This window comes from Equus caballus, chromosome 1 (assembly GCF_041296265.1).
Source record: "Equus caballus isolate H_3958 breed thoroughbred chromosome 1, TB-T2T, whole genome shotgun sequence".
NCBI lineage: Eukaryota > Metazoa > Chordata > Mammalia > Perissodactyla > Equidae > Equus > Equus caballus.
The window spans coordinates 186,652,735-187,607,153 of NC_091684.1; the positions used below are offsets into that span (position 1 = coordinate 186,652,735).

General features: G+C 39.3%; 5 protein-coding genes and 4 long non-coding RNA genes across 48 annotated transcripts; 3 read left to right on the forward strand and 6 right to left on the reverse strand.

Annotated features, from left to right (window-relative positions):
* Positions 1 to 3,732: 3,732 nt before the first annotated feature.
* LOC138918844 (uncharacterized) lies at positions 3,733 to 34,250 on the reverse strand. The gene is made up of 4 exons (XR_011428678.1): positions 33,837 to 34,250; positions 18,916 to 18,945; positions 15,210 to 15,326; positions 3,733 to 3,862 (listed from the first exon to the last, which is right to left on the reverse strand). It is a non-coding gene; the product is annotated as an uncharacterized lncRNA (long non-coding RNA).
* A 2,776-nt stretch (positions 34,251 to 37,026) lies between these two features.
* On the reverse strand, positions 37,027 to 41,857 carry NKX2-1 (NK2 homeobox 1). 8 transcript variants are annotated; one of them, XM_070242288.1, is made up of 5 exons: positions 41,202 to 41,508; positions 40,684 to 40,823; positions 39,613 to 39,998; positions 38,912 to 39,052; positions 37,027 to 38,672 (listed from the first exon to the last, which is right to left on the reverse strand). In XM_070242288.1, exons 1-5 carry the CDS (start codon positions 41,223 to 41,225, stop codon positions 37,933 to 37,935), a joined length of 1,431 nt encoding a protein of 476 aa, XP_070098389.1. In that variant the 5' UTR covers positions 41,226 to 41,508; the 3' UTR covers positions 37,027 to 37,932. The 8 variants fall into 8 exon arrangements, with proteins under 8 accessions (XP_070098389.1, XP_070098396.1, XP_070098409.1 ...); XM_070242295.1 differs by lacking the exon at positions 40,684 to 40,823 and having other exon boundaries at positions 41,202 to 41,727; XM_070242308.1 differs by lacking the exon at positions 38,912 to 39,052 and having other exon boundaries at positions 41,202 to 41,563.
* Positions 41,858 to 70,726: 28,869 nt separating this feature from the next.
* On the reverse strand, positions 70,727 to 93,385 carry LOC111769172 (uncharacterized). Its single transcript, XR_011428679.1, has 4 exons — positions 88,628 to 93,385; positions 83,695 to 83,848; positions 80,274 to 80,377; positions 70,727 to 70,860 (listed from the first exon to the last, which is right to left on the reverse strand). It is a non-coding gene; the product is annotated as an uncharacterized lncRNA (long non-coding RNA).
* Positions 93,386 to 93,620: 235 nt separating this feature from the next.
* On the reverse strand, positions 93,621 to 95,642 carry NKX2-8 (NK2 homeobox 8). The gene is made up of 2 exons (XM_023624144.2): positions 95,130 to 95,642; positions 93,621 to 94,455 (listed from the first exon to the last, which is right to left on the reverse strand). The coding sequence occupies exons 1-2, from the start codon at positions 95,278 to 95,280 to the stop codon at positions 93,899 to 93,901; spliced, it is 708 nt and encodes a 235-aa protein (XP_023479912.1). The 5' UTR covers positions 95,281 to 95,642; the 3' UTR covers positions 93,621 to 93,898.
* A 63,548-nt stretch (positions 95,643 to 159,190) lies between these two features.
* PAX9 (paired box 9) lies at positions 159,191 to 180,367 on the forward strand. 5 transcript variants are annotated; one of them, XM_070274160.1, is made up of 6 exons: positions 159,191 to 159,587; positions 161,123 to 161,752; positions 163,405 to 163,797; positions 164,540 to 165,166; positions 168,069 to 168,211; positions 177,154 to 178,002. In XM_070274160.1, the coding sequence occupies exons 3-6, from the start codon at positions 163,794 to 163,796 to the stop codon at positions 177,406 to 177,408; spliced, it is 1,029 nt and encodes a 342-aa protein (XP_070130261.1). In that variant the 5' UTR covers positions 159,191 to 159,587; positions 161,123 to 161,752; positions 163,405 to 163,793; the 3' UTR covers positions 177,409 to 178,002. The 5 variants fall into 5 exon arrangements, with proteins under 5 accessions (XP_070130261.1, XP_023479922.1, XP_070130255.1 ...); XM_070274154.1 differs by lacking the exon at positions 161,123 to 161,752 and adding an exon at positions 178,169 to 180,367 and having other exon boundaries at positions 159,334 to 159,587; positions 177,154 to 177,376; XM_023624154.2 differs by lacking the exon at positions 161,123 to 161,752 and having other exon boundaries at positions 159,311 to 159,587.
* A 1,067-nt stretch (positions 180,368 to 181,434) lies between these two features.
* On the reverse strand, positions 181,435 to 620,208 carry SLC25A21 (solute carrier family 25 member 21). Its single transcript, XM_014734192.3, has 12 exons — positions 619,698 to 620,208; positions 570,662 to 570,725; positions 559,794 to 559,878; positions 359,795 to 359,843; positions 303,618 to 303,701; positions 230,861 to 230,927; positions 223,766 to 223,825; positions 220,391 to 220,498; positions 207,525 to 207,689; positions 185,903 to 186,084; positions 184,703 to 184,755; positions 181,435 to 181,675 (listed from the first exon to the last, which is right to left on the reverse strand). Exons 4-12 carry the CDS (start codon positions 359,821 to 359,823, stop codon positions 181,614 to 181,616), a joined length of 810 nt encoding a protein of 269 aa, XP_014589678.1. The 5' UTR covers positions 359,824 to 359,843; positions 559,794 to 559,878; positions 570,662 to 570,725; positions 619,698 to 620,208; the 3' UTR covers positions 181,435 to 181,613.
* On the forward strand, positions 386,212 to 416,977 carry LOC111769183 (uncharacterized). 3 transcript variants are annotated; one of them, XR_002801975.2, is made up of 6 exons: positions 386,212 to 386,352; positions 392,157 to 392,263; positions 408,021 to 408,206; positions 410,472 to 410,575; positions 411,495 to 411,605; positions 416,157 to 416,977. It is a non-coding gene; the product is annotated as an uncharacterized lncRNA (long non-coding RNA). The 3 variants fall into 3 exon arrangements; XR_011441014.1 differs by lacking the exon at positions 411,495 to 411,605; XR_011441012.1 differs by lacking the exons at positions 410,472 to 410,575; positions 411,495 to 411,605.
* Positions 394,423 to 416,201, reverse strand: LOC138925173 (uncharacterized). Its single transcript, XR_011441016.1, has 3 exons — positions 416,098 to 416,201; positions 415,948 to 416,012; positions 394,423 to 396,947 (listed from the first exon to the last, which is right to left on the reverse strand). It is a non-coding gene; the product is annotated as an uncharacterized lncRNA (long non-coding RNA).
* Positions 620,209 to 636,988: 16,780 nt separating the features above from the next.
* Positions 636,989 to 939,382, forward strand: MIPOL1 (mirror-image polydactyly 1). 27 transcript variants are annotated; one of them, XM_070274273.1, is made up of 17 exons: positions 637,035 to 637,473; positions 639,762 to 639,863; positions 683,454 to 683,767; positions 690,862 to 690,988; positions 692,664 to 692,801; positions 693,388 to 693,481; positions 711,735 to 711,966; positions 713,386 to 713,521; positions 714,796 to 714,901; positions 730,896 to 731,025; positions 742,518 to 742,551; positions 742,811 to 742,981; positions 784,966 to 785,073; positions 841,026 to 841,120; positions 897,535 to 897,765; positions 908,457 to 908,578; positions 938,622 to 938,849. In XM_070274273.1, the coding sequence occupies exons 6-16, from the start codon at positions 693,448 to 693,450 to the stop codon at positions 908,527 to 908,529; spliced, it is 1,350 nt and encodes a 449-aa protein (XP_070130374.1). In that variant the 5' UTR covers positions 637,035 to 637,473; positions 639,762 to 639,863; positions 683,454 to 683,767; positions 690,862 to 690,988; positions 692,664 to 692,801; positions 693,388 to 693,447; the 3' UTR covers positions 908,530 to 908,578; positions 938,622 to 938,849. The 27 variants fall into 27 exon arrangements, with proteins under 27 accessions (XP_023480009.2, XP_070130472.1, XP_070130439.1 ...); XM_070274226.1 differs by having other exon boundaries at positions 637,051 to 637,286; XM_070274237.1 differs by having other exon boundaries at positions 637,053 to 637,286; positions 683,458 to 683,767.
* Positions 939,383 to 954,419: the final 15,037 nt, after the last annotated feature.

Consider the following 954,419-nt stretch of genomic DNA (forward strand, 5'->3'; position numbering starts at 1 on the left):
CAGGTGGTGTCCGGGAGGTCTGACAGCCATGGTCAGGACCCATAGTTTCCAAACACAACTCCCAGCTGATCAGCTAAAGGAGATCCGGTGAGCTCTTCAAACCAGAGCCACCATCACCCCGGCTGATTAATGGCACGGTTAGTCTGGGACCTGAGGTGGGGTTGAGGGCAGGAAAGTGGTATGGGAAAATTGGGCCAATGGGAAAAGGGAGAGGAAATGAAAGAACCAAGCAGATGGTGGGTACAGTACCTTCCCGAGAGCCGCCGCTTGTTGTGCACCGGAAGAGAGGAGAAAATAGGTTATGACAGAGACCTTCAGAGAGAAGGAGCAGACTGCACGTTTGGTCTTTATATTTGGCCCAGGTGAAGACTGGATGTCTCAGCTGGTCTCCACTGGTCTCTTCCCTCCTCAGTCTAGGTAATAAGTGTACTGTGGTCCTCACCCTTTAAATATGATTTCCCTAGTCTCATTTGGATGTCCATCCATGGAGTAGTTTTAATAGTTTTTGCCTGCATTTGGTGAATCTTAAGCATGTAGGCCTGCATCAGTATGTCTCTCTTGGACTGTAAACTTCTAGAATGCGGGGATCAAATCTATGTAGTTCTCTTTAAACGGTATGTAACACTATAAACAATTAGATGATTAATATTTTAAGATGATGCTACTTATAAAGTGTAAAAGGTGAATGAGATTCATAAAGCCATTTTTTTGGCAATTGTATTAGTGGTACTTGAAAAGTTAGTACTACACTGGTGAGAAAATAGCAGTACCAATTTCAATCCTTAATGCAAAACGAGCTTCCTTATTCCTCTTAAAATGTTGTACTTCTAGGATCCTAGTGTAGGACAACAATCAGCAATATGAGCGAAGATTTATGTATAGACACGTGAGCACCTGGAAGCCTAACAATGGGAAAATGGCCAGGTGAATCCTGGTACTTCTGTGAGATGGAATATGTAGCAGTCATCAAAATTCATAGTTAATGATATTAACAAGAAAATGCTCCTATTAAAATAGCAAGGGAAAAAATATATACAGTATGTTTCAACTATGTTTTTCTAAAGCACAGAAATATTGGAAAGAAATAGAGCAAAATGCCAAAAAAAAAGGGGGGTGATGGCAGAGAAATGACTTAGAGGTGAGCAATGAGCAAACAGGAACTAAGTAAAGGGAAACTAACATTTTTTGAACACCTACTGTGTGTGAGCAATGGGCTCAGCATTTAACCCTATTAATAATTGTTTTTCATAATTAAAAATAAGCATTAGGATAAGGCCACTGGGAGAAGAAAGCCTCTTTCCACAATGAGCAGAAGCCTCCCATTTTGGCTTAGTGGAAGGAACTGGAAGGCCAGATACTCTGAGTGAGGGTTCAGTGTGTACATGAGATGGCTGGGATGTGGTTATGAGACCATCACCTCCGCTAAGCCGCTGAACGTGACCGTGAAGATGAGAGTAAGCATCTGCCAAACGGGGATTCAGTGCATGCACTGCGGACATAGATGGGAAGAGGGGACAGGCAAGACATCAGGCCGTTTATACTAGTTCCTAAACCGCATCCAGAATTACATGGGGGCTTTTTAACACTACAGGTGTGCACAGGCCAAAGGAGCCTAAGCAGGTTGTAGGTGAGAACAAAATGACATATAATGGGCATGGAGAGTGCACAGAGACTGGAAGGAACTGAACAGCCGTGTGCCTGCTTTGTGCTTGGTGCTTTACATGGGCCTCCTCGTTTACCCCCCACAGCATTCCCTGACAAGTGTGGGCTTCCCCATTTAACCCCCTCCTATTCCCCCTCCTGCTTGCAGTGGCAACCTTTACCTTTCCACCGACTCCTCTCAGCCACTTTTGCATGTGTTCTTCATTCCCTGCTTGTTTTGCAGCTACTGCACTCCCCTACCCTGTCCACCCCTTCAAACCCACATTCTCTAAATGATCAACCACACACAGTCATTTCCTCAGCTCCATTCTCACCTCAGCCCACCACCTTCTGGCACCTGTGCCTGCCTTCTCTCTAAAACTGGCTTCGCCAATGTCACCACAGGACCCCTCATGGCTAAAAGTAATGGCATACTTTCCATTCCTTCTCTTACTGACTTTTTGGCCACATTTAACCTCCGAGATTTAGCTTTAGAGTCACCCATCTAGCTACTTGTTGGCCATCCCACAGCTTCTTCAAACCTCAGATTCAATATGTTACAAGCTGCACTCATCCTCCCCAAACCTAATCTTATCCCACATTCTCTGCATCAGTAAATGGCTCCAGAAACACTTGGGCTTTAAGCAGATCTCTCCTCTATCCTTCAGCCCCAAAGCCCTCTCCCTCACCCCCCACAGCACCACACTCAGTTCAGGTTGTCACCGTCACTCACCTGGCGTCCCATCCCCCCACTGTCCCACCACATCTCTAATCTGTGCCCTGGAAGGCAGTCCAGGGGATCTTTCTAAAGTGCAACTCTGATTATGTCAGTCTCCTCCTTCAGATTTTTCCATGGATTTCTACTGTCTCCCAAATCAAGTCTAAGCTTCTTAATGTGGCTTGCAAGACCCTCTCCAAGCTTCCTCTTCAACACGTCCCCTGCTGCACCTGACAACCCAGCTGTACTGCCTGCTCTTCCTTCACTGGAGGTGCTGCCTCCTCTCTCTGGCTGTTTCCAGTGCCTGAAACACCACCTCCTGGCTTTTTTTCTGGTTGGGTCCTTCCAAATCTTTAAGTCTCCGCTTATAATCACTTCCCTGAGTCCAGGTTAAATATCCATCTTGCAGGCCTCCATTGTATTAGAAATGCTCTCAAAACTGACTTCCACTTAACCAACTCACTTGACACACATCATTTCCCTTGTAAAACACAGTGACTCCAGCCGTGGCCTCACCGGAGCTCGAAGGCAGTCAACTGCTCTGAGCACAGCCCAGCTCACTCCTGCTCCCACTAGTTGAATTGAATCGCACGCTTAACAAGAGTCGGATGTGTTTGTTCCAAACTCATTTTATACTGGTTTTCCTTGTTGTAACTACGTCATTCAATGAAATATTATGTAAATTCATAAAATATGAGTACAGAAGGAAAGTTGTTCTCTATGAAAAATAATGTAGGAAGACACAAATGTGAGTTGCTGAAAAACTGCTGTTATGTCGTGAATGGATGCAAAAGCTATAAATGGGAAGAAATCACAAATCTAAACAGATTCTACTCTGAGACAGATTTGCAGGATCTAAGTTCTTGTCCCATTTTAAAGAAATTAAAACTAGAAATTAAAAAAATATACATCTATATATGTATGTATAAAATGGGTGTGGTTTATGCCAGAAAGATGACTTGGAACTTCAATTATTGGACACATACCTAAAGAAAAGTCCTTAGCCCTACATCAAAAGATTGGCAAAATAATATACACTTATATGACTTTTTTATTGAGGCAAATTCACATAATATGTAATTAACCATTTTAAAGTGTACAATTCAGTGGCATTTAGTGCATCCGCAATGCTGTGTGACCACCACCTCTCTGTAGCTTCAAAACTTTCTCATCACCCCAGAAGAATACCCCGTACCCTTTAAGTAATCACTCCTCAGGCCCCGCCCATCCCCTGGCAACCCCTGATCTGCATAAATTGAAATAGAACATTTACAGCACACAGATAACATGTTTTATGATTCTCTACTTTGCTGATTTGTTTGATTAATCCGTTAAATATTGGTCCAGCTCAACTGGATAAGTGTGCCATCCTCACAGCTCTGGATTATTCTTGCCTGGCCTCCACCAGGCTTTGCAGGCGGGGGCCGCGTTCCAGCTGTTCGTCCTCGGGTCTGCAGCACCTTCCACAACGTCTGGCACACAGTGTGCTCCATATCTGTGGGACTAATTCACATTACCAAGAAGTTAATTAATTTGTCCAAGGAAACATAGCTAGTAAATGGTGAGTCATAATTCAAGCCTACGTTTCTCTCAAGACACACTAAGCAGAAACTGGGGCCTGTTTGGGAGGCGAATTTGACAGCACTCACCCTGCAGTTGATGCTGAGAAGGGCTAACTATGTGCCCGGCACAGTTCTAAGCCCTTTCCAAGTACTACATCATTTAATCCTCCTAACAACCCTATGAGGTGAAATAGTACAATTAGCCCAGAAATTCTGGGGTGGGAGGTGGAGATGCCTAAATCCTGTCCAAGTATGACAGGAACGAGAGCAAGGCTTTGAGTCCAGGAGGAGCGTAGTCACTCCCAGGGAAGGACCATCATCCTATCACTTTAATGACAACTTTCAGGACTGACTTTGGGGAGGAAGACTTGGGTGAGAAGTCTGAAATGGAGCCTGCTCTAGAGTTTGTCCTACACACAGAGACACATCTCGGGTTGGGTCTCACACATGTTTGGTTGTAGTTCTTGCGGAAATGCCATTTCTATGCTCTTTTGCTCCGCTGGGTACCATTGCATCCTGCAGGTACCACTATATCGACTGTGAACTAGAATCTGCAGTCTCCCTGCTAGTCCGGCTGCACCTCAGGCTCCACCGTGCCTGTGCCGATCTGGGAACCACTGCCTTCTGCACGGGCTCCAGGCCACCCATCCTGCTCCTGGGCAGGTTACACTGGATGCTGCCACCAAAACCCCAGAGTAAAGACGGCCACACTGCTCAGTGGTCTGGGACACAGTGGAAGGGAATGTCTCCTTCCAATTACTCCCTGCATCAGATGTTACCAAAGCAATATTGGCCTGCTCTTTGAAGTCTTACGGGGCTTGGGTGAAGATGGATCTCCTGGGTGTGGATGGGTCTTCTGGTTTTTTGGTTTTTTTTTAAAGATTTTATTTTTTCCTTTTTCTCCCCAAAGCCCCCGGTACATAGTTGTATATTCTTCGTTGTGGGTTCTTCTAGTTGTGGCATGTGGGACGCTGCCTCAGCGTGGTCTGATGAGCAGTGCCATGTCCGCGCCCAGGATTCGAACCAACGAAACACTGGGCCGCCTGCAGCGGAGCGCGCGACCTTAACCACTCGGCCACGGGACCAGCCCCGGGTCTTCTGGTTTTTATTCACAGTCTTCTCTCTCTTCCAGGACTCAGGACTGAGTCCCTGGAAATCTGGGCCTGGGGCAAATGTGACTGACCCTGACGTTCTTGGAGTAACCACTCTGCTCCAACAACTAAGGTTTGTAACTGTGGGCTGGTCCCACCGGCCTCCCCTCCCCTCAGTCCCTCAGGCAGGGTCACATGATTCTGAATTCTAAAGGTGGTTGGCACTGTGAGCCTAGAGCTGGAACTCCGTCTCCCTCGCCCTCACGAGCAAGTGTGGAAATCAGAAGTGAAAGAAAAGCAATCTGAGGCCTTTAAGAGATGGCTCTCAGGGGCCGGCTCCGTGGCCGAGTGGTTAAGTTTGCGCTCCGCTGCGGCGGCCCAGGGTTCGGATCCTGGGCACAGACATGGCGCTGCTTGTCAGGCCACGTAGAGGCGGTGTCCCACATCCCACAACTAGAAGGACATGCAGCTAAGATATACAACTGTGTACGGGGGGGGGGGGGTTGGGGAGATAAAGCAGGAAAAAAAAAAAAGATTGACAACAGTTGTTAGCCCAGGTGCCAAGCCTTAAAAAAAAAAAAAAGAAAAAAACAAGGAAGATTGGCAACAGTTGTTAACCCAGGTGCCAATCTTTGAGAAAAAAAAGAGACGGTGCTCAGAATTCGGTGAACCCTTGATGACAAAGACTTTTAGCACTAAGTTATATTCTGAATTTCTCTGGGAAGGTTTTGTATTTTGTTCAGAACTTTAGGGAGTTCTGTGAAGGGAAATAAAGAAGGTATGAGAAGTGCAATTTTATAACCTAGTGGTTTAATTTCTATCCTGTCCTATCACTACAGGAGTTATATTAGTGGAATTCTCCTCACAGGCCAGTTTAACACCTGGGTTGGGATGCATCTGTTGAGGAAGACCTCGATGCAGAACACCGTAATGGGCCCCTGGCGGGGGGGGGGGGGGGGGGGGGGCGGTTAGGACAGAGTGGGGTGAACTCGGATCCCTCAGAGCACTCCCGGCATGCATGGGGACACAGAGCGACCCAGTCGATACCCTGTGAGCATTCCAAAGTTCTGAAGGTAGTGTTAGGGGTGACAGTTATGTTCTCCTTTTTGCTTATCCACACTCTCTAGTTTTCTATGACATATACATATATTGGTTGTATAGTAAAAAATGAACCAAAATTAAACAAGGATAAATACTCTTCAATCAGAGTTGGCACCCAGTGCCCTGAGGCTCAGTCCTCCCGCAGCCTTCACCTTTCTCCTTGAGGACTGGATGGAAGTGCTGACAGGGGACCCAAGGACCTCTGGTCCTATCTCTTCGTTTGCTCCCTCTGCTTTATCACTGAGCAAATGGATACACTCGACACCTCATGGAAGCCTTGCTGTGAATTGAAAACTCCAAATTGTTACGTTACATAATAATAACAATAGTAATAATAATAATAACGTATCTGAGGCTTTTACAAAATAAATAGGCTGGTTGTTGAATGAGTATTAACCCAAAATAAAAGAAAAAGGCTTTAATCGAAATGTTTCTCACTCTGCCTCTCTGTTATCCATTTTTCAATATGATCCTAAACAAATAAAATATTCTACTCTAAACATTTCATTTTTAGTCACAAAACCTTTTAGTAAGATTTTTCTAAAAGTATACAGAATTAGATCAGTTTTCGGCATTTTTTTCTTTTCCCAACCGATTTAAGAACCATACTCTTATGGACATAATTCTTGTGAACCAAGTAGGCAGTAAAAATTTTAGGGTCTGAATTAAAATCTCTCTTCAATAACTGCCTTCCTATAATGTCTCTTTACATCTTGGCTCTCGTCTTCATCATCATCATCGTCACCACTGCAAACATCTAGATCAGACACGAAGTTCACAAGTCATCTCTACACACAGCATCTCTCCCATAGTTGCCCTACTATTCCCATTTTATTGAGGAGGAAACTGAGGTTCATGGAGGCTGAATGACTTGCCTATGATCTCGTAGCTGGTTCAAGGCCTCATTCCCGTATCTGCCAGCTCTACATTTTTTATTCTTTATTCTACCATACTGCTCTTCCATTTCCTTTGTTACTGGCTTTTAGTAGTGGTGACATTTGGCCTGACTTAGAAAATTTTAAATTAAACCTTTGAGCAGCTACTTTTACCACAACCCCAAGAGACTACCCCAGGGGTACAAGCCTAGTCTGAAAGGAGGAGCCCTCCCATCTCATTCTGTGTCTGTCCGCCCTTTACAGTCTAAGCACCAAAGCTTAAGGACATGCCTTCGAAAAATCAAAACTGGGAGGGTGGAGGGAAGAAAATAAATTTTAGAATTTTCTCTATATTACAATTGGTGGCGAGGCAGCTAATGTCTCTCTCCAATCACTATTGTTTAAAAAGTTCTTTGAAAATATGCAGTGAACAAAATGCTCTGTTAGGATGAAGCCTAAGCAACAGCAGGTGAGGCTGTATCCAAAAAGAGATCCGGACTATTGAGCTAGATTGAAATTCTGGATCTGGGGTTTCAAACCTGCGCGGCATCTTGCCTCAGAGTAAGCACATAAGACCAGGGGCATAAGTTGGCATAAGTATGTCACATGCAACATTTGGGACATATTTATACTAAAAATCATTCTTTGTGAAATTAAATTTAACTGGGCATCCTGTATTTATCTGGCCACCCTACTTTAGGGGCTAATCCACAGGACAGCCTTGGCCCAGGCGCAGAGAGAATGCTTGTTTGGGGACATTCCTGATAAACCAAGAGCTAGGGCTGAGCTGATACAAGCACGTCTGAAGTAAGTCCTAGGTTGTGCACGTACATCTTTCTCCTGTGTTTCATCATCCGCTTGGGCCTTTTGTCTTTGATTGAAAGTCTCTGTAAACTGTGCCTGAGCACCACGGCGTTAATCATAGGCCTCCTGAAGTATTTTCATATTGTGTGTAATAAATGCCCATAGACTTAGGAGTTAAAGTAAGAACTACTCACCACAATATTTAGTTAAAATTACAAAGGGAGTGCAAATTAAGCCATCGTTTTGTTAAGGTGTATATTATAAGTCTTATTTGATTTCCCCATGTTCTTACATGGATGTTTGTATAACTGTTGTGTCAAGACCTTCACTGATAAAGTATTTCAATTAGCTGCTAAAAGAAACACATTTAAGGAGTTACAACTGATGTACATTTGGGCTAAATACCTATAATCAGAGTTGTTTCTCACCTGCGTCCCTCTTACTGATGTTATGTAACAAGTGGCCCTGATTGCCGGCAACAGCTCGTCTAACATGTTCCCATTTGTATGGGAATCGCATAAAAATCATGACTCACTAGAACTTCCAAAAAGAAAGTGATGGTAGGTTTAGGCTAGATAAGCTGTATGGTTACTTTATCACTTCTGGAGCTCTAGTTTCTAAATCACTAGGATTTTTCAGATCCTTCTCCATAGGACTGATTTGAGACCCCCTGAGAGACTAAATGATAAGGGGGGATTGGGGGGGGGGACTTAGAGAAACTGGTGACAGGAAGGTAGTGAGCAGCTGCCTTCACGCTCACCCACCTCTGTGTTTCCAGCCACTTGCCACTCCCCAGGGAACCAGGGCCAACAACTTGGGTGAGCTCTTACATGCAAGACCGGCTGAAGAGAGCTGAAAGGCAGGGCTGGTAGCAGTAGCAAGAGTGAAGAGATTCGGTGCAGAAAGGTACAGACAAGTGCAATCCCCCCCACCCCCCAGCAACCTTTTCTGTCCCTGTGAGGTTTGTGTGATGATTACGTCCCATTCAACAATCTTCCAACATGGTCTTTTATAATCATGAAATCATCATCAATATTTTTTCTCATGAGCCATTTATTCTCTACCTCCTTCTTTCATAACCTCGTAATCTCAGTTCACAGAAGTGACCAGAGAATTCTCAAGATCTAATTCTATCCCACTGCTTTCCCCAAAATCACCTTAATGTGGTGTTCTGGGAAATTCATGGAACACATCCTTGTCAGAGATAAGTAGCATCTCTGTGTCAAGGCAGCTTATTTCTCTTATGTATAACTCAGCATAAGATCTCTATTTAACGGTTAAAGAAGAAAAATTTTCCCATTGCTCAATTTCATGACTTAATCGGGTCAACCCAAGATATGGGCAAATCATGCTTTTCCTACAAAGCCATCACAAGAAACCTGGGGCGGCCCCTCTGAACAGCCTTGCCTGTGGGAAGTTTAAAGAATGAAATTGACTCGTGACATCATTCCTTGTCTTCCATATGTCCTGTGTATGAGAAATTCCACCTCTGAGAACTTGGTAGAGAACAGGAGTCCTCCCAGCTCTGCTCAAAATCATTTCCACGAGATAGTGGGTCTAAGAAAGTGCTCAGAAAAATCCAGTGCTTCCGGATTTTTAAGAAGGCTTCTTTCTCCTGTTTTGAATCTCCTTCTCCAGGCCTATGTAATGTTCTTTATCCCAAATAAATGTAGCCAAGCACCTCCAAATACCCCAGAGAATGCAGAGCCTTGAGGGGGAGAATTTTATTTTATAATGTAAATTTATTTAATATAACTTTTTGAATAGATAAAACGTTCACATGTTTCAGGAATTAAAATGACATAAAGAGGTATACACTGAAAAGCTGTTTCACCCCCTTTTCCCATCCACACCGATAATCCCTGATGCCTCCTATCAGTTAGCACTCGAGTTGGTTTCCCGTGGGGTCTTCCAATGTTTTTATGAGTACACAAGCAAATGTTAATTCCTCTCCTTATTTTCCTACATTTCTTATACAAAAGGCAACATATGCTATACGTGTTCTGTAGCTTGCATTTTTCATATAAAGTACATCCTGGAGATCACTTCATATCAGTACGCAGCATTTATTGAACTATATAGAGTGTCCTTGTCGACAGACGCTCAGGATGTTCCTTAACTCTCACCATCGCAAACAACGCCGCAGTGACAACTGGTCTGCATGTCCTTTTGTACATGCACAGGTATAGCTGTGGGTATATCTGTATGTTCAGTTAGGATACATTCCCAGAAGAGGAACTTCACAGAATTTTGATTAAACACTTCTGTTTTAACACTTTTCAAAGAGTGGCTTGTATTGTAGTTAGTGCTGTCTGTCTCCTCGCTATTTTATGGGCTTCTGGAAGTCATGAACTGTGTTTCATTCATCTTTGCATCCACAGCCTCTACCACAATATCGAGCATGTTAATACTGAATACAAACTAATGTTCTTAGTGTAACTATAACCTTGAGAACATTAAAATAACTCCTCAACTTAGAAGGCTACACTAGGGTGTAGACTAAGAGGCACTTCCAAGTTTCTATTTGAGGATGAAGGTTGTTGTTAAGTCCAGCCGATTCTGACTCCTAGTGATGCTGTGCATAGCAGAGTGGATCCCTGCCCAGTCTTTTTGCACCATCCTCTAGCCTTCCAGTTCTCTATCAGACAACGTTCTGCTGCTATTCGTAGGGTTTTCATGGCCAATTTTTTCAGAAGTGGGTGGCCAGGTCCTTCCTCCTGGTCTGATTTAGTCTGGAAGCTCTGTTGCAACCTGCCCACCATGAGTGACCCTGCTGGTATGTGAAATACCGGTGGCACAGCTTTCAGCATCACAGCAACATGCAGCCACCACAGTATGACAACTGACAGACAGGTGGTGTGGTTCCCTGATGGAGAAACAAACCTGGGCTGTGATGGTGAGAATGCTGACTATTAATCACTAGACCACCAGGGCTGAGTAAGGAAGAAGATGGGACTAAAACATGCCAAGCCAGGTGAAAATATTGAATAACGAAGGAGCGGAAGTTTCAAAGATGAGGAGGATTCTTCAAATCCAGGACCACATCATGTAAATTTCCTGGGTTAATTGCACACAGAGAAGCTGAACGGTAAAAATGGAGAGGAAGCCTGGAGGACTCTTGCCTGATGAAGCTCAGCCACTGAGTCACTGAGAATAGCACTTCCTTAGAAGCACAGCCCAAGACAGGGAGTAAAAGTAATGCACACCTGCATTAGAATCTAAGCAGAGAGGGAGACTGCGTAAATGTGTGTGTGTGTGTGTCTCTCACATGATTCTAATTCACCTTCATCTTCATTTTCATGATAGGCTGTGTGAATGGCTCCCGATTCTGCTCGGCAGCCCCCACCCCGCATTTGTCAGGAAGGCTGCTAGCAAGCTTTGACGAAAACTCAGACCTGGTCCTAAACTGATGGCAGCTGTACTTCCCAGCTCTTTCCCTCACTATCCCAGGGCTGTCTCCTCCCCAGCCATTGCTGCCACCCTAGCACACAAGCCACAGGAGGATTCTCTCTCTTCACTAAGTCATCACTGACCATCCCAGCTGCCCCCGAACTATGTTTAACCAAGTGTGAAGAGATGGAGTGGCAGGCAAATGTGCCACACACAGAACTCGTCTCAGCCTGTGTCAGAAATCCCTGCTTCTCAAAGTGTTAGTGAAAGGTAAGTAGGTACAATCTCTTTGGTTGTATCCATAATGTGGCAATATCATCTGAAAATTGTAAATGTTTTTATACAGCAGTTTCACTTCAAGTAATGAATTCTACAATACACTTATAAAAGTACACGAAAATACGCATGTCTTCTGAAGTACTATTTGAAACAGCAAAAAGTCTAAAAATCCCAAAATACTCATCAGTATGGGATGATATATTCATAATAGCATGTTATTTGATACCCTGCACAGCTGCTGTAAGAATGAGGTGGATCCATGTGCTGGGCATGGATCGACAGCCAAAACACATTGCTAAGTGAATAAAAGCAAGTTCAGAACGGTAAATCTATTGTATGATTTTAATTGAGTTTTTAAAAGAAGATATGCTTTCATGTGAATTAAAAATGTTAAAATATATGGGAAACTATTATTAACGATTACCACTGGGGAATAGGATTAAGGAGGCAAGAGGAAAAGAACTTTTTTTTACCTTATATCCTATCTGTTTTGCCTTTATAATTAAAACGTGCACTCATAGCCAATCTATTATTTCTTAGGTTCCTAAGGTGTGCAATTTATATAGGGTTTAGTGATCATTTTTGACTCAGAATAACCATCGCTTCAAAAATCCTCCAAAAAAGTTCCTCAAGGCTGAGTGAAGAGCTATGGTTGTCCTTCCTGGAGGTTCAGAGAACCAACCGCAGCTTTATGGACATAGGCTCAAAATCCAACTCATGCAGAAAGCTTAGTAAAACTTCCTGTGGTTACAAAAATCACTGTGTTGAGCCCTAAGACTTTTGCTGAGGTTGGCAATAATTTTAATTTCACTCTTGCCCACCCACAAACTACCACCCGACACTTACCTGCACACATCTTTTAGGAGATGCGTTTTAGTTTCTATATTGTGTTTGCAGCAAGATTTCCCATGAACTAGACTTTAAAATTATGAAAGATTTTCTACCATATTTTACAAGATCAGGGAGAAGTTAAAAAGAGAAGGTGCTCCTGTATCATACAGGAGTCCTCTTGCTAAAGAAGAGACTGCTCATGGCAGACTTGCACAAAATGGTAGATTCTGATATTAGGTTTTCAAATCCTGATAATTGGAGCCATTCAATCAGTCTCTGTGCCTGATCCTGAAGAAAGAGAACCTGAGACAAGAAGCAAGAAGATGAGAAAATCTCAAGGCAAGAAAAAAATTGTGGTCGATACAATTGGCAGTAGACTCAAACAGGCGCTCTGGAGGCAAGGCTTTAATTAAGAAGCTGGAACGTAGCAAAATTTCATTTGGAACTTAATTTCCAAGTCACCTACCTTTTCCAAGAATTCCTGTTGCTAAGATGATGTTGTCCTTGGTTACTAATTTAACAAAGTTTTCCAGTGTCAAAAAGTTTGAACACTTTGCCTTTCTCTCAGCAACGCAGAAAAAATAAAATTGTGGGGTGTACAACATTAATTAAATGCCTTGTACGATTCCTCTTCTCTCTGGAATAGTACTTCATATTTACAAATGTAGAGAAACCTACATTTTCTTGGTAGTGAGACAGCAGGTCTATACTAGAAGCTAACAGACAGATAGACCAAGCAAACAGATCGTTCATCTTGCTGTGATTATAACCAGGTCTCGTTTGTGGAAGTAATCCATGCCTGAAATTCATAAGCAATCTTAGGAGATCTTCAGAACCAAAACATACACTTGAGGTTAGCCCCCAAACCTTTGAGAACTTCCATTTTGTGACTAAATGCTAACGCACAATAACACTGAAACAAGGAAAAGAGGAGTTAAAAGATCAGCAAAAGAGGAGGAAACAGAAATTAAGTAAAAAATAACGAGAGCAGTAACACAGCAATAATTATACCTGTGCTTGCCTAATTCATGTATTACCAAGCAATTCATCTTCAATTATAAAGCGAATGTAGCTTTCTAAGAAAAGTTTGCTTCCACAAAGTCAACAGGTTCCAAGCATGTTTGGCAATTTAATTTCAAATATATGTGTTGGTGCATTTGGAGGATTTAAGGCATTAGCCTCCAATATTTAGATCCAGGTATCCAGAAATAAATTATCTTGTCAATTAACAGGAGTTCCAAACGCACATCAGTCCCTATTATTGGGATGGTAAGGCTGAAAGTATATTTTTGAACTCAATTCTCCAGAAAACTTACACATAAATACCCATCCAAAGTCCACAGGCTTGGGATATCTCTTCAAATTCATTTTGGAATAGAATATTTTCTTCTTTGAACCACTAATCAACTTTATTATGTGCAGTTTCTACAATACAAGTCTATTTGCCCCAATGTCTTAGCATCATAGTACCCTCTCATCAGGATATTGGTTAGATTCCCCAGTGTGAATCACTTATCCAGTTGCTTGCCTGATTATTCACGTGTTTTTGAGATTTGTGAAACGTGGCAGATAAACAGTTTTATGCTGTGTGCAGCTTGGAGGGCAGCCAATGTCTGTCTGCCTATACAGTATATTTACTCTCCTTCCTCAAATCTCTCTCCCATACAGAGCAGCAGTATTCTAAGAATAAAATCAGTGTAGAATGCAATCCAGTAATGTCATTGCAGAAAACAGCAGGTGCCCATCCACTCATTTGTGGTGATTCTTGCAGTGAAGAAAGTGAATCAATGATTCACCCAATGGACAAAGAAACGTCACAACGCATATTTGGAAAAGTCAAATGTGGGAAAGGAACGCAGGGAAGGATTCTCATCAAAACGTGTGCTCTGATTTTAGAAAGGAAAACCTCCCACCAGAAAATCAGGAATTTTGTTGTAAGCGATGGCATGTTCCCTCTCTCCCTGCTCCTTCTGTTTTATTGCTTTTGTGTTGTACTTCTAAAATAAATATCAATAAATCATTGCAGTTAGATACTCCAATATAGACAGAAATGTACTTGACTCCCTACAGTCATTACAATTGGAGGGGACTCTGATTAGGATGCTTTACTTAATTAAGTGATATCGTCTAAAGAGAGTTCTTCCCTCCATTTTCTGTTTAACAGTCTTATAAAACACCAACAGAGGAAATTCATTCTGTTGTTTGCTTTCCTTATTGTAAATGGTTTCTTCTCATTCACAGTTTACAGAAGACGTGGTGTTAATGGAATGGCTAATAAGCCGAAGGCTGTGGTTCAGCTACACGCAGAGCCTGTTCAGATCAGCCCAAGCTACACTAGGCTTGAGCATATTTCCTCCCTCTGGCCCAGAAATGTACTTTTAAATTTAATTTTACAACATTTGTAACCTGAAATTAAGATGACTCGAAAGAAAATTTTTTTCTGAGAAATCCTTCTTAATCTGGTTTACGTACAGCTCAGCAGAGACCTTAAAAATCTGTTTCTTTGAAAAAATAGAAAAAATGGGCAAAGCATAAGCAATCCGTATGCATAAAATGCTATTTGTGAGGCACTTTAATTTTACTGAAAGAAGTCATTAAATTTGGATTGCCAATACAAATATGATTATATATGTTTTCTAAATAAAATGTTATTATGTTGCAACTGAACTCATCCATTTATTGTTTGTTTACCCAATGCTCAAACGCATGTTTTATTCATAGATGTCTGGGAGAAAAAAATTTTGCTTGATAATCACACCAAGCATATTTAACAAAAGAGGTTCTCCTTTTATTAGTGAACAAGTTTAAGCAGAATGATTTCATTTTTTTTCCATTTGTTTAATTCAGACTAGAAAACTCCTCAGTATACAGCTTTTGTTTCTCCCCCTGCTGCCTTACGCCTTTAATGTATGCATACCTATCCACTGATGGGAAAATATCGTTTCCTACAACTCCTCCTCCTTTTTCCTTCTTGACTATCCTCTCAGCTGATTTCTGGTTTGGGTTAGTTTTCACTCGTTGGTTCTGTCAAATCCTGTACAAGACAGACAAATTGAAGCCAAGTAAATAGTTCACTATCCTGTTGAAGATTTTGAACTCTCTTTCATTAGAATGAATTTGAATTCTAAATATATTTACTCATCCCTTTAAAAGTAAACAATATACTTATATTTTTAAAGAAATTAAAAATTGATAGAAAGTAGTGAAGAAAGGAAAGATTTATTAATATCTATGAAATTGTTTTCATTACCAAATAAAACATTTTAACAAAATGTTTGCAACTTTAGCAGAATAACAATGACCTAGCATCAAATTTAGCAACTTAATTTCCATCTATTTAAAAGCAACATAAATGTGAACACTTTTTAAAATGAACTCAACCAGTTTACAACACATTTTTTTGCCTTAACACAATATGCAGCTAAAAGCATTTAATGATCTGAAAATTTTAAATATATACGTCTCAAAATACAAAAATGAATATTAATGAATCACATACAAGAGGCTTTTAATTAATTGCTAAACTATTAAAAGAACACTTTATAACATTGCTAGAAACCTGAATTGTTTTAATTCCTGACCTGTATAGCTTGGTTATTTTTCAAGCAAAATAATAATAGTAATAAGAATAATCCATAGCTGCATAATGAGTTAATTAAGGTATGACTCTAAGTTTTTAACTGCATAGCACTAGTCCTGCATAAAAATGCTACCTGGAAACGTTGTGAAGTTACATAAGTTTTTTTTAACTCCCAAGTTAAATCAGCTCGATCTATAGGAAACCATAGAAAAACAGTAAAACAATGTACCCCCTGGACATGTTACCAAAGTGAATTCCAGAAGTTGCTCATAATTGCTTTCATTTGTTTTAAAGATGTTCTTTACTAAAAACTATCCTTATACTAGTTCCAAAGTTCATTAAATATTAGCTATTTTCTAACTTTGTAATCTAGATAATTTTTACAACCAAAAGCTTAGTTAGCTTACTTTCTATTAAACAAACTTCTTTATAGATTTTCTTTAAGCTCTCCATTTTAAAAGGTGCCTTTGTCCTGAAACTAAATATATGACATTCCTGCTCCCTAAGAAAATTTTTAAAGAACTGAATAACAGCAAGTAAATTCTGTTAGAAATTTAACTCCATTATCCTGTATTTGTGTACTTCTTTAAAAATAATTTTTAAAAATGAAGAAAGTGGCTTTTTTCTTAAGACTTTCAGATGAATGAGAATTGCATCTAATGAAGTACCACTGAGCTTAGAGTAGCTGCTGAATCATTATCTGGCAGAAGAATGTGAGTCCTATTTCGCCTGAATCAATTATTTTTATCAAATGACTTTTCTATCGAAATTGTTTGCTTTAGGAAACAATGATGTCAGAGAGACGCAGTTACTTTAATATGCATCTTAGAGCATTATTATTCCAATTCCTATAAACTAAACTAAATGCAGCAAAGCCAATTTCAGGCTGTTATTTATTAAAACCACTTTTTATTAGAGCAGGGAACATTCGTAGCTAATGCTCCAATATTGACATGCAAATATATCAGATTTTAAAATTTAAACACAAATATTACTATACATTTAATAGGCTCTTTAATCAGAGAAAATATTTACATCTTAACACAGGCTTTGTCTGTATTTGTAAGATGAGTATTTATCATCAAAGCTGCTGTTTGTTTCTGTAAAGCAGCAGAACGAGTAAATTTCCTAAAGAAGAGTAAATTTCCTAAAATCTAGCTAAGAGACTGACTCCTGCAATCAAGTTACCAAATCTGTGCAAAGAAGGGCACAAAAAAAAAAGTTTAGTGCTAGAGAGAAGATAGTTCTTGGAAACGATTATTTTTTTCTTTCTACAGAAATATATAATGAATGCTCAAGAAAGAAAATATTTGACAAAAGCTTTTTAGGGAGTGGAAAGAGAAAAAAAACATCTTGTGTGATGTAAAAGGAGGAGACATACAAACCAAACCAAACAAACGAAAACAGTCAGAAGGGACTGTAACTGTTTTCTGCTAAAGCTTGTTTCCTTTTAGCAAGAGACGGCTGCAGCCTGAGGGTAAATTACTGCCGACAGCAAGGTGTACCTCATAAATACAGGAGGATGCACCCTCGACTCGTTTGGAAGACTATTTTCTTATTAATAGCACCAATTTCACAGCTATTTTTGCCTCTAAAAAGGGCACCTGTGAGACATTCACAAATCATATTTTATCAGGGAGAAAAACAACTATTGTCAGGATGTATATATTTCTGATTCGAGTTACCTATTTTTAATAAGCCATCTTACGAGTGTGTTTTGAAGCACTTCAGTGGTCCAGAGGGAGCACTACCTTTAATGTGAGAGGACAACACAACAAAGAAGCCATCACACACATCACAAAAAAACCCAAAAACAAAAAAAGAAGGAGGCAGGGGGAAAGAAGAGGAAAATGACTGTTGTTTATAATGAACAGACTGTGAACTTCATGAAAATATGACAAAAGCATTATTTTTGCCCTCATAGAGCAATTCCTGATGTAGAAGAAATGAAACTGAAGTAACACTTTTGAGTAGAACGAAATATTGAATGAATCGGAGAAACACAGTAGTGTTAAGCATGGCATATTTTTTAAGACGTATGATATAGATGTTAATTAGTTAATTTAGCTCAGTATTCTGTTAATATGCAAATAGCTATAATGTAATACTTCATTATTTGTAATATACTAATTAATCATTCATAATATCATGGCTCAATAGTCCAGAAAAAGCCCAGTTACCTCTCACAAGTACAATAACCGTACATAAATCCTATAACAACTCAAATTCATGCTCTAAATTTTATTTTCAAAAATTGTGAGTTTTTTCCTCATGTTCAAACACATGTAAAATTAAAACAAAAAAGTGTAACTAAGATTATCCACCTAAAACATAAATAGAACAACATTTGGGGATTTTCAAGATCTTATTTTTGTAACAATGACCTAAAAATAATTATTGAAAAGAGCAATTGAAATACATCATATATTTTAATGACTCAAATATTTATTTCTCATCCCCTTGGCATCCAGACTGTGGGAAATTTGTATTATGAAGATCAGATGGCACACTGATGTGAGAAATGTTGCAAAGCATCCTGTTGATTGGTTCTAATTAACTGCAATGCTCTTGTGTTCTCAGTTTTAGCCGGCACCCACTACACAATGCCTTTTATTTTGCTTTGAATGGACTTTTACTTAAAAACAGCTGATCTCAATATCCACAGCATTTTGGCTTTTTTAATCTCTTCAAAATTCCCTGCAATATTTTCTTTCCAATTTTGAAAGATAAATTTGAAAATATTTCTAAAGCATAAAGTATAATCAGTTAAATTAACGGCGCTCGTGTGCTCTTTCACATGGATTTTGCGTGTTCTATAGTACGTGATTACATTCTCAAACCACATTTCAATTCCTCTTTAAAAGTTACACATCTTAGCGATGGGTTAAGCAGAAAATTCTGAAAAGCAATTTAGAGCATGCTGCTAATTTTTTATTTTTGTAATCAGGCTGCTAAATAGAACAGAGCGAAAACATGGGACCGTGAGCAAGGGATGGGAAGGATTCCGGAATTAAAAGTATTAAATAAAATTCTTTGCACTCACCTTTCTCTGATGATTTAAGCTCAAGCAGCCCTGGTGAGAGAAGCCATGAATTTTCATCAACTTCACACATGTCATACATTTAAAAACATTTTGATTTGCCCTGGGACCCCTGCATGTCTCTGAAGCACAGTAACAGTGCTGTGCTGTTTTGTAGGTACAAACCCGTGGACTCCCAGAGCTCTAGAAGATATATTACCAATGTAAACAGGCCCTTAAGTGAAAAAAAAAAAAGAACATTAAATAACAGAAAGTTTCCAGGGAAATTCGGAATTTAAAATCAGGAGAGTTTTATTAGCAGCAGTACACTTTCCGTAATTTTCAGGGCCACAATTTTATCCACACACTTGCTTTCTGAGAACGTACAATTTTCTGACCTGAGAAACCACCATTTTGGACAGGAAAACTCATAACCTAAAAATTAGAGCTAAATTATTAATTTAGCCTAGTAGACATTGAAAGTGATTAAATAGTCATCTTTTTGTTCATATGGGGACAAAATGCAACTCTTGAGCAAAAAGGCCACAGTTTCAAAGCAGCTGCCAACATCCTGCTGTTTCCAGGAGGAAGGCTAAATGTGTTGTGTCATGCAATAAAAACAGAATTTTGCCCTAAATAACATATCCTGAGATTATCTTCTAAATATTTCTATCCCTCTTAAAATGGTGAAAAATCATTAAAATGAGGTAAGAAATAAACATTGGGAGAGATTAACAAGTGCAAAGTCACAAATCTTAGAACAATATAAATAAAGTGGCATTACAAATAGTTTACACTGTGCCCCTCACTTTACACCTGAAGAAACTGAAGCCTAAAGAGGTAAAGTGACTTCTCCAAGGTCTTAGAAAGACTAAGACTTTAAGCTCAACTAGAGGAAAGTCTCTTGACTCCTGGTAGCACTCCTTCTACACTACATGGTCTTTCGATACAGAAACAGAAATGTTAGCTCAGGTGGATGTCAATCATACAGTTAAGTAAAACAATAAGCAACAACCCCTTGACCCTAAAAGGTATGAGCAGGGCATACAAAATTAACCAGCAATCTTACTCAGTGGGAACAGTCATTTTCCTTAAAAAGATGCCTCTTTGGAAGATCTCTTCATTCTTGCCAGGGTTTGAGAATTTGTATCTATTTAATGAAAGGCAGTTCTTTTCATCACTCTTACATCAAGCAGGCAGGTAAAAACAACTACCACATAGTCTCATTGTCCCTAATTTGTCCCCACTTCCAATCCATCCTCCAGTCTGCTGACTGCATGGTCTTTCTAAAATGCACATCTGATTATGTTTGATTATTTTCAATGGCTTTCCATCTGCTACAAGATAAATCTACACTTTTAGTCTGACATTCAAGGGTCTTCAAAATGTTTAGCCTGACCCACCCAATCAGTTCTACTCCCAACACTCTATTCACAATTTCTACGCCGTCAATACAAACTAGGTATGACACCCTGAACATGATACACTTTTCATTGCCTCTGGGCCTTTGCACATGCTGTTTCCTCCACCTGGAATGCCTCATAAAACTCTGCTCCTCCTTCAAGAGGGAGCTCAAGCATTACCTTTTCCCCTCTTGCCAAACATAGATGCTTCTTCCCCTGGGATCCCAGTGCCTTCTGCACAAACCTCACATTTCTCCACTCATTGCACTGAACACGAATTGTCTATTTACATGCCTGTCTCCCCAAAGTATTGTCTTTGAGGTCAGAGGCATATCTTTTTCTCCATGCCTAGTACTTTGCCTGGAGTAAGCACTCAGTGACAGTTTACTGACTGAAAACGTAAATCAATAAATAGACCACCATATTTTTTTCTTATCACAAAATCTTCACATCTTAGGATGATGTCCCCTTGTTCTTCTGTACAATGTCTAAACTGGATGTACACTGACTGCAGGACATTTGTATCAATCTCTATTTTTGGATTCTATCAACTATTTTTTCTAAGCACAATTTTATAATCTCTCTCTCACTATAGTGAGTTGACTTTGGCATAAAGTTGGTGATGAAATACCAGCTCCCACCTACATGTGAATGAAGAGAACTCTTGGGTGAACAGTGGGTTGCCATTGTTCTAAACATTGTCTAGACATAGGTCATTTTAGGACTCCATTTCTTACTAGGGACACAAGTTGAAGGATTACCTGTAACCCACTAAGACTATAAATGCATATTTGGGTATAAACAGGAAGTGATATCAATATCTTCATGCCAAGGGAGTGCTTTAAAAGAGGGTTTTTAGTCTTAAAAAAATGGAATTCAGATTTAAGATGTAGCTTGTTTGGGGTTCTGTTGCTGTTTGACTGCTTCCTGTCTTCCCTACCTTGCTGAGCAAATGCTACCTAGATACAAATGTCTTCTAGGAACCTGCCTAGCTGAAGCCAGGGACGTCCTTGGTGCAGAAGTACACATTTTCCACTTGAAATAATATCCTCATACTCCTTGATAAAAGGCTTCACATTCAAAATAGAAAAGAATTTGCCAGTATATTCTTCACTTAACGTGTACATAATCTTGAGCCAGGCCCCAAATCAATGAAGAGAGGATCTAGTAGCTGTTTGGGCCAACATAAGGCACCAGGCATCCCAATTCTGAAGCTAGATCCAATCTTTTCATTCCCCCCTGACTCCACTCCATTGGTTCCATTGTGCCCCAAAGCTATGGACCCTACTCAAATGTGAGGGGTGCTCACTAAGGAATAAAAGTTTGGAACACAGTAATAGTAGCCATCTTTCCTGCATAATGGATTCCTCTTGGCCAGTGGACCACCTTCCATGGAGCAGCCCTATGTGGCATTATCTTTAACAATCAAAATTAGGTTTAAATTCTGTTAGATGAGACCACACTGGCCAGTTCCCACCCCAACCCCTTAAAGGATGATAGGATTTGTGACCTTCTGATCCCCTCACCACTTCAGAAGATGGCTACCCTTTAGAATTTTAAAGGTCTTGAATGGTGGGGTGCCATAGAAAGTGTAAGTCTGGAATGTGAAAAGAGATTAACTCTAAGGATTTTCCAATTTATTAATTTTTAGGGCTCATTTTGTGTTACAGCTAAGCTTTGGGGGGTTTGTTTGTTTTAAACATTACAGCATTACCTCAAACAATTTTCATTTAAATAGGTAGGGAAATGTGAGTAAGAGATTCCTCTCTTACTAACTAGCATAGAATAGGGCCTCTTTTATGTCATTTTGAGTCAAATCCACCAAGAATTAACAAGGTTTTGCTCACATTTAAAAAAAAGAATGTTAATAATACTCCTTTATCTTTACATTTTTACATATAAGAAAAGAGTACAGCAAGGGAAATAATGAAAGTGTTTCATAAATTCATTCATTCAGCAAACTTACTGAACAGCTATTATGTGCCAGGAACTAGACACAGTACTTACTGCCTAACAGCAGATTTACAAGAAAAAAAGAATATGGTCATTTACAGCTCTAAATTTAAGAATGTGAAATGTGACCACTGTCAAATCATGTAGGCTGGGAATTTCTGTCTGTCCACTTTCTATCTCTTCTCTTGAAAGAAAAACTTTTCTGGCAGGAAGTGTTATTAGGATGGAAAATGGTCATCAGCATAAATTCCAACTTTATAGTTTAAGAAGAAGAAAAAATATATTTATGTCTCCAACTTCAGTGGGGCCATTTGAAACTTCTTCAAAAACTTATAAAAAGACATAGGCTTCGGTTTTCTTGTGGGTTTAAAATGAATCCATTACATTAAATGACTCTCAGTAGCAAAAGCAAGTAATGATTTGCATTCTAAGCTAGCAAACTGGGGGGTTAGGTATATTTGTACAATGACATCTTTTTTTAATTTGCTTTTATAGAGATTCTCTCCCATTCCTGCTTCAGTGAACTTGGGAGATTGTCATCATTCAGTATTGTTTAAATTAGTAAGGCACAAATCTGTCATCTGGTTTTTAAATATTTTTCCCCTTTGGTAATGTAGATGAGTAATGCCTATCTCCATTCTTTAAGCATATGCTAATATAATGATAGTCTAATTTTGAAAAAAAATTAAATTAGTTTTTTCATATCTCACATCTAGAGACCTCCTGACATATTGGAAAATATGATTTCTTCTAAAATATACTTTGCTAGCCTTCCTGAACACTCATACTTCAGTGAACTATACTTTTCTTTTCTGTTCAAGAAGTGCTATGAGACCTCTCGCATGAGCAAGTCTCCTGGAGAAGATGTCATTGATGAGGTTGCTCTACCTTTCACGGTAACTACCAGTCAAAGTTATGGCTTTACCATCAGCCATGATGGTTCGTCCTGGAACCCAAAGCCGCTTCTAATGTAAAAGTATGAGCAAAGGGCCTATCCTGCCAACAAAGGCATAGGAAGTCTTGTTTCACCCTTGCAAGTCTTTTATTTTATATTCCTAGACTTTCCATCCTCGAGGAAAGAACACTAACATTAGAGAGAGACGTATTCAGCTTTTACAGTGTCCTTGTCTGCCAAATGCCTCCTTGTTTCAATTCAAGGTAGGAAAAAACTATTTTATATAATTTCAATTTCACATTTCTCTGAAAGTGGAGTGCCTAAATCTTATCAAGTTAGCAATAATTTCTCTTTCAAAGCAAATGTGGAAAGCCAGAAGTTTGTTCTATTGACGAATTTCATCAAAAGCTCTCGATTTTCTTCCCCTACTACTATCTGATAAGGGACACGCTGCCTGATTTTTTTCTCCCTATTCGTAATGAGAATCTTATTTCTATTTGTGGGTTTTTCAAAACTGGGACTATCAAGTAATGCGCTTACAACTTACTTTCCAAGGAAACTGCTTGAGAGCTCCTGCACCCAAGTGACTTCTTACCATTGTCCTCCCTGCCCTCCTGACGAGTGAATTCCCCCCGAGTGATTTATTACACATATGTAGTGCGGAGTCCAGAAACGGGGCTGATTGGCGGACCCGCCTGCTGCCGCTGAAGTTTTCCTGGTACCTTCTAGATGCTACTGCTGGATTACATGACTGATTCACTCCTCTCTGTGTCTCCTGGCAGCTAAATGGGAATATTGGAGGGCTGCCAGAAGGGTAGGTAGCCAACCTGCTTGCCCTTGATTGTGCCTGCCAGCTTTTTAATAACAGAAGTAGGGTCAAGTAAGTGAAATCACGAACCGAGGAGAGTATTCTGAGAATGCAAAGGCAGTTAATGTCCTTCCAAGCCTGAGATGGCTGGCAACCCTTGGCAGAGCAATCTATGATTTGTGGCACCTGACCCTTCCACTGCGACTGTTATCTGTGTATTCACTAGAAACATATTTACAGAATCTCTCCATTAGCAAAGATGCCTTGTGTGTGATTACCCAATTGTCATGGTCACACTAGGATTTTGATACAGCTCCTATTCACAGATGGAAAACTGCACTAAACTGCACGCAGGATTGGTTTAAAGCAGGATCCGAAATCGATAGATCAAGACTTCGCCTGGTGGATCTCAAAGAGATCATCACAGTCTGGCTCCCCCCTCCTCCTCACCCTCGAGGCCACATTCCACCTCCCGCCACCCAATGGCAAAACATCTCTCCTTTATTCCCTTGAACCCTCAAGAATTCTTAATAAAGTTAAAGATAATGAGCTATAAGAATTATCCAAAGAGATGAGCCTGGTTAAAACAGACTCCACCTCAGAAAACATTGGAGGAGCCCACGGCTTGCTTCAACCGGCTAGCCTTGCTCACGTTTGTATAGAACTCAGCGTCAGCAAAGTACTTGCTCCTCGTTTATAATGTTCTCGTTACAAAGGCAGAGCCAGGTTGGAGGCTGGCTTTCCTTCATTCCTACGGAATCAACAATAAAGAACGTTTTAAAAAATTTTTGTCCGAGGCAAGTGACAATGAGGGCGCTTGCTATTAAAAAGTTTATCGGGAAGTTTAAGAAGTGGCGTTTCCACCCTTCCCCCTCAAATAAACGCAGGGAGGTCATCCATGCCAGAAGATTCCTCTTGCTTACATCCTCTGCTGGCTGGCGCGACAAATGAGCTGAAGCAGTGATTTAGGGAACAGAATCAAACTCACTAGGAGCAAAGAAGTGGTCATGAGTCGAAATGGAAAACACGATAACCCAGAGTCATCGTCATGTGTCTCCCAAATGAGATGTGCTGAGGAAATGAAAGAGACAAAGTGGCACCAGATAAATAAATGAAGGCGAGAAACTCACCACAGGTCAAGAAATACTACTAAGGTGACCTGCCCTGACAGTCACCGCAGGCGACCCTTGGGAACCGCGTCGGGGTTAAACGCCCTGGGAACCGCTGAGATGCCGCCGGCCTGGGCGCCGGGGCCTGGCGGGAGGAGGCCGGAGAGCCCCGGGCCCGCAGCATCGCCGGGTCCAGGCGGGTCCAGGCGCAGAGGCGCGCGCGGCGGACGCGAGACCCCCAACCCCGGCGCCGCTGTGCGCGCAGCAGGCCGCGCGGCCGGAGCCAGGCCTGGGCCAGGCCGCAGCGGTGTGCGCGGCTCGCCGCCTCTGCAGCCGCCGCCCTGCGCTCGCTCGGGAGCGTCCCCGCCGCCGCGGGAAGCGAGATGCCCGAGCGGCGCCCACGCGCATGGCCCGGAGCTGCGGCCCCGCCCGGCCGGCCCGACAGGGTGCGGAGGCTCCGCGCCCCAGCGGGACGCAGGCGCCCTGTCCGCGCCTTGGGGACGCCCAGGAACTTGGGCGCCCCTCGAAGCTGGGAGTCATCTGGACGCGGTTCTTCCCGGGTGGACCTGAATTCCACCCCTGAGAAGATGCTCCGGGCAGGAGCGAGCGCCGGGGGAAGAAAAAAGAGCCCTTGAAATGGGGGAGGGGCAGGCGGGAGGAAACCGCGCGGAGGAGAAATCCCCGTCACCACCAAAACCGGTTCAGAGAAGTCCTGAGGTTTTACGCCTGGAGATTTCACTTTAAAAGCTGGAAAAAAATTTTTTCCACCGCTTTTAATTGAAGTTAACAAAGTGCAACAAATCCTAACTCAAATATGATTGCGGTGAGATTAGGGTCTAATTGCTTAGGGTTCAGGTGGAATCTGCGGGCTAAATCCTACAGGGCCAATCTGAATTTCACAATCGTTCTGTCAAAAGGAGAGCGATGAGAGCCCACACGCTTCCTAACAAGTCATTTTTAACAGTTACAAGCTTCGCACAAAGACCACACAGGGCGTCTAAGAGATGCAAATCTAATCCCTGGTCATTCTACAGGCCTTCAACAAAGATGTGCTAAACCCTAATAGAAAAGAAATCAGTTCTCTGTCACCAGCCCCTGGTAAAATCTATTAGAGAATGGACAGAGCCGCATCTACAGCAGTTGCTGCAAAGGTTAAGGACAAGTACAAATAAGAGGGACCCAGTTTTGTTTTCCGTGTGAAATATCGGGAGAAGCTAACCCCAAATGAGGGATGGGATTCGATCCGTGGCTTCGCATTCGTTTGAATGCTAGAAAAAAATAAACACACGCATTAAGACTGTGGAAGACTCCGTTTCTGAATCTAGGAGAGATGAAACAAATTCCCCCCAAAGTTGGGAATCTTTGCCTCCGAAATTATCGAGGAATACTAACGGGGGAGGGCGGGCGAGCGCGCGGGGCGAAGAGGGGGGACCCGGGCGTCGGGACCCGCCAGCTGACCTGCCGGGAAAAGCACCGACGGCAGGGCCGCGGCCGGGTGGGACTCGGGAGCCGGCTGCCTCTGGCCGCCGCGGGGGCCGAGCGGTGGGCGCCGACGGCGGGAAGTCTGGGCGGCCGCCCTCCGGTGCCGCCGAGCCGGCGCCGGGCCTGGGTCCCCCTCCCCGACCCCGCCAGCGGGCCCCCGGCCGGTGGGGAGGAAGGCCTGGGCATCACAGGCCGGGAAGCATCTCAAACAGGCGCTTCTGCGGTCACTGACCCAATGAGGTCCTCACGGACACAGTGTCATGCTGGGGTGTTAAAAGGGTTAATGCGTTGCAGCTACAACGCATCACTGTGGGCGAGCCCCTTCAGAAAGGAAGGGCCCCGGGCGTCCCGGCCCCTCGGAGAAACCCGCAGGCGGGCTGGGCTGGCTTGGGGGGGGGCTGGAAATGACCGTCCTGGAAAATTGTATGGCGGAATTCCCTTCCCCTCCGCGCGGTGCAGAGTCCCCGGCGGCCGGGCAAGCCCGGGTCTCCGCCGCAGTCACGGGCTCCGGGGCTGCGCCGCGGGCGGGGCGGGGCGGGGTGGGGTGGGCGGCCCGGGGGAGGGAGGGAGCGCGACAGAGACGCGGCCCCGCCCGCTGCGCGCCCGCCCGAGGATGCGTCCTGTGGGTCGCCAGGAATCTGCCGCCCTCTTGGGACCCGCCTTCCACTTTGGGAAACGACTGGGGACCCGAAGGTGGCGGGCTCGGCTCCAAGTCCCAGTACAATCGCCCTGCCATTTTCCCAGGCAGCTCGGGCTCCTTCCACGTGGCACTTCTCTCGAGGTCGTGCTGGCAGGGACGAAAGGGGGCGCTGTCCAACAACCAGGGTCGGGAAAGACCAAGAGGCTCCCCTCTTTCTAAAGTCCCTTCTCCAATTGCTTGGAGGAGGGGTGGGGCACTTGTGCGAAAGAAAGGATTTTTGTCTGTTTCCACCGAAGTTTCCAGAAGCCACTATTTCTTCTCCTAGTGACTTCGCCCTCTGCCCCCTAGGTCCCCCTGAATTTGTTTCTCCCCAAGGTAGAGCCCAGAGCTGGCCAGGTGGGAGGAGGTGGCTGGAGTTCAGGAAGCAAACTCCATCCCTGGCCCCTCAGCTCCCTGGCCCCTTAATGTGCTCTGGCAGAAAGTGCCCATTCTTAAGGTCTGGCAGGAGGCAAGGAAGGGATTCATAGGTTAGCTTCTCAGCTCAGAGACACCACCACACGCACATCTGCTTCCTCCTCATTCGGTTCTATGCTTGTCCAGGCCAGGCCTGTGCCTTAAGTGGGGGCTGTATTCCTTTCTTCCCATCTACTGGTGTTAATTGAATTTCTCTGTGCTGCTGCTTCTCTTTGCTTCGGTCATTTTTCTCCCTAGTCCTCTGATAGGCTGACCTTGGCGGTTCTCTGGTCTTCTTACCCCCAACTGGCTTCTCATATGGGCCTTACTAGCTCTCATTCTTTATGGCTTAGCGCACGCACTTTATCTGCTTTTCCTTTTAGTACTGACATTAGGAAAATGATACCGAATTGCCTGCAAAGTAAGACTGCAGCTATGAGGCTGGAATTGGACAAGAAAACAAGTAAAACACAGGCATTGAAATGAAGAAACAGAAAAAGAGAATGAGGAAACCAATGAAAAGTAGACAATAAAGCTACAGCAGGCTAGAAATACAAGAATAGGATGTGCCTGCAGGTGGTTTTGGGTGCTCATGAGGATCTCCCATGTCTCCCTCGGGAGACAAGGAGAGGGCTCCCTGAGGAAGGCAGGCTGAGGTTTCTTCTCCCTGACTCAGATTGCTCCTGAAGACTCGGGCCAGCAATCTTGAGCCTGCATATCCTTGGTCCCCAGGGAGGTCCAGGAGGATGGAAAGGGATCAGCACAGAACATCCACCACTCCTTGAAATGGTCTTGGAGTCACCGTATCTCTATGGAGCTGTCAAGTGGCTGGAACTTTCTGCCCTGGGAGCCTGCTCTGGCTCGCTGCTGCTCTGAGGCACATTCCTGTGCACTCCCTCTGTCTACCCAGCTAAACCTAGGCTGGGGCCCTGTCCTCAAGGGGGCCACTAGCTCCCCTTCACCCTAGCAGATGGGTCCTACTGGTCCCAGCCTTACTCTCACCTCCCGTCAGTTGTAGGAGTTTTGTCCTCCTGGTTTGCAGAAATAGGGAGCCTGGAGGCTCCCTGTGGGAGGGCTGCCCTGTCCTCCTCAGGGTGGATTAGTGCCTCAGGCCCAGTCTTGCTCATCCATAGAATGGGTTCTAGAGAGGAAAAAAATCTAGAGAGTTTACAGCTGTGTGTGTGTGTGTGTGTGTGTGTGTGACGTCTGTTAAGGAGAACACCAGGGCTTTTTGGGCGAGCTTTGCAGAAAATTGAGCAAGCCGGTGGGAGCTGCGCAGAAACTCCTCCATCCGCCTCTCCCCCATCTATTGGTTCTGAGACCTTCCCAGAGGCAAAAATGCTTCCCAAGTACGTCTAAAGACACAGCGCCTGCCTAAGAGGCACCAACTTGAGGAGGTTCATAAATTATCCCCTTTTGAAATAAAAATGGAAATCAGCATTAAACACGTAACTATTATTAGATTGAGTTTCAGCCTACTAGAAAGTTCGTTAGATGGTGGTATCTGCGCAGAGATGGAATCTCTTTTTTTCTTAGGAAAATTCATCAGGGAAACAGCAGCAGTTGGCTGGCTTTGTTTGGTCTCCTTTATTTCTTCAAAGAAAGATTGTATTTTAAGACAGTTTTAAAATTCCCTTCAGTTTAGGGTTTGGATCGTCGTCTTGACCCAGTGAACTAATATCTGTATGTTCCGGGGTCAAATTCACGGGAGGTTTCCACTCATCCGCACACCAGACTTCTTGGTGTGGTCTCCAGAAGGGGGTGGGGGCCTGGAGGGCAGGCGCCGCGGAGCCGAGATTGTTCCGGACGCGGGCGGGGAACCCGATGGAGGGTCACCCGCTGGTTAGGGGACAGAGGGGGAGGGGAAGGTGTGGGGAGGAGAGAGTGGGGCCACGGGCAGGGCGTCGGAGGGGAGGCGAGGGGGCTGGGGAGTGCCGAGGCTGTGGGCAGGAAGGGGGAGGTGGTGGACAGCTGCTTTTCTTAGTCCTGGAAACCAAAACTCTCTCCGACGAGAGACCCTAAACTAGCTCGAGGTTTTAAGCGCCCACACTTCTGGTTGAGACCCCTGACCACCCATTTGAAACCGTGGGGCCGCGAGGGACCCTCGGGCGGTGCAACCCGGAGGCCGCAGAGCCGCCCCGGGGTTGCGGTCGCAGCTCTGCGACCGGCACCGCAGACGCCCCGCTGGCCCCCGCCACACGGGACAGGGCTTCGCGGCTCCAACGCGCGCATTTTACACCTCTTCTGGCTGCTCTTCCTTTAAAAAACAAGTTTGAATTTTCCATCAAATCTTCTACCCGTGTGCTCTTCACTAAATGACTATTAACCAGCACCAAGGAGAAGCACAAATATGGTTTCTCTCTCACCTTTCCTGTAGGGTTTTTTTTCCGCCCTTCAACCATGGAGTCTCGATTTTCTAAGCAATTAAGTTATACATTCAACAGGAATATTCGATTTGAAATACATCGGGCCTAAAGACTGATGCATAAGGTCTGGGGCTAGAAGAAAATATTGAGTGCTCGCCTGCAGATTCTGTCACCCATCATCTGCCCGGAAGGCGCTCTGTATCTTTCAGCGTGTCCGGCTCTTATGATTGCAAATGGCCCTGTTTTCAAATGGAAATAAGACTTGCAAACTGATTATGTGTATTGAATTGGAATCACTCCCTAGATCCTCTTGTTTAAAATGTATTGAAAAAAGGATGATGGCCGCAGACCTCTGTAACCAGCTCCCTCTCTTCTCAGGGAGGTCGATCTATTTTGCAACTTTTTGCCATTTGAGCATGTTTCAGCCAGATAATTGTTGCCGTTGTGTTACCCGCCCAATGCACAGAGACGGTACACACACTGCCTCCCAGCAGGGCCCCCTGTGCTTCGCACGAGCATCACCCCCTAAACACCCCACACTCGTCTGCCCTGCCCCACCACTTTGACCCAAAGACCAGCCATAATCAGCAAGACTCAGCTGTCACAAACCCCACACACTTCCACCAGGCACCGTTGTTCCTCTGTCTCCCCTCACCTCCTTTCCAGTCCCCTCTCCTTTCCTCTCTTGTCTTGTCTTACCAACAAGCAGAACCACATACACACAAATCCCCAGCTTCCACACACCCAACCAACAGAATCCAAGTAATTTGCCAGGTTGTGAATTTTCAACAACTGATTTTGGGTTGGTGTGGCGTAGCAGTTGTTAGAAAACAGTTCATACAGGAAGCTTAATGTCAACTGTTAGGGATGCATGAAGGTCCTTGTATACTACCATAGATCGCAAAGATTTTCTCTTTACCCCCATCCAGTGCTTGATTATGGCTGTGGGTGTGTCGGCTTGTTAAAAATTTCCAAAGGTTCTCCCATTTGATTTCAGTATGAAGCCAGTGTGACATACAGACAGATACCTGAGTTTTACCTGCTGTGTGAGTTGTAGGCATGATACATACGTACACTTCCAAAGTTTCCTACACCCAGGCCTCAGCCCCAGGGGTCCTGCTGGGGAGCAGTAATCAACATTCCAGTTTATATTGTGGGTTAGTGAGTGGCAATGAACCAGCTACAGCTTCTGTCTTCCCTGGCTAGAGATGAGGATGTATGGTCTGTGCACGCCTGGGGTGCAAGGGTTGCAGTTCTTGCTGAAGCACACTCAGAAGGAAAGAAGCCATCACTTCCCAGCTTGCCCCCTCCCTTTATCCCCACCCAGAAAACGGTGCCTTGCAGACCTCAAGGCACCGTCAAGTGGCCAGGCGGGGAGAAAGGTTTAATCCTCTGTGGCATCAGAGTCTCCTCTGAAAAAGCCGGTCGCTGCAAGTCTGTTTAGAAACCTGGTGCTCTGGGGGCACCTGCGGGGACCCTAACTGTGCGAGATCCACTGTATACACAGGCGTAGCCGGATTTGTTAAACCGCTGACCTGGTCTCCTAGGTTAGAACAGAGCGAGCAACCAGCTCAGAGGAACCAGCTCTCAGTCCTTTTCGTGTCATTACGGTAATTCCCAGGTTTACATCTGTGCGCGCGCGCTCAGCCTTGTGTACGCCGGAGGATCGGGTAAATCGGTAGCACGCGGACCAAATAAACCCTTGTTTTCCTAGAGCTTTGGACACCTTAGAGCAGTGGCTTTGGGAGGGAGAATGCTAGGCATCGTGGAGGCGCTGCCGTTCTGGGTGATTTTGCACAGAATGGCTCCAGGGCATTGCGACTGGGGAAGGGTACCCAAAGACACTTATCATGGGCTGACATATTCGATTTTGTAGAAATGACATTATCAGCAATCACCGAAACCCCTAGAACTGCAATGTTTTACACTCCACCAAGAGCCTGGTGTTACTGAGGATTCCATCCAGCATCAAAGACAGAATTCCCAGAAATGTACAAAATGGGGAGAGGGAGGAAGAAAAGTTTGTCTTTTCTCATTGTGAGACTACACTCGGACCTGCTATCTTATTTCCACTACTCTGTGAAGGCCAGAAACAGTTCCACTTGTTTTTGTTAGCTGGCACTAGTGTTCCTACTAACGATTTCTGTTAGTGGGTAAGGTAGGTGTGACAAATGACAATAATTTTTGTTACAGATTGCTTCAAGACGTCTCATCTACAGCTGTGTGTCTCAGGCAACAAGTCCTTTTTCTTTAAGAATAAGTTTTAATATTTCCCCAAAGCGTAGCTAGTTCTTCAGAGTTTCACATGAAAATAAATTAATATTCTAATTTAAAGTGGGGAAAACCAAAGAAAGTTTTTATTTATTTGATTTTTTTGAAGGGAAACTAAGTTTCATGTGGCGTCTTAATTGAGCTAATGAATGCATTCAACTTTCTTGCATCCAACAGGTTCTGTAAGATCCCCTACTAAGAGAATTCTACACTAAAATTCTTTCTTTTTGAATATCTTATAAATAGATATATAAGATAGACATATGCACCTACACTTCTATAATACACACACAGACAGGTGTCTGTATGCAACCACTTATACCAACATACACACTGGGCAGAATCAGATGTGAATATTATGTTGGAGGAAAGGGTGCTCTTTAATGTGGCCAATTGCCTGCAATTTTTTAAATATTTTTTTCTGTTTCAAGCAGCGCACTAATAGTGACCACTTTATATTGCAGTGTCCTGAAAATAATGAAGAAAGAAATAAAATAGGAAAATGAATTTAAATCTCACCCTTTCCAAAACTTTGTTACAACTCGCAATAACTAAGACAGTAAATGTTTAGAAAGCAGAGACCAAATGGGAAACATTATCAAATGAGAAGCCTGGGTCTGGGTTGAGATGCCCTCCAAATAGAGCATTAGGTCACTATCAGAGAGAGACGCAGCCAGCCACTTCAGCCATGGCTTCAGATGAGGCAGAAGCTGTGCTGTCAAGTTGCTGAGCCTTCTGCTCCTGGGTTCCTTTGAGAATCATCCAGGAAAGTTCAGAAACACAACTACATGGAGAGGGGGGCATGCAGACCCTGGGCCTCCCCGTCAAGAAAGCACATTCTTTCCTCTACTCCCATCCATACCCAATTCCTCCAGCCACTTGATGGAGGAGCTCAGAGGGCAAGCTCACCACAGAGGGTGATTGGGGATAGGACACTCCTTCCAGAAGCTACTGGCCCAAGAGGCACCAGAAAGCTTTTTATGCTCCAACTTGAGGCAGGAGCCCAAGTTGGGCCCCACAGAGGGTGGCCCAAAGCCGCAAGAACACAATTGCACAACCACAAACACACCAGCCAGGAAGGCAGAGAGGGCCAGAGGAAGTGAGTGTCCCGCATCTCCTAATACTGACCGGGCTGAGCAAGGAAAACATTCATCCTCATGCCTCCCAATACTCAAGTCTGTCACTTTCTTTCCATTCTAAAAGAAAGCCACATTTGAAACAAACAAGCCAGTAAATCATGCCTAAGAGCCATATCATCTCAGATTCACATTTCCCGACAGGCTTCTAGTTCTCCACAAACAATATCCACGCTCACTCTGCTCCCCAGCTCTAATAAAGGAGGGGGGGGGGTCTAGAGAGACTGGAGACATTCGATCAGAATTCAAGGCAGCTTCTCACAACTCTCTTGTTTATAGAAAATGAATGTCTGCCTGGCTTGCTTTTAGTTCAAGAAAGGGGTCAGTCTTTATCAGCACGGTTCACACAGATTCTGGATTTTTTCCCCCGTTATCTTAAATTGACCCGCTTTTAAGATAAAGACATAATAGAGAAAGCATTGACCTTACCTGGTCCCTAATGAGTTGGAAGTCAGAAAACCCCGTTCTCATTTCCTCTTATCTCGGGTCGCCTGAGAAGAGACTCGCGCTACCTTTTGTGCTCGCGCCTGGAGATGCCCCTCACCGACGCCCCTACTCGGGGAACGCGCCCCAAGAGCGGGCTTGCCTCTACAGTCTGAGAATTCTTCCCCAGGGTCTCAAAATCCGAGACCTGGATGCCAGACCTCGGCCTAGCCCAGCCCTACGAGGATTTAAAACCCCTTGGAAGGCTCCCGAGCAAGTCTTGCCTTTGAAAGCCCAAGCCCTAAGCAGTGGGGAGAGCCGGCTCCTGAGAGGCCCTTGGAGCGGAGCGCGCGGGGCCTCCCTCGCTTCCAGGAGCAAGTGCCTGAGCGCCTCTCGCGCAGTCGGCTCCAGCCAGGCTCTGATTTCACTCGCGGGCCCCAAGCTACTTCCCACCGGGCCAGCCCCTATCTCAGAGCTGCTGCCCCGGCGGCTGAGGCGTTCCCTGCCCCCACCCGCCTCCTGGCCTTGAGGACTCCAGCTGTACCCGCTGGTGCTGCGGTTGGGGGCGGCTGCAGCCCGGGCTCCCTTCTGCCCTGCTCAGAGCATCTCCAGTCCTTTTCTTGCCTTCCCCGAACCCAGCCCAGTTCCCGGCCTGGCCAGCGGAGAAGGCTGCTTCCTGCCTCTCCGACCCACAGCTCGGGGGGCTCCCAGGCTGGGGCGGGGGTGGGGAGCCGCTTTGGGATGCTAAACATCAAACAAGCCAAGCCTGGGGTTTCAGGCCCCGAAGCCACTAGAGCCGCTCTCCAGGGCTCTCGAGAAAGTCCTCGTGTTTACATGGCAGAGTGGGGGTGGGGGAGAGGAGGAAGGGGAGATGCTGTCTGCAAAATCTCCCCCACTCCCCGCAACCGTCGGGGCCTAGGGATGGGTGGGGTGTTTAGGTGAAGTCGCTCAGCTTCTCCCTGAACTCGGGGCGAACTGCGCTGCCCCCACACGTGGGGAAGCTTCCGGCTCTTCCAGGCATTTCAGCGCCAGGGGCATCTCCAGGAGGCTGATTTCTCCTCAGGAGAGGCCAGAACCGACCCGAGCCAGAGATGCTGGAGACCTAGGGGAGGTCCATCCGGGAGAGCACGGACGAAGATCGCTTCGCAGAGGCTGACCGGGATGTGGGGGTGGGGGGCATCCCCGGGCTGCGGTCTTTCGCTGCACGCAGCCGGCATCTATTTCCCTATCAAGACGCTTCCAGTCGCGTTCCAGGGCCGCTTCCCGCAGCTACAACAATCTCCCAGCCAGGAGCGGGAACTGGTGGACCCCGCGTGATGGATGGAGAGACGCGGCCAAGGCCCTGTCTGTGTCGGTCCCGTCGGCACCCGGCTGAATTCACCTTTCCCCAGGACGAGTAAACAGACTTCAAACTAAGCTGGCTCTAGACGGCGGGGAGAAGAATGTGTTTGACAGAAACTACATCCAGTGCAAGGGTGACAAGGCCGAGGGTACCAAAGCCCACTAAAGTTGTGACTCTGAGGAGCCCGTCCCCCCTGCTAGGATGGGTTGCGGAGCAGCCCTGGCAGCGCCTGCGCACCCTGCCACCCCACCCAGCCTTGTGCTGGGCCTGGGGCTGGCTGAGCGAAGGCTCCCACTCCACGGATTTGGAGCCCTAGAGCCAAACATCTCCACTGCCAAGCCGCGGCCTGAGCTGGGTGACTTGACCACCTACACACCCTGTCCTGGGACCACTGCTGCCCATTCTAACACAAGTGTTCAAACTTTCCAGTTTTCACTTGTTTTCTAAAATGTGAGGCCTGCTGAGATTCCCTTCAACCAGCACACTCTCTAGACCCAACCAACCATCCTCTCGGAATCTCCGAGTCTCTTCTGGATACTGGAAATCGTATCTCTGCAGGCAGATGGGGGGAGAAAACCCTCCCTGGCCCCCCCGCCCCACCCCGTCCTAAGACACTATGGGAGAGGAGCCGCTAGGAAGTCAACAAAGAGAACTGCTGGTGCAGAGCGGCCCCTGGGCCAGTGATTTCCCTTATAAGTTCCTGGAAGGTGAGGGTGGAGGTTGGGGAAGAGAGAGATGCAGACAGAATGAGATAAAGAGAGGAAGAAAAGACAGAGAGGTAAGAAAGGAAAAAAAAGTTGAAACTCCAGGCAAGAAGTGCATACATACCAAATATGCATGTATCCCCCACAAGCAAACACTTTTGAGCCTGGAGAAAAGTGCTGGGAGGGGCATCTGTCCACAGCCTGCTCTGCCTCCTTGGAGGTTCATCAGGGGTGACATGGAAGGGGCAACAGCCTTTGTCCACAACCACTCCTTCCTCCTCCTCTGCCCAGGGCAACCCTGAGAGTTTTCCAATAGACATATCTGGGCATCAAAGAGCCCAGGAAATTAGAAGTGGGAAGAAAAGTCAAAGATGAATTTTTTTGCTGGGGGGTGGGGAGAGGTGAAAAGTTGGGAGAAGAGAAAGATTCATTACTAAAAAGATTTAGGAGCCCAGAGATGGAAACCGGTGGAACAAAAAGTGAAAGTTCAGCTCCCAAAGTCCTGCTGGGGTGTCCCCAGGCCAGCAGCCCAGTCCGACACCTCCTGAGGCCAGAGAGGCCGCCGAAAGTGGAGATCCGCGGCCAGACCCTCGCCAGGATAGCTGTTTTAGAGCAGAAATAAAACCGGTAACAACTTCCCTACTTTGGAAAAAAAGCCTCCCAAGGAATTCTAATTCTGACAAGGCTCAGCCATGCATTAGAAATAAAGGATTGATGTTGAAATCTACAGGGGCGATGTGTTCAGTAAAAATGATCACTCGCGCAGGGCTATTTAAAACGGATGTCCTGGCTGCCTGCTTCAAAACGTTAGTTCAGCTGTACAAGACCATAGTAGACACTTCTGAGGTTTCAAAAAACACAAGCCTGGCTCTGAAAACTAGTCGCTTGGTCTCTTTCTCTTCCTTTCTCCCTTCCCCTCCCTGTGGAAGAAGTTTACCTCTTTTCCTCTCTATTGCCAGGTCTCAGGACTGCTCAATGTTTGCTTTTACTCAATTCGGAGCCAGAACAAAATTCCCTCTTCCCATGGGGCAAGGACTCTGGGCCCAGCCTCCTTAGCTGGCTCAGGATCCCTTGAGCCCCCAAACAATTCAAATCCCATCAGGCCAATTATGAGCAGCCCCCCTACCAAAAAACTCCATTTACAGCTAAATCAAAACGAAACAAAAGGTGGATTTTTAATCAGAAAAAGAATCTTTTTAATTTGTATAATTTATTAGAAGCTTCTTAGGAACTATATTTAAGCCAGATATCTACATAAGTTACAACAGAAAAAGACTGACGCTCTGAATACCAAACTGCCAAATAATATACACAGATTCGTCAACGCCCATAAAAAATACGATGGGCTGGGGACGGGGACTGTTGTGTTTCTTTTTCTTTTCTTTTTTTTTTTTTTACAACAAAATGTACAGATTACTAAAAACTAGGCGTTTTCGTCCAACTTTTGACAGCATTTTACAGCTACAAGTTCACATCAAACATAAAACAATTTTAGCCAAGGCCGTCCCGGCTGAGCCTGGGAGGCCAGAGGGCGCTGAGAGGGGCCCTTCCTTTGTGTCAGTGACAAGCGGGTCCTGTCGAAGAGTCCTTCCTCTCCCCAGGCCCCGTCTCCCCTTCGAAAGAGATCCTGATATTTACAAGCGAGTCCGTTTTGCTGGCACAGTGTACCCAGAATGAAGTTTGCCATCTCTAGAGTCCAGAGCCACGTCAGCGTACAACCGTCTCCAAATTGTGCCCCTCCCGAGCGTGGGAAACCCATTTGAATCACCCAAAGACACCCCAAAGCTGTTCTTGTTATGTCCTTCTCTGTTTAAAGACTCCTTAAAGAATTAGATTCGCTTGGTTGTTTTTTTCTTTTTTAAAAAAATCCCACAAATTTTAGAAAAAAAAAAAAAAGACGTCCAGCAGTTTGGCCTTTGTTTTTTCCCTTGGTCTAAACGGAACAGGTTCTTAAGAAAAGTCGAAGCGCATGGAGCGGCGGGCGGTGGGTGGCGTGTGGCGGGCAGGAAGGGAAGCGATGAGGCAGCGCGCTGGTCTAGGCCCGGCCGGCGTCCTCTCACCAGGTCCGACCATATAGCAAAGTGGAACAGGACATGGTGCCATAGTCCGAGCCCGAGGAGTTCAGGTGGGACAGGCTAGACACCTGGCCCTGCAGCGCCGCGGGGCTGGCGGCGTGGTGCGCCAGGTCCGGAGACTGGCCCGCGCTGCCCGGCTGGTGGCCCGGGTGTGCACCCAGCCCGGGGCCGCCGCTGCCCACTGAGATCGCCGCCGCCGCCGCCTGCGCGGCCTGCGCCTGCTGCTGCGCCTGCTGTTGCGCGTGGCCTTGCAGGCTGGCGCCCCCCGGCGCGGGAGCGCCCGCCTGGCAGGGTTTGCCGTCTTTCACCAGGACCGGCACGGCCACGCGGCGCGGCGACTGCTGCTGCGCTTGCTGCTGCTGCGGGCACCCGGCGCCCCCGCCGCCGCCGCCGCCGCTGTCCTGCTGCAGTTGCTGCTGTGCCGCCTTGTCCTTGGCTTGGCGCTTCATCTTGTAGCGGTGATTCTGGAACCAGATCTTGACCTGAGTGGGTGTCAGGTGGATCATGCTGGCCAGGTGCTCGCGCTCGGGCGCCGACAGGTACTTCTGTTGCTTGAAGCGTCGCTCCAGCTCGTACACCTGCGCCTGGGAGAAGAGCACCCGGCGCTTCCGGCGCGGGGCGCTGGGCAGCGGGGCCATGTTCTTGCTCACGTCCCCCAGCGAGCCCAGGCCGCCCATGCCGCTCATGTTCATGCCGCTCGCCGGGCCCATGAAGCGGGAGACTGTAAGCGACAAACGCACAGCGTCGGCCGGGGCCGGGCCGGGCGAGGCCACCACTGCCTTCCGCGCCCTCGGCCGGCCCAGCCCGCCCCGACGGCGCCCTCCTCACCTAGGCCGCCTGCGCCCTGAGAGGCCCTGCCGCGGGCAAGCGCCAGCACCGGCCCCCGGCCGTGCCGTCGGGCGGTTTCCTGGAGAGCCCCCCGCCTCAACCCGGCTACCTCCCTCAGTCTCAGCGCTCTACCCAAAAAGCCCAGTGGAGACAGGCCGCTCCTGGTCCTTTCGTGCCCAAGCCCGGCTGGTGTCGCGGGGTTAGCGGGCCGCAGGCGGCGAACTGGGCCCAGGCCAGCAGCTGGGGTCCGACGGTAGATCCCAACTTTGGGAGCTCGGGAGAGGGAGATGCTCACTTTCAGAAGCTGGAGACCCAGGACGCTTTGCCTCCCGGCCGCTCTCCCTGTCAGCCCCGCTGAAGGCACCGGCTCGGCCCATTGAGAGCCCTCTCTGGAGCTGCACGCCCTGCCACTTGCCTAGACTGGAGAGCAGGCCGGGCCGGGCTCCCGAGCGTGCCCAGCAGGGCAGCCTCCCGCCCGGCCAGGCCGCGCCGCTCGGCGCCCGGCTTGCCCGGCTCCCTTCGTTAGGGGGGCGCGTCCCTCGGCACTCCGAGCTCTCCTGCGCCGAGCAGAGCTGCCCGGCGGCCGCCTCTGGGAGACGCCGAATCCCAGCACCTGCCCACAGGACCCTAGCCCTACGAAGTGTCTCTTTTTGGACCCCTCAGCCCAGCAGGGGGAAGAATCGCCAGGTCCCGCGCCCGACTTCCTGGCACCGCTGCCCGGCCGCCCACCCGAGTGCCCAGGGCGCCGCCGGCGGGCGCAGCGCCTCCCGGGCTTCTCTGCCCGCGCCTCCCGCGCTCAGCCCGCGGCCCCGCGGTGGGGCGGCCTCACTTACTGGCGGGGAAGCGCGGGTCTGGGTTGGCGCCGTACCATCCCGGGCCCGAGGCGCTGTTCCGCATGGTGTCCTGGTACGGCGGCAGCTCGCTCATGTTGCCCAGGTTGCCGTTGCAGTAGCCCCCCACGGCGGAGTGCGAGAGCTGGGGCACCCCCGCCGCCGTCATGTGGTAGGCGGCGGTGACGGCGCCGTGGTGCCCCACGGCGTGCTGCTGCATGGCCGCGGCCGGCGGTGCCGCCTGGCCCTGCCTGTAAGCCGCCAGCGGAGCCCCGAGGCCGCCGCCCTCCATGCCCACTTTCTTGTAGCTTTCCTCCAGGGGACTCAAGATGTCAGACACTGAGAACGGAGTCGTGTGCTTTGGACTCATCGACATGATTCGGCGGCGGCTGGAGGAGGAAGGAAGAGGAGGAAAAAAAAGGGAGAGGGGGAAGGCGAAGCCTCGCTGCTTTTTTTTTCTCCCTTTGCCAAATATTCTGATGTTACCTTAACGCCGATCTTGTTGGATGTACACGTAACCGAGTGGACCGAGTCCGCCTTAATTGGCTTGAGTGGAGGCTCGGGGGCTGCCTCGCGTTTGTTTTAGCCCGGCGCCAGGTTTTAGGCAGCCACCAGAGGCGGGGCGTAAGCGCTAAAGCAACAAGACAATAGAAGCCTACATCTTGCCCGAGATAATTAGCTTACATGCTGATGACAAGGTAAACACCTTTAAGTTTCACTTGTCAGGATTTTTAGGTCTCAAAGAGGGGGAGAGAGAGAGAGGCAGAGACGCGACCCAAAGCATTTCTTTCCCCTCCCCCGGGCACCCCCACCCCCATTTTTTTGTGGGGTGCCGGTGGCGCGCGGGGGGGAAGGCGGGGGAGGGAAAGGAGGAGGGAATCGAGAGAGGGGAGGGCAAGAGGTGGGGTGGGGAGTAGCCGAGGAGGAGGGATGGCGGGGAGGAAGGAAGGTGAATGCTGCTTTGCAACCAACTTGCGGAGTTACAAAGTGAACCACTTTCCAATTCGGTCGGGGTTCCCGGGCGGGGACAGGTCTTTAGAGGGAGGGGGCCGAGGGACGGGGTGGGGGTTTCACCTGAGCCTGCTGGGGCTGCTCCTCCCTCCCGCCGCGGCCTCCCAGCCCCGCGCCTTCCCACCGCCTCCGGACCACATCAGGCTTCGCAGGCGCCGAGCCCCAGTCGCCACCAAATGAGCTCGCGAGTCTGGGGAAGAACCCTGGGGCCGCACTGTTGGTCTGCGTGTCTGTCAGTCTGTCTGCCTCTTCTGCCGCCGTCAGAGGGACACCTCTGCTCCCCGCCCCCTTTTCCCCCCTACCCGAGAGAGAATCCCAGCGGGCGGAGGGGGCGCTGAGCAGGGAATCGCCTGCCACCGAGAGGCTGTCCCAGATCCCCGCGTGCTCCTCCGCCCAGCTCTGGGTCTTCTCAGCAGGCCAGGGCCCCCTGCATCACGCCCACCCTCCAACCCACACGCGGCTCCCTTTCCCCACCCCCAACCCCAGCCAAGGCAAGCACACCACTGGCCGCGGGAGCTGGGAGGCTGAGGGGGGGACTAACGCGCGGGGCTTTCACTGAAGTCTCCCCACCTCGAACAAACCTGGTGTCCCCGACCCTCGCCCATCGCCCGGACACGCAGGGACCTGGGGCTGGAGCTGACTTTCCGAGGACATCACAGCCCCAGCACCCGAGCCCAGGGCCACGCTGTTTTCCCCTCTGATGCTTCAAGGGAGGGCGCGGGCAGGGAGCGTCGTGAGTGCCCGCCCGCCAGTTGCCGGGCCGAACGGAGCCTGAACCCCGGCGGGACCAGCTGGCCGGGAGGGGGCGATTCCCGAGGCACAAGCAGCCCAGCGGGCGGGAGGCTGGGCTGAGGCTCGCCTCCGCCCGGAGCTGAGCCATGCAAAAGTGCACTTGCTTCCCCGGGAATAACCAAATATCTTTGTTTAAAGTGGCGGCGTAAATGGCCAGTCGCTTTGTGGCCACGCTGGATATTAGTAGATGAGGATCATTCTGCTTCAATTGGGCGCCTCTCATCCGGCGAGCAAGAAACTGCTTAGGAGGAAGTGGGTTTCCTGTCTGCGCGTTCCCAGGCTTCAAGTGTGAGCCCCGCGCCTTGAGGGTCCTTGGGCGCCTGGAGAGGGGGAGCTGTGGGCTGCGCTCCCCAGCAGGGCCGGAGGCATCCTCTGCGTTGCTCCGGCCGGCCCGGACCCCCGCCCAGTGGACTACGGAGCCAAGCCAGGCGCGGCGCGGATCCTGAGACCCACTCCGACTTTTCCCCTTGGATTTTAAACGTTTCTCCTTGTTCTGATTTTTTTTCTCTTTGGCTGTTCTAGCCTCCGCTCCGCGCTAAAGGCTGGGAGGGCGGAGCGCTCTCTGGCCCGGCAGGGGCCTCCAAGACACTGCGGGGGCGGTGAAGGGGGTTTCTCGAATTTGGTTATTGTTTCCACATTTTCTTTCCCCTCTTTGTAGAGAAGGAGCTCCCGATGATGAACAGGCACTTTTGAACGATTTAATTCAGCAGGTTTAGGCGCCTTTTCCATTAATAGCAGTCGTAGTAGGGAAAGTTGTTTTCTTCACTGGCTTTTTATTTTGACTTCAATCCTCTCTCCTGGAGGGGTGCTGTGCACTCCTTCAATACAAAGTCAACTTCTATACTAACATTCGCGGTCCTCACCGCCTACATCCCTGTCCCTTACCGGGGGAGAGAAAGCTCAGGGCACTCCCCACCCCCACCCCATCCCCACCCCATCCCCAACCTCCGCGGGCGGGAGCTCGCGTTTCTGCGTGGCCCCCTGAGCGGCTTTGCGGCAGGCACCCCTGAGTTTGGGCGCCGAGAGGACCTTCTAGGTTGCGCAGCGAAAGACAGGCGCCAAGCCAGCTCCTTGTCCTTCCTTCCAAGGAGCTTCTCTGGGGGGAGCTTTCAAGAAGGACTCAGGCCCCATCAACTGCTCTTTGGTCAAAGTGACGTCTAAGCTCAGGGAGCAAGGAGGGAAGGCGACGCTAGGCTCAAGTGAGCGGACAAAACTGAATGCAGATCTTGTCTGCAGGCGCCCCGGGGCCCCGGGCCTGCGTCTCGATTGGGGTCTTAATATCAAGGCGGGGTGGGTTTCCCAGTCACCTGTTTTCTTTGTCTCCCTCTCCATTCATATGATTCGTTGCATATTATTGGTAAGTGTAAGAAACTCCAAATGTAGAACGTTGTCCGTCTCACCCAGTCTCAATGCCATTTAGAAATGGAGATAATTCTTCACAAGGTTTTTGTGAGATTCAAGTAAGATCGGACTCCTAAAAAGTGATTTGGAAGCTTTGGAAATTTTTAATGTTCAGTGCCAGCGCTCGAGATTTCTGTATTATCATTAGTACCCCCTCCCCCACCCACTTAAGGCCCTGAATCTGAGTGAAGGGAAGAGTTGGGTGGATCTTCACAATCCCTGACCCATGCCTTCTTGGCCTTCGTCCCTCCGCCGCTTCCCAGCTCGGCTGCAGGCCTGGCGCACGTGGCTGGCAGCTCCGGGCCCCGACCCCAGACTAGATCGGGACCCGGAGCCATGCAGCCGGCGGAGGGTGGGGGCGCGGAGCAGGAGCGGGGACAGACCCTCCTGCTGCCCCCTCTCCCTCGCCGCCACGGCTGCGCTGCCACCTCCCCTGAGGGTGCGCGCACCAGCCCGGGCTCCAGCTCCAGCTCCGGGCTCAACCTGGCCTGGGTCTGTGCAGCGCCGTGCGGCCGGCCAGGTGCTTCCCCTAGGCCTGCCCCTGCACGCGCACCGGCTCCGCGCGCCTGCCCAGATGCGCTGCCCTGCCAAGACGCAGCCTCGTGGGGCAAAGGCGGATGTCTATCTATACCTCCGAGCTTGTCCGAGCCAAGGCCTCGGCGGTCCCTCCCCTGACCCCAACATCTCTCCCTGACCAAAGCCTGTCCTTTCTTCCAGCTGCCACCCCGACTCTTTTTAAACAGGGCAGACCCCGGTGAAACCAGTAACTTCTCCATGGCTGCAGGGGATCCTTAGGAACCTCGAGCCCACGAGCCTTCCTTCATTCCTCAATGAACCCGCGCGGGGTGGGCGCGGCGGGGCGGCGGCAGGCCAGGGCCCAGCTCCGGCCTCTCCAGGAGCCCTCCCCGGGGCGGCTGCCCGCGTCCGCCCCCGTCCCGGCCGCACTCCGCTGCCTGCGGCTCGGCCCGCAGCCTCGGAGACCAGAGGCACAGGCCCAAGCCGCTGGGACGCGCGGACTCGCCATCATCCTTGGCTCAGCACTGGCGTGGCCGAAGGGAATCGGCCCTCTCTCCCTCCAGGGTGGCTTCTGTGAGAAGGGCTCACAGAGGGCTAGGGCAGAAGGCTAATTCGGGGCCTGTAGCTCGGACTGGGGAGGGGGATGAGAGGGGAACGCCTGCCCCCCTCCCCATTTTTCCAATTCCCTTCCTAGTCCTTCACACCTCCCCTAGGGCGTTAGCGACTGCATTTTCTGGTGGGGTTATTTTGCTCCGAGTATCGCTATTCCTGATTCATTCAACAAGCATTTATTGGGTGTCAGCTCCGTGCCAGGCTCTGGGCTAGGCCTGAAAATTCGGCCTTAAATAAACTAGATGCGGTTCCTACCCACACAGAGCTTACAAATTAATAAATTACCCAAATAGTATGTCAGCACTTTGTGACTAAATGTTACTCGGATCCAGCTGAGATGGAGAGGGTTGTAATGAAGGTTTGTGTGTGGGTTTCTGTACCGCTTCCCCATCTTCGCGCGCTCAGGGGACGTGGGCAGGGCACTTGAGTAGAAGTCAGAAGTGCTGGGGTTCACCCGGCTTTGCCACTTTTGAGCGCTGTGGTATAGCCCTTGTGAACTCCCACCAAAGCCAGAGTAAATTAGGGTGTTGTTTTTGCCTCTTCCTCGAGGGTGAATCCCGTTTTTTATCTTTGAATCGTCCAGTGCCTCAAGAAATGCTGAATTAAGGAAACAAAGCCTCTGAGCACCTGTTTCCTGAGCTGCAAAAATGGTCATCACTGGCCCTGTGTACCTCCCAGGCTGTGCCAGGGATCCAGGTATTTAGGGATGAGATCATGTGCATGAGTTTGTAAAACATAAACAGCTCTAGAAAACGCAGGGGATTATCCCTTTCAGTTCTGTATCCTGGGTTTATAGAAATTGTGAGTATAGGTCTCTAACTCTGCATGAAGCTCTTGGCCCCTCGGCTCCTCCCGCACCCAGGCCCGTGACGGGCGAGGCTTCCTCAGCCAGGTGCGGGCTCCAGAGCCAAGCTGAGCTGGGCTCCCGGTGCCGTCCATCCCACCCCGCCCGGGCAGCAGAAAGCAGGAACGCTGCCGGGCTCTGGGGGTCGCTGCTCTCCAATCCTGAGATCCGAGGAACGGAGAGACGATCCGGAGCCGCCTCTGGAGGGCGTCTTCCTCTCCCTGAAGGATCTCACAGGACCCCCCTGCCCCCTTTTCCAGGGCACCAGAGTTGAGAACCTCTCGAGGCTCTGCGCCACGCCCGGGGCCGGCTTTCCCGAGGAGAGGCTTTCGCGGACGCGGTGCGAGGACAAGATTCGGAGATCCGCGCGAAGCCCGTCTCGTCTTGACCGTCTAGGGTCTTTGAGAGCGACCTTCCTTTTGGGGAAGCTCTCCCCAAGCCGTGGCCTCTGGGCAGGCCCTGGGGGCGGGGGGGGGGGGCTGCGGCGGGGGGGGGGGCGACAGTAGGACGTCCGAGGGCAGCTCCTGTGCCTCCCTCTCCCTGCACTGGCGCGCTGTGGGGTTGGAATGGGAGGCGAGGTCGTGCATGTGAAGGCCAGAGTCCGCCAGGAGAAGAGGAGAGTCCCGTCCTCGGGCCTTTGGTGTCAAAGAACTCTGTCAGGTCAAGCCCTCCAGGACGTTGACACCCATGGTCTCCAAACCCGCATATTTTCTTGTCACACAGTCCAAGCCTGGATTCAACTTGTCCCAAGTTGTAGTCAGAGTCCCTACCCTCTCCATTAACTCCAGAGGCTCCCCCTGGCGGGAAGTGGTCTGGGGTAGGAGCGAATTTGGGGACTGGGTTACAAAGCAGAGACAAGGGGGAAGTCGACGCTGGCAGCACCCTTTGAAATGCAGAGAAACCAAGAGGGGTGGGAAGTGGGGGACGCGGGCCGGCCGCTGCTGGGAGGGAGGCCCAGCGAGGCCGACGGGGGCGCCGCAGGAGACTGATGCACGAGCCGAGCCCGAGCCCTGCAGCGAATCCGCTTCTGTTTCCTCCCGGTTCTGCGCTATTGTTTAAATTAAGAGCCTCAGCGGCGAGAGAGTGGATAGAGATGATTGCACCATATTCCGGACAGACAGGAAGCCCTCATCCTAAGCAGCGGGGACACCCGCGGAGGCGCTCTGGGGCGCGTGCGGCTCGAAGGAAAGTTTTGCAGCCACTGCTGAGACCGAAATGACACATTCGGGAAGAATCCTCGTGGCGGCGCGGCTATTTCGCCCCAGGACCGCTGCAGCCGCATTCAGCTTTAGGTGACTGAGATCTGCAGTTCTTTCTAACTTCCATCTCCCATCAAACCGCAGCCCCAGCATTGTGCGTCCCTGGGCCTTGAGTGTTCGCGTTTCTCCTCCGCAGCGCTGGGGTTTCTTCGCTCCTTTCTCCTCTCCAACCTCCCATCCTTCCCCAGTCCCCAGCGCTTGGCTCGTGCAAAGTTTCAGGTAGCCGCAGTAGCAATTAAAGGAGCTCTCCGGGAGATCGCGGCTCTGAGTTTTCTGGGAAGTGACCAAGGCTGGCATTCCCTTCGCCGCCCAGGTCTCAAGGTCTGTTTCCAACAGTTGCAGACCTGGGCGATACGCAGCGCTCTCTTCTGGCCATCGGGAGAACTTCATCCTCAGGGCCGTCCTGAGAAACCTTTGTTACAGCCCTGGGCCCGCCGGGCACGACTGTGTTGAGAGACTGGTAGTGTGGTTCAGCCGCCGCGAATTTGCCCACCTATTTACCATGTTATCCACTAGAGTATATGTCCGGGTGCCAATCGGTCCACCCAAACCCACTGCAATACAGGTTATCGTCGACTCTTGGGATCACCCGGCCTCCTGCACCTGCTATTTGGAAGAGCCCGTGTGTAGACCAGGGTCATGGAAGCTGCTCTGATCCCTAAAGCCCTTCTCTAATTACGCTTTGCCTTGAAATCTGGTTCTGGGAGTTTCGTCTCCATATCTGACGGCAACTGGACACGTATTTCGTGGCCAGGGGAGTAGCTTGCACCTTCTGCATGTCCAAAGCCTGCAGAAAGCAGTGGCCCTACTTACACGACACAAGGGGCCCCTGCTTGTGTTGCGGCAGTGGTGCACAGCGCCTAGAAAACAGAGCAGGAATACTTCTGGGACTAGCTACACTAGGGCCCGTGCCCTCCAGCACTCCAATCTCTGGCACCAACTCACCAAGCCAGGTTTTCTCTCCAGTTATTCTCTCTTCTGGACTCTTGTCAAGACTGGATCCTCTCCACTCCCCTTCCTATATGCCTAAGTTATTCTGCTTTTGTTCTTTTCCACTTAGGTAGAATATCATTATTCCCACCCCCATAGCTAACTCATAGCCTTCTTTTTAAAAAGCCCAATTGCCTCTTCCAGCAACTAAATATCTGACACAGGGTAGGAGGTCAATATGTTTGCAGAATAAATGGGTGAGTCTTCACTGTGCTCCTCTGTTACATTAATAACACAATTCACCCTAATTGAATGATTTACTAATTGTTTTATGTTTGTGTTCACTTTTCCACTAGACTGTAGGGTCCTTGATTTTAAGGGTCGTGCCAAACATTTAGACATGTCCCCAGAAATGTGCTGAAGCGTTTGATACTGTTAATCATCTCTTTTCAAAATTCTCTCCTTGGCTTCCGAGTCACCACTCAGTCATGGTTCTCCTCCATCTCTGGCCGTTTCTCCTTCATGGCTGGACATTTCTCCTCCACTGCATACCCATCTCCATGGCTTCAACTGCCACCTATTGCTGATGGTTCCCAAATATGTACCTCCAGCCAACCTCTCTCCAGAGCTCCAAACCTCTGTTTCCAGTTGCTTACCTCCTCATGTGAATGACCACCAAACTTAACATATCAGAATCTGAACTCATAACACTGTCCCAGCTTGCTTCCTGTTCTGTGTTCTTCATCTAGGTGAATGGCATGAGCATCGTTCCTCTCCCCACAACACTGCTACCCTCAGAAGCTCTTGTGTTAGTCTGCTTGGGGGTGCCGTAACAAGATATCACAGACTAGGTGGCTTAAACAACAGAAATTTATTTTCTCACAGTTCTGGAAGCTGGACAGTCCAAGATAAATGTCCCGCAGGGTTCAGTTTCAGGTAAGGACTCTTCCTGGCTTGCATACAGCTCCTTCTCATTGTGTCCTCACGTGCTAGAGAGAGATATCTCTCTCTTCCTCTTCTTGTAAGGCCAGAGTCCCAGCTGTCTAGGGCCCCACCCTTATGACCTCATTTAACATTAATTACCTCGTAAATACCCTGTCTCCAGATACAGTCACATTGAGGGTTAGGGCTTCAACATGTGGATTTGGGGGAACAAAATTCAGTCTAAAGCAGCTCCCAAGCCAGATGCCTGAATATCACCCCTTTCCTCTTCCTCATCCAACTGGTCATAAAGTCGTATCAGTTCCATGTCTTAGATGTCTCCCCAATCCAGCCCCACATCTTCCTAACCAGTTCTTCACTCCTTTCACTGCCTTCATTGAGGCTGTTCATCATCTATTCCCTAATCGTCTACCTCTCTTTTCTACCATTGTGCTCTCTGGTCTAGCCCATGTGCAAAGGACAGAGTACATCTTCTCTCTCCAAACTAATTTCTCCTGCCTCCCTACCTACCCCTTCATATCTCACTCTCGAGATACCCTAAACTTCTCAAATTTTTTTCCTTTTATACAGCTTTATTGAGGTATAACTGATATGCAATAAGCCACACATATTTACTGTGTAAAATTTGATGTTTTGATATATATATATCAGCCATGAAACCATGACCACAATCAAGATAATAAACATATCTAACACCCCAAAGTTTCTCATTACTCTCTCTCCTGCTCTGCCTGTACCCATCCTGATCACTAGTCAATTGCTGATCTGCTTTTGGTCCTATAGATTAGTTATCATTTTCTAGAGTTTTACATAAATGGAATCGAATAGTATGCACTCTATTTTGCCTGGCCTTTTTCACTCAGGATAATTATTTTGAGGTTCATCAATGCTGTTATGTGTATCCATAGGTTTTTTTTTTTTTTTTTTTTTTTTTTTTTGCTGAGTGGTATTCAATTGTATGGATATACCAAAACGTGCTTATCCATCCACCTGTGGATGGGCATTTGGGTTATTTCCAATTTCAGGCTATTACAAATAAAGATGCTATAAACATTTATGTGAAGTCTTTATGTAGACATATGCTTTCATTTGTCTTGGGTAAATACCTAGAGGTGGAATAGCTAGGTGGCATGTTACATGTGTGGTGGTCAAAGCATTCAATCTTTTGTCATTAAGCATGATGTTTGCCATAGGCTTTATGTAGATGCCCTGTGTCAGTATCAGGGAGTTCCCTTCTATTCCCGTTTGCTGAGTTTATCAGAAACAAATGTTAGATTTCGTCCAGTGCTTTTTCTCCATCTCTTTACATGACCATATGAGTTTTCATTTTTAGTCTGTTAATATGGTGAATTACATTGATTGATTTTTGAATGTTAAGCCAATCTTGCCTTTCTGGGAAAACTCCACTTAGTCATCATTTATTATGCATTTTATATATTGTTGTATTCAATTTGCTAAAAGTTTCTTAAGAACTTTTGTATTTGCATTCATGAGCATGTTAATCTGTAATTTTCTTTTCTTATAATGGCTTTATTTTTGGTGTCAGTGTAATGCTGGCTTCACGGAATGAGTTGAGAAGTATTTCTACCTCTTTGATTTTCTGGAAGAGTTTGTGAAGAATTTGTATGTCTTCTCCAAATGCTTGAATGCTTAGTAGACCTCACCAGTGAAGCCGTCTGGCCTGGAGTTTCCTTTGTGGAAAGAATATATATGTATATAAAATTATATATATATATAATACATTATATAATAAGATATGGAAATATATATTTGGATTATCTATTTCTTACTGAGTTACCTTTGGTAGTTTGTGTCTTTTAAGAATTTGTCTGGTTCATTTAAGTGGTGGAAATAAAATTATTCATATAAATTATTTCCTTATTATTCTTTTAATACCTGTGAGGTCTGTAGTTATGTCATCATCTCTTTTATTGCTGATAATGGTAACTTGTGTCTTCTCTCTGTCTCTTTTTTGATAAGTCTAGCTAGAGGTTTAGCAATCAATTTTATCGATCTTCTCAAAGACTTTGCTTTTCGTTTCATTGATTTTCTGTATTGTCTTCATATTTTCCATTTTAATTGATTTCTGTTCTTATCTTTATGATTTCTTTTATATTGCTAACATTGAGCTGAATTTGCTCTTCTTTTTATAGTTTCTTAACACAGAAGCTGAAGTCATTGATTTGAGTCAATAATCATTTCCTGTGGCTGCTGTAAAAAAATTTACCACAAACTTATATGCTTAAAAGAACAGAAATTTATTCTCTCGCTGTTCTGGAGGCCAGAAGTCTGAATTCAAGGGGTCAGCAAGGTCACACTCTTTCTGTGGTCCTGAAGGAGATTCTGTTCCTTGCTTCTTCCAGCTTCTGGTGGCTGTTGGCAATCCTTGGTTTGTGACTACATTACTGCAATCTCTGTCTCTGTTTTCACATGGTCTACTCTGTGTGTGTTCTCTTTGCCTCTCTCATATAGAGATGCTTGTGATGGCATTGGAGCCCACCTGGAGAATCCAGGGTGATCTCATGTCAAAATACTTCATTATATCTGCAAAGACTGTTTTTCCAAATAAGATAACATTCACAGGTTCTGAGTATTAGGTTGTGGACGTATTTTTTTGGAAGCCACAATTCAGCCCACTACAGAGAACTTTTTTAGAAAGGCGTCTAGTGCTACAAATTTCCCTATAAGCACTGCTTTAGCAGCATCCCATACATTTTGATAGGGTGTGTCTTCATTTTCATTTTCAAATCAAAGTATTTTATAATTTTTGTCTTTATTTCTTCTTTGACTCAGGTTATATAGACTTATGTTCTTTAATTTCCAAATGTTGGGGGATTTCACAGAGATCTTGCTATTATCGTTTTCTATTGTGATCTATTGTGATTCTGTTGTAATTTTGATTCTATTGTGATCAGAGTACTTACTTTGTATGACTCAAATCCTTTCAAATTTATTGAGACTTGTTTAATGGCCAAGAATATGGTATATCTTGGTAAATGTATGCATACATTTGAAAAGAATGTTTACCCTGCTAATGCTGAGTGGAGTGTTCTGTAAATGTCAATTAGGCCAACTGGTTTCATAGTGTTATTCACATCTTCTGTGCTCATATTGTTATTCTGTCTACTTGTTCTATCAATTATTGAGAGAGGTATTGAAATCTTCAACCATAATTATGGGTTTCTCTATTTCTCCTTACAGTTCTGTCAGCTTTCGCTTCATGTATTTTGAAGCTCTGTTATTAGGTTCATAAACATTTAGGATTGTTATGTCCTCTTGAATTCAACACTTTATCCTTATAAAATGATCCTTTTCATCTTTGGGAATATTCCATGTTCTGATGTCTTCTTTTTCTAATATTAATATAGCTTTACTTTGATTAGTGTTAGCATTCTATTTCTATTTTTCTTCTTTTACTTTTAGCCTATTTGTGTCTCTATAGTTAATGTGGGTTCTTGTAAGCAGCATATAGTTGGGTATGGCTTTTAGTACAATTCGACAATTTTTGACTTTAATTGCAATATTTGAATGAGTTGTATTTAATGTTATTATTGCTATTGTCGGGGCTAAATTAACCATTTTGCTGTTTGTGTTCTATTTGAGACTTCTCTTTTGTTCCCCTTTCCCTCTCTTTTTGCCTTCTTTTGGATTGAGTATGCTCTTTGATTCCATTTTATCTCTTTCTTTTGTCTTATTAGCTGTATTTTTATGGTGTTATTTTAGTAGTTGCTTTAAGATTTAATTTAACTTATCACAGTGTGCCTTCAGATGATATCATACCACTTCATGTATAGCATAAGAATCTTATAAATGCATACTTTCAACTCTTTGCTTTCTGGCCTTTGTGCTACTGTTGTCATACATTTTACTTCTAAGTATTTATCATAACATTAATTAATTTATTTGCAATATATTATTCACAATAAATATTTATTTATTCAATATTATTTATTCACAATAAACGTTTATTACCTTTGTTTTACACCATCTTTTTTTTTTTTTTTTAAGATTTTATTTTTTCCTTTTTCTCCCCAAAGCCCCCCGGTACATAGTTGTGTATTCTTCGTTGTGGGTTCTTCTAGTTGTGGCATGTGGGATGCTGCCTCAGCGTGGTCTGATGAGCAGTGCCATGTCCGCGCCCAGGATTCGAACTAACGAAACACTGGGCCGCCTGCAGCGGAGCGCACGAACTTAACCACTCGGCCACGGGGCCAGCCCCCTACACCATCTTTTAATGAGACTTAAATACTAAGGAAAAAAGTCTCTTATATTTCACTCATAGTTACTATTTCTGATGTTCTTGGGTAGATTCATATTTCCATCTGGAACACTGCCTCTCATCTGCCCAAAAGGCACACAAGATTGTCACCTCTCACTGTATCCTATATGGAAATTATGAACTGCCACTGATTGCTTCCAGAACAGCAGTTGGTATATTTCTATGTGGAAATATCAGGCTTAGACATTCTATAATCATTGTTTTAAGACCTTTCCAGGATGTAATTGCCATTATCATGGTTATTCTTCTCTTGCCTAAATTATCCATCAAGATGCATTCTTGTGGGAAAGTGAGGAGGAAACTACAATATAAGGTTACTTTGTGTTTAAGCTGAAATTGTTCATTGAAACTGTGCCCCCTTTAAAAACAAAATATTAAGAGAGCATAGATTGAATTCCAAACCAATCATAAGAAATGCATTTGCCTGGGCCTTCTGAAAACAAAGCTCGGGAAACAGTCTTAGATAAAGGGAAAGCCCTGGACCATCCCTTCCGATATGTCTCAGGGAATGTTCCAGGCATTTTAGCATTTGTTTACAAAAGAGAGGTAGTATTTTCCCGATTTTTATAGACAAGGAAACTAAAGCTCAGAAAGTTTAAGTAAATTACTGGAGATCACATAGCTAGTAAGTAGTAGAGCTAAGTTTTGATGGTCAGCATGCTGTATGCCAAAACACAAGAGGAGTCATAGCCTAGACAAGCAGGAACTTTTAAGAATTCTCTATCTATCCCCCATTCACATCTTCTGATTTTGTTTTGTAGTTATTTTGACAGCAGGATCATTTGAATGTCAGAGAATTTCTCTGTATTACGCCCTTTTGTCTAGTTTAGTAGTTCTCAAACTTGAATGTGCGTAAAAATTATGTATCGAGTTATATACACAAAATTTTGTCACCATTTTATAGGATTTTCTAGGGTAAATTTGATATTATTAGATTTTTCGCTTAGGCATTATCATATTTAAAACCTAACAACCCAGAACTATGGGACCACACTGTATTATTCCACTCTATTATAGTGTTTCTCTGATTTCCGACAAACAGCTTCCAGTCCCTTTGGGAAAATGTAGTAATAAGGAACACACTCTGGGAAGAGTATAGTTATTATGTTTGTAAGGCTTTACCTTCATCATTAAGGAGTGTGACTAATGTACCCAAAGAGTTTAAACTGTTCTTTGTGAAGAAGTGAAGAAGATGATTTCTTAAAAGATAAAGTTAAGCAAAGAAGTTTAGCTAAGACAGCAGCTCTCAAACTTTAGAGTGCATGAGAATCACCTAAAAAGCTTGTTTTAAGTGTGGATTCTTGAATGGGAGTTCTGATTCTGGTAATGGAAAATAGCTTATATCAGACTAAGTTTCTCAGATAGCAATAATAAACTCTGGACAACACACACACACACATGCTCGAGCGCACACACACACACTTATCCAAAGGCACCAGAAAATGATCAAAAGCAGGTAGAAACTGAAGGAGAGTCTAGTCTTTAATGGAACCACTCATAGGTTGAGAATCAAGTTTACAAGGCTATTCTACTGAGGGCACTACTCAGGCCATACAGCACAGGGCAGATAGAAGACAAACAGAAAAGCCTAGTGTTTTGGCTTGAGGTATCAAAGGATGGAGTTAGAGGCTGCAAGAATATCTGGAAAATTAAGGTAGGGAAATCTCAGAACAGAGGAAGCCATGTTGGGGAGGGGAGGGAGACCCAAAATGTGGGTTTAAATGCCACTCAAATTACAGGATAACTCCTGAAATGCATATGCACAGGAGAGATTCCCAGGACCTCAGCAGAAAACAGGACATGAAAGAATGTAAAAGCTGAGCAGGGAAGTTTGGAGTTTGATCCTCACCAAGTTAAATGGATTCAGTAAACATCTCTGGCTTTCCATCAAAAGAAAGCTTGCCTTGGAAGAAAAGGCAAAGTCACAGGACTAAAAGATTGACCTCCAATGTGAGGGCAAGTAAATATATCTATCAATGTGTAAAACCAGTGCTCCCCAAGTTCAAGGGGGATCAGCTTCTAATTTAACTACCTGGCAGAACACAAAATTAATACTTTTCTAAGAAGAATAACAGAGTTTAGAATCCAAAGATTCTAAAATGTATTATTCAAAAAGGCTAGATTATAATAAAAAATTATTAGGCATGTGAGGACATAAGGGATAGTTCCCTAGGTCAAAAGACAAAGCAGTTAATAGGAACAGACTTCTAGATGACAAAGATGTTGGAATTAGTAGAAAAGTACATTTAAAGAGGCAAATAGATACAATAATATACACATATGTATTCAAAAACAAATTAAAACATTGTAACATTAACTGAACAAATGGGGGAACCCTCTCAGGGAAATGGAAGCTATTTTAAAAATCAAATGGAAATTCTGAAACTAAAGAGCTACAAAATATGAAATGGGAAAAACACTGGATGAGTTAAAGAGAAGATTGAAGGCTGCAGAAGAAAGGGACAAATAACTTAAAAACAGATCAATAGAAATGATCCATCTGCAAAGTAGAGAAAAAAGATTAAAAACAAAAGCAGAACCTCAGTGAACTGTGAGAAATATCAAATGATCAAAAAACATAAAGCGAAGATTCATTTTCCTGCTCTATTAGATCATTAAACAAGCATGGGGTAATTTTCCATTTTAAAATTATTTCTGTCATTCGGTAAAGATGACTGCTTCTGTTGGCATGACCATCAGAATTTTTACCCTTGAATAAAGATATTTCTTACCATTAGATTGCTTATAGTAGTGAAGAAGTCCAGTCACTCCACCAACAGTGTGCGAAGACCTCACCAGCAGGATCAGTCTGTTAATTTATGGACGACTTGATTAAGCTTCAACAACAGAATGTAACACACTTCTGGACAATGTGTGTTAACAGAGTTTCTTCTACTTGCCTCACTGGCTAAGCAAATATGGGTCATTATTGCTTTGCTTAACTTCTCCTTCCAGCGGAAAATTCATCAGAACCTTTGTTTAATAGCTGTATGTTCCTATTTTTTTCCACGGGATTGGGGAGAGTGTCGTAAAAGCAACTCACATCATCTTGTTTTTAACTTCCTTTAGTGGAATCTCATTTTCTTTTAAGTCAATGAAAGTCTTCTTTCACTAGTTTATCTAGATCTACTTTTTGTCTTGAAAGTCTGACTGAATATTTCTCTCCAATCACTGGCTATAGCCATTAATAACTCTACCGTCTGTCTCTACCATCTGCTCTATCTGTCTGTATTTTGGCTAGTCGATATTTTCCAACATGTCTTCAAGAAGGAGAACGAAATTCCTCTCATACATAATCACACCTGACAGATTGCTTACTATGGTAAATGCTTCCCAGCTTCAATGAGTGTTTTCTGTAGAATCTGCCATGCTTGGTCAAAGAACATGGTGGAAGTTCTATTCAAAGACTCATTGATTTGATGCCTGTTTAGTCAACATCTTCCATGCTGTCGAGGCTGCAAAATATCCAACAAAAGTTACTTAACTTCATTAGGCATCGGGCTGGGTCCTGCTTAAACTGCTGGACGTTATCGTCCTGATGTGTGTAGTAGTAGAGAATACTTTACATACATTTAATAGCCAAGCTCATGGGTCTTTCTCTTGTCGTAATCAATGTGACTATATGCAAGGACTAAAGCCCAAGCTCCAGAAGCATACCATAGGCTGCATGGATCTTGGTATTCTGGTCATCATCTCAGAGATGTTGAAAATGAGACCTGTGGTTGGACTTTGAAACAGCAGCAATGTTAACTTGACAATTCTGTAATAATGATGCAGTTTATCCCACGGGATTTACTTATCAGATCTTGGAAGATTAAGGCTTTAAAGAGGTTCAGAAACTGAGAGACTTTTTAAGAAATTGGTTGAAAAAAGACAGGACTGCATCAGGTGAACTTGCGATTTCAGGTTATTGGTTCTAATTGTAAGCATCACCAGCCACACCTAATACTTGGCCTAGACTCTCTGCTCCAGGCCTTCCAGCTTACTTTGGCCATAAATCCCACAAGCTTATCATGTGCTCAGGCTACTGCCTTGCCATTTGGATGTTATTTATAGTTTCTACTTTTTCATTTATTAAAAGCATATTTTCCTTTATATCCTTGAGCATAGTCAAAACAGTTGCTTTAAAATCTTTGTCTGTAGGGCCGGCCTGGTGGTGCAGTGGTTAAGTGCACATGTTCTACTTTGGCAGCCCTGGGTTCACAGGCCCGGATCCCGGGTGTGGACGTGGCACTGCTTGGCAAGCCATGCTGTGGTAGGCATCCCACATATAAAGTAGAGGAATATGGGCATGGATGTTAGCTCAGGGCCATCTTCCTCAGCAAAAAGAGGAGGATTGGTGGCAGATGTTAGCTCAGGGCTAATCTTCCTCAAAAAAACCAAAAAAACTTTGTCTGCTAATTTCAACATTTGGGTCATCCTAGGGTTGGTATCCATTGACTATCTTTTGTATATGGGTCTCATTTTCTGTTTTCTTCATGGTAATGTTGGATTGCGTCCATTGTGAATGATTCAATGTGGAGGCTCTGTGGGTCTGAGTTTTAGTTGTCACTATGGCCTCTCTTTAAGAAAAAAGCTGTAAAAGTCAGAAACTCCTCCAATGCTGTTCCCTTCATCCAAATGTTGACTCCCTTCTCATTTCTGCCTGCATCTGGTTACTCTCTGGGGCTTTTAGACGGCTGTTTTTATATTTTTAGGTAGTTGTATTTATATTTATATTTTGTCTAGAATTTATAGTTATCTGTGAAGCAGAGCCCCAACTGTTTACCTTTGATCTATTTGTGACTTGATATAAATCTTTTTGTTGTAGGCAGCATATAGTTTGGTCTTGCTTTTTCATCCAGACTGATGATTTCTGCCTTTTAATTGGAATGTTTAGACCATATATATCTAAAGTAATTTTTTTAAATCTTTTTTTCCCTTTTTTTCTCCCCAAAGCCCCACAGGACATAGTTGTATATTCTAGTTGTGAGTGCCTCTGGTTGTGCTTAACGTAATTTTTAATATGGTTGGTTTAACTCTACCGTACTGCTATTTGTCTAATATTTATTCTTTCTGTTCTTTGTTCTTTTTTCCCCTCTTTTTCAGCTTCCTTTTGTTAGTTGAGTATTTTTTCGTATTCCGTTTTAACATCGCCATTGGTTTATTGACTTTAATTCTTTTTAAAAGTGGTTTCTCTAGAGTTTATAATATGCATGTCCAACTTACCACAGTTTACTTTCAAATATTATAACACTTCATATATAAAATAAAGAACTTACAACAGTATAATTTAATTTTTTCTTCACATTATTTCTGCTATTGTCATATATTTTACTTCTATAAATGTTATAAACAGTCTATTATTTAAAAAATGAATTTAAAAACCAGAGAAATTGTCCTTTATAAATACTCATATATTTACCATTTCTGGCACTCTCCTTTTTAGTGTGTAGATCCTATTTTCCATCTGGTATTATTTTCCTTCAGCGTGAAGAATTTCCTTCCTTTAGCATTTTTTGTAGTGCAAGTCTGCTGGCAGTGAAGTCTGTCACTTTTTATTGATCTGAAAATGTTGTATTACGCCTTCATTTTTGAAGATTTGTTTTGGATATGAAATTAGAGATTGAAAATCTCTTTTTAACTACTTTATTGAGTTATAATTGACATTACAAAAGCTGTACATATTTAATGTATACAATTTAATGAGACAATTTCTTTTCTTTCAGCATTTTAAAGATGTTATTCCATTGTCTTCTGCCTTGTATTATTATTATTACTATTTAAAGATTGACACCTGAGCTAACAACTGTTGCCAATCTTTTTTTTTCTGCTTTTTCTCCCCAAATCCCCCCAGTACATAGTTGCATATTTTCATTGTGGGCCCTTCTAGCTGTGAATATTTTTAATGAGAATTCTTCTATCATTCTTATGTTTGGTTTTCTTGCTGCTTTTAATATTTTTCTCCTTGTCGTTGATGTCAACAATTTCTTTATTATCTGTCTTGGTATGATGTTTTTTGTAATTACCATGCTTGAAATTTATTGAATTTATTGGATATGTGGGCTTATAGTGTTCACCAAATTGGAAAAATTTTGGCCCTATTTCTTCAAATAACTTTTGTATCCTCTCCCTTTTTGGACTCCAGTTACAAAGATGCCAGACTGCTTGAGATTTTTCCATAGATCATTGAGTATGTGTTCATTTTTTCTTCTTTGTGTTCTAGTTTGGATAGATTCTATTGCTATGTCTTCAAGTTCAGGAATATTTTCTTCTGTCCTGTCTAATCTTCTTTTAAGCCTATCCAGTGAATTTATAATTGCAGATATTGTTTTTTTTAACTCCAGAAGTTCCATTTATTGGTTTTTATGTCTTCTATTTCCCTAGTCATTATGTTTACATTTTCCTTTAAATCCTTGAACATATTTATAATAGCTGTTTCAAAGTCTTATCTGCTAATCTATCTTCTCCATAATTTATGAGTTTCTTTCTTTCTAACTGATATTTCTTCTGGTTCTGGGTTACATTTTCCTGTTTCTTTTTATGCTTAGTCATTTTTTAAATGGATGTTGACACTGAAAGTTACATTATTGAGTGTCTAGATTTTGTTACTTTCTTCAATGAGTGTTGGATTTCATTTTGTCAGACAGATAAGTTACTTGCTGATCAGCTTGCTTATTTAGAGATCTTGCTTTTAAGCTTTTAGGGGAGGGTTAGTGTAGCTTTACTCCATGGTTAACATAGCTCTACTACTAAGGTGATCCCTACTGAATGCCCTAGTGTCAAGAAGGTGTCTTCATCCTGGCTTATTTGAACTCAGACACTTCCCAGCCCAGTATGAGCTGTGGGAACTTTTGCGTTTAGAACTCCATTTGTTGCCTGGACTTCTGGAATCTCATCCTATTTATATGCTGCTTATGTTCAGTCAAAAACTCAAGGAGATGTCATGCATATTTCTGGGGCTCTTTCTTGGCATAGCTCCCTCCTCCCTAGTGCCCTATCCCACACATTCCAGGGACCTCATCCTCCTCAAACCTCGATCTCTGGCTACTAAACTTAACAAGACCACCATATGCTGCATGGAATCCCTTCCCTGTGTCATTGTCCAGATCATCCTTGCAGGCAGAATGCCGAGGTGATTGTAGGGCTCTCCTCATTTATTTGCCTTTTCTCAGGGATCACAGATCTGAACTAGTTGTAGTTCAATGTCTGAAAAGTGGTTTCATGTATTGTGTCTAGTTTTATACTTGTAGACAGTGGGAGGACATGGTTGGCATGAGTTACTCAGTCATAGCTGAAAGTGGAAACCTGTGACCTTTTTTTTTGATTCCCTGCACTCTTCTTCAAACCAAGAGCTAGAGTCAATAGAGTAACATCTGTATGGACATAGAACATATAGAGTTAGATTTGGGCTGACAATCTTTTTCCTCCCAAGAGGCAGTGGACGAAAATGGTTAAATAACCTCCTCACCTAAATCCCTCATGGCTCTATCATTGCTTCTAATTTACTAGGCAAAGACAAATCATGTGCCAGAAAACTAAAGGAGTTTCTGTTAAATAAAGTGTACATTCAACTGGACTGAAGGGAGTTATTGAGTGTTGAAGTAAAAGCCCCCTCTAGGGAAACAACAAAATAACCACAAAGTTAAATTGAAGAGACTTTGGGAGAAATCAACCACTATCCCAAACTATGAAATGAAATAGCAGGAAGTAAAGTGGGTCAAGGATTAGACAGGGAACTTTTTCAGTCAAGATTCAATTAGAGAAGCAGAATCACTAGGAAATTAGCTAAACGGGATAGATAGACTTAGATAGCTATTTGAGATGTAGCTCATACACACACGTACACGCACACACACACACAATGTGCTTTGTGACGGGGATCTAACCTTGATTGTGGGAGCTGGCCTAGAAGGTCCTGTAAGGCTGTTGCTTTCACACCTGATGCTGCAGCTTGAAGTTCACAGGACAGGCAATTGGGAAGGGAAGACAGATGTAAAGTGTAGGAGAGAGAGGACAAGCTGAGACCCATAAGCATGACCTGAAACCCACAAGAACGAGCTGAAAACTGTCAGCTCTCACTGCCTCTGATCTTGAGGCTTGGGTATCTGCAGGAGAAATGGCTGCTCTTAGTCATGGAGCTAAACACACGCTTGGCCTAGGAGTTGGAGAAGCTGAAAGAGGATCCAAGGGAAGATGGAGCTGTTGCAGACCGACAAGGTAAGCAAGCAAGTAAGTGACAATGTAGGCAAGCTATAAAAAAAATGGCTGCTGATCATTTTTGCCCTTTAAATCACACACAAGAATGTCTCTTGTGGCCTACCCTAACTGGAAACGTACAGGAAAGAGAATTCTGAGAAATGTAGCTCAGCCTAGCCAGTTGACACATTACAAAACCACGCAGAAGCACTTGGTTCCATTGAACCTACTTGGGTTCCATTTCACCAGTGCAAATCAGCAGTTATTAAAAAGAGTGGCAATAGGAAGCCACCAAGAACAGAGCTGGTCAAGTGGCAGAACCACTTTTTTAAGAGTTAGGAAGGCCTGTGAAGCTGGCAGCAGCTGATAGGCCTTGCAAACCACTTGTACATAAAATGAATAACTGGCCAAATAGAAACAGAATAGTAGCTTTCTAGAAGCTTAGCTTCCCATAGAGCAGCTTCACCAGACACAGTGAAGAGATACCGTAGAGATGGAAGTCCCCTGCTTGGATTTTCAGTGTTTCAATATCCTGCTCACATGCCCCAGGACTCCGGTTTACTGAAATGTATGTCACCTAGACTTCTGACTGAAAGGAAAAGTATAACAACAGCCTGTGGGCCAATGAGGGAACCAAGCAGAACATACCTTTCCTGTTTAGGGGGAAAACCAGGCCCAGAAAGGCCTGTCTCCTTCAGGGATAATAAGCAGAAAGAATGTGAACTAACACAGGGAATCTGAAAAGATTCTGAAAAATGAAAAATGAAGAAAATAGTTTCATGATGGGCAAGAAGAACATGTTTTTAAAAAAGATTTTCTGCAAGAACAGGACATCTGCTTAGTGTTCTCAAAAAACCTTTAAACCTATTCTATGAAATGAGACATAAGAAAAAGGTGATATAAACTATCAGACTGAGATGGAAAGGAAGCCGATTGGAAGGCAGGCAGAAACATGGAGGGTGTGGGATGTTTAAAGAAAAGACATCAACAATGAACTAGCATAGATTAAATCTGTATTAAAAGCAGGAAAGTTCAGACTTTATTTATTTATTTTAAGGATTTTATTTTTTCCTTTTTCTCCCCAAAGCCCCCCAGTACATAGTTGTATATTCTTCGTTGTGGGTCCTTCTAGTCGTGGCATGTGGGACGCTGCCTCAGCGTGGTTTGATGAGCAGTACCATGTCTGCGTCCAGGATCCGAACCAACGAAACACTGGGCCGCCTGCAGCAGAGGGCGCGAACTTAACCACTTGGCCACGGGGCCAGCCCCCCAGACTTTATTTTTTAACAATTTTGATGCTTCATATTGTGGGATGTTTAAAAGATATACACAAGCAGAGAGATTAATATAGTAACTACCATGTGCTTATCAACCAACTTAGATAGTTACAATATTTCATGAACCATTTTTTAAACCTGCCTTTCTCTGACTCTTTTTTTTGGACTAAAATCTTTTAAATCGAATGCCAAACATAATTTTTTCTGTAGATACTTCAGTCAATGTCTCTGACACATAAAATCTTTCTTTTTTCTTCTTTTTAAAAAATGTAACTACAGTTCCATCACCACATCTCAGAAGACTAATAAGACTTCCTCAGTACATCTGATATCTGAACCAGGTTCATATTTCTTTAATTGTCTCAACAATTATTTCTTCAAGTGTTTGGCGTATCTAATCAGACTCTTAAACCAGATCCGCACAAATGATATGGCTATAAAGAACTGAATTGACACTAAAGAAAACCAAATTAGTCACATGGAGAAAATACTTGAGAGGCTTGCTAAAATTACAAAGAAAAGGATATAGAGATGAAAACGACAAGTAAGAAGCTAGTGAGACTAGAGATAGAGCATAGAGAGCCTATATATAGATGGCTGATGCTTATAAAGAGAAATCATGAGCACTTGAAGCAGAAACAATAATCAATATAACAATGAAAAATAATTTCAATAAGCTAAATAAAGAACTGTGTCTGCAGATAGAAAAGGCTAACGAAAAATTAGTGAAAATACTCCAATATCTGAGCTGTGGATTCTTAATTTTGAGGTCTTCCATGGATGAATTTCAAGATATTAATTAAGGTTTTAAATTAGAGCAAAAAATTGTGTGCCCATATGTAATCTACCACATCTTGACAGTAAATATTTTTGTTGAGATATATCCAGATCAGAGGCTCTTAATATTTTTTGTAGGTCTTATATGCTTATAAAGATCTAATTAAAGTTATTGATCTTCTCCCCAGGAAAATGTGCATATATTTACTATTTACCAAATGCCATGTAGTTTTGTTACAACAGCACCCCACTTCCAGGTACCAATTTTTCTTTTAGTTAACTGTTGCTGTGTAACGAAATGCCCCAAACTTAGTGGATTAAAACAATGGCAAACAATGATGTCTCATGATTGTGTGGGTTGGCTTAGAGGTTCCTGTACTGGTTTCACATGGGCTAAATTAGTAAGAGAGTTGGGTGGACTGAAAGGTCTCAAATCATCTCACTCTAACATCAAACAGTTGGTTCAGACCGTTGGCTGGGGCACCTCAGTTTTCCTCTGTGGGGCCTCTCATCTTCTCATTCTGGCTGGGAAAACTATGGCCCATGGACTAAAGCCACTCCTTTGCCTGTTTTTGTAAATACCTTTTTTATTGGAACACAGCCCCATTCATTTGTGTACATGGCTGCTTTCACTCTACAATGGCAGAACTGAATAGCTACAACAGAGATTATGCAGCCCTCAAAGCCAAAAATACTTGCTATGGGGATCTTTACAGAAAGTTTTTGGACCCCTGTTTTAGTTCATCAATCTTTAGATCGTGAGTTGTCACATAGGGGGAGCCTTAATCTCCCATGCAGATAATGTAAATATTGAATCTGATGCTATAGTTGTATCAAACTTTTGGAGGTCTTAGGAGGGGCATGTGGGAGGAATGTAAATAATTATGGCCAGAGGGTGGATGTCAGTAAATATAGCCATAAATTCTTGAAACATCTCCCATCAAGAAGTATACTCTGTTTCCCTACTACTTCAATCAGGGTGTGTGCAACGACCAATAGAACTTGATGGAAGTGATGCTCTGTGAGTTCTGGAGCCCAGGCCTTAAGGGGCCTTGTGGTTTCCACCTCTCTCTCTGGCAACACTGCCATGGAAAGAATCCAGTCTGATCCAATGGAGGATGAGAGGGCACGTGGAGGAATATCAAGACTCCACAGCTGACAGCCAGGACCAACTGCCAGACACACAGGTGAGGTCGTTGTGTGTCTTTCAGCTCAGCTGACCAGGCAGCTGAATGCACTCATTCAAGGGTGCCACATGAACCCAGCAGAGACGCTGTCTAGCTCACCCACTGAATCAGTACAGAATAATGACAAATAATAAAGGATTGCATCTTTAAGCCATTATACTTTGGGGTGTTGCTAAATATAAAATATTTGCTAAATATAAAACATAAAAAAATCTTAGAAGCATTTAGATAGAAGTATTAAGTTGTCTTTAAAGAAATAAAAATCATGTTATTCTCAGATATACAATATTAACTATCAGATGATGATAGGGTGATATCAACACAATTTAGAGAGAAATAGTAATATTAAAATGTAAAAATGTTTAGAATGTACCTTAGAATCAGTGAAATACAGCAAGTCTGGGAAAAGGAGGATCCAGCCAGCTCTGGGGCTCTCAGAGACCTTCTCTCTGGGGTATTCTTATCTGAATATCAGGATATTCTTGTTGTCTAAGAGGAACATACATGCCTCTCTTAACTTAGGGACATTTAAAATAAAAAATAAAAATGTATTCTTTAAGGATAGTGAACAGCTTCCAAGCAGTGTTGTGCATGTTGGAAGACTAAAAGTTAAAGAAAGTTTCATTGTGAATATATTTTCCCGACATGCTCTGTACAGTACATGATATTCTAACAGCTAATGACAGTTTTTAAAGATGGTAATAAAATCTTAACTAATGGTTTTATGTTATGGTTCTAATGGTGTTAATATTTCGCTCTTCTTTTATGAACATATAAGAACCTTTGTTTTTAGTTTTTTTAAATGTCTCTAATACATCAAACAGATGGTAACACAAGTGATAAAGAAATTGTTGGTATGAAAATTAACAAGGTTTAAAAACTTGTTTTTCAACACAAAAGATCTATTTGTAAACCCACTGAATTTCCTTAAAGAAGTATTGTAGTAGAGACATATAAGAGCTTAATTAGCCTGATGGTTTTGAGATAAATAACCTTAGTTTAACAGAATTTTATTAAGGTAATTCTGGACAGTTTATTTTCAGACATCTCAAACCCAGTGCTATATTTTTGTTTTCAGAAATTTTATATCATACTGCTATATAGCTCAGTGAGAACATTTCTTGTTTAACCAGAAATTTAGGCCACCAATTACTACTTTGAGCAGGCATTGTATCTCACATGGCCCATCCCCATGAGAGTGGACAGTTAAGTACGAGGTCTAGAAATTCCACATTGCATTTCTGCTCACGTTTCACAGATCAGAACTAGACCCATGGTATTGATGAACCATAAAGGGGCCCCAGTGGGCATTCCTAACATGTTCCCAGAAGTGTGGGAATATTTGGTGAACAGCATTCATGACTACAACAGACACTCTTTCCTGTAGGCTTTGGGTTAGAATTTCAATTTAAGCACAAATTGCCATTTCATTCAGGCCCAGTTCTACTCCAGCGGGGGAAGGTGAGTAGTCTATAGCAGCAGAGACTGGCGGAACCCTGATTGAGTTGCCTGGAAGATGGTGGTGAAAAACAACTGAGATCTGGACATGGCAGACAAAACACTCAGTCAAACCTTATCATCAGTTTGGCTCTGATTTTTCCTGGGATAAAATCTCAGTCTATAGAGGATGAGCTCTAAAGACTCTGGCCTGGATGTTAATCCACCAGATTGATTGACCAGAGACCCAGCTTCTCTATGGTAAGCAAACTCTGAAAGCTTAGCACAGTGAATGCACAAGACAAAGTGGTGAGAGTTTCCTAGTGGCTCATTGTGCTATTTCATTGCCCTCATCCTTCTCACTGCCTAAGGTTTTTATCCTCTGCCTCTGCCCTCCTGGCCTGTCCATCCTGGCTCCTCAATCTCCAGAGAATTTCTCCTTTCCCCAGATATACCAGCCGAAACTCTCATGCATGAAGACAGAAGGAAATTGGCCACAGACAGTGAGGATGGTCTGTAGAGACAGGCACCATGGCCACTCGCCAGTGGTAAGGAGGGCAGCCAGGGCCATTATTTGCTTATATAACGCTTTTTTGCAAATTAAAAAAAGAGACTCCTTCCCTTCTCCTATTAGAATAGATGTATCTCCATATTCTAGGTATAGAAAATTCTTGTGACGCTGCAATGGGAAAGAAAGCGTTAATAACAAGTCTATGAGTCAATCACCTTTGCTCAAATAAGGTGGGATCTAGTCAAGCACAGAGGGGTCTGAGTTCACTCTCAGTGACTTCCTTGACCACTTTGAGCTTCAGTTTCCTTGTGTGTAAAATGAGAATAATAATACCTTGGTTTGGAGGTAAAACTTCTTATCCTCAGCTGCTTCAGGCACCATAGTGGGAGCTCAATAAAGCGTTAGTTTTCCTTTTCTTTCTTTCGCAGAGGAAAAGTGCTGCTGCAGCAGCTGGGCCATCGTCTCAGGAGCGCAGGAGATCCTTAAGAGGGCGGAGACGCCACTGGAATGACTTCCAAACCAATTCCTCCAGGCTCTCTAAACCCACAAAGTTGGTTATTTTTCAGGGTCATTCTTGTGGGAACCAGGACTCAACAAAATTTCTCCAATCTGTTTGCTGGTGTCTGAAATAATTTTAATAAGACATATTTCTGTCTTATGAAAAGCAGCAGTGAAGGCAGAAAGAGGTAGAGATCGAAATAGTCTATATTAAAAACAGTGGCAGACTAGTCTAATGACCTTAGGCAAGTCACTGCATCTTCTCTTTTCATGCCCAGTAAAACCCACTCTTTTTGGTACACAATTCTGTAAGCTTTCACAAAGTCTAGTCATCTAACCACCACCAGAACGGGGATGTAGGACGGTTGCATCATCGCCAAAATTCCCCTGTGTTGCTCTTTTGCAGTTAATCCTTCTCACCCCCGGCCCCTGGCAACCACAGACAGTTTTTGGCCCTATAATTTTACCTTTTCTAGAATTTCACATAAATGGGATCATATAATAAATAACCTTTTGGGTGTGGCTTCATTTACTTAGCATAACGTGGTTGACATTTGTCCATTTTGTTGCATGTGTCAGTAATTCACTCCTTTTTATTGCTGAGGAATATTCTGCCGAATGGATGGACCATTGTTTGTTTATTCATTCACCAGTGGAAGAACATGTGGGTTGTTTCCAGTTTGGGTTTTTTTGTTTTTGTTTTTGTTTTTTTTTTGCCATTAGGAATAAAGCTACTAGAAGCATGCAAATACAGATTTTTTATGTGTGAACACGAGTGTTCGTTTCTCTTAGGTAAATCTCTAGGGGTGGGATTGCATGTGGGGTCATATGATAGGTTTATGTTTAACTCTATAAGAAACTGCCAAGTTCTTTTCCAAGTGGCTGTCCTGTCTTGGATTCCCATCAGCAGTGTGTGAGTGTTCCATTTGCTCTGCAACCTCGCCACCAGCTCTTCAAACCTCAGTTTCTAATCTCTGCAATGGGAAGACTAAACAAAAGAGTGTGGTGATGATAAAAATTGAAGAGTAGCAGTAAAATGCTTTGAAAATTATAAAACCAGTATGTAAACGTGTATAGATGTACGATGATATTTTTAAGGTAAGAAATTGGGTGAAACAGACTGCAGAGATACTTTACTTCACAGAAAATATCATTGGGCCAAACAAAGCCTATAATTCTTCAGAGGAGGTTGTTTTCCTGTAATCACAGCTATATGCATACATATGTTGATGAATCAAGGCCTACTATTCTTTTTTTCTTATTTTAATTACAATTTTAAAAAGTCAAAGTAGGGGCCGGCCCCGTGGCCCAGTGGTTATGTTCATGCACTCCGCTTCGGTGGCCCGGGGTTTCGCTGGTTTGGATCCTGGGCGCAGACATGGCACCGCTCATCAGGCCACGCTGCGGTGGCGTCCCACATGCCACAACCAAGAATATACGACTGTGTACTAGGGGCTTTGGGGAGAAGAAGAAAAAAAAGAAAGAAATATTGGCAACAGATGTTAGCTCAAGTGCCAACCTTCAAAAAAGAAAAAAAAAAAAGTTGTCAACATAAGACAAAAATTATCTATAATTCCATCACTCAAATTCAATTATTGATAGCATTTGGGAGTAATTCTTTTAGTTTTTTATTCTTATAAATATCTCTACTTGATAGCAACTATAATTTACAAAGAATTTTTTATCTTCATCTTTTCGCTTTATGTTAAATCATAAGCATTTCACAGTGTTATTCCATGATCTTATAAACGATGACTACTGTGTAATATTCCATAAGGTAGATGAATCTCTATTTAGTTAACCATTCCCCTCAATGCTTTACTATTATAAATAATATTGTAGTAATCGCATCCATGCCTATAGATTTTTTGTTTTGTTTTTTGCTTTTTATTATGTCCTTAGGATACATTCTTAGAAGTGGAATTACTGGGTTAAAAGGATTTGAATATTTCAACGGATCGTAATGCCTGTTTATAGATGGCTTTCAAAACGCTGTGTCAATTTATGTCTGCTCCCAACACAGCGTGTTTCATCAAACCTTGGCAATTGCTGGATGTTATCATTTTAAAACTGTTATAACATAAACACTTAAAATGGTATGTTGTTATTTTAGTTTATGTTTCTTTGACTATTAGTGAGGCGGCATATTGCGGTAGGCAGCCTGTAGGAGGGTCCCAGACGATCTCCCCTTCTGATATCATTCCCTGGTACAACCCTCCCCTCAGGAGTGCTGGCTGGACTCACTGACTCCTTCTAACAAAGAGAATACGATAGACGTGATAGGGCAGATACGAACCCACAGAACAGACTTCTTTCGTTTTAGGAAAATCAGAATCAGCCCCTTAGTAACAAAAAATGTAAACTAAATATCTACCAAATTTTCTTAGCTAAAACTGAAGTTTTAAAAGTCCGATTGCAGAAGCTGTCTACTTGTAGTGGGTTCTTGCCCTGGCAAGTTGGAGAATTATTTGCTTGTTTTCTAAGTACAAATTTTGAATGGACTGAATAAACCATAATTCAGGATATTGGGGGCCTAGTTTTGGGCATGAAAGCCTGACTACACTGCATTCAGAAGACCACAAAGTTTGGTTCAGGTTCAAGGACAGGCTTTGAATAACTTAGACTTGGTTCAAGGTTGCTTTTACTTAGATTTACTCCTAAAGCAACCAATAAGCAGAGCAAGGTTTATACACGTGATAGAGAGGCCGGTAGATATGGCTTCCCAGTGTCTCCCCGAAGTCTCGGGGAGGCCTAATGCCTCTTGTTAGCCTTTCCAGAGTGAGGTGTTCCACCCAGCTGGAGAAGCGAAGACCTTTTCTCCTCCAGCCACAGCAGCACACTACTGTCCAGTTTCTGGGCCTTGAAGTTCTTTCTGTGACAACACCGGGCAAAACCCCCTCATCAATGCCTGTCCTACTGTCCATCACGTCCGTTGGGCAAGTCCGGCCCTGGGTTCCCCCATTCATCCTGTCCCGCCCATCTCCCCCAACGGACAGCGAGCAGTTTAAAGTGACCACAAATCAGGTCTTTTTCAGGACTCTTTAGGGATGCCTGTACTTATTTAACATATATGAGAGTGCTTTTTACCCAAAAAATACCCAGCAAGCCTGAAGTATTGTTACTGTTACAATACATAGTTATTTTGATTTATCCTAGTATCAGAACTACTGATTTGGATAAATCTCTCTTTTGTACCTCAGCTTCTTTTGAAGGACTGGAAAAATCCCACTAGATTTTAATGAATATTATGTGTAATTCTTGAGGAATCTCAAATCATTTGGAAAATAAATTGAAACGAGATAACGAACATCCATTATTTTGAACTTAAAGTTTTGAATTTTCTATGCATGGGGGTTTATTACAGTTGTTTCCTATATAATCCAGTCCAATGGCACAGATTCTAACGGCCTCATCACACCCTCGATTCAGCAGAGTTAAGTGTTACCGAGTTTATTTTTTGCAGCCGCAAACCCTGCTAGTGTGAGTGAATAACAGTCTGTCCTCAAATCATGTCCCTAAGTTCAGAAGCTCATTTCGTTCACTGATCTTTTAATTTTTTTGCAACATTATTTAAATTTAACCAATTGCTGCATGTGATTTATTTTGAATTTAATTACAGAGACAAAACGCCACATATAATTATGGATGTAAGTAGCAGTTGCTTCTTTACCCTGATGGCTTGAGAAAGGCCGTAAAGTGTAGCATAGTCTCTCTACATCATCTCCTATGAGCCTTCTCTCCCTGCCATTGAATCAGTGCTGACAAATAAAGTAACAGAATAGCAACTAATAAGAGGTCAGGTTTTTGTGCCAAGCCCACCCCTTGCTCCTCATTCATGTTGATGCTAATGGGATGCCATTTAACACAGCTCAGGAAAATTCACAAAGTCAGACTGCTCGGGAAGAACCTTTGATCAAAGACGGACAGATCACAGCGCTCCAGGGGTTGGTTTAAAATAAGTAGTAATATGACATGTTTCCCTCTGTTGTGAGTTAAAGCTCTAAAGTGCATTTGCATACTCTAGGGGAAGAAACTCGGCACTCTGGAACAGAACAAGCAGATATGAAGAAAACTACTACCTCGTCGATGATAACACTCGTTTTAATTCTATACAGCTAGTGGGTTCCAAAAGAGAAATTTAGGTCCCACCTATTCTCTGGGATTTGGCTGCATGTGTAATTCCTTGGGGCTCTTCGCTGAATGAGAGGGCTGATATCTTCCTACATTCTATAGATGGAGGTTAGTTTACTAGCTGTGAGGCCTTGGGCAGGTTATTTAACTTCTCTGAGTTTCAGCCTCCCTATTTGTATTTTAGAGAGAGTAATTCCCCATATTTACTCAGAGGATGGTTGTGTGGATTAACTGAACGCATGCAGAGCATTTAGCACAGTGCCAGGTGCAGAGTGGTGGCCAGTAAGGATTGTTCTTATTATCAATTTACATTTAGCTTCCCTCTACTGCTTTTTTCACCTCATTTCCTGAAGCCAGATAAATACTAGAAGTTTAGGGACTGCTTAAGTAGCAGAAGTTTTGATATTGGCAGCAACGTTGTCCCAGTGGCTCTAGACCCTGGGGGACTCCGGCTTTGCTGACTCTAGTACTCGCACCCACGCGGTAGCTGTCTCCGTTCAGGCTGCTGTAACGAATATGCCATACACTGGGCGGCTTATAGAACAACCATTTATTTATCACAGTTCTGGAGGCCATCGGGAAGTCCAAGATCAAGGTGCCGACAGATCCAGTGTCAGGTGAGGCCCGCTTTCTGGTTTGCAGACGGCCATCTTCTCATTGTATCCCCACCTGGCAGAGAACAGAGAGAGAAAGCAAGCTCTCTTGTGAGTCTCTTATAAGGGCACTAATCCCGTTCATGAGTGCTCCACCCTCATGAACTAATTACCTCCCAAAGGCCCCACCTCCTAATACCACCACCTTAGGGATTAGGCTTCACCATAAGAATTTTAGGAGGACACAAACACCAGTCCATAGCAGCAGCCCTATTTTGGGCCAGCTCCCTTCTCTACCCCTGCCTGAGTGCTTTTCATAGAGCATGAGAACTTCCATAAGAGCTTAAATAAACCTTTCCCACATATAGGCATATTTAAAACTTATTAAGCAAATTTGCCAATTTAAAGGAACTAGGGAAGATGTCACAAAATAAATCATAATTTTATACTTTAGTAATTGTCTCTGTTTAGATTTTTCATGTATTTAATACACTTTTAAAAAAAATGTGGGATGTTCTTGGTTCTAAAGTGACAGGATGAGTTTTAGAAGACTACTCTAGAAGGAATAAAAATAGTGACAAAAAGGAAGAGAAGAAAGAGGTGAAGAAGTGAGAGAGCTGGACATATATATATGTATATATCTCCAACAGAAGCGCATATCCATTGATTTTAATTTTTAAACAACTTTATTGAGCTATAATTTACACACCATAAAAATTTCCCATTGTAAATGTATAATTCAATGATTTTAGCATATTTGCAGAATTGTTCATCTATCATAGGAATCCACTTCTAGAACATTTCCATCAGTTCAAAAAGAAACCTCATGTCCGTTAGTGGTCACTCCCCATTCTTCACCCCCAGCCTGAATCAACGACTAATCTATTTTCTGTTTCTATAGATTTGCCTATTCTGGACATTTCATTTGAATGGAATTATATAGTGTGTGGTCTTTTGTGTCTGGCTTCTTTCACTAAGCATAATGTTTTTGAGATTTGTCCATGTTGGATTATGTATCAGTTCTTAATTCTTTGCACTGATTTTTTTAAAGAAAACCTATAATTTTATTTTAATTTTCAGGTGAAAATGTCTGATTTTAAGTCTCTGCTGAGAAATGTAAGACATGGATACAGTTACTTATAAAAGAATAACATAAAATCTGCATAAACTAGTGCATTCAATAAAGCCTTAGTGACGTGAATGAAATGAGAAAACAGTTTCAAACAGACAGTAGAATTGACTATTAAAAGGTAAGTAAGGTTACTTGGTACTAATATTAGTTGAGAAAAAACACCCTGAATAAAGCAATTAGAAAAGGTAAAGGAGAGAAAATCTTTCTTCGGACAGTTAAAACAGAGCTTAGGGTAATGAAGGCCTCCTTATGGGCACTGGATAGTGAAATCTTAGGGCTGAAAGTTTCCATGGACTTTTGGAAGCCATATGACGAATCAATAACTAATTCAAGATGTAGTCACAATCTACCCAAGGAAGAATGGTGGGCAAAATTCGTCAAGGGGACAACCCCATCTCCCAATTTTTTTTTTTACTAGACTTTACTTTTTAGAGCAGTTTTAGGTTCACAGAAAAGTCGAGCAGAAGGTACAGAGATTTCCCATATACCCCCTGCCCCTACACATGTATAGCCTCCCCCATTATCAACATCCCCACCAAGAGTGGTACATTCGTTACAACTGATGAACCTACACTGACACATCATTATCGTCCAGAGTTCTTCGTTTATATTAGGATTCACTCTTGGTGTTGTACGGTCTATGTGTTTGTATCCACCATTTTAGCGTCATACACGGTGCTTTCACTGCCCTAAAGATCCTCTGTGATTTGCCTATTCATCCCTCCCTCCTCCCAACCTCTGGCAACCACTGATCTTTTAACTCTGTTCATAGTTTTCCCTCTTCCAGAATGTCATTTGGTTGGGATCATACAGTATGTGACCTTTTCAGATTGGTTTCTTTCACTTAGTAATATGCATTTAGTTTCCTCCATGTCTTTTCATGGCTCCATAGCTCATTTCTTTTCAGTGCTGAATAATATTCCATTGTCCGGATGTACCACAGTTTATTTATCCCTTCACCTACTGAAGGACATCTTGGTTGCTTCCAAGTTTTGACAATTATGAACAAAGCTGTTTTAAACATCCATGTGCAGGCTCTTGTGTGGCATAAGTTTCCAACTCTTTTGGGTAAATACCAAGGAGCTCGATGGCTGGATCATGCGCTAAGACTGTTTAGTTTTGTAATGTCTTATATTTGTACCTTTATTGGCACTGTTTTCCTGCTTTTTGAACAAAGTTTCAGGCATTTTTCTTTCACATTGGGCCCTGCATCTTGTGTAGCTGGCCTTGCCAGGGGCCCATTTGAGGGACAAGGAACTGGGCTGGTGGCTAGCAGCTATGATGGGTTGGAAGGAACAAATTAGCCAAATGAGGGCTAAGTTTGGAGGTCATGGGTGCCTAAATGATGGATATGGGGGGCAAAACTTGAGAGAGGTAAGCTGATGTATGGACATGAACACACGGGAGGGTAAATATCGCACGGAAACCCAGCATCACACCAGTGGGGAGTCTTTTCCTTACTTTGAGAGTGCATTTTATTTCATTTTACTTTTTGCAATTAAAAGATAAGGGAAAAAAGTTAACAAAAGGCCTTTTGAAATGTTTTGCGAGAGGTCCAGATGTGTACATGTTCTCATAACCCCTCCCAGATCTTCCCTACATTTGCCCTCGTATTCAGCAAACATCATGGAATAACAGCACAGGAAGTAGACTCAATGTTATTTGGTGAGAAATCAGTTACTTTTTGTAATACAAGTAATAGAATAAAACTTTAATTGCAAGTTTGAATGATACTTAATTCAGTACACATATAAATACAAAAATAAGAAGTCCTCATATATGACATGACGTATGTATTAAATAATATTGACTATTAATTTTCAAAAGCATGTTAATTCAGAGCAAAGTCTTAAAAATCCATCCAAAGTCCAGCTTGTTGAATTCCAATATTGATTTTTAGTATTTTAGGGTGCTAGCAAATAGTTTCGTTTTCCTCTGTGGTAGCACACTGGCAAAACTCCAGTTCACCTAAGTAGGTTAAGGATGGCAATCTTCAGCCTGAACTCTGCATTTTCCTAGTTGAAGGTGCCTCTCGATATATTCTTCCCTCGATACAGAGAGATTTACACTTATAACTTTTAGAATATGGTGATGAAAATATTATCCCTGACTTTTTTGGCTATGAAGAGATCATCCTTTACTTTGTGTCGAGTATTTGAGTTCCAATTCTCATCTTAGTTACCACGGCATAAATAACATGAAAACATCCATGACTGAAAATGCATTTTTCTATTCTTGCCATTTTTTTCTTACTGCCATTTTTTAATTTGTCAGCTAAAATGTGATGAATATATTATGTTAACTGAAAGTTATTAAATTTTTTGGAGAATTGAGGAAAATATAGATATCTTACCACATTTCAATATTTCTAAATATCCAAGGTTGTATTTGATCTAAAAGGGAACAATGCCCTACTACTACGATTTTCAACTCCTTCCTGGTCTCTCTTGCTTTAACACCTTGCTTAGCCATCTTTACACATTATTCTGACTCAACAGTCCTGGGGGCTCAAAGAGCAACCAGTGATCTCTAGGTGAGAGGTCACAAACCACGGCCACATCCCAACCTCTGCTGCCTGCTTTTGTAAACAAACTTTCATTGGAATGCAGTTATACCCATTGGTCTATCTGTTGTCTATGTCTGATTTTACATTACAACAAGAGTTGAACAGCAGAGAGAGAGAGAGCTCACATGGCTTATAAAGCTGAAAATATTTACTATCTGGCCCTTTACGGGAAGTTGCTGACCCCTGCTACTGTGTGCTCTGTCTTATTTGCTCTGTTTTTTTTTGTTTTTTTTTTTTAAAGATTTTATTTTTTCCTTTTTCTCCCCAAAGCCCCCGGTACATAGTTGTATATTCTTCTTTGTGGGTTCTTCTAGTTGTGGTATGTGGGACGCTGCCTCAGCGTGGTTTGATGAGCAGTGCCATGTCTGCGCCCAGGATTCGAACCAATGAAACACTGGGCCGCCTGCAGCGGAGCGCGCGAACTTAACCACTCGGCCACGGGGCCAGCCCCCTTATTTGCTCTGTTTGAAAAGAGAGGCTAACATATGTCCAGTTTCAGAAGAAAAATAACATGAAGTAAGCCCCATACTGTAGTTTTGTCCATTTACTGTTGTCACTCATTCATTGACGTAAGTGTACTCTTCCCATCGTCCTGTTCTCCAGGCAGGTGGAATGAGTAAAACATGGCACGAGATGATTCAACCCAAAATAGCACTTTTTAAGCTACAGGATCCTCTCATGGTATAAAGTCATTTTCAACCTTAAAGTGTGGAAGCAAATCAGCAATAAAGCCCCTTGTGGTAAATCAGAGTTTTCTTTATATTTCTTTAAAACTGCAAACCAAAGGTTTGGGACTTCAAACTTCCATGCACTCTCAGGAATATTATCTCACTTGAGCTTCAAAATGAGCTTCAAAATCCTTTGAGGTACACAAGGATAAAGTATTACCATTTTACAGATGAGGAAACAAAGGCAGAGGTGCCAAGTGTATATTTTAAGGTCAAGGTTAGTAAGTGAGAAATTTAGTCCTAATGCAAATACTGATGCTTGATTCAGCGGCATTTCGGACTGCCTCTTGGCTTTCTCCATCTTGTTTTACTGTCAATCATGTACGTTATTAGTTCCTGAGAATCTTCCACTTGCCAGGCGCTTTATACACAACGTCGTTTGATTCTCACACAATGCTTTGAGGTTGTTGGTATTATACACATTGTATAGAGGAAGAAACTGGAATCAGAAAGGCTAAGTAACTTGCCCAAGATGACACAGCCAGTAAATCTGTCGGACCCCAAAATGCAAACTCTTTCTTCTCCACCACAGCTGGGCATCAGCGCAGAGCTGGCTTGAAATTTGATGATTCAACGGGAGAAAAAGTCTGTTTAAAGCCTATGATAATGTATATGAATTTTTCAGATTTTTTTAGAAACAAATTTTCTTATTATAATTTTCTTACTTAAGTGAATACTACCTAGATGTAGATGATCAAAAATTAAATAGACAAAATAGTAGAGAAAATGGAATGATTTTTTAAATTCTAGGTTTACGATTGGCATAGACTAATCTATCACTCATCTAGCTGGTTGGCTAGCCAGCTTCTAGCAATTTGGCAGCCAATGTGCGTGAGACAGGAAAAATAATGAACAAATTCACGAAACTTGTTTATTTGTAAGTAATTTTCATTTACTTGTTTGATATCTCCACTTGCCACACCTCCCTGTCAGTTAAGATGGCAATTCCAGATCTACGCTTTTCTGATCTTCTCTACAGGGACCCCTACTCAATTTTTCACATAGTGCTGCTGAAAATTAAAAGTATTAGAAATTCCTCAAGCTGATAAAGATTCTTCACATTAGAGGCCTCAAGGAAGTTATGGCTCAATAATTTCACCCTTTTTTCTGTTATTGTTACAGTTTGCCTTAGGTTCTAAGAGACAAGATATCTTTTGTAGGGTGACCAGCTGTCAGTTGCCCAGGATGGAGGGTCCTTCGGCAGGCAGGAATTTCAGTGCTGAAACCAGAACAGGGGAAAATCTAAAATAATAACCTGTTGTGTAATTAAGTACCAAACTTTTAAAACTCTGGGACTCTAATCACAATTTTGTTTCAAATTATCCATGTTATTTAGAAAAAGATAACTTAACATTTCATCTAAAAAGAATATTAATGTCCGTCATAAATCTTTTTTTAAATATTAAAATATATCATATTTTTTAAGGGAAAGAGAGGTTTCAGCTAGTAACCTCACACAGAAGATTCCCCTAGCCCTGGCCCCTCTTAATTGATACAATCTACGCATTCAAAAGTGAAACACTGAGGCGCTGGCCAGTGATGCAATGGTTAAGTTCTCACATTCCACTTTGGTGGCCCGGGGTTCGCAGGTTCGGATCCCAGGTGTGGACATGGCACCGCTCATCAAGCCATGCTGTGGTAGGCATCCCACATATAAAGTAGAGGAAGATGGGCACGGATGTTAGCTCAGGGCCAGTCTTCCTCAGCAAAACAGAGGAGGATTGGCGGTAGATGTTAGCTCAGGGCTAATCTTCCTCAAAAAAAAAAAAAGTGAAACACTGAAATTGGGGATTCCCAGTGACTAATAGAGGATTAATAAAGTAACCCAAGAAAATTTTAAAATTTTGCAGGGTTTGTGATAGAGATCTAACTTCATTTTCTTCTACATGGGACATGATTTTTGTCAGGACCGTTTATTAAGCTACTCTTTTCTCACTGAATTGAAATGACACATTTATTATACGAACTTGGATCTATGGGTGAACATTCTAATGAGTTCTTGATTGTTCTAGCTGTGTGTCATTGTCATATTGTTTTGATCACAGTAGCTTTATAGTAGGTTTTATATCTGGGACACATTTTACCTTTTTAAAACATCTTTTGTGGCAATTCTGATTATTGTTTCAGATGAATATATGCATCTGTGTATATACATATATATTTCAGATATATATGTGCATATAAATGTGATATATATGTGCACATATATACCACACACACACATTCCAGTTCCAAGAAAAAAAATACATATGTATTAGTTCTAAGAAAATCCTTTTGGGATTTTGACTGGAATTGAATTAAATGTATATATTAATTTGGAAAAAAGTAGTATTTTTTTATCATGTCATCTTCCATCCAGGACACAGTATACCTTTACATTTATTCATGTCTTGCCTATGTCCTTTAATAAAATGTTATGATTTTTCTCTGTAGGCTCTTTCTTGTTCACTTTATGCTTGAATATGTTTTAGCTCACTGACATTATCTGAACTACCTCTTCCGTGGGCTGTGCTAATCTGTGCTGTCCGACACAACAGCCACCAGCCACAGGTGGCTATCTAAACTTCAGTTAGAAAAGATTAAATATAGTTCAAAATTCAGTTCCAGTTTTAACTAGCTGTTGCTATATTTTCTTTAAAAATTTATGTCTAGCTACTTTCCCAATTTAACTATTCTTATTAATTCGTATCATTTATAACAGAGTCTCACTAATATTCTAGGTATGTAATCAAATCATCTGAGGGTATTTAGGAAGACATCTGGGTCACGTCGAGGTGGGACAAGAACTGTTTACACACACAAGTTAGAAAACTCAAAGCCATAAATGATGGGCTTGGCCACCTACGATTTAAACATTTCTGTATAATAATAATGGCTATCATCTTCTGGGCATTGTTTTAAGAAGTTTACATTTAGACAATGCTCAGGGTATGCTGGCGAAAAATCGGTTCTATTACTTTTGACAACCATTAGGATCAGCTAGCAGTCTTGGTCATAGGCACCTGGGGAGTTTCAGTAACGAAAGCAGGAGTCTTAGGATTGAAGCCAAGCAAAGATGGAATTTGAGGAGAGGTGGGATGGCCAGAGAGAGGAAAGGAGCCTTCACTTCCTTGGTGAGTGACCGTATAAGGACCATGGTTGGGTAATTATGGCTTCTGATGGCTAATGGGAAAACAAGCAGTATAGGAGGCAGTGGGAGCAGAAAGGAATCAAACATATCAGCAAATTCCATTTTAGGGAGCACAATATAAGAGATGTAAAAAGGCCAAAATCTCGGGCTGGCCCAGTAGTGTAGTGGTGAAGTTCCCATGCTCTGCTTTGGCGGCCCGGGGTTCGCCAGCCAGATCCCGGGCATGGACCTACACACACTTATCAAGCCATGCTGTGGCAGGCATCCCACATATAAAGTAGAGGAAGGCTGGCACAAATGTTAGCTCAGGGCTAATCTTCCTCAGCAGAAAAAGAGGAGGATTGGCAGCAGAGGTTAGCTCAGGGCTAATCTTTGTCAAAAAAGAAAAAAAAAAAAAGAGCCAAAATCTCTCCTACTTAACCCAATATAAGGAGAACAGGTTACCTGAACTTTATGGGGGCCGCTGTGTGTGGTTGTGGGTCAGCGAAGGTGTAGAAAGAGCATCAGCATTGCTTTTCCAGTCAAGTGATCAAAAGCCTGTTGTCTTGAATTCAGTGCAGGCTTTGGCCAAGCTATATCCCCTCCGCATTGACATAGTACAACTGGAGACCATCATCCACCCTGAAGAACACCTCTTGGCCTGCCTGAGGACCTAGACCTTTCCACTACTCAACCCAGACAACCAGAATGCAGTGTTCAAAAGCAGTTTTCACTGTCCTGCCAGGGGCCTTTTAATAAGCTAATGACAGAAACTTTCTGTCACCACTGTGAACATCAAACAATATAATAACTAGTCCCTGGATTCCTCATCATGCTGTCCTGTAACAGCCAGAGAATCTGCATGTCACATTAAGTGGTGGTGTTAGCATCAAACCATGTGAACAATCCTGAAACAGCTGCATCTTAGGAAAAAAACCACCCACCTTACTAAGCTGTGCTCGATGTCCTGCAGATAACAGTCCCTCCACCAGGGGGCTCTAGCTCACTGACGTTACCTGGATCTAACCCTTCCATGGACTATGCTACATCTGTGCTGTCCGGTATGAGGGCCACCGGTCACACGGGGTGATCGAAATTTAAATGGGTTAAGATCAAATAAAATTTAAAATTCAGTTCCTCAGCTGCACTAAACACATTTTAAGTGCTCAATAGCCACAATGTGGCTATTGGTTCCTATATTGGACAGTACTAACAGTCCAGAAAGTTCTAGTGCACAGTGTCATAGTAAGTCCTGTAAGTTTAATGTATCAATGTCGAAATACTAGTTCAGGATCTCACTGTTAAAAGGGCAAAGAGGCAGCACCTCCCCTCAGCGCCCCTGCTGAGTCTCCAGCACTGGGTTTGAATCCTCCCTCTATCCAGGTGGTGTTCTTTGTGATTACATTCAACATATTTCCCCCTCACAGCCAGCATGTTATTTGGCTTTAATAATTCATAGATATCATTTTGTGTTTTCCTTATAGCATTAACTAGTTGTTTAGACTATATTAGAAGATAATAGCTTTTTTAATATAAGTATCATTTTCCCTTATATTTAAGATGGAATTGTGACCTTAGGAGATATTACTAATTCCATTCTTTATTGCTGATGTATCACGAGTAGTTCATCACTTTGGTGAGAATATTTCACAGTAACGACGTGGCTTTATTCCAAGGACCTCCATTATAGACTTAATCTAATGTTGTGGTCATTACAAAAGCAAACCTCACTAGGGGGCTCCCTGAATTATTCCTCTGTGTGAGATACCCTTCCTTGAAACGGATGTCACTTTGTTTTCTAGAAACATAGACACAGGCTGTATTCTCTGTTCTACACACTCACATTCTGAACAAGTGATTTAAAATTTTTTTTTATTTTAAAGAAAAAGATGAGCTTCTTTTCAGGTTTACCATTGCTGCTTCTCTCAGACTCAAGATGAAAATATTTTTGTACCTGGGGTTTCTCTTGCAGAGAGCGTTCATCCTTCAGGGAGTGGGCCACATCCTCGCCCATTTGCATGTAGTCCCTGGTTTATCACGTCTATAATTCGCAGTGGGCTGAATATGGGGAAAGTCGAGGAGAAGACGGAGTTTAAGGAGAGAATTGTGAGCAGGAGGAAGCAGTGATTAAAATGGAAATGGTGGTTTTGGAGCCTCTGTTGTTTCCCCAGGCGCTTTGTTGGCGGAAATTAAAAAAAAAAAAAAAACTTTTCTATCCAACTCCACCTGAATTCTTTCAACTACAATGATGCAAAGAAAATACACGCTAATTATGAGCAGGAACATTATCTATTAATATGTTAATGAAGCAGGTTTGCTAATGGTGCAAGACCTGAATTTTAATAAAATTTTAAGAGCTTCTTGATTACGTGTTTGTTAGTCGATATGATCATTTAAAATTATCTCTAGGTGGCTTTACATGGAATAAAACCTGCATTAGAACTGTATCCTAAACAGGCCTTAATGAAGCAGGTGAGAATACCATCTGCGACATAAACACCGTCAGCCAGAAATTCACTTCAAAAGAAATGTAAACTAGTTAACAGGAAACATGTTATCATATCTGCCAGGAACAGCTTTCAATGCAGGTAATTTATTTATGCATTTACTTGCTAATTTTTTCAAACATATTTGCTTATGAAAATAATGTTCGATTGAATTAATAGATACTGCGTTTCAATATTGGAAGGGTTATTTTTCATTAAAAAAAAAACAACTCTAGTGTCCTGTTTTGACAACATCCCATATATAGAAGAAAACTGTTTTATCCACCCAAACCCAGATATCTTTTGAGGAAAAGACAGTCACCAAAAATCCCAGAGTCAAACCAGAATTGGCACAGAAACCTCGCTGATGTGTCTCTGAATAGGAGACATTGTGTTAGCTGTTCTCCAAGATAACTACAGCATCAACATGACAGATAATCCCTATCTGCCTTTCCAGAATGGGAGTGAAGGCACTTGGCATCAATCCTTCACTTTGCATATTAGAAGCATGAGGCCCTGATTAGTGGTTGAGCCTGGATTACAACCCAGGGCTTCTGAAGAGTGAGCAGACACTGAGGAGGCAGAATGGAGCCCCGGGTGCAGAACACCAGAGTGATGAGCCCAAGGAGCCTGGGCGAGGCTGGCCTGGAGCATCTGAAGGGTGTGTGCAATGTTGTATCATTCGGGGTTGTGGTCTGGGTGTGGGTGGGGCCCATTGTGTATGAGGCAGCCATGAAGGCGTTAGGGAGGAAAGGCAAAAGTTAATCCTAGGAACCAAGGAAGGGCCGCTCAGAACCCAGCCTCGAGTGCCTGAAGCACCCACGGGCTTAACAGGCCAAGAATGAAGGGAAGTGCAGGAGTAGGTGAGCGGGATGAGGAAAAGCAGGGACCTCTAACTCTCGCCTTGTCGTTCTGAGTTTTGAAGAGAGGCTGCAGAGGAGAGGTTATGACGGGAAATCACTTTTGAAGAAGCAACTCCACCTGAGAAACCAGACATGCTTCCTCCTGAGCAGAGTCCCTTTAGGAAAGGTGACACGCAGTCACCAGGTGTCTTAATTTCCTGGGTATTGTAATGCTATTCATTTGATGGTGTCAATAAAACATACTTCTGTGTCAGCCACTAGAAATTGATAATACTCTCTTAAATTCTTGACAGTGTTTCTAATGAGATTTTTGAGGGTCCTTTTCTAAGGTGGATGAGAAACAATTCAGGAAGGTAATTGACCATTTAAATGGCTTCTAACTGGCCCTGGGTGAGTTTCCCTGAGGGCATGCTGCCCTCTAGGGGTCGGAGCCGCCTGGAGAGGATTCCAGAACTGCAGGAGCCTTGTTTAGGGGAACTCAGTGCTGTCCTAGAGGTTTGATTTTTCATAAAAGTGATGCAATCTTTTCATCCAATTGTATTTCAGCTCTAGAAAAATTGTATTTCATAGAAAGTATCACCTATTCTAAAGACGATTCTAAATAAAGCAATATCAGAGTCGATGTCGTCCTTTTTTCCCTTATTTCTCTTTTTTTAAGAATTAGCATTTGCCATGCGGTGGGGTGGGTGGGGACAGAGGGAAAATGTACAGGCATTTTTTTAAACCATAATACTCCAGTTCCCGATTATTCAGTGCGGAAGTGTCTCGCCCTCTATTGGCGGCTAGCGTCAGTCGGGCTTTCCAACTGCAGCCATGTCTGACTCTCACCTAAATCTCACGGAGCTGCTAAGGGCCTGGGGCCAACAATCAGCAGAATCTGTACCTGATCCCAAGTGTCCTTCTTCCAAAACCAGCGCACTTCCCATTGTGCCACCAGAGAACCGGCTATCGCTTAGCTTTAAATAACTTGTTATTTGACACTTTTCTTTTTATGCTTCTCTGATTTTGTACAGTAATCACGGCTTTAGTTTTTTTTTAAATAAATGAAAGGATTTACAGATAGATAAACACATGACAGCCATTCATTTTATCATTTGGCAACACATTGACCCAAAAGCTCGATTTTGCTGACATAGCCTAGAAAGAAAACCAAATAAGAAGATTAGGATGGCAGTGTAGGCTAAGGGCTAGAGAGAAATCAGATTCTAAAGACTCAGGGATGGGCCAGAAAAACTTACAAGAACAAGAGAAAACAAAACTGGAGGCATGGAGTAAACTACAAGAAAAATGGCATAAAATAATTCAAAGGTAGAATTCTGACCTCCTGCAGCTGGGGTGCTTCTTAAATCCTAGGAGGACCGATCAGAGAATCGTGGGCCTTTCTAGGTGGGATGTGTGCTCCTTCCCTGGGGGCTGCTCCCAGCTGGGACACCTCTCCTCCTTTCCCCTGCCACCCACCCCCAGCCCACACTAAACATCAGCGACACAAAGACACAAAGGTCAGGGCAGGCTGTAAACCCCTCTTGCTGCTACAGATGCTGTGTTAGTGGAGAGGGAGTTTGTGCAGGGGAAAGCCACAGCACAGAGAAGGGGAATTCTCCAGTAATAAACAGCCGCAGCTGGCACTTTACACGCAGTGTGCCCTACACATACACACATGAATAGTAAGTCATAATATCATCGCAGAATCTTAGATTTGAAAAAGACTTTACTAATTGGTTTCCTAACCCAGCTATCTAAATGCACCAATCTTTGAGCTTCCCGAGGAATCCCCTAACTTTCAGCAAGTCTCTGCCTAAATTACATTCACTGAAATATGCCTTTATCTTGACATCCACTGGTCCCAGCGCTGGCTGGTGCTCGTGGATCTGACAGCAAATATTTACAGTCGGATATATCTTTTCTAAATCCTGTTTTGTTATACGTAATAACAAGGAAGAAGCCCACCCCCGCCTCCCTCTTGATGACCACCCTCTCCCCATTCCCACCATCTCTCCCTAATACATTGTACAGAGCGCACATGTACCAGGTGGCTGCTTTTCTGATGATGGCGTTGATGTTATCGGTGATTTTCACAACTTCTGAAAATGTCTTCTTGAAGTGGAACAAACAATGCTGACAAAGCTCTAAACAAGAGAAATCAAACCGTGTAGCGTCCTCTTCTTTTGCAAAAGAAACTGCTAGAGGAAGAAAAAAATCCATTATTTAATGCTTGAAGTTGCTTTGGAATGTGGTTTGGGATAGTCTCTTCTCTTTTGAATGGAGCTGCTTTTAAACAAATCAGGTATAAACTGGTCTGTGTGTGTGCGTGTGTGTGTGTGCGTGTGTGTGTGTATTCAGAGAGAAAGAGAGTTGAGGTCGCTCCCTCTCCCTGCTGTCCAGCCTGATGCATCCTGCTGCAATTTCGGGCCAGTTCCTCCAGTCTGGACCTCAATCAAATGGACGATAGGCACTCAACACCTCCACACCTTCCTCTCATCTCTTTTTCCTTTGTAGGTTTTTGAGTAACTTCTTTTCCTCCCAAAAGTTTTCTTTAGCTTTTGGGGATTTCTTTCTCAAATCTTTTATAAATTTAATTATCTTTCTCTGGAAAATGCGGCTTATGTTATAGGTTCAGCAAAATGGAGATGTAATATTCATCACCTCTATCTAATGCCGAAATTAAAGAGGAATATCACAAAGTTTATAAAGTGTTAGAATTTTATTATTTTTCAACAACACTGGATTTCTTAAGACTCATCTTCTTCTGTTGAGCGTCGTCATCCCGGTCCTCATTTTAAACCAGTTTAAGATCAGAGCTCTTACTATAACTGACGGCTGCATTAACTTGTTTGGGCATAAAGAACTAAATGACCTAGAGTGAAATTACTGAGAAGAAATTTCCCAAGAAAATGGTATATCTGCTTTTCCTCTTCCCCTCGACACCAGTTTGGTTCTAATTTAAGGTCAGGAATGGAGGTTTATGATCTCCCTATCCCAGGCCCAACCCCACTCATCTCAGCGGAAAAAACGTTAGAAGCCTGACTCAGTGTCTCAGCTCAGACCCCTCCAGGAATGCCTCAATCTCCTCTCTGCCCAGCCCAGGCCTGGGTCTCAAGCTTTGAGGCTTCATTCATTCATACACATTTTCACACATTTCCTGAAAGACTGTCATGTGCCAAGCATCGTACTAGGTGCTGATAATACAAGAGCGAACACAATTTACATGGTCCCTGTCCTCGTGGCAAGTGAGAGGAGTAAATAGGCATTTATAGAAGTGTGGTTAGAGCTGTGATGGGGAAGCAGAGAGTGCCATGAAGACTGAGCGGGTCCCCGAGGCCGACCTGGATTGGGGGACAGTCAGGAGAAACCTCTCTGAGGAGGCTATGCTTCAACCAAGGTCTGAAGCATCCTTTGAACAAGAAGGAATAAGGGTGAAGCACTAGAAAGAAGAGCTTGATGTCTTTAAAGAAGTGGGGGAAATTCAGTATAACTGCCTGTGCTGTGGAACTGTGTGCATGGCGGGGAGGGGTTCGGTGAGGGTAGGGCATTGGGAGGAGGGAGTGGCTCATGGCAAGAAATGCGACTCAATAATAGCTATCTTCCATGTTAGGAAGTTTGGGCTGATTCTACAAGTACAGGCACACCTCGTTTTATTGCGCTCTGCAAATATTGCATTTTTTTTACAAGACCCTCCGCCAGCAAAAAGATTATGACTTGCTGAAGGCTCAGATGATGGTTAGCAGTTTTAGCAATAAAGCATTTTTAAATTAAGGTCTGTACATTGTTTTCTTAGACATAATGCTTTTGGAGACTTAATAGACTACAGTATAGTGGAAACATAACTTTTATATGCACTGAGAAACCAAAAAATTCACATGGCTCACTTTATTGGAGGTGTGCCACTGCAGAGTGTTGAACAGGTGAGCGCTAAGATCAGACATGTGTCATATAAACATCACTGAATACAGCGTGGAGAAGGAAAGTACAACTAGAAGCAAGGAGGAGACTGCAGTAACCCAGCTGAGAGAAGACGGGGACCAACGCACTGCAATGGCTCTGATGCCTGGCCCCTCGACCCGTGCCTGCCCCAGAGTCTCCTGGAATCATTGTATCTGCCCGCTCTCATTCCCCAATGAAGGGAAATCTCTGTGAGGTGGGTCATTTTCTTATTTCTTGACTATTAATAATATTTTTTATTATCTGTATTTTATGATGCTTTGCTATCTTGGGGCCTTGTGGACAGTGGAGGGACTGGCCCTCCCAGGGTTAGCTAATTCCTAGAGAGAGCAAACAACTTGGCTGCAAGCACACCTTCCACATGCAAACTAACCAATCCAGAGCCCGTACTCCAAACCACCTCCTCATCTGATTTTTATGCTCCAGGAGGCATACTCCTCTGCCCTATTCGCTCTAGGGCCAGGTACTGGACAACTAGGGGCCACCCCTATAGCCCAGAGCCTACTGAAATTATTCAAACTATCCAATCCTATGCCTGACCAGCTGCTTACCCTGTGTTGCAGATTCCTTCCCACAAAAACCACAATAAAGGCTCTTGCCCGTGCTTTCCCCTCACTCCTTCTGACTGACCCTGCCACTTCCCCATGTGGCCCGGGGTGACGAGGCATTCCCCCTTCTCCTGGAAACAGTGCTTAACAAGGTATCTGGCAAGTGTCTCGTGATCTGTTGTCCTCACCACACCTGAATAAAAACAAAATCCTGGGTGCATCTTAAAACAAATTGCATCTCACCCAGGTGAGCCTCGTGCTGAGAAAGTCTTGAGAATCCATGACTAATTTTCTTTAGACTTAAAATACTACATAGTTCACTTAGTGCTCTTGCATGTTGCCCTACTTGTGTCATCAATAGTAGTTTCATGAGTTCTGGAGGAGAGTTAACAGTCTTTTGTGAATCTTAAATACAGGTATATTAGATTTCACAATCTGGAGATCATTGGTGGCCTTGATGCAAAGAGTTTCAGCAGAATGGTGGAGCACAAGCTTATTAGAGTAAGTCTACAGGAGACTGGCAGATTTCTCCTTTGACCAAGAAGAATTAGCAGCAACAGGAATTACCCTTCAATATAAACTTGATAAAACAGATGAAACAATGGTTTTCAGACATTTGACAATAGGCAGCATAGGACTGTCATCATTGAGAGAAAGGAAACAAATGAGATGAGCTTTAGGATCTCCTAGCTTACCGTTTAGAGCCAACTTCAGGCCATACTGCAGGGGAAAGGGAACCCAAGGAACCTGACACTCCTACTGAGGTGAAGAGAACAACATCAAAGTCCGAGGATACCAAGACGGCTAGATTTATAAGGCAAAGTCCTGAAAAGGAGAGTGTTAGCTCAGCGACAATTTTCCTCACCGAAAAAAAAAAAAAAAAAAAAAAAGACAAGTGCCTTCTGTGGAATGGAGTAGGGACTATATCTATTCAGTGCCTATCAGACATTATTCATGCATTTAATACTCATATTAATCACATGTGGTAGACGGTATTATCTCAAGATGAAGCTCTAAGGGACCAAAGCTAAAAGTAATTTCACACAATTCATGTGGCAACCAACATTCAGTTTTTTCCCTCCAAACCAAGGATTGCTCAATTCCCAAGTCCATGTTCTTTCCACTCTATCATACTGCCTTCTGAAAGAAGGAGTTAAGTTTAGTTGCAGCTTTAGATAGGACGGCCCCAGGTGAATTCTTTACTTGTATTCCATCAGTTAGGGAAAGGCAAGGTAGGAATTCTGTAACTGAAATCATCTGCAGAAAGAAAAAGAGTTAGTGACTTGCACAGTAGGGCATTTCCTAGCAAAACAGATAGTCTACAGAAAGCTCCAAGGCAGGATGATGAAGGCACAGAGACCTCCCTGAGATGAGATGAGGGTTCGAAGTTTTAGTGCGTAAAGAGATGTGGGGAGAGAGGAAGTCTTGGTAAAGAAACCTTATTGCCGTGTTAGAACTCACCCAAGTAAGAAACTGACAGCCAGTTCCTTCTGCCTATGTCCTTTGGTCCAGCTTCATAGTCTGATTTTCGCCTTGTTAAAGGCAGGAATGGTTGTGGGTTCCAATGCCTGACTCTTGGTAGAGGGAAGAATCTGAGGCTTCAGAAAAGAGGAAACTGAGGGATAAAGGAGATTTGTGCTTTCCAAACCAATATGCTCTCCATCATTTCTCCTTGGGGTTTTAATTTACAAATATATAAATGAGATATTTCCCTTGCACTTTTAATAGCTAACCTTAGTCTACTATTTATTACACCATTATTCTATTAACGAGAAACCAAATGTCATATGAAAATAGTATATTCAAGAGCATAGCTTCTTTATTTTCCATATTATTTCATATGGCAAGGAAATAGTCCATATTTCTATATTTTCCATATTACAAAGAAAATGTTGTTTTTAGGAGAAAAACAAAATATCCCTCCTACATGGGTCTGACAAGTGAGATTTATAAACTAGTTTCTCTTTCTCATTAAAAGAACTGAACATTTCCAAAATCTGCTCCACACTCACTCATATCTGTATTGTATGCACGTACAGAATATTTACATACTTAAAAGTTATAAGTTAATAAGACAGTTGTGGAATTAGGTTGATCAGCTGTTAGGCGTCCCTGAGGTATTTGAGTACGTGTTCACTTTCAGTGGTGAACTGGGTGAAGAAAGAGAAGATTCTTGTAACGTTCCCTGGACGACAAAACTCTGGGAGCTCTATTTTATTCTGTTAGTGTCTCTGCTCTTACACACCCCCAAACTGATAAAATGATTAGCCTTATTCCAGATGTTTCATCCACAAACATGGAAAATAAGAAAATCCTACCCTATCTCTATGTTTTGACTTGAGTTAAACATGAACCGTTCCCCTCAGTGAATTAGGAGCACCGTCGAACACTTGGCAGACAGACAACTGACTCCATCACTGTGATTAGCCAGTAAGAACAGTTTCCCCGAAAACTCGTTCCTTCTCTACTCACCACACCAGGTTTCTTCTGTTTTTTCCCGGTACTTTGTGTCTCTTGGTCTAAATTTCCATTTTGCTGTAAGAAAGCTCTCTTGTTGTTGCACTGATGCTTATCTGAAGGTGTCTGACCCCAACATGTTCCGATGATTCAGGGTTGCCTCTAGTTGAGGATTTACCTCCCAAGAGGTAATTTAAACCCAAGCTGATAACTTCTTTAGGAGGAAGAGCTGCTTAAAACATCGTCCTTCAGCAAAGCTGGAGGAGGAACGTATAACAGGCATCTCAGGTGAGAGCTTCAAGGGCCCTTTAAATGGACTGTTTGGCATCTTTGTTTCCGGTTTAATTTGCAAACAGCCTCCACTCCCCTTCCTACTGAATTCTGCCAAGTATCCTATCCAGCCTCTAGGAAAGGAGAAGCGGGGGGGCAGTTGGTACTGGAAGGAGAGAGAAGGGACAGTCCAACTCAGAGCTTTTAGCCAAGGAAATGCAGTTGAAAATGCAGGAGGAAATGAAGCCACAGCAGCTTTTGAAATTAGAGGACCTCGATAAAGACCCAGAGATTTTTATTGGCCCATAGGGCAGGGTACTGAAGAGAAAATGATCTTCTGTCTCTAAAACGTGATATTACTTTTCTGGATAAACAATAAAAACTCTCCACTGGATATGGTTGGAAAAAATGAGAACCCCTGTGCTTGAAAATCCGGGGTAGATGTGAGACCGTTTAACAGCCTAATCGATTCTTCTGGTTAGATCACCACTCTACGGATCAGCATTGAAGGGAATGCTTTCACTTCTTTGGTGAGCTTACAGACTGAGTCACGTGAATGGTGGGTACATAGTAGAAAGGGGAATGTCATATACCTTCAGCTATTAGTCTGGGCGGGGGCTTGGAGGGGAGTTAACAGGTGAAGAATTGTAATTCTGAAAATACTTAAGGTACCATTTAGTAAATCCCCTCCCACATCATGGCTTGGAAAAATGATGAGTGACCTGGAGGGATACGGTTTCTCATGTAGACTTTGAATACTAAGTGATACAATCACATCCATGGAAATGACCAAGCCCTGGGGTAGGGACAGTACTCAGCATTCAAAAGCTCCTTTAACTGTCTATTGTTCATGTTTGCAGATAACCTGCCTAGACTGGTTAACTGAAACACTCAGAACAGACAAGCATAGTTAACAAACCATTTAACCATGCTAAGCCCATAATTATCCTGCCTGGGCACTTTATTACTAAGTCTAAAATGCTGTAAAGGTAGTGAAGTGTGAGAGTGTGTGTGTGTGTGTGTGTGTGTTTTGAAGAGGCAAATTAATTGTGTCAACAGGCAAGAGAATAATATACATCTAAACACCACCATTAGAAGGGAAGGCGTAGGTTAACCTGGGCTCAAATAACTTCTTTCTAACACATCAGTAGCACCTTACCTAAGATTCTAAAGTGCTAAATTGGTCAGATAAGAGATGTGCTAAGATGTAAGATCCTTTGAACAATGAGAAAAGAAAAGTGAAGTGAAAATTGCTATCTCTGCCCACAAGAGATGTAAGTGAGATGAAGCGAAAATGTTTACAATCGAAGAAGAGAGAGAAAATGGGAAGAGGATGATATTTAACAATAAAGACACCACTGGAGACCTAGGGAGAAAAGGATGTCTGGGGAAAGGGCTTGGGAAGCCAAAGTCATAAAGCTCCCCAGGGATCTGGGCCTGGGGGGTTGGGAAAGCTCACAGGAGCTTATCAGAGTCAGCAGCCAACCAAAGGCAGAGAGGACAATTGGTGTCAAGGCAGCAGCAGCAGATGTTTTTCTGGAAGAAGAATGGTGGAATGATAGTCACGGGAAAATATTGTGACCTGCAGACAAGAGCTGTGTTTCACTGACAGCTGGACAAGAACGCACACAAACAGACATGGGGAAACACAGAGGCTGTGTCCAAAAGCTGGAAGTTTGGTAGATGGGGAGGGAGTGAAAGAGGAAGGGAGGGAGGCAGAAAGATACTAAAAACACGTCTCTTAGAGAAGCATCTGTAAGGTAACCAGGACTGCCGACTGAGGGAAATAAAACATAAACCAAGAATGGGAAGTCATTGCCCCCACATGGTTAAAAGTGTGTGATCTGGAGCTGGACCGCTTGGGTTCAGATCCTCTCTGTCACTTACTAGCTGTGTGACCCTGGACTAGTTATTTAGAACGTCTTTGGCCTTCAGTTTCCTCATCTGTAAAGTGGGAATAGTTGTACCATCTTATGGGTTGTTGTGAAGACTGAATGAGTTAATATGAGCAAAAGAACTTAGAATGTTGCCTGGTACACAGGACATGTCAATAACTGTTAGCAACTACTGTGACATCATGTGATCAGCGTCTCTGAGTGGCCCTGAGCTGTGCAGGGTGCTTTTGGCATGCTCTCTCACTCTTCCAGACTATCCATGAGACACGTCTATGACGGTTGGGTAGTCCACATATGGTCACCACATCAAGATTATAATGGTCCCCCTTCAGGGAAGCCTGCAGGGTTGCTTAAATGTGGGTGAAGCTGAGGACAATGGTAATGTTCTATGAAGTCCACAACTGCTATGGACAAGTCACTTACTCCTACATTGAACCTCAGTTTCCTCTCTGTAAAATGGGGGCATTCGACATACAGTGCAGGAGTTTCTATGAGATCAACCATGAAAGTACCTAGAACCATGCCTGGAACACCGGAAATGTCAATAAACATTTGCTGAGTGCGACTCTGCCGTGGGATGCTGGTGATGGGTGCCAGGTCTGAAACACTCTCCTCCTGGGAGGGAGAGCCCAGCTGTTAGCCACTGGCAGAGAGGCCTCAGGGTTAGCTTCTCTGCCCAGAGCCTGGAAGAACTGATTTTTCAGGTCAGAAAGGACATTGGCATTTATCTTTTCCAGTTTATCACAGGTGTGAACAGAAGACAAGTGACAGCCTGAGTCTCTAAAATGGGTCACTGGCGAGGCGAGTTCATTGTTAACTCTCCCCTATGGCTCTTCCTGAGGAGCAAAGGAAACGGCAACAGTTATACATGACGGCTCCTGAGGCCAACGTTATAGGAAGTCCCTGCCCACCTCCTGCCCAGGACACAGGCTGGCTCGCTGGTGGGCATCCTGCTACGGCTCTGCCCACCTCGCTCGCTGGGAAGCCAGTAAATGGTCTTTCTCACAGGCAACCACTGGATGAATTTCATTGAGGACATGCTCCCGGACACCACCTCTCTCCAAAGTCCAGACTCCTTAGTCCTATGGGGCTCAGAGCTCAGAGGCTCTCTCCACCTTGCACACCCCAAGACCTGCTTTCTCTGGAGCTCCAGGAAAAGAAAAGACAAGAAATTGAACAGGTGGTGATTTTGTACTTTCTCCCCAAGAATATTCCGGTCTTTGTCACCATCAATAGCAGGAAACAAGCTACAAATCTTTACCTCCTTTCTTGGGGAAAACACCCCTTCAGGAAGAAGAACACGGAAGAGCCAGGCTCCCAGCCAGCCGACACAGGGACATGTCCCCACCCGGGCCACCTCCAGAAATCTTTTCCTCCTTTTCTTTCCCATCTGCTCTGCCAGGGCGAACTGGAAAGCCCCCAGGGCAGTTTCCAGTATATGTCTTACAATGTCCAGGCTCCATCCCCAGCAATCATTTATTAGAAAGAGGTTTTATGATACAAATTTGATAATCTCCCATGCACACTGGCACTGTTCTAATTGAAGTTGTAAGCCCATAAAATTCAAGCCCTTTGTCTTCCTGAAGGCCACAAGGTTTAAAAAGATACTATTGTCCTCCCTAACACCCACTACATTGTCACCAGGGACTGATTAAACAGAGTCCTGAATGGAAACAGTGCGGATTTTGTCTAGGTCCTTTTCAGGCCTGACAATGCCCTTTTCAGTTCCCAAGACAAAAGGAGGTTTAAGGATCGAGATTCTTCTAAGATAACGGCATCCATATGGAAGGCAAGGTGGCCAGCAGCTGAGACCCAAACACCCCACTCCCTTCCCCCTCTGCCCTCCTCTCTCTCTCCCCACCCCCCAAAATCCCAGGTGATAACACTGCCTGAGCCGCCCTTCCTCCTCCTCTTGGGACAGGAAAGCCAGGGCCCCAAACAGGTCGGATGCCTACTCAGAGACCTCAGTGAGCCCTTGCTCCCGCCCCTGGATCCGACCGAATATGCTCTGCTCACACGCATCTCCCTGCAGAGAGGTCGTCACTTCTCGGAGAGTGACCACCGCACAGGAGGCCCTGTGGCTCCGGAAAGCAAGGCGAAGAGCAGGGCTGGGGCACTAGATCGCCCAGCCTAGCGTGCACTGGGACCGCGGGCAAAATGAGACCAGCGGATCCCAGAGCCATGGCTAGGCCACTGGGGCTCTCCAAAGCTGTCCTCCCTCAGGTGGCAGCCCTGAGGCGGGTCATTCCCCATCACCCTTTGATTTCCTTACCACGCCACCCCCTCCCCATCCCACCCCGGGGACCAGGTGTGGCGTCAAGTCGCGGCAGGAAATCACAGGTGCCAAATGAGGCACGTGCAGGCTTAACTGGGGGACACAAATTCTCCGGGTGCTCTTCGGGCCCCTGAACCCTCGGCTGCCGCCCTCTGGAAACGGACGGCTTGCAGCCAGGCCCCGGTGGCTGCGGGCCGCCCCGCAGGCTCATCTCCGGAGAATCCCTACAGAGCAGCTCATTATGCCGGATTGTGGCCAACTGGGTTGACTTTCGGTGTGTGAAACGCCGGCAGCTCCAGGAGTCCGGAGGGGCCTCCGCATCACTTCGGGGCCAAAGCGACCTCCCCCTAACAGGGACCCCAAGGTTGCCTCTGCTCCCCCCCCCCCATCTTCCTAGGCCGTGTTGGGACTGCCATCTGCCCGTCGACCCAACTCGGGGTGGACCTTCACCGAGGCGGTCAAGGAGTGGACTGGCGCCCCAGCTCAGGTCGGGCAAGCACAGCTCCCATCTCCCTTCCCGGCAGGCGCGCAAGGGGACCCAACCCTACACATTTTATTCTCGCACCACAAAGAGGAAAAATATTCTATTTCTTTTAAAATAAGTTGCTTCCCATACAAATAGCTATTTTAAAATATACAAATAAAGTTCAAGCAATAAAATCTAGCTCTGGGGCTGGCGGTAGAGGGAAGAGGCGAGCGGGGATCCGGGCGAAGGCTCCCCGCGTGCGGGCTGCAGAGGGCGGAGCGGAGCCCGCAGGGAGGCGGCCCGGGGAGCGCCCCAGGCCTCGGGCTCCAGGATCGCTGCGGCCGCAGAGCGCGCTCCCAGGTCCGCGCCCCGCTGCTGCCTCACCAGTTCCAGGAGACCAGCGCGGGGGGCGCTAAGTGCTGGTAGGCGGGGAAGAGGCCGAGCGCCGCGCCGGGCCCGAAGGCCGCGTAGCCCGGCAGGGGGCGGGCGGCGGCCGGGGGCGCGGCGCTCTTGGCCCGGACGGCTGGCGGGCCCACCTCGCCGCCACCGCCGCACGGCTGCCCGTCGCGCATCAGCACTGGCACCACCACGCGGCGCAGCAGGGCGGGCGCGGCGCGCAGCTCGGCAGCGGCTGCCAGGTCGGCTGACTCGGCGGCGCCCGGCGCGCGCGCGCGCTTCAGCTTGTAGCGATGGTTCTGGAACCAGATTTTGACCTGCGTGGGCGTGAGGCGCAGCAGGCGCGCCAGCTGCTCGCGCTCGGGCGCCGACAGGTAGCGCTGCTGCCGGAAGCGCCTCTCGAGTTCCAGCGTCTGCGCCTTGGAGAACAGCACCCGCCGCTTCTTCCTCTTCTCGGCGTCCGAGCCCGGAGACGCGGGCCGGGCGGACGGCCGCTGCGACGAGTCAGGCGGGCTGGTCTCGGGGCTGCTCTCGTCCGAGGCTGGGGATGGCAAAGGAGACACGGCCTGGTGAGACGCGGGCCCTCCGCGCCAGCTGCCTCTGGCGCGGGCGCCGAGCCACCGGCCGGAGGGCGCCCCCGCTCGCCCGCGGCTTTTGGGGTGAAGCCGTTTCCTTCCCTGGCCACCCTCTGGACACCACCTCTCCGAATTCAGTAACCCTTTATACCCCAACCTGACTGCGTCCCCAAAGAAACGCACCGTGGGGCCCTCTTAAAGCAAGTCGCTGCGCTGGCAGAAGAATTGACCTCAAGCTGGCTCACCAACGCGGGCCACCTCCAGGTCTACTGCACTACGGTTTGCAAAGCCCTGAATCCAGGGGAGCTGAGCCGCCAATGCTGCCCATCCCAGACCGAGGCTGGAGGACGTGGCCGTGTTTTCAGGCTTTTAAGGGCAGCGTTTTAAATATTTAAGTATTCTGACCCCTGGAAACAGAAACTCAAAGCCCGGGGCGTTAGTGCCAGGTACAGGGATCTGCTCTCAGGATGTCCCGATTGGGGGACGCATGGCATGGGGGTTTGAGGAGGACAGATCCTCCGGTTCCAACCCTGAAGAAATTCAGCCCCTGGGCTGGGGTGTCGGCTTCCCAGCCCCGCATGGGCCGGGTGCTTCGTTCTGTGGCCCCCCTCCACTGCCGCCCCGTCTTCCGCTCACTCACAGGGGTAGTGGCCGCGCTCCGATTCCAGCCAGGTGGCGCAGGGGCCGGGGGCGCCTAGCTCCGACTCTCGCCTGCACAGGTGCTGCGCGTCTTGCTCGGGTAAATCCAGGAGCCTGCGCACGGTGAAGCCGAGGCGCCCAGCGGTGGCCATGGCCGAGGAGGGGAAGGAGGCGGGGGCAGGGCGGACTGGGAAGCGAGGGGCGGCCGGGGACGCCGCTTCTACGGGTGGGCGCGAGAGGCGCACGCCATGAGCTGGCTACCCAGCTATTAGCGCTCTTACAGAGGCATCTCTGTTTATATAAACAGCTCTTCCCACCCGGGAGGCTTTGAAAGCCGGGGTCCGGGTTTCCAGGGTGTTAAGTACCTGAATGAGTGCTGGACCAAAGCCCCGGCGAGCCCGGAAGGTGCCACCTCCGTCCCCGCCCCGCACCCCGCCCCTCGGCGCCCCGTTACCTCCCAGAGGAGGCAGGAAGCAGCCCTCGGCATTAGCGATTCTGTCTGATTAGCCCAAAGTGGGGACAGATAATGGGAATTGTTACCAATGAATAACATCTTGGGTGGCAAGCGCTGGCCACCACCCGCCCGTCCCAGCCCCAGCTTCCTCCTCCTCCTGGGGTGACACAGGGCCTGGCCCCGCGGGAGCGCCGGGAAGGACGGGGGCGGCATGGGTGGGTTTATGAGCACCCAGGAATTTATTCCCTGTTTGCTTTATCCCTCGTGCTTGTTTGCTGGAGGGTTCGTTTCCCGCAATTATCCGGAAAGTGATTTACAAGGCGGCGTTAAGCTCTGGCGCGCTCTTTCTCTCTTCGCTTGGGCCCCTCTGAGGCTTCAGAGGCGAGAAGTTTCAGGCGGGCAGAGGAGTGACCCTGACCCGCCGGCCTCTGGCCGAGGGTTTCGAAGGTCGCTAGGAGCATCCCCACACCCCAAATGTCCCGCCCAACTTCAGGGGTGCAGGGAGGGGCTGGCAGCATCCGGGGAGCCCCAGCTCTGCGCCCGTTTCCACAGGTCGTCAAAACGGAGGCAGAATCGGGCCACGCTATTCAGGTCCGAAGTGCCCGCCCGTGAGCCCAGGCCCGCCTGGCCGCTGCCCGTCGCGGCCCAGGCCCAGTGGCCGCGCCCCTCAGAGCTGCGCCCAGGCCCGCTCGAGGGCCCAGGAGCGGCGGCGTTTAGCAGGGTGGCCCATGAGGGCTGCGCGCCTTCTTGGCGTCGCCAGACCCTCTGGCGCCAAATGCGCGCCTCGGCTCCGCGCCCTCAACGTCAGGCCAAGCGCCGGGGATGCGGCCTTTGCCCAAGAGCAGGCCCTCCGGCCTCGGCTCCCCACTCGCCCACGGCTACCCGGCCTGGTCCGGTGATTACGATTGGGCCCGCCGGACAGAAGAGACGGCCTGCCTGGGGTTCTTGGAGATCTGCTAGTCCCTACAGCCCCACCCGAGAAAACAATCGATGGAGAAGGCACAGGGAGGCGGCCGCCGTGGAGCCATTCCGTTGGCCCATGGCCCGGCTCCGGGGCAGGGCTCAGCAAGCGCGGTCACAGGCCCCTCCTCCTGCCTCCAGTGGTTTGGGGATTTGGTTGCTAAATTTCAGGGAGGGGCACGGCGCTCGAGTGGCCGCACACGGAATCCTGCCTCCACCTGCACTGCACTCGGACCTGGCTCCGGTGCGGTGGCCGCGGCCCCTGCCGGCCCCCTCCCCGCAGCCTCCCGGTCAAGCGTGCCCCAGGCGCCCGGGCTGCGCGGCGCGCTGGGTGGTCGGGCGGAGGCAACCCCAAGCCAGGCCAACTGCTAGGCCTCGGACAAAGGGGAAAAGGAGCTCGACGCCCCGGACCTGTTGGAAGCATTTGTTCCAGTCAAGATTTTGCATTTGTTCAGTCCGAAATAATGCGTGATTGACGCCTGCTCACAATGCGCTTTAGCGCGCCGGGATAAATCGGAGCTTGTCCGGTGTTGTCATGGTTTTCAATGGGGTTCAATGGGATTGGGAGCACGATCAACTCTGCTGGCCGTCTCTTCATGGCCCTGGCAATAGATTTATTAGTTATGTCTTTTTAAATAAGATTAAATTGGAATGACTTGGCTGTCCTCTCCGCGATGGGGCGGGAGAGGGAGACAGCGGGCGGCAGAAGCGGGAAACCGGCACCTAAGCTCCAGCGTCCTAGAGGTTGAGTAACTCACAGACTGGCCCAGGGCCTCGTGGAATTCTCTTGGGCTAGAGCCCGGTGCCTGGCCACCTCCACCACCCCATTTCCTGAGAGGTGGAAGGAGGGCACTGATGTTACTGTCCTAGGGAGGCATTAGGACAGACTCCCAAATTGGGTCTGAACTTCGCGGCAGTCTCAGGTAGAAGGGGCTCCGGCCTGGGAGTCTGGTTGGCATCCCAGCTCTGCCCCCAACCAGCTTTAATCGCCTCATCACTCTGAGCCTCTTTTTTTTTCTCTTCTGAAACAAGGGAATAGATTTGGTAACTTCTAAGGACCCTACCAATTTTATGATGCCATACCTCTGGAGCTTTTCTAAAACCATCCTCATTGTACTAATCAGCAGACTTTGGTCCCCTTCCTCCCTCTGGTTCTGGAACTCTCATCCCCAGGACTGTGACTCCACATTCTCCAGAATGTTCTGCGAGAGGATGTGCCATCTTTTGAGTTTCTGAGGGACCCTCCCCCCTCAAGGGGGGGTGGGTGGGTTAGATAATTTTGGAAACAGAACCAAGTCAGGAGAAGCAAAAGAAGAGTCTTTCCTGGAGTGACTGACCTCTCTTAGCCTTTTAATCTATTTAACATCCTAAGCCCACACTGACGTGTAGAAATGAGTAAATGGCACTCTTCAGTTGTTAAGAGCTCTTCAGCTTCAAATATTTGCTTTTACTCTTAGTATTTGGCTCCCAAAGAAGAGATATATCCCCCATCTAGCAGTTGTGCTCTGGGGAGGACCTAGCTATGGGATTAGCTCTAAATATTACTTCTAGCCTCACCTTCCTGACCTGGGAACAGTGTTCCTGGGCCCCAGTCCGTGTTTTGAATAGCCCTGGGAAACTCTGTACCTCCTAGTTCTAGGAAGTGCTGCAACTTCCCTGCTCCATCGTGGTTCCCCCCTCCTCCTTGGACACCTCTGCAGTAGTCCAGTCTTCCTCTCAACTCTGCTCCGAGGCTTTATCTAAATTATCTCCGAGAGCCAGAGCCTGGGGATTCCAGGAGGGCATTCCACTTAAACCATGCCTTCTGAAGAAATGGAGGAATGGAAGTGGAGAGCGAGAATTATCAGAGAAAGGAGATTTCTTTACTGCCTCTTAACATGGGAGAAACTCAAAGACGTGGGAGGAGAAAATTATTTTGATATTGAGTCAATAGAAAAAAGTAAAGATATTAGGTTTCATACATATTGAAAATATCCATATGAATTGCTTCCAATTCATAAGAGAGTCTTAGAATCACAAGTAAACATCAAACTGGATATTCTTTCAAGATTTTAAAATAGTGTTTGGTGTTCTGGACCCTTGGACTTATTTTGCAACTCAACGTAGCTTGTGTATATTATTATTTAATTAACAAGTATTTGTTTCCCTGTAGTTGGATGTAGTACATCTCAATCCTAGTAAGAGTTTTTAATCTTTAGGCATCTGTGACATCGTGAGTATATTTAAGCAGTCTGCACTAATCACCCTTTCAAAAGTATTACCCAAGATGATCATCGCTGCTGGGTGCTTAAGAATTTAAGACTAGAAAATTCTGAAATGAAACTAAAGTATCTTGACTTTTTTTTAAAAAGGATTGCATCTATATCTTGCATTCCGTTTTTAAATCCTTCCATTTTGGTTAAGTGTTCCACAAAATCCTGCAAATCTATACAGTGTTGAAGAGAGGCAACATTGCAAATTCCCCTTGATAGATGAAGGGCCCTCAACTGCCAGGCATTTTTCTTTGCCTCATAGCAACTGCTCTCCCCTTTTTATCAGTATTCTGGTTAAAATAGTAAAAGGAAAATAAAAATGGGCTTCTGACACTTCCGAGAAGAAGTGAATGATCTTGATCGGCCTTAGGATGGAAAGAAAAGGCAGCATTTAAAATCAGACCTCCTTGCCTTGCCTTCTAAAAACTAGTTGCCGTGAATAAGTAAACATTTCTCTTTTAATGGCTAATAATCAATTGCTTGGCGGTGGTCCAGGCCTAGCTGCGATTTTTTCTTAGTTGTATTGATGAGATATATACATGGGACAAAGGACAGCAATTATTTTCAAACTGGAAATTCAGTACATCTTTGAAACGAGCTTTAGATTTTATTGTTTAATGTCAGGTGACAAGATTTGAAAGATCCCGTCTTAAGTTCCTTAAAATATTGACTTTACATGGACTTTGTTGTTGTTGTTCCTGATCCCTAGGAGAAAAGTTTTTCTCTTCTACCATGTCTACGTAGTTCTTTAGGTAAATTCATGAAAAAATATACAGGAGGTAAAATGGTTCAATGAATGAAAAAGTAAATGTATTTAATTAAATATCTAGGGTCTCCATTTCCCAAAGAGCCAGAAAAGAACTGTTTCTCAATTTTTTAACTTATTTATCAGTTTATTAAATCTTTCCGGTCTTTCCCAGGCCTTACAATGGTATCATAATGGCAGCTGTGAATGCAGGGATGTAAGTTGTGAGAATACAAATAATAGCGAACCTTGGGGAGGGTGCCAAATCTTATTTGTCTAGTGCTGATCGTCTCATATTTGTCTAATCTTTTTTTTTGAGGTACAGATTTACACTCCTTTGCTTGACTGATAATATAGTTTATATACTACAGGATCCTTATTGATGTTTACACAATAGAGGCCCAGGCCCTAATGTCACATACAGACACGGACAGAGTAGACTGACCCCGGGAACGTATATTATACTACTTGCCCCAGTACCTGACCTGGGCCAGCCTGCAGTGCTGGCTTATAACCACTTATTATTTTTTCTTAAATCACCCAAGCATTACAATGTGGCCTTTTTTTTAAATATACCTTTGCTTTGTCTGAGATTAGCTTTGGGGTTTTAAAAGAATTGTGTTATTAAAGTGAAATATTATTTCTATCTTATTTAGCAATTTAAACACTAAAACAGTTATTATGCTGGAGAAGTATTTGTTGACGACAAGGACCACAGTCCCTGAAAGGGCTAAAGAATCAAAGATTTCACTTTCTGATTAGTGATGATGATAATGGTAGTAAGAAAGTCACTTTACATTTTATACATTCAAGAATGTTTGCAACGTGCACTCACCCTTGTTATTGCACCCCACGACAGGACGGATTGCCTAGGAGAAGCAAAGCTTAAGGAGAGACTTGAAGGCAGATAGACTGTGATATCCTTAGAATTGAAGAAACTAGGGGGGAGAATGAAGAGGACCTAAAGAGGAGAAAGAGAGTCTATTGTAATAGAAGGTATTAGAAAAGAGTGATTAAAAGGTGAAAGAGAAAGAGGCTGAGCCAGCTTAGAGCTACAGGTTCAATTTGAACTCATCAACTCAAAGAGACAAAAATGCATGAACCAGAAAGTTCCAGTCCATAGTGACTTCTATATGCTTTCCCAAAGTCTTTATCCTTCTAAAAATTAATGACAGTAGCTTCCAGTTGTAAGATAAATAAGTCCTGGGGAATGTAACGTACAGCATAGTGACTATAGTTAACAGTACTGTATATATATTTGAAAGTTGCTAAGAGAGTAGATCTTAAAAGTTTTCATCAAAAGAGAAAAAAGATCTGTGCCTCTGTGTGTTGATTTATGTTACCTAAGCTTGTTCTGGTAACCATTTTGCAACATAGACATATATTAACTCATTATGTTGTACACCTGAAACTAATACAATGTTATATGTTAGTCATATCTCAATAAAAAATAAGTGAGAATAGAAAAACTTCAGCTTTTAAAGCACTTCAAGTTTTTCTAGATTCTGTTTAGTTTACTCTTAAATATTCCTTTAGAAGTATTTTTCCCTCTTCAAAGAGGAGTTGAAAGTGCGCTACAGGAGCACAAAATAACAACCTGCAGGAATTTCCTCACAAAAAGAGCTATATATGTTTGCTTCGGTCTCTGGAAATCCCTTAGCCAGCAAAGGTGGCTGTCTTTGTATTCTTGATTAAATGGGTATTTGCACTGAAGTCACATACCACACAAAGGGAACAAAACAAAATAAAAATGTCCTTCGTGTTCTGTTTTTCAATCATTTGTGTGAAGGAGGTTCTTGGCCTTTATCACTGTCAGTGAAAAGTTCTTCACTGGAAGGAGACATTCCACTCGCCCTGCTTCTGTGCACGAGGAGCTTGCCATGGAAACTCCCTCTGGCGCCATCAGATAGATATACAAATGACAAAGCTCAACGCTGGCATTTTAAGGTTAGCTTTATCTCAACGACAGGGTATGAAGAAGGGTGTTCAGAATTTCTTGAGAAATGTATTATTCTATTTGTCTTACTCTGAATCTTAAAATCCATAAATTGGACTTATTCAAGTTAGGAAACAACTACGATATGACTTTATCTAAGGAAATTCTCATGCTAAGATATGTATGCTATCTATTTAACAGAACTATGTATGATAAAGCTGTACTTTTTTAGATGATTTTTAAAATGGTAGCTTGAGTATCCCCAAGATAAGAAATTCATCTTTAATATATGTTTGTATTTCTTAATTGGTTATGACCTTTAAGTGAAAAAAAAAATTTATCCTACTGAACAAATTTCTTTTGTTTAACAAGATCTATCCTAAACTGTTGTTGGCCTGTCCTTAAAATATAACATTTTGCTTTGTAACATGAACCTGAGGAAATTTAAGAGAGTGTATCACCATATATATGTACATATATATATATATATATATATATATATATATATATATATATTTGGATTCCACCTGCTTGTCAAGTTCTCATTTAATTTATAACTAGTCTCAGGTCGCTTCCCTATGGTTTCCACCAAGCCTGTTTCCAGCTTTCCTTTGTCCATGTTCCACATGAACCAACCATAGAGAGCATCCATGTCTGACAGTGTTTTTCCGTTGCTTATTTTCATTACCAGCTCCTCAAATCAAGGCAGTTTATAAAAACCAGATTATATTCCTGGATGGCTATGGCATCAGGCTGTGCACAATCTTTTGGATATATAATTGAAACTCAGTATTCTTCTTAGGCACTGGGAGTATGTGTATGTTTGGTTGGTTTGTGGCATGAGAAAGAAATGGATGGTCACATGTTGGATTTTAGTTGATTCTTTGGCTTTGGCTACTTAAAAAAAAAGAAAAGAAAAAAACCTTTTTCCTTAAGCAAAATGATTGGGCTGTAAAACAAATTTAGAGGGGAAATCAAAGAAATAATATTTGAGCCTAAAGTTAGATATCCTATTTCTTACATATTATTAAAGTGATTATTAAAAGTGATGAACTTTGTGAAAGCTCAGATGCAGGGGCTTATACAATATAATTAGCAGGTCATCTCTGGAGAATTTAGCCTTCTGGTTTCTTATATAACAAAAATAAAATAAAAACCACCCAAGTTTCATGAATTATCATCTTAATCACTTCTTTTAAAGAACCATTAGGAAAAAAGTACATGAATCTCTATTCTCATGATGCACGCTTGTTTTTTTCCATTATTGAGATGTTCTATTATGCAAATCTGAAAGAAGCCAAATCCTAGAGATATTCTATTATTCAAATGCTAGTAGGATCCTGATTCTTCCATCAGTTGATTGGTCACAAAAGCAACAGCAAGGGGCAGGCAGCAGAGTGGGGGGACCTACTGGCGTTTCTAAGTGAATCCGAGGTGTCTGCCATGAATGGAGGTGGGAATGGCTGGATGAGTGGAGGGAGGAGGGGAGGAGAGAGAGGGAGAAGGAGTGTCTGTTTCAGCGTGTTGATCACCCATCTCCATCCAGCCAAGGCTTTTACCAGCTGGAGGCTGGTAAAAGGAAGGTGCAAGCTGGGTGTTACTTTGATCACCTCTGGAGCAGCACACCAGGCAGTGTAGAGGAGAAAGGGTGGTTTGTTCAGATACCAATTAAGGGACCCAAGGCCTGCAGCATTTTAACCGTCCTTGCAGGGAACAGAGGCTAATTTCTAGGAATCCTGTTGTGATTTGCTTTTTAGCAGCATCTCAGTGACTAGCAGACTGTGATTTCATCTGGACTAAATTGTATTTGTTTCCAAACAGCTTAACAATGCTAATTGGGCAGCACACAAACCCTTTGCAAGTTGCATATTTTTAAAAAGATAACTCACCCTAGCAATGAACACAGATTGAAAACCAGTTAAAAGCCAGTGAGAACAAATGCGTCTTAAATGGAGGATGAAACAAAGGGAAGGTGGGGGCACATCCCCTAATGTCAATAGGCAGAAAGCCGCACGTGCACAATGGCCATGGGAGCGACCACCCAAGGTGATCTGAGTTAGTTCTGGAGACAGACAGAGACCTGGAGCCGGAGCCAGGCCAGCCACAGAGTCCCGCTCAGGAGGGAGCCAAGGTGGTGGGGAATTGTCTCATTCCTGCTCTGTGCCACGCTTTTATCCACGGCCAATTTTCTTCCTCTAAATATAACCCAAATGACAGGAGGTCTGCATTCTGGCTGCTGTGGCCAACAGTCACACACTCTTAGTAGTTCCAGAAGGCTGTTACTGGGAGTGACTGAGCGCTAACTAGAGTCAATTGAATTACACAGATATATAACCCCCCGCCCCCCACCACCAGGCTGCCCACCCACCCAGCCTTATTATCAGGAGCGTGCAAGCCCCTCAAGAGACTGAGCTTTTGAGAAACTTGTAATCCACAAATATGTAAGTCCTGAACACCAGGCACTGTGCTGGTACTGAGGCTGATCGAGTTAAGCATAGAGCATAGTCCAGAGGAGACACCTGATTTTTCTTTCCAATATGCACCAGATTTGGGGATCAGAAACTGAATCAGATCTGAGTTTGACGTCTGACTCTCCCAACGACACCTGAGTGAGCTGGGTCAACTTTTGTAGTTTCTTGGAGCCACAGTTTCCTCATCTATAAAATGAAAACAATAATTCATCCAGGTGTTGTGAGGATTAGCAGGATAGTTTATGTAAAGTGCCAGCACGGTGCTCGCCCACAGTTTGCAGGTGCTCAATTCATCGTGGCAACTGGTGCTGTGATAATAACGAATCTTAGGGAAGAGGGTACATGTGGAGAGGTTGAGTTTCAAACTTCTGTAGCCAGCGGGGAGCTGGGCATAAGTGTAGGATCATGGGTCACAGAGCTGAAGTGAACTTTGTCTAGTTCACAGAAGAAGAAACTGAGGCACAGAGAGTGGTTGGGTGACTTGCCCGGCATCTCACAGAGTCTGACGTGGAGCCCAGGTTTTCCTAAGCTGGGGTTCTCATTCCTTCAGCACACCTGCATTACTATTCCCTGAAGGAGCTTTTCTTCTAACAGAGTGAGTAAAAAGTTGCCTATAGAGATTTCCTTCAACACATTACCAGACCGTCCACTTTCTGATTATTGGCTTCAAGCCTACTTGCTGCTGTGACTCTCAAACCTCTGCTCGAAATGCACAGGCTCTCACTGCACTTGATGGAGAGAGAGAGGCTCAGCCTCCCCAGCCTGACATTTTCCTTTCTGGGTCTGCAGCCGCTCAGTCTCTATGCTTCAGGATTCCTTCCTCCCAGCGTGTGAGTCTCTGGAGCAGCATTCGAGCCCTCGCAGGTCAGCCAGAGCATCTCGCAGTAAAAGTTCTCTCTCTTCAGCACATGTGAAACATCGTGTAAGAACAGAGCCAGATGAATTGGAAACAAATGCATTTGCCTGGAGAGGACCAGAAACAAGGCAAATCTTCACTGCTTAAGAAAGCAATGGGAAATGCATTAAGGTTAAAAAAAAAAAAGGGTAGAATTCTTTGCCCACTGGCAAGAATGGAGAGGAGAGAATGGTGCTCCTTGGCAAGGCTGTGTTACTCACACCAGGCCCTTGGGTTCCCCTGGGGGCTGTATGTGAATGTGGGGAGAAGAAGCTGTGCGTTCTTTTCTGCTGCCCTGTGTTCCTATCCATGCCCACCTTACAGCGGCCTGACAGTCCTTTCTGTGCAGGGAAGAGAAGGGAGCTCTCTCCCAGAGTCCCGGAACCCAGGCCCGGTGCCCAAGGCCCTACCTCCTACCCCGTCTTTTGTTTTCTAGGCTCCTTCAGCCCTTCAGTCGACACCATCTGCTCTTCCTCGTAACTGCTCTCTGTACATTTCGAGTGTGCTAACGCCAGTTGCCTCTCCAGGAGGGGCACCTGTATTTCTTCTGTGTTTTCAAAAGAAATACTTGTTGATTTTTTTCTTGGATTGACTTAAGAATATATTGCTAAATATAAGACAACTGGCCTTTTAAGGGATAAAAACATTCCATTTCGAAACAACATGTTTCTTCTTTGCCACAGGTGTGTCTAATCAGATGAGAATACGAGTCAGGATTAATTTCCCACTCAACCAAAGTGATATAAAATCATTGCCTGCTGGAGGTAGGGTGGAATGCCGTGGGCAAGGGGTACGTTGAGAGAGGTCATCCCTTATCTGAGAGAACTGGTAACCCTTCTGATCTCAGAGCAAGTTAAAAGGGATTTTGCTGTTTGTGGGAAAAGTTCTCTTGCCTTGGTCTGTATGAGACACAATAGATGATAAGAGCTGATTGGGAACAGTTACTGTCTAATGGATAAATATGTAAACGTGGGTAAGGATGTGTTTAGACAATTTAAAAGTGTGTCTCATTTACCCAATTATAAACAGCTGTCTGAGAGCAATTACGATTTATCATGTAAATGCTTATTTGCATAATTCAAAATATGAATATTATTTGCTCGATAAAGACTGTAAATAAAAGGCAACCCGAACTTTCTCATGCTTAGAGTTTTATGCTAAGTTTTTACCTTCCAGGAAAAAAAAAAGCATTTTGTTCAAAATGGTACTTAACTTTGGTAATTCTGGCAAGTCCAGATAATAGCTAATTTAATCAGAGAAGAACAAAAGTTTTAAAGTAAAGGTGGCTGGCTGAGAAGTAATGAAAGAGGGCACGCCGCTCTGCAGTGTTTACTCCTGAAATTTAGTACGTAGCGATGGTGAGTGGTCCGACAGCTATTTTCACTGCACCTGGGTGTTTAATGGTGAATTCTTCCAGGGTATTTAGCATATGATTTTATGTACTACAATTTGATATACACCTAATTTTTCCATACTATCTCATTATTTTTTAAAGTGTGGGATTATTAAATGAGTCAGCTTCCAAGTGTACTAAGGAACACTTCTCCTTAAAATATAACTTCTACTTTTATGAGAACAAGTAATAAAACATGGACGTCAAAACTTCCGCTCAAGTATATTCTGATGTATTCATTTTCTGGGGCTGCCATAACCAATCATCACAAACTGGGTGGCTTAAACCAACAGGAACTTCTTCTCTCAAAGATCTGGGGGCTCGAAGTCTGGAATCAAGGTGTCATCAGGGCCATGCTCCCTCTGCAGTCTCTAGGGAAGAATCCTCCTTGCCTCTCCCTAGCTTCTGGTGGTTGCCGGCTTGTAGCTGGTGTTTCTTGGCTTGTAGCTGCATCGTTCCAATCTCTGCCTCTGTCATCACGTAGTCTTTGTCACTGTGTGTCTGTGTTTCCGTGTGTCGTCTCTTCTTAGAAAGACACCAGTCATTGGATTTAGGGCTCATCTTACTCCAGTATGACCTCACTTAACTAATTACATCTGCAGAGACCCTATTTCCAAGTAAGGTCACGTTCACAGGTACTCAAGTTTCAAACATATCTTTTGGGAGGACATAATTCAACCCACTACACTCAAAGAGACTGACTATGCAAAGTAATGTGTCTGAGCACTAAAGGATCCTGAAATATTGTCTGAATTATGCTCCCCCCATGAGTAATTCATATTTTGCATGGTTTTGACTTTATAGACAGAATATGACATTGTTTTAAAATTGAGAATTGATATGTGATCTATAAGATATCATATTATGTAGTATATTCAAGAAATATTTATTCATTTTCCATTACATGAAAAACAATGTGATAAGAACTCTCTCTTAGCCAAACTATCTGGTTAACCAGAGCACGACATTCTTCCACTATTTTTTTTTTTTAAAGATTTTATTTTTTTCCTTTTTATCCCCAAAGCCCGCCGGTACATAGTTGTATATTCTTCATTGTGGGTCCTTCTAGTTGTGGCATGTGGGACACTGCCTCAGCGTGGCCTGATGAGCAGTGCCATGTCCACACCCAGGATTCGAACCGACGAAACACTGGGCCGCCTGCAGCGGAGCGTGCGAACTTAACCACTCGGCCACAGGGCCAGCCCCATTCTTCCACTATTTTTGACAAGCAAAAGTTCATGATCTTTCCTTGATGTTAGTGATTCTCTTTAAGGACCTTACTGTTGTGCCACTAATTGCAGAGGAGTCTCCCTAGGTGGATTAAACCTCTCTCTCTCTGCAAGGTCGCCATTGAGTTGAGGGGTCAATCACTGCCTCCTTTATGCAATTCTTTCCACAGGTCTAGAAAAGAAGCTACAGTATGCCACGCACAGCGCTAAACATTTATCCAAGCTAGCTCATGCAGACTCATAACCCTGGGAGTTATATTTTGTGATCTTCCCATTTTATAGATGTAAATTGATAATACTCTGATAAGGTTGATACTCTGATAAGGTTCAGAATCAAGCAGCCATTAAGTGGAAGAACCAGGAGAGGAATCCCAACATTCCTGTCTCTAAAGCTCGCACCTTTGCCATATATCTCTGGAGAGGAGCCCAGTGTGCTTGGCTTCATGCTGTCACTTCCTGGCTGCCCCACCCTCGCAGACCTGTCCAGGAATGTTCTGTGCCGCTTCAGCTCTGTTGGTTTTGCCACGTTGCTGCACTTCTGCTCAGTGACTTCTGGGTCCTAGGAGGATGCACTGCCAAGTGACAGGGTTAAGAACTTGGAGACCTGCCTTGATCAGGAGGGAAAGAACAGATCATCCCTTGAAGACGCTTATCAGTGGGCCCCCTGAGAAAAACCAAAGCAGGAGAAACCAGGGCACCACAGCGATTCAGGTGTGAGCAAACAAGCCCGGGAGTCAGAGCACAGGCACAGGAACTGGTTATAGACTTCCACAAGCAGGACTAAAACTTTGAATGAGAGAATCAGAACTGAGATGAAGCGGCAGGTGAGGGGCCTGTCCCACCCCAGGGGGTGTCTAATGATACTTGTCAAGTAGGAAAGAACTACTGAAAATCTCACGCCTCAATTTGCAACTATCAGGGCCCCAAAGTACTGCCTCTTCTCTCAGTTTGTTTGGGCAAGGTTTTGCTTCTCTGCCTTTATCAGTCATTTCTCTGCTTCTCACTAGATTCCTCAAACAATAGAACAGTTGTCATTTCCTCCTTATGTCGCTACCTGTCTTCTCATCTGGGTGTCCTGTCAGTCCAGCTAGACAGCAGGCTTAGTGAGGAAAGGGCCTTCCTCTCTTGCTATCCCTGTGTTACCAACAGTGCCCCAGGGCTCTAAGACCTCGTCCAATCTCCAGTCATTGACATTCAGAGACCATGTCTGCGAAGCAATGGGAATAAGTCACTGACAAGCTGAGTGAGTTTTAATTTTTCCACCTTAAAAATTTTGCTTCTAAAGGTATGCTTTGCTCACACCCAACATCCTGTCACACAACATAACATTTATGTGGGGCTCAGCCACAAAATGCCAAGTGACTGGCTCAGAGCCACTTCCAATGTTAGGAGAAATATGCGGAATCAGCATTTAGTGCTGTTTTAGTTGAGATTCTGCCCTTTTGTCGGGATCTCCTTTTTGTTAGTTCCAGCTCTTGAAAATCAAATCTGATGTGGAAGTCAGACTTCTGTGATTCCAAAAGCATACATTCTAAAAACCCAGGCTATGAACAAATTCAATTCAATGCTTTGTTTTCTAATTGTACTTTCCCTTTCCAATCAGAAAAAAAAGGAATGGGAAGAGGGACAGACAGATTGAGGCAGAGGGACAGGAGGGGGTGGGACAAGGAGCATGGACTGACCTCATGTCCCAACCAGGTGTTCACTGTATGATGCCTATTAGTGAGGGATAGCACTGTATGATGCCTATTAGTGAGGGATCGGTCAGGTCATAAAAGTGCAGTCGGCAGAGGAATTTCCACACTGGCACGAGCAATGAACTTCCCTTGGATCCTAAACTGCTCCCAAGTTAAACAAGAATCGAGACATCCAGGCTGAGTCATCATCCTGGCTCAGTATTGTCTAAAGGGTATGACCTTTACCAGAAAACCAGGTGGGGTAGGTTCTGCCTCTCGTCACCTGTCAGTCCTGAAGTTACAGAAAGGGCCAGCTTATAGGGACCTGCCTCCTTGTGTTACCTTCAGCCATGCTTCAGCTTCATCTTCCACATGCTCTAGTATTTTTCAATTGTTTATTTCCTGTTTATTCCTCATAGCAAGCCTATGGGAGAGTTCATTTTGCTATCTTATTTATATATTAGCTTTAGGGTAGGATTCTAAATCGGTTCTGATTGCTAAGGATAGCATTCCAATTTTAGGAAAATCAACTATTTCCCCACTGAGGGTTGTTAATTTATTATTACTAGTTTATGCATCAATTCACACAACCAACAAGCACTTACAGGATGCTTACCATGTGACAATTGCTGTGTTAAGTTCTGGAACATGACATTTGCATGATATTTTACAATTTCTAGAACATAAAATCACTATTTCCCTTTGTTTTGTTTACAGTTCTAGAAGGTAAGTATTTTAATTTCCACTTTACAGATGCAAAAACTGAGGTTCGGATCCCAGAGCCTTTACTGGGGCAGGACTGTCACCCAAGGTTAAACTATGGAGAGCACAGAAGACTATCAGGTGTCTTTTTGTGCTCTCTGCTAGAGATTTAATAATAAAAAGTGACCCAGTCCCTGGCCTTGAGGGGCTGAATGTTTAATAGACATGTGACCACAGAGTTTGCACATAATTTGTTATGCAAACAGGACACTTTTGAGAGGGAAAAGAGGCGCTATAGTAATGACGCCAGGACAACTTGTGCAAACTGGGAGGGATGGTTATTCCGTTTCTCCCAGCCTGTCTGTCCAAGGAGAAAACTGGGCATCTCTGAGACATATTTACCTTCACAGAAGCTGGGCAGAGCCAAGGAATGGGAAGAGGGACAGACAGATTGAGGCAGAGGGACAGGAGGGGGTGGGACAAGGAGCAGGGCCTGGACTGACCTCATGTCCCAACCAGGTGTTCAGAGATGAACCTGACCAGGGAGGCGATTGCCACCGACAGGGCGGGCAGCTGGACCACAGCTGTCTCTGTGCTGCTTTATTTTAAGCTGCAAGAGAAAAGAGGAGAAGTGGGCAGAGAGTCTGTATTCTCTGGACAAAATCGGTCCATCCTGTTTCACATTCTCTTCCCCTAAAACCAAGCCCCACAGTGGTGAAAATTCCCAAGGTCTTTTCCTTTTGGCTGGGAGTCTTTTTATATCCTCCCATTTCCCAGGAATTTATTCTCTAACGAAATAGCATGATATTATTAAATAAATTATTCCCACTGGGTAGGGGTGAAGCTTTAACAGTTCCGGAGGGCAGGGGAGATGGCTGTCTTGGGTTATTGACACAAAGCAACGTGGCAGGTGTCGTGTTAGGAAGACTGAGCTCGAGCCTGAGACTGGGTTTGTTGGCTCTCAGGTGGGAATCAGGTCTCGTCTTGGGGCTGGAAGGAATGTGAGCGGATTATCAGTTCAGCCTCTTGCCTCTAGATGTTGACTCCAAAACTCCAAACACCTCGAAGGAAATTGTGGCTGTCAGGCGAGAGTGCATCCTCCTCAGAATGTTGTAGGGGCCTGCATGCACTGATGCTCTGCCAACCCTACATGTCCCACCACTTCCTCCTCGGAACTCAGTGCTTCAGCTGAGATGATGATGATGATGGTGGTATCTGACATCTTTATGATGTACCAAACGGTTTGTAAGCACTTTAGCTGTGTTATCTTAGTTATTCTGCACAGCCCTATAAAGTAGTTTATTTTAGTAGTATTTTTATGCATGAGGAATCTGAGGTACAGAGTAGTTAAGTAACTGTCCCAAGGTCACAAGTCTCCGAAGGTGCCAGAGCCCGAGGCTCACCTCTGCTGTGTGCCATTCCCTCCAGGATGTTCCCTCTGTGTAGACCGCTGTCCTCTCAGGTCTTATGTCTGGCATACTCCTCACCCTTGAAGATAGAGCTTGGGTGCTGTGTCTTCTTAAAAGCTTCCCGTGTGTCCAGAGGGCTGAGTTCCATGTGCCTGGTCCACGTCCACACCCTGTGCAAACATCATGACGGCAGCGTCAGCACTGTCCTCCCTGCTGGCTTTCGTGACTATCTCCCCTCTCCACTGAGAACTTGAGGCTAGAAACTCTTTTACCTCTGGTTTCCAGCACGTGGCCTGCTGTCTGTCACTTAGTAAGCTTTCAAAAACATTTAACGCAGTAAAACGTACACAGAGAGAAAGCAAATTTTACAAAGCTGCTGACCTCCCTTTGCAGTGCCATGGTGGGCCCATGGCTAACCCATTCGGACCAACAACAACATAAAGAAACACAGCTTCAGAGGGGCTGTGAAACGGGTTTGCGATTTTAATTTAGAACTGGTGTTCGGCAGCACCTGTTTTAAACCATGGACCGGTCAAAACGGAATTGATGGTAATAATGAGATGCTATTTTCGGAAAAACACCTGAAAAGTACTATGAAGCCAACTGGTAGGTGTGTCAGCTGGCATCGCTGACCCGGAAGGCAGTTGGGTAAAACGCATCCAGGGACTTCAAAACTTTTGACCCATTAACTTCCAGGAATTTTTTTCCAAGGAAAGATGAGAAATATATAGAAATATTTAAGCTTAAGTATGATTGCAGCATTGCCTTAAAAAATGGAAGTTGGCAGTAACCTAGATGCCCAGGGTTAGGGGCATGGTTAAGATTACGGCGTTACCATCAAATGATGGACCATATGCAGCTATTTATATCATGCATACAAAGAATTTGTAATGACACAGTAAAGACTGACGATATCATGTTAAACAAGCAAAGAAACAAAAAGTCCTTGAATATAAAACTCTATAAACAGCATGATTTCAACAAACAAGTAAAAAGTGTATAAAAACTAGAAGGCGATATACCAAAACATTAACAATGATTATCTCTGGTGAAATTTGGTTATTTTTTTCTTTATAGATTCCTTTACTTTCCAAGTTTCACACATTGAGCATGTATTACTTTAATAGTTATGGGAAAAAATTAGATTTTTAAAACACTGTATGAGATGTAACATGTTATTATAAATGAATAAAACTGAGAGATAATATGTAATTTCTTAATTAAATGAAAAATATACTATTATCTTTAAAATAAAAAATGAATGGAATTGGACAAATACCATAAAAAAAAGAGTTATAATAAGCAGAAGCCAGATGGTTTCTTGGGAGGGAAAAAGCCCTTTGGATGTCAGGAGATCTGGTTAATAATATTTGTGACAGTGATTCTATAACCCAGGAGAATCATTTGACCTCTTTTGGTTTCTTCATTTGTAAAAATGAATTGGTTGAATGAGATGACCTCCAAGTTTCCTCCGTGCTCTAAAAAGCCTCTGGCCTTTGTCCGTTGGTTCATCTGTTATTTATCTCATACGCACAAAAGTCCATATTTATGGGTGATTTGACTGCACTAGATGAGGTCCTGAGTTCGAATTCACAGAGACCTCCCCACATCAGCAGAAAGCTGAGGACTAATTCCTGAGGTTAGAGTCAGTGCAGCTGTGAGGATCAGGGAGCAGAAAGGAGGAAAGGAAGACAGAGAAAGAATGGTGGGAGAGGCGGGGTGGCGAGCGGAGAGGCCGAGGGGTTGGGGAGGAAGATTGCTGTTCTGACAGATTCAGCGATAGCTGCACGGTGGGCAGCCTGTGGCCGGGCTTGATTGATCCATGGTTGAGAGGCTGCTGACAACTCTCCAAAGGAAGAACAGGGGCTAGAGAGGGGATGACCTTTCACCCTCAGACTCCCAGCATAAATTCCCTGGAGACCCAGGGTCTTATCACCCTGTGGAGTTAGAAGTGAATGACTGAAAACAAACCCACCCGGGACCTGGCCAAAGGGGAGGTTTTTGACTTGTGGTTTAAAACAAGTGAAAGAAATGTTTTTAACTAAAAAGAAAGCATTTGGCCCCAAATGTAAAACAGGGGTAAAGAGAAAGAAGGAGTACGGTGGAATTCAAAAAGCCCTGTGTCCTAATCCTGGCTTTGCTGGGTCTTGCTGGGTGGCCAGGAAGCCATTCGCCTCTTCCTGCCTCACTTTCTCTGCGTAAAATGGAGGCAGCACCGCCTGCTCCCAGTATCACGGAGAGTATTAGGAACCCCAGATGCCACGAGTGATGATGCTGTGTAAATCCAGTGTCCAACGTCCTACTTTTTTCCTCTCCTTGGACCAGGTGAATCTGGCAAAGGGTGGAGGGGGAGAGAGAGAGAGACAGAGACAAAAAAACAGAAAGAGAGAGCTCAGTTTCCTCTCAGCCAAGGGACCATCCCTCTAATCACACTCCCAATGAGAGCGGAGGTTAAATGATGGAAACCCTGCAACCTAAATGGAACCCCAAATCATCTAAATTCTTCTGAGTCAAAAAGCATTGAAATTTTAGGAGAAACCTCGAATACTGAGAATATCCACAGCCCTTCTTCGGGTGGCAAACTAAGCTATTCATTTCCTTCTCAGTGTAATTTTAATCTGCAACTGCCGTGTCTCTGTTGCATTTTATCTTTCCTGTAAAGCCTTCTAGTTTAGTGCTTTAACCCTTGTTGCAGTGCAGTAATGTTTGATTAACGTATCCTCGAGGGTAGAGGCCGTCTTCTGCTCTTGTATTTTCAGAGGGGCAAAACAGATCCTCCAGTTCACGTCTCACTTAAAACCCAGCAATCCCTTCCCGTTACTGTTCCTCCCAGCATTTGCATTTAGCTGTGCCCCTTCAGGTGCAGCAGGACTGGGGTAACTCCTGCATGACACCAGAATGGGCCAGGTGGAGGGGTTGGGTATCATTTTTAGGGATAATAATGGCAGCTCATTTCTATTTATGCATTTAATCGATCCAATCCAGAAGGCTCTGAAATTGCAACAAGTCTGTGCCAAGTACCTCCCACGAAGGATGATGGTTTGAAGACCTCTGTCAATCACCCAGCAGAGGAGATGAGCGCCCAAGGAGTTCTGATTTTAAGGAGCCCCTTTAATCCAATCAGTTGCCAAGAGTCTTACTTCCTGAGCCATGCATGGATTCATTCTATAAGAGTGCCTTTTGCATTAAAGAAACTGATTGCAAACTTTCCTCCTAATTGTGAAAATGCTCACCTGCTCAGAGGAAACATTTCTGGAAAGACACCTTCATTTTGCTTCCGTTATTGGGCTGAGGAGAGTGAAGTTTCAACAGAAGTTTAGGAAGTTAAAATTCAACACCCATCCTCGCTCATAGAGCAATTTGTGCCTAAGATGCCTGTGGAAACGACAAAATGAACTTGACCCCATCAGCCACCTTTCAAGGGCCTCTATTATTTCGTTATGACAAAAATATATATGTATTTCCTAAGTAAGGGAGCCATGGGAATGGTGAGAAGAAGGCCTTCGTAAGAAGGCATTGAGTTGATTATTAAAAAGGAATGATTATCAAAAATTGGAGACAACTTAAATATCCAACAACTGGAGAATGATTCAATCTTTTGTTTATTGAGGTCACATTGGTTTATAACATTATATAATTTTCAGGTGTACATCACTCTATTTCTACTTCTGTATAGACTGCATCCTGTTCACCACCAAAAGTCTAGTTGCCTTCTGTCACCACACACATGTGCCTGTTTACCCGACTTGCCCTCCCTACATCAATTATTAAATTGATTTTAGTATATTTACATACTGAAAAACTGTGAAGTCATTAAAATCATGTTTTAAAATCTGAAGAATGTATAGTGAGATGGAGAAATATTCACCACATACTGTGAAATGACAAAAGTAGTGTGCAAAATCATATGTACAATTTTTAGAGAATTTATAATCCTGGAGAAAAGCCTGTGCTCTGCAGCAGCTCAAAAGAATGAAATGGATCTAAACGACCTAATATGGAAAGGTTCCTAAAATCTGACATTACGGCATGAAAACATGTTTCAAAACAACATACAGAAAAATCCCATTTGCGAGGGACTTTGGCTTAGGGAGATTAAGGGAGACTTTAAGCTCATCTATGTCATTTGAATTTCCATAATGAGAATATAATTGTATATTATGGAATTTAAAATCATGCTTCTAAAATTTAAAATGGGAGAAGAAAGGGAGAAAAAATATGGGAAGAAAATATTCCCCAAAAGCTAATAGTTGGCTCTCTCTGAGTGGTGTGACTGTGGTTAATTGATTAATCCGAAGCCCTTGCAGGATAAATCGCTTGACAATCGATCCAAGCTTCAATCCCACGTCGCTATGACTCCAAACTTCATGTTCTTCCCGTTCCCTATCACTTTTCCAGTTATGTGTCCTTGGTGCTAAGGGATCAGGTTACCGTTAGGAGAAGAGGAGGGAGAGGAGGCACTGGGAGATGGGTGGCTGTTGTTATTAGTAAAGTTTAAGGCTGTGAGTTCCGCAGCGGAAAATCAGAGACAGTGAGGGAGATGGAAATAGCGCCACCAGCTGATCAAAAAAGAACTGCAGCTTCTTTGCCGCTGTGGTTCACAGCGCGGTCTATCGGGGAGCTCACAGATTCCAGGACCCATTCCCAGAGGCTTGAGACCCGGTAGGTCCCTACTGTGGGCCAGGAATTCTGCATATGCACTAGCACCCTACGTGGTCCTTAGATATTTCTTGAGAGACTCTGCTCCAGTGATGGTATCGATCCGGAAAACAAATGCAGGACGTGTCACCCTCTCCCTTTCCAATTTACCAGACCATCCTCTGAATCCTTGTTTCTTTCAGGGTGGTCCTTTATGCCCATTTAAAGCTGATTCCACTGAATTAAAACATTGGATGAGGGCACGGGGATAGGAGGAGGGGTAGGTAGAGTCGTACAGTGTGACCGGCCTGGGGACACTGGGGAGGAGGCAGGGATGGCCCAGTGAGGAGGCGGCACAGCAGCCACACGAATGCCGTGAAGTTTAAAAGTCAATAAAAGTAAATACTCTTTTATCTGCCAAACATGGCATAACAGAGCAAGACCTGTTAAATAATCATTGTCAGAGGATGATGGTGAAAATAATTACAGCATCTGAGAAGTGAGCATCCAGGCCCTGATCATTAGCTTGGCTAAGAGAAAATGCTGTTTGTCCACTGGGATCAAGAAGAACCGCAATAATCAGGTTTCTTCCTGAAAGGTTTGTCCAAATTTCTGACGCTCCTGGAAAGCAAAACAGAGGTCCTATGTCGCCACCTAGAGCCCAAAGCCGGGAAGTGTTGGCTGAGGAGATTTAAATGGCTGTGGCTCTTGGAGAAATCTGTGTCCAAGTTTAACAACAGCGCTTAAAAAGCACCAGCTTCACGCTTAAAAATGCCAGTCTGTCCTTTCCCCACAGGACATGAATATGTGTTAGCACTCAAGCCTTCATAATGACCAAATGATTCCAGGATGGAAAAAAAGATTAGCTGTTTCTAAAACCTCGATTAAATATGACAGGGAGCATGCCCTTGCGTGGAAGTTGGGGTGGGGGGTGGGGGGTGGGGGATGGTCTTAACTGCCACTATCTAACTAGGTGACCTTAAGAAAATCACTTAACCACTCACAGCCCATTCCTCTTATGTAACATGAGAGCAGTGAACTAACTTGACAACACTATAGGCCTTCTAAGCCCGAAAATTCTGTGTTTCTAGAGTAATCTAGACTCCATTTTAAACCGGACATCGGTCAAAAAAATTGGCGCAGTATACAGAAAAAGTTGGTACACTGCTTTTTTGGATGTGACCGTCTTCATCAGGGAAACCGTGTCTTTGCTGCCCTCTAGAGCTCTGCCCGAAATCTGCAAGAATTTAACACAAAAATCCCCCCGAATGAAGATTGCTTGAGACTTCGAGCCTGGCAGCTCCCTGCAGTCGCCGGCGCACTTTTTCCACAATGTATCATTCATTCTTTCCATTCTTGTTTCATACACATCTTCTGATACAATTCAGTTCTTTTCAGCCATTTATTTCAGCATTCTCTCCCAACTCTTCCTGTTTACGGCTTTGGGCTGTTGGAAGTTAAGCCCACATCATTTATTTGTAAGAAGGAGCCAATTTTTCTAAATAATTCCCTGCCCTATAAATGTGTCTCCTCTGTGTAAGTGGCAGGGAGGATTATCTGTTCTAATTTCTGCAGCCAATGCTTAGAAAAACAATCCCAGACTCTTTTCTTGTGTCACTTCCAAGAAGTACATGCACCAAAACCCCTACTGCACTGGCAACATAACTGCCACGAGACTGCCAAAGAGACACCGGTCTGCCGAGTGGAAGCCCCCCAGCTGAGTCAGCAGAGAAGCCACATTTTCAGTCCCATTTTGGAGTTATAGTTCAGTTCTGAGTTCTCTTGGAACTGTGGCCAACCTTGGATCCATCCAATTTTGGTTGGTGGGCTGTACAAAAAGGACAGTCTAGAGAAAAGTGGAAACAATGCCTTTTGCTTGTTGCATCTTTTTCTTAACACTGGCAAAATCTCCGTTTAATGCTGGAGCATTCCAGTTCAGTTGGGCCTTTTACCCTGAGGGGGACTCCTGCTGTTGATAGAACAGCAGTGATATATCTCAAAATTTATGCCAGAAATTAAAGTGTTGCTGGTGGCCTGTTACTAACTGCAATCCTCCATGAGGGTATCTAGAGGTTATGCAATGTCTCTTTGAGAGTTACTGCTGAAGAGGAGACCCCAGAGCCCTCCTTACTCCATCTACAGCCTTGTTTAGAGTCTCATCCACTCCGGGGTTCAGGCCCCTGCAGGGTGTGAAATCAGGCACAGTGGTGACTGCACAAAGGTTTTCGGCACTAGTGTATCAGGAAGTGAATGAAACATCAGAGAGAGATTTGCAGAGCTGCAAATAGTCTTCACTGTTCATGGCCATAAAACCATCTTCCAGGGGTTAATCTTAAGGGATTATTAGTGTTTGCTGTAACTCTGAAGGGACTTCCCGTAAGGTGAGCTTTTCTGCTTACCCATAAGGCAGCTGCTGAGACAACCTGGCAACAGAGCAGTTTTCCTTGGTTAGCCAAAGCACAGCACATTTAAATCACCAGGGTACTGAGAATAGTAAATAACCTGGTCTCTTCCCAAGAATCTGCTCCCTGTTGCTGGCCACGTTTTCTGCTTTTAAGTTCCCAGAATCCTACGCACCCCAGTTCCGCCTCATTTGCCCTGGCATGGTGGTAGGGGCATCCTTCATTCTACCCACCTAGACCATGATGACTGGGGAGGATGGAGTGGAGGACTAATCAAACCACGGAGGCTCCAGAATAGTTTCTGTCCACTCAGAAGTAAAGGGTGGAACCAGATCCTCTGATACTCTATCACATCCTTGCACATGACCTAAAAACTTGTTCCAAGTGGCAGGAAATTCAGGTGTGTAGCAGAATCGAGAAAGAAGGGAAATATGCCTTAGGGTTGGCATTACTGCTGCTCGCTGAGCCCCTCTTCTTCCATGTGCTCAGGAGGATGACCTCGTCACACTCCCTCAAAGCAAGTGACCCTGTGACTTGTTTTGGCCAATGAAATGTGAGAGAAAGTGAAGACCATCACTTCTGTGTGGACGCGTTGAAGAGTTGTGTGAGATTCTCCACGCCCCTCATTCCCTGCACGGAAGCACAGGTCAACGTTGCAACGCCACGAGACCAACGCAACCTGCAGTTGAGCCAACATACAGAGGACACCTCCCAAAAGAACCGATCGGACCTGTGAAGCACTTTGCAGGAGTGAGAATTAAATCTTTGTCGTTTAAGCCACTGATTTTTTGGAGTTGTTTGTTACTGCAGTGTATCCAGGCTCTCCTGACTGGTACACACCTTCGTGCTACTGTGAACTCAATCATCTTTTCAGTCTAAATATCATCCTCTTTGATGAGGGAGATGCAAGCATCAGAAGTTCATATTTCTCTCTGATCTCCTTAAACATTGAAACAACAGCTTAAATATTTCTGCCTATATTTTGATCTTTCTTGTTCTAAAAATAATTTCCTTACTCTAAAAATTGCTTTCCCTTTTGGCTGTCTTGAGGGCTTTTGCCAAACTTGCCTCACTTGGGACATCAACTTTTCCAACCTTGCCATTACATATCTGTACCACTCTCTTAAGTTTGTACTTAATATTTATGTCACACAAACACACATACGCTTTCCATCATCGGTACATGTTGTTTCTATCTGGACTCAGGGTTTCCTTGTGAACGTCCCTTCATCATTACACACCAGGATCATGTACAATTGCATTGTTGAGAGTTCTCAGCATTCCTAACTGGCCTTCCCTTCTAGAGCTTCCTGTGATGCAACTATGTCTCCCTTGACTCGTCCTTTAAAATCAATTTTCACAAGTCTAGGACCAGAGTTCCCCAACTGTGTGCTGGGTGCCCTGGACAATACATCAAGCTCACAGGCTCACCGTAAAATATTTCAAACTTATGAGGAAAACACAGGGATATACAACATCTATCAGACAGCGCATGAACGACTAGCTCAAGACTGTTTATGGTTCCAACATTCGATCACATTACATTCCCTTTGTTGACATCATAATTTTGCAAAGTTGGATTTTCAGTTATGATTGCAATAAAAAGCAAGGACCATGTGAAAATCAATACAGAGTAAGAAATGAAGGTGGCAGTGTCCTATCTGAATCCGAGATTGGAAAGTTGTGCAGTGCCAAACAGGGACACACATATTGTAATTGTCCGTTATTTAAGAATGAAATAAAAATATTACCTTTTCTTTCAATTAATGCGTAATATTTTGTCAACCAGCTACTAAGTTGTTGGAGCACACAGACTTCCTAAGTTGTTTGGCCCTGACTACTTATAATACAGGAAATTGTTAAGTATTTCTTTTGGCCCAGGAGAACCACGAAAAAAAACTACTGAGATGTTGGGGCATCACAACTTGAGAAAGTGTGGGAACCTCTGGTCTCGGAACACATCCAACCATGCTGAAAATTTTGTCCTGTTACATCCTTAAAAAGACGTTGTCCACTTTTTTCATCAACTGGTACTGGGAGAACTGGATATCTACATGAAAAAGAATAATGTTGGACCGTTACCTCATACCATATAAAAAAATTAACCCCAAATGGACCAAAGACCTAAATAGAAGAGCTAAAACTATAAAACTCTTAGAAGAAAATGTAAGAGTAAACCTTCATGACTTTGGATTTACCAATGGTTTGTTAGATGTGACACCAAAGCACAAGCAAAAAAGAAAAATAGATAAACTGGACTTTGTCAAAATTGTATGCATCAAAGGACACCATCAAGAGAGTGAAAAGACAAGCCACAGAATGAGAGAAAATGTTTGCAAATCATATATCTGATAAGGGTCTAGTATCCAGAATATATAAAGAATTCCTACAACTTAACAACAAAAAGACAAACAATCCAATTTAAAAATTGGCAGAGGACTTGAATAGACATTTCCCCCAAAATATACAAATAGCCAACAAGCACATGAAAAGACGCTCAATATCATTAGTCATTAGGACAATTCATAATATGTCACAGGTTTTAGCAAATCAAAATCCAAAGATGCCACTTCACACCCACAGGTTAGCTATAATAAGAAACAGAAAAACAGATAATAATAAGTGTTGATGAAGATATGGAGAAATTGTAGCCCTCTTTTATTGCCAGCAGAAAAGTAGAATGGTACAAACCACTGCGGAAAACAGCTTACCAGTTCCTCAATAACTTAAACATAGAATTACCAAGTGATCCAGCAATGGCACTCTAAGATATGCACCCAAAAGGAGTTAAAACAGGCATTCAAATAAATACTTGTACACAAATGTTCATAGCAGTACTAATCACAATAGCCAAAAGGTGGACACAACCCAATGTCCATGAACCGGTACATAGATAACAAATGTGGTATATCCACACAAGGGAATTTTATTCAGACGTAAAAAGGAGTGAAATACTGATACGTGATAGAATGCAGATAAACCTTGAAAACATCATGCTATGCGAAATAAGCCAGATGCAAAAGGTCATATATTGTATGATTTCATTTATAGGAAATATCCAGAATAGATATATCCATAAAGACAGAAAGCAGACTAGTAATTACCAGGGGCTGAGGAAGAGAGAATATGGAGTGACTGCTTGATGGATACAGGGTTTGCTTTTGGGGTGATGGAAATTTCTTGTAATTAGATAGAGGTGATGGTCCCACAATGTTGTGAATATACTAACTTATTTTTAATATATTAAAATATATTTAATATTTTTAATATATTTACTATATTGTACACTTTAAAGTGGCTTATGGTTAACTTTACATTATGTGAATTTTATCTCAATTCTATACATTTAATAATTTAATTATATAATATATTTAATATATCTGAATATATAATATATATTTCATTTAATTTTATATATATGTATTAAAAGCATGGTCATCTTCTCCCAGGGTTTCTGTAACTTCTCCTCTGCCATTAATTCCCACTTACTGGTGGAATTACTTAGGGCCACTATATCAGAGGTCTTGGTCATCCTTCTACCCCGTGAGACAGAGGTCCTTAACCTTTAATTCACCTCCAGGGGGTCAAGAGATCCCTCAAAATTCTATTTGAAATTTTGTGTCCACGTGCAAAGGGAGAAAGTGAACTGCAGTGTAGTTGCCACAGAGATCTCCGCCAATCTCACAGGGGATTCTGAAGCTGGGATGGTCTTTAGATATACCACAGGGTCCAGACACTGCTTATAAAGGAAGCTGGGTTCAGGCTGCCTCCAGGGAGAGGACATAATCTTCTGCCAAGAGCAGTTCTTGGGGAAGAGCTCAACTGTGAGCTGAGGAATGAGTGCCTTGGTCCTGAAGGGGCTATCTGAGCTGCACACAACAGCATCCACTACAGTTGGTATAGTTGCCGTAGGACATTAGTACCCTCTGGGTGTGGTAGATTCCAAATGCTGATTGCATCTCTTGCATGGGGTATCTTGATCCTTTGGAGACTGACATGACTGGAGATCTTGACTTGGATGATGTCTCCCACAGCTGAAGTTGTCTCACATCTTTCCTTTCAGCTTCCAGTTTCCAAGTCTGCTTCTCTGTTGAGGTCTCCTCATCCTTCCAGGTAGCGTTCTTGGGCTGAACCCCTCTCAAGATGACCCAGTCCAGCTCCTTACAGAGATTTTTCTGGCATAATCTAGAAGTAGTCTAAAAAAAAATTAGCCCTTCTATCTAATGTTGCCAGAAAGAAAGATTAACTACTCTAAATCAAATTCATCATCCTTGGCAAATGTGTTCTGTGTTTCGTGTGGCTTATATCCAACAATTCCCTACCACTGGTCAAACCATTTCACTACCTGAGAATATGATTTGAAACTAATTCATCTTGAAGTGTTTGAGCAGAACCCACACTGCTTAAAATTAGAAATGCTATGTGTATTTTATTGAGATTTTTTTCAATGCCCATGGTGGGTGATTGCTAACATCTGCTTTGAAAGATTTCCAGGCTAAAATCATTATGGACTTATGCCATAGCATAGAACTTTGGATCTTGACTGCCTGTTCCTCAGTGTGTTAGAGCAGACTCCAGGACTGTTTCTCAGGAGTATTTTTGACCCTGCCATAGTTTGTCCCTTATCCCACTGCCATGCAGAGGTAGGGTTTGGTTAGACTCTTTCACTTTCAAAGGATCTTTCTGAACTCTACTCTTAGCTCAGTGATTGTCTTTTTCTTTAATTAACAATTCAAAATATTTACACTTCAGATTCTTGACATAATTTACGGTTTTGAACTCTCTGCTCTCCGACACTTATCCAAAGTTTTAAGAAGTATTTATAGGGGCTGGCTTGAAAAGACAGGCAGACATTCCTCTAGATATTTTTAAATTTTACCTTGGGATTATGCCAGACCATGTGAGTCTCATGTGGAAGTGGGGATCTGTGCTTGGGCCTACAGGGAAGGATTTTTAAAAAGACTCACTTTTGAATTTATGGGGGGTGTGGTTGAGAAACCATCCACTTCACGGCTGAGCCTCCTCTGTATGAGGTCTCTTGGGTGTAAGGAAGGTATGCACTTCTCATGACCCAGGTGGCTGGTAGCTAGTCCTCTCCCCATTTAAACAACCTCATTCTATTATTTTGGGGTGAAATGTAACCCAGTACATTTTCATTTTATTCCCGGCTTATATTGTTCTCACAGTAACTTTATTCGTGAAGGAAAAAAAAGTTACCTGAGATGAGGAAAATTCTATAGCAATGTACAGTAGACTCTAAAGAATGTATCTTGAAGAATTGAAGAAGGAAAGAATGAATCTTGAAGCTCAGTGTATCTTCCTTTTTACATTGAATTATCAAAAATTTCAAAGCCAAATTGTGACTCACCCCTAGCAACCACCAAGGCCTTAGGATACGAGTTTTCCTCATGACCCAGCTTTTTGTAGCTAGCAGAAAGTATGAGTCTTGAAGCTCAGCATATCTTCTTCTTTAAATTATCAAAAAATTTCAAAGCCAAATTTGTGACAAGCCCATAGCAACTATTGAGATCTTAGGATGTGCATTTCTTGGTATTAATATTACTATTTTTCTGCTCATTTCCTTGTCATAGGCTCCTTCAGTTATTTATTTCTATCCTTTTATTTGTACATATTTTATAACTCGCCTCAAATCTTTCATAGAATAATGCATGGTTATAAATAAAATGAAATAACCATCTCAACCCCAGTTCCACCTCTTCCTTCCCTAACTGTACATTTCACTTGACTTCTGAGAGCACTTTATTTCAAGCTTAAATAATTAATAATGATGCTGATGATGACAACAACAACAACTGTTGGTCGAGAAATTCTCTGTGTTGGATTCTTGACATATTAATATATGTCTCATTCACTCTTTACAGCTGCCTCTCAAGGCGGGTATTATTCCCTGTTTCACAGAAAAGGGAACCATGGCTCAGGAGGTTTAAGGTATTTTCTCAAAGGTTACATTAGTAAGTGACAGACCGAGGACTGGAATAGTCCAAAGCCCCTATTCATTGCTCTGTGCCAGTCTGCCCACTCTGTGGCCTGACGCTCTTTTACTCTTTAAGAGTCATCGTTCTATTGAGCTGATACAATGACGTGTACCAGTAAAAACCCAATGGTGCATTTCTCCAGTAGGGATGGGAACGTGGGGGTGGGTGGGATCTCCTAGCTGTTTAACAGGTTTTTGTCCTACCTAGCTATGTGCGTGAACAGAGTTCCACCATCATTCTCTCTCCCCTTTGAAGGAGGTGGAAGCTAGAACTTAGACCAGAGGTGGAGATGGAAGTGGAAGAAGGAAGCAGACAAGATCTAAAAAGAAATATTTTACTGGATGCTCAACATGGGGCTGAATAAAGAGAAGGGAGCTGGGAGTTGTGTTTTCATTAGCTTGTAAGACTAGCCAATTTGGCTAGATGTTAGGTGAGTAAGAAGCAGAAACCTATATTTTACTATGTTTTTTAAAGTTAGGTTTATTGAAGAATAGTTTACATAAAATAAAATTTTTAAGTGTAGAGTTGGGTGAGTTTTGATAAATGTGTACAGCGATGTAGCCACCATCACTATCAACATGCACAATATTTCCATTACCCAAAAAGTTTTCCTTCTGCTCCTTTGCAGTCAGTCTCTTCCTCCCAACCCTTCCCCCCTGCCAACCCCTGGTAACTACACAGTGTTGCCTTTTCTAGAATATCTTATAACTGGAATCATACAGTATGTAGCCTTTGTGTCTGTCTTTTGTTACTTAGCACAATGCTTTTGGAATGCTTCTATGTTGTTGCACGTGTCAGCAGTTCATTCCCTTTTATTGCTGAGTAGTCCATTGTGGATGGAATTCCCGCAAGTGGATGTACCACACCTTGTTTACCCACTCACTAGTTGATGAACATTTGGTTGCGGCTTTTATGAATAAAGCTGCTATGAACATTTGCCTACTGGTGTTTGTGCAAAAATAGCCAGGAATGGGATAGGTGGATTGTACTGTAAGTGGATGTTTAACTGTATGAGAAAGTACCAAAGGCTAATGATGTTGAGAAACTTTTCATGTGCTTATTTGCCATTCATCTCTCTTTTTTTTGGCGAAGTATGTGTTAAAACCTTTGCATTTTTTATTAGAGGTTTATCTTTCATTATTGACTTGTAAATGCTCTATATATTTGGAATGTAAGTCCTCCATCAGGTATGTGTTTTGAAAATATTTTCTTCTAATTTGTGGGTTTCCTTTTCTTTTCCTTAATATTATCTTTTAAAGGGGAGTTTTAAATTTTTATTAAATCTTGTATAGTTTTTGCTCTTACATACAGGGTTATGATCCATTTCAAGTTAATTTTTATATATGGTAAAAGGTAAGGGTTGAGGTTCATTTTTCTTTTCTGTATATGGATGTCTAATAATTCCGATTGTTCAGCACTATTTGTTTGAAAGCCTACCCTTTCTCTCATTCAATTACCCTAACACCTTTGACCAAAATCAATTGACCACTTAGGTGTGGACCTATTTCTGAACTTCCTATTGATATATAAATCTATTCTTACACCAATACCGTACTGTCTTTACTTATATTAAGCACCAATACCACACTGTCTGTAACTTTATATTGTCTTGAAATTGAGTATTATGAATCCCACATCTTTGTTTCTCGTTTTCAAAATTGTTTTGGATATTCTAGATCCTTTGCATTTCCTTACAAATTTTAGAATCTGCTTTTCAATTTCTAAAAAAAGAACAGCCTTCTGGGATTTTTATTGGGATTTGTTGAACCTATTGATCAATTTGGGGGAGAAATGACATCTTAATAATATTGAGAATTCCATCCATAAGCACAGTATATAACTCTATTTAGATCTTCTCTGATTTTTCTCAGCAGTGTACAGCATATAGGTCTTATACGTAGTTTGTTAAATTTATCTCTGAGTATTTCATTTGATGCTATCATAATTGTAATTTTTTACTTCAATTTCCAATCATTCATTGATAGTACATAGAAATATAATTCACTTTTTACAATGACTTTATAGCCTTTCGCCTTGCTAAACTCTCATAGAAGTTCAGCAATTGTTAAAATTCCTTGGGATTTTCTATGTAGATTATCACGTCATCTGCTAATAAAGACAGTTTTGCTTCTTCCTTTCCAAGATATATGACGCTTATTTACCTTTCTTGCTTTATTGCATTGGCTGGGACTGCCAGTATAACCTTGCCCAGAGGTGGTGAGAGAAGACATCCCTTCTCCGTTCCCAGCCTTAGGGCTAAAGCATTCAGTCTTTCACCATTAAGTGTAATGTTAACTGTAGGTGTTTGTTGATTTCAGGTTTGGATGTTTCCTTCTATTGCTAGTTTATTTAAAGTTTCTATTATGAAAGGATTTTGAGCTTTGTAAAATACTGGTTTTTTTCCCTGCATCTTTTCAGATGATAATATGATTTCTCTTTTTGAGCTTGTTGATATGGTGAGTTACATTGATTGAACTTCAACTGTTGAACCAATCTTGCATTCCTGTGATAAATCTTATTTTATTGATTGTCCTGATGTATTATGATTTTCATATATTACTGGATTCTATTTACTAACATTTTTGTTGAGGATTTTATATATATGTTTGTGAAGATTATTGTTCAGTAGTTTTCTTGTAATGTCCTTGTCTGGGTTAGGTATCAGGGTAATACTGGCCTCATAAAATGAGTTGGAGAGTATTTTTTGCTCTTCTATTTTCTGGAAGAATTTGTGAAGCCTATATTTTTAAATTCACCTATTCTATTCATTTTGTCCCTAATGCCTCATCCTCACCTCAGGTCCTTTGCACATGATTCTTTGAAGCACTTTAAAGTTGTCTTTGTTGAACTAAGAAGACAGGATTTTCTACACACAGGAGAGGACCCAAGGCCCTGAAAAGGTCCCGTGTGTGTGTGTGTGTGTGTGTGTGTGGGGGGGGGGGTGTTCCTGTGCTTATTTCCAAGAATTATTGTATGACATGAGAGAAAAATAGGGAAGAGTATCTTAAACCTTGGAGGAAACTAACATAGGCACCATGTGTCACAGCCTCACAACAGCAATGATTACTTATTATCAGAGGGGAGGGACAAAATGCACTCCTTTAAGCAAGATGAGGGAGTGTAAGGCCAAAGCAAAAACTTTCCCTCTGCTCTCTAAGTGTGGTTCCATCTATTCATGTCACCCTCAAGAGCCTTCTCCCTTGAAATCAAAATCCTTCCAGTGAGCCCAAACCCTTCAGGCCTGGAGCAAACCCACATCTGAACAAGGGTTAATCACACAGGCCAGTTCTTAAAGAATCCATATGCTTTTGCTACTGTCTCATAACTTGCCAGAGGCTGGACAAATGACAGAAAGCCATCAAAGAGGATGGCAGAGGAAAAGGCCTTGTGCAAGCCTGTGGCTTTACCCTCTTTCACCATCCAGCCTTTCTCTCCATGGTGGAGAAGGAACTCAGGGAGGAAGGTCACGGACATATGCCTTTTCCTCTGGAGATTTACTGGGGAGCACATGAGAACCCAGCTGACATTCCTGTAGGAGGGAAGGGTACCACACAAGGCCATTTCCACCCTTGCTTAATGAAGACAGAAGAGCAGAGATAAGGGTCATTAAGGACCTGTGCCTTCAGGGCTCCTTCCTGGGTACGTCTAAACCCTCTTCACCCACAGGGACCAGCACGGGCCTTGGGCCTCAGGTCATTGAAGGAGCATTTGTCTTTGAATCAGAAGATTTGGTGTGCAATCCCAGAGTGGCTCTCATCTGAGCCCCAAGAAGGTGTGTCCTGCCAGAGCAAGGGGATCTGGGCCCACTCAGCTTCACCAATGAACAGGGGGTCCATCCCTTCCATCTGTCATGGGGGAGTACTGCTCTCCTCTGCACGCGGCAGTTTAGGCCCCAATCCTGGCTGATCCCTCACTGCTCCTGAAGAAAGACCACCTTGTCCTTGAAGATATGGTTAGATAAGGACAGCTGTATCTCTTCAGGTTATAGCAGGAATCAGATGGCACACTCAAATTAGGGTCATTTGAGAATATAATAAGCAAACTATTTGCAATAGTGTGGACAGGACGTATGGACACCATTCTGGGGCTAGCAACAGTGGGGCTCCATTACTGCCCCAAGTCTGAAGGGAAGGGGAGAGGACATGGTTTCCAGAATCTGAATGGGGCCAGCTATATCAAGAGGGTCTTCTGACAAGAGCTGAAGTGCATAGGACAGGGCCAGGAAATGATACCCAGCCCCTCACCCCAGGCTCCTATTGGTGTTCCACACTGGCTGAACCCAGAGGGAAACCAGAGGACCAGGAAGCAGGTTGATGTGGTCCACACGGGTGGTCCTCCTAGGGTCCAGAGCAGGGTGGAAGAGGGTCGGGAATGGATCTGGCGGGACGAAGGGAAGACATCCAATGAGTAGCTGTGAACCCCAGAGCCTTTCTTGTACTCCCAGCCCTCTTCACAGGGCAACTGCATCTCTCCATGCCCTTCTGGGCATCCATTCCCTGGGAGGAGAAGCTCTGAGGGTCACTCTCTGAGGTGGAAACAAGGGGCCCATCACTGGGATCTGGCTCTTGCCACACCAGCTGCCACCAGGTGGGGCAGACTGGAAGGAGCCAGAAGCCATGCTCTTTCCCCCAAAGAGGAAAAACAGGCCCCTGGAAAAGGCGAACTGGCTGTGAGCAAAGCTCAACCCTGCTCGTTCCTGTTAACATCCTCTGGCAGCCAGGGGCACTGAGAGGAGGCAGAAGTCAGGAAAATTCCAAGAAACTTTTACTAAAAATAAAGTAAATAGCCATTTCTTGCAAGATGCCCAGCCACTAATTAGCTGCCATACTTCTGTATGAAGAGAGGCCCTTTGGCTACAGAATATGAATTTAAAAACTAAGCTCCATCCAAAGTGGCAATTAAGGGCTTTACCCAATCATAATAAACCTTGGTCTTCCTTTCCTAAGCAAGCCCTGCATCTCGCTGCCAGAGCAAACCCATCAGCTCGTTCCTGGTTTCCTTCTTAAAACAGAGCAGAGCCATGACACCCCGCAGAGCAAATGAGCTCGGTCCGCTCTCTCCAGGCTCCCTGTGTCACTGGAGCAGCTCTCAGGGTCCCTTAACAGTGTTGACATGGGCACAGCAGACCCCAAGTGTCCTTCAGCCTCTGACCTCAACTCAGGCCACCAGGACACCTTCCACTATGGCCGTGCAGCCTGGTGGTTAAGGACTCAGGCTTTGCAATCACAGTCATGGTGTTTGCAGGAACAGAGCAAGAATCTATAGTTTTGCTTCATAGCATTTATCGAAGTTTGCAATGTTACATGTAACAGTGACAAACATTTTTATCCTGTGTGTATTCTCTGTCTCTTTCCCTCCCTCTACTCTGCCGGCTAATGAAAACCCTGGCATTGTCCGCTCGGCACACTCCTTCCTCTTCCAGTGTGGGGTCAGTGTGGAAAGGTGGGTGTGAAGCTAGAACAGGAGTCACCGAGTGAAACGCCTGCAGGGGCAGGGATGCGGTGAGCGAGAGGAGCCTTGTAGAAGCGGCAGAGAGTTGGGGCCTGTGAAGCAAAAGAAGGCGAAACATGGAACTCAGCTCAGCCCAGCCAACTGCGGCCGGGCTGGAATGCAGCCCCCTTGTGGCCAGATCTAACCACTTTTCAAGTCAAGCCCCAATCTTGAATTTCTGTACAAAACTTCTTGCTTGTTATGGATCCAAACAAAACAAGGTTCAGGCCAGTATGGCCCACACCTGCCAGAGTGGGACTCCTTGGAGAGGTGCTGTCTGTGGGAAAGGAACAGGAAAGAAGGGGAGGGCACAGCAGGATAAAAAGCTGGGTTTAACAGAGTCCTCAATTGGGAATTGAAAGGGAATTGGGAGGAGCAGCTGCCAACAGTGAAGAGGATTCTAAGAGTGGCCGAAATTGAGAGAGGTGATTTTAAAGATGCTTTGCTATGCATTAAGAATGGACTCCCCACTTGGATGTTACCCTGACTGAATAAAGATTTTAATTCTTTCAGTTATTCTTCAGCTGTCAGACTGTGGTTCTTATTTTTTTTTTTTAATTCTTTCTTTGTATTTTATTCTTAGCCCCTTTGGAGGCTCTTTCACTGTTTTGTTTTATCTGTTTGTTTGTTTGTTGGTGAAGAAGATTGGCCCTGAGCTAACATCTGTTGCCAATCTTTCTCTTTTTGTTTCAGGAAGATTGTCACTGAGCTAACATCTGTAGCAATCTTCCTCTACTTTTGTATGTGGGATGCCGCCACAGCATGGCTTGATGAATGGTGTGTAGGTCCATGCCTGGGATCCCAACCTGTGAACCCTGGGCTGCCAAAGCAGAGCCCTCGATCTTAACCACTATGCCACCAGGCCCGCCCCCAGATCGGCTGGGTCCATGATCACACTGAGAGGCCCCTGAGGCAGGATGAGGGCTTATCTTGCCTCTCACTGTTTGGTGAGTCCTGGTTCTTTTTTCAATAGGGACAAATTTAGTTTAGATTCACTTTCACTTTTCCCTGGGCCAATCAACATCATCAATCACGAAATAATGAGCAGAGTGAGAGAAAGTTGAGCAATCCACTGATCAGCAAAGATAGAGTGGACTGCTCCAGAGGCTGCAACGTGGCTCCAGCTGGGCTGCTGTCCAGTGACGGGAAATACCTGAAGAAAGAGAATTTTGCCCCATTCCTTGAACCGGGGTTCTCCATTAGCTCTCTCAGGGGTTACCCATCCTGCCTTCGCCCTTAGGCAGTGTATTAGTTATCTCTGCTGTGTAAAAAACTACTGCAAACTTAGAGATCTAAAACAACAGTTCTCATCCTCATTTCTGATTGTCAGGAATGCGGGAGCAGCTGAGCTAGAAGCCCCTGACTTAAGGTCTCTCACAAGGCTGCAGACATCTCGATGCTCAACTAGGGAGGACCCACTTCCAAGCTGACTTCCCTGGCTGCTGGCAGGCTTCAGGTCCTCGCTGGCTGTTGGCTGGAAATACCACCTCCTGGCCGAGTGGGTCTCTCTGTGGGGCAGCTCACAGCACGGCAGTGAGAGAGCAAACCAGGGAGAGAGCAAGTCTTTATGTAATTTAATCTCAGTAGTGATGTCCCATCAATTTTGCTCTATTCTATTTATTAGAAGCAAGTCACTAAGTCCATCCACACTCAAGGGGAAGGGAATTCACAGGGCTTGAATGCCAGGAGGTAGGGATCCTTGGAGGTTTTACTCCAGCCTTGTTACTCAGGGCCGATGAGGAGCACAAGTGGCAATGTAATGGTCACATCCCTCTGGACGTAACTCTGGCTCATCTCTCTGAATACGCTGGGAAACACATGTAATCATCCGTATCAACCATCTTCCTACAAAAGTCAAGCACTGACATAGTTATGCACGTGCACCGTGGACATACACCATATAAAAAGCCTGGGGAAAGCTGTTTTATATCATAGTTTGTGAAGGAGAGTGAGCCTAAAGCATAAATCCAGCATATTTTCTCCACGTTCTCCTGTGACCCCCGGGTTTGAGTTCTGGTTCTGCATTTTACTAGCTGTGTGACTCTAGGCAAGAAACTTCCATAAAGCTCCACTTCCCCATCCATAAACTGGGGTAAAAAAAGAATTAATGCCACTGGGTTTCAGGTGGGATTAAATAAAAGGATCACATATATAAAGACCTGGCATTATGTCTGGCACATTAAAGTTACTCAAGAAATCTGGGCATCTATCGTTATTATTATTATTCCATTAATATTCTTTAATTTAATGTATTTTCTTTCAAACCTTCTGCCTTTAAAGCCTGACTTGCCTCCCCTTAGGATTAATAAAAATGAGTCAATGGTAAAAATTCATGGACAGTTTTTATGGCACCAGCATGTGTAAATTATGATCACCGTCTTTGGAGATCTGATGCTGGTAGTTGGCTTCCATCAAAATAAGGTGTCTCAAAATTAGAACAGATTGGGGCCGCCCTGTGGCCGAGCAGTTAAGTTTGTGTGCTCTGCTTCGGCAGCCTGGGGTTCACTGGTTCAGATCCTGGGCGTGGACCTATGCACTGCTCATCAAGCCATGCTGTGGCAGCATCCCACATAGAAAAACTAGAATGACCTACAACTAGGATACACAACTATGTACTGGGGCTTTGGGGAGAAAAAAAAAAAGAGGAAGATTGGCAACAGATGTTAGCTCAGGGCCAAGCTTCCTCACCAAAAAGTATTAAAAGAAAAAAAAGATTAGGAGGAAAGAAATACAACTTAATAAAAATTAGAACAGATTATTGCAGAAGTTTGCAGCGAACCAGGTATCGTAGATTGGGAGAAGCCTTTCACATTTCATGTCTTTAATCTTTGCCCACATTTTGAATGGTTATTTTCTGAGGGAATCTGCACAGAGGGGGAATACGGTCTCAGATCTTCTTGCTGGGGCTGGAGGCCACAAGTGTTTCAGAAGGAAGATGACCCACAGATACTCTGCTCACCAAAGTTACATTCTCCAGTTGAGCAGAGTAGAGTGTCTTTTACTCTTTGCCGAAGACAGTGTTAGTTGCCTTCTGAAAGTTTAGAAATACTTGGGCGGACCTATGATCTATGCAATAATCATTGACTTTTCCATGGGCTCTGAGAAGGGGCTAAAGAAGGAGGACAAAGGCACTTTTTCCCCTTTCTCTCTCAACAAATTTTTTCCTTGAGAAGCCCCAGAATTTTGACCCACTTCACATCTACCTCCTGCCTCTGGTTTTGAAATCTGCAGGCTGATGGCTTGTTTGCTTGTTAGCAGGAAAGGCTTGCTCTGGGTCTGTGCTTGCTTGTTAGTAAAGAACCAACAAGCATTGCAGTCCAAAGGTAATCACAGAATGAAATCACTTCCAGATGCCAAACCCCACTCCTGATGGTGAAAGCAGACTTTACAACTGCAGTGGACCAGGTACACCATGGCTCTCACCCAATCCTATTAGGGTTTTGAACACGCACATGTGTTCTCGTCCTCCTTTTCTTTCTCTCCCTTCTTTCCTGCTTTTTCCCTTCTCTATCATTCCTTGCTTTCCTCAACTTGGATCAATTTTAATCTGAAGAACAAAATCAAAGCTGGATATAACCCAGTCTCAGTTCTGCCGTATCTAAGCTGCTGTGACTCTGGGATCTATTAGAAGATGAAAGCTCTCTGTCGAGCTGCAGCCACCAGAAAGGAGCAGCTCTTTCTTCCAGCTCCATCCTTGCGGGCTCTCAGAAAGCCGGTCCCAAGCAAAGTGCGAACACGAAGAAAACTGCTCCTGAGACAGTTGGTAAAGTGGTGGCCAGAGGATTATCCCACATGTAGAAAAAGAATTACTGCCTACACTCAGCCCAGAATTGGCACAGAAACGAGACTGTCAGCACTGGAACTCACACTGGCAGAACATGTGGGACTCGGCAGTGACGGGGGAGAATGCATCTTCATTCCCTACTTGCTGGGATGTGTCAGAGCGTCCCACAGAGGGTCTGAGGAAAGGCGGAAGGTAGAGGAACAGAGAGGGAGAGGAGGAGCCAGGAAGGCTCGAGGAAGAAAAAGACCTAGTAGTCAAAGAAGCTTTTTAGAGTTATTTATAGCACTAAAGTCTGGGAAAGAATAGAATCAAGAAGACTTTCAGAAGAGGAATTCATCCTAGACATATTGATTTTCTCCCCTCAAAAACTGAGTACATGAAATCCAATTTCTTGTCCCATCTCAGCCTTGCCCCTGAAAGTACTTAAGTGGCAGAATCTCTCCTCCACTCACTAATGAGCCTCCTTCACCCGCTCTCCAGCGGAAGACGTGGCCGTTTGTGAAGAAGGGAATCTGTGAGATTTGATCATATGCATGTATGGCTTTTTAAAGGTTTTTTTCTTTAATCTCTCTTATTTGGCTCATTTGTAGTTAGTATACTTAAGTTATTACTTCCCTTGTGAATAATTCATTAAATTTTAAATGTAACACAAATGTATTTCTTCCAAGGCAGAACAGCATATAGCTCTCACTCAACCATTTATTCCCAGATGTTTATACCAACAGGGTCCAAGAACTCCATAAAACTAGAATAATAGCACATTGAAAATATCTGGCCACAACCCATAAAAGAACGTGCATAATAAAACTGCTCCCACCCCCAATCCTTCCTCCAATGCGAGCCTTCTAAATGTTTCAAAGTAATTTTCCAAAGGTGTAGTGGGGGTGGATATCCAAAATCCTATATTCTCACATTACTGGGACCTGAGTTCAAGATCAAATTGAAGAACTACGTGTATCCAATCCCTTTAAAAAGAATCTCTTAAAAATGAACCCAGAAAAAAAATGTTTTAAATGGCTGGTGAACAGTTTGTTTTATTGTAAGGAAAAACAAAAGGAGTGTGTGTGTGTGTGTGTGTGTGTGAGTATATGCCCAAAGTGATGGATGTATTCTCCAAACGGCCAGATTTTCACCATCCTGTTAACATCTGTGCAATGACCACTTCTCCAACCATTTGCTAATACTGTTTTTTTCCTCTTTGGTTTTGGAAATATAAATTATTTTATATCAGCCTCTCAAACAGCTACTCCCCTTAGATGTATAACAATTTATCCCAAATAGAACAATTCCCTAGTTCATTCATTTCTGGATTCCTGTTAGAAATAAGGGGCATCCAAAATACTGACCACTTAGATGCCCTGTCCGTCAACATCATCTGTGGGGCCTCATCTACTTAAAAAGATAGAGTTAGGTCCATGAAGGAGAAAACTCTGCTTCTGCATCAAGGGAGGGAATCGGGCCCTGATAGGAAACTGGTTGGTGTGATGGAAGTGGGAGGAGGACAATATATGAACATTCTATAACCCACCATGGCACTGAGAGAGGTATGGATAGTAACCTACAGGGAAGTGGGAAAGATGAACGACTTGTGTCTGACAGTGGAATAAGGCAGGGACAGACGGGAGGGGTGTAACCAGTTGTGTAGCAGAAACCAAAGTATTTGAAGTCAGAAAACCTGGGGTCAAGTGAGGCTTCTGCTAGTAGTGGTCACATGGCTTGAGCTTGGTTTCCTCATCTACAAAGTTGAGGTAATCACTCCTGCCTTGGATGGTTGCTGAAGAAACCTAGGGAGCTAAGAGGCTTTGCAAGTTGTAAAGTATCATGCACCTCTGCCTTATCAAAGTGGGTGAACTTGTATGAAGAGTTAGACAGCTGGTGAAATGAAAACACCCCTGGAACCTGATCTCTCTCTCTCTCTTTTTTTTTTTTTTGCTGAGGAAGATTCGCCCAGAGCTAACATCTGTTGCTAGTCTTCCTCTGTTTTTTGTATGTGGGTCACCACCACGGCATGGCCACTGACAAGTGGTTTAGGTCCGCACCCAGGATCTGACCCCAGGCCATTGTAGCCTGGAGCACTGAACTTAACCACTAGGCCACTGGGGCTCGTCACCCTGTTCTCATTTTTATTCATGCCTAACACATGCTTGAGAAATGCCTTCCATCTCGTTTCTCTATCTGTTAAATGGGAATTGCAATATTTGCCTTACGTGCTTGTGGCACGATGAAATGAGAGACAATACACTGGAGACTTGTAGAGAGTGAGGCACTATTCAAACTCAAGACTTTGTCACACTTTGGTGAAACACAACACATGTTCATTCATTCAACAAACATTCCTTGAGCGCTAAACTACACCAGGCTCTGCCACACCCTAGGAATACTGTGGTGCATAAGAGAGACCTGACACGGTCCTCATGGAATTTATAGTCAAGTTTGTTAACAAATGACCTGCAAAGTGAAATTAGGTAAGCACACTTTTTGAAACCACATATATTTACTGCGTTCTGACATACCTACTCTTTAACAAGAAAGCACAGTCAAGAAAATTTAGTAGAAAAATAACTAGATGAAAAATTAGGAGATGAGGGGCCAGCCCGTGGCCAAGTGGTTAAGTTCATGCACTCTGCTTCAGCGCCCCAGGGTTTTGCCAGTTCAGATCCTGGGCGCGGACATGGCACCACTCATCAGGCCATGCTGAGGTGGTGTCCTACATAGCAGAAATGGAAAGACCTACAACCAGAATATACAACTATGTACTGGGGGGCTTTGAGGAGAAGAACAAGAAGAAGAAGAAGAAGAAGAAGAAAAGAAGATTGGCAACAGATGTTAGCTCAGGTGCCAATCTTTGGGGAAAAAAAAGAAATTAGGAGATGAGAATTCAGGTTCAGATCTTCCTAAGCACATCACTCAAAGTCTTAGTCCCCCTGTTTTTCCATCAGTAAGCCTGGGCTGGTGCAGGTTCCATGTGCTTCGAAGCATTTCTCTTAAGATAAGGAGGTAGGTGCCCTTATTCTATATCTGATAAATTGAAAAACTACTACAAAATAGACCACAGGACAATTGATCTGAAACGTGTGCATATATGGACACGTCTTACAGTCATATCTTGAAGCCGGCATTAATTACCCATTTCTTTCTCTCCTCTGATACACAAAATAGGTTACAAGACTCTCTCAAGTGACATTTTTCCTAATTACTTGAGTTCACTTTGGGTTGGGGAAAGAGCATAGGAAAAGAAGCTTCCAAACTTATTTCTCTGTGATAAGATTTCATTAAGTTCATGGATGCTAGACTAGAACTGGATGATTGAGGAAACGTGCGTGTGCCTGGCACTGTGCCTGGCTTTTGCGTGGTTGCAAAGTTGGTGGAGGAGGATGAGCAGGAGGAGAGGGGTAAAGGCAGTCAAGCCCTGCCACAGATGAGTTGATGCCGCCAGACTCAGGAGACCTAAATCAGGAAGGCATTCTTTGAGTTTGCCTATTTAGACTAGGCATATGTCTCTGCCCACCTTGGGCAGACCGACTGCTGAAATAGAGTAACGTGTAGGTTGCAGTGTCTAAAACCCTCACTACCCAAAGTATAGTCCTCAGACCAACAATATGGGCACCACCTGGGAGCTTGTTAGAAATGCAGTGGGTCTGAGCCCGCCCCAGACTTACTGAGTCAGAATCTACATTTTAACAAGAGTCCTAGCTGAATTAGATGGTCATTAAAGTTTGAGAATCTGAGGCTTAGATAAGCATCAAAAAAGAATAACTACAAAGAACCGTATCATTATTATTATTTGTGTGAATGCGAGGAGAAATGAAGCAACTTGCAACAGGATAATTCATTGCTGTTCAACAGTCACACAGTGAAAGAGTTTGCCTTACACACACAATTTCCCCTAATCATCCACCTAAATTTGCAGACATAGCTGCCGTCTGTGGTCTACTAGCCTGATGGACATCAAACCACCTCAGTGTTAGTTACTTCCACCCCAGGCTTCTTTTTTTCTTTTAATGTCAGAAGTCACTGACTCCTCTGAGAATTTGAAGTTACAAGATAACAGCACTGATAGTCTCTCGAAGACTTATCTCTTTGAAACTTGGAATTTCCCCAGAAGTATTCTTAAAATATCCTGCTCTTGATTTATTCAGCCTTTCCTAATGACTCTTACACTCTCCAGAGGTCAGAATTGTGTTTCTTAGGGATTTTCTTCCCCGCACTATCACAGCCTGAGAGCCTGCAAAGGAGGAGACGGAGCTGGCTTTGTCAGGCGCTCAGCGATGATACCCCCGCCCAACACTGGCTCTGCCACCGTCACCGCTTTCTCCCTCTCCCGCCACCTCTGGGCATTCTTCAGATTACTCCTCTCAGCAGCACAGCCCCTCCCTGACCTTCTGCCAAAGAGTGTGGCATGGCTGTGGCAGTGCCCCAGACTTAAGTATTAAAGGGATGGCCTGCTCTGCGCCAAACCAGGTCATCAGATTTCACTTATTCTGTTAAGCCCCATTGTGCGAGGTCTACGTGTTATTCTTCGTCTGGTGACATTTATTAAATTAACCATATAGCTACCAGCTCTCTACTCCACTTAAGGCTGCTTGAAGGACTTTCACAGTTCTGTTCCCCCATATTAAAATGGGTGAAGCTTATATAAGTAGAGTTAACACCAAGAGTTCAAAATTGAACGATAACAAGGCAAATCTGATCATTTGTGTTTTAGGAAAAAGCGCATCCCCTTTAAAAATGCCTCCAGGCTTTTGTTTTCTGTGGTCCTGGAAATCTGGAAATTCAAATGGTGAGTATAACAGGAACATCCTAGGTGCCATAACAGCCCCATAAATATCTGCTTGGCAGAGCTGTGCATCTCCCTCTGGACTTGAAGAGCTTTCTTTGAAGTCACAGGGCAGAAGCTGTGCATGTGGAAGAGGTATGCAACTTATTATTATCATTGTTCTCCATTGCTTCAGAAGCTTTTAAGTAATGCTAGATTTATCACATTTTTCTTACAGCAAATTTTAGTTTCATCTAGTGTTTCTTCTGAAACCTGGACCAATAAACTGGTTTGTCTTTGTAGTTGATCTGCCACAGTAGTTCCCATATTTTTCTGCCAAGAAGCCCTCTTGGAATCCGATTAAATGGGTAACGTGACATTTATAGTCTCAAAGATTGGAAAACTTGGAAGGAGGCCAGAATTTACTAGTCTCTTGAGGGACCCTTCAGTACACAGCTGACCGGACCTCATTGGATGGATCTAACTCAGAGCTGGCCTTTTGCTACTCTCCCCTCCTGAGTTCTACCCTCATCTGGAGCAGCGCTCTCATGCTGCATTGCCTAGCACTGCACATAGTAAGTGCTCAGTAAACATTTCACGTTCTCGATCTGATTTTGCCGAGGGGCTCATGTAAGGTTAGTGTGCATGTAAATGGTTTACATTGCATTGCACCACAGGGCAGGAGGAGGACAGGTACAGACCAACTGGAAACCTCTATTCCTGTGTAGGTTTATACTCTTGCTCCCTATCTGGCCGTCATTTCCTTCTTTAACACACACGTGCACGCACATATGCACACACCCCTTGTTGTCTTTATCATTACAAAAGTAAAACATGCTCATTGTAAAAAAATTTAGTGAACACAAATAAGCATTTTCCTACCACCCAGGATAACCAATGCTAAGTTTTAGCCGCACTATCATTCCAATATTTCTCTGTATGTGTGTGTATGTGTACATACATTTTTGTACTTTTTGCTTAACAATGTGTCTTGCATTTCTGCACACATCTTCCCACTCTGTCTCCAAAGTTCCCATTGAAATGATAAAAAAAGTTAGTTTTTAAATTCAAACCATGACAGCAGCAAAAAACAAGACTAAGGGTCTTCAGTGAGTCAGAAAATTTGAAGAATTCTAATCAATAGGAAAAAAAAGGTATCTGGTTAAGCAGAGAAGTTACAGCAAAGCTCCTCCCCGCCAAAGATCAAGGCTAACTTTTGCAGGGGAGCGCCCCAGCGGATTCCAGCTCAGAATTTACAAATTAGTCTGAAATGTTGAAGAATTACACTTAGGACAGTTGGGATGAGAGGGGCTCTCTCTCTCTCTCCCTCTGTAAATAGATGACTAGTGAGGAAGCTTCTGTCTTCCAAAGGACTAGGAACTATGTCTGGGAGGACTACCGGTGAACAAGTTGCAAGCTAAAAAAGCAGAGCCAAGCTTAAGATATATCTGGACTCCCATAACAGCTCAGGAAAATGGGCTGAGCCACCCAGGAGTGGATAACCCTGAAGATCTTCACCTCGGAGAAAAGCTCTCCTGACTTTGGCAACTGTTGAGGACCCCCAGCCTGACAGCAGCTTCGCATTGGCATCACAGAGCATCAAAAGGCAAGGGAGCAGTGTCTGCAAAGTTCTGAGGAGAATCTGTTTTGAACCTAGTTTCCTAGACCCAGCCACATTTCAGGTGTGAGGGCTAAAGAAAGGCACTTGCAGACACATAAGAATTCGGTAAGTTGAGTAACGACACACTCAATAAGAAAATATTACGTCTGAAGTAATCCAGCAAAATCTAAAAATAAGCCAAGAAAGAAGAAAACATGAGATATAAGAAGCTGCAGCTACCCGATATGACCCAGGAAGATTTATAGCAGTGAAAAAGAAAATTAAAGGCAATCTTTAGACAGGAGTGTATGGAAGATTACTGTTTGAGTGAGAAAATGTTCAAGATTGACGATGACATTTTCTTCTCTAGAGATATTTGTATTCATGTGGTAATAATTTTATGAACGTTTCACATTGGTTTTTAATTATTATAACCAGCCTATAGACAAAGGAGAGAAGACTCTGGTTTAGGAAGCTTGTAATCACTATAAATACTAATGCAAAAAAAAAAAAAAAAAAGGAGTTAAGCAGAAGGAGAGATGAGAAGCCATTCAAGATCCAGATTCCTCATATTTTGTACCTAGAGGCTAATGTATAATGCCTAAATTCAATAAAAATAAGAAATAGAAACATAACAATATTATATATTTTAAAAGTTGCAATGATAACTGTTACAACATAAGCAGAACAGAAACTATTAGGAGAGTGAGGGGATGGTGGGGATCAAGGAAAGGGAGAATTTACGTTTTATTTCACAAATCCCTATTTGGGGTGATTTTTTAACCATGTGCATGCATTACCTGTATAGTTATATATCTTGAACATCCTTCCAGGTGTAACCCAAATGTTACAAGCCTCTGAATATAATTGAGATCATATTTATATTTATGCCCAAACTGTAATGGTCTGAATTTCATTTGCCCGTTTGGGAACTTATCTCCCGCTTAGTATTTCCCTATTATTTCTGGGAATTCCCAAATGACCATAGGAAACTCTTTCAGCTCCAGCCAGCACGATCCCTTTAATGTGTGCTTTCTCCCCTGTTTCTTGGCACGTGATGTATTCTTGCACATCATTTTTAATGACAATCATTTCTTGATCTTCATAAAATCTTCAGGTACTTATTGTCTCCCACTCAAAACCTTCCAATCAAAAGCCAAAGTTCCAATTTAAAGGATACATGAGAGGTAGTGGAGTGGGCAAACAAGAGTATGAGGAAACAGCCAAACACACCAGAAAGTATGACCGACTGGGGACAACTGGCTTAGCCTCTTCAGTCAGCTATGCTAAAGTCATACCTAGACCTGAGGGACACAACTAGGTGCCAGAGTGGTCCTGAGTTAGATTCTGTAAAGGGCGCTTTGGAATCACCAATCAATTTGAAATTGATCTAGTTATTTTATGGGATGAAGACTGAAAACATAGAATGGTAGAGATTGTTGATAAAATACAATCAAGTACCATATGATATCATTTAGCAAACACACACACACAGAAAAAGATCTGGAAGAATACACACTAAAAATTGACAGCGGTGTCTTCTGTCGGTAGGAATATGTTTTAATGCTTTGACTGTATGTTTGTTTTTATTTTCTAATTTGCTGCCATATGTACTGCTTTGTAATAATAAAAGGCCGTGAAATCCCCCTGAGACTTGGCTGTATGAACTCCAGTCTCTATGTCCTTTGCCTGGATTTTGGATCCCTTCCTCCTCTATTAACATCTAACCCATGGACAACAGAACGGGTCCTCCTCTCCATCAATATTTTCTCTCCACTCAGTCAATATTTTCCTCTTGGAAATAGAGAGCCTGTATAAATAAGTAACCTGGGTAACTAAGGCTGGTGAGTCATACCACTGAGAGTCTTCCAAAATTCACCCCGGTCTAGGTAGATTCAGACTTCATGTGCACACCTTATGTTTTTAATTTCTCAGCCTCACCACGGGAGATCCATGAATATCCGAGGGTCAAGACATAGCACATTCATTCTTCGGATCATAACAATGCACCCCAGTTAAGATGGACTTTAACATCTCTTGCGCTATTGCTGACAAATAGCTGATCGAAACCTTAAGGCTTCCTCTGTCGGAGAAAGTAACACTAGTTCTAAACGACATGTGAGACTTAGCAGGAGGCCGCTCTGACCTCACAATGTGAGCCGCACATGTGCACCCACACTTGACTCTGACCCCTAAGCATTTCCAACACCAGGGATGTTAAAGGTGCGCTTTTTTGAGACAGTTCTTTCCCAGGTATTCACAAAAGACACAAAGAACAAGCATGTATTTATAACTCTTTGAAACCAATGAGAGTTCCACATGGGGAGAAAAAGACACGGAAAAAAAATCACAAAAATTAATCAGTAACCTTTCATGTTATCCGTACGAATGCTTGGTCTTCTGGGAATTAGTGTGAGTAAAGTCACATAGCTGGAAGCAGCAACACATAGTAAGTCCAGGGAGATGTGGCCTGGGTGGTGAGGGGCTGGAAGGGATAGAGAGGTAAGAATGAATTTTAAGAAAATTCAGGTCTAAGTGAAAATAGGCATTCCATATGAGAGTGATAGTAAGAGAAGCACTTAATAGACAGGTTTATCAAATCCTCACATTTAGAGACGAACTCCCACATCATAGCCCTCCTTTGCAAATGTAACGTACAGTTCCAAAGAATTTAGACCTAATTGAAATAGTTAACCCTGGATTCTTTTATAGCATCGCCTGTCTTACCACAGTTCAGGTGTATCCTGAGCCAGGCTCTTGCAGCTAGATCCAGGAAAGACTCTGACAGGACGTTCATCCACAGTATGGACGGTAACCCCGATCTCCAATATCTCCATCTTTTTATCCATTCTCAACATAAGTAGTCAAGTCTAGAGACCTTACAAGACAGAAATGTCTCTCAATGCACATCTTCCTTTTCCCCTACCTTTCTCCCAAGACAATCTCAGGGGATTAGAGCTTGAAGGGTGCTCATGGATCATTTATTTAAGCCCCAGATTCTATAGATGATCCAGAGAGAGAAGACAGCTTCCCAAAGTAATTGGGGGCAAAAGCTAGACCTGAACCCAGTTCTCTTACATCCCAAGTCCAGAGCTATTTCCAATGAACCCCACACGCTTCATGATCACTTACAGGTGGGGTATCTTACACTGTGCTTGATTTAGTTCCCTTCTCAGTAAAGCAATGCAAAACAAAACAAAAATCCTGAGAACGAGCCCCCCCTCCCCACACCCTTGCCTTAAGAATAGTCATAAGACTCTGCTAAAATGATCTGTAACCAACAAATGTTTAAACCTGAGCACATCCTTAGATTAATGGACAGAAGCCCTTGACTTTAGCCTGTCAAGATTAATGTCTTCCTACCTCGTCTTACATAAACATTTAGCATATTGTTTATCTCTTCAAGATAATCACTGCATTCTTTATTCTCCCAAAAGTTTGCACTCATCAAATAATCTGTCACGTTACTTGTGATTAGCTGTTTGTGTGGCTATTTCTTCCCCTGTGTTGTGAGAACTTGGATAGCGGGCATCTGTTAGATAATCTCTTTACCCTCTCACACCCTGCACATGGCAGAAAGAGTGAATGGATGAGACCAATGAGTAAACGGAAACAGTCACCTTTTTTGGATGGTTCTCCGCTCCCTCTCAAGGAGATAATCTGTTGTGGTCAGCAATGAATTACGTTATACAAAACTCCAGTTTAGAACCTTAAGTTTTTGCCACTAAATATTCCTAAAATACGTAAGATTTAGTAGAGATTTTGCAACTACTGGCACTAAAAAAATATGTATGGTGCAGCTAATTGTCACCTGAGAGTCTTTTCTAACATGTGGATCGTAAAACGTTTTTAAAACTATCCCAATTTAACTTTTATTTTGCCTGATGTTTAGCAAAGAATAACAGCTTGAAATGCTGAGGCAATGTACTAGCTTTCCCTATAGCCAGGAAGTGACCGAGCTGTGATTCAACTCAGCCAGTCTGCCTCCAGAAACCAAGCTTCCTAACCACACTTCTAACATATTTTCTCATTTCCTCCCTTCTTAGGTTCTTCAGGTTCTGTGCTTAACAGTGTTGGGCCTAGAGGTCTGTGTCGTGGTGTGCTAGTCAGTATTTAGAAATGGGCTCTCTGGGGGGAAAAAGCCACGTTTGGAGCAATTGCCTATTTCTGTGGTGTAAATCCTCCACCACAGCAAATTTAAAGCTACCGTCGTGACGTCGCTGAACACAGAGTCGGAAGGAGGTACACAGTAGCTCACCATTTTATTAATACCAGTTATTACATGGTATTTCCACCATATGCACACAGGAGATATAAATAACCTCAAGGACACAGATAATAGTAAAATGTAATAATATAATAAGGAAGAAATGAATTTTAAATATTTATTACCTTGTTTTAAAAATAATTTAATTGTAAATTTATATAGTAATTTAGTGTTAGCAATGGCTGAATTTAATAATTGGCTCACTGAATTCCTAAAAATTTAATAACTGACTCTCTCAAGCCTACAGCACGCGATGGGGTCTACCCCAAAGTGCTAATACATGTCTTATGTGAACTTGGACCAGCTATTTGATCTTTCTTGCTTCTGTTTGCTCACTGATAAAATGGGACTAATAATATCTACTTCATAGGGGTTTTGTGAGGATTAAATGCATGCGGTGCTTAGACTGTGCCAGCATAAGATAAGCAGTGTCTAAGTGCTACCTCTGATTGCCAGAATTCTTCTTATTAGTAAGTCAAAGGTACCGTTTTCAGGATTCAGAAGACTAAGGGCAGTTTGGCTGCCTTAAGACCCTTCAAACTCTATGGTGACGGCTCAGACAGGACCAGCTTCAAAGGAAGTAGCTATAAAATGAGACTCAAGCGGATATTACTTGAGCATGCCCAACACTTTTGGGACAGAATTACATATCAGAGAATGTGGCTTCTCGAGGCAGCTGGACCAAGAAATCTGAATAACGGAAACCAATGCAAATAAAATATGAACTCTACTACGCAAAAATGTCTTTCAACAACAAATTTTTAAATAAAAATAAAGTGATGGCTCAAAAACAAGTTTCACTCCCTTGCTTTCCATCCCCCTATGATTCTAGCATTAGACAAGAGTAAGAAATTAGGTATCTTGACCTGGCAATGAAGATGCTCTGAATTATTAGATGACCACGTAACACCTATGTGACCTCACGCAAGTTACTTAACTGTCCTGCACTGGGGTTTCCACATCTTTAGAACAAGGATCATAATAGCCCCTCCCTCACGGCATTGTTGTGAGGATTAAATAAGATGTTATGTGCTTAGCACAATGCCCAGCACAGAGGACAGACAAATAAATATTAGCTATTGTTATTATCACTAGGTGTCTTGTCATTGAGATAATTACATGCAGCGTTTAAGCAATTGTTCCAATAACTGATTCTGTGCATGGGAGGAGATGGGAGGGAGAGGACAACACTGTATTTCCTCCCCAGCAAAGTGGGGCTGTTATCTTTTCTTTATCTCCCTCAATTCCAATGTTAATCCACAAGTATTTTGAGATGCTCCATAACAAGAAAACGTTACTGCTTTAGGGAACAGACAAGGGAGGAACTGACATCTGACATCTTTCTTTACGTTGGTATGACGGAGAAAGTAAGTGAGCATTCTGAAGGCCAGGAGCTGGCATCCCTTGGCATTCCTCATCACCTCTCATCTGCACAAGCTATAAGAACTAGCAAGCCTCCACGATCTGCTGACCAACTGCAACAGATCTAGTTTAGGGGAGATGCTACTTGCTAAAACTCTGAATAAAGACCAGTAGAGAGAAAGCAGCAAAGTATAACTGATGAGTGAAAAATCAACAGCTGATAAGAGCTAGAAGTCATTCTATCCAAACTGAATTTGATACTCCAGTTTGGTCAGGGCGTGTGGCCATTTCATCTGGAATAAAATAGATCAGTGGTTTAGAGACTGAATTCTCTGGAACCCTAGGGCTACTCCGTTCTTCTAGGTTCCACAACCAGGGTTTATTGCTATCTTTTTTACACAACATGCAAGCGGTCCCTTTGAAAAAAGTTTGAAACCCACTAAACTAAAAAAGAACAAAGCCAAACAGAAACAACCTTTTCCCTAGTCGACCTAGATATTCTTGAGACCACCACCGACAGGTCTAAATTGCAGCTAAGATCAAATAAGATCTTATCTAGGCCCTCCTTCCCTATGTTCCTCCCACTGTCAAGGAGAACCTATGTGATAGTGTGTCCTCCAGTTATTAAGGAGCCGAATGCCAACCAAGGTCCATTAAGGCCCATTTACCGTCTCTTTAATTAACATCCCTCAGGGAAGAAAAAATTTAAGGATAATAAAAATTCCTTGCCAAACAGGTGAGTGATGATTGAAATTAAAAATCTGTACCATGCATCTTTACTTACATCAATGATCCTAATTAATAGCCAAATTAATTGACTTTATTTGTCGTTCAACTTTACATTTTGGCCTTGAGTCTCAGTTCTGTCCTTTGGAGCCACATAGAATAATTCATTTATTCATTCCTACAACAGAATTTCATTGACTGCCTTCTATGAGCAAAGACTGGAGTCACTGAGTGAATAAGACAGACTTGGCCCCTACATTCATGGAGCATCTACCGGCAAAGGACAGTTGAGCTCATACAGGATGGCTTGCCGTATCAAACTCTGAATTAAAGGCTGAGAAAACCTTGACTGTACTACTTGAACAGAATAAGTTCAACATCTTTTCTATATGGGAGGCTTTCAAGTATTTGAGGACAGTTATGCTGTCCTTCCTGAGTCTTCCAGTCTATCAATAATCCCAGTTATATCAGCCACTGATGGTTTAGGATCTTTCACCATTATAGTGACATCCCTTTGCACATACACTCTTGTTGTCAACCTCCCTCTTAAAGGCGTGGAGACCAGAACTGAGACACGTTCCAAGGCTAGTGGAGAAAATAACCATCCTTATGTTGGATACTCTACATCTTTAGCACACACTAAGAACATTAACATTATGGGCTCATGTTGAGCTTGCAATCAACTGGAGGCCTTGAGTTTACCTATGCTGCTATCTCTGACAGTCCCTTCAGACGTTTGTGCAATTATTTTGTATCTGAATGTAGAATTTTACACTTACCATATATTGATTAGGGTTAGTTATGGCCAATTATCCCGTCTATTTAAGATATTTTTGTATACTGATGGTGTCCTCTTTCACATTTCTTATCCTTTCTAAGTGTCATATTTCCTACAAACATGAGAACATGCCAACAGGTTCTCATCAGCCTGAAGACCACGTTTGGGGCCTCCTTGCATTCTTACAACATTCTGTGTCTGACTCCAATATAACATTATCTTCATGTCTTACTACTATTATGTTTTTACACGTCTCTGTCCTCACTCAACTGTGAGCTCCCTAAGGACAGTGATTTATCTATGTTTATATCTCCAGTACTGAGCCCAGCTCCTGGCACATAGAATACGCTTAAAATAAAAACTGTTATTTTGAAGAATGAATGAGTGAATGAGCCATTCAACCAATTCCATCACCCAGGCCATATTTCTCTATCTTGGCCCCAAGGCTGCCATAAAGAGCTTTGTCAAAAGCCTTATTGAAATACTAATCTATAGCTGTATCTACTCTGCTGCCTTTCATTTTCTTTCCATTTTAGATAAAAGTCACTATTTCTCCACGCCTCCGATTCCCCATAGGTGGACTGTCAAAGTTTATCATGACTAATAAATGGAGTAATATGTGTAAAAGTGTTTCACAAAACTGCAAAACGTGCAAACGTAAGATGTAAGCCTTCCCTGGTTCTAGCAGCCTGATCAAAAAGGGAAATCATGTTTACTGACCTTGCAAGAGCTTATGGTTTGTGGCTTCCACTTAGGCCCAGGAAGTGAGGCCTCTGAAAAGAGTGGCAGGAAAGGTTCAAGGGATGAAGCCTGGAGCCAAATCCACCACAACCCTCCAGCTCCCTGTGGAGGAGAGCTCCGAGGGAGAGCTGATGCCTCGCATCCGGGCCTTGCTTCTTGGGCGTTTTCCACATTTCACATTGAAGGGCACAGAGAGGGTTTCAGCTTGGCTGGAGAATCCACTTGTCTTGTGGCCTCCCTCTCCGTAACTTCTAAAGAGGCTAATTGTATTTGAGGACACTTGAGGATGGAAGAGAAAATTTGCCTTTGCGAGGAGGAAACAGTGAGCCCTATAGAGAACCCCAAGCTGAGAGCCATATTTTATCAGCCAAATAGTCCAGCTTGTTCATGAGGCCATGTCTTCCTTCTTTGTCATCACACCCCCAGCACCTAGCACAGGGCCTGACACATGGCAGGTGCTCAATAAATTATGTGTTGCATATGAGAGCGTGCCATTCCTCACAAATGAGAATTGGTACCTATGGCCCCCTGGCCAGAGCTTTAAAAGGGCAGCAACACCTCCCTGGGCCAAAATCAAGATGGCAGTGATGCAGTAACTACAGCAAGAAGATGACCCAGAGCAGTTCACCAGGGATAGCTTGTAGGGAAGATCCAGTGCCTGCATTCACCGTCCGTGGCTGATTTACACAAGGTGGGCTTACAGTAGTTGTTAAGGTGTAAAGAGAAATTACCTACGATTCTGTTATTGTTTCACTCAAGTGAACAGCGCTCACTAACCAAAAAGCCCAAGTTTTCAAAATGAGGCAAAGATGAAGCCAGAGGAAAGGGCTCAGGAATAGTGAGCTCCAGAAAGGAGGAAGAGGTGTCGATGGACTGTAATTAGCCCCAGAAACCTAACTCTGAAAACTGTTCTTTCTTTCTATATTTCTGAATGTTTTGTTCCCACCCGGTGACTTCATTTCTTTTTTAAAATGTTACTTTCACCAAAAACTTCTAACCTGGTTGGCAGGAACGGAGGGGACAATCTGTCTATCGCCCGCGGTGGTGCAGAGAGTGGCCGGGTGCGTCCTCGGAGAGGGAGTGGAGGTGGCCGCAGACAGGCTGCTCTGCTCGAGTCTGAGGAGCAGAGCTGGATCCCTTGCCGACGGCTTGACTCCACTGCAACCTGGAGCCTACCTTGGGGGCCACAAACACCTCTCCCCTCCAGTCACCTCCTCCTACTTCTCCTTGCTGGACTCTTGGGGACCGGTTTTCACGTACGTGAGGGGGGTCCGAGATCCCTTGATAGCCGACACAAGGCCATCGCGTCCCAGGGCCGCTGCAGCCTTTTCGCCTTCCCCAGGCAGGGGCACAAGATCTTCCTGGGGTGCTAGGACCTCCCTTTCATCACTTGGGGAGGACAGCGACCATCGGCGTAGTAATTGCTGCCACAGGCATTTCTGGAGGTGTTTCGGGGCGTTGAGAGGGCAAATCGCTGGCCGAGGGGCACTCCGGCCACCCGGAAGGCGCGCGCCGCGGGCCACCTGCGGAGCCGCGCTTCCTGCTAGGTCTTCTCGGGAGGTGGCGCCACAGCCCGTCGCTGCGCCGCCGCTGCCCGCCTGCCGCAGCGGCACTCCGGCCGCGCGGACGCCAGGTGGAGCGAGCCGGTGCCCCCAAGCGCCGCTGGCTGGGCGCCCCGAGCCTGGCACCTCACCTGCGCGCCTCGCCCTGGGCCCGCTCCCGCCAGGACGACCCAGGAGCCATTTGCTGGGCCAGGGCTATCTCGGTGCCTCCATGCGAGCACGGGGCAGGGCCTCGGCTGGTGACTGGTAGGAGATGAAGGGTGAACCGGGAACCAGTTCCCCCTCGACCTCCCCTCTGCCGTGGGGGACGCCAAGCCCGCTCGCGGCGGCCACCAAACACCACAAGGAGACTCTCGGGGCCGAGCTCTTTAGGGATTCGGGGCTGGCAATCCGCAAGTCCTGGAAGGTCTGCGGGCTTTCCCCCGCGCGCGGACTCAGCGGCAGAGCCGAGCGGGGTCCGGGCCATAGCCGGGGGCGCGTGTGGCTGAGCTCTCTCCCCGGCCGAGCTCCGGGCTCCAGCAGGGGCTCGGGCCCAGTGCGCTCCTCAGATCCGGCTCAGGGCCTGGGTCCCGGATCTGGGGCTCTGGAGGCCTCGGCCCTCGGGGAGGGGACCGAGGACACCGTCGCCCTGAGCTGAAGGTCCCGCCCCGCTGCGTGTGCGGCGCTCCGAGCTTGGGAAGAAGCGGATGCAGCGCGCTGGGGAGAATTTCCGGAGATCCGGGAGAGGGCGATATTCACCAATCCCTTCTCAGAGCAAACGTGTCAGCTGGAGATGGGTAGAGGTGGGGGATCTGCACAGGTCGGGACGAAAAAGTCATGATCGAGGGCCTTCCCAACCGGAGACTGCCCGACTCCGAGACAGGCTCTTGAACTCAGGTCCGGGGAGGAGAAAAAGTGAGCGCGGGCAATTTCCCAGGTTTCGTTTTCTCTCTCCTTCTCCTTCTGCCACTGTGACGGCACTCCTGCCACACTCCCCCCGGGTGACAATCCTCGCCTGCAGGAGAGTAGTTGTCTGAGGGGCGCGTACAGCACAGTCTTCGTTTTGGTACAATGTTTCGTTACAGCACTCTTCATCCACATCTCAGGACATTATTTTCGGCTTCATTTCCACATAAAATTTAACAGCAGACAAGGAAGCCCCGATGTACGCCGGAGGACTTGAACTTGAACCTGAGAGCTGACGCTGTGGGTTAGACACTTGAGTTCTTGGTTCGGCCCTGGGGAGCGTTTCTGGGAATGTGTTTGGGGGCAATGAGGCAAGCCAGAGCCCGGATCCAGTCCTCCTTCCGTCCTTTGGAACAATTCAAGATAGGACGAGAGGTCTCCTCAATCCTCAAGGTCCTCTGGTCTGCCAGAAGAGTCTTAAGTAACTTGTTGTTTGGTCTTTGAGACAATTCTCCATCCCTAAGTGCCTAATTATTTAATGGCTGCCCTCTGGGGTCTACAGATATAGGTAGCCTAGCATTCAAACAGGAGTTTCCGGAGTAAACTATTGTCAGGCACTCCCCCCCCCGCCCCCCCGCCCCCCTACCCAAGACCATCATTTGGGTTTTTTTGAGTCCATTTAAAATCTAAATTTAGAAGTCTTATTACATATTCGTTCAAATTTAGTCATATACATTATTTAATCACAAATAAATAACATCCATGTAGTCCCCGAATTGTCAACCTGATGCAGGAGAACAGCCTTCAGGACTTTTCAACCTTCAATAAAAAGAGAACTTTATGACTGGGGTGAAAAGGAGCTGGTGGGTTAAGCCAATGGGGCAGCAGGCCTTTACTATGTGCAAAAGCATTCAGACACATGGCGACCCTTTCGCAATAAAACTTTATTGATGATCATTTGAAAGTTACGGCAACTCCAAGGTTATAAAACTTGTCATAAAATACCAAGCAGTCATTAGTTTACATGACCTCATTTCAATATAAACTTCCACAAAACATTTTATTTTGTTCCTTCCTTATAAGTGGGGAAAAGCAGTGGAGGAGGTTAGACACAGTGGCCCATTATTGAGGACCCAAGATCTGCAGTTTGACACTCTGACCTTCATCCCTGCAAATAAATCAGTGAAATTCACATTTCTGTTCTCTTCTGTAAATATTGTAGGAAAGATAATAAGAATAGCAATGGTTTTGGTCCAACCGACCATCTTTAGCACATACCCTGGGTTCAAATTTGGAAGGAGAGCTGTTCCTCTTTGCAAGATCTCGTGAGATACCTTTCCAGTTGTTCAAGAGTGTTTGTTCCCTAAGCTATGCACATGAAGTCTAAGAAGCAAATAGCCACGTGTTATCTGGCATGAGACCTGAGAAGTTAATTGTTTAAGATATTCAGTTGGTATTTAGAGCTATTAAGGGGTCAGATAAATAATCAATCCTCTCCCCCTCCTCCAATGGTGAGCTTAAAGGAACACAGCCACCCTAACTGAGATCAGCTCTTAGAATTGTACTGCAGAAAAGACCCTAAACTGGTGTTCCAAGAAGGCTCCAGGAGATAATTAGCCCGAGCTCCATCAAAATCATCATTGTTTCTGGTACAATTGTATGTGTGGACTTCCACCACTAACCGGAGAAGGAACCAGCCACAAAACGCTGATAATTCTGAGTAGCTTCTCATCTCCCCAAATTCCACTCTGGACTGACTGAAGCCCATGTTCCCCTAATGCTGCGTAACTGGAGCCAATCTACCTGCTTTTAGGGCAAAGGGATTTGTGAACAAGTACAGATGGCAAAGGTTGACCTTGTGTTAGCTGCATGCTAATTTCTCCCAAACACGTAAAGGTCTGGATATACTTTTCACGGATTGTTTAAAATATAAGCTTCAAGATAGATCCAGGCATAGATGCATTTATGGTGGTTTAGGAATCTAATGTGAAGAACGCTAACTGCTTTATGACCTCACTGCAACTCATCTTGGTAATGTTATGCTTAGTTTCCTGGTGTGCCTTAAAATATGTCAGGGATTTCATGGAATTTTAACTAGAAAAGAACATTTTAAAAACCAAAATCTTATGTAAAATGCTGCTTTCTTCTAGGGAGTATGTAGGGCTATGTGTGTGTGTGTGTGTGTGTGTGTGTGTGTGTGTTTGAGAAAGAGAAAGGGGCAGAGATGGAGCTACAGGAAGAAAGAAGTATGGGTGCAGAACTAATTAAAGGGCAAACTCTCCTGGTGTCCATGGCTTACCCTAGTTAGTGGGTACAAGTTGCGGTAATTTGAGTTACCACTTCATACTCCCAGGTTCGTAGGCAGAGTGATGTCATGCATCAAAAGAAAGATTCTGTATTTCCCCAGTTTAGCACTGCCTTTCAGGAAGGAGGGGGGAAAGGGGCTTGTGGACCTACAGAGCATCCCTGAGCTGAACACAGTATCCTTATTGCACTTATAAGCAAATAAAGAATCTAAATTCAACCCTTTGAGCTTAGGACATCTTTGGAAAGCTCACGCAGTTATAAGAAATAACATATCAGAGATAAGTAGGCAATTGTTCCTATAATTGAGTTCATTAAATTTATCTGAGATACACACATAGCAAATGTATTGGCAATTTGTGTTGTAGCAACAACAACAGGAGTGATTTTTAATTTATAATGTTTGTATCCCTCCACTATTAACTCCATAATTTATTTTGCTTTTCCTAGATGCCTTAAGGGGGTGAGATAAGTAGAAAAGTGTCTTATTTTAATCAGTGACAAAAATATTTCACTCTTCTTCCATCTTCCTTCTCAAAATAACTATTTTTAACCCCCAAAAGGTCATTTAGACTCTCTATACTGATTGTCACTATCTTCACATTCATGTGAATGATCTCCATTCGGTTCTATGTCAGCGTATTTACCAGGAAGGCTTGGTTACCAAAGCGGCATCCATTAGGATTCACCTTTCCGAGCTCTGCCTTATACCGTATTCTGGGAAAGGCGTGGAAATTACCTAAGTGGATTTAAAAGATAGTTTCATGTCAAAAAAAATTGTAAAAGGACAGCACATCATGCACACACTTCTTATTCTTATATTCTCTGTTTGGATATGTGCAGAGCTTTGGAAAATGTTCCCAAGACACTACGTGCTCCGTCAAATTTCATCCACACTTGCTTTCCTGGGCAATCTGCTTCCTTAAGGCTTAGCTACATGATGAGAGTAGGTCTTGGGGGGAGGGGGCTTACAAATATATTTGTTTGAAAGTTTTTTGGACCGCTGGGAGATAGAGTTGTGAAATCCCAAATTACGCCTTTAGTTCTGTACGGATGACCTGTGCAGACTGCAAAGCTTTGCCCTCATCATTTCTGTTGACACAAGAAACTTCCCTTATGAGGAAAAAACCAGCAGATTTTGTGTAGCATCATCCAAGTGTTATTTATTCCTTCTATATAGTTTAATACATATTTTGCCCCAAGGGTATATTTTCCCCAATGAGACTAATTTGCTCTAATAGAAATAATAATGCCTCCGCGGCACCTGATACCTTTATCCCAAAATATCCTCTTGTGACTTAGCAGTTCCATGATGAGACACACAGATCATGTGCCTGTGTGGCCAGAAGCTGCAGTTCTTCTTACACACAACTCTGCAAGTTTAACCCTCTAGTTTCTGTTTGCCCTTTTTTTTTTCTGTCCCCTTTGACACTTGGAGCCATTGAGAAACAGAAAATTTTAAGGTGATTTTGTTTCACGGCTAAAATATAGGTAAGTCTGATTCCAAAGGAAAACTCATGCACACTTTTTGTCTGTCCTTTCATTGAAAGAGGACAATTTGGAAGAGACTCTGAAAGTGATAATTCAGACGTAACTTAGCAATGTCTGAAGTTCCAGCAGCAGAAATTAAATAACACGTCTTTCTGCATTGTTTGGGAAGACTATGGATGGATACATGCATTTAGTTCTAACATAAAAATTGAGGAAATGATAAGGAAAATATACCTACTTACATCAATTACCATTTAAGGACTTCATTTTATGCCAGAATTGAAGAAATGCATAGAGCTAGTTTTGAATGATAAAACTCCTTGAATTTAGTATCTGGAAGGTCTGAGAGGTATGTAAACATTTACAGCTTGGCTCTATCTTGTTTTGAGCTTTAAAAAAAAATTTACTTCCAACTTAATTTGCTTTCTTTAAACTCTAAACCTATTTACCAATACAAGCATTGTAATACTTTCACCTAGCAAGTAGTCGCTGAAATCTACTGGCGGCGAAACATCCAAACTGCAAATGGAAAATCTACCCAGTGGAAGGGTGCTACACATCAGCGGCAGCGCTTGGTTGCTGGAATGGCCTTGCTGGGGAGGCTTGTAAATGTACCCTGTATTATACAGCCTGGGCAGCGAGGGTGACCTAACCCAACTAAAAGAATTATAACTTTTCTATTTCGTGACTTTCAGAGGTTTAAATTTTTAGCCTTAAACTGGCATTATTGAAGGGTTTTTACTTTGAGTAATGGGATCATTATTTCTCCCCCCACTGAAGGGGGAGTCTCCAAGAACAGAACCATGTGGCTAGGCAGAATGTAATCCCAAAGAGAATTGTATAGGAATCACTCAGGCAATAATATCTGCTAAGGGAATTTGTGTTGTCAGCTTGCCAGAACATCAGATTCACACCTCTGGTCCTGCCCAAAGGTACTGGGGGCTTTTTAAAGGTCCCCTGTGGCCATGAGCTTGGCTTTCTATCTTTCTAAGAAGTGGCTCACTGGTCAGCCACTGTCATGGGCTGGCATCTTGATCCTGCCAGAAAGGGAACCAGCCTTGTTCTTCCAATCCTCTGTCTACCCTGGGAGTCTGACAAGAATGGCAGCCACACTGTGCTAGCCTCCACTTCATACATAAGACCCCGGCCCAGCATTTCTGGTGCTAATCTCTGGTTGTTGCAATCCTCTCTCCCTCCTGTAGCCGTTAAACCTACAGGCTGGATATGACGCAGCAACAGAACCACAATCGTAATGCCTTAATATGTAAGAACTGAAATAACACAGAACTTTAGGAATTGGAATAAAATACAAATGCTTGGTATTGGCTAAAAATCCTTCTTTATTTTCCTAAATTCTCCCCTCAAGAAATTTCTTTCTCCTTCGTTTCCACTATACCCATCCTTACTAAGTACAATAATTTTTGTTAAATGCTCTACCAAAAAGTGATTTTTATTAAATCCACTACCAAAGTTGATCTACATAATTAAGGTATGCAAGTAAACATCTTTGTACACACTTTTAAATGTGTGAGTAGCTTTTAGATGTGCAAATTACCTTACGGTATGAACAAACCTAAAAATTATTTTCTCACATCTGCGCAAAGGGCATATATGTACTGAACAAAACCAATAACACTTACTTGGATTTTCCTGAAAAAAATTTGGGCTAATTAATTTCAATTTTAAAACATTTCATTTGTCTGAAAAAGAAAGTGAATCCTATAAAGACAGTAATTTTTTCCCCTCTGTTTTTCCTCAGAAAAAACAATTTGAAATTCGTTTAGTCTGCTAGGATGTACCTTGTTTTATCTCTCTTGGCTTATAAAAGAGTTAGAAGCTTTTGAGAGGCTGCGTTTTTCTTTTTCCCTTTCTCTTCCTTAGCTTCTATGTACCCACTGAAAACCACATTGTTGGGTCCCTCGGCAATGTCCTCAGAACCATCCTCCAGTCGCGTCCGCGGAGCAGTGGTCACCTTCTGTGTTCCCCGCTGGTTCGACACCCAGCTTGTCTCAATGCCATTGCCCCTGCGGAGGAGGTGGGAGGCCAGCTCTTTCACCGGTCTCAGTGAGGGTAGATATTTTAGACTGACAGGGCGCTGTGTTGGCAGAGGGAGGAGAGACTGCGCCCGGATTCTGCAAGTGGACCTCTTGGGGCCCACGCCTGCGAGCAGAGGACCCTACCTCAGCCTATCCAGTCCCCGAGGGCCCGGCCAGCCAGGAAGAAGACTCCCGGCGTAGACCCCCGCGCCCCCCGCTGCTGATTGCTGGAACACGGAACCTTGCTGCAAGAATACAGTCAGGCTCCTCCTGGCCTTCAGAGCCCTGGTGACCCCAGCCAGGAGGCCGGCGGCCAGATCCTGGTGTGGATCGCAGTTTCTGCCCGAAACCTGAAAATATCAGCTTGGGATTTCCCCATCCAGGTCCTCGGTCCCGACTGGGAGGTGCCCCCCGCCCATCCTTGCTCAAGGGACAACGATCGAGCGAATTCTGCGTGGACCACGGCTAAAGAGCATTTTCCCAAGCCGATAAAAGTGACTCCTGCTCCCAACAATTTCGTGGCTTTATTTTCTCCTGGCTAACACCTTTCCCAGGGTGCGCTGAAATCCCTTTATCATTATAGATTTTTTTAATGAAGTGATTTTATTTCTCCGCTGTATTCAGGATAACGAAAAGGCTTGAGCCGAGCTCTGCACCCCACAGCAAAGCAAACCTAACTACCGTAGCCCAGACTCAGGGGAGCGAGCATGGCTAGCAACCACTTGTACTTCGGAGCCGCTTGGGCCCTGCTAGCTGTGTTAATTACGGGTTCTAATTTTATGGCATCTCGGCTCCTCCTGGTTTGTCCCCACTATAGCGGTCTTAAAAAGAAGCACCCACAGGCACACACCAGAATGAATTCCCAGGAAAGACAAAGGTGGATTTCTCTGACTGTCGGTCGATAAGCTGAGAGCGCGCAGGGAGCCAGATGGGCATGTCCCGGCAGTCGGGAGTAAATCTCAGCGGAGAGCAGCGCCTTCCCAATTCTTCCCGGTCCTCGCCGTACCCCTGTCCCTGCCGGTCGACCGCGGCGCTCCCTGGGGACGCTGTAGAGCTATTCAGTAGCTGCTGCCCGCGCCTCCCTGGCCTGGGGTAGCCTGGCCGGGAGATAGTGCATGGTGCATGCGGCCCTCGCCCGGTCAGTCCTGACCTCCTCGGCAAGGAGTCCTCGCGCATGGTGTGGATGCGTAGGGTGCGGGCCCTCTGCCCCAGCTCGAGTGCCGCCTTAGGCGGGTTTCTCTCCTCTAAGTCGTGGAGGTGGGAAAGGGGGTGTCCACTTGCCGTGCAGATACCTGTGGTAAGGGGGCTTCTCTTGGGGCTTTAGCACCAGCGGTTCCTGCAGAATAGGGAAATGGCGAGATCAATGACATTGGGGGGCATAGTGGGATTGACACCCCCGTCTACTTATTAATCGTGTGATCTCACTTAATCTAAATGTCTTGTGTGCTCTTCTTTACTCTTTCTCTCTTTTATCTGTAGTGAAACGGGGAAGATAATAATATCTCCTTTGTAAAGTTATTGTGGCAAATGGTAGGATGAGCCTTCCTGGCCCAGAACCTCTTGGCAGTTTCCGGCTTTCCCGCCGCAGCGCAGAGATAACTCACAGGCAGGGCCGGTGAGGAGGCCCTGGGGACCGCGAGAGGATCCAGCCCGGCGTCCTGTGGAAGATGGGCTTTCAGCGAATCATGAAAAGACTGAGGCTCTGGTTTTCCTTGGAACGTGGTGGAGAAAGGTAGGAGGATCTGGATCCCAGTGCAGAGTTGACTGTGGGGGAGGAATTGCAAGGGGGAACTAAAAATTTCGGGCCATCGAAATTCTGTGGATTTTCAAAGGCCTTTCCCAGCCTTGGCAAAAATTACTGTGGGAGCGCGATCAACTCTGACCTGTAGGTGGCGCAATGACCAGGTGACTCGGCCGGGAAAGAAGACCGCGGGAAATTTTACGTGACTCGGACCCGACTCTCAGCTCCCAGCCTCCGCTTCACGTTTTCGGAGGGACAGCTAGGATAGTGCAGCATGAGGCTCCGCTCTCGGGGTCAGCGCGGGGCTGGTTGGGGGTGGCATTAGTCCGGAGAAGGCGGCAGGTTGGAAATCCCGCGCCTCGCCCGCGCCGCGCCACCACTCTCCACCGCCCCAGCGTGGGGACTCGCGGGCGGCGCAGGACCCGGGGCGTTCTCGGGGGCATCGTCCCGCCCGCAGTCCGAGGGGACCGCGAAGGGAGAGAGCCTGGGTTCTCTGCATCTCTGAAAATGGGAGGAACGCTGCGCTTAGCTCGGAGACGTTGGCCCCGCAGGTTGATTCCCGCTACTCGAAGCCTGCAGGCAACCCCAACCTTGCAATAAAACTGCGTTCAACGTAACCTGGACCATGGCGGGGGGCCCGAAGGGCTTTGCATTTGCTTGAGAGCAGAAACCAAAGCTTAGAGGCGCAGCCTGGTTCACGTTCATCTTTTCCAGACGCCCTTTGGGCCAATCGAGTCTTCGCAAGGAGGCAGCCCCACTGCCCTCGCACGGACCCTGAGGGCAGGGTCTTGAAGAACCCCGAAACCCTGCCCTGCCCACAAGCAGTTAGTTGCAAGTCTCTTGAGTCTCCGCAGCTGAAGGCTGTAGAATGACCGCGGACGGTGTCCACTCGTCACCGCTCAGCCGCGCGGCTTCTACAGATGCTTGAACCCAGGCAGAGCGAAGTCCTCCCTCCCGCGGGCTTGAGGCTCGGCCTGGCCTCCCCGTAGGGATCTTCCCGGCCCCTGCCCCCAGCCTGGATCCGACCCTCGATTGCACTTGCCATCCCTAAGCCACGAGTTTTGCACAGAAATGTGTTCTCTTTCATTTGCGGATTTAATAAACAAATGTAACCATATCACATGGGGCTCCGCGCCGTCCTTCTGAAAGCAATTCCGCTGTTGAAAACTGAAAAATGGGTGTAATTTGCTTTCAGAAAGTGATGTTAGGGTCACGGCAATTTCCCGGGCCGTTATTTATTTTTACTTTAAACTCTTTAGGGAAGATTTGCTTATGTACTCGGAAACCTTCCAATGCGAGGGTACCAGCAATCCCGCTCGCCTTCATCGCGGGGGGGAGGGGCTGGAGAACAATTACTGAGTGACGCTAATACGGGGAAACTGAAAAGAAATGTCGATTGTTTTTATTGTAACAGAAGGAGTGAGCAAACAGAAAAACCAACCCCGGGTGATCGGAAACAGGCAGGCGGAGAATTGAAAGCGGGTTTCGAGCGGCAACAGGCCCCTCCCCTGCCCTCGGAAGGAGAAAGCGGGCGAGGCGCGCTTGCCGCCGCGGGCCCATCCCACAGCCCGCAGCGGGATCTCTGCGCTCCGGCCCGACCCGCCGGCTGCTCGCCTCTGGGGAAAGGGTCTTGAGCCGTGAGCATCGTCGGCGGGAAGGCGGGGAGGCCTTGGCGACTCTCGGAGAATCTTCTGGGCTCTTTTTGAGGGCCCCTGCGGCCTCTACGTGGGCTGGTTGGTTCAGCCGCGTCCGCATCCCGGCGACGTCCAGCCCGGAAGGTCAGTGTGTGGGCATCCCCCATCCCTCAGGGCCTGGCTGGGGCTGAGGGCCCCGCGGGCAGCCTCTCCCCCATCCCAGGGCTCTTTCCTTGGCCGCCGCCCCCGTCCCCGCCCGTGGCTCCCCGCGCAGGTCCGGCCGGCCCGCAGCTCAGGGTGGACCCTCCCTGGCCTAGGGCACGGGGTGCGCTTCAGGCTGCCACGTGCGGCCGCGGTCGCCAAGAGGTCGAGTGGGCGGAGGAGCGGCCGCTCACCTGCGAGGCCGGGACACAGCAGCGGGCCGATCCGGATTGGCACCGCGGCCCGAGCTTCGGAGCGCGCTTTGGCTCGGACTGGAGAAGCCCGGCCTCTTTCTCTCCACGCCGCGCGCAATCCTTCACTTACTCTGGAAGAGGAGCTCCCGCCGGGGAGCCGGATCCGAGACCTTGCCTCTACGGCATTCCCCCTCGGACGGCTGGAAGAAGTCACTGTGCTCCGAAAACTCGGCCCGGAGCTCAGGCTCGGGCTGCTCCGATCCTCGGAACTCCCCGGGCAGGGCGAGAGGCGGGGACCGCAGCCTGGGCCTCTCCCGGGGTCCCGTGTTGCTGGCAGGGGGGCGAGTTGGAGGAATCTGCTTCTTAATAGTCTCCTTTGCCAACTCTGCTCTTCAAAACCGCCATTGGGAACAGCAGGACCCTCTCCCGTGCATCCACACGCCCCCCCTCGCTGTACCCTCATCCGCCGTCGCTGACCTGCAGGTCCCGGAAGCAGGCGCCCGGCGGAGGGACCCGGGGCGTCGGCCAGGACCGCAGATCCAGGCTAGGGCTCCCCGCTCCTGCGCCGCCGGTAGCGCCCGGTGCGACATTGGCAGTCCCGGGGCGCCGTGTGCCAGGCCGCGCGAGGGGGCCTCGGAAGGAGCCGGATTCCTGTTCTTTCTCGGCTCCTCTCCTTGGACCCGGGAGGGGGGCGCCGCAGGTGACCGCCCGCGGCCCTGGGACCGCTGACAGATTTATGAAGACTTAGCATCTGGCCTGGGCCCGCAGGGGCAGGGCAGGAGTCCTGCCAGAGAGGCGGGCGGCGGCTCCAGCTCCCGCAGCCGCGTGCCCGGCCTGGCCGCCTCCGGAGCCCCGGCCGGCTGTCCTCCGCCGGTGTGCAAGGCCGCCCTGCCAGCGCGCAGCGGAGGGGCTCTCTACCCCCTGTCGCCCCCTCCTTCACACCCTCCGCCCGGCCAGCTTCCAGTCTCCCACTGAGTAAATATTTACCCAGAGAACGGGTCGCCCCTCGGAGGAGGCCTCGACAGCGTCCGGGAAGGGCTTTTGGCTTCTCCCCGGCCTGTGTCAGCTGCAGGCCTTACGGTCGTGTTTTGGTTTTGGTCTTAAATTTCTTTTAGTCGAAATTCTTCCCTTCTCTGTGTGATCTCCCGGGTCCAGACCAGGCAGTAACCAGGGGGGCGCTGACCCCAGCTGACCCTTGTTCTTTCGCTAAGTCCTGCATCCTTATGCCCACCGTTGAGGTTTACCGGCCCTTAGTGTTTCTCTCTCCCTCTTTATCTCCTTCAGGTCACTTGTCTCTCGTTGGGGCTTATTGGGTCGCCGGCTACCTAGCCACGGCTAGATATCCGGGAGTTTTCAGCGTCACTTCTTCCTCTAGGATCCCGCGCTCTGTCCCTTGAAGCTTCGACTCCTCTTGCCCCCAGAGCCCCGGCGTCAGCTTGCTGCGCCTAGTTAATGTCCCCAAACATCCAAGACTCTTCGCGCGCTCCTGGGAATGCGCTGAGCCGAGAGCGCCGAGCGCCCGCGCCTGCCTGCGTGACGAGGGCCTGCCGCGCTCCGAGGGGCGCGCAGCCGGGGTCCACAGCAGCTGAGACCACGCGCGGCCACCGCCAAGTCCAGCAGGTGGAAATGGAGAGACAGCAGCGGACCTGCTCGAGAGCGCGAGAGATGTGAGGCAGCTGAAGGAGTGGGGGCGAAGGAGAGGGAGTTGTGTGTTAGATAGGTCCTAAAGAATGCGAGTCTCTGGACCACTCCGGGCTGGTACTGTAGAACCCTAAAGCCCTCACAGAGCGCAGACACACACGGTGGCACTGGGTCTTGCCAGCGCGGAGGGAGAACAGCCTTTTACCGACATCGCAGCCCCGCAGAGTCGACGGAGCTGGGCACGCACGAGCTGAGCACAGTGTCAGTGCACAGGTCGCTACTCGCTAGGTGTCTGTAGGGGGAGGGGAAGGGGGATTCTTGATCAAGATGCCCAGCGAGTTCATTCCTAAGCCTAAGCCTAAGGCAAAGTTGTTAACTCCCCTCGGCTAGCGCAGTCTCAACTAATTTGCACCCCATCCCCAAGAAGGAGCCGCTGCTTTTAAAGTCTTGGATTCCCAAAGGACCTCCGCGTTGTAAAGCGCCAGGTGGTGCCACACAACAGGTATTGGGGGTCAGACCACGGTGAAATCGCTATCAAGTCAAACTTCGAGATTTTAAACAGGTGAAACAACAATCCAAAGAGGCAGACAAGTTCGACTATTTCCATTTGTGGGCTTTTTCACAAGAACCCAGTTGTCAAGAATTAAGGGTGTTTGAATTCATCTTTATCTTTCAAATCCTTCATACTGTAAATTTGAACATATCAATGCATCCCCCTCCCCCATAGAAGCGTGAGGCTCTGGACATTACTGTTCCTTTCAAAAAGCACAGCTCATCATGAGTTTTTCCTGGGTTCTTGTCACTTACTGGCTGTGGATCTGGGCCCAGTCAGCTTCCCTGTGTGTAGACCAGAACCACACACATCTCTCTGGACTGTGGGAGAATCCGCGGGAATCCTGTGTACACAGAAAGAGCGTTGTGACTAAGTAGCAGTATCAGCATCCTTGATCCGAAGCAGTACAAACTCCCTAGTTTATTAACATGTTCCCATATTGTTTTTAATTTTAACGTTCTCCATAATCCATACTCAAAACGTCAATAACTTTGGCCACCAAAAAGAGTACTGTACTCTTTAGATTAGACTTAGAGTGAACGAAAGTGAAAATTCAGAAGCAGACTTAACCGCGAGGCCTCTGGTAGCCAAACGGCAGACGCGGGAGTTACATACACGTGCGGGCTGGAGGTTCACCTTCTTGAGACCAAGTCTCTTTCATATTTAAACAAAACTCCTTTGCAGCCGTTCAATGGTAGCGGGGAAACCGGCAAACGTTGGCATAGAGGACCAGCGGCAGGCTCGCTGGCTGAGCGCACGGTGTTCCACGCACCGATGGCCGTGCGCTCGCTTTGGCCGCGTGTGGTTACACTCTCTGCACACGGTGTGGCCCGCGCGTCGAGGATGCGTGGCTAAGCTTTGGCTCCACGCTCCTGCATGAACCCCCTAGAGACTGCTGTGGGGAGCTAGGTGCGGGGGCAGGAGAGGGGTCTCCACCTGGCGGTAACAGTGGCCTCCATCTCTGGCTGGGTCTCCCCTAAACCTCCTCGTCCCTCCGAGGGGGCCTACCTTCTCATGTCTGCGCTCTCGCCACCTGGCTAGGCTGGAGTGAGGTAGGATGGGCCGGCAACAACATTCCTCTCCTTGCAGCCCCCCGGAGCCCTGCAGGACAGACTATTCTAAGAAGCCCCCTTCCAATGACGGTGGCGCCCACCTCCCACCCAGAGTTTTAACTTCAGTTCTGAGATGTCCGTTCCTCCCCCCCCACCCCCCCCCCCCCCATAAGTCTCCTCGGTCCCCTTCCCCCTTCGAGTATCTCATAAGCGGACCAAACGCTTTCATTTGCTTATTCAGCATTTTTATGAGCCTGATTTTGCTGTCTGTTTGTGCTGCCCCTGGGAAGGTGTCAAACACCCATTTTCATTGTATTTAGTCACCCAGGTGCCGAGCAGGCTTGAAAGAGTCAGCGGAAGGACTTACCGGACCGCACTGTCGCTCACTGGCCCGCACCAATCACCACGCTGCTTGTCCTCGGACCCTCCTCTTTGGGGGCGTGACCCTAATGAGTGATAGACGGAGTCGCCCGGCCCCGCTCAGCCCAGCCCACGTTGCTGCTTAGATTGAAATGCAGAACTCAAGCCTCTTTCATCGGGGCACAGACTTCCTTTTACTCCTTCCTTTTGCACTCTCGCCGCCTCCTCCTGGGGAGAAGCGGAGGCACCGGCGGCCCGGGGCAGCGACAGGCCGGGCCACTGAGGCCGTGAGAAAAGTTTCTCTCTGGGAGTGCGGAACTGGGGCCCGGTCGGTGTACTGCTCGGAGCAATGGGTGAGTGGCGGCGGGGGACGCTGTCAGAGTCGGCAAGGGAGGGAGGGAGCGAGCTGGCGAGGGAGGGAGGGAGCGCGAGGGCGCGCACTACTGAGCGCTCGCACTCTCCTTATTGACTTTGCTCGTGTTCATACAAGTTGTAGGACCCGCTAAGGGTCGGCGTCGCACAGCAGTTCAGTCTGAACGCTGGCTCCTGGGTTGCTGTTCATGCCATTTTCTGATTTTAGGAGAATAGAGGGGTGGCATCGGCAAGCCCTCCAGCCCTAGAGGCGGACCAAGTTTTGTTTCAATACACACACACACGCAAACAAAACAGAAAAAAAACCTGTGGTTTTCCCTGGCCCTTGTCTAATCGCGCAGGTCCCCGGGCGGGGCGCTAGGGATCAAGGGGCAGCGGCCCAAAGACTTTAGCGACGACCAGGCGAGAAGGGGCCGGTCGCTGGCATCAGGACCGATTTCCCAGCCTGCTTCGGAGACTTTTGAACGCTCGGAGCGGCCCTGCGTCTATTTTATTAGCGGCCATAGGCATCACCAGAATGCGGGAGGTGGTGGTCTGACTCTAGCGCGATGGTTTGGGGTCGTTTGGCTGGGCTCAAGGACCGAATGATTTGGGGAAAGCCGGGGTCCTTAGTCCGGGGCGGGTGCAACCGCCCTGCCCCCTGATGGGCGCGGAGGCCGAGTGGCAAGCGGCTGTCCCAAACTGCGGGTGCGCGTTCCCGCGTGCCGTGTGTTCATTTTGCAGAGCCAGCCTTTGGGGAGGTGAACCAGCTGGGAGGAGTATTCGTGAACGGGAGGCCGCTGCCCAACGCCATCCGGCTTCGCATCGTGGAACTGGCCCAACTGGGCATCCGACCGTGTGACATCAGCCGCCAGCTACGGGTCTCACACGGCTGCGTCAGCAAGATCCTGGCGCGCTACAACGAGACAGGCTCGATCTTGCCAGGAGCCATTGGGGGCAGCAAGCCCCGGGTCACCACCCCTACCGTGGTGAAGCACATCCGGACCTACAAGCAGAGGGACCCCGGCATCTTCGCCTGGGAGATCCGGGATCGCCTGCTGGCAGACGGCGTGTGCGACAAATACAACGTACCCTCGGTGAGCTCCATCAGCCGCATCCTGCGTAACAAGATCGGCAACTTGGCCCAACAGGGCCATTACGACTCATTCAAACAGCACCAGCCGGCGCCGCAGCCGGCGCTGCCCTATAATCACATCTACTCGTACCCCAGCCCCATCACTGCGGCCACCGCTAAGGTGCCCACGCCACCCGGGGTGCCCGCCATCCCCGGCTCAGTGGCCATGCCGCGCACCTGGCCTTCCTCCCATTCCGTCACCGACATCCTGGGCATTCGCTCCATCACCGACCAAGGTAAGGGCTCGAGGGCCGATGTGTGGATGTGCAGAGCCTCCCTCCGCACCCTAGCTGGGGTTTCTCTATCTGAGGCCTCCGGGCCCCCGTCCGTCCCACCACCGGAGGCCTTTTCCTTTGGAAATGTAAGCAGTCCTCCCAGGGGGTGTCCTGATCTCATTAACTTGAAATTCATGCCCTTCGTTTCCTTGCCACACACAGTCTCCTGCCTCATCTCAAACTACCAGACCCATAACATCCCCCCATCCCTAACACATGGTTCGCATTTTCCACCCTCCCCCGCCTCTCGCGCCACCGCAGCCTCAGACCGGCTCACTCACTTGGAGAGCCGCGGCCGGGGCCGGACTTGGGGCGCAGCCCGGGAGGCCCGAGCCGGCGTGGGGCTGCCGGCTGCAGACACCGCTGCGGGCGGCTTGTTCGGGGATCAGATGCGGCCGCGAGGAGTCGGGCACCCTGTGGAAATTGCAGTATTCTTGGATTCTGGCAATCAGGCCAAATTTGCTCAGGCAGGAAGTTCAAATGTCACCTAATTGGTTTCATTCTTATGCTTCACTTCATTTTCCTCGGAAACCGAGGTCCCGAAGTTACTACTAGTAACCTGCATGTTACTGCATTGCTCATTCTGGGACTAATTTTCTGCTTTATTTCTCTCTCTCTCTCCCTCCCCTCCCCCTTTTATCTTAACAGTCTTCACTATATATATCTTAGGAAGTGGCACCAACCACCGCTGTGATGGAGCCAAAATGTATGGCGATTCCGTGCTGTCCTGTCTTCTGTTCTTTCCCGTCTCTCCCACGACTGCCACTTCCCTTTGGGGTACGCGGGTCCCAGGGAAGGCAAGTGGAAGTCTAGTCCCGGCATGTTTTCAGGGGTGCCACCCCGCTGTTCCTTTCCTTTCTCATCCTTGACCTTGCGGTGTCGTGAGTGTCTTTTCTGCTTGGTAAGAACCGTTCCCCCAGCCGTCCTGCTCAGTCGGGCTTCCGCAGGAGACCCCCGTTTGTTTTCTTTTACTGCGTTGTTAAAACAAAACACGGCGTTAACTTCTTTCTCGGTAGGGAAAAAAAAGTCAAACTGCCCTAGACGCTGAATTTAAATAAGGCAGAGATACAGAGCCTACCTTCTAATTTCTCAGCCAAAAGGCTAAAAAGCACAGAGGAAAAATGAAATAGAGACGGGGGAAATAGTTCTTTTAATTATTTCCTGCCTTTCTCGGTTGCCACCACGCTGGCACAATTATCTTTTTAAGTAATTAAAGCAGAACGCTGATTTCTCATCTTCTTGTTTTCTGACTGCGAATTTACAAGATCCTTCTAAGAGATCAGTTTTGTCTTATTCTGAACTGGTTGGAGCTTTAGCTGGAGAGAGTTTGCCCTTGATTTATAGGATAAACTGACCTCACTGACATTTAAAGGAAGGCCCTGCGCATGGGAAAGTGTGAGATCAGCAGAAAAGGGGGCTCGCAGGGGGATCTCAATTTCTTAAGATAACTTCAGGCTTGTGCCCACCGATTGCCTTTTGTCTGGGAAGGCAAAGAGAGACTGGCAGTTCAGCACCAAAACACTGTTTCCTGGTGCAAATTAGAACACAATCTAATTCTTTGGAGAGGGGAGGAATAATGAAAAAAGACTGACAGAGTTGAAAAGAAAACTTTCCTTCCCTAGGGATCCTACAATCAGACCAAATGTCAGTTGGAAAAGTATTGGCTTATGGAGAGGAGCAACTTTTCATTCTAGATGTTGTTGATTCTGCATGCCAGCTTTAAACAACCTGTTTTCTGACAAATCTGTGAATCTAAAATGATTATATGATCACCCCGTGGAAGCACTGTGTCAGATGCAAATGTTTAAAATCAAGTTGTAGTGGCTTTGTCAAATTTAGGTCCTACACCCATAGGTCCCAAAGACAAAAACACATTGCTTCCAGTCTTTAAGTATCTTCCTTTTAAAATGGCACTTTGTCACTTAAAGACGCCAGTGATTCAATATGCACAACCCTAAGTATTGTGGTAATCACTTTACACCATATAATTTTCTTCGCATCTCTGTTAAGAACATAAAGGATAACTGATGATTTTACTTACTCCTGTTTCAAAACACTTAATCCTACTTTCATTTTCTTAATCGTCTGTTTCATTAAAAACACACACACACACACAAACCTCTCTAACCTTACCACTGACATAGGTGGCATTTACAGCGGTAACTGTAGTATTTGTTTTTTGAGTCATATGCACATAACCTCACATATTTAGTGTGTAGAGATAGAGCATCAAGGGTTTGACCCACACAGTACACATACACAAGGCAGAAAACCTATGCACTTATATTTTGCATATGTATTGCAGGCATCATTTAGTTATTTGTTTGCAAAGGACTTTGCAAGTCTTTTGTTCCATCTGTTGACATAAAAAAGTGAGGACTTTTCTGAATGTCTTTGAGCACCAGCACAGGCGCGGTGAGGCCAGGACACTCCTCTCTCCCTTTTCAGTCCCAGACTCTTGTGAAGCCCCAGTCGGCCCTGGGTCAGGGTGGGGAGAACCACGCATCCGACTTCACGGATTCTTTCCCAGATTTGGGAATACTGGGGGGCAACTTTCAGGCCCCTTCCACTCATTTCCCCGGGAAGCGAGGAGGGAGGAGGAACTCAAAGGCCGGTTGAAAAAGAAAAAGCGGCCTCCTGGCAGGCGTGGGTGAGAGAGCTGGGAAAGGCCTACCCGAGGCGAGTCCGCTCCACCAGCCCGGGCCGGGAGCGGAGAGGCGGCGCCCGGGCCCAGCGCCCCGGGAGGCCGAGGGCAGGGGCCGCCGAGGTCCGGGCGCGGGTGCTCGCGGGGGGCGCGTTCGGGTCGCGTGTCAGGCGGGGGCGCAGGGTCGGAGCTCCGGCTGACGCCTTCTCCTCCTCCCAGCAGTGAGCGACAGCTCCCCCTACCACAGCCCCAAGGTGGAGGAGTGGAGCAGCCTGGGCCGCGCCAGCTTCCCCGCCGCCGCCCCGCACGCGGTGAACGGGCTGGAGAAGGGAGCCTTGGAGCAGGAGGCCAAGTACGGGCAGGTGAGCAGGCGCGGGCCGCCGGCGGCCGCGGGCGGCGGGGTTGGGCGCTGCAGGACCCCAGGCCCCTTTCTGGACCTCGACCGAGGGGCAGTCCAGGCCGAGGACCCGTCGCGGCCACGAGCCCGATGCCCGGTTGCCCGGCGCGGGACAGAGGCCCGACCCTCGAGGGCGCTGTGGAGGCCTCGCCCCGCGCCGGGCCGGGGGCCTGGGAGGCGGCTCCCCGGGCGCGGCCTGGAGGCCCCTGCAGGCCTCTGGGGCCGGTGGAGCGGGGAGGCCGCGCCTGAGCCTTCCTGCCGCTCTGCTCGCCGGCGCTGCAGGGACGGGCAGGCGCTCCGGGAGGGCCCGGCCAGCGGCCTCCTCTCCGCCGAGCGCCTGCCGAGGTCGGGCCGTGCGCACGAGGCCGCGGGGCCCACGCTCGGAGCTGTTGCGCGCCCTGGCTCCCGGAACACAAGCCAGCGGGCCGGTCCTGCGACAGTGAGAGGAGGGCAAGCAGATAAACGCAGTAAAGTTACCATTGCCCCAGCAAAGGTCACGTCGGCATCTCCCAGGGGAGGTTAGTGAGAAAACCTCAAATTATACGGCCTGGCTGTGGACCGTTTAATTTCTCTTTCCCTCTGTCCCTCCCCCAACTCTCAAAAAAAAAAAAAAAAATTAAAACACCCGTGGTTTTTTTTTTTCCCTGAGAAAAACTACTCAACCACACCAACAAAAATCCAAGAGTTTTGAGTCTAAATTCATCACCGCGCTCGAGTCAGGAGCTCCAAGCTCTCAGAAGCCCCTCCCCACCCAAAGCCGCAGACCTTAAAGCAGCGAAAGCTTTCTTTGAGCAGACCTGAGTAGGTTTGCGAATTTCCTAATACCAAACTCCAATTCTAAAGCCTCAAAATACCCAGTTTTCGTTTTATTATTTTGAAGTCTTAAAACTTTTAATGTTTTCTTATCTGTTAAAATCAGCTCTTTAGTGGAATGGAACTTGTTACTTTTATTCGCTTGGGAAAAAATCCTAGTCGTTATTTTCTCTGACAAACTCCATTTCCACGTCCTCTTCCCTCCCTTATTTTGTTAAAATAGTCAGATACGTATTAGTAGCTCTCCCATGACAAACATCCCAGAAAACAGCAGCAAGGAGAGTCCCTTTCCTGAGTCTGTTTCTAGAATGTCAATGAGAAATTATAAGAAAGCTTGTCGTTTTCTTCGACAAAAGGGCCTGTAATTGGTAAGGAACAGGCAGTATGTACAATGGTTAGGAGCTTTCATCTTCAGGCACCACCACCGCTTAGGCAAGTTATTTAACCTTTTAGAGCCTTCATTTCTTCATCTGTAAAACGGAGAAATAGTCCCAACCTCAAGAGATGTTGACAAGAGTCAATGAGATAATGCAACCATATGGCACACACTGAACATTCATTAAATATTACCTGTGCTTACAAATGTCGGTCAGAGATTGACTTTTAAAAACAAACTTCTTTTTTAAGAGAATACTTTGTTCAGAGAGCTCATTGTCAAAAAGAATCAAGGCATTTCGTTACAAACAATAGAAAGAGTGTATATAAAGTGCCTAGTATTCATAGTAGCTAGCATTTATAGGTGCTCAGTAGGTTTTATTGGGTCATCATTTCCTGGAATAACATCGTGAAGTATAGAGTTGAGAAATAGTCTGTAATTCCCAGATATTGTTGATGAACCCAGTTTAAAAACAAAGCAATGTCATAATCCCAAAATCTCTATGATTATTTTTATTTTTACTCTCTTGAATTATAGACTTAGCATTTAAGCTTGTTTAGAAATGGTTAATTTATATATACACCTCAAACCTAAACTGATCAATTTAAAATAAAAATAGGACACTTTCAAATAATCTACTCTGTATATTCTGAAGATTAAAAATCTATTACATTTTATACAGTGAATATTAAATCACTAAATTATCAGATTTATAAGAGCAAGTAACTTAAATAAGTGTTCAAATAAGTATTGTTCTAAATACTTAGAACAAGTTAAATTTTTTTCTAGAAGAAGAAGATATTTGAATCGAACTTAAATTTGGAAAGTTCTTAATTGCAATATGCTAATCTTCTGCATTGCCATGTAATAAAATAATTCAAATGATATAAAATTTCCAAACCTGAAAAGTTTAAGCACAATGAAATTGGTAGCTACTCTATTGTTATCAAAATAGTGCTTAATGCTGAAAGTGTGCTAAGTGGACACAAACTTAGGCTGTGTCATTTTGTGAGCAATTTTGGAATTTAGACATTGTTTTCCATGAGGGTAAAATTATACATTAATACTTGCTCATGAACATGCAAAGATAAGTTGTGTTGTATATGTATATGTGCATTTCTCATACCAATATTCAAAGGGCAGCTTTATTTTTACAAGTTACTTTTCAAAATGTTGTAAGCATATGTACATTTTTACAACCAAAATGTAAACTCAGGTAACAATTTTTCTCTATTTGTATTATGAACAAAATTTGAAAGTCTTCAGCAAAAAAAAAATTCTAAAAGTTTTTGCACATAGTGCTTTCAGGGCATTTACAGTTGTTATTAAATAGCGCCATATTGTATGATCCTAGTTTTATTTTAGTATATAAAGGAAGAAATTGAGAATTCAGAATCGTAGGACTTACAGCATAATCTTTTCCCAGAAGACACCTGTAAAATTACCAAAAGGGCTGAATTGACAACTGATTATAGGTACTATTGATTACTGTAATTTAGAGTTTCTACTTTCAGCTTAAACTGCAAAGAAAGATGTCTGCTTGCTAGTAATTAGAACCTTATGCACATTTCAGCTATACACACACCTATCTTTTGTTCTTAAAATATCTAGTTTAGAATATTCAAACTTGTCTTACACATTAATGTTACACTGCAATCAATGTTATATGGTGCCTTCGGGAGTTCTTATTGTCTACCTCTGAGGTTAGAAGAAAAAGAATACTTATTTATTTTGGCTTTTTTTCTCCCGCATTTAATATTGGGCTAGAACTCTTTAATCTCTTCTGTTTTGAATGGTAACAGTGCTCCCTGGTTCCTAAGAACTGGTTGTCTTCTGCTGAAAGCATTAAACCTCTATTGAATGCAATTGCATGGCAAAAAAGCATATAGGAAAACATGGGGTGGGAATATATCTACCCTTATATGTGGTACTTAGTGAATCAATGCCTCGTTTTATTTAAACAGTTTATAAACTGTTGGATAGTTCTTGAAAAATTTTCTACAGTTGGGTATACTTTCTCAGAAAAAAAATGTGCATATTTTGTACTCTAATTAAAGTGATCTGAATGGTAGATTTATAAGCCTTGAGTATCTTCATTTTTGGATAGTGTATATTAACTCAGACAGCAAGTTTAATAGAACATTAGCTACAAATTAAGATGTCAGAAATGGAGAATAGTCTATAAATACTTGAACTTAAGAAAAAGTTCAGAGTTAAACAAGTTGTGAAAATAGTTGAATTTTGAGACATAAACTAATCTGAAATTCTTATGGAACATTCATTTGTACATTGTATTTGAAATAAAGATAGTACTTCAGAATCCTGTGTATAATTTTCCAGTGCATTATTTTTGAAACTGGCCGTCCTTGCAGACATACTGTTCTTGTAAAAATATAAATGAAGATGCACTGGGTTTTTCTTCATAGCAAATAAATTAATTTTGTGTTAGAAATTTTATAATTTTGTAGAGAATGCAATCTTAGGCAAATACCAATAGTCTTTGAAATTCATAATGTTATCTATTATTAAAAACATTCTTTGATCTGGTTAGATTTTAACTATTAGTATTTTAAAACAAAATTTATGATTATGTATCAGTAAAATGTGTCATATAAAATACCAAAAAAGTGATTTAAAATTTTTTCAAGGCTACATCAATTTTAAAAACATTTGGAAACATAAAATTTAGAAAAAAATTTAAATAGCCGCTTTTCATTACCTAGAGATATTTAGATCTGCAGTGTGATAACTAAGCATAATTAAGATCCTTTTGAATGGATGTTGAAACCATATTTACACCCGTCACTTCCTCTGTCAGATTTGTTTTACTAGGTCATTGCGTAATGCATTGAGAAGGGTAGAATCAAAGTCAGAAAAGTCATTTCACCAAAAAAAGAGAAAAAATCTTGTTTATTTTCATATCTGAACCTTTTTCTTGCTTCGGATGTCAAGGTTGAAATTCTAGGTGACGCACGTCTCTATTTGTGGCTAACTCTACTTTATTATAAGCCAAGGTAAACTCCTTTTATCATAAGAGGAGGACCAGATAGAACTGAGAAGTGAATGAAAGATTGTGGGTAGAGGACTTGGCACTGCTATTTGCATTTTCTTCAAGACAGAAAATGTTGGGTAGACAATTCCCAGAATGTGAAAACCAGTCTATAACCTCTAATCGCCAGACAGTTGTCACGCCAGTTTTTTTCGTGGTCACAAGTGTTTGGATACTAATGCATTTCTTTTTTCTCTTGGGGGTGTGTGTGTGGGGGGTAATAAGTGGAACAACCATAAATCAAATAATGAAATGGCTAAGCTAGAACTTTTATTAACCTTTTCCAACAGCTTTATTCATTTTGCTTACAGTGTAATGCTTGTTCTGTGATAAAGCGTGCCTAGGTTTTTTGTTTTGTTTTTAAAGCAAGAGTATCACATCTTTTGCTTTCAAAAGGCTGCACCAACAAGTGACGATGAAATGCCTATGACGTGTCCTGTTTTGTGGGGATATGGGATGACTAAGGCTAGTCCCTGTCCTCAAACTGTTTACAGTCTCGCTCTCTGTCAATGCAGCTTCTCAACATATTCATTTAAAAACATATTTTTTAAAACTGGTAAATGTACAGTTCTGACATTTTAGAACAAGTGAAATGAAAACTCATACTTCCATTCATTCTTGCGATAACCTTAACTAGACTACATTGCATCTTGCGTATTTTTTCTGGACTATTTCCTTTAATGTCAATGAGATAAAATCTGTCTTTTTCTAAAAATATTCAACAAAGCAAGTAACTTACTTCTTCCAGGATATGCAATTTAGTCTATTTTACTTTGTCTTAGTAAATCTCGTTCTCAAAGTTAGGTGGAAGAGAGTTTGCTTCAGGGAAGACCCTTGTACGTCCCTTAGAGGAAAGGATTCTCATGACTTTCATGGAAGAACCACATGAAAAAGGGGTTGATGGATTGAAATCTTATTTATGGAATCTTTAGGTAAAGTCATTTTCAAAAATGAGATTTCCATTACATGCCCATTGCTGGGGTTTCATTTGGAAAATTTGTTTACTCTTCCCTGGGGTTTCCATATGTTGGTTGATTTATAAATCATATTTACAATCCAATTAAATAGAGTAATTTAGCATGTTTGCTCCCACTATATTTATGGTGTGCATTTGGTAGTCTCTACTCAGCCTAACTAGCTTCTCAGATTAATTACATGCCCTTCACTGAAAACGTTAAACAGATTTGGAGAGTTTAAGTCATGTACTCTTTCACTGGACAGAATAAACAAACATCAGTGCTACCTACAGTTGGTTTTCCTTTGCGGTGGAAAATTTTACTCTTTCAGTGATTGCTTCATAAATAACAATTACTTTACCCGGTAGAGATTTATATCTTTTACTAATGTCATGTTTCAAAATTAATAGTGAGAAAATTGATGTGTTTATTGAGTCACCAGAAGGAAGGGATAGCGAAGGTGGCAGGTACGTTTTAAAGCAGGTTTAGTTCTCATCTTCTTATTCCATTTTTTTCTAAATTTCTAAATCTGAACTTTAAAAGTAAAAAGGAGAATTAATACAAAACTTTTTCACTCCAAATCCAGGTCATAATTTAACCTGAGGGAAAGCTAAGAGCTATTTTTATACTGTTTAAGTTTAAAGATTTCTATCTTCCTTTTTTTTTAAGCAAACACTCCCCTTGCCTTTTTCTACAAGCTGAGGAGGTCAAACCTCTCCCCGCTTCCCTTCCTACCCTTCCTTTCTGTAATATGGAGGGGACTGCATCACTAACATGAGCCTAAATATGTTGTGGATTTTACTGAACTTTGAAAGATGTAATACTAATAGGAATAATAACATAAAAGCAAGCTTGGTGCCTTAAGTATGAGAAACTGGACAAATATGGAAAAAAATCAGTAGTGTTTTTTACGCTTGACAAACAAATGTAGTCATGGAATAAGTAAGACACCTGAAGGTAACTTGGGCCTAAATCCAATGTCCTGCCTGGCCTGCGTCCCGGGAGCATTATCTAAGAAAAGAGTCCAATCCAGCCGGGTTCCTCAGCGGGAACATCTCTGGGCAGAACGAAGTGGGTCCATGTAAGGGGACTGTAGGCATTGAACGTTTACTTCAACAGCTGAAGAGCCCAGAGTAAAGGGGTCTCATCAAAGAGCAATGGTTCCACGGGCAAGGGTGCAAGGGGAGGAAAGGGAAGATGACAAAGCAAGCATTTCAGAGAGCACTGTAATTTTGGATGATAGAACAAATACAGAGAAAAGAGAATGGGTAGGAAAATTTAGCTGTGATGAAAAATAGAACTCACCAGCACATTTTTTATGCTAACTAGAACATAGTTTCTGTCACGTATAATATTCAGTAGTCTAACCTTATGTACTTGTAAAACATTAAGCAAAAGTTTTTATTATTTTTAAAGTAATTTTGACCTTAACATTTTAATAATAACATTCTTATTTTATGATTCTTGGTATATTGACATCAACATATTGGCATCAACAGTTTAAAATATTAATTAAAGCTAGAATGGAATAGGTCAAATAAAGATGCGAACACTTTCCCATAACTGAATCGGTTTCTTTCAAAAGGAATTTCTCATAGGTTATTGGGAAAATGCTAAATAAACGTGACCAGAACTATAATCTCTATGCAATGCTAGATTTCTTCTGCAATTTGATAACTCTCTATCTTTGTTCCATCTGCTGACAGCCTTAAAGTGTGTCTCCTTTGAGCCATTCTCTAATGAGCCGTTCTCATAAAGGGGGAGAAAAGGCTTCTTTTAGAAGTTAAGAAAGAGAATGAAAATTTAAGACTGAAAATTGGTTCTAGAAGAGTAAAGAATCTTTTACTAGAAAAGATGCTCTAATTTGAGCTTAAATTGCACCTATCTTTTAATTGTCCAGGAAAAGTAGCATGATTTGCTACAGAGGATCCTGCATCAGACAGGGGTGATAACTTCTTTTAACACATGGCATTGACTTGCTAATTGGCCTAGCGTAAATGGCTAAATTCCTTAATCTATATTCTTGTATGAAAAGAGGATAAGATTTCATTTATATTAAACACCGATGTGCAGTGAATTCTTTGTTAAAAAAAATATAGCATCACCCTTTGGGACATTTTAATTTCAATTGAACATTGTGTTGTACTCATGATATATTATCGTGTAATTAGTATAAGTTCAATAGGTTATAATGAGCTACAATTCATCAGTCCTCTTTATTTGATAAAATGTGTTGGATATTTCTTGGTGCTTGGGACATAGGACATATTCAAGAAAACTTAGGTTCCTTTCCCCTTGCCCATTTTTCAAAGAACGGGCACTCTGACACACAGAACATGAAATGTGTGTTCTTATAAACCGAGGACACAAGGTTAACCCCTCTACTTTTATTCTTATTTTGTCAGAAATCCATTCTCCATGGATTACTCTAAATTGAGAAGGTCATTTTTGAGACCTCATCATCACATTCTCAAAGATGTGGAAGTGAAGATAACAACCCAGTTAACTAAACTAGAAAAGAATTTCTATGTTGCAGTTGAATCGGAAAAAGTATCTAATTAACATATGTCCACTTTTCTTACCTCTAAGAATTAAATTGGTTTTACTACTAATAATTCTATTATTTACATTATACTTTCACTAGGACACATGTTGATACATTAATTCATTCACATCACTACCAGGAAACAGGATTTACTCTTTATTTCTAAATAATGTAGAAGTTGAGGGGAAAAAATGCTCCTCAGAAGGATGCTGAGTGTTCATGCCAGAATCAGGATTAGAAATCAGGGTGTTTTTGGTGTTGTTAATAGTAACGATACCAACAATAATTTATTGGGTGCCAAGAGAGCACTGGTTTCTAGGCAGACTTGCCTGCCAGAGCAGCTACATTTTGTTTGCAAACTATGATTTTACATTTAAATTCATTTCAAAAGATTTATCCATGTAGCTTTGAAAAGTTCACATCACAGGGCCCCAAAACTTTGCGAGCCGATTTTCCAATTTCAAAACCATGTATATGCAGTTGTTTTATATTCAAACAGACAGTCTCTTTTTTGACAAAATAGCTCTGGAAAAAATGCCCCCAATCTTCACTTAAAAACCCTTACAAGGCAAAATGCCCGATTTTGCATGTCCTTTGTCCAACAGTCATTTTCAACTTGATGTTTTAAAATATGGCCCATGTTTTATTTAACAAAGGTTGTGCTCATTTGGAGTTTCTAAAGTGACGGCCCACGGTCCGTGCCCCTCTTTACTGAAAATGAAAGCTACCCCAGCCAGGCCCTTCACAGACGCCTCAACAAAAGAGCCAAACAAAACCCACGTCTGGGGAAGGTTGACAGCGGCATGCGGAGAGCTCAGCAGATCTGAGAGTATTTAATCACACTAGCCCTTTCCTCCCCTTGCATTTCCATCCTGTAATTCCACTAGCGAAAGCAAATACTGTGAATTTTCTGGGTTCAGGCTCCTCAAAACTTTTGTGGAAAGAATCACATCCCGTCTTTTGGCATTATGTTTGTTTAAGTACAAAGACTGTGAGTGCATTTAGAATACAATTAAGGTCAAATCTAAAAAACATCAGAAAGCAGAGTCAGAATATTGTTGGCTTCTCCTACTCAGTACTTACATTCTGCTTCTTTCTAAGAACCCGTGAAATGTCAACTGCTATAATGTGATGATTTTCACCTCTTCTCTTTTCCTGCTCCTCATAGGCACCAAATGGTCTCCCAGCTGTGAGCAGTTTTGTGTCAGCATCCAGCATGGCTCCTTATCCTCCCCCGGCCCAAGTGTCGCCTTACATGACCTACAGTGCTGCTCCTTCTGGTTATGTTGCTGGACATGGGTGGCAACATGCCAGCGGCACCCCACTTTCCCCCCACAACTGTGACATTCCCGCGTCGCTGGCGTTCAAGGGAATGCAGGCAGCCAGAGAAGGTAGTCACTCTGTCACGGCTTCCGCACTCTGATGGGACATTCCATCTGCAGCAGCTTCACCGGGTCCCCCTCTCAGCACGCCCCCCCCCCCCTTCCCTGGTCTCGGATCCCACCCCTCCTGCCCGCCAACCCTACTGCCTCGAAAGCTGGCTTTCCGGACTCACATCCTTTGTGCTGATGACACTTAAGTACTTCTTGCCATAACTTCTCTCTCTCACAGAAAACCTGACATGACTTTAGGGTTTAAAAACAAAAGCAATGCTAAGGATTGAATGAGACATTTGTGTTGCCCACACACTGTTGTAACGTAGTGAAGAAACCTGCACCCCTCAAAGGGCTTAAGAAACTTTTTAAACTAGTCTTTGGTGAAACCACATGTGTATATTTATTCTAAATCAACCTGAACTTTTGAAACGTGCAATTGTTGAGATTTTGCAAAATCAATAAAGGAAAATACATATAGAAAAAAGTTATGCTACACCCTCTAATCAAATAAGGTGACCAAATAAGCCTTACTTCATCATTAGGAAACCAATCAATAATTGACTTGTTTGAGTGATCCTTTGTTCATTTTTAAGAGATGACTGATTTTGTTGGAAAATATATGTATAACACAAGCAATATCTGAATTTAGCTCCTCCTCGTGTTTTGACTTGGTTCCAAATACAATAATGTTTATATTTTCTATTAGTTTGTAAATATGAACTCTGGATGGTGCATTTGTGTTTTCATCCCATGGGACATCCCCCCCACCCCCCCCACTTCTCTCTTTTTTTCTTTCTTTTTGCAAAGGTGACTTTCTGGCAACGTCTTTGTCTCTGTTTGGTGGTGGGCTGCTCGGGCTCCTGGACCTGGACTTGCCCCAAATTTTGTGTGTGCAGTGAAGGCTTCAGCATCTCATGAAGGACATATTCTTTCTACAGCAGAGAACTCAAAAAAACATAAAACAAGCCAGTCTCCCATTTTGTATCCTAATCAAACAACACACATGCCAAGCGTATAAAGACAAGAGGGTGGAAAATATCTGACCAAGAAGGCTCTAAAGGAAGTCACTTAGAAACTTAAGTTTAATGTGAAACGCTTTGCAAAGACATTTAAAATGAACTTTACGTTAAGAAAACCACTGTGAAACTAAATTGTACTGTTATTGTTGGCTTACCTGTGTGTTCAGCAATCTCAGCCCAAAATTATGTTGTAATTTAAAGAAAATGGAAAATTCTGCTCTAATGAATGTAAAAATGGCTTGCTGTGAAGTTTACATGGTTGTACAGAAGCGTGTTTCACATATAGGTAAACTGGTGGTGGGATTAGAAATACAAATGCTATTTAATTTTTAAAAATTCCCTTTATTCAATTTTTGGAGTTACAGGACATAGTTTAACTGATAAATCTTTCTAGACCAATTTGTTTTTCACTTTAAAGTTAATAATGGAGCTGTGGGGTATATGTGTGTATGAGCGTGTGATTATGTGTTGTATTTTAAAACAACTGATTTTCCTGGGTAAAATTCTACAGTTTTTTTTTTAATCTCTTTTGTTTAGAAATTTCTCTCTGCTTGGCGATATAGGCTTGAAAATACGTTTTTAAAACATTGGTATAACTCATCTATTGGAAAATTAATATATTGCGAGTTTTTTGGTATTAATTCTGTGCAATAACTAAAAGGGTGCATCACTAGATATGGACGTTAAAGACCCACTCGCTGAGTGATTTTGATGTCTTCCTGTCTGTGCTGTGCACAGGCTACATGGCACTCCAGTTCCGTCTCATCGGTTTCATGGCTTCATTTACAACTCAGATGGCTAGATCAGCTAAGCTTTCAAATCGCTAGGATATAAACAGTAAGCGGATTTCTGACATACAAGTTATGTTCGAGAAGCTGCTTTTTTCAAGCAGCAGATAGCTTGTAGAGAGCTTTGAGCTGCATTTATTTCTAAAGCGACCCGAAATTCAGTGCTACAAACAGAGGATTATAACTTCAGGAGAAGAATAAGCAGAAGGAGCAGATGAACTCTCAGGGCCACAGTCTTCCTTTGATGTTGTAAAACTCTTATTGACATCTGGAGTTCCCAGTCTGGTGAGAAAATAGACTATAAACCGAATGGAACAAAGGTACCAGTCCAATACCTTAGTGGAGACTTTAAAACCATACCATACAGGGACTCTCCTGCCGTCCAGAAAAACTGACATAAGGTACAGAATTATTCCTTATCAGATGTTTGTAGGTGGCTGTTAGGAGTCTTTAAAAAAAATATCAATCATTTGTAAGGAAACACAACTAAATGTTATTTTCTTTATCTAAGTTAAGAAATCTCTTGTTATTATGCTATTTATAATTTTTTTCTGGTTCTTGTATTTTTAAAAGTCTAAAGTTAACAGTATCAAAGTTTTCTTCTTTTACTTTTCTTCTTTTCCCCAAGTCTTTTCTTAGCAACAGTAAATTCACATGGAGTAAACTAAAAAAGACTACAGAAAGCCCAAATACAATTTGCTATTCAAAGCAAATTATGATTTAAAGCTACTTTTAAAAATGAGAGAAGAAAAATGGGATAGGATATGGGGTTGGGATTGTTTGATTTTTAAACATTATTATTATTGGTTAATGTTGACATATTTCCTCTGTTTCTTAGGGGGTAAAAGTGTTGTTTTTAAACTGGCAAATGCACTCTTCAGAGATCCTTTTCCACCCCATGCACATGGAGAGGTAAAGGGTCAATGTCAGGGCCTCTATGCAGGCCGTCCTCTCCTTCCTAGGATACAAGAGCATTACCTGCAAGATACAATGCAGTTGCACAGCAGACACATTCTTATTTCTCTTGTTTTTTTCCTACTTTTAATGACCCTTTTATTGAATATTGGGCTGAAATATAAGTTAAAAAACATGTTGGAAAGGATGTACAACTGAAGGCTGTGTATGTATATACAGTATGTCAAAAAGCCTTTATTTTTATACTTCAAATGCTCTAAATTAATAAAAAGTAATAATTACCATGTTATCTTTTATTTTTTATTTTTCAAATGCTTTGGTGACATAGCCTCATGGTAGAAACATCCCATAGGAGTAGGTAAGAACAGGTGTCATCTAGAACGTGCAGATCTTTTTGTTGATTTTAGCTGCTGAAGGAGCATCATTTCAAGATGCAGATAGAAAATCAAGTTTGGTTATATAAAGGCCAACAAGATATTTTTTGACGTGCATGTTAGCACAGGGATCTTTGGAAATGCTAAGAATGTACTTCTGCTTGGAAACATTTTTCCCTTCATGAGACATATTTGAACTCTGCAGCAGCAGGTTTCACACCTGAAGCTGCCGCTTAAAACTAGTAACCTGGAAATGCAGTTTTACTCTAAACCTTTTTTTTAAGAACGGCCTAGGTAAGAGTTCTGAACAAAGATATTGGGATGCAAATGTAGACAGCACAAAATGGCCCAAGGAGGGCTTCCAATTTGTGATTTGACATGAAAATATTTCAGCAAAAAGCTCGTTTTCAAATAGACCTATGTGAAGGAAAGTAGTTTGATACAATTTCATATTTTCTATTTTTCATAAAAGACTCCAAATCATGATTTTAAAATAGGACCTGCTTTAAACAACAGTGAAAAATATAAAGTAGCTTTAGGAAAATATAGCTGAGATGTATATTATTACTAAAGAAAACCAACAGATTTACATTTTTACATAAAACCTAACATTCTTAAAAGGCTATTTTAGTGCACTTTAAAAATATTTTCCCGTCCCCTTTAAATATTATTTATGGAAGAATTTAATTCCTTATAAAAACCCTTTAAATTTTTTTCTTTTTCTTTTTTTTTTTTTTTTTTTTACTTTAAGCATTTCTTGGCCTTTTGGGAAAAAATAATGATCAATACAGTGAATTTTCACTGTGAAGTGGTTTAAGAGGAACATAGGTCACAAAATTTATATTGCTTTTATGAAATATACCTGATTCTATGCTATTCTATATTCAGTTTACATATCTCATTGCTTCATATGATTTTTCTTCTCACAGTTTTGTGGACATGGCTAAAACTACAATCTAAAATTACTTAGAGATAAGTTTGGAAGTTTCAAAATAGGTTTTATTCTTGAACAAACTGTTTTCCCCTTTAGAATTGTATATAATGGTGTAATTATAATTAATAATTGCATCAGCTTAGCTGATTGATAGCCTCTCCTTCTCATGGTGCTGTATAGGAAATATCCATTATTTCAAGGGGGGAAACACTTCCTAGGCAATCACCAGTTCTCCTGAAGCCATGAGTAGGAATATTCATAAACCAGCAGCATGACTGCACCACCTAGAAAAGAAAAGAGCTGGTTTTAATGGCAAACCCTGTGAAAAAGTATCATCTTTCCCACTAGGTTTCTGAATCCGTGAAGTCATGCAACCTATTGGGCAGGGGCTGGTTGGAATCATCAGTTCTTGAGCAACAATACAGAGATATAAAACTATTGTGGAAAATACTCAGAGCAAAATCAAGACCATCTTGAATCTCCAAATACGTTTTTTCCCCATGAGTTTCTGTAACTTTCATCATTCCTCATCAGATTCTTTTTCAGGCACTTTTAATTTTTAAAAGTAAATAAATATAGACACATTTAGTCATGTAAGGGCATGTGACTTTCCTGCAAACAGAAACTTCCAGATTCTTCATATGTAGGCAAAGGATTTATCTTTTTCAGTCCATAATTAGCATTATCGGATTGCATTCAAGAAGGAAATCTCTAAGATGGTGCTTAATGGATGAGTCTGTTTTTCTCTTACAGCTTTCAAACTGGATTGCAATGTGAAAAATAGCTTCTGAATATTTTAAAACTCTGTACTGCAAAACTTAGCTGGCTTTCACCCTCCTTTTGTTGTCATTTCTTCTATCTACCTCAGATATATATGGATTGCACTTGAAAATTTGGTAGTAGGGGTTGGGTGTCATAAGACCACCATTTTTCAAGGAAGAGAAGAGTTATATAACTGGCTGCAAAGAGGCTTTCTATGTAAAACATCAACAGGAATGTGATACAGGAAAACAAGCACCAAGGCTGCTGAATATCTACACATTGGGAGAAGCATTTGTATGTGGATGATTTTGTGTTCTATCTGATGCAGTAGAGGGCACATGTCCTGTGCCCTTTACAACAACCTCTATTTGTCCTCTCATGTCTGTCTGAAAAATATTATAAAATCAAACTGTGGACAAATATCCTGAGCACAACTTAGAGAAGACTTGGCTGCATAAGCAGAAGATTGATGTCTAACAGAAAGAAATAGGACTTGATTTTGATCTTAGTTATTTTGTACATACTGCCATGTGCTTTTTTTTTAATCTACAGGCTGCACATGTTTGTGTAACCATATACCAAAGATAATTATCTGCCTGTAATTTTCATTTTTAACCCATGAAGATACTCTATCAGACCCCTCTCAGCTGCTGTAGCCCTCTCGGTACTCTGTGAACGAAAAGGACTCACGACAGCTGCCTGTTAATATGTATGTAATTACTCTGTTTACCCTTATTAGCTGTTCACAACGTAAGACAAGAACACACAGATTTGGGTTAGTTTTCAGCCTAGACATATTTGGAGTTTAAACTACAGTCTTCGAGATTCTCCTTTCATGGGAGGTACCTGATCGTTAGGCACAGCGAGCTGCTAAGGCTGTTATGAAAATAAGATGGGATCCTTCTCTAGAACAAAGGATGAAAATTCCAGGTTCACCTTTCTTTTCTTTTTTACTGTCTCTCTCTTTAAAAAAAAAAAAAAAAAAATTCTTAGCCTTAACTCAAAAGTCTTTCCTTTGAAGTTACTTAGGACTTGCGCATTTGGAATGAGAGTGGAGGCCAGGTCCTTGAAGGAGATTTCCAGTTGTTCACAGTTTTGTTTAATCTGGACAGTGTGTCCACAACAACACTTTCCATTGGATTTGACACCACAGCAACTCAGGACACCTCATGCAAAAACATTTAAAAAGCCAACCAAACATTTGCAAGCCTCTAACAAAACTTGGGGTCAGATTATTTAAGAGTTTTGGATTAAGGTTCCAGTCAATTACTGTTTTACCTCAACTCTCTCTGGCCACCACTCTTTTCAGGCCTATCCCGTCATGAGAAAGCTGGGTTAGGGCCAATCCTATGATTTTCTCTAATACTAGTCTACTAGCAGGTTTTTACTGTGTGGTGAAGGGAAAACACCACATACTTGCAGAGAGAGTTGCACAAAATCACCAATATTCTTTATTATTGGGTTCGTTTTTACACATGGGCCAATGACTAACAGAAGGCAGGTCTGAATCTCAAAGGCGAAGCAAAATCCATGCTTAAAAGCCTAGAAAGGTTGGGACAGGTGGATTGGGAATTGTGGAGGTGTTTTCTAAATACATGAAAGTGTGAACAGTTCACCAGCTTCCATTTACAGACTGTAGGTCTATATCTCAGGTTGGTAGAAATGCTGGTTCATTGGATTGAGAGCTAAAGGTGAATGTGCCTGTGTGTGAGTGAGGTAGGGGACTTAGACATTGGGTGAAAAGAGGGGAATGGGAAAGGGAGAGAGAAGAGGAGTAGGAGAAGATTTCCAAGATGTCGAAGTAGGTGAGTATGACCGGGTAAAAAAATATATGTGTGGTCTAGCACATACTTCTGTACTTATTCATCAGGTTGCTTATAATCCAAGACTATTTGCCCAGGCGGTTGGGTCTGCAGCAGTTATTTTCCTATCTATTTACATAGAGGCAGCTGACTCTCCCTGTGGGAATGGCAGTTTTTTTGTGGGTGGTGTCCTGAGGGAAGGCCCTGAGCCAGGAGCCTCCACCATCACGGTGACAGAGGCCAGGAAGGCAAGAGCCAGGCTGCAGCTTCACCACGCCCCAGAGGTGACTGTGAAGACCAGTGGCTCTTGCTGTTTGTGGAGGCAAGTTGTCCTCTTTTTCTCTTTTTGAAATGAAGTTGAGACAGGAGCAAGAATGAACAGGGAGCACCAGGAAAAGTTTTATTAGGCTGGTCCCTCACTCAGTGAAAATCCTGCCCTTCAGCCAGAAGCCACCATGTATGTAACTCTGTGCTCACTCAGCCTCCCACTGGCTGTGGATCCTTTCCTATTGACTTAAGCTGAGCTTTGGCTTCCATCAGCCTCCAGCAAGGCCATAAATAATACCTTATAAACAAAGCTAGAACATTTCTAATGGATGCGTTCAGGATCTTGAATGCTCATAGACAACTTTATATCTTCAAGGTTTCCATCTTTTATAGTGTGATAAACTTTTTATCACAGTGTTGCTGATAGACACAAACAAGAAAGGAAAGAAGGAAGGATATAAGTAATAAAAGCATCATTACCTGGTCCAAGCCTCATAATCTTGGGAAGCAGGCCTTTGTACAAAGCTAAAATCCTATAACCAGAAGAGAAAGAGCAACATTCTTATTCTGAAAACAAAATGGAGTTGTACCTCAGCTTGACTGAGATGGTGATATAGCATTTAGAAAAAAAAAAAAATATTTAAAATTACACACATTGCAAACCAGACAGTATCCGGCTAAGTATTCTCTGCAGCAAATGGACAAGGGGAAAGAGTTAATCAACTCTTTATTACCCAAGCTACGCTAGTCTTGTCCAATCAGAAATATGACTTTCATCAGCGAGATGGTTTTTGCTTTCAAGACAGATCTTACTTTTGAGACAGCTGTGTATATGGACAAAATGACTTTTGTAATTGAATTTAAAAGCCTATAAACTCAGTCCTCACATAAGGAAATATGATGCAGTTTAGATCAAAATAATAAAATGTTACTTGTTTACTTGAAAATAAGACCTGGGTGACGGATGAAGAAACAAAAATAAGACGTAAAAAAAAAAAAGACCAGAGGCCGGCCCTGTGGCCGAGTGGTTAAGTTCCTGCGCTCCGCTGCAGGCGGCCCAGTGTTTTGTTGGTTCGAATCCTGGGCGTGGACATGGCACTGCTCATCGAGCCACGCTGAGGCGGTGTCCCACGTGCCACAACTGGAAGGACCCACAACTAAGAATGTACAACTATGTACCGGGGGGCTTTGGGGAGAAAAAGGAAAAAAGAAAAAATCTTAAAAAGAAAAAAAAAAGACCAGCAGAAAAGGGCACATACTTTAAATTTTTAAAAGAAAACTACTTTCACAGAACTCTCATGTTTAATTCTCCCAGGTGAATATAATTGACATTTTGATGAGATTTACAGTCAGAAGACAATCAAGCGCCTGCCCATATGTTAACAGGGCATATTAAATACAATAGCATATTATGCAAACTGACAAGCAAAAAGTTCATCTTCGCATTCTAAGACAAACATGCAGGGAACTCTATGACTGTGGCTCAGGCTTCTTGATGGTGTGAGAACATTTGCCAACATCTCATTATTGTATTATCTCAAAAAGCCTGTCAGCTATTCCCTAGAGCTCCTCAGACACACCCAATTTAGGAGGGCTCAATGGCTCTCATCAAAATGGAAGTCCAATATGGTTTTAACCATACTTGAGTCTTGTACATTTATTAAAATAAGAATGCATTACCCTTCTTCTTGATAGACTGTTGCCATTGTTTTAAAACAGGTTCTGTACTTGATCTCTCCGGGAACCGGCTGAGGCCCTTGAATCCTACTTTTGGCAACATCAAAAGGGATGTTAATGACTGAGGCTATTGTACCCGAGAGAAGACCAATCCCAAATTTTCTCAAAAACTCCAAGGTTGGATCCTAAAAGAAAAGAAGAATAAAATAACAGAAAGGGAAGCGGAAGCCCCTCACTTGGTTAAACACTAGAAAGCAGTATGTATTTAAGCAGAGCAATGCACTCCCCGGCACCCTCCTGTTATTCCAGCGGAACACATTAGGATTTCCTAGGCTGGAACTTGTTTTCTTGACAATCCCATTGGCTATGTTTTTACACATGGTCTAAATTGCTGAAGTACACATTTCCTCACACAGGATTTATAAACACAGTTCATAAAGAAAGACTGGTATGGCATATGGGGATGATTTGTATAATTGGGCTTCACAATGTACTTAGTATTACTGTATCAAAACAGGAGAAATCCAAGCACACTATTAGCTAATTGGCCAGAATATTTTACAAATGACAGCAACTTCCACCATGAAGCCTACTAAAATGCTCATTTGTGTGTGGACCCCCAAATGTTAAATTAAATCAAGGCTACTCTCGGTCTGCCGCTATTCCCCTCCAGGTTTTTTGCATTTATTTTCACGTGTAGCTGATCCACTGTACTGAGAAGTGCTAGCTTCCTGTTATTAACAAACCAACTTGGGGAGGCTGCAAAACAGCCTGTGACATTCTGTGCATTATAAACAGTAGTAAGTCACTGGACTAATTGGCTGAAGAATTTGCAACCCATTGTTCCTGAATCTTATTCTTCCTTCATGGCAAAGGAGGAAAAGGGGAGAGAGACAGAGACACAGAGGGAGGGAAGAAGAGAGAGAGGAAGAGAGAGAGAGAGAAAAAAAACATGTCTTCTTTCTATTTAAATTTAGGTCCTTCGCATTGGTCTGCTTTGATTTTCCACCCCTCCCTGTTCTGTTTTCTGACATCAAAGTATTTAATTAGGTCTTATGTGGGAGTCACTTTCCTTCAGCCTATTTTTGTGCCTAGTGAGCTCACATTATGCTTTGTTATAATGAATTTGCTGGGAAGTTCTCATTATGTTTTCAGCCTCAGTTCTTACCCTAAAGAGAGGTCATACCCCAGGCCATAAGCTTCTGATGGAGACACCCCCATCCTTGCCCTGCCCTGGCTTTTGGTCCCTATTTCAGAAGGACCTTCACAGAGGAATGACACAGGGCCGGACCATCGCACTATTTTATGCGGCAGGAGAACTAAAGGGGAGAAACATATTCTGCTTCATTAAAAAAAAAAAAAAATCAAGTCTGAGCATTACATGCTTCTATAGCTTCTCTGGAAGGAGAAAACTTCTGGAAGCTCTGAAATTTTCAGCTGAACCAAGAGCTGTCACAGAAACGCCTATGTGGCTAAGTGTAAAAAGTGAGGGGTTCGGTGGTAATTCTTGGATCTGGGCCATACAGGTGCTGGGGAGGGTTAAAGGGATTTACAAACCAACAGGGTGTTTCAACAGGAAAAACAATGCAGTGACTGCAGAACGAGGGAGGTGTGTTTAAATAATTCCCCCTCCCCCCTTTTTTCTCTTTTACAAGAAGAGAAAAATGCCTTTATGTTACCCTTTCCCTTACGGCACAGAAGCAGAACTGCAGCTCCGGAGGACGGTGGGTTCAGGACCAGCTCTGGTTGTCTGACCTTGCACGAGTCACTGAATCACACAGAGCCCAGTGTGACATTTTTAATACCTGCCTTGCCTTTGTACTGTATGAGTTTTCTGAGAGATAAAACAATAACAGCAGTAAAAGTGCTATGAATGTTGTAAAATTCCGGCAGAAAATGAGTAGTATTATGTAGCCTGTTTTCAAAGACCCAAAGCACCCTGTAATAAGACTTTCTCATGGTTCCCCTGTGACACAGCCAAGCTCTCCTTTTTCAATTGAAGACAAGGGTGAAAATGATGACTTGTATGCACATTGTCCTTTTGGAAGTTCAGGGGACCCTGTCAAGCATGCAGCCTCTCCCATCTCTAGATGTGTTTGCTGAGGATTAGAGTTGGGGATGGAGGGTAAGCTAAGACACTCAGTGAAGGTCGTTATGCTTGAGATACGGTTGGAGACAAAAATCTAAGGTCTTCAAGGCATCCCAGTGTTCACCAGCATGAGTATGTTTTGAACCCATGTTTTCTATACATTTCCCAGCCCAACAGTAAGGTCCCACAGTAGTTCCCAAATTCAGTTGTGCATCAGAATCACCTGGAAGCTTTACAAAATATGGATGCCTGTCCCCACCTCAGACCCATCTCAGGTTGCCAGATCAGAATCACCTGGGAAACTGCCTGAAAGTTGTTTTAAAGGATCTTCAGGATTTCTGAAGCTGCCAGGCTGAGGACCCATGCCCAGGAATGAGTGATTTTGATATTCCATGCAGGCAAAGCAGATGGTCAGTTGCTATCCCTCTGGGAATTCTAGAGAGGAGAAAAGTCTTCTTGGGATGGCCAAGAGGTATCCTTCACCACATGGCCTCTGGGCCCCTAGCCAGTCACTTCCTCTGAGCCCATGGTCTGTTTTACACAGCAGCCCGGCTTGGGATTGGCTGTGCCAAGGATGCCCTCTCAGCTAGTCTCTGCTTTCTTTGCTGTGTGTCGTCAACCATCCTCAAGTGAGTGCAGCCTCTCAAATGCCTCTCCCCTTCATCTTCTTCTGGCTACTCCTGCTTCTCTTAACTTTAGTTCAGCTCCCCTTACCTTCACCAGGTCCTGCTTTCTTCTTGCCTTCTATCATCTATTCTTCGCAGAGGCAACAGGATTCTCTTCTTATAAAAACAGATCTCCTTCTGGTATCTGTGTACTCAACGATCCTCAATCCTTCCCCACTGCATGGAGACTAAAGCCAAAGCTCTTCACTCAGCCTTTGGTTTCTTTCCCACAATATGCTTCCAACTTATCTTCCTAGCCTCAAGTTCTACACCTCTACCCCCCAACCTATACTATAGTCACATTGGTTAAATCATAATTGTCCAAATACATACCAAGCACTTTTCTAACTCCATGCTTTTCTTCACACTGCTCCCATAGCCTAGAATGTCCTTCCCCATCATATTTACCCACAGCAGTTTCACTCCTCCTTTAGGGTCCAGCTTAAATCCCACCTTGCTCAAAAGACTTTTATGGATCTCCATCAAAATTGATTTCTCCCTCTCTTGTACTCCTGAAATACTGTCTGAGCCACAATCATTGCCTTTGTGAGCCATGGTTCACTTTGTGTTTGGTTTATTTTTGTGTGTATCCATCTCCCTTGCTGGACTGTGAGTCAGCACAGCATAGGAGCATGTGTTACTCCTCTTTGTGTCACCTATTGTGCAGTGTATACAGTAGGTGCTAAATAAATGTCTGCTTTTTGGCCTATCAATGTACTTATTTATTTATTTTTGTAGAAACAATGAGAATCAGACTTAACCCTTAATCACTATTTCGCAGGACTCAGTGTCTTCTAGCCCAGAAATGAACCCCTATTAGAACTTTACATTTCTTCCTTTCTGCCAAGAGGCGTTAACATGGGGATATGACAAGGCATTGGACATTTGCAAAGTGGAGTATTTCATGGCAAATGAATTGTAACTCCCAGGTCACAGAGGCAGGCCTAGGCTTGCTAGATGCCATTGCTCAGTGACTCAGAGAAAGAACCATGATATGGAAGCCTGTGACCAGATTTTAGCAAAAGAATTAAATGGGCATAAAGTAAGGCCTTGAAATATTACTCTTTAGGCTCTTGTTTCTTATACTTCCTGATCTTTCCCCTAGTAGGGAGAGGCATCCAACTGCCTCAAGAATGAGGATTGTTTTAGCAAGACTAAAAAGAGAGAGAAAAAGATAATATTTAGTGTTTTTGGTTTTCAAATTAGGCTCTTCCATGTATTACATCTGTTAATCTTCACAATTTTTGAGGTAAGAACTGTTATTATTATTCCTATTTTACAAATAAGTTAACACAAAGGTTAAGTATAAGAAGGGAATTTTTGTTACATCCAAGTGAACACAAGACTTTGCCTTAGGGCAGTTTTTCTACTGAGACTCCTAGGGTCAGTGGGTGGGCTAGTCGGGGAGGTGTCCAATAACCTCCTGAAATTATAAGCAATGCTTCTGTGTATGTGTATATGGGCTTTTCTGAAGAGAGTGTTGATAGATTTTATCAGGCTCATAAAAGCTTAAAAAGAACTTCATGAAACCATTTCCCCTACAAATAAATTTATAAAGTAAGAAAAGGGCAGTGCAGTGTTGAAAACACGGAGGCTTAAAACAGGAAGCCCTCGTTTTCATGGGGGTTATCAGGAAATTCACCTTAGTGGAAAGATTTCCATACACATTCTTGCTCTGGAGTCAGAGCATATCTCAACCATATCTATGAACTCAGGGGTTCTGAAAGTGTGCAAGATGGCAGAGTAGGAAGCCTTGGACCCTCCTTCCTCCCACAGACTGATTCAGCAACAATTCATGGACAAGTTCTCTTGTAGAAATCTAGAAATTAATGAAAAGTTTCCTGCCCCCTGGATGAACATGAAACTAGACTCAAAGAAGCTAGTAGGTTGGTTCAGAACACCCTCTCACTAGAGTTCCTGTCTCAGTGTAGTGCCAAACAATCAAGAAGACTCCTTAGCTTCCAGTTTCTCCTAGGGGAGGGAAAGGATTGGGTTACATGTCCGGCACACCAACTTTTCTGAGGGTATTCCCCAGAGGACTGGAGTCTGTATTGCCAGGCTTGGAGTTCTGATGGGTCTGGCACAGTCTACCTACCTGAGGGAGAATGGAGACAGTAACATGGGCTGGCGGATGGAGGATACGATCCTCCCCACAGTTCAACACTGAGTGAGTGGATGAGAAACCCCAGCTCTCAGCTTCCCACTGGGGAGGCAAAGAGTTGATGTGTGTACTCAACACCCCAACTTCTCTGGAGCTTCCTGAAGAACTGGCATCTTTCTTGGTGGTCTTGGAGTTCTAATGGGCCCAGTACAGTCTAGCCACCTGAAGGAGACCTGAGGTGGAGGTTTGAACTGATAGATGCCATAGCTCTCCCCTTGCTCAGCACAGAGTGAGCAGACAAAAACAATAGCTGCCTGCTTCCCCCTTGGGAGGGAAAGAGTTGGCAGAGGTCCCTGGAGTCTCTAGTCAGACTGAACTGTGCAGGTATTCTTCTGTATGAGGCCAGTCTATGAAGACTGGGAAAGGTGCTCCCTTGTCTTGTACAAACAACAGCATAAAAAGTCAAGGAAAATGAAGAATCGAGCAAGGATGTTCCACACAAAGGAACAAGATAAATCTCCAGAAACAGAGTTATATGATTTAGTTAATAGAGAATTCAAAATAACTGTATAAAGATGCTCACTGAGTTTAAGGGAACAAAGTGAGAATTTCAATGAAAAGACAGAAAATATAAAAAATCACTAAACAAAAATCATGGAGCTGAAGAATATAACAATTAAACTGGAAAATTCACTAGAGAGATTCAACAGACTAGATCAAACAGAAGAAAGGATCAGCGTACTCAAAGACAGATCATTAGAAATAATTGAGTCAGAGGAGCAAAAAATGAAAAAGAGTAAAGATAGTTTAAAGGACTATGATACATTATCAATTAGATCAAAATAAGCATTATGAGAGTCCCAGAAAGAAAAGAGAGGGAGAAATGACCAGAAAGCTTATTCAAAGAAATAATGGCTAAAACCTTCCCAGATCTGGGGGAGAAAATGGACATCCAGATCCAAGAAGCCCAAAGGATACTGTAAAAGATGGATCCATAGGAATCCACACTGAGAAACCTTATAATCAAATTGTCAAAAGTCAAAGACAACAGAGAATTTTGACAGCATTCAGAGAAAAGTTACTTGTCACATACAGGGGAATCCCCATAAAAATATCAGCCAAATTTTCCACAGAAATATTTCAGGCTAGAAGAGAATGGGATGATATATTTGAAGTGCTGAAAGGAAAAACTGCTAACCAATAATACTATACCCAGAAAAACTTTCCTTCGAAAATGAAGGGAACATAAAGACATCCTGGACAAACAAAAGCTGATGGAGTTCATCACTACTGGACCTGCCTTACAAGAAATTCTAACGGAAGTTCTTCAGGTTGAAACAAAAGGATGTTAAACAGCAACAGGATAACATAAGAAAGAATGAAACTCATTGGTAAAGGTAAACATATAGAAAAATACAGAATATTTTATCACTGTAATAGTGGTGGATAAATCACTTTTAAATCTAGGATAAAAGTTAAAAGACAAAAGTATTAAAACTAACTATAAATAAAAAAAGAGGTTAAAAGATACACAGTATGAATAGAGGCAAATTGTGACACCAATAACAGAAAGTGTCAGGGGGGAGAAGTTAAAGTGTACAGTTTTTGTATGCAATCAAACTTAAGTTTATCAGCTTAAAAGACTGTTAATACTATAAGATATTTTATGTAAGTACCACATAAAAAGTTCCTATAGAAGTTATGCACAAGAAATAAATAAAGGAATCAAAGCATATCAACACAAAAATATCAATAAAATACAAAGGAAGACAGCAAGAGAGGAAAAGATAGAAAAAGAACTGCAACACTAACAAAAAACAATTACCTAAATGGCAATAATAAATTCTTCCCTATCAATAATTACTTTAAATATAAATGGATTAAATTCCCCAATCAAATGACATAGACCGGCTGTCAGAGAAAGATAAACACCACATGATTTCACTCGTTTGTGGAAGATAAACAAACACATGGACAAAGAGAACAGATTAATGGTTATCAGAGGGGAAGAGAGGTGAGGGGAGGGCATAAGGGGTAAAAAGGCACATATGGATGGTGACTGACAAGTGAAAATGCACACCTGAAATTTCACAATGTTATAAACTATTATGACCTCAATAAAATAACTTTTACAAAAAGACATAGGGTGGCTGAGTGGATCTTTTAAAAAAACCCAGCTACATGCTATCTACAAGAAACTCACTTTAGATTTAAGGACACACATAGGCTGAAAGTGAAGGGATGGAAAAAGATATTCCATGCAAATGAGAACCAAAAGAGAGCAGAAGTGGCTATAGTTACTTCAGACAAATAGACTTTAAGTCAAAACTGTCAAGAGAGACTAAGAAGGACATTATACAATGATAAAAGGGTGAGTCAACCAGGAAAATATAACAATTATAAATACATACGCACCCAACATCAGAGCACCTAAATACATAAAACAAAGATTGACAAAACTAAAGGGAGAAATAGATAGCAATACAATGATAGTAGGAGACCTTAATACTCTACTTTCAATAACGGATAGAATACCCAGACAGAGATCAATAAGGAAACAGAGGACTTGAACAACACTATAGACCAAAAGGATCTAAGAGACATATACACAACATTCTACCCCAAAACCTCAGGTTACATATTCTTCTCAAGCATACATGGATCTTTATCCAGGACAGATCACATGTTGGTCACAAAACAATTCTTGATAAATTTAAGAAAGCTGAAATCATATCAAGTACCTTTTCTAACCACAATGGAATTAAACTAGAAGTTAATAGCAGAAGGTAAATGAGAAAATTCACAAATATGTGGAAATTAAACAACACACTCTTGAACAACCATTGGGTTAAAGAAGAAATTGAAAAGAAAATTAGAAAATACCTTGAGACAAAGGAAAATGAAAACATAACATACCAAAACTTACAGGATACAGCAAAAGAAGTACTAAAAGGCAAGTTCATAGTGATAAACACCTACATTAAAAAAGGAGAAAAATCTCAAATAAACAACCTAATTTTATAGCTCAAGGAACTAGAAAAAGTAGAACAAGCTAAGCCCAAAGTTAGCAGAAGGAAGGAAATGATAAAGATTAGAGCAGAAATAAACAAAATAGAGACTGGAAGAACAATAGGAAAAAATCAATGAAACTGAGTTGGTCTTTTGAAAAAATAAAATTTACAAACCCACAGCAGGACTGATTAAGAAAAAAAGAGAGAGGACCCAAATAAATAAAATCATAAATGAAAGAAGAGACATTATGACTGATGACATAGAACTAAAAAGGATCATAAGAGGCTACTTTTAACAACCATATGCCAACAAACTGGATAACCTAGAAGAAATGAACAAATTCCTAGACTTATATGACCTAACAAGACTAAATCATGAAGAAATAGATAGTTTAAACAGACTTATAACTAGATTGGAGAATGAGTCAGCAATCAAAAACCTCCCAAGAAAGGAAAGCCAGACAGCTTCATTGCTGAATTCTACCAAACATTTAAAGAAAAACTAATACAAATTCTTCTCAAACTCTTCCAAAAAATTGAAGAGGAGGGACTTCTAACTCATTTTATGAGGCCAGCATTACCCTGATACCAAAGCCAGACAAAGACACCACAAGAAAAGAAAACTATAGGCCAATATCCCTGATGAATATAGATGTAAAAATCCTCAAAAAAACACTATCAAATCAAATCTAACAGCACATTAAAAGGATCATACAGCAAGATGAAGTGAGATTTATCTCTGGAATGCAACAATGGTTCAATATACAAAAATCAATTAATGTGATACACCACATTAACAGAACTAAGGATAAAAATCACATGATCTTCTCAATAGATATAGAAATTGCACTTGACAAAATTCAACATGCTTTCATGATAAACACCCTCAACAAAGTAGGAAGAGAAGGAAAGTACCTCAACATGATAAGCTCTTTATGTGAAAATCCCACAGTTAACCTCATATTCAATGGTGAAAAACTGAAAGCTTTTCTTCTAAGACCAGTAACAAGGCAAGGATGCCTGCTCTTACCACTTTTATTCAACAAAGTACTGGAAGTCCTAGTCTGAGCAGTTACGCAAGAAAAAGAAATAAAGGCATCCAAATCAGAAGTAAAATTGTCTCTGTTAAAGATGACATGGTCTTATATACAGAAAAATCTAAAGACTCAATAAAAAAAAGTTTAGAACTAATAAACACATTCAGTAAGTTGCAGGATACAAAATCAACATACAAAAAATCGCTCATCTTTCTATGCACTAAAACTGAACTATCTGAAAAGGAAATTAGGAAAATGAATCCCACTTACAGTAGCTCCAAAAGAATAAAATACTTAGGAATAAACTTAACAAAGGAGATGAAAGACGTGTATAATGAAAACTACAAAACATTGGTGAAGGAAATTAAAGAAGATTAACAAAAGCAAGGACATCCTATGTTCACAGATTGGAAGACTTAGAGTATTGTTAAAATTTTCATACTACCCAAGGTGATCTACAGATTTAATGCAATCCCTATAAGATCACAATGCCATTTTTCACATACATGGGAAAAAATACTAAAATTCATATGGAATCACAAAAGACCACAAATAGCTAAATCAATCTTGAGAAAGAAGGGTAACGTTGGAGGCATCACGTTTCCTGATTTCAAAATATATTACAAAGCTACAGTAATCAGAACATTATGGTACCAGCATAAAGACAGACATATAGACCAATGGAACAGAATACTGAGCCCAGAAACAAACCCAAGCATATATGGTCAATTAATCTTCAATAAGTGTGCGAAGAATACATAACGGGAAAAGGACAGTCTACAACAAATGGCGTTAGGAAAACTGGATATCCACACACAAAGGAATATAATTGAACCCTTACATTACACCATACACAAAAATCAACTCAAAATGAATTAAAGACTTAAATGTAAGACATGGAACCATAAAACTCCTGGAAGAAAACTTATGGGAAAATCTTCATGATGTTAATCTTGGCAATGATTTCATGGATATGACACCAAAAGCACAGGTAACAAAAACAAAAATAGACAAGTGAGAATATATCAAACTAAAAAGCTTCTGAACAGCAAAGGAAACAAATGAGTAAGAAGGCAATCTATGGAATAAGAACATATTTGCAAACCATATATCTGATAAGGGGTTAATATATAAAATATATAAGGAACACCTACAACTCAATACCAGGAAAACTAATAACCTGATTAAAAAATAGGCAAAGGACTAGAATAGACACTTCTCAAAGAAGACATACAAATGGCCAACAGGTATATGAAAAAAGGCTCAACATCACTAATCATCTGGGAAATGTAAATCAAAACCAGAATGAAATATTACTTCATATCTGTCAGGATGGCTATTATCAAAAAACAAAAGACAACAAGTGTTGGCGAGGATGTAGAGAAATTGGAACTCTCGTACACTATTGGTGGGAATGCAAAACGATGTAGCCTCTATGGAAAACAGTATGGAGGTTCCTTAACAATTAAAAATAGAACTATTATATGATCTAGCAATCCCACATCTGGGTGTTTATCCAAAAGAGTTGAAATCAGGATTTTGAAGAGATATTAGCACTCCTATGTTCATTGCAGCACTATTCACAATAGCTAAGATGTGGAAACAACTTAAAGGTCCATTGACAGATGAATGGATAAGAAAATGTGGTGTATACATACAATGGAACACTATTCACCTTTAAAAAGAGGGAAATTCTGCAATATGTGACAACATAGATAAATCTTGAGGATACTATAGTAAGTGAAATAAGCCAGTCACAGAGAGACAAATTCTGCATGATTCCACTTATATGAGGTATCCAAAATAGGCAAATTCATAGAGTCAAAGAGTGGAATGGTGGTTACCAGGGGCTAAGGGGAGTGGGAAATGGGGAGTTATTAATCAGTGGGCATAAAGTTCAGCTAAGCAAGATGAATAAGTTGTAGAGATCTGCTGTACAACATTGCACCTAAAGTCAAAAATAATGTATTATATACTTAAAAATGCGTTGGGAGTAGATCTCACATTGTTTTTGCCACAATAAAATAAAAATAGAAAAAAATTGATTAAAAAATAAAATGTCACCTAGTCTAAGTAAAATACTTAGGATGGGTTACACCTTAATTATGTTAATGGATATTAACGCTGATGAAAATCTATTCTGTTATTAAAAATTTCCAACTCACTTCCACAATTTCCTCCAATTGTCATCAATCAGTTCCTTTGTTCCTAACCCACATTCCTCACACGTAAGCCTAAACTATTGTATTCCAATCTTTTGCTCAATTGCAGGAGCAATCAACTGTCACCATTCTTGATGTAATTCATCACGACAAAAAACTGTTACCGAACTAACCTTTTCTTCCTCATGTTTAAAATACACACTTCCTTTTAAATATTTATTTATAAGTATTGTATATGATGTCCCCATTTACAGATGAGTTTTATTCTTTTCCTCTAAATATTTTCTTATTTTCCTCATAAAATATGAGATTTATAACTAAGCCGGTGTTGAATAGCCTGAAATAATGAATATTACATGCATTGACCTTATTTTGAGATAGCAATACAAAATCCAATATCCATAGTTTTTAAAAATTATTTAATTCCCCTGCAAACATTTTAAGGCTGATGTTAACATTCCATTTCACAAATGAGAAAACTGAGACAGAGCGAAGTTATAACTTGCCAGAGATATGGCTAACTAGTAAGCACCAGAACTGGGAATTAACACCAGGTCTCTTACTAGAACTCCCTGGCTGTTTCCATTACACTGCAATCTTTGCGTGAGCGCAGAGCTGAAGAGATGTTTTACCAGCTTCTCTTCAGGAAGATCATTGAGTTCCCTGACAGGACATATTATTTCTAGACCGTCTACAGCTTAGCAAGAGACACTAATAAGTGATCCCAAACGTTGGCGGCCGTGAGGTTCCACAACCTCTAAAAATTCTACAAAAGTCACCAAATAATCAGAAATGGGATCATATGACTCAAAATAGTTAACAATCAACACGCTACATATTTGTAACTGATTTAACCATCTAATCCAAACTATATAGCCAGCAGCTGAAGACAGCACCAGTAATTTAGGGCAATGGTGGTTGAGGAGTTAATATGCAGAGGCAAAATATCTTGATAAAAGAAGCTTATGCCTCCCCTTTTACCTTCCCTGGCATGAGCTCTGATGCCTTGTTAAGTGACTGGCCAGCTGGCTGCTAGCTTGATAAACAGAGAACCTTCGCCCACCTTGCAGGCCTTTGTGATTAGGGTCTGGCGTCTTTAAGAAGACATTCCACACAGAGACATGCCAGAAGGTGGGGGTTAAGGAAGATGAGGGAAGCAGGATTTGCTAGCTAGTGAAGACTAGGGGTGGTGAGGGGGACTGGCCAGGAAGCCTGCTGCCCCCACAAGGCAAGTTGAGCTGAGCGCAGTGGACAGGCTTTTCCTTTAAGGGAGCTCAGCATGAGTATACACACCCAAGTCTGGTCTTAGAATCTTCCTGCCTCAGGGCAGCCCCAACCACATTTCCTTTGCTCCTTGCAATTCACTCAACCTTTAATTCCTCCTGGTACCATACCAGATCTGAGATCCTCTCTGAGCTTAGCTTTGAGTCATTTTAAGTGTTCCTAACCACCTAAAATGAAGTCAAGATACCCTGCTTCTTCAGACAGATTTACAATGAGCACACTGAGAGGAATGATCTCTGTTCAGGATTGGCCTTGGATGATCCTGGAGCAGATTTAGCATTGCTTGTCAGAAATTGCTAAAATAGGTTTGCCATTTGAAGAACTAAAATTATTGCTGAGAAGTGACTGAAAGAGATGGCCATAAAATGCTTTGGATAAGAAAATTAAAGACAGAATGGAAGTCCTCTGAGAAGTCACATGATTTTCAGGGTATCATGAAGCACTTCTTTGCAGAACTCTTTTATTCTGCTTCTTCCTCCCCCAGAGACTGAGCAAATTGATGACAAGAATGTCAAAACCATAACAGGGTGTTTCAAAAAGAATTGAACATTTTAATAAATCTATGACCTAGTAATTAGATTATATGTCACCATATGGTCAAACAAATTATAATAAGATCTGTCACAATTATTTCCATCTTCTTACAAATGGTCAGTTTGTGCTAAGAGCACACATCAATTCTCTACTTTAATTCATTCCAGCCCCTTTGTAGCGCATCACCACCAATAGTCAAAAGCGTGGTAGTGATGTGGCCTTTCATTTCCTAAAGGCTGCAAGAGGTGATACAAACATGATGTTTGTGACGTATCCCCACAGGAGGAAACTGCAGAAAACTCACTGTAGTAATACATTTTTGAGAGTTTCATTTCCTTTTGAATCACTCTGCACACCTTGATTTCAGAAAACCACTTGAAAAACTCTTCCATGTTATCTTGATTAATAACACATCAAATTAATAAGACACTGAATGGAAGATGGATGAGAGTATAGCTGGAGATCCCTCATCTGGCTAAATAAAATAGTTCTTCAGTGAAAGATGTGTCCATACAACAGCCTGAAGAGGAGCTGGATGACCATGGGTGAAGATGTGGAAGGCGTGTCATTGGATCTGCTGATGACACAGACTGGGAGGGGAAACTAGAAGGACAGATGAGGAACTCCACATTAAAAATGATCATCACAGGCTCTAGCACTGGACTGAACCCACAGGATTAAGTTTAAGCATAGTGATTACAAACTGCACAAATTTGAGATGAGAGACACTAGATTTGACTGCAGTTCATGTAATCTGGAGATTTTAATTGACCGTGAAGATTTATACATACCGACATCTTGATGTAAAAGCAACATCCATTCTCCCCCCTCCTCACCCATGACAAATCCCCCAAGAATTCATCTCTGTGCAATCTTTGGCTGCCTTAAGAAAGGGGTGTGTTCAGATCACAGGAAGGGTTGATCCTCGTGTATCTGAATTGATCAACTCAAAACAGCAGTAGTGTGTAGTTCTGACACTGCCATTGACAAAGCTGATGCAGCTACAGCGGGAGAGATAGACCACACAGAGGGCCTGAAACCATGTCATTTGAAGAGGGGTTAAGGGACTGTGGCTATATCCCAAAGAAAGAAAGACTCAAAGGCTTACGTGTCCATACATTAGTACAGAACAACGATTAAGAGCGTGGGCTCTGGCTCAGTCTTTGGGTTCAGTCTTTGATGGGATCTAGCAGAGATGGGCACCAAACTGATGTTTTGTGAAGCTTCCTTCAAAGCCTCTTAAAGGAAAGGACGGGGCCATGACACATTCATCTTTGTATGTATACTGACCTCGACACATCATAGGTGTTTAATAAATGCCTTGTTTCTCCTTTATAAAGACATAATACACAAAGAACCAAGGCCTCAGAAGCAAATTACAAAGGAGGGAGATACGCACACTGGTTAACCACCTGGTAAAAACCACGAGGCAAATAACAGCATCTCAGCCTTGTCCTCCCCACAGCTGGCGATGGGCATCATGAAAATGATGTGGTGAGTTGAAATCATAGTTGCCTCCTGGTAGCTGAACAAGGAGGCAGCTTGAGTGAGAGTCAAGTGCATTTTTTTTTTAAGGAAGAAATTTGCATTTTAGATATTATGAGTTTTAGTGGGTCCAAGTCAACTCAGAGTAGAGTCACCTCTCAGTATACAGCTTTCATTTTCCTTCATCTTGGCTCTCTTTTGTTGTTTTGTTCATAAACTTCGACAGAAGCATTTTTTCTCCTGATGTCGTGGCATTGTGCTATATTGTCCCCCAATGAAAATACCTTCTATTGAAGCTTAATTAAAAAATACAGTTGTTTCCACTTCACAGCTATCAGAGAATCTCTTACAGTGTTTGTTTTCTCTTCATGTGAGATAATTTGGGGAAATGCTAGCTTCTCACTCCACAGAAGGTCACTAACTAAAATGAGATGGTTTAGTTGATAAGTATTCTTCAAGAACGTGGAGTATTCCCAAGATCCTGTCCTTGCAGGGCTCTGGGCTTTGGAAGGAAATCAAAGTCTTGTTAAAAGCTCAGCATCTAAATGTAGCCATTCAGAAAATAGCCATGAAAATTCCTTTTTTCCCCCTAAGCTATCCGTTCTTTAAAGTGTTGTGAAATGTAAAATAATTTTAAAGGCCTTACTCACTTAGCTCAAATTATAAAATACATACAATGTCAAAATGGGTTAGGGTTTAGGCATAATAGTTATCATTTGATTATTTCATATATATATATATACACACACACACACACATGCACACACACACGTCTGTCTCTCACCCTCTCTCTCTCTCTATATATATACAGGATAATACCATCTGAGAGTCAATTATATCACTGAATATTATACAAAATGCAGGAACGTATTAACGTATTTCCTTGGGAACCCTGTAGGATTTTTCTGTTTTGGTGTGTTCAGTCTATTCCTTGCCTCAATAAAGGCACTGACCCCAAGGAAAACTAACAAACCAGGTTCCCAAAACAAAATTCTAAAGGTTGAGAAGTCAAGGCAAGGACAAACTGAGATGCTTAGATATGGAGGTAGGCAGATGATCAAGAAGAAGAAGTCTTTGAACCAAGTTTATTTCGTGAGATGCTACTTCTGGACCTCTATAAATGAAACGTTCCCATGCCCATTTAGTCCACTTATGTAATATGTTTGTTCAATGTGCTCCCTCAGTTCGGTCATCCACAGGGAGTCAGCTGCCCTACTAGTACATGCCTAAAACCTTGTGGCCCAGTTAGCCTCTGCAGCCTGCACTGCCTGCTTTCTCCCTTGGTTTCCCGTACACCAGCTACCCTTGTTCTTCATCCTCTCCCAGGTCCCCGTGCCTCCTTCTCCTTCAGGGCAGTCACACAGCCTGTTCTGTCTGTCTGTCTCCACTCATCGTTTTCATCTTGGCCTGGCTAATCCTCATCCTTGAGCTCCAGCCTAAGCATCATTTTTGAAAGAATGCCTTTCCCATATTCTCACCCTGCCCCACCCTGGGTCTAGATTAGGATCCTTGGTTATAAATTCCCACAGCTTGAGAGTTGTCTTTCATGGCACTTAGACAATTGCCGCGATTCAGTTCCCTGTGTAATGACTTGTTTGTTGTCTGTCTCCTCTACTAGACGGTAAACCCCATTAAGGCAGGAGCAGTGCTGACACTTAGCGAGATGGTGCCCGGCACATGGTAGTAGGGCCATGAGCACTTTTGGAACGAACGAATAGAAGGAGCCCACTGAGAATCTAAAGCTACTTGCACCTCATTTCCATCCACTTGGGTGGTGCCTGACTGGAAAATTTTGGCCTGAAGTTTATTTAAGAAGGTGTCTGAACCCCTAACGCCCTTCTCTCTGCCCTCCCCCGTGCCCTCTTCCTCCGCAACACACACACCCCAGAGAGTCTGTGAAAACTGCCAATAAAGATACTGCTTTTTACCGCAGAATCTTGTCACATATCCTGAAATTTTATAGATAATATATACTTCTAGTTTTACCCCAGTGGTTACCAGAAAGGAGAGTTGTTCTTAATGAAACTTTAATGCTCTTGCCCTTCCCATTACCGGATGATTGGTAAGAATAATGATCGAGTAAGAGAGAATCAGAAAAACAAATGGTCATAAATTAAATCCTACTATGATCTAATTCTACTGAGATTCTTCTTTTCAAAATACAAACATCTCTGTCTAAGTTCTCCACTCGAACCCAAAGGTGCATTTTTCATTCAGCTCAGCACACACCTTAGGGAAAGTTATAGCTCTAAATCATGCAACTAACTAATTTCCACATTTCTTCTGATAAACTGAAGTGCATCTGGTACCACCCTCTGACTTTCTGCAGAATTTACAAGATAAAGAAAATATTAAAAATCTAAAGAAAAAGAAAAACATTTGCATTTCTAAAAGGCAATCTTTTAGAAACACTACCTCAGGAGAAAATATAATATGTTTGACTTAATGCTGTCTGTAGTAAAATGACCACAGGGACAGGTCCAAATGGTTTATTAAGTAAGAAAGATTGAACATATGAAAAATTATTCTCTCCCTGAATATTTCTAACCCACACATGTAATTTATATCATGGCAAAATTCAACACAAAAGTTCTATTGTGTTTTGCAAAATAACCTGCAAACATGCTTAATTAGGATGCAAGCTGAAAGCACAGTTTAATACTGTTGACAGCCATGAGCTTTAGATAACGATTTCTACTATTATTATTATTTTACTTAGGGAAACATATGAAAAGCAGTAAATATGGAACTAGAAGACAAAGTTATTAAAGACATGTAGCATTTTAATCTTATGATTCTCATTTGTGTGTCAACATTGCAAATAATATGCTCCGCACATCCCCAGCTTGGAATGGGAATAAAAGAAATTGTTTTTGCAATGAAAGCTTACTCCCACGGATATTTGAAAAAGATGTCAGCATTTAAGTTAATCAATATCTGTTTCCAGTGGGCTTTACTTTGAGAAGTGATGGCCTCTTTCTAGGGAGAAGGGATAATTCTTTATACTGACATTCCATTCCATTTACTGCAAGATGTAAATGAATGCCTCCATTAAATGAATTCCATGGTCAGTTAATATCCAAAGCAGTCTTTTCTCTATAGTAGCCACTTATTTTCCATTCAATTGGAACAACTAGATCTTAAAAATAAAGCTGGAAAAAATATAACATAGGGCAACATTTTCAAACTGGTAATTCCTAGTTTTTCCAGGGCTGTGCCTTATAATCCTGTGTTTTTATGGATTTTAGATGAAGGATGTGAAAAGGGAGGTCCAGGTTTCAGGCCTGAATGAGGCAGATGAGGAATATGATTATCTGGATATTCTAGCTATTTCACTTATTTAAATTTTAGGAACCATTTTTAAGAGATAACTTATGTATGACAAGATACAAGGTAAAATGTAGAGTTACAGCATTACAGAGTACAGAGGAGAGAGTCCCGGCCTCTGGCCTTTTCCCTCCCCCTGCTGTATGACCTCAGATAAATTACTTTGGTAACTTTCAGCTCGGGGCCTTAACTTTCCATTTGGTTTCCTTATCTGAAAATGACAGTTATTGTGATAAGGACCAGGCAAAATCATGGAGTCTACAAAAATGCTTTTAATAGTATGAAATGGTGCAGAAAGTCAGGATATTTCTGTGACAACTTGAAAAATATATCTATCAGAGGTCACCAATCTGAAGAGTTGAAGTTAAAAACTTTAGGGGCGGATATGTGACCCGGGTTATCTGGGCTTACTATTTCGAGTTCTTATTTTGCCTCTGTTCACATAGCCCTAGAGTTGAGTAAAATGTAAAAAAGGTAACTAGGTATTCTATTTTATGAGGTTCTGTTCAATTTTTCACTGACTTATTTCCTACTGTAAAATTAATACGTGCTTAATGTAGAAGCTGCCCACAGCTTAGAACGGCACAAAGAAGTACTTCCCTCCACTGCCTCCCGTGCTGCGCGCTACCGCCTGCTCTCCCTCTCCCTCCGCCCCACCTCTCTCCCTCTCTCTCCTCTTTCTCTCTCTCTCTCTCTCTCTCTCTCACACACACACACACACACACAGAGGACTCCCCATTTCCACTCCCCAGAGATAACCACTATGGACAGTCTGTTGTAAAATCAAATACTTTGAAAATGGAAAACATTGCAAAACAATTTATGGATTTAAAAAATACATTAAATTAAAGAAGAATCTAGAATTATTCCATGCCAGTCAGAGTGGGTGAAATCTCAAATTCCCTCAGAACAACAGACTGACCAATTGCTGGGTAAGGGAACTCAAACGAGAACGCTGTAAACAAACTGTCCAAAGCGCACGGTCAGAGACAGCCTACAGCAAAGATGGAAGGGAGCCTTCAAGAACACCACCTCCTCCTCGTGTTTACCAACTTGATGACGTTTTTCAACATGTTTTAATGATTATCATACCTTCCCCTTCACAAAGGATTGATTTATTATGGTTTAGATTTAAAGAAACTGGTTTTCCAGTTTTGAATCAAGCTTAGATTACAGAACACACAAAATCAATGACTTTGTTCTAGGCAAGAAAAAAACCAGTCTTCATTTAAGCGCAAAAGGAGCAGTCCTGGGGAAAAATTCTTCATGTAGTTCTACATGCTCACTATTTCTACTGCCCTCCTCGGCGCCTCTACTCCTTCCCCCAGCGCTGTCGCCAGCAGCACCATCCCACTGAACACTTCTATGGCACCTTAAAACTCACCAACAACGTCACACATTATTTGCTTTAATCCTCCAAACAAGTTTGTCAGGTAGAAAGAACAGTCTTAGCTTTTCAATTTACAGATAAAAAACACTGAAGCTCAGAGCAGTGAGGTGATTGGCTCAAGATCATTCACCCAGTGCAGGCATACTTGCCCAGGTCTACCGATGACTTCTCAACGTCTATCCAACCCAGATCCCTCTCTCAAGCTCCAGGACCCACATCCAGTCACTGACCCAGCACCTGCACTTTAGAGTTCCAATGCGGTTAAACTCTGTTTCCAGGCTGAGCCCATAATATTCTCCCATAAACTTGTTTCTCTTTCAGTGGTTTTCTCTCTCTGTGAGTGGCACCATGATCCTTTCCATTGTTCAAGCGCAAAACCTAGACATCATCGCTACTCACCACCCCTTTTCTCCACACGCGTACATACTCCATCACCACATCCTATAGATTTTGCCTTCTGAAGGTTTCTCAAATCTGTCCACTTCTCCTTATCTCCACCATGAACACTGTAGTCCAAGACCCCAGCATCTCACATCGAAATCATTTCCATGTTACTCTCTGCCTTCCCTTACCACGCCCACTCCATGCATTCTCCACTCTGCAGCCAGAGTGACCAGGTAATTCCTCTGCTTACAATGTTTTGTTGGCTTCCCAGTGCTCTTCAGATAAAGATAAGAATCTTTCGTGTGGCCTATAAAGGGCCAGTATGATCTGATCCCTGTAAACTGGCAAGAGAAATGAGCTCTTTCCATAGTTTCAGGATACCATGATGCCTTTTAAAAAATAAATGAATATTTAAGCTTCTGAGTTTTTAAATAATGCATAACATTTAATAGCTTAAATGCATTGATTAATCGTAGAATGAAGTTTGCACTTGCGGGTGTTTTTAAATGTGAGTAACATATGACCATATATAAGTCTTTCTGAATTTCTTTCTTAAATATAACTGAATTCATTTTATCAAAATAACTTTTGAATTAAAATCCATGCACAAATATATATAATAAAACATATACTATTTATACAATTTTAGAACTCATTTCACAGTGTGTAATTTCTGTCTCAAGCCCTTGGACGGCTGGAGGAATGGAGGCACGGACACTCCCCCATGGTGTAGGGATTACTCATCTCAGAGTCTACAAAACAGGGTCAGCTTCATGGGTGTGTGACTTGTGCAGTCACCCAGGGCCTGCACTTAGAAGAGCCCCATGCTTGGTTTATTGCTCTACTTTTCAGTCTTGAAATTCGTGATTTTTGAACAAGTGTCCTCACATTTTCATTTTTCCCTGGGCCCCACAAATTATTTAGCCCATTCCTGCTAAAAAGAATCTCAAAGTATTAAGAGTTGAACTCTCTCATGTCATCGAGGACCAAAGTGTTCATTGCACCCTATTTCTGTATTTCATGAACTCAGCAGAAGGAGAGCTCTGAGGACCACCAAAGTCAGAACTGCTAATCAATGGGAGGAGCTATAGAGACTGCGGCCAATCATAGATTTCAGGACAACAAAACATAAGCTCTACTCAATAAATGAGATTTCCAAATGCAGTGAAAACTGATTAACAACTTTGGCCAGTCAACGAGGCAATGCCGACAGATGGTTAATGTGGAACATGTCGTGGATTTAGCTGTTACTTGAGATAAACCCTGGCCGAGAGTATGGGAGATAGCTGGGCAAAGGCAGATAAAAGTGACTTTACTGAATAGTCTGGTAATAGCCACATTAGGAATATTTTTATGATTTATAGAAAGTCCTTCAATACTTTTATACCAAGCAAAAGGAAGAACTGAACCCCTATGGGAAACCGTCTGCATGTGAAAAATGTTTCCCGAGCTGGTGCTTCCAGGATTGCAATTTTCATTGAAAGCAAGCAATATGATGGTGGGGGAAAATTCTGTGATGCTATAGCTTGAAAGATGCTTATTTTAAAGCATATCATGTGCTACTTTTATCTTGTAGAAGTTGAAAGGCTGCTAATATCTGTAAGTTACCATTAAAAATATACATGTAATTATTATTTTGCACTAAAAGCAAATGATCCTAGAAGAGTTGATTTACTACTTACCGTAATTAACATAGGTAAATTAAAAAATTAATATCTAGGTAAAATTTAAGTTTTAGGCTGACAATTTTTCCCCATGAGCTCAAAATTTATTCAGAATACAACTTTTTGGAGAAAGTTATGCTTCTAAGATAAAATTAAGTGATAATATAGTTTCTAGAAATTCCTATTAGTGATCAACGGGAAGCATGCAGGTGTAATGGTGCATATTTCAAGAAGATACATTTCGGTGTCAGACTTGGGTTCAAGTCTCTACTTTGCTATTAACTATGTGACAATTTTCTTGATCTTCCTAAGCCTCAGTTTCCAAATTTAAATAGGGATAACAAAACTCAGTGCATAAGGCTGATGTGAGGATCAAATTAGATAACAGATGTAAGTGTTCAGCACAGTGACCGGGACATGCTAACCACTCTACAAGCATAGTTATCATCGATAAGACTTTTCCTCCAGGATCTTAATCTATTAAATAGTTACCTTATTGACAGGAAGAATGTTTTTGACATTGTGGTAGAAGCCAAAATAAACCATGTTGAAAACCCCATGACGTCCCAAAGTCGCTGTAAATCCTTTGTTGAGGCCCTGGAGCCCCAAGCCTTCCTTCTTAATGATGTGTCTTGCATAACTCATGGTAGATGGTTGCTGCAGGAGAGAGAAGCAGAGCCAGAGAGATCATCTTTGCGACTGTGAAACAGAGCAAATTGCCGTTTTAACTTTCCTTCAAGCCAGAATTATTAGGGACTTTTTTTTCCCCAAACATGAATAATCATGCCCACATCCGTGCTTTTTAAAATTAGAAAACCCAAAAAGTAAACAAAATTGCATGCATAACAATGGGCCTTAAAGGGAAGATTGTTGGCAAAGGAAAAACATCTTTGGTGGAATCAGTGAAACTAATGTCATGTAATAACTATCACCACTTTCAACATGTAAACAGTTGTATCCAATTCTGGGTGAGCCACACTAATGGAGAGGATTAGCCATATAGATAAGCTGGTAATCCATAACTGAGCATAATCCAAAAGGAATTTATATTAGGCTCCTGAATCCGGCACATTTACAGACTCAATTATGTTTTTCTAAAGTGACTGTTACAACTAGTGTTGATTCCATTGCCTCAATAGTTTAAACTGGTGCTAGGTTGGAAATTAGCCATGGATAAATAGCAGCTGCTTGTGGACGTCCTCAAGAAGGTGGGCAATCAGTATGCGTATCACTTGCTGTGATAAACGATAAATCAGTGTTGGGAGTACTGGGTTACGTTTACTTTGTTCCTTTCCAATCCTCTGATTGATTACCCAAGGTTGAAAAACCTTGACTGCTGGAATCCAGTCTGTTGCTACTTTTGAAACATGCTAAAGAGCTCACTGTAGTTTGCTCTGAGGTTCATAATTCATTACAATACAATTACAACAATTCACGAGGGTTTTTAAAAAAGGTTGAGTGATTATTTCCTTTTTGGAGGTACAGCATGAAGGATATCTCTCCCTCTTAATTTTTGACTGAATAGTAAACAGGGGGAAATGTTTAGTATTTAATGTTTTTGTCCCCACAGAGGCAAGCACTGACATGACTCTTGTTTGGCATTTCACAGGAGCAGGTTGCTGGAGTGGTCATGGCGGTCAGATGTGCTTTCTGAGTCAAAGTGTTTTATCATGTGCAATTAGGGCTGCGTCAGCAGAACAGAATAGAACAAATCCAATCAAGGCTTTCATCCAACTGTATTTATAGCTATGTAATTAACATGATACATTTAAATGAACTTGTTTATATAGTAAATCCTATAGTTTTTGCTGATAAACGTTTTAAAACTCTAGCTACAATTTTACACTCAACTTCATCTTTTCATTGAAGAGGATTAATTATAATAAATTGTATTAAGCTTAAGGAAACCCTTTTTTGTAACACGAAAAAAACATGTGAGAATTTATCTTAAAACAGTAAAAGACATTTCATATAGGAACAGCAAAAATTCTCAGAAGGTTCAAGTTCACTCTGTTCTACAAATGAGATGTTTTTGTTTGTGTTCTGGCACATTGACTATCAATCCAAATTATTTATTTTTGGTTTTCAAAATAGACTCAAGACTGCTTGAGCAGAAGTTCGTTTCTGCTGGGAAGACTCTGGAAGTGCTGAGCAAACTGCCTGGGTGCTGCTCTCTTGCTGGGGAAGGCAGCCTGGAGGGCAGAGGAATGGAGAGGAGGTGGCATTCCTTCCAGGGATGGAAGGACAGGCAGCAGTGTGGCTGCCAGGTCCAGGGCGACCACCATTGGTACCTCCTGCACCAGCCCAAGCTCTCTCTTTGTTCTCACCTGCTCTGAGGCCCTGAGGGCAAGAGGGACAGGGAATTCAGAGGCCATCTAGATTCTACAGCAGTGGAGGAACCAACAGCTTCAAATCAAAGTGCAGATTTACATGGCTTTCCCTTAATAAAGCACATCTAAAGAGTTTCTATTGTTTAAAAATCCTAGTGTGCTAAGTCATCAGAATTAAAAGAGAGGACTTCTACTAGCCCTTGGTGAGGATCAACAAATATTCAAATGACATTTACTGAGGCCTACTGCCGGATGTTCCCTGGCTTGGGTGTTAGGTGAGTACAAAGAAGCGTAACGCATGGATTTTGAACTCAAGTGCTTTGCTGAGTTTGAACTCTACTTGTGCATAATTACATAACTCAGAGGGTAGCATGTAGTTAGAAATAGGGGCTCACAGCCAGGCTGCCCCAGGTTTGAGTCTCAGCAATACCACTTGCTGGCTTGGGCAAGTATTTTATCCTCTGATTTATCCTCACTTTACTCATTTGTAAAATAAGGATAATGATAGACTCTTCCTCATAGGATTGTTGTGATGATAAGTCAATGAACTGCATCCTCTGTAAGATTCACTATATAGTAGCTGTTAATAATAATGGCAATTATGCTGATAAGAATAAAATAGCAGGTAATTTCTTTGTTAGTTGAAGGCAATGACAATCAAAAGGTGGAGGATGATTGGAGGGAGAGGAAGGACGTACATAACTAGTCTCTTTCTTCTCACTCCTCTGGCTGTCTTTTCCTTTTCCCAGAGCCCTGGATCCTTGTGACAAAGTCCAAGAGAAATGTATCCAGAATACAAGATCATAGGTCTGCTTTCTCTGAGGCCCAATCAAATCCAACCCCTGGGAGAAAGATCTCCTTCCTGGGATAGTTACTCGCCCCAGGGGCTCTTTTCTCGGGAGCGGTAGATCCTGTAAATTGGCCTCTTCCCTATCCCTTGGTAAGCATCCTTGGTAAGAACTCTCCACTTGATGAGTCTATGGACTGTAGAAGCATGGTCACACTGGAGCAAAAGCTGGGAATGGAGAAGCACACTAACTGGGCCTCCACCTCACACAGTTTACAGCCTAGAGAGCACGTACGTATGTTACCAGGTACCTGGAACACAGCGAATGCTCACTGATGTTAGCCACTACCACAGATCCTTGGTAGTTTACATAGATCATCTTATTTAATCCTCTCAACAACTGTGCGAGATAGATATTATTATTACCCCCATTTGACAGATGAGGAAACTGAGGTTAGGTTACTTGCCCAAGATCACAGAGTACGTGGTAGTGCCAGAGCTCAATCTGAGGCCGCTCAGACTCCAAGTTCATATTTTTATGCTCTGTCTGGTTCTGCCATCCTAACTTATCTAACTGCTTCTCTCAGCAACCCTGTAAGGTGGCGGAAGGTATACGTTCATTTTGCAGGTGAGGAAACTAAGGATTGTTAAGTAAGTATTCCTAAGGCAAAAACACTGATAAATGGCCTAACCACAATTCTGCATCTAATCCAGTGTTTGTTCTCATTCTTGTAGACTCATTCTTGTTATACACGTGAAGCAAGATTTTCAGAGTTTGATGATCCAGCTGATACAGGTGACACACATTACTAACACAAATATAGTTTTCTGACTTGGGGCCTTGAGCTAAAGAAAAACCTGAACTCTAATTCCCATTAAAATTTGAAGTGTGGTTTTTGCTTCATTCAGCGACTTTGTATCACACAAATGTAAGCAAATCCTTAATTAGAAAGGCAAAACATGACTTCCACTAGGATGCTTAAATAGGAAAATACAGAATCATTTTGACTAGATCTCTGTAAACACAAGGAATTTTACTAAACTTATTTGATTACTGGGCTTCCATTTCCAAACAAAATGGTGACTGATTAGCATCATCAACCAAACGATTCCGATACTATCCAACCCAGCAGGTCACCCACCAGTTCGGTTTCCTTCCAATATTTAGATTCACTCCAATTTTCATATTTAGTTACCAATTGTGGGCCAAATTGCCTTCTAACTTTCCTAGATATACTTTCATTGACTGCACCAGAGCTGCAAGCATGGAAGAATAAGTGGATCAGAATGAAGCTAATAATGTCATATCACACTGCTCTCTTCATTTGTTTATAGAAATACTCAGTTCACGGGTACCAGCCAGAAGTGTTTCCATTTGAAGGAACTGAAAGTCTTCTTTAATTTTGATTTCAGTTATTGCCAACTGCTAATTCTGGGAACTCCCTGTTCTTTCACACATTCATTTATTCAACAAGCATGTATCAGGTGCCTCCTAGGTGCCATCCACTGTGCTAAATGTCTAGTACAGTACTTTGCTCGTATTCTAGAAACTTAACAAATATTTTCACTTCAATTTTTATTTGGAGGGATATGCTAATTTTTATATCTACGCATGAGAACATTCCCTGATGGTTATGAAATATGGAATTAAATTTCTGTTTTGAAAGTCCTTAAAGGCTTAATTAAAAGAGAAGATCCTTTGCTTACACATGCTCCCAGGCATCACTCTGGGGCACTGATTACTTACTCTCTGAGAGCCCAGTATTACCAACAAATCACTGAGATGATTACGGCAGCCTGAGCTATTTTTTCTGGAGTTCTCCCATCCAACTACTGACCGTAGCTGGCTCTGATTAGCTTGTGAGATCACAGATAGAGGTTTTAGGCAGCAGGCATTGTTCCCTGGGTAAATAGCTATCGGAGTATGGCCAACAGGTACAGGCATGGGTTGTGTGTCAGTGGATTTCCTCCATCTGGAAAGCCCGAGAAGAGCTCTAGGCACATCCTGTCAAAAGGGAGCACGCTCCACATACGTTTGTTTACTTGCTTCCTAAGGCAAGGTGAACTTTGTTGCATTTTAGAGCCAATGGAATAAGGGTGTTGAGCTAGTTTTATCACATGGCTGGAAAGCAAACCAGGTGAGACCTTTATACAATGGAGTAAGTGTCCACACCTGGGCCTTCAGGAAAAGACTACGTTGTTAAAAAAGAGGAGACCCAGTTGCTACATTTAGGTAGGAAAATAGCCTTGCTCTTCAGGAGACAGAAGATAACTTATGCTTTTCTTTACTCAAATGAAGTCTTGAAGCATTTTCATAAATTTGAAAAAAAAGAAAAGCAAAGAAAAACCTGCCTTTTATTTGAGAACAAAACATAAGTGAAAAAGGAGGAATCAGGCTCAAAATCCCACAGTCACACTTTACCTTTAGCTTAGGTATTTCCCTAATTCATCATTACAGTTTATTTGAATAAGGCCTGATTATGGACAGAAAGACCCAAAATGTAATTATATTCTATAAGAGTTTATGTTTGATGAACAGACCTATTTTAAACCATTCTGTGAATGGAGAATAATTTGCTGTAGATACACCCTCCCAGACGCTGAGCCACAGAGCTATGTCAACACAAAGTGCTGCCCAGTTACTGCCCCTGGAGGGACATGGGGCCCTCCAGGTGACAAGAGGCTGACACTGTGCCTTGCCCCTGCACTGTTGGCAGAGCATGAAGGACAGTGACTGATCAGAGGAGACTGGCAACATTGAAGGAGCCTTTGCTTTTCCATGGTTCCTGAAACACTTTAGATTGTCCTTTAAGCTTCTTAATTACCCACATTTCTTTATCCCAATGAAAGCAGTGTGGTTGATTCAAAAGAGACCTTTATGTTAATACCAAGTTCCTTAAAGCTACTAACTTCATTAGGCTTTATTTTCCCCTATCTATAGAAGAGAGATAAGCCACCCACCTTATAGGGATAATGGGAGCATGTGAAATATCAAGCCTGCCTGAGCACTAGAAAAAGGGCAAGGATGCGCAGTAGCTACCAGAGCCATGGGATTAGAGGGAGGTGTCGGCAGAAATCATCCATTATTTTTGCTTTATATCGCTCTGTATTACTTGATTTGTGAAAAAAACCTGCCATGTATTACTTTCGTAATTTAAAAAATTATATAAATTATTTAAAAAGTCAAATAAAGGAAAAAAGCATGTAAGGCATTTTGCACAATATCTGGCCTATAGTAGATGTGCTGTAAATGGTAGCTATTATCATTACTTCAAAGTCTCAGTTCTAAAAGCAAAAATCTAGAGTTCCTGGCTCAGCTGAAGGAAGACTGAAGTCGATTTTCTGTAAATGATGATAGAGAAGCAGCTTGGCTGCTGCCTTAGGCATTGTTGAAAGATAACCATAGGAATGGATTCATACACATAATTCACTTTTCTGCCCAGAAGAATCACAGACTGGAAAGAAATAATTTATGTACTGAACAGTTTCCAGGCAGGGTTTCACATAGTAATGCAGGAAAAATTTGAACTTACCTCACTACATCATCATGAAGGTTGACATGCCCTTGAAGCTGGCCTCTCACACTATCTATAAACAGAGCCACACACTCACTCTCTATATAACTCAACTTCTCTCTTTCTTGAAAGAGATGATCACAAAATACAGTCCTTCTACTCACTTTATGTTGACTCCACGGAATAGAACTAAGTTGAAACATTTGTTAATTACCTATAGAGAAAATAATCACTAAGCTTTGTGACATCATATATGATCTATCTAATTGGTCTCTATTAGATTTATTAAGTTCCCAAGACAAAGTGTGTTGAACTGTATTTAGTGGTGTTATCCAAAACCAGAATCAAAACCTGAATTAATTTTTTAAAAACCTGATTTTTAAAGATTCTATCATCAATGACACATTTGCTATCTCTTCATTGATCCTTAACAGTATAATCATAGAGCATAGATAGAAGACTAATTATTCCTTTCTTGGGCTGAACATCTTTCAAGACTAAATAGAGGGTGAAATAGACTTTTGCAATTTCCTAAAGGTTTATTTTCATTTTTGAGGGTGAGAATGATTCTGTTCATATGTAATGCAGATAAAAACGACAGAGTGAAAGGGAAACCTGTGCCCCATCCACACATCAGAGGAAAATCCTACAGACCTCAAGGGGAGGAAAACATAACCCGTTAGCCAAATTATAACTTTGAAGTAGATTTCAAAGTGGAGAGAGAAACTGGGAAACAATTCATACAAGATTTTGCTCCTGGGGAGAAATTCACATTTTCCAGGCTAGCAGAGGGCATGCCAGTCAAACACTATTTGGCTTAGCAGAATTGATAGGGGACTTCTAGTTCTTACAAGTATACAGATAAAAAAACGATGCACCTACTTAGAGGGGAGAAAGGTCCTAAAAGGACAACAAGCTACAAATTCACACTTCTGGCAAGGCTGGATGTGCAAACCATCGCCAATAGAAAACTCTTCGGGCAAGCCTAGTACTAAGTCAAAGGGACTACAAACCAGAACAACACTTTGCTTGGGGTTAGTTTGAAGGACGGGGGGAAATTTGGGTCTATCCTGATTTTATCTAAACATGTTTTTACACCCACTGAACCAAACCAGAGCATGACAAAGCTGTGATTACTTTGCTCCCCACAGAAGGTCAAGCATATTTAAATTAGAGACCGGTTTTCTTTATTCACTGTGAATTTTAAGATGCTGGCCAAGATTCTGGTATTGGAATGGGAGGAAGTGTGGCAGGGATTATAGTCTTTGACTGATATAGTGGTAATTTAAAAAGTGAAGGCGAGACAAGCACACCTATTGAAATACTTTATACAGAAGCTGGAAGGGTATGAGGGAAGTATCAGAAACCAAATTAACCACAGTTTCCTTTAAATTTCCAGAATAGTTTATGGCTGTACTGGGTGGGAAGGCATATTTTATGGGTAACATACTTCTGACTGGCTAGAGAATCAGTCCGAGACCACAGAGGAGAGAACCTAGGCAGCTGAAGCCAGCAGAGTACCTGCCATTCATGGGGAATCCTGGTGGGAATTGCACTCAGTTTCAAGAACATAACAGATGCAGCCTCTGCTCTCAGCCACCACTGCCCTTGGACTGCAGCTAGAGAGGCCCCTGTCCTAGACCCTATCCTTCAGAGGGCCCCATTCTGCCCCATTGCCAGCCATGCCCTCTGCACAGGGCCAGGGGGACATCTATCTCCATCTCACAACCTCCTCTAGGCCATGCTCTGTGCACCTGGGACCATGGCAGTCCTTTTGCTCCATCTTTATCACTCTACTATTGTCTACAAGACTTTAAGTATAATATTGAGAATAACGTTGACCACTGTTGCCCTAGGCTGTCTTCCACTGCAGAGCCCCTCTCAGCTGCAGCAACTTCTTCAGAAATTTTCGTGTTTAAAAGATGGTGTTGACTCACCTCTTCAGGATGACGAAATAGGAAAATCCACAATTACTGTGTAGGAACCCATGGTGGTTAGTATCTAAGACATGAGGGTAGAAAGGCTGAGCAGTAGACATGCTGCTGAGAAACTCACACTATTGGCAGAACAAGAGTTATCTCCCTGCAGAATAAGCCTCTGGGGAAACTGCTCTGTTTTTCTTAAAGGTGTCGTCAAGCCATGTGGCCATTCCACATGCAGCCCATCCATTTAGTGTTCCACCAACACTGGTGGCTGTAATTGACTGAAAAGGCTGAAAATGAGCTTCATTCACAACATCCATGTGAAGTGACTAAGAAGGTTTGATCAAGAATCCACGTTACCTTTATATGACCACTCCAGAGGAAGAATTATCTTGATTATGGAAGAATTCTTTCCAAGGTGGCTTCAAATGTTTTAGTTTCATCTCTAACTTCTGCTGCCATATGCTAGTTATTTACAGCAAACAGATATCCAGCTGCTACTGTTACGAATATAGACCTGCATCTGAGTTTACATACCTTGTCAATAGGCACTGGAACTAGGCTGCCAGCCCTTAAACCTTGATAAAGATTTCAGGCTGAGTGGATGGTACTGGCAGCTGAGAATGACCTCAAGTGGCCTGAGGGAGAAGACTAACCGTTGCTCCGGAAGCTTTTTTCACGTCCACAGCTGGGGTCAGCTGTGGCTGTTAACATTAATTGAGGCATTATCTCAAGATGAATCTGACTCTACTTAAATTTAAGGTTTTATAAGACCAACTTGTATCTAGAAATACTTATCATTGGTACCATGTACGAGACTCTAAGACTTTATTATTACTATATTTTATTATTACTATATTTTACTATATACTATATTACTATATTTAAATTCTCATAAAAAGTATGTTATAAATAATAACTATGAACACATTAAACCATCACTACATGACAGACCGTATTGACAGCCTTACATACATGTCTCAATTAGGTCTCATTACACCATTTGATGTGGTATATTATTGTTCTTCCCTAACAAAAGAGGAAACTGAGCTATAGTCAGAGTAGGAAACATGAGGCAGTCACATGGTCAATAACTGGGACCTTCCTCCGGGCTTGTGCTTCTAACCATGTCACAGAAATGCCTGGCCATGAGATATCTAGTTGGATTGATCACCATCACTTACCGATCAAGGGAACTGTAAGTCATTTGTTTACGGCCATACTCTTAGGAAATGGTGGAGAGCATGATGGGTGTATCTCTCCCCAAACCCTGGCCTGCTTTGCCGGTTCACCAATTGCCTTCCTGCTCTAGACAGCTCTGTTTATATACGTTCTTCAATAATTTGCACATAAGCCTTAAACTTTTTTAGAAATTATACAGCAGGAAAAAATGAGGATTTCTGCTGCTATAAATGAAGTAATAGAACCTGAAGTAAGCAAGACTGAGCCCTCAGATGGGCCAGCAAGTCGTTCCCACCCAAATCAGTGGTGGGCTTGACCCTGGCAGAGCCAGTAGAACGTCTCTTTTGGATTATATACTTTTCTTTATACTGTTCTGTATTTTCTAAATTTTCTACAATGAGCAAATGTTACCTTTTAAAATGAATGTTCACAGATAATTCTGAATACATTCTCATGTTAAACATTCAACTACACAAAGCCCTGCCCTTAAGCTCCTCCCTTCACTCCTCTATGCCTGTCTCCCTCCCAGAGGTAACCACGGCTTAGGAGTTTGTAGGAATTGCTCTAGCCCCGCAGTGTCCTCAGAGGAAGTCACTACCGACGTGTGCAGCAATCGAACACTTAAAGTGTCCTAGTTCTAATGGAAATATGCTTGGAAGCATAAAATACACGTGAGATTTAAAGACCTAGAAGGAAAAAAGAAAGTAAAATAGCTCATATAATTTTTATATTATTACATGTTGAAATAATATTTTGGAGATATTGGGTTAAATAAAATATAATATTAAATTAACTTCATGTTTCTTTTTACCTTTCTTAATATAGGTATTAGAAAATGTGGCTCATAATACATTTCCATTGGCCAGCACTACTCTGGAGTCTAGATCGTTGTTAATACATTCACAACTTACATGTATGTACAGAAATATATAGTTTTTGGTGTTCTCTAACATACATATGCATTACTTTTGTACTTGGATTAAAACTTTTTTGCTTTGAAAAAAGAAGTATAATCTTTAAATGTATTGCGCATTAAATTAATTCCTTTCTTTCTCTTCCTCTTCCTCCCCCCACCATACTTCTTGAGGACACACAAAGCCTCAGAGTGAAGAAAGCAATAATTATTCTTGGCTACACAAATGCTGAAGGGAGCACACCCAATATCTGGATTAATTCAGCCCATGTACAGATTAACAAAAGGGTACCCCCTTGTTGGATAAAAGACAGTGCTAGCCAATGGAGGAAGGCTTTGGAGTTAATGGGGTCCTAGACAAAAGAGAGAGGAAGTTGCTACATTTGCCAGAAATGGCTGGTAGTTATTTTTAAATAACTACATACAAATTTGCTATTCTTATCATGTCATCTCTTTCAGATTTTTTTTTTTTGTGTTCAGGAAGATTTGCCCTGAACGTTAGTGTGCCAATCTTCTACTTCTTTTTAGTATGTGGGCTGCTAGCACAGCATGGCTGTTAACAGAGTGATTATGTCCACGCCTGGGGACCAAACCTGGGGATGCCAAAGTGGAGCACCCCTAAGTGGAGCCCCCCGAACTTAACCACTAGGCCATGGGGGCTGGCCCCCTCAGATGTTTTTTGCAATAGGCATGGTCCCATTACTTTACATTGGGTGCCCATGTACTACTAAGTGCTTTTCAGTGTGATCAATATTGCCTACAAAGTGTCCCCTCCATTCAGCTGTTGAATCCTGGTACTTGCTGGAAATAAATGCTGGACCATGTGACCGATGTGATCCCTACTTTGCTAAGGTCTGACCAGTTGAAGTAATATCGCAAACATTTTATAATGTACCCAGTGGATTTTATTTTGTCTAAGCAAATACATAATAAATCCAACTCTGTGGATTCTGAAAAAGAAATGACCCCACAAAAGCCCCCCTTTCTCTCCCACTTAAAAAATTCTTGCATAGACATAAATGATTTACACAGACGGTGCTTGTGTAAAGGAATTGGGGCCTGTGCACATGCAGCATTCTTGGGTTGGGCTGGAAGGTTCTAGCAAGGCCTTAGCACATGCAAACCATCGGCAGATCTTACTTGGCCTCCGTGTAGAACCTCCTTGAGGGCAGAGGAGGGGAACAGCACATTGGGCCTGAGCAGAGGGTGCTGTGGTAACTCAGGACTTTCATCCCATGATGCTCCGGGGCATCCTGTCTCATTTGCATTCCCTCTGCTTATCTGCTGCCTTGACACTGCACTGCAGTTGGAGGCCTGTTTATTCTTTCGCCTGCTCCTTGCTGCCCCAAGACCAGCTTCCCAACGAGTAAAATGAGGCACGGGATGAGGAGCTCCAAAATTTTCTTCTAGCTGGTAATTATCCCGGTTTAACAAATCAGATTTTCCTTGAGCAGATTCCATGGGGGCTGTTTTGAGCGCTCCATATCAATAGGACATTTGAAGTGTTTCTTTTCTTTTCTTCCTATTCCTCACCACCTTTTCCCTTCATTCAAAGAAGAATAGAAAGAAAAAACAGAAACAAAGACTACGGTAATACAGGGATTTTCAAGCTTTTCTGAAGTGCTATATATCACAGCAATTAAGATAACCTTTTGAAACCTAAAAAAAGAAACTTCTCCCTTAATTAGGATTGACTTCACCTGAGTAGACACCATCTGCTGTAGCAGCCCAACCTTGCCTCCTCGGTCTTGGCAGGTCTTGGCAGCTCCAGGTGAGTCGGGCCCCCTCTCCTTTCCCACAGTCCGAGTCAAGAAGCTGCCAGGGAGCTCTCAGGCAGTATCAGCGGCAGGAAGTGGGGCGGGAGCCAGGGGGGTCTCCACCCATTAGCAGCTGCTTAAGTAGAAGGCAGGGGAACTCGTCTATGTCTACGGAGAAATCGGTTCAGCAGATACTCCAAACCAATTTATACCACATGCTACCCAGTTGTGGAATTAAATTAAAGTGCTGAGAAAGGACCTGGAATGCCAGTCCCCTTGTTTTTTCCCTACCTTGTGCTTGGAACCCAAAAGAATAAAACAGGGATAGTTGGACTTGGTGGTTTAAAGGAAATTGTTAGGCAACAGGAAGGAAGTGAAGGCAGCACGCACCAAGGGAGGTTGTCTTCAGGGAACGTCATGTACCAGTGATTAAATGTCAAGATCCATCATTGTCCAAGTGGTGATGTCTACACAGCCTTAGTAATTTGCTCATTCAGATTTAACCAAAAGACAAGCTTGACAGATTAGTAGAATCTTTGGGGGAGGGTGGTGGATGAGGTGGGGAAAGGAGTGAGGTAATTTTTAAAAATGACTTCATAATTTTTTTTGAAAGCACAATATTATCACCTCAGTGTTTGTCGTACAGTGTATTTTAGTGTAACGTGAAATAGAAGTTTTGGCAAAAGTAGAGAAAACATTTCCAAATAAATCACTATAGATTACGTTACAACCCTAAAATAAAAATGTGCAAACGTGTGTTTGTCCATCAGACTGTAGTGCATTTTTGTTAACGCTTTCTTTGTGGAAGAAAGTTGACTTTTTCTTATGCTACTTCCTTAATAATTTACTACGGCTTTAACAAGGGGATAAGAGTTGGGCTCCAAATTTTATATATATATTTAAAAATATTTTTTTACATTCCCTCACCAATAGGAAAACATTAAATGATTACCTCTGTGAATTTGTTCCGATTGGCTTGCAAGCCAACTTTTACTACCTCAAAAGGGTTCACCACGATGGCTTCCGTTAGTCCAGATCCCAATCCAGCAATGGCAAATGTCTAGAAAAATTAAATCAATCAATACTTTAAAACAAGTTATCATGTGTACTGGGTTAAGCATCCTACTCATTACACTGTACAGCTGAATGTTATGATGAGAATGGAGAAACTTACATAAATGCACCATATTCCATTACCAAACAGCTTTAGTTCTTGATTAGATGCTGACAATTCATGAAGAAGAAATTACAGAAGCCACAAACCACATCCTAACAATTCAAAATAAGACGTCAAAGCCCCATCAACAACGACTTTTTCCTTTAATGAAAAGAAAGGTTGTTTTACTGATTAAGGTGGCTACCAAAACATGTGCACATGGAACAATTAAAAGAGAGTTTGACTTGTAAAAGGAGAGCTTCATTTTTAAATATCTACTTAAATACATTTATTGAGCATATGAAAAAATTCAAGGAGCAGAACCACAAGTAAAATGTTTATAAAAACCTAAAATTCAGGTAACCAGAGTTAGCTGAAAACATGTAGATGTAGAGCCATGTCCTTAGAGCCACTATTCTAGACAATTAACGAACAAAAAGTGATTTTTTATTCATCCTTTCTCTATTTTTTTTAACTGATAGTTGTCCTATTCTTCCAAACCTAGAAGCTGAGGAATAAAAGCTGAGATCAGAAGTGGTGAGGTTGTTCTGAAGGGCTCAACTAAAATCCAGGACATTTATCAAAGGATGGCTGCATGTCAGGTTCTTATTTGCTATCTGTTAAGAGTTTCTGCAATAGGAAAGAATAACTTTCTAGAATTTTCCTCTGAGTAGAATGCTTAAGGATTTTTCAGAAAATCTTTATCAAAAGTAACCACAACATTTAACACACATGTACACACCAGAAAAACAAAATGAAACAAAGCCTCAAAACTCCAAAACGGATACTGAAAAAAAATAACTCTTTATTGCCAAAGTTCTAATTCCAGGAGAAGAGACAGTACTATATATGACTAAGAGGAGAAAAAAGTCAGTGAAGAGTAAAGAACAAATAACTCTTATTGGGAGTCACTAGTTTCCTCAAAGGAGGAGATTGAAAGAGAACAGAGAGGAATGTTCTATAACCTTAGAAGGGGAGGCAAGAAGGAGGAACAAGAAGGGATCCAGAGCCAGGAGGTCTGGGTTTAGGTCCTGGTTCTGTCACTTATTGGCTGCGTGACCAGAGCTGCCATGCATAGTAGTTCATGCACGGATAAAGGTGTGCGTGTAGGCTGGAATCCCGCTGCAGCCCCGTGCCAAGCTGGAGCCCTGGAGAGGCATCAGTCAGCAGAAAGGGGCGCCTTTCCTAATTCACGCAAAGGCAGCGTCTGTGCTAGCTGCGGCTCCGTGTCTGTCACTGCGCCTTTTATAAGCCATGGTTTTCTCATCGGTAAAATGGAGATGATAATATCTAGTCTCCCTACCTCATAAGGTTATTGTGAGGGTCAAAATAATGTGTGAAAGTGCTGTGTGAAGTGCTACACAAAAACCACTGTTCTAGTTGCACATAAAAATGGAGAGGAAAAATGGGATTGCATACAGATTCAAGGAGAGAGGGAATAAATAATGATGTATTCCTTTCATGCCCCTTCATTACGATTTTAAACATATTTGTGTAGGGTAACAGACCAAACATTTTATTCATTTATCTCAGACTTCCATCATGGAAGCCAAAAGTGGGAAAAAAATACTAGTTGCAAACTCTTCTGAGAAAGCTAAAATCCAGATGTTCAGGTTTTTATTACTTACTATATGCAATCTTCCAAGTAATTTGCTTTTTAATTCTTCTATAAAACTCAGCTACATTTGCTGTCAGAACTAGTGTCCAGCAGTCTCTTGTCAAAAGAATTGATCAGCTATCAGTGGACCGTGTTACCGAGATTATTTCAGAGACCAGCGGTCATTTTCCAGTCCCCAGACTCCCAGGCTTCTCATGTGCGAGCACCAGGGGACATTTAACAGCTGTTTGTTTCTAGCTGTATCAAAAAGAAACTGGAATACATGAGTTCAAGAAAAGAGAAAAACTGTCCACAGTTTGCATGCACTTGGTTGTAGTAGCTGGAGTGCCAAAAACTTTTCGGTTTCAATTCTCAAGAGGTTGAAAGAGCTCTCACGTGGTACCGATGCTCGACACAAAGACAACCCTCAGACGCTCTGGAGACCATATTTTATTGTCTCTTGCTAAGAAGTTTTTAATTCTCTCTTTACCAAGATGTTTTCAAAGTTAAGAGCAACATTAAGGGAAGATACTCAAGAATTAAAAAAAAAATCTTAGCTAATTTTGGACTCATGCTAACACTTCTTCCATACAAAGCTACTTCACAGCCACCTTGTTTAGGCAGGAGGCTGAACCAGAGGTTTCTTAAAGGACCCTTCCTAGAAAAGGAGCATGTGTGGTTTTAAAAATATCAGATACTTCTTCTTGGACAGTCTGTTTGGCGAGTAAATACTCTGAAGTGGACCCTGACAAGGAAAGCAATGAAAGAGCCAAACCTTGGAATGCTGCCTCTCTGGTTGAGTTTGGGGGTACTTTTCAGCAGGTAAACTGGGGTATTTTCCTAGAGCCTGGAAGGTACAGTGCCAACTGGGGGGCCAATGCAGATTTTGTTTCATTTTGCAGATTTGGAGGGAGAAATTAGTGCATTTGCTCTCTCTGGGGCTCTCGTTGCACACATATTTGTAGAACCCAGCTGATCAATATAATTTAACTTGTTTTGTGAAAAGTGGTGGCAAAGTCATCAAGAAGGAGTTGAGTGGAGTCGGGAGATGTTCAAATTGCCTGATGATTTTCCTGTCATAGTTGAGATGTGTCATTGTAAGATCACTATTCTCCCCAACTATAAAAGGCCCTTCAGTCTGCAGCTGACCACAGAGTGACCTCAAGTCCTATATTGACTACAGCCTGAGCAAAAGCTGGAAAAGTGACCTGTTGGGAAATAATTTCAGGCATATTGACTTTCGCATAAACAGATCTGTGCAGTATGTGTGTAAATAGACTCATGTTTGGCTTTAAAAGAGTCTTTGACAAATGTACTCTTTATTTTATATTCTTGACCATATCTCATACAGGCCTTTCCACACATATCATTATTATCATAAATTCATCACTGGGAGCTATAAAATAGCCAAATTGTGAGTTATTAGGAAGATGGCTTTCAACAAGTAGCTGAACATTGAATAACTCGAATTCATATTTTAGTAGCTGGGATTGGGGAATCAAAAGGGGTTTTGTTTCCAGATTTGCTTTATGAAATAACACACACACTTAAGTATAATAAATACTCTCACTTACCAATGCTGGTGACAGTGACACATATCCTAGCAATTTCTTGTACTGCTCAAAGGTGAAAAACTGTGAAACAAAACCAAACCCAGAGATTTATAACAATTTCCTGCAACAAACCCTTTAATTGACTCAAATTTCTTTAGTAAATCATTATATTAACTAGCATTTTAAAAAATGATAAACCATCGACACAGCTTTTAATCCGGTCTCGGGGAGTTGCTATTGGGTCTTACTTTAACATGCACATTTTCAAACGCAGCTATAATAACCGACAGAAGAGCTGATGGAACCCTTTATAGCAGTAAATGAACCATACAGCTTCCATTTACCATGACCATTTTCAGTTTCCCCAGACATCAATAGACTTCTTTTTTATGGCAGTGATTCAAAATTACAGGCACAGAGACCTGAAATCTTCGGTCTCCTATGTTTTCTCTATGAACTGCTTTCCCAGTGAACGCCCAATTTTCTAACCCACTTGTAAGACACCCATTTCTCAGCTTTAACCTGCATTTATATCGCTGTGTATCTTTACTGTTCCACAGAATTTCTAAACGCTCAATGATGATGAAGATGCCATGATAAACTAGCGAAGGACCCAACGAGGTCGTCTAGTCCACCCTCCCTTAAAGCAAGACTGCCCTCAACATGAACGAAGAAGAGCTGCTTATTTCTTCTTTTCAAATTTGATGATGATTGAAGATTTTGTTGGTTCCTTCAGTAGATGATGTTTAATATAATTTTCTCTGCAAGTGAATTTCTATGGAGGCAAATCTAATCAATCATTTCTGCATAATATGCCCCAAATACAGTTTTTCTCCTCTTTTTTTATATATTCTACATTTTGGGCAACGACTCTGCTTAAACATGATGATTTGCTTCTGGGTATCTGTTAGGCAGCTGCCAACATCACTGATGAGGCACACTCTTAGGTCCTGCTAGGGTCTGATTCTCAAGACCCCAGAGATGGCATGGGTATTTTATGGTCTCAAATGTCTTCTACTCTATTACTTTATAAAGTAAAATAGAGCAAGAAATAAATGTAGATTTGGGGGCCAAATAATACTCTGTTGTTTGAAAGAGGTAGTTCCATGTGCACATGGGTCTAATGAGTCTTTGGGCAGCCCAAGAGTCATTACACGACCAGAGAGATTCTGAGTCTTTTAAAGACCTAGGAACTACTTTTGTGCTGTGGTCCTTCAGATCAACTATGGATGTAGACTTTTCTCTTACAGGGATTTATTCACTCACTCATTCAACAAATATTTATCGAATGCCTCCTATGTTCTAGGCACTGGGGATGTCGCAGTAAACAAAGAGAAGCCCCTGCATTCTTGATCTCACGTCCTAGTGGGTGGTGATAACCCTGAAGCTATCCTGGTGTTAAAATAATATCACCCTGGGCCGCCACTGTTTTGAGGAGAGATGCACTAGAAACCATTAACCATGGAGAGAAAAGTGTTATAGTCTTAGGCTTTAAAGCTAAGTTATTTTTTCTTCCTTTTTCTGGTCATCATCACCACTGTTCTTTGACAATTGCCTTGCTGGGTTTTGACGGTGACTCACTCCTGGCTCTCTCCTTAGCTGTGCAAGCATGGGCAAGTGGCTTGACCTTTCTAATCCTCAAGAACGCAAAACTTACCTTCTAGAGTAGTCCTTAAATAAGGGAATTTAGCAAGATTTCTTGACATGCCTACCATGTAGGAGACTTTCAGAAAATCTTAATTCCCATTCCCTTTCTTTGCTTTGGCTACTAAAGGAACCATAGATGCCTTAGTTCTTTGTATCGCTTATGACAGCCTGCTGTGGTCCAGGAAACACGGTGAGGCCTTTGCTGTGCTATTGCGTTTAATCCATACAAAATTGATATTTCCCCGAGTCTAACTCCAAAGCCCGTGTATGCTCTAAACCATGATGCTGTGCTTACTCACTGCTGAGCCGTGATTTGTAGTGGTTTGGGAAGAGACTCTTTGCCCTAGAGCTTTCTTGCCGCTGAGGTCTTCCAGCCTTCCCTGACCCTCGAAGCCCAGAGACCCTCAAGGCAGAAGATTTCAAACATTTTTTACCCTCCACACACATGCGCACGAATGCAGTGTGCACTCATAACTGAAACTAAACATGGCTATAAAACAATATCTACCCCGTTACTATGTGCAATGCAGACTGTTTCTATTCTATTTCACGAAAAAAAATTCTGGTCATGTGGGTAGTGGGTCATTACATCCAGTGACCCACTAAATTGATTTCATGACTCACGGGTCATGACCTCCACTTTGGAAACACTGCTCCACACTGGGTTCCGGGAAGCTCTGGGAGATGAAGGACTTCGAGAAAATTCTCCCTCTCTTGTTCCCTTCCACTGTGAGGATGCCTTGTTTCTTTCTTTCTTTCTGACTTTCTGTCATTACAAGGGATCAAGGACCAAACTGGGATCTCAAGGGAGAGGTCAGGGGAAATCAACTCAGCCTGTCACTCTAGCAATTCTCACAGAGAATTAACTCCAAGTCTATACCTTGGGGCAGTTCTCGGCTCTTCATTTCCCCATCTCCCAAATTGTTAAGAAAACAAACTATTGCTAGCTGACTGGTACTCAGCAGCAGTCTTGCTGGAAGCTTTTGGTGAATGGCTAGGATGAAATGATTCAGGTTCCTGGGAATAAAGAAGCTCTCCAGGTCACGGTGATGATGCTATTGTGCTACCAAATTCAAAAGTACCGAACAATATATCACCACATATTCTAATATGAAAATAGTGCTTCAAACTAAAAAAAAATCTTGTTTTAATTTCTACCTTTGCAACCAAAATCTAATTTATTGAAAATAAAATAAAACAATATCTCAAGAAAGGAAAAGCTAAAATCTTTTAAAATGAATTTTCAACAATAGTAAAATAATGGAAATATCATTATACTTTGAAACCAATATTTACTAACAATATTCATTCATTCATTCAATGTATCTTTATTACACATCTCTCATGTTCTTAGAAGACATTATACCAGAACTACATTCTTAAGAGCTAGTACGTCAGCTGTTATTTCAATTCCCCTCGATACAGCACTGGCCAGCCCTGGTGCTCTAGTGGTTAGGATTCAGTGCTGTCACCTCATCAGCCCATGTTTGTTTCCCAGTCAGAGAACCACACTACCCACCTGTCAGCCATCATACTGTGGCAGCTGCGTGTTGCTGTGATGCTGAAAGCTATGCCACCACTATTTCAAATACCAGCAGGGGCAGTCATGGTGTCCAGGGCTCAGCGGAGCTCCTAGGAGTGACTAGAAAGAAGGACCTGGCCACCCCCTTCCAAAAAATTGGCCAGGAGAACCCTATGAATAGTAGTGGAGCTTTGTCTGATAGAGCGCTGCAAGAGGAGAGGATGGTACAAAATCAAGGTAGGGCTCCACTCTGCTGCCCACAGGGTTGCTAGGAGTCGGAATCGATTCGATGGCACTAACAACAAACACAACACTCCTCCTTTACGGCTTTCATAGTATTTCTCAGAATTTCTCATCCACAACATTAATTAATGCACAGATGTGATAAAAGTACTCTATCATATAAGATATGAGGTGACACTCTAAAGATGAAATTAGGAGGGTCAATATGTAATAAACTTACCTCCACAAAGTCATATAAATGTGTGACTAGAGTTTTGAAAACATTCATATTCATTCAAGATTTTGGGAACTTTCAATATAAAATCTCGAATCCAAATTAATTGTGCAATATAGAACTTCTATACTGGAATTGAGAAATTGTCAGTCTCACCCAGGGAGAGGGGCACCCCTGGAGGACAGGCCATGTGGCCCCTGGAGAAGGGTCATATTGTGGCCGGGCAGGGAGGCAGGGACAGTGGGCCTGGGTGCCCAGCCTCCAGATGGCACTTTTCCTTTGTTTTCATCCATGCTCGCTAAGCAATCTGATGACTAGCCTGACCTCCCAGATGCCCTGCCCTGGGATGCAGTTAAATCACAGGGAAACAGTTTGATCCACTTGGCTCTTGCTTTTAACAAGTGGGAGCAGAGCAGCGCTCAGACCATGGCTGATTATTCCACACTACAGAGGCACACCCTTCTGAGGGCGCCTCTCAACACCCTGTGAATCTTGAGGCCTGCCGGTTTGGTTGGGAGAACAGGCGCTCCTCACGGCCCCGTGTGACTGCCGAGCACTGTTCCTCTGATCCTTTGCACGGCTCTGTCCCAGGCCTTGCTAGTTTCCTCCCACAAGTGGCTGGTTCCTTCTCAGCTGAAGATCCGGGGCGACAATCTGCAGATCTCAGGAGCTGTCTCTGGGCAGCTCTCCCTCTCTGCTACTGTGTCCTGTGAACTCCAGCTGCCTCGCCCTCCCCAAGCTCTCACCTCCTTCTCAGCCCAGGGAGACCACTGGACTCTGCCCTGATTTCCCCTGCCTGCTGCTGGGCCTGGCAAATCTCACCAGGCATTGTGCTGGGGCAATCCATAGGGCCCATCTCCTTTGTTTCCCATCTCTCAGGTAGTGCTCTCCTTCCTTGTCTGATGTCCAGTGTCTTGAAAACTAAGATTTCAGATATTTTGTTCATTTTTTGTTACTGCTGTTTCAGGCAGGAGAGTAAATCTGGTCCCTGTTACTCCTGCTTGGCTGGAAATGGAAGTCTTGGCCTTCCCAAAACTCTGAATAGTAGATGTGGGAATTTGGGGGAACAGCACAGGAATGTCTCCTGTTATAAATTAATAAACTTTCTGTTTTTCTCTACATATGTTTCACTTATTCATCGAATCTCGACTGACTATCTACTGTGTGCAGACACTCCGCTAGGTGTAGGGATACAGCGGCGAACAAATAGCCCTTACCATTCACAATCTCTCGTGAGTCTGGTGAGCATTAGGCAGTCCTCAAGAGTCTGATCATGGAAAACCAGTGCTTCTGGACCTGTGAAGCTCGAGACTAGACCCTGGAACCTGGAACGTGGTGCCTCCCACTCTTGAGGGACCAGTTGGTCTCTTTCTGAGGTCTTCATTTCCTTTTGCTAACTGTAATACTAATTATGTCTTAATTTGTGAAAGGGGAAGTTTCGTTAATTTAGCATCAATGAGTCTTATTACTTTAATAATGAATCTCATTTCAAAGAATAAAGCACAGAAAAAAGTTAACATTATCTGTTTCTCATTGTAGTAACTGAAGTGTCAGTACCAAGGAAGATATACATATATATAAAAAATACTCACAGGCCATATACATGTATATGTATGTATGTGTGTATATGTGTATACATAGATATGGTTTCTGAATATCTTTTCAGAAGTAACTTTGATGACATACAATGAAGCAGTTTATGATGTATGAAATCATTAAAATCAGATCGCTTTCCTCACAAATCCTAAGATAAAGATCTATAAAATGAATGTTTGCACAAATTGTGTTGAAAAACTAGTGCTATCCATCTGGCAAAGATACACTTAACTCAAGTTATACTTAAAAAGCCAGCATACTTACCATATGTCTCAATAATTTTAAGGTAAAATCTACTTGAAACAAGATGTCTGGGACACATGCACCGTATCGAGTTGCCCAAAAGTTCATCTGTTAACCATTGTTCTGGCAGGGAGCATTGCTTTTTGTAAGTAGAGACTAACTCAGTTTTGTAAAGCTCAACATTTTTTTTTCTTCCATAAAAGGCTGTTCAACTTTGATAAACCTTAATGCTCTTAAAGTTTAAATTGTCTCCAGTGTATAGTATTAAGGAAAAATATTTCAAGGAAAATCTTTAATTATAATTTGCTTTATTTATATATGTAAAACACTGAACAAATGTATATATTACTCCATGGAGACAAAGTGACTTTCCTTTTGAACAGGAACTCTGCTCTGTTTGTTTACTTGGGCAATCTTTTATCAAGTGAAGCCATTTCATAATTCACTTCAGCCCTCTTGTGTACTCTGGGGAACTTTTTCCAGATTCTCTACTCCGATTCAGATCCTTATAATGAAATTTGTATTGAAGTAATAACATAAGATCACAAAAACTATGGCAACAAAGAGGATGGGTTTTAAAGTATGTTTTAAAGCTTTGTTTTCTGAATTGTAGGCCTGAATTAAATCCTACTAAATTACTATTCTGACATAAGGTATAAGTTTGGTGTCCGTGTATATATGTCTGTTATTTTCTCATAAATTTTAACCTAGTCACCCCCTTAACTTACCGAGTAAAAGTATGTAAGCTGCCCCTTCCTACCCTTCAGGAATATTGGGAATACAAATTGAGTGAGGCATGTGAAAAAAGCTTCACGTCATGAGTTGGAAAAGAAGTCTTTCAGTCTAAGTTTTTCTTATCCTTATTATGGAAAGACAAAGCCATATTTGGTGATGTCAGTGGTGTGGGGGTGGGGACAGTGCCAGTCAGAGTCACTGGGATCAGGACTTTTGTTCTGAGAGAACATAAAAGAGTGATCAGATTCAGTTCTTTCTCCCCCGGAGGTCTTGTCAGATCTCCACGCTCCTATCCAGATTCTGAACCAGCAAGTAGAACATAAACCTCCATAGTTTTGTGGTTAAAGAATGGAAATCAGCATAGTGGAAGTAATAATTTTGTGAAAACCAGTATAGAGAATTTTAACAGAGGAGACCAGGGAGAAAAGGAAGTTAGCATGCAAAATAAATGTGCTACATGAGAATCATATACAAAGAAATATAGTGTATTAGTTTACTCTGTTCATAAAATGGGAACTGTGTAGGGAAAAAGCTTTTTCTACCTCTCCTCTCCTCTCCCTCTCCCTTTCATTAATAATTATTGCTCCAAAGGAAAATTTATAAATTGCCTTGAGGAAAAGTCCAAGCTATTTTGTGGCTACTGTGGTTTGATCACACGAATTTCATTCACCACTGTACTTTTTGTATGCTTTCTCCATTATAAGGGAGTGACTTTACCTGAAAAAGAGAATCCATAATATTTGAGAGATTGACCAAGCCTAATTATAATAAAAATTGTGCTATAATTTCAGCATTAAGATTTCAGTGTCTTATATTTGACTCACATGAATGTCCCATAGTTCGTTGTGGGATGTTTTAATGCGGAAGCTGTCCCTGTACTCTAGTTTTGCTTGGTGGGAAGGAATACAATGCTTACCTTCACTGCTCTTTTTGGTGTTTCAGCCAAGATGGGTGGCAGAATTCCCTTGTAAAAACCGAACAACCTATTGGAGAAATAAGAGATTTTATATAAGTAAGGGAATTAGGAAACAGGTACTTCAGCCTTTGTTGATAGATAAAGCAACTAATCTTAAAGTATTTTCAATTCTTCAAAGTAGCACACCAATCACGAAGGCTTCCTTTGTTTTAATTCCAAAGTGGAGAGATTATGAATTGTACGTTTATTAGCACAATGATATTCAGAAGAAGAATAAATGACACGAGACTGGAATCCCTTAGGTAAGTTGCTAAACACAACCACGAGTTGTACTTTAAAGATGAAGATGACCCTCCTCACTCTAGGGATTCTCGAATCTATTTTCTCAGTTGCGTGGTGGATGCCTTCATGCTCTACAGTCCTGCGTTTCCTCCCTTGTGGTAACCAAATGAGGTTAGGGTTATACCTGAGCCCACTAGACTCAAACTTTCAGAGGCTAACAATGTGGGGAAGTCCTCCACCTTAGCTTTGCTAACACAAGGGAACTGACAAGCTCTTTGGCTGTGGAACTAGGGCTCCCAGCCCTGTCCTGAATTAGTCATAATTTTTGACTTCCTTGATGGAGATGGAAGAAGGTCAGGGACATATGTTGCTGACAGAAGAAATGTCAAACTTCCTTGTTGATATGCAATCTCACAGGGCCTGGGACAACTATTGTTGCCAATGTTGAGGGACTTGTCACATATTCAGACATTTTTAGAAAAATAAAAACCAAGAAGAAAACCCCCAAGAATGAGTGCAAAATGCTTATAAGATTTATAAAATGTTTTATTTTTATATATACCACTTATTTCATATTAGATATTAAGATTCAAAATTTTAAATTTATATGCCCTGAATATATATATATATATATATATATATATATAATGCACCCTTCAGTGAGGGGTGCAAAGGGCTTGTCTTACAGCTTCTAAATTGTTAGAGCCTTGAGGGCTGTGTGTGTCTTAGAGTGCTTAACCTAGAATCTTTGTGTGTGTGTGTGTGTAAGCAGGACACAAATATTTGTTAAGCATACAGATTTCATGAAGAAGAAGAAAGGAATCAAATGATCCCCTAATATGGGCTTACTCTGCCCACTATTTTTGACTTAATGGAAATAGAAGCTCTACATTTATAGTGAAAGGTTCTGTTAATATAATTCTGCTGTGTAATTTATATAATTAATATAATTTACATTAGTTCTATTCTTTCTGTGCTGATTTTTCCACATCTAGAAGATTATCCCTGGTTATGGGGGGAAAAATTAAGAAGAACACTTAAGTAAGTAGAGCTTCTAGAACAGACTGTCCTGGTTAATAGACATACTTGAAATCCCATACAACAGAGAACAGTTATAAGAAGAATAGTTGCTCAGCCTGGAGAAGAAAGATCCTAGGGAGAAATATGATACCATGATGGATCCCTTGAAAGGTGAGCATGCAGGAAAGAGATTAGACTTTTCTGTTTGTTTCCAGGTGGTAGAACTAGGACCAAGAAGTAGAAGCAACAAGGAAAGACACATTTTTGGCCCAGTAGGAGCTTAATATAAGGAAGTACTCCTAAGAGAACTATCTAGAGATGGGCTCTCCTGAAAAGTGGTGGGTTCCCCTTTATGGTAGATGGTCAAGAAGTCCGAATGGCCACTTGTCATGGATGCCAGAGACGTACACAGCAATGGGTGTACTTGATGGCCCTCAGGGTTGGTCTACTCCAACCCTCAGATTTTGTTATTCTGAGAAAAAGAACAAGAGGACAAAGGAAAGCGCTTTTCTGAAGAGACAAATTTTGCCTTACTCCAAACTTTTGCCTAAAGAAGAGGGCTGCTTCTCTGGAGGAGGACTGAAGTCTTGTAAGTAACACAGAAGGTCTTCATTTTAAAAATTATGGGAGAAAATACTAAAAAGAGGTGGAAGGCAGGAGAGGAGAGAGGCAGCTGGCAGAACCACAAAGATTTCATCTGAAAAGAGCTGGGAGGTCCAGAACCTTCTGCTTCATGTTGGCGATTCCTCCTTGATGAGTCCTCCTTCCCTTCTCTCTGCTCATTTCCTTTCATGTGCAATCATCACCCCCTCAACCCCCGCCATCCTCCCCTCACCGCCTCCAGCCATCCCACCATCCTCAACTTTCTAACAGTGAATGAACAGCTTTAATGGGAAATTCTCAAGGACCATAGGCAGCCTTTGCTAGCAAATGGGAAGCTAGATCTATCTGCTTCCTTGCATTGTTTTCACAGTATATCCAGGCAATAGTGGACATCTGCAGAATAGTTAGGCTGGTATCTCTTCTGCTGAGAAGTGCCCCACCCACTGGAACCAACATATTAGTACATCATACTGCTTGTAGGCAGCGGTGGATTGGGCACCTCACCAGATGGATCCAAACGGTATTCTGTCTCTTGGCCCCAGTTTATTTGATCTAAGCTAGACCTAGCAGAGTTTTTCTCCAGGATTTTGGAATTGGAACTGAAAAGGTCAGTCTCGCTCTGTGTGGCTGAAGCTCTAAGATATAAAGCTAGGATATCAACAGCAGCCATGTTTTCTGTCATTTGGAGAAAGTCAATCTGCAGCGGTAAAAAAGAAGGACGCTGCCAGTGAGGGAAACACAGAAGCAAGACAGAGAAGAGAAGTCCGGCTCCTGGGAGGGTGACCCTGCGCTAGGATTTCTTTAAGCCTAGTTACATCTCCATCCCTCTTGAATCTTAGCATTTCCCTTTGCTTTTGATTCATCAAGATATCCACTAACATTTATAATAAATTCCTTTTGTTTTTTTTACTTAAATAAGTTTGAGTTGGGTTTACTACTTACAACCCAAAGTCTTGAATCCAGAAAGTAAGCCTCATGGTCCCTACAGCCAAAGAGGCTGTTGCAGTACCGCCATGCCCTCTCACATGACAGCTGAGATGGACACTGCGGCCAAGCAGAAGAGTCACAGCCAAAATTTGAGCAAGAGAATGCAGGCAAGGGCTCAAGCTGAGGAGCTATCTTTCAGACTTGATTAGACAATCACTGAAAGTTTTCCAAACATAAAGTATAATATACAGATTCTAAAACACAAAAAGGAATCACAATGTTTTATGAAGACACTTTTTTTCCTGCTAAAAAACAGATGTTTATACCCACACGCACTGTGTATTCTGCAAAATTTTTCTGCCTTCATGTAGTTTTGGCTTGAAATACAGAGCATGTAGCTTCCCAGGACAATAACCAGGGAAGTTAAGAGGTCTCTGACACCCATACCAACATGCTCTATCCTCGTACTTCTCAAGAAGCAGACACACATTCAGTCTACTGCCGGGAGAAATGGAAAGTGAGATTCTAATGTTGATGTAGCATTAATGGCGGTGCTTTTCCCTGAAAAGACAGTAAAGCCATTCCCCTGGTTTTAAGTTTGACCCACATCAAGCCAACTGGAGATGCACAAGGAACAATGCAGGACCTCCCGTGAAATTAGTGGTGTGTAGTGTGAACTATAGGGCAGCCCTCATATTTTGTTTCTCAAAGTTGTTACTTCTAAAAGTTGTGAGTTTCACCATCCTGTGTAGGAAAATGTTAACTTAGATTTTCATGGATTTTTGTTGATATGGTTATGAGGAAAAATAGTCAAAATTTGTTGAATGCTTACTAAGTAGTGACCACTCAAAGAATAAATATATGCAGGCATATGGACATATTTTAATCTCAGTCAACTCTCCAACCATCCTTTGAAATAGGTCTGATTATTTTCTTCACTTTGCAAGTGAGGCTTATTATCACATCACTGCCAAATAAGGTACTCAGACCAGCTTCCCTTGTCCTCACAGTTCATATTATTGACCACTGGGCTATACTGTACTGCGGTTTTCCTGGAAATAAGACTATTTTTACAAACACTTTTTAAAAATTTAGTTATTTTTGTTGCAAAAGTGTCTTCTCACTTCTTATTTTAGGAGGCAGAAACGATAATTAAAAATTAGGTTTCTATTTCCTTTCCCACTCAATTGTTTTCAAGTAACATGAAACGCTAGCTGCATAACTGACAGATCTGGGCTGAGATGAACGAGAATACTTTTTGTGAAAGGTTTTGGGTTGTTGATTAAATATTTTCTAGTTGGGTCAGAATGAGAAAAAACAGTAGGCCCTAGGGTAACCTCCCCCTCACCTCGAAACTTTTTGCCCTTAAGAGACACAGCAGGATAATTCTGTCAGGGTGGGAGAAAGACAATGCTCTTTTGGTAATATGATAAAATACTGAAATACTAATACTAAATATTAAAATAAAAACTGTTATTATCCACACAGTCAGTGGGGAGTTCTGTCGGTTGCCCACCCAACAGATACCCACCTCACCCCTCCTTGTTCCTGGGGTGCAGGTATGCACCATCCCCTGTGCTCAGGGAAGAAAGCCCTTCTCCACTCTAGGGGATGAAACAGAATTCTTCAAGCCAGTCATGGTGGTCCCATTCCCTTGTTAGTGAATTCTATCATACGCATGGACATATGACCGAAACCCAGCCCACGAGACCAGTGGTGGGGAGGGATGTATGCTGGAAGTCTCGGATTCCCAGCCTAAGGAAAAGAGGCACATGGGGAAAAAAAGTCTCTCTTCTTTGCTAGCTGTTGTCCTAGCAGCATGAGATGCCTGTATACTGCAGCCAAGTGAGATATCATTGCCCGCAAGCTGAGGATAGCAAGCAGAAATACGGAAAGGCCTTGGACCTTGATGACATTGTTGGGTTGCTGAATTAACCAATCCTGGCACCCTACCTCCGGATTTTTGGCTATGTGAAATTAAAAATAAATTTTAATAATTGAGCTGCTTTCAACCGTGTCCTCTGTTAACCTACAGCTAAAGGCATTCTGATACAAAAAGCCTCTAACACCTCCATTTCTGAAAAAGTCTTAAATTGTAATTCTTAAATCATAATCATGGTGAAGATAGTTGTTAAATGTTAAGCAAAGCATTTAGGAGACTGTGAAAACCATTTAAAAAATCATTTTAGGTTATTTCTTTCAGGAGGCCATCACGCATGAAACCCTATCCCATTAGGGTGACTACCTGTGAGAGGATCCCATATCGCAGATGGAATGTGCAGAAGCTCATAAGCGAGTATGAGGATGGGGCTCCAGGTTTCCAAAGCCGTTAGATCCTGAGGGTTCATATACTAATGGGAGGTTTTGCTCAGGAACATAAGTAGACACAGAGTACTACAATATTGTATCACATTTGTTTTTAATTGTATAATCAAAACAGGCCTTGTATTACTTATGTACATCTATAAAATGAAGATCAAAACTGCATTGCACGTGTTCTTCTCAAACACATGGCTCACCCATTGCTTATTTGAAATACAGATTTGTGCCAAACCCCACGAAATAATTTTACCCCTCATTTCCCTACCACCATTTTTTAAGTGTGAAGCTATTTAACATATTGGGTGGCTCCAAAGTGGCAACCAATGAAAAGATGCTGACTGTATCAAGCAAGGAAATGTGGAATTTCCTGTGAGCTCCAGTTTGTGCCCTATCTGGGTGGTTCATTTATAGCAAGTCAAATCCTGCAAGAAGCCATCCTGCTGGCTCTCATTAGTAGGGTCCAATTTTAGGTTACCTTGATTAAGGTGCAAACTTTAGATGCCCATTGAGATCAGACGGATCCTTAATTAAACATCTTGTACCTGACAACATCTTTAGTCCATTTGGATGGCTGAAAAAAAGTTACTTGGTTTAAGTCAGCTATTGAAATCAGAAGACTTTGTGGTAAATAGTGGGTAGACAGGAGAGGGCTTAACATTCTTAAAATTTGACTCAGGGAGCTGGCCCTCTGGCTTAGTGATTAAGTTCGGCACACTCTGCTTCGCTGGTGGCCTGGGTTTGGTTCCTGGATGCGGACCTACACAACTCATCAGGGGCCATGTTGTGGCAGTGACCCACGTACAAAATAGAGGAAGATTGGCACAGATGTTAGCTCAGGGTGAATATTCCTTGGCAAAAAAGAAAGAAAGAAAGAAAGAAAGACAGAAAGAAAAAAAAATTGACTCAAGTAAAGAAAGCAAAAAGAAGCAGAAACATCACATCTTGTCGGTCCCTCTTTTTTTCCTCTGAGTCACCTCCTTGTTGGGTTTGCTGTTATTTTTCTAATTTAGTATGTAGAAAATGTTTGTTTGGAAGCCATTTGTACCATGGAGTTGGACTGCTCCTACAAGCAGGCTGGGAAATTCCCGAAGTTGCTAGGCTAGTGAGCGGGATTTGGGTGTCAGGAGCAACAACACGGGATCCTCTCTTCTTTGCAGTCTCCAAGGAGAAAAGGAACCAGTGTAGCTGCTTCACGACTGACCTTTAGAGGGAGTCAAACCCTGCCGTCCATCAGAAATGTTATCACAAAACGCAACCGAGAGATTCCTGAGAAATGAGTATAAGAAAACCGGAATAAATTCTCTTCCCGCCTAAGAAAGGAAACGATCAATGTACAAATGTTCTGCCCATGGAAACTGAGGCTTTCCCTGGTTGTCAGAGATGAAGGGGTTTGGGGCCCCAACTGCTCAGATTCATAACTTCGGTCCAGTAACCATCACACTGAATGCCATGATGGAGGTACACATCACCTGAATCTGAAAAGGCCAATTAAAGAAATGATTTCCAAGTGGGAAAGTCATTTTCAAAGCCACCTGCAGCACACTCACACGCAGCAACAAGAAGGATGCTTTCACCTGGATCCCGCTTCTTTGCCAAAAACCTGGCATTCAGCAAGCGTCCAGAGCAGCAATAACACTCACCGGTGAAGCATGAAATAGGAGCGCCAGGGAAAGTGACACCAGATCCCCAGTTGGGGAAATTGGAAAGCGTTAACACGTCTGTGTACCTAACAGAGCACAATTACTACATTTTATTTTGTTTCCATCGTCAGGACCTAAATGAACATCACCATTCAGTCCTGTTCTGGGCACTGATCCAAGCTCATCTTTGGTACAGTTGATTTTGAAGCCTTACAGTCAATCACATCTTCACAATTTGTTCTTCTTTCAGGCTTCAGGCATCCTCCTGATTTCCATTTCTTGTTTGGAAGCCTTGAGTCATCTGTTCTGGCAACATGACCAACCCAAATCAGTCATTTTCTCCAAATTATATTGAAATAGGGATCTTGCTAGTTTGTTTTCTTCCTCCTTCTTTCTTTCACATAATTTTCCCTTTAAGGATCTCCTAATACAAAGCTGATTGAAGGCATACAATATCCTCTTTCTTCTGCTGTTGTCAGATCCAAGTTTCTTACCCACATTCTGCAGCTCTGTAATTAAAGCAATGAGGGCGGCACTCTGCTCCGGGTTCTGAGCGCACAGCTTCCGGCGCTCGATGGTCGTGGATCCCAGGCAGAATCCTGGCCCTGACACTGCACCTTTAGGGCATTATTCTGACATCATTTACACTCTGCAAGTCTCAGTGGTTCACAGAATCCAAATGAAAGAGTGGGGTTTCATGGCTCTGTTATTTGAATTATGTGGAATCTGCAATCTGAAGTTCTCAAAATTGCATGCATCTTGGGGCCATTTTCACTTAGGCAAAGGAGAGAGGGGAAACTATGTATCCTTCAAAGGAGAGGAAAAAAAGCTCGAAAGGAGTAAGTGACACAGATTCTTCTTTTAAAAGCAGCAACTGAACTTCAGGGAATTGTGACAGAACGAAAACTTTAGCTAATAGTCTATCATAAAACTAAGGAAAGTTTTCTGGGCTTCAACTCCTATCAGATCTTGAGGCACAAACTATATTCTTATTACTTTTCATTATAGAGAATTAATTGAATTAAGTTTCTGCATATGGTCCTTGGATATATCTGTTACCCCAAACCATAGCACTTTCGTTATATGCCGTATGGAGGAATTCTTGAAAGTTTTCCTGAACACGCGTTTTCACTGAACTTTCAGCATGATTTTACCGCGACAAACTTTGTTGACGTGTCTAAAATAAACTACAACTTTGATTTTCTAAGATACAAAAGAAATTAGTTTAGCTGTCAGTATCATTTAGGAGGTAGGTCCGTGGCTCCGTTCCCTGGAAAGTTGGCAGGGCGCTCGAAGCACTGCACATGTTGCACAGTTCAGCCCAAGGAAGGCATTAGCGTGATATAAGAACCAGAACCCTGATGGAAAACGCTCAGGAAAGAAAAAAGAAAAAAGACAACTGGGAAGCAACTAACGTGGTAAATAACGTGGGTAGAATGTAGTGTTAATTGTTTCATTAATCTTTAAGTGAAGAGACTTATTTAGAACCGACTATGCAAAGAGTATATTAATTTTCAGTGACGGCAGATTACCTTGCTTATAAGGATGAACACATTTCCATTGGGAAATAAGATCATTTAAGAGCAGTCTTTCACTCATGTCAATGGCAACTACGAAGAAAAGGACTACAAAAAGAAAAAAAAAAAACCAAGCAAACAACTGTATTTCTTGGACCGAGACTGAAAGCCAGGAAAGAGGACCTGATTGTGGAGTCAAAAAGTCCTTCACCAGCCAGCTCCCAGCCAGCTCTCTGCTAAACAAGTCCCGCTGAAGAAATTCCTTGCTCCATCTCGTCACCCCACCCTCTCACCAATCCCCTTTGTCTTACCTCCTCTGTTTCTAATTTCTGTCTTCCACATTCATGGAGTAACTATCATTCATTTATTCACTCTCTCATTCATTCAATATACTTTGTTCCAAGCACTAGGCTAAACACCTTATTCTAAGATCAAATGTTGATACAGTAGTTCCATTGTCCCCAGATCAACTAAGACCTCAATTTTCTCCAAGAAGCTTTCTCTGAGGTGGTAGGCAAAACCCTGATATTGCACCTGCCTGCAATACTTGACCAAGTTGCTGCCTTTCATATTACATTATGCTTAGCACATAGCAGATAATGTTATATTTAATATTCTTCTATTGAAAAAAATGTACTTCCTTATGCATAGACATCTATACATATACATACACATGTATGCATATAGATCCATACACACAGACATGACAGTATTTATATTAATAGTCTGAATGACTTGTACATTTTTAATTGAATAGAGTATGTGTTCTTCACATGCTTGTCATATTTAATTCAGGTTATAAATTGCTCCACAATGGCCACTTCTGTTCTTTATCACCATCCTCTGGCATTTAGCATTAATTCGCTGTTACCAGTGAGAAAAGGCAATATGATGCAGTGGGCAGGAGTGTGGGCTCTGCAGCCACATTCCTTGGGTTTGAATTCTGGCTCAACCTTGTGTTAGCTGTTTACCCAGCATGAAAAACCATTGGCACAAAAGGTGAGCAAATTAATTCCAAAGCATTACTGCCAGAATAGTGATGTTTTTTATGCCAGCTCTCTCTACAAGTGTTTATGGAAATGAGTTAGTACATTGTCGTAAGTAGCCTGATTTAATAGCTTGACCTAGCTGCAGAGCTATATATGACCACAGCTGGGGCAGAAAGCCTCAGAATTTAGAGATGTCCTTCATAAGGGGAACCTTACCTCAGTGTGTGACCCAGTGCCTTAGGAATTCACACCCTGTTGTGGAATTCTGCTACAACCAATTCATACATGTTTGAGGCCAGAGATGTTGTGCAGTAAGTGCACTGAGCAGGCTACTCTCGAAGTCTTAAGTCACATTTGGAAACGCATTAACTCTTTAGGGTCGCCAGTTGTTACAGTAGGCTCCAAAATTAACTTCTTGAGGTGCCCCCTAGTGGTACCAGAGTTAAATGCAACTCAACAATTGTCCCAGCCCTACCAAAGAACAAAGCCATGGACCAGGGCATTTTGTAGGTTACAAATTCCAGTCTGATTTAGCAGACATTCAGTTCACTAAATTAGGTTCCAAAGGAACAGCAGAATAACAGCTTGCACTTTTAACGGAATTGAGACTACTGAGGGAAACTTTAGAAACAAAAACAGAATCCTTGGGCTAAATGCTTTACCACTATTATCCCATTCAATTTGTACATGAAATAGATTCTCTTTCCATTTTATAGACAAGGACGCAGACACTCAGAGAAGTTAAGCAACTTTTCTACTACTCAGACAGCTGTTAGGTGGTGGAGCTGGGATAAAAACACAGGTCTGCTTGACTCCAAAACCTCCACTCTTGAAGGCTGTGCTTGATTCCCATGTTCTCAGGGAGAGAGTCAGAGTCAAGCCCACAGGGAAAGTTCACTCCACCTCCTGGTCCTGGTCTCCTTCTTGGACGTGTCTCTAAGTGCTCAGGCCCCAGGCTCTGCTTGGTTTCTGGGCGGGGCAAAAACGCTGGCTTTTGAATGGAAGAACAGCTGGGCCTGGGTTTGTATCTCCTTTGGTCATCCACAGCACCAGTTTTTTAAGTGTCTGAGTTCGTATTTAACTGACTAAAACACAAGTTGCACTGAGCTTTCTGGGTTTGATGTCAGTCTCTATGTACTTTGTGGACTTCTGGATGAGCACACTCTTCCAGATGAGCGTGAAAAATTGTTTCCTTCATACCGTGTTATTATCAATGAATAATTAAGGGTTAACTATTTTCCTACCTAACTCCTGCAGTCAATGTCCTAGAAAACTACAAGTGGGATAAGTTACGTTGAATTCAAGACATTTGAAAGACAATGCAGAAGACAGCACTAAGGCTTGGTAACTGGACCTCATCTATCTCTCCCTGGTGATTTCGTCTGGTCTTCTTACTTTAATTATCAGCCATCCACTGCTAACAGTCATACGTCTCCAGTTCAGCCAGTCGCCGACCCAGCATCTCCACTTGGATGTCTAACTGGCATGCCATAATCAGCATGTCCAAAATGAACTCCTGATTCTCCCTCCACAAACTTCCTCCACCCACAATATTCTCCAGATCAGTTAACGGCAGCTCCGTCTCTCCAGTCACTCAGGCCAGCAATGTTGAAAGCATATACCTGCATTCTCTCTTTCTCTTATCCTTCTCTATTACTCTGGTCCCAGCCCTGATCCTGCTCACTTGTGATAACTTCAGAAGTAGTTTCCCTACACTCTATTCTCAAAGCAGTGACAGAATAGTCCTATTAAAATCAAAGGCAGATCGGCACCTTTCTGTTCCTAACCTTTCCATGTTCTGCCATCTCCCTCAGAGCAAAACTCAAGTCCCTCCAGAGGCCCCAGGCAGTCTGCTTCCACCACACTGCATTACACCTTCCGCCTCATCTCCTATCCCCTCTGCTTGCTTCGCTCCCCTCCAGCCCCACGGACCTTCTTGTTCCTGGGACCAGGCACACTCCCACCCCAGAGCCTTTACACTGGCTGCATCTCGTCTGAGATCCTCTCTCCCACATACCCCCATGGCTCACTACTCACCTCCTTATCCTCTGTACCCATGTGACTTTCTCAGTGAGGCCTGACCTCGCCTCTCTCCTCTTTAAAACAGCAGCACCCTCACCTGGCTGCCACCTTCCTTTCTGCCTGCTTTATCCTTCTTTATAGGACTTATCCCCTTCAAACCTCCTTTACGGTTTGCCCACTTGTTTATCTATCCTTTGCAGCTCCCGCTGGGACGTCAGCTCCGTGACGACAGGGCAGGGCTGAGTCTATTTTATTTAGTGACGATCCCTGGGCCTGACATAGAATAGGTCTTGGCCAATATCTGTTGAGTGAAAGAATAAATGCGGTATAACCCCACTGGCCCAGACTGATGGTATGATGGATGCAAAATTCTATCTGGCATTTTGAACTATTCCAAGATCAATCTCTTTCACTTTCCTACCAAGTGTCAATTCTTCCTAGTTTTTTGGAATCACATAGACTTCACCAAAATGGCTATCAGTGAGGAAAGCTCTGGGCATTTGATCTGGTGAACAAGAGTAGACTTCAGGAAACGGCAACCGAGGAAGCCTAGACTTCATGTGAGTTACGATCTCTCATCAGCTACAAAGCTGTGGTAGCAAATGCCATTTCTACCCACCTGATCAGCCGCATCTCTTCTCCACGCAGGTAGAGCCTAATTCTAGTGTTCACACCCTTGAGGCCATGTGCTCAGGGAAGAACTTTCTCCAGCCTTGGCATGACTGATTTAATTGCCTGGCCTCATTCCCCTGGCTTGTAATTGTATGAGACATGAGCATGTGACTTAATTCTAGCCAGTGAAACTTGAGGGGGCTTTTGAGAGAGGTTTTTTCCCTCCTACAAAATAGGATTCTCATGCCTTATCTCCAGAGTTCTGGATTTGGTAGGTCTGACCTAGAAAAAAATGCTCCTATCAAGTTAACGACCGAGAGCTGCTCTTACCCAGATGTCCATCTGTTAGGAAGCAGACCAGCGTACTCAGTACCATTATCGGTAAGTCCCCAGAAGCTCCAGGAAATCATCCTCACTTCCCTCCACTTTCTAGTCCAGGGTGTACTCACTTTTTTGAGCCAGACTGCTAATTGCAGGTGTGCTCCATGCTGGTATGGCCATCCCTGGCCTGTGAGACCAGAAAGCTACAGACATTCTTACCGCCCGCCAGTGCTGAATGGGGCACCAGGTCACATCCCCCCAGACCCGCTGGTGGGAGGGGCTTTGATCATCTGAGGCTGCTTCTCGGTTTCCTCTTTGGTGTCTTTAGGAACAACACTGAGACACGCTAAAAGCAGGTTATTACCTTGCCCACATTTTTTCAAAAGAGATTAATATTTCGCTCTATCTCTGTCTTTCAAGACTAGCAGAAATCTTGGTTGGCATAAAGCCTGTTTTCACTGTTTAAACACTAGAACAAAATTTAAATGAAGGTCCTTTTCTCTCGTTCTGCTACGAGTCCTGCACTTTGCAGAACAGGTACAACAGGAAGTGGCCCCTGCTGTACAGCAAGCAGGACCACACCTCCGGCTGTTTGAGCTGAAGAATGCAGGAAAACACTTTCCTTGTGCCTCGTGGAATGAAGCCACGAAGAAGGCTCTGCAGATGGTTGATTTCTCGGGAAGCAACGCTGTATGGGGAGTGCGGCTACAGCTTTAGCTTCTCAACTGATCATTTATTTGAAGAAAAAAGACCTGTGAATTATCCACTAATCTTGGTGTTTATACTTCCCAACCAAAACCACTAACTGTCTGGGGCTCCATGTCTTAAGGAGTTTCATGTCCCTCACATAAAGTCTGTATTTTTATTTACCAGTTAGTTACCATTTTCAGGATCATTCACTTTTTTATCAGCAAGTTTTCCTGAGTACCTACTATATGCCTGGTACTAATGAACAGATTAATAGAACATTGTGGCTGGATTGCTCTAGCTTATGGACTTGATAATTAACAAAATTATAGCATCTTTGCTATTTCAATGACCAAATTAGATGTACTGTTGGTCATTAATCTGTGTAGTTTGCCCATGAGGCAGAAAAGGCACAAGCATATTTTTCTCCTATTTTTCAGGCAACTCTGAGTAATGGAAAGGTTACATTTATTTATTATCTCAGGCAAAAAATGAGCACCTGAAGAGTAATTTGGATTCCATATTTGGAGTCTGGATTTTCCTCTCCAGTAAATTCATTCATCCATTCATTCAACAAATAACTGAATTTCTGCTCTGTGCCAGTCATGCTCTCTGGGATAGAGATGAAGCAGTGAATAGGTCATACACATTTCCCACACTCACAGAGCCCACAAGCTGTTGGGGGAGCCAGACAATGAATAGGTAACAAATAAATGCAGGAAATGATGCCAGATCAACATCACTAATCATTAGGGAAATGCAAACAAAAACACTGAACTAATAGGATGGCTATTATTAAAAAAAGCAAACAGAAAACAACAAGAGTGAGAGAGGATGGGGAGTAACCGGAACGCTTGCACACTGCTGGCGGGAAGGTAAAGGGTGTAGCTGCTGTGGAAAACAGCAAGGAGTTTCCTCCAAAAACTAAACATAGATTTACCATATGATCCAGCAATTTCACTTCTGGATATATACCCAGAACAATTGAACGTAGGGACTCAAATAGATATTTGTACATTAATGTTCATAGCAGTATTATCCACAATAGCTCAAAGGTGAAAATAACCCAAATATCTACCAATGGATGAATGAATAAACAAAATGTAGCATATACCTACACTGGAATACTATTCAGCCTTGAAAAGAAAGGAAATTCTGATAGATGTGACAATATGGCTAAATCTTGAAGACATTATTATGTTAAGTGAAGTAAGCCTGACACAAAAGGACAAATATTGGATGATTCTACTTAAATGAGGTACCTACAGTAGTCAAATTCATAGACGCAGAAGGGAGAAGGATGGGGGCCAGGGGCTGGGGGAGGGAGGATGGGAAGTTAGTATTTCATGGGTTTCAGTTTTGCAAGATGAAAAAAGTTCTAGAGCTTTTTGCTCTAGACAGTTGTACAACAATGTGAATGTACTTAATGCCATTGAACTGTACACTTAAACCTAGTTAAAATGGTAAATTTTAGGGGTCAGCCCAGAGGCATAGTGGTTAAGTTCGCGTGCTCTGCTTCTGTGGCCCGGGGCTCACTGGTTCAGATCCCGGGTGTGGACCTAGCACCGTTTATAAAGTCACGCTGTGGTAGGCGTCCCACATAGAAAACAGAGGAAGATGAGCACAGATGTTAGCTCAGGGCCAATCTTCCTCACCAAAAAGAGGAGGGTTGGCGGATGTCAGCTCAGGGTTAATCTTCCCCCCAAAAAACTAAAAAAGGTAAATCTTATGTTATGTATATTTTATTACAATAAAAAAATATGCCAGAGCAAGAAAGAAAACAGGAGGCTAACTGGCTGCTCTGGGGATGAAGGAGCCTGTTAATTTTGATTGGGCCTCTAGGGAAGGCCTCATTGAAAAGACACCTGCTGAGCTGAGGACTTGTGTTTAGAAGAGGTCCAAACTACTGGAAGAGGAGAGAAAATTCCGAAGTGGAGAGCTCTAGGGAAAAACCCCTACACCTTGGGAGAATCCAAGGCAGCAGTATATGAGCTTTTGTTTTGCTCTTAACATAAGGAGGATGGAGAAAGCATGAGGTCCAAGGTAGTCTCTTGGGATTATCTACAAATTAATTTTTAAAATAGTTCATGCTCTTAAGGTTCATTCTTCTCCCTACAGGGAATTGCACATTGCAATGACACTGAAGATTTAAAACCAAATCATTTTGTAAGACCCACCAGAAGCAAAGCCAATATTAAATATAGAATTATAGAACCACAGCATCTCTGGACAAGAAGGGCACTTCAAAGTCCTTAGTCCTCTCTTCTGAAGCTTGATTTCCCTCTCCAATGTCCCTGCTAAGTGGTCACAGGCTTCTCATCAGGCACCTCTGGATGCCAGGATCCCATGTCCTTTCAGAGTGTCAATCCAATCCTGGATGACTTTGCTGTTGGAGAGAGAGACCTTCCTGGCTTGAGCTCAGTTTCATTTTCAGGTGACTTTCACCTGATTCTACTCAGGATGTGATGGTTAATTTTTATGTGTCAACTTGACTGAGCCACGAATTTGGTCAAACATTATTCTAGGTGTTTCTGTGAGGGTGTCTGTGGATGAGATTAACATTGAAATCAGAAGACTGTGTAAAGCAGATTGCCCTCCATAACGTGAGTGGGCATCAACCAGACAGTTTCAGGCCTCAATCCAACAAAAGGCTGACCCTCCCTCAATTAAGAGAGAATTCTTCTGCCTGATGGCCTTTGACTGGAACACTGCCTTTTCCAGCCTGACAGTCTTTGAACTGGGATATCAGCTCTTCCTGGTTTCAGCTGTTGGACCTGAAGTAGGACAGTGGCTCTGCAGATTCTGGACTTGCCAGCCTTCATAATCCATAAGCCAATTCTTTATAATGAATCTATCTATCTATCTATCTATCTATCAATCTATCTATCCATCCATCCATCCTTCCTATTGGTTCTGTTTCTCTGGAGAACCCTGACTGATACATCAGGCAATATGGAATAAGTCTAATTCCAGTCCCCTTAAGGAACTGCAAAATATTTGAAGATGGTTATTGAGCACCCTGATGCCTCTCTTCCACAAGCTAAAAACCTCAGCTGCTCATATGACAGGGCCCTAGATCTCTCATCAGTCCACCTCAGAGTCCCTCGACCAAAATCCACACTGAGTGTGGGCTGATCTGGGCACCGGAGAGCAAGCCCATTACCTCCTTGTTCTAAATTTTATACTTCTAGTCACGTAGCCAAAGACCAATTTAGCTTTGTTTCATTCACGCCATTCTGTTGTGTGTGTGTGTAACACACACACACACACACACGTATGTACAACCTGCTGCTATAAGCCAATCACTCCTCTACTTCCTTAAGGCTGTGATAGAAGGAAAGGGGCATGGGTAGAGATAAATATGTTCCAAGTTCATTAAAGAGGAGGGAAATAAGATTCAATGAGAGTTGCTTAACATCCATAATCTTATTTCACCTTTATTTACAACGTGGAAATAAAGACTCTTGGAGCCTAAGTAACTTATCCACGTTGACATAGTAAGGAAGTAATCAGGATGAGATTGAAGCCCGGGCCTCTCTGATCCCAAAGCCTGTCGCCTGCCCCACACCACACAGCATACGTACTGTGGGCACTTAAAATAATTTCCAGAGTAATATAAGGTGATGACATAGAAACATGAGAGAAAGATGGTACCCAAAGGAGGAAAAAAAGCAGAGAAAACTATGATACAAGAAAAAAATCAAATTTTATAGCGAAGGTATTATTAATCCATCTACTTGTTCTTTTCATACCTTCTTGCAGAATTCAAGAATTTTCATAGAAAAATTCTTACCAGCAATACCAGAATGTGAGGCAAAGGAAGAATAATTATATGTGTTTCAGGTGAGCTAATGGGTAAAGAAATGGAATTTAAAAAATCCAATAAGCACTCAATAATCATGACTGGTAACTTTAAAATTGATATTTCTCATGAAAATTGTAAGTGTGGGGAATAGTGTAGGAAAATAAAAATTTTGAATTAAAATAATATAAACTCCTATGTACAATTCCAAAATAAAGAGAGAAAAGGAAATAAAGTCCATTTAGTAAAAATTGTGGTCCAAACTACATCCTCATTTATATTAAATAGTAATAAATAGGGACAAATCTGCTATCTGATCACATTTTAGAAAAATCGGACACCGAACAGTTTTCATCCAGCCGTTGGCATAGAGTTTCCCTATTCTTTGAAGAAGGAACGGTGTGATACCTGAGAAGAATTCGCAGTTACCACCCACCATGAAAAACCTACACTGTATTCAGAAAGTGGGCATTTTGCACATAGAACAATCCTATGAATCACGTGTGTGCACACAGAGGCACACTCACATACACGTGGCTTTGTCCCTCCATCTCTGTCAATGCCCTGTGGTGGCAGTCATTGATCCCTATGAGACTCACACTCCAGTTGGGCTTGGAAACACATCCGTGCTACAGAGCCACCAGTTGATGGTCCTAGTGATGGCCTCTGAGCTGTCCCTCTCTTGCTGGAGGCCAAGTGGATTCTGTGCAGAGGTCTGGCGTCTCTACCAGGACGGCAAATGAAAGCCTGGGATTCAGGGCTGAAAGTGGATTTCCTGCACGGCCGAGCCAAGCGCTTCCAACTGTTCAGCCAGATGTTTCTCTATATGGTCCTGGCAGCCATGGCCTGGGATAGAGCCAGAATTTGGCCTGATTTCTACACTGAAAAGCTTGATGGAATGCTGGGGTGGTGCCATCCCATAATAAAAGAGGCGGTCTCTCAGATTGGCACACCGTTCCCATTTGCCTTGGGAGTCCCTCCAAAGGGAAGAGGGGCTTGGGTAAAAGTGGGTGTGGCATCCAATCCATGCCAGGCCTTGGATGGAGGGAGGGTGGGGGCTGAGGGAAGGTGGATGGAGAAGAAAGGTTCTGAGTGATTGGAGGCTGGTGCCAGATGGAGCTGGAAGACGGTGCTCTGCCGCCTCCCTCCACACATGTGTGGCCACCAAGGGATTGCTTGGCTATGCACGCTGCTTCACATCTGTCAGCTAAATCAAAGATGCATAATTGAAGATGCAAAGCGAGAAACATGACGTGCTTCACAAGGCTCCCCAGAGGATTTTGGATCTGTAATCCAGTGAGGAGATTTTAATGAGACATGAGCCTAGTGCTCTCATCTGTGAGGGAGGATCTCACTCCAGCTGTGCTCAAGGATGGAGGAAGCTTTTTTGCAGAATCGGGGCAGCCTTTCTTGATTGGTCACAGCCTGCCCATTTCTCTTGGCACCCTTTGGTCTTCTTCCCAAAGAAATGCTTCTTTTTGAAACTAGGGCACTTTCTCAGCATGAGGAAACTTAAGAGATGCTGTGATTGAGGCTTTAGAACAAATGAATCAAGGAAGGATGTACTAGATAAAACCATCAACCTGGGCTAATTTCCAAACATTTCCACATGTTTAATCACAAAAGTAGCATATATTCAAGGTAAAAATTCAAGCAATACAGAAGGATGGAAAATGTGAAGTAGAAGTGTAAATAGGATTCTTTGCTCACATTCCTGCTACAGTGCTTCTCAAATGATCTGTGGTAAAGGAATAACTTTTCCTTATTTCCAATCCTCATGGATGAATACTTTTGTAAAATACAATAAAGATAAATTACTAGAACAATTACAAAAAAGCACCCAAAGGCATACAGAATACAAACTCATTTTAAAAAATTTTAAGTTCAACAGATCACCCACTTGGATGTAGTGGCAACATCAAATTGCAGCTCTCAAATTCTGTACTTATTGTGGACCACACGTTGACCATTCATTTTCTTCTGGAGATTTTCAAAAATTTTTATGCCTATCAAACATATTAACATATAGATATATTTTTTTTTAATTTAAGAGGAATCATACTCTATGTACTGGTCTATGACTTGCCTTTTGTACTTAATATACTTTGACATCTTTCACATTAGCCCTTAAAGATGTACCTCATCCTTTTTTGTGGCTGCCTGGCATTCCATAGTATGACTGTGCTACATTTTTTTAAACTGGTCCCAACATTTACGAGTGTGCAAATGGTTTCTAGATTTTGCTTAAAGTCAAAATTTGACGGCATGATCTACAGAAATGGACTGGGATTACTTCTATACACCTTTTGCTGAAGGCACCAGTAGCACTTGTTAGAATTTCTGCTTTGTGAGCACAAGCAAAATTTTTCGCAGTGCAAAGGTTCTTTTCCTTCAAACCAGCTTGTTGACGTCGCTGAGAGCCACCCTGGTGGTGGCGTGATTGGAATAAGCATTTGTCACCATGCACAGTACAAAGCATGCCTTCCTCCAGAGGGGAGGGTTGGGCACCTACGGTGGGATGGTGAGGATAGAGACTTTAATGGACAGGCTTTGCCTTTTCCATTAAGTGGGAGAAAAGTGAAGGTGCAACAATGAATCAGGCTGCCTTGGGGGTCCCGCATGCCATGGCCACTTAATGAATGGTGAGCTCTTTCTTATCTTGGGGACTCAGACCCTACTAAAGAGCGTGCATGAAGGGGAGGTCAGCCTGGTGACTAACCTCAGCTTAGTGCTCAATTCCTCTCTCGCAGTATTTTTGCTGAAGAAGTGAATTCGGGGCTCTACATGATAACTTACCCGCACGCTTGTTCACATCACTGCTACGGCTTCAACAGGCCCATTGTGGGAGCAGTTAGCTCTGTGGGTGTAAAGCATACTCCACTCCCAGGCAGGCAGGTCTAGTCAAGAAGAACCTGCGCATTTGGCCCCAGCAGTGTCGCTCCAGGCACAGGGCATGACCCAGGAGAGGGGTGTAGTGTTTCTGATGTTTCTATTTCAGATGTCTCCAATGCAGCCAATTATGTCAGGTCTCTGGGCAGAAATCCTGGAAAGGATTTTGTGTTGAAGGCAAAACTGCTCAAGCAGAAAGACGAGTTTTCCTTTCTAGTGGGTTAGCCAGGTCAAAAGGAAAAAGAGGTTCTAGGTTTGTACCATGAAGTTCACCTACTTGGGTTTGGTTGACCAGATGGGGGAAAAGTAGCGATAAGCTCCCTTCTGCATTTTCAGTCGAGAAGAGAAATAATCTCGGATATCCCAAAGGCTCATAAGGACCTGAAAACCTCTTGTGTGAGAAGTAGACGCATACTGAGAAGCTAATTCTTTGGCCTTGCTAAAACTCCAAGCAGTCCTGAAGAGAGCAGCCCCGAGGAGAAACACCCAGGCCAACAACCAAGTTCGAGTTACACGGAGAGTGGACACGTTTCATCAAGGGCTGGCTTAGCCTCCCTTCTGGAGCAGGCATTATCCACGTCAAAGGAGGTTCAAGAGACGTCTGGGCAAACCACCCAGAGACATGTGGGCACTTTCATCACAAGTCTCATGCCAGGCCTGGGCTCTGAGATGCTTCCTGACTCCCAGCATTGCCCGCACCAGGAGAGGACTCAGGGCTCGGCATTTCCTCACTGACCTGCCAGCCCCTGGGGAGCAGCACCTACGGGAATTTTTTTAAATCCTGCAAAGAGCCCTTTGAGCAGAAACCTGCCCCAGCAGGCCTGCCTTACACGTCTCTTCAGAAATGTTTTCTTTCCCTTCTGAATATGCTCTTTTGAGTGGGCACCCTTTCTACTCAGCCTATTTTATGTGAAAGTAAAGTTGCCCTCTAAATCTGGGGGAAGTATTCTTAAATGCGTATCTAGTTTCCTTCTCAGAAAACCAGGAGACCCTTTCCTTGTAAACATTGTCTCTATTTCAAAGTTCTCAGAGGGACATTTGCTGACGTGGAGATGCTTACTCCTGTCTTTGAACTGACTGACGTTACACTCCCCGCAGACAGGCTCTAAGTGTCTTGTGTGGCCGACACAATCCCTTTGTCACAGGGAGCTCGCATAGCCCTCGTGGTCTCTCACTGCTGTTTGGCCTCAGATGACCTCATTTATGTCCTGCGGAGGAGAAAACCGTGTCCCAAAAGGAGAAAGGCCAGGATCACAGAACAACTCAGTTAATACAGGCAGAGAAAGATGGCTCATGGCCCCCTCACAGCACACTGCTCTCTTCTTTAAATGATAATGACTGAAGCAGTGACAAAAGTCCACGGCTAAGTCCCTGGGCAATTTTTCCTTACATTATCTCAAGAAACGATTCGGTGTGCATCTTCCCGTGCATGCTTCCTCTGCAACAGAGGAGAGAACCTGACTGCTTGCTGGCAGCTTACTGAGGACTTGTGCTCCCGGGATGTGCCCAGGAGATGTGGACACTACAATTCCAGGGGCAGCAAGGGCTGCCTCCCCTGTGATAGAGCCTTTGCACTGCTTTTTTTCCGTGTTGTCACAGGCTGTGCAAAGCCCAGCCAAGTCACATTCTACCAGGCATGACTAAATGATTAGTGTGACATTATTACCACATTGATTTATGCAGCTAGGAAAGAAGAAAATGACCTTGGAGATGATAATATCTGGAGAAGAGACTACAATATTTTTCTTGCATTGTTTTATGTAGGCAAGAGAAGCTAGATCCCTACCAACCGACGGCTCTCAGGTTTAGTGGGAGTGAAAGATTAAAATTAAACACAGAACTAAGTACCATTCCCCGTGTGTCACAGAGAAAGAACTGCAGCTCCACACTGCACACCCAGAGTTTGTCTAAGCACCCAAGAGTTTTCTGTGCTAAAGGGAATGGCTTAGTAGAGACGTCTGAGAGCAAGAAGTGACCTCACACATAATTTTTAAAGATGTTTTCACCTCCTGTCTAACCCCCTCGCTCATTTCCATGTCTGCGGATGCCATGGAATGGCAGCATGTGTGCTTAGGAGAATATCTTGCAGGAGAGTGCCATGGCTCCTTCCCAAAGAGAGAAGGAATAAGGAGGGGAGGAAAGGGTCCCAAGAGAAGAGAATGGAAGGAAAAAAGAAAGGAAGGAAGGGAAAGAGAGAAAAAGGAAAGAAAGGAAAATAAAAAGAAAAAGGATATGAAGTGGTTTCCCTCATTATTATTTTTCATTCTTGCCAAAGCTGCCTGGCAGATTCTTATAGTTTATAGAGACTGTTCCTTGAAAACCAACTGGATGTCTAGACCAGGCTTAAAGGCATCTCTTTAATGACAGTCACGGAGATGTTCCTCTTCCCTTTCATCTCTGGCCTTCATGGGGCTCGGCTCTGGCCCTCACCATTGTCTCTGGAAAGGTTATACGTGCACATTGCCATTCAGTTTGTGCACCCAAACAGAAGCCTTGAAGCACTCTTCTGCTGCTTAGGTTGGCACGGCCAGCTCATGGGGCGTGACTGTGACTCTCCCTTGTCCTTTTTTTGTTCCCTCTTGAGCACTTATCACATTAGTGTCCTGCTCTCTGCCAGATCTGTCTTCATGACGGCATTCACTCCAGACAACTTCCTGAAAGGGGCAACAACTATGCTCCTCTCTCTCAAAAGATATACACCAGGAAAATATTTGCTTCTCTCTTTATAGAGTTGGCTCACTTTAAAGCTGACCCAATCAAGTTGCAGAGCCTGCTAACGAGCATTTTTAAATGATTTGCAACAATTACTGAAAGTCAGTTAATCTGCACAAATTTTCATGGAGGATCATAAACTGCATTTTGTAGATAAAGTAACAAAGCAGTAATCTTAACTGACTTCTCAGAGGCCACACAGCAAGCTGGAAAAGAGCCAGCTTCATTGCTCAGTTTGGGAATCCACAATTCTGGTCTGCTCACATTAGGATATTACTTGCATAGAATCTAGCAACTTAAGAATTAACATAAGATCAGTTTGTAGGAATAAAAAACTGATACATAAAATTATGGACTATTACGGCATTTAGAAAAGTTTGTCCAAATTATCAAACTGACTGTAAGGATATGCAAATCGATGCATAATAGACTGGGTGACTTCCAGGACATAGTTAACTCTAGTTATCAGGTGCTAATTATTCATGTTACGCAGACAATATCTGGGGTTAATTTTAGTTTTTGTTCTTTTTTCCTTCCTGCTGCCAGATTACTGTTTATACTACTGCGTAAAAGTGGAGTATAGACAAGACAGGAGAGAGTGCATAGCTCAAATGTGCTCAATTTTATCCTGTCAAAATCTTTCAAAAAATGTTTAGTCACGAGAGATAATAGGTGGATTTCAATAATAGCCATATTTGTGTAGGTAAGAGGGTATCATGCAATGATAAACTTGGTGAAGACATCATCAGTGCTGGCTAGACCTCTTAAGGGACAGAGGTGCTCTGAGCTCTAGTGCTGACACAGAAAAGATCCGTCATGAATTCGGAAAACTGTTATCTCGACAGTAAGAATGGTCACATCAATACCAATTGGCGTTGGGGTGCTCATTACACATTAGGCCCTGAGTTACTTATTTTATATGTGTTATTTCCTCTCATTCTCATGATAATCCTGAGGCAGATTTTCCTAATTCCATTTTTTCACGTGAGGAAGCTGAGCTCACTGACCATGCCAGCAGAGGGGAGAGGCAGCGGTGGTGAGAGGACTGCCTTGCACCCAGCTTGCTCTCCTGGCGCAGCTGTCGGTGGAAGCTGTGTCTGGGTGCTGGGAAAGGCAGCTGTGAGACTTGTCCAAAGTCACATAGATAGCAAGAACTTGAAACTAAGTGTGTACTACCAGAATCATGGGATATTTAGAAAGCTCAGACTTCCTTGAATATTGAAAATTCATCTGAGTATGAAAAGATAAACTGTAATCAATTCTAGAATAATGTGGTTATCAAGCACTTAATCTGGAATTGGAATCTAGTTCAAATCCTGGCTCTGCCAGTCAGTAGCTGTGTAACCTTGGCTACAGATCTCCCTAAACTGAAGTTTCTTAATCTGTAAAATGGGATGTTATTCTGGTCTCTTTGAGCTGGTAAGGAGACTGAGATAATGTTTGTTAAGAGTTTACACTTGTGCCTGGTGCATAGTAAGCCCTCAATAAATGTCTTATTGCATCTCTGTAGCATAGAGTTTAAGAAGATGTCATTGAATTAATCCAAGATACCTACTCAGACAATTTAGCAAAAATAAACCCATTATTTAAATTATACAGACCTTAGTAGTTAGGTGGATGTGAGCTTACAACTACTGTAAGATGAACATCCTGCCATAATTATCTTCCTCTTGCATTATACCATGCAAAGCAAAGAGATTAGATCTTAGAATTTCAAAAAGTAACATAATTTTATAAAACAAGTGGAACACACTAATTAAATTATATTTAGTGTAGACTTCCGAACACCAAATAGAAAATGGATACACTGATTCCGGGGTGGGGTTGAATTAGTACCACAGAGCCCAGACCTGAGTTTCGGACAGAGAGGACATTCCTTTGTCTGTTCATTCATTCACTCATTCTTTTTCGCTCAGGTAACAAATATTTTGAGTGTTGCTAAGCTGTCCTCGGGTGGTGCTGGAGATACTGGGGTGAATCACACAAGCTTTTTCCTCATCCTTGTATTGTTTGCTGTCTATTGGGGAGGAAGAGGATATTACACTATTAACAAATAACTGATTAATTACAAAGGTGATGAATGCTTTCAAGGAGAACTACGTGTCTCTAAGTCACTCCACTACTGGAGGTAAGACCAGGAAGAACTCTGAGCTGCTTGTGTTGGATAAGAAATGCTCGCTGGATGGCCTCAGGTATTTGGGTGGGAGTGGGGGGCCTGAAATAGATGTTCACTGTTGGGTATGGTCCCTGCTTGATTCAAAGTGGTGCTCGTATAAGAGCCGGACATAGTGGACCACCTTGAGAAGACCAGAAAAAGCAGCCCCATGCAATCCATTGCCATGGATACTGCAGTATCCCAGGACGAAATGCGTCCCAAGGGAGAAGCTGGCTAGGAACCTTCGCTCAGTCCAACAACAATACCCCAGCCCTGGATCAGAGGGCTGCCTCTCACTGAGATTGCTTCTCTGGCCCAGACCCCAGGAGATGCTGGGTCTGAGTCCTGGGGACTCCGACTGAAAACAGAAACAAGGGAGGAAAAAGTCAGTCCAGGAAGAGTGGTTTTCATATGCAAGCTCCATGAGACACTAAAGCACAAGCTGCATTGCTTAGAGACCAAGGTAATAGTACAAAAGGGGTTCCAGACTCACACTCCAATGCCCACACACACACACACACACACACCCTCTGGCACCGGACCCAGCATGGGTTTGATGTATTTTTGCTCCGACAGTTCAGGCGGTGGTCCCAAGTGAAGCACTCCATCAGGAGGGGAGGCAGTGGCCACAGCATTCAAGTCATGGGAGACAACGCCCCTGAAGTGTGGCTTTGATGGCAGGACCTCCAGCAGAGTCTGTGATAAGGCATCCCACATGGCTTCCCGGGGGACAGGAGCCCTTCTGCACAGGGGGCCTGAACCTGGAGGAAGAACACGGTGGACCATGAGATAACTGGCCATCTTGCTCTTGAGCACCTTTGGGATCCTTTGTGCAGATTCATGGAACTAGTTGAGTAGGAGGGCTTGTCCCTTCTCTTTAAATCTGAGTGGGCTCTGTGACTACTTTGACCGATTGAATATGGTAAAAGTGATGCTGGGCCAGTTTTTGGGCCCAGGCCTTTGCAACTAGGAGCTTCTCTTCCTGTATTTTGAAATGCTTACTCTTGGTGCCCTGAGCAGCCACATAAGAAGTCTGACTACCTGTGGCCGCCATGCTCTGAGAAGCCCAGGCCTCCTGAGGAGGTGCTGGAGGATGAGGCACCAGACGTGTGAGTGAGGAATCCACTGTGGAAAGGTCAGTCTATCTCCAGCTGGCCCAGAGGAGCAGTGGAGCAGAAAGGAAGCCCCCCACCAGCCCCTCTCAATTCCTGACCCACAAAAGGGTGAACAAAACAACCCGTTTGTTTCCAGACCCGCTATTTGGGGGTGGTTTGCTACATAGCAGAAGATGACCAGAACCGGAGGTGTGAGGGGAAGGTACAGGTACCAGTGATGTAGCTGACGGGTGTGTAGAAGCCAACACTGTTTGTCATTGTTTACTGTTTGGCTTCCAGTCTGCTGTGGCCTGGGGGAAACTCAGACTATATAGAAATGATGAAAAATTAAAACAGGAAAAAGAAGGTACACGCTGCACTGTTTGGGTTTTCCTCCTGTGTTTTTGTTTTTCTGGCTCCTCCTGTGTATCCTTTTCCTCTGTTATCCCCCAAACATATGTGGTCAAAGGATCTGTCCTTGGACTTCTCCCTTCTCTCATGTGGACATTAATTACTCTCTTCAACTTCAACTACTCCTCTATTAAGATGACAATACACAACCCTCAATACACAACCCTCAATACAGAACGCTCAATATACAACTCTCAATACATAACCCTCTAGCTCCAAAGTCTATCCTGGCCTATAGGTTCTTACTCTCAACTGCCTGCTTGATATCTCTTGGAACCTGAAACTGTCTTTTGGAACTTGAAACTCAGTATGCCCAAAATCAAACTCTCTTCCCACAGAAAGCCAATTTCTTCACCCATCTTTCCAACTTCTGTTAATGATCATTAGCCCTGGAGCCTCTTGAATTGCCAAATCATTCCCTTCTGAAATATCTTTTTTATATGCTCCTCTCATCTCCCTAGTTCTAGCCTTGACTCCTGCAATAGCCTATAACTGGTTTTCCCACCTTGTCCTATCCCTCCCAACTATGATCTAAACCAGTATTTTTCTTATCATGGGTTGCAAGCCATAAGTCAGTTATGAAAATCAATTACAACCAGTGCAGTTAAAAAAAAAAGAAGAAGAAAGAAATAGAAATAGAATAAAACAGACTAGAAAGTATCAGTATTTTTCATACAGTAAAGGTATTTATCTTATACAATTTTTGGTTCGATTAAAAATATGTTTTAAAAATGTTAGGTACCAGGCTGCAATGGAAAATGTATTTCCTACTGTGGTTTGTGATCGAAGAAAGGTGGGAAAACACTGCTCTGACCAGTACATTCCTGTCTGACTACTGTTCCTAAAGTATAGTTCTGGTCATATTGCTGTCCTGCCCCAATGCCTTTGACGGCTTACTATTGTTGACCAGAGGACGTGCCCATCTCACTTGAGGTTCCACGACCTTCCTGACTCTGCCTGATCCCCTTTCTAGCTTCTCTCCTACTGTCTTCACAAGATCCAACCTAGAGGCCAGGCCTTGGCATCATACCAACCAGAAATTGACTCCAGGCTCTGTCACTTACTTTATGGACAAATTATGTAATCTTGAGACTGAATTTCCTTATCTCTTGGGACCTTGCAGGACTGGCATGAGGATCACATGAAATAATGCACATAATGCATTCAACACAATGTGTGGCACCCAGCAGGTATCTATGAATGGAAGCCGGTGCCCCCAACATACTAATTCTGTGTGATGATATTTATGTTCATAATGACACAGCTACTACTTAATATTGTTATAAGTATAAACAATTATGATGTAATATCAGGCATGTTGAAGACGCACAAATATTAGTTCCTTCTTCTACCTTACTCCAAGCTTTCTTTCTAATTTTATATTCAGTGATTCTGGTGCTTGTTAATCTTTTAGTGGACTTAATACTCTCAGATTATGGATTTAAAAAAAAATCCATCTGGTGTCTCTCCTAGTGCTTAATGCTTTTAAACAGGAAATGCTAAAAAAATGGAATGGAATTGTAAGCAGAAAGGCTACTGCACTGTATTCTAGCCAGAGAGAGTTCTACGTCCGTGGACCCTGCGTAAACCAACTGAGAGTGAATCCTGACTTTTTATTCTGATTTTGTACTGAACTCCAGGATGGTTGCATATATATAACTTAAAGTCTGTATCCACGAGTGTATCTTCTTAGAGTGGAACGTAGATTGGGATATTACAGTTTGCCCTAGAGAGAGGCTCTGAAGACCAAGTCTATAAATTCTGTGCAGTACTTTGGAAAAGTCAGTATTAAAGTAAAGAGCAAGAATCTGAAACTAGTTATTTTAGGGGAAAAAGGAGCCTTCAAATCTTGAAAAGCTGGAGTGAGTCAAATATACCAAAGATCAAATGTGTAAATCCCAGGACTGCACTTACTCGCTTCTTGTAGTGAATGCTCTTTTCCTCCTAATCCATTATGCTAATACACATGCCACATTTATGAGGCCAAGGTGAGAACTCATCAGCCTCTATTGTAACTAAGCCTGCTTAGCTGACACATGACACCCAAACGGATTTCTAGCCCAGCAAATCCAGCCGGTATCTGCTGGGAGGTGATGAATAATGAGGTAATCACAGGGGATTGTCTCACGAGGGCACTGGGAGGAGGTGGCAAAACAGGCTTCAGAGCTGAGGCTTTAGCCCTTTTTTACTGGACATGTGGTGCTACACATACTGCTGTGACGAGGCGTTGTAATCCTGACACATCTGGGCCCACTCCTGTGGCCCGTTTCATTGAATTTTGCAGTGGAAAAACAAGTAGCTGCCTGCAGAGCTCCGCTCTAGGAATCTTCAGGATTCCAGTTGGCTTTTCACATTTCTGTGGCCCTGGAACCACCCACTGGCAATAGCCTTTGTTTATGACTTCAGTGCATTTGGGATGAGCTTCCTGTTGCAAGTGCTGTATCAGAGAAGGAGAGGCCCCGTGACTTGTTGACCTAGAGAAGGTGGTGGAAGGGAGCCAGCTACAGTTCGAGAACCAGCCAGCAAGAGGGATGCACCTACTATCAGTGTCAGCATCAAAATGAACAAGGAGAGAAGCAATTGCGTCACTTTCCATTAGTGCTGAGAGCCTTAAAACACAAAGAGAAACCCAAATCAGTAAACTGATGGTGACTTGGGTTTAACTATCAATTAATTTATTTTTAACAAAATAATTATTAAAATTACTCTAATGGCCCCCCTGTTTTTCACAGTAGCACTGTATGTCTCTCTTATTCTGACTCCACTGGCACCTGTTCTGACTTCCCCAGGTTTTCCAGTTGTGGCTGCAGCAGCCCTACTCCATCCGTCATCCCCCCGGCTGGGGCAAGAGGACACAAATCGCTGCTAGCTGACTGAAAGTTGCTTTCAGACGGAACTGGGTTCCCATCTCTCCAGAGTCTCTGACATTGGGAAGGTGACTTAAGTGCTCTAAATCTCAGCTTCCACGTCTTTAAAACGTGATAGTAATAGGAGCCACATTGTGGGGATGTTTGGAAGATAAAATGAGTAATGCACGCATAAGGCTAGCACAATGCCTGGCTAAGTACCCAATATATGACAGCTACTATTGTAATTACTCGAGGTGATAAAAATCCCCGTGCTAAATTGCCTCTCTTCTATACTTCCTTCACAAAGCAATATGATGTCGCTTGATGCAACGTCGCCTGGTGGGGTTGCTGCTGAGGTAAGGGAAAGACAGGTGGCAGGGCATTGCTAAAATGTCTGTGGATAACGCAGATTTATCTGAAAGTGTAATAGTGAATAGGCTCTTCTCTAGATAGTGCAAGTCAAGTTTCTTTGTTTTTCTTTTTCTTTATTTTCTATCTTGGTTTTTTTGAACATTTCTATCATATTTCTAACAATGACGAATTTTTCCTCCCTCCAGGAATCATCAGGGCAGGCATATGCTCTCCCTCTCCAATATTCTCACAAATGGAAGGGCTTGTTTTGGAAGGAGTCTTCTTTTCTTCTTTTAAACCACTTTATTGAGGTATCATTGACATACAGAAAGCTGTACATATTTGATGTAGGCAACTGGATGAGTTTGGAGATAAGTATACCCCTGTGAAACTGTCACCACAATCTATGCCATAAACACATCCATCACCTCCAAAAGTTTCCTCCAGCCCTCTTTATTTTTCATTATTATTATTTTTTTAAGACGTTTTCAAAAGTTCTTCAAGTATTACTGTTTTTCAAATTGTATAAGTTTTGAAGGTCATTCATAATTTAGAAATTTTTCACCTATCAGCATTAGAAAAGGATTTTAAAATAAAATACTAATGATTACAAAGTAGAGGTAAATTTCTATAAATCCCACGGAGAATCTACTTTCATTGCATTATTTCCTTAGTATTCAAATGCTTAAGAAGGATGGCAATTTATCTTTGGATGGCCCATGTTTACATATTTCTTCTCCCAAGGGCAGATTAGGATATTTTAACTTTCCTTAGTTGCTTAAAATTCTTTTTAAAATATGTAGACCCATGTTTTTCCTACAAAAATAGAATGCATGACAAGGAAATTGAAGACATCTCTCTGAATATGAAACCTCAAGTGGCACTGAAATACTTAAATGGTTGAGTCATCTCTATTTTTACATTTCTTTAATGAAGACTTCTTACTCTTCTGCTTCTTCTGGGGCAACCCTTGTTGACAACCTTATTTAGTGTTGCATCCTCACAGGGCCTGGCATGGGGCCTTGTTTGAGGAGGGAAAAACCTACATTTCCTGTCAGGTCAGAGACTTTGGTGTCTTTGAAGGCAGGGGCCACTCATCTTTAGAGAGCTGTCTACAATCCTTCTCCCTCCAAGTCAAGGGGCTCCAATCTAGACAGAGTTTGTCTTTAAGACTGGGACCTGAAGGATTTTTATGAGATATAAACCCTGCTTGGTTTATATCTATTTCAGAAAGCATTACTCTATGTATACACGGCATTTGTTGTTGATTATTTATGATTTCTGCTGATTTCTAGAAACGTTAGGCATCAAGCTCTTGGTGAGGCATATAATCCCCCATTATAACTGTTTCTATGAGGAGATCAGATTTGACTTATGTCTTTCTTACTTAATGTTACCTTTACTGGGAATGTAGGTAGAGTTGGAGGCTGCCTGTATTTCATTTTGCCATATGTAGTTATATTGTGCGTGTAATCAGCTTTTAAAAGTTGTGGGCTATATTCTATTACTCTTGTAACCCTCTTGACTTTCTGCAATTCTGTATTATTCAGATGTTGCTTAACTTTCACTCTGATGTCCACCTTACACTCACATGTAATACTAGTCCACTTCCTGTCCTTATCAAGGAAGTCTAAATTTAAAGGCCCTTCCTGGGGATTGGGTCTAAGCTGCTGCATTCTAACTCCACAGCGCAGTAACTGATATGTCAACATTCCACCGTGATAAACAACAGGTGAAGATGTAGGTTTTCAAGAACAATCTCTTGTTAGTTCAAGTTTTGTTATCTGACAGTGCATCTGGTTTTCAATCTGATTCCTATATTTAAATCTTTAATGTTTTAAAAACATTATTGCCTAAGATGTCCCTTAATTTGTAAATCTCAGCATTCCTCAAGTACTGTATGTCTTCCCAAAACAGAAATACTACAACTAAAAGAAAAAATAGAAAAGATACAAAATAAATCACTGATTATTTTTGCAATTGTCATTTTTGGATGAGACCCAAGAATGGATTTTTTTGACGCAGCTTATGAATGCAGAGTACAACTCCCTCCATTGTTATCAGAACAAAGATCACTTACTTTGAATGGCTCAAGATATGTAAACACAGCTGGCCCAATAGCTTGAGTGGCAATGAACACCCTGCCACAGAAGAGCTGGGTTCAGGTGTGACCCAAGGACTCAGACGCTCTTGTGCAAAAAGCCCAGAGGCCACACTGTGTCTATTCCTGATTGGGAGCAAAAATGTGCTCTCTAGAGAAGTTTCTCCCTTGCTAAAACTTAGAACCTTAGATATAGTCTTTTGGATTTCCCAAATAAGCAAAATTTCAAAAAATTGAGGGGACTTAAACAAAGTTGCCAACTTTTAATCTTGCCAAGTAAGAAGCATTAAAAAAACCCAAACTCCAATCATCTACTATCTGATCATTGTGTTAAAAAAGACATTTTAACAAAAAAGTAACGGTAAAGAATATCCTTTTAAATTGAACACATTTAAGCTTTATAAAAACTCTGTCATGGGGCCGGCTGGTGGCATAGTGGTTAAGTTTGCATGCTCCTCTTCAGTGGCTCGGGGTTCACAGGTTTGGATCCTGGGTGCAGACCTACACACTTCTCATCAAGCCATGCTGAAGTGGCGTCCCACATACGAAAAGCAAAGGAAGAATGGCAACAGATGTTAGCTCAGCAACAATCATCTTCACCAACCAACCAATAAACAAACAAAATGTCTGTCTGCCTATTTTGCAGTGTACCAGAGAACACTTTGTCACACACAGCACGGTGTTTGGCCCACTGCCCTTGCCCCTGTCTGATAAGTGCTGATTACCAACATACAGAGGTCTGAGCTCACAAGCAGCAGCAGGTGGGGTACCATTTTCCTCAGGGCCAAGTGACAAGAGAGCTTGCCAAACCCTAAGATCTCACATTCCCAGAATGTGCCACTTCGAGGCCACAGCTTGGCCACAAAGCACTGCTCACAGGCCACATGGGCTCCTTCAGGATCAAGTCATGTCACTGAGAGCCTTCATGAGAGGGGGAAAGAGAGGTAATCTGGCACTCAGCAGCCAGATTTCAACTGTTTCAGAAGCAAAGCAAGGGAAATTTTTTTAGTATTTTCAAATTTCATCCAGAATTACATTTTTGGAAATCCTAGATATTTGCAAGGGATACGTCCTGAGACATGAAAAAATCTCCAAATCTGTGAATACAGAGATACCTGCACAGGCTCCTCATTTTTTAAAGAATTAGTTCTTTTTCGAGATGTGTATTTCCAAACCATATCATCTTCCCAAACCAAGCAAATTGCTTTTGAAAGATTTACTTATTCCATTTTTTATATGATGACTATTTTTCTTTTTCACAGAAACCAAGTTTTTAATCACCCTAGGAGTTACTGACTGGGTCAGGAGCAGAGACCAAAGAAATCTGATTGGAGAGGGGTGCTGAGCGGCAACTGGGCGAATTCACTAGCTCCTCCGGCACTCGCTGATGCTGGCTTCAAAGTACATGTGATTCAAATTTGAACCTCAGCAAAACTGCCAATTAACACATCACAAACCTTCATGGTCGATTGCAAATATTCAAAACCTAGAGTGTTAAATCTGTGAATACCAAGGGTCTCCTGCATAGCTCTCTGGCAGTTCAGTGTTACATAATTTGGGGTGAGAAACCCAGGCTGCTGTTGGGAATGGAAACAATCACTAACTACATCTTCCTTTGTTGCAATTTAAAGCACAATAAAACAAAAGCAAAAAATAGTTTAAAAAGCTAACAAACCTACATGCCTACATGAATTTCTCTTGTTCTCACTAGCACTGGTGTGGCGGTAAATGGATTTTATGAATTAAGAAATTGGGAGATCGCTGAACACCGTTCGAGAGAAAAAACTGGTTAAAGGTCTCTTTATTGCCGAGGTACTAGGCTAAAGAAAAAAATATCTCACATTTACCAACATTCCTGAGGATTTCATGTTCTTTCAAAATAAACTTAAAATGGCTTGCCTGGTCACATGCATGATGACAGATTTGGAGAAGGAAAAAAATCACCTACCAGCCACTGGGTGGCTAAACAACATTGTGGAATGTTTGTGTCTTCTCAGCTGTGAGTGACGGAGTCGGTCCCCCCCAGAGGCTGCTCTGATACAAGGCTCAACATCTAACGGCCACCAATGGCCATATCAGTTGATGTTCATCTGGAAAAACCCCTAATGGGGATATAAGTGACACTTAAGTCAGAAATAGAATCTGTGATGGAAAAAGACTCTGTGCTTGGCTCAGACTCAGATTTCATCAGTCTCAGACGGAATACGTTCAAAAGTTTAAAAGTCAAAGCAACATACATCTTTTAAGTATTTATTCAAAATCTAGAACTGTGTTTTGAATACGTTATAAAAGAAGAAAAATAAATGGTCCCTTTCCTAAAGGAGCTCAAAATCCTGTTGTGTGGACAAGAAGCAGCACACTAATAGTAAATACAAGAGTGATATGTATTGACTGCTCCCCAGATGCCTGCCACTGTGCAATTTCATTTAATCCCCATGAGAACCTGTTGTGGAGAGTTCGAAGGTTTTCAACAGGTAATAGATGAGAAAACTGAGGCTTAGAGAAGTTAAATAACTTACCCAACCAGGTCTCTATGATTCCAAAGCACACGCTTTTAATTGTTATATATCATATGTACATATCTATTTATGTACACACATAAACACATCAACACATGACAACGGGGAAAAACAGAATTGTAGCAAGGGGAAGTTTCAATGGTATTCACTGACCCTTTAAGTAATGAATAAACAGGAGTTTTACTAAAATGTCCATCTGAAGGACATTTGCTGATGTCTTGGGTTAATATGTCTACCTCTGCTGAGCAGATGGGGGGGATGGCCAGCTATCAGTTCAAATGCCACATCCCTTATTTCCTCTGTGGAAGGAACTTCTAGAAGTGCTTTTTTGTACTCCTCTAACAGCACATGTCACCTTTTGCCATTTATTGTACTGACTTATGTAGTTATAATTCTCTACTAGACTATAAGATCTTGAACGAAAAGGATTTGGTTTGGCTTACATTTTAGCAGATATCATTCCATGGGACACTGGAGAAAATATTTTACAATCAGACAAAAATAAAATGTATTTCTCAGTATTTTTCCTGACTTAACTTCAGGTAAAGCCAGTCAAAGGAAAAGAATTGATAGTTTGCTAGATTTTGATAACAATATATTCTACACTCCAAATTCTAAGGTGAACAGAGGATCCATATCCATCTTATTAAGACAAATTGAGTTATTTTAGAGACTAGTTTTGAATGAAAAACAAAAGTGTACAATAAGAACTCAGATTATTTGTTGGCCTGTGAAGACACTGACTAAGTCTAGAAACCTTTCTTTCCTTAGTAATATAATTGTGCCCACTATCCTGTCATTTATTTAAACAGATTGTTAGAAATTAAAGTAAAAAGCTGATGTTTTTATCTTAGAAATAACCACTGTTTAAAATATTTTAATGAAAATTTAAAATAATTTAAAATTGATCCCAAAGGTACTGAGGTGCAATATTCTTTTAATCGCCCTTCCAGCATGATATTAATAAATATAACAACAGCAATCACGTTTCATTCTTATCATTCACAAGATTTTACTCCCCTCACTCAAGAGTTGCATACGGAGCATTCTGTAATTGCTCATTTCCAGAGAACTGTTTGGGCAGAAATTAATTCCCGTAGGACTTGTAAAAAGAAGTACGTCAGCTTTAGTGAAAAGTAAATGATTGCCACTCAGGAAATCAACAGCGGAAAAGGGGAAGGGTGGAAACTCAGTCCTCTGTTTAAGTTCGGTTCCTAAAATACTTAGATAGATTTACCCCTCGGAGCTACACATAAGAACAATTTAAAGTGACCAGGATGTGAAGTCTGTGCAGTCTTCTAGAAAAGATCTTTTCCCAGCTAATTTATATAATTTCACAAACTGACAAATATTTAAGGGCTTCACAGGTCAAACACAGGCAACCCTGGGTGTGGAAAAAGAAGTACCGATTTCAGTGTTGGGCTGTGGGGAAAGGGGAAAAAAGCTAAGCAAGGGGTTTCCCACTTCGGAAGTCACTGGAATAGATGTTGGAAGCAAGGTTTGGAAGACTGGATGTGCGTAAAACCCAGCAAAAGGGAAAGAACCTTCTATATTTCATAACCAAGCAACCAATAAATAACTATTTCTTGACTGCCCCCAAGCAGTGGGGTGCTCCCTCTGCTTTCTCCCACTGTTCAGGGCTGAGAGGGAGCTTTGTGCCAGTCGCTCAATTTAGTGAGGATTCGTGTTCTACGTTGCACTCATTAGTACTAGCCATCATATTTAACAGCCCTCCCATCCCCACCCAAACACGCTAGCCTAATATTTCTTTGACTTCTTAATTTCAAAATTTTTTACCACCACCCCAATTTAGCAACACTAAATGCCACCAGCCCATTTTTCTATCCTTGCCCTGTCCCTTCCACTGCTTTGGTTCAATAATACCTGCCTTTCAACCTCATCTGGACCTGCTCCTTTCATCTCTCCCACTCATCCTAGTCTAGAACTTCTCTTGGCTTCTCTTTTTTCCTTATTCTTCGTATATTCTTTTATTTTTTGCAATTACACTCAATCCACCAATTCTTAAAAATTCTTTAATTTTCTTTAAAAGATCCATCAATTCTTAAAAATAGGAGCTTTCTTTGCTCCTATCCTCAGGTTCTAGTATCACTGGGGAATATAACATGACTGAAGATTGGTGCCACCCCAATGTCACCATGGTGACATTGTATGTGCCCAGTGTATGGTGCCCAGTGTCAACTGAGAGGTCAATGGCTCTTGACAATCTTGCTATGAGTTCCTGGTCTTTTCTCTTTCCTGTTCTCACAGGTGCTATTTCTAACCCTCGTACCACTTTTCTCAAGTTCCCTCTTCACTCTCAGCAGATATTCTCGTCTTCTATTTCACAGAGTAAATAGTGGCTATCAGGGAGGATATCTGTCAACATCCAGCTCCCCACCTTCAAATCTATTTACCTTCACACATACTGTCTCAAAAAACTAGAGATACCTCCTTCTGTTAGAGTGTATTTCTCCACCGACACTGTTGGGTCAAGCCCCCTCAGAGGTATTGATCTGTCAATTAACTCCTTTCTCACATAGAACCTGGCTTAAGTCCCTGTCATCTTAAAAAACAACAACAAACCTGAACTCTGTAGTGGGGTGAATGGTGGTCCCAAAAAGATATGTCCAAGTCCTGGCCCCCAGTACCAATGAATGTGACCTTATTTGGAAATAGGGTCTTTGCAGATATAATTAAGGATCTCAAGATGAGATCATCCTGGATTAGAGTGGGCCCCAAATCCAACAATGGGTCTTCTTACAAAAGACAGAAAAGGAGAAGACACACAGAGAAGGATACGTGAAGATGGAGACGGAGACTAGAGTTATGTTGCTACAAGCCAAGGAATGTCATGGATGGCCAGCAGCCACCAGGAGCTAGGAGAGAGGCATGGAATGGATTCTCCCTCAGAGCCTCGAGAAGGAACCAACTCTGCAGACACCTTGATTTTGGACTTCTGGCTCCCAGCCTGTGGGCGAAGACATTTCTGTTGTTTTCAGCCATGTGGTTTATGGTGATTTGTTAAAGCAATACTAGGAAATGAATACACGAATACACTTGCCATTCCCCAAGCCTCTCTACTTCTCAATGATATCATTCTTTTTCTTCTCTTCTAAAAGAAGAGTCTTTACTCATTATACTCTGTGTCTTACCCTGACTGTGATGCTGAAAGTATGCTCCCCAAAGTCATTATCTTCCCACAGCCACATCGAATGGGAACTCCCAGTCCTTACCTTGCAGAGCTCTCTGCTGCATCCCACACTGTTGACCCTCCCTCCTTCTTTACAATTCTCTTCTCCCTTGGCTTCCATGATATCTCCCTCCCCTGAGGTACATCCTACTTCTTTTGTTGCTCCTTCAAAGTCCCTTCAGTGGACTCACTTCTCTCCTTTCTGTCTTAAATTTCAGGGTACCCAGACTTCTTCCTTGGCTCTCTTCTCACTCTCCAAGCCATTTTGACTCCATCTCCTACACATATCTCACATCTAATCTTTCTTACCCACTCCTATAATACTGTAGTCAGAGGAGGATGGTGTGTAGAAAGACTAATACTTACAAATCTCTCTGAGTTTCAGTTTCTTCCTCTATGTTACGACGAGGCCATCAACTTATAGGGCTGCACCAAAGACATGAAAAGTACGTAATACAATGACTACTCAACATATATTAGTTCCTTCCCCTTAGTTCAAGTGTTTATTCATTCATTTATGCCAGAAATATTTATTGAGCACAGCCATGAACAGGCCTGTTCAAGGTACACAAGACAGACAAGGTAGCTTACATTCTAGTGAAAGAAAAAGAAAATAAACACATAAACACAAAAGAGCATTTCAGACAGCGATGAGTTCTATAAGGAAAAACAAATAGGCAGATGTAGTAGAGAATGACCAGGAAGCGGGGTACCTTAGCTATGCTGGCCAGGGATCTCTCTGTGAAAAAGCTACCTGTGAGCTGAATACTGAATGATGAGAAGGTGAGCCTGCAAAGAGCTGGAGAAAGAACATTCTGGGTAGAGGGAACTGCAAGTGCAAAGGAATAAGGTAGGAGTGAGCCTAGCTGGGCTGGGAATAGAAAGGAGGCTACTGTGTCTGGAGCACAGGGAACACGGAAGGCCACAGTCTTTCACGTGGTTGATTGTAATTGCTTCCTAAAGGAGCTGTCCTTGCTGGTCTCTTTCCACTTGGAAATCTTCCTATTGTTGACAGAGTGGTCTCATTAAAATAATAATAGATAACACTTATAGAACATATCAAATGTATCAGACTGAGTGCTTTCCACACCGAACAACTTTACCACATCACAGCAACCCTCTGAGGTAGGTGTTATTATCTATTATCTCTCTTTAACAGATGGGAAAATGAGACACAAAGAGGTTAAGTAACTCATGAGTCTCAAAGACAGTAAGTGATGGAGCCAGGATTTGAACCCGAGAAGTGGGTGGGGTTTGAATATAAATCTGAATGTGTCACTCTCCTGCCTTAAACTCCTCAGTGGCTCCCCAAGACATTCTGGATTAGAGTGTGAGCTATTTATTTGATCATCGTCCCCTGTCTCCTTTCCCCACTTTGACCCCCCACATACACCCTGTCGTCTGCACACATCAGATGTCCGTCCTGGAACATGCCATGTTCTCTCATATATCACACCTTTATACCTTTGCATGTGGAATCCCTTCTACCTAGATCACTCTTTGTCCTCTTCTTGCCTGGCTGTTCCTAATATCTGGTCAAGACCCAGCTCAGGTGTCATCTACTCCCTAACTCTTTACCCACCTTCCCACCCTGTGGACACATCTATGCTAGCCTCAGCACTAATCATCAATGAATGGACTTTCCTCCTGACTAGACTGGGAATTGATTAAAAGTGAACGACTGCCAGATTTACATTTTTATCCCAGCACTTAACATAGTACCAGACATATAGCAGACTCTCATTAAAACACCATAAAATGAGTAGAAAGAGAAGTCAAGAATACAATCCCATTTATAATAAGAACAAAAAGAATAAAATATCTAGGAATAAATTTAACCAAAGAGGTGAAAGACTTATACAAGGAAAACTATAAGACATTATTGAAAGAAATTTGAAAAATACATAAAGAAATGAAAAGATAGTCCATGCTCATGGATTGGAAGCATAAACATAGTTAAACAGTCATATTACCTAAAGCAATCTACAGATTCAACGCAATCTCAGTCAGAATCCCAATGACATTTTTCATGGAAAAAGAACAAAGAATCTTAAAATTCATATGGAATAACAAAAGACCCCAAATAATCAAAGCAATCCAGAGAAAAATGAACAAAGCTGGAGGCATCACAATCCCTGACTTCAAAATATACTACAAAGCTATAGTAATCAAAGCAGCATGGTGCTGGCACAAAAACAGACACACAGACCAATGGAACAGAATTGAAAGCCCAGAAATAAAACAACACATGTATGGACACCTCATCTTCAACAAAGAAGTCAAGAACATACAACGGAGAAAGGAAAGTCTCTTTGATAAACGATGTTGGGAAAAACTGGACAGCCACATGCAAAAGAATGAAAGTAGACCATTAGCTTACACCATACACAAAAATTAAGTCAAAATGGATTAAAGACGAAGGTAAGAACTGAAACCATAAAACTTCTGGAAGAAAATATAGGCAGTACACTCTTTGACACGAGTCTTAGCAGCATTTTTTAAAATACCATGTCTACTCCGGCAAGGGAAACAAAGGAAAAAATAAACAAATGGCACTGCAACAGATTAAAAAGCTTCTGCAAGGCAAAGGAAACTATGAACAAAACAAAAAGACTACTCACTAACTGGGAGAAAATATTTGCAAATCATATTTCTGACAAGGGTTTAATTCCCAAAATACATAAAGAACTCATACAACTCAACAACAGAAAAACAAACAACCTGATCAAAAAATGGGCAGAGGATCTGAACACACACTTTTCCAAAGAAGATACACAGACGGCCAATAAGCACATGAAAAGATGTTCAACATCACTAATTGTCAGAGAAATGCAAATCAAAACTACAATAAGATATCACCTTACACTCATCAGAATGGCCATAACTAACAAGACAAGAAATAGCAAACGTCAGAGAGGATGTGGAGAAAAGGGAACCCTCATACATTGCTGGTGGGAATGCAAACTGGTGCAGCCACTATGGAAAAGAATATGGAGATTTCTCAAAAAATTAAAAATAGAAATACCATACATCCAGCTATCCCACTACTGGGTGTTTATCCAAAGAACATGAAATCAACAATACAAAGAGATTTGTGCAACTCTATGTTCATTGCAGCATTATTCACAATAGCCAAGACGTGATAGCAACCCAAGTGCCCATCAACTGATGAATGGATAAAGAAGATGTGGTATAAATATACACAATGGAATACTAGTCAGCCGTAAAAAAGACAAAATCATCCCATTTGTAATAACATGGATGGATCTTGCGGGTATTATGCTACGTGAAATAAGACAGACAGAGAAAGACAAACCGTATGATTTCTTTCACAGATGGAAGATAAATAAACACATGGATAAGGAGAACACATTAGTGGTTACCAGAGGGAAAGGGGGTGGAGGGTGGACAAATGGGGTAAAGGAGCACATGCATATGGTGATGGATAAAAATTAGACTATTGGTGAGGCCAGCAGGATGGCATGGTAGTTAAGTTTGCACACTGTGCTTTGGCGCCCCGGGGTTTGTGGGTTTGGATCCCAGGTGCAGACCTATGCACTGCTCATCAAGCCATGCTGTGGCAGGGTCCACGTACAAAACAGAGGAAGATTGGCACAGATTACAGCTCAGGGAAAATCTTCCTCACCAAAAAACATTAATAATATTATTAGACTATTGGTGGTAGGCATGATGCAGTCTATACAGAAAGAGATATATAATAATGTACACCTGAAATTACGCAATGTTATAAACCAATATGACCTCAATAAAATAATTAAAAACAAAAAACCACAGAGGAATGAATGAATGGGGCAGTGAGGGACCTGCCATATTTTGAGCACTTACTTTATGCCAGGAACTGAGCTAATGTTTTTACAAACTGTTATGGACTGAATGTTGGTGTCCCCCTAAGTTCGTATGTTGCAGCCTTAACCCACAATGTGCTCATATTCAGAGACAGGGTCTTGAGGGAGGTAATTAAAGTTAAATGAGGTCATAAAGGTGGGGCCCTAATCTATCAGATTGGTGTCCTTATAAGAGAAGGAGGAAACACCAGGGGGCTCAGTCTCTGCTTGTGCACAGAGGAAAGGCCAGGTGAGGACACAGTGAGAAGGCGGCCACCTGCAAGCCAGGAGGCGAGCTCTCACCAGAAACCAACCATGCTGGCACCTGGATCTCAGACTTACAGCCTCCAGAACTGTGAGAAATAAAACTTCTATTGTTTAAGCCGTATAATCTGTGATATTTTGCTATGGCGGCTCAAGCAGTTTAATACACGTATACTGTCCAATTTGATGTTCACAGTCACCTGATAAGATAGGTACCCCCATTTTCAGAGAGGGAGAGATGGAGGCCTAGAGAGAATAACATGCTTTTGGTCACACATAGTGGCACAACCCTGCTTTAAACCTGGACTGCCTGAACCCAACGCTCAGGAACAAGAAAAGCAGAAGTGTCTGTCCTCCAAGACCTTAGAAATTAGCTGTAGGGGCATGACTAAAATGCCTGCACTAGACTGCGCGGGCGCTGCCCTAATCACTCCCTCAATTTCCTGTTCTGAGTTTCTGATGACCCAGGGCACGTGTCCCCTTTGACACCTCCTACTCCCTCCTACTCAGTCCAACACCCCTCTCTCCCAAAAGCTTTCTTTGCTCTCAGATGCCAACATCTCTCAGCTCATCACTCCAGAAGCCCTTGGCAGCACACAGCTGATTTGCTTCTGTCTTTTATCACTTCATCCCTAATACTCACCCCCACCTCCCAGTTTCTTCCCTCCTGGGTCTCCTCCATCAGGCTGTCCCCTTCATTCCCCAGGCACCTGCCCCCACCGCAGCCCACACGACCTCTCCCTGGGGTTGCTGCAAAAGCTTCCAGATCTGTAGCTCTGCTTCGAGCCCGACCCGATCAAGCGCTTAATTCAAACTCTGTTGGATTCTTCCATGTGGGGTTGGCCGTTTAGTTCTCATGAAGATTCCAGTAGCACTGAGGGCAGCGGCTACACCCTTACCTTTCCTTTATGCTTCCTAATGGCAAGAGTGGCTCTGACATTTTTTTCCCTTACTATCAAGCACTCTTTTGAGAATCCAATGAAGACAATGGACTCTCCCAGGAACAAAACACGTATACAAAAAAATTGGCTGACAGCTCCATACTGCCAGAGGTTTATGACCCCTAAGTTAAGACCCCTGCTCTCTGGGCACTGATCACGAGGCTGGACAGCCAGCAAATGTGCACCCCATTTCCTGCTCTCAGCCCTGGTGAATGTTACTGAAAAGCCACTTTGTGCATGAAGGTTCATGAGGGCGGAAGTCGTCTGGCAGGGCTTGACTAAGGTGGGGCTGGATCTAGATTTTCAGGTATGGGTAGGATTAAAGAAGGAGGGCAGGGAAAAGGGTATTCAAAGCAGGGGAAAATGCATGAATGCGGGCACGGCGTGGAGGGCATCAAGGTGAGCCACTTGAAGAGCTGTAAGAGCAGGCTGGACAGGAGCGCCAAGGAGGTAGGAGTGTAAGGTCGTATCAAATCTGACTTGGCACAGAGGGCAATGAGGAGCCTGTATGAGTTTCTAAGCAGAGGAAACACGTGATGATAGTGACGTTCAAACAAGTGGACAGAGAAGAGAAGAGAGGCGGGCAGGAAGCAGAAAGGCTGGTTAAAACAGCTTTGATGGTAGCAGTGGGAATGGAGAGGCAGAGAAGAACTGGAGGAATGTTCCAGAAGAAGAACCAGGATCTGGTGAAGGATGGAATAAGGGATCCAGAGTTGGAAGAAGCCTGGGAGATTGGCAGGGCAGTGAAGCAGGGGGCAAAACCATGGGTGGTACCTTCCTCACAGGACGGTGTGCCATGCGCCAGACGAAAACCAGCACAGATGTCCCCTTTATCAACTTAGTCTAAACCAGACGCCAGTGTATGTATGCACCCAATATGCTTCCCAGAAAACCTGCAGTCAGTTCTACCAAATTCTATTAAGTGAAATAAACACATGAGTAATGTTTCCAGGATGAACATTAAAATGCCCACATTGAAAACATCCCAGAGAACCATCTATTCTAGGGAGCACATGGTGCCCTGCGTGGAACCTGCTTTTAATGCAACAGCATCTAATCGTCAGTCACGTCCTCATTCTGCTGCCTAAGGCATTCTCTACCAGAGCAGCATTAATAACGCCCACTAGCATTTCTGTTGGCTTCACATAGCTCCACTTCACGGTCTAACGAAGGCATGCCCAGGGGTTCCGATCTTGGCATCATCTGAGGGTGCACGTGCATCTAAGGATGCTCTCACAGGAGACAGTCACTTGTCACAAGCCTTTGCATAGGCACAAAAGCGTGTTGAAGCAGCAGCAGCAGCATTGCTCACCCAGGTTCCCCACGCACATCAAAATTGCCCTCCAGCACCGAGCTGTGTGTATGTGTGCCTGGTAACAGTTGGAAGTTGAGACTAAGTTAAGTTTATTGATGCTGGGATGATACAAACTACTTCAGTGTCTGAAACTTTCTCCATTGTGCTCAACCATTTTAAGTTAAATATGGCATGAACTTAAATTTGGGGCAGGGGGCGGGTGGGGAGAGCAACTCATCATCGCTTTGTAAATTAAAACAGTGAGTTCTAATTGTTCAGAGGAAGACCAGATTCAATAAAGACACATTCCAACCAGGTTGGAGGAGGTGCAGGCTTACCATTAGGACAGAGGCCCAAGGGCGCCTGGGACCAGCCGTAGGCTGGAGGAGTCAGTGTGAATTAATGGCAATGGGGACTACACACTGGGTCCTGTTCCCCACCTCCCACCCCCAGAGCCTTCACTAGTTGGGGAGGCACACTGCCCAAACTTGTACTGTGCTTCTGGGGTGAGTTAACTTTTAAACATTAAAACAAGCAGTCAAAATATGAAAGAAAATTTCAAGGCTTTGACATTCTTTTCACCTTTTTTGTTGAGTCTCCCTGTACCTCCAAAAATGATTCCTTAGGTTATCAGATGCTTTGTTGCTGAAAGTTAGGAGTCTTTAGCAGAGGAGCTCAGGCACCATAGATGAGCTCTGAATGGCAGCTTTGAAGAATGTTTAAATGAAGCTGTGGTTTGGGGCATTTTCCAGCACAGAATTCAGTAGACACATTTGATTTCCATGACTATTAGCACAAGAGAGAGTCTTTTAAATCAGGCGTGCTATGTATGCAGTTCAATACTTCCTGACAGGAGCTTACATCAAGCAATCTGGATGACCCACGTGCTATCAGAATGTTGGTCCTGGTTGTTCTTATTATTTGGTCTGGAAAGATCTTGAGTTAGCTCGTCGGTGCCAATGGTTCCACGTGAGTGGCCTGGGAGCTCTCCTGAGCAGCGTGCTGTCTTTTCTAGAGCTAACCTCCCTTCCCCACTTGGCTTTAAGGCCAACCACAGTCTCTCTCAGGGTTTGAGAGAGCAAGGCTGGGTTAGGGGCAGTGACATCAGGTGTCCCACAATGGGAGCACACATTCCTTCCTCTTAGAAATAGACCTATAAGCTGAGGTCAACCAGACAACTTCTAGAAACAGGAATAGAAGGAGCAGAAGCAAGGGTCAAGCTGGATGGGCTCAGCTTTGTTGTCTCTCCCCCCCAGGGAGTGGAGGAGAGGCGGGAACGGAAACACTGCCTGTGCATTTACCATGTGGCTCTTGCTATCTTACCCCATGAGCCAGCCATCATGATTCCCATTTTGGAGATATGGAAACAGAGTTCTGGGGCTCTGGACACTTATTATTCTATATACATTTGGTTGCTTGCTTTTTGAAAGTGTTTTGTGTAGGAAGCAAAGTGGTGCGAGATGGAACTGATAGCTAAAATGCATTATTAGATGCTCTGTGAATGTCATCTATGGTTACTATTCGTTGGCCTGTGTGATTCTCAGGAAGGGTGGCAGCCAGGGAAAGATGGTCCAACACAGTGTTTCAATGAGTTACTGCATCCTCATGGGGTACAACATTGGCTCAAGAACACAAGGTCAGTCCTCCTATAGGAACCGATCATGGAGATCCATTTAAGACCTGACCATTCCTCTCTGGCATAAACTCTGCTCATGAACAGCATCACATGCTCTCGGGCTGCTTCGTTCTTTCCCATAGAATTCTGATTCTGTTTGGATCTCGAGTTTGACCACAAAACCAAACTAGACCAAACCAACTACCAAATAAACAACCAAAAAATATGTTTGTTGGATTCATCAACATGTATTTAATAGTCCGACCCATCCACCTGCCAGTCATCTAGGAAGTAACCTTGCTGTGCCTGACTTTCCACATATGAGAAGTGGAGATGTGTATATTTTCCCTCATCTACCCCGGAGGGATGGTGAAAGGATTACTGAGACAATAGCCATAAAGCTATTTGAGCTTCTTACCAAAAGGTGCTACTGGAATACAAATTATTATTAGCATTACCATTGTTACATGGTTTAAAACTACAATATGAAAAGCAGGGTCTATAGATCAGTGTGTCAGCATCCTGCATAGCTTAAGATCAGTTTGAAGTTGGTTGTCTTTGCATGCTTGGGTCCTATATTAAAGCATTCTTTGCATGAAAGCATATTCAAGGGGCCAGATGTAGTCATGCTGTAAGAAGAATAACGAAGGTGCAAGAACAGACATGCACAGGTAACACCTGTGGAAAATGGATGTTTGAGCTCACATTTCTGTAATGGGTGTTTATGTTACACAGTCCCACTGTGGTGGAGTTGGGGGGACTCTCACAAATCTTTATTAAGTGCTTAATGTACAGAGTGTGTGACCTGAGATCAGCTAGAAACAGATACTGAAATTTTGCTTTGATAAGCGAAGCATTTTGATAGAAACTAAAACTGCGGTATCACTGCACATTCTTTCTTGGGGACAAATATGATATTTCTAGTCATTTAAGACCCTGCCCAGGGTTTGATCCTTGAGAAGCACCCTGGAGCACAGGCAAGAACATGGGCTCTGGAGTCAGACATGCCTGGGGCCTCAGGCACCTTGGTTTCTAGCCATAAAAACGGGGACAATAACATCTACCTCAAAGGTTGTTGTGAAGATCACATAATGAAATGTGCATAAAGAACCCAGCACCAGAGTAGGTCCTCTTTAAAGATTATTCTTGTTCCCTGATGTTTGGCATGTTTGAAGCATCTATATTGTTCTTCAAATACAATTGATAATGCTAGCATGCAAAAAAACCCCCCTACTTTTGAATACTAAATTTAAATGTTGGGCAACCCAGAGGTGATTTTCTTTTCTATAGGTAGCTCACTAAAAAAGACATTCTGCAATTGGACAGGCCCATTTAGAACAGGCTCATTAGAACAGCCATGGAGCGCATTCCAGAGTATTCCTAAGGGTCTAAATTCCCAGGGATATCATTCTGCAGGCAGAGTTTATTCTTAGACAGTTTAATCCCTCCAACGGTGTCTCTGCAAAGTTCTTCCTCTGAATTCTGAGGTCATTCTAATTCTTTTCTCTTGGGGCACAGAGGTCCTGTATAATTTACTGCTCCCTTCTTCTTATTGAGTGTTCCTGTACTTTAAAATGCCTTTTAAGGGCCATCTAGAAAAGGACGGAAAAAATGGTACAAAAATGGAGGTGGGGTGAGGGGGGGAAATTTTGCAAGAGTTTGGTGTATGACCCTGCACCCCAGGCCCCAGCCTCCATACAGGAAATGCTCCGGGGCCACGCTGCGGCCTCCATAGAGGCCCACAGACTTTCACAGCAATTCGAGCTGACGGAGGTGAGGCCCCTCACTTCTCTGGCAATTATGAGCCTGTGGCAATAAAATAGACACACGCAGCCACGCAGCCACTGTACTCCAGAAGTTTTCTTGTTTGACAGTTGCAGAATTAACACCAAGTGCCTTCATAATAAAAGCTAGGGTGTCGGGGCAGGAAGTGGGGTGGTGTTCTTTAACATTTGCTCTGTGGCCCCTGATGAGCTGGATTCACACATAACATGAGACACCTGCACTCGGTGACTTGAAGGAGTTTTGCGTTAGTTGGTAAGAGAAGAGAAGAGGAGGAATGGAGGAGAGAGGCCATCAAGATGGAGCCAATGGAATGGCTCTTCAAACATACTCTGCTCAGAATATCCCGAGAAGCCGTGAAAACCATGGGGGGCTGGGGTGGGGAGCAGTCATTTATTCTAAGCTTCGCGGGGTTCCTCATTTATTATCACCTCAGGACTGTCGCCGCTAATTTTCCTTTTCTTTACAAAGGGGCCAGTGACACAAATTTAAAAAAATTACAAAAACAATAGAGGAAAACTCAAAGGGTTTTATAACATACTTAGCATACCAATTCTAGAAGTGAATTTCTGGATGTTTTCAAAAAGGACAAACTTTCTTCAAGAAATTCAAAAATTCATGCTGAAATTGACATTAATTTAGAAAAGCTGAAATGAGCGAACACATAGCTCATTTGACACTAAATGGAAGCAATATTATTCCAAATAAAAGTAAAAATATGTTAACAAACCAGACACCAATGTTGTGTACAAAGTAATATTGAATACAATATCGTTTTCTAAAAGCTTTTTCTTACTAAAATATATCAAGAAGTCTTTAAAAATGATTACTTCTTCCTGTGATGCAGAAATGTGTCTAGTTAACATAGGAATAACTAAGATGGAGAATTGCTTTGGCCTCATGCTATTTTTAACACCTAAATTTCATGAAGGAACAAATGGTTTCTTTGAATAGTTCTTTGCAAGCATGCCTGTTTTAATCAGAATGCTTGTGCAATGCATAAACTTAGCTGTATCAAACTAAGGCGAAACGCAGTGTAGACAACTGGAGAGTAATTTGTTTGATGTGGACCCTAAGCAACTACAAACCCTAACTTAAAACACATCACTGTCCGTACTTCGAAAGGAAAAGACTAGCATTTCTGGGGCACTCTGGGTTTATTTCTCCAGAAATAGAAGAAATAAAGCAGCCACTTTTATAAGTTTGGACATATTTACAGCATTGCTTTATTTTCTTAAAGCATAGCAGCATCCATTCATCACTTGAGAATAACAAAGCAGTAACCTGATATATGACAAATATTATGAGCTTAATGGCTGATGTCCATTACCGATGGGTCCTGTTCCCTCTTTGGAGGAGACTGGCACTGAAGGATTACTGAGTAAACAGCACACCTGAAAAAACTTGCGCTCCACAGTCTGTCATCAGGGCTCTGATCGAGGGCATTACCTGAGAACTGTGGCTCTTATCTGAAGCTGCAAATTGCTGCCACTGCCAACAATCCTCAACAAAGAGCGGCTGTCAGGGAAGGCTGAGCCACCGAGGCAGGCGGCGGGGGATGCCGCCTCTCCATCGCCCGCCCCCTTTGTGGATCACCTGAGCCCAAGCACCGCACCATCCTTTAATCGTGGATGACCACAGCAACTGAGGACAGGCATCCCACATCTGTATGTGCTGAAAAAAAGGCTCCAAGCATTCTCTTGTCATCCTATAAAATATTTAGCATCTAAACCGCATCTTTAATTTCACAACCAAGTAAGGAATGTGTTTGTGCATATGTTTAAAAATCTGATGGAAATCTTTGGATTCTATCAATATTGAAAGTACGTGCTTTGCTGTCATCTATCTTTCTTCTCCTTTCCTAAGAGGACCTCATATGCCTGAGAACTAAACTTGTCCTACTGGTTTGGCCCTCATGAAAAGTAAGTCATCGCTTTCTTTCTAGTTATTTTACTTACCTAGAAAAGATCAGTTTTCCAACCATAAGGGTTTATGGCTTAATGGACTTGTCAAATTTATAAATTCCAGGAGAAAACAGGATTTTTGTAGATTTGGTTTTACTCATTTTACTGTGTCTGCGACCAAACAAAATATGTACAGATTTCCCAGAAAAAGATATTTACCTGTTTCCTTGTTGTTTATGTACATGTATTTTATTTCAATTATGCATTAACATTTGACTTGTTAATGTCCACTTAATTTCATTTATAAGTTAATAAGTATAATACATACAAATATTAACTTTATGACAGAAATAAAAAATATTAACTTTATAACAAAAATTTAAAAACTTTACAGGAAGTTGAATTATTTGAAGTTAGAACTGACATTGCATTACCATGATAATCTCTCATAAATAGTTAAATTCAGTGAAATGAATAGAAGTCCTTTGATGTTTGAAGTTCTGCTACTGATAATCTGTTTTCCTTAAAGTATTTCATAGTTTTTTGGGGAGGGGAGGGCCAGTAAGTGTCATCAGGGAATAAATTACTAGGATTGAAGTGAAGGAAGAACACGAAATTTCTTTTAAAGACATCCATTAGGAATTTGATTTTGCTAGCACTTTTCCTCCAAAAAAAATTAATTCTATCAATCCTTATCCAAGAAACCAGGCAGCATTCACTATGCCCTACACCTGTCACTCAGCACAAACACAACTGTAGGCAGGGTTGAATAAAAATAAAATGTTTAAGAAAGTATACAGAAAACTAAAAGCAGGGAAAAAAATGTTCATCTTACCTATATAAAAATTCACCTTCTTACTATAGTTAGATTTTATATATTTTTTCTAGTGGAGAAGAGTAGCCCAGCTAACTCAAGAGTTGATCAAAAGAGAAAGGTATGTACGAGGTACTGTCTAGGAGATTTCAAGATGAGATCCACAGCTTCACGGAGTGGCGTTTCATAACTATCAGCGCCAGCATCTAGAAATGCTTCTGTTAAGTTTAAATTTTATCTCCGAAAGGCAGTGGCATCTTAGGATATAAGTATATCTACAGTGATAATTCACAAGCAATAAGCAGAGTAATAATTATTAACTAGCTCAAAGGAAATGTCCAAACCAAAATAAATCATTAGCATTAAAGTTTCAGATCTGTGTAAAAATTTTTCTAAACTTAATTTTTGAGGGTTAGTGCATCACTCCATTTAAATGTGTAAATTGTCTATAGCTCTCCTTCTGCCTTTGAAGTTCTGCCACATCTGCTGTTGCCAGGTAAAATGCTGAATTTGTTCTGCTTTAGCTCCTTAAAAAAACTATCGATTCAACATTGTGAATTCACAAAATTCTTTTGCACATGAACCTCTGTTGAATATTCACAATGGTCTCTGTTCTGCTCCTATTTAAACAGATAGTTCACTCAACTATGGATTATTGAGGATTTTTGTTTTCTAAAATGCCTGCAACACTTTTGAGGGTGTAAAAATAAGTCCTCTGTTAGAAAAGCCAAAAAATAATGAGATTTGGGAAATCTAGTTGAAGATGAAAGGTTAGGTAGCACACACAATTGTACAGTGATGGCTGCCCTACATTTTGAAAAATAAATTTTTCAAAGCAGGAATTTAGGAAGCTGGGACTCTATTATAAAACTACGTATATCATAGCATCATGGTACTGGAAACGAGGGGATGTGTATAGCCAAAATCTCTATTACGTCTCCAAAGATAGTATTTCAGTAATAAAAGGAACGTGCCCTATATCAATTTTCATTTAATAATAGAGTTCACAATTAAATGCAGGAAGAAATATCACCAAAAGACCTGTCCTTCCTTTTCTGAAATTTCAAAATAAAAAGCAAGAAATTTGTGAGCATAAGCAAATAGCTACAGGCTTTAAAACTACTGTTTCTGCTTCTGTTAGGATGGTTACTCTAATGACTGTAGTATATTTCTAAGACGACACTCTCGGAATTATTTAAATCTAAAAATTTTTAGAGAAAAATTATGCTTTAAGTTGCTAATCAACAAGTAAGTATCTTTTTCAAACTAAAGTATTCCTATTAGGCAAACAATTTATAAATGCATATAGTACTTTGAATTTAACTTAAAACTACACACTAAATCACCTTTCATGGGGAACCATTCTGCCCTTGATAATAATAGTCTTGTTCATTACTTATTTACTTTCTCCATCTAAATAAAAACATTTCACATGCCTTTTAAAGTCTAGAAATTTCTTTTACAAATCTCAGTGAAAACCTCTAGATTTTAGTAACTAACGTCTATGACAAAAAACCTGGATTAATTATAGTTCTTAGCTCCACCAGCAGCCATTTTAAACAGAAAACTGGTTTAGCTGTGTTGACAATCACATTTTAAGCTGATTCTTTCCAGATGAAAAGATACTTTTTCAAACAATGTAATAAAAATGTAAACTCAGCTGTTTCACAGACATAAAAGTGATTTATATCACATGTACTGTGCTCATGGAGTTTTTCTCCTTACACAATGGAAGTTTTATTTTAAGGAAAAGTTAATAATTAACGGCTAGGAAAATCCCACAACGCAAAGAAGTCAGCTATAGGGGATTAGGCACCCCCCTTTGCTCTCCCACAAAAATCAGCCAATAAACCTGGTGAGAAAACTATGTGATATTTGAAAATCAAAGAGTCAACATCAGGATGGTCCTCACCTTTGGTGGGGCTGGGGTACAATAGTGAGTGGAGGGAGGCACCAGGAGGCTTCTGGGAACTGAAATAGTCTGGTTTTTGATCTGAGTGCTGGATACATGGGTATCTCGCTTGTGAAAATTTACAGAAACGGTATGCTTATGTGGACTTTCTGTATTATACTATACTTTAAAGAAAACTTTTAAAAAGAGATTACATATTGTCTTTTAAAATGATAGTATGAAAAAATTTTAGTGTAATAGATAAGTACTTATAAACACCCTGAGGTATAACTGGACCATCAGCTACGCCCCCATAGAACAGTATTACGAGAGGACTAAAAATTATGCCAGTGGCTCACGTGATGAGTCCCATGCTAGCCCTGAAGGCGCAGAGAACAGGGTAATATTTTAGATTTTAGGAGGGAGAAATACCTGCGAGAGAGAAAGAGTGTGTCATGTATCAGAGATCTCCACAAAAACATGATCCTTTTGAAGACACTTAACACAGACCTGTAAAATTCATGTTTCCAGCAGAAGTTTTCAATGGCTGTAAGTCTGTATTCTGCACATCCAGTTCCCAATTACTCCTGTTAACGAGCGGCAGGCCACATGGGTAATTGAAAACTCACAGTCAAGAGCTGGCAAATACCCCTCCCCCATCAAAATAGGGGCCCAAGTATTAAATAAATAGAAAAATTGGTCTGTGTTTGAGTTGCTAATAAACTGTGAAATATCCGAAGTGCAGGCAAGTGCAGGGCAAGCAGAGAACACCATTCAGCTAATGACCCCCAGAAAAATCTAGAACTCGACATGTTAACTCGATGTCTTTACGTAGCAAAAGCTTAATTTGTACATTTGCTCTGTGAATTCTGGTGTTTAAAACTCTAATGTTCAATCCATCAGCACAAAAATGATTGCTACTTCCATTTTCTCAGTATAATATTTCTTCTCTCATTAAAAATATTAGCAACAATGTATAGGATTAATTTTTGGTATCATGCATCCTGAAATAGTACCTAGTTGCACAACAACACCAGGACTTCCATCCAGAAAAATATTTTTGCTGCTATCACAGATCCTACCGCGTCTTCCAGGCAGGCCTCTATAGTTCTCTCTCCATGAAACTCCTCTTTCAGGTTCTTATTTGCTAATCCTTGCCTTCCTGTAGTGCCCTTATCCTTTGAAGTGGGATCCGAAACTGGCTTGATTTTTGGTTTTCTTTTTTCAAATCTGAGTAAAATAAAAATATTACTTTTAAGTGTACACATACGTACACATACGTAGTTTAGCTAAAACAAAACTAAAAGGTCTGGATGCAAACAGGCAACATTCAGGCAACGATATTGTGATCTGATTGCCTCTCTACACTGAGTGGGGAATGCAAAAGGAGAATTTCCTCATAATTTGAAATCTCCTAATCAGCTATTTACTGAGGGAAAAATACAAGTAGGGTGTGGAGGGAATGGGGACAGAAGAGACAGATAGGCAAATTGCTTCTGGTCCCGGCAAAGTCACTAATAGGAAAATCTGATTAAATAGGACAAGTGGAAGCACCTCAGGTTGACACTTCTAAGCAGCGAGGAATTTAACACGCCATTTTGTACCTCCCAATCGTCCTGAAGGAGAAGCCTTTTCCCACACAGCTTTCCTTTCCGCCCCCTCCTCCACCCCAAAGACACATAAAAAATCTCCCAGCATGAATGCCATCACGGTCTTATACGTGTCATGTTATTTGCAGTTAGGAGTTAACAAGAAGGACAAGCATAAGTGTATGATGAACCCATAGTTAATGAAGCAAATGTTTTCGGAGTGACTTGTGTACATCCCCAGGGTCAAATCCAATCCTCAGAAATCCACGTGCAGTTTCCATAGAGATAACTATAAACAGCAAGCAGGGAAAAAGAGCTGCAGTCAGTCTCTTTTCCGTATTGACATATGGCCTTTATTCTCTCCTGCCTTTATCTTTTGAATGGCAAGTTTTGGCTTGGTTTTATTTATACAATGGAACTTCATCAATTCACACACACCTTCAAGAAACCCAGCGCAAAATACTCATTGTGGAGATCAGCAAAGAAGTAGAAAAAACTTGGCAAGAAGAAGAAAATCAAAGAAGTTCATGAAACACATTTATTTTATTGGGCTATGAAAAAAATACAGACTTGGAAAGTGGATATGATATAACCTCAAAGGAAAATAAATAGTTAATAGAGAGGACGGTGTCAATCAGCAAGCCTCAAGGCAAACGCATACAAACATGGTCTGTGGCCAAGGCTGGCGTAGACAAAATGCCACACAGGCAGTGCCCGCAGACGGTCAGGGCAGGTGCACAGAGTGTTAAGAGGGGAGTAGCAATGAGCAAGAAGTTGTTTCCTAGTTAGTGATGTTCACTTTTTCATTTCTCTCCAAGAGTGATCTTATTTCCTCAAAAGAAGAATGGAGGAAAAAATTAACCCTCACTTTTAATAAAGTTTATTAAAATGAATTGCAATGAGTCTTTTAACAGACATAGAACACCAATATGTAATATGCTTGTTTCAGATTGAAACTGGACTAGAAAATATGATTATATAATGAATCAAAAATTTAACTGTACTGCTGCTTACTGATGATGTATATAAACAGCCTAGTAAAATAAGACACTTGTCCAAGTAGTAAAAACTAAGGTTTGTTTATGTCAATGCTCAGTGCATAAAATTGACTCAGAAATCAACAACATAAAAATCTCATAAATTTCAAATAATCCAAATTTTACCCACAAGATGAATTTATGCATTTACTGTGCTTAGTTTTTACCATACACCATGCTTATATTATTGGAGGCCATTATACAATTCTGGTGAAAACTTTATTTATTACGACTTTATGAACCAAGGGGAAATGAGGGAACTCTGAGGCCACACTATATGACGGCAGCTTATTATGATAACCTTACAGAGACAATAAAACAAATTAATAGATTTAAATTGCTCTTTTTTGTTACAGGGACTTTTGGGGAAACTGCTTTTCTTACAAAACAAAATGAGAACATGATTTTAAAATGCTGCTGAGTGGTATATAGCGTAGAAAATGATTTTAACTTTGTGATTAAGTCCTAAGGATCATAAACAAAGCGGTCAGTTTGGTCAATTTAAGTTACGAGTGAACCAATCCCCTCTGAGCACGCTTTGCTCGGGCAGAGTTCTGCTGTGCTACGCGCTCGCTTAGGTCAATTTCGGAAGCCCGGTTTCTTGAGACGAGAGTGTAGCACACCTGGCACCACAATTCTGCTTCTCAACAGATTCTAACAAAGGTCCAGATGTCTTAAAGATATTGTAAAATAAAATGTGAATCACTTAGACTTAGCATGTCGCTTGAGGTTTTTAGTTTTGGTTCTAAAGGAAGGATGGATTTACAGGATGTCACCTGTTATCTCTAGAATTCCAATCTCAGGAGCCCAAGACTGAGGAAGACTTTATTTCTAAGACTGGGGCTGGTGTGGATCTGAGACTGACAGTGTGGATCTGCAAAGTGCCTGTGCAGTGTGCCTCGCATGCCCTAATGAAGCCTGTCAGTCCTTCTCGGGACAGAGGGAAGTAGCTGGCTGTTTGCCATGCTGAGATTCCTGTCACCACCTCAGAGGAGGAACCAGGAGCTAAACTCACAGCATGAGTCAGAAAGCCATGGCAGTACCACGAGCTGTGCGTGAAAACTAATAGGCAGTCCATGCAGACTGACTTGGAGGGCATGGGGAAGAGGAGCAGAATTCAGCATATGCAACACAGCATGTACATAACCCCCTCAGAACAAGAATAACCTAAATGCCAAGGAGTTGTTCCAGTGCCTCAGAGTCAAGGGAAATATGAAAAAGAACAACTGTGGTGTCTGATCAAGGGAAAGTATGCCTTCCGTCATTTATGAGGAGGGTGAAGTGTTGCACCATGTAAATCAGAAGAAGGGCCCACGAGCCTTTGAGTCAGCTCTCAGGAAGAGCTAACAAGTGGATGCACTGGGAACAATATGAAAATTCCGTAGACACCATAACTACCAATTTACTAGCAATCTCTGCATGACAAGACGTTGTAACACTTTAAAATGTAGGCAATCATCACCACCATGGACATGACGCAGAAAGGAATTAAGAATAAATTAAATCTACTGAAAAATAAATTATGTGTCCAACTTAGTAAATAAAAAAAACAGTGTATTATTTTCTTTAAAAAGGACCAAATCTATCTTTAAATAGAGTTAACAATTCTAATATAGTTTAGTTGAGTTCAACAAGCATTTATTGAATTCCTTCTATTATTCGGGCACTATGTTGGGTCCCAGGGACACCAAAATGGGCGCAATAGGATCCTGACCTTTGAATGGCTCACTACTGCGTGGTGGTGACTTGCCAGGTAGCTTTAGATGCACATTTTGTATAAGACTCCTTGAAAAAACTACCTCTCAGCAGCTGCAAGACTCTGACGTTCCCAGACTCTCTTTGATCTATTCGCAGGTGTGATACGCAGCACACTCGCACACAAACCTACCGATATCCACGGGGACATTTAGTTCCAGTGATGAAAATGAAAACTGAGCTCTTCCAGTGTTCACATATCTGTTTTGTCAGGAGATACCTGTACACAGTTCTTCCAAAGGGAAAGAGCCAAAGCACTTTTCTTAACTGCCTCGGGGTGCTGGACTAGGCTAGGAAGCCTGGTTTCCATTTCTAGCTCCGCAGCCACTGAGCGACCTTTAACAAGTTGCCTAATGTTTTCTCCCATTTATTTTACTCAATGCAGACTAGGATCAGGAGAGTGGTGGGGGTGGGCTGTGGTAAGGGAAGAGCAGTAGGAGCCCACCTTTACTCATCTTGAACACCGCCGGGATGAGTTAGATGAATACTGAATTCTTTTTTTTTTTGGAGGAAAGATGCTAGGAAAAGAGATATTAGTAGTAGTTTTAACTAATATCAAGTTAAAAAAACTAAAGTCAAGCATTGTTAACCTAATAATAGCTTGAGGAATTATTTTTAATCCAATAGGTTATTTCCAAATGGGCATTATTTCCACTTATAGAAAGAATAGCTTATTTTTTTAAAACTTTCAAATGTCTCATTTAAAATAAAGACAACAATCTACTGCTGTTGATACTTGTCGAAAGGCGAAACTGAAAACAAACAACTCCTTAACAGTTTAAAGCCAGTTTTAAAATAGTTTAAAGCAATTTCTGCTCCCTTTCCCCACCAGCAATGACTAAAAATAACAAAAACAAAAACAAAAAAAATTTAAGAGCTCTTACTATCCATTAGTTATAAGAAACAATTGAAAAAGACACATTATATTCTGAGCAATGTGCTCTAGGCTTAGCTTTACTGTTATCTAGAAAGCTTGCATGGCCCATGTAAATTCTGTAGCAGCAAATCTCTGCACAGTAGCATCTTTCTTTTCAAGGTTTTACTTACTTCAAAACCCCCGTTGTAAAACATAATTTGAGGTAGCCAAGTGGAGGGGAGTGAGGAGTGGGATAAATTAAGGAAAGAGCGTTAAAGAAATCCACACAAAAAGTTTTAATGTACTTGATCCCAAACCTTATTTGAAAAGTCTGAATAGGATGAAAAGATTTTCTCTATTCAGTAGTTTCACTTAATCCTCAGTCCAAACATTTGCCCCAATAAACATTAGATTATTTTTATGTCAGCTATAAAGCTGTCAGTCCTCAATAAACAGATACACTCCTGGCGGTTTTACTTTTGCTGTCAAAGAATTGTCAATATGCATACTGGCTCTTAAACTAAAACAAACAGAGGGGAAAAGAAATGTAAAATAGAATCACATAGCAGAGTTTAACGGGAGGCTGTTGAAATCCTAAATAAATGAGGGTCCCAATAGTCGATGGTGATTAGAAGTTCAATATACTGAGATATAAAGTAGTCAATGTGTTGTTAGAGCCTTGCTGTCCCTTTAATGGAATGCTGTCACCTCTCCTGTTCAGGTAAGCCAGACTCTTAGTTTAGTGTGTCTCAATTAAATTTTATGTGTGATGTGTCCATTTGTCGCAGGAAAAGAAACAAGTTCAATGAAAGGGACACTTTGAAGATTTTTATTTCCTATGGGGACAGTTTACTTCTGTCTGGAAAGTCCCTTCATAGCTTTTGTGGGTTTTCTTTCCTGTGATTGAGAAGGTTACATAAGAAATGTGAAGCGATATGGAGGTACTCAAAATGCAGATCTATTTTCCAACTGGTCAGACCTCGACCATTTTTGCAGTTGTTTTCGGAAGGATTTTTCCACAAAGGCTAATAGAATCACGTGACTGAAACAATAACTTTTGCTCATATATAGTCATTTCATTGCAGAATTAAGCTTTTAGAAGGCGAAAATTGTGTCATTTTTATGTATTCTGTGTGCTGTGGAACAGAGGGCCATGTACATGTGGGTAGCCACCAAATACTGTTTGCTTGCTGAGTTATAACCGTTCTTCTAAGGCTGGTAAAGAAACAGCATAAATATAGAAAAGACATAAATAATTGGCTGTTTGCCCTTCTTCTCCTATATCAAAAGCTTTGTAAAATTTAGGGAATTGGGTCTCATAACAGAGACAAATCAAGGAATACTTAATAATGTGATTGTCCAATATCACAAAAGGAGCTGTTTTTTTTTTTCACTTTGATTCTGTCTGAAATGAGTAGCTCTTTTTTTTTCTAGAAAGAAAGAAAGAGAGAAAGAAAGAGTCTTTTATATTGGAGGGTCCAAAATAAGAGATTAAAATAGGATGTGGTGCACACAGAAGTGTAACCTGTGAACAAAGAGTTCGAGGAGAAGAGAGCTGAAGGCAAAAGCATTGGGCATCTGAAGGTCCTGATGAATACTCCTTTTGTTCGACGTAACAACGTGTGATCTTCCCTGCCAAGGCTGAAAGAAAATGGATTTCCCCAAGGGATGTCCCATCACTGGAGAAGAGCTATGCCATCAAAAGCCATCATGTTCTGAGAAGGTGTGGCGGAAAGATTAAACATTGAAGACAGATGATGGGTAGAGGAAGGAGAGAAGACAGGGATGCAGAAAAGGTAAAAGGTCAGCATCCTGAAAATGAGATCCACAAACACGAAAGGAGGAAATTGACAGTGTCAACTTTAAACTCGTGGTTTGTATCTCGCGGCCCTGAGCAATTTGGAGTTTAAGTAGAAAGACAGGACATTCTGTTCATAGTGGTGGCATTTCTTATATGTCAAACACGCATAATAAAGCTCTTGCCAAAATATATTAAGTAGTGCCCCATTGTCCAGGAGGAACATCTGAAAAAACATAAAGGTCACAGTACAAGAAGACTTTAGTGCCCTAACACATGTCACCAAGCAATTTGGTTTCTCAATTTTCCATTTATTTTCTAAAATTTGCAACCAGCCAGTCAGCCAAAGCTAAACAATATGTTTCTTAGAAAAGTATTCCTTCTTAAATAATGTAGAAGTAAAGATCTGGAGCCAGATCACCTTGCTTCAAATTCCTATGGAACATTAGACAAGTTACACAAGCTTTTTGTCCTTCGTTGACTCATCGGTAGAACAGGAAGAATGACGGTCCCTCTCCCACAGGCTGTGTGAGAACTGAGTTAATGCATGTGAAGTACTTAGTAAAGTGCCTGGCACCTGGTCAATTATTACTATTTTAGTTGCTTAAAGCGAGTTTTTAAAAATTTTATGATATCTCTCATCAAAAATATATGTATTATTATTACTATTCCTGTCCTTAATCAATTAATTACAATACTGAGTAGCTACTACTGCAAACTAGCAGGATAAAACATAGTCCCTAATATTTAAGAACTTACAAAACAATTAACAAGTTACATGCTGACAATATAACATGTGGGTTGAAAATGCACCTATTGAATTCTTATTTTCAGTTATAGTATTTTTCAAGATTTACATTTAAGTTCTTTTTTTTAAACAGATTTCAGATCTCTGGTGAAATTCTCCATCTTTTCTTCTACTTTCTTGAACATATTTATTAGATCTTTTTTAAAAAATCCCTCTCTGTTAGACATAGAATTAGCATATGATCCAGCAATTTCATTTCTGTGTATATACCCCAAAGAATTGAAAGTAGAGATTTTAAGAAATATTTGTACATCTATGTTCATACAGCATTGTTCACAATAGCCAAAAGGTGAAAATAACCCAAGTGACCACTGACATATGAATGGATAAACAAAATGTGGTATGTACACACAATGGGATATTATTCAGCCTTAAAAGGAAGGAAATTCTGACATACTACGGCATGGATGAAATTTGAAGAAATTATGCTAAGTGAAATAACCCAGTCACAAAAAAGACAAATACTGTATGATTCCACTTACATGAAGCACCTAGAGTAGTCAAATTCATAGACACAGAGAGTAGAATGGTGGTTGTCACAGGCCAGGGAGAGGGAGGAATGGGGAGTTATTGTTTAACGGGTACAGAGCTCAATTTGGGAAGGTGAAAAAATTCTGGAGCTGGATGGTGGTCACAGATCCACAACAAAGTGAACGTACTTACTGCCACTGAACTGTACACTTAGGCATGGTCAAAATGGTGAATTTCATGTTATGTATATTTTACCACAACAAAATAATTAAAATATCCCTATCTGATAATTACAAAATTTAAATCACTTATTGTCCCTTTCTCTTGATATCTGTTGTCCGGTCTTTTTTTCCTGTAGTCCCCATAATTTTTTATTGAACGCAGGACATTGTGCATGGAAAGATCAAAGAGCCTCGGGATGATGGTACCTTCCTTCAAAGAGGCATAAATTTTCTCTGAGCAAACAGATGGAGCACAGCAGATTGCCTTCATCTTGCTGAGGGTTGGATGTAGGCTTTGTTAGGGACAATGTGTTTAAGTTTAGCCCTGATTTCTAGAGCAGAGCCTTTACTCTTGGGAGTGGACATTCTGGGTCTCAGCTGAAAACCTGGAGTGTTTCTCCAAGTCTTCCACCTGGCTGGGCTTGAGCTCCAACCTTTGTCTCCTCAGCATCATGGGGCTGCCGGAATTTCTGTGCATCTCTATAGCTCCTCAACTTCTGGGTTTTTGGGGTTTTTTTTTGCTGGGTTTCTTGGAGTTTCTTCATGCTCACACACATCTTAGGAGTTGGCAAATATCTCAAGAGTCAATTGCATGTAGATCTGTGGGTTCACTTCTCTTCAGTTTCCCTCCTCTCTGAGATTTTTGCTCCTTCGGTCCTGGCCATTTGGTAGTTCTGAACGCCAACCTCCAACTCCTCTCCAACTAAGACTTGGTCTCAACTCCTTCCTCCCACCTTCTTCACAAGACTTGGCAAAGCTTTCAGGGAAAGAGGCTGGGTGAATGTGGACCTCACTGAGGCGGGTTTCCTTCTTTTGGGTTTCATAGCCCTTTGCAATTTCTGCCTGCTCTGGTGGCTCTCTCATGCTTTCAGAAAGTAGTTTGTGTATTCTGTCCAACGTTTACAGTTGTTTTCAGCACGAGGGTTGTTCTGATAAAAGCTACTCTGTGGCTGCTGGAACCAGAAGTCTGTTAATATAGTCTTTTAAAATTCTAACTCTTGATTTGCCTCTGATTCTGTTTTAAACACTCTTTTGCTTTTACCTTCTTTCATCTTCTTATTGACTAGAATATTTGGTTTTTATTTATACTGTTTTGGGTCCCTGTGCCTATTAAACCCTTGGCAGGCAGTGTCGTAAGTACAGTAGTGAAGACAGACACGTTCTAAGCAATGGGCATGGACTGTTTGCCCCTCGGTTGGATCATCATCAGCCCTTCCAGTTTCCCTAGCTAAACACCGCCCCCCAATACCACCCAGCAACACTTGCCAACAGTAGGTCCTCTGAATCTAAAGGCTACACGCCAAATCCCACCCCTCCTTTAGACACCCGCATGCCTATTAACAGTCTTCTACTGCCTTTCAGAGACTGTTACAAAAATGCTATTTTTCTGGAGATAGAGACAAATTATCATCTTAGGATTCTTGTTCTTAATGATATCATGGGAATAATAAATTTTTCTTGGTATTTTTTTTTGATTTGACTATATTTATTTTCTATATTAATGTGGCCAGAATAGCTGAATATATGAAACCAGCAATCATTCAATTAAATTCAATAAACATAAATTGGGTGATGATTATACACAAAGAACTGTGTGATATACTTTAGGAGCCCCAAAGGTGATTTCATCAGTTCCACATATTTAAATAATTCTAAATAGTTACAAATAATTAGCTACAATATAAGGTACTAATATTGGGACTAGCTAACAACTATTGTGTGTATATTTATATACCATGTATTACACTGAGTGATAGCCATACAGTAAACTAGGTTGTGAGGGACTGGCATTGGCCACCCCAAGATATGTCTCTTTGGCAGGAAGATTATTTGGGGCTGGTTACTTTTAATAAACTGGGACAGGAAAGGAGGCTCTGAGGAGTGGAACTTGCTTACCCTTTGTTAAGAAACATTTACATTTGTAAGGGAAATCTCCAGCTGTCCCCCTCTTTGTACCAGGAAGAAGGGGGATGACCTTATCTCTAGAAACTCCTATCAATACAGAATGCACGGACTTAAATCCGCATAATAATCTTATTCCTGTTTATTGTGCTTGTCTGGTAACCTCCTGTAACTGACTCCCCCCACCCCCAACATCCTCCTTTGTCTTTAGCTGAATATGATATTTAAGGTGGTGGCTTCAGCCATTTTGGTGAGTTGCTCAGCTTGCCTGAGCCTCTGCCATGTATACATGTTATAAAGCTTTCTTTAATTTTCTCCTATTATTCTGTCTCATGTGAATTTAATTCATTCTCTGGCCAGACGAACCCAGAGAGGGTAGAGGAAATGTCTTCCTCCTCTACAAGGTACTATTAACTTTGTGTTACAAATGAAGAAACGGAATACAATGAGGTTAAGTAATTTGCCCAAGGTCCCAAAATTTATATGTGGGATTTTAATCCAGGTCTCTCTGACTCCAAAGAGAAATGAGTCATGGCATGGAGGAAGAAAGTGCTGTAAGAGAACAGATGGAGAAAATTATTTCCATTTTGGATAATGAAAGAAAGCACCAAAGAGAAGGTAGTATATCAGTTGGGTATTTATGGATGAACAGAATTTCCATAGCTGGACAAAGGGAAAATATCATTCTTGGCTGATGAACGTGCATGTGCATAAGAAAAAGCACAGAAAAATTGTTTTGAGAAGCCATAATTGATCCAGAAAGGCCTGAAAATAAAGATGCATGTGATGACCCTAGGTAAGGTAAAGCTTGAAAGATTCGAACTAGAAATGTAGGGTCCCAAATAAATATGTCAAGGGTTTCAGATTTGCTTTTGTGAATTATATTAGTTAACCACTTCTGTGTAACAAATTTCCCAAACACTTGGTGGCAACATGTTATTATCACACAATTTACATGGGTGATGAACCTGGGCATGGCTTAGCATGTGCCCCTGACTCCAGATCTCTCATGAGATTACAGTCAAACTGTCAGCTGGGCCTGAGGTCTTATTTGAAGGCTTGACTGGTAGAGGATTTACTTCCAAGGTCACTCATGTCGTTGTTGGTAGGATTCAGTGCCTTCCAAGTTGTTGTTGGATTGAGGGCCTCAGTTCCTCATTGGCTATTGGCCAGAGCTACCTTCAGTTCCTTGCCACATGGGCTTCTCTGTAGGGCAGCTTACTTCAAATCAATGGAGAAGCAAGAAACCAAAAGAGCAAGGAGATTAAGAAAAGGCCACCAAGATGGAAGCCAGTCTTTGATATACTAATCTCAAAAATAACATCTTATCACTTCTGCCATATTCTCTTCATTGGAAGAGAGTCAGCAAGCCTAGTCCATCTCAAAGGAGGGGATTATATAAAGGCATAAATACAAGGAGGCAGAGATACTTGGGGCCATCTTGGTGGTGGTTTACCACAGGGATCAATGGGAAATCATGAAAAATTTCTGAATGTGCAAGTGATATAATTTGGCCATCACCAGTCATCCATGCGCCAAACTAGAATGTCATTCAAAATTTCTCCTTCTCCCTGAACACCCATATCCATTGTTAAATCATTCCAAGGAGTTTAATTGTCAGCATTTTTTCTTTCTAACGGTATATAAAATAAAGGCACATCTTACAATCTTCAATGTCTCAGATTCTATGGAAAAGGATGGGAGGTTTGTGGTGGCTTCTGAGAGAGCAGTTTGCAAACATGGGTATAGACAGAAGCCAGATTATGGGGATTAAGGAGTGAACAAGAGGTTAAGAAACATTTTTGTTATTAACACATATTTTATTTTACACATGAAGTCAGATCTGTAGTTACTGGCATGTCCTATCGCTTAATGGATTACATTGCAACATCCTTTTAATTTTGCTTCTTTTATAAACAGTGCCAACTTCTGGGAATTTCATTATTTGACTTTTGAAATGCTTTGACTTGTTCACTGAAAACTTACAGGATACAAAATGGTAATGCCACCAGAGTGTGTCCTTTTCTCTCATTTTGGGTCTTGATTCTTCTAATTTAGGAAGGGCTTTATGTAAAGAAATAAAAAAAAATTCATTCATCTAACACAAACTTACAAACTCTCTTTAAGAGTTTCCAAAGCTCATCTCACACTTTATCTCATTTTTTGTTACCACTGAGACTGTCTACATTAGATTTCCTGGTACCCAGGGCTTTGTTTTCCTATGAGTTCTCTGTGGGCAGACAAGGAGAACTATGAACACAGTGTTTATCAGCAGGAGAACGAGGCCACTGCATAGGGCCGGCATCTGTTCTGGGTTTTGGTGACCACATATTTCAACATATAATGCAATCATATGATGATTTTCACCCCTTCTCACAATTCATCCAAGGAACTTTGGTTAAATGCCTTATCTCGTGTTTCATGAGGTTTTCCTGGTTATTACCCAATACTCAAGTTGAGTTAGCCAAAGGCACTGACAGGTCAAATAACTGAGTTAAGCTCATGCACTAAGCCTTAACCTTAAACTGCACCCTGTAACTTCCCTTTGGAGAGGGCTCTGTCCTAAGGATCATGTGCCTCTATCTTGGTCTCACGGGATGATGGTGCCACACTTCAGAGTACATTTATAGTTCAATTTAATTTGTCCAAGATGTCACTTAAAAAAAAAAATTAGATCTTTGTATTCTTTGAGTGCTGATCTTGGGATCCAATCTATTGTTCTGGGAATCTCATTAAACTCCTTTCTCTTGAAGTTTTCTGATTTGCAGAATGTAACCAACTACACTGTCTCTTCTCTACCTTCCCCAGGTGTTGTTCAGCCAAGCGAGACGAAACATGTGACAATGCTCTGAACCCATAACGGGAACAGTGTAAGTCTGAGGTGTTGCTTCTATTATTACTAGTACCACTACTGTTATTGACAGAGTAGGGAGCGTGATACAGGATTCGGAAGACCTTGGACGAATCTCCACCCCAACAAATACCAGCTGTGGGATGATGCGCAGGTCCCTTAACATTCTATCAGTTTCCTGTCCAGAAAACTAGAGATCATCCTCCCCACCTTCCTACCTGTCAGCATTCCTGTGAGCAAGAAGTGAGGTAATACATGTGGACACAATTCACAAATGGTAAAGGGCCAAAATGGTTACGACAGTTTAGAATATAATCACTGTTATAGAAATAGTGTCTGCATTTTCTCCTTTCCTCCAGTTTCAAACTACCTGAAGGACCTGGAGGAAAGGCAAATCTGAAGTCATGAGACCAGACAAAAAAGTCATAGACCGATGTTAAGAGCAACGTAATTAGGTGACTAAACGGATTCCTAAGCAGGAATTGGGTGGAAGCTGATCATAATTAACACACATGGATTCTCCAATGGCATTTGACTCATGGGATTTACAGAGAAAATAGAGCAATCTAAACTATAAGCAATCTAATTAGAGTTTAAATACATGTATGTGTGTATGTGTATGTACGTCTGTACGTATCTTGCCAATGCTTATAAATTTCTTATGTGATCTTTTTCTTCCCAAGGAAAATAAAATGAGATCAAATTTGCATATAGCCAGGGACAAAAGACTTCCTACCAAAAAGATAGTATATTGAATGATGTAATTCCACAAAATCAGAGACACCAGATGAAATCAATGATGAAGGTAAAAATATTAACTTCTTTAACTTTGTCTACATCAAATCACATCTAAGTTATTTTCTACAATAAGAGAATCAGACAGAGGTAGAAGAATTTCTAGGAGATTTTCTTTGTCATTCTCATATGAAAATGTTCAGTTTAACAACCACTAGAAAAAGGATTTTGTTTTTGGTAAAGACATATTTTTTTCCCCAAGGTGACTATGCTTCTAGCCCATCAGAAATCCAGAATAAGTTAAAATAAAGACTTAAAAATATTTCCAATGGGACGTCTCCCATTGACTACGGAATCCCCTCAGCTCCCATTAACACTCTATAAAACATAGGAATATCTGGTCAGGCTCTGGATTGAGACACCAACCTTCCCAAAAGACAATTACTTCCACCCAAACAACTGGTCCTCCTTTCCTTCTTGTCAGCACTGCATGCTGAGAGAGGCTGTGTTTGGTCTCTTAATCAGGCCTTGCTGACGGGCTGACATCACTGCAAACGTTTTCACTTACTCTTTGGCAACAGTTAAATCCTTGCCAAAGGCCAGTCAGTAAGTCAGAAAGCATCGTTAGTGAGAGGCTGGGGGAGCTGGACTGTGACTGTCAGCTAGCAATCTGTGGTGATGACAGGAGGGAGATCGAGGAGCTGAAACCATTCTAAAGGTCACTCTGTGGGCAGAACAAAAGAGCTCTGATTTAGAAAAGGAAACAGAACTCTGGGACATCAAGCACTTAGGATGCTGCTATCTGAGCACTATGAAAATTCATTATCCACTCCCTGATTGTAAAGACTACTTTACAACTGAATACAGCTTAAATTAACAACTATTCGCCTTAGCAGTGGTGTAAAATAATCTGGTAAAACAGAAATGCCAAATAATGTATTCATGGCTCAATTACCTGTTTTTTTTTTTAATATTGAAATAAGCTACTGTTTATTCTTCTTCAGTATTCTTTCTCTTTACCCTTCATCCTTTCATTTTCAACCTTGACTTGCTAAATAATCAGAGTTTAAAGTTTGTTAGCAACATAGCATAAGCTTTTTGTGAAAAGTGATGACATATATTTTATTACTGAAAATTTGTGAGTATGCTGTACTAAAGCATGATAAACCATTTTTAAAAAGAACACAGATCATTCAAGAAGAATAATAGTAGGCCCATGCCTGAATTGAGATCATCTCTTTTCTTTCTTTCCAAAACAGGAGAAGACTTGGAAGAAGAAAACAACTTCAGTCTACTGGGTGCCATATTCTGGATGTGGGTCCACCATTGGTAACACCTGCCAGATAGATCTGCCATAGTTTATTCTCCAAACCCCCACCTGCTGTGTTATTTTTTTTCTGGTTTCTCTTTTTGTCCTAGCTAAAGAGGACACCTGTGTCATCATTAAGAACCCTGGGCAGGCCAGGGCTGCACCTCTGTAGTGTGGAAGCAAGAGCAGCTGGGATTTTCTCCTTCCCTTCTCCTCATCGCATGAAAACAAAGGAGCAGGGATGTAAGGGACAGCATGGTGACTAGAGTTAACAATACTGTATCGTATACTTGAAAGGTGTTAGGAGAGTAGATCTTAAATGTTCTCACTATACACAAAAAAATGGTAATTATGTGAGGTGATGGAGGTGTTAACTAACCTTATTGTGGTAATCATTTCTCAATATATATGTGTATCAAATCATCACGTCATACATCTTCAGCTTACACAATGTTATATGTCAATTATATCTCAATAAAGCTGGAAACAAAACAAAACAAGGGAGCACTCAAGGGAGGTCCAGTGGGTACTAGGAAGGGCCTCTTTGGTAAAATAAAAAGGAAAGGAGAGAAGGTATCAAGGCATGAGAAGTCATGGTGCATATCTGGCACCCGCCAAAGAATGAATTCACTTGGGCAAACCAGGCTTGCAAACCCAGTCAATACCCAGTGATCAACACACAAGTGACTTGCACTGTGGATTATCTGCTTAGGGCTCTGGGGTACAGTCTGTAATTAATCTGAGTGAAAACTCTGCATTGGGTAATGGCAGTGAGTCCACAGTGAACCACGACTCAGCTGTATGTGAACTCCACTGGACTGACAGTCAGATAAAGGCGACCAGCCCCAGGATCCAGGGAACAGTGATGCCAAGAACCACCTGCCCCACTCCAGCGTGGCAATCCCGGGTGGATGAGTTGGTTTCTGTTGGATGATTAAGGGGGTCGAGAGAAGAGAAAAAGCAGCAGCAACTACAGGGCCTTGTGAAGTCGGAACTTGAGTTCAGGTGGTGAGGATGCTGATTGCTCAGATAACTAAGATTCCTGACTGTGGGAAGAATTAGCTTCTCCATTGTCTCTTCAAACACAATGCTGCCCCTCACTTCCACGTGAGAGTGAGGGACAGTTTCCAGAGACTGCTATACTCTGGGGTTTTCTATAGCGGCAAGTCTTTCTCTTTCCAGAGGTCTTTTCATGTTAGATTATGTAAACCACTTTTCAAAAAGCAGACCCACTAAGACACCAAATTAAGCCAAAGATCTTGGAGTAACTTCACGTGTAAAAAGAAAATGTCCAAATCTTACTGGGTTGTTGTTGATTTTGAGTTGTAGACGCCCTACTTCCTTTGTCTGTGTCACAAGCCACTCATTCCCCTTCTTAATGAAAACAAGAGGGAGTGATTATACCCCCTGGGGCTGTGCCATTTATGCCGTCTGAAAGGCACTTAAACGAGTGGCACATTATCTCACACATCTGGAGTTTACCAAATTAGCCAATTATGCTGGAGCTCATAAAACGAGGCCTTAAATGTCATTTAACTAGAAAATATTATAATCACCAAGTGGTCTGATTGTAAGATGATACTTGGGGCAGCATCAGTGGTTACAGAAAACAAATCACAAAACAAAACACAGTTCAAATGCCCCCCAAATGCAACCACATATTTTCTACAGTAATACTTTCTGAAGAATACCATATTTCTGAAGGCACCAGCAATCAACATGTTTCTCATTTGAAACTAAGTTTAATCTGACCTAGTTGTTTCCTAGTTATTTGCCTTGGGCAAACCAATGCCCAAGAATTTTTCTCATAAGAAAACTAAGAAACATGCAGAATGAAAGCCGACTGACGGAAAACCATGAACTTATCACAGATACAAAGTTGTCTGCAAGGGATGGGGCAACGTCTGGATTAAGAGTCTTGAGTTGTCAGAGGTTTGTGGTGCTGCCTCAGAATTGACAAGATTTGGTTGACTGAACATACACGGGTCTCTTAGAGCTTTCATACTGTACTTGAAGGATGAGATAAAAGCTGCTTTAAATTGCTGTGTGATTTGAGGGTAGGAATACCAACGGTTTTAGAATAGCTATTTTAAAATTAAGGGTTTATAGCCACTACTTCCACATTGTCTTCTTTTCATTCAATAAATAACAAAATTTGGTGTTTAGTGAAAGGTGATATCGTGTAATGGAAAAACGATGGAGGGACTTTCAACAGCGACAAATTTCTTCCCTCTGTTTTCTCTCTTCTCCGTTAAAGAAAACAGTGATGGCTTCTCTGGTAAAAAGCTAACTAAATAGGATAACTCCATACAATAGAAATCCTTAGAATTTGGAAGGCCTTTTCTTTTTTTTTTTTCAACTTAATTTCACCTCTGTAAAGCTGGGTTGAAAAACTGTCTTTAATAAAAGCACAAAGTATCTATGCTTTTAAGAAGAAAAAGAATCTTAGAAACAGTAAAGGGATCTGGACCCATGCGATTGAGCTATTATCGCTTGGAAATGTGAATTCTGGGCAGGGAGGTGGGGAATCGCGTCTCTTCAGACTGGTGATGAGTACCACTTCACTCTCTCAGAGCCGGGAAATGGGAGATCTGCGCACATTCTAAGTGTATTAACGGACTTTAATGTTTTAACAACAGAAAAGGACTAGCTTTTAAAACCTTTAACTAGAAGAGATGGGAAAACCCAGCAGAGATGAATTCTAATTATGCTAACAGTTAAATTGACTAGAGCTATCTTCCCAGAGGCCACAGACCAAGCTGGCCTCTATGCCCCCGAACGAGAAAAACATTTTTGAAAGCAGAGTGTATTCTAAAAGCTAAATAAGAAAATCAAAAGGAACTGCTTTTACTAGGAAAAAAAGATTCAACACAGCATGTGTTAAAAGGTTTCCTTTCTTCTTTTTTTTAACCTAAGGCTGTGCAATGCTCTTGTTCTGTATCAAAAATAACAGGCAGTCTTTTCTTTTGTATTTTTACAAATATTTCCTTCTCTAAAACTAGAGCTCTCTGGCTTTTGGCTAACAACATGTCCAGATCTAAAGGCATTACAGAAAGAATGTCAATTTGCTCTAGAAGCAATTATACATACAGTCTAGCAAAAGGCCAATTTTACTATGCAAGGACCACACATACTGTATGTTTGTTATATTACTTGATATCAAAGCAGAAACATCAAATTCTTCCTAAAACACACATGAAATGAAGAGCCCGGCTAAGGAACTCCCACATCCAATTCAGAGGTATCTGTTACAGCTTACAGAACTTGGCAATGCTGACACTACTGTTTTACTGGAAAAGGACACTTTTATTGACTCTAAAATACACTATGATGTCTTTAACTTTATATAAATTTTGAAAAAAGGAACATGATTTTGATCCCAGCTGTCGTAAATGCAGGTATATTATCAATGTATAGCACTTAGGTATCACATCTCCAGAGTAATAGCAAGAATTTGTTGATCCTATGTCACTAGGCAACCTCAAAATATTTAATCAGACATCGTGATCATCATCACAAGTTTAGAGGGGGTGGTCTATAGCAAGAATTACCATCTCTGTTTCATTTTGCATCATTACGATGTTGGTGAGATGACTTTCATTCATTTGTTCAGCATGCATTTACTGAGTATCTCTACTCGGAGCCAAACCCAGTATTGGGAATACAGAGCTAAAAGCAACGTGGCCCTTAGGAAAATATACTCTTGGGGTGGGAGAGAGGAGACGGACAGAAAATGAGCACAGTAACTCAGGGTGCTGCATGCTATATTTTATATAGCACACGTATGTAAAGAAAGAAAGACTGGGAAAGAAAGCACGTGGTAGAGAAAAGATGGTCAGGGAGGGTGAAAGTTGAGGGCACCCTGGAATGAAGATGGGTAGTTTCTTGGGTGGAATAGGAGGTTGAGTCCTCCAGGAATAGGGACTAGCATGCAAAGCCATGAGGGTGTGAGAGATCAGCAAACTGCAAACATTTGCTATTCCTAGAGCAGATGTGTGTATGGGGAATGAGCCTGGAGAAGAAGAGAGGGCCATGCTGGGAAGGGCTCTGTAAACCATGATAAGGAGTTTAGACTTTATACTGCAGGGCCTATTTTTACATATTCCCCAAATACTCTAAAGATAAAATAATTAAAACAGTATGATACTGGCATAGATGAATTAATGAAACAGAATAGGAAATGGAGGAACAGAATGGAAAATTTAGATGATGTGTATGCAGAAGTTTGATATATACAAAAGCTAGCATTTCCAATTAGTGAGTAAAGGATGGATTTTTCAACAAGTGGTGTTTGGAAAACTGACTAACCATTTGAAAAAGAAAGTTAATTCCTATATACCACACTGCACATTAAAAAAATTATCAGATGGATTAAAGATTTAAATGTAAAAAGTGCTAGAAGAAAATGTTTATAATCTTGGAGTTAGAGCATGTCTTTCTTTTTTAATGTGACATCAAGGGTAGATATCAAAAGGGAAAAGATAGACATAATCATCAAATCACAATCTTCAAAAATCATAAAATTCTGAAGGTTGCAAGACAAATGACAAGTTGGGAAAAATATTTGCAACCTATGTAATAGTCAAAGGATTAATACCTATAATACATACTGAGCTCCTACAAATCAATAAAAAAAAATCTAAGAGAAATGGGCAATGCACACAAATAAGGAATTCATAAAAGAAATGACACAATGATATAAAAGCATGCTCAATGCCAGTTACAATCAAAGGCATACTATTAAGACAGTTTTACTTTTCAATTATGAGATTATAAACAGCAGATGCATGTGAGTGACAGATATACCAAATAATGCTTGATAAGGCTCAGTGTTTGAAAAGGTGTGGAGAAAGGAGAACTCTCACATACTAAGGCATAAAATTGGTACATACTTTTTGGAAGATAATTTGGCAACATCTATGATTTAAAATGTACATATCATTTGATCCTGTAAGTACAAACCTAGGAGCTTATTTTATAGAAATATATATATATATACGCACACAATGCAAAAATAGTACAAGAATACTTATTGCTCTGTTGTTTATTATAGTGAAAATCTGGAAACAACCTAATGGTCCATCAAAAGGATTAATTTAATAAATTGCAGCATGTAGGGAAAAAAATACTATGCTGTTGTTAAAAAGACTATACTGCCATGGAAAGATATCAATGATATATTTTAATTGAAATAAACAGTTAGCAGAATATTATCCAGAGTATAATCTGCTAACAGAGGTAGTGATCCACAGAGGTTAGGAACACGGGCTTTGGGGTCAAGCAGCCCTGAATTTGAGTCCCGGCTCCACTACTTATCAGATATGTGAGAGTTACTAACTTTTCTGAGTCTTGGTTTCTTCATCTGTCCAACTGGAATGGAGCCTAATAATACCTGCCTCACAGTTATGAGATTTCCCAGTACACAGTAGAGGCTAAATATGTACTAGTTACTATTATTACTGTTACCAGTTTTGAATAATTATTATTTTCAACCAATTCTTTTATGAAAATCGCTTCCAAAAGCAAATCGAAACCTTTGGAAAATTATGCTGGAGAGAGTCTAATTGAATCTATATGTCACAGACAATTTTATCTATGTAACTGAAATATTCTATTCCTTTGATCATCTAATACCTGGGATAATGAATTTGACGCATCAATTTTTGACATAGATCTGTTTTGATTGAATATTCATAAACCACTATACAAACAAGGAACACATTTGGGCATTATAAAAGCATCAAAATAAAGAACTATTATATTCAGATAGCCTCAGTTATGAAAACTTTAAGAAGTCTTAGTGGCACAAATTATACATTGTCCTGTAGTCATTAAACTGATTATTAATATCCTTCTTGTGGTAGTTTCCATTGTATACATATTTAGTTTTTAATCATGCTATCAGAAAAAACACAAAAAAGTAGAACGGCACCTTTTTAAGTATTTTTTCCCTAATAAGACTAGGAAAATAAGCCATTCAAAATGAGAAAACATGTTATGTAGAAATACATTAAAACGTCTATATCAACACAGAGTCTATATTTGAAGAAACATACATACCCTTCTGTTCGGAAAATCACCCGAAAGCTGTCCCCTAGGCTTTTATAACTGTTTGGATCAGTTGCACATCTCTGAATCTGGAACCTAGAAACAAAATCAAACAAACAAAAAAAATCCCAGTTAAGGATTTTGCCAAATGGCTTTTCTCATTTTTCAAAGTCTTAGGAAACTCAGCCTTTTCAGATTAATCTGAAATATTCTTGTACTTGCTAAAGATTTTATTGATTTGTTTGCCTTCTATAACCTTTACCTTCTTTCGTAGCCTTTAAAATTACGATATTTCTTTGTACTTTAATAGAAACTGTAGAAAGAGGTTTTTTTCATCTGTTTCTTAGCCAGGCAGATGCACCCTGAGGCATTTATGCTTTTTTCTTTTGTGAAAAGCATACACAGATGTCATAGATTGTTTTAATGTATAATTCAGAAATCTGAAGATGCATATGAAAGAAATATGTAGCTCTATTTCTTATCTTAATTAGTGCTTCTTGATGGTAATTTAATACAAAGGTTAACGATACAGCAGCTGATATGGCCTAACTTTGATCCTGATTGTGGATTTGGGATTCGCTCTGGCAGACAAGAGCCTGTGCTGTATTGGCTGTATGGTTTACCATCGCTGCTTCGAGATGGAACAGAGTCTGTCATTAGGGGTAGTTCAGGCTACCTGGATCTTCAAAGAAGCACAGTGCTTTGCATATAGTTGGTTCTCAATAAAAATGTGTCCCATTTTAGAGAGCTAAATTCTTTTTGGGCATCTCAGAACTCTAACCTTCAAAATGTGGGCGTTTCCAGTATGAGAGTCTGAACTTTTTATTTCGTATTTTGCCCTGAGGTTTGTTTCTAGAGATTTATGACCGGCACTCTCATTTCCCCACTGTTCTCCATTTTCTGGTTTCTTTAGCCTGCCTACTCCTTGTGTTTAACTTCCTTGTCCTAATTCTGAGTTAAGGCCCTTCTCTCTTCTGCTCTTCCCCCCACAATTTTACCAAGGATTTTTTAAAAGAACTTTTCAAAAGCACCTCTAATACGGTGTACTTTAAGATGCTTTTCTCAGATTGTTGGATTTACGATAGGAACACAATTTCTACCTCTAAGAATGATATATTTTATAGTTCTAGGTCCTAGGGAGTTATGCTGGAAACTAATACATATATCAGAGAAAAGAGTGAATATTTTGCTTTGACTGAAGCAGTTGGGAATATGAACAGAATGAGCATATGATAAGACTGGAAAGTGAGGCTGGATTACATTTGATTTTGTAAAGAGGAAAGTTGCCGAGGGTGACTGTGCAGGACAGTATCTGCTCTAAGATGAGGGAGTTGAGCCTTCCAGCAGAGTGCCTGGCATGGACAAATCTCTAAAAAGATATTTCTTGCCTGACTGGGTGGCTTAGAATGGGAGTAGGGAGGGCAGAGCAACCACGAGGGTAATTGATCGTCTGGGTGAAGAACATAACGCAGAATATGAATGAAGGCAACGGAAATGGAATGAAGGAGTGAGCTTCTTGGATGGTCCTTTTTCTCTTTAAATAACTTTTTTTATGATACTTTCAACATGATTCCCTCTTGATCCTCTTCAACCCAGCAAGTAATATTCCACAGTTCCAGATCTACTGATGCCAAAGTTTAAAATGTCCTAAATATTCATCTTCATAATGGTTTTGCTTGTCAAACTCACACCTTACTTAGCAGGATCATTTTTAGAAGGTGAGTTTCTGGACAAGAACTATATGTCTTACATTTAAATTGCCTGGAGCCTATCAGAAGATCATGGACCAGAAGAGTGAGCTGATTTAAACTGTTCTGGATCCAGAGGTGCACTTGGTCTGTGTCTAACTACTGGCCCAGAGACTCAGTAAGCGGTTTATAGAGAATCAAGAATGAGATTTGATGGTCAGGTAGACAGACCATGTTCGGTGTTTCAGGACTACTGCATGTAGATGAAATAACTGGGTACCCTGGATACAAATGAATCAATACTAAACACAAAATCATACAATGGGAGAAGTATATGGAGGTCTATACAACAAACAGCTCTGGAACATAGCGATTTCCAAACTATGACTTTGATTCCAGTGGAAAAAAGAAATTTCCATCTCTGCATTTGCATATTTGCAACCTATATTTATTGCTGAGTATGAAACATTTTCTTATGTCTAGTTAGGAAATCCAAGACTCTTCAATGGTTCAGAAAAAATTTATTTATTTATTTATTTACTTATTTTTTTTGAGGAAGATCAGCCCTGAGCTAACATCTGCTGCCAATCCTCCTCTTTTTGCTGAGGAAGACTGGCCCTGAGCTAACAACCGTGCCCATCTTCCTCTACTTTATATGTGGGATGCCTGCCACAGCATGGCTTACCAAGTGGTGCTATGTCCGCACACAGGATCCGAACCAGTGAACCCCTGGGCCGCCAAAGCAGAATGTGCGCACTTAACCGCTGCGCCACTGGGCTGGCCCCATTTCAGAAAATTTTTAAGAAAATTATTTAAAACAGTTTTATCTATTATAAAAGTATTACATGCTCATAGATTTTTTTCATAATATCTGTGATAATTTTCATTAAGTTCATTTCCTCCATCAAATTCCTTTCTAGATGTTTTCTCCCCAATTACCAAGTATTTTAAAAATATTTGCCAGAAGAAATAAGATGCTACAAGTTTTACAAAAACACAGGGCATTATCTCCACTCTCAAGAAGCACAATAAATAAACAAATGAGAAAAAATAATTAACAATACAAGAAAAAATATCCAAAATGTCAAGCAGCTTCGGTACCAAGTGGCCCAGGTGTTCATTGGCGGAGCAATTACTGCTTTCTGCGGGGGTCCGCAAGGATTTCAGGAAGGAGAAGGGATTTAGCTGGTTCTCACAGGATTCAGAGAGGCAAAAAAAGTCAGCTAGAAGGAAGCATTCTAGGTGGGAAAATGAGAGAAACAAAGGCCATGAGGAAAGGTCGTCATTTCAAGAGAAGCCAGGGAAAAGATCCCCATCATAGCAACCTGTTTGGCTTTTCCCTCGCGACAGATGCTCTGGCACTCGGCTGGCAGCATGCAGCTGCTCAGGGTGGGCGCGGGCCTGAGCAGGTTAGAGGACAGTATTTGCGTGATAAAGTCAAAGCCTAATATAGACATTTGACTTTTTTCTGCTCCTCAGCTGAATATCTAGAAAATCCCAATGTTTAGAAAACCGACCTTAGCCCCTCTGTTACTGCTGGGGTTAGAGACGTCACCTTTGTCTATAACGTCTGCATGCTCCGGCAACACCAAGGCGGGTCTTCCGTCAGCTTATGCAAAGATGAATACAGAGTACAGCCATTTCACACTTAACTAGTTATCTAATCTGGCTATTGGAAGTCTAGGCACTTTACTCACTTGTTGCAATTTCTTTCTTTTTTCAGAATCCAACAGATAATATTTCTAAACTGCTATTCATTCAGTTAATAAGAGTTCTTGAACACTTACTGTGTATTAGGTACTCCACTATTTGGGGGCTTACAAAGAAATAAGACATAATCCTGCCCTTTAGAAGCTTGTAGTAAGGTGAAGGAGGTGCACAAATAGATGATTACCGTATGCAAGTAATAATGTTTAGGTATAGTGCTTCGGAGTATCAGATGTCAGCCAGCCAGTTTTACTGGCACTGAAGGAGCACCAGTGTCACTCTCATTGGAGATGATCTCCTATTTACGGGTGGACTGTGACTGATAGAAAATAGTACTATGCAGAGATATTGGAGGGAAGAGAGAAAATGGGAAGGATATCTTTGGGCTAAATATCCGTGATTAAACTTTACCCACACACTTTAGAACAGGCAAAAAGGACAGTCAGTGGAATTCTCGAGGAGTGTTCCATTTAGAAGCTGACTGTCTGATGAGTGACGCTGTGTTAATTACAAACAGGCGCAGCAACATCAAAATGACATTACATGAGGAGAGTCTAGAAGCTGTTTTGTACAGGGATGGCAAAGGATAGGCATGCTTGGTAAAGCCTCCCCACCTTTCCTTACTCTGCTAAAGTGGCCGGAGGCCCCAAGAGAGAGGCTAAGGCAGGTACAGTTGTCTCTTCTACTGCGCATCTCACATCTGGCGTGTCCACACTTTGCAGAGAAAGTACATGCAGCATTCAGTTCCAATACACACGACTTATTCTGATCACAGAGTTATCAGCTCTTCTAAGGAATCTGTTTCAAGTCAATATAATTATAGTGCACTTTGGTCAATCATGTAAAACAGCAATTTCCTTTTTCCTCTCCACTACATTTCAGCAACTTAAAAGGTTTCTCTCTTGGATTGAATCTTTACGTCGGCATTTTCCAAGCAGCATTCTGTGCTAGCAAATTCTCTCTATGCTCGAGGAGACAATTTTCCAGTTACGTAACACAACTTTTTGTAAAATTACAAAGGCAAAGCCATACTACTCCTGATTGTATTTAGAAGAAAAGGTTGGACCTTTCCCTTGTTGTAATAAAGCAGCTTAGACACATCTGGAATCTCCATCTGAGTAACCTCTTTTATTAGAATGGAACTTGCTGCCAAACTGGCAAATTGGACAATGGGGTAACAATTGAGAACTATCCAGTGCCTGACATCTAGTCAGAGTGAAACATAAGGGGGTGAGTGTGGCTCAAACCCTACATTCCATTGCCCAGGAGCCAGCAATCCCCTCTGCCATGGTGCCCGGGAACATAGGACTGCACACGCCTACAAGTGGGAAGGAAGAGCCCTACCACCTGCCTCAGGTCGACATGAAGCGAGACACTGTGGTAACCAGTAGGGCCAGCAGGGCTGCTCAGAGTTCACAAACAAATGCACAAGCATATTTTTGAAAGCCAAAGAATGTTCTCACTCACTAAAATATTTTTCTCTGAACTCGTCAAGAACCAAGACTGAAGCTTTTCCCACTGACCTGATTGTGTGCCCAGTCAGTGACACTAAATTTTAAATTAGTCTGTTGTTGATTCTCAGCACAATTAGGCCACTTAAGACATTCAGCTTGTCTGCGCCCCTCTTAAGATACGGCCTGGAGGAGGATACGTCTATAAGAAACAAAATGGCTTTGCTGCCTTAAGAGCTGGCAGATGAAGTTGTTTGAGACTTCCCAAACCTCAAATTCATGCAGTTCTTTTATCTCCAAAGTAATTTTACTTCTATCATCTTCTTAAAAATTACTGATGGCTGATAGAGTCTATTCTGGGGAGTGGAAGCTTCGGGACATACACACATACACAGATACATCTATATATGTGTGTATATGTATATACAACTTATATACTTATATGAAGGGCAGCAAGTGAGTTGCAAAGAATCAGACTGGGGTAGGTGATGAGATTTGTCCTGAAGCTATATTTGCATAGCACACACTCTGTTTGTTGGTTAGATCACGTGATTATTGGTGGTGCTTTAGGGTAGGGTAGGGAACTGATGGAGATTTGGGAGGGGAGGCAAAAGCCATTCCAAGCCATCCCTTTGGCTCTGCCACTAAAGCTAAGCGAAGCAGTGAGATAGGTGGAGTTGATTTCTAGCATCATGTCCAGATCATTTTCCAGTTCAATAGTATTCTTGTGTTCTCTCTTCCCTTCCTCTATTCAACCTTGCTCTCAGAAAAATATTCACATCAATTATTTACCCTTATTATGGCTTTTAATTTGATATGCTGTCTCTCAGAACTTGTCCCCGTTAAAGGGATATCAGCTACCAAGGAGGACGAAGGAAGGTTTAGGTTGGTTTCGAGTGGGGATGCACGGTACCTTTACCGCCAAAGACAGCCCTATGTGGTACCTTTTTTCCTGAGTGGAGTTTATGCTACCATAATGCACTAGATGACAAAAATTACACCTTTGTGTTAAAGGAGGGGAGGCACATTGGGGAATTGAGATACAGACTAGGAGCCACCAGTTACGATTCCAGTGTGGCCCCAATAAATAGTATAACCTGGGAAGATTCGTCCTTTATTCCCACTTTACCTTTCTCCTCAGCAGTAAAATGGGACAGCAGACATTAGACACTTTGATTTTGACGGGACAGCAACACACAGGCTTAATATTTGAGTTTGTTAGCCGTAAGACAGAAGAGACATTTCCTTTTGTTCTGTAAAGCCCCAAATTCTGTATTTTATAAGAGTGGGAGACTGCTAATAAAAACTGTACTCTGACAGTAAGTGGTGATGAACTGAATGAAACTCCCCGCAGAGATCTTTGTAAATGTGCTATGAACAAAGATTATTAGTAATTACCAGAATGTTACACGTGCTCCTTAATAAACACTTGAGAAGCCCACTAATGAATCAGAGATTAACAGACTAAAGGTTAGCAATTACAGAACACATTAAAAGGATAACTGTAGGAAGATTAAATAAAGATTTTAATTCACTGTAATTAGCCTATCTTACTGAAATAAGATGTTGCTCCTACAGAGTATGTTTGCTTTCTTACTGGTTGGTTGAGCACGATAAAGTCAGACTGAGCACGCAAAGACACGTCTGAGGCTTCGAAATTTAGGCGTACACACCCACCTTATAAACTTTGGGAAAAGGCCCTAGAAGTCACATCGTTAGAAAAATTCCCACCGTGTATATTTGTTTCCTGTACTCTGAAAAGTCACCTTCCACTGAGGCTGCCCCAAGAGAAGAAATACCCTCTTCGCATGCAAAGCTAATCCCTGAACTGAGGGGGAATGGGGCCTCTGCACGTGTCAACCCACAGACAGACCACATCAGATGGTGGGGAGATGAGGCTGTTGATTTAGGAGAAGATTCTGACAGTTTTCTTTAGCAAGTGCTGGGGAGAAAGATTTCCTTCTAAAATTTCTCTGTGTCCATAGCTTTATTGTTCCAGTTTGAAGTACCTGGTGATTGTGAATGCTAACTTTTTGAAAAAAGTAAGGCTGTGGGTATTTTGTTTCACTTCAGATTGAGTAGAACAGCTATCCACATGACATTGCCTCAGCCATGGTGAGCACAGGAGCCCTCTGATCACGTCGGAAGGGGGTGGTTTACAATTCTAGACACAGATTTCTGTCTCAACATTTCCTCAATCCCCATCTGCACTAGGGGCAAGGTTAAGAGCTCTGGGGACCCAAAGAGGAATGAACCACAGATCTTGCCCTCCAGAGCGGAACAAAGACATGGGGGTCAGGGAGATGTTCATAATTAATTATAAAATAAGGCCGAATACAAGCGTTAAGTAGAGACTCTAGGAACTTGGCTCATCTGTGATTTCAGCATTGCCTTTGCTTGCTGGGTTCACAGACTGGGCCTGGCATCAATTAACACCCTGAAATAATGCTAACAAATCCGCAAGGGGCATGAGGCTGGCTCTGCCGGAGCAGCGATCACTGACAGAAATTCAAAAGCTGTACTTGCACATATTTGGCTGCTTATCAAATTATTCTAAAAATTCAGGGAAAAGAACGATACTTTTCCTGATTGTTGCCCAGTCATTTCCCTAGGAGAATCTCTTTATAACAGAAATAGAAACCTATACCTGGTAAAAATGAAGATGTCCCTGCCTGTTTAAAGTCTGAATGTCTTTATTAAGTCTACGTGGGCTGGGCTATGCTTCGGCTTAGCTTTTAAGATATTTCAAAGAAGACCAATAAATTTCTCTATGTTATTATAAAACAGCTTATAATTTGAAGAAATATGTAACCTGGAGTACTCAGTCAGCCTAGATAATTACTACAGATAAGGCAACAACATCTTGGCAAGGCCACAAAAGCACGGGAAATCTTCTGTGCCGTGTAATTTTGAACACGTTTTTGAACAGAGCCTCAAAAATACTATCTCTCTGAAATATCAGATCAACCCAGATAGCCTGATTATACTTTAAGTAATTTCCTGTGATCCTAGACACATCTAATTGCAGTCTCCTTTCACAAGCCAAGGAGATTTAAGGTCTGATATTCTGTGACTGTACATTTTACAATTCACACTTTAACAGTACACTTAAATATCCTACAAATGGTTCATCATTCTGCCAACCACAAATTTTGTTACAAAAACATTTACCTAGGTGTCCCTGATTATCATGATGAACTACGTCTAGTTCTGTACATCTTACACAATTATAAGACATATGGGATTTTCAGTATTTAGAATCTGTGTAAAATTTGACATTGTAAAATGTATCATGATAACAGCATTTACTCTACCAACTGGCACAAGTTCTTCCAGTTGTTTATATTATTTATGGGATAATAACTAAGTATACTGACAACATAATTCTAAAATTTATTTTAATGACAACACGCTAGTTAAGTCAGAGACAAGTGATCATGAGAGATTACAATCTAAATCTAATAATGTTAAACCACAAGTAATAAACTAGGCTAATTGACATAGCTGTGTAATTACAGTGCTCCAAGCATAAACTGGTGTCAATTAAACAAAAGCTTGATCAGCATGACTTTCAGTCACTTTGCCTTGTAGAATGCATCTCACATCATAAAACCATGCTGAATATCAGATTATAGTGCTGCCACTCTTTGAATATACATATGTGTGTATGCAGACATACATTTAATTAAACTTCATATTTAATGCCAACAAATGACCTTACACCTAGATGCACCTACCTACATTTTCCCAAGTTCATTGACCTAGGCTGGCCATTAGGGGTTTAATTAGCATAAAACCAACTCGTACTTGGGAAATGAGCGAAGGATGGATCACAGATTGGAAATAAAACCCATTATCAATGAAACGAGAGTAGACAGGGCACATCAACTTCAGCAATCAAATACTAAAATTACCAGAGTCATGACAAGTATCATAGTTTTCCTCTATATCCAAAGTAATTATACTTTTTAAAAATTTGACCTCTCCCTCAAAAAAAAGTTTGCTATGTTCTTCCTCTCTCTGATCCTCCCCAGCTACCTCCTTGGGTCCACCAGTTTTCCCAGTGTTCACCAATTCCACCTACTGCCTGGCGACAGAGAGCCACACGACATCATTCTTACCTGTTGAACCTCGGCTCATTGCTCAGGATGAGATTGAAGTTCTTGGTTTCTGGCCTCCATAAAAGATTTCCAGAACAGGGAATTCAAATGCAGTCAAATTTACCAGAACCCTCTTACCGGCACTGGGAACTGAGCCACTTTACAGGAACTAATTATGCACTAGAGACCATAAGCCAGGGTCCTGGTGAGAGAAAATGTCAGAGATATAGAGTCTCTGGAGAGCTAATATACCACTCCGTTTTATTTTAACTGATCAAATGTGCCTATTTTATGGTTTATTTAGTACTGATAAGGAAGGGTGCTGTTCTGTAATGTCAAAAGAAGAAAGATTAAAAGAGTGGGTGGTTTCCTCGCATTCATAAGCACAAATGCTTATGCTAGAAAGACATTTGGGGAACAGAGATAATCAACTTGGCTAATAAGGAAGAAAACATACTCATGCTTATCACAGTTGAGGAAATATTCAAGGGGAGTTTTTATTTTTACATCAAGATTGACCTCATGTGTTACCAAGATTTGGATCAGTTGTTATCAGTTCCAAATGGGGACACAGCTTTCAAAAGCATTTCATAAGTGGACAGGACCCCAAAATGACCATTAAATGGTAACTGTACTGCTTACTTATAAATCACTTCTAACTTTGAGAGCACCTTTACAGATATGATCTCATCTCAGGGGGCCCCTTAGTTTCACAGTTCCTTATATGTGTAGGGTTAAAAAATCACTTGAAAAAGGAAAAGTATCATCTTGGAGCTAAAAAGCATCAGACTAGATGGAATAAGTTTCCCCGACGTCTCTCAGGTGTACAGTAAATTCATGTCTCAAGTTCAGTGAAGGACCAGTAAAACTGCTTCTCTGAACCCAAGCTTTTTCATTTGTTAAAAAAGGAATAATGTTACTTGCACATCACCCAACTGCCTTTGAGGTTTACCTCTGGAACTCTAAAGAAATATCCTTGAATTAACTGTGCTGTGGAGAGCTGGGCTTCAGAGACACATCAATTGTGTTAATTTAAGTTGATTCCTCACTGGCAGGAGTATACACTGTGGATGGAGAGAGATCTCTTCATGGGGAGGTGGGGGAGACATCTCTGTAGAAGAGTTTAGAGGCAGTCCTATTTGAAGAGCAAAAGACATCATGCGATTCCTTTCAGCTCTCTCATTGTAGACAATTGAATTGATACATTCTGGACCAAAAAGCTTCTCTATCTTTCTATATTTATCTAGCATATATTCTATGAAGTTCATTTATTTCCAGGTGTTTATGTGCCTACTGTGTGCCTAGGGAATATCGTCAAGTCCAATATCAACTAATGAGCTCTGTAACTTCTCTCTCTCTCTCTCTCTCTCCTTCCCTCCCTCTGTCTCTCTCAACTAGATGCTTTTAATAGTGAATATTCCATTAAGTCATGAACTGATGCTCTAGAGATCCCTAGTGAAAGGGTGCAGTTTCATTGTTATCAACAAATAATATGCTAAAAATAAATAAAAATCACTTCGAACACCGGCAAGAGAAGAAATGCATGAATTACTCCCACCCAGAAGGCCTGACTTGTCCACAGAACTTGTACAGGAAACTGTGCTTCGCTAATAAACCAAATGCTTCATAAAAGACAACTCATATTTTTGGCAGAATTATAAGTGGGTACTTTGGCGGGTAGCAAAGCACAAGACAGTTCAAGTCATTTAATTTTATAAAATGCTGATCTTATTCCAACTGGCAGCTTTTACATAAATGTAACTTTGCATTTTAAAACAATTATCTTTAAAAAAAATAACTCTCCGTTCTACAAATTGAGATCCAGATAATTGGATATCTTGGTTAATCGAAGTATCCTTGGTTAATTTTAAAGACTAATCATAAGACATTCATTTAAAACGAGACCCAAGTGAGAAACCCACAGTGAATACATAAGAGTTAAACCTACAGTGAATACATAAAAAAATGTCCTGAAACAGTGAAATTTACAGAGAATCCAAGCCAACTTACATTTATTGAGTGCTTACTCTGTACTGGGCACTTAGGTTTTAGACTCTGCTTCACTAAGATAGCGACACTCTTACAGAAGTTGGCATTCTAATAGGAGACAAGATGTAGCATTAAAACATTAATAACAGGCAGGTCTTCCCAGATTTGTCATATTCTTGCTTGCCTCCTTAAACAGTACCCAGGGAAGGCAACACAGCGTTTTCATAGTGCCTGGGGTTGGTGGGGACCTTCTGCATGGGAATTGCCTTCCTGTGCTGTTCCACAATGATCTCCTCAGGCCTCACAAGGCTTGGGCAAGCCAGTCCCTACACTAATGGACTCACACTGCTTTTCTAGCGCTCAGTTTTCCTTGTATGGTTTGTTCTATCCCTTATTGCCAGGCAATGGGCTATCATTATTGCACATCAGTGTGTCTGCCTCTAAGCCACTCTCCCTGCTCCCCTCTCCTCCTCCCACTCTTTCTCCCCTGCATTCTTCCTATGACCTTTAATTCACCACTTAAAACCAGCAATGAACTAAGGACCAGATAACCCAGCTTGGTCATGGCTGTTAGTGAGGGCCTCAGGGGCCATACTATGATTCAGGTCCACGAACATCAGTGCCCAGCCTTTGCAACATTGACTTTGGCCGTCCAGAGATCATTTTCGCATGTGTTTTGTTTCTCAGTTCTGTGCCAGAGTTGAGGTTCTGAGATAAGTGGCCTCTGGCTGAGTTGGAACTTTCCCTGAGAATGCACTGTCCTGAGAGGTGGGAAGGGGCAGACAGCCGCCATTTTCCTCTCGTGTTCTCCCCTAGGCGCTGTGGTCAGGCTCAGGTAGGACACCTCTGATGGGTGCAGTCTTTCCTCCTGGTGGGAGGATGGTCCTGCTGCCATGCGCTCCTATTCCTTCAGACGTCCTCTCTGAAGGCTTAACAAAGAGTTCCTGTCACTCCAGGAAGCCAAACAAGAACTAATTTGTACTTTGTGATGAGGATGATGATGAGGACACAGAGCACAGCGACACCAGACATAACAACTACTTCATTCTGTCCCCCTGTCTGTTTTTTGGATTCTGTTTCAGTTTGTTTCTTCAAATAAAATACCCTTCCATGTTTTTTTTTTGTGTTTGTTTTCCACGTCTGCATTATGGACTATGTGGTAAGGGTCTGTTATTTAGATCCTCATAAATGCATGTTTAGTTTGAAAATTTGAGAAAAATATGAAAACGCCTTTTGAAAAACTTATATATTTTCAGAATTCTGACCAAATCACTGTGGTTTTCTCTCAGCTCTGGTGGTATTGCACTATCCCTTTTGGGGGAAAAAAGAGAAAGAGAGAGAACCACTGCAAAGGATTCTACTTCTCAGTACAAATACTTTTGGAACTGCTAAGCCCGCTCTTACTCATGTGTGTTAGGTCAAATTCTGGCAGAAATCATGGGACAGCTGCAATTCCATGCTTTGAAATATCTCTTTAAAAAAGTCTTGATATAATTTATAGAATAGTTGGCAGGTATTCTCTTATTTTTTTTTCATTCCCTTGAATGTAGACAACTTTTGGAATAAAGCAAGGGGAGAAATGTATGTTTTCAATGGTGAAGCAGTATATTCACAACTTTAAATATGTGATGCCAAGAAAACTTTCTGCAATGAAGACTGGTTCAAATATAAATATATATTTTTAGTAATATTACTTGTTTCAGTTTGAGTTTCAGCTAGTTATCAAGAGAATTAAAAAGTTGTACAATTTCTGAAAGTTTTTATGACTTGAGAAAAATTTTACCACCAGTAAACAAGTATACAATTGAAGATACAATACTTTTAGATACAAATAAGATAAAGAAAATTTTCTTAAATATCACAAATGTAAACATTCTAGAAATTTGAAGGCATAAATAGGTGACTCTTTAGTTACACTGCAATACCTATCCAAAATTGCATAGCTTCACCGGGGGCTTCGGTTGCTAAAACTGACGTGTGTCAAGGTAACTCACATTGAGGGCCATGCTTATTACAGATACCGTGTGTGACAAGAAGGCGTAATGAGGTTTCCTGGGAACTGGAACTGGGACATGAGAATCCATCAGGGACTGTAGCAGAAGTGATAAGCTGTCCACAGAAACCTCTTGCTCCCTGTTTCATTGCATCAAGTTGATGCTGGATGGTATCAACATGGCCAGATAGTGAATATATCCCCAGCCCCTCTACACATCCAGGTGTAGGTAATGTGGCTAGTTCTTTTCAATGTAATCTAAGTGAAGTGATGCATGTCAATTCCAGGCTGAGACTTCTAAGATGTGAGTGGGGCTTCTTCATTCCCTCTCTTGTTTCACTTGCAAGATGTACTTTGCGAAAGATGTCTTACATCAAGATTAGCTACATCTTACATCAAATCTGCATACCAGCAGGAAGGAGGCAGCGGACTCTAAAGCTCAAGTAGGTGAAGAGCCACAAGATGGTAGGAGCCTGGATCCCTAGATCACACAGTGGGGAAAATCTCCTGCCATCTAGTAACACTCACATTGGTCTATTATATTAGTCTACTTTATTGGCATAAACCAATGAAATTTAGGGCTTTTATTTGTTACTGCAGCTAGATTAGCTTTGACTGATCCAAGATCAACATTATACTGTGTCTCTGCCTCTCTCCATGTCCTCTCTGTAGATCAGTTCCTTTTGGTTACTCATGCTTCCTGTTCCTCCACATCACTGACTTTGACAGAACAACCCCAGCCTTGGTGTAATATGACACAAACTTAGTACCCTCTGAGCCCACCCTGGTGGTCTAGTGGTTAAGATTCAGGGCTCTCACCACTATGGCCCAGGGTCATTTCTTGGCCGAGGAACCATACCACCTGCCTGTTGGTGTCATACTAGGGCAGCTACATGTTGCTGTGATGCTGAAAGCTATGCCACCACTATTTCATATAGCAGCAGGGTCACCCATGGTGGACAGGGAGTTTCCAGACTAAGACAGACCAGGAGGTAGGAACTGGTCACTCACTTGCAAAACATTGGCCACAAAAACCCTATGAATAGCAGCCAAGTATTGTCTGATACAGCACCAGAAGGCGAGAAGATGGCACACAAAGACCAGGCAGGGTTCCGCCCTGTTGTTCACAGGGTCACTAGGAGTTAGAATCCACTCCATGGCGCTAACAAAGTACCCACCATCACTTACTCCTTTCTGCCACCACATGTGCCAATATCTTTCATTTGCTTCCCCAGATCCACTCTTTACCCTTTCTACCCTGTTCACTCCCCTGAGAGGAGTCAAAAGACTCCTATGTTCTTTGCTTTTCAGTTGGATTTGGTCAATGAGAAGCCTTGGCAGGTGACGGGAGGAAGGGAGGAAAATGAGTGGGATATTTATTTGTCTCATTCCTTCCTGTGGGGCTTCCTCAGGCTTGTCTCTATCAACAGAAGTTCACTGCTCCTCTCAAGGAGCCCTCTCTTCTTGACTTTCACCTTTCAAGTTTTGGTAACTTTCCCTTCCCGAATGCCTTTGAGTTTAGAGGAAGCGACAGCTTTACCTCTTGCTGCTGCTGGCCCCAGGATCCTGACTTTGTCCTTGTGATTTCCTTACACCCTGCCTATACTTTTGTAACGAACACATTTATAAACCCTCTTCAAATTATCCTACTTTAGGAATGCTGTCTGTTTCCTGTTGGTTCTCTCCCTGTAAAATCATATCACAGTTAAAATTCTCTAAGGAGTAGCTATCTACCACTGGCTCACTTAGTCATGTCCAGGGGATGGAGTTATTATGTAAACTTGGCCATCAAGCCCACCCCTTCAGCTGAGCTTTTGAGTGATGACAACTTGCAGAGAAGGAGGAAGTTTGCAGGAACCTCAAAACATGTCTACCAAATAGTGCACCTTCATTTCTTCTGGTGAAAGTTTCCCTTCTTTTCGCTCCTCTTCAGCTACATGATGGCCATCAGCCGCTGGTTCATTTTTCTTTCTTGGTAGATTGTTTCACCCCTGAGACAGCACATTTTTGCTTTTAACAGGATTGTGCACTGTGAATAGTGCATATGCCTAGTACATCATTTAGCATCCAATTCTTTACATTTAAAAATGGAAATGTTCAGAAAAACAAAAAGGGAGAAAAAGTGGAAATAACCACAGAATCATGGTTTTCCATGTTATTTTAGGGGGAACAACATCTTTTTGCCAACCTGGAAGTATCACAGATATGTCATATAGTATTTGCATCCAAAGAACTAATCACAGTGTTCTCTTTCACTTTTTTTCACTATCACTCACGTTCCTTTCACTGTTACTAGTTCCCAGCAAAAGATGCTACATAAGCACCCAACTGAATGAGAAATTATCATAACAGCAAACATCCCACCGCTTCCATTCAGTGTGAAGTGCTTCACACATGGAGGGCCAGGCAGCTTCAGTAAAGTGCCTAACTTAAGGCATTATGAACATTGTTTGTGTGAATATCCAGGTACAGAATCCAAACATTCCATATTAAGTGTTTATTTTTCTCTAAATATTTTAATCTAGCGTACTAGTAAGTCTTTGGTGATAACAGTTGTCTCCTTTGTCTTATTTCAGGAAAAAGGGAACCAGCGAGCAGTCACATTCCTCCCCTGGGAGAAGACAAGATGGGAAAAAAAAATATATTTTCATTCTTCTTAAAGTTTCATGTTTTATATAAGCTGAAAAAAAGGTTAATATTGAAAAATAGTAATTTTTACAAATTAATATATTCTTAAGGAATAGTACCATGGCCTTTCAGCGTACATAGGAAAGCTGCCACCTTCCCCTCCTCAATATCCTACATCACCAATGTCATGACTTGGGATATATGCAAAGGCTTCAGTTGACTAGAACTTCTGATAGGTTCAAAGAAGGACATGGTTATCTGGTTTCAAAAGTCACAGATTGAGCAAAGGACCCCCACAAGCCTCTGAGCACACACACATGCATAACTAAAATAATGGGAAATAAGTGTGCTTGGCAATCAGTCCAGCACAAAAGCATTTTATTTATGCTGATTTCTAGTGGATCTGTAGAAAGTGATTTATCTTTGCTTTATCATGTTTCTTCTAAACAATAACTATGTACAAAAAGACCATTAACATAGCACTAGAGCTTTGAGTAAAATCCACAAAGGCTTAAAATTGCACTGTCCAATATGGTAGTCGGTAGTCACATGAGGCTGTTGAACAGTCGAAATGTGCCTAGTGCAACTGAGGGAATGAATTAATTTTATTTTAATTAACTTAGATTTAAATCTAAGAGCTAAAGATGTATAAAATAATTTCCCATTAAACATAACTTCATCATTTTACTAGGACTACACTTTAATCATTGCATCTCATTACATGTAGTATAGTAAGAATCACAGTTTACTCTGGAAGATGTGGCTAGTGGCAAATTTAAAATACATATGGCCTACATTATGTTTCTATTGGAAATCTCTGGCTTAAAAGCTGAGGTTTAAAGTTAAAATGATACTTTTTTTGCACACAGCTATACCCTAAATTATGTAGTATTCTCAGTTTGCGGGGCAACAATTCTAGTACATAGAGTAGGTACAAAATCTAGGAAAATGTTCTGAATTCAAATTCAGTTCTCCTCTTCTAAGCTTATAGTTTCTTAGTGCATAGTCCCTCATTACTTCAGTTGTTTAGACAGGTTTTAAACAAAATAAGTTTCCACCACAAGATAATTTTATTAGGTCAGCATTGAAGAGATTAAAGATGAAAATGCCTCCTTGGGGTACCTTGAACAATCTTTTTTGAGATGCATCAACCTTTAGAAGGAAGCCACAGTGCCTACAAGGCTGGCAAAATATTTTCTGAGAAATCCAAAATGGAATCTACTGGATTAAATTCCAAACCAAATTAGGAACATTGAAAAGACTCTTAAATACACAACGTTCTTTTCCTTCAAGCTATTTGAGTTGCAACTGAAGATACTAGTGCAGTGTTTTCCAAGTATAAAATCTGAGAAAGATCAAGACATAGATATGCTCAAGTCATTTCCATGCCTGTGTCTCTGCTAGTTTGATAAAACATTAAATACAACCTTCCAAACATAAGGGATTATCAGTATAGTCTTCAAGGAAACGAAATCCCTCACTGGAAAACAGAAATAAGCAGTGTCTCAGGAGAGTGTGAGGGAGAAGCTGGAGATGTTTGTGAAGAGAGAGTGACTTGAAAATCACCACAGTGTAATGAAAATTAAAAAGTGCTTTTGTCTTCCAAATCAGTCTAATGGCTCTATAAAATAATACACACATCTTCATTACAATGAGTCATAACAATGATTTGATATCTTCCAATTCCAATTTTATGCCTCTTTGTTTCTCCTTAGACAGGATAAGAGACAAAAACTGGAAAGTTTGGGTCATATGGATCATGGCAGCACTGCTATGTCTGGAATTTTCTTATAAATATTCTATTGCTTTGAGGCTCCCTGGCCTGGCTAAAACAGCAGGGACAATCTCATTTGCACTTTTATAGCAGTAGAGGGATTTTCAAGAGTTAAAACAATTTTCCATAATATTCTGTATTAACTTAACGGATCTGAAATGTGATTATTACACTTTTTCATGCTTTTCTGCAGGCTGACAATTTGGAAGTAGTTTTAGAAAAACAAAATTATAAACAAATGCCAACAGGAAGGCATTCTTGGATACTCAAAAAAATCTACTTTGCAACAAATTTTTACTGCCTGTTTGCAGCTTTATGCCTTTTTAAGATTATTTTTTTAAAACACTATAAATGGCTGTTTCTATGCTTGTGAAAATTATCACTTCAAAGGAATGTCTTGTGGCACTCTACAATGACCACACAAATCTCAGAAAACAAAGCAGATGCCACCTTTTCTTGTGTGATTAAACAAGAAGCATTTTACCAGAATCTATTTTTACTTCAGTAAAATAAATGTTCATCAGTTACCAGTGTTTGAATAATTTTACTTTGCTTAAAATTAGAAAAAATACTAACTTCACTAAAACGTGAAACTTCCACATAAGTCCATTAAAGTTAACCTTTCAATCTACCCATAAAGTACATAGCAAACTAGACCAGGCATAAAGATACTAAAAAAGATGAGATACAAGGATGTTTAAAAATCAGAGTCAATGAGAAGAAAATTCAAAGTAAATATACGATACTATTAAAATAAATTTTATATACACTCACAGAAAGTAAATAAACACTTAGAGGAGATAGGATATACAAATTGAGTTGATGGATTGGAGATAGATGGAGTTAAATGGAGAACACTTATTTGAAGCAGTTAACTTGTGATGTCAGGAAGGACGGTTCTGGGGCAGCGAGCAGAGTGTTTTCGAGGGTGGATGGGAAGCTAAACCAGCACAGAAAAGAGCCTTGTTAGAGAGTTTTAAAAAGAGATAAGTGTTCATCAGTAAGGGCTTGTAACCTTTTCCTAAGAACTAAACTTACAATTTTTGAAAGCTTAGGAAGAATGTTCTAGAAGTTTAGAAAAAAGGTACATGGAGACTCAAAAAGAAGTAAGTACCTAAACAATAGGCAGAAAGGAGAGTAAATTATCAAAGAGTTGATTTGTATCCACTTAGGAAAGGGCATTGGCTTCCACGAACTTGGCTCTGTGAAAGGAAAATTGTGCCAGACCAATTTAATTTCCTCCCACAGAAGAGTGACAGGCAATGTCAACCAAAAGGAAGCAATAGTGAAAAAGGATGTTAAAATAGGCCAGGCATGAGAGAACCAGAGTCTGGAATGCAAAGTTGATAAGGAGTTTGGCAAGGTAAGAGATCCACGTGATCCACGCAGGTACAGCTGTCATTCTTCCAAAAGTCTACTTTCTCTATGCAAAAATCATTTAAAATTGTGTGAGGTAGATACCAAAGCAGTAGCAGACTTCTAATAAATGTGCGTTTGCTGGATTAAAATAGCAAATCAGATATCTTTCCTAAATTCAGGAGACCCTCGATTTCTTTGAAATATCTAGGAATAAAGAATTCTGCAAATTCAAGTGTGCACTTATCGCCCACTCTTTGGTCTTTTGCACATTGTTCTCACAATCATCTTCCAGAGCGCTATGAGGGAAGGTATGGATTACTTTTGTAATAATGCAGTATATGGAACTACAAGCAACCTAAGAATATGGTAAAAATAAGTCATCATGTTGCATAAAAAGAAAACACAAATTAGCCCAGAGGAATATTAATAGTCTAAACTGCAACTAGATAAACTGCCAGGATCTCTTTATTTTTTGGGGAAAAAAAGACGGAATTTCAATCAGGGAAGGTTTCAGTGATTTTTAAAAATCTTTTACCTTTTCTTAGGATCAGGTTCTGTGATACAGCAGAAATAGAAAGGCTTTGGAGTCAGACGGACCTGAGTTCAAACTCTGAATATGCCACTTACCCGCTGCACGAACGTGGACAGGAAATTTAAGCCTTTCTGTTTCTTTATCTGGAAAAGTGATCTGTCCCTTGCCATTTGCAGTGGGGATTAAATAAGACAATGTGTGGAAAATGCTTGGTACGTATATTTCTCAGTAAATATTGGCTCCCTTCCACCACTTTTAAATGCTAACCTCCCTTCTCTCTCCGTAACTGCCCATATACCTTAGAAAGAAAGATATACGAAAGGCTAAGAATAAAGCCCTGTCTTGTGAAACAGGAAAAGGGACACAGCCTCGCTTCCTTTTACTCTTAAACCCTCGTTAAAGGTTTCCTGACTCTACAAGGAACCATTCACACTCACTTGGCATTCTCACGTGTTTCCCAGTTTTTCCATGTCAATTGTCAATAAGTTGAACGAAAGAGCCTCCTTGTCAAGCGAGATTCTTTAAAAGAATTCTTTATTCCTACAAAATGCAGCACAAATGTGAGTATGATCACCAACAAATTGTAACCCTATTAATGGTTAAAAAACAGCCATCCCATCACATCAGTTGACAACAGCATCCTTGAACTGGGAAATGAGGCTCTTTGTTCTTATAGATTTGCCCAGTTGTCTCAAGTAAACAAAAATCAATTTCCTTGTATACTCTATAACATCTTGATAACAATTTAGCACCTATGCATAAAGAGTCAGGGATTACAAAATCACTTAGAATGTATTATTCCTAGACTGAGCAGACCTAAGTCTTTGAGGATTAATTTCATGCTGAGGGTTAAATTTCACCTTCACGATAGGCTAACCATTGCCCGGGGCTGCACAGATAATGAACCTGCCAAGGGATTAGCAAGGAAACACTTGTGTTATTATAAAGCGGGTACACTTCCCTTTCTAACCAAGTTCATCCTACATGACATTAACAAATTACTCTCTCTCTCTGCCCACATTTCAATATAATGTGAGCCAGCAAGTGACCCTGAACCAATAGGACACAAGATAAGATCTTCTCAGTGCATGAATGGCTATTAAACTCGTCTGAGAGAGCTGGACCTCCTGCGGGGAAACACAAGGCATTTTATCTGCCTCCACTGCAGAAACCCTTCTTTGGTCATAAGGCCTCTAAATGGACACCATGCCAAGAGGTGGGGACGTCTTAACACAAACATTTAGTTCACAGAAAAGACCCTCTCCAGAAAACACAAATGACACAATGCATTTTTGACAAACTCACAAGGACCTAATATCTTCTAAATAAGAATACAATGGCTTAGCATTTGTTAAAATACGTGTTCAGAGAAATTTCTGATTTTTCAGATGAAAATCTCCTATCTCAACAGAGCCTTTCTTAAATAACAGGTATATTCATAGACGTCAGATTTGCTGGCTTTTTCTCAGTCTTCATTCTCAGAGGATCATACTTCTGCTGGGGGTTAGAGTGGAGCACCCCCCCCCCCCCCCCGGCTTGTGGAGTGGTCCCTCCTTCCTCTGAATGGCACTCACCATTGTCTCCCTCAATTGTGGTCTCCAGGTACGTGTCTTGTTTCCACTACTTGGCTGTAAGCTCTCTGAGGGCAGGGAGTTCATCTTACCTTACCTTTGCATCCCCTCCAGAGTCTGACCTAATATCTTCCCAAAGTGGACACCCAGCTACTATTGGCAAAATTGAATCTAACCAGTCTCTACATTCAACCATATCCTGATTCCATTGTACAATGTTTGGAGCAAAGAAAATCTAATGTATATGCAGAACATATGGTTCCTGTTATCTACGAAGTTATAATTTAGGAGTGTTTTGTATAAGGGTGCTCTTTTTAAGAACTTTTCCTGGCATTGAATGGACCAACTGCTACCAAAGTGAGACCTGCTACCTCTGTAACTTGCTAATAAGCAGCAGGAGGAGAAAATGTGGTATGTTTAGAACATCCATCGGCATTTGCTACAACCCAACTTGGTTCAAACCATGATTCTTATGGGAAAGCACGATACAGTTTTCTTACACTGTATTAATGTACTCTGTTCAAAATATAGTCTTGTGAACAGTAGATAATGTTTCTATAAATTCACATTGTTTTTGGCAAACTTGAAGGCTTTAGAGTTGGGCCCATAATGATATCGCTGCAATTCATGTATTTTCTCAGACTAATGGAGTATGCAGCTCTCACACACAGAGGTTTCGAACACTAACATGGAAGCGTTATGTAATGACGATGGAGGGATCCAAGCTTTGCCCTCTGAGCTCTCCTAGACTGAAGCACTACATCGCCCAGGTTTGAGAAGGCAGTTTCGGGAGAATGGTGGAGGTGGGCACCAAGGCACTGAGGTAAGGAAACAAGTAGGTGGCAGAGAAAGTAGGTGTAGACAGTCACTGCAGTATCCTTCCTCAAAAACTTTGGTGGTTAAGAAAAGGAGAGAAAGGACAATAACAAGAGGAATTAATAGTACGTTTTCTTTAAAGGGCAGCAGAGACTAGCATATTTGTAGTTAGAGAGGAGTATCGGGTTAGAGGGGAAAACCGAAGAAGGGAAAGAAAGGAGGGCTAGAGTAAGTCCTAGAGGAGGGGACTCAGGAGGGACTATCCTTAGAGCAGAGACCAGCTACACTCTCCTGAGAAACAAGAATAAAGACAAGGGAAGCAACACAGGCTTAAGCCAGAGTAGGGGAATTTTTAAGGAAATCACGTCAGATGTCGTCAATGTCCACAGTAGGAAGGCAAGCAAGTTGATCTGCAGAGCGTGATGGAAACTGCGAGATTAGAGGCTTGTGGAGTGGGAAGGAGCTTAGAGAGGTCGCTGGGGGAGTGACATGGGTGCTCAAAGGAAATTAATTAGAAGTATTGCCAAGTTGCAGCGGGACCAGAGAACATGGAACTGGGATTACATGTGACTGACATGGCTGACTATGGGCATCTAGACTGAGAGCCAGGTGAAGTCAGAGGGAGTGAAGGATGAGAAGAAGAGGAGGTGAAGGACAATGGTCCCGAACAAGACGAAGAGCAGGTACGGAGCACATAAAAGAGCCGAACACTGGGAGAGCAAGAAAAGGGGGAATTTCAGATCTGACATTAGGGAGATGAGTCTCCAGTCACCATCCTGCATGGAGAGGAAGGCCAGTGGCAGTTACAGGAACTGTGAGGACAAGAGGTTAGATGCTTGATAACACTGAGGTTGAAAGCCCGTTGATGCCATCGGAGAACAGGCTCTGGAGCCCTGGAGAGTTATGGGGCCATGTCCAGGCAGTTGGTAAATGACCAAGGGATGAAAGAGAAAGATGTTGAGTGAGGGTTAAGAACAATGACAAAGGCAAGAGAGGAATGTGCCAGACCCTAGAGTGAACTGAGAAAGGAGGAGCAGCAGCTTCCTCTGGAGGGTTGTGAGGACTATGAGAGTCAGGGAAAGGGACAGAAAGAGAGGATGAGATGTCCGATGAGAAGATGGAGGGGGTTGGTGAGCAAGAGCTAGGGGTGGAGTCAGTTTAGAGAGACCTAGGGCTGACCTGGCCCGGGATCAGCGAGCATGAGGCAGGAAGTGGACACACTGGCGTTGCAGTTCCTTGGTTCTCTCAGCTCCAGGGACCTCTGTCTCCATACTACACTCCCATGATGCACTCATACAGCTACGGCTTGACTTCATCACACTGGAAGACTTCCACTATCGTCATTTCAAACTTTGACGTGCTGCTATCTTGTCCTTGGAGATGGCCAGAGGCGGGCAAAATACTCAATATTGTCAGGGCCCTCTCTCAGCTTTCTCCTCTGGGTGGGGTGTGGGCTTGCTGATGAGTTCAACTGGAAAACAGAGGAGCCCAGACGTCTGTGAGATTTCCTACCTTCTTTCAGAAGAGTGAAATAAGTGCAAATGATAAAAGAGCTGTAGTACATCTCAACAGCACCTTCTCAAACGCCAGTAACTGCAGCTGCACAGTCCTTCAGGGGCTTTTGGGAAGCCACATTGGGGCACTGCACCTGCACCTGCACCTCCTCTCAGTGCCACCTAGCTTCTACTAAGATTGTGTAGTTTTGCCAAATAAATCAGGAATGTGATAGAGACTTACAGAGCATGACTGCATGGTCTCCTCCTGCCAGTCGTAGCCTACTTGAGATAATGTGGCTGGGGAGTAAAGAACAGGAGGCGATATCATAAGCCTGACACCCTGGAAAGATGGTCTGGTCTGCAGAAAATCAGTTCTATAGAGTCAGGCAAAAGTAAATTTCAGAAAGGCTGGAAGATGGGAAAAGATCATTGTTCAAAGCAACGTATATTACTTGGATTGACATTCTAGGCTACAGTATCATGGAGATAATATTTGGCACGTTAGCCAGCATTCCTGTTTGTGGTAGCGTGAACCAGTGATGCTCATATTCAGAGTTATTGAGTGGGAAGTCTTACTCATTTGTTAGTAGTCAGCAGTTGCCAGAAGAAACACACCTTTCCCTTTTAATAAGCATTTTAGTTGGTTAAGTACATTATACCAGTACATCTACTAGTCTCTTAATGAAAATTTCAAGTTGTTACAAGGATAGTACCGTTTTCAACATCTCACTTGCTATGGAGTGTGCATTCCACCATTTGCCAAAAAGCATTCAACTGAATAAAGTTCTTAATCTACATAATTACTATATAAAATATATTTACTATATTTTTATTTGATGTTTCTTTTAAATGAGTCACTGGACTTTATCCAAGATCACTTACAATAATTTTCCATTTTCCATATGAAGGTTATTAAACCTTAATTAAAGGTGCATTTACAGTCAACCGTGAGAGGCTCTCATTCAAATTATATTGACTAATTTTATTATAAATCCCCATGGTCTTAACACATTAACTCATCTCTCAAACCAAGTTTCAAAAACACACAGGATTACCATTTGTATGTAGGAGGGAGAACATAATAAGCATGCAATGAGTCTTTACTATGAGGCTGCTATTTTTCCCAGGGAACAGAGAACTGGGAATGCAAAGAACCAGTTTCCTCTAAATAATGACTGTATTTTGGCTGCTAAATCATCTCCATGGCTTATACGGAACCAGCCAAAGGGAACTAAATTAACTTTCCTATGGCCCAGTGTAGCAAAAGGCCACACTGTAACAGTAAATGACACCCCCTCGCTCTGAAGAGTTAATTCGACATATCTGAAACGAATTTCCCCATTTGCCCTTGAATCCAGTCAAACAATCACAAATTCAACTGGGACAAAAAGCTCCTATGCAAAAGAAATGTATTCTAGAGATGCAAAGGATCTAGTTCACTTCTGGGAGACGGTCAAAAGGGGGTGAGAAGTGGACTGTGACTTGAGGGGAAGATGACTCCAGCCCTGACTGTCCCCGCAGCAGCACCACAGCAGTGACCTTCCAGAGGGAAACTGGGCTCACGGCGCTAACTCCACAGGAACAGTTCTGCGATCGGCTTCATTGCCACATGTCAGAGCAGAACTGAATTCATGGTCAAGAATAAGAACAAGAGTTTTTAAATATTACTGTCCAAGAAGTCACGGGGGAAAACCCACGAGACTCAATCCTCTGTGATTAGAGACAAGAAACTTTTCTAATGAATAATGAAAGGAAGAGTTTATTTCCGACACAAGTATACTTGTTTGTCTTTATCTTTTGAATTTCTGAAGCAAAATAACTGTTATGCTATTCTGACTTAGAATTATCTTTTATCTACCAAATATTTCAGTGCTCTAAACATCATTTAAAGAAAAGTTTTCCAAATGGGTAACCTGAGCAATTTCCTTACTAGCCTCACTTAGGGGAACAGAAAAATCAGTTTGTTTTGGACAGACTTTACTCATATAAACTTTCTGGAAATGTATTGTCCTTCAGATGACTTGATGACATCGATTTCGTTAGAATAGGCTTTGAACAGCCAAATGTTGCTATCCAAAAGTTTTCCCACTTAATATTGTAAAATAGCTTTATGCAACACACAAGCTTCTCAAAGTCTTTCTGAATTTCAATAAGCTGTGACTTCCAAAAATTGTAGATAAATAATTTTTCAATCGATACGACATCTGCTGAGCCAGAAAGACAGTAGGAAGAACTAAGAAGACAAGTAGGATAGCATGAAAGAGAGGCCATTTGACCTGAGTATTTTGGGGTTGGAATGCTAGTTCCACCACTAAGCTACGTAACCAAGGACAGCACTTACCTGTGCTGGGTCTAAAACTAAGAATATTGGAGGATGAAATGAAATTATGTATGGATTTATGTTAAATTTTATATTTTAGTTTATTATTATTATGGCATGAATTAAATGTTCATTCTTTTCCTTTTAGGAACTTTGAGTAAATGAGATTTCCTTTTCTCTTTTTATGAAGAACTAAGAGAGTAAGGCTTGAATTTCTTGAAGTATAATCGAAGTATCAACATCTCCTTAGTTTGTCTTCTATATGTGCTACATGAGGATTTCAAAAATATCAGTTGTCTCTCTCATGAAGACGTTACCCTTCTTAAAAAAAAGAAAACAAAACAAAAACTACTGGGTACGTTCTAACCGGAAAATACACAGAGCTAAACACAAAAGCACAGCTCAGGTCTCAATTGTCTCGGCAGAAGTAACTTTAGGGCTTGAAATTCTATAAGAATTACTTAATGCGTTTTGTTATACCTCTTCTATCCATTCTTGACAGTCCTGCCTCAAATGGACAAAGTCCTCCAGAATTCCCAGCTGTCCCCTTTGGCTGGAGGCTTCTCTGGTCTCTCAGGTTGTAATCTCAGAATCATGCTGTATTTTTTTCGCTTTCCTTCCATTCCCTGATCATCACTTTCCCTCAATTTTTCATTCAAATATCTTTCAGGTTTGTCTTTCCTCTCCATTTCCTTTGATTTCTTAACACAAGGTCTATCCTAACTCAGAACCGTACGCATTTATTGACTCCAGTCTCTTTACTTGCTTTTATTTGCAACTAACAGTCTTCCTAAAATACCACTTTCACCTAATTAATACCCTGCTCAAGAACTTATGATGGCTCCTCCTTACCTAGTCCATCAGGACCAAACATGTGTGTCCTGGGTTCAATATCGTCCATAATCCATTGCCATCACACCTGTCATTCTAGTTTCTGCTTTTCTCCAAACCATCTCGTCTGTCCAGGTGAGAGAGGCGGAGGCACTGACCCCCGACTGCTCTGCCATCCCTCCCTTTGTGCTGTCTCTGTGCTCCGTCTTCTCCTTGGAAAATTCTCTTACCATGTCTCTTATCTAAATCTTACACAAAGCCAGAAACCTTGCCTGAAGACCTGGGAGCTCTCTCTGTTCTCTGAGGTCCATTTAGATTAGCACCAAATTTTCTTTTAATTTTTCCACACATTTTACCTCCCTAAATAAACTGTAAGCTCCTAGGGGATCAGGTGGTGCGGGAGATGTGTCCTATTTTTTATGCACCCCCTCAGCCCAGAATCTATAGTCAAACACCTGACTCAGTGATAGAACAGCTGCTGGAGCACCGGATTGCTGGTTGCCTAGCCAGCCTTCTTTCTCCTCTTCTTCTGTATAAATTCTCTGATTTTATTGGGGGCAACAGTGTGCCCAGGGGAAAGACTACACTTCTTAACCTTTCATGCCACTCGGTGAGGTGCTGGCAGAAACTATCAGGTGAGGCTCCCCGGAGACTACTTTAAAGGTGCCTGACTCACCTGGGAAGCATGTTCTTTTTGCTTGGAAGCTGGATGTATAGGTGGAGTTCTGGCAGCCATTTTGCACTGTGAAGTGACTTTGCAAAGGATGGAAGGCACAGACAAAGGACAGAGAAGCCATAAGACAGAGGAGCTTGGGTCCCAGATGATACTGTAGGACTACACTCCTGATTTATTTGGGTAAGAGGGCTGCCTATTACTTACAGCTAAATGCAATTGCTAACTTATATTGGTGCCAATAAAGGAGAAAGAGGCTTGGGTATATGGTAGCATAAAGTGAGGAGAAAATCACAATCCTTGGTATAAGCAGGAAAAGAATAAAGTATGAAAGCTTTAAAAATTGAGTAGAAAGACATGATGTATCAAGGGGCACAGCCACCTGGCAATCCCATCCCAGTTCTACAGAAGTAGAAATTTGGGCTGGGGGAAGCAGGAAGGTGTGGGGTTGGGGGACCGATGCATCAGGATCCATTATTCTCAGGGGGCTGACCCTAGATATTAAGAGGAAAGAAACTGCTAGGTGACATGTTTGGCACCATATGGGTGGGGGCCTGGCTAATACTATAAAGAAATACTTAGTTAAAAAATTCTTATGTCAAGTGATGACAATCATAACAGCTATCAGCTCAGTGTGAGCATCCTGTCAGGTGGGATATTGCATGCTGAAAGCTCCAGGGCTGATGTAAGGAAGGTAAGGCTCTCAGGACTTCCCTGTTCACACCACTGACAGAGCAGCAGAGGCCACTCATTTTGCCCATCAGTGTGCAATGCGCTTTGCCTACATAATTTTTATTTAATTATTAAAACAATCCTATGAGGTAAATATTATAAATCTCCTTTGTAAAACTCATCTAGAGTCACCGGTTTTAACATTTTGCCACACGTTTTTTTCTCCCCCCTCACTCCAAATTTGTGTGTGCGTGTCAATAGATATAGATACACAACATGAAGATTTTGCTGAATCACTTGATATGAAGTTGAAGACATCATGACATTTCACCTCCAAATACTTCAGAATATATCTCCTAAGAACAAGGACATTCTCCAACATAACCAAATGCCATCATTTCATTCCCAAAATTTAGCATTGGTACAATAATAATATCTAATATTCAGAACACATGCAAATTTCCCCAGTTGTCCCAATAACATCCTTTGTAGTTTATTTGCTGCATCCAGTACCACATATTACTTTGAATTGTCATGTCTCTTTAGTATCCCTTAATCTAAGAGAGTTCCCTGACCTTTTTTGGGGTCTTTCAAGACCTTGACCTTTTTGAAGAATGTAGACCAGCTGTTTGTAGAATGTCCCACAATTGGAATTGGACTGACTGATCGGTTCCTTAGAGTTTTTCGGTTAAAGATAAACATTTTTGATGAAAAATACTAAATAGCTGATATTGTGTCCTTTTCATACGTCACATCAGGAGGCACACAATGTCAGTTTGTCCCCTTACAAGTGGGCAAAGCTCCAGATTTTAGTGCTTAACAGTACTAAAGAAATCAGCTATTTCAAAGGCATCTAACTTATTAGCAGGCAGATCCAGCACTAACCGAGTTGGTAACAATTTACTCAGCATTCATTTTCTTGTCACACCTTAAGAACACATCTTTTCTAATTTACAATTCCCTTTCTGTTAGAGAAATAAGAGTATTTTCTTATTTCTGACAAGTTTTCTGTTAAGGAGAATTGCTCCTGCTCCAGACAATGTGCGGACACAGCATCACTCACTGTTGGCTTCCATGTGCCCTTGCTAGAAGCTGGGTGCAGGTGAGTACCAGCAACGCCAGCAGCGCACAAGGGAAGGCCCCAGCAAACCAATCACATAAAACTGCACTGTGCAGAGAAGGTGTGAGGAAGAGACGAAGCTAAATCTGAAATACAGTCCTTGGGTACTCAATAGTTTCCATTTCATCTTACCTAATGAGGCAGGAGTCAAAATGTTGACCTGATCAGAGTCAGATGGACGCCTTCGAGGAGCGGGACCCCCACTGCCCTCCTGTCCCGACACCCTTTGTTACCTCCAAGTGAGCTGAGACCAGGCTGTGAACCATGTAAATAGAAGGCTTCCAGGTTAATGAAAAGCTTCAGCACCATTCCAAAATCTGGACAGAGGGTCAGGCTGTCTCCTAATCCAAAGAAACTTCACGCGGCTCAGTAATAAAGTTTAATGAATGCTGGTCATTTTGAATCATGAGCCTGAGAGACTGGCCAAGGGCTAATAGTTTCCTTACAGCATCTCTTCTTTAGCCGGGACATAGCAAGTACTTGAAAGCTGCATAGGAAGCCGGAGTCGTACGTGAAATGTGCTATTCCACATGCCCAAATCCAAGGGGAAGTTTTTGAAAAGGGCAGTAAACATTTCTCACAAGCTGATGTTTTTATTAGGTGATGGCGTGCTTTGTGCCACATTTCATTAATTATCTGCAAAAGGAACTTTCTTTCAACACCGTGTCAGATTTGACCTATTGCAATCATGTAACATTGTGTAAAGCCAGGCAGCAAAGTAGCTTCTCCATCTTTCTAGGGGCACATCCATGTAAGGCAGGCGAACAATCTAACTAAAACTGACCCTGGAAAAATTCACATCTCCCAGCCAATCAAACATGGATTTATTTTACATTAATTTTAAAATCTGACTATCCTAATTGCTTAGAAGAGCAACATAGAAATGGATGGCTTTCTGCAAAAAGTATGTACCATTTTCAGACTGCATGAAAAGCCATATAGAAAAATGTAATGATCAAATGCTACTTTCTTGCAGATGGATACAAACTTTATATCCTTGAGATTCATTTTAAAATATAGTAGAAATTATACCCCAGTTACCTAGTACATGGACTTAGATATGCCATAAGTCAAATCATATTCTGAAAATGTTCTTGCTTACACACAGCAGAAGTCTAAAATGTGCCAAACCATGTAAGAGGCACTGGGATTTTCAGGAATGCAGAGAACTTTTCCACCTTTTTAAAAAACCTCGAGTTGAACTATTTCAAATAAAACTTCTGTAGAAGAATATGATACAACTGATGGCCAAATGATCATATTTGCCGCAAACTCCTTTTTCAACAAACAGGAGCTGCTATTGGCTTCCAGCTATTCTTGTAAAACAATTAGCTAGGATTTTAGACATTCTCTTGACAGGCAAGTCTGGGAATTCAATGTAAATCTAGATTTGAAGATTTATGAGGTGGAATATTGTGATCACACACCAGCGCTTCTCCAGTTTTCCAGAGATCATAATTCCTGCCTCTGTTTATTATTCAGTTTATGGTTGGAGCATAAGAGATGATTCATTTTTAATGCGATAAATGTTTAGGGGTTGGTTTGAGGGAAATAAAAGTTTATAGTCGAGCACTGGACATGGATAGTAAAATGGAGAGTAAGGCAATATATTTCTAAAACACAGTGATTAGGATATTTATTTGCTCCTTTATACCCAGGGCTCCAGTGAAGAGTGACTGATAGTGTTTACTTTTAAACCCCCAAACTGCATTACTCTGCTGTGAAACTTTCTAGAAGGAATTTAAATTTTCTTGAAAAATTCAAACTACTACTTTCGAGTTGTGAAAGGAATTTATAATTCCTTGCATGTAGACAGCATTACCTCTATAAAAAGCACCAAAGAGCAAGATGTTATCAAAACAAAGTACTCTGAACCATAAGAACTTACAGTCAGTGAAAAAAAAGTAATGCTTAGAAACACATGATAGTCTCCATTATTCGGATTATCTCTACCTCAAGCCAGACTTTTGTTTAATTCATGTAGCTATCTATCCATCTCATCATTCAACAAAAATGTATTGAGCACGTACTAAGTGTCAGCACAGTTCTAATGCTAGCGACATGTGAGTGAGAAAAGAAAGTCTGTGGCCCCGATGAGTTCACATTCCAGGCAGGGAGATTAACGATAAACAAATAGGCAGATCCTTGATCCCTTTCCACAACTCCCAAATCCAGATGCTCAACACATCTGAAAACCACGTTTTCCCCCTAAGTTTGTGGCAAATTAATTTGGTGGCAAATCTTTACTGAAACAAAGTGAGGTTCTCTGAAGTCTTCCATTTAGTGTGGGTGTGTATATTTTTAGCTGCAGAATTACTACATTTGATTATGAAGTGCTGCCCCAGACCCTCCTGGGCTGTGTGTAATACACATGATAAGTAAGTGTACCATATCACTTTTATAAAATACAAAACTTTCTGAATTCTGAAACATATCTGTCCCAAGAGGTTTTTTTAAAAACAGTTTTATTGACGTATAATTGATATACAAAGAACTGTACCTATTTAATGTATACAATTTGATGAATTTGGACATATGTAAACACCCGTGATACCATCAGAACGATCACGGCAATGGACATACCCAATACCTCCCAGAGTTTCCTTGTGTCCTTCTGTTTTTGTTTTTGTGGTAAGAACACAAGATATCTACCTTCTTAAATTTTGAAATGCACAATACTGTTATTGCTGACTATAGGCACCATATTGCACAGCAGATCTCTAACCCTTATTCATCTAGCGTAACTGAAACTTTATATTCACTGAACGGCAACTCTCCATTCCTCCCCACCCCCAAACCCTGCAACCACTACTGTCTTCTCGGCTTCTGTGAATCTATTTTAGATACCTCATATAAGTGGATTCATGCAGTATTTGTCCTTCTGTGACTGGCTTATTTCATTTAGCATAATATTCTTTGGGTTCATGCATGTTGTTGCAAATGGCAGGATTTCCTTTTTTAATGCTGAATAACATTCCATCGCATGTATATGCCATATTGTCTTTATCCATTCATCTGTTGGTGGACATTTGGGTTGTTTCCATATCTTGGCAATTGTGAATAATGCTGCAATGAACACGGGAGTGCAGATATCTCTTCAAGGTCCTGATTTCAATTCTTTTGAATACATGCTGAGAAATGGGATTGGCAGATCACATGGTTGTTCTAGTTTTAATTTTGGGGGGAGCCTCCATACTGTTTTCCGTAGTGGAAAACATAGCATTATTTTCATTCCCACCAACAGTATACGAAAGTTTTGGTTAAGGAATTTAGATCTGTATACCGTAACGTCAGAAGGGAATGAATAGATGCATGGATGAATAAATAGATGTTTAGAATTATTTTTTTTCAGGTGAATCTGCTAATTCCATTGAAATACTCAGCCATCAGTAAATTTATACATTTTGTAATGTCTGCAACCTAAACCCAGGTTACTGGCTCTAATGTTCACTGGTTCATTTATTGGTACCTACTCTGACTACTAAGGAGACTAAAATGAATAAGGCATAGTCGTCATCTTTGTAAACTACAGTCTAATAGGGGGAATAGATATGAAAACAGAAGAATGTCCCACACTGTGATAAATGCCACAATCACCTTATTCTGCCCGGGAGAACTGGGCAGAGGAGGTGACATTTGAGGAGCGTTGAAAGATGAGTAGGTGTTTGCCAGGCGGAGAAGGTGAGAGAGGGCCCTCCAGGAGGTAGATTTCTATGTTCAAAGGCTCACAGAACTTGAGACGGGCACGGCATGTTTGAAGAAAAGGTGAGAAGGTCACCGTGGTGGTAGCGGGGGTAAATAGCTATGAGGTAGAAAACACTGGAGCCATTAGAGGGCCTGTCTGTGGCTTTGCAAAGGAGCTTAGAGGAGTTTTATAGGATGTTTTCAGGCATGAGGGTGAGTGAAATACTCAGCTTTTTGCTTTGTTTCATTTATTGTTTCAGGAAGACTACTGTGGAAGCAGTACAAAGGTTAGGTTTGAAGAGGGACCAAGAGTAGAAGGCAGGCCTGCGGGAGGGGGTGGTAAAGGCTGAAGTGGGGCAAAGGCTGTGGGGGCGGAAGGGGAGGATTTAAGAGACATTTCCAAGGCAGACCTCAAAGGGTGTGGTGACCAATGGATGTGTGCAGTGAGGCAGAGGCAGGAGTCGGAGTGTCTAACCTGGAAGGTAGGTGGGGAGAACCAGATGGAGAAAAAGTCCCTAAACGGAGAAAATCATCAGGTGTTGCTAAATATTATCCATCAGTTCCCAGATGTTCTCCTTTTTAAGTTATCACTCTACCTCTAAAGGGGCAATAATATTCTGTTTTACACAACTTTGGACTCTATACATAATGTACAATAAGGTTAGAGATTTCTTTCTTGTACTTAGGGACTTTCCAGTGGGACAAGCAAAAGAATTAGACATTAGTATATTCTCCATACTGTCAAGGCCCAGATTTGTTTCCAGTGTCATAAATCATCATAATTAACAACCTTTCAACCAAATGGATCCCAAAGCACTTTCCAAATTATGCAACTCTGGAGGTGAATGGCCTCAGCTGTCCAACAGCTGTCAGCAGCACTCTGCAACGGGGACAGAACAAGAGGGAGGATGCGGAATCTCCATGGGGCTCCTTGCAGCATTTAGGTTTGTGGAACGCAATTCCTCAAAACGGAACTTGGCTCACAACAGGGTCTCATCTACTCTTGGTAGAAATGCAGTAAGCCATTTTTATCCCCAAATGGTCAACGGATTTCTTTTTCTTACAAAAGATACCTGTGAATGGAATCAATACCAGTGCTTTGCCTGAGAAAATCAGTTATCTATTTCAAATTATGTTTCTTATTTTGGTAATGGCTTCCTTACGAGTTGATCAGGACATAGTTGGTTCAAGTGGAATCTCGTTTCTTTCTCACATATTAAGAGATCAATAAACAATTGTGGAACTGAACTGAATCAGGCTTTCTGGAATTTCACGTGCTCAAATCCACTCCATTCTTTTCATCTGAGTTTATGGTTTTTGAGGGGCTATCTTTTTAACCTGATCAAATTCTCACTTTTCATTTCTCACCCTGTTGGTTCAGGCCCAGCTGATCATAGCAAACCACCTAGAATATTCTCTTAATTCTGTGCTCGTCCAACTGAGGAAGACAGGGGATTTGCAAAGTTGTAAAATCTATGTGGTGAATAATCTTGGAGCGTCTAATTTATTCTAAGATTTGGGATAAATACTAAAATTGATATATTATCTTGTACAATGTATATAACATTAAAACAAACCCTAAAGATAAAATATGGGAGCCTGAGTTTGCTGTGAATTCCTCAGGTCCATCCCTGGACAGTAGTCCTCTTACTCCTCTCTCTCTCCATCTGCCCAGCTGTATTTGTTCCCCTGTCACTTGATATGGAGAGGACTTTGGGGAATAATTTTATGAGACATTGCCATAATAAGTACTTTTATTTTTAAAGTGTGGCTCTTTTGGACAGCAGAGAGATGAATGACACATTTTTGAAATGACATCCCAATTCAACAAATCTGATGTTAAGGAAATAACACTAATAAAATGGGCTTTTATATATATATATATATATGTTTCATAATCAGCATAAACTATCAATACTAGTCTGAGAATAATTCAAAACAATCTAACTCCAGTTGACATAAATTATTTTATCAATACCATTCTAAAAGGAGAGGTAAGAACTTGGTTCTTTTCATATCAATTCAATGAAATAAAGGTTTCTGTATTGCCTATCACGTAAAAACCACTCAGCTAATAACTAAGTGATACAAAGCAAAGTAAGATAGAAATGGCATTTCTATGCTAATATTTGGGACAGTCTGTCCCTATCTCTGGTAGATCTTGAAAATCGTTACCCAGAGCTTATTTCCGCTCAAACTCATGCAGAACTGTAATGGACGCATTAGCATCTGTTATTACGCTCAGGTAATTTTTCAGAATCAATGGCTTAGGTTTTTTTAAAAGTTGAACTTCTTTTGAAAAGTTGAACTAAGAAACTTACTTCCAGTTACTTGTTAATTCACTGGTTAATTAATTAGTCTACCCATGAGTTCAAATCTTTATTGTTCTCCAGCTATATGCCTGTCTCTGGGGATCGAGTGAATGAGGTATAGCTCCTACAGCCACAGAAGTTCCAGTCTTGTGTGGATACAGGCAAGTGAACAGGTAACTGGCAATACGTTGTGTACGAAGTGTTGTGAGGAGGGAAGTTTAGGGGAGGGCCCACAGTGACAGGTGGGTACTTGACCTTGCATATGAGGGGGAGAAGGCCTTCCAGAGGAAGTCATGTGTAAACACAGACCTAAAAGATGAGGAGTTAGCCAGGGGAAGGGGAAAGGAATGAAGTGGAGGGAAAAAAAGGTTCTAGACAGAAGAACCAGCATGGGCAAAGGCAGAGTGAAACCAGAGAGTGGTGTTTGGCACAGAGTTCAGGAGGGAGAATAGCCAGATGTGACAGCCCTATGAACAGAGCTGAGGAGCGTGGGCTTTATCCTGAGGATAAGGGGGATATGAGCCCCAAAGATAGGAGCGGAGTCTGAACTTTATCTAAACAGACGTTATCCTGACTCCCTGGCTCAGAAAGCAAACAAGATATTCATACACGCTTCCAATCACACCGATCCATATTTGCAGAGAAGTAATGATTGCTGCCAATGACTGACTTTTGCCAGAAATCGCATGGCATTTTACATATATCGTAGTATCAAATACAACTATTCCATTAGTTGGATATCATGACCTCAATTTTACAGATTTGAAAACTGGGGATCAGTTTAGTAATTGGTCAAGTTACGCTGTTACTAAGTTGTAGAGTCAGGATTCGAACCCAGGCCTGTCTTGATCTAAACCTCCAATTCTTTCCACCCCTTAGCTTGCCAGCCACAGAAAGCAGCAGATGAAGATGAAAGGAAGGTCCTGCCTGCAGTCTCTGTTAAGAAAAAGGCTTATGATCACAAAAAGCTGCTTAATCAGAACTCAAATTTTCTTTCAATCTGTCAAAAATGATGTTCACCAGGCTACCTTGTAACCACCCTGGAAAGCTGACTGGTAGTTCATTGCTTTGTTAGAACATCCTACTTTCTCCACATTGCCTGTACTCTCCAGGCATCTCATGGAGCCGCAGCACAGGGCACAAAAGCCTCCTCAAACCTCTGAATGGGTTTTAGCACCATTCAGCCAAAAAGGAGAGCAGGGATTCAGCATCTATTTAGGAAGCAATATTTTGGCCTTGATTATGCTCCATGGGACTCCTTCACTCACAACTAGAAATTCCAACTTAATGCGTAACACAGGGAGTACACAGAGGGACCATGCGGGTGACAGAGAATCCTGTTTTCTACCTATTCTTCCCCTCTACTAAAAATGTTAGGAGTGGAAATGGTGATTAAAAATTATAACATGCTACAGTCCTTTTTAAATAGGAGATACAATTTAAGATTTTAAAGTGCAGCATATGCTCTGTGTAGGGAATTGCTTGGTATCTCTATTTACCGGAAAATATTCTTACTATGAACAAGCTAATAGATGCTGGTGTCATTAACAGTTTATTAAACATAGTCTTTACCATGCACAAAATAAAGTATGTAAGATAACCTGGGAGCCATATGTGTCACATGATTTGTTAGGGCCCAATCACACCTAATTCCAGAAGAAAAAGAGGCAAGCAATTAAGGGAGAGTTTGGTCAGCTTCTGTTCAACCAAGGACGGAAACCTGCACAGCTGGAGACAATTCTGAGCAAATTGATCAGAATTCCTTTACCTTAACTGGAGCCTGGCTAACAAGTTGATAGCCATGAGTTTCTATAACCAAGCAGCAAGAATTTAAGAACCCAGAAAGGCAAGTCACCTTGGAATATTCAATAGTTCTAACTTGCGTCATTTTAAGGAGCAGGGACACCTGTTAGCTTGGAATGAGGCAGGTTATTTTTTTATGAAAAACATAATTTTCTAGGTAACAAAATGCTCTATTCAGAGAATTAATCAGTTGACTGGTACTGATTATAAAATAAGCTGACAAACTAGAAAGAAACCTGGACTAGGAAAATTATGGAAATTAAGACTCTCAATGTCTGATACCTGGGTATTCAGAATGTTGTGTCTCCTATAAAAAAAGAGACTTACATTTTAATGTGTGTTCTTCAAATGAGCAGCTAAGATCTTCTCTGAGTTGTTAATTCCCCAGAGCCCCACGCAGGGTTGCTTTACCTGTGCTGACGCTTGCTCACTCGCTTGCCAACATGCTGACCATGTCCAAAAACCAGTCTTTTCCTGGGACAGACCGGCTACCTTAAGGAGGTTCCCCCAATTCCTGAATAATGAACATGGTGCTCTGGAAGGATACCAAGCATATTAAACATTTGGAAGAGTTAGTGAAAAGAGTTACATATTTTTTTAATAATAAAATAGATCTACCTCCCCCCAACCTTATGATTATTTTTGCAGTTGCAGACTTTAACTCAAAGCCAAAAAGTACTGGAAGCACTTTCATTGCTATCCAAATGAGCATGCTACGTATCCTTTCCTTTATTGCACGGAGCAGGAAGGGCCTACCCAGCAAAAACACCAACACGCAGAACCCTAACAAAACGGTGATAAGGTTCAATCCACTCCCACGAGCCAGCAGAATGGAACCTGGTTAGTTTGCTTTAGCATCAAAACACTCTTCCTGGATTCTACATCTTTTCTTAACTATACTGTTGCTATTTAGAAAAAAAAAAAACCTAACAATTAGACACACCTGCTTAAAGTGCCCTGCGCTCTGTTCACACTTCATGGTGTATCTTAAAGTGACAGCATATTAAAACGTCAATGCAATTCCTGTGCATTATGTAGCTATAACAGCTGAAAGCACAATTAGAGTTCCTAGCATTATGTAACCGGACTTGACTCATTTAGAGTGCTAAAAATTCATACATTACATGAAAAACGTAACTTTCATAAGATTATAAAAACTAGAAAAACAGAAGTATGTCTTCACATAAACTTACAAACTCCGATTAGCATTTTTGTTTGTGTTTTTAGAGCATGGTCATAATATTCTTTGGGAGTCTACCACCATGTGTTAGCATAAAACATGGAAATTTTGGACAAGAAAATTGTCACTCTAATATTTCCAAGACAAACACCCCGCTAGCCATATTCAGCTTTATATATATATATTAAAAAACCATACAGGAAACACTCTTAAAATTTTACATGGAAACCAAATATACTGAATTTGAATATAATGAATATCATAAACATGAAATGGGATCAAATTGCTTCCATGTACTGAAAAAGGAAAATTGTAAATCTGTTAGAACACATATCCCTGGTAATAAATTGTGACATTCTTATTGTGAAAACCAGGAGTGGCTCAGCAGAGCACTTACACTGGAAGACGGTCTCACTCGCCAAAATAAAATAGAATATTACAGAGGAATTTGGCACTGAAACCAAAACAACAACTGTTCAAGGGGAAATAGTATAATTAAATTATTTGTTTGAAAACTGTAATGATAAGATATGAATCACATATTCCAGACAAATGTTTGGCAGTGCTCTACCGCCATTAAAATCTCCCAGAGACAATCCTAGAATTGCAGAATCTGAGAGGCTGTCCGAGTGGATGTTGCACTCAAGTGAAGCGTTTCACAGCAGCTTGTCTGGACACTGTTCAGCAGAATGCTACACCCTTTCAATTTATTGACCTCTTATAAACAAACACTCAGCCCTCTCTGAAGTACGGTGTGGCTAGCACACACTGTTTTTTTATATCCGAGCATTCATTTTAACTTCTAGAAATCATTTCCTCATTTTCTAAGCAGCCCCAGGACCAGCTCGAGTCCCTCACCTCCCAAGACTCCTGCTCCCAGCGCAGGTCATCAGCAGCCAGTTCCTGCGCAGGGCCTGGCTGCTATCTGGCTCCTCCTTGGCCCATTTGGACAAGCAAGCATGCACTTACTCCCCGAAATAATTGGTTATACGGGGAAATGCGCTTTGACGGCGGCAGTTGCTCCAGCTTGGCTACTCTTGGCTCTGCTGGACCAGTGACAAATGCCACAGCTTTTTAATGGTCTGATCCCTGGGACTTTCATCAGCCAACACCCTATTTTTCAGAGGTCTTAGGTGTCCTCTGAGACCCTCCAACAAACACTGCTGCATTATGCATCTAGTGCTTTTGTTCCACTTGGATTAGAGAGCACAGTCCATATATTGTCTTATTTTTTTCCCTCTTTTATACAAAAGTAGGTGGGGTGAAAATCTTTTAAACTATAGAAACCAGAAGTTATGTTTAAATGTTCATTTCAACTCAGGTTTGACAACTGGTGGGGTGTGATGTGGCCTGTGTACATTTAAAGCAATATTTAAAGTTGGGATGCATCATGCCTTTACTTACTCATTCCTTCAGTTAGCACTTATATATCTTACATCTCTTTGGGACCAGGCACAGTGCTAGATGTTAGAAGTACAAAGATAAATGTGACATAATACCATATTTTAACAGAGGAGACTACAAAAAGGTAATAATATGATGTGAAACATGCACATTATATACATTATAGGCACACATGCACATATGCACACGTGCACACACACAGTTTTATCCAGTGTCAGAGAAAGGAATGGTTCATTCCACCTGGAGATGTAGAAATGGATTCTCAGAAGTAGTTATATTTGAGTTGAGGCTTGAAAGATGAGAGAATTTCCCCAAGGAGAAGCTGCATGAGAGTAATCATTGTGAATACAAATGGTGTCTGTAGTACTGAACACAGAAAATTAAAGATGGGAGAAGGAAGGCTTAAAACAAATAGCTTCCTCATCTGTAGCTGCCTCACTGTTGGTAAGTCAAATACCAATCCAGAAAGGCCCAATGTATAGAGTCAGAGTGCCTGGTTTCGAATCCTGGCTCTCTCCTGAGCTCATTCCTGGACTTCTCTAAGTTCCAGGTTCCTCATCTGTAAAATGAGGATAACAGCGCTTCTTTCACGGACTTGTTGGAAGGACCGAAACAGACAACCTGGTAAAGAACAACACATAGTACATAGTAAATGCTCGATAAGGAGTTGTTAACGATTTTTATTATTATTATCACTATTACATGTGCTTACAGGTCATGTTTGGGAAGTAATAAATGACAGCCTGGTGCAGAGAGCGTGTATGTGCATCCCAGTCAGCAGATACAGTGGATTCTGAGAAAGGTAGGCGGGTCCTCTGGGAAAGGCTTCGTATGTCACGCTAAGGAATCTGGACTTAATCTCATCAACAAAGGGAACCATAGATGGTCTACAGTTCAGTCAAGCACCTGCTAAGAAACCTACATCATACAGAAACCTACCACGTAGGAGGGTAATCGGTGTCTTTTGCATTTTCTAGGGCATGAGGCAGGGGAGGCATTTTGCCGTCCTTGGGAACTATCAGGGGGAGAGATGGAGGCAGTTTGTCCGAGGTGCAAACACTAAGGGGGTGCATTATCTGTGGAGAATTTTTTTTTAAATAATAGACCTTGGCTTCTTTTTTATTATCACCATGCCCTTGCAATTTTGAACACTATCAGTGATAAAATGTGTTCCTCCCTGCTGGGCAAGCGGCCCCCTCGGTATGCCAAGGCTTAGGAGTTTGTTTTGTGAAATCTGAGAAGGATTAACAAGGACCCAGAAGCTGGGTTCCCATTAGTACTTCCTGACACTTAGGCATGGGTTAATTCAGGAGCAGGAAGTGGGCCTGAGGAGCAAACAGCCAGACAGAAAGTTCTAGTGGGACCAAGGGGAAAGGAAAAGTTTGGGGTATCTTCCAAGGAGAAGAGGTCAGAGGGGAAGGCATCAACAAGGAGATCCTGGGAAAAAGAGGCCAAATCACACGGGACGGCGGGCCTGATGAGGAAGACACAGACACAGAGAAGGCTGAAAACAATATAGCTGCCTATTCCGTAGGTCAAGTGCCAATCCAGAAAGGTCCAGCCCAGTGATTTTTCAGGAAGACCAACATCAGAATCACATTGTCAGAAATGCAGATCATTGGTCCCAACCCAGACTGGCTGAATCAGTAACTCTGGGATGCAGCCCAGGCATTTGTGTTTTAACCTGCCCTCCAGGTGATTCGGACACATGCTAAAGTTTGAGAATCACATATTTCTCCGTCTGCAGAGCAACTCCCCAAATGCAAAGGCATAAATACTACGTCTTCTGGGTTGTGATATCATATTCTGATGCCTCACTGGTATGTGTGACATTTATCACATATCAATATTTATATTTATGCCTATTATTCCTGAGACACGTGGATTCGTTCCTTTATTTAGCCCACCGGTTCTCAATGGAGGTGGAGGGTGATTTTGGCCCCCATGGGGTATTTGGCAATGTCTGAAGAATTTTCGCTTGTCACGCTGGGAAAAAGATGCTACTGGTATCTAGTCAGTAGAGACCACAGATGCTCCTAAAATGTTCTACAGGACAGACCCCCCACAACAAAGAATTAACCAGCCCAGAGTGTCAATAGAGCCGAGGTTGAGAAACCCTGGTTAACCTTACAAAGAAAGAGGTTTCTTTAGGAGTCCCATGAAGCTGGGGGAAGGGAAAAGCAAGGTGGGGAAGTCGGCATCCAATGTGGTGTCTTTGAACACAAATCCCCACTCGTGTGGGGAGGAATGTTTACTGAGTGGTGACTGACTCTGTTTATTGTTGGTCCGTAAAGGAAGTCGGAGCTTTATGACCCTAACCAGGAACTGCTGGCTTTGTCTGCTCTCCCTCTCTTGAGCTTGTCTTTCTGTATATTGTTTCTACCCTGACTTCATTCTTTGATTCCAAAGCAGTCAGGCCAGTCCTGATCTGGAGCTCAAGCTAAGCCTTGAGTCCTGGCTGCTCAGACATGGCTTGTAAGAAGAGAGGGGGGATTTGAGAGACTGCTAGTTCTGGTAGTGGGCGCTGGGCAGACAACCTTACTCAAATGCTGAAGTCAAGATACCCTCCCTCCTTAAACTGGGAGAATCCAGTGGAAAGGGGGCCACTGGCACCACTTTGGAGCGATCTGCAGCTAGTGAGGGCTGCACCAGACACAGGGGTTGACTGATACGTGGACCTGGCACGTTGCTGGCACAGCAGAGGCAGGCACACAGGGCTATTCATTGAGTGAATTCAGCTAGAATCTGAAGGACGCAGGAACTGGGCTTTATTGTGGGGTAGAGGGATGGGAAGGAGACAGATCTATGGAGACTGGAAGCTGGACACTGAAAGCATGTCCCCCACAGAAAACGTAGACTCAGATGGAAAGAACAAGTGAGAGTCACAAATATCTGGCTTTTTTTTTCATGTAATCTGGGGGAGGCTTGTCCACTCTACTGCCCCAGGAAGTTCACTGCTGGTGCAAAAGAACATTTAATTCCTGTGAACAACTCTTGGCATCTTTTACTCAATGATTTTTACAGCCCTCACATTTCCATGGGGTCTTTTGGCATTTACCACTGTTTGATGACTCTATAATGCACTCCAGTAGCCAAATGGAATACAGTTCTACTTTCATGTTAGGAAATTCTTTGCGTTTAATGTCTAAGGCGTGCTTTGCCTTGTGCCTGCGGTCTGGATCTGCCTGGGTTTGGGTCTCTCAACTGCAGTGGAGACGGGCAGATGAAGACTCCTCTGGTGAACTGGACCCACGCTGGAAGCTCACTTCCTAAAAGACACCGAGCCAGAGAGTGAGAGGCCCTTGGATGGAAACACCTTTCAGGCAGCGCCACGGGCGCCTTTATTTAAACAGGTGACCTTGCCGAGAGGGGCTCCAGATCCCATTACCGACTGCCCGGTGTAGAGGCAGATTTGTTTTTATGAGCTCTCAAGGCACACATGGGGGGTCAGGCACAAAGATGGAGAACGCTCGCTGAGACCTTGCTCCTTGATGTAAAGAAAAGAAAATTCTGCAGAGGTTTTTTGAGAACGACGACCTATTGGTAAATGGTCAGTGAGCGAAGTGGTCATCCTTCAAGTCAAGTCTTAAATTTACTTTATCTAGGGGGATGAACAAGAGTATTGGCTATTTCAGCCCTTCCGCTTCCTTCAGGGAATGGGGAAAAGAGGAGAACAGCTGCTTGGATCTGAAGCAGTTGAAGGGTCAAATATGGCTCCCCCCGGCGGTGCTGACATCACTTAACTCTCCCCACGGGAGGGACACCGGCCGCATTTGCTGGGCTGGGCGGCCACAGGCCTAAAGATGGGCCGGCTGCAGCTCCCATTTTGTTTCTCCTTGAGCACCTACAGGGTCAACAACTGCAAGTGAACATTGCAATTAAGCCTCTAAAACTTTGTTTTTATTGGCTTTTTGAGGAAAATTTTTTTTTTCTACAATTTATGAAAACATAACACAGCCAGTAAGTTAAAATGTGAATGTGTTTCGAACTTTGCATAGTCATTAGGCTAATCATTAGTCATTTGTGGTTGACAAGGAGGGTTATAATTTGACACCTGGCAAAAATCAAGCGAATTTCAGAGAACTTAGAGCTGGGAAATGAGATGGAAAAAAACACCCTTTTTCCCTAGGAGGTCCCATGAAGTAACGTTTGCAAACCGCTTCTCTCTCCATAGACGTGAACGGCCAGGGATTCGGGGCTGTGATGTCTCTCCATCTCTGACTGCTGGACAACCCCCACCCCAGAGTCTTGTAAGCACTGGCCAAAGAATCCGACTCAGAAGGTTCCCAGAAGTGAACCTCTGGGAGTTAAGAGAAAGAGATAAATCACTTCTCAATCTGATGCTGAAGCAACAAGAGACCACCAGACAGTTTCAGTGTCAATCCTGAAAATATTTTCTGAAACATCACAGAGTCATGGGAGAGAGGCGTTTTACAATGACAGAATCCTTACTTCCTAACTTCTCCACAAAATTCCAGACTTTCTTCTGCCCACTCTCTGTGACTATTTTCTTTTATGTAACGTGATCAAAATATCGAACCCTGAGTTAGTATTTTCTGACCCCTGACCTCTCACAGGTGTTCTGGCTCATTTCCTGAGAGTTATGTTTGATTTGGGAACGCTTCTCTCTTTTCTCCCATTCCCTTGTTACAGTTTGAAACCTGGAACACCCGCACACAAGACCCTGACTATCTCCTTGTGCTACCCAAAAAACACTCCTGAATGTTCTCTCAGCACTTGGCAAGCGTCTGCACAGGGACAGTTTTCTCACACTCTGGGAAATCAAAATGTAAAACAATTGTTCTCTTCCAATTCTTCAACCTGAGGACAGATTTCAGGGTTATTTCTTTTTCTTTTTTCTTTTTAAACCTAAAAGCTTCCCTGTTTTAGTATTAAAAGAAACCAAATACATAACCTACTTAAGTTTTCAGTATGTAACAAGGAAATAGAAATGCTAATTTGGAATTCTTTAGGACCAAACATCAGCAAAAATCCAAAAATTATTCCAAGATCATTGCTTCAGAAGCAATGGTTAACATTTTCTCAATAAATCTCTCTCTTTCCCCTTCCCTCTTTCTCTCTGTCTCACATTCCAGGAGAAGAGACTAGAAAGTATTACTTTTGGAAGTCATGCATTATTTTTGTTTTGAAATAAAGTGAGAGTCCTGCTTGGTGTGACTACTCTACCAATCCTGGTTGTCTTTGCAAAAGAAAAAGCTTAAGATGCAACAAATCGTGATTTAAAAGAGAGATTTCTACACCTTTTGATTCAATAAGAGTTAGGCCAATTACAGAGCTAACAAAAGGAGCTACCTTGAGAAATGCGACAGGCTCTGCCTACTCCATCTGGCACTATTCATTAGAAAAACAAAACAAAACAACCAGCCTCGTGAGTGGTTTAAGTAAAAATAAGAAATTGTGTGCACCGAAAACATTCCCTTAAGGAGCGTCCAGGCTGGCCTCATGAAGCCCCACCTGTCACCAGCATCAGGCCCACAGTCCACGCATCATCCCCCATCACCCAGGGGAGTGAGCCCTAGGCTGGCGGGTGGGTCATCGATGCATTGGACTGGAAGAAAGAGGCTTGAACTTTTGCAGAAGAGAATGCACAGGATTGAGAGAGTCTCAACTATCCCCGGTCCACAAGACAATTTCTTTGTGTCAGGATTAGTAAAGGAGCAGCTGGTGCAGAGTTTCTGGAAAATTCATTGACACAGAGTGAATATATGAACATCATCTCTAATTCTCTGTGGTATGAAACTATACACCACAAGTGAGGCACTGAAGAAAATATAACTTACGCCGTATAAAATGGCTAGATTCTGTAGCCAAAGAGATGTGTGAATTCCATAAAGGTATATAAATTGCCCTTGTGTGAAGCTGGGCTCACGATCAGAGCAAAGTCAGTAACTTAGTGTTTTTGTTTGTGTTTGATTTTTCCAAGTATACAACTTGAAAACACACATGTTGAGTTAATTTTTAAACTACATGCCTTCACTAAGTATTTATTGAGCATCTGCTCTGTGCCAACCCTCTTCTAGACATTGCACACATACATCAGTGAACAAGGGAAGGGCAGGCCCTTGCTTTTAGAAGCCCACTTTCTGGTGGAGGTGGACAAACAGTTAAGGAGGACACGAATCAACTTGAAGAGATCAGAAGACTAGAGCGAAAATAAATAGGGTAAGGAGAAAGAGGGGAAGCCGGGAGCCCACTTTTGATGAGGTGGCCAGGGGAGAGTCTCAGAGGAGATGACAAATGAGCTGAGGGATGAAGGTTGAGAAGGAGCCAGTTACTCCAGGAAGCAGGGATGCCCAGCACATGGGGCCTGCCCCAGGAGAGAGCGCAGCATGTTCAAGGAATAGAGAAATCCCGCCGCTGGATATGCACCAAGACCATGTAAGCAATGAAAACATGGGTTTGGAAACACAGAACATCAAATTGAAGGAAGCCTCCAAGATCATCTAGGGGTATGCCCTTAATTTCCAGGTGAGGAATCAAGGCCCAGAGCAACTCTGTTGACTCACACCGCGAGGGCCGACAGCGTTGAATTAGAACGCTGGTCTCCTGTCTTCGTTTTCCTGCATGATCTGTTGCCTCTCTGAGTCGATATGTGTTAAGCACATTCTCCCTTGACACTGAAAGCCTGGCCACAAAGGGATCATCTCTGCTCACCTCTCCTTTCGGAATGGAAATGAGTCAGAATTCTAACCAGTTCCCACATTAGAATACCTAAAAAAAATCAATACCTTTTTCTTATGTGTACATGTACAGGGACAAATTAAATTCTAAAGCCTCTTTTTTCTTTGAGTATTTAGCAGTATTGAATTAGATCGGATAGTGAGACGTTTACCATGATATGTTGTGCTTTTTCATAATAAAGAGAAATGCATATCCCAGATAGATTCTGAAGACCAAAAATTGAGGATATTCAGTTTAATTTTGGATTGTTTTTGCTGTAGAAGGGAAGTATGTAACCTATTAGGTACTCACAAAAGTTTCACTGGAGAAAATATTATTAAATAACCCCCAAATGGGAAAATTTTATTCTGTAGGAACTTGGCCCAGAGTACGTAGCACTGTATCCAGAGAATATACAGCCCTATTTATCATCCCGCAAACTTCTTCATCATGTCAAAACTAAATCTCAGCTGTGCCCCGACTGCAAAGCAAAGGCAATACAGGCTATTTTAGCCATCTTGACAAGAATAGTTCGAGAATTAATTGATTTTCCAGGAATGTTAAACAATTTTATCAATTTCTGGTCAAGGTTCACAGTTAATGATATTACCTTATCAGCCTTGAATGTATGTTTGTCTAAAGAAATTTATGATTTTTATTTTTGCTTCACAAAAAAGAAAAACAATCTTCTAGAGTAGCCATGATAACCATAGTTTTCAGCCATGCTATACTCCCAACAACTTAGATTTCATTAGGCTGGATTCTCACTATCTGCTCAATCAGAGCAGCTCTCCCACAGGCATGACCTGGGGTTCTAAGCTTGTGTAGAAAAATATACCATTTGTTTTTAATCCAAAATGATGCCAAATCGGTTTATTTTATTCTTATATTTTATAGTCATATTAAATTCTAATAACCCCAAATTGGAATCTAAGCCAAGGCTAAGACAAAATATCTCATTATTGGGGAACCTGTGAGGGGCACTGGGTAAACAAGTAGCTTCACGAAGTTGCTGAAAACTGAAAAGCAATTGGGATGAAATCCTGGATGGGCCTGGGATGGGGGTGAGGGGAGGAACAGAGGAAATAGTCTTCATGTTGATGGTGATTTTAGAAGCAATTCACTTTCCCATGACAAAGATAAGAAAGCCATTTAAGAATTATTTACCTTTCAGCTTAAAAAAGAAAAAAAAGATGTCTGGAGAAGCCCATTGACAGGCATGAAGAATACATGGGCGATTTTCCTGATCGTCCTCTGGACTACGATTGTCACAGAAGGAGAAGTCTTTGCAGGTAAGCAGAAGGAAAAGAAAGAGAGAGATCAAAACAGCACGCCCCTTACGTTGTCAGCTAAGGGGGAACCTTCTAAGCCCATTTAATTAGTTGAGGAATAATAACTACTGCACTTTAAATAAACATCCTATCTTTATTTAAAAAATTTAGACAAAAGCACAAATTAAGGAGAGATTAAACACTTTACAAAGGTTTCACAATGTGAGTCATAAAAATAGCATGTTCCTCCAGGGAGTGATTTAAAAAAGAATTCCATTTACAAAAAAAAGAAGGAAAAAAAATTAGAAACAAGAGTTGGAGATTATAAAGTGAGTTACAGTTGATTTAGCATAATAGAACTTGGTTATTTTATGTGGGGGGGAACTGAGCGGATCTTTTTAAAAGAAAGGATTTTCTCCTCATTAATAAATCTGAAAAATAATTTTAGCCTATGGTAGGGTAGCAAGATTATTCTGCACAAGATCTTCGGGACCAATTTTTCCCCCAATGCCTCAGAGCAACAGGTGTTTAGGTGTCCTCTCATTCCGTCTCCTCCTCATAGTTATAGGGCCACAAAGGCCCAAAGCAGTAAAGGCTGATGATAGGCCTGGAGCACTCCGCCTGGGTAAGGAAACTATTGTAGCCAACCCAGCTCAGGGCCCGGCTTTACCTTTGGTGGGAAGGACCACTGGAAGTGAGCGAGGCACAAGACTTTCTACTGCGGACCCTTCTGAGTTCTCCCTAGTTCTAATACAACCCTTGTTATCCCAAAGAGAGGCAGAACATCGTCAAGGTAAAAATCCCGGAAGTAATAGTAATGAAATCTCTTCATGGGGTCATGGTCTCTCATCCCCAAACTCTGAAAGTCCTACGTAGAATGTAGACACGCAGCATTCTTAACAGTGCATGGAATAGGATCCTTTCCCCTAGTTTTAGGCATGCTTAGCTTATATTCAGCTTTTTCATTAAATCACTATGCAAATGTAGGACCTTTTAAAGTCTGCCATGTACTCACTGGCAATGATGAACTTAACATGTAACAAAGCACTTAGGTGGGAGTGAATGGTAGTTTAAAGCACACGTTTATTCACTTAACACGTATTCACTGCAGCCCCACGATGTGCCAAGCAGAGCGTAGTCTACTGTCACCTCTATCCCTTCCAAATACATTATCCATCTTGTGCACCGTTTTTATTTGATTGTGTTAATAAATAAAATCTTTAATGATGACTGCATGGAAAAGAATGACATAATCAATGCAGAATCGCAGGGCGCCCCCCACCCCGCACTTCCTTGCTTTGGCTCAGTAACTACACGAAAACATTTCAGTTAAATAAAACAGGTCCCAGGGAAACCCTAACATGAGCACGCAACTTCAAAAGCAGAGTCGAAGTTCCACTCACAGTATTCGGGGATCCTGTAACCATTTCATACCATTAGATGTTGCTGTTGATTGATTTAGCTACATGACGAAGTCCCAATAAAAGTATAGTTTATAAAAATGCGGTTCGACTCGTTGCTTGCTTTACTTCAGACACATTTTCTCCATGGTTAGAAATAAGCCATGACAGTGGTCTAGCCCTGAACTTCTATGCACGGTGAGAAATCAGGCATAACCATGGTCTAACCCTGACATGATCTTAATGTTTTGTACCACCGACAAATCATTAACATATGGAGATAACCCTCTCTGAGGCTCTGTAATTTTTTTTTAATCCTATAGACTCCACAGCCTCCACTCTATACTCCCTCCTAACCTTTCCCGCTGTTTTCTCCCCATTTAAAAAAGATTCCTTTCTTTTTCTTAAAAAAAAAAAAAAAAAAAGGATCTATTGGGGAAAAACATTCTTTGTTCCTTGTTTCCACCCTGCTGCTCTGTTGGCCCGAATGCCTGCTCAATGTCCCCTCTCCAACTTCTAAATTAAGTGTTCGTTTTCAACTTCATGGCTGTTCCGACTCTCCCCCCGCGAAGGGAGGCTGTGGATGCTCCCCAGCCCTCGGCTCCTTGCTCTCTGCTGGGCTCCCCACAAAGCAGCCTCTCGCCGTAGCCCGTCCTCAGATTTCCCTTTTTAATAAAGTTTGTGGTGGGCTTATGCCTCTAAATCATTTTTACCCAACAGAGCCATTTACCTTCCCTCCATAAAAACCAATGCTCACTCTTCTCTCATCTCCTGGCTCTGATTTTTGCCCCTGTAACCTCACTCAGTGGGACAAAATGTGTTTTTTCTGGCTGTAGGTAATAGATTCCCATGTCAGTCTCACACACCACCGAAGGAGCTCTGCAAGGAAACCGCTGCCCTCCGCTTTCATTCATTGCTAACAAAGCAGTTTACATAAATGAAACCAATGAGGATCACCGGTTAATGGGATGTCTAACACACACACGTGCACAGACACACGCACACGCACACAAAAGGAATTCTTTCCACGAAGACTTTTTACAGAAATGCCTATAGAGTATTCAGCAGTGGTTCCCAAAGGCTGACCCAGTGACCAGTCTGGGCTCGCTGCTTAAGATTCACCCAGGAGGGTGTTCAACATAAATATTGGTGGGCCCCACCCCTAGAGTTTTGGATTCGGCAGGTCTGGGGTTTGGAAGCGACGGATGGAGACTGTAAATCAGTCTGAACGGCTTGAGTAAAAGCCCCATAAGCACATATATAACAACACGTGGTTGCCAAGTCTTCAACCTACATGAGCCTTTAGAATTCACACAGTGATTAATACATTCGAGAGAAGTATGATGAGACTTTTCAGTGCAAGTTAAGTCCTGATGGGAGGAATGCTAAAAGCCACAGTATGTACTGGCCTGTCCACTCCCCAGCAGCCTCTGTGTCCACCAGAGGACGGGAGAACACCTCTCTCCTTCTCGCCTTCCCCAGCACCCACCAGAAAACATGCCTGGCAGCTCTTTGACAGGATGCGCTTTTAAAAGATCAGTCCTTGCAGGATCAGTAATTTACTTAGTTTGCATCTGATTTATGCCCCATTCAAACATGAAACAAAACAGAAATGATGAAAAATGACTGAGGATGAAACAGAACAAACACCTCAGTAATTACCTCTTCCTGAAGAACAATGAGCCACTTCCCTGCCTGGGAATGAAAGTGTGAAAGGGACGTAAGGACAACCCCCTTGGACTGTGACTTCAATAAATCTTTGGGCCTTTGGATGCCACTTTCTCTACACAGCTACCAAACTCCAAATGCAGATGTCGTAAAATTCCCTCCCACTAGGGCCCTGCTTATCTGCAACTGCCAACCCACTGCCAGCAAGAGTATTCTTCTTACTAAGGAACCACTGGAACCTCTCCTTTCCATTTCCCTCCAGGCCTGTGCTGTCTCACATGGAAACCACTGGCCACATGTGGCTACTGAGTATTTGAAAAGTGACCGACTTGTCAGTACTGAAATGTGCTCTAAGTGCAAAATATGCACCAGATTTCAAGGACTGAGTATTAAAAAAAGAATGTAAAATATCTCGTTAATAATTTTTGTATTGATTAACATGTTGCAATGACAATGTTTTGGAGGTATGAGGTTAAATAAGATATACTGTTAAAATTAATTTTACATGCCTCTTGTTACATTTTAAAATCTGGCTCTTAGAAAACTTAAAATTACATACATGTCTTGTATTTTTTTTTTTAAAGATTTAATTTTCCTTTTTCTCCCAAAGGCCCCTGGGTACATAGTTGTGTATTTTTAGTTGTGGGTCCTTCTAGTTGTGGCATGTGGGATGCTGCCTCAGCGTGGCTTGATGAGTGGTGCCATGTCCGCGCCCAGGATTCAAACTGGCAAAACCCTGGCCGCCGAAGGGGAGCGTGCGAACTTAACCACTCGGCCACAGGGCCAGCCCCCCATGTCATGTATTTTACTTCGATTTGCCAGCACTGTCCCAGATGAAGTCCATCTTGCTTTGCATCTCAAAGCCTGCCACACAGGCTCCCTTGGCACCTTCAATCCCACGTGGCGGTTCAGTCCACCCCCTTTTCATCCTGGCACATCTACTGGATACCCTCTCACCTCACTCTTCCTCAGTCTGGTCTCTGAAAACCCTCCCCAAGCTTGAGCTGTCTTTGCCCACCATCCCATCAAGTAAATTCTCCATTTTTATTTCAACAGATTCTTCCCATCTCTTTCCTGAAACCTTACTCTTTTTAATGAAGACAACACAGCTGTGTATTATTCATTTTCTAGACGTTCCAGTTTGGCCACAGAACTCATAGGGCTACTATTTCTGATTGTTACCAAATACTCGATTGTTCAGCAGCATTCACCGGGCATCTCCTTGGAGGCCAGGCACTGTGCTAGCCATGGGGGTTCCCTGAGGATGTCAGCACACAGCCCTAAAGTGATGTGTGGAATGAAGTCAACAGGAACACAGACTAAACTGACGCTCTCCTGCCCTCAGACCCAGAAGGACTCTCGACTTGCAAACGCCCTTCTGAGAAAGGATTTAAACGCAGGGCTCACATAGCACAAGTCTTCCCACTTGGAAACTTGAAACCACCTGACTCCATGTTAAACACTTCCTCTCTCCCACACTTCGTGTTCTCCCTCTCGTTTCCCTGACTACCTCATAAACTCCATTTGTCTTTGTAGGTCCCTCTCCTTTGCTGACACAGTATTCAGCTGGTGCTCATATATATTATATATACATATATGGACACACAGTCATTTATTTCTCACAGTAATGTAAATACCAATATTGTTCCCATTTAAAGATGAAGAAACTGAGGCACAGAGAAGTTAAGTAACTTACCTGAGGTTACACAGATAATAAGCAAAGAAGCAGGATTTGAACCCAGGCAGCCTAACTCTAGGGCCAGAGTTCTTAACTAGGAGGCTAGCCTGTCTCAGAGAGAGTACAAACACCAGGGACTACATAAGCTTGAAGCAGCTGGGGCCATCTGGTACCAAGTGAGAAGCCACCCCAAAAGGAAGCCTATATAGGGGGGAGAAAAGCAGAAGAGAAGGAGAGAGAGAGGAAGAGAAACAAAGAGAGAGACAGAGAGAGAATATGAGAGAATGAGAAATAATATGAGAGAGAGAGGAGATAGTACTCATGATTTTATTTGAATCCCTGGAGAATACAAAGCCAGAAACTACCTGTAGTCTTCCTAGATATACAAGTGAATAGGGTCTTTTGTTATTTGTAGCTATGGGTTCTCAAACACAGGGTCCACCCACAACTGTACACAAAGTCCTTTGTATATAAACAGAACTATAAAACAGTGTAGCTGCACGTCTCTGGAGAGAATCTCAAAGGAGACCTTGATCATACCTAACTGCAATGTATACAGCATCTTAGCCAAATGGCCTCTGCTAAAATCAGGTGGGGACACAGAACAAGGCAGTCGTCACGTGGCCAGCCTATGCTTACATTAGGTCTATCCCTGGACCTACACTTATGTGGAACAGGATAAGCTATTTCCTATATAATGCCAAGTGCCCCAGTGCCTATAATCGCTCCACAAAAGGTTTACCTGTAATAACTTCTACTCACCTTTTTAAAAGCAAAGTGAGTTCCTGTTAAACATTCTGAATTGAAAATGTATGCTTGCAACCTAAGTGTCCATTGATGGATGAATGGATAAAGGAAATGTGGTATATATAAAACAGAATATTATTCAGCCATAAAAAAGAAGGAAATCTTGCCATTTGTGACAACGTGGATGGACCTTGAGGGCATTATGTTGAGTGAAAGAAGTCAGACAGAGAAAGACAAATACCCTGTGATCACACTTATATATGAGATCTAAAACAAACAAACAAACAAAACAACCAAATTCATGGATACAAAGAACAGACTGGCGATTGCCAGGGCCTGGGAGTGGGGGTGGGTAAAGCAGGCGAAAGGAGTCAAAAGGCACAAACTTGCAGTTATAAAATAAATAAGTCCTGGGGATATGTAAGTCATGGCATGCTGACTACAGTTAATAATACCGTATTGTATATTTGAAAGATGCTAAGAGAGCAGATCTTAAAAGTTCTCATCACTAGAAAGAAATTTGTAACTATGTGTGGTGGATGTTAACTAGACTTATTGTGGTGATCATTTTGCAATACATACAAATATCAAATTATTGTGTTGTATCCCTGAAACTAATAAAATGTTGTATGTCAATTATATCTCAATTAAAAAAAAAAAGATAATGCAGGTTTATGTCAGTTCTTTCTCCAGATCTAAAATGACGGTGTGTCAGTCCTGGTTCTGTTTGTCTTCAGAGCTGTTTCTCGCTCTTCCTTTGTTCGGATCTGCTCTATTACGCAAAGGGACTGCCCTCTGCAAGGCTGGGCTTCCCATGCTTCCATGGGTTCAGCAAACAGGAGCTCTGGGGCGAGACTGAAGACTCAGGAGAGGGGAGAAACCAGAGGATTTCTCCCCCTCGCTGTCTGCCTCAGGCAGTGCATCTGGCTGTGGCTGGGCTCCTCTGGGACTCCAGCTGCCACTAGACAGATCTCCTTGGGCTCCTGCTTCCACCAGGTAACCCTGGCCCCTGGGCCCTGGTAACGCCACCCCTTCCTTTTGTCCCTCCAGCCTGGGGTAACAGAATCAATCATTTACAGAATGAAAAAAATAATAAAAAAATTCACGTGCAGGAAGAATTTGGAAATATATCTTTAAAATCTGTTATCTTTTATTCAACATAGAAAAGGATTAGGCACAAATAAAACCCAAGAAGAAAAGAGCAGACTTCAAGAAATAAACACATTTACATTGCCACACTTTAGCACATGAGATATTGTGGAAAATGAGCCATTTCCACACTCAGATTAATTCAGTGTACCATGCTAAGAGTAATAATGTCCAAGGAGAGGCAAAAACAGCCCACAAAAAATCTATGAAACAAGCGCGGTTTGGCCTGCTGTGTCCCATGCCCCACTTTGACAAAGCCTGAGACGGCTTAGAATCCAGCGCCCTTGGACGTCATTAAGGAAAGTCTACATGGTTACATGTAGTATCCTTACAGTTTACAGTTTATCTCATTTAGAAACCATCTCCCGTGCAATAGAACTTAGTCCGTCCTGTCCGCTCCCTATCACCTGTTGTTAGTGCCCAGGGATAAATGCTACCAATCTTGCATATCCTCCTTCTGTTGCAAAGTCAGTGGCACATGCACTGGGCTTTCAGTTTACCTTATGATTCTGGGTCTTTATTTAGTATACTTTTTATTTTTATGTCAGTCAAATACCACCCAGTATCCAGTTCCCGTCTCCTTCAGTGCACCTGGAAGGATTGTATTTTCCCTCCCCGTTGAAGTTAGGCAAGGGCACGTGACTAATGCCAACCAATGAATGCCATTTTCATGAAAATATCTGCATAACAAAGAAGATATAAATCCCCAGTTACTTGGCACATACATTTCAAGAAATATTTTATTCAAATCCAGTAGCATGAAATGATATAGTGTTTGAAATTCATTGTGATGAGATTCCCATTAACTTGTCAGATTGTGAGCTCTTTGAGGGCAGAGCTAGTCTGCAACCTACACACACTAAGCGCTCAATACATGTTTGCTAGATGGATGAAGGAAGGATGGAGGGAATGAATAAGTAACCATAATTTCAATATCACTTCTTGTTTAAATCATTCTTACTTCTCCTTTATGCTCATTTGAACACTTCACTGATTTAGGAAGTTACCCTTAAGTGAAAATGATAACTTATTCCTCAGTGAGGCTGGCAACAATAGTCTGGCTTTTCAAAGAAGGTTAACGGAGTCTAAGATGGAAATGTCAGCGAGTTTTGCCTTCTGTTTGTGAACCCTACAAAAAGATGGTCCAGGGAGTGGACAAATCTTATATTTGATATAATTCGTGGTTTTCTTCTTTCTCTGTTTGAGTTTGGAGACTTGAGGCTTTTATGGACTGAATGTTCCGTGTCCCCTCTAATTCATATATTGAAGCCCTAACCTCCAATGTGACGGCATTTGGAGGTGGGGCCTATGGGAGGTGATTAGGTTTAGATGAGGTCATGAGGATGGAGGCCCCAGGATGTCATTAGTACCCTTATAAGAAAAGGAAGAGATAGCAGAGCTTCCTGTCTCTGCCAGTGAGGATACAGCAAGAAAGTGACTGTCTACAAGTCAGGAAGAGGGCCCTCACTGAGGACCGAACTGACTGGTACCTTGATCTTGTGAGAAATAAGTGTCTGTTGCACGAACCACCCAGTCTATGGTATTTTGTTACGGCAGCCTGAGCTAAGACAGAGGCCAAATTCTCATCTTCTCTACCTCTATTAGAAATGTAATATTATTTGCATATCATGGTCACCTTCCCTTTCTTTCAGCAACCAGCCTAAGATTCTGCAGCCCTTTTAGGTAAATGAAGCAGCATATCCACTCAGTGACCAGCCTGGCTCACCAAGTATTTCCTAACCACGGCAGGGAGGGTTTGTTCGGCCACGTTGTTGCAGGGCACCGTCTGCTATTACGCTCCAACCTAGGTATGGTGTTCTCAGGTTTTACACAACACAGAGAAATGAAAACTTTCACTACACTCTAAGAGCTTCTAATTTGAAAAAAATGGAGAGTCCATTAATTCAGTCACAAGTTTAACTTTTAAAAAGGCTGCAGATCATAATAAAACCCACAAGATTTTTTTTCTCTTGGGAAATAAATTTAACACATTGCCCTGATTTGTATCTCCCTTTAAGAGCGAATATGGCATTTTGCATTGGCAAAACAGTTGTAGGAAAAAATTCCTTAAGCACCATTTAAGAAGTTTACCTGAAATTTTGGAGTCTCACACCAAAATGCTGACTCTTAAATAGCAATCTGTTATATGCAATGAGGAATGAAAGTCTGCTGTCATGATTCACTGGATAAAGTTCAGTTTTTACATCATTTTGATAAATTTACCTCACTTACCAGTTTAGCCACACATCATATCTTATGGCTGTCATGTGAACGCAGTAAAATATTATGTACCTTCAGGTGACCTCTATCCAGAAATGCTTTTCACTGTTCACATTTTATCTGTCAAATAGTATTTTCTTTACGAAGTAAATATAAATGCCATTATTGGGAGAAGCTACCGGCCTAGGACAAGTTCTAGCATTTAGTGTTCTGACAGATCTTAATTTGGATATCAGCCAAAGTCAATAAAACTTGTTCATGCAGAACCTTACCTGGTTTTCACCACATCGAGGGGGTGCATCAGGCAGATTTCTACAAGACCTGAAAGATGATAAAGAAAAGTCCAATAAACACTTATGTAAACACTGGCTCTTATTTCCTTGACCTTATTGATTTCTCAAGTCTGAAGATTCAGATAAAAAACTTGGGACTTTGGACATGACAGCTAGAGGCTAGTAGCAAAAAACAAAAGAAAAATACGATGTCATTTCAATGGCAGCAAGATATGTGAGTGAGTACTTTCTTGTAAGTGCTCTGGCCCAGGGAGGTGGGGCTGTGGGGGGAAGAAATTGAAAAAGGAATCAGGTGTCCTAAATCCCAATCAACTAGGTAGGCATTATTCTCCAATCTAGTCCAATAAATAAATAAATAGATGTAGAAGGAAGGGAGGAAAGGAGAGAAGAGAAAGCTCCCTCCCCCCATCATCACTCACTAACATGGCAGACCATGAGCCTTAATTTTAGTGTTCATGAAATAGAGATAAGGATGCCTCTTATCTCACCAGGTAGTTATGAGGATCCAACACACATTAATACATTCATAGCTTAATAGAGAACACGTATTAAGTGTTTATTGTATGCTGGGCATCGTCCTAAGTAGTGCTTAGATTATCTCATTTAATCCTCACAGGAGCTCTTTGTGATAGGTAGTATGATGACCCCCCCATTTTATAGATGAGATAACTAAAGCCCACAAAGTTAAATGACTTGTCTAAGATCTCACAGCCAGGAAGTAAGTAGTCTTAATCCCACAAAGGCCACGATCTTAACCACTGCACAGTGAATAAAAATTTCTACAGCTTCTCGAAAATCAATTGCAGAGCCCTCCTGCCTCCCTCCTTCCAGAGAGGACTGCCCAGTGACAAACTACTGGCATGCAACAATAGTAGCAGCAAAGTTTTTTAGGTACTAGCAGTAACAAAAATAATTATAGAAGTAGTTGTAGTATTGTAACAGTAATAATCTGAACAGCTACCTCACCCACAGCACCCACACAGTGATGGCTGTAGCGTACATGATCCCCGGCACGCTCAACTCCTGGGCAAGGGAAGTGTTACCATCAGCTTCACTTGAAGAGAAGCAAACTGAGGTTCAGAGTGTTACCTGGTTTGCCCAAAAGCTGCCCCATAACAGTATTCAAGGGTAGCTGCTGCTGCTTCTTTTTTGAGGAAGATTAGCCCTGAGCTAACATCTGCTGCCAATCCTCCTCTTTTTGTTTGCTGAGGAAGACTGGCCCTGAGCTAACATCTATGCCCACCTTCCTCCGCCTTATATGTGGGACGCCTACCACAGCATGGGTTGCCAAGCGGTGCCATGTCTGCATCTGGGATCTGAACCGGTGAACCCCGGGCTGCCGAAGCGGAACGTGCGCACTTAACCGCTGTGCCACCAGGCCAGCCCTGAGGGTAGCTTCTTAAGGGCAGAGCACCTACCCCTCTTTCTGCCTGCGGACTAACTCCAGGTGAGCTTTGCTGTGATTTAGTGCATCTGCCCCAACCGCGCTAATAAACATAAATGTCTTTTCCTCCCTGTGCCGATCAGGTCCAGGAAGGTCAAGGGCCTGCACCTACCTGTAGGTCTGCTTTGCTTCCACAAAAGCGTTAGAAAGTGCTGCCTGCAGAAGCCTCCCAAAGTTTCCAGAGTCCCCGTATTGACCCAAGAAAACTGTCTTACTGGCTGAAACAGGAGGACCCAATTTGAATGCCCGTGCCAAAGGCTTCCATCAGGAATGCTCTTCAAGGGTTGGTAGCCAAGTCAAGGACCCGGCCGGAGTCTCAGCGCCTACTGACGAGGAGAGAGGCACAGGAGAGCAGAGGCAACTGACGCTGGGTGGGAAGGCCAAGCTCTGGGCCGCTGTTGACCTTTGTGAACAAGACCTGTTGGTCCAGAATGCATGGGGGATTTCTTCCTCACAACCAGTCAGCTCTCAATACACTTCCTCTGGCTTGAAAATTCACATTCCCTTTGAAGTAACAATCAGGTGACCAGAGTTCTTGTCCTGGTGCCCTCAGGGAATGAGAATTGACCCCTGGGGGCACCTGTTCCTTATCCGTAAAGGGAAAGGTAATAGTCTCTTTGAAGTTTAATATTCGATATTTGTTTCTTTGTTCTTGAAGCTGATTCTGATATATATTTTCTTTACTTATTCTAATTTAAGCTTTATAATATTAGCTAGAAGAAGATAAAGCACTAAACCTATAAATAAGATTTATTCTGGAAACTCAGACATATAAAATAACATTCTTACCCAGCACTGCAGCAGGTGTCTATTAAGTGCATGTCTGTGCATCTCATGAGCACGAAGGAGCAAGACACTGAGAATCAGTTTACCAAAGCAAGTACAAAAGGTTCTCCCACTGACTTGCATTGGAAAAGAAGCAAAATATTAAAGCCCAAACAGCACTAGTTGTATATCTCCTAAAAAGTTTACTAAAAGAACCAACCATCCCAACAGCTATTAAAACTGACAGCAGAACATGGAGACTCTGTTCACATTTATTTCTACCTATTTGCCTATTTGCAAAATTGTTCTAGTTTCCTTTGTGTTAATGGGTATTTCTGGTAGTAAGTAGATACTAGTCAGATCATTACAGTTTTCTGGTTACTTAAAATTATTTTCTAACCTCTAGCATGCACTGAAACATTCATTTTATTCAGTGGACTTAACATTGGTTGTCTTTTATTTGTTCAGCATTGAGGATAGAGTCTAGTGAGGGGAACAGACACATGAGAACAAATAATGCATGGGAGGAGGTGCAATGCTCAGAGTTTATGGGAGCACAGCAGAGAGAGGCCCTTGATCTAGCCTGGGGTTGGATGAGGGGTGGGAAAGGGATTTGAGGCAGAAAGAGGACAGCATGAGCATAAGGCATGGAGGAAAGACGCTGCACAGAAAAAGAAGGAAAGAGGAAAGGAGCAGCTGAGCATTGCTGTAGCCAAGGGTAGAAAGCAGGACATGGCAACAAGAGATGAGGCTGGAAGTGAATAGGTCAAGATCAAGTTCATGCTCAGGCACTGGTACTTCATCCCACAGGCCATGAAGAACCAGTGAAGGCTATTTTTTAAAATAGCTCCTGGGTTGTTTTTTCTTATTACTAATGTATTCCACGTTCACTGAAGACATTTTGAGAAATTTTAAGCAGAGGGGGGATATTAACCTCGATAGCGTGTTCTCCCAAGAATCTAATCATCTGTCCATTCGTTGTCCCACTGCTCCCAATCACATTTATTCATGCGCAAACACCTGAGCACAGATGCTCCAACCTTCTCCCCTTTGATTAGCAGTAAAAGCACCGTCTGTCATCCCAGCACAGATGTCCAGGGATCCTAAGCACCTCTAAGTCTGAAGGAGTCAATGCCCATCTATGAAACCACCCGCCAAATTGTGACTTGGCCAATAGGAAACATGACTTAAACACCCAAATGTAATGTGCTTGGTCTAGAATCCCTTGATCATTCATTCATTGTTGTTTTTAATCAAAACAAGCAATTTTGTAGACTTCAGGTTAGCAAGAAAATATGTCATAAACAGAGAGAATAGATATGCTGGAAATGATACAGAGATGTTTGATTTTAAATCAGAATTCAGAGTTCAATCAGGATTCACTCAAGGGGGGAACGGCTGCTCATTGACCTCTACTGGATGGTGAGGACTGGGAGACTCTGACGATTACTTATGGAGATAACCATAAAAGTAGAATCAGATGAATGGTGTCGCCATAGGCCTAGAAGTGACGTCAAGAAACTGAATTGTACTGTGTACTTTTTGGGAATTCTATTACCTAGAATGAAGTCACAAGCTAAATAATGGGTTAGAGGGTACAGATTTTAATAATTTCTCTTTTCTCATAAAATGGAAAGTCTAACAGAAGAAAGAAGATGACTTTGAAATTTCAAGGTCTGTTTAATAATTCATCCTAACTGCCAACTCAAGACACGTTAATCTCAAGACAAACAAGACCCAGCAGCTTTGCTCTCACCAAGTTGGCATTTATTAAACTCACCAGCCACAAATGGACAGAAAATAAAGTGGTTTAGTCTCGCGTATGCACAATACAAAAATTGTATTGCCAACCATCAACCATCGGACCACTTTCCTAAAAAAAAACTTATAACTTTACAGTACTTGAAAAGGAATACGAAAATATATTCATGAGATCCTAAATAATTATAGATTTAACTAGTGTTTTTCTAATAAACTCTTTCTGGCTGTTTTTAAATTTAAATTTGGTGTTTGATCTTAAAACCAGAACAATGGACACTTTAGAGATAAAATATCTTCAAGATATCCTTATTTTTAAATGGGTTAGACTATTTGTATCTTCCATTCATTTTGTGGCTAAAAGCAGAATTAAAATTTAACCAAATACGGTATGAAAATAATCAGAAAAAGATATTAAAAAGTACATTTTCCCAAAAAACATGCTACGTATGAGGAAGTTCAAAATGTTCCATTTGTTATTTTCATTTGAGGCTATAGTTTATCACTATAACAAGCAAGCAAGATTTGCTATTAGATTTATTTAAATTACACTAAAGACTAATTTTATAAGGCTGGACCTTATGAAAATTAAGAAAGCCCAAAGCAGATTGAAACTGTGTATTTATCACATTGTAAACGTTTTCATTGTTCCTAGATTCATACCCCTTCAGTGAGCATGACCATTTCTGTAAGATTCAAACAAAGCTGCTAATGTGATACTACCATGGGTACAGAAAGGCATGGGCTAGCCTCTGAAACTATATCTTGAGATATCCCCTGTATGCTCCCTTCTGTGAAGTGGCTCAAGTACATGCCTTCACCTGAGCCAATATTGCTGGGAAAGGACTAACACCACTCTGTTGCAAACCTTCTCCCAGCTTCCCTCTTTTCTGAGAAGGCCTCCTGGCTTGTTTAACCATAAAAGTGGACTGAACATCAACCCCACCCCTGTCCTCTGATACGAGCTGAGCCACACCTCTTTTCCTAAGGAGAGTACAAACACAATCATGCAATGATTAATCATGATTGGTGAAACGACAGTTTCTTCTCAGTGTTCAATTCCCTGGGCTTTTCCTTTTCTCTGGAGTATTGTCCTCCTGTGAGGACACACACACACATACACTTCTTCTGAGCATCCTACTGACTTTCAGATCTCAATTTGGGCAACCATTTTCCCAGAAATCCTGGGGCAGGGATCGTTAATTGTCCCCTAATATTTGTCCTCTCTTCTTCCTGGCTGCCCAAAATAAATATTGCATTTCCCAGACTCTCTTGCCGCTAGGCATTACCGTGTGACCAAGTTCTGGCCAAACAGATGTAAGTAAAAGTGATTCTGGGAAGTCTTTTAAAGACAGGGAGTCTGCTCCCCTCCTTCCTGCTGCAGGAATGTGGACCTAGCGCTGGAGCAGCCATCTTGGACAGTGAGGTGACTTTGGGCATGGAGGCCACACACAGCACAGCAACAAGAACAGGAGTAGTTCCTGACATCATGGAGTTCTGGTATGTCTACCTCCAGACATTCACGTTGGAGAAAAATTTCTATTTCCTTTAAACTACTGCTATTTGGGTTTTCTGCCACTTGTATCTGAACCTAGTTCTAACTGATATGGGCTCCCACAGTACCCTGGACTCGTGTTATTACATGGCACTGCAACTGTCTGTTTTCTTGTCTAAAAGCTCCAAGAGGACAGAGAGTGCACCTGTATTATTTGCCTTTGCATCCCCACCACTTTGCACAATGGCTGGCACTCAGTAAGCTCAATAAAAATTTGTTGAAAAAATAAATTAATGCTGATTAAGGTTACTGCACATGCCATTAGGTCAGCTAATTCTCAAGATAAACTGAACTGGCAACTATTTATTCTGCATTTACTTCATTAGTTTGAGCATTATACAAATAAGCAAGTGAGGACAGAGAAATATTGGTAAAATTATATGAAATAAAGCACTGGAAGTACTTAAATACAGAACTGCAATATTGTTAATCACGGATCTAGATATTCAGTTGCTATGCAAATGTAAGAAAGCACCCAACCAAGCAGCACTGAACAGACTGACAAATGATTCTTGAGAGCTGTCTGCACACAGGGTTTTGTGCTGGGTGCTGGGGGCATAGGGTTCAAGGGTGCCTGAAAGGCTGAAAGATTTCAAAGGTGGGCACGGAAGTGACACTTTGAGAACGGCCTTCTATGGCATGGGAAGCCACGAGCAGAGAATAGCAATAAGCACAAAACTGTGTTCCAGGCCCAGGGATTTAGAGTTGGTATTTACAGAGTGAAATGTTACTATTTATATTCTGCATCAATTCTAGTCTTGCATAACTGTTTCCTTTTATCCTAATTGTCAACAATCTTTAAGGAACTATGTCATGGTTCTCATAAAAGAATGGCAATAAAGACATATTTAAAAATTTTAAGTAAAATTTTAATTCATCTTTGGTCTGGGTGTGCTTTTATATTTAAAACTACTTGTCCTAGACCAACAAGGCTGATTTCTTTGAGGTCAAGACCACATAAAATTTTTTTTAATTTGTATGTATATATATATACATACACAAATACATATATATGCATCTCACCAGGAGGCAGTTTCCACAATTTTCACCTACTTTGCCAGTGAGCCTGGTAGATATCTCACAACTCAATGATATCCTTTTTCCTTAGAGCTGGGACTAGGAAGTCACATTAAAGGCATCACTTCCCAGAAAGGATGGGATGGTTCTTTTCATTTTGGAGACTTAAAATGCTTACAACATAAAGCAGAAGACCCATTTCTTACCCATCCCTTTACAACCTGGGCCACAGAAAGGAGGCAATGGAGAGTGCACTACCATGGTGGTGGACTGACTGACTCTGGGACATACTCCACCCCTGCTAACTCTTAATGGAGCCCTACCCATAGAAGCCTGGAATGCTGTCGTCATTCCCGTGCCTCCCTTCCCAGCCACCTCTGCCTTCCCCCATGAACAGTGTTGCAGTGGGCTTCAGTGAGCTTTTCAGAAATTGCATGGGGGAATGTGGAAGACAAACTGGGTGCCCCAAAGTAGACTTGAACATAGATTGTTAGAGGACAATGTCAAGTGATCCTTCAGTTAAGGTCTTAATTTTGATTTTAACTATGGGCAATGTCATTATACATCATCCGTTCTAAGATACATTATTTGAGAACAGAGTATTCTAAATTTACTCTGCTTTCTTATCACTAAGTCAATTCGCTGTTCCTTTCTCTACAATTCCATTGCATATACCAATTATATATTACATTTTACATTACCAATTATATTACATTACATGACAATTCCATTACATATATCAAGAATAACATTTATCATACTATACTATAGCTAGTAATAAACAGAAATATGTAACTGTTTGTGTCTCCCCACGGCTCCTCCCGCCTCCACTGGTCATTGCAGTATTCATCTCCAGACATTATAGTCTACGGGAATGGCATCTCTTGGACTTGTGAAAACATGCAGTCAAATACAAACCATGAGTTCTTTGAGAAGAGGGAGAATTTAACTTTATAGGCCCACTGAGTAAACAATGTCAAATACATGCAATTCACTCAAGAAGTTCTCTACATTCTCTCTCTCTGTGACCTCAATCCACCCCATCGCTTTAATTACCATCTATATGCTAACAACTTGCCTAGTTACATTCCCAGTCCAGACTTCTCTTTCAAAGTCTAGACTTAAATATCTGATTGCTATTTGACATCTCTGGTTGGAGATGTAACAAGCCATCTCAAAATTCACAGGTCTAAAACTGGACTCCTGACCCTCCCGCCCACTCAAAAAACAAAACAAAAACCAACCTGTTCAACCTTAGAATCACACTGGACTCCTCTTTCTCTCAAAACCCTCTTCCAACCTATCAGGAAATCCCACTGGCTCTACTTCAAAACACATCCAGACTTCTACCATCTCTCACTTCTTCTACTGCCTCCTCTGGTCCAAATCATGATCATCATTTCTCAGCTGCTTAACTGCAGCACCTCACTGATGTGTCTCTCTCCATCCACCTTCCACCTCTTCCAGCATCCTGAGTGAACCTTTTAAAATATTCACCGTTTCGTATCATTCCTCTGGTCAGCAATGGCTCTCCATTTCACTCCGAGAAAAGCCACAGGTAATCCAGGCCTGCATTACTTCTCTCAGCAACTCTCTTACTACTCTCCCTCTCATTCATTCTTCTGGCCATACTGCCTCTTTGCTGTTTCCCAAACTTGCCAGCACTACTTCAGCTTTCAGTCCCTCCACCTGGAACGCTCTCCCCTAGATCTACTTGGCCAACTTCCCGCACGTGTTAGTGAGTAACCCTGACCACTTTAACACAGAGGCCTCCCCTCCTTACGCCAGCAGATAAACCTCCTCATGTTGCTCTGCTTTTTCCTTTTCCCATAGTACTTATCAACTTCTAACACACTACATTACCTACTTATTTATTGTTTCCTGATTGTGTCTCCCAGTAGGATATAAGCTTCGCCAGGGCACAGATCTTGCTATGCACTAAGTACCCAGAACATGCCCGACACCTACTAGTTCCTCAATACACATTTGTTGAAAGAAGAAACTGGATTATACAAAACAATAAACCTGCTGCAGTGATGGGATTCCTTGTCAGTGGCATGTAGAAAATGACGTTTTAAGAATTTAGTGTACTGAAGGAAAGCTCACTCAGTCATTCCAGGAATCCACGATAATGTTAAAAACAGGAAGGAAGTCTACTGATAGGTTCTGAGCCCGTGCTCATCCTCTGGGTAGAATGGGTTACTCCCAAGATAATTTTGCTAAGAACATTTTAGGAGGCAGATCATCTCAGCATCTCCATGAACTGCAAAAGGACAGTGCAGACAAAGAATCGAGGCACTCAAGCGTCCCCAGGATGTCAGTTACAAGTAAAACCTATGTTTTCCTTTTATCACGCCAAACACATTTGCCTTATACTATAGCCTCCTTCCTTGGCATTTTCAAGTTAAATCTAAGACTTCTCTTTTGTTCTCTGAAATTCATGCTGTTCTAACCACTACCTTAACTGATTTTGTGTGAAATATAAAAGATTCTTTTATATTTTAAAGAGAACCACAGAGGCATAAATGGTTTCAAACTGTGCAAATTTGAAATTCAAAAATAGAACAGCTACAGACAGAACTGATATTTTTTTCATCTACTTGACTAGTCAAGCAAATCATTACAACATCCTATTTGATAGCCTGCCCAGAAAATGTGGTAGCCCTCCTGAATTATAAGCAATGTGAGACTCATAAAGGGAAATCAAATATATTACGCTTTCCCCTAGTAACAGTTAAGACACACTACCTTTGTGGCGCAGTAAATTAATATTATGCACACAGAATTGGCTAAATAGGCAATGCAATTTGGCAGGTTTGAAAAATGTTGTTAAAAGTTACGCTTTGGGGCAAGTCACAGCCTTCCTTGAAAAACCTGAAGAAGTTTACTATTAGCATGTATTTTTATAAAGAAACTAACACTAAGCAACGGATGTTAGCAGGGAGCTGAAGGAAGTGCTGACATTTCCTGGGTGCATGTTCCTTGCTCTCATAGAGTTTATTATTTAACTGGCTTAAGCATTTTGGAAAACATATTTCAGAAGTATAAACATATGCAGACGTGTGGTCTAGAAATCATGGTAGACAGAGCATGTACAAGAGAGGAAGAAAAGTTGAGGCAGAGTTTAAAAATAAGTGAGTTTTGTAAATCACACTTTGAATGTAAAGACAAAAAGATTGAAAGTTATTAAACTAATGAAAATCTTACTTTTAAACAAAGTTTTTACACTAATTTCTTTTTACTCAATTTCAGCTCAATGTAGTATCTTTAAAAATTATTGTTTGGTACTTTAATTCAATGGAAGTTATCCTTTAATTTTTCTTTTTTGTTCTTAAACTCTACATTTGACCCCAAGCTAGCTCCAAGTGCACTTGAGTAAGTGGCCCAATTTTCAGATATGTTGGCCTTTTACGGAAAGTTAACTGCTTTATATGGGCCTTAGCGCAATCAGTAATGCAAGGAGAAACACCAGGGGAAAAATAAGCTGTGGATTAGGTTGGCAGACAGTAAAATACCTTTAGAAGGGTATAAAATATCTTTAAGGAGAAGGAAATGTGAATACAAGAGAAAGAAATAGAGGTATCACTTGCTTTACTGATTACATGTGCATATAATATATAGACATTCAGGAAAAGTTTGCATTGTATTTTGTTTATCTGACGTGAAAAGAATGTTCCAGCTGCCCAGCATTTCTACACCGGAAGTTTACAAAACTGCAGAGGGTAAGGACTCGATGGCACGGAGAGGGTGGCCAGGCGAGTGCCAGCACCTCTCTTCCACTCTGCAGAGGACTCTGACTTCTTTCTGCTTCTCTATCAGCCAGAAAGATAAAAACATTTTGCTCTGCCTCAGGATTTCTTCCTTTTTTAAAAATCGAAATATATTTGACATAGAACATTGTGCATATTTAAGGTATATGACATGTTTATTTCATATATTTACATAATATTGTAATGTGATTGCCATTGTAGCAATAATTAGCACCTTTGTGACATTACATAATCATCCTTTCTTTTTAGTGGTTGGAATAATTAAGTTCGTCTCTCCGAAAGTTTGATAACGTCTACAGCACTGGTCTTCCTCTCTTCTTTTATTGACTTGATTAGAAAGAAGGAGCCTTCTATTTGTCACAAGAGTCAGGAACAGAATTCAGTCCCTCCCTGCCTACCCCTCCAGTCACGTGCCGGAGCTGGCTCTCCCAGGCCAGATGGTATGCCTCTCTGCCCAAATTCGTGTTCAGTGGCATCGTGTTGGTAACTTGAAATTGGCCATGGTGGGAGTATTGACACCAAGGAAAACGGCAAATGCTACAAATCAGAGTTTTTGTTTGTTTGTTCGCTTTCCAGAGAGCCAGATGTTAAACATTTACCGGCACAACACTGTCCAAATCTAACCACAAATTCTGCTGTCTAGCTTGTTAGGTTCAAATAATTTTAAAAGTATAGTATATGGAGAATTTTTAATTTCCAGTCATTCTTTAACTCCGCTTGTCACAAATTTCCAAAGGTGACATAAAGTTATTCTTTAGCTTATATCTCTGTTCACTACAATTTAATAATAAGAATTATGATCCTACGTCAGAACTTTTAAGAGATCCTTAGGAATAGATATCCAAGAAAACCAACCAACCCACCAAACTACCGACCACGCCTATGACTTGCCACGCTGCCAGGCAGATGTTTCTATTATCTCGACCACATAGAGATTTGGTAATGAGAGCAACCCTTAGTCATCAGACAGAGTCCAGAAACAGAAAGAAGGCCTCAGGCAAATACAGCATCTTGCTAAGTGAAGAATTCAGATTTTTAGGTCACAAGTAGCTAGCTCTTTCTTTTCTATAAGTCACTAATACCAATTACCATCAAAGAAAAAGCAGAATGAAATTATAATGCTTTTCTCCCTATTCTAATTAGTATTTCCCACAATCATATTACTTATCTTGATGGAGCAAGACTTACGACTTTTAAAATATTTTCCAACACTGTCTAAATTAATATACAGCCAAGTTTTCTGCATTTAATCACACTGATTAAATACTTGCCTTTAAATGTGAGCTCTTAATTTTATATTTGCTGAATGACCTAGAACTATAACTACATAAATTCTTCTTTTTGAGCTGTTATTCCACACTAGCCTCTGTGCCAGGCTCCCGAACTCCAGCTTACTGAGTCACGTATTTTTGGGTAAATCTCATATATCACGTTCGTTATCAAGATCTGGTTTGTGGGGGAAAAAAGAAGAAAGTTGACTCTATTCCAGGGACTCCTTTTTCAGTTATGTAGGCATCCATACAGTTTAATCACACAGGATTTCTACCAAGTGTGGATTAAGCTAATCTTTATTTCCACATGAAAAAACTTGCAAGAATGAAAGTGAGTGCACTTCACGTAAAATAAGTACCAGCTAAAAAATAATATTTGGATACTAAAGTGTATATGACATTACATAAACACAAAGGTGGATAGATTTCATAACACAAATATTTAGTTGTAATAGCATTGAATATATTACTACTCATAGAAACATTATCTAAATAATAATCAATGTTTGATTTCAGTAAATATCTTAAATTACTAATTCACTAGAAACAATATTTGCCTCCATGGCTCCCATCCCGATGAGCATCGTGGGGCATTTGTTTGCTACTGTACAGCAGTAAGTGTGCTTTATCTCAATTTCTAGGTACTGGACAAGTACACATCCAGGAGAGTTTTCATTCACCAAATATTTTTCAAGTGCCTATTGCGTGCATAGCTTTCCCAGCACAGTTCTAGATGCTGGTTTTTTTCTGCTTGCTTCCATTTTCTCAGGGGAATAGGAAGTAAGGTCATCAACTGGGAGTGAGGATGAGGGAAGGGATGTTGGAGAGAGCAGAGAGAAAGTATGAAACAGTCATCTGTGGGAGCGAGGGAAGGAATGGATCCAGGCAAATACAGTAAGATTACTGGGGAGCAGGGAGGGTCCACTGGAGACCAGCAATTGTGAGCTTAAAGGGTCATTTTCTGTAGCCACATTCAGCTGTGTGGGTGCAGGCAGAGTAGGCAGAGTAAGATTTAACTGGGATGCGGTTTTGATAAATGAATATGAGAAGTGAGAGGGCAAAGGAAAGAATGTGTGCCAGAAAGTGATCATAATGGTTGACTGTGCAACTTAAGCTAGGAGGGCGGGAAGTGAGGACACAGCAGGGATGAGGATATGGTGGCAAGAGCAGTGGCACGTTGGTTCCTCTGGGTTTACGGTTTGACAAATATTTAACCAAGATTCTATAATGATTAGTATGTGTACACCTTAAGAAGTTAATATATTTAATAGCCAACGTGCATCATATAGAAATGTAGAAAATTTGAGACATTGAATAAAACAGTTATACAAACAAATACAAGCCTCCAAAGATGGGTTATCTAAGAACCAAAACAAAACTATCCTGAAGGGTTTGGAATGCACAGTATTAAGTCTTAAAAAATAAATGGACATATTCATAGTCATATCCTGAGGCAAGGTTAGATAGTAATTAATGAAACACATATTTTAGAAGACTTAATCATCTTTTCTAGGGAAGGCAGCTCTAACTTTTTGCCCAGCAACTTGAAATGTGTCCTCCTAGAAGACTCTCTTGATGGATAAAGATTAAAACTATGACAATCTCCTCTGGAATTCTACAGGGTGTCTACGAAGTCTGAAAACACAGACTAACAAGGTCGTAAACGGCATTGTCAGTCCTTAAAAAAGACAAATCAATATTATCTATTTACCAGACTCTTAACTACTCTGTTGATGACTTCAAAGGAGAGGTGTAACTTCTACATTCCCTCCAGGACTAGATTTAGCTACCAGATAATTTTTGAATGAATAAAAAGTGAAAAGCAATATTTCTGTTATAACTTTAATTTCTTCATGTGCTATTTTGACGCTACAAGGATTGATTTCTTCATTTTTCTCTTACACACTAAAGTAATGTAGGGGACATGTGAAACAATGGTGGAAACCAAAAAGGAATCTATAATCCTGGGAACAATACTGGAGCTCCACCAAAATCTATTTTCTCTTTCTTCCATGGTCCATGATATTTCAGAAAGATAGTGTTTCACTTGTGTGTGGCCATGTGACTAAGTTCTTATCCATAGCATGTGAGAACCAGAGAGCCTGAGACTATGAGCATACCTCTTTCATGCCTAATTTCCTCTTCCCACTAACTAGAACTTCAGTGTGGTTCAAGTTATACCTCACAGATGACAAAACACTGCACCAAGGAATGATGGAAGGCACCTGTGTCCCAGAGTGAGCATGAGGAGCAGAGATTCTGGGCTTAACCAAACTAGTACCATCAGGATTGACACAGGAAAGAGAAATAAACTTTTTGTTCTTTAAGCCACTCTATTGTTGAGTCTCTTTGATATAGCTGTTAAACTTTACTCTGACACGTACAAATGCCAAATCAAACAGCACTATCACACAGTTGCTAACTGCATGCTGAATTCACAAATGGTACCTTTTCTGAACAAAATTCAACTTACTACCAAGGAAAAAAGAGGATTCCCCTCTCTCCTAAAAGGAAGAAGAGTGACACCAGGAAGTGTGCCGAGGCCAGGCTGTGAGGTTACACTGGCTTCACTCAAGCCATACCTAAGGCTTGTCTTGCCTTGGAATGGGTTTTGGAGCACTAGTAATTGAAAATTGAATTTAAGAATAAGAGATTTAAACTTGATATGGCTCATGTTGGGCCATAATACAATTATTAAAATGAGCAAAGAATCTAAAATGCTATTGTCTAAAAAATGAAACAAGGGGCTGGCCCGATGGCCAAGTGGTTAGATTCACGTGCTCTGCTTTGGTAGCCCAGGGTTTCACTGGTTCAGATCCTGGGCACAGACATGGCATCGCTCATCAGGCCACACTGAGGTGGTGGCCCATGTAGCACAACCAGAAGGACCCACAACTAGAATGTACAACTACGTACTGGGGGCCTTTAGGGAGAAGAAGAAGAAAAAAAGAATATTGGCAACAGATGTTTGCTCAGGTGCCAACCTAAAAATAAAAAGAAACAATATGGTTTCTTCCATTGCAGAGTGTAATTTATTCAGTATTTGTTTCACATAGCTTGAAAGATACTCCTAAAAGGAGCCATTTGTGTTTTAAAATGGCGTTTTCCAGGGTGAACACATATTCCACGTTTTCTGTTTTACCTGACTAGTGAAAAGCTGGAGGAATTTGTGTGAGAGAAACAATGCTTTCTTATTCATGCAGGTAAGTCAACTCCAACAAAAATAATTTGTCAGGCCTCCTTTGGTTGTTTGAGACAAAATTCAACACAAATCAGCTTAAACACAAAAGGGGAATTTGTTGGCTCATAATTCAAATGACGGAAATGGCAGGGACGCTTAGCTCCAAGACTTTCTCTCTCCTTCCCTCATCTGCTTGTCTCTGCTTGTCCTCACTCACTCCTGCCACAGAGCTTTCCTAACACAGAGAGGTATACTGCCTTGACAGCCTCCATTTCCCAACTTGTCATCTTTCAGATGCAAGGGGCAAGCAGGACTCTTCTCTGCTGGCTCCAACAGAAAAACCCCTGGAAGGGCTTTGATTGGCCTCACTTTGGTCACATGTGAATCCCTGGGCCAATGGCTGTGGGCAGCAAGTTGTGGCTATCTGATTGGTGGGGCTTTGGTCACATGTGTACCCCTGGATGGAAGGCTACAGAAAAGAGAATTTCAGAGTTTTCAATATCTTTGCAACATCTTTTTCTTTGTAATTTGGAAAATAAGACTGGGTTTGGAATATTTAAATAGTACTCTTGCTGCTTCTTTCTCTAGATAATTAGGTTTTAATCCTAATTAACTGACTCCTTTTCCATGCTGTTAACCATCCAATGACAGTGGTACTGGGACTAATTAGTTGTACTTCATCTCAAAAAAAACCCTTTCCTATAAGGAGCTCTACTTTATGGTTTGGTTATTCTATATTCCTGTGAGATTAGCAAACTTGGAAAGGAAATGAAATGGCTCAAGTTTTAAATATATACGTACTGCATAAGATGTTATGTTAACTTGTGAATAAGGCCCTGGCTCACCTAAACTTGTCATTTATAAAGTATTTATTGTATCAGGAAAGGTGTGCAGAAATAGGGAAGACATGAGCCCTGCTTGAAAGGTTTACATAATAACTCTGGAAGCCATTGCAACATAGCATCATGATTATTAACACTGTAAACTGCTTCCTGGAGGGGCAAGCAGAGGTAACTTTGGCTGCGTGTTGCAACCCACAACTCAGTCTGGCATAGCATCTTGCACAAAAGCGTATCCCAAACCACTTTACAGAAGTGAAATTTCCATGCTCAAGCCAATATATGCTATACATTACAGAACAGCTGTGCGCAAACATTGCCTCATGGAAAAAAAAAAAAAAAACAAGAAAACCTAAGGCATTAGGTCATAAGATGAAAATCCAAAGGAGAACTTAGGAGGCATGGACCACTAGGGCAAGAAAGAGAAGGCAAGAGGAAAGAATGATAAGAAATGAAACACGTTAATTTGCAAGGTTTAGAAACGGATCTGTGATAAGTTAAAGATACAGCACACACTTTTTCCCTGGAAAAAGTTGAGAGTGAGACAATCTTTTACATGATCCAAAGGAGTTGTAGCAGAAGTTAAATAAACAGAAAATGTACGACATGAAGGCTGATAAACTTTCAGGGTAGTGGTATAATTACACAGGATTAGTAATCTCAAAAAATACGAAATAAAAGCAATGAAATGATGTATTCTTTGAGTTAACCTGAATTATGGTATATTATTATCTAGAAAGGTTAGACGATGAGATGTACTGTGAAAGTTAACTTCACAAACATAAACACTATACAGGAATTACGCATTTAAAAATAGAATTTTATAAAGTGTACTTAACACTAAGACAAACCAACTACGTCACATACTTTTAGAATCTCGCCTGGTTTTAAGAAACCATAAAATATCAACTTTTATTTTATTTTTGAGTCCTGGAAGTACCAGTTAATAGGCATTGTATTTAATAAATGGCAACAGAGGGTCTGGTGTACCTACACTGGATCTCTAGTATAAAATCCTGCTTTTAATCCCAAATAAAATTTTTTAAGTTGAAATTACTCCCAAGAATATAGAAGGACAAATGTTTGACTCTTTATTTAGGTTTTTTGCCATTCAAATAACAGTAAAATATTTTTTAAAATTCAAATTCTCCATTTTGATGTTCATTTGAAGTTCAGTTTCTATTTCAAGTATCATCCACATAGCAAATTAGTCTTCTATAACTGTGTGCATAACGAACATTACTCAAGTTCCATAAACTCCAAGATAATCCACGTAACAAGGGGTTACATAACTCATTAAAAGTTATGCACTTCTTTTAAGGGGCTATCCTCCTGAGTACTGGAGTTTTCCTCATAAAAATATGACTAACTCTGTACCTTGTGTAAGTTATTCATGTCTGGCCTGCTCATTTTAATGTGGCAGGTATCTCATCTTTACATAACACATATAACACTATGCATGAAAAGTGAAGAAATTAAATCCATAATGTATTATTTCCCCAAATGCTTGGAAATACCAGATACTCACTTGGGTTGTAGATGAATTTAGTATGACTGGCCTTTACAGGACATTGAAGATTACACAGATTATCACTGATTTGGGGAGATTAAAAAGACTTTAGCAATGACTGATTTTTTTATAGGAAAATTCCTACTAGACTGGGTACTATTAAAGTTTTTCTGTTACCTTCTTAAATGCACAGTATTTTCTATTTTTAATTCATGGTATCTGAAAAAAATCACTGTGTCTTAGAAGGAAAAAGCATTGACTTGGTTTCAGGAATTGTTTTACCACCATATATCTTAAGAATAATGGCAGAATAAAGGACCCTCCTCTGTACTTCCCCTCCCCCCATATGCTCACTCTAAAATGAAAAGCACAGCAACAGAGTGGATAACAGTGTCAGATGCAAAATCAGGATGTTAATCTTGGTTTAGCAGTTTCCTCTTCTGTGTGATAGAGGGAAAAAATCGTCCTGACTTCAGCACTCAGCACAATGCCTGGCATATTATAAGTAGGGGATAAACAGTGGCCACTCTTATTATTGCTAATAGTATCTGTGACTCTGAGACTTCTCAGACAACTCTGAGAAGCTTTCCAGAGACAATGGTGATGAGGGTCCCAGCTGTACTGCTGAGGTCATCCTCCGCCGTCCCAGCCTCATCTCAGAGTCCAGCCATCCCAGTGGTGGCGGCACAGGACTGCAAATGACTCTTCAGCCTGTCAGGCATGACTCCACTGGCTGCTGTCTCAACTGTGCCGTTCTCTAGGGAGGGAAGCATCGTGTAGTAGAAAAAGACACACATATACACACACACACACACACACACACACCCCAGGGCTCTGAAAACCTCAGTTGGAGTTCTTAACAAGTTTCACAGATCACTTATTCCAAGGGTTCTCAACCTGTGGTTGGACTCTGGAAAGAGGAAGTTGTTCATGAACTCCTAGAAATTATATGCTAATTTTTTTAGCATTCATTTCTATGGCTAGAGGAGTCCGTGACTTTCAACAATTTCTCCAAAGATTCTGTGCCCTTAAAATAATCAAAAACTGTTCACTGTGCTTCAATTTCCTCCTCTACAAAATGGGGATAAAAATACTAGTCCTACTGGCCTACAGGGTTGTCCTGAGGACCCATTTAAATAGAGTGTGAAAGCACACCGTAGGCCATAACTATATAAGCATTTGATAGCCCTAACCTTGCTGCCATTATCTTTGTATCAGTTTGTGTGAACATTTCTGATTACAAAGTGTCATCAACAAGGAACTCAAAATCTTCTATCTACTCTTTGAAAGCCATGTCATAGCTTGCTTAAGCAGTAAGCATTGAAAAGAAGATTGAAGCGCTACGTCCAGAAAATTGCCTACAGATGTGTTTTGTTCAGTTCACACAGTGTTCTTTTGAAAATGAATTGGTTGTCAACATTTAGAAATCACCAGTGTTCACATCGAAAAAGTCAGATTTCCAGGCTACTTGAAAAACTGAAATATCTGGTATCTCCAAGTCACCTTCCTGCAAGGCAACAACTGGCTGGAACTGAGTACAGGGACATACGCCCCCACTCTTGCCACCGAAAGTCGAATCTGGCCTCTCCTGCTTCCCTCCCTTGACTTACTGGCCAGGTAAGTGTCCCTAGCCTATAGATGTTAATTCTAAACCTTAACTGAGTATAACTACTCTGCTCTGAAAATATATAAAGTGTCACCTATCCCTCTTTTTGTTCTTAGACAGTTCTTCCAAACTTCAAATATAGAATGGTTAGAATAAACATTTAGGCAATTGAGGACACAGTATTTATATTTTCCACATAGATTGCTTTTCCTGTCAGTGAATTCTTGCCCTTTGAAAGAACATCCTCTAACAGGAATATTGAAGGGCAAGACCCACAATATGATTATAAGATCTGAGAAAGAGGCAAGTGATGTGACTGGGGAAAAGCCACAGGTTTGGCCAATGGGAAGTCCTGACCCTGACTCATAGTTTGACCATGCACAAGTCAATAGGTATGCAGAAATAAGTAGGTTGCTAACGTGCCATTTGAGAGAACTTGAAATGAATCAGCAAATCAAAGGGCCTCCAATTTTTGTTCAAAGCAAAAACGTCACTTTTAAGGACAAGAAAATTGTGAAAAATAGAATGGCGTTAGTTTCCCTTAAATTTCATAGGGTACAAGAGATTTCAGAAGGCTGTCTTTTCTCCGGAACTTAGGAGGAGGAAGAGCCACCATGAAAATTGAAAGTTCATTGTAAAAAAAAATTAAGGATTTGGATGTTCTTGATCTTTATTTTAAATCAAATATTCTCTCATGTTACTAAGGACCTCCAAATAATGAGTAGGCTGCTATGGATTATAATAAAGAAAAAAATGACACAAAGAAGTCCACTTAGACATGGTTAGAATGGACTCCCTTCCAAACAGTTCTTAAACTTTAGTCCAAGATTATTTTCTCTAAAGGACACTCTTTATTGTTCTAAAATTGGTGATATTGGCATTGAAATTTTAATTCAAAAGAAGACTCTATCAATTACCCAGAACTGTGAAAGATTTCAAGAATTACACAGTCATTACAAAGCTGAAATTTATGCTGGATCATGCATTTTAGTAAATGCTTCAGCAAAGCAATGTGGTGTAACAGAGGCCATCCATTTGAGCACATAGCCTATAGGAAGTTTTTCTAACGCTAATTGCAGGGGCCATTTGGGTTGGAGCAAGGTGGCACTGTAAATCTGCCATTCTTAGAGGGCCAACTTTCTCAATGCATATTGAACCAATATTCCTGCCATGAAACTGTGTAGGCTAGATTCTGTGCCACTGTAGTCAAATGCCCCTCAATAAACTTGTTTTCACAAGAAGTTTGCCCATTCACGCATCCCAAAGCTGTTGTAATCTCCATTGTTGAGATTGATCTAACAGCAGGGACATTATTCTATTTCTTGACATGTTTAAAGTTCTCTAATGAATAAAGCTAACAGCTTATGGCTGCTTCGACTGTCACTGGATTACCCCAGAGGGATTTCTTTTCTTTCTTTTTTCTTTTATTTTTGTCTTTAAAATTGGCCTCCTAGTTTGTTTTTAACTACCTTGTGCACAGAGGTCTAAAGGGGAAAGCAGATCAAAGATCAGCTCGCAACATAAAAAGCAGCTGTAGTTAATTAAAGGCAAATGAAGGACATCTGACCAGATTCTTTATGAGCCGCCTTGTCACACATTCAACAGTCTATAATCTCTGTGACCTTGTCCCTTGCTCCTGAACTGTCGCCAAACCTGAGAAATGGATACGTCTCAAGTTATACACGAATGGAAAAGGGAGGACTGTTCAGGGTGTGGCTTAAGAAAGAGGAGGTGATGTGGGACAAGAACACAAGGACAGTGGAGTGACCTGGGACGTGCCGAAGCCACCGGGAGTTTCCACCGTAAAGCACTGAGTCTTTCCCACGTTGCAGATAGAGCGGTTTGTTATAAAGATCTAGGAGATAATCAGATGGTAAAAGGTAACACTTGAGAGGTGAAATGCAATACTTATTCTGCTAGGATTTGAAAGAAAATCAACTAAGAATACTCTTACAGGATCCACTATTTGAATTTTTAAAAAATTTACAATTGTTCCTATTTTTTAAAATGCTATTAAAATCACTTAAGTAAAAACAATAACTTTTTCTAACTTTAAAAGTAACACATGTTCACGCTAAATACTTGTAAAATCCCAGGGACATGTAAGAAAGAAAATAAAATTCCCCAAAAACCAGCCTCTGAGAGATTTCCGTTAAGATTTGTATTTAAATCAAGAGACAAATTTTGAGTACGTACTACCGAGAAAACCAGTGAGACTGCACAGTGCCTGTGTTTGTAGACGGCCAGGATGACTACGAAGCATGGATAATGGAGCGAAAGAGCTGGGTTCTGGCACCAGTGGTTAAGCTCTACCAGCACCCGGAAGATGGCTATCAGGGTCTGCACTGGCCCCTTAAAACTACACCCCTAGCATGGATAGAAGAAAAGTCACTGCATTCTCTCTAATCCCCAAAGCAACTGGATAGTTTCTGTCTGCCTGTTAGCCTAGTTGGGATGGGCCCAGAATGGTAGGCTGCAGGCCCTGATTCCCACTTCCTGTAGCCTGGAGACCAGGGATCATCGGGAAAATGTCTGTTTCCCAGGATTGTGTAAGGAAATAGGGGATCACATCTCTAGGGATGTTTTGGAACTTGCAAAGCATTAATTATTGATTAACTATTATTAGTAGTAATTGAGGCGCTGTGCAGGACATTAAAAATGAATGAGGACTTACCTTCAAAGAGCTTTGCCATGTACAAGGAGGTACCATATATAAACAAATAGAAAGTTAATTAAAATTTGAAAATGAGTTCAACTGTTGCATTGTATGCAAGCAGGGGCCAGGTAATTATCAAATTAACTGTAAAAGCCTGAGAAGGGATGATCCAGCATAGTATAGGTGTTGGTTTGTTTATTTATTTGTGATTTTTTGTATACCTGTAGTTTTATTCACGTTTTATGTGTAAGGATATTGAGACCTAGAGAGGTTGTGTGAATTACTCCGAATTAAACAGGAAACAGCAGAACAGAGGGAACTGAGAACAGAAGCCAGGTTTCTTCACTCTGGGCCAAGAACTCTCCTCCTCCAAACTGCTACCCCTACTGCGCCAGTGGGGGTCTAACTGAAGCAGGGGGCGCGCTTGGAGTAGGGTTGGCGAGGGCAGGTTATGAAGGGCTTTACGAGCTGGACAGTAGAGGCTAGGAATGATGTAAACAAGAGGCCATAGGAGTTGTGCTGGGGTCCCAGATTCGGTGATTTGCTAGAAGGACTCACAGAATTCAGCTTAACGTTGCACTCACAGCTGAGGTTAATTACAGCAAAAGGGTACGAAGGAAAATCAGCAAAGGAACAGGCAGGTGGGGCGAAGACCTGGGGAAACGAGCATCTAGCTTCCAAGGGGAGTCACACAGGACGTGCTTAATTCCTCCAGCAACAAACTGTCACAACACATGTGAAACGTTGTCTAGTTGGGAAGCTTATTAGAGACTCAGTGCCCAGGAGTGGCTTATTGGTTCCTAAGCAAACATATCAGAACTAACCAACAGCAGTGAGTGCTGTCCTTTTCAAGGTTGGCACCTTCATTTTACCATCTACAAACATATTAAAAAGGTATCGTCACCGTTTAAAATGTTGTTGGACTTTCTGGTATTCCCTTGAGCCTGTAGTATGCAATTTTTAAAAACCTAAAGTGGTAATTTAGAAGACAGATTCAGTTTCTGGAAAGCACCAAGCATCAGATGGAACCAAGAGAGGTGAATACAGGGGCTGATCAGATGGGATCATACCACCTTAAATATGGAAAGAAATATGGCAACAGAGTAATGAAACTGATCATTGGATACAAGAACAATTATTTTTGAAGAGTATTCCAAGAGTGAGTGTCCAAAAAATATTTTGATTAAGGGAATGTCTTGAAATAAAGTGCTAGTTAAAAGGGCAATATTCAATCAAGTGGAGGGATTCTGCTTTCTCCTTCATTAAGAAAAGTACTGCTTACCTTCTATTCACACTTTGTGATTGCACAGGACTTCAGAGGAGGGAGATATGGGAAAGCTTTACAGTCTAGTTTGGATTTGATTTGTTGTTGAAGGATAGACAAGATATGGTTGGGAGAGCAGATAAAGAGAGAATTTCAGGGATGTAGGATGATGTATAAAAAATGATGCTGGAGCAGAGGACTTTTAGGGCAGTAAAACTATTCCTTATGATACTATAATGTGGATACATGTCACTATACATTTGTCCAAACCCACAGAATGTACCAAGAGTGAACCCTAATGTAAACTGTGGACTTTGGGTGATAATGATGTGTCAATGTAGCCTCGTTGATTGTAACAAATGTACCACTCTGGTGTGGGATGTTGATAGTGGGAGGTATTGTGCGTGTAGGGGCAGAGGGTATATAGGAACCCTCTGTACCTTATCCTTGTTTATACTCTAAAAAATAAAGTCTATTTGGAAAAACAAAAATGATAGTGGGAAAACATGAGGCATTGATGGGGAATAGGAGGGAAGAAGCATTAGAAGCATTCCAAGCAAAGGATAAAAGACTATAAATGAGAGAAGAAGGCAAAGCTCCAGGAAATAAAAGGATTTCAGTATGCACAGTGCTATCCAACAGAACTTTCTGCAATGATGGAAATATTTTATAATCTGTGCTGTCCAATATGGTAGCCACTAGACTTATGTGGCTTCTGAGCACATGAGACATGGCTAGTTTGATTGAAGAAATATTTGTTTTTACTTACTTTTAATTAATTTAAATCTCAATAGCCATATGTGGGTAGCAGATAGCATATTGGATAGTGCAGGATAGAGCATGGAGTTGGGGTCCTGTGAAATAGGGATGGAGAGTAATATAGGAGAGAGATAGATACTGGAGGATCTTCCAGCTATATAAAGAAGCATTAAATTTATCCCAAGGAACACGAGAAGCCAATGACAAGATTTAAGAGGGAGAGTAACTAACATGATCAATTTCTCTGCTTTTTGGCCTCAGGCTGCAGTGAAAAGAATGGATTAGGGTTGGGATGATTTTTACCTAGAGACAGGGATACCAGGGAAAAAGGTATCGGACAATCCAGGCAAGAGATGCCATGACCCAAAGGGTAGAAATCAGGGGACTTGTGGACACCTAGGAGGAAGAGGAAAGGATGGATTGGATGTTAGGAACAAGGGAGGTAGAGGGATGGGTAGACGAGGCTTGAGAATGATAGATGGTGGTGCCATACACTGAAGAACAGGTCTGAGGAGACAAGGAGTCCAGTCAGGGACTTACTGCGTATGAGGGGTCCACTAGACACCCAAATTGGATGATACACATTTGGGAGCCATGCACATATGGATGGCCACTGAAGCCACAGGAGGGGATGAGACCATCCAAGGCAAGTCTGAAAATGAGAGGAAGAGGACCTGGGACACCCTGAAGAACGCCAATACACGGACATGATTCTTCTGTTTTCAAGCTAGTTTCATACTCATTCCTGCATATTGTAGCAGCCATATTAACCTGCACTCACTGTGTTTTACATAAAGACCCCAAGCTCGCAGTTGAGCACCCCACAGGTCTCTCTCAACAGGCAAGTATTTGGGATTCTCTTCCACCCCACCTTCACTTTCAGGACACACTGACATATGAAAAGTATTATTCTAAATTCAGTTTTTTCCGTTCAGGACACAATTTCAGCTAAAACAGAGTGAACTCTGATGCAAAAACCATTTTACTGGTGACAGAGACTATATCAGGGAGGCACATGTTAAAAGAAGTTAATAAGAACACAGTCGTCAAAAAACAATTCACAAGCGTTTCTCTCTCCTTTGAATTTATTATCAAAGAAATGGCCAGTGCCCTTCCCACAGCTGACGAGCTGTCAAATAAACTACCAGCAACCAATCACATCATGAAACAAGGGAATATATTGATTTTAAACAAAAAGCGGAAGCATAATACAAACTCTTCTAGCTAAATACAAACAATGATGATACCATTGGGGGAATTCTAGTTTACTGTGCTTTATCAACAGTTTCTACTATGCAAATCAGAGCCTTAATGGAGGATGCCGTTGCTCCTACATAAAGCTCATGATCACGCATGGTAAAGGAATGGAAGTGCTGCTCTCAAGTATTTTGGGGTATCACACTGTCACATGCTCTTCTTTGGGGAAGCCTGGCTAATAAATTAACTGAGATATTACTTATTGCACCTTAAATATTCATAAAAACTAGCAGGCAATGCAAGTGTAAGTCTAGGGACCATTATGGATCATTCGTATTTCAAGAACCCAACAGACATTTTTGCATAAATAGGTTAAGATGGACCCTGTGTTGGGTCATTCTTTCGTTTAACAACCTTTTATTAAGCATTTACTACGTATCAAAGTATAGAGGATTTGGAGAATCATGTTAAGCAGTTTGGACTTTGCAAGTATGAAAAAAGAAGGCTTCAAAGTGTTGGGAGATGAGATACGGTGTGGTAGTCAGAAGATCTCTGTTTTTGGAGAGAGAACACTGGCAGCAGAATCAGGGTGCAAAGAGGCTGGATTCCTGAGCCCAGTTACGAGGCTTTTACATTAACTTGATGAAAAAAAGATTAGTGCCTGAAATTGGGAAGTGGTAGTGGGGATGGAGAGAGAGGGATTAATGAGAAAGATACTTAGAAGTCAATATGGGAACTGAGTAATAATTCTGAGGTTATTCCCTGGGGGGATTGCGTAGCTGTTTTTGATCCCAGGAGATGTCTCTGAAGATATTATTTCTTAGCCTCCATTTGTGGTACTCTCCTAGAAGTATCGTGCAAGAGCTAAGCATTCATTAGTGGCTTCTTTTGGGATTACAGTCATTTCTTCACTGAACAGCCCTGTCAAGTAGTTAATGATCTGTAAAACTCTTAACTGAACCCGGAAGAGCTCTTTAAATTAATTCTGTAAATCAAAGGTCCTTCTATTGTATTTTGTAAATTCTGATTTGCTTTTCTAAATGAATTGTCCCCATCTTTCAGTGTGCATTTTCTATTCTCTGGACTGTACAGAAAATTTTATTAGTTTTTAATGCGATCAAAGGGAAACTGAACTCAACCCATACTTTTCTAAGAATCAACATACCATAGATTTTAAAAGTTCGAGTGAAACTAAATCAGCAGTTGCCAGGAAGCTCTACTCTATTCCTAAGATGATATTTCTTCTATTATTCCTATTAATGCTACTGCTAATAATTTTACCATTACTCTTACTAAAACATACATCACCATCGCTCCTAAAACTGGCTTACTTTATTAAGTGCCTTTACGTACCAGAAACTGTTGCACTTATTTCATGTGTTGACTCATTAACTCATTGCTGACTTAACAATGTTCAGAACGTCACTCTCAAGAGACTACCACTATTTTCCCTATCTGATTAATGAGAAGATTAAGGCACAGAGAGGAGAAAGAACTTGCCCAAGGTTACTCAGCTATTCAAGGGCTGAGCTGGGATCCAATCCTGCTGCAGACTGTTACTCTGGTAGTCACCAATAAACCACATCTCTCGGCATTCCTGCTCTGGTGGAATGCCCTCTCACCTCATCCGAGTTTGACCACGTGACTTGCTTTGAACAAAGAGACATTAGTATGTGTTATGCAAGCAGAGGTTTGACAAGCCACTAGCACACTGGTGTTTGCTCAGCTGGGACACTTCTTTTCGGGATCCAACTGCCATGTGCTGAAAAGCCCAAACCAAATTGAGAGGCCACACGGGGGAGAACTGAGGCCCTCCAGTCCCAGCCAACTGCCTGCACCAACTGCCACTGATGCAAGCGAGTCCTCTCGGCCACTGCAGCCTCAGCCACCACATGACTGTAACTGCCTGAAAGACTCCACTCGAGACCAGCAGAAGAACTGCCACGTGAGTCCAAGCAACCACAGAATCGGGAGAGACGCTAACAATGGTGGTTGCTTAAAGCTACTCAATTTTGAAGTGATTTGTTTTACAGCAGTAGAAACACAAAACAAAACCCAATCCATTTGGCTCCAAAGTCTATGCTCTTAACCTGTCTGTTATCCTGAGCTGAAGTTACCTTCCTAAATAACCATAAAATATATACATATACCATAAAAAGATATATATAACTTATTGAGTATTTATTTACTGTGTACTTATTATAACTACTTACTATTTTAAATCTATATTTACAAAGTTTTCCTTCTTTGTGTGCTATACTATATTACTTATTATAAATTTCTCCCTTAAATCCAAAATGTATCCTGGGAATTAAAAACTAAGAAACTGCCTATCCATTGCCAAGAAAGTTCAGTTTTACCACATGAACAAATTTGTAGAAAGGATTAGATCTATTCCACTGACTCCGCTAAGAATTTATAACAATAATGTTCACTCACTTATTCAACGAATAGTTAACATTTATTGAGCAAATACTTCATGCCAGTGACCATGCTAAGCAGTCTACACATGCTTGCTCCTCACAACCACAAGGTTGTGCAGGGAATGGGGAGGTACCAGGAGTCATGCCTGAGGTCCCAGCTGGTAAGTGGCAGAGCCTGAGTCCAGGCTCAAGTCCATCTGACTTTGGAGTCCCAGCTCTTGCCCCACAATTCGCTGCACTGGGTGCTGCCATGTAAGCAACAGGGGCTAATCAAATCCCAGTGGACAAATCCTCTGACAAGGAAGGCCCTAGAATCTGACTGAAAGCATTGCTGAATATCTAGTCTCATTACAAAGGTATTCAAAAGTGACTACTCCTAGTTTCAGTTTGAATTCATATAGTCTGCAATTTAAGATAAATCTATAGATTATTTTTAAATTACTACACAAACACAAATTACTGTTTAATGCATAAAATTATTTTCTGTGGGAGAAAGTTTGCCCACGTGTTAGTGTGCAAAGATTTTAAGCCCCTGCCTGGCTAACTTCAATGCTTAAATTATTAGCTTAATCCTCTCCTTAGGCAATTGACCAAACTTGGACTATCCCAATCAAGGCATGTGCGCACCTTCTCTCTCATATAATGTATCACAGGGAATTCAATGCTCTATTCACCAAACACCTCCTCCTTCTCTCCCCACCTGCACTGAACTGAGAGGACTTGGAGAACAAGAAATATTTTTTAAAAATCTCTGTTGTTGTAGAATCTTTGGATGTAGAAGGAGGCCTCCCTGCAACAATTCTCCTTCCTCTCCTCAGCAGCCACCCACCTGGGTTGCCCTTCCATCTGCCACTGGCTGAGGAAATCCGTTTGTTCTATTGAGAGATAACAGCAATAACGTAACTTTCAGTAATCATGAAACTTTAGTTTTCATTATTTTGAAGTCACTTTATCGTTTTCATTTCAAAAGACTTTTAACTTATACAGTACGGGTTTAAGGATCAGAAACTGATATAAAAAGGGAAACTCCTAACACAAAGGCTACTGTGTAAGCCTCTATATTATTTAGATAATTAAAATCCAAAACATATCTCGGGAAGAAAAAACACCTTACGGTAGAGGTAGAAGGAGCCATGTCTGAATCGAGTTTTGAAGGATAAGAATGAGTGGTTTGAGTAGATGTTTACAATCCTTTCTACCACTAATGGTAGAAAAACAGGGGTTAGGAAGTCTGAGCGAAGAGATTTCTTAATCTGTGGTATATCACGTGTTGTCAAAAGGACCTTTTAAGGGTCATTTAATTGTCATCAGAGTAAATTAATCATAGCAAATATTAATGATCTTAAATACCAATTTAAATATTTAAACATGAATGGAAAGTGCCACATGGCTATGTCTTTGATAGACACGGTAATTCAGAATCAGATAAATCAGGATATTCTGAATTATCAGGATAAAGTAACACTTGAGGAGTATTCTAAAAAGGATCAAAAGACTTCAAGAGGGGCTGGCCCTGTGGTGTAGTGGTGAAGTTCAGCACGCTCCACTTCAGCGGCCCAGGTTTGCGGGTTCAGATCCCGGGCGCAGACCTACATCACTCATCAGCCATGCTGTGGCGGCAACCCACACATAAAGTAGAGGAAGACTGGCACAGAGGGTAGCTCAGGGCTAATCTTTGTCAAGGGAAAAAAGGGGAAGATTGGCAACAGATGTTAGCTCAGGGCTAATCCTCCTCACCAAAAGAAAAAAAAAGACTCAGAGAAATATTAGGCTTTTACAATATATGATTACGCAGAATAATACTAAGTCATGTAATAATAAGTCATAATAATATGGTACAACTGCAATTATGTAAGGATATCCCTTAACAAGTAACTTTTCCAAGGCAGATCTTCTCCTTAAAAGCTCAATGCCAAATACATTGACATCTGTAGAAGGTGAACACAAACATATTAACATAAACTTTCTAAAAATCAGAAAGACTTTAAGGAAATCTTCCAGCTTAGAATAAATACGTGTTTAATTTGCTTCCAGATTCCCTTATACCTGACTGGTTTTAATCACCATAATGAAAATTAATAAATGATTTGTCAGTGCTTTAGGAGATGGGATAGTCTCCATCTGGCATATTCGAGGTTTACAAAAACATTTTCCAGTACTACCCAGTGACAGAAAACATTGGTAAGGTAAGCTCTTACAGCTGAAATGCAGCCGTTGATTGCCAGTGGAAGCTACAGGCAAGGATGATTAATATAAACAGGCTTTTGCCTGTGCTTCACAGCAACATTACATAAAGCAGTGCTATTTCAGGAGACTTTTATATTTTAATTTCCAAGAGTCCACAGGGTAATGCATTTTTTTCTTCATCTTGTTTGATCTTTGATATTTAAGACCAACTTCTGTGTTTTGTTTATTTTTTCTTTGCATTGGAAAAAGAACATAAAGTGAGTGACAACACGTAATCAGGGCTAATTGGTATTTTTCAGAGAAAAAAAGAGAAAACACCTTTTATGATGAGCCAAATGCAAACATTTTACAAATAGGGTATCTTACACCAAATAATCATGTCAGGAAAAAAAGTGGTTATGTTGCATGCATGGAAGTATTTGTTAGCTTCATATTTAATCACTGCAAGTGGTTTTAATTTATATTTCCCTAAAATTTGGCTATTACACAAAGCAAGTACTTTAAAGGACTAAATGATTGTCTTTTCCCTGAAGGAAAGAAACTGAAGGTTGATTTCAAACAGCAAGGAATAATAGAGACAAAGTATTTTAAATAAAAATAAATAACGGGGGTAGGGAAATCATCGAGTGGCCAGCTTGTTTAATAGAAGAAGATGATTTAGTTTCCTTTTTTTAAAAAAAACCTTACTACTTTTTTACCCTAAAAATGATCAGAATAATGCACGCTAACTATTCCTCCTTAAAATACCATCAAATATGTAGGGGTCTTCTTTTTGCACTTTTAGTAAGGTCTGTGTTGTCAAAACAGGTGATGACAGCAGTACTATTTTGTGTTATTTTAGCCGTCACTAGCCTTCCTAGTATTTTTCACCACTCCCACTTGCTGGCAGTATATCATGGCACAGTTTCAACAGAATTCTACTATGAGCTGTGAGCTAACTGGGAAATGTCAACATGTAAAGCCATGTCTAGAATTAACCTGTCTTTAACAAGGGCAAACCCTCACACTCTCCCTTCTCTCTCAAAATTTAATTACAGCAGAGGCACAGCAAAAGGGGTGGATCAGGAGATACTAGAGACAATTCTATAACCCAGAGATAGGATAATCACATGAAATCCCCCAGGAACATTTTACTATAAAACTAGAAAATAATACTGTGTGTCTTGCCAGAGAACAAACTTTTGTAATTAAGAACCACATGGCCATCTGAGTGAGACTCTCTATTCCTCCAGAGTGAAAGGATCATGCCCTTCAGTTTATGGGGATGCACGCCATGTCCCTTCCTCTGTGGAACATCTGACTTTAATTGAACAGCTATGGAGGTTCCTGCTGTGACATCCTAGAGGTATCATCACACTTTCAGGCATCAGCCTTGGCTGTGATCTGCCCCGGGGCCCCTTTAATGACAAGAGGTCAACATTCTATCTCAAGCCAAGTTACACACCATATGATGGCTTCTCTTAGCACTGCCCCATGTCTGTTGACCTTGAAAAAGGACCGGTAACCACAGGACAAATCAGCAAAGACCCTGAAGGTCATGGCCCTCATGTAACACAATCAGCATCTTTAAATAATTTGTCAGAGTCAAGTTGAGAGTCAGACACTGGAGGGACACTGCTGCCTACATACCTGAAACTCTTCTCAGATAAGAAGTGGATCCATAAGGATTTGTGTGTAAAGACTACAGAAATAAAAACGAAATGTTCAAAACTTTTGGTAAGATTTGAGAAAACAAAGAAGTAAAAAGTGGTTTTTTCAGATTTTAAAAAAAATGCATTAAAGCATTTCCTGGATTTTCAGCAATATGAGAACATTTCACTGAGGAAAGAACAGAGATCTAAAGATCTGGACCGCTGTCAATACAAGTGGCCTCTGACGATGCTAATGGTGTCCTGGGGACCATAAAATGACATGAAAAAGAGCTCAGATGTTGTCTCTTGAGGAGATGACTTCTCCTGTAGGCCATTTATCCTTTGTCCTCTCAAAAATTAATTTATTTTATACCCTACCATCAGGGAGAATAAATATTCCTTATTCTTTCTTGTGCATATATATTCAAAGGTACTCATATTGTTCTAGTGCAAAACAAACAAAACACAATGTACTTCCAACATAGTTTTGGTGGGGCTGCATTTAAATCCACTATTTAACAACTATGGATAATGTGAATGTGCTGGTGGGGTCTACTGAAACACATACAAAGCTGCTAATTGTAGGCCATAATGGCATAAAGTGTTGATTTGGTTAAATAACATAAATTTAAAGTTCAATTAATTTTGAAAGAATGGGCAGAGACCCTGGCGGAATTATAGCAATCATTAAGGCAACCAGCTTATAACTCCTGCCTTTGAACGCTGACTTTCACATCTATACACCTAGATTTGATCTCTCTAATGCCCAGACTCAGCTTTTCAACTGCCTCCTGGACAGCTCCACCTGGATGTCTCTTGGGACCCTGAATCTCTCATCTCTCTCCCCAGCCCCACCATCAACCTGCTCCTCCTTTGGCTCTCTCCATACATTCTACATGCAGTAATTCAAATCAGAGACCTGGACTTTATCCCAGAGGCCCTCAGCCCTCACATCCAAATAGTTCTTAAAACCTGGGATTTCTAACCCTTGATTTCTCTCAAATCTCTTCCCTCCATTTCTATTGTCTTTCTCAAATGGCAGGCCTTCATTATTTCATGACCGGACTTTAACAATACCCCCTGCCACGGTTCTTTCTGCTTCAAGTTTCTCGTCACTCTTCATGCACATCTGGCGCTGCTGTTCCATCACCTCGGGGGTTGTCCACCACTCACAGGACAGATTCCTCCAAACCTGATCTCTGTCTAGGCCTTCACCTCCAATCTTCACCTCCCTCTCCTCAGTGGGCCTCCCGCTTCTGGCCATAGAAAAGTACCTACGAGTTCTGTTCGACCCTGGCCCTCTGGACACCAGGGATGGGAATGCTCCGTGTTCCTGGTCTTCCTTCTGAATGTCCCCTGGCACCTCCAAAAAGAGTGGAGCCCCTTCCCCACAATGTTTAAATCTTGTTTCTTATAATAATTTTGTACATATCTATTCCAATTCCCACCAAACTGAGAGCTCCTCAAAAAACAGAATCCATGTGCCATCCCTATTTCTGTCTCACCAGCTCTCACAACGCATGATGCATAGGAGGCAATTTCATAATGTCGAACAGATAAAAAACCAAATGAACCAATAAAGCATGGAAAGATGCTTCAATTCTTGGATTCAAAGGTATGTAAATAAGATAGAAACAATAGAGGAAAACTGATGGCATCTGTGGTTTGAATAGTTCCTAATCAAACATTAGTGAAATATTATTTATAAGGAAGAAAATTAAAGTTCCTAAGAAACATCATGCTAACTATATAAAAAGCCAGGAGATACCTTACGTTTGTATTGTACCAGTAGTAGAAAATACTTAAAATATTTACAGATAAAGGTAAAGTTCCAGGAAATGCAGATTTTATTCTCAATCAGTTCAAACCTAAGTAAGGGCAAATTAAATGTTCTCCTCTGAAAAACTGAAACTGGCTTCATAAGCCAATTACTTTTTGCTATTTCATGATTCTAAGTGTTTTCAGGGTCTGAGTTGTGTGGTTTAGCATCACTTTTTGCATATAAATATCACAGTGTTCAAGGCACTAGACCTCGGGGAAGAGACACAGGCTCCTTACGTGACTGCGATGCAGAAGTGCAGTCTCTAACAAGGAATATAGAATGGAAAGCCCCATAAGTGCTCAAGCTAAGGCCAGCTTTCCTGCTGCATAAGATTTACTATAACGATTGGGCTGACAAAGTTGCAAAAAATGTTAACATCAGTATAGCAGATGTTAGACATACTTTGAGCTCCAGATGTCCACAAATAGCCTGGCTACACTGAGTCAGACCCACGGGTCACCCACCTCAGAATCACACGTCTTTACAGAGATGAAGGGACGATTGTGAGATGCTATGGTTTTCCTCCAAAATGCCAAACTCAACATGATAAGCAAGTATTTCTCAAACACCTCAAGTTTCCTAAATAACTTACTGAAAGGCTCTCATCCTCAAGTTGATTCACATCCTTCCTGAAAAACAAAATTTACTACAGCCTCCCTATCTGGACCTAGGGAATTGGCTGGACTTGAATCAGAATTCTTTTCAGAATTGCAGGATGAGAAAGCCCAACACAGAAGGCTTTAAAGAGATCTCACCAAAGGCAGGGAAAGACTGTTCACAATAATTGTGTCAATCTAGAGTCATTTTCAGAAATCACCTTGGATTTAATATAAATAAATATCATACTTTCTCATGGTAAATAATCAGAAACCAACACAACTGTGAAAGTAGAAAAAAATGCAGAAGCTATAACTTTGTCACACATCTTTATTACCTTTAAAAATAACTAATGAAAAACATTCACACACACACGCACACACACACACACACACATGAACCCCAAATGGGGAAAAAAGAGAGAAGCTGTAAAAAGAAAAGCCCAAAAGATCCTTTTAAGTGTAAGACAACATAAATTTTTCGGTCTCTCTCTTTTTTAACAACCCTCCTCTGTGAAAAAAGGTTTTATGTGATCAGTCTAGATAGTAACTAAAACAGAGGAAAACAGTAAAAAGAGGTAGAGTCCAGGCATAGAGACCAAAACAGAGTCCATGTTCTTCCCATTGCTCCTAGAAATATTTATCTCAAAAAGATAAATAAGATAAATTATCTTCTTATAACCTCAGATGCTATAGTCTTCTCTAAATCCTTTTAAACCAAAATTCTTTACCAAATCCACTTTGGCATTAGATATAATACTTTGTTTTAAACTGCTTCACTGTGAGATTTGAACAGCTATTTCCATGTTAGAAATTAGGGAATTGCCTATTAGGTTATATCTTCATTAGGTTTTTTTATTTATGTTTGAACACGATTTGTTTACGGAATCATCATTTTGAGTAAAAACTCCTAATCCATCTTTAGAAGCAATGAATCAGTTCTAAGTGCATTTTAACCTTTGTATGAACACCTGCTAAGAGGTATAGCAAACTGACATTGGGATAACATATTACTCCAAAGTCAGGATTTCATAATGACACTTCCTATGTCCAAAGCAATTTCTCTATATCCTGAAACTTTAAAATTTCTCCTAGATATGTCTTCCATGGAATGGGAGAAATATATACATACATACATACGTATATATCAGCCCAAAGACTTAAAATATCCAAAGGCTGAATTTTTGGTAGTTATTCAGGAGGCCAAAGAACAGACAGCAGGAATTTTGATTGAATCGGAGATATATACTCACTCAATTTGCAATCAAAATGTTTCCTTACTAAAGATCACAGACCACGTTACTATATCACATACTTAGAGACAAAAAGACAAGTAAAGTGATGCATGAAAGTAAAGATGTTGCCAATGAATTTTATTCTCTGTAAGTGAAATTACACTACCATAAAACCTCTTATTCTGTATGGATGTCCTGAAGATATTTTGTTTTGTCAGTTCTCCAAACTTTTCTTTTCTGATTGTTAATTTCAACTCTGGAAATCAACCAGGTAAACACAAACACACAAAGTGTGGCTAAACAAGCAAGTTTTGAAGTTTTGCTGTCTTGGGGAAGTAAACCAGTTAACATTCCTTCCAGATACTGTGTTAATTTTAAGAACTTCTTTTTTTCTAGTTACATTTATGGTAGGGCAAAATGTTCTTTAAACAACATACCTATCCTATCACAGAGACATGCATGATAAAACTATTGATTCAGGTAAAATAACTTTTGGTTATCAATTAAAGTTTTATTTCCATAGAAAATTTAGAATTCTAAAACAAGCTCCCTTTGAAATTTTATGTTCACATACAGGTGGTGGGAAAGTGAGTTAATTTTTTAAAATAGGAATTCAAGTCAGTTTAACTATGTTTATATTTATATCATTTTAAAATCATGGCAAGTTAAATATCTTTTATTCAGGACAGTTACTCTAACAGAGTCTCTAAAGAAACTCATGTAAATATAATTTGAGAGACTCCACATGTTGAGAAGGTACCTGGTATCTTAAAAAAACTGGGCCATTCCCAAGCAGAGACTTTCCATCACCTCTTTAAACGTCCCTGGGAAAAGGGCCAGAGGAGAGGGAAGACAAACGTGCTTTGTACAGTGATGCCACAGTGAATGAAAATTTTAATCCTTTTTACCTCCACTCTGCCACTTTGGGTTTCACAGACAATTACAGTAGATAAAAGCTGCAATAATAGAGAAGGAGGAGCACTGGCAATTCCACAGATCTTATGGGAAATGTTACGGCACTCACTCCAAAAGAAACTCCAAAATTAATCAAAGTTAATCTACTCATCATTTTTTGTTTAATAAATATTGGTCACATACTACCTATGTACTAGGAAAATAAGGGACGCTAATAATTAATGATTCATGACTTACAATCAGTTATACAGGAAAGTGGATCCATTTGTTTTCAACTGTTCCATAAAATAGCTTGAAGATTTTTAGGTCTACTGAACTCTTAAAAATCGAGTCTTCTTTTTGAAGTTGTTTAACCACCTCTTCTCCTAACATACGAGCTAGAAATTGTGGCCCAATGAACTTTGCCGGCGACTGATAGTGAATTGACCTTGTCTTTTATGAACTTCAGCTAGTCATATTCTGTTTCATACTCAAAGGAGATAACAGTAGTACCAACGACTTTTCCATTAAAGAGTAAAATATTTACTTTTTAAAAGAAATCATTTTGTTGAGGTCATATTGGCTTATAACACTGTAAATTCCAGGTGTACATTATTATCTGTCAGTTTCTGTATAGACTGCATTGCATTCACCACCAACAGTCTAGTTTTTATTCGTCACCATACATATGTGGCCCTTTATCCCCTTCACCCTCTCCCAACCCCCTTCCCCTCTGGTAACTACAAATCTGTTCTCCTTATCCATGTGTTTGTGCATCTTTCACATATGAGTGAAATCATATGGTGTTTGTCTTTCTCTGTCTGGCTGATTTCACTTAGCATAATACCCTCCAGGTCCATCCATGTTGTTGCAAATGGCATGATTTTGTCTTTTCTCTTGCTGAGTAGTATTCCATTGTATATATATACCACATCTTCTTTATCTGTTCGTCTATTGATGGGTACTTGTGTTGCTTCCACGTCTTGGCTATTGTACATATTGCTGTGATGAACATAGGGATGCATAAATATCTTGGAACTGTTGATTTCATCTTCTTTCGGTAAATACCCAGTAGTGGGATAGCTGGATCATATGTTATTTCTATTTTTAATTTTTTGAGAAATCTCTATACTGTTTTCCATGGTGGCTACACCAGCTTGCATTTCCACCAGCAGTGAATGAGAGTTCCTTTTTCTCCACAGCCTCTCCAACATTTGTTATTTTTGTCTTGGTAATTATAGCCATTCTTACAGGTATAAGATGAAACCTCATTGTAGTTTTAATTTGTATTTCCATAATAATTAGTGATGGTGAACATCTTTTCATGTGCCTAGTGGTCATCTGTATATCTTCTTTGGAAAAAACATCTGTTCATATCCTCTGCCCATTTTTTGATTCGGTTGTTTCTTTTTTTGTTGTTGAGTTATATGAGTTCTTTATATATTTTTGAAATTAACTCCTTGTTGGATATATGATTTGCAAATATTTTCTACCAGTTGTGGGCTGTCTTTTCATTTTATTCATGGTTTTCTTTGCCTTGCAGAAGCTTTTTAGTCTGATGTAGTCCCATTTGTTTATTTTTTCTTTTGTTTCCTTTGCCTGAGGAGACACAGTATTCAAAAGAATACTGCTAAGACCAATGCCAAAGGGTGTACTGCCTGTATTTTCTTCTAGGAGTTTTATGGTTTAAAGAGTACAATATTTTATTTGTTCATTTCAAGAACTTTCTATATGTGAGGCACATACTGGTTCCTAGAGAAGCAAAAATAGAGTTCTTTACCTTCAATGAAATTAAAATATAATAGAAAAAAATTACAATATGTTTATGGAAATTGACAAGCTAATTTTTGTCATGGAAATGCAAAAGCCAAGAATAGCTAAGGCAATCATACGGAACAAAGTTAGAGGACTGACACTACCATCTAGCGAGATGTATGATAAAGCTATAATAATTAAGACAATGTGAAATTGGCATAAGGATAAACAAACAGACCAATGGAATAGAATTTAAAAATTCACAAATAAATCTATGCACATAGGATCACATGATTTTTTACTAACATGCCACTGAAGAACAGCACGGAAAGGAAGATTTTTTCAATAAATGGTACTGGGACAATTGGCTATCTATAGAGAAAAAAATGAATCTTGATTCTTATACCAGACTATATACAAAAATCAAGTCCAGATGGATCGTATATCTAAACATCAAAAGTAAAACAATAAAACTTTAAAGAAAAACCATAGAAGACAATCTTCATAAATTTTGGGTAGACAAAGATTTGTTACACAGGTCACAGAAAGTGCTACATAAAATAAAAAATGATAAATAAAATTACATTAACATTTTTTAAATTTTTCACCAAAAGAACAATTAAGACAGTGAAAAGGAAAACTACAAGGTGGGAGAAGAAATTTGCAATGTGTATATTGACAAATGACTCCTATCCTGAAGATGTAAATGACCCTTACAAATCAATAAGAAAAAGTTAGGGAAAAAAAAGAGTAGAAGACCTGACAGTCATTTCATATAAGCAAACATATGAAAAAATATCCAATTTGTTAGCTATCATGAAAATGCAAATTAAACCCACAATGCAATATCACAATACATCCATCAGAATGGCTAAAATGAAAACACACACACATGCAATTACCAAGTGTTAGTGAGGAGGTGGAAAAACTGAAATTCATATATTGCTGGACTATAAATTGTTAAAACTACTTTGAAAAACTGTTTGTCAGGATCTGCTATGGCTGAATATACACACATCTTTGGACATAACAGTTCCATTCTAGAAATATACCTAATAGAAAGAGGTATATATATTCACCAAAAGACACGTATAAGAATGCTCATAAATTTAATATCCTCAAACTAGACCATTAGAAGTAGAATGAATAAGTTAATTTACACTGTAATACTATACTTCAATGAAAATGAATGAACTACAACTACGTAAAACAAAATGGATAAATCTCATAAATATAATATTGAATTAAAGAAGACAGACCCAAAAGGACATACTATATGATTACATTTCAATAAAGTTCAAAAGAAGGCAAAACTCATCTAAGGTAGTAGATATTGGGATTGTGGTTATCCTTCCTGGAGAGGAAGTCATAACTTGCAGAGGACAAATGGGAACTTCTGGGATGCTGGCTTAGACAGGTGTGTTCACACGGTGAAAATACGTTAGGCTGAACATTTGTGATTTGTGCACTTTTCTGTATGTGTGCTATACTTTTATTAAAAGTCACTTAGAAAAATACAGTATGGACACTTCCAATTCTGGCCATGATTTGCTCTTTCACTATAAACAACTAAATTTGCCCTCCCACCAAAAACAACTAGATGACTGGACAAAATATGGAGCAGCTGTTTTCAGAAAATGGATAACCAGCAGTGCAGGGCTGTTTTCTCTAAAAGAAGGAACTGAAGTTATCTCTATGATCGTCTCTGCATTCCTCCTGGAAACAATTTCTAGACTGCAGTGCAGGAAGGGGCAACCCAATCAAAGTACAGTGGTCTTGTTGAATTGAGAAGGCAGAGATTAGAGTTAAGGAAGGCCAAGGCAGCTCACAAAGGGCTAGAGATGTTTATTATTTTAAATAGCCTGAGTAGAGAGATGTCATTGAAAAATGGAGCATTCAGTAGGCTCCAGAAGGGTAACACCTTTGTAGCAGGGCTAAACTAACACTACAGTAAGAGATACTTTAGACTCATCCAAAAAAATTAAAAACAAGCTTTAAAAGAGTCAAGATGATCCACAAGTAAATTAACTGCCTGAAAAACAAACTAAAAACACTTTAAAGGAGAGCAGTGAAATTCAGACACTCAACAATGTAACATTTACAATCTCCAGCATCCAATCAAAAATAACAAAGATGCTGGAAAACATGACCCATACCCAAGAGAAAAATCAGTCCACAAAAACAGACCCAGAAATGACAGAGATGATGAAATTAGCAGACAAGGACTTTACAGCAGCTATAGTAATTATGATCAAGTGTTTAAAGGAAAAGTATAAATCATGTCTTTTAGAAGCATAAAAAACCCTAAGTAGAATAAAGAAAAATAAAACCATTCAAGGGCAAATTATATTCAAATTGCTGTAAAGCGACAATAAAGAGAAAATCTTAAATGCATCCACCAAAAGAAGACGCTCTATACAGAAGAACAAAGATAAAAATGACTGTTGAATTCTTATCAGAAATTTATAAGCCAAAAGCAATAGACAAACATCCTTAAAGTACTGATAGAAAAAACAGGACAACCTAGATTTCTATATCCAGAGAGAAATATCTTTAAAAAACAAAAGCAAAGTAAAGATTTCTTTCCACCCAAAACTTGAAAGCATTCATCGCCTGTACCCCACTGTACTATAAGAAGTATCAAAGGAAGTCTTACAGGCAGAAGGAAAATGATACCAGATGCTCTATACAAGGAAATGAAGAGTATCAGAAATGATAAGTGTTAGTAAATATAAAATATTTTTTCTTATTTTTAAATTTATTTAAACAAAAATAGAGTGCTTGAAGCAAAAAATAGTAACAATGCATTGTGGGGTTTATAATATATACAGAATTAAGGTAGGTGATCACAATAGCACATAGGATGAGATGTGAAAAATGGAAATATTCTGTGGTGAGGTTCTTACACAGTACAGAATGTGGTACAATACTAGTTGAAGGTAGATTAAATTAAGGTGAAAATACATATTGTAAACCCTTAAGCAAGCACTTAAAAAATAAAGCAAATTCATGAACACAGGATAGCTTTCCATTTATTTGTGTTTTTAATTTCTTTCATCAATGTATTGTAGTTTTCAGTAAGCAAGTCTTTCACTTCATTGCTTAAGTTTATTCCTAAATTTTTTATTCTTCTTGAGGCTGTTGTAAGTGGAATTGTTTTCTTAATTTCCTTTTCAGGTAGTTCATTGTTAGTATGTAGAAATGCAACTAATTTTTGTATGTTGATTTCGTGTCCTGCAATTTTACTGAATTTTTTTATTAGTTTGAACAGTTTTTTGGTGAAATCTTTAGGGTTTGCTATGTATAAGATCACGTCAACTGCAAACAGAGACAATTTTACTTCTACCTTTCAGATTTGGATGCCTTTTCTTTCTTTTTCTTACCTAATTTCTCTGGCTAGAACATCCAATTCTATTTTGGAATAGAACTAGCAAGAATGGGCATCCTTGTCCTGTTTCTGATTTAGAGGAAAAGCTTTCAGCTTTCCACAATTTAGTATCATGTTAGCTGAGGGTGTGTCATATATGACCTCAATTATATTAAGGGACATTCCTTCCATACTTAGTTTATTCAAAATTTTTATCAAGAAAGGACATTGAATTTTGTAAAATGGTTTTTCTGCATCTATTGGGATGATCATATGATTTTGATCCTTCATTCTGTTAATGTGGTGCATCACATTTATTGATTCGTGTATGTTGAACTATCATTGCATCCAAGGGATAAATCCTTCTTGATCATGATGTAGGACACTTTAATGTTCTGTTGAATTTGCTTTGTTAGTATTTTGTTGAGGATTCTTACATTTATGTTCATCAAGAATATTGGCCTGTAATTTCCTTTTGTTGTACTGTCTTTGTCTGGTTTTGAATTGATGAAAGAAATTAAAGAAGACATAAATAAATGGACAGACATCCCATATTCATGAATTGGAAGACTTAATATTTTTAATGTCCATAGTAACTAAAGCATAGTAAATGTCCATAGTAACTAAAGCAGTCTACAGATCTACAGATTCAATGTTACTCCCATCAAAATCCCTGTGGCGTTTTTTTATGAAAACAGAAAAAACAATTGTAAAATTCATACAGAACAAAAAAAGACCCAGAATTGCCAAAGTGGTCTTTAGAAAGAACAAAGTTAGAAGTGTCACACATTTTGATTTCAAAATATATTATAAAGTTATACTAATTTAAACAGTATGGTAGTGGCATAAAGACAGACATACTGGGAGATGGAACAGAAGAGAGAGCCCAGAAATAAACCCATGCATACATGGTCAACTAATCTTCAACAAGGGTGCCAAGAATACACCTGGGGAGGGGCTGGCCTCATTGCCGAGCGCTTAAGTTCATGCGCTCTGATTTGGTGGCCCAGGGTTTTGCTGGTTCAGACCCTGGGCACGGACCTAGCACCACTCATCAAACCAAGCTGAGACAGCATTCTACATAGCAGAACTAGAAGGACCTACAACTAGAATATACAACTATGTATTGGGGGATTTTGGGGAGAAGAAGGGAAAAAAAAAGAATAGACATGGGTAAAGGATAGTGTCTTCAACAAATGGTGTTGAGAAAACTGGATATCCAAATGCAAAAGAATAAAATAGAACACTTATCTTATACCATACACAAAAATAAACTCAAATGGATTAAAGACTTAAATCTAAGACTTGAGACCATAAAACTCCTAGAAGAAAATATAGTGGAAAACTTCATGACGTTGGCTTGGCAATGATTTCATGGATATGACACCAAAAGCACAGGCAACAAAAGCAAAAATGGACAAGTGGGACTAGATCAAACTAAAAAGCTTCTGCACAACTAAGGAAACCATCAACAGAGTGAAAAGGCAACCTGCAGAAGAGGGGAGAAATATTTGTAAACCATCTATCTGATAAGAGGTTAATTTCCAAAATATATAAGGAACTCCTAAAATTCAACAGCAAAAATTAATAATAATAACGCAAATAAAAAAAGAGCAAGGACTCTGAATATATGTTTATCCCAAGAAAACTTACAAATGACCAACAGGTATACGAAAATGTGCTCAACATTAGCAGCATCAGGGAATTGCAAATCAAAATCATGACAAGATATCACCTCCCACCTGTTAAAATGGCTATCATCAAAAAAACCCCCCAAAAGATAACAAGTGTTGGCAAGGTTGTGGAGAAATTGGATCCTTTATACACTGTTGCTGGGAATCTAAAATGGTGCAGCAGCTATGGAACACAGTATGGAGATTCCTCAAAAAGTTGAAAATAGAACTACCACGTTATCCAGCAATTCCACTTCTGAGTATTTATCCAAAAGAATTGAAATCAGGACCTTGAAGAGATATCCGCACTCCCGTATTTACTGCACCGTTATTCACAATAGCCAAGATATGTAAACAACCCAAATGTTCATCAATAGACGGATGAATAAAGAAAATATGGTATATACATACAATGGAATACTATTCAGTCTTAAAAAAGAAGGAAATCTACCATTTTGAGAACATGCATGTACCTGGAAGACATCATGCTAAGTGAAATGTCAGTCACAGAAGGAGAAATACTGCATGATCCCCTTATATGAGAGATCTAAACTAATCAAGCTTAAAGAAGCAGAAAATAGATTAGTGGTTACCAGGGAATGGGGGAAAGGGGAAATGAGGAGTTGTTCAGTGGGTATAAAGTTTCAGTTACACTAGATGAATAAATTCTAGAAATCTGCTAGTATAACATAGTGCCTATAACTAACAGCATGGTAGTGAGCACTTAGAAATTTGTTAAGAGTGTAGATCTCTTGGGGCTGGCCCCGTGGCCGAGTGGTTAAGTTTGCGCGCTCCACAGCAGGCGGCCCAGTGTTTCGTTAGTTCGAATCCTGGGCGCGGACATGGCACTGCTCATCAGACCACGCTGAGGCAGCGTCCCACATGCCACAACTAGAAGAACCCACAACGAAGAGTAGACAACTATGTACCGGGGGGCTTTGGGGAGAAAAAGGGAAAAATAAAAAAATCTTTAAAAAAAAAAAAAAAAGAGTGTAGATCTCTTGTTAAGTGTTCTTACCACACACACACAAACACACACAAAAGCAAAATGATGCAAGGAAATTTTTGGAGATGATGGATGTGTTTATTACCTTGACTGTGGTAATAGTATCATGGGTGTATGTACATCTCCAAACTCATCAAATCGTATACATTAAATATGTGGTTTTTCATATTTCAATCAAAATTGAAGAAAGCTATAAAAAATAAAACAAAGATGTATAGCTAATGAGGTGAGAAAGATGATAAAATGCAATAGTAAAAAATAATCCAAAACATTGCAAGAAGAGAGAGAGAAGGAACAAATAAAAGTGGAATAAGGGCCAGCCCAATGGTGCAGTGGTTAAGTCTGTGTGCTCCACTTTGGCGGCCTGGGTTTGCGTGTTCAGATCCTGAGCACAGACCTACACACCACTCATCAAGCCATGCTGTGGTGCTGTCCCACATACAACACAGAGGGAGATTGGCACAGATGTTAGCTCAGCAAAAATCTTCCTCAAGCAAAAAGAGGAAGATTGGCAATAGATATAGCTGAGGGCCAATCGTCCTCATAAAAAAAAACTGAAAAATAAAAACAAGTGGAACAAAAAGAAAAAAATCAGCAGAATAGTAATCTTCAACCCAACTATATCAATAATTACCTTAAATGTAAAAGGTTTAAACCATTACCTGGCAGAGATTGACCAACTAGATTAAACAAACAAGTAAGCCCCAATTATATGCTATCTAGTAGAAATCCATTTTAAATAAAAAACATTGATAGTCTAAAAGGACAAAAAAGATACCTTGTGCAAAAACTCATTAGTAAAAAAAACCAAGAAATGGTTACATTGATATTAGACAATGTAGACTTCAGAATAAAGAATATTATCAGAAATAGAGACACTTTATAGTGATAAAAGGGTCAATTCTTAAAAATCCCCAATAATGCTAAATGTGTGTTTACCTAATGACAGAGCTTCAAAATACACAAAGCAGTAACAGATATAACTGAAGATAGAAGAAGACAAACTCAGAAATATAGTTGTCAATTGAAGATAGAAAATCAGTAAGGACGTAGCAGAGTTGAACATCGTCAACCAACTTGACCATACTGACATTTTCGATATCCTCCACTCAACTCTGCAGAATACACCCTCTTCCAAGTGTACGTGGAACATTTATCATAATAGACCATATGCTGGGCCATAAAACCAGGTTTAACAGATTTGATGAATTTGAAATCAGAAAGAGGATGTTCTCTGACCATAACTGCATTAAATTAAAAAATCAATGATGGAGAAATATCTGGAAAATTCCCAATTATTTGGAAATTAAAGAACACAATTCAGAGTAACTCATGTCACAAAGAAAAAATCACAACAGATATCAGAAAATATTTTTAGCTGAATGATAATGAAAACGAAATGTATGCAAATTTGACCTTGGGGTAGGCAACAATTTTTTAGCTAGGACACAAAAAGTATTAACCAAAGAAGAAAAAAAAAAGGTGATAAATTTAAACAAACATGTTTGAGAGAGAGCAGAGGAGGCAGAATCTTGGAAGAGGAAGAAGAAAGATAAGTCAGCAGAGGAAGGTTGAGCACTAGGAGGGAACTTCTCAGAACTATCTAAGGATACGGGGGAGTGACAATTATCTGAAGATGCCAAATATCAAAACTAAGAAGTCAGGTAAAAGAGAAAGTAGAGAGGGCGACACAAGTAATGAAAGTCACTAAAATTAGTACTTGAAAGAGCAGGTGGGTAAGAACCAACTCAGTGCGTTTGGAAGAGATCATGACTTAGAACATTGGCCCCTACACTGGTCTGGGTATTTAACTTTGTACATTGGTGCTTGCAGATTAAATATTTTGGAATACATTCTTAATCTTTGTATGCTGTCCCCCATCCCCAAGAATGAATTGTAAAAACTATCTGTTCTGTTTCCAACTAAATCTAGAGAGGGCATGTATGTAGTAATTCTCTATCACTGAAGAGTTACAATAACCAAGCCCTTGTAGAAAGTGTCTCATTTCTTCATTTTGGCACATTAGAGCTATTTCCTAGATTGTATTGATGCCCCTGCTGATAAAAAAGGAGTCCAATTATTGAATTCATAAAACAATATTTTAGACATTTGAACACATCTGAACATTTTCAATAAAGCTTTAGCTCTTTCAACACAGAGATAGCCTGGACCTATTCTTTATCACTTCTTCTCTCTTCCAAGGGTCACTTCCAGTTTGTTTGTTTGTTTTGAGGAAGATTAGCCCTGAGCTAACATCTGCTGCCGATCCTCCTCTTTTTTGCTGAGGAAGACTTGCCCTGAGCTAACATCCCTGCCCATCTTCCTCTACTTTATATGTGGGACACCTGCCGTAGCATGGCTTGACAAGCGGTACATAGGTCTGCACCCGGGATCCGGGCCAGTGAACCCCAGGCCACCAAGCGGAAAGGGCGAACTTAATCACTGTGCCACTGGGCTGGCCCCCAAGGGTCACCTCTATGCTTGGAGTTCTAAAGATGAAAAGGTGAAGGGACAGGGGCTTCCCTTCTTTTTTGACTTCCTAGCGAACACTAAGGGTACTGACAGTCTGCAGCAGGACTAAGCTGTTTCCATGGCAGTCCGTAGCAATAACATGCATTTCAAATTTGTGACTGTGTCCCTATTTTACTCAGTATAGATTCTGATGTTACCTCTATGTGGAGGACCAGGAAATAGGCAGCTCCTCTAATACGGAGAGCCAGCCCCATATTTAGTTTCTGTGAGAGAAACTTTATCTTTTAAAGCAAACTCATTATCTCCACAGTGCCCCCACCTAATCCAAGCATGGAAATAGCAACCAACACTGACTGGAATTTAGCGTTGTACAGGTCCCCCAAAACACGAATAATGACATATCTGCTCTGTGGTGTCTGAAATCACAGCTCCAACAGCTAACAGCCTCTGCAGGAGAGTATGAGCGACTACTTGGAAAAAAGTCTTCCTTTTCCCTTTATTGTGTATAAACCAGCCTTCATTAGAATTCTTGGTACCAAGCATGAACTTGAGGTGAGGGAAGCTCTAAAACTGATTTCTTAATGACACCTCAGAGGCCCAGAAGCATTAATGCTGACTTCCTGAAGCATCTAATCTTTCCCAGGGAGAGGTTTTCCCTCCTGATGTAGTCCGGCTCATTACGACAACATTGGGTTGATGCCGTTATCTTTAAAACAACTCAGAATAATTCATACGCCCCAGCAATAGTCACGATGTAAGAATTTATAATAGTCACACGTGAAAAATAAACAGGTATTCCAAAGAGCACTAATTTACTTAAGGAATAATGCCAGAAACATTAAATGTGATAGTTTTGCTTTTAAATAAAGTGTGGTTAATTTGATTACTATTTATTTTGTTTTTTGCCAGATTTCAATCAATTTTTATGGCAGGATTAAGCTTCTAAGTAGAGTGTTGTTCTTTTTTTTTTTTTTTTTGAATAATGGAAGCACTTTTCCAAACTTTACCATGGTTAACTAATGGGAGGTTAGTGCTGTACATTATGGATCTCTGTTTATCCTCAGACGTATTTATCCACAATGCATGCACATTCAGGTCTGGGTTAGAATAAGTAGGTATGTGTATTGCAGACTCTCATTAATTCATAACAGCTTAAATTGTGATTTTTATTTGGCATCCTACTGTGGAACCCAGTAGAGAATGCCGAACTGCTCAGCTAAACATTTTCAAATCCGTGACTCTCCATCTGGTTATTCAATCAGAACAAAATCCCCACAAAGAAAATCCTCTTCCTAAAATGCACCCCATTTTCCTGGCTAAGAATCATTCTGGAGAAACGTGAACAGTTCGCTTAGTTGTTCAAGGAGTTTATTTGCAGGAAAAACTAACACTATAAATATCAATAGCACTTAAAGGGAAGTGAAGAAAGAATTCGCTCATTCTGCAATAATGGTAGGCTTGTTAGAAATAACTGCACATAGAAAATGCAACTGTTGAATTTATTATTTTGGAGCATTCTTTGAAAACTTCAAGTTACCATAAAACAATCTCATATGATCCTACTGACATACAGGGAACAGCTACATTAATATCATCATGTTTTATAGAAAATTCAAGGTAATCGGTAATTTAGTACCTAACACCATTGCAAGGCCTCTATAAAAAATAAACTGGAAAAAAAATCTGCTCTAAGTAAGAAAACAAATACTGAGGTTCCTCGATAAAGGTAAACTACTCTACCTAGCCTGATGCCTGGGACACAGTGGTCTGTAATAAATATTTGTTAAATGAATACTGGAACATCCTACTCACAGTTCATGGGATTTTTTTCCTAACAAAAAGTTAAAGAATTAGAGTCCCACCTTAAGTGGCTTTTAACAGGGCTTTTACAGAGATATTCTATTTGGGTTAATAATATTTTTAATGTGTTTTTCATTGCTTTGGTTCATCGGCTATCCCTGACTTGGAGAAGAAGTGGAAAAGTAAACATCGTAATTTTTTTTTTTCTTCCTAAAAGATAAGTCCTGAGGGCTGGCCTGATGGGATAGTGGTTAAGTTCGTGCGCCCCGCTTCAGCAGCCTGAGGTTCACTGCTTTACATCCTTGGCGTTGACCTACACACTGCTCATCAAGCCATGCTGTGGCGGCGTCCCACATAGAAGAACTAGAAGGACTTACAATTAGGACATACGACTATGTACGGGGGCTTTGGGGAGGGAAAAAAAAAAGATGTTTGTTTCCAATTAGAGAATAGTAGATAAAAAGAAGATTTTTTTAGTGTGATAATGGAAAAGTGATAGGAATTGTATAGGTTTAGAAGTAGCAGGCTTGGCTATAAGGTTAGAATAAACATCACGTAAATATTGGATGTTAAAAAACATCATGTGTTTTTAAATAAAAAGTGTCTCTATAATTCGTTTACCCTTAGAATACAGAAAAAAATATTTAAGGAGAAAAGGTGAAAGTCACCTTGTTTCCCTTAAGAGGAACTGTGACAAAAGGTTGTAATATAGCTTTTCTCCAAGGTGGCTGACATCAATTGTTTGCTTCCAGGTACGTGCACCATTCCTCCACTGAGAGCTGCAGTCTATTCTCTCATGCTCTTGAAGCTGGGCTGGTCTATAACTGCTTTAATCGAGAGGATATGCCACCTTTGACTTCTAAGATTAGGTTACAAGAAGACTTGTAGCTTCCACCTGGTGTCTTGGGACACTCACTATGGGGGAAGCCAACCACCAGGTAAGAAGTCCAGCTACTCTGAGAAGGCCATGCTGTGAGGAACCCAAGACAGCCATGTGAAGGGGCCTCTTGAGAGAGAAATGTCCAACCAGTCATTACAGGCTGGCATCAGACGTGAGCGATAAGAAGCCTTCAGATGGCCCTAGGGTCACCTGCATCTAGCTGCACCCCCAGTGAGAAGTGTCTTGCTGAGCCTATCAGCCCCCAGAAACAGGAAACACATTCATAAATTGTTGTTTCATGCCACTAAGTTTTGGCAAGCTAAAGAACACCACACAAAATCAACATTAGTCAGGTTTTCAGAATAATGTTTAACATTCTTCTATTGATTAACGTTTTTAAAACCAGTGAGACTTTAGAATAATACAAGGTAGAAAACTGACTAATGTTCACTATTTCACAAGTTGCTAATATCAGAAAACTGAGAGTGACCTTAAACTCTCCCCCTTTCTTTCGGTCCCCTCATCCAATCAATAACCAAGTTCTCTGCAGTCTACATTCTTAGTATCGCTTGATTCTATCTACTCCCCTCATCCACGTCGCCACTGCCTTACATCAAATGTGAACTTCCTGTTTAAATTACACAACTAGCATTCGTTCCTTCAGACCATCTAAACCTCCTTTCAAACCCCCACTCTATTATCTATAACCCAACCCTGTATCTATTCTTCCCCCCACTACCATAACAGTCTTTTCACAGTAAATTTGAGCTTCTTGTCTTTCTACCTAAAATCCTTCAATGACTCTCAATAATTGTTACACTGAAGGTTAAATTCCTCAATCTGACACACGAGGGCCTTCAGGACCTAGCATCCTCCTGCTGCTCCAGCCGCATCCACCACCATTCTCCTCCCTCTATGTCCACCTAACTTCTTGTAGCATCTGAGTGAGCCAGGTACCTCAGTAGCAGCTTTCCCAAACGCTCTGTGTTCCGCCTACAACACCCATCCCTCTGCTTTTTCATCTAACTCCTATTCATTTTTCAAAATGAAGCCAAAAATCTCCTCTTCTAGGAAGGCCTTCCTGAAGGGGTCCATCTAATTTTGACACCTCTCGTCTGGGCTCCATTGGACTCATTTGCTTTTCCACTTATTAGTTCAGTGCACCTTGAGTTAATTTCCTGCCTTCCTTATTTAAAGTAAGGGAGGCTGGGATCATGCCTGACAAATATTAGGCCTTCAATAAACATTCCTTGAAAGAATAAATGGATTATTGAAAGTCATGATATTTTCATTTATGCAGTGAAAAATCATAAATACGACTTCCAACTGTGAATAGGAAATTGTTTCTCTTAGGAGGGGCATGCAATTCAAATTAGAGGTGAATGAGAAGATTCTCAGAGGAGGTCACCTTAGCAAAGATGAGGATAGCTTGCCAGACAGAGTGGAGAGCAGGAAGTTCCTAGCAGAAAGAGAAGTCTTTGCAAAGGTGTAGAGGTGAGAGCAAAAGGAGAGAGTTCAGGAAGCATAAACAGATGAGTGTGGCAAATGCTCCACAAGCTGAAGAGCAGAAGGTGCGGTAGGTATGGTGTGCAGAAGCTGGAAGACGGGAGGCTCTGAGCAGGACATTATATTTTATTGTGCAGGCAATAGGGAACCATTAAAAGATTTTAAGCAGAAGAGAAACACTGGGGTCACATGTTAGAAATCTTTAGTGTGAAAAATTGATTAAAGGAGGAATAGAAAGCAGAGAGAAACAGTTAGGAGTCTAATGTAGTAATTCAGGTAAATTCAAAAGATGTGGAATTAGAATTGACAGGATTTGTTAACTGGACTTAAGGGAGGGGTGACTAGAATGTCTCTCAGAATTTTGCTCTGCATCCTTTTATGGATGTGATACCCAATTAAAATAAAGTTAAATTAATTTTCAAGGATTTTTGAGAATTTAATCATGTATTTTGAGCTAATTAGAGATGTTTTGTAAGACAAGGGGTGTGAAGTTTTGAAAGAGATGATTCTGATACTGGTGTCCATTCACTCCGAAATAGTCGTGAAATATGATTCTTTCAGATTAAGCCATTAGATTCTCTGTGTGATCCCAAAGAGCCATTTAATCTTTCTGCACCTCAGTCTTGCAAATTCTTCCATACGAATAAGAAAAAATGTATGCCTCCCAGGTAATTCAATGAAGCAATTCAAAACTCAAGTTGTCTGTATGGTAATTTCTGTTTCCTAAAGGCAAGATGAAATACAATCTCAATTTCTTCCTCTATTAAGAAAAATTTAAAAAGGAGAAGGCTTAAATGATTTCAAATGGTCCTTTCAGCTGTAAAGATCAATAACTCCATAAGTCAGAACCCTTGGTTGGAGATACAGGCTACCCAGATCAGTGGTTGATCCTCAACAAGAACCAAGGAATTTACAATGGAGGTAGGTTGTCCTACTTACGCGCTTCCTGCTGAGTGAAGTAGGACTTCCTTTTATTTGTCTTAATAGTCTTCAGTTCTTTATTGTGCTACTTTTTAACGAGGTGTTTTCAGTTGCTTAACAAGTATGTATTGAGTGTCTACTATGGGCCAGGCAACCACATTAGGGGTTAGAGAAACAAAATTAAATGTGACAGGCTCCCTTTTGTTGCATTTTTTAACTGTAAACCATCTTCAAATCAAAATACATCATCTTACACAGCAATATTTATCATGTACATGATCCTGCTCTAGGAGCCATGCCAGGCTAACCCATTAAACTTGATGGGCCTGAGAATAGTAAAACTATACATGGTATAACGTATTTAAAGTATAGAGCAAGGCAACAGAGTCCCTTGAGAAGGGAAGGCAGGAAACCTGAAAAATCATCATGAGTAAACTTGGAACTCACAGAACATTCACAAACTCCCTGACTACTTTGTGACTCCATTTACCTATAAAATGGAGATAATAAGCCTACTTCTAGTATTCCTCACAGGATATTATAAGGATTAAACAAGTAAAAGCACACTAAATACTTCGAGATTTAAAAAGAAGCACTAAATAAATATTAAGCATTGTTGTTTGGTAGCATCATATAAAGTCACATGAAAGTCAAAAGCCTACTGTAGTTATTCTAATGGAAGTTTAAATCCCAAGATGAAAGCAGGGTGAGTTGAACAACTAAAATCAGGACACACCCTTAATCGGATCTGGTTAGGAATTAACCTAGGAATTAGCTGCATGACTGAAAGATGGTTCCTCATACAGGACAGAACTTACAAGATGTCTAGTTTGTATCTATAAAGTTGGGAAGGTGAGCATGAGCCCCACCTTGGTCGACTACTCTTCAATTTTAAAAATGAATCTTCATCTGGTTGCAGCTTTCAGAAAGAAACTCCTAATTGGCGGGGATCATGCCTCCACTGCAGGTTATGTCACCAACTCTCCAGTGCCAAACCACGGACATTTCCACCCCAGGGTATTTGATGCAGGTCAGCTTCAACGGCAGAACCATTTGCTAATCTTGAGAGGTCAACTGTAATGAAATTCCTTTGTCTCTGTGCAAAAACTTTCCTTAGGTTTTGTTCAAACGTTCTGTTATAAAATATCCAGGCCCTCGAAGAAGATAATTTCTCATGAAATTTTTCTTGCTAACATACTCAAAGCTAATGCAGACACTAATGCCAAACAGAGAAACTAAATTAATAAACCTCTACCCAGCTCCCCATTAGAACTATCCCTAAGCTCAGCAAGAGCCATCAGGAAACTTTAGTCGCCTCCATGAGTCCCAGGATGGAAAGCTTCCTGATCAGGGAAATAACAGACTTAGCAATATCATCATATTTCTTTCTCTTTCTGCTTCTGCACTGTAGATAAGAGGATAAAACAGAGCAGAGTGGGGATTCCTTTTTCTTTTCACCTTACTCACCACACTCTCGCTTAGTTACAAAAGAGAGAATGAACAGTAGAGATGGTCCAGGAATTTAGCTCTATAAGGTCTTTGGTGCTAAATATGGCTGAAAGCTGAAAGCAAATCTTCAGAAACAGCTTTTGACTAACAAGCTAGCATTCAGGGAGTGTGGACAGAGGAAAAGGAGATTGGTTAGAAAATACCAAACTTCATCTAGATTTTTAAGTACCAAAATAGTGTTTTTAAAATCCATATTTGGTTAAATCCAAATGGTTTTTAAAAAGAGGCTTATTTGGATAACAAATGGAAATTACATTATTATTAAAGTTCTAGGACGTGAGTAGAGAAGTGCTGTCTGAATCTCAAGCAGAGCACATGCTTTTAATGTTGAGTGTGATCCAGGGGACCTCACACGCTTTTTTTGAAAGGGAACTAACTCTCTTTAGAAAGGTGAATCTGTAAAATTAAAGTATCTAAGCAAACGCAAGCCTACAAATTCTAGTAAGTTATACAACTTTCTGAGCAACACGTTCCAGAGTCTTAAAATTCTTAGACTAAATTCTCCCTTATGCCAAATCTGTACCTATCTTATCTTGGGAGATAAAAAAAAAATTAAAAGTATGGCATCCCTTGGGAATTAGCTCTTCATTTATATTAAACCTATAAATCACCAGACGCCAACCACTGACTGAAATTAATGATCCTAGTTCCTATGCCACTTCCAATTCTCTAGGACTTATGGAGTGAAAAGAAGGTGGTAGAAGTCTGCTTTTAGTTTATAAAATATAGTTGTTAAAATTCTCACTCTTGCTCTCTAATTAGATTTTGCACACATGCACACACACATACACACACAGAGTACAGGAGCTGAGATTTTGAAACTTTTTATATGCTTAGTATCTTTTATTCTCAAAACTTTGTTCAAGATACATTTATTAGCATTTTTTAAGCACCTATTTTGTTTTTTTAGGTACTATTTCCATCTTAGTAGCCTTGCTTTTTCACTTTTATGAGTTTCATTCCACAAGATACTTCAAACAACCTACCCACCAGGACTCCTGCCAAATAAATACATGAATAAATAAGTAAATATTCTGCAGCTAAAACCTCATGGTTCCTCATCTTTCTCCGGAGGGCTGTTACCAGGATGCTCAATAATCTTATCAGCATATTTTAAATGGGGAAAATAATTCAAGAGATCCCAGAAAGCTCTCAATCCTTTTTTTTTTTTTTTTTTTTGCCATATTTTGCCACTGCCACCGCAAACAACTGTTCAAGATCCTAAACCCTGGGGCTGGCGTAGATTTTCTAAGTGCCCACACAACAGTCAGAATGCTGTTCTGGCTAAGCCCCTTAATGTTCCACAGGAATCTCCTAATAGGATAATTTTGAATCATAATTAAATTTCTTCATCCCTCACATCTTTCCATTTCAACTTATCCCGGCATGGACCAAGCTGTGACCAGGCAGGGGACCAACCCAGAGCTTGACTTGAAAGGTCCTCTTGTTCCCCAACCCCAACTCTAATACGGTAACTGTTTTGAAAGAATTCTCTCACCTGGACCACATGAAACACAATGTCACGGCACACTATGATTTCTCTTTCTAAGTTAGCCCTGAGAACTAAATTATTTTTTAGGAGAAAACAGGTTCATACGGGAGCCACCTGATAGCTACATTCATCATGACTTTGTAGTGGAATTGATCCACATTATTTCATTACTGTCATTGTTTAACATCTGATTGACTAGATGGTTTAACTCCAAGTCTTGCTGGCTGCCATCTCCTCGAACGTATCAGACCATAGCATATTCGAAACAAAATAAATCCTGTTTGCAAATCTAGCAAAGAAACCCAGAAGTGGGGGTGGGGCCCCCTTCAAGCACTGTCGTGATAAATGTTGTTTATATCTAATTCTGAGATTCTGCCAAAAGAAATGTATGTACAGTCACAGATTTTTCATCTTCTCTATTTTAAATTTCAGTGTCTGTAAATTAACATATTTTTAATGTATTTGGATCCTCTATTTTAAAAAGGGTCCTGTTATAGAGTCCTAAAAGTTTAAACAGTAGAATTCTGTGTGGTTTGGATGCCAAGGAAGAAACGATCTGTTATTCTGGGGTAAGTTATTCCACATTTCCTTCAGCTACTGGGCCTGGGTTTTTACCTATCAGTACCATCAGTTTTGCGAACCTCAGGCCAACAATCACACAAGTTGAGAGAACCCCGGCAGGGGAAATCAATCCTCATCAGGCCAAAGAAACTCGCATCTGCGTTTCTTCCAAGCTGAATCACAAACAGTGCACACCCGTCATGATCCCTCTTCAAATAATTTCTTCATTTACCTGTGTGGCGCTTCCTGAAAGGAAGGAATGGGCTTGACGGGATGAGCTATTATCTCACCAGGATTTGTGAAGGACCCAAACAGACTGGAATGCTTTTCATGAGCCCCCTCCCACATCCCCTCTCCGTGTCCCGTTCCCTGGCCACCATTTGCACTGTTTGCCTTTTCTCAGTTTCTGTGCTGCTCAAGGCAGACAGATAAGCTCTTTAAATGATTACTACCACCTTGCATCAGCTTTCAAAGCCCCTGACAATTTTTCCATGTTTGGTAACTGATTGGTGATAAAAGTGTTGACAATGTAAAGCGATAACTAAATCACAGACCAGAACTTCTCCGAAAAAATGGAAATCCCCCAAAGGCTCTCTGGGAACCTCTTCCTAAGCATTTCAGCCACAGATCTGTCCAAAGCGGTGTGAACTGCAAGGCAAGATCTATTTCACTGTTGTTTAATCAGCAGGAGTAGCAAGAACAGTACTATAGGTGTACATACTAGGGGACTCTTTCGGTTTCAATATGACAGTTTTAAAATGAATTTTATTTTTTTCACTTTCTCCTTTCAGATTATCTGAAAGAAAATCATCTAATTTCTTAAACTGATATCCTAGAAGAATTACAAACTTTGATTTTGCTTTAGAAGTGTAACAAATGCTTGTACAGGGGGCGATCGGAGCACAATGCTTTCCCTTCACCCTGCTGCATATATGTTCATGCTGCTCGACATTCATTTATAAAAATGTAACTGGAGGGGCAAGGACACAGCCAGAACTCTTTCTATGGTACAAGGACAGATAGATATTACATTTCAGCTCGAGAGACAAAAAGAAAATACAAAGGCAGGAGAGTTTGCTAAATATTTGCTTCCTTTCGGAGCACTGCGAAGTTTTCTTTTGCTGGTTGACTGAATTCCTGTCGCTGAACAAAACCTGGCTGTGTCTGACGAAACTGCAGTGATGCTGAAGGCACGGTGTCCCACACTGTCCCACAGTGTCTTGGGTGCCTAGAAAGAACACGGCCAATGAAGAACCCCCAGAAGTATTGTTCTCACTTAGGTTAATTTGGAGCGGACAGGTGTTCCCTGACTGACCTTTTCCTTCCAGAGGACACCAGACAAATAATACAAAGAGAAAACCAAAAATGGTTTTGTTTAACCATATTCAAAAACCAATGACTGGAACAGACTTGGGGCAGCAGAGTAGGAAGTGACATTGGTTTCCTTTGGACACGGGCTGCCCACTGGTAGTAAGCAGGTGATGTGGAAATTTTAGGGGGCAGCACTCACTCCTCTGACTCTCTTTCAACACCTACTATGTGCCTGGCACTGCTCAAGATGAAGGCAGGGCAGTGGTGGAGAGTAGGAAGCAATAAAGGAAACCATGTCAACATAATTTTGGATTATGAAGGAAACAAAAAAAATGATGGGCTAGAGTGAAGGGGCAGAGAGAGGAGAGGCAATTACAGATACGATAGTCTGTCACATGCAAAAAGAACCAGCCACGCGAGGAGCCAGAAGAGCAGTCCAAGCAGAGGGCACAGCAAAGGCAAGCCATGGGGGAAGAAGGAACAGAAAATCCTCACTCACTCACAGCACCGAGGAAAAGGGGTTTTGTTGCTTTGCTGTTTTGATGATTGAGTTTCTATGGACAGCTAAGAAACAGAAAAACAATAGCATATAATAACAAGTACAGAAGAGGTTAACTAAATGTATTTACTTTTTAAATCAATCTCTTACTTCAGACATTTTCTGGAGAGAGAGAAGACGACTTTATTATTCTTTTTGTTTTTTTGCAGGGGCTGAATATAACATTTGGCTTCATCTGTCCTTTGAGTGCTCAGGAAAATGCTGTGACAGAGGCATGAGAGGTCCACACTTTTACTCCTGATTTAGATGATTTTCTGAAACATACCCCCCGAAAGCATGTTGTTAAGCTACCTCAGGTCCACTCTTGAAACTTTTCTGACTTTATCTTTCCTAGAGAAGCCTTCTCCCAGCATCAGCTAGATGTTGACTTAAACTGACCCGGGATGGCAACCACACAGATCCCCATGCATAGAGTGGACTGCACCCAGGGCTTTGATGGAGAAAGACTCCCCAGGCAGCTACTGATCTAGGATGCTAATTAGGCAAGTTTACTTGATGCCGGATGACAAAGCTCTTCACAAGGGAAAGACCACCTTGCTTGTGTGTCAGGGCAAGGTACCCTCAGAGACTATCAAGCTCTGGACAGTGTTAGAGGCACAGCAGGGTGGAATCCTTGGCATCTCTGGTCATTCCTTCTAAATCTTCATTGATTAAGCTTTTGTCTACATGCGGGATCAAACAGCCTTTCTTCTGCCTGATTGATTTTGATTTTTCAATACATCATAATAAACAATTGCCAAACAATCAATTGGATCACTGCACAGCCAATTCAATTTGATCACCAAGATCACATCTGGTTATTTTACTCATTTGAATGACCAAACAGGATCAACCGTGAAGAAATTTTGGCTCTTCAGCAATCAGTTAATCTCATAAACTTCTAAACAAGAACCTGATGAAACACAGTCAAGTTGCGATGTGTATATATAGGTATGGCTTATATGATGAGTAAAACACAAATTTATAAAAACCACACCAGAAATCTATTTTTCTCATTGCATCATTGAAATAGATCAAACTGTAATGTATTCAGATTTAACTCTCTCGTGCTTAGATAGGAGAGTCTCTCGCTACTTTCAGCTTCTGTTTCTGAAAAGTTTTACATAAATCAAATTTTTGCAAATCAAATCCTATTTTAAATACATTAACAGAAGTTACTGCTTAAATTATGAATCTGTTTATAACCAATGAATTCCCCTCAAACATGTCTCTGGTGTAGAGCTGGAATTTCATATACCAGGTTTTGCTTAAGAGTGAGGTTTTGTTGCAAAATTCTGTGCTTCCCAGATAATCTGTAACAATTTTTAGTAAACTTAAATTTGTAGTCAGACTCATTTATGGAAAAATGCATGAAAGCCATGTTTCTCTATTTAAAAGAAGTGAGAGGGGACAGCTTGTTTTTTCCTAATCTGGTAAGTTGGAACCAGAAGGGGGAAATGTAAATATGAGTTCTCTGTCACGCATAGCACCTTTTGTGAGGAGTTTGATTAAACATGATTGAAAAGAATATACTCACGCGCATTGCCTAAGACGGCATTTTCTTAAATGTCAAAGTAAAGTTAAAGTCAAGTAAACATGATTTATGTCCCTCTTCCTAGTACCCATAATCTTGTTGTCCACCTAAATCTTTCTGACACACTCTCTCCAGGTTACCCGGATCTTTGTCACATCTCCCAGAATCCAGGCCCTCTCCTTTCTCACACTTTCACAACAATCTGCCTCTTGCTGTCCTACGTAAAGAAGCAACCTTTTTTTTTTTTAACGTATTTTATATCAAATAGATAAATGGATTCTTTGAGGGGAAAGTATTCAATATTTACATACATATGTAAATAAGTTGTATACATACCGTTCTACTGATGTTTCACTAATCTCACAAAAGGGAACAAAATGGATTCAGAAGACACGGGGAACTTTAAAGAATCGGCACCATTAGCAAAAATCTTAAATGAATGAATAGAAAACATGGACAATTTTAGTCACTAAGAATGTGAACTGTAATGGGGCTGGCCCCGTGGCCGAGTGGTTAAGTTCGCGTGCTCTGCTGCAGGCGGCCCAGTGTTTCGTTGGTTCGAATCCTGGGCGCGGACATGGCACTGCTCATCAGACCATGCTGAGGCAGCGTCCCACATGCCACAACTAGAAGAACCCACAACACAGAATACACAACTATGTACCGGGGGGCTTTGGGGAGAAAAAGGAAAAAATAAAATCTTTAAAAAAAAAAAAAAAAAAAAAAAAAAAGAATGTGAACTGTAAGGAACAAGGAAATCCAGTTTCTGATTATTTTGCGTTTGTATTTTACACTCAGGGTCCCTGTTCACTTCAGACTTTCCTGAAGAGATCTGTGTCCCCACGGCCTCTCCGCAGTCTACTGAAGTGGGCTTCAAAAACCACCTTAGCTACCTACACTCCCAGTTTCCCATATAGTTTTAGAGAAAGGGAATCTAACACGGAATTTTTAAATGTATACTTGAAAATGCTTATTGCAAAAGTTTCATAATTATACTTTAATTCAACCAATGTTAAAACTACTATCTGCATTCTCTTGGAATTAAAATGTTAAAATGTTATTTTCCCACATGACTAAGCTAGTTTGAAGTTGAAAAAGAACAAAAATGCATTTGAAACCACTGACATTTTTTTCATTTGGTTTTTTCCAAATTTAAAGGAATGAAAAACTACATTGATTTTAAGTTTTTAGTAAAATTTTCTCTCAGATTAAAAAGAGAAATTTACTAATCTGAATGTAGGTTGGGATTTTTCTAAACGGTTGAGTTAGAAACCAAAACTCCTAAAAATAGGAGTTTATGATGGAAATGACAGCATTTTAACTATAAAGGCATGAGTGGTGTCCTTTTACAGATGCCTAAATCAAACACAGAGAAAAGTGACATGTTGCCAGGACATTGAGTGCACTTTCCTTTAATCGCCATATATAGTTAATAGCCTGACCTTCTTTTTCCCCCCAGAAAATAAATTACAAAGATGCAAGCAAGTCAATTACATAATATCTTCCCATGCAACATATCAAAAACAATGAATTTAATCATTCTGTGGTCTGGGTTGAATTCAACACTGAAATCGTTTTTATTGAACGATACAGCAACAAAGAATTTCAGATTTACAGATGACCATCTTTGAAGTTGGATGGAACCCTGGCCATACTCTGATTGTCTGATACTGAAAAAGGACCAAGTACGGAATACACTATTCCAGCCAGAGTTTGGGCTGATCTGGGAAACTCGAGAGAGGTACTGTGAAGGAATTAGAGATAAGAGTATGACTGGATAGGTCATTTGATCTTGCTTCTGAGACTAAACTTAAAAACCTCTGTTTCGGATTAAGCAGCACTTCATTGCTTTCCTTTTTCTTTTTCTCTTAACACAAAAATACTTCTACAGATGAACAAAAAACAATCAGAACGGAAGTAACAGAATTATACAGTATGAATTATATCTACGTAGGTCCAGAAGATTCCTGAAATTTGAATAATCCAAGATTTACTCAAAATATTGACACTAAGAAGTATCAAACCAAACTCGGGGAGCACACGGTGGTCTTCCCACAATGCGTGTGATCAGAAACAGCAGCGATCCTACCCCAGAAGAGACCATAAAACAGGAAAGAAATTGCCTCACAGTTTTAGAAATCGAGCTATCCCATTAGCCTAAATATATAGTCAACACTGCATGGCTTTCATCATTTTCAAACATCATACTGCACAAAATCGTACAGAGAATATTTTGACTGTACATCTGACATTTAAAAACTTAGGAGCGACGGCAGCAACACTGTTGCCTGTTGCTTTAACTTCCATCATCAAGATAACAGCATCAAATAAATTCAAAAGTCAGGCGATTTGAATATAAATCTTGAGTCATAAGGTTACCACTCCTTAAATAGGTACTTTTATCATATTAGATTGCATTTTGATGGTATTTTCTAGGTAGAAGGTCTCTGGTATGTATTTAGTTATGGCACGGAATATTTTTCTTGTGTTTTCTTATACAGCTTAGGATATTCAAAATTAAATATAACTATGCTTTTGTTCACAGACTAATTTTATGTCTTATTCTTCATTAGTATTCAAAATATTAACTGCTAATGATTGAAAAATTCAAGTTATTAAAAAATAAATGTAAAAAATGAAACCTTTGAGAGTAGATGAACAAAACAGTACTTAAATACACAATTTTGGGAAATTGTTAACACACAGACTACTATAACAAGTAAAAGACAGTGCAAATATGGTAGTATTACCTTCATTTTGAAATATATAAGAATATTTTTAAATAAATTTTAAATGTAGTTAGACGAAGTGAAACGAATGATACACCAAGCTACACTGAAGGAGGAGTAACTGTATCGAGTTTAAAAACTAATTCTTGAAAAACAAAACTGGTAAACGTCGAAAATTTTGCTCTTTTAACTTTAGAAATAGACCACTCCACTTTAAATTTATTTATATTACACAGTTGTTTAATTTTCAATTATTTTGACTACCATTCATTCTTTCACAATTAATGCTGAACTTTATAAGCAAGAGTTCGGACTAAAAATAAAAGACCTTGCCGCTTGTAATGACCTAAATTCATCGTACCTTGAATAGTTTTTGAAAATGAAATTCTTAGCGATTAGAAAGCCAGCCTAAGGCAAATCTTTTTTGGTTAAATTTAATCAAAATTACCAAACCAAACCAAACCAACAAACAAAAATACACATACGTGCAAAATCCATGTTATTAAAGAGGCCGAAGATTAGCTGAAACAACCAACTAAAGAAATGAACAAAAGCAGGGAGCAGAGCTGTGCTGGCACCTAGTGGAGAAGGTCGTAGGAGAGTCATTTACCTTGGATCGCAAAGGCATTTGGGGAAAAGAACACATTTTAATTATTGTAATCTATGCTTTCTATCAACACATCTGAAAAGACAGATGAAAAGTATGTGGGGTAATTCATCCTAAGTATGCAACCAAATGTTATGATTCTAATTTTCTGCAAGGACACAAAGAAAATTTGGAGGGGGTATGGGTGGTGGAGGGGAACGAGACCAGGTGTGGTGAAAAATATAACATAGTAAAAACAAGGATTGTGCAATTTTCTTTTCCCTTGGTATGTTCTGCCAAACCTGGTCACACTAGTCTATTCTCCATCAAGCAAAGAATTTTTATGAAATCAACTGACAGGCTGTTTGTGAGGTTCTGTCTGTATCTGGGACATAAGTCACCAAATACTACTTACACACACCTCTTAACATTAAATTTGGAATTTTCACATGTCAATATTATGTGCAGAGGTATAGTCATTTTTCCTTCACAGCATTTTTAGTAGAAGGACAAATTTAAATGAGCCCTGCCTCCCCACCTCTGGGGAGTGGGGACAGGTGTGGTCCTGGTGGAGGGACCCTCCCTCAGAAGGCAACGAGTCCCCAATTCGATGAGATCGAGCAAAGGCGGAATTACTACTCCTTGAGTCAAACGTCAGTTCAGTTCCCCAAGGGACCTCAAGGGTCTCTTCCAATTGTGGGATTCTATGATTTCCTGAAGAAAAGCTTTTATTATATTTTTCTACATTAGGAAATGGATTTTAGTTCACTGTCGCTGTGAGTGCTCTAAGGAGTACATCTACAGTTGGTGACTATTTTATGATGGAGACACAGAAGGGGAAAATCATACTAGGACCAAACCAAGACCAAGATGTCCCCGTGGTAAGTTAGGAGTCAAGTTTTCCATAAACACATGCTGACTTCGGTTACTAAAATGCAAGTACCCCATATTTACTCTAGGTCTGCTCTGCTTTATCAGGCAACCACATTGTTTAGATATCTGGTTTAATTTTTAATACATGACGAGAGAGGTTCATATACACATTTTTTCCTATTAATAACCTTTTCCTTGTCTTTAATCATGGAGAGCAAGCTGTTTTCATCCTTTCATATTAACCTCATCTCTCACACTAATCATGTGCTTTACTGATGCTCAACTTTAAAAACCAGCATTTTAGCTAATATCATTGGGTTTGTTTCATATCACATTTTAGATATGTGGAAGTTTATTTCAGAGCACGTGAATGAACTGTTCCAAGTATCACACTATTGGAGGGCCGTTTCTGCCCCTTTAGGTTCCCGCTGTGCTGCAATGTGAGAAAACGAGATCAACTGCCCCTTGTGACTTTGGTTCTTGTGAAACTGCAGAGAACTGTGAGAGAACTCACGCTCACAGCAGCATAACCCTCTGGGCTCCACACAGCTTACACAGTACCTCCCCTGAAAGCTCTACCATGTCAGGTCAGAACAGTTCCTCAAAACTTAGAAACAGAACAGGATTCACATCCTAGACACCTGACCATGCCTTCCAGTTGGCAAGAATCTTTGGCTGACTAGGAAACCTCCTAGTAGCAAGTTTGATTAATTGATTGAGAAAAGATATACTAACCGACTTTTTATATTGTTTGAAGTTACCACTACTAAATTTATAAGAGAAGAAATAAAAGAGGAAAAAATTAACTGATGGGTCAGAGTTCAGTGGCAAGAAAAGGCTTCCTTCACGAGATACCCCAATTCTTTCTGAAATCCCAAATTTATATAAATACAACCTCTCCCCTAATCCCAACTACATCACAGAGAAATAGTCTTGTGTCCACCTCTGTACTTCTGCAAGTGACCATGCTGGAGAGTCACCAGGGGTAAAGAATTCTGCTCCCCACAGGCCAGTTGTCAGGATCATGTTCTGAAACTTGTCCACATGTGGGACGCTGGCCCAGCATGCTGTGGGACAAGGACAAGGATGAACCAGAGCCAGAGCCTGCCATTAGTGGGAGGAGGAAAACATGTGGACAAGTAGCAGAAAAAAAGCAATAGCCACAGGGGGCTCAGATAGACTGTTATGGCAATTCACAGGAAGGCAATTGCCGTCAGCTCAGGTGTCAAGGTGGTGATGATGGTATCAGAAGGAGGAAGCTGGGCCTTGAGACATGGTTAGAACTTGGGAAACCACAATGGGAGAAGAGCAAACTGTGTACGAGGAAACACTGCAGATGGTGACAGGCTCTCCTTTCCCCCTCAGCCAGACAGCCTCAGGAGAAAGACATCTGCTCCAGCAGAAGGGTGGGACTCTGAGTGGCCAGCTCAGGCATTGTTATGAACAAGTAACTATGACTGCCCTATTTAATACACAAGAAAACCACTGTGCATTTGTAAAGTATTTCTCAGCCCACAGAATTTACCTGTGGCCTCATTAGCAATAATAAATTCCATGTTTCTCTCTTCCTCCCAGACCATTCCATCTCCTGTCATTTTTCAAGGACAACAAGCATTACTTCAGAAGCCAAACCAACAGAACAGAGAACCAAGACTGAGTGCTCTAAAATTAGGTCCACTGCCTGAGGCTGATTCATCCCATGGCAGCGTATTTTTGTTGCGTAAATCAATTCTAATTTTCCAATTGAAATATATTATGCTTTAACATCATTTTGTCCTTTTCATAATACCCCCAGAATAATTGCAAAGAACATGTCAAATCCTGTTTGTTTCTCCCAGTTCATTTCTCTAGGAGTGAGTATCCTTACCAGTTAACCTTATGAGGACAGTCTAAACCCAAACCGAAACCCAACCAAACAGAAACTCTTCTTTCCTCTGACCCAGACGATTATTTTTATTTCTTTGGGACTATTCGTGAGTGTAAGCAGAGGTGGTTATTTTTTCTCCTTCTAAAATGCTCCCATAATTGTTTCAAACTACTGAGTAATGAGGGGAGTTATCTTCATTTAATGAATAAAGTGAGACATTGAGTTAAGAATATTGCTACAAAAGGAGGTATAAATGTGAATCGATACCATGTATCATGTGATATATCTCATTTTTAGCCTATTTAAGACAAATTGTAACCATATGATCCAGCAAATCCACCTCTGGGCGTATACTCAAAAGAACTGAAAACCGGGACCAAAAGAGATACTCGTACATCAATGTTCAATATTCACAATGTTCAATATTCACAAAAGGTGGAAGCAACCCAAGAGTTCATCAACAGATGAATGGATTTTAAAAAAATGTGGTCTATCCATTCAATGGTATATTATTCAACCTTAAAAAGGGAGGAAATTCTGACACATGCTACAACATAGATGAACCTTGAGGACATTGTGCTAAATGAAACATGCCAGTCACAAAAGGACAAATACAGTATGATTCCACTTCTATGAGGTACGGTAATCAAATTCATAGAGACAGGTGGTTGCCTGGGGCTGGGAGGAGGGGAAATGGAGAGCTACTGTTTACTGGGTACAGAGTTTCAGTTTACAAGATGTAAAGACTTCTGGAGGTGGATGGTGGTGATGATTATAAAGCAACGTGAATGTACTTAATGCCACTGAACTGTACAGTTAGACATGGTTAAGATGGTAAATTTTATATTACATGTATTTTATCACAACAAAACACATATCTAATACTATTCAAGAAAGAAATTTGGAAAGAAAACAAATTTCACCATTCAAAATCTAGAATAGGAGTTTGAACATATGAACATAAGCAAGCTAGCAATGTAACCTCTAGCCCTATGATGTACCTGTGACGTGAATGATGCTCATGCATTTGTTAGTACAAGATAAAACCATCAGATAAATTAATGATACTTCACGGATGCTGTGAATATAAAAATCATATTAGATTCAGAACAAGAAACAAGCAGAATGATGTTATCAATTATAAATAATATATGAAACAAGTTTGCAAATGCAAATTTGCTTCTTTTCACACTGTACTAATATAGTAAAAAGTTTGTTATTAAAATACAAAGTTAAAAGCTGTAAATAGTGTCTGGGATCTCACAAACTATAGACACATTCAAGGATTAAGACCTCTTGCCTCTAAATAATTTCTGTATTGACTAGCCACTAGCCATTATCAATGTAGAAGGGATAAAGCATGTGAGGTTACTTTAAATATAATTCATTAAGTTTAATTAAGTGTACCATAAATGAACATATTTTATCAGTTGTTAATGCCAATAAATATATAACTCCATAGGTAAATCTTAGCGTAGTAATTCCAACAAAAGCTTAGTGTGTTTTCAAATCTTTCAATGACATTAACATGTGCCCCCTCAAATTTCTATTTTTTACATGCATCTGCCTGCCTCATAGAATCAGCATTAAGAAAAAGACCTGCTAAATACTGAGTAGGTGAAATTTTTCTTCCATAAATCATTACTTCAAACATGTTGTCACAATTCTCAAATGTCCAATTAATTAAAATCCAAGGAACAGTTGGTTTTGCTCAACAACTGTCCAGCCTCGCAGTCCAATGAAAGATGGCCACCCCTGTAATCTTAATAATGCCTCTAGGCTGTCAGCGCGTCACGGTCTGAGCATGAAATCTAACCTGACAGATAATGGAAACGAGCTATTAACACAAACCAACCTGTGCCCAGACCATGTTTTAATATTTTATATGTATTTATTTGGCACAATATTACAATTTTTTTCCATTTTACAGCAACCCCATTCTGGAAACTATTTCTCTTTTGTAATAATTTTATTAAAATGCTGAGAAGTTGCTTAATTCCATATCCTCCAACCTCCTCACTCCACCCCACTGGCTCAGCAAAAGTTTCTAAAAGTTATTTAGTACTTCACTCTTAGGTTGTTTCAACTCTCGCCTTTGGAAACAGTCCATAAGTGATAATGAAATGCATAAAGGGAAGAGAAAGAGAATCCAATTACATCTACCTGCACAGCTCAGCTGCACACCAAGTAACAATAAACAGGCATTCTTAAGTCACAGCATTTCACTGGAAATGGGGCAGAACTTGTGTATTTTAACAACTTTTTACAACTAGCAACCACTACAGCATTTATTTTACTTTCTCAAAGAAAACCAGAGAAGGTTCATAATTTAAACTAAAGGGTCTTTCAGCCTTGAAGACAAAACGCACTCCTGCTTAGCACCTGAGTAATAATGTGGGATGTGTACAGGTGAATTAAGAAGACTGGGCTCAAAGATAGTTTGTCTTTGGCCAGTCTGAAACATATGACTCCTTTCCAGCCCTGCAATCATTTATTATCCAGCAAAGAAAGGCTGGGATTTTGCTCCACAAACACAGTGGTGGTCCTCAGCTCACGATGATTTACCATGTCTGCTCCAAAATACATGACACAGACTGTTCCAAATGGTCTCTCTCATACACAGACACACACATCTGATGATATTTTAGGTCTGATTTACTTTTGTGCCACTAAAACCAGAGAGTTTTGGTCACCTGCACACATTTTCCCTCTCAAATGTGACACTCAAAACACATTTTAGGGGGGTACTTTACTTTAAACTATATATATCTCAACATATTCTGCAAAAGCATCTCAGGTTTTATTAGGTTAGTAACCTGATATTCATTTTTCCTCTTAGAAGGGACTGTTTTTAAGACTTGGAAGTATTGCACCCAAAACACATTTTAAGCATTACTTTATTTTAAATGATATGTATGTGGGAATAAATAGTGAAAGCTTCTCAGAGAATGTTGGATTAGTAACTAGATATTTATTTTCCTCTAAGAAGGGACCATCATTACTCCAAAGTATGAATATTTTAGAAGAGCACTGAAAAATATATAGTATTAATAAGAAGGAGCTTTAATTGTGATGGAAGTTAGGACACATTAGTTTAGAAATCTCAGTTTCTAAGTGTGCAATTATGACTTCAAATCTATATCACGCATACATTCAACTATATACACAGCTAGAGGTACTGCCTTACGTAGGACATAACTAAGTGTGCAGAATATGTTTATAAAGCCAAAGGCTCCAATTTTTAAAATTTGTTACCCTAATTAGCTGGCTAATACAAGTCAGAAAACAATAAATTTTTAAAGTTAGCTGACGTATAGATTTAGTGACGAAAAGTTTGGCTTTCTCATGCTTGGGGCTAAAGCTGTGCAGCTAAATAAGACAGCCACTAGCCCTAAGTGGCAACTGACACGTGAAATATGGCTAGTCTGAAGTGAGATGTACCATAGGTGTAAAATATATTCAGACGTCAAAGACTCAGTATTAAGAACAGAATGTAAGCTATCTCACTAATGTTTTTAATTGATTACCTGTTAAGTTAATATTTTGAGTTAATTGCATTAAATTAAAAAATGTGATCAATTTCACCTGTTTCTTTCTACTTTTTTTAAGGTGGCTACTCAAAAATTTGAACTGACATATGTGGTTTGCATTCTATATCTGTTTGACAACATTTGATCTAAAGGATAAAGTCGCAGAATGTTAAAACTGGTTGAGAACTTACAAATCACCTTGTCCAACCCCTGCCCCCCAACTCCCATTTTATGAACGCGAAAATTGAGGCTTAAATAGATGAAGCGATGAGTTCTGGTTAAGCCCAGAATTAGCTGTGGATGTGACACACAAAACACAGTGTCCTTCAGAGGCCAGTGTCTATCAATCCAGCTTTCTTTCCATGACATATCACGAAGGAGAGATGATAACTTCTCGCAATCACCACAATCAGAAGTACTGTTTCAAAGCCCTTTCTCCTCTCTGGAGACACAATGTAAGAACTTTTGCTGTTGACTTCCAGTCACCTACGCAATCGTCTTCATTCTCTTCTTGATGCTGGTGGTGGAAACTCACCCCAAGACACGACTTTCATGTACTGCTAAAATTGTATGTATTTCGATGGAGATTTTTAATTCTTGTCATGCACTAATTAGAAAGTGAACAAGTTTGTAAACCAAACCAATTTAAAATAAGCTTTAAACTTGTCTTTAAAGCACAATAAAGGTTAAGTCATCTTTCACATGAGCTCCAGTTTTCTTTCCCAGGAATTTTTCCCCTCTGCCCTTCCCCTCTTCCACCCCTCACCCCTCCAGGCTCCAGGCAAAGGGCTTCTCTTTTCTACAGTCATTTCCAAATCTATGGGATAAATTTTTTTTCTTTAAGAACAACTTTTACCTTTTATTTTTGTTCTTATTGCCATGATACCAAATTTAAGTTTATATATTAATGCTCATTTCTAGATTCCTATTTTCTGAGAGTCTAAAGTTGAGCTGAGATGCTAAATGGAAAACAGGATAAACGAGAGATCTCCACCTGCCCCCCAACCCGCCAACCCTGAGTATGTTACCCTTCAGCAGGAGTTGAAGCATCTTCCAAAGTGGGCAAATAGACTGCAAATAGGTTTCTCCAAAAAAAAAAAAAGGTGGAAGGAAGGTTCTCTAACCAATACATGGGAGGAAACTCTGGGTTAAGTACAGTTAAACAGCTTCCCTTTGTGACGCACCTCTCAGAAACTTTAATATGCTAACATGTATAATCTGACTCTCCAAGAAAGGGATGGAGTATGCAGACTTCTACAAACATATTTAACCATGTAAATCCTGTTCTCACAGAGCATCTTGAGAGACTAGTATCCCTACAACACATCTGGGGAAACCCTGGACCATGGAATTTGCTGCAAGATAACTTTATAAAATCACGTCACCCTTCACCTTTGAATGCTGAATAATACCATTTATTTTCTTCAGTCATTTACCCAATAAACCTTTGTTAGCTTATTATGGACTGAACTGTGTCCCCCTAAGATTCATGTGCTGAAGCCCTAACTCCAATGAGATTTTCTTTGGAGAAGGAGGTAATTAAAGTTAAATGAGGTCATAGGGTGAGGCCCTAATCTGACAGGACTGACACCCCCGTAAGAAGAAGAAACAACAGAGATTTCTCTCTCTTTCTCCAAAGGCCATGTGAGGTCACAGCGAGAAGGCAGCTGTGTACAAGCCGGGAAGAGAGGTCTCACCGGAAAGCAATTCTGTTGGCACCTTGATCTTGGGCTTCTGGCCTCTAAAACTGTAGAAAATAAATTTCCACTGTTTAAGCCACTCAGTCTGTGGTACTTTGTTATTGACATCCCAGTGGAGTAATATAGAGCTCTTATCATGTTTTAGGGGCTGCAAATGGTAAACAGACACAGTCCCTGGCCACCAGGAGTCTACATTCTCGTTCAAGGGCAGTGTGGGAAACACTGAGTAACTTTCTGGTGTTAGACAAATCAATTACTTGACTTAGGGTCAGCAACAACTTACCCCACAGCCTGACCTCCATTTACATTCCCTTCGCAGGGGATAATCAAATAATTTGTTCTGTAAATTCTTACTTGAAGAAATGGGCCAATTGGACCTTTTGCTTCTCTCATTTTCTGGGAAAACCTGGAGTCCCAGGAATCAAAGCCTGCATCTCTTCACCCTTGTCATACAGTGTGGAAGGATATTCCAACCAGGCAGTGAGGAACAGACACTCCATGCTCCCCTCTACAACAGCTTTCCGGGAGCCCAAAGGCAAGACTCCGTATCTCAACTCCAAGATTTCCTCTGCTCTGGTTGCTGAAACCACACTATGAGCACTCTTTGCTCCTTGAGTCTCCAGGGGAAAAAAGGAGCAATCTGAAGTCAACTCCGTCTACTGGAGCCTTCAGAGGCAGCCTTCTCTGTCTCGGAGACAATGTTTTGATGACCAAGCCACACCATGAACTATTTCGCCCTCCATTAAAATTACACAAAAAGAGCAATAATTTGACTTCTCTCTCACCATTACAAAAAAAAAAAAAGCTATTACCAAAACAAATAGCCTACTTTTAAGCAAACAATAACTGTGTTCAGAAATAGGGTTTAAGCAATATAATAACTTAAAATAGAGTGACGACATTCAAAAATAATATAACTTAGGGAATTTGGGGACTGCTGATTAGTTATATTATCTCAATTACTTTTTCCACAACACTGTCTCTGAATCATTGCAACTCCCTGCAACTCAAACACCAAACTCCCCACTAACCACTGCATGGACCCTACCAATTACTCTATCCACATCACCGGAGCAAAGAAAAGAATAGGGCTTTCCTTATCTACGGACCTGTCTGTTCAATAGAGTCATTTATTTTGTCCAAATATTTGTGCAAGAAACATTTTTTTTTTGCAAAGAATTGTTTTCAAGAAGCATCAATAATTAAAATATAGTAATATTAAAACAATGTAATTGCTATTAAGACAGTATAGATTTGTCTATGTCTTCTTGAAAAGGTTGTTACTTTCTCTGAGCCTCAATTTCCTCAAACTCAAAGTGAATAAGAAAGTTTATTTGGTTTCTAAAATATCCCAAAATTCCATGATTAATAAAAAATTATTTCTTGACACTTAAGTTGACTGTAAAGCTATCTTCAAAACTCCATTCTCTCTTATATTTTGCAATTCTAAATTTTAGGCAAATCATGACACACTAAGAAAATAGGCTAGTTCTACTTAAATTTTAGCCATTGCAAAACTATCCAGTTGAGTGGTGGTTTTTACTTAAATAGCAAGAAAAAGCAAAATCATGCCAACTGTGTGCTACTATTTTCTGTCTAGAAATAGAGACAAGGTCAGTCTCTTGAAAAGAATGAGCCTGAGATTCATACAAATAAACTAACTATGTGTGTGCTTGTATAAATCAGTTAAATATGTTTTTAAACATCACTGTACATGCTCACATTGTTTGCAAATACTCTACCTTGTGATTGGGTAAGAACTGGCATTTTGGTATCAATCCAGAGTAAAATTGTTCCCTTCAGGACATATTTATTGCTCTTAATCCCTGTTCTAACTGAACATGCCCAGGACCCAGAGGAAGTGGGGCTGTGGGGTCTGGCCCTTCCGTGTGGGCACTCACTACCCACATACACCAGGTCCCTTGATGTGAGACTCATCACCATCTGGTTACGTCCAGAGTTCAGCCATGGGTGCAGATCACAGTGAGGAAAATTCTTGCTTTTCAGATGTATGGTGGGTGTTAGGAAACCTCAGCTAGTTCAGTGGTTCTTTATCAATGAGACAGATGAATTTGGAGTTTTCTACCATTAGATGGAAGCACAAACAAATCTACTTATTACAGAAATATATCTCACTGAGGCAGACATTAGTCCATGCAGAAACTCTTCTGTCTCTGAGGCTGAACTAGGGTCAATTCTGTGGTAAAGCATGGTTGACCACCATGAATTCGTAAAGAGGACAAGAAAAGGAATATCTGCCAAAAGTCTATTCACTGATGGCTTTGCCTCTTAAGAACTGTCCGTGAGGACACTTTATCCTCTTTAAACCTAATTATATTTCAGATTGTCTTACCTTTTGAAAAAGTAAGCTGCCTGGATGTACTAGTTTCCAGATGTTGTCAGGATTTGGAAAATAGGTAGACTTAAGCAAAGGCCCATCTCAAATATCATCGACACGGTTCCCAAACTAACAGATTTTACTGGTCAGTAAATTTTTTTTAATCTTGAAGAATAACACAGAGTTGCCAACTTTTTTTTTGCCAAATAAGAAAACTTTTCAAATTACCATTATCTACTCTCACCATTCTTTCACGAAAGAAAGGGAATTGTTAATAGCACAGAAGTAGAAAGGATAAAATCTTAAAAATGAAGGTTCTTTAAACGGATTAAAATAAATTTTATAAAGATGTATTCTTTATTCTTATTTCACACAAACCAGTGGAGACTTCATTATGCATAGGGATGGGTTTAGGGAACAACATTTGGGAATCACTGATGCCCACCGTAAAGCCTTTCGCTACTCCCACCCCCTAAGGGTATTTTCTCTCTCCATTCCCTTTAACATTTTGTTCATATTAGTTCTATATAGAAGTAATTATGTTGTATCATAGAGTAGTTAATTTGTATGTGTCCCAGTAGATAAGGATAAGGATTATCTTAATCTTCTGACTTCAGTGCCTAACATAATACATTCTGGATATCTTTTTATGAATGAGTGAGTGAGTGAATGAAAGAGAGAATAAATCAGTGAAGGAATAAACAAATGGATGAATGAAACCCAGGCACACTAAACACATTCACTCAATTCCATGGGTTAGCCTGTTTTTCCCTACTGTGGCAACAGATGGCTGAGACAGCCTGATATTTCCTACAAAGGGAGTACATGGCTGAGGGATCAATCTCCGTCTGCCATTGTGGATATACCGCACAGTTCTATACACAAACATGGAATCAATTCAGAGCTTCTGATTACAGGTCTTTGAGTTATCCGGAGATCTCACCAGCTAAGATCTCTGCATTCTGGGAATCCCACAAAATGATTCACTGGTTACATACATCCTAAGTAGGGGAATTCTGCAATGGCTTCCTTTTTCCTATGCTTCAGGTAGTCTTGCTTCAGGCACAATGAATGCAAGGTAAACCTGAACCAATAAAAGGGAATCACAGTGGAATGAACGATTATCTTCTTCCTTTCAGTTCTCAGTAGTATAGATATTAAAGCAAGAAACAGAGTATCAACTTGGAGGGGGGTCATCTATTATCTGATGTTCTTAAAGATTCTTTTTGTTACTGTGGATAAGTTTATTAAAAGGTGGAATTCTTTTCTTAATTTTGTTATAGTATTATCTCATGCCAATGTTTACTAAATAAATGATGGAATTGTCATGTTCAGCAAGCAGAAGTGACATCAGGATTAGAAGCAAATTGTAGACCAAAGAAGTCTAAACTTCAAAAAGTCCTACCATTTCTCAGATATTTGGAGTTCAAACTGACAATTCTTGAAAATTCTGTGCTACAATAATTAAGAGTGAAAACCAAACAAAAAACAGTGATTCCTTAACATCATAACAATATATCACAATAACAATACAAATAAATCCCATTTTTTTTCCAGTCCACAAGAGTGTGGTCTTGAGCAAAAAGACTACACCTCCTATGGTTTGGGCTCGGTCTTCAAGTTGTCATGTTTCAGGTATAAAGAACAGGATATTCAAGGAGGCTTCTCTGAAATGACTGGGTATTTACAGAACGTTTAGATCTGGTTACTCATCTATCATCAAGCTGTGGCTACCCAGTGTTCTCTGAAGCCTTCAGCGGTGTTGTGGAATTTGATTTTTAACATTTCGCTATTCTATCTCTACGTCTGCCTATTTAGTTTTGACGTATCAACTGCCTGTATTACCGTCCATGTCTAAGCACTCCTTTTGGTTATCAGGGGTTGAATGTCAGAAAATATTTGGTTAATGATAAGATGTACTAAAGCTATTACGAATCAGCAATGTGCTTGAACTTTAAGATGTTTCTTAATCACCAACTTTTGAATTTTATACAAATGCAGCAGGATATTTTTGGGCTACTTTGTGTAAAGGGCAGGCTGCGCTAAATAGCAAAGATTGTATTAATATGTCTATTTTGTAATTCATAAGATTCACATTGTTCATAACACGAATATGGCATAAACAACTGATAAAATCAAGTCACAAATCTTAAAGCACATATAAAGTCAGGAATGTGGAATACAAAGAAAAAGTCAAAACAGGATATAAAAGTTTGTAAGTGGTTAGCTCCAAACTGAAAAATGTGAATCTATGCCTACTCAAATTGACCTTCAATAAGATGGCAAAACTAAGAGAGGCAAAAACTTTTAGGTAACTTTATTTCATACTGCAAACAAATGGCTGAAAGTTAGTATTTTCTTCCTGGCAGAAAGTAATTGTGGCACAAAGTTTTCTGGTATAAAAATGTTCTCAGCACAAGACCATATATTTCAAATATTGTGTTCTGTACTAACTGAGAAGATGGGGTATAAATCTATCACTTTAGAAATTATCACAATAACAGAGGAATTTACTCAAAAATGTTTATTTACCATTTATGCATTTTAACCATTCTTATGGTTAAGAAATAAAACATTAGATATTTAATACGTGCTTACGTGTATACCATGTATCAGACACTGTGAAGAGAGAAAATAAATTATGAATTGCTTGATTTTCCAGCTGCCTCCTGGACATCTTCACATGGGGTAACTTGGTTGTTAAATAACATTCTGACTTTATTCAGCATCCACACTTTGTTAGAAATTGGGGATTCAAAGACGTATCCAACATGATTCTGTAGAACCAGATTATCATACTGGTCTCCAGAACTCAACTTGCCTTTCCATCCCTTCTAAACCTGTTTGCAATTTTATTGACTCTCCCAGTCACTCAGCTGAAACCTGAAGGTCGATCTTGATGCATCGTCCCCAGTAAAACATGCCTCTGATCTTCTGATGTGACCTCTGCTTTATGTTTTCACTCCACTGCCCCGCTCTTGCTCCTCTTTCTTCTTTTACAGGAACCCTCTCCCTCCCATCAAGGCCTCCCAACTGGGCTCCTCACCTTTGGTCTCTTTATCCTCCATCCCATCCTGGAGAGCTCTTCTGTAGCACAGTTCTGATAAAGTCTTTTTCTGCTAAGGAGCTTCAATTCCTCTCTACCGACCAAGGAAGAGGCCTGAAATCTTTAGCTCGGCCTCTCGAGGTCCTTGCTGATTTGGCCCCAACTCGTGTTTTCCATTATTTTCTGATTCCTTCACTTCTCCCTTCCTTCCCTTCCTCCGTGTCTTTCTTCATTTTCCTTGTGCCTGCAATGTCTTTCCCCCGCTTCACCCTGTTCTCTGAAAGTGCAAATTCTCGGTATCCTTTAAGGCCCACTTCCAATATTGCCACTTCTAGGAAGATTTTCCAGAGTCCTCCATCAAGAACAATGATTATTTCTGCATCTTCACCTCCCACCTCTGTCTGTAACTTTCTAAGGACATGTATCACATTCTACTTTATATTGGGGGCATTTTTATACCGGTTTTATTTATTCTACTTTTTAAGCCACTTGAAAGTTCTTTCTCTGATGCATCTTTCTATCCTACTCAAAACCTGGCACCATGTAGGCATTCAAAAAATACTTATTGAATGAAGGACTAAATGAAAGGATGAACAAATGAGCAAACAAACTCAAAGTGACTAAAGATGGACACGGTAAAATTAACTTGAAAGATGTAAGAAAGAAGAATGTACAGCATTGCTCAAGAGGTTATAATAACTAGGCGTAATGGCTGACATCATGAAAGAAATAATTTATGCTAAGTACTTGGAAAATTCCCCCAAAGGGATTACTTTTGTATAGTGATAATTTCCTACTTAGTGATGAAAGGAAATTATCACTTGGGTTGATACTAAAAGTTTTTCCTATTTCTCATTATAACTCTGTTTCCATCCATATGGAAAAGGGTAGCACAGGGACAAGTCTATGCTGTCATTCAGATGGCCTGGCTGACTTGTTGGTCTCTTTTATTTCTGGATTCTGTGATTTTATCTACAGGCACTCTCAATAGCAACTCACCATTAATCTTGGGCATTTTAACTGTAGACACATTAGAGATGACGGGCCAAGATTAAAGATGTATGACAAATGTGGTAAAAACCTTCTCTGCTTAATTTTTCATATTTGCCTATCAAAAATTGCAACTCTGGTAATGAATACTTAGGCCTAAGATTTTTTTCTTTTTAAGAGAGTAATTCATCTTGTGGAATGATATCTGTGAAATAACTTAAGAACTGCTGCCTGTGAGATGGTGGGACATAGAAAACAGCTTCCACAAAAAGAAAAAAGTAGAGACTGTTCAAATCCCAGCTTGGACCTACCCTTTGGTGCTGGTCAATAAACTCGGTACCAGATATAAACAAAACATTCCATTCAACATTATGTCAACCTTCAGAAAAAAGGTCATCCATCACTATACCTTAATGTTCTGAGCACCTGTAAAACCTGATGTGCATTCTTTGGGGCCATTTTTTTCAACTTTGTGTCTGTCAGAGATACCCCCCACCATATACATATTATTTATGTTGGGAGTAGCTTTCTAAATGTCACCCAAATGAATTAGTATCACGCTGAGCCTCAGAGTTAAGAGAGTCGCCGTGTGCATTTATGTGTTTTCTCTCCCCGAATACTGACACATTTATATCCTTTCCCCGTCTGCTCTGGCCTTGGCAGGGATGTATAGTACAAGCAGTTTATTTTACTATGACATGGTGACAAAATAGAACTTTATTTATGTGAAGCTGGTTAAAAATGCCCTGGCCGAAAAATATGACACCAGTTAAGAAAATCTAATAAAACCTCTTGTAGAAATGGTGTAAAGTATAGAGTTTTATTTGGAACTTAATGAGGTTAGTAATGCATACTGTACCTTACTGTGTCTCCCAATAACATGAGGCTAATGTTGTTGAATGTTTATTTTTTAAAGCAGCCCAACCTCTGTTAATTTAGTTAGCCACTTTTAACTCCCCAGCATTCCCTCATTCACTCATTCATTCAGTTATTCTTTCAATCAATAAAATATTTATCACATATCTACTTTATGTAGCTGGAGAGGAATTATGTTCATATTTCGATCTATGGAACCTCAAACCATTTTTATCAATAATTCTGAGTTCCCTAAAGCGTCTCAGCAGAAACAACTCCCTAATCACGGGGATATCCATTGAAGCTGAAAGGAAAAACCCTGGAACTTGGTTTTAGGAAATTTTGTGCTGAATGCCTTATCAAGTAACAATTATTTTGTAGAGTGGCAAAAATAGATACCTTGATTTATATATTGTCATGTGGCCTGGCCATGGTGACATAAGCAGCATATACAGATAATGCCTGAAAAAGGCCAAGATTCTTAAGCACTCCCAAGTTTACGTCTCTGTATGCATACAAACAGGAAGGCAATCTGAGATTTTCAACTAAATTTGTATTGTTTTTCAAAAGTCCCACACTGAAAGGCTGAATGCCTATCTAAATGATACCGGCTGCTGCTCAAAGCATTTTTGGGCCTTTGAAATGGCCTCAGAGAACCTTTGTAGGTCACAGGAGAAAGTCTACCTCACTGCTTTAGAGACACATGGCACTCTTCCATGGTCATCACCCTCCCTCCTTTCTTCTCTTACTTCCTGCTTCCCCCTCATTCTTGGGCCTGGTGCTGCTGCTGGCAAAGATGCAGAAACTCAAAGAAGGGGCACCACTACTCACAGAGGTCCCAGGGAGAAACAGGTGCCTTCCTCAGTGTTCACCAGGATGCCACTGGGAAATGTTCAAAGCTCATACCAGAGGTGAACCAGGCTGACCACAGCTGGAACCCTGAGTTCCCCTTCTGGCTCGCTCACAACGTGCTATGTGACCCTGATAAGGGACCCCACCTCTCTGAATTTTAATTTCCTCACTTGTAACATAAGTTGGTTGAGGGGGTACCACAGGTAATCTCTACAGATTCTTCCTGTTGCACAGCTCTATGACCTGAAAGCCCCACCCTAGACAAGCACCAACAGTCAGAAAGCATCTGTCGTCAGCCACAACTAAAATGACATAAAGTCCCCAAATTTGAGAAACCATTCACGTTGCCTGAACAAAATTTAACTTTGATTAGGATTTCAAATGCAGCTGCCGGTAAAAATATCACATTGAGACAGCAATATTTCTGATGAGAAAAACGTGCCTGCTAAATGATTTCTTTTCAAGGCAATTTATTATGTCCACCTTAACAATTAGTGTTAGTGTAGGCCTCTGGCCAGGTCATGAAAATAGTTTTATTACATCGAAATTGTTCATATAATGATATTCATTTATACAGAATTTTGCATATATTTTATTGTTTTATATATATATATATATATCTTTCTCTCCTCAATAACTCTGAGCAAAAGTCTGATCTTTTCTTTGGAAGTGAGAAAATACAATGTTGATTAATTTGAACATATGTAACGTTGGACATGGCTGGGTTACACGTTAGCAGAGAATAAAGGAAGAATGTCTTCAGAATTACTTTTTTTTAATGGAGGTAAAATTGGTATATATCATTATATAAGTTTCAGATGTACCACATTATAGTTCAACATCTGTATATACTACAAAGTGGTCACCACCAGAAGTCTAGTTACCATCCATCACTGTACAATTGAATCCCCTCATCCATTTTCTCCATTTCTCAACCCCCTTCCCCTCTTCTAACCACCAATCTGTTCTCTGTATTTATTAGTTTGTTTTTTTGTTTTGTTTGTGCATTTGTTTTGCTTTTTAAATTTCCACATATGAGTGAAATCATAAGGTATTTGTCTTTCCCCGTCTGACTTATTTCACTTAGCATAATACCTTCAGGGCACATCCATGTTGTCACAAATAGCAAGATTTCACTCTTTTTTACAGCTGAGTAGTATTCCATTGTGTGCGTGTGTGTATATATATCATCTTCTTTATCCATTCATCTATTGACAGACATTTAGGCTGTTTCCATATCTTAGCTATTGTAAATAATGCTGCAATGAACATAGCATGCAAATTAGTATTTTTTATTCTTCAGATAAATACCCAGAAGTGGAATAGCCAGGATCATATGGTAGTTCTATTCTTCATTTTTTGAGGAATTTCCATACTGTTTTCCATAGTACCTGCACTAATTTCCATTCCCACCAACAGCATACGAGGGTTCCCTTCTCTCCATATCCTCTCCAACACTCGTTATTTCTTATCTTTCTGATAAGAGTAATTTTAACAAGTGTGAGGTGATATCTCATTGTGGTTTTGATTTGCATTTCCCTAATAATTAGTGATGCTGAACATCTTTTCATGTGCCTGTTGGTCATCTGTATGCCTTCTTTGGAAAAATGTCTATTGGGGTCCTCTGCCCATTTTTTGACTGGGGTTTTTTGTTGTTGTTGTTAAGTTGTACGAGTTCTTTATCTAGTTTGGATATTAACCCATTGTCAGATATATGATTTGCAAATATCTTCTTACTTTTTCATTTTGACGATGGTTTCTGTTGCTGTGCAGAAGCTTTTAGTATGGTGCATTCCTATTTGTTTATTTCTGCTTTTGTTTGCTTTTACTTTGGACTTAGATCCATAAAACATCACTAAGATCAATGTTAAGGAGCTTACCACCTATGTTTTCTTCTTGGGATTTTACGGTTTCAGGTCTTACATTCAAGTCTTTAACCCATTTTGAGTTAATTTGCGTGTGCGGTGTCCAGTTTTGTAGTTCATTCAAATGCCACAGACTTCTGTATATTAATTTTGTATCCTGTGACTTTACTGAATTCATTTATTAGTTCTAACAGTTTTTTGGTGGAGTTTTTAGAGTTTCTACATATAGTATGTCATCTGCAAGAGTGAGAATTTTACTACTTTCTTTCCTATTTGGATGAATTTTATTTCTTTTTCTTGCCTAATTGCTGTGGCTAGGACTTCCAATACTATGTTGAATAAAGTGGCAAAAGTGGGCATCCTTGTCTTGTTCCTTATCTTAGAGGAAAAGCTTTCATCTTTTCACCATTGAGTATGATGTTTGCTGTGGGTTTGTCATACATGGCCTTTATTATTTTGAGGTATGTTCCCTCTATCATTTGTTGAGAGTTTTTATCATAAATGGATGTTGACAGTTTTTTTAATCATAAATGGATGTTGAATTTTGTTAAATGCTTTTTCTGCATCTATTGAGACTATCATATGATTTTTAGCTTTCATTTTGTTAATATGGCATAACACGTTCACTGATTTGTGAGTGTTGAGCCATCTTGCATCCATGGAATAAACCTGACTTGATTGTGGTGTATGATCCTTTTAATGTATTGTTCAATTTGATTTGCTAATATATTCTTGAGGATTTTTGCATCTATGTTCATTAAGGATATTGGCCTGTAATTTTCTTTTTTTGTGCTGTCCTTGTCTGGTTTTGGTATCAGGGTAATGTTGGCCTCATAGAACAAGTTAGGAAGCTTCCCCTCCTCTTCATTTTTCTGGATGGAACCACAAAAGATCCTGAATAACCAAAGCAATCTTGAGAAAGAAGAACAAAGCTGGGGGCATCACACTCCCTGACTTCAAACTATACTACAAAGCTATAGTAATCAAAACAGTCTGCTATTGTCATAAAAACAAACACACAGATCAGTTGGACAGAATTGAGAGCCCAGAAATAAACTCACACATATATGGACAATTAATTTATGACAAAGGAGCCAAGAACATACGATGGAGAAAGGAGAGTTTCTTTGACAAATGGTCTGAGAAAACTGACTGGGGCTCTTTGGGTTCATCTTATTTGGAATTCTCTGAGCTTCCTGGACGTGGATGTCTGTTTCCTTTCCCTAGATTAGGAAAAGTTTCACCCATTATTACTTCAAATAAGTTTTCTAGACATTTATCTCTCTTCTCTCCTTCCAGGACCCCTAAAATGTGAATGCTGCTCTGCTTGATGTTGTCCCAAAGGTCCCTCAAGTTAGCCTCACTTTTTCAAATTCTTTTTTCTTTTTGCTGCTCTGTCCAAGTGAGTTCTGTTGCTTTGTCTTCCAGCTCACTGATCACTCTTCTGTTTTATCCAGTCTGCTACTGAAACCCTCTTGTATATTTTCTAGTTCAGTTATTGTATTCTTCAGCTCTGTAACTTCTGCTCAGAACTTTCTTGTATTTTCCTTTTGTTGAAGATCTCACAGTGTTCATCCATTCTTCTCCCAAGTTCAGTGAGCAACTTTATCACCATTACTTTGAACCCTTTATCAGATAGAGTGCTTATCTCCATTTCATTAGGTTCTTTTTCTGAAGTTTGTCTTGTTCTTTCATTAGGAACATATTCTTCTGTCTCCTCATTTTACTTGACTCTCTGTTTTTGTTTCTATGTATTAGGTAAATCAACTACCTCTCCCAGTCTTGAAGAAGTGACCTTGTGTAGGAGATATCCCATGGATCCAGAAGGACAATCCTCCTGGCCACCAGAGCTAGATGCTGGAGGAGTGTCCCTTGTGTGGGCTGCTTGTGCCTGCCTGCTGTGGTGGTGCCACAGCAGTGTTGTGGGGTGGGTGAGGCTCTCAGCAGGGCACCCACACCGGCTCTAGCATATGAAATAGAGAGTTCCAAAATGGTACTCACCAGCACAGGCATTAACAAGTACAGTGAGATTACAAAAATGGTGACCACCTGCGTCTCCATCCCTAGAGAGCATCGTAACAGCTTCCTGCCTCTCTGGCAGACGCTTCAAGATTAATAAGTGGGTCTCCTTCACACTTGGTCTGGGCGCTTTTCAAAGTGGTGTGTCTGCACTGGGTCCCAGGGCGAGTGAGCCTGTGCGTGAGCACTAAAGAGCGGGTTCTCTATTTACTGCAGTTCTTTGGTTTTCCTGGACGTAGTCTCCACTGGTTTTCAAAACCAGGTATTTTGGAGGCTCGGCTCTCCTTTGCAGGATATAAGGCTTGGAGTACCTGATATGGAGCACAAACACTTGCTTCTGCAGGAAAAGTTCTGTATTTTGAGATCCCTCCTGATGACGGATTGCTGTGCCTGGGGTGGGGTTTTTTGGTGAGACTGTGCCTTTGTGTCTCCTACTCTTCTCAATGCTGCCCTCTTATCCTTTGTTGTGGAGGCTGTGTTCATCCAGTTTTCAGAGAAAATTATTCCATATGTAGTCGTAGATTTGTTGTGTCCGTGGGAGGAGGTTAGTTCAGGATCTTTCTATGCCACCATCTTGAACTGACCAATCAGAAAGTACTTTTTTAAGGCTCGCTTTTTTACTCAGCCATTAGGCCTTTAACATACAAGTAAACAGCTACTGAGGAGAATTCAACCAGGCCATTTCCATGTGTGTTTGCCCAGACAGCCAAACTGCCAAAATGCCTACTACTGCCTCCATCATCTCACCTTGCCTAACTGCTTGTGTGCCATACGGCACAAACAAGTAACCATGCCCAGCTCCCTGGGCCATCCTAAGACAGACAATATCACTCAGAAAAACAGACAACTACAGCTCCAGCAACATTCAATTTCATAGTTTGCCTTACGCATTCAGTGTACACATTTATTTCACATAAAGAAGAGTCGAGTGAGTCTGAACAGAGTTTCATAATTGAGAAATCATTTATGAAATTGTGCTTTCAGGAATCTCACAGATTAAACTCTTTTGAAGTTTTCCTGCAGGTGTGTGTTTCATTATGGTCCTTTACGCAATGAACGCCAAGCACTAGCTCAGAAAGAAGCTCCCTGACATCACAGAGATATTAAGAGCTATTAACTGTGCCTTGTGAAAGCTAGCTGTGTCCCCAGGTGTTGAGGCCTTACCCAGATATGGGAGACTGACAGTCTCCTCCTACATTACACCTCAGGCTCACACACACGTGTGTGCAGACCTCCCCCGCCACACACACAAATACACACGTGCAAAGGAGCCAGAAGGAGGAGGACACTGAGTGAGGCCACTTGGTTTTCAAGAGCATACACAAGGCTGCCATACAGATGAATCAGAACAGAGTGGAAAGAGCCAAACCACCTGAAGGAAGCCTCTAGAAACAAGACCATGCTCCAAAATTGTCTTCCATAACCAGCTTCTTGGGAGATTAACATACTTCTTCAGGCCTGTTTGTTTCAACTGTCTTGCTAGACTGTGCATATTGACTCCACAAACTCTTATCTTTTTAGCTGCCCAGTAAATAAATGACTCTACCATACACAAACATGCAGCGAGGAAAACTCTGTCATGTGTTTCTTGTGGTTGCTTTGGATATCAGTTGAAAATGTCTTACGGGGGGTCCAGAGTATGTGGCATGAATTCAAGGCCCATTTTTGCTTTCAGTGGATGTTGCTGCCACAATAAGTGTGCCCCAGTCTTCCACAGTACACTGACTGAGGGCAGCTGGCTCAGTGATTCCTCCTCCAACTACCCCCACTCTCCCCCCTTCCTCCTCTCTACGAGGAATCCTATGATGGAGTGACGGCAAGTGGAGTTGACTGCTTTGACTGCTAGATCCCAAGTCCTTTGTATCTGATCCTGCTCACTCAAATCAGGACATTCTCCTCTCCACTGTTTCTAAAAACAAACCCCAATAAATGTCCTGAAATACTGTAATCCCCTGTAATCCCCCACTGACTGCAGATTGAGGAGGTGATGCTTCACCTGGTTTTACAACCTGAGAAACAAGGTTTCTGAACCTGGGGACGCCCAGTCTTTGCCAGTGTTTCCCAGGGCCTCAGGGCCCTTAGAAAGGGTAAGCTCTCCACAATGCCAAAGAGATGGAGAAGATAGGGCATGTGCCACTAACTGACTCAGACACCTATAGAAAGAAATGAAAGGGAGGAAGGGTAAGCCAATTTTTTGCTCATTTCATCTTCAGATCTTTGTTTGAATTTCCTGAATGTAGATTCCACAGTTTAGACCACAATTCCTTTGTCAGGTTCCAGTAAACAGACCAAAACATGATGGATGTTCCAGTATCTACTTAATACTAATATAATCAGTGACCAAGAAGCAGTTTGAACATCTATCTTCCCGTGGAACATTAAGACAGAGAAAAGGCAGCACATTGGAGAAAAGATCATTGAACTCAGAGCCAGAAGAAATGGAGTAGAATCTATCTACCACTTGCTGCTGACAAAATGTCCAGCAGGTCACTTAAGATCTCTGGCTGTTAGGTTCCTCATCTGACCAGTGAGGACAAGAGTATACTCCCTGCTTCTCTGCAGGACTATCTGAGCATCAAACTGGATGAGGTGAGTGTGAAAACCACAAAAGCCTAAGGTCGAGAGGTGTATGGGTGTGTCTTTTCTGTTTTTTTAATTTAGAAGGGAAAATTGCAAGCTAGTCATTTAATCCAAAATATGGTTAGGTGTTTATAGAACCATAACTTATTTTCACTGGCCAATTTATGTCATTCCTATTTTTAGCCTTGTGAATCCTATTCTTATCTAATTATACCTTTTTCATTTCAGTGGTTTGACCACTTAACCATACACAGACATGTGTTTGTGGCTGAGAAAGCTATCTGGAATTTCAAGGATAACAATGGAGAACAAGCCAGGATTGAGAAAATTTGCTTTCATCAAACAGAACGAGATTTCTATGTTTGGGGCTAGTGATGAGGAGTGAAGAGAGAAGAGGAGGATAGGTAGAGATAATACTAGATAACTTCCGATGGTTTTCAAATCGTAATAATACTAATAATTATTCTTATTTCTCGAGTGTCTTTTTTATACAAATTTCCTACCTCATGAAGTAGACTCTGTGCTGACGTCATTCTCCAGCATCTCTTCTCTTTTGTACTTTATCCTCCTTGCCCCAACCTGTCTCCTCAGTCCTTTCCTTCCCTCCCTTCTCTGACCCCTTACTCTCCCTGAAGACAGCCTCACTATTATTCTCCAGCTTCTTTTCTGGTCTGTACCATTACAGAAAATCCCTCTAGAGCAAGAAACGTAAAGCTATGGGTTGCAGTTACACGCACAGCCCTGCTCAGCAGCACCAAACACAGTTACAGCCAAAACAAGCAAGAAAGTCCATGGGAACACCTATCTAAACAGCGCTGGTGACTCCACTCTGGAAGCCACCCCAAGCATGGAGCAACTCCCATTATATGTAACTCTTGCTTTTTGCCAATCATCAGAAAAAGGAAGGTTCACACACACAATAGAACACAGCAGCCTCACTGCTCATATGGAATTCTGACTCAAAGACGCAGTAGTCACTGCACTGGTTTTTAAACTAATCACAATCTGGTACCAGGTGGGGAGGTTTAAGTCTGTAGTTCTTAAACTTTCACGTGTAGAATTTCTGAGTGAGCTTGTAAAACCCACCCTCAGAGTCTGATCCTGAAGGCCTGGGATAAGACCTGGGAATTTATAGCTTTAGCACGTCTTCTTCAGGTTCTTCTGATAAAGGATGTCCAAGGGCCACACTTTGGAAAACACTGCTCTAAGTGTTTGCTTAGAAAGTGGCCTCTACTATACAAGGCCTGGAAGATCTAAGAGGGCATGGACCCAAGGGAGTCACTTTGGTCCCAGGCCTGGTGCTGACCCCCTCACTGTCCTCACTTTCAGTGTTGTCCCACAGGCTCTGGGGCCTTCCCCTTCCTGCCATCCATGCTCCATTGATGGTATAGAGAGGTAGATGGTAGCTGGGCTCTCCAGTTGAGACCCAAAGCTATCTTCTATACAGAGGAAGAGCAAGGAAAATACAAGCCCTTCCAGCGTGATGAAACAGTGCCTTACAAAAGCCTCTTGCACAGGAATGCCTCACCTGAAGTGGAGAGGCACTCCCCTCCCTAGAGTTGGGGAGATAAGAAGCACTCCCTGAACCCCTACTCTAAACTCCTTGAACCCACCAGATGCCGAGGCAGTTGGGAGAGCTATCTCTGAGACACATTCCCCCTTCTTGTATGTCTTAAAACGTAATTTCCCAGATACATAATGATAGAGGAGTTAGAGCCCCAGGCCAGCCTATGAAAGATGCCACCTCTCGGAAGTATTTCAAGTCCATCTCCACAGTCCCCATCTGAGATCTCCTCATGTTTTGTCAGGACAATCACAGAAACTTTCAAGGTGGCTTGCTGCCTCCATTCTCTCCTACCACTATCCTTTCTCTAGTCGGCTACCAAAGTTATTTTTCTCACATGTAAATTGTTTATTAGTGTTATTATCCTTGTTTCTGTCTACTAGGCTCCATGCTGTCTACTAGGCTCCAGGCATCAAATTTAAATCAGTAGCTGAAATATCTGGAAAATAACCAGAAAAAGGTAGCAGTATTGTATTTTTTATCCAGAAAGGAATCTAGAAATTATTCCCCAGTTTGATTAAAGATAATAGAATGCCACGTAACCATCCAGCCTTTCTTGCCTCTAAGGATAACAATTTCTTTTAGGGGTTAGATGTACCAAATGGAATGAAGGTCACTTTTAATAATTTATAATTTTACTGCTTCCCTTGATTCTAGAATTTGACGCAGAGGTAGCAGATATGTTGTTTTGACTGAGCCAGAAATTTTCTTTTTGGTAGTGGGGTAATATGAACAGCAGTAATTTTAGTTTTTGGCAGAAAAGTGATTGTGAGACCTGAGTTGGCGGCCTTCGAGTTTTTATTTTATTATTCCACTTTTTGGAGTCATTTAAGAGGTTGAAAAAAAGTCAAAATGTTCCAGAAATATTTTCCACTGTCTTTTAGTTACAAAATAGGCCCCCCTTTCCACCAAAGGTTAGTACATATCCCCCCATAGTATATTAAATCGGTTAAAGAAACGATAAGTGAAAAAGCCATTAAGCTTATTCTATTTTTAAAAATTTCCCCCTTTTTCCTGTTTTATTCCCCAAAGTCATGCAAAAATGCTGCTTAGATCATGTGAACAGAGGATATAAAATGGCCCTTCCCAGATTATGGTGATTCTGAACAGCATGTTAGCAAAGAAGGTATTTATGGCTGACAGAGTAATGGGAAAATTATATTTTAAAATAATAGATCATTGTGCAGGGACCATAATAGCTCTATCTGCCTTCAGCACAAAGAGATATAAGGCCACGCACTGGGTTGTGATCACAATAGGCAGTTGAGTCAATGTACATGGCCATGTAGGCCACTCCTCCTGCATTCTGCACTCTCTATGTAGAAGACACGTTTTGACTCTTGGCTGGTGGAAAATGGGGCTGCTACGACCTTTATCCCTGCCTGCAAAATGAGCTGCCAAAGCTTCATGCAGATAAGTGCCCCTCATTCCGGGCCAGGCCAGGCTTGCTCCAACTTCGCAAGCATGCACGAAGAGAGCCAGGAGCACCTGGTGATCCCTCACTACACGGCACAACCCAAAGGAATCATAGGTGGAACGTCATTGTTTTTTGTTGGTGAAGAAAGTTGCTAGCTGAAGTGGAGGAACACTCGAAATTCTGGATGAGGAATGGCTTTTCCCGGCTACCAGGCTCACTGCATTCACAGTCCCATAGTACTCTCCTCCATCTCTCCTTGAAACCTTTTCTTGAAATTGCATTTTTGCTATATTTGCAAAAGCTATTTAGTGCTTTCATTTTCCAAGACTTCTTATGCACACATATAATTTCCTAGTCTAAATCCTTGAAAAACCAAAATAGGTAAATATATTTTTAAATGAATATAGTTTTATTACTTTCTCAAAAATACTAATTATCATGGACTCAAACCAAATACCAATAAAATGTTTGTAAGTCTATGCATCCTAATTTGTGAATCAATAGCCTGCTTATAATCAGCAGACGGAGGGCAACCCAACGCAGACGGACGCTCGGCAACCTTTCTAAGCAGCAAGTTAACCATTTTTCCCTATGTTTGTATTACTTCATTTGCTCAGCAAACTCTTTCTGTATGGATTTTACAAAGTGGATGCCTCACGTATGTTCACAAAATTCTTATTTAATGGGGTCCACATGACCATTCTTTGGGTGACAGCCATCGCAGAATGCCTCCGTCAAGTGTTAATCTCAAGGGTGGAACAGTCAAGCCCTGGAATCAGGAGTGGCTTTGTAGCCACATTAAAGACTGAGTTTGCAGCCTTTGAACAAGTTACTTATATCCATGAGAAACAGTTTCCTCAGTTATAAAACAGGAAGGATAATCCTGGGAATAACACATTAATGTGAGTAAAGCTCTTAAAGATCCTCTCATGAGAGGTGCAGTAAAAGGACAAAGTATTATTATTGGTACCTTGTCAACACTCAAACAATATGCTTAGGTACGAAGCAAAAGTGAATATAAATATAAGTAGAATCGGTGCCTGCAGTATGATCACATAATCCCACTCAGTGTGCTCACCCAGAACTATAATTTAGTTATGGATTTCAAGAAGATAAACTATTCGACATGGACAAACCTACCCAGCTTTACTATATCAGAATTACAAGCTTGCCTGTGATGGGGCGGGTGACGATTTTCTTACATCTCTCTCATCAGTTTAGTTCTGATTTGCTTTATTAGTTTAGTTTGTTTTTTCTATCCATGTGGATGTTTCTAGAAACTGAGAAAAGCCTTGTCTAACTTACTTAAAGGAATGGTTCTGATTGGGCTCTGACGTTGTCTTCCAATTATCTACTCCACGTTCAGTTTTAAATGTTTGTGGTTACTTTCAAAGGATGTGGATCAATTGGCTGGCAGATGTGCTAATTTGATTCTTTTTGCAAATATTTGTTAGCTTTGCTCCCTTTTTGGAATCCCCAGAATTGATCAAACTGACGGTAAACTGAAAATACTCCCTTTTGATCCTGACCTGTGGAAGAGTTATACTTTTATCAAAGGACATCATTTGTCATATCACAATCACCACGAATTTTCACATAAACATCATAAATTCACAATTCCACAGCTATTGTCCGTCCACTAAATTTAAAATCTTAAGCTATATTCTTTTTAAAATAAATTTCCTCTCAGTCAGATGAGTAAATCTTGGTTATGATTTTTGATAGTTCAAAATTCAGATTTTTAATATTTTAGGGATTGCCAATAGACATTTAAATTTCTTAATTTTTAACAAGAGCAAAGATCCCATGAGATAGTGGTATTCACAGAGAATTTTACAGTCTCTAACATTCCAATGTTTGAATATTCTCATTTTTGCTTAGGTATATAAATACACACGAACTATATATAGATGAACTTTCTAAATAAGAACTGTAGCATTCCTGTTTATTCCTATCAGAAGTAAAAGTAGAATATTCTGGAGCAAGTTAAACATTTCTTAGAGCACACTAGACCAGAAATATTTTCCTTCTTGGTTTATCCCCTACTTTCTCACTCTGATACAGTCTCGTTAAATTACAACAAACAATTTTCATATTCTTATGAAAATATTACATTTTCATTTAATATAATATTTTCACACAATTTTTTTAAAATAAAAATAAATCACATGCTATAAGAGAACCCTAATCATCTGTCAACAATTTGTAAACATACTTCTGATTTGGGATAAGAACTACATAGAACATGAGAAAGCGGACGGCTCGGAAGCCTCACAGTCATGAGTAACAGCTGAATCTCCATTTTCAAGGTGGTTTCTCTCCTCCCTCTGCTCTTCCGCCTCATTTGCTACCCCAAAGAAACATTTCAAAAAAGTGTCCAAAAAAGGAGGGGAGTTGCCCATCAACACAGTGATCTACGACCTCACAGACATTCCAGCTCCCCACTATGTCCACCACAAAGAATGGACCTCCAATCAACATGGAGGCACATTAGAGGAAACTACTGAGTTCATCAAAGGAACTGTTTGACCCTTTTTTTCTACTCAGGTACCTCAAAGAAGAACCTTCATGTGTCCTGGAGTAGATTCCACACAACCTGAGCTCATGTTCCAACTGATCAGGGGACCAGTGTCAATATCGTATCAATTCCTTGCCTGTCTCACTGGAAATGTCACTGCTTCTCTCCTTGTCTGCCCACTATACTCATACCTCCCAGCTTACTAATGCTCCGCTCCTCCAACATTCAAACTGACTAACAACCGTCATCTGCCCTCCCCAAGAATTCTTGAAGTCTGCAGTTAAATGAAAGTTAGCAAATCATGGCAGCAGAACTCTTTCTTCCAATGAGTTTCTAAAATTCTAAAACAAAGGTTTCAACCTGGTGCCCTTCTGGTTGGAGGATGGGGAGACCAGACTTTTATTCCTTGAGTTCCTCCTTGCCTGACATCTCCTTCAGAAGTCCCCGCAGACATTTCACAGGGAATGAAAAACCTCTAAATTAGACAGCAAGAGGAGACCTCCGTGTGAATTTTTATTTCCCTAAATACTTAACTCCTTAGCTCCATCTAAACCCTACAAGATGCACCTGCTGCCACCCCAAAACTTGTAAGGAATCTAGATTTTTAATGAAAGCACAAGATTTATGGGTTGTAGATCTATATAAATCGCCAGTAACTGAGGCCCGTCACATTTCTACCCTTCCTGACCCCACAGATCTGCCCCTCTGGGAGGGGGAGGCAGACCTTCCCCTCCTTTGTATTTGTGATTGTCCCACATTCCCACAAGTGAACACCTTTTTCCCTGGCCCTTATCTGATGGGCCCTTGTCAGGTGACAAGCTTCAGGAGGGCAGGGATCTTGTCTGTGAGTCATCTCAACACAACATCCTAAACACCCAACAGCACCTGGGAACCACTGTTTGATAGGGCCAATAAGAAAGAACATTGTCTAAAGTATGTATATTCATTTGACCTGAAAATATGAAGATGTTTTTTGTCCATTAATCATGAACAACCTCTCCCCACACACTAAAGGAGGGGTTGCTACGTTTGTTCTAAGCAAGCAACTTGGCCTTGCTCTTAAAAGGTACCTCATACTATGAATGTTGTGGACCTATTTATGCCTGTAGAAAGGATATAACGACAAGTTTCTGCTTTCCTAGAGATGTATGAATGAAATGTCAACTGTATCCAGCAGCAACAAATGCACATTGAGTAGTAGGCGCTGGGGGTACAATGATGAGGACTGACAGCCATTGTCCCTGCCCTTGAGGAACCTGCAGTTGGGGCGGCGAGGACAGTCACTGTGTAAAGGTGTGTGTGTCTGTGTGTGCGTATGTGACATAGTCTTCCATAACGAAGATGTGAGGAAGACATCCGTCGAATGGTCACCCAAACCGCGCTATCAAGGAAGAGACATTGTTCTATGAGCACCTGGAGCTGGGAGCTCAGACCTAAGCAAGAAGGCTGGGGTCTTCACCGTAAACTGAGAATGGAAAGATGAGGAGCAGCTAAGAAGGCAAAGCAAGGAGGGAAGAGCATGCATATCCCAGGGAACAGCATGTCCAAAAGGTCTGTAGTAGGAGTGAGCTTGGCAAGTACCTGGGCCTAAGAGAAGGCCATGGAGGAAGAATTTCTTAACATGAGGTAAAGTGAAAATGTTGCTGAGGGCAAAAAAGGTCAAGCAAACTCTGAAGCCACTTCTGTTGTTCACCCGCAGGCAACCCGATTCTTTTCCCTGACAGCCAGTCTCCCTGCACCGACAGTGCAGCTAAGCCCTGTCTGAGAGTGGGAGGTCCTGCTGATTGACAAGCAGTCACTGGTGAGTCACAGTCAGTCATTCCTGACAAACCCAGGTTATTATTAGATGTAGTGGAGCAGTGAATTCAATGGTTGAAACGGAACGGAGAGAGCCTGAGAAACGCGGTGAGGCAGCCGAGAGGAAAGCCACCGCCATGGAACAGGAAGTCTTTTCTCTTTTCAGAGCATCATCCATCATGCTGGGGGAAACGGCAGGAACATAACCTACTACTTCTTAATAGGCTTCTGCACAGAGAGTGGCTTTGAAGCAGCAGCTGCCCACAGTAAATTTCACTGACCCTTAGAGCCTTTCCCCAAGTTTTCCAACTGTTTTGTCTCCTGAGCTGCAGCTCAGTGTTGGGTCCAAGTTGCAGCACCTGACAAAACTAAGGCGCCTCCGCCGTATGAGAATGGAAAGCGTTCAGTGATGTTATCTTTTCTCCGCTACCCCAACAGTGAGACATGATGCCATTCCATCTGGCCATAAAGTGTATTCTTTCCCAGGGAGAAGAAGCCCAGAGAGGGATTTTATTTTAGGGTCTGGTATTTTACTGTACATATATCAAAGAAAATACAGTGAAACATAGCCCAATCCCAAGACAGTGCAGCCAAGGGGTCAAGTCTTCTCAAGAAAGCAGAATTAATAAGTCTGATAAGAATAAAGGCCTTTAGCATTCATTCAGGCTTGAGGTTTTTTTTTTAATTATGAAGTTGCAAAGACATAAAAATCAAAATGGTTTCAGAAAAAAAAGTAGCGTGGAAATTAAGAGAATAAATCCAAAAATTCAGCTTTTTCTTCTTTTGAATAATTTTCATACAGATTCCAATTAAATTTTGGGAAATATGATTCTTACATACAAAGGCACAAATTAATTAAGTCAATAAATATACGGCCTTAGTTGCCCAAGGTCAATGTTCCAGGCCCTGCGGATAGAGCTGTGGGCTGAGCTGCTTCTCCAGGAGTGAGAATAGGACTGTTTACCTCTTGCCATCCTATCTTACAGGCCGGGTCCCCTGTGGCTGTGGAAGGCCTTCATGAAACAAGGGGCTGACCACAGTGAATCTACTCGACACTTGGGGGCCTGAAATCACACTCTTGTCTTTATTATTGCCAAGTGAGCTAGGTATTAGGACCCAAGGAAGCCCTAGACACTCACTTTATGCTTCAATTATTCAAGCAGGCAACAGAGGCTGACGTAAGCAGGAGAGGTTTGGTGGTATGGCTTTGAGCCATGGTCTCCCAGGTGAAATGCTTCTCAGGTGCTTTGGAGCCTCAGGACAGGGAAGAGCAGAAAGAGGGCCAGGCTGCAGACTCCATTGTCTCTGCTTACCTTGGGCAAATGTTTAAGTAAATTTCTATAAAGTTGTCACGATTGAGCATTTACTTAACGAAGCCATCTCCTTCGGATTCTTCTCATTCTCCTTAGTCATTGAAAAATCTCAGAAGGAAAAACAATGATGTATCAACGGTTTTTTTTTATCAAAAGAAATTCTTAAAATATAGCTAAGGATCAGTTCGGATTGTGGCCATCATCATAATAACGATTGGATTATCACAGGGACCATCAGTCGAGGGAAGATCACAGGCCAGGCACTTTTCACAGGCACTTTTCACACCTTCTCCTCTTGAGGTCAGGACCCCTATGTTGTCGGAGACGGTGTGCCCAGAGTAGGTGCTCAAGAACACTTGCTGATGCAATCATGAGTAAATGGATGCGCCTAAGAGCACAATTCACCAACACACAAGGAAATTACTGAGTCAGGGTCACAACACGGCGTGTTTGTACCTTTAGGCCAACTTCAAAGTAAAGGAAATACCCAATTTATTTTATAGTTTAATTACTAGTATAATATACTCAACTAATTATGAACTAACATGAACCAATATCTAGCAGAGAATTAAGCCAGTAATTACCAGTAATGACTAATGGACAGCATTACTAATTAGCGCTCTATCTCCAGAGGCTGAGTCAAAGAAACTAACAAACCAGTTTAGGGTGAAGAAAGGACCAGATGCACACAGATCCTCAGTGCTAACTTCCAGTTAGAGAGATTCAAGACTGATCCCACTCAATGCCTATACAGGTTGAGCCTTGTGAAATTGCTGTTTTTGTTAAAATGCTCAAACATCATCAGTTTCACATGGCTCAACCTGATATTTTCATGTAGGGATCCTTGTGCTGAACTAAAAGCAAAAGTGACAAATTACTACAGTTGAGGCAGATTACTCATCTGTCACTCACTGAGATCTTAAGAAATTAAAAGAATCTTTTAAGATTCTTAAAAGAATTTCTTTTAAGAGATCTTAAAAGAAATTACGTTAAAATTTCCAGCTTCTTCACATTTATACAATCTACCCTTATATATTCATTCGTACATTCAACATTCACACACTGAGTATATTCAATCAGTTCCTGCCCATAGAGACTCAAAGCCTTCTTAGCAGAGGAGACAGATACATAAGCAGATAAAGCTCTTCAAGATTTTTAAAGTTCGGGTAAATATGTCAGCTCCCTGGGCGAGGCCAACTGAAATGAACTTTCCCAGTTCCTTCAGCACCTCCCCCTTCACCCAGAAGTGACAATACTACAGGCTTTTGAGGGACTCTTTCCCACTTTCTTCTTCAAAGTACCCGTCCTGGTTAGGAGAGAGAGGTCATCCATCTTGGAGTATTGCGAAAGTAAAGAAAGACCGGCTGGGAATATTGGGTTAAAAAAAAAAAAAGGAAACAAATGGGAATATTGGAGATTAGTTTTCAATTTTACATATATATACATATATATATATATATATATATGTTTCAATATATACATATTTATCAAGTACCAAGTGTGTATAAGGCATTCTGCTGGGCAAAATGGAAAATAGAAGAATAACTAAGACAATGGTCCTCACCTTCATGGACCTTAAATTCTGGCCAAAAAGAAAGAAAGAAATACACAAGTTATAAGGGGAGGTAAATGTTGAGACTAGGAAAGAGGAACAAGTAAAGTGAAGACTGGCCAGCAGGCTTGGGAGGCAACATAGAATCAAGGATGGCTTGATGGAGGATGGTATTTGAGCAGGCCTTGATTAGTGACCATAGCCTGGCAGGTAGTGATCGCGGAGGGAGGCTTAGAGAGTCCAAAGCAAAAGGAACATGAGAAAAATGCAATAGGGAGAAGCTAAAGGGCAGAGCAAGTTCAGAGAAATGCAAAAATGCCCAGAGTATATGCGGTATAGAGGACACAGAGGAGAAGGATTGGAGAATAAGTTGGGGATAAAATATAGACGGTCTTAACCATCAAGGAAGGAGTCAGATTTGTTTTGTATACTGCAGAGACACACTGAAAGACTTGAGGCAGAAATAAACAACTATTAGAGCCACATTTTAAGAAGAAAAGTCTGGCAGCTATGTGTAGGATAGATTGGAAGCAGCAGGAGGCAGGGAAGCTGAGGGTGGTACATGTGGTGGGGTTGAGGGTAATGGCAGGGAGATGAGTTAAATGTCAGTAACAGTGGAGGAGGAGAAAAGTGGTGAGCACGGCTCAATGAGTGCAGTGACATGAACATGGAACTGAGCAAATCGATGTGAGAAACACACCAGAGGCTGACTTAATGGATGTGATGACTAGTTGAATGTGGAACAAGAAGAAGAGGCATAAGGTAAAGAAAATGCCAAATTTGCAGGCTAGGATGACTGAGTGATTCCATTACCAAACATCGGGACATGACGAGTTTATAGTGCTGGTGGGACGCTGATGTTGAGATGTTCAGCAGGGGATGAGGAAGACAGATTTGGATTCAGGAGAGAGGCCAGAGCCAATTTTAGAGTCAACCTCCTAGAGTTGAAAACTGATCGATTTACTATTCAAAAATATTACATAACTAATAACAGGAAAGGTTTTCACTAAGTTAAAGTACAATAAATTCTAACATGTAGTTACATGGATCCAATTGGATCATAAAATAAGTTTTAAAGATCAAAGGAAACAAGGTAAATGGAGAAATGAACTGAAAGCTCACAGAGGAAAGGAAACAGCACAGTAGAATTCATTTAAAGGATGAAGATTGGGAGCCCAGCTGGGACTGAAGGAAAAGGAAGTGTGGCAAATCAGATTTTCAAATGAAAAATTGCAAGGGCAAAGTCAAATGTGGTGCTCAATTAAGACAGAAGTCAGCTAAGAATGGGTAAGACTGGGACAGCCTTATTCCTAAAGCTACTTAGGGAGGGGGAAAAGAGCAACATTTTAATAAGAGGATTTGACAAACTCCAAAAGAGTCGAGTGGAAGTGAAATAAAAGGGCACTGGGATGGGCTCACCAGAAATATTTGTTTGAAAGATAGAAGGAGATTTGTTTTTCCAGTGTTACGTAAACTAATCACCAGTATTTAAAGTTTACTGACTCTTGGTAATCCCAACTTCTAGAATGACTTAGATGTTAACAGACGCACTCCTGCATTGTTTCCACACAAAGTCAGTGACTGCCTTTTCTTGTTAGAAGCATGAGTCACACTTTCTCTTAAATATCCCCTCCACTCCTCCCTTTTTATTTGCTAATATAATTCTGAAAGAGCGGCATGTACCAAGACTTCATTTTGACAACTCTTCTACATTTGCGAACTCGTCTTAAAAAATAGTAGGCACATGTATTATTTCTCTTTTTCTAATCACTTCAGGCAGCTGCCGAATATTCTGAAAGCTTATATTTCCTGAGCCCCCAAATACTTTGCTATGAAAAATTACCTACCCTAAAAAATTGGACCATTTCGAAGTCTAATTTTGCAAGAATCTAGTAAACACACATCAGTAGTTGCATAAAACTTAAACTGAACAGAGCTACTGTAACCTGGCCATTTGATACATAAGAAGCAATCCAGTGTGCATGCATGCCTGCCATTTTGTATCATCACCGGCTGCGCAGATCAGAGGGGGTGGAACCCTGAGGAGAGACTGAGCAAATTAGGAATATAGGAAAGGCATGGGACTCTCCACAGCATGCTCCAACGTATTTCAGTCTCTCTGTGAGGGTTTAACAATATGGCTGTATTTTTTTTTTCCCATTTGTCAAGAACCAAAGGCAAAGATTAGAATAAATCTTTAAAGGTGATAATTACTATACCATGTTAAAGTTACAAGTATGAACTTGGGGATTTTTGAACCAAAAAGCTCTAATATTTATACCAAGTACAACAAAAAAAGTTCAAGAACGGAATCTGAGTATAGTTCTCTAAGGATATAAAAAATTAATGCAGAAAAATTGACTATATAAAACAAGAAACCAAGTAATATAATAAAAGGCAATCAAACTTGGACCTATGGTGAGAAAGAAGAAAGTATAATAGTGCCTGACATTTCAAAAAGGAAATGATCAAGTTGGGTCCTCTGACTCCTTGACCTGCTAATGATGCAAGGATGATGATGATGAAGATGACGATGGTGACTGCCATTTTAAAAGCACTTTCTAGGCACACATTATCTCATTTAATCCTCACAACAATCCTATAAGGAAAATACCTTAATTATCCCATTTTAAAGATGAGGAAATTGAAGCTTCCTGGAACTCTAGACAGGATATACAAGACTAGGCAGAAGAAGTAAAGATATCCATAAAGAACTTGACTGATGACATCAGAGAAGAAACAACTACCAAAGAAAGAAGCTGGGGAACGAGGAAGCACAGCAGATGACTAAAGGTTACTTTACAGTGAAACACACATTGAAAATCCAATATAAATCAAGGAAAATGTACAGAAGATACTCTTTTTCTTCTAACACGTTAACATTCCATGTAGAAAACAAAGTTGAAGAAGAAATTTCTTTTGTATATCTGTTTGTAAAGATAACAGTTGACTAATAAACACAAACTTAAAAGAACACATACATTAAAGTTTTACAAATCCAATAGTTAAAAACGTAATTTTAAGATAGTCTTGTTTGGCTGAGGAAACATCTAGAAAAAGCTGGGTGGTTCAGCTATTTCCCAGATAATCTTGTTTAGTCCATGGTGCATACGTATCCAGTGTCCAAATCCTGAGGTGACCCAGACAGATAGTGCTCCTGTCTCCTCTTTGGCAACACTAGGAGAACCCCAACAAGTGACAAATGGGAAGAAACCTGGGGACCATGGTTGATCTCAGTGAGGCAATCAAGCAACAGTCAGAGGAGAAAGAATCAAAGTTCAAGGCACCCTGCAGAAGTAGAGTCACAGGAACAAACAAACTAAAAACGAGAGTTGCAGAGAAAACATGTGTAAGCGGTGCTACTGTTGGGGGAGGCAAACCCTCAGGCAGTCCCTTGCCAGGCAGCCTCAGTGTAAACCAACACCTCAGCCATGGGAATTTTTGCTCCAGATCAAAAGGACAGCAGCAATGCCATCTGCTGTTTGCTTAGAAAAATGGTGAGAGCAGATGTTTCCATGTGCTGACCTGCCATCCCTTGACTAAGAGGCCACTTGAAAAATAATCATGAAATAGCACAGGAGAACATCTGCACAGTGTACAGGAGACCACCAATCACGCAGCACGAGAGGGAAGGAACATGCCGTGAGCCCACGAAATGATTGTAGGCTGGTCCCCAACAAGTAGTGGGGGCCCCCTCGTGTGTGCAGGTCATATGGGAACATAGAAAGGTGAGATCAGTATTGGGCAAGGGGTGGTCACAATGCTGTCCCCCACGGACCTGAGTAATTTCAGTAGGCAAACCCTAACCTACTGCAAATATCTTCACAAGGCTCATAGCTACACATTCGCTTCTCAGACTTCTCTGTTGCCTATAATATCATTTGATTTTGTTTAGCCCATATTTTAGGCATCACTGAAGTTAAATGATTAGCGGTTCCTTAAGAACAAGCCATGGCCTGTAGATGAAACAAACTCAGATGCAAAGCGCCTGTGCAGCGTGGGTCAGGACACGGTGAGAGGATTGCATCTGACCTCTCCAGCTACCCCAGGCTCCAGGAGGACCTCACCCCCAGGGCGAGGCCGTTGCAAGCTGGGGTTCTTGGAAATTGCTGACTCACTTGCCAGGCACCAGGCGGGCCTCGAAAGGAACCAAGTTTCATTTAGGATTTGCACCTCAGGCAAAATTTGCTCCCTTTGCTTTGTTGCCACACCTGCCACCCTATGCGAGTTCATCCTCTTGCTTTGAGAGTCGCATGTGAAAAGCGCTAGTCATCTCTTCCTGCCTCCCTGCTGGATGCAAGTCCTTAGGTCCCAGTTCCCACCAGCTAATCATCACCCCAGCCTCTTAAGTCATTTTCTCAGCCAGAACACATGTACTCGGGTGTAAATGTTACTGAGAATTTTTCAAAATCATGAGTTTTCCCTTTGCGCACATGGAGAACAAAATGTTTACATGACCTGTATTTCCTCTTAAACATGTTATACTTTTCTATTTAGGAGTTGGCTTTCAAGGCACTAATTTTTTTAATAACTTCATTTAATTATTTGGTCCATTCTCCTTCTTTAGCTTTTTTTTCTGATCTAGGGATCTATTGCCTAATCTGTCCTCAATAGTTTTGGTTTTGTTTTTGTAACTTGGAGGGGAGGAGATTTGGCTCATTTTTAAATGAACACTTCCTTCCTTTTCCTGATATGAATGAGGCATTTTTTACTGATCCAACAGGGAGGCCATGGTCTTATTTTCTTTGCTTTGCAGACCCACAGGCACATCGTAAATGCTCAAGTGTTTTAATAAATAAAAAAAGACTTTCAGGAGAGGTCTTACTGAAAATGTCTGCTACCTCATAAAACTACCAGAAATAATATAGATTCTCCCTAAATATGAAACACAAACACCAGTGGGGAGCTGCCACCGTCTCGTCCCAAGCTCTTGGGGGAAACAGACTGGTTGTTGATACATCTCCTCTCTCACAGCAAGACAGCCTTTGGAGGAAAACATTACAACACTATAATTTTCTGTATATTCTGATGCAAATAGGGTCTCCTAATAAAGTTTGTTTTCTGAGACTCTATCAATTATATAGCACAATATACGACAGTATTGTTTATACCACACATCATTCCCAAAGAGAGAGAAGATATTACTTAAAAGATAAAGATATTACTTAAATTTTCAAAACTGAAACAGATTCTGTCTCCTTCAGAGTCGTGGTCTTGTTAGGACAAATGCATATCATTGCATTCTCTGCACATGGCACTTCAGGAATTCTTCTTTTGGATCTGCCCTTAGAGCTTTTTCTTTTTCTTTTTTTTTTTGAAGATTGACACCCGAGCTCACAACTGTTGCCAATCGTGTTTTTTTTTTTCCTGCTTTTCCTCCCCAAATCTCCCCAGTACATAGTTACATATTTTAGTTGTGGCTCCTTTTAGTTGTGGCATGTGGGACACCACCTCAGCATGGCCTGATGAGCGGTGCCATGTCCGCGCCCAGGATCCGAACCAGCGAGACCCTGAGCTGCTGAAGTGGAGTGGGCGAACTTAACCACTAGGCCACAGGGCCAGCCCCCTTAGAGGTTTTCTATTCTTCTCCATTTTCTTTTTTCCATACTCCCCTCAGTGGTCATAAAGCTTTTCTTTTGAGAATTAATTTGAATTTTGTAAATATCCAAATGTCATTTGGAGTCAACCACAGGCAATAACATGATCAAGCTGGATCCCATTTGGTTAAAATCAAGATGTGATTATTAAGTATTATATGAGTGATTAGCAGTTTTCTTCTGTGACTCAAACTGGCTCTAAGGGAATAACAAAAATGTTTTGAGCAGTAGCAAAACTGCTGCAACAATTTTAAGGTGGAAATTTTGATGGGATAACACTTATCTGTATATCAATAATAATTGTATATACGTGTAAATAAATAAATAAATTTTCTTTCATGGTGATATTTGTGCCTCAAGGTAAAGGATAAGATCTACTCTAATATAAAATTAAAAAAATATAATACCCACATACTTTTAGTATGCTCTAGAATACTACAATGACCTGGCTTGGAAGACTAAGTTTTGCACATTGTACAGCATCTCCTATTTAGACTTAGTTGCTCTCAACTAGATTGGAAGTAAACGTCCTTTCCCCAGAGAGTTAGACGATGTCAGTGCGTGAGCCATTCATTGACTGTAAATGAGGCACAGGGCCACGATCATTGCATTGTTGGCTAACTTACTGGGGTCACTGCTATCAAGCAGCTCTTCTTAGTCTTTAAAAGATGGTTTCCCATAAGACAACAATACGCTGTAACAGGTTAGACGTCCTGATGCTAGGACTCGGGAAACCCAAGTATTTGCTGAGGACTTGGTTCTCTGAGGTACTCCAACAAATAGACTAGAATAGTCTTCCCCCTCAAGCTTATATTACTGTCCCGGAAAACAAGGCAGCCGAAAATTTCAGTAAAAATTAGTATACAAGACTGTGAGCTAATCTAAACGACCAGCTGAGGTAGTACTTTTTAAAACTTGCTGACATTGTTTAAAACTAAATAAATAACTGGTCACGGAGAAAAACCCAGGCCCTCAAAACCCAACTTAGATTTTTTTGTGTATAAATCAAATAGGTACTAACATCTTCATTTTTGACTTTCTGTACAGAGAGAGGAGAATGCTGTGTAGGGCAAAGGATGTGCAGACCTGTAATCCAGCAAGCTCAAAGGCCGTAGAGACTCAAAGTAAGAAAAAACAAAAATTCCTAACCTGCTGCCTGGAAGGTAATTCTTTCTCAATTAAACGGTGAAATTTCCTTAAAATGATAGCCCGTATCAAACCCTGGAGGACAGCGACAGTGCATTCTCTGAGTGCATCTCAGGCCTAGTCCAGTGCTTTAACCAACAGTAGTTACCTATCGGGCAGCCCTATGGTCACTGACAACTCTTTCTGGCTTATGGGATGAGACCATTACAGAAGACGTTGTTCTTTATTGTCTATTTGCTTACTAAAGACAGGCTGGGGATATACAATGATAAACAACTATTTAAAAAACACTGAACTGAGTATTTGCTCCAAGTGATAGCCAATAGGCTGATTTATTAACTGGATTTACTCCTTGCAGTTTTACTGAACTGAATTATTGTTTGGTGTCATGCAAGCAACACTCTAAGTTTTCTCTTGGGCATACCTATGATTTTCTGCCCTTTAGAGTACGACTCCAGCAATCCTATATAGTCAAATATTCTGGAAAGTGCTTACAAAACATGGAGAACGTCTATGACTTTCAACATTATGTGATCTTGGTGCTTATAGGCAATAGTAAAAGTTGAGCACCAAACGAAACTTTATAACTGATTTTAGAACCTTTTAAACTGATTTTTAAAGAACGTATGCCATGAGGAAGTTGTTTTAAAATATACCATCACAGAGAGTGTGACTCATTTAAGAACTAACATTATTCATTGTATATTATTCATACTATCATTCTTAGTGTGAACACTCCTTAATGAATAAACTCACGGTGTACAAAAATAGTAAAATGAAACTCAAAACTCATAACACAGTAACCTTATTTTCATCCTGTTTGGCTTGCATATATGAAACAAGGAAAAAAATGCTAAAAAAAGGAGCACAGGAATGTATGAATAATAGAAATTTTAACCATCAAAGATTTTAGTAGATTTTTCTGTAGATTGATTTTCTAAATTGGCTAATGCAGACATACTTCACTAAATAATATTCCCCTCATTTAAGGGAATGCACTTGTTTGTGCTACTTCCTTTTCCAAGTCTACATTAAAGACACTAATTTCCTTTGAGCATTTTTCAAAATACACCAAGGGAATGGCTAATAACCAGCATAAAGTATGACTGAAAAATGCTCCAAAATAAATATTTGGTCTTTCATCTGATATTAAATATCCTTAGACTTTAACACCTATAGTTTTTAAAAATAAAGTTATTTTGCTCTTCACTTGACATTCAAGAGTCCTGAATACAAGACTCTGGAACATGGCAAAAAGGTCTTCTAGCTAGCATATGGGTATTGAGAGCATTTTCGGAGAATAGCATATATTGCTGGGTCCACTTTCATAGCTTTGCATCTTTCTCTCCCTTACTTTTAATCTAAAATTGGATATGGGAGAAAAAAATGTAGTCTCACTGGTATCGTTCTGATTTATTTATTTCACATATATTTTCTGGGTGCCTAGTATATACCAGACATTGGCACAGGAAACAAAACAGACAAAAAACTCTGTCCTCATAAGTATATATTACCTCTGCCTTTCTTACCCAATGTATTTAAGAGCAACAAATTTCAAGTATCTCTAGATTAGTGGCAAAATCAATTGGATTCTGTATAATCTATCATCTCTCCTTTCATTTGCTCCATCAAGCCTGTTTAAGGAACAATGTTGTAAACAAAGAATTACAATGACTCTGTTATTATGTGAAACTGCTTATGATATTTTTTGCAAGACAGAGACTAAGGGAAAAAGTATGAAATAATGTGCCCCCAAAAGGGGATATTGTGACATTTTAGAATCTCCTTTCCTCTCCTGGTTCTTATTGAGGCTGTCGAGGCTTTTTAACACCTACACAGACAAATGATGAATCTATAGTTCAAACAAGGATATTGGTCCTTATATACTCACAGAAACTCCACTTGCCTGCACACACTTGGGAGCTGTCCAGTGGAAATGATCCCATTTACCTATAGGTCAAGCTTAAGAATGGTGAGAGAAAGAGTAAAGCCTGGCATAGCTTGATGTTCCCTATAAAAAAAAAAAAAAAAAAAAAAAAAACGAGAAAAGGGCAATATTTTTATCACTTAATTTGTTTATCAGCTCTTGTGTCATTATAACTTGAGACAAAGCTGACCAAGTCGACAGTTGACATAGTGTAGAAGGATATAACAGCAAAAGTAGATTCACTCAAGAAAATCAGACCCAGAGTCTCCAAGACTGTCAATGAAGAGAAACTCTTCCCTTGGGGAGGAGAAACTGACCCAGACACCTGATTCTTGTCCCACTGAATGGTCCTGACTCTTGAGTGACTTGCTAAATAGCACTACCAACGTTACATGGTCACAGAGGTACTGTAGTCCCCTTAGTACTCAGAGAAAAGATGGGCTCAGAAACACATCCTTAATACTCTGCATTGCAGCAAAGGTAGACCAGAGAGACAAGGAAATAGAATAAAACAAGTAGATAATCTGGTTTTCAAGTCTTGGTTTGCCAGCCCAAGTGTTCAGAACCCATTCCTACAGTTCTTTTATACAATGTTTACTTAAATGTTTACAATTTCTTTGCTCACCATTCTTTCTTTCATCTCAAACCTTCTTGATGAGGTCATTTTCCTTCTTGAAGTATAAAATGTGTTTCTTAAAGTTATTCTGGTACATGGAAAGATCTACTTGTATTAGTTTGTTGGAGTTGCCATAACAAAATGCCCAAGAATGGGTGACTTAAACCACAGAAATTTATTTTCTCATAGTTCTGGAGGCTGGAAGTCCAAGATCAAGGTACTTGCAGAGTTGATTTCTCCTGAAGACTCTTTCCTTGGCTTGCAGATGGCCACTTATTAGCTGTTTTGTTCCTCATGTGGCTGTCTCTCTGTACACACTTGCACCCCTATGTTTCTCTTTGTATGTCTTAATCTCTTCTTCTTACAAAAACACCAGACAGTTTGGAGTACGGCCCACCCTAATGGCCTCATTTTAACTTAATTACCTCTTTAAAAGCCCTATCTCCAAATACAGTCACGTTCTAAGGTACTGGGGTTAGCGGTTCAACACATGAGTCTTGGGGGTGCACAAGTCAGTCTATAACACTACTAGAGGTAAACCCTATTTTCACATGAAAATACCTTTATTTCTCTCTCATTATTAAAATACAGTTTTGTTAGTTACAAAAGTCTAGATTAACAACAATGCAACAATGTTATTCCACTGTTTCCTGGCTTCCATTGTTGCTGTTGAGAAATCTGCTGTTATCCAACTTTCATTTTTTCTTAGATGATTTGTCTTTTCTCTTTGGCTGTTTTCAAGTTTTTCTCTTTGTCTCCGGAGTTCTGCAGTTTTATTATGATATGTTTATGTATAAACTTTTCTTAAAACTTCTGATTGGTATATGGTGGTGCTACCTTTATTTGTGGAGTAACATATTTCCTCTGCTTTAAACATCAGCTTTTTATTATTATTATTATTGCTGCTCCTCTATTCTCCTTCTTATATCATCTGGACATTCTATTCAATGTATAGTGGACTTTTGCATTGCGTTCTCAGTGTCTCTTAACCTCTCAATTCTACTTTTGATCTTCTTTGTCTCTTTCAGCCACATTCTGATAATTTCTTTAGCTCTTTCTTCCAGTTTACTAATATTCTTTTCAACTCTTTGCTCTTCAGCTTAGCCTGTACATTGAATTTTTAACATCAATAATTTTTTTTCATTTTTATAAGTTAAATTTAGTTCATTTCCTAACCTGCCTACTTGTTTTCTGAAGTCTCCTGCTCCTTGTACACTTCTTAAATTTCATCTTACATTTATTTAAATATTTTATAAAAGTACTTTAATATTTTTATCTTATAATTCAAATATCTAAAATCTTTGTAGGTTTAAGTCTTTTGCTTTTTGTTTCTACTGACTCATTCCTTATTTGGTGATGTTTTCAAAATTGTGCAATGATTTTTTAAAATGTTTTACTTTGAAATAAATTCAAATCTAAAGAAGAATTACAATAAAAATACAAAGAATTTCCTTACACTCTTCACCCAGAAATCCCAAGAGTTTCTCCAAGTGTCCCAATTATATACTTTCAATAGCAAAGATTAGAATCAAGGATCACACAATGCGCTTAGTTCTTACGTCTCTCCAGTCTCCTTCAATCACACAATGCGCTTAGTTCTTACGTCTCTCCAGTCTCCTTCAATCACACACTGCGCTTAGTTCTTACGTCTCTCCAGTCTCCTTCCATCTCAAATAGTTCTTTAGTCCTTCCTGGACCTTCATGATATTATTTTTTAAGATTACAGGTCAGTGACTTTGTAGAATGCTTCTTAATTTGTGTTTCTATGATGTTTCTTCACGATAAGATTCAGATTCTAAAATTCTATTATGTTGTTACCTCAGGGCAACATATCAGGAGGCACATGATGTCAAATTTTGGCATATATTGATGTTTCTTGACTGAGTTTATTATTATTATAATAGTTGTTATAATTTTCTAATATATTACTTCTACATTTAATAGTCAGCATTCTACTATAAAAAAGAACTTTCTCTTATCTCTATGTATTTATTCACTTATTTATTGATATCAGTGAGGACTCTGGATTCCAATTTTATTCAGTGTGATAGAATCCATTAACATCGTTATTTTAATGCACAAATTATCCCAGATTTGGCCAGCGAGAGTCCCTTCAAACAGTTTCATATGCCCTTTTCACATGTTCCCATCCTTCTTTGAGTATGTCCTTACTTTCTGGTACAAGACCTTTCAAGCTTATCTGATACTATCCCTGCCTCAACCCTGAAATCAGCCATTTCTCCATGGAGCCCTAGTTCATTTTAGTAGAGAATGGTCTTTAGAAACCAAGATCTAGGTGTCAGGTGTATTCTTTGCTACTGAGACCTCTCAGGCACTCTCAAGTGTACAGAACAACAAAATGCATGTGTGCACATGCATACACACATATGCATATACACACACATTTTTACATTTATATTTATTTCAATATCTGTCTATATTGAAAGTCATGAGTTCACACTAGCATCTGCAATTCCACTCCAATGCCACAGAGTACATTCTGTATTCTCCCTTTTCATATTAGTAACGTCCATCTGCAAATGTGAGAAATTTTATTCCATTGTCCTCAATCCATTCACTTATTTGCTCAATCGCCCTGTATGTAACCAACATCCTGACCCTGCTGGGCCTCCACCCGACTTGGCTGCTTGGCTGATCCTTATCAACTCATATTTAAATGGATTTAATCTGTGGGAATCCTAAAGGCCTAGAATGAGGTTGCTTTCCTATAGAGAGGATTTGGATTTCCTTCCACCTGCAGCCTAGGGCACAAACAGTGTGAGATCATATAAACTTCCCTACAGAGGATGCTGGTTACTCCAAAAGTTTCAGGTTAGCAATTTCATATTCCAGCAAGCCTCAGTCGGAGTCTCCTGATCCCATTATTTACTCCTCTCCTTTATGATTTCAGTTCTTTGGTGTTTGCAGGAGGGGTTTTTTTGGAGGGTGGGGTGTTCTTTGCTTTTTGTTTTATTTTTTTGTATTATTTATTTTTTGTTTGGATGTTATTTGTTTATTTCTTTGTTTATGCTCTTAAAGACTTTCCTTGGCTTCTTGCAATCTCAGAAATGCTTTGAAAGTTAGGCTTCTAATTTATCCAGATTCAGTTGTGCAAAGTAGTGGAGCCCTTATGAAAGTATCTAATCAGCCCTACTTTATCTTTACGTGTCTACATGCTTATCTGCATTGATTTTTCCATATGTCACAAAACTATTAACGCCCTTCAAACACCATGGGAATCTCTGCTACAGCCTGATTACTGTTTCAAGACAGAAAAAAAAAGCGAAACTAGAGAAATTATTGGGTAACACTTCTATTTTGTTCTTATCAGAAAACAGAGATTCTTTACAGCAGGATCATGATAAATCTTTTTTTAATCTTAAAGATAAAAAGGTCATTAACATTCCTTTGATCCAGTCCCCTAATTTGATACATGGGGAAAACACAGCCCATGGGGCCAGCCCGGTGGCACAGCGGTTAAGTGTGCATGTTCTGCTTCAGCAGCCTGGGGTTCTCCAGTTCGGATCCCTGGTGCGGACATGGCACCGCTTGGCAAGCCATGCTGTGGTAGGCGTCCCACATATAAAGTAGAGGAATATGGGCATGGATGTTAGCTCAGGGCCAGTCTTCCTCAGCAAAAAGAGGAGGATTGGCAGCAGTTAGCTCAGGGATAATCTTCCTAAAAAAAAAAAAAGAAAACACAACCCAGAGAGGAAGGATTTCTACCAAAGTAAATGGCACTTTGGTGGGCTTGCTTACATTTACTTAGAACTCAGGGCTCTGGTCTACTATACCTAATTTATTTCTGTCCAATCTTCTTTTTCTAACCAAACTCTATGATTCTTTTTTTCATAAGTATATTTTAATGTTTCCCACCTATTAAAACAATACATGATCATTTTAGAAAACATTCTAAATGAATAAAAAAGCATGAAGAAAATAAATTTTATTTATAATCCTACTACCTGGAGATAATGACTGTTAACATTTTGGAGTTTTTAATGCTTACATCCTTTATTTTCATAGCTGAGATCATACCATATAGTTTTGTATCTTTTTTCACATAATATCATTAATATTTCCTCACCTCATTAAAATCTCTTCATAAGCATTATTTTTGATGCTACATAATATTTCATCATATGGATGTACTTAAGTATAGTGAACTATTCACCTTCGCTAAATATTTAGATTGTCCCCTTTTTTCCTATTATACATAGTGTTCTAAAGAATATTGTTTTTATTCAATGTTAGCCCACACTAATGATTATTCACTAAAAACAGATTCCTAGAAGTAGATGAACTAGGTCAAAGGATGCGAATGTAATTAAGATTTTGGAGATGTACTGCCAGATTACTTTCCAGAAAGAGAGTACCCATTTATGCTACTTCCAGTGGGTTCAAGAGAGCTGGTGACATCACGTCCTCAGCATGGCTCTTGCGTATGGGTATGCCCATTCTCAAGCATTCCCTGTCATTATTTTCCTAAAGTCTTGAGTTATAGGGCTCTTAAATGATGGCATGGAGGCTGGGGACACTGTGGATAGTCCTCCAGCTACATACACCTGTGTAAGGATGACCATAAGAGCACCTGAAAAGCCCTATTTATACAAAATGGCCCTTCTGCCCTTCCCTGCAGCAACATGGCCTTGTGGGGAGACAGCAGGCTTTGCAATCAGACATACCCGTCCACCTATTGCCTGTGTGATCTGGGGTAACAGAGGTAAGCCTCCTTGAGACTTATTATTCTTATCTGTAAAATGGAATATCGATGCCTATCTGGTTGTAAGGATTAAATGTAAAATTGTCTGATATTCTTTATCCCCTAACTAGTCTTTCCTATCAAACTTGAATATCTACACAAGACAATTTCATGAGCGAAATAAAACAGGACATACTTCTTGCACAGGTCACAGTTAGGATCCATAGGCCACAGTTCATATACACACCCTCTTCCCATTTATCTGACTGGTGAGCTGATACATTGGATGTTTACATGTCTGTAATGTAGCAGCTTAAAAGCACGGGGCTTTCAAAGGACTGGCCTGGGGAAGAGGGCATCCAGGATACAGAAGCCAAAATGGGAAGGTCTCATAAGACATTTCAATTGATTAGATCAGGCTGCTCTACCTAGGGAACACAGAAGTGCCTGGCAAGGAATTAACTGTTTATTACAATATCGCCCCTGGCTGTACACCTACTTTTTAAAAGTTTCTAAAAGTTTTACCCGGATCTACTGATTTGGAACCTCTGTGAGGTGGGATCCAGGTATCTGTAAGTTTTAAAACTCCCCAGCTGATTCCAATTCACTGCCAAGCTTGAGGTTTTAATGGATAACGTGGTTCATAGATTCTGGAATGTAAGAGCTGGAAATGGTCAACTAAACCTTTAATTAAACACCTTTGATTTATAGATTAGGAACTAAGGCCTACAGAGATTCAATTACTTGCTAAACATCACACAGTTTGCTAATAACAGGACAAAAACCTAGAATTCTAGCACATTGCCAGAATGTCTTCAAGAAGCTTATTAAATAGAAGACAAACATCTCATAGAACGTGAAAATCAATTTTTGAAAGCAATTACCATCGTTTGGCAACGGGTCTTTACTGCTCTTGTTTTTAAATCATCATATTTCATATTGTATGTAAACGCAGGATGAAGAAATTGGATCTCAGTTCTCACCTGGATGAAGGGCCCAAAAATGCTAGCTTTGCCATTTGCCCTCCCCCAGGAAGTGAGTGACTGTAACACAGAATCTTTGTTTGTTCTCCTCAGTGTATTAAGTCCTCTTAACTTTTTTGGTCTTCAAACCTGTTTGAATGTGCAGTGATCGAGGTGTAGATGTTGTCAGGAAGGTTCTCCATCGGCTGCCACCTCCAAAACTCTTTTTAATTTCCAAAATGGAATTATTATCTTTGCCATGAACTTTGTGAAGACCCCGTTTCTTGACATATACTGTTTCTTCTTTAGATGTTGGGGGAAAGGTGGTGAATGTTGACAGTTGTTTAGGTACGCAAAAGTAGAGGTATGATGGTATTAAAGACCTTGACTAGGAAAAGGACTTAACTAAACCAATTTTTTACAGTTTAATTTTGACTATGGACAGCCTGCTAATGAACTTTTAATCACATTATTTATGAAGTCTTAACTACAACTTTGTTTGAACTTTTAAAGGTTTCCAGAAAAAGATACCTAACCATACAAAAATGCCTGGCTAATTTTTATTCATTTGGGGCCCTGTTGGGAAGCGCTGGGTCCTAAATATCGCTTAAAGACCCGTAGTTCACAGCTGACACGTTCTTAACATTTACAGTGATTCTAGAGACCCTTGGTATGCAGCGCTGAAGTTCCTTCTCTCAGTGTTTTTCTTGGATTGGATTTACAGCCAACTGGTTGTAATTGACCCTCTATTGGGACAAGTTAGGATATGAGTATATGACTTTCCTTTTAAAAAAGACAGAGAGCAAGAAAGAATGACCAAGAAAAAAAAATCACCATTGATATTTATCTTAAACTTCCTTAATTTCCAGCTTCTCTGGCAGCAAGTCAAGTTGCTGTCATAAAGTAGAACTATCAGTAAAAGCGGTTCCTGCAGAAAGGACACAGCACAGAATGTAGAACCACATAAGAAAGAGGACAATAGAAAAGACCAGCATTTTCTGTTCTCTAGGGCACACACAACCCCGAGTCTTGCCACAAAAGCGGGATCTGCCACCTGAGATTCCAGGCTCACATTTCCCCACAGGAAAATTGGTCATAAACAGTCTAAGGGCCAGTGGGGACAGTGGATGTGAAAATCTCCATCAGCTCTTCATGAAAAGCAAAGGCCTGTCAAGCCATACAAGCCCTCACATCCCCCAACAGCACTGTCCTCAGCTCTCTCCATGGAACTGTCCCTAACTCTCTCCATGGAACTGTCCTCAGCTCTCTCCATGGAACTGTTCCCAGCTCTCTCCATGGAACTGTCCCCAACTCTCTTCATGGAACTGTCCCCAGCTATGTCTATGGAACTGTCCTCAGCTCTTTCCATGGAACTGTCCCCAGTTCTCTCCATGGAACTGTCCCCAGCTCTCTCCATGGAACTCATCCCAGCTCTCTCCATGGAACTCTCCCCAGCTCCCCCCATGGAACAGTCCCAAGCTCACTCTATGGAACTGTCCCCAGCTCTCTCCATGGAACTGTCCCGAGCTCTCTTCACGGAACTGATCTGTAGGTCTTCTTCCACTTTCTCATTTAGTAGTCCACCTCAAACTAAGGTTTATGCACTAAATGAGAGTCTGAAATTCTTTTTTGTTTAACTTACCATAGTTGGCTTTCAGGAGAAAGAAAAAAGAAATAGAATTAATTCTGTATGAGTTGCATGAAATGCTTATAAATTTATCCCCCAAAGAAACTTTCACTACCATGCCTACTATAGAATCTAATTCTAAGAATCTAAAATCAGCCACGTCCCGAGCTCTTTAACTTTATGGTCATAGGCGTGTTCCTACCCGCATGTGCTGGAAAACAAATCAGTGCAAATCATTCCATTCAACAGCTTACGGTTTTCCCTTCAAATGGACTCTAAAAAGTTAACTCCAACTGAAGCCTGTTTTATGTTAAAGCCCTAATAATGTAAATAGTCAAATGGAGCATTTTTAGTCATTAGCACTGAAAGAACATCACACACTGACTGCCTTACCTGGTATGAGCAAGGTGGGCTGCTTTCTGTACAAAGCTTGAGCACAATGGAGAACGCCCATCTGCCAGATTCCTGACTAACACTGGCCAGAAGTGGGAGGACTGTTAGCAGGGACCACTTGATGCGAGGTTGCAGCCCATCTCAGTTTTGGCTCCTCAAGCTTCACACCAGCTTTACATTATGCCAGACTGAAGCAGACAAGATGTGGCCCTGGCACGCGGCATTCATAACTTAGGAAATTGGCTGCTGGCTAGTGAAAGGCACGTGGAAGCAAACCCTTGGCACCACTGACTTCAAAAAGCATTTCTTAAGCCCTGTGTTCTATTATGAGAACTCCCGCCCTCTAGTAATAATAGGAGCCAAGAACTTTTCAGTGCTTAATTTTGCTAAGGCCTTACCAGCATTACATCATTAATTCCTCACAATAACCCTAGGAGGGAGGTAATATTATTAATCTCATTTTACAGATGAAGAAACTGAGGTTTGAAAAATTTAAGTAACTTGCCAGAAATCACACAGCTAGTAGCAGAGCCCAAATTTAAAACCAGGCCCACCTGATTCCAAAGTTCATGCCCTTAACCACTACATGACACAGCAAGTTAATGGTCTCTTCAGTGCTGCTCTTCAGTGGTCTCTTCTCCTAACCTGGGCTGTTCAGGCTGCTCCCCCTGTATGGCAGATACACCGAGGGAGAAGGATGCCCACCCAAAAGACACAGAAGGAAACAACTGTTTTGGGGTTTTCTCATTAACGTCAGTGCCTTGGACTTAGCCTACCTTAAACGGGACCCACAATTGTCTTGACAAGATCCTTGTGAGATTTGGGTGACACACCACATTTCTGCAGAGGTGGTGGAGTAGTTGGGTGTTCTATCAGTGGTCTCCATTTCTCATTTCACAAGGGCTCAAGCTATTCTTTTTTTCATATAAAGCAATATCAAAACAACACTAATGATTTATTGAGTGTCTAAATGTGTGAGGCCTTGGGCTGGGCACTTGACAGCTTGCTGGGGCCATGAAATGGCATCAGTAGTTATATCATCTCCACGAACTTAACCACCTGTGGGTGGAACCATGTGCCCCCCAGTGGATAAAACCCCTATGTTGACAGGTCAGAGAGGTCATATCACTCCCTCGACCCCCAGGATAGTACGAATAGCACTGTTGCTTGGACATTATTCTGAGAAACGAGCCTTTTTACATCTGGCTCAGGCCCTGAGTCAGCAACTCGATACATACACTCAAGGTACGCTAAGGAGAAACTATTAACCATGCAAACTAGCCCCAAATGGCCTTTCTGATTATTTGCGAGCATGCAGGTGGCTTGGAGAAGAGGACTGCAATTCTAGAATGTTAGGTTTTGTAGTATGAGAAAATCATAACTTTTTTTTCCAGGAACTTGTTTTGCCACAGATTTAAGGCAGTAATTTGTTACAGGCAAGACATTTATAGGGGCTGCGTTATCGAAGCTAGAATCATCAAGAAATTCTATCAGAAGACACAATGTTTAAGTCCAGGTCTAATTACGGCAATCATTGCTTTTTTGTTTCCTTTGCAGAGATCCACTTAATCCCATCTCTTAGTGTGGGCACAAGCTGACAGTTGCATGACAAGGAATGTTTCCCTTTGTAAAAAACCCACTTCCTTTCTGTGTAGTTTTAGCCTAATTGAAATGTTTCCTATTAAGCTCAATCAAGGCAGCAATTATCTAATTACTCACTTATGCTTTTCCAGCCAAAAATTTGCCTAAGCTGGTATATTGGAATGAGAGAGAACATATTTATTATTGCTTTTACATTTTCCTGTTTGGCTTTAGACAGTAATCATAAACATTTACTTCTAGCTCACCAGCATATATATAATTAATACTGCTATTTTCTATAAAATTGTATCACTGTAAAAAGTTACAGCCCTGTGCCAAAGGTAACCCTGTCTATGAAATATGTTTTAAAAGACTTGTGGTCATGCTACATGAATGGTGTCATTGGAGAAGGGTAATAAGGAAAGAGGCTAGTGAAAACAAATCACAAACATATATTCAATCATTTCAAAGCCATGAGCTTTATGGCTTTATGAAATAAAAAGTGAATAACAGATTTAATTGAGAAAATAATTTTTATAGCATCGCTTTAAAGAAACATGTATCCTGTATGTCTGGATTTTCTGTTGATACAAATCCCTTGGGTCTCAAGATGATCACAACCAGTCAACAACACAGGTGGTCCACACTTTTTAGGTATAAATTAGAGACATATATCATTAAAACCAGAATTAATTTTAGAGTTAGTGACCCTATGAGGTCACTCCTGATTAACTCAATTTTGATTGAGGTTGTACCAAAGCACAACGGACAAATTGGGTATGAGAGATTGATATTTTCATTTCCAGACAATAAATTTCATTGTTGTTTTCATCATAAATGTTAACTAACGTGGGACTAATACAGCTCTCTGTGTGGAAAAAGATCCCCAGAAAACTTGCCTACTTCAGGGTGAATTTATAAGGAGAGAAAGGAACACTTCATCAATCCCCTAAATGTGGCCACCTGACGATCTCTCACCCAAGTTTACGATAAAGCCAGAAAATCACTACACTCAACAAGAGAAAAATAAGTCTATAAGGAAAACATTCCATTTACTGGAAGGAGATGAGTTTATGCATTATGTTGGTAAAGAGAAGAGCTTTTCTTCACTTACACGTAATGCTGAATGAGCCACGGACAGTATTAGTAAGCTCAGAGACAGCCAGTCCTCTCCAAAGAAGACACTGCACTTCCTAACAACTGATTTCTCTCAAGTATCCTCTGAGTGATGACTGTTTAATAAAATTAGCCCGAGTGGCCAGACATTGGGGGTAGGGGAGATGTGCCCCAAACCTGTTATGCTATCTGCTTCACGGTTTTGGAAAGATGTCTAGAAAAAGAAAATGCATTATATCTTAAAGGTGGCCCCCAAAATTCTGCACTCTGCTCTGTTTATTCCCTTCGGGAGAGGAGGGCAAGGACAAAAGGCAGAGAAAAGGAGAGGAGCCAATTTCTTTGCGAGAAGGAGACTAAAGTAATCAGACACTTCCGTTTCCTGGTCCTTATTCAGGAACTTGGAAGTTCGGGAAGTGTATTCAATAAAACAGCTGGAAATGGATTTTGTTTCTTCATGTGACTGCTGACTGAAGAGGACACGTAAGTCTCAACATTCTGATTCATCCCCGCTGCTCTTTCTCTAAGCAGTTTTAGACACTCTAGAGAGGAACTAAAGTAAATTCACTTTACAGTAGGCAGAACAGGAGCCTGGGGTATTGGGTGAACCGACCATCATCTGAGAACAACACAGAGACCAGCGCTCTCGCCCATCCATCTAGACCTGCTCTCAGCCAACCCTGAGCAGCACGAGATTCAGCGAGCAGCAGGTCCACTCAATCCACAACACTTCTCCACACACAGGCCCACCAACCCCCTGCTTAGTGCCAGCAACAAACAAAAGGAAACAAGCCATTAAACCAACGTGGTCCTTGTTTCCAACACGATTTCGCTCTTGAAATGTTCAAGTTGAGTTACCATTGCCTTTATTTCCCTTCTTACTTTGCGCTGGTTCTCGTATTTCTGTCCTTCCTCCACTGCATAATTCAATAGAACTAATTATGTCTTTAAAAATAGTTAAATAAGCAAATGACTGAAGTTCTCTTTCCGGTTTGCCTGATGCTGGGTCAAATGGCTCCTCAAGTTTGTCTGAAACGATAACCTTGCATGTCTGGCCAGAGTCTTCTATTGGGATTATTTGTATGATGTTCCATTATACTTCCCAAAGTGTGTTGAAGGGGTGCTGTTTGATCCAATTTAAAGCAATACTGGCTAGCAAATCTCAGGATCATAGACTTTTAGCACTATAAAAAAGTAAATATCCCATAGTTTCTTAATTACAATTGTGAATTCTCCAAATATGTTTATTCTCAATTTTCCATTTGTGAATTACTTTTCTATTTTGTGCAATTTTTATATCTGATTGGTCTGTTATTTTGCCTATAATGAGAATGCTTTTCAGGTTTTTATAATAGTCAAGGCTTTGGCAGAGAGAACATGTACAAAATCATAACTTCTCTTTTATTCTAAAAATGCAAATTAAATATTAGTGCCTTTAAGTCTCTGACTATCAGTCATGGGCTGCCTCTGATAAATGAAACTATTTGCTTTTCATCCGTCTATTAAGATCTTACAAATCAAAGTTATTCAAAACAAAGAGCACCTACATGGACAAGTCTAATATTAAAAGCTTTTCACTTGTCATTGCCCAGGTTAAAAATATGTCATACAGTTTACGGCGCATAAAACATTATAACCCTGGCTACATGTTGGAATTACCTGGAAGCATTTTAAAAACACTGATGGGTCCCAGCCCAAGAGATTCTGATTTAACTGGTATATGGTGTGCCTGAGTATCAGGCCTTTAAAACACTCACCAGGTGATTCTAATGTACGTCCAAGGGGGAGGACCACTGCTTTAGGACGAAAGGATACAAACACACACATGCACAACTAATGGATCTGAAATTTTTCCTTCCAGTGCCCTACCATTAGTTTGAGGTGAAAGTGTTCCAGTCATTCATTCATTTGACATCAATATCATTTATGTCCACTGTATAGGCCACAAAATGCCACGTCTTTCATTACCTAATTGGTCCCAAAAACAAAGAAAACGTCTTCTTGCAAAAAAAGAAAAAAGAGAGAAATTTGGGAAGAAAAGCTAGTTTGGAGAGAAAAATAGTGCGGTAGGCAAAATAACAGCCCCCAAAGATGTCCTATCTTAAGCCCTCGAGCCTGTAAATATATTTCTGTATGTGGTACAAAGAATTTTGCAGAAGTGATTAAATTAAGGGCCTGAGATGGGAATAGTATCCTGGATTATCCAGGTGGGCCCAATGTAATCACAGGGATCCTTAAAATAAGAATATTTCCCAACTGTGGTCAGAGGAAGTCCCGACTACAGAATAAAGGCACAGAGAGATGCAACGTTGCTGCGTTTGAAGATGAAGGAATGAAGCCATGAGCCAAGGAATGCAGGAGGTCTCCAGAAGCTGGAAAATGACAAGGAAACATGTTCTTTCCTGGACACACCTGAAAGAACACAGGTCTGCTGACACCTTCAGCTGGGCCCGGGGAGACCCACGTTGAACTTCTGAACTACAGAACTATTAGATAAAAATTTGTGTCATTTTAAACCACCAAGTTTGTGGCAGTTTGTTATGGCAGCAATCAGACACTAGTACAGATACTGATGTTAATTTTGAATCTCCAGAATCATCAGGCAGAGGTAGGGGTCTGGGGAAGGTTAAGTGGAGTCATAAGATGCACCTCGCTGACCTCCAACCACAGGGAGCATGAATGACCTAGGGCCTCAGTGCTGCCCTGAACTCCATCTGGGTGTTTGTGCAGAGACCGTGCCTGCTACAGCTTCTCCCAGCTAACACCTGAGCCGGTGGCATCGCTGAGGCAGGCAGGTCCCTGGGAGCCCTGAGCTCCTCTGACTGCTGCTTGGGCCAGAGGACTCCACTTGGTGGTAGCCGGGCCGACCCTTCCTGAGACTGCACTGCCATCTAGGACCTTCCACCCCACCTTCTCTTCCTCTCACCTCCCCTCAAGGGCAGATTTGCACAGGGGTCAGACAACCCTCCCCCCTCGCCTGGTTGCCTCCCCATTTTCTCCCACAGGAGTTTCCTCCAGGATCAGCTACATAATTTGAGTACAAAATTAAAATATGGACCCTTTGCCCAAAAATCACTAGGAATTTCAGGATAGGGATAGCAGAGTGTTAAACCAAGCGTTCCAAATGCAGGGCCTTGTGCGCCTGCACAGGCAGCTCGCCCCTGAGGCCGGCCCTGGGATGTTCCAGTAAAATCCTGCATGTCTAATCCCAGTGTGGCGTGCGCTTGGAGGACCCTGACGAAGAGAACATTCTAGTACAGTTCCTCCAAAATGAGCTCCTCTGGGCATCACACCTGACTGTGATCAAGTGAGTGGAAGCCACACCGAGTTTCATTCGGCCCTTCCAAGCCTCTGGTAGAGTTTTTAAATTATTTTTATTGATTCAAGCTAGTTTTTTCAATTTTGAGGTTTCCCTTTTCTAAAACAAACAATATATAATGTTTAAGAAGCAGGATGAGTTTTTGAGCCAAGCTCACTGGAAAGAAAATATGTAGCGAGGGGCTGGCCCGGTGGCATAGTGGTTGAGGTTGTGCACTCTGCTTTGGCAGTTTGGGGTTCACTGGTTCAGATCCTGGGTGCACCTACACATCACTCATCAAGCCATGCTGTGGGGGTGCCCCACATACAAAGTAGAGGAAGATAGGCACAGATGTTAGCTCAGCGACAGTCTTCCTCACCAAAAATAAATAAATAAAGTAGTGAGAATTATAGTTGTGGTTGCATTTTACTTGAAATAAACACCAAGACAAAATTCAGGCAGTAAAACTCACAAACACATTCCTTCATTTCATATTTAAAGAAAAGGAGCTGGAAACAGCTACAGAGCTACTTAGAGGAAAGGACTAAAACGCCCTCCCTCTGCTCCCCTTTGCAAGTCCAAGCGCGATTACTTTTTGGGAAGGTGTTTTCCAAATGTTTGGCAATTTTAAATATCAGGGCAAAACTACGTGGCCTTTAGCAACCTCTCTAGGCCTCAGTGTCCTGAGAAGTTGGAGCCTATGTACTCTCTGTGATCCCTTTCAGCAACAAAATGCTTTGAATTCGTGAAAAACATCTGCTTTAGTCGAGTCTGTGAGTTTTTATTACATTATCATAGATTCTTCCTCAGTGTATATTCTACCTGGAAATGTGTGTCTTTTCAGGGTTTTCCAAAGAAACTGAGTTGCTTAGTACTCCTGTCTTTAGGACTAATTAAGGCATTAGAAGTGAGATAAGAAAATGGAAATGAAAAATGCAGTTGCTGGAGTGTTCAAATGATTAGCCCAAATCCCGGTTGGTTAAAGACAGGCTCTTGACAGGAACTTGAGTCTCTTGACTGTTTATCATATTTCCTTGTCTGTGCAATGCTGCCTCTCGGAGTTTGTCATCACAAAGAGCCATGTTGTTAGATTTTGCACTTTTGCAATATCAATTTAATAGATTAACATTTTTCAGTTAAATATATTCCCTTAGAGAGTGCACAGCTCTGACCAGAACATTGGATTCCCCAGGCAGCCCAAGCATGCTAATAATTTGGCCCCTTCAAACTGATGTTATTTAAATATTCACCTACCACTCATGTGAACTAAGCACTGGCGGGAGGAGGGCCACCACGTCCCCATTTGTCCACCAAAGGCCTTCAGGTAACAGGACCCACTGTCCTTGGAAGCAGCCATCATCCGTTGCTATTGTCCTTTACCTTTGGCGGTCCCACCCTAAGCAACTCATCCATACAGGTCACCTTTTGTGTAATGTGTTGGTGCCCTGGCTAGCTACCTCACTGCCCCGCTCTTCATCCAGCCTTGATATTATACAACAAGTTTTCCTTTAAGTCCATTTCCTTTTTATAATTTGAGGCAACAAGTAGGGGTGAAATGATGGCTCCCACATGATAAGTGCACTGTGAAATTTTAAAACATTTGTTTCAGGTTTTTCTCTTTATCTGTAATTTATCTCAGAGGTTTAGATATGGAGAGAACTCATACGTCTCTTTGAGCGAGAAAACTCAGGCCAAAGGAAAACTAGAACCATATATATATATATATATATATATATATAGTATATATATAGTATTATTAAAAGACTTGCATTTATTGAGTTGAAGTCTACAGGAAGAATATGTCTTAAAATATCATATTTTGAGACTATTTGGCATTGCCTGGGACAGGAATACTAACAGGAAGATAGGACACTTAATTTTATGTGGGATCCATGCCAGCTACTATGAATCACGCCAAACCTTTTGTCTCCTCCTCAGGAACAAAGATGCTTTATTAGCTGATGATCTTGTCCCAAACTTGCCCAGTTTATCAGAAAATTGCATAGAGAATCTAAACACGGGAAAATCTTTAAGAAAGCAGTATGATAGTCAACGTGTTGTTCAGATCTTGGAATAGTCACCTGCTGCATTTTGAGCATTATTGTAGGTGAGCCACCTACAAAGTCAGCTAAAACTGGCAGAGCCTGGTTTCCAACCCACATCTCCAAGTTCTTAACCATTCTACTACACAACCTCTCCAACTACTCTTTGTTTCTATCATTACCATAGCTGGCTTCCAGTCTCCCTGCCTTCACACTCTATCACACTCCTGTGATTCTCTTGGTTAATGTCTTCATTAACACCAGAAATCTTTGTATCTACCTTTTCTATTCAGCTAACTTCCATCTCCTGGTCCACTGAATCTTCATTGTCCTGGTCCTCTGTGCTTCACTCGATCCTAACATTGAAGTCATGTTAGCCTGCCTTGATCAGGTCTTCACAGACGCTCAGCATCAGATACTAATGACGTCCTACTGAATTTGTTATAGTATAAAACAGTGGTGAGAAAAAGAGCCTCTGGAGCCAGATGCCCAGGTTTCAAAGCCCAGATTCTCTACTTTCTAACTTAGGCAAATTACTTAACCTTTTTGTGACTCTGTTTCCTCACCTGCAAAATAGGGATAAAAACACATTGTTGTGACCAGCAAATGCAAATTACTGATTAATCCTGTTTGTTCTCCTTTATACTGTTTGAATGTTACTCTCTCTCATTAAGTTCTCACAAGTTGCTGCCTGTATGAGGAAATGGCCTCACAGAGAACTTATAAGCAGTGAAGCCAAAACAATCAGGTAAAGGAATAAAGGAGAAAACAATGGGATGAAGAGGGAGAGTGGTCCCAGAAATCAGTCAGCCAGGCAGTCAGCATTTGCTTAGACTCACAGGTGAAGTGACAGGTCCAGGGGCTCTGTCTCCTCAAAGCGTCTTCACACAGGAATGTGATGACAAATATTACAGAGTACATGAAATGAAGGAAAAATGAGGTTCAAAATGAGGACCAATTAACTTAAAAGAAAGGAGAAAGAATGGAGCCTTGGAGTTGTTTCTACTTCCACTGAGGAGTGTGTGACTTCACTAAGGCAAAAGGAAGGAATGAGAGGGAAGAGACGCCCCGAGCTCGGTAGGAAAGCGGGCGGTACCCTGAACCACAGGACAATTTGTTCTCAGAACTGGAACCAAAGCAAAGTCAGTGAAGGATTACGTTGTGGGAACCCTGATGATAAACACGCTCAAGATGAAGGAGAGCTCCCCTCCCCTAATACTGTGGGTACCAAAATTGAAAACAGGATGATGTAATTTGTAGAAATGGAACTATATAGGATTCAGCTTGATATTAACTGAACCCTGCGAGGTGCCAGGCCCTGAGACGTGGTCTGTAACCTTGCAGAGCTACATACCAGAGGAGAGGCAGCCTTCCTAAAGCGGTGAGCAAAAGAGTAAAAGTTGGTGGGGAGAGGAGGCCAAACTGAGGAGGACTTCTGGTAGGAAGAGCTAGTTTACACTTAGCTGTGGATAACAAGGACAAGTTAGACAGTTCGTAAGTGAAACCGAACTTGGCAATAAAATTACTATGCAAAATAAATATAAATATTACTTCAAAATACGCATGAAATGGAAATTAAACACTTGATTGAAGAGACACAAAGTACGATTTAAAACTATACTATTTAAACTTGCGTAAAGTGCTTTCATTCATGTTTTATACACTTCAAGGCACTGACTGAAGCCTAAAGCAACCTTAGGAGAGCCTGCTCTTATCCCCATTTTACAAACGAGAAATCTAGGGAACAGAGAGGTTAACAGCCTTGCCTACGGTTACACAAACAAAGCCGGCTTCAATTCCGGAACCCATTTCTCTGGATTCTTGTCTACGATGCTGTGGGCCCACTCAGCATTTTCCTAAAGTGTGAGTTCGGGAACACTAGTTCTGTAGACTGTTAGTAAGTTTCTATTTTATGGTAAAATACGTCTTGGAAGTGCCGGGTGAGCAGAGAGAAACAAGTATCTTACTGAGACTTCTCAGAGCCTCAAAAATGATCAAGTACAATGTGAATTTCCAAGTAGGGTACATGGAATATGGCTTTTCTTAAACTTATTTGATCACAGAACCCTTTTTTCATGGATTGTCTCTTGGACTTAGAATAATACGGAATATGTGAAAAATGTTGCACCAGTGTGCACTGAGGTGAGCAAAAAGCTGGACAGGTTTTGAGTATGGACAGAGAAATAGAATTTTGAGGTAGAAAAGTTATGATAAGATGATTCTGGAATAAATTATTCACCTAGAACACCTTGCCGTTAGGCAGAAAAGAGCTGGTGTGCCTAAACTATACCATCGCATCTCTGTAAACATCTAGGCAACACTAAGTCTGGATAAGGATGGGCATGTATACTTCATTATGGAGAATTCAGATATAACTAACGTCTAGAGGTAGCATTTGGTGTGAACTGTGTGCCAAAGAAGAGCCTATTTATTACATCTGAACATGGCTGAGGGGAAATATTCAAACTGGAAAGAAAGTGTCATCAGGGAAAACTGAAAAGGTTGTGGTCTAACACCTGTCGAAGCAGATGGCTTCAGAGTTCACAAGGGGAGGGAGGAGGTAATGGCAAATTCACGAATATCTTATTTGTAATACTTGTGTTATTATTCATTGTCTTCCCCCACTTGAGTTAAAACTTCTAAAGGACAGAGATTTTTGTTATTTTTTTTTCCCCACTGATCTACCCTGAGTCGAGAATAGCACCTGGTACAGAGTAGGAGATCAATAAACATGGAATGAATGAAAGAAACCCAACATACTCAAGTCAGAATCTTTGATCTCTCCTCCCTCCCACTCACCCCCACCCACCCAGAACAAATCTTCCCCACATTTTCCATCTTAGTTAATGACAACTCCAGTTGACCTCGTTCCTCAGCCCGAAAACTTGGAAGATTACCTTCACTCCTCTTTTTCTCACACTCTCCTCCAATCAAATGGCAAACCGAATCAAGCCCACATTCATAAGTATCCCAATTCTGATCTCTTCTTCCCACCCCCAGTGCTGCCAGCCTCATCTAAACCACCGCCAGCTCTTACCTGGCCTATTTCAATAGGCTCCTAATTATTCTCCATTTCCTCTCTCACACCCTGCCACTCTCTCTTCTTCACACAGCAGCCAGAATTATCTTTTTCAGTTATAAATCAGGTTCCATTACTCCCATGTCCAAAACCCTCCAATGGCTTTCCATCACACTCAGAATTAAACCGGAAGTCCTTACAAGGCCGTGACCTAGCCCTGCCCTGCTCTCGTTGCAGCCTCAGCTCCCCTGTGTCCCTCTCACTCACTGTACTCCAGGCTCACTGGACTCCTTGCCGTCCGGGGCTTTCTTCCCCCAGAGATCCATAGCCTATTCCCTCCTTACTTCAGGGCTCCGCTCAGATGCCACCTTGCCCAAGACCTCCTCTGACCACACTGTGGAAAAGAGCAGCCTCACCACCACGACTCACTCCAGCCTTTTACTTTTTTTCATAGCACCTACCCCTCTCCGATTTTTTTTTTAAAGATTTTATTTTTTTTTTTCGTTTTTCTCCCCAAAGCCCCCCGGTACATAGTTGTATATTCTTCGTTGTGGGTCCTTCTAGTTGTGGCATGTGGGACGCTGCCTCAGCATGGCTTGATGAGCAGTGCCATGTCCGCGCCCAGGATTCGAACCAACGAAACACTGGGCCACCTGCAGCAGAGCGCGCGAACTTAACCACTCGGCCACGGGGCCAGCCCCCCCTCTCTGATTTTTATACGGCTATTTGTTTGTTTTCTGTCTCTATACCTCACTAGAATGCAAGCTCCATAAAACTGGAGACTTTGTTTTGCTAAGCTGTAGCTTCAGCACACAGAACAGTGCCTGGCACTCTGTAGCCTCTGAAAAAATGTGCTAAATGAGAGAATTGCTAACATTTATCAAGTGCTTATTATATGCCAGGACCTTTAAGTGCATCATTTCACGTGAACTTTAAGAGGCAGTTAGTATTATTAACCCATTTTACAGTTGAAGAAATTCATGCCCTGAGAAGTTAAGTAACTTGCTCAAGGGCACACGTGCAGCAAGTAAAGGAATCCGGATTTAAACCCAAGTAGACCAACTCTGGCTCTGAACCTCTGTGCTCCACATTCTACTTACATTGCTCTGAAGAACACGTATCAGTCATTCTAATATTCTTGTCTTCATGATAGTTCCAGGAAGTGTATCTTCTCCCTACTTTCCTTCCTCTTTCTTCCTTTTGTCCCTTGGTCAGGAACCCACATAACTGGGCCCACATGCTAAGCCCTGTGACTGGTGCTGGCGATGCAAATTTAAACAAGACACATTCCCCACTCATAAAGAGCTGCCCTGTACAGAGGGGAAAGCAGACCCAGAAAAAAATAATTCCAAGATAGGTATTTATTTTCTCTTGTAGAAAATGGGAATTATTTTACTCAATGTATTTTTATTTTCCACCTTGAATTAAACAGTAAGAAATTTTAGTCAAAGTCATTGTCTAAATCTGCTTGTCTCAATTGCCCCAAAACATGTAAACGCCATATTTTTTTTTTCTTGCAAGTTGTTTCTGGCTCTTTGGAAAGGAGATGTGATGTAAAAAGTAAATGACATAAAATATTAAGTATTTCATTGTTCCTTAAACAAATACTTATTGATATTTATCATCAAGGCACAGCTCTAGTCCCCGTGAGAAATTAAGAATGGCTGTCACACGGCAACTACGCCTCGGTGTGTTCATAGTCAGGCTGGGGGACACAGAAGAAATTACTGCAGGGCATGACCCCGAGAAGCATCATAAGGAAAGTACAGGGTCTGATGTGTTTCCTGCAGAGAATTGGGTCCTCTGGGTGGGATGATGGAGATTTAAATGTAGAGAGCCCAGCACCAGGGCTTTCCTCTGAGCCATGCTTCTCCACCCTGCTCACCGAGCTATGTGAATTTAGCACTGGTAATACTATAAAGTAGAAAGTTCTCAGACATTTTGATGTAAACTATCCAAATGCTTTATTTTTTGTGGAATTGTTAAGAGCTCTCTCAAACCTATGAGCTTTCTCTGCATACAGGTCTGGTCTTCAGGGTTATACCCTGATCAGACTTTTAAAGATCTTATATGACTTACACAGCCAGCCCTGCTGGCCAGTCGTTAAGATCCAGCGCTCTCACGGCTGCAGCTCGCGTTGTTTCCTGGTCAGGGACTCACACCACACGTCCATCGGTTGTCATGATGTGGCGGCTACATGTTGCTGTGATGCTGAAAGCTATGCCATTGGTATTTCAAACAACAGCAGGGTCACCTTTGGTGCACAGGTTTCAGTGAAGCTTCTAGACTAAGGCAGACTAGGAAGAAAGACCTGGCCACCCACTTCCAAAACCCTAGGAATAGCAGTGCTGCATTGCCCGATAGAGCACCAGAAGGTGAGAGGACAGTGCAAAAAGACCAAGTAGGATTGCACTCAGCTGTCCGCATGGTCGCCAGGAGTCAGCATCCACTCGATGGCACTAACAACAAAAGATTTACATGGAAAGAAGGAGTACACATTCTTCCCTACTTCCTACCTGTGTAACTGAGCAAGTTACTTAACTTCTCTGTACCCCCTCTGTAAAACGGAGTTAATAGGTGTATCTACAGCATCCTGATAGGTGCTGAGGGTACAAAGATGACAAAAAAGCAAGAAGAAAACTGAGAGCAGTTAATCAGATAAAATGCAATAACATTCAGGTGAAACTATTACAAACTATACATAATAGCGCTAGTGAGTATAGTGTAAATAGTGAATACAGTATATACTATATACAACAACCATGTGTCCTTATTAGAGCTAAGGGTTAGTCCATGGTATTCTGCTGCAGTCTTTCCATTATGTCTACCATTCAAAAACTATGGTGTAGCAACAGAGCTTCAGTGATTATCTGCATTTTTAAAAGGTAATAGATATGATGAAAAACTGTCTGGCAGTACCTACTAAAGCTGAACATTTCTATAGTTCTCAGTAATTCCCTCCCCTCATTATATACCCAACAGAAACATTCATACGTTCACCAACAGACTTTTATAAGAATATTAATAACAGCACTATTCGTAAGAGGTAAGAACTGGAAACAACCTAAATACTCATCAACATAAATTGTCGTATATTCACTTGACACTAGACAGCAATTATAATGAACGTGCATGCAATAACATGGATGAATTTCACAGGCACAGTGTTGAGCAAGGCAGCCAGATACAAAGGAGTACACATTTTATGACTATCTAAATAATGGTCAAAAACAGCAAAACTAATCTACGATGTTAGGAGTTAGGATAGTGGTTTCTTAGGGGTTGCAGTAATTAGAAGGAGTTACAAGGGGGGGCTTCTGGGATGCTGGTAAGATCTGTTTCTTGCTCCAAGCTCTAGTCAGGTGGGCATGTGCAGTTGGTAAAAATTCACCAAACTGTACACTTAAGATATGTACTCTTCTTAATGTATGTTATTTTTAAATAAAACACTGCCTGTCAAACTGTTGTAGTCCTCTTCACTGTCCCAACACCCAGGGCACATGTTTCTTAGCTTTGTGTGTCACTCCGCCCAACAACAAGGACTCTGAAAACCCACCAAATTTAAGTTGTAATAATCTTTCCTTCTGTAAGCAAAATGCCAGTGGAGAGTATTGCTGTAAACCACTCTCAGAATCAATATTTTCTTTGACTACGATTAGCTCATTGGTGCCACAAGTTCTGTGGGGCATTAAGACAACATTTTTAAAATGGCAAAATAATGAAAGAGGCATTTTATGGTAAAGCAAGTAAACAGCTCGTCTCTACTTTCTGGAAACAACCTGCAGACACCCACCCAATTCTATTTTGAAATGTCATCAATGCTTGGGGAAAAAACTATCAACTGACAACTGTTATTTATAAAAGACCCTATAAAGGGTATTAAAGATGTCAAGAGTGTTTTATCTACTAACCTGAAACCTGTCTCAGACAGAAATAAAAATGGCTGCAGAGTCAACACATGCATTTCGTGTTAGCGCTGCACGTGAGGGCACCTGGGCCAAGGTTACGTTTTAAGTCAGTGAAAATGTGTAATTCATGGGGTAACTGAAAAAGCCACTAGACAGGAAGATGGATGGATTGAACATTTTCTGTGCCACCAAATGGCTAATGATCAGGTGAACACCTTTGAGAAAAACAAAATCCAAAATTGTTCCAGCCGTTCTCTGACCACCTCTTGCCTCTGGCATGAGCAGCCATTAGCCTGCTGAGGGCTCCTCGAGAAGAAGGACCAGCTGCAGAACCCCTGGGAGGTCACGTTCTCCCTCCCACTCTTGAGGGCCCAGTAAATAGCTCATTAGTCAGAGGCACCTGCTGTAGAGAAACTGGTGTGAGGCAGAGCCAGGACTCAAAGGAAGTTTGCTCATTCCAAGGCCCAATCTCCTAACTATTACACTCTACTGCTTCCTAATTTTAAAACACCTTTATTGCCCTCTTTCTAAAAAGAGGAATAAGAACCTGGGAAACGCCAATGCATTCATTATGAGCCATGCCCATCCCTTCAGATTGCTACTCTGGGTCCCAGGCAGCCACTCCATGGGAGGCAGGGATCCGGGTGACACATGTGTATGTGGAATCACCAAATCCCCTAAGGATACTGCTCTCCAGAATGTTACCTTCCAAATTATTCCATCTAAGTAGCTGTCCTTCACACATCTGTCCCGCATGCGCACACACGCCAGGACAAAAAGAATTCCGGAGACAGCAAAGGTGAGAGAAGCAAGTCTTCCCGTTCCGTTCAGTGTCATTTGTCTTACTTCCACAGGAAGCTCAGACAGCTCTTCAAAATTAACCTCTTGTTTTTGGTTCTTAGCTCCCATCTGTAGCCAATGTGGTATCTTGTTTGGTTTCTCTTATTTATTCTCTAAAAACTATGTCAATATCCACCCATTATACTTTATTAAATAGCCATGATTGGATAGTACAGTGATACACAAAAGTTGAAAAAAGAAGTTTGTTACAAACCATGAAACATAATACAGCATCTGTTAAGAATTGAGTTCACTTATCTAGTTATCATACATTTTAGTTTTTAAATACTGCACTTATGGATTAGATTTGTTTTATGTGTATTTTGCAATTTACATTCCCTTATGAATCAATATATTGCAGACCTTTCATGCCGACATACATACATACACACATGATGTGATTCAAAGTTAAGATTTTTCAAAGCTATACATATAAAATCAGTGCATGTGGAATTAGAGCACATTACACACAAAATGAAAAGAACTATAGCATAAAACAGAGAGAGCGTGTACCTTGCCTGTGTAAAACCAAGTGTAGGTTTATTGTACCCCTGGAATATTTTCTTCCTCTTTCCTTCTTAAAAAAGAAAACCCATTATCCACTTGTTGAGCAAATAATGATGCAGTTTTCTTAAAAAGAATTTGCAAGGTAATGGTAAATTTATTGTGTCTTGGCTTCAGCCCAGCAACTATTCCAAAGATATTTAATAAAAAATAAACACCATTACATGAAATACAATGTAAATTGTTCAAACATGTGTTCATTTAAATATCTGAATACATAAAGATAGGACCACAGTTGTGAAATGTGGGCTTTCTCCATTGTTAGCTCATTAATGATAAAGAGCAGTCACTGGCTTCGTTTTCTCCCCTTCTTATAGCATTTTCAAATGTTCAATGAAAATTTCATATATTAGTTTCAGCATTTGATTTTGAAGTATAATAGCCCTATTGTTTTCTCTTTACCTCAAATTCTATGCGAATACTAAAATAGTTTATATGCGTAGAACAGCATGCATATTATATATTCATTAAACAACTTGCTAAAGAAAGGGCTCTGTGAAAATAAAAATTGTGCAAAACCAAGACTGCTAAGAAGGGAACCTCTCACACAGCCATTCAACTCTTTGCTGTCCTGGCTGGGAAAGAGAAAAATTTATATTGTCTAAGTTTACCAACAGCTAATTTCCTAAAATGCTACTCCAGAACCTCAGACAAACGTAATTTCCTTAATTTCTCTAATTCCTATTTTCCCCCACATTATAATGTTTCTAAAGTTGGGATTATTTTACAAAGAATACAGACATTTTATGTTAGTTCCTCTTTAAAAAAAAAAAAGGGCTATACTAAATTGCTGTCAGATCTGACAAGTGATAGAGATTTAGGATCACAGACTATAGTAAATACAGTGTTACTCATCAAGGGGAACTCTAAATTAAGTTCTTTTTGATTTGTCCTTTCTTCCAGCAATACTTGCTAAGGTTACTATTCACCCTACCCAAAGTGGAGCCCTTACAAGTTCCTAAAACAAAGAAATGGCACAATCCTGGAACCAATCAATTTTTTTGAACAGATTTTTTTTCTATAATGGCAACTAATGCCATGTCATCTTATCACTTACCAATGTGAAGACATCAGGGAGTGATTTAGAGATTAGAAAGACAAATAATAGAGACTAAAACTTACTGAAAAAATCATGAGGTTAGTTGCCAAATTGACAGTACGCATTCTGTTGTAGAGGGGCTCTCTTATGAGATGACACAGTGTTATTCCAAGAACCAGCCATTACATTAGCTCGGCCAGACGACATGCAACACTTCCAGAAACTATTCATGCAAAAGCCTTGGCTAAAAGTTCCCTCTGATGGCCTGGAACTTATTTTGGCATTAAAAAGCCAGAATTTTCAGGCCACTCCGCATAACTTGCCCACGAAATCTACTTCTCTTGGTAAGAAAAAAACCTTGTTCATCTATCTTGATTTTACTAGCACACTTTAAGGGAAGAAATTATTAATAGTTAATTCACTTATATATTCATTCATCTTTTCAACAAAAGCATGATAGGCACATTTGAAAATATACCAAATTCCATTTAGAACCCCTACCATCTCAAGGATTCTGCATTTACTTCTGATTCTTTTTAAAAATTTGTCTCTATCATTGCTACTCAAACTTCCAACATCATTTCTCACTCACCACCCTCGAGTAAACCATCAGGCTAAAAGGACTGCACAGTTTTTCAGATTGCCTAAAAGCTGGAAGAGACTATCAAACCAATCTGCAAGGCTTCTCTTTGTTGCAAATAGCACTGCATGTATTTTTTGCTCCAGAACAAGAGTTGATTGTGCTGAATTACTGAACAGGATTCTAGATATGTGCATCAACTATCTTTATCCAGATTTGCGTGAAAAATCTCCAGGTTATATATACAGTCTTAATGCTGTTCTGACTCTACAGAACCTGACAAATGAGGTTGGGGTGGGGGATCGGCCATTGCATTGGAGGATGTGGCACCCCGAAGCTCACATAGTCTACTGCAGCAACTGGAACCACACCAATATAGAGGCCCCTGCTCTGCCATTGATATTTAACTACATCTTATGATGACTCACCACAACCACCTAATCCGCCTGCTAAAGCAGCACCCCATAATTTTAACCACCTGGTGTGATGTGGCCTTACAAAGAAGTACAGCACATCGTCAGCTAGGAGATGATGCTGGAGAAGAAGGGAGAGATGCTTTGATTAAACGTGAATTTTTTTTCCTTCTTTAAAGATTTTTCCTCAAAGTTTTATGTCTCCATTATTTTGTGCTAAAGCTAGATAAAGGATGTTTACAACAAAAAATAATTTTATATCAAAAGCCTGCAAATACTGCTTCTAATACAATGTCTGTTCTGTGTGAAGAAAGAAATCCAGCCAACGACAAACTGAAACAGTAGACAATCTTAGTCCAGGAAAGTAATCCTTCAGAGAAGGGAGTGTATGGAGCTAAAACATGCGGAGGAATCCGGGGCCCAGGTGAAGGCACAGGCTCAGCGGGCAAACACCAGCCTTCTCCTAGTTCTTTCCTCCCCTCCTGCACCCTGCTCTTGTTTCTCTCTTTCCTCTTTCTCAATCTCACTCCATCAGCTGCTCAGAGCCAATATATTCATGTACCTCAACAACCAGATGAGTGCTTTTCCTCAGAATAAAGGAATAAAGAACCTAGATAGTGTGGGTTTGTGAGAAAAATCTTAATTCAGGGAGATCTGGAGAAGAGAAGAAAGAAAAGAAGGAGGCTTCCATTCATCCCTAAATGTTATCTTACCATCATTGGTGACATCTCTGAATTAGTGTGGTGTCTAAATATAATGAAATCCTGACTTATTTGAGGCCCTCTAAGCAAACTTTCTCCCCCAGTAAGCAACAGCCTAGCCAGAGAACACTCAACGAATGTTACAGGTAGACTGAAGTCTTGACATTATCCTCTCAGCAGTCCAACTAGTTCAGGCGTTAATGTTTACAAGACAGGATAGGACGGGCAAAATCCACCATAAATCCACATTACGGACAGGGGAGAGACATGGTTTGGGAGCTATATCATAGCTTTGTAGGCTTCAACAACTTCAGAAACTTTGACATAGTGTTAAAAGTGTCTCTAGAGCTCAAATAATTGTCTAGTCTAGCTGGAATAAGAATTAGATATTTGGTTTGAATAGAATGGTGGGGAGAAAACTCAACCTAGAGTCAGAAAATCTGGTTCAAATTTTACTCTGCCATTTATTACCTGTGACCGTGGACATACTGACTCTCTCGACCTTAATTTCCTTATCTGAAAACTGGGAATATCCAAGTACATACATGACAGCATTGTCATGAGGAACAAACACGATGAAACATGTGAAACCTAATAGCATAGTACCTGAAACGCAGTAAATACTCAACAAAAACATTTTACAAAACCCAACTTGCTTCCACTGCAGTTGTGTGCTATCAACTCATAACAAAATCTTTTTTGGAGGAGAAACAAACTTATAGTCTTTCTGATCTGGCCGTTGCCTGACATCTGCATTGCTTGAAATATTAGGTCTCTCTTATCTCCAGTTGTCAAATGTGAAATGACTTAAGGTTCATGCGTATGTTTATTGAGGACCTACTTTCTTCCTGGGGCTCGCAGTCTCGCAGTAGAGAGAATGCAAATTATTACAACCCAGGTGTAATTGCCACAACAAGTTAGCCCGTTGGTACACTGGCAGCAGGGGGAGAAGAGGAGAACATGAGCCGGAAGGAGCTGGGAGGCTGCGGCAAGAAGCAGGACTTGGACTCAGGCTTAGGGATCGAGAAGGAATCTGCCAGGCATGAGACAGAGAGGGGAGGTTTTCCAGACAGAACCTGAAGAAAGATATCCAAACTCTAAAATATTTCTAAATGTTTCAAATGCTCTTTTTGGCTGTGCCTGAATTCAAAATTCATATGGATTATATGTCCATATTACAACAATCAGAATTGCACCTGTTTTTCCCCAGTGATTTTAATTGAGATAATAAAAGTAACAGAGATAGTTATGTCTTTTGAGATTCACAAGAACTTCTATAGGAATAAGCCCTGATGGGAATAAATTGACAAAACCACATCAAATATTCTACTTTTACATTCTTGTTATTAATTGGGAGACAACACAGCAGACCATTGATATGTGGTAGACAGAAACCCACAGTTCCATTCAGAATCACATCATCATCATCACCATCATCACCATCATCACAGCAGCTAATACTTGTATAGTGTTTACGTGCTAAATCCTGCTGCAAGCCCTTAACAGACAGGAACCCAGTTAGTCCCAATAAAGAACATGGTCTCATACCAAGAGTCAGTGACCTTTTCAATTTTGCTAAAAATTTCTTACTTGACAAGCAATTTTTACACTGGCTAGAGCATCCCCAGCACAAATTTACAAACTGCTTCTTATTTCTCTGTGGAGCATATAATAGGTTCATACACCTACATCACCTTCAGACACCTACATCATGGTGAAATAAACACCACCTTTCATAGGCTGTTGCATTCTCACATCATATCACACTCACCAGATAGCTCTCAGCTTTCTTCTCTGGACTACTTTTCACAAATAAACCAAATTTTTACTCTTCACAAGAGTTATAATATAGTGATGACCAGATTGGAACAAGCACATTGCCCTGAGAACTTCTTGCCGAGTAGTCAGCTGGGCGCCCTCTCTGACTACAGTGATTTGCTCCCGTCCAGTACAAGCAATTCAAACCCATGCTTCAGCAGAATGACAAATTAGTACCTGTCAGGACTTTGGGACCACATATGAAGAGTGAAATCAAGGATATTAAACCCAAAGCTCTGTTATTGTACACACGATCACTGAATTTAGAAGACAGCATGATGTATAGTCTACATAATGAGAACATGGCTGTGATATTTAGGAATAAAGCTTAAAAGACACTGCTATCAAATTTCTTTTTTCGGGCTGGCCCAGTGGCGCAGCGGTTAAGTTTGCACATTCTGCTTCGGTGGCCCAGGCTTTGCCAGTTGGGAACCCCGGGTGTGGACCTACGCATTGCTTGGCAAGCCATGCTGAGGCAGGTGTCCCACATATAAAGTAGAGGAAGATGGGCACAGATGTTAGCTCAGGGCCAGTCTTCCTCAGCAAAAAGTGAAGGATTGGTGGCAGGTGTTAGCTCAGGGCTAATCTTCCTCAAAAGAAAAATTTTTTTAATTAAAATTTAAAAAATTAAAATTAAAAAAATTTTTTATGTCAATGCATCAAAGGTGTACTTTTTACAAGTATTTTGCATATTTCATCACATTTGCAATTAACCTATTATAAGAAAAATTTAACACTGCAACTTCTGTCTCTACCACCCTTAAAATGAGCTGATTAGGAAATTAGAAGCTAAATTATACGTCTGAGTGTAACATGCCCACAAATAGTATAATCTGTACGTGAAGAAAGCAGTAAATAACTCCCAATTATCACAGAAAAGTTAACCTCAGCTTCAAGGCATCAAAAGAAAAAAAAGTACTATTTTCTGGGAGTTTTGATAAATTTTAATCAAATTCTGACTCATTATTTCATGACTCCATCATTTAATACACACAACATTTTGAGAACAGTGTCTGCCTAAGTGTGATAGCTAAATTCCCCAATTTTAATAATAGTGATTCGGATTAAAGGACTCAATTTTTATAACAGACCACTTAGGACATTCAGTGTGAAACAACAGCTCTGAAAGTAGAAGGGTCAGCACAGTGCTGGGCTGTGTTGAACTTGTCATTCCTGCTGTCGGAATGACAAAACTGATTTGATCATAACTAGTCTCCAAAGAAGCCAGTGTGCTTTGGGGACACGCCAACTTGGTCCAGCCCCTGTGAGCTTGGAACTCCAAGGGCACAGTACCAGACTTCTTGGGAGGACAGTGGTGGAATGTGGAGCTCAGACCCTAGATAAAACAAAAGTTAAACTGCTCTTTAATTAAAAAATATACATGCCAAGAACCCTAATAATGGTAGCAGTATTCAAAAATAGTAGCTTCAACAAATATGATTTGTAAAAACCTCTTGCCATTCAGAGCTGCTGTTCTACGGGTGTGAAATAAAACACCAGGTTTTATCCCCCTGAAATCTGAGATGGAAGGAGCTTGTTTTAACTATTCATATGTCTGTGTTGGCTTTACAGATAAAGATCAACTCAATGGCATTTTAGAAAATTAGTTGTGTCTAATCCCCAGTGTCCTAGTCGACATTTCCTTTATTAATAGAACAGGATACACATGGCTGTGGGCGACCTCTCACTGGGTTTGCTGTGATGGTTGGAGCAGCCTGCAAAGTCCAGCTGCTCTGTGAAGTCCACTGGGCTGCTCTACGGGAAAAAATACTTCATCAGGCTCCTTGTTAACTTTCTCTATTTTAACCATCAAAGTTTCTTGCGCATTTGCAGATTTGTTTTCAAAGTTCCCTTAATATATAGCTAACAAAAATGAACATTAAAACATTGCTTTCTGAAATGCCTTCCAAAAACTACCTCTAATATTTTGTTAATGTACAATTTCTGCAAGCAAAAGAGTACCTGATGATTTTTGTAAAATATTTAGCACTCTCCAACATTCTCATGTCATCCAACAACAAACAAAAAAATAGTAAGTAGGCCGCCATTTCTTTCCTTTATTCTTTCCTATTATCTTCCTTCCTTCACTTTTTAACTTCTCATTCTCTTTCTCTTAAATATCCGAATTTTATTTTGCTTTTTCATTTCTAGAATCATTTCACATCTTTTTCACATAAAATCAAAAAATGGAATAGCAAATAAGCATGTGAAAAGATGTTCAACATCACAGATCAGGGGAAGGTAAAGTAAAATAACACTGAGATAACATTTTCCCCTTTCAGATTGGAAAACATAATATAAACTGATAGAATCCAATGTTAAGGAAATTGGCACTCTAATACATAATGGCGCATTTCCTCTCGAGGGTGGCAGTTTCTATACAAATTCGAAATCTGCATACCTTTCGATCCAGCAATTCCACTTTTTGAAATCTGTCCTACAGAAATACTTGTAAAACTACATAATGATATACATTATAATGACCACAAATGGAAATTGTTGATTAAACTATGGTATAACTATACTATCATGCAACTTTAAAAAATAATGAAGTAAATCTGTATTACAGAATGGAATAATTCCCATAATTTGTTTTTAATGAAAAAGAGCAAACAGCATTATAATATTTACAGTATGGCATTTCTTTAATTTACAAATACATATATGTGTATGTATTTTCAGATCCCTTTATTTAGCTGTCTACTCAAAAAATCTCTAGGCACAAATGTCTCAAATTTAATGTCTCCAAAATTCAACCACTGATCTTTCCCCAACACTGTTCCCTATCTTACTAAAAGACACCTCTATCCACTCACTTGCTCATTCAAGAAATCAGGGACATTGTCCTCTTTCATATGCCCCAAATCCAATTCAATCCTAAACACATTTCAAATCTGTCTACTCCTCACTATCTCCATCGCCATTACTCTCAGTCTCCATCATAGTTCACCTGAGTTTTACAATAGCCTCCTATTTTATTTGTTGTCTTCCACTCTTGCAATTTTCTAATTCACTTTTTATACTCCTTTTAAAAACATAATTTGAATCATGTCACTCCATGCCTAAAACCCTCCATGGCATCACTTTGTGCTTAGAGAAAAATTTACTCTCCTTTCCTTGACCTACACCACCTGCCTTATCTCAACACTGACTACTTCGCCAGCCAATGGCATTGTTATTGTAACAGCAATGATAATACTGTCAAATATTTCTTCACTTAGGTCTCAAAAGAACTGGTTCAGAGATACAACTACTAGTAATTACTCTGAAGATAGCAGTGGGTTTATCCCAGGATCAACTGGTTGAAAGTCATCTCTTGCCCAGGCCTGTGCAGTAGCCTCCTTATAGATATCCCCGAGTCTCATCCCCCTCCAAGCTCTTCACCACACAGCATCAAGAGAGGTCATATATTCATGACATTCCTTTGCTTAAAAGCCTTCAATGGTGTAGACCAACCTGATCTGGTCCCATCTAGCTCTCCAACCTTATCTCATGCCATTGTCCCCTTGATTACTATACTGAGCTGAGTAGCCTTTTCTCAGTTGCTCAAATATACCAATTTCTTCTGAATCTTGGAGTTCTGTATGTGCCTCTCTGCCTGAAACATTTTTCCTTCCATGTTTTATGTGGCTGGCTCCTTCTTATATTTTCGGTCTCAGCTTAAATGTCACTTTTTTAGCATCCTTCCTTGACCAGTAAGTAGCCTACTCCTACTTTTCTTTCTCACTGCATCATTCTCATTTCCTTTATATCACTGGACACAAGTTGACACTGTTTGTTTTCTTGATCGTCATCCGTCTCACCAATACTCTGGAAGTTCTGTGCAACACAGCCATAACAGAGGCACTGGTAGTGAGAGCTATGAGTCATGCCCACAGAGTCAGGAAGACCTCTTAGAATATAACATTAAGTCCCAAACTTAAGGCAATGTGCTAGGAAAGAAAATAAGGAAGGTCGTTCCAGGTCAGGGGGTCAGTTGGTGAAGCTGGAAAAAGAGCATGTAAGAGAATGTCAAATTCTAGAAGACTAAGGAGAGAAGTGAGAAAGGGGTCATGGATGCTGGAGGGAGGCATTGAGGTTGGAAAGATAGGTGCAACCAGATGCGGAAGGACTAAGGAGACTTTTCTTGTCCTATAAACCCTGGGGAGCCACAGAAGGAGAATGAAATACTAGATATACGATTTAGATTGAGCAAGAGGAGAAAAGACTAGAGACCATCTTCTAAAAGACAAATCTATAGCCCCAACTCTTCTCATTAATAAAATAAAGATATGCGATACGTAAAGTTGAATATATAGGAAAAAATACATGTAAGTATTTAGTATAAACTCAAATACATTTGAAAAAGTTAACTTTTTTTTAATAATGTAGTTTGGAAATGTCAGCTAATTTTCCAAAGGAACTAATGCCAAAACTGTGCTAGATAAAAGTCAGTCAATGGGGCTAGATAATAGGAACAGTAGCAGAATTATTTGTCCCAAATAATAAAAGAAGAAAACTTTTGAGGATTATAATCTATGTATCCGTTTGGTAAAACGTACATAGTAAGGTTGCTGGACTTATAGAAAAACAAACAAAAACATTTGAAGATACTTATACATAAACGGAAGTCATTAAGTTAGAAAATAATTTTAAAGACTTGGAAAATACATGAAACAGTATTTCCCATTTAGACATTCATCTAATAATCTGGAAGAAAATCCCAGTAAATAGGAAAAAGTCACTTTTTTCAAATCACAAAGTTTGGCTTTGACCTGATTTGACCCCAAATTCCACTGGACATTCGGTTACAAAGTAATTAGAAATACACAATGTACTTGTTCAATTTGTTTATACTATGTAAAATTGATTTTTTTCTTTAATACTAAAATTTGGTCCATCTGTTGGGAAAACAGAAAATGTTCTAAATATATACAAAGAGTGGAAATGCTTTATTCCACTGGCTGTATCCTGTGGTATATGCATTTTCATCAGTATGTTTGTCTTGCAGACAAAATGAATATCAGATGGTGGATTTGAAAAAGGGCAGACCTAACATGAGGTGATTAGTTTCAAAAACAGATTTTTATTCTTGATAAATTATTACCAAATACAATCATCTGTTGATTGAGGATATAAAACAGATTGGTCATACTACAACCCACAGGTTAAATGAAAAACGGAAATAATAAGTTTATTTAACATGGTCTTGCATTAGGTTCCCAGCAGTGCAAATCTAAGGCAAATAATTAGATTTCCAATTTAAAGATATACATTTGTTAAGCCAGACATTTCCTGAGGTCATCTATTTCTCTGTTGGCCAGTCTCATTGCACTGGCAATGTATTTAGGACATTTTCACTTAGAACTTTACATTACTACACCTTGTACATTATCCTGATAAAGCCAATATTGTAGCTTGATTCAGGGATAATGCAGAGAGAGGAAAGGATTGTGATGACTCCTGGCTGCAAATCAGATCCAAATACACTGCCACATAGACTTAAAGAAAACTAATGCCTTAAAAACAAATCCCTGGCGGAAAAAAAGAATTTACTATGAGACAACTGGTAAACCAGACAAATCAAAACATCTTATACTAAGTAAATGAGACAATGAACACAGTACACTCAATTTCTTAAATATCCACTCTTCTTTTTCTCAGAGCAACCACTTAATTTTATGGTGAAAATAAAAAGTTAAGAAGCAATGCTCTGATCAATAGTATATCCTATTTTTCCTGAGCATACTCCCCCTCCCTCCTCTTCCTCCTCCTGTATTTCTTCAATAATTTACAGCTCTGCTATGTAATGTCTCTCCAGGGAGCAAAGAATCCCATTACAGATGATTCCTCTGTGCAGACTTCAGCTCTGTAAATCAACAGGCTGAGCTCTCTAACAGATTTTAAATCCTTGCTTGAGTTAGGCTGGGACAACTCGCAAATTGGTGGGGCCGGAAGCGGGGGGAAGGAAGAAGAGTTTGGTACCAGAATAAGTTCCAGGAAAGAGCTTATAACACAATTTGTGTTTTTGTTAACTTTCTCCAGGAACTATTGTCTTGATACAGAACAGAGGAGGTCCAGAAATAGCAGGGATCGAAAAAGTACATCCAAAGAAGATTCTCTCCCCAGAAGAACATTCCCAAGGGATTCTAATGAGCCCAGCAGAGTGTATGAGAAGCATAAAGTAAGCTGGACTAAAGTCTCCTTGGTGATAAGGTTTCTAAATGGACTAGAGCACCTTAAAAAGATAGAGTAAAGTTGTATGATAAAGGTGTGGTGTAGATTATTTCTTAAACTTCTGAGAATTAGATGGATTCATAGGGAATTTACTTTCCTACAGGGCTTCATATGCCTTTACTACTCAAAAAATTTAAAATCCTCTAGAAATGCATTGATGACGTAGAGAAAATTTGAGAGATTGCCATTATTTTTTGTATAGTGCAGGTCTCACTTAAAATAATGGTTCATAATGATAAGAACTAGGATGTAAAGCATAGCTAATTACATAAAAACTTATTTTGTAATAAGAATATTTTACACATATTATGCCAACACTGATCACATTAGGAAATAGACTCTTGCATATTTCCATTATTAAAAATCCAACATATGTAGTTTTAAATGTTCCTCATAAAAAAAATAACACTACGTTCAAGTTGAACCATATGTTTATTGAAACAGAATAGTGAGAATAGGGACAGAGCAGGCAGTTCAAGCTCCCCAACCAAATTGTTCCTGAGGGTCAATTCCATGTAAGACCCCATCACTTGAGTTTAACAGACCATACTTTTATTGTTAGTATCAATACCTAAGATAGATCTCTGTCTCTCCGCCCCCTCTCCCTCTCTCTGAATCTCTTAGCAAATCTTGTCCCAACTGCTCCTAAACCAACACTTCTTTTTCTTCTCTTTTTACCTCAAAGTATTTTCACTTTTTAACTTTTCCCCTTGGCTGTTTCCGCGACCAGCACTCCAACTCTGCTCTATACCTGATTTCACTTACTTTCAATTGTGACTTAATCTTGTCCATCCTTCCTTTTGTATTTCTTATTTTTTTTACTTTTTTTCTACTACCGTCATCCTAGTACCAAGGCTCATCACCCCGACCCTAGATTACCACTATTTCATTTTGTCTAAACTTTTTGCTTCGAGTATTTCCCAAACCTTCAGCCTATGCACACATTTCCAATTAATCCTCCTAAAACATTACTCTAATCATGAGCTAATAAAATCGGGAATCTGAGATATACTTGCGTTCACTTAGTTCTATGGTCTCAGGGAATAACCTTTGACTATGCCCAAATATTCTGAAAACTAATGTCATCTGTAGAGGAATGAGAAAATGAATGGATTGGGACAAATCACTTCTTCTGGACAAAATACTCCAAGCAAATGATTTTGTTAGTCAACATTTCCCTCTTAGTGTAAAAACAATAGCATATAATTATTAAATCAGAAGAGGTTTTTGAGGATAAAGTAATGGAACCCTTGATGCAGGCCAGATTATCAATTTAAGGTAATTTCCTATAGGGTCCTTTTCCAGATCACTTCTCCAAGCCACCAGCCCAACTCTCAAACATTGCCTCTGATACTGTGATTACCAACAGCCTGAACGCACCCCCGGGATGGCCTTGGTCCTCTGGTGAAAACCTGAGTGACATTCTGTAATAATCTTTGCTGCAGTTGGTTTTCTGGAAGGGATCTCACTGTCAATCTTTATTCCAAAAGTTAACCTTTTCCTTAGCATGGATTATTATGTAGGGACTTTTCTGTGCTGCCAGGAAACTTCAGACTGAACTTTTAAATGGAAGAAAAAGCCTGAGGGCACAACTGGGCACCCATGTGCTGCTTCAAGAATGGTGTGTTTGTTTTAAATTGGTGCTCCACCTCTAAAGTTCAAGAGGGACCTTAAAAAAAAAATCAGTGTTTAAAAAGATCCGATTTCCCTGCATCTTTGGTCAAGAATTCACAGTTCCTTCCTCTGGTAGAAGGAGCACTAAGTTACCTTAGCAAGAGCAAAGAAATTTAAAACCAATGGATTCCCTTTTCTCCATCTTTTGATTCATCAGTAACTTAACTTTCTTCTAAAACGATCTTTGCCTTTGTATGCAAGAGCCTTAACTCTCCGGGTATTTGGCATTTACAATGTCAAATGTAAATAATGAACGCTGAACTCCAGCACGCCCTTCCAAATGTTCTCTACTCCTGCTTACACTTACTCCAAACAGCTCTTCCTTGACTTCTGATGAACAGCTCTCTGCTGAGTGTTCTCATGGAGCAGTCTCCCTGCACATCCCTCCCCGTCACACACACTGCAGAACAGTGTGTTACAGAGGTGCTAAGAGTTTGCTTCCTCCCTGCCCGCTCAGTCTGTGAGCTCCTAAGAGACAACGGCCACGTTTTATTCACCTTTGAATTTCAAAACACAGCATAGTAATTAACATAGACTAGGTGCTCCATAAATCTATTTGCTGAATTGAATTGGACTGATGAATTGTGATTCAGGCCACGTTAGTTGCTGGCTTAGGCCAGGCCTCCACAAACAGAGGACAGCAGTGAAATGAAGTAATTATCCACATCACTGAGGACAAAAAAAGGGCTAATTTGGGCAATGTGAGTAAGCAAGATTTTGCCTAACTGGGCTAATCCATCATTTCATTGCAATACTTAGCTTCACTCACAGAAATCTGACCTATGTGGGGCAGTCGTATTCTCTCCCGCGCTTTGTGTTACAACTGAGTCATGCGTTTAACACTGATGCTGAACAGACCCTACACCTTTTGTGCACAGGACAGAAATCGCATCCTAATCCCTGTCAACTGTCTCCTGGGAGTGCCGTTGGTTCCAGGCAGGGTCAGTTGAGGGCAGTGTGTAGACGGTTCTGTGAAACCCATGACTGGGCCCACACTGTAAAGACCACACCCCACTAGCATAGTGAGTCACTGGTATCTTCTTTATATACCAAAATCAGCAAGTTGCATAACTAATTCAACCTTTAGCACATGGTTTCTCCGAATGAAATCTGCGTAATCCTGCAGACAAAAAGCGAGGCGAGTCTCTCAATACATTTACCCTTTCGGATAAGGATCATTCTTTCCTGGATTTTAAGGATTGTTAGAGGAAGAAAATAGTGCTGCTTTTTAAACAGACCAACAGCTTTGTTATTTATAGTGTCTATATTTGTTGGCATCTTTCCTTTTCCGGCTCATTTGTACTTGATCTAAGCAGGAAAAGCAAAGTTACTGAAACAACTAAGCAACAGATTAGAAATTTAAATAGTTGACTTTTAATCTTTAGTCATTCTTTGACTGTAATTAATTTCCTTACGTAATAGGTCTAGCTTAGAAGTGGGAAAAAAGTTTTTATTGTGTTTCATGAGGAAGCGTAATTTTTAGAAACACTTTGCATTTGTAAATGTAAATCTTTCAGTTTATAAGCAGTTATTTAGTTTGCAAATAACTGAAAAAAAAACCCAACACTGAATACATAACTATATTCAAAATCAACACTGTCGAACTTATAGGATTTTGTTTTACACCATAAAGGCTTAAAAGCAGGATGAGTATTTTTAAAAAAATGAGTGGCAGATACAATATGTAATGAAAAGTATAACGAGACAGTCAGAACGACACTACTTTAGATAGTATAGAGAAGTAGAAAGAACCTGACGATAAAAAATCTTAGTTTGAATCTCACCTTCGCAAGTCATGAACTTTGTGACACTGGGCAAGTCAGAGAAACTTTCTGAACTTAACTTTGCTCATTTCTAAAATAGAAATAATAGTTCCACCATTATCTAATTCTTGAGGTTGTTTTGAGAAGAACATGAGATAACACAAATGAAAGTAATTTTGAAGCTATGAAAAGCTATACAAGATAAAGACAGTATTACTATGATTTTGGCATGTGGATATTGATGGTGGTGACGGCAGTGATGGCCTGTGTTTGCCAGAAGATGCATCGCTAATGCTCTGCTGTTGGTTAATGCAATTATAATAGCAGCAAGTTAATTTTTGTTCAAATTCAACCATCTGCAAGGCTGGAATATTTGCATCAACACCAAGTGAAAAACAACTTGTATTAGTTTCAATAGAGAATAATAAACACACATACTATACAGCTCTGCCAGAAAAGTCCACAGTTCATAGTGCTAACTAAAGAATCCTCGTCTCATCTGGCTGCCTCCTCGCTCTGGCAGGACACACTTGCTAGCAAATGTCAGTCATATTTTATTCAATTGAGTGTGAAAAGGGTGAACTTCAGACAGAGATCTTCAGCCCTAGGCTTCCTCGATTTCCTTGTTGCAGGTGCAATTTTAGCAACTCCTGCTCAAGCTTCATAAAAAATAAATAAATAAGAAAGAAAGAAAGAAAGAAAGAAAGAAAGAAAGAAAATAAAAAAGAGAAAGAAATCGAAAAAAGAGGTGAGATAAAGAGACCAGTGCATAAATTCAAACTGGTGTGGACAAAAGCAGGTGGTCAAGAGCAGAACCTGCAGCAAAGGCAAGCATCTCTAGATCAGGCATGCGGTCAGTTACACTTCACCATGGGGGTCAAGAGCTGCCCTAGACATAATCCACTGTGTCCGAGGTCACAGGAGAGCACCCAGAGGATACCAGCCATCTTCCTGAAGACTAGTCTTCCTAAATAAAGAAGCAATCTTCAACTAGCTTTCCCTCTTCATGGATTGCTGACATCCAAGATGCAGTGCATGGCTCTTTGTAAAGATTTGGTTGCACACAGGAAATAATCTCTGTTCTTCTATATATCATTAGTTCTCAATTATTTGCAATAAGACGCTTCCCCAACACGAACCATTATGAGTTGGCTAGGAAAAGGTAGAGGCGTCACTGTCGTTCCTGGGTTTTGTCAAAATGATTACCCTGTAATAAAGGTATTCATGAAGAATCTTGGCCAAAATGGTAATTTCCCAAGTGTCTTTCTTAGCTAGCAGCAGCAAGACTCCTGAATTATTTTGTTGTTAAAAAAAAGAGGTACCAAAAGGAGCTCCTTGCCCCCACCAACTTTAAATGCTACATATTTTTGCATTTGAGGAAATAATTAGATCGGATAATATCTACACAGCATATGCTCCAACCCAAACTAGCGTCCAAAGTAAAACTATTCTGTGGGATATTATAGTGTCATGTGAAAAAAAAAGGTGTTTCATATTCAAATAAGTTTAGGAAACAGTGAATTAAACAACGTTTAATTTCTAGATTTCTTTGCTGCTGGATTTCCCAGAGCTACAATGTGCTATCATGTGATATTCTAAGAAAGTGTTTACAAAATGTATTTGACCATGAAACTCTTTTTCAGGGAGCTTTACAAAAATATAGAAGAGATGTGGTTAAGAAATGCAGGTCTGTAATATGGCAGAAATATCTCAAAGAGTTCATCATTACCATCTAATAGTTGTCTTTGTGTGGCTGATTCTATTCATGCCAATCCAAGTAGCCACAGAGAACCTTATGTCTTGCCAGGTTCTATTTCTTGAAGGAGTAGATACAGATTGCTTTGAGGGAAGAGAAAAACAGATTTAATCAGCACCAACAATTCCAAGGACTCTTTTCCAAGTGACAGCAGTCTTAAGAAATGGTTTAAGCTACCTTTTCCATGAAGTCACAAGATCTTAATATCATTCTACTTTACTTGTATTGGGTAGAGCAGAGACAACACATTTATACAAATACAAGAGCCATGATAAAAACCACAAAATATTGGTGCATCCTCATTTCAAGCAATTCTAGGAAAACTGGTTTCACAATTTAAGAGGACAAACTACAGCATGTAAGAGAGATTTTAGGGGCAATGACAATAATACCTAATACATCTGTATCTAGCGACCAGTAACTCATATTTGAATTCAAATTTCCTATCTCTGCATCTCTGACATTCCTTTCCCTAGGTTCCAAGATGGTTGAGCTAGGACCCAGCTGATGACAACCGTAAGATGATTGTTTCTGCTCCTATAGGAACTCCAATCGGGTTTTCACTCCAGAAGGCTTTTCTTATAATCAGAATAATGGTGACCAGTTTTGTTTTGTTTTGTGTTTTTAAAGGGCAGTGGGAAGGACCTAGATTTTCTCTCTTTTCATGAAGCTCCCCTCATCCCGAGCTGACGCGGAGCCTCCCACAATACCACAGTAGCTCCAGAGCGTGTTCAGCGGCTGTGGCAGCTCAACCATGCAATTTTATAGCAGGCAGCAAACAAGGCAGAGAATTCAGGGTTAAAAACTCAAGTGAAGTTTTGTCTTCTACAGTAATGAAAGCTGACTAAAAGAGTAAATCAAATGGATCTCCTAACAAAATGAAAACAGCTGTTTGGCCTGGCTTGGTCTCTGATTTAGGTTAAGTAATTATTGCTCTAGTGTGGTTCAAGGTTGTTCTGTATTAGTGAAATAGGATATCACATGAAAATCATCCAACTTTTTAATTTACTGTAGCATCAGAAATTCCACTGTATAAAAAATTCCAGAAACGTAATCTTCTAAAAACTTTACCTATAAACCTTTTCAAATACCAATTGATTAAATCTTCCAAGACATAATTACACAATACCTAATTACATTATAGTAATAACCTTTAGTATCCATGCTGAGAAAATATTTTAATATTTTAACGTTAAAAAACTAAGTTTTTCAAGTTTTACTGAAGTGATATATTATATCCCAATTCCCAAATAACTGCAAAGATCATTTCTTGGGCAGAGATTTTCTTATGAAGAGTAACCAATGAATAGCTACTTCTAGAGCCCCCAAAAGTCTATTTAAATAGTGTAAATCTTTTAGTTTTTAAATTTAACCTTGGCATACCAACAGTGGTTAAGAAGAAAAAGAATTATAGTGAAAAATCACATCAAAAGAATATTCTTTTTTTCCTTAAAGATTGGCACCTGAGCTAACAACTGTTGCCAATCTTCTTTTTTTTTTCTGCTTTTTCTCCCCAAAACCCTCCAGTACATAGTTGCATATTTTAGTTGTAGGTACTTCTAGTTGTGGCATGTGGGACACCGCCTCAGCACGGCCTCACAAGCGGTGCCATGTCGGCGCCCAGGCTGCGAACCAGAGAAACCCCAGGCCACCAAAGTGGAGTGCGCGAACTTAACCACTCATCCACGGGGCCGGCGCCCAAAAGAATATTCTTGAGGAAGAAGTTTCTGTGTTTAACACCACTCAGGGTAAAATTACTCAAGTCACTTCAAATTCCATTTCTTGTTTGTGGACTTCTGCTGTTCATTCCTCTATCACCATCTTTAGTGCTATTTCTCTCTTACATAAGCACTTTATTTCTGCTTCAGCTTGCCTATGATAATAAAGGATAAATTAATGGTAGGTTGTTGGCGATTTTTTAAAATAATGCTCAAGTAATTATTTTTAAATGGTTAAAAATTTTTTTTTAAATATTATCTAATACAAGATGTTAAGTTCTTGAAGAAAACAAAGACTGAAAGTCTTGCCCACTGTTAATTTTTAAATCAATCTCCATTAAATCACTGCATGGACACTTAAATGTATGGATAAACAATAATATTAAAATATTTTCTAACACTAACAACTATTTAAATTACAGGATAACATTTCTTCAATAAAGTGACAAGTGTAGAGCATTTTAATTCACTTAGGTGCATTCGGCTTGGTTCCCAACAAAAACAAGGGAGAGAAGGAAAGAGGGAGAGGGAGAAAGAGAAAAGATTGCATCAGAAAACTAATATTTTGAAGAAAATTACTTAGGTGGTTTAAAACCTAGAGAAAAGTCTCAGATATTCTTGTTACAATTACTATTGCTGGACGCACAACATGACATATTTACCTTTCCAGTGGGATAGTCTTGTAGCTTTCCTAAGTCTAAACAGTATTTCTTGCTAGTCCTTGTCAATTATTCTAACTAGTGCTTGCCAGTACATCAGGATAACAGAAACAAGAGAAGTAGGTGTGTTATTTCTCCAAAATGTTTCTGCATTACGATCCTTCTTTAGGGTCAATATTCCTTAAATAGAAGAATATATCACGTTTGAGGTTTCCATTCAGAAACTGTATTGTGGAACTAGATCAACAGTGTACAATTTACCTAAGGATTAGAGAGGAACTCAATGAAAAGCAATATTTAAAAGGAAGGGTTAATTTTTCCCTTTCAGACAGTTAATGTAAATTCTAATCACTGAGATCTTCAAAAATGATAGGGCACAAGAAGGCAGTCTACATTCTTAGCTGTCTGCGATCCAAGGAGGGTAACATGGAGGAATGGTCCCACTGCTTTGCACAGTCAGTGTTTTCCTTGCAAGAAACACAAAGCCTGCTGTTGTTACTGCAGAAATCTTAGTGAATAGGCAAATGTCATTAACTCAAATTTATAAAGAAAATGGGGCATTGTCAGAGCCACTTAAATGGTGCATCTTTAACTGCTGACTCAAAATATAAGGTCAAACTCCATTCAGTTATCTGTAAACATACTCCCATAAGTATTGTCAGAGCAGTACTTCCAGAGAGAATCTCTATGGGGAAAGGAGAATCTCCCTCCCTGAAAATCACTTATCTTACTTTCAAATACTTCTCTTGAGCCCCTGATCTCTCCCTAGCCCTCTGTTACTCCTGATACTCCTCCATCTGGGATATCACCCCTTGAATAATCCTTCAGTTTGTCACATCTTCATGAGTTCCATCTTGGGAACAAATGTTTTCGGAATCCACACTGAAAAAGTCTTGCCCTATATTTTTTTCTCTATTTTTTCTGGATTAGTCTCCTAAGATATTACTATTTTCCTATCTCTTCTTGGCAGGATTCCAGGCATAAATCTAGTAGAATCTAAGAAATTAGTACCAATGATGAATTTGTTGGTTTAGAATATTATGTTTCTGACCTAGTGCTCAACTTCAGAAAGGACTCATATCAAGCAGGGAGAAAATGGATACCCATGGTGACTGATGTGACAGACTGAGGGCCTCATAACTTCAGTGCATATTTATTGATAAATGTTCCTATAGCCACAGAAATTCCTACTTGATCAAGTTAAATACATGTCAAGGTCCCAGATTTTCTAGGTTTGGTCAAGAGTCTCTAAATCCCAGGGGTCAAATTTGGCACCAGGTGACCCAAAGTAGTCAGCATCAACCATCCAACATTTCAGCATGGGTACCTAGAGATTGGGAATCTGATCCCACTTTGTTTCGAAGAATTTATTCAACCAGGGAGCTCTCTGTTGGGAAGCATGCTCCACTCCAAATAGTACCTTTCTACTTCCTTTGTTCCCTTGATTACTTATGTTTACCCTGAGGATGAGCAAGACACTGTTGAAGGGAAATGAATTTTCCAAATATTGGAGTTCTTTAAGTTTCTCCTTCACTTTCCTCCCTGTTTTCCTTAGGACTCTAACACTGAGCCACTTTCCAACAACCCAGAGCCCTCAAGGCAGGAAGCCTTTCTGCACATGTTTATCAAAGAAAAGCATGACACTATATAGAGAGACAAGATGAGCTCAGATAGAAGGAAGACGCAGACTACCCCAAAGAACATTTGCACTGGAAAGGTGAACAGTGTTTCTTACAATCACAGTTTACACCCTGGTAGCTAACCATTTCAAAGTGTATTTCCCACACATTTTCCCTTTTCCTCTTAAATTTTCTAATGAAGAAATTCCTCTCTTAAAAAAGCCCTTGGGGGGCTGGCCCTGTGGCCGAGTGGTTAAGTTCACACGCTCCGCTGCAGGCGGCCCAGTGTTTCGTTGGTTCGAATCCTGGGCGCAGACATGGCACTGCTCATCAAGCCACGCTGAGGCAGCGTCCCACATGCCACAACTAGAAGGACCCACAACGAAGAATATACAACTATGTACCAGGGGGCTTTGGGGAGAAAAAAGGAAAAAATAAAATTTTACAAAAAAAGCCCTTGGGAGGGCTGGCCCAATGGCATAGTGGTTAAGTTCCCATGTTCCACTGAGGCGGTCCAGGCTTCACAAGTTTGGACCCCAGGCACGGATCTACACACTGCTCATCAAGCCATGTTGTGGCAGCATCCCACATACAAAATAGAGGAAGATTGGCATTCATGTTAGCTCAGTGACAATCTTCCTCAAGCAAAAAAGAGAAAAATTGGCAACAGATGTAGCTTGGGGCCAATCTTCCTCACCAAAAAAGAGAGTTCTTGGTTCAAAGTAACCAAATAACTCCTTAGTTCAAATTATTTCATTGTATATTGTTTTTATTTTGTTTTAAAATTTAGAATATAAAATGGGTGTAGAATATAAAATATTTTTTATTTTATCAACTTTTCTAAAACTTTAATAGAAGACCTTACAAAGATGTTTTGGCAACTATTCTACACTAACTTAGAGGTTATGTTGCATCATAGCTATTTCTTCACTTGATGTTGGCTGATATATGAGATGATGTCTCAACTTTCATAACCTGTGAATGGTGGCAACCATATCAAAAGCTAGGGCCTTTACTAGAGTAAATTTAGCCAGGAATTTAATCTACTGAGGTCTTCTGTAGCAAAATACTCCTATTCTCAAATCATAGGATTCTAGAATTGGCAATGACCTTAGCAACTATCCTTTCTGAAGCCATCATTTATCTCTGAGGATATTAAGGTCCTGAAAGATGAAGCAACTCCTCCAAGGTCACATGGCTGGTTGATGGATCAGCCCAGACTAGCTCCTTCTTCTTCAGGAAAACAACCACATTTTAAAAACGATTTTACCTCATACTGTGTCAGGAAGAGACAAACATGTTCTCTTTAAAGAATTCCTAATTCTTAAAATTAAACATTTTAGTCCTCTACTCTTTAGCATTTCCTAAGTAATACCAAATTCAGTCATGAGGATTTGATCATTCCCATGCAACATTCCTATTCCTTTAATCACAGACTTTCCCCGTAGTCTTTCCTATATAGCTATCCAAACTCTATGTTTGAAGAAATTAAGGTACTACAGAAAATATTACATCTAAGTCACAAATATTATTTTTATGTGACAATATCTTTAAACAATGCATTCTGAGTTTCTGAAATAAGTGCCAAGTCTATAATTAAAAACTAATCCATTCATTGTTTTAAAATACTCCAGAAAAAAAAAGGTGGAGAAAGAGATGAAAGACAAGTGGCAAAATTATAATTTAATTATAATTGTTATAAAATTATAAATGGTAATGGATCTATGTGATTTATTATACTATTCTATTCAGTGAATATTTGAAATTGTTCATGATATTTGTTTTAAAAATCAATCCACGTACTGCATTTTGGAAGAACTTAAACAGTTACCAAGTCCAACGTGTGCCACTGGACTGTTATAATGAATAGGAAAAAGGTAAAGGAGAATGCAACCAAAGTCTTCATCTTGTCTTTTATTTCTGTAAAAGAAAAAACCTCATACCATGAAATTAACCATCTTAACCATTTTTAAGCAACCAGCTCAATAGGGTTAGCTATATTCACATTGTTGTGCAATGGATCTTCAGAACTTTTTCATCCTGCAAAACTAGAACTCTATACCCGTTAAACAACAACTTCCCATTTCCCTTTCCTCAGCCCCTGGCAACCACTATCTTCTGTTTCTATGAATCTGACGACTTTAGATATCTCGTGTAAGTGGAATCAAACAGTATTTATCTTTTTGTGATGGGCTTATTTCACTTAACATGATGTCATCAAGGTTCATCCACGTTGCAGCATGTGACAGGATTTTCTTCCTTTTTCAGGCTAAATAACATTCCATTATATGTAGATGCTACATTTTTTTGTTGTTCGCTCCTCCGTTCATGGACATCTGGGTTACTTCCACCTCAAAGTCTTCATTTTAATATATTTTCTGAGGAAACTTAAATAAAAGATGTTGCGAGAAAAACTCAACTAAGCAGCAAGGAGAGAGAATGGACATGCAACAACTGGAACCAAGTCCATCCACCTGATATTCATCACTCCAAGGCATGCAATAAACTGGGCCTGCCTAATGGAAATGAGTCAGGGGGTCTACAAGAAACTAAATTTATTATTTATCTACTTTTGTAACCCCCTCTTATTTTGGTAGCCTTTCTTGATGCAGCTATTCAAAGGATACTGACGGATACAAATACATTCTTATTCCCTTAGTCTAGGGATATAGCTGTAAGAGATGTAGCTTGACTGAGAAGATGGTACCATGAATGGATGAATAAAGATTGGAAGAGTGCCAAATTTTTCAGATTCAAAAAATTTTTCATTAATAAAAATTCCATTTAAATCCGAAATTCATCAAACTTGGTGTCACAGGTATTTGATTTCTAAAAGGCTGAGCACTGTGTTCCATTTAGAAACTTAGAAAAGTTTCACGAATGGCACTGCGATGTCATGTGGGGATAATAACTTTTACTATTTATTAGAGAGAAGGAACCTGCCACAGAGGATGTCGCTCTTCAGGTGACTGTACTCCATCTGATTCCACGTGGGATAAAGTCCCTCCAAAATCACCTGAGTTTCTTGGGCACCGAGAAGCCACTGCCATCTTACCTGGAGCGACTTTTGTATTCTGTATTTTGCCTCTAGTTCACTTTCTCAGCTCCCACTCCAAGGGGTCACCGATCCCTCGGGCTCATTAAATTTCTGGCTTGGACTATGTGGAGTGATTAATGGTAGTGGGCCTGGTACACGTTGAGGTCAGCGTGCTGAGCATCCTGTTTGTCAGCGACAAATACAGCAGTGTGCATCGACTGACTCACTTTTCCCCTTCGCAGCCGTAATTTATTCATCCCCGAGTATACTCAACCATCTGCTATTTATTTTGTTTTCTTTAAGCATTATTTCCTTCAATTGGCTAAGCCAGGGCACAGGTGAAAAGCGGTAAGAAGCAAAGGGAAGTTGCTGTTGTTGGACACAGGAGGGGTGAGTTGAGCTTCCCAGGAGGAAGAGCATTCAACTCCACAGAAAGGGCCTAGCTCTATTGTTGAAGACTGAAATCCCTGTCTAATAGGAGCATTTGGGCCAGGCCCAATCATAGCTAGCTAAGGCTAGCCCCTGGGGTGAGGAGTGTAAAGCTGGGGAATTTTAAGCATCCTTAATAGTAGCCCTGTAATAAAGTGATGCTCTGAATCTTTGCTAGAATCTGTACAAGACTGGGCTATAAATTTTACATTTGGCTCAGTGACTCATAAAGAAACACCCACCTGATTTCAGACATGCATTTTTTGGCAGTCAGGGCACTTGCTAAATTAGCTATGGTTCTATTTTTAGCTGCTTTCTTTCTCTGCCTAAAATACAATGATTCTATCTGTACCATTTTACAACTATGCCCATCACTACTGCTTATTAGACTTCCTTTTGGACTAGAAGATTGTTTCTTTTTTAAATGCCCAAAACATTGGAATAAATTTTATTTTTTATTTATCTATATAAGCTTCTGGCCCTGTGAGCTGTCTTTCAGCAGAGAAATTATATATAATAAATCATTTATCAAAATGCATTTCAGCTTGTTTGTACTATAACGAAATCCATTATTACAGAGTGATAAAAATATGGAACACTTTTTCTCCAGGAAGAGTTGAAGTGTCTCTTGTCTGGGGAGGTCCAGTGTTGACTTGAGGAACTTTGGTCAAGCTGGTATTTGACCTTTGGCAGGAGGCTGCCCTGGGTCTTATATTCTCAACAAACTGGGCCCAAGACAATAGTGTGCTTTATAGCCCAGAGCCCGATCAGTGTGTTTCTCCAAGGAAGACCTCAAGCTGAAAAGCCAACATGCCTGACAAGCACCGTCAAGGTACCAAGGGCATAAGCACTAGACATTGGAAAACAAATGGAAAAGCACACACAGCTACATCTGGAATCCTAATGGGCCGCCAATGGTTCCCAGCTAAAGGAAGAATTACCCGTGTTATTTTATCATCCCTTGCGCTAACTTCGCTGTTTATGTACAGCAATAAATGATTTTTTAAAAACATATTTGGGTCATTATGTCATATACCACCAGCAAGTAAGGTTGTTTTATTGTGCTTGGAGTCAAAATACACTGCTGTACCCAGATGTACGGGAAGTTTAAAATCTCTCGTCCTTCTGTATTCATTCCTCTTGGACAAATGAGTTAAGTTTTTAAAAGGGAAATTGAGAATTTTTATGGCTTCTATTCCCACTTTGCCAGTAAAATTTGCACCGGTATTTTTCTACCCAGCAAAGGTGTTTGGCCAATGATAACACTAAATAGTAATGCAGAAAGCCAAACAGCTTCCAACCAACAGGAAATGCCAGAGTTTTTTTTTTTTGAACACTTTTAGCAAGTTGGATTCTTCTGCCAAGGCTGTGCTATAATCACAAAGTAACTGCAGATCAGGAATATGGAGTAAACGCAGGGGTTCAAGCCGATTCTTCCCACACAACGATATGTGGATTTCTTCCTTCCTTTCTGATTCCTACAGGCAGTTTTAAAATACACCTGCTCTGTTAATAACTTTATCATACGTACCCCACGTTTACCAACAAGATGAAAGATTTCCTCAGTTTAAAAAAATTCCAAAATGCCTCTCTCTTTAAAATGTATTCTTTTGCATGTTCTTTAATCAATGGATCTTGTTGGTTTCTTTTTCTACCTCTTCCCCTTACTTTCCAATATTTTAAAGCTCAAACCATCCAAATCTGCTTCCATTCCCTTATTAATAAAGGGAAGTTTTTTTTTCACAAGAATAAAGAACATTAAGGACTTTATACATCAAGGGAGGGGAGAGGAGACGAAAGGCTGAGAAAAGCAGATGTTCAGACCCGACCAACCCACCTACCCAGAGAATCGGTCCTTGTGCGAGTGTTTGGTTTCTGTAGCAGAGGATGCTGGCTTTCCTGTTTACTTAGCGAGCCCTGTCACTGGTTTACAGGTGGCCTGGAAAGAAGATTTAGGGAATGTTTTCTCTCTCCATAAATGAGCATCAAATTATTTTACAATGTGCCCTGGTACATGCATCATGACAGGTTGGAAGCCAGACAATCTCAAAGCAGAGGTGAGGGTGGTGGGGGTCAGGGCGGCGATGGAGTGGATGGGGAGTTGAGTGTTGGGGTGGGGGGAATCAGTGAGGAACTTTGCTTTAGAGTTCTTGGTGAAACAAAATTGTTTTAAGTTTTCAAGAGCTAAGTCATTTTGCTCTTTAGCCTGGCACACACTCCCTTCCTAGTCCCCTTCTTTGGCAGGATTTCTAAGTTCTGGTTATTCTTCCACTGTAACAAATTTTGCAGAAGATCCCCTTTAGCATCCAGGACTGAGTTCCCTGAACCATCTCCATGATCTTGCTTTTGCTTCTAATGATCAGTCTTTTTTAAAAAAGCAGTTAACTTGATTCTGAGTTTTATCCGAATCCTTGACACAAAAAGAGCCTAAAATCTCCAGCATTGCTTCCTTATGGAAGAAGCCATTACTTGACACGTTATCAACTAAGCCTAGGGTTCTCTCTCTTTTTTTTCTCCCTTTCCCATGCTCCTTCATTCATCTTTTTATTTTGTCTTATTACTTCAATTTTTTCACCAAACTGCAGTGAAGACTTTGGTGATCTCTTCCTTTTGTTCTTGCTTCTGTTCTGACCCTATCCTCCAGATACATTTCTAGCTTACATTTCAGCACTATCTGATTCTTGTCATATTTCACATTTCAGGAGAAGTTTAAAGTGTCTTGCTCCTATCTCTACATCCCCCCAGCCCAGAAGCCTTCACAGATCATCCATGTCAAACCATGTCCCTCTTCCCTCAGAAGGCTACCAGGAGCCAGCTCCTAAACTAACCCCAGATGGCTCTGCTCAACTGAGTCACTCCAACAACGCCGTCTGCATACCGACAGGAGAAATCACTTAGGAAGATGTTTCTGTACTCTGCACATGTTTATATTTTTCCTATGATTCTTGTGCTTCCGTTCTTTGGTTATTTCATTTGCATATATTGTCTTGTCCCTATTTAAACTTAAAGCTCCTTGTCAGTATGAAATGATCTTAGAATCAAATACCTTGTGTGTGTTTCTAGAGTTCTCAGTTCGGTGCTTACTATATTATTGGAGGAAAATCAAGAAATGTGGCTACCTGACGGAAGCGAAGTCTGAAATTGCTTTTCCGGCTGTCATGCTCTTTGGTCTGTGATAACTAAGCATATCGTCAATGATCGTTTACCGTCCTCTGCTATCATCTAGGCACATTAGCCACATCCATTGGACTCAAAATTTCTGAGGTGACATCCTATTTGTCAGTACAAAAATAAAGAATAATAGATATTAGATGACAAAATTATAACATCTGAAAACTTTGTCTTTTTGCCTCTAAAACGCATCTGTGAGTCCTCTCTCCTTTCCCAAACTCAGGTATTATGTGGCTTCTTAATTTCTAACATTTGCAAATAAAAATAGCAAGATATGATATCATTTATACTTTATCTGAATTTAATTATCACAAATATATTCACTCTATTAAGAATTTTCAATTTTAAGCCTCATTTCCTATCATGGAATAAAAGTATCTCCCGAGAGAGGAGTTTAGAGAACATTCAGGAAGTGAGAAGAACGTTTTGGGGGAGGAGGGTGCAGAATAGAGTCTTCTTGGCCTTCAGATCACGCTGCATTTAATTCTGGTTTTACAGACTGTAGAGTGAACTCCCTTTAGTTGTTTGGGGTACTTTCCTTAGCGAGAGACTAGTAGAGTATCGGCATTTCGATTTTCCTTAACACAAAGATCCTGTGGCCCAAGATTCACAGAAGCCAGGTGTCCTCTGCCCCCAACCTGGCCTGGGTCTCCTAGCATCACTGCTATTCATGCACCTCCCTCACCCCCACCCAAACAACTGAATCTGACACTGCCTTAGAAGCAGGGAACAGTTGCTAAGCAGCCATTGGGTGAGGTACAACGATAGTAAGGCGGGGGGATGCCACCGTCAAAGCACCACAGTTACTAGCAGATATGGTCTTGCCTCTTTGCCTGAGTCCCTGACAGCATATGCCAATAAAGATTAAAGGTATTAACTGACACATTCATTCCTCCGTCTTCTTGGCATTATTTTTAACTGAGGTATAATTGCCATGCAATAAGACACATATATTTTAAATGTACAACCTGATAATTTTTGACATCTATATACACCTGTGAAACCACTACCACAATTCAAGATACTAATGAACATATTCATCACCCTCAAAAGTGTCCTCACCCCCTCCTTGTTATCCCTCCCTCCCATTCTTGCCTCTCCCCGGGCAACCACTGATCTGTTTTCGGTCACAATAGCTTAATTTGTATTTTCTGCAATTTTACATAAGTGGAACCATATAGTATGTGCTCTTTTTTGTCTGGCTTCTTTCACTCAGCATAATTATTTGGAGATTCATCCATGTTGTTGTATGTATCACTAATGTGTTTATTTTTATTGCTGAGGAGCCTTCTATTGTAGGCATGTGCCTATCTGGGAGGTATTTATCGAGCCTCTTCTATGTGGCAGGTACTATGCTAGCCACTACAGTCATTAAATGCTAGGTCCTAGCCCTCAAGGGTCTAATTTGGTGTCTAATATAGTGACAGATAAGTAACTTGACGATTATAGTGAAGTTTGATCTATGCTGTAGGGGATGTAAACACAGGGCTTTTGGAGCCTCAGCAAAGACCTTGTAAGCCAGAAGGAAGGAGGTTTAGCAAAGCCTCTTGGAGGAACTAGTGCTTGAGGCGGGTTTCGGTGGATACGCAGGAATTTGTTACAGGGAGAGGTCAAAGAGCTACAAGTAGCTTGTCATATGCCTGGCATGGTTGGGGCAGATGAAGCCAGTGAGAAGGACCATAATTAATTTTACTTTTTACTGTGTAGAACAAATTGAAAGAAGACAAGACCAGAGACAAGACAGGAAGACCAATTAAGAGACTATCAAAGTAGCCCAGACTAGAGGGGATGGAGGCTTAGGCTCGGACGGGGGATGTAGAGGCTGGAGGAAGCAGACAGACCAAAAAGAAAGTGATAGAGACAGAGGAAATAGAATTCTAAGTATTTGTTGATTGATTAAATATGCGGGGAAGAGTCAAGTAGATTCCCATATTTAAAGCTTGAGCAAGTAGGTAAATAGACAATGGATTAAGAAGTCAACGTAGGGTTGGGGAAGATGATAAATTCATTCTAACATTTGGCATTCAAGGTTGGGAAGATTCAAAGGGAGAAGTCCAGAACTTAGATGGATACAAATATGGGTTTAGACTGTGCAGGGGTTTGGAGATGGAGACGTACTTTTCCTCATATTTAGAGGCTTAAAGGAGGAAGAGGATTGAGAATGAAAAAGAGCAAACGGCGTAAAATGCAGTTCTTGGAGACATTGCCTTTGCAGGGAAAAATTAGCTCATGTATCTTATATATTTATTGTTGCTTCTTAATTAGTTGGTAAATTCCTGAAGGAAGGAGCTTTGAATTAAACTTTTTGGTAACTCAGTGCCTCTGACAGAGAAGGGATTCAAAACTAATTCACTATTTGCATATTTGCAAATTGGAAATACTGTCAATCTGGGTCTGGAATGAGCTGTCTCTGAGAAATCGATCCATGTGGCATGCTAAAATGCTGAAACAATTGGTTGTGAGGGCTAGGACGTGAGTTATCGCCACAACATGGATGTGATCTACTGTTGAGTAGGGGTAACAACTGCTAGTTACAGAATTTTCTGATATTTAACTAAATACATAAAAGGGAAAAGTGCTCAGTTTCAAACCCAGTAATGTAACTTCATCAGAATCCATGACAGTCAAGTCCAGCAGTGAGCTTAAATATAAAGCTAAACAAAAGTTCAAACAGCACATGGACATCAGTCTTGCCATTTTTTTCACATCATGCAGAACTTCACAGGTGACTACTTGCATACATTTTTGCTTAAATGATTAAGAATTCCAATTCTCTCAACAGCACCCCCACCAAAACTAGGAAAGCCTTCCTAATCCAAATTAAAGCTAAAGATTGTAAATATTATTCTATCTTTAAACTAGATTAACTTGAGGTAAATGAGTGTAAGGAGGTCAGGAAAACTTCAGTGAATCAATCCTCATTTTTCTCACCACATCAAGTGGAGAAGCTGTGATTTAAGCAATTTCTGCTCAGGAAAGTGCTTCCCGTGTCACTTTTTTCTTCCATGATCTCTCCCCCATAATACCTTAAGGCGTAACCTTTACTTGCCATAGAAAAACAGACATGTGAATTCGATACTCTCAGTTTGTTGATATGTTTTTAAAGCTGGCGAGCAAATAGAGTGCAGAATGTGAAATTTTTTGTTTCAACTGCCACATGGCTAGCTGGAAGCTGCAGGACATAGCAAACTGTCTATTCTGATTTCCAAGAACAGCAAAAATATTAAGTTATGTTGAGGGAGAAAAATTCTTATTCTTGATATCATCAAACTGTTGTTTCCAAAATACCCTCCAATTTCTTCTAGGTGGAGAACCTTACAAATGAAATAAAAACAGCAAACTTAATCTTAACTGTCTCCAAAGGATGTCTAACAATTTTCAGAGACATTTCTTAGACTCTCATTTTTTTGAAGTTTCTTTCCAAAACAGAAACAACAATGTATTTTGAGTTCTAGGTAATTTCCTAACTCTTTACAGAAAAATTGTTTAGATATAATGTGATTGAAGAAAATTTAATATGTAAAATCTTTCTTCAGAAGATAAATTAGGAGGATATTAATTGTATTAAAAAAGCATTCTTCACATTTCAAGATTTATTAATATACTAATCTCTTCAATGAACTTAAAAAAAATTAATTTATAAAAGGTTTGCTTACATGGCCTTTGGGGAAAGATATTTATTGTGTAAACCAAGACATGCGTGAAGAATACTTTTTTACAACAATGGGTCTATGATACTCAGGCTATCATTCTCTTCTGTTTCCCTTTAAATATTTGAGTTCTTCTTAACATGCCAAAGCTTCCCAACTCTGTACCACCAGGTCAGATATTTTTCCTGCCCTCCCTACTCATATATTAAACTCCTTGTGAAACATCTCCACTTGTTTAACCCATGGAAATCCAAAGCCAATGCATTCACGACTGACAGGACCACACCATCTCCCATACCCTGACTCCCTTCCAATGCCTTATCTCAGGAAACTGCTGAACCAGCAGCCCAAGTCGGGACCGTGGGGACCTTCTCAAATCCTCCCCATCTTTGACCACAGATACAACTCAAGTCCTGTTGTTTCCACCTTCTTAACTTTACTTAAATTCATCCACTCTCTCCCCTGTCCACTTTTCATGTTGGTTCAGATCGACTCTACTCCCCTTGTACAAATGCACAGCCAGCTATCTAGTTGCACATTTTCTAATCCATTCCCCATACCACAGCCAATGATCTTTTAAAACTGCAAATCTAAGTAAATCATTCCTGCCTAAATTCTTAAAGGATTTCCAAAGATAAGGCCTAACTCCTTAGCATGGCATAAAAGACTCTTCAACTGATGCCTCTTTCCACTCCTCACCACATTCCAGTCTGAGCCAACCATAGAAGGGTACCTGCAGTCCCCTGTATGCCCCCTCACTGTCCCTTCATCTGTTTGGCTTAAGATGAATCTGCGGCCCTCTTAAACTCTTTCCCAATTGGCTTTGCTTACTTCTCTTTGATGCCTCATTTCAGGATATTACCTTTGCTGGAAGCTTCGCTGACTATAGAAGGCAATACACTTCCAACGTGTTCTAGAAGCTCCCTGTCCCTACCCAGCCTATAGCACTTATCACCCCTTAAGGTAATTGCCTCTTCACTTACCTGTCTCCTCTAGACCACAAGCTTCCTGAGGGCAGGGATGGCCTTTCTTTCTATTATGCCCCCAGTGCCAAAAACAAAGCCTAGCACAGAGTAGACACTCAGCTGTTAGAGGAATGAATAGAAGTGTGTAAATAAACAAAAGCCAAGGATTAAACGCAATTTTTCCCATTTTGTTATTAATGATATTCTTAACTCTTAATGCGTTTGGCTTTCCTTTTTTATAACCTTATGTTTTTAGATTCCCAATGTATTAAAAAAATAACAAAAATACAAAATATGTCCTTTGTCTTATTTATTTAAATACAAACTTAAGCATGTTTCTTCTTATGAAAACTAACAGTAGACTATTACTTTAAACTAAAGATACACTTATCTATTCACAGAAATTTCAATGCAAGTATACTTTGATATATAACATAAAGGAGACCCTGAAAGATCAGAGGTAAGCAGATTTTAGAAATACTATCAATTTTGAATGTACCATTAGAACTTTTGCTTCATCATGTATAGGAACACTGGCTTTGTGTAAAGTCATTCTCTCTAGTTACAGAAACTTGAATTTCTATGTACAGTATTGAGTTTTCTTAAGGTAGGGTACAGTCATGAGCACTAAAAACCAAGGCATACTCCAGGCTTGTGAAGAAAGGAAAAGTAAATTTTGAAACCACACAATGAAGAGTGTTCTCCTAACCCTGTCTTGACTTAAATTAAGGAGTGACCTCTGACATTTTTGGTTACAAAATTTGTGGCAAGATCCTCAAACCTGAAGATTAAGGTATTTACTTGCGATTTGTTTCCTTCTGTTCAAGTTGGAAAACTGGCCTAGACTCATGCTTCCCAAATACTATTCCAACTGAAAAAAACTTTTCTTTCTTTGAAATAAATATTATGGAAACGACCAACATATAAAATATTAAAAAAAAAACTGTTGGGTGAAATTAAAATGGGAGACACTCATTCTCCATTCCCTTTCCCCACAGCATGCTGCTTCTAAAGTGCCAAGAATTCCATGGAGCATTGCTTTAAAGCCACTTGTCTGTGAGATCTCCGAAGACCCCTTTCAAATCTGAAGTTACGTGATCCTAAAATTCACATACATTTCTGTGTATGCAGTTATCGAGAGAAGAGAGGCTAAATAACGAATCTCTATAGTGGGACTTTCTAGGGAGTATGGAAGCGTGTGGTATAATATAGGTGCGTTTTAAATTACTACAGTTATGAACGAGAGATCTCTGGGAGTCATTATCATAAAATTAATGGATTCTATAATGTTTCTGTAATTATTTTTTTACTTTCTCACTTTCCATCATTCAAAGGAGTCTGTGAGAGCTTGTATAGTTGAATGAAAAGACAAACTGCTGGAAAAAACCTCACTAATATTTCAAAATTGGAAACTGAAAAGACTGGGTTTCATCGAGAACCACAAAATAATGACGGGAACTCAGTCTGAAGAAACCCCAAGACACTGAGAGACTCAAAGTAATGAGTTTAACTCCCCAAAGTCCCAAGCAGTTTCCACCCCAGGGTAACAAAAACAAGAACTCATGTTTGTTTGTTTTGGAGTCTCCATTTGGACCTGGAAGGTCAGGCTCTGAACAGCAAAGCCATTGTTCAACATCACTCCTCCTGATCGTGGTCCAGCACCTGACTAGGAATTAGGAAACCTGGGTTCTCCATCTGATTCTGTGATTGACTCACTCTGGGGTTTTTGAAGAGGCACAGTTTCTCCACTCTAGAGTACCTGTGAAATGATCTTTCCCCTCTGGATGACAGAGGAATCACAGGGATATGCTGTCTCCCAGTACTCGGAAATATGTTAAAGATAGTCATGCTGACTCTTTATTACCAATGTTTTTCATTTCAGTACCTAAAAACAACAACAGTTTTCACCTTTGTGAGGGATTATTTTGTGCCAGGACCTGTTCCAAGTGCTTTGCATAAATTAACTTGCTTAATCCTCACAACAACCCTATTAGCTAGGTATATTATAACCCTCATTTTGCAAATGAGGCAGAAGAATTATAAAGAAGTTGCATAACTTGCATAAAGTCACACAGCTAGTAAGTGGCAAAGCCAGAGGTCCTGTGAGGCAGTCTGGCTCCAGAGTCCTTCCTCTTCGTCATGATGTACACTGCTCCACAGAAACGCCGGGTTTTCCCAGATCTGGTGCTGTGGACAGGAAGGCTAGAGCATATGTGATCTTTTAATTGCCCGTCTCATCAGATTAGCTGGGTTTGCACCCACACAATCATAGTCTATGACATACATCGGCCTTATTCATTTTTGCCCCTAAGGAAGGATGTTACTGCTTTGCAGGATGCAGGTAGTTGGGGGAGGGTGAGGCTTAAGTAGCTCTAAAATGGCTTTTTAAACTGAATTGGACTCTCTGTCAATACACATGTACTTAGAATAGAAAAGGATTTGAAAATTGTGTTAAATATGACTCCTTACAATCATTTTAATAATAACGGCAAATCCTGAACTTTCTGTTAGAGACACTTTGCAGTTAATATCCAAGTGCCAACAAGATAACAGCCCGTAAAGTGAAACCTGTTGCAGAGCTTTCTCTGATCAAGTTTCTGTGAAGCAGATGTTGGACTGATTTCTTAAAGGCTGTGTACGTTCATGATTGGGCTCTGCCTCTACTGTTCTTTTCCTTGCCCACTAATCAGAAGTTCCATCATCAGATAGCACAGGTGAGGGCATTACCAGGTCTCGGCAGAAACAAGAAAACAATTGCCAGTGGATTGAGCTGTGGAACGCGGCTGCAAATGTTGAACTCTTTCTGCCCCACATAGTGCCCCTGGTTCCCACTCCCCAAAGATTCTCTGTATCTGTCTTAAATAGGAGCCAAATGGGACAATGGTATTTGGAGCATTTGGCCTCATTGTGGTTTGTTTTAAGACATTGCAGTTCAAAAGCCTCTAAGCAACTACCGAGTTGCACTAATCACAAAGAAATCTCCCGTACAGGAACTATGAAATAATTTAACTAGAGTCTTCCTTCCAAGACTTCAATAACTTCTCAAAGTCACAGAGAGTCAAAGAATTTGGAAAAGCATTGGGGCTAAGGAAATGCACACTGGTGGGGTTGTATTAACCCAAAACCAATCTGGAAATCAATTCACGTGAGATTACAAAGAGCACGCTGAAGGCTAGAGGAACTGAAGCCTGGGTGTCAAGTCCAGACCCTTGGAACATGCAAATAAGCCACTTCGTCCAGGCAACTAAGACGTGTTTTGAAGCGTACATTTTGTGCACTAACACAAGGATAACTGATACTAATCAACTGCTGTGAAACCAGAACAAAGTCAGAAGTATGAGAGCAATAAGAAAAACATGACCTAAAGTGGCAATGTAGCAAAGAGCAGATCATGGTCCATTGCTGGAACTTTGCTAAGAGGCAAAAGCAGGAGGCTCTGGGTCTCACCAAACCCAGATGGCAATGCAAAAATAAATGAATGAATGCTGAGTAATTATTTATCAAACAGCACGATCATTCCAGAAACACAGAAAATATGTAACATAACATGAACTATTAAATCAGTCCCAGCAGAGTTCTGAAAAGGGGCAGTAAATAAGTTCACATTGACTAAAAACCAAAATGCAATCTCATGCTTTTGATTTGCTTTGCTCTTAGAAAACAAAAGTGTTTTATCAATATCCATATGTGGTGACAAAAAACAAAACCTTTCTTGAATTTCATGCAAAGTAGATGTGGTTTTCAATGTATCACCCACACCTTGCCAGGGTTCAAGTTATCTTTATCAGGCTTATCAGGGAAAACAATAAGAATATATTAATAGCACAGAATTGTAGGTGTTGGACTTCACACCATTCCTAAAAAGGAATACACACACACACACATACACACACAGACACACATATATTTTTTTGGTTTGGCCATATTTTTAGGAAAAAAAGCAAATTTTAAAATTAATGTGGGACTCACCACAATTACCCAAGAATGGAGACTCTTTTCATATTTCAGACAGAAAATTATTGTTTAGAAATTTCTTTCCAGATCCATTCACAGAGTTCTTCCATCGTTTACAATGTTTGTGTACCTATGTAGGCTCTTTTGAAAAATGACCACTACTTCCACTCCTCCCTCAACATAATATCTGAAAGGGAGCCAAGGAAACCTTCAGGAAAAATGTTGTCTCCTGAGAACTCATGAGAACAGTAACACATTTAGATTTTGAAAGATTAAGGCAAACCATACAAATACATATTTCTCCCAGTGGCCATGTCATTTTTCATACGCTAACCACCATTTTCTAATAACACACAGGTAGGGACCACTGTCATCATAAACTCGGTCATGTGTCTCAATCAGCTACTACCCAAGGAAAGCTTCAGGATGGGGGAGGGGAGGAAGCCCTACTAAATTCCTACATCTTCTTGGTTTTGCAGTCAAAAGTGTACCTCTGCACTCCAGCAAGAAGGTGGCACCACCTAAATAGATTTACACTATTCAACAGACTCAAAAATGCAAAGCTTGTCTATAACTGAGAGATGTCATTGGCTATTTGCCTATGATATCTCACAGCTGAGAGGTACCTAATTATAAATAGCTGCAGAAAGGTTCAAAATTTCACTCTGGTATTACTCAAATGAGAATATACTTATCTAAACTCTGAGTCTTGGCTTCCTCGTCTGTGACACGTGGGTGAGCATGTCTGCCTCAGAGTTCTTGAGAGGATGGAGGGAGCTCATGTACGGTAAGCACGCTGACTTTGACAGGCTTGAATCTTGGTGGGAACCTGGGTTTAACCACTCAGACCAATAACTAGAGCAGCTAAACCTTCTAGTTTTATGCTAGCACCCTTCACTTCAGGTAGTGTGTCCTGTTGTGGCCTCATAAACGGGTTATTTTCAACTCTGACTCACTTGTAGGGGTGTTGTTTTTATTTTTGTTTTTTAAAACACATGCTGGCCCACTCTTCCCACCCACCCAGAAAGCTTCTGGATCAGCAACTGCAGGGGTAGGGTTAAGGTAATCTTTATTTATTTTTAATCTCCACACAGGTTATAAAGCAACCAAAGTTAGGAACTACTAACACAACCTGCCAAATGTTCTTGAAATTCCAGTGTTCCCACAATAGTAACTGAATAAATCAAGTCGGTAAAATCTTGCCAAAAAAAAAAAAATTATGAATGAAAAAAGATTGACAGCCATCACAGATAACAAAGGATCCAAGAATTATTAAAATAATAATTAAAAGGTACACATTTTAGACTGATGTTGTACAATAGATATACAATGAGCCACAATTGTGAGTCACGTGTAATTTCTAATTTTCTAGTAGCCACACTGAAAAAAAAAAGGGGAAATTAATTTTAATAATACATCTTATTTAACACAATAATCAAAAATATTGTCATTTCAACAAGTAATCAACATGAAAATTATTAAAGACATATTTTACGTTTTTTTGGCACAGTCTTTAAAATCTGATGTTTGTCTTATACTTACAGCATAGCTCAATTTGTACAAGCAAGATTTCCAATGCTCAGTGGCTACTGTATGGGACAGCACAGCTCTAGACTCTAACACATAGACCTGGAGCTGTAAACACAGTATGTGACATAACTCCTTTCACAAAGCCTAAAAACATTACACTAACATAATTTTTCATACATGTATGACAGCAATGTGAATTGGCTGTCATATGAAATAATAAAGTCAACGAGTAGTTCCAAGGACTGCTGGGCAAGATTACTTTGCCTATAAAGAGTATTCAAAATGATTTATAATATGAGTGCAAAAATATATAATAAGAAGGGGAGAAAAATAAAGTGTACCTTGAATGAAGTTATTCAAAAATAATGTCCTTTAGAAATATTGCTTCTCCTAGGAAATCAGGCATCTTTCATGTATATTCACATGTATACTAAGTAACTCTGTGTAATTATCTGGGGATGTAGCACATAGAGTTGAGTAAGTTTTGCACTGCACAAAGATTCCCAACAAAGAGGGCAAGTAGTAGCTGAAAGCCAGCTCTCTCTCTCTGCTTACCAAGTGGGAGAGGTGTCTTGGATTCTTCTAATACATCAACCTAGAGGGGAACCTTTTTCTTAATATAACCAAACAGGACCATATATTCTAGTGGTTGTCCTGAGTCTTGGAAGCAGAAGTAGCTTTATTAGAATTCTTTCATTTGGGTAGAAGTGGATGACAAATTTGACCCATCCCCCTCATCTTTCAAGCTAAAGTCATCTCTTCCTTGCTAATATAGTCACATGCCACATAAGGACATTTTGGTTGACAGACTGCGTATATGACACTGGTCCCATAAGATTAGTACCATATAGCCTAGGTGTGTACGCAGGCTACACAATCTAGGTTTGTGTAAGTACACTCTATGATGTTTGCACAACAGTGAAATCGCCTAATGACACATCTCCCAGAATCTATTCTGTCGTTACGCAATGCATGACTGTACTCAATAATGCAAAACTGAAGTGGAAATCAAGTAGTTCTTAGATCCAAGCTTGCCTCTTATGAAAATATAACTTGCAGCCTCTATTAGTAAAAAGTTTGAGTGTTCCACTCTCTGTGCACAAGGCAAATCAAAATTTTAGTTTTTCTAACAAAAAGTCAGGTTTGCCATCTATGTGGCTGGTTTCCAAACTACATTGATCTTATTTCAGACAAGAGCACAGACTATCTACTCTTCGGGTTTCTCCATCTAAAAGAACTACCTCCTACACCCCAGTTACTACCTATCAATTTTCCCTACTCGATCTCCTTTCATTAGATGTAGCACTATCTTAATTACCTTCATGTATTTGTTCACCTCTTTAATATCGGGGACCTTCAGTAGCATATAATCTCCATGAGGAAAGGAACTTGGTTTATCATTCACTGCTTTACTCCCACTCCATAAATCTAGGTGCTCCACAAATATTATTTAAAATAACTTTTTGAAGAAATACTCCACGGTTCTTAATCTCAAATGTCCACTTTCAAAGACCACTGGAGGAAGATGGGGCAGCAGGAGTACCGTGTGTGATGGCACGGGGACTTGGAATAGCATGGCTGGTTCTGGGAACTACAAATAGAAAACGTGATTGACGAATGCTCTGGCTTCAGAGGAAGGAGAAGGAAGAACTCATTTCCCAGCTAGAAAGCAATACTAGAAATGGCCCAACATTTACAAAAGGCTTTTCCTTATTCACCTAGACGGACCTCCTGGGCCATGAAGACCTGTGATTCAGTCAGGATAGGTAGGAAACAAATGGCAAATAAAAACTGGGTAACTTGAAGAGTTTAAAAAGAGACTATTTATAAATATGTGGGAAGGGTTTTAAGGAAATGAACAATGGATACTTCAGTACCTTGGGATAAGCGAAGCCATTCCCACCACTGAACCTAGAAGGGCAAGGGAGGGCCAGATCCTGAGAGGATAGCTGCGTGGAAAGGCTGCCTGACAGGAGCTCTGGTCTTTGTCCAAGGGACACAGCCAACCATGGTGACCAGGTAGGGAGAGACACAGTGGATAAATACCCTGACCTCGTTGCTTCTACCTGCCTGATCTCCCACCAGGGCCTCCCATTGGTTAAACTCAACTGGAAGCCAGAGGACTAGGGAGCCCACCAAGTAGTCCCGAGGCTGGCCCCCAAGTTGGAAAGCAGTGAAGAGTGGATCGGAAGGGTAACCCAGCATACCCTGTGAAATGCAAAAGGGAGGCTTGTTGTACATCACTTTGTATTTCAACTCTTAGGTTAAAAACTATCATGTGAATTATTTAAACATAAAATTGTTGTCACTACAACCAAAAGGGCAAGTTATATACTTAAAAAATTTCCCTTAATGTGATAAAAACTGAATCCACAGCATTATAGTTCTGTTAAAGCATTTCATTTAAATGAAGAAGTAAAGAAATGTGGTTTTGATCATATAACTTGATACAGAGATGGAGTTGGAGAACATTGAAGAATTGATACTATGAACCTTAGGCCAGTGGTTCTAAACATGGCCATACATCAAAATCCCCTGAAGAGTGTTTTAAAACTAAAGATTCTCAGATCCACCCACTCTACCCCTCTGGCTCCGACTCCCCAGGGGACAGGGCAGAGGGATGACAACACAGATTTTGTAACCAAGGTTTTAGAATTTCCCTTTCGAATCTAAGTATCTTGGTTCTTTTAAAAATGTTTTTATTTTTCCTTACTTGTTTTTGTGCTGTTTTAAATTAAGTATTCATTGGAGACTATTTGTTATTCAAATTTCATTTAAAAATCAATACAATCATTAATAAACATAAACATTTAATAAAAGACTTCTGGGAGTTCTGATCCAAGATGGCAACATAGAGACTCCTAAACTCGCCTCCTCCCATGGCATTAAATATAAAGTTATTTTTAGAACTAAGACCAAATAAGGATCGAAAGGGGAAGTTAGAATGTGTGTAATGGCTATACACTGTGACAATGTAGATGCAGTACAACTATTTCTAAAAATAAAGAAAATGAGAAAAGCACACACAAAAATAATTTTCTTAACTGTTTTCACAATCCTTTCAGTGAGAAAATCCAATTTGTGGTCTTAAAATACTATTTCCCACTAAGAGATACCAAGATTTCTTGGATAAATGGCTGGCTCTAGGTTTAGGGAAGAGATGTGCAAGATAAGCGTGAAACATTTCGTCATACCAGATGACAAGGAAGTTATCAAATACTATTAAGGTCAGGGTGAAAGAATTCAGAAGTCCACTCGAAGAGGCTCGTATTAGCCAAAGATAAGACAATCTGAGCATCAATAAAAAATAATAGCTGAAATGGACTGAAGTACATCAAATATTTTTAAATCCATGAATCTATAATGATCCTTTTTTAAAAGAAGGTCATGTTAGAATAATAAATGTGGTAATAACCACAAATTCTTCCCATTGAGATGTGAAATCTAATTCCCCTCCCTTGATACAGGCTGGCTTTAGGGACTTGCCTGAGCAATAGAATGCAGTAGAAGTAACATTCTGGGACTTCAAAGCCTAAATCATAATAAGTCTTGCAACTTCCATCTGGTCTTCTTAGAACACTCTCTCTGGGAGACCTGAGTTGTCATGATAAGACAGTTCTAGTTGACAGTCCCAGCTGAGCTAGCCTCCCAGCCATCCTCACCAAGTCACCAGACGCATGAGTAACACCACCTTGGATCTCTCAAACTAGCTCGTCTGCAAACTGAAGATCACCAAAGGACCTCAGTCAATGCCACATGGAACAAAAGAATCACCCAACCAAGCCCAGCCCAAATTCCTGACTTACAAAATCATATGATATAATCATAAGGGTCTTGTTTTAAGCTACTAAGTTTTGGAATAGCTTGTTGTACATCAATAGATAACTGGAACAGATTTTTATGCCTGGAAATAGAGTTCTGCAGTAACAAAAACCTAAAACACATGACACTGGTTTTGGGACTAGGTGGTGGGCAGAAGCTGGAAGAGCCTCAAGGAGACTAGTAGTGACAGATAAAGGGTCTGAGGAGACTGTTGGTGATGACTTGAAGGGTAGTGAGAAGAATGCTAATGAAGTTTGGAGAAAGGGGGACCCTTATAGTGGTGGAAAGTTTGACAAGACTGTGGCCTTCAGTAATTTAGAAAATAGAAGAGAGATGGACTAAAAAAAAGAATTGTTCAGTTTTTAGAAGAATGTAGAGGGGAAAAAAAAGATCTAGGACTTTCTTTGTTTAAATAAAACTGTTTCTCATCTTTCATCTCTCCCAGCAAAATATTCTCAAGTTAGAAATGACTTCAGGGCAAAGATCAAATCTAGAGCCCTACAAATAAAGCATGACCTCAGAGTAACGATGTCAAGTGCGGCTCTCAAACCCTTTGGGGAGATCTCTAAAACATTTATGGGTGTGCCTGGTGGAGTCTCTAAGTATCATACAGGTATGCATCTTAGACCCTCTCTCCTATAAAATCAAGCCTCCAACAACCTTAAGTGTGTGCTTCCATAAACCTTTTCAACTAGATAATACACTTCCAAGAATTTTAAAGTCATTGTCCCACAGTACCCAGACACTCAGCTTAAGGTTGAGAAGGGCAAGTTTTTGGAATAAAATGTGGATGTGGCTTTTGTCTAATTAAGTGTATGATAGTTTGATACACAGGAAGCCCACAAATTTTTTAAAGAAATTGCATCAGCTTTGACTAAAAGGCACAAAGACAATTGAAAAGGAAGAGGAAATTGATTCTCAAACTTCTTTTGGCAGGAATCAGACTGGGAAGGTTATTCCTTCGCAAACATAGAAAAGAAAAGGAAGAACGACTCAGAGTGTGAAAACAAAAGTCCAGAGGGCAATGCCAAGAGCCACAGGGAATCATTTCCAGAGAGAAGGACTGGGACCTAATCAAGGAATTGGTGATATCTGCCCAGCTGGAATTCAGAATTGCTATAGACCTTCATGGCTATGTGCCTCCTGTTTTACCCCTTTGTGAATGGAAATGTATATTGTAGATATTTTATGTCTTTGTCACCATCATATGTTAGGTATATGGCGTAGTGGGGTGGGATAGATAAACTTGTCTCTAATTCACAGACCTTCAGAGCAAAAGGAACTATGCTGGAGAATGCTACACCTGAGAAATCACATCCAAGGAACTTCATTAGCACCTGGATTTGATTTAGATGGTGTCTTAGTTCAGGCTGTTACAACAAATTACCATAGACAGGGTGGCTTAAACAACAAACATTTATTTCTCACAGTTCTGGAGGCTAGGAAGTCCAAGATCAAGATGCTGGCAGATTCAGTTCTGGTGAGAGCACACTTCCCGGTTTACAGATTGCATCTTCTAGCTGTGTCATCACATGAGGAAGCAAGCTCTCTAGTGTCTCTTCTCATAAGGTCACTAATTCCATTCATGAGGGCTCCACCCTCATGACCTAATTACCTCCCAAAGGCCCCACCTCCTAATACCACCACACTGGGGGTTAGAATTTCAACATATGAATTTTGGGGGGAACACATACATTCAGTCCATAAAAGATAATGAGTATTAGACTTCAAGAAGATGCCATAATGAGATGAGAGCTTGGGGGAAGTGGGAAGGAGATAACTATATTTTACATTTGGTAGGAATGTAAATATTCTATACAGAAGGCAGCCTAAAGTAGATTATATGTAGTCACAAATTCTTCACTATTCCTCCCACTGAAAGGTGGAATCTCATTTCCTTCTCCTTGAATCTGGGCTGGCTTTACTGGCTTGCTTGACCCAAGAATGCCACAGGAGTGAAATCTTAGGATTTCTTATGAGTTTAGGAATTCTTATGACTTCAAGAAGACTTGAAGCTTCCACCTGGCCCTTTCAAAACATTCTTTCTGGTAGATCTGATCTTGCAATACATGGAGATCCAACTACTCTAAGACCTTTCTGCTGGAGAGGCAAGGGGTAGGCTCTCGAGGTGACAGTCCTAGATGAGCCTAGACTTTCCACCATCCCCATCAAGGCACCAGACATGTGAATGACCGTCCAGAATTGTAGACTGGAGATAAAGATTCCTATCTCACTCTGTTCTTTAAAAGATTAGGTAACGACCTAAATGAAGACAGTATGAAACTTCACAAGCATTATAAATTCTACAGAATAACATACTCAGTCTGTACATCCCTAAAATGACACACGCACATCTCCATAATTTACACCTTCTCCGAGTCTGTGAAATGATTCACATCCTTCCCAACAGGTCCACACACAATAGGCCCGCCACAGTTTTCTCCTTACATTCTGGCCACCTGCTGTGCACTGACCTCCAACTACAGACACGGAGTCTGTAACCAAGTCCACACTGAAGGATAATTTATTTTTACATACAGGGGCAAGCATTCATCCATATCCATCACACCTTTCCAAACCATCAGGCTTTTCTTTCTCCCACACAAACTTCCTAAAATCTCTATCTAGCTGTGGTATTGGTTTTAACCTTGCATTCATAAAGACTAGAAATACGTAAAAATATTCTCATTCGCCACCCTGGAAGCATTTAAATAAATTTCCACACTCTGGGAGTTGCAATTTTTTTTTTAAACCACATCTCAAGAGAAAGCCAAAGACCATTTTAGATAGATTTCACAAATTTCTTATTTTCTTTATTTGAGATTTAATATAAATCCTCCTCTAAATTTTTACCATTATATCTAAAGTAATGCAGTACCATTTTCTTCCCTTTGGACTTAAAACTTTCAAATATGTGTACATGGCTACAGTAACCTCTCTTTAGTCACGGGCTCCGTAACTATTTTTAGCTTTTGCAGTCTTGACATTCCTCACCCCAGCTCATTTTTTTGAAACAATTTTGTTTTGCTTTCATCTGTGATACAATGACAGTTGGGACCTAAAGCAGTATTCCAGGTGGGTCCTGGGTTCCTTGTCCTTTGTACAGTATTATTTTCCTTTGGCCAATCAACTTTATGACAAATTTAAGTTAGGAAAATTTTAGCAAGTTCAGCTACAAAAATGTTATAAATGGGGGATTTTCATAGTGAGCTGTGCTTTTAAAAAATTTTTTCTAGCTCTTTTTTCATACCCTCAGCCAAAAAGTTACTGGATCTGAAAATCTTGTGAAATTCTCCCAGTTAAATCAACAAACATTTAGCAACAATAAGATAAAATATAACAATGCTTTAAAAATAAAAGTCTCGCAGCATCGACTGATTCCAGTGAATATTTAGGTAGAATTGGAAGTAAACCCAATCTTGTTCTCCTTTTTTCCTCTCTACCGATGAATTAGATTGTTGTCGCATTTTATTTATTTTCACACAAGGAAAATCTTTCCTTTGGTAAAATATTTTATTCCTGGATTTTTAGCTGTATCTTGTCATGGATACTTCCTTCAGTATTTTGACTGCATTTTCCATTTTAACAACATATGCATATTAAGATCTAGAACACTAACACCTTAACAAGTTAATGTTGAAAACTCAGATACCCACACAGATTGCGCAGATGAACCTTCAGCCCAAACCTCCTAGAGCCTGGAGCGGTTTGCATTTTTATGTTTGGCATATAAACAGCTTTCTACCCAAGCAGCAACGATCACATCCATGCAATTTGGAATTTGGAATGTGTTCATGAGATCCCATAGCCAGAACTTTCCCAGACTCAAATCACAGTAGAAATACAGTCTATTTATCCAAAACTTTCAAAATTTTATTAAATAATTTGAAAAATGAATGAAGCATATCAATAGCAAATTACTTTCCACTTTCACTAAAACATTCATACAATTCCCACATCTGTTGAAATCAACTTGGCAAACATTTATTAAATGCCAGAAATTTAATGATGAAAACCACAGTCCATACTACCTAACAGAGCCCTCACATCCCTACTATGGTTGGGGTGTTTCTCTCTTTTAGGAGACTGGAGTTAGTAAAGGCAAAACTCATTGGACCGACCTGGGTGTGCAACTGTTAAAGCAAACCCTCACTGGCGATCTTTGCTTTACGCCACTTGCACGAAATAACAAATCCTAATAAAAATCTCAGTATTTCCTTTGGGTCCAGGCCTGTCAGATATGGTAATCAATCATTGTATAAAAGTTACTTTTCCTCCACAAGTTTCAACGTTCTCAGCTGTAAGATGAAGAGATTGGACCAGAGGATGCCTAAGGCCTCTTCTAGATTTAGGGTACATGGACCCTATCCCGTCACTGGTAAGACGGAGCATTATCTGGTCTAGACAGATGCTGCTCTGAGACGCATTGTAACGATATCTGAAATACTGATTGAATTTGGCGACATTAAGGTTTGAAGGTCACAGCAAGGTCTTTTGAGGGCCTGTCACATTTGTGGGCTAAGTTTTGCAGAAGCTGACATTGGGTGTGGGAGACCGTCCTTTTTCATTCGGAGGAATGTATAACCTGGCACCAGTTGTTGGTCTGCTCCTGAGAGCCTTTCTTGGCCTTGCACTCTAAGATCAGATGAATGTGAACAGTGGTGGCTACCCCTCCCCTCGCCCTCAAATTCTTTCCTCACAAATTTTTCTCTCAAGAAGGGTTAAATGTCTTCTCAAAGGTTTCCATGGCCTCTCCAGATAAGGGTCCTTTCCTCCCTAGTCACCATTCTAACTTGAATGCATCTGTGGTTATGCTCATACTATATTATCATTATTTAAGTATCTTCTTATATATTAAACCATGAGCTTTTTCAGGGTAAGCATCATGTCTTACTCATCTTTGTATCTAATGCAGAAGCCTACCACAACACTTGTTCAAATACAAGTAATAGCCAAGATTTACAGAGTATTTACTACGTGGCAGGCACTTAACAAATATCAGCTTTTGACCCTTACACCAACTCTATGAAGTATATACTGTTACTATCATCAGCATTTTACAGATGAAGAGACTGAGTCAGAAGGTCAAGTAACTTGTCCACGGTTATACTCAGCTAGACAGTGACAGAGTAAGAATACGAACCCAAAGAGTCTGGCTCCAGAGTTGGCACCATTCACTATTATGTAGTGGTTAATTATTATGTGATAGCACCTTCCAATATTTTATTGTGATACACCATCACTCAAATTGTTCTTTCACACCCTCTGAGACAAGGCATGTTGTTTATAGGCTGGACCTCCAGATGATCCATGGAGTTATATGAAGTAGAATTGTATTTTTAAAAATAGCTATAATTGCATTAGGGAGAAGCTAACGAAAACAAGCAAATAATCAAAAAGTAAAACATGAGGAATAGATTTTTTGGTGTTTACCACTGGGAGAAAAGGCCACAAAGACACATCTGCAAGCGTCATCTTCTTTAACAGAAGTCTTCATAGAGTTGACAAGTATAAACAGGGTCCGGTGCACCTGGAATCTGTCATCTGAAATGCCATCTTCCAACAATGCCACCCCAAGGTATGGCCATTAGCTAGTCCGGGATGGCCAGGTGAGGGCACTGGCAGAGGGGGTATAGTCAAAACTAGAGGAGCACCAAGCAATAGTTCTACATCCAAACCCGGGGCCAACACCTGGCAAGTTCCACACTGGCAAGGTCTAAGCAGTGGTCCCAAATTCAAGTGCTTTTAAGGCGATCAGGCAGCTAACAAGATTGAAGGATATCTTTCTAGGAAAACATTTACAAGGAATGGAATAAAAGGAATATTTCATCTCTCTCCTAACTTTACTATATTTAACAAAATGAGAAAAATAAGGTTTGGTGGGAACTATGGTGAACCAAAGGGAGAAACTGGCACAGCATTCCAGGCATTGGCTGCCAAATCTTTCAGTTTTTCATGGTACAACAGGAATTCAGATTTTAATGCAAAATCTTCCAATTTTTAAAATACTAGCAATTGATTCAATGAAAACCCACACACAATGCAAATAAACACTAGACGTGGTGAACAAAACATAACTGCACGTCAGATTTGGCCCACAGCCCACCAGCACACAACCTTGGAATACAGGCTCCAAATTCCCCAACATTTAGAACACAGGAAACAACTACACAGGCAAACATGGTTACTTGTGGTCAGAAACAAAAACAGAGAGTAGAATTCAGCAAGTTAGACAAGGTGAAGAGAACTAAAGGGATCCTGGAGATAAAAGCAGGAGACAGCCCAGAAGCCAGGAAGTTCAGTGGGTTAAGACAATGGTACCAGAAATCCAAACCACAGACAGCAGCCTGAGCCAGGGGCTGTTTTGCCCAATAGAGCCATTCCTTCTCCCTGGAAGCTGAAGCCGGCAGTGAGTAGTGGCCATCCCTGGACCCACAGTATGCGCAAGGACGTGCATGCAGGTGGTTGGAAGAGAGAGTCCTCTCCCTGCAGGTGTGCTCTGATCCCTGGCTAGAGCAGGGGCAGGCCAGCTGGGAATCCAAGGAGAGCCTTACGGTAAGAGCTGAACCTTCCATTCTAAGTAGGAAGCACACCTCAGAGACAAAGAGGTTAAGCCCTCCTATATTTCAGAGCCTCCCTTGTCTGCCAGGGTCTCTCAAGTGTTCCACAAATAAAGCACATTTTGCTATGACACCAACGAACAGCACCGGTCCCAAGCAACAACAATCAGGCTGATTCCTCAAATGTCAGTTTGCACAGTCTGCCCTCTCTCTTGTAGACCACCCAGTCTTCTTGTAACGATTCTACACTGTCTCATTTATTTTCCTCATGGCAGCAGAGATCCCAATTTCCTTAGTTAAATCTCATTCCCTCTCTCATGCAACTGCTGATTTATTTGTAATTCCCTGGCTCTCTATTAGTCAGCTTAGGAGGCTTTCTTTCTCTCCCCAATCAGCTGAGAAATATAGTAGAATCGACAAACTTTTACTTTTCTACTTGACTTAGAGGAAAATGAGGTACAAAAAAATAGGGAAAGAAAAAACTCAGTACAAAGATAAGAAGGGAGAAGAAACAAAGAAGGCAGACACTACACACAGGTAGTTCACAGTTCATGGTGTCCTTTCCGCTGTGTGCTGTGAAAGAAACGGACAAGAAAACAGTCTTAATGAATTTACCCTATCATTTGGTGCAGCCCAAGTTATTGCATTATTGTAATGAAAAACACATCAGAATATGTCTAGACACATGACATACTCCTGCTAGAGAGTTCCCTGCACTTCAAAAAATTGTGGTTCAATTTCCTTCTGGGAAACGCTCCAATGGCAACATTTCAGGTTCTTGAAAGGCTCTTCAGAATGACCGCCTAAGGGGAGGCCACCTCCAAAAGGAGACTTAAAGCACCAGGGCACTGTAAGGCTGGCAGAGCTCTCCCTGGGAAAATGGTGAGAACAGCATGGCCCCCCTGCAGAAACCTATGTACAAAAATCCACTGATAGGTTTTGCTATGTACAGAGTAGCTGTGACAGTCTAAATACAACACTGAAAAGAACCTGTAAACAGAACAGAAGTAATGAAATACTTTGTTTTGGTGATTCTTTAATTTTAACTGCATATGAATTAAACAAATCCAGTTGGTATAAATTTCGCCAATGTGTTGATTTAAACCAAATTCTGTAGGCGCTGGAAGTCAGGGAAGGAACACAACACCACATCCCCATGGTGCATTACCTATCATAGGGCAGACGATGCTGTGCCTGTGTTCTCACTGACGAGTCATGAGAAGATTAAGTCCTAAACTACAGTCATCATGCTTGGATTGTAACTCTGGCTGTGTCATTCCCAGACTTAAATCTCCAAATGCCTGAAGCTGGGCAAACCACGTGATCTCCTCTCATACATTTGTAAAACAAAGATTGTAAAACAAAACAAAAAAGACCCTCTATTCAATCCAACTCTTAGAATACTCTGAGATTTTATCACACATGGGAGAGGATGATTTGAGAGGTGTGGGGAGGCTTTCTGTCTGTACTCAACAGGTTGACAAATATTTCTTGTGTGCATAACCAGTAACACAACTAGATCAATAGTCTGCCAGGGTGAATACAATGGTCTTCAAGGAGCCAACAATCAAGATAGGGAAAGAGGAGTGACTCTTGGGAAATAATTAAGAAGCAGAACAAAAGTGAATATAATTAAATACAGAATGTTGAGGGTTCAGATAAGCTATAGAAGTTTGGTCAATAGATTAGGGTAACAGAGACAGTATCTTAGCAGAGAGAGAATTTATTTGGGCCTAAGCCTGAATAGACACAGACAAAGACAAAGGCATAGCAGAATGGGAAAACATTATAGCAAAGGTACAAATTGGGGAAAACATTGCAGAGGGAGGGACAGGAGCAACACTTACCATGGATTTGTGGACACTTCAGCTTGCCTGGTGCTTATGGGAAAGGGGAAGTCAGGCAGAGCAGGCTAGAAGGAGCCAAGTTCTAAACTCTTAAAAGCAGGCCTAGTAGAAGTAAAATCTCTCTCCAGGGAATTTAGCCCTCAATGCAACAGCTAATCCAAAAGAAGTTTGCCTGGCCCTAAGGAGCAGCCCATGCGTTAGTCAACACACACAAAAGCCCCACACAACAGTGAAATCTTAAGACCAGAATGCAAGCCAAAGACGACCGTTCCTGGATCACCTCCCTTGTGCCATTGAGTGTCACCATGTACTTTTTCTAGTTCTGGAGTTGGTTCAACCATGCCTTCTATCTGGATCCTCTTCCCTAGCCCGGATCTCTGAACAACCGTGCATTACAGATTCCCAGACATTGCCAATTTGCTTCTGCTTGACGAGATGAACCAGATTGTGTCCCTTCAGGACTCGCAGTAATTCTACCACCATTACCAATACCCCATTCTCTGAATTAACCTGCTCATGTCCCCTGGCGTGTATACTGCACTATTCATTCTGTCCCTTAGCCTATCTCAACTCCACATTGACAAAAAAGTTCTGTCAACAAATAGTTATTAGCTACCTACTACATGACAGACACTGTACTAAACACTAAGGGCACAAAGACAAATAAGACACCAGTTCTGAAAGAGAACAGTCCACAGGGAAGTTGGATCTACTTTCATTCACTCATCTGACTTGTTTTTTTTTTTGAGGAAGATTAGCCCTGAGCTAACATCTGCTGCCAATCCTTCACTTTTTGCTGAGTAAGACTGGCCCTGAGCTAACATCCACGTACATCTTCCTCTACTTTATATGTGGGATGCCTGCCACAGTATGGCCTGACAAGCAGCGCCACGTCTGCACCTGGGATCCGAACCGGTGATCCCCAGGCCACCAAAGTGCAACGTGTGAAATTAACTGCTGTGTCACCAGCCGGCCCCTCATTTGACATTTTTAAGGGCCTATTAGATATAGGCCCTAGGGATACAGAAATGTATAAGATTCAGTACCTGCTCTAGAAGAACTTATGGTCTATTTGGAAGAGACAGATAGGAAGGCAAAACAAACAAACTACATAATAAAGCAACATATATGCTGGGGCAAACTGGAGTAAGAGAATAATCTATTGTACCTTGTCGGGGGAGGGATTTGTTCAGGAAAGTCTTTATGGAGGACATGACACGAACTGAGATCTGAAAGCTAAGGAGATGTTTGAGAGGCAGAACAGATGGAGAAAAATGCTCAAGGTAGAGATTATAGCATGGGGGAATATGGCGGCTCAGGAGATTCAAACTAGCCTTCCCACTGAAAACACCAATAGTGGATAATGTATAAAAACATCTTCTTAAAACCATGAAAAAGCTGACAAGAAACTATGGAACAACCGGGCTAAAATTTAAGTGAAACAGGAGCTCAGGGAGGTGAGCAGGGCTGTCCAGTTGCTTCTGCTCCAGGACATTTGTCAGCTAGGTGACTTTGAGTTTGCATTTGTAGACTTCTCAGGGTGAGGGGAAACAGAAGTCAAAGCTCAGGTCCTGCAAAGTGGGGAGAGGCCCACATTAAACTGTTTCTCCAAAGGGCTACACCCTCAGGGAACTAGAAGTAAACTCACCCTATCGCCTCCTCAACCCCAAGGGACTAAGGAAATTTGTCTATTGCCAAGCAGATTGGATGGAAAGTCCTTGAGAAGTTGTAACCATATGATGGCCTTTGAGTAAATCTAAAGACCAAATTCACAGCACTTAAAAAATGTACTATGAGCAAGAACCAGCAGAAACAATAAAATGCAGAAACAGATCTTCAAAGACTTCAAGCGTTGAATCATTGGACATACATTATAAAATTCATTCTTACTATATTTAAAGAAATAAAGAAAAAGAGGGATAAAATCTGAAAAGAAAAGGAAAATATCAAAATGTGCCCTAGGAAATTTAAAATGAATTGAGTAGATCTTTTAGTCTTGAGAAATAAAATTAATTTAAATTGGATGATTTTTGCAACAACTGTAGTAAAGATCAGCTCAGGCAAGAATCATCAGTGGATGGTAAATCTAGGGTGAGATTTTTATAAGGAACAGGATATTTGGGTTTGCTATTTTTGTTTGTTTTCGCATGCACAGTTAATTTATTTACTTGATTTTATTATCTTCTCCTGACATAGGCTTTATTTTGTTTTTAATTATGGTAAGAACACAACATGCGATCTACCCTCTTACCAGATTTTTAAGTGTCCAATACAGTATTGTTAACTGTAGGCACAATGTTGTACAGAGAACTCGAGAACTTATTTGTCTTGCACAACTGAAACTTTATACCCGTTGAACAGCAACTCCCCATTTCTCCCTCCCAGAAGCAGGATATTTTTATGATCTTAAAGTGCTATCACAGAAACTGCTTATTAGTTGTAAGAGAGGGAGGAAAAAAGTAATTATACATTGGAGAAATTGGAGAAATTGAATGATTGATCAAAATTAATATCACCATCTCCAGGTGTGATACCTTGAGAAAGACACAGTATCACTGGTTATATGCCAAGTACAACACTAGGCCCTGGGGATTGTGCTGAGGTAATAGTTTTGCCAAGAATGCATAACCTGAATCTAATCATGAGGGAACCTCAGACAAACCCCAAATTATGAATATTCTACTTTTAAAAGGTGAGCATGGGGGCTGTGGTCTCCCAAAATGTAAATGTCAAAGACAGAGAAAGGCTAAGGAAATGTTCCAGATTTAAAAAGGCTTAAGAGACAATGACAACTGAATGCAATACGTGACTCCAGACTGGACGCTGTACTGGAGGGAAAAAAATTGCCATAAAAGGACATTAATGAGTCAACTGAAAAAATGGAATATGGCAGTAGATTAGATAAAAGGACTGTGCCAATACTTTTTAATGGTTAAATTTAAATTTACCATGTAAAAATTTATTGACATTGACAACTTTACTGTAGTTACATGAAAATATCCTCATTCTTCAGAAATAAACTAAAACACTCAGGGATAAGGGCCATGATATATGTAACTCACCCACAAATGCTTCAGAGAAAATTATTATATACACACATACATATATGTATATATGAATATCTCTATATAAATTACTACATATACTTTATATAAAATATAAAATTATACTTAGAGAGACAGAACACAAAAGATAAAGCAATGGAGTACAATCTTGATAATAGGTGTATCTGGGAAAAGTGTTTATATGTATTCTTTGTACTGTTTTTATTTTTGCAACTTATAAGTTTTAAATGTTTGAAGTTATTTCAAAATTAAAAGGTTAAAAAAGAACCTCAATGAATGGATTCAACAGCCATCTAGACATAGATAAGGGAAAAATTAATACATTAGAAAACACAGCAGAGGAAATTATTCAGAATGCAGCACAGTGGAAAAAATTCGGAAATATTGAAAGAGAGGTTAAGATACGTGAGCAAAGGAATGAGCACTAACATATGTTCAACTAGAGTTCCAAAGGAGAGGAGAAAAAATAATGAGGCAGGAGCAGGATAAAATGTGAATAATGATTAACAATTTTTTAAAACTGATAAAAGAGACCAATCCAGATTCATGAATCACAATGAATCCTGAGCAGGCAAACAAAATGAAGAAGCGTCAGAGTAAAACTGCATTATACCAAAGACAAAGTGAAAGCAGCCAGAGAAAAAAGGACAGATTACAGTCAGGCACCACTTAGTAACAGGGATGTGTTCTGAGAAATGCATCATTAGGTGATTTCATCATTGTATGAATACCATAGAGTGCACTTGCACAAACCCAGACGGTGTAGTCTAGTACACACCTAGGCTAAACGGTACTAATATTATGGGACCATCAATGTACATACGGTCCATCACCTTCCAAAACACGGTTATGTGGTGTGTGACTATACATCCAAAAGAGCAGTGGTTTGACAGCTGATTTCACAAACATAAGAGTGAAAGCCAAAAGACAGTGGAATTACTTCTTCAACATACTAAGAGAGAAACACCAACCTAGAGTTCTACACCCAGCAAAAGTATCTTTATTATCAAGATGTTTTCAGGCAAAAAAAAAAAGAGATTTTTCTTCTAGTAGACCCTAACTAAAGGCATAAAGGCAGAAAATAGGCTGGTGAGCCCAGAGAATTGTCAGCAGCTTGGGTTGGTGGAGCAGAAATTAGTCTCTCAACTTTATCAGATACAAATCTTATGAGCAAAAAATAAAATGAAGCATATGCTCTAAATACATGCAGATTCTTAATGAATATAATATATATATTGTGAAATATACACAAAAAATCAAAATTCAGAAGATTAAAACAAAATAAAACAAAATTAAAAACAAAATAAAAATAGAACTTCTGATATTTTCTTCCCATATTCTAAGGGATTGTATTGTACAACCAAGGGTTAGCAAACTGGCCTGCAGGCCAAATCTAGCCTCCCACTGGTTTTTGCAAATAAAGTCTTATTGGAACAGTCATGCTCATTTGTTTACAAATCTACAACTGCTTTCATGCTACAACAACAGTTGCGTAGCCCTGGCAGAGATGTAGAGCCCAGGAAGTCTAAAATATCTGCTATTTGTTGCCTTATAGAAAAAGTTTGCCAACCCCTCGGCTTGAACATGGGGAGGGACAAGAGGGTAAAGGACTAGTAAGTCACCACATTGTGGACATGAACACATAGGCAATGGGGAGTCTATGAAGGACTTTAAGCAGCAGAAAGGTCACCCTGGCAGCTGTGCAGAGGAGAGAAGCCTGAGGAGTGGGAGGCCGATTAGATTTTTTTGTGACGTTGATTAAAGTGCTTTCTCTGAAACCAGTTTCCTTGTCTATAAAGCAGGAGTGGTAATTCACACCATGTTCTTCCTTGGGTCAAATGAAATAATGTGTAATAAAGTGCTTCTTAAACTCTAAAAGCACTATAACAAATTAAGGTATGATGATTTGACTTGAAGTAGATTTTCACTAAATGAATAATAGAAAGAGTTACATATGTTTGGCTATCTCAGTTTTGGTTGCATTCTTTGACATTAATACATCTTGTATAATTATCTCACATAGCTATATTGAAATCATTTAGCACAGATTTTAGATGTGATTTAATTGTGTTAATTGAATTAAACCCATTTTAGTCATTTCCCTGGAAAAATGCTTCCAGATGCTAATATCCAGTGTAATTCATTTGCCTGTTCAGTTACAAAAAGGTGGTCCTCGGTTGAAGACTGCATTGTACAGGCACTGACTTATTAACACCTAATATACACAGCCCATGTAAAAGGCGTAAGAAGGCCATAAAGAAACAATATGGCACAAAAAGATCTGTAAGCACAATCTTATATTTTCTTATAATTCTTGAGATTCCCAAAACATTAGGCACTAAATAAAGCAATTCAAGTCTTCTTAAAAAAAAAAAAAAAACACTTAGGTACTTCTCGTATTACTATTTATGATACTTAAATGTATGATCTTGTTAGTTGATCCTTTTTCAGATTTAGAGATATAGTTTTCAAGAGCACCCATCTGAATCCACCATCTCATAAGAAAAAGTGCTAAGAGCACAGCTTGGTTGTGATATATTATAGAGCATCTATGGCAATAACAGATTATGCCCTCATAATTTTTATATGTCTCTGTCCCTCATGTGTGCACAAATATGTGCTTATGAACACATGTGGGGATGTCCTTTTAAAATATGCCAGCAAATTGGTGAAAGAAAAAAATATATTATTATCATCCGTGAAGATAGAAGGTGAGAAATGGTACCACATGCATGCTAATAGAACTTCAGGCTATTTTAATTTAAATCAGTTTCAGCCTTCTTCGTTGAAAACAGAAGTAAATCATGTAAGGAACTAATTCATACTGGGAGAGACAACAAAGAATGCCAATAAAATTTATTTGTAAAAAAAAATTACTACAAAAATATTTCTACCACATTTCCAGTTTTGTTTTAAATAAGAGAGGCCCTTTTCCAGGAACATTTTTAAAGGATATAGCTTAAAGGAAACTTTTATTTCTTTTTTTATATATATGGCTGGGTCTCATTTATTACACATTAATTGCAGACAAAACTTTGGTTCTCTGCACAAAAAAGGCTTGACACAAACAACATGGTGGTTTATGAAACAGAAGGTTACATGATCCCTAACTCTGCCTGTGTCCAAGAGGCACGTTATTTTATGCTCCTCTGATAACAAAGATCAGATGCTCCCGGTGTGCAAGGTCCCATTTCACAGAGGCTTTGCACCACCAATGCCCTAGGATTGGCATGCAGTTATTTTATTTACATGTCTTTGGAACCTGAGTAATTCAATGCTTCCAGTTTTTTCCACATTTTGGCAGTTGTCTTACCTGCCTAATCAGACTCTAATATACATCCTCCCCATGGCCCATTCATCATGGTATTCCTTCTTTGAAGGGCACACCAAGGGACATCTGATGGAAGAGTATGTCTGATCTCCTTCAAGTATTGTGGACATACCCCAAAGTGTCATTGTTTCCCCAATCTGCTATTCATGAGCTTATCTAAACTTTTAATAAATCTATTTATATTTTCAATCTGCACCACATCCTGTGATAATGCATTCCACAAATTTCTGCTCATTGTAGACTTCTTTTAAGCTTCTGAGAGTGCCAAGTTCTAGTAAAGTAGGATTCAATAAATAAGAAAGCAACATTGTCATAATTTTATAGATTTTAATCATATCCCCTTTCTCAGCCTTCTTCCTTTGTAAATAGAGCCCTCTTCCTTTTATGCTATACTAAGAAAAAAATAATGAATAAATTCACCAATTTAAGCTAATTAAATGCTATAGAAGCCTATTTTTTTACCCATGTTAGTTAACTTCCCTGGACGCTCTCACTTTAATCATGTCTTCATTGAGGGCTGCTGACCAGAACTGCACACCATGTTCCTGGTGCAGTGCATAATGAGGTACAAAGAGAGACTGTTTATTCTAAAACAATTTATAAGCAAGCCTGGAAATGATTAAGATACTTGTGGAATCACCACATACACTGGAATCAAGAAGGGCTTTGGGTGAAATGGTGCTTGTCAGTGAAGACAGGGCACAGAGGTGAGAAGCAAGCTGCCCTTGTCAGTTTCCCCTCCGCTTAACCCCGGCTGCCTTCCTCACTGGACAAGCTGTCACTTTAGTTTTTCCAGGGGAAGGCCTCTTCACACAAGTCTCAGAAATATCAAGAGCTTCTCTGAAAGGAAAATTGTCAAATAATTTTGCAAGACAAGCTGAAGTACAGTGATCCTACAAAAGGAAAAGGAGAAACACACTAGGATATCTGTCCATTTGTGCTCATATTAAGCCACATTCCAAACTGATTACCCATTTATAAAACATCCAATAGATCTTCAAGGGCATAAATCCCCCGGAAAGCTAATTCAGAAGGTTTCTTGGCAAGATAGAAGAAAAGCAAAGATGTTTACATGGTATTGATGAAAATGAAAAAACATGCTAAATAAATCCTACTGGAGAATACAATACATCAGTGTCATTACCAGACAACTTGTGTCCATCAGATACTATTTTTCAGAGACCTGGGCAATGCTAGATAAACAGTTACAAGTTATCAATTGACAATTCCCTTTTTTACATAAACTCCATGTAGACAATTCCTTTTCAATTACTTTATAGGAAAGAAGACAAATTCCTGGCTCGTGTGCAACCATTTTTCTATTCCTCTACCCATTACATACCTTATAAATGGAACAAGCCCTGAGACAGAATTCAGCTTCACAATGTTTCTTAACACAGTATTTTTTGTAACCATTACAAAATTATAACTACGTTAAATAGTAATTAAGTAGGTTTCAGCTTTCTTGGGTTATGTTCTAGTTCCAGAAATACCTTCTGGTCACTCCAGATACAGGGATATGTATCTTATATGTACAAACATCCTTACAAAGTTCAGTTTTTTTTTAACTGCTCTAAGATGCCATCAACCAGCACATGCACCATTGTTTTTACGTGCCACTAGGGAAGAAAACTTCTGCTAATTATTGGTAAGGCTATAGCAACCGCAAAATACAGCCTGATTTCAGAGATGTTGAAGTGTTTGGGGAAATGTACCTTGAAATCTGTGAAATATAGCATTTTCATTCTCACTATGTTTCTCAGATAGATCCCAAATTTTGATAGCACTCTTCATCCAGGCACCCATGGTCTGATTTCCACATGTTCTCAGGCTGTCCTAAAGGCAGCTTCAAATTAGTGAAGTTCGGGAAGTTGCCTCACTGTCAGAAACCGCCCACACTCAGTCAGAAGCAGGGGCCAAGCAGGGTTTTATTTGAGGTAAGGCTTCTGGTTGACTACAAACCAAAGAGAAAGAGTTATAAGAAGAAGTTTCTGGAATTATCACTTAAAACAAGACATCAGGACACTGTCTAGCAGGCTGAAAAGAACCACTGCTTGTAAAGTAGCCCTTTCAGCCACAAGGCATGCGTAGATGGCATAGCCACCATCAGACGCGGCATCTTTAAGTACCAAAGATAATAATAAAAATCACATACACTTACATAACACATTAGTCCTGGGACAAGGTGTCACCCTTGAGCTTGGTTCCCAGGTTCATCCAGTACAACCTAGCTCTCCTACACAGGCTCTCTCCTAGCATCATTCCTGAAGCCAGCAGGCTCTCTCCTAGGATCCAAGTTAAATGCTCTGCCACCACGCCCTCTGGTATCAGTTCAAGATAAAATGCTAACCTGTCTTATTTGGGCATAACCCAGGGTGGCCTCCTGGGATCCCATTGCTCCTTGTTGACCATGGAACTTAATAATTTCTCCAGACTTCTGTACTCTTGGAACACATCTGTAATGTCCAAATCACCTCTTGACTTTCTTCTGCATTAAAAAAAAAAAAAAATCAAGCCAGTCCTGATTGCCTAGGGGTTAAAGTTCAGCATGCTCTGTTTGGGCAGCCCAAGTTGAGTTCCAGGGCACAGAACCACACCACTCGTCTGTCAGTAGCCATGCTGTGGCAGCAGCTCACACAGAAGAACCAGAAGAACTTAAAACTATACACAACTATGTACTGGGGCTTTGAGGGGGTGGGAAGGAAGGAAAAAGGAGGAAGATTGGCAACACGTTAACTTAGGGTGAATCTTCCCCTGCAAAAAAGACCAAAAAAATCCCTGCATGCATCTGAGATACAAAATCCCTAGAAGCTCTAGAAAGAGACCCAGAAATCCAACCCTTAAATCTTCTCTGGAACCAGTCGCCTCATCTCCCTAGGAATGATGTTCATCTCTGTCCAAATTGGTCAGGTAGCATCTTACTTTAGAAAATAAGTAAGGGAGAAAGAACTGTCTCCAGACACACAACTTGATACAAATGGATAAATCTTTAACCCATTCTGAAGTGATGCCAACAATAAAATATCTTAAATGTGGTAACAAGAAAATTTGTGTCTTCCTACAACAAAGAAGCTTGTCTCTAATGACTTGGGACTCTTTTCTAGGGTTGAAACTGATGTTTTCTATATTTCATAGCATACAACTTATATCCATTATTGAAAGAAAATGGAACAGCTCTCCATTGATGGGATTAGAAATCAGGATCCCCAGTTATTCTAGATATTCTTCATTTGCCCCTCCAGATCTACTCTTCTTTCAACCTGGCTCTCTTCCCGGGAGGCTGATTTCTAAGGCCTTTGTCAACTGTACTCCCTTTTGGCTTGGGGCTTCCAGTTGGGTTTGACCAAGGGGAGGGACCTACAAGAATTCAAAGGAGGAGAGAGAGGCACAGCAGAATTGTCTTCCTCTCGTGAAGGCCACAGCTCCCAGGAGCCAGCCTTCTCCTCTTATTCAGCTATGGCAGGGCTGGTTCCATTCCCCGTTGTCGCCAGCCCCTGGGTGCTGCCCTCTCCCTTGTTGGTTCCTTAAATCTGCCCAACCTTGTCAACATTTCTCCCATTAATCTCTCTTCAATTATACCTTTTCAATGTTCCATTTCCTGCTGAGATCTGATGGATACGTCAGATTTGACAATAATACCCGCCATCTAATGCTTACTGAGGATCTTCTCTTTAGTCTAAAGCTAAGGATACCTCTTTCTCAGATACTTGCTAATAACCTCAATTTTCAAGAATTAAAAGAACTTTATCCATTCCGCTATTGTCAAATCCTGCCTGAAACATCTGATAGTCAAGAAAATCACATATGTCAACCACTCTCTCTTCAAGAGCCCAAGTGTCATCTTTGCTTTTGGCCAGACCACAAGAAAGCTACACACCTCAGCTGTGTCTTTCTGTACACACTGCGGAGAGCTGCTTTGCCTGTAAAGGACTGCAACTCCCATTTTCCTGGTCTGTGTTAGCTACTCCTCCTCTGGGCTCTCACAGCACCCTAACCTTGTCTATTTGTCTTTCCACGGTATACTGGTTTTTCACTTATCTATCTGTTCCACGAGATTATAAGCCTTACAAGGGCACAAACTGTCTTACACACCTTAGTATTTATAGCACCTAAAACTGTGCCGCTAAATAATATTTGTTAAAAAAAAAATGAACGAACTGAACATTATGCTCTTGAATTTAATGGGTGATGAGGCAATAATAAATAATCACAGGTGGGTATGTGCTAATGAGGACATCGGCCACTCTCTCACTGCTTCACTCACTGCTTCCTTCATTTATTGTTCAATCAAACGTGTTTAGGGCCTGCTATTGGACAGCATGGCACCAGGTCTTGGAAATACAAAGTTGTGTGGGGCACTGTCACTCCCTGAAAGCAGCACTGTTAATTACAAGGACCCTGTGAGGTCATATTTTGACTACAAGTGAAGGTTTCCTATGCAAATTCTTCTCGAAGGAACTGGTTTCCTTTTGTACCCCAATAAGAACTGCAAAGACTTCTTTGAAACATTGTGCAATGTTTTATATCAAATGGTGTAGCTTTCCATTACTTCTTGACTTAACAGTTCCCCTCTTCTCCAAATCTTTCCCCTTTTCTTTCTCTCATTTACACTTTATGAATGGGTTCTTGGCCATATTTTCCTCTTCATTGCTTTTTATTATAAGCTGTTTCAAATGCTCCTTGAAAGAAGTAGAAGCATAAATAACAAAAAAATAGATTACTTTATTTTCCCCACTTAAATTTTATCTACCTTTGAAAGTTTTTATTATAGATCTAGCTAATTTTTCACTTAAGTTAATCTTTTAAAGCCATGATTATATTACTACAGTATTAACAAGAGAAAAATCCATTAATGATTAAGAAGTAATTGATACACACCAAACTGTTAACAATATACATCAAGCGATGGGGAGGTGGAGAGGCTGCCACTGGGGGCCTTTAGGCGTCTATATTACATAATTTTCAAAATTCTGCAAGCATTTTACTTATACATACAGGAAAAAGACATTTAAAAGAAACAAAACAAAGAGAAGACAGCCTAGATTGTCTTTGTTTTCCTGTGTCCACATGGTGGTCAAATGAACGTACAGATTTAAGACATATAGGGTGGTAATTTGATTATTGAGTCATATGTGACCCAGCTGAATGAATGTAATAGCAGACAGATGATGGTTTATGTCGTTGATATGAGCTGATTTCCCTAGTTCCGTATTTAGCAGCCAGTCATTTCCAGAATTGGCTTGGACTCTGAAAATAACCTCAGCAGGGATGCCGTTTTGAGGCTGGGACGTTCTCTAACAGCTGGAAGACATTCAGTGACTCCAAATGATGAGGGCCAGCGGGAGCGCGTGAGGATGGGCACCTGTCCTGGAGCTTCCCTGAGCCAGCAAACACCTAGCTCCAGCAATGAACCCTACCCTGGGCTCTTTTGGGTATTAAGTTTTAGAAGCAAATATATGAAGAGAAGGGAAGGATGCAGCATAGACAGTCTTATTTTCAAATTCCTAGGCCATCCTCTTCAGAATAATTCCAAAGATTAATAAAGCAGGTTCTCTCTATTGCAGAATAAAATAAAGTCTCCATAAAATATAAAATTAAATGTAAAGTGTGTCAATAATGAAATATTGGGGTTCTACATTTGTATTCCTATACCATAAAATATCTGAGCTGTTTAACATTAAACTCCAAAGATCTAACCAAACAGATATCTAAGTGATTCAGACATTGTAAGTAATTTCAGCATCGCAGCATTGTGTTTGCCAGCAGATACAGTCAGTTCTTTCACCGAGATATCATTTAGTCTCTAACTTAAACAAGCATTGATAAAGTTTTTTACAAAAGATGCTATCAGAAAAACAAACAGAGGACTTTGTATTACTTCAAAGCTTATTTATAATGTGTTTAGAAAAAATTCAATGGAAACAGGAAAATAATGTCTTGATTTTCTAAACTTTACAACATCTGCTTTTACTTACTTTGCAGCATTGTAAAGGTCTCTGGATTTCAAGTGAATTACTTCGCTTTCCCTTTGTCTATTCCTTTACTTGACTATCTTCACACTAAGTTATACACCCAGGCACGATCTATGAACCCATGGAAATCTCTATGGCATGAATAACAAAGGAATTTTAGGACATGTGACATGGTACATGGAAATATGCCTCAAAAGAAAGACCAGGTGTGTAAGGAGCAGACCCTCTATAAAAATACTCAAAACCCTGAATCATCATTTCTCAGACCATCCAACACTGGTTAATCACATGTCATTCACAATCTTTGCTGGATAGTATTAAAAATATTTCCTCAAGAGAAAGAAAGGACTTTTACATCTGTGTGTATGTGTGAGTATGTTTGTGTGTTTTGCCCAAATCCAAATGAGAGTATTAATATAACGTTCAGTAAATCCCCAGGTTTTGATCAAAAAGAAAAAAAGCCACTAAAATCTGCTGGGAACAACATCCCCAATGTTAATGTACTCCCTTGGGCTTTTGCTGTCCTTCTTCTCAAATCAAAAGAATTTAAATCCAAAGATATTTTAGAAGTGTTTTCTAAATTTTTAAAAGAAAAATATTTCTCTATACTTTGTGAGAGTTGCCCCAAATACACTAATGTCCAATTACTTTGGAGGGCATGGAAGTCTCTCATTCCTTGACCTTTTCCTGTCTGACTAACCCTTCATTTATTTCCTTTAAAATAAGTTACCTTAGAGAAATACAACCATTCCTTCTGCTACATTTTCTGATTTCTTAAAATTCGAGATTTCAGTAAACCTTGGATAAACAGGAGACAGCATAGGTAAAAAAAAAAAAAAAAGAAAGTTGATACATTGGTCATCATACAAATACAACTCTATGCAAAACTTCCTTGGAAATCTTGTTGAGATGTTAAACATTTGTTGGTGGCTTCTTGTGAAGCTGATTTAAAGGCTGTGGGTTATTTGTGGTTAATATACAAAAGGCAAAAAAGAAAAACAGGGAGAAAAATGGCCTTTACAGAGCACACTCCTGAGGTTTCACTGCTGGGTTAGCTGACATTCTTTCCTTCACTTCCCCAGTTGGGCTGACCTCAACATTCTTGGTGTCCAAGACTTCTACAAGAATGTAAACCACATTATCTTCCCCAGAGGGGAAAACAGAAACACAGTTGGATGATACGTCAGGATAAGGAATAGGCCCACCAATGTGTTTAAGGAGGAAGAGTTTCATTGCAATCATATCAAAAATCAAGGTTTTGTGGACATGCGTTTGTCCACATAAAAAAGAAGAGTGGCTTTGCCATTTAGTCAAATGTCCTTTACAAGCAGTTAAAGAGCAAGTTCGGAGTCATTATTCTTGGTTCCTGCCACACACCTGTGAGATCAAGATAGGAGCAACAATACAAAGAGATCCATATCTCTAAAGGATTTTAAAAATGGAAAGATATCAGAAGTTGGCGAGGTAAAAGAGGGAAAAGATATAAGGTCCTTGTTTGGCCACCATTAAATGTTGGCACCACTGGTTGCTTTGATTATCCGCTAAATTCAAAAACTTTCAGCCATGAATAATTTGATGTTTGATTTTCCTTTATTCTCCACTTTTTTCATAGAATGTTTTAAAACAGTTTGTGTTCAAGAATCAATTTAACCACAACAGAAGAGATTGATGTGGAATCTCTATTACTTCACTGGAGGTGGAAATAAAAGGGAAATCACTTCTGAAAAAGAAAGGAAACTCTCAGGCTCACAAGCCTTCCTCTTTTCCTTAAAAACATTTTAAAGATGTTCTCATCTAATATTATCCTTAAATCATCACTTTGAGAAAGATCCTTTAAATGTCAAAGCTTCTCTGAGGGCTCAGTCATAGGCCTTCTGTTTTTCTCATTCTAGGCACTTCAGGTAGCTGCACTGACTTGCAGAGCTTCAGTTAGCATCTACGTACTGCTCACCCTCATATTTTCATCTCCAGTCCACATCTGCTGCTCTTCGGACTTGCTTTTCTAACTGCCTAGAGAACAGCCTACTTGATGTCTCATAAGCCCTCCAAGGCATCACATTCAGAAGTAACTCATGTCCTTCTTCCTTATTTCGCCCTCCATCCTAGCTCTTCCCCATGTTCATTGTTTACAGAGTCTACCTGTAGTCCAAAACATTAATCCAAAGATCTCTTTGACTCTTTGGTCTCATCCAATTGATGACCAAGTCCTGTCAATCTGCCTTCTCAATATCACTTGAATATCCACTTATCTCCAACTCCACTGTCACTCTAAGTCATCGTTATCTTTGACAAATTTTTCTGAAACAGCTGCCTTGCCATAATCTTCCTCCTTTCCAATCCATTTACCCTCCACACAGCCCTTGAAGAAATCCTTCTTCAAGTGATCCTCATAAAACCCAAGTCTGATCATGACACTCCAGCTTAAAACCCATCAGTAATGTCTCATTATCCTTATAATCAAGTCTAAACACCTTAGCTAACTTAAAAGACTCTTATTATTTAGTCCATGCCTACCTACTTCTGCACTGCTGAGGTTTCACTTCCCTTCCAGTCACTCTGAGCATCTTTTAGTCCCAAGAACTCACTCTACTTTCAGTTAGGACATGCTGTTCTCACTGCCTGTTTCCAATCCAAATGTCAGTTTCTTAGGGATGTCTTTCTTTATCCTAAACTAGATCAAAGTCCCAGCTATGCGTGTAAAACACCCAACATCTAGTGTATCACTCATCACATACTGTTGTAATTGTGTGCTGTCTCCTTCACTTTACCGCAAGCTCCATGAGGGTAGGGACCACGTTTGTTTCATTAACTACTACTCACACCTAGTACTTGGAAGGTATTTAATAAACAGTGATTGAACAAATGAATGTATTTATTTATATGCTTCTTCCTTTACCAGCGCAGCAGGCCATGTGATCTCCTTTAGACTTACTGGCAACTGGCTCCTTCAGCACAGAGGAAGTGTGAGCCATCCCAGGTAGACAGTAAAACTCAGGATGCTCGATAACCAAAACATCTCATACAATTTATAGGCATCATTTTCCCAAAATTCTGCCTAGTTAACAGGATGGTAACAGGGTCAACTAAGCTTGGCCAGGCCAAAGACATCCTTGCCTTTGGCTAATCCGAAATTATGGGTAGAATAAATAAAGTTGTTAAATGGTTATTTACTACCTTTATCTATTCTTCTTGATCCTGTCATCTCGTTTGGAGAAAAGTAGGGGGTCGTTATAGATGCTATTAAGCTGGAGGAATATTTTACCCATCCCCTGAGTCTAATTCTAAGGCTAGTTACTACCAATGACACTCTTAGACCCTGATCACGTTGCCAGCAAAGTGCTTTTGTGAACTTTCACAACTTTATTTGAGAACATGAGAAAAATCATGGGTTTATATAGGCATTACAATGACACCTAAGTTGGTTAGAAGGTTAAAATAAAATAAGCTATTTTAACTCTCTCTGACCCTTGGGTATGTTTCCTCCCAGTGTTAGACGTAAACTCTTCAGATAGCTGTAACTGACAAAAGATGCAATGTTAGTGATTGACCGTGGAAAATGGCTCATCTGTGTCAAAGTTGGGTCACAAGATATGATTCAAACAAAAGCCATGCCACCTGAAATGGTCTCACCTAATGACCAGCACTCAGTCCACTTATAATGTTCTCTTCCTCGCTGCTGTCCATCAGAATATGACCACCTCCAAATTGTCACTGGTCACTGTCTCCCAAGAGTGTTACATTAAACAGGAATTTCTCATTGCCTTATTTACGCTTTAGACTTACTAATATACAGCTACAGTTTTAAGCCAAAAATTATTATTGGCTTAACAGTTTTGTTTCTCTAAACCGCTTAGGGTTCTAAAATATAGCGGTAATTAGGAAGTAAAACATTTTAAGTGTTTTCTTTAATTCTGCACTTCAACTACTTATGCTTCAAATTTCAGCACTGGAAATTATAAAGTAAGATGCTGCATAGAAGAAAAAACTATGGAATAAATCAGATCAGCTCTGGATAAACATAAAGTCTCAGCAAGAAAATAATATTCAGGCTGGCCTGGTGGTGTAGTGGTTAAGTTTGCACACTCTGCTTCGGTAGCCCAGAGTTTGCAGTTTCAGATCCCAGGCACGGACCTACACACTGCTCATCAAGCCATGCTGGGGCAGCATCCCACATATAAAATAGAGGAAGATTGGAACAGATGTTAGCTCAGGGCCAATCTTCCTCAAGGAAAAAAGAGGAAGATTGGCAACAGATGTTAGCTTGTTAGCTCAGAGCCAATCTTCCTCACCAAAAAAAAAAAAGAAAGAAAAGTCATATTCAGTTACCACAGTAGACTTTCTCCTCAATAACTAAGTTGTCTTCAATAAAAGCTAGGAAACTACGACAGTGCAGCAACTCTACCACATTGCTGGGAAACCGGAGAGTGACTCTCTATAGAAGTGCCCTTTCCAAAGGTACTAGTAAGAGTGGGCTTTATAGGTACACCTGGATTAGAAACGGTTCCACCTCTGTCTCCTTAAAGGTTTAGTCCTCAGAAATGAAAAGGGAGTGATGACCTCTATCTCACACGATAGCTGTGAGCACTGAATTAGTTAGTACACTATGTAGTTAGTACACAGGTGAGGCACCCAGCCCACAGTAGGTATTCAAAAAATATTGTTCCCTTCCTTCTCCCTTTCCCCAACCAACCTCAGGTACCTACGTTACCATGTGGGAGTCACACAGCCATGGACAAAAGGGAAACCAAAAACCGTTCAGATCTGATATTAGCAGGTCCCATTCTGCAGGTTCCCCTTCACAGTAGTTTGGTCCATTATTTTTCCTAGAGACATTACGGTTGTTGTTTTTTTAAGTATTTCTTCTATAATAATAAGTAAGGAGCATTTTTAACTTTGTGTTTAACACAGCTATAATTCAGTACAGCAACCTAAATAGAACTAATTTTAAAGTAGATATGTTCATTGTATACCCAAACACCAGGAAACTCTCCATGTAACCGTCTCATCAATTTCACATTTAAATCTATCCTAACTGGCTTAACACAACAAATTGTTTGCAGCTGAGAGGCAAGATTTTCTTATGCTCTAGTTTATTTTGAACATCAGCAGGTAAAGTACACTCTGAGAGTAAAGGAGGTATAATAGAATGGGAATCAATTCTTTCAATCCACACAGTACTATGAAGTGAATTCACAAATTTGTTTATTAGTCAACAAGTATTAAGAGCCTGCTACCTGCCAGGCACTGAGACACACTGTTCTGGGGGATGTAGTTGCATCTACGTGCTTCTAGAGCTGATGTACAACACAGTCTCTGAAACAGGTTCATAGTTTTATCTAATGAGTATTATCTACCATGATTATTCTTCTTCCTAACTATATTAACAATAATTATAACAATAAGAACAACACGTGCTAAGTACTTTATCCCATTTACTCTTCACAACACTTATATAAGTGGGATTGGGATTATTATAATCCCCATTTTACCAGACAAAGAAAAGAGCTGTGGAAAGCACAGTTAACTTGTCCAAGACTACCCAGTTGGTAACCAAGAAAGCTGACATTCAAACCAAGTCTGTATGACTCTAGAGTCAATTCTCTAAAGTCTAAACCAGTGCTACTCAAAGTCTGGCCCTCCATGGACTGGCAGTATCAGCAGCACCTGGGGATTTGTTAGAGATACAGAACCTAAAGAATCATAATTTTGGGGAGTGGGGCCCAGCCACATGTCCTGAAAAGCCTTCCATGTGATTCTTAGGCATGCTAGGGTTTGATAAGCATGGCTCCAAACCACTGCACTGTACGTACCACTCAGTCTCCCTAATTCACAAATTACTAATGGGGTGGGAGTAGATTACTACTCATTTGCATTTAAGAATTTTTAGCCCTCATCACAGTTGTCCTTTTAGGTTGGATTCTACAGGTAGTTAAAATACAACTCTGTGCCATATCCCATAAGCAGGGGGACTATTCATCCTAATTCTTCTGGGACAGTCCCATTAAACCTGGTGGCCTCTTTCACTCTCAGAAGTGCCAGAGTTTGGATCATAGATCATATGGTGGCCCTAGCTATAAGGCACTACTTGCCCTGGCTGCCTGTCTCTCCAACCTCGTGTCCTACCACTCACCCCCTACTTCTATGATCTAGCTACAATAATGGCCTTCTTCTGGTTCCTTAAAAATCTCAAACTCACTTGTGATGCAAGGGCTTAACACTTCTGTTCCCTCTTCCTGGGAGGCTCTTCCTCTAGATCAGAATGATTTGCTCCTCCTCAGTGGCATCCCAAAGGTTGGCTGGTAGGAGCAGTCTGTCCTGCATAGGGGCAATTTTGAGATGTACTATAAATAGAGAACTTTATTATATTTATCAACATGCACCTGCAATTTTAAATAATGTTAATGATAAAAAACTGCTCCCTTCAAAAAAATATTTTGTTACTTGTCCTTTACTTAACATCGTATTCTACATGCAAGTTGGTTTGGAGAACTCCCAGGTACATAGGTGGCCCCCAGCAGCACAGGGATAGATACTTGCATTCATCTCAAGAGTAAATTCCTAATAGATTCAGAATAGTTGTAGCTTGTTTTGGGTAGTTTGTGTCTCCAACCCCTTTGTTATTACATATTCCTGAGTTTAAACAATAGATTTGAAATAAATTGTGGTAGCACCGTGATTGAAAAGATGAAGAAATAGAACTTGAGTTACTTCAATTCTGTCATCTTATTTGACTTCTTGGAATTTTGATTTGTATTTAAGATCTAAAACACAGGGAAATCCAAGGGAGCCAGAATAGTCAAAAACAGTCTTCAAAAAGAACTAAGTTGGAGGATTCACACTTCTCAGTTTGAAAGCTCATCACAAAGCTACAGTAACCAAGACAGTGTGGTACTGGCTTAAGGACAGTCACATAGGTCAATGGAATAGAGTTCAAAGTCCAGAAGTAAATCTTCACATTTACAATCAATTAGTTTTCAACAAAAGTGCCAAAATAATTCAACAGGGGAAAGTGTTTTCAACACGTGGTGCTGGGCCAACTGGATATCCATATGCAAAAGAATGAAGTTGGGCCCTTATCTCACATCAACTGAAAATGGACCAAAGACTTAAATGTAAGAGCTAAAACTTTAAAACTTTTAGAAAAAAACATAGGTGTAAATATTTGTGACCTTGGATTAGGTCATAGTTTCTTAGATATGACACCAATAGCACAAACAACAAAAGAAAAATGGCAATTGGACATCATCACAAAAAATGGAAAGACAATCCATAGAATGAATGTGAGGAAATATTTGCAAATCATATATCTGAGAAGGAACTTGAATCTAGAATATATAAAGAATTTTTACAGCTCAATAATAAAAAGACAAATAATGCAATTAAAAATGGACAAAGAAGGTATATAAATGGTCACTGAGGAAATGAAAAGATGTTCAATATCATTAACCGTCAAAGAATTGCAAATGAAAATCACAGTAAACTACTACTTCACACCCACTAGGATGGATAGAATCAAAAAGTCAGATAGTAACAAGTGTTGGCAAGGACATGGAGAAGTTAGAACCCTCATACACTGCTGGCAGGGAAGTAACATGGTGCAGCCACTTTGAAAAACAGTCTGGCAGTTTCTCAAAAGATTAAACATAGCGTTGTCACATGACCCCACAATTCCACTCCTATGTATATACCCCCCAAAATGAAAACACAGGTCCACACAAAAACTTGTACAGAAATGTTCATAGCAGCATTATTCATAACAGCAAAAAAGTGGAAACAATCTAAAGTTCATCTACTGATGAACAGATAAATAAAATATGGCATATCCATAGAATAGAATATTATTCAGCAAAAAAAACAATGAGGTATTGATACATGCTACAACAAAGAGGAACATTAAAAACGTGATGCTAAGTGGGAGAAGCAGGTCGCAAATGACAATATATTATTTGATTCCATTTATACAAAACTTCCAAAATAAGCAAATCTATAGCCCTAGAAAGTAGATTAGTGGTTTCCTAGGGCTTGAGGGGAGGGGTGGTGGTATGGGAAAACAAGGGGTGATTGATAAAGAGTACAGAGTTTCTCTTTTGGGGGTAATGAAAATATTCTAAAATTGATTGTGACGATAATTCCACAACTCTATGTGTCTACTAAAAATTATCAAATTATACAATTTAAATAGGTGTATTATATGGTATGCGTATCTCACTAAAGCTGTTCCCCTAGAAAAAGATTTAAAACAGTGAACCATGGTGCAAACAATAAACTACATAGCTGTGTTATTTTTCCCTTTTTTATTAAAAAAGTACAATGATGCAATTTACTAATCCATTACTTTTTTCCATTTTATCTGTACAGTCATGCTTATTTTATTTTTATTTTTTAATTAACTTTGTTACTGGTATGTTAATATAGGAAGTTCGATAACTTTTTTCATTGTGGGGTTTTTGGACCATTATTATCATTCTTTTCATTGCATGATTATTACTAAAAATAATTTGTCTTAAGAGGAGAGCAATGTTAAAAAATTATTTATCCTAGGTGTCAAATATACTAAAAATGCTACTATTGCTCATTATTATTATTTAGATTTTTGCTCAAATGTCAGCATCTCAGACGAGCCTTCCCTAACCACTCTATTTAAAATAGACGCCACTCCACTTCCCCAAATGACATGACTTTCTACCCTTTACTCAGCTTTATTTTCTTCCTAACTCTTACAATTATCTGATATTATATTATTTATTTGTTTATCCCTGTCTCCTTTACTAGAATGTTAGTGCATTAAAGAGCTGTCTGTCTTGCTCACTTCTGTATCCCCAATGCATAGCACATATTCAATTAATTTTTGGTGAATAAATAAACACTAAAAATTATATCTACTGCTTAAATTTCTTCACATAAAAGATTTAAAAAGATAGTTTTATCTTTGTGCACAATTTCTGTTTTTTTTATGTTGAGATGAAAACAATGATTTTCCCCCTTCTCCTCAGCAGAGTATTTCCTGGATGGACACTGTCTTCTACGATAGACTCCAGAGAGATCTGGACAATCCAAAGCCCTTCATCTAGGACTTCAAAATCCAAAAAATTGTGCCTGGAGTTTTATACCTTTGCATTATCTTCAGCAAGGTTTATGAGCGGTAATTCACTCCACAATGTTTCTTTCTTAAAGTTACCAAAAAAACATAATTTTTAAGGTTAATCAGCTTAGATTATCCCAGAATTCATTACTCCAGTCTAGTGAGAAAAACCAGCCTCCTTTATTGAATCTAAATATTGCTGGACTTTGTTAAACAGACTTCAAAACACTTACTTCTGAAAACTTGACAAATTTTTATAGAAACTCCCTTCTTGGAGCCTGGATATTTTTCCTGTTGTTGCTTTATCTCCTTTTAAAAATAATAGTTGTATTTTTAAAGCAAAGCAGAACTCTGTTACCGTTCAATATTACAACTGTTTGGGCAGGCCATAGGTCAAATTCTGCTCCTCCCAAAATATGCCAACCACACCTAGTATAAAGTTGACCATACTGTTAACTTATAACCCTTTTGTTAGTCATGTGCTGGGATATGAAACTTAAGAAAAAAGGATATTACTGTTTGTATAGGTATGTTAACATGGTATTCCTTCTAGAAAAGGCTTCTAAACATAAGGAAATATTCTTTGGAATACCGTTCTCAAAAGTCTTTTGAATAACAGATTCGGTAGATTTAGATGTTTTTGTATGGATCCTCGGCTACTTAACCAAACTAAAGCCTGCATTGCAGAATGCTTAAGAGCTCTGGATAGAGTCAGAACGCCTATGTTCAAATCCCCAATCTACCACGTACTAGCTGGAGGACCTACAACAAGTTACTCATCCTCTCTATACCCCAGTTTTATAAGCTTTAAAGTGAAGATAATAACAGTGGCCACCTCAAGGGGTTGTGATGGTTCAACACATTAATCCACGTTGACCACTTAGAACTGTGTTTGTTTCACAGGACACTTTATCAATACTCAGTAGCCATTGTTTTCAGGTTGAAAGGAAAAGGACATTTAAAATTAAAGTCTTAGTTACCACTAATATGTATATCAATTAAAAATCAAAAGAGACAATCTCACACATTTTAATATAAAATTAGTAGGGAGACTTTATTTTAGCTTCAGGCTTTCCATGTATGATTATGTTTTATTTGTGCAGCTAAAGCGATGGCTTTCTGAAGTGAAAATTTATGCAGAAGCCTAAAAGATTCGAGATTATTTTCTTATACTGTTGCAGCCTGGTAGAATAAGGATCCATGGCCCTCCCGCTAAGCTTAGACTAGACGCTGTTCTTAAACAGTCACATATTTCTTCATTAAACTGTTTTTTAATGGCCTTTTTGATGACTGCCAGTTTCCCCCACAATAAAAGAAGTTTTGACCCGTGAATTCATTCTTTTAATCTAGTAATAACTTTGAATACATTCACTGAGCATTGAGGACCAAATAAGGAGCCAATTAGTTGTATTTTATCATCTGAATGAAATACGAATGCATCGACTTCATCACTAAACTTAAAAAAGTTGCCTTCAATGGCAAAGGAGTCTAAATATTGTTCTGCTAACTCAAGTTCCTTTTAGAGAGTAAGGAAAGCTGAATTCTCTGTGACCTGAAAACGACTAAGCTTCAGGTTCCCTTTCCCTTTGTAAAGAAAGGCTAGTCAAGCGACCTAGTACTGTTTCTACAGTAGCCTGCCCCATAAAATCACTTTAAGAACTCGTTAGAGCACTGACTGTAAATTATGACCCAGCACAGTATTCATTTTCATAAACAAATGCTGTTTATGTTGCCTTCCTCACTTCTTCTTTATTCTCCTTTCTCATTCACCTAGACATTGGGACGATGTGATGAACGCATCCGCTCACCAAGCCAGCATCTTTGGTAAATAGACATCACAGATCTTCAACTCATCAACCAGTTACAACAAGTCAGAAAAGCAACAACCAGGAGAGTCTGTAATCCTAGGGCAGACACTCTCCAACTGTGTTTGCTTTTAGTAAAAGCACATCCTTTCTCCTCCAGCATTTAGCTTTTGTAGATATCAACCAAAAATATTTCAAAACACACAACATCACCATTCTGTGCTCTCCGCGTAGTGTGTGAGAGGTTCCTGAAGCTAACAAAAATATGGTGCGTCTCATCAGCGTGGATTGGAAAAGATCCTCATTGTCCCCATTTTCATGTGCACTTTCTTTGGGGTTTCAAAACAGAAAGTGAAATATCAGTTTTAACTTTAAATGTGTCCCGATAGCTTTGAGGAGTTTCATATTATAAAATTACAAACACAATTGGGATTTACTAGTTATTCATAATCAAATACCGAAATGCATATGTAATGCACTTTTTTCTCTTGAAAACGTATCTTTAGTTTCAGATGGTCTTTCATTTTCCTAATTATTTGCTTACGTTGTTTCTAATATATCACAACACAAGCTCTAATTTTAAATATATTGATCTGAAAATATTTCTACAGTTATTGCTTTTGCAGGATTCACTTTTTTAAAAAAGTTGAGGAATAAGGCAGCTAATGATATAAAGTAAAGATAATTAATAAACCATTTTATGTTTGAAAGCAATTAATTAACTGGGCAGCTAACTAAAGAGAGTACAGAAACCTTAGTTTTAATACTCACAGGTTCTTATTGTGAATATTTGTTCTGTTGCATACTTTTCTGTCAGGCAAAGTCTCCAGGACGGGAATGGGCCCCTGCCAAGTCTCTGAAAATCGATTGTTCAAAATCTTAATTATAAGAAAGTAAACAAAGAGCGGTTTGAAGCAGTGCAGAGTTCTAATGAGTTAATGTAACAAAACGAGCAAAGTCAACTCTCTTCAAAGCCAGCAGGCTCAGCTCTGACAGTCATCCATCAAACTGAAGGTCTCCTTAATAAATGCCAATTATAGGCATATATGCACAAACGTGGCTAGCATAAGCCATAGGATCATTTCCTCCCAAGAAAGCTAGTGACCAAGAAAACACCCAGGCAGTGCAGGCAACCAGCCCACCCGACAGGAAGGTTTGCTCCTGATCCGAATACTAACCAGCAGGATTTCGCTCTCTCTTTTTTCAGCTTTGGAAAAGTTCAGAACCACACAGAATTTTGTTTGGGGTTATACAAATTCCTTCACAATTTGTATAGAAGTCTAACATAACTTTTTAAAAGCCATGACATGCCCATAATGTATACAGAGTCTCCGACTTCCGCCGTAAGCGAGGCTTTTTCCTAACTTAATCATACTCAAATTTCACCCCTTTTAAAGATCCTGATTCAAAAATGTTCACTCATTCTCCACAGTCCACAAATTTATACCATCTCTTCCTGTGGTATTTTATGTGCATAAATTAAAAAAGAATGGCCTCCAATGAGGATTAAAAGGTTGAAAAAAAATCATAGACTTTCTAAATTTAGTTTCGTTTTTCTTGTTTTAACTCTCAAAATATGTGTGTTAACAAAACATATATATTTTCCTACACTCTTATAAAATAATCCATTCATGTTAACCTTATTACCTAGAGGAAATGCTGGATCGACTCAGGAAGTTACAGCGAAGGCTTAGCATCATGTCACTATGTGACCCAGTATATATGAGAAATAAATATATGAGAACGCTTGAGAAATAACTAAAATATGCCCTCACTGGTACATTAGCTTTTACTGCAGAATTCACGCCATCATATCATTCCCAACCCTCCAAAATGTTTCTCTGCTACCTTTTCCATTATCTACCTGGCCAGGCGCTGAGCCCATCCTAACAGGTTCTTTAGAGGCCCTTGGGGAGGAGAGGGATCTTTCTTAGAGAACATGGCTACAGACCTTTTGTCCAGAAGCCATGGGCCCAAATTTTACACTACAGCAGTACTTCTTTAATTGAGATAGGTGGGTTTTCAGAAAGAAGGGCTGTATCCTCCTATGATGACAGAGATAATTAATGGAGTAAATGAAAACGTTTATGTTTGATATTTTTATGCAAATGGATTAGAATAGTCTGCATTAGCCCCAAGTTGATGTCTTATCTAATTGTCCTTTAAAGTGACATCTTCCATCACACATGCAGACCCGTGCTAAATTCATTTATTTCCATCTTGCCTGAAATTATGATGAATGGTCTGAGCTCCATTCAATTATTTAAAATGTGCAAAGAAACAGAAACAATGAAACTGGCAAAGCCCTCTACATTCTTAGGAACAATTTAGGCTAATTAGCATCAACTTCTCCCCCATTCATCATACCCCTTTAGAAATATAAACAAACTGTCAGCTCTAACCTAACAAACAGATCACTGAGCTACTTAACACAAATTATTCTTACATGAAAAGCTCCTTCTCAGGCAATATTCTCCTTTAGGGCATCTGGGAAGCTGAGCTATTAAAATTGAAGACATATGTTCCAGTCAAACTCAACTCCTGGATTGTAAAGATTGCTGTTGTGACAGTTTTCAGTCAGCATACTCGCTGTTGGCAACACAGCCCCAAGCTTGAGCGAAACTAAAGTCAAATGGAATGATGCAAGCAGAGCCCTAGCTGCAGAAGACACCTCACTCTAACCACCACGATGTAGTTAGTGGGTCTCAACTCTCGTGATCTGTTTGAGCTCAAAGGTTTGCTGCGTTGGGTTCTGGAACAATAGGGAGAGGCAGGTAACAAAGGGGGTCTTTGACAAGACGGAGGATTTCATCATGTGTTATTTTTCATTACATCCTATGAGGCTGATGTTACTTAGCTTTCAATATTCAGTTGAAGTCTGTAATTCATGGCCTGTCATCTCAGACAAGGTAGAGAGGAGACAGTTGGAAGGTCCAGGCAGAGAGAAATGTAGCTTACAGATAGACTGGGTATGTCCCCTTCAACGAACTACTTAGAAACTCTGAACTCTTTCCTTTTAACTAACAAGAATAAAAAACTTGTTCACCCCTTTACATACTAGAACTCTGTGGTTAAACTCTACCTGGATATTGGACCAAGATAATATTTTCTTCATTTGTTTAAATGCAGTCACATACACACAGTCGATTTTCATTATTTGCAGTAGTTATGCTCTACAAAGTCACCGTGAACGCTGAATTAGTGAATGCTGAACCCACTGCTCCTAAGGGAAATACAAGGTTAAGTTCCTGTGAGCCTCTGGTCACAACCTTTTCAACAACCAATCAATACACAACCTTATTTTATGTGTGTTTCTGTTTAAAGACACCTTATTTAATATATATTGTTGATTTATTAACATTGAACTCATAACAAACAGCATTATAACTCATGTTGAGCAAAGCTTATCTAACCCATGTATTTCCTCAGAAGGCACATCACAGCCTTCTTGTGTTTAGAAACACTGGGTAGCACCTCAGCACTATGCTTGGGGGCCATTTTAAACAGGAAAATCACCAACAAAGAAGCACAAAAACGTGAAAACAACGTGGCATTAACTAAACAGTCCATGAAAGGGATACTTGTTTACAGCATGAGAGCTGAAACAGGAGGCAGAGCGTCATCTTGTTCAACCTCAGCTGGGAATGTGCGCTTCAGACGACTCAAATTTTTCACCACTCTGCACATGTCCTTGAATGACCGTGAAAGCACCACGAGTATTGATTTTGAGGTTACAAAGAAATTTTAGCAAGTAGGCAAATTCACAAATACTAAATCTGCAAATAATGAGGATCAACTGTATATACACACATACATATTTTCTCCCTTCAGATTTCCCACTGAAGGTCTTTGAGTTTTTTCTCTCAGGGAGCAAGCGTCAGCGTGAAAGTCAAGCAAAGCCTTCACGAGCTAACTGATGATGTAAGTGGCCACAGACTGCCTAGTAACATGATAAGCTACAAGCCGTTCAAATATGTTTGTTCTTTAGCATTCTAGGAACATAAGATGGCACATATAACTACTGCAGTAATAGCATTAAGCCAACCCAGCCCACCCTACATGGTACTGTGTACTGCATCCCTACTTTATCACAGCACTTGAATTACCATTATTTGCTGTAGTGGATAGTTGTTGCTAGCATCCATCTCCTCCCTCCCCCTGCCTACCTAGCTCTCAGATTTCCCACCGATGCTGTTTAAGTAGGGCTGTCTCTAGGTTAGTAGGCTATTGGCCTTTAAGCCAATTAGTGCATGCCATCCCCTTAGCCACAGTGATTCCTTTATGGATGAGCACATGACTCAATCTGGGCTAATGACACACAAGGAGATATTTGCTGAGCACTTCTGGGAAAAATGGTTCCTCTCTGTGAGAGCCATGGTGGGAACCAGCCTCAGGATGAAGCAGATGCTACGGAAAGCAGAGCAGAAAAATGTAAAATACTGGGTCCTTAGTGATCTGGTTGAGCTACTGGAAAAAGTCCCACATTTATCCTACCCTATTTTTTATTTTCCAATTCAAAAACTAATAAATAGCCTTCACTGTTTGCAATTTGAGTGAGGTTCTGTTTTTCTTGTACTCAAGAGAATTCTGATATGTTTACATGCTAGTTTTAGCCTCCTGCTCCTACCACACACACACACACACACACACACAGACACACATTGAAACAAACATTAATTCCCTGAATTATCTTTTGTTCATCTTCTTATATACTCTTTACTTCCTGGCATCACGACTGATAATAGCAGCCACTGATAAATATATTGAATTTAATTAGTAGACTGGAGAATACCTTCCATGGATGTGATCATAAACAGTATACCGCCTTAACCACAGAATGGTTAATCAAGATGGCTCTTAGCACATTGCTGCTCACTCATGAGAACAAAGTTCTTGTTATGATTACCTTAAATATAGAGTGACTTAGTCTACATTACACACACCTGTCCTATAGAAGACTAAAATCTTAATATAAGCGATCAAGTTGTTTTTTACTTTATGAAGTAAAAATACAAAGATAACTCCATCTTGTCTCCTGCCCATCCCTCTAAGTAGGATAACTTTGGAATACTTATTCTTTGGTTTGTCTGGATTGGGATAAAATGAATAGAGCTGAATGTTACCCAAGCCCCTCGTTCAGAAATGTAAAGCAATATGCCAACTTTTTAGAGTTTCTGCCCAGCCTTTTCTTTCTCTCTGGGTGGTTTTAACAGCCATGGTTATTTGTGGATGCAAAACTGTGTATATAATAAATTGCAACTGCAACTGAGTAACCTCAGAGCAACTGACAAGTGACTAATTATTCCCACAGGTGGCCAACTGCTTTGGCAATTAGCCCATTGTGGGCAAAATTCATTGCGTGTAAGAAAGAGGCTTCCTTTTCAAAATATCCACACCTCCTTTTTGGAGGATGAATGGAGAGGAGAAGACTCACAGGAAAAATGGGGGAAGGGATGAAGGCATAAGGGGTAAATGGAAAAATTAATGGTTTCTTCAACAAACAAACGATTTAATCTGAATTTGCCTTCCAAGGTGGTGGAATTCTACCTAACCGCCCCCCACCAAAGAAAAAAACCTCAGTAACAACCTTAAAGAGAGATCAGGCCATCTAGCTAAACATTTTAAATAATTCTAAGTTCACCTGCTGTGAACAAATATTTTCTCTTTAGTTTATTGTGTGTTTCAGAATTGTTTGAGGGAGCCTTTAGCACTTTTTGGTGACTCTATTTTACCCCATTCTTCATAGTATATAGCAAACAGCATTAAAGAGTTGTGTCTAAATGTATATTTTTTGTTATTTATCTATGATTATACTATTTCATTAGGGTCCTGCTAAAATGTCTCGTCTATAAGCCCTAGATAAATTTCCTACATTACGGCAATGTGGTCAGGTGTAGAATTTTGATTTTAAAGATTTCTTTCCATAACAGACTTCAATAGAGAATTAGGCATTAAAATATCCATACTACCCAAGTGACCTATAGATTCAATGCAATCCCTATCAAAATTCCAATGACATTTTTTACAAAAACAGAAAAATCAGTGCTAAAATTCATATGGGACCACAAAGACCCTCTGTAGCCAAAGCAATCTTGAGCAAGAAGAACAATGGTGAAGGCACCACGCCGCTTGATTTCAAAGTATACTGCAAAGCTATAGTCAACAGAACAGTATGGTACTGGCATAAAAAATGATACATACACCAATGGAACAGAATAGAGACTCGAGAAATAAATCTACACATTTACAGTCACCTGATCTTTGACAAAGGTGCCAAGAACACACACAGGGGAAAGGACAGTCTCTTCAATAAATGGTGTTGAGAAAACTGAATATCCGAATGCAGAAGAATGAAATTGAACCCTTATCTCACAACATATGCAAAAATCAATTCAAAACGGATTAAAGACTTAAATTTAAGACATGAAACTGTAAAACTATTATTAAAAAAAGTAGGGAAAAAACTTCTTTACATTGGTCTAGGCAATGATTCTTTTGGATATGAACCTAAAAGCACAGGCAACAAAAACAAAAATAGACAAATGGGACTGCATCAAACTAAAAAGCTTCTGCATTGCAAAGGAAACAATCAACAGAGTGAAGACACAGCCCACAGAATGGAGAAAATATTTGCAAACCATCTGATAAGGAGTTAATACCCAAAATGCATGAGGAACTCAAATAACTCAACAGCAAGAAAACAAATAAACCAATATAAAAAATGGGCAAAGGACCTGAAGGGACATTTCTCAAACGAAGATATACAGGTATATGAAAAGGTACTCAACATCACTAATTAACAGGGAAATGCAAATTAAAACCACAATGAAATATCACCTCCCACTTGTTAGGACGGCCATGATCCAAAAAACAAAAGATAAGTGTTAGAGAGGTTGTAATGAAATTGGAGCCCTTGTACACTGTTGGTGAGAATGTAAAATGGTGCAGCCTCTATGGAAAACAGTATGGAAGTTCCTCAAAAAAATTAAAAATAGAACTACTATACAATCCAGCAATCCCATTTCTGGGTATGTATCCAAAGGAAATGAAATCAGGATCTCGCAGAAATATGTGAACTCCCATGTTCATTGAAGCATTATTCACAATAGCTAAGATGTGGAAACAACCTAAGTGTGTGTTGATGAATGAATGGATAAAGAAAATGTGGTGTCTATATAAATACAATAGAATATTATTCAGCCTTAAAAATGAGGGAATCCTGTCGTTTGCGAAAACATGGATAAACCTGGAGAATATCATGCTAAGTGAAATAAGCCAGATACAGAAAGATAAATACTGCATGTTTTCACTTACATGTGGAATCTTAAAAAGTCAAACTCTTAGAAACAGAGAGTAGAATGGTGGTTACCAGGGGCTGTGGGATGGGGGAAATGGGGAAGGGGAAATGTTAGTCAAAAGGTGCAAAGCTTCAGATATGCAGAATGAACAAGTTTTGGAGATCTAATGTACAATATGGTGACTATCATTAACAATATCGTATCGTACACTTGAAATTTGCTAGGAGAGATCTTAACTGTTCTCACACACCAAAAGAGGTAACTGTGAGATGATAGATATGTTAATTAGCTTGATTGTGGTAACCATTTCACAATGCATACATGTAATTATCAAACATTATATTGGACATCTTAAATACATACAATTTTTATTTTTCAATTATATCTCAATAAAGCTGGAAGGAAAAAAAGAATTATGCAATTTTCCTATCAGTCTCTCTGTTCACCAGAGGTAGGTCCCTTGGAGGACACGATTGGTAGCATTGCAGCATCAAACACAAACAGGTATATTACACACCAGACTTGGAAAAATCTGGACTCTCCATTACCATCTGGCAAGACAATGGCTGCTAGTACGGAAAAGATGAAAACATTTGACAGTGTCCAGTTTGGTGAGAATGCAGAGATATAAGCACTGTACTGAGAACAAAATACACTGCTGAGAACAAAAATTAGAGAGAAATGGTAGCATCTATCAGAATGTAAAAAACAAATTTGTTTGACCCATAAATTTCTCTTCTAAGGAATTATACTACAGATAAACAAGTTTGTACACACACACACACAAACATTCACGCAGACAAATGAATACACACAATCACACACAAACATCCCCAGATATATATAGATACACACACACACACACATCTGGATGAATATACTACATTGCAGGGTGCTTATTGCAGCATGCTTGGTAACAGTCAAAATAAAAAAGTGGAAACAAGCTAAAAGTCACCAGTAGTGACTGGTTGAACAAAGGATGGTACATAAATGCAACGAAGTAGAATAGTAGTATCCAGTTTTTTAAAAAATGAAATAGTTCTACATGTGGGAACATAAACTACACATCCAAGGTAGAATATACGCTCTATGAGAGCAGGAATTTTACTTGTCTTGATCACTGCTGTACCACCAGAATCTAGAACAGTGTTTGGCACATATTTACTCAATAAATATTGTTGAACTGAAATAACTATGCTGTACATTGCAAATAGGGCACAAATAAAAAGGATATCTATGAAGAACAACTTGACTAGGTGTTCAAAATTAGTGTTACAAACGTGTGCCTCTGGTTGTGATAGCCGAGAAGAACACAACATCACTATGTAGTGTTCCACCCAAGAATATATAGCCAGTAGCCAATCATGAAGAGACATCAGACAAACCCAAAGTGAGAAATACTCTACTAAATTCTTCAAAAATGTCAATGTTACCAATAATAAAGAATACCTTAAGAATTGTTCCAGATTAACAGGGACTAATGAGATGTAACAATGAAGTGTAATACAGATCCTAAACTAGACCTCATGCTGAAGGGGAAAAAAATACTATAAAATACACTGTTGGATCAATCTTATGAAAGTATGGTATCAATGACAAATTTATTGAAGTTTTATGGATGTTGATGACTGTATGGTGCTTATGAGTATCCTCTTTCTAAGGAAATACACACTGAAATATTTAGGGGTTGCTACAATGAGTATGTCTCCCCAAAATTCCTATGTTAAATCCCGATGCCCAATGTGATGGTATTTTGAGGTGGGGCCTTTGGGAGATGATTAGGTCCTCAGGATGGAGCTCTCATGAATGGGATCAGTGCCCTTTTAAGAAGAGATCCGGATAGCTCCTTCACCCCTTCCACCGTGTGAGGACACATTGAGAAGAGAGAGGGCCCTTTATGAACCAGGAAGCAGGCCCTCACCAGACACCGAATCTGCCGGTGCCTTGATCTTGGACTTCCCAGCTTCCAGAATCGTGAGAAATAAATTTCTGCTGTTTATAAGCCACCCGGTCTGTGGTAGTCTGTCACAGCAGCCTGAATGGTCTAAGACGGAAATTAAAGGGCCACAATGTTTGTAATTTACTTTCAATTGGTTCAGACAAAAATAATAGCAATCGATGTGTGGATGGATGGAAAGACAGGTAGACAGCCATAGAGAACAAACGATAAAGCAAATGGGGCAAAACGTCAACAGCAGTGAATCTGGGTAAAAGTTTCTTTCTATAATGCTTGCAACTTTTTTGTAAGTTTGAGCTTTTTCCCAAATAAGAACTTCTTAAAAAGATAAATACACACATAGACACACACACACACACACACACACACACACACAATTTCTGGAAGTAAATACAAAAAAATGTCCACAGTATTTACCTCTAGGTAATGGGATTAAAGGGCTTTTTGAGGAGGGTGGGTGATAGGATCACTGAGAGGGAGAGGGACTCTTGGGTTTCATTTAATATCTTTCTACACTGTCAAAATTTAACATGAACGTATGCTACCTTTGTAACAAGAATGCCTAATTAACTCTAAAGCAAGAGTGTGGAGTAGAAAGTGTGTGGCCTCTGGAGTCAGACAGACATTGGCTGAAATCCCGCCAGTGCCCGCTTTACTCAGGATGTGGTCTTGACCAAGTCAAGTAATTTCCTTGAGTGTAGAATTCCTTAGACGACCTGCGCTTCTGTCACAAACTCACTGGGGACTGTTAGGCAGGTCATTTCACCTCCCTGGGCCTCAAGTCTCTCAACTATAAAATGAGAGAACTCAACCATGATTTCTACTCAAGCCCATTTTTGCTGCAAAAGAAGTTTGGTTTTCCAGGCTGTTATCGCCTTTAACAGGAAGAGTTCTTTTGAATTTTATCATTCACATGGAGAAAAAGTGATTTACCATTTTCTGGGCTGATGAACTATTACCTGTCTTCTAAAAGGGCTCACAATATTTTTAAACCTTTGGCGTTGAGGCCACATTGAGTCGTAAGAATGTGGAGATCCCCAGAGTTGGGGCTGAGGGTAAGATGCCCTTTCCCTGCTCTTACTCCTCCCTACCTTTCCCAGGGAGCACATCTCAGCCTTTTCTCTGTGAGTCTGCCTAAAACCCTCCTGGGACAGACATCAGAGAGTTTCTGACCCAGTAGGGCCCTGTTCTCACGTCTCTCCCCTTAACATTTAAACCCATGCATTGCTGAAAGGAAATTTAATCCATATGCTTCTGAGTAATTTACACTTAACACATCAAAATATTCAGTTTTAACAGTTATTTGTTGTCCCAAGAATCCTCCTGAGCCTTTTTAAGGCCTTTTATTCTTAGCTGGCTCAGTTTAGCAGTCATAAATGGAATCTGAACTCTGGGATAGTTCTTTATCTGTATTATTCCTCACTTATATGGTACAACTTGCCAGGCTTTCCCTCCCCCACCCCCTAGGTAAGAAAGTCTTTGTTCTAAGACACTTTTTACATTCTTTTAGTTACATAATCAGGGTGTCAATAATTACAACTTGCCAGGCAACAACAATGACAGGTTCTGTACTAGGAACTTATATGTATCTTCTTTAACTTTCACTTTGAGATGAGCAGAATTTTTTTCTCTCCTTTTCCAGATTCAGAACCCAAAGCTCTGAGGGATTAGGTAATTGGCCTAAAAATCACACAGCTGATTAGAACCTAGGTGTGACCAGTCCAAATACAGCACGTGCTCTCTCTAAATTAAATTAAAAATAAACAAGAGCTGGTGTCCCAGCTTCCACAGCCAGAGGCTTTGCCAGTGGGCCCTCACACTTGTCTCGCTGGCAATGTTTACTCATCCCAGTGCAAATGTCACTGCCTCTCTGAAGGCTTCACTCTTCTTTGCTGTCTTATACATCCTTCTTTGTCACACCACACTGTAATATAATCATATTTATCATGTCCATTTTCCTTTTAGACTATGAGCTTCTTAAATTCAGGCTTATATCTTATCCATCTTTGTGTTCCCAGAGCCCAACCCAGAATAGATGCTTAATGGATGTCTGTCGAATTGGATATCTCTTACATAAGATTGAGGTGGAAATGTCATTCATTGATTCATTACTCATTCTAGGCACTGGAGATATGGCAAGTCAAAGTAAGCACATCACCTCCTCCACCAACCACCACTTGGGTCAGGAGCCTACTTCTCCACCCGCTGTTGACCGTGTCTGTATGTTCTCTTTGGAGCACAGATCAGTAGAGTACAGCTATACCCTGGAGACAGCATAACACAGTAGTCAAGAGAATGGACTCTGGAGTCAGCCCGCCTGACTTTGGGCAACTGACTCAAGCTCAGTTTCCACGTGAATGGAATGAGGAAAATAAAGTCCCTACCTGATTGGGTGGCTGCAGAACACGATTTATATTGTAGACATCACATGGAAACTTAGAAGAGTGCCTGAAACATAGAGTTCATAAAATATTAGCTACTATTAAAATTCTCTGTATTGCTCAGCCCATTTGTTCCTCTTTCACTGCTAGCCAACTTAACTCACCATTATAAACTAAAAAATTAAATAAAGTGATCTAATATGACTATTTCACAAACGTACTATCTTTGTGAAAGGTTTTTATTGTGTATTGCAAAGTAATATATTAATCCTATCTAAAAATGCCTTGACCAATCTGGTATGAAAATTTTAAACAGAGCACCATTTTAATTAACCAGATTTCCTCTCACTTCTGTAATTTCTCCCAACACAGATATCTCTTCTTTTCCACCTTTAAAACTTCCACTACTTGAACTCGATATTCTTCTTTTAATTTTCTCCTTTCCTATTTCTTCTAAGTCTGCTTGTCTGACCCTGTGTGAACACACAAATGTTGATGAGGCCAAGGTCACAAACTTGCTCCCTGTGCAGGTCAGATTATGCCCTGTTTGATGGCTGCAAATATACCCCGAATCTTGGCCACTGTTACTAATGAAAATCATTTATCACAAGAGAGGCCAGTGGGTGAGGATACCACCCTATGCTTTAAAAACCTTGGCTATCTATTAAAATGTAATAGCTAGGTAAAGGGAAACTATTCACATGCAAAGTCATTTATCATAATATTGTTTTTAATCATCAAAAATTCGAAAAAAGTAAATGTTCAATAATGGGAGAATGGTCTAATAAATTTTATAGTCATGCAATGGATTTTAAATGACGGTTTGCAAAGATTTTTAAGTGACATTACAATATAATGATGAAAAAGCAGAATACAGAAATGTATTTAATTACATTAAATTACACATTTAAATATGTTTACACAGACACCCATAAATGTATAGAAAAAGCAAAAGAAAGACACTGCACTAAAATGTCAGCAGTGGTTATATTTGGGTAGTGAAATGGACGATGGGTGAGTCTTATTTTCTTCTTTATCATTAATAGTTTCAGTTTTGGCTTTTATTGACTGTGTTAAATTTAAATGCCTTGTGTGAATTTCCTCACATTTCAGTTTCCTCATCTGTGAAATGAGGACAATGAGATTATCTGTTTCACAAGTATTATAACATGTCAGATGAGATAGACATAAAAATAAATGATGAATTTTAAAAGTAGTGTTTAAATATTAAATTATTGGCAAACAGTATAACTTTATTATATGTATGAATTACAGCAGTTAGGATTGGAACATTTACTTTGTTTGTTTAAAAAGTGTAAAAAATATATAATACCTGTGTGGCTCCTTCTGGGACTTTCCCTAGTTCCCTAGATTTCCTCTCCTTTCCCTCCCCCACCTGTGGCATTGTTATCACGAGGGAGCCAAGGAAATATTAAGGAGGGTGATAGTTTAAGGTAAGAGATAGAAAAGGGATCAAATAAAAACTTCGAACTAGATGCCACCATTTTAGCCAAATAACGGAGAGTGAAGCCAAACTCTGAAGCATAGGAAAGAGTTACATTTGGAATCACTCAGGCACCAAGTAAAACAGATAATGAACATCTCGGTGTTCTGGACATGAAACCAGCGATAACTTTAGTCAGAGGTGGCCTCACTGAAAAGGTGCAAGCCTAAAGGGCTAAAGGTAATGAGGGCTCCCATCCTGAACACAAAAGAGAAGCCCAGGGTGTCCCAGTGGGGCTGGCAGGAAACACCCATCTATGTGTTTCTCATCATAGATGCTGCTTGTCTTTTGTTTTTAATTTTAAGAAAGAAAAAGGAGAATCAGTGTGGGGATAAATCAAAGCTACCTATTCCAAAGGAAAAAGAGATATCCTGAGTTATTGAAAAGAAGAAACCAAGTGATCTCAAGGGTAACACAGGTTACTTATCATAAAGAAAGACAAGGAGGTCTATTATTAGAATAGAATTAATAGAATTCTATTAGCAGGATTCAAAAAATGGTAGGTTATTATGAGCCTCATTTCATCACAAATCCAAAATGCTCCAGGTTGAGTCAGCTCTGCTAATGCTGTCTCACCACAGATGTGTTAATAGTGCTGCACACTAAAACGATAAGATCATGTCACTCAATAGCAGCCAGACATTAGTAATTTCAGGTATAGATATTCAAAGTACACCAAAAAATAGACCATTTCCAAGAATTGATTCAGAAAACGTGCTCTGGACATAGAAAGAATGTTCTTAGCTAAACAGCTTCTAACTTTTCCTTAAAAAAGTAGTTATCGGGGGCCGGCCCGGGGGCTGAGTGGTTAAGTTCGTGGGCTCCTTTTTGGGGGCCTGGGATTTCACCTGTTGGAATCCTGGGCATGGACATGGCACTGCTCATCAGGCCGTGCTGAGGAGGTGCCTCATATGCTACAACTAGAAGGCAACTAAAATATATAATCATGTACTGGGGGAATTGGGGAGAAGGAAAAAAAAAAGATTGGCAACAGCTGTTAGTTCAGGAACCAATCTTTAATTAAAAAAAAGTAATCAAGGTCAATATCTGTATTTTTATTTATCAAGCACATATAGTGCCTACTAAGTGCTAGACATTATTCCAAGAATTTTACTCATTCCATCCACATAACTTGCCTATCATGTATTATTATTATCATTCCATTTCACGGAGAAAGAGACCGAAACAGAGAGATTAAAGCGCTTGACGTCTGCCAAAGATCTCTGCAAAGAAGTGAAGTTTCCAGGATTCAAACCCAGCCATTCCCTCTCCTATAACTATTATATGTAATTGTATATACTTCGCAAGAACACAGGGGAAGTCTGAGAACCAGAAAGAAATGAAAATACGTGTGAATCAGTTGTGGATTCTAGCAAAAGTCACAATAGGTCTCAATTTCCCTGGGACCGTCCAAGTTCATACCTATTGTCCCAGTGTAATTACTAATATTATCCCTTGTCACTCTCAATAGTGTCCAAATTTGGCTATAAATTATAGTGTTGACCTGTTAGAAAGGCCCTATTCGACTACCATGGGTAAGGCTCTTAAGCTTTGTTATCCATAATTTCCTCATCTGGAAAACGGGAATGCTAATGTTTGCTCCCTTTTTGCCTCCCAAGATGATACTGTTGTGGCATCATGCAGAAGAATATAAATGTAAGATATTTGAGTGTTACAAATGTCAGAAAGCTGTATAGGGAACTTCTATAGCTGCTGAGCGCCCGTCGTGAAACACGAGCAGCGCATGAAGGTGAATGCTTTACATTTGTTAGCGGACTCATCATCCATGAGTACATAAGCCATTTTTATTCCTACAAAACAAACATTTGTGATAGAAATCTTGGTGTCAGGATAGAGTACAAACAAACAAATCATTAAGTCACTCTTAACATTATTACTGAACTAGAAACTATGTCAAGAAACTTGAAAAGGAAGCTTTGCTAATTTCATTATATAATATCCACTTTATGGTTGACTCATTATTTCCACATAAGCAAGACAAATGAGCAGAATAAAAAGAGTAAACTGTTTTGTTATTAAAAATACAGTTTAAAAGGCTAGTACTGCAAAGTAATTCATCAGAAAGAAATGCTATAGATTCACTTTACAAAAGAAAAAGTCTACTGAGAACTTGCTGCTACAGCAATGAGTTGAAATTCAGGAAAATTGACTACATATTGGGAATTAAAAGGTGTGAGCTCTATCATGAGGTGTATCTGTGGGGGTGTGTGTGTGAATCCCTTAGCTTTTTGGTATGGAAATTCACAGAAATAGAAAAAGGAAGAACACCTAAAATGGATAAAAGTATTATATCCTTTAATCTTTTTATATATTTCCTCAGTTTTCAACTTTTGTTTCCTGATTTCCATCCATTCACTTCCCGACACTCTTAATTTCTAACATATTGGCCATTACCTCACAGGCCATCACTTCATTTACTCCTGTTTAATTTATCATCTCGTTAAATGTACTCATATCTTTGATTGAAAATAAGGGAAGAAATCTAAGTATATTCATTGTGTTTATTTGTTTTCTTAAATTTTATCTTAAAAGCAGAGTTTGCAAAAGCAGAGTTTGGGTCACGGTTTCCTCACCTATAAATTGAGAAGTTTCCATCAGTTAATCCCCATGAAACTCACAGCTTTGTAGATCACAATATATCATGTAAACAGGGGGAGCTTAATAAATACTTCAGACTGAGAGGAGGATAGAGATTATGATGGTGCGAATGATCCTACCTCACTTTGGGGCAAAAAATTACCGTAGCAACTAACTCTGCTTCAATTAAGCAATAAATCTTTGGCAAACAGAAAAAGAATGGACCAAGGGAGAGGAAGAGGAAGGAAGACGGGGGGATAGGAGGGAGGGAAAAAACCTTTTGGTATATAAAAACATAAGCGTCAGATCTGTGGCATTCCCTCAATTTCTTGCTCTAGTGAACTCTGATCTAGAATGGGAAATACAAGGCCAGGATATATACAGGCAAGTTTGGCTTTTTGAAAAATCTTTTTATCTTCACCTGTCATGAAGAGTGGCTGTGAAAGTAAATGGTGTGCAGTCAGCAGGCCCACGTGCTAGCCTTAGCCCTACCTCTAATTAACTGCCCAAGAGCAAGCAAGTCACTTGGTTTTTACAGGCCTGGGTTTGTCCCTGTTCCTGAGGCATCTCTCAGAATAGAAAATAACGGGAAGGATCATACCTTCAGTCCTTCACAACTTTTTCACATTGCAAAGCTGCCATAGAGTTGACTAATTGTTTTCTGTGGGTAATCTGAGGACTTTATGAAAGAAAATTACAACAGAAATTTAATAATATTTTACCAATTAGATTTCTCACAGAGATGTGAAAATTACTAATATTGCAAGTCTAAAACCAAAACAGTTTAAATGTGTATAATGAAAGCAAACCATTACAATATTATTAAACTATTTTATGAGTATTCTTTATAACATCATAGTATTCCAAGAACCAGAGCTTCTGACTTTAAGTTGACCTGTGCTTTCCATGAAGAACGTTTTCATACTCGTGAAAAAAAATTGTCTAATTGCTGTAAAACAATAGTTTGTGAGCACTACTTTAGACTTTCTAACCATGCTCTAGGGAATCCAAGAGCTCATTTCCTCTAAACTTCTATTACTTATGTTTTATGTTAAGAGGTTATATTGGTTTGCAAAGGCATTAGTTAGCCAGAAAACTAGTCCCTAGAGAACTTGCTTCGTTATTAAATGCAAAATAAGATACTAAAGAGCAAGATGAAGGTAACTTTCACATTTACCAAAATTACCTAATAGGCTTACAGAGAACAGGTGAGCATCATTCGATTCTGGAGTATCAAGCACATCCACTTGAAACATGGCATACACAGGCTCTTCTAAGCATGAAGGAATCTTCATTTTTTATTTCTCAGAACCAAAAACAAAGCAAGTACAGACACAAGTTATGATAAAGATACAAGGAAGCCACGGCCTCCTTGAGTTGAAGAGTGCAGGAGAAAGGGTGATGGGGTCAATCCTAACCCATCTCTCTTCAGGCCAGTCCCTGTGCTGGGTCAGCGTCAACTCCACCCATGCAATCCCCCCAGCACCATGATTCAGTTATATAAAAGACCCCACCATATTGTGTTCAATCATTGTTAGTTAAATCCATGGAAAAGAAAATATTTCACTCTGAAACAACTGTTTATCAATAATTTATAATATTCACAATGGAGCAACAGCCTGTTTGAACCAACACTTATTGTACATGTTACTTGGTTTTTAAGAGACTATAAACTATTGAAAGAACGTGGTTTCCTGTTTTATGCCAAACTTCACTATATAATCCCAAAAAAGAAAACTAATCATTTTTTGAACAACAACAACAAAATTGTTGATATAAGGATGTTTTGGAGCCAGCGCGTGCATACACAGAGTAGTGGGAAGACATCCAGCCCAGACGTGAGGAGATGTGAATTCTGGACCTGGCTCTGCCTTTGAAATCGTTGAAAAATTACTTCTCTCTACGCCTCAGTATTTTCATCTATAAATTAAGGAAATTGGGTTCAATGGAAACTTCCTAAACCTTTGTTAGAATAAGAACGTTTTTTTCAACAAAATTTGCTAATGAACCCAACCTGTTAAAATGATAAGAGTGAAGCTGCTCTGGTTGAAAAGAGAGCAGGAAACCCAAGCTTCACCAGTCACCTTCTTGTCTTTTCCCCCAATTCAATGGAAACCACTAAGCTTTAGAATCTCTAAGGTCGCCTCTGTGACTCCACAGTGGGTGACAAGGAGAGTAAGTAAAGCAGTTGTTAGTTTTTAAAGACTGAGAGTGAGCTGTCTGAGGCTCTGGAAGAGAATTTAAGAGACAGATAAAGAGGGAAGGAATTGATGGCCGTCTTCAGTGGTTCTAGATTCTGGCTACTGAGGGCCTTGTCTTAGAGAACTCCTTTTCTACTGCTGTCCCTCATTTCCATTTGAAAAGCCAAGGCAGTCAAATAATAGAGTCAAATAATAGAAAGAATAATTTTTTGGTAATGAACGTCATATTTCTTATCTGTACCAGTTCACTCTCCTCAAAGGGGAACCACATGATGTTTCACTATATAATCCCAAAAAAGAAAACTAATCATTTTTTGAACAACAACAACAAATTGTTGATATAAGGATGTTTTGCCTCCTGTACATTTTCTCTTGTACATAATAATTCTATGTCAAACATCCCTTAAAGAAACAACTAATTATGATCTTATTCAAAGATGAAATTCAAACTAAAACAAAATTGTCTGTTATTATGAGGCAGTTTGAGAGAGTATTAAGCTGAATTTTCAGATAGCAAATTCCTATTATTTTGCATTTAGGAAAGATTTTTTCTAATGGAAAACTAGTATATTAGATAAGCTGGAAGTTTGAAACAAACTTAAGGACAAACAGTGACTCATTCATTCACTCATTTAACAAATATTATCTGAGTACCAACAATGAGCTGGGAAATATTCCAGATGTTGGAGATACAGCTGTAAACAAAACAGACAAAAACTCCTGCCTTCATAAAGCTTATATTCTCCTTTCATTTCCTTCCTTTGTCTTTGTTCCTTTCTTCCTTCCTCTCTCTCTTTCTCCTTCTCTCCTTCCCTCCCTTTCCTATACTTCACTTTGTTCCAGAAAGGATTAAAGGTAATGAAAGCAACATATTCCACAGAATTAAAAAGTTTACCTATAGTTTTCAGGCCCAAAGAAAAACTACAGACTCTTGTACGGCACAGGCCATGGTGAACACTAGCTATTTAGGTTGAATATTGGCATTCTCATTGCTATAGTTTAGAATAAGGGAGAGGAAGCAATAAGCAAATAAGAGTAAGAAGGAAGAGGGACAAAGAAGAGAAAAGGGGAGAGGAAATAAGGAGATCTGAAATTTGAATTAGAGAAGACCACAATTGTCAGAGACTGCTCTAGCAGAGATCACTAACTGTCCTCCAATATTCACTCTCCTCTCCTTCCTTTTGGTAATAGAACACCCCGCCATGACCACTTACTTTTAGCTGGACACAAAATTGCCGATTCCCACCTACACTTCCTAGAGTCCTTTGCAGCCAGGTGTGGCCATAGGACTAAGCTCCAGCCAATGGGATGTGAAAGGAAGTAATGTAAGCAATTTCAGATCATATCTTTATTAAAGAAATTGCTTCCCTCCTTACCTATGACCACCCCACCACCAATTCAGGCTGGGATGTGGACATAGTGGTGGTCGCCCAGCTTCTACTATGTAGATGGGGATCACGTTCTAGGGAAATCAGGGAAAATGGAAGTAATTTACATTCCTAGACCATTGCAAGAGCACTCCTGTATGCCTTCATTCTTTTTTTGAGTCACTGTATTTTAGGGTCTCTTTGTTACAGTATCTTACACTGGACTCCAATTAACATAAGCTCCTTCTATCTTATTAATGATTAAAAAATGGAAACAAAAATATAGAGCTAGATATACAGAGACAACACCCAATCCGTACCTCTGCCTCACTGTTATGAGGGCTAAAATCCCCAGAGACTCTTAACTCTAGCTCAGTTCTTAGAGTATCGAGTCACACTAAGAAAGCTTCATAAAGTGATTCTGAGGGTTTCCATAGACACTTCAGGTGGGTCAGATTTCAACAGGCCAAAAGCAATTCCAGCAGGAGGCTGAAGTCATTCACCATACTCAGATGTTAGCTATGGCCACTAGTTTCCTATTACATGGAGCTTAAAAATACACCTTCTTTTTCCTATCACACAAACACCTCTACTTTGCCATTTTGTTTAGAGGGATGGATTTGAGGTGGAATTGATGAAATATTTCTAGTCTCTTTAATTCCATTCATCATGACAATAAAATCGAGACTGATGGAGTAGATTACAAAGGTTGTGAACACAAACTGGGCAAATACAGACACAGTACACAGTATATATGTGGGCACAAACCAATTACATTTTCTTTTACCACTGCGATTGCCTTATTTCCTCAGAGCCTTTTTTCCAGTTGTTTGGAAAATAGCATATACAATTATTAAAACTTCCGCCTTGAAATAATAACACTAAACTCTCTTCCATTCAGTATATTTTATATCTGTTTATATATTTCCTACTAGGATACTTGAAAGCTATTTTTGAGTCCAAAATAAAAAAGTATTTATATATATTTTAATAATCCAAGTAATTAAGCAATAAAAGTGGTAGAGAAAAATAGGTTAAACATGGTGATGTAATAAAAATGTTTAGCATGTCCTGACCTTCCATTTTTCTTCAGACTTTTAATTGTTTGCTTTTCCTCCTACGTACCATAATAAAACATAAAATTACAATCAATGTGTGATGACAAATGGTCTCAGGGTTGGGTTTGCATTCTTCTAAATATATTGGAATTTGTAAGCTGGAAAAGATAGATGTAATCAACCACCCTCAGACAAAAGTAGGATGACTATTCTGGCAAAATGTTCAAACCACATTAAGCCCTAATTTGAAATGATGTTTGAAAGAAAGCAATGCAACTAGGACCAATTTATTTGTACAGCAACTAAAAACTGAACTCACTAGACATATTTAAGAGATGGAAACAATTAAATGCATTTGTTTTCTAAATAGAGCAAGTATATTAGAAACTTCGGAGGCAAAAAAAAATCCAATTTTACTAGACACTATTATTTGTTGCTGCGCAATACTTAAATCATTTTCTTTAATGGCCCTCTGAGGTTATTCTAATAAAACAGGCTATTTTTAAGAGTGAGTAAACAATCTGCTTAATTTCACATTATCAATATATCATAGAGAGTTTCACTCTAATTAGCAGCATATGGAAGGAAGTAGCTGTGAGGAAGTGTGGGACAACTTAAACAGAATGTCCTTTTATTGGGGGGGTATGGTTGGTTTCCATTTTTGTTTTTCAGAAAAGATGAATCTTGATGCTTTCTCTTTCATATTCAAATCAAGTTTATATGGTATTCTGAGAAAATTTAGGTAAAATTATGTCGTGAGTTCTTTTGGGTACATATCTAGACACAATAGGCACTTCAGCTGAAGATAACAATTGTTCTGGCTCCAAAGAGATTGAAATAATGACGTTTCTATCCAGAATAATATCCTGCTCCAAATGCGGGATGGCCAGAGACCAGCGTATCATCAAGTCTTTGGCAAATATCTGTACCCTGACCACTCAATCAAGGAGAGTTTCTTTAAGACCAAGTATCCTAGACTCTCCGGCGTCTTCTCCCCTGGGCCATATCCTGACAAGCCTGGCTAAGAGAGGTGGCTCTTTACACACCATAATGAAGCACAGGTCCAGGAGGGCAGCACTGCCAAGGCCCCACTGATGTCTGCCAAGAACTGATGCTACAGAGTAGTGAAAACAGGACAGGACAAACATTTGAATGAATAAACATCAAGACAAATTTTTTTTCCATAAGGGTCACACATCACTAGCAAAAGTATATAAGGCCTGCCCCTGTGTGGAAGACACAGGAAGAACCAGTAGGAAAGGGAGAAACATGCTCATTTTTTAGTCTCAATACTGTACAACTCCAAAGGACTCAAAGGCTCTCCTCAGGGCTTATTCCCTTTACGTAGAAACACTAACAATTCAAGTGCACAGCATTTTCCCAACGCTAGTTGTTCCTCCTCGAAATCCATCTAGGGTTAGGAGAGTGTACTGGATTTGGTATCCTGCCTGTTCAAGCTGCTGGGAAAAGAGTTAAGGAGATTCTGCTGATGACAGCCTTCAGCCTCAAAGATATTTAAAAGGTTAAAATACTGGTGAAACCACTAAAGCATGGTGGAAACATCAAGTCTAATGAATTGCTTCATCCTATAGCAGTGTAAGATTTCATATCTAGCAAGTCTTAAGCACGTTCTAATTGAGCTAAAAACCAATGACTCCTTCAGTTACTAAAATTGTAATTATTCAGCACTTCAACTAAAATATTTAAAGATTTCAAATGTTTCTTCTACTTAAAAAGTACATTAAGAATTAAAAGGTAAAAACACATGTAAGAAAAACACATTTTAAAGAAATTCACATTATAGACTTATTTACGTAAAGTAGAACTTGCCTAGAAGAAAAATCCTACTCTAACACAAAGGATAAAAGAGCTCAAAAAGATTTTTAAAGGATGAGCTATTTTTAAAAAGGTGGAAATTACTGAGCAAGGATATCATAAAACTTAAATCAGCCAGCAGACATTAAGTGAGCATGAGTTCTGTGTAAGACACTGTGTTTCAAGTATCATGGTGCACAGCATATAACCTCTCACTTCTACCTGCCTCGCAGGATAAGCTTAGTACTGAATGTGTCGACCTATGTCCTACCCTTGGTATCTAATCTTTAAGGAGCCTACTCTTAACTGCAGATTGAGAGCAGTAAGAACTGCCTTACAATGCCCATACATTCACCTCATGTGCATCTTACAACATACTAGATACACTGGTACTAAAGGCATATGTTACGTTCTCTAACTTCAGCATTACATTGTAAGTCCTTAGACACGCTATTGGAAGCCCTTGCTAGGCAGACCTTTCCAAACTAACCAGAACATATCCTTTTAATAAAAAATAATAGCTATGTTCTCATTTTCAAAGTTTGCGATTAAAACCTACAGTGAAAGAATCCAGCTGAGAAGAAATTTCCTTTTGGTTCAAAAAAAAAAGTAATGTCATTAAATTTATCGGAACAATATGAAACGAAGATGTTGTTGTTGGGTCCTTCACTTATAATGGAAACCAAATAGGCTTGCTGGCTTAGTTAAATCCATAAATTATCCGTCACATAACATTTCAACAATAATTTTAAACACAAAAATTCAGGTACAAAAGAAAATCCCACTATCAATGATAATCAAACTAAACAATTACACGTCTTTTTGCATGTGATTTAATTGCCCAGATTTCAGAGAAAACCACATAATCTCATGTGTTAAAATATTGCTTTTACATATTTTAAGCATGGCAGGACAGCTTTTCAAAACATAACTTGTAGTATTGGGTGCCATTCCAACCGCCGGTTCAGATCCTTTGACACAGCAGCTTAGTTTGCTAATCTTGGCTTATACTTTTAAAAACAACTTACTACAACTTTACGTGGTAGCATTCTATCTCTCTCATAGTTCATAACCTAAAAAATGCACTGTTAAATTGCTTTTGATATTGACAAAGGGCACTGCTACTCATTTTATTTTTCAATGTAGAGCTAAAAGGTACATGAATCATCCTTTTGAAACCTGGAATGCACGCAAAACAGTGGATGTGAATGGAGACTAAGTAAATAATTCCTCTCATGATCTAAACTTTTTTTCAGGGCATCGGCCCTGGAAAAAGTCATTTTCTTAGCAGTAGCCTATTGCCCTAAAAAAAGAAATGGTGAAAAATTTCCTCCCAGAGAGCAGTTTATTTACCATAAGATGTGGCTCAGTAAAGTGTTTTGTGTTCTGCAAATGTAAAGTTAATTCTTCCTGTCAAAGCCTTAGGAAAACAGGCACATCGTAAACACACTCCTGTATGGAGAGCTGGCCCTCATTTTATTTTAGAAGAAGGTTGTTTCGATGTGTCCCATAAATCGGCGTTCTTAGATGTGCAGAAATGAGAATCAGTAATTTAATAGTATCTCTGTATGACAGATCTAATATAACATTTATTAGAGCACTTTTTCATTCTCCATATGGGATTACAAAGCCTAGTGGGGGTAGAAAAATGAAATCCCAAGAGATGAAACTGAACTTAGCTAAAGTGATACTTCTTTATGAAGAATTTTAAGCTCCTTCAAAGTGTCAAGTCAGAGCCGAGGCTCAATACTGCCATCTCCTTCTTAAATGCTGAAATACAAGGAGCAAGGTCAGGACAAAAATACAGGATAACAAAGCAAAAACAAGCAGATACTGGACACATAAAATTCACCAACTACATAATTTTTATGTTTGGCATTTTAGAAGGAAGGTCCAATCACTAAAGATAGTATACACGCTTTATTAAATTAACAAATATTTTTAACTACAAATGACTAACATCTTTTTTTACAGTCCTTCCTCCTCGAAAAGGAAAAATATATAGCTAACTTATTCATCCTACTTTTCTTAATACTCCAATTTATTTTTCTTATTTTAAAAATATTTAAAGATTGAGACAACTACAAAGGGAGTCAATAAAGCTAGCCTTAAACTTAGGCCGAGTAATTCACTGAACCATCTTTATTTTAGGGCTCTTCTATTCATTCTCTGACTTTAATAGTTACCTTACCTAGTAGTTGATACCTGAAAATCCACCATTTGAATGCCTTTTTAAAACTTAAAGCTTTGAGCTCTGCTATGCAATAGCTCACTGAGAGGTAAATTTGTAATGTTATCGCGCATTGTTCTCTGGTAGGGTGACGATAAGTTCCTCGACAGTGCCAGATGATGCCTCTTGTCCCAGAATAATTCGTAAAAACTCTGCTTTATCAATCTTGATACACTATACTATTCTCCTAGTCTTAGGTCCATCTCGAGGGTAGGATTTAGCATAAGAGAGGAGCTGCTGTGGCAAATAGTAGGCCACCAGCAAAGGGAGCAGGGGAAGAGCAAGAAATAGAACGCGAAGGTGGAGGGCATGGGGGCTTCTCGGGGACTATTTAGTATTACATTTATAGGGCTTAAGGGGCAAAACCCACGTAGTATGAAACACAACACAATCTAAACTGACAATTGTAAAAAAATGTATTTAGCTAAAATAAATATATTAAAGCACTAGATTTGTTTTATCACTCAGTTCTTGAGCAATTTATCTTTTCCCAAAAAAACTAAACTGCTAATTTGCAATCTCTCATTCCCAAAGTGAATAAATTACTACTACTGCAGCCATTTCTCAGATCCAAAGCAAAGAGGAATACGTTCAGAATCAGCCTGAGAGAATCAGAGGCTGGGGGAGGCATTGATCCACCATATGCGCCTTTGCTCCCCTGGTACACTGAGATCCATGAGAGACGCCTAGAAGAAACAAGGAAAGTTGCTGTTGTATTAGCTGTTGGAGAGGTCACTCACTGACAGAACAGCTCTGTTGCTCTGGCTGATACACAAGAAGCCCACATCGTTAAAGGCGGGGTTCAAGCTCAAGAAGGGCCATTGACCCAAGGGGGAATAAGAGGATGTGCTCACTATTACCAAAGGGGTAATCACAAAGGACCAATGCTCTAACAACATAAGTGGTAGAGGGCGATTCAGTGTTCAGACTTTAGAAATAGAAAATAAGAAACATTTCTGTGAATCTATCAAATGAAGAACACACTTCATTTAAGCTACGAGAATTATATTAAAATTTAACCACAAAAATATATTAATATAACGCTTTTATACTTTCTAAACTCAATAATTCACAACTTCAAGAAAGTTTTTATTTAAGAAAGCTGACTATGAAATGAATCAGACTTAAGAGAAGTTTCCCCTTCCTCTAATAACCAGGAATTTTTATATAAAAGTTACTGGAGCAAATTATCTCCTCGCCCACCACCTCCAAGGTTAATCAATCTGTGTTTTAAACTTTTGGGCTTTAGACTTTTCAATGAGATTATTTGAAAATGCTTTATGTGCATTTAATGTTATTTGAAAGAATATATCTTGAAAAGTTATTATAAAATGTGCTACAAAAAGTAAAAATGACAAATGTTTTTCAATGACCAAAGGGGACTGTTCATCGACACCGCCTTCAGTTCTCTGAGAAAGCAATGCCAGTTTAATTCAGCCCTCTCTGTGCTTCATCCAGAGTTAGAAACAAAGGACACCAAGCACAGCTGCCCATCTCTGCGATGCAGAGGACATGGATGAGGCTGCTGATGCAACAGAAGGAGCACCAGATCTGACGACTTCACCTTGGTCCCTTGAATAAAAAGACGCTGCACACTACAATATGTCTGCCACTCCTCAAGTTTCATTACCAGGCATGTTGGCTCAACTGTGGGGAAAAAAAACTGTCAGGGGAAAACATTCAAAGCTGGGCTGTTTTCTCCAGTGCCCTCTTCCTGGTGTTAGTAAGTGGCAGCATTCCCATTGACAGGTCCAGCAATGCAGAAACACTGCAGAAGTTTCTCCATATATAAGTCAGTAGAAAAAATATATTCTGCATCTTGAAGAGTGAAAATGTTCTAAGTGGTATAAGCACTGCCAGCCTCATCCTTCTATTATTTCCCCTAAGGGGAAATAATAGAAAGAGCTGCTGTGGGTGTTACAGAACTGAGGTCACTTGCTAAATGGGAACAGGAACAGTCTGAAGCTAATAAAAGGACCAAATAAACATTTCTTTGCAAAAAGTATCATGGCCAAGTCCTTTTAACCTTTGTGACTTCAGGAAACACCCAAAGGGCATAGTAAGGGTGACCATGCACCCTTTAAAAGTGACTTTTCAATCTTTTTCAGAACTCAGGACCACTTGTGCTGGGCAAAAAGTTTCACAACCCCACTTGCTCATGATACAGCTCACAAAAATTACTAAAAAGATTAGCCCTGATTTTCATGATACCCTCGTGGAATAATTTGTCTTCAATCATTTGTGGTCCTTTCTTTTGGCTGACATGATGGGGGAGGGGTGGGGCGGGACATGATTTTTTCCCCTGAGGTAAGTTGTGTGAACATGAGCTCAATTAATCTGTGAGCTTAATCTCACTGACCTATTGGGTGGGAATAAAATGGCGTGTAAATGCAACGAGAGGAGGGAAATGTAAAAAGAGTGACAGAGGCACATAACAACTTAGCAACATACAGATACCAACATGTAATCTGTTTTAACTAAGTGCTGACTTCATTAACTATCATAAGTGGAAGATTCAAGCTGGAGAAACTGACTCCCTTCCTTAGACCCCATCCCATCTCATGCTCCAATCTTTCTCTCTTTCAAGAACCAGGTCAAAAGAAAGACATATCCTTCATCAGTGTCCCCTAACGCCCAGAGACAGAAGTAAACTCTTCTGATCTCTACTGACAATAGTTTCTCTACCCCCCTTACCATGTTCTATCTTACATTTTCTGTCTTTTTTTCCCAGTTTTATTGAGATATAGTTGACATGTAACATTGTATTAGTTTAAGGTGTACAACATAAAAGTTTGATGTATGTATAAATTATGAAATGATTTTTACCACAGTAAGTTTAGTTAGCATCCATCATCCCACATAGCTACAATTTTTTTTCTTAAGAGAACACTTTTCTCTCTTGAGGAGCTTAACCATCTTGATTACCTCCAGAACAACTAGGATGATGCCTTGCCCTAACAGGTCTTCAAACTCCTTCCTGACATTCTGAGAATGTCTCTTGTGATGAGAAATAATTCTTTTTTCTTGTTTAATTCCTCTAATTGTTTATAAGCCCTTCCTTATGTTAAATCACTTCATAACTCTTTCTCATTCAAATTAAGCATTCTAGAGTTACACAGAAATCCAATCTAACTTTCATGGTATGATCCTTCATTATGTTTTATTTTCCAGACTAAACACCCCCCATAAGCAATGGGTTCTAGATTCTTCATCATATTTGTTATCCATTTAAATATATCTACCATTTAATCAATATCCTTAAAATCTTCCCATTAGAAACAGGAAAGAAGGATATATATGAGAAATTAAGATGAGGATAACAACAAATATGTGAAATAACAAAATACCACAGAAGCACAGAGGAAGGAACAATTATCTGGCTTGAGAACTCATCAATTAATAATCAGTGAAATAATTGAATAAGACTAAACCAAAGTCAGAGAATCTTATTGCACCCCCTCAAACACCTATCTGTGTGTCACTGTTTTCCAAGGTGTATAGCAAATAGTAAACGAAACTAATAACAGCTAACGTGAATTGAGCATATAGCAACTACCAGGCATTGTGCATGCAGTTTTTACATATTAGGTCATTTAATCCTCACTATAATCCTTTAAGGTAGATATTATCATTACATCAATTTACAGGTGAGGAAACTGAAGCTTAAAAAAATCATTTGCGGGGCTGGCCCCATGGCCGAGTGGTCAAGTTCGCGTGCTCCTCTGCAGGCAGCCCAGTGTTTTGTTGGTTCGAATCCTGGGCACGGGACATGGCACTGCTCATCAAACCATGCTGAGGCAGCGTCCCACATGCCACAACTAGAAGGACCCACAACGAAGAATATACAACTATGTACTGGGGGGCTTTGGGGAGAAAAAAGAAAAAATAAAATCTTTAAAAAAAAAATCATTTGCTAGAAGTTACACAGTAAGTAAATGGCAGAGCTAGGACTCCACCCAGGTGTATCTGGTTCCAAAGCCCAAGCTTTTAAACCTGACACTATATTTCTTACTCTTAAAAAATAAACAGGTAGGTAGGTAAGTAGGTAGACAGACAGAAAATTAAAAAGTATATGTGGTCACATAAAGTTGGAAAACTCAAGTTACAGAAAGAAACAGGTAACTGCTCCTCGATTTCTCAGAACCTTTAAAATGCTAATTCACATTGCTAATCTCCAACAGAGGGAGGTAACATGCCATGTTTTCCCAAACTTATTTAACCAGAAACACTTTTTTCTAAGTGCCTCTTGTAGGACTTGGGTTCCACAGACCACATTTTGGAAAACGCTGCGCTCGATTAAGAACAACGCTTTAGAATTTTTTTCAGTACAGTTGTTTAATCAGTGGTGAATCTACCCAAAGGTGCTTGTGCATGTGAACTTTCATAACCAAACTCTTAACTTGGGGAAACCAACCACCTAAATATAGTCTGGGGAGCAGAGAGGAAGGTGACTTCACGGTAGCTCCTTCTTTTGTTTATTCATTCAAAAGAAAGTAACCGACAGCTACCACGAGCAGACTCTGTGCTAAGTATGGGGCAAAAACAGCCATAACCCAATTCCTCCTGTCAAGGTGCTGACTGCTTTGTACAGGAAGTAGACAGAGGTACACACGGCACATCTCCAGGGGCGTGACTCACGTTGCACACTGTGTGCACCGTCAGAGGAGCCTCAGGTAGAAGCTCTGAACGGAGACATGTGAAGATATAATATGACAGTGCGATAGGGTGATGAGTGCTCTAACAGAATGAGTGCGAAAGTAGTATAAATACAACACTTGAATCCTAAACAAAATTTAGAGTTCTCCCACAAGGAAATGTAATTCCATTTGAGTCTATCAGGGAACATTTCACCAAGGAAGGGCTGCACCCTCCTTCTCTTTGCCCTGATCACTAAAAGTGGTCCGAATGTTTTTTTGGCTTTCTTGTCCCCCAATGACTGAAAACTTATTTCCTAAAATACCATAAATGAAAGTATCATTAACCTCAGAATTGCTCAAAAATGCTCTTTTTACCAAACAATTTGAACACTTATGTACATGGGTCCATATAGCTGACAACAATTTGCTACTATGTCTTCAGCATTTAAAATCCAATATCACATAGACACTCGCTTCTCTAGAGAATAATTTTGTGGTAAAGCATGTGCACTATGAACTCTCAGGGCCTATATTCACAGATAATGGGAACTTACTTATATAATATTATGAGTGAGAATAATATTAAAAATGTAAACTGCTTATTTTATGAAGCATTTTAGTATCTGAAAAACTTCAGCATTTGGACAAAGAAAAGACTTCAAGACTTCCAGATTATTGCTAAATACCCTAAGTGATTTCTTAGACTAATTTGATCTGGGGGGCTCAGGGGAAGGAGGTAAAAAGGAGTGACATTGAAATGCAGCCAGGCTTGGTGAGCCTGCTTTGGACTAATTGTCCTTCCAATTCCTCAATTTCAATCATCAACAACTAAATGAAAACAAGCACGTATAACTGACAAAATAAGAATGTTCAGGTCTAGAGAAAGTAACGAATGTGATTTTCCTTGTTATGGAGCAATTTTTAAAATTGAAAAAATAAACAAAAAAACGCTGTGAACCAACATGCCACCTGACGCTGTCTGCTCCACAAGATGCTCCCTCTCACTGGGCTTTTGAAATTTCCCATTTAACACACTGACATGTTGTTGTAAATAGTGAAAAACTGGAAAGAACAATATATCCCACAACAAGGGATTGATTAAATAAATCACGGAATATTTTCATTAAAAAGTGGTGTTTACACTCATATTACAATATAAAACAACAGAAATATCCCTATAATGTAATTTAAAAATATGAAATTTTGTAAAATGTGTTATGAGAATCCTACAAACACAGTTATAAACACACAAACTAAAGACTAGAAGGAAATATAGCAAAATAACCATGATTATCACTGGGGGGTGGAATTATTAGTGATTTTAATTTTTGTCATTATTCTTTTGTATATTTTCCAAATTACTCAAGTTAAGTTGTATTGGTTTTAAAAGAAAGAAAAAATAATATCCTCTTTAAGGTGGTTACTTTTCATTCTATTTTTCTTTCAGGGGGTACTGATTCAGCACACTGAATATTAACAGCATTTTCTATTTCATATCACCTTTGCCCAAGGACATCTGTCAATAGTCCTATAAATAGAGGATCCAGTTTAAAGACTGGAGACCTGAGATTAACACTTAGGTTTACATTCTGGGGCATATACAATACTAAGCAGGTTTTCCCAATATATTCTTGTTACCTGTAGCAAAGATAAAAATCTACTCCTGTGCATATGACTGTGCTGTAATGATTCCTTTCTTAAGCTGGAGGGTTTGGTTTCCAAGGCCAAAAATATCAGTAAGACCTCTTTTGGCCACAGATGTCACCTACGTGCAGATGTAGAGTAAACAGTGAATGGGACCTGGATGGATGGCCACGCAACAGAAAGAGCTGTGCACTAGCTACAAGTCAGGCCACCAAGGCTCTAGTCCTGGTCATGCTACTAAAAGCCTGTGTGACCTTGGACAAGTCACAAATTCGTAGAGTCAGTTTCCACATGTGTAAAAGGAGAATTGGACAATTTATCTGTCCAAGGAAGGACTCCGCAGATAAGAGGGCTGCAAACGCATAAATATTGGAGAGTAAGGTATAGAATGGGGTGATACGCAGGGCAATACAAACAGCTATGAAAAGAGTCTCCAAGGGTCCAGAATCTATAATCTACCAGCCCCTGGTCTGCCACTAGCTGGCTGTATGACTTTCTGAAAATCATTTGATCTCCTTAGGCCACTATAAAGCAAAGTGGGTAGACTAGATGATCTCTGAGTTCCATCCTACCTCTAAATTCTATGATTTGGAATTCAAATATGAGTCTAGAGAGGAGAAAGGGAATCAAGGTAAAAAAGGATTGAAGTAAACGTGAAATTCTCTGACTTCCTTGTTTTTACCCTGGGTTAGATTTTCTTTAATTGTGTTATTTGGTGGAGAAATAAGTGAGGGTAATCCCTGCATTCCAGTTGATGGCAGGATAGCAATTATTTAAAAAAGCCAAAACAGAACAATTATGACTAGGTTAAGAGGCAGAAAATCAGTTATCCAAATGCTGCCCATTACTTTACATATAATAATTAGCTCCAGAAGGTGGAACCATCTAGCACTTTTTGGCAACTAGAAAGCACTTAATAAATACTTACTTTATGAGTTATGATTACTGTTGTTCTATATGAAAGAGGATGGACTAGGAGCAGGGAGTCTTCAGTGGAGGATTCTAGCATTCAGAAATCCCTTTCCTTTCTGTTTCAAAAGACTCCAAGTCCATGGACCCATTAAACATCCCTTATGTTTATGGTCTAGCACAATGAGAAGGAGTCAACTGGGACATATAGCATTTCAGTTACTTTGAAGGCTGTCCAAATATTGTGGCAAGATCTCATTGTATTGAGTAAGTGTCAACGGAACTCAAGGTACCTAACAATTCGAAAGAACTATTCTTTGCTCATATAAATTAGAAGCAATTATGTTTTATGACCTATAGTCTGACAAATGATATCATAATTTCCGAAAATATGGAGAATATGTAAAGATGTGGACCCAAAGTCTTTCATCATATCTCTTTTTATCCTACACACAACTTAAGTTAAAAATAGTGTCTACATTTTTATTTTAATCATAAGTCAGGACATTGCTTCACTGTGGCCTGGCCGAAGGCTTGCCTCCCTGCACACGAGCCCTGTGTATACTACAATCAGGGGTTCAATAGCTGCGTCATTGATAAGGACTGGAATGAGCATTAGTTGTGCTGACTGTCACAGAAGTGGCAGTTCACGAACACTGGATCAACAAGACACAACTACAAAACCATCAGTCAAGGCTTGACAGCATTGCTACTTTACCGGAGCCACTGAGATGGAATTTGACTATATCGATGCCCTTATCATTATATACCTAAATTAAGGGAGGAAATTCATTAGAACTTATTTAATTATACGTATAGTATCCTTCACTTTCTCTTTGTGATGCCAGATTGCCATGGCAACTGTACATTTCATATTACAAGTTATTAAGTCACTGAAAAGAAATTACGGCAAGGAAGAATATACATGTGTATAATTTTATATTTTTGGCAAAATTACACAACACAGGGGGCTGGCCCCGTGGCCGAGTGGTTAAGTTCGCGCGCTCCGCTGCAGGCAGCCCAGTGTTTCATTAGTTCGAATCCTGGGCGCGAACATGGCACTGCTCATCAGACCACGCTGAGGCAGCGTCCCACATGCCACAACTAGAAGAACCCACAACGAAGAATACACAACTATGTACCGGGGGGCTTTGGGGAGAAAAAGGAAAAAATAAAATCTTTAAAAAATATAATAAAATAAAAAATTACACAGGCAATGCAACATAAAAATAAGGGGCTCTTTGTCACCACATTGATTTCCATAAACTTACCGTGTATAGTTTAATTACAGCAGAAAGTTTACATGAACATGTCAGTCTGATCCAATTTAACAAGCATTTACAAAGTGGCTGCTTGGTACAGGGCACAAAGGGACATTCAGCATGTGTTAATCACCTCCCTACCCTCAAGGAGCTTACAAGGACATTTTAGTCTCCCTTATAAAGAAAATCCTAGAAAATTAATAGTTCTTTTTTTTCTTTAATGGAGTTCCCAGAAGGAGGTTTTGATTGAAATTACAGTTTTGCTACAGGCCTGTGTTTGGAAAGAGGACCATGGAATTGATCTGATTGGAAAGAAAATAGCCAGCGTCTACTGGAAACTACTGAAACACAAGTTTCTAAGATGCTAAGATTAAGGGGATATTGCTTGCCAACCCCTGTTCTGAGAACACTGGGACCCACTAAGGTAAAACAAAACAGAAAAACCAGAGACTGACGGAGGCAGCACCTGTTATAACACAGCCCTAGGTTAGGCAGGACTAATAATAATAACTACCATTTATTGAGTGTCAACCAAGTCCCAAGCATGTTACAAATATTATCCTACGAACCCTGCAAAGTGAGAACTTTTACCCTCGATCTACAAATGAAGAAACTGAGGCTCAAAGGGCTCAGGAAATTTGCCCAAGGTCACACAGCACTGAGTGGCAGAACCAGGATTCGAATCCAGGAATGTGTTACTCTAAACAGCAGGAATTCCTGCTCATCAGCTGCCTCTATTGAGAGATACCACTATACACCTCCACGGATACCACCATTTGGCCAGAACAAGTTTCTTTGACTTGCACTTTAATGCTGCACAATGCATTTCCTGCACCCTCTCAGTTTTTATCTCCTTTGTAGCTGGATCCTTTTCTTTGACTTCTAGTGCTTTTTTGCCTTTTTTTCCCTCATTGGAGAAAGTTTGAAAGAGTGTGTGGCAACGACTAACTGCTGGCATAGCGTCAGAATGGGTCTCAAATTGTTCGTTTTTACTTCTATAAACCTCACATCCAATATCTTCATTGATCAAACGCAAGGCAAAGTTTGACGAGCACAAAGAGCGGCTCTCTGGCTGACCGCCACAGCCAATCGTCTCGTCTCAATGACACACAGGCACGTGGAAAACTCAAGACCCAAAATCCGGTCAGAAGGCTGGAAGTGAACTAAAACCAACATAATTTCTTGTTCCAGTTTTAAATGGCAGTGGAATTATTTTCGTAAAGATGGGATAGATTGACACTCAGTAAATGGCCATATCAAGTTGTCATAAGGAGAAAAGGCTATTAAAATTTTTAAGGATGAGGAGACACCAAATGTTTTGCTACCAGACAAAAAGCAATGGGAGTGCAATTCTAAGATAAGGGACCTAACAATCCAACAAGCAAACTTACCAAGAGAAGAGTTATGTTACCATCTATATTTAACAGTGGGAAGCTAGTTTTCCTGTCTATTGTGTGCTAAATACAGCCATTCCTATAAAAACAGAGATGCTGGTCCTGCATCTGCTTACTTTCAGGTCAATAAGCATTCATCTTTAAGAAATACCCACACTACAATGATTTAAAAATATTACGTTGTTTAAGCCAAGGAAGGCCTAGCATCACCAGAAACCACCAAAAGCTGGGAGAGAGAGGCATGGACCAGATGCTCCCTCAGCGCCTCCAGAAGGAACCAACCCTGCCAACACGTTGATTTTGGATTTTTAGCCTCCCAGAACTGTGAGACAATAAATATCTGTGGTTTTAAGCCCTCCAAAATTATGTTGTTTAGCAAGAGTTCTATCTCTTGAAGTGAAGCATAAGTTAGATTGAATTATGTTATTTTGTTGTGTTAACACAAAGGAATCCCTCCACCCCAAAGTAAATATACACGTCAATATGGACCATTATTCACATTTTAAACATTATTTCTTGGTTTGCACAAATGCATAATCTAAATGGTGCTGTCCCACACAATAGCTACTAGCCACATGTGGCTATTTAAATTTAAATGCATTATAATTAAATAATATTAAAAATTAATTTCCTCAATCCCATTGGCCCCATTTCAAGCGCTCAACAGCCACATATAGCTAGTAGCTACTGTATGGGACAGCACAGATACAGAGCATTTCCATCTATGCAGAAAGATCTACTGGAAAGTGATGGTCCAGAAGGATGAGATACAGAGGAGAGAACCGCTGCTACAACCACTGCTTATATTTAAAGAAATCCCCAGCTTCTCATCCAACACTGACTTCACAACACTCATATAACGACAGCTATATGCCACAGTTCCACAAACATCACTTTCTTGGATTTACAACCTAAAGAAACCTAACAACTGGCACTTCTTATGCACAGTGGCAGGTCAGCATCTAGTTTGGAGATGTTATTTGTCCTGACCTTGCTGTTGGCAAGAGTTATCTTGTACAGTCCCATTTGTCTGGGTTAGAACACAGATGGGGTGAGAAAATGGAAAACATGATGCTCTCCTTTCAGCTAGGAACCAGACTTAGCCAGTGCTCCTTTCAGAATTGTTCCTAAGTGACTATGAAGCACATTTCACAGTCACGCACTTTTCAAAAACCATAATAAGCCCTCAAGATAATAAAAGGATTGATCCTGGACAGGGGAAAGCTATGCATCTCCCCAGGTCCAATATTCTATCACTGAGATAGAAACACTGTATTAAATACATTTTAAATCAGAGTGCTTAAAACAGTCCACCCAGAAGGCAGACAATCAACATTCCATAGTGTGCCTACAGCTCTCAAAATAGGACTAGAGTCTTTCTAATTATATTGTAGGGTTTCAAAGTTCTCATAAACAAAATTAAGGAATCTATATTTATTTCCTTCCTGAATTAAAGTCTCCAAATACACTTGAGAATTATTTTAATCAATTTTCTGAAGACCAATGTCTTTGCCATTATCAAAAACTTCTAAAAGACTGTTTTTAAAACAAGGACTCAGTATCCATAGTCTCTTATAAGGATGATGAAGAATAAAAATAATGCGGAGTCCTGCTATTAAGGCAGCCTGGATGCATTTTGTCACAGATTGTCCCCACTAGAGAAAGCAATGGCTGGTTTGAGTCCAGAGAGATATCACGACATAGACCCCCCAGATAACAGCAGACTGTTTGCTCTGCATTAATACACAACCAAGACCTATCCTCTGACTATTTTTAATCTTTCTATTTACAACAAGCATATGCAACATGTTATGATGCTTAAAGCATAAATCTAAAGAAAAAATAATAAAGTGCATTACTACAACTACAAATACAGTAGAAACTCTGACCTAAGCAGAAATTAAAACAAATTACTTTTAAAAATTCACAGCAGCTCGTATGCATGGCATGGCTCTTTTGAGAAACACAGGCCCTGAAAGAAGACTTTCAGCCAAAGAAGATTTGATGGTTTCTCATTAAGCCCCTGGCAGTGAGTAGTTCAGAAAATTAAGTAGTTTATGGAGCACATACTCTTGAGACATTCCCTTGCTTGATTAGACGAGGCAACAAGACAATGTGGATGTGAATTCCAAACCGATGGGGAAAATAACCACAGAAAAGGAGCTGTTGGTTTTGGCCAGATTGTAAAAGGGTTCTCCTAATGGGCAAGCAAAATACATCTCATTGTAAAAGAAGTCTGAGGGGATCTGGCCGCTAAAAAGAAAAAGTCAAAGTTAAATGCCCTACCTTTGGAAGGGAGCAAGAAGGTAATGATTGGGAGGGAGGAACACGGTGGGGTTGGGCTGCTGGTAATATTCTACTTCTTGACTGGGGTGGTGGCACACAAATCTGTACACTTTCAGTAATTTGTCAAGCTCTACACTTAAAATTTGTGTATTTTTATGTCTATGTTACACTTACATTTTTTTAAATGTAAAGAAGTTAAACACCCTCCCGCCCCACCCCCCCCACCCCGCCAAGTGAGAGTCATACAGACTAACCTCAGAATCTTTGTGGGTTTCTATGAAAGAAGCAACAAAAAGGAACTTGTTTAGTGTAACACTAGGGCATGTCATTGAGTCAGACACATATTGTGGTGTTCAACTTATGAGGTCCCTTTGTGAACATTCTGGTGTGGTGTTAGTCCCAGCTCATTGGTGCATCCTCAACAAGATGGTTTACGTTTGACTGTTTGGTCCTAACCAGTGCAGTTGTCAGCCAGCAGACATATGTGGAGGACCTCGTAGAAGCACGGCACTGTCTGCACTGGCCAGCGTGGCGAGAGAGGTCGTCTGCTCACAGTGAAATAAAAATGACTTCTTTTTTTTCCATAAGTAACATATCAGCAAGTATAAAATAATACAATTCACACTAAGATTGTAAGTGCTAAAGGGATAATGACTAACCACCTAGATTACTTTAACCAAAGACGATCTCCAGGAATGGGTAACTAGTTGAGAGCAATGGTCTTAACCTTGGCTGCTCAGTGGAATCACCTGGGGAGCTTTGAAAAGCACTGGTGCTTGAGTTCCACCTCCAGTGATTCTGACTTAATTAGTGTGGGGCGTGACCTGGCCACAGGATTTTTTTTTTTTTTTTAACTCTCCAGATGATTCTAATGTGCAGCCAAGGGTGAGAACCAATGCTCAGGTTGGGACTTCAGTTGGCAGCCTCCTCTGCCCTCTGGTTTCCCTAATAGCTATGACTCTTAACAGGGCTGTGGAGGGTGTGGAGGGGGCAATGTTTAAGTATCCCAGGCAGGGATGTACTTTTTAAAGTCCCCTCAGGGGATCCTGATACACACAACCCATCCAACACAAATACAATGTGAGAATCACTGATAAATATGCCGATGACTCTCCAACCTTCATGGACAGCCCGCCTATTTCCCAGCCACCTACTGAATAATTCAAACCTCACATACATAAAACGTAGCTCACCACTCCCCAGCGCCTCTTCTGATATTCCCTACCTTGCGTAACGGCATCAGACGTCAGCTTCACGCAGCCTCTCTGTGAGGCTCTTTCCCACTCAACTTCCCAAGGCCAGTCCACCACCAAATCCAACTGATTCTTCTCTAAATCCAGTCCTCCTTCTCTTTCCCACTGCCACTGCCCTAAGTTTTCATCCTCTCTCCTCTGAATAATGGCAACAATCTTCTAACTAGTCCCCTTACACTAATTCGACCTCTGCATCATCCCCAATTTATTTCTCAGTAGAATCTGTACATAACTAGTTTAGAACAATGGTCTGTACATACCTTCAGACCTCCTTGTTGCCTAAAGGATAAATGCAGAAACCTCATGTAGCATAAACCAACAGCTGCCCCAATCCACCTCTAGACTTCATCTCTCACCACTCCCTGCCTCTCTTCCGCCTCCTCCAGTCCCTGAACTTCAGTCACACTAAACCTCTCATCCTTCTATGAGCTAACCATAAGCTTTCATACTTCCATGTCACTCAAGTGCCACTCTCTCTACCTAGAATGTCCTTGTTCAGTCAGAAAACTCCTCACCCTTCAATACCCAACACAATTATTTACTTCCTCAGTACAATTGTTCTTGCCTCCCTCTTCTAGGTCTTACAATGCTGGTGGGCTCCTCCAGACCCAGGACCCACCTTACTACATGTTGTCTTCTCATGCCCAAGCTCTACACCTAGCACCTAGTAGACACTCAATACACTCAATGTTTATTAAACAAAAGACTGAGAAACTTGAGCCAGGAAGCTAAATAGTTATTGAGGTCATCTAGTCAAGAAGCTACAAGAAACCAAAACATTGATGGTCAAAATAGAAAGAGGTAGGGCAGAGAGATCAGTCACGGTTTTGATGCACACAGAACAGAGTAAGGATCAGAATAACCCTATGCTTTGGTGCTTGGGAAATTTGAAGGTTGATGGTTCACGGGTAGTGTTGGAGAATTAAGAAAATGAAATAAACTTTATTATACTCTGCGATAGATCCTTTTATACCAAACCCAACTTTAATCTACGTGAAAAAAATTTCAAGTAATTCTGGAATTAAGAGAGCCCTTAGGTGAAATAATTTTTGTGAGGTCCTTAATGGCAGAACTATTACTAAAAACCAAGTGTGCTGGCATTCAGAAGTTTTTTGACTGTCATATGCTGAATCTTTAGATTAGATTTCATGTCCTGGACTTGAAAACTGAATATTCCTGAAAAAAATATCTAGAGATAGGGAGTTACCAAGATGAATTCCTTTGAAAGTGAGATTCATAATCAAGCTTAATATTCGTCTTTTCCACAATTCCTGCCTCTTTGTCCCTTGGCGAGTTTACTCCGCGTGGTTTTTACTGGATCTCCTCCATCCCGCTTGCAAGTCTTCTCTAAGTTTGATCCTATAGCACCCTCTTCATTGACCCAAAAAGATACCTAACTCTTTCTGCACATAATTTAATCATTTGGCTTAGTAGGTGAAATAGAGTTTTGTGATTGTGAGTGAGGGCTCTGGAGCTAGTCTTTCTGGGTTTGGATCCCAGTGCTGCCACTTAAAACATGAGCAAGAGTTACTTAACTTCTCTCTTCCTCAGTTTCCTTATTTGTAAAATGAAGTTATTAATAGGTCCCGCAAAACCTGGTTCTGCTCTATTCTTAGAACAGAACCTGGCACGTAGTAAGGGCTCATAAATGTTAGGCATTATGATAATAACTATTATCATCATTATCATTATATAGTTGTGATAGCTCAGGGACTAGTCCATCTTGAATATCTGTATTAACGTTATCTGTCCTAGCTTGTACATTCATTGGTGGTTCAGGAGGGTAGAAGGATGTACATCTAAGCAAAGGTTTTGAATGATACCTAGGGCAGAACTAAATTATATTAGAACTAACTTGGAAAAAGAACTTCAGTAACCTAGGGAGACACTCCCATCTCCTGACTCTACTCTAGTAGTCGTCTTATTGCATGCTATGTCCTCCACTGTCTTTAAGACAGCCCATCTCAACTATTAATAGTAACGGTCTTATCAAATTATGAGTTTATCTCACCTTGAAATCTCATTAAGAATAAACAGTGGAAAAGCATGAGTTTGAAAAGCCTTATACCTTTGTATGACTGTGAACAGAGGAGGAAACAAAAAGTTACATTTATTTATCCAGAATTCAATTCCATGAATCCAGGAAACAAACTTTTGCCTCACCTACTACTAATATTCCTATATACCAGAAACAGTGTTACAATTAAGTTCATTTAAAAATATTTCAACGATCCAGCAATCACATTCCTAGGTATTTACCCAAATGAATTGAAAACTTACATCCGCACAAAAATCTGCACACAAATGTTTATAGCAGCCTCATTCATAATTGCCAAAATTTGAAAACAACCAAGATGTCCTTCAATAGGTAAATCAATAAACAAATTGTGGTATATCCCATACAATGGAATGTTATTCAGCAATAAAAAGAAATGAGCTATCAAGCTCTGAAAAGCACTGGGGAGCCTTAAATGCATATTGCTTAGTGAAAGAAGCCAGTCTGAAAAGGCTACATACTATATGATTCCAACTATATGACCTCTGGTAACGGAGTATAGAGACAGTAAAAAGATCAATGGTTGTCAAGGGTGGACGAGGGGAGATGAATAGGTGGAGCACAAGGGATTTTTTAGGGCAGTGAAACTATTCCATATGATTCTGTAATGGTGGATACATGAAATTACCCATTGGGCAAAATCCGTGTGGCACTTATTTTTAAATACTAGTATTAAAATGCTATGTACATGTTTAAGTATTAGCATTTAGTCATTTGTGCCAATTACATTTCTTTCCAAAATTTAATTGTGCCCATATGCAAAAATCCCAATTTTAGTTCCTTGTTAGAAGCATACACATCAGCCGATTTTCTTTAAAACTTTCTATTGTTTACGTCAAGTATGTGACTATATTAGGCTGAAATATAAGTAAATAAGAAAACCTCTTTTAGAGACTCTCAGTTTCATCCTCATTTGTGCCAGCTGCCTGATTTTTATACATCGGAACTTACAGGATCACAAGTAAAGCTAAGGAGATTGGGATGATGTGGCACAAGCCATCACGACTAAGCAGTGGGCCTCATCTGGGAAGTGGCAATTATCACTGCTGTTCTCAAAAGTAAAGCACACCTCATTACAGGAGCCATGAGGGATCAACCCTTCTTTAAAATTTATAGTCTCCTACCATTTAACATGTCTGTCTGTCGAAGAATTAGTTTTACAGGTATCCATTAACTGCTGACACTCAGTAGATACGTAGAAAACAATTCAAATATGCTAAAGGTGGATCATCCATTAAGGACACATTCATTCATGGCAATAAAATAGTATCCTATTTTAAAGTGCTTTTACTTATGTTTCTTGCATTCCTAGATTCTTTTTTGTCTTCCTTTTGCCCCAAAATTTGTTTCTTAAAATATTTTGCACATATTCCACTTGCTTCTCTCTTGAGTGATTACCAACCACTTAGAGACTTAACAGTCCCTCTGTTATGGTGACAACAGAACCAGATGTAACATCCCACCCACAAAAGGCATTTCTTCCTTAGGGGGTTTTTAAAAAGCTACTGATGAAACATGATCCCACTTTCAGAAAACAGACAAGGAGAAAGATAGAAGAAACAAAGAAAAAGAAAAAGAAACAAAAAACAATAGTTCTAGAAGTTTTAATGCATAAACTACCTCAATTATGTACTTTGGCATTCAATGGAGTCATATTCAAAATTCATAAAATAAGGCTTTAAGTCTTATTTATTTTGATGTAAAATAATTTCCAAAATAGATAATTCTTAATAACTGTTTAAAATTTTAGAGAAAATGTGAAGGTTTTCATTGCGGACCATGTTTTTAAAATTATAAATTCCATAGCAATGTGATTTCCAGTATAACATTCTACCTGCTGATGAAAATGACAATATGCTAATACCTATATAGCTCTGCTTTAAGCACATTTGTCACATACATCAATTTATTGTCTTTGAGCAATATCTCTTATCCTTTGTCTACTTCACTCTACTCAATTGCCTATACATTTCTAATAGTTCCATCTGCTAAAATCTTCATTGAAATGTTAAATATTGTATATGAGCTCCTTAAGAAACCTTCCAAATATACTAACTACATGTTATAGTTACATTGATTTTCATAAGAAAAAATTAGTTTTTGAAAAGGGAAAAACTATTTTAAATGTTTATACTCTATCCTACAAAAACAGTCTTCAACTGAATTTTTTTGGTAAACTATGTTGCAGTCTTTTACCAATGTTCTTTGGTTCGGTATAAATGATATGGTAAATTTGCATTCAAATTCATGGAACTTTTCAAATCTGTTTCCCATTTAGCTTGCCAGCCAAAAACAATATTTTCACTTGTAAACAGCTGTTTCATAATCAGCTCTTTTGTACTATGTGGAATTCCATAAAATATAGAAAATTTTATTTAAAATACAGGAATTGCATTAATCCACTGCAAATCATTGATTAGTTTTTGTATACTACCATACAGTTTAACATATAAGGAAAGATTTTAAGGAAAATTTAATCTTGTGTCCAAATATAACATTACTTTAAACATGAGGTCATCTAAACATCTGTCTCCAATATATCACTGGGGATTTAAATCAAAAGTCTGCTAAACATGTACAATCATTTTGAAAATAAATAACAGGACAAATTTTGTCTTGATTATGATTATCATGCATTTTAAAAGGAAACATTTATTCTAATAAGCAAAGTCTGAACTAATTTAAACTTTATTGACATTAAGTTAAAATTGTTTCATACAAGAGTAAGAAATATATTTCATTTATTTCCTGCTTAATGATACTTATATTTTAACTTTTCTACATTACACTCTATTCCTTTATCTCTACATATTTTTAATTACAAAATATTCAAGGAAAATTTTCCAGACATAAAATGTTTCCACTCAGTAACTGAAAAACTAATAATATTTTTTCTGAACTTTCTTTCCTTTAGGGCAACTTGACAAGAACTAAACTAGTTCTATCCATTAAATTGACTCCTGCTTTATACTTTAAAATAAAATGAATATGGCAAATTATAAAAGACAGTCAAGGCAATAACTTCACTCCAAAAATATACAATCAGTAAAAATGTAGATGTATTTTAAAGAGAGTTCAATTAAACTTAAACTTTACACCTTACTGTAAAATTTGTCTGGTAAGTACCAGTATTTTAATTTAGCAACAGGATTACTTCAAAAACCAGCTCAATACTTGAGATGAATTAGTATTAAAAATAAACCAAAAAGCTTAATCTTCAAAACAGTTTCTGCCGAAACTAAAATGAACATTAGCAGTCAAAAACCTGGAGGAAAAAAAAATTAAAGCATCGCTGAATAATACATTCTTAGAATAACATCATAGGATTCCCTAATGCTGCAGAAATCACCAGCAAATCCAGCTGCAAGAAATATCAGTGTCCATGCTGATCGTGCAGCTAGCAGGCTGTCACAAAATATAACCGAAAAGGTGGTAGTTATGGGTTTCTGAACCACCTCAATTCCTTGCTTCTTCCTGCCTATGTCTCGGAAGAGTTGATAGCTTTGGCCATGGCCATTTCTGGTCATGTATTCTGCCTTTGTAGATACGGACTAAGAACTTCAAAATGCATCACAGCACTGTGTATGGAACTCAAAGGCAAGAACCACTTCTTACTCATCTTGGATGCCCATTGCCCAGAACTGCATCTCACACATACGTGCAGCTTGATAAAGCTTGGTAAATGCATAAATGAGTTCATGAAAGGAACATCTGACTAAAAACCAAGACTTTTTGCCCTGGTTCTGTTGAAACTGCCTAGTAATAGACTGCCTTAGTGTTGCCACCCATAAAACAAGGCTCTTGTTTTTTTTCACAGACTGGCCCTGAGCTAACATCTGTTGCCAATCTTACTTTTTCTTCTTCTTCTCCCCAAAGCCCCTCAGAACACAGTTGTATATTCTACTTGCAGGTCCTTCCAGTTCTGCTATGTGGGACGCCGCCTCAGCATGGCCTGATGAGCCGTGATAGGTCCGGGCCCAGGATCAGAACTGGCCAAACCCTGGGCCACCGAAGCCGAGTGCGCAAACTTAACCACTCGGTCACAGGCCAGCCCCTGAAGCTAATTCTGGACCTGCCCCCTCACTGAGGTATCCTGAGAAATGAATGAGAACATATACACGAAAATAACTGGAATCAGCAACAGTAAACCAAGGTGCCTATGATGATGATTATCAATAATACATGCAGGCTACACATTGTATGTGCAGAGAAACACAGACTGAATGCGAGATGGAGTGTTTACTTAAAAAACATTCTTTTGAAGAAGCTTAAAATTGAAATAACTTGCTTAGCAAAATAATGTGATACATTGAAATACAGAGAAATTCTCTTTTGAAAATACAGTTCAAGAACTAGGGGCTAAGAAATCCCCTCGGAGAAGTTAAGTCTTAAGGTCTCATTTTTCTTCAACTTTATAAGATCTTAGAAACTTAATAATTAATGTCTTTTGGATTACCAGGAAGAAATTCAAGCTTTTTTATATAATTAATACAATTGAGTTAATCTCGGATGTTAGCCTTGCTATTCCAAAAGGTTTAATACTATAGTAGACAGCTGAAGGTGCTGATTCAGCCTAAGCAATATAAAAGCATGTATTCTTGGGTCACCAGTATTTTTCCCTATAATTTAAACAAACACAGATATGACCTAAGTGGGAAATGTTCGAATTTATACTGATCTTTGTGTTAAAATAGAACAGATTTGTCTTTATGATTATTTCTGTCAATTAAACAACTCAGGTTTTTTTAAAAACCACTAAAATATAAAAATAATTTTGCTTTAGTATAGTTTCCATTTCTGCAACTTTCTCACATTCAGACTTTGGGTTCCGTATATTTCATAATTTTCCATTTCTTTCTTAGTAGATTTCCTTTACTATGATATTGATAGTAAGTGATCTCTTGAAAAATCACTTCATTTGGCTTTTCCCTATTCAGTTACTCAAAATATCTGCAACAACATACGCAAGGTACTGTGAGTCACTTTTGCTTTTTTTAGATCATACTGACTTTGACTTTTCCAAATATCCACTTTAGCAAGCTTTTCATATACGTTCGTCCGGGTGCTTTAAAATGATATAGGCCCCACCTTCAGGGACAGTATTTCTCAATTTGGCTGCATGTTGGAATCAGCTAGAGCAATTTAAAAAATTCTGAGTCCTGAGTCCAACCCCTAGAGAGTCTGATTTAGTCAGTCTGCGGTGTAGCCCTGGCATCAGCATCTTTGAGAGTTACTCAGCAGTTCTAACGTGCTATCAAGGCTGACAGCCACTGCTCTGGAAGCTTATGGTCTTCTAGGGTAGATTGCTAATAACAGCAACAAACCGCCAATCTGTGGCGTGCTGACTTGTGCCAAGCACGTTACATGCGCTACGTCATTTAACTCACAGCAGCCTTATCGGGAAAGATTCTGTTACTATTCCTATTTTATGAATAAGGACATGAAGCTTAGAAATATTAAGAAACTCTTCCAAGGTCCCACCACTGATAATTGGCTGAGAGAAAACTCAAACACAGCCCCGTCCAGCTCCAGAGGGGCACCCCTTCATCACTGACTGCCATCATGGTAGAAACGACGTCACAAGCCAGATGTTTTAAAAAGGAGCAAGTCAGAGTGCTAATAAATAAAATAAGTGACAGAGGAATTACTGTCAGGCACACAAAAACACTACAATTAGCAAGATATTGGAGATGACCATTTTTCTCCTTAGCCTGATTATCAGCGTAGATTGTAAGCTTTCTCGAGAGTAGCCTCTGAGGCAAAGAACACTTGCAGGCAGAGTCCTGGTCTAGCCACATGCCTCTCCGTTGTCATGGACACAGGAAGGAACGATGAGATCACTATTTGACTATTATTTTTTAGTTGCTAGTCAGCATATGATTCTGTCTGTAAAGTGCATCTCTGCGTTCCCTAGGGATCAGGGGAGCTGTCCCTCCTGGTAGGGACAGAATAAGCACAAGCACAACAGTTCTCCTCAGGGGAAAGCCATCTTTATCTGTCAGCATTGCTCAGTTGAGAAACAGAGCTGCAGGCAGCTGAAAAAACAGTTTGACTGTTTTAGGTTTACAGGTGGCCTGATAATGGAAAGTTTTACACACTGAAATTCCTTTTTCAAGTTAAAAAAGTTTGGACAAAAAAGGGACAAAGTTTGGCAGTATTTTAATGCAATGCTTCTAGCCAGCTTGCAAAAGCAAAATATCAAATTTTAGTGAAGCCTGGTGAACTAAGCACACGCCTTCTGGCAAACAGGCTCAGCTGTTACCACCGTTTCTATGCAGCACATTCCTCCTGGTTAAACTCAGAGCAGCCACATGTACCTGTTATCAGGGCCGGGCATATACAAGACGCTTGAGACGTGTTTTCTGAATGAATTCACAGACATTTGGGAGAACTAATTCAAAAAATGTTTTTGAAAAGCAGATTGTATACATAGTAACATAACAATGTCAGCATGTAAATAATAGGACAGGTGCTTCAAGCCCATCTAGAAAGGAGTTTGATGTGTATGTTTATTTGCTTGTGCATGTGTGTTTGTGCGTGCGTGCCTCTCTGTGTGCGTGTGTGTGTGTTTTTTGTTTGGGGAAACCACAATGAAAAGAGGAGAAGGCCTTTGACTGATAATTCCAGAACCATCAGCAGCAGGGACCAGACACTCGGGGTTCCAGGGAAGATACCCGTCATGCTTTCTCCAACATTCGGGGCAATGAAGCAGATGGGGCCAGGTTCTTTTGTAGGTGGCTCCAAACCTTTTTCCTGATTGGCCCACCATAACCAACTTTTTCCAGGGCAAAGCCTATCCCAATGAACAAAGTCCTATTAATTAAATTTACCAGTTTGGCTACTAGAATAAAATTAGGGTTTTAAAAAGTCAGACTGGGCAGCTATGGCTGATGGTCAGGGATGCCTGGGGTGGGAAGCCCTGAACACACCCTGAGTGGGAGCACTGAACCTTGGGGTGGAGGGATTGAAAAAAAAATACAGAAACTAGTGAGAAAAGGAGAGACAGTGAATTACAAACTCAGGTAATAATTTAGCCTTCAAATCCTGGGAAAAGCACTGACAGACCCTAGTTAATTTATAAATCAGTAGCTGTCAATCATGTGGTCTCTTTATCACAGGGGTGGGATATGGAGAGAACTACACTAAAGACAGTTCTTTGTTACTTCTCTTGATTAATAATGCTCAATAAAATTTGCTCCTAATAATACTATGCAAATTTAACATCCCCAAAGTTAGGAATGATAAATATGATAGAGTACGTACAAAAATATCAATGTCCTTCTTTTTTAAAAAAGTAGGTCTTGGGGGAAGGGAGTGACCCATGGTATTTGATAGAGTGACCACTGGGATGTGAATTGAGAATCACTCCCATATAGGCCCACAATGGAATACGGAAAAGGAAATTTCCAGAAGCCACCTAATGACTCCATTTGGAGAATAAGAAGATCACTTCATCTGGTGAAAAATAAGATTATGGTAATGACATCCAGATTTGAGAACAAAAACAAAACTTTACCACCCTAAATCAGTAGAGTTAAGCAAAAATAAGACTAGGTTTCTAGAAGGTAAAAAGAAAAATATAGTTTACATTATAAATTGTAGAACAGAATTACAGTTAGCCTATATTCAAAGAATGTGTCACTCATCTATGAAGATTTTTGGAATGAAGTGTTGGGAATATGCCTAAATACTTTTATGTTTCCCTCTCCACTAATAATAACTAAAACTTACTGAGTGCTTATTCAGTGCTAGGCACTATTATAAGCACTTTAGCTGTATCAACCCATCTGATCCTTCCAACAACCTTATGAAGTAGATTTCAATGTATCCCCATATATGGATCAAGCACAGAAATGTTAAACTACCTGCCCAAACTAACACAGCTAGCGAGTGTCAGATTTGGGACCTAATCTCAGGCAGGAAAGCATCAGAATCCCCACAGGACACCACCTCCCTAGATCATCTCTACTCTCTTAAAACATGGAGGCCTCTTGATGGGGTACCCTATCTTCTTCTTTTCCATCGATCTCAGTTGTTCCTATTTCCCACAGCATACTCAAACGTTTGCATATATGTGACTGTTTGGAAACTATGTAATTCTGAAACAAAAGATCCGAGAATAAAAATGAGGTAGATCAATGTTTTCATATATATATATGTTTCATACACAGACACACAGACACACACACACGAATGAGCTAAGTAACTCTTTGGGACACCACGCTAAGAATTTAACAGACTAGAAGAGAAAAATAAGATTAGGTCACTATGACCCCACTGAAGAAGTGCCCTGTCATGTGACTACATGCTTCTTTCTGTTTCTGCAACATATGTAGGAGTGACTTCGCTATATCTGAGGGAGGGTGGGACAAGAAGAAAGATTGAATGGGAAAAAATACAATTAACATAACAGCTTTGGGGTTGAGAAAAGAAACCTCTCTCTCAATAGTCAGCAACTCAACAATCAGATAGTTTATACTTCTTACAACCATTCCTGGGAAGCCAGGGGTTGGGAAGAAAGAGGTCTACATCCATGTGCAGTCAAGATCCAGGAAGAGACACAGCCAGGTTTGCAGCATCAGTGGGGCTTTCAGTACCTCGGGCTACAGTCCCTCCAAGATTGACTCTCACTCAGAGCAATCAGGGCAGGAAAACTAGGACCCTCTGGATTTCCTTTCTCTTCCTTTGCAGCTATTAGGAATAAAATGGAATAGAGCACCTCAGACAGCGCATGGCTCCTGGGGTAACATCTGAATTGGTGGCAGGGGAGCAGCAATGATGCTCCTCACCACCAGTGACATGCCCTGGGCATGGGAGGAACCACATTGACTCTTTCAGATCATTTCAGAAGCAGTATGTCCTCTAGGATCTTGAAGAAAAGTTTAGAATTTTTCTAATTAAGGAACATTCAAAATTGAGAACCAAAACAAATTTGACATTCATTCATTCTACAAATGTTTACCGAGTACCTATATTGTGCCAGGTTCTGTTTCAGGCACTGGGGATACAGCAGAGAACCAACAGACCAAAGTCCTTACCTCCAGGGAGCTTATCGTCTACTGATAGAAATACAAAGAGGGTACTTTAAAATCTGCTGCTATCCTACATCAAGTTCACCTAACAATTAATATTATGCATTCTTACATTTAAATAAATATGTCAGTGTTACTTACAAGTCAATAAAATATAAAATATTAAAAGATATTTTCTTTTAATTTAATACATGGCCATTTTCTCAGGTATGCAATGTTAATGAAACATATATTAAAAGTTTGACTTCCCTCATGTTTATTCAAATGCAAGAATCCATAAATTCATATAAACTGCACAAATCATAAAAAATGCAGACATTTTCCAATCTAGAAATAGTTAATTTGCTAACAACCTATACATATAAAGGACCGCTGCAACCCCCATTTTCTCCAACCTTGATGCCTCCTTTATCACAGTTCTTTGGTTCTCACTTCCCCTTTCATCGTCCTCTGCTATCTGAATGAATGCTCACCATCCATCCATCCATCTATTCATGGCACAAATACGTGCCAGGAGGCACTGGAGTGAGAACCTCTGGAACCCATTTACCCTTGTCCCTTAGGACCAGAGTCTCTCAGAGATTGAAAGAGACCTACCTAAGATCCTTCTATTTTTTGAGGTATATTAAAAAGTAAAGAAATGCCAACTAACAGAGTTATTAAAATGTAGTTTATTTTAAATGCTCACATTTCACATATGAATACTTTAAACGCATACAATTGCAAGACAAAGGCAATGACTTTATGTCTAGCTTTGTTTGACAGAAATGTCAAAAGTTTAAATTTATGAGGCCCTCTGCAAATGCGAGGCCCCATTCACATGGCCCTCCTGGTGCGGCTGGCACCATTTCCCTCTTGGCTGCTGGCATATTCCTATTTCATTGCCAAGGATAAGCCATCAGGCTATCTCCACATATGAGTATCTCAATCTCCTTGCTGCTTACAGCCCTTGAAACTTCCAGGAAGGGGCACAGGACCATGCATTTAGGTTTAAAAGTCCTAAATGCCCCAAATTACATAACATTGTTCTGGGAGAAATGCACTCTGATTTCAAACAACTAAACTAAAACTACAGATTTTTGGAACGTGACCTACACATTTAGGGCATCACATGAAAAAAATACCTTTTCTCACACATGGTAACTGCATGTCTTATTTTTTTCTTATACATTTGTCGTATATGTTTTTCCTATCCATGGTAACTGTGAGTCTTTTTTCTGTTTTAACTTGCCCACAAAAAACTTGCCGTCCATTTCTAACTTACGTAAATAATGTAAAGTAATAAACTTCCTATTCGAGTTTACAATATAAAATATATCTGGCTATAGTTGCACACAAGCAGCAACTGCGCCTCTTATATTGACTATATGTCAAATAACCATTATCGAAAACAAATCCTCCTGTTTAGCATAGGCCCATTTTCATTCAGATACACCTTCCGTCAAACAACAAAAGTTTTATTTTCAGTGCTTCTCTGAGAAACTAGCACTCCTACAAGGAACATCCTCTCTACTTTCAGCCAAGTAAGATGCAACGAAAGAGTTCAAAGGACTTGATTTCTAAACCAGAAGGTATTTTCTTCACCTCTGCCACGTCTAAGCGTGGTTCGGCAGAGGCACAGAAGCAAAATAGGTCTCAACGGAATTGTATTGCTTCGTGGCAAACATATTTGAATAAAAACAGATTTATCGAGCAGCCACTATATTCTAAGCACTGTGCTAGGCCTAGAGATACAAAACAAATAAGACTTGGTGTCTACATCAAAGGGGCTCACTCTTCACCAGACTTAAAAAAAACAAGAAATAGATCCAGCATAATCTTTTAATCACAAATAATGAAATAAAATTAAAATAATTGTGAAAAGTGTCCGCGTAGAATGAAACATGATAGTCCATAGCGTGTAGGCACACCAATCAAAGCATTATAGATACAGACAATGCTGGGTGATGGCAATTTAAATGCCCACATTGAATGGACAGATGAGACATTTCTTAACTATGAAATGTATAAATCCAACAAGGGTCACGGACATATCATCACCACTGCTTTTTTGTTTTTGAACTTAGGTAGCAGTGTCTCTACATTTCTCTCTTTTCTCTCCCTTTGCTTCTCTGCTGACTGTCTTATCTCCAGCATGTGTGTGCTCAAAAGAACAAAAGGTAGAGGCTAATGTAGATCTTCAAGACAACATGAAGGAAACAGCAAAAAGCCTTATCATTTCCAGATGCTTGGTCAGGTAAACGCAAGACTATATTTCTCTGTAAAGGAAAGCTGCTGACATGCCATGCATTTTTGATATGACAGTCCTACTTTCAACTTTAATAAATGTTTGCTTAATGTAAATAACTACTCCATCCAAAAAAATTGTTAAAGAGTCTTTAGTGGTTCTTATGTTAAAGTACTTTCAATATTCATCTTCTTTATAATTTTCCTAAAATTTCATAGCTGTATACATTTCTCATTAAGAGAGGAAGAAATATTTCATTTAATTTACCAATCATGTAACTAAAAAAATGTTTTAAAAGACACAGGAAAGTTATACTGCCATCTTGTGGTGAAAAGTTCATTGACAGTAGCAAGGACGTCTGGTATTTCTCATTAACTAACTCCATAACACAGCATACATTCATCTAAAAAATTATCCCCTCTTTGGAAGTTATGTTTAAGAAAAATATCTTATTCACACGTCTCTCTCACTTTCTCATGTTAAAGGCCACTAGATTAAAACAAGAAATGGTATTGTGAGTGGCTACCAGAGATAGACAAGTAAAAACAACTATGCATCTGGCACTCTAGCTCCTGCTCACAGAAGCTTATAATTTAATATTAGCATAATACACACTCTAACCCTAAGAATTTAAAGAAGCAAAATTATGGAATCTAGGAGTTTCACTTTTACAAATTAATCTCCAAGACTTATAAACAATTAATATGATAGTTATGCTAAGTTTATCAACAATTTTTGTTTGATCCACGAGTCTACTTTAAATCCAAAAGCAGGACCACCACAAAGAAAATAAATATTGTATAGTCCTCTACATTTTCCAAGTGTAAAATCCTCTATGAGCTATGCAAGGCACCTATTTCAAACGTTTTACAATGGTGGAATCTAGTTAAAAGTTAACACACTTCTACATCTAACTCTGTCTGCAGAAAGCTTTTTTTTTTTTTTTTGTTAAGCAAATCGTCAAAATTATGGGAAGAGAGCGCCATCTCTAGGCCTGCACAAGTACGGAATGGTGTTCTTAGGTTCACATGTGGCTGCCCATTGTGACCCAGTGGCCAACCAAATGCACTGCTTTACAAGGGAGCCACAAAATAACCCTGCCTATTCTTGAACCTCTGGAGAGGATCCTGCAGTTTATTCCCTAGTGTTTTAGTCTATCTCTACAATCATTCTCCAAAATTATAATGATAATAAAAACAACCACAGTCGCAGTAACAAGAATAAAAGCAACGTCTCCCATGTCTGTATGACTGATTTTGGTACTCTTGATGATTCATAAATATCGGTACCTTTTCAAGAAATAGTAGCACATTGGAATGCTTGCTCTCTCTCTCTCTCATAATGCAATACTCTTTTTGGCCACAATTCTATTTTAGGTGTCATCCAATTCTATTGAAACATGTGTTTCATTATTCTTTCGCCAAAGGTGTATCTTCACTCTGCAATAGTCCGTTCTGCTTTTCACAGACATTCAACTAAATTGACCTTTGCATCTAACTTAAAATTACCAGATTCATGCAAATGAAAAGGTTGAAGACAAACCTGTTTTATGCAACTTTAATTTCCTCCTTTTTCACAGAGAGGCTCGTCCAGTCTGCTCTGGGATTGCTTTCACTTCAGTGCGTCATTCTGCTGTCTTATGTATTTGTATAAGGGCTCAATTAACAATTACCTGAGGATTGAGGCTCAGCTCCCTTCTCATCACTGGCCTGTAAGGGCCAGCCGAAAAGAGGTAGCCCTGTTGATGCTGACAGAGCCCCATGCTGGGTAATATGGAGAATATCATACCGGCGCTATGGCTGGCATTAAATGAACTGACATAAACTAGAAACGGCTCGTTGCACCAAGGACAGACTCTGTTCATCAGTACTCAAGTTCCCAGAGCAGCTACGACATTTAACCCAACCAGAAAGAAAAGAGGCCTTATGAAGGCAATATTCTGCATGGGGCTGCTAACCTGATTTCTCACTGCACACTACGAGGCAGGTGGGGTAGTGAGTAGGAGAACAGTCGGCCCTCAGTACCCACCGGGTTCTGCGTTCACGGATTCAACCAAATGCAGATTGTAAACATGGTATATACGGGATCCGCAGTTGGTTGAATCCGCGGACGGGATGGGGTTGGGGGCGTGGGGGGTAGGGGGGGCGCGACTAAGAGACTTGAGCATCCACAGATTTTGGTATCCGCCATAGGTCCCGGAACCAATCTCCCGTGGATACCGAGGGACGATTGCACAAGCTTTGAAAGCAAAGAGAACAGAGTTTGAGTCTATGATCTGTCACTGACCTTGAGCAAGTTACTTAATCTCTCTGAGCTTCACTTTCCTCATCCTCAAGAAATTATATATTAATATTGATAAGTTACCAAAGTAAGGTGCTTTGCATATAGCAATTATTCCATAAATATCAGCGCTTAAGATTTATCTTACCGTTTCCTGTTTGTCTTACCCTAATTATTGACTAGATAATTAGCTAGGATCCATCTAGCCCAAACAAACACCCAGAGAAGTTCCTTTGTAACTTCTTAACATAACCAAAAGAATGAATGAGAAAGACTGAACTCAAAATGGGGATGAGTACAACTATACAAAGAGAAATGGTATTTGAGGGTCCAATATCAGTTTCAAAATTTACCTCTGAAACATTTTGTCAATCACTGGCGTCCACATGACTCTTGATTCCATGTTGTTTTTCACTGGATAAGTTAGAAATTTGAGTCTGCCAGACACAGACAAGTTGGAAATATAGACTGGGGAGGTACTATAAATGGATAATCCAGAAGCCAGTGGGAAGATGGGCTTGTTCAGAGAGACAATAGAGTGTGTGGAGCAGGGAACTCAGAACCCCGCAGAACATGTTTTTGGGGAAAGGGAAAGAAGAGAAACCAGCAAAGGAGACAGTGAAAGCGTGATCAGATATGAAGATGGGGGAGAAAATCAACAGCAGAGACAACTTGACAGAGAAAAATTGGTCAGAGATGTGAAGTTCCACAAAGATTAGGTAAAATTGGGAATGAAAACCAGTAGTTAGTTTCAGCAGAAAGGTAAAGATGGACATGATATGCCAATGATCGTAGGTTGAAAATTGAGCGAGCAACTTTTCGCAAAGGTTGACCATGAAAGAAAGAGAAACATAGGACCATAGCTTGAGATATGGGACGTGAATTTGAGATACACAATATGAAGAGAAAAATACAACAATACAACTGAATGCCTGTTGTGGGTTAAATTGTGCCCGCCCCCCCCAAAAGTATATGTTCAAGTCATAACCCCTGCTACCTGAGAATGTGACCTTATTTGGAAGCAGGGTCTTTACAGATGTAATCAAGTTAAGATGAAGTCATACTGGATTGGGGTAGGCCCAAATCTAGTCAGCGGTGTCCTACAAGAGGGGAATTTGGACAGACAGAGAGACAGACAGGGAGAGAAAGCCATGCAACGACAGCCAAAGAACACAAGGATTGTTGGCAGCTACCAGAAGTTAGGAGGGAGGCATGGAGAGACTCCCTCAGTGCCTCCAGAAGGAAGCAGCCCTGCTCACACTTTGATTTCAGACTTCTAGCCTCCAGAACTGAGAGAAAATGAATTCCCGTTGTTTTAAGCCCCCGTGTTTGTGGTACCTTGTTCAGACAGCTCTAGCAAACAAATAGCAGGGCTACCAATAACAACCAAAAGATACAGACCTAATAGAATATTTACAATGTGTATAATACATGATCACATCAAAGTATGGGAATAATTGACACAAATATAATAGTTTAAAAGCAAAAGGAAATTGATAACAGAAATCAGTTAAAATCTAGAACAATTGTAAAGTATCCTGTAGAAGTTCCTTAGCCTGGTGTCATTCATTGCCGTTTTAAGATACCACCTACTTAAATCATAAGGATGTTTGAAAATGATTTGTGCATCTCTTTTCAGTGTGGGGTCTTGGAATGAAAGATGACATGGAAATAAAAAGAGTATCCTGGGCCTCTCGAAAGGTGGCAGAAATTTTGGACCCGAACGTGGTTTTTTCCACTTTGTTTACTGAATGATTGAAATAAAATACTGAATGACTGAATGAAAGGAAATAATAATGGAAGTATTGTTGCAAGCATCAGCTGACCGAGGACTAGAACCCCTGAATACTTTTTCTTTTCTGAGTAGGACTTGTAATATTCTGTGGCTTGGACTACTGATAGCTATTCATTAATACAGTCCACAAACATTTCTGAGCACCTGCTGTGTGACACTGAACCACCAGGTTCTCAGGGCTCCGAGATGCTGTAGGCAGGGCGGGGGAAGGGCTGATTTAACAAGGTGTTCCTAAAATGCCATGGAAACATTGTTTTAGGTTTTTTGTCAATTGAATCATGTACCTACATACTATACTTACACTTTCCAAATGTTTTTCAGTGAGGCACAGTAAAATAAGAAATCCTTTGAAATGTGGTTATGTAATTCATATTTTATTTGTTCTTAAATTCATATTTTTGAGAACTAGATTTTCTTTAAGGAAGACAAGACTCCATTTTAATTAAAACACATCCCTTAAAGGTATTTTATAATTAATTTGAGCCGTAGAGTTGCTTCCTCTTACGTGGCTGAAATTAGGGGAGTTTTCCCTCCCTAATTACCTGGGTAATGGGTCCCAGCCTCTCTTTGATGTGTCATAAAGGCTCACCTGTTTCACTACAACCTGCTATTTATTATCAAACAATTGCAGTTTTCCAAATCCTGAATTTCCAAAGGTGCCATTTATCTAAATCACATGTGTGTCTCCTTTGCACCTATTCTGAAAAAGAATTTTCCTTGATCAAAATTTTAACCTTGATTACCCCCTGGTGCATCAGCGCTTTTATTACCTACTCCAAATTGAAATCCAGAGGACCACTAGTGTACATACTGCCTATTTAGGCATTTCTTTTAACTGTATTTTAACGATTATGGGTTAGGGTAAGAAAAGGTAGAAATCTTGTGAAAATGAAGATGCATCACAAAGTACTTGGACTGTGCCTAGTGCAAAATTAGAAAACTTATTTCCAGAATAGCTTTACTAAACAATTTGACTAAAACATCTCCAGGGAAATGCACAAAATAAAAACAGTGATTGCAGAAGATGTAGCGGGGTGTGTGCCTACAAGATACAGGGGGCTAGGAAGGGGCTAGAAAGCGGAAACCAGAAGCCTGGAAATTTTGGAAAATAAATCCGTGTCCTGCCAGCATGGTGATCATGAGTGATATATGGAGGGGAAATGCTCTAGCATTCTAAGGGGGACTTGCAGATTTTGAGGAATATGAGTCCTTGAGGAGGAGGGTCCTTGGCATGCCACTGTGGAAGGGAATTCAGTGTGGACAGGGCCTGGGCATGCCCTCAGAAGGGAGCCTGACAGGCCCTGGCAAGAGCAGTGCTCTCGGAGGCCAAAGCCAGCTTCGTCAGGGGCCCTAGGAGATTCTGAAGTTGGGTGCAAAAGCCCTATGTGAGCTTGGGGAGAATACCCACCTGAGTGGGCCCAAAAGGCTCCTACATGATGTGGGCAATAAGAACAACCCCATGAGCGTTGGAAACACACAGAAGAGCCCAGACTGGTCATTAGGAGAATGGGAGGGTCTGGAGTGAAGTCATACTCCTGGCTCCAAGGAAGAGCTGTGCATAAAGGGGCAACCTCAGGGAGCCCTGCTGGTGAGCAGACAGTGTATGATGTGGGACCTGCGGAATGCTGACGCCCAGGGACCTTGGGAGCTCTAGCAAGTTTGGGGAATTCTGTTGGTGCTGCTGTCAGGTTTGCTGCCAATCTATTCAGTGTCTTTGTGAGAAACAGAAAAAGATGTCTCCTCTCCCCTAGGTGGACACATCTCAGCTCCAGGACGCACAGATCATGAATGGGAGCATGGGCTAGGTTCCAGCTCCCACTTGCTCCAGTGGCCAGAACACTTTTTCAGTCCACAATCTGCCCAACTGCATGTAGAGGCCCTGGATAGATTGAGAATTTTCTTTTGGATAAAACCTAAGATTGTGCCTACATACATGAAACTATATGGAGAGAGTTAGATCCTATTTAGCAGAAAGACTGTAAAGATTGTATTTGTAGATAAAAGAGTTCTTTTAAAGGATGTAAACTAATAAGAAATATAGAGATAACAAGAGGTAGTAGACTTGACCTGACCCCTCCAACTTCTGCAAGTGTCTGTCAATGGGGAGAATAGTGTCCTGGTCCCTCTCCCAGCCTGACTGCCTATAGAAATGGTCGCATGCCTGTGCAACCATAGGCAAGTTAATTAGGCCCTCTGTGCATCAGTCTCTTCATCCTGGAGTTGTGGTGAAGCTTAAAAATGTTGATACATGTAAAGCTTAGAACCGGGCCTGGCATTCAGTATTCACTCCACAAGTGTTAGCTATTTTTATTATTTGTACCATTCACATGTTAATGACAACATTAAAGCTGGATGGGGCCATAGAGGTTATCTGGGAAATATTTATGCAGAAAATAGCTTTCCAGCTGGGCCTTGGAAAATGGATAGGATTTCAATAGGTAGAGAAAATAAGGCAAAGACGTTCTAGGCACTGGGAATCAAGGTGGAAAGTGCCAGGCCCCACTCAAGCGTGGTGAGCACATCTATTTGGCAGAAACTGAATGGCATGTGGAGGAGAGGAATGGCAAACAAGCCTGAGAGCTAAACTGAGAGCACAGAATAAGGCATGCAGAATTCATTCTTCTCTCTCTCTCCTCAGCCGTGAAAATCAAGCAAGATCTAACTTGCAACCCTCTGCAATCTGGCTCCCACTCAGAAATCTCTTTTCTCCAAGGTCTTCTAACACAGTGCTTCTAAAACTTGCAAGTGTAGACCCTGACAACCCTGCACATCTCCACGTGGGCATGGAGGCAGGCTTGACCACAGTCTGACCTGAGTTTTGGCAAAACGCCCTGTGATTTCTCCTAGCCTAAGGAAAGATAAGCAGCCTGGTGAGGAGCTGCGGAGAGGCAGTTTCTCCCTTTATCTTGTGGAAGACTGCCACAAGGCCATTTCTCAGCTATCTCCCACTTTCAGTTGAGCACAGAACTTTCCACCTCACTCCCACTTAGGGTAAACCTGCAAACTTCAGCGTAAGTCTGTAAAACTGCCTGCTTGGCTGTGGTTTGGAGGTGGCTCCTCCACAGCAGAGTGACCCACTACTCATACCATCTATCATCTGGCCTCTGGAGTTTGGTATTGTCTGTGGAACCAGGGATACAGTGAAGTGAAACCATAATGACTTGTCTTTGCTGTCTTGCGTAACCAACTGACTGTCTGAATCCACTTGGGCACGTTTACTCCTTACCGGGCAAAACCGTGGAAGTATGGCAAGCCATCCTAACAGCTGTAGGAGCATTAGTTGTGATCCTATTATTAGCCACCATCCTGCTGCCAGGGGAATGCTTAACCGTTTGACAAAGAGACAAGTAAGAGACGGCAAGAGTTCACTTCCTGGGTTCTCCACAGCACACCAGCTCTTGATTCCAGTTCCAGGAATGCATCCTAGACCTTGAATTCCAGGAGATATCCTAGAATTTCCCCAACAAACCTCCCCAGGTTCTTTTTTTCCCCCTAGAAAAGTCAGCATGTATTTTTAACCTTTACCATCAAAAGGTCATATAATACACACAAACAGAGCTGTTACATTTGATGACAGCAGTATCAGCAATCAGAACTCCAAAGCTAGAGATTCAAATGCATTTTCTGTATTTATTAAAATTCTGCCTCTCGTGTATATTGATTTCTTTTTGGCCCTTGACCTACTATATGTAATATGATTAGCTTTCCCTTATTAAAGTTTGATAAGTATAAAGTTTTATGAAAATGTTATTGGCCAAGTGGAAGAAAACAGAACTTTTGTGATGATGACAGTATAAATTACTCATCATTTATCAATAATTCCATAGTACTGAACATATAACTCAACTATGCTGTTTAATTTATCTTTTAACATCCCTTGCGTTTGGTTCTAACGCAGAGAATGACCATCTAAGCCAACATACAGATGCTTATGAGTCATTAGTCATAGGCGGGGCTGTTCATCAACTAGCCTCACTTCCCTATTAGGCCAGCGAGTTTTCTCTGACCACAGTAGTGGACTCTGAATCAAGTGAGTCAGGGACAGCTGGCAGAGTGTTGGACATTGCAGAATTTGACCAAAATAGTGAATTGGTGTGAATTCATCATCATTATTGGTAAACAACTACAGAAGTAGACAGTGGGGCCACTGACATCATAATCATGCACCTAAGAAATGAATGCCTCGATTGCCATAGTAATGACATATCATCTGAAGAAAGTTAACAAATTGTAAGTGATATATCTGGCTGCTTGTGGTACCCCTGAGATGTAAGTAGTTCATGACATAATGATAACTAGTCATAATTTATAGTAGTCCCTTATAAAAAGTCTAAATGTGAAAATAAATTTTACTACTCAAAGCTAAACATTGGACATCTAGTCATTGTCTGAACATGATTTAGTAGAGTTACCATACTATATTTATTAAGAGAAAATCTCCATTTATAAAAATGTTTTATTATGAGTAAATTATAGTACAGTCAGACCTAGGTATCGGTGGATTCAACCAACACCCTATGTAAAGGCCTCAGATAGTTGTGTCTGTACTGCACATGTACAGACTTTCTTGCCATTATTTCCTAAACAATGCAGTATAACAACTATTTCCATAGCATTTACACTATATTAGGTATTATATGTAATCTAGAGATGAACCAAAGTATATGGGAGGATTGTGCACAAGTTACATTACACCTTTTTCTACAAGGGACTCGAGTATCCGCGGATTTTGGTATCCGCGGGGGTCCTGGAACCCATTCCCCGCAGATACCGAGGGACGACTGTAATTATTTCACCCATTTACAATAAAAATGCATCACAGTATGTAAAGGTAAATTTTAAACCAACTTGTAATTTATGTTTTAAAATACGTGCACATAACATCATCTCTTGGGTTAGTACCTCTCCAGCCACATTTAACAGTAATTATTTCCAAGACGAGTTTTGAGATTTTTTCCTAAAGTTTTTTCCCACGGCGTAACTCTCCGTAAATCACTGTGAGCCCATTCTACCGCGGGTGTGCATCCGTGTTACACCTGCGCTCGCTCTCCCCGCGCCTCGGTAGGGCGCCCGCGGCCCCAGGCGCGCCCGGCCCGCACCGGGAGCCCGCGGAGGCCGGGGGAGGCGGGAGTTCCGGGAGCTCGGAGGGGCTCGGGGAGGAAGAGGCTACAAGTGATAGCAAAGCTAAGGCTCACAGGAGCCGCACCGTTGTCCAGGAAGATAGCGGGTCAGGCACGAAGGGCTCCAAGTCGCCGGCCGTGGACTGCCTGCCTGCCTGCCTGCCTTCCAGCCTAGGAGCCGAGGAGGCCGGACCCGGGCGCCCGCGCGGCGCTTCCGCTGGGACACCCCGGGGCTCGCGCTCGGCGGGCCGGGCTGTCGGCCGGGCGCGGGAGGAATGGGAGGGAGACGGGAGCTGGGCTGGGAGCCCCGCCCTAGGGACGCGCTGGGGACCGCGACGGGGGAGCCCCCGGCCCCGGCGGGGCGGCCTTACCAGCGGAGCCGCCGGCCACGATCTGCCGAGACGCCTCGCTCGCGAAGCCGACGGCAGGCTTGGCTGACATCTTCGGCCGCCGGCGGGCGCGGAGCGGGCGGAGCGAGGCGGCCGAGCGCCGGGCCTGGAGGGCGGCCTGCAGAGCCCCTCCCGAGCGAGAGGGCCGGGCGGGCCGCGGGCGAGGGCGCGGGGGGCGGCGGCTCCCGGGGCTCCAGGAGGGCCCCCAGCGGAGGACCGGCTCGCCGAGGGGTGGCGGCCGGGCGGGTTTGGTCTCCTAGATTGGCGCCCGGCGCTCCCCTATCGGGAGCCTCCTGCCACTCGCCCGGCGGCCGCGCGGCGCGATAACGCGGGACTGAGTGCCGGCTGAGACCGGCGGGCCGCGCGACCCTTGCCCTTCCCGCAGGCCCGGGCCCGGGGCCGTTCCAAAGGGTCAGGCGGACACATTCCGCGGAGCTAGTCGGCCTGAAAACGTGGGCCGGTGCCACGAAGGCACAGCGAAGCCGACTGACGGTTACCTTCCAACTGAGCTAATGCGGTCCTCTCCCAAGGAAGGGAATCCATCTCCTACCTCATCAACTGCAAGTTTTATTTGCCGAAAGACCCCAAAAAAGGGAAGAGGCCTTATTACAAATAAGGCTCTTCGCTAGGCCAGGTCAGTAGTACCCAAAGTCTGATCTTGGAACCCAGCAGCGTCAGTGTCTGCGGGAGTTTGTAAGAAAGCGCCCCAGTCCCCTCCTGAATCGGGGTCTCCGGATAGGGCCCAGACACCTGCGCTTAGTAAGTTCTGAGTGATGGTTGTGAACGTTAAAGTTTGGGAACCACTGATCCAAATAATCAAGGAACATTACGGAACGACCAGTATATTCTCTCTATAAAACCTTTCATTATGCATACTAGCCCTTTAGGATAGTCGGCAAAACGGAAATATCTTTAAACCACAAGTTTCAAATGATATGTAGGAGAGAGACAAGATTGTGAAATTAAAAAAAAAAAAAAATACCTGGTACACCCCTAACAGGCAGGAGATGACAGAAGTAAAAGGGAGAATGAGAGGCTTAGAACCCCTATTGTCATATTAGTTCCTAAACACGGTGTTTCACACTAAATATATTCAGTTTGAACCATATAAAACTGTTTTTTTTAAAGATTGGTGCCTGAGCTAACTGTTGCCAATCTTTTTTTTTCCTGCTTTTTCTCCCCAAATCCCCCCAATACATAGTTGTATATTTTAGTTGTGGGTCCTTCTAGTTGTGGCATGTGGGACGCCGCCTCAGCGTGGCCTGATGAGCGGTGCCATGTCCACGCCCAGGATCCGAACCAGCGAAATCCTGGCGCTCCCCTCTCCACCCCCAAGTGGAGCTGGGGAACTTAACAACTTAACCACTCTCTACCAGGCGGCCCTAAAACTGCCATTTTTGAAGGCCAAAAACCGTTCAATGTAAGCAGTGTAATATGGTTCAACTTAATATATATGCTTTCCAATTAAATGTACTAAATACAATAATTGGTTTCATACTTTGTCTTTATTTCTTAGGCTGAGGTATTAAAAGCTATTAATAGTGATATTTGGCAAAATTATTTAAAGTGTTTAAGGAATTGGGGATACTTCCTGCTTATGGGATCAGAGATGCAAAAATAAAGTTTCTCAGTAAAGTTGGCCGTCAGCCAACCCAACTCCAACTCTTTTCTCTTCCTAGGTCCCTCCTGGAGCCCAGAGCTTTTGAGCAAAGTTTCAGTCTTTTACTAATTAAATATGAAGTCTTGAGTGCAATACAGAATCCCCTATTCATTTAACAAATATTCAGAACCTATTATATACTAAGCCCTAAAATCAAAATTTCAGAGCTCATAGAAAACACTTTCTTAATTTTCCAGTGAGGAAACTGAGTTTCCTAAGATCATACCACTAGTTAACAGTATGGCTGGGATTTGATTCCAGGATTCTACCTTCTAATAGCAATCGGAATGTGGATTTAAATATTAACCACAGGCCCAACTACATTCTGTCACACAGAAAGCTAAAATAATTAAACGCCCCCTAAAATTAATTTCATTTATTCATATTTAAGTAGAGAATTTTTTAAGTTAAAAAAATTGTCACAACTATTAAAGCCCAAGGCACACACTGAACCAAATTCTACATTCATCGAGAGCTTGCTAAGTGTCACGCTTTCTTAGACCTTGTCAATGTGATAGTTAAAATCCCTAGAGGAGTGTATCATCTAATGAGGAGAGTCTACCATCTTGCAATGTAAGTAAAATTTTGCCTTCCCTAGATTATTGCAGGAAATACAGCAAGACTCCCAGGTCAAGATTCAAAGACAGCCTTTTGACATCATCATTTCCATGGGTCCATTAATCTCTAACTGTCTTATCCTGAGGAGGTGGGTGCAGGTTTGTGGTCTCACTAAGACCTCAGTCTCTCAAGACCCCTATAGATTCAGTCAGAAGACTCTCCCAGACATCCTTCCAAATACTGTTAGAAAATTGCTAACACTTTTTAACTTCTCTGGACTAGAACAGATTTCTTCGAGTAAAAAAAGCAAGTTCTGATATCACATTTAATCCAGTCCTACGCCTGTAGAATAGTTGAGGAGATAGGACCTAGGTATAAAAACATTCTGGAGCTTGAGAGTCAGCCAGTGTCAACCCAGAGTCAAAAACCCACTATCCCATGAGCTCTGATTATGGAATATCTCTCTTATCTGCAGCCAATTTGCTGTGACCAGTATTGGCATGCTCAGAGGTTTAACACTGGGGGAAAAAATGGTAAAATTCACATTACCTACTATTTCAGATTCCCTAGACTTAGTCCATCACATTACTCTTTCTATTATTATTTTATATAATACTGTAATGTCCTGATATTACAGCAAAATTGCTAAAGCATCAAGCTTATATTTTTAAATTATTGACTTATTTAACTGATTTTGGTTCAGAACTACGTAAGTAAATTATTGATTTATCAATCACTTTGCAGAGTGGCTGGAAACTAAACCTTCAGGAACCTTAAAATGTTCACTGAACTTAAATATCTCACAATTTCTTCAATGTATTTTTGGAGTAAAGTTTTTCTATTGGGCCATTGGATCAGCTACTGTTCAAGACCAAAATAATAGTGGCTTAAATAAGATAGAAATATATTTCTCCCCCCTGCCATGTAATAATCCAGTTGTGAGCCATGAATAAGGCTCTAGCCAGCAGAGAGGGAGAAAGGTAAGAAGGGTAAAGAAAGCCCTGGAAATGACACAAATCTCATTGGTCAGAATTTGACCACAAGGGCTGTACCTAGGTAGAAGGGACTTTGGGAAAGGTAGTATTTTGCTGGGTGGCAATGTGCCCAGCCAAAAAAAAAAAAAAAAAAAAATCTCTATGGAAGAAGGGGAAAACATATTGGGAAACAACTAGCAGTGTCTGCCATGGTTTGGGGAAAAGTTTAGGAATGAAGAGCTATGCTTTAAAATGACAGCATGTGCTCATTTTGAAAGATTTTGTTTTCCTCAAGTCTACAGTTTATCCTCATCTGTGTCTAACTAGAAAATGCAGTATAATCCCATGGTACCCACTGTACTATGACGGGAACCACATTTTAAAATACCATTCACTGAAAGATACGTAACCATCGTAGGCCCAGAGGTTCTTTTCTTTAGATGTCAAAACACACTCTCTACACACACACAGACGTACCAATGCAGCATTTGGAGCCCATCCATGGAATAGGGTGGGAAGCTGAGAAGAGTGGTCGAGGGACACCAGATTATGATCTTGACCAAGAGAAGAGATCATAACTCTTGGACTATTCAAAAGGCCTATTACTTATAATATTCTTATGCAGACGTATTAGACATATTAAACAAATGCTTTTTCAAGTGTCGGACTCTTATGTGCTTTAAAAGCTATGGGCCTGTGTATTACTGCTCTAATATCTCTGTGGCTTAGAAATACCAAGGCATTATGTTATTATTTAGGACAGATCCTGGTTCTGGTACATTAGATTATACTATCACCTAATAGAGCATTTCTAAATTCCTAGGGACTTTACTGGGCAGCGTGAGCAAAATAATTACAGATGGTCTCAACTTACAACCGTTTGACTTATGAGTTTCTGATTTTACAATGGTGTGAAAGGGATATGTATTGAGTAGAAACCGCACTTTGGATTTTGAATTTTTACGTTTTCCCAAGCTAGTGATATGTGGTACGATGCTCTCTTGTGATGCGGGGCAGCAGAAGTGAGCTGCAGCTGCCAGTCAGCCCTGGGGTCAACAGAGCAAACAACCCATACCCTTACAACCGTTCTGTACCCATCCAACCATTCTTTTTTTCACTCTCAGTATAGTCTTCAATAAATTACTTGAGCTATTCAGCACTTTACTATAAAATAAGCTTTGTATTAGATGATTTTGTGCAATTGTAGGCTAAGGAAAGTGTCCTGAGCACATTTAAGGTAGGCTAGGCCAAGCTATGATGTTCAGTAGGCTAGGTGTATTAAATGCATTTTCGACTTAGCGATATTTTCAACTTATGATGGGTTTATCAGCACGTAACCCATTGTAAGATGAGGAAGATCTGTACTCAGAAAACTTTTTCAATATTTTATTGTGATATCATAGGAACAACACTTAGAGACATTTATGTGACAGAGTTCTGTTATTTGGGACATACCTGGGAATCGAGGAATTAAGGCCTCTGAGCAGTCAAGATGCAGAAATCCACACACTTTCCTCCTAGGAGCTTCCCAGGCCTTCACTTTGAACTAATTTTAGACCCATTTCTAAAAAGGTTGGTAGGGTGGATAACTAGCACCTTGGTTCACAGTGGATTGGAAAGAACGCATTAAAAGAGAATAGGGGAGGGGGAAATCAGGAAGCTTCTAGAAAAGTGAAGAGCAATCTGCAACCTTCAGGCCATATTAAGCCTTCCTAGCAAATTATAATAATTACAACATTCATTTAATGCTTACCTCATGCCAGGCTCCGGGCTAAGCATTTTGTAACCCATTATCTCATTCACAATATCCCTATTACAGAGAGATTCTTGTCCTCATCTTACAAATGGGGTAACTGGCACAGAGGTTAAGTAACTTGCCTGAAGTCACATTGAGTATTTGACTGAGGTATTATTTGAACCCAATTAAGTATAATTTAGGAGACTCTTTCTGAATCACCAGCTATGTTGTTTTTATGGTCTCACTTTAATTTCAGTTGTAGGATGTATCAGTACTTCATTCCTTTTTATGGCTGAATAATATTCCATTGTATGTTCCACAATTTGTTTATTCATTCACTTGCTGATAGACATTTGGATTGTTTCCACCTTTAGGCTATTACGAATCATGCTGCTATAAACATTTATGTACTAGTTTCCATGTGAACATATATTTTCATTTCTCTTGGGTATAGACATAGGAGTGGAATTACCAAGTCATGTAGTAATTCTAAGTTTAACTTTTTGAGGAACTATCAACTGTTTTCCACAGTGGCTGTACCATTTTACATTTCCACAGCAATGTGCAAGCCTTCCTACTCCTCCACATTCCTCCCAAAATGTGTTATTTTCCATTTTTTTTTATTAAAGCCATCCTAGTCGGTGTGAGGATGTGAAGTGGTATCACATTGTGGCTTTGATTTGCATTTCCTCAATGACCAATGAAGTTGGACATCTTTTCATGTGCTTGTTGGCCATTTGTATATATTCTTTGGAAAAATATCTATTCAAGTCCTTTGCTCATCTTTTAATTGGGCTGTTTGACTTTTTGTTATTGAGTTGTAAGATTCCTTTCTATATTCTGCATATTCAACTCTTATCAGTTATATGATTTGCAAATGTTTCTCCCATTCTGTGAGATGTCTTTACTTTCTTGATAATATCCTTTGACGCACAAAAATTTTTTATTTTGATGAAGTCTGATTCATCTATTTGTTCTTTTGTTGCTCATACTTTTGGTGTCAAACTAAGAATCCACTGCCAAATCCAATGTAATGAAGATTTACTCCTATATTTTCTTGTAATAGTTTTATAGTTTTAGCTCTTTATTTAGGTCATTGATCAATTTTGAGTTAATTTTTTTACACAGAGTGAAGTAGGCATACAAATTCATTCTTTTGCATATGGTTATCCAGATGTCCCAGCACCATTTGTTGAAGAGACTATTCTTTCCCCATTGAATGGTCTTGGCACCCTTGTCGAAAATCAATTGGCCGTGGATCTCTGGGTTTCTTTCTGTGTTCTCTATTTTTTCCATTGTCTTTATGTCTACACTTATGCCTGTACCTCACTACTTTGATTAATGTAGCTTCGTAGTAAGTTTTGAAATCAGAACACATGAATCCTCCAACTTTGTTTTTCTTTTACAAAATTGTCTTGGCTATTTGGGGCCCCTTGTAATTCCATATGAACTTGAGGATCAGCTTGTTGATTTATGCAAGAAGGGCCATTGGAATTTTTATAGGGATTGCACTTAATCTGTAGGTCACTTTGGAGAGTAGTGCCATGTTAACAATATTAAGTCTTCTAATCCATGAATAGGGGACACCTTTCCATTTACTTACGTCTTTAATTTCTTTTAGCATTGTTTTATAGTTTTTAATGTATAAATCTTTCACCTCCTTGGTTAAACTTATTTCTACATATTTTATTCTTTTGGATGTTTTAGTAAATGAATTGCTTTCTTAATTTCCTTTTCAGATTATTCATTGCTGGTGTATAGAAACACAATTGATTTTTGTATATTAATATTGTCAACTGCAACCCTGCTGAATTCATGTATTAATTTTTTGGTAGATTCTTTGGGGTTTTCTCCATATAGAATCATGTCATTGCAAATAGGGATAGTTTTACTTCTTCCCTTCCAATGTGGGGTCTTTTATTTCTTTTTGCATAATTGCTCTCTCTAGAACTTCCAGTACAATGCTGAGCAGCAGTGATGAAATCAGGCATCCTTGTCTTGCTCCTGACCTTAGGGGGAAAGCTTTCAGTCTCTCATTGTTGACTGTGATGTTACCTGTGGATTTTTCACAAATGCTTTTTATCATATTAAGGAAGTTCCCTTCTACTCCTATTTTGCTGAGTGTTTTAATCATGAAAGGAGGTTGAATTTTGTCAAAGGCTTTTTCCACATCTGAGATGACCATGTAGGTATTTTTCCTTTGTTATATAAATGATGTATTACTTGGATTGAGTCTCTTACTTTGAATCATCCTTGTATTCTTGGGATAAATCCCACTTGTTCGTGATATTTAATGCTTTTAATGTGCTTTTGAATTTCGTTTGCTAGTATACTGTTGAGGATTTTTGCATCATAAGGGATATTGGTCTGTAGTTTTCTTGTGATATCTTTGTCTGGCTTTAGTATCAGGGTAATGCTAGTCTCATAGAATGTATTAGGAAGTATTTCCTCCCTTTCTATTTTTTGAAAAAGTTTGAGTAGAATTATTGTTAATTCTTCTTTAAATGTTATAATTCACCAGTGAAGTCATTTGGTCCTGGAATTGGTTTTATTGGGATGTTTTTAATAACAAGTCAATCTCTTTACTAGTTATTGATCTGTTGAGATTTTCTATTTCTTCTAGAGTAATTTTTGGTAATGTGTGTGTTTCTAGGAATTTGTCCATTTCATCTAAATTATTTAATTTGTTCACACATGCCTGTTCATAAGATTCTCTTAAAATTCTCTTAATTCCTGTAAGGTTGGTAGTAATGTCCCCACTTTCATTTCAGATTTTATTTACATCTCTTTTTTCTTAGTCAATCTCGCTAAAGTTTTGGGAAATTTTTTTAAGGTATGCTTTTTGGTGAGGAAGATTGGCCCTGAGCTAACAACTGTTGCCAATCTTCCTCTTTTTTTCCTCCCCAAAGTCCCAGTTCATGGTTGTATATCCTAGTTTAAGTCCTTCTAGTTCTTCTATGTGGGATGAGGCCACAGCATGGCTCGATGAGCGATGTGTAGGTCCACACCCAGGATCTGAACTGACAAACCCTGGGCTACCGAAGGGGGGCACATGAACTTAACCACTACAAGTCAGGGCCAGCCCCAGGAATTTTTTAATATATTCAAAAAAACCAGCTTTTGATTTAGTTGATAGTATTTTTTTTCCTATTGTTCACTTCATTGATCTCTGCTGTAATATTTATTATTTCCTTCTTCTGCTGGTTTTTGGTTTAGATTGCTCTCCTTTTTCAGGTTCCTTAAGATGTAAAGTTAAGTTGCTGATTTGAGATTTCTTTTTTAATAAAGTCATCTACAGCTACGAATTTCCCTCTTAGCACTGATCTTGACGCATCTCATAACTTTTGGTATGTTGTGCTTTCATTTTCATCTTTCTCAAGGTATTGTTATGGATTGAGCTGTGTCCCCCCAAAAAAGACATGTTTGAGTCCTAGCCCCCAGTATCTCAGAATATGACCTTATTTTGAAATAGGGTCTTTTACAAAGTAATCAAATTAAAATGAGGTCATTAGGGTGACCCTAATCCAACATGATTGTATCCTTATAAAAAAGGGAAAATTTGGACACAGAGACAGACATTCACAGTGGGAAGACTATGTGAAGAGACACAGAAAATGCTACTTGATTACTGTTGTCTTGTAGTATGTTTTGAAATCAGGAACTGTGAGGCCTCCACTCTATTCTTCTTTCTCAAGATTGCTTTGGCTATTTGGGGTCTTCTGTGGTTCCATATGAATTTTAGTACTTTTTTTTCTATTTCTGAAAGAAATGCCATTGGGATTTTGAAAGGAGTTGCATTGAGTCTGTAGATTACTTTGGGTAGTATGGACATTGTAACAATACTGTCTTCCAATTCACAAACATGAGATGTCCTTCCATTTATTTGTATCTTCTTTGATTTCTTTTATCGACGTTTTATAGTTTTCAGTGTACAGGTCTTTTACCTCCTAAGTTTGTTGCTAAATATTTTATCCTTTTTGATGCTATAATAAATGGGATGGTTTTCTTAATTTCCTTTTTGGCTTGGTCATTGTTACTGTATACAAACACAGTTGATTTCTGTGTTGACTTTGTTTCCTGAAACTTTGCTTTAGTTGTTTATTAGTTGTAATAGTTTTATTGTGGGATCTTTAGAATTTTCTACATATAAGATAATGCCATCAGTGAACAGGGATAATTCTACTTTGTTTGCAATTTGGATACCTTTATTAGTTTTTCATGTCTGATTGGTCTGGCTAGGATTCCCAGTACTATGTCAAACAGAAATGAGAGAGGGCATCCTTGCCTTGTTCCTGATCTTAGAAGAAAAGCTTTCAGTCTTTTGTAACTGAGTATCATGTTTACTGTGGGCTTTTCATATGAGGTTTTATTATGTTAAGATAGTTTACGTCTATTCTTAGTTTGTTGAGTGTTGGGTTTTGTTTTGTTTTTGTTTTTGTTTTTTTCCAATCATGAAAGAGTGTTTTTGTCAAATGCTTTCTCTCTATCAGTGGAGATGATCATGTGGTTTTTGTCCATTGGTTTGTTAATGTGGTGTGTTATATCAGTTGATTTTCATATGTTGAACAATCCTTCCATTCCAGGTAAAAACTCCACTTGGTCATGGTTTATAATCATTTTAATATGTTGTTGAATTCAATTTGCTAGTATTCTGTTGAGGATTTTTTTCATCAATATTCATCAGGGATATTAGTCTGTAGCATTCATTTTGTGTCTTTGTCTGGTTTTGGGATCAGAGTATGCTGGCCTCATTGAATAAGTTTGAAAATGGTCTTTCCTCTTCAATTCTTTGGAAGAGTTTGAGGAGGATTGATGTTATTTAAATATCTAGTTGAATCTTCCAATGAAGCCATCTGGACCTGGACTTCTCTTTGTTGGGAAGTTTTTGTTTGTTTGTTTATTTTTTTACTGAGGAAGATTTGCCCTGAGCTAACATCTGTTGCTAATCTTCTTCTTTTTGCTTGAGGAAGATTCACACTAAGCTATCATCTGTGCCAATCTTCCTCTATTTTGTATGTGGGTAACTGCCACAGCATGGCCACCAAGGCGTAGTATAGATCTATGCTCAGAAAGCAAACCCAGGCCACCAAAGCAGAGCATGCCAAACTTAACCACTAGGCCATGGGGCCAGCCCCTGTTGGGAGGTTTTTGATTATGGCTTCAATCGCCTTTCTAGTTATAGGTCTGTCCTATAGAGATTTTTTATTTCTTCATGATTCAATCTTGGTAGGTTGTATGTTTCTAGGAATTTATCAGTTTCTTCCAGGTTATCCAATTTGTTGGCACATAATTGCTCATAATAGTCTCTTATGATCCTTTTTAATTCTGTGACATCAGTGGTAATGTATCCTCTTTTATTTCCAATTTTAATTATTTGAGTCTTCTTTTTTTTCTTAGTCTAGCTAAGGCTCTGTCAATTTTGTTGATCTTTTAAAAAAACAATTTTTGATTTCACTGATTTTTTTCCCGTTGTTTTCCTCTTCTCTATGTCTTTTATCTCTGCTCTAATCTTTATTATTTCCTCCCTTCTTCTAACTGTGGGTTTAATTTGTTCTTTTCCTAGTTCCCTGAGATGCAAAGTTAGGTTATTGACTTGAAGTCTTTCTTCCTTTTAACATAAGTTTTACTGCCATAAATTCCCCCCTTAGTATTCCTTTTGCTGCATCACATATTTATGATATGTTGTGTTTTTATTTTCATTTGTCTCCAGATATGTTCTAAATTCACTTGTGATTTGTTCTTTGATCTATTGGTTGTTTAAGAACGAGTTGTTTAATTTCCATATATTTGTGGATTTTCCTATTTTCCTTCTGCTATTGATTTCTAGTTTCATTTCATTGTGGTCAGAGAAGATACTTTATTTCAATCTTTTTAAATTTGTTCACCCTTGTTTTGAGGCCCAACATATCTTGGAGAATGTTCCATGTATGCTTGAGAAGAATGTGTATTCTGCTACTATTGGGTTTAGCGTTCTTTTTATGTCTGTTAGGTCAAATTGATCTATAGTGTTGTTCTTTTGTTTCTTTATTGATCCTCTCTTGTTCTATCCATAATTGAAAGTTGGATATTAAAGTCTCCTATTATTGTATCACAATCTATTTCTTCCTTAGTTCTGTCAATGTTTGCTTCATATATCTTTGGTAGTTTTAATGCTAGGTTCATCATATTTATAATTGTTATATCTTGCTGGTAAATTGAGCCTTTTATCATTATATAAAGTCCTTCTTTGTCTCTTGTGACAGAGTTTGTCTTAAAGTCTCTTTTATTTGATGTAAGTATGGCTATCCGCTCTCTTTAGGTTCCTGTTTGCATAGAATATCTTTTCCCATCCTTTCACTTTTAACCTATGTGTTTCCTTAAATCTAAAGTGAGTCTTTTGTAGGCAGCATATAGCTGGACCTTGTTTTCTCATCCATTCAGCCAATCCATGTATTCCAATTGGGGAATTTAATGCATTCACACTTAAAGTAATTACTGGTAGGGAAGGACTTACTATTGCCATTTTGTTAATTGCTTCCTATATATCTTGTAGCTTTTTTCCCCATCCTTTCCTTTGTTGTTGTCATTTTTTGTGTTTCACTGATTTTTATAGTGACATGTTTTGATTCCCTTCTCATTTCCTATTGTGTATTCTCTATATATTTTCTTTGTGGTTACTATTGCAATTACATAAAGTATCTTAAAGCTATAATAATCTATTTTAACCTGTTAACAACTTAAGTTCAATCACATATGAAAACTCTATTCCTTTACATCTCTGTCCACCCTTTATGCTACTGATGACACAAATTACTTCTTGTACTGCATATCCATTAACATAGATTTGTAATTAATGTTTATGCTTGTGTTTTTTTAAATTCTATACCACATTTGAAACTAATTTACGCACCTACATTACAATAGTACAGGATTCTGTATTTGTCTACATATTTACTTTTACCAGGGAACTTTATATTTTCATAGGGTTTTATGTTCCTGTTTATCATACTTTCTCTTCAACTTGATGAGTTCCTGCTAGCATTTCTTGTAGGACAAGTCTAGTGGTGATGAAATACTTCAGCTTTTTATTTACCTGGGAAAGTCTTAATTTCTCCTTTCTTACTGAAGGACAGTTTTACAGAATATAGTGCTCTTAATCAGCAGTTTTTTCTTTCACTACTTTGAATATCATTCCACTCCCTTGTAGCCTGCAAGGTTTCAGTTGAGAAATCTGGTGATAATCTAATAGGAGCTCCTTTGTACATGACAAGTTGCTTTTGTCTTGCTGCTTTCAAGATTCTCTCTTTCTGACTTTGATAGTTTGATTATGATGCATCTTGGTGTAGGGCTCTACATTTATTCTAGGTGAGTTCTTTGAGCCTCTTGAATTTGTATGTCCACTTCTCTTCTTGGATTTGGTGAGTGTGCAGTCATTATTTCTTGAAATAGGCTCTCTGCCCCTCTCTCTTTTTCTTCTCCTTCTTGGACTCTCATAACCTGTATGTTGTTCCATGTGATGTCCCTTAGCCTCTTCATTTTTTCTTTTCATTCTTTTTTCTTTTTGCTCCTCTGCCTCAGTAATTTTGAAAGTCCGGTCTTCAAGTTTACTGATTCTTTCTTCTCTCTGGTCAAGTCTGATGTTTAGTTCCTCTAGTGAATTTTTCAATTCAGTTATTGTATTCTTCAGTTTCAGGATTTCTGTTTGGGTCTTCTTCATAGTTTTTATCTCTTTGCTAATGTTGCCATTTGTTAACGCATTGTTTCCCTGATTTTGTTAGTTGTTTATCTGTGTTCTCTTTTAATTCATTGAGCATCCATATGATGGTTATTTTGAATTCTTTGGTAATTCATATATCTCCATTTCTTTAGGGTAGGTATCAGGGGACTTAATATGTTCTCTTCAATGGGCCAGGTTTCCCTCTTTCTTTGTATGTCTTATCTTCTGTTGGGACTTCAGCATTTGAAAAATCAGCTACCTCTCCCACTTTTTGTGGTCTGGTTTTGTATAGTGAGGACTTTCTCCAATGAGTCCAGCTAAAGATTCTGAACACCTCTTAAGCCTTATCTAGAGATGTGACCTCTTTGGGCTTGTGCCTGTAATCTAACAAGTGAACAGGCTTGCCAGTTTCTACCCAGGATCTCCCCCTGGCATCTGTAGGCAACGCTGCGGCTGCTGTGGTCCTGTAGTAAGTAGTGTCCTGTCATGGTCCCACAGGACATCCTGCAGTGGTACTGGACCCCCACCTTGTTGTCTGTGGGTAGTGTGGACTCTGGTGCACATTGATCGCCTTTGTTCTCAGCAGCAAAGGGGCCACCTGTTCCCATCAGTGCTTAGATTCAGGGAAGACAGAAACCAGTCCCTCAGGAAAACCCCTGAAAAGTCAGAACATTGGACACATATTCCACTTCTTTCTCTTCCCAGGGAGAAGTTGGGATTTGAGGGTTTCCTCCTAATCACATCATGCTGGGGAGTGGGTCACTTGCAAGCGAGTGCCTTGAATTTTCCTACTGGGCTTTGAGGCAGCTGGTTTCACACTCGGCTTGGGTACAAGTGCAAGTAAGTAGTACAAGAACTATTTAACTGGTTTCCGGATTTCTCACAAAAACAATTGGTCCATATATTGTTGTTAAATTTGTGTCTCCATGGGAGAAGGAGGGTACAGGGCTGCCTATTCTGCCATCTTGCTGATGTCACTCTGGATTGGAATCCTGTTAAATGAATTTATATTTGTTTTATTGTGTAGATTATGGTCTGCCTTGGTAAGTACTCCATGCAGATATGAAAAGAATTTGTATTCTGTTCTTGATAGGTGGAGTGTTCTATAAATGTCAATTAGGTAATTCAGTCGATACTGTTGTTCAACTCTTATATATCCCTACTAATTTTCTGTTTGCTTGTTCCATCAATCATTGAGTTGAGTTTGAAATCTCTGACTATACTTTTATATTAATTGTGGATTTATCTCTGCAATTGTAACACATTTTGCTTTACGTATTTTGAAGTTCTGCTATTAGATGCATAAGAAAGAGAATAGTGGAGGACAGAGGAATGGACACTGAGATCAGGAGAGAAATGAGCTTGATTTTTAAGAAAATTACATATATGATAACTGAAAATGAATCATGAAAGTATACAGATTGAGAAGGAAGAAATAAAATGTATTTGTCCACAGATCACGATTGTTTATAAAGAAAATCCAAAAAAAAAAAATCAACAAGAAAACCTCCTCCTGGAATTAATAAGTGATTATAGCAAAGTTGCAGGAGACAAGGTTAATGTACAAAGTCAACTGCTTCCCTATATACCAGCAATGAACCACTGGAATCTGAAATTAAAAATACAATACCATTTACATTAGACCCGTGCCCCCAAAATACTTAGGTATAACTCTAACTAAATATGGACAAGAGCTATATGAGGAAAACTACAAAACTCTGATGAAAAATATCAAAGAAGATGTAAATAAATGGAGAGATATTGCATGTATATGGAAAAGAAGCCTCAATATTGTCAAGATATCAATTCTTCCCAACTTGATCTATAGATTCAATGCACTCCCAATCAAAATCAAAGCAAGGTTTTATTTTGATGATATTGATATACTGATTCTAAAGTTTATACGGAGAGGCAAAAGACCAAATAGCCAACACAATGTTGAAGGAGAAGAACAAAGTCAGAGGACTGACACTACCCAACTTTAAGACTTATTATAAAGCTATAATAATCAAGACAGTGTGGTACTGGTGAAAGGAGAGCTAAACAGAATAAAAGCCCAGATACAGACCCCACACAAATATAGTCAAGTGATCTTTGACAAAGGAGCAAAGGCAATTCAATGGAGAAAGGACAGTCTTTTCATCAGATGGTGCTATAATAACTGGACATCCACGTGCAAAAAATAAATCTAGGCACTTACTGTATACCTTACACAAAAATTAACTCAAAATGGATCACAGACCTAACCGTAAAATGCAGCAAGATTAATCTGCTATAAAATAACATAGGGGAAAATCTAGGTGACTCTAGATTTGGTGATGACTTTTTAGATGCATCAAAAGTACTATCCATGAAGGAAACAATTGCGAAGTTCGACTTGATTAATACTAAAAATTTCTGCTCTTTTAAAGACACTATTAAGAAAATGAAAAGACTAGCCACAGACTTGGAGACAATAACTGCAAAACACATATCCAATAAAGGATATGTATCCCCAAAATACCAAGAAATCTTAAAACTCAATAATAAGAACACAAACAACCCAATTATGGACCAAAAGTAAAAAATAGGCAAAGATCTGAACAGACGTCATATCAATGAAGATATACAGAGACAAATAAGCATATGAAAAGATGCTCAACATCATATATCACCAGGGAATTGCAAATTAAAACAAGACACCCCTTAGAATAAAAATCTCTGTTTATATATAGATCTCGTTGTTTCTGTTTCTCTGGAGAACCCCAACTAATACACATGGCATTCTCAGCTACTTATATGCATAACTTTTCTTCATTACTTTATTTCTAGAACTAATTGGAGCGGCAGGCACACTGTGCGAGGCTAACACTATATGTAGACATGAGAGTATTCACCATCTTACATTCTTTTGCTCCCTGTAATGAAAAGGGGTTCATTTTCTTTTCCCTCTCATTCTTTATCCGTATTTCTGTCAAAGCCCAACTTATATGAGGGATGAGGGCATAGACAACATTTTTGATAATTCGCTTAAGAGGAAAGAAAGCTCTAACCCGTCTCTTTCACTTCTTGTAGACTAGCAACTGTTAGCAGGACAGAGAAGGAAGAAATGTGTATGTGAGCGATGGTGGTGGTGGATGGGGGCTGGAAAAAAATCAGCTGTTGTGGTCTGAAAATTTCTGGTAAAGGGCATTAAAGAAATACTTCAGGAAAGGTGGAAGAAGGACCAGGGAGAAAAAGCCTAATGTTTGAGCTTGTTGAGTAAAAAAGGTGGAAGAAAAAAAACAGGTTACTGAAAGGAAAGAAAACACAGGTTTTCTCTTTACCCTGGAGACTCTCAGCACCCAGATAATGAGCTTTAAACAACTAGAGTTAATGTATGTCTATCCACAGGAAAATAGTATAATGACTTTCTCCAAATTTAACCTATGAATTTATTATTTGGTTTGAATTATCTCAATGTAGTGGTCACCATCCCCCCTTATGTCCTGCTATTCTTCGATAAGAAAAGCAATTTTCCCTCCTTTCTTTTACACAGAATTTGAGTTGGCTCTAAACCTTTCCAAAATCATTCTTCCTGATTGGATTGCCCTTCCCCTACTCTGACAAAACTATTCCACTCTTCTTTTTGTCTCATATATTTTTATGGTACCTCCTGTCCATAAATATCTGCTTCAGATCTTGACTGAAGAAAAAATGCACTTCAAAGCTGAATCTGTAACAAACCTCTTCAGAGCGCTGCCCGTTTACAGTATAATAACTAATTTTGTGACTATTATAATCTATTTTGTTCCAACTAACATCCAATTTTTTCACGTCTTTTTTTTTTTCACTCTCCTTTTTTTCACTTACTAAATGTAAGTTCATTAACTTTAACCATCAACTTGGGGAACTGTCAACAGTTCATATTATGCCTAATCTCTGGGAACGTGCAAAAAAACCGTTATTATTGCTTATTATCCAACACCCAGAACAGTACCTGGCACATAGCATGTGCTCAATAAATATTCGGTGTCTGAAGGAGTTAACGTGACATTTATAAAAGCAATACTGATCTGTGGAACAAGGACATCACAGTTAACTATGCCAGTCCTTTCTTGTTTCAACACGGAGGCCACGAATTGAGGACTTAATTTTTTTTTTTGTTTAATTCTGGAACGTTCAACATTGTGTCTTAAAGAATCCATATAGTAAAGATCCCGATCTCTTCCTAGTACTTAAGTCAAAAAGGTCACCGCCTCCAAGTTTCAGTCTGAAACTCTCGCTCTTGGGCCAGAAGCTAGGCATTGCTTTCTGTTCATCCAGCTGGAGCGCAACGTCAGCCCTTCCCGTGCAACCATCACTTCGCAACACGCCCCGCTGTCCTCTCCCCCGGGTCGCATCCCCGCTCTGCCTCTCACCCCAAACCACACAACACAGGAAACCACCATTCCGCCAGCTCCGCGGGGACTCGACGACGCTAACCCTGAGCCACAAGACGCGTTCCTAACCGCGCGTTTTCCCTCCTCTAAGCAGACTGGGTCTCGTCCAGACCGTATTTTGCTCTCGGAGCACGCGCCCTTCCTCTCGGCTGAGCGCTCCGCCCTGCCAGAGCCGCCCCGTTAGTCAAGGACCGCCTTCCTTCTTCTCCAAACTCCTGCGACGACTTCCAACTCGCTCGCTCGCCCCAGACCCCGCCCCGCGGCCCGAGCGGCGCGGCAGGCGCATGCCCCGTGCGCGCCGCCTGCCCCGTGCCGCGCCCGCCCCGCCTCCGCTCCCCGTGGGCCCCGTGCGCCGCGTGCGGCTGGCTCCCGCCCCGCCGCGCACGCCTGCTCGTTTGCGGACGCGCGCACCTGGCGGGGTGAGCCCGGGCCCCGGAGGCCCCGAGCGAGCGGCGATTGGCTGACGCGGTGGCTGCGCGTGGGGCCTGAGAAACTCGGGGCGAGCGCGCAGAGTCGGGTCCCGGGGCGGGGCCGGCGCATCGCAGGTAAACGGGTGGGTGGGAGGCTCGGGCGCCCGCGGAAAAGCGGCGGTGGGCTTACCCCGGCCCGGAGTTTCCGGCCGCAGCCTCCCAGGAGAGGGAGGAGGAGAAGGAGCTGGAGCAGGGCCGCGCGGACTCTGCGCCCCGGGAATACTGGCCCCGCGCGGCCGGGAGTGATGGGGCGCGGTCGAAGGTCAGCGTCGTGGGGTTGTCAGGTCCTCTTTCTGGCCATGATTTGGGCATCTTCCCCTGTTTCCTACTGCAAGAGTTCAGCAGCTGGACATTTATTCAAGGGTGTGGGTTTTTGTTTGTTTGTTTTTCCCTTAAGTCTCGGTGAGTTAGAGGATTCAGGTCCTGGCTCAACCTGTGATTGACTCCCTGCCCTTGAGGGTCACTTAGCGTCTTGTATTTCAGTTCTCACACGTGTAAGTTTCGGCGGCACGCTGAGCCATGCTGTAGAAAAACACGCTTAGAATTCTTTTGGTTCACTATGTCTTGGGCCGCAGATTTTCTAACTAGAAGTTGCCACCCCCCCCGACAGTACTTATGAAGTACTTTAAGCTCCACGGATGGAAGGAACTGGATAAACACAAGATAGCAGCGTTATTAGGATGGTGGAAAGAGACAACTTTCCACAAGAACAGGCTTTTTGAAAAGCTCCTTTGAACGTTTTATGCAGATTAAATCACAGTGGTAGTAGTCAAAGCTAAGCCTAAACAAAACTCCAGTTCTAGGAGGGTTTTTTTTCTTCCCCAGGTAACTTTAACATACTCTCACAAGTTAGTGGCTTTTCGGAGTTTCTCCTTGGGATCGAGTGTGGAACTAACCTAAAATAGTTATATGATCATTTGGGTATCCTATGCAAGTGTATACCAAGAATATAAATTAAAACAAAGGTGACTTTTCTATATAAGGTAATAGGAATTAAGATAGCTCATTGGTAAGAGGTAATGATGGCAAATTAAAAAAGTGAATGGGAGATATACACAATTTTCCTTCAAAGGCAGTGTTTATAGGAATCCTTTTAGTATGTTAGTTTTTAAAGTAGACATACAGAAAAGCCTGTCAATCATAAGTGTACAGCTCAGTGAATTTTCACAAAATGTGCATACCCATGTATCCGGTCCCTAGATCAAGAAAGAGCATTATTTGCATCCCAGAAGTCCCATTTTGTGCTCCCTTTCCAGAGGTAACCACTTCTCGATTTCTAACATGATCTGAATTTACCTATTATTGATTTTATATAAATGGAATCAGACAGTATATAGTTCTGTGTGTCTCATGTTTGCTTAATACTGTGTTTGTGAAGTTTATACGACTTATGTAGCAGTAGTTTGTACTCACGCTGCATAGTAATGATCTAGTTTGGGCTATTACCAATAGGGCTTCTGTGAACATTTTTGTAAGTATTTTGGTGAAGATGTGTGCACATTTCTGTTGGATGTATATCTGCTAGTGAAATGGCTATATTATAGGATACGCAGATTGGTATTTCTGGTATACAGTACCAAAACGTTTTTCAAATTAGTTGTGTCACTTAACACTCTTGTTAGCAGTGTTTTAGAATTCTGGCTCCTCCAAAGACTTGCAACACTTACCCTTGTCTTTTTCATTTTAGCCATTCTGGTGGGTATATGGTGATAGCACATTGAGTTTTTCCCCTAATTTCCTGAATAACTAAGGATATTTAACACCTCTTCATCTGTTTATTAGCCATTTGGGTGGACTCTATAGCAGGGGTCACCATATTTTCTGTAAAGGGCCAGATAGTAAACATAGGCATTCCTTGCGTTGTAGGTTTTCGGTTGACAGTGCTGTGTGAAGGCGAGAGTGTCTGCGTTTTAGGCTTTGCAGGCCGTGTACAGTCTCTGTTGTGCAGTCCTCCCTCAGTGTCCAGGCATTGGTTCCAGGACCCCTGCGGATTCCAAAATCTGCGGATGCTCAAGTCCCATGTGTAAAATAGCATAATAATTGCATATAACCTACATGCATGCTCCCATATACTTTAGATCATCCTAGATTACTTATAATACCTAATACAATATAAATATTATGTAAATAGTTGTTATACTGTGTTTTTTAGGGAATAATGATGAGAAAAAAAGTCTGTACGTGTTCAGTACAGATGCGACTGTTGTAGGCCTTTCCACTGGGTGTTGGTTGAATCTGCCGAAAGGGAACCACAGATAACAGAGGGCCGACTGTATTTTCTTCCTTCCTTTCCTTCTTTCCTTCTTCCCTCCTCTCTCCTTCCTTTCTTTTGTTCGTTCTTTTTTCATAGTTTGCTAACCCCTGCTATCTTGAAAAATGACTGTTCAAAAATGACCATTCAATCTTTTGCCCATTGGTGGTGGTGAAGTCATTAACTGACATGGGCTATATGGAGAAGTATAAATACGTAGTGGTATTAAGTAGAGTGTGCTCTAGTGTTTTGGGTTTAAATTTCAAATCTCTAAACCCACTTTCTTTGCTTTTTATCAGTTTTACCTCAAGACTAGTTGGAGACCTGTTTGAGACTTCTCGGAACTGTCCTTCTTGTTCCTGCTTTCTCCCATCCCTTTAAAGCTGAGGAACAAGAGAGAGGTAAGAAGTGAGAAAAGAAAAGAGGGATGAGTATCCAGACAGTTCTGGATACTTTGAGTAAAAAAGTATAAAGAAGCATAAAATATTTTTTGCAATACTTTGAAATGGATATTGTCTTTTGAGCTGTTCCATCTTAGGATGGCTTGATTGAAATTTATATCTACCTGATAGAGTATACTCCTAATGTTGGAAATAAAGTTTGGGCTGTTGCTTCGGCCATGAACCTCAACTGTGGCACCCGTGCCCAGGATGTCAGTCCTCTCTTCCTTGTATGCCCCATTGGGCTCTCCGGTTCGTTTACTCTTACTTTGGGCCCTCTGCCTTTTGCTCAGTACCATCAAAAACTTTCCTTGAATATTTTTTCAGCCTATGTTAACATTTTTAGCTAAAACTTTCTTATTTTTAGGTGGTTTATAGAAGTGAATTTAGGTATATATTTAGATATATATTGCTAATGAGAGGCTTGGGGTATGGATAATTGAGTTTTTTTTCAGTCTTACTTGATTGTTATGCAAGATAAACCACTAGGCCCAACTTCCACCACCAACCCACTGCTCTCCCCAAGTCTTTCCTATATAGAAATTTCAGATACAGTTATGCATTTATATACGTGTATATATACATATATTTTGAGTAATACAAATACATTCCTACTTTGTAGTTCCCACACAAAACAATTGTACTCATATACAGTGTTTTCTCTGCTCTTCTTGAATCAAAGTTGGAGTCATTACAAATTATTAAGGCTGGTAAAGGGTATGTGCTGGTGGAGGGGATTCTCTGACAGGTGCCCCTCCCCCGCCCCCCTGCCTTGGCTCCTGATCTCATACAGTAGCCAATAGGGTATCTAGGTAGTACAAATGTCTAATGGTACCACCTCCTGACTGATGTTTCTGTATTAATAAGGATCTATCTGTCAGTCCGGTTGTCGTCATTAGCTTCCTACAGTACCTACTCCCCTGGACAGTGCCTGCATTGCATTGCTTTTGTTGAGGTCTGGAACTCTGTTTTGCAGGATTCCAGTGGCGACAAACATTGTCTTTTCTGTTGCAGTTTGTATTTTTAGATACTTCATTGAGGTTATATTTAATCGGATTTGCTTCGTTTAAGGTGGCTGTGTTTCTCTGCTATGATCTATGATCTGTTGCTTTTGTTCTTTACTTCCAGCACATGATCTTATCACTAATATGTTCAGATACCTGGGACTGGGGATGGGCTGAGGCTAGCTCACTTTCATACAAGCACCTGCCGCCTACAGAGATAACTGGAGGGTTGATGGGAGAAAAAGAGATAATGCACAACATTAATCAACTCCTGCTGCTGTTGTTAGCACTGCATTATTATTCTCTTTCTTTTGAGTTTGTTGGACTTTAAGACTACTATAAAGAGAGGATAGGGCTGTTTTAGGGCATTGACTGCAAAGGCAGTGCGCTATAGTGCGAAGAGCGCTGGGCGTAAGAGCAGAATGGTTGCAGCTCACTGCCTGTTTGTGTTAACCTTCCTGGGACTCGACTTTGTTTTGCAAAATGAGGCATTTTGACCAAGTATCTGTAATCTTTGGTAATCTTTTCCAAAAGATACAGTAGAGAAGGACAGAATTTAGAATTTAAATGACTCTAGAGGTCATTTAGGCTACCCTCTCAGTTTTTTCAGTGAAAACTGAGAATTTGAGATTGTATTTAGTCAGCTAGTTACTAGAATCCAGTTCTCCTGACTTTTATTCCGGTGACTTTCTGTTATGCTCTTTGTGATAGGAACCCTCTAAGGTAACCCTGGGATTCACACTCTTGTGTAATCCTTCCCCTTTGGGGAGACTAAACCTGGAGGCTGACTTCTAGTAGCACATGGCAGAAGTGGTGGGATGTCACTTCTGAGATTAAGTCACCAAAGACTACGGCTTCCTTTTTGCTGCCCTCTCTTGCTTGCTCCTTTGATAAAGCCAGCTGCTATGTTATGAGCTGACCTATAGAAAGACCCACCTGTCAAGGAATTGAGGGTGGCCCTTGGCCAACAGCCTGCAAAGAACTAAGGTCACAGTTCACTAACCCGCTAGGATCTGAATCCTGCCAACAACCACTGAGTGAAGTTGGAAGATCTGGTCCCAGGTAACCTGGAGATAACTGTAGTCCTGGCTGACACCTCGATTACAACCTCGGGGGAGCCCCTGAGCCAGAGGGCCTGGCTAAGCATCACCTGATTCCTAACCCTCAGAAACTGAGATAACAGACGTGTTGTTTTAAGCTGCTGAGTTTTGGGGTCACTTGTTGGGCAGCAATAGATGACTAATAAACTGCTCTTATTAATTTCAGAAAATTTTTAAGAAAAGAGGTAGTCCATTGTAGTTTTTGTGAACAGAACTTTGTTCTGTTTTTATCATCTTAAATATATTTGAGAATATGTTACTTTTACTTTTTGAAAAATAAAATAACCATTTATCTATAAATTCTGTATTTCTTTTGACTATAACTTAATCGCTAGGTATTTGTTTTCTCTCAAAACTGGCAACATAAAGAGATGATTACTTTGATGTTGAGTTTGGTTTGGGTTTCATTAAAATGGATGACCAATGGAACAAATTTACCATAGAACTGCTTTTGGCAGTTGGCATGAGTTTGGCATGGTATCAGGTATTGTCTGTATTGAAGGATTGAAGGCTTTTTTTGGTGAGGAAGATTGGCCCTGAGGTAACATCTGTTGTCAATCTTCCTCTTTTTTTTTTTTTTTTTTCCCTCCTCAAAGCCCTAGTACATAGTTGTAAGTCATTCTAGTTCTTGTATGTGGGATGCTGCCACAGCATAGACCAACTAGTGGTGCATAGGTCTGCGCCCAGGATCTGAAACAGTGAACCTGAGCTGCTGAAGCAGAGCTCATGAACCCAACCACTCGGCCACAAGGCCAGCCCCCCTGGAGGCATTTTTAATTAGATTTTATTCTGTTTGGGATGTATATAGCCTGGTAGTCCACTCTTTTTTATCCATAGATCTGCATTAGGGTGATTTGATTATATATAAATATTATTTTGAGAATTGCCTTTAGTATCCTTGGATTTATGGGTTTTGGAAGCTACTAGAATACAACAGGGATCATTTTACTAGAACCTTAATCCTGAATCTTGTTTTATTTTCTGTTGAAGCATACCACCTTCCCATCTTCATAGTTTTATTTTGAGGATTTTGCTGCTGTGGAACAAGTTTTGAAAAACTGTAAAAACAAATAAGTACGTAGATAAATGACATAGATCAGTTAACTTTTTAATAACTTTATTGTGAAATGTAACACACGTAAAGAAAAGTATATAACGTATATGTAAACAGTTTAATGGATGATAAAAAATTAACACCCATATAACTACCATCAAAATATTTTGAATTGAATAATCATTTGAAACCTGTAAGTACTTGCTTTGTATTTGGTTGTTTTTTTTAAAAAAAAATGTGTGAGTGTGAGTGTGTGCGATGTGAATTCTGCAGTTGATGGGTACAGTGTGTGTCTATGAGGTGAAGTTTGTTAATGCTGTTATTAAAATCTCTTTCCTTACTGATTTGCGTGTGTGTGTGTGTGTGTGTGTGCGCGTGTGTGTGTGCTTGATTGACCATTACTGACAGTTTACTGTGTGTTAAATCTCTCTCCGTAATTCTGGATTCTGTTTCTCCCTAGTAGAAGTCAATTTTTGATTTATTTTGAGGTCATATTATTAGAAGTGTATAATTTTACAGTTGGTCTGTCTTCCTATGAATTGAACCATTTTGCCCATTAAGAAGTGTCCCTTTTTATCTTTAGTAATGCTTTTTGTTTTAAAGTCTAGTCTGTTTTGGGGCTGGCCCCGTGGCCGAGTGGTTAAGTTCGCGCGCTCCGCTGCAGGCGGCCCAGTGTTTCGTCGGTTCGAATCCTGGGCGCGGACATGGCACTGCTCATCAGACCACGCTGAGGCAGCGTCCCACATGCCACAACTAGAGGAACCCACAACGAAGAATACACAACTATGTACCGGGGGGCTTTGGGGAGAAAAAGGAAAAAATAAAATCTTTAAAAAAAAAAAAAAAGTCTAGTCTGTTTTTTTAAACTTTCTATTTTGAAATAATTTTACTTACCAAAAAGTTGGAAAAATAGTACAGGGAGTTCCTGTAAAACCTTCACGTCTAATGTTAACACAACGCATGATCATAGTACAGTTATCAAAACTAAGAAATTAATGTTGTTGCAATACTGTTCACTAAGCTATACACTTTATCAGACATCACTGGTTTTTTCACTAATGTTCATTTTCTGTTCTGGGACCCAGTCCAGGTCTCAAGTTGTATTTAGTTAAGTTTCCTGAGTCTTCTGCAATCTGTGACCTCTTTCTGATTTCGGTATAGCTGTGTCAGTCTTCTTTTGGTTAATGTGTGCATCATAGAACTAGAGTTTTAAATTGGGACATCATTGTCTTTCAATTGGAGTGTTTGGTAATTGGATCATTTCATCCATTCCTATTTTGTATTATTTCACTTTTTATTTTGGAAATTGCATCTACTTTACCATTCTTATAGTGGTTACCGTAGAGGCTGCATGCGTCCTGGAATGTATCCTTTCAGACCTTTCTTTATGCATTTCCTTACATGTGTATATGTATCCAGACATATCCTTTTGGTTTGTTTGCTTTTTAATTTTTTTTTCCTCCTTCTTCTCCTCAAAGCCCTTCAGTACATAGTTGTATGTTGTGGTTGTGGTCCTTCTGGTTGTGCCATGTGGGATGCTGCCTCAGCATGCACCTGGGATCCAAACCCGCAAAACCCTGGGCTGCCAAAGCAGAACGTGTGAACTTAACCACTCGGCCATGGGGCTGGCCCCTAATTTTCTTAATATAACAGAAGTTATACTTTACAATTTTAAAACTACCCCTTCTAATTCAATTTTTTTTTTTTCCTTTTGGTGAGGAAAATTGGCCCTGAGCTAACATCCGTTGCCAATCTGCCTGTTTTTGCTTGAAGAAGATTGTCCCTGAGCTAACGTCTGTGCCAGTCTTCCTCTATTTTGTATGTGGGATGCTGCCATAGCATGGCTTGATGACTAGAGTGTAGGTCTGTGCCCAGGATCCGAACCTGCAAACCTTGGGCCACCAAAGCAGAGCAGGCATGCTTAATCACTAGCCCACCAGGGCAGTCCCTTAATATTTTATTCGTCTTCTGATGTCAATATATGTCTGCGTAGTGTTTAAAGTGTGTATGTACCATAGTTTGTTTAATTTTTTAATTACTAATTTAAATACTATAAACAGCACTGCAATTGATATTCCTGTTTGTGTATGTTTGCACCCTTTGCTGGAGCACAGATTTCTAGAAGTAGAATTGTGGAATCTGTTTGCACATTGAAAACTTTAACGCACATTGTGGGGCATTCTTGTTATTTTTTAATGGCATAATTTTTACAAAAACGATATGTGCTCGTTATAAACTCTTTCAGGCAACATAAATAAATAAAAAGATGACAGCAAAACATTATCCTAAATTCTCTAACCCCAACCATTAAAAACTGCGTGTCCAGCATTCTGTTTCTGTTCCTAAGAATGCTCAAGATTAAGGGGAAAAAAGCCTACACATAGGCACATGGTTGTGAAATTTCACAACACTAAGAATGAAGAAATATCCTGAAAGGTTTCGAGAGAGAAAACAGAAATAGGCTTCTTAAAAAGAGAAAAGAATTGAATATGCCAGCATCAGCATCAGTCTTCGTAACCAGCCATATTAGCTGCTGATTAGAACACAGCGTCACAATGATTTCAGTTTTGAAGGGTATTGAAAAGCATATCCAGTTTTCAACCCCAAAACTCAAGGCTGGTCAACAGTCAATGAAGTATATATATTATATAGCCAGTCCTGCTTACTTTTGATTAGTATTTGCATTATTTGTTCACTGTGCTCTATAATCCTAAATACAATATAAATAAATACGTAAATAATATATATAAATAAAATAAAATAGAGTTAGGAAAGGGTAATTTGTAGCATATTTTCATTTTGTGTTGACAGGGTTCAGAACACGCTACCCCATAGTATGGCGCCTTGGCATGATGAATATTTTAAACTGAAGGAATTTGAGAAACAGCAGGTGCAGGCTGGACCCTCTGACCTCCCCCTGCTCCCCTGGAGCGGGTCCTAAGAGCTTCATGTGAGAGGTGCCCTCCTTCTACTGAAAGGAGCATCCTCATCTCCAAAGATGGAAGGATGCTGCCAGAAGGCCCAGCCAGGGATCCAAAGAGGATGAAGTTTTTCCTTCCCTACAATGTGCATTTTGTTATTTATGTATTTATTTATTGTAAGTAATGTTTTGATTTTAGGAAGTAACGTCTTATCAAGTATGACCTCAGATCATGTAATTTTATGTTAAGGTACAAGGATATAAGTATTCATCATGTAATTAGAAAAATTTTTGGAATTTGAATGGTAATTTCTTATAGATCCTGTTTGCAGTTGGGTGTTGAAATGCTATTTTGCGTTAAGTCTCAACAATATACGTATAAACTGAAGAAAATTTAAACGTTTATATTCGTTCTTTTTAATAAAGTGTTTTCTGAAGTATGACAGACCTCATTTTTAAGCAGCATGTCTGGAAACTAATTAGTACTGTATTACTTTTGTTATCTTTTAAATTTAATGTGAATTGAAGCCATTTCCTTAATTTATGTCAAACAGCTTATTGCCAGCATGGGAGCTGCAGATAGTGTGTGATGTAGCTTATGCTGTCCCAAAGTAGAACATTTGATTCAGTGGCATGAGCTGGCACAGTGGGCAAGATTATTCTAATTCATTTGGGTAAGTGAACTGTAACTTAGGAGGTTCGTACACAAAAACTCACTGAGTTTCTTTGTGATTCTTTACTGGTAAGAAACTTGGGTTAGGATTTCAGCGGCTTAATTCCTATTGCCTTTATTTCATGCAGGTGATTAATTTTCAGCTTAGTTTAAATTAAAATCTACCTACACATCTTTAAAATGCCTATATTTTTGTTTGTTACCATTTTAGAATTAAAAGCTCATTTAAAATATTTCCTTAGATGATTAGTAGCTGGTTGGTTCTGGAAGCTCATGTTTGGTCTACATATAAATATACGTGAAAAATTAAAGAAAATGATTATCTTCACAAAGTCTTTTGGAATAGTTTTTCTTCTAAAATATATTCTTAATTTTACTAATTACTTTGAAAAACAAAAGATTGTATTATTTGCCTATCAGTGGATAAAAATTTAGACTTCTCTTCAACACTGCCACATTGATGTTAATGAGATTCTAAAAAGCTGCCAGACATGTTTCCTCTAGTGCTGTTCACCATGTGATCTTGCCATCCAGTGGAATATTAAACAACCGTTGAAGTGATTTGAATAAAAATGCATGTGATATAATATTGTGAAAAAATCAAATATGTGTAGACGTTGATTACACACATATAAATCTGGAAAACAGAAATGATGAAGGGAACGCACTAAGATTTTAAGAGTATTTTATATTTTGGTGGTTATGTGAGGGGTGATCTTTTTTGCTTCTTTCTACTTTTGTTTTAGTGTATTCCGGACTATTTTCTATAGGATATGGTCATTTGGTCAGAGCTTTGAATTTGTATCTAATATTTTTGTCTGTTGTCTGTGATTTCTACAAAATCAAGAATTCAGCATCATTTGTCCTTAATATTGGGTCACCTCTGACTTTTCCCAGTGATTATAGTTAGAGTGTAACCATTGTTTTTGTTCTAAGGAATATGATTTTTAAGCCCTTTGAAATCTTCTAAATGAGTTGTCAAAAGATTGAAAAGTAAGTATTTAGAAAAATGTTTCTTGTTGTTTTTCAGAAGTTTAAAAAATTGTCAGTTACTTTCTGAGATCCCCTGGCTGTGTCACCTCCCGGGCCTTCCCTTTCCCAGCTCTCACGGGGACTTCCCTTTCACTCCGTCCCTGTGCCTGTTGTGCCTTTCCCACTGAATTTAGACTGTTTCCAGTGTCTCCTCAGGGTCCAAGTGTTCTGAAGGTTCCAAGGCTTTGATGCTCCAGCGCCTTCCCTGAGACCTGACCAACACCTCTGCGCTCTCATGGCTTCCTGGGAGCGTCCCTGCTGCCTTAGGGATGCTCCTGGCGCTCAGAGAGCAAGCGCTTTGCTCCAGTTGTTTCCATCTCCTTCTTCTTGCGCAGTTTCTGAGGTCATGTGGATCTCATGCTTGTTGGTGTTGTGTTTTGGTACCTACTTTTGTGGTAGATGTTTTGTTTATGGGTTTGGTTTTGCTATCCTGGTCACTCGCTTTATCTGCATGGAGATATTTGGGGAGATTCAAAAATTATGCTACTTCTACTAGAGTCTTCTTGGAATCCTCCTGGCTTTTTGACAGAGTCAGTTATTCAATTTAAAGGCTTGTCCTTTTTGAAGGTATGCTCTGCTAAAATGTTCTTTATTTCAAGATCATAGAAGATAGTTGCTTCAATTTTTTTAAGTCCTTACTGTATAAAATGAAAACCTAGCAGCTATTTTTGTTTTGGAAATTTTATTTGTCTAATCTGAAATTTTAGTGACCATTAACCCCTTGATATCCCCCTGATATATGATTTGCCAGAGGCTACAGAGTTAATAACTGGAAGCACCTTGTCCAAATATTCACTTTATGATTCCACAGTAGTCAGCCTGAACTAGTTGTAGGGAGTACCTGAGTGAGAGGGAGCTCTGTTCAGAAGGTGTTTTACATTTCAGCTAACACATGGCTGTGCTGGGTTAGGACTCTCTTCTGGGTGGTATGAGAAATAACCCCTCCAGGGGCCGGCCCGGTGGCGCAGCGGTCAATTGCACACAGTCCGCTTCGGCGGTCCAAGGTTTGCCAGTTCAAATCCCGGGTGTGGACATGGCACAGCTTGGCACGCCATGCTGTGATAGGCATCCCACATTTAAAGTAGAGGAAGATGGTCATGGCTGTTAGCTCAGGGCCAGTCTTCCTCAGCAAAAAGAGGAGGATTGGCAGCAGATGTTAGCTCAGGGCTGATCTTCCTCAAAAAAAAAAAAAACAAACAGAAATAACCCCTCCAGCGGGAGTGGAGATAGGCCTCTTGTCAGGCTTCTGATCATCGAGACTTCAGTTTCTTTCCAGTTGGTTCATGACTGTCATCCGTCTTCTATTGTAAATTTGTTCCATAAGAGAAGCTGAAAATGTCTCTGAACATAGTAGGTGGTGTGAGAGCTGGAAACTCACGAGGCGTGTGTCTTAGTCTCCTGTTGCTGCTGTAATCGCTGTAACTGATCACTACAAATTTAGTGACGTCACACAAGTTCAGGATCTTACAGTTCTGCAGGTCAGAAATCTGAAATGGGTCCCCCTGGACCAAAGTGGAGATGTGAGTAGGGCTGTGTTCCTCTGTCGAGTCTAAGGGAGGCTCTGTTTTCTTGCCTTTTAATGTTGCCAGAAGGTGCCCACCATTCAAATCTGATGGTGAATTTCTCCAAGGACGTGACCAGTTTACACTTTATAGTCTCTTCATGTGTTCAGTTCTCTGAATTTATTCAATGTAGTTAATTTCGTTTTCAGGTGTATTTATATGTAGACCAGTTTTGTTAAGTTTACTGTGAAATTAATTAAAAGGGCGGAAGCATAAGCTCTGGCAACGTCTGTTTCTCCACTAGATGGAGCTATATGCCAGTGTTATTGCTCCGTAGCATACCAGGGCATGTGTCTGGTGAGATAATCCTAAAGTTAAATTAAGTAACCCAGATACTAATACAGTTAAATAAGTGGCTTATTGGTTATATAACCACATGTAAAATCTAATTTTATTCCTTATGTATAAAAATATGTCCCAGTCACCTGTGAGGAATGTCTATAGTTGGTTTCTTTCATAGGGTTGCTAAGTTTCTGTTGGTCTATCCTTCTACTTTGTCAGTACCCTATGGCCAAAAATGTAAAAAGATTTTCTATATATAGTTGAGATTATCTTAAATGACTTCCACTTAATGATTTGCCAGAATAACTAAAGTTGTGCATTCCCTTTGGTGTAAATAGAATGACTGATACCTGTGGTATGCATAATGCTCAGGCTAGTGGATTGATCCCTTGTAGATGCTTCTGCACCTCCTAGTTCAGTTGATTTATATACTTACCAAGCGTCACTTGTGTTTGTCCCAAAACCTCTTTATTTTAGTTGTATCAGTGATCATAATTAATTTAAATTAAATTTAAAGAAGCTAATGGAAATATTACAAAAAGTGTTTTTCCCATGAAAACTAAGGTGAATTTTTTGGATCACTCAGTCAGGGTGAATTGCTAAAAAAGTTACTGTCAAATTAGGTGAGTGAGAAAGCTGTGAAAATAACTAGATTTTGCACTTTTTTATGGAGCAGGAAGTGCTTAGAATTCCATAAGTTCTGTACAAAAAATGTTTTTATTTTACGGTGTGATTGCAAATGTGCCAGTTTCACATTTTGGTTCTTATCACTGAGAAATAACTCTCCAAGAAATTTTACTTGAAAGTGGTAAATGTCCTGGGTGAAACATTTTAAAGTTAGAGAATTTACTTAAGTTCTTAGTAGTTTTAAAATTCGTTTCTCTCTTAGTGTTACTGTCTTGCTATAGCTTTATGTGCTTAACTGATTATTATTTAGAGAACATCTAAATAAAATAAAAAAGGTATTTACATAGAAGAAAATAAAACTGTTCTACTTTATCAAAGGCTCCAGATATACAGTTTAGCAAATCACAGAGCTTTTTTAGTCTTGATTTTGAGTAAATGTAATAATTTTGATTTTTATATTATTCCAGATTTTTTGATTTGTTGCTGAATTGTTTTTAGCCAAAAGATTTGGAATTTGATCCCTAGGTTCTCTGGTCTCTTCATGTTTAACTAGCAGGACAGGCAGTTTTGGTTCAGTAGTGAGTTCTCTAACAGGAGTTTCTCCTTCCCCACCGTAGTCCTAGGAGAGCAACTTCATTACTTAAAAAAAAAAAAAAAAAAAAAAAAAAAAAAGTGAGATTTCTTTTTCTACTTTTATGAAAACAGCACTGCAGTAGGAGGCAGAAGGTCTAGGTTTTAGTCCTAAAATCTAGAACCCAGAACAATAAGTACTTGCTGAATAAATTAATGAATGAATAGCTTTGCTACTTAGTAGTTGTGAGATTATAACCTGGTAAATTAACCTCTCTTAGAGTCTTATCTATAAAATGAGCTTTTATTAATTCAAAACACATTTCTTGAGTGTTACCAGTCAAGCACAACAATGAGAAATATGAGCCACCGGCCTTCAGAGTGCTTAACTGGCAGGAACAGATAAGTAAATAGTTAATACGCACTGTGACAAGCGCTCCGATGGCCGTGTGTTCACATAGAGACAGCGGGCAGCCCCTCTAAACCTGTAAACATTGGTCAAGCATTTCTTAGTGGGGGTAGGGAGACACTGATTTTATGATCCTAAAATTATTATACAGAAACATTAAATGACTAATTTTCTTTCCACTAGTTGAAGGAAAAAAACATTTCTGAAAAAGATTTTGCAAAACATTTTTCAGTTTTCTGTAGTTCTTTTTTTCACTTCTGAACTATATTTATGAGTTCCTTGTGAAGCATATTTATGAGTTTCAAAATTAGATAATACTGTAAGTCATCAGAAAAGGGCCATGGATTGTTTTCTGAATTTTAACTGCAACTACATGTGTAGTAGATATTTTTGAGGAATGTTTAAAAATTTCCAATTAAATAGAAAGTAACGTATGGAAGCCTTGGTTAACTGGCCCCTGTCCTTCTAATTTATTCCACTGCTGTTTCAGTGACCCTCATAGATGCCTTTACCCACCCACTCTGCCCCTGAATCCTGATTGACTTGCCTGCGTTCAGTTTAAACAGAACTGACACTTTATAATTTTGAATTTTCCAGTCCGTGGCCATGGTAAATATCGTCATTTCTTTAGGTTTTCTTTTATGTCTCTTAATAAAGTTGTATTATTTTCTCCCCAGGGGGTTTTACAGTGTTGTAATGGCAAAGATCTTAAGTGTACATGTTGAAAGAAGTGTGAATAGGCAAGATTCTTGATTCGTTCCAGTATCAAGGGAACAGTTTTTAATGTTTCACCATTCTTAGAGGATTTTGCTTATCAGATTATTGTATTTTTAGAATGCTAAGAATTTTTATTTATTTATTTACTTTTTTATTTGGTTGAGGCAGGCTCAATCTTAGCTAACATCTGTTGCCAATCTTCCTCTTTTTTTTTTGCCGCACAGAGATTAGCCCTGAGGTAACACCTGTGCCAGTCTTCCTCTATTTTGTGTGTGGGTTGCCACCACAGCATGGCTTGATGAGTGGTGTAGGGCCCTGCCCAGGATCTGAACCCATGAACTGGCCACCAGACGTAACCACTATGCCATGGGGCTGGCCCTTAAAATTTTTTTTAAAGACGTACATATTAAATTTTATCAGATACTTCATCTTTATCTATAGATTTTTGCATATCCTTTGATTTTTCTTTAACGTTAGTATTAATATTTTAAAAATATTGACTAAATCCATAAAGGGATAAGCGCAGCTTAGACACAGTACATTATTACTTTTCCTATATTGCGGATTTCTGTTTGGTAATATTTTTGTTTATGATTTTTATATCTGTGTTCGTTAATGAGATACAGCTCTTTTGTTTCTTATACTATTCTTCTGTGGATTTGGTATCCAAACTTTTCCTATCCTCATAAAGATTTTGCTGTTATCTTCTATTCTTTGGACATTTTTAAGTAAGATTGGAATAATTCCAAATAAATTTGAAATAATAATAATTTTTGGGATATGCCACTTCCCAGGAATAGTTTCCATTCCTGATTAATTTCTTTGAAAGTTATAGGATTACTCAAGCTTTCTGTATCTACTAAGTCAATCTTGGTAAGTTATTTTTCTCTTGAAATTTGTCTATCGCATCTAAATTTTCAAATATATTGCCATTAACATGTTAATAATCTCTTATTATTCTTGATATTGTTTATCTGTGTATTCTCTCTTCTCTTCTTGTTTAGTTTTACAGAGTTTGTCGGCTTTTTAGTCTATTCAAACAACCAACTTTTGGCTTTATTGATCTTCTCAGTGGTATATTTATTTCCTATTTAATTAGTTTATGCTCTTCATTTTTTTCTGCTGATCTCTTTGGGCTTATTTTGCTTTGGTTCTGATTTCTTTTGGTGGATGCTTAGCTCAGTAATTTTCAGTCTCCTTTCCTAATATATATATTTAAGGATATAAATTTACCTCAGTAGCGTTTTCGCTTCATCTCACAAGTTTTGCTCTGTGGAATTTGTTATTGTAGAGTTCAAAGTATTTTCTAAGTGTCATTATGATTTTTTTCATTGACTTATTTCTTAATTTCTAAACATATGGGAACTTTATTAATTTCTCAAAATATGGGAATTTAATTTCTGAGCATAGAATTTTCCTTTTTTTAAATCAGTTTTTAACTTCACATTGTGGTTAGAGAAGATGCTCTCAAGTTTTGATTTATTTATTTATTTATTTTTATTGTAACATTGGTTTATAAAATTATATAAATTTCAGATATACATCATATTTCAATTTCTGAGTAGATTACATCATGTTCACCATGCAAAGACTAATCACAATCCACCACCACGCACATGTACCTCATTATCCCTTTCATCCTCCTCCCTCCCCCCTTCCCCTGTGGTAACCACCAATCCAGTCTGTCTCTGTGTGTGTGTTTGTCATTGTTTTTATCTTCTACTTATGAGTGAGTGCATACAGTATTTGACTCTCTCCTTCTTACTTATTTTGCTTAGCTTAATACCCTCAAGATCTATCCATGTTGTCACCAATGGCCAGATTTTATCCTTTTTTATGGCTGAGAAGTGTTCCATTGTGCATATATACCACGTCTTCTTTATCCATTCATCCCTTGATGGGGACCTTGGTTCCTTACAATTCTTGACTATTGTGGATAATGCTGCACTGAACGTAGGGGTGCATATAACTTTACACATTTGTATTTTCATGTTCTTTGGATAAATACCCAGCAGTGGGATAGCTGGATCGTATAGTAGTTCTATTCTTAATTTTTTGAGGAATCTCTGTACTGTTTGCCAGAGTGGCTGCACTTGTTTGCACTCTCACCAGCACTCTATGAGAGTTCCCTTCTCTCCACATCCTCTCCAACACTTGTTATTTCCTGTCTTGTTAATTATAGCCATTCTGATGGGAGTGATGTGATTCTCCATGTAGTTTTGATTTGCATTTCTCTGATAATTAGTGATGTTGGACATCTTTTCATGTGTCTGTTGCCCATCTGTATTTGTTCTTTAAAGAAATGTGTGTTTAGATCTTTTGCCCATTTTTTAATTGGGTTGTTAGGTCTTTTTGTTGTTAAGATGCATGAATTCTTTATATATTTTAGATATTAACCCCTTATCAGATATATAGTTTCCAGATATGTTCTCGTAGCTGCTGGGTTGTCTTTTTGTCTTGTTGATGGTTTCTTTTGCTGTGCAGAAGCTTTTTAGTTTGATGTAGTCCCATTTGTTTATTTTACCTGTTGTTTCTCTTCCCAGGTCAGACATGGTACTTGAAAATGTGCTGCTGAGACTGATGTCGAAGAGTGTACTGCCTATGTTTTCTTGTAGATGTTCATGGTTTCAGGTCTTACATTCAAGTCTTTAATCCATTTTGAGTGAATTTTTGTGTATGGTGTAAGATAATTGTCTATTTCATTCTTTTGCAGGTGGCTGTCCAGTTTTCCCAGCACCATTTATTGAAGAGACTTTCCTTACTCCGTTGTATGTTCTTATCTCCCTTGTCAAAAATTAGTTGTCCATACATGTGTGGTTTTATTTCTGGGCCCTGGATTCTGGTCCATTGATCTGCGTGTCTGTTTTTGTGCCAGTACTATGCTGTTTTGGTTACTATGGCTTTGTAGTATATTTTGAAATCAGGGAGTGTGATACCTCCAGCTTCATTCTTTTTTCTCAGGAATCTTTTGGCTATTCGTGGTTTTTTGTTGTTCCATATAAATTTTAGGATTCTTTATTCTATTTCTGTGAAAAATGTCATTGGAACTTTGATAGAGATTGCATTGAATCTATAGTATGGACATTTTAATGATGTTAATTCTTCCAATCTGAGAGCATGGAATAGCTTTCCATTTCTTTGTGTCTTCCTCAGTTTCTTCCAACAATGTTTTATAGTTTTCAGTGTACAGGTCTTTCACCTCTTTGGTTAAATTTGTTCCTGGGTATTTTATTCTTTTTGTTCGTAAGTTCAGTTAGAAATGGGATTGTATTCTTAAATTCTCTTTCTGCTGCTTCATTGTTAGTGTATAGAAATGCAACTGATTTTTGTATGTTGATTTTGTATACTGCAACTTTACCATATTCATTTATTATTTCTAAAAGTTTCCTGGTGGATTCTTTAGGGTTTTCTAGATATAAAATCATATCATCTGCAAATAGTGACAGTTTCACTTCTTCCTTTCCAATTTGGATCCATTTTATTTCTTTTTCTTGCCTGATTCCTCTGGCTAGGACTTCTAATACTATGTTAAATAAGAGTGGTGAAAGTGGGCATCTTTGTCAGGTTCCTGTTTTTAGAGGGATAGTTTTCAGTTTTTCTCCATTGAGAATGGTATTAGCTGTGGATTTGTCATATATGACATTTATTATGTTGAAGTACTTTCCTTCTATTCCCATTTTATTTGGCAGTTTTATCATAAATGGATGCTGTATCTTGTCAAATGCTTTCTCTGCATCTATTGAGATGATCATGTGATTTTTATTCTTTTTTTTAATGTGGTGTATCATGTTGATTTGCAGATGTCGAACCATCCCTGTATCCCTGGAATAAATCCCACTTGATCATGGTGTATGATCTTTTTAATGTATTGTTGTATTCGATTTGCCAGTATTTTGTTGAGGATTTTTGCATCGATGTTCATCAGTGATAGTGGCCTGTAATGTTCTTTTTCTGTGTTTTCCTTGTCTGGTTTGGTATCAGGGTAATGTTGGCTTCATAGAATGAGTTGGGGAGCTTTGCCTTCTCTTCAGTTTTTTGGAAGAGTTTGAGAAGGATAAGTATTAAGTCTTCTTTGAATATTTGGAAGAATTCACCAGAGAAGCTGTCTGATTCTGGACTTTTAGTTTTTGGCAAGTTTTTTATTACTGTTTCAATCTCCTTACTGGTGATTGGTCTATTTAGATTCTCTACTTCTTCTTGATTCAGTTTGGGGAGGTTGTATGAGCCTAAGAGTTTATCCATTTCTTCTAGGTCTGTTCAGATTCTCTACTTCTTCTTGATTCAGTTTGGGGAGGTTGTATGAGCCTAAGAGTTTATCCATTTCTTCTAGGTTATCCAATTTGTTGGAATACAGCTTTTCATAGTTTTCTCTTATGATCCTTTGTATTTCTGTGGTATCCATTGCAATCTCTCCTCTTTCATTTCTAATTTTGTTCATTTGAGACTTCTCTCCTTTTTTTCTTAGTCTGGGTAAGGGTTTGTCAATTTTGTTTATCTTGGCAAAGAACCAGCTATTTCATTGATCCCTTCTATTGTTTTTTAGGCTCTATTTCATTTATTTCTTCTCTAATTGTTATTATTTTTCTCCTTGTGCTCACTTTGGGCTTTGTTTGTTCTTCTTTTTCTAGTTCTGTAGTTTAGTTTAAGATTACTTATTTGAGACGTAGTTTAAGATTACTTGTTTGAGATTTTTCCTGTTTGTTGGCTGGGCCTGTATTGCTATGAATTTCCCTCTTAGAACTGCTTTGCTGAATCTCATAAGAGTTGGTGTGATGTATTTTCATTTTCATTTGTCTCCAGGTATTTTTTGATTTTTCCTTTGATTCCTTCATTGATCCAGTGGTTGTTCAGTAGCATGTTGTTTAGTCTCCACATATTTGTGACTTTGTCATCTTTTTTCTTGTAGTTTATTTCTAGTTTCATAGTATTGTGCTTAGAAAAAATGCTTGATATCATTTAAATCTTCTTAAACTATTAGGGCTTAGCTTATTTCCCAATTGTGGTTCATCTTTGAGAATGTTCTTTGTGCACCTGAGAAGAATGTGTATTCTACTCTTTTTGGATGGAGTGTTCTATGTGTACCTATTAAATCCATCTTGTCTTGTTTTTCATTTAAATCCACTATTTCCTTGTTGACTTTGTCTGGATGATCTATCCATTGATGTAAGTGGAATGTTGAGGTCCCCTCCTATTGTGTTGCTGTTCATTTTTCCTTTTAGGTCTGTTCATAGTTGCTTTATATACTTTGGTGCTCCTGTGTTAGGTGCATATGTATACATAAGTGTTATGTCTTCTTTGTGGAATGTCCCTTTTATCACATTATACTTCCCCTCTTTGTCTCTCATTTCCTGTTTTATCTTGAAGTCTCATGTGTCTGATATAAGTATGGCAACACCTGCTTTCTATTGCTAGCCATTTGCTTGGAGTATTGTCATCCATCCCTTTACTCTGTGCTTGTGTTTGTCTTGAGAGCTGAGATGTGTTTCCTGGAGGCAGCATATTGTTGTGTCTTGTTTTTTAATCCATCCAGCTACTCTGTGTCTTTTGATTGGAGAACTTAATTTGCATATAGAGTGATTATTCATATATGAGGGTTACTACTGCCATTTTATCTCTTGTTTTCCGGCTGTTCTTTATTTCCATTGTTTCTCTTCCCTTGTATTTCTGACTGGCATTTCAGTTTGGTGTTTCTCTATGTTGATTTTCTCAGTTTTCTCTTTATTTATGATTTGTGGCTCTGCTCTGATTTTTCGTTTAGTGGTTACCATGAATTTTCTATAAAAGATTTTGTAGATGAAATAGTCCATTTTCTGATAACCTCTTGTCTCCATTAGCCTAAACAGGTTCAATCTCTTTCCTCTTCCTCTTCTGTTATTGTTGTCACAAATTATTCTGTTTTGATTTGTGAATTTTTGACTAATTTGAAGTCTTTATAGTTATTTTCTATGCTTTCCTTCCCTTATCTTTTATGTTATAATTGCTTCCTAACCTGTTTTGATAGCTGCAATTTTCAGATTTTGTCTGTCTCTCTCCTTGCTCAAGGCTTTGTAAACCTTTGCCTGTTTGCTTCAGGTGTGAGTACATCCTTGATCACTTCTTGTTAGGGAACTCTAGTGGTGATGAACTCCCTCAGCCTTTTTTATCAGGGAAATCTTTTATTTATCCATCGTATCTGAAGTATAGTTTTGCTCGATTGAGTTCTCTTGGCTGCTGAAAGTTTTTGTCTGTCTGTATTTTGAATATATTGTTCCGTTCTCTCCTTGCCTGTAAGGTTTCTGCTGAGAAATTTGCTGAAAGCCTGATAGAGGTTCCTTTGTTGATTATTCTCTTCTGCCTTTCTGCTCTTAATATGTTTTCTTTGTCGTTGGCTTTTGCCAGTTTTACTACTATATGCCTTGGGGAAGATCTTTTTGCATTGATGTATTTAGGAGTTCTATTGTCTTCATGTATTTGTAAGTCCAGTTTCTTCCCTTGGTTTGGGAAGTTCTCACCTATTATTTCTTTGAACAAGCTCTTCGTTCCTTTCTCCCTCTCATCGCCCTCTGGAGTACCTATAATCCTTATGTTACATTTCCTGTTTGGGTGAGGTATTTATTGAAGAATTTCTTCATTTTTTTAAGTCTTAGTTCTCTCTCCTCCTCCACCAGAATCATTTCTATATTTCTGTCCTCTTAGTCACTAGTTCTGTCCTCCATAACATCAGCTCTGTTTTTAAGGTTTCTGCATTGTTTTTTATCTAATTCAGTGTATTCATCATCTCCAGAAATTTCTGTTTTGTGTTTTTTTAGAGTTTCAATCTCTTTGGTGAAGTATTCCTTCTCCTCATTAATTTTATTCCTAAGTTCATTGAACTGTTTTTCTGTGTTTTCTTGAAACTCATTGAGTTTCTTCGTGGCAACTATTTTGAATTCTGTTTGATTTGGTTGTAAATTTCTGTGATTTTACAGTTAGTTTCTGGAGATTTGTCATTTTCCTTCTGCTGTGAATTGTTGCTGTGGTTTTACCTGGTGTGTGATGAACTGATACTTTGCTGAGGCATTTGTAGTAGTACCAGGTCTCAGATTCCAACTGCTGCCTCTGGGAGGGGCAGGAGCTGTGTTTTCTGCACCACCACGTCTGCTGGAAGGCTGTCTGTGTTTGCCTGCTGGCCACAGCTGCTTGACAGGTCACACATGGATGCCTAGTTTCTCTGGTGTGGAACTGCTGCCTTGGCCGGCCACTGGCCAAGCTGGTGTGCTAGTCGGGAGGGCAGGAGCACTTCCTTTCGTGTGCGTGTGCTTGCTCCACACTCATGGGCAGTTCACCTGGGTTGCTGCATTTGGTGGGGCGCCCATGCAGTGTTCGAGCCACACCACTTGGTGTGGAGGTTTCCTCAGGCCAGGCTTCAGCTCCAAAAGTGCAAGCATTTGCCCACAGGTCTGCCTTCCTCCCACCTGCTCTTACAGTTGCATGCTGGCTGCTGTGTGAGGACCCACGACCTTAATCACTGCTGCTAGGGAAGGAGAAGGGATCCACTCACCTCATTCCACTGCTTCCTGGTGATCCAGTCCCCCTACTTTCAGATGTATGGCTGTGTGGATCTCTCAGACGTCCTTTTGTGCTTTGTAGGGTTTCCTCTGTTGATTAATGAATGTCTGTTTTGTTGTAACTTAGTGGGGAGAGATTAAGGGAACAATTAACTCTGCCATGATGCTGATGTCCCAGATTTTGGCAATTATGAATTAAGCTGCTATAAACAATTGACTATAGGTGTTTGTGTGGACATATGTTTTCAGCTTATCTGGGGAAATATGATGGAGTGTGATTGCTGGATAGTATGTAAGAATATGTTTAGTTTTGTAAGAAACTTCCACACTTACTTTCAAAGTGGCTATACTATTTTATGTTCACACCAGTAGTAAATGAGCATTCTTTTTTCTCCACATCCTTGCCAGCATTTGGTGTTGTCAGGATATTGGATTTTAGCTATTGTAATAGTGTGTAGTGGTATCTCATTGTTAGTTTGCAGTTACCTAATGACATATCGTGTTCAGCATCTTTTCATATACTTATTTGCCGTTTGTGTGTCTTCTTGGTGAAGTGTGTCATCATATCTTTTGCCCATTTTTAAATTGATTGTTTGCTTTCTTATTGTTGAAATTTAAGAGTTTTTTGCATATTTTGGGTATCAGTCCATTGTCAGATGTGTTTTGCAAATATTTTCTCCCATTCTGTGGCTTGTCTTTTCTTTCTCAGCACAGCAGAAGTCCTTGACAGAGCAGAACTTTTTAATTTTCGTGAAATCCAACTTCCCAGTTTTTTCTTTCATGACTGTGCTTTTGATGTTGTATCTAAAGAACCATTGCCAAACTCAAGGTCATCTGGGTTTTTACTTATGTTATATTCTAGGAGTTTTGTCACTTTGTGTTTTACATTTAGTCTGTGATCCATTTTAATTTTTATTAAAGGTTTACAGTCTGTGCCTAGATTTGTTTTTTCCATATGGATGTCCAGTTGTTCTAGCACCTTCTATTGAAAAGACTGTCCTTTGCCATTGAATTGCCTTTGCTCCTTTGTCAAAGATTACTTAACTCTATTTGTATGGATCTATTTCTAGGGTTTCTGTTCTGTTCCATTGACCTATTTGTCTGTTTTCTTAGTAAAGCCAGACTGTCTTGATTATAGTACGTTTATAGTAAGTCTAGAAGTTGGATAATGTCAATCTTCTGACTTTGTTCTTTTCCTTCAATGTTGTGTTGCCTATTCTGGGTCTTTTGCTTCTCCATGTAAAGTTTAGAAACAGTTTATCAGGATCTGCAATAAAACTTGCTTGGGTTTTTATGGGATTCCGTTGAATTTATAGATCAAGTTGGGAAGAACTGGTATCTGGACAATATTGAACTTTCCTTTCCATATAGCCCTTTAGAGATATCTCATCTTGAGGTAAGGGATTGGCTTTTATACCCCTAAGTAGATCTCCCATGTCAAATGCAGGCTGCTCTGAGAGAGAAGGCATGATCCTCCCTCAGTGGCTCTGTTTGTCTGAGGGGTGCTCCTGGTAGAGCACTTAGCTGAGAGCCATCAGCAGTAACACTCCTAGCAGCTGTGGGAATTACATCCTTGGTACTAAAAGAGGTCTGCATTGTATACCACAGTATCCACTGTAGCTTCCCCTCTAGGTTTTGCTTTAGCTGTTTATTAGCCATATAATTTATTACTATCTTTTCAGGTCATAGACTCTTTTATTTATTTGATATCCAATATTTTTCCTGTTGTTATTGTTTTCTGGAAGGGTTGTACAAAAAACCTGATTTGTCATATTATTTGGAATAACTCATATTCCCTGGGCCCCCACAGCGGAGCACGTGAACTTAACCACTCGGCCATGGTCCCGGCCCCAACCGTTAATTCTTTGACTTACACTTTTTCTTCTTTGTTTCTCTCTCTTGTTTTTTAAAGATTGATACCTGAGCTAACAACTATTGCCAATCTTTTTTTTTATGCTTTGTTCTCTCCAAATCCCCCCCAGTACATAGTTGTATATTTTACTTGTGGGTCCTTCTAGTTGTGGCATGTGAGATGCCACCTCAGCACAGTTTGATCAGTGGTGCCACGTCCGCGTCCAGGATCCAAACCAGTGAAACCCTGGCCTGCCCGAAGCGGGGCGTGCGAACTTAACCACTCGGCCTCGGGCCAGCCCCTCTTCTTTGTTTCTCTTAATGACCACTCAGATTCTTGTGAAATGATCTAGAGAAATAGTATGGTAATTTAGGAAGAAACTCAATAGTGTAATTTTTGTAAAATGACAAATTATTAAGAAATTCTCAACAAGTATGTCAATGTCATGGTGGCGAGAATCATTCCTTTTTTCTCTCCTCTTTGATTTACAACTAGTTGGACATCCATATCCAAACCAAAGTGCCCTATGCACAGCACACCAGGACACCCAAGAGGTCCATCCGTGTACCTGAAATTGGGTGGATTGGACGCTGGAGGAGGCTCTGGAGCCAGGGGAGTTATGCTGGCAGTAGTGGCACTGGCAGAGGCACACTGGGAGCAGCAGAGGAAGTGGAAAGCAAGAGGGGTGAGTGAGAGTCTGCCCAGCCGCATGGGCTGCAGCTGGAGAATCCTCTTGCTCTTCAGCAACACCTATATTTCTGAGGAGAGACCTCCATGACTTAGGGGGAGGGAAAGGAAAGGGTGGACGGCAGACAAAAACAACTGAAGGAACACATTTCCTGCTGTCTGCCCCAGGATTCCGGTAAGAGATCTGCCCACACACCTCTGGGACTCCATTGCTCAAGGATCCTCCTACGAGGCTGTGGGCACATCCAAAGCTCCAAGTGCTAAGCATGCATTTCCCCCTACTCGACTCTGTCTTTTCATGGCATGTTGTTTATGTGCGTGCTCCCAGCTTTAGCCACAGGTCAGCTCCAATAAGAGAAGCCAAAACTTTGTGCTACAGCAACACCTTCTGTAAAACAAAAGAAAGGCTTATAATTGCTAACTTGTTGAACTGTTAAAATCAAAGTAAGCAAAGCCTTCCGTAAATAAGAATGGTGTTCACTACTTCAAATGCTGTGACAGAGGCACATTTTATCTAACACTACGAAAAATCATGGTAATGTGGTATCACAAAAAGAAAACGACAGCACTCCAGCAACTAAACCCAAGGACACAGAGTATTGCAATCTGATAAAGAATTAAAAATAGTTGTTTTGAAGAAATTCAACAAGCTACAAGAATACTCAGAAAGGCAATTCAGTGAACTCAAGAATAAAATTAATGAAGAGGATTACTTTACCAAAGAGACTGAAGTTCTAAAAAAGAGCCAAATAGAAATTTTTGAGCTGAAGAACGCAATAAACGAGATGAAGAAAGTGTTAGAAAACATTGGAAATAGAGCAGGTCAAATGGAAAAGAGAAGAGGCAAGCTGGAGGATAGGAATTTAGAAATGATTCATGTGAAAGAGGAGAGGGAACTAAGATTTTTAGAAAGTGGGGAAATCCTACAAGAATTGTTAGACTCTATTAGAAAAGTCAATATGAGATTAATGGGTCAACCAGAAGGAGAAGATAGATAGAAAGGGACAGAGAATTTACTTAAAGAAATAATAGCTGAGAACTACCCAAACCCGGGGAAGGAACCAGATATACAATTACATGAAGTTAATAGAATACATTGTTATCTTAATACAAAAAGATTTTCTCCAAGACACGTTATAATGAGACTGTCAAAAGTCAATAATGACAAAAGAATTTTAAAGGCAACCCAGGAGAACAAGATAGTAACTTCCAGAGGAACCCCATTAGACTATCAGCAGGTTTCTCAGCAGAAACTCTACAGACCAGGAGAGAGTAGAGTGACATATTCAAAGTATTGAAAGATTAAAGATTTCCAGCTAAGAATACTCCATCCAGCAAAGTTATCCTTTGGATGTGAAGGAGAAATAAAGGCTTTCCCTGACAAAAAAAAGCTGAGGGAGTTCACCTCCACTAGACAAGCCTTACAAGAAATGTTGAAAGCAGCTCTTCAAGCTGAATGAAAAGACAAAAACACACAAAACTGATTGAGATGATAGGTAGTCAGAATTAGAAAACTGTAACTCTATTTTAGAATAGTATATTAAACAATTATAGCATAAAAGTTAAAGGAAATATTTAACATTGAAATATTGCTACTGAAATTGAAAATAAATGAGCATTGAAAATAAAGCTACTACAATTTGGTAATTAATTCATAGCATAAAAAGAGATCATTTGTGACATCAAAAACATAAAAGGAGAGCAATAAAAGGATGGAACCTTTATAGGTGAATGAAGATAAATTGCTATCAGCAGAAAAAGAACTGTTTTATCTATGAGATGTTTTATGTAAACCTCATGGTAACCACAAGGCAAACATCTAGAGCAGAGACACAAAACAGCAAAAAAGGGGAGACTGAGCAAATCACCGTGGAAAACCACCAACTTAAAAAGGTAAATAGAAACAGAAGGAAAAAGAAACAGTGGAGAGACAAAATAACCGGAAGGCAAAAGATGAAATGGCACTAGTGTCTTTATAAATCAATAATCACCCTAAAGGTAAATGAATCGAACTCACAGTCAAAAGGCACAGAGTGGCTGAATGGATAAAAAAAGAAACAAGACCTAACTATATGCTGACTACAGGAGACTCATGTCTGTTCTAAAGATATACATAGGCTTAAGTTAAAGGGATGGAAGATGATAGTCCAAGCAAGTAGAAACCCGAAGAAAGTGGGCATAGCCATACTTGTATCAGACAAAAGAGACTTCAAGTCAAAAATGGTAATAAGAAGCAAAGAAGGCCGTTCTATAATGATAAAGCAGTTAATGTGTCAAGAGGACATAACAATCATAAGTACATTTGCTCCCAACATCTGAGCACTGAAATATATTAAGCAAACACTAACAGATCTTAAGGGAGAAATTCACAGCACTACAATATTAGTAGGTGAATTTAATACACTACTGTCAGCAATGGATAGAATATCCAGACAGAAAATCAACAAGGAAATGTTGGAATCGAGCCATACTTTAAATCAAATGGACTTAGCAGACACATACAGGACATTCCATCCAACAGCAGCTGAATACACATTCCTCTCAAGTACACATGGAACGTTCTCCAGGATAGATCATATGACAGGACACAAAACAAATCTTAGCAAATTTAAGAAGATTGAAATCATAACCAGCTCCCTTTTCTGACCATAGTGGTATGAAGCTAGAAATCAACAAGAGGAAAGTGAGAGATCTACAAATATATGGAAACTAAACAACACACTTCTAAACAACAAATGGGTCAAAGAAGAAATCAAAAGGGAAATAAAAAATTATTTTGAAACAAATGAAAATGGAAATACAGTGCATCAAATCTCGTGGGATGCAGCAAAAGCAGTTCTGAGAGGAAAATGTATAGCAATAAATGTGTATATTAAGAAATTAGAAAGATTTCAAGTAAACAACCTAGCTCTTCACCTGATGGAACTAGCAAAAGAAGAACAAATTAAGCTTCAAGTAGTGAAAGAAAGGAAATACTAAAGATCAGAGTAGAATTTAATGAAATAGAGACAAGAAAAACAATAGAAAGGATCAGTGAAACTAGGAACTGGTTCTCCGCAAGGATAAGCAAAATTGACAAAGCTTTTGCTTGACTAAGGCAAAAATAAGACTCAAATAAATAAAATTAGAAATGAAACAGGAGACATAACTGATACTGTAGAAATACATATGATCATAAGAGACTTATGAACAATTATATGCCAACAAATTAAATAACCTAGAATTGGATACATTTCTAGAAACAACCTACTGAGACTGAAAGGGAGAGAGAGAAAATCTGAACAGACCAATAATGAGTAAAGAGATTGAATCGGTAATTTTAAAACTCCCAAAACAGAAAACTCTAAGACCAGATGACTTCACTGTGAATTCTACCAAACACGTAAAGAAGAATTAACATGAGTTCTCCTCAAAGTCTTCAAAATATCGAGGAGGAAGGAAAACTTCCAAACTCATTCTACAAAGCCACCAGCCTTACTTGATACCAAAACCAGATAAGGATACCGCTAGAAAAGAAAATATAGACCAATACCCCTGATGAATATAGATGCAAAAATTCTCAGCAAAATATTTGCAAACTGAGATCAAGAACACATTAAAAGGATTATGCACCTTAACCAAGTGGGATTTATCTCTGGCATGCAAGGATGGTTCACCTTACACAAATCAATAAATGTAACAGATTAGTAAAATGAACGATAAAAATCACATGATCTCAATAGATGCAGAAAAGGCATTTGAAAAAATAGAACATCCTTTCATGATAAAAACTCTTAACAGATTGGGTGTAGAAAGAATACACCTCAACATAATAAAGCCCATCTATGACAGACCCACAGCTAACATTATACTCAAAGGAGAAAAATTGAAAGCTTTTCGTCTAAGATCCAGAACAAGACAAGGATGCCCAGTTTTATCACTCCTATTCAAAATAGTACTAAATCCTGGCTAGAGCAATTAGACAAGAGAAATAAATGAAAGACATCCAAATCAGAAAAGAAAAAGTAAAATTGTTGCTATTTACTGATGATATGATTTTGTACATATAAAATCCCAAAGAGTCAATCAAAAAACTGTTGGAACTAATCAACAATTTCAGTAAGTTGCAACACAAAATCAACATGCAGAAATCAGTTGCATTCCTTTACACTAATGATGCAACATCTGAAAAAGAAATAAAGAAAACTGTCTCATTCACAGCATCAAAAACAATAAAATACAGATAAATTTAACCAAAGAAGTGAAAGATCTGTACAGTAAAAACTAAAAGACTTTGCTGAAAGAAATTGAAGAAGACACAGTCAAATGGAATGATGTGCCATGTTCATGGATCAGGAGAATTAATATTAATAAAATGTCCATACTACTCAAAGCCATCTACAGATTCGATGCAATCCCTATCAAAATAAATGGAAATAGAAGAAACAATCCTAAAATTTGTGTGGAACCACAAAAGACCCAAAATAGCCAAAGCAATCCTGAGAAAAAAGAACAAGGCCAGAGGTATCACACTTTCGATTTTAAACTACAAAGCCATAGTAATAAAAACAGTATGTACTGGCACAAAAATAGACACATAGACCAACTGAAGAGAATAGAGAGCCTGGAATTAAATCTCAGGATATATAGTTAGCTAATATTTCACAAGGGAGAACAGTCTCTTCAACAAATGGTCCTGGGGAAACTGGAGAAACACATGCAGAACAGTGAAATGTGACCCCTCTCACACCACTCACAAAAATTAACCTGAATTGGATCAAAGACATAAGCATATGACCTGATAATGTAAAACTTCTAGAAGAAAACACAGGGAAGAAAGTCCTTGATATTGGTCTTGCCAATGATCTTTTGGACATTATGCCAAAAGTGCAAGCAACAAAAGCAAAAATCAATAAATGGGACTACAGCAGAGTGAAATGCACAGCAAAGAAACAATTAGCAAAATGAGAAGACACCCTACAGAATGGGAGGACATTTTTGCAAACCATATATTGGTTAAGGGGTTAATATCCAAAATATAGAAAGCACTCATACAACTTAATAACAAAAAAACACATAATCCAGTTAAAAAAGAACTAAATAGACATTTTTCCAAAGAGGACATCAAAATGGCCAGCAGGCACATGAGCTCAACATCACTAATCATCAGGGAAATGCAAATCAAACCCACAATGAGATATCAACTCACACCTGTTAGAATGACTATCTTCAAGAAGCTGAGACAGCAGGTGCTGGTGAGGCTGTGGTGCAAAGAGAACCCTTATACACTGTTGACTGGAATGCAAATTGGTCCAACCACTGTGGAAAACAATATGTAATTTTCTCAAAAAGTTAAAATAGATCCACCATCCGATTCAGCAATTCTACTTCTAAGTGTATTTCCAAAGGAAATGGAAACAGGATTTTGAAAAGATATATATACTCCCATGTTTATTGCAGCTTTATAGCCAAGATATGCAAACAACCCAAATGCCCATCAACAGATGAATGGATAAAAAAGATGTGGTATATATACACAATGGAATATTATTCAGTCATGAGAAGTGAGGATATCCTGCCGTTTGTGACAACATGGATGGACCTTGAGCACATTATTCTAAGTGAGATAAGTCAGACTGAAAGGCAAATACTGTATGATATCACATATATGTGGAATCTAAAAAGTCAGACTCATAAAAAACAGAGAGTAAAATAGTGGTTACCACGGTCTGGAGAGTGCAGGGGTAAGATTGATGTTGTCTCAGGTACAAACTTGCAATGAGTAGTAAATAAGCCATAGAGATCTAATGTACAGTGTAATGAATACAGACAACAATATTGTGGAATAATTATGTGATGAGCATCGCTACAGCAGCAGTCGTATTACAATCTATAAATGTGTAAAGTCACACTTTGTACTCCTTAAATTTACACAGTGTTATTTGTCAAATTTATTCAATAAAAAAGAAATCCATTTATTAAACAGAGAATCAGCAATATTTTACTTTAGCTCTTTTCTCTTACTATGAAAATGGTATAAGCTGGATCATTGTCATAGTGAATTAGAAAAAATTTAGCATGTTTAAAGTAATGGAAAACCCACTATCACAACATTCTAAATAAGCTCTTGTTTGCAGGAACTGATAGCCTGTCAGATTTAGCAAGTGTCAGTCATCAAGTTCTCTAAAGTGTATATTTTCATTCAAGATTATGCCTTTTCTTGCTAAGCAACCAAGAACCCAAGAGCTTGTCTCTCTAACATGTAGTTATGCCACCAGTTATAATGTGTAATTTTTAAACCTTTGCTTTCTTTAGCGATATTGCTCCTAATTCCGTTTTACCCAGTCTTGGCCTCTGAGATTTCATGTCAGGTAGGGGGTAAAGTGAAGGTATCAGCAGACATTTTTCTGGCCAGAGAACTTTAAGCACCTGAGAAACCTTCACCTCATCTTTTGCAGTTAATTATCGGTTTTTGATTATGCATTTACATTTATGTCTCACTGCTGATAGCATCTTATTTTGTGTTATGAAATATATCAAGTATCCAGAAGAGCATGGAGAATAATATGTCTGTATTGAGCTACCCAGATTTGTCAGATCTTAAATGTTTTCGCTTTTACCCCACTTTCAATCTCATTATTCTTTTCTGTGTTAACCACTATTAAAAGTAGCTTTGTATTTTCCCAGACCTATTTCTATGTATCCATTTATACAAACACACATTCAAATATCAATATACATGCATAGTTTTTAGTTTTTGAAAAATATAAATGCAGTCATGCTGTACATATTTTTCTGATGTTTCTTTCATTTTTACCATATTGTAGTTATCTTTTTGTGTCAGTACATGTTGACCTACCTCATTTAGTGAACTGCTTTTTAAATATGATTTACGTTAGTACATTACCCTCACATTTAGCAGGCACTCAGAAAATATTGGCCATGGTTGCACTGTTAATATTATTATAACTATATGGTCTGGATGTACCAAACTTTATTTAGCCACTTACTTACAGAGTGACTTTTAGGTAGTTTCTAGCTTTCCAATCTAATCTTTATCTTTTCTTTTAGGATATTTCCTTTAGGATAACTTTTTAAAATCACAGGTCTCATGATTTTTAGGTAAATTATTAGTAAATGAAGGACCTTTTGAAATAATAATAATAATTTGATAAATATAATTGTTGGGAGTCAACATATTTATTTTCTCAAAGATCTTAAAACTTTTCTAGGAGGATTACAGTATGGACAGTCTTGCTTATTTCCAAATTTACTATGCCATTTTACTAGGAGCCTTATCTTTTAGTGCCTGAGTCAAGTGTTTAATCAGGAATTGGCAAACTATGGTCCATGGGCCAAAACTGGCCTCTGCCTGTTTTTCTAAATAAAATTTTACTGTAACACAGCCATCCCATTTATTTATGTATCATTTATGGCTACTTTCTTATGTAGTTGCAGCAGAGACCGTACGGCCCACAAAGCCTAAAACACTGACTCCGACTCTTCACGGAAAAGGTTTGCTGTAGATGAATCTTACATGTGTGCCAGGAGTTGACCTGGTACTAGGAGGGCTGACCTTGAAGTCAAGACATCTCATGTGCCTTTGACTTTGTTTCTCTGACTTTGGGGGATATTACTTTATCTTCCTAGACCATCGTTTCTTCCTCTTCGAGATGGAGTATTAATACATCATTTTTGAGATCCTTTCTAGCTCTATAAAGTTCTGAGAAACTTTGTAATATAAGATTTAAAAAGGCATTTGGAATAGATATAAACACATAGAATATATCTCTATATGTGTCTCTCTCTGTATATATGTATATACTATATATGATATAGAATAGATAAAAAAACAAATTTGCAAATAGACCAGAAAATGGAGGAGATACAGAGACTTTTTTTTTTTGAGGAAGGTTAGCCCTGAGCTAACTACTGCCAGTCCTCCTCTTTTTTGCTGAGGAAGTCTAGCCCTGAGCTAACGTCCGTGCCCATCTTCCTCTCCTTTGTATGTGGGACGCCTACCACAGCATGGCATGCCAAGCGGTGCCGTGTCTGCACTCAGGATCCAAACCGGTGAACCCGGGCCGCCGAGAAGTGGAACGTGCGAACTTAACCACTGCGCCACTGGGCCGGCCCCTGGAGATTTTTCTTATGGTATAATAAACACAGGAATCTTTATTATGGAGATATATTCCCATCGTGAAAATGTATTAAACAGTGAATTTTCTGATAGCGGGAGAGCCTGTGTTCCATTGTGTTAAGTGGGAAAAGTAATAATGTGTTGCAAGCTCAGCCCCTAACCCTAACCAGATATTCCCCAAATAGCAGTAAAATATTCTTCCCCATCTGTATAATTGTATATAGTTGTTGTCATACTATGGCATTTAAAATATCATTAACTGATTATATAGTTCTTAATGAACTCAGTAGTGGATATGTAATAATTTGAAATATAATTATGTGTTCCTTGTACAGTGTACCTAATGTGTACTGTTATGTAATATATAGTGATATAGTCAAAGATACATCATGAGAGCAAATAATACTTAGAAAATAAAATGGTTGAAGGAAAAAAAGAGTTATCTTTCAGCCAATAAATCCCATCAGTCATGGTTTATAAGGCGTTCTGGTTAAGGGCATTCATTCACTGTCTGTCACCTGTCCGTTATTAATATCTCCTTGCCACCTATTTCTCAGTCGTCTTTTCGTAATTTGCCTTACAGGATGCAATGTTTTATATAAAGGGAGAAACATACTAATATCTTGATATCCCCAGGATTTGGCCATCCAATGGGAAATGAGAATTCCTCTACATAAGATATGTTATTTGCTGGGGCTGGCCCCGTGGCCGAGTGGTTAAGTTCGCGCACTCCGCAGCAGGCGGCCCAGTGTTTCGTTAGTTCGAATCCTGGGCGCGGGCATGGCACTGCTCATCAGACCACGCTGAGGCAGCGTCCCACATGCCACAACTAGAAGAACCCACAACGAAGAATACACAGCTATGTACCGGGGGGCTTTGGGGAGAAAAAGGAAAAAATAAAATCTTTAAAAAAAAAAATAAAAAAAAAAAAGATATGTTATTTGCTGCTACATCCCTTCACAAATCTTTTAATATACTCTTACCATTTTGACTGTTCTTTTTCTTCCTCCATCAACAGGTACTTGTACTTTTTTATGTGATGGTGAAGGCATTTACTTGCGTGTATAATTTTTCTAAGGCCAAATTCCCTTTTTTTTTGTCCATTTTCCATAAATATCATATCAGTTGAGGACTTTAAATCAGCCTCCCAAAATAGTTTTTAATCCTGGAGATCAAATAAATTTGATTTTCGTTTAATTCTGTTAATGAACCTACAATTCCATTGTTACATCTTACTACCACGGCAGAAAGATTAAAACTGCAGCATTCCACGGTGATTAACATATTCAGTCATCCTTCCTGGGTGAGGGTGTGGCAGGGGGTACACTTGTACTAGTTGAGTGAGGCATCCCGTCCACTCATGTGTAGCTTCATCTTTCTAAACTGACTGCCAGTCTTGACCCGTCTTCTGGAAGAGGGCACCCTCTGGTGTCCCTGTATGGGGTAACAAGTATAATTCATGGTGGTAAAGTGCTTCTGGAAACTCCGTTTGGGCTTAGTTCAATAAGCCAAGTCCATCCCTAAGGCTCCCCACTTGCTCCTTGATTGTTGGGGCCAGTGTTGACTTAGCCACCACAAGTCCTGTTAGCTTTGGGCACTTGTGGTCTGAGTGTGATTTGAATATAATGTGTACATTATATTTTATGTCCCAAGAAATAGCCATTAGGTGTATTTCACTTTCAGGTAAAGTTCAGTCTGCATTAGCCACACGGTTTAGTACAGTAGCCCTTTTCTGAATTCCAGGGGTGAATCTGTGAGTGAGATGTAGCTACCGTGTTGTATCAGGTTCACTCTTTTAGAGGCCACCGGAATCCCATGAGTGCTGTCGTGATGGTGTTGCATTTGCATTCATGCCTCTTATGAGCCAAGGAACAAAGGAGCAGGCTTTTGACCCGGCGAGTCAGCTGCAGCAGTATTTTCGCCCTCGCACCCAAGTAGCTTTCTCAGGAGGGAGTAATCCTGATAGACAGCACTAGAACACACCAGTTGTCTGCTGCCTGTTACAGTTCACCCCGCCTGATTCAGAGCTGGAATCTTTGTTACGCACTACAAAGGAGCCAGTGTAAACACAACCAGCAAAAATGCCACTCAAGTCATGGCTCTAATTTACTGCCATTTAGATGAGTCATCAGGGGCATTTTCTTTGATATCTTTTCTCCAGATCACTACAGGTAGTTGTCATGAGTCAGTGTTGGTTCAGTTTTCATACTCCGGAGATAATGGATCAACTGCTTTCTCCTAGCCTCAGTGGTTCTTGCTTTCTTGCTCTGAGCAGTTCTCATAGAAAAAGAGTAAGTGCCTTCTTCCTTGTGTCGTAGCCTGTTTCTCTGCTGTCTTGCTATTGGACTTTATTTATTTCTGTTTCCGTTTATTGCCCATTTTAACTTGTACTTTGTCCCCAGTGGAGTGCTCTGATTTGGCCGTACGGCAGGCAGTCACAGCAGCCTTCCAGGACCTCTGCTTTTGTTTGTTCCCAGGAAACTTTGTATGATTTGACAGGTAAAAGAATGATAGGACTGTCTCTTGCTTGTAATGAAGCAGCACTTACAGTGAATTTCAACGTAGCTACATGAGGTGAAGTCAGGAGCTTCTCTCAAGCTCCCTTAGGAATATGTACAGTCAAATTGTGTGTTCTGGATACTGTGCCTCATGCAGCAATATCTCCCTCTGCCGGCACTGCTGTCTGACCGTGGCCCTGCTGAGTCTGGTAAGATGAGAGAAAACTTTGAGGTGGCAAAGATATAAAATGGTGAATTACGTCACCTCACAGCCATTTCCAGTTCCCAGAAGCTTTCCTGTCGGGGTGCCCTCTTACTTCCCCTCATATTTAGTTTTAGAACACAGTGGCCCAGTTGAGCGTGCCAGCCCTTGATGCCCTCATCTCCCATTATTATTTTTGTTTTTAAAGATTTTATTTTTTTTCCTTTTTCTCCCCAAAGCTCCCCAGTACATAGTTGTATATATTCTTCATTGTGGGTCCTTCTAGTTGTGGCATGTGGGACGCTGCCTCAGCGTGGCTTGACGAGCAGTGCCATGTCCGCGCCCAAGACCCAAACCAACGAAACCCTGGGCTGCCTGCAGCGGAGCGCACGAACTTAACCACTTGGCCACGGGGCCAGGCCCCCATCTCCCATCATTTTAAGTAACAAATGTTTAATGGCCCCTTCCAGTTTTTAAGGAGATCATTGCTTTGTGGATGATGATAATGTGCTTTGTCTGTGTAATATTTTATTTCTTTGCCCATTTTTGTACATAGGTAGCAGTAAGAGAGAACATATCTAGGTGGTCCAAAGTGGTAAGTGATTCTCTCTTCTAGACCTTTAATTGAACTCTTGGCAGCTGCTTTTATTAAAATATAAGCAAAGGCTACAACACGATAGGTGTCAATTGCAGTCACTACTCATTTGTAGGTCCTTGCAGTCCTGGTGGAGTTAAAATATGGTTCACTTGCTGAATTCTTTTTTTCTTTTTTCTTGCTGAGGAAGATTGGCCCTGAGCTAATATCTGTTGCCAATCTTCCTCTTTTTGCTTGAGGAAGATTCGCCCTGAGCTAACTTCTGTGCCAATCTTCCTCTTTTTTGTATGTGAGTCACTGCCACAGCATGGCCACCGACAAGCGTCCAGGAACTGAACCCAGGCTGCCAAAGTAGAGAGTGCTGAACTTAACCACTAGGCCACAGGGCCGGCCCCTCATTTGCTAAGTTCTTAAAGCAGAAGTTCCCCAACTGTTTCTCATGATGCCCTTAGTGTCTTAGTAGTATTTTCATGGTGCTTCTAAGCTGCCCTCCTTTCTTGTTCCACATTGATTTCTGCATGGTCCTTACTTTTTAGCCAAGTAATGCAAAGATATGAAATCATTGGAAAGAATGTAGTGAGATCTGATGCTCTATCAATGAACCTCTGTGAACTGGTAGTTCACCTGTTATTCCACAGGTATTGCTGTTTACTTTGAAAATTGAAGTTATCTGTGGCACCCCTCAGTGTCTGCAGCTAATGTTTGGGGATACCTTGGCACACAATTTGGCAACAGCATATCTAAGGCCATCTTCAAGCCATTAATGTTGACTTTTGTGTCAATATTTGTCCCTTTGTATCTGGCTTATTTCACTTTAGCATAATGCCTTCCAGATTCATCCATGTAGCATGTGTCAGAATTTCCTTGTTTTTAAGGTTGAATAACAATCCTTTGTGAAGTGAACATCATAACCACTATGCGACGGAACCAACATTCCATTGTATATAACACATTTTGTTTATCCATTCATCTGTCGAAAGACGCTTGGGTGGTTTCCACCTTTTGGCTGTTGTGAATAATGCTGCTTTTAACATTCATTTACAAGTATCTGTTTGAGTCCCTGCTGTCAGTTCTTTTGGGTGTATACCTAGCAATGGGATTGCTGGGCCACAGATAAATTATCTATGTTTAACTTTTTGAGGAACCGCCAAACTGTTTTCTACAGCCGCTGCACCATTTCACATTCCTCCCAGCAATGCTAAAGGATTCCAATTCCTCCACATCCTTGTCAACACTTGGTATTTTCAGTTTTTGGTAATAGCCATCCTGTTGGGTGTGAAGTGGTTTTGATTTGGATTTTCCTAATGGATAGTGATATTGAGCATCCTTTCACGTGTTTATTGGCCTTTTGTATATCTTCGTTGATGAAATATCTATTCAAGTCCTTTCTCCTATTTTTATTTTTACTGCTGAAAACTGTAGTGGTCTGCTTGTTCTGAGACTTTTCCATATTTTGCACACTGTTTCTTGAGTGTGATCACTGAAGTATCTGTTCCTTTAGCTCACATTTTGACTCATGTATTGACATGAGATGTCCTTGAATGCCAAGAGCTCTTCCAGTCTTTGCAGCTTGCGCCTGTGCTTAGGCACTCCTTCACCCCTTAGCCAGGCTTGCTCTGAGCCTAGTGATCAGCCCAAGTTGAAACCTTAGATATTGTCAGGTCTTTTGTGAGCTTGGAGGTGGCTTTCTAAATACCCATATACTTAGCTGCTTTTGTATGTCTTAATTTCCCAGTTTTCCCCAGCCTCTCTTCCTTAGGTGACCTTAGATAAGGGTCTATTGTATGTCTCTGCTTTTCTTGCCCTGGGTGTTTGTGGATCTGAAGTTGCCTTGCAGCTTCTATAAGCAGTACCTGCCCCTTTCCCACCTGAGTTCTGAGATGATACAGAGGCAGGCACCTTGCATCAGTCCTTCAGGTGTAGAACAGGTTGGAACAGACATGCACAATAATTTGCATATCAGTTCTGCTCTGCTTCCTGTGGTAGAAGGAGGCAACTTGGAACCAGTCTGCTGCTGCTTCAAGAACAAGAGCACCATTGCACCAGGGACGGGGTCGGGGGACAGCGAGGGAAGCTCTGCTACCATTTTCAAGATGGCTTTTTCTTGATTGAGTGTTTGCTTGTTGCTGTTAACTTTTCACTGTTTTCCAGAGCTCCAACAAACTTGGTTCAGACAGTCCCTGCTTGTTTCTTTTTTGATGTTTCTCTAGGGTAATGAGAGCTTGGAGCTTTCTAGTCTACCATTATGCTGACATTCCCCCTATTGATTTTTAATACAGTTTTATTCAGTGCAAGGCATATATGTCATCATATAGTCCATCCTTGTGTTGATTGTGTCACCCAGTGCTCATTCATTTCGTGACCTCAGGAGGCTAGTTCTAGAGGTTGAGGACATTTGCCCTCAGCATTGCAGCCCTGCTCTAAACCTGAACTTTAATATTTTTGATAAATTTTCACAGGGATTTCCATAGCTAGATCCTCCATAAGGGAGTGGGGTTTTTTGCCCAGTCATCCAGGGCTTTTTGCCAGACTGTAGAAAGACCTAAGGTTTTGTGAATATCTGGATCTTTCCCCAAAGGCCCATTTTGCAGATTTACCTCCACCACCTTCTACCATGGTATTACTGTCTGCAGGCTGTATATGGCTGGTTTTCAGAAAGATCACAACTCTCAAGTAGTCAGCGGTATGCTGGTAAATGGTAAGGATTGACTTTCTGGCCAAAAAAAAAGCAAGCCCTTTTTGGTCCCATTTGTTGTTTTCTGTTCTGTAAATACTGCCACTATAGCTGATTTCAAGCTAAAAACATGGCACCACTGATCTGGGAGTTGGAAAGAGACACATTTGGCTCTTGCAGGCTGGCTTTAGCACTCCACTACAGTTAGGGAACTCCCATTGTAAAACAAGTGGCTAAGAATCAGAGAGTCCGTGTCATACAGCAATCCAGACTGGGAGGGCCTGAGAGAGCTTTTCTTTCAATGGCTTCCAAGGTGGTGAATTAGTCTGTGAGCAATGCAGGGAGCTCCTCCTGGACTTCGCCCTGGAGTACTTTCTTGCAAGTGACATTTCTATCTTATCAATGAGCTCTCCTGAATGTCCTTTTATTGAATGATTCTTTGACAGCCTCTAGAATGTGATGGTTCTTTCTTACCTCAGGATTATTTGATGACCTTTGATGATAGTTGCAGTTTTTACCAGTACCCAATCACAAGTTAGCTGTAGTCTTTAACACTTACGTCAGGCACCGTTCCAATCTCTAATGATCTCCTGGGAGTCCACTGAGGTGTAATAATTGGTTTCTGCCCAAGGCTCCTGTCTTCCTTCCTGTGTCAGCATTGAAGACACTTTTAAAATAATTTGAGCGTTGGGGTCATAATGTCCTAGACTTTAGACCTCAAGACACTGCCTGCGAGACAATCCTTTGTAAATCTTTTATTGATTATTTTGGCTTAGGGCACTATCAGATTCAGATTTCTTTCTCCTGACTTTATTAATAGGCTTAGCAGCATCCTTAGGTGGAAGACACAAAACCCAAAGAGTACCACTAGTCTGGGCTGTCTGTCTAGGAGGAGAGGTCGTAAGGAATACTAGATTATTTTTCAAAGATTAAGGTGTCCTTGGTGTTTGTGGCACACATTATTCCCAAAAGTTTCCCAGATTGCACCAGGCCTTGAGTTTTAGTTAGTTTCATTAGCCAACTTTTATGTGGCGTGAGTCAGATGGAAAGCAGAAGTGTTCCTGTTGTTTCTCATCTTCTCCACCAGTTTGCCTTGTCAGAGCTTTTAGTTATAGCCACACTGGCAGATGTGTGATGTGTGACACCTCGTTGTAGCTTTAATTTATACTCCTCTGGTGACCAGTGATTCTGGGAACTCTGTCACTTGTTTATTAGCCTTTTTTTTTAATGCTTTTGTCAAATTGAAGTTCTGTTTATTTGCCCGTTAAAAAAAGTTGTGTCTGAGGGGCCAGCCCTGGTGGCCTAGCGGTTAAGTTCACTATGCTCTGCCTCAGTGGCCCAGGTTTGGTTCCCGGGTGTGGACCTGCCCGACTCATCTATTAGTGGCTGTACTGTGACAGCAACTCACATATGACAGAGAGGAAGATCGACACAAATGTTAGCTCAGGGCGAATCTTCCTCAGCAACAAAAGGAAGCTGTGTCTTTCTTGTATAGATTTGTAGGAGCTTTTAAAAATATATTTTGAATATGACTCTTTTGTCAGTTAAATGTGTTGCCGATATCTTCTTCCAGGCTGTTACTTGCTTTCTCGTTCTCATAATGGCCTTTTTTGATAAACAGACAATCTTAATTTTAAGGAAATCCAATATGTCAATGTCATATAATTAGTGTTTTATGTATCCTTTTTAAGAAATCTTTGCCCATCCCAAAGTCAGTAAGATATTCTCTCTTGTTTCCTTTTAGAAAGCTTGATTGCTTTAATTCTGCTTTATCATCTATGATCTAGCTCAGATTAATTTTTCAGTATGATATGAAGTAGGAATTGAGCGTAATTTTTTTCTGTATGGATATCCAGTTGACCCTGCATCACTTACTGAAAAGACCAGCTTTTCCTCACTGCAGTGGATCATCTACCATAAATCAGGTGTGTACGTGTGTGTTTGTATATGCATGGGGGTGTGTGTGTGTGGCAGGGTCTGTTTCTGGACTCTTTATCCCATTGGTCTCTTTCTGTATTTTTACACCACTATCACATTGTCTCAAATACTTGGCTTCATAGAAATAAAGGCATGTGGACTGGGAAGGAAGAAGTAAAAATGTCTTTATTAGCAAATAACATAATCCTATATGGAGGAAATCTTGAAGCCTATATAACAAAATGAGCAGAACTTATAAGAAAATTTAGTGAGGTTTAAGATTGAAAGTCCACATATAAAAATCAACTGTATTTCTCTATATAGCAAAGAACATTAGAAAAATGAAGTAATACATTTACAGCAGCATCAAAAAACATTAAATACTTGGGGTAAGCTTTATAAAATATGTGCAAGCCCTTTATCTTCCAAACTATAAAACATTGCTGACAGAAATCAAAGAAGACAGATAAATTAAGAGGTGTACCATGTTCATGGACTGGATGGTGAAAGTTTTAATTTTTTCTTAATTCATCTATCTTCATCAAAATTCCAGCATGCTCTTTAAGAGATATTTACAAGCCCATCCCAATATTTATATGGAAGTGCTCAGGGCCTAAGCAAGTAATATTTAAAAAGAATAACAAAGTTGTAGGACTTACGCTACCTAATTTCAAGACTTACTGCAAAGCTCAGGTATTGAAGGCAGTTTGGTATTAGTGAAAGGATAGACATGAACACAAGAAGAGTCCAAACATAGACCCACACGTATATAGTAACTGATTTTCAGTATAGGTGCCAAGGTAACTCAACTGAGAAAAGGTAGTCTTTTCAACAAATTATGCTGGAATAACTATGTATCTGAATGGGAAAAAGTGAACCTTGACCCTTGCCTCATGATCATATACAAAATTTGAAATGAATGATTGACCTTAATGTAAAGCCTAAAACTATAAAACATAGGAGGAAACATAAAAGAAAATTACTGTGACCTTAGGGTTGATAAATGTTTCTTAGAACACAAAGAATACTAATCTCAAAAGAAAAAAAGAGGATAAATTAGACTTCATTAAAATAAAAATATTTCATCAAATAATACCATTAACTAAATGAATAGACAAGCCCAGACTGGAAGAAAATATTTACAATACGTATATCTGGCAGAGGACTTGTTTTCAGAATATATGAAGAACTCTTACCACTTGGTAATCGGACAAGCAACTTAATAAAAAAGATGGGCAAAAGAGATGAACAAGCCCTTCACACAAGAAGATCTGTGAATGGCCAGTAAGCATTTGACAAGATGCATATCATCATTCAACAGGTTATGCAAATTCAAATCATGAGATACTACTGCATATACAAAAAAATGATTAAAAAGAATGAAATGTCATGGGGATGTAATGTTTAGCATGGTGATTATAGTTAATAACACTGGATTGTATATTTGGAAGTTGAGAAGAGTTCTTAAGAGTTCTCATCACAAGAGAAACAATTTTATAACTATGGTGATGAATCAGATCTTAACTAGACTTATTGTGGTGCTCATTTCACAATATGTACAAATATGGAATCATATTGTACACCTGGAACTAATGTAATTTTATGTCAGTTATATCTCAATAAAAAAACTGATAAAGCAAAAATACATTCTCTGTTTTGTCTGTTCCAGGTTGTAGTATATTAGCTACAATGAATAGTAAAAGATGTATATACATTTATATATTTATATGTATAAAAAGACGGTCCATAGCAAGTGTTAGTGTGACTGTGGAGCATCTGGAATTCTCAGATGGCTAACAGATGTGTGAAATGGTGCAACCACTTTAGGAAACAATTTGACAGTTTCTTATAAAGTTAATATGATCCAGAAATTCCATTCTGGATATTTCTCCAACAGAATTGAAAACATATCTGCAGAAAGCGTTGTACCAGTGCATTCATTACTGTTTTATTCATAATAGCCAACAACTATAAACAACACAAATATCCATTAACAGATGAATGGAGGACCAAATTGCAGTGTGTTCTTAAAATACAATGAAATATTATTGCGCAATAGAAGGAAACAAACTACTGTTTTTTACAGCAACGTGAGTGAATCTCAACAGCTTTGTGCTAAATCAAAGACTTCAGATACAAAAGAGTATTGTCAGGGGTTCTGCTGAGCTGGAGAGAGCTGATCGGCCAGATGTCAGAGTAGCAGAAATGAAATTAACAGTCAAGCCTTTAATCGCTTACTATGATAGTGTAAGCAAGAGGGTAAACTGGAGAAAACACCGTTATTCCATTTTTTCCCGTGGAATGATGCACCTGGTTGGGGGTCGGGTGGATCAGCACAAACATGGAGGTCATCTCACTGCTTAGGGAGCCCTGAACTGAAAGCTCTTGCAGTTTTATGGACCCACGTTTGGGGGGTGGGGTGCAGGGAGGAGGAGAGAGTGAATGTCTAGGAATGGAAAAGGACTGTCATTGAGTCGGAGTGGAGAAGTGGCCCCCCTCCCCCACCCTTTAAGGAGGTCTCTTGAGGGGGCTCCAGATAAAGAGACTTCTGAAGGGCTAGGACTGCAGATAAGCCCAAGAGCATGGCCAGCCAGGGCAGCCTGAGTCCTTGACAGCAGCTCCGTCTAGAGACTGCAGTGCGTTGGTTGTACAAAGTCTTGTGTAGGGAGGGAGGCAGCTCCCTCCTGTGAGGCCTGCCAGGTAAAGCCTCGGCAATTGCCTATGTTTGGGTCTGAAAAATTACACATAGGTTTTTGTCCAGGAGCTGAACTCCTCAAGTATACATTGTATGAGCCCATTTCTAGAGAACTCTAGAAGTAGAATCCAGTTTATGCAGTAAAGGAACACAGCTTAGCGGTTGCCTGGGATTGGGGAGTGGGGTAGACTTATTGCAAAGGGCCTCGAGGCAGCTTTTTACCCGGAGTCTTTGTTATACAAACTCATCAAATGTACGCTTAAAATGGATGCATTTTTACATGATGTAAATTATATCTTGACGTTGTTTTTAAAAGTCAAGAAAATAAAAAATGATTTAGTTGAATCATAAGTGTACTAGTGAACATATTAGTGTTTACTGCAACTTACAATTTTTAACTGTAAGTAGTGTAAATACAAAATGTGGAATTATATGGGTTGGATCACATTATGTTGTTTGCGTGACTTTATTCAAGCAGCTGAAAAGAAAGTGACAGTGTAAAGAATCATGATTACTATCTGAAATTTGTTTTTTTATTAAAATAATCTATTTATATTTGTATTTGTATGTTATAAAACTTTATCATATATTGGCATGAAGCAATAAAACTCTTGTATCTTAAAAAGTATTTTTCAGTTTTTTTATTGTAGAAAAATATACATAACGTAAAATTTACCATTTTAACCACTTGTGAGTGTATAGTTCAGTGGCATTAAGTACATTCACATTGTTGTACAACCATCACCACTATCCATTTCCAGAATGTTTTATTTGTCTTTTTCTTAAAGAGTCAAATTTCTATAAGATTTGTTATGAAATCTTTGAATTCTTTTGAAATGTCCCTCCATCTTTCTATATAGCATGCTTATATTACTGCTTCTTGATGCCCCCGCCCCAGTTTTATAATTCGTTGACTTTCTGCTGTCAAAGATGCAGAAGATGGATATCAGTCATGTCATAGGAAGGAAAAACAACAACTGTAGGTATTTCAAGTAGAAAGGGCCTTTGTATAGGGGATTAACAGCTTACAAAATTATTCCAAGTGCTGGGAGAGATGTCAGGGACTATTTCTAGACCATGGTTCGGGGTCATGATATTGTTGCAATCTAGAGGTCAGAAAGCTGTTATTGCTGCCACCACAAGTGACTGTCATGTCCAGGAGGCTCGTGCTAGACATTAGACTGCAGAGTCCTTGTCACCAGAAACACTTGTGTCTGTCTGACCTTACATGCTGATAGCAGACAGATGACCTCTGCCTTGCTTTCTTCTTCTGTATCTTGCTGGACTACATGTACTTGGTAGAACCCTTTTTACATTCAGACCAGAGACTGAGAAATGTGATTTTTAGCTGTTCACCTCTTCCAAATAGAAAGAAGAGTGAAAGGTGGGAGAAAGTAGCTACAAGGATATAGGTCTCTTTGACGCCTCTGCTCTCAGTACACACGAACATATTCTGTTTTCGCATCCTTCCAGTATTGTTATATGGTAATGTTGTTTACACAAATATATACTGTTTGTGTTGTTCTGGTTCTTTAGATGCTGTTCACAACTAATACATGTAGTATGTTTTGATTATTTTCCCTTCCCCCTCCCCTGCGCAGCTTTTTGCTATCTTACTTATTTTGTTGCTTAAATTTTTGTTTATTTACTATTGAATCAACACCAAATTCTTTGTCGTTTATTTGAATCTCTTCTCAAACTCTTCTTTCTTGAACAAATTACTCCTGAAGTTTCCTTAATGCCGTCAACTTGGAACGATCTCCCTCTGTGTCTGGTGTATAGCTATTACATGCCAGACACAGATGGACCTCTTCTGTGGTAGACCTGTTTACCAACTAGGGTCTTCTCTTTAGTGGTTTACTCCCTTCTTTCAGTGGAGCGCATTCTCTGCCAGCTTCCTGAGAAAGAAGGTAGGGATGGGGGAAGGTGAGTTTTTTTTTGTCATATTTGTTTCTGTATAAAGAAAGAAATACTTTATAGAATATTGCTAATATGTATTTTTCCTATGCTCTGAGTGCTGTCATATGCTCCTAGCCAGTGAGAACTAAGACTGCAGACTGTTCTGTATGCTCTCCACCTGTGAGTGTGGCTTTGCATTCTGCCATTTGACTTTTGGCAAACAGTTTTGACTAAGTTTGTGACAGGAGATGTGCAAGTGATAGTGATGGACTATAGGAAATAAAGAAATAGTGCATACTGGATGTTAACATGCTGTTATGTTGGTGACTCCCTGTGCCTTCATGTAAAGGTTGGGGAAACAGAGGCTGAAGACCTGCAGGCTTAGCGTTGTCAAACGTCTCTTGACGTTATGAAGGGTATCAAATGCATCGCTCTGATTTGTGGATAACAAAACAATGTGGATATGCCATAATTTCAGGGAATTTGAAGAAAATGAGAGATCATTACAAGAATGATGCTGGGAATGCATCTCCATAGGAATTATGTGGTGTCGCTACTGTGTAACTCTAATTCAGTTACTTTTTTCCAGGGAAACATTTTCTATACCAGAGTAAATTATTTTGCTTTTCCTTTCTTTTTTCTGTTCACCCCTTCTCTAACCATTATTAGACAAATGTTAGAGCTTTTTATTTATCTCCTGTGTTTCTTAACTTCTTTTTCATATTTTCCTGTTACTCTGTGCTGCATTCTGAGGAATTTCCTCCCTTCTGCGTCTATGTCATTAATTCTTTTTTCCGTTGTTCTCTAGTCTTTTCTTCATCTGTAGAGTTTCAACTTCAGTGAACGTACTTCTGATTTTTATGGTTTCTACTTGGTTATTTTTTATATCTATGCTTACTTAATAATTGCCTGCTCTTTTTTTTTTTTTTTTTTTGAGGAAGATTAGCCCTGAGCTAACTACTGCCAGTCCTCCTCTTTTTTGCTGAGGAAGCCTGGCCCTGAGCTAACATCTGTGCCCACCTTCCTCTGCTTTATACATGGGACGCCTACCACAGCATGGCGTGCCAAGCAGTGCCATGTCTGCACCCGGGATCCGAACCAGCGAACCCTGGGCCACCAAGAAGCAGAACGTGTGAACTTAACCGCTGCGCCACCGGGCCGGCCCCTGCCTGCTTGTATTGATTGGTTGTATTGCTTTATTCGGCAATTTAAAAATTATACCTATTTTCAAGATTGCTTTAACTCATTCAGGTATGAATCCCTACCTCTCTTTTTTGTGTCTGTAATATTTTTCCTTACATCAGATTCTTTCGTATGTCTTATAGTTTTTTATGGCTATGAGCTTATTTTCAGAAGAAATTATCTTGAAAAGGAATGTGGGTCATGACCTACTTTTTTTTTTTCCTTTTAAAATTTCTAGCTGGACTGTGTGGTCTGAGGTTGCTAACCAGTTTTACGTTAGGTGATTGTCTCTAGTACAAAATTGGATTCCTTGCCCACCGTTGCAAAGGCTTTTGGTTTTGGTCTTGGGTAGTTAACTTTTCCACCTAATTCATTGGGTGCCTTATGTCTGGCTAAGAAGTTGAGCAGGTGGTTGGTGATGATCTCATTGCTGTTTAACGAAGGAAGAGTCTGCGTAGTTGAACTCTAACCTTTAAGGCTGTTGGGTCTCCACATTCTCATGGACTGCCTGGCTTCAAGTCCCGCTCTCTAACTGTGACGGTTTGATTTTGACACCTGAATGTTTCCCTCCCTTTTGAGCTTATCTGTGTTTTACAAAATATATTTTAAAGTATTTCAGTCAGTATTTCAAAGTTTGGAATGGTAGGTATCAGGAGGCAATTCAGCAAATGCTTAATTCTTTCAGGCAAAATGAGATTTGAGTTTGCAGTTTCTCAAAATAGTCAAAAAAGAATCAAACTGAATGCAGGACCTGGCGTGTGGCAAATTATCATTTTGCGTTAGTGAAAGATTATAGGCATACTTATTTCTTTCATTGATATGAAGCTATTATCTATTGAAATAATTTTATTTTAAACAGTATAATCAAATATAAACTTTACCTGAATTTGTTCGTTCAAGTGTAGATTAACACATAGTACATGGTTCAAGGTGTTGAAAATTTGAGACATGCTGATATAGTCGTTGTCACTATTTCTGCTTATGATTCTTCTGCATAAGTCACCATTTTTGTTAAAGAATATTATTGTGCGTATACAAAGAAATATAACTGTTCTACAAATGGGAAACGTTCCCAGAAATGAATATAAATGTTTTTTGAAATAAAATTAGGGAATATTTCAGGTTCGTGTAGTTATGATTCCCACAAATGATAAACTTGGTTACTTACGTTGCAAGTCAGATCAGTAACTAACTAGGCTGTTGCTTCAGGGTGCAGCAGGTGGCCTCTAAGCAGCTTGGTGAGGAAAATGTTTGCTAAAGGTGACAGAATGTACCTACCCTGTTTCCCATATGCACTAGATCATTGGTAACATAAGGTCTTAGCTTCCGGAAGTTGTTAAATTTAAGGTCAGGGAGTAATTCCAAAGCATTTCAATAAATAAAGTACATTTCCCTCAGCTGATAATATTTCCTTTTTGATTCCTGCATGCTAAGACAAAATTTGTAGGCTTTTTTCTAGATGACATGCAGTGTAGAATCCATGTGAGGTGTGTGTGTTTATGTATTTGTGAAAGATGTTGCACAGTATTAGTTGCATGATATATCGTGTGTGTGTATATCAGGCATGAGATTGATTGCGTTTTGATAACATTCTAATATGAAATGGAATACTTCTTGCTGGTTCTGTAAAAGATTATCTGATGACTTTTGCTAGAAAGTAAATAATGCTGTATATTCTCTTTTATTTTACAATATGTATTTTAAACTGCTTATTATGGAAAATTGCAAACGTCCAAGAGTAGAGAAACAGCATAATGAACCCCTGTGTACACATTACCCAGCTTCACCAATTATTTATCCTTCATGGCTCGTGTTAATCTTGTTTCATCTACACCCCAATGTCCTGCCTGCTTTGTGAATCCTGCTCCCCTCTCCCTGCCATCTCTACCCACCACTGCCACCCAGGATGACATATTAATTAGTGTTACGTACTCCCACTAGGAGGCTTAGAATGTGTGATTGCTGTTTTGTAGTAGTTTTAATATTTATGACAGCGTAAGATTCAGTTTTCGGTTTCTCTTCATTTTCTTCACAGTTTATAAAAGGTTTTCTTACACAATTAGTATAAAATGTCAAGTTATTCATAAAGCCTTTTGGCAGTAGTTGTGGTTGTATTGTATAAGTCAACACATCAAAGAGATGCAATTTTCTTGGAAGAAGTAAAATTCTTATCTTTTAAAATGAAAGATCATCAGTGTTTTTTGGAAAATGTCTTAAAAAATTAACAGCACACATTGCTTAATTTATTTAATACTTTGGAACACTGTACAATTGTATTACTATTAATTTTATAAGTAATATTTTCAATTCAGTGGGTTTGCCATTTGAGGATTTTTTTTAAAAAAATGTGTTTTCTGAAACATATTTTTAGTGAACATATAATTCTAGATCCTAAGAAAGCCTTTATAGTATGATGAAGAAAAGAGCTAGTACAATACTTATATATAATTTATAGTTGAAACTATCTTATAATTTTAAATGCAAGAAGAATAAAAGTGTTTATTGAAGGAAATGTCCATGTAGTTTGGCTTCTTATCTTTTTCCTTTTTCTACTATGTTTTTATTTTACATTAACTATGGAATATTTATTTTAGGACTACATTCTGATTACATACTTTTCATTAATGAAAACGTTTATTAAGAATGACTCTTAAGAAATACATGAGCTTTTTATAGTTCCTCAGGGAAGTGAAGCTGATGGCTGTTATTTTCTTGAAATTGAACAAAAAAATTAGAGCTGTAAGCCTACCATTTATTTTACCCTCTTTAAAGATTTTGTTTCTAGTAATTGTGTTTTGCAACCTAGAAGTTATCTTTTAAAAGGCAGAAGCATAGTTTGCACGCAGCACTGTCCATTGGGAATGATCAGGTTCTGTAAATTTAGCAAATTGCATAAATCAACATTGTATTAATTATACAGTGTATGAATTGCTATTAATTGTCCAAAAAGCAAAAGTGTTGTTATTAGAGTATATTGATTCTCATATATATGCCTCTATTTGTTAATATCTCTGTTAGTACTTATTGTTAAACTATATAAGCTATAGAGAATTATTAAATGGCTTTTTGATAAAATCTGTTAGTAAGCAATATGATGTATGATGAATTAATTAAGACCTTATTATTTTTACTTTATTATAGAACAACATTTTCTGATAGCTGTAGTTTTATTTGATTTCAAGTGACTGCTCATTCTAGTTTCCATTATAGATCAATTTAACTTGCTCTAATACTTTTTACCTTTGATTTGCCAACAACTTCCATTAGTTGTGTGGAAATTCAAGCCTTTGTGTGAAGGAGCGTGTCATTGCATCAGAACTTGGCACCTGCGTGAATCTTAAGAAAACAGGCTGTTTGTTCCCTAGAGAAACTATTCTATAAGCTGACTTTGTTTTTATATTCTGTTCTGTGCTAGATTAAGTGATTTAGTTTAGTTTGACCTAGGGCAAAACGTTTCAGGATATTTTAGAAAATCCTGTATCTGATGAACTCTCTGAAAATAATGCTAGCTTTAAAGTTTTGGTTTTAAAAATTTTTATCAGTAGGCTATGCAATGCCTTACCCATTCTCAAAGTGTCATTTGCAACAGGCACTGAAAACTATTGCAGTGTTCCAAGTGCTATATTATTTTGCCCTCCAAGTTTTGAAAACATGAAAGCCATATATACACATGTAAGTGTGTGTGTGTGTGTGTGTGTGTGTGTGTGAGTGTGAGGAAGATTGGCCTTGAGCTAACATCTCTTGCCAATCTTCCTCTTTTTGCTTAAAGAAGATTGTCACTGAGCTAACATCTGTGCCATCTTCTTTTATTTTATGTGGGATGCTGCCACAGTGTGGCTTGCCAGGTGGAGCTAAATCGGCGCCTGGGATCCGAACCCATTAACCCTGGGCCGCCGAAGTGGAGCACACGAACTTAACCACTATGCCACTGGGCCGGCCCCATGACAGTCATATGTTTTAAACACCATATATTTATTTCCTCTTAATTTAATGTCCTTCTGTGACCTTCAGTGATGGGAAGTAGTTCAACTTTTTTGATAGTAATTTCTTGATCACTAAAGCATATAACACAGGGGAACTATCTGTGACAAACATACAGTAGTCATAATATAGAACAATTTAATATTTATTAGAAACTTTTTAAGTTTTAGAATCTTGAACACTAAGACTATTGTAAATAGTCCCTAATTGAACAAAGAAATCTGATTATTTTAAGAAATATTTGCTTAATTCTCAGGAAACTCTTTTATTCATTTTAAGCCTTGCTATTCCAAAAGATTTCTATCATATATTAATTTGCACTTTTCACTCTACTTAAATTAAGTAAGCAAGCAAACAACCATAACAAAGTATAGATATGAAAGGTTAATTAGGCAAGAATAGTTTTCTCAAAGTCTCAAGGCAGTCATCAAGGTTCGTTCCTTTCTAATCATTTTGGATTGCTCAGACGTAACGTGGCTTCCTTCAAAGTTTGCTGTCCGATTTCAATATTATTAATTAATAGTTATTAGGTTAAAAATAGCACATATACATGGTTTAAAAAATCAAATTATACAGATAGATATAAAATGAAATAAAAATACTTCTTTCCCTTGCTTCTCTCTCCCCACCTCAACTCTTAGGCCCTTTCTTCAGAGTAACCACGGGTAGTAGTTTCCTGTGTGTCCTTCTAGAGACAAATCATATAGATTTGCTCTATGGTTGTACTGCATTTTATTTACTAGTTTTCTATTGATGAACGTTTGTGTTAGGTCTGTTTTTCTACTAGTTATCCATCCATTCATCCACCTGTCTGCCCATCAAAAATATACTGAGTACTTACTGTTTGTCAGACACCCTTCTGAGGATCAGATAAAGGAGAAGATCCAGGGCCTTGCTTACATGTAACTTGTATATACATAATTGGCTGAGATATATCAAAAACAATGAAATGAGACCTAAATAAATGAGTTTCATGAAGGCAGCAGCATATAAAGGATGTGATGAGAGAGGAGTTTCTACCTTAGATAGGAAGGCCAGGCAAAACGTTTTTGAAGAGATGACTTTTGAGCAAGCCCTAATGATGAGAAAAATGGTTTAGAGAGCTAGAGAAGAGGAGTCTAGGCAGAGGGAATAGTAAGGATAGAAGTTCTGAGGCAGGAATAAGCTTGGTGAAGCCAAGGAACAGAAAGAAGTCCATGACTCGAGCGTATCTTCTCTTACACAGGAGTACTGCTTCAGTGAGTATCCGTGTGCATACAAACATGTTTTAGATAATTTTCTAAATACTTTTAGTGGTGGAACTGAGGAGTCAAATGGAATATGCATTTTAAATTTTGATAGCTGTGGTGTGGGGCCACCCTTATCCCTTATCCTTTCTCCCTAAACCACTTCTCGCTTCCCCTGGCTCTGAGGAACCGGAGTTGTCTGGAGCCTGGTAGGGAGTGGGCTGTGGTGTGAGAAACGTGAGTGAAAGGAATTCTTTTTGAGAGAGAATGTGCCAGGGACTGTGAATGTTTGAGAGACTTTTGTCTAATAATATAAAAATCCAGCTGTAGAACGTATGCGTATATTGTATATGTTGACTTATGCGATAAAGTATTTGGCTCTCAGAAATATACTGCTCTCCTTTGGCCTTTTAATGAAACCATTTGAATGCAGAAATTATCAACATTTCTCAGTCTAGGAAATGCAAAATTTGGAGTTTTTTGGAGTCATACTTGGGTATGAGGCAGTGTTATGAATGATTTCTAGTTTGACACTATTGGATTCAGTTTACACAAATTTCTGATTTAACTAAGGAGGGATTAGGGAAAAAAATGCGATTAACCAAAGTCAGCCAAAAACCTTTGCCATAATGTGCAAGGTAAGAAGGGCATCTTCTATTTAAAATAAGGTTTAAAAAATCTTGGATGTTGTTGCATTGGCATATGAAATCCCATTTTTTAATGTCTCTCTATCAAAAAGCCATTGTTTAATTTTAAAGGATGAATGTCAGAATTACTTATAGTTTTTTAGGCAGATTAGAAAATTTAGACTGGTCAAAGAACAAATTTTCTTTCATAAAGTGTTTTAGTGCTGAATAAATAAGGAGAGTCAAGTGAGGTTTGAGAACATAGAGATGTTTGTTTAAATTTTTTCCATCTACATTTTTTGATAAGGTGAAGTTAGGAAATTTTGGCAGATCTATTTAGATTCCCGTGTAACTATAGAGAGAAGGGGGCATACGTTTTCCTAGTTATTATGTATTTTTCCTTTCTTCTACATAATAAGACTCACTTCCTTTGAGAATTAAAAACAACTTGGGAGGAGTGAGTTTAGGAATCGGTGATGGAGAAGAATTTAATTGAACAGATACTAATATAGTATGTTCTGTCCATTATAGTAAAGATTTTGTTTTTCTTTTTTAACATGGGTAATTCTTTCCAGCACAACTTATAAACAAACTTTAGTTGGAAATCAATTTTATTTTGCTACTTGGACCTGGTATACATTAGTAATGATAAAGCAATTAACTTATGTTTTGTCTATGATGTACTAAATTAGCATTTTGATTAAGAAGTCTACTTTATCTGATGTCTACTATAAAATCATCCCACTAGTTTTAACTTGAATATATAATTTTTGATTGAAACAATTTTGATTGATATCAAATCTTTAAAGTGAGTCTAAGGAAAGGAATCAGTATTTTATTGGTCTTAATCCTTTGTCCTAAAATGAATAGAAGTGCAAAATGTGTTGCATGTTTACTGAAATCTCCTATCCTTATTACAATATGTAGATATATGTTATAATCATTTGAATCATTAGAACATCTAATTTTTGCTTGACAATATGCAAATGTGCCATTAAATCTGTTTTTTAAGATTTTTCCAGTTTAATGTCTGAATCCAAATTCATAAAGAGTTGGAAAAATGAGATGTCTGAGCTATAGGATTCACAGGGATTTCATATGAAGCCTATTTAATCAGGATAACACTGTTATTAATATTCATAATGTCAGCTGGAACACAAATGACAGACTATGGGGCCTAAAAATTTTACTTGGTGAATTTATTAAAAGTAGCTTAAAAAATTAATGGAATTTAAGTAAAGTTGGTGAATATGAAAATCTTGTGTTAGCAGAAAAAAAATCTCTATTAGAACTTTTTTTAAGACCATTTTGCATTGATGTCTTTTGACAGATTTCATTGGTACTTAAAGAAGAAAGATGCATGAATGGTCATTTAAGAGGATTTAAACACATTGGCACATTAATTTTTACATGAATAATAAGTACTTTCCAGAAGCAATTAACTTACAGTGTACAAGGTATGAATTGAAAAATAAGACTGTGACATCAAGGGCAAAGCAAATGTGCTGTACATTTTAAACTTAGTGGCAGGACTTTTTAATATTTTGATTTATTTTATTTTTATAGTTTGCAGAAGATATGACTTAGAATATGGTTATTTTAATGCATTTGAAAGCATGTTAGAAGGGCGATAATGCTCCTTCACTCCCCCAAAGTGTTGATAGTGTTAAACATTATCCTCTGCAAGTATCGTTGGCATTTATCGGAGATTTAAACATTTGTTGTGCTTTTGGTAATATTTGAGACTGTGCTCAATTTTGAAGAAAGTCAAAGGGATAATTCTGATTGGGTTTAGTTGCTTCAAATACATATGTGTTAACACAGACTTACTGATTATAGCACAATTTAAATGTATAATAAATAAGCTTCTGAAGGTTTAGTTAAGAACCATCTGAGTAGGATACAGGTCAGTTTGTTCTGAATTTTAGCCTAAGGAAGTAAGAAGTTAGCAATGGCTTAAGTAAAATCAGGTTGCATTTTATTTTCTGTACTATCTGTTACTCTTTATGTTTTAAAATGTGCTTATAATGACATTCTATCAGTGCTCTAGTTTTTATTTTTAAAGTTCACTAAAAACAGTTACTTTCAGACCATTATGTATAGTCACAGTAATACTGAGTATTTTGTTTTACGCTTTCCAGAGATTATTTTTCTTGCAAATTTTTAGGACTTAGAATAGCATAGTTTAGTTATTTGCTGTAACAGTCCAGTTAGGGTTTACCTGTGCAAGAATATAGGCATTGGCCTGGTGTTCCAGGGGGTACTCTCAGTTTCACCTACAGTCTGTCAGCGTCATATATGAATGGTTTAGTTTCATTAAACCATATGAGAATTGCATGGTGGGTTTTGGGACTCATATTCATATTGATCGGAAAAAGCATTAATTACCAGGGTGTGTAGAAATTATCACATGTAAGCCATATATTAAAATTTTTTGTATAAGGAATAAAATAAAATTGATAGATTGGTTCTTGTTATTTTTTCTAGTGGCTTTTTAAAAGTTAGGTTTTGGGGGCGTTTTTTGTTGTTTTCTCCTCTGAGATATTCACTCACATGCCCGGGAGAGGGCAGCATTTTACTGTGTCAGGCTCGTGGAAGAATTAGCCCTGTTAGACTGTCAGTGTTTCTTGTAATTACTCCCAGTATATTTGTTGCTTGCTTATGAATTAACTTGCATTTATGGAACTAAATCATTCCAATCATTTAATTACACCTGAGGAGCTGAACTATAATTGCTTGCTTCCAACTAGGATCTGATATGGCTTGAGCCGTATTAATTTGGTGTTTACTTTTCTGAGTGCTAAAAGCATTAAAATGATTGTGCAATGGGATTACATTTTACTAATTGCTGGCATTCATTAGCTGGGTAAATGATGAGGAAGAGTGATTGTATATTGCAGAGGGATAAAATTATGGTTTTAAATACTATATTACTAAGCACATTAAGACCTGTAAGACATGTTTTAAAATACTCCAGAGGTTATTAAAGACTGTATTTTCTACATGTCTTGCTATATGAATCTCTTATTAAAAGACTGCAATTATTATTAACCTTTTTGGGCAATATGTAGGGAAATGGCTTCATTGACTAGAACATATTTCTTTGATATTAATAACTTCCTATATTTTCAGCTAATCCAAAAGTAAATGAGGAACTTAGAAAAAGATTGCCAACTCCAGATCAACATATTTAGAGAAAATTGGAAAAGGAGAAGCTGACTACAGCTTTATTTGAGGACTTTTTAAAGAACGCAGAGTTCTAGCTGTGAGGTAAATCTAATTTTATTCTTCTTAAAAGCATGCCAAAAAAAAACTTGCATACCTTTTATCATGTTTATTGTGAAAACAAATGCAAGAAAGAAATAGCAATAATTCCATAAGTTAATGCTAGTCTTTATGTTTAAAAAAATTAGAATAGCTTTCTTAAATTACTTTTACAAGTGTAAAATGTTTTATGTGAAAATATACGTTATAAATTCAAATCAATAAACTTTAAGTTTTTTGATATAAAGTTTATGACAAATAGAGTAAAAATTTTATTTTTCTTAAATTGTTGAAGTTATAGTTGGAGAAGACTTAAGTTAAATAAATTAAATGGTTCTCCAGCCAAAGGAGCAAAAATGTCTAGAAAGCTTAACTTAAACTGTATTTACTAAAATATAAATGTGAAGGAAAAAAGCTTTTTCTGAGAAAAAAAGATTTAATTTTACCTGTTGAAATACGTGGTTAATTGTCTCATTGTAAACATTTTAGAAAACCATTTATCCTGTAAATTCTCTGTTAAACAAAGGTAAGGTTTAGGTGTGTTCTGATGCATTGTTTTAAGTTTATTTATCTAGAGTTTGCTTTATTTTAGCTTCAAATCTTGGAGGAAAAACCAGAGACTTTGCCAGAGCAAACAAGAACAGAAGTACCAATGGAGGACCGGTCAGACGGCAAGGACTTTTCAGGTATCGATACCAAACCCAGGTGTTGTGCTAGTTCCACGCACTGAATGAAGTGTGTTTGTTCTGTCCAACATAGTAGACAGAGGCGGACAAGCACACACAGAAGGAGGCACACACAGAGAGGCCCCCATACTGCCAAAGAGACACAAAGAAAGACACACAGAGGAAGAGATCTTGAAAGAGGAAGCGGGAAACAGACTGGGAGAGAGAAAGAAACACACATAGACACAAAGTGGTAGAGAGAGGAGATAGAGAGAATGAGAGAGAGATACATACAGAGCAGTCCACTCAGAGAAAGAAACAAACGGAAAGAGAGCTACAGACACAGGAAGGGAGATGCTGTACTCAAAGAGGGAGACACAGACACACATATGGAGGCACACATAGAGAGAAAGACACACATGTATAGACATACACAGAAAGATACACACATCAGTACTCAGAGAAATACCAGAGTAAGAAAAACACAGCAAGAAAGAGAGAGAGACATACAGTGAGAGAGACAGGGGAAAAAGAGAGACAGAGAGAGAGAGGCACAGGCATACACCCAGACACACTCAGAAAAGAGACACACAGTGAAAGATATACACGTATACAGAGAGAGACACACACACACACTGAGAGGGAGACATATGGATACAGAGATACATGGAGAGACACGTGCACACCAAAAGACACACCCACAGAGAGAGGGAGTCACAGGGGACCAGAGAGTCAGAGCGGCACAGACATGCAGGGATGTGCAGATGCAGACAGAGAAAGATGCTCCCAGACAGACAGAGAGCCATGAAGACAGTCAGAGACAAGGGGGGAGAGAGAGAAAAAGAGAAAAAGATACACACAGATATGCACAGGTGGAGGGAGGGAAAGTCAGAGAACAGTTTGAAAGACTAAGACCACCTCAAAGGGGGAGAGAGAGAGAGAGAGAGATGAGACATGGATGGATGGATGGATGGATAGATCCTTGAGAGAGAGAGGATAGAGAGCTAGATAGAGCGCATCCATCCATAGAGCAAGTAGAAGGAGCCAAATGGAAAGAGGTTTAAAAATGTTAGGTTTTAAGTGGAGGTCTCTTGCAGTAAAATGTTGCAAATCTGGAATCCTTAGGAAATGAATCATTCTGAGTATAGTAGTGCATTTAGTTGGCTTAAACTTTTTGTACACTGTTTTTATTTCCTCTAAATTTTATAATTTTAAAAATAGGATTATTACCAAAACATTGCACACATCTCTCCCTGTTTTGATTCCCTCTACCCCAGTGGGGCTCCTTTTTTGCCGTATGTCAACCACACTGTTACATTTTTCAGAAGGTTAAAGGCCATTTTGGGGGACTGTTCTATCATCATTGTACTAAAGAAGTTAATAGCTATGCATTCTTTTGGGGTATAAAAAAATGCTATGCTTTCTGAGTATACCTTTTTTTTGATTTCTGTATTTGTTTTTGATTTCCATATTGTTACAAATTTTCTTGCAGTTTTTGTCCACTGTTAGCAACCTTTCTCTGCTTATTTGTGACTCTAGGCTGCTTGTTAAGAGTTTAGAATCCAAGTAACTGATTGAATTGTGTACAAAGTAGTAGCAAGTAATATCTGAGTAAGATAAGTAAAGATTTTTAATGCAAAGTTAATAGTTTTAGTGAATGGACTTTGTGACACTTTGATCCACTGTCTTTATATTCAAGTTTGTGGTAAGTAGGTATTGGTCTGAAGCTGGGAACTAACTTGTAGCTTTTTTAACTCATATATGCAAATAAGCAAACAAACATTCTTTTGAAGAGCTCAGAGCAGTTTTATTCAATTTATGTACAAAATAAGACAAGAGGAAGTAAATAATGATGCCCCTGTTGCTTATGTTCCCTATTCAGAGGTCACATTCACTGTGAAAGTCATGTTATTCAAATTATGGAGAAAAGGATCTTTAAGGAGCCAAAAGAATTATTTTTAGTATCCAAAGCGCTAGAGGCTGTGGAGGAAATACTTCTCAAAAATGTAAAATAACCAGGAAAGATGTTAAGGAAGGGAAGCTGCTGAAGCTCTAGGACGCTTACGGAAAGGAAGGTTTCAGGGCTAATGACATAGATGCATAAATAGTTTGCAGGAGGCACAGACCACAATAGACGTGACTGAAACATCATTAAGAAAATTTGCATTTTTACAGGCATTTTTTTGACATTGGAAATAGGACTAAGACATTCTTTTATATAGAAGGCCTGTTAATGAAACATTATTAAGAAATAAAATTAAACAGGTAAATGTAGTCTCTTTTGGGTTTTGTGATAAGTGATATGTTTAAACAGTAAAATCTCACATGCTGTCTGCCGGATGTCCTGGTTCATGGGATTTATCAGAGTACATTTTGCTTTAAAGCTCTCTCTGGCACTAGTGTTCAGAGTCTGCTCTAATAAATAATTATTTTATTTAATATTATTTTACTTATTTAAGAAATTGAGCTAATTAAAACTTGTATTACACAGATAGGCTTTTGCATTGTCTTACACATTCCATCATAAAGAAGCTGATGTGGCTTCTTGTTTCCTGGCTTTATTGTAGAAAGACTGCTGAAGTATTTGAAGTCAAAGAGTTGATGACATATATAATGAAACAGATACAACCATTTACATTTTTCTTTGTTTTTGTCATTATAGACAGTTTGGAACATGTGAAGCTAAGGTTGGTAGGTGGAAAGGGTGAAGACATTTACAAACTGTGTCCAGGGTTCTTTAAGTAGTTAAAAAACAACCCTGAATGAATGAAATGTTTAAGTTGATGCAAGCAATATGTGAGAGAATAAACGCGTGTTGCCAAGTGGGCATTGATAACATCCTCTGCTTCTTGAGAAGTAAAAGGTGTTTTGCCCTTTTGTGAAAACTTTCTGTTTTTCAAGGTTCTTTTTTTTTCTGATTGTTAAGAAAAAAGTGAAATGTCATAATCAAAGGACATTTGTTGAGTCAGCCCTTGGAAAGAATGAGTTGTTGTGTTATTGGTTGTTCGGCCCTTTTTAGCATTTGCTTATTATTTGCTTCATTATGTAAGAAAAAAAGGCATGGAGGTCAGAAATCTCTCCTGAGTAATTATTTGGAATAGTATGGTAAATTTCTGGATATTTCTTATATTAAATTTTGGTGATTTTTATTAAATTAGCAGAAAGGGTTTAGTTGTTTTACAGTGCACAACAGTCGGCTGGAAGTAGTTTATGTATTACTTATGAATAACTGTGTCCCCCGTGACTCGACATACCTACAGTAATGTAAGGAAAAATGAAGTCTGGATGCCAGTTAAATAGAGAAGATACTGAAACTTACTTAAATTTAGAACCTTTAGGGGTCAGTGTTCCCTAAGAAAGGTTAAAAAAGGTTACTGTGCCTACCCCAATTAAATATTGTCTGCTATCTTTTAAATATTTCTTACCAATTGAAGGTTAGAAATGCTAAGAATTACAGAGCTTGAAGAGGCTTTAGACAAAAAACTTTCAATTTCATGAATTTCTTCAGTATTATTTTTAGGTTTGTTATTTTAGGAGATTGTAATTAATATGTATTTTATACACAGAGTAGTTATTTTCTTGTATGTATTATCTCAATTTGGATATGAATCATACGTTTTTAAACCATTTTCTTTTAAGCGTAAAAAGTGAGCATGGTTTGAAACTTGAGATGAAAAAGCACTTCTAGAACTGCTGATGTTACGGGGTCCTTACGTGGTGCAATTTCTTGGAGGCTAGCAAATATATAAAAAATCTTTTCATGCTGGATTTAAGTAAAAAGCAGCTGTCTTCTTTATTTTAGAATTGGACTAGCAATTCTCTTTTTGTAGCCATGATTCTTATGGTTTTTCTACGAACAAAACAATTATTTGGGACTGAAACCTAGCAAAAGGTAACTTGTAGGTGGTTTGTTGGTTTCTTATTGAGTCAGAATACTATTTATTATTGCTTGGCATTTGGAACCTGTCTGCCACCATCAACCTCTTTCATTATTAGTTCATTTCTCTTTCTCTCTTTTTACAAAGTATGTATTCTTTTTACCTTTGTCCATCTGTTGTTCTGTAATTGGATTATATGTAAAACTACTGCATGATTTGCAAGCATTTTGTAAGAGTAGACATCTATTAGAAACACTATAGAAAAACATTTATGATGCTTTTAAAATGTCTTTGATCACTATGACTAAAATATAATTGTAGAATATCGTATCATTTTCATAAGCTATTTTATGTTTAAAGCATAGAGGAAGGAAATGGCAAGTTGCATAGAATGGACATCCATTTCTACCAGCAAGATGGCTGGTAGAAAAAAAAAGATTCCTTAAGCATTATCATCAGACACTTCTGGAAATTCAAGGTTTTGAAACTAGCTAGATAATTAATCATTCTGTGTTAAATTACAGGACTTGAATTGTATTTAATAATTGGCTTTCTAGTAAGTAATGTTATATTTTCCCTAAATAAGAAGTGCGGTTTGGTGTTTTGTTTCTTTTAAAGCAGAAGGTAAATTGCACTGGAGAACCAGTGCATTTAATAATTTCAATAAAATTTTTTGGTAGGAAGAACACAGGTTTTTGGAGCTAGATAGACCCGGGTTTCAATTTTTCAATCTATCACTTACACCTGCCTGGACTCACGTGCAAATTTCATAATTATTTTTAAGCCTGGATTTTCTTGTGTGGAATAGGGAGAGAATTCATTTAGGACTTTTGTGAAGATTAGAGACTGTGTTTGTAAGAGTCCTACTGTAGTCCTGAAACAGGAAATGAGCCCATGATGTACTTCACATAGCAGAGTAGTGATTTTCACTAGTGTGCTGGTGGTAATGATTTTTACAGATGCTAAAACAAAAAAAAGATTGACATATTTTACAGGGCCTGAGTAAATGGTGGTCGTTGTTGTCATTGTTATTCCATCTAGCTGTGAAACATAGGTCTATAAAAAAGTTTCAAAAGTATTAAGAAACATAAATAATAGTGTTTGAAATGATTATTAGTTTTGTAAGCACTCTATTCTTTTCAAATATAATGTTACCAATATCATTAGAAACTTGATTTTTTTCAAAGTATTGTAGCATATATTTGATAGAATGTAATGTAGCATCAATAATATTAATTTAGGATAAAATCTAATTCTGTCTGTATTGAAAACCCAATTGAAATAAAAACCTTCAGACTAGGGGCATCACACAGTGTGCTTTTTCCTGTTGTCAAGTGTGAATTTAAGAATGCATTTTTTATTTCTATCTGCTGTAGAGGGATTTAAAAGACTGATTAAATTTACTGTTTATCTCCATAGGACCTCACTTAATAGAGTTCTGGTAGCTTCTTACACATGACCATCTAGAATATTTGAGAGAGTGGTTTTAGGACTACTGGCAGCTCGCCAACAAGGATTGATTCCTTTCCAGAGGAAATGCTAAGGCTACTCCTAAAAAAATGATTGAGGTTCTACTCTTTTATGAAAAAAAATAAATTTCTCTTATTTTAAATAAATTTATTAAAAAGGATTCTGGGTGTCTTTATTTTTTAAACTTGATAGAAACGATTCTCTTACTACTCTTGGCCTCCAGTAGAAAAACAGAATGTGAAAAAAAATTGATTACCAGGGCAACATGATTTTCTAAGTGGTGATAAAATTTCTTACGAACTGTGTTTTGAGATTCATCATTTGTGATATGAATAATTATATATACGTATGTATATATAAATTATATATTTTTTTACTTTTATTTTTTAGCACTTTTTTAAATAAACTTTATTTTGTAGAGCAGTTTTTCGGTTCACGGCAAAATTGCACAGAAAGTCCATAGTTCCTATCAGACCTCCTACTCCCTAACCCCACGCATGCGCAGCCTCCCCCACTATCAGCGTCCCGCGCTACAGTGGTACGTTTGCTGCAATCCCTGAATCCACCCATAAATCCTTAATAAGAGAAAAGTTTATGAGATAATAGGTGGCTGTCTTTATTTCTTCTTTTGTTTTTACTAAATTTAGAGTGTTTTAAGTCAGTTCAGGCTTTATTCTTCATGTTGGAGTTCCTACTACATCCTTGGTCCTTCATTTTATAAAAATGATAATTACTAAGAAGAACATGAAAAGAGGTAAATTTCTTTTTTTAATAGGACCCCTTCTCCCCCATTTCTGAACTATTGGTGTGATCCTCTCTTTGTACCACTTGTGACAATTTCTTTGATTTAAGGAAATCCAGCTCTACTTTGAATATTCAAGATCTTTCAGTTTTATTTGTGGCCATGAAAATCTGACTATACTTTTTTTGAAATAGAAAAGCTACTTGAATTTTTCAAAAGTTTTTTGCTTTGTTTTAAATTCTCCACCCTTAGGATTCTGATCTCTGTGATAAAAATGCTCATTCATTTCTGGTTATGGCCCTTTCATGCTGGGGCACATCCTGGAACACATATTTACAACACAAATCTTAATATAATATTAGTAAATCTTTAATTTCCCAGAAGTTAGAATTTTACTTTATCACATTTAAGATGACTGTTGTGGTCTCCATAGTGGCTATATTTGTTACCTTTAGTATGATTACTATAAAGTCCTGAGCGTGCACTGGCATTTTGTTGATTTTGGAGATCAGAATCAATATACATTGGTTTATAGACTGAATTTATGGCCATTTACACAGTTGGTCCAGATTGACTGGCTCTTTGTAGGGCAGGATTGATGTGACTGCATCTACTACATTTACTCACTACTTTTGGTTATAAATAAATCTGGTAGTTGAATAAATATTTGGGTGGGAATCACCAAGTACTCCAACTTTTAGTGTGTGTGCTTTAATCAAAACAACCTATCATGTAGGACCTTATTATCTTCAGGGAGAAGTTCCAGATAAGTTTTTCTTTGTGTTTTGCCTTTTATGTTTTTATTTTTTCTTGAGGAATATGAAAAAGCAAACTTAGAACAAATCAGGCCACAAAATTTTGAAGTTGGTTGCCTTAGATATTTCATAGTCTAAATGATTGAATTAAAAATATTCTAATCTGTAGCTTTTGGGTAAAATTGATAATCCTTTGCCAAATGGTAAAATTGTGCTGACAAGATGTAGGCTTAAAAGTAATTATTTTAGAAAATACTATTTTTTCTTTCGTTTTTATTTTTTGAGTGATTCTAGTCGTCACGTATCAAAACTCTTTGGTAACTTAAAATCGGTATGCTAGTGGGTAAAAAGTTAAAACTGTCAGTTCATATTGATAAAATTGTACTTCTTGTATAGACACTAAATATGTTAGTTTTTGCTGATTAAATTTTTTTAAGTTAAAAATTAAGTCCCCCTTTTTAATACAGTTTCACTGGCTGTACCTAAGATAATTTGATATACTCTAAAACATAGTAATGTTCATTGATTTTTGAGCATTTTTAGCATAGAAATATAATCAAAGTTAAGCACTAGGACCCTTATTTCCTTCTTTAATTAATATCCTCTTTTCTTATTTTCCCCCTGCTATTCAGAATTTTCACATTAATATTCAGATCCCTAACAGATTCACGTAGGTATGGTTTATTTAGCATTAGTTCTTGACTCAAGAACGTGTATTGGAGGAGAGATGATAGGAAAGACAGAACAAATATGTCGTCCTTAAGGATTCAGACTTGTATATAAATTCCAACATTTGGAATATGGAGTATAGAGTATTCTGTATCCTTTACACAGATTAATATAAGTGTAAAGAATTTATAGTTTGAAAGATTTCTATTTTACGTAGATTAGATAGTTTTTGAATCTTTATCAAAAAAATAAATGTTGCAAAATTTGGAGTCACTGAAGCCTTTTACTCAATTGCTTTTAAGAGTTGAAAGTTAAAAAAAGTAATGATTTCAGTTCAGCAAATCTGATTGTTTCCTTTCGGAAACCTTCATTGCCTATATTTTATAATCAACCAGTGCAGAATTTAAGACCAGGACAAGGCTGCAATGGTCCAGGTAAGAAGAGCAAAGACAAAACAAAAATTTTCATTAAAAAAGCAGTCCTTGATCTCCTGAGAACGCAGTGGAAACCAGCACGGAGACTTCCTCTGCATTTTTAATAGGCCATTTGCTCTCTAAGATGTTCTGTATTGGTTCTTTATTACCTTTTTCTTTTTTTAAATTCTCTGCCCCTCCCCCAAGTCATTTGAAATGAACATATTATAAAAGAAACAAATTTACTTTTCTCAGGCTTTTTTTCTCTCGGGTATTTTATGTTTTTTGTTTTGTTTTTTAAGTCAAAAATGCCAACTTTAGCAAGGAGCTGATGATGCTGCAATGCAACTAACAAGTCACTGGTATAGTAGTCACCGTTGAGTAAGGAAATGGGAGTCCTTACCTTTTCCTTTTATGCCTCTGTTTTTTTCCCGGAGAAACAAATAGTGAATTTAAATAAAATATACATTATTTGCATAGAAAGTTATGTAATGATGCCATATAGAGGATAATGATTTCCTAAAACCTTGTATTTAAAGTAACCTGAATTACAATGAGAGATAAACAGAATATTTACCCATCCCTTATGAGCTGCTGCTGATATGTAAATTTATTCTTCTACTTTGCACAAATATACTTTTGAGCTACTGCTTAAACACTTTAAGGTCCTTAGTCAAACAGTTTTAATGATGCCTGCAATATTATGAAAGTGTGACATTTGATGAATGTCTCATATAGTTTTGATATCTGGGCACATGTCAACAAAAAAAATTGAGCATTGGTTTGTCATGCAACACCTAGATAATTTATAATTTTACTGTTTATATCCATCTTGACATTTTTTATCTGCCAAAGGCAGGTTTCATTTGGAATCTTAATCTGAGATTTATTTGGTGGATCTGGAAATCATAGCTAGGGTTCCCACAGGAAATGGTCCATCTACCAACAGATTAAATGGCAGTCCTGCAGTTGTTAGGGGAGCTCTGCATTTAACACACATGCATACTCATTCAGTCAGCACTGTGGAGAAAAATTAAAGTAGTAACCCAGGTTTAGGAACAATGTAGCTAAAAAGTCCCATATTTGCTGAATGACAAAGGGTTATATAGCAGCATTTCATTTTATTATTCGTGCTTGAATTTCTTGTTTGCTCTGTTGAGTCTGCTGACGAATACTAATAAATGCCTGCAACAATCCAGACGAGAGATGCCTGGCAACAAAGCCATGCGGTGGGCCTCCCTGATCTTCTCCAGTTCACAACCTGACCTTTCGAAAAATTGGCTGGGCTAAGCTGCAGAATTTGGGTGTAATGGTTATTGTTAACTCCAGCTTTAGGATTTATTAATTTGTGTGATCAAGACTTACCTATACTTCAAAGTTTCAAAAGACCAAACACAATCATCCGTCCATTAGAACTAACATTGTATTTCAGTGATTTCCACTTAGTATCTGACTGGTGATTCTTCTGTTTTGTTTTTCAAATGTAAAAATGCTGTTCCATAAAGTGAAAGGCACATGTAAAGAAAATCTGTTCTTTCTCTTCACACTTGTTTTTGGAAAAGTTACCTTCCATGAATGAGTGATGAAATTGTTGAATTCGTGGACAGTCGATATGTGTATTTATACTTAGAAAATATTTAATTCTGAAATCTATTTTACTAGCAGTTATAGAAATGTAAGACTTACCTAGTTGATTCATAATTTTAATTACTTTATATAGATTAGTCTTATAACAAGAAAAATTGAGGAACGCTGAAAAGGTTAGAAATAAATAGTAAGTAGCCAAATAGTTTGTATCACTGGGGGGAAAAAAAGAATGAAGATTACTATTATTTTAGCTAATCAAATTTTAGGATAGTTTTCACAATCGTTTCAGCCTAAATAATATTTGTATTGGTTTAAATAGGGTGATACTAAATTTTACAAAGCTTTAATTTATGTGATATGTTCATGAGTTAATTAGGCAGCCTAAGCTTAAGGGTATTACACTATTCTACCATGTCCATGGGCTGCATATGGTGAAGGCTGTTAAAATTAGAAACTGAAACATTATGATATAACCTAGTTCTTACACAGAAATGTGACCTTTTCCCCAATAATATTGGTGTGTTCATGACTGTTTCACACTTGATGAAACAAACAAAGCTTTTAAAAGTTTTGGTATAGTGCCACAACTTTAAATAGCTTTTTTATAATAAATAACAAATTTCCAGTGAAGTAATTTCCACGACTAGCTAATGGATAATTTGAAACATGATATGCTAACTCACTGAATTATCTTAGTTAAAGATAACCTCACTGTTTTTTTTGGACATTTTTATCTAGATGTACAACCATGTATAGGAATGTAAAGGATGTAGTTACTTTGATTTTCTAACCCTCATGTCCAAATGAACAAATTATGTGATATTGACAGGTTTCATGATTTTGTAACTTTATAAACCCTTACCTCAATATCTTATAGCTACATCCAGCCCCTCCCCCCATATATCTTTTACTTCCCCTTGATAGATATAATATACCTTATTAGAACTACATAAGACTGTAAGAAAGCAGAGGCTTTCCAGCATGGTAGCCACTGGCCTCCTGCGACTTTGAGCACTTGAAATACGTGCCATGAGTGTACAGACCAATGAAAGTGAAAATTATAGTTCTTTTTTTTTTCCTTCTTCTTCTTATGGCTGTTCAAGCAAAAAAAAAAACACAAAAAGAAATTTTAAAAATCCGTGAGGGAGTATACAGTATCCAAGTCACAAGTTTGCATTTGTTAAGCCAGGGATCCAAAAGTTACCTGATATTCTGTGACTCTTAAATTAGAATCTCTGAAGGATAAGTGCCTGTGATCTACTGGCTATGATCCTGACTGTCTGTGATATCATGTGCCAACAAAGTGAGCGCTCAAATTGTGTTACAGAAACATGCTACTTAAATCTACTTTCCTGCCATGGGATTGAATTTACAGAAATAAACTATTAATTTTCTTGGTATGGGATTGAATTTTCTTTCAAGATCTTTTTCTAATGTCAGGATTTGTAAATTTTGAAGTCCTTATTACTTGTCTAGTTGATTAATTTTATAATCTGATATAAACTTTATTAAACCATTATGTATTAATTGCAAGTTTTAACCTTAAGTATTTTTTGCTTAGTTATGTTTCTCATTGAATGAGGATTATTTTCCATTTCCATGTCTTCTGATATTTTAATAAGCGCATTTTTCTTACATTTTATTTTTATTCTTATTATATTTTAATAAAATCTTTTGCTTTTAGCAAAGCAGATTTTTGCAGATAACAATACCTAGCATTTATTGAGTGTGTATCCTGTGTTTGACACTTTTTCAAGAGATCATATAATTTAAATAATTTAATCCTCATAACAACCTTTTGAGGTAGATGCTATTATTATGTACTTTTTATTGATGAGAGGTTAAGTAATTTGCTAAAGGTCATGTACAGCTATGTGGTGAAGCCAGAATTCAAACCTTGCTGTCTGTCTTCAGAACCCATGCACTGTGGTTCTGCTTGAACTTGTCTGAACTTGTCTCTTGTGAACACTTACATTAGGTGGGACCACTATGATATCTGATATATGGTAGAACTTTCTGATGTCTTTTCTATTGTGTTTGGGGCAGGGGGAAGCCCGTCTATGTATCTATGTAGGAAACGAACCCTTTGTCCCACCAAAAAGGGAAACAAATAGTCGTCAATATTTGGTAAAGGAAATAAGTAGTATTTGTACACATGTACCGATAGATACCCCACATTTTACTTACTTAAGGAGATAGTGGAAGTTATTCGAAGCCACCAACTGATATTGTTGTTCTAATTATGTTGAAACTAATGTTCTTTTAGAAAAATCCTTAACCGCTGAAAAAAGACAACATCTTTTGTTTAAAATGTGGGACTACTATAGTAATTTCATCGTGAAATCAAATTTACACTTTAATAGCAAAAAATACGTCACATCATTTTGATATTCTTATATAATGTGGTGATAGACAATATACAAAAGAAAGAAGCAATAAACATGAGGTTTTGTTCTTTTTATATTTATAAAATCAGATGCTATGGTAGAAGTAATAACCTTTCCAAAAAAAAAAAAAGATAGAATTTAAAGAATTCGTGACCAATTGTGTTAGCAAGTGTCAGAGAGCACATTAAGGAATTGCCTCCTTCCTGGTTCCTTTTAGATACAAATGCCCCTAAGAATCACCTGCATCTTAAGGAGCAAGAGATCCATTTATTTTAATGTACTTGCCTATAGTACTTCTATTCCCCTTTCTCTTTTCTGCCCCTGAGCTCTCAGGTAGCTGGGATGTTGCTATTCTGAGTAACCCCAGTGGGATCCCTAGAGACAATTCTAGCTCAGCCACTCTGAAGAAACAGCTCTGTAAACAGTATTGACCCCCCAGGGGACCATCAAATCCGTTTACACAGATACCAGTTGTCACAAACTATTTACAAAGCCAGACAGAACAGAATTTCCCACCCTCTAAGAATCCCGATTTGATTCTAGCCACCTCCTCACTTCTGTATAGTAGTTGTGAAATAACAGTTATTTTTGGCTATGAGTCATGATTTCTTGGGTAGCATCAATTTAACTAAGTATATTATACATTAGCTAATGTATAATTATCTGGAGAATTGAACTCAAAGGGCATCCTGAAGCTCTCTTTCCTAGGATAGGAAATGGTAAAATAGTGTCAATTTTCTAGACTACGGAATTGAGAATTTAATAGCAAAGCTAGTATTGAGATAATTGGCAATACTGATACTTCCAGAAGTAAAGAGAGAATTCATTAGACCATGAAAATGGCTCATTGGAAACAATGTGAAAGTCACTAAGGAGACACAGGGTCTTCAAAGCATATAATACAGCTGGCCTAGGCACATATATTCGGTACTAAGATTCCAAAGAAAATCTTGCCTAAATCTACCCATTTTGCCCAGGTGAATAAACTGTCTTTAGCAATAGCAGTAGGTGGCCTTTGAGGAATACCTAGTAGTTGTCTTCCATAACATCATTTTCAAATGGTCACAGGGTAAGTTTATATGGCAGGATAGTGTTAGATACTAATAGCAAAAATTGGGAAATATATTTGGTTTCAAAGTGGCCAAATTCTTATGTCCATATAATACAGTGTGCCCACAGAAGAGCAAATAAATAAATGGATTGATAGTCGTCATAAAAAATTTCCTGTTGTGCCACAACTAGAAGGACCTGCAACTAAGATATACAACTATGTACCGGGGGGATTTGGGGATATAAAGCAGGAAAAAAAAAAAAATTCCTGTTGTTTAACTCTGAGAAAAGAAAGTTAGACTTCATAAACTTACAAATTATGAAGAAGAAATTGATAATTATTCTCTAAGTCCATATGGAGAAATGAATTAAAATAGTCTTAATTCTGTTACTCATGATGATGGAACTGTTGACAATGACAGTGATTAAACACTGAAGCAAATTCCTTAAGAAGGTTGTAGAGTTTCCATTTCAAACCATATGAGAGAGAGAGGGATCAACAGAATAGTTTTAGTTTTAAGCTTTCATCTGCCTAGCGATAAAAGTTTGAGTCAGAAGTATGTTTTTCTTTTAAACATGTATCTTTCTAATAGAATAGTGTGCAATACAGACTTATAAATTTTTGTTGCATTTTATTGATTTGTGTGTTTATATTTCTATATGCAATTCTTTTTCAAGTAACGGGGCAATATAAACAGCTCAACTAAAGCTTTTAAAAGCTTCATGCTATTATCACTTCATATAGCTCTTTCTCTTGGACTGGAGAGTTTAGAAAAAATAATTGAAGACTGAGTTAGAGTCCCTAAGTGCTGTCATCTTCTCTTAGTTGGAGAAAGTACTAACTCAGAAATTGAATTTAAGTTGGGCTTTGAGTAAGGTAAAGAAAGTTTGGCAAACTGCAGTATGATAGAGGAGTATCTTAAAATTTGACTTGAAAAGTCAAAGTATATCATGCTTGAAATTCTCAAATGATGTGGATAGATAAATGATTGCTAAGTAGATAGAAATAGAATGAATAATGAAGCAAGTATGGGAAGAGGTTAGCATTTGGGGAATCTGGCTGAAGGGCATATAGGAATTCTTTGTATTATTTTTACACCTTTTTTGTAAGACTCGAATTATTTCATAATAAAAAGGTAAAAAGAAATGACTGTGATCTGCCATCACTCCTGGTCAGCTTTCTCACCTGTCTTTGTCTTCTGTAGCACGTGTATGTGGTCAGCGAAGCCTTTTGCATTTGGCTCTCCTTTCTCCTCTTTATTTCTTGGCAGTTCTCTGGATGACTTCATTGTCTTCAAAGCTGACACTTTCAGTACCTGATTCCTTGATTTCCTCCTCTCCAAGAACCTTTGCCATTAATCTATTTCTTCAACCCATTCTCGGATGAACCACATCTTGGACTTTGTCTTTACATGTTACTCATTTTAGAAATTTTCATTCCCTGACTGTAACATCTTGTCATTTCAATACAAAAAATATCGTTGTGTTTTTCCTAATGCTATTGTTTCTCCTCTGAACCCATTCCTATTCTTCTTGTTTTCTTCTTATGGTCTGTGAGTTTTTTCTTTACTTCACCTAACTCAAACCCTATGGCAGTTCATTACTTTGTGTATTCCTGTTTGTCCCTTTTTGCAGTGGATGTCTTTGTGAAATCTCAGAGTCTTCCACTTGAGCTTCAGTATGTCTAGCGTATTTTGTATTTGGTCTCTATAGCCCTAGCATACTCCTTAATTACATTCTACAGTCATGCGTCACTTAAAGACAGGGATACAGTCTGAGAAACGCATCGTTAGGCGATTTTGTCATTGTGCAAACATCATAGAGTGCACTTACACAAATAGAGATGGGATAGCCTACTACACAGCTAGGCCACACGGTACTAATCTTATGGGACCACCATTGTATATGCGGTTCGTCATTGACTGAAATGTCACTATGCAGCGATGTATTCAAATTATGAGATTGGTTTTCCTTCCTATTGTACTATAGAATCCTTGAAGGGAGAGTCTTTTTCTTACTTGTCTTTGTTTTCCCAGTACTTATCACAGGACGTATCACACTGTACCTTTTCCATGAACTATTATTAAACTAATGAATAAAATTAATTGGGGGGATCAAACTTTCTATACAAATAATTGGATTCTGGTATAAGATAATGCATTATGGAAGAGTAGAAAAGCATTGAGAGCATTCAGAGGATTTGAGCAATATTTGCTAAAATAGTTGGTCAAAAAAAAGAAGGCAGACAGGAAGGAAAATTTGATAAATCAGCCTTGTTTACTCTAAAGTAAAATTAAATTCTCCATAGAAGAGTATGGATAGTCTGATTTGCAGAGCAGGCTCCAAATGTCTGATGAATAGTTATAGTTAGGAGTCTAAAAGCTTTTTCTACAGAGCAAGATTAGAAAGATGTGGGAATAATCTGAGCCGAACTACAGAGTACAGGTTGTTCAAAAATATTAAACACTTACAATTAAAATCCAGAAGTGTGTTAGAACTTGATGAGTTTATTTAAATAATACTACAAGGGGTTATAATTACTAAGATTCAGGAGGGATCAGGAAAGAGTCTTCTTATTGGGGAGCTCCCACATCTGCTCTGAGTTTGGACAAGATAGCACAATCCCAGGTGAAAAGGCAGTGATTTATCAAGAGTTCAAGGATCACGAAATTTGACATTAGGTAAGCCGAAGTAAGAAAGAGAGCTATGAATATAGTAAGCACATAGCAAGTATAGATATCAGGGATGGGGTAAAGTAGACACTTGGAGGTTGAGGGATAAAAAACGGAAAGGGGAAAGATGCTAAACTAGACCCAGAAATACAGAGGTAAAAACCTGGCACAAGTTGCAGATATTGGTAAGTTTGGTCTCAAAAACAGGTCAAAGAGTGGACAAGATTCTGAAGCAATTGGTGTGGTGTTGTCATGGGGAACTTGGGGCTTTCTGTAGCGGGCAGCGATTCATGGCTCATCCTTTTACCTTTTGAAGAATCCTTGTGCCTCATAAACTGGAGACTAGTATAGGCCCTAATAGTTCCCTTTTGATATGTCCCTGGAGACAATGTTTGTTATTTTGATGTTGTTTTCAGTAAGTGTTTATAATTTTCTTTCAGTTGAATTACATATAAAGTGATCTGTTAGTGTTAGAAAGCATGGTCTGTTAACTATAGTGTAGTATTCGTTAGTGTCCATTTATAACATTCCCTCATTCAGATTTGGGGGGTTCCGTTCTACTAATACCAGTCTATTCTAGAGAAGTAGCAGGATGAGCATCTAATGCAAACCAAGTAAGTGTTTTGAAATATCAAGAACCAGTAAATAATCTTCAGATACTTAAAATTGTTACAGTTTAAATCAAAACAGAATGTAATGTTGGAATTTTGTAGATATGTCATAGTATGTAATTATAATAGCACGTTCTCCCAATTTGTTCCTTCAAACAAAGTGAAATCCAGAGTAATTTACCAAAACCAATGGTTTCTGATCTAACTTTCAGCCACCAATAAGGTAATGTCCAGAACTTGGAGTTTCTAACTGGCTATACCTAATTTCAATATATGTACATGCAAAGAATTTCTCCTTAAAGAATGAATACTTTGTGAGAGGTACCTTATTTATAAGTGCCCTATTTTGTTTTTATTCTAAAACTACTCTCTTCTGACTTAAAAGGATTTTCAGTTTGCCAGGTTGGAGAAGCATCGTCAACAAGCAGATGAGATTCACCTGCTTTTTAAAGTGCAAGGATTATTTCTGCTGGAAATAATAAAGTACTAGTTACAATCAGTATTGTGCCTGTTGATCTGATTTACCAGTGAAAGAGTTCATTTTGTGCATATGTGTGTGTCATTTTCTCCCAGAACTTTTACTTATAACATCAAATATACACTGTTTCTTTGAGATAACTATTTGAAGATTGGCACCTGAGGTAACAACTGTTGCCAATCTTTTTTTTTTTTTTTGCATTTTCTCCCAAAATCCACCCAGTACCTAGTTGTGGGTCCTTCTAGGTGTGGCATGTGGGACACAGCCTCAACATAGCCTGATGAGCAGTGCCAGGTCCGCACCCAGGATCCGAACTGGCGAAGCCCTGGGCTGCCGCAGCGGAGTGCATGAACTTAACTACTCGGCTCCCGGGCCGACCCCTGAAACAACTATTGTTTACTAGTTACAGCTTAAAATAACTTTTATGAGATAGCCAAGCACTACAAAATAGACTTTCTGTTGTATAATACATATCTGATAAAATAGAAGTTAAAAATAATTCTCCTTATATTGTATCCATTTTAATATTGATGATGATTACAAAAATAATAGCTAACATTTGTTGATGTGCCAGACACAAGGCCGTGTACTTTGCATTCATTAATTCAGTTAATCCTTGCAACAATTCAAGTCAGTGCTATTATGTTCCCATTTTACAAACAAGAAACTGAGGCATGCATGGGTAAAGTAACTTGCCCAAAGTTATGAACTTGGTAAAGCTGGAATTCCAGCTCAGGCACTTTGATGCCAGAGTGGTATGTACATTATCACTTCACTATGATCAACTTACTATTTCCTGTTTTTTGAAATTTAGAAAACATCCTGGTGGTCTAGTGGTTAATATTTGGCGGTGTCATCACTATGGCCCAGGTCCATTTCCAGGTCAGGGACCCACACCACCCATCTATGGGTTGTCATTCTGTGACGGCTGCGTGTTGCTGTGATGCTGAAAGCTCTGCCGCCGGTATTTCAAATACCAGCAGGGGCATCAATGGTGGACAGGTTTCAGCAGAGCTTCTAGACTAACACAGACTAGGAAGAAGGACCTGGCCACCCACTTCAGAAAAATTGGCCAGGAAAACCCTGTGAATAGCAGCAGAGCATTGTGTGGTAGAATGCTGGAAGGTGAGAGTATGGCGCAAAGACCGGGTAGGGTTCCACTCTGCTGTCCACAGGGTTACTAGGAGTCGGAATCAAGAAATGTTGAAAATAATATCTCTAAGTCAATGGTTCCCAGCCTTGATTGTATGCTGGAATCATCTGCTCACTCCCAGAGATTTCACTTTAATTTGTATAAGGTATGGCCTGGCGTTGAGGATTTTTTAGGAACTCCTCAACGAACATACAGCCAAGGTTGTAAACCACTGTCCGAAATGCCCGCTGACTGTGGGAATGGAAATAGTAATTACAAAACCACATGCTTATCAAACTACAAAAGGAGTAAGACTGGTAAGTGCATGTTTACAGCTCTAACACTTATTTACACAGAAACATTAATTTGATGGATTTGGCTATGGTGTTTCATATACCATGTGGGTTTTTTTTGTTTGTTTTAAATACAGATACAGCCCATAGTTATCTTGAACAAGAGGCTACAGGGAGAAATAAAAGTCCACAGCCAGATGGGCAGCTGACTGTGAATTCTGAGGGAAGCATGGATCAGAAATCCAATGAATTAGTTAATGAAGCTACACGTGAGGACACAGAACTGCCAGAGCAGAGACCCAGGCATTTTCAGGCCACCAGCCCTTGTCCGGGCGATGAGACAGCTTACTGCTCTACTGAAAAACGCAAGTGAGTGCTGGCAGCCTTGGGCTTAGAAAGCAGGAATTGGGAGAACTCTCCCTCCCTCCATCTGTCCTCCCTCCCTTCTTTTTGGGTTGGGCTAAATTTGACATATCATTAACTTACTAGAATTTGGAGAATCTACCAGAGTTTTCTACTGTTTCTGTTACGTTGATACAGTGTATCTAGAATGCTAAGTGAAAAAGCACCAGGTGCTTTGAATGAAGGCTATGAGGTTTTTTTATTCCTTTTTGTTGGATATTATTTTCTGTGACCTTTCGTTAGGGATGTGGAAATAGCTGTTGAGATGATGTAAATGGGATATTATACATCAGAGCCAAAAACTGGCAGCTCTAGGACAAAATAAGCCAAAAGATATGTTTCGGTTTGGGTTGGCACTATTTTTCATTTCACTGAGTTTGAATGCTTTTAGAAGGGCCTTGTACTCTCCCATTTGCCTTCTGCGGCCTGTCCCATCCGCCTTCCCTCCCCATCCCTGAAGGGCTTTGAATTTGTGACACTTGTGACTTTTACCTGTGAGATTAAGGTACTTTGACAATTAATCATGTACAATGAAAGTACTGCTAAATTAAAAAAATGTCAATGACTAATATATTTTGTCTAGACAAAATCGTATTTTATAGAATATTATTTTAACAGAGTTTTGCATAGAAACAGCTGTTTTTATTTACTTAAAAATTATTCACTAGGTATATGAATATGTTCCTACCTCTTAGCAATCAGTTATATTCTTACGAAAGTGCAGATTGGAGTACATTTGGGGGATGGGGAATAGGGATGAGTGAAGCGGTGATAAACGTTTATAACCACATGGGAAAAATCAGTAGTAGAGATTGGGCTAAAGCCGTCTCTTTTCTCTTCTCTTCCTTTATACTACTTGCTAACAAGTTGATACTGTTCTCAAATAGCATACAGAATGTCAAAAACATTTTTTCCTTATCCTTAAATGTTACAGAAATAGGTTTTCATTTTTAATGTTTTGAATTTAGTAATGAAAATATGGTATCTGTCAACCAAATTGAAAAAAAAAAGTTTATTGTTCCTCTTTTCAGAAAAGTGAGAAATGTATCTAGAATCCTGACCAAAAGTGCAAATTGTGTTAATATTTACAGCCCCATAAACCTGAATTCTTCAAGTATACTGAACCATGAGTCTCTATAGACGTTACTAAATGCTTTCCATAGATTTAGCTCTCAGTTGATAGATTAGCACCTCTGTAAAATTGATGTTTAATTTTTCATCCATAGTATTTTCTTAACAGTACATAATGAGAAATTTAAAATTAAGTAACTTTACATATTTGTTGTTAAAATTAGATTTGTTTCCCCCATTTGAACTGTAGAATTTATAGATCCTGTATAGTAGAAATCGTATGCGTATATTGTTTAATAGCTTTCTTTATTACAGCATTATGGAACATAGAAGTAATGACTTGCATTATGAACATATGATTCCTTGTCAAGTTACTTCAGACTTAAACAAAGAGAAGACAATAGCATTTCTTCTAAAAGAATTGGACATTCTCAGAGCAAGCAATAAAAAGGTACAATATAGAAAGTCTGGTAATTGTACAGTGCTTTTAGCTGTTGACCTTCTAAGTTTGCCTTGTCGTCCATCATGATTCAGTTTTATTGTGTACTTTAATCCTTTAACAGTAGCTTTATGTTGTTGCCATGCCATGCCATCAGGGTATGATTGAGTTGCAAGATTGACTATGAAAAGCAATTTCTTTGGTTTCCTGCCTTGCTGCCCTGCCATACCACTTCCTCTTTCATAAATTTGTGGTTCCTTGCCTAGGTACCTAAAAGAGATTCATTCAAGTTTTACTATAGTAAAACTTTACTTCAGTATTATGGAGAATGAGAAATAGAATGCACTGGTTTCATGTTACTTTCTTAACGTTTTTTCTTTTTTATTAGTATCTGTTCCCTGTATTTTACCTCAATAACATATGTAATTAAACATTAAAATAGCTAGGCAATGTCATAATTTAGCTGGTGTTATCTTGTACTGCTGCATTTTGTCTAATCCAGTTTGTCATGTCATGTTTTAACTTTTCTGACTCTTTTTCTAGTTACATTCCTTTGAACATTAAATAATGTTACTAAATAATGTTTATTTTCTATGCCTTCTTTTTTTTCAACCTCTACGTACTTTCTGATTTTAATATTCTTGTTGTTTGACCTAATCAAAATGAAGTGTGATGTTAGGAATGTTCATCATGTCTGATGGAAAACAACACAAATGACAAAAGCTGAAGTAGAAATTAAAAAAAAAAAAAAAAAAAAAAACATTTGGAGGGATCCATATGAGAGCATGAGATATTTTCTGTACTTTCATTTAGCAGTTATTTATTACATGCCAATTATGAACCAGGTGCCAGTGCCAGTTTAAATACAGCATGATAGAATAGCATTCTCAGAGATTTGTATCGGATATTAAGGTAAGTATCTTAATTAATTTTGTTTCAAAATATTGGAATTACTAACAGAAGCTATAAAGGTGTACTGTCCATTATTTTATTATGATAGTTCCTTCCAAGTCTTTTGCTTTAAGACAAAAGAATAGATCAGATTGTTTTCTGCAGTAGTTATTTTTATTAATAATATTCCATCTTTAATTTCATTTGCCAGTACACACATAAATTAAAATGTTTTTATAATTTCTATATTATTACTGGTAATTATTACTTTGTAAAATATCTTCAAACCTTAAATATTCTTTTTTTCCCTAGAGTTATTAAATGTAATATTATATAAGGGTTTAGAAAGCAAGAAATTTGTCAGATAAGAATCTGTTTTTTTCAATGTGTTTTAGCTTCAAGAAAAACTGACTAAAGAAGATAAAGAACAGAGAAAACTAAAGCTCAAGCTGGAACTTCAAGAGAAAGCAACAGAAGCTCAGATTGCCGAAAAGACAGCAGGTATAGTAGATGAGTGTTATTATGTGGCATTAGGAACCATAGCGAAGTTAGTATATGATGTGGCTTGGTGATAGTCGCATTAGCTTATTTGCCAAAGGAGGGGAAGCTCTGGCTTTTTTTTTTTTTTTTGGCTGCTTAGAAAATAGGTGGCTTTAACATCCTGGTACTGGTATTAGTGAGAGCTTTACCTGTATTCATACTGATTTGGGCATTAAATGCATTGTTAACACCATGTCAATCCAATCACAAAAAGGTTGTTTGTTTTGTTGGAAAGGCCTGAACAAACAAGGGGAAATAATGATTACCAGTGCCTCTACCTTTCAACCAGCAGTTCAAATACCACTCATTGTTTTAGCTCGTGAGAGGAAATACTTCTCCTTTGTATGAAGATAGTCATACATTCATTGCCAATGGAAACCTACATTTGATTAAAAGATCTGTTTGGTGCTGTTAATAAATTTTCATCTCATGACGTGGATGATGGTGGAGATAATGTTTTCTCTGAGAAGGTTAAAGTTAGAAAGATTGCCAAAGTTTAAGATTATGAATGTCTGCCTTAAATAGGTTTTGGCGTTAGACTTTATTCACAGGTCTTTGCAAGAAGAAAATTTTTAAATATATCTGTGATATGTTACAGATATGATCAGATGATTCTCAGTAGTCTGTGATACATGTATATATATATATGTCACTGTGACTCTTCCTCACAGTGTTTAGTGTGTTAAAGAGAAATTTCACAGAATAATAGAAATTAGCATTCAGAGGCATTTTAGAGATCACTTATTTTGACATTGTGTATCAATTGGAATGGATTTAAGAAATGTATTTTGTGATTAGTTTGCAGTTTGATATCATACTTTATAAGCCACTTAACTTGGTTGCATATTTGACAGAGTTCTGGTATTTTATGTCAGAAACATGATTAGCAGATATAGCGTGTCATCAAAATGCTATTGTGCAAAGTAGAACTAAACATCACTGTGGGAATATAACCAAAATGACCATAAATAAATGCTCCAGCTGAATACCAGATGGTTGCTTTTCTGTTAATGTTAAACTACTGTGATTTTTTTCTGTTTCTTTTTTAATGGGGAAATATGAGAGTAATATAATTTAAGGAAAATTAACAGTATGTTAAAAATGAGTAATTCAAATATAAATTTAGAGCAACTCGGAAGTTTCTTGGCTTTTTATAGTCAAATATGTGTACTGATTGCTAGGATGGTATTACACAAAGTACATTTGTTTAAAGATGTTTGTATTATAATTTAACTTTGCATGTGTCTTACAGAAGTAATTTAATAAGATTTAGGTCATTGTGACTTATTGAAAATCATGAATTAACATGTCTACATAGCTCATTATCTCCTGGAGGAGAAAACTCATTGTGCAATCTTATTTACCCTTTAAACTTTTGTATAATTTAGTAATCATATACTTCAAATATTTATTTATTGGTATATATTTAGGGGTTCCCTTTGACCAAACAGTATGAATCATGAATGCATGAAGTGGGAAGAATTTGATTGCTTTATGATTCTTGTTAATCAAATATTTCTCATTAATGACAAAATGTCATTTTTAGTAAATAGTAAGTGCTGAGATGTTTAGTATGGTTTTATAGCTTCCTAAATTGATGAAAATAACAGTGCCATGTAGTTCCTCTGAAACAGAGCAATCTAGTTGAAAGAGATATGTCCAATCAACTTAGTTACAAAAATGACACAAAATGAAAATCCTGTATGGTTTTTTTAAAGTATAAATTTTCAAAATGAATCTTTACTTTTTGATGTTTCAGTTTTGTCTTATTAAAAAAAGATTTAAGATGGTTTAAAATTAGAATTATTATTATTGTAACATGAAAATAAAAAAACTGAATTGCTTAAGAAATCTATTGGCTTAAAACTGCAAGAAATTCATCCAGTGACCCTTGATAGACTCTTGAACTTGCTCGTCTTTTCACCTTGTACCTGCAGTCTTAAGTGAGCTTATCTTCTGCTTGATCAGTCGGAAGTGCAGTCAAAAAGCAAAACACAGTAACTAAACAACTGTGTTTGTACCTTAATAGAAAAAGGAACCTTATAGGACTATGATTACATGTGATAAATGTTGTATTTATTGTCATATGAAAGTACAAATAATCCCCATAATCATGGATGTTTGTTTCTATCACTGCTCATTTTTATGTTCAAAATAAAATGTATTTGGTAAAGTATATTATAAATATGCACACATATTTAAGTATTATGGTGGGCTTAAGCAGGATATAAATGTTTAAAAAGTCAAAATATTCCACTGTTAAAGAAATACGTGCAAAAACATCTGAACTAAACATTGGAAATTGCAAATAGGATACAAAAATATATGTCTATAGATTTTCAAATAAAATTTTCATTAAAATATGAGATACACTAAGGAAATAGGAACCATTTCGTTTGAGTATATAAAATATAAGGATTTATATATAAGGATATTCCTATTGGTGTTAGTTATGATAGCGAGAGAATTACAATCAGTCAAGCAATAAGAGAATAGTTAAATAACTTAAGGTACATTTATGCTGTGAGACATGCAATAATTAAAAACTATTTCTGAAGAATATTTGATAATGAGAACATCTTCATGACTCAATGTTAAGTGAAAGAAATAGGGGGAAAACTGTATTTATGAAATAATTTTGTTAAAAAAACAGTATATATACATGTATATTATATAAAAAGAGAGGCAAATTTTGTTAGTATTATTAATAGATGTGTTAATGTTTCAATGAAAAGTTTCTCCCTTTTCAAGTTTTTTGCAATGAACATGGATTAAATTTAGTATTAGAAAAAGTGAAGTGTTACTTTTAAAAAATGTGATTTTTTTTAAAAAAGTTACTTGCTCTCTCATCTTAAAATAATTTCCTATGATAGGTTTGACATATAAAAACCACATAAACTGAAGTTTTATGAAATTCATGAGCCGGCTGTGATCAAATCTTGCCATTTTACCCATGCTATTGTTCTTATCTTTCAGATTTCTACCTTATTTATTTTTATGTCTTATGTGGATTATGTAACTTATGTATATATTAGTCCATCTTGTCTTCCCAGCTGATTGTGTAATTTATAAGAATAAGAGTCTGGTTTTGTGAAAACCACATGAAACAAAAGGTGCCCAGTTCTCTCTGAGGCTGGTTGAAGCAACGGGAAGACTAGACTCCTTGGAATCAGACTGACCCCAGTTCAGACTGCAGCTGTGACGCTTCCTACGACTCTGTGCCTTTGGCAAGTTACTGATTAGCCTCTCCATGTTTACTTTCTCCCATGTAAGATGTGAATATTAACTAATTTACCAGATTATTGTAGGGATCAGAGATAAGGTATAAAAGCACCTAGTATATAACTGGTACTCAGTAAGTTGTAGCTGCTATTAATATTTGATTATTTTTATCTTTATGAAATTCTTAAACCTTTGATAATGTCAGAAGTCACGAAAAGATTTTTGTTCTGTTTAGCTTTTAATTAAAGTTAGTGGCTCAGTGTTAATAGATTTTTAAAAGGAAAATAAACAGGAAAGTGAAAGAAAAAGTTTGGAAACAAAGTATTGGATGATGAGGAAAATTACTGTTGACATATATATATTTATTAGCACTAATACCTTTTACTTAAATGTGAATCTGAAATAAAAGAAATGGGATACAAAGGATTTGGGCTTTAATCTAATGTATACGTGTGATAAACCGTCATGTAGACTGTCATAATAGCTTCAAGCCTGTTTCCTTTGCTTCTCTGTTGGTTTTTACATAATGTAAATGTAAAGCATGTCATTTTGGCGTGATCTCATGAATTTGGAACTCAGCTGTGTCCTATATCATGATAAAATCTCCAATGGTTGACCCTTTTCCCTTCCCCTCCTTTTTTGACATCACTGTCACCATCATCACCATTGATGCTGTTTTTATTAGGCACTTTATAGGAACTGTGCTAACATCTTTAAAACTCAAGCAAGAAATATTTACTGAAGGGCCATTATGTACTAGACACTGTTAGACACTGAATATACATCAGCAAATAAGACAGAAATTGGGATTTGAAACGTTTCATCTGCAGTCACTTCTCATTCATAAGACACCATTGTAGTAGGTGGTGGTTAAATGCTCAGACTTTGGATTCAGACCTTTGTTCTAATCTTTTTATCACTTATCATGTGTAATTGACAGCCTCACTAAGCTTTTCTTAAAACCTACTTTATAGGTTTTTGTGACGTGTAAGTGAGATAATGTTTATGAAGTGCTTAACCCATAGAAGACATTAAGTCAGTGGTAGTTATGATGATAAGATGAGTGATGCCACCATCTTGTTTTCTCAAGACTTCTTGATCTAATAGTAGGCATATTCAAAGTGTACCTAATGTAAATAACTATCCCATAGCTATTTATATATAGTTTTGTTTCACAAAGAATTGGTATGTATTTCTTTTTTAGAACTAGTTTGTATTTTTATTATTTCATTTTATCCCCACAGTTCTTAGTTTTCCTTGATTTTCAGATTTAACCTTATTTAGAAAGTTTGAAAATATGAAAATTATTTTTTTAGTCTCTACAAAAGAGAAAAGAAAGGAAAAATATATGTTAACTAGGTCTTATTTATTTAGGAAAAGCTGAAATGACCAGCTTATCACGTATGTGTTAACAGTGGAAAAAATTTATCTCATAGTAACTGTTTAGGACTTTTTACTGTGTTTTAACTCATTAAATTATACATGTGTATAATATTATTTGAAAATTATTGGCACATATGACCTTCAAATATGAGGGGATACTTTAGAGAAGGACAGCAGAAATGTTGACTCTCTTTGTCTTCTGGGTAAGTATCTCTTCTCATCTAAAGAAAATGATTAAACCACAAACGCCTGATGATTTGTTTCACTTAAATTGAATTTGGCAGTGAGAAATAGTATTGTACAGCCTGATTTACATCCATTAATTTACTCTTAGGTGAGTGATGTGGTTATAACTTTTAAAAATAACTTGTTCAGTTAAACCTTTCATTCTTCCTAAACAGTCTCAGTGGGCGTTGTCTAGTGTAGTCTCCTATTTTATTAGTCTGTTACATTTGCAGTGTACACATAATGTTTAAATTTTGCAGAAAAGAGTCTTTATTTAAATAGTTTTTTAATGTTATTTTTGTGATATTTAAAATATTTATATTTCTTTAAAAGCCTTATTTTTCTATTTCTTAAATGCTCAGTTTAGAGTCTCTGCTTTCTATGTTAGTTATTTTTCCTTCTTACATGTCATCCATTAAAGATTAGCTGTGGAAGGTTGGAGCATGGAGAGATTATGAATGACAGAACAACTCCTGTAGAATAATAATCAGTTTTTGGTATTTAATGCTGTTTGACTTTTGCAGACACATTTCTTATTAACCTTTGGTACAAAGAGAAATCCAGGTTCCTGATGTCTCATGGAGAAGATGAATTTGAGATCCTCTTCCAATTAAACTGAAATAAGGCCAATATTGGGTTGTAGCCAAAAGAACTCCTTAGTGTCTTAAGTCTCGTGTTTATAAATCTGTCTGTCTGTCTGTCTGTCTGTCTGTCTATCTGAGTTTACATATAATTCAGTGGTTACGTAATTTGCTTAGCTTACCGTACTGATTCTGTGAGCATTTTATCTGCTTTTTCTCTTTAAACATAGATTCTTTTCTGTTCACTCTAATTTAGACTATTTTGTAAATAAAAAAATACTGTCAAGCTCTTCTTATTACAGAGAATGTTAATTTGTTTTGGTAGAGGGGAGAGGAGTTCGATTGTGATTGTCCAAAGCACCTGGACATAGAATCCCTGAAGCTTACAACCTGTTTCCCTTCAGGTTAATATGTAAATGTGGAAAGTAGAGATATGTGATCTACCATTAGAGCAAATATATTAAGACATCCAAACTAATTAACATGAGAAAAGAAGACTTGTTGTGTAATGGAAAATATTTACAATGTTCTCTTATAAAATATTATTTGTTACCATAGATCGTATCTCAGATGATGTCGACCATCTAATGATTAAGAACAGGAGTGAGTGAGTTCTATGTATCAGAAGAATAGAAAATGACATAATATTTACTTTTAAGAAATAATACACGTTGGAATTCCATCTTTCTGTATATATAATGAACACTAATAAAATATAATAGCCTTTAATCTAACACTTAAATGCCTTAACAGTATTAAATTATAATTGGGCGTTATCTATATACCTATCTATCTATGTATTTTACTTTGGAAGGAAAAGAGATTTTAAGAATATGACCAGTCATTTCAGATAAAAACAGAAAGCCCCGTCTCTGGGAAATACAGCAGTTAGAAATATTGATAGGTAGAATGTTGCTTATATTATTATCTTTGACTGCAGAATCCCATGGGTTTGGATCAGGATTAACTATAACAACTGCCGGGTCAAATAATGCTTGAGGGTAGACTATGGCCAATTTTGTAAGCTCTCTCCTAGAAAACTTTGTATTTTTCTGGAAAAAACAAAATAAACATTGCGTAAACAGAGAAACCGTTATGCATTGTAGTAACCAACAATTGGAAATATTTTATTAGGTATGGCATACTGTGGAATTTAGCATGATCAGGCATTTGAGAGCATATCATGTAATTAGGGTATTTAAAACATAAAAATAACAGAAAACTTTTTAGAAAATGATTGACTTTTTCCACATGTTTAACTCTAAAAAGGAAATTATCTTGGAAAAAGTTTAGGTAGCAGTTATATTTCACAAAATTTTCATATTGGTATTTATTAAAATTTAAGGTCGATAGCTGTGCAGAAAATAAGTTAAATGCTTCTTAAAATGGGTTTTCAAAATTGCATAGAATAAGGGGCTGGCCCAGTGGCGTGGTAGTTGGGTTCACATGCTTGGCTTTGAAGGCCCAGGGTTTACAGATTCGAATCCCTGATGCAGACCTGTGTATTGCTCACCAAGTGATGCTGTGGTGGCATCTCATATAAAAATAGAGGAAGACGGGCACAGCTGTTAGCTCAGGGTCAATCTTCCTCACAAAGAAAAGTGCATAAAATAATTGGTATTGATTTTAATACTTCAGGGATAAATGTATCTCACATTAAAAATTGTAGCTCTAATATCAGATATATTAAATGTAAATAGCATATTTTTAGAAAGTGTTCTTATATAGTCAGAGTTATCTGTATTAAATACGTGTATAGAATAATTGAGTTTTGCAAAAAACGTTTTTGTTTTAAGGTTTTGCTACTTAAGCTTGCTATTTTATATGATTTTCTAATTTTTAGCAATTTCTATTCTGTTGGTAAGTATGAATTTATAGCACCTTTACAGAGGAAAATTTTAAAACGTGTATTAAGAGCTTAAAAAACTGACGTTTAATGCAGTAATCATACTTCCAGGAGTTTTCCTAAGTAATTAGTTATGTATATACGTAAACGTCTGCGTACAAAGATGTTCATTACAGTGTTGTTTATATAGTGAATAATTGTAAAATCTAATATTAGGAGCATCTTAGTTCAATCAAATATGGCATAGCCAAATGATAAAATTCCATGCACTATTTTATAATTTTGAAGAATACGAAAGAATATAGGAACATAGTCTGTTTATTTGAAATATACCACAGAAAGTTACAAAACTATGTAAAATGTTTCTGTCTCCATGTTTTGCATTGAGCTTGTATTTTTAATCAGAAAAATTTTTTTACAAAATAATCATATAAAATGTTGAATATTCAAATCTGCTTTTAGAAAAAACATAATAGTCTGATCTGTAAAAGAAGTTCTGAAGTAATAAGTTGATGCCAAAAATAGAAGCATCAAACTCCTTGGAGTAGGTTGGTTGATTTTCTACTGATGTAGGGCGCATACCACCTATGTTTAAATTTTCAATAACCAATTTATGCAAGGAAAGAGAAATTAAAATTTTTAAGGAAATTAAAAGGTGACATAATGTTTATAGTTCTGGAATGGATATGTGGTGGTCTCATAAAACATTTTCATATTTGCAAGGAATCCCTTTAACATCAAATAAAGCAATAATAGTAGATATTCAGACAATCTGAAATTCTTTCATATATAGTAAAGACTTGTCTTAGGAAACTATTATCTATGTTATACTTGTTGCTTAGAATTCTGGAACGTAAATTGTAGTCAGTGATTATATATTTCAAATTCATATCTTAATGATTTCTTCTTCCCTCTCTTCAGCCTTTTCTGTTTACATAACTACCTTGAGGATGTTAACACATGGATTATTTTTCCTGGGAAATGTCTGTCCTCCAAATTATATTATTTAGAGACTCATGATCCAGTGTTTAAACTAGAATGTTTTCCAATATACTGTCTCACTTCTACTGTATTTTAAAAGTAGTTTGAGAAGTGTAGAATGTGGGTTTGTCAATAGACTTGGGTTCTACTAAGAAAATATGTACTCTGTCTTGACTCAATAAACTCATACTTAGTATGGTTCAGCTTCTTCATATTTACTCTTGCCCATATTAGAAAACAATTAGCTTACTAAACAAATTTGAGTATTTGGGGAGGGACGTGATCCTCTCTGAATCTTTCTCATTTGACTAGGAATTATAGGATGTTTGATAACCATGTTTAAAAATGGAGATATCCAAATATTATTGTAAACACCCAATGATTTGTTTTACCTACAATATAAGTATTTTACTTGGTTGGCTTACATAGTAGCTAATAATATTTGTTAATGTAATTTAACTGCTGTGAACCTTTACTGAACAAATATTTAAATTTATTCAAGTCAAAGAAAGAGAATCTCTAATGACTTTTGTTAAAGCTTCTATTTAATAGTTAAGGAGAAAAGTTTGTATGACATACGAGATGCAATTAACAGTAGATTTTACATTTAATAAAAAGAAAGAAGCATGCGTATTTGCTTTATTCATTCCATCATAATTTGCATTAGAGCTGTGGGTGTTTAATGAGCAAATTCCAACTAAAATGCTATATTGATTTTCTGGTGAACTTTGTAATAGTCATCTACCTTGGAAAAGCTCAGTGTTTACAATTAAGTTTTCTTTACTAAAAATGTTTGAGAGTTGCATATTGATCCTTCAAAAGTACTGAATTCTAGAGAGAATCAGATTTTTCATAATCAACAAATTTCGCATGTAACCTAATAGGTGTTAATAATTATCATTCAGTAATACCTTTATTTTTGAAGAATTTCTTAGCACTTATAAAATGTATAATCAGATTTTATGTGTGTGTTTTATGGCATTTTAAAATTTAACCTTAGAATACTCAGAAGGCAGTCTCCTTTAAGTACACACATTATTTAAGTCTTTAGAGTTGATAGAGCATTATAGAGGAAAAAATGTTTTCTCTTGATCACACAAGACCAAATAAGCCCTTGATGTAAGGCATTTACATTTAAGCATAGAGATAACTACACTTAGTATTAAAGCCCTTGATATTGCTAGCCTTACGTCTTTTATCAGTGTTAGTGTATGTAAAGTGGAACACAGCTTACAATAAATGTCACTTTATAAAGATCTCACACACTACAGAAGTGACAGGAAGCCTGTTGGCATTTAAAGTTTAGTAGTTAGTATTTTAATCTTTCAATATGCCATAATATTTCAGGGCGGTATGATATACCTGTTAATCTGTACTTAGATGAGTGTTTAGCATCATTTTGTCCATCCTATCTGACCTACAAGTTAGAAGTGTTTTATAAGTATTTAAAAGTATCTTAGAATATCATGATATGTTTTACAAACTATTATCCTTATAGTATGCAGTGTACAATATAGAATGGGTTCTGAATAATTTTTCTTTGAGTTCCTGTTTATAAATTTTTTCATGCTAACGAAAAAGGCTAAAAAGTGAGGAATTTTGAATAGTCTTTTTTATATATATAAATGATCCGAATTAAAATCATATTTTTAATAGTGTAGAAATAAAGCCACATTGTGAGTCTGGATTGAAGGTGGAGACATTAGTGGTGGCACAGAACTAATGTTTATTGAGAGTCCACTTTATTTGTCTTAGAGCTTTCATATATTATCTCTACTTTTTTCCTAACAGCCACAAATGATTGTGGTACATCCATTTTATACACCTGAACTGTGAGTAAAATAATTTTAAAAATCTGCAAAAACAAGTGACCTGACTTGAGTATGATAACACCTTGGATCTGAATCAAAGCCCGTATTCTTCCTAATACACCGTGTTGCTTTCTCTAAGCTGTTACGATTATCCTTCCTGGAAGGAGATTGTATACAATTAGAGGGGAAAATAAAGCTCATTATTGTGTCCTACATCATGGGCAGAAGTTTCTTTCGAAACAGCGAGATGCATTATACATGGTAGCAGAATAGTACAGGCACAGACACCCACATAGCAGCAATGATACTGCCTTGATAAGAAAACTGGAAATTGTGCTGAAAAGTACGGTTCTTCCAAAAGCTGTGTTGATAGCAAGAATGTCTTCACTTTATCTTAACTGTTGATTAAAAGCACTTCATTTTATACAAGTAGTTTCCAGTTGCCCCAGCTCAATTTGTCATATAGTTTGTTTATTCATTCTTCTGTTGATAGAAATTTGTATTGTTTCTAGCTTTGGGTTATTATAAATAAAAGTGCTATGAATGTTTGTTTTTAAGTCTTTGTATGAGCATGTGCTTTCATTTCTCTTGGATAAATACCTCTGAGTGGAATAGCTGAATCTTACAGTAGGTGTATGTGTAATTTTTTTAAGAAGCTGACAAACTGCAATTGTACTGTCTTACCTTCCTGCCGGCAATGTATGAGAGTTCCAGTTGCTCTCCATCCTTGCCAGCATCTTTAATCAGTCTTTCATTTTAGCCATTGTAACAGACGTGTGGTGGTAATCTTGTAGCTTCTTTCACTTCTAGTGACTCAAGATATTGAGTACCTTTTCTTGTGGTTATTTGCCATCAGTGTATCTTCTTTGATAAAGTGTCTATTTGAGTTTTCTGCCCATTTTTAAATTTGGTTTTTGTTTCCTTATTATTGAACTTTAAGAGTTTTTAAAATTATGTCTGGATGCAAGTCTTTTTATCATATATATTCTTTGCAGTTATTTCCTTCCAGTCTGTGGCTTGTCTTTTCATTTTCTTATCAGTGTCTTTTGAAGAATGCAAATTTTTAATTGAATTAAGTTGAAGTCCAATTTATCAATTTTTTAAAGTGAATTATGCTTTGGTATTATAGTTAAGAAATCTTTACCTACCTAAAGTCACAGAGGTTTTCTTCTGGAAGATTTATATTTTTAGGTTTTGCATTTGGGATTGTGATTCCCTTTGTGGAATGTAAGGTTGGTTTACCATTAAAAAATTAATCAAAATTACCAAGATAACAAACCAAGAAAAGAACAACAACATGATCATCTCAAGTCCCACTCTGCTTTCCTATTTCAGCTCTTATATTCTAAACAAATAGCTTCTTTGCAGCTTATTTAATTCACATTTATTGCATTTTTGTGCCTTTTATCGGTGATTTCGCTGTTTAAAACATCCCCAAGTATAGTGCTGAAATGCAGTCTGGTGTTCCCTAAGCTCAAGAAGGCTGTGATGTGCCTTATGGAGAAAAGATGTGCGTTAGATAAGCTTTATTCAGCCATTAGTTATAGTGCTTTTGGCCGTGAATTCAGTGTTAACAAATCAACAGTATATATTAAATAAAGTGTCTTCAAGCAGAAACAAACATAAAACAAGGTTATATATTAGTTGACAGAAATGTTGGTCAGTTTCAGTTGGTTAGTTTTTCTCTTATTATGGGTTCTAACTTTGATTGTTTGCATCCCTGGTAAGTGGATGCCATGATGAATTTTACCATTTTGGGAGCTGGCTATTTTTGTATTCTTATAAAATATTCTTGAGCTTTGTTCTGAGATGTACTTATGTTTCTTGGACACAGGTTGCTCCTTTTGGATCATGCTTTAAAGATATGTAGATGTTGCCAGAGCAGTGTTTAGTCTAGGGTTAGTCAATCCCCACTGCTGAGGCAGGACCCTTCTGTGTACACCATCCAGTACTTCATGAATCGTTAGGTTTTCCAGTCTGGCTGCTGGAAACTTGCACTATTTCTGGTTTTGTGGAGCTCAGGACGTGTTGCCTCTACTCCTTTCAGATCGTTCTTTCCCCTGCAAGACTTAGTTGATGCACTTGCTTGTGCGCAGTACTCAGTTGACTTCTCGAGGAAGACCCTCGGCATGTCTCTGAAGTTTTCTCTCTTTGCAGCTGTTTTTTGTCTAATGGTCTGTCTTGTGAAATCTAGCTGCTTTGGTGTCCCTTCCCTCTTCTCTCTGTCTCCTCAAATTGTGCGATCAGCCGGGCTCCTACTGCATCTTCACTTTCTGTGCTCTGTTCTGGAAACTCTCAGTATTTTAAGCTGAGCCCATCGTCGTGCTCAGCTCTTTGTTTTCCTGTCTCAGGTCACTGTTCTTTCCTTCCTTATAGTCTTGAAAGCTGCCATCCCATGTATTTTGTCCCTTTTAAAAAATTGTTAAAAATGAGAGGATAAATCCAGATCCTGTTAGTCCATCTTGACCAGAAGGACAAGTCTCTGTTGCTTAAAATCTAATCCCAACATATACCTTCAAAAATTTTAACATTTACGCTAACTTTTTTCTACTATTCACTGAATGTTTTTCTTTACATCAACTCACCTTTTTAGCTAGATAAACATATTACTTTTATGTAATCCTCTTTATTTAGTTTTAACATATAAACACAAGAAGTACACAAATAACTGTGCAGTTTCATGAACCTCAGAAAGTGAAGGCGCTTGTGTAACCAGCACCTAGATCCAGAAACCAAATGTCACCAATATGCCAGAAGTGTCCCTCATCCTCCCTTCCAGTACTACCTCCAAAAGGTAACCATTATGCTAAGTTTAATAACTAGGTCATTCTTTTTTATGTTTTTGAATTTTAAATAAATGAAATCATAAAAAATTATCTTTTTATGGCGTCTGGCTCAACAATACATCTGGATAACTTAGAGAAATTTAAAATTTAGTTGGACATTAAATTAAATGCCACTAGGAGAAATTTTAGATCTAATGTACAGTCAGCCCTCCATAACCACAGGTTCAACCAACCCCTGATGGAAAGGCCTGCGATGGTTGCGTGTGTACTGAACAGGTACAGACCTTTTTTCTGTCATTATTCCCTAAACAATCCAGTATAACAACTATTTACATGGTATTTACATTGTATTAGGTATTGTAAGTAATCTGGAGGTGATTTAAAGTATATGGGAGGATGGGCATAGGTTATATGCAAATACTATGCCATTTTATGTAAGGGGATCCTAGATACCAAATCTAGGACAATCCCCCGTGGACACTGGGGGACAACTGTACTAATTAGGTTTTTCTAATGTACATTAAAATACGTAACTATTAAAAAATATGTTTCACAACCTCTATTTTGGGAAACATTGTCCTAGAGGGAATATAGTGATAAATGATGCTGGGAAAGTAGGCTACAACTAGACTCTAGTTTTCCTTGAATGCCAGGTTAGGACTTTTTTTCCTTTGGAATCTGTGTGGCAACAGCGAGGAGAGGAGTAACCTGTTTATCTTCAGTTTTATGAAGGTCACACTATGGATGGGTTAAGGGAGTGATTAGTAGGTCATTTGCCCTATCTTTCTCTTTAAAATTCAGTACATGCATAACTCTTAGGTTCTCTCATTTTACCCTTTTGGTTATGAATTTAATCCATTTTCTTTTTCATTTGTGTTGCCCTTGCCTTGGTTCAGGATTTCGTTGTTTCTTCCCTGGATTATGACAGTATTCTATCTCATATTCGGTTGAGGGGCATGTACAATCCAACCTGTAGCTTTCATCTGACACCTGCCTCTTCTACACACACTCTGTATGCCAATCTGAGGGAGTTTCCTTCTAAAACACAGATCTGATCAAGTTGTTCCTATCCCAGAAGTCCTTTAGTATAATATACAAACTCCAGGATGATGTGTGTGTGTGTGTATATATATATATATATATGTGTGTGTGTGTGTATATTTCTCAGTAACTTAAAGTTCCAAGGAATGGGTCATTTATTTAGGCTATTGATGTGAATTCTTGGGTAGACTACCTCTCTGGTCTCCTAACTGGCCTCTGCTTCCATGCTTGCCCGCCTCTGGACTATTTCTCACCCAGAAACCAGAATTCCTTTTCAAATATCAACGTGATGCTGTCATTTCCTTGCTCAGAAGCCTCTGATGGCTACTCTCAGATGACGTCTGAAATCCTTGCTGTGGCTTACAAGGCCTAGGGTGAGCTCCCAGGTCCTTAGTCTCTATCACTGCACCCTAGCCACATTGCCCTTGCTGCGACGCCCCTAAGTCTTCTGGGACCTTTGCACTATTTTTTCTTCTGCTTAGTCTGCTGTCAAATATATATATGGCTTCTCTTCCTTGAGTTGATTGTGCTAAAATGTCACTTATTTAAAAAGGCATTTTCTGACCATCCTTTCTAAAATAGTCTGCTCTGTTCCCCATCAGATAAATCACTCTTTTCTCTCACGCAGCCTTGTTTTGCTTCAAAACTTTTACTACTGTCTTTGTCTGTCAGTCAGTCTGTCTGTCTGTTGATCTGTCTATCCGCCTACCCAATTTTTGGCCTGTTTTTCTCTCTACTTTCTATTCACCTGTTATGGAGTGTATTCTCCAGGATGGCGGGGACTCTTTAGACCACTGTATTCCCATTCCTTAAAGGTGGATGAATGGCTGCCACAGGAGCTTGCCGAATGAATGAGTGAATATATTTCTCTTCCCTCAGGCTCAGCTTCTTGAAAGTGGTTTTGGCCTTTGCTTTGCCATTGCATTTTCCATTTTATGCTTTATTATGGAACGATATAGTTGATTTATTTTCAGAGCTTGTTTCTTTTCTACCCCTTATAATTTAAGTAATACAAAAATAACTATCCTGATTATCTGTGTATTAATCTGTCACAAACCTTAGCAGAAAGCCAATGTTTCATGAACTAAAAGAACATTTCAAACGTCTTTCCTAAGCTTACTTTGTGGTTTGACAGTATAAATAAAATTTGGTTCAGTTATTTGGGTATTTGAGCCCCTTTTCGTCTAGCATTGCAGTGATATTTTAAAAGTTATATGGGATTTCAAGTAGAAATCATGCTTGAGAAATGATAATTTCAGATAACATCAAAGCTGCCTATACAGTCTGTGCAAACCTAGATGATGCTGTTTGCATTATAATCTATCTAAATGGTGCTCCCACACCAGCACAGTGCTGCCTGTGTACTCCCCTCATCCCTTTTCCTTTCCTCCCCTTCCACCATCCTACTGAGGTAACTGCTATCCTGAATTTGGTGTTTATCATTTCCATGCTCAGTTTATTATTTTTACTTATTATGTATATCCATAAATGTAGTGAAGTTTTACTTTGCAACTTGCTATTTTTGCCACAATTTTATTTTTGAGATTTGTCCTTTTGTCTATAGTTAATTGATCTTAAATGCTGGGTAGCACTCCATTTTGAATGTGTAGTTATTTATTCCTCCTTCTGTTACTGGACAATTGGATTATTTCTAAATTTTTGCTATTATATAATGCTGCGGTAAGCATTTTTATATATGTTTCCTTGTGCACATGTGCAGGAATTTCTCTAAGTGCACACTAAGGAGGAGATTGGCCAGTTTAATAGGCCAGGCACGTCTTCAACTGTAATAAACAGTGCCAGATTGCTCTTCGGATGGTCTTAGAAACGTACATGCCTATCTGCAGTACATGTGAGAGTTTCCTTTATTTTGCAAGCTCACAATATTTGTTATTATTTGGCATTTTAATTTTTGCTTTTCTGGGTGTGAAGTGTGATCTCAAGTTTGCAGTAGCTTTTTAAAATACTGTTTTCTCAGGTGATTGATAATTCAGTTGAATAAAATAAAATAATTTTTGCTAAAAGTATGCATTTCTCCTTTATTTTCTCCAATTAATTATGGATTATGTATTTTGGTAGCTCTGGTTGAAGAAGTATATTTTGCACAGAAGGAACGTGATGAAGCTATTATGTCTCGACTGCAATTAGCCAATGAGGAGAGAGATGAAGCAATTGCACGAGCCAAGCATTTGGAAATGTCTCTAAAAGTGTATGTACATATTTAAAACTACATATAATATTGGGAGCATTTATAAAGTGCATCCATTATGTGGTAGTTACATATTCAAATATATTACCGATTCTTGTATGTTACACTGGTAATTCCGCATCTCCACAGTCTTTTTAAAAAATCTGGCATGCTAGTAGTTTTCATGTCAGGGATAACAGTCACTGAAAAAGGAAAAGAAATGCACAACACTCTCGGTACAGTTACTTTCTTCACTTCTTCATGGTTCTGTTGTTGATGTCCTTACTCCACCTTCCTTTGTCACTCCTCTTTTCTTCCCTGTCTTGTGATCACTTTCTTGATTTATTTCAGCTCTCTGGGTTCTTTCACTGCTCTCTGCTTAAGATACTCATCTTGTTCTTCACTACTTTTTACTTCTTTAGCTGTGGCTCTTAAACCTGGGTGACACCTGCAATAGAGTAGAACCTGAACTTCTCCCTTTTTTCAAGCTCCTAGATGATACAAGTCATGCTAGTCTAAGGAGTTTGCTTTAGGGGGAAAGGCCCTAGAAATATGCTACTTGTAAGACAGATAGAATGTAGTAATTGTAATGTTTTATGGTGATCAGTGTACTTAATGTGTGTTTATTCTGCCCCACGTTGTGCTGGGCTCTTTGGGGCATCACAGTAAAGTACTAATTACAACATGGCTCATTAGAGAGAAAAAACATCAAATAATTACATGACAGTATTGAATTTGTGATTAGATAATGTGATTTGTTTTGTGTTTAGGTTAATGGCTTCTCTTTTTTTTTTTTTGAAGACTTATAGAGACTCACTATAAAGCATTAAACTCATTGAAGAATAAAAATAAGCAAAAAAATGTACCTATATTCCACACTGACTTCTCCCAAATAACTATCTTTGTCAATAGGGAGACATTATTCCAAGTGTTTTCTTTGCTTATATACTTAAGCACTTTATCTGGAAGGATGGGTGGTTGGTGCTTGAAGGGATGCATGCACAGAATTAATTTGATGACAACCAAATCATTCTCTGCATGCTGTTTTATTGGAGAGGCCTTATAGTGTAGTAGTCAAGAGCACAGATTCCAGACCTAGGCATCTGCCTTTGAGTCTTGGCTCTGTCACTTCCTGGCTGGACAGCCATGAACAAATTACTCAGGGTCTCTGGGACCCAGTTTCTTGTCTACAAAATGGGTAAATAGTGCCTGCTTTAATAAGTTGTTGTGAGGGCTTAAGGATTTAATAAGTATTGAAAAGTACCTGGTTTGTAGCAAGTGCCATATAAGTGTTACTTGAACTTAAGAGTAATAATCAATTGAAGTGAAACTGAAGAACTTGAACTTCATGCAATGCTTTCTCTCAATAAGATATGTTAATTCCCTGAAGACCCTTCCAAATTTAAGAAAAGAGACCATGAAAAACATTAAAGTGTTGGAATCATCAAGTTTTTTAATGCAGTTTTAGTAAAACACATTGAATATCGTTTGACTCTCAGCTATGAAATAAACAGTTTTAAACTCCTCCTTTTTTCTTTTTCTTTATAAATTCTTTTTTTTTTTTTTTTAAAGATTTTTTTTATTTTTTCCTTTTTCTCCCCAAAGCCCCCCGGTACATAGTTGTATATTCTTTGTTGTGGGTCCTTCTAGTTGTGGCATGTGGGACGCTGCCTCAGCGTGGTTTGATGAGCAGTGTCATGTCCGCGCCCAGGATTCGAACCAACGAAACACTGGGCCGCCTGCAGCGGAGCGCGCGAACTTAACCACTCGGCCACGGGGCCAGCCCCTATAAATTCTACTTTTAAAATATTTGTAAAATTTGTGTTAGATTCTGTAGTCGAAGTGTCCCCCTGTAATCTTTATATTTAAAAGGATCGAATGATCATTACTGGAACTTCCATCGTACGTGGCATTTTTATGCTTGAGTTCTTAGTTGTGGGGAATCCCTGGGTAACCTAATTTCATTTTCAAACAGTTTTTTGAGGAAAGGCTCAGAAATACTTTATTCTCTGATATAACATGCTCCAGACTGGCTGTGTGTTATTCTTATATTCAAATTGGTTATGAATAAAGTTCTTAGATCAAGTATTTTGTTATAAACACTGTAAACATGTTACTCTTTTGTCTTTGGACGTTGAGTTTGGCTGAAAAGAAGTCTAAGGTCAGTCAGAGGTGTTTTTTCCCTCGCTTAGAGGTCTTTTGCTTTTTTCACACCTGGATACCTGAAGGGTTCTTCCTTTATTCTTGAAGTAGAAGAACTTAATCGGGGTGTTTGTGTTGATTATTCTGTAATAACATTTTTGGGCACAGCACACCTTTCTAGGAACTGTTTGATTCTTCTTTTATTTAAAAGAAATTTTAGATTTGTGAATTTTTTATTCTACTTTTTACGTTTTCCATTTTAGAGACTGCAGTTATTCTTATTTTGGGGCACTTTTGTACTTATCTATTTGTTCAATAATTATTTTAATCCCTGTCTTTTTCTCTGCATTCACTTTGATAATCTCAAACCTCTCCTTTCTATTAGTAATTCCAGTGGTCACTATTCCCGTCCATGTTCTTTTTAGTTCATTTTGTTTGTTTATTTATTTATTCATGGTTCTTAACTTGTTTCCTTAAGTTTTCAATTTCCCTTTTCATTCACTCTTTTGTTTTGGCATCTTCTCGTTGAACTTGGTTTCATTGAATTCATGTTCTTATTATGTTACTGTAGAATGCTATTGATGGGAGAAAAAAAATGCTGGTAGGAAAGTTTTCTTCTTTCCCTTGGTTTATGTTGTCTTTTATATTATGATCTTTACCCCTTTTGCATGATGTTTTGTCATCTGTTTGTGGTGTATTCTTGTTGACATCATTTCTCTTCGTCTTGCTCATGCATAAATTGTCAGGAACTTTTCTTTGTTTTGACACAATGCAAGTGAATTTTCTTGATAAACATTTCTTATTATTTGAAACCTATTTGCCTTCACCTGTGAGCTGCAGTTTCTTGCCCATGGTGCTTTTTGGCCACCTTCCTGTACAGCCCTAGGCCTAGGGGCAGTGGTGTGGGGATGGAGGTTGGGAAGACCTCCCTGAGCATGTAGGCCCCTTCTGTTGGAGGTTCTGTCCTCTACTTAGGGGATTTTGTTTGGTGTCTTGCACTGAGGGTTCATTCTATTTGGTTGTCTTGTGTGTTTTGGTTTCTTGGAGTATTGCTTTTAGGCTTTATTTGTTCCACCAGTGTCGTAGAAAATGGCCAGCCCTGATGAATTGTGTTTCCTCCGTAAGGGTAATGCAGGCTTCTACTCAGGGCTTCCTTTACTTTTCTCTGGGTTATCTACTCAACTCATTGATCTCTCGTGTTATTTCCAAACTGTGTGGTATTAGTAAAAAATTCTTAGGATTTGGTGAATTCACTGTCTTTTCTCAATACCTATTTCACGTGTAAAAGGAAAAGTTAGATGAACCTGGTCAAAATCTTCGTCTCTGCACTCTACCCTGTCCCTCTTTTTAAAAATTCCTGTGTGATGTCCTACTTCCTTCACTGTTTAAATAATTTTTATCTTCTGTTCACGTGGTTATATGATGGAATAAATAGATTTCTGTGTTCAAGTTTCACTCCACCATCTGTACTTGGACTTCCTTTGTTTTTTTTCAAATAAACTTTTTATTTTAGAATAGTTTTAGATTTACAGAAAAGTCGTGAAGATAGTACAGAGAGTTCCCGTATAACCCTCACTCAGTTTCCCTTATTGTGTATATCTTCCCTTACTATGGCACGTATGTCATGGGGGAGAAAGCAACATTGTTACATAACTGGTAACTAAACTCCACACTTTATTCAGATTTTACCAATTTTTCCCTAGTGTCCTTTTTATGTTCCAAGATCCTATCCAGGATTCCATATACATTTAGTCACTGTGTCTCCTTTGCCTACTCTGGTCTGTGACATTTTCTCAGACTTTCCTTGTTTTTGATGACCTTCACAGTTTTCAGGAGTACTGGTCATATATTTTATAGAATGTCTCTCACTTTGAATCTTTCTCAAGTTTTTTTCATGATTAGGCTGAGGTATTGGTTTTTTGGGACAAAGACTACAGGAGTAAAGTGCCATTCCCATCACATCATTTCAAAGTTATATGTTATCAACATGACTTACCACTAGTGATCTTAATCTTATTCAGCTGGCCAGGTAGTGCTTGCCATGTTTCTCTACTGTAATTTACTTACCCACATTCCCCTTTCGTAGCTCCTCTTTGAAGCAAATCACATAAGTGCAGCCCATACTCAAGGATGAGGAGTGAGGGTGTGGGCTGGGAGGTTAATTGAGCTCGGCTTCCCACAGGGGAGAATATCTTCATAAATTATTTGTATTTCTTCAGGACAGGAGATTTGTCTCTTCCCCCTCTATTTATTTATTTTGTTATTTATTTATGTCAGCATGGATTCATTGATATTTATTTAATACTTTGAGTTATAATCAAATACTGTGTTGTTTACTATTTTATTGCTTGTAGTGTTCCAGCTTTGGCCATTGGAAGCTCTTTCAGGTTGCCTCCTATTTCCCTTCGACATGTCTCTATCCTTTGGATTTTTGAATACTTTCTGGTACGACAAGATGCTCCAGGGTCATATTTTATAGGGATAAGTAGGGATGTGCCCCACCCCTAGAATCAACCATTCCTCAAAGAACCCTGGTTCCTTTTAGTGGAAAATGGTATTAGAAACCAAGATCTGGTTGCAGCATGTGCTCAACATGTTGCTGGGTGTGACTACTTCTTGGCGCAATCAACAGAAAGAGCCAGGAAATATATGTGTGTATACTAACTGATGTATACACACATATCCGTAATTATTTAGATATCTATCCATCTGTATCTTTATTAAGCTAAACCTGAACTCATACTGCTGTCCCTGATTCTAATCCAGTACCACGTAATTCATTCTAACTTTCCCCTTTCTCTTATGTATGATTTCCCTCTCCAACAGTAGGAAACCCAGCTCCCAACCCCCACCATCCATTTACTTATTTGTTCTACCCTAGTATCCATCATAACACTTTCAGACTCATTAACCCATACTGCCACGAGAAACAGCTTTACCAACTAGAGTACACTGTCGATTTATAGCTCCTTTAGTCTTATAGTTTTCAATCGAAATACCACTTTCCAAAGTTACTTAGATTGTCTCTTTTTAAGTGAGGTTATGCCATGCATTTGTAATGTAATCAGACTCCTTTTCATAGTCTACATACTGTCCTAGGATCCTCTGGCCTCCTGGCGTTTACTTTTTCTCTAGTTTTTGGCGAATTTGAATAAGGTTGCTATAAGCATTCACGTACAGGTTTTTATGTGGACATATGTTTTCAAATCAGTTGGCTAAACCTAGTAGCATGATTACTGGGACATGTTAAATCTATGGTAACTTTAGAAGAAACTGCCAATCTCTCTTCCAAAGTGCCTGTACCATTTTGTATTCCCACCAGCAATGAATAAGAGTTTCTGTTCTTCTCCATCCTAACCAGCATTTGGAATTGTCTTTCTTGTTTCAGTTGTTAGCCATCTCTAATGACAACTGATATTAAGCATCTCTTTATATGTTTATTGGCCATCTGTATATCTTCTTTGATAAAGTGTCTGTTTAGATATTTGACCAGTTTTTCAAATTGGGTTGTTTGTTTTCTTCTTGTTACTTTTAAGATTTCCCTATATATTCTGGATATAAGTCCTTTAGCAGGTATGTGGTTTTCAAATATTTTCTTCCAGTCCATGGTTTGTTTGTCTGTCCTCTTAATAGTGTGTTTAGCAGAACATAAGTTTTAAATTTTGATAAAATCCAATTTATTGATTTTTTCTTTCATAGATTGTACTTTTGGTATTGAATCTAAAACTCGTTGCCATATGTAAGGTCACACAGATTTTTCTCCTGTGTTTTCTTCTAGAAGTTATAAATTTCATGTTTTGCATTTAGGACTGTGATCTCTTTTGAGCTGATTTTTGTGTAAGGTATGTGGTACTTGTGGAGGGTTGTTTTTGCATATGGGCATTCATTTATTACAACACCTTTTCTTGAAAAGGCTATCATTTCTCCATTAAATTTCCTTTGCACTTTTGTCAAAAACCTGTTGACTATTTTTGTGTGCGTTAATTTCTGGACTTTCTGTTCTGTTCCGTTGATCAATGTGTCTATCCCTTTGCCAATACCACACAGTCTTGGTTACTGAATCTTTGTAGTAAGTCTTGAATTCAGATAACGTCAACTCTCCAACTGTGTTCCTTTATTATAGAATTATTTTGGCTCTTCTAGTACCATTATCTTTCTATATACTTTGTAGAATCAATTTGTTTATATCTACAAAAATGCTTCCTGGGGCCAAAGGTTTTTAAACATACTTTTCAAAGTAGATAGCGTTTTTCTTATTTCGGTAATGCTTGCATTATAACTTTTAAACTCTTGTTTGGGGATTTGCAAGTACAGCTAGATTCAGTTTATCAGCTACTGCACAGTGCTTTATGTACATGTAATTTATGACCATGAGTCTTGTTACCTAGATTGATCACCAATTTTATTCATGAAATTTCCTTCTGTGTAGATACTATTGCTTTTCAAAAATCAAATTCACTCCCAAAAGATAACAAATCGTTTTTTTATGCAATGTCACGGCTCCTTGAGGTAGGTCCTATTCATGCTTTGTAGGTGAAAAGACGTTAAGTGGTTGACTACTTGTCTAAAGGGTCACAGTCCATCAGTTACACATTGTAGGACTTGTCTATCTCAGACTTACACAGGCAGCTCAAATGTAGAATATCCAAAATGGGATTTATTAATTCATTCTTAAAACCTGATCCTCCTTAATCCCTTATCCTGATCAGTGGCGCAGCCATCTCCCCATGTATCCAAACCAAACTTCTTCCTCAGAAACCCTGTTAAATTGGTCCCTTAGTTTTGTCTGCTCTCTCTCTTTAATTGATAAGGATTAAATGGAGCCTGTCCTTCTTCCCTACTCTTTTAACCCTCCATTGTCTGTCTACTTTAATGTGTACATATATTTGTTAGAGTTTTTATTACAATATGTTAAAATTAGGGTTGCGTGAGGTGTAGAGCCTTTTTCATTTTGTTTTTTGTAGCACTTGTATTAAGGGAGAAATGGGGAAGGAAGGAAAAGAAAACTCTCAATCCCAAGCCTTTGCTTTTAATTAATTAATCCATTCAATAAATATTTATTGAATATGTACTATGTGTCAGGTACAGTGCTATTTGCTCAGAACACAGCACTAGGTCCCAGTTTAGTTAAGAAGATAGACATTAAGTAAATAATTATGTAAATACTTACAATAATAGTAATTGATATGAAGAATTATTTGTTCCTAGGAATAGTTTGAGGTCAGTTCCTACTGTATTATAGTCTAGGGTTGCAGGGGGATCAGGAACAACCATACATAAAAAGCTAGAACAGCAACAGAGAGGAATAGTATGTCTGCATAGTTTTAAACGGCACTGTGGAGGCTCCTTTCCACTCAGCTGAAGTCCACAGTTCTGAACTCTCAACAGTGCATTTTATGCTAAATTCTTGTTAAGGTAGAACCACTTTATCACTGAGCTATGCTTCACTGAAAGGCATATTGGGAGGCATTGAGTATAGGTTGAAAATTATATACATTATTTCATATCTCTTTTTGTTTTGACCCCTATTTCTTGCTTCCTGTATAATCTTCCAAATTCCTTCTGTCTTTTTTTCTCTCATCTTCTTTGCCACTTTGATCTACTTTGCATCTTTCTGTTATAATATCTGTTTTGTCTAATTATTCTGCCACTTCTCTGCCTTCTCTTACCCCTTGAATCTTTCATGGTTTTTTTTTTCACTTTTATCCAAAACTAGGAAAAAATTTAAAGATTCATGTTAAAATGACATATACACTTACTAAGATAGACGTGTTTGTGTATGTATATTCCAATTTTTGAGATCATGATATCTTTTTTCAGTCTCTTTGTTAGTGTTGGTGTATTTTTTAACATACTAGGTGTGGCACTGTGTAAAAATGAGACTTAGAGAATAAAAACAAACAATTCAGAGTTTTCTGATTAGCCGATCGCTAATCTCTTTTGATTTGATTTTTATCATTCGAGGTTAAAGTTTAGCTTCTTCCCACTGAACAAGGTGAATGACTATAGGTTCAGAAAGGGAAGAGGTGACATTGACTGATTTAGGGATAAATCAAGAAATGTGACATTTCATGCATGAGTCTTTTCACTTGGAGTGCAAGGTTGTCAGTCAGAATTTGCATGGTATAGGAAATCAATTGAAACTTGAGCCCATGGACATTTACTTCAGCAAAATTCTTACTGATTGTCATGGTTATGTCTGGCTAGGCTGTTATAGGCATAATTTAGAGTTTATGAAAGGTTGAGATTCTTTTGCATAATTGTAAATCTCATATTGATATATAATTTATAGTTTGCTATATTTCATATAGCAACTATTATTTTAAGTCTTTATTAAACTGGTAAAGCTTTATATGTTGTATATGCTGCTAATAAACCTTAAACCTAAAAAGTCATTTTATATGGAAAATTGAATGCCTTGTATAGCTGTTTCAAATTGCTTTCTTTTTTCTAAAGGTATGTTGTTTGTCTAATTTTTATGTTTTCTTAAATGATACAGGAAGTGATGTACTTATTGTAGGACTGAATTTAATTTTCTGAAAACCGCTTTTTTGATGATTAATCTTTAACTAGATTTTGAGTGATCCAGCTCAGAAAAATATGCCAAGCATACTTAATTGGCACTTACAGTGTATTAACATCAAAGATTTGGTCTCATTTTTCAATACTCTGTATCAGGGATCAACAAAGTAAGGACCTGTGGTGCAATTCCAGACTTCCACCTGTTTTTGTAAATAAAGTTTTATTGGAACACAACCACACCATTTGTTTACATATTGTCTATGCATATTTTTGCACTACAAAGGCAGAGGTTAGTGACTGCAACAGAGAACTTATAGGAAAGCCTAAAATACTATTTGACCTTTTACAGAAAAAGTTTACTGATCCCTGCTCTATAAAATCTAGTTGTGACTAAATTAAGATGTAGTTGATCTTTGATATCTGTGACTAGTGCTTCCTGAGACTTTTAAAGAAATACAAATAGAGAAATATAAATATTGTCTTTTTCTCTTTCCAGATTCATGTTTATATTGAAAGTTACTTGTTTCTATGTAAACTTTCAAATCTCAAATTAACCATTTGTTCATTTTTATTAAAGTTTTATTTTTGTCTTAATGACCATTTATCATGTGCTTACATCAATTAGGATCATAATAAAGCAAAATTGAGATCCAGATGCCAAGTGGTTGACTTGGCTCACTCATGCCCTGCATGTCAGACCTGGCACACTTACTGAAACATGATTCAAATTCATTCCTCAGGAAAGTGATAAATCATTGTATATTATGTACTTTTAAGGGCAATCACATAAATTATAGTTGGAATGCTAAATTCATATGCAAAGGATCTAGTATAACCTTTGGAAAGAAAATTTGACTTTAATTTTTTAGTAATTTTAGTGTTCTCAGGGAATTTTAATATTAGACCAAATGCCGTTATCTTAACTATACTCTCTTGAAAGACGTTAATTTAAAACATTTAAACTCTTTATTTGCCGCTCCTTAAAGTAATACCTCTTCATATTGCAGTACCTAGAAAAACCTAAGTACTACATAGGAATTCCATACACTTTTTGTTGTGTTGATTATTTGGAATATATAAATTAGGGAACCTACCTAAACTGTTGTTTTCTTCCTGATCATATGTAATTCTTTGAAATAAAAAAGAGATATTTATAGCTTGAGAACTAAATTTTTTTTGCAAAAGTTCCCAGTAATCCACCAATCTAAATGTTTCATGTCTCTTTTCACATTTTAAATGATCAAGTTTAATAAATTAATTGTGAAGTTTATAAAAATTTAAATTGAATCTTCTTTAGAAACTGCCATAATCCGCTCTTAGTCTGATTTCATCTAAAAAGAATAACATTAAGGTAAATATTCTGCACCACATATGGCTTCCTTAAAAATCATGTTCAGCCAACCAGTAACTGATAGTTAACTGATAGTTCTTCAGAGACTTTTACATGATCCTGAATAAGTGTAAGAATTTTGTCATCGTATACTTTTCCATGTATTTTTTAACTGCGGAAAAAAGAAGTGGTTATCTTAACAATTCTTGTGGAACAAGCTTTTATGAAGTAGGATATTTGAAAACTGTTATTATAAGAGAAAAAGATAAAAGATGAGAGTGTTTGCCCTTATTGAAATGTGAATCCAAGTGGACATTAATAGTTTGAGATACATTAAGTGTATATAATTCAAAATTACTACACCTTCCTGTTAACGTGTACTATTTAAGTTGTGTAGAGCTAGTTTTTTGATATACGTTTTTTTTTTCTGTTAAAATGCAGTGTTCTAAAATTTATACTTTCTTTCCATGAATATAGCAATTTCATTGAACTGTGGAGTTTGGAACAATTTTGTAACAGATTTATTGTGTCTTCTGTTGTGGTTTCCTAGTATCTTTCGCTTTTTCTGTGTGTGTGTGGTCAGTGGTAAATCACAGGAGCACAGAAGAGGGGGAGAAGCTTGAGAAAATGGGAACTTGGATATCTAAACTTTTTAGTAAAATTTTAACATCATTGAGACCATTTCTAAAATCTGCATCATTTCACTGTTACTCTTTGTGGCTTTTCAGTTAACTTAATCCAATTTAATGGTTTCCTAAAGAATATTATAGGCGTTTTCCAAGATATGTCGTTGAGAACTTCTTTCTTTACCTTTACGGCATTTCTTCAATTCACCGACATCAACAAACATTTCAGTAAGCACTGTGGCTCCCATAAGACAAAATGCATTTATGAGGGGAACCAGTTTACTTTCTTTGTCTTTAAATTGAATAGTTCTATATATGTAATGAAAAAGAGAAAATAACATTAGACATCTGAAAATATGGTCCAATTTTGGTCACCCTTTCTTTACAGTATATTTGTTTTAACAAATAGGTTGCAGCAGGAGATTTTCAGGTCAAATTTAGTGGTAATTGTTTGTCATTGCTTTTGAGGAAACATAGTTAAACTTTGTAATAAAAATACTTTCCATCTTTTATTTGTGATGGTGTCCAAAAAAAGAGAGGAAACACAGTTTCTGGTAAGAAGTGAGAGTCCGGGAATAAATACAATGATGAGAATGAGTGCTTCTATCGCTAGGGAACTTTCTTCATCTAAGCACATATGAACAATTGATCCTCGTAGTCATATATAGCAGTAAACATTAATAACTTAACAGTCTGAAGTCAGTGCAGAAGATATGGAGCATTATTGAAAGATGGAGTCGAGCAGGTGGCACTTTAATATGTTCAGTGTCATGGTTGACTCTAAAGACTAGTCGAATGAAATTACTTGAGGTTCTAAAGATTTAAAAAGCGAACTCATTTTGCTGCTCTAAGGAAATGCTACTGATCAGGCTTTCTGTGTCCCTTTTTTCTAGGCTAGAAAATATTAACCCTGAAGAAAATGACATGGTAAGCCATTCTCTGAGGAGATTTCTTGATGTCAGTCTTATATCTTAGAGGCTTAAGTTCAATTGAGTGGGTTTCAAGAACTAAGATGTGGGAAAAAGAAGAATTGACACACTAATAATGTACATCTTTGCTGCAATATGAAAATTCAATAACTTCACTCAGTCAATTTACAATTCACATGTGCCTATTAATTAAAACCCTATATTAAATAAAGTATATTAAAACTTCATGTCTGACTAACATATAATGGTGTTGGTAGACATTACAGGAATTACTGAACAGAATAAACAATGCAGACACAGGGATAGCTATTCAGAAGAATGGAGCTGTAATTGTGGATAGAATCTACAAGACCAAGGAATGTAAAAAGAGAATAACTGCCGAAGAAATGAATGCCGTGATGGAGGAGCGTGACGCTGCTTTGTCTCAGGTAACTGCGTGCATCTGTGAAAGCGTACGCTTACCTTTTCCTCCTCTTTCTTTATCATTACAAAAGGACTTCTCCCCACATAGTCTTAATTCACGTTAGTTTTTAGCATATAATTAATACTGCAATGATTAGATATATTAAAAGAATCATGTAGTTAGACCCTTCTTCAAAGACATGCATCCTCATTTATTAATAAAACCGTTAGCTTGTTATAAGAATTTAGTTATATTCTTTAAATTAATAATTTTTATACGAGACTTCTCACTTGAGTTGCAGTTTTGTGAGGGCTGAGATTGTGTCTTTATTACTATTTTATTCCCCATGCCTAATTCAGCGCCTCTTAGTAAACACTGGTAAATGAATCACATAATTAGTGTGTTCTTTTCTGAAGGTGACTTCCACCGGCCAGCTCTGCTGGAAACCCTGTTCCCTCCCTGAGGGCCCCCCCTCCGTTGCCGTCCACTCGGGTGGTGGTATTCCCTCCACAGCAGTTACGCCTCTGCACTCCGAGGCTTGTTCCTCACCAGTGTTTGTACATCACTGTTCCTTTTTTCCTCTCCAAACACCTCCAGCTTTGAAGCTTATGGCTCAGACTGTACCACCCAGTCCTGCTGCAGGCACGTACGCACTCCTATGTCACTTCCCTCATTTCTTAAAGATGTTTGGATCTGTTTCACTGTCACTTTCTTCAGCCTGTGCCTGTCATAATTCTTGATTTACATATCTGCGTGGATGATCCTTTCAATATCTTGGCCTCTCATCTCTTTGAATTTCTCTCCTCCAGTCATCACGTGCTCCACACTACTTCTGCCATGCACACTATGGTCATATCCTATTCTTGGTCATTATCAACGTCAGTTTCAAGCATCCCACTTTCTGACCACCACTTACTGTCTTTCCAGCTCACTTAGTCTAGAACTCTGACTAGCAATTTTTCCACTCCATTTGCACCTATTTCTATTGACCTCAGTTCCTCTTTTCCTATCCCTTAAACCCTTCATGTCCTCACTTCCCTCTCTACCCAGCTTATATTCATGACCCACCATAATTATCACCAACTTGCGAATAGTATAACCTCTCTTCTCCTGGCATTCTCTTCCTTTTGTCCTACTCACCTACCAAAACCTAAGCCTTATCAGCTTAACTTTCTGCCTGTTCTGCACCTTCACGGCTTTATATGGCAGGAGAAAATCAAACAGATTTGCCAACTGAACTTACATTAAATTCATGACTACTATCTTCAAGTAGGCCCTTGGTCTTACCCGTCACTCTTCTTGCCTTTTGTTCATCTATTCACTCTCCCCTCTAGAAGACTATTTTATCTCTTCTCCTTTTTCCTCAGATATCCAACCACTCCTCCCCGGTCGAAACAAGAACTTCTGTTTGTCCCCACCATGTCATCCACCAGCCTACCAGCATTTGCAGCCGCATGCTCTGCCCTCTCTACTTTGTTTCTTTTCTGCTGCATGCTTCCGTTTAAGGACAGCCTCTCTATTCCTACACTAGTTCGCATCTTTTCTCGCCTGCTTAAGGTGATCACTGAACCAACTATCACTTTTCTCTCCTACTTCATGAAATATTTCCTATTAGTTCATTTCTGTCACTGTCTAAAGTGCTTTGCTCCCTCCCACAGAGGCTGAGTGGATGTTCTGTGAGTCTTGGTCTGCTTGTGCCTCACCCTGGCCTTTTGATGAGGCTTCCCAGACTGAGGGCTGCAGTGTTCACGAGGGCCCTACTCCTGGCGGATCCTGTGTGCTAGTGTTTGTCTCCTCAGCGTTGTAAGACTGTGGAAAACTCCACTATTCTTTCCTGAGGTTTTAGGTCTTAGCTTTTTAACTTCAAGCCTTGTACGGGTTTGGGATTTAGCACATGGTATGAGGTGGAAACAAGTCTCAAGTTCCTGCGTTCGTCACGTTAGCCTTGCGTGACTGCCAGAAGCTTAGATCATTTCTCTGTCCTCCAGAAGGGGCCCTCTGTGTGGCCACGGCGTGATTTCTTAGCCCCCTCGCCCATGCCTTGGATCTTTAAAACTCGGGGAAAAAAGTGACTGCACATCTTCAAATCGTCTCTCTGCAGTTGACCCCTCTCCAGAATCGTAGCCACTCAGTCCCTGTCGTACCAGCAGCCCTCTGCTGCCTTTGAACAGGTGATTCTTGCTTTAATCTGACTTTTCTTGGTCTTGCCTGGAGCATTGTTCTGCCACAAATGATCCCACCCTATCTGGATGTGGACATCTGACATTTATCTTCAGATTAGAATGGGAAAAAGCCCATAAACTTTTAAATTGGGCAACTGTTTGTACTATTTTGTGTCCTTTCACGTGTTTTCAATCTTGGATCATTCGATACATTGTTGAAGAGATAGGCAAAACTATTTTTATGCACTTGGAAATAATTATCATATAAACTTAAACATTTGATTTTTTTATCATTTATTTTCTTAAGTTAACTAAAAATAAACACATGGAGCATAATTAAATATTGACTGCCACCCATTCCTTCTTCCTCTCTTTCCTTTGCCCACTGCCTTTATGGTATAAAAAGAAAAATCAACATTTAGTAATATTTACCAACATGACTTTATTTATAAATAGATACTTTCCATCACTTGGAATATGGGCTTTAGCCACATGGGCCAGGGGGATTGGTAAAATACAATATATTCAAAACACCAAAGCAAAGGCTTTGTTATAAAGACTTGGAATGCAGCAGAGACGAAGGAAGAAAATGGTCAATTCTTTATGTACATGGGTGTTTTTGGAATCTACTCCAGGCATCATGGATAGTATGCTTATGGTTCTTGAACTAATGTCATTCCCATATAGTGATAAGAATAGGGCTTTGATTGTATTGTCAGGCCTGATCATGATTAGTTCAGGAACAATGTGAAAAGGAGCTTGCAAGGTAAACACTTTTAGAATCAGAGCACAGGCAGGCAGGAGCAGAAACCAGCACTGCTTTCTTTCCCACGTTAAACATCCCAGCATCCTTCAGCCTCTCCCTGGGTTTCCTTTTACTCTGTTGTTTTCTGGATGTTAGTTTCCCCTTTTGGTCTATCAAGGCTGAATGCGTGCTCGCAAATCTATTACCTGAACACCACGCAGAGAATCTTAACTTGCCACTGTTTTCTGGAAATGAGGCATTCCAAATATCTAAATTCAATATCAACCCTGTCAATTTGTGCACTTCTGTTTATTGTTTTTGTTTTTGTTGAAAATATTCCTAAAACATTTCTGTGCCTCCTTTAAACAGAATATAATTAGCACCTTTTTTTTGGACAATTTAGTCACTTCATTTTTGTCAAGTGCTATAGTGAAAACTATAGCTCCTGAGCCCCTTTATGCCCAGTGTTGACAAATACAAAAAGCATGGAAGGACCAGGAGGTTCATCAGGCTAATTAAAGAGATTCAGCTAAACATGTCACTAGTCAGATTCCCCCTTCTCTATAGCCTGCAAGCTATACCAAGCACTAAACTCCAGCTCCAACACAATGAAAAGTAAACCAAATAAGAGGAAGACCCGAATCCAATCCAGTAACATAATGCAGAAAATTCTCGGAAGACAGCTGGGCCTTGTACAGAAAGTACAGCTGGTCTGTTGGTGGATGACTCTGCCTTTTAGCAGGTTTCGCCTCTCACTGAACGTACCTCCTCTCTACTTGTTCACTTGTCAGCCTGCTACTTCAAGGCTAATTTAAATATCTGATCTTCCGTGAAGGTCTCTCACATGAAGTGATATTGCTAAATCTCCTCTTCGTGCCTCCATCTTACCTTGGGTCCTCTTCCAGTACTTGCACACTGCTTTACAGTTAATTGATTCTGCCTGTCTTCCCTCCTAGCTTGAAGATAGGCACTCTTCTTTTTTAGCTGTGTCGATCAGAGTCCTTGGGACAGTATGGGCACTTACTCTATGTTTGTTGAATTAATGAACTGAACTACATTACATCCATTTCAAGATAGACTGAACTAAAAGAAGTTAGTGAAATACTATTCATTTATTCACATTTTATTGAGTACCTATTATTGACCTTGTGTTGGGAACTCAGCAATGATCCAAATAGAAAAGGTTCCTACTCTTACGGAACTTACGTTTTAGTTTGGACATACAGATAGTGAACAAACGAATGAATAAAGTACTTTTAGGTAGCAATATAATGAAAATAAAAAGGCATGAGAGAGTGACTACAGTTAGTAGTGGGGTTGTCACTTTAAATAGGGTGATCACAGCAGGCCCATTTGCCAAGGTAAATAGTTGAATTAATACTTGAAAGAGGAGGAGGATCCAGCCATGGAAAGATCTTTGGAAAGAGCATTCCATCAGAAAAGAATAGATCGACAACGCCCAGAGACAGGAAACAAGCTTGGTGTATTTAGGGCACTGATGCAAAATTACCAAGCTTAAATGTGATTAAGTGCAGGAACAAGGAAGATAGTGGTAAGTGATGAGGTAGAAGAGAGAGGCAAGCAGACAAATCTGTAAGGTCCTGTAGGCCACAGTAAAGTCACTGTGAAAGACAGATCGAGATCGGAAGTGTAACACAGGGTAACAAATCCACTTGAAGAGCAAACCAACATCTGGCTAGTGACGTCACCATCAAAGTTAACCTTCCACGTCAGCAGGGGGAGAGAGAACCTCATTTCTTAGCCTCTCTGGGGTTAGTGTTGCCTTCACTTTGGGTCCCTTGTAACTCACATGGTGCCCAGCATACAATAGATGCAAAATAATTATTTGATAAGTTATTAGAAGCTTGACAAAAAGCTCATACTTGAAAATAAATCATAACATTTAGAGTTTCATTTTTTAGAAGTAGGAAACAAGTTTAACATTCTTTATTATAGTGACTGTAAAATTTTTATTAATTTTTTTCCCCTGTCAGTTTGTTAATTTGCTTTCTTGTCTATCATACAATTATTTGCCTGTGTGTTTTTTTCCGCAGTCCATCTTGCTAAAAATATAGTGTTGGTATTTAATCTAATCTAATAAGTTTTCTTTTTTATTATGAAATTTTTATAACTTTTTGAAATTATAGGTAACTTTGGAAAGTACAGGTAAACAAGAAGAAGGGAAAATTTGCTCATAAACTTATTTCCTTGAAATAATCATATACAGGTTCTTTGTCTTTTCTTCAATGCATGTTATATCATACATATTGCTTGGTAGCCTGATTTTCCGTTTGAGTTTATATAAGATATTCTTATAATTTTATAACATGGATATATTAAGATGCGTTGAACTCATTTGCCATTTGGGAGGGTGTTTGTATATTTTTTCTATGTTTTTGATGGAATGAACATTTTTATACCTAAATTTTTGGACATTCATGTTTATTTCCTTAGGGAAAATTCCTAGAAGGAGAAATACTGAATCAAAGGATATAAACATTTTAAAATAAGTATATATTTTCAAATTGCCTTCTTAGAAAAGTTGTACCCAGAAATGTTATTTGGGATTTCACTCAAAAGGGCTTCAAATGAATAAAATGTTAAGGAATTTAGACTTCACTCTCAGGCAGTGTGGAGCTTCCAAGGTTTTTAAGTTTTCTGGTAATATAGAAAGTACTGTCCTTGAAGAAGATTCCTGGACAGCACTGCATAAAGTGGCTTTGGTAGTGTAAGTCCAAGGCTGAGGAGACAGCTGAGACTCTGTTATAATAACTAAGCAGGAGATGATGGAAGTCTAAACGAGAGAAATGAGAGAAGAATAGATGGGAAAGCTGTGGAAGTCAAAGATTGTGTATTTTTTTAATGGAAGTATAAGTTATGGTAAAGTGCACAGATCTTAAGGGAAAGATTTGATGAATTTTTACGTATGTGTGTACCCACGTAGGCAGCACCCAGTTCAAGATAGAGAACATTTGTGGCCCTCCAGAAGGCTCCTTCATGTCTTTTCCCAGTCAGAATTCCTTACCAAGGGTAATCACTGTTGTTACTTCTAACATCATCGGTCATTTTGCATATTTTTAAACTTCCGTATAAAAAGAATCATGCTATGTGCTCTTTCGTATCTGGTTTTTTTCACCCATGTTGTTGATCTGTATTGTTACAGTTATCAGTAGTTGATCTTTTTCATTGCAGTGTTATGTCCCATTGTATGACTATTCCATGATTTATTTACATATTCAACAGGTGATAGAAATACGGGTTTTTCTGGTTTTGACCTATTATGAATAAAGAACTATGGGTGTTCTCGTACATATCTTTTGGTGGCATAAGCATTCATTTCTTTTGGTGCATATACAGGTATATACACAGAATAGCTGTCCGAGGTTTAGCTTTAGTAGGTAATTCGAGACATTTTTCCAAAGTATACCAGTTTACACCAGGGATGTAAGAGAGCTGCCCCGTTGTGAGGTCAGACTTGGTATCATTATTCATTTTAATTTCCGTTATTTTGATAGATATGTAGTCATATTGTATTGAGGCTTTAATTTGTATTTCCCTAGTAACGAGTAATATTGAGCAACTTTTCGTGTATCTGTTGGCCATTTTGATATTCTCCTATGTCAAGTGTCTATTCAAGGCTTTTGTCTGGTGTTCAATTTGGTTGTCTGATTTTTTACTTATTGATTTATGTAATTTGGATACAGATACTTATATAGTCTGTGGCTTACATTTTTATTCTCTTAGTGGTGCCTTTTGATAGCAAAAGTTCTTAATTTTAATGAAGTCAAAATTATCATTTTTCCCCCTCTAGTTAATGCATTTTGTGTTCTGTTTAAGGAACCCTTGTTGTTCCCACAATAATGAACACATTCTGTGATGCTTGTAGACGCTGGATTATTTTAGCTTTCACATTTAGGTCTTGATCTGTTTCAAATTAATTTTTGTGTAGTCAAGGTACGTCATTTTCTTCATGTGGATACCCACTTGACTAGACCTAGCGTCTTGTATTAGAAAAATCATGTCCTTCCCTCCCATCCCCAGTGAACTGTGGTAAATTAGGTGGCTATATATGTGGGGGTTTGTTTCTGGTCTCTGTTTTGTTCTGTTGGTGTGCTTTTCTATCCCTGTACTAATACCATACTATGTCTTAATTCCTGTAGCATTAGAGTAAGTCTTGGTTTTGTTTGTGATAGTGTAAGGATCCAGCTTTGTTGTTCTTCAGTATTTCTTTTTCTATCCTAGGTCATTTGTTCAGCTTGTCATTTTCCATTTTAAAAAATCTGATATTTTGATGGAAATTTCACAGCCTCTAAAGATCAATTAAAGGACGATCGGCATCTTACCAATGTTGAGTCTTCCAAATCATTGATCTTTTCATGAAAACAATTAATTTTCCTTTATACACTGCTTTTGGTACATCCCACAAGTTTTCGATATGTGTCTCACTATCATGTCACTCAGACTATTTTTAGTTTCTAATTGTGATTTCCTCTTTCACCTGTGACTCATTTAGAACTGTGTTGCTTAATATTTAAACGTTAGGAGATTTGAGGGTATCTTTCTGTTGCTGAGTTAGAATTTAATTCCCTGGTGGTGAGAAAACACAAATTTGTTGATACTTACATTAAGACCCGAGACAGGCCCTATTTGTTAGATGATCCATGTATTCTTTAAAATATCGTGTATTTTGCAGTTACCGGATATAGTGGTATTCTCTGTATGTCATTTAGTCCAAGTGGGCTAATTATGTTTTCAATTCTTTATTCATAAGTTGTTGCTTGTTGTATCATTTTCTGAGTTATGATGAATTTTTCTCATTTTAATTCTGTCAACTTTTATCTTGTTTATTTTGAAACCAGGTTATTAGATATTTAAATCTTTAGAATTATTTTATCTTCCTATTCAGTAGACTATTTTATTATTATGAAAAGCCCATTTTTATCTCTTTTGTAATACTTCTTGCCTTAAAGTCTCCTTAAGTATCTGAATGTCATATTCTTTTCCATCCGTATTTCCCACTTTTTTTCTCCATCATTTTATTATGAAATATTTCCAACATATGGCAAAGTTGTAAGTAGTTTGCAGTGAACATTTATTTACACACCACCTGGAATCTATTGTTAATATATTGCTAAATTTGATTTATTATATTATCTCTGCACTTATCCATCCTTCCTTCCATCCATTAATTCTTCTCACCTGGTTGATGGATTTCAGGTAGATGCAAGCATCAGTGCATTGGCACCTAAATTCTTCAGCAAAGTATATCATTAGCTAGAGTTCAATACTTTTATGGTTTTTCTCTTGTGATTTGAAACTTACATATCCCAAAATGTACCAATATTAAGTGTGCATTCTCTAAGTTTTGACAAATGCACACAGCTGCGTAACTAACACCATGATCAAGATGTCGAACAGTACAATCACCCCAGAAAGTTCTCTCATGCTCTTTCTGGTTAATCCATGTTCCCACTCCCCAGCAGCAATCATTGATCTGATATTTTTAATCATTAATTAGTTTTACTTTTTCCAGAAAGTCACATGTTTGAGATCACAGTATCTCTAAGATGATTACATTTATTTGTGTTCTCTTCCTGTGCAGGTAAGCAATGTCTCTTTCTAAGCTTTTATCTATCTCTTAAGGACTGATTTTTTTTTACTTAAATTTTTTTAAATGTTTTTGAAGTAGGATCTAGGATTTCTGTTATTCTTCTTTTGTACTAATTCCCGTAGGTCTTTGGTTGGAATGATGATGATGGAGTATCAGCGTATCACTTCTAGAGCTCTACCTGTGCTTTTGCTGTCTTAAGATCTCAAAAACTGAAATTATTTCCCTAAAAGTTAATCTTCACCAGCATTACAGCTAACACTGTTTAAAATATAATAGACTATATTAAGTACATAAAACATTTTTGTCAATATGTTATTTAGTGTGGTAGTAACTCCATCCTGATTTCCCAGAAAGAGCAGTGTTCTTCCAGTAGCAAGACTGCAAAAAGTGTGAATTTAAGCCATGAACTCATGAGCACACTTGATAATTATTAGAAGTCTCTAAGTATTGGGGAACTTATTATACTTTTTGGCATGAAAACCTCTTTATTCTAAACGTATCACCTTTTACAGGGAACTAAATTTTGTAGTAGCATTCTTAGAAAACTACTTGATACTTGGTTTGATAAACTGTCATTTGGGCACAAAAATTCAAATTGCTATGGTTTTGTTTCTTCAATACACCTCTGATTTCATAAGGAAATCTTTCAGTTTAACATCTTACTGGGTTATAGTTATGCTCAATTTTATCTTCAAAAGCAAAAGTACATCCAACCAAATGGCTAGTAAGATTATCTGCCATGCTTACACAAATATTGCGGGAGGAATGTAAAGATGTCTGAATATCATTCACAGCAAAGTATTTGTGTTTAGTCCAAGGTGTCAGGACACTTTAAAATAAAACTTGAATTCTCCACATAGTATATCAAGGCTTTCATTCTTCTTTTGAAAATGACTCTGTGGCTGTGCTTGTGCATTTGCATACAGGTTTGTTTGATTAATTGCTACTTGACTCATCTATCGTAATACTAAGCTCTGGGATCACAAAAGATCAGATTCCCAAACCACCTCCTAGAATTAATTTAAATATTTAATGTCGATACCTTGAAAAGATTCAGGGGAAGGTGGTTTTTATTGTAACTAGTAGCTTGTTTCAGTAGTATAATCCCTTGAAAAAAATTCCAAAGTTAGATATTAATTCATCATTAATATTACTTATCCTGTTGTAAAAAAAAAAACCTGTAATAATCTTGTAAGTATGTTAAAATATGTAATAAAATATGCTTTTAAATTATCTGGAAACTTCCCAGTAAGTGTATGTATAAATCATGAGTATATTATAGATTTTTGTAAGTGGGATATTTTGATTTAGTGGTCATGGAAAATTGAGAGTTTTTCACTGGTAATATGTTTGCTTTTTATTTGTTCACAATTTTTATTTCAGATAAAATTTACACGCACACATGAAATACATAAATATTAAATTGACAATTTGATGGATTTTGACAAATAACTACACCCATGTGACTGCATCCCTGTAAAGATACAGGACATTTCTATAATCCAAGAAAGTCCCCGCATTTATTTCCCTTTCCTCCCAGCCATCCCTGCCCCACCCAACAACTTTTCTGATGTTTTTAACCACAGATTTATTCTGCTTATTCTAGAACTTCATACAAGTGGAATCATACAGTAACAGCACAATATTTGTAACATTCATTTGTGTTGTTCTTTATACCAGTAGTTTGTTCCTTTTATTGATAAGTGATATTCGGTTGTATAGTATTACGTTTCTTATTCATTCTCCTTTTGATGTACATTTGGATTTGTCCAGTTTTTGTGTCTGATTAAGACTAGTACTATGAGAATTCTTGTGCAAGTTTTTTGTGGACATTTGTTTTTATTCTCTTAGTTAAATACCTAAGAGTAGAATTGCTGAGTGATAAGGTTGGTAAATATTTATTTTTAAAAGAAATTAGCGAATTGTTTGTTCTGTGATTTTACACTCTCAGCAGAGGTTTATGGAAGTTCCGATTGCTCCATACACTCACCAACAATTGGTGCTGTCAGTATTTTTAATTGTAGCTGTTGTAGCAGGTGTGTAGTGGTATATCCTTATGGTTTTCATTTGCGTCTGACTAATGATGTTGGACACATTTTCATGGGCTTCTTAGCCATTCATACCTCTTCCTTTTTGAACATCTGTTCAAGTCTTTTGCTTATCTTTTAAATTGATCTGATGGTGATTGAACTTTTTATTATTGATTTGTATGAGTTCTTTATATATTCTAGGTAAAGTCTGTTGTCAGACACATGTATTAAAAATATTTTCTGCCAGTCTGTTTCTTGCGTATTCATTTTCTTAATTCTATATTTTGATGGGCAAAGGTTTCAAATTTGGATGAAGTCTAATATATCAACTTTTTAAGGTACCTTGTCTAAGAATCTTTCCTCACCTCAAGATCACAGAGATACTGTCCTGTGTTTTCCTCTACAAGCTTTATTGTTTTAGTTTTTACTTTTAATCTGTGATGTACTTTGAGTTAACTATTGTGTATGCTGTAAGATACAGATTCTGGTTCATTTTCTTAGCAAGTTAATATTCACTTGTTCCAGCAATATTTGTTGAAAAGGTTTTTTCTCCTTTGAGTGGCTTTGGTGCCATTTTTTGAAAATTAATTGGTCGTATAAGTATGTGTCTGGTTATGGACATGATGTTCTATTGTAATAATCTCTTTGTCTCTATGCCAATACCACACTGTATTAATTGCTGTAAATTTTGATGTTAGGCATTGAAAGTCTTCCAACTTTGTTCCTTTTAAGGTTGTTTTAGTTATTATAGGGTTTTTGCATTTTCCTATAAATATTAAAATCATATTTTTACTTTCCATATAAAGCCTGGTGGGATTATGATTGGATCTTTTTGAATCTACAAATCATTAGAGTGGAGGGGGCTTGACAGCTTAACAAGTTTTTGTTTTTCAATATCTATGGTATTTCTCACAATCTTCTTAGTATTAATAAATGCCCCACATGGTTTAAATTGTAAAAATCTTAAAACAGTAAAGTTCCATTTGCCTTCATCCTTTTGATATATTGACATGTATTTTTATATTTATTTCGATTCAAATAATAAATTGTCTTTCAAAGAAGTTAGATAAGTAAAAATATTCTCTTATGTTTGGTTGTACATTTATCACTTTAGGTACTTTTTATTTCTTCATGTTGGAATGAATTTTCACTTTGTTATTTTCCTTAATTTCAATATCATCTTTTAGCTTTGTCTTTCTTCCTGTCTTTCTATCTTTTCTTTCTCGTTCCCTCTCTTTCTCTCTCTCCCTCCCTCTCTTTCTTTCTCTTCTAGTACACACCTGCTGTAGTTGAGTTCAGCTCTCATTTATCTGAATATGTCTTTATTTCACCATCACTTTTTAGGGATATATTCACTAGAAATAGATGTATATATATAATATGGATATAACAGATGCCCTAAGGGATCTCCTGTATTCCAGATATATTCCTCCTTACCCTCAATTTCCCCTTGGCACTTAGGATCGGTTACTGCCGCCAGTAAGGTAACCTTCCTTACATATTGATGCAGAGGCATGAGGAGGCCTATGTAGCCGGGTGACAGTTTCAACTTTCAGTTTAATGGAGTTTTTGTTTTATTTCCAAGTGGAAGTTTTTCTCCCTTTGGAACACCTGTAGATTAGCAGAACCTCAGTTTGCAGAGGAGGGAAGCAAAAATTTTGCTAGTGGAGCACAAGGGGATAATAGTGAATGAAGCTACATTTCTACCACTTGATTCCTGGACACGTGAGTACTGGCTATGGATGAAAAAGCACCACATACATATGGAACTTTGATTTAGAGCATATGCCTTGTCATAGAGAACCTTGCCCTGTCCCCACAAAGTATTGCCACCTAACTGGCACTATAGCCAAGTCTTCGAAACTCCATTCCCACTGTTTTATCAAGCCAGCCGCATCAGGATGATGGGGAACGTGGTATGATCAGTGAGTTCCATGAGCATGGGCCCATTGTACACTTCATTTGCTGTGGAGTGAGTTCTTTAATCAGAACATGCTGTGTGGAATCCCCATGGTGGTACATAGGCATTCTGTAAGTCCATGGATGGTTATCTTTGCCTAAGCATTGCGTTCAGGGAAGGCAAATACATATCCAGAGGCAGTGTTTATTCCAGTAAGAACAGAACAGTTTTATAAAGAAGGTAGAAGAATAGAAGTTTGTGATCCAAAAGTAGAGTGTCAAGAGTTAAGGATTCCAGAGAACTAAGAACAAAATACTGGTTGTGGGTATTGTTTGAAGGTAAATTTTATTAGAATAAGCGAGTTAAGAATTGTGAGGCTAGAGTGTTGCATGAGTAACTCTTGCTTTTGTCTAGAATATTGGCAAGACATTGTCTTTGAAAATGTGAGAAAGTAACCTTTCTTGTTAGATCACCGTGGCACAGATGAGACGCAAGTCATCCAAATCAGTGCTTCTCAAACTGTCTGTGGTGAAGGACCAGTTTAAAAAAAAAAAACAAAACTTTTTCATATTACTAATTTTATAGATGAGGAAACTGCAACTTAGAGAGGTTAAGTAACTTGCCCTAGGTTGCAGAGTATTGAGACTGAATCTAAAGATCTCGTCAAGATGGCGGCGTAAGCAGACTGAACTCATCTCCTCCCACGAACACAACCAGGTTACAACTATTTTTGGAAAAATTACCCTGGAGAGAAAACTGAAAACTGGATAAAAAGAACCCCCACAACAAGGGACAGCCCTGACTAAGGAGGAAGAGCCAGAAATTCCTGCTGGAGAAGAAAAGAGCCACCTTTGTGAGCAGCGGAGCTTCTCAGCTGGCCAGGCGGGAGCCACCCTAAGGTACCAGCCCTCCCTGGAGGAGTGAGGACCGGAGAAGGGGCTGATACTGCTATAAGCATCCTTCAGACTCAGCCCAGCTGAGACGGGGTCTTACTATCTGGCTTTGCTGGCTGTTCACTGCAGTGAGGATACCCCAGAAAAGCTATCGGCCGAAAGCCGAAAAGACCTGGGTCTTAAAGGGCGCACACAAACTTACTCATTGCAGCAACCTAAAATCAGCAGAGAGGAGGCTGACAGTCCTTTGGTGAAATGAAACTCACCTGGTGGGTTCTGGGAGCATCTTGGTGAGAGGAGGGGCCTCTTCAGAGACTGAGACATTGTTGGGGGCTGTTGTTCTGAATGGGTCCAGGCGTGCTGACACAGACCCCAGTGGGTGCCATTGAGGTTCATCCTTTGGCCTGTTAGCCCAGGGGTCTGCCACGCCCACTAGAGCACAGGTTTAATCCAGTTCAACCAGGGCAGGCAACCCCCCCCAGGGACTGGCCCCACCTAACAGCTAGCCCTCAGGCTGCTTTTCAGCCTGCATTGACTGAGTGCTTTGATCCTCTACAGGCAGGCAATGGTGTCTGCTTCTGAGGGGCAGGCCCTGTGCGAGGACCAGGTGAACTGTAGGGGCCATTGGTGGAGAGGTGGGGGCCTCTGCAGTACGGCATTGGGGTACGCTCCAGAGGGTTGAGAAGTGTGCAGGGACCAGGACTGTGTTGACAGCATGTGTGGTCCTGGGGGCGGATAGGGCTTATCTGGGCAGAAGACCTGTGCTTCAGAAATAGCTATAAAAAGAATCAGCCCCACCTTTCAAAGCCTGAAACAATTGGGTGCTCCCATGCCTAGGGCCAGCCCCACTCAGCTGCACTCCTCAGAGAACTGACAACAGCCTTGTAGGCCTGAGGCCTATCACAACTGTAAGCCCCTGAGCCTAGCAACCAGCTACACTGGGTACCAACCCAATGAAGAGGAAAACTGCAATAGGAGTGTGCTGATAGACTTTGTAGCCAATGGTGCTGAGGCTCCCCAAACCGGATTTACAAACAGCTGGCCAGGGAATGAAAGACTAGATTCCCTGGGTTCCTGCAGTGGGAGCAACCCTGCCACAGCAGAAGGACACAAGTAGCCCACAAAGGGGTCACTCCTGGATCTTCGGGACTGGTGATGAGAGGGAAGCACACTGCTGGTCCTCATAAGGCATCTCATACGTAAGGCCACTTCTCTAAGATCAGGAGACATAGCCAACTCACCTAATAGATAGAAATAAGCACAGAGAAAGAGGCATAATGAGGAGACAAAGGAATACTTTCCAAGCAAGGGAACAGGACAAAACCCCAGAAAAAGGACTAAATGAAACAGAAACAAGCGACCTGCTCGACAAAGAGTTCAAACAAAATATCATGAGGATGCTCACAGATCTGGGGAGAAGAATGGATGAACACAGTGAGCACATCAGCAAAGAATTGGAAGATGTAAAAAAGAACCAATCAGAAATGAAGAATACAAGACTGGAAATGAGAAATTCACCAGAGGGACTCAATAGCAGAGTAGAGGATGCAGAAGAACGGATCAGCGAGCTAGATGAAAGACTGGAGGAAATCACCCAAGCAGAACAGAAAAAAGAAACAGAATGAAAACTGTCTAAGGGAACTCTGGGACAATATCAAGCGTGCTAACATTTGGATTACAGGTGTCCTAGGCAAAGGGGCAGAAAATTTATTTGAAGGAATAATAGATGAAAATTTTCCTAATCTGAGGAAGGAAACAGACATCCAAGTTCAGGAGACACAGAGAGCTCCAAACAAGATAAGCCCAAAGAGGCCTACACCAAGACATATTATAATTAAAATGTCCAAAATTAAAGACAGAGAATCCTAAAAGTAGCAAGAGAATGGCCACAAGCGACATACAAAGGAAAGCCCATAAGGTTAGCAGCGGACTTCTCAGCCGAGACCCTACAGGCGAGAAGAGAATGGCATGACATTTTTAAATTGCTAAAAGGAAAAAACCTACAGCCAAGAATACTCTATCCATCAAGGCTGTCATTCAGATTGGAAAGAGAGAGAAAGAGCTTCCCAGACAATCAAAAATTAAAGGAGTTTATCACGAAGAAACCAGTTCTACAAGACATGCTGAAGGGACTTATTTAAGTGGGAAAGCAATGACCACAAATAGAGATTAAAAAAAATATCAAAAAAACAAAACAACAACAAAAAACCACACAATAAAATCACTTGTAAAGGTAAAAATATAGTAAAGGTAGCAGATCAACTACTTGTGAAGATAATATGAAAGTTAAAAGACAAATGTAGTAAAATCACCTATTTCAATGATAAGAGGGTAATGGATGGACACACACTAAACAAGAGACTATATGTGATTTGAAAACAAAATGTGGGAGGAGGGGAGTGAAAAGTAGAGCTTTTACAAAGAGGTCAAGCTAAAGAGTCTATCAACTCAATATAGACTGTTATATGCATAGTATATTAAATAGGATCCTCATGGTAATCACAAATCAGAAACCTATAATAAGCAAGCAAGAAAGTAAGACAGAAGACATCGAACATATTAGTAAAGATAGCCATCAAACCACAAGGGAAGAGAGCAAGAGAAAAAGACAGGAACAGAGAAGAACTACTAAAACAACCAGAAGAAAAACAAAGTAAAAAAATGGCAATAAATACATTTCTATCAATAGCTGCTTTAAAAGTCAACGGACTAAATGCTCCAATCAAATGCCATAGGGTGGCCAATTGGATAAAAAAACAAGACCCATGTATGTGCTGCATACTAGAGACACACTTTGGACTGAAAGACACTCACAAACTAAAAGTGAAAGGGTGGAAAAAGATATTCCATGCAAACGGCAAAGAAAATAAAGCAGGGGTAGCAATACTTATATCAGACAAAATAGACTTTAAAACAAAAACTGTAACAAGAGACAAAGATGGGCACTATATAATGATAAAGGGAACAATCCAACAAGAAAATATAACACTTGTAAATATCTATGCACCCAACATAGAAGCACCCAAATATATAAAGCAATTATTAACAGACATAAAAGGAGAAATAGACAGCAACACAATAATAGTAGGGGACTTTAACACTCCACTTATACCAATGGATAGATCATCCAAACAGAAGATCAATAAGGAAACACTGGCCTTAAAGGATACATTAGACTAGATGGACTTAGTAGATATATGCAGAACATTCTATCCAAAAACCACAGAATACATGTTCTTTTCAAATGCACATGGAACATTCTCCAGGGTTGATCACATGTTAGGCCCCAAAAAAAGTCTCAATAAATTTAAGAAGATTGAAATAATACAATGCGTCTTTTCTGACCACAAAGGAATGAAACTAGAAATCAACTACAGGAAGAAAACCAGAAAAGCCACAAAAATGTGGAGATTAAGCAAAATGCTACTGAACAACGATTGGGTCAATGAAGAAATCAAAGGAGAAATCAAAAAATTCCTGGAGACATGAAAATACGACATTCCAAAATCTGTGGGATACAGCAAAAGCGGTTCTAAGAGGGAAGTTCATAGCAATTCAGGCCTACCTCAACAAAGAAGAAAAATCCCAAATAGACACTCTAAAAGTGCACCTAACGGTACTGGAAAAAGAACAACAAACAAAGCCCAAAATCAGCAGAAGGAAGGAAATTAAAAAAATTCAGAGCATAAATAAACAATACAGAGACTAAAAAAACATACAAAAAATTAATGAAACCAAGAGCTGGTTCTTTGAAAAGATAAACAAAATTGACACACCCTTAGCTAGACTCACCAAGAAAAAAGAGAGAAGACTCAAATAAATACAATCAGAAATGAAAGAGGAGAGATTACAATGGACACCTCAGAAATAGAAAAGATAATAGAATACTATAAAAAGCTATACGACAACAAATTGGGTAATCTAAAAGAAATAGATAAATTCTTAGAAACATATCACCCTTCCAAAACTGGACCAAGAAGAAGTAGAAAATTCGAATAGACCCATCACCAGTAAGGAGATTGAAACAGCAATCAAAAACCTCCCAAAAAATAAAAGTCCGGGACCAGATGGCTTTCCTGGTGAATTCTACCAAACATTCAAAGAAGACTTAATACCTATCCTTCTCAAACTCTTCCAAAAAATTGAAAAGGAGGGGAGGCTTCCTAACTGATTCTACAAAGCCAACATTATCCTGATAACCAAAACCAGACAAGGACAATGCAAATAAAGAAAATTATAGGCCAATATCACTGATGAGCATCGATGCAGAAATCCTCAACAAAATACAAGCAAATCGAATACAACAATACATTAAAAAGATCATACATCATGATCAAGTGTTTCATTCCAGGGGTGCAGGGATGGTTCAACATCCGCAAATCTATCAACGTGATACACCACATTAACAAAATGAAGAATAAAAACCACATGATCATCTCAATAGATGCAGAGAAAGCATTTGACAAGATACAGCATCCATTTATGATAAAACTGCTGAGTAAAATGGGTATAGAAGGAAAGTACCTCCACATAATAGAGGTCATATATGACAAATCCACAGCTAATACCATTCCTAATGGAGAAGAACTGAAAACTATCCCTTTAAGAACGGGAACCAGACAAGGGTGCCCACTGTCACCACTCTTATTTAACAAAGTATTGGAAGTCCTGGACAGAACAATCAGGCAAGAAAAAGAAATAAAAGGTATCCACATTGGAAAAGAAGAACTCAAAGTGTCACTCTTTGCAGACGACATGATTTTATATCTGGAAAACTGTAAAGAATCCACTAAAAAACTTTTAGAAACAATAAAGGAATACAGTCAAGTCATGGGATACAAAATCAACGTACAAAAATCGGTTGCATTTCTATACAGTAACAATGAAGTCACAGAAAGAGAAATTAAGAATACAATACCATTTACAATTGCAACAAAAAGAATAAAATACCTAGGAATAAACTTAACCAAAGAGGTGAAAGATCTGTACACCGAAAACTATGAAACATTGAAAGAAATCGTAGAAGACACAAAGAAATGGAAAGATATTCCGTGCTCTGGGATTGGAAGAATTAACATCATTAAAATGTCCATACTTCCTAAAGCAATCTATAGATTCAATGCAATCCCTATTCAAAGTTCCAACAACATTTTTCACAGAAATAGAACAAAGAATCCTAAAATCTATATGGAACAACAAAAGACCCCGAATAGCAAAAGGATTCCTGAGAAGAAAGAACAAAGCTGGAGGTATCACACTCCCTGATTTCAAAATATACTACAAAATATACTACTGTTTGGTTACATAGTAGCCAAAACAGCATGGTACTGGCACAAAAACAGACACACAGATCAATGGAACAGAATCGAGAGCCCAGAAATAAACCCACACATTTATGGACAGCTAATATTTGACAAGGGAGCCGAGAGCATGCGATGGAGAAAGGAGAGTCTCTTCAATAAATGGTATTGGGTAAACTGGACAGCCACATGCAGAAGAATGAAAATCAACCATTACCTTACACCATGCCCAAAAATCATCTCAAAGTGGATTAAAGACTTGAATGTAAGACCCAAAACCGTGAAGCTCCTAGAAGAAAACAGGCAGTTTGCTCTTTGATATCAGTCTGAGCAGCATATTTTCAAGTACGTGTCTGACCGGGCAAGGGAAACAAAAGAAAAAATGAACAAATGGTACTACATCAAACTAAAATCTTCTGCACAGCAAAGGAAACCATCAACAAAACGAAAAGACAACCTAACAATTGGGAGAAGATAATTTGCAAAGTATATATCAGATAAGGGGTTAATATTCAAATTATAAAAGGACCCATACAGCTCAATAACAAGAAAACCAACAACCCAATTAAAAAATGGTCAAAAGATCTGAACAGAGATTTCTCCAAAGAAATATGGATGGTTGTCAGGCATATGAAAAGATGCTCAACATCATTAGCTATCAGGGAAATGCAAATCAAAACTGCCATGAGGTATCACGTCACTCTGGTCACAATGGCTGTGATTAACAAGACAGGAAACAAATGTTGGAGAGGATGTGGAGAGATGGGAAACCTTGTACACTGCTGGTGGGAGTGCAAACTGGTGCAGCCACTATGGAAAGCCGTATGGAGTATCCTCAGAAAATTAAGAATAGATCTACCATATGATCCAGCTATCCCTGGATATTTATCCAGGTATTTATCCAGAGAACTTGGAAATGCAAAGGCATAAAGATACTTGCACCCCTATGTTCATTGCAGCATTATACACAGTTACTACTCAGCCATAAGAAATGATGAAATCTGGCCATTTGTGACAACATGGATGGACCTTGAGGGTATTATGCTGAGTGAAACAAGTCAGAGGGAGAAAGTCAAATACCGTATGATCTCACTCATAAGTAGAAGATAAAAGCAACAACAAACAAACGCATAGCAACGGAGAATGGATTGGTGGTTACCATGGTGGAAGCGGGGAAAGGCAAAAGAGGTGATTAGGCTCACATGTGAGGGGATGGACTATAATTAGTATTTGGGTGGCAAACATGATGTAATCTACACAGAATTCGAAATATATTATGATGTACATCCAAAAGCTATATAATGTTATAACCCAATGTTACTGCAATTAAAAATAAATAAATAAATAAAATTGGAAAAAACAAAAATACTTTTCCAATGTGTTATGGACCACTACTTCTATAACATAGAATAAAAATGAAAATGAATGAAAAAGTCTATAGACATGAAAAATTCAAGCATACTTTTTTTTATTGTTGTTATTGGGCTCAATTGCCATAAAATTTCTATGTGAAATTTCTATAAAATGTTTAATTATTTCCTTTGAATTTAGTACTAACTTTATTCCATGTCAGTTTTGGACCAGTAGTAGCCCTTGGACCACAGACTCTAAATGGATGACAGAAACTTCAGAAGTGAAAGATTAGTGGGCTGGAAATGAGAGTTGGGAACCAGGAAAACTCAAGTCCTTTTTTTCTGCCTCTGAAGTAACAGTATGTGAAAAGAGTATGCTCTAGTTTAGGGGATTCAGAGAGAAGTGTCACTGGGAGTAAGGTGGGTTTTTTACTGACCTGAAGAAATAAAAGGATTAAGTTTAAGAACATATCGAATTGTCTTGGCCATAAAAAGGTACTTGTGAAGGCCACAGATGACAGAAGTACAAGGAGGATAGGTAAGAGAAAGAGATAAGCAAGGAGAAAATTAGAGTTTTAGTTGACTTTAGGGAGTTGAATGTAATGTAGACTGTTTTTCACTGAGATTGCTCTTAAGTTAATCCCTGTTGAATGGTTTCAATGATATTCCTGGCCTTACATATACAAATTAATAAAACAATTTCAAGAACATTTGGAAAAAATAATGTCTAAGTGATTGACTTCATTGAAAAACTAGGAAGCGTCCTGGGAAATGTCCCAAGTCTCCAAAGCTTTTGTTACCGTGGTCAGTAAATCAGCCCACAAGTATTTCCTGATTTCCTGTGGAAAGCACTGCTTACCATATTTACATAATCAAAGATAATCAGTCTTATCTCTCAAAAAGAATGACTTATATAAGATTCAACTTGTTGATACTTCGATTTGTCATACAGTCTTTTAGTTTTTCTCCTGTTGTAATCTTGGAATTTGGAGTGGCTTCTGTTAGGATTTAATGATGTTTGGGCAACACATTATACAATAAGAAAATTAAGAATGAGCACTTAAGTAATTGACAGCTCTATTGAGATTACGGCATTTATAATAGCAAGCAAAGTTTGCAATCCGAGAGGGGGCATCTGTGATTCCAAGAATACAATAACTGAAAAAGAGCTTAATAAACTATTAAACTGTGGCTATTATCCAGTGAGTACTAATACTATTTCCTGAACTCTGCTTTGTGTTTTACAATAGTCTAAGAAGCATCTCTGACCTTTTGTGCAATAACTGCCAACTTAACATTTAGGTTATACTGTTGTTTGTTTATGGATTTTAGAAAATCCATTGAAGTTTACTTAAGAACCAACTCATTACAATGGTATTATTTACTGAATTTTGTTTTCCTGACCATTAGCTAACTATAGGGTTCAGCATTACAAGGTTATAGCTGTACAAAAAGGATCAAAATTCCACATCCTAGTAGTGACATTAGCCAGAGAAGTAAAGTCGTCATCTTAGAAATAAAGGCCTTGGCAGCACTGAAGAGATTATAGAAAATGAATAATCTAGATCAGACCTCTTTTGTGTAGTAGTTTTATAATTATCTTTATTATAATTACTTCAGTTGTAAAATGTTGTTACACATTTTAATTACTTTCTGGTTATTCATATTAAACTACAGAAATGCAGTAGTTTGATATAACTCATATCAAAACAAAAATTCAGAACAGTTCTGGAATTTTTATTATTGAAGTTGAAGAGGAAGTGTTGTTAATGAATTATAACTTTTAATTAAACTACTAGAATTGTAGTCGCGAATCTGTTTAAGATCTCAGGTGACCATCCTAAACCTCTAGAAAGTACCGACCAAATATTCTTAAATTTTATACAAACGTATTTCTAATTCAACTTTAATGCATTTAAGTATAATTATGAATCCATGTAATTAATAATTAGCAATTTAACTAACAAATCATACATTATATATGATATGTAATAGCATTAGTGTTTAGATTGCCATTCTCTTGTTAGACCTGAGGGCTGTCCCAGCAGATTGAGATCTTGAAAAGCTGTGGGCGTGGTGGAAGGGGCACCTCTTCCGTAACAGCAGATAATACTGAAATCAAGGGACTATGTGGCTTTAATTTTCAGCCCTCCTTCATTTTTTTGGCAACCTGTTTAGATTACTTCCTCAAATTTATCATCCTACCCATCCCTTCTTTTGCCTCCTGAATAAGGTGCCATAATACATAGCCAGTTAAAATAGAAAACTGGAGCATTAGGATGCTAGGGAGGAGAGATCATAGAGGTGGGTTCAACAGACAAGGAGTAAGTTAGTTTTGGCTGGCTTTTGTGTTCAGGGAAATGTTAGATGCATTTAAAGGGCTAAATAAAGACATCTGGGATATATTGAAGTTATAAATCTCTTTTAGTTTCTTATGTTATTACCAGCTCAAATGTTAGGAATCATTTTTAAATGTGTTCTATTTAAAGTCCAGGAAAGATGATTTCGTAACTCTCCACTTTCTTAAACTCAGTAGCCACATTTGATAGGTTGGCAGTTGCTAGCTATTAGATGCTAAGTAAATAAAGACCAGTACTAATTTACACATAATTTTGTAATTATTGTCATTTATATATTGTTGCAAACCCTGGAAAAAAATTTCACTACTAAAGAAGTATATAGGAATTTACATACATAATTTGATTTCCTGTTAACTATTCTAGAAAAATCACCAGCCTTACAGATATTAAGAAAAGACATCTTGAAAGTTATAGGAAATTAGAAGGGAAAAAGTTTTCATTGGGTGTTCAGTCAGTTTAAAACAAATGAAAATTTGTCACACCAGTCAGTCAGTTTCTGTACTGCAGGAACCTTTTTCTTGATAGGGAAAAATTGTTTCTGGTCCCTGGAAAAACAAGAGAGGATTCTTGCCACGGAAGACTAATTATTACTTATCTTATCCCTCAAAAAACAGTTGTAGAATTGGAAAAAAATGTGTGAACAAGCTGCACAGGAAAGCACAGAGGTGAGCTCAGTGATTCCCCCAGCTTTATGTCTGGAGACGCTCTTGCTGCCTCAGGAAGGTAGAGCCCGGGCAGAGCAGCGGTCTTGCTGCACTAAGAAGGAGAAATTTAAGTCTGGGTGTTTGAAGCAGTTGGAGTTTGCAGGAGATGTTATTTAATAAGGATACTACGTGCATATGTTTGAGGGGGACTGGAGGGGGAGCACCAGATACCTGTGTGGTAATTTACCGTCAGTCCTTTCCCAAGAGTTATGCTATTCATGCACAGGGTCTGCATGCAGGTGGGTTGGAAGCACGGCCACAGTGCCGAAAGTTAAATGGAGAAGCTGGAGTTCTGGTCTAACCAGAGTGGAGAGACCTTGCTGAGTACCATGGGCACTCAGTTAATTCTTCCTTAAGATAAGGACAAGGTCCTGATGCAGTGCTGTTCAACAGAACATTCAACAGTAGTGGAAATGTTTTCTGCATTGTTCAGTATGGTAGCCATGAACACATGTGGTTCTTGAGCACTTGAAATGTGACTAAGGCAAAAGAATAATGTATTTTAAACTTTAATTTTAGTTAATATACAGTTAAATTTTAATAGCCACATGTTTCCTGTGGCTAGCATATCAGAAAGAACAGCTCTAGAGTAAGGGTCAGGCCCTAGGATTAACTTTAAAACTGGAATACACCTACTCAAATAAATTATAAAACTAAGTCTGATAGGTCCAAAGGAATCCAGCAATAACTTTAGCTGTCTATTAGAGGAAAAGTCCCAACTCTGAAGAAAGACAGCATATTTAGGCACCTTACAGTGAGCCATCCACAATGTCTAGTGTATAATTGAAGATCCTATAAGCAGGAAAATGTGACCCACAATCCAGAAAAAGTGTCGTCCATGGAAACAAATCTTGACATAATTCAATATGTCAGAAACTGCAGAAATGTACTTTAAAGTAGCCATGCTAAGTTTCTTCAAAGACTTCAAGGAAAGATGATCCTAATGAGTGAACTGATGGGAAAATATGAACAAGAAAACTAAAACTCTAGAAAAAACCTAACTGTAAAACTGAAATTGTGATATATGAATTGGAAAGTTCAGTGGACAAACTTAGCAATGTAGAGACTGTACAATAAAAGATTAATGAACTTGAAGACAGATCAATAGGAATTATTTAACCTGAAGAGAAGAAAAAAATGAAAATAAAAGAACACAACCTCAGTGATCTGTGGAACAATATCAGGCAGTCTATCAAGTGTGCGACTGGAGTTCCTGAATAAGATAGAAAAAATGAGGCAGAATAAATATTTGAAAAGATAATGCCTGAAAGCTTTTCAAATTTGGTAAAAACAAGCTTGTAGATAAGAACGTCAGTGAACACCAGGAAGAATAAAGACAAAGAAAATCCCACCTAGGCTCATCAGAGTCAAACTAATGAAAACCAGGTACACAGAGAAAATCTTGAGAGCAGCCAATGGGATGGAGACAGATAGATACTGGAACATTTCTGTGATTGATGGCTGACTTCTCATCAGAAACAATGGAAGTGAGAAGACAGTGGCCAAAATCTTTGAAGGAGTAAAATGAAAAAGAGAAACAACTGTCAACCTAAAGTTGTATATATAATGAAAATGTCCTTCAAAAATTAAGATGAAGTAAAACTATTTTAGATAAATGAAAGCTGAGAAAACTGAACTCTAGTAGATGTGTATTACCTAAACACAGTGCTGAAGTGAGTTCTTTAACTCGAGGTAAATGACACCAAATAGAAAGTTTAATCCACAGGAATGAGTGAAGAGCCCCGAAAGTGGGAAATAGTTTGGTAAATATAAAAGCTGTTCCTTTATATTCTCTTACTTTCTTAGATATGCAACAGATTGTTCCAAATAGAAGAGATGTAAAATATATGACAAGAAAGAGCACGGTAAATGGAATTTTTCTGTTGGTTCTTACATTTTAAATAAAGTGGTAAAGCATTATTCTAAGAATATTATAATAAATTGAGGACATATGTTTTAATTTTTGGAAAAATCACAAGAAAGTATAAACTATCATAGCTGAAAAAGCAATATAAGAATTAAAATGGAATACTAGAAGTATATTCAGTTAACCCAAAGAAGGTAGGAAAGGAGGGAGACAACAACAGATGAAACAATTAAATAACAAAATAGTAATAACCCAATCCATTAGGAGAAAATAGTACTCCCAATTAAAGGTAAATACTTTGACACATTAAAGGCAGTAAAAGGTCAGAATTCAATTTTATACAAATTGTGAGAAATCTCTTGAAATAATAAGACACAGATAAGTTGAAAGTAAAGGGATTGGAAAGGTATAATATGTGAGCTGTAAGCATAAAAAAGGTGTTGTGGCTTTATTAACATTAAAGTCGGCTTAAAAGCGTATTATTACCAGAGGTAAAGAGGGACATTTCATCAAGAAGACATAACAATGTTAAATGTTTGTATACGTAATAGCATCTTCAAAATACAGGAAACAGGAACTGACAAAACTGAAGTGAGGAATACACTATTCAGCAATCCTAGTAGAGATATAATCCTGATCTCTCTGTAATTGGTAGAAGATCTAGACAAAATCATTACCATTGTGGAAGGCTTGACTTCCCATTCTCTTTGACTTAACTGAGTAAAACACGTGGAGAAGAATACCCGTTCTTCTCAGTTTCACATGGAACAATAAAAAAGACTATATGCTAGAACTGAAGAAATGTCACAGTAAATTTGAAAAGATTGAAATTGTGAGTATATTTTTTGTTCACAAGGGAACTAAATGAGAAATTAAGAATTAGATATCTAGAATATCCCTAAATATTTGGAAATTAAACAGTACCCTTTTAAATAATCCAAGGGTCAACGTAAGTAGAGAAAGGGGAATTAGAAAAATATTACAAATTTAAGATTATGAGGTGAAACGTATCAAAATTTGTGAGATATAGCTAAAGTGGTGCTTCCAGAGAAATATACATAGTTTTAAATGTTTATATTAGGAATAAGAAACACCAAACATCAATGATTTAAGCTTCCCTCTTAAGAAAAGGAAAAGATAAGCAAACTAAACACAAAATAAGTAGAACAACAAAATATAAAGAGCAGAAATAAATGAAATAGAAAACAGGAACAATAGAGAAAAATAATAAGCCAAAAGTGGGTTCTTTATGAAGATTAATTAGATTTACAATCCCTAATAAAACTGAACAAGAAAAGAAAACACAAACTACCAATATTCAGAAATGAATGAAATGATATGAGTACAAAACCTACGTTCATTAAATGATAACAATAATATGGACAACCTCATGCCAGTGAATTTGATAAGTTAGATGAAATGGACAGATTTGTTGAGAAACAGTTTACCAGAACTATTTAGATTTTCTATTTCTTGTGTAAGTTTTGAAAGGTTGTATTTTAAATACTTACCCATTTCATCTAGCTTATGAGACTTAAAAAAAATTGGCAAACCAATTTTTAAGATGTTATGGAAGTATAAACGACATAGAATACTCAAAGAATTCTTGTGAAAGAGTGAAAATGGGGCACTCATGCTACCTGATTTCAAGATTTACTCTAAAACTATAAAAATCAAGACTGTGCCTTGGGCATACACAAATCAGGGGAACAGTGTACAGAGCCTAGAAATAGATCTATTGATGTATAGTCAATTTTTTTTTTACATTTTTAGTAGCTTTATTGTGATTCACATGCTTTTCACATATTTGAGTGTACAATTCAGTATTTTTTATTCCCAGAGTTGTGCATTCCCACAATTTTAGAATATTTTTGTCATCTCCAAAAGAAACTCTGTTCCCCTTGTTAGTCACTCCCATTCATTCCTCTCAAAATACCCGTCCACCAGCCCTACGCAACCACCAGTCTACTGTCTACAGATTTGCCTATTCTGGACATTTTATGTAGTGGAATCATAATATGTGGCCTTTTGTGATGACTTTTACTTTGCATAATGTATTTGAAGTTCATATGGTAGCATGTATTAGTACTTTTATTTATAATTCATCCTTTTTAAATTGCCAAATAATAATTTTATGGATATACCACATTTTGTTTATTCAATCATCAGTTGATGGACATCTGAGTTGTTTCTACTTTGTGTTTGAGTAAAGCTGCTATGAACATTTGTTTACAAGTTTTTGTGTGGACGTATATTTTTATTTCTCTTGGATATATACCTATGAGTGGAATTTCTAGGTCATATGGTAACTCTATTTTTAACATTTTGATGAACTACCATATTTGTCTTTCTGTGACTGGCTTATTTTACTACGTATAATGTCCTCAATGTCGTAGATGGTGTCAGAATTTCCTTCCTTTTTGAGGCTCAATAGTATTCCGTTGTGAGTATCTACCACATTGTGTTTTATCTATTCATTCATTCACACTCGGGTTACCTCTACCTTTTGACTGTTGTGAATAATGCTACTGTGAACATGGATGCATAAATATATCTTAAGACCCTGCTTTCAGTTCTTTTGTGTAAATACTCAGAAGTGGAATTGCTGAATCATGGTAATTCTATTTTTAGTTTTGAGAAACTGCCATACTGTTAACCATAGCATCTGCAACATTTTACATTCCCACCAACAGTGCACAAGACTTTCAGTTTCTCCACATCCTCACCAACGCTTGTTATTTTCTGTCTTTTGTTTGTTTGATAATAGCCATCCTAATGGGTGTGAGGTAGGTGTCTCATTGTGGCTTTGATTTGCATTTCTGTGATGACTGTGAACATCTTTTGTATGTTTATTGGCCATTTGTATTCCTTCTTTGGGGAAATGTCTATTCAAGATCTTTGCCCATTTTTTAATCAGGGTTTTTTGTTACTGTTTTGAGTTGCAGGAGTTCTTTATATATTCTAGATATTAGCCCCTTACACATATATGATTTACAGATATTTTCATTCATTCCATGATACCTTTTCAGTCTGTTGATTGTGTTCTTTGATACACAAAAGTTTTTTATTTTGAGGTAGTCAGGTTTATCTATTTTGACTTTTGTTGCCTGTGCTTTTGGTGTCATATCCAAGAAGTCATTTCCAAATCAAGTGTCATGAAGTGTTTCCCTTATATTTTTTTCTAAGAGCTGTATAGTTTTAACTTTTACTTTTATTTATCTTCAGTCCATTTTGAGTTAATGTTTGTAGATGGTTTCCTGATCCATTTTGAGTTAATTTTTGTTTACAGTGTTAAGGGTCCAATTTCATTATTTTGCATGTGAATATCCAGTTTTCCCAGCACTGTTTCTTGAAAAGACTGTCCTTGCCTCCACTGAGTGGTCTTGGCACGTTAGTGAAAAATTATTTGACCATATATGCAAGGGTTTGTTTCTGGGCTTTCTATTCTGTTCCATTGGTCTACATGTCTGTCTTTATGCCAGCATGACATGTTTTGATTATTGTAGCTTTATGATAAGTTTTGAAATCAGAGAGTGGAAAACCTCCTTACTGTTGTTGTATCTTCTTGGTGAATTAACCCTTTTATCATTATGTAATGTCCTTTTTTTGTCTTTTGTAACAGTTTTGTCTTTTGTTACGGTCTGTTTTGCCTGATATTAGTATAACCAGCCCAGCTCTCTTTTGGCCTCTGTCTTGTTTGCATGGAGTATCTTTTTCTGTTCTTTCATTTTCAACTTACAGATGTCCTTAGATCTAAAGTGACTCTCTGATAGACAGCATATAGTTGGATCCTGTTTTTTAATCCATTCTGCCAATGTATGTCTTTTGATTGAGGAATTTAGTCCGGTAACATTTAAAGTAATTACTGATAGAGAAGGACCTTCTATTGCCATTTTGTTCATTTTTTCTGTACATCTTATAGCTTCTTTGTCCCTCGTTTCCTCTCTTACTGCCTTCCTTTGTCTTCAGTTGATTTTTTTATAGTGATATGCATTGATCCCCTTCTCATTTCTTTTTGTGTATATTCTGTAGATATTTTATTTGTGGTTGCCATGGAGAGTACATAAAATATCCTAAAAGTTATAACAATCTATTGTAAATTGATAACTTCCATCACATAAAAAAAAACTATACTTCTGTACAGCTCTGCCTCCCCGTTTTATGTTATTGTCACAAATGACGTGTTTATATATTCTGTACTCACTAACATAGCTTTATAATTATTTTATGCTTTTGTCTTTAAATCCTATAAAAGAATGTAAGGTAATTACAAAATTATAGTAATACAGATTTTTATATTTGACTTTACTGGAGATCTTTAAATTTTTATATGGCTTTGAGTTACTGTCTAGTGTTCTTTCATTTCAACTTGAAGGACTTCCTGTAGCCTTTCTTGTTGGGCAAGTTTAATGTTAATGAACTCATTCAGTTTTTGTTTATCTGAGAATGTCTTAATTCCACCCTCATTTTTGAAGGACATTTTTGCCAGATATGGAATTCTCATTCAACAGGGTATTGTTTTTTGTTTGTTTGTTTTCCCATTCAGCAGTTTAAATATATCATCCCACTGCTTTCTGGCCTGCCAGGTTTCTCCTGAGAAATTCGCTGATAATCATATTGAGGATCCCTTGAACATGAAGAATTGCTTTTCTCTTGCTGCTTTCAAGATTCTGTCTTTGACTTTGAACAGTCTGATTATAATGTATCTTGGTATGGGTCTCTTTAGATTTATTCTACTTGCAATAAATCCAAGTGTGTTGAGTTTTTTGCATTTTTATTTCCTATGTTTCCTGAAATTTGGGAAGTTTTCAGACATTATTTCTTCAAATAAGCCATCCTCCCCCTTTCTCTCTCTCTTTACTTTTCTTTGAATCCCATAATGTATATATTGGTCCACTTGATGGAACCCTAAATCCCTTAGGTTCTGTTCACTTTTTTTTAATTATTTTTTCTTTTTACTCCTCAGACACAATAATTTCAAACTATCTTTAACTACCTTTATTCACGTTCACTGATTCTTTCTTCTGCCTGTTGGAGTCTGCTGTTGAAACCCCTCTCGTGAATTCTTCAATTCAAGTATTGTGTTTTTTCAGCCCCAGAATTTCTGTTTGGTTCTTTTTTAAAAATAATTCTCTTATGTTATTGATATCCTCATTTTTGTTCATATATCATTTTATGATGCCGTTTAGTCTTCTGTTCGTGTTCTCCTTTAGCTCGTTGAGCATACTTAAGACAGCAGTTTAAAGTTTTTGTCCATTAAGTTGGAGATCTGTGTTTCTTTAAGGTTCGTTTCTCGGTATTTATTTTGTTCTTTCAAATAGACCATGTTTCCCTATTTCTTTGTATGCCTTCTGATTTTTTGTTGAAAATCAGACATTTGAAGAAATAGCCACACCTCCCGTTTTGTGGACTGGCTCTGTGCAGGAGAATACTTTCAGTAATCAGCCTGGTGAGATGATTCAAGGTCTTCTTGGGCCTTTTCTGGAGATAAGTCTCCCCTGGGCCTGTGTGTGCTTTTTTCCCAATTTTTCTGTATGCTTGGCTGTTTTTAAATGTCTTCATTTCCCTTAGAGTCTCACACTTGCTGCTTTGCAGGATCTTGGATATCTGTTGTAGTCCTCTGCTAATAATGTCTTGACTGTGGACAGCTGTGGCTCTGTGGTTCTGTAGTTCCCGCTTGCTGTGTGTTCACTACGGCTTTCAGCAACCTCCAACCTGATATCCAAACCATGCTGTCATCCCCGTCAGTGCTCTAAGTCAGACAAGGCAGAAACAAGTCCCTTGGGCAGCTCCTAGACAAGCTAGAATGTTGGAAACAAGACCCTCTCTTGTTTCACTGATGGAAGAATCTTTGTCTTACTACTTTTTTTTTTTCCTTCTATGGCCCCACTTGCATTATTGTTTTGCTGCTCTATCGCAAGCTTTTAGAGATTTAGACTTATGCTTCTTAATTGGGAGTCAATTGAAAGGCATATCATTAAATAGTCCTTGTTTACATTTATGATCTTTCAGGAAACATAAGTAATACTATTATTTTGTGTATTTCTATATTTTAAAAATTAGTTTTCATATACTTTTTTCAGATTTTATATTCTTAGCTGTATTTATGTCTATAGGCATATGATTGCCTAAATATTGTTTAGTGGCATATGCCTTTAACTTTAGAAGGAAGTTAGTATGGAAAAAATAAGATTTCTTTAAAGGAAATTCACATGGTTTATTTAGTAAACGTGCGTTAGGTAGCTTCAGTGAGCCAGGTCCTAGGTTCAGCCCTGGGATCGTAGGTGGATGTGAGGGAGAAGGCCAAGTGGACGGTTGCCATGAGCACATATAGGAAGGGCAGTGAATCCAGAGAAGCAAGGAGGCCATCGTATTCCTCAGGAGGGCTTCCCAGTGAAAAGATGGGGTCTGGTCCTGTGTAAATAAATCAGACACGTGTAAACACTTCTGCAAAAGCGTGAAAGTTATAAGGAATGTTCATGTTTTGAGAACTGTGAATAATTTAGCATGTCTGAACTACAAAGTGTGCAGTTGGGGAGGAAAGAGAAAATATGAAATAGGTCTGGTTCATGAAAAGCCACTGTCATTCTCCAAAACTTGGTTTTTATTCTGTAAGCAATGCAAGAGCCAATAAAGGCTATCCAGGTAGAGCAGGTAGGAGTTAGTGTGATCAGTCAGAGTTGTATTTTAGAAATAGCTCTTGGGAATATTTATTAGCTCTGAGATGCAACCTGAAAACACGTGCACATACATAAACACGTTCTTTTTTTAAGCTCCCCTGTTGATTTTGATTTGCAGCCAGCTTTGGGAACTACTAGAATAGAGGATAATTTGGAAAGGCTGGAGACTGGAGGCATGACTCTTGCCAGTTAGTGAGAAACTCAGAAGCTGAATAAATGGTATGACAGTGTGGATAGAGAATAAAGCATGTTGAAGGAACAGGACTTCGTCCAATTTTAGGATAAAGATGGGAGCGAGCTTAAGATAATTTTCAAGTTTAGCAGGGATGACTGAATAAATTCCATTTATAAGGAGGGAATACAGTAAAACCATAATAGATATTTAATACTACCCATGTTTTAGGGACCTTGCTGACTCTTTAGCAGTGGATAGACACACTGGACTCTACTTTCTTAAAGTTTGCAGTTTATACAAAGGAGAAATAGATATTTTTGACATTCTCATGTGAACATCTGATGATTTCAATTTTATACAAAGTGTGTGTGTTTTGTGCATGCATAAATATATATGTTAATATACTAATATGGGTATATAAGTGTATATATGTGTAAAATATATATAAATACGCAAACACATATGTGGCTTTTTTAAGAACTTAGTCTGAAAGAAAACACTTTCAGTGATAGTAAAAGAATAGCTTTTTTTTTGTTTTATACTCCTAAAAAGAGCATTATGATTTTAGATACTATGTTATCCTTAGAATTTGCAATTAAAAAGTAAGAAATAATTGCCTAGGTGGTTTTCATTAATTTTGTGTAGACTTTGTTCAGTATGAATGAACTGAGTTAAAAGGTGATAATTCTATATACTAGCTAGTCCATATTCCATTCTGATCTACGTTGAGTATTTTCTTATATCAGCTCAATGTACTACTTAAAAAATTATCTGTATCTCTAGTTGTTCAAAGTTCACATTTTAAAATGTCATCATCAACTTTTTCTGTAGTTCTAGTTCTTTCCATTCCTTTTGTTATTGTACATATATGGGCACACTAAATTTTGTTGATAAACTGAGTTATACTGCCTGAATTTGAATTTTACTTCTTTTTAGTTACATGGCTTTGAAGAAGTTATTTATTACTCTCTGCCTCTGAAGTTATTTATCCTTCTCTGCAAAATGGAATAATAGTATCTAACTCATAGGGTCCACATGAAGATTTACTGATTTAATACACGTAAAGTGCTTAGAAGAGCGCCTGCCACATACTAATTTCTCACTAAGAGTTGATTGGCCGTCATTAATAATATATGCGTTACCCTTTATTCTGAAATAGAGAGGCAAAACACAGTTTTTCAAATGAACTGCTTTTTATGAGTATAGATAACTTAATGTTAAACAGTATTACAAAAATATTTTAATAGCATAGCATACTAAATAAATACCTGTATACATGTTGATACCTTTTTAAATAATTACTAATCCTTATACTTTGTGATTTTAAATGTTTCTTTAATCTCTTTGGACTAGTTTAATAGTTTAAAATGAGTGTAAATTACTGTATTTGTTATTAAAATGTTAGTTATTTACTTTTGTGTGGTGTTTTTGAAATGTTTATATGAAGGATACATATATTTAAATATGTAGAAACACGTCATTGACTAGCATGTTGCCTGATGGATGCTCAATGAATATTTACTGAATAATTTATATATTATATGTATTATGTAGAGAGAGATATATAATAAGTATATAAAATATAAAAAAACATAAATTATTCAGTAAACATATGTATATACACACACACGTATATCAGCTGCAGCATATGTGGTTTCAGAGACTCGGTCACATAATTATTGTTTTTCTTTTTTAATCTTTGGTATTTTTAAACCTGTGAGTGTTGTATAAATATTCGTTTAAACCAAGTTGTTGATATTCTGCCAGGGCTTTGAAGAAACAAGTTAACTTTTTGAATTTGAAATCTCTTTATTCCACGTTATTGTAATGTGAGAAAAGCATTCAAGTTATTGTTTTTAAATCTAAAATACAGTGATTTGAAAAATTCTTCTAAATGAAGAGGAATAAAAACTTATTTATATAATGCTAAGGGCTTCCAAACATCTGCAGTTCAGAGTACATGATTCACGTTGACACCAAAGTTCCGTCTCTGTTTTGACTGGAAGAGTCTGGTATTATTTTTTGTCTGCAAAGGAAAGGGTTGTATAGCATCCAAGTGGGAAGATGTTTGATTGTAATGCAATCAGAATGATTTGTGACCGAAGGCAGATTGTACAGGAGGAGACCCAGCAGCTGTTAAAAATTTAGACGATCTTAGAGAACTTTTTGTTAAAAACTTAAGGCGTGATAACCTTTCAGAAAGTAAACATGAAGTAAAACAGAATCATACCAATGTATTTCTGCTTGATATAATTCTTCAGAATTCACGATAATGAGTAGAAGGAAATTACTGGTGAAAACAGATCTTGTAGTAGATAGGGGCCAAATTAATTTTATAAAAATTTGCCATCGATTTTTGTGTTTTATATGTTTAGTTCACTCACATTGTAGAGTTAGTTTTGTTTGTTTACAGAGGCACATTTAATCCTTTTCTTCTTATCAGTGAGCTTAGAGAGCATAGGATCATGAACCCCTGTGGTATTTCACCCTGCTACAATCATCCATCTTCTTAATCTATATCCCCCACTCAATTACTTCTTCTCATACTATTTTGAAGGAAATCCCTGACATAATATCCTTTTTTATCTACAACTTTTATTGTTTATCTCTAAAAGATAAGGACTACTGTTTAAAACGTAACCACAGTACCATTATCACACCGAAAATATTGTGAAACATCTGATTAGTTTTCAAATTCCAGTGATTTCATAAATATAACTTTTCCTCTGTGTTTTGAATCTGTGTCTAAATAAGAATCACACATTGCAAATGATTGAATTGACTCTTAACACTTTTTAAAATTTATAGATTCCCTTTCTATCTCTTTTTCCCCTTGGGATTTACTTTTTAAACAAACTGAGTCAATTTTCTTGCAGAGTTTCCTGGTTTATTCATTGCATCCCTATAGTGTCATTTAATGTTTCTCTCTTCTATAAGAATTGTGTTTGATGAGATTCAGATGAGTTTTTATTAGCAAGACTGCTTCACAGGTGGTTTTTGTGTTTCATCTGGAAACACATGTCAGGCTGTGAAAGAACTGTGTTGTTAGCAGATCTCAATGCCTACGTCTCTTAGTATATTAATGATTTCAAAATCATGATATTCCTACATTCCCTTTTTCTTTATTAGCTTGAATATTTCTATAGTCATATTTTCATCATTTGATTACCTAGTGTTAAAGTTTATATAAGAAAGGGTGGATTAATTCTTGGCTTACTAGTATTTGCCAACAATGACAATTAGTTTTAAAAATTTTTAGTATCATTATAAGCTCAATAATTTAAACATATTTTATGTTTTCATATTCTGCAGTTGCTGTCCTTATTGATGTTCAAATTGTCTTTAGCTAGTGGGGAGCTTTTCAAGTTGGCTTCTGAGTCCTTTTTGAGTCCCTTTTTAGTTCCTCAGTTTTGAGAGTTAACACAAAACTTCTGCCAAGAACAGGTGTTCCTGGGTCGTATTGTACATTTCTTGTCCCAGACCGAGATGCAGCTGTGTATCCATGGAGTCCTTTATTTGGTAAGAAATGGGACTTGGAACCCACAGACTAAGTGCTAGGAGTACTCAGTGCTACTGGATTTCCTGTTGTTTCTAGCTTTTTTCAACGGGCAGAACTAGGAAATGCACAAACACACACACGTATTTTTTAATATATTTTTTAAAGATAAAACTCTTTATATTTTCATACTGATACTTCCAATTCAAATTCTGACCTAAAGGGTTTTTACTTATTTTATCTTTCATCTGTATCTTTTGTCTCTTTTGGTGAGAATCCTAGTTCTCAAGGACACTGTGGCCATATACAGATAGCATTTACTTAAGTTCAATTTGAGTATTAAAAATTTTTTTAACTAAAAAAGGTATAATGAAACTACTAGGTCTTAATTCATGCATTAGAATTTTTAAGAACATTCATATTTGGCAGAATATGAACAGGGAAGATACTATGTTATTTTTAATTGTGTCAGTTCAAAATGAAGCTGTCTAAAATCATAGAAGAAATTATATGTTCCTTGACTTAGGGACATACATCTCTAGCATTTTCTTGTTTCTTTTCCTTCATTAAAGTGGGGAGGATCATTAAACACCTGAAAGTGTAGCCCTTTAGGACACTTGCCACTTTGGGTGGTCCCTGAGCCTTGTCTTCTATGCCTCTTGTACTGCATGGCCATGAAAACTGAGCCCAAGTATAGAAGGTAGATAATGCCCTCAGCACAAAAGTAGCTTTATTGTTATTAAACTATTCTTATTTCATATAAAAATTGACCTGGGAGTACCCTTCTCCCCTCATGTTTTCAAAAAGAATGAAAGAGAAAGTCTGTAAGGAGTAAAAATTAAAAGGAAACCTAAGGGGTTGCAAATGTGCTAGTTAACTGGGGCTATAAAAGCAGATCAAGATCCCAACAGAAGGACGTTGGATTGTGTTGCCCTCCCAAGGAGCGATGATAGGACCAGCTGAAGTGGGAACTGAGTGGAGACCGTTACACATATACCCAGAACCATAGAAAGAGCACCTCTTTAGTGTAAGGGAATCTAGAAAAAATAGACAACTCACTGGCTCAGGAAAGTGACAGGGAAGTTTGTTTCTGGTCACGACTGAGCAAAAGGAGAAAAAATTATCCTGCGAAATTGAACAGCTAGACCCACTCCATGTGGGAGTATGGACACCAAATTCCATAACCATCATGGTGAGAACCCACAAACTAAGACATTAACATAAAAGCCTGTCCTAGATGAGTAAAAACTTTGGGTCACCCAGCAGAAACAAATGCAAAAGCAGTCTAACAGTTCTTCCCCACACAGGTTAATACAGAACTTCTGCCAGAGGAGGATTCTCTACCTTTCTACACACCACATGAGAAAAAAGCCCACCATGAAGGGTAATTTAAAAAATTAGGCCATCAGCAATTTGATGTAATAGGGAAACATGAAAGAATATAAAATATGTGTATTTAAACAGGGAAATCATTAAATAGACATATAAAAAAGAGCACTACAGGGGCTAGCCAGGTGGCACAGCAGTGAAGGTCACACGTTCTGCTTCCGTGGCCCAGGGTTCGCTGGTTCGGATCCCGGGTGCAGACCTACACACTGCCCATCAAGCCATGCTGTGGCAGGCATCCCACGTATAAATCAGAGGAAGATGGGTACAGATGTTAGCTCAGGGCCAGTCTTCCTCAGCAAAAAGAGGATTGGCAGCAGATGTTAGCTCATGGCTAATCTTTCTCAAAAAGAAAAAAAACTACAAACAAAAAGATGGACAGAATTGAAATAGAATACAAGAAAACGTCTAGTCACTGAAATTAAAAGGCACATGAACAGAGGAAGAGTAGACACAGCTGAAGATAGACTCGAGAGTCACTAATGATAGATGCTCAGATTTACCCCCATAGACAGAAATTTAAAATATGAAATAGAGATTAAAAGACATGAAAGAAAAAAAGAATAGATCTATATAAGACTAATATGAGTTTCAAAATGAAAGCTAGGTAGCACTCCAAGAGATAATAGCTGTGAATATTCCAGATTGGAGAATCACAAAAAGTATCTACAAGGTTAAATCCACCGCTTGTCACTGTAGAACTGTACAGCTCGAAAGGCGCTGCAGAGGATGTTAAAGCAGCCTTGGAGAGGAGACAGATTAACCTCCGCAGGAATGATTGCTAGACTAATAGTGACTTCACATTAGCAACAATAGATGCCAGGCTGCGATGGAGTAGCATGTTCAGAGTGCCGGGGAGTAGCTTTCACCATAGCGGTGAGATCCAGGAAAGAGTGTGAGGCAGAATGGATCACTGAAAGACCTCGGAAAAGCTGTGCGTCGGAAAATGGGAACTTGGACCCAGAAGCAAAGCTGACATGGCTTGGTGGGGGCTATCTAGCAGTTCTTGAAAGAGCAGATAATTTTATATACACTGTTTCAGAGAATAAAGTGACAAACCTTTTTATGAGGCTAATCCAACCTTGATAACAAAACTGAAAACGATAGTCCAAGAAAGGAACATTACAGGTCAGTTTCACTTAGGAACATACCAGCAATCTGATGGAAAACATTTGTACACCAAATTAAGGTAGCTATTTTTCCTACGCACGTATACATCTACAAATGAATGTAACCAATGTGATGATCAGTTATGGCTCATCAGTGATCAAACAGTTATTATGCATTAGAAAATTGAGATAAACTAACCATATTAATACAACACATATGGAAAAAGCATTCAGTAAAATTAAACACATCCTGTAAATTTTTATGGAAGGGAAGTGGGACCTTTTAGCAAACTAGGAAATAAAAAATAATGTCCTTAATGTGATTAAGGAATCTACCAAAATGCATGTTAATGATTATATGGCGGAAACATTCCTTGTAAGGTCAGGAACAAGAGGACAAGAATGACCACCACTGAAAGGAAGTTTTTTTGTCAGTATCTTCTAAAATATATTCAGTCTGACTACAGCTCCGCTGCTGCCATCCTAGCCCGAGCCACCTCATCTCTCCTGGACTCGCAATAACCTCCCAACCAGACTTCCTGCTGCTTCCCTCGTCTCCCTGGAGTCTGTTCTTAACAGAGCAGGAGTGTGAACCCATGTTAATGTAAGACAAATCCTGGTCCTTCTTTCTTCAAAATCCTCCAGCAACTTTCCCTGTCACTCAGACTAAAAGTCATGGTCTCTATAAGGACTTCAGGGCTCTCCAGACTCTCCCAGTGTCTCCCCCTCGCTTCCTTCATTCCTGCCACGTTCTTCCTGTGGTCACTCAGACATGCCAGACAAGCTTCCACATCAGGCCTTTGCTCCTGCTGTTCCTCTGCTTGAACCACTCCCTGCAAAGATCTGAAGATTTACTGCTTTGTCTTCTTAGAGTCTTTATTCAAATATCTTTTTCTCAATTGTGTCTTTCCTATAAAGATTGCAAACGATTTCCTTATCTACTCTTTTGGTACTCCCTATATTTCTAATCTGTTTTACTCCATAACATTTTCACCTTCTATCATACTGTGTATTTCGTTTATGTATTTTATTGTCTCTTTTCCCAACCAGAATGTGAGTTTCATGGGGGCAGGGATTTTTATGGACTTTGTCAAATGCTGTAACCCCCACCATCTGTAACTGTGCTTGGCACAGGATAAGTGCTTAGTGAAGACAGTCATGTGTTGCTTTATGATAGGGATACATTCTGAGAAATGCATCGTTAGGTGGTTTCGTTGTTGTGCGACCATCACAGAGTGCACTTATACAAACCTGGATGGCATAGCCTATTACACACCTAGGCTATATGGTACTGATCTTATGAGACCACCATCATATTTCTGGTTTGTGGTTGTTAACCAAAATGTCATTATGTGGCGTATTACTGTATTGGTTTAATGAAAATGTACTTTGAAATAGGGGTTCATTGGGGAGAAGGGATGGCAATGAGATTGGGGAATGGAGAAATGTGTTAAAGTTCTAATGCTTTATCTTATAAAAATTTGAAAGAATTATAGCAAATTTGTTTTCATTTGGTAAATACTGGTGATGGGTACAACAGTTTCTGTTATATTGTTCCCTGTCTCTTTCTATATGTTTTAACTGGCAATTCAAAACTTAAAAATAAACATGTATAGAGACTCAATTGGTGACAATGTGAAGAAAATTTGAGATGTAAATTACAGAACAGGATTTTTATTGACTTTATAAATATTATACAAAATCATAAAGTGACAATAATTAATATAGTGTAGCACTTGGTAATGAAAAAACAGTTAAATCTTTTTACTTCAAAATAAATTTCAAAGTTAGAGTTTAGTAAAGAAAAGAAAGGAAATAACTAGAAGAACTTATACCTGAATAGGCAATTTTGGGAGTATGTTAGAGTCTCCAAGTATAACATCAAATGGAGAAATAATATAGGATTGAATAAATCTAAAGAAGTCTTAAATATAGTTAAATATAAATCACAAATGTGTATTTAACAAGAGCATTTATCTATGTTTTTATTCAGTTCAAAGTTAGTGTTGGCTCACCGCAGTTTCATTCCAAGGTCAGTGTTAAATTTAAACCTCATGAAGAAAGGAAAATAAATTTACCAGTTATTTCTTGAACAGGAGTGAGTGAATTCTTTTTGTGACTCATGTGGATAGGAAAGAAGTCTCTGTCCTTGGGTCGTTTCTAATTTACTTGAGAACACAAATGCAGGTGGTCAGACAGCTCTGTGACTGTGCTGTCTCACTTTCTCTAGAAAGACCCTGATGGTTCTACGTCCACTCCTTTTCTCTTACATTCTTCCTCTTTCTCCTCTTTCAGCTGATAAAATCATGTCCTCAAAACAAACCCAGCTCGATGTCATCTGCTCCATGAAACGTGCTTTCACCCCATAGCCAAAATTACCTACCCCACCTTTGTAACCTCATAGGTCATATTTACTCATTCCACTTTAGTGCTTAATATGTAAGAATTTTATATTAAGATTGTTGAAAATGTAAAGGATAGTTCTAGTAGAGAATATTGCTACTAGATTGTGATGCTTACTTCTGTATCTTATTCATTTTCATGCCTCATAGTTCATTTCTTCACTCAACAGATTTGTATTTTGATTGCGTTTGTGATCAAATATTTTAATTGTTTCAGGCTAAAAAGAGCCATATACAGAGTTTAATATGTAAATCATGTGTCCCCTCCAAATAAAGGCCAAATGATATCATGTCACAAAGGTTTCACTCATATTTTTTAAAAATGTGATAGGTGAATTAAGTTGTCACACGCACATGTTGGAATAGACATGGCAATGTGAAAGGACCTGCCAACCTGCCACCGTATCAGTCAGGACTATATCATCTTTGCAGAGCTCAGCTTCAACAAAACTTTATCTGCTAAATTAATATTAACTTTAAAAGACCTGATTTTGTGATTTTTTAAATTTAATTTATAAATCTATTTTGGTTCTTTAATTGTATTACATATGCATGAGGCATGTGTACCTAATTTTGTATTTGTATATAATATAATAATGTATATAATATACTGTATAATATAATTTAAGTCAATATCAGGAGTCTGGTAAGACTTTTTCTTTTAAAAGGATTTGTATATTACTCAAGGTTAGGAAATGCTGATATAGACTACAGAATATTATAATGGTCAGAGGCAAAAGAAATCAATGTTAGAGTAGGAAGAAACACCCATTTGGATTATGACTGCATCTTGATTGTGTCATAATAATGATTTTTAATTCATTATGACAACTAGCCATTTATCAAATAATCTAGAAGTAACTTTGTCTAGATCTTGGGTCAATATGTGTATTTATTAGTTGTTATTTAAATATCCAAATTTAAAAATAGATATATTAAGGAGTGATTTGTAACTTTTTCCTGAAAGATACATTTAGTACTTAATTCCTTTGCAAATCCTTCATGTATCTACACATGGTCCCGATTTGCAGTGTATCAGCTTATAGCCTGTATAATTATTGTGTAAAATTTTTGATAGATTTATATTAAAATCTTCTATTCAAATGACATGAAGATTTTGCTGATTTTTTTTAACATAGATGCTTATTTTAGACCATTTATGCTTTTATTTATAAGTTCTTTTTTACTTATATCCTCATATAGTCCCAGTAGGTCAAATTGTGATTTCACATGTTTGTGTTCACTTGTTTCATTTAAAAAGTAAGGTTTAGTCAAAATAGAAATTTAAAACACTTGTTTCCTTAGTTGTTTCTAAGTCCTTTAGCCCCTCTATGGCTGTTACTTTTTTTCCTACACAACTGTTTCTTTAGATATTTCTAAAAATTTGAAAAATCTCTTAATATATATATATTTATAGTAATTTTTATTTGTTAAAAATTTATCACAGAATATCATATTGTAGTTTATTTAGAACTCATTGTGGTGTTTAGAAGCACGTTTTTATTCAGCCAGCAGATGTATAATGAAAAGCATTTAGTTAATGAAGAAAATAATTTTAAATCTAGTTTGGTCTTAATTTTATAAAAAATATGTATTTTTCTAATTCATCTGGTAATATTTAGATTAATGAAAGTCATGCTGAAAATTGCAGTTGAATTGCAGGAGTACTATATTCTTTTGTTCATATTCAACATTACTTTTAACTTACTATTCTTGTTGCACAAGATACCTTGTCTTTTAGAGAATACAGTGGTATTATTTACATTAATTTATGTGGCTTGGTGAAAAAAAAAATGCTATAACTCCTTTACTTAATGGGATTCTTCCCCTGTGGCAGTGCAAACGGCTGGAGCAGGAGCTTCATCATCTGAAAGAGCAGAACCAGACTTCAGCAAACAACATGAGACATCTGACTGCTGAAAACAATCAAGAACGTGCTCTGAAGGTAAATCTCCACTCCTTCTTGCAGGCAAATTAAGGTTGTAAGCCCTTGGTGCCAGCTTTCTGGGCTGCACATTTCACTTGTGTACATTTCAGCAGAAGTGAGCTGTGGTGTTTGCCAACAACCCCTTCTTCAAACACGGAGACAGCACCCTTCTGTTATCGCGTTAGTTTATTTCGTGTATGTGTACGTGAAAACAACATATTTTCTGAGTTTTGAGTGGTGGTATATTAATAACTTTCGGTTGATGTTCATTCTGTTTTTGATTTTATAATATATTGTTACCTTTCGTAGTTAATAAAAAGTGACCACACTAAAAGAAAAATGATGTAAATCATGAGCCTTTTCTTCGCATCAATATTTATTACAACAATGTTTTAAATAACTTATAATATCAGTAACACACTGAACTGACACTCCCTCAAGGGTATGTGAATATGTTTGGGAATTGAAAGATTACTCAAATGTTACTTATAACAAAAAAAGAAAGAAGATATATTCTACCAGAACTTGAAACAAGTGAAACGTACATTTCATGACAAAAAGTTCTGTTGTGTTGTAATATAGATCCAGTAATCATGAGAAAGAACACTGTTTCAATTCTACTAATTATATTTTTTTCTTAAGATATTTTCCGTTCTCCTTTTTGTCTTTGCCCCAGTTCCTAGCGTAGTGCCTGCGACATAATAGTGGTCCCTGCCCTCAGGGTGCTTCCATTCTCATTGATGGTTAAAAGTAAAAACAAAACATATCGACAGGAAACAGAAAAGATTCATCATTCTTGCTATTGTGCAGTAAAAAAAAAAGATAGGCTCTCAAGAGGACTGTTTCATACTTTGTTGTCTTAAGTTCATTTTTTGCTACAGATTACAAAAGAATATCATGTCATTAGCAGTGTAACTCACCAAGCCAGAATCATCTACCAGTATTGAGAAAAATGGTGACGTTTCGATGTGGAAAATATTTTTACTCTGTTCATAAAGTGTGAGGTTTGCTTGAAGTCAGATTTTTCTACAAAATGTAGTTTCATTTTGAAATTCTGTTAGTAGTGGATATACTGTGTTATTGTTTAATGCACTTTCTCTCCTTTTCTCTTGAATTTGTAGATCAGAACAATAAATGGGAAAGAAAGGAATTGTAGATTGCTGTGGTTATTTCTTAATTACCCCAAGGAATTTACTATTTAAAGAGTAAAATTAAGTATAATAAATTTTTTTAATATATCCTTGCAAATCAAAAGTAACGTTGTTTTAAAGACAGCTTCCCTTATGTGTGCTAATTTATTACCAGCATTAGGGGACAGATTTCATGTGTTCTCTGTGAGATGGCTATTTCCAATTAAAACAGAACCTAAACTAGAAATTCTGGTTCGTAGGTATTAGTACTTAATAAGTAGATAATGATTGCATACTCTTTATTCTGGCATTTTTGGTTGTGTATTTATGTTAAATTGAATTAAATGGCAGCTGGTATTTATGGAGAGAAATAGATGCACATTTCTAAGAGGTTATTAAAATTAGAAGGCAAAATGTAGACCCAAAGAGACCTGGAAGTTCAAAACAAAACAAAGCAAAAACCAAACCCTCATAAAATAGAAATTTCTGTAAAGTGTGGACTGTGTAATTGAAAGTAGTATATAAACAAAGCTACCTTATTACCCCTGACAAATATACTACATTAAAATCTTTTCTAGTTGCTCGTCTTTTTGTGCAAAAGTGTCAGATGTTCTGTTGTCTTTTAGTCCTTCAAAACTTCATCCATTAACTAAGCCAACTTAAGCTTTTTGTAGCGTAAGGATGGGAGGAAGAATCAATTTTTAAAAACTCGCTTATCAGTTCAGTCTTTTTAAAGTCCCTGTGTTCATTTTAGCTCTTTTTAAAATGTCTGTCCTGCATAACACTGACTTTGAATCATTTTTTAGCTATTTTATTCCAGAATTCTTCATGAGAAACCTTAAATTTATTGTGAAAATTAGGTTATTTATAATGCGCATGCTGTATTCTGAATCCTTTTTCTAAAATTCTTACTTTTCAGGGACTTTGTTCTTTGTTTGGTGCTTTGATTGCACTCCGTATCATCGAGTCGCCTGGAAGTTGTGAATAATAAGCAGTTTATTACCAAGCTATCTGGTGAATAAACTGTTTCCGCTGTGAGCAGTGTGCTTATCTTTTACAATCCATTTACAAGTGTCACTTTTTTGTTAACTGATATAATATTTAGTTAGTATCTTAGATGAGCTTTAGGAGGAATTTTTAAAAGATTGATTGTCTCCAGGACCTTTCAGTCTGCCAATAATATTTCTAGTACTTTATCATAATAGTACTATTATTAATATCGCTAATTAAGGTAAACTTGAATCGAATGAGAGCTGAAAAACTCTTGTTTTATTTCATTGTGTTAGGCTGAAATTCCTAAAGGAAATAGTCCTAGAGATATGTTTGGGAACAATCTAAGTTAATGGTCATACATTACATAGAACTTTTCAAAGTGATGATTATGGCAAATACACGCTTATCATACAAGGAAATACTTTTTAATAATCTAGTGCTATTTAAATAATAATGCTTTTGTTTATTCTCATAATCAGAAAATTCTTCCTCAATTACGTTTCATGATAGAGCATAGAATTAGACTTTGGTGATCATCTATAAGCATTATTTTTGAAGTAGCATGGAATTATACTAGCTAAATTTGCTAGCATGACACTATTTCCCTACTTTTATAACATTTGCAGTTTTCTCTAATAATGAGTAAAACACAGTGGTACATATAGGGTGATAGGCTGAATTTATGCTGATACTAATCTATACCCTGAGAGTCACTTTAAAAAAAGACAGCGTATTTTCTCATTTAAAATAAATTTTATCCACTTATGTTAAGAAATTGGTTTTTTGAAGAACATAATTTTGAACATTTAATGATTTTAAAATAAATTTAGATTAGCTATAAATATGCAGACATCAGACTTTATAAGAAATGTCATGTATACTGTCTTTCTTCCCTCTTGCATTTTATTTATTTACATTCCTTATCACACATCTTAACCTCCTACAGTTGGGCTTCTCCACTATAATTCCATTGAAAGGCATTCTTTCTTAGATTATGTGACCTCTGATGGTTAAACCTGTGAAACTTACCGTCTTTTATCCTACCCAATATTCCTATCATGTCAATCTTCTTGGCCCCACTCTCTTGAAGTACTTTACTGTGGTTCTCTGTTGCTATGCTATATCCTCACCATTTTTCTTTTCTTTCATTGCTCTCCTTTAGTTGGTACCTCTTTTTCCACATATTCCTAAAGTATAAATGTTCTCCTGGGTTATGTGATTAGTTTCTTATTCTTTCTAAAGAAAATCCAAACTATTATTTTTTAGAGCAGTTTTAGGTTCACAGCAAAATTGAGCAGAAAGTCGAGTCCCCACATACCCTCTGCCCCAACACATGCACAAGCCCCCAGCATCCAGCGCAAGAGTGGTACATCTGTCAGGGTACAGGAACCTACATTGGTATAAGTAGAAGCCAAAGTCCATAGTTTACATTAGGGTTCACTCTTTGTGTTGTACATTCTATGGGTTTTGATAAATGTAAATGACATGTGTCTACCATTATAGTATCATATAAAAGAGCTTCACTCTAAAAATCCTCTGTGTTCCACCTATTTATCCCTCCCTCCCCCCAGCACCTGCCAACCATTAATCTTTATATTGTGTCCATAGTTTTGCCTTTTCCAGAATGTCATGTAGTTGGAGTCATACAGAATGTAGCCTTTTCAGATTGGCTTCTTTCACTTAGTAATATGCATTTAAAGTTCCTCCATATCTTCTGATGGCTTTATGGCTCATTAATTTTTAGTGTTGAAGATATTCCGTAGTCCAGATGTACCACAGTTTATTTATCCACTCATCTACTGAAGGACATCTTGGTTGCTCCCAATTTTTGGCAATTATGAACAAAGCTGCTATAGACATCATATACAAGTTTTTGTGTGGACATAAGTTTTTCAACTTCTTTGGCTAAATACCAAGGACTGTGATTGGTGGATCATGTAGTAAGAGTATGTTTAGTTTTATAAGAAACTGCCAAACTGTTTTCCAGAGTGTCTGTACCATTCTGCATTCCCACCGGTAATTAGCATTTCTGTTGCTCCACGTCCTCGCCCGCATTTGGTGTTTCGTTTATTGTAGGCTTATCTCTTCTAATTTCATCCATTCCTATGACATCACCTATCATTTATGTCCTAATGAGTGCCTTCTCTGCCCTTCCACTTGGATATCTAATGTCTCCTTGACCTCTGAAAGTCTGAAACCAAATCCCTAATTTGACTCCCTCAGCCTTCTCTCCTCTCTGGGAAGAGGTCAGGACCTGAGTCAAACACCATTGACTGTATAACTTACCATTTATTCTCAGTTATATTCTCCTTTGTTTGCCTTTACTATAGAAGCTGGAAAAGTTAAACACTTTCTCAGCCTTTCTTTTTGCCAATGAGACATAGAGGAAGTCTGTAGCAGGGGTGGGAGGAGAAACTGGAGTCTCTGAGAAGATTTTGTTTTCCTGACATAGGACAGATGCTGCAGGCACCATTCCTTCCTCTCTTACTACCCTGAGCACTTACTTGCTGCCTGGAACTGCAGCAGCCATTTTATGGCCAGGAAGAAAACACCGCGAGAAGCTGGCCTGTGACGTCATTGAGCCCCTTAGCCAGCGAGCCGCTTTGAGAACGTTAAATACCTTTCCCCTGACTTCTTTTTCCGGTGACTGAAATGGTGTGCTGTGTTTTAAGTCGTCTTAACAGTTTTCTGTTATTCACTTACAGATTAATCAATTAACGGTACTACCATACTCCTAGACATGTAGGCTAATATAATTGACCTTATCGTCATATCCTTTCAACCTCTCACCCACCTCAAAACAGTTCAGCATCTGGTCTTGGCAATTCTGCAATGGTGATTTCTTTTCTGTTTTTCTCTCATTTTTGTTATCCTGCTTCTACCCTGTGTCAAATTCATGACGTAGATAATAATAGTACCCTCCTAACTAAGTTTTCTGTCCTCAGTTTCTCACCTCTCTCATCAGTTGTCACACTTCCATTAGTAGTCATTCTAAAACACAGGTGACACTTCAGTGAAAAACCTTCACTAAGTCTTGCATTTTCAGCAGTGTAAGAAAATAGAGATATCCCAAATAACCCTCCTGGTAAAAACAATGGAAAAAGATGGCTACAATTTATATTGTAAGAATATTGTACAACAACAGTTCTGAGAAAGAAGGAAGATAAGGAATCTGAAAAGGCCTGAAACAAAGTGGAAATGGAAAAAAGAAACATGGGAAATAAGTGCCTGAAGCCTTTCAGCCTCAGTGCGTTTGTCAAACCTTGGTGAATTTAAGCTTCCATTTTAATGGCTGCAAGGGCAAGGCATGCGGGAGAGAGAGCCCAGAGCCGATGTAACCCAGAGAAGGTAATGGGAGGGCCTCTCCTGAATCTGGTATGCTAGATGGCAGCGCCGTTAGTGTTTAGGTGAACAGGAGTCAAGCCCTTCGAACAAAATAAGACAGCTAAGGAACTTGACTTTCTTGGCTATGAAGGGGGAAAAACATCTTTGAGAATCCATGCTCCACAGCCAGCGTTCAGGCAGGTCTAGAGCCACACAGGATGCCTGAATTCTTATTATCTGTGTAGTTCTAAAGGCTGAGGATCGAATCTGAAGTAAGAGGGGCCCAAGGACAACAGCGAAAGCAAGTTACCGTCATATTAGGCCTCTTAGATTTCGTATAGATAAAATTTCAAAGACCCTGAACTATCAAAACACACATAAGAGCAAAAAGCACTTCTCATGAAAGTCAGTAAAAACATAAGCAGCAGAATCATACACTTCAACAAATGGTTCAGAAATTCTAATTATCAGTTACAGACTATAACATAGATCTTTAAGTAATATCTGAAACAGATGCTGGAAAATAAGAGCAAGGAAAGTGACTAAAAATGATCAAGTGGATTTGGGAAAAAGCTAGATTGAATTTACAGAAATTTTTAAAAAATAATTAAACAGCACATAGGTTGAATAGCAGATTACACACAGTTTAAGAAACTGTTAGTGAACTGGAAGATAAATCCGAAGCAAGTATGGAAATGGAAGCCAGAGAGACGAGAAATGAAAAATATAAAAGAGATAGTAAAAGACACAAAAGAGTGAAAATACCTAAAATAAATCTATTTGGATTTCTAGAGGAGATGACATAGGTAACAGGGAAAAGGCAAGGTACAAAGAAATAATGACTGATAATCTTCCAGAATTGTCAAAAGACACAAACCTCAGATCTAGGAATACCAAATGAATTTCAAGTATCGATAAATTAGAAAAAACTGCAGAAAACCAAAGTTAAAGAAAAGCTATTAAAAACAACCTTTAGAAAAGACACATTTCTGAAAGAATGGCAGTTAGACTCAGTGACTTCTCAACAGTAATAATGGAACAATATCTTAAATAAACTAAGACAACAAGGGGAATAATTCCTTAAATATAGAGAGAGGAAATAACTGTTATAAACAAGAATGAAATAATAGATAAATTAAAAACTTCAGTTCTTTTCTATTAATAGTCTCTGGAATATAATCCAAACCTCCTAAGTGTGGAATTTAGGACTCCACAGTGTGGTTTTGCCCTGCTTCTTTCTTTCTTTCTTTTTAATTTTTGGAACCATTTCTCTCCCTATAGTCTTGGTAAACCCCAACCATCCCCCCGCTACTTAGGGTTTCCTAAATGTGTCATGTATTTTAATTTCCTCTGCTCTTTACTTCTGTTATGACTCTATTTTAATTCTGTCTTGAATGGTAGTTGATTGCTTACGTGTCGTCTTCCCTTAAGCAAAAACTTCTTGAGCATAAGGGATCTTAGTCTTTTCATTTTGCTCTTCTCTTGGAAGTTAGCATGTTGTTGAACTCATATTACACAGTCAGTAATTTTTTAAATCAAAAATGAGTTTTAATCAATTGTAGTTGAAGTCAACACGTTTATTGATTATTTACTAAGTTCAAGGCATGGAGGACATGGAACTATGCTGGTGTAAGATTCATAATCACTAACTGTGCCCAACTAAAACTCTCTAGAAGGATTTCTATTTTGTGCTAAAGTTGCTTCATTCATGTATTGAACAATACAGTATCAGGAATTCTAGTTTTTTTACTGTTGGCTTAAAAGCATTGATAGAAAAGTTTCTGTTTGTTCATTTTGCCCTTTGCTGTTTAGAGTTCACTGCAGAATAAGCTCTTTTAAAAGACTTTTTTAAAAGCAAGTACTATTCATTGCACTTGATAGTAAATAATAATATAATTTCTTATCATGAAATCGTCTATTGAGAAGTGTTGTTAGTCATTTTCCTATATCAGCTATTAAAATGTACTGTCTTTGATATGCCCAGATCATACCACCCTTCTCCAGTCAGTGGGATATGGCTTTGGATGGTTTTCCAGTGGATAACTCTAGTTAGAATTTAGAATTTAAAAATCCTGAATCTCCCACTTACTAGCTGTATAGCATTGGGAAAGTAGATTAACTTCTCTGAGTTTGGCTCCCAGACTTGTAAGATAATGAGAGCAGAGACACTGTTACAATTGCTACAATGTATGGGCAATCTCTTTATAAAGTATGATGCATTATGCCTATATTCCATATGGTGTGGTAGTAGAAAGAACGTTAGGGTAGGTGTCATATACCTCTTTTCTTGTCCTTGCTCTGCTGTGAACAAACTATATGATCTTTGTCAAATCATTTTATATCTTCAAACTGAGGAGGTTGAATAATATTCGAAGTCATGTAAACTACAAAATGTGATTTTTATGAATTTGCAGTGTCGTATCAGAGTTTTACTCATTTATTAAACAATATATGTTTATGAGATGGTCTGAATTCAGGCCCACATAGATTCTGAAATAAGGGAAGAGTAGTCAGTTTCAAGCTAGTATGGTCATCTATAGGATGACCATATAATTTATCTTTAAGACATTTTTGAGAGCAAAAGGTAAATGATCAATAATTATACCAAAATAACAGGATCGTAGCTATAAAAGGATGTCACAGGGACCCTTGTGGTGATGGAACAGTTCTGGATCTTGACTATGGTGGTGGTTACATCAATCTACATGAACTAACATTGCATATAACTACACGGGCGCACACACACACACACACACAAAGTGCACATAAGCCACCTCTCACCACTTCCTCTGCTACTGCTATCTTTCAAGCTTCCATCATCTCTTGCCTGGATTATTGCAAAATAATGTTTCTATCCTTGCCCTCCTCTATTCTCAACACAGCCTCAAGAATGATCCTACTAAAATATAAGTTGGATGGCATTACTCTCTGCTAGGAACCTTTCAGTGGCCTGCCACTTTACTCAGGGCGTAAGCCTGCAAGACCTCTTGATCTGGCCCTCACTTTCCTCCTTGGCGTCATGCTTCGCTTTAGTCACGCTCCTCTCTTGCTGGTCCTCAAACCCACCAGGCATGCTTGCATCTCACCGCCTTTGCACTTCCTCTTCCTACTTCCAAGGAACACTGTCCCGAGATATTCACACAGCCCACAATCTTATCTCCTTCAAGTCTATTCAGATGCCACCTTCTCAGTGAGGCCTCCTCTGACCAACCTATTATAAATCTCAGCCCACACCCTTACAAGCATTGTCTCTGTCACCCTCCCTGCTTTTTCTCCAAAGTACTTCATCATCTAAAAACTATATATTCTACTTATTTATTATATTTATTGCCTGTTTTCCTGGTAGGAGTGAATGCTCCCTGAGGTCAGGATTTTTGTTTACTTTGTATACTTCTGTACCTACTGGTGATAATAAAAATATTTGACAGTAAGTCAGAGATACTGACCAATCATAACAGATGGCAGCTGTTAACATTTTGTATGGCTGTACCTGTGCATACCAGCTGAAGACCAGCTCTGGCTTTATCTCCTACAAATACACATAAAAGCCATCAAATAAATATCTGTTGAGTGAATTAATGTCACGCATGCAATTTAGTGTCCTGCTTTCCCTGCTTAGCACTTGAGAAGCGTTCTCCAGTACTCCTGCTCTATAAATATCACCTTCATATTACCAAATACTTGGCAATGCCCAGATGCCCATCACTTTCTTAACTCTTCCCTTAATGTTGAATATTTAGGTTTCTTGCGATTTTGCCCTCTTACAAACACTGCTGTGAAAAATATTTTTGTGTAAATATTTAACCACCTTTAGCAAACAAATTTGATTGTTTTCAAATTTTTATTTTTAATAAAGCACAGAGTTTTGAAAGCCGAATGGTTCTCTAAGAGTTGTAATAAAGGATAGTGGTTGGCTTCTTCATCTTACTTCTGATTTGTGCTCCACAGAAGAAATCACTTTCAACTCTTTTAGCAGTTTCTTCTGCATCTGCACTATATTTCTCAATGAAAAGCTTATACCATTTTTTTTATTTTTTTCATCTTTAGTGATTATTGACTTCCTACTGTGAAGTTGAAGATGTAGCTTTCTCATCTTTTTGTTAGGTCAATGTTTAGTATTAACATTATTGTAATATTCATAGCAGACCGTAAAATAAAGTATTTTTCAGACATCCAGGAAGAATTACATTGTATATCATGACCAGTTAATATGCAAACATATGAATATAAAACTAAAGCAAAATGTAAGGAAATAATATATACTCTAATGACGTATTTGCACTCAGACATTTTAAATTCTTTTCTGCTTAATTTGTTTGATTCATGCTGGCTGTGACCCTCTAAGTTAGCCGTGCTGGAAGACAGATCTCCCATGGGTTCTTCGTGTTTCTGCAGGTCTTTTGGGCAGAGGCACTAATGGCCTTTCTTCTGAGCTATGTTTTAAAAGATACTTGTTTAGTGAGCAGCCTTAAAGTTAGAGCATCTCCCTCTGAAGCAGAGGGCAGATTTGCTCACTGTCCAGTATAAGGCAGACACTGCCTCTCTCTGAAGCAAAGATCGGCAGGTGTGCCTGCAGCATATTATAAAAGATTTGGCTTCCCTAAGCTCAGAGTTTTTCAGCCGTGACACAGTCCCACTGTGTGTGCCACCTGGTCCCCTGTGGGAGATGGGGGGCAAGGGCAGCCAATGCAGACAGGAAGCTTGTGTTGTTTGTGCTGCTTATTTATTTGAAGTAAGTGACTTCTCTGTCTGTGACCCAGAATTCTTGTGTCTTGTGCCACATGCACGAAACCGGCAGGCTAATTTGTTAGTTTGCAAGTAGGATACAAATCTCAGACCCTTCACAGTTCTTGAAAAACCACATTTCCTGTGTTTTTCAATATTTGTCTTCCTCAGAATTATTGTCTGGATTTTTAGTTTGTTTTTATACTGTGTATCTATCACTAATACATCCGTGTACTCTCTACTAGACGTATAAATCTCTTGTGAATACATTCAGGTGTATCAGGTGACCTAAAAACGTGACCCTTTTCTGTGGAGGATCTGAACTGATTGTCCACAGGACGTCCCGGGCCTGGAACCTGCCTTCAGTGCCGTTCCGTGGATTCCTTTAGTTTCTCCTTTGTTGGGCCGCTGGTTTCCTGGATCCCATTTGTCCTACTTGCATTACTTTGTCCTACTTTGATTTTGATGGAGCACATTCTCTAATAGTTTCCTGAGAAAGGATACATACATGAGAGGTAAATGTTTCGAGACTATATATTATTTCTTCAGGATAGATTTCCAGAAGCAGAGCACTTGAATAACAGTACAGACATTTAAATTCAGATTCCTGGACTCAACTCCAGGATTACTGAAACCAAATATTTGACAACAGGACCCAGAAATCTTGCACTTTAATTTTATTATTTTAAAAACTTTTTAAAATTAAATTTCTTTTTAAAAATTTACATGTTCGTTAAAACCACATTGAGATGCCATGTGACGGCTAATGGAATGGCTAAATAAAAAAACACTCACAATACCAAGTATTAGCAGGATGTGGAGAAACTGAATCTCTCAGATACTGCTGGTGGAAATGTCAAATTATACAGCCACTCTGGGAAACAGTTTGCCAGTTTCTTGTGAAGTTAAACATATACTTACCATACAGCCTAGCTATTGCACTCCTGGGTCTTATCCCAGAAAGTGAAAATTCATGTCCACAAAATCATGCATACAATGTGCATAGCAGCTTTATTTGTAGTTGCCCGAAATGAGAAGGAAGCCATATATCCTTCAGTGAGTCAGTGGGTAAACGTCTGCACAATAGACTGTTTCTCAGCAATTAAAAGGAATAACTTATTGATACATGCAACAATTTGGGTGGGTCCCAAGGGCAGTATGTTGAACGAGAAAAGCCAATCTCAAAGGGTTATATGCATATGATTCCATTTATATAACAGTCCCAAAGTGACAGAATCATTGCGACAGAGGGCAGATCAGTGGTTTCTTGGAGTTAGATTGAGGAGCGGAGTATGACAGTTAAAGGGTAACAGGGAGTTTCTTTGTGGTGATGTAACAGTTCTGTATTCCGACTTTGTAGTATTAAAATGTCACAGAATTATGTACCAGAAAGGAAGGGAGGGAGGGAGGATGTTAAAACAGGTGAAATCCAAATAAGGTCTATATCTGAGTTAATAGCCTTGTACCAATGTCAGTTTCCTGGTTTTGACAGTGTACTGTGATATCTGATATATCATCAGGAGAAGCTAGATGAATGCTACACAGGAACTCTCTGTACTCTTTGCAAGTTCTCATAGGTCTTGAATGATTTCAAAAGAAGTTATTAAAAAATTATACATGTTTGGGGCCAGCCCGGTGGCGCAGCGGTTAAGTGCGCACATTCCGCTTCTTGGTGGCCTGGGGTTCGCCGGTTCAGATCCCAGGTGTGGACATGGCACCGCTTCGCAAAAGCCGTGCTGTGGTAGGCATCCCACACACAAAGTAGAGGAGGATGGGCATGTATGTTAGCCCAGGGCCAGTCTTCCTCAGCAGAAAGAGGAGGATTGACAGTAGTTAGCTCAAGGCTAATCTTCCTAAAAAAAATAAAATTATACATGTTCACCACAGCCAGTGAAAAAAATGCAAAGATGCATAGAAAACTTCAATAATATCCTCTTTCCCCTGTCACAGTTTGTAGACCTGCCAAATTAATCTTGACTTGGAATTACAATAGTGTCTATCCCTGTCTTTTACCTAATTTTAGTGGGAATGAATGGATTTGCACCAATTAGGTTGATATTTACCATGGAATTTTATATTTTCCTTCATAATTTAAAGTCTCAGTGGCATAGTTCTAATATATGGGTCATCTCTGAGTCTGGTTTTGTGATTGCTTTGTCTCTTGATGTTTTCTCTTTGTTTTATTTTGCTTTGCTTTTCCTTTTTATATGTCTCATAAGTTTTTATTGCATGCTAGACATTGTGAGTAGAACAGTGGTTCTTCTGTCAGGCCAGTAGTATGAGCACTGAGTTGATCTACTCAAGAGTTGAGCTGGATTTGGTTTTGTCTTTGCTGTGGTTACTGTCAGTGCATCATAGGTGACAAACTGCTGTAGTAACAGATTCCTGTTCCTTATGCTCAGGATGGAAGCTCAGTGCTGGAGGATTTCCCTCAGTGTTCATGCTCCACCCTTGGTTTTCAGTTGACCCAGTATGCTTGCACTTCAGAGGGCATCTCACTCTATACTCTTACCCTTCTCCCAGCAGTAAAATGTTTTATAGTCTGGTGTTGGGGCACTGAGAGTTCTCCCCTTGAATCTTAGGCAGTCCCATTGTGATTGGGCTTTGAGGTGGGGCTTTCTCAGAATCACTTTCCATGGAAGCCAAACTCTGCATCTAATGGTAGTATAGAATCGTGGACTCAGATCTGTTTCCTGCCACTCACCCAGGGATAGAGGGAGTTTTACCTTCTGCCATTCACAAGCAGTGGGTTTTTCCTGTACCCTAAGGGTTTTGCTGCCCCTCTCTCAGCTATATAATGCTTTTGCTCTATTCACAGAAGGGTCTGAGCAAGAGGTAGGGAGTGGGGCTGGGGGATTTTGCTCCTGTCTGTAGCAGCAGCAGATCCCCTCCCCCGTACCTCTTGCATGCTTGCATCACCAAGGGAAGCAATCTCTGGTCTCCTACCCTGCCCTTGATAGTTCTCATGAGCACCTAGTAAAGATCTGTGGGAAAGAACTTACCAGGAAGTGCAAACCCCCTTTTGTGAGGGATTTCCAAGGGTTCTGCCTGGTAGCTTACTGTTCCTCCCATGGTCTGCCCCAGATGAGCTAATCCGTGCATCTCATTTCTCCTTAGCAGCTGGTCCCTCCTTGAAATTAAGACTTTGGTTGCCCTGTGAGCTTAGCTCTCTAGTGAGCTCAAAAAACGTTATGACTTTTGCTTATTTAACAGCTTTTCTTATTGTTAACGTGGAGTGACACTTGTTCCAGCTTTCTGCATCCTAGGCATAATCATTACATCTACTATTGGATTTTGATATTGTTTTGTCATAAGTAGTTTCTTTCTAGAATTGTTTTTTAAGTTTTTATCAGTAGATATAAGAAATTTGAGTTATTGATGTTAAACAATTCCTTGAATAAACTGTTGGATTTGATTTGTCATTGTTTTCCTGAAAAGTTGAAAATTATATTTGTGGTAGTCTACCCTCGTATAGCTCATATATACTGAGTGCCAGGCACTTTCCTAGTGCTTTGCATATATGAAAGTATTTAAACCTGAAAGTGATCCTATGAGATAGGTGACACAGCTGTTCCTAGTTTTAAGAATGAGTTTGAATTTTTTTTCATATGTTCAAGGGATGTGTGTGTGTGTGTAAATATAAATAAATATATGTATTTGTTCATGTTTTTTCCCTCATTTTTTTCTGTTTGTTTTTGTTTGCTTTCTCTTGGTCCTTTGTTCCTCAGTATTTTTTTTCTTTTGCATTTTACAGCTTATTGATATATATTTCATATACCATTAAATTTGCTTATTTAAAGTATACATTTCAGTGTTTTTTAGTATGTTCAGAGTTGTTCAACCTTCATCACAATCTAACTTTAGCACATTTTCAGCACCCACCAAAAGCATCCCATACACTTTGACTGTCATTCCCCACTCACCCCAACACCCTTCCCCGAGTCCCAGGCAACCACTAATCTCCTTTCTATCTCTTTTAATTTGTCTAATCTGGATATTTCATATGAAGGAAATCATAGAATATGTGGTCCTTGGTGACTGGCTTCTTTCACTTAGCATAATATTTTTAAGCTTCCTTCATTCTATAGCATCTCTCAGCACAGTCGTCCTGAGGTATCCGTGGAGGATTGGTTCCAGAGCCCCTGCGGATGCCAAAATCCATGGATGCTCAAGTCTTAGTCAGCCCTCCATATCCATGGCTTCCACGAATATAGAGGGCTGACTGTACTTTATTCCTTTTTACTGATACATAGTATTCATTATACAGATATTGCTATATTCTGTTTATCAGTTCATTAGCTGATAAACAGTTAGGTTGTTTCTACTTTTTGGCTATTGTGAGTGAGTAAGGCTGCTGTGAACATTCATATATACTTTTTTGTTTGGATATATGTGTTCACTTCTCTTAGCTATATACCAAAGAGTGGAATTGCTGGGTCGTATGATAAAGCTATGTTTAGCAGTTTGAAGAATTGCCAAACTGTTTTGCAGAGTGGCTGCACCCTTTGCGTTCTCCCCAGCCCTGTGTAAGGGTTCCGAATTTGGCAGATCCTTGCCAACACTATGTCTTTTGTATTATAGCCTTCCTAGTGGATGTGAGGTGGTATTGCATTGTGGTTTTGATTTGCGTTTCCCTAATGACTAGTCATGTTGACCATCTTTTCATATGCTTATTGGACATTTGTACATGTTTTTTGGGGTGTTCTATTCAGGCATTTTGCCTGTTTTTGAATTGGGTTATTTGTCTTTTCATTGCTGAGTTAGAAGATTACTTTGTATATTCTGGATACAAGTCCCTTGTCAGATATATGATTTGCAGATAATTTTCCCATCCTGTGGGTTCTTTTCGCTTTTTTGATGGCACCTTTAGCAAACAAAAGTTTTACATTTTAACATCAATTTATCTATTTTTTTCTTTTGTAGCTTATGCTTTTCGTTCTGATTTAAGAAAGCTTTACCTAACTCAAACTCACAAAGATTTACATCTATGCTTTCTTCTAGGAGTTTTAAAGTTTTGGCTTTAACATTTAGATGTATGAAAAGATTTTGAGTTAATTTTTGGGTATTGTGTAATGTAAGGGTCCAAATGCTTTCTTTCACAGTTGTGTCTGCACCGCTTGTTGAAAAGAGTATTATTTCCTCATTGAATTGTCTTGACACCCTTCTCAAAAGTCAGTTGACCATAAGTATCATGGTTTAATTCTCGATTCTTAGTTCTAGTCCATTGATCTGATGTGTCTATCCTTAATGTCGGTACCCCACTATACAGATTGCTCTGGCTTTGTGGAGGGCGTGACATCAAGACCTACGAGTCCAATAACTGTTCTTCGTTTTCAAGATTGCTTTGGCTGTATCAGTTTTGATGTTAATGTTACTAGCTTAACAAATGACCTAAATTTCTGCCTTGAACTGTGATCTTGAGAAGCTTAAGTTACATTGGAATGATCTAACCTTAAGTAATAAATAAAATCCCGTTTTAAAACCGTATGGTCTTGATGCCTTCTTATAACAGTGAATTTTTAACTATCTTTTCAGTTGTTTCAATATATCCATCTAGTTTTTCCATTTCTTAAGTCAATTTTGATGGTTTGTATATATTGCTAGGAAAGCACTCCATTTTCTCTAACTTACCAGATTTGGTGTCATAGAGTTATATATAATTCTCTTAATTTTTGAATCTCTTCTACTTCTGTATATTATCATCTCATCTGTATTATGGCATATATTTGCTTTCTCTCTCTCTCTCTCTTTTTTTTTCTTATTCAGTCTTCCCTGGGGTTTATCTATTTTCTTTTCTTTTCTTTTTTTCTGGGGCTGATTCACCCTGAGCTAACATCTGTGCCAGTCTTCCTTTATTTTGTATGTGGGTTACCAACACAGCATGGCCATCGATGAGTGCTATAGGTCCATGTCCGGGAGCTGAACCCGGGTCACCAAAGTGGAACATGCCAAACTTAACCACTAGGCCATGGGACCAGCCCCATATTTTCTTTTAATAATACGTTTTTTGGTTTTATTTATCCTTTCGACTTGTTAAATTTTCCATTTCTGTTTACCTTTATACTCTCTTCTTATTCTAATTTTTAGAAATTAATTAACTCACCCCAGTCTTTCGTTTTTTTTAGTAATAAAATCTAAGGCTACACGTTTGACTCTGACTATACTTCCAACTGTGTCTCTCGGTTTTTTGGAGAATCAAATGTTAATTTTTTTTTCCTAGTTTGTTTCTATTTTGATTTTTTTGTTTGATTCAGGGTAATTTAGAAAACATAATTTAAATTCTTATTTTAAAATGTATTAATATTTTCTTTCTTGACAAGTAAATAATCAACTTTGTTTCGTTGACTAAATAAACAAATTACAGTCTCTGTTCACAGACCATGAAGTTCAATATATATTCATTTGAACTCAATTCTCACATTATTCAAGTCCCCTATATCTAAGCTTCCCAGTATAGTTGCATTTTTATAATTTTCTCATATTTCCAGGAATTTCTGGCTTTATGCATTTGTCTGCTCTATTCTTTGTTACGTAGATGTTTATGACTATTCTATCTTCTTGGGCTGTACATACACACTCCATCATTATGTAATATTCCTCTTTGGACTGTTTGAAGCTTCATACCTTTAAGTCTGCATTTTTTGATACGTATATCAGCATTACTGTCATAGTTTGTTCAGGCTCTATAACAAAATACTGTAGACTGGGTAGCTTATAAACAACAGAAATTTCTCACAATTCTGGAGGCCGGGATATTCGAGATTAAGGCACCAGCATGGTAATGTTTTGGTGAGGGCCCTCTTCCTGATTCATAGCCAGGACCTTCTCCCTGTGCCCTCACGAGGTCGAAGGGGTGAGGGAGCTCTGTGGGGTCTCTTTTATAATACTAATCCTGCTCCTCATGAAGCCTCCACCCTCATGACCTAAGCACCTCCCAGAGGCCCCACCCCCTAATGCCATCATCTTTGCAGGCAGAGTTTTAACGTATTTCTGGTGATAAAAACATTCAGACCATAGTAATTACTTTGTTTTCTTTTCTTTTCCTTTCTTTTATATTTACCTATTGTAGCAGTGCTGCTCAGCAGTAATTTTACCACTCGGCTTTTTCATCTTTCACCTGATTTTTGTAACCGTGGTTGTCCTGTAAAAAACCAGCTTTCCTCCATCCTCAGATGTGGTTTGGTTGGAGGTGCTACCACTGTGGTCTCAGGCCTGACAAATCAGAATGTCCTACTCCCTTGGCCACAGCAGTTGTTTCAGAAACAGGCACATGTACCGTTTGAAGCCAATGATTCCAGGCTTTTTTCTCTATATTGTTAGGAATATATTTTAAACAAAATTAGAGTAACTTACCAGTATGTCATGAAACTCTTTCTGTATCCATAAATATAGATCTGCTCCATCCATTCATTAGCTCTGTAGATCCTAGTGTTTGAGACATAACATTTTATTTTCTCTCTCTCCTATTTTACAACACTCTGGTTCCAGCTTTTCCGTATCATAAGCAAAACTTTGATAAGTACTTTTGTGTGTACATCTTTGCCTTGGTGCATAAATGACCATACGGTGGAAAGTATAGTGGCAGGAAATTAGTTTGAGAAGGGAGAGAATGATTATAGTTCAAATCACTGAACTGCATAGGAGGATTCAGAGGTCAGATTTAGAAGAAAATGAGAGAACAATAAATGGAACAATAGTGAATTCCACCATTTGAGTGGTGCACAAAAATAAATGGTTCACAAAGGAGACTGAGAAGGACCAGTCAGAAAGATAAGAGGGTGACCACAAGATGGTGTTATCAGAATTCAGAGTAAAGTAAAATCCCATGAAGCAGGTGGTTCACAGTCTCAAATCCTACAGAAAAGTCAAGATCAAAAGTGTCCCTTTGATTTGGCGATTAGGAAGGCAGTGGTGGCTTTGTCATTGCAGTTTCAGGTCAGTGGTTATGGTGGAAGCCTTGAATGTAGTAAATTGCACATTAAATGGAAAGTTCAAAAGTGGAAAAAAATGTAGGTTATTTTTGGAGGAGCTCTTTTATGGTGAGAGTGTAATGGGAAGGTAGCATTGTGAAGATTTACGAGAGTGTAGCGAACATTTTCTCAACCATCTTCCTTTTATAAGAAATCTGATGTGTAGCTGTGTAAGCCAAAGCTGGCTAGTGACAACCTGTGTGGCCCGGTACAAAAAGACTGGTGGGTCAGGACCTCCTTTAATAATTTGGAATTGGGAAACGGAGAGGGAACGGGCCAGTCAGCTTTGGGTGCTGAGCCAGGCCATCCTGAGGTAGGCTTAGGGCCAGGTCGGCTGCTGTGGGCCGTGTAGAGTCTCAAGTTATGAAGCAGCCAGTTGGAAAAGTTGGAGCCCATGTGTTAAAAAAAAAAAAAAAAACACACACAAAAATCTGAGCAAGGGAGATGGAGAGAGATGCTGCCCTCGTTCCTAATGGCATTCTGTTCGCATGCCAGGCTTTATCTTCCACACAGTAAATTTTTTCTTGAGAAAGTGTCTTTCTTTACAAGAAGCACTCTCAGCCAGACCAGGTTTATGGTCTTTGCATACCAAACGGGGAATTTCTATAACAGCACTCCTTGTAGGCTCTCTGAAATGAACAATTACACTGAAGAGTGGCTCTGTGGATTACAGCACCAGGTATAGTGAAATCATTAAAGCCTCGGTAAATTCATCTAGTCCATCAAGACACAATAAAAAGTGGTGGGGTTTGGATGAAACAACTTTGAACTCTAACCTCTTACACGGAAGGATACTGAATTACTGTGGGAAACTTCTGTGGAGATTACCAATGGCAAACCACACAGGTAGTACTGGTGAATACTTGCATTTAATTGCTCCTAACATTGATTACTAGTGTTTTCGTAATTTTGAGTTTCATAATGTTTTAGGAACTTGATATTTTATTTTTATAAATGTGATAAAATATAAAATTACATTGCATGCTTCCCTGTCTTATACAGTTTGCAATAGGCAAAAAAATTAACCAAAATAAGTACTTGAATGAAGACGTGAACTTTCAGTAGGAGACTGAATTTTGGCACACCAGGCCGATTCATCACGTGTGCCGGCTTTAGCTAGATCCTGGAAGCTTTCTCCAGTCTTGGTACCCCCTGGTCTTTGGACCTGGTATTCCTCTGACTGAAAGGCCCTACATTACGTATCGCCGCACATCCTTTGCCCATCCTGTCTTCAGATTGGCCACAGTCCTCTTGTCTGTGAGCAAACTGGAGAGGGATTTGGTTGGTAGAAAGAAATTGTTTTAATAACAAAGTGAGCACTGATCTGAAAGAAATGCGGAATGTCAGAAACTCTCCTGGCCTCTGCCCACATCAGCGGCACCTTTGGTGCTACTTTCCCCTTCCTTCTGCTCTCACCTCATTGTCTCCTCCCTTTTTTTCCTGATGGATTGATCTTGGTCTTACAGTGACCAGGAAGAGGTGGAATAGCAGATGTGCATGATACATTGTTGGAAACAATGCCCTGGGTACCTTTAAAAGCAGTGAAGGTCCTCTGGATTGGTTGTTAGGTAATGAGTATAAGTTATTGTTTCTCAATAGAGGCATGTATTAGAATCATCAAGAGAGAGTTTTCAGAATAACAAATCTTGGCCTGACCCAAAGCATACTGAATTGGAATATCCTACACTGAATTTGGAAGCTTGCTGACGTAGACTGTGTTTGGATGTAAAATAGGGACAAAATATTTCCCCAACCTTCTTTTAGGCCTATGGATTTTTTGTTTCTGAAAATAATACTTTTGTTTTCTCCCAATTGTGCTTTTTAACTTTAGTTCTGTTTAATTTTCTACTTGATATCCGTATTGGGCTGATGGCAGTATTTTGTTGGCATTATCAGTTTTATGTCTTTTTTAAAGTGCTTTCTTGGTATTTTAGGGGTAAGCCGGATTAGGCTACCTAGAGATTTCTGGTCAAATAAAATTTTTCTCTTTCATTTTTAGCATTTCCAGTAACCAAATTCTACATAAGGTTGTACCTAAGAGTAAATTGGAATAAGTGACGTATTAAATTCTCTTGTGAGTTACAGATAATAACACTGTGAAAAGTGTAGTGCAAAAAATTCAGGTGGTTATGTAAAATACTGTGAAATGTGATCTGATGGATTTTTAAAAATTGCATGTTCTTTCTAAACTAAAAATATGTACTTAAACAAATTTTAGATTATCAAGTACAATTCATTTGCTTCGGCTACTAAGTAAAAATATTTCGGATTTGAGACAGATGATGCAGTTAAGTCCTTCATTAGAGATTACATAAAATTCTCAATAAAAGTGACTATTTAACAATGTAGTTTTCTGTACCAAGCAAACCCTTATTCTAGTAGCATTTTCGATGAGTGTTTTTTCAGACATACAGTTTTTAGTGTGCATCTACAGAACTTTAGCAAGTACACTTATTATCAAAAAAACTAACATTCACAAATGATGTAGCTATGTTATGCCGTCTATACCAAAATGACTTTATTGTGTTGGTTAGTTTTTCTGTTATGTTGATGCATTAAAACAGATATTAAATTTTATCATTAATTCAGCGCCTGGTCTCTCATCAAATCCCCTTAATTACAAATTGACTCCAAGGATTAGACAGCATGGATTTTAATTTTAACTGAAACAAAAAAGGCATCTTGAAAAAATCACTCTTGCCTAGTGACTCATAGGCACATTTTTAAAGATTCTATAATTTATTGCTTAGTATTTAAAGTTCAATACAAAAAGCGTATCACCAACATTTTTACTCTATTAATAATAATATATATTTTAGAATATATTTCATAGCCTTAAAAGAACTCTGAGTATTTTCAGATGAATAGCAGCCTTGAGACTTTTGATAACTGGTAACCCTTTCTTTAGAAAATGTTGACTTTGAATCTTGCACAACCATAACTGCATCTAAATGACGTTTATATTATCTTACATTTCTATTTCCTTAATAATTTCACAAAACCTTACAGTATAGTTTTATATATTCCATGGAAGTGTTTCCAGTATAATCCAATATCTTGTTTCCAGTATTATATGTATTTTATGGTTATTCTGTTAAATCTTCACTTCCTTTTGATACTTGGTATTTCAAGTCCAGAATCATTTTTGTGCCTTCTACCCCCAAGATATATGAGCATTTCTGTCCTTCTTTCTAAAGGTGCCAATTTTTAAATGGAATTTTATCACATAAATTAGTCATTTTAAATACTAGAATGACTATTTGTTTTTACTAGAAGAGGAGGATAATGAAATTAAGTCATGATCAAAGTGATCAAAAAGTACACGTGTCCACTATATTTTTGCTCCATTATATGATGATCACTTTTTAACTCCAAGGTGCCTCTTCAAAAATTAATTTATTTTTCTCAATAGTTTCTGGAATCTAACTTGTTTTAGTCACTTATGTTGATTTTTATCTAGATCTCTAAGTTTTCGGATAATCACTTTACTTTTAGAAAGACCAAGAAAGAATTTCTAATAAGCCCTGAGTATTCTGAGGTAAAACCATTTGTTTTTAATTAATTGTTGTGTTAACTACCTTCACCTTTTGAGAGGTTGTAAAATATAAGTAATAGTATTCTTTCCAGTTAAGGAAATGTTGCATATCTTATATTTTTGTAAATTTGAATTTTAAATGGCATTCCTTTCCGGCTTTTACTGCTGTTGCTGTTAAACTGGATTTTTATATGCTGAAAGATATTTCGCGTCCAAATGCACTCAGCTCATGATGGCAGAGGAAAAAATAAATTGCCTAGAAACGGATTGTTTACGTAATATTAGATGGTAATATAAACCAACAAAAGCAAGGAAATTAACTTCTAAGGCTGACACACTGCCCTTTCCTTGCTCCTTTGTGCCTGCAGGGATCATGTATGTGTTGTAATACCAAAGAACAGGACTCAGTTAGGATCTGTCAAACCTGATTCTAAATTTCTTTACTTTGTTGGCTTATGTCACAACTTAGCATTATTATTTTGTCCCTTAATGCTATATAATGTCCTTCACATGTGAGATGAAGCAATGCATGGGTGGATCTGAAAAAGATGGTAAAAGTTTATTTGCTTTTCTCTGATTTACAGTTGATTGCCTCTGAGTAGCCAATATCATGCAGCTCTCATAGTCTCTACATTTTGAGAAAAGGTGTAATACAAAAGAAAATTATAAAATATCTGAGGAAATTTTTGGAAAAATGTATATATTGATATAAAATATTATTCAGTCTTAAGTTTTAATCCTGTTGATTAATTTTTGTTTTATCATTTTGAAAGGCAGATAACACTCTTTATAAAAAACTTAGAACAATTAGAAACTACTGGTGTTTCACTATGAATAATCAAATGCACAAGTAGGATTCCACAGACCAGTTCTTCATGCAATGTGTATGTGGAATTCTGAGGAATTCTGTAACCCTCCCAAAATATCAGTTCCCAAGGTTAGCTTGGGAACCAATAGAGACTTGGCCAGTCTCTTAGCAACACCTGTTTCTTGATGATTGTGGTAAAATGTAAATAATTCACTCACTGTTTTTATAGTCATTAGTTAGGTAGTAACTATCAACTGTCAATGAATTTTATCCTTGCTTCTGGTGACTGTTGTATATAATTATAGGAACTAAATGATATTTCAGTATTAGAGAATTGGTTCCATTTATGAATAGGAGTTCCATGTCTGTAGCAATTTGGAAGTTCTTTAGCTTTCTGTTTTCTTCTGTGAACGATGATTTCTACCCCTATAGGCATCCATTAGGGCACAGTTTTCTAAAAGAGAATTACATATTTTCAAGTTTTGAATTTTTCTAAGTCCAAGTCTTTCCTTGCGTGGTAACCAAAGGTCCTTGACTACTTTTTTTTTTAGTGTTCTTGTTTCTGATTTGTATGTTAAACTTTATAGGAACAGATCAGATACTCTCTGTAAAAATTATATGACAGAATAGACTTTCCCAATGTGGTCAAACAAAAGATTTTTCTCTTAGTAGCTGCTACAAAATATGGTGGAAGAGTGGGTGTAAGGTTGGGGGTGGTGGTAATTCTTTAAGAAAGTCTATTTTTATGCAATTAATATTTAATTGGCTACATTTAAAAGTAGTGAAAAGATGTTCTATTTGCTAGAGATTTGTGGAACAATACTTTAAGCTCTTACTTATTTTGAGGTGTTGAAAGGTGAAACATTTGACATTTTCTTTTCGGGCATTGCTTTAAAAAACAGAGGGCGGGGAAGAGGCGTTGCCACTTCAGAATTAAGGGTGTTTGTGGTTGTCCGTGACAGCAGCTCTAGTTTTAAAACACCTGTGTTTACTTTCCAGCTTTTCAGAATCTGCCTGAAAATGGCCCAAGAATGGCACAGACCTTCATGATGGCTGGGTTTTCTATAATAGAGAAAAAGCGCTAAACTTTATACGTCAGTTTTCTGTTGCAAGCATTTACTTCTCTTTTATTTATACATTTTATCTCTTCATATACTACATGTGTGAATAAGATAAGGCATGATTTATATCATGTATAGATTATAATATAACAAAGCCATTCATTTTTATAGCTATGTTTTGCTTTTTGTTCACTATGAAAAACTGTTACATTTTATTGTACAAATGTATTTTCATTCATAATTTAAAGAAGTTTGTGAAAAAATAAAAATGAAAATTCAGTTACCTTCTTGAAGAGAAATAAATATGGCCTAACATATTATATTATTTGGTTAATTTATTGTCCCCTAGTAGGAATTTGTCAATCCTTCTTTTTATATTTTTTGTTTTATATGGATTTTTTAAAACATTTTTATAAATCTACAAATGTAATTTTCCCGTTAGGTTAATTTATGTCTTCGTTAGTGGTTTGGATATAGGTCGATATTTCAACTTAACTATCATTGCTTAGCTAGCTGGTCAGTGTTTCCAATTTATAGATTTGTGCTTTTTAAATAATTATTTTGCACATTTCGTATTTTATAATATTCATATGAAACCTACATATTATATACACTTTATTATTCTCAAAATTGAGATATGCTTAACTATGACAGTTTAGTTTAATAAAATTTAGTTTATACTGATGTATGTGTTTCAGTATTTTTTTGTTTTCAGATCTTAGTTCTTTATTACAGTAGACAGAAGCCAGATGTCATAGACTCGTGATGCGTTCCTTTTACCTTCAAGTTCTTGATAATAGTAGCAAGACGTTTCTGTGAGATTACAGTTAATATCAAGCCTGATTGATTCATAAAAGGAATAATTCTATCTTTTGATGTTGACCTTAAACAAATAGACAGCCAGTTCCTTCTCCAGCAAAAATAGATTTATTTGAGATCAGCAAAGAATTGCAGTTTGGGGTCTGGAACCATGGCAAGCCACATGCAAGTCCCCCAACAGCAAGGGATGCGAAACTTTTATAGAGAGGAAGAGAAAGTTGGGAGGGCTGTGGTAACAGAGAGTTCCAGGTGTAGAGGCCTCTCATTGGCTGAGTCATGAGAGTCTCCTATTGGCTGAGCTGCTGGCTGGTCACAAAGAGGAACTTTTCTTCCTGTTGGGCTCTGCTGTGACTAGAGGGTGAGAGCTCCCCCTTTGGGCCTCCCGACTCCGATTTAATGAAGTTTCTGTTTATTAATTCTACAGATAACAGGTTGGTTCTTCATTTCTCCATATAACTGGTATTTAACATTTCGTGTATTGAAACCCTTTTGAGAAGGCAGTGCAAATTTGGAACGTTCTCTCTAGAAAAACACACATACACAGAAATTTGTATAGTTTCAGGGAGTTTATTCCCCTCCCAAGCCCTTCCATATGCCCCCGGTTAAGAATCCTTTTTCTAGGTCTTATTTTCTTTAGGTAGTTGTTCATTTTTTCGGTAGTTGTTTAGACAGTTGTTAACCTAGTATATCGCAGAGAATCACTGAGCCACATAGAGTATTAAATGCTTAGTTAGTACAAATCACCATGTTAGGCATTGAACAACATAAAGCAATAATTGATTTTACCAACTTTAAATATGAATAGTATTTTAACAGTATACTTTGTATCCTCTGATGGCTATACATGTGTCAGTGTCCTAATGCTAGCACCTCAATGGATTTGAAGTACAAATTATAATTATCTCATTTTTCTATGGACCCATAATATTATTAAAAAGTAAGTTCAACTAGTCTTACTACATAAAAGCTGCAAAAAAAAAATGATATTCCACTTCCAAAACTGAATTGTTTTGGTGTAGGCATTCATCTGGGTGGATAATGCTCAGCTGCAGACAGCACCCTAAAGGAATTATATGTAATAATAGTGTGTATCACCTGGAAGATAATGAAAACTTGAGGAAAATAACTGTAATAATTCAGTTTTTAAAATATAAAAGCATTCAGGAAAAGACAATAAAAGTGTTTTAAACAGAAAAGAGCAGTAAAATCATTTTGTGGCATAAGTTATATGACAACTAAAATATTTTAACAAGGATTTATAATGATACTATATCGTATATAGTTTAACATGAATCAGAAGAACTGTTTGGGTCAGCTGAAACTACTGAGAAAACAAAATTTTTAAGTTTTCCATTTTCATTCTTCTCTATGACTACTGATGAGGAAGTAAAAGGGAGAAAAGATCCTCTTAATGCTGTTAGTACAATTGTTTCCAGAAACTATCAGATTTCTTAACGTAAATCGTGAAACCTGATCCAGGATCTCCATTGGGTGTGTCAGTTTTGTCCTGGTGGCAGTTCTCATTAGATAGAGTAGATTTTTATCTGTGACCTAAGTTTCAGTGTCATTCATGTGTAGTCAGTTTATTGTGTTATATAAGATTTATAATTCCTTAACAGAGATCTAACGTGTCTCAAGCACACTTCCAACTTCCCTAGTGATAAGACCATAGTTCTCCATTCAGGTACGACAGATTTTCTGTCTCTTGAACTATCAGCCTTAGAATATATTTCTTATAAAGTATTGGGTGTTTTAAAATTCATATTTCTCTAAAACTAGTATTTCTCTATGTCATTATAAAAGGGAAATTGGAAAACTTTAAGATCCAAAAGGTATTCTAAAAATTAAATAAGACGTGATAAAAATTAAGGTAATTGAACTAAGAAGAGAGAAAGCCAAAGATGTGGTTTATAACTATACAAATGTATGGTAATATTACTTAGAGAATTATTTATTATTGCATGTCCAATTTGAAGTAAATGTGAACAGAAAAATACTAGATCAATAATCAGGAAAATCATTAAGTAATAATTCCTAAACCACGTAACAGCTTAAGAAACTTTGTTGGACTCCTTTTAGAAAGGATTAAAAATAAAACTTGAGTTAATCAGCATTATTGGAGAATCATGGTTTTTGTTTAAAAGAAAGCTGAGTCATTAAGCACCTGTAAACCTCTTTGTTCAACTGTTATTGACTATCTTTCAAAAATGTCTTAATAGATTTGCTTACCATAGTAAATTTTGTAAACCTAACGTAATTGTATCAGATAGAGTTTGCTTGTTTCAAGGGTCAGAAAACCACACCCAAAACTGCTTAAACAAAAATAAAACTTATTGTTCACATAACTGAAAGACCAAGGATAGGACTAACTTCCAGAGATTACTTTTTGTTCATTTGTTAAATTTTATTTCAGTCAACTTGATTGAGGTATAATTTACATATGATAAATCGCATCCATCATAGGTGTACAGTTCAATTCATCTTGACAGTAAATGGTGCACCATAATGATATAGAGCATTTCAGTCAGCCCATTAGTCCTACTTTCCAATCTATCCATCTCTCCACCCCTGGCCACAGGTAACCCTTGATCTGCTCTTTGTCATCCTAAATTTATTTGCGTTTTCTGGAATGTCGTACTAATGGAATCATGTAACATATGCTTCTGTGTCTGGCTTCTTTCAGCCTAATAATTTTGAGATTCATCCATGTTTTGTATATCAGTAGTTTATTCCTTTTTTAACTTCAGGAGAGTCTTGCTTAGGACACAAGAGATTTTGTTCTATCTCTGGATTTTGTTTGTTTTCTTCTATGTATTGGTTTAATTTTCAGTTTATATGGAGGTAGAAACTTCAGCCTGTGTGCTTCCCCGCTGAAGTCTAGAAGGAAAAAACAAATTCTCAAAAATAGAAATCCCGGAATTGGGTCTTGTTAACTTGGATTGGACTACTAGGCATCACGTACTTATTCACTTATCTCTGAAATAAGTGCTGTGACCAGAGGAATGAAATATACTGACTGCCTTAGGACAGTCTAGTTAAGTTAGATTGTGAGTGAGGAAGGATGGTATGATGGTTAATTTTATGTATCAGTTTGAGTCACAGGGTACCAAGAGATTTGGCTAAACGTTATTTCTGGATGTGTCTGTGACACTGTTTCCAGATGAGATTAACATATGGATCAGTGAACTCAGTAGAGCACATTGCCCTCCCCAATGTGGCTGAGCATCATCCATCCATTGAGGATCTAAACAGAACAAAAAACAGAGGAAGGGAGAATTTGTTCCTGCTCTGCCTAGCTGTTTGAGCTAGGACATTGGTCTTCTCCTACACTTGGACTGATGTTTGCACTATCAGCTCTCGTCGTTTTTAGGCCCTCAGACTCTGGCTAGGACTTAGAACACTGAGTCCCCTAGTTCTCAGCCCTCTAGACTCAGACTGAGCTATATCATCAAGTTTCTTGGCTGTCCAACTTACAGAGGGTAGATCATGGGACTTCTTAGTCAGACCCTATTGGTTCTGTTTCTTTGGAGGACCCTGACTAATACAAATGGTTTTCCAAAAGAAATCTGAAATCTTATTTTACTAGAAGAACTAGGGAAGAATGAAGGATGGTAAAAGAAACTAAAAACAGATTTCCACTATAATAATACATGAAAAAAATATTTATGCTGGTCTGTAGTAAAGCTGAATTTAGTTTCTATTTCTTACCTTTGCAACTCTTAAAGAAAGAAAGATAATAACAAATTTTGCATATGTATATGTGTGTCTACATTCATGTATTTATGTAAATATATATACATATGTACATATTGTGGCCAATCACATTGTTTACATGGAATATATCTGTGTTTTTCAAACTGGATTCCTTAGTAGTCTGGTGATCCAGTCTTTTTTTTTTTCCCCCTCATCTATTTTTATGGTATATATATTCTATGTCCTGTCTTCTGAGCTTTGATTTGCTTTTCATTCTTGAGAATCCTTTATTCACACACAAAAAATTTTTAATAAAAGGCTTTAGCTTCTGCTTCGGGATGAGATACAGTGATCTGAACACTCCAGCACTCCTTTCAAGAATAACTAAGAAAAATCGTTTTTTCAAAGGCATTGGAGAGCTATTGAGGAAATGAGAACTAGAGTGGCCACGACAGTGGAAGCAAAAAACCTGAAAGGGGACCTGATTTCTGCAGCCACTTTTACCCTGTAGGCATTTCTTGATTATCTGCAGGCAGAAATCTGAAAATTCCAGCTTTATCTTCATGGAGGGTCACTCCTAGGATACAGAAAAACCAGCAGATTTTTGGTGCTGATGTTGAGGGGAGGGAGCATCAAGCTCACATCCAGTAGTGCCTTCAGGACATCTGGGGCTGCATGGTTAGGAGATTAAAAACATAAACCAAAAGTCTCTGAAAAGCAGACTGGACTTTCCAACTGTTTATGAGAACCACAGGCTACCAACTGGCATAGTTCTTGTTTAAATTAAAGTGATCGGCCCCAACACCATCTGCGTGGCCTGGGTAAGGCTGAATCCTCCAGAATAAATAATATCTGAATCTCTACCATTATTTTTCACACAATGCAGGCATTTAGTTGAAAATTACTAGGCATGCAAAAAGATAAGACCACGAAACTAAAACCAAGAGAAATGTACATTTTATAAACCAACTCAAAGTTAATCCAAATATTAGAGTTAGATGCACAAGGACTTTATAATAGCTATAGTTAAAATGTTCAAAAAGGTAGAGGAAATGAAAGAGAAAATGGATAAACAGATTAACCACTTCACCAGAAAATTGGAATCTTTATAAAAGAATCAAATGAAATTCTAGAACTGAAGAACACAATATCTGAAATTACAAACTCACGAGATAGGTTTAACTGCAGAAGACAGAAGTAGTAAACTAGATAACCAGTTGCCAGTAAGTTTTTAAATTGAAGCACAGAAATAAAAATGAATTTTGGTGGGGTTAAAGCACAGCTGAAGAAACAGGTGGAATTTAAATTGTCCAATGTATGTGTAATTGGAGTCCTTGTAGGAGATGAGGAAGACAATGAGACAGAAGCAGCAGTTAAAGAGATAACAGCTAAGATTTTTCCAAAATCGATAGGGCTTTCAAACCACAAATTCAGGAAGTTCTAAGAACTCCAAGCAGGATAAAGGAAAACCACACGTAGACACAACATAGTAAAAGTAATGAACTTCAGAGATAAGGAGAAAAGGTTGTTCCAAGAACAACAGTAAGACTGCTGCATTCTCAATAGAATAATGGAGGCCAGAAGAGAGTAGAATGACATCATTAAAGCTCTGGAAAAGAATTGCCAGTGTAGAATTCTATGCCCGGTTTAGTATTGTTCAAAGTAAACAGTGAAATATAAACATATTACAGGCAAACAAAACTGAGAAAATTAGGGGCTGGCCCGGTGGCATAGAGGTTAAGCTCATGTGCTCCCCTTCCGCGGCCCGGGATTCACCAGTTCGGATCCTGGGCAGGGACCTATGCACCACTCATCAAGCCATGCTGTGGCAGGTGTCCCACACATAAAGTGAAGCAAGATGGGCACGGATGTTAGCTCAGAGCCAGTCTCCCTCAGCAAAAACAGGAGGATTGGTGGCAGATGTTAGCTCGGGACTAATCTTCCTTAAATTAAAACAAAACAAAAAAACTGAGAGAATTAGTCGCTTGCAGATGTGCATTGAAAAAAATAGTAAATGGAGTTCTTCAGGTAAATGGAAAATGATACCAAACATAAACACAGACGTGTAGGAAGGATTGAAGAGCAACCAGAAGTATAAATCTATTGGCAGACCGTAGAATATTAGCTTAGTGTAGCATATTCAAACCAATAGTAATAGTGTCTTCTGAGATGTAAATGTATATATGAAAATTAAAATGCATAGCAAAAATAACCCTAACACTTGGAAGTGATTCATGGACTCAAAATATTCTTAGCATTGCTATGGAAGTGATAAAAGTGGCTGTTCATACTAGTTATAAGTCAGGAAAACACAATCTCTAACGTAATCATGAAAAGGATGTTACACAATGTATACTTAGGAACTAAAAGAGGGATTAGTGTTAGAATAGAAGATACTTAAATAATCCAAAAGAAAGTAATAGAAAAAAAGAACATAAAAAGCGTGGGTCAGATAGAAAGCAAGATTCAAATAGTAAACCTAATTGTAAAGGTAAAGTTAACGTGTTTAATCAGAAGAACTAAATGTTCCATCTAAAAAGCAAAAATTGTGAGACTACATAACAATACAAAACCCAACCATATGCTGCTTACAAGAAGTGCACTTAAATTATTACGGCACAAAAGGTTGAAAGTCAAGGATGGAAAAAGAAACACTATGCAGATGTTAAAAGAAAGCTGAGATATTTATTCTCATAGCAAACAAAGTAGACTTTAAGTCAAGATGCATTATTAGAAATAAAGGATATCTAACACTGATAAACATCAGGAAGATGTAACAATACTGAATCTGTATGCACCCAATAGTAGCTTCAGAATGTATAAAGCAAAAATTGATGGAACAGAAAGGAGAAATAGACAAATTTACAATCATGTAGTATATTTTAATAAATGTTTCTCAGTAATTGATAAAACAAACAAATCAAGATCAGAAAGGATATAGAAGATCTAAATAGTAAGTTAAGGGCCTAATTCACGCACACGTAGAGAGAGAGAGAGGGAAACACAGAGAGAAGCAAAGAGACGGGGAACCTTGCATTCAACATTCTTTTCAAATACATGTGGAATTTTATTAAAATAAATCACATGTTGGGCCATAAAGCAAGCCAGAGTAAACTTAAAAAAAACTGAAATAATTTAAAATATGTTCTCTGATAACAATAGAAGTAACATAGAAATTCCCAACTATTTGGAAAATACACAGTACACTTCTGAATAAGCCATGGGTCAATGAAGAAATCACAGTGGAAATTAAAAAACTGCTTTGATCCAAATGATAATTGAGTTTGGCTTAACACACGTTGAATGCAGCTCAAGTAGCCCGTAGAAGGAAAAAGACATACTTAAAATGTATATGGTCATGTGTTGCTTAATGATGGGGATACTTTCTGACAACTGTGTCGTTAGGTGATTTTGTCAGTGTGTGGACGTTCATAGAACGTACTTGTACAAACCTAGGTGGTGTGGCCTACTACACATCTAGGCTATATGGTACTAGTCTTATGGGACCACTGTCATATATGTGGTCTGTCGTTGACCTAAATGTCATTATGTGGCACATGACTGTATGTTAGTAAAGCAAAAAGGGTGAAAGTTGCTGCTAAGATTCTATCTCAAGAAGCTAGAATAAGAACAGTTGAATGACAGTAATGAACCTGGCAGACAAGGACCCATGGAAAGAGCATTCCAAGGAGAGGGGATAGATAAAATAAGCACTCTGAGGCATGAATATATGTGATATTTTGAGCAAATGGGAAGAAATCCAATATGGCTGGAACACAGTGAACGATGGGGGAATAGGTGTATAAAATTACATGTAAAAGGTGAGCTGAGATGTCTGCAGACAATATGATCTTATATGTAGAAAACCCTAAAGATTCCACAAAAAAACTTAGAATTAACAAATGAATTCAGCAAAATAGCAGAATTCTGAGACTTAATATTGTTAAGATGTCAGTGCTATCCAGAGCAATGTACAGATCCAATGCAATTCCTATCAAAATCCAAATAACATTTCTTGCAGAAAGAAAAACCCATCCTAAAATTCATAACCTCCAGGGACCCTGAATAGCTAAAACATTCATGAAAAAGAACAAAGCTGGAAGACTCACACTTCCTGATTTTGAAACTTACTACAGAGCTACACTAATCAAAACAGTGTGCTTCTGGCATAAAGACAGACACATAGACCAATGGAATAGAATAGAGAGCCCAAAAATAAACCCTGAAATGCGTAGTCAAATGATTTTTGACAAGGGAAGACTGTTCAATGGGGAAAGGACAGTCTTTTCAACAAACGGTACTAGGAAATCTGGATATTCACACCAAAAGAATGAAGTTGGACCCTTACCTAACACTGTATACAAAAATTAACTCAAAATGGGTCAGGAAACCTAAATATAACAGCTAAAACCATAAAACTCCTAGAAGAAAGTATAGGGCAAAAGCTTCATGACATTGGATTTGGCAATGGTTTCTTGGATATGACGCTAAAAGCGCAGACAACCAAAGAAAAAGTAGATAGTTGGACTTCATGCAAATGGAAAAATTTTGTGCATCAAAAGACAATACCAACAGAGTAAAAAGGCAACCCACAGAATGGGAGAAAATATTTGCAAATCATATATCTAAAATTAATAATGGATTAACATCCAGAATATATAGAGAACTCCTAAAACTCAGCTGCAAAAATGAAACAACTATATTCAAAAATAAGCCAAGGACTTGAATAGACATTTCTCTAAAGGAGATATATGAATAACCAGTAAGCATATGAAAGGATACTCAGCATCATTAATCATTAAGGAAATGCAAGTCAAAACTTCAGTGAGATACCACCTCACCCCCAGTAGGATGGCTACTACCAAAAAAACCTGGAAAATGATAAGTGTTGGTGATGACATGGAGAAATTGGAACCCATGTTGCACTGTTAGTAGGAATGTGAAATGGTGCACGCTGCTATGGAAAATAGTAATGCATTCCTCAAAAAATTCAATATAGAATTGCCATATGATCCACCAATTCCAATTCTGGGTGTATACCCCAAAGAATTGAAAGCAGGGTCTCGAAGAGATATTTTTACACTCTTGTTCTTAGCAGCGTTATTCACAATAGCTAAAATGTGGAAGCAACCCGAGTGTCCATGGATAGGTAAAATGTATATACATACAATTGAATATTGTTCAGCCTTGAAAAGGAAGGAAATTCTGACACATGCTACAACATGGATGAACCTTGGGGACACTATGCTAAGTGAAATAAGCCAGTCACAAAACGACAAATACTGTATGATTCCACTTATGTGAAATACTTAGAGTGGTCAAAATCATAGAGACAAAATAGAATGGTAGTTTCCAGGGTCCAGAAACTGGAGGAATAGGCAGTTATTATTTAATGGGTATAGACTTTCAGTTTTACAGGATGAAAGAATTATGCTGATGGATGGTGGTGATGGTTGCACAACATTATGAATGTATTTATACCACTGAACTGTACACTTAAAAATAGTTAAGATGATAAATTTTATATTATGTATATTTTGCCATCATTTGAAAAAATGGGAAAAGGAAAAAGACAAGCTGGAGTTTTATTATGGTTTTAGAGTGCCCTTTGCATTGATAAAGAGTTTGGATTCTATGATATGTGTAACTCAGTGATGTTTAATAGCAAATGAGAGACATAATTTAAGGCTTAAGAAGATCACTCTGGCTACTATGTAGAAAAGAGTGTGTAAAGGGATAGAGATAGAAACAAGGAGAAGCATTAGGAGACTATATATTAGTTTAGATAAGAGATGATGGTGGCTTAGGTTAGGATGCTGAAAGTACAGAGAGAAGCAGCTGGGTTCAAGATCTCTCATCAACAGCTCAAAGTCCTTGTATGATTGCATTGTGTGTTTGGATATCATAGTGATGGTGACAGTGTTTATTGAAGGCTTGGGGGAGTAACTTAAGGGAAAGAGAAGAATCAAGAATGAATATTTTGGCTTTAGGCTGGGCAAATGGTGGTATTATAATTGAGACTGGAAAGATGGGAAGGATAGGGTAGAACTCAAATTTTTCATTTGGCTACATTAGTTTTAACATTAGACACCTAAGTGAACATATGCTGGCAGTTAGGTACACAAATTTGGAGTTCTCAGAGATGAGACTAAGGCAGGGGATATGCATTTTTAGAATCATCTATGTATATTGTTTATAGGCCATGGGTCTAGATTAGAGTATTTAAGGGAAGAATATGGATAGAAAAGAGGATCAGGATGAAGCCCTGTGTAATTCCAAGATACTGAGGTCAAAGAGAGGAGAGGAACCAGCAAAGGAGAGGTAGAAAGAAACAGGAGAATGGAGTAGCTCAGAAGTCAAGGAAAGTTTCAAGTCAGAGAGAGGATGTGGCCAACTCTTTCAATTGCTATATAATCATCTAGTGAAATGAAATGAAATACTTTTCTTTGGATTTGACTATGCAGAGATTTATCTGGTGACGTCAGTAGGATCATTTTCAGTGGAGGAGTGGATATAGAGACTCTGAGTAAGCTGAAGAGAGAATATGTCATGAGGAAGTAGAGAGAGAAACGGAGTTCAGTTTGCTGTGGAGGTAGAGAAAAGGCGTGGTAGTTTAAGGGAATCATGTTAAAGGAAGATAAATCTGAAATACATTAAAAATACAGTGTATGAGGGATTTATATTCATACACGTAACTAGTTTGAGTGGTGTTCTCACCCTAACTTTTCATAGTCCGGTGGAAGCAAACCCCAGTTTATTGAATGAATAAATGAGTGAAGTGAGAAAATAGAGACAATATCGAAGACTATTTTTTATCCTCTCATTTTAATACATAAGGCATATATCCTTAGCTCTGCCCGTGGTAAGCTTATGCCAGACCACCTAAGACATATCAAACCTTCTTCCCAGCTCTGTAGGCCTCACCGTTCTAAGGCCTCACCCCCATCCCTCCAGTAAAATAGAGAGGCAGATTAGTGACCTTATTCACCTTTATTTCCCCCAAGGATGCGTTGCCAGAAAGAAAAATCTACAATCTCATTTTCTTCACTCATTTCCTGTCTTTAACTGTTTATTATCTACAAAAATCTAATAAAATTCACCGGAAGTAGATTAAGATGGACCTGCTTTATGCCAAAATATACAGTAACAGTTGGACATTGAGACTATAATTCTTTGTCGTAAGGGAGTTTCCTGTTGGTTTTGTTCCCAGGCATTGTAATTTAAGAAGCAATGGTTTTTTAGGTATGCAGGATGTCCTAGTGCTTAGTCTATTGTTAGAAATACATCAAAAATCTACGTAAAAGTATAAGTTTAGTTAATTATAGATGTTTTTACACCTAGTAACTCTCTTGTGACTATCTGAAAACTTTCAGAATCTTGGGATTTTTACTTAAGTGTCTTGCATGAAATAGATCAAAAGTAACGTGATAAATAGATACTTTGCCGTTTCCAAAACTGGGAATACCATAGTGAGAGATTGCTAATAGGTGTCTTTCCCTGAAAATGTTTGCATACTTGTTAAACAAAATTAAACAAGTTTCTTTGTGGGATTTCTTAGTCTTTAATATTCTAATGTTATTTGTGCATCTCTAAAAGAGATTTAAAGGACATCAGGGACACTTAGATGACCAGGGAACGCTTCATTCCCTTAGCACAAGTTAATATCTCCTGTTACTAGTTTCCTATTACTCAGTTTGGGAAACTGAGGCATAAGGGAGGTTCAGATGTGGTCTGAATTATAGATCCATCACAGATTTATCACCGCTATATTGTTCAAGTGATGTCAGCATATATATAGTACAATTTCTTCTCTATTCGGTTTTTTCTTTTTTTTTTTTTTGGCTGAGGAAGATTAACCCTATCTAACATCTGTTGCCATCTTCCTCTTTTTTTTGTTTGAGGAAGATTAGCCCTGAGCTAACATCTGTGCCAGTCTTCCTCCACTTTATATATGGGTCACTGCCACAGCATGGCTGACAAGTGGTGTAGGTCTGCACCCAGGATCCAAACCTGTGAACCCAGGCCACCGAAGTGGAGCATGCCAAACTTAGCCACTGTGCCATGGGACCTGCCCCTTTCTTCTCTATTCTTAATCCTAAACTGCTGTAAAATATGATTAGCCAGTTGAGCCAGTTGCTAAGACTGGCTTTATTTTCAACCTCAGTTTCATCTTCAGTGCTTCTTAGCAATTCTTTCAGCAGCATCTCTACACTAGCCATTTCTAACCTCCATTCTTCTTTTTGGAGCTCTTGTTCTAGTATTCTCCCCTCTGTCACTTTGAAAAGATAGATTCGTTTTTTACTTCACAGAGAAAATGGGTCTAGTAAGTATGAACTGTCAACCTCATCCTTGTTTGCTTTCCTACTGTCTTAGAGGAGATGCTGTCCCTCCTTCTTTTCAGGGCCCTGCCATCTGCCTTGCTCTCAGTCCTATATTCTCCTGTCATGACAGTCGTTTCCAAATGGTAGTCTGTGGATCAGCTGTGTCTCAAAATCACCTGTAGAGTTTTTTTAAAATACAGATTCCAAAGCCCTCCCTCAGAGGGTCTGAGTCAGTGGGTCTGTGATGGAGTTTGAGAATCTATATTTTTTTAAAGTTCTCCAGGTGATTCTCATATGTAGCCAGTTATGGGAACCACTGATCTATGTGATGTTGATCCATTATATGAAATTTTACTCGGTTTCATAGACCAACCAAGGAAACAATATAATAATATACTCCACGTAGTATGCACAGGCTAATTCAGCAGCTGCTATCATTGGTGTGATTTGGGGAGACAAAAAAAATTTTTCATTGATTTAGAAATACTTGCCTATCTCATCCCAGACTTGTGAGGTTCAGTTTCCATTTGTGCTTTACGTCCCCTCCTCCAGCATGCCCAACCCCAAATTTTTCTCTGTATATTTTGCAGCATATTCTGTTTTGGTTACTTATCTCCCTAATCCAGTTCTATTTGTCCTTCCATTTAGCACTTCATTTTCGGTGATGTCTGGGTCATACCGGCATTGGTATTGTCATCATTCTCATTTTCATTATCTGAACTCTTAGAAAAGATGGTGATAATATTCATAAAGTTAAAAATTAAACTAGCACTATCTTGATACAGAGCACAGCAGTTAATGCACAGAGAAGTCAGGGATGAACTGTAAAGTCTCACATTGACACAGTGCTTAGGTTGAACTAAAGTTGCATCACCAGGAGTGACGCAATAATGGAAGATCCATGATTGTGAACCACAAATCATGGTTGCTCACATTAGTAGCCAGGGGAAAAAACAACTGCAGGATAATCTATGCTGTATCCATCAGACACTAAAACGAGTATTGCTTTTAGCCCTGGTTTTTGGTCCACCGTATGAGTTTGTACTTTCCCTCCAACCTTCTGCACCTGTTACTGAAGACCAGGACTTTTTACATCCCATGAAGCGGTTTCTGAGAACAGTCGGTCACCCTATGGACAACTCAGAAGTTGTAGAGTGGGCTCTTGAAACTGAAACAGAGGAGATTTTACTTAGTTAAGTAGAAATTAGGCAAGCTCTGAAATTTTTTTCCAGAAGAAGTGGTACATGTGTGATTTGATAATATCAGAGTTGGACAAAGAAATCTCACAGATTTCAGTGGGATTAATTAAGGCAGGCACAGGAAGGCAGACGAGACGGACCTGGAGGCTATTAGAGTGTTTCATGAATGAAGTGCTTGAGGTAGATGTGCAGTTGGTAGTTGAAAATACCAGGACTGGAGCTCATTGGTAAGGATAGGACAGAGTTTGGTGAACACTTTGCAGAGCCAGTACTAACTCTGTATGGAGTCAACTGTATGATCCAGAAGGAGGACTATTCACCACTTATACAAAAGGAAAACAAATATGACTTTAAAAAGTTTGAATGAATAATATGGAAAGAAGTGATGGAATAAAGGTTGTTTTTCACCTGACTACCTGAGCTCCAGTAGGTCCCCATATCTTGGAAAGAAGCCATCTCTGTCCAGTTAATGATTATGCCCTGATGGAAACTTGCCAATCTGCGTAATGGAGAAACTACTTATTACTCGCACTTGCTCATCATCACTATTCCAAATGTGCCAGTTTTCAAATGTGTTTAGGGAACCCATACTAGTTGATATGAATAGGTTTGTGAGTCCATGTATAATTCAGGGAATTTGATTGTTTCATGGAGATAGACCGTGTTCTACCACAAAGTTGGCTCTGAGTGAGGCTATTTTATTGCAAGAAGAAAATTTTAAAAATTGAAATGACTTGTTACGGAGAGTCAAAGAGATATTTTGAAGGAGTGATCAAAATAAACCAACATTTAAAAGAAGATATAACAGGTGACTTGAATATGAGAATGATCAGGGACAAAAGTCTAATTAGTTATCTGGGAGAAAAAAGGGAGGAACACTAAGCAAAAATACAGAGAAATGGAGTGAAATGATCAACAAATAAAACCTAATATGTGAAAAACAGGAGGATAACTGTAGAAGTGAAAGGAGTAGATTAAGAGAAACCATATCCAAAGAAATATTAGAAGAAAACTCTTGAAGTGAAGGAAAACTCAAGTCATCAAATTGAAAGTGCATAACTGGATAGAATAATTTTCTTCAATTACATACTTATATATGTAAATTTATATACATATGTTAAGTAGATAGACATATCTGGGTAAAATATCTGTGCTCTAATGGTAAAGAGAAAGTGGTACACCTTTCCAGTATAAAATTATTTCCAAGATAAAGAGCATCATACTGGCATTAAACTTTTCACCTGCAAAACTAGAAGGTATAACTATGCTTATAAATCTTACAGGAAAAGACTACAATTTAAGAATGCTATATCTAGCCAAAATATCATTTATACAAGAGGCCAAAACAAAGACTTATTTTTTAACAAGTAAGGCTCAGAAAGTACCTATTTATCCTTTCTGGGGGAATTACTTGAAGTAGTATTTTAGCTAAGGAAAAGTAAAACAGGGACCAGCCCCGTGGCCAAGTGGTTAGGTTTGCACGCTCCGCTTGGGAGGCCCAGAGTTTCGCCAGTTTGGATCCTGGGTGCGCATATGTCACAGCTCATCCGGCCATGCTGAGGCGGCATCCCACATGTCACAGCCGGCAGGACCCACAACTAAAAAATATGCAACTGTGTCCTGGGGTGATTTGAGGAGAGAAAGCAGGAAAAAAAAAAAAAGAAAGAAGGTTGGCAACAGTTGTTAGCTCAGGTGCCAATCTTTAGAGAAAAAAGAAAACATCTCAAAAGAGGGAAGGATGATGTATAAGAATCAGTGGAAGCTAGTATGTCTTAAAATTTGTAAACTTATAGCAATGATAAGAATTTTAATTGGAATATGTGTTGAGAAAAGATTCTCAAAATATGTTACATTCAACAAGAGAAATCTAAAATATGGCATGAAACTATAGTTTTAAACTATTACGAGTAAACTCTAGGTGTGGATAGAGGAGGTTTTAAAAAATCATCTTTTTGCTTTAGAAGTTTTCCCTTTATTTATTAGGTATATCCATTATGAGGTGACGTAAAACTGGAATTAGTGTCTTGAATCTGAGATTCAGTAAAGCCTAGTTGATTATTTCAGTTAAGGGGATAGATTTTCCTATTCATGGGGATGTGCATGGTAGGTCAACCTAGCTTAACTGTATCTTTATAGGACATTTATATTTATAAAAATTTACTTTTTGAACAATTACTAGACAAATATCTTTGTTACTCTTTAGTACTATGTTCACTGAAAATGTTAAGTGAGAGCTTATATACTACATGCTTTGAATACAAAAAGGAAAAGAAATTTGCCATCTATTGGGGAGATAAATGTACCAAAAACTGCAGATGTAGTTAAATGAACGCTCTCACAGATATAGACAGGCTGAAGTGAAGCCAAGGAAGAAGACCTGTCTTTGGGGAGAGCTGTGAAAGGCTTAAGGGGCAGGAAGTTTATGAGTCCGCCATGAGTCAGTTAGGAAGGCACGCTTACCGGAGAGAACAGACGTTATAGATGAGTTGATGCAGGTGTTTATCCCAGGTAACTAAATCATACAAAAAATTCTTAAATTGAGATGCATCCAAATTGGTGTGAAAAGGAGATCTCTCCAGTGCCCCCTATCGAAAGCAGCTCTGAATCCTTGAGTACTGTTCTGGGTTACGCCTGGCTATTTTTACACTTCAAAAAAGGCAGCGTTTAGAGGAATTGTGTACAACAATCAGATGTTCGCTACATATTGCCATTACTTTTTCTGCACAGGGGAGAGGATATAAATTCCTTGGCTTATTTTTAAACAGCATGGAGCTTAGGAACCGTGGCTTCAAAATAGGTTTCAGTTCTGCCTTCTCTGTTTAGATCACCTCAGATACAATGAGAGGACAGCCCTCTTGCTTCAGAAGTAGCCAGGGCTGCCCTGCATGGTTAATAAAACGTGATGGGCTTGTTAGATGGTAATCACAACCTGTTCATTTCCACAGAGAAGAGAAAAGCGTGATCAGCTGCTGTATCTCTTGTGTACTTTTCCAATATTCCTGGGTAGTCAGAGGGAAAACAGGGCTGCTCCGGTGTCAGGACAGAAGATATTTGCTCTCACTACTACCATGCTGAGAAATTAAGTCTTTTCTTAGAATTGAGAAATCACAGAATAAATTCTGTGGCCTGATAAAGATTTTCAAATGTGAAAGCTAACAGTTTGTTCCACTATCTACACATTTTGTTGGCTTCCATATATCAAGAGATTTCCTATAAATTATAGAATTTGAAATACTACAGATTCTCTCAGGAAGTTAGTTTCATAGAAATGGATAATCTTTTGGCGGGGGGGGTAATGTGCTTAATTCTCTTGTTTGTAATGATATAAATGTTGGAATTCCTATTTTAGGAACCATAACTGCATAGAAGGTGGTGAGAGTTTTTTGTGGCTAATATTTTTCATATCGGAAAGCCCTAGTGCCCAAGTGGCAACATAAGTAATAATGCTTTAGGAAGTTTGTTTTTCTTCATTTTTTCATTAGAATCTCTTTTGATGAAATGATTTATTTGCATGTTGTTGAAAGTTTCTGTCCCTATTAATTGTCCTGATGCCTGACGGAGGCGTCCAGAACTGATAATCGGTAGGCTTTTCTATTTACTGCTGGAAGAACAAGCTGCTTATGATGACCCAACAGAGACGTGAGGAAGGTTTGTGAAAGGGGTGTATTCATCCAGCTCTAATCCTGGTTTTCAGAAAGGCAGTGTCTTTAAGTGTTCTCTAATTAGTGAATAGATATGGTTGTACATTCTTGAGGACACCTCTTTTGTAGGATAGAGATGGATGCCTGGCATGTTTAAATCTTTGTTTTACATTTCTTTTAAGTGAAATCGTAATATGAACATTTAACAATAGAAAATAGCAAAAGTAATTTTTAAACATGTAATTATTGCTATTTTATTAGTATGCTCCATTGTGATATTTCTTTTTTAACGTCATGATAATTAGAAACTTGAATATGTGATATCATAAGATGGTGTCTACAAAATGAGATTCGGTTTTATTTTTTGTTTTCTTGTTTGTTCTGCTGATGTCTCTTTACACATGAAAGAATGTGTACTGCTATGAAATTGCTTGGTTTGGTAAAATTGCTTCTACCCGTCACCTAGGAAATGTAAGCTAGGGAACAAGACACTGTTCTTTAGGCAGTGAACTGCATATAAAACGTGATCAGCGAAAACACCTGGAAATCAAAAAGAGCAGATTTTAGTTATGCTTCTCTTTTTCAAGGAACTTAAGTGCTTAGCTGTTATTGTCAGTACTAGAGAAGGAAGTCGGCAGTGACATTTGAAATGTGATAAATAAAAGCCCACAGAATGTTTGCTTCTACTTTTAGCACTTGTCTGATTCCTTCTCCAGGAGTTGCATAATGGAAACTACCATAGACTTAACGCGGCTCTGATACACAACCTTACTTGCCGTCATAAATGTATTCTCTATCACTGTGTAATGATAAAGCCGTTGTTATTGAAACTGCCCAAGTTATTGAAACAGAGGGATAGGAGCTTTTTGCCTTTATCACCTGTATTATTAATTGGAGATAATTACTGCAGAGCAGCTGGCTGTTGGTTTTAGGGAGCATCAATTGTTCTTCTCACCCAGCTGTTGACTAATAAGGATAGTCCACACATCTGTTTCAACAGCTGGTAATTAACAAAAGCCTAATTGCTGCAACTCTTTTAACATCCAATCTGTGAAAAAGAAGGGATGTAGAGGAATATTATTGACTTTGTGCTTTGCGCTTTCTGAGACCAGTTTCTCTTTTTTCTCTCTCCCTTCACTTTTTTTCCCCTTACTTTGAACACCACTGCCTTTGTATGAAGCATTGAATGGCAGGAGAACACAATATGGTAATCCAGAGCTTAACTTTTTCAGATCTTTGTTGGTGTTTCTTATTCCAACATTTCTTTGCTAACTTGCAAGATAAAATGGATCAAAAGCATTTTGAGTAGTTCCATACAACAGTTAAAATCCGCAGCAGTGTGCCCTAGGCTGTGTTGCTGTTGTCTGCAGCATCCAAAAGGAAACAGGGAATTCTCTTTTTTTATGCTTTTCACATCCTTAGACACAACTCTCACATAATGTCCACATTCAGACACAGAATTGTTGTTTAAGTTATTATATATGTTGATTAACAGAAATGAAGTCAGGTTTAACAATCCGTCTTCCTTGGCTGGAAAGCTAAACTCATCTCTTAAAAACTTTAGTTGCTGTTTTTAATGCCTATATATCAACTTAAAGTATTTGAGAAAACTTCTAACTTATTTATGAATAAATTATTTAATTTATTTATGGTCTGTTTTTCTTTAAAATGTGTTTTGATCTTTTTAAAGATGTGCTTTTAATTCAGATAACTTCAGTTATTTCTTGTTGATTTTTATGATGAATAGGAAGTTAACTGGCTTAGTCTTAGAAACCTGAGTAAAACTGTTTCACAAATGAGAGTGTTATACTTTAACATTTCACTTACTTGAATTCTTTCAGTACTTATATTTAATTATGAACTATTTCAGTAAAAATCTTTCAGATAGCCTGGTTATAAAGCTTTATATTTATTTTTTATTACAAATTTTTGCTAGTTATATATTAGTGTTTACATGTTTAAAAATATACTTGTTTCCTATTTTAAAATTTTCCATGTAAAACATAACTTACTGAGATGTTGTTTTCCTTTCTTCAAGAATATATTTTTCCAGTTATCATGGCTGATTATTCAGTAGCCCTTTCAATAGTCTTTTACATTGTCTTTATAGCCTGTATATATATATGAGAACTTTGTGATAAGTGAAAAAGTTATTTTTATTAATTGAGATCACATAATCATACTGCTTTTCCTTTTAATATATTCATAAAATGTTCTATTAATGTTAAGATTAATTTGATAGAAAATGATTATGGTACTTATTTACTATGAGTCTCTGAAAAGCCCTTAGCTAAAATGTTAGTCAAGTTCACCTGATTAAACTCGCTTCACTAACTTTCCAGTTGGTGATATTTCTATGCAGGCTGTTCTTTAATTGTTGTTAGGTATGTTGAAAGGTATAGAAGAAATTCTACCCAAGTGCTTGCCATGGACTGAATTGCAGATTGCATAATTTCAAAATTTTTTGCTGGCAAGACAAGTTTGGTTCAGCAGGTGTTCAGGTGATGAAGTATCATAGATGTAGTGAAAAAACATACACGATCCTGAACAAATAAACAAAATACTGCTGACTAAAATTCTAGCTAAATAGAAGGGCACTGGCATGTAGAGAAATGTTTACGACTCAAGTGGAAAGGAGGGGAATCTTGTCATTTTGGGAAATGTTTGCTTCTTGAGTTTAAGTAAGAATTTAATTTTCTCTGTGTGCTCATGTTCTTAGGTAGTTCCAGAGAAAGCAAGCTTAGGGAAAGGAATGTATCATGCCATGAGAAAGGAGAATGGACTTTTTGGGGAACTCACATTCCAGCTGATGATTTAAGTGTTTTCTTGCACATAATTTTTTTTTCCCTGAGGAAATGACCTTGAGAACAAGTGATGTTGTAGACAGAAATTCAGTAATTTAATAGATATTCTCTAAGGACTATAAATACTGCATGATTAACTTTTCTAGATGTTAGAAGAGGCAAATCTCATTAAGTGATGGAGTAGGTTATTAGTGAAGCCAATGAGGTGGTCAGTGGTTTTGTACCTGTCAGTAGGAATGACTTGCAGAGGTATAATCCACAAGTCTCAGGGGCCAGAGATCACCTGGATCTACCTAGCAACAAATGTAAGATCATGGTAGTATCTTCTGAGATAGGGTTCATTCAACAGAAAGATAAAGCCTCCACAGTCTGAATTAACGGACAAGGAAATGGTTCAAAAACAAATATATTAAATTACTTATGGCTTAAAAATAATATCATAGAAATATTTTATGATATCATAAAACTAAAAAGTAAAAAGAAGACTTCAAAGTAAATGACAGTGAATGGAAAAAGAGCTAGAAATTAAGAGTAAACAGTGTCACCTCTGGAGTCATCACAATAGGATGAATTGACATGTTTAAAGTTGGAGAAGAGGTTGGCAAAGTAGTTAATGCACAGACTCAGATTATTTGCTAAACTGGTAGTCAAGAGTTCTGGGTTTAGATTCTGTTCCTGACATTAACTTTTACTTATAACCTTAAAAACTGAGAGGGTTTAATTAAATCGTTTCCTAACAAGTGGTTCTCTCACCTCATGGAATTTTTTCCTAAAGGATTCACAATTGTTAAAGTCAATTGTGGGTAATGTTTCAATTTCTACTTTTCAATATTGTATCAATTAGATAATTACTTATTATATCTTCCCTTTTATAAAAAAGTGAGACTATGAAAACTTCTAATGTTAAATTAAAATATGCGGGGGCTGGCCCAATGGCGCAGTGGTTTGCACGTTCCACTTTGACGGCCCGGGGTTCACCAGTTCAGACCCAGGTGCAGACATGGCACCACTTGACATGCCATGCTGTGGTAGGCGTCCCACATATAAAGTAGCAGAAGATGGGCATGGATGTTAGCTCAGGGCCAGTCTTCCTCAGCAAAAAAAAAAAAGAGAATGGGTAGCAGTTATTGGATTTTGGACACAGGACAAGCTTAGGACACAGTTTGTCATTCGTCTGAACCGTGCCAGCTGCTATAGTGATTCTGACCATGACACTGTTTTAAATAGTTTTAATTCTTAATTTATATTGTTTATTGTAGAACGAGAGAGATTGTGGTTTAAAGACAGGAAGCAAAAGAAACACTAATGTCACACTAGTTAATACAGGGCTTAAAAGTGATGATACTGGAAATTTATCCCATGATGCTCTTCACCATCTGATCAAAATTCTTATGTAGCCAATCTTTTTATCTCCAGTAGTTCCATCAAACAATGTTAAAAGAGAAAAATATCATTAGGATGACTGTATCCAAAATTTTACTTTACTTTTTCATATATTTGCATTTTAGACTAGACAGCCCCACAGTGGATTGTTTTCAGAGAAGGGCTTGCAAATGGCAATCTGAAACCTTCACGGGGATCTTTTCTATTTAAAAACAATTCAGGAAAATTATTAAAATGAATAACCCAATTAATATACCAAATGTAAGAATTCTAAATGTTAAATTAGAAAAGGTTTGGTCTATTTCTGATAGTGTGATGTGTGTTAAATTTCAATATAGACTTCTCCTTCCTGCATTGTGGCAAGAAGATACTGTGGGGACCTTTGTGCTGCTACCCTGCCAGGTCCCAGACAAAATGTAATTTTCATGCATTGCTAGACTCACAAAAAATCGAGGAAATCTTCCAAAGATTCTACTTCATCAAAAAATTGGGAGGGAGTTGACCCAGAGCCACCTTCCTCCCCAATAGTAAACAAACAGAGGGTCCACAGCTGCACCAAAGGCAAACATGTATAGAAGTACTTGATCTTCATTTGGGATCCCAATCCTTGGACCAGCAGCAAGGCTAGGGAGCCGAGCCAGAAACTCCAACATTAATCCAGGCTTCTTGAACTTTATCTAGGAATCGTCTCCCCTGGCTCCTTGATGAAGCAGACACAAACCATCTTCAGAAGAAGGCATCCCACATTTAGTCCTGCAGGATTTCCATAGATGATTATCAGGAAAATATGAATTTACAAACAAAGATCAGTCAAACACATGAGGAAGAAAACCATCATGAATGACAGTCAACAGATATAACAGGCCCAAAACACACACACACACACACACACACACACACACACACCCCATACAATAAAGTCATGTAAAGAACATAGAGTAGCTAAGTATGAAATGCTTTAACCAATATTTAAATAAATAGAGTTTGAATCACATCCATGAATAAACCACAAGCATTTTCTGGGAAACACCAGGCAAATCTGAAAAAGAATCACATGCAAGTTCAAAAAAGTAAAAGACAAAATTTTGATGTAAAATACTCTAGGAGAACTTAAACATCAGATTATATACAACTGAAGAAAGAATTAGTGTGCCAGAAGACATGAATTGGAATATATCTGAAAATTTGCCTATGATACAACACTGATAGAGGAAACAAAAATTAGGAGATTTAGAGTAAGATAGCCCAACAAACATTTAATTGGACTCCCCAAAAGGAGAGAATACAGACAATCCAGGAAAAGCGTTATCAGAACAGAAAACAACTGAGATTTTTCTAAAACTCATGAAAGATATCCATCCATAGTAAGATAAGAATCTTATAACCTAATCACATCATAATGAAATAGAAGAATTCTGACATCAAAGAGATAATTATAAAAGTAGCCAGCCAAAGGAAAAAGACAGATTAGTTTCAAATGAGCAACAATTAAAGTTACAAAGGTCTGCTCAACAGAGTAATGGAAGTCAGGAGACATTGGAATAATGCTTTCAGTGTTCTGAAAGAAAATAATTGCCAGTTTAGAATTACATACCCAGCGTGAATATCCTCTGAGAATGAATATGAAATAGAAACATTTTCAGACAACTAAAAATTGAGTTACTCATTTTCAGCTTTGTGTTAAAGAAACTTTCAAGAGCTGTTGTTTAAACAGAATGAAGATGATTCCATAAGGAGCCTCCGAGTCAGGAAGGAAAAAAGCAAAAGAGGAAAGTGACAAATATGTGTACATTGATTCAACAAAATAATATTAATAATGTTCTTTGAGGTTTAAACCTAAATAAAGTGAATTAGAATGCATTTAAAAAAAGAGTAACAAATAAGTTGAGAGAGGAGTAAATAGAGTTAAACAGTTTTAAGGTACTTTCTTTGTCCAGAAGTATTAATATTAGATTTTTGATAAGTCAATCTTATATCTTGTAGTTTCTGGGATAACCATTAAAAGAATACAAAGGAATATATTACATTCAAAATTAAAGAGGGGGAAATAGTATTATAAGAAAAGAATCAATCTAAAAGATAACAGGAAAAGGTAATTTAAAAAGAAAAAAGTAATGGCACTAGAGGGACAAATGGAAAGCACATAGTAAGTTATAGATTTAAGCTGAAATTTATTGGTAATTACATTAAATGTAAGAGGATCAAATGTTCCAGTTAGAAGACAAAGATTATTAGACTATAAAAAATAATATACGCTATTTATAATAATCACATCTAAACCTAGGCATATAAAAAAGATTGAAATTAAAAAGATATACAAAAGATATGCCGTGCAAACACTAATAAAGAGAATGCTGTTGAAACTATATTAAGATCAAATTAACTAAAACTAAGTTAACAATGTAAAACTACAACGTTTTTTTATTTGTTTGTTTTGCTTTGTGTATAATAGATGAAATCATGCCTCCCCAGCAAGATGATTTCCTGTCACAATGCAATGTTACCACGCAAGCACATGGTTACCATACAACTAAGCATTAACTCCTTTTTTCGTTTTTATTATAATGTGCCCTGAAGAACCTGTTCTGGAACAGTGTGAATTTCAGGTGTTTTGTTTCACTGCCCCCAGAAACATGTTCATTCTAGACAAAACACGTGTATTGAAAACGTGGTTAGCATTTCCCTTTTTTCACTTTTTCTGGTACCTGACAACTAACCAGAAACTTATAAAGACCGGCAGATATTCTGGGCTCTGTGCAAACCTGTAGTCTCTGACCCTCCAGGTCCATAGTCTGCAAACCATAGCCTCTGGACCAGCTGCTTGTTTTTGTAAATAAAGTTCTATTGGAACATAGCCATCCCTGTTCATTTACGTATCGTCTATGGCTGCTTTATGCTGCAAGAAAAGTTGAGTAGTTGCAACAGAAACCGTATGGCCCACAAGTCTAAAATATTTCATATCTGGACACTATGACCCTGCTCTAGACCACCACATGGCTTGAACTTGCACTTTAACCCCAATGCCTTCTACCTTATTCACGTGTTACTTGGTACAGTGCTCTTCTTAGTGACATCACTTATTGCCACAGTAACTTCACATCAGAGGCTCAGTTGAATCTATTAAAAATAGCTTACATATTTGTTCACTTTGATGTGGCTATATCATATATTTAGTTATCTCATTTTATAATTGCATAATAATCCTGTGAGATGGGTATTACCACCCCCATTTACCAATAATAAAATTGAAGTTCAGACACCCTACCCTGTTGAGGGTTGTGGAGCTAATTGCTGCTAGCCAAACCCAAGTTTGCTCTTCATCACTGTGCGGCCCTCTTTCTGGTGAACCTCAGTCTACTCTCCCTTTCTCTGCTTCATGGAGTCTGCTCCCTGCGCATGGATCATTTTCTGCCTTTGATTTCTGCTTCTATTATGAACTGCTTTCTTCCCTCTCTCATGTCAGACCACAGATCAGTAGACAGTGCATATATTTCTGCTTCTGAGTCAGGAGTCTGATCATCCCTGGTCTCAGAGGCTTTACCTTAGGACAAAACAGACCCTCTAAAGAATCACCTTTAAAGAACAGTGCACTGTGGCAATATGCTGTGGTAAGCAATCCATATCTTCCTATGAAGGGGAGGTGTGATTGAAATCTGGTCATTTTAACCCTCCTAATAATAGCTTTAAATTGTTTTGGATACCTTTTTGCAAGATATTTAGTTAACTTTACTAGATTCTTAAACTGCTTCTGAGGTTTAAAAGTCAAATACTAGGATGGCTATAGTCATATTCTTTGAGCAATTGTCTAATTAAACCTATTGTTTGAAAATATCAAATTAAATATCTTCCAGATGTGTTCAATAGTGTAACACAGTCTATATATTTTTGGTTGCTCTGTAAAACAATTCTGTTAAAACAATTAACACACACACTAAATTATACCATATTAAAATGCAGTCTGTATAGTAGAATAAGCAATGTTTTCTGGATACTTGTATTCAAATTCCAACTTTCCTTCTAACCAGCTATGAAACTTTGGACAATTTCCAAATGGTTCCCTAAACAGTTGTATTAGGAATAATTTCCTCACCTGTAAAAACAGGGGACTATATTACCTCTAAGATCCTTTTCATATCTGACATATTTGGTTCTGTGATTTAATATGTACTGTATGTTTCTTTATTTAGCAGATATCATGCATAAGATCAAATGCCTCTGTTCTCTGATAAAAACAGATTTCCATTAATGGTCTTGGAGTTGCCAAAGGAAGGCTTAACTATATCAGACTATTACTATTAAAAACACATTCAAACCAAACATAACAAGATTTTAAAATAAGATAAAAGTAGTTTCTCCACAATATCCATAACAAATAATGCTCGGTGATGTGAGCAGTGTAGTCTTTATTGTCCATCATTCTAAATTACTAGATAAAACTCTGAGGAAACAATGTAGTTCATCTCTAAGACAGTAGCAGTACAAATAGTTGTCCTATTTAGATGGCATTGCCCAAGAGAGAGTTTAAGAACAAGAGATATTTAATTATCAGACTAACCTCATATTAGTTAACCAACCTTTTTTTCATTCACTTAAGGTAAATAAAGTTCTGGGGATGTAATGTACAGCATAGTAACTAAAGTTAAAATACTATATCCTATATTTGAAAGTTTCTAGGAGAGTAAAGCTTAATATCACAAGAAAAAAATTGTAACTATGTGAGGTGATGGATATTGACTAATATTATTGTGGTAATCATTTCTCAATATATACATACGTCATATCATCGTGTTGTACACCTAAAACTGATACAATGTTATATGTCAGTTCCATCTTAATGAAACTGGAAACAAAAAGAAAAGATAACAGCACAAGAAGAAAACACTTTTTTTAAGGTACGGTGAGAGGATACTGAAGATGTAAAACACGCACTGATTATTCTATAAACTTCTATTATTATCAATAGATGTTATCAAATGATTATTTGATTCCATTGTTTCACCTGGGACTAGTTTAGCTGCTCCTTCCAGCTGTTTTCAGCAACACTTTTTACAGGTTGGGAAGTAAGTATGAAAGGACACATAACTGAAGGAGAAAAAACTGGAGAGTACACCATTGGAAATTGCAATCAATCCTTCAAGGTTTTCCCTACGTAGAAAACAAAAGAAAGCATCACAAATGCTGCCGTTCTCTTCGTTTGACAGAGAACACTAGTCAAGAGGGAAGGACAAGGTATGGGTTTTGTGTGTGAGTGGGGTGAGGAGATGTGAAAAATTTTAAAACACATGCTACAGGCAGGAAAAGATATTTTGGTATTTCTCAGAAGGGAGTGTTACTGTTTTGGAGGGAACTATATTAGGTTGAGAATCATTTCACATTTTTAAGGTTTCTATATGCTTGTTAAAATAGGTGGTGTCTTAGAAGTATAATTGGTACAATTTTGCTACATAAAATTATGGTGTGTTTTAAAATCAGTAGTATCTTAGCATCAATGAAATCTGGTGACAAGTTTATAAAATTTGTTTAGGGAGTTTTGAAAATATAATTGTGACTATAGATACTTAGAATATTTTTTGTTACAGTAGTAAAATTAGTGGATTTAGAAGAGCACGTCTTAGTCAAGAAGACAAATGTTTTTATAGGCAAATTTTGGTGGAATAAGCAGCGGAATGTTTAAGTCCTACGACTGTTGGGGAGACGTGAGGCAGCAACACAGTTTGAACGTTCCTTAGAGAAGCAGAAGATGCAGCTAAGGTTAAATACAGTCGTGACTCCCAGTTGTTCCCATTACTGAGACTAAATCCACAGACGACTCCCGGTTACAAGGCTCCTTCGTGCCAATAGCATTCTCCGGATCCGAACTGAATACAAATAATGCACATAATTATCAGAAAGACTGCAACAAGTTTCTTGCATTGTTACCTTGGGCTGAGTTTGGGTGGAGTATGGAGGGAGACTGGAATGAAGTTTTTGAGGAGTCAGACTAAAGAACAAAAAGTACAATTACATGTGGAAAGGTTTGAGTGATGTGTAAAAGGCGGCATGCTCAGAAGGATCTGGTACATCTCTGCTTGTCCTTTCTCCTGCAAGTATGGCTGTGACCTTTACAAATTAACCAAGCGCTTATGAGCCCATACATTTGTATTGTTTTTCAAATTCCTGAATAAGTACTTTTGTGGTCTGGCATATGTTCTTGACGATAGAGTATCGATCGATTTAACGTATATATATAATCTCCCAGAATGTTGTATAGTGTGGTGTAAGAGGGAAATAGGTGTTTTGTACCAAACAGGCCTGAATTTGTATTTGAGTCCTATCAGTCACTATTATCACCTGTAAAATAGGAATAATAGGAATTAGCTCACAGGTTGGTTGCGAGGATAGACTATAGTAATTTACTTCAAGCACTTGGTACAACACGCAGCTCATAGTAGGAATTCACAAGTGGTGTTGCTATTGTAGTTAAGCACAGATGCTTTAAAGTTTTATCAATTTAGGCAGCAAGTTTGGCAGTTTCCTCATAATATATATAACTTTGTAATATATATATATATATATATATACACACATATATATGTATAAACACATACACGCTTATGATAAGACCCAAAAATACCCCTCCTTGGTATTTACCTAAGAGAAATGAAGGTATATTTCCACAAAATGACCTATATGCAAGTGTTTATACCTGCTTTATTAATAATGGCCAAAAATTAGAAACTACTCAATTGTTCAACTGGTGAATGGCTGTGCATTTGGCACATCCATACAAGGGAATACTACTGAGTGATATAAAGGAATGAACCACTGATACATGTAATAATATGAATGAATCCCAAAAGCGTTAGAGTAAGTGAAAGAAGCCAAATTCAAAAGCCTGTCTACTATATGATTCCATTTTTATGACATTCTAGAAAAGGCAAAACTGTAGGAATAAGAATCACGTAAGTGGTTGCCAGGGGCGGGGTGTAAAAGGGAGGGCATGGACTGCAGTGGTACACAAGGGAGCATTTTGGGGTGATGGAAATATTCTATATCTTGGTTATTACACGACTATATAAAGTTGTCAAAATTTACACAAATGTGCATCAAAATGGGTGAATTTTTACTTTGTGTAAATTATAACTCAATAAGCCTGACCCTAAAAATTTCATCAATGGATATACTTAGATGATATGTCATACATGTTTTAATTTTACCTCAAAGCATAACTATAAGTAGAAAAAGTATTATACTTGTGTAAAATGTTTACCTAAAATTATGATTATATATAGAAATTCTGACTCACTGTAGGCTTTGCTCAAAAATATTTTTTTTAAGTATTTTAAGCAAAATTTCAAGGTGGAATATAAATATATAGTTTCTAAACAGTACAGTAAAAAGGAGAATATAGAAAATTTAATCTACTCTAAGTAGAGAAAAAAACAAAAGTAAAGAAAAAATCACAATGTAATGCACACCTTCACAATGTATGATGTAAGTATTGTCAAAATACATACATACATCAATATGAATGAGCCAAGAGTAAAATACTGACCAAGAAAACAATTGTCTGTGACATATGTAGAATATCATTTATATAGAGTTTGATAACCTATAAATAACATGGAGTATTATTTATAAGTACATATCTATATAGTAAAAGTATAAAATATTCTTGAAAATAAGCCCAAATTCATGGAAGTGTTTCCCTTTGGAGGTGGGAGGGAAGGAAGGAAATGTGACTAGTGAGTGTGACACATAGATTGGGGTGGAGGATTCTTGTTTTAATAAGAAGCAAAATAGCAAACTATTTTTTTAGTTTAAAACAAGATTTATTGCAGTGTGTAAAGAATGCCGTCAATTTCATAAATAGGTGTATTTATTTGCAAGTGTACACACATGCTTCCATATGTGTAGATTGTCTCTGGAACGATGCACAAACAGGTAACTGGTGATCTCAGGAGAGGGGATCTGTGGTACTGAGGTTGGAGGTGGGAGCAAGACTTACTTTATGTTGTATGTTTTCTTACACTCTTTGAATTTCGTCATTTTTTAATGCATGTATTTTTTTATGTGAGCATACACATAAATGAATGAGTCCAGTTTTTATAGAACTAATTGCCAGGAATATGGAACTAATATTCCCAAAAACCAGGAATAACATCTTGTTTGCTAATTTCCTTAATGTTTGCGATATGAAATTTATTTTTGACTTGCAGTGTGATGGAATTGTATATTAATGATGAAACTAGGAAATGCAGTAGAAGTAAACCGCACGTTTAAATTAGTTTTATTACGTTACGTGTAACATAAATCCGACTCAAACCAGCCTAAGCCAACAAAAAAAGGATTTATGTACCCAGAAAGTCCAAGAATGGATCTGAATGTGTCTGGCATACCGAGATCCAGGAGTGCAAATGATGTCATCAGGATTCGGTTTTCCTCTGGGGCTAGTGGGATGGAGTATTCTGTTTGAGCAACCTGGGTCATGTATACCTGAGGCGGTGGCGAAGGAAGTTCATCCTAGCCACCAGGACTGAACAGGATCACTGTGACAGAGGGTAAGACTATTTCCCCAAAAAGGAGCTGCTGGACAGATAAGAATATATCTGATAAAGTAGGGGAAGGAGGTTGTCGAGCCAGAAGGGTTATAATGGCTCTGAACATAGTCAGCAGGGCCTCGACAGAAGATAAGGCATTTGGAATTAATAAATGAAGTGGATTGTTAAGCAACACCAAATCTTCATAGCCAACCATAAGCAAATGTTTGACTAAGTTATATTAATTAGAGTTGGTAAATTTCGTGCCAGCCACCAGACTGTGGAAGGAAGAGTGAAATGTACAATATTACCTGAAGCGCAGGAATTTGAAGTTTTCATGACCTCATTTTCACTGCAGAAATTTCTTAGGCGGAATCTTCATTATGGCATTTTCCTGCTAGGACATTGTTGGTTTTGGTTTTTGGTTTTGGGGTATTTTGTTTTGGTTGTTTTTTTGTTTGCAGGAAAAAAACTTCAAAATACTCATCTAAGGTATTTAGCATTGTCACATATTTGTTTAGCAAATTCTCTATTACCTGCCCAATATTTGATATTCTTTAAATACATGCAATAGGATATCCGATGTTTTGTAAGTTGAAAGTGGTATGTCCTATTTTTGTGATTTTTTTTTGACTTGCCATTCGTCACAGTGTGCATCTGCGTCTTCCAAGTTACCATTTCAACCACATTTTATAGCATACTGAAAACTGGCAAAGCTGTTAATTATTGACATCAAGAGCCAGCCACCTATTTTTATTTTAAATGCTTTTTAATAATTTTTGAGAATGTTTCAACAATAATTCTAGAATATAGCATGTTAAAGCAAGCACTCAAACATCTTAAATTAATTAAAAAGTAGCTCTTTGTTAGAATTTGCTAGCCCAGATAGAGAACAAATTAATTAATTTAGTGCCTAAATTTATATACAAAGATCCAAACTGCTGCATGTTTTTATAATTTACCACTATTAAAATAGAAAAGTGGCACCGTCTAGTGTTCACTTGTATTACACTAACTTATTTTCCTATGATCAAGATTTCACGATCTGTGACTTCATTCTTATGCAAGAAAATAATTCCAGTGAAATCATGAATTCAGCAAAATTAGTAAACTTCTGTCTTCAAACTTTCAATTGCTTTTTAATTATTGCCATTAGTGTAGTTTGTGAGGTGTGCTAGCAATTTAGTCTTTATTATCTATCAGACACCATTTAAGTGGAAGACAACCTATTCGTGCGAATTATACTTTAAATAAACAAAACTGAAACCTGACTTATCAGGACCATATTTTTTAAAAGTTATGTTGAAAACTCTTTTGATCTATGCCTGAAATCCAATGGGAGTGATGATTGGATGGTGGCAATTCTTTTTAAATTACTAGTTTGAACCTATTGAAAAGCCACTTGCAGGACCTGTAAAATTTGAATATTGTAGGCAGAGAGGAACAGTAACATCCCTTGAATAAAATATTTCTAACATCCAGGATAGCTGCCCTTTTCCTTTTAGAGATTTTTTTTCTTGCAGAAAAGGAATTGAAAGGTTAAATCATATCTAAGAATCGGGTTGTAGTCGTGTATTTTTTTTCACGTTAAATATCAAAGATGGCTTAACAACATATTTAGAATTTTCTGAGTTTTACTATTAATAAAGTTAAAGGAAAATCTAGTGTGATCAGCACTGGAGCCACATTAAATTTGTATGTGAAATACCCATTGTGCTTATCTCTACTCTAGATAGTGCTCTGAACCCCTGTTCCACATTCTGAATTCTGTGTATAAAGTTAAACATTGCAGAAGGGCGTATATCTGATGATACAGATGAATAAGGTTGAAGTTCAGTACTGAGCAAAGTTGGTGAATTTAATATGTTCATGTCTTGAGCGTTTCTATTATTAATATAATTGGATTATTTTGTGGGAAATTACGAAACACTGCTAAAAATACTGATAGGTTTTAAACTACCAGAAATTTAAAACTCCTGTTCATACTACTCTATTTCAATGTACCAAACTAATATTAAATTTCTTAAAATATTAATTACTTGTAGGCAAAGTTGGTAGCTATGCAACAAGCCAGGGAAACTGCAGTTCAACAGTACAAACAACTGGAAGAAGAAATCCAGACACTTCGGGTTTACTACAGGTAAGATTCTTTCCGCCCGGGCTTCAAGGATTGCCATCAGTTTGGGAAACGTTTCTGCCTGATTTTACAGTGGCAGATGAAGAAACACCTCTATGAAATGAAACATTATGCACTGAAAACATTTTTTTCCTTTTAAAATAATTCAGGCATAAAATATTCATTATTCTACATCTTTTCTTTCCTGCATTTGGTGAAGTTTAAGTTTAGACTCCCATCAGAATTACAAAATTTACGTAACTCATCACCAGTTGTCTAAATGGAGCCTGATTAGCCACTGAACTATTTGCTCATCTACGTGCCACCTCTAAAGTGATGAAAAGTGTTTTTAAAATAGTAGCTGAATAGCAGTGATAACAGCCTTTCACCTATTATTGTAGAATATGAGATGTTTCTAAAGGAATGCCACTAAAGATTTTTAAGACTTATTTAATTTATGCTTCAAGAGTAGTTGTGGAATTAATTCAGTAGGTCACACTAGTATTTTTTAATGAACGAAATAGAATAGAAAATGTCAGTGTGCATTTCCTGCAGTGAGGGTAAAGATTGTTTTGTGATACTTTTGTTTCAGTTTTGTGTTGTGTGAGAGAGATAAGATTGTGTACTGTGCTATGTGTAAAATATGTATTCTCACAGTGGATCATGGTGAAGAAAAAGGGGGGGTTTGGAAAATGATGTACAAGGCCCTGTATATTCTTTGATACTTACTAAGATTTAAAAAAACTGAAGTCTGAAATGTAAGAATTCACTTAACTGAGGGCTGTAGGTTATTGAAAGATTTTTTTTCTTAATTTGACCCCTCTTCTCAGGATAATATTGTTAAGTGCGTAAAGTGCAATTATAACAAAATCAGTTTTATTGAAATGCAATTATGAAAGTATCACGTCATTGCTGTATACATGAGTCGTTATTAATACATTAAATAACTAGATCTAACAGCCAATCTACTAACAACTGTAACTTCAAAGTAGTCGAAGTAGATGATTTTAAATGGTATTTTTGGGGATAAGTGCAAACAGTGAGATGTGACATGAAAGTGCCAGTGGTTTCTGTGGGCACAGACTCTCAAGGGCCACTAATAATACCACTGTAGTTTGTTCCTATGTTCATAATTGCAGGAAGTGCTGTATTTACATGAGAGTTAGTGAATAACAAAGATGAATTTTTTTCCCATCACCAAGTTAAGAACCCTTGTTTTGGAGCAGTGCTACTGACACAGTAGTTGGTTATTGTCATAGGTTGAATTGGGTCCCTCAAAAAAGGTATGTTGAAGTCCTAACCCCCTAGTACTTCAGGATGTGACTTTCTTGGAAATAGGGTCTTTACGGAGGTAACCAAGTTAAAATGAGGTCATTAGCATGGGCTCTAACCCAATATGACAATGTGCTTATGAAAAGTGGAAATTTGGACACAGAGACACATGCGTAGAGGGTAGACTTTATGAAGACACATGGAGAAGTCAACCTTGTGCCTGGAGTGATGCATCTACAAGCCAAAGAAAGCCAAGGATCGGAGCAAACCAAGAGCTGGAAGAGGCGTGGGAGGATTCTCCTTTACAGCCGTCAAAGGGATACCTTGATTTTGGACATGTAGCCTCCAGAACTGTGTGGCAACACATTTGTGTTGTCTTAAGCCCCTAGTTTGTGGTGCTTTGTTACAGCAGCCCTAGGAAGCGAATACAGTTGTCAGATGCCAACTATGTTTGGTTGATGATGGACTGTGGGGAAGCATTTGCTTGCAGTTAGAATCAGTGTCTGTGTGCCAGCATGTAAGTAAGCAGAACCCGGATGGTGCATGAAGACATCCATCCACCTACCCTTTTTTTTTCAGTATCGAGTGAATATGACAGTCTTTCCTCTGTATTTTAGGCTAGTTGTTCTCACCTGAGGCTGTGTATTAGAAGCCCCTGAGGAGCCTCTGAGAATCCTGATCCCCATCCCATCCCATCTCATCCCAGGCCCATTACATCAGCGTCTCTTGGGGTAGGACTCACCTGTCAGTGTGTTGTAAAGCTCCCAGAAATTCCCATGTGCAGCAAGTTTGAGAGTCACTGCCTTACTTGCACACTTCAGTTAGCTGCATTAAATGAGGGTCTCTTCTGGGTAGAATACAGAGGCACATATGAAACCGTTTACTAAGACTTACGAGTACTGTGTGATTTGAGCCCAGACCTTGTATGTTGCAGTGTGGTACGTAGTAGCTTCACCCCATTGATAGGGAGAGTTTTTATGAAACCTTCTGCCGTCTTTGTGAGGTAGGACTACACGCGCTCTGTTGATAAAGTGACTGTCCTAGAATTCCTGGAGGTGTGTGATAATCTCGCATGAATTGATATTACTTCCTGAAAAACAAACCTTGATGCCAGTTCTTGACCTCCTTCTCTTTGCTGAATTGTAGGAGATTATTGAAAGGTTTTTAAAAATTGAAAAACTAAAATATTTGTTTTTCAAAGACTTTTTTAAATCTATGAATCTTACAGAATTAAATAATCTCCTCTAAATAAAGAGTTAATTATTGGCCCAAAGCTATACTTCAGAAGTACCCCTCTCACTGCTACTTTTTAAATAAAATTTGCTGGTAGTGTAGTAAAGCTGCCGGGCTTAGACAGCCCTGCTGTGTGTGAGCTTATAGAAATGAACCTCTCCGAGACCACTTCCTCTTTGTAAGATGAGAATTATAGTACCTACCTCGTAGAGGTGTTGTAAGCATATCAGTCCTTAGCACAGTATTTGGCTGGTTGTTAGTGCTCAACCAATGTTAAGATAAATTTCTTTTTACAGCAAGAAGTCCGTGAGGTAGGAGCAGGATCAAAAACTGTAATACCACTAACGATATACTGGGAAGGAAAGTTCCAAAAAGAAGGGTCAAATGTTGCTAAATAGTTAAGATAAGGACAAAAAGTATTCTTTTTGTTTGAAATGAGGTAGTCATTAGTGACCTCCACAAGAGAAGCTTTAATAGAGCATTAGAAATAGAAGCCAGTTTTCCGTGAATTAAAGAGTGATTAAGAAGCAAAGAAGCGTGGCAGTTTGAACAGTACTGTGGTCCTTGAAGACCTTGTTCAGTGGTCTTGAATAAGAAAGATGTTAATGATAATTGAGAAGGAGGGAAGGTGGGTTAAGGATTTTGCTTTTGTTTTTGAAAAATGACAGATAGTTGAGCATGTTTATGATTAATTGGAAGGAGCAAATAGAATTGTTATGGAAAAAGATTCCTAGAAAAGTAGGAAGAGGTGAAATTCAGTCTGCAGAAGAGTTTGCCTTGAACAGGAAAGTGGTCACCCTGTGCTCAGAGACAGAGTGAGGGGGATAAGATTAGCTGTGAATGTGAATAAATTTCAGCTCACAATTAATGGCTCCATGTTTTTTCCTGCAAAGTAAAGGTCGCCATGGGCTTCTGAAGTGAGAGGGCAGGAGGCTTTGAAAGGAATAACCAAGGGTTTCTACTGAAGGGGATGGGAGAGAGAGCTGCATATGGGCGAGAAGAACAAAGTCTAGCGATCCTGAAGTCTCAGCTGGGGGTGGATGCCATAAATTTGTATGAACTCTAATTTGTACAGTTGTGTAATTTAACACATTCCACGGCCCTTGTATAGCATCACAGAAGGCAAAGGATCAAAATGATTCAGGATTACGAATTTGCAGGACTAAAATGGTGGAGAGGAGAGTGGTTGAGGGCACACTAGCAAAAGAGTTGTTAAATGATGACTGATAGTCTACGCTAAACAGGGCAGGAAATAAAATTGAAGGGACGTGCTGAGAGAAAAAGGAGGAATCAAGAAACCGTAAATCTGGAGGAGATCATAGGGTGAATCTAGGGAGAATAAGAAAATTCAAGAGCTGAAAGGATTGCAGGCTGTAGTCAGAAAGTAGAACGTTGCTATTTAAGATCTCAGAGGTGAAGCCCTCGGTTCTGAGCAATGACAACGTTGAAGGCCTTGCCTGAGAGTGGGTAGTTGAAATTGGGAGGAGATGAGAGTCACTAGATGTGAAGAAGTCAAAACTTAGGAAACTAAAGAACTGAATGCCAATTTAGATATTGTCTCTGAAAATATTGGCCTATTTTGGGATATTCACTGTAAGTGCCATAATAGAAAATGACCCCAAAATGGACAGATAAAAGCTACATGTTGAAATAAAGTGACATGTAGCTGGATGTATCAAAAGGAGAAACCCATTCGATGTGTGATGTGTGGAAGAATGTGTGGTGTGCACTCAAGAAAAACATGAGGGAAGTTGCATCCTTCAGGGACATCCACGTTTCTACCAAAACAGAAAGGTGCATAGAACTTTCGTGCATTGCTGATGGGAACGTAAAATGATGCAGCTACTGTGAAAAACAGTTTGGTGATTCCTCAAAAAGTTAAACAGAATTCCCATATGATCCAGCAATTCCGCATCTAGGTATATACCCCAAAAGAATTGAAAGCAGGGGCTCAAGCAGATAGTTGTACACGAATGTCCATGACAGCATTGTTCACATTAGCCGAAAGGGGGAAACCACCCAAGTGTCCATCAACAGATAATGGATAAACAGAATGTACTGTATATGTACAATGTGATATTATTCAGCCATAAAAAGGAATGAAATTCTGATACATGCTATAACATGGATGAACCTTAAAAACATTATACTAAGTGAAATAAGCCAAACGGAAAAGACAAATATTTTGTGATTCTACTTCTGTGAGGTACCTAGAATAGGCAAATTCATAGAGACAAAAAGTAGAGTAGAGGTTACCAAGGGACATGGAAAAGGGAGGAATGGGGAGTGGCCAGGGGCTGGGGTGTGGAGAGAGAGGGGAGTCATTGTTTAATGGGTACCGAGTTTCTATTTGGGGTGGTGAAAAAGTTCTGGAAATGGATAGTGCTGATGGCTGAGCAACATTGTGATTGTACTTTATGCCACTCATTTGTACACTTAAAAATGGTTAAAATGGTACATTTTGTGTTATTTTACCACATTTTTTTAAAAAGGTACAGAGAACATTCTGTGGGGATATACAGAAATTTATTTTAAATGGAATAGGGGTAAGATCCCTGGGATATAAAACTCTAGAAGCGGAGAGGCAATTACCAGAAACAACAAAGCTTAAATTTCCTGGAAGCTCATATTCTGACTTAAACTGATTTAAGTGAAAGTAAACAAAATTTGTTACACACCTGAATTGATGGTGGTTATAAATCCATACATGAAACACAACTAATTCATAGAAATATTAGGATTTTTTTTCTCAAAGTTTGCTATGTCATAGAGGACAAGGAAAAAATCCGTTTTTCTGTGAAGAAAACTAAGACTAATTTTGTAATTTTCATGTGTGTGTGTGTGGTTGTGTGTGTGTGTAAAGAATTTATAGATAATCGATTTTGTTTAGCAAAGTTTAATAAAAAATGTATTCAGTTATTTGAATCAGTTTTACACTTACATATACAAACATATATTGTCATATTAAAGAAAGGTATCTACCAATAATTAAGAACAATATAGGAATAGGACAGTAAGCCAGAGCAGGAGCGAGTCAGGACACAGCTTGCATGTATACCATGAAACCCCAAAAGAATGAGCCCTGAATCTGGCTCTCAGCTTCCCAGCAGCTGGAGCAGAGGAGAATGTATGATCGGTTATTAGTTTTAGGGGCAGATTAAAATATGCTGATGACTTTCACTTATCTTGCCTTTAATTCTACCAGTGAGTGATATTGACCTTATTCTTTTCCATTTTTTTTTCGTAAAATCATTTTCTCTTGCTGGGTTACGCTCAAAGCTATTGTTATGTAAGCAGTCCATTTCCCTCTGTGTAAATAAGGAATACGGAAATATGTTTTTCTGGGTTTCTCTCTTCTGTCTGTTTCCTTTGAGTTTTACAAGACTTGAGTACTAAGAAGAGGAACTCCTGGTCTGTGTTTCCTTTGGCAGAGTTAGGGACAGGGCAAGCGAGGTGGGTGGGATATGAAACTTACCGTGGAGCTGACAGCTCATTCACATTCAGGCAGAAGGGAGAGCAGGAGAGGAGTAACAATATGAAGATTTAAAATAAATTTCCTTTATTACAAAAGCGCTATTAGCAAAGTATTAGCACCTCTTTATTGCTGTGCTGAAGGCTGAGTTCATTTGCAACAGCTTCCTTAGTCTAAAGCTAAACAGTTTCATCAGGAAAGAATCTTAAACTTTGAGGGTTAGACTTATATTTAGCAATGATTTTTTTCCTGTTGTTGTAAACCTGTAGTGCTGCATTCCTGGGTTCAGGAGGCATAATAATAACAAACTCTTCTAATCGAAAGAACGCTTCAGATTCAATGTTTGCTGATTTTAGAGTGCTTCCTTTTATTTCCTTTAGCTTAAAGAAAGTATAAAGTGAAGTGTGTAGGTGAGAATTAGATCCTGTTGCTTAGTGCCACTAGACTAGAGTTTAATGTACTTAAAATAGCAGCAGTTTGTTTTAAAGTTTTATTATATTTTGTGTGATTCCACATAGGAAGTTGGGATGTCTTTCAGAACACAATAAATTTCACATTTTAGACCAAAAATATTGAATAAAATGCTCCATATTTTAAGGTTGTATGTTTCCTATGACTGTGCTAGTATTTTTTAAATAATTAAATAGGATGCCTATGTGTTTGACGTAGTGAAAACTGCACACACGTGAACCCTGCTTACTGGGTTCCTAATATATATTTCAAAGTCATAGAAGCCGTAAAGATAGAGGCCATGTAAAATATACTCAAAAAGAGAGTGAAATTCTTAATTGTTTTACATTCCTTTTATAAACTTTAGTATGTCTTTTACTTTTTATGTGTATATATGCTGTCCTTAGCAATCAAAAATGTTAGTGTCACTAGGATCTGGTTGTTATGTGTTGTTTTTTTTTTTATGGTGGTGATCATTTTTCATTGAACCATATGGTCTCTCAGTCAGAACTATGTATTGATAAGACAGCAGCGATGATAGCATGCCAACTCTAGCCGTAAAGCTACATTTTTCTTGATGCAAATCTCTCATTGAGAGGGGTAACACTCCAACCTGACCTCATTCATTCTGTGTTCTAATCAGTTGTGCTAGTTCAACTACCCAATGACTTAAAAATTTTGTCACATCTATATTTTCTATAGGAATGAGCTGTCCGTGGAGTATGGTACCATACTATAAAGCAGTAATAAAAAGAACAAAAGAAGACCAGAATTCTTCCATCTTTGCCATTAATCAGAGTTTTTTTTAACGTAGGCAAGCTCCAAGCTTTCTAGGTTTCAGTTTTTTTAACTTTGACACTAGGGAACTGTGCAAAATAAGACGGCATTTTCTAGTTCCAACATTTTGTGAGATTTGTCACCCTCTCATATGAGGTAGATTAAATTTTTGTTTAGCCCTATTGAGAATCAAGAACCGTCTTGTTATGCTATTAAGTGGCACCCATTTTCAAGGCCTTTTTAATGTACAGCTGACTTCACCTTTACTGTTCAAGTCATCATATGTATTTATCGATGGCTGTGGCATGCAACACAAAAAGAAAATTAAAATGAGGTTTAAAAAACAAAAGAAAAAACCTTAAAGTTTGCATTTTATGTGTGTCCAATGAATTGCAATGTACTTATTAAAGATTCTTTCTGTCCTCTTCTCAACTTAAGGAGTGTCACATTAATAAGTTACTTAACTTCTGAATGTCAGATACTTTACCTGTGAAGAGAGAAAATCTGGCCTACTTACTATGAAAATCAAAAAATTTGGATGTTTTCTGAAAACTGTAAAGCATTGTGCAAAGGAAATATGTTAATAGTATTATTGATAAAAATCACCATGAAAGTTTTGCTTTCTTAAGATACAAGACAAAAACTAAGTTAGTAAAGAGTCTTTTTCTACCAAAAAATTTTTCTATCTTCTGACTTTGTATCCAGAAGGACAGGTTTTGCATTATCAGGTTTCACTATTTTCTCTTATTCTGAAGTTATAAGACTAAAGTAAGTTATAAGAATAAAACTAAAATCCAGCATGTATGGCTCTCACCTGCTCCTTGTTATTCTATAAAGTGACTCCGTCTCCTCTTTTAGGAGCAGTTAACAAAATGCTTTGCAGTTTAATCATCATGGTTAGCAGAAAGCCCAGAGTTAGACTGGGCTTGCCAGTTATAGGTCCTGGGGCTTGCTATCTATTAATGATATTTCTATCAGCTTGAGAATAATTTAATTTTATATTTGGTTAGACAAAAAAGTAAAGTGTTCTCCTTGGTCATGGCTCTCAGAACATTATTAGAGTTCCACAGGTGCCCATGACCTCCCACATGGGTAATCCTTGATTTTCCCTTTTTGCAAATTTAATCCGTAACCAAATTTTGCTAGATTTTTCCTTGCAGTGGCTGTTACTTTTGCCGTCTTATTTTGCAGAGTTCCTACCTTAGACCAGATGTGTATAATTCAATGCCCAGGCTTTTCTTACTTCTTCACCTGCTTGTCTCCATTCCTTACTCCTCTTGAGATTCCTGAAACATTATTTTCAACCTCTTACTCAGCCATCAGCAGTATTTAATGATACCCCATTACCTGGACAATAAATTCCAAACTCTTTGACCTAACGTTCAGGAACCCTTGATATTGCTGCCGCCTCTATTTCTGATTTAATATTTCACCAGTTATCTTTTTTGCCTTCCGGTTTCATTCATATTTGTGTCACTGGTACCAGCACACTGCCTCACACATAGTAGACACTCAACAAATATTTGTTATAGTGAATTGACTATTATCTGCACTCCCAAAATGAATTGTTCACTGCTGCCTGGGCACTCTCCACAATTTCCCACTCTGATATTCCTCCTGGAATACTCCATCTCTGCCTCTCAGATTGTTACTGAGCCTTCAGAACACAAGTTAAATACTAACCCGTTAATCTTTTTGTGATCTTCTCAACCAGCAGTGATGTCATTCTACCTAAAATTAACTACTGTAGCTCTTCACAGTGGCTCTCTCACGCTACACACCTCATACTTCTCTGTATATGAATATTTCTCTTAATTCCTCTACTAGGGCTTCTATTTTTTATATATGGCAGGCCTTCAGTAAATAATTGCCAAATAAACAATAAAATCTAACACCACATAGAAAGTTTCCTCAGCTTGAAAGTTTCTTCTGCAGAGCGGTCGTCCATCTAAGAGCTCCATGGTGAAGGCAGTGACTGGAGACAACCTGGAGTGGCCCAGCATCTTAGTTAGCCATTTGCAGGGCCGTGGGGCGAAGTGAGGTCTTCAAAGAATAAAGCAACTATATCACCTACCAACAAAGTTTATTTTTTTTCCAGGACAGCAGTGTTCACATTTGAGAACCATTATCAGAAACATGTGTTCGGATTTTACCTTTCTTGAAACTTAGAATTAAAAAACCACCAACCAACTTAGGAAACAATATCATTATCCCATGTTCATTGCAGTATTGTTTCTCATAGTGAAAAAATAAATTAGAATCTTCCCCATGGATATTTTGTTTAGTCAACATATTGTTTAAAAATATTAATTGTCAGAAACTGCAGGATCTGCCGACATGGGACCCTTAAGGATTATGACGTGGTTCTCCAGAGGAACAGAGCCAGTAGACTGTATCTATACAAGGAGAGAGATTTGTTTTAAGGAATTAGCTCATGCAGTTGTGGGGGCTGGCGAGCCTAACAGCTGCAGGGCAAGCCAGTGGCTGGAGAAGCAAGGAAGAGTTGAGGGTGCAGTCATGAGTCCTGAAAGGCAGAATCCCTTCTCCCTAAGGATCTCAGTCTTTTTCTGAAAGCCTTCAATTGGTTAGATGAGGCCCACCCATGTTATGGAGAGTGGTCGGCTTTCTTCAACGTACACTGATCTAAATATTAATCACATCCAACAACTACCTTTACAGCAACGTCTGGACTGGTGTCTGACCAGATGTCTGGGTACCATAGCCTTGCCAAGTGGACACATAAAATTAACCATCACACATGTGTATTTCGACAGTTAGCTGGGCCTAAGTAGAAGCCACTTTCTCTAAAAGGGGCATGCACTCTCCATTTTACCACATTTTCCATCCCGTCTACCTCATGCATTTAAAATTATCTGCCTCAGTCATATAGGCATTTAAGTTTGTGACCCTAGATGTATGTCACATAATTATAAAAGTATGTCTTACTTAATTATAAAAGGAGTATTTGTGCACATATACATATGCGCTAGTCCCTGACCACCTGTCTACCCTCATTTCTTAACACGTTTCTACCCTTGCTTTCCTCCAGCCACGGTAGCTCCCTTATTATCTCAGACATTCTGAGAATGCTTCCATCTCAGGGCCTTGACTTTTTTTCTCTGCCTGGACTGATCTACCCCCCAAATGTCGTAAGTCTGCTCCTTCGCTTTGTTCAGCTTTCTACTTAAATGTCCCTGACCACACCATCTAAAACAGCCTAACCCCCCACCCCACATCATTCTATGTTGCCCTCTGTTGTTTTTCTTCATAAGAGACATGCCTACATGACACTTTACTGTATTTATGGCTTGTCCTCTGGAAATTAAATTCTGCAAGGACAGGGTTTTCTTTGTTTACCCCCTCATCTTACACCTAAATCAGTGCCTGGCACATCTGTGATCATCAATAAGTGTTTCCTGAAGTTCTGCATATATGCTTAAATATTGTGATACAGCAGAAGTTTAACAGGAGGTTATCTGGGAAGTGGGGCTGAGTCTAGCAGTTAGGTTTATTGTAAGTGTGGTAAGTAAGAGGAGAGGAAGTTTTTAGCTTGCATTTTCATACTTTAATAAAGTGTGTGAAATTTTTTTGTGCATGCATTACTTTTATATAAAAATGAGTTTGTAATTTTTAAAGACACGTTTATTCATAATAATCTGCACAAAATAAATTTGATGCCTAGAAATAAATAAGCATCTGTGAAAAATAGATCTGTACTGCCTACATACGTGTGTATGTTTGTGTGTATTGATAGATAGAGGTGATAATGAAGTTCATTTTCTTTAACAGAGTTTATTAGTGTTGTGCCATACAAAAAGACGAGATGGATAAGGGCATGACAGTCCACAATAGATTCACCTACATTGTGGAATAGATTACCTGTTATTGATAACCCCACTTATGTTTTAAGTTTCCCGAATATTTTAAACTGTTTTTAAAACACTGTACCTTGCAGAAATTCAAGCTCTTTACTAAAAAATAAAATGTTAAGACCAATTCACTAACTTTAAAAGAAGTATAAACATTCACAATTCTTCTGCCACTTGGTAGAAGCAGGGCTCCATGACAGGGTAGCGAGGAAAGGAAGCCTTTTTAAAAGTTCAGTATGGTAAGACCTAGGTTTGGCCGGAAATGACAATGAAAGGAGAGAATGCCTTCATATTTCTAGAGACTTATACAGTTAGATCTGTTTAGCATATTTGAATTATAAATGTTTTTTCTTTCCTTTCCATATATGACATATATGTAATTAAATGCATTAAAGTTTTATTGAATCTAAACTAGTTTAAAATATTTGACAAATGAAAATAATAGCTAATAATTAAAGACCTTTGTTCAGAAACATTCTGATTTATTAATTGCAAAAAACGATAAGTTTGAGCTACTCTTGATTTCTATAAACTTTCTAATGCCACTGCTGTCATAAAGAGCTTAGTAAATATTGACTGAGGATGATGATGATCTAGGGATATTTTTAAGACTGGGTGGCACTGGCAGTACAGTCAGATATCCGGGACTTAACGTTGTCATTTTGCCACAGGGCCCTTCCTCCTGGGCCTCTCCCAAAAGGACAAATGTTTACCTGCAGTTAGGCATTTAAATGTGTAAATATTCCAGTCTCAATTATATATGAAGTAGCTAGAGTTTTCACTCTTTAAATCATGAAGTAGTTGGTCTCTGAAGTTTAAGTTGATGTTCCAAAAGCTTGCAAAGGTCAAAATAGGCTTAATTGAATGTTTTTCCCCTAATTCCAAAGAGAAATTTGTTTTATAAACTCAGGTCTCTATAAAAATATATTGTGCCTCTTACTATTCCAAACGTGAGATATTTATGAAGCTTCGAGTTTATTAGGGTTTAATTTCTGTCTAGTTGGGTTTATTCTGTCTAGCTAAATTTTAAATGTTGCTGTATAGTATATCTCGTTCCCTTTGGGCTTTCAAGAGTTTATGACTATCAGTATTCTATTAATATAGTTCCAGTTATTCCCCAAATAACTGGTTCTGATTAGATTAGAAATAAACAATATTCAGTTACTACATGAAACAATCAAGAAATTCAAAAGCCTAAGGATTTTTTTAGTTTCGTTTCATTAGATATTATTGATCTGATAAATATTTTAATTTACTTTAACCCATGGAAAGTTTAGTTGTCCTGTCAAGCTTGGTTAGCTGTTCTGAACTGTAAAAAATGAAAAATTTCTAAAACGTCAATTACATGAAAACATAGGAGAATTGAGACTTCGTTCTAGGACAGTGGACACACTTTTGGCCCATAATTGCACTGTATGCTTTTTCTGATCGTTTAGTTTGGTTCCATTTGGGTTTTGTTTGTTTGTTTTGTTGTATATGGTTCAGAATTAAAATAACCGCTTATCCAGTTATTCTGGTCTGTTACCGGAAACCTAAGGTGAAACGAAGGAGTCAAGTGGTGGTCTTGTGTGTCTTGACTTGATTTTTAGTAGATATTTCTTTTTGGTTTATAATTAGTAATCTGACTAAAAGGTGACATAAATAGACTTATAATTCATATAAAGAAAATTTCGTTTATTTCTAAAGCTGATTTAATTGAGTCTTTGTTTATCTTTTTATTTGTAAAATTTTTATTTTGTCTTCATTCTTTTGGTACCATGTACTGTTTTAATTCAGAGCTGACGCCACAGTCAGACAGGTGGTATAGACTCTGACTTCCTAGCTGAGGTGACCTTTGATAGGGAATTAACCGCCCTAAGCCTCAATTTCCTGACCTCTAAAATTGGAATTGTAGTAATACCTGCCTCGTATTATTTTTGAGAAAAGTCAAGTGAAATAATGCATGTCAAGTGGTTTATGCAGTACCTGTGTGTGGACTTGGGTATTTAATTCATCTAAACCATTTTTATTATCATCCCTGTGCTGAGTCTATATTGAGTTGTCTTTTGCTTTTCTTTGAGATTCTGCTAATACATTTCAATTATTTTTCTAATCGTTTTTGGCTCAAAATACAATATTGTGACTGCAATATGGAATCGTTTGATTTTTCTTTGGGAGCAAGTTTTCACTGGAATTGGAGGGTTTCTTTTTCTCTTGTTGTAGGAGACTTTAAAGGAATGTTTAGTCCGAATGATGTGCTTGAACTAACGTTTGGCCCTTTTTGGTTAACAGTTTATTTTGGGGAGTTATTTATTCACACGGGAACATTTTAATGTTCAGAAGTCTAGTGTGAGTTAGAAATTTAACAATTTTTTCATTTTTCCCTTCTATCTTATTAAAAATATATTTCTTGTAGACTACACCTTCAAAATATGCAGTCTCTCCCAAAGTTTTCTATTAAAACATCTACCCCAGAAAATAATACAGATGCAATTTGAAAGCTGTGCTTCTAATTCTTTCTATCTTGTATCTTGGCATTGGGACACACGTTTATCTTCTTTAATCCCTTCAACGTCCTGGTGAGGTCTGATCCCTTTGTACAGATGAGGAAACAGATGCAGAGCTGTGAAGGAACTTGCCCCCAGTCACGGCGGGGCCAGTGCCAGAAGTAGGAGCATGACCTAAGCCGTCTGATCCATGGGCTTTTCCCCACCTCCTCGCCTCTCTCAGAAACACTGCTGAGGCAAAACTGGCCCTTTAGCGTTATTTTCCTGATTTGGATGTGCTCAATATATTTATTACATAAAGCACACCGCTGAGACCACAATGAAGACATGTTCAAACAGTAAAAGAATCTGACCTGCTCTGGAGTTTACTGGTCTTTGTCTGTGTTCAACCAAACTATATGAATTAGAACCGCAGTCAGTGTCTAGATTTATAAATAGGCTACCTCTGAATTATTTTTTTTCGAAACTTTAAGCTCTAGCATTATATCATATGTCAGACTACAAAAGGGAAATGCTGTGACTGAAAGTAATTTTGTCCACGCGAGCATTTGTTTGTATTTGTATGTTGTGGTGTTGATGGTGTTGCCTTCAGTGCTCTAGCACCATCAGTAACACAGTGTTAACCAGATTTAGAAGTAATCGTTAACCAAATAGCCACTTCCACATCTGTATGAATTTATTGAGAGCCTACGATATACTAAGGACCATGCAGTCACCTCTGGAAAATGGAGTAACAAAAGATAAGATGCAACTGCTACCATCAAATAAATTATAATTAAGTAGGAAGAAAAAATATATTCATGTAAGACTATGCTGTTAAATAAAATAATTTGACACCGACATAGAAAGCCACAGAAGGGAGAAATTATTGTAAACAGTTTTATGGAATGCTTGGCAATTGAAATAGGAACAAATAGGATTCTGATAGAAAGAGGGGGGAAGGTAGAAGAGCATTCTAGTCTGGAAGAACAGTATAAGCCGAAGTGAAGAAGTTTCAGTGAGCATGTTGTGTCACATTATGGAATTGAGAGAAAGCTGCAGGAATTTGAATGCTGACGTGCATTTGGTTTTGATTCTATATTCTCTAGGGATACAGAGCCTTGGGAATCCAGAACTTTTTCTTAAAAACATTAAAAATACAAGTTATAGTCAAAGAAATATACTTTCTGTAATTCACATAAAATTTAAAAACTTTTAAAGGCTTAAGTGAATTTTTAAATTTTGAATATATACAAAAGTAGACAGAATGCACTCCACGTGTTTCCATCACTTATCCCCAAAACCAGTCCAGTTCCATCCACCTCCCTCATCAGATACCTACACTCTGGTATTATTTTAAAGTAAATCCCATATGCCATGTAATTTCATCTATGTATATATGTTTTGGTATGTATCTCTAAAAAATAAGAACTCCTATTTTAGCATAACCATAATTCTATTAGCACACTTAAAAAGAATTTAACAGAATTTCTTTTTTTTTTCATTTATTTTATTCTGGTCATAATGGTTTATAACATTGTGTAATTTCAAGTGTAAATTAGATTTATCAGTTTCTGTATAGACTCCATCATGCTCACCACCAACAGTCCAATTTCTGTCCATCACCTTATATATGTGCCTTCTTACTCCCTCATTGTCATCCCCTCTGGCAACCACCAATCTGTTCTCTTTATCCATGTGTTATCTTCCACATATGAGTGAAATCATGCAGTGTTTCTTCCCCTGTCTGGCTTATTTCACTTAACATAATACCCTCGAAGTCCATCCATGTTGTTGCAAATGGGACAATTTGGTCTTTTTTTATGGCTGAGTAGTATTCCATTGTATGTATATACCACATCATCTTTATCCATTCATCATTCGATGGGTACTTGGATTGCTTTCATGTCTTGGCTATTGTGAATAATGCTGCAATGAACATAGGGGTGCATAAATCTCTTCAAATTGTTGATTTCAAGTTCTTCAGATAAATACCCAGTAGAGGGATAGCTAGATCATATGGTATTTCTATTTTTAATTTTTTGAGAAATCTCCATACTGTTTTCCATAGTGGCTGTACCAGTTTGCATTCTCACCAGCAGTGTACGAGGGTGCTCTTCTCTCCAACATTTGTTATTTTTTGTCTTGGTAATTATAGCCATTCTGACAGGAGTAAAGTGACATCTCATTGTAGTTTTGATCTGCGTCTCCCTAATAATTAGTGATGTCAAACATCTTTTCTTGTGCCTCTTGGCCATCTGTCTATGTTCTTTGGAAAAATGTCTGTTCATATCCTCTGCCTACTTTTTTGATCAGCTTGTTTGTCTTTCTGTTGTTGAGTTATAAGATCTTTATATATTTTGGAAATTAACCCCATGTCAGATACATAATTTGCAAATATTTTCTCTCAGTTGGTGGGTTGTCTTTTTGTTTTGTTCATGGTTTCCTTTGCCTTGCAGAGGCTTTTCGGTCTTATGTAGTCCCATTTATTTTTTCTTTTGTTTCCCTTGCCTGAGTAGACATGGTATTTGAAAAGATGCTGCTACGACCAAATAGTGTACTGCCTATATTTTCTTCTAGGATTTCTGTGGTTTCAGGTCTTATATTCAAATCTTTAATCCATTTTGAGTTAATTTTCGTGTATGGTGTAAGATAGTGCTCTGCTTTCATTCTTTCTCCCAACACCATTTATTGAGGAGACTTTCTTTCTCCATTGTATGTTCTTGACTCCTGTGTCAAAGATTAGCTGTCCACAGGTGTGTGGTTTTACTTCTGGGCTTTCAATTCTGTTCATTAATGTGTGTGTCTCTTTTTGTACCAGTACCATGCTGTATTGATTACTACAGGTTTGTACTATTTTTTGAAGTCAGGGATTGTGATGCCTCCAGCTTTGTTCTTTTTTCTCAGGATTGCTTTGGCCATTTGAGGTCTTTTCTTGTTACATATGAATTTTAGCATTCTTTGTTCTATTTCCATGAAGAATGTTATTGGGATTCTGATTGGGATTGCATTAAATCTATAGATTGCTTTCGGTAATATCAACATTTTAATTATGTTTGTTTTCCCAATCCATGAACAGGAATATCTTTCCATTTCTTTATGTCATCTTCGATTTCTTTCAATAATATCTTCTAGTTTTCAGTGTATATGTCTTTCACTTCCTTGATTAAGTTTATTCCTAGATATTTGATTCTTATTGTTATGATTGTAAATGGGATTGTTTTCTTGACTTCTCTTTCTGCTAGTCCGTTATTAGTGTATAGAAATGCAAATGACTTTTGTAAGTTGACTTGTTACCCTGCAACTTTGCTGTAGTTGTTGACTATTTCTAATAGTTTTTTGGTGTATTCTTTAGGATTTTCTATGTATAGAATCATGTCATCTGCAAACAGCGAGAGTTTCACTTCTTCCTTTCCAATTTGGATACCTTTTATTTGTTTTTCTTGCCTAATTGCTGTGGCCAAAGCCTCCGGGAGCCAGCCTGGTGGCTTAGCGGTTAAGTTCACACATTCCGCTTCGGCAGCCCAGAGTTCGCCAGTTTGGATCCCAGGCATGGACCTACACACTGCTTATTGAGCCATGCCGTGGCAGGCATCCCACATATAAAATAGAGGAAGATGGGCATGGATGTTAGCTCAGGGCCAATCTTCCTCAGCAAAAAGAGGAATATTGGCAGCAGATGTTAGCTCAGGGTTAATTTTCCTCAAAAAAAAATCACCTCTGGTACTATTTTGGTTGAGAGTGGCGAGAGTGGGCACACTGTCTTCTTCCTGTTCTCAGAGGGATGGGTTTTAGTTTTTCACCATTAAGTATGATATTGGCTGTGGATTTGTCTTATATGGGCTTTATTATGTTGAGGTACTATCCTTCTATACCCATTTTGTTGAGAGTTCTTATCATGAATGGATGTTGGATCTTGTTAAATGCTTTCTCTGCATCTTTTGAGATGATCATGTGATTTTTATACCTCATTTTGTTAATGTGGTGTATCATATTGATTGACTTGCAGATGTTGAACCATCCATGCATCCCTGGTATAAATCCCACTTGATCATAGTGTATTATCCTTTTAATGTATTGGTGTGTTTGGTTTGCCAATATTTTCTTGAGGATTTTTATATCTATATTCATCAGCGATATTAGCCTGTAATTTTCCTTGTTTGTGTTGTCTTTGGCTGGTTTTGGTATCAAGGAGATGTGGGCCTCATAAAATGAGTTGTGAAGTGTTCTGTCATCTTCAATTTTGGGGGGATAGTTTGAGAAGGATAGGTATGAAATCTTTGAATGTTTGGTAGAATTCTCCAGAGAAGCCATCTGGTCCTGGACTGTTGTTTTTTGGGAGGTTTTTGGTTACTGTTGCAATCTCTTTACTTATCATTGGTCTATTCAGATTCTCTATTCTTGGTTCAGTTTCGGGAGGTTGTATGAGTCTAAGAATTTATCCATTTCTTCTAGGTTATCCAATTTGTTGACATAAAGGTTTTCATACTATTCTCTTATGCTCCTTTGTATTTCCATGGTATCTGTTATAATTTCTCCTCTTTCATTTCTAATTTTATTTATTTGAGCATGATTTCTTTTTTTATCAGTGAGTCTGGCTAAGGGGTTGTCGGTTTTGTTTATCTTCTCAAAGAACCAGCTCTTAGTTTCATTTTTCCTTTCTACTGTTTTGTTTTTGGGCTTTTTGGGGGTTTTTTGGTCTCTATTTCATTTATTTTCAGCTCTAATTTTTATTATTTCCCTATTTCTGCTGATTTTGGGCCTTGTTTGTTCTTTTCTAGTTCTATTAGGTGTAGTTTAAGATTACTTGAGATTTTTCTTGTTTGTTGAGGTGGGCTTGTATTTCTGTGAATTTCCCTCTTCGGACTGCTTTTGCTGCATCTGATAAGAATTGGTATGTTGTATTTTTATTTTCATTTGTCTCTAGGTATTTTTTTCAATTTCTCCTTTGATTTCTTCATTGACCCAATGGTTGTTCAGTAGCTTATTGTTTAGTGTCCATATATTTGTGACTTTCCCAGCTTTTTCTTGTAGTCGATTTCTAGTTTCATAGCATTGTGGTCGGAAAAAAATGACTGATGTGATTTCAGTGTCCTTGAATTTATTGAGGCTTGCTTTGTTTCCCACTATGTGTTCTGTCTGAGAAAATTGCATGTGCACTTGAGAAGAATGTGTATTCTGCTGTTTTGGGATGGAATGTTCTATATATATCTATTAAGTCCACATGGTCTAGTGTTTCATTTAAGTCCACTATTTCTTGTTGACTTTCTCTCTGATTGATTTATCCATTGATGTAAGTGGAATGTTGAGGTCCCCTCCTGTTATTGTGTTGGTGCTCTTTTCTCCCTTTAGGTCTGTTAATAGTTGTTTTATGTACTTTGGTGCTCCTGTTTTAGGTGCATATATATTCATAAGTGTTATGTCCTCTTTGTAGTATGTGCCTTTTATCACTATATACTTCCCCTCTTTGTACCTCATTGCCTTTTTTATCTTGAAGTCTACTTTCTCTGATATTAGTATGGCAACACCTGCTTTCTCTTGCTTGCCTTTTGCTTGGAGTATTGTCTTCCATCCACTCACTCTGAGCTTGTGTTTCTCGTTAGAGCTGAGATGTGTTTCCTGAAGTTAACATATTGTTGAGTCTTGTTTCTTTTTTTTTTTTTAAGATTGCACCTGAGCTAACATCTGTTGCCAATCTTTTTTTTGTTTTTTTTCCTTTTTATTCTCCCCAGAGCACCCCAGAACATAGTTGTATATTCTGCTCGTGAGTGCCTCTGGCTGTGCGATGTGGGACACCACCTCAGTGTGGCCTGATGAGCAGTGCCATATCCACGCCCAGGATCTGAGCTGGCAAAACTCCTTGCCACTGAAGCAGAGTGTGCAAATTTAACCACTCGGCCACAGGGCCAGCCCCTGGGTCTTGTTTCTTAATCCATCCAGCCACTCTGTGTCTTTTGATTGGGATATTCAATCTATTTACATTTAGAGTGATTATTGATATATAAGGGCTTAATACTGCCGTTTTATCTCTTGTTTTCTCATTGTTCTATACTTCCATTTTCTCTTCCCTTGTATTTCTGACTGCCATTTCAGTTTGGTGGTTTTCTGTGATGGTTTTCTCAGTTTCCTGTTGATTTATGCTTTGTGTCTCTGCTCTGATTTTTTCTAGTTGTTACAATGAGGTTTTTGTAAAAGATCTCATAGATTGAGATAGTCCATTTTCTGAGAGCCTCTTATCTCCGTTAGCCTGAGAAAGTTCCATTCCTTTCCTCTTCCCCTTCTGAGTTATTATCCCAATAATATTGTTGTCACAAATTATTCTGTTTTGTGCTGTACATTAGTGACTAAATTGAAGTGTTTATAGTTATTTTTGACGCTTGCTTTTTCTTTATCTTTTATGTTATAATTAAATGTTTGCTAACCTGTTCAGATAGAGAGCTGCAATTTTTCTATTTTGTCTGTCTATCTCCTTGCTCAAGGCTTTGTAAATTTAACATTTTTGTTTCAGGTATGAGGGCATCCTTGATCATTTCTTGTAAGGGAGGTCTGATAACGATGAACTCCTCAGCTTTTGTTTATCTGAGAAAGCTTTTATTTATCCATTGATAGAGTATTCTTGGCTGAAAGTTTTTGACTTTCTGTATTTTGAATATATCATTCCATTCTCTCCTACCCTATAACATGTCTGTTGAGAAATCCACTGAAAGCATGATAGGGTTTCCTTTGTAGATTATTCTCTTCTGCCTGGCTGCCCTTAATAGTTTTTCTTTGTCGTTGATTTTTTGCCAGTTTTACAACTATATGCCTTGGAGAAAGTCTTGTTACATTGATGTAATTAGGAGTTCTATTGACTTCGTGTATTTGTATGTCTGGTTACTTCCCCAGATGTGGGAAGTTCTCAGCTATTATTTCTTTGAACAAACTCTCTGCTTCTTTCTCCCTCTCTTCTTCCTCTGGATTACCTATAATCCTTATTTGCATTTCCTAATTGCCTCACATTTCTCAGAGAATTTCTCCATTTCTTTTAAGACTTAGTTGTCTCTCCTCCTCCATCTGAAGTGTTTCTATATTTCTGTCCTCTAAATCACTAATTCTTTCCTCCATAATATCAGCTCTGTTTTTTAAGCATTCTAGATTGTTTTTTATCTCATTCATTGTGTTCTTCGTCTCCAGAATTTCTATTTGGTTTTTTTTTATATAGTTTCAATCTCTTTCTTGAAATATTCCTTCTGCTCATTAACTTTATTCCTGAGCTCATTGAACTGTATTTCTGAGTTGTCTTGTAACTCGTTGAGTTTCTTCATGACAACTGTTTTGAATTCTCTGTCATTTAGATTGTAGATTTTTGTGACTTCAGGATTGGTTTCTGGAGACTTGTCATTTTTTTCTGCTTTGAACTGTTACTGTAGTTTTTCATGGTATTTGATGAACTGATCCTTTGCCAAAGCATTTGTAGTAGTATCAGGTTGCAGATTCCACCTGCACCTCTTGGGGGTGGGAGTGGAGTAGGACTGTGTTTTCTGAACCTGCTGCATCTGCTGGAAATTGTGCCAGTAGGGCTTCTCTGCCTTTGCCTGCCAGCCGCAGTTGTTTAATGAGTCACACACACATGCACAGGCGTTCTGGTGCGGGACCACTGCCTTGGCCGAGGACTGGCTGAGCTAGCAAACTAGGCAGGAGGGGAGGGGCACTTCCTTTCATGCATGTGGACCCACTCTGCACCCACAGGCCATTCATCTGAGCTGCTGGACTTGGTGGGGGCTTCTTCATGGGAGCTGAACCATGTCACTCAGTGTGGCAGGTTCCCACAGGCATAGCCACTGGGGTGTAGTAGGCACTCCCATGGGCCAGGCTGCAACTCTGAAAGTGAAAGCATTTGTGCACAGGCCTGCCTACCCACCCTGCCGCCGCCTCTTACAGTCATGCTCTGGCTGCTATGTTAAGGACCCATAACCTAGATTGCTGTCACTAGGGTTGGAGAGAGATCCACTCACTCCTTCAACGACTTCCTGGGGATCTCGTACCCCCAACTTCAAATGTATGGCTGTGTGGATCTCGCAGACCTCCTGTTGTGCTTTGTAGGGAATCCTCTGTTGGTTAATGAATGAATGTCCGTTTAGTTATAACTTTAGGTGGAGAGACTAAGGAAACAACTCACTCCGCCATGATGATAATGTCACTTCAACAGTAGTTTCTTAATATCATTAAGTATCCAGGTCGGAGTTCAGACTTTCAGTTGTCTCATTAATGTCATAATATCTTATTAATTTGTTTTAATCAGGATTTAAAGAAGGTCTACACATTGCATTTGGTCCATACATATTTGTTCATCTATATATTTCCACTCCGCTTTTTTTTTCCAATTTATTTGTTGAGAACTGGTTTTCGATCTGTAGTTTTCAGTGAGAATTTTGCTCATTGCATTCTCATGAGGTAGCTAACATTGAATGAACTTTTCAACTTACCTTTTTTTAAACTTCTAATATAGATATATGTCATCCAAATCAAGTATAGGAAAATTTGAGGTATGATTCATCCCAAGACAACATTCCTCTCAAGCTGTGAAACCGTGAAACCAGACAGTTTATCTGCTTCTCAAATACAGTGGTGGGACAGTCATAGGATAGACATTCCTATTCCAAAAAGAAGAAATTGGAGAGAAGAAAGGGGTCACAGGTCCCAATCAAGTCCAAAACCTATCAGGGCAGAAGCCATTAGATTTGAAGGCTCTAGAATAATTCTCTTTGGCTTGATGCTCTGTCCTCCTGGCCCATTGAGGGGGAAGCCCCACCTTCCAGGCCCACAATGTTGGTAGTGTCACTCCTTGGCCCTGAGTGTCAGCATTGCCCTCACATCTCTGGGCAGCAGACCTACCCCCAAGGCTGGAATGGCAGCCTGGCACCCTGAAGCCAAGGAGAAGACAGCCTCACCCGCTGGGCCTGTGGTGAGAGTGGCAGCTGTGCTGATCTCTGAACAACCTTCAGGGTCATTCTTCTCTTTCTTAAAGGATGGTGCGTGTGTGCAGCAGGATGGATATCCCTACTGTCTCATCCTGTAGAATCCCATAATTCCAACAGCCTTCCTTCATTTTGTCTTGTCTCTGTCTTAGTCCATTCTGACTTTGTTTCTCCTGTGTAACCCCATGGTGGTCCCTAGGTGCTGCTGAGGTGACTGATTAGATACATAGGTCACATCCATAATCTCTGTATGGAGTAGCTGTCTCATCTTCACGTTCTCTCAAGAATACACTTTTCTCAGGCTTTACAATATGGATAGGCTGAGAATCTTCCAAGTCTTCAAGTGCTGGTTACTTTTTGCTTAATAATTCCTTCTATTTATCTTTCTTTTCTCACATTTTACTATAAATAGCAAGGAGAAATGAGGCCACACCTTCAATACTTTTCCTATTAGAAATCTCTTCAATTAAATATCCAAGTTCATCACTTAGAATTTCTATTTTCCACAAAATACTAGAAAACAGTTCAGCCACGTCGTTTGCCTCTTTAAAACAAGAATCACTTTCCTCCAGTTTCCAAAAGACGTGTTCCAGGTTTCCATCTGAGACCTCACCAGAATCACCTTTAACATCTGTATTTCGACCAACAGTCTCTTTAAGGCAATATAGGCTTTTTCTAACATGCACCTCAAAACTCTTCCAGCCTCTCTCCTTTACCCAGTTCCACAGTTTTAGATATTTGTTACAGCAGCTCTCCACTCCTGGTACCAAAATCTCTATTAGTTAGAGTTCTCCAGAAAAACAGAACCATTGGGGTGTGTATAGGAGAGAGAAAGAGATTTAGTTTAAGGAATCAGCTCGTGATTATGGAGGCTGGCAAGTCCAGATTGTCAGGGTGGACCAGCAGTCTGGAGATCCAGGGAAGAGCCAGGGTTGCAATTTGGTTCCAAAGGCAGTCTGCTGCCAGAATTCCTTCTTGCTTAGGAGAGGTCAGTCTTTGTTCTTTTAAGGCCTTCAACCGATTGAGTGAGGTCTACCCACACTATAGAGGGAAATCTGCTTTACTCAGACTCCACCAACTTAAATGCTAATCTCATCCTAAAACAACTCTCACAGAAACATCCAGTATAATGTTTGACCAAATATCTGAGCATTGTGGCCCAGCCAAGCTGACACATGCAATGAACCATCACATACATGAATATTAAAATAAAACTAAATATAAATGAAATTATAGAAAATGAATGGAAACCAAAACCCATGTGATCAACTCAGTAGATGCAGAAAAAGCATTTGGTGATATCCAACAACCTTTCATGATAAAAAAAAAAAAGAAAAGAAAAAGAAAAACCCTTAATGGACTAGGAATAGAAGGGACTATTCTCAAGCTGAAGAAGAGCATTTATGAAAACTCACAGGTAACCTCATACTTAATGAAAGGCTGGATAGTTTTCTCCTAAGATTACAAACAAGACAAGGATGTCCACTCTCAGAATTTATGTTTAACATTGTACTGGAAGTTGTAGCAAGGGCAGTTAGGCAAGAAGATGAAATAAGAGGCTACTGGATTGAAAACAGTAAAACTCTCTATTCACAGAGGACATGATCATATACAGTCATGTACCACATAGCAATGTTTTGGTCAACAATGGACTAATATATATGATGGTGGTCCCATAAGATCAATACCATATATCCTAGGTGTGTAGTAGGCTATGCCATCTAGTGTGTGAGTACACTCTGTGATGTTTGCACAGTGACGAAATTGCCTAACAACACATTTCTCGGAATGTATCCCTGTCATTAAGCAAGGCATGACTGTTTATAGGAAATCCTATGGAATTCAGTAAAAGCCTGTTAGAACTGGTAAATTTGGTAAGATTGCAGGATACAAAATCAATATGCAAAGATCTGTTGTATTTCTATACACTTACAACGAGCAATCCAAACATGAAATCAAATAAACAACATTTACAGTAACATCAAGAAGGGAAACGTACTTAGGAATAAATTTTTTAAAATAAGTGCAAAACTTACACTTTGAAAACTGCAAGACATTGTTAAAAGAAATTAAAGAAGATCTAAATAAATGGGGAAACATCCCATGTTCATGGATCATAAGACTATATTGTTAACAAGGCAAAACTTCCCAAATTGATCTATGTATTTAACATAATTCCTGTCAGAATTGCAGCTGATATCTTTGTAGTATTTCCAAATTCTACATGGAGTTGCAAGGCACCCAGAATAGCAAAAATAGTCTTGAAAAAGAAGAAAGAAGGCAGACTCACACTTCCTGATTTCAAGACTTACTACAAGGCTACACTAGTCAAAACAGTGTGGTACTAGCAGAAGGACAGACATCTAGGTAAATGGAATAGAATTCAGAGTCTAGAAATAAAGCCATACCTGACATAAGAAGTAATGGAAGCTCTGAATAGCCCTATATCTATAAAGAAATTGAATTCATAATTTAAAACATTCCACAAAGAAACTCCAGGCCCAGGTGTCTTCATGGTGAATTTTGTCAACCATTTAAGGAAGACAATGACAATTCTAACACAAACTCTTTCAGAATATAGAGGAGGAGGAGGGCCTGTCCACTGGCACAGCAGTTAAGTTCTCACCTTCCACTTGGGCAGCCTGGGGTTCACCAGTTTGGATCCCAGGTGCAGACCGATGCACCGCTTATCAAGCCATGCTGTGGCAGGTGCCCCACATATAAAGTAGAGGAAGATGGGCAGGGATGTTAGCTCAGGGCCAGTCTTCCTCAGCAAAAAGAGGAGGATTGGTGGCAGATGTTAGCTCAGGGTTAATCTTCCTCAGGAAAAAAAAAGAATATAGAAGAGTGAATACTTCCCAACTTAGTTGATGACATTAATTTTACATTGATATGAGAACTAGGTGAAGGCATCACAAGAAACAAAACTACAGGCTGTTGTCCCTCATGAACATAGACTCAGAAAATCCTCCAAAAACTAGGAAATCAAATCCAACAATGTATAAAGGGAAACTGCTTTATGACCAGGTGGCAATGAAAGTTTGGTTTAACATTTAAAAATCAGTGTAATTCACCGTGTTAACAACATAAAGGAGAAAAAACAGTTGTCTCTATGGTTACAGAAAAAGCATGTGATAAAATTCAAAACCCATTCATTTACTCAATCTGACTAATAAATAACGTCTAGGGAGAAACTTACAGCTAGCATATTTAGTGATAAAGACTCAATGCTTTCTGTGAAAGATCAGGAACGAGGCAAGGATGTCTACTCACCACTTCAACTGTCTAGGAAGTTATAATCATTGAAAATTGTAAAGAAATAAAGCTGCCTTTATTCACAGACAATATCCTTGTATACAGAGAAAATAAGGAATCCTCAAATTCAGGTTAATATACAAAATTCAGCTGTATTTTTATCTACTAGCAATGGACAATTGGAAAATGAAATTAAAAATTCAGTTTCTTTTATAATCACATCCAAAATTATGAAAAATTTAAGGATGAATTTAACAATGTACTCTGAAAACTACAAAAGATTACTGAAAGTAATTATGGAAGCCCTGAGTAAATGGAGAAATACAAAGTGTTCATAAATGGGAAGACTTCTTTAAGTCTTAAATATTGCTTAGTCATTCTTTCCAAATTGATCTGTAGATTTAACACCACCTGATAAAATTACATCACTCTTTATTATAGACGTTGACAAGCTACTTCCAAAATTTATATGAAAATGCAATTGATTTAGAATTGCCAAAGCAACTTTATGGAAGAAACGTTTGGAGGATTTATACTACTGATTTCAAAATATATTCTATAAAGTCACAGACATGAAGACACTGGTACTGGTGAAAGGGTAGAAGTATGGGGTAGATCATTGGAATAGAATAGAGAGTCCCACATATATGTGGTCTATTTATTTTCAACAATGAAGACAAGGCAATTTATGGAGAAAAGGAAAGTCTATTCAACAAATAGTATAGAACAACTAGATAAATATATGTAAAAAATTAGCATTAACCCTTACCTCCCATCATTCATAAAAATTATCTTTAGCAAGGACTTTATCTTATTTGAATTTTTATTCCAACACCTAGTATACTGTCCGGCTGACAGTAAGTGCTAAATAATTGTTTGTATAATGAATAAGTAATTAGACTCTAGTTCTCCTGGTTTCTGGCTCTCATCTCAATAAGAGATGCTCATCACACTTAGAGGCTATACAAACGTTATGTTTTAGCTTCAATAAGATATAACCTAATTAGACAGATTCTAGTCCATCATTTCACCGTGTCAATCTGGGTAGCTTTCCAATCATAGCTTCCAGATACACTCACCTGGCACTGAAACGCTTAATAGTTTTACAGATATTTCTTTGTGTCACTGAAATTGTATATATTAGAAGCTACAAGAATAAAAGCTTATTAAACTTAGAGTACCAAGGGGCAGCATGATGATATGTGCCTGTGGATAATTCAGTACTATTTGTTGATGCTACTGATTTGCATTTGACTCCCACTGGCAGCTAGAGTCAACATGACATATTCATTTATCCTAGTGTTTAATTCCAGTGAGCTCTCTTTTTTTAATAATATAAATTTCATGTGACTTCATTTTGCTCAAAGAAGTTAAAGGATAGTGGTGCCTATCTTTTCAGTGTCTGGGTGGATAGACAGTGATTAATGTTGGTAGATGAACTAAAGAGGTAAGATGACTTGACCATCAACACAGAAGAGCAAGATTGGAGGCAAAGTTCAGGACTCCTGATGGCTGATTTTCTAAAGCAGTCCTTAAAGAAGTAGACTGTGTTAAAACGTACCTCCCTCATCACATGCTACAAACTGGATATGCTCCTAAATTAAAAACAAAACAAAAATGTCTGACCAACAGAAAACAAAATGCTTCTCTTCAGAGCTGCATTTCGTGATATTACAAAATCAGTCCACCAGAGAGAAAACCCCAGTTAGGTTCTAGTCTCCTTTATAACTCTTCAGTACTTGCTCGTCTTCCTTTTAAGGGGGACAGTCTCTGTACTACAGCAATAGCAGTGAGAGCCAGCGTGGGTTGATAGAGGACTGGGGAAGCATCCTTGCAGAAGGCAGCACTGTATTCTGAAACGAGAATGTGCGTCAGGGTGTCCCGCATATGCTGCTTCGTTTGAAACTGGTCTTTCTAAGTTCTAGTATTATAGTAGTTTATTTATAAAGAACACACAGTGTCACTGGCAGGAAATTATTTTTTGGTTTAATGTTACTATAAGTAAGTTCTAATATAGAGCAAAATTCTTTTTATTTGACTAAACCATATTGACTTTTTTTCTAAAAGGATTGTTTGATTTTCCAGTAAATACTTGTTAAAACAACTGGCAAAATCATTAGTAGCTTTCAAAGTCTCTGTCGCTCGCTTTATTCCTTACATATTAAATGGTCTTAAAATCTTTACAAGGAAGTGAATATTGTTTGCTGTGCTGTTGCCTTTTAAAATCAGTGGGGTGGAGTTAAACCAGAGCGTGCAAGGGGAGAAAAACTTCCTAAAGGGATCTTAGAGAACTCAAAGTCTTCCTTTACACTGTTAATTATACTACAAGAACCACAGGATCTCAAATTTCACAATCAGTATTCTGCTGGCTCTTTCATGTGTGTGAAGATCACTCGTAGTTTTTGCATTCATCAGTGTTTGTTCATAAATATTAACAAATTCCATGACAGATATGTTTCTTTGTGTCTTCATGTTTAAGTTCTGTAGGTATTTATTTTTATATAACTCTTCAAAAATTTTTAACTCATATATGACTCCACAGACGTTCTGAAAGATCACCTTAAAATAATTTCTGGTTTATGCCGACAAAGAAGGGAATGGCAGCAAGATCACATTCTTCCTCCTGTCACCTGAGGACTGTTTTCACATTCCGTACATGGTACTTGATTGGACAGGTTGCTGAATTTTTGCCATGTCAAAGTCATTTCTAAGAATCAACAGCTCTATTCCATTTTCTTTTAATTTCCCTGTTTATGGGTTCTGCAATTGATATTATCAATCTAAAAAATGGCAGAAATCTTTAGCAAAGATAATCCAAAAACAATTGTCAAAATACTCAAATAAGGCATACATACACAGATTATTTTTTAGATAATTATATTTATCAGTATAAACACTGACAAAATGTAGACTTCTAGAAAACATTGAAATAGCAAATATATAGATCTGTAAAGAACTCTTATTGTCCTAATTGTCCTAAGAAGTATTCAACAAGTTGAATGAAGGTGAAGAATTTGTATTTTATTTTCTCTTCTTTTCTCCACCTGTCCTAATCCACATGGAATTAACAATGAAATTCTTCATTGCTTCATATACAGATTGATGTTCAGATTTTCAATTTTTCCTATTTGAAAAATAGGAAGCAGCGTTATTGACTATGCTGGCCATGAGGTATTCAAGAATTATAGTTCCTTTCCTTTGGATTGCATTTTTGTCAGTCCCTCTGCCAAAGGAGAATGTTCTTTGGATCAAGACAAAAGGATTTTTTTTACTCCCTCAAGTACTTAAAATCATACCATATTTTGTGTTTCTTTCTTTCTTCAGTCATGACTTTCTTGTACAGTTGTTTCATCCTGTCTGAAATTTCTAATTACCTTTCTTTTTCTTGGATCTCATGCTTTATTATTTCAGCTTTTTCCATCTTGTCACTCTTCCTTTCTGTTTTATGTGGTTCCCTTTCTCACCAGAGCCCGCCATCCTCTGCTGTAATCCGGACCTGTTGGGTGCTCTCTAGGCTGCTGCACAGCTGTCGTCGTAGGATTTCTCTTCACTGCCCTACTGGGTTGGTTTCACTGTTTCTAGGAGTCCATGTCTTCTTTCTTGCTTTATTCCCTCTTCAACTAACTTCCAAACAAAAGGTAAATGGTAGTTCAAATTTGTAAATTACATCCATTCAAAACTTTCAAGATACTACTCTTCTCTTTTTTTTGCTTCCAGTAACAGATTCCAGAATGATTCAAATCAGTTTTCCTTAGTAGACTTTTTCTCATGGAAGATGCTAAAAGTACTTTTCACCTTGGTGTTCTGAAATCACATAAGGAGGTGTCTAAGAATGCTCTCCTTTCATTTATTGTGCTTCGTACTTCTGGATGCTTTCAATTTCAAGATTCTTGTCTTTCATCTCTGACAAATGCTCCTTACGTTTATTTGATAGTTTTCTCCCCTCTTTTTTTCTTTCTTTCTGATGTCTCTTCCTGGTTTCCTAATTGCCAGATGTTGTACCTCCTAGACTGATTCTTTCATATTTTTATTTATATTTTCTAAATCTTTAACCTTCTCATTAACTTAACATGGTTTTAGAAGTTTCCTCAACTTTATTTCAAGTTCTTTTTTTCGGTCAATGGATTTGAAATATTTATTTGTATAAATATAAATATGGCATCTGCTTCCTCATTGTTGCTTTCAAGTACCTTTCCATCTTCAAGAGTAAAAATAGATTGTCTATAGATAAAAAATTTTTACCACTGCTGTTGGCTAAGAGGAGCTTTTCTGGGAAATACTTTCCCATTTTGCAAGTTACATGAAAGTTCCCATAGTCATTTTTTAAAATTGTGGTAAATGTATATAACAAAATTTATCATTTTAACCATTGTTAAGTGTGGAGTTCAGTGGCATATTAAGTACATTCACATTGTTGTGCAATCAAGTCCTTCTATTAACATTTAATTTAGTCAATGGTATTTTTCTCTAAAAATGCTTTCTTATTTTTTATTCTTTTTTCATGGCATCCTGATCTTGTATAATCAACATGATGTCGTCTCTTATCTCTCTGTCTAAGTTATAATTTTTTCTTACTTTTGTTCTTTAAACTGTTTCTTTGGGGGACCAGGTTTTCTGTTTATTTACCTTGTTCTTTCCTTTCTTCCTGTAGTTCTCATCTTGTCTTTTCAGGGTTAAAAAAGAAGGCCAAGTGTCTGGTATGGACTTCATTAGCTAGTCTGTAAGTAGGCCTGTTTCTCCCGTGTGGGAATTCTGCTGGAGAGTACTGTATGGAGTAGAATAAAGAACATAAACTGGTGGGATTCATTTTAATTTTAATCTAGTGAGTAAGTAATACTACAGGTGCGAAAATGAGGAATATTTGACTTGGGGATGCATATCCAGATTAGCTTCCTGCAGGGAATTCATTTTCCTAAACAGTTCAGTGAACTTATTTAGAGACAGAATGACAGACTCTTTGCCTGTTGGTAAACATCAAGGTGCCGTCCCTGTGTGCTCACAGTAAAGGTCTCCTTCTAGAGACTTTCCATTAACAGTCCTGTTTTAAGGCCCCATCACTCACTCCTGCCCTCCTTCATACCAGTTCCCTGTTAGCCCAGAACCATAGCACCTCCTTCTCTTGAGTTCCTGGGAGGTTGTTCTAGAATGCTTCTTTCTGTGCGTGTTTCATCTGTTGACACACTTACCAACTTTCTGTCTTCCATAATATATTAAAATTTCTCGTTAGGGGTAATCACCACCTCCATTCCCACCTCTCTTCTCTTCCCTTTTATGAGTTAATTTCTTTTTAGACTGTGATGCTTTTATATCAGTGTGATCTCAGGAGTTATGGGATGTAAATACATGTTCTGATATACATGTTTCAGTTCCAAGGAATAAACTAGTGACGTGGAGAGGTAATTCATATTCTCTACACTGTTAAATTAGCCACATATTTCTACAGGTACAGATGGACTCTATTGCTTTTTTTTTTTCTTTTTGGTGAGGAAGATTGACCCTGATCTAACATCTGTTGCCAATCTTCCTCTTTTATTTTCCTCCCCCTAAAGCCCCAGTATATAGTTGTATATCCTAGTTGTAAGTCATTCTAGTTCTTCTATGTGGGATGCTGCCACAGCATGGTTTGATGAGCAGTGCATAGGTCCACGCCTGGGATCTGAACCCATGAACCCCAGGCCACCGAAACAGAACATGCAAACCTAACCACTCAGCCACAGGGCCAGCCCCTGAAATTTTTTCTTTTTAAATAATGGAAAAAGACAACAAAAAAACTTAGATATCATCCATAATCCAACTGATTTAAAAATTAAAACATATTCATATATTTTTCCACTCTATAGACATTTGAATACATTTTACATATATTTGATTTGAATGTAAACGTTTTTCAATACCTGAGTTTGTTAAGAAGCTTTATACCCTAATATGTGAAAAAATCTGTACCCATTTAAAAATTTAACAAAATGGATTTACAACTGTGTCTGTAAGGTTAATTCAGTGATAAGATTACAGGAGGTTTTTTGAGGTAAAGTTGGTGTATAGCATTATATAAGTTTTGAGCATACAACAATGTAGTTCGACATCTGTATACACTACAAAGTGATCACCACCAAAAGTCTGATTTCTGTCCATCACTGTGCAGTTGACCCCCTCTACCCATTTCTCCCACCCCACAGCCCCCTTCCCCCCTGGCAACCGCCAATCTGTTCTCTGTATCTATGAGTTTATTTTTGTTTTTGTTGTTTGTTCAGTTGTTTTGTTTTTTTAGTTTCCACACGAGTGAAATCATACAGTATTTGTCTTTCTCCATCTGACTTATTTCACTCAACATAATACCCTCAAGCTTCATTCATGTTGTCACAAATGGTGAGACTTCATTCTTTTTCATGGCTGAGTAGTTTTCTATTGTATGTGTGAATATATCACGTCTTCTTTGCCCATTCATCCATCGATGGACAGATGTTTCCATATCTTGACTACACTGGAAATAATGCTTCAATGAACGTAGGGGTGCATATATCTTTTCGAATTAGTGTTTTGCTATTCTTTGGATAAATACCCCAAAGTGTGATAGCTGGATCACATGGTGGTTCTATTCTTAATTTTTTGAGGAATCTCCCTACTGTTCTTCATAGTGGCTACACCAGCTTACGTTCCTACCAGCAGTGTACAAAGTTTTCCTTTTCTCCACATCATCTCCGGGTTACAGTCTTTAGATAGAAATACTGATTTGTTTCCTCCACTCAAACTACACTAAAAAATTTTATTTTTAAACTCTACATCACATGTATTAGTCATCAAGATGGACGTTTTCTATGGAGCTCTTCTTGACCCTGCTTCTCTGGAGTAATATTAGCTACTTTGTACACAGTGCCATTGTGCCCTGCACTCTTATCACAACACATATAAACAATTATTCTTCCTTATTCACATTTGTGTCACCTACTAAACTTAAACTCCTTGATGGTATCTTATTTATCTCTGTACCTTATCTCCAGTGTCTTACACACGGTGTAGGTGCTCACCTAACATTTGTGAATTGTTACTGAGATAGCCCAAGTGTCTTAGAAGCCAATGTTTCTTCTGCTTGTGTATATTTGAGATTTCTTAAAAATAATTTTTATTCCCTAAATTAAAGATAGATTTAAATATGGTGAGATTTCTTTGGGTTAGAAAAGATTGTATATCATAAGTTTTCCGTATCCTCATCATTGGCAACACATTCACCTGCCTTTTTGTGCAGGTCTGTCATTCTTGAAGAATAGGCTGTCCTGTGTAGGCTCTGATTTTTTTCTATGGAAGTGGAGTTAATTATCTCGCTTGATAGGATTCTTTAATGAAAAAATATATATATATACGTATGTGCATTTATGGTAGAAAAAGAATTGACATCTAATTGATTTTAAAAATCCAAGCATGGCTTAAAGCAAAGGATTATTTTTACGGGGGAAACCGTGTAAAATAAATGCTCTGCTGAGTTATTTGTCGAAGCATATCAAACATCATTCTGAACCTTAAACTTCTTTTGTCTGTTCTCTTTGCCTAGCACTTGACCACTAAGGACTTGAGATGAAAAGAAAAAGATATGGCTACTCAACAGTCTTTCTTTTCAGTGCAGTTGGAATAACAAAGTATAAAATCTGGAACTCAGCCAAGTGTTAGTTATTATTATCTTAAAATGATTTTTAAATGTAGATTTGCATTTATTAAAATTTAATGTGGTGGAAAAGCATGAATTACAGAAATAGTCTTCTGAATATGAACAGCAAATGAAAATTTGATTAAAGGTGGCCATATCAGACATTCTTCACTTGAGGTATCTTGCCAGCTTCTGAGTAATGCTTTGATTTTGTCTGAGCCTTTTGTATGTAACAATTTTCAGAGCAAGTTACTACAGTTCTTTCTGAATAATATAGGTCACGAGAAGTTCATCTGTGGGTGGGGCAGCTGTGCTACTTTGGGGGACTGTCTTAGTGGATCCATTTCATTAATTGTCATGAATTTTTTATTAACAAAACCAGTACATCAGGTTTAGCCAGGTAAAATCTGTTCTCATAGTTTGTTATCTTAATTGTCAGAGAGAATATTGTGAAAATAGGGAATTACTGCACACGCTTTAACTCTTGATTAAGCAGAGGAATGGCACTGTCCATGAACAATAACTTAGGGGCATATTCTCAAGTTGACATACAGTGTTTCAGTGTGTAACTCCCGTTGACTTGAGAGCCCTGTGCTTTAATTCACTGTCTTCCAGTTAGGAGTAACGCCATAGCTGTCTGTTAGGTCCTCTTGAGTTAACGTGATTAATGTCAAGGAGCAGGATGTTCTTTCTTTCTTCCTTAAGCTTTATTCCTTAGGTATTTTTGCTTAAACGACCTTCCAAGGAATTGCCTTTCAGAAACCAGGCAGTCGTATTAAGAAGCAGCAGTAATGGTTTGGAAAATGAATGATATTAGTTGTGTATTTTATTTACCATGGGAAGAAATTTCCTTCAATTCCCATCTGATAACCCTTGTGATTAAGTCATGCAGAGAGCACTAAAACTATGATTTTTTTGTTAATTTTAAGAAATTTCAAAAGCTTGCTTAAACATATGATGGGCGATTATAATATTCTTTGTGCCTTCCGTGTCAAGGTCCTAAAACTTTTTATTTCCCACTTCTTGCGAAACAGGGAGAGGCTTACTGGCTTTCTTAGGATCCCATAACAATCTTTGATGTACTATATAATAGAATTTAGAGTGTGTCCTTGTATTCATTGTACTTGATCAAACACTGATCTTATAAAATTTTAAGGCTGAGAGAGTCCCAAGAAAATCATATTTTAAAAAATAAAAATGACATAATTTTTGGAAGAAAGCATATCGTGACTGGAGTCCTGACTCATGCATTTACGTGCTTGGATAAATTACCTCGCCTCTTTAACCTCCGTTTTCTCATTTTAAGTGGAAATGATAACTACCTTAGGGTTCTTGTACACATTCGATATAATGAATGTAAAGTGCCCAAGTGAGTGCCTAAAACATTGAAAGCACTCAGTAAAACAATAGACATTGTTTTTATTACCACCTACGGATTTGGGATCAGACCCAGAGAGGTCATACAGGATCAGCCAAGGTAGCACGGCTTGTTAGTGGGGGGATGGAATTAGAACCCGGGTGTCCTGACCACATCCAGTGTTCTTTGCATGTGCAGTGTTCTCTCTTAATTATTGAAATTGTCTAGGCTATTTAGCCAGAATTATTCGTTGGTGGAAACTCACAGTACTCGATAATATCATCACTTTCTTTTTCTGTCCCCAAAATTTAAGACCTGTCTATCATTTAGGCCAAAATTGCAAATTTTTTTCATGTATGTGTGATTCAAAGGATCCTGTTATTTTTAAAGAGACACTATCAAACTGCGTTATAATCAAGAGGGGTTTTTCACCAGCCGCTTATCAGAATCTGCAAAGTGGGTCTAGTTAGCCATGACCTAGAATAAATAACTTAAGACATTTCCGTACAAGGTCACACAATTGCCCGGTACACATATCTGCTGATCCACGGAACCTTCTCTTCTGTCTTCTGGCTCTATTCATGACTCCACGTGCTCTCTGACCTGAACTGTGGTCATAGCTCCAGATCCCTTACTTCTACTGGATTATGGGCTTCAGGGTGCTCCCCAAGTATGGCCTTCTCTGGGGCCAGTTTTCTTTGCCAGCCTTGGTGTGGATCTGCCAATGTCACTTCCCGTGCTGTCGAGGTAGTCCACCACAGAAGGTGTAGCGATAGTGTTAGCTAATACTTATATGGAGCTTTACTTTTGGCAGAGTTCTTTCATAATCATAATCTAAGTTGATCCTCAGAACAGCTGTGTGAAGTAAGCAGTATTATCTGTCTTACAATTGAGGAATCTAAAATTCAGTTAAGTAATTTGCCCAAAGTCATACAGAAAGTAAACGGAAGGACCCAGGTCCTTTGACCACAAACCCCATGCTTTTTTCACCCCTCCATCACCGCCTGTAATCCTGTTGCTGAGAAGTGATAACAAAAGTGTCCTAAGATGAAAACAGAATGGAGCTATATAGTTAAAGTGCCGTGCTGTGCTGTGGCAGCTGCCAGGAAGAAGCATCTATATATAAATCCCTGTGAGCAATAAAGTATTGTCAAAGGGTTAACTAGGAGACAAGTCATACATTTCTCTTATTTCTCTCAATACTGAGCACGTGGGAGGTAGCTGATAAATATTTTTCATTGATTATTTCTTTTAGAATAGCAGAAAAAGTCAATGTCTCATCTAGAAAAAAGAAAAAGTCTTACTATGATTTTATTGTAACTATCTCTTAGCAATTTTTTTCATTGTTTGTGATAATAATTATTCTGTAAGTCTTTTCTCTGGACTGCCTCCACTTATTCCTGTGATTTTTAACCCCCGCCTAGGTGCTAATAACTCCCAAATGCAGATATGCAGCCCAGACCTTTCTCCTTAATTTCAGTTTATAGATGAAAAGTATCTGCTGGACATTTCCACATGATACTTCAGGGGTACCCCAACTCAGAATGTCTAAAACTGAAGGCAGCAACTTCCTTTAAAAACTCGCTCTTCCCTCTGAATGTCTGAGTCAACATGTTCCATCTATTTCACTTCTTAAATATTTCCTGAATCTTTCTTCTCTTTTCTATTGTGGTGACCAAGACCCTATTCAGATGCTCATTATATGTTACCCGAGCTACTGAAATAGCCTCCTAAATAATTTCGCTACAGCTGCTGTGTCGTCTTCAGATCCCTTCCCCACTCCTGACTGCTGTTTCCCTTCCGAACACCTTCCAGGCATCGTCCTCCATTTCCACAAGACAGTGTCAGAGTTTTTATGGCTCTTCCTGCTCTACCTCAAGACTGCTCCTTCGGCTTCATCTTTTGCCTTTTCCCTGTCATGTACTTGAGGCCCCCCCACACCATCCTGCTTCTGGTTGTCCCGATGCTCTTCTTTCTCTCACCACTATGCTTTTGCTTATGCTGCCCCTGCTTCTTTTTAGGAATTGTTCTCTTCTAAATAATCTACCGCCACCCTCACCTCCCATTCAGCAGCCAAGTTAGGTGGACTGCCCTCCCCTCTGTTTAGATTATAATGGTCACTCTTCTCACCTGCATATGAATTTCTTAAGCGCAGGGATGCTCTTCTCAGTTTATAACACCAGGGCCGGCAGTGTGTTTGGTACATTATGAACACTCAGATATTTTTGAATTGCATGCACTTTTAGAAATTGTCTTATTTGTGAAAACTACATGTTTTTAATCTTTACAATTTATTTCATCGTGAGGTCAGTGATCTCCTTAATAGCTCAAATTTGGTAAATTCATGTTTACCAAGTTGGATTTATTCCATTTATATGTCATATTCTCACTAAAATAATCATTTCTTATGTATTCTGTTTTGCAGTGTGTTTCAACAAATTAAAAAAAATAGTATATGCTGACAATATTATTGCAGAAGCCCTGTTCATTAATGTCATGTAGATGAAAATGTAGGTTTCTTCTACATGATATTGATATTGGTGACTTTTATTTGTGGATTCATCACATGCATAGCAGGAACAAACAATAAAATAAACAAACTGAAGACCAACTTTCAGTCCTTTACCCATCCAAATCAGTCTTCATTTACATTTTTTTCTAGTTGAAGCTGTCTTTCAATTAGCAGATATTTTCCTGAGTGGTAAACAAGATCAGGTATGTATTCCCCAACCTAAATAAATATAACTAAATGATATTTGTCCACAGTATACCCCAGAGTGAAGAACAAATTCTAGTTAGGGCCATGTTTATACTTGTATTATGGATAAGTCCTATACATGCCCATAATAGGAACTTATTAAATGAAAAACAAGCATGTTGCAGCTATGAGTCTTTCAGATGAAGGAAATACAATCTTGCTTTTTAGAAGGAGCTTAACATTCTTTGTTACAGTAAGTTCAGCAGCAGTGTCATCTTGCCCTAATCCACTATTTCAATGCAAAGCTGGCTGAATATTAGACTATAAGGACAATAAAAACGTCCCTGCTCTATCATTTAGCTGGTAGTTTGTTGGATTGGTTGGCTTGTTTCTTTTGGTGATTTACTTGCTTCAAAGATATCTAGTATTGTATTTGTCACTGCCCAAAGTAAGCCTCTTATAGGCAGTGATACCAGAATATAGATAGAGATGTTGAAGTATACAAAATCTGGTGTTTGTGATTTCACACCTTTTCTTAATATCAAAATATTTCAGTTTATCCTAATGTTTTTTCTCATAAGAAGATCAAGTCTTTTGGAAAATAAGCCTAGATATTCTCAAGAAAACTCACTTTACAGGCTACCTTAAAGGAGTTGTTTTTACAATTGAATACTTCTTAAAGATTATACCTAATATTTTTTTGGTATTTGCATAATGTTCTGATATATCCTTACTATTAAAAAGGACATATTACAGCAGTATATATTTTGTTGACAGAAATACATGCATCTATAGAAATACATGTTCCAGAGATACGTATAGTATAAAAAGAAGACTTAGCATGAAAATATAAAATGTAAAATAAAGTGTTAGTTATAAAAATTAGAGAATTGGTATCTGGTATAAGATAGGGTGGAAAATAGGTGAGAGGTAAGAGCTTCTTGGACTAGGGCTGTAGGTGTGGTCTCCAGAGACGGATCTGACCTGCCAAATGGGTCTTTGCTAAAGCTGGGTAAGCTACATTCTCAAAGTTCCACAAGAGTAGGGGTCTCGGTCTCTTTCATTCATTGCTCTATCCCTAGTGCCTATAATAGTGTCTGGCACAAAGTAGGTGTTCTGGAAATATTTTTCAAATGAATGAGTGATGACAGTGAAAATGAATATATTCTCAACCAGACCCAAGAGTTTGCACACATTGGCCTCCCAGCCATCAGGGCATCAGTTATTCAGAAAATATTTGGAAGTAGGAGAACATTCTCTTGCCCTCTTAAGATAATCTCCTCTCCCTCTCCTACTTTGCAGAGATCTGAAGGTTTCTGTTTAGGACTAGCTGTAGTTACAGGCCCACAGTGAGTTAAATATTTTCAGCAAAGCTTTTCTCCTGCCACCACGCTGATACACTACCTTCTCTCGCTGGAACCCCCTTTATTTACCCTTGTTTGATTGAGCAACTCTCCTCGTTTTCCAGGACGCAGCTTAGACGTCATGTTTTCCAAGAAACTCCCTCACCCCAGATCCTTCACTCAGTCTGGGTTTGGCACGCCTACTGTCCACTCCCATGGCTTCTTCTGCTTGTCTTCTGCAATTTTCCAAACCAGACAGGCTCTGAAGAAACGTATTAAATGGTTTAGAACTAAATCACCTGGGATCACTCTAGATGTTATTTGGTTTCAGAAGTTAGCTGGCTGGTAAAGTATAGTTGCTGTGATTTGTCATTGTACCTGATAATATGAAATTGTGTGTCAGAGCCAGAAAAAAAAATTGCTTTAAATTTCCAGTTGAGGTACCTATCTATTTCAGCAGCAGTAACCCAATTTACGTTTTTCCATTTACATGAGTAATTGGTTACCTGTGTAACATGAGTCTAAAGAGATTTTTCTGACCATTTTAAATTGAGACCCCAGACAAGTACCTGCCGGCCTCAATGTACTACAATTCTAGTCTGACCTGGGTCCCTGGCCAAATTTGAGAAGTAGGGAAATATCATCATTATGTCACATAACATTTCAGAGATCAAAATCAATATAGACATGTCTTCAGAGACGTAAACCAGAAGTACAAACTTAAAAACATACATATTCTGTGCCACCTCTCCAAACTTTGATATACTAAGGTCGGCAACCTACAAAATGAAACTCCTTTTAGAGTATGGTACCTTGCTCTGTCCAAGGGTACACCACCATCTTAGCAAATTACTCTTAGACGGGATTTTAGGAAAAGTTCAGAAACTCTGCCTTCAGAGCAGTTGGACCATCAGTAATACCTTAAAAATAAACTTCATATGTCACTGATAGTGGGAGGCTCTTTGTCTTCCACACACCAGCCGCGTCAGGCAAAAAAATCGAAACATTCCTTTCAGACCCCGACAAAGTAAAATAAACAGAGCATCCCCATATTGTGAAATCCGGTATTTCCACCTCAGATCTGGCACGTTTGTAATATTTTCCATTCTGAAAACTTAACTTTAACCTTTTTACTCCCACACGTGTTTCCTTATTTTCACTTTTAACTCTTTTGATGTAGGGTGCACCCTGCAGGGTCATTGACACAATACAGAGCTGTGAGCCACCAGCGCTGATTTCATACTTAGGAAAGTAAGTGGTGACTTTCTACTGTTAGGCTATTAAAATTCATACCTCATGAGTCAGTCAGTATTTAGTATTATATTTAATATTAAATGTTTAGACTGAAATACTTGCCAGAATAAAAAAGAATGTGTTGACTTCCTTTAAAATCTAAAAGCATGAAGTAAGTGTAAAATGTAAAGAAATCAGCCTCATTTCTAGAAAGGTCCTAAGCATTTCTCAACTGTTCTAATAAAACTTAAGTCTGAGAAGATCCCTTCCTTATTTAAAAAATAAGGCTTTCCTTTTTTTCGGTGAGCCAGGAGTTAGGGGAGAGAAAACCAGGGGGCCTCAAACTCGAGAGAGAATTCAAAAGGTAAAGATGTAAAACCCGGCCTTACTGTGTGGAATAAAAAGCAAAAATCCAAATGTCTTCTGAATTTTACAGAGCACTGGCAACTCTGTAGCAACAGAAACTTTATAGCATTTCCTTCTGAGAGCAGCTGTACAACAGGTTTTGGACGAGTCTGCTGTTGTGTTTAGCGAGGTGACAGGGCCGGGCTGCTTCATGCTTGGCGCTGGCATTTGACCAAAGAGAGAAGTTCGGTGGTGGTTTGTTTTTCCCTTTTATGTTTAGGTGAGGTAGTACTGATTAAAATGAACATTTTTAAATATTAATTCTCATCGTGGTCTTTTTCTGAGCAAGATACTCAATAAAATGAAATCCGAATGCTTTTACACCTACACACTATATTGCTGGGCAAATTATTTATAGAAAAGAAGGCAAGATAAAGTTGCTTTTAAGAGTCCTTTAACATATCAGTTTGATAACCAGCAAAACACCTTTACTGCCTTTAAATATTTACCAAGACTTGGCTGTAGGCAGGGGGCAGTTTAGGGCAACAAATTTGACTCTCTGCAATGCCATTGATTAGCTATCAGAGGGACATAGTTAATAAGTAACTTTAAGTATTACCGAGCACTCTACATTCTTGTCGAATCTTTTCTCTGAAAACTACCTAAAAAAAGTCAGTTACAACCAGCATTCGCCCAACAATGATTGCGCAAGCACAACTGTGGAAGGAGGGGAGGCCGGCAGAGCCGTTGAGCAGCGCTTGGGCAATCTTTCCTAGTGACTGTTGTCATTGCTGCTGGACTTTAGAACCAAACGTGTTTACATTTAATTAGAAAGGACACACAGTTTACAGCACAGTAGCTATCAATATCGGATCAGAATTGATTTCCGCTCTCTCCCCAGTGATTGCTTCCTTCAAGCTAATTAAAAAAGGCATATAACCAAAATGACTCACATAAATTTTAAAGCAAAGTAAACAGCATTCCCCGGAGACCAAAACAAAAGTAAATGACATTCATCCTGATTATTAGCTACATTTTTTTAAAGAATTGTGATGCCTATAAATGTGATATAAGGCATGTTATAGTGTTATCAGACTGCTGATAAACCAAGTATTCCCCTTTGAAGAAACCTGAATGAATGCTTGACTGAGTGCTTTAGCTCTCAAAGAAACAATAACCTTACTTTTATCTTGATAATCCCTAGAACAGGTAGATAAAGCAGCAGACAGAACCTTGGGCTGATATATGCAAGTCTTCAATTTTCACTTTTTGTACAGAGAAACTGCTAAAAAAAGTAAAACAAAATAAAAACAAATGGATTTCCTTTTAAATAAGGTGTATAGAGCACATGTGTAATTTGCTAAAATTAAGGCATGATCCTGGTATATGTCAATAATATTTCTCTGTGATTACCATAGCCAAAATCGTTGACAAAATTATGATAAAAGATAATTTCTTGTAACTCTATTCACTACAAAGAGACCTGCTTTAAATTTCACAAGCTAACATTTCTTGGTAATTACACAAAATTATGGTAAAATAGAGAAATAAAGAAAAATGGGAGCAATGTAGAGGTTACCCTCAGCAGAATCCCATCACAGCCCTCCTCCTTCCTTATCTCTGGGTCTGCCGTGCAACACCACGTCTAGAATGGAAGGCCGTCAAGATGTAAGGAAGTGCAGAATGATTCAGATTAGAAGCAGGCCTTAAGAAACAGGAATTAATTAATTCACAAATATTTATTAAGCAGCTCTTCCAGGCAGTAAAGATAAAATGGTGAGCAAAACCTCTGTAGGATCAGACATTTTTATCTGCTGTGGTCACTCTTGTGCCCCCAAGCATTTACTACACACCTGGCACTCTGTACATATAGTTGCTCAGTAAAGATCTATTGAATGAATGGCCCCCTTCAGGGATTATTTCACTACAAGCAAATGTTCACTTGGCCACCAGGGGGGCCTCCAGGAGCACGTGTTTCTAGTAGTACTGCAGGAAACTGCTGACAGCCACAATGATGCTATAGTCAGGAGAGTCCGTTTAAAATCCCTCCAGAAGAGAATAACTCATCAAAGTTATTTTCACTTACTTTTTTTTCTTTCATTTCCTTTCAAATCGTAGGCTTCTTATTACTCTTAGTGTTCGCAAAGCAATCAGTATGTCAGCCACATTGGTTAACTACAGACCAGTGCTAAATGTCCACAGCTTATATTCTGCAGGACACATACCAGTCACAAAGATTCTAGTCAGCCATTAAAACATAAAAAATTAAGAACCACATGAAGCAGACGTAAGGAACCAGTAATTAATTAATCAATTCCACAAATATTTACTAAGTCCTTTTCTAGACGCTAGAGATCAAGTGGTGAAAAAAAAACCCAATTGCTTAATATCCATCCAATTGAAAGGTCAGAATACTATGAGATCACATGAGAGGATCAACAAACTGGACAACAGGTCAGATTTCTTGGAGAAACTCCTATCCAAGCTTCCAAGCTGAGATCTAAAGGATGAGTAGGAGCTAGCTAAGTAGAAGAGGATAGGGTCAGTGTTTCATCCAAGAGTGATGCCTTCATATTTGTGCTTTAAGAAAACTCACTCAGGGACAGGAACAAGTGAAAAGACTATTGCAGTAATCCACTCAAGAAAATAAAAGCAGGCACTCTAAATTCAGATAATGGTAATGGAGCTGGAAAGAAATAGAAAAGATGCAAGGGAGATTTAAGTTTAAACCAAAAGGACAGATTAGATTGTGTGGTGAGAGATGGATGTCAAGGATGATGCATAGGTTTTGGTCTTGAACACTGAGGAGAGAGAGGTGCTCACTGAGAGGGAAGGAAGAGTGAGGGCTGATTTAGAGAGGGGTATAAAATGAGATCTGAGTTCTGTTTTAGACATAGTGAGTTGTAGATATTTGCAGGGTGGCCAAGTGGAGATGTCTACTAGGTGATTATGCAGATCTGGTACTCAGGATAGAAATCTGAGCTGGAGAGAAATACTTCAGAGTTAGGAGTCATTAGCTATATAAATGATTGAGTGAAGCCATGGGAGTGGGTTGAAATCAAGAGAGAGTGGGTAAAATGAGAAGAGAAGGCACCAACAGTTAAAAGTTCAGTAAAAGAAAAGAAGCCCCCAAAGGAGATTGCAAAGCATCAAGAAATACTTTTGACCAAGCAGAAAACCAGAAGTGTATTTTCATGGAAAGCAGTGAAAGCAAGTATTTCCAGAAAGGATTGGCTTCAGATGGGTCAAAGTGTCTTTTCTATTTAGCAACAAGATCCTTGGCGCACTTGTGGACAGAGCAGATTGCAGAGCCCTGACTAGAGGTTGAGAAGGTGAAGACAGCAAGCACAGACAATTTGGTCAGCTGTGAGATGATCCCACACAAGGTCCAAGAGAAATCCCATCTTTTAGACCAGACTGGAATACTTTTAGAACTTAGTGAATCAGAATTCCTGGCAGAAAACCAAACCGAACAAGAAATCTTCAGAAGTAGTATATCTGGCCCAGGTAACTAAAAGGTGAGTCCTAGAGCTCTATTGTATTTCCTAGATTTGAGCCTCGGTATAGTTCCATGTTCTCTTGAAATTCCAGAGCTATCCCACTCAGAGAAGGAACAAGGCGAGTCTTAGCAGTTAGAGGCTGGTGGTCCTCTTGAATAATAGAGACACACAAACACCTGCTAGCTGGAGCAGTTTTTCAAAAGGACAAATCTTGTTACCCTCTCTTTAAAATCCCTCAGTAGCTTCTCATTTGCCTAAATACAAAGTCCGAAATCCTTCTCATGTTCCAAAAAGGCCAGCCACTAACACTAGCAGAACTGGGCTTCACCTGGCTGTCCTCAGCCATTGTCCCTCCTAGGATGAGGCCTTTGCACAAGTTCTGCTTCCGCCCTTACTCTACTTTACACCTACTCTTATCTTTAAATCAACTCAAATGGCACATCCCTTCCTTTACGGTGTTTATAATAATTTGAAATGTGTGTTCAGTCATGATTCTATCTTTAGCCCTAACAAAGTGCCCAGCACACAGTTGTCATTTGTTGATGCGAGGAAGGGAAGCAGGGCCTGAAGTGTCACCATGCAGCCACCCAATTCCAAGTAAAACAAAACACATGCTTCCAACATGCATGTACTGACTGAGCCCTATATTCAACAATCCAGTGAACCCACTTAATTCTAACAGTAGCTGTGTGTCAGGCATCGAATCTCTCAGTGTTAGCTGCAGGTTTTTTGTAGATGTTCTGTGTCAGGTTGAGATATTTCTTCTCTATTCCTAGTTTGCTGAGAGGTTTTTCTTTTTTAATGTCATGAATGGGTATTGGGTTTTGTCAAACCCATCTTCTTCATTTATTGATATGATCAAATGGTTTTTCTTCTTTAGACTGTTTTGTGCTGGGTTGTATCAATTGATTTTCTAATGTGGAACCAGCCTTGCATCCCAGGAATAAATCCTACTTGGTCATAGTGCGTGATTCTTTATCTGCTCTGTCGGGTTTGACTTGCTAATATTTTGCTAAGGATTTTTTGCCTGTATATTTATGAAAGAGATTAGTCTGTAAGTTTTCCTTTCTTGTAATGTCTTTATCTGGTTTTGGCATTAGAGTAATGCTGGCCTCACAGATTGAGTTAGGAAGGGTTTCCTCTGTTTCTACTGTCTGGAAGAGATTGTAGAGAGTTGCTCTCATTTCTTCCTTAAGTGTTTGATGAACCCATCTGGGCCTGGCGCTTTCTTTTTTGGAATGTTATTGATTATTGATTCAGTTTCTTTAATAGATGAAGACTTATTCAGATTATCTATTTCTCTGTGTGTGAGTTTTGGTTGTTTGTATCTTGCAAGGAATTTGGTCCATTTCATGTAAGCTATTAAATTTGTGGACACAGAGTTGTTCCTAACATTCCTTTCTTATCCTTTTAATGTCCCTGGGATCAGTAGTGATGATCCCTCCTTCATTTCTGATATTAGTAATTTGTATCTGCTCTCTGCTTTTTCTTGGGAAGCCTGGCTAGAGGTTCATCAATTTTATTGATTATGGTAGGCCAAAATGACACCCCAAAAGATGTTTGTATTAAATCACTGGAACCGTTGAGTGTTACCTTACCTGGCAAAAGATGTGATTAAGTTCAGGAACTAGAGAGGAGGAGCTTATTCTGGGTTACCAGGGTAGGTGCTCAATGCAATCACGTCTTCCTGTAAGAGGGGGCACAGGGAGTTTTGAGAGAGAGATGCATAGAGGAGAAAGCCCTGTGAAGAGATTAGAGCCATGCAGCCTCAGGGAAAGAATGCTGAACCTGCCAGAAGCGTTCAGAGCCACCAATCTGTGGTACTTTATTATGGCAGCCCTGTGAAACTCACACATTATCTCTTGAAAGAATCAGCTTTTCATTTTGATGATTTTCTCCATTGATTTCCTGTTTTAAGTTTCATTGATTTCTGCTCTAAATTTCATTTCTTTTCTTCTGCTTTCTCTAGGTTTACATTACTCTTCCTGGTCTAGTTTTCTAATGTAGAAGCTTGTGTTATTGGTTTTAGGTCTTTTCTAATGTATCTATTCAGTGCTATAAATTTTCCTCTAAGCACTGTTTTTGCTGAAACCCGCAAACTTTGAGAAGTTGTATTTTCATTTTCATTTAGTTCTAAGTATTTTTCACTCTCTCTTGAGACTTTGTCTTTGACTCGTGTTATTTAGAAGTGTGTTGTTTGATCTCACATATTTTGGGATTTTCCAGCTATCAGGTAATTTGCTAAGGCTCTTTCAAGCAAATAATAGTTGACTTCTCCTGCTTGTTTTTGAGGAAATCAGCTTATGCTCAGTATAATAGGCCTTAATTCTGAATGACATACAGCTGTAGGGAAACACATTCAGTACAGTTAAGAATGCGGTTGAGGAGATTTAATGTAAATCAGACAGTGAAGAGATTCCTCTGATTTGCTACGTCTGTTGCCTTAGTTGGTTTCATTTAATGAAATAACTTGTTAAAGTTATTTCAGAGACAAAATAATTTCCTTATTATAAAGTAAATCAATTAATTCTGAACTTAAAATTTCATGAGTTTTAAAGTGGATGTAGTGATAAGTGTATTAATATTTATTGAAAAGCTCCTGGATACTGGATTTTATGATACAATCTGGTGGTCACTAAATATTTGTTGAATTCATTGACTAGAAAAGAAATGTAACAATCATACTACTAACTTGAAAGATCCATTAAAAAATATTTAATTATCAAATGTACTATAGCACTTGAAATTGGTGTAGGATCAGTTCCTGATTATCCAAGAGTGGATTATATGCTTCATGAATTTGGTGACCTGGGAAGCAAAGTAATAGGGGGCTGTGCTCACAAAACCATTCGTATTTATGTACCACTATATAGAACATAGGCCAAAAAGATCTATCTTAAATTTTATCATGTAATATATAAATATGATGTTAGGAGCATCACTAAAACTATGAAATAGCAATCATGGCTAGAAATGAAATGAAAAGAAGTGTACCTTCAAGTTTAATGGAAGAGAGAATTCTGCTTCTGAGAAATAGAAGATGTATTGAAGAAAGAAATGGAAACTTTATTTTTTTATTTTTCAAATGGAAATTTTGGAACTGAGAAACACAATAACTGAAATGAAAAGCCCAGTGGATGGGCTCCATGACAGAATTGAGAGGGCAGAACAGAGAATTAGTGAACTGGAAGACAGGACAATAAAAATGACCCAATCTGAAGAACAGAGACATAGACTGAAAAAAAAAAAATGATCAGAGCCTCAGGGACCTGAGGACTATAATAAAATATCTAACATTTGTGTCATTGGAGGCATGGAAGGAGAAAAGAAAGAGGATGGAGCTGAAAAATTACACAAAAAAATAATGGCTGAAAGTTTTTCAAATGTGGCAAGAGACATAAACCTACAGGAAGCTGAGAGAACTCCAAAGAGGGAAACCCAAAGAAACACACACCAAGATACATCACAGTTAAACTGAAAACTAAAGACAAAGACAAAATCTTGAATGCACCCAGAGAACAACACTTTAACTATAGTGGGAAAACAATTGAAATTACAGCAGGTTTCTAATCAGAAACTAGAGGCCAGAAACAAGTGGCACAATATTCTTCAAAGGCTGAAAGAAAAGAACTGTAAATTCAGAATCCTAGACCCAGTGAAATGTACTTCAAGAATGAAGGCAGAAGTCAAGATATTCTCAGATGAAGGAAAACTAAGAGACTTTCTCATGAGATCTATCCTAAAAGAATAGCTAATGGAATTTATCTAGACAGAAAGTAAACGATAAAAGGACAAGCCTTGGAATGTCAGGAAGGAATAAAGAACACTGAGCAAAATATGGAGAATTATAATAGGCCCTCTGAGTTTTTAAATCATGTTTCATGGTTGAAGAAAAAATTATGACTCTCTGATTTGGTTCTAAACGTATGTAGAGATATATTTTAAATAATTATGTTATAAATAAGGGAAGGCAAAGGATTGTAAAGATGGGCAAGGTTTCTGTATTCCACTGGAGCTGGTAAATTAATGACATCAACAGACTACAATAACTTATGTATATATAATGTTATACTTAGAGCAACAATTTTAAAAGCTATACAAGGAGACACACTAAAAAAACACTGTAGATATATAAAAATGGAATTCCAAAATATGTTCAAATAACCCACAGGGACGCAGGAAAAAGAAAACAGAGAAACCAAACAACAACAACAAAACCTCAGGAACAACAAGCAGAAAATTAAAAATAAAGTGGCTGGCATAAACCCTAACTTAAATCTCAGTGGTCTAAATATAACAGTTAAAAGACAGATATTGACAGAGTGGATTAAAAATCATGCCCCAAATATATGCCATCTATAAGAAACTCATGGCAAATATAATGATACAGGCAAATTAAAGTAAAAGAGTAGAAGATAAACCGTGAAAACATTAATCGAAGGAAAGCAGGAGTGACTATACTAGTATCAGATAAGTAAACTTTAGAGCAAAGAAGGTTACCAGGGGCGTTAGGTTATGATAAAAGAGTCAATCCACCAAGAAGACATACCAATCTTAAATGTATTTGCACCAAACAACAAAACTGAAAATATATGAAGCGAAAACTGATAGAATTGAAAAGAGAAATAGACAAATCCACAATTATAAATTGGAGATTTCAGCACCTTTCTCTCACTTGACAGAAGAAAATGCAAGGATACAGAAGAATTCAACATGACCATCAACCAGCCAGATCTAATCAGTATTTTTAGACATTCCATACAACAACAGCATATTCTTTTTAAACGCCTGCATAACATATACCAACACAGATCATATTCTGAGTCATAAAACAGACCTCAGTTAATTTAAAATAATTGAAATCATGCAGATTATGTTCTCTGACCACAATAGAATCAGAACAGAAATCAGTAACAGGAAAATTAAAGGCAAATCTCCAAACACTTGGAAACTAAACAACACATTTCTAAATAATCCACGAGTCAGAGAAGAACTCTCAAGGGAAAGTTTTAAAAAATACATGGAAGTGAATGAAAATAAAAATACAACATACCAAAATTTGTGAAACATGGCTAAAGCCGTGCTGAGGGGGAAATTTATAGCACCAAATGTGTACAGTAGGAAAATTAGAAATATATCAAATCAACAAGCTAAGCTCCTACCTCAAGAATCTAGAAGGAGAACAGAAAAATAAATGCAAAGCAAACATAAGGAAGAAAAAATAAAGATAAGAACAGAAAGAAGCACCTAAGGGCAGAGAGAAGACACATTACCAATATCAGGAAGGAAACAGAGGATGTAGCCTTTGCAGACATAAAAAGGATAAGGGATTATTATGAACAACTCTACACACATAGAAAAGGCAACACAGAAGTTATGGACCATTTCCTCAGAAAAACCTAATTATTGGTACATGCAACAACCTGGATGGATCCCCAGAGAATTATGCTGAGTGAAAAAAGACAATCCCAAAAGTAACCTTTTCATTTATATAACATTTGACATTATAGAAATGGGAAACAAATTATTGATTGTTAGGGTTTAATGGGGGGATGGGATGGTAGGGAACCGTGAGGAATCCTTGTGGGGATGTAACTGTTTTGTATCTTGACTATATCAATGTCAATATCTTGTTGGTGCTATTTACCATCATTTTACAAAACCTTACCATTGGGGCAAAGTGGGTAAAGACACCAGTGATCAAAGGACACCAGTGTATTGCTTGTTGCAACTGCATATGAATCTACAATAATCTCAAAGCAAAAAGTTTATTTTAAGAATATTCAAAAAATGTAATGAAGTGGAATGTGGGTGAGGGAAAGCGGTGGAGCATATGGGGCTGCACATTAAGATAAGGAGATGCCGCAACTAGAAAGACCCACAACTAAAATATGCAACTATCTACTTGGGGGATTTGGAGAGAAAAAGCAGAGGAAAAAAAAGAAGATTGGCAACGGTTGTTAGCTCAGGTGCCAATCTTTAAAAGAAAAAAGATAAGGAGAAAAGAAAGGGAATAAAATTGATATGATTCTTTTATAAAGCTAGAGCCCACTTGTTCAAATGGAGCATTGAAACAACAGTGTTTAATAAATACATTTTTTGTGCCTCCTATAGAGACGGCACCATGTTAGGCCCTAGGAGGAAACAAAGAAGAATAGACATGGTCCCCTCTTTCAAGAGTATTAGACTCCAGTAGGGATGATAAAACAAGTACACAATAGCTATAAAGGGTAGTAGAAAGGGATGGATATCATCTAAGGGATATGCAGAGGGAGTGGGAGCTGAGAGGAAGGAGGATCTCCTTGGGCAGGGTACGGAGTGTGACCTCATGTTGTGGCAACTCATCTGGATCTTGAAGGGCAGTGATAGGGCCCGTGGAGGGACAGGGAAAGAGCGTTCCAAGGGGAGGCGACAGTGGGAGCAGTAATCTGAAGTGAAAAGCGTGAGGGCATTTTCAAAGAACAGCTTGTATTTCCATTTGCCTAGCATAAAAGATTTTGGTAGAGTAGGTAGGAAGAAGTCTGAAAAGAAAAGAACAGACTTTTGGAGCACCTTGAGTGTCAGAACTTGGGACATCATCCTAGAATTCTGTATCCAGTGAAATCATCCTCCAAAAGTGAAGGAGAAATAAAGACTTTCTCACACAAACAGAATCTGAGGGTGTTTGTTACCAGTCCACCTGCCTTGCAGGAAATGTTAAAAAGAAGTTCTTTAGAGAAAAGGGAAATCATGTCGGTCAGAAACTCAGATGGAATTAATTGATGCAGTAAATCAGGAAGTAAAAACAAACCTTTGCTCTCAGAAAATATATACTTATGACAAGTAGCACATGCTTCTGCCTTTTATTCTTACTTTGTCTTTATTTATTTTAATTCAGTAAAACAAGCCAAACCTGCCTCTTTTTTTTTTTTCCAGAATGATTTGAGAATGTTATCAGTAAGTGATAAAGATTAGGAAAACTAGTTTACTTCTCCCAATTCATGAAAAACCTGTAGAAACAGGCAATTGTTTTTCATCAAAGTATTTATAAAATGTCTGAGTATTGTGGGGCCGGCCCAGTGGTGCAGCAGTTAAGTGCACACGTTCCCACTTCTCGGCAGCCCCTGGTTCACCAGTTTGGATCCCGGGTGCGGACATGGCACCGCTTGGCGCGCCATGCTGTGGTAGGCGTCCCACATATAAATTAGAGGAAGATGGGCACAGATGTTAGCTCAGGGCCAGGCTTCCTGAGAAAAAAGAGGAGGACTGGCAGTAGTTAGCTCAGGGCTAATATAATCTTCCTCAAAAAAAAGTATCGCCTAAGATTTTAGACAAAGTTAATTAGAAATAAATTCTTTTAAAAATTATGCATGTATGAAGGCCTCTTCTTTGCCAGGTATTGCGCAAGATATTTTCATGTAGATAGATCACCTCATTTTGTTCTCATATGAACTCCATGAAATTTTTCTCAATGTTGTAGAGTTGAGAAAATTAATATTCAAAGGGGTATTTTTCCCAGGGTCATACAGAGTGAATGACAGGACTGAATTTGAATCTGCTTCTTCAAAGTCCAAACTGACATTTATTTTCATCTGTACCAGGTTTGGCATTCTTGACATGTTCGACTGGATAATTCTTTGTTGTGGGATTCTGTCCCCTGCAATGTGGGATGTTTAACAGCATCTCTGGCTTCTGCCCACTAAATGCCACTGGCATGCCCCCTCCACTTGTGACAACCAAAATTGTCTCCAGACTGAAAATATCTCCTGAGGGACAAAATTACTCATAGTTAAGAACCATTGGTCTATACTGTGGTAACTCACCTGTAAATTTTTAATGGAAAATATTTATCCAATTAAAATAAACAGTGTATATAGAACACACGAGTGATTGAGCAGTTGCTGAAAATAAATGAAGTGTAAGCGGAAGAGTAAGTACTTATTGTGGGATGGTGAGCAATGTGATCTCCTGGAAGGACTTAAGTAATATACCCGATTGTGGAGGCAAGAGGAGAAGCCAAGAAAAGTAGCATCAAAACTTGATATTAGTGGAAAAGTACCAAGTGCAAGAGTACGCTGCATCCGCGTGTGACGTTACAACTGAGAGAGAGTTCAACAAGCAGGTAAGCAGACAAGTGAGGAGAACAGAAATATCTCCCAGCAAAGCATAAAAGTGAGTCATAAACCCGATAGTTCCAAGATATTTTAAACTGAGGCTGTAGAGAGAGTCAGGGACCAGGAAACTAATCAGACCCACAGACATGAGGGAATAGACCGGGAGACACTGAAACTGAGAAACCACTAGAGAAGGGAAACCTGCTGCATGCTACCTGCTGGTATAACGCCCATCGAAGGGCATTTTCTACCTTGGCTCTTTGCTGTTGGACTCAATGTGGGGAGCAGCATAGGAGATAATGTGCAGTCTCATTTGATATGGATTACAATTATAATAATATGAAAGATTATTAAGTAAAAGTATTTTTAAATGATACTTTTTATACTAAATTAGAAAAATTTAATTCATTAAGAATTATGTAATTTCCAAACTGGAAGAGTGAATTGAAGCTTTGCTTGCGATGTCACCTCATTAACCCTGTGATAAACAGGAATAGTTACCACCCTGTGTCACTGGCTTGTGGGGCACACTATTGGGTACATGCTTTGGGACTTCTGAGAGTGATTTAATGGCTCTTCTGCTGTTGTTTTTATCGTTTATTCTTACTATAACTCAAAATATTTTCCCATAGAGTGTCATTTAAGCACCAATAAATTGTGATGCTGCTGGAAAATGCTTTGAATATCAGTAAGTTTGAAAAGAGGTTGAAGGTGCTATGACTCTGTGAAGAGAGCTAAACCACGTGGCCCCGTGGTCAGGTTAGGGAAGAGCATTCTGAGGGAGAACGCTGCTAAAACCGAACGTGCTTCAATGCTTACAGATTCCTAAATGCTGGGATTACGGCCCTCTGCTTCACCTTCTTCCTGTAAGACAATCTCCTTAGAATTACAAAGATTTTGATTTATTGATCTTCTTAAGGAATGCATTCTTCCCACTGAAGAAAATTGCGCTATGTAAATGGAGTATTAATATGTTGGAATTGGGAAGGAAATCACAAGATGAAACTGAAAAAAACCTATAAATTATTCTAAGTTCTGAGAAGGAAAAGAGTAGCATCATGAGACAGAACAACAAAATTTCAATTGCAGAGTCATAAAAGGTTTGTCTGAGAAAGCAGCCTTTGTGCTGAGGCCCAGTGGGCGAGTAGGACTTTGTCAGACAGAGGAAGGAGGGCATTCCGAGCAAAAGCCTCAGCAGGAAGAAGCTGGATGTACTTGAGAAACCCAGTGTCTGGCTGAAAGATGAGGAAGTAGAGAGACCAGCTGATGCAAGCTTTGTACCATGGCAAGTAGGGGGAGTGGACCAGCCGAGGGAGAAAGACTGGGAGGGTTCAGATTCTGGCTGTGCTAGGTGTTGAGATTAATTGATTTACTTTTCTTTGTTGCAATTTCTTCATCAGTAAAAATGTAATATTGATAGGACTTCTCTCATAAGTTGTTGTGAGGTTTGGTGAGTTAAAATATGTAGTTTGTCGGGTCCAGCCCAGTGGCATAGTGGTTAAGTTTGCATGCTCCACTTCAGTGGCCGCCGGTTTGTGGGTTCAGATCCTGGGCTTGGACCTACACACTGCTAATCAAGCCATGCTGGGACAGCGTCCCACATATAAAATAGAGGAAGACTGGCACAGATGTTAGCTTAGCAACAATCTTCCTCAAGCAAAAAGAGGAAGATTGGCAACAGATGTCAGCTTCCTCACCAAAAAAATCTCCCTCACCAAAAGAAAAAATGTGTGTAATTTGTTGTTATTTTTAGAGATTTATTCTGAATACAATGAGATTCTACTACAAGATTTTAAGTGACATTATCTAATTTGTCTTTTTAAAAGATCACTCCAGCTATTGCTTCTGTTTGAGAAACATTTGATGGGAATTTAAAGGTTTCCAAGACATTAGGAATGATAGTAAAGGGTCCCAGTCACATGTCCATCTGAGAGAAAAATCAAAGTCAGGTATAAATTTGACCAAACAAAGATTAAATGATAGAAGATTAGGAAGTGATGAACGATTTGGGAATTAAATTGGGATACCATGATCTTAATAAGGATGAGATTTTAAAAATTAAATCATTGATTCTTAGTGTTTAGTTGGTTAGTGTATAATGAATAGTGTTTTAGACATCATAGACAAACTGAGTTTTAAATGAGACCATACACACAAGATTAAAATATAAAGGAATGGGGTAGGCAAGATTTTTTAAATAGGACACAAGAAGCACTGTCGTTAAAAAAAATGATAAATTGGATGTCATTAAAATTAAGAACTTACATTCATCAAAAGAACATTGAGAGAGTGAAATATCACTGCTCCCCTGTTAGAGTGGTTCAAGGTAAAGGGCTGGCAGCCCCACTCTAGAGGAGCGTGCGGAACAACCGGGATCTCGTATGTTGCTTGCGGAGTGGAAATTGCTGTGACCACTTGAGGAAACCATTTGCAGCATCTACTAACTCTGAACATACATACACCCTATGGAGCAATTCTGCTCCCGGAATGAGTACTTATGTCAGTTATATCTCAATAAAGCTGGAAAAAACAAAAACAAACAAAAAGAGAAACGAGCATTTAGGTCCATCAAAGACACGTGGGAATATTCACCACCCCACCAGGGGAATGCTTAAGTAACTTGTGGCATATTTATGTAGCGGAATACTTCAGAGCGATAAAAAACAGTGAACCACATGCAGCAACCAGGTGAATCTCATAAACCTTATGATAAGCGAAATAAGCCAGAAAAACATGTCAAAATCAGGCCATAGTGACTGCCTTGGGAGAGGGGAGCAACTGGGGGGAGGGGCGAGTCTTCTGGGTTTGTTTTGTATTTTGTGCTTTACGTTTTGTCAAGCTGGATATTTTAGATTTGTGCACTTTATGTAATTTAAAATGTAACAATTAAAAGGCAAGTAACAATGTTTAAAATGTAAAGAACATAGACAGTCTTAAGTTTTTAAAGGTTTTGTGTTTGTTTTTGATTTTTTTTTTTCTTGGATCTTTCAAGCAGACAGACAAGGTGGACTGAGGGAAACTGGACCTGGGACCAGGAGGGATGCAGAAAGGGTGAGAGGCCACAGAAAGAGTAGGAAGAGGGACAGAGACAGGAGTCTCTAGGCGTGTGGATTGGTGGAAAGAACCGAGAAGAAATGAGCTAAGGGTTAGATAAATAACAAGGGGAAAACCATGAAGAAAGACCCTTTTTGGCTCTCTACAGGGTGGCGCTGTACACCACTCTTGTTTCAAATGTAGTAATCGGCTGACCGCAGTGTAGCAGCCGTCTGTCTTCTCGGGGGCTGATATGGATCCTGCAATGACTTCTGCTGATGCATATGCTAACTGTCCTTGATTCACGTGCGTGCTGTTTCTGTGTGACACTTCTCCAAAGAGAGCACACTGGAGAGCCTTATGGGTTACTTAAACAAAAAGAAGACAGTTATAATTACTTTAGTCTGAACAGTTTCAAATAAAGTATCAGACTAGATATTCGGCCAGTGCTAAAGTTCACTGACTCGCTTTTTGCAGCTTTAAGAATTATATTACTTTCTTTCACATTATCAATCTGTATTATATAGTTAGGTTGTTTTACCTTGAGTCTCCCATCGACATTTCTTTTGTATGCATATACTGAAATGATTTTATTTAATAAAAAAAGAACATCTCCTGTGTGGATTTTAAATTTCCCTTATTAAATATTTATATTTTCAAAATGTCTTTATTTAATTGAGTGAGGTGCTTGGTGCCATTTCAGAATAACCTCAGGTGGTAGGTGTAATGACATATCAAAGATTTGACCTTTACCATTTTAGGATTCTGTTTGTCTGCATTTTCTTCTGCATTCATTTAGTCTTAATTTATATGCTATTTCTCTGTATGACTTAATGAGTGGAGATATTTGGCATAAGATTCATTAACAAAAAGAAAATATATCTGAATACATATTATTTCTGTGCAGTCTGACTAGTGGTTTGAACTTCATTTATATCTCAACTGTGACAAGTAGAAATGCCATGTGTGTGGTTGATCAGGCTTTGTACAGACCTCATTCCTTCTCATCAAGTGGTCAGCCGAAGACTCTGGATCCACGAAACTGTTGCCCATTCTCTTACTTCTCACTTCTTTGCAGTCAGCTCATTATATTCTTTTATTTACCTAGAGATACTGTATTTTCCAATTTTCTGTTGTTCCTTTTAAAGAGAATTGGATGTGACATTTACACCGCTATAATTAAATTAACATCTTGCAGCATCTTTTTGCATGTTTTGGTAGCATAGATAATCATTTGTCTGGGTAGCTTTGAGCCTAGAAGCAGAGAAAAGGAATAATTATCAAGTATAACGTTGTAATATAAAAATTATTTTAATTTACCCATTTAAGTATGTCTTTATTGCTTTTTAGAAATGGATATTTCCAACTGGAGATTTTTGTGAAATAGCTTATTGGTCACTCCGCCTGCATATTTATGTTTAAATTATTTATTTTTGTATTTTCTCAGTTTGCACAAATCCTTATCCCAAGAAGAAAATCTGAAGGATCAGTTTAAGCATACCCTTAGCACCTACGAAAAAGCTTTAAAAAATAGAGAGAACGTTGTTTCCATCACTCAGCAACAAAATGAGGAACTGGCTGCCCAACTGCAGCGAGCTCTGACGGAGCGAGCAAGCATGGAGTTAGAGCTGCGGCGTGCCACGGAGGCCTCCCGGGCGGCCGGGGACAGGGCTCAGAAGTAAGTAAAGTGATCCGGGGTTATTTCAAAAGCAGGAAACTAGACAAAACAAAACCACTTTCTTTTAGCAACTAGATAATATATTATTTATTATTTATTAATAGTTTAAGACAAAAGTAGATTGAACCAAATGAACTTTTTTAGTTTGCCTCTCATCTCCACATTTGGGATCAAAAAGTCATTAATTGGGAATTATGGTTACTATTTAGGGCAAACCATTTTTATGTACTATCTTCCTCAGTTCAAGGAGGCCATACTATTAAAATCGCTTCATAAGTAATAGGTAAAGTTATTAACAAGGGGAAGAGGCAGTCAAGTTACCAACTTCACTTATTTAGCTTCCTGATAATGCTGCCTGAACTGAGATCATACTTGATCTTACAGTCTGAGACCTCTAGGCACATAGACGCTGGGAGAGTGAAATTGCTATTCATGTGTTGTTCTTCTGAAGTATTCAATGCACATTTTCACAATACATAATTATCTTTGTTTTCAGTGATCTTTGCATTTTTATTAAAATTTAAATAAAGCTGCATAATCAGTCCTTATGATAGCTAGCAAAATGTTAACAAGTAACTCATCAGACAAAGAAGTTACTTGTTAACTTATGGGACTGGAACATTGTAGCAGAATTTCCTACAGTGGCTGTAATGTAATAGAACTTGTTTTAACTGAGCCCTTCTTCATGTATTGTTAATAGCATTACATCACATCATTCACATGCCTAATTGCCTTCAATTTCTAAGACGCACCTTTTTCCTTAATTTTTTTTTCAGTTTCACAGTATGAAGTAGGGCTAACTTGAAGATTTCTTACTTCTCATTCCTTTTTGTGAAAATAAGTCATCTCAACCATTTCCCCAACATCCCTAAAATTATATTTTGATTAATAGGCTGAGGTCAGGTAAATCTGTAATCAAGATCACTTTAAAACGGTTAAGAATTATACATATTAATCTCTACTATCAGTGTACCTTGAAACTTGTGATTTATGGTAAGTATTTTGTTTTTTGTAGGTGTAAAGTTTAGGTTTTTGTTCAGTCAGAAACTGTATCCAGTTATTCGCAATGTACATTAACATTCTAAGAATATCAAGATATATGGGTAAATTTCATTCGTTGTAAATAACAAATCAGTGACTTTTGACAGTCAGGATCTGATTTAGCTCCATTTGCTTCAAGTCTACAAATAATTAAAAATTTCAAAGTTTTCTTTACATGCACTCCTTTAATTTCTATACATGACTAAAATTCCCTAAGCGTAATGTTTCCCAGAGACCAATTAGATTTCCAAGAAAATCTTTGGAAATGTTGTCAACTTTTTATTTGTCGATCTCATCAACTATCATTATCATTTTCTAAAAGAAATAAGTCTGAATACCAAGAAGTAGAAATAATATCCTCTCAGATAATGCTTTAAATTGAATAAGTTTAACCTTTAGAAAAGCTCGCTGTATTGTCCCTATTCTTCACATGAAACCACAGACAACTGAAAACTTTTTAATGGAAAGGCGCCAATCCATGGGAGTGCAACAGTGTGTCATTTGCAAGTTAAATGTTAAATTTTAATTTTAATGTTAAATCTTTTATTCTGATTTCCAGCAATAAGACCCAGGTGAAATATTGTCGGGCTTTCCTCTTCATGTTCAATCCACTATATTTCATTTTTAATTGCCCTCAATTGAGCAGTGTATCTTCATTGCAGTTAACTTGGACATCATCCTATCTTATTGGGTTTCAGAGGATAACCTTCTAAGAAACCAACTTATAAGACTTTGTTAGATGGTATTAGTATTCTCCATATAATCTGAAATTACTTTTATTAGCAATTATTTTTGAAGAGCTTTTGTAAATATGTCAGTATTCTGGGCAATAATTACAGTTTCAACTAAAATGGTACAAACTTCCCCTTTTCCTTTCACAGCCAAATTTATTGAATAACTGATGTATATTCACTGTCTCTAATTTTTCAGTTCCCATTTACTCCTCTGCTACTCAGTACACTATGGCTAGCTCTTCTTAAGATTACCAGCCATTTCCTAAGTATTAACTTCAATGGCCCATTCCTAATTATATTTTTATTATAAAACTAATACATGATCATGGTAAAAAACATAGGCAAACGGGGCTGGCCCCGTGGCCGAGTGGTTGGGTTCGCGCGCTCCGCAGCAGGCGGCCCGGTGTTTCGTTGGTTCGAATCCTGGGCGCGGACATGGCACTGCTCATCGGACCACGCTGAGGCTGCGTCCCGCATGCCACAACTAGATGAACCCACAACGAAGAATGCACAACTATGTACCGGGGGGCTTTGGGGAGAAAAAGGAAAAAAATAAATAAATAAATAAATAAATAAAAATAAAATCTTTAAAAAAAAAAAAAAAAATAGGCAAAGATGCTCATATATCCTCAGCAATATAGCATAGTGATTTACATCTCAGACTCTGTATTCAGAATGCATAAGTAGGTGAACTTGGACATTGTATTTTAAAGTACTGTGCTGTTATGGGCAATAATACTCCTACCTTATAATGTTCTAAGAATTAGGTGAGATGATACAGGTAATGCTTTTAGAACAATGCATGTGGTATAGTCCCTTCTTCTCTTGTCATTTCACTGCCCACTGTGCTGTCTCATCCTTCAGAAGGGCTCTACCTTTTCAAGACTAAATGCCTTTCTAAATGTCGGTCCTCCTGCTTGGAGCCTTTGCCCCCTTCTCCCCTGAGGCGCTTATTCATCCCATGAGGTTCAGTGCAGCGTGGAGGATGGGGCAGGCTTTGTACTCCAGTCCGACAGACCTGTGTTTGAATCCCTGCATTTCCACTTATTACCTATGAGGTGTGGGGCAAATTGCTTAACCCCTGGAAGCAAAAGTTCCTCAGTTAAAAAATTCGGACAGTAATACTGGCTTCACAGGCAGGGTCGATGTAAGGAATAAACTGGGTAGCGTGTAAAATGCCTAGTTCACTGCCAGTCACTTTATTATAAGCATTGAATAGATTATATTATTAGTATCATATTCATCAAACTAGCAAGACTAGGTCAATTGCCCCTTCTCTACAAAGTCTTCTCCAACTTCCTGGAAAGTTAAATCACCCTCTTCTGTGTGTTGTCATAGTGTTAAAATTACTCCCCTGAAAATAAAGCCCTCCCATTCTCCTGTGTTTCCTGTCTCAGTTAATGTCCTCAGCAATCTCAGCACTGTCCTGTTCCCTCACTCTTCCTTACTGGTCACATTCGCTTTACCCCTCGATCCCTCTTTTGTCTGCTGCCGATTCCCTCCACCCCGTCCTCACTTGTTAATCACATTAATTCAGGCCCTCATCATCCCTCCTCTAGACTACTGAAATAACCAGAAAACTGACTTACCTGCCTCTAGGTCTCTCAAGTGTGTCTTCCTCCCTACCGCCAGAGTTAATTTTTCTAAAACATAAATCAGGGCTGGCCCAGTGGCATAGTGATTAAGTTCATGCACTCTGCTTCAGAGGCCTGGGGCTCACTGGTTCAGATCCCAGGCACAGACCTACACACCACTCATCAAGCCATGCTGTGGCAGTGTCCCACATACAAACTAGAGGAAGATTGACACAGACGTTAGCTCAGGGACAGTCATCCTCACGGAAAAAGAGGATTGGCAACAGATGTTAGCTCAGGGCCAATATTCCTCACCAAAAAAAAAACAAACGTAAATCAGGTTATAGTCCTTCCTTATTTAAAATCTGAGGGGCCTTCATCCCCTACAAGTTAAAGTATAAAGAACTTAGCATGACATATGAGATCCATCACTGGCCTTCTCCCATTTTTCTGGTGTCATTTCCTCCCACAATATCTCTGCGCATGCTATTTCTTCTTTTTAGAACATATTCCTCCCTTTTAGTACCTGGCCAAATTTTTATTACTCCTTGAAGTTCAGTCTAAATGTTGATCCTGTGATTTATTTTATTTCATAGCCCTTTATTTTTTCATTCTTTATGGTTTCCATAGTACTTAGTCCATACCTTTATTAGAGGCCTTAATCCTCTAGGTGTTATCATTGTTCTGCAGATCTGTTTCCTGTCTACTCCACTTCCTGCAAAATTCCCCATCACTGAGCTTTCCCAGGCCATGGACAGTGTTCTGTTCATCTCTGTGTCCCCATCTCCTGCCAGTGCTCGCCCAGCCGCCTGCCGTGACGTAGGTGCTCCATCAATGCTTACGAACAAGTGGACTAGGACAATTTAATAGTTTGATAAAATGACAGTTTATAAGCAGATTGGGTCAGGCATACACAGGAAGATTTCAGATGTGCTCTGATCTGCTTTAGGCCCTAGAGAAAAATTTTTATCCCCACCCAGTACCCAGAGCTTACCAGTTTCACAGAAAGGGATGACCTCTCTGGCTGGTCCCGCCCACCTCCCCTCACTGGCACCACCACTCCTTTCTCTCTCCTTAGAGTTCGGATCTCTTACTTCCCAGTGATCAGCTTTAAGCCTTGTTCTAACAACCACCAACTTTAATTACGTTTAATTATATTCAAGTTTAATTATGTTTAAGAGAGCTGAAATCAGTAATGGTGTAGAGCGACCATATACTATTTCTAATAACCGTTGAATTTTAAATTTATATTTTAATTTCTTTCAGAGTCAAAACTAATTTCTTAAATATTTTAATGTATAGGAGTATTCCTGGAAAGGAATGCTGTCCAGAATTATCATCCGTAAGCCTGCCAATATTTATAGGCAGATAATCACTTACAGGGTAAATTGTAATGAGTGCCAGACATCATTGCCCAAAAATAGCTGCTTGGCCCAGGTGTCATAAAGCCTAGAATTTCACCAGTGGAAATCCATTCCCTTGGGTTAAGCATTACTCTCCTTCTGCACTTCTCTTGAAAAATGTGTAGGTTTGTGCAAGAAGAGCATATTGTGACTTAGCTTTTAAATCGCTCTTTTGCTGGTGCACTGGGTTTTAGAGTCATGTGGAGGCAGAAGGAACTAAAGAGCAGGCTGAGAGCACAGGAACTTTGTAAAAAAGTGTCTCTTAATCATTTTGCCAAGGACCGTCCTTAATTCTCATTTATTAAAGATAAAACTGACACACCAATCCATTAAAGGATGTTTTTATCATCATGAGAGATTTAAAATTCTATGGTTCTTTATGCTTTATTTTATTTTTCGTCTGTCTTTCCATCTACAGATATGCTTCTTGTGGCCTAGAACAAAAGTTCTCCTAAGGAGTTTTAAAATATATCTTACTATGCTTAGCATGCCTAAGCAACACATGGTTACTTAAAGTGAAAGTGTCTACAAGCAGGCTGATAAGGTTAGAAGATCTCTCTTTTACAGCGAAGTCACTTATGTCACATCTTCACTGTGGGCCAGATTTACACTGATGTGATCCAAATTCCCTCATAAACTATAACTATATGATGAATAGATGAGACAAAAAGATGCAGGAGAAAATTGTAGACTTTTAAACATATTTTCAACAAAAAAAAAATCAACTATTTAGAGTTTTCTTTTTCTGTGCTTTTCTTAAAAATCAATTACTTAAAATTTGCATGTGTCCTACTAATTTTTAATTGCATAATTAAAATATCAAAGATCAGTGTAAAACATTTCCTTTTGAAATATAGGGCATCCTGAGTCTTTTGAGTGGTATTGACAGAAAAAAAAAATAGAAGAAGAACATGTAAAGCCAGCAAAGCCTTTCCTGCCTCTTGGTCAAATACTGATTTCTATGAAGAAGTTGAGGTTACAAAGAAATTGTGAATTCTCAGCCTGGTTTCCCTGCTGATGAGTAAGAACTGTAGTTCCCTTCGAGGTGTCAGGGGAGTCGCCATAGTGTCACACAAGGGTTCTTAGCGTAAAGCAAACACACTTTGCACAAACTCAGCTGCTTAATCTGTTTGCAGGTTGAATTCTGAAAGAGGGTAGATGACTCTGGGTGCTGGGAAGGGGAACAGAGCATTTCCACAGTTTCTTGACTTAGAAAAAAGAAAAAGCCCGCTTTTCTTATTTAAAAGAAGAAAAAAGCCTGCGATTTTCATCAAAAGACTTCAATAAACTTTTTAGTTTTGTTGTTGGCTCCAGAATCTGATTTTACCCATAATGAAAAATAATTGTGCTAAAATATTCTTACATAGTTTAATATGAAAGGCATTAGTGAATTTCTTATAATTGCACTGTCTTTTCATTAAAATTATTCTGCTTCTTGCCAGCTTTACCTGTGATTTGTCCCTATAAATTCTTGGTTGGGCTGTAAGTTGCAAGGCAATATTAGACATGTGTGAACACTTTGTAAATACTTGTTGATTGAGTCAAAGAAGAAGTTTCATAAATTCCCAACTCAACACAAGGTTTAAATCAATATTTAATATAATGTTGAAAGTTGACTTTGATTTATTAGTATTATTAATAAATGGGAGGATTTAAAACTTTTCTGGAAATTGCTCATCAAAATGTTTCTTTGTGTTTGAGACCTAAAAGCTCTGTGAGATATGTCACACACCTCAGCAAATAATAAGTCAAATAGTTAATTTATTTGTGATAGTTTGTGTACGGTTGAACACCCCACTCAGCTTTGAAAGGCGCCTTCTAAATCTAGATCTAATTAGATATAGCTTTATTGTCACTTGAATATAGATCATGGACTCAGGTTGAGTCAGCAATGATTGTAACATGTACAGCATCAAACGTGCTTAATTTTTATGCTTGAACACATGATGTGCTTTTTAAGAATTTAATATTCTGGATTTGTAAATCATAACGCATGTTTTTAAATACATATTTAACTTATGAAATACAAGTCTTGCACTCTATCAAACAAGTATGTATTTTATAAAGAATTTAAATCCATTATATATTTGTGTGGTACATCACCTTTCTCATCCATTGAGTGCATAAAGTAGGTTTCTTTAGAGGTACTTTTATTAGAGATGTTTGATAGATATATAATTGTATTCATTTCTTTATCAAAACTAAAGAATTTGGGCTTACACCTTGATCTTTAGGGAATGTCTCACTTTGACATGAAAAAGAAACATAGTTTTCATTGTCTAGATCATTCCTTTCTACCGGGGAAAGATTGATATAGGATTATTAAAATTGGAGCCTAGCCCAAAATTTGAGAAATTCCAATGAAGTGGAAAGTGAAGGATCCAGGCTAAAGAAGAAAAGGAATTCTCTAACCCTAAGAATCTGCACTTTCGGGGATAAGTTCCCTTTTAGAGTTAACTTTATGGCGTAGCTCATTAAGAGCGTGAGGGAAGGGACTGAGAAATCGCACTGCAGCACGGCACCTTGCACGTGATCTGCGTCTTCACTTCAGAACTTCTCTCCCAGTAGGTGGCCCAGAGCTGGGCTGCCTACCAGGACAGGTAAAACATGTTCCAGATGAGCACAACGGGGAGAAAGGAGAGAAAAAGAGTAAAATATGACACAGACCCCTACTGTTTCGGTTTAAGACTAAATAAAATGTAGGAATTTTTGTTGTTTTTCTTTAACTCAAGTGTTAGAGTAAGGAGAAGTCAGAGATAGAATTCCTAGTATTTTAGAGAAATTATAGGATCCACTTAACAATAATCATGTACATTTTAACTAGAACTTGAGAGGCTAAAAAAAATTCAACAGGAGTTCTTATACCTCAGCGACATTCAGATGTGATTTTCACACATAAATATGGATGTAAGTTCCTTAGAGTGGCCATACGTCTAGTAAGTTTCTTTTCCTTGGTTCTGTTCTTGGCTCCAGTTGAAAGTGTTCTTACTGTTTAACCCCTTACACGCTACATAGCTCCTGGGTTCCTCCATGAAGATAGGAGAACTCACCCATCTTATCTGAGAATAGTTTAGAATTGATAAAAATGAGACATATAAAGTGATTTGAGCTTCCTTGGCGAGGTAACTTAAGACTAACCACCAGCGTACTTTAGAATACTTTTGTTGTAGTAAAGGGGAAGAGGAAGCTATTGTAGAAATTAGATTTTTGAAGTTTTTGCCATTCCTGCTTGGATGTTGCTCAATCTTATTATACTTGATAACTCACTCAGAACTTCCTCTTTTGCTTTTTCTATGTTTAAACACACAGGAGACTGGATCTAATGTGTCTATCTGTTCACATAGAAAATGTTGACATTTTTATATAAATCAGGGTCTGGTTTTCTTTTTTTTTTTTTAAGATTGGCACCTGGGCTAACAACTGTTGCCAATCTTTTTTTTTTTTCCCCTGCTTTGTCTCCCCAAACCCACCCTGTACACAGTTGTATATCTTAGTTGCAGGTCCTTTTAGTTGTAGGATGTGGGACGCTGCCTCAACGTGGCCTGACGATCAGTGCCGTGTCCGCACCCAGGATCCGAAACCTGGGCCGCCGCAGCAGAGCTCGCGAACTTAACCGCTTGGCCACGGAGCCGGCCCCTGGTTTTCTTTTAATAGAGCCTCAGTTTACTCATCTAAAATCTGATGTACAATTCCTTACTAATTATAGGTTTTATTCCCAAAATATAATTAGAAAAAAACTAAATTGAATCCAAGAGCAAATAGAAATACAAATTTCACTTGGATTCTAAGATGCCCTGTTTGATTATTTCTCCCCACAAACTCAGGGATTTGCCCACGTGAACATTTGGCCCTTGATAAATATAGAATGAAAGAATCTTTGCCTATTTCAGTGTAACTTTGTTTGATGGTGAAATCGTAAACATTGTCCAGACATAAACTTCATTCTTGATCATTTACTTTTAAAGAGAAAAGATGATTCTATAACAATGTAGGATATAGTAGCAGCTGAAGTGCATCCTCTGTCTTCCTTTTATTGTTATATACTCTTGAGCAACTCAACAGAAAGGTTTTTTCTTCAGTTCTTAACCTATATATAAAGAAAAAAATAGTTAACACTACTGTGGATTACTTCATTAGGTGTTATCTGTAGAAAGATTAACTAAACGTGAAAAATCAGACTCCAAAAACTGCATAGTAAACAGTATTTTGGAACTTATTAACTTACTAACTTTAATTTTTTAATTGCATTGGCAATTATGCCATTCAAACTAATAGTTGTTGGAACATCATCACCACCTGACTTTTTCCTTTGCCGCGTACAACAGTATCCTCAGGGCGTGTTGCTCCTCTTTATGTTGCCATTTGCCATTTGGCAAGCTACATAATGGTAAAAATAATATGTAAACATTTAAAATCTTGAAACATTTTCCTTAAATTAAACTAATCTGCCTTCTGAGCTATGTGTATTTCACATCATCCTTCCAAGAAGTTCTCTACTGCTGACCGGAGGGCCTAATCCTTCCCAGAATGATGGGAGAGTAGCCCAGTTCAAGAACAAGAATGAATCCCTGTATAATCGCACCACAATGTGAGGTGACCCTCTGACAGAGGACTGACCAGATACACATATGGGTTTTAGGAAGACTTTCTGATGCTCTTTTTTAACACAGCTGTGAGAAGAATGTGGCTAAGACCCCATAGTCATTCTTGAGTAGAGCTGGCAAAGGAAACCATGAGGAGCAGAGAATTTAACACATGGGCGTAAGAGAGTACGGCTTCATTGATGCGATCTGAGGGGAATGCCTAATGACTGGAAGAATCAAACTTGGCAATGAAAACACAAAGCTCTTTTCATCAATTCAAACGCAGACGCTAAAGCTGCAGATGGCCACCTCCGGCCTCGTCTGTTCAGTGTGAGGTTTATAAAATGGCACTTTGGTGAATACTAATAGATCAAAACAAAGATTTAATAACATAAAGATGTGGTGTTCATTTTTAAATGAGTATACAGGTCACTGTCTCAGAAAAGGATAAAAAGAGTACCTTTTATATGTGGGTCTAAAGTCTTTTTGTTATTTTTCAACTTCAAAAATAAATGACATCTTTAACGTACAGATTGATTTATGGAAAACAGTTTACATTATGAAAAAGAGACCAAAATCAGGGTTTATATATGCTCTCATTGATTTCATTGCTTCTGTTGGAGGACTCTTAATTTATAATGTTTGTTAATGTCATTCTTTAATATTTTCTTGAAGCTCACTTGATAGGATAAATATATGTTGTGATTCTCAAGGATGAATCAATCTAATTAAAAATTTAGGCCAAAATATTTTACACTTGGAATAGAACTTTTTTTCTTACCTTTCCAGAGAATGCAAAGATACGTTTTTTAGTACAAAGGAAGCCCTTGAACTTCAGTGCAGTCTTGAAATTATATTTTTGCTACTTTGCATTTGATTTTCTGAGATTTTAGAAATTCATAATAATTGTTCATATATTAAAAGGTAATTCACTGTATGTAACTTGTTACTTAGGTTTACATAACTAAATATTACTTTAAGTTAAAATATGATATCTCTTACTTTAAGTTAAAATATGATATCTCTTTCCAGAATAAATTTTATTGTTAGATTTGGTTAGCACTTTATAGTATGTAAAATTCTTGAGCTAACACCAAACAAATTAACCTCTGTTATCCAAAATAAGCTTAACATATGAACTCAAAATGGCTTGTTACCAGCTTTCATGTTTCTACTATTTGTGAAGTAAATATCATAAGTGTCTATTCCTAATACTTTTCTCTAGTAAGAGACACTAACATATAATAAATTAAAATACTACAATTGAAAGATAAAGGGGAGGCAACTTCGTATCTAGTAGAAATATCAGTGAACTAACTGGCTATGTACAAATCATCAAATTGTGTTTCTTCTCAGTTTCCTCATCTGGAAGATGGAGCTGGTATACTTGCCCTGTCTACTTCAAAACATGGCTGTGAGGATCAAATAAGATGCATGTGCATAAAAGCACTTAGAAAAGTATGATGTACTCTATAAATGTAAGCCATTGACTGAAGAATGTCTTCTACTTATAATATACATTTTAAATAAAAAGTTATAACCACCTTTTTTGAACCAGAGATAGTAAGTGAGAAAAATAGTATTTTAGCTCAGAGACAGAAGGTAAATGCCATGTAAGCTTGAGAAGGAGATTCTTCACATAGACCGTGGAAACTGGAAGTGAAGAGGACTCTTTACACTCTCAGTACGCTAGTGGTGAGAATGCAAAATGGTAAAAAGCCCTGTGGAGGAGAATTTGATGATATCTGACAAAATTACGTGTGTATTAACTCTGACTAAGGAAAATCACTTCTAGGAATCCGTCCTGAATCTATACGTCTGTGAATATTAAACAACACAAGAATTACAGTAGTATTTTTAACAGCAAACGGAAATGACCCAAGTAGGAGAATAGTTGAATAAACTATAGTACATTGACACAGTGGAATACGATGCAACTATTAAAAGACAAAGAGTAAGGAAGATGGCTATAAACTGACAGTGGATGATTTCAGGACATATTGCTAACAAAAAATCAAGTACTAATAATATGCTACCTTTTATGTGAAAAATAAGAATAAAAAGCACAGGAAGGATAAACCAGAAACTAATGGCACTGGTTGCCATTGGAGGTAGATGGGAAAAAGATGCAGGCATAGGATGGGAGTGCAGGTTTTCCAATTATGCCTTTTTGTATAGTTTTGACTTTTGAACCAAGTATATGTTTCACATATTCAGAAATTAAAATCAAATTTAAAAATATAAAAAGCAAACCCTGAAAGTGAATACAAATAGAAATAAATATACCTAACTTATCAAAATGATAAGATACAGAGAGAAAATAATTAATTCAAATATCTTCTGATCATCGTACTCGGGCTGCACATACTTAGCGGCATTTATTCTAAGGACGAAAAGAAATCCAAAAAATCTTCAACTTTGCTTAGCATATTCATACTTAGTTGTACTAATGGTTATTAACATTTTGAAAGTATTTTATGTATATTGTTGGACTGAGCAAATAAGTAAATAAATATTGTTAGGAGTCAGGATTTTCACTGTAAAATAAATGGCATTAGGAAAAAGAAACTATAGTATTACATTTGAATTGAGAATATCAGTATGAACTCATGATTTTAAAAATATTTTTTTTTCTTAGCTCTAGCCACTGAAAAGCCCTTAGAAGCAATGGACACACCTGACACCCAGATTTTAGTTTAATGGAAAATATATTTCCCATTAAAGGGTACCAAAGTCCAAGTCTGGAGTGGGGAAAGTAGAGTGAGTTTAGACTATCTTTTTGTGCCCGAAAGCAAGAAGATACTCAAAGACTAATAAGGTCATGTCAAAAGGACACAGAAGCCAGCTTGAAAAGGTTCCCACTGACCAAATTGGGACATTTGTGCATCGAAAAAAAAAAGAACTATATTTGACTATCAAATATTTAATTTTTGCATCTCATTGTCTGTAAAGATACTAAAAAAAAAGATGGAGGATGAAAAGGAAGAAGCTCTTGTACAGAAGAATGGCAGTTAATAGATGAAAACAGAATGATAGAATGAGAGAATCACCACCTTGCGACCCCTAGTGTGATTAATTCAAGCAAAGACCGTCCATCAGCCATACAACGAGTTAAAAAAAGCTACTTTGGCAGTAGAATCCATCAGTCTAGTTTGGGGAAACTTACTTAGCATATACCAAGGAGTTTAGAGCTCAAAAATCAGAGAGGGCTTAGCCATGGGGATTTAGGATGTCAGGTGCCTTCGAACAATATTTAGGGATTTATTATTCAAGTTTACTTTGGAAATTTTTCTTACTCAAATATTCTGTGCTTATGTAAGTGAAGCAGATAGACCTAAAGCAGTCAACCTTTTATCAAAATTCATCTTTGAAAGAAGCTCACTACAATGTAAAGAAATTTTACCTTAGAGACTTTATCAATATCAGAGTAGGTACTAATCCTTTCCTTAGTTAAACTTTGATATTTTGTTTATCATGGAATTTTTGTGTTAATTTTTATTTTTTAAACTATTGCATTAAAATATTATTTATCTTGGTTACTGAGGTTTTTTTACACCCCTTAAACTTTAAACCTGAATTTTGTGCCTCTTTACCTTACCTGAGTTCTAGCCCTGAATGCTCTATAAAAGATGAAAAGGACACCGCTAGAGGAAAAAAACACCCTACTCTATCCTCATTCAAAAAATAATAATAATGATAAGTTGCCCTAACTTGTATGGTTTCTTCTGAATGGTGTTTTGCGTTGGGGCATGACAGTGGTGTGATGGAGCTGCGCACCTGTGGCTCTTCCCGCCCTGTGGGACTCATCCAGGGTTTTGATTATCTCGTCCAGAAAGTCTACCACTGCCTGAATGTCTGTGTCTTTCTTCATGGTCATTACCTGTACCACTTTTTTGATAAACTGTTGCTTTGTCTTCATTTCAGTCATCTGTGTAGATCAACCATCATGGTTCCGATTGCATTCTAGACCCTAAATGTTGATTTCCATTTGAGAACGTGTGGTTTTTATAAATGAGATAAACCAGATAGAGAAAATTACTGTGACAATGCCAGCATAATAAGTTGAATATTACTTTCACTTTGTAGGCCCCTGGCTTAGTCTGAAGTTTGAAGGTGCATTGATATATTATCTCTACTAGTCTCCCAAAGGATGTTGTCAGTCTTTTGAATTAAACTTGAATAAGGTTGATTTGTATTCCCTGTTAATCAAAATTTGAAATGTTGACATTAGAAAATTTCATTCAGTGCTAATTATATATGACTTTTATGAAAGTTAGGAAGGAAAGAATCCTACATTTTAAAGTTTAGTCTCAGCCTAAAGCCCTGTGAAAACAATAGTGAGTAGCTTAATAAGCCATCTTAATAAGATACCTTAATAAAACTAACCAGTTATTCTAGCTTGCTGCATTTCGCTTGGCAATATAAAAATCAGTGACTCACTTCCTCTATCATTAATTGAAACTTTTCTGGGTTTAAAATGATCAAAAACCTCAGCAATGTTACAACAACATTTCCCAATCTTTCTTGACTGTTGAATCCCTTTAATAGTAAAACAGACTCTCTAGGGAGAGTTTGAAGCATCCTTTTTGCACTGGTATAAGATAAAGAAGTTAATTTGCATTGATTGTTTTATAAACTGTATTTTAATACAACCTTTAATGTTAACAATATGTAACATCACATGGTGTTTGACTTACTTCAGCTATATAATAAAAAAGCATAATTTATTGTTTTATAATGGTATTTTAAGTGTGGTTTAGGGACCAAATACATAGAAGAAAGTAGGTTAAAATTTAGTAACCTGCAAATGACCTTAAATAACTGCCCGTGAGCTGATATTTGGAATGCTTAACATTTTACTTTTAAAATGAAACAATAGAGGTTTATTATTATGCAGCAAACCTCCATTTGCTGGAATATTTCCACCAGTAGCACATTAGGTTTTTGGTCCCTACTTCAATATATGTGAAGCTAAATTAAACATTACTGTTATTCCAAAATTTTCTCTCTTGAACTTTGTTTTTTAAGTAACAGCTACTAAATAGGCGATGTGAGTAGTCTGATCAAATGAATGCAATTTAGAGATCTGGGGAAGAGAATCGAGGTAAATTTACAGATTTATTTTCATGCCTGTCATTAATTTATATTTCAACATCAGTGTTCTTTCTGCTTCCTCTAAGTATTCACTGGTCCATTAGGGGTGGAAATTAAACAGTTTACAACTGAGAAAGAAAAATAATTATGCTAAAAAACGTGTTGAGCAGCTATGTTCAGCTGAATGATAAATCAGCTAAGGGACTGAGTCTTGAACATGAGGTTCTGGTCTTCAGTTAACCTCCCGTAGCTCATTCATATGCATTCGGAAGTTCTCAAACTAGCCCACTTTAAAAGGCTAAATAAATAAGTTAAAGGCAAAAATATTTAGTAATACTTTTATGCTTCGGCTTCAAAAGTAGAACTCAGAACAGACATTACCACCTTTGGTTACATAATTTCCTGTGAATTTCTAAAAGACAAAATGAAAAAAAGATACTTTAGAGAATTTCATTATATAGTTTTGTGCACCCTTTTTACTCCTTTTGTCAATTTTAACACGTTTTTATATTGTTTAAGGAAGCATTTATTTCCTCGAAAACACTTTAAACTGCTTTCATTGTTTATTAGCAACCTCCCCCCATAAATACATATTAAAGTCAAATAAATTGCCTGAATTGGTTAAATTAGGATATAAGTAATTGAAAGAAAAGAATCATTTGCTGGAAAAAGTATGTGTTGCAGCATATTAAATAAATATTAATGGTTTCTTTACAAATCTTCAAATAAGAGAACATTTTTCCAAAAAAATGGAAATTTAATAGTTTATTATAGAATAACTGACTGTATGCTTTAAAATACGAAATAAATATTTTTCTCATCCTGAGCAAAGTGTACCTCTTGAAGACTCGATTTGTTTGTGTTGGTGGCCTTACTAAGTATTAGTCTGTGCTAGTCCAGTTGATACCATTTATCTTTCCTGTGCTAACACTCCGATTTTGCTCTGAAGTATTCTACGACTTGCTGTTATGTGATACCAGCCCCAGAGCTAGCTTTACCAGTTTACTGAATAGCTGGCTATAATCTGTAAGAAGTAAATCAATAAAATGTTTTTGTAATGTACAAACTCCCATCTTTGTGAAGCAGTTACAAGCAAACTGTAAGTGAATACACGAGTCCAAAAAAAGTATGTTATGATTATATTGATTCTGAAAACATTTGATTTTCGTTTAATACATCATTTATTGTGTAGTATAAATTGGTTGTAATATTGCTCATAATTTTTGAATAATAAATCCAGTGAATAGTAAAACAGTAAAAATGTTTATATCCTAGGAATACATTTTAAGTAATTATTCTGAAGAGTTACACATTAGTGATATCTTTGAGCAAATTAATAGATATAAATCATATTATTTTTTTGGGGTATAAAACTGGGGCCTATAAATAAAATCTTTATCCTTAGTAATTGAATTTTATATCGGTTTCATACATTTTCTATATCATAATAGATAGCAAAGATGAATTAAAAACTTTTAAATAACATTTATTAACAATTTAAACACAATAAACTCTACATTGATTAAGGAAATGTGTTTAGGAGGGAATAAGCTGAATGCATCAAAGAATTCACTTTAACGATCATGGCATCTTGCTCATTTTAAAATGATTCTTGCTTTATGTAAAGTTTTGTTACTTATTAAGATTTGACCAAGTCTGGGGCCAGCCCGGCAGCCCCAGGGTTCGCCGGTTCAGATCCCGGGTGCAGACATGGCACCGCTTGGCACGCCATGCTGTGGTAGGCGTCCCACATATAAAGAAGAAGAAGATGGGCACGATGTTAGCTCAGGGCCAGTCTTCCTCAGCAAAAAGAGGAGGATTGGCAGCAGTTAGCTGAGGGCTAATCTTCCTCAAAAAAAAAAAAACCATTTGACCAAGTCTTAAATAGCTAACCTGTCTGGCTGCCTAATTCTTTAATGAGACTGTACTTCCATGATAAAACATAGCTGTGAAAACTGTTTTCCTGATAGATTTTATCATTTTCAGAAATAACCTTTTTGAATGGTGGAAAGTGGTTGGTTGTATTTATAATTGGTTGATGTAGATGTCCTAATTAGTTGTTGTAAAGTGAAAAACTAAGTATAAATCATTACAGTTGGGTTGGTTGAGGAAGTACATAGATGAGTTATAATAGCCATGCCAAATATAAATATGAGACTTTTTTTCAGATCTCAGAAGCAAATATGTTTCATTCTAAATAAAAAAGATGAAAGAGATAATTCCCAGTGGATGAAAAGCCATGATTTAAATATTTTCCCAACTGTAATTACAACAAGCAGGATCTTAAACGATTTTATTCATGTCTTTATTCAGGCACTATGTCAGGCACTGGGGAACATCAAACTGTGCCTTGACCTCATGAAGCAAACGTTCTTTCAGGAGAGACAAGTATCAAATATTCACACAAATTGTGTTTGATGCAGTGAGAAAAAATTCCTACGAGCTATAAGAGAAAATAACAGGGAGATCTAATTTAGATTTGCATTAAGGGAAGAGTCTGGGACCAGAAATATAAATAGGAATCAGCCAGGGGAAAAAACCTCCCATGGGAAAGCCAAAGCAGAGAACTTGGCACACTGGAGAAACTGAAGGAAGATCCTGCGGCCAGAGGACAGCTTGGAACAAAAAAGGAGGGTGGAGTAGTACACAGAGTCAGATCTTGAAGAACCTTGGAAGCCTTGTTAAGGTTTTTGTTTGTTAGTTTCCATTTTTTAACTTTATCTTACAAGCTGCGGAAGTCGTTGATAGATTTTAATCAGGGGACATGTTCTGATTTGCATTTTCAAAAGATTAACTCTGACTGCTGTGTGGAGGATAAACTGGAATGAGACAAAACTAGAAGTGAAGAGACTCTTCAGGAAGGAGGAGCACTGGTGAGAAATTGTGACGTGGACCAGGGGAGAGTCTTTGGAGATGGAGAAGAATAGTGGGACTTGAGATCTACGTGGCATCCAGGCAGCAGACTTCCTGGGTGGGATAAGGGGTATCAAGGAGAACTCCCAAATTTTTGTCTTGAGCAACCTGATAGATGGAAATACCATTTATTGAGATTGGGAAGACTAGAAGAAGAACAGAGCTGAAATGGAAAGACATTTTTAACAAGTTTAATTTGAGTACTATACAAGACATCCAAGTAGATATCCTTATTAATATCTTAGTTTCTCAAAGAAGGACTTACACTTATAGTAGGTAATCCTTCAAATTGTTCATAGATCCTTTTAAGGAAATATATGGGATTTGTATTACTTATACTTATTGTAAAAAAATTCTAATGAAAAGAAGATAACCTACGGTTCTCTTGCATAATAACCTTACCGTTAGGCTATATGAGGAGGCCAGATAACATCCTATGAAGTGTTTGATGACTACAGTACCAGGCATGACCTAAGAACACTATTTAGTTAGTATATTTTTCCTTCTGATAGATTAGATCATTTTTCCTAAAAGTTTTCATTGAACCATCTTGCCAACAATCAGTTTAGGTTTTAAAACTCAGTCGTTCACACATATGTGTCAATATTTTGTGCCAGAACTCTTCTGTGCTATATCTATTTCCTGCTAGTAATGAACTTGTATCATATTAAAAGATATAATGGATGCATATTAACTTGACAAGTCTATAATTTGAAACCATAATTTTATGTTATATTTTATTCCAAGACAAAAAAATGTTTGCTTCTGAGGTTTATATTAGTTTAGTTATCTATTGCTGTGTAACAAATTACCCCCAAATTTAGTGACTTAAAACAATAATAATAATTTCACAGTTTCTGCGGTCAGGAAATCTCAGTGCACCTTAGCTGGGACCTCTGGTTCTGGGTCTCTCTCAAGATCTGACTAAGAAGGTACTTTCCAGATGACTCCATGATGGTTGTCAGGATTCAGTTCTACCGAGCTGTTGGACTAAGGCCTCAGTTCCTCTCACACTCAAGGCCTCATGGCCTTCTTTGGTTCTTTGCTTTGTGGGCCTCTCCATACAGCATCTCACAACATGGCAGGTAACTTCATTGGAATGAACAAGCAAGAGGGCAAGAAAGTAAGTTAGCAGAATGGAAGTCACAGTCTTTTGTCACCTAATCACAGAGGTGACGTCCCATCACTTTTGCCATATTCTCTTCATTAGAAGCAAGTCACTAGGTCCAGTCCACACCACTGGAGGGTGGACTACACAATGGTCTGAGTACCAGGAGGCAGGAATCACTGGGAGCCATGTCAGAAACTGCCTCTCACAAAGTTTTTTAAAAGTTGTTACTTTTATTGGGCCTTAGGTAGCTGAAAATTGGTGGTCTGTAAGACCTTCAGTTAATCATATTGCTTCATGAGCAGTGACACTTGTGGGAAAATGCACCACCACAATCTGACCTTTAGGATACCATCACAATCCTCTGAAAATCTACAAGATCCTGTCTAAAGAAACCAAAGGTCATGACAGGGTCAAAACTTCTAAAGAAATCAAAGCCTGAGCCAAAATTAAGTAGCAAGAATCATGCATATTCAGAAACTAATAGATCGTGGACAGGGCAGTTAGCAGGCTCTGGCTGTGTTGCTCTCAGTTTGGCCAGCTTCCTACTTAGAAATTTGAATTTTAAAAATCAAAGTGCCACTAGCTAGTTTAAGAAACAAGGAAGGAGGGCTTCTGTTTTTACCTCTTTCAAATCAAGATGAATACAGAGAATCTGAGTCAAGATTTAAGCCAGCCCTACTAGTAAAAATGAGAAAAATAAAATAACGAGAGAGAAAAGTGCTCGGCTGTGGTGAATTAGAAAGGTAATCAATATTACTTGAATTATGCTAAAGTATAACAATTTTATTGGTACTTCAATTCTGCTGGTTGTTTGTATTGATACTGTTAATGATGATAAGCATAATTTTTTAAAAAACATTCAGTAGCAATGAAAATTAAGAAAAAATATGTTATCAAATCTAAGTATTTAAACACTGAATCTTATTTTAAAAGGACAAAGAATTGTAATAATTAATCTGAAACATTAAAAAACATATGTTGAAATAATAATAAACGTGATTATTGCCACAAGAGAAATGTCAGTGAATGGACAGCTGTTAAAATATTTTGGTAAAATAAAACTAAAAAGAGCTTTAAATAATGAAAAGATGAAAGTCGAATGAGAGTAGTGCCTGCCCATATCTAAGTACCTTGAATTATTTTAAGGTACTTAGAAAATTCGCTGAAACTTGTTTCTTCTGCTCTCCAATTCAATGATTATTTTAATCAAGTATGTCCTATTCACCAAGCATTGAATTAGCCACTGGGAATCACTGGTAGATAAAATTAAAGACAGCAGCACCTGCCGTCGCTGAACTTACAATCAACAAGGGGTATTGACAAGTAAACAGCAGCCATAATAGGAGAAGTGTGTGCTACTGTGGGAGCTCTCAGGAAGGGTGCCTCTCGCAGACTTGGGTCAGTCAACGGAGGTTTCATAGTTGTGAAAAGCATGTGTGTTCCATTAACTCTGTGGGTTATGTTGCTCAGAGTTTTGATTGCCTGTTAGGGTATGCTGGAGAAAAATGATCTAAAGTTGCAGATTCAAGCCCCCCGTAAGATTTTAAAATGTTGAATACTCTATAGCATATGTACAATATTCGCCTGTTAAGGAAATAGCACAGAACCTAATCAGATCCATATCCTCTATTTAAAGCCCTTGGGCTATATGTGTTTCAGAATTTAGAATTTTTCAAATTTTGTAAAGGTAATACGATGTGTATTCTCTTTATTACATAACAACTTCATTTACTCTAGAGAAGCACAAATATATGAAAATCTGATCACCCTAGATCAGGTTTTGCTGCTAGATGAGTTTGCAGCAAACTTATAAAAATACTTTTGGTTTTTCAGAGCTTTCTAAATTTTGAAGCTGTACGTTAGAGGCTTATGAAAATAGCCTCCTTTGCCATAAGAAGGTAATTGGACCTGATAAATTAACAGAGGGATACCCAATGAAGACTTGACATTATTTTTGTGCCTATTGTATCCGTTGTTGAGACTTAGGGGAAAGATCTCACTCTTTCCTCTGTGATGGTGTGTTGACTATCCCTCATTGATGGACAGGATCAGTGGGAAAATAGTAGAGAATGTTCCTAATGGCTTCTTTACCATAGTATCTCTGAAAGATTATGACATATCGAAAGTTGTTTACGTTTTAGGGACAGAAGAATCACAAAAGAGTGATGAATATTTTTAAATAGAATTTCTCATAACTTTGTTAAATCTTAGCCTCTCCAAGCTAATATTTCTGTCAAGCCTGTGGTCAGAGTAGCTGTGTATATGCTGCTTTATAATACCAGGTGATGTGGTAACTTAATGGCCTAGGCTGAATTTATTATGAGGTATTTGTCACAAGTGGGAGCTTTTTATCTTTCATCATTTTTCCCCAAACTTTATTCCATTGTTGTTAAAGTTTTTTTCTGGAATCTCATAAGTCAGTTAAGTTTTACGTTTAGTGAGATGCATAACCACCTATTAGTTGGGTTAAGTAAAAAGAAAAAGTCAAAGCCACACATTAAAGATTTTTTTAAAGAGGGATTTGTGGTTTTCTCTGGATAAGATGCCCCTTTATTACAGGCTTCAGCTAGCTGTTGAGGGATGGGCCACTAACGGAGAGGACAAACTATAGAAACAATTAAAATTACTTTAGAGCATCAAGTTCTCATCGGAGCCCAAATGTGAGCTGTTTTGGCCTTCTTCTTAAAACCTCTTCCCTCGCAGTTCTGTGAATATGATTCCTGTTTCAAGCGAAGCATTTTGCCTACTCATGAATAAGAATTTATACTGATGTCCCCACGAAGGGTAAAGCAAATGAGTGTTTCTTGATAGTGCTAAAAAAATTAGCTGATTGTTAATTTCTAGCCAATACAAAACATTGTAAAATTATCATTTGAATCTTGAAAAATTGCTTTATACATATATCTTTTGTAGACAAGAGTGCATGTTCTGTGAAAAAAGAATTTGGATTTGCTTTTCTGGGTTTTTTTTTTTATTTGCTCTTACAAACAATGCTACAAGTAAGCAGCCTTCCTTAAAGACATTTTTGTCTAGTTCTTTTAATAGGTCTATAGGACGCAAGCTTAGAAACACAAAATTTAAGGTTCAGCAAATGTGTGCCTTTTGAATTCTAAGTATTTCCAAATTGTTCTTTATAATGGGGCCAGCCCCATGGTGTAGTGGTTAGATTGGCATGCTCCACTTCGGTGGCCCGGGTTCGCAGATTCAGATCCTGGGTGTGGACCCACACCACTCATCAGCCATGCTGTGGTGGCAACCCACATACAAAATAGAGGAAGATCGGCACAGATGTTAGCTCAAAGCTGATCTTTCTCAAACAAAAAAAGAGGAGGATTGGCAACGGATGTTAGCTCGGGACAAATCTTACTCAGAAAAAACAGTAGAAGAAATAAATAAAAATTTATATCAACAACTAAAATCTGTGAGGATGCTTGTTTTCCCAAGCTTCACCACTATTTAGTATTATCAAAGTTTTTAACCTTCCAATCTGAAAGATGAAAAATTCTATCTCACTTTAATATGCCTTACTTTAATAGAAATAAAGTTAAGCAATTTTTTATATTTTTATTTGCAATATAATTTTCATTTTATGTGAGCTACCTGTTCATGACCTTTTCCCATTTTTGTATTGAACTGGTAATCCATTTTCACTGATTTGTAAGAACTCTTTAAGTAGTGAATAAATTAGCTTTTTATTATATTTACTGTGAACGTTTTTCCCTGTTTAAAATTTTGCTTATGTTTTTTTTTTTTTTTTTGACAGAGAAGTTTTTTTTCTTCTACAGTGTCAGGTTTATATGTTAAATTGTGGTGTTTTGTGATAACTAAGGCAACTTGCCTTCTCTTGAATTGCTTGAGGTTTTTTATTATTATTCTAGTTTGTGATTATGTGCCTAGAAAAAGCAGTAGAAGTGTTTATAAACTTGATCTTTGTGTACTTTTTTTCTTTTAAACAAAAGGTTGTTTTTATTAATTAGTAGTCCAGTAGGTAATAGTTTTTAATACCTTAATGCTAATTCAGTTTGGTTTATCTTAGCAAATAAGCTATTTAGTCATAGTTCTTCAGCCATAAATCTTCTCTTCCAAAGCAAATATCCTGCAAAGATAGAACAAACAGGATGAAAACACAGTGAGAGGTTTGAACTCTTGCTGCTGGATTGGCTGCATCTGGGTGTGGAGATGAAAGGAAAATGCGGTACCTGGGATCACCTTGGCTCTGTAAGGAAGTCTCTCTTTCAATTCAAATGGTTTTTATAAAATTGTAAATACTTAATTAGCAAAATTGTATGGCCTTGATTTATGATGTTAAAAAACAATGAAGTAAATAGTGAACCATATGTCCCCTTAATTTATTTTTCTGGGAAATTTCTAGCTATTAAGAAGTAAAATTATATAATTGGCAGCCCAGGGTTCGGATCCTGGGCACGGACATGGCACCACTCGTCAGGCCACGTTGAGGCAGCATCCCACATCCCACAACTAGAAGGACCTGCAACTAAGATATACAACTGTGTACGGGGCGGGGGGGTGGGGGGGGGGTTGGGGAGATAAAGCAGAGAAAAAAAAAAAAAGAGATTGGCAACAGTTGTTAGCCCAGGTGCCAATCCCTGAAATAAATAAATAAATAAAATAAAAAGATTGGCAACAGTTGTTAGCCTAGGTGCCAATCTTTAAAAAAAAAAAGTAAAATTATAAAACCCACATAATATACACGCTGAATATAAATACTTTATAGCCACATGTAACTTTTAAGCTGTCAGCCTCGTGGGATCCCCAAACCTGTGGAAAGTTCAGCAAAAAATAAGTGAGAATGGGAGAGAAAGAAAGAGGTTGCATTTTTCTCTTTTAATGCCCTGTGGTGATTCTAGTAGTTACGTCCGTGTGTTTATCTTTATCAAGAGATATATTAAATAATATTGTTTAGATAGGCCAGACATTTTTAAATTACTTTTTAACGACAGCATATATTTTTGCAAATTACAAAAGTGATATACATTAATTTTAGAAAACTTTTAAAAGATCACTAAGCCACTTTGCATTTTTACTGTGTTTTCATAAAGTACATACAATTTTATAACCTGATTCACTTATATATTATGAATAACTTCCTATGTCATTATACAGAATCTTTTATTAAATAATTTAAATGGCTTTAAATCTATTGTATGGTTGTACCATAATTCATTTACCTAATTCTTTATTGTTACTGTTGAGTTATTTTATAATTCTGCTGCAATGAACATACTTGCAGGTAAATATTTGCACATATTTGCATTATTGCAGGGGACTCAAATTCCTGGAAGTGTAATTGTTGAGTTAAAAAGTATTTAGAATTGTTGGGAAAGGTTTTTATTAATTAGAAAAACAATTAGGCTTTTTCTAGAGAGACCAGTGAAGAATTGCAGATTTTAAATGTCTTCAGGTCTATGGAAAAGAGAGAGATAGAATGCTGGGTTTCATATAGTGGATAGATAATATCTCATCTTGCCCTTTCATTATAAAATATATTATCATCAATAGTTCTTATGATAAGAATGACCTAAACTGTAAAAGCTGTATATATAAGGTCATATAGTGATAGCTAGAATTTAACTTGGATATACTTTGTATGGTACAAGAACTGAGAAACTTACTATTCAGAATTTCTATACATTGTTAGTACGGCTTTTTTATGGCCTTCAAAGACACTGGCACATAATAGAGCAGAGTGATATGAAGCTGAGCAAGCAGAGCGTGCGTCCCATCGAGGAGCTGCCATGCAGTCGTTCGGATGGAGCGAGAAGGTTTAGGAGGAGTCAGTAGCTAGCTTTGAGGATGGTAAGTCATCGCTGCTCTCAGTAAGCATGTCACAATAGTGAACCAGCACTTTTGGCAGGTTAATATGAATGACTTAAGACTTTGAGTGTATGTACATAGCATTAGAAGCACACTGCCTATGGAAACTTTTGGCAAAAAGGTAGTAATTATGAGTAAGATGAACTCTTTCAACTTGTTCCTTTACAGCCGGCAATACCTTTTGTCCCAGCCGTTTCACTGTAAGCAGTAACCCAAAAAGTTTCTTGTTAGTCTGACTACGTGCTATATGGAATTAAAAATATTTTCTCTCTTCTTGGAAAAATAAAGGGTTTTAATGAGAAATATGGATCAGAGTAGGGGGGAAAAGCAGAAAATTTGGATTTTATTTTTAGCTCTCTTACTATTATTACGAGATATAGAGAAAGATAACTCACACAAAGATATGTGTCATATACTTAGCACGCCATTAAACATAGTGGTGTAAATACAAACTATGCTGTATGGCTCTTGCCCACAAGAAGTTTAGAGCGTTGGCATTTAGTTGTTTCCAAATACCCCTGCCGTGGACATACTTGTAGCTAAATGTTTAAAGAGGGCGCAAATTCCTGGAAGGGGAATTGTTGAGTTAAAGAGTATCGGGCATCTTGTATTTGCATATAATGCTAGGCATAGATTAATATATATTTTGCCTGGTTTTTATTATCTTGTAGAATAGAAAGCTACTGAATAACCTGTTAATTGTTCAGAGCAGGTAATACAGGAGAAAGGAAGGCCTCAAGGAAATTGAACTTGGCCCTGGAGAATAGTGGGATACTAATAAGCGGAGAGGAAAGAAGAGAGGGTAGAAGAGGAGAGAAACACATAAATGAAGCAGAGGTGAAAGAGTGAATATAATAATATATGTGGGGATACGGTACAGAGGTCAGCCTGCAGGAGCAGAGGTTCCTGTGGGATGACATCAGATAACCGAGGCTAGGCTGAATTACTGAGAGCTTTTAAGAGTGTGCGAAGGCATGTAGAGTTCATGTGATAGAGAATAAGAAGCCATTGTGGAGTTTTGAAAGCAGTGGAGGTTACTTGATAGAAATAGAATTTTAGGATTATCAGACTCACTCAGCATCATAGAAGATTAATTGAAGCAGGTTGGTGTTGGAGGTAAGGGTACCAGCTAAGAAGCAATCAGAATTATATAGTATAGTAATAGTAGATTACTGGCGTGCTGGTGTGGGCTGATGGCAGTGAGAATGGGAGGAAGGAATTCATATCAGAAACACTATAGAAAAAAACTATGATTTAGTGACTAAAGAGGTGTGAATGGTAAAGAAATAGCTGATATTTTAAGATTTTCTACTTAAGAGTTAGAAACAACACAGTGCCATTAATAGAATGTCTTTAGTTCAGTGCTAAGAACTAATTTCATTTTCTTTTTGTGTAACTCTAACTTATAAACTTATGAGAAAAAATATTAAGTTGAGTTTGAGAACAGTACTGTCAGATGGCAGATACAAAACTCATCAAAATTGACTTCCAGAAACTGAAGAGCAAAAGAAGGGAAGGGCTTCTAAGGCCTCTTCTCTGGGAATAATAGAAATGCCTAGGGGAGTGTCTTTGGAATGATGTTAATTTAGATTATATAACCCTATTTCCACGTAAGTAAACTCTTTCTGTGGAGGTTAGTGCTAAAAGTCAGAATGTCCAGAGTTATTCTGAATGATAAAGATTATTCTTAAGAGCTGTATCTCAAGCCATTCAAAGACAGGCCAGATGTCAAGGCTGTGGTCTGAAATATCAGTCCGCAAAAGGCAATGTGGGACTCGTCTCCTCATCCTGCAAACAGCAGAACAATGTTCTGAACCAGGCTGGTGGGTGAATATTTAAAAGTCCAGATATAAGCAGCTGAGAGCAGCATGTAGAAAGGATTTCTAGAATTATTTTGTTCTATAAGGCATCTGATGAGGACAGGCTATTAGCAAAGGTTTACAGTAATTATTCATTAATATCATCTAGGTTATTTACTCAAAAGAAATATTTCTACCAAATTTAGGGAGAAATTTGGTAGAAACAAAACACACACCAGAAGATGCAAACGCTACCATGTTGCCCAAACCTAAACTAATCTAAGGAAAGATTATAATAAATTACAGTTTTCATGTATCATGCTATATAGAATATTTGAAAAACCTTTAAGATTTTATCAGTTTTACTAGGAGGCAGGTTTGGGGTTCTGCTCTTCACACCGAGGTGGGAATTGCTCTACCAATGAAGATAAAAGAATAATTTTCATTGGCCTTACAAGTTGCTCTCTAGTACTCTGTAAATCAGAATCATTATAAATATTTGAGGCCTTATTATCTTTGCAGCCAAATTTAAGGTACTTTCTAGAATATAAAAATCTATATGTATTGTTAACAGTGCAAATACTGTAACTCTAAAGGCAATCATATGAAAAATCTGTCTCCGTGAATAAATTACTCACTGTAAATAAATTTGAACCTAAGTATAATTCGCATTTAAGATCATTGCAGCTCAGCCCCGATGCAATTTACTAACTAGTGTCCTGTCAGCTCCCAAGAGTTAATATATCCCCATGTCACTAACTTAGCACCAATGAGTAATCTAGATACTGAGAATAAAGCCCTTTAATCCTTAATGCCAACACTTTAACACATCAGAGAAAGACGTGTGGTTTAATTTCAAGTCTTCTGTGGTGCTAGAGAAGTATTAACTGTGGAGTGAACGGATGTTAAAGAATGAAAATTACATTTACAAGCGGCCTGTAAAAATCAGAAATCAAAAAGAAATGGAAATCAGAAATGCTCGTCTATCTGTGAATCCAGATTTCCCCATCTGTAAAACACAAGCAATGTGTACGTTTGGAAAACATACTATTTTTGAGATAGATGAAAATATAAACCTGTTTCTTTCTTTTACATATGTGGTATAGACCTTTATAATTCTGATTAAATAATATATGTTCTATGACTAGTATGGGTCATAAAGTTTTCAGAGAAATCTGCCTTTTCGTGCTTATATTACTTAGCTATATTTTGATTATTTTAGAAAGGGTAGTTTCTCTTATTCATATAAAAAATTTAGGACTCTGTATAAAATAGTAGTCCAGTAACATACAGTTTTAAACTGCCAGAACGAAGCAGTGACTACCTAACCGTCCGATAATATCATGAATGAGATTAAACTTCAAACTTCTATTTACTGTATCCTTATCTTAAAGCCAAGGATCAATTCTCCACAGGAAAAAACTTTTAGGAAAATCTAATTGAGCAGTTTTCAAAACAACATTTAAGAAGGAAATACTCATCACTCTTAATTTTTAACAAAAGACACTCTAAAAGTAGTGAAACTGTGTTATTTTAAATAGGACAATGATAAAACCAATTTCAATCTGAAAGAAATAGAGGTCTTCTATGTACCTTCAGATGTCGCTTAAGCAAATGTTCACATGGCTTGTCCTACAAGCTGGGGAGCAGGGCAACACACAAAAACCAGAAGAAGAAAAAGAAGAGGAACTTTCCCACTAAACCACATCCTTTGTTAAAATACCTATTTCAGTTCTTAAGAAATCAAAAGGTTTTGAATAGAATAGTTAAAATGGTTGACCTTGTTATCAATTTGTTTTTTCCAACTTTGTGTCTTGTGTCTGCTTATTTTTGACTCTGATGCTTCTCCCGTAGAAGATGCATAAGTAATTCACATTCATGGCAATTTCATTCCTTTGTAAGCTTCATTTATTTCTCTTGATAAATTATGAACTTAAAAGAAGAACTGAAGATGCTGGTTTTCAGAATCAGTAATTCATTGTTATCACATTAACTAAATTCCTCCTGATACAGAATGGACAACCCTAGCTTAGTTCTCACTTAGGATGAAATTTCATTTAGCATCTTTCCCACCAAGACCTCAAATTCCCTCCATTTAAGTGGGAAAAAAGCCTATTCTTTTCAGATAACTGCTTTATTAATTAACGCGCTTCTGCAAAGGCCCTTGACCAAATAAAATATTGACTAAAAATTTTCACATGGAGTAATTTTCTTTCTTTATTCTTGAAACCTACTTTTAGGAGTCGTCAGGTCATCATCAAAATTTCAATCCAGGGGCCGGCCCCATGGCCGAGTGGTTAAGTGCACACACTCCACTTCGGCAGCCCAGGGTTTCACCAGTTCAGATGCTGAGTGCAGACCTAACGCCACTCATCAAGCCACGCGGAGGCGCCGTGCAACTTAGCAGAACTAGAAGGACCTACAACTAGAATATACAACTATGTACTGGGGGTGCTTATAAGAGAAGAAAATAAAAGAAAGATTGGCAACAGATGTTAGCTCAGGTGCCAATCTTTAAGAAAAAATTCAGTCCATTACTGTAGAATTGAGAATGTACATGAAATTACTCCTTATTCCAAGTGTGTGTATGTGTGATATTTATTCATAAACAAACAAACAATATCCTATTGATTTGTGAGAGCCAGTTCTGCTAGTTATCAAGTATATGGTGATGAACCAAATCCACATGTCCCTGCCCTCATGGAGTCTCATGGGCTTCTTGCTGGTGAGTTTTTTTGGGAATCTTACATATGATTTGTGAATATCCTCTGGTAGGCGAAGTGAAAGAGCCCAATAAAATTGTCACTTGATCTTAATTCATCTTAGTATCTCAGTCACTTTCTGATGTTAAATTAGGGGCTTAAGCAAAATAACTCCATTACCTTCGGTAACTACTTTCCTAATAGCATCATCCACTGCACTAGTGCTGTGTAGACTAACTGGATCCAGCAGGCTGTCTGGATGTCTAATTTACTAACAAAGTCTTAATTAAAGCCTGAGTAAAATTATACCAAGGTCATTACTTTAAAATTCAAAACTTGAAATAAAATTACCTTAGAGATACTATGAAGAAGGGAGCAGAGCTTTACTCCTTCCCCATGCTCTAATTTGTAAATGGAATGAAACAAAAGAATGCAAAGTTTTACATATTTTGATTTTTATGTATCTAACTTTTATTTTTATTAGTCATCTAAATTGATACTTGTGATATTGTGATTGACTGATGAGCCTCATTTTTAGCAAATGTTAGTCTGTCTAACATTTTTTAGGTTATCTAAATGTTAGCTAAAAAATATAAACAACTTTTCAGTGCCTTGTCTACCCTAAGTATTAGTGACCTGGAATAAGGGATGTCATATATCTAATCTAGGCACAATTGAATATACATGTATTAAATTTGTTCTATGTTCTATCTAATCTCAAAGCTAAAGTCAACTTTATTGCTTAATTTCTGAATGAATGAACGATAATACTTTATATAATGACATATTTGAGGAGCTAATCTATCTATATTATTTCTTTGTATCCCTTATTCTAGTAACTTAAAATATCTTTTTGTACAGCAAAATGATTTTGGGGAAAGGATTGAATTAGATTTGATTAACTTAAAAGTTATAGTAGAAATCAACAAACTAATTAGTAAATGAATAGTAATGATGCTTTAAAACTAAATATTGTTGACTGCATGTACCCAATTTTTTGTTTTCTTCTTTTTTTGAATAAATGTAGATCCAGCCAAAAATACCAGCTGACAATTAATAGAGACAACCTTATTTGTGGACAGAGATGATAGTCACAGCCCTGGTGTCATTTAAGAGAGAATGCATTTCCCAAAATATATCCTTTTGATACCTATCAGTTGCTACTGAAATTCCTCCATCAGAGAGTCACAGATTTGGGTTAAAGCTTTGTTTTATAATGAATTGCAGATTTACTTGGTAGCTTTTTTTTTCATTCACATAACATTATTATCAAAAAGCATTATTACTATTTTTTAGGCTAGTGTTAAGAGTCAGTGGGAGGAGAATATGAGGGGACTAGATTCTTGACGGGAAGTGAGAGAAGTGCCATTGGATACATTTCTGCTCAGCGTTAGTTTTTATTTTTTGTTTTTTCCTCTCTCTCTAGATATCTCTATCACTGTTGGAATTCCTTTTTAGTAATTATCATTACCAAACTATTTTAGGCATAGTTCTTTGAAAAATACAAACTTTTCCACTTTCACAGTTCTGCCCCGTGACTGCCCCAAACAAAACATATGTTACTGGGACCATGTCATATGAGGTGTAGGGGAGATGTGGTCTGAAATCATTTCAAGATTTTTGTAAGTTTTATTTCCTGAGTATCATCTAGTGTTTGGGATGGTGGGAGTTGTGAGAACTTGGTATACTTAATTTACGGTATTTATTTGAAAGCTATTATTTTTAGGTCAAAAACACAAGCAACACTTTTCCTGAAGGTAGGCTTTTTACTGAATGTATTTAAGTGAAACGTAGGCATGTAGTGTGCTTCAGCTTACGTGGGCTGTAAGCACCAACATTTCAGTACTGATGGAAATTCTCATAACAGTCATAAAATATTGGCGAGAACTGAACACAGTGGATCAAGTAGGTAGTAAGAGAGCCTTTTACATGTATTCTTTGGGTTCTGCTTAATCTCAAAGATCTTGATATGAGGACTAACAGGGAGATGAATGCTTGATTCTAATTGTTATAGTTTATCCACGTAAGCTGTCAATGACATATTAACTAGGTTAAGATTTTTAACATAATCTTTTGTCAAGGAAAACATTTTTAAAAATTTCCCTAGCCATTTGCATTGATAATATTTTCTAAGAAATAGACAAATATCTTTAAAATCTGTTCTATAGTAAAAATCTTAAAGTTGGTGTTCATCTGTAGTTCCTGTTTATTATCTACTTATAATGAAATATTTGCAGTGTCCTTTTCAAAATATATAAATTTATATAGTAAAAACTCATATATCCCCTTTTTCCTTCAGTGAATTCGCCTCATCATAATTGCTTTGGCTTCCTACATTCCTGCTCATATCAATTTTTTCCTCATTTTCTCTTGTATAAAATCCAATTGAAATCTTATTTTAACTAGTATTGTTATAATGTCCAATTCTAGATAAATAAAGTATGCCCATGTCCGAATCAACCACAATTTATTATTAATACTGAACTTGCTAACAAGAATTACAGAAATGTTTTAGGCTTAAAATTTTATAAAAACAAGATCTATTTGTAAGTCCCTATCCATTCAATAGTGAGCCTGTCCAACAAGAAAAAAGACGTCTTTTTTGGTAAAACAAAATGTATGATGCCATCATAGTATTGTTAGGTTGAAAATATTTTGGAATTTATTGTTTTATTTTGATAAAGAGTAACTCATCGACTTCTTGGTGAAGCTTTTCATTAAATAAATCTTGAATGTTGAAACACAGACGAACCATTAAAATTAAATTTAAAAATAGAGTAAGTGCTGTGTTCTGTGACCCATACTAGGCATGATATCAACTTCAGCCAGCAATGCACCGTATTTGCCAAGTATCATCACAGCCTAGAAATTCTTGTTTCCATGCCACAGATCTTCAGATTGGACCTTTGTAGATCTGTAAACGCCCAGATTAAGCCCTTTGGGTACTCTAATTGAGACAGTCAACGGTGCTTTTAGATGGCGCCCACGGTCAGTTCAGTTACCTTAGTTCACATCCCAGTCACTCACTGATCTACCCACTAAGGACTAAGTATGCTCTGGCAGCCAGGCTGATACTAGTTACCGTATTTGGGGCCTTGCAGGTCTAGCTGCATCTCAGGAATTAACCTTTGTAACTGGTAAGGAAGGAGGAAGGACTCTAATATATCTTGATTTCAACAGTCATTTGACAGACTATCTCAAAATGTCTTTGTGGACAAGATCAAGAAATGATTGCACAGTTCCGAGAATTCAGAGCTAATTGAATAGGAATACATGTTATGACCTTGTAGGATTGTCTCTGAGAGTTTGTCTCAGTAGTTTAGCCTTGGTTCTTTCTGTTCAACATCTTTAAGTAACTAAGTTAAAAACAAAAGGTAGGCTTATCATAAGTACATGAAATGATAGACAAATGCAGGAATGCCACAAGATACTAATTGCTGGAAAAATGGACTAAATTTACTAAGATGAAATCTGACATAGATAAAGATAAAATCTTGCATTTAGAATCAATGTTGTGGAATAAAAAATGGCCACAAATTTTTTGCAGCCTCCTGTCAAAAGGTAGAATCTGTCTTCCCACCCTTTGAATCCAGGCTGGCCTGTGACCCCCTTTGACCAGTAAGGTAAACCAAGTAATGTTGTTCAACTTCTGGACAAGGCCTCAAGAGTATTGCCAGTGTTACCCTCCTGCTAACTTGTGTTCACCGTGTGCATAGGTCTGCACTGGCCTACTTGAGAATGAGAAGCTCAAAGAGAGGATCCTAGCCATAAGTCAGCACCAACTGGCAGGTGTATGACCACCCAACCCCAGCTGACTGCAGCTGCATGAGTGATTGCAGGCAAGGCCAGCAGAAGAGCTGCCCAGCTGCGCCACACCCAAAATTGATGTGATTAAATATAGTAGGTAGTTTCCAGCCACTAAGCGTTGGGTGGTTTATTATGCAGGGATAAATAAGTGATACAGCAATATTAATTGTATATGTCAAAAATAGGAGACTTAGATTAGCTTGGTGGCAAAGCAGGCTATAGAGTATTAGTGGGTAGACTCATTTGCCCCAAAGCTCAGTGGAAGCCAGGGGGGAAACATGGCAGCATTGAAACAAGTAACTGTCCACATCAAGGGAGATTCCAGTCCCGCTTTCCTTTATAATGACTAGACTGCATTACTATACAACGTTCAATATTTTTAAAGACACTAGACTTGCTGGAGAGCAACGAGTATTGGTGAGCAATCTGTTATCTTTAATGTGTAAAGCCATTTGAAGGTTGGAAGTGTTAGCCTAGGAAAAAGTAAAACAGTAAAGATATGACAGCTTTCTTAACATTTTGACAACACCTCATGTAGGAAAGCAAGTAGGGTAGTGATTTAAAGGGTAGTCTAGGCAGATGAGTGGAAGATCCAAGGAGGCAGATTTCCTGTTAAAATAAGGCATAATTTTTGACCATGCAATTATTATTCATTTCCCCATTCTTACCGCCTTCTAGACTTTTCAACCCACTCTCCCATCTGTATCTACCTTCACCTTTTCACGTACAAACTCTCCATTCTGTTTCAAATATAAAGTCTTTCTTCTTTTCTGTTCTCAGCTTCATTTTTTTCTCATTTGATATTCACATATTTATTACATGCACTTTTGTGAGAATATCTGTGTGAGTTCATATTTATATGGCCATGTCTCTATATAGTCATAAATATGTGTGTATATGTACATTTTTATATGCATCTGTACGTATCTTAGTCTGCATCTTTCATTTACATACTGTGGCTAAAACTGAGCAAGAACTCATTAGTTACAGTTTATGCATGGGAGAGTGGGTACACTCCGTCAGTTATCTATCCTCTTCCTTATACCTCTGTTCTTCTTCCCCATCTTTCCCTCCTTCCCATTATTCCTCTCATCTCAGCTCTTTTCAGTCTGCCTTGTGGAACCTTCTTTCCATTGTTACTACCTTGCATCTATCCACAACGTCTGTACTGAATGTTTCACGCATACGTTCTACCTGAAGCTTGAATTTATCAAGGACACTTTTTCCTAGCAGCCCCCTGGACACTAGTCTGTTTTGTATACCCTATATACTAGGAAGGAGAGTTCTTCTGGTTCCTCTTTGCTACTTTCATACTTTTTGCATCCCTGTAAAAACCCCTCCTCCTTTGAGGTTTACGCCATCCAGCTTTATCACTCTCTGTCTCTCCTCTTCGGTGCTGTCTGCCGGTCTCCTGATCAGTGCCATTCCTTAATGTGAGTTTCAGGCACCTGGTTCAGTGTCTTCCTCTCGACCCCACCTTCTGCATTCATGCTAAGAAACTTCAATATCAGCGTCAAAAATCTGTCCTATTCTTTTGTCTCCTGAATGCTGATGAGTTTTACCTCTTATTCACTTCAGCTACAATGGATGTTGTCGTCACTCAGAACTTTTCTAAATCTGAAATCCAAGATCAAAGTTGCCTCCCTGACAATAGCAATAGGCTTATTCCAGCTACTCTTGCTTTTTAGCCTCAACACAAATCAAGACATGCTGTCCCTTTCTCCCTCCCTTTTTCCTTGAACTAACAGCATAAACTTGCTTTTTTTTCTACCCAGTCTGAATTCTTCGTTTAATCACTTTCTCCCGAAGACACAATCTCCTTATACCCTTGTCTTTCTCTATAAATCATAAACTCTCAATTACTACTATCGTTTGCCCTCCGCATACCTACTCCCAAAGTATAGAGCTGATGAGGAGGGAAAAAAAAGGTCGTAATGCCGTGATGGTCAATGTCTCCTGCAAATTTGTAGTCTCTAGCTATAGCTGGGTCATCTGTCCCACCTAACATTCTTTTTACGTGTCCCAGGTCACCTCCCTTTCTTGTCCTATAAAACCTTCACCCTTCTCTAGCCTTTCTCTTTACCTTGTGCTTTCAGCAGAGAACTTTGCCTCCTACTCTGTGGGGAAAATTGAATCTAGCAGGCATGAGTTCTGTCAGTTAACATCCTCCACACCTACAAAATTATCCGCAACTGTGTTCTCCCACCTCTTTCCCTTTAATCTCCAAGGGAAAGTTGTCCAGTTGTATTTTTAATAATACTTCAAGTCGCGCTTATGATTCCATCCTCTGAGACTCTGCTTATAAAGATATCTTTTCCTCCCTTATACTTTGGTGTCTTCCTATAGTCTTCTCTCTCATAGTCCATAAACATGTTCACCTGCCATCCACGTCTTTAAAAACTTCCTCAGCCATACAGCCCCCATAACTTCAATTCTCTTTTCCTTCTAGCCAAGCTCTTATAAAACAGCCTATACTTAGTCTTCACTTCTTCACGTTCCATTCGGGCTTCATCCTACTTCCATCATGCCTTTAAAACTGAACTGAAACGATTGTCATTTCCTAATTGCCAAGTCAAATGGACACTTTTCACTTTGATCTTGTTAAATTCTTAACCTTGTAGATCACTCCTTGAAATTCTCTTCTCTGGATTCTGTGACAGCACCTACCCTTGATCCATTTTTTACTTCCCTGACTATTTTCTCAAATTCTTTTACCAATCCCTTTATTTTGTTTCGGCACATTTTTTTTTAAAGATTAGCACCTGAGCTAACATCTGTTGCCAATCTTCTTCTTTTTTTCTTCTTCTTCTTCTCCCCAAAGTCCCCCAGTACGTAGTTATATATTTCAGTTGTGGGTCCTTCTAGTTGTGGCATGTAGGACGCCTCCTCAGCATGGCCTAATGAGCGGTGCCATGTCTGCATCCAGGATCCAAACCTGCAAAACTCTGGGCCGCCAAAGCAGAGCGCGCGAACTTAACCACTTGGCCATGGGGCTGGCCCCTGCCAATCTTCTTTTTTTTTTCTCCAATCCCTTTACTTTAAATATTTGTTTTCATCTTGGTTCTATCCTCTTTCCACTCCTCTTCTCCTTTTTTTATTTCCCTCTCTAAGCATTTCCATCCACCCACATGCCTTCAATTGCAACCTAGAGCAAGACCTCCTCATGGCCCACCTCTCCAGCCTCATTTCCTGATGTTCTGCACCTCCTACTTCATGGTCCTGAGAAACCACACTACTGCTGAGACTTGATGCCCGTCATGCCTTCCATACCTCTGTGCCCTCACATATACTGTTTCTTCCGCCTCGAATGCCCTTCTTCCCCTCTCCATTCCCACCCTCTTGAAGTGACCGTTTCCTTCTTATCCTTCAGTACGTAACTCAGGCATCACCAGGAAGCCTTTCCAGGCCCTTCCTCTCCTTGCCTGCCCAAGCCACATTCTGTTTAATACCTGTGCTTATCCTTTTATTACAGCATTTTACCAACAACTTATTGGAATTATCCGTATAAAGACCTACTTTCCCACTTTCTTGCTTCTTATGAGCAGGGATCACATCCTGTTCTTTGAATAATCAGTGCCTAGAACAATATCTAGTACATAGGAATTAGCGAACAAATGCTTATCGACTGAACTGAAATCTATATCACAAACCTAGAATTCTCTCTTTAACACAGACTCTTATATCCAACTGTCTACTTTAACGTCCCCACTTATATGTCCCACAAACACCTCAAATTTGTATGGACTAAACTGAACTCATCCTGTCGCACACATACGTACTCCCCAACAAAAACCTGCAGTTCTTCCTTCCGCTGTCTTGGTTCGTGTATCATCATTGATCTAGTCACCAACACCAGACACTGGGAGTCATCCTTCTTGCCCACCCTATCTTGCCTAATCTTTTCCTAAATCTTTTCAACTTAAAGGTTGAGTGAATTAGTGAATGGCAACATTAATCAAGATAAGAAATACTGAAACAAGCTTGGGAGGTGAAATAAGTTTTGTTTTAGATATGCTGTGTATCATATGCGTGTGGGATAAGCAAGAGGTGATGTCTTGCAGGCAGTCAGATACGTGAGTCTGAATCTCAGAAGAGGGTTTTGGGATAGGGGTCTGTATTTGGAAGTCATAGCATTTAGTGAATCAAGGGAGCAAATAACATCTTTTGCAGAAAGTATAAAAAGTATAAGGAGGGGCTGGCCCCGTGGCCGAGTGGTTAAGTTCGCGCCCTCCGCTGCAGGCGGCCCAGTGTTTCGTTGGTTCGAATCCTGGGCGCGGACATGGCACTGCTCATCAAACCATGCTGAGGCAGCGTCCCACATACCACAACTAGAAGAACCCACAACGAAGAATATACAACTATGTACCGGGGGCTTTGGGGAGAAAAAGGAAAAAATAAAATCTTTAAAAAATAAAAAAATAAAAAATAAATAAAAAAAATAAATAAATTAAAAGTATAAAGAAAAGATGATAAAATAAATCAACATTAAAAAGACCAGCAGAGGAAGAACAGCCATAACAGTAAAAGAAAAAAACTGCATCTAAAGTCTTCTCTGCCTGCTGCCATGGTTGAGAGAGGGCAAGGTCTTTGATACTAAGGCACACCTTCAGTGCAGCATTTCTACGGGCTTTTCTGTCTCCTCTGCTGGAAGGATGATTGTTGTCCATCTCTGTTGGGTTCCCTGGTTCTTTCTCCTTGGAAAAAAGGAACAATAAAAAGCCAAATATGTTTGATGGCGTAACTTCATTGCCTAAAGAGTAGGAATACTTTTTGGGGGAGAAAATTGTCAAGCCAATAAGAATTCTGCTCTCACATTGACAGATACAAAAATGACTCAAAAATGGCATTTATAGTGAGATTTTTACTTCGGTACAATTCAACTGATGTTGAGGAATTTGTTCTATTTTCACTCCTTTCTCTCATTTTGCAAAAAAAAAAAAAAATTAGTAAGAGTAGCTCAACCCACAGAAACTCAGAAATAAGCCTGGAAAGTCACAGTAATTTTGGAAGCAGTGTAGCATGTAAGAGACATCAGAAATGTGGTAATTAGACCTAGCATCATGTCCCAGCCCCAAACTCACTAGCAGGGTGGCTCTGGTGAAACTAGCCTCCATATGCTTTGGTTTTGTCATCTGCGGATGACATCTACTCCATGGAGTTATAATGGAAACTAAATATGTGCATAAATTACTTCTCATGGTTCCCAACACAGTCAGTATTCATAAAGTATTATTTGCCTTTTAAAATATATCACAGTATTCATTAGAGTGAAAAATAGAAGTAAACCAATTAGGAAAATTGGTAAACAGCTTATGGTTCTCCACTTGATGGAAAACTGTGTATTCCATTGTAATACATATGTACTATCAATACACAGAAAATAAAAAAATAATGTTAATTGAAAAAATAGGATTTCTGTCTAAAATATAGCTGTAAATATATTTTTCACGTCTGCATAGAAATTGTATTATAGCCGATAATAGATTGTAACTGTTATTTCCTAATTATGTGCAATGTTATCAATTTACTTTCTTATAATGTGTTACTAAATAGCAGATGAAATACACCAGCAAATACTTTCCCAATTTGACTAAACTAAGAACTTGATGAAAATGTTTAATGAAGTTATTAAGACAAATAATCCATCAACCTATAGTCTGAAATCTGCAGCTCTCTAGTAACTGAAACCCTAGTGGAAGTAGATTTGAACTAAGAACAAGGAAGCCAGGCCCAGATTTGCCAGTTGTTACCTCAGGACCTTGTAGAAGGGTTTACTTGTCTGCGCTTCAGTGTCTTCTTATTTAAAATGGAGAAATCCTAATCCTGGCTCTAACCCTTTTCCTATTTCTTGAAGCCCTTGGGAAGCTATCATTGAGTAACATGTAAAGCAGTTGGAGACTGTTTCAGTAAGCGACATCATTTTTTAAAGGATATGATTGATTTGGACAGCAAAGAGCAGCCTGCAGGCAGATCCTGCAAGGTGCTTCCACAGACGTGCATGCCTGCCTCCCTTTGGCACAGCCCTTGTTTGGCAGGTGGTGTCCATTCCTTACAGGAAGGAATAGGTGCTTCATTGTGTTTCAGAAGTCAATAAGCTTTCACAAAACTAAGGAATTGACATTTTTCTCATTTCTGAGATCAAATTTTCATAAACCATTCAACCTGGATAAACTGAGAATGCGGTTGATCTGGCAATTGTTGAAATATGGTAAAGACATTGCAAAACATGATATTTATGTATTTCCTCCTAAACTCTTACCTTAGCAAGATAGAAGACTCCTAAATGGAAAGACATTCTAATGTATGAGAAGGGAAACTGCAGTGAGATGAGCCTGAATGTAAAAGAGAAGCCGAAAGAAGCACAACACAGATTCAGCTCAGAAATGCGGGATTCCGTTGATTCTGAGTTCGTAGTGATAAGAGTAACTGTGCGGAGTAGAGCTCGTTCTTACATCATGAGGAAGTTTTTTTTAATAGTAATGTAAATGATATTGTGGGAGAGGGGTATACCTAACCAACTTGAAAGTAATATTTTCTGACTTTTTACACTATATGCCGAGAAATGCTATTAATGGCTTGCCAAGATTTCCACTGGGAGCCATTTGTTAACAGTTAATTCAAGTTATTATTGTATTTTAACAATACATTTAAAGTTTCATACTTACATTTTTCTTCTCCCTCCTCCAAAATTCAAGTTAGTGGAACTTTGTCTTAAAGGATTTTTGTAATCCTATTAATCGTAATATTCAGAGTAGTTTATTCACTGGTTTTTACCACTAGGGAAGGTCCAGCTAATACAGAGTGCTCTGGGAATACAGTGAATTGGCCAGTGAATCTCTTAGTTCAGGTATTTGTGTTGCTAGTTTGAAGCTGTTTTAGTGGGTGTATAATACTTATGTATAATTTACTTTTGAGAAATTTGTATTAACAAACTTAAGCAAGATTTGCCTTTTTGCTCTAAGATCGTTACTACATATCTCAAAGCAAAGATTTTTGATGCACTGAATTTTTTTTGTTTCATATTCCTGTTTTCCGTTAACAGAACTGTGGATATTTGCAGAATCATCCAGTAAACTGGAGCTAGTTTTCAGTGTTGCATGCAGCTGATCAGTCCATTTAAACCAGTGTGTAGGACACTCAGAATACCCTCATTCCTTTAGTGTCTAGCCCCGTGCTGTGTTTATTTGCAGAGGACCCTCATGCATGGATCCATGTAAATGAGGCAAGCTGGAGCAGACTAGACTGTGTTGCTCCGCAGTCTTTGAGGGGAGATTGTGTATATGAAAACTGCTGGGTGTGATTTTCACTTATAAGGAAGATTTCTGTGTGTGTAGCGTCAAGCAAGATTTTGGGTTGAGATTTTATGCTTTCAGGAAAGAAAAGGGAAAAAAACAATTAATGGTCTGATTTCAACGTCTTTTGTCAAGTAAAACTCTCACTGATCCCCATGACTGTAATCTCCCTCCCAGAGAGTAGCCTAGGAACACTACAGAATGAACTTGTGAGCTTTTGACTCTTTTTTCAGTATAATCGGTGAGTTTTTAATCAAGTTAAAAAATCGCTTAACTTTGACTAAAAAGCATATAGAGTCATTGCTAGCCCGTTTATATTACTCAGGAATAGAAACTTCTTTTTAAGTGTAGTACAGAAAGTGGTTTTATTAGCATCAGATCGTTTGTATATATTTAAATTATTTTCATGGCACTGAGACATGAAATTTTTCCCACCTAGCCACCTAATTCCTGGCTTTATTTTCATCAGCTGACTCTGTGAAGAAGAAAGAAATTTAATGCATAAGAACAGTACAGTATACCAATGTGTCTCTTACTTAGCTAAGTTAACAGGTGTAAGATTGATAGCGTTTCTGTGTTGAAATATGTACTTCTTAGGTAAAAATCAATTTGAAACTGCTCTCCATTTAATATGCCATCTTGTCATTGCATAGTAAATGATTCATTCACAACCTGATGCAAGTGGGTAAATGTCTTGAAATGAGCATCTTGTATTTTTCATGTAGCATCTAAAGCTGACATAATCTGAAGATCTGGGTTAAAGTTTGTGTGTTGCTGTTTTTTTAACCTCAGATACTTGGCACTCTGCAGCAGTCTCTCACTTACAGAAATGCTTTGTTCCTTAACATGACTGCCAGGACTGCTTGGTCGTAGGCAAATACTGTCGTTTTTCAGCCAAAACATTCCTGACAATAATTGCACTTTTTATATATTTTTTTTCCCTTCCCACTCCCTTGCCCCCAACTTAGGTTGGAAAGGCTGGTGGACGTCCTGAGGAAGAAGGTTGGAACAGGGACCATGAGGACAGTGATCTGACTGAGGGAACGACAGTCTGGGGAAGCAGTCACATCTGGTGACCAGGCTGCTTCATTCAATGCTGTGTAAACACTGAAGCCTTAACTTAGCAAACAGTTGTTAGAAGTGGGACACTCCAGCCACATTCCAAGCCGAGATAAAATCAAATCACAAATGTTTAACCACTTTGCTGCTGACCTGAGTTATTTATCCGAATGTATTAACTACAGACTTTTACCAATGGGTGGCTATAAAGTTGCAGCTTATTTTTTAACTGTTTTATATCTCACTGTGTTCAATGTAAGGCTTTTTACTGAGAGACCGTTATGGAAGCATAGTAAAGTTGGTCAGGATCATATCTTCACATTTGGTCCTTTCTGAACCAAAATGCAGCAAAGTAAATATTGTCTAAACCTTAATCCACTGTGTTAGGTCAAAACTTCAAATACATGCATTTTTCAATATAGATCTTATTTCTTAACTGATGAGAGAAGCTCAGATATAAGAATATGTAGTCTTCCTTCAATGAATGCGTGTAATCTTTGTTAGAATTAAAGAATATTAAGTATACATACCAAGAATTAAATGTATAATTTGCTTTTGTAAGAGTTTGGTACATTAAAATTACGTTAATCAAGGTATGATTTTTGTTTCACTACAAATAATGCAGGGTATTTTCAATAAAAAGAGAATGTCGTTAATGTGTACTTATAAACTCATTGTCAATATTTTTAACGTTGGTCTTTAATTAATGTTTTTAATGAATAATCATCTAAACTCTATTTAAGCTGTAGAAATTGCCAAGTGTGTCTAATAGGCTGGGAGACGTTCAGCTTGAAAATTAGCTGGGCCAGCATGACTCTCAAAGACGAGAGGCCATCAAACATCTTCAGTGTTCTTTTCAATTATCTTTATTTAGATTATCATTTGAATTTTTGTTATAGAGGAAGGGAATCCAATATATAATACACAGTAAAGTTATAATGTAAAAATCTAAAGACTTGGAAAAAAGGTGAATCTACCATTTGGTTCAGGTTACCTACTCTTTCTTTTATTTAAGAGAGAACTTAAAATGGTCACAGCATAGCAGTCACTTGTAATCGTATGAAATTACGAATAAAACTAAGTATTTGGCTATAGGAAAAATCTCTTCATTATTTTTAGATGGAATAGATGAGAGACCAATAGAAAACCACTGTGACTGGGACAGGATGAAATAGACAAGTAGAGACTGAATTAGTGAAAATTTTGTAAGCAAGTGAAAATTTTTCTAAGTCCATACAATTTTTTTAATTTAGCTTTAAGATTGAGCTAAATCATCTACCATTGCCTATTTTCAGGACAAGTACAGAATAATTTCTTGCACCATTCTTTCATACACCATGGAAGATTATCCGTTTGAATTTTTTTAACTCTGCAGGAAAATATAAGGTGCTTAATCATAGGGTGACAAAAGAATCATAATGCTAACACGCTCAATTTCTTCCTTATTAAATCCATTAGATTAACTGGCAGTTATAATAATCCCATTGAGTTCAAATTAGAATTTACTCAAGTTTCCTGCTTATAATTACGTTTTGAAACTATGAGAATTAAAAATAAGGAACAACAGGGGTCAAAAATAAACTAACTGGATTTACTCTATGGTCCTAAAGAGAATGATAGCCTCTCGTAGGCCGGTGACTATAGAAATACTGAAATCTGAAGTCGTCTGGTCAGGCATGGAGTCTTCTCTCGGCTCTAAGGGAAACAGGGAACAGCGCCCTGTGGGAGGGAACGGCGCCTTTCTAGTCATGCAGGTAAGTAGAAAGAAACAGTTCTTGTCACAAAATAGTCCATTCCTGACTCCTCTTCTGATAAATCACAAGTAACTTGAATTTTCAGTTTAGTCCTGAAGATCAGACAAACTTTTTTTGAATTATTTTGCTTGAGGTTTCATAAAACACAAAGTGTAGCATAAAGACATTTTACAGTTTCCAGACATCTCTTTCTATACCTAAACGATCAGATTAGAGCAACCAGTTCCTGTAATCAATATCCAGAACTTTTATAGAATTTGATATTCTAAACTTAAATTTACAAAATAATTCTAGCATCTGCTACTGTTCAATGTTGGTAATCTCCCCAAAATGTCACATCACTTTGAAAATGAGTTGTCTACAAAATTGCAAATGTCAAATATTTTAACCAATATTATCATTAATTGATTTCTTGCACTTAAAAATGTCCACCAACAATGTTTTAAATAGTCTTTATTCTTTTCATAGGAAAGAATAACCTCGTCACCGAAGATCAGTTCTCTACACGTTCATGCTGCCCAGAGAGATTGCTTGAGTTGGCTTTAAACCTTGTCTAATTCCTACAGTAATATGAAAATTCACTTCTCCTTGTAAAAATAAGTAGTTCAGAGGAAAAGCAGAAAAGATCATACAAACATGGGTAGCTCTTGATGATTTTCAGTCTTATCACGTCTGCATTTTTTATTTGATCTTATCCACACTATATAATAATAATAAATTATATACGTATATGTCAATCACATAATGATAATTTTAGTGTTATTGTTATTATTATTATTATGTTTTACAAATAAGGAAACAGCCTCAGAGAGGCTAGGAATTTGTCAAGGACTCATTAGAACTTACAGCTAAGGTCTTATGCCTAAACTCCACACAACAGTGGGTCTCCAAATCTTTATATAAGAAAAAAATTAAAAATTAAATATTTTAACTCTTGCAATTTCTGTTATTATTGTGCCATCACTTTCATACACACTCATATGGATCGTCTAACAGTGGAGATTGCGTGCATGTCTTTCGATGAAGTACAACAACGTGAACTACGTGCATAAATGGCACAGCGTTATTACTGCCTCTCTAGCGTCAGGCTAGGAGCATCTTTGCCTTAGCTTCACTCATTAGGAATACTGTGACAATTCGTTGTTAATAACAGACAACCTTGAGTTGCCTTGTACTGTTTGTAATTTGGCCTGATGCTAAAGCCTGACAATGTTATCAAATGGTAGTCTGCACTTCAAGGCTCGCTCTACCTCCCAGAGCAACTGCTGCGGATAAAACCAGTTATAAGCAAGGCTATTGGGAATAGGCAAGGTATAAGCAGTTATAGCAAAATGATTAGTTTGTTACTAATATATGAGAAGCTTTACTTTTATAATTCTACTTTTATAAATAAGCCATTATGCTAAAATTATTTAAAATATTTTGCCTAATAAAATATTTCCCTTTTTTTCAATGAGAAAGTTGATCCTTTGTATATTTCCTTATTCAAATAAACTGAAGAATCTTCTTATCGGGTCACTTACTGGTAGAATTAGTTCAGTTCATAAAAAGTTAGAATATTAAAAATGTGTAGTTTTGATAGTGGATATAGTTGCATAGGAGGGCATTTTTATATGTGGCATTTTTAAACATCATAATTATTTTTAAAATTTCTATTTTCAAATACTCCTGATTAATGAGGCATTATAATGATGAAATAGCCATTGGCTCAACATTTTTTCTTCTCACATATGATTTGTATGGAGCCAAAATTTTTCACAAGACATTAGTGTGTTATTGATAACTACTATTTACAACTAATCTGTCTGTTCTATATATAGATATATACACGCAGACACACACAAACACACGCAGACACACACAGATATGTTCGCCTTTTTAAAAAATTGACTTAGAAGCCAACTGTTCCGCTCCAGTGATTTCAGCATTTTGTTCATGTTTTATTAGAAATGCACATGGTTTCTGAGGCTTTTAAACAAATATGTGGAATGGTTGAAAGATTTATGTTGCTCATGCTTAGCTAAATATGTCATCTCTAGAAAAGATGTGGTTTATTTTGGCACTGTTTTAAAAACTCAAATATTTTAAACATTTGCTAAGTTGGAGCTTGCACACTTGAACTAGTAGCATACGTTCCAGGATAGCATCTCAGGTTACCGAACTTTTTGTAATCCTTTTACTAGAATAACCTTTTTTGAAAAGGTTTTCTTTTCCTTGTTATTATGTACTTTAAGTTTTTAAAGGCTGAAGTTATTATTTTTTAAGTAGGATTTCATAAATAGAATTGGACAATGATAAATGTGTATTTTTGAGAATCGTTAAAATATTGTATACCCTTGATACTTCTTTGCAGAAATCTTAATATGTTTATCTTTACTTTATTGTTTTCTAAATATGGTTTTGGAATATGATAGTAATTGGGAAACTGCCAGTTTCTTGACTAGCTGATTATTAGCAAAGGTGTGCATTTAATGCACAAACTCAAGTATCTAAAATATATTTTCTTTTTGTTCACATAAAATTACCTATTGCAAATCCTACACATTCCAATGTGATTCTTAGACATTGATCTTAATCAAATTTATAAGTGTACCGTCCTGAAGACACTGTACTGGGTATGCCTATAAAATATCTTGCAGTAAGGGAACAGATTAGGTTCACTGTCAAACTGTGTGACTTCCTTAAGGTTAATAAAGATAAAAGTTGATATGAACAAATTGTTTAGGGACCTTTCAAAACTATTTAGGTATAAAATAAAATTACAGTAATAAAATATGGATAAAATATTAAAGAGAAACATTATTTCAGGTAAATATGGTTAGAAAGAACCTAAGAAGGGAGATCAAAGTCTCTTAATTAGAAAATATCAGACTGATTGAAATCTGCTACAAAGCACCTCTCCTAATTTTGGGATTTGTATGTGGAATTTTGCTGTAACCAAAAGCTGAAATGTAAAAACACTGCCTCTGTTGTGTTTGATTATTCGATCAACACAAGGTAAATATAAACAGACTATGTAACACACTGTCACCCGTAGCAAACTTAGAATTTAAATCTTAAGCTACATGGCTAAAAGAGGACCAAGGTTAGGTGGGCAGTAGGAACGTTTGGGACAAAGACTCTTTAAACTGGTAATTTCTAAACTGTCCTATTACTGTGTAAAAGAATTGTCTCAGCATTTGTATGCCTTTGTGATACTGTTGTCTTACATTTTGCTCCTACACATGTACAAAATCATAAGATTGTTATTACTTTTGCTTTAAACGATCAACAGTTTTCTTAGGAGATTTGAAAAATAAGAACATTATATTTACCATTTCCAATGTTCTTTGTGTGGATCCCAATTTCCACCTGTTACCGTTTTCCTTCTTCCTGAGGTATTTATCATTTATACTAATTCAGGGCCATGGGTGATGAATTCTTTCAGCTTTTGTGTATCTGAAAATGTCTCCCTTTTTTGGGTGAGGGGACCTTCATTTTGTGAAAAGAAGTTTGTCACTGGATATTAACTTTTTTGTTTTCAGTATTTTCAGGATGTTGATCTGTCGTCTCTGGCTTGCTTTGCTCCTGCTGTCATTCTTTTTTTTTTCCTCTGTAATATATCCTCTGACTGCTTTGAATATTTTTCCCTTTGTTGCTTGTTTTAACCAATTTGATTATGATGTAGACTTCTGCATGCTTCTGTGCTTGTGGTTTGTTGAACTTCTTCAATTGTGGGTTTATAGTTTATCAAGTTTTTTAAGTTGCAGCCATTATTTTTTCCAATATTTTTTGTCCCATAACTCTTTTTTCCTCTTCCTTGAAAGTACTATTTGATGTATATCAGGCTACTTGAAGTTGTCCTACAGCTCATTCATTTGTTCATTTTTCAGTCTCTTTCTTCTGTGTGTTTCATTTTGGATAGTTCTGTTGCTTTGTCTTCAAATTTGCTAATCTTTTCTTTGGCAGTGTCTCATGAGCTCTTAATCCCATCTGGGGCCTTTTTCTTTGTGACATGTTTTTCATCTCTGAAGATTAAATATAAAAAAATACAGTTATAAGAACTGTTTTAATGTCCTTGTCTGTTAATTCTATCATCTGTTCTATTTCCAGGTCTCTTCCTATTGATTTTTTTTCCCTTATCATAAGTTGTATTTTCCTGGTTTGCATGCTTGGTAACTTTTCTTGGATGCCATCATTGTGAATTTTATCTTGTTAGGTATTGGATATTTTTGTTTTTCATTAAAATTTTTTGAGCTTTGTTCAGGGATGCAGTTACATTACTTGGAAACAGTTTGATCCTTATAAGGCTATTTTCAGCTTCAGTAGGCAGGAACAGAGCACCTTTAATCCAGGGCTGATTTTTCCCCACAATTTAGGCAATCCCCTTCTGAATCCAGTAACTAATGCCCTGGGTCCTAGGAGGTTTCTCTACTCTGACTGGTCACAACCATGTGTGAGCTTTGGTGGTTGTTCTGCCTCGTTGCTGGCAATTCTTAGCCTGGCTTCGGTACTTTACTCACACACATAAGCTGGTTGACACTCAGAGGAAGACTCAAGGCATGCTCTGTAGCTCTCCAGAGCCTGCTCACTCTCTCCCTCTCTCTTTCTCTGCGGCATTCTCCACTCCATGCAAATCTCTCCTCTCCAGTACTCTGACCGTCTTGACCTCCCCCAGTTCTCAACTCTGTGTTCTCAGCTCAGGGAGGCTGCCAGGCTCTGTTTTTGTTCCCCGTCCCTGCACTGTTGCACTGTGCTCTGTAAACTCTCCAGACAATAAGCTGGGCACTCAGGGATCACTGCCCTGTGCTGCCTGCTGTCCAAAGTCTGAAAACATTGATCCACGTATTTTCACTGTTGTTTTCTGTTGTTATTATTTTTTTGTTTTGGTGGGTGGTTTTTTGTTTTCTGGCTGTTTTAAGGTGGGAGGGTAAATGTGGTCTGTATTGTGGCCTAGAGCATAAGACTTCCTATAACTCTTTTCAAATGTCATCCTCTTGATGTCTAGCTTCCCTCTTCTCTGCTGAGGAATCACCTGTCAGTCTCAATGTTCTCCTAAAAGTAAAGTCTCTGCTTTTTCTGATTGCTTTTTACATTTTTTTCTTTGTTTTTTGGCAGCTTTATTTTGTGCCTAGATGGAGTCTTCTTTGTATATTTCTTGCTTGAGTTCATAGACCTTTTTAAATTTCTACCTTGATATCTTTTGTCAATTTTAGGAAATTTTTGGTCAATATGTTTTTCCCCTTGTTCTGAGGCTCTGATTATATACATTTTAATTTTTTTCACTGTGTTCCCACATCTCTTCCACCTTCTTGTGTATTTTTCTCCTTTTCTCCTCTATGTACCTTAGTTTTGAATTTTCAGAATCACCTGTCTTTCATTTCACGAATACTGTCTTCTGCTGCTAGAGCCTCTATTCAGTTCTTAATTTCAGATTCTGTATTTTTCAATTATACAGTTTCCTCTTGATTTTTTTGGTACATTCCAATTCTCTAGTGAAAAATACTCATCTTTCTGAGTATATTATCTCCCTCTCTGCCTCTATTTTCTTGAACATAGTAGTCATGGTTACTTAAAAATCCATGTCTACAAACTCCAATATCTGAATCACCTGTGGGTCTTTATTGTCTGTTTTGTTTCTTGGTTTCTAGATGTGTGGTCCTGTCTCTTGCATGCCTGTTAGTTGTTGACTAATGTAAGACATCCTGAGCCTGCAGATGATTTTGTCTTCCCTCAGACAGGGCTGAGCTTTTCCTCTACTGGGAAGATTGATGGAGCTAATTACCTTAATCCATTCAGATGCTGTGCTGAGTGGAAGCTGGGCTGCAGTTTGAGCAGGGCTCCATTTTCTCTGGTTTGCTTCTCTTCCTACAGCATACCTCACTAGAACTTAAGTGATATCTTCACTGGGGCCCTTTTAGATGTTCTCATCTGAGATTTTTTAACCTCCCACTTAGGACAGCTCAGCTTTGCCAAGTATTTTGAAGGGGCGACTAGGAGTGTGTTTCAGGCCCTTTGGCTCTCCAAGTCTGTCATGCCAGCCCTGCAAGATTGGTTTCTCTGTCCCCAGCACAGTCTTCTGCTGGGACAGAGCCCAGATTATCATTCTCTCTCCTTCCCCCAGAACCAGCAAAGGCCTCCATGGGAAGAGCCACTGCAGAGCCTCAGTTTACCTCTCTGTTCTCCTTTCTCGGAATCTTAGTCCCTCTAGTTGTCTTTGTTTCAGTCCCTCTCTGACACTTTTAAGCAAATACTTTGTTCTCTTCAGCTTTCCTAGTTGTTCTTGGCAGGAGCATTGATCTGCCACAAACTACTCAGTTCTGTCTAGAAGCAGAATTCCAGTGAGCTTTTAATTTCTCTTACTCTGTTTTTCATGTCTGGAGATTATATTCTGTTCATTCCAAAACCCATTTGGTCGTTTTTATGGTCTCTTGTTCCTGTCTCATATTTTCAATCCTTTGTTATATTCTTAGACATTTTAAACATGCTTATTCTATATTTAATTTCTGATGATTTTGACATCTCAAGTATCTACTGCTCCAATTTTACTCTCTATTATCCTGCTAGGTGTATTTGTGTTGCCTTATTTCTTTAGATGTTTGGTGACTCATGACTCTGAGCTTATATTTCTTAGAATTAACGTCCGTGTCACTGGTCAGGGGCTGGGTTTCAGGCAGGCTTCTCAGTAGAGGCTTTGCATTTGCTTCTGCCAGCCACCTGGGAACATGGGCAGGCCTTAGAACACTTTAAAATCTAAATCTGAATTTTATTGCACCACTGAAATAATGATAGTTTGGGCTTAAAACCCACATGAGAGCTAGTCTATGGTTATAAAATTCATAGCAGATCCTGTTTTTATGAATTGGAAGAACTAATATTGTTAAAATGTCCGTACTACCAAAAGCCATCTATAAATTCAGCGCAATCCCTATCAAAAGCATTTTTAACAGAAGTAGAAAGAACAATCCTAAAATTTATATGGAACCACAAAGACTCAATAGCCAAAGCAATCCTGAGAAAGAAGAGCAAAGCAGGAGGCATCACATTTCCTGATTTCAAGCTATACTATAAAGCCATAGGAATCAAAATAGTGTGGCACTGGCATGAAAACAGACAAATAGGTCAATGGAGCTAAATCAAAAGCCAAGAAATAAACCCAAGAATATACAGTCAACTGATATTTGGCAAGGGAGCCAAGAATATCCAATGGAGAAAAGACAGTCTCAATAAGTGGTGCAGGAAAATTGGATATTCACATGTAGAAGAATGAAACTAGACCCCTATCTTGCACCACTCACAAAAATTAACTTGAAATGGATTAAAGACTTAAACATAAGACCTGAAACCATGAAACTCCTAGGAAAAACAAGAAAAAAGCTCCTTGACCTGGGTCTTGGCAATGATTTTGTGTATATGACACCTGAACTACAGGCAGCAAAATCAAAAATAAACAATAAAGTGGGACTATATCAAACAAAAGCTCTGCACAGCAAAAGAAATCGTCAATAAAGTGAACCCTACCTTGGGAATGAGAAAAAATACTTGCAAACCATAAATCTGGTAAGGGGTTAATATCCAAAATATATAAACAACTCATACAACTCAATAACAAAAAAGAATCTAATTTAAAAATGGGCAAAAGAGGGGCCGGCCCGGTGGCGCAGTGGTTAAGTTCCCACGTTCCGCTTCTCGGCGGCCCGGGGTTCGCTGGTTCGGATCCCGGGTGCGGACATGGCACTGCTTGGCAGCCATGCTGTGGTAGGCGTGCCAGGTATAAACTAGAGGAAGATGGGCACGGATGTTAGCTCAGAGCCAGGCTTCCTCAGCAAAAAGAGGAGGACTGGCAGTAGTTAGCTCAGGGCTAATCTTCCTCAAAAAAAAAAAAAAAAAAAAAATGGGCAAAAGATCTGAATAGGCATTTTTCCAAAGAAGATGTATAAAAGGCCAACAGGTACATGAAAAGATGCTCAACATCACTAGTCATCAGGGAAATGCAAATCAAAACTACACTAAGATATCACCTTACACCCGTTAGGATGACAAAAATATCTAAAACTAATAGCAACAAATGTTGCGGAGAAAAAGGAACCCTCATACACTGCTGGTGGGAATGCAAACTGGTGCAGCCACTATGGAAAACAGTATGGAGATTCCTCAAAAAACTAAAAATAGAACTACTATACGATCCAGCCATCCCACTACTGGGTATTTATCCAAAGAGCCTGAAGTCAGCAATCCCAAAAGTCCTGTGCACCCCAATGTTTATTGCAGCACTGTTTACAATAGCCAAGATGTGGAAGCAACCTAAGTACCCATCAACAGACGAATGGATAAAGAAGATGTGGTACATATATACAATGGAATACTACTCAGCTGCAAAACAGAACAAAATCATTCCATTTGCAATAACATGGATGGACCTTGAGAGAATTATGTTAAGTGAAATAAGCCAGCGAGAGAAAGATAATCTGTGTATGACTCCACTCATATGAGGAATTTAAAACTATGGACCAAGAACAGTTTAGTGGATACCAGGGGAAAGGTGGGGTGGGGGGTGGGCACAAAGGGTGAAGTGGTGCACCTACAACATGACTGAGAAACATTAATGTACAATTGAAATTTCACAAGATTGTAACCTATCAATAACTCAATAAAAAAAAAAAAGGAACAACCACAAAAAAAAAAAAAAAACACAATGAGATATCACCTCTCACCTGTTAGGATGGCCATCATCAAAAGGACAAGAGATAACAAATGCTTGTGTGGATGTGGAGAAAAGGGAACCCTTGTACATTGTTGCTGGGATTGTAAACTGGTACAGCCACTGTGGAAAACAGTATAAAGGATCCTCAAAAAAATTAAAAATAGAATTGCTACATGACCCAGCATTTCCACTTCCAGGAATATATCCAAAGGAAATGAAAGCACTAACTCCAGAAGATATCTACACCCCCATGTTCATAGCAACATTATTTACAATAGCCAAGGTGTGGAAACAACCAAGCGTCCATTGATGGATTAATGGATAAAGAAGCTGTGTATACACCTACACATATATATATATACACACATACAATGGAATATTGTTAGCCATAAAAAAATGAGGAGGGTCCGGCCTGGTGGTGCAGCGGTTAAGTGCCCGCGTTCCACTTCGGTGACAGGGGTTCACCGGTTTGGATCCCAGGTGCGGACATGGCACCGCTTGGCACGCCATGCTGTGGTAGGGGCCCCACATATAAAGTAGAGGAAGATGGGCACGGATGTTAGCTCAGGGCCAGCCTTCCTCAGCAAAAAGAGGAGGATTGGTGGCAGTTAGCTCAGGGCTAATCTTCCTCAAATAAATAAATTAAATAAATGAGGAAATCCTGCCATTTGTGACAACATGGATGGACCTTGAAGGCATTATGCTAAGTGAAATAAGTCAGACAGAAAGAGACAAATCCCATATGTTCGCACTCATATGTGAAATCTAAAAGGAAAAAAAAAAAATCCTACAGGAGGTATTTCTTTTATCCTCCATTCATAGCCTGAGTTCAAGATTTCTCTCCTTGGGTGGGGCCTGGACTTTGTCCTCTGTTCCCTGCTCCACTAAAAGACCGTGAAAGCTCAACTTCACCCCTATCCTAAGACAATGCTTTCAAGGTAAAAACTGCCTTCTGTGCTTCCCTTACCATTCAGGGTTCCCAGTTTTACGGAGGTTTTGGCCTCTGAATACTCCTTACCAACTTGCCAACATATTGCTGCATCTAAGATGTTTGTCATTTTCTATCCAGTATTTTTCGTTACTCACTGAGAGAGGTTCCAGGTCCCTCATAGAAACAGTAGTCAGGGCTGAATGTTATTAAATTCATACACACAGAGCTATATAATTGTGCTGCTAATAAAATGCTCTGAATTTAGCATCACTTGTATACATAATTAGAATGAGTAGATAATAAATTTACCTTCCAAGATCCATAATCGCAGCTCTTTGCCCCCACCAGAAACTACAAGCAGTTTTTCATTAAAGAAAAGAAAATGATTGAATAATCCAAATTAGCCCGTGCGAGAAAACTAACAGCTGCCTAAAATGAAATGTTTGAGTTATGAGCCATGTGCCACTTTGGTTTATCTGCAGCCAAGAGCTTCAGAATCCTCCTTCAATTAGCCACGTTGCTTGGGAGGGCCTGGTTGCCCCGAGTCAGAGCCGCCTGGCAATGAGTGAGAGGCGTCCATGACTCACAAGGTCAGACCTTGCAACTCTGTTTTTGTTGTTTGAACTTTCTTCTCCGTTGTAGCTAGGGATCCAGCATGGAATTTAAACACTTGTGTGGTAACCCCATTCCTTCAGTCATTGTGTCGTTAAGCTCTAGCTAACGAACTTTTAACGCTGGCTCCACGTAAAGCAAGCCTTAGAAAACAGCAATCAACCTTTCTGGTTTTATAATCCAAACCGTATGATTTGTGTGTCTTTAGGCAAGTAAGATGCTCTTGCCTGTCTAGCGCAACTGCGCCCCGAAAATTAGCATTCATAATACATATGGAAAATAAGAAAATATACCAAGGCGCCCCTAAGAAAGCTTAAACTGAGTGACTTTTATTTCACAATCACAGCTACTGTGGCAGAAACTTCAAAATGCATACCTGTTTTCAAACTTAGGAACTTTGCCCAAAATAGACAAACCAAAATTACGTAATATTTGGAAAGGTGAGAGCTGCCACATGCGCCAGTCAAGTGTAATTTGTCTCACGGCCCTTTTCTTCCATTCCATCGGCCTTTGTTTCTTAGGGATCTCCTTCTGATAACATCACAAGGAATGCTTCTCGGACCCATATAGATTATGTACACATTGGCTTGCTAAAGACAAATTTTAATTTTAAATCTCTAAGCTTCATTTTGCTTCTAAACATACTGTTTTGAAACAAAAACCAGGTGACTAAAAGAGAGGAGATTGAATTTCTTTTCCAACTCATCAACCAGTTCTCGAGATAATTCTGGAGGAGAAAAATCAAATATAGTTTGAACATTGATAGAATAACTTGACATAAAATTCCTCAGCGTTATTGCTTTGAAGAATTACTCCTTACTTGAACGTGTACACTGATTACTAATGTCTTAAATCATAGTCTTATCCCTTGGCAAAATTAGATCTGCTTTTTGCATCTTATTTTCTTAAGCTATGGTCACATTATAAAGAGCAGTTGTATACTTTTATTTAGGTGACATAGAGGAATGTGAATTATAACCTTGTTTGTCCTCTAGAAGTGAGGAAAAACTTTTGAAATCAGAAATGGCCTTTTGATTAAAACCTCAACCATCTCAAAATAATCACTTTATTTCTGCTTTTACAACAATTGCAGCCTTTGCAGGCAATATAGCCACACTGTGGACTGCAAGTTTACACATAGTAGGTGTTATTGCTGTTAAGTTGGGGTAAGACAAACCGTGGCTTTATCATTTCTAGAATCAAAGAATAAAATGTGTGTGTGTGTACTTTTTTTTTTAGATTTTACGAAAGTTTTCTGGGCCCCTATTGGATTTCTCTAAAGAACCACTTGCCCAAATCATACATCTAATTTCTGGCACGTTATTTTGTTTTCATGTGGATGGCAAGAAAATTAATAAAAGTCACTTTCATTCACACTAATACCTTAGACCCTGTGCTCCAATTGGACTCTCCATTCCAGTTCCGACCTTGTACTCTCATTGTTTAATTCGTTTGCCATTTTTAACCCCCCACTCAGTCCAATCCACCTTCACGTGTTTAAAGCCAATTCATCCTTCAAGAACACTTCTATGCCACCCCTACAGGGGGCTTCCCCAGCTCCCCACCCCCATCCCACTGCCAAGTCGTAGTTAATCTCTCTTCTGTATGCCTTATCGCTCTTACTTCATCTCTATTAGGGCGGTTATTAAGTTTCTCGTGTTCCAGTATTCCTGTACTGTCTCCCATTAGAAAGCGGCTTCTGGAGATCAGAGACTCAGTCTTGTTCATATTTCTTTGCACAGGTAAATACTTGATGAGTAGTCATTCTTGCCAATGATGAAACCTAAGTTTTCAAACTATATTTTTGTTTTATAAACATTTGTGTGACCTGTCTTTCTAAAAAACGTATGACAGTAAAAGATTAATATTTGAGTATCCTTTCTTAAAATAGCAGTATTAAAACATGTATACTATTATGTCAAATAATCTAGCACCTGGCACATTACCAGATGAAATATTCTGCTTACCTGAGGACTGTGACTTATAACCATAATCCATTTAAAGTGAAGAGTTTGGGATTTTTGGTGTTTTTGGGGGGGCGGGAGTTGATGGTTAGATTTGGTTTGTTACTCAGAATTTCTCGTGTAGCTGTTAAATTTTGGTCCCAGACAGTCCAAAGTTTGAAATTTCATTCTATGATAAAGTGAAGACACGGTTTCGTCGTCTTGGAAAGTTTATACAAAATCTCCAGACCACAAAATAGACTATTTAAATCTTTATTGAACAACAGTAAGAACTAAATTGCTTTCTGGAACCAAGTGTGTCAAAATTCAGGCAAAGAGCGAGAAGGCAAGCAATGAATGAGCCCATGTGGTCTGTCCGGATGCCTTCTGACATTGCCGTGATCTACTTGGAATCACAATTTCAAATTTAGTGATTCCTCATTTCCTAAAAGTAACTGAAGTGTTCTGAATTCTGATTATTTTCATAAACTTTCACGAGGTTTTACTTTCTGGTTATTTATTATTCTTACAATGCCTGAGCCATATTTTAATGTATTCAAATGCAAAAACAAATTGTGCGTGAGCATTACCCACCAAGCTACAGCTTCAAAAATTAATATTTAGGTACTAATTTTATCTCTATTTTAGTCTCCACCAATTTTCATCATGTAACTTGTTGAATGAAGATCCTAAAGCTTAAAAAATGCATATGATTCTTCCAATAAATAGGTCAATTATATTGAAGCCTTTTTGAAACACTCAGACATAGAATATTCACTGTATTTTACTTGTATGACCATGACATTAACACATTGAAAACTTTTCAGTTCCGTAAAGAGTTTCTTCTCATGGATCTGTCCTGCCTGTGTCTAATCAAATTTTGTTTTTTAAGATAGTATGTCCTTCTCTGAAATTGTTTCTAGTATCTTGGTTATAACTGATTGCCAGAAGAGTGATTCACTCTCGATAATAGTATTTTGTTTGTAATTTCCTAGGAAATATAGCTTCTTTACTCATCAAGCAACAGTAAATCAAAACTACCAACATTGTTTGCCATATTAAAAGATTAAAATCACCTTAACGAATAGTGCTCAAATGCTGGCACATGGCCAAAATGAATCATCTTTGTCTTAAAGCAGCAAAAAGGTTAAGACACTACCTATGTTAAGACAATTTTTCTTGAAAGTCATCAGACAAGAAATGAAAATGCTATAGTTTCTTAGCTTTTGTCTTGAACATCTGAAGATCTCTTAGCTAGTAATTTTTTACTTAGAATTATGTCTTTAAGCCTAGGCTCTCCCATCTCTTTGAAACCAGGTAATTAAAACACATAGTCACCTTATAGAACTTTCACATTTGAGTAAAATGAAAACAAAGAAATTGAATAACTTTTATATGTGACATGAGCAGGCATTTTCAGAGCTGGAAGTACAAATGTGTGTCCATTCCTTAGCTCCTGCATCCCTGTCTGTTTCTGTTAAGAGCTAAAACTTGTGCCATCATGGTTAATGTTTTGACAGATTTTATCATAAACCTTGCTGTTGTAAATTTGCCTTGAGCCAAAATTTAACATGTTGTAAGCTCAGAGACAGTTTTTACTGTTAGGGACCAGAAAAGGAAATAAATCAATTATGCTCTTTTGAATGATAGAGCATAGAGTTTAACTCTTTCAAGGTTACCTATTACTTGAAATTTAGGAGAAATTCTCATTTTGTATGGTCAAAGCCTCTCTCTTGTCAATAAAACATACATAAACACTTTTGCGACTATCACAAGGGAAACTA

Excerpts from the sequence above, each read along its gene's own strand:
- NKX2-8 (XM_023624144.2), bottom strand. The coding sequence starts at position 95,280 with ATGGCCACCGCTGGGCGCCTCGGCTTCACCGTGCGCAGGCTCCTGGAT. Across the intron at positions 94,456-95,129 it reads GGAGCGCGGCCACTACCCCT|CCTCGGACGAGAGCAGCCCC; the intron begins GTGAGTGAGCGG and ends TGCCATCCCCAG.
- MIPOL1 (XM_070274209.1), top strand. The coding sequence starts at position 693,448 with ATGGAGGACCGGTCAGACGGCAAGGACTTTTCAG. Across the intron at positions 711,967-713,385 it reads TGCTCTACTGAAAAACGCAA|CATTATGGAACATAGAAGTA; the intron begins GTGAGTGCTGGC and ends TCTTTATTACAG. Across the intron at positions 742,982-784,965 it reads GTGACGCTGCTTTGTCTCAG|TGCAAACGGCTGGAGCAGGA; the intron begins GTAACTGCGTGC and ends CCCCTGTGGCAG.
- SLC25A21 (XM_014734192.3), bottom strand. The coding sequence starts at position 359,823 with ATGCACCCCCTCGATGTGGTGAAAACCAG. Across the intron at positions 303,702-359,794 it reads CTCGATGTGGTGAAAACCAG|GTTCCAGATTCAGAGATGTG; the intron begins GTAAGGTTCTGC and ends TTTTGTTTCTAG. Across the intron at positions 207,690-220,390 it reads ATCGGAACAAATTCACAGAG|CAACCATCTACCATGAGTTA; the intron begins GTAATCATTTAA and ends TCTCTCCTGCAG.
- NKX2-1 (XM_070242295.1), bottom strand. The coding sequence starts at position 41,635 with ATGAGAGGCGCCCAATTGAAGCAGAATGATCCTCATCTACTAATATCC. Across the intron at positions 39,999-41,201 it reads GCGAGGGTCGGGGACACCAG|CCGCCGCCGAATCATGTCGA; the intron begins GTTTGTTCGAGG and ends TTCCTCCTCCAG. Across the intron at positions 38,673-38,911 it reads GTCTCCACTGGGCTTTTTGG|TCTCCCGCTTCATGGGCCCG; the intron begins GTAGAGCGCTGA and ends TGTCGCTTACAG.
- PAX9 (XM_070274154.1), top strand. Across the intron at positions 165,167-168,068 it reads TCGCTCCATCACCGACCAAG|CAGTGAGCGACAGCTCCCCC; the intron begins GTAAGGGCTCGA and ends TCCTCCTCCCAG. Across the intron at positions 177,377-178,168 it reads AATGCAGGCAGCCAGAGAAG|GTGACTTTCTGGCAACGTCT; the intron begins GTAGTCACTCTG and ends CTTTTTGCAAAG.